We start from the raw sequence: 922,670 nt of genomic DNA on the forward strand, positions 1-922,670 counted from the left end.
TCCCTGTGAGGCAGCAGTGGGACTTGGGCTACTGAGAGCCCCACTTTAGAGAGCTCTGCTTTGGCTGACACGCATCCAGCTGTAGTTGTTTGGCTGCTATGGCCACTTTTCTTTGCAGGGATTTTCTTGCTTCGTGGCCCGAACGGTGCGTCAAGTCCCAGTAGCCATGGCAAAGCCCTTCTCGCCAGCGAGTGTGACGACGGGCTCTCTGTGGAGCCCCGCCGCGGTTTCCACCCCGCTGCCCTGTCCAGCTCCAGCCTCGGACCCGTTATGTGCATTATGGTCACGGTTTCCCTTTGCTTCCCGCAGCCCTTGTGAGCAGGGAAGAGGGTCCACAGCAGCTTTCTGCTTTAATGTCTGCGCTCCACAAGCCCTTGTGAGACTGCTGAGAGTGGGTACGAGCCCCCATGAGGTTGCAGGAGTGATTTATTCCACGTACACTTTACAGCGGGCTGGGCCGTAGGGACACAGAGACTGTGTCACTCTGGGGAACCCCACCCCGAGCAGTGATGGGCTTCCAAACGCTCGCCAAGCCCTCGAGCGCGGCGCACCGAGCACTCGCTGAGCCCAGGCTGTGAGTGGCTCCAGGACCCGCTGCCGCTTTGCCCCAGCATCTCCAGCCCTTTCTTCATCTCCAGGTTTTATCCCGCTATTGGTAGCACCATCGGTAACACCAGGGAGTGGGGGCAGGATCTCGCGACCCCAGGGCAGCTGTGCCCGACATGCCGCCGCCGCTTCAGGGATTTTGCTCACTGGGCAGCTGGATACGGAGACGATCTCATATGGGAGCGTTTTACAGCTCTTCACAACAAATTATTGGAGGGTGCTTGAAACTCTAGTGCTATTGTGCCATTATCTGTGCCTAATTTTCCGTTCCAGCCCCTAACATTTCAATTTCCCCCTTCACTGATCTCCTGCTTTAACAGCTCTTCCAAACTTTGCTTAAGTTGAGGAGAAGTGCCCATTTGGTACCATTCCTGCTGCATCCTACCGATGCCTCATCTCCTTTTTTTTTTCCAACTCCTTTCCCTTTTCTCATCTTTTTCTCCTTGAAAACACAGCCTCTATTTCCTCGCTCCCCTGGGAATCACGGCACCAGCCCTGCTGCTGCTGGGGCTGCTGCGTTTCCCCCGCTCAGCTCCCTGGCAGGGAGCCTCAGCTGGACTCTGGGAAGGAATTTCACAGCGCTTGTGAACCTTCGCTTTTTCTTTTCTTTCTTTGCAGCCCTCACACCAAGCTCAAGCTGACACTCCACTTGTATAGCTGTATAGCTCCAGCGTGACTTGAGGGCTGTGCTTGGCCAGAAAACCTTCCAAACCCATTCAGAGGGTTAAAGCCCTCCTCGGATGCTCTCCAGCGAGCGCTGCGTCTTTTGGGCCTCTTGTCCCCCCACTGTGTTCGCTCAGTCGATGTGCTGAGCGCTTCTGGCCGGCTGCCACCGCAGAGGCTGCGCTCTCCGGTCTCTTCCCAGCCCCCCGGAGAAAGGATGCTCCCGGGCTCCGGTGACCGCTGCCCGGTGTCACTCAGCTGTCACCGGGCTTTGTCCCTGCCAGCGTGCCATGTCCCCGGATGGGGTCAGCTCCGAAGGGCTCCCTCGCCCGCTCCCAGGCTCCCTGGCACAAGGGACACGCAGGCACCGAGCCAGGACATGGGCTCAGGAGAGGATTTTGGGGGGCTCTTGGCTGCTTCTTCCCCCATAGCTGGCCGAGTTGCTCCTAGGGCGGAGGTCACCCTGGGGAGGTGTAAGTAGCTTTGGGAGTCAATTATTTGAAGCCAGATAGCACTAAAACCTGCCAGCCCCGAGGGAAAAGGTTTTATTTGCATTTTAAATATTAGCCCTGGCTCCTGTTCTTCAGCCACACACTCCACCTGACTTGCAAAGACATTGGTGGGATAAGGGTAGCGCCTCTGAGCACGCACGAGCCAGCTCCTGCCCGGGCAACGGGTGACACACGGCCGCAGAAAAGCCCCAGCGTCCCCATTTCTCTGCCCAGGAGGGCCACAGGCTCCTGCCTTCTAAAACCCCGAGAGAGTAACAGTGCAAATATACCAGCCCAAAGCATTAACGGCAGCGATGTGGGATAGTTCCCAGCTGAGCAGCTCTCTGGGCTGATTGAAAGGAAATTGGTGAATGTGGGGCTTTTCTTTACCAGGGCCTGTGATCACGGCTAATTGCTTCGATGTACAGGTTTATGGACTGTTACATGGATATTGCTCTTCTCATGGCTTCACAAAACCATTTTATAAATGGCACTGGCTGGGATCCACTGCTCTGTGTGTAGCTGCTGGTCTGGATGTCAGCGCGGAGTCTGAAGCAAGGAGAAGGAAAACACGAATGCGAAATAGATAGGGAAAAACAAATGTCAAGCTGTGCTTTTTATAGACAGAGGGCAAAGTGCTGGCCAGCCTTTTAAACACGGAGAAGTAGAGAAAGATGTGCTGGTAATTGGAAATGTGCGCCCAGGGGAGGACAGCCTGGCTCCTGTACCCCCAGGCAGTCAGGACAGCCGGCCGGCCCTGGAGCGGGATGCCGTGCTCTGACTCCCTGTGTCGGACTCTGCTCCACCGAGACAGCAGCACAGCCTGGGCTTGGGCTGTTCCAGACTGGCCCCGGCCCCGGAGCCAGCGAGGTAGGAGAGAGGAGACTCGGAGGAAAGCACTGAGCTATCATGGAGTGGATGCCCCTTCTCAGGCAAAAAGGGGATGAGGGTTGGCCCCCCTGTTACCATCATGAACAGAGCAGGCCTCGGGGTTAGCAGAGAACTCGGAAATACTGAGTGGCAACCAGAGGCTGGATTAGCACCGCTTAACTATGGCTTTTTCCGGGAAATGAAAGCCCCAAGGCCATGCCTGGGCCACACGTGTTAATGTTGCCCACCGGAAACATCAAGCGATGCTCTCCAAACCAGGTGATGTATTTCTAAACACGCTATTGAAGGCCAGAGCAAGTATCAGGCAAAGAAATCAACTGTTCCCTGATCTAAGCTGACTGAAATCAATCGCTGCAGGGGGAAAACGCAGTCAGCCATGTCTAAGCCCTTTGACAGGTCAATAAATACTGCACCTGAGAGGACACGGCTCGCCCGCGGAGGTGGACGTGCTTCCCCTGGCATCGCTGCTTGAGTGACACCCTGCTCGGGCAGTGGGCAGGGACCCTGTGCTGGGTGCTCCAGCGTGCAGCTGCCCTCGGCCTCGCACGGGGCTTCGCACGGGGCTTCGCATGGGGACGGTGCATTGTCACAGCCCTGAGGTCCCACTGGGGCTTTTGCTACCGCACGGCCCGTGATGGGCCTCTGTGGCAGCAGAGGCGAGGAGGGGGCTCCCAGGATGGCCACCACCAGCTCCTGCCTCCCGCCCTCTGCTCCAGTCACATCACTTATTCACGCTTGAAAATCTGCAAGGGAAAGATAATAACAACCCTGAAGAAACTCTGTCCCCATTTTGGCCTGACAAGGAACTAAGATAAATGTGAGTTTTCAGTTAATATGCTCGGAGGATGAACAGGAACAGCAAGGATTTCATTCTGGTAAGTTTATTAAAAACATATAGACATGTCACTCCTGGCAGAGCTGAACAGGTCCCGGAGTCTCAGGGCTCAGGTCGCATCAGCGTCAATAAAACCCGAGATTAGATCTAACACCAGCCTGGCGTTTGGATCCTGTGAATCGCATCCACGTGTGCTTCCTGAGTCTTCAGGAGAAGACACGAGTCCCATCGGGGAGCGGGTCCCCAGCGCAAGCTGTGGGCAGTCACCATGCTCCCCACCCCAAGCAGGCAGGCAGAGGAGACCCGTGGGCTGATCCCACCACGGGTTGATCCCAACCATGGGCTGACCCCAACCATGGGCTGATCCCACCACAGGTTGATCCGAACCACAGGCTAATCCTAACCACGGGCTGATCTCAACCACAGGCTGATCCTAACCATGGGCTGACCCCACCCATGGGCTGACCCCACCACAGACCGATCCCACCACAGACCGATCCCACCACAGACCAGCCCCGCCACGGGCTGCACCGGTGCTTTCCGTGCAGGCCTCCTCCACTGCGGCATCCTTGGGGCTCTTGCTTTCCAACGCCCTCCTGCCATAATTCATCTCTCTGCTGAGAGGCTGTGCTGCTTCAGACTGCTTATTAGCACAAATTGCCTGGCAGTAATAAAACGCTCTCTCAGCGCTCGTCATTTATTGGGCATGCACGTCCGTGGCCAAATGTTGAGATGCAAGCCCCGCCGCCTCGGCAGCACACCCTGCCGCAGGGCTGCGGCCGGGGGCTCAGCGTAAGGCTGGGGAAGATGACCCATGGTCTGCTTCAGCGACTGATAGCACTAATAAACCCTCCGTTTTGCAATGGAACTTTCTGATGAATCAAATAATTCCAATTTGAATAAAACGTTTTATTCAAAAAGGCCAGACACGTTTGGGCTGTGGCACCCGCCGGGAGCCGGATGCACGCTGGGGTCTGGTACCCAGCCAGGGAGGGGGGAGCCTGGGGTAGGGCCAAGCTCGCTGCTGGCATCTCCTCCACAATCATCGCTGCGGTGGGGCAGCGAGCTCTGTCCCGGAGCCACCGTGCCTCTGGCCACGGGCACCCACACACGGCCCCGGCCCCGGTCCCCAGCCCCACAGGGAACTAGTGGTGCTTGGAAAGGGTGCAAAGCGTGGAGGTCTGTGAGACCCATCAGCTCGGATGATGTACTCAAACTTCTAATAAGAAATAGCACTCAATATAGCACATTTCCAGCATTTATTGAACTGAAGTGCCTTCTACTGCTTCAGTGCTGAGCCCTGAAGCCTGTCCTGGATGATTTAAGAATGATCCATCTGGAAAATGATGCAGACAATTTGTTACATCCAGCCAGAGAGCCATAGAAACCACAATAACAAGCTTAAATGATTTCAGCATCACTAAATCATCCAGCCCCAGCCAATCTTCCCTCAAAGCCACCGCCGGGGTGGGGTCACCGCGTCGCGCACACCTCCTCTTCCCGAAGCTGATGCTCCTCCTGCAGCCCAGCCTGGCGCCAGGAGCCCGGCTCCCAGCGCACGTCTTGCGGGGCACGGGGACACCAGCACAACCGGTTCCTCTCGGCCTTTACCCCTTTCCACCTCCCCCCTGCCCCAAATCCCTTCTGCGAATAAGGAAATAAGACCAGCTTAAAAAAAACCTTCTTTGGTGGGCTCCTCCTTCTGCAAGCAGCATTGTTGCATGTTGATGGTTACTACCTAGCCCTGGAAAAATCAGGGCTTCATTTTTCAAAATAGCATGTTGATTGATGCTTAAAATATCTCCAGCAATTACTTCGCCCCGGTATAATTATAATAATTAAACTTGGATAATGCTTAGTCCTACTTTTTAACAGAACTGTGCGCTGCAGCATCAGTGTGCTCGTGTTTTGTTTCCAGCCTCCTTTTCCAGCCTCGCCCCGCTGCTGGGCTGAGGCAGCCCTGAAGGGATGCAGAGATCGCAGCCTCCAGCGCTGAAGAGGGGACGCTGACCCAGCCCAGGCCCCTCCGGCCCTGGGGACTGCTCCAGGACCACGGTGGCTGCGCCCTGGTCCTCGTTGCAGGGTGGGTGAGAGGCAGAGGGGACGCTCCTGGCTCCATGCCGGGGGTGCTGGGTGCTGGACGGGGCCAAGGACGGTCGGTTCTGGGGGTTGGCTCTGCAGGGACGCCGTTTTGGCTGGTTCTCCCCTTTGGCTGCAATGCAGAAAGCTGAGCTGGGCGGGAGCTCCTGCTGCAATGGTCTTCGGTGGAGCCCAAGAAGTCACCCGAACAGCAGAGCGGCGAGGAGCTGCTGCCTGCTCCCGTGGCAGTGAGAGGCTGTCAATCCACGTGAGCGAACCGTGCAAATCCGTGTAGCCCCGCGCAGCACCCACCCCCCCGGGCCGTTCGGCTCCTCCTCGTCCCCCACGTCCCCTCTCCCACGCTGCACGGCTCAGCACAATATTTCTCCTCTGCTCTCCCAGCAGCGACACTCGCAACAATTCAGGCTGGTGAGTACGTTTCCGGCTGTGATAAATAGCAGGGAAAGGAATGAGATCCCAACACTGTATTTCATGCCCTGAAATCCCACTTGTATCTGGAAACGAACAGGGCTCTCCGGCTGATATATGCAGCTCCGAGGCCATTCGCATCCTGTTAGCTTGTACACATTGTCACAGTGATTTAAGCTGGCAATTTGGCCCTAAAATGAAGAGCATCTCACTTTTTCCCTCCCTATTTTCCTATATATTTTCCCACAGAAGAGATCTTTTGGGGAGGATTTGGCCGGGCTGGGGACGGGTGGCATCCCCGGTCCTCATTTCAGTGTGTCGTCAGGGGCCCGGCACCACGGCAGAGCTGCTGCCACAGCCTGGGAGCGAAAGCAGCAGGTGGCTGTGCCGAGCTCCGTCCTCTCAGGTCGTCCCTCTTCGAAGTCGACACAGACACTCAGAAAGGCTTTTTTTCCCGTTCTAGGTCAGATGGCGTTTCGAAGAAGAGCAGCCGCGCCGTCGCGGGGAAGGGGAGGACGCCGGCAGGCGCGCAGCAGGGCTCTGGAAACTGTCCCCGTTGCCCGGCGAGCTGGGCAAGAGCCTCCTCCATGCGGTGCCTGGGCCCTCGCGTCCGTCTGTCCGTCCGGCGAGCAGAGCGCAGCTGTGCGATGGCAGGGCCGGCCCCAGCGTGAACCATCAGCACCCATTTCAACCCAAATTCACAAACAAAAAAATACCATTTTAATACACATCTGCTCACAGCAAAATGTCTCTTTATGTACAACATGTACCTAGGTTAAGCAATTCCATAATGCCCGCTTACCTTATTGCATAGCTGTTTATTTAAAGCATCATTAGTGACATTTAATTAACTCCCTAACTGTCCTATTAACGGGCTTCCCTCTTTCACGTGCTTCATCCAAACGCACACACACAGGTCCCCCTCCAAGCCGTGGGGGACACGGGGTGAGCCTGGGGACCCAGCACCCTCTTGCCTCCACCCCAACCTGGGTGCTGCCGCGGTGGGAACCCCAAGGGGATGCACGAGACCCTCCTCCCGGGATGAAGGCAGGGCTATTCCTTGCCCGAGGGGTGCGCAGCTGGGGATGTTTCTCCAGGGAAGCCCCTGGGCTCCTTCTTGCCGAGGGGTTGGCGCCCCCGTCCCCTGAAATGACCCCGTCCCCTCCCCACAGGGACCGCGGCCGCCGCGCGGAGGAACCCAGTCACCACCCGGCTGCGCGGTTCATATCAGTTTTAATAGCAACATCAGAGTACTAAATATACACAGGGAAATCGGTATAGGGTGGCATTTACAGTGCTTCCAAATACACAGCTTCCAAGTACAGAGACAAATTAAAAACCACTCGGGAAGGAAACAGTTCTCGCCTGCGTGGCCCTGCAGCAGCCGGCTCCCCGGCACCCCGCTGCCATCACCCCGGCTCGCACGAGAGCACCGCACACGTAGGTGCCGGATGCCTTGTGGCGCAGGGTTTTCCCAGGAAAATAAAGAAGTACTCAGTGATGTAAAACCGGTTACAAAGTAAAAGCTGTCTCATGTTAGAAAACGGTTTTTGGCAAAATAAAAATAAAGTGTAAACTTCACTGTACATGTCCTATCAAACAAAAAAATAAACCCCTCGGAACCTAAAATAGAAGAATCTGGGTCAGAAATCTGTGCCCTTAGTGTACATTTTTGTGCAACATATACTTTTTTCTCAAAGTAAATATTTTCTCCACTCGTGACACTATTAAAAATGTACCTACAAACGCTGAGAATAACTCTTAAAAATGCGTGAGAAGCGTTACATGAGATCTGGAGACCAAACCCACGGACTTCTGAAATGGTGAGGGATTTCTTGCTGGTTTTGAAAAAATCGCTTACAGATTTTATACCTGGTTGAACCAAAATTCCAACCACATTCATCCTGAAATGGGTGGGCTGAGATAGTATATATATATTTTTGTTCTATTTTATTTTTATTTTTTTTTTACAAAATATATATTATGTGTAGAATATCTACTATTTAACTACCATTTTAGCTGAACGACCTTCCTTCGCAACAAGCTGCCAGTGGAGAAGAGGTAACCTGAATTCTGCCCCCGCACGCTCTCCCACGCTGGGTTTGCCGTCGCCGCTCCGACCTCCCGGCCGCAGCACGGAGGGTGCGGAGGCCAGAGCGCCATGCGGAGCTGCCTCCCCCCGGCCTCTCCCCCGCCGCTGTGACCGGCCGCCCTTTGCTCTAGCTGGGAAGACAGAGTGAAGGTAAACGATCAGATTTGGAGAGATGGGGCAGCCGCCCCGGACCTGCTCTGCCCTGCGCGCCTGCGGATGCTGCGGGATGACGCTGCCCTCGGGACACCCCAGATTGCAAAAATCAGGGGCTTCAGCACCAAACCCAACCAACCCGCCCACGGTACCCGGAGGTGCTGCGACGCGGTAGCTCAGACCTGAAGCCCCAAACCAGCCCAGTTTGGTGCAGAAAAGAGCCCAGCGGCACCGGCCGCAGCGAGCAGCCCTGCCCACAGCCCTCGCCCAGGGAGTCGCGCCAACTCCCCGGCTCGGCAGGAGCAGCGAGTCCTGCAGCTCCCGCTCGGCGTTTGCAAGGAGTTTTGACAGAGGAGAGGTGCTGTGCGGCCCTGGGAGGTCTGGGCTTGCTGTAGAGCCCGAGGAAGGGCCACAGCCTCTCCTCTGCCAGGGAGAGAGCAGGGCTGGCCCAGCTCCCTGCAGTGAGAAGGGCTTGGCTCAAGCTCTTCTCTCTCTAAGACAGAGCCACAAGCAACCCACGGGCACCCCGCTACACGCCTGGGGGATTCAGCAGCCTTTTGGCAGCTGGGAGGCATTTCCTAGTAACCAAGGGGCTAAGAAATCCGTAAAATGAACCGAACAGCAACAAGAAGCAGCTAGCTGGAAGTTTACGGCAAAGCAAGGAGCAAAACTTCTTTTCTTTCCAAGCTGCCAGATCCACAATGGAACAAAACCCAGTAAAAAGCTCTGGTTTTCCAAGGAAAGGGCACATGGTTTTGCGAGGGGGTGGCAGGCACCCGATGCCGTGTCCGGGCTGTGCTCCGGGCCGCGCCCACGGCTGCTCACCGGGATTTCCTGCACGTCCATCGAGTCCCCGCAGCCCCGGACCCGGCGGGGCCGCGCACAAAGGACGTTCACTGCCCTGCAGCTCGCGAGCCGCTGCTCAACCCATCGCGATACAACCGGTGCCGCCCAGCACACGGGGCTGTATTTCATGGCGGAACATTTCCTGCTCCCTGCACAACGCTGCCGGGCTGGAAAACGGGCTCAGCTTCTGCATGAGAACAGAAAAAGCCCTAATCCTCCACACACACGTGAGTCCTTTCTGCCCCCACACAGGGGCGAGACCCCACTGCTCGGGTGAGCGGTTCCAGCGATTTAAAGTACCTGGTGGGACAAGCGTTGGCCAAACCTCCCCCGTTATTGTCGGACAGGCTTTGGGCTGGCTCAAGCCAATGAAACCCGGCACGACTCCCGCCAGCTGAGGATGAAGGTTTGTGTCCGGCAAGGGCAGCGATGGAAGGAGCCCATCTAGAGCCACCACCTGTGGCTGCGGCAGCCAAAAGACCTCGGGGTGAGCCAATGTGGCCGAAACGTGGCAAAGCTCACAAGGGGACGTGTTTGCCAACGCCACGCTTGCCTGCTTTTTCTCTGGTGTGAAAGATCTGGGCAACAGGTCTATTCCATGAAAACGTGACTATGTTTTCATTTCTTTCTTTTTTTTTTTTTTTGCTTTCCTCAATAGCAGGGAATGAAATAACCACAGTTCATTTCTCTTTACTATGAAAGACACTGGGATGCTCGGATCCTGCCTCGTAAATCACCGCATTTGCAGCTCCAGCCCTTCCCTTCTTTCTTCCCTCCTTTCCTTCCTCCTGGCAGTTGTCCCTTGGTGTGCTTGCCATGCATAGGGATGGGAGGGTTTCTCTGATAAAGTGCAAGTGCTGTTGGTCCTTATAAATAAGGGAAGATTGTGCATCTACTTTTGTTCCCTGGTTCACCGCCCATCTCCCGGTGACCAGGACATGTCCTTCTGCAGACTATGTGGAAAGCTCATGCAAGTCCTGGACGTCAGAAACCTGCTCCCGTCATCTGGGGTCAAAGTTATTTGCCTTCATTCTCTCTCCCTGACACACACACGGACACACACACACACACACACACACACACTTCTCCCTCCTTTTTTTGTCCTGGGAGCAGGGTGCTGGGCTCGGGGCAGGGCACCACCCTGCCAGCCCCAGCTCCACCTGACAACTCCCCTTCAGGCAGCGGGTTCCATACACACAGAAACACAGAACGATGCTTCAAACGCTCGGGAACGAGGAGTTGAGATATATTTTATGATGTCAGATTGCTATCGAGATTACACTGGAATACCCACAAGAACTACCAGGTGCAGCCAGCACATACAAATAAATACGAAGATCAATGGGTGAAGCACAACGGACGCAGCTCCCGAGCAGGAGTGGACTGATGATGCCAGCAAAGTCAAACAAAGAGGGAGAAATCAAAAACGTGCCAGGAAGGGTATTTTGCATGGGCTGCACCATTTACAGCAGTAAAACACAGAAGCTCCAGTACACTGGGATGACAGATCACCCTGGAGCAGTTGCTCTTCGCGCGGGTTCTGGCTGACCCCCCTGCTGCCACGGAGCCTCTCGTGAGTGCAGCCCTGGGGGGAGCAGCTCTGGGGGGCTCCCCTGCGCAGCCGCTGAGCGAGGGCACCGGGAACCCAAGCAAGACAACGCACCGCGCTCTTCACTGCACCCTGCCGCAGCCCAAAGCCCCCCCAGCCGTATCTCCCGGCTTGGGGGCGGGCCCCTGGGACACCCTGAGGGCCAATGCTCCCTGTGTTTCCCAGGAAAGACTAAAGCTTTGGGGGGGTCACTCCTCTAGCCCAGGGCATCCCGGGGAGGCATTGGACGCCCCAGAGAGCCAGACACGAGAGCCGCCCGGCAGACCCCCCCCTCTGACCAGTGCCCAGCCCTGCCATGGGAAGGTTTCCTCTCGCAACACCCAGAGAGAAGAGCAGAGCTCCTCCCCACTGCACGAGTCTAAGGGGACCCAGCGCTGTTAAATACCCCCCAACAGCGAGACCCAGCCCCGGGGACATGCATCTCTGTTGCCGCCCGTGCCTGCCCAGCTCAGCACCCATGAGAAACCACTTCGGCAGAAGGAACGGGCTCAGTCCTAGACTAAAACCTGGCCAGGAGCAATGGGAGCAACAGGAACCCCTCTCCTCCTCCTCTCCGGCTGCCCATCGGCATCAACCCTGGTGCAGAATGTGCCCGAGGCGATGCTCGAGGCTCATCGGAGTCACAGGGAATGTTGGCAACGCCCTTGGAGAAGTTTGGTTCAAGTCTGCAGGTAATTGTCAGGTCCAGCAAGGAAGACTTCTTCCTGGGGCAGCTTCCAAAAATTCAGGAAAAATAATCCAGACTGTGCAATTCCATCAGAAAAGGACAAAAAGGGATATGGAAACAGACTGCACACATGGCTATGTGCAATACCAAAAGTTTCTACCTTTTTTTTTTTTTTTTTTTTAACTGCACGTTCATTATAATAAAGAAATGGAGCTGAATAATTAGTGGATGAGTAGAAATGTGTATCTGGACAATTCTAAAAAATCGCTAGCATTTACGAAGGGCAGTTTACAAAAAGAACTGGAGGACTTTGGTCTGAACTCTGCTGTCGTTCCCACCCACATCACATCAAAGCAACCCAACCAAGCCCCACCTCGGTGTCTGACGGGAAGCAAGACTCTCCCGTGAATTGTTACAGCGCAGTCGCCCGGGAGCCCTCTGCAAGCTTCGCCTTGGCACGGTCTACGTGGGCAAGCCTGGGCTTGGAGCAGGACACGTGTTAAAGAACAGAAGCAAACCGGGACGAGACACCGGGCAGGTTGGGAGGCCCCAGCCCGCTGCTGCCATCCCCCGCTCCTGCCTGGCTCTGCCAGCCGTGCCGGTTTGGAAGGGGACGGCACGGCACAGCATGGCACGGCACGCCGCACCAATGGCAGCACCCGGCTCCATGGAAGGACTTGAACCGGCGGCTTGCGGGCAGGCTGGCGTGCTCACCCACACCCACCAAAACAGCCACCCCAGCAGGAGCTGCAGGGGCGATGGGATGTGTTTCTAGAGCAACACACCAAACCAGAGCCAGCGGAACCGTACTTCCCTGGCAAACTGTTGGGCAAAATTCCCTTTTGAACGCTATTAAATGATCCCCATGGTTGTGGACAGCGGGCCGCCTCCTCTCCTGCCACAGCAGGCCCAGCCAGGACCATAAGAGCCAAGGAAGAGGCTCCCTGGAGCTCACTGGCCACAGCCGGGGTCAGGAGGCAACGGGCTCGTTCCTCTCTTGTTTCTCACAAAGGGCTGAGCAAGCTTTGGTGTTGTGGCCAATTTAGAAACCGTTTTCCAAAAAAACTCCCACATCCCACTCCTGAATTTTGTCTCATGCCAAGAGAGGCCTATCCTTTGAAAGTCCACTCCTAAAACCCATCCCTGGCCAGCCCCGAGGTGTCACGCCCAATACAGCGGGGACCGCAGCTCTGCGAAACGAAGGGCAAACACCGGCTTTCGGCCTTTTTCCTGTGCCGTGATGACATATCGGGCTACCAAAGTCTGGAAATACCCTTCACCACCGCCTCAAGCTGCTACGGGCTGCCAGGAGCCGGGGAACCTGCCTGTGGCGAGCTCCCTGCCCGCCCCGCGTTGCCCCGCGCGCCGCAGCCCTGCTCCTGGGAACACGGCGCACGACACCGGATCGGCCGTGGGGTCTGTGGGGAGCGGCACCCACCGACCACCCCGCGAGCCCTGCAGCAGCCTCGCCGCAGCGTTACGCCTCCTCTGGCCTCCCACAGCAGGAATGCACTTTGTGAATTCGGCTCAGAGCATCCTTCTAGCTATAATCCCAGCCCGTTTCTGTTCCCCTCTCCTTCCAGACCCGCCTCCGGAGTGCTCCGCCATCCCTGCCGGAGCTGGGGGAGCCACGGGGCAGCGCAGCTGCGCTCCGGCTGGTTTTCGGGAAGCCTCACCCCGCTCCCTGCCAGGAGCCAGTCGCGCAGCCCCGGCCATCCCCCGCCACGCGCCTCTGTGGCCACGTCGCCACCGCTGGAAAAGCATTTCCAAAAAGAACCAAAACTATATATATATATATATGTATACATACATATATATGTTTATACATACACACACACACGTATATATATGTATATATGTCTACCTATATATACACATATAGGTTTGAAAGGCAAGCTGCCAAAGTAGAAAACATCGGTTCACCTAGTTTGTATTATGCGTGTTAAAGAAACGAGACTTTTAGCCCATGACATCTTCTTTAAAAATGAGTATTTAAGATCTTCAAAAATTGCTACAGTACAAAAAGTGTTTGTGTGTGTATATATATATTTTCTCTCTACATATATCGCAGGTATGTATGCGTATGGACCGGAATGAATGACCCCACCAGAAGAGACGCCCCACTCGTCCTCCACAACGTTTCTAGGCGTTATCGACTCAGCTTCGGCTTCTCGCGAAGTCTTTACATCGGTACATGGCACATAATGGTATTATTGGCACAGGTTCAGAGTCACAGTCCACGTCCAGGCTCCAGGCGCTCAGTCCTTCCCTCTCAGTCCCTCGCCGGTTCCTCTTCCTCCACGGGATTCTTTGCTCGCACATTTGTCCTTCTCTTCTCCAAAAAACGCGCTCTTTGCGAAACGCAGTTACCTATAGGCGTGTTCATTTTTATAAAAATATATTTGGCCCATAGAACGCTGCTCTTTGAGTCTCCTACTGGTAAACAGAAATGGTAGGTACAGGTAACCCATTATTTTTTTATATTTTTTACAGGTTCACCAATGGAATCCTGTTAAGGACGAGAAGAAAAACAAAGATTAAATCATGACAGGGAAACACATCACAGCTCGCCTCGCTCCGATGCCCCCCAGGAGCCCGGAGGCTTCCCCCTCCTCCCGGCCGTGGCCCAGCGGGGCTCAGGGGAGCAAACGGGCGAGTGTCCCGGGGGAGCAGGGTATGGAGGAAGCGGGATGTCAGCGACCTCCCCCTCCCCAGCTGCCAGTCTGCGTTCGGGACTGGGACCACCAGTTCTGCCTCCCCGAAGCAGCCCCAGCCCTGCCCAGCTCCTTCGCAGCCGTGTCTCGGGGGCAGCCTCCTGCCCGGGGACGCACGCGCTGGGACGGGGACGCTTTCGGCGAGCAGCAGCAGCGACTGCGAGGCTTCGGTGTGCCTTACTGCACACTTTTACCTCCTCGGGGCCTTTTCCAAAGCGTGATTTATTTCTGAGCGTCCTTGCGTTCTGGAGCTTTTCATACTTGGGCTAAGAGCAGCGAGTGCTCTGGCAGATGAGAAGACGATGATGAGTACTAACAAGATTTTCTAAAGTTAAATGCCCTAAAGAAATCAATAGAGAATTGGTTAAGCATCAAAACCAGAGATCCTATTGAAGTTCTTCTTAAGCTATTTATTCGCCGACTTCTGAAAGATCTCTCCCTGCGTAATCTTTAAACCTCTCTGCGAAGACAATTACTCCCCCTCATTAGCGTGTGGCCACTCGCTTTACGCGCGTGCGTGCCTCTCCGCAGGGCGACGGAGGCTGCAATGCAGCCAAGTGGCCCCGAGACAGCCAGAGCTGCCCCGGCGCCGGCTTTCTGTGCAGCCCCACGCACGCAGAGGTGCTGCCCGTAGCGACGCAGACGCCCCGGGCTGCGCTGCGGCCCCTGACTAGCTGCTTATCGGTAGTGAGAAACGCAACACGCTTTTTGTTCAAGGGTTCCTTCTTCAGCGTTATTTTGAAGCAAGATACCCCATATACACCATCTCCAAGAGCAACGCTGAAGTCTTAATTAGCGAGACAGATTTTACAGAGTCCTTAATCTCCTGCACCGGGGCTGTGTTGGGACTGCTGTTCCTCCTCCAAAGACAAGTCTGGATTTTTTATGATGACTCATTATCTGTTAATGTTAATACAAACCATTTGCTGTTGTTAGGCAGAACGGAGCCATCACAGCAGCTGCTCGCCGTGTTCAAAGCACAGAATTACCATACAATACTGTAAATTTTAACTGCCTCATGCAAAAGCTGGGGTCAGCTCAATGTTACCATACCAGTATGATTCTCAGGTCTCAAATCGCCACTTCCCTAACAGCGATGCCGAACATTTACATAGTTCTGGATGAATACTACTTAATGCATGCATTGCGGGATGTAAAATTTATATTGTATTCCAAATAGCCTCTTTGTGCAAAGTAGGTCAGCGCTTGATCAACCTTACAGATTTTTGTATAATCTCATTCCATGGGGTTTTTCAGTCAAAGAGAGGGGGATTAAGGACAAGAATAATGCAAAACCTCAAACTTCATTTCAGAAAGCCCCAAAGCCAGTAGGAAATCAAACCAAAACAGCCACAGTTTGCTGGGGTGCCCGGCCAAAGCCACACGAGTCTTCAGCAAAATTCACCTTTCAGTTTGTGAAACAGCGGCCGCTCCTGCCCTGCCTTGGCGCTGCGTCTCCTCTGGCAGCTGCCGTGATGGGGGGCATAGATAATTTTACTTCTTATACCCCTGTGCAGATAATTCCTCAGTGAGGTGCCTGGCACGGATGCTTTAACTGACTGCTTTATCTCCACCTAAAGCAGCCCTGGGCCGCGCTGCTGCTGCCGGCCACATCCTCTGCTTGCAGGACGAGCTGCGGGGCTGCCGGCAGCCTCCACCTCCCAGCCAGCGCTCCGGGGCCGGCTGCCGGTGGAGGCAAGTTGCCGGAAAGCTCCAGCAGCCGCTCGCCGCTGGCACCAGCACCCGCTCCCGGGAGCACTGGCGGCACAGGACCCCTCCCCACTGCTCCTCCGTTGGCACGGGATGAATCTGACCCCAGGAAATCACTTCAAACATCTGCTTGCCGTGTAACCAGATGAGTGGCACCAGGCTTCCTGACAACCTCAGCGCTGCCGGCAGCTCTCCAGGCTGGAGACGGCTCCGTGACGCCATTCCCTACATCTGGTCCCTGCCACCGCTCAGCCCAGCGATGCCATCGGCGCTGGCAGATGCCAGCCTGCCATTTAGGCAGCACGGCGCTCGGTACTTGTGCCGCTGATGGGCTGTGATACGGAAAGTCCACACTAAGCTCCAGCCAGCCTCCTGGCGCTCATCTAGTCGAAATGTCTGCACGCCCTCTCTGTCCTGCCATCCCTGTCCCTGGCCACATCGTTTGTCTTGCGCCTCTGGTAGTACTAATTTGCTTATTAGACAGCTAAGAGCTGTGAAGTGCCATCAATTAAAACTTGTAAAGTGCTTTGAGCCTTTCCAAGGAGAGAGGTTTCCAGCGGGGACACCTGTGCAGCATCTGACCCCTCCTGGTCTGTGGCCATGAGCCTGCAGAGCGGGGAGAGCCCCCCCTCCACTCGCTCCGGCTGGGGGGTGCCCCCCTCATGCCCTGCTCTGTCCTCTGCGCATGCCGAGAGAAAGGGGCTGGGAAGAGAAAGCTGCACAGAACCCTTTGGCCGGGAAGCTCCACGTGCTCTAGAGCATCCTTCCACCTCCACCGGGATGCAGCGCGTCAGCATCAGCTCAAGACACCGTCAGGCCACGTCACTGCTCCTGCCAAAGCCAGCCAGGAAAACAGCCACCCCTCCAAAAGAGGTGCCACCCAAAGCAGCTGCACCTCCTTTTGCACCAGTTTCTCCTCTAGAACTGGGAGCTGAAAGGCATCCTCAGTCCCACCGCTCCTCCGGTGCTCAGTGGCATCTGCCCGGTGACAGTACAAGGCAACCACGATGACAGGGGACAATCTACCAGGAAGCTATCGCAGTACCACCAGCCACACCATCTGCTCTCGGAAGGTTTTACCTTACACTGTGACATCTGAAACCTGAAATATTCATTCTGTCTGTGGGATGTCCCAGCCGGCACACTCGCATTCATGCAGAACGCTGTTTGCACGGGGTTGCGATGCGTCTTTCAACTGTGGGCTTGTGGGGAGCTCCGGGGAGCGGCGACGACCACCCCGGGCTGCGGGGCAGCCGTGCAGCTCCGCTGGGCACAGCAAAGCCCACGGGGAACACGTACATGCCGCGACCCTGGCAGCTCCTCGCTCTAACAACCGCACCCCGGTGGAAGATGTAGGCAAATGTGCACGGGAAATAGTACGGCACGGAAAAAATATTAAGCGACCTTTGTGGAACTCCTAAAGGACTTGGGTTGACCCCATTTTGGACAAGGGCAAGTTCTCCCGTTATCTGTGCCGTGGTGACATTCTCCACATTCCTCCTCCTGTACCGTAGGGATCTGTGGCAATCACCCGGGTTTTACCATGACGTACCACTTACGCATGTGTATTCCAGAAATAGCCTGGTGCAAACACATGCATGCATGTGTACACATGCAGAGAACACTTTATGCATTAATCTCTTTTTGTTAACATTAATGAAACCAAACATCAGCTTCCAGAACTGTATAAATAATTGAAACACTATTAGGGAGCTAATGCTCCAGGTACGACTCGGATAGATTTTTCCAGAACGCGTCAATACATGTTTTATGGATTCCATGAAAACAGGTCAATGAGAATTTCAAGGATTTAATAAGGCATAATGGACCGGCTCTGGACTATTTAAAGAAATCTATGGAGACAACCAGGGCGTGGTCCTTGGCACAGAGTTCCAGAGGACCTCGGGCCGGAGCAGCAGGAATAGCACCGGCTTCCCGTAGCGGGCAACAGCTCGGAGCTGCTCCTTCTCCTTCCCTCTACTTCAGGCCCGAACGCTGCTGATGGCATCCAAGTATGACTGGCTTGGGTTTTGTGCTGTTTTTTTTTTAAAAATCATTTCAAGCCAATGGACAGACATCACAAACCACAAAGCTCATGGCAGAAAAGGCACAGCAGGTTACTGCTCTGTGCTTCCCGAGGCCTGTGTCCGCCCGCGCCGTTGAGGAAGACTCTGCAGAACCTCCCAGCTGATCCTGCAGCTGCTCACTAACACCCGCTCCCTAGCCAGGTACCTTCGCACTTTGTCCCCCCCCAGACAGCGGCCACAATAAAAGTCAGAGAAATCAGGAGAGAGCATTCCTCGACGGGGAGCGAGAGCCTTTTAAATTCCCCGGCAAAGCCCCTCCAGCCAGGGGAGGCTCCCGGGGGGCAGAGCTGCCCCAGCCGAGCAGCGGGGTTGTGCCAGCCGGACCCTGCGGGCGAAGCGCCGGCGGACTGACAGCTGAAGCCTGGCTTTGCTTTCTGCTCTCTGCTTTCTCCTCTCTGCTCTCTGCCCACCTCACCTGGCCTGCCCAGACACAGCCAGCCCCAAGCACAGCCGAGACCATTAACTTTTTATTCCCTTCCATTCTAATCTAATTACATTTCTGTGTTCAATAGCTGAGCATAATGTTAAACAGGCTATTCCGAGCAAGCTGCAGTCAGGGAAGGCTGGAAATTTCATTTACACTGAATATATGATTCATTACAGCAGGGACTTGGGACAGACCAATTAATTCACCTGAGCGCGTGGCTCGAACGGGCACCGCTGCCCCACGGTGAGCTGGCACGCAGTGAACCCTAATTGCTTTTCCTGCCACCGCTATCGGCCGTGCCACCTTCAAAAGCAATACAAGGAGGTGAAAACGGCTCAAGCCAACTCAGAAAAAAAGAAAAATAATCCCCAAACAATGTACTGTTGCAACCCGTACAACATCGTTGTACTCCTCTGGTTGCAGCAGTACCCGAGGCATGAGCCCGGCTGCTGGCGCGTGCGCACAAGGCTCGCAGGCTCGGCTTCCCACACAGCAAGGAGGGGCATGGGAGCAGGAGGAGGAGGAGGAGGAGGAAGAGGAGGACCCAGCACCCTCGCAGTGGGAGCATGGAAGTGTTTATGACAGCAAACATCATCAAACGAGCTTTCGGGTACCAAGGGAGCGTGCATGTTGGATGCGTGGCTCTTGGAACGAGACGGGATGTCCATCATGCAACAAGAGGTTAATTACAGATCAGGCATTGCACAGCACGGAAATTACTATCACTTGTCGAGGTTTTAGAGGTGGGCTGGAACCACAAGATGAGGCTGAAGTTCAAGGCTGCCCAGGGAGCCTTCGCTCTCAAGTCCACATCCATCCCCGTCCCTGTCTTTTCGCTTGGGCCTGTCTGTAATTCACCTCCCTGAAAAGCCATTTTGGTAGCCCATGTCCCATCCATGGCGGGAGCCCATCCCGGCTGGGTAAGCCACCCTGCTCGGGTCTGACGTCCCAAAAGAAGCGCGAGCGGGAAGGTGGCACCAGGCAGGGGACAGCAGGCACAGAGGGGGGACACGGGATGGACGCGGGGGGAGCGTGGTACGTACCAGGAAACAGCCCGATGGCGTCTGCCCTGCCCCCAGAAGTCAAACAGGCTTCGGCCAGTCAGCAGGAGATTTCAAACCATTTCTCAGACACAAAGGCCACGGGAATAAGATGCCGGTCAGAAGAAGAGGGTCTGCAGCGAGCAGAAAAAGGGGCTTGCACGTGCTGGTAATGTAAAACACAAGGAGCAAGCCGAGATGGCCTGCTGCAAAAATCAGCTTTTTTTAGAGGAAAAAAACCCAACATCTCTAAAGTAATGCTTTGAATGGGCTCATTGGCCTTGGAAAGCAGGGTGGTGCAAAGCAGAAAAAGAAGAAGAAAAAGACGGACTGCAATATCCAGCAGTTTTACCCCTGTGCACGAGCACCTCAACGCAGCCAATTGCTCTGGGGACAGCTGGCCCCAAACGGCAGCATCTCCCGGCCGCCCCCTCCCGTCCCCGCGGTCCCGCAGGGCTCTGCCATGCCCATCGCCTGCACGGGGCCCATCAGGCTGCCTGGAAACACCCCGAGGCCAAGAGGGTCCCAGAAAGCATCGCCTGAGCCCAGAAAAGCAACAACCCCCTTCCAGCCAGAACCAGGGCACCCCAGCATCGCTGGGCTGGGCTCCACATCAGAATCAACGCACGCGTACGTTCAACGAAATGGTTTGAAAATCCCTGCCAATTCTCTGCCTTCTGAGATCTGAGGAAACCCTGAAGAATGTGAACTAGCAAAACCCCATGCGCACGCAGAAGATGATGGTTAAAAAGCTGTCTGTTAAGCTGTTGGCCTCCAGGCTTCTGTCCTTCATGCAGGTAGACATCAGCTGCGGGCGGCACGCGCGCCGTGGTCCAGCCAGGCTGCGTGGAGAGCTACTTGCTCATTTTCTCCCTCAAAACTCCTCCTGATTTCTCCTCTAGCTTTGCTGGGGAACGTGCATTTACCTCTTGGGGAGACTGCACCGGCGCCCTGTGAAAGGGCTTCGGGAGCCAGCCCAGGGCATGGGGAGGGGTCGCTCCCCACCTCCTCCCCCCATGCAGGCGAGGGGCCTGCCGAGCGAGGGCTCGCATCTTTTACACTGCGCCGCCAGCTGCTCTGAAGCCCCCTTGTTTAATGCATCATTATTTCACGCCAGACAAACAGTTCATTTGGCTCTCGCCGCCCGCTCCTCCATTAATCACCCCCGCTCGTTCGCAACCCAGCAGCTTTTGATGCCACTTAGGACACAGCACGGATGCTGGAAGATGGATCCAGCAGCATTTTACGTGCTGGCGGCAGCAGCCGGGAACTGAAAAACGTGCGGTGCCGAACACTGCCAGGGCTGGCTGAGCCAGGGGGGTACAGCTGGCCGACGCGGCGAGGACAGGGGCCTGCCGAGCCGCCCGCTCGTCCTCACGGGTGGGATGAGGGGTCCAGCGGCCGTGCCCACGCTGGGCTACGGGGCGGGCGAGCATCGTGGCCTGGAGAGCTGCAGCAACGCAGCTCTGCCACATGCACCCAGGGCATCTCCCCTGGGCCACGGACCCCCAGGACCGGAGCAGGACGGCGCTCCCCGACCCGCCTCACCTGTTTCCGTTGAAGGTTGTTTTATAATCCCCGGGCGAGCGCAACGCCTCCTCCGCGTAGACGGGCACAGGGGTCCGGACGCACTCGTGGGAGCACTGCAGCGTCTCGTTGTAGGCGGTGAAGATGTCGAGGGTGCTGGGCACGCGGGCGGGGGCGAAGTCGGTCAGGTTCTGGCAGCTCTCCTCTTGCTGGTCCAGCTTGCGCTGGTGGCTGTTGCGCCGCGGGCGCCCGCTCTGCGCACAGCTGGGGCGAGAAGAAGGGACATGACGCAGGGCGCATCGCTGACGCTCGGCAGGGAACGCGCCTCGTCGGCCATTAATTACACGTTGCTCAGCGTTAAGACTAGAATTCAGGCACTTCAGAAAGATCAGCCTCAGTCAAGCAGTCATTTGGCTTGCCTTTTTTTTTAAGGATCAAATTTAAATTTTAGATACAAGCTTTTTACCACCAGAGGAATTACTTAGCAAGTCATACGGTTATACCTGCAGGAAATGTAAGCCTTTTTTTAAGTGAAAAGATGCAGGCGAGAACAGGGAAGTGAAACCCTTTCCATTTGGGAGGCACCAAAAGGTTTTAACTTATTGGGATAAATGAGCTCAGGATCTGGTCTGAGGAAGCAGATGCTCCCCCCCGGCCGAGGGATGGCTGGCGGGGCACCCCTGCTCCCTGGTGACTCCACCGGCTCCGGAGGCTCCAACGGGATCTTGTGGCCATGCAACGCTTCTGCTTCGGTATGAATGAACCAAGGAGAGCCCCAGCGAGCAGGAACCTGCCCTCGAGCAGGCTGGTCCTGTTTAAGGGTCTAAACACTGATTTAATGAGGATGTCACTTTTTTCCCAACAGGATTGACAGCGCCTATCGTCATGCTGGAGTTTGAGAAGATCGCAACTCCAAGGGCAGCCGGAGCTGTGGATGCTGGTGCTGCCGGCACTGCCTGCGCTGCCCTGTGCTGCCTGCACTGCCGAGCTGTGGGCCTGGAGCCCGGAGTGGCACCAGCCGGGGTGGCATTAGCTCCACACCGGCTGGCACAACCGAGTGAGACGGCTGCTAAACTAACCGCCAGCCCCCCCACGGCACGTTTGCAGGAGTAACGACAAGGACACTGGCGCGGCCATCGCTCACCATCCCGCTCGAGGGGGATGGTGACAGCCAAGGGGCGGGGGTGGAAACCGCGTCCTGTTTGGGGCCAGGGTCTAAATGTGATGGGAGCCAGTCCCGCCGCAGAGCCTGTGGCCGGCCCTCGCCGGGGGTAGCCCAGCTCACGGCGAGAAAAACCAGAGCGGTTTGGCAAATGTTAGAGCTGAGCAAAGTCATCGGGGTGCTGCTTTTCTGCTTGTGACTGCTGACAGAGCTCGCCTGCAGGTATCCTCCAGTGATTTCACAATTTCACTTATTGTAAACAATTTCTATTCTACTCTAATCACTGTATTTGTTTTTTTTTCCCTTTCTGGCTTCAGTATTAGGTTACCCAAGCTGTTCTGCCAAGCTGTGGTCGGCCGGATCAATACGTACTGCTTACGACACTATTAGAGAAAAATCCCAGAAGTGTTTTATAAAGTATTTTTCCTGCTCTTTCATTGAAATACTGCTACAACTAGGGAAGTTTAGAGAAGTAAATCCCATCAGATACAGAAACAAGCATCACCGGCTGCACTCCCGACGCCTCCCTGCAGGCCCGATCCCAGCAAAGCGAACTCGTCTGTGGGGCGAGGAGCTCGGCGCTTGGGGCCAGCCGCAACGCTTCGTTACAGCTCTGCCGGGATGAAGGTGCCTCCGTAGCCCTGCAGATAAGTTTTTCTCTAACCCTGGGGAGCGAGCGGGTCTCTGCATCCACCTGGTTCTCAAACCTCCTCCTGGGTGCAGGAATTGGTTTGCGGCAGCACCTGGGGAGAGCTCGGGATGGCAGAGCGGGCAGGAGGAGATGCCAGAGGAGAGAACTGCCGGCGCCGAGCTCCAGCCAAAGCCCTACGCCAGCAAGGCTGACCTCAAAGTAGGCCAGTTTCCCTGGGAAAATAGGTAAAGTCGCGAGCGCCTGAAGCGAACAGCTAACCTATTTCACCATACGCCCAGCCATGCTGAGAGAATAAACGGGAGCAAATTAAGCTGGAGGAGCACACGAGCGCTCCGGGGGACGGGGCATGCTTCAAAGCAGCAGCACCCGAAGGGCTCAGAAGGTGCCCTTGAGTCCCTGGAGTTGTAGGGAAAGGTCAGAAAACGCAACTGTGGCTTGCGGAGCCAGGCTGGTGTGTAAAGGAGCAGCGGCAAAGGTGGTGGGGGAGATGCCACCCAGCGTGGGCAGGTCCTGGCACCTTTGCAGGGACACCCGCTGCGGCCGAACACACGGCTCTGACCTCGCTGGTGGCATCACGTTGCAGCGACTCAGTCCCTGGTCACACGCTGGTCCCCAAAGCCACCCCCAGCGTGGTGAGAGGTGGGGGAACTGCAGAGGCACAGATGAACCCTGGCTCCCCCACCCCCTCCAGAGGTTTCGGTATTAAAAAAAAACCCATCTTCTCCCGCAATGCCTTTCCAAAGCCATCCTGGCGGATGCCACGCAGCTGGAAAAGCATCCCTCATCCCACCCTGTCCCTGTCCCCGCACCACCCCCCAAGCCAAAGAGACCCAGGAGGGACCTTACCAATTTTTTAAGACAAGAGTTGTTATCAGAGCGGCTATGACCATGATGAGGGACACGGTAATAGTGATTATCTGATGAACCGCCAGACCTGTGGAGAAAAGAAACGAGAGAGAGTGGGGATGGGAGCCAAGGGGGATCCCCGGCCGTGGCGAGCAAAGCCCCCCACCGCACACAGACCCCCCTCCACCGCCACCTCCCTCCCAGCCCCTCCCCGGCGCAGGGCCGTACGCAGCCCCCAGCAGCGGCGATGCAATCCTCTCTCCTGCCTTACATAAAATAATCTTTAAGCCAGGCTTCTCATTTCCTATCCTCTCAAGTATGTTCCTTGTCAGCCCGAATTAGGCATGAAGAACGGAAGAGATGTGAAGACGTATCCCCTCCGGGACGGAAAGGGAAACTTGAGCGCAGCCTTGCAGTGGGTGCAGGATTAACCAGAGATAATAATTACCACACTAACTGCTGCTCACTTAGAAGGTCGGATGGGCTCATTTTCTCCTAATTCACCTTACACAGGGTATAATTTTGGGTCGTGTATCATTCCTAATGAGCAGTTTGGAAACAAAAGCATCTCAATGTACAGTATGTTTGTGATTTTGTGCTGCTTTACAGTTGCAATTTCGTAATGAAATGATTTTCCTGGCTGCAGCCCAAGGATGTGCTATTTTTCACAAACAGATGTTGCAGCTCCTGATGGATGGTATTTTTAATAAATAAGTGTTAGCATGACAGGAAAACAAGCAGTTTTATATATATATATATATATACATACACATGCGCGTCTGTGCAATACATGCGTGCTGGGGGCAAGGCAACCACTGCTCCCGGCCGGCTGCCCACAGGCAAGGACGGGTTCTGCGCAGGGGCCACAGCTCGGCCGCAGCTGGGGATGCCCACGGGGATGCCCCCGGGGCTGCTGCGGCCGCAGACCCGAGAGGGAGGTGGGCAGGTGCTGCCAGCCTGCCTGGCCACGGGTCTCAGCAGTGAACCGGCCGCAGTAGCTCTTCTAGCGCCGGCAGCCGTACACACGCTCATCCCTTCCCCGAAAAAGTGGCGTGTGCCCGGCGTGTCCCCTCCTCGGAGGGTGGAAAACTCTCCCGGGAGGGACAGGTCAGGAGAGCAGCAGCACTCGGGGGACTTTGAGCAGAGCATCCCCACGCTGTCCTGGGAACGCCGCCCGGGGCTCTCCCACGCTCCCCAGCAGAGGATCTGGGGCCACACCGTGGCCCCCCCTCTTTTGGCACCACACACCCCGCTCTCGTGGCAGGCTGGTGTGAGACTGAGCAGCAGCCCAAGCACCAGGCTGGGTAATTAGGCCAGATGAGATTTATCAGTGGTATTTTAAACTGTGGATTACGCTTGAGCTCCACCGCCTTCTCTCAAAGGACAAAAGTTTTGATTCCCTTGAAATTTGCTCTCTCATCTCCCCCTGCTCATCCCCGCACCCTGGGGGTTTCGGTCCCTGCCCACGCTGCCAACACTCATCAAGTGGGAAAAGCTGCTCGAGTTTCACCCAACTCCCAGGGCAAAGCTGCCACCTCCCAGGGCGTGCAGGCGCTCGACGCCTCCCTAGCCCACACACCTCCAAAAATCACTAATGTCCCAGAAACACGATTGAAAACGCGCCTGGCCTGGGGAAGAGCAGGAGAAAAGCTGCGCAAAAGCTGTGGACTTTGCCGCCAGGACGCGTCCTGGGCGTAAATCAAAACGCTCAGAAACGTGAGTCTTGACAGTTTAATATAATAAACCCAAGGTCACCTTTGGCAAGTCTGATTCACCAAAACACACCCAAGTGCCAGAGCGATCGCTCGCGAGGAGCTGGCGTGGCAGGGAGGGAGTTGCTCGGGAAGGCCGGGCGTGGAGGGCAGCGGAGTGATGGCCTGGCACCCGCCCCGGCGACCACAAAGCTCTTGCAGAGCAAAGCTCTCACCACCACAATAAAAGCAGCGGGCTTTCGGGAAGGAAGCATGCACCCGGCATCGTCCAGCGCTCATCCCGCTTTGCCAGCCGATACGCTATGGGGGAGATCTGGGAGAAGAGCTGGAGGGAAGAGCAGGGATCCTGACTGCTTTTAAGGACAGGACGTGGTCTGGAGTGGCAGATGTCAGCCACGCCACGGAGATCACTGGGAAGGAGTTTTCTAGAAGCACAACCAAGGAGAAATAACTTCCCAAAGGCCAACACTTCCGAAACGGCAGCTCTTCTGATCCTGGCATGGTCCCAGCGCTGGGCCGGCTGAAGGCAAGAGCCCACCGAAATGCAGGGAGGTGCAGAAAGCTGGAAAACCCGGGTGCTTTGGGGTTCCTCCCTGCTCCCCAGGCTGCAAGCCGCGCGCTCCCTCCCTGAGGAGCCATGGGACAGACAGACGCATGGCTGCTCGCCAGCCCCCGCGCCCTGGTGAAGCCGAGCACAGCGGGATGGGATGCGTCAGGGTTATTTTTCTCCCTCGACTCAAGCACCTATTTTGCAAATGACCCATTTCCTCCATTTACTCCCAATTACACTTCAATTGGTTCAAACACGCTGTGACAAGGCTCCTCCAGAGAACGGCTGGCGCGAGCAGCTGCCAGAACAAAGAGCGGGTCAGGGGAAGTGAACGCGAGGGCTGGGGACGGTGGTGGCAGAGGATGGCGAGAACCCGTCACCCGCTTCCTCCGCACCAGCTCCAGCTCCAGAGGGGTCCGACGCCAGGGAGCAGCCACTGGGCTTCGTGCCCTCAAGGAGGAGACCTGGCACGGCCTCGCAGGACCCATCTGCGGCTCTGCAGGCTGGGGGGCTCCAAACCGACGGCCAACACCCATGGGGACACCCGGAGCTGCCGAGCCCAGAGCTGCATGGGCTGCCAGAGTCATCCTCCCCCCACAGCCAAATTATTTGCTCCTCGGCTGCTCCCTCCGGCTTTTGTTTCCCGAGGGGATTCACAGGGAAAACGCCGGCGGGGCTTCCCACCTCCCGCCAGCATCCCACGGGCCGAAGGCGAGGCGCGGATGAAAGACTTCTGGCCCCGCGCTTCGGGTCCCCGGAGGACGGTCGCGAAGGGAGCCGTGTCCCGACGGAGCCGAGGAGCGCAGCCGGCAGCTCCCAGCTCCCGCGTGCCGGGTCAGGAGCGACGCCCACCCCGGCAGCAGCCCGGCCGCAGCCTTCGCGGCAATCTTGGAGCAGCTCCCAGTGGGACACTGCCGAAAAAGATAAAAGGAAAGGCTCTAAAAATAAAATAAAAACAGCCCAGTGCCTGATTCCTTTGAAAACAGAAGCAGCATCGGAAATGAGACCTTCTGCAAAGATGGGAGCCGAGGCAGAGGCGGCAGGGACACGGGAGAACCTAACGATGCAATTAATCCTTGTGCTTACATAATGGGAAACGCGCAGGCAGAACAGATTGCAGGTGGCTGAGCACTGGGAAGGATGGCAGCTCTTTGGAGCAGGACACATGGATTTTAAGAAGGGCTGGATAATTTTAGACTCCATCACATACATAAGTCGCCATATGTACCAGCATAGAAGAAAGTTCCTTTGCATCGCATATTAATTCTGCACCAGAGCCCAGGGGGATTTCAAGGGACGGGGATGTTTTTCCCAACAGCGTTAACCACAGCAGGGACGGAAAAGGGAAAGGGACCTGCTGGGTAACTGGGATGATTTCCTGGGAAGCCCTATAGCGATACCCACTGCAATAAAGACCAGTAGGTCTTTAGTCTTTGCAAATACATCAAATCCTTTCCTCTAGGCCTTCAAAGAAATGTCTGGAACTGTACAGAGCAAAATCAAACAGAAACATCCAGGCTGCAAGAGCAGGAGTTAATGGATGGGGCATCCTGGGAGAGGGGAACATCCCGTGAGGGACACACTCCACCTGGGGGTGAGGAGAGATGAAAGGGAGAGATGGCCGCGAAGAGCAAAGCATTATTTTAAACACGGCCCTAGGAGCCCAATCCATCTGGAGGAAAGGGACCTGGAGGATAAAATCAATAGCTCATAAAGCAAAATTACCCTCCTCCTCCGGCACAGGAAAGCCTCCTGGCACGCACGTAACTCACAGCGAAAGCCTGCGCCCCCAGAACGCGGGGCAGACTGCGGGAAAGAACCTGCAAGCGGGAATTACGGCGCCTCAGTTTTGTTTGCCCATCTCTGTGGCAAACATTTCCAACGGCAAAGCTCCGATCCCAGCGAGTTACAGAACCCGGCAGTCACTTAATTACGGGTTGATAACCAGGACGAGCCAAGCTGCAGGAAGGGCAGAGGCTGGCGGGAGATGGGGGAGGGACACCTGGCGAGCTGCCGCCCCATCCCGCCCCGCCGCGGCAGCTCCAAACGCCTCGTCTCTGCGAGGGGACTGCGAGCGGTTCCCTCTTACAAGGCTTTTACTAGGCAATTTGACGCAGTGACCATTTAACTCGGGGGTAATTACAGGAGAAGTATTTAATGGAATTGAAAGTGTGTCCAAACCCCTGCGCTTCTGCTAGTGCAGCAGAATTTAATGTGTCGCCTGCCAGGAGGGAAAGCTCTTCAAAGGCGCTCTTTGAACCCTTGGAAATGCTGAAATATTGCTGGGTTTTTCTGTGCTGTCCGAGCGCACTCTGCTCTCACCGGGGACTTCTCGTCCCCTCTGGCGGTGGGAGACCCAGCCTCAGCATCCCCACGGGCAGCAGCCGTGCATCAACCCGCAAAATGCACAAGTCCAAATTTCCCAAGTCCAGGGAAAAACCTTGTTAAAGCAAGCAAATGGCCAGGGCTTTTTTAATATGTTATTCTAAAGACCATATATTTGCCACCGAGATGAAAGTGCTGAGTTCTGGCCTTTCTGGCCACCTTTTGAAATGGCTCCCAGACAGCTCTGCATCAACAGAATTAATTCCATGAGAAAATCCATTTGAGACTAATGTCTTGCTACTGCAGAAGTGTGCAATGGCAACGAACAGGAGATATAAGCTCTTAATTAAAAACAAAGAGAACCTCTATCCCCCAAGGCCTTTATTTCAACAGCTCTGGTTAGGAAGACCATATTTTTCATTTTCCCAATAAAAACAGCTACGAGCCGCAACTCTTTGAAGACCCTTGTCAAGGCCTCTAAGCTGCATAAAATTAAAAAAGGGAAAAACAGCTCTGTTTCATTTTGCAGAGTATAATCTTGAGTTACCATTAGTGGTAGGAAAACAACAGATGCTCTGAGTACCTGCTACGCCCCAGCCAGGAGGGCTGTGACCAAGCACCCAAGCCCCTTCACGCACACGTGCCGCGCAGGTTGTTTCCTTGTTTCTTTCTCCCCGCTCTGCCTCAGACTTCCCACATCTCCCAGTTTGACCTGAAATGCTGCAAGAGGGTAAATCTCCTCAATAAGGCAGGGCTGGGTCTGCCAGCACGTGGCCAGGAGCAGGGAGGGTTGAGGCACAGAGGCAAGCCCTGGACTGCAGCAGGATTTCCACATGCACCGTCAGGCCCTAACGCATCTCCTGCTCGCCCCTCGATCAAAGCATCGCGTCTAACCACGGAGGGACCATCCCAAACGGGCCCCAGCAACAATCATGAAAAAGAAACTGGCTCCTGGGAGCAGCTTAAGTGCTTATAGAGAGGGAAAGGGAATCAGCACCGTGGCAATTGTTCCCGGCCAAAATAACCTTCTAAGCAATTTCCACGGTGAGCATCACAGCCCACGCAGAAGCCAACAACCGCCGCTGCTGCTGCTGCTACCTCCGCCTGCCCCGCGCTCAGCTCGGCACAGCACCGTGTCGGGCAGCCGGACACGCTGCATCCCCCAGCCCGAGGGGCACGCCAGTCCTGCCTGCCACAGCTCTCCCAGCGAACGATTCCTCTCGGGCGGCTCAGCAACTGTCCACGGCGCCCGGCCCGGCTCCCTGCCGGCATCCCAGCAGGCAAAATGCAACTGGTAGAGCCGCACGAGCCCCGAACGGGGAAGGGCCGAGCTGATGGGCTCTGCAGTAGCTGAGCAGCCGGTACCGCACCGCCGGGCAGTGGAGCGGCAAAGACAGCAACCACCGGAGAGGATCCACTGCTCAAACCCAGTCAGTCAGGCACGGGAGCCTGGCAGTTGGCTGGCTGCCCGCTTCGGGCATCATCCCCCGCTGCCTCCAGACACGGGGATGGCGATGCCGGCGGCTGCCCGAGGAGGGGCTCTCTCCGAAGTGAGGTCTTCTGGCGGGGCTCAGCATCCCATCCTCATCCCTGCCACGAGTCTCCTTCCTCTGGTCTCACATGCCCTGGGCACGGGGATGCCTCTGCCTCCTCCTGAGCATCCGGCTGGGCTCCAGAGGCGTTACAGCTTCCCCAGCCATCAGAAAACGCATCTGATCCCTGAAAGCCTCATCCAGCCCATAAAGCTGCTTTCGGACAGAAAAATTCAATCAGAAGCGTTGTGCGGCCGCTCTGCAGCAATCACAGCCACCAACGGCCTTTCCCAGGGGGATCAGTCAGACTTTGCCGTAACACCAACCCTGCTGCTGTTTAATAGCTTGTAAGAAAAGTAATTTACAAAAACCATGAGGGTTAGATACAAGGGAGGAGATATGGCAGGAGTCTTCTTGGAAAACCCTGTTGCGGTGCAAAGCCGGTTCATCTGCTGCCTGACCCGCTGCGCCGGGAAACTGCCTTGGGTCCGCTCCTCTTAACACCCCTCCTGCCTTCAAAGCAGAGTTTGGGCAGGCAAAGCCCCTTGGTTTTCCACCTGGCAAATCAGGGCGACTGGCTCCAAAACCCAGCCCAGTGAGCATTAGTCATCCTGAAGTGAAAATGCAGCTCTTCAGCGAAAAAAAAACCCCACACTAAGGTTCCTGGAAACCTCCTGGTATTTTGGGTTGGACTGATGAAAGGAGGAGAACATCCTGCTGCTGCTGCCGCTGCTGTGAAATATTCTTGCCAAGAACAAAGATCCTAGAGGCTTATGTTAAAGACACTGGGACTTATCTTCTCAGGTGTTACAGCAAATATCACCAAGCAATAAATACTTCTGAGAGCAGCAGAGGAGAGTTTCTGGCTCATTTAGCCACACGTGGGTGAAGGCACACACACACACGCACGACATCTGCTAATCCCGGGGAGCAGAGAGTCCCTTCTCCCTCGCCAGAGAGAGCTCAGCTCACAGCCACGCTCGGTTCTTGCTTCAGCCAGCATCCTCCAGCCTCGAGGAAAACTGCAGCGGATGCACGGCCTTACGCAGGATCCTTCGGGAACCTCCCGGGAAAGGCGACCGGCGGGTGCCGGCCCTGGAGATGCCGTCCAGCCCCCTCGCCTCCCCTCCGGCCGCCAGCTCCCCACGCCTTCGCACGGCGGATCAAAGAGGCGGCTCCATCCCAACCGCCCAGGGTTTTCTTTTAAACACATTTTATCTTTAATTAATTCCTTTGAAGCCTGTCGCATCCGCTATCTCCTTGCATCCAGTGCCCCCTCTCCTGCACCCTCTTTTTGAAGGCACGGTCAGCTCCTGGCGGGGAAGCAAATATCTCTATTATTATTATTTATTCCCAATACGCTCCCGGCCAGCAGCGGGGAGGGAGCAGAGGGTGGGCTGGGGCACACCATGAGCTGGGCTCCGGCTGCCGGCACGGCAGGTGCCCACACTAGCACCCACACAGCTCCTTACCCCCACCTAGGAGCACCTGGGCCCACAAACCCGGCCCCCACCTCTGCCCTGGCCCTGGGGAGGGGGTGCCCCTCAGCCCCAGCTCCTTCACGAGCACACCGCTCGCAGACCACGATGCCAAACTTGTTGCGCACCAGCAATCCAACCACCATTAAGAGCAGCAGACGGCACATAAAGTCTTCTGCCTTATAAAGCACTTAAAGGTTTAATTAAAGACGGCTTTATTCTAATAATACTGAAAGGACAGCCTCAGACAACCCAGCAAGTGCAATTCATGCCTTCACTGACAGCCTCTGATTCATTCTTCTCTTTTCTTCTTTTTTTTGGCTGAGCCCACAGTACAGGAGGATGCTCTGCCTCGGTGGCGGAGCCCAGCCTGCGCGGAGAGCACCAGCGTGGCCGCCCCGCTGAAAGCTCCTTACGGCCCTTGCGTCCTGCAGCACGCTGGAATTTTAATTATTTCTCTTTCTGTGTTCTGCCATAAAACGATTATGACAGTCCCCAAAAAAGGAAGCACATTTTTGAAAAGCATAAGCATAAACTCCGCCTGGGTGAACATATTGCGTCCCCATCTGAGTGCCACCAGCACTCTGCCAGGCGCCGAGGGCGCCGGGGTGGCACCGGGACAATGGCACTGGGGCTGGGGGTCACCCCGAGCAGCCCAGAGCCCATTTCTTTATGGACACTGCAAGTCATCCCTCTCCTGCCTTTTCTCCTACCTACAAGCGGAATATTTGCTATTCCAGGGGAATTTTTTTAAGCTTGTTTTTGCTGCTAGTGAGTCACGGAGAGATGTTGTTTCTGTTTTTTCTCTCGCTCTCCAGTGAGGAGGAGCAGGGCGAGCGGAAGATCTAACCAAGCAGGACGGCTTCACCTGCTCCTCTAAGTGAGTGCTGCTGCCTTCGCTGAGGTGCCCCCTCCCCACGTGAGCCCTAAGGACCTCCCTGGTCCCCCCAACATCACCAAGCACCCAGGAGCAAGGGCAGGGTGCAGGGGGGACATGCAGGGATGCAGCACCCTCAGCAGCACCCGCTCCAACAGGACTGTGGGGGCCCCTTGGATGTGGGAGCCCTGAGGTGGCTCTGCTGGCTCCTGGGGTGGCCCCAGCTCCGTCAGGTGCTGCAAGTGGGGCCCCCCCGACCCCCCGGCTGCTGCCGGAGAGAGCTGAAGGACCGCAAGCTGCGAGAGCAGCATCCCTCCCCGCGAGAGCAGCATCCCTCCTCGCCCGCCCGCCCGCCTCGGGCTCCTATCGCGCCGTGCGGTGCCTTGCGGGACGGGATTTGCGATGCTCGCTGAGGCAAATAAAAAGTACAGATGAGTTACCTAATCCTAATTTGTAGCCATATGTTTTTCCCAGCAGAGAACAAACACTTCCAGCCGCTAAAGCTTATATAACAGAGAGGAGCAGGGCTTGAAAAATGCACAGCCTCGCACAGGCGCGTCGCCAGCAGAACTGGCAGCGGCACGGCCGGTGCTTCGAGACGGTGGCGTTGGCCACTGGCTCCCAAAACGGTCACCCCGAGGCACGGCGGGGCTCAGTGTTCCCCACCGGGAGCCTGCTGGGGCCCTCCTGGGCGCTCAGCCCTGGCGGCAGGAGGAAAAGCAGACCCAGAGCTCGGGCGCTTTTCTATTTAGGGTGGACAGGCTGAGCTTAAAAAGGTCCTTCAGCCCCAGGAAGGAGTTTATTGTATTCACCACGCGGCAAAAAGTAAGTTAATTAGCAAAAACTCCGATCACAGAAAAAGCCTTTAATGAGAGCTAAGAGGCGGCAGATTAAAGCAGCCGGCCCCAGGGGAGGCTGCCGGGACACGGAGGCTTGGGGCTGGTGGTCTGCGGGCCAGGGAGGGCAGCGGCAGCACCGGCAGGCAGGCTGTGTGGGCAGGCGGTACGGGCAGGCGGTACGGGCAGGCGGTACAGGCAGGTGGTACGGGCAGGCGGTACGGGCAGGCGGTACAGGCAGGCGGTACGGGCAGGCGGTACAGGCAGGTGGTACGGGCAGGCGGTACGGGCAGGCGGTACAGGCAGGTGGTACGGGCAGGCGGTACAGGCAGGTGGTACGGGCAGGCGGTACGGGCAGGCGGTATGGGCAGGCAGCACGGGCAGGCAGCACGGGCAGGCAGTATGGGCAGGCGGTATGGGCAGGCAGTACAGGCAGGTGGTACGGGCAGGCACACAGCAGCACCACCGGCTCGTCCTCGCCTAAACGAGGCCACCGACTCCAAAACGCTGCACGTGCTGCAAACGGAGCCGGCAACGAGCCCACCGGACCCCGCGCGCCCGCAGCGGACGATGCCGCCGAGGCCGGAGGCGCCGACTGGAGCCAGTCCGGGGAGATGAGGCCGAGGATCTCGTCACGCGTGTCACGCAGCGAGCAGCTCACGCCAGCAGTCGTTATCAACGCTCCCTCACTAATTTATCCAACCAATTCCAGCGTTTTTTTAAAAGGTGTGTAGGCTGGGAGTTTTTTCACTGCTATAAATAACTCCTCTAAGTCAGGAACAACACTATGGTTCACTTGTCTCTTTCTGCCAAGCAGGGCAGGCTAGATAAATTAATTGGGATTAAGATTAGGCCATAAAATTCTTTTTCGATTCGACTAGAAAATCACTGTGGGCTAAAAGCAGTCGATGCACAGTGAATAAATTCTGTAAACTAAACAACGGTGTCCCACAGTTTAATACTGGCAATAACAAATATAATTTGAAATAAATGGGAAGCAGCTTTCCCATCCATGTCCACGCAGCAGACAGCGCTGGGGGAACGCGTCGCCGTGCCCGAGCGCCGCGCTGAACACGATTACGGGAGATGGGCTGGGGATGGATTCCGCTAATGGGAAAAACACAGCAAGCTACTGGAAAACACTTCGGATAAAAGCCATGAATCAGAGCTGCTGCTTCCCTCCTGAGTGCTCTTGTTTAACACCATACACTTATTTCTGTCCTGGGCAGCGCTGCCACCAGGGAACTTGTGTCACAGTGACCCCTCCGCCCCAGGACCTCCCAGTCCTCCCAGTTTACCCGCCATGGCCCCCGGCAGACCCTACCTGTGCTGTCTCCCAGCCCACGGGGCGGGCGAGCATCCTTGCCGCCGCTGCTGTGGCCGGCGGCTGGCTCGGCGGTGCTGGTGCGGCCGGGGCTGCCGCGGGGCACGTCCCCACCGGGCGCGGGAGCCAGGGTGCTGGGGGGTGCACGGGGCGGCGTGGCGGCGGCGGTGGCGGCGGCGGCGGTGGTGGTGGTGGTTGTGGTGGTGGTGGTGGTGGTGGCGGCGGTGGTGAAGGCGCCGGGCAGCGTGCTGCTCTCCAGGGAGTCCTCCTCGCCCGTGGGGCCCCAGATGATGACCTCAGGCATCATCGTGGTCTGCCCGTCCCGGGGGGCGAAGCCGCGCCCGCGCAGTTGCCGCCGACCCCTCCGGGAGCGGTGCCGGTGCGGGGGGTGGCCAGCGGGCAGCGGGGCCGGCGTGGGGGGTGGCCGGTGGGAGCGGGGTCTCTGCGGGGGGGACACGGGGGTGCAGGTCCAAGGGGGTCCGGGGCGTCGCAGCTCCTCGCCGCTTCCCGCACCCCACAGTGAGCCGCGGGACAGTCTGTGCCGGAGCGGTGGCCGCGGCGAGAGCCTCTCCCCAGCACCGCTGGCTGGCGGCTGGCAGCTGGCAAGGTCCATGGCTAGGTGGAACATGGCTATTAAAATCCAAGCATGGCTTCCAAGCGGGCAACCTGACCTGTGGACAGACAGCAACCGTGTTAGGAAGGCAGGGGAGCCACCCCACGCTCCCCTCCGGCACGGTGCGCCCCGGCTCCCCCCACCCGGCCACCCAAGACAGCCCCTGGCAGCGTGGGAAAGCTGTGCCATCAGCCTCCCCCCGCACCCCAGCCAGAGACCCCTGAAATGGCATTGCAGCCCCCAAACCCACCCCCAGGAACAAGGCGGATCAAGGGCCCCCATCCAAAACCGTGGCTTTCCCACTTCTCAGTCTGTCTGTGAACGCCGCGAGCGACTCGAGGATGGATTTTACCATGGAGGGCCCTGAGGAACCAGCCAGCGCCTGCGTTGCCCAACCTCAGCCCTTTTAGATGAATTATCTAAAGCAGACAGACAAGCGGAGCGTTGGCAGCTGCCGTATGGGCGAGCCCTGAGCCAGGGTACAAGGAGCTCGTGGAGGGCCGCGGCATTAACCCCTCAACGAGCTGAAGCAAAGCGGACGTGGACTCTTGCGTGGGCACGTGTGACCTGTCACAGCGGTCGCCCACGCCGCAGCAGGAGACGGCGCCCGGTGCCGAATGCGGCCCCGCGGCACTGGGATGCGCCGCCTCGGCGAAGCCCCTGCCCCAGCAGGAAGGACGAGCAGCCCCTCTCACTTCTCGCTCTTTCACAGCAGAGCTGGAAGTCACGCCGAACTGTTGGCAGGCTCGGTATTTACAATTTTGCTTTGATGTAACGTGCCACCATCGTGTCATGTCATGTCACATCAAAGCCCTTCCCTTCCTCAGCGGCACCACACCTTGCGAGGTTCCGCTTCACTCTCGTCTCCTCCTAAGATGCTACCCCGTGCAAAGTGTTTCACGGTAAGAAAATGCCTGATACACAAATTTTTCTTGTTTGTTTTTTTTTTTTTTCCCTCCAGGAAAGAAACCATTAGGCCAAAGCCCAAAAATCTTTACTCCACTTTATTCAGCTTTTACACAAGGAAGACTTTTGTCGAACTCAGCAGGAGTTAATGAGAGCTTTATATGGCTAAATAGACTAATCCTCCGCAGCGCTGCGCCCCGTAAAGTCCTTGGTAGCACTACAAAATGTGCATCTGGTTGACAGAAGCATTTGTACACTCCCTCCACGCGTGAGCAAATGAAGCTAAAGGAGCTGACCTGGATACTCTCAGGCACAGTCTTTTTCTGCTCAGAGGATCTCTTTTTTTTCCCTAATTGGGTATTTTTTCAAAGCGTAACAGCATTTATTTTGGGGAGGAATAAGGTGACGCAGGGAAAGAGCGCAGAAGGAGAAAGGGAAGAGCCAGAAACAGACAACATAAACCAAAATAGTTCAGGCTGGGGGAGGAAGGATTTCAAGGCTCAAAAAACCACAAACCACCCAAAATGTTGTTGGTGAGGTGTTTTTTTTTAGAGGCCGGCAGAGCGGTGGCAGTGCCGGGGGGGGCAGCACGACGAGTGTCTCCCACGTGCTGTGCACCGGCGAGGAGTCAGGAGCTCGGGCTTCTAGCGAGAGCATCCCCCACGGATTCACCTTCGCGGCGCTCGCATTCACTCTCGTGACACGTCAGGCTCGATTCCAGCCTCTGCCTGACTCCCTAATGCCACCTGAAATGTCTCCTTGAGAGGAATGAGAGGTGCTGGGCACCCCCTAGTGCTATGCTCACCCCAGGTATCACCTCTCTCCCCGAGCAAGCCCCCCGCATCGGGCACGTTCATTAACAGCCACCTAACGAGGCGAGGGAAGATGCACCCAGCCCAAACTTGGTGCTCGCTAAACCCCAGCTGCTGTGTGGAAGCTTCTGAAAGACAAAATGCCAGTCCTCGGTACTTGGGATTGGCAGCTCGCAGGAAAACCAGATTTTTTTTCCCCTCTTCCCATTTCCTCCCGCGTGCTTGTGACATTCTCAAGCTGCAGTGACGGCAGACCCGAGCTGGCGGCGCCGCTCCCCACAGCACCAGGAGGACACGTGGGACAATGCCACGTACAACCCCCCGGCTTCACACGGGTCGGGCCAGAAACTCGTGCCCAAGCGCAGCCAGGCAGCAATGGGTGACACCTGGGTGTCCCTTGCTCCTGGCACCACTCCCCAGGCCACAGCCTCTGGGGAGGGACACGGTGGGGGACGCCCAAGGCTCAGAGGGGGCAGCACCCTGTCCTGCCCCACGGACGGTGTGGGTCACCCTCCTGCCTTCGAGCGATGCCAGCCAAGGGGCTGTCACCCAAGGAGAGTCCTCCCGGCCAACCCCCCGTGGCTGGCACGTGCCCAGGAGGTGGCTTCTGGGACGGGAGCGGCGAGTCCGGTTACCTCGGAGGAATTTTGCGTGGCATGCAATCTTTTGAGGGCTTTGCAACAACAGATAAGAGCAAGTGTCCTTCAGAATAAATAGCAGCGTGTAGGAGTTGCCGTTGTCTAGGCAACGCAGCGCGATGTGCTCGGCGCGGCGGCGGGGATGCGGCAATGCGTGGCGGGGCCGGCGGTGGCCGGGGCCCCAGGCTCCACCGCAGGACCCCTCCTTCCCTCCCCCCACCACTCCTCCTGCTCCCCCAGCCCCACTCGAGCACCCTGCCCAAGCTGGCAGCGAGAGAGATGCGTCCCAAGGGCAGCCCAGGGAGCAGGTCCACATCCCACCCTGAGGTCCTGCCGCCTCGCACTCGCCCCCAAACCACCCGGGCTGGCCCACAGACACGGGCTGCCCCTCCTGACATGGGACCCCCACACCTCCCCATCGCCAGAACAGGCAGGGAGCATCCCTCGGCTCTCGGGAGGCGTGAGCAGCAAGTCACCCTGCTCGGAGCCTGCTCGGACGTTTGAGCTTTGCTGAGACATCAAATGGCACAAACCCTCCTCCAACCGCATGAGCCACATCCCCCCGGCCGGCAAGCAGAGGTGAGAGGAACCTCCACGGCTCTCAGTGCAGGGAGTAACTCACCCGTGGCACCCACAGAGGGGTCCCGTCGTAAGGAAGGGGAGAAAGGGGCTGGCCGTGCACATGGCACCCATCTGCCTTGGTTCGGGGATGGGGCAGGCAGGGCTGCGACTGTGCTGAACCCTCTCAAATCAGGATTTTAAATTAATGATTCTCCCCATAAACACACACAAAAACACCACCTTTTTTTCCCTTGCAAAGAGATATGAGGAGAGTGGGCAATTTTCATCTTATTCCTTTTCCCATCTTGGAGGTGAATGGGAACGTTGTCCCAAAATGATTCTCAAACTCAACGAAAAATTCAACAAAACTCTGAAATTGGGTTAAAAAAAGAAACGAGCAGTGGAGATATTTGAGAAGATGAAATCCCTTCTTCATCCGAAATCTCCTCATCCAAAGCCTTTGCTCCCACGAACCACGAATCCGCTCCCGCGGCTTAATGGATGGAGAGGCGGCCGTGTCCTCACACCGTAAGGGAAACTGCCACAAATATTTACCTGCACTTTGTGAGAAGTGCAAGAGCAGTTTTCAAGGAAACTACTCAGATAATTAGAGGGCTCATGCACATTAAGCGCTGCAGGGTTGCTTTGCTGAGCCCAACCGAGCCAATCTCCAGTTTAAAGGCGATGGCGTTGTGGGGCTGAAGGTGTTTCAGACGGAGCCGTAGCAGCCCTCCCGCCGCACGCGACGTGTTTCAGAACCCTCCACAGTACAAAAAACCCGACTCAAATCCTTTCTGATGCAGCCATTTGCTTTGAAGAGGAGGCAAGTTGGCACTTAACAGAGATATTAATTTCAAGGAGGCCAGAGGACGCGATCTCGCCGCGCTCTTCGCTGGGCGGGAGGAGGCTGCCAGGGCTGGCGCCGTGATGCCGCCCGGCTCCTCCGGCCTCGCCACCCCCGCGCCAGCAGCCCCGCAGCCTTCGGCTCCTTCCCCACCGGGAAAGCCGCGACGACCGAATCCCTCCCACCGCGACGAAGCTTCACGTGCCTACAGCAGCCCCCGAGCACTTTGAGGGGCACGCAAAAGGAATGTTTTAGTAATCAGGGATCTGGGATTGTGGCAGAGCTGAAAACACAAGTTCATCTCTGTCCTGGGATTATTTTACAAACACGTGGAGTGGGGAACGGCAGCCCCCAGCCCCCCCTTGACCTGCGTCCCGGCCACAAACCCAAACCCGCTGCCCCGGGCCATCAGCCGGGCCCTTCGCCCTGCAACGCGCTGCAGCCCCGGGGCAGGCGCGGGGGCTTCGCCGCGCTCTCCGCAGCAACGCGCGACATTTCCTGATCAGTGAGGAGCGTCACGGGGCGCTTAGTGCTCGTGAAGCGACGGAGCTGCACGTGCTGGCGGAGCAGTACAGCACGGGAGCTGGGACAGAAAAGATGAGAGCAGGCAGGACAAATGGAATAAAACCCCTCTTCCGCCGCCCTCCACACACGTTAGTTTGCGTTTCTATCCACGGAGGCAGCTGGCCTGAGCACCCCCAGGGCAGAGACGGCTGTGGGAGCACTGGGGTCCGGCAGCACGAGGGGAGGGGAGACCCCACACTGAGCCCAGGGCTGGCGGCACCCCAGGGCCTGTCCTTGGCTTGGTGCCACCTCACCCTTGGGCCACGCTGCTTCTTGAGCACACTCTGCCACGCTGGGCGAGAGCCAGAGCTTCCAGAGAAGTTCCCACCTCGCCACCATGCCCAGGTTTTTAATTCCCACAGCTCTGAAGGCTGCGGAGCCCAGCGCCGCTTCGGGGGGCTGCCTTGGAAATCAGCCGCTGCCACTTGCATGTGTGTGGGAAGGGAAAGCAGGAACATCCCGCATGGCTGGAGGGAGGAGGTGCACAGAGCAGGAGGGAAACGCCTCTGCCCCAGTCCCAGGGACCGTTGGTGGCACCACTGGTGAGCCCCAATGCCATGGGCAGGACACGGGTTAATCCAGTGGCTGCAAAACCAGGCAACCGCTGCACCCCCAGAAATCCCCGAGTTGGGTCATCTGCCTGAGCAATTAGCTGGGATCATGGTCACCAAGCGGCTCTGACAAACGGCAAAACACAACCTGTCAGCAGCCTGCAAGCCATTTGCACGTCACCCATTTCCCCGAAGCCTCAGAAGGCTCCCTGGAGCGTGAAGCCCAGGGCAGCGCTGGCGAGAGGTGCCTATTTGCGTCCCTTTCATAAGGTGCTTGTGTGCTCTCCAACACCGGCCGCTTTCTCCTGCCTGTGCAGACACTTCACAGGCAGCATTAAATGCCGAATAGGCTGATTTTTAATGCAGAGTTATACAAATGGAGCCATTCTTCCATTTCATGCCTCCTGTTAGGTAATCTATTGGTATTGCACAGGGAATCAAGGTTATGTCCTTGTTGGGGTGATTTACGAACTCTGAGCATTTCATATCTCCAAACACCAAGTGAGACAGAGACAAAAATATTCCAGCAGACGCCCAGAGCGCGAGCAGGAGCCGTGGCCAGAGGGACAGGGCGATGTTTGCTTGTCCCAGGCAAGACCCAGCAGGAAAGCGGGTGCCACGCTCTAGGAAAAGCGTCCTCGGCTGCATGTCCTACAGAGGCGTCCGGAGCGCGGCACGTCATGGGAGTGTGTGCAGGAACTCGCTGGCTTCGTACGGATAAAGAATGAGGCCGCTGCATCTTGGCGGGTGACTTTCACGCTGGAGCAAGAGGAAGAGGGGAAAGTTTCGGTGGCAGACACTTGGCCTGCAATCGCGCGTCCTCGCCGAGGTGGGGACTGCGGACCCAGCGCCTGCCGCAGCCGCTCTCCTCTCCAGCCCCGCTTTCGTGCGTGACGATCCCTGCAGTGCAGCGATGTCCTTTGTTGTGACACTACCAGCCATCGCCATGGAAATAGAGCACCACCGGGCTGCCACGGGACCTCCCTTCGCCGGGCTGGGAGGAAGGAAGCTGCGCGTTCCCGGGCACGGGCGGCACAGACGGGTGCCAAAAGGCACGTGGTGAGTTACGCAGGAGACCCCGCAGAGCACCCCGGCAGGGCACCCAGCACAGCACCCACCGCACCCCAGATCCGCATCGGGACCACGGGCACCGCCGACCCCAGCACCTCTCTCCCAAGCCGTGTTTTGCTCCGGGACAAGTCGCTCCGAACCCAGACCCAGCGGGAAGTGGGAACGTACCATTCACTGCGCCGTCTGCAGCCACGACTTCTTCCAAGATAATTATAAATTTGCAACAATATGGCTGCCAAGCTCTTTAAAGCCGGGACTGGGAATTAAGGCACAAAAGCTGACACACAGTAGCACCTAGGTAAATTAAATGTGCCACATCACTACCTACCTATATTACAGAACTGAGCTTCAGGATTACCTACTAATAAAAGTGATATTTAAAACAAGTCCGGAGTTCCTCTGCTCTCCCCCTCCTCCCCACAAGTAATTAAACCGACACTGCTTCCCACGGCAGAGGGGATGGGATTTATCACGGAGGGAAATCAGCAGAGGGTGAAATAGGCTGAACCCTCACCACCACACTTGCACGGCCAGGCAGACGGTGCCCGTTTCCCTGGAAAATGGGGCGAAAAGATGTTGGCCAGGGCTGGGGAGCAGCGGGTCCTCCCCAGGACAGAAATGCCGAGATGGAGGCGGCTGGATCCGTCCCTGCCTGCACCTGGGGGGACGCATCCCGCGGAGGAGCGGGGGGCAGGAGGGCGGCCACGGCGGAGGGGAGCCGCTCGCTTTTCTGCCTCTGTCTTGAGCTCACCCAGCTGCAAATAAACAATTTTAACATCTGAATAGCCGCGAGTGCGGAAGGCATAATTAATACCCAGCGGTACCGCCAATATGCTGATGCGGTAGGCACAGCCCCTGCCAAGGCTGTCACAGAGCAGATCTGGCTGCTCTCACCGTCGGGTCCCGTCCTTCGCTGGAGGCAGAGAAAGGGCAAAGCTCCAAGCGCAGCAGCCCTGGGCTGGTGCCGGAGCCCACCGGTGCGGGACCCCTCCGGCACATCCCACGCCGTGGGAAGCAGCACGGTCTCACGGAGCAACGCGGGAAAGAGGAATAAAGGAGAAAACGGAGAGAACAGGCGCACGTGGCATTCCTGCAAAGGCAAAAGCAGGTTTGCTCCATGTGCCTGGCCACTGCCAAAGCCGAGCCAACCTTTAACCGCGGGTTTCAAGTTCAGTTCCCATTTTCAAAGACTTTGGAGGATGCTGACAGGACTAAGGGGTGCTCAGTGCCTGCAGCCGGCCTGAGGATGAGTGCGAGAGCTCAGCGAACGCAGCGAGCTGGCAAACATCGTCCAAGATTGCCAGCCTAGTTCGACTTGCTCTAAAAAGGGCACAACATCTGCTGCAGAGTGTTTTCCCCGGTCTTGCGGGATTATTTCAGATAGGATTTGAAAAGCGCCGGGGGCGAGAAGCCCAGAAGTCAGCGTGTGCCTTCAGACAGAGAAACGTCTTCAGCAAATTTCGGCGCTCGGTGATTCACCCGCCGCTGCTCCGGCAGAAGGAGCTCCAGGCGCGGTCTAGCTCCCCCGGGAAGACTCAGCGGGCTGCGGTTCCATCCGCCAGACGTTGCGAGGCAGGGCCTGGGCAAGCCGCCCTGCGCTGCCTGCGCTGCCTGCACCACGGTCACGCTGCCTCCCGCCCCAGCAGGGCAACAAACTGCCCCAGCCGGGCAACAAAGCACCCCAAGTGCTTGCTCTGGGGCGGGGGGGGGACCATCTCAGCTGCAGGCTCAGCCACCGCAGCCCAGGGTAGGGCTGAAGCATCCCCCCCCGCGGGCACGGCGCAGCCAACCCAGCCGGCAAACACTGCGCGCATTTAAGCGTGGCAGGGCCGGACAGTGGGGCATTTCATCAAACCGTCGGAACTAACACTCGGGGCTTTGTCCCGCCCGGATAAAGGGGGTTTGTGAGCGCTGGCTTTTCCAGCCCAAACCTGCACCTGTCGCCGACTTATCCCGCTCGTCCCCCCCGAAGCCTGCACCAGCGCTGGGGCTCAGGCGGCAGCAAGAGCTTCGGTGCTGACACAACTTGCTGGGAAGTTTCTCGCAGATTTCCAAATCCACCAAAAATCTTGTCGAAGAGTCACAGCCTCCTGCTCCATTCTTGGGGGTATTAAAAAAATCCCACAGACCTAGGGAAATTGGGGGTTTTTTCCCCCCTTATTTTAGCTTCTATCTAAACCTCCTCGTGTATCCCACCACCCCACGTGCACCGCAAAATCACTTCCAAGACTTTACTCGCTAACACCCACCCAGGAGGTCCTGGGAGCAGAGAACACCTCCCGCTTTCACCAAACTGGTGCTGCTGAAGGGGAGGGACAGCGACATACGTGTGGGGGCACTAAACCTGGGAGCTTAGAGATCATCCCTGACGCTGTACAGAATAAATAAGGACGGCAGTTGGGTTTAGCAGCTCCCCGCTACGGGCTCACAGAGGAAGGGGCGCTGCCCCCACAGCCACAAACAAAGGAGTTGCTCATTTCCCTGCTTTGCTCATGAACTTTCTTCCTTTGCCACACACCTGCCCCCCGTATAACCAGTCTGTGGGCAAAGGCGGGTTTCTGCAGGACAATCGGGCCTCCTCCTCGGACAAAACAATGGGTTTTCCTCTAAAGCCTGTATCCACGAAGGCACGGTGATTTTGAGAGACAGAGACTATTTGAACCCAGCCCTGGGGCTCTGAAGGGACCTACAGAGAAGAAGACCATGGTACAAGCTACTGCTTACACCGCCCTTTAACACCACCGCTTCACTGATAAATAACCCCAGCACTTATCTTATTTTCTAAATTAATGTGCTCAAGCGTGTCATTACAATGTACTGTCATGGTTTAGGAAACGCTTTGATCTAAAAAAGTAAGATAAGTTAGCTCAGTACATATAAAGTAGTAGCTTAATGAGCTTTAAAACAAAATAATTAAAATAGGTTCATTGCATTGTTGTAACAATACGGCTTCACAGGAGCCGTGATCGGAGTCCACCGCTCTGCCTGCCGAGACACCCGCACCAACGGGAGGTACCACCACTGTGGAAAATACCCAAGGAGAAAATATCTCCCAATGGGATTTTTAATGATGATCTCTCAAAAAGCTCCACTTTCCTGGGAGTGAAGACAAGCATTGACCCTGCTGGAAACGCCCAGACGACCGGCACAGGGCCCGGCTATCCCCTTCCCGCGGCGAGGGCTGGGTGTCCGCGTGGGAAATCCGAGCGACGCGGGTCTGAGCTCCAGCCCTGTGGTCTCCTGGTAGAGCTCCTCTCGATTCACACCGGAGTAACTGAGATCCGCCCCTGGCTTTCTCCCGGGAGGTCCCCGGCAGCCTGGGGACACACAGGCCCTGCCTTGAACCCTCAGCAGCCATAGACGGGAACGAACACAGGGAAAGCGTGAAGAGTTTCAAAAGATCCAGTAACTCTTACAGAAATGGAGAAGATAAGAGAAATAAAGCCTCTAAAAGCAGACAAATAGACAGATGGCTTTTATGGAGCACGAAATACAAAAAAATAGAAGCAGCAGAGCACTCTTTGAAGGTGTGAAACATCAATAGAAAAGCCTGGAGAAAGGAAAAGCACAAGAGCTGGGGTGCGAGGGAGGGGAGCACAGCGCAGGGCATCGCATCGCCTGGCCGAGGCTCCGGCACGGTGCCAGGGAGCTCCTGGCCCCCCCAGCTCCCGAGCGGGGCACTGGGGCTCTGCCCAGCCCCGCAGCGGGGACACCCCACTGCTGGAGAAGGCTGACAGCTTGACACGCTTCATGGAGAACAGAGAATGGCCCAAAAAGATGGAGAAAAAGCCAAGCCAAAATAGAAAGCAAAGGCAGGGAGAATGAAATCCGGGGCAAAGACCCTTGATCCTTTCATACAGAGGCTTAAATCTCCTTTTAGCACTGAACAATCTCTTTTCCACGAAGAGGAGCAGTTCTCCCTGCCATGGCCACCTCACCACGTGTACAGCACCCGGGCACCTCGCAGGCTCCAGCAGCCGCGGGAGTGAAATCCTGTGGGATCAAGGTGAACATGAGTCACCAGAGGCACTCTGGGCGCCTGGAAAACACTGTGCTGTTTGTGGGCACACACCCTCCGGAGCCTAATTACCAGTGAGTCACATATCGCTGTGCTTTGCATCTCATCAAAAAAAAAAAAAAAAAAAAAAAAATCCCCTTTGCGGGAGAGATTAAACTTTTCAGAGCGTTATCTCCAAGGGAGGGATGGAGGTCTCTGCCAGGCAGATTGGTGGCGACAGGAGACCTCCCGTATCCCTCGCTGCTTTTTGCAAACCTCTGCAGTTTATCGCGTCTCCCCCGCGCAGGGTCCGTGTGCCAGCAGCCTTGCGCCGCACAGGTCTGGACCTCCGGAAGGATGAAAGGGAAGAACATGGAATCATATCCCTTCCCACCAGATGCCCGAGCAGAACATCCCCAAGGAACTGCCCATATGAAACGTTTCCGTCCTCCTCCATCAAAATTAGCAAAATTGATTTTGCCAGAGAATATGTCACTTTGAATAAGTCCTGAATATTTCACGTCGGAGGATGCTAAAGGAGCAGAGAGCCTCTTATGAAGTCAAGAAACAAGAAGATGAGTAACTCATCCTCATCCTTCCCAGAGAAATGTTAATAAGAAAGACCATGAAAGGCAACTACTTGTGGAAAATGAGTTTATTCTTCTCAGGAGCTCTTTTAAAAATAACTCTTGCCAGCATCTGAAATGGCAACGTTTTCCCTGTGTAACGCCCTGCGCTGCGGGTTCAGCCGAGCCCCGGCTTCTGCGGGGGAGAGGCTGAGCCCGACCGTGCTCCCGGCGGGAACTGCAGCCACGTGGCCTGGGCTCCCGGCATTAATCACCCACGTTTCGGTGGGTACTTAAGTGGATGTCCTAATCCATGTCAATTAACTGACGCTTCATTACTCGAGTCCTGCAGACGGAGGCGGAGATGCTATCGCAGGCCCCGGGAGCAGGGCTGGGGTCAGGCACGCGGGATGCAGCAATTAGCGGCACGCGTCCCCGAGGAAGCCGCGGCTCGGCTCGCTGGGCAGGCGAATCCCGCGGGGGGAAACCTGGGCTCCCCCCGACCTTGCCACGTCTTCAACCTGAATGACACGCAGCCAAGAGGCAACACCAATTACCGCCGTTTGCTCTGAACGGAGCCTCAACTGCTGTCTGCTGAGCGACGAGCCTCAGCCCTCCCACACGAGGCTTTACGCAGTTTGCAAGCCAGCATTACGCAGCCACGTCTCCTATTTATAGGGCCAGAACCCACGGCATCACACGGAGATTCTCCCAAACATCCCGGGGTGCTGCAGAAAGGGAGGCACGGCCAAAGCCCCTTACGGATGGGAGCAGCTGGTCCCTGCGAGGTCGCAGCTAAATTCCACGAAACAGCAGAACCCCCCTCGCCACGGTCCCTGCGCCAGCACGTCCCCATCCCCTCGTGTCAGGGCACGCACGCTCCAGCAAGCTCCATTTTTTCCATCTCAGGGGTCCAGACTCGCATTTCTCCTGCAGGAAGCACGTCACCGCTCCCAGACGACGTGTTGTTCTTGAAGCTGGTTTTACCCAGACTTTATTTGGAAGCCAGCGGAGTCCGCAGCGCTCGCACCCCAGCGCGCAGCGGAAAGCCTCGCCGCTCCACCTCGCCACTTTGCAACAGCTTCACCCAGGCCCGAGAGCAGATTTGTGGCCTTGCTGCCAGCCATCTTCTTCATCAGGAACCAGCGAGTCCCTTTCGTTACCTGCTCCAGCCAGGGAACGGCCTCTGCTCCGCACAGCACCGGGCAGGATGGGGCAGGCCTGTGCAGTGGCGGCATCGCCGATGGGGAAGCGCCAGCACCCACCGGCAGAAGGGGCCCAGCACCGCTGGGGATGCAACAACGCTGCCAGAAAAGCAGAGCTGCTGGGGAAGACTTTTGGAGCAAATTTCCACAAAAATCATCGCATGTTAAAGTGTATCTCCTGCCTACACATCATTTCCAAGTCACAATGAGACATTTTGCAGATCAGAGTGGAAAATGAACACTTTATGAATGATGAGCTTTATTTTTTTTTTTTTCTGGAAATCCATTTCATTTCTGCAGGACAGCCAGCAAAGGTGGAGGGCTGGGGAAGCCTCTGCCGCTGAATTCTGGTGGGGCGCTGGCCCAAAGGTGGCCAGTGGTCTCAGACAGAAAACCAGAGCCAGGCTCAGAGGCCTCGCCGGGGATGTCCGACCCGCTGCGCTGTTGGGGAGGACCTCGGGCGAGTCCCCGGCAGTTGCTTCAGCCTCCTGCGCCCTCGGCGCTCACTGCCCCCATCTCTGCTTATTTCCATGCAACTGCTTATCTGTCTCCAGCCAAGCCAGATTTCTCTCCTTTTATCGCTGTTGCTTGGTACCAGAAAGGCTGAATCACTCGGCACTGACAAGAGGACACATCCTCCTGCACTTGGGGTTACCGCTGTCGGTCTCCATCGTGTTCCCCGAGCATCGCACCCAGCAGCCCCAACCCTGAGCCTCCCCGCAGCATCGCGCGGGTGCTTCGCCTCCGCCTCGGCCCACCCGCGCAAGAAACACCCGAGAGACACAAAACCTCCCCAGAAACACCCCTCGGTCCCTGCCGCGTCCCGCAGCCAACGGCATCCAACACCGCCTCGAGCACTGCTGCTCCTCGCAGAGCTGCCACGGCCGGAGAAAGGGATTGATAAACCCGGAAAGCGGCAGCAATTCAGTGGCAGACAAAACCTCATTTCACGAGGAATCCTCATAAAACCAAATTAATGTTGAAGGATGAAGGCAGGTAAACCTCCCACAGTTAAGTTGAGGCCACAGAGGCTCAGTTTAAATCTCCCAGCAGTTCTGATCTAATCAATGCATTTCAAAGTGAAATTAGATGAAGTACATCTCCATCACAGGAAATTATGTAAGCTATCAAAGTCTGTAGGTGCAGGTCCCGGTTAGAAGAGCCACAAGAAATATTCACATCAATTTGAATTCCATTTTTAAGGAGGCAGTTCAGGTCCAGAGTTTTACATTATTCCAATGAAAAAATTCACTCTGATGAAAACCATGTACCCAAGGTGAAGAAAGACCCAAGCGGCAGCTTCGGGAGCAACCCCCAGAAAACCTGCGGAGGCCGCTGGGTCACTGGGCTTGACTGGGGAACCCCCTCCCCGCGGTGCCGTCCAGCATGGGAGGGAAGGAGGGAAAAAGCCTTTGTTTTAAACGAGGGGGCAAAAGCACCGACGAGGCCGCTCCATCCTCCCCGCTGATCCCACCCAACACGCTTGGCTTCCAGGAGTTATCCCACTACACAAGTTCTGGTCTCAAACCTGAACCCCGTTGGGCCTGAACTGCTGTAACCCACTTCAGCATCGCCAGCCCTCAACGAGAATAACAGGTACCACAACCCGGAGCGGAGCAGCTCCCGCTCCTCCGGCTCAGCATATTGATTCCCGTAATCTTTCCTCCCAGTCCTTCTCCTATTAGCTATATTTAAAGGCTTAAGCACGCATACATTTCCATAATGAACCTCAGACCTGTCGGAAGTCATATGGATTATTCACACCCTACAGAGCTGTTGTGCAGAGCCGCTCGCCGGGCTCACCGCCGCCCTGGATAGATGCAAATGTAAATAAGCCGTGTGGGGAGACCTGGCAGAGCAGATTTGGGTGAGGAAAGGTAGGAACAAGGTTATGGGGCCAGCTGGAGAGCCGGCCTCCACCTCACCGTGTTCCCCTTCACAGGCTGGGCTCTGGAGGAAAATCAGCAAGTCCTTATTTCCCGCAGACCCCAGCTCCGAGGCCGGGCCGGCCGCTCGCACGTTCCACATGGCGCAGGCAGGCAGATGGCGGGTGACGTGGGGCAGCCCCAAGGCGACCAGGGCCAGTGGCTGCTCCACCGCCGCGGCAGCTCCCATCCGTCCATCTGTCCGTCCCCCCACCGGAGACGCCACAAAGGCAACGCGGCAGCGATGGCTCCGGTGTTATTACAACAATTATTCGTGCTTGGGGGAAGAGGCTGCTAAAGACCATCGCCGCTCCCTTTGCCTCATCTGTGAAATTGCTGCCAGTTAGGAGGTACGAACCGCTGCATAAAAGTGCAGTTTATTCAAGCATTATTGTGGCTGTTAAGTATCATAGCCGGTGACACTAGATGAATTTCTGTGGCAATCAATTCACCCGGGAGCAGCCAGCTCAGCCCCTGCGTGGATGCGGGATGAGTAAGGACTCCTCAGTGGAGGCCATTAACTCCCACTGCTTACTGCTCTCATTACTTTCCAGACTGCAAGGCTTGCATCTTTGACGAGCAGCTGAATCTACATTTGACAGCGTGAACCTGACGAGTGAAATTCATGGAAAATGTTTGCTTTGGCAGTAACTACAAGGCCCATAAAGTTTCCTCGGTGCCAGTGCGCAGGGATGTATGCTTTTAATGAGTTGTTTTATACAATCGGGAAGAAATCGCAAACAGTGTTTTTACTCATACTGCAAATCACTCCGGAGCTAAACGCTGTAAAAATCGTGGCATATTGTTTAAAATATTGTATTTGTAGCTATGGAAGGGAAGTCCCCAGCCAGAGCTAGGAGGCAGGCAGGCGGCACGCTGCAGAAAGCTGCCGTGCCCTCCCAGGCAGGCGCAAGCACTGACGCAGGCGTTTGCACACACACGTATGTCGGTGCCCGTTTGGGAGGCGCCGGAGCAGCTGCTGTCCCCCCCCAGTAACAGAAACAAACAGCCCCTTCGCCCTGCAGCGCCCGCCGCACCGCCCAGGGCCGAGCGCGTCCGGAGCATCCCCGGGCCCTCGGAACCGGGGCAGCCGCAAGCTCCCTCCACACAAGCCAGGGCAGAGTAATCCTGAGCGACGCGGGTTTGCAGGTCTCGCCCTCCTCGGCTTAGGAGCCGGAGTGGCCCGCAAGGCCACGCACCCGCCGCGGCCCCGGGGCCAAAGGAAATCCAAGTTGAAAGGAGCAATAAGGCACCGTCCCCCCGCGGCAGGCGGCAGCTCCAGGCAGAGACCGCGCGGGGTGAAACGGGCGCTGGAAAGGTCTACTGCTTCTCTTGGAGCTATTTTTCTAGCAGTCTTCAAGAAAATGAGGGGAAATGACTTGGGAAATGTCAGAAATAAAGCCAGAAGCAATTAGAGTTAGAGAGAAGCAAGAGCAGCAGGCAAGGTTAGCAGTAAAGTTATCTCTTATTAAAAATAAAACACGGAGGGACTGGAAGCTGATGAGGTGGTACAGAGGACAGCCTGGCGCGGAGGACCCAGCATAGACAGCAAAGACATTCGCAAGGCGAATCGAGGGGAGAAGCGACCGGAAGGCTCCTGTTTTCACTGCTAAACTCTCCACAAAAATAAAAAAGCAGAGGGCGTCCTCTGTTTCCAAGATTACAGTCTTCTGCTGGCTCCAGCCTCGGGAAACAGCCCTCCAGCTCCACCGGGCTCTCCATCTGCCACAGCAGACACCCGAACGCTGGGCACCCCAAAAACCAGCTCGGGTGCTTTCCCCAGGAGTAATTCCTAAGGTCACTACATCACCGCAGACTCTGTCCTTCCCGCCACGCAGCATCCTCGGCAGACGGACGGACGGACATCCCTGGCGGCAGCGTGAAGGTGCTGGCGTGCCTGGGCCATCCAGGCGCGTCGGCCGGGGGCCGGGGACGAGGCCGGGGGCCATCGGGAGCTCACTGGCCACGTGCCTCTGGAACAGGCTGCACAGCACACGCGGGTGTAAAACAAAAGCCAAGGGCCTCCCCCGGCTCCTCGGAGCAGACAAAACCTCAGGTCAAGTGTCACCCCCCCGGGACTCCATCCAGCGCTGGGGCAAGGGGACAAAGCCGCCAGCGACCGCACAGGGTGACGGACAAAGGCCTCTCGCCTCCCCCGCGTCCCGCCCGTGGCGTTCGGGGGGCCCTGCCCGCCTCCCCAGAGCAGCAGCCATGTTCTGCCAGAGTGCGGGGACGCGGGGAGCGGCGCGGGCTCCCCGAGACGCTGCGCGGGGGTAGGGCCGCAGCCATCGCTCACCCCGCAGCCGGGCGGGGGCCACGTCCCGCTCCCCGGGGAGTGACCGCAGGGCCCGGTGCGAGCTGGCCTCGTGTCCCCGCGCCTCGGGACCCCCACAGTCCACGACGACGCGCCCGAACCGCCCTCCCGCTCGGCGGGGAGCGGGGTTTGACCCCAGCCCCACGCGAACCACTCGCCAGCTCCAAACCAGGACTTTTGACGTACAAAATGAGGTTGGGGGGCTGGGGGAGTGGGACGGGCCCTGAATCTCACAGCAGCGCAGCTTTCCTCGCTCAACACGCCGCTGCTCTACCCGCATCCCAGCCAGCCCGGCTCGAGGTAGGGCGAAGCCGGTGCCGCTGAGGCTTCAGGGTTCTCCCAACACCATGGAAATAACAAGATTTCGGCTCAGATGACTTCGCAGCGGTAATGAAAATGGGTTACATAACACTTTGCCTCCGTCTCCTCTGCTTTGCAATTCTCGATTAATCTCCCAAACACATCCCCACATTCCCCCCCCCACCAGTATCTCCGGCCCCTTCCCCCGGGGTGGCGAAAGGGGTGGGGGGGCCCTTCCCGGCAGCGTGCGGGGAGCAGCCGGCAAAGGGACGCGGAGCGCGGATCTCCCCGCGCCGCGCGGAGACGGGGCTGGGGGGGGGAACGGGGGGGGGTCCCGGACGAGGGTGGGGGGGGACACACACCACGCCGGGAGCAGGGACCGGCCGCGCCTCCCCGGGCTGCGCCGCCCCAGCCCGCACCCCCCGCACCCCGCTCCACCAAGTTCATCCTTCAACTCCACCAGCCGCTCCCCGAGCGCTGCCGGGCGGGCGGAGGCGAGAAGCGCAGCCGGCGCTCGCTCCGCGGGGTTCCGCGGGGTGCCGCGGAGCCACCGCGCCCCCCAGCCCTACCTGCTTCCCGGGAGCCGTCGCATCCACATCGTCACGTCTCCCGGCCCGGCGGGGCTCACCGCCTCAGCTCTCCATCCGGGCGCACCGCCCCGCGCCCGCGGAAGCGCTCCGCGCCGGGGCAGGCGGCGGCCGGCGGGGCGGGCATGCCCGGGGAGGGGGGGCGGGGGGGCCGCTCCGCCTGCCCTGGCCCCTCAGCGCCAGCGGGGCAGCTGCGCGCCCGCGGAGGCTGCGCGCCCCATGCGCGGCGGGGGCCCCTGCGGTGCGCGGTGCGGCTGGGCTCGGCTCGGCTCGGCTAGGCTCAGCGCGCCCGCGTCTGTGCGCGCACCCGCAGGGCGGGGGCGGGGGGGGGCCGCGGCTCGGGGAAGTTACGCGGGGAGGAGGCGGGGGCGGAGCGCGGCCCCTTCGCTCCGCGGCCGCGGTGGGGGCGGACCCGCCACCGGAGCCGGAGCGACCGGCGGGGCTGGACCCCCCCCGCCGCCTCCGCGGAGGAGGAGCGCAGGGTCCCGCCGGCGCAGCCCCGCGGGGGAGAGACCCGCGGGAAATCGCCCTTCTCCCCCCAAAAGACCGCCGCCAACTCGCCCCAAGCGCCCCGGGTCGCCCCTTCCCCGGCGGCTCCCGGGGCGGACGAGCCGCTTCCTGCGCCCCGAACCGAGCCTGCCCCTTTAGGCGCGGGTTTAGCGGCTCGGCGGTTCGGAAAGGGGGGTGCCTGCCCCCTTAGGCGCGGGTTTAACGATTCAGCGGTTCGGAACAGGGGGTGCCTGCCCCTTTAGGCGCGGGTTTAGCGGCTCGGCGGTTCGGGATGGGGGTGCCAGCCCCGTTAAGCGCGGGTTTAGCGGCTTGGCGGTTCGGAACTGGGGGTGCCTGCTCCGTTAAGCGCGGGTTTAGCGGCTCGGCGGTTCGGGAGCGGGGTGCCACTGCGCTGATCCCCGCCCTCCCCGAGCAGCCGGTGCCTCCGGCCCCGCGCTGGAGGCGGTTTAAGGAGCCCCGGGGAAGGGGCTGTTGCCTTTTTAATCCGGGTTTTGGAGGCCGTGCGAGGCGGAAGAGCGGCGCCCGCTGGCACCCCGCTCCCCACCAAAAAATAAAATAAAATAAAGAGTTTCCACTCCTGATCCCGCACATCTGTTCTGCAGGAAAAATGTCGAGCAAGTGAGCGCGCTAATCTCCCGCTGGCGAGCGGCTTCTCCCGAACAGCCGCCGCCTCCTCCTCCTCCTCCTCCTCCTCCTCAGCCTCAGCCTCCCCGATCAGAGGTTTGCAGCAGCCGCCGCCGCCACCGAATTTCCTTCAGCTGAAAAGTTCGTGGCTTTTTTGCTCTGCGCTCGGTTAAAGACAATAGAGCACAGAGAGGGCGAGTGAACGCGTGGGGAAGGGCTGTGGTTATTTTAAGAGGTGTTTCATCGGAGCCCGGTACGTTCTCTCTCTTTCCAGGGGTGCTGCCTGGCAGAAGCCACGTTGTTCCTATAGTGTGGGGAAAGAAAAGCATCTCTCCTGAAAAGCCGAGCTCCTTTGGATGGTTTCTGCTCAATTGCTGCAATAAAAGAAGTTTTTGTATGAATCTGGGGACAGATTCTTTGACGCGGCTCCCGGCTACGCGTGAGGACGGGGGCTGCCTTTGTGCAGGGTCAGGGCCACCCGGGGGGGCCCTTCGCAGGAACAAACCTCGGGTGGGCCTCAGGTCCGGGCCGGGCAGGGGCACCCCAGCCGCCCCGGCTCACTGCCGCCCCAACCATCACACCGGGGAGCGCGGCTGCGCTACAAACGCGTCTCTCCCCGCTGCCTTTCTGAGTCTCCAGGTTTCTTCCCCGCCTCCATACAAACTTAGTCCGGACTCAGGAGCCCCTCTGAGCCAGGCAGCCCGATGGCAGGTCAGCCTTGTCCCTGCGACGCCTCGCCAGCCCCTGCTCCCTCTGGAGCTCCCGCTGGATCCGCTCCGGCTGCCGCTGGAAGCGCTGCAGCTCAGCATCCCCATCCCCGCCTTGTTCCGAGTGGGATTCCTGCTCGGGGGAACCTGTCTGGGGAAGGATGAAACGGCGGGGGCCGGCCTGAAGAACAGCTTATCCTGGGAGATTTCCGCTGCCGGGGAGACAGGCCTCTCCTATCCGAGCCCAAGCAGAACCAGGGCTGCAAAAGTGCCCTAAACAATGGCCAGGCTGATGGTTTTTTTTTCCTAAGCGTGATTCCGACCTGCCGGGGCAGCCTGGGCTCAGTTCCCTGGGAGCCACCGCTGAGCCCCGGCTCGCAGGCCAGGCAGAGCGTGTTCGGTGACGCTGCGGGGTCACAACAGTCCCTGCTCCATCTCCCTGTAATGTGGCCAGTTACAAACTGGACCACGGCTCTGCCCAGCTGGAGCTGTCATCCCTCTGCAGCCTGGGGGGAGGGGGCCACGAGACCGGGGGACGCTCGTTACATGCAAAACCGTGATTTTACACGTGGTGTTCGTAGCTGCAAATTACAACAGCTTCAGCAAAACCAGCATCAAAGCACAATGCTCACCTGGACGCAGTCTTTCTGGAGGCTGTATGTGTAATCACTTGAAAGGGAAAGCTCGGCTTTATTGCAAGCCCAGTGACTTTATCACCCATTAAACCCGGCTAACTAACATGAAAGATCTTTAGAGAGAAGAAGGGAAGAGCATCCAATTGTCAGTCTCGTAAGAGTCTGTTCTGGAGCCCAGGAGATACTGGAACGCAGTTAAGTAGAAGACAATCAATTAAGGCTTAAATAAACCCAAACGAGCAAACATTAATGAGAGCTATCTTGTATCTGAAACAAATCCTCTTAACTCATCCCCACTTAAAAAAGTATTATTTCCCCGTTTGTGCCAAACGCACGGAGCCGGCGCGGGGATTGTGCACTGGGGGACCCGTCTGGGGGGGGCAGGACCGTGTCCAGGGAGCTCTGGGCCTGGCAGCACAGGCCAAGCTTGAGGAAGGGGCTGGAAGCCACCAGGAAGCTTTGTTTGTATTTATTTGTCTATAAACATCTGTTGTACCTCTACATACGTTAGTAGGGCAAGTGAACCCTGGTACTGAAGGGCCCCGTGCCCTTGCCATCAGCTTTCCTCTGGCCCCGAGCCTCTTCCAGAGCTTCTGCCCTGCATTGAAATGTCACCAGCCAGAAGCTCCCAGAGTATTTTTGAACCAGAAAAAGAGCGATATCAAAGGAGAGTTGAGGCTTTCAACAGCACCAAAGCCAGCGTGTACACAAAGCTTTCCCATACAGGCCGTTATTTGGGTTCACGGCCGGTTTGAGGCGTAAAGCTCGCGGGGAGGGAGATACCTGGCCAGAGCTTGGGTGTCCAAGCCGCGTCCTCGCTGCCCTCCAGAGAGCCCTGCCTGCTGCCTGCCTGCTGCCTGCCCGCCGCTGGGCCAGGCGGCACGTGAGGCACTCGCTTCCGCGCCTTCTTAAAATAGCCAGCACACCATTTTTAGTGGCGCTTTAAAAGGCAGATTGATGCCAATCGGCAATCTTGGCCCCCTTTGTCTGGCTCATTTACTCAGCAGCGCTGCCGGGGCTGCCGAGCGCGGAGCGGGTGGCAGGCGATGGAGCAGCCCGCTGCGGGAGCAGGAACTGTGAATTATCCCACCATTTAAGTAGGAGGGAAGGAAGTCATTAGCGAATTCATTTGTCTAACTTGTTCTTCTCAGAGTCATCTCTCCAAGAGAGTAAAGTTCCTGACGCTGGTGCAAAGCTGTAAGCGCTGCCTGGAACCGGCTGCCGCGCTGCGGGTTACAGACGCTCACGCAGACCCATATTCTGGAAGAAAAAAGGGGTTTTCCCTGCGATCCGAACTGTGCTTCCCAGGTTTCCTGTAACAGCACCTGCGTTACCACCCACCCACCGCGAGCTTTAATAGGTGTGGGCACCCCGAGGGTGCTGCTAACGGTGGCGGGCGACCGTCGCCAGCTGCACTGCACTTCACCCATCATGTTCTTGAGGCAAAATCTGTTAATTTGCCTCTGAGTGGAAAGAAAGACGCTACCCTGGCTACACTTGCCAAGGAGGAGTGAAAATTGTCTCTGCAATAGAAATAGGTTGTCATTACCCATTTTCCTTTCATATGGAAAAAGCAGAAGTGTTACTTAGAGCTTGTGAAGAAGAAAAGAGTATAATGCAATTTCTACCTCCTTGTAACATCGTACTTTGGTTTTTCAGACCAGTGCTGACAGGGAATAGGATTCTGGAAAGCGCCTAGCAGATTTTATACTCCGAGCAGCTCTTCGGGGACTCTGAGACTTGTATTCACTTAAGAAAGCATCCCCCGACGTCTCAAACTCCTCTAATGGTCTTGATGGGACCGTACAGCAAGGCACAGCCCGGCTCTGGCACGCCAGACCCCTGGAAGGGCAGAGTCACCAGGCAGGGGAGCTGGAGGGGAGGGCTGAGAAGATGTGAAAAACCTGGGAAGTATTTTCACGGGGCACATCTGCCTCCCGCCCGTTCTCCAAGCCTGGAAGAGCCACCGCAAGCCCCCACAGCCTCGCGGAGCCCCCCTGCAACGTGGGCTGCCTGCCCGGGGGACGTTACCCAGCTTCCCGGCCGCAGGTCCCTGTTCCAGGGAAGGATGCTATTGAGCCACTTCTGTCCCCAAAGCCCTCCCCAGGGCGAGGAGGCAGAGCACCCTCCCTCTGCTGAGTAACACCGGCCCTGCGCAGAGCCGGCTCCGTGCCCCCCCCAGCTGTATTTCTCTGGTACTGAGAAGCAGTGAAGGAGGCAGCGGAGTCGCCGCCCAGAAGCTAACATCTTGTATTTGTCTGGCTAGGCTGCTCTCATGCAGTTTCTTCTTTTTTTTTTTTTTTAATCTAAACATTTCTAATCAGCTTCTTCAAGCTCCAACATATGTCCTATAAATATCCCTTGTGGCAGCAAAATCTGTCTCATATGTGTATGCAAGACAAAAGAAAAAATTAGAAAGCATGAAGCCCTGACTTAGCAGCCCAGTAGCGTAACTAAGTTAGAGCCTCAGAGATTAATGAAAGAAGGAGAAAATGCCTACCTTCTCCATACCCTTAATGCAGCCCAGAGCCCAACAGATACAGTTTCCCCGGGCTCAGGTGCTCGTCGTCATTGCCTGCAGGGCCCTCAGAAGGCACCCCAAGGGCCACTGGCCCCTGTGTGGCTGAGGACTGGCCAGGGGACAGAGTACTTCATTCATGGAGCTAAGCAGGAAGCTCGGTGCTTTCTCTTCTTCTTGATATGCAGCAACAGCCCCGAGGTGCTCTTACAATTCTTATTTCAAGTGCTTGCTTAAGAAATTTATGGGCCCCTGGTTGAGCATAGAGTAGGGTGGGATGTCACGATTCTCAGCGTCCCTCTGGATGGGACAGGAGGGGGACAAGCTCCCCATGCGAGGTCCCTCCGGGCACAAGTATCCTGGAGGAGCAGCAGCACGGTGTAGCTGGAGCTCCTCTGGCTCTGCCCCTGTTCCAGCAGGGCTGATAGGAGGGAGCTCAGATCAATCTCTCCCACACTGGCCTCCCAGCTTGCAGCCTCCTGGCCGGGCAGCAGGACCCTGAGGACAAACGAGGATGTGAGCAGCTTAATTGCCTTCAGCACAGGCATCAAGAATCCACCTGCTCACCCCACGCTTCGTGCTCAGGTGCCTTTTGTTTTGATGGAGACACACTCAGCTCTTGGCTGGCTTCATCTCCGGCATGCCGAGCCCTCGCCCCCTCTGCCACACGGCTGCCAGCACCTCTGGTACAGAGCTGGCGGGGCAGGCAGGGGCTACAGAGCCTGGGGGGGGTCAGGCAGGGGCTGCGGAGCCTGGGGGGGGTCAGGCAGGGGCTGCGGAGGCCGGGGGCACCAGCTGGGGGCAAACGCAAACACCTAAGACCGTTTGCCAGAGACTGGAAACTGCTCTAACAGCTGTCATGGTGACCTGCCTCTGTCCCCTCTGCTGAGGAAGCCTTGGCATCCTCGGGAAGGTGACCCTGGCTTCAGCATCGCCATGCTTTCCCCAGGTTTCCCGTCGAGCTGCTGCAAGGTGAAGCAAGGTGGCTCCTTCGCGCGGTGGCTGTCGGCTGGGAGACATTAACAACCCGGCGACGCGAGACTGAAGCCGAGGTCTCTGCCTGGCAGAGGAGCGGTGCCGTTACGGGGTGCGGTGCTTCGCTGTTCCTCACCGGGGAAGGAAACCTTTGTCCTGGGTTGCTAAAGAGGGTAAAGAAAACAACTGTGGGAAGGGAACTGCTGCAGGACGGGTATTGCTTCCGAACCACTGCAGGGGTGGGGGCTCGAGCTACGGCAGCAGTCTGAGGGCTCCGGGTAAAGGAGGTGTAGTCAGGGCAATAGCAAAGATGGTTTTGATTCCACTGACTCGCAGTTCCCGACGACATCGCACGGAGCAGCTGCTGATTTAAAACCACGGCCCTTAGCAGGGGGGGACGGCGTTAGCAAACCCAGCGCTTGGCAGAGCTTGAACGAGTGGGCTCCCGGCTGTGATGTCTCCGTGCGGGTTCTACCCTCGCTCTCAAGCCTGTCTGCAGCAGGCTGCTTCCCAGGACACTTATTCACGCTGAATTCCAGATTTTTCACCTTGGTGGTGGTACATAGCACGCTTAGGTCCAGCCCTACAGTTCCTTGTGTAAAGAGGTTTTCTTAAGAGCGGAGGCCTGGTGCTGAGCCCGCCTTATTTCCAGCTCTGGTGCCGGTGGACTCATCTCTCGCACATCCCTGGCTGATGAACTTTTCTGGCTCTCCATTGCTGGGAGGGTACGGAGGATAACGAACTTATGGCACTTGGTTTCATAAATAGTATGTGCTGCTTAAACCCTACAAGCATCTCTAGCAGGGCTGTTATAGATTCCCTTTGCTTTGGCTCTATTTGTCTCATAAATCTCAGTGATGTTGACAATTGGGCACAGTTTAATTTTGCAAATCTGAGGAATGATCAGGCCAATTTAGTTCACATTTAAAGCATTTGTGTTCACATGCTGGAAAGCCTTTTTTCTTCCTTGCTCCTTGCCTAAGGCCCTTATTATCTGCTGGTGCTATTTATCAATGCACAGCAGGTATATTACAGTAAGGTCTCTTTTGTAAAGTGACACAAAATAATCATTCCTGTTCCTCATCTGCTCAGCAAGAAAAGTGAGCCCGACTCTCATGCATGTCAGTATTCCTGAGCCGCAGCATTTTTATATTACTGCAGGAGAAGTGATTTAACTCAATAAGCTTTTCTCATCAATGGCAATAATTTTATAAAATGAAAGGAGGCCCCTGTAAATTAACACAATGTTCCCCCTCAGCTCCGCTGCCCCAAGCCCTGCCCTAGCTGTGGGGGACACGGGGGGGACCCCCCGGAGTAGCGCGTGGGGCTGCGTCCCCGGCGCTGGGAAACCTCTGGCCGAGCGGGCGATGCTGGGAGCACTCCTTTTGGGGCAGAGAACGTCCATTCTTGCTCCTGAAGCGCGTGAGGTGAAGGAGCAGTCTCTAACAACAGTGTGTGCCTCTGCAAAAGCCACTCCTCCTCCTTCAGACGCACGTAAGGGCTCCTCATCCCCTCTTCTCAGTACAGATTTGTCCGTGCTTAGCGAAGGGACGCGCAGACCTGTTAGGCCATTTAATTGCCACAAACACCCGTATTTCTGCAGCATGCCGTGGCCTGCAGGATGCTGCGGGTTCACAGCGGAGACTGGAGCTGTCTGAGCAGGGCGCTCCTTCCTCTGGCGGGTAATTAAAGGCTCGGTGAAGTGTCTTGAGACGTCTGCACGCCTGAAAAGCACCACAGAAAGCACCGCCGGGGTGCGCCGAAGGGAGATCGGGGTCCACGGGAAGCCCCAGTGGAGCCAGAGCACAAGCTCCGGGGCTCCTCCGCGCTGCTTCTGCCCTCGGAGCCACGGCCTCTGCGGAGCAAAGGGGATGATTTAACAGGCTGCTTTTCCTTGAGCACAGGGAGTGTGGGTTTTGTTTGGCTTTCTCCTCCCCCAGGGACTGAGGTTTAATATTACCTTCCCATTAATTTATATGAGAACATTTCCAAATAGTAAACTGCCAATAAATTAGTAATGCTGATCTATAAAAGGCAAAAAAATGGTGTGTTGCGAGTTTATAGCCCTGTGGAAAAACCATTAAAGAGAGGCCTCCTTAGCACGGAGCGCTCTGGGCTGGAGGCCGGCCCGAATGCGGCGTAGCTGCAGGGGACGGGCTCAGCCCCCGGCTGCAAGGGCAGTCGGCATCCTTTACCCCCGCCCGGGATAAAACCTGATGCTGGATGGTTTGTCTCATCGCAGAGCGACACTGCCTTCAGCGCTTCGAAAACCCTCTCGCAGAAATTGGTTCGCGAGCAGGTGCCGGGTGACGTGAGGCTGCGGGACTCCCGTCCTCAAATTAAACTCATAAACCCTGCGGCTCCTTCCCTGCAGCCGGGGGGGCTACAGGAATGAGTTTCTGCGTGTGTACAAGCTTTCCCTGCAACAGCCACTTTAAATGTAAGTGGAGTTGATTGATAATTTTCCCACTGAAGAAACCCAAAATGAAATAAATAGGATTTGACATCTGAGGCAGTGATGCTCCCCCGCTGCTCTCCATCACGGCGTGGCACGGGTGCGCCTGCTGCAGCTCCCGGCAGCTCCAGCCTCCACCAGTAACACAAACGGGGAATGGAAACCTCATTCCTGCTGTGGTTTTCTGCGTGTTTGACACGTGGCTCAGGACCCACTTGCTCCTCGGTTGGCATCAGCATCACGGGGCGCTTGGCACTGCCCGGAGAGGCCTCTGGCAGCAGAAAGAGCAACTGGCTGCAGAGAAGAGACAGAGGCAAAATGGTCATGAAATCCATCATTTACACGTCGAGGGAAAACCTCTGCAAGAGCCAAGTCCCCTCTTACCCAGCAGCCTGACACGGTTTCCCGCAGCTGCCAGGACGAAAGCAGAACTACCCTTTATGCTTCATCCCTTCTGTGTTTGTGGCTTAGATCTCGTGGTCTTTGTCACCACAAAGGGAGCAGCAGACAGGCAGGTCTCTGGTTTGGGTGCAGGCGGGCTGGGATGCTCAGGATAAGCATGATCCAGCACGTTCCCTTCTCCAGCTTATCCCTTCCCCAGCCGAGAGGCAAACGCGGACGTTAGCCAGCCTGGGGGGATGTGGAAGGAAACTTTGATCGCTGCCGTCAAGACCCCTCATGGCACAGAAGAAAAGCGAGCGCTTTCTGGTTGGTTTTTAAACACGCTTCCCCCCGCGGTATCTCTTTGTCAGAGCCAGAGAGGGAAAAAAGCACAAAAAGATTCCCAACGACCAAACCAAAGGCGATGAAAAATGAATGAGAAGACAATTCAGCCTGGAGAGTACAAACAAACTATCTGGACCAAATAGTTTATTTTGAGGTGCTAACAAATTTGCTCCAGAGGCCTGTAGAAAAAAGTCAGGTACCATACAGGCAGCTTTTCCCTTATTTATAGAATAATCACGATGATTTATTAGCTGTGATCAGAAATATATTTATGGCGTGGAAGTTTTCAGCCATATTTCAAGTAATTCACCTCCTCACGCAACTGTCATCCCAGCTCCGCTTTTTCTTCCCCTTGAAACCTGCTTGCACAACAATTTATGGCTTTGTTTGTGGGAAAAGAAGGTGTCTTGCTCCAGAGAACAAAAGCAAAACAAGTGCTCAAGGGTAAAACCCTCTCGCCGGCAGCCCCCCGGCAGCTCGCTGTGCCGATGACGGCAGTGCCCGTCCGGGCTGTCCCGCGGCGGGGCGGCAGCCCCGGCACACCGCCGCTCTCGCTGGCACCGTTCTTTGGCAAAAAGCTGGGAATTGCTCCCCAGACCCCGGCCCAGTGAGGCGTCGGGCGGAGGATGTCCTGGCAGCGGCACGTACCACCCCGCGAGGCTCCCGGTTTGCCCCCGTGCCCCCCAGTGCCCAGCCGGGATGGATGGCGAGGTGAGAGCCGCCATCCCGTTCCCCGCGGGTCTCCTCGGAGCCTGGCTCGCTGCCTCCAAAACAGCCAGAAAAAACATCTTCATGTTCCAGCCTCTTCATATATCCTTGTCCTCTCTGCTCCTGCTGCTTGATATACCAGTTGATCCTCGAGAGCCCTTCCAACCTGGGATTCTGGGATTCTATGAAATATCTCGCTGCTTCCAGCGCAGGGAGGAAGTAAACGCTCTCAGGAGAACGCCAAACGTAACAAGTTTGGGAGAAACACTGAAATACTTGGCCTCTGCTCCAACCAAAGCACTAAATACTTATTTCTGCGGCACCTGCTGCTGATTTCTGGGTGAGCAGCAACAAGGGGAGCGAGGTGCAGGGTTGGGGGCTCGGGGCTCCCTCAGGTTTGGCCTCAAAGGGCTCCCTGGCGGCACCTGGAGTCGGAGCTGCCCGTGCGGCAGCTGGCAGGAGCGGGAGGCTGCGGGGGGCCGGTGGCCGCGCTGGACGGAGGGTTGGTTTTGTTGGTTTTGTGAGTTGCTGTGGAAGCACCTTGGGGCAGGACGCGGTCGCGCGCCGTGGAGCCTGTGCGCACGCCTGGCACGAGGGCTGGGGCGCGGGCCGAGCGCGTGAGGCTGCAGACGGACGGACAGACAGAGCCAGACAAGCCAGCAGCCGCAGGATTTGGGCACCAGCTGTGGAGGGGAGCCGAGACGCCCTCCTCTGCAGTTACCTGCTTCAGATGTCTTTGTGCTTTCTGTTACTTCCAGCCCAAGCTGCAGAGTTTTATTTAAGCACTTCTCCGCTCTCCCCTTGTCTTCTTTTTTTTTATCTCACAATAAAAGTCAGCTGTTATTTCCAATTTGTTTCATGCTGCACTCATTCATCCCCCGGTACCCGCGGGGCTGGCAAGCCAGAGACTGTGCCAGCACTTGAATACTGAGGGGAAAAAATGGTCTTAAAGTTTGGAGGTCCTTAGGAGTGAATGAAGTTTGATGCTGCTGGAAATATGAGCTGCTGCAGTCGAGGTCCTGCTGCAAACCAATTGATTCTCATCAGCTCTGATTTGCTTGCCTGCACGGTCTTAGGACTGGCTTATTGCACAAATATCCCCTCCTGCTGCCTGGCTTCTCCGTGCTTTTCTCCTGTTCAGGGTCTGCCATAAGCTGTCTAGGAAGCTTTATTCTCTGCTTTTAAAAGGCGATTGCATTTCACTGGCTGAAACAGTGGATTTTATTTCAAAGCTGGGATCACAAGCTTTGTAAAAGTAGGACTAACCCTCCCCTCCCACCCCACAGCAAGGGCAGCCCCCTCCTTGAGAGAGCAGGCAGAGGAAATTAGCTACTGTTAATTGGCTGCTAAGCTCTTCTCCTGCCCTTGGGAACCCTGATGAAGGAAACTGCTTCCAAGAGCTTTTACTTTGCACCCTCTTAGAGTAACTGGTATTTCACCGGCCCAGCACCAGATGCTAAGACTGACACTAATAGGATTAATGACCAGAGACCAGAAACAGCTCCATTACGGTTTGGGAATTAGATGTATCTGGGAGCAACCAGGATATAATTTGGTTCATTTGTTAAAATAACATATATAAAGAGAAGTCGAAAGCAAGCCCATTCTCAGGGCCCCAGAAGACAAATAAGAAGGATGGCCCTTGTCCTGGGTGGCATTTGTTTTCATTAAGTGGGTGGAAGAGACCTGATGGAACCGGGGAGCTTGATCGTCGAGTAACCTTGTTGACTCTGGAACAGTCAGAAGCTTTCAAACCTGAATTAGCAAACCAGCTCCATTAAAAGGAAGTAAAAACCAACCTAAAGCTTAAACTTCCATGTCCCTCAGCTTCTTGTCTGTGTTGATGAGTCTCCAAGCATCAGCTTCCCACCTGAAGCCCACCCACAGAGGACGTGTCAGCGTCGTGGGAAGCCCCTGCACGGCTGGAGAACCAGCAGCGGCAGCTTCCAACCTAAAGGGCAACCAACCGAGAGAGATTTTTAGTTCCTCCGGCTTATTTAATTCTCCAAGCTTCGTTTTGTGATTGGTCCCAAGGCGCCAAAATTAAAGGGATTTGCGCAGTAAAACGGTTTGGAAATTTATGACTTGTGGCCTGATGTTCTCCCGGAGCCCTTTCTTGACATCCATCTTGCTGTCTGGTTTTCCCAGAAGCGAAACCTCACCAGCCTCTTCCCCGAGTTAAACGCCTTTCCTCAGCCCTAAACCCCCTGAAATATTTACTGCGCATGAGCCTGTCCTGCAAATGGAGCTGTTGGATGCTCCTGCTCCTCTGCAGGCTGCTGGGCAGCTGCTGGTGAATTTTCGGGAGCTGTTTCTGATCCGCCGTTATCCTCGTGCCGGGCTCTGGCCGGTGACAGGGGCAGCCCCGAGGACTTGGGGCCAGGCCGGCCGTAGAGGAGCGTGTCGCCGTTTCCAGCCTGGCCTCTTGTCTCGCTCGGTCAGCTTTGCGAAAGCTCTCGGCTCGTCCTCCAAATCTTCTTGGCAATAAAGTCATCCGGGGTAGTTTAATGACTTTTAGAAACAGGTTAAACAACACCTGGCCCTTTTGCCTCCCAATTAGAAGTCCTCTTCCCTAATACTTTCAAGGTCAAAGCTCCTGTCCCCATGTCTAATTACGACTTGAGGCTTATGTGCTCTTTGGCTAGTCCGGCTTATCCACCTGCGCTTGCTTTGCTGCAGCTCCTAATCATTACCTAAAGCAGCTCCTAATCATTATCTAAAGCAGCTCCTAATCATTATCTAAAAGAGCTCCTAATAATTACGGCCCTCCCTACATGTATGCCTGGACCAAGGAGGTGCCCGGGGTACCCCTGCTGTAGGCTGCTGGCAGGGGTTTAATCCGAGGGGAGAAGCTTTTCTTGCTTGGGCTGAGAGGATGCTGCACGGTGAGGAGGGGGAGCAACCCCTGAGGGACCCACACACAGGGCACAGGGTGACGGGGACACAGGCAGCCCGGCTGGGCACCGACCTGCTGCCCGCTCCTCTCCCTGCATCTCCAGGTCATCCTCCCCTCCTCCCTGCAGAAAAATCACAGAAACGTTCCCTTTTCCCCCATTTCTTTGGCTCCAGGCTGCAGTGCTGGCCCTGACCACCCTGTTAGTGCCACTGCTCCTTCTGCTCCGGCTTTGTGGGACCCAACCCCTTAATCAGGGACAGCAGCAGTTGATGAGCCGCCCTGCGCTGCCGCAGAGACCCAGCCCTCCTGGCAGCAGCTCCCGGTACCCACGGCAGAGAGACAAGGTACCTCGCAGTGCCTCTGCCATCTCCTCCCTCTGATGCCTGAGATTTTTTTGATAAGCTCCTTGTTTCCCAGGCACAGAGCACAAAACTATTTTTCTTGCACTGAGCAGACAAGATGTTGAAATGTTTTTTCCTGTGATAACTGGAAGTGGAAGAAATCCTGCCTGCGATTCTTGTCAAGTCGAGGGATCTCTTTGTAGTTCAGTGAATCATTTCATCCCCAATGTTAATTTAAAAGCAAACAAACAGAGCTGAATGCATTTGATAGTAGAATTATTTCCAGTACATTTCAGGTTTTGTTGCGCTGTGTTGTAAAACGCCACTGCACGAGTGTTGCGTGGCAGAGCCTGCGGGGCTGGCGGCTCGGCTGGGGACGGCCCTGGCTCAGCTGCACCCCACTGCACCCCACTGTGCCCGGGCTGGACCCTGAAGGGCAGCAAGGTCCCATGCTGGGAGAGCAGAGCGTGCTGCTGCTCCCAGGGAGCAACCCTGGAGCAACCCCAGAGCAACCCTGGAGCAACCCCAGAGCAACTCTGGAGCAACCCTATTTCTGTGGGCACAGTGGGAAAGGCTCTTGTTCACCAGCACAGCTACAACAGCAAATCGAGAGTTAAAAGCTCCTCTTGAGAAACAGGAGCTGCAAAACATCAGCCTTGTTCCACCTCAAAAGAGCAAGAATGAATCAGAAAAGGGCAAAGTGCGTGAAAAGGCTGAATTGTAATAAAAACGGTGTTTAAATGTGCCACCGAGAATTAATCACTTTTTTCTTTGTAGCTTCCCCTTTGTGGGCTATTCCTGGGAACCTGCGGAAGGCAACATGAACAAGGAGTTAGTTTTATGTCGCATGTAAACTGGATGAGGGGTGTAATTGCCCTGGTTTATAGGCAGACAAACACCATTAACCTCACTGGCAGCCGGCGAGGCAAGCAGGGGGCAGCCAGGGCACGCATCCCCCTGCCCGCGGGGTCTTGGCGGGGGGAGATGCAGTCCCAAAGGATAATTTTGGCTCTCCTCGGGCCTGGTGCCCTGGCAGCTCGCCAGGGGGGTGATGGAGACTTTCCCACCCGTTGTGGTGGCGGCGGGGTTGGGGTGAGAAGTGCCCCGGTGCAAGCCCAGCGCCACAGGGACCAGGCTGCCCTCTGGGCTCGATAAACGCCTGGAATTGGGAGCGCTTATCCCCTTGGAGGCAAGGGCTGGAAGTAATGCTTCCCGGGGAGAGGCAAAGCCTCCATCTGCTCCGCTCGTCGGGAAGGAGACGGAGGGGCGACTGCTCAGCTGCTGGGGGAGCAGAGGGCACCGAGGGGCCCCGCAGAGCCCGGCCGGGTGCCAGGGCAGAGCCGGGCAGGGGGGCAGCGAGGGTGGGCGACAGCAGAGAGCCCAGGGGGCTGACGCTTTCCTCCCCGTCACCTCCTGCCACCGCTCCCCCTTCCTCGGGTTATCCCCGGCGCCTGCCAGCCGCTCGCTCCCGAGCCCAAAGGAGATGCAGGGTATCGGTGGGGAGGCTCGGCACTGAAGGATGCTTTGTCATCAAACCCCCCCTCGCCGGCAAGCCCAGGGAGCGTCACCTTTTCAGATACACAAAATCGATGCTGTCCTATGTTCCAAAACCTTTAAACACCAGACAGGCAATTTGTCTTCTTTTATGGTGGCTGAGAGTTGAAAGGAGCCTGGCCAGATTAAATAATCCAGCAATAGCAATTTGAGGTCATTTTCATCATATTAATGGTTTTCCAGCCTATAGTAAAAAGGGGAGCCAAGGAGCTGGGCTTGGACCAACTCCGCAATGGCATCGCTTTGCTGCAGAGAAGCGGTTTTTGATGAACATTGCAACAAACTGGAAGCAGTCAGTGGAGAGGCAGCCACGATCCCGGACACGCACGGCATCCACGGGGAGCCGTGGCCCGAGTCCTGCCCGGCAGCCCAAGGAGACAACGGAAGGGGAACTATTTGAAACTCTGCTTTTTCCCCCCCTTTTAATGAAGAAGTAGAGTTGGAGCTTTATGAATCTGTTTGAATGTTTCAGTGCAAAAATGCAGCTCAATATTTTCGGAGAGATTTCAGTAAGATCTGTGGATGCGCCACTCTGTAATTATGCGTACAGCACACCACCTCACTCCTCCTTACAAACCCAACTCGTACTCTGCAGGCAGGGGGGGGAAGGAGGGGAGGAGTTGAAAGTCTGAGTATTCCTTAGAAACAGAAAGCAAATTTGAGCTAACATGAAAAACATCATTTGACATATCTGAAAGCCTTTTGTAAGCACTTTCCAGGAATATTTTATGGCCTCAGTTTCATTAGTAAGAATACTTGCAGAAAGCAAATTCTCAGCTTGAATGCTCGTGCGTTTGGTGCTTGCAAATGTTGCCTCATGGATTCAGTTGTAAAATACACGACTTGCGCTGCGAGGTAACTCCCACCAAGAAGCGGGAAGAGCCGCATGTGGATGTGGGATTCCCCGACGCAGACGGCTTCGCCAGAGCGATAAACCCCCTGAAATTCCCTGCCAGGGGTAGTCGCCGCAGCGTTGGGATTGTTTACCAACGGGATATTTCGGTAACTCTCCAGAATAGCGTTTGCACGCAGCGACGGGTAGCGCGTAGGTAGACGTTTACCCAGGGAAGGAAAAGCAACTACCCCGTGCGATACTGACTCAGTGCACGCAGTGCAAATCGCAGCCTTTCCAGGAGAAAGTCAGAAATAATTCATTTGGGAATGTCACTGGCTTTTTGCCGGTGATTCATGAAGACCGAGAGGAACAACATGTACCAAATAGGAAACCACTTGCAGAGATTTAATTGAAACCAATTATGCCCAGGCTGCACAGGAGGGCTCCCTCCATCCCTCCAGCCGTGCCCGCAGCAAGGCAGGACACGAGTGCTCCTTCTGCCCGGTGAGGTTCCGGGGTCCCAGCTCTCCTCCAGCTTTCTGGGCAATTTGTCCTCGAGGTTTCTCTGCTTCAGCACATTGCTGAGAGAGACAGTGACAGATAAAGGAGAAGAGCTCTACATAACCTCGATTACCCAAGGATAATGAGGCCCAGTGCACCCTTAAGGTATTGGTAATATTTGTATCTATTCAGCTTTTTCAGCGCTAAAGGTAACCATTTATATCCATTAAAAGCAGACAACTGGATGGCAGGCAGAGCCCCGTGTGCACCTCAGCTCCAGCTGCCCCTTGATGGGCACCATATATCACACGTGCGGCCGTGGGGACCCTGGTCCACGGCTCGTGGTGGCACTTGGCCCCGCAGATGTCACGGCACGCTAACGACGTGCTGCAGCCATCGGCTCTGGGGCTGCCCCGTTGCCCGTTCCAGCGTCCCCGGCCCGCCGAGCCCGTGTGCCGTGGAACGCCCCATGGTGCCATCACCGACTGACCCGGCTGCTGCGATCGCCACGGCTCTTTGCCTTCAGCCCCTGAAACCGAAGCCAGGGTGATCCCTGACGGCTGCGATCCCAACAGCGCTTCCCCCGCCACCTCCCCTGGTGCCAGAGCCGCAGCCGGGAGCAGTGGATGCTGCGTGGTCCTGGGCGTGCTCAGCACCTTTCCAGCTCCTTCACATGGTGGTATCCTGATGCAGATCCTGGGCAAATCCCAGGGCAATTCTTTCCTTTGCCTTCGCAGTTGCTGTCCCAGCACTATAATCACTTTTAATTATGGGGGAAACATCGTTAAGTAGACTAATCTTCACAACAAACTAATGTTTGATGGCCGCAAGGTGCCTAATCGGTTCAGACGTTTTGTAATTAGGCTCCCTCAATACCTGTGCAGATCGGGCCACTGGCTGGAAAAAAACCCTGTATTTCCTGCCAGATTCATTTAACTGGATGAAGAAGGAACTTTTTTTTTGCCTATAAGAGATAGAAAATTAAATGCCTTGGTGTTAATGCCTTTCGTTAGGTGAAGATGGTGTAAGAAATAAGAAACAAAGCCCAAACCACGCACTTTGCTGCTGTGTTTCCTGAATGATTAGAGAACTCGCTGATGAAAACAGACAACAACGAGCCCAGCCCCAGGCACGTTATCAATTTTTTTTGTTCCCAGAGGTCACTGAGTGTTTGATCAGCCCTTGTAGAGCCATCCTTCGGATGCGATACGCGCCCCATCTCAGGTAAATATTTGGCCAGCGGACAGGGTTATCTTCCCATTTGCAAAGTCTCTTATCTGTGCGGGCGCAGGCCGAGGCACTGGCTCCCGTGCCCTGATTGCCATTCCTGCGGCAGCGGGAGCGCAGCAGCGGCGGGATAGCAATAACAATCATACGTCTCCGATACTGCCTTCCACCCATAGAACGTAATTGCTTCTGCAGAAGAAATTAAGCACCACAATGACACGACCGTAAAAAGAGACTTTGCTCTCCATCGCCAGATCGCGGATACCGCAGACTTTGCAGGCAAGGGAAGGACACCGAGGCCAAGGGGGCAGGAGCGGCTCGGCCGTGTGCCTCCCTCCAGCTGACCCGCTGCCCATAACGCAGGGCGCCGGGCCCCGGCCGGGCCACGCTTGCTGACCTTCAGCCACAGAAGGGTTTGGAGGGACCCAAGCGATAAACTTGGCCCAGATTTGCAGACCCTTTCTGCTTTCCCAAACTTCTCAGCTTTTGCTGAATTTCCAGTATATTGACTTTATTTCTGCTCTTGGAAAGCATGTGAGGGTCTTAGAAACATGGCGTGTGGCTTTAAACCCAGCGCTAAGTCTCTCAAACCTGGAAAGGGAGGAAACATCATCTTCTAGAGAAGCCGCGTGTATCTGAACCCAGGATTTGCAATGCAGCAGGAAAGATAACTTTACCAGAATGGGTAAAAGCACAAAAGAAGCCTGTTTTATCAGCTGGAGCCTTGTGCTGATCCGAGCAGTCCCCGGGTCATAGCCCAGGGCTCACGCCAGAGCCTCCTCCCAGCCAGGAGCTGTGAGCGATGCAAAGCCGAACCGCAGCCGCCGCTGCCTTTGCGTCCACTTTGATGATGTTCTCAAAGAGCATCTCAGACACGTGGAAATCTGCTCTGCCATCTTCCGTCAAGTCAGTCAATCCCCTGGCAATTACCGGGGAGGGGGCCGGTCAGCGCTGCCGCACTCCTGCCCGGCGACTGGAGAAACGGCTCGTGCCTCCGCGCTGCCGGGGCAGGGCCAGCGGCCTTCGGCAGCGACCACTCTGCAAACGGTCACACTCATTATGTTTCCTCTCCCTCCACGGTGCACAAATTCCTGCCCCAAGCGTCCTTTTATTGTTCTCCGCCTGCGTTTTCTCCCTTGATTTGTCACCAGCGCTGGGATGCCGGCTGAAACGGTTGCTAACGCGCCAGCCCCCACCTCATCAACCCCCAGTGTTGTTCACCAGAGTCCCCCCAGGGAAGGGCCAGGAGCCCCCTTCGCTGCTGAGAATTCACTCGAGCAGTTCATCACCCATTCATAGTCTCCTTGGATGCTACAGAAGAATCCGTCCACTTAAAATAGGATTATTTCTGGGTGGCAAACCACAAAGTTAATTTGGCTCTAATCCCTTTAAATGGAACCAATTACTGGAGTGCTAATGACTCTTCTGAAGGGCTCTCCCAGGCCTGGCCAGGGCACTGGCAGGTCTGCAGGCAGATAAACCCGAGCTCCTGCCCGGTGCGGCGGGACAGCACCGGACGATGCACCCACCTCTGCCAGGTCCCCTCCTGCCTTCCCTGAGTCCCTCGTCACCTGCTTTCAGAGAAAGAGCGTGAGAATAAACAGCTTTAATCGTACAATCCCTGCTTCCTATTACTAATAATATTATCATCATGATATTAAGCCAGTTAATTCTTTCCCTCAATTTATTTGCTTTTGTTTTTGTGCTCCCATATTGTAATTTTCAATTTAATTAGTTTCCGTTTTTCTGAGGGCAATAGGTCTTGGTTTATCTTTGCAGCTAATAGCCCTAATTATTTACCCTTTCTTCGGCAATATCTTGTTAACTTTATGGGCCATCGTTTCTGCAGCATTTCCAGAACTAATTCCCTCAGTTCTGGAACCATATTCCTAAAATCTTCCCCCCTTTTCACTTCTCTGAGTCTGCCTGACCTTGCCCATCCTCACGCTGCTGGCTGCTGCTGCCAAGCCAGGCTCAGCGCTGGATGAGGAAACCAAGAGGCTTTGGGTCATTTCTTACGGCGGTGTCAGGTCGCAGCAGCAACAGGAGCTTTGTTCCTCAAAGTGCACTTTTGATACATCTAACCAAGCAGGCAATTCAGAAGAGAAACCAAACCAGGCCCCTCCTGAATACAGATTTTGCCAACACTGGAAACGGGCTCAGCTCCAGGGAGCTCCTGGTACAGGGAGACTTTAGGGTCCCCGCTCCGGCGCTGCAGGGACACGGGCCCCGGGCAGAGCCCCCTGTGCCTGTCAGCCAGTAATTGCAATCACATTCCTCCTCTTTTTGTGCCTTTCCACAGTTGGTCCTGCTCTTCTGAGACAGTTTTTGGTTGTTGTTTCTTGCCGATGGAGCGGTCTGGTTGTTCCCCTCAGCTCCAGCGAGCACAGAATTTCTTCCCTCCGGCAAGGGAAGAAAAAGCTGTTGGGAAACTAAAGCACCGCGTTGCTTCTGAGGCAGCTAAGGCGGTGCAGAGCTCCTCATCCCTCCACGGGCTCCACGAGGGAGCTCGGCTGCCTCGGCTCAGGGCGAGCAGGGCTGCGTGGCACCCTTGGCACAGGTTAGGCAGAGGCCAGAGCCTGCAGATAGCTGCGCCACCCCGACTCCCGCCTTCAGACCCCATTAATCACGCTCCTAATGAGTTTGTGTTCACAGATGTTTTTAGCTGCAGAGACGAGCTGCAGATTATATCTCCCATTGATTGTTTCGTCCCGCTCAAATGATTTGTACCAGGAAATGGTTCTGAGTTTTTGGCTTATATCACGCTGGGAGAGCAGGCTTGGCACGTGGAGATACGCGTTCAGTTGTAACGATCACAATGACTTGTTTTTTTTTTTTTTTCCTGGAAGTTTTACACTCAACTTCACCTTCAGGTTTGATCTCCCTGGTTTCAGAGGGCAGCAGAGCTGCTGCAGGAGCGCTGCGGGGAAGCTCCCTGGGTTACGGCGGCTCCTTGCCCGCGGGTGTCTGCCTGAGCCGGGCACTGAAACGCGCTTTCCCGTTAAGCAGGCAGGGAGGGATCTGCTGGGGCAGCTGTGAGGGCACCTGAATTATTGATCAGTACCCAGATCCCAGCAGAGGCGATGAGGACAGCGAGAGTGGTTCCCTTCCCACCAATGTCACCTGGCTTGCAGTAAGTTAAGTGGCTAAGCCCACCCAGGGCTCGCAGTTCTGCACACCTCGTGCTTCACAGCTTTCTAGGAGAGCTCGGGAAGGGCACAAGCCACACCAGGGCAGAAATGGCTCTAATCCTTCAAGGTGATCAAAGAGGTTTGGATAAATGGCTTTGAGAAACAGCCAAGGGAAGGAGAGGGTGCCTAAACTCCTCAGTCTTTTACAAGATTATTTTGATGGGTTTGAGATGATCGCTGGCGTGCAAAGTGCACAGGGGGTAAACAAACACATGTACGTGCAACATATGGAGAAACACACATGAAGAACAAATCAGCCATATGGCCAAATGTTTCTGCCAAATTTTCTTTACTCTCTCCCTCCTTTGGCTATTTTTCATCTTCCATGGGCTGCCATGAAAGGTGCCCCGTCTCCTTCCTCCATGTCTCCAGCCATAACGTCACTTCTCCCCTCCCTTTCTGAGGGCCAGTTTGAGCCATTTTCTGGATGCTTCCATTTCTTAAATGCTGTTGTCTTCCAGATTGCACAGAGGAAAAATATCTCCTAAAACCCAGTGAAAGGTGAGCAGAGGACTTGTCCTGTAGGGCAGAGGGTGCCGGTGCAGCTGCCGGGGACGGGGCATCGCTGTCCTGCCGCTCACTCCGGATTTACAGCATCGCTCCCACCTTCCTCTCGGCCCCAGGCACTGCTTTCGCCCTCAGCCTCCACAGGTGAGGGGGGAGCAAGGACAACGGGAGCCCACCCTCCTGTCAGCCCTGACAAGGACAAAATCACTGCCAGGAAGCAGCTTTTCACGAGCAGGGTCTTGTCACTGAGCTCTGAAGGATCCAGCTTGTGCTGAACCATCTTCCAAACTTGGAGACGCAGCAGCTACCCCGAGGAGGAGAGCGTGCGCGGAGATGGGGCTGCGTCACCTCCGTGCTCAGGTGTCATCGTCCCGTGGTGTTGCATTTCACCCCATGAATCACCCTCATGCTCTCCGTTTCCACAGCAGGCTGGGTGACGGTGCCTTGTCGAGCTACAGGTCTCACCAAAAAGGCAGGACTTTTGGAAAAAAGGTGCCCAAGGGTTAGCAGGTGGGGAGGCAGATCCAATCCGATTTGGGAAAGGTGGCGGCGTGAGCCAGATGTGGTGGTGGAAGCTTCTGGAAGGGAGCCCACGGCAGGCGGTGGCATTTCTCTAACCCCGTATTGACTTTGGCTTCCAGAATCAATTTTCTTTATTAGCTGATGAATCTCCTCAAAAGACTTTCTGTACTGAATCTAGATAAATTATTTAAGCAGTAAATTCTTTCCACTCTAGCACTGTTACGGCGCAGTGATTTCATAGGGAGGAGCAGTAGAGAGGGGTTTAGGGACAAGGTCACCGTCAGCAGAACATCGGAAGAGGAAAAGGTTTGCTAGTGGGTGACTGTACAGCTGAGAGCTCCTGTAAAACAGCAGCGATTAATAAGAAACAGGTTTTTGGCAAAACGCTGGGATTAGGGGTGAATATGAAGAGCAAGTCATAGGAGACTGCAGTCTTAATTATTTCTGCAAGCAAAGCGCTGCGGATGAAGGGGAGCACAGCGCTGGATGGAGGCAGGAGCGGGCAGCGCACGCTGGGCAGGGCCATGTCCTGCCCCGGCCGAGACTCTCGGGCCTTCGCGGGGACGCGGGAACAGCAACGAGTGCGCGAACGTCTGCGCAGCAGCAGGGTCCCGCGCGGGGGAGGACGGCGTCCCCCAGCTCTCGGCACCGTGGCCGCACACACATGCACCGCAGCAGCAATGTCCGTGGGCACGATTGTTTGCTGATTGTCACCCGAAAACCACGGTGCTGGTGGGGGCTGGAGTGGGAAGGGTGCTCTGCTCCGCTGCCCCGCCTGCTGCCAAGGTCTGCTGCCGGCGTCTAGTTTGCTTTGTAAATTGGGCTTCGCCCACTTGTCAGGGGCTGGGGAGCTTCAAGGCCAAAGCTAACCTACGAGCCACAGAGTAAGAAATAATTCTGCCTCCAAGAATAATGCTGGCTCACGAGGTCAGAGAATTCAAACATATTTATAGCCAGCAAAAGAAAATGATTGTGTTAAACGGCGGCTGAAGTACGTGGAGACCCAGCAAGAACTGCCGGCTGTGGCCATTCATTATGTTACCAGGAGTGTAATTACGCAGCTCAGTATTCGCATCCTGAAGACTTTACTGCAATCCTTCTCAAAAGCCCACTTTGGGGATCAAAAGGCTAATGTATATTTTCTGCAGAACCAAACTGTAAATCAAAGGCTAACCTCAGGTTTAAGAGGCATTCTCGTTGGGGGGATGCAAGGCAGTAACAGTGCTAAAGAGAGGAGCAGCAGGGCCCGGCACCAGGAGGGACTTGGAGGGACTCACTGCCTGTCTCCTTACAGAAATCACACCGAGATGAGTTCGACCTGGTTCCAATAATCAGCTATAAATAGCAAGCTCAATTAAGGCAACCAAACAAAGGAGACGACAGGTACCTGCATGGAAGGACCTGAGGGACGGGGGGGGCAGGGAGCCAGGGTTTCTCACCTTCCCTGAGCAAACACCATGTTTTTATGTAAAGCTGCAAGCAGCAGGTCAAACACGGGACAAGGACAGAAGGGGCCAGGACACAGACTACGTGCAGCCCCCCAGCCCCATCCCTCCGCGCTTCACTCCGGCCAGGCTTCGAACCTGGTGGGGTTTTCAGACTTGAGCTTTAGTTACAGCCCCCTGGCTGAAGTAAAAACCTGTTTTCCAGTAGAATTTTCCCCTCCGCTTGCTATTCAGTTGTGGCAGCTTCATATTCAGGACCAAATATCATTAGCATCTTTATATTAATTTTTCATACATACTCCACAAACAAAGCAAACACAAACAAAACAATCAGCAGAATGAGGCCAGCGGTGTTGCTACCTCGGTGCGATGCCTGGCCCAAACCACCACCCGCTGGGAAGCGGCTCAGCTCCAGTCCCAGCCCCCGGACCCCCTCACTCACCACCAGCAGCAACCGCCCAGCCCACAGCTCGCCCGGGTTCAGAGATTTGCCGTCTGGGGGAAAACCCCAGTGCTCCCCCCACTGCTGCTTTGCATTACAGCCCCAGTTTTGCTAAACCCTTTCCCTGGAAGTGGATGCAGGTGTTGGGCCTGCAACGGCTGATTTTAAACAGCTGGGGTATCCCCACAGCAGAGGTGTGCTGAGCACCAGCCCTTTGGTGCTGAGCCGCAGGGCTCTGTGGCTGCGGAGGTGGGTGCTCGGTTCCTGCGGCCGGGTCCCCCTCCTCGGCAAGAGCTGCCAGGCACGGGCATGCCCCAGCAGCTCGTTAGGGATCTCATCAGCGCTCCCATCTCCCCCGGCAGCAGCGGGGGTTCGGAAGCAACGGGAATTGAAGGCATAAATTTAAAAGTATATACAACCTTGCGGTGTATACATCAAACCCAATTTATTCAGAGCGAGCAGCTCAGACATGCTCGCAGCAGCCGTGAGAGCGTGTTTATCAGCCGGGCTACTTGGGAGATCATTGCCATTGATTGCCATGTCATTGTCACTTCTGGGCACGACGGGAGGCTGGAGGGAGCGAGATTACATTGTCGGCACTAACCACTGCGCGGTGGGGAGCTGCGGTTTCCCCGGGACGGGGATTGAGCCTGCGATGCTCTGCGCGGTGCTCAGCGCCTGCCGCTGGAGGGGAGCAGCCCCCGAATGCTTCTGAACTGTGGAGAACCAGCTATGGTGGTGTGACCCGCCAGAGCCATTCAATGGTATTGTTATTTATTTATGGATTTCTATAGTGCCACCCGCGTGGAGAACATAGGGGCTTTTAAAAAAAAGAAAATCCCACCTGATGGAAACAGGAACAGAGCAAACGCTCCACAAAAAGGAGGCAGGCTTCTTCGTGAAGAAAAGGCCGGGAAAAAATGAGTTGAGTGTTGGAGAAATCTCTGCCCCAAAGGAAATTAAAGAGCTCAGTCTATTGAGCTTATTAGAAGGAGCCTGAGGGACAACTTGGCCCCTTTGCACAAGGACCTGCATGGGAGGGACAGCACCACGGGGCTTCCAGGTCCAGAGGAGCATTGCGAGAACCAACGGCTGGGAATTAAAGCTCCACACACTCCAATTAAAATTGAAGGCCTTTTTTTCCCCAATAGCACCATGGGCAATTAATGATACCGAGAGAAATGACAGACTCCTGGTATTTCCAGCCTGAGGAGGACCCTTTCTGCTCTCCCGAGGGAGCAGCCGAGGAACCACCACACCGTGTGCCAGAGCGGGGAGGGAGGGCTTGGCCCGGGGAGCAGGGAAGGTGCTGGCTCGGATCCAGTGGCTGTGGGTGCTGCTCAGAGGGGAAAAAATTACCTGCTAGACAGAAAGGGATGGCTCCTGAAAAGTGCAAAGCCCTTTTATCTTTACTCCAAATCATTATTACTAATCCTGACCTCCTGGATGCAGCTGTTGATCAGCAAATCTCCCAGTACTCTATAAAGGAGGTCGCTCTCATTGTCCCCTTTTTTGCAGACAAGGAGGTTGAAGTCAGCTGGAATTGCCGGTGCTCAGCCCTCGAAAATGAGGCTCTAAATAACCGAGACTGCAGGGGACGGGAGGGAGGCAGGATATAATAACCTGAGCGGGAAGATGTCCAGGGCAGCAGAACGGACGCTGCAGCTCAGGAGAAACCTCTCGCAGTATTTCATGGCGCGAGCAGCGAGGGCTCCCATCAGCACCGTCTCCTCGTCAGCGGGTGCAGCCCCGGGGGCCGGCTCCCAGCCAGGCCCCACACCGTGCCCCACCGGTGGGGTTCCCACCCCCCGTCCCAGCCAGCCGAAGCTTTTGCCGGGGTTGGATCACGCACAATAATTCCCCACCCTTGACACCGAACCGGGCACAGCTGCGGGCTGGCCCGCGTGGGCTTGTAGCAGAGGAAGGCGATTCCTCGCTGGCTGAGGGGCGGGAGAAAAGGCTCCTGGAAAATTAACGCAGCCGAAGCTACCGCTGAAATTCCTCTTGGCAAATCTCACCCCAAAATGGCTCGGGCTTTGCAGTCGCTGTGGGGTTTGGCTTGTTTGCCTGTTTGCTCTTTGCTCATCGTATTTCCAGCTGCTCTTGTGTGTATTTGCACTTTGCAGGCTTTAATTGGGATGGCTGAACAAAACCCATCCTCAGCCTATGATGCTGCAGCAATAAGTAACAGGAGGCACAAATTAGAACAAATAAATCTGAATCAAATTCAATTCCTTGTGCAATCACGAAGATCAACACGTCAAAGTGCAGGCACTATAAATTAAAAGCCTCCAAGAAGACAGTCGAACGCGCTTCCTGGCTGCTGTGGCTGGTGTTCAAAAGGCATTTATTCTTTGCAGAGCGAGCTAGAGCCCTGCAAGCTGAACAGCAGGAACTTTCCCTCCACTGCCAAGAAAGCTTTTTGATACCAAAAGATTTCTTTCAGCAGATATGAAAAACCTCTGCCGTGGTGGTCTGTGCACCGTGGTGGTGGCAGGCAGAAGGCAGGCAGGATGGCAGGCGGGCAGGCAGAAGGCAGGCAGGCACCGAGGGGGCTCTGTCGTAGGCACGAGGGTGACTTGGCAGCGGCAGTGTTGAGCTCGGCACCGGTGGGTCGTGGTGGAGGAGGGTTTGTGCGGGCAGGGAGGTCCAGGGGTGAACGGGCGTCTGGCTTCTCCTTCCCGCACAGTCGCTGGCTGCTTTTACTCCATCCTCGGTGCAAGAAATGGGTGTTCGGAGCTCCAGAGCAGGACGGAGCTGGTTGATATTCCCCCGGGCATCGCGTCTCCGGGGCAGCCCACGCTCAGCGTCACCCTCCTCCCGCTCAGAAGCGGGGCTGGGCACACAAAGCAGCCGACGCATGAGGGAGGATGCTTACCCCTGACCCAGAAATTCAGGCTTCCCGGGTAGATTAGTGCACTTCAAAGAGCAAAAAGGTTCCACAATATTGTGGGAAATATCAAACTGGTGTATTTCAAAAGAAGTACACGCAGATAAACAAGCAGGATGCTCGCAGGCTTGCTCGGTGTTACATTATTTTTCACGTTCTTTTGGCCATTAACTGGCTTCTGCTCAATCAATGAAACTGTCTTTGCTACAGGGCACAAAATAAGTGGCATATAGTAAGGGAGGGGTAAAATTTAAAGATAAGCAGAACCATCTTCTGCAGCTTAAGCAGCTACCAAGAGCTGTGCCCACCTCCGTGCTACGGGGCACTTACCTGCTTATTGATTTGGTGCCTGGCGTGTGCCATTTGCTTTTTCACCTCCCAGCTTCCATTTCAATTTTATTGGATTCTTGTGTTTAAAATTACAAGCAGGTCCTTTGAATTGGCATTAGCTCTTTAAATATGTGCTGCATCTTCGCGTGTCATGCCAGCACGAGCCAAGCACATCAGAAGCTGCTAGATAATAGGCAATTACTGCTCTTAAACAGACGAGGCATTCACTAGCAGAATGGGCTGCATCTTAAATCATCCATAAATTCTCTAATAGCGCTTCTATTAATACCTGGTTTCTGGCACATTCCTAATTATTGTGTTCCTTATCAAACCACCGCCTTTCCTTGGCAAATCAGCTCTGCTGGGGAGAGGAAACGAAGGCAGGAGCCGGTGCAGGGCTCCGTGGGGGAAGCCCGGGCTGGTGCTGGCAGCACCGGCACGGCTGTGCCGCGCTGGAGGGATGCTCCTGGACCAGGGGCTGCGGCGAGCGGGCAGGCAGGGTGCAGGCAGCTCTGCCTGAACCCCACTGCCTGCAGGGCATCGTCACCCCCAGGGAAGCTGCTCCATGGCATCGCTCGGGCGCTGCCCTTCACCAGGCTTTCCTACGTCGGGTGCCTCAGCTCTGGCTTCTCCTCGGATGAGCAGCACCTTTTGGTAGAGGCTGAGGCTTTAGAGCGAACAAACCTCCCAGGGCGTCGTGGCTGAGGCGTCTCGCTGGCATTTGGAGGAGCCGAGCAGGCGTCTCGAAGTTTGGCTTCTCCGTGTGTGCAGCACTGGCAGCGACGCCGCAGCCCCGCTCGGCACATGAGACGGGCTCTGAACACCACTCGTCCTCCCTCTTGAACCATTACACACTCCAGAGAATGAGCGTGTACAATTCATGTCTCATTAAATTTTTTTGAAATATTATCCTTTTCTTCTTCCCTGCGTTTTCCCCCTATTAAACCAAAATCGAGCTTCCTTTGGAGAATACAAGTCATTTGTTACCATAACAACACCTTTCCTCCCGCGCAGCCGCTGCTCATCTCCCTGCTGTTGCCCCGCTGCCAACCCCACCAACCCCAGCACGGGCAGGGCCCCCCGGTGCTGCCGGGGTTCAATGTGGCCCTTTGACGGTTCAACTCTGGGTCTGAATTTTGGAGGATCTGAGCTGCCTCCAGCCCCACATGCAGCATCTCCTCAGCAGCGCTCCTGCCCGCTTCCATCTTTCGAAGGAGCAGGTCAGTGCGTTCCTCTGCCAGTTCCTCACTTATCACTGAATCCTGATGGCACAAGATTCTTCAGAGCCGGTAGCTTTGATTATTTATTTTTTTTTAATTGCCCTGAAAGCTGCCCAGAGGGAAAGCATTACTCAAAAAACTTCCTTCTCCAGGTTCCTCCTGTAAGGTTGTTAATGCTGCTGCGTGTTAGAAATTCCCCGTCCCGCCTCTGGACCCTTGCTGTGCCAGGGTATAACCTGCTGTGTTCACACAAAAATTAAACATAAGAGATGAAGTTGCTAAATTGGATTCATTTAAATAGATCAAAATCACCCCAGCAGCACCAGCGGCACTGCAAGGGAGCAGAGGGCAGCCTCTGGAAAGGGGAACGTGAGACCCCTCCGTGGGGGGCTGACGGCTGGCAGCAGCCCGCTGCTCAAGGAGTTTTGCAAAAATAAAATTAAAATTATTTACAACACCACGTGCTCCCCCAGGGAACAGAAATGGCCCAGGGATCCCCGAGTTCTCTCCCTGCCTCAAGCCAGGTGTGAGGCACGGCGGGACCTGTCTGAATCGGCAGCGCAGCCCCAAAGCCCCCGGCAGCACCGACCGGCTCCTCGGCTGCAGGAGAAGGAGAGGGCAAACGCTGCCAAATAATTCCCCTGCGTGTTAATTCCTGTTCTTTCTTGCCACACAAGACTGATTTATTTATTAAATAGCCTCGCTTCGTCTGGCCCCTCACCCTCTTAGTATTCACTTTCAGAAAACCTTGCCACAGTTTGGCCGTTGCCAAGGTGGAAACACAGAAACCGCCCGCGCGCCTGAACGCTCCACTGGTGCACTTATGGACCTGCAACATTACCCAGCACCCCAGCAAACCTGGAACGAAAATGTGACGTGAAATTGAGACTTTGGTCGATCACCTCCACAAGCTGGGGCACAGGGAAGGGAGACAAGCTCCGGTGATTTCTGCTATTCGCCAGCGCATCCCGGGTTTGACTATTCCCGGTGAGCGGATGGAAAACAAGCCCCCCAGCCGGGAGCTGCTCTGAACCCCCCCGGAGCAGAGCTGCTGGCGCGCGGCGGGATGCCAAAGCTCCGGCCATCCCTACAGGACAGTCAAGATTTCATCCCTGGGGCAGTTGCAGAGTCCCTTCAAGCCCACGAGAAGCTCCTCACACCCTGGTCCGCGGGCTTAACTTTCCAATTTTGCTACTCAGTTCTTCCTCAGCTGCCCATCGTAGGCCACCAATGGCTGCTTGGTGTCCCCGGCACCCGCAGTCCCCAGGCGGTGGGATACCCCCGGCCATCCCGCTCCCCTCCGGCAAACCCCTGGAAGCTCAGTCACTGTCAGCTCCTGGCAAAAAGTGGTTCTTCCTCGAAATGGAGGTCATATGTGGTGTTAGTGCCCCACCTTTGTGAATCTCCCTGACACTATTTGACTTTATTAGGTCTATAAATGAAATTAAAATACAGTTAAAATAGATTTCTTAAATGGACTCGTAAAAGCTTTTGATGGAAGAAACACTTTATTCTTCTAACTTTTTTATGACATCTATTCACACTTTTCCTTTCACTATGAACTTTTAATGACTCAGAATTTTTTTAATGACTTATAATTTTTTTACAAACCAGTTCATTTGTAAGCCCCAGGAGACACCTTTACGCCGCGGTGTAAATCCCACGGCAAGGCCAGACCTGAGGGGCACGGCTAGGACAGCCCCACCAGGACGGCCGTGCCCGCGCGCCCGAGGCCTGGCTCCTCGTGCTGCTGCTCCCAGGAGCGTGGTGATGCCGTGAAAAGCACAAAATGGGCTTATTAGTGTAATACCATACTGTACCACGCTCTACTATACCATACCACGTGTTATTATATTGATATTAGTGATGGTGATGATAATAATAATAATAATATAAATATTGCCCATTGCTTCTCTACAGCTGTGCCCCGGCAGAGCAGCCTGGAGGGGACGGGCAGGGTCCGGGGGCCCCTGTGCCACCCCAGCTCACCGTTCCTGTTCGGGTCCAGCCGCTTGATGCCACAGCGCTGAAATAAAGATGATTAAGTAGATATTTCAGCCTCTTCTTTTTTTCCTCTCCTCGGTAAATGTCATGCTTCAGGGGAGTATAGCCAAGAAAAGTTCAAAGTAATAATATCAGAAATCTGCTTCTCTTTTCCTTTTGACATTTTATTGTGATATGAAATAGCAGGGGATAAAAGCTCTAATGGGGATATTTGGTTCTTTCTTTCGGTGAGCATTTTAAATGCTTGCTGGTTATGACTCACATTTATTATGATATATGCAAATCTTTTAGGGCCTCATTCACAGAGCCGAGGCAGCCACGGCCGCTCTTTCGGGGGATTTACAGCACGGGAGCCAAAGCCTGGCAGGTGAGGATGACTGCGGCCCAAAGTCCCCGCTCTTCCCCAGGCTGGGAGGCCGCGTGCCGCCCGCCCCGGCTCTTCCAGCCTCCCAGCCCCTCGTCCCAGCTGGGCGGGCTGGTCCCCGGGCCAGCTGTAGGCACCCTGACGGCCACCCTGGCACACCCACGCCGCGAGGAGGACGGGTGGCTGCGGGGGGAGTCACACAGCTGCACCCTGCACCCACTTCTTGCAATTAAAGCACAAACTGCTTCTCCATCGACCGCTTTGATGTTATTTCTGTGTTGACTTTAAACCAGGAACTTCAAATAGATAAACAATGGCGAGTAACCGGGCTATAAAATACAATTTTAATAATATTTAGCTGGTAATGTGCACGGAGTCCTGTTGATTTGTATAAGGGAAAAACTGTTTGATTTAAAAAATAAAAATAAAACCCTCGTTTCACATTGAATCCTATCCTAATTAGAAGCTATTATTGCTCTCCAACAAATAATCTTCTGAACTAAGTCCATTCCACAGAGAGTGATCAAAGGGTGATTTAATTAAATTTTCATGTTTAATTTTCCTTTTCCATTTCTGACTTTTTTCTGTTTCTTTCTCTAACGACCGCTATAGGAGGAAGGCGAGGCGCTGGCTGGGGCAGCCGGGTCCTGCCCTGCTCCGGACGGGGCACCCTCCCACCCCGGGTGCGTGCTCGGGCACCGGCGTCCAGCTGGTAGCCTGTGGCATGAGCCGCCCAGAGAGCGGGTTTCCTTCTTTATGGTATCTTAGTTTTAGTTATCTGGTCCGCAGCCAGCTTAAATGTTATACTTAATTTAGAGCAATAACACTTAAATTATGAATTGTCTGCTGTAAGTATAAATTATACATTTTGGAGATGAATATTCAGGTCCTAATTCAAAGCAGCAGATGTGGTATGGAAATGTTCGCAGGCAGACATGGTTCCAAGCCATGATTTGTTTTTATTTTCCCTGGGAAGCCATCCCTGGCTGCCCCTCCCCAACAGAGCTGGGGGCCCCAGGAGCACCCCAGCCCAGCCACCCACCCCGTACGCCCACATCTGTTTGTGCTTTCAGGGGATGGGACTTTATTTTTGCAGAATCTGCTGGCAGACAAGAGCACGGGAGACGGGGCCGGGAGCTCTGCAAGGAGCCGCGACGCGCAGCTGCCCGCGCGGAGTTGTGGGATCGACCCCCGCGCTGAGAGGAGCCGGCACCCACCCCACAGCCCGTCCCGGGGCTCAGAACCGACCGACCGACACTGAGGAACCCAACCCCAAGGTGAACTTGGCCGTGGGCATCCCGGAGCAGACAGATCGGTTGCATTTGAGGTTGCATGGACTGGGGGAAGAGCATCGGTGTTTAATTAGGAGGTAAATCGTTGCTTGCATCCACCGCCCTGCTCGGATCCCCCCACTTCACTGCTCTGGGGTGTTTTTTACACAACGTTGCTCGCCGAGTGCGACAGGCTGGGTTTGAGGGGGCCTTCACCAGGCCTTTCCTCTGCAATCACTGGCATGAACCATCCTTCTAACGACATTTTCCCATGTCCAATTGGTGTTTACAAGGAAAAAGCATACTGCTGATTAGCAGAAAACACACACTCTCCTCTCTGGACCGAGGCTCCCCAAGTCCAGTAGCACTGCTGCTCCAGCTGGCATCGCCCTGACGGGAGAGGCGGCGTAAAGCCCGAGTCTCCTGCGCTGCCTCTGACGGTGCTGAAGAATTCATCAAAGTGACAAGGCTACAAAAGCCGCGTGTTACAGCTCCGCCATTCCCTTGCCACTCACTGGAAAATAATGCCCCTGCTGAGTTGCATATGATCTGTTTCAATTATTTTTTAATTTTCAGTGTGTTAGTCAAACTCTGACACTGGGAGAAAAAGGAAAAAATCATGCAAAGTACTTTCAAAAACTCCTGTTCTGGTAAAAAGCTCTCCCGCTATGAATACGCAGTATCTCCTGTAGCAACTGGTAAGTTAACGTGCATTTAGAAAAACCACATTTACATACAAATATGATTTCAGCCCCGCATTTACACAGAAGGAGAGTGAGCTCCTTTTTTCTTCCAGCCACTGACTGATTCTGCTATCACTGGTATAGATGCTCATATTAAGTCATATGCTGACACGCATCTGTTTCATAAGAGCACAGTTAAGGAACGTGGTTTGCTGCCTGATATGTTCCTCCCCCTTTTTTTCATCATGCAAATAATCTTTCCTCAGGGACTAACTGCTGTGTCTGTGGGCATGGGGATGCGGGTGGGACAGGAATGTGGTGGGATGGAGGTGTGGTGGGATGGGGAGGGAGGCGGCAGCTGCTCCCGGGTCTCAAGCACGTTTGTGCCAGCCAGTTGTGCAGGATGGATGGGCACCGTGCAAACTTTGGGTGTTTGCATTCGGCTCCAGGGCTGGCAACAGCCTCGTGCTAACGGTGCCAGAGGGGGCTGGGAAAGCGCATGTCAGCTCGTTGTCCCCATGGCCGAGCCCAGGGGTTGCTTTTCCAAAGGGTCACTGGCAATGCTCAACTGCTGAAACACTGGCATAGAGCAACACAAACCCAGACCAGCCTCCCGTGGTGCCCAGAGCTGCTCTGCATGGCCCCTGCACAGCACCGCAACCCTCGGGTTTGCCAAAGTCCCCAAATTCAGCAGACTTTGAGGGCAGGTCCCAAATTCACGTCCCACAGCACAGAAAGTGGCTGCGGGAGCAACACACCCGTGTCTGCAGGGGCTGTTACCCCCACACGCGTGTCGCCATGGTCTGTGGTGATCTCCAAGATCCCACAGAAATGGGACTTTGCTGGGATGGGCCAAATGGGCAAATAAAGTGCCCAAAGCTTGGGCCGGCGGCAGAGCCCGTCAGCACCATTGGTCAGCGGCCGAGTTGTGCGGGGAACCGTCCTGCGGTAGGGAAGTCGGCCCTTCTCCATTGCTCTGCATTTTCCAGATCAAATTATATTATATATTACATTATTGGCATTATTGCCAGTGGCAAACGTGCCTCCCAGCCGCGGCTGACCGCAGCAGGCCGAAGGACACCGGGAGCAGCCGCAGCACGGCACTCGCCGTGCCCATCGCACACCGCACCCTGCCCGCTGCTTCTCCCTTTCCTAATTAGTTACCACTGACAATTCACACTGTAAAACGCTGCCCTCATCTTTCCCATAATCTCAGCTTCTACAAAAATACTTATCTGATGGAAAATCCTTTATTTTTAGCTCTGCTTTTTCACTGAAAAACGAAGAATTCCCCTCAGACCCCTCAGTAATGAATTGCAGAGAAAGTTTCTCTTCAGTTCATCTGAATGACGCTCATCTGAGGGGGTGGAAAATTACTGAAAAACTTTAATAGTAAGTAACAAAAAAAGTCTTAAATTCAACCTTTATGGCATTTTTAATCACATCAGGCATGATTCATTTCACATGCAAATCCGGCCTCACGCTCTCTGTGCCACTAAAGCATCCGACTTCAAACCATTTCAGCACAAAACCATTTCAGCAGAAGACAGAGATTCAGATCTTCACCAAAGAACAACCGGAACTCTAAATTTGCTTTGAAATCCGGGATTCCTTTTGTGAGAGGGAAAGCAGAGGGCATATCTGATAGCATCCTCCGACGGAGCGCCTTTCCATCTCTGAGAGCGGGACAGGACAGGTCTCCGCGAGCGCGGGGGTTTGTATCCCGGCAATAGTAGCAGCCTAGACAGCACTAACGGCGCTCGGCTCCTGGGGCGTCACGCAGGCGTGTTTAATCTCATTGTTGGCCAACTCGGCGGTTGGCTCCCCCCATTCATCTCTCAGGGAAAATATAAATAAATGGTTCAGCTGTCCCCTCTGCCTGGAGGGGCCGTAGTGCTGGGAGTGAGGTTTTACACCCGTGAACGGGCTCACTGGAGCAGCTCACCGGGCACTGCGCTCGCTGCAATGGCAGGCAGCATTGCCTGTGCCGCTGCCTGGCCCTGCCTGCAGCTGCCTTGACCCAGGGCTGGGTGTCGGCAGGTCTGTCCCAGCCGTCGTCGGTCTGTCCCCAGGTTCTGGGTGCCAGCAGCTCACTGCCTTGTTGTGGGAGAAAGAGCAGAGAGGGAAGGGAAGCAAAAGGCCAGGAAGGATTTTGCTCAACGTCTGTTGTTTTCCGATGACCCACTTTAGAACAACAGCAGTTTAGAAGAGCGGGTGTTGCTCTTCTCCTCTGATTCGTGGCACAGGGCGAAAGCACCTCTGGAAGTCAGCTCATGCTCCCCACCTGCATCGGGCCACCCTGCAGGGCCAGGAGGCTCCTGTGGCTCCAAAAACCGGCAATGGGCAGACGGCACCGCGTGCCACCGAGGCAGAGGGGCTGGGGACCAAAGCCCAGAGCTCACTGGGGCCTCGCTGTGCCTCGGGCTCTGACAGACCTTTCCCCCCTTTGCCCAGGACATTGTGTAATTGTCTGCAAACTGCAGAGCACTAAAACTTGGGCCAAAGAGGTTTTTCACTGACTTGCAGGTTTGCAGCCAATTTTTTTAATTAGTAAAAAAACCTCCACTCCAAATCCTGCAAATCCCTCTCCAAAAGAGAAGCCGGGCGTAGCACAGCTTTTATCAGCTCATTTTTCTTCTTTAGACTTTAGTCTAACCTGATTGTTCTTTGTTCCTGCAATACTCCTTCCTGTCGGCGGGATAAATAAAGCCCAAAGTATTTAACTGATCAATAGAGACGTAATGAAGTGGACGTTGTCCGGTAATAAATGACTGGTCAGAGGTGACTCCTGGATTGCAGACTGCACTGACCAGCATTGTAATAGGCAGAGCTCACAACCTCCATTTCAGCTGAAGTGCACATTAAATATTTATTAAGACACTCTTAATTAGAATAAGCTTAAGTAGAAAAGGGAAATGAAGCGGTGACCTGTATTTTTAGAAGAGGGCTCAGAGCCACCCCACTAGCACTGATGTATAAACCCGAAACCCTTTTGATTTCAGCAGTACCATGACTGGAAACGACGAGGGGGAAAAACATCTCCTGGCTGTGAAAGATATGGAACAAAGCCAGCAAGAATTTTCCTTCAGTGGAAGGGAGTTGGGGACATTTCCAAGTGTTTGGTTTTGTCTGTCTTACTCCTTTTCTTATTGCATTTCCCACTTCTTTCTTCTGGAAAAATACAATGAAATGAAGTTGATTTTTTTCAGTGTCCAGATTTGCACTGAAGCCCCAAGAACGGGGATCAGCAGATGGAGGAATCGGGGTGACGGGGCAGCCTGTTCTGACGCAGGCAGCCTGCCCGAGGACCGACGGGGAGGCAGCGGCGACGCGCTTGGTACCCGAAGCTGCTCCCGCCCCCACCTCGCCGGCGGGATGACGGTATAAACACCTGTGGCAGGAGTGAGCGCGCTGTTACCCGCCCCGGGAGAGGGTGCAAAGAGACAGCAGTGCCCTCCGCCCAATCCCGGCACTGGTTAGCTCAGATGTCAACTGCACCCCAAACCTGTGTCTTGGGGCACTGCTTGTTCCTACCTGAGCTTACCATAATACACACCAAACAGGTTTTTACTGCAAAACTCCAGCTTTTTCACACTGGTATAGTCCTCAGATTTATTCAAGCGCTCTATTGCAGTGAATTCCTTTTAAAGACTATTTTTGGGAAGCAGAACACATTGTCCAGCTCTCCTTGCCTGGGGAATTCAACACATTTGCTTTTCCCCACCGCCACAGGAATGACACAAAATACACAAAAGCAAAAGCTATTCAGAGGGGAAAAATGAAGCAAAATGTTTTCAGACCCCTCAAATTTGCGGGACAAAGCTCGACTCCATCACACCAGGGCCATGCTCGGGTCCAGCTCCTCTGTCACCACTGCAAGGGCTTCCCTGCAAGGGAGGGTGAAGGTATTTCGGTGTGCGAAGAGGAGAAGACTCTCTGCTCTCGTTAGTAAGCAGACACGCAGCGATCGCCTCCAGAAGCCGGCTCACCCCAGCAAAACGGAAACCAAAGCTGCCCACTGACAACTCGTCCCTGGCCAGGGCTCGGCTGCCACGCGGCAGCTCTGCGTGCCCGGGGTCTGGATGCAAACTAATCGCTGGATTATGTGTCTTTTTTCACACTGGTTTTAGCTCCTAATTGGATACAGTTTCCCACAAGGAGATAAAATATTTAAAAACAAGTATACGAAAGAGAAAGTCAGCCTTTATTAAAATGACTTCACCGTTTTGAACTGATGCCTTCAAGTACTCTTGTAATTCATCCTTATAGATATAAAATTATCATCTGAAGGAAGATTGTTAATAAAACTGACACTTCCCCATCAGTCAACTTAATTCACAATATAACACTTTCCAAATCCAATTATGTCTGTCTGATGACTGACGTTTGGTTCAACGTTATTGTTCATGCGGAAAAGCAGATACAAAAATCAGATGCGAGTCATTTCTGAAACACCAGGCGATTTCTGTTGGGACGACTCTCCCGGCACCGCTGACGGCGGGTGAAGCCGACGGCCCCAGCACAGGCGGCTCCTCAAGACCCGACTCTACCCAGCGACGGGTGCTGGCGGTTACGGCGCCTGCTCTGAACAACTGGTGCGTATCGCTCGACACATTTTAAACCTTTATTTCATCAGATGCTTTTCCAAGCCAGAACCCCTCTGCACACAATGCCTGTTAGAACCTGCGCTGGTGGAGGCTCAGCAAGCCCCTGCGCTCCGGGCACGGCTCGTTACGACGCTCGCAGCATTACGCGGTGGTGCAGCGTGAATGGGTGTACGTCTCCGAGCTGAACTAGTCACAGGATGTCAAAAGACAAAGCACTTGTTCCTCTGGGGGTGTTGTCTCTTCCCACAGGTTTTCTACTACCTTCTTGCATTCATGTGATTTTTTTTTTTTTTACATTTGGATTTAAAATAAGGAACTTACATTCCTATAGAGGATTTATTTTTAAAAACAGCAGAGTTACCTCACAGTGTACCTCTAATTGTTTGCTGGGGGGACAGAAAATGCTACGGTAAAATTGTTAATCCATCAAATCAGGGAGCACAGAAGAGGCTGTGAGACTGCAGCAGCAAACTGCAGCTTGGGCATCGACCTGAAAGGGTTGAATAACCACCAAAACCGAGATTATAAATGTCTTCCAGGCTACATTATGTTTGGAAAATGGCATCTGCTGCAGGGCTGTGACTGATGGTCGTGTTCCACAGCAGGATGGGATGTGGTACCTGGGAAGGACCCTGCAAGGGCAGGATATGGGCAGGGTGCTGCTTGTTCCTGCTGCGACACACACGTCGCCTTTGCTGCAGGCCGGGGGGCAGCTGCACCTTTGGGTTCAGATCCCCAGGTCTTGCCCTCTTTTTCCCCTCTCCCCATCAGCGGGGGCCCATCCACCCGCAGCACCGCAGCGACACATCACTGGGCTCCTCGGTGCCTGCACCTCCCCGGGGACTCCGACACAAGCGCGTTCCCTTGGGAAGACAAACGCGTTCAACTGAAGTCAGGCAGCCGCGGTGGCACAGCAGCTATCGCATGGCAACCATTGCCAGGGAGACCGAGCGCTCCACCGCAGCGCCGGGCATCTCCGGCAGGCAGCTTCAGCAAGGCCACGACGGCCCCAAATTCCCTCTGTCTCCACGCCGTGTGCCCTCCTGTTCTCTTCTCCACACGGCACTGGAGGGCTCCTGTCCTGGAGCTTTCCCCCAGCTGGGGCAGGAAGGTCCCAGGGGTGCAGCACAGGCGCTTCCCCTTTATAAAACACTCATAAAATGTTTTGAAACCCCAGCGACTCGCTGCCGCGTGGCTCCTCCCACTGTGCCAGCGTGCGTGTGCGGGGCCAAAAGTGGCACCGGGCTGGGTCTGCTGGGTGCCAGGGCTGGGTGCTCAGCTGCTTCCTGCGAGGCACCAGCAGAAATTAAAGCTGTTTCCAGCAGCAGATGGACAGTGGAGCCGCATCCTGCTCCTGCCCCTCGGCCTGTGCTCCAGCTACCCAGGGATGTGGAAGTTGCTGAGCGCAGGATCCGTCCCCGCCGCCTGCAAGAAGTTGCCTCTGTTCCTTTGATGCACTCATACAGTATTTGAATATTCTTCTTTGTTAACTAGAGTTATTTGTTTAAAGACAAAAATCTCATCTGATTGTCTCAAGGAGCAGCAGTTTAGCACTTTACCACTCTTCGGGGTGCTGTTTGTGTGCGTTGCACATTTTATTCCCTTTTATTTGCTGTGGGGTTGTTATAAGGGAACGAGGTGCATCGATCATGTGCGTGGGAAATCTGCCGAGGCGCCGGGGCCTGGCTGTGGCTGGGAGGGGAGGTGGCGAGGCCCCGAGACCTGCTGCGAGCACCCAACCTCCGACAACAGAAAACAGGAGAGGAAAGTCCTCCCAGGCAGAGGGGACGGGAAGGGAAGTGATGCCCCGTCAATGGGGGCTGCAATCCCGACAGAATATGGTGCACAGTGGATTAATCCCGCCTTTCCACCTGGTTTAGCAGAACACTCAAGTAAGCAGCATAAATTTTTATTGGAGTAATAAGTCACCAGCTTCTCTTGCAGCTGCACTGGCCGTTCCTCAGCCCCGGGCAGGGGCTTTGCTCACACCAGAGCAGCGAAGGGGCTGGGGATGCAAAGCGCAGCGGGAAGGCAGGGGGGTGCCGCCGTTTCTGAGGGGGGGTGGTATGGGCGGCTGTGGCACAGCTCAGTCCCCCCAGCGCTGGACAGGAACAGCCTGGGACTTTTCTTGGTGCTTTCCACAGTCCAAGAGAGCACGAACGTGAGAGTGATGCGAAGACGGGGCAGCTTGCGCTCCCTTCCGAGGTGGCCCCAGGCACTGCGGGGGAGCTTCATCAGACTCCTGAAAGCAACTTTCTGTTTAGCTGCTATTTCTATTTAGCATTTAAAGCTGAGCTGTGAGTGGTTTCAAGGCAATCCAGCCTGTTAAAGCAGACAAAGAAATATCACACATCTACCTGTAGAGCTGAGGCTCTCCTAAAGCGGCGACTTGCTGGTCAGACCAACCTCCAGACCCCACTTGGACAAGGAGATGCTCTTGGACTTTGACACTGCAGGTACCTGGCCAAGCAGCCCTGAGGCACAACTGTCCTGCAGACCTCCTGCTACTCAGTTGCTGGCACGACTGTGGTCGTAGAAGTAGAAAATCTTGGCTTTGCAAAGAGTTTGTTTTAGGCAACATTGCTCAGACATAACGCTGAAGCGGGGAACGACTGCTTTACGTAAGCACAGCACCAAAGGTCTCTATTTAAAACCCCTCCCGCGGGCTGCATCGCCCTGCTCGGGGCGGATGCCAACAGCCACCTCCTCCCTCCAGCCATAACAGACAGTTGTAGGGGGGGAAGGGGGGGCTGAACTCCCATTTCTCATTCCGAAGCCACACGCAGAGGAGCAGTACGGAGTAAGGGAGCCCACCCACTGCTCCTCTGTGTGCCTTAAAAACCCAGCTCCCCCCATAGCCTGCCGTGACCAGATTCAGGCAGAGGAGAGATGAATTCCTCGCCACAGCCAGCGAGAACCGGGGTGAGTTACAATACACATAAAAGATACAATCTACAGAGAGGGAAAGGTGCGTATATCAAAGGGAGCAGGAGCACAGGGAGCCTGCAGCAGCGTGGGGTGCTCAGCATCGCGCTGGCCTTGCCCATCCTCACCCTGGGTGCAAGAAACATGAAAATTAAGACAATGGATGAGCATCAGTCATCTGCAGATTCCCAGGACTGGCAGAAAAGGTGTAACCTGCCTCTCCCTGCCCTTCGGCTCCAAGCATTAATAATTCCTGTCGGCATGGCCAGGTAGTGCCTGGGACAGGGAGGCGGCAGCACCCTCGGCCACGGGTGCAGTAAGCACGTTCAGAGCCCCAGCCAGCAGCCTGCCTGCTCGGGGTTTTCTGCTGCGTGTCAGCAAAGAGTGATTGGGAGGCAGCAGGGAGCCTCACACACTGGCAGACTGCTCTTAGAACAAAACCAGGATTGGATTTTAGCAGTTCGTGTCCCCTTGCACAGTCGCTCTGCCGACAGCACCGCGGGCAGGCGTGGGGTGAGGGGGTGGGAGTCGTGGTGCAGCCAGCGGCTACAGGCAGCACCGTGGGACCACGGTCCACCCCCAGCATCCCACCGAGGCGTCTCTGGTTGAGGCGGGGGATAAAATCAGCTCCTGAAAGCCCACCGCAGGCTGCTGTGCCTCGGAGCACCGCAGCTCGGTAGAGCAGAGTGCCAAGCACAGGACTTAATTTACTTGGAAAAGGTTGTCGTGGCAATAGGAGTCCAGAGCGCACGAGTTAGATGAATGGTTCCAAGAGCTGGGCTCATTTGTCTTGCTGCCTTGCTAAAAATATATATATATATATATATATGTATGTTGTGCTTCTCCGCAGGGTTGGAAGCATTCCCTTCCACAGCACAGAGGTCCTGCTCTCTTTCTGCTGTGAAATAAATCCCCCGCAGCAGGCTCCGGCCGCACACCGTGCTCTGCACCCGGCTTCCCGTGGGCTCCTCCAGCTGCAGAGCAGCTCGTGCCACCCGCTCCCCCAAGGAACCAGCGGCAGCGTGCAGCGCTACCCAGCTCCGCGGCACAGCATCCTGCAGTCGCCATGGAAACTGAAGATGCTGGCAGCGCTGCCAAACTGGCAGTCAGCACAGGGGGACCCGGCCTAATGCCCGGAGGTCTGTAGTGCCCAGCACTGGCTGCGGCAGGGCCACGGGAAGGGGACAGGGACCAGTTCTGCCAGCGAGAGGAACTGGCCGCGATGCCGGAAGAGCGCAGCACTGCTCACACCCCTTGGAAGGGCTTGGAAGAGGCGGCCCAGCCTCAGCCAGAGGGCAGGGGCGAGGGGGGCCCTGCAGCAGGTCTCTTTGAGGCTGAGGGTGTCAAAAAACCGTTTTTACCAGGTGTTTGCAGGACACGTGCAAACAGGACAAAGAAACCCCGTGATGCTTCCTGGCCACCGGCCACCAGTCACCCCAGCACGGGGACGAGAGCTCCCCTGAAGCCTGGGAAGCTGGTGAGGCAGCTCACGGCGCTGCCCCATGAAATATCTTCTTCCCCAGTATTTCACCTGTCTTGATTTAAACTGCCTGTCATATCCTTTTCATCCCTCTTCAAGAAAATACTGGGATCGATTCATTACAAATCCGCTTTGTAGTTAAAAGGAAATGAAAGGTCACTTATGTCACCTGCAATGGTCTGTGCTCTTCCAAGAGCATCCTAACGACTGACCCAGGGACAGCAGCAACGTCTCTGCTCACGCAGGAGAAAGGTGACGTTACAGACACACAGCGGCAGCAAGGACAGACGGGCCCACCCCACAGCACCCTGTTGCACCACGCCTTTGCCCTGCCTGAAGCCTCCCGGGAGCTCTTTATTTTCCTGCAGATGCTCTGGGTTTCTCCTCCACCCAGAGTGAGAGCACCCTTGTACCGAGGAAATCCCAGCAGACCTGCTGAGCTGGTTTACACTAATGCAAAACACGGAAAAGAAAAACTAAATCAGCTGGAACATCTGTTGCTACTTATTATTTTTGCAGAGGGGAGGAGGCAAAAAGCACAGGAGCAGCTGGGCAGCCCCGGCACAGCTACTCCGCTCCCGGCACGGCCGTGTCTGCAGCAGCGCAGCACCAAAATCCCTCCCTAACGCTTCCACAGTGACGAGCCTCGGGGACCACTTATTCAGATTACTGAAAGAATTTGCTCTAGGCAAATATGAGGACCCAGACCAGCAACTGATTAGAAATAGTCTATCTTTAAAAAAAATAAATTCACTTTTCATCCAGATGCGGCAATGTGGACTTGAAGTGACAGCTCATCTGCTGCTGGGAAGGGTACAGTTCTGATGTCAGAGGGGACGCAGGTACAGCAGCACACGCTGTTTAATACTTGTATGTTATTTAACTGACAGAATTAATCATTGTTGCTCAACACTTTTGCCATATGTATTACTTTCCTATTTGGTCCTTAGAGAAATCCCAAGCAGCATCAGTGAGCTGCCTTAAAAACATCTTTAGGTCTAGATAAACCGGAGAAGAAACCTCATGGATTTACAAAATGATAAGACATGAACACACAATGCCCCGTTTTCCAGGTGCCCCTCTTGGTGGCTCCAAGTTGGAAACCAGCAACTGATAAAACATGCAGCACGGATGTGACAACCGGGAGAAAACAAGCGATCTATCAAAGCAGTTCCTAAAGCCTCGCAATAAAACAAAGTGCCAAATGGAATTATAAACCACCGCTGGTACTTTCAGAGCTGGTTGGGAAGCCGTAGCATAAATAACAGGTCTGACGCGGGCTCTGAGCTCGGTCCGTGCAGACCTCTGCCGTGGGAGCTGAAAAGGCAAGTGGGACCGTGCTCCTGCCTACATCGATCACTGCCTGCATCGCTGCCTGCAGCCTGGCTTCACCTCACAGGGGAAGTGGCACTAGAGAGGGTGACAGCTTGCTTGTCACAGTGAGGACGATCCCAGAGCCCTCCGGCCTTTGCCCACCGCACGTGTGGCCCAGGATACCCAGGCAAGCGCTCTGTGAGGGTCCAGCCCTGGCACGTCCATGTGAAACACAAATCCCGCCAGTGTGCCACACAGGACGGGTTCCCTACAGCCAGGCTTTCGGGCAACATGAGCTTGACAGCCAGCTTAACCCTCCGGTATTAGTGGAGGCTTTCCTCCAGGTTGCTGTGATATCATCTGCCATCCCAGGACGTGCCCAGGAACAGGCACCTTTATGGATCATCAGCAGCAAAACTTTGTTGCTGGAAGGATGCACAAGTTCGAGGAGGAACCATTTGAGCTTTTCAGAAGAGCCCGAGTACCAATGAATCATCACAATATTGTTTTTTCTCCTCCTCTTTTTCTTTTATTCATCTGAAACAGTTCACTTTGCTACTAAAGCTAAACCACGAATCTATGAGCACCATATGCTCCCAGCTACGTCGCAGGAGCCCAGGACTAATTCAGATCTTGAGCCTGTCTTTGGGCCATCTGTTTGCAGGATCACACAAGACAATGTGTCATTATGGCTGGGAATTTGCATAACTGCTGTGGAGGAATTGTGTCCAACTCTATTCATACCAGCCACAATGAGTTTTCTCACGCAGCAGGAATCGCGCGAGAAGCCCCTGAGCACTGTGGTGATATTTCCCACGAGGACCCCGGCCGAAGAGCAGACCCAGCATCCGTGGGACCCCTCCGAGCCGCTCGGACACCAGTGCTGCCATCCCCCGCCACCCTTCCTCCCCACCCGTCACACTTCCAGCTGCGATCCAACGCGCCAAAGCAAACCCACGCTGAAGGGCAGAGGGCTGGGCGCTCCCAGCCTGCTGGCACTCTATCTTCTCTGCCAGGTTAATGCATTAATTCTCCCAACTATGACAACAAAGGCTTAAATAACCGTGTAAATAATAGATCACGCTGCAGAAGGCTCAGAGGAGCAACACCACGCTCGCTGCAGCCCCAGGCCCTCTCTCTCTGTAGCGGCTGCCGAGGAAGTGATGCAAGGCAGGAGATAGCGGAGGCAGACGCACGGTCTCCTCCCCGAGGCTGGTGCCGGGCAGGAATGTTGGCTGGGGAGCCCAGCCCCGTCCAGCCTTCCTCCACCAGCATGTTTCCAGTTCTTTGGACCAAGCCCCAGCACAACCAGTAGCTCCCATCCCAGGGAGCTGTGCTGGGTCACACCCTGTTCATCGCTCCCTCACGAGGCCGCACGGTGCCTCGTGCTGCAGAGCTTCACCAGGGGACAGTGAAGCGGGGTTTGGGCAAAATCAGCGTGGCCGCGTGCCGGGACCTTCCCAGCTGCCGGAGCAGGCAGGCGATGGGAGCAGGCAGGCGATGGGAGCAGGCAGGCGATGGGAGCAGGCAGGCGATGGGAGCAGGCAGGCGATGGGAGCAGGCAGGCGATGGGAGCAGGCAGGCGATGGGAGCAGGCAGGCGATGGGAGCAGGCAGGCGATGGGAGCAGGCAGGCGATGGGAGCAGGCAGGCGATGGGAGCAGGCAGGCGATGGGAGCAGGCAGGCGATGGGAGCAGGCAGGCGATGGGAGCAGGCAGGCGATGGGAGCAGGCAGGCTTCGGCCCCAGCTCCGCTCCACCTCCCCTTGGCAAGCAGGAGAGCCAGCCTGGAAAGCCTCACCCACCGGCTTTATCATCGCCAGAAGCACAATAGTCCTTTAATGATAATTACAGGCTTTCCGGCAGCTTTGTTGTTCCATGGGGCCTGGGTTTTTTTGGTAGCAATAGGTGCTGTTTAAGTACTTGAAAGAATGGCACTTAGCAGATGTCTTGGGGTAAATGGTAGGTTAAGCGATACCACAGCACCAGCGAAATGAGCGCTAATTTACGCTCACATGATTCAATTTGCATGGTTAATTCTATTTAAAGCAAACATCCAGCTCCGCTGGAGCTCCAAAAGAACCATTGCTTTCATTTTGTCTTCTCTGCAACACTTTGGAGAAGAAAATGGCCCAGAGGAGGCCACGGAGATGCTCGGGGGGCTGGAGCACCCCCCTGTGAGGACAGGCTGAGAGAGTTGGGGGGTTCAGCTGGAGAAGAGAAGGCTCTGGGGAGACCTTAGAGCAGCCTCCAGGACTGAAAGGGGCTACAGGAAAGGGGGGAGGGACTCGTCATCAGGGGGTGTAGGGATAGGATGAGGAGTAACAGTTTTAAACTGAAAGAGGGGAGATTTAGATGAGATCTAAGGAAGAAATTCCTCCCTGTGAGGGTGGGGAGGCCCTGGCACAGGTTGCCCAGAGAAGCTGTGGCTGCCCCCTCCCTGGAACGGTTCAAGGCCAGGTTGGACGGGACTTTGGGCAACCTGGGCTAGTGGAAGGTGGCCCTGCCTGGGGTGGGACTGGATGGGCTTTAAGGTCCCTTCCAACCCAAACCTTTCTGATTCTATCAAAATGGCCGGGATAAGAGATCTAACAAAAATTTACGTGCCACGGCCGCAAAGCTTCATAAACACGCTTCCCCTGAAAAGCATCGGCCATACCTGGTAACCTCACAGCACACAAAAGCTGCCCTCGGCAGAACATGCAGCCGCGACGCTGATGAGATTAAATGAGAGTCCTTCAGCTTCGTTAGTTTGCGCCTGCTGCCAGGCTTCCGCCTGGAGACAGGGATGGTCCCACCCAGGATGGGCTCAGCCTCCTGGTGACCTGCGGGCAGTGCCCAGCCTCGGCCGAGAGCCAGGCCCCGGTGAGCGCTGAGCCATGAGAAGTCCCAACCAAGCGGACACTAAAACCTCCCTTTCGCATCTGCAATGGCAGACGGTGGGCAGGAGCGTGCCAAGGCTGGCTGGAGGCGCAGGCACCCGTCGAGGCGATGCTGCTTGCGAGCTAGACAGGCTCCGAGCTGCTGCCCGCCGGGACGGGCACAAAGCCGGGCTGCAGAGCCGGGGACGGACGCAGGAGATGCCCGTAAGAGGATGAAGTCTAGAGCAGGTTTTCTCTCTTTCTTTTCAGCTCTAATTTAATAACATGGGTAATGCTATACACGGAACTGAAGTACCTTTAATTTGTTCCTAATTAAGGTTCTTGAAAATTTACCATAGCGCCGTGTCTCTTTACCACCTGGATGTTATTTTCCCTGTTCTGCACCACTTGGGATTTTCCCTGGGGCTTTTCCGCCCCAGTTTGACACTGGGAGGATGGAAGGCAGTGACTTTGCTTTTTAGCAATCAATATTGCTCATTAGCTGAATAATAACAATTCTTCATTACAATGCTTCAAGTTCTGAAGGGAACAGAAGGTCTGTAAACGCCCTGGATGAGCGAAAAAGCATAAATTACCTTGGAGATAATAAGCCAAATGTAAACAGTATTTACGGTTCATTAAAGCAGCGATGCCGTGCGTGCATGGGAACACGCTCAGCGAGAAGCCGGAAGAGGAAGGCGTCTGCATGTTATTTCTTTTCAATCCAAGAAACGTGAAAGCAAAATATTGGAAGAAGTTTCCAAGCAATGTCCTACAGAATATTTGTATCGGCACATGTCGGGGTTTTGCCTTCCTTTCACAGGGCAGAGAAAAAGCACTGCGTCATGCCGGCGGACCGAGCCCAGGCACGATTTGGGAATTACAGGCAGTGAGCACTCAAAAGCAACGATCAGAGGAAATATTTCACAAACAACCAACGGGGCTGAAATTTTTCCAATGGAGAACAAATTTGTAAGACTCTAAGCTGGCGTCTGGACTATTTGTGAGCAGTAAAAGGAACCAAACGCAACAAATGAATTGCTCACTGCAAAGCAGCTCGCACGGCTCGAGTAACTACCCAGTAATACCAAGCCGCCTGCAAATTGCTAGGTAACTACGCTGAGCAGAGCCAAAAATAACCCCTCCTGCAACTTACTCTGACAGTGTGTGGAAGAGTGAAATAACAGTGGTTCTGCACGTAACAGAATGATATGGACCCTGCGGAGCAGCACCAAAGGGCCCCATCGATCGCATGAGAGGGATGTGCTGATGGTGGCGGGTGCCCAACTCTCCCCGGGGGCTCCAGGCCCCTTCAGAATAGGAAGGGGGGAAGAACGACACATGGGCATTTTTGACAATGTCAAAAAGAAAGGCAAAAAAGGGGCTCTCCAGGTCCTCCCCAGGGAGCACGGTCACGCAATGCTGGAGGGACCCTTGCCCCTACCTTCAGCCCATGCACAAGCGCCAGCAACTCATGAGAAGTCCTTCAGAAATACTGTGTGCACCAGGGACATAAATAACGCCCGGCCATCTCTCAGGTGCTACTGAAAAATGTCTTACTATTGCCGTGGAAGTTTAGGAAATATCCTGATTAAATCAAAAAGGCACCATAAATTGCCGAAGTTAGAATTCTCTGGGATGAAAAAAGAAGCAATTTTGTACCCTGTCAGCAGAATGTAAATGAACGGCCTGAATGAATTAGTGCACGATAAACTTTTAAAAAGCCAAGTTACAATTTAAAGCAGTAGTGAGAGCTGTGGAATGATTTAAGATTTATGTAAAAAAAAATAGCACCACTCTAACGCCATTCAATTACGGCCGGCACAGCTACCACCCATAAGTATCTTTTACCACCTTCTGGGACAAGATATCTTTGTTCTGCAGCGCTGAGGGTTATGTGCCCGACACCTGCAGGACGACGGTCCCTGGCGTGGGGCAGCGAGGATGCTGTTGCTCCCTCTGGGTGCCTACGGAGAGGCCAGTCCCATGGCCCCCAGCAAACTGCCTTGCTTCTGGCACAGTTTTTTGCAGACCAGGCATCAGCAAAGAGGCATTTACATGGGAAAAGGCACCAGGATGGGCTGGAGGAAGAGCCCCTGCCTTGCCTTGGACCTGCTCGCCAGGTACAACTGTGGGCAAGAAGGGGCTCCCTGCAGAGGCAGGGTGGGCAGGGAAGGGATGCTCAGCTGGGGACATCCCTCCTGCCCCTCCTCGAGGAGGCGCTGAGCCCCCAGCGTGTCCCCACAACCAGCCCAGAGGTTTCACCATAATTGCTTCATGCAGCTGCTGAGCATTTTAAGGGCACCGGGAGATTTCCCCAGTGCCTCGCTGCTCTGCCTGTAATGAGATTAGCCACAGCCTCCACCGACAAGTCTCAAATAATAATTGACTTTGTTTTGTTTTCAGTAAGCCACAATGACTCTGCTGATCCGAGTGATTAATTCTGCTCCTTCCCCATCAAAGGGTTGATGGCTGTGTCATCCCGGTCACCCGACCCTTTACTTCTCCTCCTACAGAGGTGGGAATGCTGCGTGCTGGGGGGAAACACTTCCCCGTGCCCATCCGCGGGGACTAGTCTGGCCTTGCGTAGGATGCTGGTCGGGGAAGCTCCACAGCGCCCATCCAAACACCTGATCCCCCCCAGCACCGCTGTTCCTGGCAAAGGCCTGGAGGGGTGGGGGCTGAGGGTACTCAGGAGGTCCCACATTCCACCCCAGTCCTGGGGATTAAACACACCCCGCAGGCAAGCTCCCACCTTTCCTCTGGACAAAGGTGCTGCATCCTCCATGGCAAAGCGAGCTGAAGAGCTCAGCAACGCCTCCATCGCAGCAGGATAAAGATTAGTCACAGAAAAAAAGCCCTGCCTCTGATCTGGCAGCTGTACAGAGTTGGCACAGACGCTGAGATGGAGTAGTGTAGGTGTGCGGGTGCGTACGTCTCCCCTGCACCCTCCCAGGCACCCGGCTGCCGCGTACCGACAGGGAGATTCCCAGTCCCACCGCAAGCAAGAGGCACCCACACCACCCACCCCAGCACCCTGCTGCCGGGCGCCTTAGGGTGCTGCGAGGTGGTTTACTCAGCAGAAGGGATACAGAACTTGTCCCCCATCCTTTGGCATTCTGCCTGCAGCCCCTTTGGCGCATCCCCCGTGAGGCGCGTTCAGCCCGCGGGCAGCGAGCCCAGCAGAAGCCGCAGCAGCGCGGGCGCACTCACTCGCAGCCAGAGGCGACAGCACCGAAGTGCAGCCGTAACCATTTGGCGATCTCTCATCTCTTCTCTCATCCCGGACAGATGCTCGATGCTCTAACGAGGCTCCTTCAGGGCAGCTCAGGGCAAACGCCCCCACCACGAGCAAGCTGGGCACGCTGCGGCGCCTCGCAGGAGTCACTGGCTGGTGAACAGCTGCGCTGATCCAATTTCACACTTATCCTGGAGCCTCTCGTCCTCTGCCACAGCTGCTGGAAGCTGCTTTTTGGGTACCTGCTGCTATTAGTCAGCCCTGGGTGAACGGGCTCTTCAGCAGCCACAGCACCAAGTTAGCTGAGCTCCCTGGCCAGCGCAGACCTTTGCAGGGGGAAACCTGGAGGGGACAAGAAAGCTGAGCAGATCGCCCACTCCCTGCCAGGGGCACACTAAGTGCTCGCTTTCCTGCCCTCGAGAAAGACGACTGGGCAATCTCCTCCTGTTGCTAAAGGCAGCCTGGAAGAGCTGCCCAGCCCTGCTGCTGTCTGCTGGCTCAGCCCCATTCCTCCGAGGTCAGAAAAAAAAACCTCTGTGGGGACATCGCCAGGGTCCAGGCACGGCCCTGGCCGAGCCCCAAGGCCAGCGAGCCCCAGCCCTTGCTGCAGGAGCCCAGAGGCTGCTCCCTGGGATGCCAGGGGGAGGGCTGCCTCCTGGCAGCACTGTGGAGCACCAGCGATGGCACAAGTCAGTAATTGCAGAACTCATTTTTAGACAGTGCTGCAAACGCGCCCATTAACATCAGCTCACATCTCCCGCGAGTGATTTACCTGTTTCATTTTATTCAGTGAATTAAACACAAAAATAACCGCGGTCTGCACCTATCCTGTTATCGACCTGCTTAGAACGGGCAGCATCCATCACCCCTGGGCCGTGCCACCCGCCTCGCAGGACTCGCCGCAGAGGAAGGGAGGTGCCTGCCCTGGGGGAAGCGCTGGCAGGTCACCGGCTGCAGAGGGGCTCTGCCATTCCACGGGCGCCAGTTTGCCTCCCGAACAGCCAGACATCAGCCCGTGAGTAATTATTTGAAGAACGAGATGTTTTATTGTCCAATTCATGACATGTCTTATAGCATGCTTGAGACATTAATGTTCTTCTAAATCATTGCTGGGTATAATATTTTGCCACTGATACCGCACATAATCTTCACGTTTGATATTCTCCTGTTACCTAATGGTACTCTGCAAAATTACAGTGACACCAACGCTTACCACCCTTATTGAATGGAAAAATCAAATTAAAGATGAAGCATCATCGATTTTGTTACGGGTTCCAAGGTGGCAGGGAGTCAATTGACCTTCCTCAAAACACCAAGAAGGTAGAGATGTTTCTGTTGCTTTTTATCACCCTCCTGGTGCTTACTGTAGCTGCTTTGGGGGTTTATTTTCTCAGTAGCTTCACTACAGTTGGTTTTCTTCAGTAAAGGTGCAACACAACCAAAGTGCTAAAACTTCCAGGCAAAATGGGAGAACCTCCCCAAACAGGCAAAGACAGAGATGGCAAGGACCATCCGCAAATGCACAAGCTAGGACTGAAAAATCCTGTGCTGCTCCCCCATCCTGCCCGCTGCTAGGTGCCTCATCCCCTGCTGCACATTTGCCCCGTTAAACAAAGCCCGTCCACGCTGCAGTTTCCTACGAGCAGGTTTCCCCACCTGCTTTGTGCCACACGACTCAAAGCTGGAGACCTGCTAAGGCATTGCTAAGTCCTGGAAGTGGAAGCTGCTGCTACCATTTACCAGCCCTCTCACAGAGCCTGAGAAAGTCTTCTACATGCATCATTACTTTGTGGAGAGTATTCTTAAGAAATTCATAGTAAAATGCAACAAGAAAGGATAACTTCATTATCAGGATTCGCACCCCTTGACAGCCAATATTTCCTCTTATTACAGATGGAAAACACTTTTTTTACCTGTGAATGGCCTGAAGCTCTACAAATTTGATTAAAGATGGAACAACTGCTGAAGGATTCATGCTTATCGAGAGCAGGCGCAGTGTCTCATTAAGCCAAGAGCCAGCACCAAGCACGTGCCCCGTCGGCGCTACCGGCAGTGGGCAGGGCAGAGCCTGCGACCGGGAGCCACGTGCCGTTGCCCCGGCAGGACTGGAGCTCCACCGAGTGAGAGCAACTTCACACTGTGTGCCCAGAGGCTGCACTCCCCACCTTAAGAGCTACATGACCTCAGAGAAACCATTTAATCCGCCTCCACCTGCGCTCCTTGCCGTGCCGCGCTCTCCATCCTCCTACCTTTCTCCATCCTTCCTTGCCTCCTGAGACTGCAGCACGTCCCGTCTCTGACTCTCATCTCGTGGAGCATCTGGAGAGGAGGTGGAGTCCTTGCTGGTGCCTCCCACCATTTCTGCAACAGAAAGGGTCACCTCTGTGAATCTGACGGTGCCAGTGGTAACATCTCATGTACCCAGCTTCAGCAGCGTGTGGTTTTCTTCTCTGGGCTCCCCTCCCTTCCACAGCATGCAGAACAAGGCTGTTCCCTCATTAAACAGAGGGCAGCTCTATCACCGCTGATTGCATTAACCTAATAATACCTGCATAAAGCAATCAAAATAGAGACTAGAAGGTTTTCTGTTTGTTTGTTTTTTTAAACAAAGACCTGGTCCATGAAGTATTGATTAAACTAGAGGATTAAATTAAGCAGCAACTGAATAAAGTGCAAGGGCTTGCAAGAGAGTCTATATGCAGAACGTTGCCAACAAAGGCCACGGGGGAAATACAAAGGGCTCTGGAGCCCAAAGACAAGACACAGGTCACGGAGGAGGGCTGGGTGCTCTTCGGAGCGGAGCAAGATGGGCAGAATGAAATGGACAAAGCAGACGCCTTCACCCCACAGGCACGGGGACACCCCCGCAGCACCTCATCGCACACACAGGACACAGGTTACTGCTGTCAACCGCTGCCAGAGACACGCAAGGGAACCTGGAGGAAACCCCACCCAAGACTTCTTCCCAAACAGACCATTTTCTCCTTATAGGTAAACCTAGATAGTTCAGTTACACCCCGCTTGCATTTGCAAGCTCCATCCCCAAAGGTGGGTTTTGTTTGACTTCCACAGCTGTTTCGGGGGGGGGGGGGGGGGGGGGGGGGGGCTGCCCCCCGGTTCTCCGTGCTGCCTGGCTTTCAGTCGGGCACGATTAGGATGCAACCCGCAGCACCCGCGGTTTGGAAATACTGTAATCGCGGTGATGTGGGAGTTCGTGTGCGCCTTCCATAAAGTGTCATTATAAGCTGTTAAAGTGATTTCTCAGTGGTGATCCTGAGAAATTGTTGCTTCTATTTTTCTCTCTTTGAGAAAATTCTGATCCTGCATCAGAGATGAAAGTTGCATCATCTGGGTATGGAGTGAACTGCTTGTTGTGGTTATCAGCTTCTCGTTTCCTCCAGGCTGGGTCAGCTTTACTCCGATAAAATCGCCACCAGAAGACAAAAGACCATCTTTTCATCTGGTATAAGTTGGTAGATCCCAACTGAAGTCAATGAATTGATTTTAGCTTACATTATCCAAGTATCTCACTGGAAACCATAATATCCAGACTAAGAATTTCTCCAAGAACTTATTATTTCTGATAAAGCCAAGATAGAGGGGTTTTCTGAGCTTTGTAATGAAATTAATATTGACATCTCCACGCTTTACAAAAGGCTGCAAAGGATGCACAAGTAGAAGGCACAGGCTCTCCTGTGCTTCCCACCCTGCCCAAGGTTCACTCACAGCTCTCCTGTGATATCGTTCCTGGAAAAGGGAGGATTTTAGAAAATCCCTTGGGCTAGCCAGCAGCTTTTCCATCAGTCCCAAGATACCTGGGGAAACATGTGATGTACCATTAGCACTTACAATTCTGCAAAAACAGACACCAACCTGACCTTGGCTGGAAGGACAAAGCAGGTCCTCCCCATGGTGCTGCCTGTGAAGGTGCATCTCCAGCCCTGGCATCCTCCTCCTCTGGCCAGAGGTCCTCCTGCTCCAGCCACCTGTGACGTCCTGCCAGGCCAGTCACAACAGGGAGACATGGCCCCACACCGGGCTCAGCCCAGCTCAGCAGGGTTCCCAAAGACTAAGCAATAGGCAGGGAAATGGGTAACAGCAGCCTGGTGACTGAAGAGAAATATTTGCTGAACAAGAGTTTGCTCAGGGTTGGTAAATTCTAGATGCTGCTGCTGGAGAATAAACGCATCTGACAGGCGATGCCAGCCAAGTCACGGGAGCACCCGGGATTCCCTATCAAACAAATTAAAATCAGCAATAGGCCAGAGGCTGACACGCCTGCTGCCCGGGGCCAGCGCTGCCACGCCGAGGGTGGGGACCAGTGAACATCCCTGTGCCACCCCCAGGGCAGAGACCTGCTGGGCCATGTGGTCCCCTGGAGACGCAGCCCCTGCCCACCCCTCTGCCTGCTCCGACCCCGCCCCGAGTAGCAATCTGTGCCTCGCCTCTGCCCACAGCTGGAATTCTTCAGTGCCAGGCACTGGTGGCACCGTTCCCATAGTGCCACAGCGAGAAGCATCTAATGACGATCTTGGGAACGTGCTGCGCTCCGCTGCCATTCCGAGGCAGAGGCCCACATCCATAATTAGGAAGCTGCTTTCATTTCCAGCGCAGTAACCGATAAGTCATCTGAACCAACGAATCTGCTCCCTGTGTCAGCAAGGAGGTCGGGTGAAATATTCAGAGGACAAGAAGCCAAGACCATCCTCCAGAAATGGTCCTCTCAGGCCAGGACGGAGGCAGCTGGTGACACAAAAAAACCCTGTGTTACATCTCTTTCTGTGGCTCATTAAAGAGCCTCTTCCAATCTGGCACATAGCAGCAGCACTACGTTCCCATTTTAATACAGATGCCAGTTTATAATCTTGATGACTGGCCTGGAACCACGCTCCTTTCTACCGTGATTTGAAAGGAGAATAATGTTTCATACCAACTTCCCATTTTTGTTTCGAGGGTATTAAGAAATGAAACATTAATGGAATGTAGAAAATGAGCTGAACGTTCAGCTACTATTTACCAAATTGTTCCTGTTCATCTCTGGGAGAGGAGGAAAAAATAGAAGGCAAGAATAAAACTGTGCCTAGAAACATACCATTTTTCCAATGCATGCATGGCTGACAGCCACTAAGCACAAATGAATAAATATTTTATGTACTTTAATTTCCTCATCTACGAGCTTGATGTTCTGAGCCTTTCTTTGCTTTATTTTGCTACTTCATAAATGTTAAAAACGTTTATCCTCTTATTCTTTCCAACAAAAGTAAGACTTTTGCCAGTCTCTGCTCCTGTTCCATTTGCTTTCATCTCTTTATTAGCATAGCAAAATAGCACATCACCTGCAGGTTTCTCCCTTCAGTAATTTCTCCTTTCTATTTTTTCCTCATTCCTTCCTTTGCCTTCTTATCACCTGTACTCCCATCTCTCTATTATTCAGGAAGCACAGTGTTTGCATTTTTTTTTTGTCCTAGCTGCTCATTGAACCCTACAGTCTATTGAGATGCAGCTTGGTTTTTTCTTGTGTTTATTTCATTTCCCTTTTTATTATCTTCTCTTCCTTCTTAATTTTTTGCCTCCCCGTTCCCCAGGCCCCCGCATCTCCTGCGTGCTGTGGCCGGGGACGCTGGGACATCTTGAGGCTGGTGTCCTTGTTCATTCTGCATTTTCTGTGTCTTGCATTTGTCCTTTAAAAAACATAGCTTCTGGAAAATTCCCACTTCCGTTTTCCTTTAGAAAAAGATATCAGAATTCCTGTGTCAGCTGCCAGAGCCAGAAGTTGGTCTCCTCACTGGCATGTCTGGTTGGGACTGAACTCGGCCCCCTTGGGAGCATCCCACCCGTTGGGGAATGCTGGAAGACACCAAGGGGCTGCAGCTTTCTGGAAAGACTTTGATAGTCTCAAATAGATGCCAGGCAGCTCTGCAGTGCAATAGAAATAAAAGGCAAAAAACTCCCTGCAATTAAAAGCTTAATCCTTCTCAAATGGAGTGGTAGCAGGAAAAAGGACAGGTAGGTGAGGATGAATGTCGCCAGCTGAGAAACAGAGGAAAGCAATAACAGAGAACAGAGAAAGGTGAGAATGAGCAGGGATTAATCATAGGCAGAGTTCAATAGGAAGGTTTTAAGGTGAGATAAGTGGAAACATCTCCTCAAATGGATAATTGTCAGGAATGTGGAGAATTACCAGCACCCACTGTGTGCTGTAGCTCCGGTGTTGCATTAGCCTTTCCTGGTGATTTGCTAAATTTATTCTTCTGCAAATTTCTAACAAAATTCAAAGCTCATCATCACCTGGTGGGTTATTTCAATTTGTCTGCTTTAAAAGTGGTTTTAGAAAACCTCAGATACTTTTAATTAGCTTTAAATTTCCCAGGTCTTTTCCTCAACCTGTGATTACTGTTTAACTGAATGACATCTATTGTCTTTCCTCCCTCCTCCAGGCTAAGAAATCCCAATTTCCTTCAAACCAGCCACCACTTCTGAAAAATGTGCAGTTACAAGTTTGGTTTTTGGAAGTCTCTTTTCTTTGCCTCACAACCAAAGAGGACTGGAGCTTGGGATGTGAGAAATGCTCTGCCCCTCCCCAAAACAGCCTCTTCCCACAGGCAGCCGAGGGGGCTCTTCCAGGAGACCCTTCCCTGCTTCCAGGTAGCTGAAGCTCTCGTCACATCAAGCAGCAGCACCCAGAAAGCTGCACGTCACAGGTTAACCTGATGCACCAGTAATTTGCACACACGAGTCACCAGAGCCAGGGCTGCTCTTAGAGCCAACGCGATGCCCGGTGCAGCACCGCGGTGTGCTGGGCTGCTCCTGCCCTCCGTGGGCAACCGAGCCACAACCATCACCCCTTTCCATCACCTCAGGCTCCCGCCTACAGGTTCTCTGGGATTCGGGGAGCTTTTTTGAAGTGAGCCCACTCATTTTAATACAATCTGGAAGTTCAGGTCCCTCGTGTGACTCTGGAGGCCTCAGCCTCAATGCCCGGCCCTCAAATCAATGGTTTTTGGCATATTTCAGAGGCACAGGGACTCACAACACATCCCTCAGGCAGGTTTAGCAGCTCACCCATCTCCACACACATGTACAAAGCTCTGCTTGTGCTCAGCACGTGTGTGCACACCCTGTGCATGTGCTTGTGCAACACCAGAGCCACACAGAGCTGGAAAGCCATCGCGGCTTGCATGGGATTGAGATGAAAGCTGCCCAGCAGCACTGATTACCAAGATGAGCCCTGACACAGAGAACTATTTTTAATTCAAAGAGTTGTGTCTGCCTATGTGCCAACCTGCAAGCTCTGTCAATTTGCAGGGAAGTAGTCAAATCCGATTACTACAGAAAATATGCAGGGAGGGTAACATGGTGTGAACTGACATAATACGTGTTGGTTAAGGTGCTATCCTGGGCTTGACTGTTTTCTGGATGATATAAATCCCACAGCGGTAAAGAGAGAGACATATCTGAGGGTTATTATTGCCATAAGCCCTTCAGCTTGAAATATATTTGCCACTGGAGCCCTAGCTATAAAGTTTCCCCACAAATGAATATGCTTTTCCACAAGTGGGCTTTGCATCCTCTCTCTCCCGTGGGAGAAGGCAAAACCATGTTGGGTTTATTCAGGAGCGCAGACTGAGACCTCCTGCACACAGACATCAGTACCAGCATCTCCCAGCTGTGCTCCAGCTCTCCACATCCCCAGGGAGCCCCAGGACCCACAGGGATGCCAGGAACATGCACCCAAGGTGTTAGTCTGGGAGCTGGGTACAGCCACACAGGGTCTGGGACAAGCAGAGGAGAGGAGACTCCCCCCAGTATTTATAAACAGGGAAAGAGGGACCAAGAAAAGGCAACGAGCCAGCAGCAGCATTTTCCAGGAGACCCGAAAAGCAGCAGAGCAGAAGCCTTGGCAGGCTGCTGAGGAGAGCTGCCTACAAAGGCACCTCAGCAGCACAGAGCCCCACATCCCCACCCCTCGCAAAGCCAGGCCAATTAGTGATCCCAATCAATAATCCTGACCCAGAAATCTCAGACAGGAGCTGCAATCAGAGCAAGATCTCCCCAGAGGCAGCCTCGCAGGCATGATTTCATAGCATACAAGGGCTGAGACTCACTCTCAGTCAGTTTTCATGGGTCCTTTCCTTGACTGCAGGATTAGGAGCAGTAGCTTAGAGAGCGCTCCCAGACCCTCTGGGGCAAGCCATGTCATTGACAAGTTTGATAATAATTATTAATTGCTCCTTTATTGCACTGGGTGGCTCATGGTGGCACACACACTGCACCTCCATAAACTGAAAAGCACACCCAGTTCCCCACAACACACTTATAAATATTGATGGTAACTAGAGGAGACAAGAGCCGCCACACTCATCAAGGCAGGGAGCAGCACCTCCCTCCTCAGAAGGACCCTGGGTGCTGCTGTCAAAGTAATAATAGCAACAACAGTGCTATTTGCTACCCTAGAACAAATAATACCTGCTAATGTGAAGGCATTTCACTTCCCCTCCAGGTAATTACCTTTCTGATTCTTGTAAAAGGCTGCAGATGACCTGTTTATCCAAGAGGGTAAACAGCCTGTCTTCTCCTCCCAGGCAGGCCCTCTGCTCCCCAAACACATCACCCAGGCACAGCCAACCTCCACCCCAGGTCCCAGAAGGAACTGTTAGGCACAGCAGAGAGTTTTGGGGAGGATTTTAAAGCCTCAGGTCTGATCACCAAAGTGGAAAATCCTGCTGCCATCACAGGGCGTCTCACACCGAGTCACCCAGGTGGAGTTACTAAACCTGGAACCAGCCATGTGGGTTTAATAGATATGATGGGAAAGGGCAGATGTACCTTGTTTATTCTTGGAGGACTCATTTAAGGGTGAATACAATAAAATCCATCTTTCAATGGGGGAAAAATATTGACAAAAGGTAAAAAAAAATAGAGCTCTGTAAAAAAGCAAGCTGCTAAAGAAGCTGTTGTATGGAAAGGGGAAGGAAATGTCTGCTGAGGACTGCTGTTGTTACAACGAGGGACGAGCAATGCTGGGGTTTGGAAAGACCTCCTCAGCAGCGGGGCAGTTTTGGGGCAGTTTTGTCCACCGACTCTGTGCTCTGCTTTGAAAATTTAAAATCTTAACATCAGAGAAGCAATCCCTCCTTAGAGACGGCTTTTATTGACCAGCATATCCAAAGCAGAATATGTTATTAATGCCAGAAATAGTTTCATTTCCATGGTCAGCTCCTCGACGGAGCCGTGTTTCTGCCCGGTATCCACCACACCAGTTCCCACACGTGTGTCCCTGCACGCCCAGAGATGCTCTTCACCCCGAGGCGTGGGGGGACGCAGGCTTACGCAGGGCAAGCGCTTTGCAAGGAGCAGCCGGGAGCGAGGGAGTTAAGTGTCTCCCTCCCCACGACCACACTGGGGAGGAATTTGTTTCCCCAGAAAGGTTGAGGACAGGGAGGGAGAGCTTCAAAGTTTCTCCACAAGCCACTGAAGCAGAATTTTAATGGGGAAGAAAACAAAAATATGAAAGTGAATAGAACAAACAAGAATAAATTATTTATGAGGATGAAAGTGAAGAAAGGAAAGTTAACCGAAACAAAGGGAACCACACGTTTCCCACAGCTGAGGTATCATGATCAAAGCACTTGCAAAACCAAAGCCGATCACTGAGCAACCCGCCGCGGTGATCAACAGCGAGGCTTTGATAGCCAGGCACAGGGTGCTCCCCACCCCGCGCCTGGGGTGCCCCCTCCCCTGCGCATCCCTCCGGGGATACACCTCGCCTCGGGGGGGGCGGCCGGGCGAGCCGTGCTCATCCAGAGCCACTGTTTCACTAACTCCTTGTTTAACACATCCCGCAATGAAATGTATTGCTTTCGAAATTCAGTGGGAATGAGCTGAGGGCTCCCTCCTGCTCCCCAGATTGGGGCTGTTTCTAGTGATGCTTAGAGCGCCCAGGCTCGACCCCGCTGGCAGCGAGCAGCTCCGGGGCTCGCCGGCTGCGGCGGCACGACGGGTGGGTTCAGGAGGCTGCTCTCTCTGCCGAGGGGGAAATATTGTGGCGCTCCACCCAACGCCCAGGTTTTTGGTGTCCCTGGGCACACTGCACGGCAGCTCCGCGCTTCCAGTAACTCCCTTCTATGTCTCACCAACCCAGTTCCACGAAGTGCCTGACTTCAGCTGCCTTAGAGGTAAATCCCCAAGAAAATCTTGCAGCCTCTGGGAGCCAGAAGTCACAGTTATGGCTGGTGTGACCAGTGGGAATGCTGCCAGGCTCTGGCTTTCACCCCAAAACTGCGTGCCCCTTGCTGCCCTCCTGGCGAGTGGGTCACCCCAATAAATCCCACCAGAGCGGGCTGGGCCAGACACACCTACCTGCCGCTTAGTTTCTCAAATAATCTCCCTTTATTGGGTAAATGAAAGACAGACTACGGTGCGCCCAGGCAAACATCTTCTTTTTAAATATTTTAGAGCCATTAACCTCTCCCAGCACCCGTTGTCATCTGCCAGGTAATTGAAATGGCTTTGCCTAAGCAGAGTTTTTCTGAGATCAATTATTTACTTCCAGCAGAAGGGTCTGGCTTCAGGCTTATTTACGATGCAGCTGTTGCTACCACTAGCTTCCTCAGCCTTGTTTATTCCTAAGCAGATAAAAGCTGGCTGATTGGAGATAAAGTTCTTGATTTTTCCAAAGTGCCTGATTGATCTTGTTGGCCACACTTGGAAATTGGGATGCAATGCTTTCATTACGCTGTTGTCTTCCCTCTATTGCCGTTCCGCAAATAAGCAACACGCCAACGAGCTGGCTAAAATTGGTGAAACGAGCTGGTACGGGGGCAGGAAAACCCGCTTTGCCATTCGTACCCCAAAGCAGCAGCGGCCGCGGGCGCGTTAGGACGGGCTCCTTGGCCCCGGGAGCCTGCTGAGCCCGGCTGCCGAGGGACCGGCTCCAGCGCCCCGCTCGAAGACGTCCCGGGTTGCAAATCGCCCTGTCCTGGAGCTTGCTCCCCATTTGCTGCTCTGAATGCAGGCGGGGAGCGTGAAGAACGCCCGTGTCTGCCTCGGAAGGAGCATGAAGTTAAAACAGATCCTTCAGTCTTTTCATGAAAAGTATAATTATGCAGAGAAGGCGAAATGAAAAGGGTGAAGGAATGATGCAGGGGCCTGACAAGCGCGGCTCACCCAGCGCTAGCTGGCATGGGAGCGGGCAGTCGCCGCTTCGCTCCGTGAGTCGCTGTGCTGCAAACGAGCCGTATTTGACCATATAAATGGTCTTATTCAAAGCAGAGAATTAAGGTAATAACAGTTCTCCGGGAAGGAAAAGGAATTCAATTTCAAAGCCAAATTAAACAAAGCTTCCAATTAGAGCAGATAATGTTTTCAGTGAGCCGAATGGCCTTTTTTCCAGCTCGGTCTGAGTTTAATTTTTCTAATCGGCTCTATTTTGTCACTTCGGTTACTTCAAGGTGGCCAATTTCTTAGGAATTGGCAGATATTGACTGAGGATGCTGGGCTCAGAATTGGCTTTTTTTCTCCAGTGCCAAAGTCTTTGATCGCTCACGCACCGCCGGCACCTGGCTGGGCTCCCAACAGCCGGCACAGCCCCGATCCCCGCGGCACGGCCTGGGCAGCTCCTGGCATTCCTCCGGCGTGCCGTGGGGCCGTGCCCGGCTGCGGGGCTGGGGCATCTCCTCGGCTCGGCGGGGCCCTGCAAGCGCCCAGCCTGCAGCAGGCAGCTGCCCGTCCCCCATCGCTCTGCACGCACAAAGGCCAGATTTGCATTATTAAAGGAGACCCTAATAGCTTATTGGGTACGTGTAGATGAAAATATTGATTTTGTGCTTTCAGGAAAAAGCCCAATTAAGAAGATCTAATGGAAACGTGACCCTTTATCCCCGCTTTGTATTATATATCAGGAGCTAACACTCAACTGTTTCAATGAAGGAGAAAATCTGATCATTTTTCTTCTATTTCCCTTCTTGCTGCTCACTGCAAGAAAGACTTGCTGAGTGTGAAAAAATTCACCCCAAGCACACCTGACCTCCTGATTGCTACACTGCGGTCCTGGGGGAAGCGACTGCCTGGGAGATGCAGGTAGGGAGAAGGTGGGATGGGAAAGAGCTGACCCACCACAGCAGGGAAGCCCCAGCACCCCGTTCCTCCTCTCCACCTTCAGTCTCCTCCACACCCCGGCCATTTCTCCCCCTAAAGAAGCAAAAAGAGGCATGCCAGTGGAACTGGAAAGAGTTATCAGCCTCGTCCACTGATCCCTGACTAGTTTTCTCGCTGATCTCTCTCCGGACTACATGACAGAGATGCCACTTCGCAGTAAAGAAGGACTCTCCAGAGAGCCGATCCGTGCTCCTGACGTGATGTGAATGCAGCTTCCAATAACGGCAGTGTCAGGGGGAGACTGTCACCGGAGCAGAGGAGAGAAGACAACATGATTGCTTTAATACAGATCTTTAAGAAACTCCAGTTGTTGGGGAATTGTGTGGAGCTGACAGTCAGAAATGCCGCTGAACTGCACCGGCTCTGCCGCGCCCGCCCAGCCCGATGGGAACCTGCAGCCAGACACGGTCCTGTTCCAAATCCGAGCATTTTGCAGGGCTCCTGTTCACCAACTTCCAAATTGTTCTGTATTAAACCGGCTCTGGAAGGGCCGTTTCAGACTCACTTTGCTTGAGGCTTTCTGCCAACCAAAATTTCCAGGGGGAGCGCGGACCCCGCCACCTCCGGGGAATGGTTTGGGGGGTTTTGCTTGTGCCAAGGCTCTGCACCCCGCACGTGCTGCTTTGAGAGAGATCTGAAAGAAAAACGATGGGAAGAGGGCAGGTGGGGCAGCTCCCTTCCCAGCCCTGAAATTAGGAGGAGCAGGGCAGGAGGTGCCGACCCCGCGCTGCAGGAAATTAGTTTTGCTATGGGTCAAGCCTCTGCCCGTGTTCTTGTACAGATAATTCAATTACTCGGCTTGTTTGCGGTGCTCTGTGCGTGCGGGAGGGCCTGTCCTTCCCTTCAGACAGCATCAGGCCAGCGTGTTATTCCCAGCTGGGCTGGGAGGGCTCCAGCTCCTCCGTCGAGGGACCAACCGCGGTCCCAGCGCCCGTTCTCAGCCCTCAGCCTGCAGCGCCAAGAAGCCTGCGGTGCTTCAACCTTCCAGAGCCAATCTCTTCACTGGTTAATTATGTTAGAGGATTTCACTTATTAAAACTTCCCACTCTGGCAGCTCATCTGAGATGAAATCCTCCAGCTTTGCACAAATAATTCGCATCAGATCTCAGTGCCGCATATTCAAGCCTTGCTTGTTAACGGCGAGCTGGGTGGATGCCAGCAGCCGTCATCGCTGACTCTCTGGGAAACGGATGATTTCCTGAGAATAAGCTGTTTTAATTTCTACTGATTTGATAAAGCACATACATTTGGGGATTTTCTAGCCATCTTCAGCGGAGACAAGCGAAGGTTTGGTTTTTAAATTGCCCTGCCTGCAGTGGGACTGGTGGTGCCCGCTGCGGGCGTGCGAGCTGGGGGCACGCTCCCACTCGGCTCCCCATTCCCAGAGTCATCTCTGGAGTCCAGCAGCCAGCAGGATGGCCACGGCCTGCGGCTGTTATTGCCCTCTCCTGGGAGGAAACAGAACTTCCTGCACAAATTATCCGCAAGCAAATAATTACAGTAAGTGCCACAAATAACCCAGCTCCTACTGAAGCAGGGTCCCCTTCCCCATTTGGCCGTGGTTTGCACTGGAAGGGCTGACTCGCACCCTGCGTGAGCCGCCAGCCGCGGAGCAGCAGTGACCTGCATCCTGACGGAGCGGGGCCTGAGCGGCTCCTCCCGCGGCTCTGGGCACAGACGGACGCTCTGCTCACGCCGCCACACGCCAGCTGCACGCTGCGGTGGCACAGAGGCCGGAGACGAGCCTGGAGGAATTTTGCCGTGCTGCTGGCAGAGAGCAGGGTGCCAGGCTGCGGCTGCCAGACCACCTGGCTGCCTTCCACATCCCTCCTCTTTTTGCCAGCTCTCTTGCAATTCCAGCGCTGGCACCGGTTCTTTCAAGTGAAACGGCTGCGCAGCTGCAGGACACATCCCGGTAAAAAGCTCTCCCCAGCCTTCAAGCTCGGCAAGCCGGTGGCCGCTCCGATAGCCCCGTGCCAGGCATGTGGCTCTTCTCGCATCGCCCACCGGGCCGGCGTGGGAGCCGGGAGAGGCACCAACACCTGGGGCAGCAGCTGCCGGTATCTCCAGACGAGGAACGCAAGCTCCCTGGGGACAGGATGATCTCCTCGTCTTTGCTGCTAAACGATGGCATAAAACGGTTCCAAGCCACCGTGCAAGGAGGAAAAGCCGGGGGAGAGGAGCCTCTCCAGCTGTGGGGCGAGGGAGGACATTGGAAAGGCTCAGCCCTGGGTTTACACCGAGCCCTGTCTTCCTCCTCACTGGGTTTCCCCAGCGCACTCTGCAAACGCTAACTTAACCCCACCGTTGTGTTCGTAAAGTCTGCCTTGCAGGGCTCCTCTGCCAATAAAAGTGATTTGCAATTAGTTCAGAAGCAGGTTTATCTCCTCCCCGCACAAAGTGGTTTTTGCACAGGACTTCTGAAATAAATATTAGAGAGAATAACCAGAAGCTGATATAATAGAGCCGCCTACTCTATATTTTACCCCTTCCACTGCAGAAGAGTGTGAAATACGTTTATAGTCCCACTTACAACCATCCCTCGGAGTGGTTCCTTTGGGCAAATTGAACCGATGATCAGCGAGGATAAATCACACTTTCCCCACCACAGTCAATAAAGCTGTGCGAGCGCGCGCCGTCTTGGGATGCTTAAAGTGTGAACGGGGGACAGAGCCCGGCTTAAATCCAATCTGGATCTGGTGGTCAAGAAAGCCGAAATGGTGTGAGCTGTATTGATTCTCAGGCTTTGCACTGGAAACACTGGGAACCTTGGAAAGACGAATGTCTGTTTGGAGGAGATTTGGAAAGGGTAGGCCCTGAAAGCAATAAATATGCCTCATAAAAAAGGTTAAATGTGTTAGTTGTGTCTGCAGGTAGCAAACCAGGTTAGAGGCCGGCTCAGAGGGGCTGCCTGGCAGAGCAGAGCATGGCCAGAATATGGAAATTCCTGCGAAAAGGCAGTGATTTATAGACCCGAAAGCGAAATGGAAGCGATCGTTGAAATATGGAGCCTGTTTCCCTGCGTCCTTAGGAGCAGTTTAGCTCCCAGGCATGGAAGTTTTGAAGATTCGTGACACGCTGGGGCTCAGTTCGGAGGCAGGAAGGAGTCAGGACAGTTTCACATGGACACGCCTGATGTGCCGGTGGTGCGGGGGGCTCAGGGCTTCAGCACGTGCTGGGGATGCACCGAGCCGCGGCAGACTCTCTGGGGAGCGCCGGCGGTCAGGCAGCAGCAGTGACGCTCCTGGGATCGCTGGGGTGATGGACGTGGCCGCAGGGACGGGGCTGTTTTACCGCCCAAGCTCACGTGAGAAGGTTTCTGTGCAGCAGTTCTGCACCACCGCGCCCTCCCGGTGGGTCACAGGGCTACGACGGGTTACAGCGGGCTGGAAGGATTGTCGTTCCGAATATTATTGTTCAGAAATATTAAGACAATGAGGAATAAACAGTGGATCTATTTATAGAAATTCTAGGGAAATCTCACTCGAGCCATAAACCCACTTAATTGCAAATCTGCACAGATGTTTCCTTTGAATTTCAAAAGTGATTAATAAATAAATTAGAGTAATGCTTGTTTTGGCTGAAATATAATAATAAATAATGTTTATAGCACTTAGTTACCCAAACATCCTCAGCGCTATGTGACAAATCAGACACATGCTAAACAGCTAAAGCATACAAGACGGAAACAATTAAAGCCAGGCTGAAGCCATAAAGAAATTCAACTGCACAAGTGCCACCACGGATGCGCAAAGGTGGGCGCCAGCGCTGCCCTGTGCCCCGTTCTGTTCCGGCCCTGGTGGTACCAGGCCACTGGGCCCTGTGGCACAGCACAGCGTGTCACGGCACGGCACGGCACAGCACGGCATGGCATGGCACAGCATGGCACGGCACGGCACGGCATGGCACAGCATGGCACAGCACGGCACAGCACGGCACAGCACAGCAAGCACGGCATGGCATGGCAGAGCATGGCACGCACGGCACGGCACGGCACGGCACAGCATGACACAGCACGGCATGGCACAGCATGGCATGGCATGGCACAGCACGGCACAGCACGGCATGGCACAGCACGGCACGGCATGGCACAGCACGGCATGGCACAGCATGGCATGGCACAGCACGGCACAGCATGGCACAGCACCTGCATCCTGGCACCCCACGGCACCGCTCCCCCTCCGAGCCCAGCGCCGTGGGAAGCTTCCCAGCACAATCGCCACACTTGATCCCCCCTCTTCAAGCCGCTGGCAGAGCCAACGTGTTTACTGTGTCCCTCGTGTTGACTTTTTTAACTCATGCATAATTCAAACTATGTGTATAATTCCCGGGTAAACACAGACGTAACTTTTCTGTTGACTATTCCTTGACCCAGTTACTGTACAAATACGCTTTGGAATTCAGCGGCACTAGAAAGACGAGACCTTCAGAAATTTCAAGGGCTCGCCAGGACCCGTGTACATCCCGGCGCAGCAAATTGCCGGAGGCAGCGCAGCGAACCCGGGTGCCTCATCACCGGCTTCGGGAAGGTCCCCGCTGCGGCGTGGCGAGGCGGCCGCGGGGCCGGGAACCCTCTGAGCTCCCGGGGGAACCGCACATGGGAATCTTGGTGGAGGACGCGTGGGAGGAAGCCCCGTGGCCACGGTGAGAGCCTGCCTGGGCGGTTCGGCTGCCCACGGCCCCGAGGCAGCGCCGTGCGCCGACGGGACACTGGTTTGAAGACTCGCAAAATTATTGGCAAATCTGTTTGGGTTTCCTCTGAAATAGGAGCCTTTATTTTAATTTATATTGTAATGAAAGCTTGTAACAGTACTGTATCGTAAACACAAACAGTGCAATCTTATAAAAATTTCATCTTTATCTATTTTGGGAAGAAATAGCCCTGTCTGCCTAATTGAAGCATCTGTCATTCTGACATTAAATAGTGCATCCATGGCTCTTTTATTATATTTCCTTGCATTTCTCATACACTTTTAAATTGAAATAACACTGTTGGCTAGGAGATAAAGGGAGATAATAGGTATTTTATAATGAGCAGAAAAGGAGGATTCATCTTCAGTCGGAGCTGGGAATTGCTTTATCTTTTTTTTGGTGTTGTTGTTTTGTTACCCTAAAGCGGGGATTCTGCTGCTCAGCTTTCCCAGCCCTCGAAGATCAAGCAAGGAGCATTTATCCGCACGTGAAGAGGTGCCGGTGCCAGGCAGCTGCTCCTCAGCATCCGAAGCGCTGGCGTTTCTAATGTGCCACTCCCCCAAATGACTCTGGATGTTCGCGGAGCTGTCGCACAGCAGGGCCGCGCCTGAACAGCACTTCACAGGGCACTTGGGAGATTATTTTTCAGCATTTTAAGGAGTCATCTTTTCCCCTCATTGCCATTTGTAACGGCTTCTTCAGCGCTTGCTGACACGTCGTGAAGAGTTTCCCGTGTTACGTGCATGGGTGGCTGGGGCACGGCACGGCACGGCACGGCACGGGGACCCCAATCAGCACCAGAGCCTGGGTGAAGCCTCCTTTAGGCATCCCTTGCTGCAAACCCAGCCCAAGCTGATGTGTTCATTCTCAAAGCGGCTGCTTGTCCTCGCCAACATCGTTAACCCCCACTGGGCCCCAGCGCCAGCCGCTCCCCCCACGCCGGGGCTGCCTGGGGAGACGCGTGGGACTGGGCATCCGAAGCAGAATCCCAGAGGAGCAGCCTTGCGGCGGCACCAGGAGCTCCCGCCTGAAGCCACTCAGGAGCTGCGTTCTGCTAAGGATTAGGTGAACCTGGTTTCGTCAAGCTGGGGTTTAAAAGAGGGATTTTGTGCACAAAATTAATTTTATCTAGTGCCACTCCTGTCGAGACGGAGCTGTGGCACATCAATCTGGCCTTGGCTTTGCATGGAATAAAAAAAAGTGGATCTGAAGAGTTTGGGATCCGGCTGTGGGGGATGTCGGGACAGAGTCCCTCTCCGGCTGCTGGGATGCACAAGCCCAGCTCGGCTGGACCAGCGCTTGTCACCCCTCAGCAGCCAGACGGGGCTACTGGGGGCTGCCCGGCAGCGAGGGACACCTCTACCCCATCGCCCCAGCTATGGCTTCGCCGCAAAGCGAACAAGCCACGAAAAATCAAACCATGCAGCAGTTTCCCCACGTGGATTTCTGTAATTAAATTCCGTGCAAAATGAAGAATTACCAAAAAAAGGCGCCACATGACTACAGATAATTGTCAGTGGGGAGGGTCCTCAGGTAGCTGGCAGAGAGGCCGGTGGACGCTCGCCCTGCCCGGTGCCCCTCGGTGGGGGCTGCCCTGAGGAGGTGGGAGATGGGTGGCCTGGCCCCGCTGCCCCTCCGGTGGGTTTGCTTTGGGTGGCCCCACACCCTCCGCCGCGCCTCCCAGGCCGGCTGCTGGATCCCCGTGGCTCCGGCTGGTCTTTGCCAGGTCCCCGTGGCTCAGGCTGGGCTCTGCCGGTGGGCGAGGGGAAACGTGGGGAAGGAAACGGCACTTGGGGAGGTGAAGGAAGAGCCGCTGCTTGGAGTAAAAGCACAAGACATCTAATTGAGATTTCTCTGAAACCCACTGGAAATAATTAAAATTGACTTCTAATACTTTACAAACTAATTAAGAGTATTGGACTGGATAACTACATTGAAGTATAAGTGGCATTTAATTGGGATAAACTGAATCATAATTGGAAATAAGCGCAGCCCAGAACAGTAAACAGCGTGGCAGGAGAGGTTATGGGCAGCTCGCTCTGACGCAAGGAAGCGGCGCTGGCGCGGCGCAGCCCCACGCGGATGCCGGCACATCTCTGCCGGCAAATCTCTGCCGAGGCTCCTCCGGGCAGCGCGGGGGGCGAGCGAGCCCCGTGCCAGGGCTGCCGCCGGTGCTGGGGACGGGTGCAATTAGATTCATTATCCAGGCAGCAGAGCTGTTAAACCCTCTTAGGAAGCGCTTGCACGCCGAACTCAATTTCTAGAGCCTGATCTGCTTTATCAGCCCCCGACTCGTGCCTGCTCAGTTATTTATCTCAGCTTTAATAGCGGTGCCCTTCTGTAGTATCAAACAGCCCCGTTGCTGCCTTGCCTGCTTCTCATTCTCTTCAATGAGATAGGAACAAATTAACTGGATACGGGAGCTGCCGGGGCTTTGTTCTCCCTCATCTGCTCCACTCATTACTTTGAGGAGTTCTATTTGCCTTTTCTTTACTGCTTTCTTTTCCTGAACAATGGGCTCTGAATGTATTCAAGCAATTCTTTTATCATTCACTTTTGCAGAGATCTTTAAGTTCTCCACCTGAACAGTTGGTATTTCTATTTATGAAAACTTTCTTGCTGACTGCTGAAATTTAAATTTTATTCTTGCAATGACTGGTTAGCTCACTTATCTCCTGTATCATTCCCCGCCTTTAGACTTAACAGCTACAATTTATAAACGCCATCCTTTCCTCTTGTTTCCTCGTCTCCTACGCACTTGCTGTGAACCCATGAGACTTCTGATCTCCCTCTGATAATGACTGGAGGTGGCCAGACCATTATTCTTATATTATTTGCCCCACTAAAAGAAAACAGAAAACAAATTCAGAAAACCCTCAACACATTTCCTCCCTTTTAATCTTTTTACCAGTGGCAGACTTCACGAAGTGCTTTACCAGACACAGGAAAGGCCCTGCCAGCCCTGGGAGTCACCACCCCAAAGCCCCCAGGCTCCCCCATAATTTAGACGACACTACACTGAGCTTCTTTTTACATTACTGTTTTTCCTTCCAAGCCTGGCACAAAATATTAAAAAGCTTAATGGCTTTTTCTTCTCTCACTTGCTTCGACAGCTTCTCTGAAGAACGTTCTGTTTATTGCTGGTTTCTGGCCCCTCTGCTGTCGGAGGAAGTTTTCCCTCACTGTTAATTGTTTTTTGCACTCGTGGCCGGGCAGTGCTCGTGTAGAAAACCTCCCGCCCTCCCGAAGGTGCCAGCTGCTTTCAGAAGAAAATTGGTTTTTCACCCTGCTTACGGCTCTGTCCCCGTTCGGGCAGCAAGCTCCGTGTTTTCACTTTGCCGCTGGCGGTGGGGACTGAAGTTCCCCAGCCAGACACCGCAGTCACCGAGCCGCCGGCGGAGCGGGCTGGCAGGGTGCTGGGTGCCCCGGGCAGTTGTGGTGGGTGCTGGGTGCCCTGGGGGGCGGTGCTGGGTGCTCTGCACGGCAGCAGCGGTGGGTTTGCACGGCGAAGGGACGCACAGTGGCCTTCGCCCAGGGCTCCCATACCGCGAGCTGGGCCGGCTGCCTGCAGCGGCAGGCGGCAGATGGGCTGGAGTTCATCAACGCTGTCGTGTCTCACGGTCCGAGGAGCCCTGAGAGGAGCTCGAGCGCTGCTTGCACAGTCTCTTACACCAGCCCGACTCCTCAGCTGAAAATAATTTTATGGTTAAGTACAGACCATCTGTTACCCTCTACTTTTCTAATGGAGCCCATGTTCTTTATGGTTTATTAATATTTATTTTGTCTGTTTAAAACCTAAGCATGTTGCAGGAGACTTGTGATACATCTACAAAGATTTTATCTCCCAGCTCGGCACCCTCAGAGAAGCCGACTGGGGGGTTTTCAAAGCGCTTTTCCCTCTGAGCTGGCAGCTGGCAGATGCCCTGTGCGGTGAAGCCTGAGCGCTGCACGGGAGCTTCCCTTGCACCGAGGCCGCTCGTCCCACGCGTCCCCGGCATCTTCTCGGGGCAGCGTGAGGCGATGCCTGTGCCGACGGGGATCGTGGCCAGCGAGGAATTCCCTGCCCGGCAGCCGGAGCACGCGGACGTCCCGCTGTGACCACTGCTTCGCGAGTCCTTTGAAGGGATCGGCTGGAGGGAGGTTTCGGTCTTTGTTTCTGGTGCACCGAAGGCTTCAACGCCACCTCCCAGCAGATCCTCCCACCTCCGTACCAGGCAAGGGCTGCCTCGGCTGTCTCTTAAATCGCCTCCTATGAATTCCGTGCTGTCCCACGTCAGGGGCGTAGCTATTCAAAGCCTGCGTGCCTATAAAGCACGAAGGCATCAGCTCTGTGCTAGCAGAGAGAGAAGGGGAAGTCTAATTGCCTAATAATCTGAGGAGGAATCAGGAGGCTTCTTGCAGCACCGGCAGGATAAATCACCCTGGTGTGGCTCCGTCCTCAGCAGAGGTATGCTTTCCACCCTCCGTTCCCTTCCATTTTTAGGCATCTATTCTGAATAAACACGGAAGGAGCAGCACCCGGCAGGGCTGATGGCACCCAGGCAGGGCCGCGAGATGCTGACCCGCCGCAGAGCCAGCCCCTTCCACGCCGCAGCGCAGGGGCTCCTCCGGAAAGAGCATTTTATTGCACTGAAAGGCAGGGATTGGAAAGGAGATGAAAGAAAGGAGATTTACGGTGAGCTTTGATAAGCATTAACACGCTGCAAGTCTTACAGCTCTTGATAAGCAGCGAAGATGCCGAGCTGTAACAAGCCAAACGGCCTCTCAGGAAGCCAAAGAAAATAAAGTTTAGCATCAATTTTTAACTCTTGCTCTGCATTATTTAATAAGTGGTTTGAAACCTGCCTTGCATCACGAGAGTTTTTAAATCGTTCCTGCACTGGAAGAAATAAAAAAAAAATATATTTTTGCAATTACAGAACATCCCCCTCGGCTGTGCATGCTTCAGATATTGGTCTGTTGGTTTGCTTTGGTTTTTTTAGGTGCCTCAGCAAAGCTTTTCAACACATTTTATGAGATTGGGCAAGGAAGGAACAAGCAGAAGCTAATCTGCACGGGGGCCCTCGCCGGCTCGTGCCCTCGCCTAACTTACACACCCTGACCAGCTTTGAAACAGCAAAAAAATTAGTCCACTCTCTTTTTTGGCAACCAGCTAATACGAGCATCCTTTTTCTGGGTGAAACCAGGCCTTTCTCTGCGCTTCTCCATCCTTCTTCCAGCGGGAGAGTCCGCCCCAGGGTCCCCCCACTGCGCTGCAAAGGGCTGAGCAAAGCACAGGCCGACTTACTCAGAGGTAACGTCGAGCTGTGACTAATATGCCAGGCTATTAATATGAATTGGGACTAATTATGCACCCTCATTAGCATTCTTCTGCCAAGCTGTTTCAATGTAACCAAAAAATGATCTAATAGTGACACGTCAGGGTGTTTTACCTGTTATTTTTCCTGGCTGGTGGCTCTTTGCGGGGGGGAGTGTCAGGGTCTTTGCTGGGCTCCCAGCCTGAAGCACCTTGCGAGCCACCATGCCTGGTTCTCTGCAGCTTTTGTCTCCCTGGGTCTCCAACTCCTCCCGCCAAGGGTGCAGCTCAGCACTGCCCAAACTCCACCTGGAGAGCACAGAAGTTTACAAAGCTGCCGAATTGACACCAGAGCAGGTTTTTTTGGCAAAGCAGCATCTTCCCGCTGAGGTCAGGGCAGACGTGGTGAGAGAAATCACCTGCAGCATCACCGTTGTCCCCCAGAAGGGCGCGGGAGCCCGTGTATTCCCTTCACCAGGCAGAACACGGACTCCTCTCTGGCTTCTGCACATGGAGGGTTTGATTTTTCACAGATTTCTAAGTATTTGCCAGTTGGAGTAAAACACACCTTTTACGTTTCAGTGGAGGCGTCAAGCTGTTCGTGCTTTCTATCACACGCCGCCTTTTTTAAGGAAAGCTTTATTAGACTGCTCGATGGATTTTCCAGTTAAAATAATGGGTGTTTTACACTGTAGGCATCAATAAAAATGTAAATACAAACAGGAAAGGCAGCGGCAGCGGTGGATTTTCTGGCTTTTGCTCCCCGGGCTGAACTGGCAGGTCTCCGGTTCCCTGTATGGAATAACAACGAGGTGTCCAAGGGGGGCCAGCCAGCTGAGCCTCATTACCAAGGCCCCTCCAGGCCCTCGTGCTGAACCCTGGGTTCCCCCTGTTATTGCTGGGGAGCTGCGAGAGGTGACAGCGCCTGGCACCGGCGGGGACGGGCTCGGGCCCCTCGGTGCTCCTCAGCGTCACTCACACCCTGCCCGACGCGCTGCCCTGCCAGCTCCGCTCGTTCGGAAATTAATGGGATGATTCACATGAGTGAGACGAGTAGCTTGCTGCTTCCAAATTTCCATAATGATCATGGCCCTAGAACGGAATAAATGGCTTGCTTTGGTGAAAATATTTATAAAATGATGGGTTTGAATCCCTGCACGACAATATTTAGCCTCACTGATGGCAGCGTTACCGATGGGTGAAGCCAGTGAAGTCTCAGACAGAATATAACCTCTTCCAACACAACCACATGGACATCCCCAGCCCGATTTCATTTGCATCAGCACAAATCAAACTGGTCCCTGGAGCGGGAGCTGCTCTGGCACAAGGAGGACCAGGACGGGTGTGGTGACCAGCCCTCAGGTTGAAAATGAACGGCAGGCACTGGCTGCCCTCCCTCGGGCCAAGGAGCTCTTCATCCCGAGGAAAGAGCCGGTTAATACACCCCTGAACACAGTTTATGAAATTCACAATTCAAATGTCACGCCAATACCTGGCACTCGCCCATATTGATGCCTCCCTCCCTACTAGGGCAAGTAAACTAATCCCAGACTCTCTCTGGCAGTGGTGAAAGGAGGCACTATATGGTATTCTATACTTCCTCCTCCATTTAGATGGATTAATTGACCTTTAAAAATGTACCCAGAAAATAAATGACCTAATAAAATGAATTATCCTCTTCCACACAGTGCTCGAAATCCACTGTAACTTGAGAGGAGACTAATGAAACATTGAAAGCATTGAAGAAATGACTAATGAAAGAAATAAACCTAATAAAGAATAATTGATTAGTCATTTGGAAGCACTGCAAAGTGCAGGGCGAAAGGCTCAGCCTGGCCACAGGCCCAGGGAGGGAACTGCCTGGTCAGGAGACCCTGAGCCATCTTGCTGACCCCTCGGGCATCTGTGGCCACCCCGGCCATGCAGCCCTTTGCCAGGAGGGAAACTCCTCCAGCAGTCTTGGCAGTTCAGGGCTTGGGGCGGCTCCAACTCAGAGCGAAGCTGAAGCACCTTGGAGCCTTCGCAGGGAAGGTCTCTGCCCTGCCTGGCCTTGGGAACGTGCTCCTCTGCTCTCTGCAGCCTCCCCGCCAAAAGACGTTTCCCCGCAGGGACGGTATCGGCACCGAGGTCTCTCCCTTAACACATTCTTGCCCTCCTGGCCAGCGCCGCTGAGCTGGGGCAAGGAGAGTAACTCTGCCATCCTGCCCGCACCTGCACAGATCCAAGAGGGGACCCTGCACCCCTCTGCACCCAAACTGCTGCACCCAAACCGCCACAGCCCAAACCTCTGCACCCAAACGGCTGCAGGCCCACGGGGAACCGGGGCCAGAGCTGGTGCCGGGGTGAGGGAGGCTACCCCCCAGCTCATGACCCCGTGCGCGGGGACTCCTCCGAAAGGCTGAAGCAAAGCCAGAGCACACTGCCTCCCGGCTGCTTCCCACCTGGCTTTCCACCAGCGCTCAGGCACCCGCTGGCCTGTTGAAAGGCAACTTCCAGCTTGAGTGACCACAAAAATCACATTTTGAATTCTGACTGGGGGGTGGTGATGCCAGTCCCCGCCATGTTAGAGCCCTGCTGTCTGCTCAGCAAAGCCTGAGCATTGCAGTTGTAGAGAGAATGAGCAAGACCAAAAATCACCTGAACTTGCTGGTTTTCCCCCATTTCTGCCCCTCTGGTGGCCGGGTGCAAGGAGTGGGAGCCACTGCCAAGGCTTGTGTGGGGCCTGCATGCCACCAGCATGCTGCTCACATCACATTATCCTTCCTTGGACAAAATTAAGGGTTAAGGAACAACTTAACGAGACATCCGGAATTGCTGCTGCTTCTTTAATTGTAGTTTACAAGAATTTGGCAAATTGGACACGGAAAAAGAAAGCTCTCTACGCTACAATCGTCTCCTCAGGCTGGAGCAATTTTGTGCTTCGTTTTTGGCAACCACAGAGCCCTTATCTCGCTGAATAAAAACCATTCCCTAATTTTTACGAGCTCCTTGGTAAGATTGGTGGAGCAGAACGATTGCAGTATATCCTGCCCTCTCCTCCCAGTTTGTTGCGAGGGGATATTGTTCCCTGGGTGGGAAATAAAGGTGGAAGCGTCTGCGCCAAATTTACAGCTCGCAATAAGCAGGGTTTTATCAACAGCCCTCCAACAAATTATTTTTATTGTCAGCCTCTTACTGCCTGGAGCTGTGGCCATGAAAAAGCAATTCGGTGGAACTGTAATTGTGTCACCTGTGGACGGGACCCGGCCGTGTCCTGGCGCTGGCGCAGCCAGAGAGGCTGGAGCTCCCCGCCAGCGACATCCAGGCAGCTCCACCTCTGCCACTGCACGGCACCGCGTCTCCTCGAGAAGGTGATAGAGGGAAGAGCCGAGGAGAAGGGCTGTAAGTCCCCCGGATCCGGCCGCCCCAGCCCCCCCGGCAGCGCCCGTGCCCGCCGGCGGCATCGCGGCAGGATGGCGGGGGGGTCCCGGCAGAGGCACCCTCTGCAAAACTCCCTCGGGCAGAGCATTCGGCTTTATTGGCATGCACTGCTAAAATGGATGGATGCATATTTACATATTTATTAAACAATTATTAGAAATTCTGCAAAAGAAAGTCATGCCGAAGCACTCATTAATAATCCCACGTAGACAGCTGGGTCTCAGGTCTGTGATGCAATTGCTTGAACAAGCAGACATGTTTTACAATACAAATAGGATGTACCCCCGCGATTATTCCATCCATAATTCTATATTAAAAAGTGTCACACGAAGCTTGCACTCGTTACTCAAACTCCGCTCCTTCCATTTGTTTATTTGTTCTTCCAGCACAAAACAATTCAACCTCTACAGTTATTTTAAGCAAATTAGGTTTTGCTCTGAGTTTCATTTCCATTTTAAAATATGTCCTTGCAGGAGCTGCTGGAGGTGCGGACATTTGCAGCAAATCAATACCTTCTGGTTGAACCGTTTTTTTAACGCGTTATTAACATTCGCAGCAATAGATGAGGCTCCGGTAACGGACCCGACTGAGCGTAAACGGGGGCTGCGGGTCCCCTGCCTCCACCAGTGTGCCAAAACCTGGCAGAAAGTTTGGGGTGTGGGAGTGGCCGAGCCGGGGGACCGGAGACGTGAGGCCTCACCTTAGTGCTGCTCCAGGCACGGTGCTGATCATCCACTCAGCCTGATTTTCTCCTCTTCCTAATCATAATGACTGCAAGATTAGCTAGAGGTGAAGAGAATATTAAAACTTTAATAAAGTCGTCAGGACTGACACCACCTCTGGGCTCTGATCTTGCCTGTGCATTACCTTTGATTGTAATTTATATTTTTATAAAAAATTCAAGATCTGTAGCGGACTAGGAGGAAAAAAATCAGGCTCTCGTGTAGTTATTGGCAGTCCCAGAGCTGAGGCGCGGCGGCACAAGCGAACCTGCTGCTGGTGCCAGGGCCGCAGCGGTGTCCGGCCAGGGATGCTGTCCCCAGAGCCAGCCCCACCTGGGATGCTCCACTGCGAGGCTGTGAGTGGAGAAAAGGCTTCGGACTCCCTCCAAAATTGTCCATAAACCCCTGTTTTCATCAATCAGGGCTTCTGCCAGGAAGATCCACGGTCTGTTTGCACAAAGCTCCCAAGCAGCAGCTAAAGAAGGTGGCAGGGAGCAACCCCAGCCGGATTCTTTCCCATAACTCCAGCCCTCTCCTATTGATTTTTCCACCGCCCGCTCTGCTGCGCTGGCACATGATGTATCTGGTTAATAAAAGCGAAGTGGGAGTTAACGTTCATTACGCAGAGTCCCGCCGCCGATACCCCTCAACATCCTTGTCCCCGGCATCTCCAGGGCAACTCCACCGACCCGCTACCGCATCTCTCACCACGGTCCCCATGTCCCCTGCCTGGCAGGGACGGTCCCGCACCACCGCAGCCTTCACATGATACAATCCCTGTGCTTATCGAGGAGTGAAAGGACACTTAATACTGTACAAAAGATACTTGTTTATAGCAGGAAGCAGCACCAGCAAAGGCTTGTTGTAGCCACAAATACCTCCTCTTTATACCCACTTGAGCCACTGAAGAGCTTACATTTCCCTCCTCCTCGCTCCAGCCACCTGAAATGCCAGGCTCTGTGTCGAGAGGGAGGAAAGTCCACATCTGCTCGAGCTGCTCCTCAAGGAAACACCTCGAGTAGGGGAGCAGCATCTGCACAGTAAATAACATCAGGGAACACCGCGGCTCAGGCAACGCGAGGGGGACTCGTTCGCAGGTGGGAGAAGTCTGGAACAACTTCCAAACTTCCAAGTGCAAATCCAAACAACAAATATATTACAGTAACTTTCTTTTTAAAGACTCACCATCTCTCAGTTCATCATTTGAGTTAATTGCTCAGAGAAAACAGCTCCTTGTAAGCTCTGGCAGGTACATCACCACACTGATTTGTTTAGAGGTGCACAAGTGATTCCTCAGTGCTCGTGTGTTTTCTTCCCGACAAAGACTAGCGGATTCAGCAGCCTGGGCACAGGAGAGCTGCAATTAGTACTAACGCGACCCATCTCCTCTTTAAACAATCAGCCAGAACAAAGGACACCTGTGAGCCACAGCTGAAAATCTTTTGGGGAGGAGCAGGTTGGGTGGGTAACTCAGTTAATGAAGAAGGGGATGAAAGCCCTTTGTGAGGGGATCTTTGGGGTCTCTAACAAGGTGCAGTGGTTGCCTGAAGCTGTTATCAGCCATGAAGGTCCTCACGCCCTGTTTGCACCCCAGAAGCCAAACCCCATCCTTCCCGTGGCTCAACTTGTGCAGAACAGCCCAAAGAAGCAGCAGAGCACTCCTTGGGCAGTCAGCAACGCACCAGCAGAATTTGGGATGCAGCAGCTCTGGTTACTTGAGATGCTGAACCATACGCTTGCTAATTAATCTCCATATCCTAATTTGTGCAGCCCTGCGATGTTCTGGGCCAATAATTAATCATGGTGCTGAGTTTCAAATTGCAATGAGTGCAAATTGAACAATAGTTCAAAACCAACACTGAGGTCATTGACTCAAGGTATTGAAGAAATGTCTGTGTGGTGCCATAAATCCTAATTTGGGTTTATTACAGCTTTCTTAGGAGTGGGGCCTGCCGGTTAGGGTGGCACAGCTTTGCTGCAGCCTGCTCAGGGGCACCCCGGGAATAGGAGCATCCCTCAGCCCTTCGGAGCGAGCACTGAGTGAGCGTGGCCGTGTCGGACAGGCGCAGCCTTTGTCGCGTGGCCTTTAGTGGAGACTCCTCAGATTTTGCACAGAAACTTACCTTAAAATAACAGCTTGACAAGTGCACTTGGTGCTAATGAAATGGAAAATGTGTCTGTTAAGATAAAGAAACTGTTAAGACAGCTTTAAATATTGTGTTATTCTGTCGACTCCAAAGTGGACAAATTTTCCATGATGTTCTTATAGATATTTGTTCTTAACCTTAAGAATATCATTGTGGGGATAATAATTCCTTTTTGTGAGCAGGAGAGAAAGCAAACAGAGAAAGCTGTCCTGCTGTTTGCGTTGGAAAGGAAGAGCCCTTGCGGAGCCTGGAGATGAGGCTGGCTTTGCCCTGAGAGCGTATCTTCTTAACCCAGAAATTGAGACCTTAAATCACTGTGTTCTGTAAAGCTGCCAGCTGGGAGCCAGAGCCTGTTTTGGGGGCACACAGCTCTCCGCGAGGAGCGCAGGGCATTGCCCCGGCCATCGGCCCCTCGCAGCACCTCTTCTCTTTTAATACTTCTGTGTAGGACTACAGCTAGTCTCTAGTTATGGGGTTTTTGCAGTTCCAGGTGAAATAATCAGCCATGAACAAACAGTCTGTCTGTGGGTGCCGAGTTACAGACCTACAGCCGCTCCTCAGCACGCAGCAACATCTTCTTAGGAGAAACAAATGCGCTTTCTGTCGCCGAGTGACTGATGCTTTCAGTCGTACGCACAGTGACAGCGTCTAACTATAAATGAAATGAGATTGTCCTCTAGGTAGAGTATAGGTAGAAAACTCCTATTTATCATGATGGAAACAACATTTTGATGCAAATTTCCCAGTTCTGTTGGCAAGCCTTAATTGGCCAGTATATCAAAACAGGTATAAATGCAGTTCCGTTCTCGGGATATGATATTTACCTTCAGCTCTCAGAAGTGGGCTTATGTGTTTTCCAAATTGTTCTTCAGCTTTGAAAAACCTAATGTAGCCTGAACAACCAAAATGAAGGACTGCAAACCGACTGCTGTCTCCGTGCAGGATCCAAATCCCCGAGCAACAGCATCAGGACGGCTGGGGAGTAATAGCACAGAGTAAGTGTTATAAATTACCCCAGATCTCCTGCTTCTTTTTTCTCCTTTTTTAGCAAAATGTGAATTTATGAACACAGACTATGAATTATTATCCCAAAAAGGCACATTAGGTATTTTACAGCATATTTCATATAGTTTCTCATCTAAAAAAAGGCAGACAGTCAGAAGAGTATAAGAACAAACTGTTCTCCACTAATAAAATGTCGCCGAAGATAATCGGCAATTTCCTTTTACTGTGTAGCATGGACACAGACTTGATATTTATAGTGCTCCGCCTTGTCCCGAGCTGGGGGCCCTGCGCCCCCCCCGAGCCAGCCGCAGCCGTCCCTGCCAGCCCCACCCAGCTGCACTTCTGGAGGGACTTTTCCTTCCTCCCGAGCTTCTCCGGGGTGACAAAAATCTCTATTAAGTCCTACAACAGAGCCTAAAGCCCACAATTCTGCCTGACATTATGATATAGCCAGAAACAGCTCAAAATCCGCCCTTGCAAAGTCCACAGGAGTAAGAGGATTAGGAGCGATGTGAAATTAAATGCCAGTTTCTCCAGAAGATGAGCGGAGGAGAACTCTGCCGGTGCCCCTCCCGGCCAAGGGCTTGATGCTGGCTGCTGAAAATGTCCTTCCTCAGACAAGGAGCCTGAGTCACTGCCCTGAATTGTCCCCCTCCCTCTTGCTCCTCGCTCTGTCCCTTGGCCTTTCGCCGAGCCTGGCCAGGTTTCGCCTCTCCCTGAGAGATGGCCCCAGCTCTTGGCTTTGGTTGCCCGGCCAAAGCTGTTCCTCCAGTACAAAGCAAAAATGTTTGCCTAAAACATGAGGCTGTGGAACAAAATATAAACTAAATGTATCCATCTGCTATAAAATGTGATTAACTCCTTGACGTGGAGAAGAGTTACAGCCACTTTGGGAACTCTCAGAGAGAGGAGAAATGTTGGGCAGATCAGTTGAGGCAAACGATAATGAAGATTTATGGGGTCTGCCCATGGCAAGAGTTTATTTAGGCTCCTACAAAGTGCTCCCGAGAGTGGTATGAATGTGTAACCCAACGGGATGGCAGAGGCCACTGGTTGCCAAGCCTGGACATGGGAGCTGAACTGGTCACAGCGAAAAATTAATGACGGCAGGAGACTCCCCAGTAGCTTTTCCACTGGGAAGCTGTTCGCTTTGGGGTTCCTTGGGAAACCCCGCTGGACCGCGGAGCCCTTTCTGCCCCACGGTCAGACCCCACACGCCGCACAGCCGCTAGCCAGGCTGCCCGCGATGGCGGCAGTGGCATGCATTCCTGCTCCTTCCAATAACTGCAGCTGGAACCTGCCTCCCCGTATGCCGCAGCTTCAAAAAAATGTGCAATTAGAGCAGTGGCTGGAAATGAAGTAGGAGAAGAGTCTGCTCTGCTGTGGATGTAGGAAAGGAAACAAATGTTTTCATATAAAGGACGCTTACACTGCATATAAATCCTCATGCCAGAGGCTTAATATATTGTGGACAGAAGCTGTTCCATCATTCTGGGGCTATCAAATTTTTTAATCAAACACTTTAGCTATTAAACTGCCTGGGGTTGGCAAAAGCTTGCTGTTACCGTAGGTTAAAACCCATCACGGTCCAAACAAATACAAAATTAATTTCACGTGCCAAAGGAATGGAAGAGTCAACACAACAGTCATATTTCCCGGGGGCCGGCTGTGCAGCTGCACTTTCCACCCCACCTAATGTGAGATGACCCCCAGCTTTTGGGGGGTTTGGTTAATCAGTCCAGAGCTACCCAGGGACCCCCTGGGGGCAAAGTTCCGTCGGGGTCTGGGCTCTCCCACTGCCAGGGACCACCAAACAGCAGCCCAGTGCACCATAGGGTGATGCTGACCACGGCCGCAGCTGCCTTCGCGCTTTAGCCCAAGTATTACAGCCATGAGGCTGCACACAAGGAGGGAAGGAGCTGTCGGAGCTCTGGGGAGAAGCTGCCACTGGAGCAACCAGTCCCGGTATGACTGTTCTCACTGTGAGCATCAGCCTGTCCTCAGCAGAGCTGCTGCTCGGCTCGACACCCCGCTAGCCCCAACCAAAACGCGCCTTTGCAAGCGCAGCTCCAGCGTCCCACAGAGCTCCAGCGTCCCGCAGAGCTCCAGCAAGCCCAGCGCTACAGGAAAACCCACGCCGAGCCCATCCATCACGGCAGCACTGTCTCCAGCCAGAGGTCCTCCGGAGGCACGCTCGTCCATCACCGCTGAAGAGCTGCGAGCGGGAGGACTGACAGGCTGTGATGGAAAGAACCAACACAGAGGAAGCAGCAGGAGGAAAATATCTGCAGCCTGGCAGTTTAAAGCTGGTTTTAAGGATACAGAGAAAATTCGTGATGGGTGAGAAATGTAGAAGTTCACTTTGATTAAGTAGCCTGAAATACGGAGGCTTGCTGCACTCCTCTGCTCTGGCAGCTGGGCTGATCGTTATTTCTTATGACATTGCCCACATTTCCTGAGCTGAAAAGATGCTGGGAACAGATCTCCCACCCTGAGATCTGCCTGCCGAGCCTCTCTGCAGGGTAGCGTGCCCGTCACATTCAGTGTCTTCTCTCCCAAAATAACCCATAACTGATGCCACAAAGTTTCAGGGAAGGCAGCAGCAGGTAATTATGATTTCCCGCCTGCACCTCAGCTTCTTCCCTCACATACTTAAACCCTTGCGGGTTTTCCCTCATGCAGAACTGTAGCTTTGGATTTGCTCTTTATCCCTCTAAATGCATAATCCACCCTGAACCCCGCTGCTCCCTTGCAGCTCATCCTGACAAGGCAGCACTGCGTGTGCCTAATAATGCATTCTTTTAAAAACCATTTGATTTTATCCCTTCTAATTGTCTTTCCCTGCAAACTAGGGAAAAGAAAAGTACGTAAAGCTGCCAGCTTCTAAGCCTAAGAAGCTGTATCTTCACAAGCTCCCTGAATTCAAACGGCGTTTCTTCGAGAGCAGCTGTGGAGGTGCCGGCGCAGCCGGGTGGACGCAGCCAGAGCCGAGCTGCCGGGGCACGCTGGCTCCTGCCACCTCCCCGTCGTCTGCTGACCCCCACGGCTCGGAGCCCGGCGGGGTGCCCGGGCAGCCCCCAGCAGCACTGCAGAGCACCGGTGCGGTGGCCGGTGTCACTTGCTCAATGCAGTGGTGGGTAAAGGAGCAGCCCCAGGGCCGGTGTTCACCCCACCAAAGCCAGCTGCACACAGCAGCACACACCAGATCCTGGACATTTCTTTGTTTGGTGACCCTAAAATCTAAGTTTCTCTATGTCTTTTCACACAGGGAAAAAAAAAAAAATCAAAACTTTTTGTCCTGGATTTCCAAATACTGAAATAAGCCTGGAAAAGATTAAACCTCATTTTGAGGTCCCCTGGGTGGAGGAATTGCTCTCTCTGCCCTGAAGTTTTCTGCATAGACTCAGCTGTTAAGTTTGTAAGTCGTGATCCCGAGAGCCTCAGCAATGTCCAGCAGCCCTGCAGGGTGCTGTCGCCCTGCCAGTGAAGCTGAAACCAGCCCCCAGCACCTGCAAGCTCCACGTCCCCCAGGGTGGGGGTGGCTGTCAGCAGCCAGCGCTCTGCCTGGGGCTCAGGAGACCCTCCCCGGGACCTTGTCCCCGACAACGTCCCTGGGCAAGGTGCCTCCTCTGGCTGCTCCCAGCCTGAAGGCCCCGCGCGGCGCTGCCCGTGTACCCGTTGCTTTGTGGAACACCCGCTACCACAGCGGATGAAAAATGGAATTTCTCCCCAGCCCACAAATCCTCCCTCAGCCTTTCGCTGTTTAGCATGTGCAGCGTAGGAAATATGTGTTGCATAGGAAATACGCAGGGGGTTAGGAATGGTTTGTCTTTCAACACGGGAGAATTGTGCCTTAATTCTGCCCTGAAAAAGGCTCCAAGCACGGAAAAAAACAGCATCTAATAATAATCCCCCAGTGTCCCTTTTTACTGATGGTGTCTTGAAGCGTTTGGAGAAAAGCAATTCAAGGAGGAAGAAAACCAAGAATGTTGTCAGAAAACTGAGTGATGAGTGATTTGTAAAACTGCCAGGCAGGTGTGGAAGGGTGGGCGAGCGGAGGGCGGGGGGGTCACAGGCGCCCATCTCCGGGGCAGGGACAGCAGCGAGAGGAGCGGCAGGACAGCAGCCCTCCCCGCCGACCCCCTCGCTTCCTGCCCTTTCCCTGCCGTAAGGACTCGGGGCTGGATTCAGCAGCTATTTCTGCTCCCACCGAGACCCCAGGTACAGCCAGCGTGGGAGGCCGCCGGTGGAGGTCTCCCTGCTAACGGGACGGGAAATCTGGAGAACAAAAGAGCTCCCACCATTCTCTGGCAGCGGCCATGAGCCCGGCACAGCCTTCCCGCGCCGCCCCGGCCCCGCGGCACCTTCAGGTCCAAATCCCAGACCCATCCTTCCGTGCTCTTTTGCACTGTGAGTGCTGATGTCTTCGCTGCTTTCGTTACATTTTGTACAATTAAGCTTAAAAAATATATAATGTTATCAGTTTCGAATAATAGCCAAGACAGAGGCACTTGACTGGCAAATGGAAGCATTACAGCAGCACGAAGCAAAGACAAGCCCTCCAGGAAATTGGGTTTGGTTTCAATCACTGTAATGACACCTTGTCCCACCATGCAACGGGACCAGGAGCAGCTTTGCCCACCCTTTCTCCGGCTCCCTGAGCACGCACAGGCCTCACCACTGCGCTGCACCCCCTGACAGAAAGGTGGGTCAAGCTTCAAAGCTTTTATCATTTACAGAGCAGCCTGTCGGCACCAACCGCTGCCGGAACCAGGTGGTCTCGTGTGGGACGTGTCCCAGCAGCCCTGGAGCTTGGGCGTGAGTGGAGCCGGTGGCTCATCCCCGGAGCTGGAGTGGCCAGCGGGCTTCGGGTTCACACGTCTCCTTTGGACCTCAGCAGCCACAGGAACTCTGCGGCAATGCCCTCGGCTCGGAGCTTTGTATTTATCTGTCATTAAAACCTTGAAGGCTCACAATGACTTGAGCTGGTTTCACCGCTGTGAAGCCCATCGCTCCTCAATGCTGTCTGGGCAGCCGGCGAGACAACGCAATGCCGTGCCCGCTCACCCTAAGCCAACAGGCACAAACCAGCCACGTCCCTGCTTCCACCCGTCCCGGGCGCGATGCGGCCCAGAAATCACCGTGTCAAGGGTGAACTGACCTGCGTCAGCGTGCCGCAGAGCGAGGAGCCGCACACCGCCTCGCTCATGGCGTAGGAAACCAAGGGCGTGCTTAATTACCGTGTGCGAGGAGAGCGACGCGATTTCTGCTTATCGGAGATCTCTGGCTGGAGCTAAAATGATATACATGGCTTTAGGGACAGTGGGAATATTTTTTCTTTTAAATAACAGCACCTACATTTTTAATTTAGGTAGCACAATAACCATAAACCCTACAAAGCAATTCTTCATTTTAATAATTCATCTCCTCAAGTTTTACTGTGATTGATCAAAGATATTAAATTTAATAAGAGAATTTATCAAGGTTATCTGATGTCAAAATGAAAGAGAGTCTGGCTTTTTCTCACTGGCTGGGGGATGCTGTGTGTTTGTACTGTCCACATCATACACCCACGTCCCAAACACACGCGGTAGCAGCGAACCCAAGGCCACGCTGCCGCAGCCGCCCTGGCCCGGGGCAGGAGAATCCATCGGGAACGTGCTCCGGCTCCCAGTGGAGGGGGCCAAGGCGTTTCCCCTCCAGCTCGCAGCCATTGTTTTCGCAGCGAGGCTGAAGCCCTGCGCAGTGCCGTGGGGTGCCGGGTGTCTGGGGGCAGCCCCGGCGTTCCCCAAGGGCTGCTCCCCACTGCCACGCACCCGCCAGCGTGGAAAGTGCCCGCAAATCCATACAGACACATACCCTGGGAAAGGGCTGGCGGTGGTGGGGGATGCTCACTGAGGAGCAGCTGAGGGCAACGAGGAGCGGCCGCAGGAGCTCGCCGAGGGTAGAGTGAGCAGGTTGGGAGGCACCGTCGAGGGTAGAGTGAGCAGGTTGGGAGGCACCGTCAAGCCAGAGCTGTCCCCCAGCGCCCGGCTTTCCACAGCAGCGAGAGGAGGGAGCGGAAAGTGGCAGCTCTAATTGATGTTTCTAAGCACTCACATTGACACCAGGAATTTAGCATACATCACCTAACACTGGCAGTGATTAAAATCATTTTGACTTCAATGCTGTAGGTGTAACTCAATTACGGAAGGGAAAACCCGCTACTTTAATGCAGTTATCAATCTGAATTAAATTGAGCATTTTTAATAATGTAGCTCATTCCAGGAGGCTTTCCATGCCAGCTTCGGCATCTTTATCCTTTCCATACTTTTTAAAACAACCCAAAAAGAGGAAATAAGCAATGAAAGCTCCGTCGGGTTGCACCCGCAGCAGAGAGGGTGTTTGCGTGCGCACAGCTCTGCGCTTGCCACCGGCCCGAGGCGGGAGGGGCCGGACGGGGCGATGCTGGCTTCACCCACCCCAGCACCGGCGCCTGGGCCAGCCCAGGGGGGCCACGCATCCCCGGGGACCCCCACACCAGGCAGAGCGGCTCCCCGCCGTGCTCTTGCGGGGCCACCAGTACCTCCAGCCCTGACCGGGAATTAGTCTGCTCATGAAGAGGCTAAATTGCATTTTATATTTCTTTAACATTTCATTCTCTACTCTGGCTGAAGGACAAGCTCCGTCTATGGAAGAGGTTGAATATCCATCAAGAAGTTGTTCAGACAGGTCAAGTGGAAACTGATGTATTCAAATAACTGTAAAAAAATGTCCATTATCTATAAATTAAAGCCTGTCAGGAGCAGATAACCGCCAGGCGTTGAGGACTGCAGGCTGCAGTCCTTGGGTTTTGTGCACCCCTGCAGCCCTCGCCCCTCTGGCAGGGGGCTGGGGGCTGGGAACACCCTGACCAGGGGAGCCTTTTCTCGCAACAGAGCAAAATAACAGGGATGCTTCCAGTATCGCCCAGCCTGGCACCCAGGGAGCTCTTTGACCCTGGCAGCGTGCGGAGTTTCGCTGCCTTTCCTGCCCATCCCGCAGACAGACCTGGCAGGGGGCCCCTTTGTTCAGGAAACGTGAGGACCCTGAAGGTCCAGGAGTGGGAGGGGTTTTCCCCTAAAAGCTTTATGCCATTGAAAAAACAATCCCTGAACGAACAATAGTGATGTGATGAGAGGCAGTGCCGCAGCGGGTGAGAGTGGAAACAGCTCCATGTGTGTCACGAAGAGGAGGACGAACAGCCTTCCTCCACCTGGGAGAATGAGCTGGGCAAGCTCTGAGCAGCCTGCAGGAGAGGGACTCCAACGCAGAGGGAACCTGCTGGGCCGATAACCCTTTGGATGGACACAACTCCTCTCATTTCTCCACTCAGGAGCAGTTCTGCTTTGGAAAATCATGTCTTGCCCCTTCCAGCCCAGAAGGAAAAACAGCCCCTTGCTTTGCATAGCTACAGTATTGGATTTACCATTATGCTGCTGAATAAATAAAGAATGCAGTTTCTGGAAATTCCCATAGATCAACAATCAACATAAAATGCCTCATTATTGTCGATGTGGTTTATGACGGGGCCTATTAACACGAAATGGAATCAATAATGAGACAACGTGCGGGGAATACGCTGTGCAGTGGGAACCCCACTGCAGAAGGGGTCTGTAAGGCCGGCGAGTGCAGCAGCGAGGGGCGTGTGCTCAGCGTGGCGATGGCGGGCGCGGGGCAGGGGGATGTCTGGCAGCTCATCTGCTCTGGCAAGCGGCACCCTGTGCCCTTCAGTCATTAAAAAAACCCACGGACAGCAGCTGGAGAGTGTTAGGTGACTGCAGGCTCCAGGCAAAGTTGCTTTTCCAGGTGTGGGAGGGGGAATCTGGGGCAGACCCCGGGCATCCTTCCCTAGGCAGCCTTGCCTGCTCGCCGGGAGAAGGCAGGAGCGTTGCCCAAGGCTTCCGAGGTGCAGCTGCCCTTGGCAAAGAGGTGGAGGAAGCAGCAAAAATCTCCCATGTTTTTCCCCCTTGGGCAAAACCGCCCGTTTCCAACCCAGCTCTGACCTCAGTCCTGCCCCTAGCAAACACCCGGCACCCAGGATGTTTTCCAAGGAAGCAGCTCCGCTGGCCAGAGAGGGAATCATTCATTTCAAAGACTAAAGTACATTTTGCTAATCAGGATTACAAAAAAACAGGGGAAAAAAGAAGCCAGCAACAACTCTGTCCTCTAAATGCTAAATTTGCCCTTGGATACAAAGAACAAATTGATAATTATTGTTGTAATTCTTTTCCCTGAAGGTCTGGCTAGATAATTAAATGTGTAAGCTTTCTAGAGATTGAATACCTCAATTTATAATTTGTTGCTTCCCACAGCACGTTGCCCTACTGCTTCCTGCCTGCTCCGACCACGACTCCATCAGCGCTGCTCACTCACCATGTGCCCGCTCACTCTTGCTCCTGCCTAGGGGGTCTCAGAGAGCCGCTTCATAATTTGTTCTGTGTTTTAACAAGTAAATAAACTTGTCAGCCAGTGACCCGAAGCGTGCGGAGACAGGGGGGTGAATACAAAACCCCACAGCACGTCGAGAGGAGCTGGGGCAGGGCACTGCAGCACAGGGCACGTGGAGCAGTGCGGCAGAGGGAAGGGTCGCCTTCCCACCGTGCTCCCAACAGACAACGCTCCTGCTTGAGGCTTTAAAAGTCTCTCCTTGCTGTGTGACAGCTGCTCAGTCATCCCAGACCCACCTCGTCCACTGAGCCCGGTGCAGGAAACTGGGTGCTGCAAACCCAGAGAGAGCAGCTCCCCGCCGTGAGGCATCTCCCGGGTGCTGAGAACACCTCAGGACGCTGGGGGAGAGCGTCGCTGGGGCACACAACTCCCTCTCCAGGACTCTTCTTACGCTGGCAGAAAGGAAGCGCTGCTGAAAATTGTTTGCTTTTCATGTTAAAATAGAAATCCCAAAGCGTGAAGCAAAACTTGCTTCAAAAACCAGGAACATAAACGCTGAAATCGCAAGCCACACATGACTCTGAATTGCAGAGAGGACAGGCCCATAAATCTCCAGGCTTAGACCTTAAAACCTGATCAGGGATATTAAAAGAAAGTAGATTTGAAAGATATGCAGAGTCCAATATTATTTAAAGCCTCATAAGTCAGTAATAATGCTTTAAAATCCACCCTAAATCTTGCCAGGAGCCAGGGAGGGTTGATTTGACGCCGGGAGCTGATGAGCTACACTTTACGAGTTGTGCACAAAGTACGGTGAGGAAGCAGAGACAATCGTTAGTAACTGCGGTGGGGAAGGCTGAGAAACTACAGGCAGCTCCTGCTCCTGCCTGGGAAGGGCAGCGTCTGTCCTGGCCGGGGATGCTGGAAGCGTGTGCGTGCCGTGCCCTGGCTCATGCCCCGGCTCCCCGGCATGCGGAGCCCTCCACCATCCAAACTCGCCCTGCGTTAGCAGCGTTGCACCGCGCTTTAGGATTGGCACAAATGGTGAGTCAGGGTTCTCCTGCTCCCCGTGCTGGCTCTCCCCTCCCCACAGGCCCTTCCACTGGGGCCATTAGGAGTGAATTAGCCATGGTTTTAGTTTCTCCTGCCCATTCCCATCTGCCTCACAGGGAAAGAAGAATGGGTGAAACCGGGGCGGGGGGGAGGCCGAGTCCTTTCGGTGTGGGAGAGCTGCGTGCGGGAGGAGGTGGCTGCCTTGGTCTAACGGGAGAGGGATTTGGTGCCCTAATCGCACGGGCGGCTCACAGGCAGCACGGGCAGCTGACAGGCAGCACAGGCAGCAAAGCCCTGGTGATTATGGGTTTGTCAGCCAGGTTTCTACAGTGGGGAGGCAACACAGTTACTCAGTGCCCATCCTCTGAGCTTCGCCAGTTGAAATAACAGCGGCGTTTCCACCACAAACCTCCCGGCAAACCAACTGGTGAAGCAAGACATTACAGTGCTGACTGCCCGCGGGTGACGGCTGCAGGGCTGGTGCTGCGCCGCCGCCCAGGCAGGACGGTTTGCCACCGGCGAGACGGGCTTCTGCAGCAGTGCAGAGTAATAGCGTGTGCTTGGACGCATCGTCCAGGCGCGCAGATCCCTTCGGCACTGCCAAAAACCCACGGGTTTCCTGGCAGCCGGAGCAGCAGAGGTTACTCAGCTTCATGCCCTCATAAACACCCACTGAGTCTCTCCCAGCTCTTTCCTCCTGAGGCATCCAGGCAGTGACTGTAGGGTGGGGAAAGCCTGCAGGCGGGTACTGTGGCTGGATGTGGAACACATAGATAGATCCCAATTCCGCGGCTGACAAGGACAAGGTTTCCAGCGTACTCTGGGTTCAGCCTCGCAAATCCCCCTCCCTCGGCCGTGCCACACACCTCGGCCCTGGGCAACCCGAGCTAGCCCAGCAGCAGGACCGCCGTGCCCCCCGGCAGACACGCGCCTGGCTCAGCTTTGAGGCCGGCTCTCGCTGTGCCCTTCCGTTGAGCCGTGGCTTCACAGCAACGAGTTGCTTTTCCTCCTGGCGTCTGAGTGCTGCTGCCGCTGCGCCCAGCACCGCGGTGCCGCAGCAGCCGACGGAGCCACCCGGCTCTTTGTAGCCTGGAAAGGATGTCGAGAGCCTCAGAGACAAGGGATGGAAACAACATGAGTGCGTTACCTGGCCCCCCTGACAGCCAAAGTCCCTCAGAGCCATGGTTGCTCGCGCCGCTGCGGGAGCATCGGGCTGCTCCTGCCCCAGCGTCCGCGGGGCTGCTCTGCCGGGCGAGGACCAGCGCACGGCGCAGGATGCGGCACGGAGCCAGGCTGGTGGCTGTCAGGATCCTCGCCACTGCGACTCGCTCGTCACAACGTGGGCTGGAGAAGGGAGATCTGTTTTTCCTGGTTAATAAGGTTTATTTTTGTTCTGAATGAATAATACATGATTAGTGTCAAAATAAATTACAGTCCTTCCATTATAAACCACTTTGCTGTTCCGTATCTTCTCCTCTCACTGCCTTTCTGCTTCTTTCAACTATCTTTCTCTTTGGCTTCTCTCTCTTTAAAGCTCCTTCTTCCTCTTGTCACCACCACACCATTCATTTTCACAGCAGCAGAACAGAATATAAATTCGATGCCTCAGGGCTCAGCAAAGTTAAGAGCATGTTGCATTAGGAAGCGCACTGATTGGTCTAAATTATGTAAGAGCAAACCAAAGCGGCTGGGAATTCACTCGTTTGATATAAACAATAATAATATCAAAATCTAAACGCCTGCATTTGTCAGGCGCATTGGGTTCCCAGGTTAAGGAGGGAGCAAGGCTGGGTGCCCGCTCCCGCCCGGGTGCTGGGTGCCCCGTGGGAGGGAAGTTGGAGCTCACACGTAGCAGTGCCAGTGTCGGTGAAGCTGCCCCAACTCTGTCCTTCATCCCGCTCTGCTGCTCCTCAGGCTGGACCCCGGGGGCTCAGAAAGCCCGTCTGGCACAGGGACCTCCCAGCTCCCCGGCCGCGGTGCGGGCTGCCAGGGGCACGGCTCCGACAGCCCGGCCGTGCCCTTGCACCAGGGATGCACCATCCCCGCTCGCAGCGTGACCATCACCACCGTTTCGGCTGCTCGGGCCAACAGCATCACCCTCGCCGGGCCACAGGGTCGCTGGGGCAGGAGGGAGCTGCTGCCTCTCCCCCCGGCGGGCTGCAAGCGGGGCCTGAGCGCTCCGCCGGCAGAACGGCCAGCTCCCAGATGCATAATTTAACAGAATATTGTATTTCAAACTCCCTCCTAAGACGCCTGGAGAAGGTGACTCAGGTGGAGTGCTGCAGGCTTTGAGATTGGATTGCTGCATTGCCTTCTATCGCTAAAGAGCAAAATGGCCATATTTTTCTTTATTCCATCATTAGAAAAAGAAGCAAGTTCATAAAATATTTATATTTCTAAAAATAATTGATTTCCTTTTAAGATCCTTGAAGAGAAACCTCATGATGGTGTGAGCGTTGTCTGGGTCATATTCCAAAGAGCAAAAATTGTAATGAAACAGCCAGTACCAGTCACTTCAGAGGGAAGACTGATGGCTTTATTTAATTACTTTATACAATATGGGCTTTGCTTCTCAGCCTCAAACAATAAGAAATCCTCTGAATCTCCACAACAGCTCAAGGCAGCCACTGTTCCTGCTGGAGCTGCTGAGGGGCTTTGGCGGCTCTTGGAGGACAGGAGTGGGGGAACAGCAGCTTGGGAATCTGGGGGTCCGAGGGGACCCAGGAGCCGCAGCCCGGCTGAGCTCCCTTTAGGTGCTCTGAAGTTTCTTCACGTTGCCCAGCTTTGGCACAGAGCCGGTGGAAGGTGATGCGTGCAGCCTCTGTGGGAGCGGCGACAGCACACAAACACCTGAATGCAAATATTCCCTACGAGAAAGGGCTTGCAAGGGTGGGCAGCCTGGGTTTGCCTCACCTTATTTTTTAAGAAACACCAAACTGCACAGGTCAGGGGGGAGGAAGAGCAGCCGTGGTGCTCCTCTGCTCCGGCGATCCCTGCCCGGTGTACACAGAGAACTGCAGAATACGTAAAGCTGGCTGGGAGCAGGCTCGCCGGGGGCTGGGACGCCCTGGCTTTGCTCCCCATCATCTTACTCCAAACTCTCCATGACCAACACCTTTTCACCCACAAGTTTTCTAAACAGATGCTCAGTCGCACACCAGGGCAACCGCCCTTGTTCTTTTGCTCACCATAAAATAAGGCATATCGTGACCTTTCCTGAAAGAGAAAGACCATCTTAGTTTGATAAATTCCAGGGAACAACACGCATCTCATTCAGTTTTATTACGCTTGTCGTAAGGTTACAGAAATGCTGTTTCAAATTATTGCACTTAACCTGCTGCCAGCCCCCGCAGTAAATTAGCAGCCGCTGCCCGCACCTTTACACTTGGCAGGGGTCTGGGCAGGCCGCTCTCCGCCGGAGCTCCCGAGTCCCCGGGTGAAAGACACGCTGGAGGAATCTGGTATTGTTTTAACCTCACGTGCAATTTATTCCAGTAAATCTCCTTCAGGGCATGAGTATATCACAGCCAGCTGTTTTGCAGGCATGATGTTTCTGCCTTCACGAGGTACAAACCTGGCCAGGGAAATATCTCCCAGGTTGATTTGTGCCAACAGCTGAGTCATTTAAATGGTGGGATTTATACAGGCAGGAACAAATTGGACACCTGTGCTGAGGAAGCTGAGTTAAAGCCAAAATAAAAATCAGCCCCCAATTGTGTGGAGGTGGCTCCGCTATTATGCATCAAGGGCATTGTCTTCGGCAAGACAATTCATTTTCTGAGCTCGTCCTCAAGATGCCATGGGAGAAAAGCGGCGGCGTCTTTCTCAAATTCTTGTCAATTGTTCAAGATGATGGCATGTACATAAAAAACCTATAAATTCCAGCGTGTTTCAGCTTTGCTGTTTAAGAATCAGGTCTTAACAATACAGTAAGGGATAAAGGTTTGAAACCCGGGTGTTATCTAACATAAAGCACTCGCAGCCACAGAGTGCAGAGGCAGGTGGCTCCGAGGGCGCAGGCGGCCGTGGATGCAGCTTTCAGAGGCTGCAGAGGGGTGTGTGGGTCGGAGCTGGAGGACGCACCCAAGGGCGCAGCCCCTTCCCCCCTGGCAGCCCGCCCACGGGCTTGGCAGGACGCCGGGCACCGAGCCGGCACCGCGGGAGAAGTTTTACACGTAGCGCAGTGTCCAGACGATGCACAAAGGACCCATCTGCAGCAACGGTGCTGCGGCTGAACTGGCGCAAACCGAAAAGTGAGTTATGCTGGGCCACGGCGCTCTGAATTCCTAATTCCTCTGCCTGGGCTGCTCAGTGCGGCTCGGTGGAGAAACGCTAATGGCAGAGTCTTGCTCAGAAGAAATAAAACATGAGCGCAAAGAGCTGAGGCTGCGGGCGTTGATTTCCCCCGCAGCAGTGGAGTCGGTGTGAGCTGGCTGGAGGGTCCCGCGCGGGGCAGGGCGTGATGGAGCCATGGGGAGCAGCGGCTGCACCCGGCTCTGCCCCCCACACGCGGGAGCCTCGCTTCCCTTTTAACTGCGCTTCAGAACCAGGGTAACGACTTAAAAGTATGCGAAGAAAACAACCAACAAAGACATAAGGGCTTGTTTGATCTTTCTCTGGAAGGAGATTAGGAAATCAATTCATAAAAAAAAAATGTGTAAGTGACAGTGCTGCAAGGAAAAGCCAGGAAAGAGCTGGGACCAGCCACATGTGGGGGTTCGTGCTGCCAGGACTTTCTCGGCACCTCTAGCGCAGCCAGCGAGCAGCTCCATCACCGCTGCGCCAGCACACGGCCTCTCCAGCCACGCGCCCTTCGGTGCCGAGGGGCACGAGGGTGAGGTAGATCTCCCCATTTCTCCCTGGACTGCATGTGCAGGCAGGGAAATCCATGAGGATGAGGCCAAGAACCCCCACACCGGGGTGGGGGCCATGCCTGCCTGCAGACACCTTCCTGAAGCTGCTTCGAAGGCACGTTCCCCTCGAGAGCTTCTCGCCGCTCTCCCGTCTCGGCCAAGCGTGAGCCTCAAGTGCTGCCGCGGGTTACGCTTTTTAGTGCCGGGATCTAGAAGAATAAAATCTAAACGCTGGGAAGTGAGGTTGCTGCCTACAACAATAACAGCATATTTCAGTAGCTGAATTGAACGTGACCCTTCTTATGCAGCAGGTCAGCAAATAAATTGAGGGATTAATTGCTGCTGTCGATATATATCTCAGCAGTATCCCAGCTTTTACAGACGTGAGCTTAGTGCTGCAGCTGGTGTGTCCAGGCCTGGCACCGGCGGCTGGTCCCGCTGCCCCTCACTCCGAGCAGCGTTAGGGACGTTGTCTGGGTTGTTCTGCTTTGCTCCCAGCTCAATGCTCTGCACAGCGACTCCAGGTTCTTCCCGAACCAGCCACTTTCAAACCGTGGTTTCCCCAGGCTGGTTTTGGCCCTGCACGCCCTGCGGCCCCGGGCCACGTCCCAGCTCTGCACCCGCAGCATGGCGGTGGCCATCCCCACATCACCCTGCTGATAACAACGCTTTCAGGAGGGGGTTGCTAATCATCCCAGTGCGCTGCTTTTCACGCTCTCCTCTGCTGGCAAAGCCTGCCAGCATCCTTAGCGTAAGAAGCAGTAAAAAGAGCAAAAATGGCCCAGCTGCATGCTCTGGGCTGAGCTGAGGCCGAGGAACAAGGACACTGCAGAGCCAGCGGCCGGGAGCTGGGGCTGGGGCGGGAGCGGGGCGGTGGTTTGCTCGCACCAGGGAGGGCGAAGACGGGGCTGCAGCCTGGCGAGGGGCTGCGGCTTTCACAGGGCCGCACACACGTGCTGTTTCTCTTCCTTGTTTTAATTCTGCCTCTTAAGATTCTACCGCTAATAGAGCAAAACATTATTGAACTGGAAATGTCGTTTAATTATTTTTTAAAAAATAGACTCTGGAAGGTCAGTAAATGGAAATACCACTGAACACAGACTGCTCTGCGAGTCCTAAGCGACAAATGTGTCCCCCGTTCTCAGGGCAAGTCAGCTGTGACTTGATCTAGCCCCTAGGCTGCAAATTACTCATGTCCTCTGGTGACCCTTGTCAAGAAATCACAAGCCCTTCTGCTCCTGAAAGAGCTTCTAGATAGATATAATGACCTATTTATATTCATGCATTCATCATAGAAATTATTAATTAATATGTTTTATTTGTTTTGTTAAAATCATCTGTGATAATTTTAGGGGGATTGGAGCAATATTGTTGCATTAAGTGCAAATAACCTGGAACTAAGGGATTGCTTTTGTGAATGTGGATATTAATGCCTCTCCTGGAAAGGCTCTGGGGCGGGGGGAGGGAGAGCGTTAATGGTCCCATTACGCTGTGTTACACAAATGGCATCTTTCGCTCATGGAGGGGATTTAATGGCTTGGTGCAATAACAGTCTCAAAGCTGGCAAGGGTAAGATAATGGACTGTAAAAATATATGTTTATTGACACTTTCCCTCATTGTTTGGGTTTCCGCAGAGCTGAATCTCCTCGGCGTGCCGCGCGACGCCGCGCAGGAAGGAGCCTGTCCGGGATGACACCCTCCTCCAGTGGCCGGGCGGGAGGGAGGGGGCCCGGCACATGGCCCCTCCAAGCTGCGCTTGCCGGCCACAACCTGGCTGGGAATCGGCAGCAAATTCCCCCATGTAGCACCCAGTGATGTGACAACGCCCCCCACACACACACCTGGAAGCCCGATAGAGACACGCCATGAGCGAGGAGCACGGCTCAGACCCCGCGCCAGTGCCTGGTGCCAGAGGTGTGAGGGATCTCGCCCGTCTCCCGCAGGAGGGCAGGTCCTGATCCCGCTTTCTGCTCCCCCGTGTGCCCGGGGAGGAGAGAGCTGGCCCCTTCTGCGGTTGCCAGCGAGCACCAGCTGACGCTGAGGAGAAGCAGCCCTCAGAAATATGTCAAATTAGTGTTCCAGCACAATGCACAGGCTTTAAATATAAACTTCATGAAGAGAGGCTGACATTGCTGTCTGTCTCCAGGTCCTCAGAGTCATTTGATCATCTCCCTAACAAAACACCGAGCCCTCCCCAAGACACACCGCCGCAGGCTGAGAAATAAAATCCCCACTAAAGATGCCACGATCTGGAATTATATCATCTCTGGTTACACAATGAGATGGCACAATTTGGCCCCTGGAGCCCAAGATGAATTCTTCTGACTGATTCAGGATGTATTTTTGGTTTAAGTACTCAGGCCCGGGCTGCATTCCGGAGGAGATGCAGGGCTCTGTTCCCCGGGTGATTGTGCTAGAGGCTTGTCCCAGTGCCGCGGGCAGAGGCTGGTGATAACAGAGCTGGACATCACCTGCACGCACCGCCCCGGTGCTCCCCGCGCCTTGGGAAGTTTGTAAAAGCGCCGGAGCAGGCAGCGTTGTTGCAGGGCTTGTTTTCTAACCCGGCTGGGGAGTCTAACACCACGGAGATCCAACAGCAGACACAGGCTTGTTTGTCTTCAGCTTCTAAACATGGGGTGCTAAGGGGAAGAAATTACTTGGCTACTTCCCCGAGCAGCAGCAGCAGGACAAGAAAATGCTCTTCCAGCCCTTCCCTGGCCGCACCGGCTCCGGTCCCTGGTGGTGCGGGGACGGCAGCGGGCAGGAGGGGGCTGGCAGCCACAGCGGAGCACCGGAGCTGCCCGGAGCTGTGCGGTGTGAAAACAAACCGAGGGGTGGGAGACGTCTGCGGAGACCCAAGGCAGTTAGTGATACCGCACTTGTGATAATTGCTCTGCTTGGAATCTCATGCACTGGTAATTATTACTCTCCTAATTTCATTACTCACTATTGTGATAGGTAGCTTCACCTCTTCCTATTCCTCTCTCTCATACAAACCTCTTATTAGCAATCCCTGCAATGAAATCATTCCTCATCCTACAGCTGAAAGAAGCCAGGAGCAGGCTGGTGCACAAGATCACCACAGTACAGCCGCCCTTCCGCGGCTCCTGTCTTCTGCACTCGCTATGATGCCAGAAGCGGTGTCACGGGAGGGTGGTGGGGGCCACAGGGCAGCTTCCCAACGAGCTGTGTCCCTTCCCGGGGGGAGCGGGGCTGGGGAGCCCAGCAGCGCTCCCCCTGCCGCCTCCTGCCCGGGCGGCTGTCGCACACATCCCTGCTCCAGACCACACGAAGCTGTTCGACTCAGGCTGTTTGATCTGCTTCCAAAAGGAAAAAAAAAAAAAAGGAAAACTTCCACTTAGCCTTTCTTATGATCCTTAAAACGCTGCTGGAGGCAGAGACAGCTGCTGATATAAAAAAGTTACAGTTGGTAAAGAGAACTTATTGCGGTCGTACGGGACGCCTGTGACTGCACGCGCTGGGCTGCGAAAGCAGAAACGAAGCGCCGTCGCTGCTGCCATCCCCGCGCCAGCTCCCCGGAGTGCCATGTGCCGGCGTCTCGGGACTGCGCGGGCACCCGCGGCTTCCCGACTCCCTCGCCAGGCCCTGGCTAAGGGGTGTCCTATGCTAGGGACGTGGTCGGAGCAGCACAAAAGCTCCGTTGCACCTGGAGGTCTGAGGTACCCAACCACCCCACCTGGCCATGCCCCTGAGCAGCTCATCCTGCCCTGTGGGCAAGGCCAGGGCCATCGAGGCAGGCAGGAGAGAGTTAAGGGAGGTACCAGAGCAGCCTCATTAACCTCAGGTGCAGGGTTATAAAAACCTGCGGGTGGAGGGAAGAGCTCCCTTGCCCCAGCACTGGAGGAGCAGGGCAGGGCAGGGCAGGCTGCGTGGGTGCTGCTGGCATGGAGGCTGAAGGAGCACCCTGCTGTCCCCCCGAGCGGGCTGGAGGTGAGGCTGGGCAGGGGCAGCAGGGGCCGGGCAGGCAACACGCAGCTCAAAAAGGGAGTCCCTGCCGCCCTCCCTGTTCAAATCCGGAAAGGCAGCAGCCCCCAAACTGGTGTCCATGATCCATCACCTTGTTTTGCCTCCTGGAAACTTGAGAGGGGGAGGCAAGGGTGGGAGGGGGCACGTGAAAGACTAATTGCAGCTACATGTCGGGATTGTGGGTGCTGCAGGCATCTGAGATGGAAAAAAGGGATTTTCAACCGCAAATGGGTAACGGGATGCTTAGTGTCAGCTTTGCAGCTGCAGAGAGCGCAGCAACCTGTTGTCACACCGTGCAGTGCTGGGACACGGCCTGGCAGGGAGCGGCACGAGCCCCCGCAGCAGCCAGGACGGTGCCCCCACCGTGGCCGCAGCTCCCGGTGATGATGCTCACGGAGGGTTGACACAACTGTTTAACAGCAGTGTTTAAAGAGGAGTTGCCATGGCAACTGCCACCCGGGGTTGGTTTTTTTGCGCATCGGTACAGGGAAACGTTTTGCACCGCGTGTGCCCGGCCACGGCGCAGTGGTCGCACTCTGCTCCGCACGGTGCCCGCTCTCCTCCGTGGGCACAGCTGCGGTGGCTGCTGTTGGGGGCCCGTGCCCCAGAGGGTCCCGTGGCCGGGCTCACAGCAAGGTGGCCACTTGTTGCCCGCAGCTCCAAGCCAGCCACCTTCTTGCCTGAGCTGTGCTTTCCCCTAGCACACGTGTGCTCGCCTTCCGGCGACGAGCACAGCGGGCAGGCGCTTATGCTCGTCGCTGCGCAGGGCCCCGCTTCTGCATCGTCCGAGAACAGCCTGGGGTAGGGATGACCCGAGCGTTGGGCCTCTGTCAGGGAGGTCACTCTTCATTTCCCACCCGTAATTACCTTGCATGCTGTCTTAATAGCTTAGTTGCTAACTAAGACGAGATCTTTGGTTGTAATAAAAGCAGTCCCTTGGTGGGTGGGGGTTTTGGCATTTCATCTCAGTTCCAAAATGAATAATTTATATAAGCCTTTATTGGAGCCCAGAGTTATACAATAAATGTTCCATGCAAACACGCTCACATATTTCAATGTTAATATCTCTCCAGCGAATTTCCCTGGCAGGCCAAGCCAGTCTGGGATTGCCACATTGCTTATTTACGTAAAATATCATAATCTCACTTTTATTTGCATTTCTGAAGTGCCATTAGGGTGATTTGGAGCATATGAGCCCAGCCAGTTGATTGCAGCTGCAGCTCCTGGTCCAGGGTGGGAAATGACTTTCGAGACTCCAAGGCGAGACGTGGCCAAGAGCAGAAATAGGTTTTGGCAGTCGGGCACTGCGGGAAGGCGGGGCCCGGGGGGGGCGAACGCCTGGGCGCGGGACATGAGCATTTGGGTGTTTTCAAGGGGCGGTGTGTTTGTATGGGGCTGAGCAGATGGAGATGGGAACAGCGTGTGTCACCAGGAGCTGTTGAGCCGCAGCCTGAGCCCGTCCTCCCGTCCTGCTTTGGGCAGCAAAGCCTTTAAGGCAGCTGAAATCCAAGGCAGTTCTTGCAGGAGAAGGGTGGCAGCTCTCGGCAGCGAGACTGGGCTGTGCGCCCACCCCTCCCCAAACCAGCGTGCTCTTTAGGCATTTCTTCCTTTCTCAGTCAGGTGAAATTGTACCCATCGAAAATGATTTCATTGCTTAAATCCCAGTTGTAGTCTCCAGAGACTAATTACCTTCTTGCTGCATTTGCATCGTTTACATTCAAGTCAGTTTAAGGGAGATGTGAATGTTTTGGAAGGAGATGTGAAACCGAGAGGCAAAAATCTTCTGAGGAGTAAATGGCTTGGAAGAAAGATGCTGGAACATGCATATGGCGAGTGCAGCCATTTTGAGAGGGTTTTGATCCCACCAGGACTGGGACAGGGGAGGTGGTGGCGGGTCAGTGTCCCTCAGCTGAGCGCTTGCTGGTGTTTCACAGGCAGAAGAGGCGTCTGCAGCAGGAACGGAGGCTGCTTGTGCTCCTCCGCACCCCCGTCAGAAAGAAATGACAAGCAGCAGCTCGGTGATACTGTGCCTGTCTGAATCCAGATGTCTGGCTCCTGTACAGATTTGTGCTGCTTTTGCTGCTCGCAGCAGAGAGGCAGCTTTAAGACAGGCAAAAATTATTTCCAAGTGGTGGCTTTGTGCACTGTTTTCAGCCAAGCGAGCTGCTGCTCTGTGTGTGAGGTGAAGGTCAGGACCGTGCAGCCACAGGTCTCGTGGCGGAGGAGGAAACGCTCTCCCTGTGGTCACGATGCCTCCTGACACGACTTCTGCTTTGCTCTGCTCCAAACCAGGGCATGGAAATGATTTCCAGGCAGATACCTGCCATTCAACTGCCCAGCTTCCTCATTTTAAGCACGTTCTCATCTGCTTTTCTTCTGTCCCTACAAACTCCACCTGGAGCTGCTGAGGTGGGTCGGAGCTTCCCTTGCTCATGCAGCCAGGAGTGACGGCTCCGCAGAGCCAAGGCGGTTGGGGTGTCCCTTGTGCCACAGCGGGGTGGCCAGTGGCTCTCCTGGCCCTCGGCAGCTCCTGCTGCTTATAGCAGCTCCCTCGGAAACAGGAGCTGAAAATGTCGTGGGTGAGCTCAACAGGAGAGTTTCCAGTGAAAAGCAGTAATGGTTGTTTGAGGAAAATTAATTGAATTTATTTGACAAATACTTGCAGATCTAGGGAGCAAGTGCATATATACCTGGAAGAATTGCTTCAAAGAAAGCCTATTGTGGCTGCTGTCAGTTGTTCTGCTCCTTTTTCACATTTTTTTTCTCTTGAAACTGATAGGAGCTGGAGAGCTAGTGAAAGAGGACTTCGTTTCATCCGAAAGCAAGCTCAGCAGCACCTGGCGTATTCTGGAGGATCTCAACAGGCCTTCATTGTCTGGCCGTGCTGCTGTCTGGGCAAATTTAGCACATAGCCAGTGGGCTGCTTTAATAGGAGTGCTGCGATTTCAGGAGAGCTATAAATTTATATTCCCCTGTAATTGCAATAGCACACCTTAGTGCTGTTGCTGTAGCACAAAAATGGTTCTCCCCAGTGTGCTGGGGACTTGGCAAAGATGCTGGCACAAACAGGACAATGAATGTTAGATAACTTGCGTGTTTCACAGACTGAGCTTAAACACTGAAAGAGCAGCAGCCCTGCTCTTAAAATTATCTTAAATCTAGGGAATGTTTTCCCCTCTGCTCACTGGGATTTGCATGGGGACTGCACTTCAGCGTTACTGGGATTTGTGAGTTTGGAATGTGTCTTAATGCACTGCATTCCTCATATCTCTTGTCTAAGTAAAACGAGTCTGAATTTTTCATCTTAATCGCAGACTTGTGATCTGGAATAGACATTCTTGTACTGAAAAGCATCTGCTTTTAGCTCCGTTCCTCGGGGTATACAATGACAAAGGCGTGTCCCCGGTCTCTGCTGCCTGGACGCTGCGTTTGGAGAGCACAGCTGTATCCCAGCGGTGGTTTGCATTTCAGTAGTCACTTCAGTGAGCCAGAAAATCTCAGAACCACCTCACAGCTCCGGAAAGACTCCCCTTCTACGGACAGGTAAATTCAAGCAAGACGCTTTGTGCTATTTTTTCGCTATTTTTCACCGTTTAGCTTGGACCAGTGTTTTCATTCTGCAGCATGGGTACGTAGAAGAGGTCCCTGCTCTGGACACCCCCAGCTGGGATGAAGCGGGTGGCTGGGGGGGAGCAGTGAAGGTGCCACAGGCTGGGTGGCAGCAAGGCTGGGGGGTCCCTGTCCTAGGCCAGCCCCTGGCTGGCTGGACTGCTCTGGGAAATTCCTCGTGGCACCTGGGACTGGGCTCCCCTGGCCTTACCCTCGAGCTCAGGGGTTTGGTTGTTTCTGCTGCCCTGCAAGAATAGGAGAGCTCTTTAAAGTTGCTGCTGTAGTGGAATAAGAAGTTATCTCTAACCCTGTAGGGATTTGGCAAAGATGCTGGCACAAAAATAGTTTGTAATGAGCTTTAAGACATATTAATGAAGAGAAGTATAATTATTATTACTGAGTTCAATTACAGCCCCTGGATTACAAACATTCTCCCACAATCCCTCAAGAAAGAAATGCATCTTGTCTCTGCAATTAAATAAACTGCAGATCAAGGGGAGGGAAGAGGATTAAACTACAGAAAGAATTCCTTCAACTTGACTGTGGTGGCCCCTCTCATCCTCCCGACCAGCTCCATCTATGCTTTGAGGAGAAGAATCCCTGCTCAGCACAGTGCAATGGCGATAAAAATATTCTTAGGGAAACTGGTGGTTGGCTTCGTTCCAAAGTCTGAGGCATCTGTAATGCAGCAGTTGCCATGTTAGTAGAATCTAATAAACTCCTTTCTGAATATTTATGGAAGTGCACACCTGTACATTTCTGCTTCCCAAAGATGCAACCTAGGCACTTCTTAAGGGGTTTTTCCTTCCCTGGTTACTGAGCGTAGAGACAGAATTGAGGAATTCGCATGTTTCTTGCAAAGGAGCGGTGACCGAAAGCACAAAGCGGTACGGAATGTGTAGCTGCAAATGCAGAGTATTGCCACGGGTCAAGTGCTGGGGAAGCTGCACCCTGCGTGCAGGGAGCTTGACCTTGGCAATGCAGCAGAAATGTCGGGCAGCAGTAAAAACGATGCACTCCCCGGAGAACAGCAGGATCCGGGGCTGGAGGAGCCGCTGATGTGCCTTTGGGCTTTGTGGCCGGAGAAGCAGGTTTGTGGAGAGCCGGGAGGGAGGGAGAAGCGGGCACCTAGCTGTGCGCTGGGCAGCGAGGGGCACTGCGCTGTTTTCTCTTGCGGGAAGAAATCCATTCCTGAGAGGATCACCCTGCCGGGGGTGCTGGGTGGCAAAGGCCCAGGCCTTCCCGGTGTCTGGGAGGTGGTGCAAGACAGCGCTGCTCCCTCGGGAGATGGTGCTGCTCCCCGCTGCTCCCGGGGCAGCTTGAGGGCTCCCAGCCAGCCACAGCAGGGGGTTAACGTAGCTCTACCATTCGCTGCTTTTAACCCTAAAATCTGCCCTGAAACACTTCTGACATCACATCGCACCGAGCTAAGCACGAGAGCAGAAGCCCTTGGTGAGGCTGTGGCTGTCTTTCTGCAGGACATAAAGAAGCAGTGACAAGCCCCGGGGAGTGTGTGGGCACAGACGGAGACTGGCGGCAGTGGCACTGGTAAGTCACCAGCTGCCTTCCCGAGCGCTGCCTAGGAACTTGGTTTCTTTTCCTATCAAGCAGGATGACAAAACCACCACCACACATATTGTAGTAGCTTCTTAAACACTGCCATTGTCTGCAGACAGAGCGGTTCGTCTGCCTGCACGAGTTGTCTCTGGAAATGACAGAGCTAACGCTTGTTTAAATTCTCTGAACCCGCTACCTGAATACATTTTTTGCGCAGCCTGATCGTTGTTAAAGCTTTCCCACCTCACCTGCTTTACACACCGTTGCAGGGCTCGCTTTTGATCGCACTGGCTGTAGGACACCTGTTCGTACTGTGAACCCTGCTTCTTTGTTCCTGCAAGTGTGCTACCCATGGGGAAAGCTTTGTCCAAATAATCTCAGATTCCCCAAAGAGCGAGCTGCCAGCTTTGCTTTCTAGTTGAAGTGACAGCAAGGAATATATAGATTTATTCTTCTATTCATTGGTGGCTTTCTATTCGTGTATCCTCACATCAAATCAGTGTCAAAATAACATCCACTGCGTGCCAGCCGCAGCTCCTGGCCACCAGACGGACATCTGAGGAACAGGTATTTTTAGTTGAAAAGGATAACCAGCACAGGTTCTTTAGTGAAGACCCCCACCCAAGACACACGGTAAGAAGAAACTAATGCACAAACTTTTACTAGAATATGAGAGGACTGGAACAACAGCCGCCCCCCTGACTGCTGCAGCTCTGCTGGGTGCCAGGCAGCCCCGGCCTTGCTGGCACCCCCAAAGCAGAGCTGCTGTGAGAGCCTGGCTACAGAACACTTGTAAGCTCTAAGCCTTCTCCCTCGGTTTTATTTAATTCTGATTCCGAGTACAAAGCACTGTCAGTGCGCGCAGAAAAGCCCCAGAAACTCGCTGTTTGTGAAGGGGTTCCCAGCTGAAGCCTTTGCCCACTTCCCTGACTAATGTGTGTCTGAAGCGCAGCTATTGTGCACCGGGGTGGCGTCCAGACAGTCGCCCCATGCGTCCTGGGTGATCCGTACGCCAGCGCTGTGCGCGGCAAGGCACGGAGCCCCCCCTGCCAAGAGGTGGAAGAGGACTTCGGCGCCGTGGCACCGTGTAACAGAGCTGCTCCTGGAAAATAACTGCTTCAAAAGAGTCAGTACACAGGAGACTCACCAGCGATTTCTTGATGGAGGCGTACTTGCATGTGGAAAATACTTAAACAGATTGTAATGAAGATCTGGCTTCATTACCGGAGCCTCGTAGGGCTGATAACTGAATCGCTCCTGTTGCACTGAAGTCCCCAGTTGGAATGAATGCGTAAATGCGCGGCACTCCAGGACACTGGAGCAGTTGTCTTAGCGTGAATCCTGCCAATGCTACAATATTGCTTGCTGTTGCATGAACAGAACATGTCTCCTCTGATTGTTTTTCCCTGCTCTTTTGAGATAGATGCTGTCTGAGGATCCCCCACTGGTAGAAGGTCTTCTCCGAGGTGCGGTTACAGCTCTTCACATGTCACCTCTGGCATCTGTAATGGAGGGTAAAAAAAAAATAAGTCTAAGTGCTTTTTCGGATGAAGCTTGCTCCTTTTCTGGAAGGAGTTTGTGAGACTTGACAGGAGACTGACCTCAGTGGCTGTTCCATGGTCCTGCTCTAGGGTGTTTCAACTGTAATTATCCTTTTTTAATTTGGGGAGCTATTGAACCGCAGTAACATTCCTGGAGTGACTTAAACTACCAGGGAAAAAGATGCCTCTTCAGGAAAACGCTGATGGCTTTTTGCTCTGCTGAGAAGGTGCTACCTGGCCCAGCTGCCTCCTCCATCTCAGATCCCTAGTGGGGACTGCTTGGGCCAGCACTGTCCTTGGAGATATCATTTATCTGCCCAGCAATTGGTGACTCTTAGGAGCCAAGAATTAAATTGTTGAGGCTTTATAAACTTTATGTATTGAATTATCACAAGATAAGTGACAGAAAATGAGCAAGAGTTAATTATATGACAGAGGAAGAGCGCCACTGCATAGCAATCATTTCAAAGACAAATAGAAATATTTATAGACTCAGGACCACAAAACTTGCCACTGCACTCTGACCCGAGATGTGCTATTGATTCACAGAGCAACACTTTAGGATGGGGCTCTGACAGTCACAGGGGCCACAGCTCTGTTAAAAGGTAAGTCTCATCTCAAGCTGTGTTCAAAGGCATGTGCTAATGTGATAAAATCAGGCAAAATTGTGTAAAATTAGTACTTAAAAATATCCTGGCGATCTTCTATTTTCAGCCCCTCTTTAGATTTCCCTATCTGCGTCGCTGACGAGCGGTGTGGCTGCGAGGGCTTGCGGAGCTGACCCCCGCCCCGAGCCGCCCCACGCCACCAGCTCCGAGGGAGCGAGTCCCGTGGTCGTCCCGCGGGGCCTCGGCCGCCTTTGGGCAGCGCTTGCCGCCGCCCTGTAAGCCCAGATTTCGGCTGCGCGCACAGTTCGTGCAGGCGTTCACTTCGCGGGTCTTCTCCTGTCACGCAGCGTCCCGCAACGTTTGTGCTCTGCAGTCCCAGCAGAGCGCTGCAAAGCGAAGGAGCTGGGGAGCGCAGACGAACGCGGTCCTGAGGGTTTGCGTGTGCTCGGAGGAAAAAAGGCTTCAAAACCCATAAACATCCGAGAGCAGCCACCCTGAAGTGACCCTCGTGCAGGATGCTCCCCTGCTCGCGGCGCTGCTCCCACGGATTACCCGGTGCTCGGGAGCAGTTGGGAAGCAGGACAAACCCTGGTGGGTGTAACTCCTCAGCGGAGCAGCACGCTTCCCCAGCCGCTTCACGCTTGGCCCCTGCTATGTTTGCATTGCTGGCAGGGGCTGACTAATTCTGATGGGAGCAGAAAGAATTTGCTATTACCTGAAGACAATAGAGCAAAGATAATTCATCCCCATCTCAGAAGCGATCTCTGCAGGAGGGTTTTGAGACGGGTTTCCGACCATCTCCCTTTGGAGACCACCAAGCAGTCTTTAAAGAATCCTTTATATTTTTAGCAACAACATAATAGTGATGGAAATTTAATAAACTTCACCATCAAATATTTATCCCATTACACTGGCCTAAGTAATTTAAGCAGCTGCAATCAACATTGTGGTTTTATTTTTAATGAGCCTTGTGTAAAACAGCCTCTTCTATTGTTGTCAGGTGTGTAAGGAAGAGAGTTGCATTTACTCAAAGAATTTCTAATCTTCTCAAAGAAACAATGTTAAATAATGCACAACACTTAGCAAGATGTTACCTGTCACTGGTACAAGGGCTAGGCAAGCCTGATGTTTACTGGCACTTAGGACAGGGGAAGAGCATAGTTTTTTTTTTTTAATTGAACTGGGTAAATAATACGGAGAGTGCCCTGGGCTCAAATTCTGGATGGAGTTCAGCCCTGCTGAATGCAACGTTCCCAGCTCGTTCCGCTGACAGCCAGGCAGGGTGGCGATGCCAGGACAGGCGGCTTAGGGACGAGGAAGAGCAGGGTGGGCTGGAGGAACTAGGGCAAAGCTGGAGATCCAGGCCAACTGGGAACAGATAAACCCAACGGCTCCAGCGCCCTGGGCTTCCCCAACAAAGCAACCAGGCACAAATAGGGCATCTGGGCTGCTGGCTGGCGGGCAGAGAGGCCTGACAGGGAGGTGAGCCTCTCCCACGCTACCGGGGCAGGGATGTGGGCTCCAGGGGCCACCACAGCCTCGCAAAGCCCCCTTGCTCCGGCCTTGGCCCACGCGTGGCTCCGGGCACCGCATCGCCGGTCTAACACTGACCCCCAGTGTCTGGCAGCTGGTTAGGCCGAGCTGCTGCCCTGGGCTGGGCCCAGCTTGGCTGCTGGGAGTAGCTGAATGAGGAGCAAAGTCAAAGCGACTATTAAATTTGATGTAAATTAAACCATAATCCCTGTAGCAAAACGATCTGAAAAGGAAGAAAGTGGTGGGAAGAGATCGCTTGTTTGCATGACTGCTGTTAAAGCAACTGTTAAATTAAGTCAGGAAAAGATTTCTGTAAGCTGTTGATTTTTAATGGCAAGGCTAAGTTGCCGCAGTCCATGTAATGAGATTCCTGGAGCAAAGGTAACGATTTGGTCTCAGTGGGAGGCTTTGTGCTGGGAGAGATTTACTCGCATTTTGTGAAACGCTTTAAAAATCAACACTGCTGAAAGCAATTAAGGTCTTCGGAAGGGTAGGAAACCTTGGGCAAATCAGGTGCCCTGAATTCATTGGTTAGTGTTTGCAGAGTGCTTTGGAGAGGATTTGCTGTGTAAGCACTCGAGATTGTTACAAAAACTGTGTCTGTGCATCAGTAGCGGGGAGGATCCGACGGCCAGCAGCAGCCCCTGGGCAGGGGTCCGGCACCTCCGGTTGCAGCTGCCCCGGGGAGGCCAGTGCCGTGCTGCTCCTCAGCCAGGCAAGAACTGCAGCGATCAGCTTGAGCTGGGTCCTCTGTATTCTCTGTTTCTCAGACGTCCCTTAAGGTTTTTCGTTAATGAACTTCATAATTTTTCTCTTTGCTGCTTTTTCTTGCAAAGCCTACGTACTCCGCTCAGCTGTGTTAATTAATGTCTTCAGATACTGGCTTTCCGCATTTGGTTCTTGATAAGATATTAGCAAGAAATCCGAAATAAGACTCAAAAAGAGATTTCTTGCATGAAGTTTCATTATGTATCATAAATTCCCTGTTATTTCTATGTCGAGGCTCTCTAGTTCCTGGTGTGAACACTCCTCAGTAATGAAAATGAAGGTCTTAGTTTGAACGATGCAAAGCTACTCGAGACAGCAGCGTTCAGGGCAGCCGCATCAGAGGGCTGCAGACGCCCCTGAATGTTTCGTTCTAGCTGGGATATCAACTCATCAGAAATTCGTTCAGGAGACAGCGCCTCTGGGAGCCCAAAGTCCACGGTTCAGCATTCACTGTCGTCACCTGAGTTGGCATGACAACATCATTTGACAGGAGAGAACAACAGCTAAGAAGTTGCGTCTTCAAATCTTGAGCAAAAGACTAATTTGTGGTGCCGGTGCTTGCTCTGCCGAGGAGGCAGCGGGGAGGAAGGATGCTGCAGCGTGGTCTAGGCAGGGAGTGAGGCTCCCTATGCTGGTTATTAGGCAGCGGATCCTCCTCCTCCTTTCTCCCCAGGTGCTGCTAACAAAGAACAACTCAGCCACCTTAACTAAAAATAACTTTCCCATAGCAGGAAAAGACCAGCCAGTGCTCCTGCTGGATGACTGTTTAGTTTGATAGACCTCGCATTCAACAGTTAACAGCCAGCATGTTTACAGGCAACACTTTTTTTGGCTGCTGTCCCTAGCATGTCACTAATGTTTAGCCAAACGAACTGGGAGGATTATAACAGACAGGGACACTGGTGCAAGTGACAGGCACAGAGACAAGTGCTGCAAGAAGCTAATTTACACATCGAGTTTCACAGCCTGAACCTCCCTTCCTGCTCAATAAGCTCATCAGCTGCTGCTTTATACCCGCCAGCCAGCTTTCATAAAAATGAGGAAGCTCACAAAATCGTTTTTTTTTTGCCTGCCTGCTTAGACAACAGATTCTAATAAAAAACACTCTAATATTGTTGAAAATAAGTCCTCTTCTATGTGAAAATGTGAATTTAATGTAAATAGTTTGTGCTGCTCTGATTCTCTTTAAGGGCTGCTTGGCTGTTGGCAGTCCCTGCGCAGCCTTTCAAGTCACTCAGGAGACGCTGCCTGCTGCTGAGCTGTGGGCTGATCTCGGAGGGGATCTGCGCTCTCGCTTGCCTCTCCCGGCTCTCTGCGCTACGTGACAGCTGGTTTCTCAGAGAGGGATCAGCCATATTTCAGAAAATTCAACAACATCTGCAGCTGTGAAGTTGCCACCACCTTCCCACAAAATAACATGGTTATAGGGGAAAATGTGGCGAGTGTAATACAAGAGCTCCGCAAAGGAGCCCTGGCACCCTGGCTTCATCTGCGTAAGGTGCTTTGTCCCTCAGAGGTGTCCAAGGCCACCCCGCGCAGCCTCAGGCGCTTGTGGTTGTGTATCTCCACCCCCATGTGCTGCCACACACTGGGAGCCCATGTCCACGCTGGGTCACCGAAGCACCCGAGGCTGCTTCGGGCTGAGCCAGCCCTGCCCTCATCGCTTGAATATGCATGTCAGTTTTACAAAGCAGTGTAAAGAATGAGCAACACATAGTGTTGTGAAAAGTATTTATTAAAATTTTCAAAATTAAATTTTTCTTACTATTTTCAGTTCATTGGGGAAATTAAAACAACAACCAAGTTCTCCAGCTACAGAGATGCTGTTCTTCAGCCACTTCTAGTCCTCTTCTGTTTACGAGACAGTATAGGTTTTCACTGCCTAATAAAAACAATCATCTGTATTCCGTGGCTGCAAGCAACAACACTGTGAGAGAGTGGAGCAAGTCGAGAAGCTTTTGGAGGAGAATATGAATTATCTCAGCCAGAGAACAAAGCACAGAAGGACCCCTGAGCACCAAGAGAAATTGCAGAACAACGTGTCAGGCATGTCTCCGAACCTCTGCAGTTTAACTGGGAGACTTTATGCTTTTGAGAAAAAATGTCTTGCTTGAATATTCCCATAGGTACATTCTTGCCACTTATTTCTGCGATTTAAATTGTTGCTCATGTTTTTTAAGGCCAGGATGAACGAACAAGCATTTTATCAGCTAAGTTGGATTGAGGAGCACAGGTGATATCCTCAAACCACTGAGACTTGTGGTATGGCTCTGCAATGAGCAAGAACATTAAAGGCTGCTATAAAGAAACAAGCTCCTGTGCCCTCAGCCGGACAGAATTATAAAAATCCCCACAGCGTCCTCAAAGCACTGAATTAACAGAAGAAAGAGCTGTAGTTTAATGTGATGGATAGAGCCCCTGGGCTCCATCGAGGCGGACGCTGCCATCCCTCCTCCTCCGGCACAGACCATCAGGGCACGCAGTACCTACAATCTCTCAAAATGGGCAAGTGTGCTACCTCGCCTCCCCCAATAAAGTAAGTGAAAATAATTACATACTTAAATCTAGGTGTTGGGCTGCTTTGCTACACAGAAATTCATCTGCTATCGTCAGAGTCCTTGAAGTTAAAGAGGGATTTGAGTTACTGACATAATTTGTTCCCTGAGGGCTGCGGAAATGAACTGAGAGGCATATCTGAATAATAACTCCCCAACCGAACATCTTGTAACAGGAGCAAGCATTGCTCCAGAAGGAAGACACAATGGGAAGCAGAAGATCTGAAACGTTTATAACCTATACAGCAATCAGGCAGAATTTGTTTGGTTTTATTCCCCGGGCAGCAGCCCATCAGGGAGATCTGGAGGCAAATCTCCTCTGTTTTCACTTTGCTAAAGTTAATTTTAATTAACTCTGCCTGTGGGCCAAGGCAGGGTCTGGCTCTGTGTGATGGGCCTGGGGTTGGCCGCCCCGTTTGCCACAGTTTGAGACGGGGTCCTCGCCCTGGCCCCATCTTGCCACACCAGCAAGCCAGGACAAGGCCTCCCTTCTCCTCGGCAAGAGAAGGTATGGCAAGAGAAGGGATGGCAAGGCCGGGGATGGCAAGAGAAGGGATCGCAAGGCCGGGGGTGGCACGGCCCGGCTGCCCCTGAGGCGAGCGGCTCCACAAGATGGCGAGCGCGAGCTCCCGCGTTCTCCCCAACATGGCGGCGGGCTGCGCGGCGGGCGGGCGGGCGCGGAGCGGAGCGGGGCCGGGGCCGCACGGGGACCCGCGGCCCGGCGCTCCCCGGGCGGCAGCGGCCCACCGGGCGCTGTGTGAAGGGGTCCTCGGAGGGCCGGCGCCCGGCAACCGCCTCTGCTCAGCCCGCCGGGGACGCGCTGCCGGCCGCCCGCTGCCACGTGAAGCGGGCCGGCCCCCGAGCCTGGTAGGAAGGAGGGGACCGGGACCGGGGCCGGGGCGGCCAGAACAGTGGCGGGGGTGCGGCTCGTTACGAACAGCTCCAAACTAAGCGTCACCAGGAGGGAATTAAAGTCTCCCGGCAATTCTTCGCCTTTCCTACCTTCCCGCCTGTGTGCAGAAGCGTGTTAGTGTGCCACAGGGCCAGCTCTGGGGTTCGTTACTGCCTGAAGGCCGGCGGCAGGCTGTTTGCTGAGCCACTAGCCAGCCGCAGGATGCTTTGCTGTAGCAGGTGATAGTCCATTCTGCCACATTAATTGCCATCTACAGCATCCCTAAGAAAATAGGAAAATGGTGATTAGCTGTGTACTGGGCTCGTTTATGCTTTGAGAAGTGGCTTTCCACTGGTGATGGACTGTACGTTGCGGTTTAGTGTACGCTATCTGCTCCTCGTCTTTTCATGTGCACTTTCTACTAACCATTTTTCTTAGCAATGCTGCTTTGGATCAAGGTTCCACATCCAGCCTTGCAACTAAAAAGATATGGTGATTTTACTTTTCCTTATTTCAAGTAAGCTTTAAGGTCTTTGGTTTTGTTTTTTTTTCCTAACAGTGTTCTTCATGCAAAGTGGCTGACAGACGACCCTCAAAGAGGCTAAAATGTGAAAAAAAGAGTCTAGTAAAATCAGAACTAGAAGGACTTACATGTGGAAGTGAAAACCGTGCTGCCTTGGGGGAAACGCCTAAAACATCTGAAGGAGATCGATGTTCAGAAGATCCAGGAGACTGCAATATAATTCAACAGAAAAAAGCTGAAAGCATTTCAGAGACTAATGAAGACAAACAGGAGGAGGAACGTAGTATTTCTCTCAGACCACGTGCTGTGAAATCAAGCAGCGCTCCATCAGAAATGGACAGTGATGAAAATGTGCACAATGAAGTCAGCAGTGGAGAGCAGCTGAGAGTGTACTTTCAGGTGGGTCTAGCTTGGAGGATGCAGATCTCCCGACGAAGACGACACGGCTAGACAGTAGTGCTTTCTTGGATGAAGACAGCAACCAGGCAATGCCAGTGGACCGGTTCTTTGGAGATGTCGAGTTTATACAGGTAAGATGATGACACTGTTCACTCTACAAATTCAGTTCTGTTCCACATCGGTCTCGCATCTTCAAACAAGTGGGCTAGCCTCAGAATTGTAGGCAAACTTGACCAGTATTGGCAGATATCTGGAGTTGTATCCCTGTATCCTAGATAGAATTGTCTCAGAGATTAAATTAATTGCCAAGGCAAGTTAATTTCAGATGTGAAATCCGTCTTGTTTAATTATTCCAATTCCATAGGATACATATTTTTACTCATAAAGATACAGTGTTATTCTGTCAAAATACTTTTTCACTGGATATTGGTTCTTAATCGTGATTATTGTAATTCTTTGGAATGGAAATGTTTCTGGCCACCTCTCCTTTTGGACTGATCAAGGGCCAGAGCTTTAAATTCAAATCCCAGGTCTGCCTTTAACATCGCATAACTTCAGGCAAGTGATGCCGCCTTCTTTTCAGTATTTCATGAGGATTGGTCATTAGCAGGAGTCACGGTTTTAGCGGGAGCAGGGAGGATTCACTTGTGGAGCACTTCAGCCTCCCTGAACCTTCTGAAGCTGGCAGAAGGAACGCCAGCCCTCGCTTTGACCATCTGCTGGGACTGGTTCAGGGAAGCTCCTCTGCTCTAGCTACAGCTTTACGCCACCGCTTCCAAGTGAAGAGGCGTGTGTTGGTGCCTGATGCATCAGGTGTGGAGGGATGTGACCTGGTGGGGAGGTAGGAGGTCTGCCATTTGCTGCAACAGACCTTCCGTAACGATTTTCTCTTTTTCTGAAAGGATCTCCCACCAGTTGCACTCCCAAGCACAATGATGAGCAGGCGAGAATTCAGAAAGCTACATACATTTCATTGCAAAGGAAGATGAGGAGGAGGAGGAAGAGGATGTTGTCTAACAACAAACTGTAAACAAATTAAACCTTTTTTTTCTTTGCAACCACGTATGATGGTTGGCTGTGGCACTAACAGAAGGTGTCTGTGTTTGCCTTTTCTCAGAACTGGTAGAGTTTGTTTTTCTGCAGCTGGGAGATACAGTATTCTCCCACAGTTATCTGGGGCAAAGACTGACTGAATTTTCAGTGATTTGAAAATAAATTGTAGTTTATCATATTACCACTAATATTTAGGAAAAAAACAGGGAAAATAGAAGTTTCTTACTGCTTTTTTATAAATTTGAGTCCTTACCTAGGGTGAACACTTTGTCTCACTCCTATTTTTTTATTTAAATAGCCAAGAAAAGCATGTTAGAGCAAAGTCCTTTTAATTCTGTGATGGCAGCCACTGTGGCACCCAGTTAGTAATGCAGCCAGTTGTCCACCTGGCCTCTGCCCCATCAGTTGTGTCGCACTGTTTACATCTAAACCAGAACCAATTACACTTCTAAAACGCAGTTCTGCTGGCAAAACCAAACACGCGGATGTCAGTGTGGGTTCAGTGGTGTTAATCTCTGAAGTTAAATACATTTTTATTGCACATCAGTCCTCTGAACCACCCCCACCACGTGAAGCTGACTGCTTCCCTCTTCCCCCAGACCCGCCACGAGCACTGCCTGTTCTAACAGTTGTGTAACGCAGCTCGTGCAGTATTTTCAATTAACTGCCAAGAGTTATGAATAGGAGGTTTGTAAACAAATATACTGGTGGTGATAAAGGAGGAATAAAATCTCTCAGTGCAGGACTCAGTACATGAACGAGTATTGATTGCTGAGGGTATGGGATAGTCCACCAAATTTGTTATTTTGGCCTGCATTTTTAGAAAATAATGAGCAACCTCTGATGGTTTTAGGAACTGTTAACTCACCCAATGTTTATGATAATACTTCTTTGAAAGTGTGATTATGCAATAAGCTTCCACATCTTTATTGTTATAAATAGTTTCTTCTACATTTCTAAAAATACAGAGAAAATGTTATCAGCAGATGGTTTAAATAAATATTAATTTCTACAGCTATAGCCTGTTAAACATTCAAAAGTTGTAAGCCAAACAAATTGCATATGCATGACATGTTAATTTATTCACATTTCCACTCCAGCTGATGCATTGTTTCTGTCAACGATATTTCTTGGCTCCTTTTCACTCTTAATTCTGTAACACAGAAAAATCTAATTTTTTAATAGCATATTCATGGTTTTCAGCACAACTCCATCTTGAAGTAGCTCTCCCAGCTTTCCTTAAATGCCATATTTGCTACCGTCTCTTTCTAGCAAATGTCTTCACACACATTCATTTTAGTTTCAGCGCTGTGTAAAATGGTGATTTTCAGTTGGCAGGAAGCAGGCCGTACAGATGACATCGTGTTTGTCATCAGAATCCGAGCTGTGATGCTTCCCCCGATGTCTAAACAGCGCGGAGCACGTTTCCACCTTGGCTGCTGCTGGGTGTGTTCAGCGAGGCAGCCTGCAAGGATCGATTCCGTGCACTGGCACTAGAAATCCCGTGTTTAAAATGCACCTACTTACTTTTCATATTGAAATGTCTGGGAGGGGGATTGAGTTTGTTGTTTAAAAGTGAATCAACACTCTCTGTAGCAAAGCTGCTGCATTTCTAAGACCTGCTCAGTTCTGGCTCACACAGCAATGCTGCCTGAATGCAGTTCTGTGGGGACTGCCTGGATTTGCCCGGGTAAGAAAGAGGCCCAGTGACAGCAGGGATGACAAGGGCTCTTCCCTCCAGGTGAGTGAGGTTACTTAGAGAGCAGTAACTGGTGCTTCATCTGCAAACACGGCTCCCTGCGCTCAGCCACGCTGTCTTACACCTGATTAACTACTCCTGCGCCTCTGCTTCCACATACACACAGAGAAGATGGTGGCAATTTTTTTATTTAAAAAAAACCTCAGATTGTTCACACTGACAGTCCCTAAAAGTTCAGTTGCTATCAGCTGTTATTTTAAAAACAAAATTCAAGTAAAAATTGATTTGTATTTTGTTACCTGAGGTAGAAGTGTTTTGCCAAAGCAATATCCTCTAAAGCACCAGGTAAACACGATTATTATACAGTAACATTGCTTGTACTGCTTCGAGCAAAAGAGGCAGAAACTTTGAGAGAAATCAATAGGAAAGATGACAAAGAATAAGGTGGTAAAAGCAAAGCTATGCCATGGCCTCGCTCCTCTAAGAGACGAGCAGCAGGAGAGGGGCCAGGGCCGGGTGCAGGTATTTTGGTACAGAAGAGCCAGCGGCTCTGCCCCTGAATCACCCTTTGGCACACCTGAGATACAGCCCTTGGCCACCTGGAAAAGGCACAGAGCAGAATTATCCTAAAGTATTCTTTCTTTGGCTTCACGTTCAGAGAAATATGAATCTACAAGTCCCCCCAGAGGAGTTTCTAAGATATCTTTTGTCTAAATTTCGTTGCTGTGCACGGTGGGTTTTGGGCCTACGTTTGTCATTGCAAGGAGGATGGGAGGGTGTCATCCGTGTCAGCCTCTGGCCTCGTTTTTATACTCACAGCTGTATTTTATCGCAGTGTGATCTAAGGAAGGCTCATAGTGAGAAGGCAGGAGAGCAGAATTAGGCATGATATGAATGTACGTGTTGCGAGAGTGCAGCTGATTTACCAGGGACTCCTAAATAAGTTTTTGTTTAAGAAACCAGAGCTATTTAAAAATGATACCGTGTGACGTGATTTCGAAAAAAGCAGAAGTCACTTTCAGAGATAGCACTATGAAATCTTGTGGTTTTGCTTCCTTTTTCTGTAAATTTTAGTTTTGTCACAGCTGAGATTATGATTGGTTTTCTTATGGCAAGCAATATGCACAAGTTTTAAATTGTCCACGGTAAACAGCAGCTGATAGAAGTATTCCCAGTTCACTTCTCGTCCACCTCGTGTTTTGACCGCTTCTGCCAGTTCTGGGACAACAGCACGCTTCTTCTCTATTCTTCAGTACACAAAGGAGAAAACAATATTGCCATCAAAAGCTTTTCATAATAATTAAGTCTCCATCTTGCTTTTAGAGCCAGGCAGAATTTGAATTCTTTCACCATAACTAGATTTATGTTTGTTTTTTTTTTCCCTGAGGAAATTAGGTTAGCAAGTCCTGTTTGCCTCAAGTGCTCAACGCCTGAAAATGGGTCTGCGGGTTTCTGCTCGAGAGGAGTCTTTACAAAGGATAATGTCGTGAGGAGGGGTATGTTTCCGTACAAAGAAAATCTGAACGGAAGCAAAGCAGCTAATGAGACAGCATTATCATCTGTCTTGGGGATTTTATGTTACCAGGAACAGCTGCAGCACCCAAGCATCTTTTATCACCAAGCACTAACTGCGCAGCAGGGGGGTAAGGACTCGATGGCTGCACCTTTCCTTCCTAAGACAAAGGGCATGAAGCAGGTAAGTCTGGATGAATACTTTGTACGTACATGTGATCGAGATTCCAGGTACTGAAGAGGATTCTGCTCTCCCTGTTACTGTAGGGGTTGATGGAGTGCTTAGAGGGGCAGTCATCTCTATCAAAAGGTCCCTGGAAAACAAGACGGCTGCAGCCACAGGCGTACCGCTCCTCCCCCAGCCAGCCGAAGACAGACCCAAGCACGACGCCAGCTTCCAAGGGACCATTTCCCTCCTCTGATGTCATACAAGTCGGCCATGGCTTGCTGGGACCAAGACTCTGCTTCAGAAAGGGCTGAACTTACCTGACAAGAGAACCAGCCCTCCGCAGTGCACAGCCGGACTGCCTCCTCCTCTCTTCTGTCAAAGTAGCACCCGTTATATTTCACAGATCTCAGTTTATCTGACATCAGGTCAATGATCCTTTTATACGCATCTCTTGCAGTAGGATGAACAGTTGAAATAGAACCACTAACCTAGAGGAGGGGGAAAAAAACCAACAATCATTCCTTGGTGGCTGTAGCAGCCTGAGGCTCTCTTCTACACTTGCACTGTAAAAGCATTTTATATGTATATGGTCACAGAATTACTTTTACCTTGAAAATAAGTTATTTCAACAGAAACTTTTACCTCTTTCATGTAGCTTCGTATTCTGCTTTCACAACTGTATCGCATGTAGCTTGATTTGTTCTTGAAACGAGACTCTAGACCTAAAGGGATTTAGACTGCGTTGGAACTTGGTACTTTAAGTGCTGCGCCTCTGCCTAGCTGGGTATTTATCCCTTCTTTTCACAAACTCAGTATGCACAGATTTTTTTTCTTTCCCATTTTTATTTTACTGGTTGAAGACTACCCTGCTGTTAGCACTTAAAAGGACCACGCAGAGCATCTGCTGCGAGAGCAGTAGCTGATATTATAGTTGTTAAACATTTCTCCTTAATATGCATACACACAGAACACTGTGAGATTGTTAAAACCAGATTGTTCAGGAAGAACTGCAGCAAGGACTTGGAATGGGAGGGGGATCTTGCAAAGGAAGTACAAATAAAACATAAAGCTGAGCTGGCTGATACGTGCCAGCTATCAATATATTATTAGCAAACTGTTACAAGATTGCAAACGCAGACCTATGTTAACGGGGAAAAACATATTCCTGAGCGATCTTGGATAGAGCAATAGGGAACACTGGGTTTTTAGCATTTTCTGATACTAAATATGCAAATATTTTAAAGAAACTTAAAAACGCGGGCTCATGCAAGTGGTAGCTAATCCCCTGGCCAGGCACCGACTCGCACCAGCCAGGAGGACTCCCAGATTTTTACACGAGTTTTCTTCAAGCACAGTAAAACTGACAGAAGCGACCCGGCGCCCCCAGGCAGCTCCCGCGGGCGCAGAGCTACCTTCGAACCACTTCCCGTCCTCCTGCCTGTCCTCGGCCAGGATGTTCTCGCTCAGGTTGTGCAGCAGATCCGCCAGCAGCTTCTGCCTCCGGGGGGCCCGCTCGTCCGAGAGCAGCTGCCGCGCCGCGGCCACCACCGCGTCCCTCTGCGTGGAGAGGGCGGCCAGGAACCGCTCGATATCGCTGGCACCTGCGGCGGGCGAGGAGGCGCCGGCTGAGGGGCCGCGGCCGGGCCCGGGCTCTCCCCCGCCGCCGGTTGTTCCCGCTCCCCCTCCCGCCCGCCGCCGGCGCACTCACAGCCCCGCCAGGTCTCCCCGGGGCCCAGCAGCACCAGCTCCGTCTGCGGCGGCAGGGCGCGGAAGTAGCTCTCGGTCAGCTCCGTCCCGTCCTCGTAGAGGCAGAGGCGGCTGCCTGGCAAGGGAAGCTGCCCCCCGGGCGGGTGAGAGGCGGGCGGGCCCGCCGCCTCAGCCCCGCGCCTCGGCCCCCGGCCCGCACCTGCAGCAGCCGGCAGCCCTTCCGCAGCAGCCCGCGCAGGCTCCCGGCCGCCACCCCGAACTTCTGGGGGCTGCCGCACCCGCGCAGGCGGAAAGGCCGCAGCTGCTCCGGCACCGCGCCCGCCATCTTCCCGCCGCCACGGAACTGCGCGTGCGCCCGGGGAGGGCGGTGCGGCTGGGGCGGGCGCGCATGCGCGCAGGGGGCGCGGCGTTGCCATGGGACCGGCGGTGGGGCCGCGCTGAGGCAAGTGGGGCCTGGCCCGGCCGCTTCCCCTTCCCTTTCCCTTTCCCCTTCCCCTTCCCCTTCCGTTCCCCGCCGGCCGGGAGAGCCTCCCCTGCGGCCCCCGTCGTGCTCTAGGCCGCCGCGCAGGGCGGCTTCATCCGCGGCCCGGCCCGGCCGTTCCCCTCAGCCGGCGCCGTGACCCCGCCGGGGCCTGCGGGGGCCGCCTCGGCCTGCTGCCGCCTCCTGCGCCGAAGCGGCCGGGGCCATGGGGAGGAGGAGGGAGGGGTCCGAAATTAATGCCACAGTAGCACCGGGCGTAGCGGGGGTCTTCGCGCTTGGCCTGCCTGGCGTTGCCTCCCTCCCTGTGCCGTCCCTGTCAGCAGCCCAGGTGTGTGTGTGGCTTGAAAAGCTGCTAAATTGACCCTGTTCTTTATCGTTTGGTTTTTGGCTTTGGCTCAAGCACACAGAGGATGGTACCGGTCGCTCCCGTGTGTGTTTTGGAACTCAAAATACAAGCTCCGTCTTGGATTAGCAGGCTCGATTGAGTTTATTGGCAAACTGCTATACAAGTTAGCTAAGCCCTCGTTTCACTAAGTACTAATTAAATGCTCAGCATAAGAACATAGTGCGGTTTATGGTGCCAATATTAATTAAAGAAAATTTAGAGTTGTAGTCATCATCTACTGACTTGATGGACTGCAGTATTTAGTTCTTTGACTGTAAGGTTTCAGTGTTCTTTTATTGTCCTTCCAGGGATTAGTTTAAGATTGACACTGGGTTGCTTTGACTCGCTCGCTTCCGCAGGATGCCACACAAGATCGGGTTTATAGTTGTCAGTTCATCAGGACACGAAGATGGCTTCAGTGCAAAAGAGCTGATGGTTCATGCACCGACAGTGAATGGATGGCGATCCCCCAGGTACTGCGGGCGGGAGGAGCGTGCGTAGCTCTGAGCCACTGAACTGAACAGGAGATGGACCGGGCAGGGGCAGAGTGGTTTGCAGCATCCCCGACCAAACATATAAAACCAAAAAAGTTACTTTAATCCCATGGAATCCTTACCCTGGGGAAAAAAACACCTTGGTTACCCTCTAAAGGTATCGCATTGCATTTAAATAAAGTCCTTTAAAAGAAAAAAAGGGAACTATTTTTGTTCATGTCAGTCTTGGAGTTTGCTACTGGTTTGGCTTAGTATTAAAAATCCGGTCTTCTCAGCACATCCTCTAGATACGTGTGGGGCACTTTAACATATGCATGCGATAAAGTGAAAAGTGTTTCTGCTCTACTCTTTTTGTTTGTTTTTACAATATTTGTAATGCTGACTTAAACTATAACAACTTTGGAAAGTTTCATAATTAAATGTTACTCAAGTTGGAAGTGAAGTCATCTTGAAAAAGATGATTCAGAAATTGTGTATGTTTTCAGACTCTGTCAGTATCCACAGGAAATTGTTCTGCAGTTGGTGGAGAGATGTCGAATACGAAAACTGCAGTTGCTTGCTCACCAGTACATGATTTCAAGCAAAATTGAGTTCTACATCAGTGAAAGCTTGCCTGAATACTTTGCTCCTTATCAGTCAGAGAGGTTTCACAGACTAGGGTAAGTCAAAAAGCTCTAAATGGTTTTATTACCTTAATCACAAAGGCCTCAGGAGGAAATAATATTCATTATGCTTTGCACGCGACATGGATACGCTGTGCTGCAAGCAGTACAGAGATTCTGTGCTTGCTTAGATCTGTAACAGAGCTGAAGACGTAGGCGTTAGAGGCGTGATGCAGATGAACAGTCTTGTCAGATGACAGCACACATTGTTTCAGTACGAGGGAGTTTTAAACCTTATCAAAGTACTAACCTGAGGAGCAAAAATACAGCTGTACCTTTCCCCTGCTTACTTGTTACATTTTCCTTCTCAGTTATGTCCCTCTCTCAGACAATGAAAAGACTGATTTCAAAGCACGAGAGTTAAAATCTGTGTATATGGATGCAGTTGGCCAGTACCTGAAGCTGATTTTCCATAAAAATTATGTCAATAAATACAACTTATATGGCCAGGTAAGTTGAGTTAAGAGTCCTTACTTGGTAAGCTAGATGACATTTTAGTAGTACAGAACAGGCATAGAAATCTGCTCCCTTGATTTGTGGAAGCTAAAAACGTTGGTTGAAAGCTCCTGGGGTTTTTTTTTGATTTCTTTTAAAACAGAAAATGCAAATAAAGGGTTGTGAGTGACTTGGAATGATGACCAAGCGTGTGCAGCTTCTCCAGAACAAACGAGTGGAGCGCGTGTTCCGGTACCACTGTTAATGCTGAGTTTTAGGCTGCACAGCAGGCTCTGTGCTGAAGACAAAGCACTGCCTCCCAGAGCAGCTTTGGGGTTGCTGCAAAGCCACTCTTAGTCTTTAGCATCTGATGTGGCATTAAGTGGAGGTGTGGCAGAGCCATCCTGATACAGAAAGAGCAAATATCTGCCTCAGTTCTGCAGTGACTCTTTTCACTTCCATCCCAGACCAGAAAAGGGAACAACTAATGACTGTACAATGTGGTCTTTAGATGTGGTAATAAATTTTTAATGAAGCATGAAGTATATTTAGCACTTAGTGCTTTTCTTTGCTTCCATAACACCCTGGAGACCACAGGTCCTATTTTCTTTTGTTCCATTTTTTTTGTTTCAGTTTTTGTAAGGTATGGATAAAGTAATGACCTTATGCATTTACATTTTCTTTAAATCTATCCCAGGTTGCCCTCGTAGCTATAAACATTATTGGAGATCCAGCAGACTACAGTAATGACAGCAATAATACTGTAAGTGCAAAGCATCCCTGTCTTTTTACTGTTGCTACACGTGTTCAGTTACAGGGTTCTCGCGGTAATGGAACGCATTTTTCTTCTGCGAGTTTTGTGCTGTAGCAGAGCTGCCATGTATTGATTTTTTTTTTTTAATGTTATCTTGAAGCAAGAAAGTTCTCAAAAATCGAGCCTACTGTGCGGATACATAAAATAAACCGTAATCAATTAGAGCACTTGCATTTTCAGCCTCTCTAAATTCTCATGTTACGATATGCCCCAAAACATAAGTATTATAAGTTGTGTGGCTTATGTTGATTGTGGCAAGTCAGAATTTCTGTCCTGAACACACACTTGGTGTTGATGAATGTGCATTAAGGTATTTTTTTTTCCCCCCTTTACAAAGCCTTCCAGAGAGAAGCTGATAGACCACTACTTAGGAATTAAATCAGATGATCCTGCCTTAGATGGAACTTACCTTGGGTAAGGACGTTCTTGTGCATATACCCTGGCAAAATGTCTGCTCAGTCTAAAGTAGTTCCCAGTTTCTACATTTTGTTAGTTCCTCGCTAGTGAAAAGAGAAGACATACGCTCAGCATGGTTTGGTTTTGGATTAACTGAGTTTATTTTATTAATTTTGTATCTCCAGGAAAGCTGACTCCATTTCGCCTCTGGATGATTTGGCTTTTGACATGTACCAGGATCCAGAAGTTGCTCAGATAATACGTAGGCTGGATGAGAAGAAGCGCGACGCTGTCCGCCATGAACGCTACGATTATGCCAAGAAACTCAAACAGGCTATAGCAGACTTGCAGAAGGTGTTGTTGAAAGACTGTTTATCTCTTAAGCTGAACAGGGTTCCAGTGGTCCATCAGGGACCCTAGTGTTCTTGTGCAGTGGTAACGATTACCAGTATATTTTCAAAATAGTAATTTTAAGATCAGGTAGCTTGATTTAATAACTTGGATGGAAATACTGAAACACATACATGTGTTATTGTTATCCCATCTTCTAGGTGGGGGAACGACTTGGACGGTATGAGGTGGAGAAGCGCTATGCTGTAGAGAAAGAGGATTATGATCTTGCTAAAATGAAAAAACAGCAAATGGAAGCATACCGCCTGAAGGTGTATCAGCAGCTGGAGCTCCACGACCTTCTGGACGCAGAGCTGATGGTGGGTGCTGTTACTGCTAATTCAGGAGGCTTTGTCATGTGGGTGTTGTAAATAGAAGTGGCGGGGCAAACAAAATAAATTCAGGGGAGTTTTACATTGTTCTCGGAATGGGAAGCTTTATAATCTCTCCACACACGCATCTACACAGAATTCTTTTCTGATTGTTTCATAAAGCTGCATCTGGGGGAAATGATTACACCTCTGTGTGTGAGGTCTGATACTTACTTGAAAGCAGCAGAATCTTGTTGACCATCAGAGTTGTAGCTGTCCTAACTCTGATTTTAGTACACTGTTAGCCTTGCTTTACAAAATCTCCTTCCCTTTCTCAGATTCGAAAACCACCTGAGTTGCCTTTGGAGCCTGTGATTCATGCTGACAACCCTCAGCACCCAAAAGCTGCAAGTTCACCTCCCTGTGAGCACACAGGACCGCAGAAGGGAGAGCCATGGAGAGCAGAGCCTCTGCTGCAAGAGGAGTCGGCAGGTCCCGCTTCTGCTGAGCCCGCTGGTCCCCATCAGTCCCCTCCTCCTCCTGGCACTCACCCCACAACCTCCAGGGAAGGGTTTCCCAAAGAAAATGTGAGTAGTGGACCTCTGCTGCTGCAGAAACCTGCCAGAGCAAATGATCTTGTATTCAGCCTTCCAGAACAACAGGGTCTTTTGCGGTTATTCTCATGGCTTATATAGTGTCTGAAATTGTACTGCTGAGCAGTGCCCATCTAATGCTTGGCACTGGTCTTTCCCTCTCCTGAATTTCTTTGGAAGCTTTTAGAAATGTTCGTTGAGATTGAAGCAAAATAGGGGTTATATCTGATTTACAAATAGACGAACAAATAGACGTTAAATGACTAATCAGGGGTCACACAGCCAATATAGCGGAAGCTGAATTCTGCTTGTGCCATTAATGGCTTAATAAATCTCCTTCCTAGAGATCGTGTAGGGTGAACCTAGAGCAGCAAGGGAGTTTGTTAGAATGCAGTTGTAGGGTTAGAGTCTTGGTGTTGTGTCTAAAGAGAAGAGGAAAATGATGGTATCTAGTTAACTTAATCTTTAGGTTTTGCTGCTCCAGCTTCTGGCAAAGCCAAGGAAGACTTGTGTGGACTCCAGCAGCATTCTCTCTTAACAGGATGTTGACTTAAAATAATTTAACAAAGCTTTATGACTTGCTGGCTTCCTATCAACAGGTGATTTCTTCTGTAGATGCGTGCATTTCCACAAAAGGCGTTTTGTGTGTGTTTTATTGTATTCTATAGGCAAGAAATAAGTTTTATTCACAGGCACTGATTTCATTTCTTCATGATGTTATTATGGGAACGTCAACCTCTGTACTTCATCGTAAAGCGATGCTGCTTTGATGGGGGGAGAATGCAATTAGTGATGAAACAACTTCACATCTAAGTTTTTTCTAGAACAGCAAATTTTATCTTCTCTTAGGTTGAATTTTTACCTTATGATGAGAGACCCCTTCCAGCTTTCTGTAAACAGTCTGATGAAGCAATCGCGTACCTTGAGCCGGAGATGACTGAAGAGGATATCGGTGATACCTCAAGAAGTGGCTTTACTGGAGAACCCGAACCATTAACTGAGAAGGCTCTGAGGGAGGCCAGCCCTGCTATTGAAGTTTTTGGAGAAGCTTTGGTAAAGAACAACAAAATAAACACATAGATTATCATGATCTGTGCTGAGTTGATTTGATACGCGCTCTCTCCGCAAAGACCTAACGATATGATTTTTACATGTTCGGAGCTGTTATTTGGAAATCTGAGATTGAAATTTGACCTTGGATATATGGGTCCCTGTTTTCAAGGTTAAATGATGCTACAATGTTTATGACTGATTAATTGATGAGCTGTTAAGCAGAGAGTATCCAGTAGACTGCTTTAGGGTACAGACCCTACTACGATACCCATAACTTGCCACTATCTTTTGTAGGGAGAGAAACCATTACTGTTCCTGAAATGGTTCCTTGAGCCTGACCTGTTAATCCATTTTACGCATCAGTTTTCAAAAATATGTGCTTTAATAAAAGCCAGATTCCTGTAGGAAAAACCTGGGGATTTCATGCTTAAATATGTTCTTTTGAGGCTGTTTCTGTATATAAATGTTGAATAAACAGTGAAATGTCAGTATTGACTTTTTAAAAGATAAACTTGTTCTGTGTTCAGGTTTCAGGAGCATATTCCAAAACTTGGTCATATCGAGAAGATGCGTTACTGGCTGTGTACAAGAAGCTGATGGAAATGTCAGTGAGCACTCCAAAGGAGGATCTAAAGAACATGCTGAGGGCTGCCATTTTTCTTGTACAGAGAGCCATCAAAGACATAGTGTCTTCAGTAAGTTGTGATATGTTTGATAAGAAATGCTCCAGAGCAGAACTAGCCGCCATGTGGTTAAGATCCTTTGAACAAATTGTTTGTAAAAGTACTGTTGAGTAAGTTTAAAAAAAAAAAAAAGAAAAACAAAAAAAAACCCCAAACCAACTGAAATGTCAACTTCTAGGTAGAATCAAGGACTGGGCAATGTCTGACATTCAGCAGCGTGGAAAATACTGTCCTGGGCTGAAGAGCTCGAGAAACAACTGCTGATGCAGTAAATGAGTGGGGTGGTTGAGCCTTTTGTTTGTTTGTTTTTATTGGGGGGTGTGTGAAGTTGAAATACAGCAATGAAGTAACTTTTAGTTTCCAACTTGAAAGACTACACTGAGCCTAAGGAGACTTAGGCTTCAACTAAGCCTTAAACAAGAAGAAAAGAAAACAAATCAAGAGCTGTGTTACTCTTTATAAAACAAATTCTGAAGCCCAAGCCCTGGCAACATGTTTTCTGGAAGAGAGGCATCTGAAGATATTACATTAAACATTAAGAGTGTTACTGTAATTCTAGATTTCTGCTGCTGCTGTTCTTTAGAACTACAGAAAAGATTTTACAGTATTGTCTGAAAACAGGAATCTGTGTGATATTTTTGTTCAGTGTTTCATTTTTCTTTTTAACTTAGGTTTTCCAAGCGTCCCTGAAGCTTTTAAAAATGATCATTACCCAATATATACCAAAACATAAACTGGGAAAGCTAGAAACTTCTCATTGTGTGGAAAAAACGCTTCCAAATTTGCTTTCTAGAACAGGAGACTCTTCATCCCGTCTTCGCCTTGTGGCTTCTAACTTTATTCAGGTAGGTGCTTTTCTTCAAATTAGGGTTTGATGTGCATTAAAACGGGTCTCCAGGTGGGTAACAGCTCATCAGACTTGGCTTCCAGTCCGGAGTTTGCAGCTGTAACGGGTTACGCAGGGAAAGGCAAAGCGGTGGCACCAGCTCGGTGTCTCTGCAGGGTTTTCTCTAGCCCCGTATTGTCACCTTTGCGGTGGAGGACACCTGGGGAGGTGCCTGCTGCTGCAGAGGCAGGGCGGGTGTGACTCTTGCGTTCCTCTTTGTTGCAAGTGGTCTAGAGAGGGGAGAGCAAGGAAGTACAACACACTGCTCAGACTGTGTTTGCGCTTTGATTGCGTTTTTGACAGTCAATTTTTGAAAGTCGGCTTAGCAAAAACATGAAAAAGATGAAAGACACAGTCCCTTCCTTGCTCAGTGCTGACAGAGAGCAGCTGTGAATAGCTGCTAGAGGATTACAGGCTCTATTTTCCAGTAGAATTTAGAAGAAAGAACAGTACTTCGGTGTGAAAATGTGTTAATTCAGTCCTAGGAGTGGAGCAAGTCACTGGCTCTGGGTCATTTATCCTTGCTTGCATCCACACGTGGAGGGAAAAGACTTTCCTTTTGCTGTAGATCTAACTAAAATTTTAACAGGGCTGTTGTTTGAAGTGGTCTGTGTGTCACTGGAACCCCAAAGGTGACAGGTTACTCTATTACTGCTGCTTGGCTTGTTTATAATAGATCGTGTAATTGAATGAGAAAGGAAATGAGAACATGGTTACAAATGTGTTTTCGTAGGCAGGACATGGCCTGGAGAGGAGGAAAACATGTTTATTTTGTATCGCTGCTCACAGCCGAGGCACTGCCTGAGCAAGCGGTTCTCTGGGGAGGCTGCCAGGTATTTCTAGCAATGTCCAAAAGAGAGCAGCCAGCCCGGTGACGAGGGCATCTGGCCCTCAGGAGGGGGACTGCAGGACTCCGTCACCTGCTCGAGTGTCCGTCAGCTGGCAGGAACTGGGAGGAGGGGGCTTTGGGTGATTAAACATTCTGCTACCTGCAAAGAAGGAAACATTGAGCTTTGAATAGCAGCAGAATTTAGCCCTTAAGGTTCTTTGCAGAATAGAATGAGAAATTGTAAGATGGTGTATGTCTTGTGAGGCACTCCTGAAATCCATCTTGAGGCAGTGTCAAGACTTTGTATCCCTTGTGACACCTCTCCTCCTCAGGGAGTTCAGGGTAAGACGGAGTGCTTGAAATTTTTCTTACAGTCCAGTTCTATAACTCATCTGAGCATGTCTAAGACTCTGTTGATTTCTCAGTAGTTTTCTCTCTGATGCCAAAAGCAAGATCAAGTATCTGTATAATCTCTTTAAAGCCTTTGCGACCAACTTCTGGCTGCTAAAGTAACAAAGAAGCAGCTACTTCTTATGGAAGGCTTATTTCATTTTACTTAACTTGTTATAAGTAACTTAGAATAACTGTACTGTGCAAAGACAGTTAACGTTCCTCCTTCAGCTTTCCTACACGCGCCCTGACTCTCTGTATGTTTACAGGAGATGGCACTGTGTAGTGAAGTTAAACCTCTTCAGATTGTTCCGGTTCATTTGCTTCAACCACTAAAGCCGAACTCGCCGACACATCTGGCAATGGGTCAGGTGGAGTTAGTGGAACACCTGCTGAAGGACATGGGGACTGGGAACTCGGGGTTTACCATCGGCAATGTCATGAAGGTAGGAGTCTGAGTCTACAGCACATAAAGTTTTTCTGTCGCTGTTTTATCGGGTCTTGTCTGTCTGTTTTGGAGTGCTTGGTGAATTACTGAGGAGAATTGGAGCCTTTTGGAGGTGACTGCACACAACCTTGTGAGGCAGCAAGAGGCCAAGATGGGGAGAAAAGAATCACTGGATCAAATGTGTTTGCAAAAACCTGTCTGTATGAAGTGCAGTGACTCCCACTGCAGTGAAATAATTGTCTTAGACTAATCAACAAACATGTGGGAGAAGAGAGGCATGATTGTTTTCATTATTATTTTCAGTTTGCGACAGGAGCTTTGGAACACAGAGTTTATGAAGTTCGGGATGTCGCGTTGCGGATTATCTTTGATATGTACAGGAAGCACAAGGCTGCTGTCCTGGAGTATCTTCCTCCAGATGGTGCAAGCGTCCGCAAGACTGTTCTCTATAAAACACTCTTTGACGGATTTACTAAAATAGATGGTAAACTTTCTGAAGCTGAAATTAGGGTATGTAATGAGATTGCAGAACATACGTAGCTACTTTAAACGTTGCGTTCAACTGAGCAATATAGTGAGTTCGTAGCTGTATTAGACACTGAGTGACATGTAGCAGAGTATCTTAAGGTGTGTTGTTAACATTACTTACTGTAAAAACCGGGTGTTCAGTTTATTACATATACTCACTCCTACGAATAAAGCCTACAAAGACTACAGAGATGGTACTTCTGAAAGAACAAACCATCATTTTGGAAAATATACATACACTATTTTATGCTGGCTAGCCTTGGAAACAGTAAGTGCAGAGGAAATGCTCTGTGTTTCCTTCAGGTAGTACAGAGGAATTGGGGGGGAGGGAGGTGTTAGTGTTGTCACCAGTTGTTTCACTGAGCAGGGTATTTCTTGTACTGCATTAACCATTTGTTCTGTGTCGATGTGTTTTGCAATCTCTTCTGTATGACAGATGGTTCAAAAACTGTTATAATTGGAAGAGTATTTCTTGTCAGGCACAGAGAAAGGCAGCAACAGAAGAAGCAGAGAAACAGAAGAAGGAAGAAATAAAAGTTCTGCAAGATCAGCTGGCAGCTCTGAGGGAGATACAAGCAGAAGTTCAAGCTGGAAAGGTTAGGGTGGTTTGGTTTTTATTTTTATTTTTTTAAATCCTTTTTTTCCTCAGGTATCAGGCTTACACTAATTGACTTTCCTCTCAGCAGTCCAGCTTAGAATCTGGGGGGCACCGTTCAGGCAGTTGCAGGCTTCCCGGCACTCCAGTCCATAAAATCCATCAGGACAGGCTGCGGAAAACAAAGGAGAAATTTGAGAGTGTTTCTACAAGTTTTAAGTGTGTCTGTACCAGCTAGAGTGTAGGAATTGTGCTGAGCGTGTCCAGGCCCTCCAGAAGCATGCTGTACTGCACAGCCATTCGGTTTTGTATCTGAACCTCGGAAAGGGAGCCAGCTACCCCAGCGCCAGGAAGTAGGACTGTTTGTCCGTCCTCAGAAGATTGCTGCCTCAATACCCAAGATTTGCTGCAGGACCAGAAGCACAAACGTTGTAATGCATTGGCTCTGATTCTAAGCTTTTAATTCCAGACAAATATCAGAATATAATCTGTTCTCTTTCTCCCTGGCAAGCATCACAGTCACTAGGAAATTTCTGACTTAAATTTCTTTGTTCAACAGGAAAAAGAAACTGATTTTCAGAAGCCAAAGAATCAAGGTAGGTAGTTTCAAATAGTATTAAGAAACGTAGAGATATTTCAGGATGTCTTTGAAACGCTGTAGATGCTTAACAGATTGTTGCATTATCTCAGTTAAAAACATGCCAGAGTGCTTTGGACTGGCTGAGTCTCAACCTGCCGTGGAGGTAACCATTAAGTTCACAAAAGAAAATTTACCATCAGCTAACCAGTTCATTTCTAATAAGCAATTAGTATGGCTTGGCTTGAAGCCATTTTAGATTCCTCCCCAACCTGAGGAAGATCATCTACTACTACATGTAAAACTAATCACTAAAGTATTTTACTGTTGTTTACCAACATGGCAGTGGTGTGCTTCTGTTAGGTTTTCTGCTGTTAAGATCCAACAAAGCAGTATTTCTGGGCATGCACTAAAGCTAATTAAAATGTGATTTTGGTTTTAACAGTTCTCTTTTTACAGGTTACCAGGTAAACGAAAGCCCACAGCCTGCAGCAGCAGAGATTCCCGATGATCATTCCTCTGTTGCAAATTACTTGGATAAGTAAGTTAGATGAGCAGCTTCTAAGCACCTGCAAGCTAATAACGTTAATAATTTTTCCAATAGATCAAAGCTAATACCTTCAGCACTGAAACAATGAAAAAGCAAATCTCTTCTAACATATTTGGAATTATCACCAGGCAATTCTAGACGTTGATTTTTTAAGTTCATGGATAGTGTGACCTTGATCTTGTTTTCTGAGTAGTTGCTTGTGGGATAAGAAATTGCCACAGTTTAATGTTCAAGTGCCAGCATAAAATAAGGCAACGATGTATGGTGGCTTTCATGTGTGTTGCAGGATAAGGGCGTAGAGAAAGCATTTGACAGTTCTGGAGCCGTGAAAGCCAGTTTCAGTGAGCTGTTCTCAGTGCTTTTGTGGAATTACTTCTTTCTATATGAACAGCTGCTTCATAGTTGTATTTACCATAAATTATATAATAGTATGTGTTCCTATCCTAAGGTCAGCACTATATAGGGAAAATAAGGTGTACCAAGATCTTAGCAGTTTTTCAGAATAGTTTCTAACAGAAGAAACGGGGTTCATCCATTTCGCTCTGTGATGTTAGTCATGTTTGTATTTTTTTTCCTAGTTTGTGTATTTTTTGTGGAGAAAGGGACGAATCCTTCACAGAGGAAGGGTTGGATCTCCATTACTGGAAACACTGCCCTATGCTGACTAGATGTGGACACTGCAAACAGGTTAGACATGAGTTTTCTAGAGCTACTACAAGACATTAACTGTTGTTATTCTGGTTTGAAGGTGTTATAAGATGTTTAATGTTAAGGTGGGTGAATTCTGAACACAACTGTGTGATCTTGGGTAGTGCTTTTTGAAAAGAGCAGCATTATAAATTGCATTAGTAACTGGACTAAAATTTCATTTTCTCTTTGTCAGTTTGGAAAGTGCTATTTAACTTCCAGAAATTGCATAAGCAGGTTTTTTTAATACTGTCCTTATTTACTCAGTGCAGTACAAATCTGCTGGGGTGCCTCTTGCTCTGTTGCAGGTGGTGGAAATAGCAAGCCTGACAGAGCACTTGCTGACCGACTGTGATAAAAAGGACAGCTTTGGGAAATGTCACCGATGCAGCGAGGCCCTTCCAAAAGACGAGTTGCCCAAACATATTAAGAGCAAGACTTGCAATGGTGAGTAGTTTCGCACAGGAAGGTCAAACTTCAAAGATCAGGTCAGTCAGACTTTCAAATACTGTGTATCTTTGGCGAGTCAGGCCACTTCTGTTTAGATACTGCACTGTGGATTTAGAAATGTAAGTAAATCCTCAGAAGGGAACACTTTTGGAATAAAAGCCTGAGTCTCCCAGTGCTTGAAATGCTTCACTTCTGTGAATGTATGTGGGGAGATGAGGAGAACAGAAAGCCTCTACCACGTCCTTGCAGATTAAGCCCTGTCTCGTTTCCATGTAGATGATTAAACACGGGACTTCTCTGAGAGCAGCTAATGATAACAGGGTAAGAGCTGATTTAGCCATGGGGTAGTTTTATGCTCTCTGTCGTGCAAGTTCTCCTCTTGTAGCTGAAATTACCCTGTCCTTGCAATTCATACATTCTTTTTCTAATCATTTCAGCTGCCAAACCAGAAGACGTGGCAAACCATTGCCCGTTGTGCCATGACAACTTTTCCCCAGGAGAGGAGGTGAGACTTGCCTTCTAGATTGGCCTGATGTTATGTCACCAGGACTGAATTCGGGGGCTCTTCTGACACTGGCTTATACCCAACGACTTCGGAACATGCTGGGGTTATTGCCGGGTCTGTAACAGCTGTCTGACACCCCGGGGACCGTGTCTGAACCTGGGCCTTCTACCCTTAAAGGTGTACGTGGGAGCCACAGGGCTGCAGGCTCTTCGGTGTCGGTCTTTCTCCCCCTGCGCAGGCAGCTAGACCCCTTACAGCTTTCCAGATTCCCAACTGCTGCCAGATTCTGTGAGTTCCCCTGTCAGCCCTGGTGTTTGGAGTGAAGTTATGCAGCTTAAAACACTGCAGCAGGACTGAGCCCACCCAACAAGGCATCCGGGATTAAGATGTAGTTGATTTGGGTATAAGAAAAACTCGACATGAAGAAACTGAGCAAGAACTGCTCTAATCACAAGAGAGTTGAGATGGCCTCTCTCTAATTTCTACATACTTGTCCCTGTAGCTGCCTAACACTATGAAGTCTGTGACAAGCCAGCTCCAAAATGTGCTTTCAGCGATTGAAAATACGTATTGGTGTTATATAGCAAGTGATTTGTTCAGAAATTACTTATCTGTTTCAGTCTTTTATAAGAATCATCTAACAGTACGTTATGATCATATTTAGTTCAGTGTATGATTTAGTTTTTGGAAAAAGACTGTCCAGGAGGCAGCCAACAGCACCATACTGAGTATTAGATCCAGTTAAATGACAACTAATTTATGTCATTTCCTTCCTTTCAGTGGAACCATTGAGTAGGGCTTCTGTTCTCAAAACCAAATTTTTTCTGAATCCTTTTTGCTTTGCCCAGCGTGAGCAGCTCAGAAAATATTGTAACCAAGTCTGAAACGTTTGTTGAGAAATGTACATGTTGTTTGGATTTGGTTTTTTGCTTTTTAGTTTTTCTTGCTTCTGCCCAAATTATTCTTGTGAGAGGCTTCACGTAGCCTCTAGTCTGAAGAGGCTGTCACGTTTTCTACTCCCACTCCTTCGGGTTGCTGAGTGCTTTAACTTATTATCATAACCCTGTTGTTATGCCCACACTTTTTCAGTTTAAAATATCTGTAGATGAAAAGATTTTCCATGTTACTTGTACACTGTTTTTTCCTAATTTGAACTTGGTTGTTAATTAAGAAAATTTAAAAACCAAAATGAATGTCACTGCTTTTAATTTCTGGGATATGGCTGCTTTTTTTATTGTGATGTACCTTTTAAGTTATATAAAAAAATAGATATATCAATTTCTATTTCACTAAGTGCGTCCTAAAGTGCTCATACTTTTATGAGTGAGCAGATTAAAATGCTATTGCCATAAAGTCTATATAACTCTCATTTTCCCCATGTTTTACAAAGTATATGTGCGTACCTGGTGACTAGATAAAAGACTGGCTAGTTTTGCTGGCGTTGTAATATCTCTTCTTTTGAATTGACTTTAGGCCTGGAAAGCTCACCTGATGGGCAGAGATGGCTGTCAAATGAATCAACGCAGGTTATCCACAATAAATAGAACTCTTCTGGTGCAGCCTGGTAGGATATTATTTTACAGTAATAATGATTATGCTTTTTACTATGTTGCCTTTACTTAAGAAAAGTTTTTCATCCTTGAGAGCAAGCTGGCTCTTCGTTACTCGTTCAGCACGTTTTTTGCATTTGTGCAACCTAACTGATAGTTCTTATGCTGGTCTAGACTACAGTATCCTCAGGGAGCAAACTGTCAGAATCATTTGATAAGAATAGTTTCACAGTGAGGGCGTTAGCTCAGCTCATTGGGAAACTGCCGTTTGTGGTAACTTGACCAGTTTGGGGTTTTCCTCTGCGTGGTAGTAGGACCATGAATAGAACAATCAGTGGTGCTACTAAACAGTTAACGTTCTGGAAATCTCCTGAACGCTGACACAGAGAACCCAGAGCCTGATTTAGCTTTTAATGTCCAATCAGAGGATGCTAATCTAATCCTAATTACAAGATGAATTGAATAGTTAGTGCTGTGTACTGCTTTTCCTTTTCAATTCAGACCCAGGAGCTAGGCAGAATTTCTGATTGTGCAGCTTCTTCACCAACAAAGAGAAACTGATGCTGATGTCAGGTGTTGTTTTTTTTTTAACAGTCATCTTTATTTATGAAGCACATGCAAAATCCTTTATTTCCTGAACACAGAAGTTAAACAAACAAGCTATTTCCACTCCTGCAGCACCAAAACTCTTTTGGCCAGTGACATTGAAGACCTTTCCTCCTTCAGACTTTTTTCTGGAGTTCTTTAGTCCGCTGCGTGTTCAGGTCGTTGCTAGAGTCAACCTCCTCTGCCTGGTATTTGCTTTGCTCATAGCTGCGTTTCACAACTGCTCCAAGTTCCTGGGAAGAATTGTTGAATTGTCCCTTTCAGCTGCTGTAAGCGAATGTGGTTAAACCCGACAGTTTCCGGTCCTGAACTGGACCTACAGTCACGTCTGTCTGTCTTTGCTGTTTCTCTTGCTAATGAGAATGCTAGTTAGTTTGCTGCTGCTTGGAATTTGGACACATAGGAGGAACTGAAATCCTGCCTGGGCACAGCTCAGAGCAACCTCCAGAGCAATTTCCTAGAGACTGGAAGGGAGCCCTGACCATTCAGTCCTTCCTCCTGGCACGAGCCGCACCTCGGACTGGATGCTGGCCCACTTTTAGTTACTAGTGTCAGTCATTCAGACTTCATGTACCTTGAGAATCAAAATGGGAGATAAAATTCAAGACCAGGACCAGATTTGCTTGCAATAACGATCTTTATTTTCTCTTCCCAGGCAAAATAGGCGGCCAGTATTTAAAGAAACCAGGTCCTTCAGGAGCAAAAGCTTCACCTCCCTCTATAGGAAGCAAGATCCCAACACCAAGAGGAGGCCGAAATAAAAGCACTGGCAAAACATACTCAAAGCGATGACAGGACAAGTATTTTTAACTTTGGCTTAGTAACTGGGCATATAGTTGTTAATAGCTATTTAAAATTTGTGGGCAGTTCATACCATTGTTTCCAGCTGACTGCGTGGGGCTGCCTGTCCGCCCTGAGCAGTGCCGGCCCAGTCTGACAGCTGGTGTCAGCTGTCTGCGCAGCGCTGTGCTTTTCTCCTAGAAATGCTCACCTTAGAAATCTGCAGATGTTCAGGGACAGCCCTGGCCTGCCACATGCCCTGCGTGGCACAAGGCAGGCCCTGCATTGCTCTTTTTTACTGGTTCCTCATTAAAAAAACCTCCGCAGTGAGCATGGAGTTAACGTGGCCACACCGCGTGGCTGCTGTCACTGTCAGCATGGGGGTTACACGGTTACGCTGGGGCTGTGTCTGGATTTGAGATCCAGTGAGGAATTTCCTAAAGATTCACAAGCCACAGTCGTTTGTGGTTTGGCTTTCTTTCGGGGGAGAGCAAGAAACCTGCCAAGCAGAAGCTGTACTGGGCTTTCAGGACAGAGCTGAGAAGCATTTGTTCCTTTGATCTAAGGGTAACGCTTGTTTGCAGTTATATATTCTGAAAGCTTGGGAATACCTGTGTTAGCTGACTTTACCACCTGATCACTTCAGTGTAATAATTGCAGAATATATTGCTAATAGTTTTTTGCCAAAATTGACTTTGTAACATGCTGAAAGCAATAGTGTCAATAATTTTTATTAGTCTTGCCATCAGACACTTGTGGTAGACAAATAGGTCACAAGTTAAACTGTGTACTGGCTGGCCAGGAGACAGGCTGCCTTGTGTATTTATAGAGAATTATCATTAGACCTGAGGAAACACTGTTGAAAATAGGGAAATACAGTGAGCAAAATGAGCGTGTCTCAGTCACACGGGTCGCTTTGGTGGGGTGACGAGGGTGGTGTCCTTGCGGTGCCGTCGTTCCTCCGCGTGGAATGGAAAAGGTGTGCATGTGTAGGAGGAAACGCAGCGTGTATCTCAGTAATCTGACAGACCTGGATGGTCCTGTATTGATAAACTCTTGGACCAATTAATGGGTAAAATAATAATTCCATAAAGCAAAATTCTTCCTCGTGGGTTTGCTAGCAGAAAAAAAAAAAAAGGAGAAATTGCAGTGTAGACAAGGAAGGCGATGGGGTTTGTTTTTCCCACTGCAGGGCTGATAGTGTGGATTTATTTGCTTCAGCCAGGGCCTGTTTCCAAGTAGGGCCAGGAATTGGAAAGTTTTTTTGGGTGCCCGCTCCCCAGGTACGATGAGGTAAGGCAAGGGATCCTGCTGTTCTCTGGTGACTGGTTTAGCCGCTGTGCCAGGATCGGGCGTGTTTCGGTGGCAGGAGAGACACTGTTTGTGTACAACAGCTGCCGCCTTCTGTGTATTCGTCATGATAAACTTTGTCAGTGAAAATGGGGCAACTTTATAGCTGTTGTGAAAGCTTACAAGTCCATTTATTTGTGCTGGGCTCTAAAGCTCTTGGTTCCTTCGCTGGAAATGGGAACTGGACTTTTTCCTAAAACTGACGGGTGTCCTTGAACCCCTCCTAAGTCAGCTGAGAGCTCTAATTGACCCTGCAAGGAAGGGAATTGCATCAGGGCTATTCTAAGATGTTTCCACTCATTTTTAAAATGCTTAGAAACATTATTTTCATGGATAACTTTGCTCTCCTTTCTAATACCGTGTCTGTAATTTTACGAGCTCAAGCACGTTAATGATGTCACATGAGATAGCTGCCTCTTCCTTGGGTCCGCCGAGGCTCTGGGAGTATGTTAATATATATATATACATATATATTTGTGTTACTCTGGGAGTAACACAGGCCATGCTGGCCAGAAGCAGTTTTGCTGGGGAAGCCTGGCCTTTACATCTATTTCAGGTGTAGAGTTTTAAAGGCAGTAGAGCAGCACCCAAAGCGCTACTCAAAACCAAGAATTAGCACCAAATAAAAAAGCTAAAGGGCTGGTTGGGTATATGCCGTTACGCAGGAGGTGACGTGAAGTAGCTGCTCCGCGCTGCCCCTCTCGCTGCGCACTAAGTGCCTTATTAGTCCACTTGACAAGAGGATTCGGCTACACCGCGAGAGTCCCATTTGGGTCGTGATAAGAGTGTGCATCGATGGAGCTGCTCTTAGAGTCATGCTTTAAAATCTCACACTTAATTCTGAAATATATCCCCAAGATATAGTTCCCTTTAAAGAAAAGAAAAAAATCTTAGTGGGGCCCTGAAAAGCTTGAATTAATAAATTTAGACCTTTTTTCCTGCTTTAGCGTACTTTCTCTCAGCCTGCTTCTAAATCCAGCTCTAATACGGAGTTGCTCTAGTTAGATCTTGATTATAACGGGCACCCCCAGACTACAGCGTGGGACCATTTGATAGCCTCAGAGAGAACAATTTCGATTAAGACACAGCGTATGAAGCTTTGTGCCTAAAGCAACAATCCAAACATTTCTACTTGTAACACTCAGGGAGTTGCTTTCCAGAGTAGAATTAATTGGTCCCACGTCTGTGTTCACCATAGGTACAACAATGAGCGATCGTGGTAATAGAGGTTTTGGGGGCTGAGTTTTTTTGCTACCACGGAGGGAGTTTGCGGATTGTTCTGTAAATACAGCGCTGATTTTGTAATGGGGTTTTATAGTTGGCTGCAGCCTGTCTACAAGCTCATGAATTTTGCAGGTAGATTGGTGTGCTTGTATTTTGAAAGTCTTTATATAAATTGTTTCTTTAACTCTTCCAAATATATTTATCAATAAATATACATATGCTAGAAATATATATATATAAACAAAAATATATGTATTTTTATTTCTACTTTAGTGACACAGAGAGAACCTGATTCCTTATGCAACCAAAGTAACCATTGATTCTGCTCGGAGATTAGAATGTGCAATGGACTGCAGGCTCAGGACCTTTTTTTCCTTTTGGAATGTAAAACTGAGCTTTCCGTTGTGCAGGTTTAATGAAGAAACCTCGTTTCCAAAGGTCCTCCATGTGTTTTGGATTGGCCAATATAGTATGAATGTTGAGTTGGTAAATATAGCTCTCCACTGCTCTTCAACCATGGCTTTTAAACCCAGTCGAGCAAGGTGTAATTACAATACTCTGTTACATCCTACACGTAGCAAGGGACAACCTTTTAAAAAAGAAAAAAGACTTGCGTTAAAAAGCTGACCAAGCCAACCCCAAAAGCAAGACCCCCCCCCCACTGTTAATTACAGCGAGGCCGCAATGCGTAGCGGGGGGCCGGGGGCGAGGTCGGGCGCTCCCACAGCCCTTCTCTTCGGAGGCGTTTTCCTTCGTTTCCCTTCTCTTCGGAGGCGTTTTCCTTCGTTTCCCTTCTCTTCGGAGGCGTTTTCCCTCGTTCCTGGCGTTGGCGCGGCTCCATGCTGGGCCCACCCGCCTCCCCGTGCGGCTGCCGCGGCTCCAGGCCGAGCGCGGTGACGCCTTTTCTCTTTGCTCCGTCGCCGCGCGCAGTAATTACGCCTCAGGGACCCACGTGGTAAGTCTCTGCAGGTTCTTCACTGTGGGAAGTTCTCCCGTGGGAGATTCCTGCCGCTTCCCTGCCCGTACCACCCCCCTCCCTCACCCAGGGCGCAGGCGTTCGGTGCGCGCGAGAGAAGCATGTTACAGAGCCTTTGTCAAAGAGCTTTGAAAAGACAAATTTATAGGCTTAGGCACAACCCTGTTGCGTCTTGGGGCTTTGGAATTTTTCTTCAGATTCAGAAGAGCTCTTTAGCAACATTTTAAAGAAATCATTTAAGTGTTTTAGAGTGTGTAGTATTCACTGAGACCATTGGGTATCTTTAGACTAAAAAAAATGAACTTCTAAAGTGAGGTATAAAGATAATAGTTACTCACTGGTACGAATTGGGAACAGAAGTGAGAAAATAGAATGTGAGAGGGCCTTCTCTGAGCACAGTCCTACCACCAACGTAACTTTAAAAGGATGATTTCGCTGGGCTGCTTCCTTTCACTGGATGAACTCCCTGTGTTTTCTGCAGTGGCAAAAACACAGTGACGTTTGTTCCTGTGCCATGAAGTTTCGAGCAAAACATTCCAGGGCAAAAATGTTCCACCGGTGCAGGTCTGGCTAATGGAAAGAAGTTCTCCAGACTGCTGGAGTGGAAAAGTTAGATCAGCAAGGACAGTGCATCGTTCTTCGAGAAAGAACGGCCTGTGGTCCCTGTCTCCGGGGCTTGTTTCTGTGTGATTTCTTTCTCCATACTGTACCTGAATGTCGACTGAGTTGTTTTCATCCATCTGAACTGCAGAGACGACTCAGGGGCAGCCAGCGTCCCCGCCTGATGGAACTCAGCTCATCTCAAGCGACTGCTGAGGGTTCCGCTCCCCCGAGAGAGCAGTTTGTATAGATTATGCAGCTCCTCAGTACCGGATAAGCAGATAAGGTATTTAAATCCCCGAGATGCTATCGCTGTCATTTCCAGAGAAAAAGCCACTTTGTGTGAAACATGTCAGTTATTTTTACGGCACTTACTAAATTTGTTTTGCAAGTTTGGCGGGTACCTCTGCCTTTTCAAGCCGTGAGGGCAGCACCGGGCGCTGGGGGGTTGAACAAGGCCGAGGCGGAGCGGGGCCGCAGTGTCAGCCCTCGGCTCTGGGGCTTGGACCCCGCGCCACGGGCGCAGCAGGGCGCGGGCCGGGCCCCCTTGAGTGCGAGGGAGCGGTGGTGGTCCCCGAAAAGCGGCTTTGTGCCTGGCGTGCAATAACCCGACCTGACACACTCGGGACAGACACTGTGTTTATCCAGGCCTGGCTGCTCGGCGGGCTTTTCCACAAATCAGGCACCCCAAGGGCAGGTTTTTGTGCTCCTTTTATACAGAGAAATCAGAGGTTAGTGCTTTTCCATAACACACCTGTTAGATGCTGATGGGTTAGTGATTCACATACAATTAGAATTCGATGTACATAATGGTCGTGCTCAGGGGAAGGGTCTTAACCTGGGCAGGGGCCTTTTCTGACCTGTGGGTGTGGTTTTTAGTATTATAATGAAGGTAGTTCACTTTAGGACACTCAAAAGTTAGTTTAATTGCCAAGATAAGTAATCAAATAGTCCCTTTGCCAGGTTGTCAAATAACACCCTCCACATGATCCCAGACATCTCTTTTATGGTCCAGGATGTTCTGCTTATCTCCTAGGGTTTGGAGATCGAAGCTTGTTCTTGAGGAACTTGTTATTGCTCGAACTCTTACTCGACCAAGCTTCAAAACCTTGTAATTGTCCCCATGGGTGCGGTAACTCTAGCTACTAGCACGATTATTAACCGTGGCTACTAAATTACTAACCGTGGCTACTAGCAACGGTGAAGTATATTCTATCGGAGGGACGGCAGCCGCCGGTGCCCGAGGGGGTTCGGCGGGGCCGGGGCGGGGCCGGGCGGGGCTCGGCGGGGCCGGGGCGGGGCCGGGGCGGGGTTCGGCGGGGCCGGGCGGGCCTTCCCGCGGCGGAGGGCGGCCCCGGGAGCGCGGCGCCATGGCGGCGGCCTGGCCGGAGCTGGAGGCGGCGGCCCGCGAGCGGCGGCGGGAGCTGTCGCTGCCCGGGGCGGCGGTGGCGGAGCGGGTGGCGGCGGGCGGCGGGCGGCTGCCGGCGGAGCTGCTGGCGCTGCCGCTGCTGCAGTCGCTGGAGCTGAGCGGGTGCGCGGCGCTGCGGGAGCTGGGCCCGGGCCTGGCCGCCGCCCTGCCCGCCCTCCACACGCTGGTGCTGAGCGGCAACGCGCTGGGCCCCGCCGGGCTGGGCGCGGGGCTGGGCGGGCCGCTGCCGGCCCTGCGCCTGCTCGACCTCTCCGGGAACGGGCTGGAGGCGCTGCCCGCCGCGCTGGGCGGGCCGGCGGCGGGAGCCGCTCCCGAGGGACCCGCGGCCTTCCCGCAGCTGCGCAGCCTCAACCTCAGCGGGAACCGCCTGCGGGAGCTGGGCCCGGGGCTGGCCTGGGCCGCGCCGCAGCTCCAGGCGCTGCTGCTCTCCGGGAACCGCCTGCGGGCCCTGCCCGGTGGGCTGCTGCCCTCCCCGGCCGCCGCCGCCTTCCCGCTCCTCAGCCGTCTGGAGGCGGCCGACAACGAGGTGGTGGAGCTGGGCGCCGACATCGCTGCCCTCACGGCCCTCAAGGTGGGAGCAGGCCTCGTCCCCTCACGCCCTCGTCCCCTCACGCCCTCGTCCCCTCACGCCCTCGTCCCCTCACGCCCTCGTCCCCTCACGCCCTCGTCCCCTCACGCCCTCGTCCCCTCACGCCCTCGTCCCCTCACGCCCTCGTCCCCTTCTCCCCTCATGCCCTCATCACCCGTCCCCTCACCTCTCTGTCTTTCTTCCAGAGCCTGGATGTGGCCAACAACCAGCTGAAGGAGCTGCCCGCCGCACTGGCTGACTGCCCCCGGCTGAAGGAAGCCAACTTCAAGGGCAACCAGCTGAAGGACAAGCGGTTGGAGAAGATGGTCAATGGCTGCCAGACGAAGGCCATCCTGGAGTACCTGCGGGCTGGCGGCCGCGGGAAGGGGAAGGGCGAGAGCTCCAGGGAGGAGGCCAGGAAGAAGAAGAGGGAGAAGCAGCAGCAGAAGAAGGACGACGGGGAGCAGGACGAGGTGGAGGAGGCGAGCAAGCTGCTGGTGAAGGTTCTGCACGTCTCTGAAAACCCAGCGCCTTTAGTGGTCAAAGTGAGCCCGGGCGTCAAAGACGTCCGAGCCTTCATCGTGTGCTGCGTGCTGAAGGGAGTCAACCTCAAGCCAGGAAGTGCTCTGAAGAGGTTCCTGTCCGCACAGGTAACTGCTGCCGTTCGTTTGCCGCAGGAGAGTTGGAAATGGACTGTGCTGGACTCCGGCCAGCAGATAAGTTTCTGAAATTTAGGGTGAGCTCTTGGGTGAGGGGACGGCAGCGCGGCGTGGCCTCTGCCCGCGACGTGCTGCCTGCTCAGGCCGTCACCAGCAGAACTGGTTTTCCCAAAGAACCCAAACGAGCTCAGATATTACCATGAGAGGGCGACGAGCACACAGGCGTTTGCTTTGCTGCTGTACCACCAGCTTGTTAGTGCTGCGGAACCTGTTGAGGACTAAACCCGCATCCACGCCAGACGTAGCCTGGTTTGGCTCCAGGTCCCCTGATCCGAGCCCAACCCTCCAGCCGAGGTGTGGTGACCAGCCTTCCGCCTGCCAGGCTGCTCGCCCATCCCTTAGATGTCGGCGTTCGCTTCCTTCGGATTGCGGGACGCGCGCGTTTGGGATTGGTTTCTGGTTTAAAACTGTTCATCTGCAACTTGAGAAAGATGTTGCATGCTGAGCTTCGCTATCTTTGCGTTTGGATTGTAATTCAGATAAAATACTTTCGCAGGTGAAGGGCTCCATTTAATGCAGAAGGGTCACTCAGCTAGCTGATAATGCTACATAAAATGCTGAACCCCAGGAGGAATCAATCCTGTTGATGTTTTTGATGTATTCTGATGGCGTTCTTTGTGTTTCAGACTAAACTGCACGAAGACATCTGTGAAAAGCGGACAGCAGCCACAATTGCCACCCACGACTTGCAGCTGATCAGGGGCCCTCTGACGTACGGTGTTCAGCCTCCTGACGAGCTGAAGGTAGGGCCAGTGGCATCGAGGGCTTTTCCACTTTTTTTCCTTTCGTTTTCTGGAACTGTATAGAATGGAAAGAATTTTCTTTCCCTGAAGATCCTAGGAAACTAATTACAGGAACTTTAGTTTAGAATCTCTACTAATTTCCTTACTATCCTGCTGTAACAAGGCCTGCTTGAACAAGCCTCACCAAGCTACCTGCTGCTGCTCCAGGACCAGTTAAGAGTGCTGAGTCTAAGGACTTAATCAGGGAAAGCAGACGTAGACTTTTTTCCCCCTCTAAAACCATTCTGATCTCTCTTAACATGTGCCTTTGCCTAGGGTGACTGAGGTTTCGGTGTTGATCCTTTCTCCCTTGTGGTGTTACCACCTTAATGTTCCCTGGAGGTCCCTGTTTGTTAGGGTGTGCCTGGACTGTCCTGCAGCAAAGCAGGTGCTCGTTGGTGCACCTCGAACGGCAGCAGCCTTCAGGGTAACCTCGTTAAATCAAAGCAGGGTCTGCTGATTGACCCGATCTCATGTTACTGATGTTGCTGCTTTCAAAGAAGGGAAATAAATAATAAATTAAAAAAGCTCGCAGTGCATCTGTGTGACAAGCTCTTAGACTGTACTTGTAACTTCAATCCAGAATATAAAAATTTTATTTCAAATTGGTCATCCTTATTTATTTAGGCCTATTTCAGCATGTCTGTTAATTATCCTCCCTCCAGAGCCCCCCTCACTGAAGGACCGAGTAGTCGGGACACTGTCTGGGGCTGACCCGAAGTTTTTGGTGTATTCTGCTCTCTAGACACCTCGTGTCTGTAACTGTTCTGTGCACGTGGCCTGGTCCTTGGGGATGAGTCCTTCCTTTTCCTGCTGGCTTGCAGAGCCTTTCCTACTGTGACAGGGCAGCAGGTTTTCACGTTATTCAGCAAGTAGTGACGTGAAGGAACTGGCTAAGAAGCTGTCCAGGCCTGGTCGGGTACTAGTGGATGAGCCTGTTTTTCACATGGGTGTTGTAGCTCACACAAAGTTTTAAACTCCGTGTGATCATCGTGGTCTATGTTAAGTAGAAAGCGTGTGGCCACGCTGAAAAAGGTGTTAGGAACGACAGCACACAGAAGTATGGGTGTTATTATTGACCAGCTTACGGGAGAGTTTTAATAACCCCAGTGTCTGAGTCACTCTTAAATCTCAATGTTTGTTTTCTCGTATGGAGTAGATAATGCCCCTGGGTCGAAAGGAGATCAAGGCGAAGGATCTTCTCCGTCAGCTGCAGTTAGAGGCTGAGGAGCAGAGGAAGCAGAAGAAGCGTCAGAATGTTTCTGGACTGCACAAGTCAGTACACTGGTCTTTTGTGGGGTTTTTTCATGTGAATTTTGGTAACTCGTATGGAAAGACAGCACTGACGAAGAGGTGCTCGAATGTTATTAGGAGGCGTGTTCTGTGAGGGTGATGGGGCTGGAAACCCAGCGCGACCCTGGGGACCTGCGGTGAAAAACACTGAGCTGCGTTTACACACAGAGTACCTGGAGTGAAACGAGGTGATGAGCGCCTGCCGTTACTTCTGGCTGCTCCAAGAGTAAATTCTTGTCATCTGACTTATTCTTAGAGGTGACAGAGACATTTAGAATAGCAAACAGAAGGGAAACAGAGGGATGAAGCGTATGTCGTGCGCGTTCAGTGCACTGAGCGAATCAGAGGCGCGGTAAATCTGCACGTAGGTGAGCTCCGAAGCGGAGCGTGGCGCTGGTTTTTGTCACGGTTTTCTGCTGTTGTGTCCAGCTGCTGTTTCAGTTGCTCACTTTTTGCTTCTTTGCTTTTCTTGGCAGGTACCTGCAGTTACTGGATGGCAAAGATAACTACCCGTGTCTCGTGGATGCCGAAGGCGTTGTGATTTCTTTCCCTCCGATAACAAATAGTGAGAAGACAAAGGTACTCCGTTAGTGGAAACGCATTAATCAGAATTAAACAGTGTCTCTTTCCATGGAGAGATACTTGGCTCCAGATCCAAAGATAGGCACAGTTCTGTGAAACTTGTGATTGCATTCCAAATATAAATCTTCAAAGCCTGAACCTTCTCTGCTGGGTTGTCAGATTGAGATGGATCTTGGCGTTGTATTTTCACCTTGGTAAATCTGTCGGGCTCTGGCAAGCTGTTCCAAAGGCACCAGTCTGCCTTTGCAGAGGTGGCTTTATTGAAGGGCAAGAGTATGGCTTTTGACTTGTCAAGAAAGGCAGAACTTTGCCTCTGGTGGAACTGAATGAAAGCCTTTCCTGCAGCTTGTGTACCAAAACGGTGCCAAGAGGCTGTGGGTGAGTGTGCTCTAACTCCTTATGTGCTTTACCTGTGACATTCTTACAGATTAGAAAAGACACCCGTGATCTGTTTCTGGAAGTGACGAGCGATACCAGTTTACAGATATGCAAAGATGTCATGGACACACTAATTCTGGTAAGTAGTTCAGGAAGATAACCCTCTGTTCTTGCTGTGCATCTTTACAAAATGGTTAATTGCTCGCATGTATTGAGAAGAATACAGAAGTTGGTTTTAATTTGAGCAGTATTATCATTCCCTCTCCTTCACTTACTCCTCCATTCTTGCTGTATCACAAAAGGTTTTTATATTCTTTTATATCCTGACTAACTGGCAGACCTCAAAACTCACCAGGGTAAATAATGTTGTGTTACCACAACTGGAGATGCACGGTTTGACTTTGAACGCCTTCCCCTTGTTAGTGATCTCATGGCTTGAGTTGCTGCCAATAAATTCTTTTTGGGAGATTTCTCCCCTCGGCCTTGCCTGGTCTGTCGTTATCACAGAATTACCTCTCAGATATGTACAGGACAGTCTCCTTAAATGCCAGTCAACACGCTTCCTTTTCATTAAAGCTTTCTTACTGAAAGGTTAAAACTTGGGATATGGCAAGTACAGGATAGTTTGCTGTTAAATATTTTGCAAGATAAATATATTTTTTCTCATCCAGTTCACATGACCCTTAGAACACGTTGGTGAAGGCTGGTTTGTGTAGTTGACACCAGCTGCTAACAGAGACAATTTCAGATGCACCAAAAGCAAACTCAGTGGTGATCCTACAGCAGGCTTAAAATCCAGTGCTTTGACAGAGCCCAAGTTCCGTGTTAAACGTAAAAAATTAAACTATTCAGAGGAGCGGGACCTCCTGGAGAGCAGAGCAGTGATAACATCAAAACCCCTTTCTGTTTCCTGGAAGGTTCTAACCCTCTGCAGAATGTTTCCGTGCAGATATTCCAGCAGATGCTGGCCAGATCTGCACCTTGGAAGCAACTTGGAGTTGCTGTGAGGCCTTAGCCACAGAATTAATCTTGTTTTCTGTATTTTGCTTTTAACAGAAAATTGCAGAACTAAACAGATTCACCTTGGAAAATAGGGAAGACTCGGGCTCGGATAACGAATCTGATGCTCTTTGTGGACCAGTGAATCTGAACCCCAGCCAGAACGTACAGGCGATGAATCTTCCGTTGGTAGTGGAGCAGGTTCGGGTGGTGGACACTGATGGAAACTTGAAAGTACTTTATCCTTCAAAAACTGACCTGACCACAGTGTCCTCTCTTCTGACTGTAATACGCTAGCAGCTATCAAAGCTAAGAAAATGGTTCTTTTTTTTTTTTTTTTTTTCTTCCCATATTCAACAATGCAACTTGTACGCAGTGAGGTGGTTTGGGGGTTTTTTTTGAAGAAAAGATGCGGTGCATCCTGCCTGGGTATGTAAAATCTTTCAAGTTTGATCAAGCTACGGCAAGGAGTATCGTGTTCTTTCAGCCTTAATAGAAAGTCATCGGTCTTCTGACAGAGAACAGCATCTTCAAAAGACAACTGAGGGGCAGAGGTGGTGCTGGAAGTCAGAAGGCATTAGCTTGTAGGGAAAATCATTGTGCCATCGTAGCGTTTATACAATGAGTGCAGTTGTATTTTTCTGCAAGGTCCCTGGTTCTTCCTGGCGTGTTTCAGCTGGATGATTATTTTGGCAGCTAAACTGGGAAATCCAGTAGGTGACAGCACTGAAACGCAGTCCCGGCTGTGTGCCAGTCCTGAGGACAGAACGCAAAGCCACTGCGCTGACGTCTCGTTCTGCATAATTTTATTTTTATATCTGGAGTAATTGTGACAATTTAATCGCTGTCAGAACTTGAGGAGTAGGTTATAAAGTGATGGTTTCTGTGTTCAGACATTAACAGAGCTTCCATTTTTAAGGCAGTTGAATTGAGTGGAGGGGTTTGCATGTCCAGTGCGTTTTGGAGCCATCATCCATCCTCGTGGGAACACCAGCTGTGGTGACCGTGTTGTGTACCCGCTGATTAGTGCTGATCGAGGACTGGCTTTGTTCCTGCTCCCGAAGTTCAGTTCCACTCAGAGGGCTAACGCTGCCTTACATCGACACCACTGAAGCTCCCCGTTTCCCCGAACGTGAGGACTCTCGCCCAGAGTGACCCTCCTGGAGCTTTCTGTCACACTCCCACGTGAAGAGTGTTGGGGACACCTTCCAAAATACAGGTAGTCTGAGTGGTTCTAACTGTTGCAGTCTGGGTGACTTTTACATCTGGGCTACTACCTGTGTGAATGCGAACCTCTCCATAAGCTGGGGTGACCTACAGACTGACTTTTTTCTGTTAAAAAATACAGAGCTCTAACTGAACTTCTAGCTACCGTGTCAAATACGTGTTGGGACTTGCGTATTAAATGGAAAAATAAAACTGTTCTTGCGGTCATATGTCGCTGTCCCTTGTTTTGGCATTGGTGAGTTTTCCAGTCGTGTAACTACACAAGCTCACCAAAGCAGCCATCGTGTGCTGCAAAAACGGTAACGCGACGCTTCTTGCTGCGGGTGGCCAGGCGGTCCTTAGCAGTGCTCAGGCCTCCCTCCCAGGTCGACTGTTTCTGCAGCGAGTTACAGTGAGTTGTGCTCTGAGGCGGTGGAAACAACTGAATTAGATATTCCTGCAGGACTCTATTTCAGTCAAATGAGTTTAATTTGTTAGTAAGTCTCAAAACCAAGGAGCGGGGGCATGAGGCTGCTGAGGTGCTCCGCCACGGCGCCTCAGGCTCCTACCTCGCAGGGCTCTTCCTCCTCTCCCTCGCGCTGGCAGGTGATAAAGTAGCGTCCATGGTGTAGAGCGATGGGACCTTGACGCCCTTCTGTCTCAGCATCTGATGGAACTCCAGCCGTTCGTTAATGATTTTCTGAAATGCATACAGAGGTGGGAAGGCATTAGATGGAAGCAGCGCTGCAGAGCGTTCTCGTACCCCCTCAGCCCTCTGCCGTCGGCTGCCTGAGCGCCACGTACCTGCATCGCCTCCAGCACCTCCTCGTCCGCCAGCTCTGCCTGCGGAGCCTTGCTGCCTGCCGTACTGAACGTAGCCTGAATTATTTTGCTTCGGTATCTTTCAAACTTTTGATAAAAGAGGAAAGTAGGTGTGTTTAGTCTTAGGTGTTTAGTTACAGAGACTGCACTGTCAGACTAGTGAATGATGAAAAGGGAAGTCTGTTCAGGGGAAATTAGGGGCAGTTTGGGCTCCACCGCGAGTGCTGTGATAATGATGTGTTTCTGGGTGGACCAAGTCCCTCCCCTAGGTAGCAGGCTCAGTGCTCGCTACCAGGCAGGAAATGCCTTTCAGGGGATACCTGTTACTTTGAGCCTGGAAGGGTATTAGAAATCTGGTGATGAAACTGCTCTGAATTTCTCAAGGGTTTCTGGTATTTGAGGCCCCTTTGCTTTGCAAGTGACATAAGAGCTGGGAAGCCAATGGCCTGAGTTTCTGCTCTGCTGGCCCCGTGGCTGCCAAGGGAAGCCGGGTCCTGAGAGCAAAGGCCTGTGGTGTCCTGGAGCATCTCCTGCTGTGCTTTGCCCAAGAATGTTTCTAAACTTTCAGATTCTCTGCTGGAGTGGTTGAAGTGTCTGCCAAGAGGGAGGCAGGAGGTGGTGCTTACCCTGCTGCTGATGCGCTCCAGTGCCACCCTGGCTTGCAGCTCCCTGTGCTGCAGCATCTCAGCTTGGCTCTGCCTCGCCTCCTGGGCCCGTTGCTGCTCGTGGATGTGGTATCGGCCCCTCAGAACCTCTGCCTGCAGCTGCCTGACCGTCCCCTCTAACTCGCTGATCAGCTTGTTCTGCTCGGCCAGTTTGGATTCTTGCTCTGTGACAACCTGAGGAGATGGATAAATCAGGGTATTGCAGCGAGGAAGAAAGCGAGCGGGCTTGGCCGCATCTTCCCTGTAGCTGGTCCAAATGCTGCTTGTATTTCCTGGGCAGAGCCTACAGGCTAACAGCCTTGCCAGTACTGGTAACCATTATTACTTGGCGTTTTCTCTAAAACTACTGGATTGAGTAGAGTTTTTTTATGTGGCAAACTCCCCCAAGCCCAAAACAAGCACAACTACGCAGCTAACAGAAGAATTTTCTATAGCAGCTTTGCACCAGATTTACCTGTCGCAGACTGCAGTTCTCCTCTATTGTCGCCATCATTTCTTCGTGTTTCCGTCCTTCTCTCAGGCTGCAAAACTTTAGCAGAAAGTTATTTTACAGTTCAGTTTTGCAGTTCCCAGGTGCACCTCCTCTCTATGAGGAAGGGAACTGCTGCACAAAGCCCGAATCCCCCGCTGCCAGCTCTCCTACTGAGCACAGCCACCGCACTCTCGGGGCCGTACCTTGGCAGACAGGGCTTGTAGCTGGTTTTCCTGCTCTCTGAGCTTCTTTTGGAGCATTTCCTTTTCAGACTTGGCTCTCCGAAGCTGGGATTCCTGGATCTCCAGTTGTCTTTGCAAGGAAGAGATGACACCTGTGAAGTTGGAGTACTGCTGTTAAGCAAACTGAATCCCTGCCAAAAGCTTCGTGGCTCCCTCTTTCAGGTAAGCGTAAGCAGAGCTGCTGTTGTAGCCCTCGGGGCACAGACCGTGGGTGAATTTAATGGTCCAGCCCCAGTGATGCTGGTGGATGATGCATTTTGTAGTACTTTGCTGTGGTATCTATTAAACTAACCTCATTGTGTGAGGGCTAGCAGAGCCGGCAGCACAAGCACAGGTTTGCCAGAGTGCTGAAACGCTACTGGATGCCCCGGAATAGTGCTGAGGGCTTCCTCTGCTGGGTTTCCTCATGCACTTCGCTTCCACAGGGAAAGGGGTTTCAAAACAAGTGGTGTTTCAGCCTCGCTCTAAGCGACCGTGGAAAGCAGGAGGTTTTGTGCTCATGAGAACCTAAGCTAGAATTCTTTTTCTAGGTGAAAGGAGCAGAATCGCAAGAAGATGTGAACGTGGGGGCTAGGGCAGCAGCGTGTTTTCTGGACGCCTTCCCCGGGTACCTGTGGCCATGCTGTAGTCATCCCTCGCTTTCTGCAGTTCCTGGCGGAGCTCTGGGTCGGCTCCCTGCGCCTCAGTGAGCTTCGCCTCCCCCCGCGAGGCCCGGCCGGCGCCGCTGACACCGTGGTCGGGAGCCGCTTGACCCGAGCTCGCTCCTTCCATCGCAGAGCGGGGTGAGGACTCCTGGTGCGGGGAGAGGTGGGCTCGGAGCTGGGGCTGGAGCCCCTCGCCAGCGCTGCCGGGGCCCTCCCCGCTGCCCGGAACGGCCGTCTGTCCCCCCGCCGGGAGGGGGGCTCGCTCAGGGCTCGCCAGGGGTTTGCCGAGGGCGGGGGGGGGCTCGCCCGGGACCGGTGGGGGCTCGCCGAGGGCCGGGCCGCGCAGCCTCCGCTTCTCGCCCGGGCCGCTGCGCGCGCGGTTACCAGGCAACGGCGGCGGGGCCGCCACTTCCGCTTCCGGGTGAGGGGGTCCCGGCCGGGCCGCCGCCATGGGGCGGAAGAAGAAGACGCTGCACGACTACGCGGCCGAGTTCTCGGAGCTGGCGGTGAAACGGCACCTCCTGGAGCGCGGCGGCGGCGAGGAGCAGGCGGCGGTGGTGGAGACGCTGTACTGCACCTCCTGCCAGCTGCCCATGCGGGTGCGCCGCGACCGCATCCTGGAGCACCTCTCCTCCGGCCGCCACTACCGCAACCGCCGCCTGCTCCGCCAGCACGGCCTGCGCGCCCCGCTGCTGCTGTGAGTGCGGGCGGCCCCCCCGCGGCTCGGCCCCCGGGGCTGGGGCGGGCTGGAACCGCGGGGCCGCTGCCTCTCGCTCGGCGAGGGGGAGCAGAGCCTCTCCCCCCGGCCTTCGTCTGTGTCTGGCCCCCCCGCAACCTTCGCCTGTGTCTGGCCCCCCCAACCCTCCTCTGTCTGGCCTCCCCCCAACCTTCGTCTGTGTCTGGCCCCCTCAACCCTCCTATGTCTGCCCCCCCCCCCCCCCCCCCCCCGCCCAGCCTTCGTCTGTGTCTGCCCCCCCCCCCGCCCCAACCTTCGTCTCTCTCGCCCAGCTCTGCAGGTCCAGACGTCGGCCCCGGCCTGCCCCTGCAGCTCGACGCACCCGCGCTGCTCTCCCAGCCCTCCTTCATCCTTGCCGCCAGCGCCGGCACCAGCTCCGGCTACGGCGCGCTCCCCTCGCCGCCTTCCTACCACAAACCGCTGGTTCCCCACCGCCCCATCGCCGCCAGCGCAGCCACCCCCGGGGAAGACCCGTCGCCCTCCACCTCTGCCAGCCGCCCCTCAGCGCTTGCCGCCTTCCACATGAGGATCGCACCTGCCCCCTCAAAGCAGGCCGGCCAGAGAGGGGCTGCACCCGAGGCTTCCGACGGCCCGGCACCCGCCGTGCGGCACAGCAGCGTCGGCAGCGGTGTCGGCCTCGCCCTCTTCGGCGTGGGGCTCGTTAACAAAGCCTTGTTTCAAAGCCTGATGGAGGAGAGCGGCTGTTGCTTGCTTTACGTGGTGGAGGATCAGCTGGAGGAGGTGGAGCACACCTTCGGTGCCGAGTTCCTGGCTGGCACCAGGGTGCTGCGGCAGCAGGACGCCGACGTCGCGCTCAACGACCAGCGGTACTGTCCGCCGCCGGCTCCCGTGCATGCCGTGCCGCCTCCCTGCCGCCGGGCTCGGGGCCGGTGTCTCCGTGCCAGGCTTGTGTCCCCTCTGCAAAACGCTGCTGCGCCGCAGCGGATCCAGACCGTGCTCGTCCGGCCCCACACGGGGGAATGGAGCGAGACCGAGGGGCTGTTACAGGCTCAGCCTTGTGTCACCTGCCCAGATGTGCTTCACAAGTCCCTGAGCAGCTCAGCTTGACTCCCGTACCCAGAATCGGTGGAAACTTGGAGGAGTTTCATTGCAGGCAGTTTGTTAGGAAATATAAAAAAGCTTTGGTTTCCTCTGTTCCCACAGCGCAATAAGCGACAGGCTTTCCTGCTGCCTGCCAGTTTTTCTGCCTCGGAGCAGCTGGCTGAGCTTGGTGGCTCTTTTGAAGCTGTTTGAGGAAAGCGAGAGTTGGTGTAAAGGGAAGAGTTTGTGGTGTTTTGCTTTACAGTTGAACTGAACAAGTAACGTCTAAGTGATGTGGTTACAGTCAGGTCTCAAATTGGTATTTTAAATATCATTGCAAAAGTGAAAGGCAGAGCTTTTAAGAAAGATGGATTTGATATTAGAAACTAAAGAGTGGTGATAAGCTGAGATGTGCTGATCACTTGTTCAGCAGCTCTACCACATAAATACTTTTGATCTGACTGTGTGTGTTAACTAGCAGGATTTAACTCCTTTTCAGAGGACGCCTTCTCCTCTAAGATGCAGGAAAAGCAATGCAACTCCATTGTGTCTCTTGTAATTTTAACCTTGATATGTCACCCCGTATTTCATCCCTGCAAGCAGGTACCGAGTTCCTTTTATACCGTAACTTGCTCTTCCAGAGCAGTGGGGTTTTATGTCTTTTGTTTTTGTTAACTCATCCTCAAAGTTGAAGGTGGCTGTCATAAAAATAACTAACTGAAAGGAGCTTTTGAGCTTTGGTCGTTCTAGTGAAAACCTTGTCTTCACTGAAGATCTTTCTTTTGACTTCTGCAGGGTCTCTGGAGCCATTATTTGTTCACCACCCGAAGAAGCCTCCGAGATTGTAATAGACGCTTTACGGGCGGGTAAGAGGAGCAGCTGCAAATTCAGGTTTTATCTGTAGTCGGTAGCACAGGTTGGGGCAGAGCTCGTCTGCTTGCTGAAGGCTCTCCGTGTGAACCCTGTCTCATTTCAGCAGTGTCCCGTGAGTTGTGCAGACTATCTAATTGCATAATGGAAGAGAAATTACTCTGCTGATGACGCTGATGTTAATGGCTTAATGCCAGCGAGTTCGTACTGGGCTGGTCCCAGTACGGCCGTGCGGAGTGTCCAGTCCTAGAAGTAGCACTGGCACTGAAAGGAGAACTGTCTGTCAAAGCAGTCACACTTCTTGAGGTCCATAACCAGCTCGTAAAACCACAGCTGGGGGCCAAAAGGGAATTGGTAGCATCAAGAAGTAAAAAGCCATGCTCCAGTTCCATCAGACCTTCTAGAAGATAATGACATATTGCAAGATAAAAACGCTCTGTGCAGACGGGTCTTGCCTTCAACCCCGTGTTCTGTACCCTTTTGCACAGGAAAAGGTGTATTTTGCGAGAGGCTGCCCAGTTTTGACAGGCAGACAGCAGAAGCTTGTTTTGATGAAGCTGACAGATGTGGAAGACCCTTGGTGTGTGGATTTTACAAGTAAGACCAGCGTTTTTCTTCTGATTTATACTTGAAAAGAAGCGCGTGCCTTCTGAAAGCAGCACTGATTCCTCAGGCTTTCCTGAATTCGTCCTCAAATGAACTTACTCTCACTTCTGCTTGTTAACGTTGTTCATCTGGGAGTTAATTGGATTGGATTAATTCTTCATGCTTAATGGGGATGAAATCTAGCTGTCATGAGATTCAAATAAATGTTTGCTCAAGTGGACGCTAGTGGAACTCAAACGATGAAGCTTTCAGGATGTGAAAGCTCCACACTTTTTAGAATGGCCAAAGGCAGATGGGGTCCATGTCTCTGCCATCCTTTTGAGGTCTTGCAAACGCTAGAGCTCGTTGGAGCTGAGGAGGAGGAAATATTCTGACGTGCCGTGCTGTTCTGTGAGGCAGTTTCTTGGCCTGTGGTTTAAGGATGTTTTTCACTCACAGTTTTTTGTGCATGTACAGCCACCAGGTCGGGCAGATCTGTGACTGAAGTGTGCGTAGGCTGAGGGGATGTGGGTTGTGAGTAAACACGTGGCCGTTTTGTGCTCCTCTGCTGAGAATTGTTAATTTCATTGCAAATAAAACTTCTTTGGACAAGTATATATGTATTTTGCAGACACTAATTTGTAACTACACAAAGTACCTGCCCTAACGTTTGCCCCGGGATCCGCAGGTCCGATCCCGGCCGTAAGGTCGAACCTCAGCTGAGGTTTGGGTCAACACTCAGCTGAACGTAAGCTTGTAGGTGGGGCTTTAGGAAGAACTGTAGGTAATTTACTGGACCTTTAAATGCTTTTAATCCCTGCAGTTTAATTCCTGGCTTCTCTCTGCAGGCGCTTCGACCCAGCGCTGCAGTTCCTCTGCAGGAAGGTCCGCGACAGCCAGGCGCTGGGGAGGATCCACCGCATCTCCACCATCAGCAGCGAGTACCCAGCAGCGTCCCTCAGCTTCCTCAGGACGTCAGGTAGCGAGCGGCTTCTCAGAAGTTCTTCCCCCAAGGACTGGAAATGTATCTCGCCCCGGGTTCTGGCAGCAAGTCCCCTATGTCTGCGTAGCCTCAGGCTGCATGGGTTTTCTTTTGAGGAGCATTTGCTTTACCAATCTTTACTTTTGTCGCATTTTTCTGTTTGCTTTTAGTACTAGTTTCTTCAATGTAGGGTGCTTTTTATACCGATCTCGGTGCAGTTCAGAAATGTACATTGACTGTGGGTTTTAAATGTGGAGACCTTAATGCCCAGTTTTGCTTCTTCCAGGCGGAATTTTTTATAATGCTGCTGTGCATGATATAGATATTATCAGTTTGTTGTTGGGAGAGAGTGCACCAGACACAATATTTTCACTGGGGCATGCATTCTGTGCAGGTAAGAATAAATCTTTTGATATTTTCTTGTGTACCTCTGGACATCAGTACTAAAATTGGGAAGAAAGAGAGTGTGAGAGCGTGGCAGCCGCGACATAATTATTCCATCATAGAACAGTTTTAAAAATAGTCTAGTGAAGAGAAGGCAGGTTTGTAAAGAAGTTGTTTTAGGCAGGGTATTTAGTGCTGATTTCTGAATTTGGTCACCTCCCTGCTGACGTGAAGCGGTTGCTGTCGAGGTGTCCCTGGGCTCTCTGTGGCAGTCGAGGGATATCGAGTTTGCCCTGTGAAAACCAGAGTGCAGAAAACAACGAGCGAGGCTCGGTGCTTACAGGAATGTCAGCACAGTCTCTTTCAGTTCTTTGCTTTCTCCAAGTTCTCTGGCACTTACCTGTTGATCTCGGCACAGCTAAAGGTGTGAATTCACTCTGGATCCTCTCAAGCTGACGGGCACGCTCTGGGTTACCAGACTAATTTAAACTAACCATAAAACTGGAAGCTGCCACTTTTTAAATGGGAACGCAAAGTTTTAATTAAGGTAATTGCAGCTGCCGCCGACCTTGGCTGGCTGTTGTTAGAAAGTGTGGTGTGCAACGTTACAGTCATTGAAATGCAGCAAACAAAACGCCCCGGGGAGGGTTTTGTACCATCTGCCTCCTTCTAGCTGCGTGCTGGAAGTTGCCTGATCTTGGCTGTAACAAGCTGCGAAGGCGAATGGGGGTTGGAAGAAGAAGCGGCAGCGCCTTTAGGGAGAGCCCCGGGCTGGGAAGGTGGAGCTGAGGCCCAGGGGCCGTGTGTTTCTGCAGAGCTCGTTGTTCCCCCTCAGAAGCGCCGGCAAAGGTAAACCAGCCGCTGTACGTTGCAGCAAGCGCTTCGCTGTCGCCGTTGCTTCCCGCTTTGAAGGTGTCGTAGAGCCCGTGTCGCCTCGTGAGGGAAGAGCAGCGCTTTGTAGTCGTAGTACTTGCTGGTTTGCTGTTCCTGGTGTGAGCCAGCACCTTTTTTATCACTCAGATATGGCCTACTTGAAGGATGCAGACACTGTAGCGGTCAGCATGAAATTTCCTAGCGGAGCAATTGTAACTTTGGACGTCAGTCAGCACTGCACTAAACGCTGTGATCAGCGACTGGAGGTGCGTTCTCCCTTTGCAGCCGGGTCTGTCCCCACGCCGCAGCCCGGCGCGAGCTCGTTGCCTTCTCCTGGGGCAGCCCGTCGTGCCCCATGCCCGCAGCCTGCCCGAATCACCGCTGTGCCTTGGGATTGCTTGTCTCTGTTTAATCTGCAGTCCGCTGCCTGAATCTTGCCTCTGTTCACGTGTGTCCTGGTGGGGCTGCATGTGCTCATACTAGAGCAGAAATCGGTGTCAGCTCTCCTGAGGCTGAAATGTCGCACAGCTCATTTGTTGTCTTCCCAGGGTGTGTTTAGGTGTGTAGGAAGCCAAGAGTTAAGGGTATTAAAGGGGAAGAAAAGTGTAAACTCAGAGGCAAATTGTCTGTAAATCCCTAAAGTCATGAATTATAACAGATGCGTGGGCTGGATTTGGGGAGTAATATCTGTTAAATACTTAAAAAAGGAGCTTTGCTCAGATGGAAAAAAAAAAAAATGGACGTATTGCATGAGCAGAGCCACTGTGCTCCAACCCGTACCCAGTGTTTTCTGCCGCGTCTGATCCGTGCAGGGGCTCTGTTGGTTGTAACTCCTAAATTTTAGAAGTGCCTTTTCTTGGTTGTACAAACCAGGGCTTCTGTAGACTAGCCAGGTGTTTAAGCTCAAAAGCACGATAGCTTAAAAACGTTCTTTTTTTTTTTTTTTTTTTTTCCCGTTTGCTGCCTTCCGTGCAGGTTCATGGTTCTCAAGGCACGTTACGGGTCGATAATCAGAATCCCCTGGGGATTACGGAGCACGGGACCTCGGTGTCCGTCTGCTCGCAGACCCAGGCCGAGCGCTACAGGGATGCCCACAGGGAGCTTTTCCGACACTTCCTGAGAACCCTGACAGGTAGGACGAGGCTCACGTTAACGGCCGGCGTCGCTTTGGGTTTGCTTTCAGCGAAAACTTCCCTTCAGGAGCTGCTTCAGTAGCCGTTTGGTGTTTGTGTCTGAAACCCCAAGAAGAAACGAGAAACCAGGGGTGAGATTCGTCGTGGTTCGGTTTAAGCCGGTGTCGGGTTGAGCGCGGTGAAAACACACGTGGGGTGGTCGGTCTGTGAAGGAGCTGAGGGTTCGATGGAAGCGCCGGCAGCTGACCCCCTCTCAGTAGATGAAGAGAAACGAGGCCGCTTGGTTGGGGGTGAGCTGCTTCTCTCACTTTCGGGTCAGTGAGAGGGGTGAGGGATGGAGTGTTGGTCTGAAACTGCGTTCTGAGAAGAGCTGAAAATCGGGAGGGGAAAATTACACTGGACCTTGCTGTTGTTTGTAGCAAGGAGAGCCTCGCCTACAGTCCTGGCTGCCCAGAAGGAAGGAAGATATTTCTGTTCTGGCTGCGCTGACAAAAAGACAGGATTTTGGTCACAGGACAAGAAGGAGAAGGGGCTGAAACTTTCTTCTTCTTAAAGTCTCGTGCCGCGAGGCAGAGCAAGCGACGATACGTGTTTCATCTGGTGCTTCGTTCCTGTCCCTGCAGGCAAGGAACCCCCCGCGATAACCAAAGAGCAGTTTCTGTGGACGATCCAGGTGGCTGCAGCAGCCGAGCAGTCCTGGAGGAACGGCTCCGCCGTGGACCTGCGCAGCGAAGCCGTCGCGCCGTCCGTAATCAAGACCGAGATCGTGTGATGCGCGTGGAGGGGAAGGGTAACGTGAAGCTCTGCCACACCGAGGTCTGTCCACCTGCCGACGTCTCCACTGTCACCTTAAAACAAGACTCGTGGTTTTGACGTTTCACCGGGAGCGCCCAGCAGACGGAGGCGCCTCTGAGCCCGAAGCGCTCGGCGCGGAGCCTGCGGGGGTTTCTGAGCACGTCGGCCGGAGCCCTCGAGAGATTCCGGGCGGTTTCACCCGGGCGGCTCCTCCTCCTGGGGAGCTGTTTTCTGGGGAGAAGAGCGACGCTCCTCGGGCCGCGCTGAGGCCGTGACGGGGACAGGACGGGGCGGGCGGGCGCCTTCCTGGCAGCTCCGCGAGCGGGAGGATGCGCTGCTGCGAAAAACTATGGGAGCGTCCCTCTGCGCCGCGCTCGCCTCCCATCAGTACGTGCAGGAATGTGACTCCTGTGCTGAACTCGCCTCTGGGCCTCCTATTTATTGTTTCGTTCGTTGTTTTTACTGGGTTTTCTAAATCTTTTTTGAGAAGAGGTTATGATCTAATTTTCTTGGGGAGTGGGGAAAAGAAAACGCAGGGAGGGAGACCTCCGGCCGCCCGGGCATTAGAAACGTCGTAGTAAGACCCTGAGTTGAGCGACAACGCGCGTGGGCGTTCGGGTACTCGACGCTGGTTATTAAAGGGGTTTTTCAGGATGCGATCTGTGAATTCGTACGGGGGCCCTGGACGGCGCCTCAGAGACACGCGGCTGCTGGGCGGGTGATCGGGCTGCGCCTCGGCTGGGTCACCCGAGGCAGCTGGCAGGAGGCTGTTGTTTTCCCTGTTTTAAATGCAAATGCTGTATGTTAACATTTTAGTAGCAAAACTGAACTAATAATCAAAGTTCCCCGAGTGTTGAAAGGGCATCTGATGGCGTATTTTAAAGGTGTTTGCTTTTACAGTCCAGCAGATTTGGAACATCCACTACAGAAGGAGCAGAGGCAAGTCTGCTTTTAAACCAGGTTCCTCGTTCCTTTTAGTCTTGTCTGGAGCTTATTGGGGGTGTCTGGACTGGACTGTTCTTGTCTGTTTCCCACACACCAGTTTTCAAGATCTTTTGAAAGGTTTTTTTTTTATGGTATTAAAATAACTTCTTGCCTTGAGTGTTAGCTTACAAACGACACTTCTTGCAAGATTATTTAGTTCGATCGATTTCCAGTTCCTACCTATGGAATATATATTGCTAAAAGTAGAAATAGCGGTGACATTTATAACTAAAGACAATTCTCTCATGGAAACTTTTTAACGGTGTAATTTTTCAAACACAGAAAAGCTATGTCTTGACGATAAAGGTTGCTATCAATTTCCATCTCTATTTTCTAGTCATTTATTGAAAAAACAACAGTTTTACCTATAAAGAAGTAGGTGTTTGCCTCTCTACTCCCCGTAGCAGTTTGTCAATAGCGAGCAGGTTTCTCTTGGCCGTGGTGGGGTTCACCGGCCTCGTGCCTGGGCAGCGGCTCCCGCTCTGCGTCGCTTCCTGGGCGCTGGGTGAAGCGAAGCAGCTCGGGCCCCTCGAGGTCGCGCGCGTGAGGCTTAGGCTGGTGTTGGAGGACACTTGCTGTGCGGTGTAAGCCAGGCTTTAGTTGCCGGGTGTTGTGATTCCCACGTGTGCTTTTATTGTGTCACCAAAAAAAAAAAAAAAAGAAACCACAGCTATAAAAATAACACATCTTCCAAAGATAACATTACAGAAGATACCGTTCGTACCACGGTTGGCGTGTGTCTGTTAGTTCTGCCAGAAGAAACCTTAATTAACACTGAAAACACGAAGATCTTTAAAGCCTTAGAGTGCTTTAATGAGCCGTTATCTCAGGCCACAGGTTCAGTTTCAGAGGAGTCGGGTTCCTAACGGCAGTGTTGGGGGCGTTACAGCGGCTCACCCCGGCGGGGAGGAAGAGGAGGTGGCCGCCTCCTGGGCGCTGAAGGCTCGGAGCTGCCGTGGGACCCCGAGGTGGCGGCGGGAGGACCAGGGCCCTGGGGCTGCTGGTTCCGCACCTTCTGAGTTGATGCTGGTTTTCCCCCTGATCCTCCCTTCGGGTGGGGACAGGCCTGCGAGGAGGAGGAAGAGGAGGAGCCGTGAAGACTGTCGTGAAGCAGCGGGATTCGAGCTCCTCTCCTGCTCCACCTCCACTGCTTGGAGGCCCCAGGGTTTGGGGTTTGGGCAGAGTCTCCTCGCTCCCTCCCCAGCCCCAGGGAGGTGGGAGTGGTTCCAGCTCTACCTTCTGCTGGGCCCCATCGCAGAGGCGACGCGTTGGGGTGTCCTGGGTGGGATCCCCGCGGCTGCCCCAGATCCCGCGCGGGGCAGAAGAAGCAGCTCGCGCCCGGCAGCCGCCAAGGGGCCGCTCGGAGACCTGCTGCGCTCTGTAGGAGGGAACACGCCTGCTCGTGTCCTTGCTGCCTACTGAGGTGTTTTCCCAGCATGAAACAACAAATTACGGCTGGAAAAAATGACCAGAAACAGAAAACGAAACTGGAAGGGCCTCACATGGTCACCCAGTCCCTCTCCTCGCTCCAAAGTCGCATCAAATTTACACCTCCTGCCTTCCTGCTCGCCGGGTCAAACCCGGCAGCGAAACGAGCGGGGAGGGATGAGCCTGGGGAATTCACTGGCCTGGCCCCTCCTCTGGAATCGTGTGAAAGAGAGATAGAGGAGGGAAAAAAATAGAGTTTTGAATAGATAAGGCTGGAGACATGATTTTCTGCATGTTTACATGCTAGAACATGAAATTAATTTACTTGATACTATAGTGTCTCAGGAATAAGTATCAATTTTTATAGCTTACATGAAAACAAATCTTTTTCTCTCCTTACAGCACGATGAGTATACTGTATGTACATTTGCTTCTGTTTATATACACAAATATTTAAGTACATGAACACATCGGGAACTGACAAACAGGTTCTTTTCTGCTCTACAGAGAACTGAAGGAAACGGGAAGGTTCTGGCAGTCCGTCAGGAGCGGGTTGTGTTGCTTTGCCTCGGTCACCGGCAGGTACCGGTACAGAAAATGGAGCAGGAAGGGCACGACGTCCTTTTTACAGCGGCCGGGTTCAGGCACCCGGAGACCACGGAGCGGGGGCGGGTGAGCAGGAACGGCGGCTGCTCCTGCCAAGGGGAAATGGCGGCGTCTCCCCGGCGGCCGCGCAGCTCCTCCAGCCCAACGCGAAGCGCCGGCGGGCGCCTCCCCTCTGCCCGGCCATGGCGGGTTCCCCTCCGGGGCAGGCGCCTCGGGGCCGCCCTGTCATTGCAGTTCCCCTCCGGACAACAAAATTACACTTTTCCAGACGCCCGAGGCTGAAAATATTTTTCACAGGGGGTTTCGTTTCCCCCAGGTCTCTTGCTGCTGCCTTCCGCAGCCCCTCAGTTGATCTCCCCCTCCGTGAATTCTTCCTTTATGGACTGTTTGCGGGATTTGCAGTCTGGGAGGTCGAACCCAAAGTCCGCCCACTCGTCGGCGGCGCCGCGGTTGGGGATGGTGATGGTGTGGCGCACGCGGAAGTGCACGGCCTCCATCACACGCTGCCGCTGCAGCTCGCCCGAGCTGCCGATGGAGATGGTGGAGGCGTTGCTGCTGGAGCGGATCAGCTGCTGGGCCCCGTAGTCGTGGCTCTGTTTGAGCTCCTGCAGCCCCCTCCAGATGATCATCCTGTACTGCTCCGGGATCTTCAGTGCTCCGAGATCCTGGAAGAACAACACCGCTGAGGCGCTGCCGGCAGAGACGCCACCGCCGCGCCCCTAAGCTCATGGTTTGGGGGGCGCGTGGGCGCGATGCCTGAGCACCAGCGCGGGCGGGGCTGGGCCTCCCCTGGGCCCCAGCACTGAGCCTGCGGGCGGAGCCCTCACCGGCCATTTCTCGTTGGTAACCAACGGCCCGTTGATCAGTTAAACCAGTTAGACTTTTTTTTTTTTTTTCCCTCTTTTTTTAAGGGGGTGGGTTCACATCAAACTGATGCGCAAAGGGGAGCGAGGGGACCTTTCCCCTTTGGCTGCAGGTTGCAGAGCAGCGCGTGAAGCGTCCTCGTGTCCACTCAGCTGGCGCAGAGCCCTCAGCCGGGCCGGCTTCTCCTCCCGTCCCAGACCAGGAGGTAGGAGCCGGCCCGGGGCCAGCGTCGCGCGGGAGGGCACCGCCACGGGCGGGAAGGGGCTGTTACGCTGCCGCAGCTGTAAAGTGAAGTGAGGTCAATAACCTCAGGACTGGGGGGGGCTGCACCAGAACGAGCAGCGTCGTAGCAGAGAGCTGCCAGAGATCCACGTTAATGCCAGACACAGAGATCAGGGGGGTGTTAACTAGAGAAGACAGCGGGTACGCAGCGATTAGTAATCACAAACGCTGACCGGGACACACAGCTCAGCGATCTGACACGGGTTTTGGCCGTACCAAACGTTTCCTTTGACAGCTTACAGACGGTCACGGAGTTAGTTCAGAAAACGGTCCAAAACCAGACTACGGTTACGCAACTGGCCCCAGCTACCACTGAAAAATCATCGTGTCTCCAACAGCTGCATCGCCCAAGCGCGGTTGCGCGTTTTATTGTGGCTGCCGGGTGGACAGCGGCGACTACAAACTGCCTGGGGGCAAAACGGGATTGGGGCAGGAGCTTTGCCTCAGCCAAAACACCAACTCTGGGGTTTACAGGGCTTGCTGGGCCTCGAAGGGTTTGAGATTATTATTTTCTTTTTCCCTGCTTTTCGTTGGGCTGGGGAAGCTCCTGCTTCAGTGCTGCCATCGCTCAGCACCCGGAGGCTGCGGCAGCAGCTGATGCTCCATCCAGCAGCTCCTCCAGCGTTTGTGGCGCCAGCTCTTGCCTGCCCTGCGCTATTTGATTCCAGGGTTCCCTTAATACAAATGTCCCGAGCTTATTTCAGCCTCTTTTGTCTTAAAGATTAACCAGGGAAGGGGTAAGATCGGATTTAAAACTGGCTGAGCTGCAGTGGGGGGGTTCCCGCTGGCTCGACGGGCTTTGGGTTATTTTGCTGAGCATCTCAGCTGGTTTTTCTGCGTTAGGTGGAAAATCTGGTCTGGGGATCTTTTTGCTCTTTTGTTTCTGAGTCTGGAAGGACCAATTGAAACTATCGTGGTTGCTACCGATGCCTGAGCTATTGCTGAATCCAGAGGACCAGAATGGGTGGATAAATGGAAGGCAGAAATCCGGGGGAGCGGATGTTCTGCGTGATGGGCTGGTGCAGAGTTTTCCCTTTCCTTTAAAACGGTTTTGTCCTGCATTCCAGATCAACAGCTGATAGAAACGTGGTAAGAAAGATCTTCCCAAAGCATTTACCTCTATGGATAGGTTCTGCAGGTGGTAAATATTCTGTAACCCTTGTGAGGTGAAATAGTCGATGCAGTTTGGACACCCCAATCCTGTTAAAAAACTGCAGAAAAAAATTTGGACAATACAGTGGCATTAACTTCTGACGAATCCCAGCTGCGCTCGCAACCGTCGCTGTAGCTGCAAACCGCGTCGGGGGGCCCTGGGAAGGCGGGGGGCTGCGGGGGCTGCGCTGAGCTCGGCTGCCCCCGGCCTCGGCACCGGGGGGCTGCGGGAGCAGCTCGGGGGGCTCCGATGGGATTTTTCTCTGCGGCTGTTGCCGGCCCAAGCGTGACCTCTGTTGCCACTAATAGAGTGAAGCGGGGGGTCACCTTCATTCCTAAAACTACATATTTTTTTCTCCTGATCATCAGAGGTTTCAGCTGAGGAACTTGGAATAGCGTGAGGGAGGTCGGGGCGTGCCGGGGCGCTGAGGCCAGGCTCTGCCACGCGCCGAGGGGTGGGGCCGGGGGTATTTTGACGTCGAAATGTTTGTGGTCTTTGTAAAGACTGAAATGTTAAAAAGCGGCTGCAGGACTGGTAACACGTCCCTGGTGGCAATCAGCCACGCGGAGCCGCTTCCAGATGTTGCTGGTAAGGACGGGGAAGGGGGAAGTTCTCAAAGCTACGTGCTGGTTTGGCGTGTGGGAGAAGACTCTCCTTTGGGGGTCGTTAATTTTGAGTTCAGCAGGGATGGTCACCCGGGGAGAGCTGTGTGAGGGCGATAGTTTCTGAGTGGTGGGCAGCTGGGCTGTGGTTGCTGAGGTGAGAACGGTCTGTGTGACTGCGGGAGCAGCGATTTCTCAGTTGGGACCAGTGGCCAGTTGACCAGTTGCTAGACAGATCGAAGGTTAGAGCGAGGGACAACAGCGAGAAATGTCGGAGGACGAGACAGAGGTGGCGTCGGGCACCTTCCCTACCTGACGAGGCTGGGGTCGGGGTTGTAGGGCGGAGGGGGGGTGCAGTGTGACCCGGAGACCATGGTCTGGGACGAGTGGCCCCCGTTCATTTCTCCGTTGGGTTGCATGGGGTGACTGTTGAGCATCCCTGGTCCTAGAGCCGCCGCGTCAAGGCAACAAAGAGCCGTTAGACACCGCCCTGAGCGTGAGGACCACCCGCCCCCGCCCCGGGGAGCCGCCGCCTTACCCACGGGCCCCAGGCCAGGCGCGGAGCTGGCGCTGTGCGGCGCTGGCTGCCCCACCAGCTGGGTGACAGAAGGCAGCTTGTTGATTCCTCCGCCGTGAACTTTGTTCATGGGTGAGAGGACAGGACCGTAGGAGGAAGGCGGCTGCAGCTGAGTCCTGTGCAGGGAAACCGAGCGGGCGGTCAGGCTGCAGCGGGGGGGATGGTGCCCCCCAGCCCAGAGCTCCCCTCCGGCCCCTCAGAGCTTCCCGCTGAGGCTTCGGGCGGGTGCACCGGCGCGGCCCATGGCGCAGAAAAGCTGCTTTGCATCAGCAGCGGCTCTGTGGCAGTTGCCAGCCCCGGCAAAGAGCCAGGCGTCAGGCAGACGCACTGGGAGCCCGGAGCAGGGCTGCCGGAGGGTCCCAGGGGCGCTTGGGGCTGCTGGAGGGTCCCACGGGGCTGCGGTACTCACTGCCGCTGCAGGAGCTGCTGCTGCTGCTGCCGGTACGAGTCGACCAGCTGCTGCGGGACCAGCTCCACCAGCTCCAGGCTCTCCTTTATCTTCATCAGGATCTCGAAGTTCTCCCGGCCTCGCACCTGGAGGGAGGGAACAAGCCCAGGGCTTCGCTTTGTTCCCCTCCCACTTGGCCACCTTCCTCGCGGCCCCTTTTTCCCCCACAGCCGCACAAGGTGCAATGTCACAGTGACTGCTCAGGGGTCCGGGGCTCCCTTGGACATGCATGTTCACAGATGTTTTCGCTCCGGTTCTCTAGGTCTCCGCTCAGCCCCTGTGCCTGCCACCCCGCGGGACACGGTGCAACCCCATCCTGCCCAGTGTCCCCTCCCTGAGGGGACAACACCGTCCTGAGCCAAGCTCTCACCCGGCGCAGCTCACCGACACTTACAGGCACGTAATACATCTCCTCCTCCCCGTGCCTCCGTTTCTTCACGCTGCTCCCCAGCGCTGGGATGCCCTGGGGGCTCTGCTTGAAGGCTGAACAGGAGAGAGGAGGAGGAGGATCAGGGTGCTGTCCCCAGGAAGGGCAGGGCCCAGCTGGCAGCTCCTTGGCTCCCTGCAGGATTTAAGCTCAAGCCACGCAGGATGGAAGCTGCTCACTCGGGTCCTGGCCCCTTTATTAGTAATAAAAATGAACAAAAACGGTCTGTGGATGCAAAAGCCCTGCACAAACAGCTCTGCGCTCTGGCGGGAAGAAGGAGTGGGTTCTATTTATCAGACTTTAGATTTAGTCGAGGAAGGTCAGAGCATCGTGCCTGGCTGGGGATTTGAGCCCGGATTTCCAGAGCGCGGGGACGGTGTGTGCGGTGGGGCCGGGGCTGGGGCAGAAGCATCCGCAGGGCTTAGAGCAGCCGGGGGTGGCCGGGGGCTGTGGTGGAGCAGAGCCCTGAGCCCTGCCCCTCCCGCCGAGGGCACTCACTGCGTTTGTTGGCGTTGCCATTTTTAGCTGCGTTCTCATTCAGGGCCTGTTGCTCTCGGTAATGGTCCTCGTCGGCCTTCCGGTCCCTGCCGGGACAGGCACAGATCCGTCCCTCGAACGATCTCCTGCCCAGGACTTGGCCGCTGGTGGGAGAGGGCAATCGGTGACCTCGGGAAGCGCATCGCGGCTCCGGCCGGCGCAGGGACCAGGGCAGCCAAAGTCCCTTCCCCTGCCACCCTGTGCAGGGATCGCGCAGGAAACAACGAGTCCCCGAGGGCCTGAGTGTGGGCACCCCCCCAACAGCAGCTTCCCAGGGGAAGAGGAGCTCCCGGGGCAGAGGAAGGCTCCAGCTGCGGGGGCAGAAGCTGACACTGGTCCTCCTGTACCAGCCCCTTTCCCAGCTGGCAGAGAGGAGCTTTTCCCCTGCCACCGGCTGGGGCTGCCCCTGGGGGTGCTCCCTGCAGGGACATCCCTTCCCGAGGGGCCCCAGCCCTCCCGCAGCAGGGGGGGGACACCCATCCCGGCCCCAACAGCCACTCACTCTCTCGTCTCCAGGGTGATGATGATGAGGATGGGCCTCCTGTTCATTCCTCCCACGCAGCTGCTGTTGCACATGAAGTTGTACAGGATGGTGGTGAACTCGGTCCCCACCTGCCCAGGAGGGGAGAGCAGGCGCTGAGCGGGGGGTGATGGAGGCGGCCGGAGGAGTGGAGAAGGGGGGGAGGCAGGCTGGCCCCCCCCAGAGTGGGGCTGGCCCCTTGGCGGAGCGAGCAGGGGAGCAGCAGGGCAGGGGGGTGTGGGGATGGTCCCAGCTGGGAAAAGGGGATGGTACGAAGACTGTGGGGGCTCTGGGGCCCCCCAGGGCAGGACAGGAGGGGATCTCCCTTTGCCCCCTGCTTCCCAGGAACGGGATGCTCTGGGGTGGGAGCTGCCGTGTGCTGGGAGTGAGCAGGGGGTGGTCTTGGACATGCCCCGGCAAGCAGGACCCCCCCACCCTTTGCCTCTTGCGGGTTCCCCCTTGGCCCCAGCAGCCCCGGCTGGAGGTGGGGGTGGTCCTGCCCCCACCCCAGGAGCAGCCGGGTACCTGTGGGGGCTCGTAGGGCACCATCACGCTCTGCCGTCCCGTCACGGGGTCGTCCACGTACTGGGAGAGGTTGTTGCCTTCCACCCGGATGAGGTGGCTGGCGGGGGCTGACTGGCCTGCAAGGCAAAACCCCCTGCCCGCGTCAGGGCACGCGGCTGCCTGCGACACTCGTCCTGGGGACGCGACGGGGGGGACCCCAGCACGGTGGGGACGGCAGCGCTCACCATCGTTGAAGTCGCGGCCGAGCTCGTGGTTGGGGCAGCGTTTCACCACCTCGGTGACATGCTCGGCCTTCTTGTAGACGGGCATGGCCCGGATGACGGTGCCGGGGGGCGGCGGGGTGGACACCTTGATCTGGATGGGACATGTCTTTGCAATCTGGCAGTAGAGTTTCTTCAGCAGGGGGGAGTACTGGAAAAGAAGAGATGCCCGTGAGGTGAAGGTCGCTGGGCCCCTTCCCCGCCGCTCCCGCCCGCGCCCCAACGGGCGTTTCTGCTCCCTGGCTCCTCTCCTCCGCCCACCCGCTGCGACCGAAACACGAACACGGCAGTAAAGCAGCAAATTAAAATAATGACTTGTTATAAAAGCAATTACAACCGATCGGATCGCAGCCGTGCTGGAGGGGCTGTGCCAGCGCCAGACTGCTCCAGGAACCGGCGAGGGAATCGCCCCGGTGGCGCCCGGGCCCTGGGGCCGCTCCGTCACCGATCGCAGTTGCAAACCGCTGGGGCACCTCCCCAGGGCGATGTGGGGGACAGCGACCAATGGCAATTCAGCCTGTCTGGGCAGTCACTGTTTATTCTCTAGACTCAATATTTGTTTTTCCCCTGAAAATATTTAAATATGACCAAATTTGCCCACGTTACATCGTATTTGCCTTCCACGTAAAGCAGATACAGCCACCTCCTGGGTTCGGGGCCGGGCGCTGCAGGAAGGGGTTCCCAGCTTCCCCAAGTGTTGTGGCCAAGCGGGAGCCCCCGTCACACCACCGCTTAGAGGAAATCTTGCTGAAAATCGGTGTAAACCCTCGTTCAGGCATCACTCAGCCTGTTTTGGAAATGTCACCACGCACAGCTCCTGGCTGAGCCGAGGGCTGGGAGCACCGAGGGCGCCGACACACCACAGCTGAAGGAAATTGTGCTTCACGTCATTAACAGAATCACAGTTAATTATGCAAGACCTCAGGGGTTAATTCTGACTAGCACGTGTGAGCTGAGCACCACTCGAAGCTTTGCAGCGGCTCGCAGTGACAGTGGTGGGGGACAGAGGGGACGTGGCCGGGGCCACTGCCCCGGGCTGGAGGATGCTCCGCAGGCAGCGCCCGGAGTTGCTTGGGAATAGCAAAGGGTTGGTGCCCCCTGAACCGTGCGGGGTGAGGGCACGGCAGTTTGCTCACTGAGGAGCCCACCACAAAATCCTCTCGCGAGGACCGTGGGCCTGCTCAGCACGGGGAAGGCTCCCGGTGGCCACTGAAAAGGGGAAGGGGATGACAGCGTGAGGAAAGCAGCGTGCCTGCCCGCAGAGCCCCCGGTCCCGGAGCCGCAGGAGGCTGCACGCCGCCTCCAGAAGAGCTGGGGAGGGCAGAGCCTGTCCTCCTCCTTCCAGCAAACGCTGGCCCCGGCTCCCAGGTGCGGGGATGTGCAATTCCCTTCCACCTCGCCAGTGCCACGCTGTTTTCCATCTCACAAAGAATGTGTTTGCTATACAAGAGCCCACCCCTGGCGCACAGCGAGAAGCCAGTCCCTGCATGGCAGGGCATGTTCCTGCTCAAAGGATTTTATCTCATCCCCACAACATCGCGCCCAATGCCAAAAAGAATACCACCGTGCAGAGTATTTGTGAGGATGTTAAAGCGTGTCCTGAGCCATCCCCATACAGGTGTGCGGAGGCCAGCGAGGCTGCTGTGCTCGGCTCTCCCACAGCCGGGGGGGTTCTTAGCCAGGGCTGCTGCAGCGGGCAAGCTGGCTGCTGCCCTGGGGTGCCAGGGTATCGGGGGGGACACAGGGGGCTCAGCCCTCGTTTCCCATGGCCGTGAGCCCAGCCTGGTGCACCCGGTGGGTTTGCAGAAGGGATCTGTGCCTCCCCAGCCCCCTGCCCATGCGCCGGCGGTCTGAGCAAGCCCCCACCTGCTGAGGGGGGACTGCTCGGAAGGCAAACCAGAGACACATCCTGGGGGGGATTCCTGGGGAAGTTCAGGGGAGGCCTAAAGGGGAGAGGCATCCACTGAGGCGAAGTGCAGCAGCTCTTGCATCGCGAGGATGCACTGGACCAATGGTCGTCCGGCAGCGGGTCCCAGCTCCCAGCTGGGTGGGGGCCATGTCCCGGGTCGGGGCCTGCTCTGTGCTACGGGGAGCAGGAAGATGCCACGGTCATGCGATCGGGAGGGGACACATGCAGCCGAATCCGTCAGAAGAATTCACTAACCCTCAGCCCTGGAGACATGTGGAGAGAGGACGCTCAGAAACACCACCTGGCACTGAAATCCCCCCGTTTCACACCGATACGTGGTGACACTGACGGCACCTCGGCTTCCTGGGTGCAGTCCTGCCTCTCCAGCAAGGGCTGTGCCGCAGCTGGAAGCGCGGGCTCCCCTCCCAAGGCCGTTCCTCCCCTCTGCCTGGCTGGAAGAGGAAGCTCTTGCGCGGCCACGGCCACGTAACCTGCTCGCCCACAGCGCGACGGGGGTTTAACACCCTCATTTTGAGGAGACAACATGGCAAAACAAGGGTTATTTGGAGGGGGGCTCTTCCTTGCCAGGTGTTAAAATACTGACAACTCCTGTCAAAGGATCCTTTCATGTAGACATTCCCGGGCAGTCCTCAACATGCCTGGGAAATATAACTGCTCTGGAAGAGTAGAGGTGCATTATGGCAAGTTCTTTGGTAACAAATTCTCTCATTATACCATGTTATGACATGGATAAATCTCTGTTAAATAGCAGAGCGATTGCCCCGCAGGGAGAAAGGCTGCCGCTCCACACAGGCATGCCTCCACTGATAACCTTATCATGTCTTAACAGCTCCAGGATTGCCTTCAAAGATCCTTCCACAATAACAAACTATTCTTTTAAGGAACTCCGTGCTGATAACTCTGGGCAAGAAAAGTCGGGGCTGTGCCCTGCGTGGCCGCACTCCTGGCAGCGTGCAGCCGTCCCACAGCCGCACCTCCAGCCGCTGCTCCGGGTCTCGCAGACCCGGCCTGTTCACGGCCACCACGAGCGTGATGTTTGTAGGATCCCAGGAGGTTCTACATCCCCAGCCGGGTTTTCAGCTGGGAAGAGCCCTCAGCAGTGTACGCTCTCCGTAGGGGACAGCAGAACGCACGTCTTGCTGGGATGGCTGGCAGAGTAGGTGCCTCTGCTCCTACACCATTATCTGTACTCACTGATAATCTGCCCCACATGCCCCTCCGTGCTGCATCATCTGATTCAGTGGTACTTTACCAGCCGCAGCTGCAGTGCGCATGCCCAGCTTGCAGGGAGCATGGAGGCACCGCGCCTTCCTCGAGCGCAAGACAAGGCGGTTGCAGAGGGGAACCTGGGAGATCAGAACGCTGGTGTTTAATCACGCAGACTAGTGTGGCTGCTTGGCACTCTTCTTTTGCCCTGGCCACGTTTCTGCCACCTGTACTAGGGGGGAACCTCAGGCTGGTCACTCGTATCCTTCCTGTTCCGCAGCGTTTGGACAAGCTGACCTTGGGACAAGGTCCCTCTTGGGGACACACGGCAGCTGGGCCACAGTCACAGCTCACACTGCCACCAACCCGCTGCTGCTCCTGGGCGTGGGAACAGCATCCCAGGATGCCGAAACGCTTCCTGCAGCATCAGCCCATCCAGACCTCAGCCCCGAGATCTCTTTCACACCCACAGAAGATCTTGGGCACGTTCTGCCCCTGGACACCTCCTGCCTTTCTCTTCAGTTCCCGCTCTACCCTTTGGGCCTGGTGCCTGCCTACCCATTACATTACTACCGCGGCCATCTCCATTCACAGGAAAAGTCAGAGAGTGTCTGTTATTGCACGTTTCCAGAGCACACCAGGTTCACGTGTCAGCGTGGCTTGTGGGTGCTGGTACGGTGTAAACAGCAGCACTAGCATGGAGTGATCTACCTGGAGCTTACGTAACCTCGCACAGCGCATGTTCCTCTGGGTTTTTTCCGCAGCCACGGAGCTTTCAGTGTCAGCCCTCATCTGCCGGGCTGGAAGTAAATGCCACCTCCCCGCTCCTGTGATCTGCCCTGCAGGGCAAGCCCAGAGCACCAGGAATAACTGGAAAAGCCAAATTATTTAAACACTAGCAGAATATCAGCATTCACCTCTGTTTCTCTAGGGAGTTGGTACCCCAAAGTGTCTCTAGATGGGGTTTCTTTCACCACTGCGTGGAAACACAGCTACGTCTTGGGCAAGACAGAGCCCACGCTGCTCCCACACTGAGTACAAGCGCAGCGGAGCGACAGCCCCGCGGTACAGCCGGCCCTGGCGGGGGCTTGCCAGGGTTATCTTGGTCCTGCTGCTGCTGCGGCCAGGGAAATGTTCTGCACATCCCAAGATCCAGATGACCAATGCCCCACAACCCTTCCCGGTGACCAGGACGGCTGCAGCACCCAAATTAAGTCTCAGCATCCGCCGCTACCCGCCCGGAGCAAACGGCCAGGACCCGCTCTGGCAGAGGCCACCACGCTGCTCGGACCCGCAGCTACTCTCCCGCGAGGGGAGCGGGGAGGGGTGTTGTTCCCCATGGATGCTGACAGCCTCGCACGAAAAATAACCTGACTCTTCTGCATGGAAAGAGCTACCGGCGACGTCCATCTCCCCCAGCCCTCCCCGGGCAGCAGAACCGCTAGGAGGATGTGTCCCAACAGATTCGGAGCTGATAAAATCTTATTTATCTTCAACTGTTGACACCGAAGCGTCTAGACTTGCCTGCTTCAGGAGGGCTGCAGCCAAGTCCTCCTTTCTCTCTTGAAGGAAATGATTTGCTCAACAATTACTTTTTCCACAAATCCTCCCCGCTCCTCCCTACCAGCCTCCTCCTCTTCTACATTCCACTCTCCTCATTAGCTCTACTCAAGACGTGTCCAGGACTGCAGTCAATGGATCCCAATAAAGCCACTAGCCTGGCAAGAGAGAGAGAAGAAAAGTGCTGCCTCCGGCTGCTAATTTCCTTGCGCTCCCCAGCAAGCAGCTGCGGAGCTGCATCCTGGGACAGGTTCGGACAGATCGCAGCGGAGAGGTGATAATAATGTGTCTGTCATCTTACTCAGGCATGTAGCATCTTGTAAACCGCAAATACCGTTAACCGGCTCGGACGAATCTGTTACGACAGATCCTGGAAGACATGCCGACTACAGAGCTAATATTTTCTTTCTAATTTTTTTAATAACCATTTTCTAATCACCGGCCCGTATAACTTCTCACTGAGCTGGAAATTCCTCCCAAAGCTACTTTGTTGCTCGTTTACCGTGAGCTGGGTTCAAATATGTCCAGATCATCGCTGCTGCCCGAGCGCAGAGCACCCAGCGGCACCTGAGGCAGGTGGGAGGGCTGGGCAGCAGCAACGCTGCCCCGGGGACGGCTGGAAGGGGTCCCCAAAACCCACCTCCCCATCTCCTGCACCACGGCAGTGACGCAGCGGGGTGATGGCCAGGAGACGGGTGATGCCCCGGACAGGGGGTTCTCGAGGGGCCTGGCAGAGCCCCCCTGCGCTGAGCCCTCGGTAGCTGCAGGGGACTCCTGTCACCTCCAGGTCCCCCCCAGCTCTGCTCCCATGAGTGCTGGACCACCAGCGATGTCCCGGGGATGCCCCCACAGCAGACAGGGCGCAGAGAGGCTGCGTGCACTCCGGCCTGCATTCTTCTACCTTTATTATCGTGCCATTACTGCTAATTAAAATCCCTTGGTTCACCCCCAAAGGAGTCCTCTCCCTTCCTTCCCTGGTGTGCACATCCTTAAAATAACTGCCAACCAGGATCGCCGCTGCTCTTAGTCACCGCTCAGCCAGCCAGCTCTGGCACACTCGCGGCTTGGTTTAATCTATTCTAGTAAGTCTGAGTCCTCCTGAGTGTCTGGATGTCTTGGTCCTCTGACCAAGCTGGCGCTGGAGTTCCCTCTCATCCCCACAGGAAGCCAAAAATCCAGCAAGGCCATTATTTCATGCTGTGTTATCATGGATAGGAGGAGCAAGCAGGGAGGGAAGGGAAGAAGAGGCTGAGAGTCGGGCTTGGGAATCTGCTGGAAACGAGGCGCAAAGATGGAAGCAGCAAGACCCAAGGGGGGGAAGGCCGCTGCCGCAGCATCGCTGGCAGGCTGTGCCGAGCAAGAGGGACCTGCTGCTGCTTCCTTACAGCTGCTGCCTGCAGCGGGCACAGGCAGAGAACGTGGTTCACCACCGGCACCCTCCACACCCTTCTCCCCCTCCTTTAGGCGCGAGAGCTCCCGGGAAGGCTTTCAGCCCTGCTCCTCATGGCGTGGGCCGCAGCCCCACGTGGGAACACCCTCTGCCCCCAGCTCCCCCTGGGGCTCTGCTGGGCCAGAGCAGGGAGATGCGTTTCCTCCTGCAGCCTGTTTATCCCCTCGGCAGGTCCCTCGGTCCCCACCTCCACTGCACGGTTCAGACCCAAACACAAAGGAGCTGACCCGAGCAACCTCCTTTCCGCGGAGCGTCCGCTCCCAGCTCTGCAGCAGAACCCGCAGCAGAGCGGTGCCTTCCCGCCGCAGCAGACGTTGCCAGTAAAGTCGTTCCCTTGACCTGTGCATACCATACGCGGTCGAGATAGTGGAGCTGATAGCGGGATCGTGTTGGAACATCGCACACCAAATTCCTTTGCCTTTTTTCTTAATTCCATTGTGTCTGGAGCTGCTGGAGCCTTGTCCACGCCCTGCTGGTGGAAGGCTGTGGAAAGCCTCCAGTGGGCTGGCTGCAACGGGCTTGGGAGCAGGCTGATGCTGAGGTTGCTCTCCTACTTCTGGCACGCCAAAATATCCACGCTCTTCTGCCCAGCTACTCCGATAAAAACAAAGATGTTTGTGGCTCAGAGGTAGAGTGTACTGAGCCATGTGTGCCCCCTGCTCATCTCCGGGCTGCTGCTGTTGGGACAGGTACCTCCCTGAAATATGGTAAAGTGCCACAGAGGGTTTGAAGAGGGGGCTCATTTCCTGTAGATGCTCCTGAAGGTTTTTCCCTCCTCTTTACAACTGCCTCCACCCCAACAAGCTTCAGACAGCGACCAGCGAGGGAGAACCTACCTCCTGCCCCACCAATTATTTCCATCCTCCTCATTCAGTTAGCATCAGACAAACCATTTCACCTCCCCCAGTGCCCACGCTCCAGCTGCAAGATCTACGCAGCAACTGGCACCAGTTCTGCATGGCAGTGTCCCGCTGGCTGAGCGCTGGGACACAGACCAGTTTGCTGTGGGTGGCTGCTGGACAGCCGTCCATCACAGCGGGAGCATCTCACCTGGGCTTTGAACCTCCCCAGCCTCTCCATCGCAGGCCGTTTGCTCCCTGAAGCAGCAGGCAAGACCCCAGCCGTGGCGCAGACCCCCCTGTGCCTGTGCCCAGGTTAGGGGACCCCCACGCCTGCTTAGCTCGGAGGTTTGTCCATCTGCCCCCAGCTCCAGGGGCTCCGTGCGAGCCCAGACAGCTGCCCCGCACTGGGGCTCGAGCCCCCATGTACTTTTGCAGCCAGGCCACGGGGGGCCAAAGACCCTATTAACACTTCACTGGCTCTGGCACACGTGACAGCGTTTTAGAGGGGAGGCAGCACCGATCCGCCGCAAAGCCAACTTGAGAAAAATACTAATTATCTATCAGTTACCAGCTGGCCGACGTGGCGAGGGGCTGCCTGTGAGAAAACAGCCGAGATCGGCTGGCAGCTCGAGCGTGTACGGGCAGCTCCGGGGAACCGAGAGTCCTGAGAGCTCCCAACAAACAGGCAGGCTGCCGGCATGCCCCGTCTTGCAGCGCCGCAGCTCCCAGTCCTCCTCCCAGCCCCGGCGAAGCAGCCTACCAGAGGGGGGCTTGGAACCTGCAGGGAAAACCTTGCTTTTCAGCATCTGCCCGTTGCTCTCTGCTGATAAGAAGGCCATTAAAAATTAAAAGGGAGGCGGCAGCAGCCTGGAGGGCTTCCCGCAGCACAGGCCGGCGTGGCCGCTTTGGTTCAGGGTTTGTGGCAACGTGCGGTGCTCAGAGCCCAGCCCGGGAGTCGGGATGTCCAACGTCACCTGCCCGCTGCCCAGCACCCCTCTGCGAGGACAGACCTGGTTCTGGTAACATGAGCCCCAAACCCCTGTGCCAAGTCTTTGCCCCGTCTCCATTCACCCATTTCCTAAATATAGAAATTCAGCATTTTAAGGCTAGAGAGAACAGATGATGATCCTCTGGTTGGATTCCCTACACTGCTGGCCTAAGTCCCCTGCCTACTCCTTCTGCACTGAGCCAACGGTGTCTGCTTGAGGTACAGCTTATCTTCCCAGAGATATGCAGACTCTTCATTTGAATACTTCAGGAGTTGGAGAATCCACTGCATTCCTTGGTAAATTGTTCCTATAGTTAATTATCCTCACTGTTAAAAAATTTCCACCTTGTTTCTAGTCTGAATTTGCCTGGCTTCAGCTTCCAAGCACTGGCTCTCATTATGCCTTTTTCTATTAGATTAAAGACCTGTCTGCTATCAGAAACCATCTCCCGTGCAGACTGCGATCAAGCCACCCCTACTCTTCCCGTGGAGACCTTTCATGCAGAACGGTTTCTCTGGTATCGCCCTACAAGGCATGTGTTCCAAATCTTTCATCTTCCTTGGATCTCCCTCCCAAATCTCTTCTGTTTTCCCAACAGCGAGTCTGAAGTGTGGACATGAGACCTGCGTGTGCACACGAGGGCGGTGGGCTCGCTGGTACTGTGCGCCCCTGCCCGGGTGATGCTTGCTGGCCCCGCAGAGCAAGCCAGCTCGCCTCCAAATGGCCTTTGGCCAGGAGCCCTGGGCTCCTTAGGAGCCTCCTTTCCTAAGCATGGGAGGATGGATAATGCCAAGTCTCCCAGAGGAATAGCCAGAGGGATTCAGTCAAAACCTTTCAAAAACAGGAGTCTGTTGCAGTACACACTTCCATCAACCAGAGCTTATGATTGTATCAAAAAACTATGCCAAATCGTTTGACAAGCCGACTCGCATCGAACTCTTTGGTTTGGCATTGCTGGTGCGGCAGCTGTCAGCTCCTCCTTGGCTGGATTCTCCGCGGTCCGACCCCAGATTGCCGGAGGCCTTTGGAGCTGCCTCTCCGTCGGAGCCTTCCCCGGGGCGGAGGGCTCCGCGCTGCTCCCCACACTGCCTGGCCAGGTGGCTCTGCTGAATTCGTGGTCAACGCTTGCAACAGTCCTGGCATAAATTATGTGGTGCAGTTAATCTTAAAGTATTCAGTAGCCATGAGGCTTCCCTAGCTACAGGTGAAACAGGCAGTGCTGCTTCTTTCAAAGTGCTGAATCAAACCACATGGGTCCTTTAGCACACCAGGATGGTTAATTCAGCTGCCCTTGGCTGGACCGTCTCCGGGCTCTCAGGTGTCACTGTCCCCAGCCCTCCTGACCGTACATTTAACCAGCCTTCCCAAGGGCCTGCAGTTCCTAACAGCTTTCCTGGGCTTAACGCTGCTACGTACGTGTTCACACCTAACGTAGAGAATCACACGGTGTACGTATGTCGTTATTTGTATATTGACTGACTAGCAACACATAACACATGTTTTTTTGCAGAATTCCTTCCCCCATTTAACCAGGACAGACTTCCGAGTGTGGCAGTGGCAATGCAGAGCTCAGGGCGAGCGGGAGGAAGGCAGCAGCCCCATCTTCCCGCACTAAAGGTGCCGCTGCGTGGCTGTGAGAGCGATCAGCCGGGAGGACCCGGAGCGAATCTGGCTGTCACCGCAGCAGGACCGTTCTTCATGTGGCAACCTCAGCGAGCAGACAGTCTGCACCCACATGGGCAGCCCTGCAGAAATTACTGTTTCAAACAAAACATCGCCTGCTGCTGACCCACTTCTGTTCTTGGCGAGGCTCGGCCTCAGCAGAGGGCAATGGGGGCTGGTCAGCGCAAGCCCTGCAGCCAGCCTGCTTTCGGGGGACACAGTGTCACCCCAGCACTGCGGTTCAGAGGTCCACACATCTCCCTGGCTGCCGTGCCAAGGACCAAAGCCAGTTCAGGCATTTAACTCCTCCACTCTGGCCCACTTGCCAGGAGGCTCCCCCTTGCAGCCCCACGCTTGGCAGCCTCAGCTCCCAGCCCTGGCATCCCCCACCGGTGCTTACGGCTGCCCGTGGCACGTTAACCAGGCATCTCTCGAGTCCAGCTGCTCCCCCGAGGCCAGGAAGGGTCTCACAGAATCCATGGGGCACTGGCTGCTCCGACGTACAAAGGAGACCTTAACGCAAAGGCTTGAGAAAAACAGCAATCCTGTCCTGCTCGGCACAGCTCGCAGGAGGCCACGGCAGCGTGAGGTGATGTTGAGGCAGCCTGGGCTCGGGTTAGTCAGAGCTGTGGAAGGATCCCAGGGAGGGCTCCAGCGAGGGAAGCGGCTGTCACGGGCTCCCTCACTGTGTGGGGCTGCCTTGGGGAGCCTCTTGCTGCTCCCTCTGCTCTTCTGGGGATGACTGGCCAAAAAGACCTTAGTGGTTTTTCAGTTTACTCCCTGCAGCTGCAACAGGCATTGCCTGGGACCAGGGGAGGTATTTCCCTACTGCTGATTAAAGTGAGCACAGAGCGGCTCTTTAGTAGGTGCTCGCTCCAGACGTGCCGGAGGGCATCCTGCAGCACCCAGCCGCTGTCCGCTCCTTCCCAAAGCCGTCCCCGGCACTGACCCCTCCCGGCCCCCGGGACAGCTGTGGGAGACACCCTGCATCGGGGTGGCTTCGGTTTCCGTTCGGTGCTTCCGTGGCACAGGAATGCCTCCTTCCCCTCTGCGGGTCCCGCGCAGCTTTGCTTTTAACTGACGTGAGTTATCCCCCGACAGGGACAGGAGTGGGCTGGAGTCACATCCCACCCTGAGGACTTCCAGTTTATTCAAAACCTAACGAAACGCATCCTTTAGCAACATCTTTCAAGGCAAGACAGTGGAAAAGAGCAAAGACTGAACCGCTCCTTCGAGGACAAGTCATATTTAATCGCGGTGCCGCTCCCAAGCCCCTGGTCAGCGCGACACAGCAGTGAAGCTCCGGTGACCGGACGCGGGGAAGCTGCTCCGCTGCCGCAGCCGTGACTTCGGCTGCGTTCAAACACCCGCTCGCTGCCGGCTCGCTGCCGGCTCACCTGCTCCACCCTCCCCTTGGGTTTGCAGGGGACACAGCCCCGGCGCTGCGGCAGCTGCCATAGCCTGTCCCCTCCTGCACCCTCTCGCCACGGCACACCGGGAGCAGCCACGGTGTGGAGTCTGCCTGCACGAAAGCACCTTCTGTCTACCACGGGAAGGGCTGTCTTGGCAATTAAACACATCAGCTTCCCAAACTAAAAGTCGTTATCACACCTCAGGCTGATATATCGCTCCTGGTCTGCTCTGCCCGTTTCATGACAACATCAAACCACAGCCGCAGAGGAAAGCCTGTTGCTCCCTCGTTGTGCCCGTTGCCTTGTCCCAGCCTTTCTGCCCTGCTAATGTTTCCCGGAGGAGAAAAGTGCCTGCACCAAGCGTGTGGGCGAGCGGCTCAGGGAGGCATCCGCCGCAGAACACCGGCACCGGCTGCAAGCGCCGTTTTTTCTAAAAAACAGGGACAGTGCTACACTAAGCCAGGAGCCAGGATGTGCATTTAAGACGTTTTGCTCCAAAAAGCAAAGCAGCCCTTGTACACTCTGCCCGGTTCCTGGGTCCCAGACCTGCAGAGGACTGCAGGCGTGCGGTCCGACCGGCAGCGGACACAACCTGCTTCCCAGGACCAGGCTGCTGCGCCCACGGCACAGGCAGCAGGATGCCAGGCAGTGACCCCACTGTGATTAAAAAACCCGACACTGTTATTTTGCTGTGATTTCTAGAGATTAAGTTACTCTTCTGGTACGAGATGAAAAAGGATTGCAAATGACAGGCAAGAATTTACGGCAAAGCTGAGAATGGCCCCGGTAGATGCGAGCAAAGGTCCGTCTCGCCCACTGCCTCCCCTCTGACAGCGGTTGCTGGCAAACACGTGGGGAAGCACCATGAGAACAAGGCAGGTACTTCCCCAGGGCATTTCTCCAGCTTTGTGATTTTTGGGGACATTTACCCAAAATGCGAATTACCCGCAGGGAACCGCTGTGAGAGAAGTTACACTCCAACCGCTGTGCTTAACACCCCTTTTGGAGGAAATCCCTGAAAAGCAAGCACTGACGTTTCCTGCAGGATTTGCTTTCCAGGGCCACCCGTGCAGGCAAAGTCCCCGTCGGGTGGTGGCCGCGTCCTGCAGCCGCCCCGCACGAACGCAGCCTCTGCAAAGACGCTCGGGGGTTCGCGGGCGCGTGGCTGGGACCACTGTTGGTGGCAGGAAGCATCTTTCTAGCGAAGGCAGGCAAGAAGACATGCAACTTACTGTCCAGGTGGCTGACTTGGCGGTGCTGGATTGCTGGAAGGTCACCTCAAAGTGGTGGGGGCCAGGGTAGTCGGTGTTGGAGGGGATGACGGGAGCTGGGGACATGGCGTCGAAGGTCGAGCTGGGCTGCGAGTAGGGTGAATGCGTTGGGACATTGGAGGTGTGCTCGGAGCTGTAGGGGCTGGTGGAGGCTGCTCGGCTGCCGATGCTCTGATCCATGCTGTTGTTCAGCAAATTGAACTGGGACTGGAGGAAGGGAAAAGGGGAGGAGGAAAAAAAGAAAACACCAGCCAGTTTAGAGACATGGAAACCTCAGCCACACTTCTTCAGGGCTCCAGGTGTCCTGTTACAGCCTCCTTAAAGGGCCAGCGTGCGGGAACACCAGCCAGAAGAGCGGGTCTGGGTCGTGCGGGTTTCCGAGCAGGTCACCGCTTGTGCAAGGGATAAACTCAAGGTGCTTAGATCACCCCCTTCTATCCGCCCCCATCCTCCCGGGGTGCTGAGGTCCCGGGGTTTCCAGCGCACCTGCCTATGCAAAGCTGGCAGGACACCGGGCAGGGATTTTCCAGGGTTTGCTCAGGTGTGGCAGACGTCCCGCTGCAGGCCGGGGAGTGGCAGCCCGGTGGCCCTTCCCCGTGGCCCGAGCACGGTGGCTGGGGGCAGCGGCGGGGGCATGGGGCACGCAGCCCGCCCGGGAAGGTGCCGCTCCTGCCGCCGCGCCAGCGCTCGACGGCCCACCCGTTTGGCAGACATCTCCCGCCCGCGCTGGCTGGTCGCAAAGGCACGCGCGCCCAGCGCTTCTGGAAGGGTTTCTCCAAGAAGAGCCGGCTCTGAATGGTGGTTTGTGGAATTCCTTCCCCAGCCGGGCTGTTTGCTTTCAGCGGCTTTCGCTGATGCAGCTCTAATTTGGGGAAAACCTCAAACCTACAAAGCTCGTAGCTGTGAGGCAGCACCCTGCAGTAAGGTCACAGAGAAAACGCACCTATTTATGCACGTACTGGCTCTTATTCCAGACATGCTGGACCAAATCCTGACTTTTGACAATTTTTATTCCTTATTCCTCTTCTGAACAATTACAGTCAGATACTTCCAGTAAGAGCTGGCAGCACTTTTACCTGCGGGCATGGACTAGGCAAAGCGACCTTCTCAAAAGCCACAGGCTAAAGCGCCCTTAACCTTTCATCTGAAAATCAGACCCCCAAAAAAATTTCTATTATTTATTATTATCATTTTATTATTTAAATAAACTAATATTTTAAAAAGTTATATCACAAACATAGCTGTTTCTCAAAGCTAATGGGATGTTTTTTCCCCCAAAATCTGCAATTCCCCAGTTGCTCAGGGGTTGCTCTCCCAGCACTTTCAAGCCGGCGGGTGCTGCCGCTGGTGCCCGGGCTCCGCTGGTGACCTCGTGCCGCGGCCACGGCGTTGCCACTCGTGGTGCGGGCTCCCTGCAGCACCCTGCGTTGGAGGAGGAATGGGGCCACCCGCCGGCGCTCCCCCCTTCCCCCAGCTCCAGTGCTCCCCAGCCTGCCCCCGCGCCTGGCAGGAACTGTCCCTCCAGCCACCAGCACCAGCTGGGGCGGCTCTGGGAAACCGAGGGGTGCTGGGGGGCAGCCGGTACCGTCCCTCGGCCCAGCAGGCTCAGCCGTCCGCCCTCTCCTCCGAAGGGCTGCAACGCTCACAGCTTAGGAATCAAGAGACGTGTTTTAACTTGGGATCCCAACCTCACCCAAACGTCTACGATGTATAATGGTTTAAAGGCAATCATCCTTCTCCAGGAAAGTTCTCCTGTTGTCTGCATCTCTCGCAAGGTCATTGGAGCCTGTGACTAACTGGAGGAATGCTGAACAAGATCTGGCTTGCTTTTACACATACAGCCATTTTCTCCCCTAAAATATGTGCATAAACCCCTCTATTCCTCCTTGCCACTCTATAAATAGCCCAGCCGAAGACAAACCACCCTCATTCACGCCTTCCACAATGCCAGGCTTGACCCGGAGAAAAGGTTACGAGAAAATTCAACAAAACGGGTGTTAAAAATGCACGTGGAAAGCCCTTGATATCCATCTGGGAAACTGCCACTGCAGGCAGCTGCCGGCAGGGACTGCAGGGCAGGGCAGGGCAGCCTCGGTGGCCGGTGACACCGGCTAGGAAGGCACTCAGCACGAGCCACCCGCAGAAAGCAAAGCTCAGGCATTGCCCGGGAGGAGAGCGGCAAGGGGGAAAGGGATTGCTGCTCATCAGGGCTGATCCGCAGCCCAAATAATCCAGGAGTGCCGTGACTGAGCTGCTTTCTCCTCCCGGGACAACGGAACAGACACAGGCTGCACACATGCCTTGGGCCCAGCCACGTGCCTTTTTTAGGAATGAATGGAGAGTAAATGCTCTGCACTCGACGAGCAAACAAGGTGACCTTTAGCGCTGCCCTGGCACACGTCCGTGCGTACTCGGGAGAAGCAGGCAATGTCCGACCGCCCAGCAGAGCACGGCACGTGTGCCGCCGCTGCGGCCCATCCCCTGCCAAAATGGAGATACCGGGGAAGCGTCTCACCTCCTGGCAGTATCTGCTGGTCGGGAGCTGCAGGGCGGGCTGGGGGTGAGGCAGCCCTTGGAAGTGGCCGGAAAAAACCTCCTCAAAAGTCATCCCTGCCTGATTTTGTGAGTTTGTGGTGCTTAGAGCCAGGACTGTCAGCAGCTGAAGCCTGTGGCGCGAAGCTCATCGGGCAGGTAAATCGGGACTGATCCAGTGAGAAAAGCATCCCGAACTCTGCATGGGAGAGAGCCTTCCCTCAGGAAAAACAGCGACCTCTTCGCACACGAAGGAGATCCCAGACCCAGAGTGTCCCCTGCCCCGAGCCAGGGTCCCCTGCCAGCACAACACAACAGGCAGCGCCCTGAGCACCGGGGCTTTGCAGCTCTGCTGGCAGAGACACTCAGAGTCAGGTGCAGGGGGAAAAACGACCAACTTGGTTTTAAAAGTTGACTAAATTTTGGAAACACTCCCTTGAAAGACAAATCGAAGGCTTGAGTGTTTGTGTGTGTGTGTGTGTGTACCAGCAAACCCAACAGAGCTTGTGTGTGTGTGTCTGTAAATATATATATACACACACAGATATGTTTATACACACACATATATAAATATTCACGACTGCAGCAACGACCTCCCAGGTAACAGCACTACAGTACAAACCTGAGGTGGTACATGTGTGCTTTATACCAACATGTGCAAGATAAAAAAGAGGAGTCATTTCTGGTCGGGAAGTGCAGCACCGCACCTTTCAATCTCTATGCCTGTATCTAACTTTCCTGAACACCAGAGAGCGGACACAAACCCCTTTTGACTAAGAAAGCAACCGCAGCGCTTGAGGACAGGGCTGGAAATGTACTGCCTGCAGCGCAGGTACCGCTCCAGCCGCTCCTCCCTCCCGGAGTCTTTAAAGCAGGGCAGGAAAGGCTGCATGGGGCCGCGGGCGCGTGCTGTCAGCTTGGCTGAGGAGGTCCCCAGTGGGGGACAGAGTGGTGATGGGGGTGCCCAGCACCTCCTGGTGTTCCTCGGAGGGATGCTCCAGCTAACACCCTTCCTGCCTGCACGCAGTGGGGAGGGAGCCTGCACCCCTTTGCACCAAAGGTTTAACTCATCCCCCAGGCTCTGCAAGCACTGGGTCAGGCAAAGCAAGGGTGGAACGTCCACTGAGCCGCCGAGGCTGCGGCATCCCCCACTGACACAGTCCATCGTTCAGGACCGGGGCTGGAGCAGCCATAGCTCCTCCCGGGGAAAGCCTGACACCACGACCAGCCCCTGGCACGTCCCAGGCAGTGGTGGGCACGAAGGCTCAGCAGGCAGAGCTGGGGGACGATTTCAAATAAAAGCAGCGAGGCAAAACCCGTTAATAACAAGGAGCACCTACCGTGGTGTAATGCTGCATCGGGTCGCTAATGTACAGCATTTTAGTTGTCTCGGGATTCACAGAGCGCTGGGAAGCGTCCCGCCACGGGAGTCATGGGGTCGGGGCGGCGGCGGGGATGGCCGGGGTGGGAAGGCAGGAGGAAAGAGGGAGCGCGGGAGCAGGGCTGGGGCGGGCAGCGCTGGGGATGCTGCGCTGGCCACCCGTGTGCCGCCGTGTGTTGGCTTTTTTGCTTTTTTCATCTCCCTTAGTTCTGTCAACTAGCTGCATCCAACAACAAAACGGGGCCCACCCCTTCTGTCCCTCATGACTATTCATTAAAGCACAGGGCAGGCCCCAGCTTGCCCAGTGATGGACTGGGCGATACCAACCATTCCCACTGCAGGGAGAGCGGGGGTCCAGCTCCATCACCAAACCCCACTCGATTCCACTCCAGAGAGCTGCTCGCAGCCACACGGGGCTGGAAACCCAGTGGGCCAGTTCCCTGTACCAGCAGAACGAGGTGGCTGCGCTTGCAGCAACCAGATGATGCGGTGACTCTGAGATAGCTCTCAGAGATACGGAGTCATCCCTCTCTAGCTATGGATAGGTGCGGGAGGATGGATGTTTAGGTGGATAGATAGGGGTAGATAAGGCCAGGTGGCTAGACAGATATCCAGATATCCAGATGTGGCAGATATCTAGACAGATAGATATGGATAGATGGATAGAGGGATGTCTGGAGTGACCAGGCAGATCTCCTTCTGACTCGAGGCAGATGGGGGAATGGTGTTTCCTTCAGGCAGACCCGGCCGTGGAAGGCTGCATGCAGAAGCAGATCAGCAGTTCAAATCGTGGCGTGGCGTATTTTGAGAGGTGGAACCAGCATCAACCACCTCCTAGCGCCACTGTGCAGGCGCAGAGCCCCGCACAAGCAGGTCGGCGGCACCATCGTACGTAAAGCCTAAAGCACCCCACAAACCACCAGCCCTGGAGGTGTCGTCTCTAAGCATGGCTGAGGAGTCGTCACATCTTTAATGGCAGCAGCTCCTCCCACAGGACCCTGAAAGAGGTTTTCAGGAGCCACGCAGCACCAGTGCAGAGCAGCACGCCTGACCGGAAGGCAGGTCGCAGGGCGTTTGGCTTCTTCTCGCAGCCACTGAGCACCAGCACTGGGTGCTTCCCGCGCGCCCGCTCCTGCTCCGCTGAGCACCACAAGTGGCCCTCATCACAGCAGGGACCCCCTCCGCTGTGGCTCTCATGTCCTGCCGTTCTTCCAGGCCGGAGGCATCACGTTATCTGTGCATTTATTGTCACACGTGCCAGCCTGACACGCTTTTCGGTGACACTGGCCGGCAGCTGGTGGTGGCGGCTCCCTGGGAGCTCAGTGCAGCTCCCCGCTTGCACGATCGGGCCAGTGTAAATATTTACTACTGGCTCATTATCCCGAGTGAGGGCCGGGAGCCGGCTCTGCCCTGCCTGTGAGCAGCCGCTGGGCTCTGAGCCCTGCATGGCCATTGCTTGCCCGGCCCTGGCAGCACCCTGGCCCACACCGGCTCCCGCTGGGCTCGGCTGCGGTTACAGCGGGAACGAGAAGAAAAGCGAGGGCGAGCTCAGCGAGGGGCAGCTCCCCCAATTAGCACCGCCTGATCCTGCTGCCAGGCTCCTGCCCGCTGCAGACAAAGGCTGGGGAAGGGAGGGAAATCACGGGGAAAGCGAGGGAAAAGGGGGCTGGGGGAGGGGACGCGAGCTGGCGAGGAGGGAAACGGCGGCTTTCTGGAGGGAGATGCTGCCAACAGCCGGAGCCGCTTCAGGGGTGCTCCTGGGAGGCCACCCCGCTCGGGCACTGGACATGCACAAGCGACCAGGACGTCTCGCACACCCACTACACTTTACAAACCCTTTGCCTTAGTCAGAGATGCACCAGCTTCCTGGAGGGAAGGGCATGGACCGTGGGGGCCTTGGCGGGAGCAGAGCTGGACGTTGGGAGCGCGACATGTCCCTCCAGCAGCTCTTCCTCGCCAGCACCTTACAAACGGCTTTTACTATGCAGCACATTTATACCAGAGCTAATTATACTCCCCTCCTGTCGAGGAACTTGAGCTCCACCGCCGTTACAGCCCAGAGCCCCTGCTGCTGCATGCAGCCATGTTATCTATGAATAAGTAGCCACTATTTTACTGACCGCTGTCCCACCTGGCCGCAATCCTGCTGCACAGTCACCGATTATCAGACCCCGCAGCGATGACACCAGCGCTGCACCTGTAGTGTCTGTGTTCGGTTTATGAACCAGCATCCCACTTCCTACCCCTGAGCCCCCAACCTGCTGCAGGGAAAACAAGTCTGTGTTTGACGCAGCTCCCATCTGTGCAGTCTGAACACACTCACCATGACCGAGTCGTTCATGCTTCTCATCTGGAAGACGTCCATCGTGACCTCCGTGCGGTCGGAGACCTCGTTGCTGCCTGTATGGTTGGATGGAGGGAGGTCGAAGTAGGTGCTGTCCGGCTCCCTGTGGGAAAGGTGAGGGCACAGTCAGCCTGCCAGCTCTCGGGCGCAGCCTGCACCACCACCACCACCCAGCAACTGGCCATTCCCTCAAACCTTGTGCCCTTCTCAGCTTCTCCCTCCATCCTCCGCTTTTATTTTCACATGGCAGAGCAGGCTTTGCTCAGGCAAACTGTTGCTTGGTGGGTAAAGCAGGCAGAGATGGGAAGTTTTTCACCCACCCAGCAGCTCTAGTGTATCTGTCACCTCGGGATGTCTTTAAGTGAGAGGACACCAACGATGAAAGAGGATGAAATGAAGCACAGTTCTTCCTTGCTGTGTGTGAGCCTCAAAGGCCAGGAGACTTGCAAAAGTCTTGGTGTGACTAGAAGACGTTTAGTTTTAGAAAACATCTGTTTTAATTAGGCAACCACCAAGCCTCATGACCTCATGAGTGAAGACTGACGAGTAAAAGCACATCCTCCCGGGCTTGGTCCCAGTGTCCCCTGCCACAGCTCCGGCAAGGGTCCCAGCTGAACGGGACCTTTGCTCTGGCCCTGATGCCGTCTCCACGTGGCCCCGTACACGAGACAGATGGTGTCACGTACCAACGCCTGGGAACAAGGTCTGTGGGGCTCTGCTTTCAGGATACGCATGCTCCACGGTCTTTGAACCGCCCAGCATCACCAGGGCAAAGGGGTTGGCAAATGAAATGGTCTGAGCAGAGAGATCGGAGCCTGGGAGCCAAGCTCTCAGTGTGGGAAAGGAATATGTGAGAACGGGAGCATGCAAAAGAAACTTGTCTCCCTCCTGGCCACAGTGGTGATACATGATAACGCAGATTACAGGGCAAGGGGCTACCTCTGCTTTGGAATACATCTCAAGGCGAATATCAACCACCACTTACAGCGTGCTCCAGAGATGCTCAAACGTTGTGCCTTCATCAGCTGGAGATGACTGGGACATCTTCACAGAGGGCGAGTCTGGCAGGGGATAGATCGCTCTAGGGGCAAAGAGAAACAGCGAGGTTAGTGCTGCTGGAGTGCCACCTCCCCTCAGCAAAGCGGCCGGCGAAGGGCAGGAGTTTCCCCCCTCGCTCCCAGCAGCAGCGCAGGGACCAGAGCCCCAAAGGGCCCGTTGTGGGGAGATGGTGCCCCTCACCCCCCTGGCGGGCTGCAGGCAGGGACCGGCCCTGAGCCCAGCTGGGAAGAGACGGTTTGCACAGGACCGGAGGCGGCCGGCAGCACTCCCACTGCAGAGCAGGACTGCAGATCACAGACAAAACCCGGCAGGCTTTCCGGAGAGGGGGTATTTCTGGTGATGGCGCTGTGGGCCAGTGTTCTTACAAATATGTGGGTGTTGTGGGCAGGACGTTGGGATGTCAGCCCATTTCTGCTAAGCACTGGTCCTGTAGCTCAAGGCTCCTGTTTAAGATGTTTACAGTGTGCTTCAGCGTGGCTACAAACAGCTCCCCCAGCCCTGGGGAGGCTCCACACAACTGTTAGTAACCACCTTGGCCCAGCTTCATTCAGCAAAGGGCTTAGACTCTCCGGTTAGACACAGCAATACCAAACTCTCGAGTATCAGCTCTCTGAATCAAACCGAAACCTCAAACTAGGAGGCAAAAAAAAAAAAAAAAATCTTGCAGCAAGAATCAGAGCCAAAGGCCCTTGTTGCAGCCCCAGGCTGCACAGTGTGGCCCCTGCTACCCTGAGAGCAGCCTGGGTGCCTGGCTGCTCGGGGCCGGGACCAGCAGAGGGGTGGGGGAATCCTCTTCCACGGATCTGGGGAGTATGGGAGGGACATTCCTGTCTCTGAATCACAGCAGTGCCACAGGTTCAGGCCACGGGGGTACCCTGTAGGCTGGTATTTGAAATATCTTCGGCTGCCACCAGCTCCGAGCAAGGAGTGCCAAGAGAGCGGGATCGCAGAGGATCCGGGCCCTGGCCGGAGCTGCGGCATCCCCCATGGCCAGGGGCCACTTAACTTCAGAAGAAGTCTGCCTGTGTCTATTTGGATCTAGCCCTTCAGCCCTGAGCCTGGTTTTAGGCACAGGGCAGCTTTTATCCCAGGAACATCATTTGTCAACATATTTTTCTCAGGAAGCTCTAGTTGCAAATGCCCACAAATCAGTAAAGGCCTAAAGACAGGTAAGACACCCGGATGCACAGTGCAAGTTTATGGTGAAGCCACGATGCAGATATTATAGTTCTTACTTGTTCAGACATTAAAATGACCTTCCCACCTCTGAGCAGCTTGCAGATATTACTGAATAGACTGTTATGGCCCCCAGGTAACACAAGGCAGGAACGATGCCTCTGCTTTGCAGGCAGGGAAGCGTCACTGGGAGGAAGCACAGCGTTCACCCGGGACCGCATGCGGGAAGCCTGTGAGAAAGCCAGTTCTTGAGCCAAAGCCTTCTGAGCCCTACTGCAGGGGCACGGCCAGAGTCATCCTCAACCCAGTCTGTTCCTCTTGCCCCGGGACAAGGTTCTTGGCCTCTTTCAAGCACGGAAGGAAGCACGCAGCGTAGCTTGGCTTTCTCTTTGTGCCCAGCACCTCTCTGACCCCAGCAGCAGGAGCGGCAGATTTCACGGAGCCATCTTGAGCCCCACGCTGCCTTCCTCTGCTGGCAGCCCCGCCATGCGATCGTCCTCCTCCTCGCTCCCTGGCAGCAGTGGGACCGCTTCCCTGCCCTGGCTGACATGGATGTGCTCCAGGCACCATCTGGCTACTCCTTTTAACCCACACCAGCGTTAGCATCTCATTTCAACTCGGTACCGACATCTAATAGTGAAAGCCTGAAAACTTCCTGCTTTTGGGGCTCGAGCTGCCGAGCACAAGGGCAGCCGCTTTCTAACTGAGTGATGCTCGGGGTCACCCTGGCCCCTCTGAGTCAGCTGGGGACCGGGTGGCTGCGGGGGCCGGGAGTTAAAATGAAAGCAGGGCGGTGTCCCCCGACGGCTGAGCCTGCGGGCTGCCTTCTGCTACATCCACGAGACACAGCATCCACGCTCTTCCAGGAGGGTCTGCCACAGCGGAGGAGGGCTCGTTCCCCACGGGGCTCATCACAGAATAGCCAGCAGTGAGAGCCCAGTGTCCTCCTACCCGTCCTCGTCCACATGTGACACACAGAGAAACGAAAGGACCTACACGGCAGCTTTGCGAAAAGGAAAAGCCTAGAACAGAGGCAGGTGACTGCTGGTGGCCTTACCCTGCTTCCATGCTGCTTTCCCTGGCCCAGGGCAGCGGCAGCCTCAGGAAGGAGCCAGGCCTTTCCCTTCAGCGCAGAGAGCACCTCTGCACCGCCCCGGCTGCGTGGTCATGATGGGTGACACCAGCTCTAACCACGTGGCTGCACTCGTTTTCGAAAGGAAAAAAATCTGAATATTTTAAGGGCGTTTTGGAAGTTCCCTTTCTCTTTCAAAGCACAATCAGCGCCAGTATCTTCTCACATTTGAGCTCTGAACTCTGTGGTACAAAGAGAAGCTTGGGCTGTGTGTTAATGCACAGCCCTGCTGCAGCGATCTTTGCACATCTTGGGGAAGCATCTCTGCAGCGAGAATGACAGCCTGACAGCCGGGCACCTAAGATGATAAAGAATCACAAAAGACCTTGCAGACAGGGTTCCCTGAGGTTGGCAGTGGTGCCGATGACAGTGTAATTCCCTCTAAAAGGCGATGCCATTTAGAGTCCCATTATGCAATGAATGGTGGAAGCATTCACCTGCGGGGAAGTGGGGAAAGGGCTCTGACAGTGAGGTCCAGCAGAAGGAAACGACACCCCATCGGAAGCAGTGGAGGCCCCATGGCACAGCTAAACTAAAGGTGAACTAGGAAGAGCTTCAGAGACTAATTCCAGATCGCTGGAGCAGCATGACTGGATGGTTTGGATGTAATTACCTTCCCAGTGCCTACAGGCTATGTCAGTGGCACTGGGAAACAACTAACCTGGGGCTAAACACACCAGCAGTGGCAGAGCTCGAGATCAGCCACAGCCCAGGCTCAGCTTTTCGGCGCTTCCAGCCCCCCAGGTCCGTTCAGAGGCTATTTCACCTCTGCCATAACTGTGTCAGCTCCCTGATGTCACCCACGTCCCAGCACCAAAGGAAGGCCCTGAGGTATCACCCTGACTTCTACCAGAGTTTAACACCTTCCCAGCCCCAAACCTGCTCTGTTAACTGAAGATCTCTTTGCCCAGGGAAGGGTGCGGCGAGGGCTCCTCCGGCTCGTCTGCCTCGAGGCAGCAGGGAGGCGGTGGGGGATGCTTGGCGTGGGGAGCCTGTGGCAGGATGTACACCGGATTTATCACAGCGTTGAGAGGAGGAAAGACCGAAACATGCACACGGGGGGGTTTTCACCTGGGAGAGCAGCTCTCCGTGGGCTTCCCCAAGCCGGCTCCACCGTTCGCTGGATTGCTGCTTCCCTCTGTTGCTAGTCAGGGCATTGCAGGGAAACTGCACACGGGGGAAAAAAGGGAGTACAAAGCCTGTGAAGAGGCAATCCTCCACCCTCGCTTGCGCTGGGGCTCAGCTCAGCCCACTGCCGGCTCAGCACCGGGGTGGGGGCTGCTGCCCCCCCAGGGACGTGGGAGCTGCCTGGGTCGCAGTTCCTTCTGTCCACCTCTCCTCCCTGGGAATTGCCACTGCAGTGATTTCCAAAGGATCAGCATGGAGATGCTCAGCCTCCTCCACCTTTTCCGCACCGCTGTGACTCCAGGTATAGATGAAACACCAAGTCAGCCCCAGCCCAGCTCAAGCAGCCGTTTGTCCCCCAGCCCCAGAGACACACAGAGAATGAAAACACGCACCAAGGTCTGCTACAGCCATCCCGAGGTGGGAGAACAACTCTCTGGAGAAGCAGAGCAGATAAACTTGCGTATATTCAACTGTGCTTCATTCAGCCCACGCTCTGTGTTTTGACCACAGAGTCTGACTTTATTCTTAGAATTATAAACTCAACTTCCTTCTTTCATCAATATAAGGAAGGTGAAGGGTACCGCAGGCATAACGAGGGGGCTGGAGCCTTGCTGAGAGTGATGCCTGGCAGCGGAATTTCTGCGCTCTCTAGAAGGAGCATCTTTGATCTCACCATTATCTTTAAGCCCTTTAGGCTTAAAGTTTTAGGCACCTGTAAATGTCCACTGCTATTTCACTAGCAATAACATATTCGCCCCTATCCTGCTACTCTAACAGCCCAGAATGAAATGTGACAGCATTTTTCAGCCACCTTAAAGGGAGATAAATGCACAAAACTTGTAAAACAGGGCTATTCCTAATTCCTAAAGATTCTTGGCCCATCCTGAGAGAGGAAGACTTCTGAGAGCCATTTCCAACTTTCGCACTGAGCTGCTGTGTATTGCTTGGTGGCTTGTGAACCAGCCCCAGGACTTCCCTCTGCACAATAAGAACCATCAGGCTCATCCAGCCCGCAGCAAATAACTTCATGTTTGCAAAATGCTGACGGATCCCAAGGTGCCAACACTACCCTGTGCTATCGCTCATTTGTCCCAGATTATTAAATTCACACCTGCAAACCGAGGCTTGTAAAAGCGACCAAGAGCAAGCGAGCTCTCCTGCAGCACACTTGAATCTCAGGAGCCCTCCTTGGGGTCCAGCAGCTTATTAACAATTTTCTTTCCAAGGAGCAGGCAGGTTCAACAGAAATCCTCTCTGAAGGATAGAGTTGTCAGCAGGGAGCTCGCAACGGGGCAGAGGCTAAAGCAGCCAACTCTCCCTCCCTCCCTGGCAGCCGAGCGTCAGCCCTGCCTGGGGACCCCGGCGGCGGGCAGCCAGCCCCAGCATCCTGCCGGTACCCAGCCCCGCCGCTGCTTTTCCCATTCAAGGCTTGGCTGTTTTTTCCTCCAAAAGTGCTTTAACTCTGGATCTAAGGCACTTGGGAGCAAACTTTCCGAGACGCTTCAATATTGTGTAACTAGCCTACAAAGCAAAGCGGCTGCAAACCATCTTCCAGCTGCGTTATCGAGCACTCAAGAGGGGGTCGTGCTGAGTAACTCACACACACAAATAGCAAGGGGTTTCCTTTTGTCGCTTTTTTCTTCCTACCTGCTCTGGCTCCCCAAGCGTTTCGAGTTCCCTCGGAGGTCTCCCGTAGACAGGAGCGGCCTGGGATTGAGGATCTATGTTATTTACTGCCCTACAATCAAGTAGCGTCCCGGTCGCCTAGGCAATGACATTGGAGCTGTTGAAAGCTATGTGAAAAGTGAGGCAAAAGCTTGTGCGCTCCTTCCTGGAATAGGAGGCGGTTGCAAGGGGGTGGGGAATGCTCAGCCAAGCGTGCCGGGGAATTAAGCTGGTCACCAGCGCCAAAGTGACTCCGGGGCAAGCTGGCTCTTGGGGCTCCCGGCAGCGCTGCGCCCAAAGCGGCTGCTGGGGGCTAATCCCGATGGAGTGGGGAAGGAGACTTGACATAGACTGCCGCACCAAAGGAGGCTCTTCCCCTCACCAGATCGATGGACTGAGTCGGTTTTGTGCTCATGTTGGTCAAAATGACCAGCTCACCCCTCCTGGGGTGTCAGAGGGGCGGGGCAGCCTGCCTGGGGGACCAGCAAGGGCTCGGCCTTCCACCACCCTGCTTCCCCCATGGGAAAAATGGCTCACCAAGACACACGTAGAGTGGCAGCGGATGAAGATTGAGTATTTCTGATTAAAACCGTCAGCTGTGAGGCTAGTTATCTGTGTCATGTGGACTCACTGATACACCTTCTTACTGACACCCGTTTTTAAGAGCTACCGTTTTGCTGGGCGCTTGCCCTTTAGCCTGCGCCCGGTGACTTGGGGAAAACGGCGAGCGGCGTTCGTTACTGTGAACTCCTCGGCGGTGCCGTTAAGTCGCCCGCCTCCATTCAGAGACCAGCAGCCAGGGCTCTGCCCGCAGGCCCCCACACTTCGCTCTCGGGGGCAGACGGTGACCGTGGAGCAGCTGTCATGCTCGGTCCCTTCCTTACGGGCAGGGCTGGAAAACAGATGCATTCACCAGCCCCTAAACACATCACGGTGGCTGTAACAAGTTTTTGGGGCCCAAATGCCTAATCCGTGATGAAAACCAGACTCTGAGCTCTGTTCTGAGCCCGAGGTTTACTTTTTAAATGATGATGATCGCATTCCCTGAACAAGGAGGTGTGGTCCCACCTGGAGTGCCGCTCTTGCTGGCCACAGGACTTTGGCTGCCACTCGCGAGAGGCTCGTTGCCCACCCATAAATGTGGGGGTGATGGACTGGCTGGGCCAAACGAGGAAGATTCTGCGTCCCCCATCACTTCTGGCTGGTCACTCAGCAGGGAAGGGACACGGAGGCCTCTTCAGCTTTTGTGCTGGGTGCCCAAAGGACCGGAGAGTTTTTCAGACACAGATGTCCCTGTCACCGCCCTCGGTCCCCCCTGTTGGCTCCTCTGCTCCCCGGCAGCCCAGGGCTGTTTCCTCAGGGAATATGTACCCTGGAGGGGTTATCCAGGCGTCTCCCCCTTAACCAGCCATCCCTGGCTCATTCTCCTCCCAAAACTTTTATTTATTGATTTATCCTCATCCAATTAGCGCCCCGTTTACTGGTGCTCTTTCTACTGCAATTTGCAGTCCCTCTGTCCTAGCTGGGGAGCCTTTCAGGACATCCCGCCTGTTCTCCCGTTGCTGTCAGTAATTAGTCAGGGGTAATTAGCCGGCGGGCCCGTGCGCGGGATGCTGCCCGCGGAAAAGCCGGAGCGAAATGACTGACGGGGCAGAGCGGGGGCGGCTCGGCCGGCTCCGTCGGGCCGCAGGGGAGGCAGACTGCGGAGGGCGGAACGCACCGCGGCTCATTAAAGGCTCATTTCCATGATAATTGCTGTCGTGAGGCGCCTTCCCGCCCGCTTCCCGCCGCCGCCGCGCGCCCGCCGCCAGCCCCGCCCCGGCCTACAGCTCCCGGCGTGCCGGGGGGCCGCGCGCCCCCCGCTCCCATTGGCTGCCCGGCCAACCGGCGCCCGCCCCTTCCGGTCGCCGCCGCCGCCGGGTGAGGGCCGGGCCGGGCCGGCGGGTTTGAATCGCGGCGCGGCCGCTTCCCGCTTCCCGCCCCCCCACCCCGCCATGAACTTCTCGGAGCTGTTCAAGCTCTCCGGCCTGCTCGGCAGGTTCTCCCCCGACGGCAAGTGCCTGGTGAGTAGAGGCCGCCACCCGCAACGGCCTCTCCCCGGGCAGGCCCCGTCCGGGCCGGGCCTGCGGGCCTCCGAGGCCGGACACCGGAGAGGCAGCGACAGTGCTGCTGGCCCTGCGAAAGCTCAACTGTCTGCGCCGGACGGCTTGCTACGAAGCTTTTAGTCAGTGAGGATCTTTATAATGGAGATCTGATTAAGGTTAATTAAATAAAACAAGTTATGAGGCAAAGAGAAATTTTTTTAAAAGTGGAATTCGTTAACCAGCAGTGATAAGTGAATGAGGATTCTTTTTATTAATATAACCCCCCCTTCCCTCCTGGCTTAGGTATTTTTGCTGTAGTTTGCAGTAGAGCGTGGTGCACGTCAAGCCTTTCTGAAATTAGAAATCCTGATGGCCTCAGGAGGTGTCGCGCAGCGTTCTGTCGCGGCGCGGGGACAGTCGTGGGTCTCGAGCCCGGCGTTGGTGCGCCAGCGCAGCTTTGGTTTTGCTCTTGTTCAGGCTTCGTGCGTGCAGTACCGTTTGGTGGTTCGGGATGCGAGCACCCTCCAGATCCTCCAGCTGTACACTTGCCTGGATCAGATCCAGTACATAGAGTGGTCGTCGGACTCGCTGTTCATCCTGTGCGCCATGTACAAGCGCGGGGTTGTTCAGGTAAGGACAGAACATGTTTCCGAGGGGGGACTCGTGTGTGGTGGCAGTGAGAGCTTCTTAAGGGCCAGCCCTACTTCCATGCTTTTGCTAAAGTATCTGACGTTGTGATGGATAACGCGTGGTTTGAGGATAACCCAGCGTGCCATTGTTTCTAAAACCGTGACAGACATCTCAGTTTGAACAAAACCCACCAAATTTAGAATAAAAATATTTATCGAAACAAATAAAAGCTGGAGATTATCTTACAGCGTCTCAGTTCAGTAGGAAATAAACACATGCAAACTTGTTAAATGGACTAAAACTTTTCTTAAGTGTTGGATGTTCAGAATATTTGTCACAGAAAAAAAAAAAACCAAACACCTTACTTAACAGTTTGTATGAACACACAGAGGTGTGGGGCTTACTTTTGTAGCGGGATCCAGCGCCAGTCCTTCATGGCCACGGGCTCTCAGAGGTTTCCTGACCTCTCTGGTCTGCGACGCAGGCACCTTTTCTCAGCTGTAGCGTGTTCTGCTGAGCAGAGGTTTTGATGAGCTGTTCCTTCCCTGCACTCTCTGTTTGGTTTCCGCTCTGACCTAGGTCTGGTCCTTGGAGCAGCCAGACTGGCACTGTAAGATAGACGAGGGGTCGGCAGGACTGGTGGCTTCATGCTGGAGTCCGGATGGTCGTCACATTCTCAACACAACCGAGTTCCATGTAAGTGTGAAGTCATGATTACTCTCCACGGTATCAGATGTTGCTGTCTGCCCTTTGCCTCTTAAAATAACCTAAAGCTCTTAAAGCTGCAGTGGTGGTAAAGAACGCAGATACAGTTCTTCTGTATTCGTATATTTAATCTAAGTTAATTCCAGTTTAGATGTTAGTTATTGTGTTAACATTTTATCCTCTTGCTTCTGATGATAAGATAGAAAATAGCTTTGAAGGTAAAATTATGTGTTTGAGAAAAGCGCAGGGATAACTGGCATTCATTGCAGCTATTTTAGAAATCAAAGGTGGTGTTTGTAGCTCAGGGAAGGCTCAGGATTTCTAGCAAAAAAACCCCAAACACTGAAGAGTGGCTGTGGAATTAAAAAAATAATTAAAAAATCTTAGGTTTATTGAGCTATGAGATTTAGGTCCAGATCCTGGAAATACTTTCATCATTGCTTGATTTTACACACAGGAGTCTGACTGCTGTTGATAGAACCACTTGCAAAATTAAAATTAAAACACCTGTAAGTGCTTATCGGTTAAGAGCCGTATTCTGGAATCCACATCAGTCCATGGATGCTGGGCTTGCTGGAAGGCATGTGGAAGTCTGACTCTCCACCTTTATAGTCTCTGGATTAGAGCTGATGATTCGTGTTACTCAATACAGGGATGAACAGTCACAAAATAGCTGAGAACTACACGTGAGACATTTTTCTCTTTGCTGTGTTTACTCTTCAAAACTGTAGATTGGTTTTAGATGTTGTAACCCTTGCTAGCACTGAATTCAGATGTTACAAGATTTTCCCTTTTTTCACGCAAATCCCTATGTCAGTGGAATACAGACGGGGACTTTGTCAGCTGGGTGTGCGGACTGGGGATAGCACAAGAGCTGGTGCTCTCAAGGGAACCTGTGGAGAAACTCAAATACAGCTCTGCTGTGGTTCCCGGCGCACACACGGTGGAATCCCCTGGCAAGGGTGTTTAGTGCTGGCAAGGACTTTTAGTGCTGACTGGGGTAGAGGTTTTCTGGCTGGAAAGCAGTCTCTTTCTGTTCCCCTACCCCTTTAGAGAGGGGTTTACAAGGAGTGATGAATTTAGGCCTTAGTTTTCCCAGGAATGAGTCGCCCTGATGGCGATGAAAGTAAAAAATGAGTCCAGAAGTTCAGCCTGAAATCAGAAAAGCCACGCCTGCTAGTCAGGCAGGAGTGCTGCAGTCAGTAACCCAAACCGAAGGCTGGTGCTATGTGCTACGAGCGAGTATCTCGCGGCACGTGCGTGTGGGGGTGGACTAGCAAGTATTTATTGCCTCCCAACAGAACTCGGTTTGACCTTAGAGGATTTCATTAAGCCTTTGCCAAGTTGGCATCTGTGTTGGGATAAGTTTTCTTTCCAGCTGTAAACAGGTTGCTAAATTAGCTTTTGTCAGACAGCTGCCTGGGTTATGCCGGTGTCTGAGTTGTGTTTACTCTCTCTCTGCTAAATCCATAGTCTGGTGGGACAGACGTGAGTAGTGCTCGAGACAGAAACTGCCAGGATACTTAATATTGGTGTATTATGTACATTAGCAAATTCAGCGATTGCTTGGAGGGCTTAGGGGTTCCCTGTCAACCTGTGCAGCTTGGCTTTGGTAGCTTGACATTTTCAAACAGCACCAGCTAATTGCTCATACTTGTAATTCTTCAGGTCAACATGTGTGCTCCACTCTAAGCTCACTTTCTTATTCCTAGATTTTTTTTTTTAAGGGATATGGTTGTGCTAATTTATTTCCAGCAATCTGTACTTACTAGTGCCTCAGAAAAATTACTCATCTGCCAACTTGCAGTCAGGTTCTTTTTGTGGCCAGCACTATAGTGAATAATGTTGTGGGGTGTTTGATGTGGCTGGTGTGCTGTCCCTAACCCCAGATGAGCGCAGCAGAATTCTGACGCACGCTTCCAAAATCCATTTTGACTCTGTTCAGTCTTTTGAGACGGCAGCAATGCTCTATGTGCACTTAATATTAACTCTGCAAATGTGAGCATTTTACTGGGGAGGAGTCTTGTAATGATGTGCAGGTTACACAACGTGCAGCAATACTGAATGGCACAGGTACCTGTCTAAATCTTTACAGTTACTGCAATAAACAGGATAGACGAGGCAACTAAATGGTACAGCCTTATTGGGGGAAGCAGATAGAGACTCTGTCCTTTCACCTGATGGGTTGTTTTTCACAATAATAGATTGCTGGCAGATGCAGAGGAATTGATGATGCTTAATGACAAAAGCATGTGTAGTACCTAGTTACTCACCCCAAAATTTTGAAAGCATCTTTGTGCTGTACCTTAGCTCAAGTCTTATGTGTGGAGGGGTCGTTCTGTCAGCAGCTAGGATAGAAGTCCTGCTGAGATGCAGGAAAGATTTAGGCTTGTTCCTTAAACTCTTGCTATGCTGGATTGGAGGATTCCCGTCTGTCAGGGACTGTCAGTGCCGCTCTCCAGACTGGCCAACTGCAAGGCGAGATACAGACTTGCCAGGTTTTGCCAGGCAAAAACTAGTGTTTTACTGGGCAGCCAGATATATTCAAAGGTACTTCCAAACTTGGAAGGTTTTTTTCCTTTAACTGTCTGCTTATATCTTACAGGCACATGTGAGAAGTGGTCAGAATAGTTGCAACTTGATTTTTCATCACCTTGTTTATACCAAGCTAGAGCACAGTTCTGTTAGGAAAATAACAGAGTTTTTTTGGGGGAAGAAGAAGGGAGGTACTTCCTTCTCATTTAACTAATCAAGAGCAAATCTAAATTAGTTGGAAAAACACCTTCTGAAAGCCTGATAGACAAAGTCTCTGGAATCTGAAAAAGCTGGAGCACCATGTTTATATTGATTCGTGCAGGGCACTGGAAAGCGGTTTGTTACTTATTTTCTAGTGGGTGCGTCCTCTCCTGCTGAAATCCGCCCTGAGGCAGGTCTGCAGTGCGTACAGCAGCGAGCTGATTGCTGGAAGGTTCCGTGTTACCAGTTTGTCCTGTGGAAGGTGGTGTACTGGGTATCTCTCCTCTTGCAGTGCCGTCGTGCCACCCAAATTTGTAGGCCCCTGGAGAGCTTAGACAGGAGCTGCAGATAAAAGATACGGAGAAAGCAAATGGATCCTCTGCTTCCTCATGGCTCTCGTGTTTTGTGATAAACCGTTTGAAGACCAGCAGCATTGTTCTTGAGTGTCTCTCAAGAGCTGTACTTGTAAACTACATGCGTTGTACTTTCTCTAGTTCCACGTTAGGAACTGAAGCATTAAGGAGCTTCTTTTGAACCACAGCAGCAGGGGGAAAAGCGTGTGTTTCTGTGTATATTGGAGCTAATCCTTAGTAACTGTAAATGGCTACATTGGTTGAAAAATGCTTTCTGTCGAGGAATGTGCTCTGAATAATCTTCTGAAATCCGGTGCTGACAGACACTGCTATGTAAGGAGGCCTTGTGACCCAGTCAAGTCTGGGACAAAAGTTGACAGTCATCTGAGATGCAAGGTTGTTTAAAAGTGTGTTTTTATCTACTGAAAATCACCAGTCTTACACCTGCCTATAGCTGTCAACGTTGCGATGTAGTCCTGAACCCCGCACTGGAGACTGTTTATCACGTTACCATCTAAATACTTTTTATTTCTCAGCTGTTTTTAGGCTATTTTAAAAATGCTTCTGCTTTTGGTTTGTTATTCCACTGCAAAACAACAGCTGAAAACTTCTCAGACACCGTTATCATTAGGATTTGAGTTTGACATCTCCACTTTAGCGTAGATGACTCGATTAAGAGAAAGTACCCCTCAAAATGATCGGTGAGGAAGCGCTTGCTGCAGACTTAATTGACCACAATCTGTTCTCCTGGAATAATAAAGCAATTGTCCCTTCCCCACAAAGTCTCTGAGAAAAGCAAATAAGAGCAATGCGTTTTATTGTAATTCTTGAAGTGTTTGGCTTTCTTTTTTCACCCTCTGTGCATTTTTTGTTTCTGTCTCTCATAACGATATCTATTAGCTGTGAAATAATCTTTCTTGGGCTAGTTTATGTTGGCAGCTTGGGCAAGATTGTGGAATAATGTTTTGGTTGGGAAGATGAAGGGTCTCCGTTTTTGTCATAATTTAATTGTAAACATATTGTTAATGCATGTAAGATAGGTGTGAAGTCCATATGCTAAACATGCAAAGTAACTTTCTCAGTTTATAAAAATGTTTGTACACAAATAGAACAACTGAAGAGAACCCTAATTCCAGGATCAAAGTGGTGTTTCTAGCAGCCAGCCAAAGCCCCCAGGTAGTGTTGTGTGAGGTGGGCCAGGGGCTGCAGCGGAGTTACGCCCAGCACAGACGTGGTCTCTGACCTGCGGTCGGGTGCTTCCCTTCCCGACTGCCACCTTTTCAGGAGAGAGATGCTGAAGTTGAGCAGAGGATCTTAGTTGTTACAGGTGTGACTGATTTAGATCAACTCTGAAGCACGATGGTTATCAAGGGGTTGTAGGCATCCAGTGTAATAATAGGCCTTTGTTTCTGAAGGTGTATTTTGTGGGTGTTTGTGCAGACTGCTGTGAAGACCCCACGGGTGTGCGCTGGTTGTGCTCTGTGGCCCCTCCCCAGCGCTGCAGGGGCCTTATGGCACTTCATGCCTACGTGCTGGAAACGTTGGGGGGGTTTATGGGGCAGCACGGTACCACACCAGCAATGTCGGTGTGTAACGTGGCTGAAACTTGCAGTGCCGGGGAAGTGCAAGCTCAGCGGTTGAGCGCAACATGATAAGAATGAACAGGGAAACCATTATGGGTGTCTGCTCTGGGGAGTTACAAAACTTGACCCTTTTAGAGAAGGTTCTGTCTGAAGAGCAAACAGGGCTGCACTCAGGGATGAAGCGCAGGCTCTTCAAAATGAAGGTGTTCTTGCCTTTTCGTTCTGCAGTGGCGTCTTGGGCAAGGCAGAGGTGACTGTAAGAGCTCTGCACCTCATCTGCTCTTCCTCACCTCTAGAGATTTTCCTCTTCCAATGTGCTTGAGCTTGATGTGAGCGGGGAGGTTTTGCCTTGCCCGAGGCTCCTTGCCTGTGGTCCAGGCCAGGTGAGTTGATTGTGAGGCTGAGTAGCAGCACAAGGGTAAACTTGGATGCCTTTGTCAGGAAAAATTACGATCCAGACCTCAGCATTCGAAGCTTGCAGCTGCTAAGCTTGTATTAAGTGGCTGTAGAATGCGTGTTGTGTATGCTGCGTGTTTTGGTCAGGGCAGGAACAGCAGCAAGTACTTTTAACGCTGCAATTAATAGGAGCAAGCAGCATATCACTATTGCAGTTGCTATAGAAGAATGTCAGTAGGCATTGTGTTGGTATTTTTAAAGTAAATCTTGCGTGAAGAGCAGACTTAACAGTGCTGTATTTTTGTACGTCCGGAAGTGAGCAGTTGCAGTGATAAAACTTGATTAATGTTGTTCATCTAGTGGATTCCTCCAGGACCTGCTAAACCTAGAGGAGGTACTGTAGATGTCTAGTTGTAATTTCATTCCTGTAAAATAAAGGAAGAGAACACAGCATTAAATAGTGGTCCAGTACTTTTTCTAACTTTGGATAGAAGTGGACTGGAATCTGCTCTGGTTGTGCTCTTTCCTGTAGTAAATTAAAAAAAATAATATTTCTGTGTTGTCTCTTCAACTGTCAAAAGTTTCTTCTGTATAGGAGAAGCAGTAGGGAGAACAGCTAATGCTGCTCTTTCGTTTTGGGACTCCACATATTTCCACATGCTCCATAGGCAGCATTTATTAGGATTCCGAAGCTTGGTTTGAACACCCTGTCAGTTACTTGAATCGTGTTTTCTGGCAAAAATATTGTCAGCAATGAAAAAACCTTCTTGAGTTCTGTGGCAAGGCACAGTCTGTATGTTACCAGGTAGAACAGACACCCAGGATGCGACCTTGGAGTCTGTTGTCACTGTTGAATAGTACCAGTTACTTCAGAGAAGGAAAATGTGCATTGAGGACAAACATGCCAAAAAGTGTAGCAGAAACTTCCTCCTGAGACTGCTGGAGATGCTGCTGCTCTGCATCTGATGGAGGAGGAGGATGAAACAGTAGACAATGCTGAAGTTTTACTTATATAATGGATCAGAACTAATTTTGTTGCTCAGTAGCTCTGGGAAGGGTAGCTTTATGGCTGTGGTGCTTTATTGCAGAAATAGTTTTACCTGCATCTCCTCTAGAACCTCATACCTTGGTGCAATAAAATGTAGAAAAACACAAGAAAAAAATGACACTGGAAACATTCCTCCCTCCCGATATAAATGCAGAGGTTCACATGACATACTGATTAATGCACATATGTCTGGTGTGGCTGCCGTTGCTAAGGGAGAGTAAGTATTTGTTTTTAATTGAATAATCTGCAGATGGCAACGCAGAGCTTCCAGAATGCAGGCTGTGACCTTGAGAGCTGTGGAGAGGCTTGTTTGGCAGCTGACTGCCTTCTCTGCAGTTTTTGTGTGTTATGGATGCACCAGCCTCCAGAAATACCCCAAACGTGATGTTTAATGCCTTGCTTTGCATAGCATATTTTGGTTCTTTTCTAATCTTTCAGCAATTATGTGATGTTGTCGTCTTCTGTGTGGCTGAGGAGGGAGAGCAAAATGCAAATTAGCTGTCAAAGCTGAGTGTGTCTAAAAGTTGAAAAATACAGCTAAGTTTTCACACTTCCAAGGTTTTTCCCAAAGGATACAATGTTTTTAAGTTGTTGTAACTTCTCATCCATTCATAAATGTAAAACTTCTTATCTCTCTTCCAGATTCTGTGATGAAACTGTGTTTTTCTAACTGAAAAGTGTCTGTGTACAATACGTTGGCAATCCTGTAGCTAGAGTCATGCTATTATCGGTAACTTTAGTGTTAATGAAGAGTTTTCTCCATTTTGCTGTTCTGCATCTTAAATACCCTTAAATGCTAGAGTATTCGATGTGTAATGCTAACTTGGGATAAGTAACCTTGCTAGCTGAAGGGACTTGGGAGAGAATTCCTTGCAAGTTACTTCTCAGGGCTTTGTGTTTGAGCTACACAGAATAGCTGCAAAGTTTAATTAAACCACAGAAGGTATATTGATTACTTCGTGTTGCTGAATTAGGTTTATGGGTTTCTATGTGTTTATTTTTTTATCTACAAAAATAAACAAATACTTCCTTGTCTCTTTTTTTCTTTTTCTTCGACAGCTGCGGATAACTGTGTGGTCCTTGTGTACGAAATCTGTATCTTACATCAAGTATCCCAAAGCTTGTCAGCAGGGTAAGCGTCACAAATCTAACACAGGAATGGTATTTTTTAATACGGCAGAAGGGAAGGTGAATTTGCTGTGTGGTGATGGAACATGTGGGCTCTGGCACCCTCCCTGCTGAGGGGTCAGCTCCCCCTCAGGGACGCGTGTCCCCGGGGGTGGTACCTGGGTGCCACCTGCTGCAGCGCACCACGATGTGCTGAGGGTTCCCATCTGAGCTCTCTGCCTCTCCCTCAGATATCTGTCTTGGCTGTGTTCGCCTCTGAAGGGTCCTTTAGACATTAAATTAAGCCGGATGCAGTGGTAGTGAAAAACGCTAATCCAAAGTGGCTTTTGTCATCTTTTACACGTGAAAAGACTTGAAATGGAAGCTCGTGTCGGGGCTGTCTAGCCACACGGCTGTGGTTAGCAGCGTCCTGCCTGGGACTTGCATATATAATATCCCATATATGACAAAGACAATTATGTATTACATATAAAATAAGAATAGATGGGGACCAGTGCCTGGAAGTTGGTGGAGTACCAGTGGTTGCATAACTAATCCATTTAGCTAGGCTAAATGAACTGCTTGCTTGAGGTCTGGGTTTTATATAACAACTGTCTGTCAGCAGTCAGACGTGGTTTTGAAGCACGCTGCAGTTCTGCCGAACCTGCGCTTAGAAACAGCACATGCAGTTTAAGAACTGCCGACACAAGCAGATTAGTAACACCATGCATTGCCTTGATGAATGTGATCTTCCGTGAAGATATTTTTCCTCCTCTTTTCACTTCTTTGACTTGGGAGTAACTGCTTTTCATTGAAGAATCATCAGCTCTTCTGTCCTGTTTTCTCTCTCTCTGATGAACCTTGGCTCTCTGACAGGGATAGCTTTCACTAAGGACGGCCGCTACATGGCAGTAGCAGAAAGACGTGACTGCAAGGACTTTGTTAGCATCTTTGTGTGCAGCGACTGGCAGCTACTGAGGGTAAGATATGTCCTTGCCTTCCGCAGCTCCCGCGCAGGCTACGAGCAACGGGCCGCGCTGCTTTAGCCTCGTTCCCTTTGGTTTTAGCCTCACCAGCACTTGGCTCCTCCTTTCTTCTGTTCGGGGGGCCAGGCTGTGCTACGTGTGTGTAAGGAATTTCTGATGGAAAAGTTCACCTTTAAATTCTTGCATGAGCTTATTTACAATAAATTATGCTACATTAATAATAACAAAAGTATCAAATGCTTGATAAAGTGATCATTTGGAATGTATAATATAAACTGTCGTATTTTCTGTTTAACGATGAGACTAGTCTGTGAAGGATGCACATGAGCATGTCTTAGAGGACCACGTAGATCTGAGAAATTAAACCCCATTAAGAACAAGTCTGTACATGGTGTCTGTACATACTCAGGAATTCTGAGTCTCATTAGCAATATTTGGGAAATACCACTAAATGCTCATCATGTTCCCAAGCTCTTCCCTCATGATCCTGTACCGGTCTTCGAGGCAAGGAGTTAGGCTGGCTAGATTTCTTGACTGATTCAGTGTAACAACTTTTATTTTGTTATGAAATGCTGTTCATTTTAAGGTAGATCAACTTTCTGCCTTTACAGAAAAGGGAAACCGAAGAAACAGTGAATGCAGCATACTATTACAAAAGGAAATATTTCTGTTCCTGTGCTAGCATACAAAAAGCTCTTTTGCCTTTGTGGTAGCACTTAAAAGGGTGAAGCTGAGGACTGTGTTAGGTCAGATGCAACAGTGTGTGTTAGTAGACTATTTCAGATGGGTTTGTTTTTTCTCTTGGGGGCAGCATTTTGACACTGAAACGCAAGATCTGTTTGGGATTGAATGGGCTCCTAATGGCTGTGTTCTCGCAGCGTGGGACACCTGTCTGGAGGTATGAGGGAAAAGCAGGTTGTTTTCTTGGAGAGTTCAAGTGGGTTTGTAGCTGCCATGTATAAAGCAGTAACTAAAATAACTAGTGTTACAATTTTTTTCTTTTAAAAATAACAAAAGCTGAACTTAAACCATTTTAAATATTATAATTGTATTTGTAATGGACATCCTTGCAAGTGTATGTCAAACTGTTATGTAAATCCTTAATGACGGCACATTATCTTACTAGCTTTCTTTCTAATTTATCTTGAAAAAAAAAAATTGATTGTAAATGTTGCAGAAACCACTATTGAAATAATGAACGAATTCTTCTGTAAGACTCTTCTATCATTTTGCTTTGCGTTGCACAGTAATTTTACAGTCAAGTAAAAGTACTCGTCCAAAAGGTTAGCGAGGAATTGGTGTCCTTTCTGCGCTGAGTAGGTGAACTTCTAGGTCTGGAGAAGGGTCCTGCTGTGGCTTATGGGCAGCATGCCTAAAGCAGGGAGCCCTGGGACCTGTAACAGCCCCGTCAGGTGGCTGGTGGGTGCTGGAGGAGAGTGAGACTCTTCCTAATGGCATCCGCTGCCGATGGGGCTGAGTGTTGGGCTGGAAGGGCCATGGCTCGGGCCCCGTGGGCCAGCTGTGCTCTTGGGCCAGGGTGGGCGTGTTGTGGGAGTGCCAGCAGCGCCAGACTGGAAGCCCAGAGCCTCTTGTTTCAAGTCACAGATAAGAGACCATTCCCTTTGTATTGAACGTGCTGCAGGCAGAGTTTGGAAGGAAGGGGTTGGCCTGTCTGTGGCTTTTAGCAATACTGTTAGTCTTCACAATGAATCTCTTCATCTTTCAGTATAAAATACTGCTGTACTCCCTTGACGGCAGACTGCTCTCCACCTATCGGGCCTATGAATGGTCACTAGGCATAAAATCAATCGCCTGGAGTCCCAGCAGTCAGTTTTTGGCAATTGGCAGCTATGATGAAAAGGTAAGAAATAGGTTTATTTTCTCTTTTATCTGAACCATTTGTAGAACTTTGTTGTAATGGTTTTGTCTGGCAATGCTTTCTTGAATTAGGTGCGTATCTTGAACCACGTAACTTGGAAGAAGATCACAGAGTTTGAGCATCCAGCAACCGTTGCGAGCAGCAAGACCGTAAGTACGGCCTCACAGTCTGTTGAATCCTTATCAGTGCTTTGGCGCTGCTTTTGTATCTGGAAGATGCTAGTAAATCCATTTCATTCTGGAGACCTTGCTTCTTCCCCTCCTGATGTGTAAATAGGGCCTGGGAAATTGCATGAAAATTTGGGGATGTAAGAAAAATTGCGGAATCCTTTCAAGTTAGATGAAATACACACGCGTGATCCTCTCAGCTTTAGCACTAATCAATTCTCAGATGACTTCTGTCATATGCCGGTGTATTTTGATGTGTCTGGTGGTTGCGTTGCAGGTTGGGGTGTGCAGTTGATGACAAACTGGGAGACTTATCAGGAGAGATGTCTCAGCTTTATAGCATTTGTGACTTTAAACAGCGTTGGAACTGGGTTGTGATCAGGTTTACGTCTTGTGTGTACAAGCTCACCCAGCTCCCCTAAAGAGCGTTTCCTGTAAACATCTGTCATCGTTTACTTTTATCCTCGCATACATGTATACGCAAGGCCCAACAGATTCTGGGGAGCTGGCAGCAGGCAGAGAGCTGCAGCTTTTGTTCCAAAAATGACAAGCTGTTCCCATCCGGCAAGGTAAAAAGCAGACGCAGCGTAGCAGTGCTGCGGCGCCGTCGCAGAGCAGGGAGTGGTCCTGCGTCTGGACAGATGGCCTGGGAGAGTTTACCTGGGTAACTCTGCAACATTCACATGGCTGTGGTGATGCCTCTTAACCAGAAGCAAGGCACGATCCATTAAATGCGCCTCAGCAAAACTTCTCATGACTGAAAAATGTCCTTACGCCCAGTTAGGTGTAAAACACATAACGGGAAACAAATGGAAATAGCTCTGTTAATCAATACTACACAGACAGGAGTTCAATTGGTGCATTTTATCCTGGTGCTTGCTTTTGAGAATAATGTGTTGTAGCACACTATTAAAATATCTTTGCTATTTCCTTCTGCGGTGTTGCACTTTATTTGCATTTATTTATGATGGTATCTGATTAAAGATTCTTTGCAAAAGTGAAATCTATGTTCCCGTTGCAGTGAAGATGATTTATTGTACTGCCAGGTTTAACTCTCAGGAACAATGAATGAGGTGTACTCTGGCAGACTCGTTCTTCATAGACTTCAAGGTTCATTTATTTGTCACAGGAGTGTTTTCCTGATCGTGGTTCCAAATAGCAAATGATTCACTGAGAATGCTGGATTTGGTGTTTGCCAGCTGAAGCCCTTCCCCCCCCGCCACTGGTGAACTAGGGGATGCTGAGATATAATACACCTGAAAATGAGTCAGTGGGATGTGGATGATTTGGTAATAGCCCATGTTCAAGTTCTCTGAGGCTCTTCTGTAAACTCTCACTTGTTCCTTTGTAGATTGTGTATAAAGAAGTGGAGAAATCCCCATCTGTTGAAACAGAGAGACTTTCTTTCCCTCCAACAAGAGCACTGGCTAGTTCTCTCTTCAGCACACAAAGTAAATGTAAGCCAAAGTTTACTAAAACGAGACACTTGAGTTTGCCATGCAAAGTCTTTTTAAATAAACATCAGAGGTGAGCTCTGCCTCTGGAACAGCTCCTCTGGCTGCTCTGCTCCGGGCTCGGGCTCCCGCGAGCCCAGGGGCAGGAAGCCCCCGCTCCAGGGCAGCCTCCCTGCACGGCACTTTGAAGGCAGGTTAAAGACTAGTGGGATGTTGCAGAAAAGAACTGTAATTGCTTGGGGGTGGAAATGGCAGCCAGATCTCGGTGTGGAGTTGCAGAAATTGTCTTAACACGGTGTGGATTTTTTTCCAATTTGCTCAATCTGTGCAATGTGATTTGATGACTTAGTTTAACTGCAGGTAATTGCTAGAATCAGATGAACTATTGCAGTTAAGAATCTTACCATAGTGTGTGGCAGTTCCAACAATTAAAAAAAAATCAGAAGGTGTTACAGTCTTGCTGTCTGTTTTAGGATAGTGATTGATCCCTTGGGTATGAGGTTATGTAAAAAAGCAGAGCATGAAAAAGGCCGTTTGGCTTTTGTCTAAGAAGCTGTAGTTGCAGCAATGCTTTAAACTTGCCTCCAGACAACAGGCTTTGAAATATTAAACAGATGGCAGACAATGTACGATTAGTATTTTTTTCTATTTTTTTACTGTCTCATTGTTTGTGGTACTGTAAATCACCTTTGTTTTGCATTGGCGTTTGCTTGAGATACTAGTTAAAAGGTAATGGAAAACTTGATTTTTTTTTTTTTTTTTGTTGTTTAATCTCAGACTTGCCTGGATTTCCAGCTTTTCTCTTTTTTGTAGAAGGGTGAGAATAGTAAGCTGTTTATGTGAAGATAGAGTATCTTAAAACAATTGAAGTTTTTGATAGGAACATCTTGGAGAAGAGTAAAATATGGTCCTATCACTTCAGAGATAAGGATTTTTTTTAGCAGTTGAAATTTAAATATTTTGTCCATTCAGGCTTGCTTAGTAAAGTACTTTTATTTCAAATTCCAGATGACGTTTCCCAAGTGCCAGTTTCTTTACAGCACATCAAACCAGTTACTGACAGGGCCAATCCCAAAATGGGAATCGGGATGTTGGCATTCAGTCCAGATAACTGTTTCCTGGCAACCAAAAATGGTAAGTTCCTACTGCCCTACTCATTGCGTGTGGTGTGTTTTCATAAAAGAAATGAGGACAAAAATTGGTCAGTTATTTTGCACTACGGGAAGACTCATGGCCCTATTTAAAATCAGCTCTCTGCTGTGCAGACACGTAACTGCAGAGGAAATTCAGCCTGTGTCTTCTGGCGTACGTGAAGTATTGTGAGCTGCCAGCACCGCTTATCAGCGCGTTAACTCAGTCTTGGCTTTGTATTTAATGAAAATAGCATGCTTTTTGTATTTCTTCAAATGTATGTGAGCTCACTGTATTAGAAAATGAAATACACAAATCTTTCCTCCTCAATTTACAGGAAAGGTCTCTTGAAAGGCAGGATTCTTCACAACCTCTAGTAGGGGGGTTTTACCTCAAACAGTGCAAGGCATGGAATAATATTTAATCTTTCCCTTCGATGGCCCTCAGGGGCTGTTTGTGTCTGGATGCAAAACCCATCAACAGCAGTGTAATTGGGAATAATTCGATAAAGCCAGTGAAGGACTCCAAGTCAAAGTCACTTCTTTTATCCTTTTTGCAATATTTCCAAGGAGGCACTGCTAGGCAAAACTGTAGTGGTGTTAAACCTGGGGTGTTCCGAAATGGTTTGTGTTGTGTTGGACCTCAATTAATGCCCATTTCTTTAAAGAAAAAAAAAAGCATCATCTTTTTATCCTTCAGTTATTTACGTGATCGCTTCTTCCTTTTCTGACAGATAACATTCCTAACGCTGTGTGGATCTGGGACATTCAGAAGCTGAAACTGTTTGTAGTCTTGGAGCAGCTGTGTGCCGTCCAGTCCTTCCAGTGGGATCCGCGCCAGCCCCGGCTTGCTGTGTGTACGGGAAACAGCAAAGTCTACCTGTGGTCCCCAGCCGGCTGCGTGTCGGTGCAGGTGCCCATGGAAGGTAAGGCTGCCGCCGGAACTTCACAGGCCGTCATCAGCTTCTTATTTCCAAAATATTTTTCCACTTGTAAATCAGTCCGAGCGTTATCATGCAAACGGCTCGGATGCTTTCTTGGAGCCTTGTGAAAACAGGTATTTCTGTCTTCAAAAAAGAGGAGTTCATAATGAGATGCAGAAAACATGATGAAACAGCACAGACAGAGCACAGGGGCTAACAGCGATTTAATTGTGTGGTATGTTGAACTTTTTCTCAAGATTTATATTCATACCAGTTTATTTACACAGAAGCTGTAGTTATGCAGAATGCCAAGCGTTGAAATAAAGACTCAAAACGCCTATAAGGTTTTCAGAATGCCCAAAACCAACTAAACTACAACAAAACACTAATAGGGAAAAACGTGCCTGGTAAATCTGATGCGGAAAGATAGAAGAACATCCATGAAACTGAACTCTTAAGTCAGCCTGTGTGAGTTTTATGGTTGGCAGTAAGTGATGCAAGGCCATCACTAGATCACATAAAGATTTAATCTGCAGATTAAATAGAAATTTCAAAGGTTCAACTTTTTCCTCTCTAGACAAGGCAATGTCATTGGGGGACGCAGCTCTGCACCGGTGAACAATCTTGTGGCATCGATTTGCATTAAAATGACAAGTCTACAAACTGTGCTTGTATTTGGAGCACAACGTAACTGTAGGCTTGGGGAAGAGTCAGTAGAGCGGCGCATCTGCACTGCTGGATTGGAGAACGCACTGGCTGGGCTGCCCCAGTAACAAAACAAACGCCCTGCTGAGACCTCCAGCCTGGGGAGGGCGTTTTCTGCAACGTGTGACTGACTCCAGCTACCTCTTCCTGGAGCTTCTCACCAACAAACTCTGCTCTGTTCCTGCAGGCGACTTCCAGATCGTGTCTCTCGCCTGGCACTGCAGCGGAGACTCCGTGGCACTTCTGAGTAAGGACAACTTTTGCGTGTGCTACTTAGAAAGAGAAGAGGTAAAATAACAATCGCTTGCATTAAAAATGCTCATGAGTTTGAGGAAGAATGAGGAAAGGGGTCAAACCCTGTTGCCCAATCTGAAGTTTTTGTATTTATATATTATTTATTTGAAGGAGTGTACTCAAACTCCGCTCTAAAGTACTGTGACTGCGTTTGAATGAGGTGACGCAGCAACTAACGTGTAGAGGATGAAGTCTGGATTTCAAGAAAAGTTTAGTATTGATGTGGTTGAACTTTCTCTTGAACTTTGTCAACTATGAAACCTTATTTTCTAAAATTGTAGCTGTGTGTATATAATGTATAGCTATTATTTAAGTTTTATAATTGCCAATAAATATTTTGATAGTTACAAACTTGGTACGACTCTAACTATGAACCTGCACTCCTCTGTTCTAGCGTCTGCTTCTGTATTACCAGAGCTGTGATCGCGGGGCTGTTTATCCCAGCCCAAGGAAACAGTTATTTGCACACAACAGTGTACAGCTTGTATCTGGTCTTGTAAGACAACAGGTTTTTGTGGTGTATGAGAATTAAATGTTGTAGCAGAAGTAGATGAATCAGTAAGACACTTGCTAGCAAATCAGTTGTTAAAGCAAAACAAGTTCTTTGTTCAGAAAGCAAATGAAATCATCTGTAATAATTTTGCTTTTCCAGACTGGGATGTTAACAGGTGACGGTAATTGTGCCTGGCCTACCATAAATTTATTATACTGACTCTTTATGAAAAGGATCATAACTGATACTTGAGAATTATATATTACAGGCAACTGAAATGGGAGCTTTTGACCCAACTATCTGGTGCCAAAGTGGAGTGGCCAGTTCAGCCAGGAAAGAGCCGTGGGACCATCCTTTACCTTGCCCCTGAGTAGCCAGCTGCTGTGTTCTTCGAAGGCAGGGAGCCCACTGGTCAGGAATCTACTGGATGTTTTTAATTCTACTATTAACTTCAGCCTCCACAAAATGAAGAACGAAGAACAAACTGAGTTGAAATTTAACTTTACTGCAAGATTAATGAAAATAGACATCTTAGGAAATGCATTGAGAGAGGCATGCAAACTGCTGCATTCCATCATAAGTTTCCTAAACACACATCTACTTTAAGTTCGAAAAGCACCACAGCAGCACAGCATTCGTTCAGCACTGTAGTTGCATGGATCAGGGCTCTGATAAAACGGCATGTGTAGGTCATACTCGATCGCAAAGCTTGTCAGAGTTGTCAGAGTAACCTCATTTCACTTGTGTCTCTGACGCTGCTTCTGAATTTCATTACTGGACCTCTGTGTGAGATCAGGTGCAAGGATGTGTAATTAAGGTTGACGTTCAGTGCTTCAAATTTTCTGTCTCCACTAAAAAGTTCTGCACTGCTGCTGTCCCAAACTAGAGTATAGATTTAAGCAAAATTGCTTAAGAATATAAATCTAATCAAAATAGAATTGCTATTCAGTTTTATAAATAATAGCTTTGAAGGCAAATGTGTTTGTGAGGCCTTTAGCAATATTCTCTCAAGACTTTTTTCTTGCTGCAGCCATAGAATACATACATAAGAAACTAGGAAGTTAGACTCGGTTCTTAGAGGGAGGTAAAAAGCTAATAAATGTATACTCAGCCATATAGTTCAGTTTACAAATAGCTGACGTGCTTCTGAGCAGACGAAACAGTACAGCTTTAACAACATTTGCTGACTCTGTTTTGCTAAAGAATGACTGACACAGCTTTCAAAATTCTGAACAGGCACTAATCAAAATGCGAAGATTACTGTAATTGTGAACACTAACGCCTCTTTAAACAATACAAATCAATCCCAAGCACATGATGTGATTTGACACCATCTCTAGGGACACAAGTGTAATACAGCACCAACGTTCTACTCTATCTTGGATATTTGTGCGGAGCGTTTGTAGCAGATACCAATCGCACTTAATGAACAGGGACGAACACGTAGTTAGAAATGGAAAATACCACTAAGAACCAGGAAGAGCTGTAAATTAGATACAAACCACGTGAATGACAGTACCTGTGTCTGCTGCAGATTGATCTGACCACAACCAAGGCCCCCCGTGAACCATCAGACCTACGACCACCCCTCTGTTCCCCGAACTTCCTCGCTTTGATTATCGAGTATTCTGCCACACAGCGTGCTCTCCCCAGGAGACCGATATCAAATCACCTTCCCTTGAAAAGATTAAATGGAATGAATTTTAAAATGCAATGAATTTTAAAATCCAATTTTGCCCCTTGTCATGGAGTAGCCAAGCTTGGCCTCGTTGTTGATGAAGGACATCAATCCCAGGTAAGTCTCGATCAGAAGAGGACGCTCCAGCACTAACACGCCGTTAGCCCTCCCTGGCAACGGACACTCCTTGTGGGCTTTCTTCACAGCTTGAATTAGTTGAGTTTTAAAGTTTTCCATCTGAAAGAAAAAAAAAAAAATCATCTTGATGTTTTTCCATGGTTTTAAAAATTGTGAGGCAAACAGCTGCTGCTGTTGAACTGTAAAGGGTGAACACTAAAGCTGTAGTTGTCGTGGATCTCATGTGCCATGATAAACTTTACATTCTGACGCTTAAGCTTAATGTTAACTTCACACCAGGGCACTATTTACATGTAACCACACATGGGCTGGATATGTCAAGATTTATCTAATCTTATCTAATACTGTTTATTTCTGACTAGTTCTCCTGCCCTTATCTCTGATGTGTGAACTTAAATCACTACAGTGTTCTGTTTTTAAGGAAACTTTCAGAGGAAAGCAGCTATGGGGGAAAAAAACCCGAGAACCACCTAAGTGAAGGTTTACAGTTAGCCACTAAACTCTGTTTAATTGGCTGGCAGTCCTAGAGGAAAAGCCAGGCATCGGCCTGCCAGGTAAGCAAGAGTAGGAATAGCACCAAGATCCATTTTCTTCTGGATTTTACAGGATTCTGCACTTCTAGAAGTTTCAGCTTCCCTCTTGTGTAAACCATTTATGGGCAGCTGGCAAAAACTGTCAGTTGGGCTGCCCTGCAGCTCAGAATTTGGGGAGTGGGGAAACGTACCTTACAGCTCTAAGTTCTGTCTCTCTGATTTAACGGCTTCTCTTTAACTGCTCTATCTTTTCAAAATAATGAAGTTGTCTCCAGCCTAGGAGATCAACCAGCCCTCTAGAACAGGAGAGGTGACGTCCTTACTAGGCAAAGGGACGCGACCTTCTCGTCAGCATCTGCCATCGGGTGTTCGGTGAAGGTGACGTACGGGATGTTCGTGGACCACGGGTTCCATCTGTTTATGAAGGAGGCCCGACTTTGCTTGTCCCACTGAATGCGAATGCCGACACCTTCCCGCCTGATGTTGAAGACAGCAGAATCAATATGGTAAGATTTTCAAGTCTCTGAGGCAAGTTTAATTAGAAATGTACAGTCTGAAAAAGACCTACTTAAAACTGGAAGCTGAAACATAAGCTTGATAGTTAGTTTTTCCTCTAGAACAGTAATAGAAGAATTCAGCCCCTGAACTACACAAAGGTCTGTTCTTATAAGCCAAGTGCAAACAGGTTACACTCATCAGACACCCAGGACGCAACCCCTGAGCTGTGTTGCCTGTGATAGCCCGCGTTTACGTATGAGCCGCCACTTACACGCGGCTTCCTAGTCATGCTGAGGTGGTACTACTGCTGCTGCTACTCACTGCATTACAGAATGGGGGTCCACTTCCGCTCCCAAATCTGTTCATCTTATCTCGAAAGCCCTCAAGCAACTTGCTTTTAACATAACTAACAGTCCCAGCACAGCAGCAGCTACTCTGGGGTGGCCTAATGACGCTTCAGTAATTGTGTGTGAAGGGACACCAACGAGAGGAAGAATTCTCCAACTTGGCCAGTGGTCAGTGATGAAGGTTGACAGCTCAAACCATCACAGTAACAATATGAGAATTACAATAACGTTACGGTGTTACTACGGCAACTTGCCTGTTCAGGGATTTAGGTGGGAATTCAAACTCTCCCACAGAGATGGTATCGACTGCGCCGAGGGAAACCCTGGTCACGTGCTGGCACTGCAGGCTGATGAAGTTGTATTTGCAGATCAGGAGGGACCAATCCGTGATAAGAACAAGACGCTCCTTCTCGTTGTTCCAGTGGTCAATTCTGGTGAGATAACGCGACTGAGCTTTAGCAGTTTTGATTGCTGGCTAGAAACACCAGCTTGACAGGTAGAAGAGCCGCTAAGGAGAACAAATCTAAGTCTTGGTAATGCTGTATTTTCCATTACGGCCTTTGCTTTGAATCAGCAAGTCTGATAAGAGGTTGAATGTCACAGCACAGTCATGCTACAACACATGAAAATACTGGGAAAATCAGAGTTTTTCTTGAGAGGTCTTGAGAGAGCTCTAGTGCTGTCTCCTGTTATTCGAGAACAAATGCTACTTAATGGGGCAGACGAGTCTCCAGCAACTCTCCCAGTAAGTGTTTAATACCGCGCTGTTAGCGTGTTGCCGTATTGGCTAAATTAACTGCATTGGTGCACGTTCAGGGGAGAGAAATAGTTTTACTCAACTGTGTGGTCTGACTTAAGTGTTTTCCTCTGTAAGAACAGTCTGTACGTTCAAAAATTAGTTGGTTTCTTTAAATTTCACGAATAAAAGACCTCACCTTTCCCTGAGTTTTGCCAAACCACGTTGTTGAATCATCACAGCTGTAATACTGTTTCATCCTTAGGGCAACCTAAGAGTAGGTCATCTTTTCACTCTTAAGGGTAATGAGCTCAGCTTTTAAACTACCATCTTTGAAATCTGCTACAGCTTATTTTTAGTGTTATCAATTTAATTGCCTTTCCTGTCTATTGTTTCAACAGAGGCACTGACGTAAAGCTGACGAGACCAAAGCCACCCTCGCTGTGTAAAGGTGAGTGCGAAGAGTGGGGCCAGGCCCTGGGCTGGAGCATTCCCGCCGGCCGTGAACCCTCCTCTGCCTCTCCCACCCAACAGACCGAGACCGCCCGTGCCTTCTGCTCGCCCCACGGGCTGCTCGGGGCTTGCCAAGCCGGCCGCGCGTTGTTCCCAAGAAGCAGTGCTGTGCTCCTCTCCCCAGGCCTGATACCGTGCAAATTCCGTCAGCTTCGGGTTGTCTGTCGGTGAGTTACAGAGCCTGTATCTGGGTGCGTGGGCCTGGCTTTTGGTGAAGTAGTTTATGAAGCCACGTTGGTCGCTTTAGCGTACGAATTCTGTATGGTGCTGGATTTTGTAACGAGTTAACTCAGGAGCTTGTACCTGAATCCTGCCCTGGGGTGGGTTATACAGAAACAGCGACACGGTACAGCCACTCTGGGCCCCCTCACAGCGCTGGTCTGAGGCCAGTGCATTGACAGGCACTAATATTTACAAGACATTAATAGAAAAGTGCGTGGCAGAGCGTGGGTGTTTGAAATGTGGATGTGACAGGCCTGGGCCTGGGCCTTGCCTGGCGTCCCACAGCCCTGGGCCTGGGCTGGGGCCTTGCCCGTGGCCTTTGGGGCCTCTCCCCAGGCCCAGGCCTCTGCGGCATCCGGTAGCCCCGGGCCTGGGCTGGCGCCTCGCCCGCGGCCTCTGCGGCCTCTCCCCCCGCCCCAGGCCTCGCCCGCGGCCTCTTCCCCAGCCCGGTCCCGCCGCGGCACTCACTCGGTGAGCAGCCAGACGCTCTGCACCTCCCCGTCCTCGGCGGGCAGCACGACGGCGCGGATCTCGCTGACCGCTTGCTCGATGGTGCCGGGCTACAGACGGGGAGAAGGGAGAGGTTACGGGGGGGTTCGGGGGCCCGGCGCGGCCCGGCCCGGCGCGGCGGGGCCGTACCCGGAACACGAAGTACTGCCGGAGCCGGCCGCCGCGGGTGGCGGTGCGGACGCGGAGCGGCTGCAGCGTGCGGCGGGGCGGGGGCTCGGCGGGGCCCGGCTCGAAGGGCGGCCCGGCCTCCCCCGGTACCAGCAGGGCCGCGGCCCCGGGGCTGCTGCCGGGGCTGCCGCCGGCCGGGCCGCCCTCCTCCGCGTCCCGGAGCTGCAGCATCGCGGCGGGGCCGGGCCGGGCCGGGCGCTCGCCGCCTTCCGGGGCGGGGCGGGCGGTAACCCCGGCGGCCGCCTCCTCCCGCTCGGCTCCGCGCCGGCCCGCGGGGGTGAGGCTGGGACACGCGTGCGCTCACCCCCGCAGCGCCGTGACGGCCCCCCCGGGATGTCCCCGCTGCCCCCCGGGGCCGGGCGAGGCCTGTCCCGGCTCCCCTGTGGGTTTTCTGGCCCGGGGAAGGGACGCGCACGCAGGAAGCGCTGGGCTCTGCCACCATGAACTTACACAAAAGTCCGAGACACCCCCAGAGCGGTGAGATTTGTGGGTCTGCAGCGGCTGGGTAGAGCTACTGTGAAGCAAATCTTGGTCAGATGTACAGAGTCCTTAAATACCATCTGCTCAAAATTTCCTGGTGCAGTGTGGCTGCCGAAGCACAGGGAGGTGACAGAGTGAGGCAGAACCACGAGTTTAGAGCCCTAAAGCCTGTGCCACGTTCAGCATACTTGATAGCAAAGATTAAAAGATGCTGGAGAATGAAAGGCAAGTCAATATTTATATTTCTGTGGTCTCTGGTGTTATCGCAGATATCATCACTAGTTATGGAACTGTATTGTATCTCTGACCACCTTCCAGGGCTGTTTAACCCTGAGCCAGAGGATGACATCTTCAGCTGGCAGTTGTGCTGGGAAGTGGTAGAAAATTGAAAACATATTAAACAGAGTGTGCAGACAGTATGGGGTTTCCGATACCCATCTTTTGCATGGATTCACAACTTCTCTGCAGCCCTTGCTCATGTGAGCCTATTGACACGGGAAGCCTCATCACTTCCTTTAAAGTGTCTTGAGAAGGAATTGTGGAGCAGGTGCTGTGCTCAAAGCTCAGCTCTTTCCACCGGAGCCTCCTCTCCTCCCTGCAGCCAGCCCGGCCTGGAGACTCTCGGTCGGGTGACTCCTGCCTGGGTGGCAGCCAGGGTTGTCACCCAGGACGCAGCGTGGGAACTGTGGCCGGCCTGGGAGCGATCCCTGTCCCGGAGAGGGAACCCCGCTCCGCTCTGCCTGCTCCCGGCCCGTGGGGCTGGAGGGCAGGCTCCCTTCCCTTCCCTTCCCTGCCCTGCCCTGCCCGCGGGCATCTGCTCATGGCTGGGAGCCACGGGTCCCTCGCCATGCCCAGAGCTTTCACCTGGACGTCTTACAAGTCCAGGTACCGTGTATCCAGCGCTGTGTTTGCGAGAGCGGGACCCAAACAGAGGATCAGCGAAGTGCCAGGAAAGCTTCTAGGCAGCAGCAGTAACTTGGCACTGAAAGACTAACCAGGAGCAGTCTTACTGTAAGGAATATCCCAGCTTTTAAAGTCCTGACAGGAGAACGGAGGCCTGAATTTATTGTGTCCTGGAGCTCTCTCCATCATTATAAAACATCTTTGTGTAGTTGCCTTTCTTCTCTAGGAAGAATGAAAGATGTTGTCTTCCCATCTGTTAGGCTTGGCAGATACTTCTAAGTGGGAACATCAGCCCCTCTTACCTGCTTTTTTTCTTTCTGACCTGTATGATTTTTGCAACTGCTGTGACTCTGGAAGGGTTAAAATGTAAAAAGCAGCTGCCTCGGTTTCTTCCAGGAGCTGCCAACTTCTGGGCATGACTCGTGGGTCACTTTAGTCTTGATGTAACGGTTGTTTTGTAGCACCAAAGCATGTGCGTGGCACGGGCACTGAAACTACCCCAACCTGCTTATCCTCCTTCTCCCACAGAAATCAGTATTTGCGGCAGGTGGGGTCTGCCTGGGGCTGCCCCAGGGCAGGGAGCAGTGCCCAGCTGTGGCTTTGGTTCCTTCTTGCCCTTGGTGAGAGTTTGCTGGCAGGTTCTTGAGGGGGGGAGAGTTTTTGTGCAGCATCTCTGCTCTGCTCTCCTCTTCTTAGCAGTGAACCCTCTGAGAATTAGGCTCGGGCATGTCTCTCTGCTTTCTCGTTTCGCCAGGGCCCAGCGGACTGTCACCCAGCTTCAGCCAAATCCTTATCAACGCCTCTTTTTGTGCTGATTCCCCGCGTCGTAGGGAGTTTGGTGGGAAAAAGCAGACAGCAATTTAATCTTGTTGCCCAACTCCCTCTTTGCCCAGCGTATTCCCCCACCACCCTGGGAACTGGTCGTTTAACAGTGCTCTAGCAGCCGAGGGCAGGTGGGATGTGTCCCTGTCCATTTTACGTGCGCAGCAGGATTTCCTTGGGCAGTGATCAATTTGTTATCTGTTAGAGTGCGTAGGAAAGATTAAATCTCTGTGGGATATTTTTAGAGCTGCTGGGAAAGGGATTTTGGGTGGTGTGCACTGAGTTGGCCTTGGGTAGTGCAAAAGAGCTGTCTTTGGAGAAACAAACCTGAATCGTTTCTGCTACTGTTCTGCAGGGTTTCCCCCCTCCTCTCCTCGGGGCTGGACACAGCTGGTGGGAGGGATTTCTGACTGTCAGCAAGAAAAGAAACAAGAGAGCATGTGAGGGAAAGGAGCTAGACCTGGGAAAGGCAGGGGGAAAGTTCCGTTGCTCCCTTGAAACGCAGGGAAGCTGCTCTCAGTGTGTGTGTGCAGGAGTTACTCACTCCCCTCTCCGGGGGACGGGGTGGGGACTGCAGCAGCAGGGTGCCTTCACCTATGCAGATGGGGTAAAGGAGCACTCTGCCTGCTTTGGGGAAAGCCCCCTGGGAGGTGGGCTTCTCGGCGCAGGAGAGCAGCCCTCCTTTTTCCTTTCCCTCGCCGAGTGCTGATTTTTATCTTGCCTTGTGAAGTGGATCGTGACTCCGAGTTAACTAAACCCACATGGGGCTTCGCTGCTGGACAGAACCCAGGTCTTGTGAGCCCCAGGGTCTTTGGGCTTTGTCGGGAAGCAAATGCCAGAAGGAAAAGTCACTTCAGTGCATTCCACTACGAGCAAAGGAGCATAAGAAGCCAGGTTTGGTTTTGGGGAAAACCCAGCGACAATCTGCACTGTAATCATTTCCCATGGACTGAAGAAACTTGCTGAACTGAACCCGTACGGGAGGAAGCGTCTCAGAATGATAAATCTGCCCTCCCCGTGCAGGAATTCCCGTGTGCTCCAACAGCATTGTGCTTTGTGAGAGAGAGACACCGGCAAGCTGGGAGCAGGAGGCAGCCAGGAGCGTGCTCCGGTGAGGAACAGGAACTCACACGTCGTGCTTGAGAAGGGGGTGAGGTTTTCTAGGCACCCGCTGGATGCACCTTGGGAGGGAGAGAGGAGCTGTTGCGATGGAGTTTCATGCGGTGGCACTGTCACTCATCCTTGCATTGAGAATGTCTTCTCTTGCTTCTGGGAGCAAACTTCAGCCCCATATGTAAGTAGCAAGAAAAAAGTACAGGGGTGTTTTCATAGGGCAGGGAACTGTACAGCAGAAGCTAAATACAGTATTTTAAAATCAAGGGTGAAAGGAAGAGCAGAGGGAGTGAAGGGGAGGGAGGGCTGCTCTGTGTTTCTTTATCTAGTACCAGATGTACATAAAGAGGAATAAAAATTTGAAAATCGGGATAGTCCTTGCTTGTGGGAGGTAAGTCACTGTTTTTAACTGAAACGTTGCTGTTGTGTGAGCGCAAGGGGTGATCGCTGGGCAGAGTTTGACCTGTCTCCGCAGACCCGCTATTTTTATTGCACTTTGCGTATCTTTCTCACTGCGTGTTTCCCCCTTTTGCTGTTACTCCAGCAGCACGCAGTCCGTTCTTTTTAATTCAATTTTACAGTTGCAGTTTGGTGTTAATCGTTTGGCTCTTTTGGAAAACTTCCTTGCAAATTTGGTCTCCTGCCAGAAGATGATCTCTCGGTGCAGGGGATTGCTCTAATTCTTTTTGTAAATGAGCCCAGTGTTGCCTGGTGTGTGAACTCCAAGCTCCTCTCCCTGGTGTTTTGAACTTGTTGATTGAAAAGGGGTCCTTTTCAGCAGATAAAGGTTTTTCAGGAAGATGCCTTTTCTCCCTGTGTCAGATTTTGTGCTCCTGCCTTGACAAGTACTTTTAGGAGTTCTGGGATGAGACACTAGCCACGAGACGCGTGCCAGCGTGTCAGAGAGGAGACAACGCCAGCGCCTGGGCAGTGCTGTCACTTCCCACAAGGCACTGTCACAGACACAGCCACTCTTTGGGGCACACAAGAACCTTTCTTCGCTGTAAGAAATGACACCAGACTGGTGCTGCCGCCAACCTTGTTCTTGTGGTTCCTTTCAGCCCTGGGTTTGGAGGCGCGGGCAGCTCGGAGCGAGGCGCCCACAGGCTGCCAGCGGCAGGGAAATGCTGCTCCGCATCGCCTCACGGCTCTCTGCCTACGCAGACGCTCTCGAAAGAAAACGGCGTCTCTGGCCATCGCCATTAGCGCCGGGGACTGTTGTACTGGTGAAGTGATGTGTGCGGAGCTTTGCGAGCCAAACGGCTCGGCAGTGGCCACATGCGGGGATGACGAGAGGAGATTTTCAAGCAGAGCTGGAGGGGGAAGGAAACATGCCATTAATCCCACAGGCACTGCCAGGCTGGCTGTAACCACCGTGTAATTGAACGTCCTGGAGCAGTCAGATGCCAGCTGCAATCTCTATGCTTCACCACGTCCAAATTATTTCGTTTAACTTCTTTTATAGAAAGTATTTTTGTGAAAACACTCGGTCCCTTTTGAAGACTTGGAAGCAACAGAAGCACTCCCAAATAATGAACGGCTCATAGCTTATTAAGTCAGGGGCGACTGTTTCCCTCTTCATTCTTAGTTAAAATTACTGACTCATATTTGATGAGAGTTTGGATTAGAAAAGAAATAAAGTGCAAATGGCATTTTCCTTATTTTCTTGCTCACTGGATTATATAGGTTCACTTTGTTTACTGGAATTAGTCTTGCAGCCCTTACCTCTGAATGAGTGAGAAAGTGTCTGAGACAGCAAACTGAGTTCTGATTTAAAGCAGTATCAATAACATGATGTATCATTTCTAGTGGCAGCATAATTTTTTTTCCCAAACACTGTCAGAAGACACAGATATCATTGGTGTTTGCAATGACAATAGTCAGGGAAGTAATCCCCTAGGTGCAAAGAAAGCATATGTGTCCTCCGTTAACTGAGAGTGGACGGAATGGACAAACAGAGAAGTTATTGTGCCGCCATATCGTGTAGGCTGCTGCCTCTTTTCTGATCCATCCTCTCTGTTTTAAGGCTAAAAACTAGCCTTAATGTATCAGTGGAGAAAAAACTGCTGCATTTTTCAAGTGGGCTGTAGAGCGTCCCAGGACCTAGGGGTACGAAACGTCAGCAGCTTCCCAACCTCACTGAGGTTTGCGATGTTGCAGTGTTATAAAACCATATTGCTTTAGATTTCTGTTACCGTATCGGGCTGCAGATCTTCGAGGCGAGGGTTTGGGACAGAGCAGGCTTCCTGTGTCTGGCTCCGACTCGCAGCACGGGATTACTCAACATGTCCTCTCTGTGTGGCCATTTTCCATCTATAAATACGGGTTTGCGCTGTTCACCCTGTAGTTCTCCAGTCTTTAACCTAAAAACTCCAAGAGTTTTTAGGGGAGGGGAATAGGTCGCATTTGACAACCGCTTGTGGCTGGCCAACCTGGCAGATTTCTTTTCCCTGCGCCGGTTTAATTAAACGAGGAGGGAACTCCTGTGTATTGCATGAGATCTTCCCGCTCTGCCAGTAAGGAAATGGAGTTGCCCCGAGCTGGCGCCCGTCTGAGAGGTGGAAGTGCCGCGCTCCTGGCAGCACGTGCAGACCCCCCTACCCCTCTGTTTCTCTGTCCCAGGCCGAACGTCTGCGTGGAGCAGGAGCTGGCGATCGTGGGGCAGCGGCAGCCGTGCGTCCAGGCCTTCACCCGCACCCTCAAGGTGTGGAAGCAGGACTGCGGAGGACGGCGGTGGTGCGTGGGCTACGAGCGCAGGTACGTGTCCTTCCTTCGCCCCTTGCACGATGATAATTGATTCCTTCTCACCAGCAGTGGCGGGGACGAGAGCTTGGTGCTCACTTTGTGTCTGTGAGGGGAGAGCCTGTCGCGCCGACAGTGGCTGCGCAGCTCCAGGCTCTGGGCACAGGAGGGGAGGGCTGGGAACAGCCCCACATGTGCCCATCCTGCTGCCCGGGCTGTGGGCTGATACGGGAAACGGCCTCGGCAGCTTCCTGGTGCCTTCCGAGGAGTCTTAGTGACCAGGAAACATGCTGTGGCTCCTTGGTCCCCACCCAGCACCTGGTACCTGGCCTTCGGCCGTCTGGCTTTAGGGTGATGGAGCAGTTCAGTTGGGGGTTGATGTAAAGGGAGAGCCTCGTGCAGACAGAGATGGCTCTGAACCCACAAATTCACTGTAAAGAGTAGAGCTATTTTATTAGACATTTTTCTTGGCTAAAACTATGAGCGATCTGCAAACCCTTTGTGTGTCTAGCTGGAGGGGTTTCTGACCCTGCCTGGCATCTCTGTGGCGCTAAGAGTTTTTAAGCTGTTAAGGAATTCCCAACAAGAAGATACATCACTCTTGTTCTAGAGCTTTGTGGTTGTGGTGAGCCGTTTGCACCCTTCTGACAGTGTATTACGTCTGTTTGCCGTGATCGTGCCACACCAATGCGATGCCTCAATCACATCCTGTGCATTGCTCCTGGATCTTTAGACATCTTGGCCTCAAAGCAGAGACATCTCAACGCCTCTGTAGTTTTACAGAGCTGAAGGTGGTAGCTGGGTCCAAGCGAGGTTTATTGCGCATGGTCTAAAAATATAGAATAAAAGTGGCCATGGTGCAAGCGCTGCTCTGTGAGGCCGGCGGCTGCTGTGGCGGTGGCCAGAGGCTTCGCTGCCGGCCCCTCGGTTCCTCTGGCCCCGGGAGCAGGACCGTGCTCGGGCCCACGGCAGAAGGGGGTCACAGCTCAGCGGAGTTCTGCTCGCGCGTGCGAGGAAGGAGTTTGAATGTGCTCTGAGCAGAGAACGGATGCGGTTGTTCCACGAGTCGTAGTATCCCTTGAGCCATTGACTGGGCTTTGCTGGGAGCCGGGAGACCAGGCAAGGAGGGGTTGCAGAGGGAGGGCTCCGAACTTGTGCAATGGTGCAAATAGTGAACTTTTCTTACTGACACAGCAGCCAAACTACAGCGTGCCCAATCTTCTGTGCTCCACCTGCTTTTCCGGCCTCATTAGGCAGTTACAAGCCTTTACAAAATAATAATGATAATAGTAGTTTCAAAGAAGCATCTTGGACTAGAGACAGCTTTTAAGTCTTGACTTCAGGAATTCCTCCTAAGCTGTAATTGCCAGTAATTATCTTGGTGATGATATCTGTGTAGTGGTAATAAAGGAGCAAACAGAGTCCGTCTTTTGACCGTGTTTTAAGAGAGGACTTTGAAATGCTAGGTGCCCTGTCTGCCTCTACTTCAAAGGCTGAAAACTCTTCAGACCCAGCTGTCCCTTTCGTTCTTTAATGCAGGTTTTTGACATTGTAAATCAAGGAATTGAAATGAAGAAACTTTCTGTCGTGCTTTGTTGTAACCATCAGAACAGCCTAGTGCCAGCACTCAGTTCCTGATGAAAATAGGTGAAGCCTAGAGGTGCTGTGAGGGATTTCACCCAAGGAATTTTAGAAGCAAGACAGTAAAAGGACTTATCAGCAGAACTTTCCTCAGGCAAGATTTTGTCCCATATCCCCTCACTCTAAGCTGTGTAGCAGCAAGCTTATGCCAATAGATAGGAGATCTCCTGCCAAGCTCCTGTGCTGAGCAATCGAGGGCGGCGGAGCGCGTGGTTTTGGCGTTCCCAGGGATGCTGCGCAGCCTCCCTCTCGCCCGCTGGAGCTGCTCCAGTTGGACCCGGCTCTGGCAGCATGGGGCTCAGGGAGCACATTAACAGCCCCAGGATCTGACACATGCAGGGCTGGCCTGAAATCGGCCTCGGTGCCGTTGAGGTCGCGGACATGGCTGGGAGAATCCAGCCCCTGCCCATCCTTCCCGGTGCAGTGCTCAGGGCTGCTGCCGAGCCCGCCCTGCCTGCGAGGGGCTGCTGACGGCAGGGCTGGACCACACATCACTGACCCGCAGTTTTAGAAGCATTAACTAATTTTCTAAAATTCCTGGGCATGCCTGCGGCACTGCAGATACTGCCACAGCCCCATCACTTTGCCTGAACTCCAAGTGCAGTTTAGGGGGGGTGGGCAGGGGAAGGACGGTGGGCTGGCACAGGCAGGGGACAAGGTGCTCGTCTGCTGAGTTTGTACATTCCAAAACCAGTAGCATTTCTTTTTATAAGACTTGTATCTGTGCCTAGAGTACTGGATTTGCAACATTTCCCAAAAATCAGAAGGAACTTTGCTCCGCAACCCCAGGCCGCGGGCCCCGCTCAGCGTCTGCTCCTCAGCAGATGAACTGAGCATACTCTGGGCTGGGCTTCTCGTCAGTCCTGCTATCATGATGCTTTTGCTGCTGGTTGTGTAACTTTCCTGAGTTAGGTAAGGACAGGAGGTACCTTTGCTCAGCCCTCGGTAACAAAACAGAGGGGCTGGAAATGGATTTTCCAGCAGCAGGGCACAGCAGGGTTTTTAAGCCTGGGTTCCATTAGTTCTGGCTCGTTCAACATTTTCTGTGCCAGGGACTCCTTAAATACAAAAGAAAACAGAAACATTGAAGATACTTTATCTCCTATGTGGTTCTTTCCAGTCTGCAGCACCCAGATATCCACAGGCAGCTGAGGCTGTCAAAATATTTGCATCTCCTTGAGAACCCACTTGGGCTGACTCAAGGATCTGAAGTGTCGGGTAGAGCCCCCTGAGGCTCATGGAGATGAGGTTGTTCAAGGTGCTGATGGGAGCAGAAGGGAGTCCAGGATTAGTCCTGAGCTGTCCTACGTTACTATTTCTTAGAATACCTTTTCCTCCCCATTTCTGAGCTTACACAGGGCAGAAGGAAGAGGCCGTGCAGTCCTTCTCATTCCGGATGAAGAGGACAGCGTTTTCCAGAGCAGCCCATGCAGCAAACGTTTGTGTTAGCAGCACCCGCACCCATCGTGGGTGCCCGGGGCTGGGCTGGGACATAACTCTTGATACCGAGAGGATCCAGATGGATCTGCGCCTGATTGCTGGCTGTTCTGGTGCCTGAGTGACTGCAAATTGCTTTCTCAGCTGCTTCTGGAACACGAGCATTTCCTTCATAATTTGTTAACAGCTCGTACAAAAAAATTGGTATCTGCTTTTATTTTTCTCAGCTGTGCTTCCATATGCTGGTTGGCACAGAAGAGTAGCCGAAGGTTTCCTTCAGGGGAATTAATGGTTCACCGTTATTTAGGGGCTTTTGTAGAAACAGTCAGACAAAATCAAACAACTAGACTGAGTTAGGATAAATATTTTCAGTGGACATGTACAACACATCTGCTCTGCCAAATATTTGTTGTTGTTTGTCCGATTTGCTTTGGTGGAGCAGTTTCATGTTCTGCCAAAGGAGCTTTTTAAAAATCGGCTTCAAAAGTTTTATCTGTGTTTCGATTTTCACATATACACAACATCAGATTTCCAGGAAAGAAGTGTCGCTTTTATTTATTTATGCTTCAGATCAATCCCTGCTTGACTACCCCCCCGCCTCCCACCCTGGAGTAACTGGTGGGGGTTGTTAAAGGGACCTTCAGCTTCCCCCCGCGCACAGCATCCCCTGCCAGAGCTTCGGGTGCTGTGTGGGGCTGGAGAGGGCTGCTGGCTGTTTCAGGAAGACGGGAGAGATGTGGACACGCGTGGGGCACGGCTGCGCTGGCTGCACCAGGAGAGCCAGGAGGAGAACCAAGGAGGCGAAAGCCCTTTCCATCAGGGAATCGGTTCTGCCAGCCTGACCCACAGAAGCCTTGCTGTTTAAAATGCAACTGCGTGGAGCTTTTTGAGTAGCTTGATATTCCCATCAGGATTCTCATGATTTTTTTTTTCGCTCACCAGCCCCTCGAGACACCTGCTTGTGCTCACTGAAGCTGGACTGAAATACCTGTTGTTCTTAAAATTTAAACTACTTTTGTTAACAGGTAGTTTAGGAGAGGAGCTCAGAGGTGTGAAATAGTTCAGAAAAGGGGAAAAGAGAGGGAGATGTTGTGAGGACCTGGACACTCATCTCTGGTGTTCCCAATTAGAGTAAATTAGGAAGTATTTTCTTAGCATCAACAATCATTGCTAGACCAGGTGGAAAAAAATGTCAGCACGTTTGAAAACCCAGTCCCTCCTTTTATTTACATCCACAGTTACCGCTTCTGTTCTTCCCCGTTTCCTCGTTCAGCAGGAATTAACGTTGTCGGGGGGTTTTGCTGTGTTTCAGAACTGCGTATCACACTGGCTACCGACAGACGTACAGGGTGCGACACCAGCCCGCTTACAGGTGCTGCCCGGGCTGGGCCCAGCGCGGGGGGGACGCCGGCTGCCTCCACCGTAAGTGTCGCGCTCTGCCGAGAGGTTCTCTGTTTGCTGCTGCCACTGATGGCTTTTCGGCCAAGGCTGCTCATTTCAAGTCCTGTGCCTGCAGTGAATGCTATAAAAATGTCTTTAAAAAGAACTGGGGTTTTTTTGTTGTTTGCTTCTGTTTTTTTATTTTTATTTATTTTAGCTGTGTGTCAGAAGGATTTTTCTCTGCCTTCCCAGGAAGCGCTCTGTGTTGCTTTCCGTTTTTGGAGAATTTCCTCCTCACAGCGTGAAAGGGTTTTCAGAGTCACATTCATTTCTCGAGTTGCCAAATGCTGCTCGAGGTTTACAATCAAGCCCAAACTGGTGTTTCAAATGGTGCCGTTGGCAGAAGCTCTGGAGAGCTGTAATCCAAGCCCGGAGCGGACTTTTCATTATGAAAGCCAGTAATTGCTGTCTGTGTGATTGAACGTGCCGGTGGTGTCTGATTTGGTCTTACTCAGCGTCCGTGAGAGCGGCTTCCCTGGAAGAGGCGGCCTCTGGGACACGGGGCTCCCAGGGACAGGGAATTTTGGCTGCCAGCGCATGGTCTCTTGCCAGAGTGTGGTCCCTGGCTGGTCTCTGCTCCTCACCCCAAGCTGCGGCCGAGAGCAGGGCTCATCATCCACTTAGGTGTGAAGGGACGCGACCCCTCAACTCCTTTGCGTCTAGATCTGTTCTTGTTAAGACTTGCTGAGCTTGAGAACCCCTGCCAGAGGCTCAAGATCTCTGCAGTCCTCCCCATCGTCCTTTAGCCCAAGGGTGAGCATTTGGGTGCAGGACTGGTGGGATCCAGCAAGGGATGTCGCAGCGTGGGCCTCAGCAGGCTGCCAGCGTGGTGAAGTGATGGCACTCGTCAGGTTTGAAGCGGAGACCCAGAACTTGAGACTTTTGGATCCTGTGGCTTCACTCCCCTTCTGTGTTTGCTCCAGTGTAATTCTCTGCAAAATGGGCATGGAAGTATCTACTTCCCAGCTGTGCAGGGAAGCTGCAATATGTATTCAGATTTGCACGTGACTCAGGCTGGGGATGTGCAAATATTAGTATATAAGAAGATTTTATGCTGTTATTGCAGAAGACAGAGGCAGCTTTATCCTCGTGGGCCCCAGATTCCTGCCTCCCCCCCCAGGCTGCTCTGCTTGACATGGAGGCAGATGCTGCGTAGCTCCCGGCTCCTTCCCCTGAACACCTCCAGCTGGGGAAATATTTAACTTTAAACTTTGCTTTCAGGATGTTGAGAGCAAAGTAAAACCTTCTCTTGAATCAAACAAAGGTTTATCTGAGCATATGAGTAGAAATAAATGTCACCATCACTCTCCCTGTGATATATTATTAATTCTCTGCCTCGTTGCATAATGGAGCTCTGATCTTTTCCGAATTAGTCTTTGGAGGTGCACCCCTACCCTTGCCACAGAAAAGCAGCTTTCGTTTTAAGTACTAGGCAGGCGAACCAACAAAGCATCTGGGCTCTGGCCTGCCTCGCCATCAAGGGGATGAAAGCAAACCGTGTCCAACGCCTTTGTAAAGGCGATTTTGGCTGTAATTGACCTACAATATAGGAAAATGTCTCCCGCAGCCAGTCATCTTTTGTTCTGCAAAGAGGCTGCATATACCTTCCGTGCGCTTTGATGCTTGAGCAAAGGTTTGGAGGAAAAAAGAAGGTGTGTCTAGCAACCAGTCTTTATTCTTCCTGTTCAAAAGCCTGCAACACAGGAGAGCAGCCTCACTGTGACAGAGGAAACGCCGTGGGTGCCGAATAACCCACTGTCAGCGAGCAGATAGTAACCTCAGATGAACTCAGAAAAGTGCGTTTTGTAATGATTTTTCCTGCTGAGGAAGTGAGTAATTCCATCCAGGAAGGAAGCAGAGGAAAGGAAATAAAACTGCTCAGGGCGTGCTCTTACCTCATCATCCTCATCATCAGGCCCATACTCTGAGGCTGGGTGATGGTCGTCACCAGGCTGCTCCCTGCAGCCAGTCTGGAATAAAAAAGAGAGGGAGGTCCAGCTCTTTTGGAGACAAAATACTTTGACTCTCCCTATTAATGTCAGACTTGCTGCTGATGTGACGGGCAAGCTGTTGGTGTTTATTTTCTTGTCACGCAGACGCCAGTAGTTCCTCTTGCTCTGTTTTAAATGGGTCTTGTTTACATGTTTTCTGTGTATTATTCCCAAGAGTAGGAAAGTCAGTAGATATTATACGCTGAAGAACAGTTTACAAAGTCCTTGCTTTTCCCTTGCTTCCACCCATTAACCTTTAAGTTTCAAAGTGAGGATGTGGGTGGCATGATCAGTTAAATGGTGTTTTAGCAGGAAGGACACAAGATGCAACTGAGGGCAGCAATGGGCTGCAAACCCCCTGCTCGGGTGCTGCTCAGCTGTCCTGCGTTCGGCTAACCCTGAGGGCTCAAAGCACCTTCAGTAATATTCCTGTGATAGGCAGCTTGTGTGTTTTACCAGCTCCCAGGGACAGCCAGCCCTGGCGCTCTGCAAAAGCGGAATGGCACCAACTCCAAAAATTCAGCAGAAATTGCTGCCAAGCTGCCGGTGGAGTTTTGAGGTGGATCGTGGCCTTTGGCCAGTGAGCAACTTGGATGAGATATATGTGCTGCTTCAGGGAGGATCGTGGCTGGCTTAAAACCACTTCACTAGAAATTTTGTCATGGCAGGAAGAAGAAAATAGGATGTAAGAGCACTGCTGGCGTGACAGCGTGGAACTGCTGTTCGTGGCAGAGAGGATTCAGATTCCAGGGTCAGATGTTGCCCTGCTCATACCTGGCATAAGCTCGCAAGGAAGCGTGTGTTGGATTTCCAAGGGCTTTTCTGGAGCTCACATTCTAACATCTTTATGTCGGTATTAGATTTCTTGTAAGTCTTTTTAATACTCTTGTGATGCTGAAAATATAAATGTTCCACCTTCCATGTTACACATTCACCAGGAGACGTGTGTTTCTGACGTGTGGGGCTTTGTCTCCATTCAGCCATTCAGACCTGGTTGAATACGATTAGCTTTGAAACCAGGACTGTGCTGTAAGCTTGAGTTTCTGGGACAGAAAAAGTGGGTATTCAAATATCTCCAGTGCTATGTGCACAACAGGGAGCTCATCTCTGTGGGTGAACCTTCCAGAAGGTTGCTCGGGGTAGGAACACAAGTTACGTTGCTCTGTGAATCATCTTCTGCATCCCCTGAGAGCAGCAGCAGACCAGCCACTGCATTACGTGGCTGAAGGGTGGCAGGGGGACTCCGCCTCCCCATTTCCAGCCCCCGCCGCAGCTGGTGCCGCTTGGGCAGCAGCTGGACGAGCATCCTGCGGGCTGGGCCGAGGCGAATGGGGTGGCTCTGCCTGGCTTGGGTGGGATGGCTGCTGCCCTGAGCTGGGAGTTTCTGTCCTGCTCCCCAGACGGTCCTGGGGAATGCTTCTGGTTTCTGTGTAACTAAATCCTCATCCTGAGTTGCTCCCAGCTGTTGGTTTACAGGGGTGTGATGACTTTTCCTGCTGGTGGCCTTGACCTTAGTATGAGCATGTGCTTCTGGACCAGAAGAGGGTGTTGGAAGGACTGGCGGGGAAATGAGTCAGTAAATATTAGTGAACTGCTGAGGCAGGGAAACACAGCCAGGGCGTTCTGTATGTTAGAGGATTTTCTGGTTTGTATATGGCAGTCGCGAGGCAGCCTGCGCTCGCTGGCGTAGCTCTGCTGAAGGCAGCGAGGCTGTGCCAGAGCGTGTCAACAGGGTCTGTGGCCCTTCCTATCTGTCGTCAGAGATCCCTGATCGTGTTCCAGGAGTACAGCGGCGGGCAGGGCCATCATTGCTGACAGCTGAATTAGAGCTGTTGGACACGGTGTGGTGGAATGACTCCAGTAAGGACGCCTTATCTTGCGCTCCCTTGGAGGCTGGCATCTCTTCACTTTGCTCCAAATACTGGACTGTTCATCACTTTACCTTAAAAATAAAAAAAACCCCAACTCATGTGATGTTTTATTAGGGGAAATTCTCACCACTGTAGACTTGCGTGTAGCCAGCCAAGGCCAGCTGCTTTCTTCTTGCTTGAAGATGACACAGTCTGGCATTTCATGGCGATGTTAAATAGCGTTGTGGAATGGGAGGTCCCAGCACCGTTGTGGGTTCCAGTTCAGCCGAGTTCTCCGGGCTCGCAGAGCCTGCGCTGGTGCCTGGAAGAAGAGAGCTTGTCCCGCTGCAGCCTCCCTGCTGAGCGCGCTCGCTGTTTGCCTAGGTTGTCTGTAGCCAAAAAAGAGCATTTTACTTCTTTTCCCAAAATGCAGGTTTGTGTCTCGAAGCACTTACGGGTGAGAAAATGACTGCGAGGACAGTACTGAGTGACTGGGAGTGCGTGGGCTCTGCTGGGAGCAAATAACTTGGAAAGAGATGGAAAATTTCATAGAAACACCCTATAAAACGGCGCTGAAGCCGAGCGACCTGAAGACTAATGGCTCCACAGAGATCTCACGGGCCTCAAAGAATATTTGATGTCTTTGTTCCGCTCCCACTGACCCCGCTGATTTGAAATCGTGAGAGCTGTGCTTGCTCATGACACCCCCCAGAGCTGTCAGGTCTCCCCTTGGGAAGGCCGGGTGCCCAGTCCCTGCTTTGTGTCCTGTCTCTTCTGCTGATAGCAGAAGTGTGAGGGCTTATTGCGTTGCCATCGCGCTGTCTCGGACCATTCAGCCGCTCAGTCCCCTTTGGGAAGGAAAAAGGTCAGAAGTCAAGACACCCTTTGCATTTTTAGCATGGCATCAGGTTCTTTCCCTGCCCAATTACTGATAGATGGACTTTTAGAATAAGCTTCTCAGTTTCAAGTGGCCCCTGAGATGCTACTTAAATTCCACATGGGTTCAATAACACAGTTAAAGCCCTTGGTGATTAGGACGAGGGGCCTGCATGTCTGGTAATCTCCGTGATCTCTGCTTTCAGCTCAAGATGTTGAAAAGCTGAGTCCCACCAAGTCTGCAGCTCTTGATCTTCACAGAGGAGCTGGAGTTCAGCCACAGACATGTCTGTGCTCTTGAGCCAGCTCCTGCCACCTTCAGAAATGACACGATGAGGCAGGAAGGCACCAAGGAGAGCAATAAGTATGGAAGAGGCTAAAGGGGAGACCATTCCTAGGAGATCTAGAACTGGTGACCTTGTCACGCTTGCAGTGTTGCCTGTGAACGCAGGCTCTTTGCTCAGGCGAGGAGGGCAGCGAGGCCGGGTACCCGGGGTCCTGCCCGGGACTGCGGCTGGGGAGGGAGCGAGCAGGGCTCTGCTGCGGAGTGGGATGGGAACACCCGAGTCAGCGGAGGAAACGGAACAGCCGTGTGAGCACAGCCTGGCCATGAAGGGGTTCAGCCCCTGGCCAGAGAGCTGCTGCTGCCCGGCAGCCTCCCCTGTGGGCGGTTTGTTGTTCTGGTGCCTCCCTGGAGCTGCTGCAGGAGCTCAGCTTGAGCTGCTGGTCAAAAGCTTCCATCACCGTCCCTCGTTGTCTTTAACTTGAGTTTTTATCCAGCCTGTGTTAGGGTCGTCAGGTAGAGGTGTAGAGCCTGGCTCTAGGTAAAGAAGAATTAATGCCTGTTTGATGAGGAGATGGGAGGAAGTGTCAGAGTCAGACACCATGAAAACCCCTTGAGCATCCCTAACGGGCTGAATAGAAGGCAGCTGAATTTTAATCCTCATTAAAAGAGAAATTTTTATTAGTCACAAATGGCCTATTAAAAGGCTCCAGAGGGAGTTACCCTGCACTGAACCACATTTCTTCCTGCCAGCTCTGCTCAGCTTCAGCACATCACCCAGCGAGCGAGGAAGGAGCGCTCAGCAGGGCCGGCTGCAGCAGCCACGCTCGGCTCACTCCACGGGTACGGCTGAGCCTGGCTTGCCGGTGAGCCTGGCTTGATGATGAGTCTGCATGGGCAGGCATGCACAGGCATGCAGGAGCCGCAGGGCCGGCCTCGGGGGGAGCGGCTCCATGATTTGTGATACAGGTTGGAAGCCTCGGCAGGAAATGTGTTCAGTTAACAATTTAGTTTCCCTGTTAGGCCGGCTTTCCTTTGTACATCACCTCTTGGCTCCTGGAGGCTCATTGTTTTGTCAGCTGAAAGGCTTTGACTGAACTTCTGAACCTTTTGCCTGGGATCAAGCCTCGTATTGGTTAAACTCCTAACACACGCTCCGCTGGGAGACCAGCTTTGCCCACGCAGAGGTCGGCTGTGTTGTACTTCAGTGAGCCCGCGCGCTGTAGAGGAAATGCTTTTCTCCATCACTCTTCCTTTTAAATCAGTCTCTTGTCTCTGACTTCCCAAGAATCCCTCCTTGCTAAGTCCTCGCTAAAGACATTGGTACCTTTCAAGCAGAAGAAGGTGATGTTTTCCGTAACTTATCCTTTCTTTCCTGTTTCCCAGAACAGTGTCGTTACCTTTTCCTGAGTTTCATTGCCTTAAATTCTGTCTCTCTGAATTAGGAGCTAGCTTGCAGAGGGCCTGGAAAGCACAGGGGAGGGAGCCCCGCAGGCCCCTTGGCCCCACCGGGCTGGGAAGTGGGTTGTTATGATTTCCACTCCCTATGTGCCAGCCTGAAGCCCAGAGCAGGGAATTGTCCAGCTCATTCAGGAAATCTGGGGCACAGCCAAGAATAACACCCCTGTCTTCTAATCCCTGATTTGTGTCGCTGCAATCGCTTCTAAGATTTTCCATTGTTGTGCTTTGGGTCTCACTAAACTCCCCCCTGAGGGTTGAGCACCGCTGGTGGAGCCAGGCTGAGCTTTACTGGGACCCTGCCTAAAGTCTGGCTTTTAGGTGATCAAGGAGAAGGATTTGGGGAAAACCAAACCACCTTATTATGCAATTTGGCCACTCAGTCAGTTCTAATAGGGTTGAGGCCCGAAGGAAAGGGAGAAAGCAGAAGACACTTCTCACAAGACTAGAACTAGCGAAAACTTCAGGCTGCAGCCCTAGAAAATCTTGGCACGCACCTGGAGATGGGGAGTTGGAAGGAAACACTGCCTGCCCCGAGCTCCTTCTGCCCTGCCCCGTGGGAGGACACGCACGGGGAAGCGTTTGCGATCACGGGCAGCACATGGCGCGGCTGAGGGGCGCGGGGTGCTGGCCAAAGGCTTTCCCAGGTTCCCATGTCCTGCATCAGCAGGCCAGCACGGGATTGATCTGGGATCGCTGTGGTCCCCAGGGATACGTGGCTATGAAAAGTGCCTAAAACGTTAGATGAGAAGATAACTGCCTTTCTGCAACAACATTTCATCGCTGTTTCATTAGTCTGGGTAGGTGAGTATTTGGACTTCAATGCTACCTTTGTCTTACTCAAGAATCTTTTTTTTTGGAGGGGGGATTTGAAAAATCATCAGATCCTTAAAAGAGCCAACACTGAGGCTTAAGTATTTCAGCTCTAGTGCATCTAAGGTGCAAAGTTTGGGGAGTTCGGGTCTCGGTGAGAATGAGAGTTGGAACGAGCTGGAGTTCTCACTCTGGCTGGCGAGCTGGAGCTGGTCAGCTGCAGGGGAGCTGCTGTGTCTGCCAGCCGGGCCTAAAGCCAGGGCGCTCCGGCGGCTGTATTGTAAAAGAAGTGAGAGAGCAAACATCCTTACAGTAGGTACGGGGCTCTGCCTAGTAAGAGCGTGTGCTTTGATAGCAAACGTGCCAATTTGCCAAATTTTATTCACCTAAACCGCCACAAAACCTTCTTCATCACCGCAGACTAGGCGGGAGGCGTCGTGTGAGACAGTATCGAGATCTAGCACAGAGGAGAAATGAGGCAGTCAGCTGTGTTTCTGTAGGAAAAACCAGACCCGCTATTTGATCTATGGAGGATTCAATGGCAGGAGAATAGTGGGAAACTTAGTAACGTGGTCGTTAGCTTTCCACGTAGAGTGGGCTGTAACCGATCGCGTTGTGATAAATTCTGTAAATACCTGACAACGTAGCGCCCAGGCCTTGGCCACCACCAGGGTTTGCCCCAGTGATTTCACTTCCACCGAGCCCCAAAGCAACATGCTGATTTGTCCCTCCCCAAACTGTCGTCAGGAGGCAGAGCGTGCCAGGCAGCTTCACACGAGTTGTCGCTGAACTTTGTGCAGCTGATGGGACCTGTCAGCGTTCAGGAGTCTTGAGGACACGAGTCTGCGCTGCGCTAACTGCATCGGCATCGCGACTCAGCAGAGAGGAGGCTGGAGGGGAGGGTGGGGAGAGAAAAGGGACCTGCCTTTACTGCCCAGGTAATCCCTTTTGATTATAGGGGATGCCAGGACCACCAAAACACGCCTCTGGTTAGTGCAGACCTGTAATCAGGAGGGAAGGATTGTTTTCAGGCGGGGCAAGCTGACACCCACAAGCTTGGGGTTTCTTCTGTGCAGGTAGTACCGGCTCTTTCCCATCTCTGATTTTGCACGTATGTCTTAAAGTTCCAAATTATCTTTGAGAATGTGTTGGTAACGTTGCAAATTTATCTTATTGTGTGCACAAAATGTCCTGCCAATGTGCCCAAAAAATGCAAACGCTTTCTTGCACTGTTTCCATCTGTGATTCCTTTTTTTTTTTTTCTGAATGCACAATTGGTGTTTTGGAGCAGGCACGGAATATTTCATGCCAAGTATTTGGAGCCAGATTTGAAGCCTGCACGTGGTGCCTTTCCTCCCCAGTTATAATGACACAAAATGAAATGTGTAATCACAGACCTGCTTTTTCTGTTAGTAATTAGTTACAGCATTAGCTGGAATGGGAAGAGAAACCAGGGGGGCTCCCAACTTGCAAATAGGAGGGAACAGATAGACAGTGTGCATGTGGAAACCTCAGTCCAGTGAGCGCTGCTGTAATTGCTTCCAGGTGGCCCTGTATCATATGTAGGTTTGTAATTCAGTCCCAGGCTCTGTATGTTCAGTGAGTAACTTCAGAGGTGCCATTTCATCGCTGGCCTTGAGCAGGGCCCACAGCCTTCTGGTTGGGGACTTCTCCACCAGCCCGTGCCCGGGTCCGCACCAGCTGCTGCCACCGGCGTCTCCTGGGGCCCCCTGAATGCACTCGGGTAGCTGACAGTTGGTTCCCAGGCTGTACCTGCTGGAAATGTCTTTAATTCTCCAACTTTTTCCTTACAGCAGTCAGGACACGCAGAATTGGCAGCCTTGCAGCTTTAGAGAAGAAAAAACAGCTTTTCCAGGAGTTTATCCATTCATTCATTTATTTTATCTGCACTCGTGAGCCCAGGTGATGCTGCGGGGTTGTTCTCCCACGTGATGTGAATCCAGTGTGAGGAGTTGCCGACATGTCCTGAGAGTGGCCCGGAGCATGCAGGACTCCGCAGTCAGTCTGAAACCTCTCGGGCTTTTTCTTTACAAAGTGAAATCCTTGAAAACACTCTTTACTCTGACCCATGCAGTCCAGGTTTTTTTAAAAAGAAAGTGTGACTGATGAAGTTTCGAGGAGAGGCTGATTCTGGAAGGTGCTTTTCTCAAGTGTGACAGGGTGCTGTGTGCACGTTGGCCAAGCCAGCTGCACCAGACTGGGGCAAATTCTGACCGTGGGTCTGGAGTGGGGTCTGTGACTGCCTGTGATCGACTGTGCTAACCCCCAGGTGTGCCTCGGGATTGGGATAACCCCTAACTCCCCTAGCAGGAGGAAAGCACGGCATTCATTCCCCCCCATTGTAAACACTAAAACCGCGGGCAAATCTCATTTTTGCTTCGGCAGAGGAGGCTTGGCATCTTCCCCAGGACGCAGGATAAGTTTGCGGGTTGATGGTTCACTTATTCCATTGGCAAGTCGCTTCAGCGGGCGACCGTGCGGGGCAGCGGCCCGGTTCAGCCGGCGCATGATCCACAGCAGAGCTCCGGGGAGGCTGCACTTGGCTCCCTCAGCCTCTCTGCTCACCTGCGTTCTGGGCTCCTTCTAGTCAATCTGTGTTCCTGAGCCAACAGGTTTTGGATTGCCAGGTCTGTCTTTTGTAATTTCAGCTACTTGAAATAATTACGTTCTCTGGACCCATCAACAGGACACGAGGGCCCCTAACACAGGTGACCGTGGCACAGCTGGCAGTGGCAGCGTGTTCCTTCCTGGGGTGTGTAAGCTGTAACCGGGCCCCGTTGCTGCTTTTGGCCCACGATCCACCCTGGGCTGAGCAGGGGGCTCGGGGGAGGCGGGTGGGAACTGCTGGACCAGGTACCACCACGACATCTCTTGCACCGTGAAGACGGGTGAAGCTCTTTCTGCTCCCCATGATCTGGTTTTTCACGGCTTTTGTGAAAGGTATTCCTACCCAATGCCATTGTGCTTGGGTTTTGTTACAGTTTGTTCAATGAAAGTGAAAAGGGAAAGAAGAAGAGGAGGGGCAGGAAAAAGAAAGAAAAGACAAATTGGCCGGCAGCACAGCTATGTCCAGATCAGTGAAGAGAGAGAAGATTTCCTTGTCTGAATCTTTCAATAGACTTAAAAAGGAAGCTACGTGCTTGTTCCACGTCCTTACGCTGTGACAAAGCACGGCACACATGGCAGCATCGCCTGTTAACGTCGTTTCTCCTTTTGAGATGAGCATTTTCTAGTGGGAAATATAAAATACTGGCTGCGTTTCATGAGTTATGAGAACTGTGTGTTTCACTGGAAAAACATCCTTCATCCTTGTTTGTGATTTTATTTAGACGGTTTGAAAAGGTGGATTTCAGAAGCCTAATTGAGCATTCTCTGTCCCTGTGTCCATTTTACACTTCACTTGGTGAGAACAGAGAAAAGTGCCTGCTCAGGCTCCCTTACAGTTTAGCTCTATTTCATCCTCCCGTCCCCTGGGAAGGTGACGCCACGTTTGGGTACCCAGCGCTCCAGGAAAGCCCAGAGGGGAGGCGCAAAGCAGCTTCTAGTGGTTTGTTCCTGAAATATGCCTCCAATTCCAAAATAAATAACTTACCTTTGTTGCCACGAGTTCTGATGTGATTCTGCACGAGTCGTTCTCTGTTTTACCCACTTGTGGGCTGGAAAAGCGTTATTTCATCAACAACCCTGCAGCTCTGCTGATGTTTTCCTGTGAAGTCTCACTTAGCCGCACGTTTAAGAAAAGTCCTGAGATGTTGCCTAAGGTATTTTACTTCCTCTCCTGAATTTTGAGAGACTTTGTACTGTTTGAATGTGGCGTTATCTACCAAAACAGATTCGCCTTTCAAAAATGGTTCAATGGTATTTTTATAACTATTCAAATTTGCTACAGAGCTGCGGGAACTTGTCAGTGAACGGGTATTTATTAGTGCATGTACACTTCTGATCGTGCTCTCAGGAATTATCCTCTCTCTCCTCCTTGCAGCTGTCTGCAGTTACGGGGTTTGTTTCAACGGTGGAAGTTGCGTGGAGGGATCTTCACAGCTCTGCCACTGCTCCTCTGGCTTCCAGGGGCCTCGCTGTCAGTACGGTAAGCAGCCTTTTCAAATTCTTCCTTTAATTTTGAGTCAGAAGAGGAGAGGATAAAGAGCGAGGGATGCCCCAATATTTTTTTTTTTTATCCTAACCATTGTTTTATCTTCAAAACTCAATAATCTGCTCTCTGCTTTTTTTTTTTGGCCACTGTTTATACTGTTTGGGAAACTTGGATGTTTGGAAAGGAAATGCTTATCGTGACTTGCTGTGAAACGTAGCTCCATACTGTACAATAGCCTTTATTCCTGGCTGCCATCAGCAGAGGGATTTGCTGGAATCGGAGAAGGAAGCTGATTAAAGTTGGGTCAAACAAAGAAATCCTGGGGTCGTGGCCTGTGGAGTGAAGCTCAGCCTGGGGGAGCGTGGCAATGGGCTGCCACATCAGAAGGGAAAATCGTTAAGCTCTGACTAGCTGGATCAGTTGTATCTTTGGCTAGGCTTTATTTTGGGGCTGCTAAGCTTTATTTAATCAACCTTCATGCAATACACAAATTCTCTCTTGGAGGTTATTGAGTTTCCTATGTTTGGTAATTCAGAGATGTTCTGATTTGGTAACGTGACAGCCTCTAGCAAACACCCGTGAAAAGCTGGAGTGGGTCTCTGTGCTGCGTGTCCGGTGAGAGAGAACGTGCCTCATCCTGCTGGAGAGAGAAACGGCCGCCCCTTCCCTCCTCTGACCACTCCGTCTGCGAGGTGCAGGGCAGTACCAGTCACTCAAATTAGCTTTAGACGACACCATTTTATTACAGCAAATTAAAGAATAAGACAACTTTTTTTTTTTTTACCATCCATAAGCGCGTATCTCTTTCTTCAGAGACACGTGGCTCCTCGCTCTTTGAGAGCAGAGGTGGGTGTATGGAGCGGGGAAGCTGGTGGAATAGTCCTCAGCAGGAGCTGGTCGTTCCCCGCCGAGAAGGGCTGGAGAGGGGCGTTTTCTGCAAAGCCTGAAACCCTCCAACCCCAGAGTCATGGGAACCGAGGGTGGGAACGACCACACGAGTTAGTTCAGGGAAAGCGTCTGCCCTAACGCTGTGTTTTAAGAGGGCAGATAGGAGCAGGCACACAACCACGGCGACGCGGCGGAGCCGGGAGCAGCTCCAGAGCCAGCCTGCTCTCCCGCTTTTCGTGGTGTGTCTGTTTGAAGGAACGTTAATTGTTGTTACGAGTGTCAATTTAGAAGTGCTTAAAAGGCCGTTAAGTCGCATTTAGATGATACCTTTAAAGAAAAAAGAGTCTCTGTCAGATACAAACTGTAGATTGGCCAAACCCTCCTCGATGCTCTTTACTTCAGGCTGCGCAGGAAACAGAGCGACCCGGCTGTGATCCGCTGGTCACTCAAAGCTCTGCGGCTGCTTTAATCCTAATGGTTTAAATTCCACATTTTAAGTAAGGTGAAGAAGACGCTGCTTAGTATAAAAACAGTTTTCAGTTTGTTTGGCTTTTTTGTTTTATGTTTCTAAAATAGTCACGCTGCAGACACAATAGTAACTGAGTCCAAATTATTTACCCCCCCAGTGACGCTCTCGGAACTGCAGTCTAAACACATTACATGAAATACTGCTTCCCTCTCATCCTTTGACCCCCAAAGGATTAAAGCCTGGCTAATTCTTGGAGGCGTTCTCAATCCTGTGCTGCTGCTCAGGCTCGTGTTTGCGCATGTTACAGGGTTTTCTAGGAAATAAACAGCCCTTGAACTGTCCCTGTGATTTTTGTTGTCATAGCTTCTTTCATATAAATGAATAAAATAAATCCGGGCATCTTCCTGTACAGAACCTGAGAGGTAAAAACCACTTTCACATTTGGAAACGTTTAGCAATTCCTGCAATTATAATTGGTTGCAGCTCTGAAAATAAAGCGCACATTTCTGAGACCCTCAAATATTTTTTTAAAAGGGAAATGACTGGCTTATATTGGAGGGGAAGAAAATACATCTACAGTTGCACTGACGTTACCCCCCCTTGGACGAGGGACCCGAAGTTGGTGCTTTGGGTCTTGAAAGGTGGTCGGCTGAGGATTAGCTTCTCTTTTGCTGCCCTATAAAGCTTTTTGCAGGACTCATGTGAGGCAGCAAAGGAGGACAACAGCAGCTTGTGTCACCAGGGTGCTGGGGGCTGTGCCCTCGGGGTGCTGTGCTCTCGGGGCTGTTCAGGAGAAAGGCAGGGGGCAAGTGGGTCACAGCTCACTTCCCATCTGGATGAACAGGCCCTTGGTGCGAGAAGCCTTGCCCCTTTTCTGGGGAAAGGGGTGCTCTGATCAGATAAGAGGCGGTTGTTAGTCAGAAAAATTGGAAAATTATAGAGCCCGATTAAAACTTGGGTGTGGGTGAACCTCCAACAGTTGTAGTTTGGGCAGTCATGTAAAGTATGACAGTGTTTGAGCCTTTTGGAAGTGATAAACTGAGTTATGGAAAAAACAAAAAATCCATGATTTTTCTGCCAATTAACAAAGTGTGAGGTGGCTGTGTGAGTTGTGCTGGATTTTAATGGTAGGATGGGAGGCTGGAGGCTGTTCAGAGAAGACAGCTTTGGGAAAGACACATAGTGGTCAATCAGTGAATCCTTTTTTCCTCATCTGTCACCTATAAAAGAAGCTGTCCTGGCATTTGAGGTGACGGTACCTTCTTGGGAAATAGCTCCCCAAAATGGAGCTGCGTAGCACTTGGGATGAATCTGGATGCGGTCGGAGGGCTTCTGAGGAGGCTGCGCGATGGAAACAGCATGAAAATAACCCAGAGTGACTGAAGTTGCTCCACAGCAATATTCCGTGGTGTCATTCGTCTTCCAGAAATCTCGGTGTCTGATCGGAGTCGTATCACTTTTTCTTTTCTGGAAAGAAATACAGACGTGTTTGTTTTAAAGGCAGGCCACTCTCTGTCCCGGCCAGCCTCTTATCGTACCTTTCAGCGTGGGATATTTTTACTGGCCAGCCTAGAGCCGCAGCAATCCCGTGTTTACCCTGGCTGGAAGCAGGCGGTACCCCATCAGCCTGGCTTCCAGGGGTGAGATGCTGTCCTTCCTGGTCTCCTGAGCTGTTGAAAGTGATAATATTTGAGCACTCTCTGCATTAAATCATCTCCCTTTGAAGGCAGACCTCCCCAGGGCTGCACCAGCTCTTTTGGGAAGGTCTGCGGTACGTCTTGGTTACCCGTTTGGGTTTCAGCACCTTTCCTGTCGCCTCTTGCATCTTGGTGGCTTTTTGATCCTGTGAAGTGCTGTCAGGGTAGAGCTTTATCTTCTTTTTTCCCCCGCCACGTGGCGTTGCCTCCCTGCCACAAGTGGGGCTTTGCTGGTGCAGCAAACCAGAGGAGGAGGTTGAGCTGAGCAATATTATAGCGGCTGCAGAGACCGTTTCTGAACTGAGGGAGCAGCTGGGTTGTCCTGAACTCCTTCGTTATCTTCCACGTCTGGTAGATGAAAGGGTTGTAAATGGAGTGTTTGAGGTTTGGTTTGGGCTGAGACTCTCTCTAGGAGCTCCGTTCTTTGAGCTTGGGCGTAAATGGCCTTTCTGTGCAGAGGGAGGGGGTGTCAGAAAACCCGGGCTTTGCTCTAAGCCTGTCCTGCCTTCCCAGGGATCCTCGGGCCACCCGACGCTTGGGGGTCCGGTTTTTGGCGTACCCCAGCGGCTCCCCGCATGGCTCTGGGGTACCCAAGAGCTCTGCGTGCCGCGGGGCTGCGCGTTCGTGGCGGGGAGCGCCTGCCCGTGGGACGGGGAGCACAGAGGCTGTTGTTATTTGCATCTCGGGCTGTAAATCAGCTGCTTGGCTTCAGCGTTCGCTTACTGAACACTTCACGGCAGAGTGGATCGTTTCAGCAACACTCAGGCTTTGGGGGCTCTTGTGTGGGAACTTTGCTGTGCTGTAGGGATGGGACCCTTCCTAATTAGCCTGGCTGCGTTTTGAAGGATCGGCCAGACCAAATCTTCTTTAGCTTTGCACGAAGAAGAGGTCAACTGTAAGCAAGCAGGGCTGTGATTAGTGTCTGCTCTTGCAAGGCCAGCTGAAATGGCTTTGTCGTCGCTTCAGGAGACCATTATTGTCTCTTTCTTTTATAGCGCTGCCCTCATTTACACAAGCGTTTGACATGCCCTCAGTGTTGTTTGATTGACTAATGACCCTATTTCTCCTGCTAATCTCTTGGAGCTGTTCAGTTGGAAGCCTTTGGGGTGTGTTAGGGCATGGGCTCCTGGGGCAGAGGGGTGGCAGGAAGGGGTTTGCCGCAGCCTTTGGGCTGGAGGTGATTTCCGAAGAAGATCACAGGACTGCAAAGCACTCGAAGGTGGTGGAGTCAGAACAGGAAAGGTTTTGTCTTTGGAGGCAAAGAAAGCACCTTGCAGACTCTTCTTGGATCCAGGAGCCAGGGGCTTCTTTCCGAGATGGAAAGACACCACCGGCGAGCGTGCGGGTGCGGTAACGCTCGCTTGGACTCGGGTGACTTCCCTGGGCCGAGGGGACCCCAGTGCCCATTTCAGAGTGACAGGAGCAAGATCTTGTGTTCGATGTTTCATGGGTTTACAGTTCACAAGGCCGATTTAAAATCTGTTTGTGGGATTAAATAGCAGCAATTGTTCTTCAGCTGTCAGTTTATTGGATAGATTCCACTATTAATAATACCAGGGCTAAATTAAGCAGAGCACTTCTCCAACAGCCAAGAAGTCCAAATACTTTTTATTTATAAACAGCCTCCTGATTCAAAGGTTTAGCCTTGTGCCTGGGAGGGGAGAAAAGCCTGAGCCCCGAGGAGATTTCTGCCAGTCCGCAGCATTGCCATGCAGCTCTGCCTACTGGGATTTTCTCTCTTTTTGGCTCAGGAAGGCCCTGGAACAAGGGCAGCTTGTGCAGAGCTCGGCTTCGTCCTGCACTATCTGCTTGTCCATCAGCCAAACGTTAGGTATTTAATAGCTGGCAAACAGGTAGCGCTGAGCTCTTTGAAAAAGTTAGTGAGAGGAAACAAGCCAAGGCTATGTAGGGGTTTATTCAGTTAAAAAGAAAAAAAAAATCTTTTGTGAAGTGAGTTTTGAAGAAAAGGGAAAATGTGCTGAAGCTGGGGGAACAGCTGGGGTGGTGCCTGCAGAACACGTTTCCTCGCCCTTCCCTCCGCAGGGCAGTCTGGGACCAGCGTCCTGCGCCGAGACGCACAGCGCGGCGTTCACCGCAAGCTTCCTGGCACGACCTCGACTTTACGGATCTGGACGCAAATGCAGGGCAATTACTCTATGAATAACTTCATAGTTCATATGATTCGAGTTTCTAAAGGTTAACTGGAGTACGGCAAACAGTCTTTTGGACATACACTATCACATTTAAAGTTGTCCAGCTTTATTGATGAGTGATGTAGCATACGCATAGGCAAAATATTACTGACACATTTGTTTAAAGGAACATGATAGCAAGTGAAAAAGAGCCATTAGTTTGAGACTAAAATCTTAGGGGCCTTAGTGAATTTGAAATATGGCTTGCTTTGTTCTTTTCCAGCTTTCCTTGGGTTGAACTCAAGGATTTCATTATCATTTAAAAGAGGTGATTATACTGGGTGAAGGAAAATGCATGGCTCAAGTCCTTCAGATGAGTTGTAGCCCTCTGCTTAGATTTTGGCAAAGAAACGAAAGAGGAATCCTATTGCTGACGTTGCACCAGTTTGAAATTTTCATACAGATCTTTACTGCTCCTCATATTAAGATCCACCAGTGGTAAGAAAAGCTTGGAGGGAAACTGCTGGTTGTGCCACTTGGAGAAGACCAAACCTACACTGTGTTTGGAGGGATTAGTGCCCTGGGCCTAGTCACGTGAAGCACAGGATGCCATCTTCAGAGCTGTGCGTGTTTTCCCTTTAGTGAGGATTGAAACTGCTCAGCACCTCCCGTGATCACCTCCTTAATTGTTACAGTGCCAGCCCCACGGCGAAACGTCAGGCCCCGCTCTAATCTCCTGGCAAGGATTCCCACACAGGTTCGCAGCCAGCTGTGACCAATTAAAAAGGCGGGGTTGTGTTTGCAAAACCTCAGCAACTTGCAAAGTTGAGCTCGGGGTCCGAAGAGCTTTACGTTTTTGAGAGCTAGGTAGTCTACTCTAAGTACTTTCTTCTCATAAACCATCTGTTGAAAATCAGACTGTAAGCATGGAGGTGAGTCAAGGGATATTTATATAGGAGACCAGCTTATTTTCCAAGCAATAAAAAATACTCCAGTCTAAAAATGGAGCTCTGGGATCTCGGTGTTTGGCCATTTTTTGGTACGGAAGAGAAAGGACACAGGGCAGCTGAACTCAGGACCTGTGATCTTCTGTTGTTTTCTGGGGATCTTGTGAAGATTGGCAGTGCGGGGATCCACACTGCCCGTAGGCACAAGGGAACAGTTCCAGCCAAAATAGGTGGTTTAGTGAGTGAAATGAGGAGTGAGGGCCAAAGCAGGAAAGATAAGCATTGCCGCAAACCGTCCTGGAATTTTTAGAATTAATTTATGCTTAAACACACAGTATGGTCTGTAATAAATCATCAGTACGTTATGCTTTCAATTTCTGGGTTTGGAAAGGTCAGAGAAAACATTTTATTTATTCATTATGCTGCCTTGTCCAAGGCATCTTTTTAAAGCAGTGTTCTCTAGCAGGTGATAACACCTTTCAACCAGCCTCTGAAACTCCTTATCTCCACCTCAGCCACAGGTTTTCCTTTAATTTCTGCTGTGTTTGTTGTGTTTCAGTCTGTTTCCTCTCCTTTGCTCTATGGTCTCAGTGTAATTTGTGTAATAATTCAAGAAACAAACATATGTTGAGGTTCCAGTCATTACAAATACTTTTTTTTTTTTTTTCCTGGGAGGATGCTTGGAGGATTCCTGCTCCAGAGGTTTAATTAATGAGAGCTATGTGAGAAAGGGAGGACACTTTCCATATGTCCTTGATCCAAGTTCAAGTGCTTGTGCGTTCCTGTTGTGCAATGCAGGTTTTTCTCTTGGGCTGAAGCTCCCTGTTCTGCGCAGCCTTAACCCAAACGAAGCGGTTTGGTAGCGGAGGAGGAAAATCTCCCACTGGCACCACCACGAACAAATCAAGGGTGGCACCAGCCAGGGAAGAGTTTGTTAGAGTCGCCTTTTACTGCTGGGTGTGTTACAAAATTCAAAGGAGAAATGATATCTCTGAAGATGGGAATCCTCCTTCTCCTGAGACTGCGGCACCAGGCTCGAAGAACGAGCTCGGGAAGTTTGTGCCTCTGCAGCTCCTTTATCCCCAGGTTTTCTGTGTGTTTAGCTTGTGTTGCCTGATCACAGCTGTGTTATGGTTTTACATTCATACTGCAGTGCATATGTACGTGTATGCATGTGGATGAACGGCGGGATATCGTAGTACATACATGGTTTATAATATATGAATACCACCTATAGTTGTATTTAAAGGTGTGTTTTGCATTTTAACGGTCCCCTCACTGGAAACATGGAAGTGATTTGCAGTGGGGTGACTATTTACCTGAGTGGGGAGCCTTTATATCTCTAGTCCTGGAGGAGCTCGCAGACCCTTCGGGCGCAGGCAGTGCCCCGCGCTGCGGAGGAAGCCGAGTGGGGCCCCCGCTGCCCTCGGAGCCACCGCTGTCCCGGCCCACCGGGCGCCATCCGCGTGCGGTGCTCTTACCGGCACCGTGTTCGAGCTCGTAGGGACGTGGTTGGGGAACGAGCCGGGCCGTGCCCGTGCTGTCATCCCAGGCTCCGTGGTGTTCCCACCATGCCGGCTGCTGGAAGCAGGCACACAAGTGTTCACCAGCAGAAGTAGCTCTAGACCGAAGCAGGGTCCGGGCGACCCTGGCTCCTCTGGGGTGAGATCTCCCAGTCCCAGCGGGGTTGGTTTCCTTCCAGACATGCTTCACTTTATGGGGCTTCAGTTTCTCGTGGTTCAGCTTGCACACACGGACACATGTGCTGTATATTGCTGTGCAGCCGGTTTTTCTTTGCATAATTCGATGTTCGTGGGGCCTCTGTAACCCCTTTCCATTCCCATTGGCTACGGGGACACCTGTTAGACCCTCAGTCTCTATAAGCCAGCCAAAAAACTGTGCTGAAGGCCAACAGGTGTTTCTAGTTTGCCGTATGTGAATGCATATTAACTGTCTTTCTTCCCGCCTCCCCGAGCAAATAAAACCAGAGTTGAATCTGGAAATCCTCCACTCAACACCAGAACAGCAGGCGGCCCTGCACGGGGGTGCCAAGAAGCCCGAATAAGCTCCCCTCTCCACGGCGGGCCGTCTAGCACACTCACGGGCCAGACGCCGGGGCTGCTGGCCTTCAGCTGCTCTCTTAAGTAATGCGTTTGTGTTTTGCTTTCCATTTATTCTGGAACGTTAGCTGAAAAGCCTGGCAAGCTGCAGCTTCCAGGACACCGTCGTCCCCAGAACACTGTTGGCTTTTGTTTGAATGTAGCAGGGCAGGGGCAGGCGGCTCCAGCTCCGTTCTGATTGTCCATCAGTAGTTTTGTGGTGGAAGCGGTTTTTGATGTTTTTCACCCTGCTGAGTGCGTGTGCCTTTCTCGGATGCCCTCAGTCCAGGTGTCTCAAAGAGGTCGTGTAGGTGGCAGAGACTTAAAACTTCCGTCGCTGGTTTGAGGTGGGACTCTGCTGCGAACAGAGACAACAAAGCGGTAGAATAGCCCATGTTTGCAGATTCAAACAGAGATTCTTTTTCTGTAGAGATTTAAGTGGCTTGCTGAAAGCCTGGCGAGATCATTAGCAGAGGTCCCAACCAGCCCTTGGCTCTTCTAGCCTGGAGCTGTTTCGAATCACTGATAATGGAAGTCAGTTATGCTGATTCATGGTCCTAATCTGATTGTCAGAGATCAAAGGGCCAAAATAATGCGGCCCTGTGTAATAAATGCAAGTGAGCGGTAGGATGCTGGGTTCCCTTCGCTGGTTTAACCATATAGTGTGCGGTGGATAAAGGGGACGGGTGGGTCTTAAGCTGTTAAAGAGAATCCAGGGGATATTGTGCCTTTCCTCGGCATACCACCCTGCTTTGTGGGGCGGGTCGGATTTCAGTGCAGCAGATGCTGAGATAATGGGTGCCAGATGTATGTCATTAGAGGATTCCTCTTTCTACCAGCTGCAAATTGTCCGTCACTTCCTCTGCTGTACATTTTCATCAGGAGAAGCTTGAATTCTCACAATTTACTGATATCGCAGATGTTATCAGGCTTCTCTTTAACTGGTGAGTACTGGGCTTGTGCAGCCCAAACCAATCACACGTGGAAAAGTTGAAGAATGTATTTGTATTTGTTCAGGAGCTCAGTTATGATTTGCCTTGATAAACTTGCCCGGAAAATTATATTCTACATTTAACTTGTAAAATGAATCCCTAGAAAACTCCAAGGATTTAAGTGAGAGAATGCCGGAGATGTTTTTGTACTTATGTGAGAATAAGACATGGCTTTTCACTTTACGGTCTCTAGTGTAACTGGATACGCTCTTTAAAAATGCACATTTTTAAACTGAAGAAATGGTTAAAGAGAGAACATTAAGCCGTGCAGACAGTATGAATACAGAATGCATCACAGCATATTTAGGGACAAATCCATTATGAAAATATTCGTACTTTACACATGCTTTTAATCAGAAGGAGTCTGAGGTTTATGTGAGACTTCATATGTGTTGTTTCATCCGTCTCCATAGTACGCTCACTTAGATCTGTGAATGTACCATTTTCTAAGTCTTTTGAAGGTCATTCCGTCCCGCATGCATTTCCCAGACAGAATGCTTCAGAAAATTATTTTCTTGAAATGGTTTGTAAAGTCATTTTTTTTTCAACCAAAAAAATGTTCACTGTAAGGAAAACAATGGCACCGACTTACTTTTCTGAAAACTTTCTGCTACTGTTCACACCTTTCCCCTGGGCTGAGCTTCCGCTCGGGCCGTGTCTGGTTCGGGAGGCGAGAGCTCGGCGCTGTGCGGGCGGTGCTGGAAGCTGGCTGGATGGTGTGGGGCTCCAACGGCCACGTCGTGGGAGATGAGGGGAAAAAGGACTCTGGTCTCTGAAAAGGAAAGTGTTTGGAGATGTTTGTGCCCCCGTTTCCATTCTGCCGTACTGAAACTTTCCGCGGTTGGAAATGCGGCAACTTTCTTGTGCAGCGTATTGGCTGGGACCTCTTTTAATGTAACAGCAGAGCGCGGTGATATTTGAAATGTGTAGGAGAAACAGATGTAGAAAATGATATTTGGGAAACAGCAGATCAGGTATTTTTTCTGGTTTGAAATGATTTAGGCATTATCCCCCTCCATTGCGGTCTGGGGACTGCCCTGAATTGCACAGCAGAACACTTACTCCTAGCAAATAAATACATTATTTCCGCCTTCGTTTTTCCTGGTTGCTCAGGATCTCACCTCATTAATAGTGAAGATTTTGGAATGTCAGCGGTTTGGAGTATCTGGGTATCAGAGCTGTACAGTGGATCACTGAGCTCCATCTTCCCGCGTGGAGGTGTTTGGTTGGTCTCCAGTTCTGCCAGCCTGCACAGTGCTCTGGCTGTCCCCGCCGAGCAAACGGCTTTGAACTTAAACAACTGCTTCTTCCAGAAGGTGCATTTCAAGTTTAAAACATTATATTTGAGCTTTTTGTTTTTTAACTTGTGAATTTAACAAGAAGCAAGTAGCAATGACCCTTTCATCAGAGACAAAAGGAAGTGTGTATAAATGTCTTTTGTGCCTTGGCAGTAAACTTGCTGAGGACAACATAAAACGTGCTCATTAAACGTTCTTTAAACAGTATTGCTTTTTGTTTTCAGAAGCAATGTGATGTTTCATCCCTCCATTAATTGCCTAATACCAATTATGGCATAAACAAGCCTTTTGCTGTTGTAACTTTTTCAAGGCTCTTATTCTTGACACCTATTATGCATCTGGGAACATGAGTGGCTTTTGTAGTGAAATATAAATAATGAGATCAGTGATCAATACTTTTACATAGACTGTCCTGTACTATAAATGTTACTGCAGCTCTTGAGAACCTTACAAAATGCTTCCCTCCATGGATGCTTTGTCATATTGAACTTAATTATAGGGAGACAAAGAGTCTCAGAGAAGAGTATTTTTTCCCATGAAGGCTAGTGGTTCTGATTTCTGGTTTGTTTTTAAGCAAAAATCAATCAGCTTATGTTGTTTGTATTGTTAGGGATAGACAGAGATTTATGGGTACTATATCAGACCGTATCCTCCTTCTGCTGGGGAAAGACCAAATCCAGTAAGCAAGAACTTAGAAAAAAACCTCAGGTTTTTACAGGCATCTGTTAGGATGCTTCTCTTTTGAATTCTCTGGAGAGTCTGAGCACGGTGTGTACGTAATGATACCTAGAACTTTGCTAAATTACAAGGGCACCTACTTTGTTCACAGAAAGCGTTTTTCTTGAAATTCTCTTGACTGTGCTCATTTTGCAGCACTGTTGGGAGCAAAGGCAGCTGCGTTTCACTGGTACCTCCAGGGGGAAAATGGAATTGTCATTTGTGGCTGCAATATTATAGATCTGGAATAATTATTTTAAAGTCAATGCTTTGTTCCTTTTTAGATAAGGGGAGACAAGAACTTTGATTTCTTTGTCCTGTTTGGTCTTCTGCCTAACTACGGGTGCCTGGGAGAAACCAGGTTGGTGCCGATTTCGTGTTGCAGGAGAGGGGTGCCCACGGATGGGCAGAGCTCTGCAACGTGCACAGAGCAGCTGATAAAGCCGCCAACAGCCTCGGGTGCGTTAAGCATCCCAGCTAGACGGACTTGTGAAGTCGGTGTGTCTGTTGGTGTTTAGCTGGAGAAGTGGGGAAGGCAGGTGACGTGGCTGGGCCGTGGGGAGGCAGCGCAGCGAGGCAGGGACGTGTCGGGACCCCGGCTCCTGCCTCCCGCTGCACGCGCATCCGGCACTCCCACCGCTTCACTCATCTCTGCTCCCTGTCTGAACTCTCTGCGGCTTAGCCTGTTGCAACAGCATTTCTTCTGAGCCCTCCGAGTAGCTTTGGATGAATTTTCCCTTGATTCTGTGTGGCTCTCACAAGGTAACTAGTGAGAACGAAGCTCCAGACTGTCTACGGCCTCGCCTCCGCAGGCGCGTGGCAGCAGGTCTGGGCGAGCCTGGCTGCTTTGCTGCGAGAGCAGGAGGCAGAACTGGGCTCCGTTAGAGGCAACGTGCCGTGGGGACACACAGCTGAAGCAGAGCTTCACCCTGGCAGGGGCTTCTCTGCAAGAAGCAATTAATAACAGGACAAAAGTGCCGCTGACATTCACACCTTCATACGCTCACCCTTGGCAAATGCATTTGTGATCTCATGGAGCTGAGGTCACTTCAAAGATTTGGAAACTTTGAAGGAAGTCTCTTCAGCTTCTCCGTGAGAGGAATACAGGTTCTGTCCCAGGAGAGCCATCTTCCCGTCTTTCCGTGAAATGCAATTTTGGCCTTACTGTGGAAAAAAAAATCATCAAACACCAGCCTGTTTGTTGAGCTCCCGAAGGGAAGCCTTGGAAAGGCTGCCAAGTGCAGTATATTTTTATATTGCATCCATTATACAATGTGTCAAAAAAGAATTCTCTCCACTATGGAGAGATATTTATAGTCCATAAGGTTTTATGGCAGAAGTTGAGAGTCTAAGGTTACTCTCGCTGAGACTAGTCAGGCTGTTGCCTCTGACTTCAGCGGGGGCAGGTCTTTAAAGCGTGAGGGCAACCTTTGTAAAGAAGGAGCCCGACTGGATGCTGTTACCATCCCGCCTCAGCCAGCGGAGGACCTTCGGGAAGACAAAGGGGAAACTTGCTGGAGTGGCCAGGCTGGAGTGGAGCCAGCGGCACGTGCAGGAGGCAGACAGGAGCCCGTCTGCAGGAGCCACAGCACCGTTTGTTAAAGGTTTAAACCATGGATGAGCTGGGCCTGGCAGCAGAGAGCCAGGAGCTCGGTAGAAACCAGTGGCGGGGTAAAGGAACGGGCAGAAAGAGGAGAATCTCTGGTGATGGGGCTGAAGCCTGAGGCTCGCAGTGGGCAGGAAGCTGAGGAGTAGGGAGTGGCATGACATCGATAGGAACAAATGTGTGTGTTCTGAGTGGAGTCAGAACATTTGATGAAAATCTGTCTCGCCCCTTAACAGCAGCTGCGTGGAAGGTACCTGGCACAGCCAGTTACGTGTGTGGAAGTACTTTCAGATCCGTGTAGCTGTTCTCTCTTGCAGATGTTCCTTCCTCCAGGACGTCTGCACAGCCTGAAGAAGTAGCTTGCCCTGATCCAACAGGTATTTGCACACATTTCAGTGGGGAAGGGGCAATCCCAACAAGCCCTTTGCTTCTGCTTTTTGATGCAGATGAAGAGGTCGCAGACGTTCCTTTGAGTCTCCATTAGGTCAGGGAGATTCTGGGAAGCCCCTGGTCACAGTTTCACTGAAAAGATGATTCCCTTGTCCTGGAGGAGGCCCCGTGGCTGGGAAAGGCCGTGAGCTGAAATGCATCTCTGCCATGTGTTTACCCGAACTAAACCACTGAAACATTTGAGCTTAATGTTCCCATTCTTTTAAGAAATCAAATGCCTTAAAGAGAGGGCAAAAGCCTCTGGAACTTTTCATGGCTTAGTCCATCACGTCCAGGAGTCAAGTTTAAAAAGACCTGCAAAGCTTATGGTGTGCATAGGTCAACTCAGTGTCTTATGTAACTTTAAGTTCATAAAAACTGAAAGCCCTAAGTATGATATTGATTAAATGTAACTTGGCCATCTTACATATTTGTTTTTGTGAGAAGTTTAAGGGGAGCCAAAACTGATAATGCAGTCCCTCGGGAAAGGTTGGCTATTACTAGACAAGGGATTTAAGGCTGCACATACGTGGTTGGTACGTGTGGGAATGGCACCGCTGTGATAAAATGAACCTGTGGCCTCTAGTCCTGGAACTCTCTAAACCTCTGCTGAAAACAGACAGTGCACATATATGCACACATGTGTGTGTGTGTGTGAATCTTTCCGTGTATGCTGTTGCATTTTGTACATCGACATGTCTTAGCGAGCGTCGCAGAAAGGACTCGCCCGCGGCCCTTCCCATCCCAGCAGATACAGCCTTGGGCTGTCCAGGCTATGGCAAGGAGAGCATGATAAAAAATTAGAAAAGATCAGATACATTGAAGGTGTTTGAAAAAATTACATGAAAATGACCAGCCAAGTTAAGATGATGTCAGTTTGGACAGAAAATTACAGAAGAAACGATGGATGAACAAAAAAGCCTGTGAAAAGCGATGAACTGAGTAAGTTTTATCTGAGCACTGCAGGAAGCTCCAGAGTTGTGAAAGGTAATCTGCTCCCTGCAGACCAGGGCAGATCGCATCAGGCATATTCTCTTGAAAGGCTGTGCTCTTTCTCTAAAAAAAAAAAAAAAAAAGAGATTTCCTGGAGGTGCTGTCTGTCATGGCTGGTTTATTATGTCTCTGTTGTTTGTAGATCAGGAGGAGACAGTGCGGTTGTCTGAGCATTTGGTATAATCCATGGGAGGACATCGAGTTTATAGATGGTTAGGTGGGCAGGGTTGAGAATCTGGTTAAGAACTCCTGAAAGACAGGACAATATATAATATATCCTTACAATTTCTCTTTTTCACACGCCTGGTTATACCCTTGTATTTTGCAACTCGTCTTTTCTACCTTCTGTACCCTCCTGCACCAGAAGCAGCTCTGCCCTGCCCGAAGCAGGGGCTGTGTCGCTGGTTTTTCTGCAGCAAGAATTGAGCAGTGGGGGAAGAGCCCCATCCCCGAGGTCCCCATCCCGGGGCCAAACTGGGTCACGTCCTCGGGGCCTCGCGCTCCCCAGGTCTGCAACCCCAACGGGCGCTTTCTCGAGGCAGCGGCGCGGTCGCTGGCTGATCTCCTGGGTGTGCCGTGGGAGGAAGCGGGGTTTGAACGCCTGGGTGCCAAATCCCAGAGTGTGCTGAGTTGTAGAAAAGGGAAACAAAACAAAAATGAAAAAAACCACCCAAACAACAAAGAACCAAAGAAATCCCCACCAACCGTGGATTTTGCATGGAATTTCTGGTTTGCTGACAAACTTTTCGAACCAGTTTAGTGAGGAAGCAGCAAAGCTGCGACGCTGCCGTGGTTGTGCCGCAGCCTGCTTTTGGCTCATCACTTTGGCAGATTTTCTGAGAGCAACTGGAAATATTTTCTTTCAACCCAAATTCAGCCACACAGAAGCATCGGTAGGACCCATGCGGTTCTGCTATTTCCACGCTTAACTGCTTCCCTTTTAGTACTAGATAAGGCATGTTCTCTTAGTTCCTTTAGGTTATCAGGGGTGCTTGTTATTAGGAGAATATTATGGAAACTTCATTAACCGGGCTGTGTTATAATGGCTATAAAACAGAGTGGCTCAAATTCTTGGGTTTTTTTTCCCCAATACATCTGTTTTACTGAGGATATGCTACAGCAACTTGATTTTTAGAAAGTAATTATGCAGAGTTTCACCTCTGAAGTGAATTGATCCAGTTCAACACTGGCAGGGCCCTTTCCCAAGAGCTGTAAGTCTGTAAAATTTCATTACGGCCAGAGGGAGGGGATAGAGCCTCTCTGCTCTGCTCCGGAGACCATCCTTCAGCGCTGGGTTTCTCTTTCGAGAGCCTCCCTCACCCCCTGACTGTGGCAAGAAGTTTTCCCATTGAAGAGCTGCAGGATTATCCCTTTGGAATTAGATAAAAATTATTTTATCCCGATTTTAACCACCTTTGATCTATATAAACTGTGTAGCAGTTTTCTTTATCTCTTTTTTTCTGGTCAAACAAAGTGCAACAACGTTTGTCTATTTTTTTGTCTTATTGAAGGTCACTTCCCTACAAAAAAAAAAGGAAAAAATATATGCTTTTTTAAAGCTTATCGAGTTTTTTGGGGGAAAAAATTACAGATGGAAGTTATATATGCGTATGTATACAATACTATGCATGTAAGTGCAAATTCTGTTGGAAAAACAGATTTCACAGGTTTTATTTACTTCGGGATAATCCTTTCTAAGAAATTAATCAGGAATTTGGGAAGGTAGCCACCAGCCTTTGTTGACTTGCAAGGTGCGTGTTGTGAGCTCTGGGGACCTGAACCATCCGCTTTCAGGAGGTGTTTCAGAAGCCCAAGTGCTCAGTCCGGGTGGGGATGCTGCCCTACCAGCAGGACGTGACAGAAAGCTTCTAGGCTTGTAAATACTAAATGTGAAGGCTCAGTCTTACTCTCCTCTGACCGGGAGTTTACCACAAAGTTCTCTTTGCGGCCAGCTCGTGTTTACTTGCAATTGTATGTGCTGAGAGGGAAAAAGGCAGAGCTGGCCGTGGAATGGAGAAAATCTCTTGCCAGCTCCTCTCGCCTGCCACACTGAGCGATTTTACTCAATTAAGGGAAATTAAGCCACGTCAAAACTTAACCTGCTGGGATGGGGAAGAGGTTGGCACATTGGCACCAAAGTTTGGACCCTGGTCCTCCTTTCCAGGGCACTGCGAATGTGCGGAGCGCTGAGATGATTTGTGTGGTCTGGAGCGCGCTCACCGCTCATGGCCCATCAGAATAATGTACAAAGATGCTCCTTTTTCTATCGAGGGTCACGTTCGCTGCCCTGAGCCCCCAGAACGTGGCTGGTGAGTGTGTGCTTTTGAGCTGGGAGATGACTCTGTCACTTCATGGTGTGTTTTCTGGGTATGCTGGAAAGGGGCAGGCGGTGTTCAAGGGAAAGCCAGATGCTACAAAACTGGGGCCTCTTGGCATTTAAGCTGCCTTCAGGCCTTTTTACAAGGTGTTGTAAAGTCGCTTGACAATGGGCTGTGAATGTTAATGGTCTCTTAGCCCAAAGGCAGATGGAAAAGTGAGGTTTTTTGTTATCAGTTTAAGTAGAGGGTTTCTTTCATGTGGGAGTGTGTAACCTCCATAAATAAAATACCAGATGTGCTTGAATTCTGTTTTCCTTAAAATGACTTGGGCATTTGTATAAAGGATAGGAATACCTACTGTTATCAGTGTTTTATTTGAAGCCTTTCCTAGCAAAATGTGTCCCAGTGAGTTTGTGAACTTCAGGTTGATGCAGAACGGGTACCACCACCATCGTATTCAGCCTCGGTCCTGGCTAAGCCAGGCTTACCTGTCATTCCAAATCCCATCGCCCAAATGCGGATCCTCCAAAACGTTTGGTTTCCCAAGAAATGCAGCTCTGGTTTTGATTTGGAGCACTGTCAGCCTCGGTGGTGGCTGGAGGTGGTGGCTGTCAGCCTCGGTGGTGGCTGGAGCCCCGGTGCAGCGTGGGGAGAGGCTGCCCCTGGTGTGGGGCTGGGCAGGGATGGGGGCTCCCGGCACACACCGTGTTTGGACGGGGCAAAGGGGACCACAGGACCTCAGATGGTCCCAAGAGCGAGTGTCCGAGCCTAGTGCTGATGCCACAGCAGTCCTAAAGGTGAGCCCTAAACCCGGCCCAGCTTCTGGTCTGTCCCGGATGTGCACAAGAACGGTACCTCGATGCATTTCAAAGGACATTTCCGAGCCAGGGCAGAGAGAAGTGCCCGAAGGATGATCAGTACAGGCCAGCAGAGCTGTGCGGTGCCGTGAAGAAGGAAAGGCATGATCAGGGAGGAGAGGTAGTCGCTGCCCGTTCTGATACTGGGAGGGATTTGGACTCAGCTGGGGACTGAGAATATATTTGAAACAAATCTTGCACAGGTGCAAGGCTAAAGTAGCAGCGTGAAATTCTCCCAAGGCAGATGAATTTAGTTTTATGAGAAACATGGTCATTAGTTGGGTGCGACTGAACTTCTGTAAAACGTCTAAGTATTCCTCTGCAAAGCTCCTTAAAAATACGGATGGATTTTTTTTTTTCATTTAACTAAAATGATATATTTCTATTCATATTGCAGCCCTGCCGCATGGGTTTCTTTGAATGTTTGAAGGTCAGGCTGTATCTGGAGAGGATTATACAATGCAGATTTTATCACAGGACCCTTGCAGTTGTTCTTGGCCAGCGTGGGCACTGCGTAGGTAGGCGATTCCTAAAGATAACGAGCGTGAATATAAACTACTGCAGTGCTTTAAAACCTGCAGTGCTGGCTGCCTGGAGGGAGCAGGGAGCTGGAAGAGCGAGGGGATGGCTGAAGGGTGTTGGAGCGCCGTGCGTGCGTTCTGAGAGACGCTTCTGGTCGGGGCTGAGATGCACCAGAAGAGCTGCCTAGGGACTGGTTACACAGTGCTGCCTTCTCTGGGAGTTCTTTGGGACACAGAGAACAAACTAGATATTACCAGTTATATTGCATGTATAGCTCCTCTAATCAACCTCTGATTCCTGCCTACCTTTAATTTAGTGGGGATGTGAGTTACCTGAAGATTGGCGTTTTTAAATGAGCACAGATTATCGGAAAAAAATGTGTTATATGCATGAAAGCTCGGTACAATATTCTCTTATGTGTTCCTAACTCTTTCTTAAAAAATAAAAAGCAATCTTGTATGTGTTCTACAGACAGAGATGAATTGAAACCAAGTTTTAACAGAAGTCCCGTAGGAAGTTTCGTATTGAATTTATTTCCGTTGACATGACACTTCAGTAAATGTACAAATAAAACTAAGGATAGGAAGAGCCTTTCTCGGGGAGCAGGTTTCCGGGAGCTCCTTGACATCCTCTATTGCGTGACCTTGGAGATCAAGTATAGGTGGAGCCTGTGGGTGTGAGTCAAGGCGACCCATACTTGGTTTCAAGGGTCTGCAGGGAACCGACGGAGGGGATGGGGCAGAGCGCTGGGCACGCTCCCGCTGCGCATGAATCCTCTGCTCGGGGGAAGGTGAGTGCGTGAGAGTGGCTGTTCATTGCCGAGGTCTGAATTGACTCACTGGTATTGTTGGACTTCTTCTTTTGTTTGGAGAAATCACCCAATGCAGGTGAAAAGTTGCATTTCCCAGGTGATAGGAGCTCTGCAAGTAATCCGGACACAGAAACTGCATCTGAATAACCTGCAGGTCTCGTGCAGGCCTGTCTCCATTTACCTCTCCCCCCCACCACTGAAGCTTTGAGCGACCTGCAGCAGACTTAGATCTGTAACCCCAAACCTTTATGGGTGGTTGTGCCCCTGCAGTCGCATTTCCAAGCACGGGTAAGGCTGTTTGTGGTCATTTCATACCTTGCTGGTGTGCCACGTGCAACTTCACACTCTTTTCTTCCCCAGGCTTGTTTTGTAAAAAGATGTGCAATGTTCAAGTCCAAGGGAGGATCACAGTTGCTCAGGCTGGATTTGAATTATGGAGTTTGGACAGACTTTAGCCAGAGTGACACACTTTGACTGGATTCCCTGCGAGAAGTGTGAGGGATCTGTGAATTTTGCATGGCTTCAGTGGGAAAGGGTAACTTGGCCCTTTTCGTGCTCAAACCCAGTCCTGGTTTCCTTGAAAGAATTTCAGACCTTTTAGTGAACTTGAACTGAGTTTTGAGTTCATCAGGAAATACGAGTCCAAGAAAGTTCTAGGCAGGATTGATGTCGTAGCAAGAAAAGTTGACGCGAGGCAGTGATTTCAGGAATACGTGGTCCGTGGGCCTGGCCTGGGGCTCAGCTGAAGCAGCCCTGGGTTTACCTGGTGCGTCAGAGTGGGGAGGCGGCAGCGTCTGCTCGGAGTGCCCGGCGTGTTTGGTCTGTTGGCAGCACGTGCTGTACCACGACCTGTGCCTGAAACCCGCACCCATTCCTGCAGCGGGGCACCTCAGGCACCATTCCCGGGGGAAAGGAGAACAAGAGAGCGTCTGGAATCCTGGGTGGCATATGGCATGCCTGCCTAACATCCTTAGGGTAAGTCACGCACACAGAGTGAGGGGATGCCTGCAGCCATCACACCTTTCTGAAATACTAATGGATTGTTTCAAAGAGGCATGGCAGCCTCCAGGGATTAATATATAATCTTTCCTCCCAAGGGCCTGTGGGGACCGATTCCAGCACAGCTGCTCCTAGTTAGCTCGCAGCTTCAGGAGGTCCAGGTTTGATTTAGGGACCAACCTTTACCACTCTTTGTTCGTGACACCTGGCTGGTGGTGACAGCTGATTCATAGTGCCTGGCAGAGGCAAAATAAATCTCATACTTCTGTGCTGGGGAGTTGACTGCAGTTTCAAGGTATCCTTTGTCCAAAGATCTTATAACTCAGGATGGCCAAACAGCCCCACGCTGATGGTACCAAAATAGTTAATGTCAGGCTCTCCCCCTTTTCAAAACAAGGATGGGCGTTAGTATCTCAGAGCCACTTTTCTGCCATGATTGGCAATTAATGCCCTTGGAGTGCAATGGCAATTAATGCTCTGAAGTGCAACAGTGGCAGCCTTCAGGTGTGGGAGAACCAGCACTGAGCCTCCCAGCCTGTTGTGAGCTTTCACACTTTGGCTGATTGCCCTGAGCTGGGCACTGGGGTTCCCTGCTTAGGAGAGTCGGGGTGTGAAATCAAACCGCAGTTGGAGCAGAGGACGGCTCTGAGCTGCAGCGGCTCCTGGGCAGGAGCGAGAGGTTGGGATCCCGGCGTGCGAGGGAGTCAGGCAGCGTGTGGTGAGTTGGTGGGGGAGGAATGCTCTTCGTTTTGTTTATGAATCGTATCTTTCAGTCATGGAGGAAGGAAGTTTCATAATGCTTTGATAAGTACAAGCTCTAAGAAACTGAAAGTAGTGTTTGCAGAGTCTAACCACAGTGCTTATTTTTACAAAACATGGAGGCAAGAGTAACTCCTGCTCTCGCTGTATCCTTCTGGGGAAACGTGGTTTATGGAGAATCTGCTGAGATTGTGTCCATTTAAAAGATTAAAGGGAACTTTATACAAAAGCTGCTGTTAAAGAATAAGAATAACAAAAACCCCTTCAAATATGCTGGACTTCAGCTGCATCCAGCACATACACAGCAAAGCTACAGAGCCCTTCGAGCTCAGCGACGAGCTCCTCTCCGTCAGTTTGCGAAACCAGACAGCAAAGCCCTTCGAAAAGCCAGCAGCTGATTTGTGGCTCTGCTCTGAGTTGGGTGACATTGAGTCCTGCTGTGGGCCCAGAAAAGGTCAGGTTTTCAGTTAAAGGCACCTTTGTGATTTGTGGTTGTCTAGTTGATTGGGTTTTGCATTCATTTGCCTCTGAAACATCAGGCGTGAGACCCGGCGTGCAAAGCACACCCCGAACAAACAGCTGCTCGAGTCCTTTCAAAATGCAGCTGCTGTTCTCTGTAGACATTCATTTGAGGTAAACATACTTCATGTTGCCCAAATTGGCTTTGTTCCTTGCTGTTTAGGACGTCTTTCCCTCTCCCCTTATAGTTTCTGTCTAACCATAAGGTCATAGTCTGGATTTATGGCCTCGGAAAGGTCTCCTCCACAGCGAGAGGTTGATGTCACAGGCGTAGCTGTAAGGTGTTGCTGGGTGAGAAGCTGAGCAAGAGGATTGTTAAACCATGAAACGTTATGAGGATGAGCAGGACTAAGACAGCCAAATTTTGGATCGTGAACTTCTCCCTGAATGCTCCTAGCAGGCTACTTGCATTGTGGAAGGACCTTCAAACCGCTAAGCCTTTCTTACTCCTCTTTCCTTGCCTAACTCAGCATGACAGACGCTTCATTGCCTCCAGCTGCCCTTTTAGCTTTTAAAACACCCGGTTTTCAAATTCTTAAGCCTTCTCTGAGTTTTACAAAATCCCCCAGGGTCACATTTCCTAATTCCCCTTCTGCTCTCCATAAGGAGTCAGTAAGTATTTCTTTGAAATACTGCATTGCCCAGTTGACGTGTCTAACCACCGATACTGTTTGTGGAAATAGAAACCGTGTGATAATGGTTACAGGAACAATGGACAGAGCAGGAACAAGAATTTCCTCTTGTATTTGTGAGAGTTGCTCACAGCACTCGGAATCACTTTTCTTACAACACATAAAACAGGGTCCGTCGTGTCACCTGTTAGTGTAGCTGCCAGGGCCGGCGTCTCTCTTGAAAGCAGTTCAGAGTAGGACAATCCATAGAAGTCTTGCCGGATCTTTGCTGAAAGTAGGAAAGCCTTCAACTGGTGAACAGTTACTTCCAGAACTGGTTAAAAAAAACTCTTCCTCTTCCAGTTGTGACAGTAACACACCTTTCTTCAAACCGATACTGCATGTAGGCAGTTACTATACATGAAAGTCTAATTAAAATGGATGGAGTTCCTGAATTCATACTTTTAACACCTGTAGTGTGAAAATCCATTGTCAGCGAGTGGCGAGGGAACGGCTGGGTAGGCTCCTGCTAACCACCTGGTAACCTCTCTCCCACAAAGCCTTTGGAATGAGCCGTGGCTCTCCTGGGGCTGGCAGGGTGCTGCAGTCAGAGGATTAAGCAAATATAAACCCTTGGGGATTTCATTAAGCTCCAGCAGGTCTTAGGATTTCTGAGAAGTAAAACAAAACTTGCACGGTCTGGTGTTTCAGAAGTAGGGAACTCCCAGCCCGGGCAGGACTGAGTGAGGAGAGGCTGAGGGAGTTAGATGGTGGGTCTCTTTGATCACATCAGCCTTGTTTTGATCACTGTCCTTCTCTAACTCTATTCTCGGCTGGTAGTACATATAATTCCTTTTGGCTTGACAGGTTAGCGCGCTACCCGCAGACACCTTTTATTCTGGTTACTGCAGGAGCCTGTTTCCACTGCAGGGCATCGCTGCGCAGCTGCCGTGAGCTTTCCCGCGGGCGGGGGATGCGCTGCCGGCGGAGCAGAGCGTGGTGGGTGCTGGGGCTGCCCCCCCAAGTCAGTGTCCAACCTCTCTTTGCATCTAAGGTGAAATTCCACCCAGCGCTCGCGGGAGCGACCGGCGTTGTGTAGGGCTGTTCAACGGAGCGACAGTTGCTTGAGCCGCGGGGTCCGAGGCGGCGGGTCCCCGGCCGCAGGGAGCGGGATGGGGCTGCTCTCCCAACAGCTCACCTCCGTACCATTTTTTTTTTTTTCTTTCTAACAGTGCACAGGTCCCCCACTGCCTTTGGGGGGGCGTGTGCTCGCAGGGGTGCCTGCCCTTGCCCTGCTCCCCACGGCTCATCAGAGGATCCCGTCTGCATCTGGCCGTGGAGGCAGCAGCGCTTGAGTCGGGCTCTGAGCTCAGAGCAGATGGAAACGGGGCTGGCTCCCGACAGACCGTGAGCTCTGGCGGCTCTGGGCGAGCAAAAGAAAACCAAGATTTATCTGCAGTAGCAGAAGGAAATGTACAGAGTACAGTATGGCCGAAGCATGCATTTTTGGCAAAGCTACAGCTCATTATTCTTCCATCCAGACCAAGTGCCTTAAAACAGTATCTGTCTCCATTTTTCTCCTTTCTTTTAAGGAAATGCTTCTTTACAGAGCAAAAAAAGTAGCTTCTTAAGCACAAATACATTTTTAGAGTGCCTTGCTTAGTGCCAAATGTCAAGAATTTGCCAACAACTGATAAATCTTTTCAAAACCTCCCCGTCTATTCCGCATGTCTAACTGAAACTTGGCATTTCCTAATCCGGGGTTGATCTTGATCTGTAACTGAAAAGAATAAAACGGCCTAATGTTGATGTCCCTGTTCCCCCACCGTTTTGTAGGTGGAAGATGGTTCGGAGACAGAAGATGTTTTGGTATTTCTCCCAGGGCCTGAGGACTCACGGGCTTTGTGGGAGCGGGGATTTGGAGCCCGGCGTGGGAGCAGCTCCCTGGCTGCCTGGCCAGCTCCCGCTGCCCGCGCTTGCCCGGAAAGCCTGGGCAGCTGGTGCCCAGGGGCTACTGAGTGCAGGTCTTGGAGGCTTCGGTCTGTCAGTCTGGGGTCACAGAGCCAGCCCATATGTTGTACATTGGGAGCCTTGGCAACTCACACGATCTATTTTTTTTTTTTTGGACTAATTAAAGTAGCTCTCGTGTGTTTTGGTGAGGTGTGAAAACGCTTGACTGGAAAGCATCTCCAGTGCTTATGAATAGCTTCCAGATGGGCTTTTGGGAGGAGGATGCTTCAGAGTTAGAGGGGAAGTGCAGATTTCTGCTCCTTTGGGTCCCCAGTTGTTAAATCCCTTGGAGGAGCGGAGGGAGCCTGTGTTTAGGTAACAAGGCAAACAAGGGGGGTGGCAATTCCTCCATTTTCACCTGGTGATTAGTCATTCACTCTATTAAAGGGTAATTTGAGAAAGGTGCTCTGTGTTCCCTAAAGGTCTGGCCCACGCCCCGCTGAGGTGAAGAGAAAGCTCTGGTTTCAGTAGGGTAACATGATTTATTCCGGACTTGGGTTACAAATGTTAGTAGAAAGTGTGTACTATGTGGATATTTTAATTTTTTCAACCTTTTAGTTTAGCCTTCTCTGGGTTAATATGATTCAGGCAACTTGTGGGGGAATTTTAGTGGAAAGGTAATAGTAGTTCTACCACTCTGATTTAAGATGAGAAAGTAAAACTTCTAAATCAACAGATTTTTAATGTAAAAAAATTGGTCTTCTCATTTTCATGAACAAGGTGGCTGTTACAGAGTGAGGCATCGTGTTGTGATAACGAATATGTTTGTATCTACGTGAGTGCTGGTGCTCATCCAGGGTAGGAATCTTTGGGGTAGTGGCATCGTCGAGGATGCATCGAGGGGGATCATTTTGTACTGGTTAACGTTCGTTCTTACCGCACTGCAAAGTCAATAATAGGAGAGCAGGGTGTAATAAAGGCAGTTGGTTTTGCTCTTGCGCAGCCGCAGCTCACCCGGGCTCCCCTTCTCCTCTCTTCCAGACGTGAACGAGTGCGAGGTGGGCAACGGCGGCTGCGAGTCCCAGTGCTGCAACACCATCGGCAGCTTCTACTGCAAGTGCGCGGTGGGGCGGAGGCTGGGGCAGGACGGGAAGGCCTGTGCAGGTAGGGCCGGGCCGGGCGCCGGCAGCGAGGGGCTGCCCAAGGACAGGCTTTCGCGTCTCCTCTCTCGTACCCTGCGCGCTCCTGAGGTGGTTTAACAAAGTGCTCCCTTCCCGCTGTGCGCCCCGAGGTATAAATCGTGGTCAGAGAAGGAAAGCCTGACCTGGAGAGAAGCGAAGTTTTCAGGGTGGGATCTGGATCCTGCTGAAGTCGATGGCGTGTATTTTATTGCTTCGAAAGAGATGAGATTTCTCCTTCGGAGTCTGTATCATCACACTGTTCCCTGTCTTCCACTTTAAATCTCCTGCTTTCAAACCCGAGTGGAAGAGAAGAAGCAGTTTTGTGTTTCTAAAATGAAAATGCTGGATGGGATTTGTACTAGCATGGTACTTGGAGCAGGCCTCGCGTCGTACGGCCCCTGCAGCTTGGATCTGTGCTCCTGTGCCCGCAGCAGATGCCCCGTCCCCTCCTCCCTGGGCGTTATCATCTGTGCAAGTGCTGCGTGTTCGCGGCGGCCGGAGCTGGGAGTCAGAAAAATGCAAAAAGCTATTTGCTTATCAGAGCCAAGAACAAGATACTTTTTTTTTTTTTTTTTGAGTATATTGCAGTTCCAGCATTCCCTGACAGTATCCGAGGGAGCCACCTTTCCTGGGCTCCTGCAGACCAGAGCTCGGGAGCTCCCGTATCCTCTAGTGCAACGCGCACACGCCCGCCGCAGGGTGCTCCATCGATGGCTTAGGATGGTCACGTTGCTGTGATGGGCTTCTCGCAAATTTTCGGCACTGGTTTGCTTAGCAGAAGCCCAAAAATAGTCAGAATAATTAACAGAGATTGCTGACAAACTGGGAAAGAGCCATTTCTGTGGATATCGGCTTGGACATTAAAGTATTCGGCAGAAAAATGTCACTTTCTTGCCAATTTGGTACATTTGTCTTGTTTTGTTGAAAATAACTGAAAAGTATTTCCTGGCTCTGTACCACTGTAGAGATGTGTGAAATAAACAGCTCTGCCCTTATCTTAGCCAAGCTAAAATATTTTCAGTTTCCCCAGAATTCCCCTGGTGAGGATTAGCTTCTCAGATGATTAAGAGGTTCAGGATTTTGGTGGAAACAAACAATCCTTTTTTTTTTTTTTTTTCTTTTAGGGGAGACAATGTGAAATCGTTTGCATATATTCTTGGAATTATTTGTAATTAGCTGTGCCCACAGAGCCCACCTGTGCCCCCTCTCTCCCCCTGGCAACCCAGCTCAGTCCCCACTTTGTCTGACTTGGGGCGGGGGGGACACTAAGTGCCATCGTCCTCCTGGAGCCCCTTGCTCCTTCTGCCTGCATTTATTCTGTCTGCAGGTTTTATCATGCAAAAAAAGAGCACAGAAAAGATTAAGCCCTAAATTAACTGAGACTGGAATTTGCATTGGGCCACATCACTCTCATACTCCCATTTTGCTCAAGGGTGAATCTCCATGCGCCAGCAAAGCGGGTGCTGGTTGTCCTCTCCATGGTTTGCACTCCTCCATCAGTCTTATGCTGTGATAGTGGGTGGGCCCTGCTGTGCTCGCCACTTTCTGCATTAATTTTTATTTTTACATCAGGTAAGAAACCCTTTCCAAATACCCTGAATGCTAATGCACGTATGAAGAGGAGTGGACAGGATTAGATCGTATTTGTACAGACAGGGGAGATTAGAAAAGGCAAAAGGCACTGATTAATGTTTACAGTTTGCAAAATATCCAGCTTTTCTTGATGGAAGCCCTGATGGAGCCTGAATAAAGCAGCCTGGGCTCCAAAACATGAGCTTAGATATTTGGAGCCCTTTGCTGGCTCCGTGTAGGACAGGAGGGTTTGGACCTTGCATCTTTCCCGAGGGTGGCTCGAGAAGACGAGTCGCGGGTTCAGAGGGCGGCAGTTCACTTGCTTCACCCTTGTGACTCGCTTCCTGGCGCTGGCCTGGCTCGGAGTGACGTCCAGCTGGCCTCTTCGGAGTCATCCTCTTTGAAGTATCTGCTAAACAAATAGCTACGCAATAACGTCAGCAGGATGGCTTGCGTGCAGAGGCAAAAAACTACCAGGAGCCAGTGTTTGCTTCTAAGGTAGGGAATTTTCTGAAGAAAACAGTACATGGGACTTCCCAACCTAACCTCTATTTAGAACAGAGGGGTGTTTTGGCTCAGGGAGAGCTTGCTGCTTTTCCTGCCCAGAATTGCTTAAAATTACATGGGTTCACTCTCAGTAGAGATAGGGGAAATGGGGGATACCATTGCAGGAGCAAGGGGCAAAAAAAAAGGAATTTCTTTCCTGCCAGGGTGTTGTTGACTGGTTGACTGATGACTGGGATCTTAAAACGAGTGTCAACGTTCTCCTGCAACGCTGCAAAGAAATAGATGAGATTCTTGCAATGTTTGGTTGTCCAGAGCTTGGCACACTTGGCAATGACAAGTTGAGATGGTGACACATGACGTCTTCTGAGCTACAGGACCCCCCAGTTACCCCCCCGCTGCCTGCCGTTTCCCACTGCCAGCTACGTCCACCACGGGACGGGGTTGGGGTGCATGCGTCCGTGCATGCGTCCGTGCGTGCGTCCGTGTGCATGGGACCTCCCTGAAAGGCTCCTGGCTTGGTCTTTCTTGTCCACGGAACAGGCAGACGGGCAGTAGCACCAGTGGCGTTTGGCTCCCCAGTCTGTTTTCACTTCTGAGCTAAAGGGATTATAGTTAGAAAATCCACCCTTGGATTTATTCAGCCCTGGGCTGCTTTGCTAATGCTACCAGGAAAGGAGCCAATTAGCTCTTGTACCCATCTGGGATCTGTCTGACAAGCTACTTAATACTGGCCCTGAGTCCCTGGGTGGCATCAGCTCTCCTCTTTATTTACGTGGCTTGAAGTTGAGCTAGTGACCTAGAGTGGCAAGGAAATCTTACACGCTACCAGTTTTCGTATGATTTACCAGTATCAATAACATACAGTTGACTTAGGTGCTCGTAGAGTGTTTCTGTTGTGTTGAATAGAGGATGGTTACACTCGTAACCGTGAGCCTCTCGAGTATTTCTGTATTTCTAGTTTTATCTATGGTGGAAGGGCTGTCTGTAGAGTGGTTTGGGGACACTGTGTTGGGTTTTTTACAGGAAACAAGCAGGTTTTCTTTTTTACAACGATTTGTGGGGTATGGCAAATTCTAGGGGTGCTGAAGTTCTTTGAACAACATCTTCTTGAGGTTCCACTGCACGTTATATGATAACATTAGGGACTTGAAGGATGTGGAAGCCCCTTTTCTAGATCCATTGGCCGCCGTCAATTCAGGTTTAAGTTATGTCCCAGGGAAAGGAGCTCATTTTTGCAGTGGAACTAAGTCATCCTTCAACTTTCTTGTTTTGCTGGAGGAGGTGTTGCAGAAAACCGGGACCCTTACAGACACTTTTGGAAGTGTCGGTGCGCACAGGGTTCTGCACTAGCGATGGGTGTGATGGAGAGAGCTCAGCCAAGGACGCAGGGGGTAGAGCTCTTAGCAACGTCAGAAACCAAACCTCTACAACATAATTCTCACAAATTGTTGTTTATTTTATCCTTTTAAGCGCCACTTCGCATAGAGAAGCATATTTGAACTTTTCACAGCCGCCTTAGGACAGGGCCATTAGCTCCAAAATGAAATGAAAATTCATGCTTTAGCTGGACCGTGTGTAATAAACCTAATTCAGCACACGGGGGTCTCCATTCATTTAATTGCCAGCACACGTTTTCCTTACGTAGAGGGGTTCAGAAGTCTGTCTGGAATACATTTCAGCGTGTGGCCCGTGACCGGTATGTGTTAAATTTCCTGGGCTGTTTGTTTATCAGACTCTTTGCCAGCACAGCGCCAGGACAGGGCGCCCGAGCTGCTGCCCCACGGAGCCAAGATGTCATGGCTAAACAGGTTGGAATTTGAAGTTCCTCTCAATGTAGATGGATCCGGGTGGTGCCAAACTTCTCTCTGACCTGGAAGACTATCGGGAGACAAAAAAGGGGACAAAACTCCCTAAACTGTAATTGTCTGTTCAAGGGGTGGCCTTTGCTTTGGGCTGGCCTTTAACTGCAGGGGGTGAACCTTCATCTTTCAGCTTCCAAAACTCTTCCAGGAGCTTCTCTTGGGTTGGTGCCAGACAAGCCTCAGCTTGCCGAGGAGTTCAGGGAGCTGGGGCATGCCAGTGCCACGGGCCAGTTAATCCAGGGGCCGTTACAGAACACCGGCCCATGGGGACTTGCCTCTCTTTAAGTTCCCTTTGGAATGGCTCAGGAGGGCTCGACGGCTCTTTTGAAATAAGCCAACTCCCAACTAGAAGGAAGAGGGAGTTCAAGCTCTGCAGCTGGAAAAACGAAAAGCTTTTCACTTTTCCAGTTTGTGCTCGTTCCCGTTTCTTCCTCTAAGCTATTCCTGTGGTATCTTCTTTGGTTAAAATTAACGGGTAAGATGAAAACCTTGCCCGCAGTAGCCCCAGGTAGCCGAGGGCGGAAGGCAAACCCCAAAGGGGTAGCGTGTCCCCCGTGGAAGGGCGAAGCGGGGAAGAGACGCCGAGCAGGAACGGTTGAGCGCGCATCCGCCGCTCGCCCCTCCGTTGTGCAGAGACCCGAGCCAGCAGCTGTAAATCTTCTGGCACCGCTCGAGTTCCCAGGCCACGGGCGCCACGTGCTTTTTACACACCCCACGGGGTGACGGCTCGCGCAGTGCTGACCCCCGAGGTCACAACCCCCTGCCTCAGCCTGTTCCTCTCGCCTCCCCTTCCCTTGCGTTCTTCTGGACTGCTTTCACGTTCTCCATTGGGCTACTTCCTTTTAACTGCAAAATCCTTTTTGAAATGCCAGAAGAAACTTGGTTCAAGGTTTGGGTAATTTTTGGATGAAGATTGAAGCGCTCACGTTTACCTCAGCTGGCTGACCTGTCTGTGCAGGGATGAATCAACTCCGGGACTTAACACACTGTTGAACTGCGAAGTACCACATCGTCGGCTGTAATTTGTTTGGGTTCTGAGGAGAGTTTGGTAATGCTAAGACTGAGTCTAAATGAAATTCCATGAGAGTTACGGGTTCGGTCCTGCTCGGTCCCATTTCAAGAACCCTCTGGACGGTAACGCTCTCCCAGCTGATTTCACAGGAAGCAGTAACGATTGTAACTGTTCCCATACCCAAACCAACTCGTAGTACTTAATCAGTTGAAGTAAATTAGGTGACAAGGAAGCTCGGGCTGGCTCAAACCTGGCCAAGCATAACTTATTACATAAGCAGGATTCGGTTTATGTTCAAGCTCGATGTACTTTTGATACACGTGTTATACCGCAGAGCTGTCTGGAAAAGTCTGAGCCTCTCATCGTTTTTTTTTTTTTTTTTTTTAGCAGTCTAAGAAAATATGAGATTGAACAAGTTTGTCACATAATTTGTTAGGCACCAGCAGCTGCGCTGGCATTTGTTTCTGCAGGGCAAGGAGCGAGCGCTCTTTGTCGGGAGCTGCGTGTGCCCGGGTGGGAGGAATTTCCAGGTCGTGGAGCCCGTGGAAAGGTCCCGCTGGTGCCTCTGGAGTCGGGGACTCTGGGAGAGCGGCGCTCGCTCTGATGCAGCTGCATTCTGGGCAACGTAGCATAGACAGTGTCTTCGTAACATCTCTGAACTGAGGAAGTCGCTCTAAGCCATTTTTCATAGCTCTGTGGCAACATTCATTTTTGCATGTCAACACTACTGGAAACATTTACAGGAAAAGTGTCAACACTGGCCGTGGTGATGGCTTCGGTGTCGCTGCGCAGAGGGAGTATTCCCAAGGAACCCAGCCGGGCCAGCAGCAAAACGCATGATGGCTGGCAGCGGGTCGGTTTGAGAGGGGTGAGGTATTCGCCTGATCGGGAAGCGGCTTCCAGCAGGACGGCGGGGCGCGGCCGCACGCACCGGGGCGCGTCGCGAAGCAGCGCGAGGGGCAGAGGGTTCGGCACAGGGTGGGGGGGGGCAGGTGTCACTTCTGGTGCCTCAGTCACCCCCCCTCCAGCAGTTCCCCTCTTCTTGTCCCTCTTCTGCCCCGGGGTCCCCTCTGCCCCCCCCCAACGCTGAGCATCTCCTCGGGGGGCCCTGGCAGACCCGGGGGGCAGCCGGGGGCTGGCGGGCTGCGGCACGTCGGCGCTTTGCACTGATTTCACTCCTCCAGACCGTTTCTAAAACTTTGCAGCATCTTTCAGAAAGGTTACGGTTTTTTTTCCACAAAGTAACTGACAAATTTTTGGGGTCGGATATTTTTGTTAAAGCATTAATGAGAAGCATGTGGGCCGTTGCAGCGGGTGACTTTTAAGATGAGCCGAAGCGCTCCCTGAAATGTCAGGAAGCTGCTCGTGCTCGGAGCGATCTGCCTGGAGCCCACCTTCCCCTGGAAACCGCTGCAGCAATAGCCTGACGTTGTCATTTTCTTCCTGGATTTAGCTTCTCCCCGTGTTTCAAAATTTTTCACGGAATGCTATCCATTGCAGGCTAAACCACAAGTTTTAATTTGGAACTTCACTACAGCCAAATCATACTGCTAAAGCGCCTCAATAGCAGGGCCTGCGCTCCCCCAGCTCAACCCTGCAAGCACGTTGTTTCAAAACATTCCAGAAAGTTAAATGAGGCTTTTGAGCTTGCCTCTGGAAAATCCAATCAGCTATTCTTACTTCTTGCTTCATAAAAAAGGTAAAACAAAATTCTCGGCTCCGTCTCGCAGGAAGCGGCGATAGGATGGTTTTCTTTGGAGCAGTCGCAGTGGCTGTTCCTCATTCGAGTTAATGAAAATTTGTATTTTTCAGTACTTTAAGAAAAGCCCAGTGCAGGTTTGCTGGGTGTTGCGGATCCATCAGCTGTGGGTTGTTTCGGGGAGGGGTGATGGTCACATCGGGCACCCAGCGGGGGGGGGGGGGGGCGGAATTGCGACTTCGCTGAGGACCAGAAGCCCCCCCCGCGCCGGGGCTGAGGGCGACTGGTCCCGGCTGGCCTCCGGGGACCGGTTCTGAGGGCTCGTCAGGCGCATTTTGGGCAAAAACGCCGCGTTATTTGATGGTGAGGGCATAGGACGGGACGGGCAGGAGCAGGCAGGACCGGGACCGGGGGGGCAGGAGCCCGGCTGGGGAGGGCAGGGGGGGTCCGGGGCGGGCCGGGCCGCTGCCGGGCTTGGCTCTACCTGCGGGGGCGGCGCGGAGCGCAGGGACCCGCCCGCGGGCAGAGCCGCCCCTCCGCGCCGCCCCGCGCAGCTCCGCGCATCACCGCCGCGCTCGCCCCGGGCTCCCGGCGCTTTTCGGGCTTGTGTGCCTGTTGTTTGTTTGTTTGGTTTTCATCTTCTTTTTTTGTTTCCCCCGGCTCCCGCAGCTCGGCACCCCGGCGCGGCGGGGCTCGGGGGGGTCTTTTTCGCCTCCCGAGTGCCCCCCCCCCGCTTCCCGTCATGGGGCAGGAGCAGCGGCAGCTCTGGGTGCTGCTGTGGGGCTTCGGTTTTTTGGGTGGCCTCCCCGGGACCGCCGGCAACCACTACCCCTACCTCTGGAGAAGCTGCTACCCCTGTTACCTGGGGCGTGCGGGGTACGGCGGGGTCCCCGCCGAGCTGAGCCCAGGTACGTAGCGGGGCTGGGGGGGCTGCGGGGGCTCCCCGGCCCCCCGGCGGGCTGCTGGTAGCCCCGGGCTGGCGGCAGCGAAGGTCACACACCGGTGACCTGCCTGCGCCTCCGCCGGGATTTGGATCCTCCCCGCGCGGTACCGGAGGCACCATCCGGCGCGTCTGATACTCTGGAAAGTCCTTTCTGGCAGAGGGGGAAAGGAAGAAAAATTTCCTTCCATCAGCTGCTCTGCGGCTCGGGTACAGGTACCTGCTGTGCAACAGTCCTTTAGGAAACGAGCGGATTCGTTCTGTTAGGGTGTGTTGATTAGTTTTTTCCTCAGCTCCAAGGGATCTCACCCCGGTCCAGGGCAATACGTGAAATATGGGACTGTTTTATCATGAAAAAAGTCCGCCTTTTCTTCTGCGAGATGGGGTTTGCCCGGGTTGCTCGAGTCCTCTCTAGTGGGGTCCTGCAGGGGCTCGGGGGGACTCGGTGGTGTTTGTGCGAGGAGAATCCTCTGGCAGCGGCGACCAGGGGAGCACAGGGCCGGGGCGGGGGGATGCAGCCAGAGGAGCCGCGGCTCACAGATCGCTTCTCTGCACGGAAACGTTCGGGCTTAGCAGGGTCTGTTGGAAGTAAATCCCCAAGCCAGGCGCTGGGAGCCTGTTGCCCTGTGGCTAGTGGCCAGCTGGCGTCTCCCGGCGAGCAGGTGGAGGGGACGGGGTCGCTCCGTGTGCCTGCCGAGGGCACCCCGGCGTTTGTCATCCCTTGGGGAGCGCGGCCAGCCCTACGCTGTTCCAGTGTGGCAGAAGGTAACGGATCGGCCTCCGCGGCTCCGTGTCCCCATCGGCAGGGAGCAGGCGCGCGGTTCTTCCCTGCCATCCCTGGCTTGGCTTCTGGTTGGTTGGTCTGTGAGATTTGCGCTTTTGCAAAGAGGCAATAAACACTTTTTTGCTGCTTTCCATTATCTTTCCTTCAACGTTTCTGTGCGCTGGCTGATGTGCGCTGGTGGCTGGGGCGAGGTGGAAGTTCTGCGAGTACACACACACCTGTTTCTTCCTCGTTGTGTGTTCAGCTGACTTACCGGCGGATAAAGTTTGTGGTTGCCTGAAGATTTAGGAAATAATGGAGAATCTGTGAAGTTCACTAAAGACTTTGGGTGCTTGTGAGTAATGTAGACATCAAGGAATGCATTATCTCATCATGAGATAATCCTAATAAATAAATGCCCTGGGCAGTTGGTTATAGAAGTGATAGCAGAGTATTTGTGAGATGTGCCAGACCTGTGGAAATGGGGTGAGTTGCTGTTTTGTTATTTATAGATCAGATGTTTGTCTCAAACTCAGATCGCATTTGCTGTCTCCATCCAACTACGTTGGCTCATGTGACTTCTCCAAGACAAGCTCCTGAGATCCAGCTCTGTGTCCGGAATATAAACCCCCAGCCCCGCCTTCCCTGCCACATCATTCACCTGATCCTGGTTCTGCTTATCTCGGCTCCATGGATAGGTAGCTCCGTGCACGCTCATGGCTTTAGCCTGACTTTTGTGTGAGGGATGTTTCAGTCTTGCAAGGCTGAGGTGTTTTTCTCGTGTTCAGGAGGAATGTAATTTAGAACTTCAAGCAGAAAAGCAAAGCGCCTTCACCCGGGCATTCTGGCCATTCTTAAAAGTGCTCTGAACCTGGGGAAAAAAGTAACGTATCTGCTGAAAAGTGTGTGATCGCTAAGCCTCTTGTTCCAGGAGCCTGGTTTTTTTTTCATCTTCAGAAAAGGGGTGAATATCCAGACATTTGCAAGCCAAAATCTGACAGATAAACTAAATATGCCTTTCCTCTGAGAAGTTATGTCTAATTTTCCTACGTAGTTTACAAAGAAGTAGGTGCAGATTACAAAATAAACCAAACGCAATCCAACCCACCACAGCCTTCAGGCCCTCCCAGCTGACAACAACAAAAGAAGACAAGAAAAAAATATTCTTCTCTCTTTCCATCTCTGTAAACAAGTGAATTTTTGACGTGTTGCAGCATGAGACACCGTTCCTGTGCACGGGACCTTTGACGGAACGGGCAGATGGAGGGGTGAAACTTGGCTGGGGCAAACACCTCTGCTCTCTCCTCAGGTGGGACGAGCCTTTTCTGCACAAGTCGCTGACACGCACCCAGAGAGGTTCTGGCCCCGACGCTTCCAGGAGCGCTCGGAGCTGCCGTCTCTTCCCTGTGCTGCCACAGCTGCTGCCAGGACCTTGCTCTTTGAGCACTGATAACAAACCAGACCGTTTTTCAGGGAACTTAATTTTTGCCTTTGAATGCAAAGTAGGTCCTCAGGAGACGTGACCCGAGCCAAGGGGCTGGGGGGGGTTCCCTGAAGACGTGTCCCCCCATTCTGCAGCCCCTCACCCTCTGGTGTGCAGGTAGAGCCCCCCAGGGTGGGTGGGAGCTGGAGGGTGGGACACTGGCGTAACCCTGCGGGTGCTAAGGAGGCAGAGGAGATGATCGTAGGCGCGTTGCTCACCCTGAACTTGGTATCGCTGTGGTTTTGGTTGATGATTTTTCCTTTGCTGCTTGAAGGAAATGACCCAGAGGTCAGCAGGTAGTAGCAGCCGTTCTCTGGGTCGTGTGATTTTTACGGTACCGTGCACCAGTTTACGTGAATTCCCACCAGCCCAGGCTGTGCACGCTTCTACGCGGACGTGATTCTTCCATCAGCCAGCTGCAAAAAAGCAAAGCAGGCACGGGGAACTGCTGGAGAGGCCTTTCACCGGCCGTTTTATGGTATGAATGGAGAGCGATGAGATGTTTTGTGTCATAGCGGCGTTTCATTGAGGTCTGGAGTGTCTTAAAATGCCTTTGTGTGCAAACAGGGCTCTGCTGGAGCCTCGTGGTGCTGCCGAGGGGCTAACGGCACCGCTGAGCATTACGTCCTCACACAGCTGACCTGACAGGAGCCGTCGTTGTGCTCTGCTGGGGACTTGCATTAAACCGTCACAGGGAGGTAGACCTGGTGCCGTGATACTCTCTCCACGATTCTCTAAAGTAGGTCAGAAAACAGCACAGGGCAGAGCTGGTCGCTTTTGTTTGATTATGTGGTTCCCATTAGCTCCTGCAGTAGTGACCTGCGTTTCCATCGGTCGGTACCTGCCCAGTGAGCTCCCGTGGCACGGCGCGGGGACAGGGCCAACGTGCCTCTGCGCAGGGATGTCTTCCAGTCAGAATGAGACCCTGCACAGAGAAGAGGGGTAAAACAAAGCCGTGAGGGAAGGTTTGAGCGGAGGAGCGTAGCAGCAAGTCGAGAGCAGGCTGCCTGCTTGTTGTTACGTGCTCCTCTGCTCCGCTCTGAGTAATACCTAATTATCAGCACCATCCGGAGACAGAAACGTGAGCACAAGTGAGAGCTGGGCGACTCTCCCAGCTGCTGGCTTGGAGGCAAAAAAAGGTGAGCTGAGGACAAAGCAAGTGGCTGAGGCAAAACAGTTCCCTGATACGTTTTCACTTCATCAGATTATTGTAAAACCAGCGCATCGGTTCCTGAAGGGCCTTTGGAAACTGCTGCTGTTGAGGATGGCACAGGCAGCGTGGGAAAGCCACTGGCATCTCCCGTCTGCCCAGGAGAGGCTGCAGCGGCAGGAATGCCAGCCTGAATAACTGTGCAGCTCCCAAAGAGCCTTCAGGGCTTTCCCAAATGCCCGTTTCACAAGGTGAAAACAGGGTGTGGAGGCATTTTGACCACCCAAAATGATCTTTCTTCTTTCCTCACGTGAGTCACTCAGATTCCAAGCCGAGGCCAGCCCGAGGCAGGTACCGTTCCTCCTCATCCTGGAGGAGGGAAAGGTCTCGGGGATGAGGCATCGTCCTCTCCCACGTCTGCCCTGCGCTGCTGGACCTTGCCACGGTCAGTGAGGGGAGCCTGGACTAACAGGGCCTGCGATGGCTCCGGGTTATCCGCACCAGGGGCTGTGCAAGATGCGCAAGAGACGGAGCAACACACAGGGGGATTCTCCGTCTAACGCACCCTGGCACCGTTCCGTGCCCTGAGTTCCTAACCCGTGTCTGTAGCGTGGGGCAGCTCCTCTACCTTCGGCCGCCCAGCGTGCCGCTGGCGGTTCGTCTCCTTCCAGTCTCTTTACTTCTTAAAAGTGCTGAATTAGCTTCAGCAAACTGGTACCGGAAAGATAAAGTCACTAAATCCCACACATGCTCATCTTGATGGAGTTTAATTAACCTTTTCCCTGCAGCCCTGCTCTGTAATCCAGGCTAATTGCCGCAGGGATTAAAGCTTGGCACTGCTGTTTGGCCCGACAGAGCGAACCTTAGCAGCGTATCTACTGCCTGTGCTTCCAGCTGGGATCCGTCTCCTCCTCCTCAGCCTTCCAGAGGAGATAAACTGCCTCTGTACCAAATATTTAGTAATTTGCAGAGCTGCTGTTGCCACTTTCTTTCCTCTGACACGGAGCTCTTGTTGGAGACAAATCACAGTATTTCTTCTTGAAGGAGCTGTGCGTGGTCAGCGAGTGCACTTAACCAAAGTCGCCTCCTCGCACCCTCTTTTGTTTTGGTCTTGTGTTCATCTTCCCTACGTTTGGTTACAGCATTACCCCTGTAGACCCATGTAGCTGGTACCTGAGGCCTGATGGATTGTTTCTGTTCAGGGAGGAGGCTGACGAGAGCATCAGCTGTTTCTCGGGTGAGCCCCGTGTCCCTGCGGATGCGGTTTCCTTACGCAGCAGGGCGGTTTCCCTACCCAATAAGCCAAATCCCACTCCCAGGCTCTTGCTGTGTTTGGTTTTGTGTCTGCCTCGGTGGGCTTCACCCGGTATCGACCGTCCCGTCCATGGCGTGGAGCACGCAGGCGCGTGGCCTTGGCGTGCTCCATCCTGGCGTGTCTCTGGGTTGCTCAGTGTCAGCTACCCTCCTCAGAAGAGAAGTCTGTATGCTTCTAATTTTCTTTCTTTGGTATATTAATTTCAACCAGATTTTGTCAGCTCTCCACTAGGAAAATAACCTCAGCGTGCCACAAACCACATCTCACAAAGCGTCACGTAGGTTTTCGGGTCCTTGTACTGCCAAGACGTGCACTGAGGGCAACGTGACCTTTCGTGGCGATGCTGTCCTGGCCCCGGGAGGTGGCTCCTGCTGCTTCACAGTTTGTGTTCTGGGTGAATCACTCCCTGGCAAGCCTTGAGCACGCCTGGGCAGGTCGGAGATGCTGCTGCCGCTGCCGGGGGTGGCCAGTGGACCTGCCCCTTCCCTGTCCCCGTGGCCAATGTGTCGCCCTTCCTCCATTGCCGGTCCCGCTGGGAAGGCAGCTCTTGCCTCTTTCCTCTCTTCGTACTCCGTTGTCTGCTGCAGGGTGTGGGGGATCAGACCTGGGCGGCAGGACGGGCCCCGGCGCTTGGGCACGGCCGGGCAAGGGCCACCCGGGGTGTGCGGCAGAGCGGGAACATTTTCCCTTCCCCAGCATGAGCCGCTGCGGCCACGCGGGCAGGGCAGAGCGATCCTCTCGCATCCAGAGCGGGCCCCACCGCGCCGTCATCGCTGTTCCCTCCGTTCAGCGACGCGTTTCGGGTCAAACCAGAAAAAGCCCTGCTGTCTCCCACAGCTGTGAGCGAGCTCGCGCTCCTCTCCCCCTCTGCGAGTGTTCGTGCAGCTGCCGCGGCAGCCGCAGCCCAGGGGCCAAAAGCGACTGGTCCCCACCAGAAAACGCAAACTGTCCGTCGAGCGTCTGCCCGGGAGGTGCCTCTTCTCTCCGTGCGCTCAGACCAGAGTTTGAATTTGTTTGGGCAAATTGCACAGTGGTGTGATTTCCAAAGACACAAACCTGAGATTTCTTGGGGGCTGACGCTGCTGCCCTCCCGTCAGGGGTGTGAAGGATGAGAGGTTTACTTTGGTCACACCCTCGTGTAGTGTATGTCCAAAAATCTGTTACTGCAGAAGGTGATGAGTGGGGCTCCAGAAGAGAAAACGGGACGTGGCGGGTTACGTGGGGAGCGTGCGGCGGTGAAGGTGATGGGTGTCTCCACAGCTGGGGCACGAGGAAGGACCGGCTGCTTCCCCCGGCCAAAGTGGGACGGGGCAGAGAGGGGCTTTGGGGTGGGGACAGCCCCCTAATTACAGAGATTTAGAGGGTGAAGAATACAAAGGGGGAAGGAGAGACGTTTAGAGAGGAGATATGTAATTACTGAGTATGAGTAATGGGGTGAAAGTAAGAAGTTTATTCAACACATCGCTAACTTTTTTGGACAGTAAATTCTCTATGGTTTTGGATTAGAGTTGAAGGGAAGCAGTGGAATAGTCATTTAAATTCAGACCAGAAAACTTTCTTAGTCTATATAAAATCTTCCCAAACCCCAGTTTTGCTGTTCTTGAGCTGAATAGAGCCAGTTCTGTGCATTAACAGCTAATTCTGCCCATAGGGATGTTAAAAAAAAAAAATATGAAAATACGAAAGTGGCCCCCTCCGCCCTGCTGGGAAGCTGTGCCCAGGCTCCCGCCAGCTCTTTTGGAGTCACGGCCCTGCCGTTCACCGCGCAGGTGAGGGACGTCGCCTTTCTCCCGGCCCTGGGCGGCTCCGGGAGGACCAGTGCCCTTCCCTCGTGCCACCGTCCTCCTTGCGGTGAGCGATGGGCCTTGGGCGATCTCCTCGCCGAGGCGTCACACCTGGACGCCCAAGGCCAAGTTTTGTGGGGACACCGGGGAGCTGCAGGTTCGGAGAGGAGGCGCTGGGGCGGCCGCGCGCTGCGACGTCGCTCCCGACGAGCTGCCCTGGCTGCAGGAGCGGGGAGTGTGTCAGGGGCTCAGGGCTCTGTCACGTCCCCGTTGTGTAAAGCCTTCGCGGAGGAGAAGGATTTAATTAGAGCTAGGTTGCTTTGACAGGCGTCTCAGATTCATGCCACAGCATTTTTTCCCCCCCTGAAAAGCTGGTTTGGATTTGGGTTACTCTTCGGAAAGCATCATTTAAAGCTTATGTTTCACCTCAAAAATCTCTTCATTTTCCTTTCTTTAAAAATTAAGTGTCTTGGAAAAAACAGGAAGAAAATTCCAAAACCTTCTAAAATGCCCAGAGGAGGAATCTAGAGTCCACTGAACAAGCAAAGGCCTGGCATGACAGAAATTACCATTTTCTGCTGGGTTGATGAAGCCCCCAAGCTGCGGCGGGGAGCTCAGAAGGAGCCTGGTGTGGCCATTGCAGCGGGACGTCGGACGCCAAGACCGTGGGTTCACCAGACCTCGCCAGGACAGAAAGGGCAGAGGGATGTTTTCCTGTGCTCTGAGCTTTAGGTTTTACCTTTTTAATAAGCAGTGAGGAGCCTTCTAATGAAAAGTATTCTGAGAAAACAAGGATTTTTTATTATTAGTGTGTAGCTCAGAAATGACAAATCAAACAAGCATCACCTTTCCCGCTTCGCTTCCCATGTCTCCCCTGACCCAGTCCATTTGCTCGCCGCTGGCTGATTTTGCTGGCAATTAATCTGATTACTGTAAAATGAATCTGATTCATGCAAAATTTCAGCGCCGGCTTCAGTCAAGGTTGCATTTCTCCTTTTGCTGTGGTTTTTTGATGAGCGGGAGCTGGGCGACGCCTCGGGCAGGGCAGCGCGACGCGGGCGCTGGGCGAGGGGGAGGCCTGAGCAGGTTTTTGTGCCTCTGGCTTGCAAAGACACAGCCGGGGGCGACGCCCTGCCGTGATTCATTGAGGAAATGTTTCTTTATCTTATTAGTAACAGTCATTGATGAAACGGCGCTGGTTCACTGCTCAGCTTGGCTCCCTGTCGTCCTGCTGCTTGCGTGACCTGCCTCGCCGTGCCAGCAGGAAATGGTTGTGCGTGCTGAAGGCGCCTTCCCGAAACGTGGAAGGTGCACAGAAACGCCAATAGACCCGGAGCTACTGAAGTTTTCTCTCCATGGCAAAAGGAATTGCTGGCTGGGCTGTGTGGATGTGAGCTGGTTCCCCCATCTGACTAGAGATCTTTGGTCCTGTCCGGTCTGAAAGGCAGCGTACATGTACACGCATAGACACATAAATGTCAGGAATTAAGGACTCGCACAGCTTTATCCACAAACATCTCTATTATTTCTATTTATAACCATATGAAGGGGTCTTATGTCTCAGGAACTTGATATTGCCTTTGACAAGCTCCTGAGGTGCATTTTAGCACCGTGTAACTGGGCGCTCTGAGCATTTTTACATTTCTTCTCCGTTCTGGAAGTGATTCCCAGTGCTTAAAGGCGGTTTAAGGTCTGTGAAGCAGGAATGAATCTCCCTTTCTGTAACACGCTGCTGTCTACCTCCCTGCTTTTGAAGCTTTGATAATAAAATGTAACAGGAGTTTTTACCAAGAACTCATGGGCTTCTTCCCATTTCAGCTCCTGAAAGGTTGCTCAGCGCTTGGCAGAAGATTTTTCTGACTCAGAGAATGCCTTTTGTTCAAGGGCCTGTAGTTTTAGCGATAGAACTGGACATGCCCAGTTCTGCCGGCCGGGTGGATTCCCTGGTGCAGGACCGGCTGCCTCGGCTCTCCCGGGCTTGCTCTGGCCGTGGAGCTGGGAGGAGGCGGCCGGGCACCTGCCGACAGGGTCTCACTGTTTGTGTTCTGCCCTTTGTCTGGTTGGACTCCATCGTGTTCTTAAGTGTTGTATAACTGTGACCAAATTGTAATAACTTTCTCCAGATATTAACATGTTTTCTTTCTCATCTCCAGCGATGCACAGCAATTCTGAGCACAGCTTATCACCAGACACCCCAGATTTTGCTGCATTTCAGCAGCAGGGCGAGTGAGTTCCGGGCACAAATGGCTTGAAATGTGTTAAATGCTTTGCAAGGTGCTGAGATGAGAAGCGTGACAGTAAAAGCTCTCACCTCTGGCAGGGCTGAGCTCAGTGGAAACCAGCTTTTGTGCTGCGAAAGGATGAGGCTGGCTGGGCCGGAGGAGAACGTCTGCTGCTGTGGCACTGCGGCACTGAAGGTCGCTGCTTCCTATCGCTTCCTGTCAGTCTGGAGCGTTAGGTGTTTGCTCCCACCGTTCTCCCAAGTACCAAATGGACTAGCCGAGCCTGTTTTCAACACAGAAAGAGTAAGGAAGTGTAAAATATTAGTTAATCCATAATCTTAGAGCGAATGGGGGAAGGTGAACCAGATGAAGGATGGTTTACATTGACTGACAAATAAGATGCTTTTTTTCCCCGCAGATACACCCTTGTCCTTGCAATTTCTCAAACAGCTTGAGTGATTAAACATAACGACATGGCAATCTTGTTCCCTCTGCATTCGTTCCTCATATCTGGAGTCAGTCAACAGAGGATAAATAATCCTGACTTCAGACACTGTCATGCTCACTCCTCTGAATTTTTTTCCTCTCTTCCCTTTTCTTCTGCAGATGTTGATGAGTGCCAGGTCCACAACGGGGGCTGCCAGCACAGGTGTGTGAACACCCTTGGATCTTACTATTGTGAATGCAAGCCAGGCTTTCGCCTGCACACAGATGGCAGGACCTGCATTGGTGAGTCACTGTTTTAAATTTCTTGAGAATCTCTAATTCTTCATAGCCCTCTTCCTACCTGTAAGTAGGTGGCATTGTACGAAAAGCGCTCACACGGGTGTACGTGCTCACAGCCGTCCTCTCTGCAGGGAATTTGTGATGATGGGGATGGATTGCGTGCTCCTTTGTTTCTCAGGATCCTGGTAGCCTTCCCTAACAAGTTTCTATTACTGGGTCCATAACATTTGCTGTTCTTCAGTGTGGACACGTAGAATTTTGACTTCTTTGCACTTCCTTAGTTTATTCTGCTTCGGGAGAAGTAACTCTCAGTGCTTTGGTACTTCTACTTTTGATACAGGGTGTACCAGGTACGGCATTTCCAGAACTAATACATAAACTAGATTATGAGAAGGTTCAAGTCAGTCTTCATTTTTACCTCAACTATTTTTCTAGTCCGCATGGGAGGCACTAGGTGTGACAGATGAGTGAAAATAAGCAGGGCTGTGTGTGGAGCTGTGGCCGTAATAATCTCAAAACCCTCTTCCCTGGGATGTTGGTCACGGGTCTGCTTGGGCAGTGAGTGTCCAGACATGACAATTCAGATGCTGTTGATTTCTGGGACAATTTCTTGAAATCCTGTTGTTTGCCTGCCCCAAACTAGAGGCTCAGAGACACTGGGGTGGAGCTTGGAGTTTGCCTTCCAGCATCTGCTGCTGCTGTTGTTTTTATTAAACCACTTCTCCCTCACAGATTTATTTGACACATTTTTCCATTTTTTGAGGGATATTTTCATAGAAGTGGAAAGAATTCCTGGGCGATGGTATTACAAAGGCCATTTGCTGTTTTTTCTCAGAATATAGTCATGTTCCAGAGTTTGCTAAAAACAACTGTGTGAGCCTGGGTGTTCCAGTTGGGAATGGTGACGTGAGCAGAAAACAAGCCACCGAAGGAAGTGGTGCCCACCATGCCCAGAGCAGCACAAACTGCCCCCGCTGTGGGAGCACTCTAATGAGCTCAGCGAGACGTACGCTGAAGGGGCAAGGTCACCACGTGCCCTATATTTTGCTGAAAAAATCCAGAAGCAAAAGGATCACAAATAAAAAAGCCAGCCATTCCCAGCCCACTGCTCCAGCACTGAACACGTAAACTGGTGTTCGTGGCTCTGCCTTGCTACTGTTTGCATGTAAGTGTGCATGTGGTCTGTCAGCTAATAATTGTCTTGGTAATATGTGGTTCTCTGTGGTAAACAGTGACTCTGCTGCCTCTGCTTCATGGAGTAAAACGTGAGACAAACTGAGATGGGGAGAGTTCTCAGCGGGGTCAGCCCCAGAAGGTGAAACAATTTCCAGAGAAAGTATAAAAGGGATGACTACAGGGAGGATTCTCCTGTCTAAAAGCGATTTCCATCCTTTGTTCTTGGGGCTCACCCGCTCGCGTGGCTGCGCCGGGCAGAGCGTTTCTGCCGGGATCCGGGCAGGCAGGGCTGCCCTGCTCCGCGCTGCTCGCCGCTGCAAACCTGCTTTGCATTAAACTTCTGAGCAAGTATTTGCCATAATGTGCAGTGTTGGAATTCATCTGCCAGAACTAAGGGGTCTCTATTGATGAAACCCGATCTACTACGGGAGTCACTCGGGCAGTTTCTGGAAGCTCTGGGGAGCGGAGCTGGCAGGATCCGCTGGTAGTTCAGCGGTGCCTCTACCCCTGTGATCCACAGAGTACAGGGGAAGGTAGATGCAGACCAGGCAGAGCGAGGAAAAGCTCTTGCTACATAATTGTCCAATGCTGCTTCTAAAATAACAACAGAGCAGCAGACCTAAAAAATCTGACTTTCTCACTTCAGAACTGATAGCTTTTGTTCTTTACACTTTTGTGACAGAAATGTGCATAGATGTGCATGTGTATCACACCTTCATAATAGCTCTGGACTAACCTATTAAGCCAGTTGTGTGGAGGGATGGAAGTAGAAGCTTGTAAAAGCTCAGAACAGGGCACAGTCTTAGAGGTTACTCCTCTGCCGGTGCTTCTGGCTGCCCTCCGCGTACCCAGAGGCGTAAGGTCACCTTGTGCCGCAGGTGCCCCCGTGCTGCAGGTGCCCTGTTTGGTGCTTGTTGCCCGGTGCCCAGCTTTCTGCCCCTATGGATTCTGTACGGTTCTTGGTGCCAGAGCCCCGCAGCTCTCCTCCATCTCCTGCATCTGCCAGGAGCTCAGCATGATGGGCTTTAGTTTACACAGCTCCGATCTGCGTAAATACGGGCTCTTTGTGCCCAGGGAACAAGCCCACCCCGCTGCAGAGCCCTGGCAAGGGAAGCACCTCGGCTGGTGGCGACGGGGAGGCCACCGAGGGAGGGGATGCTCTCACCCCAGTCTGGTCGTTGCACGGGACGTGCTCTCCGGTTCGTTGCCTTTGCCCCCGCTCGGGCAGTGAGCCCGCGAGCCTGGCAGCGCGTTTCCGCAGGTCACCTCGTGGTAATCCCGGGCCCTTGGGTGTGCGCTCGCTTTCTGTGGGGTTTTCACAAGTACATGCAAGTGGTTCTTTCCTTTAGTGCTCGGTCTACATAAATATTTACACTGCGAAGTCAGAGGCTTTGCTCTGACTTGATCTTGGAAATCACATGGTTTTTATTAAGCCAGCATTCTTGACAAGAGTTACCAGGCAGCGATCACAGGGCGCGGGCAGCGTGCAGGCAGCAGCAGTGAAGGCAGGAGCCTCACTCAACACGCTCTCCCTTCACACTTCAATTTTCGTGTTTCAGGAGTGCTTTCCCAGCGCCGCTGGGGAAGAGAAGAACGTTTTCTCTCCCTAAATGCCGAGCTTAAGGCCAGCTGTAACAGGAAGGCAGAGCAACACAGCTGAGGGGTGGAAAGCAGCATGAACACCCACCAAAGCCACGGGGGTGCTGGGGACCCATCACGGGGTGTCCCCGGAGCGGAGGAGCTCTCCTTGGAGGCTGCGGGAGGGCAGTGCAGAAAGGAGGCACGATAACCTCCCTTGGTGGGCAAAATGAGGTCGGTGACATCGTTGCATCAGTTGGTGCCTACGAAGAGGTCGGTTGTGGTGTACAGCAAAACTGGAGCCGTAGCACGAGTAGGTGTCTTTGGGCGACCAACCTCTGTCACAAGGAACAGAGTGGAGAGGTCGCAGTGTCGGGCAGCTGCTTTCTCGGGCTGAAGGTAGCCAGAGGTGGTGGGTTTTGCTCAGGAGGGCCTGAGCCACGTTTCTTCACTCCCGTGAAGTTTCAGGCACTGACTTGACTCCAACAAAGTTTTTTTTCCCCTGTGTGGTTCTGAGGCATTAGGTTAACTGATAAAGGTTGTGTTTCTCTTCAAGTGGGCACTCTGTTTTCGCTGGACAGGTAAGATTTAGTGCTGCTAAAACAGAAAAAAAAGTGCCACTAAATAAATGGAATAGGGTAGGAATAAAGAGAACTGGAGACAGTGAGACTCTCCCATCCAGTCCCCTCTGCTCTGGCACTGCTCTGCCCTTAGGGACGGGGGAAGTTGCTGACGGTGATCTGAGCCAGGGCTGCGCTGGGGTTGAGCTGGGTCGGGCACAGAGATGGGCTTTAGGAAGCTGCTGGCAGCCCCAGTGTGCACCAGCACAGGCCAGAAAGCGCTTTGGAGAGAGGAAAAAGACTATTGCCGTGAAGTTTCTAGTTAAGGTCTGTAAAACCATGGATCTAATTCTTTAAATGTTTTCCGATCCCCACAAAACCCCCAAATGCTTCAATTAATCGTCAGCCCTGCCTGGAGCGGGCGGGCGCTGCAGAATTCCCCTGCGGAGGTCGGTGGTTGTTAACCCCAGGAGGGCAGGGCTGGGCAAGCAGCTCAGCTCTTGGGGCTGGGCTCGGGGTGGTCGGTCCTTTTCCACCCTCTGGCTGAACTATTATTCCAAACTTGCGATGGAAAGTCGCAGCCTATTTTATTCCTGAAGACATCAAAGAATTGCAAAATAGATGAAATCTTTTGCTATTTTCTTTTGGTGGCTTTGCACCTTTGGTAGTTCTTCGCACCTTTGTGCTTGGTATTGCAGATGAGTCAGGCAATATAAGTCAGGCACAATGCGGGGAAAAATCAGCAAAAGTTTTCAGAAGTTACTTCAGGCACCTTTAAGAGCAATTTCCTACAGAGAACGTTGCAGCTCTGTGTAAACAGCTGTTTAATTAGCACTTGTGTTTTGTAGGATTGGAAGAGATGTTTTGCCTTTAACAGCCTTTTTCTTTGGGGGTGTTGGTACCTTTTACAGCCTAAGCAGAGCTTGGCTCTAGGCACAGTCCAACAGGGGATTCTTAAATCTCGTCTTTGACATTGCCTGGAGAACAGATGGGGACAGCAGACTCCTGGTGTCCCCTCGTGCTGTCACCTTGGGGTCCCTTCCTTCACTAGAGCTACGTCTGCCCTTACCGGGGGGAACGAGGGGCTCCAGCAGCCTCGCCGTGATTCTGGTGGTGCAGGAGTGGAACAAAAGCTGCTCTTGGCCGAGGCCAAGCTCTCAGCCCAGGGCTGGGGTGTGACGAAGCCGGGGAGTCAGGAGCCTGCGTGACCCCAGAGCCCGAGGCAGCTCCCCGGGGTGGGCTCGTACCTGGAACCGCTCTGACGGCTGCGGCTTGGGAGAGCACGAAAAAGGGCTGAAAAGCACCTTCCCGTGTCCCGCTCTGTGTCTGGCAGCAGCTCTGCGCCATTGTCAGTGCTTCGGGTAATCTGCAGCTCAGTTGTGCAAGATTCTTTCATTGTGTCTTTGTTGGTCAAATATAGCAAGTCACTGATGATTTTAACACAGAAGGGAGGGAGAAAAAGAGCAGACATTTCTGTTGAAAGTGAAACAGAACAAAAAGAGTCATTGGGCGTCCTGAAATTACCTCTTTCTTTATCAGAACCACATGGGCAGGAGGCAGGAAGCTGACATCTTCAGGTCCTTCTCCACTGCTTCAGCAGAGGGATGAAATCCAGTCCAAGGCAAAGAATTTAATCTGAGCCAATTGCTTTTGTTGGCCTGCAGAGTAGAGAGATGGTCTGTATTAACACACAACATGTTTCTGGAAATTGTCTGAGGTTAGAATAAATCAGTTTGGGATTACATGATGTAGCCCTATTTATATTAAGAGTACTTCAGATGAAGAAATCTCAAATATAGCAGCGATTTATAAAGTGAACAGAAGGACTAGGCCGTGAACGTTTGTGTGGGTTTGAACTGTGGGCACGGAGGGTAATTGTCTGTAGGGACTTTGTAGAGGTTTTCAGTTTGCGTGCGTCGTACAGACAACTCGCACGAGTTGGAACACCTGACCTTTTCTTCGGCCAGTGGCACGTTTCTCAGCCACTGCTTAGAATCGACGGGCTTGCATGACGCTGCAAAAGGGAATGTCAGGCTCAGTTCTAGTTACAGCTGCTTACGGTTTCTTTTCAAGTATTACCTCACTGCTTCTGATGGCAAATTACTTGGATCTGAAGGAAAGGTGATAGGGATGGAAAGAGGAGAAGTTCGAGCAGAGGAGCCCGAGGCAAACCAAAGGAACCGCTCCACGTTCGCCCGGCAGCTCAACACGTGGATGAGGGAGCAAACGCCGGCGCCGTGAACGGCCCCTGGGCTGGGCGAGGGGCACTGCTCAGCTCCCAGGAGGTGGCCGGGTAGCTACAGGGGCTGAGTTCAGCTCTTCCCAGTTTGTGAAGGTCAGCTGGAGGCTGCAGAGCTCGGGTAGCTCAGTTATTAAATCAACTCCTCTGTCAGGCTGCTACTTCGCTCGCAGACCCTCTTCCCGCATGCAGCCAGTAGTAAGAATGTCCTTTTCATCCCTTTTTATCCATTTCCTGGGCCTGAGAGGGTCACAGTCTAGGAGCAAGCATCTCTCAGCAGCACTGCAGTCCCTTCAGACAGAGGGGATGGAAGTAACATCCCTCTTGCAGACGATGAAATATCATCTGTGGAAAATCTGTCTGAGCTTTAATTACAAAAATCTGTGTGATGTACAAGATGACACTGGATTTGGCAACGTTGTCACCGAAATGTTAAGCTAGGGAAAGCATCTGGGAATGGAAATATTTTTAGAGTGGTTCTGTAAACAGAAAAAAAAAAATAGCAGTAATTAAAACAAGGCCAGCAGCGAGGTCTACTGGCTGTAACTCTGCGAGAAGCCAGCTAAGGAGACCCCGAATTAGAAGGCCCTTGCTTTGATGGAAAGACACCCAAAAGAATTTTAATGTGTTCCCTTTGTTTCGCCTTATTATTCCCGATTCTTAAATTGAATTAGTTTGCATCTGAGCAGAACTGCAGTGCTGCCCGAGCAGGGTGGGTGGCTCGGCGGGACGCTGGGGGACGCGGTTGCTTTGCTGGTTACCCGGCGCGTGCCCCGGCGCTGTGCCGCGTACGAGTGCCGCGTAGCCAGCGATGCCAGCCGCTTCCTCCCCGAGCAGAAGCCTCCTGGCAGAGAAGGGCTCCTGGTTCCCATTACCCGCAGAGCTCTGGAACGTACCCGCGATGATGGCTGGGACAGCAGCGTGCGCCGGCCCCTTCGTCCGTGTGTGCAGTCACAGAACCCAGAGGCTCGGAGGGGTTTTTAGCCTTGAGGAGTACTGCTGCTAGTGAGGAAGCTATGCTGAAGGAAACACCAGAGGAAAGAAAACGCTCTGCAAGACCCCTGTGCTCTCACTGCTGCCCCTTTTACACGTTCTTAGCGGTCCCCAGCCAGTGTCGGTGACGATCTGCTCAAGCGGTTCCGGCGCTCTTGGCCACGGAGGCCTCGCTGGAGCAGGAACGTGTCCCCGTTTAGTCGGTGTCCATACCCTGCCTGAGCTGCTCGTGGTGGCTGAGCGTTGCCGTGTCCTGCGGGCCGCGCAGGAGCAGGTTTTGCCGTTGCTAAGCTCTGTTGGTACACGGCTACGGCGGGGTACGGGGTGGGTGCGGTGCCTCAGCGCCGTTCAGTGCACCCAGAGAGACACGCTGGTGGTCTTGGGTGTAGAAATAACGCTTTTGGAAAGTCTGCTGTATCCAACATCGCAGGATTTCTGTCCACTTAAATTTTGTGTGGTAAAGAAGAAGCTGGACTTTAGGTGTTTCCACTCTGAAAAGCTGTCTTTTGGAGGTACGCAAGGAGGGCGGTTACTTAGGTGCAAATTCATACAAATAGCTGCATGCTGGGAGGTTATTTTAGACGTACAATGCGTTGGCTTGTTACACATTGGCCCAGTGCTTTTCCCAGATGAAGGAATGTTTTGGCAGGCGTTAGCATTGTTTTACTTCTTTTTAAAAAAACCCCACTCCAACAAGCCCGTTATTTATGGCTATTTTTTAATATATGTTATTAAACACTTTAATATATCAGACTATTTTAAAATGACCACCCATCTCTGCTAAAGCCTGAGCACTGTAACTCTGACCCATAACTTTTCAGGAACGTTGAGTATTTCTGTTGTTTCCTTCCAAATGGATTAAAGGAAATGTCAGCACAACTAACATAAACTGGTACTTCTTGCTCCAGCCGTATGTTGTGTATGGCAGTACTTCGACCCTGTTAAGTCACTTTTATTCCCTCAAATATTGTTTAGTTAATTAGAGGCACACAAGGGAAAGTTAGCTTTAAAAGTCTGAAATGAGAGAACTCCTCAGCAATGAGTCAAGGCATATTTTCTGCAGGGGAACTGTTTGCAGAAAAAAATTAAAATACACAGTTTTGCCTTTTATTTTCCTTCTGTGCCAAACGTTTGTTTCTCACTAATACATGAGAGAGGCTTAATCAAATTACTTTCAGGACTTTGTCTATAGAAAAGACTTCTGGGCGCTGGGACGAGGCGCTGGCACAGGAACGCGCTGGTACCCGCCGCCAGCCAGCGCAGGCGAGTCGCCCGCAGCCCGCCCGCAGCACGGGGCTTCCCCGGGGATGAGGAGACTTTCACTCCTATACGCTGTCCAGGCTCGCCGGCTTCGCGAAGCTCTCGAGGTTGCTGAGGGCACTTTGATTACCTGAAGTGTTAGTTTGTGGAGCGATGTTTTTCATTAGAGATATTTTTAGCTTTCTTACAAGATTCCTCAGAGTCAGCACATTAGTTTATTCTGGAGCTTGAAAAAGAGGTCAGAAACGTGTGAGAGCACAACTCATCGTATCCGTTCTGCGGGTGGGAACCAGGTCCATGGTGGGGTTTTAGCCATGTCGCACCCACACAGCAGCGTGTTGTGCGTTTCATGCCCATCCGTGTCTCCTAAGAGGAAGAACTGACTGAAAGCCAATTTCCCAACTCCCCTAAGGGACACCTCCCTTTGGAGCAGTCTCTGTTTGAGATGCTCACCGATGTAAGGAGTGGGTAGGTAACTCAGGGGACATGCAGTGGTCTAAGAGGAGACTTCCATCACTTTGGAGGCGTGTAATTGCCCCAGGATGGCTTGTCAGAGTCTGTGAGAATCCTGCTCCAGAAGGTCCTTCCCTGCTTTGTTTTCTGGCTCAGATCTCTGCTGGATACAGGGTCAGTGGTCCTGGATAGCTGCAGCCTAGTAAAAATAAGCAGGAAAACTCTGCCCGATTGCTGGCTGCAAGGTGCCCACGTCTCCAGTTAAACATCATGCTTTAGTTGCTTATCCTGCCGAGAAGTCCCAGGTTATAACAACAGAGGGGGGGAGGAGAGGGCTATTTTAAGGCTGATGAATGATAGCAAGCTTGTAAAGAGAAGATAGCCCACATGTTCGGTCATAAGATCTGTTTTCTGCCGTAGCCTAGGCAAAACCTTCTGTTTTCTGACTGTTTGGAATCCTTTGGGCAGGAAAGCGCCTTGCGCAAGGCCACACAGAAACGCTGTGGCACGCCAGGAACACCAGTCGGGAATCTCAATTCCCAGTCCCGCCCGCACTTGGGATGAAATCACAGTTCCCACCAGCGGCTCTCCGCGCGCTCCGGCCCAGCCGCTCCGCGGGTCGCGGCATCGGTGACTCGCAGCGCGGACGAGCACACACGCCCTAACTCGCGCAGAGATCTCCCGGTCAAAGCGCTGAACCGGGGGCTGTTACACCCCATCGAACCGTGGTCTGCGTCTTAAAACATTTTTCCTTAAAAGTTTCCAGAAGAACTGATAGTTCCTGCTGGCCCTTGCCTTGTGTAATCGGTGTCTTTTGCACAGCATGGAGCCAGAAACTTAGTTTTCTGTATCATTTTGTTACAGGAAAACCTGAATACGCCTGAGTGCAGCTCTGAGCAGTAACTAAGCAGAACTAACTGTGGCATTGCACCTGTGTCTTTGAACAAAATTCACAGAATTTCAGCAATAACGCAGCACGAGAAGCCTGCCTGCCAGCACGGGCACCCTTCGGGGACAACCAGCACCAGCCTCCCTCCTGCCTAATACTGTGGAGAACCTTGCCCAGACCCCCACAGCCTGGTCTCCCCTCCCAGGAGAGCTGCTGGGAACTCTTGGTGTAGAAAAGAGCGAGTTCAAGCGACTACCTGGCCCCGTTGAGCCAATCTTACCTTTAAAAAAGAGGGTCCTGTCTCAGGGGGCGCTGCCCAAGGTCCCTCTCTGGTGCACACAGAACAGAGTTTTGAGCAAGAGCTCACATTTCGCACACTTCTCGCTTTAGCGCACATCGAATATGCCCCAATTTTAAATCCTCCTTAGCAGGGCTCCGTGTAAGCGTCTGCGATTTGCCCTGCTCCCGTGCCAGAGACTCGTCCCGGTGCCGTTAGTTTTGTGCTGAATGTTCTGTCCCTTTGCCTCGCAGCTGTGAACACGTGTGCCCTGAACAACGGCGGCTGCGAACACGACTGTGTGCAGGTGACGCTGGCACAGCACCGCTGCCAGTGCCGGCACAATTACCAGCTGCGGGAAGACGGGAAACGCTGCGTCTGTGAGTCCCCTCGAGCACGCACGGGGAGCTGGGGAGGCAGAGCTTCGCTTTGGCCTTTTTTTCAGGGGCAGATGAGAGTTGGGGGGGGGTAGGGAGTGCGTACTCGCACGCTCAGATGTCAGATAGATCTGACTGGCGTGTTTCTCTCCAGTAAAATCTACATTTTGTGTTGTTGTGGACATATCCTGCGGCTTACGCAGAAAGGCTAGGAAGGGCTGAAGGAGTGTAGCCAACAAATATGAAATTGTACGAAGGCACATGCTTCTGGGAAAGTCAAGGAACAGCAGCGTGTCGCAGCGGGACGGGATCTTCTCCCTCTGCTTGCAGACAGCTTTCTGTCTGACCTGCTCCCAGCTGCAGGAGGGAGAGAAGCTGAAGGGGATACAGAGCAGAAGTTTAATCTTCTCCTTCACAGCAGTTGGCATTCAAGAAGTAGGAGGAGGGAAGTCTCTAGCTGTGAAGCTGCTAAGGGAAAAGGAACGACTAGGATATTAAAAATGCAGCAGTCGGTCGGGTTTTGTAGCATCTGCCCAGGTGCTGGAGCAGGTCGGAGGTTGGCAAACCCCTTGGTAGGAGCACTGGAAGCCAACTGGCCCAGCACTTGCTCTGTAATCCCTGTAGAGGGACGTGCCCAGGCTTCTGCTGGGAAGTTTCACTCAGGTTAGTGCCTGCCTTCTGCGGGATCTCACACCCTGAACATCCTCCCGCCTGGATGGAGCAGTAAACAGAGAGCAGAGATTTTTCTGTCTGGTGGAGAATGGTCTTTCATGGACTGCAGATTTTTTTGCTAGGCCTGACTGCTTGAGGCTCTGTTCTCCCACGAGCACAATGCCGACAGGAGCCGGGATTGGCATGACACAAGCCTGTCTCTTCTGCTTTGACCTGCAGTGAGGAACCCCTGCAGCGAGAGGAACGGGGGCTGCATGCACCGGTGCCACAGCCACCGCGGGACAGCCCGCTGCCAGTGCCACCCCGGCTACCGGCTGGCGCCTGACAACAAGGCCTGCGAAGGTGAGCTCCCTCCAGCAAAGCCTTCCCGCAGGGGAACCACCGCGCCTCACGCGGGGAAGCCGTGCTCCCTCCTCAGAACCATCGGCGCTGGTGAATCGGACGTGGTGATGCAGAGCGCTCGGCTGACACCGCTCCCAGAGCCCTGCTCGGGTTGTCTGGAGCAACACTCGAGCTCCGTGCACTCCAATTTCCTGGGAAGCTTTACAGTATTCTGAACTCTTCACTCTGTTTCTTTGTTGGTCTGGACCCCCAGGGAAGAATTCAGGGTGCAAGAAACCAGTGAAAAACTTGTAGATAGTAACAACTGCCCCTTTGAAAGGATGTTTGTGGCTCATCCTGCTTTGCTGATTGATTGCTCATCTCTTGCAGACGTGAACGAGTGTCTGACAGGACTAGCCCTGTGTGCCCACCAGTGTCTCAACACTCACGGCTCCTTTAAGTGCACCTGTAACCCAGGCTACGAGCTGGGGGCAGACGGCAAGCAATGCTATCGTGAGTACCTACCGCACGCAGCCCCCCATCTCCGGCGGGGTTGCTTCTGCAGGCAAGTGTTTGTGCACTGTCCTCTCTGAATCGGCGGGACCAAGTCTTAGCAATCCTTTCTGAAGAATTTCACAAGCAGGTTTGGGGCTGTTTACTCTCCCACCAAGATAAAGAACTTTGTCTGATCTTTAAAGTTACCATGAAGCTACTTTTGCTGGTTTAGGCAATTTATTTGGAGCCAGGTTTTATTTACCAATGATTTTATTTTGGCCAAGTTCTACTCTTGGGGACTTCACTGGGTGAGTTCAGTCAGCTGCAGATGTGTAACTGAAGGAGGAATTGAGCTAGTGAAGTGATCACATCTGCTCCCCTCAGGAAGAAATAAACACTATTATGCAAGAATGAGCCCAACTGTCCATACATCTTTGTTCAGCGCATACACACCAGCAGGACAGTCCAAAGCAGAGCGCTCAGCATTTAGCACTAGCAGCCCCCTTCCAGATGAAGGCACCCTGGCAGCCCAGTGCTGGCAGCTGGTGTTACTGGAAGCTGTGATGCTCCACCTGTGCAGCTGCTGCAGCTCTCACTGGGAGCCTGCCAAGGGTGCTGGGGTGAGGCTTTGCAGACCAGAAATGGGTCTTGAAAGGCATCAGAGTGATGTGAGGACTGATGACATGCTATCAAAGAGCCTAAGCGTGTGTATACCTTTCTTCCTAGGAAAAGGGTTTCATCTCACACTGCATATTCTGTAAAAAATATCCCATAGCTCAGTTTCACAAGCAACTGCACATTTACCTTCAGCTGCTGGGGTGAAGCTGCATGATAGCCAGCAAGGCTTACAGAGGGTTGGATTCAGAAGCCAGGTCTATGCCTAATAAACCTTAGCTACCTCCTCACCTAGCACTGTGACTGTGCAGCAGGGAAGATTACCCTTTGTGGCTTCAGCTGACCAGTCCACAGTGACAAAAAGCTTAATTTTATTGCTCCTCAAGAGTTGGTTTTGCAGGTAGCCCCCGGTAAGAGATGCCAGCCCTGGAGGGTCACTTCTGACAGCGGGGACAGTGGAAGCACAAGCCCCACCCATGTTCTGACATGGCTCCTCCAGTTGTTGTGACCTATTGCCATAACCATTGACTGTATCTCTACTTTGGTGCCAACTGTAGCATTAAGTAGCCTTCTTGTATGAAAAGTGTTTCTCCCTGCCCCTTCTAGCACATTTCTTCTATGCAAAACCCCAGTTGTTCTTGCATTAATAAGAAGAGAAAAGACAGAAGGACTATATTCATGTTGTGAAATCTGGAAGAAGGTCTTCCACCACGGCACAGCTTTTGGTTTTGACACGGGCAGATCCATTGGGAAGCATCAAGCTGCCCTTCTCTCATCCTCCGTGGGGCTGAACACACTAAAAGCTCAAAAGTGTTCTTGAAGGCAGAAATTGTTTTCCTGAGGTTCAGGACTGAGTCAAAGCTCCATGGTACAAGTTCCTTTTAGTTTAAGAAAGCTTAATTAACTAGACTGAAGTTTACATAAACCTTGCCAAGCTAAGAAGATGTATGGCTGCTGTTGATGTTTGCACCTACCATTTTTGACATGTCAGTAACTAACGTTTCTCGCTGTAGGCATCCGGATGTTTCCGTAGTTAGCTGTATTCTGCTGCTCCCATTTCTAGCTGGCATCAGAACAGCTCTGCTCTTACGAAGACTGAGCCAACTTTTGGTTGGCAGCACACACTGCAGCTTGTCAGGAATGGGAGCAGTTCTGTCTGCAGTCTGGTTCATCTCAGAGATTGTCCAGAGCCTGCTCCACAACTCTGTCCCTAGGAGGCTACACGGGGCGTCGCCTGGGATCCATCGGTTTATTTTTATACATCACTTCCCAGCCCAGTGGTGGCCTCTGCGCAAAACTATTTTCATCCTTTCCCCACTGCAGATTGCTCTCCTCCTCAGCAGGGCTGTGCACGCAAAAACACATGTGCAAGGAGCTGGGCTGGAAGGTGCTGGGGGGGTGCCTGCTCGAGAGCAACACCGAGGGAAGGCACGGGCCAGCCAGCACGTAGAGATCCTAACCAGTGTGCCTCTTCCAGGGATAGAAATGGAGATCGTGAACAGCTGTGAAGCCAACAATGGTGGCTGCTCCCATACGTGCCACCACACCAGCTCTGGCCCAGTCTGTACCTGTAACTTTGGCTATCGGCTTGAAGAGGACCGGAAGACGTGCACTGGTAAGGGAAGGGAAAAGGTACAAACCTTGTTCTCACAAGCACACCTCAAGTAACAGTGAGGATCTCCACGTGGGGAGCTACCAGGTGTGCATGCACTAGCCACTGTGCTACACTAGCCACTAGCAACTGTGTGCATATGCACTACAAGCAGGTTAACAAGGCCAGAAACAGATGCAAAGTAAAAGGAGGTGAGATATTGCTCTGCTTGCAGACATCCTCAAACCTCCACTCAAGACCTACCGGGACAGCAAATGTTGACTTCAGGACTAGTTTTTCCCTGCTGAAACCGATCTAAAGCGGCATTGGCAGATACAGACTTCCATCTCAGATGGTGTAAGCCTAAGTCTAGAAGGGATGATGCTCAAAATGTACCGTCTTGCCTGTTATCTCAAAGGAAGCAGCGATGTAATTCGAGTAAATGAGTGATGTGGAGGAGTCACTAGCTGCAAGCCAAGTGTAGTTCAGCCCCAGCTGGTTCTAGCAAGAATGTGTTAATGGGGAGGTAAGGGTGAGCTGCACCTCGAGCTCTGTACATGCTATAAAGGTGTGCACGTTATATCGCATTACTCTGAGCCCCTTGCAGCAAATACCATGGTCAGAAACCCACAGCAGTGCTCCTAGCCAGGCTTTTACTGCCCCACTGTGCCAGGCTGGGGGCTGCTCCCATGCTCACGGCGGGGCTGTGGCTCAGGCTGGCACAGCCAGGCTGGGTGGGTGCCTCCAGCCGGTCCAGAAGTGCAGCAGATCCTGGGGCCCTTCCTGCAGGTTAGCCGAGGGTCCGTGCCTCAGTGCAGTGAAGCACTTCTGCCTAAAGACTTCTCTTTCTATAAAACCAGCGAAGAGGAGGTTGTTAGCAAAGAGTAACAGTGTTTGGTGATGCAGAACAGTACTGACACGTTTCCATGCAGTGCAGAGTTGCAGTTCACGTTACTCAGGAAATAATTCTTGAATTTGTTCTTTGTTCAGTACCACCTTCTTCCTGCAGTTCAGGGAGCACGTCTGTCCAGGGCATCTGTTTGGAACAGACACACTCCTTAGGCTGCCACAGGCACCCTGGGCAGAGGGGGGCAGTTCCTCTGCCAGAGAGGAACCCCAGATCCCCAGGGCATTTGCTTTCCTCCGTGGCTCTGAGGAAGCAGCAGGAGCTGTCTCCATACAACACGGGAGCAAAAAAGCCAGGACCTGAACTGGTCTGCCCTAGGAGAACATTGTCCCTTGCACACCACAAAGCCCAGCAAGCTTTCTGGAGCCCAGCAGTGCTATTTGTTTTCCTACCAGACACCTCCTCGGTCCAGCCTCCTCTGGTGGTAGGGGGATGCTCCACAAACCCCTCTACTACACAGGCACCGTGGTAATTGCACTTCATAGTGAACAAAGAGTCCCATAAATACAAGGGCCTTGAAATGCAAAGCTGCAGGAGCTCTGCGTTCTCTGGGTTATCTGGATCCATCCGTCAGAGACATCACTTGGAGACTGTTTGAAGGGCCCTGCAGTTCTCAACCATCTCCGAACTTGACATCAGTATCGTAACAGGGTAAATCAGAAAGCAAGAGCCAGTATCACTGTTGGAACCACCCCCTATTTGTAAGCACACGAAACCTTTAAGAACACTCTCAAACTGAAAATCACAGTTAACTTCCTGCAGGCCTCTAGGATTCAGGATCTCTGCCTTGGCTGAGGATGATATGTGAGCGTAAAGCTCACTCATTTCAAGAGGCAAACACAAATACTAGCTCAGCACTTGGCAGTCAGATCAATAAAAGCTTACCAGAACTAGTCACGGAGCAATTTTAACAAGTACTGTCACCACTGCAAAGCCAGATGTGCATTAACACCTAGTGCCCTTTGTTTTTTATTTAGATATCAATGAATGTGACAGTGGTTCTCACTGTTGTCAGCAAGACTGTTACAATTATCCTGGAGGCTACGAGTGTGCCTGCTACGCTGGATACAGGCTCAGCACAGATGGCTGTGGGTGTGATGGTAAGCAGAAACATCTAGCTGGACTCTGCAAGTAAACCAGCAGCACTGCCATCCTCAGCCTCGCAGCACGGCGAGACACACACACACAGAACGGTCCCTCTCATCCTGGATTTCTGTGTTTTGTCAACCTCCTCAGTCTGCTTAGTGTTCAGGCAGCTCAGCTATTCTAACCCATGTGCTAGTCCGGCACAACTGGAGAGCAGCAGCGGGGCTTTTGAACACCCTGAATTCAAATCAGGATAACTCACAGTGAGTTGGTCCAGGTCTGACTCCTTTCATTCACAGAAATCATTTTATGTTCAACCCCAGAGGCCAACGTTGCCCATCATTTTTACCCAAGAGATACAGGCAAATAAAACTGTCTCTATAAAATACAGCTAAAACAGTGACTAACACAAGCTTTTAATAAAGAGAACAAGAAATTGTCCTACCTGGGTTCAAACAGCCAGGCATTTCTTCCAGTTTCTCCCAGCTCATACCAGTTTTCCTGTCAGCTGTCTGGTGAGTCACCTTCTCAGCATAAAGAATGTGGGGCTCTTTTCCTCCAAAAGAGCTGTTCTCACTACCACAGCTCTCCAATAACATTTCACAGGTGAAAAGCCAAGCTTACCCCCCTGTTTCTACACAATTAGTGACAGATGTGAACTGAAACCCAGGACATGGCACTTTGAAACCCAGGGCTCCCTGAATCACTTGGGTACTCTCAATTTTTTAGCATCAGGTGGGTTCACTTAACTAGCAGAGGGTGCCATCAGCCCAGCTGCTGACGTGGGGACAGAAATATATCCAGGCCCCTGTCCCATGCAGAGGGCTGCTCCCAGCCCACTGGAGTATCCCATGTCTTGTAGATGTGGACGAGTGCTCTTCGAGTAACGCTGGATGTGAACACACGTGCCAGAACCAGCCAGGGTCTTTCCAGTGTGGCTGCGAGATTGGGTACAAACTGGAAGAGGACCGAAGGAGCTGCAGCTGTAAGTGCTAGGCCTGTGCTCTGGGCAGTTGAGCAGTGGGCTACCAGCCCAGCCAGGGCTAGCAGGGGCTGGAGCTCATTAGCCCTGCACACCACCTTCTCCAGCTTTTTCACAGCACTTATTGCAGTGGAAATGACTCATATCACTAGTGGAAAGCTTTCCCCCGAGAGGGCCAGTCCCATTGCAGCCCTGTTATGCACTTCCAAAGAAGTGCAGGGGATTTTGGCACAGTTACACTTGCAATAGTCTGCAGTGATGACTCCACATTAACCAGAGCACCAGAAACCTTTCCCCAGACACCAGCCTCCACAGTTTTTCCTTACAAGAAATCATGGATTTATCTTTTTCGAGTGGCAGTGTCTTCATCCCACCACCAAACACACTGTTACCCAACTTACTCGCTCAGTAGGGCGGCTGACATCCCCCTCTTCATCCAGTGACCCCCGGCAGCATTGCCCAGATCCCCCAAAAGGCTTTCTGAGGTCTGGACCCAGAAGAGCATCACTCAGCACATCCCCACTCCAGCAAAACATCTGAGCCTGCTTCGGCCAGTGGCTTTTATAGGCTCTGCCTGGCTCCCAGGGTGCCAGCAATTAGCTTGATCATCTGGATTTTAAGCCTTGCCTACCTGCAAGTGAAGGAAACCTGTAGCTGTGCCTGTCAATACCCTTTCCAAAAGGAGAACCAAGCTGAAATGCATTGCCTAGTTTTGTTATGGGGAGTCTGGTTTAATTTTTCCAGAAAATAATTCACTTACCAGAAAACTCAGAGAAGCTGAGTGGCTCTGGTCAGAAAAGCAGCAGGTGATGGGTTGAGTGCGAGCCCAGTTACCTGAGAAGCCAGAGCTGTCTGTGAAGGTTAAGATCAAAGCTTCTCCCATAGATCCTGAAGTCACTTAGATGCCCGTGCCCATTCTAGCCAAAACAAACAGCAAACAGGTTGCAAAAGTTTTAGAGGTGTCAGTACAGAGGGAGAGATCAGTGGTGCAGACCAGATCAGATGCCCCAGCCCTGTGCAGATATTTCTGGTTTCCCTTTTTTACTACAGAGGTTCTGTCCTGCTATTCACCTCTTGGAGATCTTGCCTCTTTCCCACTTTGACATTCTCATCTCCGTGACTGCTTCCCCAGCTATCGAGGACCCTGTGGAAGCTCTGGATGGTCAGCGCCCCGTTATCCGCCCGATCCCTCATGTTGCAATCCTGCGAGATGAATTTACCCAGCTCTTTAACGATGACTATGAAGAGGAGGAAGAGATGGAAGCAAGAGGAGAGCACACGCTTTCAGAAAAATTCGGTGAGCATTTTGCAGCACTGGTGAATGGCATGCTTTGCTTGAAAGTCTTCAGAATCAATCACTCGTGCTGGGTTTGTTTCTGTGCGGTGAGCGTACCCACAAGGGTTGTCGAGTACCTTTTCTGTGTGCGCAGAACCTGAGTTACAACAGATGCGTTGAGCTTTGCGGCAGCCTGTGCACGGGGTGGGGTTCCTCCGCCCAAACACTCCGAGGTGCTGAGGCAGCCCTGGGGGGGCTCCTCACCCGCAGCACCTCTCCTTGCAGTCTGCCTGGAGCATACGTTCGGCCCCGACTGCAGCCTGACCTGCGACGACTGCCAGAACGGAGCCACCTGCGACGCGGAGGAGAGTGGCTGCGACTGTCCGGCGGGCTGGACCGGGCTCCTCTGCAACCAGAGTGAGTGGTGCCAGCGGGCAGCGCCCGGCCAGGCCCAGCCCGGCCCTGCTGTGGTGGCAGCGGCCGTGTGCGGGGCCGCGGCAGCCGGCTCAGCCTCGCCTTCCTCCCTCCCCGCAGCCTGCCCGGCCGGCACCTTCGGGAGGAACTGCAGCCAGGCCTGTCGCTGCCAAAACGGTGGCACCTGTGAGCCCGCCACGGGCGCCTGCCGCTGCCCGCCCGGCGTGGCCGGTGAGCTCTGTGAGGACGGTAAGCCCGCAGCCCTCCATCGCCCGCTTCCCGCGGCACAGGGGCCATCCCCGTCCTTCCCGCCGCAGCCCTCGGCGAGGTGCGAAAGGGCGGGACGGCACCTCTGTGGGGCCCTGAAATCAAACACAGAATTCTGGGGCCTCCCTTGTGTGTTTATTTTTTTCTCCCTAAAACATTTTTCTGGAAGGAAAAAGCAATAGTGAGTGGCGAGTGATGCTCCCCTGCCTGCGGAGGTGGCTCCTTGCTGTTTCTCTCAACATATTAGTAGAGCATTTGCCATAATTAGATAAATGACTATTATTACAGCCACCCCTGATGCTGTAACATCTTTGATTCTCTGGTTGTGCTTCTCTGAAGCCTTCAAATGTTTTCCCGGGAATGCCTTACGCTGCTCCCTTTGTGGCTGGTCACTGAAAGCATCCTTCAACTCTTTTGTTGACCCATCCCAGTGTGAGTGTCTCTAACACATCCCTGCTCCATCTGACTCGGTGGGTCACCTAGTCTTGTGTGGAAAAATGTCATTTTAATAAGGAGAAGATGGTAAAGGGGATTCCTCACTCACAAAACAGTGCTCCCCGTAGCGTGCCTTGTCCTTGCACTGGAAGACCTTCGCAGTCCCTGTTCATTACTCAGCCATGACCATGGGCAGCCATCTGTATGTTACTGGACAGTCGGTGGCAGACACAGAAAAGAAAGTCAAAATCTTCAGTGTTCAATGATAAATTTACAGAATGGTGGAGGTATGTTCTGCTGAAGAGAAACCGAAGCGCTAAAAAGTTGTGACAGCCATAGTTACCCAAAGGAGGTGTCAGTTGCTGTTGGTATTTGTTGCTCCCTCCCAAAGAGTTAAACTCTGAGGGACGTAAGTCTGAAAACACAGCAAGAGTGAGACAATAAGGGATTCAGACAAAATGACTTCAGACAAATGGTTAGGAGCATGTGGGAACTATTACTGAAGGAGACAGAAGCAGAATGTAAATGAATGCAAGAGATACCCCGACCTTTTCTTTCTGTAGGAATGAGGTGATTGAGGGGTACAGAGAAAAAACAGGAAGGTAAGATTAAAATAAACAATGAAGAACTGATCTGTTGTCCCAGGGTGGCATTTCCTCTGCTTAAACTGTCTCTTATCACACGGGAGGAGGCCTGTGCTGCCCAGGCAGATGCTGGCCGGGGCTTTCTGCCGACACGGTCTGTTTGCCATGTGCTTCTAATATGAGGATCTTTAGCATAACAGAGAAAGAACAATAATTTTATTCCCTTAATAGTGCAAATATCACTTTTATCAATAGGAACGGCCTCCCGGATTACTTTCTCACGTATGAAAAAATTGACTTCTGAGAGCCCTGCAGGGTAGATTTCTGGCAGGGGCAGCGTCACCGCTCCAGCGGAGGTGCCGGTGCCCTCGGGGGTCCTCGTGCGGGGCAGCGGGTGAAACGCTCGGTGACACGGGGCGAGGCCGGGCGGGCCGGCTGCTGAGGCAGCCTGTGAGCTGGTGCAGGGAGTCTGAGCGCTCCGGCCGTTACGTATCGCACAGAGACACAGCGCGTCCCTGGGCAGAAGCCTAGGGTCATTTTGGATGCTATACAGCTTTGACTTTGGTATGTTTTCCCTCTCCTCTGTTGGAAATAAAATGACAGGTTGAAATTGGCTCGCGTTCCCAGAAAATCTCTCTCTATTACTAGGGTGCCCTAAAGGATTTTTTGGGAAACAATGCAGGAAAAAGTGCAACTGTGCCAACCGGGGTCGTTGCCATCGGATTTACGGAGCCTGTCTGTGCGATCCTGGCTTATACGGACGGTACTGCCATTTAGGTATGCTTGGCCTCATCTTTTTCACGAGAGATACATTATTCCTAGATTACAGCCTTTCTAGGTCCCGTCCCTGGGAAGGGCCAGCGCTGGGTGACAGTTTCCATCCCTGGCCCTGTGCCGTTGAGCCCCGCGGGTCACTGACCGGCTCTTTCCCTCCGCATCCAGTTTGCCCAAAGTGGGCATTTGGCCCCGGCTGCTCCGAGGAGTGCCGCTGCGTGCAGCAGAACACGCAGGACTGCGACAAGAGGGATGGCTCCTGTCGATGCAAACCTGGCTACCGCGGCAAGCGCTGCGAGACGCGTGAGTTGCCAAGGAGTATTCGCGGAGCGTCTCCCTTTCTCCTCCCGCAGCCTCTTTCCCCCTGACCTGTTTTCTTGGAGAAAAGTTCGGCTCACTTTCCACCCCCCCCAAGACTGTCTCAGCTCTTGGTGCTTAGCTTAGACCAAAACTCGCTGTCAGGCTTAGTCACATTAAGTTAGGACACAGCACCTGCACAGCTGGACGTGTGAATGGGGACGGTGGAGCTCCCCCAGGCTCGCCGGGGAGGGCGCTGCTCAGTGCCCATCGCTGCAAGCTGGGGCTCTTCCAGGCTCAACTGAGTAAGGCCAGATGGGCTTTTCTTTTTAATTCTGATTGTTGACAGACTGTGACCCTGGCTATTACGGGGATGGCTGCAAGAAGAAGTGTAGCTGCTCTCCAGAAGTGTCTTGTGACCACATCACCGGAGAGTGCTGGAAAGAGTGTCCCCAAGGCTACCATGGGGAGAACTGCGACCAAGGTAAGGCGAGCCCTGCAAGGCAGCTCTAAACTGCTGTAAACTCACGATTCCTCACACATGCAAACTTTTTCTTCACAAAACAACATGAAAGGACTGCCAGAATTCCTCCTGTGCTCTCTCAGCACCCCCAGCCCACTGCAGTTGATCTAATGAGTGAAAAGTTGAAATGGCTTTAGAGGACACAAGAGCTGCCACTTGCAGGTCTTTGTAAAACGCTGCAGTTCCTGTAAAGTGGGGGAGCAGGAATTCTCGTGCATAATGAGTCTTATTCAGAAAAGGAGAACAAGGTCTCACTTTATGCTGCCACTTGGGCATCTCTGCTTTTGTGGATGAAGGTGATAGATGTCTAGTTATCTTCCCCCCCTTTGATGTCTTTTTACTTCCAGGCAATCAGTGCCCAGCAGAACAGTATCGTATTTTCTGCTCCGTTCTCTATTCCTTATTGAAACTCTATTTGATCTGCAAGTGGAAAAGAAAACTTTATATTTCATTTATATTAGGATTTAAACTTCTGCCTCTGTCTGAACCTCCTAGAGCAGTCTTCTGCTCTTCACATAAAGGGCCAGTTGACAGACCGGTGACAACTGCACAGCTTTGTGTGTGCGCTCGAGCTCTGAGGGTGCAGCTTTTCAAGATCCTGGGAGACAGTTGGGATGTCAGAGAGTAGTTGGGGTGTCAGAGAGCTCGACTTTCTTCGAACAAAGGTGTTTTGAGTGAACCTAAAGGCAGTGAGTCATTGGCACAAGGTGATGATTGCAAAACATGAACGCAGATCTTGGAAAATAATAACTTCTGCCAGCCTCAGAGCTGAGCAGCGATTGAAAAGCCAACCTCCTCCTCTTGTGAGGGTGTGTCCTTCTGAATCACGCCCCAGCTGGGCAGATCCAACAGCAAATGCAAGAAGTGGGACTCTTGAAGTCCACACCTGAAGATACACTGCAGTGTACAAGGCTTGTGCTGGTCAGCACTGGAATTTTGATTCAAGCATCCCGGGAGGTTCTGCACTAATTTACATTTAACCAAGCCCTCCACCCACACCCAACCCAGGAGTTATCATTCATAACCTCGTTAAGCTGCTGGCCCGTGATTACCTTGTGTAACACCACAACCGATAGAACGTAGCTGGTCTGTTGGTCACAGCAGAACCTGCAGATGGTCACAAAAAGGGCCAATGCAAAGGAGTGCTGGCAGAGCCGAACGGCGCTGGGAGGAGCGATGGGAGCAGTTTTGGCAGGACTTGTGCCCCCTTGCAGGGGTCCCGGCAGCCCCGGCCCCCCCCGCGGTGGGACGCTGCTGCCCCCAGAGCCCCGCGGCGCCTCGGCGGGCCGGGCGCTTTCGGTCGGGAGAGTTTTGAAAAGAATAAGAAAGGAGCTTAAGCCAGTAGGGGGGAGTCACAGGAAATAACACAAATATTTGTATAGAAATAGTAGGCTCTTGGCTGTTGTTCCGATCTGGAAATTATTAAAGGGTGAAGACAAACATCTGCCATCAATTAGCAAAGAGGAGGAATAACAAAAACTCCACTGTGTCACTTGAAATCTACGCGCTGGTGTGCTTTTCCGCCGTGATTTGTGAAGGCCGGTGTGTTTGCATCTGCCGAAGCCTTACAAACCATTGGCTTCAGCCAACAAAAGGGACTGCGGGCATCGAGCTTTTTTGGGAGACTCAAATAGGATTTAAGGATCTCTGAGTCTGAGGCCCTCAGTCTGCACGTAATTAGCTGGCTGCTAAATGGTGTCACGGGGTAGAAAGAGCAAACGGAGCTTTCTGCTAGCAGCAGAACCACCCTGGCATTCAGAGCAGAGGGAAGGAAAAGCGCTTCCTCCTCCTGCGATGGGGCTGCTCCTTCTTTATTGCTTTACACCGATGTACCTGCTGCAAACCTTGCTGCTTCTTAAAAGCCAGGCTTCCCGCTTCCAGAGGCATTCAGCCGGGACAGTAAAAAGCCGTCACAGCATCTTATAGAAGCGAAGGGATGGTGCAGGTCTGGGGGCACAGAGGGAGCAGGTGCCTCGGGTCACCATCTCGGGGCAGAGCATCTTTCCTGCGGCGGTTGCGTCGCTGTCGGCGCCCGCAGCGGTGCTGGGTACGGCGGCTGCGGCTGCTGCCACGGAGGGGCAGCGGGTTATTTTGCAGAATCATGATCACAGATTGGAGACCAGTCTGGCCTCAGCTGCTGGGCGTGGGATCGGTCGCTCTTGTGTGAAGAAACACTTGTTGAAAGGACAAGCGACAGCAGGGAGGCGGTTCTCAGACAAATCAAGGTAGCGGTGTGACATGTAGAGCTTGCAGGTGACCACAGTGGACGACGGACCCGCGAGCGCGGTTCTCCCCCACAGCACGGGAGCCCTTCGCAGCTGGGCTTCTCCTCCCAGAGCCGAGGGCTCCTGTGGCGCGCGGGGTCCGGCGGGTGATGTGCTCTGGGGAAAGGCGGTTTTCACCCCGCTCTTTTCTACGCAGAGTGCCCGGAGGGGATGTTCGGGGCGGGCTGCCGGCGGCCCTGCTCCTGCGGCGGAGCGCCCTGCGACCGGAGCACGGGGCAGTGCCTCTGCCTGCCAGGCTGGATGGGACGCGACTGCGGCCAAGGTGAGGAGGCAACAGCAGCAAATGCGCCGAGGTAGGGGTTGAGGCGTATAGCTGTTCTTTTTCTTTTGCTAAAATTAGTTTTGAAAACGTCTAGCACAATTAGAATCATCCTCATGGAAAATTAGAAAAAAAACGCAGCTTTTGATGGTAAGTCTTAAACAATAGCCTCACCTAGCTTACCTCTGTTGCTGAAGCTGAGTGGAGTACAGGGACACAAACACATACGCAATAAGAAAGGTGAAGATATTTTTAGTTCTTGCAGTCCTTAATGTGGGTGAGGAATCTTCCTTTACTGATATGCGCTTTTAATTGCCTTCACCATGTTGCCCTTTAACTGCTGAAGAACTAGAAAGTCCTAAATTAAAAACTTTTACATGATTATACAGTCTTACAGCAGCTGGAAGATATTAGTCATATAGAGATGTCCCTCTCCTAATAGTCTGACTGAGCAAAAAAACCACACAGGCACAGTGCTTGCCATACGTTTTGAACTGACTTTTTTCCAGGCCCTGGAGCAGCTTAGGAATAATTAAACAAGGATTCTTGCCCCAGTTTTATCAGTTTTTAGCCTTTTGCTTCTCCTTTGCAACTAAAAGCGGGTCTGGGAACGGTGACTAACGTGCTGTCCAGCAGTGGGACAGCAGCTGCGAAGACCCTTTGCCAGCAACACCATTTCCTAGCAGGGAGCCCTTGTAGCTCCCCACAAGTAGATGTGAATGCAAAATTGACACGAAAGTGCAGGAGTGAGGTTAGACTGGCACTGACAGACGGCTCACACGCTGTTTATAGAACAAACAAAGCAATGTCCTTGCTAGTAGCCATGTGTTGCCAAACGAAAGTCCCTGTTGTGCACGAAGCACGAGCAGGAGCGAGAAAGGGGACTCATTGCCAGGCAGCAGAAAATAGAAATTCCCCTCTTGCGCCTCGGCCGTGATCCTGAGGCCTGTGTGTCCCCTCTCTCTGCCCCTGCTCCAGCTTGCCCCGAGGGTCACTGGGGACAGGGCTGCCAGGAGATATGTCCTGAGTGTGCCAACAACGCCAGCTGCGATCCCGCCACAGGAGCCTGCCTCTGCCTGCCCGGCTACACCGGCCGCCGCTGCCAGGACGGTGAGTGCTGTTGCCATCGGGTCCCTCTGCGCCGGAGTGGCCCTCCCGCCGGAATGAGGGTTATTTAGGGTGGCCTGGAGTACTCACTCTAGTGAGCAGAGCACCCAGCTATCGTCAGAGCAGGGCTCGGCACCATGCATGCCTCCATTGCCTCACACTTCGGGGCACGGGCTGGGTTCTTCCCTTGAAGCCGCTCTAGTCCTAGAGGGAACTTTTGCATCAGCAGAAAGGGAGGTAAAACCCTGAGCCCCTCGTCCAGCCCAGAGCTGAGCACCCGCGCTCGGCCGAGGGGTGTCGGTGCTGGGGGCGGCTCTGCAGAAACAGGCTGCGGCAGCCGTTGGGTCTGTCGGGAGCGAAGCCCTCGCTGCGGCGTTACGGCAGCGCTGCAGTGAGGCCGTGTCTGCCTTGGCAGTGTGTCCGCCTGGCTGGTTTGGCCCAGACTGCCAGCAGAGCTGCAGCTGCGGGAACGATGGTCATTGCCATCCTGCGACGGGGACGTGCCGCTGCGCACCGGGCTGGACGGGGCCTCGCTGCCAGAGAGGTATTGTACCATTGTCCCTGCTGCCTTACCCTGTGACGCTGGCCTGTGCAGAGCTGCGCTGTCGCTTGCTTCATTCTCATCTTCGTGCTGTGCCTCTGCCAGAAAAATCTTTGAAATCCTTGAGGTTTCTCCGCTCTGCGCTGCCAGTGCCGCCGGGTGCCGCTTGCCTTTCTGTAGCGGGCTTGTTTGCAGAATGAATTCGCATCAAATATGTGCTGATGTAGCACCCGCTCTCACTGTCCCGCTGCATTTTCTGAGGACCAACCGCCGCGTTTGTCCTTCCACGCCAACAATGGCAACAACCCATGCCAGTGCCGGTGCTTCTGCTCGCGCCGGGCGAGCGGAGCGCGCACCGTGATGGGTCGGCTCCCTCTGTTCCAGCCTGCGACGCTGGGCGCTGGGGCCCCGACTGTGCTCACGCCTGCAACTGCAGCAACAGCGATGGGAGCTGCAGCGCCGAGACGGGGCAGTGCCTCTGCGAAGCTGGCTACACAGGCGGCCGCTGCGAGAGGAGTGAGTGCTGCCCGCGGGCTGCCCTGCTCCCCGCTCAGCCGAGCCACGAGATACAGATTTATTTTCCAGGGGAAAGGCATCGGACGGGTGGGCCGGGAGGCTTCTCCCTGCAAAGGGAGCAGGGGAAGCCACGGGTGCAGATTTCTCCAGCAGCGCTTGGTTCAGTCACAGAAATTCAGTCCCCATGACCTGTCTGTGATGTTGCCAGTCCCATCCCATCCTGAGGGTGGTTGGGTGACGGGTCCACGTCTGTAAGGGGTAGGGTAGAGCCCACTGGTTGTTATAAAAAATTCAGCCTGAGCTCCTGCCTTGGCCTAGCTTTGCGGGGATGCCAGGAAAGGACAGGATTATCAGTCTTGTTTGCTTCTGCTTGCTAGAGTGCCCAGAAGGATGGTTTGGGCTGAGCTGTCAGCACCGGTGTCAGTGTGACAATGGGGCCGCCTGTGACCACGTCAGCGGGGCCTGTACTTGCAGCCCGGGCTGGCGAGGAACCTTCTGTGAGCACGGTAAGTACCTGCGGGACCCAGCACCGCCAGCGGCAACCACGGGCCACGGGCTCCTTGCCAGAGGGGTCGGCCTCCTTGTCTGACTTTGCTATGCTGTTACGGCAAAGAGAATCCCTCAGGGTGGTGATGGGGAAAACCGCATGTCCACAAGCTGCTGAATCTCTGGTTTTAATTCTGAAGGGGAAAGGTCTAGGAAAAAAAAAAAAACCAAACGGACTAACAAAATGTAAATGAGGAGTAAAGGCAGAGCTGCCTTGGTCGCCTGCGTGTGTACACATGTTGCATGTGGGGTCTGGGAGCAGCGTCTCCGAGGGGTCCCCGGGTGCAGGGTTGGGGCTCCCCCGCCAGCCTGCTCGGTCTCTTGGTCAGAAACCGAATGTGGTTGTTCTGCTGCTGCACCGCAGCCTTGTCCTGCACCTCGGACGTCCGCAGTGGACGTGCAGCCGCTGCTCTGCTGCCCTGCCGGGGCAGAGCCGTTAGCGGGTGGCTGTCACACCGTGCAGCGGTTTATCAAAGGCAAAAGAGGCCACCAAGAGTCATCTCTTCTCCGCTGGGACATTTCCAGCCCTCTGGACAGGCATTTTGTGGGGTTTTCTCCTTTGTTTTCTGCAGCCTGTCCTGATGGATTTTATGGACTGGAGTGCCGGGAAGCCTGCAACTGCCTGAACGGTGCCCGCTGTGACCATGCCACCGGCCAGTGCCACTGTCCCCCCGGCTGGGACGGCCCCCGCTGTGGCCAGCGTGGGTGTCACTGCGGCCTCTGCGGCCAGGGATGGGGTGGGATGGGATGGGGTGGGGTGGGGTGGCATGGGATGGGATGGGATGGCATGGGGTGGGATGGGATGGCATGGGATGGGATGGGATGGCATGGGATGGCATGGGATGGGATGGCATGGGATGGGATGGCATGGGATGTCTGTTCCCCACATGTGATTTTCTCTGTGTGGAAGTTAATTCTGTGTGGCAGAGAAGTATTTGGTTTCGGAGAGCGACTGGGGGGGCTCTAGCTGAGCACAGTGTTGTTGGATGCAGTGAGGGCATGTGCATCCAGCAAAGCAGTTTCCAAATAGCTAAAACGATGTAACACAGCAGTGTCCGTGTTTGGGTGTCGGCCTCCTGTAGAATACAGCTGTTACTTCCCTGTAGCACCATAAAACCCACCTTATGCAGCCGCCCAAAGCAGCCACACGCCAGCATTGGTTCCTCTCCCGGTCAGGAGCATTTGGGATGGTTTGGAGGAGCCTGGCTGACGCAGTCCACAGCTGCTGCCCAACAGTGATGCCTGTTTGTGCTCCCCGCAGCGTGCCAGGAGAACAGCTACGGCGAGAACTGCAGCCAGACCTGCGCCTGTTTCAATAACGCGACCTGCAGCCACGTCAGCGGGCGATGTCTCTGCGCGGCCGGGTGGACGGGACCCACGTGCCAGCAAGGTAACGCACCTCGGCCAGCGTGCGTTAAAAATGCCATTTCTCAGGGCGGGTGGGAGTTTTCCATGGAGCAGCAACTACAAAAAGCTGAGACAGGGCGATAGCAAGGCCAGACTGCAAGTAAGATGGTAATTAGCTGTGTGGCGCTTCCTGATCCATTCGCAGAGAGAAGCCAAGAGGTTGCCCTCTCTGAGAGCACCAGGAATGGCACTGGCGCGCGGTTCCGTAGCAGCACGTAGAGTAAGAGCTTGATCAACCACTGCACTGAGCATTCAGACACCAAGTCAGCGATGCCTTTAGGCACAGCTCAGTGAAACCGTGCACGAGAACAATTATTCATGTGCTTAAATGGCTTTTTTTTCTCTGCCAAGCACTGGCACTATCTGGATCGAGGAGGGGCACGTTCTGCAGCGCCCAACCGAGTGTCTCTCCTGGCTACTCGGCTCACCCAGGCTTTTTTGTTTTGTGTATTTGCAGAGCGAGGAAGGCTCTAAAGAGATCAGGCACCCAGTGCCCTGTGTCATCACCGCCTCTTTCCTGAGGGGGTTAAAATACCAAATGTCTTTGTGTGGGCAGCTAAGCAGCCTCAGGGTGTCGTTGGCTTCTCTCTGCATCTCACTGCAAGCAATAAGGGCTTTGTTTTATATCAGGCCGCCCACCTATCGCTCTGGCTGGCTACCAGAGCTGTGCTGTTTGCCTCTGGAGCTCTTTTCTGACTGGGATGTTTGCCTTGGTTTTCCCGCAGCGTGCCCGGTGGGTTTCTACGGGAAGAACTGCCGCCAGCGCTGCCTCTGCCAGAACGGTGGCACGTGTGACCCGGCCACAGGGCTCTGTGCTTGCCCCGAGGGGTGGACAGGGCTGGCCTGCGAGCTGGGTGAGTAACGCCGCAGAGAAGTGGGCTCTGGCACAAGCTTGTCCCATTTTGGACTCGTTTTCCCCCAAAGGCTGGGGGGATGAGGTGCACGAGGAAGAGCTGCTGGTCCTCCCACGGGCGCGGCGGGTGTCTCACCGTGTGCCTCCCCGCAGAGTGCGCGCAGGGGCAGCACGGGGCAGACTGCCGGCAGCGCTGCGAGTGCCGTCACGGGGGGCTCTGCGACCGCCGGACGGGCCACTGCCTCTGCCAGCCCGGCTGGACGGGCCACAAGTGCGAGAGCCGTAAGTGGGGACACGGGGCGGGGCGGTCTGCGCGCTGCGTCAGCACCCGGGTGCCACACAGCGGGGTCCCGGGGTCCCGGGGATTTGTAAGCGAGGATGTAAAATCTGGATTTCAGCACTGCAGGGAGAGCTCGCGGGCGCCGCGTGCCCTGGTTTTGCCCACCGCTGTGTTTTCTGCTTTCCCCAAGGTGTTGGTGTGTGTGTGGGCACAGCAGCGGGGCCAGCGGGAGAGGGTTGGGGTCCCCCAAGGGCCCCCCCAGCATCAGTGCAAAGCCGCAGGCTCCAAGCAGGGTTGTGACACAGGGCAGCAAGTGCTCCCCCCGCCGCCCCACTACCGCTGAAAGCAAAATGCCAAGTGAAGATCTTCTGTTCCATTTATTTTAAGAGTAGCAGAAGATTATCTCCTTTCTGCTCTTTCTTCTACTCTTCCCTGTATCTGGGCTGATTCTACTGACCCTAAATGCCTGGCTTTGGTCCTGAGCCCCAGCAAATAACTTCATCTGTCATTCGGCAGGCTGCTGTGTTCACCTTATCTTTAAATGTAACACATACCCTGGCAATCCCTTTGCTATGAGGAAGTGTTGAAAAGGTTATTGGCCTTGCTAAGAGCAGCAACAGGGACCTCATCGAGTATCAGCACACCAAGAAGAGACCCGCAAGCTTCTTCCCTTTCAGGGGTCACGGCTCCTCAGCCTGGCATATTCCTTACATCACGGTGTAAAAGGCACATCTTGGTCCGGTGCCACGACTTGTCAGCAGAAGTCAGGGCATAAGGGAGCTGCCCAGTGCAGCTATTTCTGCCATCGGCCACCCAAAGTGCTCTCAGGTTTCCTGCCTGGGAATGTCTCTGTTTGCAGAGGCTGTAAACGGTGCGGCTGGTGGCCAAGACATGGCCAAAGTCGAACCCGCAGCTCACGGCGCCGGCCGAGGGCGAGCAGCCGGATTCCGCCACATCCTCAGGCACGTTGTCCCCTCCCAGCGTCGTATCACACAGCTCCAAAGCCCCGCACCTAGACCCCCCCCCGCCGGTCACGCAGCACGTTAAGCTGCCAGAGTGGGGATTGCAAAGGACGAGCGTACGGGGGTTTGGCTTCCAGGTGCCCCGTGGTTCTGGCCATCATACCCAGGGGACTTTCCTGCCTCGCCCTGCCCGCGGTTGCCTGCACTGAGCTTATGCCCAGGTTCACTTTTATAATCTCTTTGAATAGGAATGAATTAAAAACCCCACCCACGCATGCACAAATTACATGACTTTTTTTAAAACAAAAGCTCGAATCCTCCCCCTGGCTTCCCGCAGAGCTGTATTTCAAACCGCACGTATGTGCAAACATCTGCCCAGCTGTGCTCGGTGCAGCCGCGCTCTCACCGCAGCTGCGTGCACAAACTTGGCCCTCGCCTGGACAAGCAACCTGTTTGGACAGTTGTCCAGGGACTTACTGATATTTTTTTTGCATTCATTCATGAGGCAGAACTGAAAATTGGGTTCGTAGATTTTGCACCTGCAGTGGTAACTGCTGCGTAGTGCTGGTACTGCACACGCTGTGCGTGGCAGCTGCTGTAGCAACCAGGTGACAACAGAAGAAGCAGCAAAACTAAACGATTGCTGCCGTGCTTGAAAATAATACAGCTCTCATTAAGCAGTGCCAGGAGTAACACTTCCAAGAGCATGTGGCGCAGTTAAAAGACCTCCACGCCGGGTTAGGTGACCGCCAGCGGAACGCTTCAGGCTCACACACCCTGAGCAGATTCGAGCAGTGACGCTGCTGAGGCGCTCACGCCCCTGCACGCTCGGGTCGGGGCCGTGCAGTGATTTCCCGTACGTGCCGTGGGGTGAGGAGAGGGGCTGCAGTCTCCCCGCGCTGCCAGGCTGGTGCTGCCCGTCACCACCCAGCCACAGGCACGAGTGGCCGGTAGCTCCAGCCGTGCCGCTTGCCGGAGTGATGGCACCTTCACGGGCTGGCAGAGGCCAGCAGTGTTGTCACAGCACCCGCCCTGGCGTGCCAGGAATGAAAGGCACATAAAGAACGTGAAGCATGCACCTACAGAAACTGCAGTGGGGAAAAAAAAACAACCCACGTCGCCTTTTTTGTGTAACTTGTGGCCTCTCCCGTGTTTGCATCGCTGCAGCTTGTCCGCAGGGGCTGTTCGGGGCGCGCTGCGGAGAGCACTGCGACTGTGGGGACAACGTGACGTGCCACCACGTTACTGGTGCTTGCGATTGCCCCGGTGGCTGGAGGGGCCGGCGCTGTGAGAAAGGTGAGACGGATCCCTCCGGGGAAACCGAGGCTCCAAAGTCTGGGAAGGAGACAAATTGCATTTTTAATAAGAGCTACAAGTTGTGGCAAAACGTTTTGAGGAGCTGACAGCCTGCGCCCTGAGAGAGGCTTTTGGGTTGCTGCAAAAAATGCTGCCTCGCTGGCTGCTGCGGCAGGGCCCTGCCTCAGGAGCTGGCCCCTGGGCTCTGAGGCCTTTCAGGCATCGGCAGTAACGTGAAAGCCAGTCAGCACTTCCATCTCCTCGCTTGTCTTCCCGCAGCCTGCCTGCCGGGTTCCTTCGGGAAGAATTGTGCCAGCCGCTGCGCCTGTCCCCCGGGAGTGCCCTGCCATCACGTCACCGGCCGCTGCGGCTGCCCGCCGGGCTTCACGGGCTCTGGATGCGAAAAAAGTGCGAAGGAGGGAGTGATCCTCTTACAGTTCTGCTGACAGGCTCTGGGAACATGACGGGTCAAGCAATTGCTGTATAAAATACAGGGGGGGGAAAAAAAAAAAGACAAACAAGGAGAAAAAATAACCCAACAGCGAGCTGTGCCAAGGAGCAACTCGCATTTTGGCAGCTGGGTGCATGCCCGCAGAGTGTTAGCAAAGCACAGGGAGCCAAGTGGGAAATCAGAGCGACGTATTTATCCAGAGGATTAGCAATAAATCAGTATTAAAATGAGCTCCTGTGGGTATGAGCAAGTCTGGAAGAGACAGAGGCATGTGAGCACATTCCTTACCCAGAGGACAGGGGTGTATTGGCGATGTCTCTGTGTGTGGGGATGGGAGCTTGCGGGAATGTGAGGGTAGGTAGGGCCGGCGTTGCGGAAGGCATCTAATGCCTTTAAGTACTTGGTTTTCTTTTCAATCCAAGTCTTTCCTGGAGTCGAGGAACCGTTTGCGCACAGCTCCCTTTGCTTTTTGGGTGGTAGAGAACTTTCACTGTCATAAAAGGCTTCTTAAATCCTGGCTTAAAATAAAAAGGGAAAAAGAAGTCTTGCACGGAGGGGTGGGATAGCTCCAGCTCAGCGAATCTGGGTCACCTTGGTGCCCTCTCTCCTGCCAGCCTGCCTGCCAGGGACCTTCGGTGCGGGCTGTACCCAGATCTGCCAGTGTGCCGGAGCCACCCAGGAGTGCCACCCTGTCACCGGGGCGTGCGTCTGTGCCCCCGGCTTCCACGGTCCCTCCTGCCAGCTGGGTGAGTCCGTGCCCCGTTCCTCCACCGCGTCACCCACCCTCGCAGCCCACGGCTGCACTTTGTCCTAAAAACTCGGTGCCGGGAGCTCTGGCGATGCCGGGGTAGAGCCACCGGAGAAGCTCGCTGGAGCGGTGTCAAAGCACGGGAGCTCACGGGTTGTCGTCCCTGCTTTCTTGCCGTGGTTGCCTTCGGCCTCATCACTGTGGCTGAGGTCTTTTCTCATTCTGTTCTTAACCGTTGCCCAGCTCTTGCAGCTTGGGAGCTGAGTCTCTCCAGGCAAGTGGTTTCCTGCTCCCTTGCCCAAGCCTGGCCCTGTGCACAAACAAGAGGCAAAAACCAAAAACCTCACACACAAACCTCTGCGGTGGTTCTCGCTGACTAATCCGCAAGTAGGAGGTCATGTAAACGAACCTTCCTTCTCATCTGCGCTCAGGCCATTTTTTTTGCCATTTTTCCTTTTTATGGGATATTTTGCAGCAGGATCATCAGCAGAGAGGTTCTGGACAGTCCGAAGCTCCTTGGCGTTGTTGCTTGTTTGCCATGAGATACTTACCAGCGCTTTCTGGGATTTTCTTTGGCTCTGGCTTCGGCCTTGCAGCAGCAGTCACATTCCTGCACTTCAGGGGCACCTGGGCATGGCTTGCAGGAGCTTGTGTTGTTTGTGATACTTGGCTCACGCCTGGCACGGCTCGTGGGGGGGATGCCCGTGTGTGAGCTGCGTTGCTGTAGCTGGCTGACTCGTACATGCTTTGGAGCAGCTCCGTGCTGCAAAGCCCATCAGAAACCCATCGTCTGTGCCAGCCTGGCACAAACCCGCTTCCAGCAGAGCTGCCGCCTTCCTCTCCCATGGAACGGCTGCATGAATCCACGTGGTGGATTTTTCCAGGGCGTTTGGACCTTCTTGTGGCCTTTTTAGGTGCTGAGGCCTGTTTTCTGTTTTTTCCACAGAGTGCTCCCCGGGGTGGTACGGCCGTAACTGCGAAAGGCCGTGCGAGTGCAGGAATGGGGGCCTGTGTGACCCTGCCACCGGGATGTGCCACTGCCCGGCCGGCTACATCGGCGCTGACTGCGCTGTCGGTGAGTGCCCGGGGCAGCCGGAGGCTGCTGAAAACGCTTCTCTCCCTCAGCAGAAGGAAACCTAAAAGCTCCTTCCCTGCTCTGCCTGCGACCCTGCGCGCTCATGACAGGGCTGCAGGCTTCTCCTGCCCCCCCATCGCTTTGCTCGTGTGCCATTGCGGGGTCTCTCCTCGCCGCCCTTCAAAGGTTTTTCCTCCCCCCCAGGATGTCCGGCTGGTCGCTATGGCCAGGACTGTGCACAGGTGTGCTCCTGCGGGGACGGCGCTGCCTGTCACCCTGTCACCGGGGACTGCGTTTGCCCCCCAGGACGAGCTGGTCCCACCTGTGAGCAAGGTAAATATTCACCGCAGGGTCGTGCATCAGGACGAGCAGCGTTTCAGGCAGTGGGTTGGAAAAGTGGGACCTATTTCCTTGCCCTGAGTCCTCTGCCTGTGCTTGGGCACTCCTGCCCGAACCGTGCTGCGCTCCACGTGCCCACGGCCACCTCCTCTGGTCCCGCAGGCTGTGAGAAGCACCGCTACGGTCTGGGCTGCCAGCAGACCTGCTCCTGCCGCAACGGGGGGCTGTGCAACGCAGCCGACGGCTCCTGTTTGTGTGCACCTGGGTGGACAGGGAAATCCTGCGAATTAGGTAAACCTGACTTGGGTGCGTCGTCCTGTGCTGGCCCAGGAACCGTCTGGTTCATACTGGGCCCAGTCTCTGTTATCCCCCGCTGTTCCTGTTCTGCCTCACCACCCCACGGCCCAGTGAGGTGCAGGAGCGGGGCCGGGGTCGCTGAGCAGCTCTGCCGCTGCCTCTTGCCTGCAGAATGCCCGCCGGGAAGGTACGGCGCCAGCTGCCAGCTCCGCTGTGCCTGCCTGCACAACGGCACCTGCGACCCGGCCACGGGAGCCTGCCGCTGCCCCGCGGGCCGCTACGGGCCCCTGTGTGAACACAGTGAGTTGTGGCAGCTGAAACACCTTTGGCTTCGTGAGGAGGGGGGTTTCTAAAGCTCACCCAGGGAGCGGGACACAGAGGCGTGACCCTCGGAAGTCGCACACACGGCTGCGGGCACTGATGGGCTCTTCCTCTCTTAGTGGTCACAGCAAACCCTTCCTGGGTCACCGAGAAGGTAATTTCTGTTCTCTGCGTGTGACCGCTGGGTACAGAGGTGCCGTTGCGAGGCAGCTGGGCACGCAGCATCGTGTTGGGCAGCTGAGCCAATGCTTCAGAGCTGAGCTGCCACGCTCGGCAGCAAGCTGGTAGCCCTGCCCGGGGCCACTGCGCCCTCAGCGTGGGAACTTCTGGAAGAGAAAGGCTCGCTGCTTCTCTCTGGTGGGCTGGCGGAGGCTTTGCCGCAGCGGCTGCAGAGCACAACCCACCCATGCTTCAACGAGGTCTCTGCTGCCTCCATCCCAGGTTGTCCCCCGGGTTTCCATGGAGCTGGCTGCCGGGAGCCCTGCGACTGCGAGCACGGAGCAGGCTGTGAGCCAGCCACTGGCCGCTGCCAGTGTCCCGCCGGGCTCGGTGGCGAGCGCTGTCAGACAGGTACCCCGTCCTCCCCTGGCTCCCCCAGGACAGGCGGGGGGCCTGAGGCTCGCTCTCATATCATCTTGCCTCTCGCATCTCCCCTCTCAATGCAGGCTGCGCGGAGGGAACGTTTGGCGAGGGATGCCAGCAGCTCTGCGACTGCCTTGGCAATGCACCCTGCGAGCCAGCCACGGGGCGCTGCCTGTGTCCCCCCGGGAAAACCGGCCTCAAGTGTGGGACAGGTGAGTTGGGCCCCAGTGTGGAAAGGTGAGGAAGGTGACCAGGCCAGAGGGGCACTGACAGTAGGCTAGAAGCCCAGTCTTAAAATGGACGCAAACCCCCTCTTGTTGGAGCTGAATTCTCATGGAAGGGAGGCTTTCTTGTTTGTGTGTGTCCCCTCCAAGAGTTAGTGTCTCAGCAGAGGTGGTCGTCTCTCCAGCCTCTATTTGTAGTCAGGTCTGAGTGCAAGTGCTCCCCTGGCCCCCAGTGCCCTTGTATTTAGATTGCGAGAGCTGAAGGGCTGAGGATCAAACGCAGAAGAACCACCTTGTTGGCCTTGGGATGCTCTGACGTCCTGTATCACCGGAGCTCCAGAGCAGGCTGGGGCGGGGGGGGGAAGGCAAAACGCTCTCTGCCTTATCTCGCGCTCAGCCTCCACTGATTGCACGGTGGGAAACGCTGGTCTGAGCATTTCTGCTCCGGCGCAGAAGCAGGCTGAGGGCTCCTCTGTGCCCTCCCCAGACTGCCGGCCCACCAAGTACGGCCCGGACTGCAGCCTGCCCTGCCAGTGTGCCGCCGGCAGCGCCTACTGCAACGCTCGGAACGGGCAGTGCCTCTGCCTGAACGGCTACCTGGGGCCGACGTGTCGGGAAGGTAACGTGTACGCGCCGTGCCACAGCGGGGAGTGGGGGGAATCCTCATGCAAAACCAGCTGCTGCCCGGGGATGCCGTGGCACCCGAGCTCGGGCCGTGGCACACGCCCGGGGGGTGGTTTTGGTAGTGGTTGGCGTTATCAACTGAAAGCGGCTCCATAACGTAGCAGCTGCCTCTTCCCAAGGCCCTCCCTTGGTTCACCATCACCCCAGCCATGAGGGAGGTTTCGTGAAAACGCTGGCTGCTGCGTGCTGACAGCACTGTGAAAATAAAGCTGCTCAGCAGCCGAACCCCAAACGTGCCCCTGGGAAAGCCAGGGCACAAAGCCCACTCTTTTCTGGGCACACTGGACCACGGTGGAAAAACCCCCACATTTCTACCCAAACCACAAGTGAACCTGTTGGCTTCCCTGTGGGTGCTGTGTGGTGCTGCTGTGGGGGTGGGTGGCAGCACGCGCGGGCTTGCCATCGGCCCAGCACCCTCCTCGCCCCCCGGTCAGTGACACACCCCGGCCAGTGGCCTTTGTGCGCTGTGGCTGCAGGCAGCAGCCTAAAAATGCTGCTGGGACGCGAAGGCACGGGGCCTGACTGCGGGTGCAGGCTGTCTGCCTGTCCGGACAGACTGACTGATGTGTCTCCACTTCCCTTCCAGCCGTGCAGCCGCCAGCGCCCACCGGGTCCCCGCCGGCTGAGCACTAGGTCCTGCCGGGACCGCGCCCGCGGTGTGGCCAAGCAGCCACCCGAAGAAGCCAAGGACCTATTTAACGAACTTGTTTACAAGCCACACGAGCCGTTGCCGTTTCCTGACAGCCCCAGCGGCTGCTGTCGGGGCTGCCTGAGCGAGGCTGAAGTGCCCAGTGTAACCAGTTCACCACCATGACGGCGCGGGCTGGCCTCCAGGCACGCCGCGAGGGCAAGTACCCGGCCAGCAGCGCAGGCCCTCGGCCAGCCACCGCAGGGACCAGTTCAGGAGCCATCGCTTCTGGCCAGCGGACTTTGACGGCTCGTGGCAAATCGCTGGCCTTCATCTTTTGGGTGCTGGGCTTGGGGAGGGGGCTGATTTATGGTCCAAAGTAGGTATTTATGCAACAATATTTATGGGAAGCTGCACAGCAGCGTTGTCAGAACTGATGGCTGAACGTGCCCGGCTCCCCTGAGATCACACTCCTGTAGAAGTACCACCTCACTTGGTATTTTTTTTTTTGTTTAATTTGACTTTGCGATGGTCTTTTACTGTAAATTATCGCTTGCCATGGTGCGGGCTGCTCATGACGAGCTGTGCAGGGGGTGGGAGCTGGGTTTTCAAACCAGGAGTGTGTCAGCCCACTTGAGCTGCCCGTGTCGATTGCTCCAATGAGAAGTGTAACAATCAAAGATACTGTGTGGATAGACACAAAGCTCCTGCATGGTGCAGTAAATGCAAATCCCTATTCACGTGTTCTCGCCCCAGCACGGGACCCTGCGTTATTTTTCCGTTCCAGCTGAACCAGGAGTGGGGAGGAGGCTGGAGGCGGGAGGCAAAACCTCGGCTGCCACCTGCAGCGACAGGAACACCGTGGCCCAGCGAGGTCCCTGACAGCCTGCCCGAGCCGGACCCCTTTGTCTGTTTGCACAAAGCTCTTGGGGAAATAGAGCCCGAGAGCCCACGATGTCAAAAGAAACCAGGAGACGGGCCGTTCCCGTCCCGGCACATCTGCCTCTGCTGCTGCTGCTGCAGCACAGCCCTGCCCAGGCGCTTGGCCTTTAAATTATTCCCACAGGGGCCAACTGAAAATAATAAAAGAATTGTTTCTTTTCCTGATGGAATTTATTTTAATCTGTATATAACTTGTAATTTTTTGCTAATTCTTTTCTTATTTTATTTCTTCCTTAACAGTATTTTTTGCATTAGATATCATTATTGTGAAGAAATAATGTTAATATAAGTATGTAGTGAAGGACCAAAATTGTGTAATTAAGGTTGTATGTTGTATGATTGATAACCAGGGAGTAGGAAGATTTTGTCCATGTGCCAAATGACCCTGATCAATCCTGCTCGTCTTGCTGCCGATTCTCCAGACAATCACACGTTTCGTTCCGTTTGCCTTGAAGCGACCGTTGCGTTAGACGAAGGTTTCTGGTCCTTCCCTCGGCCGGTCGGGAGCCCAACGCCGCCTCCACCAGCAGCCAGCGGCCCCTCCCCGCGCGCCCTCCGCCCCACGCGGCGAGCCAAGGGCCGGCGAGAGGCCCGGGAGCCCCCGGGTGCAGCCGGGGGGCCGCTGGCAATGCCGCTGTGGTGGCCGGTAATGTCACTGCGGTGGCTAGTGATGTCACCGTGGTGGCCAGCGATGTCACCGTGCCATCCAGCGATGTCACCGTGCCACGTGTCCCGGCAGTGAGGTGCAGAGAAAGGCTCTGCCTCGCCAGCCCTGCTCCGGGAGAGCCCAGAAACACAGCCCGGCCTCCAGCATGGGGCTGGATCTGCCCTGGCAGCTGCCTGGAGTAACCCCCACGCCTGAGCATGGGATCGCAGCAACTCTGTACCTGTATTTTTTATACCATGATTTTTCTCCCTTAATACAGTTTGTTTGCTTGCTCTTCTCATGTAGCTAGTGTCTTTCTTTTTGGATCCCAACTCCTCTAATTTAGCACTGATGAAAAAGTTTAATTCTTCCACAGTTAAGACAAATAAACAGCCTCACTGAATTTCTATTTCTCTTGTCTCTCTCAGTCAATTACCCTTGAAATGTGCTGCAGCTGCCAGCAGGTTTTCAGTCAGCTTTTCTGAAGGATGTTTCCTGAGGTGGGTGTATGGCAGGAACAAGGCAGAACGCTGCTGCCAGCAGAAGGAAACTTCCCTTTCAGAGCCCTTAGTGGAAAGCTGGCTCCTTGGCACCGACCCTGCCCAGGGACACCCGCAACACTAACAGGTTACACCCAGGGACCCACCGGTGCTGCTGACACTGCGCGCCGTTCCCTTTTGGGCAAGAACAGGCGTTTCATTGGCATCCAAGAATTTATTGCTAATCCAATTAATCCTTTAACAGTTTAATCAAAACAGACACATCACAACAATGGTGCCCCGGTGAATCCCAAGCCGGGCAGTGCACGGAGCTGCCTCACCCCCAGATCGTAGCTGCCATCTCCCCTCCACGAGGTGCGAGCAGCTGAGCACCGCAGGGTCATGCAGCCCCGGCTCCCGGCGGCGTTAAACACCTGATTTGTGATGAACCCAGATGCAAACTGCTCAGCTGTGCCCAAAGAACTGCCCTGCCTCAACACTCTTTGTTAACCCCTTGATGCTAATTCTGGGGGACAAGGGGGGGAGAGGGGACCGCTCTGCCTCGCGAAGGTGGAGCTTTGATCCTCCGTGACTATGTCCCTCTCTGGGGGGGGGCTGAACCCCCCAATTCTGCCGGGGCACCTCCACCTGCCCACCTTGGGAGACAGGAAAGGCAGCTGGGAGCTGCAGCACCGACCCTCTTCACGCTCCTGGCCTGCTCGGCCAGCGGGACTTGCAAATCTCTTCCCTCCAGCTGGAGCATCCCAGTTCTGGCCTCAAGAGAACAATTCTGACTGCACCCGCCTTTGGCACAAGTGGGCACCTTGTGCTCAAAGGAACAAAGAATAATTGTGGGGGCAGAAGAAAGAGAAAAAAAAAAAAGAAATAGGAGGGAAAAATTGGGTCGAGGAATAAGCCTAGCATATAGATTTAAGTTTCTAAAAGTTCTCGATTCAGGCCCTGTGCCCCGCGTCTTCCCACAGAAGGCGTGAGGCCGCTGCCGGCAGACGCCGGTCCAGATGTCGGCAGGGAAAGGGACGGCAGCACGAGCCACCTCAGAGCCCCGAACACAGCCGCAGCCTTTTCAACTTGTGCCAACACCGTGGCTGCCTCTTGAAGCCTGTTCCAGGTCATTAATATTAGTGTTGGCCGGGAGCACCGATGCCAGGTCTCACATTAATTAGCTGCTGCCACGGCCGCTACAAAGACCGGTCCTGCACGATAAGATCTGCCGCCCGCGACTGCTCAAGACAAACGAAATTCAAGAAGAAAGGCTCTGCTGCTCCCTCCTCACTACGGGCTCAGTCCGCAGAGGTTTGAAGACCCCTGAAATGCGTGAGGACAGAGGCGCCTTTCCCGGCTGTAAGCCTACACGTCGGTCTCTACCCGCAGCCGCTCCATCCGGCGGACGTTGCCCTCCACCGCCGTGCGGCTGGTGATCTGCCGAGCGCAGGACTGGGGGAACCAGCCCCGCTCGCCGTCCCTCAGCCTCTCGCCCCAGCACCAGCCTAGGAGGGGAACAGAGCTGCTGACGCCAGAAAGGGCCACGGCTCCCGGGGGCTGCTCCACTCCCCTCCCCACCAAGGTGCCAGCCCAGGGAAAGCTTTGCAGGGGAGGAAGTTTCTGATTTACTGCCTGTTCTGGGGATTATTTCTCTCACTTCTGAGGTCTCTGAAGTCACTGGTAAGTAACGCAGTGGCCGCCCACAGTGCCACCTCCATCGCCCTCTGGGGACCTGCTGCTGTCTGCTGGGACACAGCACCAGCCAGCAACACGGACCCCACCAGCAGCCAGAGCTTCCTGGAAGCTTCTGGAGAGCGTTAAAACTCCAGTTCACTGGGATCACTGAAGCTCCCCCCGCTCCCCAGCTCCGCCCAAGGTAAACCCTCCCTGGCTGCAGCTCCGTGCTCGCTGACACTCACCGTCCTCTCCACCCAACACCAGGACAACATCAGCCTGCTGCAGGGAAATCTCGTCCGCCTGCTTAGCCAGGTAGGCGCGGGTTATCTCCACCTGGCTCAGATCTGCAGGGACAGCAGGGATCCAGTGAGAAGGGATGGCCGGGAGCCGCAGCCCCCCCGGTGCCCCCCAGCCTGACCTGGCTGCCCACCCCTCTGGAGCTCCACAGCAAGTCCAACCCCATCCCGGTCCTGTCCCTGCCCCTCATCCCTCCTGCTGCCCCCTCCAAGCACATGGAGAGGAGAAGCTAAATCTCTTCTTACTGACAGCCTGAGGCATGCCTGGAATTTTGTTGTGCCTCCTAGGAAATGTATTTAAGGTTTATGGTGACTGATAACTTAATGGGAGGCAACTCCTAACGAGCCAAGCATGGTACCCTGAGCTCTCCTCTCCACCCACACACGTCCCCAGCTCCTTCCCCAGCAGGCGCAGGTAAGGACAGGGTAGAAACTGGTGTCTGCAAACACTCAGGCTCTAGCGCAGCCACTAATCCCCGCAGAGCCAGGCCTAACCTCCAGCATCCCGGTACCTCCTTTAGGAGTGGTGTCAGGCTTTTCCTTCTCTCTGTGCATCAGCGCAGCAATCCACCGGGCCCGGTCACTCCTGGCAGAGGGAAAGCCCATACGGCAAAGAAAACCCTCGAGAGAGCATCCGTGGTGCCGGCAGTAGCTGGGCAACTCCCAGCAGGAGGAAGGTGCTCAAGGGATGTCAGACTGGGACAAGCATTTGATCAGAGCATTCAGCACAAAGATGTTTCAGCAGCAGCACACACCACCCAGCTGCTTTGCTTAATTTGGACAGGGGAAGCATTATATGGGAATTATGAGGGAAATCTAAGAGAGAGAAAGAAACAGCAAGGGGAGGAGCCTGCGCAGGGCCCCCCTTTCTGGAAGGAGGAGCGGGGAGGGGAAGGGTGCTGCGCAGAAGCCTCAGGGGGGTCTCCAGGACACCCAAAGCAAGAACGTGCACCCTGTGAAATGCCACCGGGCCACTCACAGCGTCTCCGCCGACAGCACGATCTCCTCCCGCCGGCCCTCGCTGTCCTTCTCCATCAGCAGCCGCAGCAGATGCCCGCCAGCCGTGCCACGGGTCGTGCCGCCGCTCCCGCTCTTGCCGGGAGGAGGGGAAGGCGGGTCAGTGTTCTCGATCTTCTCCACCGTGACCTGGTCCAGCGTGGCGTAGTTCATGACGGTGTAGCTCTCCTCGCTGCGGCAAAGACGGGGGGATCGGCACCTCAGACGCCCGCAGGGACCGAGCTGCCAGTTCAGTGGGCAGGGGCGAGGCCACCGCCATGGCAAGGACGTGAGCTGATGCCCGGGGTGGGACACGGCTCGGTGACCACCCACAAACAGCAGCAAGGCCAAGGGCTGGGGAGCTGGCCCTTCCCTCCTGGCTAACTTCAGTAAAGGTCAAAACAAGGAAATCTTGAGAATTTCTTAGTCTTGTGCTGCTTGGGGAATTGAGATTTTAATCTCCCTAGTTGTTTTCCAGAGAAAGGAAGGCCCCCCCCCGCCCAGCCTTACCTCTTCTTCTTGGTTATGATGAGGACATCGTTGAACAAGAAGAGGTGGCAGAGCCTGCCGGCACCTCGGCGGAAGATGCCCCCCTCCTCCGACAGCAGCAGGTACAGCTCCCCCCGCTTCAGCAGCCAGCGGGAAGCAGAAATCAGCGGGAAGGGCTGAAACGGATCCGGGGAAAGGCTGATTTACTATCTGCCTCACAAGCAGCGGGCAAAATCAAGTCCAGAAGCTGTATTTGAGCTCGCAGCGAACCCTGGGCTCTGTCGGGACGGACACATCGCACACTTTTAAACATCTTTTCCAGGAAACTCCCAGGAGGCAGGCGGGGAAGCGGAGCAGCCGTGTACCCCGCTCCAGCACGCCTGGAGATGCAGCAGTGGGGTACGATGCTCAGGCTTTGCTGCAGCCCGTTAGAACGCTGCCCACAGCTGGTGGCCCTGACAGACAGAGGAAGCCCCGTGTCTGTGTGGAACAAGACGGCACGGACAGACATCGCTCACCCACCCAGGTAAAACCTCCCCGTGTCAGGGCGAGTCCAGCCTTCGCCACCTGCTGCAGGGGATGAAGGCGCAGAGCGAGGCAGAAGGGTTGTGTGGGTTGTCCAGGACTACTCAGCCCTCCAAGCTGGCAGGGCAAGTGCCCAGAAGTGGGTTTTTAAGTCAGAACAGCAGGAAAAATGGTCACCCTGAGCACGGAGCGGTGATGCTGCTCCTGGCAGCCCCGGTGCTCCAGCTGGTCAAGGCTTCCTGGAAGGATTCCCAGGACAGGACTGACAGGGTGCCCCTGACAGCACACGCCAGAAGATTCCCCTCCACCACGCCCACAAGACCTCACCTTCTTCTTTCCAAATTCCAGCTGTTTCTGCAGGGTGTACATCTGCTCTGTCCTCTCCATAGCACGAGCTCCCTCATTGCAGCTCTTCACCAGCTAGAAAAGGAAAATCAGCACCAGGGCAGCGGCGAACGGCAGGACGCTGAGCCCGGCCGTCCTCTGCTCCCCCGGACAGGAGAAACAGCCGAGCCCCAACACGGGCTTCAGGGCAGGTTTGGGGAAAGGCAGCTGGAGGTTCTCCTGCCCCGAGAGATCGCCAGGAGAGAGACGGCACGTTCGCTCTGCCTGGAGAAGGACCACAGTGAAACCGCGCCAAAACCAAGCTTCGCCCAGCAGCAGTACGAAGAGGAGGAATTAATCGTCTGAAGAGAGGAGGTTAAGACAGAAGGATGAGTGGTCAGAGAGGCGGAGGGGGGACGGAAGCCTTCCAGAGCGCTGCCCAGCGGGCCGCCGCGTGGCAGCCGGGCCCCTCGCGTTGCCTCTCCCCCGCAGACGCAGCTACAGCCCGGGAAGAGCCGTCCCAGCGCGGCCTGACTGGGGGGTTGAGCGGGTTGTTCCCTCTCCAGATGAGCAAGCGGGACAGACCACGAGCAGCAAGAGCCCACTGCCAAGAGCCGGTCTTTAGGGGGACAAAAGGAAGAGCTGCCACCACCGCTTTGGTGGCCGTAATCTCCTGTGTGAACGACCACCGGATGGGGAAGCAGGTGGAGATGAGACGGGAGCGTGCAGAGCGCACGGCTGGCGAGTGCCACCTCCCCCACTTCGCTCCTCTGCGCTTTGCTCGTTGCTTTGTTTACTGCTTTTTGCCTAAATCTCCCAAAATCACGGCAAGTAAGTGTCGCAGCTCGCTCTCGAGGGAGGTCCTGAGAAGGGAGAGCACTAACAGAGAAGACAACACCGAAGGGAAGGAGAAAAGATGGGCCAAAGGGGAAAGAAGAAAAGATGCCAAGAAAAAGGAAAAAATATCAGGTGAAAAAGGTGATTGAGGGAGAAGACGTGAACATCCTGCAGCTGTTTGGAGCAGAGAAACCTCAAGTGAACCGATGCAGGGAGGAGAAATGAGAGGCCAGAACGGCAGGCTCGGGGCCAGGGTGACGGAATGGCGGAGAGCTGGCGGCTGGGCCTCACCTTGCTGATGGCTTTCAGAGCTCTGGTGGCAGCTCCGTACGCTGCAGTGCATGCTTTTGTTTTTTGACAGACAGTCTAGAATTTCAAGATAAGACGCTTTAGTGATATTGCAGGACAGAGAACGGCGCGTCAGCCGCTTCCCTAGGACTTGGGGACGCGACAGGCGCTCGAGCTGTTCCCGCGTCGGCCTGGAGCAGGACAGGCACGTGCCCAAAGCAAGGCTTAACCGTGAGTCTGGCTTCTGCTGGGGCTTCCACATCGGATATGTGCCCCGGGCACCCCCGGCCCTCAGCCCTACAGCCCATTACAGACTGAGAGCAGTGACTGCAAATCCCAACCCAGCAGCTTTGCTGTTCAGAGCAGCCGGGTCCAGAAGTCCCAGGTTTCAGTGACACTTGTGCAAGACCTGCTGTCCCTTCCTGGGCCACCTGACCATTAACCAAACAGGACACCTGTGCCACCCCGCCCTGGGTATCCAGATGCAGCGCGGGGCGCAGAAGAACCTCGTGTCACCCAGGTGGACGGTGCCGAGACGTGAAGCTTTAAGCTGCACATGACACCCACAAGAAGCAGATCGCTCTGGATCTAAATCCTGAATACAGGCTCGGGCACCCCACCCTCAGCAACCAGAGGGCTGGAAGTCCCAGCAGAAGGCTCAGCAAACCAAGGAAGGGTGTAGCACAGTCACCTCTTCAGAGGCACCAAGCAATGAACCGTGTGACTGACTTACATCTAACAGCAGGGGAAGCCGTGTTACCCTCTGCATAGGGAGAATGAGAAATGATATCATTGGCAGGCCTCCACATTCTGGTTTCCTTTCAATTTGTTTCAAGGTCTCTTTAAATAAGGGGTTTGTGGTTCTGGAACAGGACAAGAAAGCTCCATTAACTCTGCTCTTCAGTTATCAAGGTTTCCCAGCAGCTTTCCACACATGAGCGGGGCGGAAAACAGGCCGAGGTGCCGAGGCCACCGAAAGGTGGGTAAAGCAGATGCAAACTTGTACCACCAGTATGATCTGGAGATGAACAACCTCCACACGTGCCCCTAACACACCACACCCGTGTTATCGACCTCGGCAAGCCCGCGGCAGCCTTACCCCCTGCTTATCCCCGTCCTTCTCCCCTCCTACAGCACAACACAAATCACACCCCAGTCACCCAACACAGATGTTCTGAGGTCCAGCAGCTCAGCTCTGCTCAGAAAGGAGACAGCCCTCCTTAGGGAAAGGGAACAACCACGGGCTGAGGGAGCCTTGTGCCGGTCACGGTCCCGCCTGCCCCGAAGCCCAGAGAGCCCTTGTAGGCAGCTCCCCCCGGCCCGAGCGCCCGCAGTGCTCACAGCAGCTTCTGAAGTGTCCTCTGCTGGTAGACCTCGTTGGAGCAGTAGCTGACGTAAGGGCTGAAGTGCTTCGAGGCGTGTTCTTCCACGATGTCGCTGATGTCAGGAATCAGGAGGTTTTCCTGGTGTCGCTTCTCTAAGTCCTCGAAGAAGCTAAGGGGAGGATTTAAAGGACTTCACTGTGTGACTCGTTAGGGCCGGACAAACCGAACAGATGGATGTTTAAGAACATTCCCACTGCAACTTTTTCCCAGTTTTCCCAGAGGAGACAAGGCCCTGGATCCCTCCTCCACGCAGCTGAGACACCCCCGTCCCCAGCTCCGCTGCAGAGTCGGGGAACGCAGCTCCGGAGCCTCCCCGACGCGGGCACTTCCTCCACTCCCGCATGAGACCCCCCCTCCTCCGCTTCACTCCCTGGGACGGCCCGTTCCTGCCCCACCAGGGCCGCTCCTGCCCGGCTGTGGGAACTCGAGCCCTCGACGCCCCCGCAGTGGTTCCCAGGCCTCGCCGCAGCCCCGCCTGTGCTCTCCTCCTGCTGCTTTCCCACACGGCCACGGCCTGGCTCGCCGGCCACCCCCAGCACCAGCTCCCCAGGCGTTTGCTCCCCACCTCCCGGGGAACAAGTTCTGGCACCTGAGCGATCCCCCGCCCGGGCTCCGGAACAAGCAGCCGTTCGTTGCGGTGGCTCGGCTGCCCTGTACCCAGCTTTCGGCCGCACCGCAGCCAGGTCGGAGCCGGGCGGTTGAGCCGCAATGCTGCCAGCTCCACCCTCCCGTCCCACCAGCCCAGAGGCAGCAGGAGGCAGCACCTCCACGGCCATGCCAGGACACCCGAGGAGGAGTTTCCAGGCAAACAGGAGCGTCCCAGGCGTGGGGATGGGGGCGCTCAGCAGTTTTTGGTGCCTGACTGCAGCCACACGACTGAGCGCCACCATTATAACCCATTAAAAATTAAAATGGGTGTCAGGGTAACGTTCCACTTCCACTTAGATATTCAGGTGCCCAGCACGTAACAGCAGGAACCACTGCAGGGGTGCGTGCCACGACACAAGGCGCTGAGACGAAGGGCAATGGGTGGGATGTCTCAGCACCTTCACCAGCCCCAGGGACGGCTGTTTTTACACGGCTGCAGCGTCCCCCCAGGCCTCCCTGCTCCCAGCCCCACGCCGATGGCCCCCACTTGCCTGGTGCTGACCGTCAGGATGTCACTGATGTTGGAGAAGAGGTGGTGGTGCTCCGTCTGAGTCATGGTCTCCTTCAGCTCCTCCGACCTCATGAAGTGGCAGACCAGGACGCTCAGGCTGTGCATGTAGGAGTACTCGGAAGTGATGATCTCAAACATTGCCTGAAAACAGCGGGGCCGTGCGGATGTAACAGCACAGACTGACTGAACAAGGCAGTGGAGTGAAACTTATTTACACTCAGTTGGCACGAAGCCACTGGGAATAACTTTGCCCCGACAGTCTGGCATTCCCTGTACCCTCTCACGCATTGCCTGGCCTACACCCATAACTTCAGCGTGTTTTAGGACACGCGGGCATTACTAAGTCACTAAGACATTTTCCCTTCCAGTGGCTATTTGCCAAGACGTGGGGATGAGCCCTCCCGATGCTGCCCAGCACCCCAAACCCCGCACGCAGGAGCTGACCCCGCGGCTGAGCCCAGCCCTGCTCCGAGCCCCCCCCCCCGGGGCGAGGGGACCTGACCACGGCCACGCGTGTCCCCGTTATGTCAAGGCTCCTCTCACCTCCTGCCGCTTGCGCTCCTCGGGGGAGATGCTCTGCAGGACCCCGGCCTGCTGCACCTGCGGGGGTCCGGGATGAGCCGCCGAGCCACGGGCCTTGCACGCCCTCTAGTGCGGTCTGGGGCTGTGTCTGGCCCCGCACGGTCGCACAGTCACAGTCACACAGTCGCACACCCGCACAGCCTCACACCCTGCCAGCCCCACACACACCCTGTCAGCCCAGAACACCCCTCACAAACCCCACACACCCGCCAGCCCCATACAACCCGCCGCAGCATCTCCCGTGGCTCCACAGCCCACGGCAGTCGGCCGATGCCACTGGGAGGAGGAGATGATTGTCCCCCAGGGCCAGCAGGGAAAGCCCCGGTACCCAGCAGGAGCCCCTGCCTTGCCCCCGTCTGCGGGTGACACCTCCCCCCCCGCCCCAAGCACAACCGCATCCCGACGAGCCTGGGCAGGAACCTGCGTGTCCCAGCCAGGCCTGGACAGCCCCAGAACATCCCATTGCAGAGACTAATGCTGCAGAATTATCCCGTCACAGCTCATCTGGCAGCCCAGAGGGCTTTTAAAACACAGGCAGCTGTGGCTGGAACACACTGCGAGCAGGGGAGCAGCCCGAGGCGAGGGCAAGCGGGGCCTTTTGGACCCCCCCCCCCCGGGCTGGGCTGCAGCTCCTACCTCGGGGAGTTGGCTCCAGGTCACCTGCGCCGGGCGGTAGCTCTGCACCACGATAGCGGCTCCGGGAGGGGACGGCTCTTCTGGGACGGATTCCTCCAGCAAATCCTCATCTGACTCATGGCTGACAGAGTTCAGCCCTCTCTCACGGATCTCCTGATACAGCCGGGGCTCTGCGGAGGAAAAGGCAAGAGGTCAGCGAGGCCTCTCCCGGCCTCAGCATCACCCTGCCCCAGGGAGCGGGAAAGCAGGGCTGCAGATGCTGCTCTTGCAGGCGGGGAAACGGAGGCAAAACCAATCGCCCCAGGGCAGGGACAAGCAGCAGCACACGTGGCAAAGGGACTCGCAGGGATTCGAAGCGCCCCGGTGCCGCGGGGCAGAGGGGAAGCTGGAGCCGGGGCTGTCGGGGAGGCGGGAGGAGCACTCACGGTCCTTGAACGAGCCGCCACGTTTCTGCACCCGCTTCCGCCCAAAGGTCTTCTGCAAGAGGGAGAAGAGGAGAACGCGCTGCAGTTACTGTATTTCTGTGGCCCTGGGAAGCATTTAGCTCCCTCAGGAAAGGGAGAAGTTACCTGCGTGGCCAGTCAGCAAATCCACCCTGTTATTTCAGCCTGAGCTTTTGTTTGCCTTCCCAACGTGACTCAGCCTTCACCTTGTGTTATCGGGGTCACGATCTAAACTGTTCTGTAGTTACACCGCTGCCTTTCACATCTACCTGTCTCACACCTGGACTTTGCCTGCACTGGAGTCTCCTTGTCCCCAGACCTGCTTCGCCCATGTTTGTGTACAACCAACCACCACCTCGCAGCCGCACACCCCACCCTGCAAACACGTCGACACGTGGGAGCCCCGGCGCAGCCAGTTACGCTCCCCGCCAAAGCCCCATCAGCTATTTCCGGGCTCTCTGGGGACCTGCAGCATCTGCTGGTGACACGCAGGGACGCCCAAGGCACAAGTCACGTCACCAGCCTCCGCCAGCTCCATGCCAGCTCCGCCACCAACAGGACTCCAGGAAAAAGGCTCAACACCAGGCAAAGGCGGGGCTCAATCCCTGTGCGGGAGCAATGGGGTGACGGCGGGTGCAAAAACCCACCTTGTTCCTGCCAGGGCTGCGGGCAGGCAGGGCGCTGCCCTCCTCCGACACGGGTTTCAGCGAGGGGACGGTGCTGGGCGGCTCCAGCTCTGTGCCCAGGCCCTTCATGGCCGCGCGGTAGGACATGTTCCGCAGGTTGCGCTTGAGGGCCGCCCCCCCGTCATCCTCCACCTCCAGGGAGAGGCTGGGGACAGCCACCCGCTTCGGGTCGGGGCCCGGGGGCTCCCGGCTCAGCCCGCCCACCCCAAAGCTCTGGTGCCAGGAGGGGTTGTTGTTGGTCTTGGTCTTGGTGGAGACAGCCAGGCTTTTGGGGATCAGCTGCTGGGTTCCCACCTTCAGCGCGGCCGGGCTGTCGGTGCTGAGGACGATGCGGCGGGGCTCGGCCGAGGTGGGAGAGCCCAGTGCTGGGAGCAGGACGGCGTCGGGCGCCGTGGCTGAGCTGTGCTTCCCGAGGCGGGACGTCGGGCTGGGGGGCTCCGGCCGCAGCGGGTGGCATCGGTACTCCGGGACAAAGGTCTTGTCATCCACAGGGCTGCCAAGGGGGCTCCGAGACATGACGGCGGCACGGGGAACCCGAAAGCTGCGCAAGACAGACAGACAGACAGACGGATGGAACGGCGTTTCCCAGTGAGGCAGAGGGCAGAGCCACGGCCCACGGACCGTCTCGCACAGGGAACCTCGGGGCAGCACAGGACCCGGCCTCGGCTTCCCCAGGGCGCTGCAGGCAGGATGCGGCCGGGGGAGGCAGGTGGAGCCTGCGCAGACGCACTCACGGAGCTCCCAGCGCCAGGCAAAGCGGTGCAGGATGCGGCCGGGGGAGGCCCGGCCCTGCAGCGGGCACCAGGCGGGCACCAGGGGGGCACCAGGGGGGCACCAGGGGGGCTGGCACCTGAGCGAGTGACCAGGGAAACCCTGGAGCACTGCCGAGTCCCGCTCCCCCCCCCTGCCGCACCTCCGTGTCCCCTCTTAACCCCCTTTGGGGACTTGGGGTGCCACCAGCCACCGGCGCCAGCCTTTACCTTCCTGACTTCCACCCCCGGGGCTGTGAAAACCCCAGCAGGTGAGCCCTGAGCTCCTCAAGGCTTGTACCTGTCCCGAACCGCCCCCAGGAGCGGCTCCACACCGCGGTCCCAAACCGTCCCCCAGGCTCCGTGCCCGAGTTAAGCTCCCTCATCCCCTCCTGTGCCCCAACACGTACCGGACACCCACAGAGCAAACACCTGACGGAGCATCTGACGCCCACTGCCTACCGCGTTCCATAATTAGAGGAGAAACGACGGTTTCATTCCTCTCGACTGAGATCTCATTGACTGCCATCGCCACCTCCGAGCTGCTCCTCTCCAAAGGCCACGGACCAGGAAGCAGAAACCGAGACTCGAACGTTTTTCCCCGCATCGAGGACTGGCGGAAGGGACCCCCCCATCGCTGCCCCTTCGCCGCCCCCGGGGACACGACGCCGAGTCTCGGGTCAGCGGGGGGACCCCAGCGCTGCCGGGGGTGCGTCTGCTCCGCAGAGCCCCCGAGCGTGGTGGGGGGCAGCCCCCGGTCCCCATCCCGCCCCATCAACCCCCCCCCCCCGGCCCCATCAACCCCCCGCCCCGGGAAGGGCACAGCGAGAGGACGGAGCCTTCGGCTACTCACCGGCGCGGCCGCGCACTCGCCGCGGAAGAGGCGCCGGGACCCGCCTCCGACCGGGGGGGCCGGGGGGGGCCGGGCGCTGCTGGGGCTCTGCCGGGCTCCGCCGCCCCCTTCTCCGCAGGGCGTCCGGCGGCCGCTCGCTCGGAGCCCGGTCCCGGTCCCGGTCCCAAATCCTAGTCCTGAGCCCGATCCTAGTCCCGGTCCCGGAGCCCGGCGGGGCGGGACTGGGGCGGGACCGGGGCGGGACCGGGGCGGGACCGGCCCGGCCCCCCTCGTCCGGGCGGTGTTGGAGGCCGGAGGCGCCAGGGCCGGGCTTAACGCCAGAGTCGGGTTTAGCGCCGGGCCGGGCCGCGGCAGGGGGTGGGGGGGCTCTGGTTCCCTGACGCTGCCCCCGGCAGCCGGTACCCCGGACCCTCTGAGCGCCACCGCGGGGTCCGCCTCAGCCTAACAGGGCTGGAGAGCCGGCTAAACTTAACCAAAAAAGATTTTTTTTTTTTTTTTTTTTTTTTTTCCCGGTTCTTGCCCTTTCTTCAAGAAGGGGCTCTCCCAGCTCCCCTGGGCTCGGGCTCACCCAGCCCCGAACGCCTCACCAAGGTCACTGAAGGTTACAGGATTCCTGGGCGTTGTTCTCCCTCCTGTGACAAACCACCGCGCCCCCGCCTGTCCTCAGGCTCCCACCAGCCGCCGACACTCGGTTAATCCCGGGATCGGTCCTTGCTAAAGGCGCGCGTCAGGCTGGCGCGGCAGCTCAGGTACCCCCAGGTGTGTCCCTCTGGGGGCAGAAATCACCAGTTCCGGGTGTTTTGGTGCCGGGGGGTGCAGCGCCGGGGGAAAAAGGCTCTGAGGGTCAGGCTGTTGACAGTAACCCGGCTGCCCAGCAAGGCCAGGCTCAACAGCGCTCTGTGTGTGTACTGGGAACAGACTTTTCCTTGACCTTCCCCTGCTCTGATCCCCCCCCACCCCCCACCCCCCCAAAAAATGGAGCCTTTTTCTCGCTGGTTTATGGTGAATCTCAAGTGCTTTCTGGATGACAAAGTCCACTTGTCAGCAATATTCTTTTAAAAGACTCTGTTCTCTTCCCTCTAAGGCCAGCCTGACAATCGCTCCATTATCAGAGCTTTCTTATCCGATAGATTTTTTTTTCCTTTCCCTCCGGGGCTAATAAGGAGAAAGGTTGCCAGCCGTCACAGAGAGGCGGAGGGTTTCTACTCAAGAGTTCAGCTAAGACTGAAACCCTCACATGGCAAACTCCAGGGAAGGGCCATTATGCTGGATGTAGGATCCCATCATTTGATCACGATGAATGACTTTTTGAAGCAGCGACCATTCATCAGTTTTGTAATGCGTGTTGTTAGCTCAAAGACCCTGCTTTCAAGTCATTTTTGCTCCCAGGGCCCCCGCTGAAACATCCTGACCGCTATGATAGTTCGCTAACTCTCAGCTCGTAGTTATGAAATATTCTTGATGTTTTTAGATGCTAATGCCTTGTCCTACCTGTTCCTCCACCCCAGAACGTTTGTGCTCTTCCCCGTGCAAACTCCCCAGCAAACATCCCTGCGGCGGGATGCAGCCGTGGCTCCGTGGTGCGACCTGGTCCCTCTGGTCCTCAGCACCAAGGGGTGCCCATCGGTTTGTTGAAGCGGGACAAACCAAGCATGTAAAATACCCGACGGCAAAGTTCCCGCAGAGGCGGCGAGGGCCGGTGGGTGTCACGCCACGTTATCCAACAAGGGAATGTTCTGCGGGCTCGGGGCTCCTTACCGCGCAGGAGGGGTCCCTCCGCCCCGCGCCTCCGGACACCAGCCCCTCGCCGGAGGGGATGAAGGTGACGCGGGGCAGTGGGGCGGAAAGCGCTGCAGAGCCCGCAGCGGCTCGTCCCAACCAGCCATTTGGGAAGAGCAGGAATAAAAGTTGCTATTTTTGCAGACTAGAACAGTTCTGAAATCCATTTTTTCATCAGACTGTTTCTTCCAGTCCAACACCCTCAACCCGCTCCTGTCCAAGTTCCCATTCCAACCCCCCAGTTCCTGCCCGTCCCACACCTTCACCCCGGAGCAAAGCGAGAGCAGAACCCACCCCAACACCCCGTTACTGCGCACGGTGCTGGGTCTCTCCCGTTCCTCCAAGAACAAAAGCTCACAGGACCATTGCTTATAAAAGCACACAGGTTTATTGCATATCAATCTCATGTATAAATTCATTGTAGCATTGGAAAGATTACATTTGGTATACATTCCTATTCTACAGCATTAACCTCAAAATCAGCTTCTTCTATTCATTATTTTAAAGGAATTTCTCTACACAAGTACATTTGTCCTTTATCACAAGCATCAAAATGAAATTTGTAAAATCGCCTTTTTAATTATTTTCTACACTTCATATCTTTTATTTCATTATGCTCCCAACAAAGCGATTTCATATTAATTAATAACTGCCAACACCTTTTTTTTCTTCCTTGGCAGTTCAAGGCTTCTAGCCTCAGACGCAAAATCTAATCACATATACAATAAGTGCATCTACGGAATTTTTTTCTTTTTAATAAAAATTTCACAAACAGACACAATAATGACTGCTAAACACAAGTCATGCACAGTTTACTTATAAACATAACAGAAGCAATATACAATCAAGAATGATATGGAACAAGCACCATCCTCTTTCTCAATGTTTTTTAAACATTATATGAAAACCAGACATTTACAATTGATTTAAAAAAACACTATACAGTTCTAAAGAAAAAAAAAAAAACCCTAAATCATATCTGTATTGTAACAATGGGAAAAGGAATGACATAGGATGCACAGATTTATGATTTTTGCAAGCACAATATATATATGTTTTAAATTACATCTTCTGCAGGCTGGAAATGACATCAGGGCAAAACATCTCTTGCTTTGAAGAGAGCAACGAGAATGTAAAATACATTGAGAATTACTTTCAGAATTACCTTGTTCACATGTGAATTGCACATTTGGAAATCAAAGCTGCCTTTTTTTTCTTTTTCATTCTTTTTCCAAAGTGGTAATAAGAATTAATGACAGAAGAGAAAAATAATCTTGGAATCATTCAAGAACATTTTAATCACAGTATCACTCAACACTACAGAGAAAAAAGTTTCATGGCTTTGTGAAAACACTACTGACCATCGTCTAGGAGCAGAGGTTTTTGCCCTTATGTTACCAGCACTGATCCGCGCGACCGCATCGCTGCCTGCCCCCTTCCGACGGGCAGGGACGGGCAGGATCCTGCAGCCCCGTGATGCTCTCCCCCTTCCCCCGCCACACACACACACACACAATACAGCACGTAAAAATCGAATGTAAGTCAGTAGATCGAAATGGGCTGGGGGGGGGCTCACAATCCAGTGCTTTGATGCTTCGAGTCAAACGTGTTCATGTCATTGTGCAAGTGCTTTTCGAAATGCTTCGTATGAAGTGAAAAAGAAGCCGTTTTCAAGAACGTCTATGGAAAGTCTAAGTGCTGATTAGGGAGAAATCGAAAGCTTCCACTAGTCAGTTCTAAGCAAGACAGAAACCAAGCTTTGTGTTTAGTCCTGGGATGCAGCTGAGCAGACTCGGCTCGTGTTCTGCTGTCGGACGCTGTTCGGTTTGGCTTTGCTGCCGGCTGCCCCCACGGAGCCCTGCGCGCGTCCCAGAGGCACCCGGAGCAGCTGGCGCACGCGGGGACACGCGGGGACACGCGTGTGCAGCAAAGAGCAAAGCCGGTGCCCACAACCCGCCAGCGCTCGGCACGGCCAGGGCAGCCGCGCCGTCAGCTTTGGGCAGCAGCCCGGGCAGAGAGGAAGGGAAAGCACACGCCTCGCACCCACCTCCTCCTGACTGGTCTGTCTGTGCCCCCAGTCACACTCGGGAGAGGCAAAACCCTTCTCAGAGCAGCTTTGCTTCGGCAGCCGGGAACAGCCAGCGGCTGCCAACCGTATCGGGTCATACAACAACTTCATGGGGCCTCTCCCGCTCCCTCCTCACCGCGCCAACACGGCTGAGATGTGAAAGGACTTGGAATAAATAGATCCTACACAAATTCTTGGTTCAGCTCGCCCCTCGAGCGGTGCTCTGCCTTTCACACCAACAGCCGGTCGCGTTCCAATCACTGCGACCCCTCCCCTCGCGGTGTCACCCCAGTATCGAGGCTCCAGAGCGGCTCCGTGTCCCGCCGAGGCCGGGGGACCCCGACCCTTCCCACCGCCGCGCGCCCACGGCAGAGCCTCCCTCGACACTCGCGCCCCGCGGGGAACGTCCTGCACCGTCAGGGATTGCTTTTGCCTACAACAGCAAATCTAAAGCTGAACATCTGCTGGGAGCTGCAACACGTTTCAAGTGCAATTGAATGAAAGCTGCAAGATAAATAGAGATTCAGTGAGGCGCTTCTTTATTTATCTTAACTGTGGAAAAAATTAAAACTTGTAATCAGTGCTAAATTAGAGGAGTCGGGAGTTCCTACAACAAACAGACGCTAGCTAGAGAAAATGGGAAGAAAACTGAATTAGGAAATACGAGAAGGAAAAAAAATCATTTCATGATTTTTAAAACTCTACTTTTAATGTCCTTAATCCCTGGCTGGATTGTACCTCCCCGTCCCTGGCCAGCGCCGCGGCGGAGCACGGAACAGCCCTGCGAGGGAGACGGCGACTGCGCGGGCTCAGGGGGGAGTTCGGAGCCGCTGACAAACCGCTGCCGAAGGGCCAACGCGAGGGGCAGGAGGGCTGAGATCCCGCAGAGATCACACAGACCCAGAGAAATCCCCCCCGTCACGCACGCGCTACTCAGGACTTGGTGCGTTGGAGAGCAGCTCGCTGCCTCCTCGTGCTGAGGAGCACGACGCCGACCTCTCCAAGGAGCACTTCAGGCCCGAGCAGAGCCTCAGCGCAGAGCACAGCACCCCCCCACCCATAGATCTTGCTCCAGCAAGGCCGACAGCGCTGCGGTTCCCGTCAGAAGGACGCTCAGGTGTAGGGTTTACTCCAGAGAGCAGGAGCCCCAGAGCTGCACCTCAGGCTTTCGTGCTGTAATGGGACTGACCCATCCCCACGCGGAGGGCCGGGCTGTTTCCACGCTCTCCCGGACAGTCCCACCGGGCCCGAGGGCTCCTCTGGGCCGTGCTGGCGGTGATGGGCCTGTGGCCCCGCGAGCGTGGGCTGGACGAGTCTCTCCATGTGCCAGGGAGTGGAGCTGGCACCCGGTTGCAGGTCAGGGCTTGCAAGCCGGAGGCTTTCCCAGGGCAGGGCTGCGGCGAGGAGGGAGTCGGCCATGGAGCCAGCGCTGCCACCGGCTCTGCTGGCCACATCCCCTCGGCAGAGCCGCCCGCTGCCAGCTGCTCCCTCCTGGGGCTGCAGTGCCCAGGGGAGGCACCGCATCCCCCAGCCCCTGGGGCAGGTGGCACGGTGACATCACTAGCCACCGCAGTGACATCACTGGCCACCACAGTGACATCACCAGCCACCACAGCGGCATTGCCAGCGGCCCCCCGGCTGCACCCGGGGGCTCCCGGGCCTCTCGCCGGCCCTTGGCTCGCCGCGTGGGGCGGAGGGCGCGTGGGGAGGGGCCGCTGGCTGCTGGTGGAGGCGGCGTTGGGCTCCCGACCGGCCGAGGGAAGGACCAGAAACCTTCGTCTAACGCAACGGTCGCTTCAAGGCAAACGGAACGAAACGTGTGATTGTCTGGAGAATCGGCAGCAAGACGAGCAGGATTGATCAGGGTCATTTGGCACATGGACAAAATCTTCCTACTCCCTGGTTATCAATCATACAACATACAACCTTAATTACACAATTTTGGTCCTTCACTACATACTTATATTAACATTATTTCTTCACAATAATGATATCTAATGCAAAAAATACTGTTAAGGAAGAAATAAAATAAGAAAAGAATTAGCAAAAAATTACAAGTTATATACAGATTAAAATAAATTCCATCAGGAAAAGAAACAATTCTTTTATTATTTTCAGTTGGCCCCTGTGGGAATAATTTAAAGGCCAAGCGCCTGGGCAGGGCTGTGCTGCAGCAGCAGCAGCAGAGGCAGATGTGCCGGGACGGGAACGGCCCGTCTCCTGGTTTCTTTTGACATCGTGGGCTCTCGGGCTCTATTTCCCCAAGAGCTTTGTGCAAATATATGAAGCAGTTCGGGTTACACTGGCTGTTGGTCTCAGAGCCTTGGGCACTTTCACAGGGTGTTGTGGGAAAAAACCAAAAAAGGGAAGGGTAAACTTTTTTGGAAAATACACTGATGCTGCTAATTTACCTTTTGCTCCTTCTGTACCAAAGCTACCCTAGATGCTCTCCTCCGTGGACAGTCGGAGGCTCCTGGCTACCTAAAACCAGCCTCTGGTGTGCTCGTGGGTGCAAGGAGCAAATGGCAAAGGCATCGGTCCGTGGTTTGAGCAGCCGCCTGCTTTGTTTTAGCAGGCAGGAGCGGGGCTGCCCCGCTGTTCCTGCACTCCGGAGGGCACAGGCGGCTCCGCCGGTTCCCTCCCGCGAGCAGAGGCTGCACCTGCCAGGGCTGCACGGGCAGACTGACCGCCGCGGGCTGCTGCTCTGAGACCAGCCATTCACCCGGTTCTACAGGCAGTTACCACCCGATGCAACAGTTCCTAGAAGCACACCCGGCACTAAAATACGCTGAAGTTAATGGGAAAAGCTCCTCTGGACTTCACTGGCTTTGGACGTGGCCTTTACCCAGCCCAGCCTGCCAGAGCCCCCCCAGCCTCCTGGCCGGCTGCTGATGCGGAACCGCGCTGGCCGAGACGCGGGGGCACGCGCTTTCAGGCAGTGGTAGCCGCAGTCCCGCCCTCGGCATCTCTAGTTTTTAGATGCTGTCATTCAAAAATTCCCAGGACACACATTCTACACTTCATCCGCGTCGCCGGTGCTGTCCTTTGCAAGGTCTAACTGCTTTCCTGACTATTCTGTAATTCAGCTTTACCTGCAAAATCACTTGTAAGATTGCAAGTGCAATGCAGAACAGCACAGAGATCACAGTATTTCTGGAGGCTGCTTTGTATCAGTAAAGATGAGACTTTGAAGCGATTTAAAATCACTCATAAAATATCTGTGAGCAATTTTAGAGTCGGAGAGACAATCTGATTCTTAGTTATGTGCTTGAATAGTGGGCTGTAGCCCTGAGGTTGCTGAAGCAAGGAAATTTTAATCTTTCAATTTAAATTATAGGCCAAATAGCAGTGTGTGATGCACGAGCAACCATCCAGCATACCGAAACAACTGCAAGAGTCAGAAATTTCTGCCACATTTCCCGGATACTATCAACACTGAAAGGATGACACTCTAAAAAATCCCTGGGAGATAAATAAGAGGAATTCTCATGCATCCGAATGACGTGTGTCTGAATTCTCCTGTGTCCGAACTGCCCTTCCTACGGTGAGACTTGCCCCCCCCGCCACACCTTCTCACACGCGGCTACACCTCTCCAGGGACGGGTCCACCCCGGGCCCGCTCTGCTGGGCCAGTCCCAGCGTTTCCAGGCAGCACAGGGCCGAGCGCCAGCGTCCCCCGCACCCGCGGCCCTGCTGAGCATGGCTTTTCCTGAAGCACCCCGGATGCTTCCAGCTCCCGGGCACCAGCAGAGGTGGAAAACACTCAACCTCGCAGCGTCGGCACAGGCGGAAGGGTGCCCGGGGCAGAGCCGGTGACCGTGACCCACGTGCTGGCACGGCAGATCGATAACCCCAACCTCAGCACGGCTCCGGGACGACGATTCCTCCGCCGGGACGCTGCGTGTGGCTGCAGGCAAGGTGGGCTCCTGCTCGGGGAGCTTTGCGCTGGGCCGGGGTTTTGTTGGGAACAAAGGGTAGGACGGTATTTCTGTGGGAGCACAGAATTCCAAATTCTTTAGGGGGGTCAATGAAATGGGTTGAATTTACCCTTCCCTGGTATCACTCCAGTGACTAGGTCAGAGCTGCACCGGGACAGGGCACACCTGGCTCTCTTTCCTTATTACTTCCCTGTTCAGCTGAACTGGAAGGAAATGCTACCGAATGGTTTCAAGCTTTCATTTACACGCAGGCGTTACTGGCTCAGCGACACTGTTTTGTAATGGTAGAGGGGCCAATGTTTGATTGCACTGTTGCAATTCGTGTCTTGCTCATGCTATTCCTACAGACTGTGAAATCCTGGGGCTGCATCAGGGTTATCCAGTTTTGGAGAGGTTCATTCTGATAAATTAGAAATGAAAACTCCGGAGAGATAAAAATGCAGGACTTGTAGGTCGGATGCGACAGGTTTCCTTCTCAGCCAAAAGTCCAGACGACTCCCTGAGGCCCTCTCATCCATCTTCTGCTTGCTAGGATTTTTGCTAGGATAATTGCAGCACCTCCGCCTCCTCGCTTGGACTCTGGCCAGTGCCTTGTTGACCTCTCAGAGGTGGTTGATGGGGTTAAAGCTCCCCGACTCTGAAGCTGCTCCTGCCATGTCCAACCAAGCGCCCAGAGAGTTCTGGGAGGACGTGTGGAGGGGAGCGTTCTCAGACAGGGACAGCATCATTGCATAAGCCTGGAGAAGAGAGCAACGCAGAGGACACGTGTGAATACACACGCAGGACAGGCCGTAACAAACCCTGTGAAGCACAGCACCGTCTCCCCACGCAGGAACCGCAGGCAGCCAGCACCCCTCGGCCTGGGCCAGCAGGTCTGAATTTACATCCCCACACACGGGTGACACCCATCACTCCAACTCCTCGGCTCTGCCACAGTTTACAGGCAGTTGTAGGGTTAGTCAGGAGAGGCCACCGTTCCCTCTGGTGTTTACAGGACCAAATCCATTCTGTGCCAGCCCTGCGCTCGGTCACAAACCCCCACGCTTGATTCTAGGCTCTGCTCTCAGGGGAAAGCAGCTACAAGAAGAATAACAATTGTTTTATTCTCAAAAAAAGCACACCTACAGATGAGCAAGCGGCTGAGCGAGGCTTGGGCCCGCTCACAGCCCCAGAAATGGAGAAGCCACACCCGGGGGAGCCGTAAGGCGACGGGCAGCGGCCTCCTCAGCTGCCTCCCCGCGGGGCGTGAGCCCAGGGGTGCCTGCAGCAACCCGCGCACAGGGGTTTGGGGTACAGCATGGGATGCTCACTGGCGTTACCCGTGCGTTGGTACGTTCTTGTCAGGGTAGATTTATTGCTGCATTGGAATGGTGAAACACATCTGCTGAGAAAAATGCATCGAGACTTCTGCTTTGTAACAATCTCCTTGCTCCTCTGAAACCCAGATGCTCTCCCTGCTCCGAGAACACTGGTCTCATACCCCTTTGCGCCCTCTCCCAGCCCACACAAGTGATGTGAAGGCTCAGGCAGACGACAACCGCACATACTAGGGGTGATGGTCAGTGTAACTGCCACCCAGGACCTGCACGTGGTCCCCACCCTCCCTGCTCTACATCGGCTGGCGCGACGTACGCTCCTACTCTGCAAGGGAACCGTGGCCACGCAGCCCTCTCCTTCACACTGAGGTTGCACCCACCCCCCACACAACCCTTTGCAGGGCAACAGGGAAAGACCAGCATTCCTGGGACATGAGTACAATGCCCAGTACAGCAGGACCCTGCGATGGTGCCAGGGCAAAGCAGTCGCCCAGCTTTAGCCTCTCCTCTTAACAGCTGAGCCTCAGATCTACCTGACAAGTCAACGCATCACATCCCGTAGGTGTGTGTGGGAAGAGGTACAGCTCTGCAGTGGTACAGACACGCAGGCTTCTAAAACTGCTTACAAGAAACGCAGCCACACCGGAGTGCTGTGCCGCTCACACAAACGGTGTTTGACTGTCACATTCCCGGCACAAGAGACGCTGCGAACCGCTTAAGGTCCTTATTGTCATCGAGGGGTAACCGGTCCTGCAGCTCATACACTACAAAATGGATTCAAAAGACAAAACTACTTCCCCGCTCAAGCACAGGCTGGACCTAACCATGTAGTACAAATTTTAAAAGGGCAAGCTGTTCCTAAATAGTTAGTACATTTGGCGTATTAGTAACAGGACACATGTAAGAGTCAGGCAAGTGGCTTGTGTTCTAATTCGTTTCACCCGGAAAAGAGCTGTGTCCTATCTTCAAGCAGAGCTTCCCCGGCTTCAGTACTAGCACCTGCTATGAAGGAGGACGAGAATTTCACAAGTTTTGGGTGATGGTAAATCAGAAATCATGTTCTGCTTGGCAACTGCACTAAACCACTGCTTTGCTGGACATTTAAAATAGATTTAATGACAAATTCTGTGGCCTGAAGGTCAGAAAGGGACTCCAGGGCAACAGCTCTACTCATCCCCCACGAAGGGCTGAGCACACTCTCTCCAGTCCAGTCTGGTGACATAACTTCATTGAACAGTTCTTTTGTGAGAAACCTTTTGTAGGGATCAAGATACAAACTTCATAAAACTAGACTGAGTTTAATGAAAAAGCAGAAAGCACAAATGGATTTGCCCCATACCCCCAGGTTTTTCTCAGAACTCCAGTAGGTGCTGAGATGTCATTTTGAGGTTTCTTGGTGGCTCTGAACTGCTCTAGCTCCCAGGGCAGACTTCCATTTTATGGTTTGCTTTTAGAAATTAGGGAGATAAATGAGGAATTCCTCTAGACTTGCTGGATGCAAGTCCTGGAAATCCTGTTGTCTATTACACCTTTTATAATCAAACCCACGGATACTTTATGACTGCTGCTGCAGACCTAGCCTCGAGTTGTTTAGTTTATACCAACTGAAGACCCATCCTAAAGTATAAATAAGTAATAAAAACATTTATACAGACAGATAAAACCAGACAGATGCCTCTATCTTTCTACATAAGCATGTTCTCACAGCACAGGCTAAATGATAAATTGAGCTGGTGACCTGAAACCGATGCCCACTTCGTTTCTCCCCTCTTTCAGGACAGTTGCAACAAGACAGGGTTCACAAATGATTCACGCGTTACAGTCAGAATTCCTGCTCGCTGGAAGGGGAAGACAAGCTTTAGCTAAAGGAGGCCAGCTGCTTGCTAATCCTACCGCACGTGCTGGCGGCAAGCTAGATAAAATGTTCTGTCATATACCTACCTGGTTTTTAGCCTGCCTGTACAGAGTCTGTTTTATTGTCTCAGAGTCTAAGGTGGAATTAAACACATCTTTAACTTCAAATGCTTCCTCGGCTGCTTTGCGAAGATCCAGCCCCTTCCCAAAATTCGGCATCTGCTCCAAATCTAACAAGCCGGCTTCGTCCTCCTCAATACACCTGTACCAATGACCAGGGGAAGGGTTGACCCGTTGTTAGCTCATCCCACCGTTCACATCTAGCCGACGTGAGCGCTGCTAACCCAGTGCCTGCATGCACATACCACGGGGTCTCACAAGCCACATGCGTGAACTGACAGACAGACAAACACCAACATGACACAAAATGCCAGGAGCAAAGAAAAAGTGGAGAGCACGACTATGCACAAACAAGCATCAGTGCCGGAGATATTTGTGATTCAGCGTGGCTACAATTCCCTTTGGTCTTCTGGGTGGAGATGTCCAATTGCTGTCCACTCCTTGAAAGGTCTGACACTGGGTCAATGTCTGAAGAATACTGCTGCGTTTTCTTTGAGTTGCAGTGCAAATAGTGATGCACTGAAATCAAGTAAGCTACTACTTTGCATCATGGGACATTTGTTACAAATACCAGTTGGGAGCCTGAGGCAAAAAGAAAGCTAAGCCTATACTATGTGCAACAAACTTTAATGTTAAAGGTGCCTAGACATGGCTTGACCTTGGGGGGAAAAAGAGCTTCACTTTTTCCCAGAGCTCCGAGAACTCCACCTGAAGTCAACAACGTGTTGCTACAACTAAAAGGGGTAGAGCAGCACAAAACGGTTGCGTGCGTGTGCCTCTTCCTTCCCCTGACCAGTGTTTTAGAGAGAAAGACGTTATCCGCTGAACTGGGGGACCCTGACAATGCTCGTTTCTGTGCTGGACTAACTGTTCTCCTGACAGGAACTTCTCAAGTCCTGGGTGTACCCCTTATCCCAGATTCTCCTTGCAGTCAACTTGTTTCGTGTCTCCCACCATGGTGAAAATGGAATCTCTCAAGTGAATGCTTAAATCAAACTGGAGGTATGATACATGGCTTGAAAAATAAAACAAGAGCACTCACGATCTACCACTGACACAGGGTCAGAAGTCTCAGCCCCATTTGACCTCTCAAAGGGAACGCCCACCTCACCTTCGGGTGTGGTCAAAGCTCATGGTGAGAGATGCAGGCTCTTCATCTTCTTCATCCTCAAATGCTCCTCGGGGCTCTGCGGTGGGCGATACCGTCTCATCCTGCGACTTCCCTGTCAGGCTGTCATCATCTTCCTCTTCCAGTTCTTCATCCTCATCATCCACATCTTCTGTTTTCTCATTTGCTAATCCATGACACTGGGAATTGCCATCAATATCCTGGATTTCTGGCCTGTAATATTTGGTCAAGGGGGAGAAGAATAAAGAAAAGAAAAAAAGAAAAAGATGCCAAATGCATAAGTTATGTGTTTTCACTGTAATGCAAGACTTTGATGATTTTATACACACGTATGAATACACAGACATATTTATGTATGTACACATATTATTTCAACTGCAAGGAAAAGGACAACCAACATGTTTCAGGCATTTAAAAATCAGCCTTCACAGTGTCTGAAGGGCCAATAAGCATGTCAAGTATATACCAACCCCAATGCTTCTCAAACTAGAATTTTGTCTAGTCTGGGTTTAAATGATGGTTTTCCATCTCAAAGTATAACATCTGTGGGACAAGTGGCTTTCCTCCTTCTCTGTGCTACTGTACTCTAACAGCCTCCCTTCGGGCAACCAGAAGGAGGAAGCTTCCTCATGGTGTAATCTAAGAGCCAGCTTAAATTACCTCTTGGATTACTTCTGCTATTCATGCCCATATGGACCTCGCAGACTCCACAAAACCAGGAGTTTTACATTCCGTTAAGAGAATGAGGCTGGGATCGCCACTGCTATGGACCTGGAACCCAATAGGATGCCACCAAGTGACAGAAAATAAGATTAACACCTTCACCAGAAAGTTTACGTCAGTGTGCTCCACGCTTCTTACTGTTCTTTACGTGGATCACATCAGCATGGGGATTTCTCACATTTACATTTTGGACTCAAACCTTAGTATTGGCATTAATTAGCTATCTGTGAAAACAGGATAGCAGCAGGTGCAGTACCACAGGTGTAATGTGATGGGGATAGATTCGAACAAGCCGATGGGCAGGCGCCTCCGGTTCCCAATCAGTCGTGTCTGATGGGGGGTGGAACAGGCCACACGGTTTCATGGCGGAAGGTAACGGTTCGATAACCACATTTTTATCTAGAGAAGAAACTGTGTTTTCTCACAACGACTGCGCCGGGGCCAGCGGCAGCAGCCAGCCTGCCTGCCTCCTCTTAGAGCAACCTCTCTGGAACTTGGCTCTGCGGGTTGCTCCCACCGGCCGCAGCCGCGTCCCCAGCCCCGAGGGGCTCTCTGGTGTCAGCCCTCCTCACTTCAGCCACTTTCTGAAAAGACTTAACACTGGGCTTAGAGCTCGCAGCCGAATGCACTCGCCTTCCAAACTCTCACATTTCTCCCTTTTGAGCGCTTTAAATCAAGTACCGCAGGACAGAGGCCGACTGGTCTTTCAACCACGTTAACAATACAAGTCACCAGACAGTTTTCATTGCTTGTCTACCTTTTATCTGCTAAAGTTGATGCTTGATTCATCTCACTATTTGCAATAAAATTTCTGATTTCAGAGAAATACGAATCCTCTTTTTCATCTAAAAGTGCATGGTTGTCTGATTCCGAGTTTGGGGAAGAGGCACTGGTCCCGAGGTGGTTTGTAATGACTCCAGAGTGCTGGCTCACTGAGTGAGAGAAACAAGAAAAGAGAACAGGAGAAACAATCAGATATTGGCAAAGCTGTCATTAAGAGGAAAAATAAAGAAGGAAAGTTACATAACAATCCTCTCCCTATATATTAATGATTTAACATTTAAGAGAAATCTCACGGACCAAAGCTGCCAAAGGAAGCTCATGTCTTCCAGACCTGAACAACAGAGAGAAATACAGGTGACATTTAGCATTTACGGGTGGTATATACAACTGAAGAACCACTATCCATTGCACAGCTGCTTGCCTATAACTTTTCCATGATTTTTTTTTTTTCCCTAGGCTGGGAAATCACTTAGTTGGCCTCAGTGCAGGAATTCCTTCCCTCAGTTTTTCTCCTAAGGCAAAGTCTATTTATCTTCTTGAACTTCACACATCCCAACAACGCATTTCAGGTTGGAAACCCTTGGTAGAGCTGGACATGGCACATCAGCACTGTACCAATCTCACACCACGAGGTCCTGCTCCCCAGACACAAGTTAGTATCACAATCGCTGCTTTATGGATTGGGAAAGGACACGTATGAGAAACACTTGACGAGAGCTTGGCAGAGCCGAGGGCTGTATGTGAGGGCGTCTGTGCTGCTGTGGATAAACACAACTTTGGCTGCATGAGGAGCTGGAGTTTGTTTTTTGCTACCTGATGATATTCAGCCTTGAGAAACAGCAGCTTCCACCAGGACCAGAGGGACCAGACCATGGTGTCCTCTCCCTCCAGTGCCCCAACCGAACCACACAGCCATGCCCCTCCCCACCTGGAACATTCTCGTGTTCGTGTTTCTTAAGATGTCGGTCCAAGTTGGTCTGCTGCCCAAAGCATCGGTTACACAGGTGACATTTGAATGGCTTCTCCTTGTTATGGATGTTTCGAACGTGCCGCTGGAGGTTGGAGGAAATGCTGAATGACCTGTCACAGTATTTACACCTGAAAAATAGAAGCAAATGCCAAAGAGTTCAACGTGAGGGAAAAAAAAAAAGAACAAGAAAAATCTGACTATCAGAAAACCAGAAAATGTTGGTCTATAAATCTTTACTTGGCTGAGGACCTGTGAAGCACAATGCATTAATCATTCCAGACAAATCTGATATTATTGTTACTCAAGGAGCACAAAGGAAGGATTAGGATTAATTAAGAGTTGAGTCGTCCAAACAAATAAGTATTTTAAACAAAATAATTACTTTTCCACACATGAACATAAAAATAAGAAAGGTGAATTTATTTCTTCCAGCCTTCTCATTTTGTAGGGGAAGTAGGTGAAATATGGCTGTGGAGGGAGGAAAAACAAGACAGAAGGAGAAGAAAGAAGGGAGGCTAAATGTATAAAATAGCTATTAGCTAGCATGTCCCTACATGACACAGTTATCTGGACAGAGAGAAAACTCCAGATTTATTTGTGAAATTCCTTGTGGTACTCAAGATGCAAGCAGTGCAGCACGCCTTTAAAGGTAATTATGATTATTATTGTAGTACAATAGCTCCCAAGAAATACACGGTAGTTTCCAAAGGGATAAGATTTACTCCTATGTAGTGAATATCTGGTTTATGGTGAAAAAATGTGGAAAGTAAGGAGTCAAGCCAGAATGTTTAGGGAAACTGCTGAGTGAAGACATGTTCCCTCTTCGAAACGAACCTCTGCAGGAGCCACGGCAGAGGTGTTGGAAGCTTGTTCAGAGTTGCCACCCCCCTCTCTCTGAATTCAGAGTCCCTCCAAATAAAAACAAGGCTTTGCTAAACCATGGTGCTTTGGGAACTCAGCCCTCTGCTTCCCTTCCAGCGCAGGACAAGAAGGCAGCCGATGTACTGAAGAGGGCAGCTTTGAGCCACAGTGAAGAGTTTCGATACTAAAGCTATAGAAAATCTAATTCCTCTCTGAATCCGTCCGAATCCCTCATTAGATCTCCCTTTAAATACGTCATTTGTACCTCAACAAAGCTGCTTTCCTCATGGCTCTACTTCTAAAACCCATGAGAAGTAGAATCCCTTCTCCGCTGCAGAGCTCTGCAAATCCCAGACACTTACGGGACAAAATAAAACCTGTTTGTAAGCCCTCGTAATTCCAGCACAAACCCGCTTGCTTTAGCAGAACCGGTCTGTGCTCCCCTACCCGAGAGCAGGATTTGTCCCCCCGAGCCGAGCTGCTGTTTGATAAGGCACGAGGCCGGTGGTGCCCCGGCGCAGGGTTCAGGAACGCCGCGAGTTCGCCGTGTGAAGGGGACACACAGGGCTCGGCCCGTGCCGGTGCCATTCAAGCACAGAACTGGATTTGCCTTGACACTGAGGACACAGTCTTGCTTCCTGCAAACACAACAGGTTCAAATGTGGGAAGGAGGCGTGAGTGTGAAAAAAAATCTACGCTGTGAAACGCACACACAATTTCCAGATGTGCTACAGCTGTGACTTTTATTTGGTCTCCAAAAATAAATTGATATTATTTTTGGAAATAGCAGAGATACATTTATGAAACACTCTCTCTCGCCGACTGTTTACGGATTCCATATCCACCTCCAAATTTCCTACTGTTAAATCACCAAAAAGAATAAAGATATTTCAAATAATGAACCTTTATGATGATTAACCTAGGAAGAAAGCAGAATCTCTTTTTAAACCACAGTTTTCTCAGACTTGAAAGTTTTTCTTTTTCATTTTTTCAAAAACCACAAATTGAACAACTACAGCAAACAAGACATTATTCGGACACCAGCAAGAACAAGCACAGTTTCTGTACGGAGAGTTAAACACTCACAGATTTCCAGCTCTTATTCTCCTCCTATCCGCCAGCAACCAGTGACTCTGCTTCCAGGAGCTGCCAGGCCCAGGCAGCTTCCACTGTTCATGGCGTCAGAAAACGGCGATGTCCAAAGTACCCCAATATCCCCAAAATCCCCATTATTCCACAGGACTCTCACAAGCAGTTTTGCCCAGTTCTACCAGTACTGCACCAGCAGCCCCCTCCGCGTCGCCGCGGTGCCCAGGGGTGTCACTCCCTGCCCGTCCCCCCGGCTCTGTGCCCCCCTAAGCTGAACTCCCCTTCCCCCGTGTTGGCCCAGCACAGGCCCGGCGGGGGCCGAGGGTGCCCCGGGTGCCCAGGCCGGGTCCACGAGCAGCTCCAGGGACTTCAAAGGGAGCACTCGCACGCGTAAGGCAAGGACAGCCCGGCCTCCTGAACGTCCATTTATTTAGATGTTCAGGAAGTCTTTGAAAAGTTTCCTTTGACAGGTCCTTGCTCTAGCCATGAGCTATGTGGATCCAGGTTAGGGTACGGAGAAAGGATAAAGAGCTTGTTAAAAAAATAGAAAACAGAGGGGCATTCGAAAGGAGCAATCGCTAACGTCTGAAAGCAAAGGGACGAGGGAGACGTACTGTGTTATTTGTGGTCCCAGAGGGGTCAGAACTCGGATCTCTGCTGGTTTTAATCTAAATAAATGACCCAGACAGAGGAACCAGCTTAAATTCAGGGAAGAGGTGAACACAGAGGCAGGAGAAGAATAAAACTCAAACGCAGCCGTATTTGCTTTGTAAACACACTGACAAAATGCTAGTAAAGCTTCTTCCTTATCAGTTTAAAGTAACACACCAATGGGCTAAAAAAATATAAAGTGGGAGTGAATGATCGCTAAGAACGAGCCAAAGCTGGAACTCGGGAGCTCTGAGGAACAACAGGCAACCCCCAGAGCTCGAGGGCACTCGGATACCTGGTACAACGCAGCTGGAAGGGGAAAAATAGAGAGCGAACCTCCGTAACCTCACAATGAGTAACTGAGCTGACCACTGCCTGGCGGCGAGTTTGCTAACACTTCACATGTGACAGCCAGGCTTTTGATAACACGCTTTGTAAAGTTTCAACAGCATGACAGCACCTGCAAAATTTTACACTTATTTGATGATGAATGTGAGCTGCAGAGACGGAATTGTAGTAACAACACACCGACAGCTACTGCTCCTCTGAGTAACTCCTTCATCTCAACTGCATTTATACCAGGAATGAATTTAGGCTGCATTTTAAAAAATGAAAACGAGAAAGAAGAGATTTTTATTGAACTATGTGCAATCTTAAATGACATTAGACCTCAGCTTTAGTTGTTAGTTTCAGCCTAATGCAGATAACAGGACACGGGGGCCTAAAAGGAAATTAAAGAAAAACAAATTCAAAACAGACGTCAGGAAGCACATCTTTATAGGAGGACTCACGGCCTCCCAGGCAATGCTTCGGCATTGGGTGTAATTCAAGAATCAATTAGGTGGCATCCTGGAGGGAACGGACATTTGAAAGGAGAAAATAAAGTCTTGCTGAATCAAACGGCTTTTAGTTGTTCCCAGTCCCGGTTTTATGCGGTTTATGTGATTCTGCGATTCCAGAGAATGAAAACAAAACTCGGAAGCAAACCTACAACTGCAAACACTCTTACGTTCGTCTGCTCCAAGCGTAAGGAGCGTCACTAAAAACTGCCTCTTCCGGGTTTCGCTGGGGAAGCTCAGAAGGACAGCAAAGTCCTATTTTTTATGACCCAAGTTTCCAGGTAAGTCTGAGATGATTTTACAAGCCCAACTTATTTTGTATTTCTCTGAAAGAAACAGTTAAGTTTGACAGTCCTTTTTACAGCCAGGTTTTCAAATACCTACTACTAAATTTTAGATTTGGTGCAGAAGAGTGAAAAGGAGCCTGTCAAATGTCACTGTATAGCATATTGTCTTTTGAGTCTTCTCAAATCAGCTGATTTTCAGGAAGTAAAGTGCATTACCGGGTATTTCTTACTCTTCAGAAAACATGTAGCACATTCCCTTTACAAAAAGAATTAATTTGGTTCCTTATTTCTCATGTGCTACTAATTCCTACTGTATATGTAATTAAATAGACACCTAGGAGGTTTAAGTGACTTGGTAGAAACCACATCACTTACCAATGACAACCAGGAATCAAAACCAAAGCACCTTATTTCCTGGCCTCCCTATTCCTTGATCTACCCTTGGACATATGGTCAGTTTATGTCAGCTTAAAGAACATTTTAATTCATATTTGGATGAATATATAAGACCGACAGAGTCACAAGAAAAACCAAGGAAAAGTTCTAAGAAAGACATCAGTAAAACACTGAAAAGTCAGCAACCTCCTGTTACCTGCATGAAGTTGGCACTTAAAAAATAAGCTTTCAAAACAATTATTGCTGCAAAAGTTGGAAATCTCAGTTTTCTGAGAGCAAAAGAAAATCAATGATAATTAAGCTCTTCTGTAAACTTAGCACTAACTCTCAGGAGTGCTATTATAATGCAACATTGTCCAGAAGTCAAACCTCTATTACAAAAAAACCACACAGGCCATTTTCTGGGAGAAGACCAGATCAAATAAATCTTTATTTTCCTAACCTTTGTTAAGTTGCAAGTCTCCTTTTTTGGAAGAAAACTGAACTAACAATCTCTGAATAATCGGGAGCAAGCATTTTAGTCAGACAGGGGCGCACAGTGAATACACAGTATTCATTCAAGGCATATCAAATAACGCAACTGAAAAAATCAGAACAGGGAATGGTTCCAAAATATATGTCTGCTTTGGAGAGGTTTTTTTAAATTTTTGATTTACCTAATGTCTACACTCAAAATTCTGTATGACTCTGTATGGAAAAAAAAATTGACTCCGTATGTACCAGGGATTATAATGTGGGAGAGAGTAGCTTCTTAAGTTAAACTAAGCATAAAAACGTGATGTATTTGACCACCTGGCCTTCTGCTGCTCATAAATTTGTTTGTGCTTCTCTTCACATAATAACTATTACATTAGCTCTGTTGTGAACTTACGACTGGGTATGGAAATACCACAGTATTAGCTACCAAAAATGAAACTGTTTGAATTGTTACTATCGTTTGACAACATGCAAAACACTTCACTCACATCATGGAAAACACAGAGACTGATTTTCAGTGAGCTCTCAATTCATCATTCATTCAGTTTTGCTCATATACGTACCCATTCTAACAAGAAATCGACCAAAGCATATTTTTTGCCAAAGTTTTTTGAAACTGACTGTAAAACACCGGGAGAAAAAATTTCCCACTTGGTCTTCCATCAGAAATATTCCTTCATATACCTGTATATACACACACAGGCTTACATATATTTTCTGGTGAGCTTTACTGAAGTTGAAAACACTCACTCAAACAGGAGCCCCTCTGTGAGGGCCAGCCCCGCACGCGGGGTGCTGCCCGGGGAAGAGACGGGCAGTTTTGGGATGGGCCCTCTTCCACAGACACAACGCAAACGGAAGTATAAAAATCAGCTCACCCTGTCCACAGCTAGCAGAAAACAGTCACCCAGCCCTCTGCCTTAAACACCCAGCTGAGCACGTGAAACTGTGTGTGAATCTCCCCGCTCTGATCCCTCTTGTTAAACTTTGTGATTTAAGGTAGGGCACTCCCTACCTTAGATTTTAAAGCAGATACACTACAGGGCTTTTCTTTGCTTTTGTTTTTTGATCCACTGCTCCAGGCACCTCTGATAGGCATTAGGAAAAGAGAAAAAAAAAAATCTAGCTAGACCCAGCAGTTAATTTACTGGCAAGCCCTTCAAAACAGCCCGATTTTCAGAGACATCCAGCACCTTCAGCTGTCCTTGAGATGAATGGTTAATGTGAGTGTTAAACAACACTGCAAATCAGACCACTCATTTGCCAGCATACATCTAAATATAAGTTAAGTGTCTATCTTCAAGCTGCCAAGCCGGATTATTTTTGGCTGGTACACTTAATATACAATCCTATGAATCATTATATGTAATGCTACAGGACTGCGGTATTATGTTGGCACAGCTCTCCAGAAAGGAGAAAAAATAACAGAGTGGTGAATGAGGAGTGTGCAGGGAAAGGGGTTTTATCTGGGGGACAACATCACCTGTAAGGCTGCTCTCCAGTGTGTGTCCGCAGATGCCTGGTCAGGTTTGCTGAGCGCGGGAAGATCTTACCACAGTACCTAGACAGCGAAAGCCAAAGCAACCGTCAGTGCACAGAAGTCCCGCCACGCCGTTACAAACAGGGCACCGCAGCTCCCACCGACCCCGCTCCCGCCATCGGAAAATGTACGTGCTAGGAACTCCAGGGACCCCTGTACCGAGGGAGGAGACGTGGAGGTGAAAACAGAGCGACACCCACCCCAGAACAACGGGATTCGCCGTGGCAAGACCCTGGTGTGACCCATTTCCATCGAGGCACGGAACAACGGTCGGTTACGCTGCATCATTGGGAAGGGCAGGAAAAAGCAAAAACCCCATGAGAACACCCAGTTCAGACCCAAATGCTGGCCGGCTTGGTGGCTCCTCTCGGAGGCCTGGGCACGCCCCCAGGAAGGCGGCGAGGCCGTAGCGAGCCACCCCCAGCGCGTCTCCCAGCTTCCATCAGAAGTTGAAGACCCTCTTCAGCCTAACGTTGAGGAGTTGGGTTCGGTACCCTTTTGCTGAGTTTCTTCCATCTATTTTTCTGAAAGCTGAGTGCACGTGAGCTTTGGGCATCCACAACCTCCGACAGCAGTGAGTTCCTCTGCTGAACTGTGTTGTGTAAAAGCACCTCCTGCTCGTCTGAAACAGTCACCCAGGAACCGCATCCGACATGGCCTCTTTCCTGCCGCAGGACAGAGGGTGTTTGATCGCTGCCTATTCCTATCATCTGTCACTTGAGGTTTTTACAGATCTCCTTTATAGCCCTTTTTAGTTGCTTATCATGCAGAATCTACTTGAGATCATCCTTCTCAAAATTCACAGAAATTTTCTTCTGGATAAATGCTGCAGCATTACTGTGATGGGGATACACTGCTGTGAGTCTGACAGTCTGCTTAGAATAAGGAAATGCAGCAATAGGAAACGAAATAAGAGAAGGAACTTTTGTCCACAATAAATCTGATTCACAGTAAACTCAAAAGGAAGGGAGGTATAAATAAAAATATTAATTGGGAAATAAAATATGAAGGATGAAGGGTTACGTTCTGTGGCTATGAAACCTGATGCTTACTGTTGTAGAAGGAATATATGAGTAGACTTTCTTAATTTCAGAGACATTCTGCACCTTCCGATGTCCTGAAGATGAATGGTTAATGTGAGCGTTCATCAGCGACGAAAATCCAAACCTTAACTTGGGTGTCTGTATCTAAACATAAGCTTAGTCCCTATTGTAGGGAGAACCCCCAAATTCCTCAATACTCAACTGGAGTTTGAGCCCACAGCTTTTGTGGCCAAAGTGAACTAAGAGATACCTCAGACAACACAGGTACCCACCTACTGCACCCAAGACAAACACAGCGGGAGCCACCACAAGAACCACCAGTAGTTGCAGGTAAAACTGTGTGAGCAGACAGAGGTTTCTATTCCCCAGGGATCTGCTCCAACAAGAGCGTTTAGAGCTGCGATGGACACGATTGTGTTTGAAAAAGTTGTTTACTCTATGACAGTTTTTAAATTCCGTTATTTTGCACAGCTGAGACTGGACATAGCTGAGACTGCACTCGCACTGGAAACTGGCATTTGCAACCAAACACAAGAGACTTGGCTTGGAGAATTCTGTTTGCTTGAGAATCACCAGATCTGCTCTCAAGGTTATTAAAAATTACAAAGAAAATAGAAGATGCTGATTTTCTACCAGACAAAACAAGCTATTTCAGAGTGAATTAGTCATCAGAATGCTCTGTTCTAATTCCGCTGCTTCTCGTTTTCCCTCCCACCCCTGCCGAGACACCAAAGATGCCCACGGGAAGCTGCTCTGTTGCACGCTGGTGCCTGGTGCAGTTTCCCAGCAGGGGTGGCACCCCCCAGGGCCGCCTCAACAAGGCGGGGGGACGGTCCCGCGCCCGCGGGGTGCCCAGGCCCTTACCTGCAGGTGTAACGCTCCTTGCCCTTGCGCAGGATGGGATCCGATAGCGTGGGCGGTGGAGATCGGAAGTTGAACGGGTGATGTGGAAGGGGCTGCAGGGATGTGCCAGTGTCTGCCTTCATGGCTGCAAAACTCTCCAGTTTCTCTGTCATTGTTTCTATGGCTGACATCTACAAGCACAAGGCAAGACCTCGTGTCATAAAAATCCACAGGAAGAACAATATCCGATGCATAAAACATGTCTTTTAGCACTAGTATGTTGGTCAGAGCCTGTTGCTGGTGTTTGCTCTTGCTCTCAGAAGCTAGCACAGTGTGAAATGGAGCCACTGAACCCAGCCAGGAAAGAGAGAAGTAGTGCATCGGGCTCAGAGAAATCAGAAAAGGTACAACTGGTAAGCATTAGATCTCAGAAATTAGGCACTTATTTACCTTCTGCAACACGCCTGTGTTTACTTTCAGCATTTCAGATTAAAAATTATCTCAGCGTATGCTTGGCTTCCCTTTTTCCAGGGATGACGCTGAAATTAGACACCGTGGTCAACTGCTGGATGTCGAACTCACCGCCCAAACCCTCCTCTCAAACCCAAACCAAAGTCTGGGAAAGCGAGGAGGTTTGATTTCTCATACAGCCCCCGCTACACCCAGAGCTGCGGGCAGGCCGGGGCAGCCCACCCTGGTTAGAGAGGATGGAGACGTTTTGGGCAGGAGGCAGAAGAATCCTGGCCCAAGCAGAGTGGGAGGGAGCACGGGGAATGCGCGACCGCTGATCAGGGAGCTGAGGCAGGAGAGAGGCCGAGGCTGGAGGGGCGAAGAGGGAGCAGCTGGGGATGAGGAGGAGTTAAGATCAGGCTCAGGATGGAGTGGGTCCACAGAGAGTTTTTGCCTAGCGAAGAGGCCAACATTTTAATTATATGTAAGAAAGGTTCAGAAGGCAGCAAAGGTGATGGAAGGATGGGTGGGAGATGGCTGAGCTTCCTGGAGTGAAAGGGAATTCCAGCCAAAATACTCCACAGGAGCTGTGGCTGGGTGAGTTACGGTTGGGAGGACACAACCTACACAACCATGACAGGCACAGGGGCCTAGAGACGTGACGCTGAACAAAACGTTTCTGGGTGCCTCTATCAGCTTTAGCTTGTACGACTCGGCAACGGCCGTGTTCTCACATAAACACTGCATTAAATACCACACCAGAAAGGGGGAGAAAGGGAAAAAGCTGGAGATACAGAAGGGGGAAGCAAAAAAGGGAAGGAAAAAGTCAGCCTGTGTGCAAAAAAAAAGGATATGCATAAAAATCCTACCTAAAGAAAACCACTTTTACTTTCATTAGAGCAAAACAGGAAATCCAAGTCCAAGAGAGAAATGCAACTCGGAGGACTATGCTGACATCTCCAACATTCAATTTTATGCACTCTTGAGAGCACTTTCAAGATACCAAGCAGAAAACATGGATAAAACAAACAAGGCAGCAATAAAGCTGCCTCCTCGCTGCGGATGACATCACCGGGAAAGCAGGGAGCACCGGGGGGAGTGGGAGCCTGAATGGAGAGTCAGGCCGAGAGCTGGGGCGACAGCGAGCGAGCGGAAGGCAGTAGGAAGCCATATATCAAAACTAGATGCTCTATTGTACAGGAAGGGCTGACCTTTTGCACGTTTACACTTTATTAAACTGGGCTCGGGGCGGGGGAAGAGAGCCAAGATATTGTTTAAAATGTATGACTATAAAAAAAAGTTGTCTTAATCACCAAAGAATACATTGTGGAAGGCTGACAACCATTCATAAGCTGTAAAAAAGAGGAGTAGTAAAACCCATTTCCCGATAATAGATCCACGGCCCCTTAGTTGGAGGCTCCCAGCCCATGATAAATAGTAAGTAATACTTAGCGCCAGCCACTTGAAAAGGTTACTTGATCATTTACAGCAAAAGCTCTGCCCCAGCTGCCAGTCATGTAACAAAACCATCATGTTAAAATGCTATCCGGATCTTTCAGAGCTATGCCACTCAGCCCTTTGCTGGAGTACCTGGAGATATCTTTTGTTGTGCCCTGTTCTTTAGGCACTTAGTCAGAGATGTTTGCTGGCTTGATAGCCGTAGGCTTATTTTAAAATTCTAAACACCGGCCATAGCCTCTCCAGTGGTAAAGGCACTTTGCTATTTAGGGAACAACTGCCTGGTTATAATAAAAAAGAAGGGGAGAAGAAAAGAAACTTAACAGGTGAGAAAAGGTTTTCCATTAAGTTATCAAAAAGTTACACCATTTATTTATGTTGTCCAGAGTTTCATTTAAAATAGACAATGCAGGAACAACTCCCGTCAGAGCAGAGAGACTACTGTCAACGACTGGCTGAGAAACAGAAGGTGTCTGAAATTAATTTTGAGAGACAAAGCATCTTCTGAATGCTCAGTCTTCATCACACCTTCCAGCTTAATCCCAACCCACCCAGGGCCCTCCATGAGAGCTGGGGAATTACTCACAGAAGAAAAGGCTGAGACCAGACTCGTGTTTAGAGTGAGAGAAACACACGTGCCTCTAAGTGACCTGGTACATGAACGTTGGTCCTAACGAAGAAGACAGTAGCCGGAGCCCCTGAAAATATGATTTCTTAGGAAAAGATCCAGGATAATACCGAATGGGGATCTGGGAGTAAAAATCTCACATATTCTTGAACAGATGACTGGTCTTCATTCACCGCATTTGAAATACCCGATTGATTACGCAGCATGGGAACAGCAACCCTCTAGATCAAGTGATCTTTACACAGCAACCTGCTTTATTAAAAAGGAGTTATCAGGAAGTTTTGGGCTTGAGTGACTGTAAATTTTGGGCTATTCTGTGTGATAAGCTGTTAGAGATAACCAGACCTTCCACATCTTTTCATTGCCATGGGAAGAGGACGTGGTCAGGATTTCAGGAACAATGTTAATGACCTTCCACCCAATGCTCGCTCCTACCCAGGGTCCGTACGTTTCTCATCGTCTTGCTGGGTTGCTTTGCCACACTAGCTCCTCCCTGCTATCAGATTCTTTACAGGCAGATATCCCCACTATTCTAACTCACACAAACACAGGATGTTCCTGGCCAGCCTGTCACCATTATCCAGCCTGTATGAAGGAAAAATCGGGGGAAGTTATTAACCAAACTCTGAGGCTGATGCGAAACAATGAGGGAACTAAGTTTAGCTGTGAAAGCAACCAGGATCCAGCTTTCACAAACCTGCAAGTTATTTATCTAAGGTGGGAAACATTATCAGAGGAGAACAATGCATGTGAATATACAGGAGAGCACAATCATGTCCAGAGAGCTCAGCTCCCAGCGTGTGTTCACAGCCCAGACGGAGGATAGCTGGTGACTGTCACACCGGGGAGGGCGCGGGGCAGCGTGGGGCAGGACTCGCTGCCTTACCCTCACGGAGCAAGAAACCCCGAGGGCAAAGAGTGACACCGCTTCTGGCGGAGTTTAGCTACGGCTTGTAAGAAAGGGGGGTGTAAACTGGGGTCGATTCTTGTGAATAGTTGTGGTCTCCCATTGCCCTGCAGTGACTCCGGCCTGAAGGAGATGCAGAGGGAGCAAATATCCCTGGGCTGCCAGGGGAACAGAGACTGGAGCAGCTGTGCAGGGACAGAATTGGAGTTCTCCCTCAGTGACCCGTCACCTTGAGGAGAGGCAGGGCTGAACCCTGGCTCTCCACTGCCCTGCACTTCCACACTTTCTAAATGCTGGAAGGGAACGTCGGGCAGGTATAAAATGCTACTGCTTGGACGCTGGAGAGTCCTTCTCCACCTTGCACTGCTGCAAATGGCTGCACCGCGTGTTCCCAAAGGAAAAATTATGCAGGCGTGTGAAAGGGGAGTTTGGCAGACCACGAGTTGTGCAGCCCTCACCCCTGTTCTTCTGTTCGTGCAAAAGAAACAGCAAAGCATAACCACCATCAGCCTCAAGCCAGGTATGAAAGTGAAAGTATCTGAAAGCAACTGGTGGAAAACAGTGGAGTTCCCAGTCGGGCCCTTGGATGAGACAGAGTCTGATCCAAGTGACCTGTTTGTACCAGCTCCTTCTCAAACTTCTTGGCATTCAATCAACACGGCATTGTCACGTCGCTGCTTTTACCTGGGGGTGAAAAAGCAGCGGGGAGGGTCGCAGGTACTTCTCCTTTAGGGCACCCACAGGGTCTGTCACCTTCCGCTTCTCCACCCTGCTGGACAACAACACAGAGGGTTACATACCTTACAGGGCTACAGGCAGCAAAGAAAGAGCCAAACCGTTTGCAGAGGTGTTTAAATTACATATATGAGGCTACTCCTCTATTGACACAAACGTCTTTCTTCCCCTTCTACTGGATACTACAAATTATAACCCACAAGTTACCCTGCAAAAGGCCCTGGAAATGGTATGAAAACGGATCCCCTCCTTTGGGCAATAATTTTAGCCATCAGACTGACGACTAAGAAAACATTTTGATCTTTCTACGTGAGAACTAATGCCTCTGCTACAGTGGTTTATAGGCCTCTGCTGTTGTGAAATGTGCTGAAAAAACTACATTTACAGCAAAAGCAGTATTTAAGTGGTAGAAGCTCTAGAGTCCACAGCATGGAAAAAATCTGTCTTTGAGAGTCTGCCTTTATCTTAAGAGTTAACACTGGGCCAGACTTTGCAGCCCCAAGTGTGCTGAAATCATTAGGTGTTTCATATTTATTTCCTCCCTTGCAGCTGAGAGATAATTTGCATTGAGTTTCTTTGGCAATCATACGTGGACAACAATTTAAAAAGTTAGGAACTGGTGGGAGATTCCTGAAGTGACTTAGGAACCCGAGTTCTTCTGATGTCTCCATTCAAATATTCCATGCTTAAGCACTTTCCTGTGCAGAAACGATCCTGAAGTTAGGCTCCTATTTTTGAAAATATTGGATTTGCTTTCACAAAATGTTCTACTTGCAGGGAAACTGTGGTGTGGAATCACCAAAAAGAGAAACTGAAATGTCCTCTATAGGGAAAAAAGTGTTGTGAAAGTAACTCCAATAAATGCAGCTGCATCTTTAAATTACTGGAATAGAGTCCGTCTCAGCTAAACCAGCAGAAATCCAATAGTAAGAGTAATTTTAACTACATTAGTCCAGCATAAATGAGAGCAAATTATTTTGCTGCATTTCAGCTGATTGGTGTGTGGATCAAATTACCAAAGAGTTTAAAAGAAGAGTCATGCAGAGTGCTATTTAGCGAACTGTATTTAATCTGCATTTAATTTTTCTTAGGTAGAAGAAAAGAGAAGAGCTGGATTTGAAACGCAGTCAGAATTACTGCGCTTTGGAAGGTACGTGCTTTTACGGGCATGAGTTTTCAGAAAAACAACAATCTGTAAAACAATACGTAAAAAGCTTCTCCCTGACACAAGGTAAAACTGCAAACCGCAGCGAGCGACACCCCCTTTTCCTCTCTGTGACGCGCTGAAATCAGCTGCGATGCCCAGGGCAATGCCCCTGCACCTCTCGAGAGAGCCCCACCTGCACCAGAACCGTAAAACCTCCGCGAAGCGACAGCGTTTCACGCAGCTCTACCATCGCCCAGCGTCGGGTAACGACAACACAACAAACGCACAAACGTCCTCGTCAGAGCTGGATTCCGCAGCGCGCAGAGGATTAAGCTGATCTTTTCAGCCCAGTGCCTGAGAACGTTACCTTAACAAGGCTGAGCTAAAAACTGCACTGATTTCAGGCTGTCTGGCTGCATTAAATTATATCACCAGGAGAAAATGTCAAGGATTTAAGTGGCCTTTGGGAGAAAAATGAAGGAGCCAAATGATGTGAGAGAGTCTGATAAAGAGAAGTTTAGAAACAAAATATTTCCATATTTTTTAAGCTGGGACTTGGAAGCTCTGCTGTTTAGCTCATTACATCAGAAGTCTGATTCACAAGCAACTCCACCACTGACTTTCTATTTTAATATATTACTAAAACTATATGCATCCCCTGGAATGCAACAAACGATGCCCCCATCCTTCACTTCCATCTGTCTGCTGGACCTTTACGGTTTTCCCGGGGCTGCTATTTTAATTGGCAATGGCTTTTTCAACCCATGTTATTTTAACATTCCTACTGAGAATGCCCAGAGGTGGCAGGATCCTACGCTATCTCGAAGCTTTTGCCTTTCTATCCCGTTTAGTTCATTTTTTTTCCAGAAGGACTTTTTACAAAAATAGATGCCGGCCTGTTTCCCTCATGACTTGCTGTTCCAGGAGGAGAGAGAGGACCACGGTGGGTCCCAGCCAGCATGCGTTACACGTCCCGGGCTGGGATGCAGCCGTTTCCATCACAGATGGTAAGCATGTAAGCAAGCAACACAGCACCAACCCCGAGAGTGCTGGCAAAGCGAGAGACGCTTTCTTAACAGCAAGCAACGAGGGCTCACTAATCCTCATCTCAGCTGACAGTTCTTTGGCCTGGCTAGACATTGACATCATTTTTTCCCACAGTTATCAAGCGTACAATAGCGGCAGGGCAGTGACATAGGTGCTGTTCTCCCGGCCCGCTTCGCCCGCCGGCAGCGACGGCCACGCCACCCGCTGCTGCTCGCAGCCCTTCGAACGCTCAAGAGAACCGTCCCGGTGCTGGCAGAGGCTCTGTGGTGCCGAGGAGTCTTTCCAGCGCCACGAAAACACCCGCTCATGCAGCAGGTCCAGCCCAGCAGGCTGGCTTCCAGCTGGGCTCAGCACGCAGCCCGGCGGCACACGATCCACCACGAGAACAACCCGTCCGCTTCCAGGAACTGGCTGTTCAATTCCACATGGAATCCAGCAGCCCTCTAGGCCAAACGTACTGACCCGGATGTTACAAAGCATCCTGTCCGAAGGGAGAATTAATTGCCACGTTAATGTCTAAATAACTAGTTTGGGATACCTCTTTTCACTGGACTTTGCTAAAAACAAGAAAACGGCATCTGCCGCGTGACAAATCCACCTCATCCGCAGCAGCACGATAACAAAGGTAGTGCCAGTGCCCGGCTGGGTGACACACAAACTTACTGGTACCCTCACCATAAAGCTTAAAATAATTTTCCTTTAGAAACAGGTTTTATAAAAAGCTCTAAACCAACAAGACTCAAGTCTTCCCTATAGGTCTTCTGAATTCATTCCTTCTGGAAGTTTAACTGGCATTTGGATAATTCATCCCGTCTGCTTTACACATGCCTTCCAAGTTCAGCTTAGTCTAGGCAAGACATAACAATCAGGCCTTCCTCAAAAACCAGCTGGTTCAAGTGAAACTGGAAAACCCTTGTTATCTTCTAAGAAAGATAAGTCTGCAAGAGATGTATCTGGGAGAGACCTGGATAATAACACGCTACCATGTATTCACACAGTACTTGTTACTCCAGACTTAAAAACGTTTCAAAAGGGTCCACAGCAGCAGTTCCTATGAACTGAAAAACTCTAAGAAAAGGAATCAGAAAGAAAAAGGGGGGTGGGGAGGAAGAAAGGTGAAGTGGCTCACAAAAGGCCATCAAGTAAGTCAGTGGGAGAGCTGCATTTCCAGGCTCCCAGGGCTCCTGACTCATTCCCAAGCCATGAGAGGCTGGGCTGCGAGGCATCTGAACTCTGCATTCTTATCGAATCAAACCTCTGGAATTTCCCCAGCAGAAGTGCCATCTTAGCGTTGGCTCGTGGGAGAGTCCTTAAATAGGTCAAGTTTCTTCTTTATCAAAATAAGGATGTGTCCTTTATACATATTGATTACGAGTACTCCTTTCAATTATTCAGCCCTTTCGATTCAGCAAATTCAACGTGCTGTGACAAAGGAGAGAGAAGTACAATCACCCGCAGCAGACTTTCACTGCTCTTTCTAAACAACCTACAGCCCGATCTGCCTCAAGTTGCGATGTCAGCTAGAAAATTAGCTCGTTAGAGGAAACGCTTAAGGCAGGGTATGTTAATACCTGTATATGGGGTCCATGAAAAAGGGTGATGGCTTAGCGTAATGCAGGGATGGCTGCTGAGGCAGTTGCGACTGGGAAATCTTGGGTAAGACTTCACTTGCCATTAGCTTCCTTTCCCCATAAATATGGTTTTTCCGTGGCTCTCTTCCTCCGTTCTGACTGGCTCGGATGCGGTTGCCGATGCTCAGATCCAGAGGCTGTTCCTCCCCTGAGGACGGGGCTGGCAGGACCTTAGGTGGCGGCAAGATTGGCTTAATCTCTTTTGGCTTCGTGGTGAGATCGAAGGGTGACTCTGAGCTGGTGCTGCCCACTTTGTGGAGGTCCCTGGGTGACTTTGGTTCTGCCTTGACCAGCAAGTTGTGATTGAGGGTCCGCTCCGTAAAGGGGTAGAGTGAGTGGGGGAAATTGGGGAGGAACTGAAAAGGGAACATGGAATGATACGGGAGCGAACCCATCTTTTTCTCCTGCATCCCCATAAAGCCAGGCCCAAAATATTTCTCTGCGATGGAGGCGATAGCTTTAATAGAGTCATTAGCTGCTCCCGTGGTGGGCAGCAGGTGCTCTTCGGGGGGAGGAAAGAAGGAATGCTGAGAATAGAAGAGAGGGATCTCACTTGTGTTGTTGGTGGAACTTGCAGACACAGAGCTGCTGACAAAATCGGGCTTGCTCTCAATTTGTTTGCTCTTATCTTTTGTTTTGTCCCTGTCGCTCTCTGCATCACTGTCCAGGTCAGAACCGGTGCCGGTAGTGGTGTCCAGATCTGTGCCCGTGGTTGTATTGACATCCTCAAAGTCACTGCCATCGGACATGTCACTGTTCCTGGCTTTTAGCTTCTCCAGGTAGGAGTTTTCCAGGCTGCTTTCACATTTCTCCTCTCCTGAAGCGGCCTGGTTGCTGTTGCTGACTGCAGAGATCAGAGGAAGTGCTGGGTTCCCAAGGGGGCTCGGAAGCTTCGCGTCTTGAGTGTGGTTGAGGGGACTTTTGAGCAGTTGTGTAGGCGGTAACAAGGGGGGCCTGGGGTACAGAGACGGTGGGAAAATCCCCGGGAATCCCGGAGTGAGAGCAGGAAATGCTGGGGGGGCAGGTGAGAACGGGAGACCCCCCGGGTGCGGGCGGGATGGAAAATAATCATTAAATCCCAGGCTGGCATGGTTGAGGTTGGGAGAGGGCTTGGATTTGTCCATCATGGAAGTGGGCGTTAGGGGTAGGCCAGGGGCAAAAATCCCGCCCGGGTTGTAATGGTTCTTGCCCTCGCAGAAGCGCCGGTGTTTGTTGAGGGAGGAGGTAGTGCTGAACATCTGGCCGCAGTCCTTGCATTTGATCTGGGTGCGACAGTCCGCGTGCATCCGCTTGTGACGGCAGAGGTTGGAGAACTGCGTGTAGGATTTGTGACAGACCTCACCTAAAGCATCAACAGAAACCAACAACAAAAGCAATATGAAATTAAGAGCAAACGGCAGGGATGGCCCCAGGAGCGTCCCCCACCCCCTCCACCCTGCCCCGAAACCTCGCTCCCCCAGGACAGAGGAGGGAAAGGCGCTGGCCCAGCAGCACCCGCCGCCACGCTCCTCCTGCCCGCCCGCAGCCGGTCAGTCCCGCCGTGCCGCCGCTCTGGGGTGTCCCTCTGGCCCCTTCCAGGAACGTGGGAGAAGCTGCCTCTCCCTGTGGATGTTTGTAGGGACTCAGCCTCACCATCTGGGACTCCGAGAAGGAAGAGGCAGCCGGGGGGATCCTGGCCGAGGACGCTGGAAGAGCTGCGAGGGGGAGTGGGCTGGAAGAGCCCCGGGAGAGGCTGACAGAGAGCAGGGCCCTCGCCCGGCCGGCACGGGCCACGCTGACAGAGCCGAGAAATGCCACCGCCTCTCCCCTGCCCTAAACCTCCTGCCGAGAGAATCCCTCCACCAGCGACTCTCTACAGAAATCTGAGGGGATGGGCTACTCCTGCTCAAACTTTCTTTTGGAATTTACAATAATCATGCTTTTTAATGATAATATCTATTTCTATTAGCTAGGCTGCTTTCCCTGTAGTCCCGGCATGGCCGGAAGCACTGCAAGCTGAAGGGAGAAGAATTTTGCCTTGTTTAATCAAACTTACCCCTTCTTTAATGCCATTAATAGTAAGTAACCGCTCCACAGGGATGCTCTATAAATACTTTGCCAGCCAGGCCTCAGTTCATCTAGAAGCGGGGTGAGATCTTATGTTCGTTAATTTAGTAAGACACCCTCACACTGCTAAGTTAACGCTACATCAGCGTTTTCTTTAACGACCTGTAAATATCAAGCTTTCAAAATGTGAATTTTTATGACCTCTTTCACCTGCAGACTTTGCTGGGGTGGAAGGAACAGTGCAAAGTAAGAAAAAAATCCCACCCAAACTTTTCTATGTATCAAAACACTGTAAATTTTTATTATATGATGCCTCTTTCAACATAGGAATAAATTCTACTTCTTAGTGAATTAACACACTTCTTTCACCAGAGAACTGCTGTTAGCACCATTCTGTAAACATGGAAACTGAGACAGAGAGAGGGAAAGTATATTGTTCAGAGCTGGGGAGGCAAGGACCTGAATCCAACTTCTCCTGACACCCAGTCCTCCAACTCAGTGACAAAGTGGTCTGTCCGTCCGTCCCTCCGTCCTTCCTTCCTCCCTCCCTTCCAACTTCTACCAACGGGTACATGCAAGTGTGACTCTTCCTGTATTTTTCTCTAAATCTTTAGGATTTACATCAGTGTTTGAATACCAAATGGCTGGCAGGAGATTATTTCACCGGCAGCTCTGAAGACATGAGGGGAAGCCCCTTCTATTGAAATTCAAAGCAAAGATTATTAAAATTTTTAAAATTTGACATTTCAGTTCAAAATTCAGTGGATTGTCACTGAAGGGTCTCTTGTGTCTAATTGCACTAGGAATTTAGTATGAACCATCTTTCCCCAGAGTATTTCAGCCTTTCTGCTTTGGACCCAGATACAGCAAGAAGCTGCAAAGGAAACACAAACAGGAGAACTAGAAATTCATCCGAAGAGTTTCAGTGTTTGGGGAACAGCTTTTTCAAATGCGTATGCTAAAGCCATCCCCAGTTTTTGGCAAACACACCTTAAAAACTTACATTGGTTCTTCTGAACTACTACTATTGCATACATAAAGTTTTATGGCTGTTGCATGTATTATTTTAGCTACTTTAGATTTTCAAAGAAAGGGTTGATTTAGGTTTTTTACTTCATTTTAAAATGTTTTCTTAAAAAATATCTAAGCAGAGTTCTTAAAGGAAACACTGCCCAGTTTATTTTCCATAAAGCTTATAGTCTATTAGGTACAACAATCTCTGTTTCTACAGAAATTTCAGGCAGCTCACCGCTGCCTGTCTCGGGTTTGATACTACTTTAACTGCTCGACCCTTGGCTCTGGAACGGGCCAGTATTTTTCTTGTCCTGCCTGTCTGCACGAAGCCAGCGGCCTCAGGCTTGGGGGAGCGACCGCGTGTCTCCAAACGGACGGGCAGGTGCAAATGCTTTCACGTGTAAGGAGACCATGAGTAAGCTCCCTCTCCAATTACTAATAATATCTGAAGAAACATCACGTTTGGGTGGATTTCTTTAAAAGTTGTTTGTATATTTTTCTTTCCAGAACAAAATTACCCCTTTCTAATTTTAACCATCTCCCTTGCCATGTGCCAAGGGACGCTACACAGTGGTTTATAAGACACACAAAAGTTTACGATAAATGGCTAATCTGCTTCAGCAGATTGTGTCACGACTGAGTGCACTTTCTGGCAGTTCTCACTGGCTCGACACTCTGTTTGTGGTGTTTGCGGTATTTGTATTGTATGCGTTCACAATATCACAAAAAAAGAAGTTATATTGTTCCCTTGTGGCACAACTTTCTGAGAAGACTAAGGATACCAAAAGCAAAGCCTTCCAAGGGAATCAGGTTCCTTTTTTCCATTTTCCACCCCAGGAAGAGTTGCTAGATATATACAATGCTGCACAAAATTCCCTAAAGAAAACTGCTATCGGTGTAAGAGCTCACACCATCATTCTAAAACAGGGAAAATGGAAAAGTTTTGTTTGAGCCTCCAGTTATACAACAATTCAGTAACTCTGCATGTAACGTCCTCTCTTGCTGTTCTGTGTTCTGCACTTATAAAGCTACAGTTTGGGATTTTTTTAAAGAAAGTGTAATACTGTAACGAACACACACACACACACAAACCCTTTTCTTCCACTGACCAGGAAAGAAAAACTTGCCCGCGAGTCCTGCCTCAGGCTCCCCTGAAGTCGCTAATGGATTCCATATTCATGCACGTGACTCCACCTGGCACATCTGAACCAGGCAGAATCAGTCTCAAGTTGTTTTACATGCTGATTTAGACTGACAACTCCCTAATTCTTATGAGGTGAGAGTGAGGAGATTATGAGAAGAAATCATTCATCTCACCGCAGCAATACTATGAGATTCAAATTATCTCTTTCATGTGCCCGTCATCAAATGAAAGATTGCATCAACATGAGCAATAAGAGTATTTCTTCTTCCTCCACTGACACCCATCTGATTATCTCAGAACACATTAAGGAAACGAGTCTCCCAGGATACTCTTGCATACTGTTCCCATTATACCAATAGGGAAAAAAAGGCAGAAGTGGGTTCAGTGGCTTCTCTACCGTAACATCAAAGCCCGGAATCAAACACAGATCCCGTTCCGTGCTTGAACTGTGCTTTCTGAAGAGTGTCAGGAAGGAGTCCCTAAAGTTTCTATAGCTTTGTTGTGACACAATCCACTTTTCTGCACAGTTATCAAAATCCAATAGGTGCCGTGTCAATTAAAAAAATATACAACCCTGAGAATGACAAGAAATGAGATGAATGGCTCTCAAGAGAAAATGCCCTTTTGGAAATATTCCCCTAAAGAGAGCACTAAGGACACAGTTAACCTGCTAGTTATTTGGCTTCCAAGCATGATCTAGATGAAACACGCAGTAAATAAAGACGGAAAAAACTCTTTTTAAAAACCACCTTCTTCTTGTCTCTGTGACTATTCCAAATTCTTTACAATGGCTGCGGGATTTGAGGCACCCCTGAAAAACATTTCGATCAGGCTGTGTCAGCTATTTATTTATGTCACCAACAATGAACATTCAAAAATTATTAAGGAAAAAAAGACGAGAGAAAGAAAAGATATGAGAAAATGGCATCGCTAGGACTGCTGAGAGACTCAGCTTTTAACTTGTCAAGAAAGTCAAAAACTGTCATGAATGTTTACTGAAAAAACAGGGAGCATGCAAAAAAAAAAAAAAAAGAAAAAAATTGCTGCGGAATTTCATCTTGTGCTCTGACCTATAAAATTACAGCGGCGGCTCACAGAGGGACAGCTAGTACTGGGGGGCCCTGCAGGATACGTGCAATTATAGCAAAAGCCAGAGCTCTGTGATGGCCGTGACAACTTACATATGAAAGGTTTGACAGTGCTGTGAATGTGCTTGTGCTGTTTGAGGCCAGATGAGGTGGCAAAGGTTTTGCCGCAGTCCGGGCAGGCGTGGGCCCGCGCGCCAACGTGCTGGGAGCGGATGTGCCGCTGGAGGTTGCTGGGGTCAGTAAACACCTGAAAGAGAAAACGCCTTGAGCGAGGGGGAACAAAGCAGGAGGGAGAAGAGTATACGTGAAAAGCTTGGCTGTTGTTTTGGGTTTTTTTGTCAGCACCGCTCCTGGCCCGAGGAGCGCGGGGCTGCATCGTGGCCGCTGCTCCGACACCCGGGAAAAGGCCAAAGGGGAGCTGCTGGGGCTCGGCAGGGTGCAGCTCCACGCCCAGACTGAGCTGTGAGCGCCCGCCCCTCTCCTCACGGTGGCTGGGCCACCAAACGTCCTCCGGACCCCTTCCCCCCGGTGCCGGAGCCCTCCCCAGGCAGAGCTGCCCCCGTTCCCGTGTCCCGGGCCATACCTTCACACAGTTTTCACATTCAAACCGTTTCCCGCTGTCGTGAGACATCTGGTGACGAATCAGGTTGGATTTCCAGTTGAAGGCCTTGGGACACTGGTCGCACTTGTACTCCCTCTCCTCGGTGTGGATCACCATGTGCTGCTCCAGGCTGGGGGAGAGAGACGGGCTGAGCTGAGCTGGCCCGGCCAGCAGCGAGCGGAGCCCGGGGCCGGTGAGCGGAGCCCAGGGCCGGCAGCTCCAGCCCCGAACCGGGCAGTGCCTGCCAAGCACGTACTGCTACAGAATTCCTGCCCTGTACCAGGGCTGAAACCGAGAGAGGCGATTAGAGATGGCGATAGGGAAACAGGCTGCGAGCCCGCGGGGTCTGGGGGGGTTTCCAGAACGAGCTGCTGCCGCAGAGCGCGGCTGCAGGAGCCTTTGTGGAGAGGGGGTGAGCAGCACAGTGACCATGAGAGGTGCGGCGACACGCAAATCCCATTTTGGTTTTTGGCATTTATGTCACAGATGGAAGCTGCCCTAGTCTGCCTCAAAATGTCGCTGCGTTTTATGATATTTCTTATTAAATACCTGAGTCCATTTACAAGGGGGAAAAGGAAGGTAAAACCAGACCTGACCCTGCAGGTTCCTGAAGGGAAAAATGAGCACTTTGTGACCAAGACTCCTATGGCATCCCCACAGGGAAAGACAAGATATTAGCTGTTGCTGCTGAGACTATCACGTTGCCGTTTTCATGGGCACACAGCCCACAGCTTCCCAGAACACAGCAACTTAACATTGGAAAGAAACATGATAAGGTGCAAACACATTTTACTTCTAAATGTCAGACATCTTTGATTACTTAACTCGGCAATTTCAACTTCTGCCAACTGGCAGCCTCTCCCAAGCCAGGAGGATGATGGCAAACCAAAGTGGCTGCTGGAGCAGGGCCACGGCAGGGACGGCTTTTCAGAGAAAGGCACCGGGTGCTCCGTGTCCCCTACACCAAAGCACCGTCCCTGCGCATCAGCGCGCAGCGTGCCGCTGGCCACCGAACCGGGGCGACCGCCCAGGGAAGCCACCGGCGGCGGGAGCGGGGCCGCTGCGGAGCCTGGGAAGTTGTCCTGTTGAAAAGCGAGTGCTGTAAAACGCACTGAGCAGGCGGGAGACCCTGCACCTCCCCGGCCAGCCCTGAGAAAGAGAGGAAGAAAATCCGCATCCTTTGCTGCCTTCCGTGTACTTTAGCTTCCGTGTAACTTTAACTTTCCTCATGTGAATTCTGATGAAGGACAAACCTATGTGAAATCTGCTACTGCCTGAAATCCCCTGCAGATCGATATTAAACCACTCCTATGGAACTTTAAAGCACAGCTATACATTTTATAAGAACATTAAAACTAAACACTACTGGAAAATCCTGCCAGTCTTCATTAAATGCTACAGGACGATGTCACAGCAGGTAACCCCTGGGCATTTCCACAGGGCCTGAAGGATCGGGAAACCTGGGGGACTGTCTGCTGACAGGCACCAGCAGGCACCTGCCTGAAACTCCCAGTGTAAGGGCCAATCGCACCAACATCTTTGTGGCCGGAGGGCGCTCGCGAGCAAGGGTGACCGTGTAGAAGGTGGCTTCATCCCAAGCGGGCTTGGGGACTGCAACCTGCCCCGCAACTCTCCACACGAAGCTAAGCAGCCACCAGCCTGCTACTCCTTGAAGAACCTCCTCTTCCTTCGAGTCAGACAGTTAATATTCATGAACATGCCCCTTATAAACCACCAATCCACTAATTTTAAAGCAGCAATATTCATTTTGCTAAAGCAGTGGTGTTCCTAACACTATAAAATTTTTTACACGTGCAAAGAAATATATACCTTTCATATACATGTACAAAAATACGTTCTTGTTAACTGTGATTTATGAGTTTATTTAGAGCAAATATGGACAAACTAATATGCTGTTTAGAGGCAAGTACCTACTGGGATTAGCAAAACATTTATTTATTTAGTCAGCTGCTAAATGCTCAATTTCAGTTCCCCAGTGGCACTCTTGATTTGATCTGTATTAACTTCTGAAAAATTATAAGACCATCTAGGTAAGCTGACTGGATATATTCTGTGCTTTCGTGGCTTTCTCAGTACCTAAAATGCAGCAGATTGATGGGGGAGGGACAGATGTGGACATTCTCTCCCAGCTCCACTAAATCCATCAGCCTGTAGCACACTGAATGGCCATGCTGCTGCTGAAAACCCCAACCCAAACGTTTGGAACGGTCTAAAAGGCAACATGTCCAACGAGCCCAGGAGCCCCTATCACAACTCCAAGCATTTTCCAAGTGTGCACGTCTGTGGCTAGTGACTTGGACTCTCCATCCAAGTTCAGCTGGAAATACCTGGAAAAGGCCTCTCCGTCACCTACAGCTGCTCAAAAATTGGAAATCCATGCTAGCACACACATGGGCTTTTGCCTCAAGCTCGAGATATTTGTGTTGATCACACTGATGATCAGTAAATGTTCTGCCACGTTTCCTTCTTAATTACAAGGTCTGTAAAGTAACAGTTAGGAGTGATGATTTTGAAGAATCAAAACAGGAGAAGGTCCTGAAAATAAATCAGGACAGGGCTTGTATAACTGGTGTTCTGTCCTTGGCCCTTCCAGAAGTTTTCGATCTGACTTTGAACAAGACATTTGCTCGTCCCTTTTACCTTAAAAACACTTAGAAGCAGTGTGTGCTCCGGGAGCCCTCTGCTCCTCTGCCAGTGCTGCTGGCCATGGAGGTGTGCCCCAAGGCGAGCCAAATCTCAGACCCAGTCACGGTCTGTCTTACCCACTTCTCCCAGAAACCCAGGGAAACTGGGACCTTAACTCAGCCACGTCATTTGGATACCTACAGTTGGCTGAACGTCTTACTCCCAGGGATAAGTAATCACTGAAGGGAAAAGGGACTGAAAGTTTTTCTGCTTCTCTCAACCCCTGCAAAATGGACACGGTGCCACTCCAGGCCCCCAAAGGGAGCCAGGAAACAGATGTCAGAAAGAGGAGATGCCATATACATTTCAAAAGGGTATTTCCTAAACTAACATAAAAACTACAGAGTGCTAGAAGCGAAAGAGGAGAAAGTTTCTAACACAGCTAGAGAGATAAAAGAACTGGAATTTCTACCAAAATCATAAATATTTAAAACATTTAGAGGCAGTTGTCCTTTCCTTGTCAGGTAAAAAAATGAAGAGAATTGCAGCCTCCTAGCATCTAAACAAAAGTAGCCAACGTAGAAACACAAGGTGAGGAACAAAGCCATCAAGCTGTGCTAACAGCACCACTACACAGGTATCACTGGCAGACACTATCTATTACCAACTTTTAAAATGCCCACAACACAGCCAAGAGCCAAGCTCTTTTTTATACAGATAAACTAGTGGAATGTTCTTTACGTTTCATCTTTCTCTACATTTTTTAAAATAGATTTTTTTCTTCACTTACTCACCCAGATAAAAGATCTGAAAGTAACAACATAATTAAGTTCAAAATGACTAATGCTGGTGAACATCATGTTTTTTAACAGAAATGAAAGAGGCCTTATACTGGCTTTGAGCTCAGTGTTTTTGCTCTACTTATACCGTGCATGACAGAGGATTGCCAGTTCTCCCAATTTTATAACAAAACTTGCTGTGCATGCTGTTTGTTCATCTAAGAAGTGAAATGAGTATGTGAGAACTTCAGCCTCTGGTAAACATAAAACTCTAGTCCTTATGCTGTGAGAAAACCTTGAAAATACAGCCCAAGAGCTAAAGGCTTAGGATGCAAATAAACACAATCCTAGAATGATTTTAAAAACCCTCAACTTTTTAAAGCTGGCTCCTAATATTTAACCATTTGAGTCTCACATTGGAAATGAATCAGAAATCTCAAAGGTCTCTGCTTTAAAGCTGCATTTGACTACTATCACATTATGCTTGAAAGATGCAAATTTTCAGTTAAAACTTACTGGGCCAAAGAAGTTTTCCTTTTTAAAAAAAGTTCAATTCTTGTTTAGAGTTGCCTTACAATAGCAATAATAATAATTGAATAATTATTGCCAATAACAATATGAGCTGGAGAATATTCTGTCTTCTTCTTTTTCCTTTTCACATTTCTATTACAAAAATGCTTGGTGAACACAAAATTTCTTCATGAATATTTTCATTTAAAAAAAAAATTAAAACTGAAAATGTGATTGGAAGAGAATTTTTTTAATTGCTTCTGCAAGATCAGATAGGAGTTGATGACCACGTTAAGATTTCTTAGTGTAACAACGCCTCTCTATACCCACTGATCTCAAACAACCAAGAATTACATATGGAAAAGTCTTCATGCAAATATTGGGAGAATGTAAGACCACTTTTTTCCCTCAGAAGCAGATCACATGGGAGCAGCTGCTTCAAAGACACTAACCAGGTCTGAAAAAGTCACAGGGAATTCAGAAAACAACCATTTAAACTTTATATTGCCAATAATCTGTGGATGCTTCTACCAATGAGTGAGGAAAAGCTGTCAGGTCTATGAAATCAAGGGGAAGTAAAATGCTGTCCAATAGCTAATGACACCGAAGGACCCTAAACCGACCCCCCTTAACCCTATGGAGACGGCAAAGGCACATCCCAGCGCTGTCCTGAGCCGCCCAGCTCCCCCCTCGGTCCCCCACTTCCCACCTTGGCCAGGACCGCGCAGCAGGAAGGGCGAGGGGCAGGCCGGAGGAGGGCCTGGCAATTTTCCAGTACCTGTACTTATTGGGGAACATCCTCTCACAGTCTTTGCACTCATGGACCTGTCCATCTCCAAGACCTTCTTGCTTGATCTCGTCGTTCAGGGTCTCGTAGAGCGAGCTGACCGCGCTGCAGGCGTACTTCTTGTGTCGCCGCAGGTCGAGCTTCGACTGGAAAAGCTCATCACAGTCCTCGCAGCGAAACGTGTGCTCTTCTACAACAGAGAGAGAAGAGGATTTTGACTTGTGGACCAGGAAGTTCAAGCAAGTCTAATTATTTTACCCAACACTGGGCTTGTACAGAACAGGCAATATTCTGTGAGGATCTAACAAACACAGAGGAAATTTGTAAGTGACAGGAGAGAGAAACCAAGGTAGGCTGTGCCAGCAGACTGCTTTCACTTTAAGCATTAAGAAAAAAAATAAATGCACACAACCAGGAGAGATCTCGTTTTCTTTGTGTCCTGGCCTCTGCGGAGACATAGAGACCGACAGGAATTAGCAGATACACAAAATACCGGGGCTATTGTGGAGCACTGTGTTTGTTTGCAATGAGGTTTTTTGAAAATATGAACGAGCTTTTCCTCCAAAGGGGCTGTCAGGGAAAAAAGGGACAAACCATGCTCATACAGAGACAGATACTGGGAAAAGCAAATCGCCACAGCACAAACCTGGAGAAGCTCCTTTCTAAGACAATGTCTTTCTAATGTTCCCTCTTAACTCATCCCACACAGCTGCAGCAGCACAGTGCACCGTCAAACCCGAGGAGTTCAAAACCAGAGTACCATGGAAGAAAGAAAAGGGAGCCAAATTCTTTGTTGTTGTGCTGTTTTGGGGTTTTTTTTGTTTGTTTTTTTTTTAAAAAAAGATCTAATGCACATAATAAATTATTGTAGTCAAGGTCAAACAAATTAAAAAGAGGGCAGCTATTATTAAGTTTACAAGGCAGCATCCTGACCATAGTGCCAAGCCAAACAATCAGCTCAGAGCTGTAAATTTTCCAGCAGAACAACCTCTGCGCGGGAGCTGGGACAGCTCCGGGTTCCTCCACCCAGCAGCCAGCCGGGAACAGCAGCTTCCCAGCCACCGCTTAGTCACTGGTGCCGCATTTCCCCGTCCTCTTCCTCTGGCCTCCGGCGCTCTCTTCCCTATGAAGTTTTGTTCTCTTTTTCTGATAACTTCACTTTCAAAAGGAAAGCCTGTGGTAAAGCGCATTAGCTCAGGGGGAAGAGTGGAAATAATCTAAGAGATGCAGCCAAAAGGCAGTGTTGTGATGGAGCTGATCCACCCCCGGCTGCGGCTCTGCGGGAAGGGGGACGCCGGGGTAAGACGCGGGCGGCACTCGCCCTCCGTGGCTGCTTCTCTGCCTGGAGCCCTTCTCAAAACCTGCACCCTTTCAGCAAACCCTTGGTTCAAAGTACCCTGCGCACTTGCTTGCCCAAAGTTTTTCACAATTACAACCACTTAGGCTGTGCTTTAAGGCCTGAAATGGTGTTTTATATAAATCAGGGTTAATTTTGTTAAAAGCGCGACACGAGTACAAGCACAGGCAGTGTCACACCCAGCGACCGCCGCTTCCCCGCCTGCACTCGGGCAATAATCTCCTTTCTCCGTTTCTCTCAATACAGCCTATTTAAACTCAGGCTGTGGTTTTCGACCCGTGCCCCTGCACACCAGGGAGTCTGCGACTTGCTGCTGCGGTGACTAAGAAAGACAAGATCCCATAAGCTGCTACAGCAAGCTATGTAGGCAGATGAAACCCAAAGTGGTCCAACACCTACACGGAAAGTATCGACATGCCCACAAACTGGAAAAAGTCAAGCACAGCTAAAAAAGAAAATATCATCACGAAACAATCAGCGCAGCCTTGCTGTTGATCCAGGCAGCATGTCTAGTGGTACTACACACCGTTTACACAAGGAATGAATAAAACACAGAGATGCTGTAGGATTTCCTGAACTGCAGAAGGGAAGGATGCAAAAAAAAAAAAAAAAAAAATATCCAGCAGGTCAACATTTTCCTTTGGGGGTGGGGGGAAGGGGATTTTGGCTAAAAAAGGGGACCTAAGGGAAGAAAATACCCATATCTTTCCCATTTCAACTCATTTTGACAGATGGTACACTCCGAAATGGCTATCAGCAGCCTCACAATGAAGTGGATCAGACTCTGTTCTACTCCCTAAGGAAATTCTGTTTACAAGCATTTTGCAGAACAGCACCGATATGTATCTCATGTGTCTTATGTACCTGGGGAGGGAAACCTAGAAATCAGGATATTAAAAACTACCTAGCAGAGTACCACTACCTTGAGAGACTGTGTAAAACCTACCGTTAAAATAATCCAAACTATTTTCTATGAGGGGGGGAAAAAAATAAATAATTGTAGTATCAGGGTATGTCCTGTTACTGCATCTTACTTGTAACAACAGCATGAAGCATACAGTGTTACCTAGCAAAATTTAAGATTGCATCTGCACATGTCTGTGGACTGAAAACATTCTTAGCGTGAAAGCAGCAAGAGAGGAGGGGCAAGGGCTGTGATTAGGTGTGTTCAGGTGCCTTTTCACCCTCCACACGTCTGTACCTCGGGTGAGAGGAGACAAGCCTGACAGCATCAAGTGTCCCGGACACACGCACAGCATGGGCTGAGGCAATAATCTCATCATGCCATCTCTCCTCATCATTAATGAATTCACGTCAGCTCTGAAAGAAGTGTTTATCTGCTACAACGTTCACTTTTCATAGTCTCAGATGTCAAGCTGTACTCAAAAGTGTCACTGGCACTAATAAACATGACCTTACTTTTGTTGTTTTCGACTCCTGGAGACGTATGTGGGACAGCAGTTCCTTTGACTCACGCAGCCCACTGAACTGTGGAATAACAGGATAAATCCCTCACTGGCTCCAGATAACGTGGAACTGCTCTGGCAAGGTGTTTGTCTACCTCAGAATTCACCCTGCAAATCAGATGTTTCCCCTCTTTGCTCTTTTGTGAATACAGTGATGGCTCGACGCGAGAAGGCTTTTTTGCAGAAGGGACTGAAAGCCCTTCGGACCGGGAACGCCCAGGGACCTTCACCTCTCACGAAGCTCCTACGAAACTCCCAGCACCTCTCAAGCTCAAACTGGCAATTCCCCAGACCTGAAAACTTGGAACAGAGAAAACTGATTTTTTTTTCTTCTTTTTTTGACTTCAGAGAAAATGCATCAAAATACCTTCTGCAAATCCATACTAAATTCTTCCTACTTCAGTTTGAGATTTACATCATTTGTTGTATCTTATTTCACCCACACTATCCTCTAGGAACCAGAAATCCACTTTGAGTTTGGAAAACTACCCATGGAGATTAATTTACTACATCCCTTGCTAAAGATGGACAACTCACAAGCACCCCCTCCCCCAGTATACAACCTGATAGAGCCCCACCTGTTTTATCAATAACATATTCTTGTCCTTTCTATGAGATTACAGAGTAGGCAGACAGATGAAGTACATTAATAGCCTCAGTAATAACTGTTAGAAAAGAGATTTTGCTTCTAATTCTCCTTGTCCTTTGTCAGCAGAACTACAGATGTCACAGGAATTCCACACGATGGAACGTGACCCTCAGTCGGCAGAAGCTGGCGTGGCCACGTCCACACAAGCTGAGGAGCTGCCCTATCAGACTTTTATTAAGAAATGTAAGAAACGAGGCAGCTCAGCTGAGGCACGTCCATTTTTTGCTTTGGCGTTTGCATACTTTCAGAGCTACACAGATTTTACAGCTCTAGCCCTTGCACGTCACTAAATTGAAAAAAAACCAACCTATTTTGTAGAGTTTTGTGCTTCAGTAACAACAACATTCCTCCTCCATCATCAAACCCAACAGGTTTTTCATAGGTAGAAAAGATGGATGATAAGAAATGCATGTGCTTCAGAATATTTGCGTTTGGGAAAAGAAATTTTTATTGAAAAGGAGAATTATAGAACTGACAAAAATATGATTAAAAGCCTTGTAGTCACCTATTATACATGTTGCCACTGGTTGCAAAGACCATTTTGATGCTCAGACAGGTTAAACAGAGGAAGAAGCGACTGGCTGGTAGAGAAGCCGATTATATCATACCAGTATCCAACACCCATTGCTCCGGGATGCCCGTTTCTGAACTTGGGAAGATTAGAGATCAGACACCCAATAAATACCGCTGCAGGGAAAGGGACTGACCTGTAGACTAAGGGCCAGACCATCACCCTGCAAAAATGAAACCAAAGTAACAAAGGAGGCTCAGGCCTGGACTAAGACGACCTGGTATCTATTTTGTGTCTTTATATATCAGACTCCCAGTTTGTAGACTTCAGGTTCATTAAAGTCTTTTTTTTTTTCCTCTTTAAGCACCAAAAATAAAAATATTGCCCTTCAAAACAAGTTCTCATTGAAGTTTTCTTCTTTCTCTAAGCACCACACATGAAAATACTGCCCTTCAAAAAAGGTTGCTACTTCAGTGTCTTACAGGGAGAAGGGGATAAAAAGAAAAGAAAAACCCAGTTACAAAAAAATTGCTGCCTGTTCTCTATGTCTTGTTTGTCAAATCTATGGTTATATGTGCCTATCTTAAGTTCCATCAGTAACACTCAGGACAAAGCAGGAATGTAACAGAAAAATAAATCAGTGCCTAATAGCTTTCAGAGAAACCAAGGGGAACACAATTATGTGGCATCTACATGCTAATCTACCAGACTTGAATCTCAAAGGAGTTCAAGTGCCCTACTCAAAATTCCTGCAGTGATAAGGGGTCTGCTGTGTTTGGCTGGGGTTTGGATAAAAGATTTTTATGATAATTATCTTTGTGTGGAACAATTTTGCATTTTCTTTCTTGTTAATTCAGAATCGAAATGGGGGTGCGAGGCAGCAGGAAGATAGCATTACTGAAAGTAAAAAGTATTAAGAAGTCAAATATTTAATGTTGGCCTATTATAATTTCAAAGCAATTATGTGGCAAAAGCACTAGACATTACCAGGAAGATACAGATAAATGTTACATAATGACAAAGATGGAAAACAAGGAGCACTTTTTGCTTGTTCACATAAAAGCCTATTAGAAACAGAAATGCAAACCAGTGGTGGGTTTTCTTTCTGATTTCTTCCTGGCATCAAAAAAAAGGTATGTGTTACTCCATCACTGTGAATACAGAAATTATTCACCTCTGTGTGTTGGTCTCAAGAAAATTGTTAACTTTTTTGGGGACAACACTGAAAAAATAATCTCAAACCTGACATCTCAGTGAGGCAGCAGCCACCACACTGCCTGTTCACTCACTTCACCCATGGACCTTCAGCAAAAGAGCTCAAACTATCCATTTTTTCAGAAATATTTCAAACTAATTGTGCATATTGTATGTACACTCTTAAAGAGTGCAAATTTGAATCTGAAAATTATATTCATATACAGGTAAAAGAAAACAAATGTATTGGAGGATGTCCAGGTGAGACAGCTCAAATTTCAGCAATTACGTAGAACAGTATTTCCAACACATAGTTTAAAAATGACTGGTAAATGAGAATATATTTATAGAGATTAGTCATCAAATAATAATGCAAAACCTGCCACAGGCTCTGCATTCAACGAGTGAACAGAAAAATGTGTAAGTGATGTGTCCTGATAATCTCTTCACTTGAGAAAATTCATGTACCTTTTCCATTGTTCTCTAACTTTCATTGTCACCAAATGCCAAGGAAGCCAAGAACTCTGGAAAACAGCAGAACTTTGCAAGTCCAGACTGATTTGCATTTAATTTCAGGATCACCGGGTACTTCGCATCAGGTTCTGCAGCGCTCTGCTATGACAGGGGTTGTACTCATCTCGGCACTTGCAAACAACCATTTTAAAATAAGAATCTGTACAATTTTTGATTACTCTAGGTATGGCTGTGCTGTTGCCTTGTTTCTATAATATTTTGGGGAACGGTGTAGCACATCTTTGCTTGTTTTCCTTAGAGATCACTTCCACTGCGCAGTGTTTGTACTGACAGGCTCAGGGGTGAGATACCGAACATTAGTCAGAGTCTCCGATGAACGATGAGAAAAGCACTCTAACAAAGGAAAAAAAAAATCCCGGCGACACTCTCGGATTGCTGGCATATTTCTGGCCACGTGTCCTGCTAACCTGCCCTCCCGTCGCTGACAGCAGCCACCGACAGCTCCTGCAGAGAAGCACGCGAGGACGCTGCGAAGAGCAGGTGAGCAGCAACCTGCCCCGGGGAACGCCGCCTCCCACCTGCCCTGCACCAGCCTCCTGGCTGCATCAGCTCAGCCTGCGCTTCCTTCCCAACCCCTCGAACTCGAGCTGTCCCCTTGCTGTAGGAGTTCCTTCTTACTGCTATTCTTACTCCACGGTACCGAACGTTTCTGTTCTTTGTGAAACTCAAACTGAAGGCCAAGCTTTCAACAGGCTAACAAATGACCAGCAGAAAGCTCCATGCTCCTCCTTATTAAAAAGGTAAGTATTTTACAGCCACCTTTGTGCACCATGAAAAAGGAAGCAGGACTCAAAGTCCTCCCTTTTCTTTCTCTTTTCCCATCCCTCTCTACACGTCCTCTTGAATTTCACACAGCACCTTTCTGGTGTAGGAAGAGAATCCAAAAATCTTACGCACTGCTCCGTGCCCCAGCTTACTAGAAAACACCCACGTAACCTGGAAAGCATCACAGTCTTTTAGATAGCCTGTGTGGTTATTGAACTTCAGTAATTAACAGCAGGATATTCAGAGACAAATGATTATGCAAACAGACGAAGAAGTGAATGAGGCTTTGTCTTTCGGGTTGCTCCACACGCAACACGCAGTGAAGGGAACTTGCCCCCTGCGAGCCTACTTGTCCAGCAGTACCAACGCACTGCGAGGCAGGAGAGACATTGCAGTAATAAAAATGTGACCTTTCTTTTAAAAATAATCATTCTTTTGGCCTTCGCGGCATCATTTCAGGGTTTCAGAGGTGTCTATATTCTAGCAATAATAATTCTAGCAATGACTCTTCCATCCTCTGCCTGGATCCCCCTTTTCCGTGTAATCTAAAGCTCTAAAGACCAGTGTTTTGCAAGCTTTGGAATGGTTTGGCCCATTTTTATTACACCCAAAGAAACACGGTGACCCTGGGGATTAAAAAGGCACCTCCAATCATACTCAGAACCACAACGTTCCTCAAAGAGAAGAAGCAATTAATCTGTTGCATGCCTTGAGGTTAATAAAAACTTGCTTGCTATCATTGACTAAGACAGCTACTCTCATCAGAGAAAGGGTGAAAATAAGCATCAAGTATTAACGGTTACAGAAGGGGCAGGGACCGCATCGGGTGTTCGTCCCAGTTCAGCACTAACTGAGGTTCTCAACATTCCCAGGTTTGCTGGTGAGAGGTGCAAAAAGGTCCTGTCTAGCAAAACGAGGCCTTACCTTCCATGCTGGGCGCCATGTTCCCAAGTGAATAACCACCTTCCTTCAAATACACCAAGAGCTCTTCTCCTGGCTCAATTTCTTTAATAACTTTATAATAGATCTGGGAATCAGAAACAAAAATTGAGAGACATGTTAAATATGCAAAGACTTGCATTTTACATTTTAACCAATAACTCAAATTATTCCAGCTAATAGGGGAGGCTGTCACTTGATTTGTGTGATAATTGCTACTGAGAGCTCTTTTTTCCTGCCTTTATTTTACTCTATGTGTGTCACTGTTTCATGCGGCTTGGACAATAAAGGAGTATTTATGGTAACAGCCTCTCTCCTTCAAATGACACAAAATCTTCCCATTTTTTTCCCTACCTCCTATAATCTTAGTGTATTTGTTACAGCGAAGGGAAGATTGAACTGACAGAATTCTGCTTCTCTAAGCCGAAACTGGCCTGATGATCAGAGAGCTGAATTAGCATATCTTCACGGAATTATTTTGTAGGTTGCTCTCCCCTAGAGCCTGAGAACCTGACCCCTAAAGACAAGACCTGAACCATTCCAGGTGAGCAGCTCATCCCCATCCAGAGTTCCTGCCTAGGCACAGAACCTGGACCTTCTGACATGCACCGAGGACAGCGCTGCTCACCCGCCGAACCTTCACCATTACAGCCAGGGACAAACCCAGAAATAAAGAGGCTTCAGACAAGGCAGAGAGCACCCGCCAGCCCTGTGCCCCACTCGCATGGCCACTTACAGTGTGAGAACGGGGCTGAAAGGCTACTGAGGCCTTATGCAGGCTTCCTGAACCAGAATGAATTCTCGTGCTCCAAGGATGCGTTTCTTAGAAAATATCACAACGAGAAGGAAATCCCCTTTATCCAAGGTGCAACAAAGTGTGAGGTTGCAAGGTGCTGACATATTAGCGCATGTTTTTATACACACCACAGACTCATCTTGACTGTTCTACCCCCAAACCAACCACGGCTGTACATCTGGGCACGGCTGGGTTACACGCGAGCGGACCCCGATGGCCCCGTTCCCTGTGACAAAACGGCAGAGTTCCTGGGGAGGAAGAGTGTGCTGGCAGTGGCTACGAGCTGGCAGATGGTTTCCTGGTTCCCTGTAAGGACCAGTAACTGAATCGCATTCCCAGTCACACGCTGCTCATGGGTGGCTGGGTGGAGGAGCTCTAGAATGCCAACTGGGAGGGTGTTTCATGAAGGCCTCTGCAAGGAAAAGCGTGAAAAACAGCAGCAGCAGGACGTCAGCAGCAGGATGGGAGCTCGTCTGAGGATCAGAACTATGTGAAATCCAAGAGACTCTGCGTCTTCTGAATGTTGTCCAAATTGTAGAGTATGCTGGACCCTGTCCTCTTCTAACAGTAAGACTGTGAGAATTCAACAGGTTACAGCTACTAACTGCACAGTTTTACTAGCGCTGCCTTTAACAGCAGCACAGGAAACTCTTTTTCGGGATATCGACTACAATTTGCTCAGGATTCCCCAAATCAGGTGCCACCCAGCCTCTGCCAACCTGCCGTTCACCGGGCGCGAGACCCCCAGCCCCGAGCGGCCGCGCTCACACGGGCACTGCGGCGATTTTCCCTCCCGGAGCCTCCGTCCCCCCGTCTCGGGGAGCTGCCGGTGCCGGGGTGCCTCGGCCGGTGCCCGCCGGCCCGCGGGGAGCTGCGGACACCCCGGTCACCGCTCGGGGCTTCTCCCGCGGGAGGAGTTTCTCCAGGAAACCCCCCAGGTGAATAACCGCGTTACAACCCGACCCCCGGCACCAGCCCCAGCGCACCCCCCCCCGCTCTGACGGGCCCCGGGGCGCCGGCCGAGGGCTCTTCCGACGGCGACCGCCCGCCGCTCGCACCGGCGCTGCCGCCTCTTCCCCCCGTCCCGACCGGGCGAAAAAACTTCCCCGCGGCGCCCGCTCCCCGCAGCTGCCGGCGCCACGACGCTTGCGGGCGGCCCGGGGAGGGCAACCGGGGAGGGAGGGGGGTGTCCCGGGCCGAGGGAGGCGGCGGGGCGAGGGGGGGGTGTCCCGGTGCGGGGCTCCCGGCGCGGCGGGATCCCGGCCCCGGCAGCGCGGCCCCGGCAGGGGGCGGCCTCCTCCCGCCAACGGCCCCGCGCGGGCCCCGGGCTCCCTCAGCCCCGGGCCGAGCCCCGGCCCCGGCCGCTGAGGAGCGGAGCTGCCCGGGGAAGGAGCGGGGACGCCTGACCTGGCTGCTCCGGGCGAGGCGCGGCACCTCCGGGGGCCCCCCGCGGGCGGCAGAAGCCGCCACCCCCCTCCCCGCCTCCCGCGTCCTGCCGCGCCGGAGCCGCCCTCAGGGAGCCGGTGGGCCCGGGGCCAGGGAAGCGGCGGCGGGGGCTGCGGGTGCAGCCGCCTGGGCGATGCCCCGGCGCGGGGGCTCCGAGCCGCGCTCCCCCGGCACGGGCACACGGCTGCGGGGCGGCCTCGGCACCTCCCGGGGTAAAACCCGCCGGGCACCAGGGGCCTGGCTCCTCCGGCTGCCGCCGTTCGCCCGCTCCCGCGGGGCTCTACCCCTCCTCCCGCTTCACCCGCACATTTCCCTGCCATGGCTTGTGCACAGACAGATTCATATTGCCCAACAGAAACGGCCCAGAAATCTCTGAGAGTTTCAAATCGGCAGCAGTGACGCTGTTTGTGACCAAATGTTTGTGAAGAGAAATTAAATCGAACTGCTTGTGATTTACAGGATGTCCCGACCTGCACAGAAACCCATCCTTGCGCTTGCCAGCATCCTCAGCATCGCTTTCATCACCATTTTGCACTGGTTTGTAACCAGTCCTTCCACTGAAGGCGCATCCATCCTCATCCCGCCTGTCAGCTCCCCGACAGGCCATCAGGAAAAGTGAACTTGTGCATCCAAGTATCTCGCTGTGCGAGGCTTGGAGAGCCTCAGCTGAAAAGCAGACCCGTGCTTATGCACGGACGGAAGGAGGTGGAACATCTTCCCGAGGGACTGCGCTGAACTGCTGCTCGCAGATCGGATAGTTCAGTTCTATGGATTCCACTGCAAACTACAAGAGGTATAAAACTCCTTTTTCTCGTTATTTTTTTCATTTGCACTTCCACTCCCTTTCCTGCCTGCTTGTTCAACAAGAAAAGCCTTTCCCAGGACCAAACCACACTGGGTCTAATGGCAAACCTGCCTGAAAAACAAAAGAAAGACTAGGAGTAAGCACAGAGCTTAGGGCTTGACTCGGAAAAGCAGAACCCATGATGTGCCATCACTTCCAGCTAGCTAAGAGAAAAAAGAAAAGCACTCAAAATAGCTATTAACAGACACTTCTCTGTCAGCTGGTAACCCCAAACCAAATGAGCACTAAAATACAAACCACCACGTAAAAAGTACGCCTAGTTCACAGACACATTCACAAATTTTACATTGAAAAACTCCGTCAGAATTATAATATTAATTGGCTACCACTGCCACTGTAACTCCTTCTGCCCTCCTGTTTGTTCTCAGAACAAAGTAGCTTCTGGTATATAAAAACATGTCTGTTACAGTCTTTCAAGAAATATAGCACAAGCTTCATTAATGATTAGGGAAAAGTTGGATTCTGCTGGAGTCACATTAATTTCATCAAACATTTCATTATAATAATTAACTTCATCCAGCAATCATGCTACTGATGGTCTGAATTAATTAAAACTACTGCTGTGTTTCCTTTCCTTTTTTATTTGTTGTGCACCGAAAAAGATCAGATTTACTAATCCATCAGAACATTTACATTCATAAATCATTTCTGTTCATCATTTATATAAAAATTTCACACATCATAATTTCTTACTTCTCACAACAGAAGGGGCACCTCTCCTAATGACCAGTCAGTTCTACTGAACACAAAATAGTTAACAACACAACTAGGGTTTGGGTAGTGCTCTCACAGATGACTGAAAATACTACATTTCTTGATTTTTATCAAAATTATTCTAGGCACGGGGCACTAAAGAAAGAAGAAAAAAGGAAAGTAAAAAAACCCAAAACAAAACTGAGGAATCCTTTTCCAGTCTGGGCTTGATATTCGGATCTGCTCTGTAACTGCTTCTGTGGGTGTAAACTGGGTCTAACAGAGCTGGCTCTGGCTAGAACGTTTTGCAGCACATAACCGAGCAATTTGGTACAATTCCTGAAAGTATCGATAATGCAGAACCGTAACACACAATCACCTTCTGAGGCTGATCTCTCTCAGAGCAGAGCACAAAGTAATCAAAGCTGTACATCTTTTCTCTGAGAAAAAGCATTCTGGAGACAGACACAGCTCAGAAACAGCGCGGTAAGCGTTTAACTGTTTCCAGTATCGAGGCAATAGATGGGGATGAAACACATCAAGTGAGAAAAGTCCGTCCGAGTATTACCTCATTATTTAGGTATCTTTCATAAGAAACAGCACTGTTTACCTGCTGCATGAGTTATGTCTACTATTTATCTTAGCTTCATTGCGGCAACACGTTTGTACTTTCGGAAAAAAAGAGCATTAGAGAACTGAGAAAACAGCTGCAGTGTTTACCTAAAGATCAAAAAACACACCCACTAATTGCATCAGCGTGCAGCAGAAGTGATGGACAAAGAATTCAGAATGAGCAAAAAAGCAGCTGCTTTACGTTCTTGTCTTGCAAATAGTTAACTACACTAGCAACCCAGTGAAATAATAAGGCAAATATTTCTACCTACTGCTGGTCTTAGACAAGTATCAGACCTATCTGTGTGTCTGGCTGGCCCAAGGAGGAGTGAGCACGTAAAAGTTTGGCCTCGTGGATTTCTGGCCAGAATGGGGCTGCACATTTTGCTTTTGTTCAGATGTTTTCCTCCTTTGGAATCGCCTTCCCTTTGTTTCAACTAAGCCACATTGCTTTTTATTTCCTCTTTTGAAGGCATTGTATTAGATACCTAGGCATCCTGAACAGAGTCACCAAATATGTATGCAAAACACACAGAAAATATCTCTCTCACACACACATGTATAAGATGGGCTTATTAAACAGTGGCCTGATTTCTTCTATCACTGTAGCTCCTGTTTAGTCATTTTTTCCAATATATGTAACACAAACAAAAGCAGCAGCTATCATCCTGAAAGCAAGCTTGTGGCTATTATATTTATTACATATACTCTGTTTAATATTACAGTCTCCTGAATAAGAACAGCTAAACTGCTGAAGTATTTGCCCCATGAAGGCAGCGGTAGCAACATGAAAAAATAAAACACAAGTCATGTATCATTTTCCAGATGCATTCAGCAAATCGTATCATTTTTCTACGATTCTTTTCCAGTCCTCCTTTAGAAACACAATTATCTCAGTCAATCAAGGTTCTTCTGTTCTTTTCAAATACCTATCAATTAAGAATAAATACAAAGAAAACTGGCTAACGTTATTTTACATGTGAAAATTGGTTTCATAATTGAAAAACAGTTAATGAAATGTCTCAACTAATCTCTTTCTAAATAGCAGCATTTTAATCTGTAAATTGGAAAAAAACCCCACATTCAGAGGTCCAGATTCTGCTGTCAATTACTTCACTAAAAACCCAGAAAAATTCTCTGTACATTCCTGGGAATGTTCCCAAGTTACAGGAGTGTAAAGAAGAACAGAATGTGGTCTGGGGAGGGGGGAGGCAAAAAGTACCATCTCCCCATGTAAACATGTTTATTTTTTTCCTGAAAAGCAAATGGTTTTGATTAAAAGCTTGTCCTGGCTCTTATCATGACAATGCTGTTTAGTTATTTTGTGGGTAATCTTTTATTGCAAAAGCTTTTCTTTTCTTTAGGTACTTACAAACAAAACCCAAATCTTTGCGTGCCTACTGAACAGGAATGATACAGCCTTCCTCCCTCTTTTTTGTGTCCCTGTTCTGGAAAAAACATACCCTGCTAGCAACGTGAAATTAAATAAAGTTAAGAACAGCAGCACTAGGAGATAGCACTAGGTAGAAATCAGCAATGCTTAGTCACTCTGAAAATTTATAACATGTCCAGCTTTAGGAGTCACTCTCGTAAGGGCCTGAGATCCCTCCTGTCCGAGATCCCTCCCGTCCGAGATCCCTCCCGTCTGAGATCCCTCCGTCTGAGATCTCTCCTGTCTGAGATCCTTCCCATCTGAGATCCCTCCGTCTGAGATCTCTCCCGTCTGAGATCTCTCCCGTCTGAGATCCCTCCGTCTGAGATCCCTCCCGTCTGAGATCCCTCCGTCTGAGATCCCTCCCGTCTGAGATCTCTCCCGTCTGAGATCCCTCCGTCTGAGATCCCTCCGTCTGAGATCCCTCCCGTCTGAGATCTCTCCCGTCTGAGATCCCTCCCGTCCGAGATCCCTCCCGTCCGAGATCCCTCCCGTCCGAGATCCCTCCCGTCCGAGATCTCTCCTGTCTGAGATCCTTCCCATCTGAGATCCCTCCCATCTGAGATCTCTCCCGTCCGAGATCCTTCCCATCTGAGATCCCTCCCGTCCGAGATCTCTCCTGTCTGAGATCCTTCCCATCTGAGATCCCTCCCGTCTGAGATCCCTCCGTCTGAGATCTCTCCCATCTGAGGTCTCTCCTTTCTCACGGGCAAGGTGCTCAGAGCACCAGCACCCAACAGAACTCCCCCCTTGAATGAATGTGGGGTTTTCTGCACAAGAAAAAGTTTGAAGTTGACATGAATTTAGTTTTCTGAATAAATCCCACAGGGAAAATGAGGGGATTCATTCTGAAAGCATACAACGGCCCTGGCCACAAACACGCGCTGCTCTGCGGAATCCAGCTCAATGCCCCCGACTTCAGTGGAGCACCCACGTGAACAGAATTGTTCACACTCAGAGGCGTCCGCGGGAGGACGATCTGTAACACACCCCCCCCTTTTTATTAGCACGGAGCTCACACTGACATCAGCTAAATAAAAAGTAAGGAAGTGTAAAAATGTTTTGTACCCTCCAACCACGTCTAACTACAGTATCTTTGACAATGTTTGCTGTTTTGCTTTGGTGTTTACTAGTCCAGTGTTTCTTAGGACCAGGATGAAGAACTTGATTTTGCAATCTAGGAATTTTATTCTGAGTGCCAAAGAGTTCAAATACAGGAGGTTGTATCCAAAAGACACCTTGGCTACTTGTGAATTATGAATTCACCGAGTCTGACAAGAGCACGTATCAGCTCGCAGACAGACATGCTTACGGACTGTTAGACCGTTTTTCTTTTCTATTTATCTTACTCTCTCAGTTTTGGTGACAACCCAATAACACTCACAGCCATCTCTATTCTTTGAAGCTTCACAATCCAGAAAAATTATTATCAGTTTCAATAAAAGAAGTAACCACCAACTAACACTAGAAACTCTGCAGGAGAGAAAGTAGTGAGACTTGGGTTTGTGTAGCAGTGGTGTGAGAGAAAACTAGGAATGAATAGGAAATTCCAGAACAAACATGGTTAAATTGTCTCCTCTACAAATAATAATACAAAAATTGACAAAGATTTTAATGTGCTGCTGATTCCTCCACATACTGCCCCCACTCAAATGAGCCCATAGGCTGTCCTAATCAATAGCTTAGGAAACAGTATATCCTTACTCTGACTTTACTCCTCCCCCCCAAAGCATCCGGTGCCTCTAGTTATCAATCACCATCATCTGCTGGTTTTTCACCCTGGACTTTTTCATTCCCACCAGCTGGCCTGACCTAAGACTCTTCAATCTTTCGGGAAAGAAGGCTGAGGGGGAGAAAACATTTTGCTTTGCTACTCTTTCATTATATTCTGCACCTTTTTATTTTCTTCCTCCTGAAAAAGTGTTTGCTCGCCACCTGTCCCCTTTTATGTGACTTTATTAAATTTATTTATTAAGAAGTTGTAAAAGAGTGGACATTACTGAGAACAAAATAAAGAAAAGAAGATGAGTGTGTATGATAAACAGCTGTTCTTTCCAATCAGGTTGCTGCATGCACTAAAAATATGCACAACCAAAAATCTCCAGATGAGGGACAAGGACAGAAGGACATGCAGTGGACTGGGCTTAGAATAAAATGTGATATAGCCCTCAGGTTTCTGGCAAATTTTGTATGTATTTGTATCTAAGGATTTATAAGAACCTGGGAAAAGCCGGCAGCGCACAAGTTAACATTTTAAAAAGAAGAAATGTGTATTCATGTAAACAAACCCTGTGAACTCAGTTTCTTTCCCCAGTCCGACTTTTTTTAGGAAACCCAAATTCAAAATATTTGGTTTTTCTCTTCAATATTTGTGCTTTTCTCCTGCTGCTGGTAAAAATGCTCAGTAACAGCTTCACCCCCCTTTTGCAAGGATGAACAAGTCACCTGCACAGACCGCTGAGCAGAACGTCCAGGTAGGCAGGGAACGGACTCGCTAAAGCTGTAGTTACATGCAGCAGCAGGCAGCGTACGCAGCTGCATCGTCCCGCTGCATCGTCCGGCAGCCCAAGGAGGTGCCCCTTGGTCCCACGGTTTGTGCCCAGATAACCGCAGGATGCGCGGAAGGGAGCCGGGTCAGCCGCAGACTCCCGCCGAGCGGAATGACGGATGGTAGAAAACCTCAGTAACAGGTGAGGGAAAATGTAATGGCCCTGCGATATTTATCCTGTCACGGCCCCTAAGATATTTATCCTGTCATTCTGCGAAACTGAGACAGAGGAGCAGCCCTGTGTGTGTCACAGAAGGCACCGAGCAGCTCACGGTGCAAGACAAGGAGTTGATGATAAATGTTGGCTCTTGGTCAGAAGGCTCCTTGTTGTAAGAGCACTTGTGAGTAGTGGTGAGTGGGCACGGAAGCAATCAGCAGCTCATTTTAACTGAGCAGGCTGAAATGTAGAGCTTTGTGCCTCGATCTCTTCAAGATTGCTTAAATCATGAACAGTTGTGATATTTTTGGTTTGGTGTTGGTTTTTTTTTTCCTGCATCCAAAGTTAAGTTATTTAAAAGCATTTTAAAACAGGAACTAAGGTCACAAAGTGGGCTGACATTCTGGTGCACCCTGAGCTACTCTCATTTTACATGAGCTGGCTTACTTCAGATTCACTCTAGCTTCCCTGTCTGCCACCGACTTTTAAATGTTTTTGTGAGAAGTATATTTTTCCATCCTCAACTCATTTTTTGTGTGCATCCAAATACGCCTCCTGTTTGCTAACTGGTAAGAACATTAAGACTACATTTCTCATTTAAGTTAGGTCTGAAACAGCTACTTATATTTGAATTGTGCTCAATTTAAGCTTTGTGAAACTCCCGACTTGGATTGCTCAGCTTGAATCCAGTTTTGGGTTTAAGATTCAAAGAACTTTACAAACATTAGCTAACATTACCAAAATCCTATTAATTCTATGTAATATCCCTCGCCCACACCCCCACCCAGACCCTGCTCTACCAGCGTTTCTGTAACACACCCATCAGGTTTATACTTTTCTCGCTCCTCCGCAGACTCCCAGACCATGTCCCACTCTCACCCCCCTCTTCAACACAGACCACAACTGAGTCTGCAGCATGGAATCGCGCTCTCTGCCCACCACTGTCAGCTGGTAACATAAACCTTCTACAGTTTTGATGGCAACGAAATACCCAGCACTGGTTTCCATTTGTCTCGTTGTGTTTTGTTAAGATAACCTATGTTTCACACCAGGTGTTAACATTTCACACGATCTTCCCCACCACGAAAGGAGCCAGGGATTGAGAGATCACATGAGTTCAGGGGTTTTAGATCATTCCAGGGACGCTGCAGCAAAGCTGCTGAACAGATGAATCCCTCGGTCGCCTCCATGCAGTGCTGCCACTACACACCATCCTCTGGGCAACCCACCCCAGCACCTGCTGAAGGGGTGAGGTGAGCACAGCAACCTAGAAGCTGCCGGGGTCGTTACCTGGTCGTTAACGTGACACACAGCGAGATTCTGCTCATCACCGGAACAGGCCACGCGGATGTACTTCAGCCAGTTCCCAGCTCCACTCTGGCTAGCATCAACACAGAATTTCTCATTTCCCAGGTCATCAGCAATCTGCAGAACAGGAGAAGAAATACATGGGTCATCTGATATCAAATGGCAGCTACAGAAGAAAGAAAGAAAGGAGAACTATTTGCAATGCAGGATTCCAAACAAGAAATGGAAAGGAGGAAGCTGGATGGTATGTATCATTAATAAAGAGACATATGACAAGACTGAAATCAGCTCTTCGTCCTAATCTGAAGTTCCTGGTTAGCAGAACCCCCAAGGACATACATCAGAGTTGTCCACGAGTAACAGGCTCAGGATTGCAATTGCTGCGGAGACAAAGACACGGCTCTAGAATCCACACCAGCTGAAGCAATCAAAGCAGGTAACTTCTCCAGACTGTGCTGATTTTAATGACAAGGCCCTTGGCTCCATCTTCACATTATCTATTTTATCCTTTCATGCAGGATCATTTTTTGTTATAAATAAAAAACTACATTCCCTTTTTAAGCAAACTTTCAAAACAGGTCACTTTCCACAGTGCTGTGAAATTATATTTTTAAAACTGCTATAACAAATGATACTTTCATTTATTTAATTACTACATGAGAAATTCACTGACTAGTCTAGAGGATCTGTGTGGTTCAAGGTGAGATAAAATTTCGCTAGTGTGCAAAAGAGGTATCCTTCCAAATAAAACCCTCAAATACTTAAAAGTCCAGGTGTGAAAAAAAAGGGTTAATTAAAGGGTTGTGGTCTAAAGAAAACTGCTCTTTTACCAGGAAGAGACTTAGCACTTATTTTTTCTTAAGACAGTAAAGCAAGGTCGATGACACAGAAACAGGGAAGATGCTCAGCATTCCACACCGACGCTTGTGACGATCCATTTTGCAACTCACTCACAAAAGCACATTTAAAAAATGACACAGGACACCATCAAAATGAGGAAAAGGCCTCTGAGTCCTGAGCGTGGCAAGACTATTCTGCTCATGAGTGGGCCTCCTTTTTACAGAAACTCCTTTTTTCCCTAGACTTAGATTTCCCTCTACCCCTACCAGACCCTGTGTCATTGCAAATTACTTCAGTCATCAAAAGCTCTTAACATGCTTTTACTAGCAATTAATTCTCTCAAAATCTCATGGGATACGATAATACTTTCCCATCTATTTCAAGACAGAGAAAAAAGAAAAGGTAGGAACAAAGAAAAGGAAAAATTAAAACGCAGCGACGACAGCAACAGATCAAGTATAAGGTCAGGCTGAGAAATCCTGGAGCGACACTGTCAGCCAAGATCTTGCTCCCTGGCTCCCAACACCTGCGGAGCGTCAGGACCGCGCCGCATCGGCCCCGCACCCCTCCAGCAGCAGCCCCGCACTCCCAGCAGGCAGACCCGGCCTCTCACATCCAGCACGCCCCACCTTCTGCCAAGCTGTGCCTATTAAAATGGACGAAGGGAAAATCACGCCGTTGGCATGTGGCTTCCTCCTTCCTAATCAAAATAGAGCACTGAAGCCTCAGTGAAACCCTGCATTTGCTCCCAGAAAATGTGTTTGTTTGGGACAGAACTGGTGAGAGGAACAACCCTCCCTGCGCTCAGTTTCATGAATCCCCTGCGTGGGGACGCTCTGGCCGTTGCTCACCAATCCTACTTCCACAGGTTTAGCGGAACGGACAGGCCTCATCTCTGTAACAGCAAAGCAGGAGGTCAAAGAGCCGCATTAATATAACGCACCATAGAATTTTAAACAAAAACTACACACGGCAACACCGTGTGCCCAAATTGTCCTGTAGTTTTATAACACGCTTGTGAGGGATTCCTAATAAACTCACTTTATAGCTCGAGAAACAAGGCAAAGAGATGACACCCAGCACCGCAGTACTCTTGCATGTTCCTGCTGGCGTTCAGGACCCCGTGACGCCGCGGCAGCTCTCCGGATTAGACTCCCAGCTCTCAAGTTGAGCATTCAAAGATAATGAGGAACACACAATTAGTGGCCACTTCAGGCAAGTTTGGCTTCAGTGACTTCCTCAGAACACAGCAGCAGAAGCAGTGGCCGAGTTTAGTTTTCAATTCAACTGTCTTGGCCACAACACATCATCCTTCCTCTTGGAGAGAACCCTGCCTTGTTCGTGCCTCGCATTCCAGCTTCCTGAGTAAATAAAACAGGAGTTGCACAGGCAACGTCCTTTGCCACACTGTCCCAGTTAATTTCTAGAGCAGATCTGTCCACTCAGGTTTGGTAAATGAGAGGGAGCTCCCCTCTCCAAACCAGTATTGAATTCACAAGTCACAAACTGCATCGGCGAGACATTCTCTGCAGACGATCTTGTTAAAATTCTGTGAGCAAATTCTGGTTTATGCGAGCTAATTCTCAGTCACTTGTTTCACTTTTGTTTTGTTCGCTTGGTTTTTAATGCAAGCTAACAGCACCCATCCCTCCTTGTGTCTTCACACGTCGTGCACGTGGCTCACCGCTGCAGGAGGTTTCGTGACGCACCTCAGCAAAGCCGGCACCGTGCAGGCGCCGTGGCAGCGCAGGTCCCACCCTCAGCAGCTCGCAGGCTCTCTGTCCTCGAGTCGCAGAGACCTTGTGGTGCAGGAGAGGGTGAATGACGTGTGTTCAGGCTCTCAAGAGGACTGCGGGGCAGTTAAGCACAAAGCTTTTGCCCATTTCCATGATCTTCACCCCATGCCACCTAGTTAATTGCAAGTTATCCAGCCCTGCTCTGAACCCCAGTCCCAAGCATTTTGCCAAGCAGCCCTAACTTCCAGGACTCAGATTTTTTTTCTCCAAATCCCAGGTTCTTGCCCATCAACCCTAGCATCTTTTCCCTCTCTTGCCCCAGCAGCACATGTTCTGAGCTCGCAAACCTCCCCTCTGACATCCCCTCGCCAGGATAAGCCTCGGTGCCCGCTCCTCCTGTGCAGTCTCCCTCCTCCCTCCTTCCCACCTCTACTCTACCTGGCACCGGGTCTCCTCACTTGCAAAGCCCTGGCCCGCTCCCCACTCGCTCTTCGGTCCCCACGGCTCGATCCCATCGCTTCTCACCACTCACCAGTTAAACAATGATAAATCTCCTCCCACAGTGAACACAGTTCCCTTTTCTAAGGGGAAAAAGGAAAGGGAGCAGAGGAAACTCCTTAGGCAAACGAGTCGCAGATCATTAGAAGGTGTTACTGAACGCAGCCAAGAGCTGAACCCAGCACCGTGCGCTGGCCACGTCGCCCACCAAAGCCCCTGCTCTTCCCTAACAAGACTCTTTCTCAAGAACTGGTACTTTATAAGTGCCCTTGTTTACCTCCCCTTGAGCTCTACTCGTAATAGCGAAGGCCTGATATACGGCAGTAATATCACAGGAAGCCAATTTAATGTAGTTTGAACTTTGCAAGAAAAAAAAACAAAAAAAGAAACATTCTTAATGTGGGTTGAAAAACTCTACTGAGTTTACTCAAGCTAAAATAACGAAAAATTCTGTTTTATCTCAGGGAACCTCTAGGAACATGGAGGCTGAGTAAAGCTGTTGACTGTTGTTGAGATTAAAGTCCTTGTTTTGGCCTTACTGACCCCAAATTAGCTACCGAAGCTGAGTAGCCAAGCCAGCACCTTGAGGGGCAGGAGGGGACACACACCTAGACAGAAAGTGGTAACAGCTCCCACAGAAAACAAACCCGAGATGAATTGTCAGTGGTGAGCTGTTGATTTGAAGCCACTGAACGGTTTGGGTATAGAGCATGTAATTTTTAATGGTTTGAAGAAGCAGCGTCCCACTATCCTCCCAGTACCATTAATTTATACAGCAGCAATCAGTGAAATTAAGTCACCCTGGGAATACAATATGGCAAACTCCAGGACTACACAAATAGTCTATTTTACTTCACAGCTGTATCTTACAGTTTTATATTCTTTCTTCTTCATATCTTTCATATTCTAGAGTTGTTTGGCTGAAGACACTCAGATAGCTCTGGGAAACCCCAGAATTCAGCTCAAATTCACCAACTGTTTTGCAGGGCCCCTGCACAAGGCTCGACAGCTCTGCTTCAGAATGAGGTCCTGGCTTAGCTAGAAGTCACCTGAAACTCTGTGGTTTTATCTGAGTGGAGCTTTAAAACCCAAACAGGGGGTGTGAAATCTCACAGATCAAAATGAGAAAAAAAGAGGTCGTATGAAACCCTGAGAACTTAAGCCCCTGTTTTTCACACACACTCACTCTACTCCAGAAATAGAACAAGGCATCGCGAACTACGGCCCAGCAGCATCCCTGCACGGTGCTTTGCATCCTGCCATCCCTCAGCGAACGCTACGCTGCTGCCGTTATCCGTGAGGAACCTCTGAAACCAGAACAGCTAGAAAACAAAATAAATGTTACGGAGGTCAAAGAGAGCGGACAGAGTATTGCCAGCAACACTGCTGTTAAACAGCAATAGGTCACCGCTGGCCAGCCGAACCGCGGTGAAGTAATTACGCGAGTCCTACTACCCCGTTGCATCTATTAGTAAAAGGCATCATTTTTAACCAGGGAGTTTCCCAGGACTTCTGCTCACAGGTTTCTCCTTTGCAGTTGCGATGGGCTGGAAGCGCAGGGGCAGCCCACGGCTGAGAGGCTGCGGTTCAAGCTGTGACAATCTAACGGTGCTCAGGCAGATGGACAGACCCCAAGGGGGTGAATCCCGGCAGCGCAGGGGAGTATCTGGCCCCAGGAAGAACCGCCAAGTGTGCGGGCAGCTGGAGCGCAGCGGACAAGGTGGGAGAAGCACCGCGCAGGCCTCCTGCCCCGACCCCGTCCCGGCCCCGCGGCCCAGCAGCGCGTAGCGGCAGGAGACAGCGAGCCTGGGACTGAGGTGCCGAAGGGAGCCGCGACACGCGGGATCGAGTTCTCAGCCTCCGCAAGCGTCTCCCCGGAACGACGCCCCTTCCTTCGCGTCCGGCCCTCACCTGCCACCAAGGGCCGAGAGCTGCCTTCCACCGCCACCGCAGTGCAGCTACAGAAGCAGAAACTCCTTCAAAACTGCATGTTTTGGGTGTGTCACCTTTTACACACACCAGGGAGACCTGTCTCTGACTTCCACTTCTTCCATGCGCTGCAGTTTCACTCACTCATTAATTCCAAGGAAGAAACATTCATCAGGAATCAGTAAAAATCAATCACAATAGGATGTAATGATGTGGAACAGATTATTAGCAAAGTTGTTTAGAGTGGCTGCTCTACAGTTTTGCTTGCTGTAAACCCTTCTAAGTCTAGATTTATCTAGCCAATTTTCAAGTAACATTATCTGCCTGATTAATAATAGCATTTTTTTCCTGTGTGCCCACAATCCAGGAGCAAACGAAGTTAAGTATAGGTTAAGCTACTAGCTGTTTAGTGCCTGGCGATTAGGTATTCATTAGATACTTGCAATTTATCGCAGCTACAAAAGTAAAAGCAAGATAGTATCTACAAGAACACAGGCTAGTCTTATAAATCCTGCCTTTAAATGTTCCACAAAATATCAGTATTTGCAAACACACAGTATTGGCCTTTCCCCTACAGCTGAAGTAAGAAGTACAGGTGATATGTCCAAGGTTGGCAAATACCTTAAATGTTAATTTACCAGGATGCTTCAATATTTGTCTAACAAAGCGACAAACTGTCAGAGAGGATGATTTTTCTCAGACTCGGTGAGATACAGTGTGTGTAATCCACTGATCGTACAAAGTGCTGCGGGAGCTGTTACAGAGTCAGGGCATTCTCGCGCGAGTCCAGCTCTTTGTGGTTGACACCTCTAATTAAAGATCAAGTTCACACACTCACGCTCTTTTCTGATGTTCTACATGAAAGTTATATCACAATTTAAAGAATACTGAGAAATCCAATAGTAATCACAAATCACTATCTGCAGTATATAATTTTTTTCCTCTGTCAAATGTGCACACACGGAATAATATTCTAAGTCCCTCTTCCCCCCACCTTAAAAAACTCCGGAAAAACAAACTGAAACCTGTTACCACATCTTCTTCCAGTACAGACCAGAAGGAAATCAGAAATTTCCTCTGCTAAAATTCTTCAAACCAACTGTTTACAAATCATTATCAGTAACAAAAAAGATTTTCTGGTTGAGGCTTGCTTTTGGAATGCACATAAATTGTTCATTTTTATATGTTTTTTAGAAGAAGCGTGACCAGCACTGAATGACTGATGTGCTGAAGAAGACCAAATGGCAAAAGAAGAGGGAGGCAAATAGTATTATCTATGGGTAAATTAAAGACAGCAACTGGAAGCACAGAGGGATTCATCCCGCCGTGGAATGTTGGACGGCTCAATTCACCACAGCCACCTGGTTTGGGATGTGCTCATTAAAACAGTCCAACCTGGCTTGATTAAACCAACGGGTTATTCACAGTTAAAACCAGAACTAAGTTCACCTCTATCCAGGACTCATCAGTAGCTTTAATCATGAGACCATTCGTCCATAGATATCCCTGTTTTCCTGGATAGGTGAAGGCTGATATCAGATATTTAGCACCAACAGCAAAAAAAAGATGCCACAGGAAGAAAAAAACCAGCAGAAAATCACATGTGATGAGCAGGAATCTGACTTGGTGAGGCTGAAATGTAATGGTTGTACCTCTGCTTGCTCTTTGCACTCTGAAACCAGTGAGGCAGTAGGGAGGTCTCTCTGATGGATAATTTGGCTTAGACATTAAAAGAAGTTATCAGAGGAGAAGGAGGGGGTGGAAAAGGGAGAAGATAAGGGAGGGGAGGAGAAGAGAAAATAAATTTATAATTAGCAATTGGTAACATTTTTGCAAGTCTAAGCCCACTGTGCGCTGCTATTGCTGGCAGCTGCGGGGCAGCGCCACTTCACCTTCTCCATCAGCCAGCTCCGGCCGGGGGCGCGGCTGCCCCCGGAGCCCTGGGCGGTGCAGGACACGCTCTGTCTGTCTTTACCTTCTCCCCAGGCTGAGCTGCAGGCGGGCTGGGACAGACATGTGCACTTGCAGATCTGCTGGCCAAGCAAGCTTTCATCTGGACTGCAGCCTGTGGGCATTCTCATAAAGTTAATTATTGTGGGAGCACTTCCTCTGCCTCATCTCCCTCTGATCAGTCTTCCATTTTATCCCACCCACCCAATTATGGATTTCTCAATGTTTTGTTTGTTTTTTTTACTGGACATGCCAAAAGCTAAGTTCATCTTTTTTCCCCTCTGCTGCAGACGGTGAGTTCAGTATATACTTTTATTTATTCACCCAAGGCACCTCCCATCATTTTTGTCTTCAAATCCAACAGTCCAGCCAAGCATTCTCAGCTCCTCTCCCCTTCCCTGCCCGTAACAGCGCCGTGATTTTGTCTTGCCGAGACGTTCGCTATCTTTTCACAGAATGCTCTTTTCCCCACTCCAAAGTCCCCATCCTTCTCCTCTTCAGTCTATCTGGTTAAAACAAACACACCTTCTCGTTCATTTGGAGTACAGGGGTTTAAACTGGCGCACTGCAGAGACACGAAGTTTGGATCCAGCCCCAGAGCGCTGGCTGGGGCTGTGGTTCAGACTCATCTCTGGCCGGCCAAAAGGAAATGGTTGTCATGTTCCAGGACTCGCTTTGCAGCTTCATCTGCTGTCTGCTGAACAGCATTCAGGATCTGGATCCAAAAGGCTCATTGATCTTGCAAAGGCTCTGTTTCATAATTTATTAACATCAGAAATGCTGAGTTATGAAGCAAAAGTTATGGAAAAATTCTCTTGACCGTTTACAATTTTTTTTGCACATCATTTGAGGTTTCCTGCTTCTCTAATTTGTGGGCTCTCTGTTGGGTTGTTTCTTTCACGTTTTAATGGGCAGCGTCCAACATTTGGCCTCGGCAGAGGTGTGCTGTAGGACTGGAATGCCTAGGGATCTGTCGTCAGTTAGCTTAATGGATTCCTAGTGTGCATGAAGAAACGAAGCAACCATGAGTTTGCCATCAGTGACCCAGCGTCCTGTTGCTATAACATCCCTCCCCAGAAGCCGAAAGTGTAATAAACCTTCTCATCCCATAGTTGCAGGATCTGCCTTTGACAGTTTGGCTGATGTACGCATTTTATTTGGCAGGAGTTAGAGGGAGATTTTTTCCTTTTTTTTTTTTCCTTTTTGCTTTAATGACCCACAAGCTGATTTAGAGCAATAAACTGTTGCCATGAAGTTTTGTTGTGTTTCTTTTAAATAAAGGGGAGGGAGGGACTGCTACAATTTATGACTTTCAGAAGTAACTGAAACAGAAAGTCCATTCTTGCCACAAAATGAAGAGAAAAAGGCTTCATCCAGAGAAACACCTCTGTCAATGTGTAGACATGAAGCCTAGATGAACTCATAAATTCAGCACTCTGCCTGCAATTAAGCAGGCTTCCTGGTGATTTGACAAAGAGTTAATGAGAAACGTGTCAGACAAAAACAGGTCACAGCACTGAAAACCGATGGGAAGAGCAGCTCGGCCAAACCCAACTTGTTTGCTGCCCCCAGCTTAGGGCCACAGGAAAAGCTTGAAGTATATGCAGCGAGAACGACTTTTCCTGGCACATGGTAAATTTTTTGTCCAAACGTCAGGTCCTCCAGCACCGCCTGGAGCCAGCTCCCCATCCCCAGAAATGCCAGATGATAAGGAGAGAAAACGCTGTTCCCTGAAGGCCTCTCCCGGAGCTCTACCTTCAGCACGTCCCTCTTGCCATCACCCGAGCGAGCTGCTCAGGGTCTCCTCCTCCTCCTCAGAACGCTCGTGCGCACCCCCGGGACGGGCGTAGCGCAGGGGACTCCGGGTTCAAGTTCAAAGTGCTGCTAAATGATTGCAGGATCAGAGAACTTAATTCCCCTGCGACTGACTTCCTGGCTCCGCGACCGGGCTGCGTGGCCGTCCTCAGGAGTGTCCCCAGCAGCCACGTTCGCTCCTGTTCACAAGCAGACTGCCCGAGTTTCAGCGGAACGGTCGGGTGCGCAGAAACCAGGGGCTCTGCGACAAAAGCCAAGCGTTTCCAAACAAGGGGGAAGCTCAAGGAGAGGGAGAGAAATCTCTACGCATCTCGTCCCCTCAAACAAGCACGTTGCTGTCTCGCCGGTACGGAGACGGAGCTGGGACAACCACGAGCATGACACAACCCAGCTGGATCGCGCCAGGGCCGGCGGGATCTGCGATGCCGGAGCGACGGCAGCTGAGGCCGGTGCCGCGGCCGGGAGAGAGACCGATTCAGGTTTTTAAAAGAGCGAGTGCTTTTGAACTTTCCCTCCCACTCAAGCCACACGTCTGGAGTGGAAATTTTCCACTGGTGTATGCGTTTCTGAGTCTGCTGTGGTGCCACCGTATTATCTGGTTTCATGAAGGATCTGAAGGAAAAATATCAGCAAGCTGTAGGGAAGGCTCTTACTGAGACATACTTTTGTCACGGAAAAATAACCTTCTCATTCTTTTTCCCACCACATCTAAAGAACATGAGAAATCACATGAAACAAGGCTGTTTTCTACCAAAACGTCCTGTTCAATTTCCAAAGCAGAGGAGCCTGGAGAGCTCACACAGGCTCTGTAAGCGAGGCTGAATTTCTTGAGTGCATTTGAATCCAACTGAGCCTTTTGAAGGTCTGCCCATTATTAACTGCTATTCTCTTACGTACCAGCACAAAACAGCCAGTGAGTATTTCCTATGTGTCAGTTAGCTTTGCATCGGGATAAAAAGTCTGCAAAATTGCAGCGTCATCGATGTGTCTTTCAAGCACAGCAGATCCATTCCAGCTGAACGTGCACCAGACCTGACCGTAAATACGAAGCCTCGCAGGAGAACCCGACAGCAGTAATAATTAGACAGCACAGCGTTTACAGAGCTCGTTAAACGTGATCTGCACGAAAGCATCTCCTGCTCTACACAGCAGCTTGATGCAACAGGCACCACAGTGTTGCAGACACTGTATTGATTACACTGCGGAGTAAGTTCTGCGCGAAGGGGGAAGGAGGAGAAGCCGAGAACTCTTGAGAAAAATCAGCACCGGCTCTGCTTCCCCCCCTCCTGTGCACAGCACTCCTGACATTCTTGCTCTGGAGGTGTACTTTTGCTACCCAGAAGACAATGCTGAATAACACAGGATGTCAAAGAAGGTGCTACCAACGCCAGCTCCTCTTGATGCATGAAACTAATTCCACCCCCTTGTATTTCTCTCCCACCCTCATTCTCTTTGAGGGCAATCAGCTAAGCTTGCACAGCAATGTCTAATCACCACGCAGAAAAACACAAAGTAAAAATGTCAAAACAGAAGAAGACTTTCAAGATGATGGCAGGCATTTATCTCAACAAAAGCTCATTTTTCACTGGTAACGTAATTCATACCACACTGATTTAAATTAAACAGTAAACCGTAAAAAATTATGCTTGAATCAAATCACAGGGTTGCCTCAGATACTGTACACACAAGTCAAGAAAGGGATTTCCAGTTCTTTGTAATATACACACACACGAACTTTGAAGTTTTCCTCCCCCCGAAAGAGTTCAAGACACCACACTTTTGTATTCCACTTCATTTTGCCTCATTTTAAAAACCAGCAATTGCTAAAGTTCTAAAAGCTTAACAGACGAAAAATAAATGGGAACTCAAGAGAAGTCTTCATCTGATAAACTAAAGACAGAGACTACTTGCAGGCAGATAAGGATTTAGAGATTCAGGACATTTCATTTCACTTAATCGGGAAGAGGGAGCAGAAGCAAGCAGCACAGGAGTGTTGAACTTCCAGCGCTGTTCCAAGGATTAAACCAGACACGATTCACTAGAGACTTACAGCTTCTGTGGAGATACAGAATGCTTTTGGGTCTCCTTAGCCTGGTACGATTTCAAAAGGAAGATGTGGTGCTAAAATGGCTCTCTCTAATGAACGAGTGCCAATTAGCCAAGGGGGAGGAAGATCAGGGCAGCACTCCTGGCAAAAGGGAGCAAACACAGGCACAGAAGCCGAACAGAACCTTACTGTATGCAGATGGGAACATTTCTAACACTGTCTTGTTAGAAATATTCACATATGTGCTGCTGAGGACCAAAAATGAACGATTCTCTGCAAAAGTTATGATGAGCCATTTTTGACTGAGCTAAACATTAGAGCATCCTCAGGTACAGGACAAGGTATGCAGTACAAAACAGGTACTTCTTGCAAATTCTGCAAATCAGTGTCCAAAATCACATGGCTGTCTTAAAATTCATGAGATGATGAAAACCGCTGATGGATTCTTTTTGCTTTCTGTCTGGTTTCTGGTCTGTTGGCTGTAACTGGCCTTGGGGTTCCCCTGCGCCTGGCAATTAAGAAACCCGAGGTCCTGTACTAATCGCTTGTTTCCAGGAACTGGGGCATTACACTGAACATTAAAAGTGGCAAGCCATGCACCATCCCCTACGACGAAACCAAAAAAACGGGCTCCTTCCCCTTATTCATATCCAAAAGGTGCCACTGCTGTAACGAAAACACAGCCAACCTTAAACACAAATTCTGATCAGCTTCTTCAGGTGTGTTTGGGGTGTTTCGCTAGATCAGTACGGATGGAGGTTACTGCTGCTTGTTTTAAATCATTTCTTATTACTACAACTTTATTTTAATAACGTTTTGGGAATGGAGTTGTGGAACACCACTAACATGTAGACCTCTTCAGAGTGATTTATTGAACGCACTGAGTGCCAAAACCATTTGCCGCATTTTACACTCTGGCCAAAAAAGTAGCAGAGACTTCAAATGCCCATTCATGCTGCTAATATCAATTACAAAATAGCAGCCTTTTACAGCCTTAGCAAAGACCACGGAAGGATCCAGCACAAGACGACCCATGTGAAATAACATTGTCTTATGGCCCTTACGAGCCTCTTCCTCGGGAAGAACTCGGACTGTCGTCCGACATCCTGGCCGCCCCACTCCCTTCCCCTGCAAGCCCCTTGCTCTCAGATTATACTTGATCATGAATAATATATGAAACAAATTATAACATCAATTATACAGGTACCCCAGGGAAAGGTGAATGAATTCAGAGAGCTGAGGTTCTTGAAATAGCATGCGTTTTCCATTTAATTAATAGATTCGGGGATATATGGCCCAAGTTCAAATAACAGGAAGATGCAGGTAACTGATGTCCAGATAATTAAGCCCATGTCCTGTGGTATATTTGATGGATACAACTTCTGTGTCTCACCCTCTAAAACTGAGAAGAGAACTATTCTTAAAATCTGGAGTTATCCTGCCACCTGGTTTTGGTGGTTGGGTCACATTGTGAACACCTCAGCATACCACGAATCAAACTGTCTGTCAGGGAATTAAAATTACTGGGAATCAAAAGTACAGGGAATCAAAATTACTGTCAAGGTCAGCTATAAGCAGTGCAACGAGACCGAGCTGTTAAGTGTCTTGAGAGGTAGGAAAGAACACGGGGTTTTACTCTGTACATGGTGGGTGCCAGTTACACCCATGCAACCACCAACACCGTGCTGTTCTCGCTTCTCTCTTCACCCATAGCTTCTGTCCCACGTGTGGAAGGCTCCGTGCCCAAGCACCCAGCCTTAGGTACCGCTTAACGGAGGCTTGGGGGGGTCATGACTGACACCTACAACCACACGACGGCCAGATACAACTGTGGAAGGAAGGGCACCACCACCAAAAAGGCTGCCAAAGGTGCAGTTTGGAGTAGCAAGGCAAGCAGGAGAAGGCAAGCCCTAAGTAAAGCAGGTATCATGCTCTCCTAGCACAAGATTTACCAGCAATGATATGCCTAACACAGAGAATTATTATCCCTCCTTACTTTTCATGTCAGCATATGTAACAGCAATCAAGCAGCCTAGGAATATTCATCTGGAAGCACGTACCTTTCCACATAATAGCTTTAAATGCCTTGAACTTACAGGCCAAAAGGGTGCACGTTACCATAGCTTTAGCCATGACCTTACACTTTCAGAACAGAGATTTAAAAAAAGGAAAAAAAAAAAAAAAGAAAAAGAAACCCTAAAGCAAAGCAAGGCACTACCCTCCCCCAGAGCCGATACCACTGTGAGCACAGCTGCACCAAGGTTTCATTTACACAGGAAACCCCCCCAAAGGTGCCACAATTGTACAAGGAAGCACAGTCCTTGTAACCTTTCTTATCAGAAATGAGTAAGGCAGCTGCTTTGCAGACTATTCTCATGCTCTTTAGAAGGTGTGAAATAGATGAGTTTGTGGACTGGGTTGGCACTGAGAAAAAGAATGAAAGGATATTATAGGTTTCCCTCCTGAACAACGCAGCTGATCAAAAACAGGAACAGCAGACCCCTGTTTAAAGAGCTTTGAAAACAAAGCAGCCATCTCACACCAAGCCCAAGAGAAATTTTCTCTTGATGTAGTAACAATGTACTGCTCACCTCTCATAAAGCTGAAATGTGTGATTTCTTTATAGTTGATATTTACCGAAAACATCACCAAAAGAAGGTGCAAAAATGAGGTGATGAAGCCTGTGCACCGTTCCACAGCAGCACCGAGGCTCCCACCCTGCTGAGCTACATCCTGCATAAAAGCTGCCTATTGATTTATTTTTAAAATATATACAAACAAGATCGCACGAGACCTTCCGGGCACAAAGGCAGGACGATTCTCTCCGCGAGGTCCAGTTCTGGACTTGCTGCCCGGGGGACGCGCAGGTCGTGGGGGCAGCACAGGGGCAGCAGGTCCCGGGGGCAGCGACGGCGGAGCACAACCGGCCACAGCTCTACAAACTGCCCGTCGGCACCAACCTAACGGGGCTCAGAGACGGGCTGGGGAGGGGAATCCGTTATCAGGGGCTCACCTTGCCTCGGGCTGCCAGAGGGACGAGGAGGACAGCGATCCGGTTGGGGAGAGCGGGGTTAGGCAGGCAGCTCCTCGGTTAGAGCCTCCCCTCTGCTCTGGGCTCAGAGGAGCGAGCAGAGGAGCATCCAGGCTTCTTCCGTCCCTTTGCCTTGCAGCACAGGGATAATTGCTGAATAATGAGAGCAAGGTAAGGAAAGCAGATCCTCAGAGCACCTCCAGCTTCTAGGGAATCCTCTCCTGGGCTGGTTCGCCCCCCAGGGAGATGAAGATTGTTCGTATGCTCTACATCTTGCAGGAGAACTTCTTCAATTTGAAATTCTTACGCATGGTTCGTCTTCAGTCCAACATCACTAAAATAAGGACTGGGGACACCAGGGTGGCATCTTTGCCTCAAGTGGTTTGTTTCTGCACCAGAAAAAAAGTTTTTGGAATCGCTTCTTATCTAAAGAATTCCAAGTGTTTTTACAGAAGGGGAGCCACCCCCTGACAGCTACCTGCAAGTCAGCATCATTCCCCTTCAGCAGAGACACATGAACGGAATGAGCAAAGCCATCTTCCTTCCAATTTACACAGTGAATGCAGTAATGTTGCCCTCTAACACAATTACTCAAACTGTAAAGGAATTCCGGGGTGCTCATTTTTCACCCAAATCTCAGAACCAATACAATTCCTGCTAGTTGAGCAACCTGACATCCCGAAGAGGCTCATAAACCTGTTTGTACTTTAAGTACAGGACACCTGAAGGTGTCGGGGTCAACATCAGGCGACCCACAAGCTTTCTGCCGGTCCCGTGGCAGCGGCACCAGCTGTGACACATCCTGGAGGAAGAGTGCCCTAAGGATGAGGGTGCGAGCCAGGAGGCTGGGCTAGTGCTGTCTGCCCGCTCCGGCATCTCTAACGCGACTGAGACACCGCGACGTCCCTGAGCTGATCGTGTTTCTGTTGCTGAGGTGCTCTGAGTGTTGCTATAGAACCATAATACTGAGATACGCTGGATCATCTGGTCCGTCCCCCTGCCAGAAGAGGATTACTCTCTGCAATCCAGTCGCCAGCTCTTTTTCCAATTGCCTTTTAAACGGCTCCAGCCCGGGAGGCTCCACTGCTCCAGGGGGAGGCAGAGGAACCAGCCCAGTTCCACTGCCCGGTTTTATCCCGTTACTACTGCTTGTGACTCCTTGCACCAGTCCCTGGGAACCCTGGCACAAGGCAATGCTCGTTACACTGTTTGCCAGAGAAGTGACATGCATGGTTCGTGGCTCAGGGAGCCTCTTATCTACAGACCTTTCAGCTCCATACACCCTCCTAGAACAATTACCTTCCTTTTCTGGCATTTGCATCCTCCAAAGAAATGGGCTATTACCCCTTCTCACTCAAATATGAGGATATATTTCTTTTTTTTTTTTTTAAAGCAAGCTCTAGAATTCTTCAAGGAAAAACTTGTTCCTCTTTTCAAAATTATGACTGATTCAATTATTTCTTCTAAAGCTTGGTGATTTGACCTCTCTGCAGCTGAAACTGAGCAAGTATCTTGTCTGACATCACAAACTGAAATCTCAGTTATAAGGAAGTACAAGGGTAAACTGCACGGTCCCAAGTGCCGCCTGGATGAACTTTACCCCAAGCCAATTCACCTACTTATGAAATGATATATTCCTGGGAATTGATTCTAATGATAAATCTGCCCTTTGAATATGCTGAGAAACAACATTTCAAAATCTCCAACTCAGATCTTATACCATCTCTGGGTCAAAAGACAGTTCAGCAGAGCGATGTTGTTAAGGGAACTGCTCGGGTGGGAAGCCACAGCACCGTGTCAGATGAACGGTTCTCAGGTGCCTCTGCTCAGGTTATTTTACTTAGGCAATTCCAGCACATCTGGTTCCCTGACAGCGGGTCTCAAAACAAGACATAACCTGACAGACCATGTATCTCGCAGTGCCTGAGCGAGTCAGGTTTGAGTTAAGGAGATTCTGATAACCTCCTCCCAGAGATTCTTATCTTCCGTGGACACCTGTCTCCAGCCTCAGAGACACTGCCCAACAACCAAAGCCAACGTTTTGCATTTTGCTCCACCTTCTAATCCAACAGGAGAAGACTTCTGCTCTTTTTAAGATGAGCTGTTTTGGAGCCAAGTGGAAGGGAAAAAGAAAGAATAGCATCTGCCTTTATGGCAATTTTCTCAACTATCAGAAAGCCAGACTTTGATCCCGAAGACGGAGCTGAGGACGACAAATATTTGCTTTCCAAAATGGCCCCACGACAGTGCAGGAACGTGCCCCAGCTGTTAAAATACAGACAGTACACCAGATCCTCAGGTCAGGGAAAGGGAACCTGCCTCCTGTCTGGGCCGCTCTTTTCCTGTGTGCTCAACAGGGAAGACGTTTGCTCCTTGTACAGAGTTTGCTTGTTATTGGGATTTCAGTAGCACAACTATTATTGCACCAGTGAGCATCTACTGTAACACATGCACCTTCCGCAAGACAACCACAAAAACCCCACTTGTGTCAGTCAAATACCAGACAGGACACGAAGCCAAATGCCCAGAAAAAGAGGCTTGAGGATTTCTTTAATGCATCAGCAGCACAGAAAACAGTTTTGTTTTCTCAGGTCAGCTCTCAGTCACACTGAAAGTGAGGATGCTTGTGTCTCTTCAAACTGAACGTTTTTCCATCGTGGAAATACTTTTGGAAAAATTCAAAGACTTCAGGTATTTAGAAGGTCCACCTGATACTAATCTGAAAGTCATCTTCATTCACAGACGGAGACACTATTTTCGTGACAGCTTTCTTCTTAACTTATTTTGAAGTTAAAAATCACAGGACTTCACAAATTCCTTTCGACCATAATAAAAAGTATTAATTTAATGGTAAGTAGGAAGCACCATATCACATTTTTAGCAGCACTTTAGCATGCAAAATAAGTAAAACGTGGTGAAAACAATATTGTCTTCATTCCCTTTGCAAATACCCACACAGTAAGTTGAAGCAACTGTACAAGCCTTGAAATGCTGTTGAAACAGTTTATTGAGACCTAATCCTACAGCCTTTAAAAAAACCTAATAGCGTAGTATTTCCATGGTATAAATGATTCTTGTCTGTATCTGGCAGCCCCAGGAGTTCTCCAAGGATGAACATAAACTCAATTATACCAAATTAAATCTGAACACACATAAGCCACGTAACATTTTAATTGGGGCAATTCTTCACTTTTTTTGGAAGAACTATACAATAGTAGAGTCTACAGAGATGATACAATACATATGCTTTTTCCCTTGAGCTGCCTGCTTTTATTAATTACTCTGGCAGAGATATATTTATATTGATGTTGTCAGTGTGTGAACAAAACCTCATGGACAGAAATTGTTTAATTAAAGCAGAAAAATGTGGTTTATGGGTGGTTAGCAAATCTGTTCTTTAAAGTCAGTAAAACTTTCATAAGTGATTGGATAAAAATAAATCTTAGGAAAACAACTGCACCAAATATGTCTTTTACGTTTTACACTGAAGCGTATCATAAAAAAAGAACTAAGCAGGCGCATGGACTCAATACTCTGTTGGCTGCAGCTCTGTGGGTGATTTCATACAGCTTCAGCTCACTCGCTTCTTGCCTCTGCTTTGATTAACAGATCCACCTCTTCTGTCCAAACCTGCTACCTCCCTGCACCCTGTTCTGTGTGTCGTTAACTTCAGAAAATAAGCCAAGAGAGGACAAAGCTACAGCCTGTCCCGCTCTGCCTCGTGATAGCCAGCGTGCACCAGTACGCACTTACTGGTGGACTGGGGAAGGAGCTATCTGGAGCAGGGGCTCTGCCAGCTCTGTTCTCCTGTTTCCAAGAGCCAAAAGGAAGATTCTGTCTGTAAATAACCATATAAACATTGGTAAACCACTGTGGGGTTGGAAAGCATGTTTGGGAAACAAAGCTGCGCTGACCGCGGGTTATCCACCTGCGCTGCCCATGGGAGGTGGGCGGGTGCTGCCCCCGGCCTTGCTCCGAGGCTCGGCAGAGGAATCGGGAAATTGTGCTAAATTGGAGTGTTTCGCTCTGGGGCTCTGTCCCTGTCACTTGAAATCAGGTACCCAGAAAATAAACCAGGTGGGGAAGCCACCGGCACGCGGAGGGAGCAGCGCGGAGGGTGGCACGGGGGAGCAGCGCCGGCCCGCGGCCCCCTCCCCGGGCACAACGCGGCCTTTGTCGATGGACGATATTCCTAAGAGAGACGCTGCTTCAGACCAAAGCTAGGCCGGAGATGTAGATCTCACATTCTAATAAATAAAAATAAACATCTGACCTCAAGTAAAAGATCCTTCGTTTGACACTCCTAATCATTTTTTATACTTCAAGCTCAGTTTTTACTGGACTGGATCCAGCCATCCTATAGTAACGTAACGGTCTTTTTCTTTACACGAACAAAAGTCCTTTTCTAGTCCTGAGGGCCGGCAAGTTTATCCAAATACTCTCAGTTTACTACTAGCCCCTTCTGGAGCTGACAGATTCCACACAAGCGCACTTTGTATCTCCGAGCACGCCGCAGAGCAGTGCAGGGCAGCTCGCCGGGGCCAGCGCTGGGGCCGAAGCCGCCTGGCTGGAAGGAGCCGAGCACGTGCCCGGCAGAGACGCCTGCCCTCCCCGCCCTCCTCCCCGACAAAGGGCCGCTCGCATCTGATAGCACCGCAGAAAGAAAAGACATAGATGGAACAGTTCCTCCTCCCCCTCCTGCCATCTCCCCAGGAAGATTGTTTGGAAATGCTAAATAGTCTTTTCCATGTTTCTACATCAGTTCTTATTTTGGCTAAGCTTGTCCAGTCTGTTAGCAGCTGCCAAATGCATGAAGTAATGAGAAAGCATAGGGAGAGAAAGCTGACTTCATTCCAGCAGCGCTGGAGCTAACACACCCAGTATGTTCTGTGGCTGTCAGCACGTCGCTGGAATAGACCTCATTAGCAAATTTGACTTTAACAACCAGAGGAGACGCATTCCTCGGTGCCACCTTCCTTCTGCTGCGCGCTGGGCCTGACCCGCTCGTCCTTCCCCGGGCTTACGCCGCTACAAAGCAGCTGGAGAGTTCACATCAAAGCGCGGTTCCTCCCGCCACCCCCAGACGGGACCCGCAGTTGGTGACGCGGATCCCGTCGGTCCCCGAGTGCGCTGGGGATGTGGAAGAAGAGCGCAGAGGCCGGACGGAGCGGCTCACCCGCGGCGTGTCACCTCTGCTCCGCACCGGGGACGCAGCGCGGGGCACTGGTGGCTGCGCCGGGGCAGGTCTATCGCACCCAGCCCCCCGAATACAAACAAAACGCTTTCTCTATTGGTTAGAATTAAAATTCCCCTGCAGAATAACAACATACTGGGGTACACGGGGGACCATCGCCCTCAGGAGAGATGAAGCAGCCTTTCACCCTACGCAGCGCTGGCACGGCAGCCGAGGGGGCAGCGCTCTCCGAGAAAGAGGCAGAGCAAGTGGGGAGAGTCGAGGGCAGAGCGAGGGAATGAGCCCAGGTCTAGAAACACCACAGTGAGGAAAGCTGGGAAGAACTGGAGTTGTTCAGCCTTGGGGAGACTGAGCGATGGAAGGTAACGACAGTCTTCGGTTCAGACATTAGGACACTGACTAGCAGTCAAGAGAGCGATGCCCGAAAGGACAATCCCCCACGGAGACTGGGGAGCCTCTGTCTGTCAAGAACCAGTTAGACAAATACCTGCCCCAAACGCCCTGGAGATCCCGTGTTGGTCAGAGTGGGAAGAGGTGGCTTCTGCAGCTTCTGTATGATTAAACGTGTTAAAACAAAACGATTGGGCCACCTGCTTTGAATAAACACGAGCTGATTAAACCAGGGCTTTCCCAGAAACTGGAATCATTATCAATGAGGGAAAATCTTAAGCAATTACATTTGTTGAACATCTATTGGTCCTTCTGGGGCCAGAGCTGAGCAGAACAGGATGCCAGGAGAGGGGTCAGCCCAGACCCACACCCAGAGCCAGAGAGGAGAGAGAAAATGGGAGCCTGCCTCCCCCACGCCGAATCTCTGCTCCAGAGGCTTGGCTACTGGACACAGCACCCCTCTGCACCCAGGGCCACCCCAGCGGCCAAGGTAAGTTTGCAGAGAAGCTGGTGCTGCCCACCAGAATGAGCTGAGCTGGAAATGCCGGTTGTGTCAGCAGTGGTGAGCAGAGGAATAATACAAAGTAGTTACCTGGTTGTCTCTGGGAATAGCTGTGAACTACTCCCAGGCACTTACTCAGCAAGTGCTACTATTTGAGGGGGAAAGCACTCGATGGAAGTTCTTTCTCTCACTGAATTAGCCCAGGAACACAACACGTCCAACCCCTAGTATCCTGCCCTGTGATAAATTTTACAAATACTTGTATGATGAAGGGCCATTTTATTTATACAAGTCTTATCCACACAATGAAACAAAAATTTCAGCAGATAAAGGTCCATAAATCTCTTTACCTTATTACAATGACTGCTAGCTAACGAAAATGAACCCAGCTTATCCCTGGAACATGTGCTGCATTTTTGACAAGGGGTTTGCAATAACACGCACAAGAACATAGCTGAGACCAGTGCTGTAATTTCCATGGGGCCGAGTGCCACAGGTGCACTAATATAGGCATTAGTGAATGATTAGGCCTCGTAAAATATATGAATGCTGTTTCTTTAAGAAGCCATAAAATTTTATTGAGGAAAAAATCCATGTGTAAGGCTTTTGGTTCGTTTCATGCGGTCATTCAGAATTTCACTCATTTCTGACAGGACTATGATAATTAAAACTGTGGCCTAGGTCTGGTTTCTATAAAGTCCATCTGGCCTTCCGCGATGGAGAGTTTTGGAAGTATGTAATTGCCTGGGCAGCAAATAACTATTTTGCCATCCGCAGTAGTTTAATTTTGTCCCTGCAGCAGGGGAGCTAAGTCAGAGGGGCAAAAGATCATTAACGTCTGTGGCTAGAAAGAGGGGCTCCCAGAGCAGTCGGCTGGCCCATATTTGTTGAAATGCTTGACACCAATGGGCCCCATTAATGCATGGGTTAGATACAATCTGTGGAAAAGGGTCTATTATAAAGGGATTATTTGGAAGTGTTCTGTAGTTGGGGGTGGGTGTGATTGAAGGACTTAAAACTGTTACATTAACCCTTAGGGCACTCCAAGCAGTAACAAACCTGGCATTAAAGAGCTGGTGTTTGTCACAATTTCTTCACTTCCCTCTTTCTCTGCCACAAGGTCAAAGAGATTAAAAACATCCATAATGCACTCTTCTGAGTTACAAAGATGAAGCTTGTTTTCTGTCCACTTTATGGCTGCAGCCGGCTCCCCTGCCTCTACTCTCACCCCAAACAGAATCATTAAATGAGAAAGAAAATCGCAAGACAGACAACAGCAATTTTTATATATATATACACACACACACACGTATTTACTTATATATGAAAAGAAAGCCAGCATAGATGGAGGGGTGATGAAAGAAACTCTAGAGCTCTGCTTAAACATCCAAAATATGGCTGTTCCTACTTTGCTTGACTGAAAACCAAGCTGGGAATTTCAGGCTTGTGAGCTGATACCTTTACTGGCAAGCTGCACGATTCTGTTGTGTTTTAGAGAACTACACCCCGCTTTCCCTCTCCTTTCTGGTTGGTATCAGGAAAGGCAGAGATGAACAAAACTACTTAGAAACTTGATAGACTTTAAAATACTTCACAGAAGTCCATTTAAATACAGATTGTTTCATTTACATTTTAAACAGCATTTTGTGTAATTTCTTTGTCTTGTCAGCTGAATGCATATGTCTCCCACAGGAGACAAAAAAACATATCGGGCATTATGGTGCTGAAGCTAATGAAGTGATCAAAATCTGCATCACCAAAGGGAGCCATGTTAACCCTCACCCAGAACTGCTCACATGTTCGTATTTTTTAAAATATGTACGCATGCATTAACCAGTCTCGCCTTCCACCAGCGCTCAGTCTATTTGTGCCCAGGACGTAGCAGCGCAGTGCGAGGAGGAGGGTACCTGTAGACGGTATTTCTGGTACCAAACCCCCAGTGCAGCGAACAGTGAGTGAGCAACCTGGCTGCTCGGTGTTTTGAACCCCGCCGCTCTCATGTCAAATTTTTGGAAGGTTCTTATCTCTACAAATAGCTCTGCACACACTGTTGAGCTCAGCTATGTGCTATTTACCAGTGATTTCTTTAACAACATGGTCGTCTGCTTTATTCTGCTTGTATTAAATAGCAAGTCCAACAAAAACATGTTTCTATTTAGTCAGAGGACGAGGCACTGCTATGCCGATCATTTCAAAAGATGAGGAGATTCAGGATCAGCTGAAGTTGGATGTTCTGAGTGCTTAGAAACTTGATTTGTGGGATAAAGGGCAGAAAGCATCACAAAAAACTAATGAAAAGATCAAATGCAGCAATGCATGAGAAAAAATATGTCTCAAGGTGGAAAACACACTGCTCCTATGACGGGCTGGATGAAATCCTGGAATCTTGGCAGATCACCTCGAGAATCGCATGTTCTTTGCACTGCAGGAGTAAGAGATGAAGGAGGAAAAGAGCAGAAAGAGGACCCTACCTCCAGATACTGGCAGACCCCATTTATGAGGAGTCGGAGCGTGGCCCTCTTCCTTTGGCTGCATCTCATCAATGTGACAAATTATTTACACAGGCCTGTATCATAATTATCTCAATGACTTGATCATAAGCTATTTCAAGAGCAATTTTCTCTGGAATAAGTGACTTTTGTTTTGCTTTCTTTCCAAGGGTTCATTCATTTAATACGATCTTATGTGATCCTCAAATCAATCACTGGATTCACAGTGTGTTTACAATACTATTGAGAACATGGTAAAATCCCCAAGGGTTGTAGGAGTCTCCTATTTCCTTCAAGATTGTACCATACTTTGATACAGGATTGTTAGTTATGGCTTTACTTCGCTGGGCAGCTCTGGAAACTCTGAGAGAAAACATGTGCGTATTAACTGTTCCCTAGACCCCACTTGAAACAACAACAGCAGATATCACAGTGGAAAACACACTTTATAGAGAATTATTGAAACTGCAACCCTTCCAATACAGTAGAATGTCTGTTTTCTTTGGCATGCCCATCTTTGCTCACCACAACAATCTGACAGCATAAACTACAGGCAGAAATGATCAACGTTTAAAAATGGTTCTGCTTGGAAGACCACGGAGGTTGATTAAAAACCATAAATTAGGAAAAAAGGTTTTAAAAGCTTTCTCTTCTAGTGTAAGAGCCCAATCCACAAAACTTTATATATACCAAGCAGTTATGAAAACAGACCTCCTAATTAACAAGATTTTCTGTGTTGGCAGTTCTGACCTGGGTGACGTGGCACATCTGACAACGCGGGCGTTTGCCTCCAGGGTGCCGGCAGAGGGTAGAGCCCTGCAGAAGGAGGCGATGAGCAGCCCCCCTTTCCTCAAACAAGACACTAAAACCAAAGCACCAGAGCCACTGTTTACTTGTAACCAACGTGTCTTCAGTATCTTCCAGGAAGCCAACACCTCCCAGGTTACTATGCCTTAGAGGAAACAGCTAGAAACAACCTGCTGGGAGATGATCTTAGCGCAAATTAACCCCAACCCAGTCAAGAGCATCAATAACAAGGTAGGACCTTGGAATCAATACGGACACTGACGCAGTAATAAAAGAAAGTTTAAGTGCGTTAGAACCAGCCCGTGTTCCAGAGAGGACACACAGATGGCAGACTCTGCCAGACACTACGCAGATTGTCAAGTAAGTGTCTTTACTGAATCACACATAGATGGTTTTGCTGGAAAAAAAGGAAGTTTGACAGAATTTCAGCCTATGCAACCGTAGTAGAGCAGCCACCCCTTGCTCAGACCCTGGCGAGGGCTTCGTCCCTTCCCCGTTTGCTCTGTGCGTACCAGAGGGCACTGCAGAGCCGCCACTGCCCCACCAGCACCACAGTGCTCTCCTGTGAACCGGCTGCTCCCCCCGCTTCCCCCCCGGCTGGTGACCGGCGAGTGCCTCCTGCCCACGGGACACAGGCAGGGTCGGCTGTCCTGGGGCGACCGACGTGGCTCCGGGGACGGGAACGCGTCCCTGCCCCTTCCAAGTGGCTGGGTCCTCCCACTGGTCACCACAGAGGGCAACAATGACACCGGTCACTATCCACCATGGAGGGCAAAGGCGAATTTGGAATCCAAGTTTCTACTCCAGATTGCTAAGAGACGGCCATCACAGCATAAACACGGGAACCAAAGCTGCTTCAAATTCTCATTTTCTCTGAACTGGGGTTTCAAACCCTCCTCTAATCACAATGGGATGTGGGACTGGTAACTTACTTGATACAAGAAACAATCAGAGATGATAACAGCTGCTTTAAAGAAATACAGGATAATACAGTTTTCGAAGTCAAATGATATGGAAGATTAAGGAGGTTTTTTTTAAGAACATGAGTCTTTCAGGACAAACAAAGTTAGGCATCTACAACTATATATATTTGATGATCGCCAACAGCAACAGTGGTACAGACGTTGTCTGCCCTCAGGTAAGATACAAACCAAAGTTCTCTTGGCAAACAAAGCCCTTTCTAGGAGGTTCAGAATGCAAACACCATTTATAATAAGGCTATTCCTATAATAACAAATCTTAGATGATGCCAAGTAAAGGTTCTTTTAATAGCACTCTGAGATACACACTGCATACGTAACTGATAATGCTCTTAATTAGATTTGCCGTTACCTTTTGTTAGACAATATTAAAAACAACTGGCTATAACCTTAATCAGCAAACCAAACAGATCTGAATGAACCCGCTTTTAAAATCTGTTAGAATCCTCTTTACACAGCTATTTGGAGTGGGAGCAGAATTATTTACCCACATCAAAACAAAAGCACGCTCCTGCTGTAACAGTTTGCAGACAACTCCCCTGAAGATTTTATTTTCCTATGCTGCAGAAATCATAACTAGCAACAGTGCCATTTTTTCTTGGAAATCACATTCAAAAATATTCTGTTCTCCTAAAGATATTGTAGATGCATTAAACTTGTGTCTTTTCTAAATCAAGGAGAGTGAAATTTTGCTAGGCAAAGTAACTGCAAGATTGCCAAAACTCCTGAAAAGGGCTCTCAGAAGAAAAAAAAAAAAAGAAACAGAATAAAAGAAGCTGTGAAAGTTTATGAGGATAAACACTGATGACAGGTGGAGTAGAAGCTGAAATTTGAACTCCAAAGTAACTGCAAATAAAGATTTGTTACAGATGGTTTTAATATGACCTAACACTGGGATGCCAGCTACAGTATCACTTTTTCCTGTAGGCTGGACAAAACTAATAACACAGTTATGGAAACATGCTACACTCGTACAGACACCTAAGGAAGAAACGGCCTTTAATACACATAAGTTATCCTCTTAAGAGGGCAAGAGAGGATCAATAAAATGTCGATAAAGAGACACATTGCTGGAACCAGCAACGACGTGTATTTTCAACAGGTAAAATCAAGCGAGTCCTTCAACAGAGGCAGAGTTCTGGGTGGATCTCGCTTCACATACGTGCGTGTACACGTGTGTGACGTGGGTGTGTGTGATGGAAACGCTCGGTCTTGGCATGTGTTGCATTGGAGCCACTGATCTTTTGATCTTCAAGCATAATAATTCTCTATTTTCTAAAGACTGCATTTGGCAAAAAGGGTGTTTTTCCCCCTTCACCTTTGCTAAAAGAAAGCACAAGCTGACCCTATTAGCACTGGTGGTTATAATTGTTTCACAACGACTTTTCAGAAGGGAACATTTTGCCATTTTTCAGGTTTTAGCAATTTTCCATTTTATTCAGGGCACTGAGGGTCCATTTCCTTCAAAACTCTTTGAACTGTGCGATATCCTCACTGCTCTCTTGGTACGTATCATCGCGCATACTGTAGAGTGTTTGCAGGGGAAAGAAGTAAGATAAAAATTAGACATAATTCCCTTTAGTAAGGTCAAATTATCTCCAGTAACTACTCGTATAATTAAGCCCAGCACGGTTTGTCTCACATGAACCCAGCCTGGTTCCCTTCATTACGAGCATCGTTTGCTCTTCTTAAAATGCTGGCGATGGTTTGAAAGGGCAGCTGAGAAGGGCTGGTGGGCAGGGGGGAGTGGCTGCCTGCCTGCCTGCCCGCCCGGGTGGGAAGCAAACGGGCCAGGCCCGACTCTGCCAGAGCCCAGCCACGTGAAAAAGCCTTTGCTGAGCGCTCTTGAGAGCTGCCCGGTATCACGCGGCCGTGCGCCCGCTAGAGAGCCGCACAAACCTCCAGGAAGGTTTGGAGAGGGATAAAAGCAAAGCACAGATGTCACATCGGAGGGCAGAAACGTATTCGAGGGTTGGAGGGATGCAGGGCACAGCAAGTGTGTGTTCACAGGGACCCAGCTCGGGGGGCTCAGACCCACAGCCTGGCCGCCTCCGGCCCAAGGACGTTGTGGAGGGGGAGCACCAGCATCGAACGGGACCGATGGGAGGAAACAACAGACGGACTGGGAGAAGGTCACGGGGAGAGGAGCCCCAGAGACAGCAGCCGCAGTGGAAGGTCAGGGGGCAGAGCACTGTCTGTAACACCTGTGATGCCAGAGCAGTAAAACACACCGAGTGTGAGGTGGAAGTGCTTTACCCTCGCAACCTTCTTCCTAGATGAATTTTTAATTCCTCTTCACTTAATCAAACTGCAGCCACTGGAACTTATTTGACAGCACTAGTCTCTCCTTCATGCTCTTTTTTTCTCCAGCAAATTTTAGCCAAAAAAGCATCCAAGAACCAGCCAGGGAAGATGCTGACAGTCAATTTCTGGCTCCCAGTGCTTTAGGGCCAGTGAACTTGGGCATGTAATCTCTCCTGACCTGCTCTAAAATTTCTGTGTGCATTCCTGCATCTACCTCCACTTCAGGTGCTGGCCAAGCATGGTCCCATGCAGAAAGCTGTGCCCTGCTGAGTTTACTTGAGTTCCTACTTTGTCATGTCCTCTTGTATTCAAGCACCCACACACGGGGAACCGAAAGATGACTGTCATTACTAGTAGTTACATTTGAATTATCAATGGTCACTTAAATCCCACAGTCCTACACTGCTGTAACTGAGCTGAAACCTGGAGCGACTCCTCTGGAGACTGCACCTCTCCAAAGATCTCGTCACCAGGGAGCAGGGGCTGCTCAACCTGCCCAAGCGCCTCCTGAGCCCCAAGATCTCAGCTGATGTCGCTGTGACGGTACAAATAGCTCCTTCCTTCCTTCCTCCAGTGCTCAGTGGTTTCACTTGGAGGTGACAGAGGAAGGGAAAGAAGCCTGTTCTCTCATTTCCACCATAAATTCATTATTTTGGCAGCTGGACCCTCTCAGATAAGTAAACAAACCAGATCTTCTTAGGGAGAGTTGTGAAGTTCTTGTTTCTGAGCACTGACCTCCACCCCAATTTCTGGAATCTCTACTTAATTTCAAAAGCAAAATCCAGCTGAAACATGCTTGGTTGCTACATCTTCGTCTAGACTTCAAGCATATAACACAGTTGGCAGATTTAAGCATTCTCGCTGAGATCAATGACAACTAACCTACTGCACCACAATTCTAGGAGGATTTGGGGGTTTTTTTTCACAGCATGGTAAATATGAAATGCAAGTCAGGGTAGGAAGTGCTGCATTGTTACTGTTCTTTCTAGTATCAGCTGGCTTATTTATTTATCAGTGTTGCTTCAGTCGGCTTTTATAGGAACAAATGTAAAAGCTATTAAAGAAACAAACTTAGCAAGATTTTCAGAAGTGCCAAATACCCTGACATTTTAAGACATATTTATCAAAGACACAACTGAATGGAAAAAAGAACATTCGATCAGTAGTATACTGAACTAAATCTATAAACCTCTAACGACCCCATTATCATACCAGCCACTCAAACCAATTAATACAGCTAATGACAGACCCGAAAGAAAGCTAACTTACACAGCAACACATACAGATGTTTTATTTGTACTGGCTTTATCTATTCTTCCGACAAGCACAGAGTAAAACAAGGGAAAGCTTAGTGAGGACCACTGAACCATACTGTGTGAAAAGTGAGTAAAAGAACTACTGAGAAGTGGGAAGCTTTGTTCTGCTGCCGAAGTGCTGGAGCCGGACGGGATACTCTGACCACCTTCTCCCTCCCTCTTAGCTTGTGCAAAAGGATTCTTGATCAGTATGCTACGGGCTAGTTATTTATGTAGGTTGGCTTGGAAGAAGCCTGGGTGGAGAGGAGAGAAACTACCGACAACGGTAGCTGTCTGCTCGCACTGGCCTGTTGGGATGGCGCTGGCAGGCTCATCGCTACCGTCTCCCCTCACTAACGCTGACAGTCAAAACACACACGGAGCAGTGGCCTTACTGGAATAAATAGTAGTTTACTGCCAGCAAAATATCCTGCGTTTACCTAAGAATATTGCTACTGGTAGTTGAAGAGCTTTGCCTATACATTCCTACGGCCACGCCAGGCACATCTGAGAGCTTCAGCGTGGAGTAACGACCCCATCCTCCACGCGGAGCAGCGCCGAAGGGCGTCTGCAGAGCGCAGCCTTTTTAAGGGACCGGCAGGAAAGTACGCTGGGGTTGGTGGTATGCCATAGCTCATAACACCGAATGGAGTCATCAATAAATCCAACATCAGTAATAATAAAATTTTACCACTCACCTTATGTAACTTTTATTTTACACTCGATTAACTTTTATTACCAACTCCAAAGAATAAAGGCATTCTTACTGCAGAGAATTAGAAACAGCCTCTTGGAAAAAAAAAAAAAAAGAAGAAAAAAAAAAGAAAAAGACGCATTCTAAAATTAGGGGCTGCAATCCCTGGCAGCTTAGAAATATCAAGAGCAAATAGAGTTTAAAACATACATGTCTAATTCACAGCTAACAGAGAAACAGCCTTACCTTTCCTGAGGCTTGTCAAGTAACCCCATGCTTTCCTAACACGCTGTGCTCTGCACTTCCCAGGATCAAATTCAAGTGATACACCGAAGCAAGAAACCCCCAAGCTCTGTATATACAATTACTTGGTATGACAGCAACTGATTTAGCAATTACTGTTTTCTAATTGCAGCAAAAGAAGACCCAACTGCACAAAATATTTATTAAGATCACCAAGGTAGATGCATCTGAACTACAAACACAAGCAAACTATTTCCCAGGAATTTGTGTTAGTAAATGCAAGAGGAAGCCACGCCTTTCTATATTTCCTTTAACTCATTATGCTTATTTTCTGAAACTTTTATGAGCGTCAATCACGAGCAGCCCATGCTGAATAAGCTATTGTTTGTTAAACTGGACAGTGCCCTCGGCCATCATGCCTGAGAAGTCAGGGGACTGTCTAATGTCTGTTTTTAATACGGGCCAAGTCCTTTTTCCCCTCCTGTTTAGTATAATTTTATACTGGGTGGACACATTTAGGGCCTGAATGGTTTGACAGTAATGATTAATACCCTGCATTAGGAGATTCCAGTGAAAGTATTCAGGAGCACGCTGTGCAGTTTGGTTCTCATCAGATGGTCAGGTCTACAGGCCTATTAAAAACAGCAGGAGAGCTGCAGACTTAATCACAGAGGCTGGGCGCATGGAGGGAGGAAGAGCGAGATACAAAAAGAGGAGAGAATGAATAGAATGATAGACCAGAAGTACACGAGAGCACGGTTTAACTCACGCTCAAACCAGGCAGGAAACCAGGTGAGGTTTTCTTTTTTAAAAGCTGTGTCCAAAAATGATTCAAATATAAAAGCTCTTCTCAAAGCCAAAGCAGGTAAGGTTAGAAGACTGTACAAGGCAGTAACAAAGAGTTGAAGGTGAGAATTACTTACAGTCTGATAGCAAAAATTTTAGAAAGACAAAACAAGACCAAAAGCAGAACAGGTAACACTAATGCTCGATATGGCAGTAGGCTCTGGAAAAAGGCATCAGAACAGTTTTAGGAGAGAAATTGGAGAAAACAAACCACCCGGGGAAGGGCATGGTAAGTCATTCCTGTTGTTTGGTGCCTTGCTATTAGTTCATAGAGTCAGAGTCATCTCTGGATGGCTGGAAACCTCATTACAAAACACAGGCCCAACGGAGCTCCCCAGTAACTCAGCAGGAACGTTGAGAGCTTCAAGCGTAGCAAGGCTGGATCCCGTGTGGCCTCCTGACCCTTGGCACAGCAGGACAGCATCTTTCTTATATGTACAATCAATGACTCATGGTAAAGAACTATAGATGAGCTCCCAGGCGAGGCTCATATCATAATCTGTGTAATTAAATATTCAGCATCCTCCATCTGAACTAATCTGGACGGGGGCTTACACAAGGATGTTGAGCTTGGAAGTCCCTAGTGCAGGGACTCAGGACAACGTGCTTGGGGATCTTCTGCCATTTCTCTCGTAGAATAACAGGACTGAGGGAACCACAGAGACGCCGAGGTGAGCACGACAGCTCACCTGCAGGAAGGTACGTGCTCCGTGCGGCTGGCAAGGAGGAGAAACTGCCACAGCAGCTGCCTAGCTTAACTCAAGGGACCAGAGCCAAGCCCTAGTTTTGTTCAGACAGCATTTGCCAGGTGAGGAACCACCGAAGGCCGGGCAGGAATATCTCCCACAGTGCTGGAGCCTATGTGGCTCCTGGTGTTCCACTTGCTAATTGTTTTCCTCTCACCCCCTTCTCCAGTGTTCAGAGGTTCAAATATTAACAATCCTTGAAACACTACCCTAGCCACCATTTTCCCAGTTCTCCCTGTACAGGACTGGGGACTACAGAAGAACTTACTCTGCACCACCGGAGAAACACCAAACCAACCCCATGGAGATGGTAAGTTCATCTTACTGAAGAGCCTGGAACTTCATCAAGGGCTGTGTATTTCTTCCATTATCCAGAAAATAGTCTTCTAGAGAGCATTAAGTAGCAGATTACATTTCTGTCTCATGAGAAGCATAACGTTTCCGACAAAATAAAGCCATCAGCACCGATTAAAATCCCAGGACGCTCCATGCAGCCTGATCCCGACAGCAACCCCAGCGCTCGCTGCCCAGCCCACGGCGCTGGGAGAAGCACCGCAGCGGGGTGGACATGGCACCTCGGGCCCTGGCCACTGCCCGGGTGTCAAGGGGCACCTCGCCTCTCGCTGCGGCGGCTCCACACCCTCCCGACGAGGCTGGGTCAGGCGGACGAGACGGGCAGTAGCTGGAGGATCAGGAGCCAGCTCTGAGCCCAGGCTCACGTTTCAGGCCTGGCTTGCTAATCACAGAGTGGTGTGGGAAACCCAGCTTTGCGAAGAAAAGCTATAAAAGATCTACATGCTAAATATAAAGGTTCGATGCTGTCACTCCTTGAGACCAACTATACAAGGGAAATAGATTAATGGGTTGTGACACCTTTTATGGGACCAGTTGGGCCATTAAAAAGTTACCCGTTACTCACCTGGTCTGCTATAAAGTACAAAGCGTGCTAGCAAGGAGGATGCAATGCCAGCAAAACGCTGCTCGGTACCAGATGGAGTAGGGATTCCTCCTTCTTTGAAGAAAATGGCTAAAATCCACAAACACGGGCAGGTGAAGTTTTGCTCCTAAAACTATTAAGACTCTGCAATAAATTGGCTTGTTTTCAGCAGTGGCGAGCACTTAGCAGCTCCCACCGAAGGCAAAGGCAGATGGTCTGTACTTAGCACATTTGAAAATGAAGCCTTTTAAAAACACGGCTTTTCACAGGTTCTGTAGACTCAGGGCCACACGTCCAGGATGTGAGTTTTTGAGCTACTCTTACAGGCAGGAAAGCTTTATGCTCTCCTAAATCTGCAGAGCCAAAATATCCCTGTGGGGAGCAGCAGCAGCTGCAGCAGCCCAAGAGGAACTGCCCAGGGCCCCGAGTACCGGGCACAAGCAGCCAGAGGAGCAGCCTCTGCCCACCCCCTCCAGCACATTGCCTCTATTTTGAAACAAAATACCAGCGAGATACTATGACTGCTCTTGTATCTCCAAGAAGTTTCAAATTACACTTATTTACGTTCTTCCACACATACAAAATTTAAATAAAAGTAATAAACAAGTTCCAGACGTCCTGCTTTCTAAGTATTCCTGCCACTAATATGAGCCACAGATTGCAAGGAAGTGACCAATTAAAAAAAAAAAAAAAAAAAAAGGCTTAACAACATGTTCACTGCGGAACGGATCTTTTAAAGAATTTAAAAGAAAGAACTGCAACAAGGAGAGAAGTTCTGTATTTTCTGGAATAAATAGTACTTTGAGATGAGCATGGACTTGGGACTTTATTATTATTTTTACAGTTTCTATCTCGACCTCAAAGGTAACCATCACCTCCTCCACTGAAAAGCAATAAACTGCAACTACTAGACTGGCACGCTGCACAGCGCACCGAGCAAAGGGGCCAAGCACTGCACAGATGCTTGTGAACTTCCAGAGCCTGGCTAAGAATAAGCATCCAAAAGTTCAACTATTTTCCTGAAACCTCTCCAGATTTGCCTAACATCTGGATTCTTCCTTCTGTACTTGAAAGTGTATAAAGATGCACTCACTATGCAGTGGTCAGGGACACGAATGGAACAAAATAAAAATTATAACTTGGTGAATACTGTAGATACTTTTTCTTTGAATTTTCAGTCATTTTTAGTGAATACTTCCAATGCATAGTTGTACCCCATCAGTCTCTAATTTCCACAAATTTTTACAAAGTCAGTATTTGTTTGCAAGAACTTTGTACAAGGCTGCATTCAAATGCTGGAAAAAGCATACTGCATTCACATGTGTGATGGCCAACCGGAGCACTTCCTCTACAATCACCTCATTGTGGAACAAAAAAAATTCAATTTGTTATCGAAGGAACACAGCTGAGATCATACATAGGTCTTATCAATTGCCTTCAGAATCCATACGGCTTAGAACATCCACTAAAAGTATTATCAGAAATTTTGATAAAAGAAATCGATGGCATGTTGATCAACGGGTAAATATTCTATTTAGGAATGCTGGAGGCTACCGACGTGTAAAACCAGCTGGATGGAATCACTAACTTTTGTTTATTAAAGAAAAGGGGAACTTTAGCCCCTTTCATAGTGTTTGGTGAAAATTTAGCTCTTAAACCGAGCTTCTTGCCTCCTAAGGGAGAGGGCGTACTCCCCCCACGCCTGAGCTGCCCTCGGACAGATTGCTGGGGCCTGCTGGGGAAGACTGTGCCGCCACGGAGGTTAAAATTGTTACGTGGGCAACCGAAGACTTTATTTGGTAGGGCTGTCACCTTTCAACAGTGCTGAATTTATATTAAAAACCAAATCATTGTTAAAACCCCAACAACATACAAACGGCATATAACAAAGCCCCTGAGGTGTTCAAAGTCTGCAAATCCCCTTTTTTTTGAACGTCTGAGTAACAACAAACCCAAAACAATAATTAATTCTTCTCCAATGCACATACCCAGTTCAGTAACAAGCGCTAAAAATACATCTGAACCTTAGAAACAAAAGAGGAGGCATGGAGCACTTTGAAAGTTTGCTCCAATGATTAAATAAATTAGACCTGAGCTGCTAAGAAGGGAAGGACAGAAAGTTCACTACCAGCACGACAAGACGTTGCCAGGTCTTGACTTGTTTATGAAGAGAAAAAGGGGGAAAACCAGCACATTTTAACAGATTTCCAAACTTCAGGCATTTGTGACAATATGATTTTCAAATCTATGAGATCGCACGTGATTTCTGAGTAAAGCAAATACAATGCCCTCTTCCTCAGCTCCAACAGCTGCCAAGCTACTGCAGAGGGGAAGGGGACCGGCCAAGCACCCCCTGTGCGGAGGAGAGACAAACAGCTCCCATCACGGTGGAGCTCTCATTTCGATGGCTCCTAAAAAGCAGCTTTCCCCCGTCCCTCCCTCAGCTCTGCCGCTGGCCGGGATGCTGCGGGTCCAGCTCTGAGGCCGCGGCTCCCAGCCGCACCCCCGGCCGGCAGCGGCCCGCCTGCGCCCTGCAACGCGGCCCCCACGCGGAACCGCGGGGAGACTCCCTCTACTCCTTACTAAAAATATTGGTATTGAAATCCAACGCTTTTTTGTGAGGCGCGAGGAATGTTCCCTTCACATATTTAGAATCATCAATGAAACAGATCATTGTCTGGGGGTAGTCACTCTTTTGATACGCGTTTAGTGGCGAGAAGGATTTCACTAAGCCTTAGTACGTTTAAACTGAGCTTACCACCCTCCACAACCTACACACAAAGCTAACTGAAGCCCCATGTTTTCAACCGTGTCCAGAACCCTCAATCCAATATAACGATTCTCTTCTTAGACACGAAAGGAATGCAGGGCGCTCTGACAGCACTGCCGAGCCTGGGCAGAAATTTCTTGTATCCCACTGCTTTCCCATAGCCTGGAGCAGCTCTGGGAGCTGCAAATGAGTGTTACCCTTTTGGAAGCACCGTCATTTTTTGTTTGATTGGGTGCTTGAATGTGATGGACAGCGAGAGAATACGGGGACAGGACTTCTAAACACCCCACTGATATCTTCACATTATTTGGATTTGCAGGTTATCAGTGGGGCAGCAACTTCAGCTATGACCTCATTAACTAATGTGGCCACATCAGCACCTCTCCACAGCCTTTATCACTCCTCGTGTGTCATAAAGCAGCCCGTTGACACCTCACAGTGAATACCGGTTGTATCTTATCTCCTGCAGGGATAGGACCCTCGCTGGGAGACAGAGAGCATGTCTAGGAATGCAGCGAGGAGACAAGTTCACCAGCAGCAGCTGACAGGGGATGATTTCTCAAACAAACACTGAGTGGGAAATTAATGGGCTTTGGTTCGCCACTGACAATACTGAGCAGAAATACATTAACTTCTGACTGCTATAATTTAAGAATTATTACTGTAATTTCAGACCAAAGCTACTGGGACACTTCCATCACTCTGCATCCAGAATACAGCTGCGTTACTCTCCTATCATCACCGTTACATGAGCAAGGCCCAGTACCTTTCATTTACAAAAATACAGACTTATTCCTAGGGGCTGGATGGTGGAATTCTCTTCCCGTATCTGAAAATCACAAAAGCATGTTCTCCTAATTCCTTCACATAAAAATCCTTCTGTTGCATCTCGCAAATTGGAATCTGGGAGAAAAAGCAGCACCCCCAAAACACAGCAGCTCCCAACCAGCTGGAGGGGAGACTAAAATGATGCCAGAACGTCTCAGCCTGTTTTACCTACTGTTACTCTGCTAAAGATGGTTTTTAAAAGGTGTATTTTGCTAGGAAACTGGCACATTTACATGGCAGAAGCTGTGTTTTCCTCTTGATGTACAAGGAGTACTCAGCACGGCAGGGAGTGAAGCGCAGGGCCGGGGTGGTTTCAAGTCACCAGCGTAACTATTTGCAGAGTCACAGGGAACCCTCTACGCACTTTGCTGTTGTTGTTCAAACAAAATACAGCGGGCACACATATTTTAAAGCATGGGCCTGTTAAAAGCTATTTCAAATAAAAAAACAACAAACCCAGATGGCATGGAAAAATTCCTCAGACTTAAATCGAAGTAAATGTAACATAATGCACACTGTGGGCACGTCAGTCACTGCTGACTAAATCAGGAGGGCTTAGGAGACCAAAATAGGCAACGGCCACAGAAAAGATCGCGCATCCTGTCAAACCTAGATAGGAACAATACCCTGCGTTCTTCTTCTTCGCTATCTGGGCTTGCAGCTGGCAAGGCCACTCTATTTAGAGCAATGAATAGGAAAGATGATCTGCTGCTCGAGGCATTGGACTGGGATGACAAAAACCTCGGGCACGTGCCCTGATGTGTCACTGACGCTCTGTGCAACTTCCAGAAAGTTCTGTTGATTTTTTTTCTGACTCATCTATAAAATTGTGATAATAATCTTTTTTCTGACTTGATTTAGACCTCTAGCTGTTAGAAACAGTCATTCTGGAACTATTACGGAGGTGGGTAAAACCTGAAATTCCCATTCTGCAAACTGAAAATACAGTCACAGTGCGTAACAGTCGCGTAATCTCGCATCATACACCCAGGACAACGATCGCCAACGCGAGCCCCGAACGACACAAATGCCAAATTTTGCTAAACGAATTTACTGTTTAGAATCAAAACCAAACAAACAAACAAACCAACCCACCCCCCTGAGATCTGGCATCACACTGCAAAACGTCTGCGTAAGGCTGCCTGTTTCCTGCCCAGGGCTGGGTGCCAGCTAAGACAAGCTTATCAAAGCTGGTGGCTGGACTGGGCAGCTGAAGTCCCCCAGGGAGCATACTCTGCCTGCAGCCCTCCCGGTAACACAGAATTTACCTTCGATGACTAGGGGTGCTTCTCTGGCCACTTTAAGATCTGTGGAGTATTAAAATGTGGTTTGCATACCAACACGAATGTTCTCTTTTTTCTAATTGTCTTTTATTCTCTGCTTTTTAGAAAATCATCTTATTCTCAGTTAAATTTTTTATTTTGGAAACAATCTAAAGGCATAACTAGGAAAGATCAACTTGTGGGATCTAGCGGCTGTAAAATTCACAAGTCTGACAATTTGGTTCCCAACAGCTAAACTATGAAAAATCACTAGATCTTCCATATTATTTTCTCGTATCCAGAAACTGTTATTGAGTCTGGAGACTAAAAGATCCCTTACAATCAACACTGGGATAAAGACTCTTCTCTATGCCTTTTCCAGACTTAAACCCAGATCTTTTATTAAACCACATTAACCTAAACATCCTTCCTTTATTTCTCCCCTGCTGGGTAACACCATGTCAGAACATGAGCTGCCAGAAAAACTCAGTGTCCTGCTGAAAGCTGTAAAAGAGGCTGACTAAATGCACAGAACAGAAAACATAAACACATCGGGCTGACATATTTTGCATGGATTAAACTGACCAGGAACATCATGATGACTTTTCTCAAATGATATAAACAAAAGCAAAACCTGATAAACATTCTCCATACCCAACGCGCCAGGAAAAGTCACTTTTGAAAAAATAAAATCGAATCACGGCACTCTGAGAAGGCTCCACTTCGGCAGAAATAGCTCAGTGTATCACAAAGCCCATATTGTTCTAAATCCACACATGGTCAATGCACCTCTGTGCACTCTAGAGGCAGCATTGTCTGATGGATGGAGCACGGCGCCGAGGAGCAGCGCCCCGGCTCTCCCCGCACCTCCGGGCGCTGGCTCGGCCCTCAGCTGAGGTGGGCTCTGAAAGTGGCCCCAAATCATCGTCCGTCTCCGCCGGATGGTGCTGTCATTTGTTGCTCGTATCGAGGAGGAGATCTGCACCCTCAAAGCGACGATACGGACGCACAGGAAGGTCTCGGCGAGCTCTCCAACGTGCCCCGACGTGTCCCGCTCCAGGACACTTCGACGGTACGTTTGTCGCGCTGAGCCACGACAGCTTTGTGAATTTACCTGCTGTCAGACCACGTCACACCAGCAACTCTTCCGAGCAGAAATCAGTGTGAAACGCAACATGCTTTTCCAGCCACGTGCCCATTATGAAAACCCGATCCCCAAGTGACATTTCACTTCATAACAAATACAAATTTTTGTTCTGATTCCTTCTTTAAACTTTTCTTCCCAGAAAGAAAAACAAAAAGACCAAAAAATAATATCTGATCAGTATTTTTGTATGGCCACAGAATTTAAAGTATTATGGAAGTATTACCTCAACGTGGAAGTATTTTTTCTTTTTCTTGTCACCTGCATTACTCCTGAAGGTACAGGGGCTTTCTGGCATTGGAGCAGTTGGGGAATTCTTTTATGTCATATTTTTCAAATGATGTCAAATTTCTCCAGGGCCTAATACAGCCTTTATTAGAAGTCAAAATACACACATAATTACCCGACAGCCAAGCACAGTGTTACGAGTCAGAGCTACAGGACAGCTCAGCAGTTTCTCAACCGGTTGTACCACAGGCTTTGCCCCTCACCCAGAATTGGGACACTCGCCACCTCGGACCCAGGCCCACAGGAACAAGTCGGACTGCGCGTACACCTGCCCCCGCGACCGTGTGCGTGCGCATACGTGAACACACGTGCTCTGACATCACCCTTGAGGGTGGAACAGTTTAAACACGGGGCGTGCTGTGTCACAGGAGGCCACTGACCTCCCCGGCACAGTCTGCAACCAGAAACAGCGCGACAGGCGCTCGCAGACCAGGTGTGGTTTTGTCCATACAGTCTCTTCTGTACAATTATCCAGAATTCAAATACATGTTCCAATTTGTTTTCTGGCAGAAGCTGATGATACTCCTTTTATTAAATGTAAAGGATCATTTTGTTTTTCTAAAGACCATCCAAAAGAACATGTCCCTTATGAATGATGACGTTTAGTTAATAATTTAGCACCGTGCTGCCTGCTGAATTTTCTGAATCAAAATATGATCAATGGGAAAACAGTTGGTTTATTGAGTTTTCTGTCAGTTTTATTTCCTGAAGACATGGAAGAGAGTGCAAAGGATACCTGCTGTGCAGAGCACACTGCTGAAAAGTTAGACTGGATCGATGCAAGTTTGCCAAAAATAATTATTCTCTCAGGGAATGTTCAAGACACTGTCTGATACAGCAACCTCTTAAAGCTGAAGCTTGGGAAGCTCAAAGACTTTGGCCTGTATCGGTGTTTTCTTAGCAACTTAAAGAGATTTTGCAAATAAATACCTATGCTTCAGTAGCCTACATTTAATTTTTATGTTATCTGGATGAAAAGGATGTGGCTGGAAGGTAGAATAGGAAAAAACTAAGTTAGCAAACATACTGCTGGTGGAGGCACATAGCTCCAGAACCTTTCCTCCTCTCATTCAAATAAATTCAAAGTACTTACTCTGCTGTACCTGCCTGCAAGCACTAAACTTTGCAACAAGGAGATGCCCCCTTTGCACCAAGTATCTCTCAGTACCAAGCAAGGAACACAGATTTGGTCAGTAGTCCAAAGCAGGAGAAGGTGTTCCGACAAAAACAGTGAAAATGGGTCTTCAGCACTCAGCAACTGGCCTGGAAGCAAGCGGTGAACTGCTAATCTGCCTCACAAAGAGAGGAGAAGGAATTCTAGCAGCACCAACGCCTCACCTGGAGATCAGACACCTTTCCCCCTTCGTTCCCAAGGACTGAAACACGACAGAATTTAGATCTCCCCACGAGGTCGTTGCTGAATCCTGTACTTGCCGTAACACTGAACTGAACAACCTGGCCGTGCAGTGGCACTTCAGTGTGTAGGAATGGCCGACAAGCGCCCTCCAGGAACGGCAGCAAAAAGCAGCGCAGGAAATTGATCCGAAAACGGGAATTGGATTGTTTTCTCTCACGTATTCAGAGCTGTGGTCGGAATGTTCAGAAAGCATCTAGTGTTTGCATAAGATGGGATCTTACTTTCTCCATTCCTTTTAAGTTCCCTGTAACCTTGCAGGTGTGCGTTGATTCATTTTTTCTCTCTTTTTTTTTTTTTTTCCGTAAAGATTGATTACATGCTAAGCAGGGTTTCTTTAGCGAGCGCTCACATCTCTAATTATTAGCACTGCCAACTTTTCCAACACAATGCTCAGTGTCAGATAAACGAAATCTGTTCCTGTCTGTTCTGTAACTGATATCAGCTCCATAGTGACAGTCCCTGACCTAAGGACCCCAGCCTTTGTTTAGTGCTACATCTTTACTCTGTTGAGAATGGAGTCCATACACATCAAAAAATCACCAATATTAATTAAATCACAGATACTGTTATCACTTTACTGACTATAATGGGCTTTTTCAACCCACACTGAGTAGTCTCAGCAATGCTTTTCTACTGACAACATTCAAAATATTAGATTTCCAATGCTTGCTTTCTTCTTACCCACAACCTATTTGAACTAGTGGTTATTACACTACGACAGTCAGGAACCTGTTAAAAAATCTATGCACAGCACAATGCTCTACAGACATACACCTAGATTCTACATGCTTTCTAATGGAAAAAAGAGTTAACCTCATCATTAAATACGTAAATACCAGCAGTCTCCCTGCAAAATGAATATTCTGGTGATGTCTGGCACAACAGGCTCAAGGTAAGAGAATCTGGGGTTTGTAAGTGCATACAATGGGAATAACAGTGTTACCTGGGATCGGTGTCCCTTGTTTTTTAGGGATAGCTCAGCGTACCACAGACATTCCATCCACCATTCACTAAAGCTCCGTTACGGATGACAAGAGGGCATCGACCCAGGTAAGCGACTCACACAGGCACTGCAAGGCAGACAGAATCCCAAACAGAATCTGGGAACCCTCTTTTACTCCTGAGCGACTTCCTGAAGTATTATATCAGAATTAGGGACCTGCAAGAGCCATTTGTGGCACACGTAAGCTACTACAGCTAAGGGAGAATAGCTTTACAAGGGAATTTTTTAAAGCATGATGTATGAATACCTCCTTTTTTATTTTCAGAGCTGTCCAAATCTAGAGAGTATATTCAGAATGTGGACGTTTTCTGCTAAAACTTCACAGCCAAGTCTAGCTGTCACAACAGTGAGAGCAATCTGGCTTTCTTTCCACTGATGACTGCAATGGGAAATTATGTAATTATGCATAAGAGGGCTGGCCAATGCCAGCCAACTCCAACTACTTCTTTCAGACAATGATAGAGACTTGGAGACAGAAAACAACTGCAAATGGGTAAATAATAGTAATAAAACCAGTAACGACAACAACAATAATATCAATTAAAAAAAGAAATGTAGCTTCCTTTCCTACCTCAACTCTAAAAGCAAAAACAGTGAAAAAGAATTTTGCAATACTTCAGAATTTCTAAGGTCTAACCAATCTCTGAGTGAATCCAGCCTCAGTTTGCCATTTCTTGAACATACCCCAAATAGAGAAAACACCTGACTCTGAAGAAACTTAAAACATTTCCCCTCTGCAGCCATTAGAATGCTGCTGGTTATCTAAGCTGTAACCCCGCCCCTCTAGCAACAGCTCCACATGTGCAATCCCACTGTTTTCTTCTAAGGCAGTAACGCACAGAAAAACAAACGCTCTGTGCAAACAGAGACCTGCGCTCTAAGAGCTCTCGAAGAGCGTTTGAAAGTAGAAGCTGCTACTGTAGTTGAGAGTCAATTTTTAATATTCATAATAAAACCATATCTCTAATCTATACGAAAATATCTACTATAATCATTTCAATACTTCTCCTGTTAATTATTTCATTAGCTTTATTGGTTCAATAAATCTCTGAATTTTCAGTGCTTCGGATTTCTGTATGGATCCGAGGCAGGGGCAAAGCTGAGCTCTTTGCCACCTGGGGGCAAGGAACTGTCGAGGCACAGGATGCCTCGTTCTGCTTAGGTGCAAGCTGGAAGAACTCGAGTCCAATAAACTGAGTTATATTACAAAAGATGCAGAGTGAGATTAGAGCCTAATTTTGAATGTTGCTCAGGCAGATGTTTAAGAACATCTTTAAATCTTTAAAAGTGACCTGCATTTTCCTTTTCTAAGAAGCACCTACTGCAAATAAGCAGCGAAATAACCCAACATAACCCATTCAGCAACACGCATGGTTTTCCACCAGAATATCTTTTTAGATGAATGCGTCCACAGATTCTTAAAGTCCTAACGTAAAGGTTAAATGCCACAGGTCTGCAGAGCTGCCTGGCTCCTGGGAAACTATTTATTTGGTTTTGGTTTTGAGTAATTTTTAAGCAACCACCTTTCTGTTAGACCAGTTCTCGCTAAGTCGAAAGGATCATTTTACATATTCAAAGGACTTGGCAAAAACATAAGAATAATTTAAGGTAAGAAAGTTAATGCAATCTTTAGAGGTGTTCTGCACTGCGGAGGGGACCAGGCAGGGTCTCCGAGAAGAGGCTGAGCCTTTCGAGCTCCAGCTCGCGGCGGCTGGGCCAGGCGTCCCGAGGCTGGTGCCCCACAGCGCGGCAGGGAAAGGCCCCCGGGCGCAGGGATGCCGCGCTCCAGCCCAGCCCTCCGCGGTCACCGTCTGCGGGCTGCCATGCACGGAACGCCCCGGAGGCAAGCAGACTTCCAACAGAAAGATTACAGAATTTCATGGCAAGCTGAAGCCACTCGAAGGAGAAACCCATTTTAGAATGGCACAACACTGTTTTGAGAAGCGTTTTCCCTATTTCCAAAGGGTCCCACAGATGGATAAAGTACTGGTAGCAAGTGTTACTGCCTTGTCAGGAGGAGAGTTTAGCAAAAATATTTCCTACCCTCTCCGGTTACGTCGACAGGCGACACGAGCACTCGGACTCGGTGTGCTCAGCAGCAGGAGCGTGTCCTCCCGCCGCGAGTCCTGCGGCGGCTGCTGACCGGTCCGTGAGCGAAGCTCCACGGGGAACCCCCCTTTGCTCGTGGCCAGCATCACCAGGCAGGCCAGCACTAAAATGCCTGTAAAACGAAACCTTGCAGCTTGCCGAGTCTCACACACGCATCGGGCAGCAGCATCCTTCAGAGACACAGAGCCCAGGACGGCTGCACAAAACCCGACACTTTTGTCCAGCTGTAGACAGGGGTGGTGGTTTAGTTCACAGGCTGCAAGGCCACTTTCTGTGAAAGGTATGAAACGAACTGGTTTGTGGTGAGTAGATGAACTTCCGTGTGAGTGCAATGAATCCATTCACAAAGAAAACTGGAAGGGACAGACCACGCTAAAAGCAGCTGGATAAAAACATTTTTAGAAGTGTTTTCCATTCAAATAGGTTTGTGTTTGAACTTTTTAACTTACCGGGAGGTCTGCAAACCCGGCATTCGCTTATTTTACATCTCCGACAGATCACTGCGACCTGTATGATCAGTCACAGCACAGGGGGAAGCACAACACCTTCAGACACGTTCAGAACTCTGGCCCCTACACTCCTCTTGCAAACTTGAGTTCCTTTTTTATAAAATAAATATAATCACCCTTCACGGATGATGAGATAATGTATTTTGTGTTAATTACTAGTAAGCCGGTTTGGTTTTCAGCCTCAACCACTTCCATTATTTGTGGATAACAGGGATGTGGCGGTGCCCTCCCTTAGCTCAGGTTCCGAGGCCTTTGCCCACTAATAACATCTGACTTGTACAGTTTGGTTATTTTCTCTGTCTCCAGAAATCACTGCAGTTGAACAATAAATCAGTGTAATTGGCACTTTTTGACATCCAGAATGTTGTCCTTCCTCCCTAAACTCTTTTTCACAACTTCTTTTCATGACAGTTATTAAAGGCATGTTGATTACTTGTATAATTGACTAGTACTGCTGGTAACAACACAGCAGACTAATTGAAATGTATGAGAAACAATTACGAGTAATTGGAATCAATTAATTGATGATTTTCTGGGGAACTGCTGCTTGATGCAGGCAAATTCTAATTACATTTGCACAGTCTAGGAAAAAACTGAGATCACATTATAGATTTTGAAGTAACATTGTGCTACTTTCGTTAGACTGGTTCCCGTTTAAGCGCAAGTTTTGCCACCGGAGGAGCGGGGGGCAAGCTGCCCTGGCACTGCTGCTCCTCGCCCACCACTCAGCCACAAGTGGGCCAAACCCCCGCCGTGGGCTCTCCCCAGGGCTCACCCTACGTGGTGGGCATCCACAGTGGGACGTTGGACAGGTGGGGGGCTCCGGGACCCCCACCCAGCACTGTGCCCTCCGCTACCCTGCCGTCCTGGGGGGCCCGGAGCTGCTGCTCTCCCCCCGACAGGACGGTTGATACCTTGAGCGATACGTGCGGCTCTTCCTGAGGCACATTGACATTCGTAGCTGGTTCTTCCATGGGGACAACTTATGGACTGGTTTCTGAAACCTCCCTCTTAAAATTCTGCCTACAGTACCAGAAGTTTTGCCCCCCTTCAGACTCAAATCGTTCCCAGAAAGGCGTAAGGCAGGGAGAGGGAGACTCGGGTGTTTACAGCCGGTGGCTGGTGGTGATACCTGGCTACCACTGACCCTGGGACGCCGGCACGGGCTGCCCACGGCGCTCAGAGGACTCCCCCAAGCCTTGTGCAGCGCGGCAAGTGGCCAGTAGAAAGGGAGAGCAAGAGGCGCGGGGGCGAGAGGAGCCAGGGCCAGCATTATCCCTGCTGACGAATGCTAAATGATATTATTGCTTTGACTGTAAATACACAAACAAACTCCGGCAGGCCAGTGGCTGCCTTCCTCCTTTGCCTCCGAGTAGAGTCGCCCTGTCAGTGTTAAGTTTAGTGTCTCTTTCTTATCAGATGAGAGCAGGCTGGAGTTTCACCATCCTGACTCCTGCCATTCTCCCGCATTCATTCCCACTTCCTGCTCTCTGAAAGTCAAGCTCCCATTCACAAAAGACGGGCCTTATCTCCTTACCTCTTGACCCTGAATCATGGCTGCAAATACAGGATTTTATTTCTGCTGGGCAGCTAACAGGTGACAAAGTCCTTTGGCTCTGTGTCTTTAAAGAAGAAAAGAAACACCATCTTCTGATATATTTTGGTTGTGTTGAATAGGGTAAATCTTGATCTGCAAAACCCCTTTAAAACAATCTACCCTTTATAAACAGATCTGAGAAATTAGGAGGACATTTGCATTAAAATCAGAATCACCTCGAATGATGAGAATTTTCAGCAATAAAAACGGTTGGTTTCAGCGAATTTTCTCTTTTGCTGAAGCCCAAAATTCAAAGCGACTGTCAGACAAGTAGCTGCTTCGCTGAAGACACACTACATAACAGCCCTTATCGTAACTTACTTTCATACTTAGCCTGGCTTTGAAAGAGGTTTATCAGGTCTCACAGCCATGCCACTTGAGCTGAGAAGCTTCGGTGGGGAAAGGACACGAGACAATTAAGGTAACTACAACATGAGTGCCCATGAAAATTTAAAGTGGCAGAAATAGATGTGTTATGTTAATGATCTGGGAGAAAAACCAGTTACTTGTGAGACATCGTTTAAACTTCTACCCTTCAAAATTAACTATAAGTCTCTGAAGCCTAAGGATTTTTGTGGGGTTTTTTTAACCTGTATTTAAAGAACGCGTTACCCCCGTGGGCTTTCGCTCTGCCCTCGATCCCTGCTCAGGGGCAGTGCACTGTCCTTCTGTGGGAGCAGACTTTCATAACTCAGCCTGCAGCTCTACTTCATATTTTGCAGATTTGAAAGAAAACCTCCAAACCTAAGAATAAAATTGCTTTTCATACTTATGGCTACTAAACCTTTTGGTGCAATTTTTTCTAAAATATATCTTCGGCCCTTTGCTTTCGGGACGGCTGTAGCTACCTTTGGTTTGGCAGCTGGCACACGCAGCTGAGAGCCCTACGCGAAGGAACGCACGCCTTGGCCAGTTAACCGTTCCTCCGGCAAGTCTGGGAGCAAAAAGCTGACCCCGATACCTGCGCTGCCACAGAAATCAGCAGCATCTGCTGCAGGCAAGCTCCCTGTCCTGTCTTACCCAGAGTCACCTGGATAACGGGGGGAAACAGTTCCTCAAGGGAATCATCCCACCGGCTGGATGATCTTAGGGGATGGTGCGGTCCTTGCTCAGAGGCATGACTCGGTGAAAGAGGCCAGTACACACGCACCCGAGGAAAGCCGTGCAGGATCCCACAACTATTTATTAAAAAGAATTCAGTACTACCTCTGTAAACTTGTCTCAGGCGTCCAGTGTCAGATAAAAGTGACATGAAAGCATTTCTCCTTACTGCACTCAGAGCTCCCCCATGTCCCACGGCGGGGCAGTGAGAGCTGACAGTGCACAGTAGTCACCAAATTGTTCAGCAAACTATGTCATGTACAAGATAGCACAAAGAGCCCGCACCGAACAAAGTGTCTGTGGTCCTTTGAACTCGTGATGAGCTTTGTGTGGTTTCTCCTCTTTATTTTTGTAACTGCTCCAGACCCCGAGGCAGGTGGTGCCAAAAGATCAAGATGGGGCTGCAAGGAGCAACAGACGCTTGGTCTGAGGGGCAAGAGAGACAAACAGGGGTTTGCTACTGCAACTGAGAGGAGTCTGATCCCCTGACACCAGGATTTCAGGTAGGTCCTTTTGGATGCATGGTAGAAGAAAGGAACTTCTCTGCCTGCACAGCTATTTCCTTTACTTCAATACGAAGACAGAAAACCATAAATACTACCTCAAAAATATCTCCCCTTCCCCGGGAATCCTGTAGCAATTTGTACACATCATCAGAGAATAGAGAAGTGACTCGCTTAAAATCCCAGAACCAAAGAGCGAGTGAGGAATGTAACAGTGAAGCCCTGACTGCCAGCTAGAGGCCACCTCTTCAACTGAGTTGCCATTCATGAAGCATCACTCGTTACACTGACAAAACCTCCCGGCGCTCCCTGCAAAACGCAGACTCCTCCTTTCAGAGGCTCACTGAAGCACACGTACGTGAGGTGTGAGTGGACATCCCTTTATATTCAACATTTGGGAGGAATCAGAGCCTTTGAAGGAAGGGTTTGGAAGGATGTTTCCGGTGAGATTAATAAGGCACACATTTGACAAAATGTTGCTGTAATTAAAGCATCCCAGTTCGACTTATGAATGTTCAACTGTGTCTACGGGTGATTAGCAGAAGCTTTCACCTTTACTTTCATCCTCTTAATTGGTTTATCACCTTTCCAGGCAGCCTGAACAAACGGCTACTACGGTTAATCCGGAATGAATTATTCAGAAGACCTTTCTCCCCAGCCAGGAGAAAGAAAAATGTCCTAATTTCAAGACATTTTTAGTAGAGGATGTAAAAGCTTTTTTTAAGGTGAGATATTCTTCCCTGATGATCCTTCTCTGCCTCTAAACACAGTCCAACTGCAGCATCCCAGATGTCAATGCAATGGATTTCACATTATCAGCGGGTAAGTCAGCGAGCTGATCTATTCCGTATCAGAAACATGATCAGCCTGAAGGTCAAATAACTTATTGTCAGCATAAACAGAATTACTATAATAGGCCCATCTAACTTTGTTGGCCCTAATTGTATATGGCCTCAATGAAAAATGATTCCCAGCGCACAAAAGGGTGTGTGGGCAAGGGCTCAGCAAAATGGGTGCAGCAGCTGATTCCTTTCATACCAGATGCAAAGACACATGGATTATAGAAAATGCTTGGACTGAGACTAGGGCAAATTTACGAGAAGCTGGCCTGAAGCTACCAGTCATAAGGTACTGCTGCATTTGCCACCGATCTTGCAGAAGCCACAAAAGGTTTTGCTTTCTGTTTTGGTTTGGGTTTGGATTTTTTCAGAGTGCCTGGATGCTTTGGATGCCTGAGGTGAAACATGAAAGGCTGCATGCCCCACATCTAAGAAACCCGGAGGAGATGCCCCCGTGCAACACCTCAGGAACACAGAACTTCAGCGCACAGGGAGGCAGCTGGAACACCCCAGAGTTACGATACGTCTGAAAGGGCGTCCTTCCCTTCTCCCTGCCTCTGCTCGCCCAAGTAGCTATACTCATTTCAGGAGTGTTGCGAGGGCTAGCTCACTGATTTTTAGAGAACACTGACTCACTGAGACTTTTCATGTTATAATCAGAAAAATTTCAAAGTCCAAATATCAGCCTCATAGTCGGTACAAGCTCATTCCAACACAGCGTTGCCTGTTACGATCAACTGAAGACGAACAGGATCAGCTTTGCAGTCCTGCACACACCAGAATGGCCCATTAGAAGACGCAGAGGCACAGGCAGGCCCTGACGGTCTGTACGCCTGCTGAGGGGCGCTGCCTTCCTTCAGCTTCCATTTTTTCAACTTTGACAAATTTTCCCAAGGATAATATTTTATGTTTTTTCCCCAGAACCTGCAGAAACAGCAGGCGAGGCAATTTAACTCCGCATTCAATCTTCTACGATAACAGGTTATCTACATAGCAGCCTGCAGGTCGGGCCTCCCATAATGAGAGATGCCTGGCAGTTGACTGAAAGCTGATTCCTGTCAGAAGCTATTTTCTCTCTGAGACAGAGGAGACATTGTGCCCCTTGGTGCTTGAGTGTGGCCTTGGCTACTGCCAAAAGACCACCTTTTTTTTTTTTCTTCACTGAGACAAAACAGAATCCCCCTGCTGTCAGCTCTATCTGGAGCTGCTGAAAGGAGATGTATAAGCCCAGCAATGCTGCTGAGGAGATAACTGTCAAACAGCATGAAAAACGCTGCCTATCTACCGAGCGGAGGAACTGAAGCACCATGGAGGCTACAACTCAATGCTCAACAGTTCTTGGCATCTGTGAGGTCTCTTTCTTAGTTGCTTTTTAATACCCTGGTGAAAGAAAATACTGTATGCACCAGTGGGATTCAGAACCTGCTTCTACTCACCAAACACACCAGGAGCTGGTCAACCGGGTGGTTCCTGGAGATGTGGAAACAGGCTTTGTTCTTCTTGAAAGGGGAGGGAAAATAGGCAGATTCTGCAGCGTACGGGGTGAATGTGAACTAGATTTTCAACCTGGTTTACAGTGCTGGGCTCATCAGGACAGAAAAACAGACCCAAAGAGAACTACAAAGTCACAAGAACAACACTCTGCGTCACTAGAAGTCACGTTCGTTACCAAAGGCTTTTGCCACCGCAGTTACACACAAAACCATGTGCAAAGCACTTTGCGCTGACATCAGAATAGAAACTGTAAGCGAAGCATATATAAAAATTATAGAAGTGCTTTAAAAATGATCAGATATGATATGGATGAACAAAAGAAAGCTGTCTACTACTATTTGTAATTATACACTAGAAACAGGCAAACTAACATCTTCCTCCCTGGCATTATCTGAAAGCCACAGCTGCCACGAACCAACCCCCGTGTTATTCTACCGAATAGCACCTCTGGGGCCGTGGTTTGCTGGGGTGGGCTCTCAAAGTATCTTCAACTGCCGTCAGGAGCGAAGCACTCCTACGCGATCCACATCACTCTGGTTCAGAGATTGCAGCTGGTCACTCAAGGTGTTTATTCAATACCACATCTAACAAACCCTACAGATCTCACTTACTTTGGGAGACATAAAACAATACGTTGCACAAACAACCATGTTAGGAACAGCAGGCAATAGAAAACGAGCCCCAAAAAAGCCCTTTCCAATTAAAAAAACCCCAAAAAACAGTTAACCCCCCTTTCACAGCACTGAAAGTATGAAGTTAATTGTTACATGAAATATATGGAGAATGCTCCTTATTTTTATATAGTATTTGAGAATGAAGAGAAAGCAAATTCCATCAACGTGAGAAAAGGGCTGTAATGTCCAGTCCCTTAAACCACTGAATATAAGACTACGGTGCATTAGTCCAGATATGATTAGGTTACCCTCCTGCAAATCTCTATGCAAACTCAATGCCATTAGGGTAGTGCAAAGTCAAGTTCAAAATTACTGGTTGGTGGAGAGTTTTTGCTCCAAAAAGCCTTTTCTGCTCCCAAAAGCTTTTGGCAGGCTTTCTTACGCAGCTTATGACAAGGAGCTCACCAGTGTTTTGAGCGCTTGTCTTATGAAAGACAGTCTTTTTTTCAGAATGGGGGGCTTTGCACAGACTCCAGATTCTCAAATTTCCCTTGGAAGTTCACTCTGTAACTTTTTATTCTCCACTGGGAATGTTCTGCCCTCAGCTTCGCATGAAGCTCTCCCTACAGGCTCACGAAGCACCTCTCCGTGCGATCGCCACCGTTGGAGCGTCCCCCGGGTTGGGTGGCACTGCTGCTCACGTTACCTCTTGTGGATACCACACCACACAAACGAGAAAGGTATGTCTATGCCAAGTTCCCGAGCACCAAATTCTAGCAGGCAAAGATTCCCTTAGAAAAGGTTTACCAAAAAATCAGTTTGATATTATGAGTTCTCTGGGGCAAACTTTGGGTCTATTTACATCAAAGAGTATTAATTGATTAAACTATAATTTATTTGAAATGGATGATGTGCAGGTACAATATGGAAGACAGACACACAAATCAAGAGTAGTATCTGCAGTAATCCCTACCACTCTCTTAGGGCTTAACTCTGTGTATTACAAAATGACTTGGCTATTCACAGGCAGCCCAATGCATCCTCGTGGATATTTTCTGAGTGAGAGCCTTGACAAAACATTAGTTAAATATTTAGGTGTCAGGCAGCATTTCAAGTGCTATTACAGTCATAAGCACAATGTAGTCTTCACTATATAAAATGAAACATTTCTGTGACGTTATAGTAAAACATAGCGAGGACTTGAGAAGCAATTAACACCATGTGAAGCCTTACGACTGCATTAGGGCCAACGATTCCCTCAGTCCTGAACTGGCCGGTCACAGCCCTCACGGAGGAGCACACGGCCGGGGTGAAGTCGGCTGACTCCCCGCCAGTGCACTCCTCGGCCCAGCGGTCCCGGAGCTGGCAACGCGCCAGCAGAATAAGGACTGGGGTTTGGGCAGGGCACTCGGCGCCGTTTTCCCTCGGCACACGCCTGACTTTCAAATTCGGCTGCAAATCTGACCTAGGAAATCCGTTCCACAGCCAGGGGACTAGAGTCCTGTCACTGCAACGAGCCATGACAAGTCCTGCGATCTCTGGCATTTGACACCCACAGCCAGAACAAGACCCTTACGCAACACTGTCAGTCTGAGCCCTGCAGTAACTATCATCCTATCTGAATGTAAGAAACACTGACCCTTCATCTGGTGCTGCTCCACCCCGCACCTACACCTCGCTGTGCGCCCTGAAGTACCCAGAGTAGCTTGTCTTTCACAGACATTTTCTGATAATATACGAAAAGAGAAGTTTATTTCCCCCTTTCATTCCGTTACAAGGAAAAGGCAGCATACTACACACATCGAAAACTCTGAAGCCTCAAATGCCTTTCACTGAGATTAGGCCTCCTAACGAAGGGAAGCTGAGACTCTTTCTGAGGAGCGATAAGCCACGGCCTCGCCATCTTTCACCTGAAGAAATGACTAGATTTCCAGGGTTAAGGAATCTTTGGGTAATATTATATCCATAACATTTTTAGGAATACAAATGAGATTTTTACTCCGAGATAAAGCATGCTACGTACCTTCACATAAATACTTACTAATTGTGCCAGCTCCATGACACAATCTTGATGGAGGCCAGAGTGAAATTACACAGAGAGAACTTGTCTACCAAGCCACATTTCTTTGCTCATATTCCACGTCACACTTTCCACCTGATTTGGCACATTTTCTATTACTAGAGGCCCTGTATTGTGTTCTCCAGTGGCAGCAACTTCCATAACCCGTACATACACATCCTGGTAAAAATACATATACGTGTGTGTGTATATTTATGAATTTTATCCTAAACTTATGTCTATATAAGCATGTATGTCTTAATGTCTACGGGCATCCTTTTTCATTAATGGTTTCATCATCAGGCTAAAGGGTTTGGGGAGGAAAGCACCCACCAGATGTTTTAATCCGGTCATTGAGTCATTTGGAAGCTTCTAAAAAGAAAGTGCAAATTGAAATCAGAATGTAGTAGGGACACAGCACACGATAAACTCTTGCTTAAACCATCACGATGCAGACCTCAATCCACAAAGTCATTAATCAGATACCTTCTTTTTGTTTTCATAAATGATAAGTAAATCCACTTAGTTTATATGAATTGTGCCTGCAGGGATTCCTTCTTCCTCACCCCTGTGCTAACTCTGGGATGGCAGCAAGCCAGAAACGAGCAAACACTAGCATTTTTGAATTATGTCAACTTGTATGTTTATTTCTTTTCTCGGGGAAAAAAAAATCAGTCTAGAAGGAATTGCTGGTTTCATTATTTAGTTCTGCTTTTCCTGCACTTAACCACAGTATCATTATCAAAGCATCCCTTGATAAGTAAAATACAAACTCTTCCATCTATAAGTTTGGCCAGTAACAGCACGGCCAAGTGTCGTAACCACTACTCTCTCCTTTACTGAATGAAAAGAACAATCTTCGCTCACAGTGTATGTCTAAGAAAGTATTTTAAATTACAGATTTTTATATGTTTACATACCTAATAGTAGAGAAGCCACTTTGGAGCTTATCAGCTACAATAAAGAGAGCAGAACTTTAGGGCTTTGGTGTTAAAACTTGGATGTTAGCCATTAGAAAGCTTGGATCAGGCTAAGAAATGCCTCTTTGACATCATTACGTAAGATATCACATTGTTACACACGGTGGCAAAAGGCTGCAAATAGACTGAGAAAAGCCCCTCGTGTTTCTTCAAGGTTCCTAGAGACTTCTGAGCCGGAGCTGTAACTGCCACGGATTAAGGAATGAGGACCCACTCAGCTTTAGTAACTCCAGTCCTTTCTCCATAAACTCCACGTCCCCATATAACAATTATAAAATTTATCATCAAGACTTGGCTTCTAACATCAAGGCAAATCAAATGCCAGCTCCTCTTGGTTAGCTTCTAGCTCACAGGTGAGAAGTGGCAAATTGCCACTCATCTGGGGCACCGCAACATTAAAATACGTGTTGTTCCACTGACGTCCCTTTTTCACCCTCCAGAATCCTGACAACCACCCAAAAGACTAACCCAGCTGAGGAGAGAGCTGCAGCCCACTGTATTGCATTAGCAGTGAAAAAATAATAAAATGCAAATCCCTGTTGAATTAAAAAAATCTCTTCAGATGTGAGAGTAAAGGCAAAACTAATGAACGCTGTAGCAAGCCCAACAATTGAGCATTTTTCTTAAAATGCAAACCCTTAGAGCAAAGAGGCCATAAATTGTACAATAATCAGAAGAATACACTTTTTAAGAGAGGGACCTCTGCCAGCCTGAGTTGTCTTTGATCAGAAATGTTATTGAAGAGAGGAGAAACCTGAACGTGTGAATTAATGACTCGCTGAGCTTCACGGCCAAGTCAGGAAGCCTGCTATTTAGCTAAAGCCCCGTGATATGTATGGGGAGAGTGTTATCTAAACCACTAGGATGACTATAAAATATCTTAACAGCTTCTGCTGCTTAGCTGGAAGCAGGGCTCCCCTAGTATCTAATATGAAACAAGTGGCCCGGCCTGTGAAAGGCAGCTCTATATTCAGAGGCCACAGCGGCTGGAAGCTATGGGGTCGTCTCAGAAGCTCTCAATTGTTTTTAAATTCTGTTTTTACAAGGAGCGTGAGATTTATAGGCTCTTGAGGGGAAGAAAATGATGTAACTTGAGTAAATCAACAGGCCATTTATTCCTGGCCCTGTTTCCTCTCTGTCACTGAGCTCTGGAACTAGCCCCCAAGCACTCCCTCTTCAAAACAAGAGGCAGCCCAGGCTGCCGACATCTCGCCGGGACGGTTACAGCCCGGCTCCTTTTTCCTTTGGTGCACGGGCTGAAGCGGGGGCCCAGCCGGCGACCTGCGGCCCTCCCCGGGCACCCACGGCGCGAGCGCAGCCCAGCACAGGCTGGGGCCCCCCCACTCCCTCCCCGAAACCAGGAAATTGCAGCTACTTGTTGCACTCGCAAGCTTGACATCTGCCCGCGGAGAGTTAGCACGTGCGGGTTTGCTCCATCCCAGGGACAAAGGCACCCGCGTTCGCAACGATTAGAGGGGTAAAACCCAACCTTTGGCGTTGGCTGATGAGAATGTTTCCCGGAGCAGAGCGCTGCAGGCAGGAATGAGCTCAGGAACAGAGGGGCGGGGGGGTCTGGAGAGGGGACGTGGCTTTTTTCCCCGTTTTTCCCTCTCACGTTCTGGTTCTCTAATGATAATGGATTAGTTCATTATAAACAATTTCCAAACTGCTCCTAAACCTTCAGCTTAGTTTAATTGCTGCTCAGTGACCACCGGCTCGTGAAGAGATATCTACCAAACAGCAGCACAGCTTTGGAAGGGACGTTTTTCCTTCTAAGGTACCTTAGTTTGGATAAAATTTATTTTGTCTAGAGAGTCAGTGAGTGACCTTCAGCCACAGGGGCCAGCTCAGCACAGCACCAAGTGCCACCGCGCTCACTCCCCAGAAGGCAGCAGGGCCAGGGGAGGGCCAGTTCAGTTTATTCACCGGCGGTTTGCCGACGCGCGTCTCCCCGTACCCGGCTGCAGACATGCACCCTTCCTTCCAGGACACGTTCCCCTCCAAGAAGCGATGGTGCAACTCAAAGAGGTGATTCCCTCAGGATGCTTCTCAGATGAAAATGTGACTTCAAGGGTCTTGTAAAGCGAGAAGCGTGGGCATGAGGCAGGTGCCCACTGCGAGCAGTCCCACAGGCAGGGCCAGCACCGCCGAGCTGAAGCCAGCTGAGCTCGATTCCTGGGAGGCACGGGGTGTCTAAGCCTGCTCACGACAACAAAGGCCCTGGGGGAGGGTTTAATACAGAAGCATGTGTTTGATAATGACTTATTTCACAGAACAAAATCTCAACGGCCAAAACGCCTGCTCTAAACCCAGGTATGCCTACAGGCTCCAAATTAGACGAACATTTTAACCTTTGCACTCTTCAAATTTCAAGCCTTGTTACCATCCCCTAATCTGCTCCCTTAACCTTGACCAGAGAAGGAAATTTTTTTTTATAAACACCATTTGATGGATATACACTGTAAATAGAAGACCTTTACTCCCCCATCTCTTCTTTTTCAGTTCTCTGCCTATTCAACAGAGCAAAAAACTTTTGTTTCCTGCTGACACACAGCTGCCTTCAAGTTGCTGCTACAGCAAGCAGGGCAATTTTACCTCTTAGGTCAGCCAGCCAGGTTGACCCCTCACCTTTGACAGTGATCTTTATCTAGACTCCATCTTAATTATTTATCTCAGGAAGGTCAGAAAGAAAATGCCTCTCTCAGGACCCCTACTGCTTCAGCCTGTATAACTTGTTAAAATGCAAGTTCTTTGAGGATGGTAACTCAACCAAGCCGGCTAAGAAACTGATGCATCACTTTTATAACAATTCGGAAATGCTGATCTTTAGAAAACTGCTTTCAGCTCACAATTGTCTTTCTTAAACCTAGCAATGGAGAAACTTTTCTCATAAAACAGTAAGACTCAGAAGGGCCAGCAGACCTTTGCTAAGAAGAATGTAAAAGATTTCACATGATTTTGAAAGTCATTAACATATTTTTGGCTAAAAGTTTAAAAGCTTAGCAAAGACAAAAACCTCAGATACAATAAAATTTTAAAATGCTTGGAAAATACAGGTAATGTTTATATAAAGAATTTTTCAGAAACTTCATCAGTATTAAGACTGAAAGAGTTGTAAGCAAAGTTTTAAAAAAGTTATTAAAAATGTAATACTTTGTCTTCCTTGCAATAGTATTTCACAGCATAATTTAAGTAAAGCCACACACACAATAAAAGGAAGAAAAAGGGGGAAAAAAAAGCTTGTAGTAAAAAACTGGGGTATAATTTTCTTCAATCAACTCCAGCTCATGACTGCAATTACCCCAAATCTTTCCGAACCTTGCTGTGATACACCAGGGACAGGTCTTGGAGCCTCTGTGGGTGGCAACCTTTCATCTGCCTCTCAAACTGTTCTTTATTGTAAGGTTTCAAATTAGTGCTAGCAGCAATGAGCAAATTTGATAATTCGATCTCAAATTAGTTAATGTAATGTGCCAGGAACCACTAACTAAGGCACTGCAAAGATGAAAATGTATCTTTCCAGACTCAGGATGCAAGGTTAACCAGCCTGACATTTCATATTTGAAGAGTTGCTTTTTATTTTAATTAAAATGAAATTTTGCTTTAAATGTCCCCCCTTTCTTTCCCCGCAGTGTATTTTTCTCATTCTGCGAGGAAAAACATACTGTAAATACATGAGGCACACATTCTTTTGTGATACTACATAAATTGTGTCTGACCCAGATAGCTGTGAATTGGGTGGAAATCATTAGGATCATATGTACTGATTGAGCCTTTGTAGATAGTAAAGTTAACTGGGGATATGTTTCCATGGCAGCTTTCAATGAAATGAGCCAGTGCTTCACATTTCAGATCCTTATCTCCAGTTTACCCAAACTCATTTGTTCTGGAAATCAAGATGAAATATTTAACAAAAAAAACAGACATAGAGTTTTCCAGTGATTCTTGGGTTTGACAGGTTGGGACTCTGAGGGCATTTCATTACACCTTGGTGGTTTTGCTTCTCTTTAAAGATGAAGCCAGAGAGACCAGGTTTGGTCTTGATGTACTTTTGTTTTTCTTGGAAGAACTTCTCTTCCACCCCTATACTCGCTTTTTCTTTTCAGGGCAATTCAAATGAGCTACAAAGCTCACACCAGTCCCTGTGCCTTTGTCCCCTTCTGCCACCCCCTTTTCGTGCACCAGCAGCACAGAGGTTCCCATCCACTGGCCAAGGGCGCCCATCCCGCAGGGCCACGGAGCCCAGGCATCCCCCCCACCTAATCCTGAAAATGCCATCTTGTGGGGTGCGGGCTCTGAGGGGTCTTCTTCAGGAAAAGGGTGACCTGACCACCAGCCCCCTCCATCCTGCCCCGCAAGGTGCAAGTTATAAGGTGCGGGGGGTAAAAGGTCACTCGCCTCTCCTCCCTTCTGTGAACGCTGCCTATAGCCCCTTCTCCTCCACACACAGGCAGGCATTTCCATTCCACGATGTAAAAGCTGTTATCCTCCCTTTAGCCAAATAAAAACGTCATTATTTAGACAGACTGAGATATTAAACAAGGGAGCCCCAAGTGGGAGTGTCTTAAAGCCACTGGGAAGGAAAAGTATACGGGCAGAATCATGTTCAAGACCCTTCTCCGAAGCCATCCGTGGATTTCTGACATTTTTAAATTCCTCTTTCTCTCAGTTAAAAATATCCATTAAAATTGACCAAATTCGTGATTAGTTTCAGCCTCCTGAAACAGAACTTTCTGGTGAATAAACAGTTTTTAACATTAAAAAAAAGTTGTCATAGCCTGGAGTACCAGCAAATCTGTCTGGACTAGATGAGCACGAGCAGTATAATAAAATGTGTAAAACTTTCCAAAAACATGTCACAGACACTCTTAGTTCAGCTAACACACGAAGCTTCAGCTCTTCCCTAGGCATTATTCTGCATTAAGAGTGCAGTCGCTGTCTACACCGGATTTGTACTAACTGGCAGATTTACTCTAATACATTTATTCTAATAGTACAAATTACATTTGAATCTAGATAAAACTTGAGACAACACAGACGAGTTAAGGATCCACCCAGGAAAACTAACTCCTCATACAAAATCTACTTCATTTGTTGTTTGGTTTGTTTCCTTTCTGGTTTTGGCTAGGATGGAAAGACACTTGCTGGAGGGAAAAAAGTGAACGGACATAAAATTCATAAAAGAGCCATTCTGGAAGACCCTGGGGAGCAAACGCCCGCCAGGCATGCCCCAGCCTACCCCTCCCCAGGGGAACGCCGGCGTGCAGCGAAATTACCTGCAGCGTTCAAACGCTGGGCAGTTTGTTTTAAACTATGAGAAGCTGTGAAGCAAATTCTGGAAGTTAAAATGGAATGAAGGACTGGAAAGAGTTTGAAAAGCGTCACTGTTGCGCCGGACTCCGCACTCAGTCGGAGCTGAAAGGCCTCCAGCCCGGAGCCGAGTGACAGATGATTCTCCCCTGAAATGTTTTAAAACGGAACAGAAGACGTTCTTTATCTGTGTGGTCTGAGCTCATTTACTCCAGGAGAAATCTCCAGCTCCTGCCCGACTGAAAGCCAGGTCTTGTTCTCCCATCTGATGGATGAATGGAATTTAGAAGTTTGATACTGTCCCCTGAGATGTCATTTAAATCCACAGATACATTGAGCAAGCAGGTAAAGTTATAATGTCATTCCACAGGCTCATCTCTCCGGCTGCCCACCCCCCTCCTCTCACGTATGAGCCTGTCTTCACTTTTTCTTCTTGTTATAAATCACAGCACCTCTAAAGGAATTATCACATTTTCTTTCTTTGGAGATGTCTGTCTGGTTTTGTATGTTTTGCTGTGAAACAATAAAGCAAGCTCGCACACACACAGAGCTTCTTAATCACCTGTCTACTAAAACTAGCTATGAAAAACTGATTTCTTTGCCAGTTTAAAGCTATATAACAAAGAACGGAAAATAAGAGTTACTGCCACTTCTCACTGCAGCGTTGTACCGGTGGAAGCTACCCAGTGTCAGCTTTCCTGATGACTTCTGCAACGTGGGGAAAATAACAGTTCTGTGAATACTTAAGATTGGCAGAAACAGCATTCCCTTCTGACAAACTTACCCATCTCACTGAAATGCAAACATAAATCCCAAGCTCTATCCTAATCTTTTGCAAAGTATTTATGGCAGTTTGATTTATCTTGCCTGTTCCACTGCTGCTGTAGATTCAAAACTTTGAAAGCAAAAGAATGCAGCAGTGGAGAAGCAAGTCCTTTTTTTTGGAGCAAATGACTCATTTGCTGTATTGACATCCACATAGATTCTTCTCCAGAACAGCCTGCGCTCTAGGGTAACTGCTGCTGAACTTCACATAAAAGAAATTCTTCCCAGTATAGCAACATATAGAAAATGGGGGGCTATTGCATCTGATTACCCACCAAAGATGTGCCCTCATTCAGTCCATCCCAAATCAGATAGCACTCGCCTGCACATTTCTCTGGGGCTGTGAGGTTACCTTCGCTTTATCACAAAAAGGGCTCCAAGACAGTGGGAGCTGCTACTGTTGTAATCCATCCAAGATGAATAGTAGAAAAGCACTGAAATAAAACCCAAGCTTCCTGTCCCATGTGTCTGCCAGACTGCTGGTAAAAGGTCAGGGGCATCCTCACTGCAGACTGGTAATTGCAAAAAATGAAGGAGGTGAACCCTAACCAGCAGATCAAAGGAGGAGAGGGAAGGAGAGGATTTTACAGGGAACAGACTGACTACAGGGGCAAAACATTAGGAGAAAAAAAATACCTTGTAATAGAAAAAGGCCAGTATAATTAACATTGCCTCCATGAATCAGTCAGATACAAGTAAAACTTAGCAGATAACAAAATATAATGATCACTGGCCGACCGTTTTTTCCTATTAAAGTAGAAAATGTTGATGCTTTATTTAAGTAAATTTTCTCTGTAAGTTGTAGTAGCCAGTCACGTACAACTTGCTTTTCACTGACTGGGAAAACCAAACCTGCAGCAAGATCAGAATCTTCACAATCCTCAGAATATTTAGTGCACACCAGGTTTGAGACAGGACACGTTAGGCAGCTGTCGCAGCACCGACCCTAAAGCACCAGAGTCTGAGCCGGCCTTATCAGCCACTCACTCCCAAGCAGCCTTGTTCTCTGCCGCGGGGAGGAACGAGATATCCAGTTTCATCCGCAATGTGCACGGACGCACGAACCAGAGTCTGGACCTCACGGAGGAGCCCCGCTAAACGCGGCACGCTCCTGCCAGCCCCTCCTGCCTCGCGCCCCGGCCCGCCGACGCCGCTGCCAGGGGACATGCCCACCTGGCCCGGCCAGAGGGCTCCGCACCGCCTTCGCTCCAAACTCTCTTCTACTTTCCTTCCCTTTAAAAAGCTCAGAAATTGTCTTCTAAGCAGACAGATTCATGCCTTCTCTCTCTCAAAGCAGGTACAGTGTGGCTGTAAGCGCTCACCCTGCAAAGGCAGCGCAAAGTGCCTGCCTGCTCGTGCTAGAAGGAATTTCCTCACTTTCAGGTCTGTGTATTTAATAAACTAATCCATTAATGACATTTCCTATTTAAATGAACACGATTATGCAACTAAACAATATTTTGCAACCAAAATGGATAATAAATCAAGCCTTTGGAAGTGCTAATGGTGCTCACATTTATTCCTATTAATACTTCCTGGTTTTGAAAGCTGGGCCAATTCCAGAGATCATGTATTACAAACTTTCCCGCTGAAGGATTTGGGTTCCTCTAGGCTTGATTCCAGTTATAACTGGCAGCTAATACTTTCACACATTCACAAATCCCTAACTCCTCCCTGAGAGCAGAAGAGAGTGGAGAGGTTTTGGCTTGGGTCAGCAGATTTTGGAGTGTTACAGAAATGAATGGGAAGTGATGCAGTCCTCTTTAAACATCAGGCTCTAACAGTGAGAGCTCTTCATAAACATATGGTCGTTACGTTATACGCTCAGATACAGAGGTGTTCACATCTGCACACCTATGTCATGCCCTGCAAAAAAACCCCTAAAATTAATGTCCAGAAATGCAGCATTACAAATTTTCTTTCAGTCCTATAGAAGTACCACTATGTGACTCTAAATAATACGTTGCTGTAAGAACTAACCAAGCCGTTCACAGCTGCACAGCATTCAAGAAACGTTTGCAACAGACACCAGTATGAATTTGAAATGGGCACAGACTGGACTTGCATTTTGCCTGAGCCCAAACAATGTGGTTCTGGGCAAGCCCCATCAGAGAAACCCCCAAACGCTGCGTGAGCGGGGGTAAAGGAATCCCTCAGGAACCAAAACCAAAGTAAGTACAGCTGCTGTTTTCAGAGAACAGAGCTAGGGACTGGCACTGGGTGGTGGTAGTTTTACTGTCTAAGAGAACCCAGATCCCACAAGAAGGATCCAGGAGAATGCAAGATGCCATAAAGAAGTGGCCAAACGCTTCAGCGGTTTGCTGTGCGCTCCCATGCCTCAGCAGCCCCGGCTCGGTGAATGGGGGAAGCATCCAGGAGCACCTCAGAACAACACAACTCAGGGTTTACCACTGACTTCCCACTCTGGCCGTTAGCCAGTCACCAAATCTCTGCATTTCAGTGCACTACCTGTAAGAAGCAATGATAACACTTGGGGTTTTGAGAGGGGGAGCAGGGGAATTAGCTGACCTCTATACAGTCCCTTGAAAATGGGGAGAGCCAAATATGCCGTCAGGTTGAAGACAGAAAAGAATTTGTTGATTCCTATACTCCTAGTCAATTAAATATCAGACAATGCCTTAAATCTAACCCCTCAAAAAAGCTTCACAGATGGCATCCTAATCATCGCATACACACTACCAAGTATATTCAGAAGAAATTGAAACCTCTGAGCACCAGTGATCATCAGATGCACCAAGTAAACTCTAACACAGTGAATTTACGGACCAACGAGTCTGTGGGGTGCGGGAAAGGATATTGTTTCTCACATGAAATTTCTGGAGAAAACTATTTCAGTTTCCCAAATGTACTGCTTCCTTTTCAAATACAGGGTAGTATACATTGTGCATTGTAAAATACTTCTCCACCGTATCTGACAACACCTATATCTAAGACCCTCCAGCACCTTTCAGAAGTTATTTCTGGAAATGTTGAATCTCATAACAGCAATAAAAGGAAAATATTGTTGTAGCCAAAATAAATGTCTATCTGGAACATGTTTAAAAAGCATCGGAATATTTGTGTAAGTTTGAAATACTAGCCTTCACAGAAGAACGGCTTGACTGTTGAGAGATACCAAGGAGCAGGATAAATTTATAAAGACCTCATAGCTGATTTGTCTATTTAAAGGAAATGCTCAGTAAGATAAAAGTCTGAATTCTGATTCTCTTGCCACCAAATCAGAATCCTGTTCTATCCTCTACCAAATCAGTTACAAAGCATGAAATCTAAACCAACAGCTAAAAAAAAGCCTCAGCACTGCATATTTTGATCAGGTTGCTAAAGACCAAGTTTATGTTGCTCACAAGGTCAGCTAGCTGAAAGCACACAAAAGCCTTCCCGTGTCATCCAAGCAACACAGGCACAAGACATGTGAGATCCCAACGAGGATGTGCAAAAATATTCGCAATTCAAGCAAAAAAGTGTGTGAGAAAACTGTATTTTCAAGATTCCACTAAAACTTGACGGGGTTTAAACTTGGTTTTTTTTCTAAGGAAAAAAAGAAATCTCTGTCACAGTTGTAGTCACTTTACATCTGCCTAATGAGATCAGAAACAAGTGTTTTGGTCCATGCAAGGGCCAATGAGATCCAGTCCAGAAAAACTCTAATCTTTCATCCTAAATCTGACAGTCCAACTGTGCATTATAAAGTAAATATTTCTTAGGTCAAGTCTCCCTTTTGGTGCGTAGTCTGGTATGTAAGTGAGGCTCACAGGCAGGAAGGAATGGGGCAGATAGCACCAGAATAACGTTTGCTTAACAAAGTGAAACACACTCCCTCTGTAAACAGCCCTCATACATGTCGTCCCCCTGCCCCCCCCCCAAAAAAAAAAAAAGGGCTGCGAGACACATACTTAAGACTCTAACTAGGGTAATTTCAGTTATTTTGTCTGAACGAATTTACACTAGGATCTGGACCAACGGCACTGCAAACACCCTCCTTTTTCTTTTGCTTTGAGACTCAGCACTCAGACCTGGCAAACCTTTTTACTTTATTTTTTCCTTTTCCAGAAAGAAAACCAGATGATAAAATAGATCAACTCTAGAAATATAATGTACGTGTTCAGGGCTTTTTTTAATAGAAACAACAATAATGCTTCTCTCAAGCTAGGAACGGTATCTAGGAACAGTGGAATGATTGTTGTAGGAGTGAATCTGGTTTTCATTAGAGGGAAGTGATGGGTCCAATTTCTGCTCGGGACTGTTTGCTTGCATCTCTTGTTTGTGTTCTGCGTTGGCAGTTAACCCTTTAATTGATGAGCGGCGGAGCTGCCATCCATGTCCTGCCACCCCTGGCACCGCACACACAGGGATAACGGCCTCACTTCGGGCCCTGAAGTCTACGCGGAACAGTGTAAAATTACTCCAGGTAATGTCGGTAGCCAAGCGTAGTGGATAGGGAAGCTTTTGTCTTTGGTCTGAGTTTGGAAGGAATTTAGAAATTGATTATGGGCCGGAGAGACTATTTTACACAAAAAGAAAAAAAAAATCTACACTTAGATATGTCTATACACACACTCACACCTATGAGCTGGCTAAAGCTGCACATGTACAGATTAAGACCAGGCTGACTTTTGCAGGACCAAGCGGCTCTCGAGGTGAATTTAGCACTTGTGAAAGCTGCTGTGACGGGACTCACCGAGCAGGTTCAGATCCATCGCAGCCACAGGCACCCCCCCAGCCCCAACCTCCTGCCCGGAGAGGACAGAGGGACGTCCTTCCCCGCGCTGCCGCCATAGCCCGGGAGGCGTCACACAGTCATGAACTAAGGACTACGGACGTGCCAATCAGCCAGCAGTGAAAACTTCTGAATTGCTAACTTCTATGTTAATACACTAATTTAAATTATATACTTCCTAATTTCATACTAGCATACTAGTATGTTAGCATATACTAATTTCACCAGTAAACTGTTATTCTGTATTCAGTCCAAGTTTCACATTCTCCAGATGTAATAAAATCCCACAGTTACACAATGGTAATGAATTACCGGATTAATTTCACTTCTTTTTTTATTCACAAGTTTCTGTGAATTAACCATCAAACTCTGTAATGTATTCACTACTCAGAGTTACGAGCTTTGTGGATGTTTGTGAATACTTCTTGATTTACACATGCTCTGCAAGCAGTTCATCTCAAATTTAGTTTATTCCTTCCACTGAGAAAAACTCCCATTATCTGACCAGCTAGAAATGAGTGTCTCCATTAAATTTTCACAAGACAACAAGGCAAGGATTGAAATTTTCTCTATTTATGAGTTTATTCATCAATAGCAAAACAATCATTTACATTATTTATTAATTAAAATGGGATAAAAGAATGGGTATAAACGCAGTCAGTAGAAGATGTTTAAGAGCATAATTCCATTTCTTAAGGTATTTCCTATATATATCTCACTGAGGAGAATTTGGCCCAATATTTGCAGACCTTCATATTGCTACACTCTATTGATTCTCCAGCGGGAAGTGGCAGAGGTGGCACTACTCACGCTGAAAAGCTGGGTGCGTTACCCCTCCTGGGTGGCCCGGGCAGCGGTGGCTCCCAGCCAGGGACCAGGGTGGCTGCTCCGCGCCCTGCAACCCAGGCCCAGCCAGGCCACGCTCAGCCACCCCTCTGCAGAGAGCAAAGCCCAGACAACACACACCGAGGTCCTGAATTTCTGAGGGAGAAGGAATTTTTTAGGCACGCCCAGGGTCACTGCGGCCTTCGGTATTCTGCCACTGGTTTTAACGCGGTAAAAGCAAGTCAGCCCCATGGCCACACACCACAAGGCCTGCAAAACTCCTCTGGAATAGGCCGAGGAGGTGTAGTACACAGCAGGCCCTGAAGGGAGCTATGCAATCTCATTAAAAAATGGTAATTGGATACTAGCACACTTTCAACCTAAGGATTTTCCAAAATGCAACCGTTTTGCAGCAACCCACCCAAATGAATGGGGTTATATGTGGCAACGTTTTCGTATGTTTTTCAGATTTCAGGGTAATGTAAGCAAATCAGATCACCTGCAGCTGGTTACAAAGCCCTAAAACTTTCCTCATGGTGGTTTTATAAATAATATCCTACCTTTACAGAGCACTGTTCACACCATGCCCTCCCAAACAGGCCAGTGCAAAATTTGTGTTTTGAAACACGAAACTCATGGTTTCATTTCCTTTACAGACCTTGAATCCAGTGCAAATCGGCTGCAAAGTTTGCAAGCTGCAGCAGGGCACTATCGAAAGCTGCGGTGTTGATCTCAGAGTTAATTCTTATGGCTTATCATCTGTCTCATCGCTGCGCCTGGCAAGCTCTGAGCCAGAGTGAGTTCCATTGTTCTGGGTGCTCTTCAGACGCAAGCAAGCACAGCCTCTGCCAAGAGGAATTTATAGTCAAAGCCCCTTATTCTGCAGTAAATTCACTGCACACCCACACAGCATCCCACTGCAAGGCTGAAGTATTTTCAAGATGAGAAAAAATGTGGGTGAGATACATGGAGCAAAATGGAAAGAGGATGAGATTATCAGTGTCGGGCTGATTGGATACTACAGACTTTATGTACATAATATGAGAGACCCAAAAGAAACCTGCAGTCAGTGTCTGGCCCTAAATATCGGAATCAGACACAACGTACATAATGTCCAAGCTTTGTTTCTTAGGCTTGATTCACCTCCAGAGTACATGGGATGGAAACACTAAGGAGAATGAGCTAGGATAAAACATTTGCTTGAAATGAGATTTCCTGGCCTCTCCTTTCTCAACAAGGCATCTCCCCTACCAACCCCAACACTCTGAACCTGGAAGGCATCATTCACCAAACTGACTGGATTTTAGATATAAAATGACACCCAGTTCAACAACCACCCCCACTAATCTTTACCCTGCTCTGAGCAGATTTGCCCTGTTGCATTCCCTTAGCTCTGTTCCTGCCTGAGAAAACCAGAGGCAACCCCCCCAAGCCTCTGACCCCTCCAATGTCACCACCATCACATCCTCAGAGCACAAATCTTAATAAGTAAATAAGGGGAAAAAATTACTCTGTCAAAAGGCTTCTTGGTCAGATAAATCCAAAGATACTGTTAGTCAGTCACTAAACTAATACATGCAGAACATAAAGAAGATTAAAAGAAACTGTCACCACCTATTGCTAAAATTGTTTTCTACCCTCCTGTTTCAGCCAGTCTGCATTTCACTGTTTTTTGGAAGAAGTTATCTTGGAAGGAAAATCCTTTTAGTGGACAGAAACCTCTTAGACATCCCCCCCTCCCTTAATATTGAACACATTCTTGTAGCCATACGCCACAAAAGAGCACCAAGACCGTCACGGCAAAAGAGGCTTTCATTTGTGTCCTTGCCCTTAGCCCAAGCCCCAGCTAAGGTCTGGCACAACCACAGTATGTCAGCTTGTAAAGTATTTATGGTAGCACGTAGAACGTAGCATTTCCCCTCTCTGCCCCATGCCAACACATTTCAGACTCTTCAAAGCAATGCATTGTATGCCTTTTTTCTGTTCAGATAATTCTTTGGATTACTTCAAAGACCGTTTGCTGCACTCCATACATTTATTATAAACTAGGTGTCTTAAGCCAAAACATTAATTGCATCTTCTAGAAAGGGAAAAAAAACCAATGACATTTAGTAATGTATTCATTAAGTGACTGATTGACACAGTCAGAAACAGGGTTTTAAATTCAAACTGTAGAGGAGGACAGAGGGCTGGGAGTTTCTAGTATTCAGCTTCAGTAATCTCACCTCTGTGGTTTATCTCTGCAAGTCGGATAATTTATCCTCCTCATGGCAAGACAAAAAGGGAACTTGGCAGAGGGGGCAAGACAAAAGTAGACATTTTGTAACTGCTAAGTGCTAACGTTTCTGAAGATAATTTTTGCAAAAGGTTTCTAAACAGCCCCTGTCAGCCAAGTTGTATTTTGTTATTTCAAAGTGACTGTGGGAGTCTAATCCAGTTCAAACCCTTTGTAAATTTTAATGGAAATGTTCATACACAAAGGACAAAAAAATGCTTAGCTGCTGGTAGATATTCAGGAAATCTAAATCTAATTTGCACTCCTAATCAGCACTACAATCTCAGCAATGCCCATTGTTTCTCTGGTGTTTTATTGCAATTTCAACAGCAGTATCTATTTTATATCAAAATACAGTTCTATATACAGTCATATATACAATTCTATATACAGATCAAGCACAGTTTTAATTAAGTGCAGCAAAAAAAAGAGGGACTTTCTTAAAAACAAAACAATGTTATATTGCTCTAATTTAGAAGTGTGTGGGAGTGTAGAGAAAAAAAAAAGATTACATCCATCACAGATGAAGTGGGCTTTATTTTTTAAAATCAGGGAAGATGATAAACATCCTTGTGCATACTAAAGCCACGGTTTCCCTGAAGTAGGTGTGCAAAGTACCCTTTTCAGTGGAAAAGGAGGAACGAGAGCTGCCTGATTCTGCCCAGGAAAGAAAAGGACACAGGACCTGTGACAGGGCTCCCCGGACACCCAGACACCTACACAGAGAGGACAGCACGTTGCTGCGGCCCACACTGTGCCATCAATGGGAAGTCACGCTGCCCAACAGCGCCGAAGGAAGAGCAGAAGAAATCCTAGGAAAGAAACGTGAATGCTCGATGCTTAAACGGAATCAAATTCTTAGAGGTATGAATCAAATACAATTACATTGCTGAAAGACAGACAGAAAGGTACCGTGCCCATTCTGCAGATAGGGAACTGAGGTGCAGAGAAGGACCGCAGCCGATCAGTGTCAGGAAACCGAAGAGTCTTGACCTACAATACTTTGCTCTAACTGCCTAATTTGAGTCTTCAGAAATTTTGGGCCTCACTAATTATGGATAATCCTACAAAAAATGAAGTTCATCAGGAAGAAACAGAGGACCTCCTTCATCGCCCAGCTCGGAAGGTTGAGCAGACTGCAGTAGGTATTAGAAGACCACGTAACAAGGCATTCCTTTCCTATTCGATGTTTTAATACAGCTTTACATTACCACTGTTATTTCTAAAGTTTGCTACATTTTTGCCAGCAACAGAGCAAACTTAACCAGTAGCTGTAATATTATTAAAATTGCAATTTATTAAAATAATCCCACAGTAGGAAAGCAATCGAATGGATAAAGCCTGAATGTGGCCAGTCAAATTCAAGCAGCTGTTCAGAGACCCCAAAATTAGACCTAAACTTGGACATCTCTCATCTCTGCTTGATCCCTGAAGCCCTCTAATATTTCCTCCCTTCTTCATTTTGTCATAGGGCTGAAAGCCCTAGAAAACAGTGCTCTGTTATGCGCAGTAAGAAATCCCTACTTGTATCGAACAGTTGAAGCATGCTTTATAGATTTCCACTGACTTGAGCTGGAGATGATATAAAGTAAGATTAATCTTCGTATTAAAATGTTGGCTTACAGTTTGGAACAAAAATACATTTTAAAGCAGAATTTATTTTTTCATTATGAACAGGGTAAATGTAAACGCATCAATTCTACACCTGTAAAGTGCATTCATCTCATCTCCCCCCTCCCAGGAGTTGTTTAAGCATCCCAGGCTGGTTCCAATCCTACACACCCTCCTACGGGGAGTTAGGAAGCACAATTAGGAAAGAGCTGGCTGAGTACTTTGAAGCCCAGTTCTACACTGGTCCCCGTTCTGCAAAGACACAGGTACGCAGCCATGCTTAAAACAAAGCTCCCATTTGCAATACTGAGACTGAAGTGTTATGGTATGAAAATGAATATATGTTTTAAATAAATATTTATACAAAAGCCTACACACAAAATAGACTTGTTTTGCACAGTCCTTGCAACAGACAGCAGCATTTCAGGACTTTCTCCTGCTGCATTTTGGGAAAAGAATCACATTTCTTAGTGCTATCTGAAAAAAAGTAACGTGCAGGGGGAGTTTAAGGTTAAATTGCTGTATGTGAAATGCTTTGAGAGATGCATTACCACCTGCTTGCAAGTTGATTCTCTGTGAACACAGAGGTTGTGCTTCAAAGACGGGACAGCCCCCGTGGATGATGCTGTGGGCTGCCCGGTGCAGTCGGTGACGACCTGCCCCGAGGAGAAACAGGAACTTTGCCACGTAGGGATTTATTGAGTCACTGTTGGCTCCTCTCATACTGTCTTCTGCCTACAGAGCCCTAGAGGAAAAAGAAAGCCTAAAAACCAAACACAGTCCAGACTAAACAAAAGGAAGAGGGGGAAAGTCCTAGTGCAGTTCTCTAGGAAGCAGGACAATTGTATTTGCTGGAAGGAAAGGCTACATGGTTCCTCTCATTTTAGGGAAACCTTTTCCCTGTGAAAAGCAGGATCCAAACGCTCCAGAAAAGAAGTATGGAGTATATGTTGTGTTTTGCTCTACTGCATGTATGTATACAGTCTTTCCAGAAATATTAAAGAATCTATTAGCTGCGCACCTTGTCTTGGGATCCCAGAGGAATATGGTAAATAGGAAACGTGCTCAGCAGCAGCTCTGAGCTCACTGCCTGCCCCTTCTAGCGGCAGGAGCCTGTGCAGGGAACGCCCGTTTGCAGAGCAGGGCAGGGGAAGGCTCCCCTCGACCTGAGCAGCAGGATTCTGACAAAGCCAGGAGGAGAGGATGGCTCAGCTCCCTGGCCGATGACCTGCCCTACGTTCCGAGAGCCACAAGACCTCATTTCAGGCAGCTGATGGGAAGGCAGCTCCAGGAGTCATTCCCAGACGAGAGACAGGAATTACTCGCGAGGGCCCCATGGGTGCCCCGAGAGCTCGGGCTGTGAAGGGTGTACAGCCAGATCCCACGCAGCTCTGTCGCATCAGACTTGGGAGATCCAGTGCCCCGCTGCCTCTCACTGGGGTTCTGGGCAACCAGCAGCCCCTATATACATGGTGTAAATCAGGATGATTTACTTCACTGTTGGTTTAATTATTTTCTGATTTTTTCCTGTTATGGAAGATCCCATTTCAAAACGAGTAGTTTTGCTTTAAAGATGGCTAATAACTTTTTATTTTATTTCCTCATCCTCCCCTTTCTTGATGCAAAATTGCTGGCTCCACAGCCACACCTGTTCTTTTCCTGCACTGCTTCACAGGTCCAGCAATGTTAGTTTAGAAATACCCAAAAGGTGTTAAGAGTAAGTGGTGAAACCATCAGACAACAGGACCCCTGATGGAAATGGAAGAGGACCATATTTTTGTTTTATAAACCTAGAGAGGACAAAACACTAAAACCCAGTCACTGAGGAACATAACGAATGGAGCAGAGGAGATCAAGTCACTCCTTTCCACCTCTCAGCACAGCGATACTGACCTAATATTCCTTAAAGAAAAATCTATCTGAGCAAAGATGATATAGCACCGATACGTTTACATGTCTGGAGAAGTTCTCTGTGGCTAACCAGGAGCCCACCTTGATAGGAAATAGATCTATGTGTGTTTTCCCAAGTACTTGTGCCTATTACAGATAAGCACCACACACATTTGAGTAGAGCAAACAGCTAAGGAGTAAATGTTTGAGGAGTTCCCTTCATTGTGGGAACAGATTTTATTATTCAAGTAACCACAAGTTAGAAACCACAGCTGAAGATGGGATTGCCTTTCGCTGGGTTTTAGTTTGGGTTAATAGTTAAGATCTCACAGTAAAAAAGGCCCATGAGAAATAATCACAGCTCTTAAAGGAAAGGAAATAGGTAAGAGAGACGGATGGAGAATCTCAAGCAATTGGTACTGTGCGCTGCCAAGCTCCACATGCACAGAATTGCTCAAAAACCTCTTCAACCAACTCTTTGAAAGCAAGTCCACAATATCGCTTGAGACAAACAGTTCCCCAAACCAAACACTATTAATGAATTTACCTAACCTCCATTCCCACATAATCATCAGCTCGTGGCCTACATACCTTAATCTCTTTATTTGTGTAGAAATAATGGAATTATATTTAAAGCGCAGAATCAAAGTTCAGCGCCTTTGATAAGTTTGCACTCTAGCTTTGCCCCTGGCAATACTACGCCTCTCATTACCGCCTCGCCCTGGTTCCCAGATGGATGAATCGCTGTACAGATAGCGATACAGTTCCGGCCAGATACGATTATCAAAACCAGTGTCCATGGCGAGTCTAGAAGGTTTCATTATAATACCGCACGTAGGTGTGGGGCTGAGATGCAAATGTTTATGCTGATTATCATATCTAAGACCCCGGAATGTTTTCAGTTGTAACTGTTGTAATACGGATGACAAACTATTTGCAGAGAATCTCAGGGTCCACGCAGGTGCCGGGCAGTCGCCACCCCACAGCGGTGCTCTGGCAGCGGGGACTCACCACACAAACTCCAGGACTGAGGCAGAGGCAGAAATAAAGCCACAAACTGTATTCAGGAGCCCCCCTGACCATGTCTGTGCTTCTCGATTAAAGATTCTGTCAAGCACATAATGGTTTTGGTGTCCTTTTAATGCAGAGTTTTGCAATTCTCTAAACATCATCCTTCAAAAAGACATTTTTAAAAATCTTAAAAATGCATTTATAAAAGTCTGAAAAATTCCCTAAAAAGCTCTGCAACAAGAATACACAGAAAGAAAATACCCTAAGCTTATTCAAGCATAAATACAACCATATGCTCTGGACTGCTGTAATTTAAACAAGAATGTTTAGAACAGTGAAAAATCTTGAGTAATGCTTTTGAATGTATCCAAAAGGATTATGAAATTGTTTCTAAGAATATAGAACTGATAAATGAAATGACTATCTTTCAACCGTTTGTGTTCGTTTAAGACTATTTCAGTATATTACCGTGTAGTATCTTCCGTAAGTGCGACACTGAGACTCTAGATTACACGCTTAACCTCAACAGAAAAGGCTTAATTTTAAAATTACAAATACTTTCTTTGAAAAAACAATTCTTTTAAGCAGTCTCATGACAAGAAAACTCGCCCCCCGCCCCAGCGGAGGGCACCAGATGACTCCATCAGATTATTTAAACACGGAGGCTGAGATTTCCACAGGCTCCTGAGGAATCAGGCACACACGTCCTGCCTGCTCGCCCCTTGACTGGCCACACGAGTCCTTCATACGCCACCTGAAATCTCCACCTGAGTTCCGTGCAGAGGGCTGCACAAACAAACCTTCCTGTGACTACTATAACGAAACCCACGTTCATACCCAGCAATACTTCAGTTATGCAAACACTTTGAGGAGTTTTTACTGCTCACACCATTGTGCCACCAGATCTCGAATTCCTTTCCTCAGATGCTTGACTTCTGCTCCGCGAAGGGCCGGGGCTGCCCCCTCCGGAGGAAAGGCAGCCTCGGGCACGCGAGCACGGGGCACGGCAAAGCTCAGGAACAAGCCGTTCGACAGAGACCACACGGCACCAGCTTCACTGCTCCACGCCGCAGCACAGCAACCAAAGCCAGTACAGGCCACTCGCTACGACACGGCAAAAGTGCCCGGCTATAAATCCGATTGTTTGACAAAACAATCTCAGGACAAGCGCGACGGGAATACTCATTCATTTCTCCATCCCCTGTTATCATGAGAAAATGTCATATAAAGTAACTCTTGTTCATGTCCTTTATCCTCAAATTTATAACTGTCTCAGACAGTGCAGTCAAGGGTGAAGGTTATTTGTGTCATACTTGCCAAGAAAGTGCCCCTTTCAACACTTAAGGAACACAGTCATACTACAGATAAAGCAGCAGACAAAAAAGATTCTGTCTTTTTCAAGTATTATTTATCTCCTCTATGTTCTTTGTTTCCCTTATGGTGGAGATACTAGCTAGAGTAAGATTCACAGACTTAAATCCTTGAACTCAAGTGTGTAATTTAATTTTCTTTCATTTGAAACTAACATCAGATGGGAATACCAAGGGTCAAACTTGAAACTCACCCTTTTGAAACACTAAGGCGTTCTTGTTCCTAAGAAATAGGTCTCAAGTTGATACTCAAAAAATTGTTTGATAAAACTAAGGGCAAAGCTTAATGCAAAATTCCCTATGGGAAGCTCAGCTGGGCCAAATACTATTTTTTTTCCTAGATAGGTAAAGTTTGTCAATAAGTAAAGAGACGTTACGATAACTCCCAGTGCATTAAATACAATATTTACAGACATGGCCCATGAGTTCAGGGCACTTGCCCATCTCCAGCCACGACTATCCAAAGCAAGCACCAGCGTTGCCGAACTACAGGCACCCGGCCCTAAACAGCTTCAGCCGGCCAGTGCCGTTAACCAGAGTCCTCTCGAAGTTCTCACCCTTCCAGTTCGTTCCGTGCCAACCCTGTTCGGATGGAAGGATGGGCAGAAGGCCCCGAGGTGCTCACAGAGGAGCCTGTCCTCAGGATTAAGTCTCATCCCCTTCACTCTGCATCAGATTCTCTGGCACAACAAGGCGTCGCTTAAGTTTATGTGAAGATTAGATCATTTTTTCCCTCACTCCACAGTTGTTTACAAAACGATTTCCCCTGCGAGCAAGAGGCCGAGATGCGGGAGCGGAGCTGGCGGTGCTGGTCCAGGCGAGGCGGCCTTCTGCCCCGCTGCCCTGCTCGGGGGCCGGGCCCTCTCCTAATAACACTGGTAAGACAGTTAATAAGACTCCCGATGAATGATTAGTATGGATTTCTGCACTGCTAATTTCCGTAACTATCACTCTTTGAAAGACAGCTCCAGGGATTTTGGGTCCGGGGTGCCTCTGTCTCTCCAAACACAGAGCTGCATTATATGACACAGTTCAAATTGGCGTATCCCGTTTCACTGATCTAATGTGCGCTGCACTTTAAAATGATACAATATTTTGAAACATGCAACTACTTTACTGATACTGTCTGTGCCTAAAAGCCTTAGTGCAGCTCCAACAATGGCTCGTATCTTATTCTTTTGAAAGTAATACAAAGCCTTGGCATGCGCTTGATACTTTCTTATCCGTCGCTTTGAGACTTCATACGGAGATCTGCTTCCCCAAGGCGAGCGGGCCCTTCCTCCCCGCTCCCACAGCCCCCGGAGCGGCTCTTGCGGCTCTCTCGCAGGGTTGCGTTCAACGGTCACGCTGCTAAAAACACCAAACGGCTTCCACTCACTCTCTGCAAAAGGAAATTGTGGCCGGTTGATTCTGAAACGGGCACACGAGGACGCACACGGGTTCTGAGCTGTCCTCAGTCTCACGCGCGCGCCCAAACAAGGAGGGAAGCACCTGGAACTTTCTGTTAACAAAATTTTTCTCTGCGATGCAGAGGGATCTGGGATGACAAACTCCATGCAAATCAGGGAACAGAAACTGTGTTAATGCAAAGCAAGAGAGACAAGTCCCATGTTCTCTCACACACACGCACTCGTGCCAGGCCCCCCGATCCCTCCCCAGTAAAAAGGCTATATTTAGGCCAAAGCAGACATTCTGACACAGTTCAATTTTGTGAACAACTTGTTGAACAGGTTTCTCATTAATTCGATTGTAAAACAAAAGAGCATGTGAATGAATTTTTCTCCATCTATCTATTCATACACATACGTGCAGACACCCTCACTCAACTTTGATTTTAGAAGCAAAGCTGACCCTGTCCCGTAAGTCTTCCTTTTTGTGAAAGATCTTTCCTATGCTAGTGACCTCTTTGAAGCAGAATTTTCTGTCGTGGTCATCAACCCCAGAATTACTATTAGGAATTTAACCTGGGATTCCTGAGGCAAACTGAAAAAACTCCACCCCAAAGCCAACAAATGTCTTAATTATTCAAAACTGCTACTGCTGGGTTTAACCAACCCTCCTGAATCCTAGTAAGAATTCAAGATTAAAGCACGAAGTCAAACCTGAGGGGTATTTATGCAGACAGATGATCCTGTGTGCAAACTACTTATGTATTATATTAAACAAAGTGTATTTTCATAAATTACTTATTGCCATTTTCCTACTCAGCCTCAAGAGAACTCTGTATTGGAATACGGCAGTGAAAATACCTGAAAGCTTGAGACAATGTCCAAGTTCCTGTCAGAATGGAATGTAATTAGTGCAAATTAAGCAGCATCCTGAAAAGGAGGAGGTCAGAGAGAACTGGCAGGGTCGAACTGGGTCATTACCAAGCATTTTTATAGCGAGGCAAGCAGGAGGGATCCCAAGTTACCTACTGCCACTGTAGTCTGAACTCTGGCTCTGCGTCCCAGACCTGCTTTCCCACACAGAACAGGACTGGGATCCATCAATTGTAGCAGCAGCAGCCAAAGAGCCACCGATTAAAACTACAAAAGAATCAATGCAGCTGTTCTTTCCTTCTCCTTTTAGATTTTGCTTTTAAAAATTGGAGAAAACAAAGCGGACTCATCAAAGCCCCGAGGACCGTTACATTTTCGTGTTTGGTTTTGTGGCATTAGATGGCTCAGGAGGAATCGACTTAAAGCCTATTTACCCACAAATGGATATGTTCAAGTAAGGTCCTGTAAATCTACTCTTAAATGTCCACCCTTTGCCTAGTCTGCAGGCTCGGAAAAGGTGCCCTTCTTAAGCCATTTCAGTCTCGTGGGTAGTCCTTGATCTGTCTTTTTTTCCAAAATTTCACTTCACAGATGACGTCAGAACATTAGACTAGAATGAGCTGATTTTACAGATGCAGATGCACGCGCTCACCCCTGCCCTCAGGTACAGACACAGACCTCTCCAGGCAGTTATGTACCTCAGTGCTGACTGCCAGGGACTGATCCTGCAGGTAGGGATCAGCTGGGGGCCACCCCAACTCTCCTGGGTTAGAAATCCTACGAGAACAGGCTCTGTCCTGCTGTGTTTGTGTAAGAGGGATTTTTCACAACACACTTTGCTGCCACGCACTCGAACTGTTAGGCATCTTGAACATTTCTTCATAATAATTCAGTCTTTAATGAGTTATAACGCAAACTGGTAGGTGTTGCAAGATTATCCTCTTGAGCATTTACTACCAATTTTCAAGACATTTGCTCTAACGAAACTATTCCAAATTTCTGTTAGAGCAGTAAAACTCAGAGTTTTGTCTGTCCAGTGACCAGGGAGCTCCTCACCTGCAGGAAGGCACTTCACAAGCCTGAGAGCCTGCAGACGAGATTGTGATGGGTCTTCTACCGAACAAACATCCCAGAAAAAATCCTCACTGTGCTGCGATTTTGAAAAGGTCCATCAGGCATCCTGCTCTGACCAAAAGGCAGTGGGATACAGAGCATATCATTCTCCCAAGCCAATGTGAAATTTCTGGCAAAATTGGTAGCTGTATGTGTTTTGAGTGGAACTGTAATAATTCTGACGTGTAATGCTGAGAAGGGGCTTCATGGTGGATAATCTCCCTGGCTGCTTTCTGTATAAGAAGCACGAACACCAGTCTCTTCTCACAGACCAAAGACAGCTTCTGTAAATTATTTCTTTCTGTCATACTGGAATTTTACATATCAGAAGAAGCTGCGGGGTGTGGGGGATGAGGTGAGAAAGATAACTCCGAGTAGGTCACACGCTGGTTTAGGTGAGCTTTTCATGCATTTCTGCTCAGTAGCTGCATAGAGCAAGATCTCAGCGGTATAGACTTTTTCTTGTGTCTGACAAAACACTAAAAAAACCCTCCAGCATCACAACAAAAAATAAATATCAAAAGAACATTTGAAGAGCTCAATAAATTGATCATATTCTGCTGAACCTTCACCCTTGTAACGATAGTACCATTTAAATGCTAATGTCATTTTTAAAAAAGTCAATTACAGGAGTTTTAAAGTAATGGAGTCAGCAGTCTCGATGTAAATCTGTTATATTAATCTGCTCTGTACACTGTATCCATGGGCACTGATGCATTCACCCCCTTTTCCCTGGAGGTAATGTTCCCTCGCAGTGGTACCAGTAATTGAATCAAGTTGATACAGACACCAAAAATATTGTAAGTCTTGTAGGTAATGAAAAGCATATGTTGATAAAGCCAGTTGCTGTAGTTTTGGATAGAAGAGCACTGACATTTGGGAAGTTCAAAATTAGAATTAACCCTTTGATGATTAAGTGACCTGAAATTGTCTTTAGAAACTCTGCTAATTTCACTGAGAAAAACTGCTTGAGACCTGCCATGAGACAACGGAGATCCTTCACCTCCCATTTTCCCTGCTTATTTCCAAATAAATTCACTTCCATAAAGCATGATTTTTTTCAAAATTTTTTCAAACAGTTTCAGACAAATTGTAAGAGGATCAGAAAATAAACATTGCTCAGGTTCAAATTAATTTATGTGCTCTTTTTTCAGGCCTAACTGAAGCTGGAAGGTCACACCAAAAGAGATCTTCGGATTGGGCTTTTCAGGTGCAAGTAACACGGATGCAGCAGAAATCACCAGGGGCCACCCCCACTCGGCAGATTTTGGGTGCAGTTCTGAACTGAATACACTCAGATAAATCAGGCATCTGCCACCAGAGGTTGGACACCTCTCAAACCAACTGCTACAGCTGTATTAAAATAAAAACAGCCTAAGAGTGTCCCATAAATTGATGGAAAGCAAGCTGAAAATGCAAGACAATGAGAATGTACTCCCTGTGTTGTGCCACATCGCAATACACCGCGCTGTACCCGCACGGGACGCCAGGCAGTCTCTCATACCAGGAGTTCCATCTGTAGCTGTCTGCGGAGTGTGGTGTGCACCAGGGGCGTTCAGAATCATCAAATAAACCCAAACCAAAACAAACATATATGTAACATTTGAAGAGGGACTTTTAGTTGGGAACAAACTTGGATGAAGCCCAACATTTCACAATTCCTCAGCCCATGTTGGCCCATAATGAACCATTCAAGTTATTTAGATTAAAACAGAAGCAGCTCTTGCACACAACCTACAGAAACCAAGGGGTTTTATGACCAAGGTTTTCTGGGCACGCTCAGAATCCCTTCACTCAAGTAAGTGATCGGTTACGATGCACACACCCCTATTGAACTGTCCCAGGTTTATGAAGTTACAAAGCCACAAATCACTGTTCCAGGAATACGTATTGGTCATATACACTCGCCATTAATAACCTTTAAATCAGTCGCATCAGTGTGAAGACTAAAGGGTTAACAGTAATCTGCAGCAGAAGATTTACCACGTTGTGATCTCCCATCTTCCACTTCAGCAGAAATACAGGGCCTGGTTCACTTGTGGTGCTGCCCTGGTAAGCCAGCCCGTTGTGCAAATATTCCAATTCCTCTCCCAGTTGGGTGAACTGGGGCGAGAAGGTGGACGGGGCTCACACTTCTGCCCTGGGGTTCAAATGGACCCACAGTCGTGCAGCTTTCCCTCCTCCCACAACTCCTCAAAGCTGAAACGTCCCTCACGTTAAACAAGCTCAATTTTGGTTCATGAAAACAGAAGATTATGAACATTAGGAGAGAGGCTGAACTCCCGGGCTGATGACTTGGAAGTATTATAAACACCTGTACATACCCGTGTGGTTGCCTACACACCTGCAAGGGTGTACGGAGAAGTCTTATTTGTGATGGAATGATAAAGTCACCTGAGTATTTCCAGACAGTAAGAGTTATAAAAAATAAAAGACTAAACAAACATATTTTTGTAAGTAGCAATAATAAATGAATTACATTCACCATTACTCTGAAACAGAAAGAGTACTTCCAGATCAAGAAAATTGTCATTGAATACATTCAACTTGTTATATAAACACGTGGCTGGTTTTGCTGTTGAGAAGGGGCTGATTAACGGTTCATCAAGATTTTCCTGCTTCTGCCCTTTGTGAATTAATTTTCAAGTGCAGGTCTAATAAAATTTTAGCAAATGTCACACACACATGCCATAGAAATATTTCCAGTGCCATTCTAAATCTGAACAATTTGGAACAGGGTACTCACAGTTATTTTGTTAGCTTAGGGCCTTATTCTGCCACGGTTCAGGGGTTAAAGGGATCCACATAGTATTAAAACAAGGTTGAGGCAGCTCCAAGTTAACCACAAATTCAGAACATGTCTAACAACATTTCAACATTCTCAAAACCTGGAACTTTTCCCAAAATACTGCAGGCTCTAATATCTCGAGAAATCAATCTAGAATTTCAGAGAAGGTTTGTTACTACCAAAGCCACTTGATATCTGTATTAGAGCCTTTCCCTCCGCGCTCCCCTTCCACACAGGGCCGCGGAGCAGGGGCTGGCATCCTCTGGCCTGGCTCCCGCCGCGGGCAGCCCAACCTCACGGTACCATCTCTCCTCTCGGGAGACACCCCCAAATACAATAAGGAATATATAATCATACAACAAAGCAAAAAATTCCACGTTAGCGAGGCTGCCAAACTCTTTGCGTTGGTATGCACAAAGTGGTATTTTTTCAACAGCGTTTGGAATAATTTAATCAACTGACTTACAAGGCAACATTTAGCTACTTCCAGAGAAATCTTCCAGTTAAATCTTTTGCTGTTTTGGCAAAATTGAAAATCACCATTCTGGCACAAAACTGAAGTATTTTAGTGCTAGGAGCATCACAGGGCTTTTTTGGGTTTTGTTTGCGTGTTTGTCTTTGTTTTGAAACGTGGCTATATGAACTCCTAAGCTGTATCTCATTTCTAGCAAATCTTCCCCCACAGCTCTGCTCTCAGTGCCCTGGAAGTCGTGTATCCAGGAACAGTTTAGTTTATTGGAATAATAATATCCAGAAAAGTGCTGTCATTTTTGATGTAGTGTTCACAGATCCAATATTAGGAACAGAACCACAATCCTTAAGGACTTGATAGAGACATAAACTACTACATGGCTCCTTTGAAACCAAACCCTCCTAGAAGTTGACACTTTGAAACAAAAGAGCGTATTTGTTGAAGCAAATTCTTCTCCCACTTGGACCAGTGTAAAAGGGAACAGCTCTTCCAATAAAATACCTGTGTAATCAAGACCAGAATTTAGCCAAATCATCCTTTAATAAGAGAATCTCTGACCAGACCTGCAAAAGGAAGTAAAAAACACGGGACTTTCTCTTTTCCAAAGGAGAACTTTGACATAACGTTTGACTGACCGTAACCTTGGGAACTTTTAACGTTTGCGTTTGTCAGGAGGCACCGGCTCCCTCTCGTCAGGGTTTTGCTTAAAGCCAAAGGCTGGCAGTTATCAACAAAAAAAAGTTACCTCAAAGCTCACATCTGGAACAAAGCGCATTTTGCTTGAGAGGCGACCGGCTCTGAGGCAGTGAGGCGAGACTCGGGCCCCCCTACGCTCTCCCCCGTGCCCCTGACGGGAGCAAGGCCGCGCCCAGCGCTGGCCAGAGGCGCGCAGCCCGCCGGTGCAGCTCCGTCCCCCCCCGCCAGGTGCGCGGTTCCTCCGCACCCCGCCGGTAACGGCTGCTCCTGCCGCGGCCGCTCCGCCCGGCGGCGCTGGCTGAGGGGCGGCAGGGCCGGGCCGGGCCCGCCGAGCCCTGAGGCGGCTCCCGCGCTCCCGGCGGCACCGCCCCCTCCCGCCCACAGGGGGCGCCCTCGCCCAGCCCGTGTGCCGGGGCGCGGCGGGGGGCCGGGGCCGGGGGACACGGACACGACCCGGGGGGGGACCCTCCCCAGCGGTGACCCCGCAACCGAAACGCGGCGAGAGCGGGCGGCTGCGGGGTGCCGCCGCCGCCCCGTTTTAGAAGCGGGTGCTGGCGGCGATCCAGCCAGAAAACCGCTCGTGGCGGCTGTTTAAATTCCCGTCTGCCGCCCCGCACTGCGATCCCCTTTATATTTTAATAGCATCTAACTTTAATGAGGTTCGCGTTGATTTCGGGATTGTTTAGCTTAATCCTGGACCGAAGCTGCCCTATCTTGACGCCTCACGCCACGACCCCCAAAGCCCGGCCTAGCCCTCGCCCGCCAGCGGCCAGGCCGCGGGGCCACGGAGGGGCTCCCCAGGGTGGGACGGGGGGGCCAGGACAGCCCCGGGGTCACCCCCAGCACCCCCGTGCCCACCAGACTCATCCCCGCGGCCCTTCCAGGGATTTCCCAGAACAAGGGTTAAAAAAAAAAAATACACCTTTTATAAGATACCCTTCACGCGGGCCGCGCAGAGCAAACAAAACCAGCTTAAAACGGCGTTAAGAGACAATGAAATCTCAACTGTTTCAGAAGAAGAAATGACGTGCAATGGCCGGGAGGGATTCGATACACTCCAGAGCCCTCGGGCGCATTGACGGGGTTTACAATAACACTTCCCGTGATGCACACAAACAACACCCCGAACGGATGAACCGGCTGCGGACAGAGTGACAATAACTGCCTGAAACTGGGAGAATACAAACAAACTGGAAGTAGAGACTTTTTGTTTGTTTATAATTTTTTTCCCCCCTTTTAAATTTGTTTGTAAAGTAACAAGTAAAAATAAATGCAGACTGTACCATCTTGCAACCTGTCACTTTTTCTGCCTCAGGTCTGCACTAGCAGCGAAAGGTTTTCAACTGTTTCAAGTGTTTTGCCTGGCACAGCGACGTTCATCTTCCGTCAGCAGAAACCACTTTTAAACTGGGGTTTAAGAAATTACGGAATTGGACCTGGGAAACAGGGTAACTACTTAAATCTCTCTGACTCAAACAAAGAAAAACAAAAACCAGAAGAGGAGTCATCCTGCATTCCTACCACAGCCCCAGTCCAAATCAGCTTAACACTTACAAAGAAATTACCGCCTCGTGTTTTGATTTGATTTTTGCACCTTTTATTTTCCTACTTTGATAGGAAACCAAGGCCACAAAAATATTCCTAAAATACCAGCATAGATCAGGGCAGAGAAGAGGTATGAAGCAGAACTGACATACCTTTGCCAGCAAAAATCCTTTTGTAGACACAACCTTCCTAGCAAAGAGCTCCCACCTGCGTGGTGTGTTTGAGTTCCTCACGGGCAGTTTTCTTACACTAGTACAAAGCTGTGCTGCTAAAGTTGCAACCCAACCGCAATTACTTTGCTGTAATTAGTATTTCTAGCGTTTGTCAGTGGCTCCACAGGCAAACACAGCCAAAGAAATGTGGTAGGAAAACCCATCCCTGTGGTATTTCTGTCAGCGCAGCACCGGGTACGACGGCTCGAGCGCGATGCGCAGGCCGCCCGACGCGCTGGATTCACTCACCGTCCCACAGTCCCAATCCCTCCGGAATCCAGGTGAAAACTCCTCCTTGCGTTCCTTGCGCCACAATTTTGCACCTGAATTTTTGGATCCAAGTACAACGAGCCCTTTAGCCTTTCGTGTCACTAATGCAGGTGCAGCAACAGGGCATTTTAAAATGAAATTCTTTGTTAGGCTACTTCTGGTGGACCAATTGCACTGAGTTTCCCTGCAAACATGAGGATTTTTTAACTCCTCTCATCAAAAAAGAGAGTTCTCTTCCAACTGAAACTTGGACATATTTGCTTGTAGGAGCACATTTTACAGTTAGAAAATTTAAAAAACAAATGGTTCAGACATTTTTATAGGCATAAAAATGAAAGCCAAGTTGGTTAGTGGTTTCAGATGCTTTTTATTTGCAAATCAAAAAGGGCTTCATTTATAAATTGAAATTGTACTGGCTGCTAATCCTGAAGGCAGACTAAGGCCTTTGGCTCTACTTGAAGAAGTAGAAAAAAAAACGCATTTTAAAGACAAATTATTTCGTTTGGAAAAATGAGTGCTGTGGTTGGACAGTACATTTATTTTTTCACAAAACTCACATAAAGTCTTTCAGATTACAGTCTATAGCTGTGACTGCACTGCGTTGCAGGGCACTACCACCTCATGGCGAGCCCGTGGCGCATCGCGCCGTGTCCCCGCTACACTGAAGCGGCCGTTCTGCGGCAGGCTCGAGCTCCTTTACTGTCACCTCGGCCACAAACGCGTAACTCGGGAACTTCAGGGGATAATTATTACTTTCGTACTGCGACAGCACTCTGCGAGCACCAGGCTCTTTATAGAAGGCGCTGTACCACCACGCTGCTGAGGGAGCTTCCAGTCCTCACCTCCCGACGCCGATGCCCAGCTTCCCCCTGCTTTGGGAGCGGGAACTGATGGACCGAGCCGACGAAGCGACTTGCTCAAGCAGTCCCAGCTGAGCTCTGCGAGGGGAAGCAATGGACCCAAAGCCCTTAAACCACAGGATGCCCTTCTCTCACGCACTAACTACCCAAACTTAAGCAGCTCTCCCCTTTCTGAAGCACCATTAATAACTTTTTTGTTAGGTAAACTGATTATTCTTGTCATCGAGTAACACACTAAGGTACCTTGCTTAAGACTGGATACTAACATTCTTAATTGCGAGTCTGCACTGTAATTTAATATTGGAACTTTGTAAATGGTCCATGTTTTGATATAATGAGGATTATGTTTCTGGACCAGATGCACAAAATGGTAAATTGTTTTAAAGGGTGAGTTCAGAAGGCAGGGATAAATGAAATAGGACTGAATTATCTTTCTACACCTAAGGGAAGGCTGGACACTAGTTTCTCCATTTCTTCCTTACTTAATTTCCCTCGTCCTGATGCACTCACTGCAAGATAAGCCTGCTACCTGCTGAGCTCAGTTCACTCATTTATCATCCTGCAGAGAGTATGAAAACTAGCAGACACAATGCCAGCTTTGCACCCAGCTATTCACACAACTGTAAACGCTTACACAATAAGCAGTGTAACCACTTAACAGACCCAGAACATCTTGTTTCTGTCTTCAGCACTTCACGCTTGCCTCACAAAATATAACTGTATTTTCAGTGAGAAGCTCCTTCAGCATTCCTCAGGGTACTGTCACAGCACCTAGGAAACTCAGCCAAGGATTGGCACCTTGTAGTAAACGCTGAGTAGTCAAGTGACAAAGAAAATAGGTCCTATTTCAAGGAATCAGTAAGTCAAGAGTGAAGCAAGACATAAAAGTTAGATGCAACAAGGAAACAGGGAAGAGAGCGGGGAGGGAGGTCACTGGGGGTTGGCTGTTTCGCTCCCGCGCGCACCGTGTACACTTCCACGACAGGCGACCACACTCGGTAGATTCTCAGGGATCAAGGCAAACTCACAGACTCGATAGTTCATCAGAAAAAATGCCAATGGGTGCAAGGACAAACGCGGCACAAAACTAAGAGCAGTTGGAAACGACGGGCAAAACTTAAACCTGCCTCTGGTGACCAGTTCGATAGATGGACACATGAAACACACACAAAATACTTGCTCCTGTTGTTGGTGCATTTCCCACCAAAACACAGAATGAATTCATCCCAGTACCAATTCAAACAATTACTGTCACGCTCTGGTCTACAGCTTCTAGTATCCAATCTCATCCTCGTCTGACTTCTGTTTAAATTCTTCTCCCTCTCTGATGGAAAAGAAAACCTCTGGTACTGGTGGAGTGTCTCCCGCTCAGCTTCCCTCGCTGAGATCATGGCTTGTTATCACACTAAGCCAGAACTGTTCGCTGTCTCCTGGAATTGTTTTTGCTCGAGTCAGATTTTATTTTTTTGGGGGGTGGGGTGGGGTTTTGTAATTTATAGCAAAATAGGAATGATTTCTTATAACAGCAACCGTTCTGTTACTGCACAGAGTGCTTATTTAGCTGCATTTAAAAAGCTGAGGAAAAGCTGTTCACTTGCTCATGATCAGAATGAGACAGACAGCAGATCTAACAATTCACCTTTCTAGTCTTAACACCTTCCATATGCCACCTATCAATCCTTAACTTCCTATAAATGATCAGTAACACTTGTTTTGATTATTTGCAGTTGTTTTGGGAGTTCATACGTGATAGGCTTCTCTCTCAGTCTCTCACCTCCTCCCTCCACTGCGGCTGGTCCGTACCATCCCCAGGAGCGGGACCAGGGTGTTTTTCTAGGCGGACGGTGCCTTTACACACCGTAGAGCACAAAGGTAAAGCTGGTGTGTTCCAAGCGCACACCACAGCGGTTACCACAATCGGGAGTTACATACAGTCGTCTGCCAGCCTCCTTGCAGACCAGGTTCAGTGTTTGGACGCGACAGCTACGACAGGCAGCTGCGAGCATCCCGTGCACCAGCTGAGAGCACTACAGAGGCTGACTTTGGTTTTTAATATCAAAAAAAGTTGTCCTGAAATTTCATTTCCCTGTTTGCCAGAGACTCTCCTTCCTACTCCAGTCCCTCCCAGGAAGAGAGGAGATTTCAGCCACGCTCCTTAAGCATCAGGTGCCCTGTCACTGCTCACTCCTGGCAAAAGACTGCTGGTTTTCTTTTCTCCTCCTCCGTGCTGGGAAAAATCCCCGTTTGTGCCTCGCTTCTTTTGGACAATTCACCCCACGCACGCCGTTCTGGGGGCAGGCACCCTCCAGGAGCGGCCGGAGCTGGGCCGCGTGTGTGCTGGCTCTGTGCGGGCTGTGCTGAAAGCACAGAGCACCTCAATGTTCGGCTCTGGCTGTGAGGGCCAGCACGGCTCCCCTCGCTCCCGGGCAGGGCTCCCCACCCGCCGGGGAGAGCTCCCTTCAGAGCTGCCGGCCGCTAACCGCAGCTGCGGGCTGAACACTATCGCCCCTTATTCTCCGACGCGTCCATGACCTCCTGTCATCTGAATGTCTTGTTCTTTTCGAACGCTTTGATCTGACCACATTTACCCAAAAAAACAACTGCTTCTTGGGGGCCCCGACCTCAGACTGCGTCAGTATCACAGAACAACGTTTTATTGGCTTCCCCGGGAGCTCGGCAGCTGTCCTCAGCGTTCAAGGAGAAGAGCTTTACACACCTACGTAGGATCACCATCGACCCGGTCCCGCCAGCCGCGCCTGTGCATCGCTGCGGAGAGCTTCCCTCGTACCCTTCACCCTTTAATAAAGGAGCCCAGCACACAATTCCCAGGGTAGCTTCTTTGTTTTTAAAACACTTCAGAGCCTAGTCCACGAGTAGCCTCACTCGCTCAAAATTATACTTCCAGGGAAAAAAAAAGCTGCATTTTGATAAGCTTTTAAAAATGGGCCTAGATGAAATTTGGAATATTGATCTGCTGAGAAGGCACGGACATAAACAAGAACTTATACTCCATCACCTCTGCCTCAGGAGCTAAGGTAATAACAGGGAGATCTAGCACCCCACTGCAGATTTCCCTGTACAAGGCCAAACCTCAGAAGCAGGCAGAAGCAGACCCGGATTTAAAAGCAGCTTGTCAGAGAATTTTCCAGCTTACAGCCATCTCTGAGGATGTTTTAAAAATTCCAGTAAAACAAGGGACTAAAGAAGAACCCCTGATTAAACAGGAGAAAACTTGACCTATTTTTAAATTCTCAAAACCCGAATATCTTTTAAATCCTCAAAAATGCATTAACATGGGCTTAATGGTTTATTGATGGTTTTGCTTTTATGCTATTTTCCTGTAACCACACATAGGTTTTCTACAGATACAAAAGTGCCAAGAAAACCTAAAAAACTGGTCATGAGGTTCTTGTTTACTTCTAACTCTGAAGGATTAGTAATCTAACAAGGTTGGAGTGCTGGCAACCTCTTTGGTGTTTCAAAACAACCTCAGAGTCCTCAGCACTTCACAGGAGCGGGTTCTTGGGTTAAAAGCTGGTGGTACACGATTTACAATCTGATTTCTGAAGACGTTTCAGATGTAGCTGAATTGTGAACGCTGCCTTGGTGGAAGCCTCTGCTGTCCATTGCATTTAACAAGATAGCTGTACACATTCTGTGCTAAAATAAAAATCTATCAATTCATTAATATCCGGGCAATGTTTTATTCTAGGGGCTCTTTACAATAACTGCAGTGTTTTTTCACTCACAGTCGAGTGTCCAAAGCCACAGAACAAACCATGAATCTCACAGGATTCTCGTAATGGCTTTTAAACCTTACATTGTGGGCTGTTTATGGCACAGTTGCATTTGCTTTAGAGATTTGTTTTAATGCTGTTGGTGTTATTTAGAGAGATATTAAATTCAAACAGCTTTATGGTTGCTAATAAACATCTATTACCATTACAGACATTCTGATATAAAAGCCTCATACAGGTGCTTTCTCTGAACTATGCAGATTTGATTGATTAGGCCACAGTAGTTTATTTTACACTTCAGTGGTCACTAAATCTATCGTTAAGATTAAAAATTGCAGTTTGTGCAGTCTGGGAATAACTTCACACTCAAGCTGTAAACTAAAAGTCACTTTACCAAAAATTCTGTGGGGAAAAAACCATAACACACAGAGCAGGTTAAAAGAAGAAAAGTTTTGTAACACCTTATTCAGTTCTGTCTGGAAGATGGATTTCCTCCTCCAATGTGCATCACGCCTACTGTCAAGCCAAAGATGCCCAGAAAAGCAAGATACAAGGGAAGATTTTCTTAAAGCACTTGGAAACGCCACGTACCGGAGGGTTCTGGGAAGCAAGTGTCACCAAAGCAAGGCTGCCATCCAGCACAACGAAAACCCGGGGCCTGAGCCAGCGGAGAGCCCCGTATGCGTCACCTCTGAGCACGTGAGTGGCTCCACCCGAGTCAAATTAAGCGTGTGATTAAAAGATCTTCTAAAATATGCATTCTAGTGCAAAGTCAGCTTCCCCCGTTTTTATTCCTGCAATGCAGACATTCTCTTGCAAGATACAAGAATTTCCAATTAGGAACATCATTTCATCTGTGTATTGCAGAGTAAGGCAATAAATGAGGAATCCACAATACTTTAATATATCTACATTTTTTGCAATAAAAAATATATTCTTCAGTATTGCAGCAAGATGTGCTGCAAGGAGATTAAGTCAAGCATGCTTAACAGAATGTACTGACTTTTTTCCAAAGATTCATACTGAGGGTGCTACTTTGATATATTTTATTTTTAGCTTATTCTAGCTTTATTTCCATTTAACAAGGAACAAACCAGAACTAGGCAGGATTTGTGGGACCCAGCTGCTGAACTTCTGCAGTTGCACCACAGGGGAAGAGCTGCTCATCCTTTTTGCTCCGTGCACCAAAGTAAATACAGGCTGTGCTAGTACATCGTCATCCTGTGGCTCACCGGGGCCATGGGGCATCTGCAGGACGCCCCTAACGGAACCTCTTCAGCTCAGGGCCGGAGCACAGAAGCGGGATGGGCTTTTTAGACTTAACTGCAGAGGGGTAGGAGCAGCTACTAAAGGGAACTGTGGATTTCTCTGGTCATGTTTCATTCGAAAGTTCTAACTAAAGGGATTCTTCAACTCCTGCATCAAATTTAATCAAGGCCTAATTAAAATATAGACAATATGGGCTTGCAGCTTGGCACCCATATCTTGAAGTCATGGAACTGAAATCTTGTGGTTTTTTCCCACTCCCTCTCTAAGCTTGTTGCTGAGAGTAGGATGGGTGATTTCCTGAATAAATCTTCATTTAAGAAAGAACTGCCCAGATCACGGACCAGTAAAAGATACTTTGAAACTTACTAAAAAAGAAAGGAAAAAGCTGCCTGACGTCAATGGTTACTGAGTCTTCATAGTAACCTGCAGCAACAGTTCCAAGAGTTACTCCCACCCTGGGGATCCCTGGGACCCAGAGCGAGCGCCGCAGAGGTGTAAGATCCAGGGGCGCAGAGCTCCCCGTGCTCCCAGTGCCCAGCTCTGCGCAGGAGACCCGCTGCTCCTCCCGAGGCTGGGATCTGCTCCTGCTTGTTGGGATATGTGACCATACTGCAGCGCACTGGGGGCCCTGCACCACCTTATTCCAGCCCTGGATTTTAAGTAAATAAAAATGTAAGTGAACAATATCTGCATAACAGGTTTAAGGTGCTGTTTCTCTTTTTTTCTTCTTTTTCTACAGACACGCACAAACAGAGCCTATAAAATCCTGAGGCACGTGGTGCGTTAGCTAAGACAAGTTTGCTACAGTCAGTATTCTGGACAGCAGAGAGCATCGTCACCTTGCGGTACAGGAAAGGCACCTCATCGTCTCTTGTGAAGCATTTTCCTTGTGCTGATAGTTTTGACCTGCCCCCATCTGGAGCAGGACCGTTCAGCTGAGGAAGCAGCACAATCTGACACGCACCCGAAGGAGCAGCTTTTCGAACAGGAAGTTGGTGGACTTTAAACGTGACATTTGCACTAACACTTTTGATTCAAATACAGCGTCATTTATTACTGTCTCTCATATTAGCTGCACCATGGTGCCCACTGGCTCCGATTCCATCCCCCCCCGCAGTGCTGCAGAAGCCTGGCTTGCCGGCCTGCCTAGCAGTGCTCAGACAGTGACCACCAGGGAGAAGGTTGATAAATGGCCAGTTTATAATGCTGTCATGCCAATTTTGTCCTATGGGAAATGTGTGTCTCTCTCAAAACAGCTTATTACCAACCTGTGGCTGAGGCAATGATCAATCAAACTGATCAGAGATGGCAAACATGGTAACTGATATAAAGAAGATTTCTTACTACACAGTTTGAGGTTAACATGACAAATGATAGAGTGAGAAAGAATAACTTACAGGGGGAAAAAATAGCCCATTAAACGCTGAACTTAAAAGTAGCTTTGGGAAGCAGAGTTAACAACAATTCCTTTTAACATACACTCACGCTCCCTGTTCATTAAGGTAACCCTGAATGCACTCCCTTGCAAACTCCTTGTATAATCCAGAAGGAATGTTTTTTAAACACACAGTCTGATTGCAAAGAGAAATTTAAACCACTCCACATCTTCAGTACTCGGATGTGATGGTTCACAGAGCAGGTAACGCCTTGTTTCACGACCCAGTTTCCGTCGCATATGGCAGCCAGTGTATCAGGTGAGACTGCGATTCAGTTGTGTAAAACGTGAGGAGTGGCCGCTGTACAGCTTTACATCAAAGTTCTGTACAAATCATTAAATAAAATGGCAAAATCTGTGCTAGGATAGGTGCTCAGGTGCCAGGAAAGACAGAAACTCTTCTGTCCTAGAGGAACAAGCTGGATCACGTGCTGAGTTTTGGAGTCTTAACATGCCTCTGGCCAGCAGAGTACTCTACACACAACTTCAAAATTGTCTTTCCTTACACTTTCAGGGGGGAAGCAGCATGACAGAGCGCTGGACTGCAACTTGGGAAAAGAAACCCTGTGTTTTACTCCCTGCTCAGCCACTGCCCGATCGGTTCAGTCTCGCACAGTCTTCTCCTGCCTTGTGTTTTGGTCTCTCCACTGGCCAAACAGAGAGGAAGGGCCTCGTTGTTCGCAGTGGGTTCTGCCCTTCCACTGACTGCTGCCGTGCCAGGGCTGCGGGGCATGCTGCAGCACAGCTCCCACACAACCTGCGTGCCGCCTCAGGCAGAGCATCTCCCTCAAATTATCTCATGTACTTACACTGTAAGAGGTTTGGACTGTCACTTATGAAGAATACAGACTGCCTGACATAAGGCCTTAAGCCTGGGTATTTTGCAGCAGCTTAAATAATAAAGATCAATGTGCAAGTGGCTTGTCAAAATTAGCTGCTCTGCCACTGCCGACAGCAATGAAAAGATTTCAGATGAAAAGCCTAGAGCAGAGATACATCACATCTTGTCAAAGTCCCAAAATATTTTGAGATGTTCTATTGCCAGTCAGAGGAGAGCTACCTGAGGATGACACTCTTCCCAGAGCTTCGTCTTTTTGCCTTCAAAACCATGGGGAGAGCACGGTGAAATTCTGTACGTTGTGCATAACCTAACTGTAATGCAGCGGCTTTCCTGAGAGAGATACACTTTGCAAAACAAGATCTAACTATGGCTCCATTTTGTCCCTTTTTCATTCTCAGGCTATTGCTGAATGGTCAGATTATTAAATGCCCTTAAATGACCAGCTTGACTGGTCACACGGTTCTGAGACCAAGTCTGACAGAACTGGGTGTAGAATTTGACCCGTGATCTTTTTGGGTGTGGAGAAGGACATCCCTCGCAGTATCAGCCACATCTCTGTAGTTCTGACTCCTGGGGAGTTGTTACAGTGGCTGTTGAGCCTCTGGCAAACATCTGATATTATTCACTTGACTGAGTTTGTGGGAAAAAAGCCTTATTTGCTAGCAAAATTAATGAGAAAAGAGTCTTCAATGAGACAGTAATTTATGGCTTCTGCAGCAGCTAGCATGTACAGTGAAATTCCTCTGACTGTACTCTTCACAGTAAAAGCAAATATTAGGGAAAAAAAAAGGTATGGATTTATTTTTAGAAACATTGTCTGTTATTTCAAAATCAGGTTCTTAGATGGGTATTTTATTTTATGAAACCCTTCCAAATTTGATGAAGGTCGAAATAAATGGGCCTTTGTCCCCCTCACTGTACCATTGCATTTAATGACAGTGAAATAAAATTCCACTCTGTGGCTACAGACCAGAGATCAGATGATATGAACAACTTACAACCTATTTTAAATTTTGTGTTACATTGAAAATTGAGACACATTCAAATACGTTTAGAAATGTATACATTCAGCATTATCTATCGTTACTTCACAGCAAAGTGAGAGCTGCAAAAGCATATCCTTTTCCTTGAAACTCAGATCTCTAATCTGGCCGTAAACACCAACTCTTTGCCTTTCAAACACAGAAAACTGCAAACAGAAAAGCCAGAAATGCATCAGACAATAAAAATACGTATAATGGCTACCAAACTCAGTTCTTCTCCCCCCCTCTTTTTTTAACAGATAGGTTTTAGACTCTATAATAATCATGCAGCTAAGATACAAGGTCTCTTGTTGGCAATAACCTACATGACATGACTTAGAAGGCAGGTGTTACTGTAATTAGCTATTGTTTGACTATCAAAAGTCAGAGCTGATTAAAGCCACTAAGTACAAGTGCACTATTTTATTTCAAAGAATATTATGAACTGCATGCTGGGACTCTTTCACTGCGGACCTACCTTCCGGAGTCTGCTAAGAGCCCATGCCAGCAGTAATCAAAACTAAAATCTGCATAAACCTTCAGGGTTTTAATTCAAGCAGAGCCCTTTCATTAGAAATATGTTACTTTATGAAATCTGGTCGCCAGCAAGGGGAGAAAAATGTGACTTCTTAAGAAAAGTGAATGGCATCTCTTTAGTGATTAACCCAAGATTAATGGAGGCTCCTACTGCTAGGCCTAAGTCCATTTTATTGCTAATTCATTTAGGTACTATTTCAGATGTACTTGATGAAAGTCACCTGCTAAGAAGTCATGTTTTGGCAAGCAAGGATAGCCATTATGGTCAAATCCCAAATAGAATTTTTATTAAAGAAGCTTTGAAAAGTGTCTTGTATTAGTCTTTCAGAGACATACTATTTAATGTACTCAATTAGTTAAAAATTTGGGGCCCAAGTCACTAATCAAACATTCATAAAGCTTTTTTTAAAAAATTTTTTTTTTGTCCACATGAATCTTTAATGTTCCAGGTAGGATGAACACTGTACTGAACAGGGACATTTATATGCAGACAAAAGAAGCAATACTAAGACTTACCAAGAAGTGGGTGGGATTTGGGATAAGTGCACGGTTGGATACGTGAAATGTTGGCTTGGCAGAGCATCTCTTTGTTCCCCATGATACCGTGAGGAGTGGGGACTTATGCAAATCACATGTTCTTAAACTGTACGTAATCACTCGGCTTTGGCTTGTGTATACGTTTTTAACATGAGGTTTGATCTCCTAACACAAATCATTTTAGCTTTAGACTTTTCTGCAGTTTGTTCTTTTTTTAAATTAGAGTTTAGGAGATTTAATGATTAGAGAGCACAGAAAACTGCTTTCTGCTGTACACCGTGCATACGGGATAATCGACACAGACAAAGCACCTCCATATCCCGTCCCGAAGTTCAGACCTCGTTTGCAGGCTGGCTGCAGTTTGGGCAAGCTTTAGCTTGATTTATGACAATTCTCTGTGCTGCCATCACATCTTTGTTACGTTGTTATAGTCCTCCTGAGACGCTGGCTGCTGGTCACAGTGAAACACACGATGCTCCATCAGACAGACCTCAGCCCTGACGGTGTGAGCTTCTCTTCCCTCTACTGCCCGGACACCAACGTCCTGACAGCCAGCCCAGAACCACTCACTGTGAGACAAAAAGCATATTCCAGAGGTAGTTCTGACGATCAAGGCCACCTTGATCTTTACATGTAACTCTGCCCTTCTTCTTGAAAAAATGGACGGAAGTCCAAAGCGGGGAAAAAATAATCACAGGTGAGAAAGATGTACGCTCCTCTTGCTCAGGCGAGGGATGGAGTGTTTCCTAAGAACGAGTTATTGAATTATTGATAACTACTACTGATAACCATCACACATCTAAGCTGTTCCCACCATTTTGGGTCCAAGTTACTTGCTCATGTATAAAGACAGAGGCCTGAGAAATCCCACTCGATAGCCTGCACGGCCCCGCTTTGTAACTGCGAAACCCGAGACCGTTTTAGTGACAGAAAGTGGCAAATCAGTCCGACAGTGTCTGCCTTGGGTATTTCAGCTTGTTTGGGCTGAGCTAGTTCCACACTGGGGGTGATGACTTACTTTTAATCAGCTGCTGGGACCCAACAGCACGCACATGACCCAACCTCTACAAATTATACTTTGCTTTTTCAGAAGACGCCTGCAAACCGCTGAGCCCCGGCTGCCGTCCCTGCGCAAGCAGGCAGACCCCGCACCGCTCTCCTCGAGCCACCCGGCGCTGCAAAAGGAGAGGAGAGTGTTTATCGCTCGTCTGGCTCTGCCAGGGGTTGGCTTTAGCTGCTGACGACGGAGGTCGCCCAGAAATCGCACGGGATGACAGCTACGGATCAACTCGTGCTCTGTTCGTTACACTCATGGCTTCTCTTGGGGGATGCAGATTAGCGGGTGTCTTGCACGGCCAAATTCCCTCCCCACGAGGCCCAGAGCACCGCAGAGGGCCCTGCCCGGGGAACCGCGGCACAGACAAGGGTCGAGCAGATCCAGTGACGGTTCTGAGAAAGTGGGACCCTGTTCAGTTTGGGGCATTTGCAAAAGGCGGCTTCACGTTACTGTCAGCAGTGATGGTTTAGAAGGGCCCAGTAATGGACTGGTTTCACCCAAGGGAGGGAAGTGATCTCAAATTTCCCTTCAGTTACAAGGCTATAATTTTAAGGAAGATCTCCCAAGATCCCTGTCCTAGCAGGCTGCTTCTTCCCAACACGCTTTTATCGGGTTCTTTAGCAATATGAGAACTTTTATCCTCACCATCTCCCACACTTTCCTAAGTGCTTACTGCAGCCAAGATACCATCATCTGCTTCTTGTCCGTGACCAGCTACAGGATATTTGGGTGTGAAACTCCCACCCTCTGACTGGCTGCGTCGCTCCTGCGTGCCCCAGGGTCGGCACAGGGAGCTCTGGGGCAGCCGGGCCCACGGCAGCCTTCTCTGGCCGTACACACAGGGTACACACCTATACAGGAGCATGTGAAAGAACACAGAAGGATTTCTTTGAAGTCTGCTCTATTTGCTTCAGAAATTTACTGGAAGTTTCAATTTAAATAGATGTCTCAGCATGGAGATGAAGGGAGAGAAAAATATACATGTCTGTGATGTTACGAAGGTGAAGAGCTCCTAAAGCGTAGAAAGTTTGAGGTGACATAAGATTTCTTTCTTGTCTCCTGGAAATACAGAACCCTTCTAAACATAACAATCTGGTTCCTAAACTTTTCATTTTTTTTAAAATGACTGATACAGTTTCCAAAATATTTACTGGAATTAGTAAGAGCAGCAAAACCAGGCAGACGTGTGCAAGATGCCACAAACCAGCCTCGATCAGGTACTTACTGCGACCCCCCCCCAAGCTTTATCGTTCTGTTCCATCCTGCATCCCTGACGCTGACGGGTGCCTGTCAACGTTCACACCAAGGGGAGCGAGAAGGTTTCCAACACTCTACTAGCAATATTCAGAATTATTAGAAATGGCAACACATTTTGTGGCAGAATTCTTCTCCGTGGGGACTGTACAAAAATCAGCATGGACTTTTACAATCCTTCACTGAAGGGAACGCACAACTAAGGAGCCGCCTCCATGTGATAACAAAGTTAACCTAATCTGTTCCCTCTTGTGTGCTGGGGCACTCATACATGCAAATCTTGTCTTGTTCAACTGTGTTTGTTCACCTCCATAGTCCTTCGGTGATTCAAATCTGTGTCTTACTATCCTATAATACCCTTGTCTAACAGTTCTTTTTAAATGCATGTGTTAATTATCTTGCCACTGCTGTAATTTCTCCCTGTAGTCCATTAATTAAGAGGTCACAATCTAAGAGCATGTTTACCCAATAAGCTTTCTTTTTTAATTATCCTAATTGCTTGGATACTGACAAAGACTCCATCCCTCCCCTTTCTCTGAGTGGATTAGAAAACGACATTTCAAAGCCCCACACAATGATGGGTTTGTAAAACACACACATATATATATATGTTTTTATAACCCCGCAATGTTCAAACATCAAAGGTCAACAAGACACAAGATATTACATTTGTATAGCTATATAAAATGAAGATACAAATTGCTCTTCATTAATTTATCTATTAGTCTAGAACATTATACTGGTCAGGAAAAATATAAGCAAGACTTTTAAACCTTCAGTACTAGGAACAAGAACAGCTAGATCTATACAACTTGTTCTGTTCTGGAGACCATCAGAGCTCCTTATAGAAGTGCATCTCTCCTTGCACCTACAAGGATGCCTCTGGATAAAAGCAAGTACTAAAAAAAAAAAAGAAAAAAAGAAAAAATGGAAAAAGGCAATAAGCTTTTACTGCAGCAAAGATCAATTATTATTCTCCTACCTCCAAAATATCACCTTCCCATAGGTCACATCTTGGCAAGCTGGTCCAAATGCTTTTTTTTACTGACTTTGCAAAATTCAACAGACAAAATCTCTACCACTTAAAAATTTTAAACCCCTCCTTCTGTCAAGCTTTTAAAAGGGAAAAGTAGCTACTTGAATTCCAGATAGGATTTTAACACAACAATTAGTAGAGGTTATGTCCAGAAAAATTACTACTTTGTCAGAATATGAAACAACATTTGATATGTCAACTAAAGTAAATTTTTTTGTTTTAATAAAGCAAATGTCTCATTCAGGCTAGTCATCTCAGGAACTATATTACAGAAGTATAATTACTTAGAAATTGCTTAGGTAAGCGTGATTGATGCATGGTAAATAGATGTTTCCAGCACTTATTGTTTCTTCCTGATGGATTAGGAAGAGTTGTTTAACAGTTCATTTGACCAGTCTCTCCTGGTGTTTCTTGAGTCTGGCTGTGCCAGTCAGCACCAGCAGTTCCTGGTAGTTTAAGTCTCTTTAATAAAGATTAAGATGTCAGAGGTCCTGCATTGCACAAAATCCCAATTTTATTAACTTCTCATTATCAGCTGAAATATGAAGTGCATTTCTTTTCATCTAAAGTAAGGTACTTTCTCAAGGGAAAGCACAGATATATAATATACATTTATGACGATTAAGGGTGGATTTGTTCCAACCTTGACCAATGTTGGTGAACGTTTTCCGACACAACGGGTCCCACATACATTGGTATTTCTCCCCGAGAAAGCGTTCAGGTGTTTCACGACTGTGGACCATCACGACATACCAGTAAGTTGGCCGTGGTGAACCCTGGGGTCGAATACTCGCACTACAGCACTGAGGTCAGTGGTGTTTGCACGGAAGAATAGGAACACGTAATGTACTGGGCAGAAACACTGAACCTCAAAAGTCACTCAGCAAGGACAAGTAAAACATTGGCAGCAGTTACAGGCAGTCAGTGTTCCCCTCCTCACCCTCTGCAGATCTCGGAAGACAACAGGGTAATAGCCCAAAGCCTACACGACGCATTCAATCACATCGCAGAGGCATTCAAAGTCCGCTCTGAGCAGAAGTGCAGATAACTCCTCATTCCCTGCGTGTGAACTTAGGCAGCAACTGATAAAGTTAAACTGCTGAAGGCAGCAGCGCCGTGCAGCACTTCTGAAAGACGTCCTTCTAACCCCGCATGCGTTACGATCAGACTCTCTCACCACACAGCTACAGGTCAGCGATACAGGAACAGACCCTCAAGCAGGTCCCTGCCCTGCGCGATCCTCAGAGCTGTACTTTTAAGGGATTTTTGAAAGCTGGCGAATTTATGTATTTTGCATATTTTAAAGAAAGCCTTTGACGTGCTTCTTGTTTTCGTCCCTCTCTATTGCAGGAAGGAAGGAGCTGGCACTGTGTGTACTTTCCCAGAGCAGGGTAACTCGTGCTGGAAATTACTCCACAGAAAGAGTTAAGAGGTAAAAACGGCTCTTCCAGAGTAACACACGTCCTGCACTGAGGGATCAGAACTACCCACGGCTTTACAGTGCAGCTCTTGTGAGGGTTAAGCTCTATTACTTCTGGTCTCTGACACTGCTAATGGCACTCTCAAACTAATTGCATTTCTATACCTATACATACGTCTAGGCAACAAATAAGCCCTTTAATCAAACAGCTTCATCTACTTCTAATTAATTCCATTTCTATGCCTTTTAAGAGTACAGGAACATACAAGGATACAGATGATAGAGTACATTCTGCTGCTAGTTGACAACTTCTACTCTGCTCAAGCCTCCCTCGTGATTAAGACTAGTTCTGTGGGCCACTATCTTACATCTTTAGTATTTCTGCTGCTCGAGACTGAGCGGATTCATGCCAAAGTCCAAAAGTAACAAGCAGTGGCTGCGTGGAATTAGTTACAATTACCTCAGTGAATTGCTTCGGCATTTTCTTACAAATTTAGATCACTTTTTGTTTTCATCAGAAACTGTATTCATCTTGTCTTTTGAGTGCATACAGCAATGCGGTAAGAGAAGAGTATGGCATCAGCTGAGCAAACAGAGGGGGTTGTTTGCATATCCAGACCGAACGTAAAGTCTACAATCTGAGGGCCACCAACTTTGAAGGAACTGCTGATTCCTCCTCTACATTTACTTCTTTGATAAAACAGGTCAATGTATCAGAAAAAAAACCCACCCCATCAGTATTTAGGAAAGGGAAATACATATGCCATAAGCTGCCTATTTCAAAGGTATGTATGTACAAAAGGCACGATAAGTGGGTGCTGAATAGTTAGGAGTGGCAATTATCAGTTACACGTATCATTATGGTCTCTCAACTTTTCAAGCGCAGAGTTCCTAATACCATGTTTACTAGATCAGGTAAAAGGGGACTCTTAATACTGTGCAAATATGACTTACCAAAGGACTTTGCTTTCTCACCTATTCTTGGGCTTTTCAAATCAACATTATTAATTGGCCAGCTTATCGGTAAGGGCTGTCTGGCAGTTAAAGGATGTTTCCACCCATTGCAACGATACATAGAAACTAAGCAATGTCAGCCACAAGGACAAATAACTTCCATGTTGAAACAGAAAAATATTTTGACACCTTAAATCTTCTTTATAAAAGCACAATGCATTTCGGCATTAATTTGCTATCCTTTATTGCATCTGTTATTCCATATTTTATCATCCTTGTTTTCCAGAATTAATTCAGAACTCTGGCTTACAATTGCAAATACTAGAGCTTTTTTCTTTTTTTCTCCCCTCTTTTTTTTTTTTCTATCTTTTCTTTTTCTCTGGTTTTCCATTATCCAGGTGTTTACAAATACATGTTTTAGAATCTGGATCAACTGGTTTCCATACTAGGAAACTCAACTACATAGGAGTTTAGGAGGTAACTTTCAGCCCTTCAGATCAACTTTCTCTTGACCTGCCAGCTCTCCTGAGCACCAAATCCACTTGAAAATGGAGAAAAACGTTTGGCTGATAAGGAATACTGAAAACAAAGAGCACAAAACTTACCAGGCACCATTAAAGAAAAGCAAAAAAAAGTCTAAAATGAGAAGAAAAGCACTCCCTGCCCCATCTCACATTTTTCAGTATACCTCAGCCTGCACGTGCAGCCTACCTAGAGAATGAAAGGCCACGTTCAGCCTCCCTGCCTCCTCTACGCCACGGCTTGCTTTCACACTGATTAACAAGATAAACTTATAAGCACCATAAAAAACCGTAAGGCTAGAAAGGATCTCAGGAAGTCATCTAGGCTATCCCTTATTCTAATGCAGGATTGTGTATATCTAGTCCCTCCTGGCAGGTATTTGTCTAAACCTCTTAAGAGCCTTCAGTGGCAGATATTTTATCTCCTCCCTAGAGAGTCTACTCAGGTACTAAACTATTCTAGTATTTCATTTTTCTTAACATCTAACCCACACCTTCCGTGCTACAAGGCTGGCTCCTTCTCATCTTATTCTGATGGATGTGTGATACAGATGATCGCCCTTTAGGTTAATGCAGAATATGAATTTTAGCTTCAGCTGTTTATTTTACAGAATGACATCTGCTTATCTTAAAGAAATTTTCCAGTAGAAGCACGATCAGACCGAATTTATTTATTTAAAGTATTTCTGTTTCTTTTAAAGAGGGTCTCCCTCTGCCACCATATTGGCTTTGCAGTTGTGACCCATGAATTAAGATGTTCAGCAGGTTTTTTTCCTTTTTTTAAAAAAGGAAATGGTTATTCATTTAGGCAGATATTTAAAGAAAAGTCAAACAAATATTTGATGTGCTGTGTTAGCATGAGAAGGGGGAGCACTGTGTAAGCACAGTAAATGCAGGTGAACTGTTTTATGTGAGTGAAAACAAAGCGGGGGAAGAAGGGCTACTAACAAAGGTAAATCATGGCTGTGTAAATACAAAGAGAGAGGTATGATTAGTCACAAATGAGAAAGAGAGTTACCAAACACATGGCTATTATAATTCATGTTATAAATATGTTTGACATATTTAAGCATCATAGAAAAAGAGTACAAAAAGCACAAGACTAACAGAGCAAGCAGAGATACGGGATGATACAGTGAATGAGATCAGCAGAATTTTCCTCCTACCCAACAAGAGTCCAGCACGTTTTCTGATTGACACTACATACTAATTTAACCACATATCCGAAAAATATATTCTGCATCTTCAAAGCCTAAAAATATGAAGGGTTTTCCTCTGGCACAACATGATCGCAGTAAAAGCAATTGTTTCCAGTCATTCAAACAGGTCTGCGCAGGACTCCATCCATCTGAAGGCAGTTTGAGGCAGGGGCCAAATCTGCTAGGGTTGCAATCAGGCGTTTTTTGGTTATCCATCCCTTTTTGTAATAAATCACGAGCGTGAGTTTGTTACTCATAATATTTACCATTCACTTACTATCTAGTCCTCTTCTAAAAACTGCTCATTATGCCAAGCATATCTACGTTTGTGGTTCTGCTTTGTTATGGAACAATCCATTTAGATAGACCGACAGAAAAAGTCCTTGCTCTTTAATTCTACTGAACCTCTGCAAGAAGGAAAACACACACTCAAAGCCTTGTCCAGCTCTAAAGCATTTCTGAACTTCCAGAGAAAAAGCAGCCTATTAGTTTCTTTTCTCATTATTTATGCACATAAGCTTCTAAACACTTTAAGACTTTGGCTGGCATTACAAACAGAACAGAGAAAATACAACAAGGAAACCTATTTCTTGGGTATTTCCAGCCCAGTTAGTGTGAGGAATTAGAAGAAATTAATGTAAAAAAAAAAAAAAGAGTCATGTGCAAGGTTTTCATCAATGTTTTTCAGACCAAAGGGTTCTGCTGAATTTCAGAGATGCATCCAAACTTCTGAGCAAGTTTCCAAACCAAACAAAACTGCAAACTCTAACATTCATCAGTGACTTGTTTGCCAACCTTCCTATCATACAGCAAAAAGGGCCATTTAAAATCATCTCAGATTAATCTGCTTTCACGGTCATGGTCATTTTACTAGCCTCCGTCCATGTAACACTTTTAAGTCACGAGAACACAAACATTCATATAGCAAATGGCTAAAGCCTTGGTCTAGGTTCAGAAATAACACAGACATATACCAGGATTAAATAATAAACCTTGTTTTTCTGACTTTGTTACTCTGAGAAAATCTTGTTATCTGGAAAATAATAATTAAAATGTCTACTTCTTAATATTATGACTTCTTTTCTTGGACTTAAAAAGCTTTAAAAAGCAGAATTGATCATACAGCCGTGTGAACAGCAATCTGGGCACAAAGAAGTGAAGTGCTTTGCCTGAAGTCATCCTGGCTTCAGGACGAGGATGGGTTTTTGCTGGATGCCACTACCAGAGGCATTAGAGGTGTACCGATACAGCAGTGCCTTGGGAAGATGACCATGATCTGGAAGTCTAACGCTTCCGTACCCCAGGGCTGCCCAGTTTCACAAGGGGCGGCCCAGCTAAACTGAGGTTTGCTCAGCAGGAGATGCGACGCTGCCTGCGGTAAGCCGATCAAAGCAAAGAACAAATAAGCACATGGTGAACATCAGAACTGGAATGGAAGATGGGATACCATTCAAATTAGAAGTTTTTATTGGCAAAAGGACCAGCAAATATAAACTGCCAGGAAAAAATTTACGTTGGAACTTAGAAGACATGTTCTAGTCATCAGAAGACAAAAAGCCTGAAAGAAATTATTTTACTTAAGGGAGGGGGGGGCAGGGGGGGCGGCACAACCTACTCATGAGAGATTGTACATCCTTACTGCATGCGGCTGTAGGAAACTGGACAAAATAACCCAACAGGGTTGCACCAGACCTCCGCTCCTAACAGGAATTAAGGTGAAAAAGAAACAACCACCCGTATGAAGCATATGAGCTAACAGAGGAGGAATTATGTCAGAATAATGACACTCCAGGCAGACTGGAGCAGAGCTGAGCATCTCAGAGATCGACAGTGTTTGTCTTGGTGTATAGATTTACATGGCAACCTGGGCCTCATCATAGCTGAACTCCTTCCACAGGTTTTTCAGGATTCACCTTTTTAAGATTCCCATGATGACGAAAATTATTAATCTCCATTTCAAGGCAGCAGTAGCTGAGTAAGAGACTGCTTCAGTTTGCCAATATAACTCAGCAGGTAGCCCCAAACTGTTTCTGGGCATAACTACAGAAAGAGAAAAATAGTTAAACAGGTATTAAGGGAAGTGAATGAACAATGAAAGTCAATACTTTTCTGGTTTTATATATAAATATGTGTAATTGCAGGGGGAAAGATGAAAAATTAAAATTCCCCTTGATTAATTTTTAAATGGTAAAAGCTACGTTCATGCAATAGCATTTATGTAAACTTCCAGAGTTCCCACCAGACTGCAAGTAAGGAAGAACCAGTCATCTTCTGCATGATGCAAGCTGAAGCTTAAGAGTGAAACTCCAGTGGAAATTAAGAGAAACAATTTCTTTTGGACTTGCAATTTATTCTTCTGGAACAGAAGGAATTACTGCACCAGCCAGGGTCTAAAATGTTCTGACAGCAGATACGCATAACTATCTCTACAGTAATTATTAATGATCTGGAAAAATGCTCAGTAGCAAGCTAAACTCACTCTCCTCTGAGGCCAGCATTCATTTCAACAAACCCCTAAAATAATCGGTTAACTCATGAAGATTAGGAGATAGGATGCCTCGATATGACAGAAGATTTCTTAATTTCAGTTACTTACAGGATACATTAAGCCTAAATAGAAGCATGAGGAAAACTCACTCTGAAGTTTATAAGCTAGTTTATAATCTATTCCACAGCTTTCTATACTTCTTTTCTATACCTCTGTATTATATTTTAAAACAGGAGGAAAAAAGAATAATAAAAAAAATAAATCAATCACTTGGGTAGCCAAGTAAGGATTTAAGCACCTAATTGAGGTTCCTCTACTACTACTATTTTTTTAAAATTTTTTTTAAATGTGCAACCTTTCTGTGTGCATTAACAGCTGGTCAAATAGCACACGTAGAACTGCAGAAGAGTAACCAGACTTCAAATCCCTACAGCTGGCCCGACTGGACAGGAACTGTCACAAAAAACCCTTCTGCAGCATTAAGAGAGAAATAATGTTCATTCTCCACTCAGGAATTTAATCAGGGGATCTTCAAAACTCAACATCAAGCTAAAGCTGGAAATTCAGTGAAAATTACTCGAATCATAACTGAAAATGGAAGGATAATGTTCACATTTCATGCCTTTTTTTCCCATTATCTTATCTTTAGGGTTACGTGTCAATCAGAAAGAAGCCACTGCCAATTCAGTGAAGGTAAAAGCAAAGGCAACAAGATAGAGAGTTACAAGCCACAGAGCACTGCTGATAGCCAACAGGCCGGTCTGCGGGGCCACAGCGGGGCCCTCATCTGTGTGTGAGCAAAGCCCCGGGGGACCCGGCGAGGCCCCGGAGGCCCCGAGTGGTGGTGGCAGCGGCCACCTGCTCAGCCCCTGCGGTCTCACATCAGGCACGCTCCTTTCTTACGGCTCACAAATTCTGTGAGGAGCTGCTCAATTTAGAAACTGCTGATCAGCCAGCGGGGAGAAGAAAAATAAAATTTGTATCTGACTTCCAGGTTGCCATCAAATAACTCGCTCCTAGGCCACCTTCAACAACTCTTCAAACCATTAGTTTTTTTTCAGACTTTGTACCACCTCTTGCTATTACTCTGAGATATACCCACGCCCACGAAAGAATATTCAGATCTGGCAATTCTAGCAGGGCCAGTGCCGTAGGTCCCTTGAATCTTACACTGAACTGGATGAGCATAAAATCCAAAGTCGATCCATGGCAGCAGAGGTGACGTCCCGTTCTTCTGGCTGCTGAGCAATGCAGGCCGTCAGCCGCAGCTCGCAGCCCCGGGCACACAGGTTACTGCCCTGGTGCTGGCTGAACTGGGAGGTCTGAAAATGAATGATGCCGGCGTAGAATCTTGGACATGTTGCAATTTCCTCAACTGCTGCTTTATCTCCTCCTTGGGAAGGCCAAAATCAGCCCCGCAAGCTCTTGTGTCTCTGAATTAGCACGCAGGGGATTTTGGACTCCAATCTTGGCAAGTCCCCATCAGTTTAAATACCACATAACTGCTCACTGCCATTGTAGATATAAATTAAAGCCAAGACTAGAATTGATTGTATATTTCCCAACCCAAGCCTACGTTGTTGAAAAGTCACAATTTGATTAAATCAAAGTATTCACAGAAATTAAAATTTATCAGAAGCTAAAGGAAATAATCTGAAAGTATAACTCAATTAGGTTTAAGTGAAGTATTTTGGGCTCAACTCAAAATGAAATAAAGTTTTGAAAACTCAGGATGTTGTGAAAAGAAACATCCATATTGAGTAAAAAAAATTTGAGAACAATCATTAAGACATGGAGCCAAAATTTTCTCATTACCCTCAAATAAGTCCAGTTTTCTACTGCAGGTTTTAGCACAGAGCACTCACTCGTGCAACTACTGTATCTGCCACAAAGAGCAAAGGGAATGAACTTATCTTGCTTACGAAGTGCTGAAATTTCCATGGGTAAAGATAGAAGGTACTACTGAACATCACTGAATAGTTGACTTCTGGTAATTATTTTTCTCACAAAACTGCCCTATGAAAAATAAATTTGGGCTTTTTTTCAGAACACATATTTTATAATCTCATAAAAACCTCATCTAATCTAAAACCCCATCTAACGGGCATCATCAAAATATACTGCACTCCTGGAACGTGCGTGGGACAACAGTCATATCTTTACTGCTTTGTAAACCCTTGATATATTTCTAGAGCATAATATGGAAAAAAAAAAAAAGAACAAAAAGCATTTTTTGGTTTTGCTATGATATATATATTTAATTATAGGTCACTGGCATCCAGTTCCCTGCTTTTTGGCTTTTCTTTTTTTCTTTTTAAAGCAGCACCATAGGTGCTAGGAGCCAACTTCAAGTCACTCTCCTTGCTATTCACACGCACACCCCCTTTTCCTTCCTCCCCAATTACTGTCCAGGTTTTTCTTTTTAGCTAGTGAGCTCTAATAGGCCTCCTACCTGATATATATTCTCTTTAATAGCTGCACAACGTGATTAACCGAATACTGCACACACCTCAAGATCACAGATTACATTAATAGAACCATCTGGCTTCTATAATGTATGTAATGTATACAATAAATCCTGATTCCAAATTTCACTCTGGAACAGAAACCTGTCCTGCTCAGCGCAATCTATTCTTACAACACTGATGTATATTCCCAGTACTGTGTAAATAAACTGGTGGCAACACAGAGGCAGGCGTGCCTGCAGCTCCCTCCTCCGCTGCAGCGCGGGTTCCAGCCCTCTGGCGCTCCCAGGCCGTCCCACGGGTGGTTCCGAAGCCAGAGCTAATTCCAGGAATACCTCCCGGCACGCTCGCCTCCGCGTCCAAGGAGGAACTGCAGCGCGGACCGAGGTGGGGGTTACCTTCCAAGTGAACGTACAGTTTTGAAATCCCAGAGGCCATCATTCCAAAATTTGTGATGTTTTGTCTACTCTGGTGATTTAAGGTTTGTCAGAAAATGTCAGAAAGGCCACGAGGCCAAGGGCTTCCTGATGACTGAGGATTTTCTTTCACATGACCTTCCTGAAGTTGATTTTGGGCTCCAGACAGTGCTGCCTTCAGCTCTGACAGGGGCCGGCTGGCAGCAGATTCATGGGGATCTCTGGGGCATTCTGGCATTTTTAAACTGAGTAGAGGCTGTAATACCTCCTAATCATCCAGAATATTATTTCACTAGCAATCGTCTTGCAGGCAGTACGTAAATGCCAGCCTTTCAGTGTGCAGCTCGTTTTGTCAGCAGAAAAAAAGAGTATGTGCTCAAAGGTATGCAAACAATTAAAAACCTGTCTTGCTTCAAATGAATCAACATGTATGTAGAGTGGTTTTAGTCTCACATATGAAGTTACATGTGTTTTTTCAGCACCAAAGCACTGAAACTGATGATATATGCACACTGAGAGAGAAGCAGGATTGTGAGAACGGTGTTACAGCTGTTCACGTGTGCTTGTGAACGTTTTCACAAACAAAGTAGAGCGCTCACTCGCTAGGACATAGGCGTTTCACAGGATTTAGGAAGCTCTTAGCTATAAAAAAGTTCCTAAACCTTGACTTTGCGTACAGCTTTAGCATAACTGATTACTCAGCCAAAATGCCTTAACAAGTCTCCTTTAGTCGCGTTGTTCTGCGGAACTGCCTGACCTTGCCGGCCCAGCCGCCGGCTCCGGGAGACGCAGCTCTCCAGGTGAGCGACCGAGCCGGGGCAAGCACGTGAGGCTGGTGGCTGACCGTGCTGCTCTGTGACTACTCATCAACAGAACGGAACATATTTTGAACCATTTACAAAAAAAGGAATAGAATGAATCAGTTGACCAGCTAGCTAATGAATTACCATTTCTGCCCTAATGAGATGAGGTTGCACTGATGCTGAAATATGACTCCGACACTCATTATAAATCACTAGTGGAGTGGTTTTGGCTTTTCCCCCCTCAAGCAGGCCAGTAGTCGGGCACGGGGGTTAAACAAGACAGCAGTTTGGACTTGACTCACACTTCCTACCCAGAGACGCAGCAGATCAGACCGAGGCGAGTGGCTTGGTTTGTTTTGTCAAGGGAACAGCCTCCTGCCTCCTCGCTTCCAAAAACGTGTAGCTGGTTTTGTTAATAACTTGAGGCCACCATAAAGCCTGTGTGTTTATGTTTGAGATGCATTACACAAAGACAAGGTGACCTCTCGTAACTGTCTATGCCTGAAGTTAAACGGACACTTTTATCTTAAGAGATATTGTTCAACAGAGATGCACGTCATTCGGAACAACGTGTATAAATAGCTCGGCAATACGTTTCGGACACTTCCCTCTCAGCTACAGCAATTCACTTATTCATGAAAATAAGGCAGCAGGTTACAAATTAGTGCTAAAACAACAAATCAAAGTCACTGCTCTTTGGTTTAACCGGTGGCTGTACGGACTTAAGTATGAACTTGCCCAGAGTGGAAGGGAGGAAAAGAACCAACTTACTTTCCAAAAAGGTCTGATTTAACATTGTATGAGGCATTCACACCATCTCCATACGTTGCATCAACTTGCCAACAGAGAACACAGTAAATTGCCATTAACCACCCTAATCATTGCTACTACTGAAGCTACTGGAAGTCGAGCCCCGCGCTGAGGCACCCTGTTTACATCTTGCTGTGTGCATGTGGCTACGGTTGACTCGAACGTACTGGAGATATGGAGGGAGCAAGCTCAACCACTGCTAGTCCTCTTAACTTGGCCTGATTTATGGGTTCGGAATCCCCAGAGACTCTTTATGGAATCATTTGTCATACACACACACACACTACACAGTCAAGCCCAAACATCTGTATCACAGAAATTAAAACGTACAATGTTATTCCTGCAAAATAATTTAACCATCACTCTCTTCACCAACTTTTCTGTGCCAGCCTTACACCTTTTTTTTACTTTACATGCTTCATTTCAGCAAAATCAAGGATGCAAACTTCTAAGAAGTACTTAGTTTCCATGGAAACCTAAGCTGACCGCAACATTATTGTTCTCAAGAGGGAACTGACTTTACTATATGTTCATTCACTGAATTAATGGACTCCTGGTTCTTTTATTAGCAGCTCTCTAACAATGGAAAGAGAGAAATGTTATAAAAAAGACTCTCAGACAACTGTCCACTCTTTTGTCCAGGGCTTATTGGAATGACGCAAGTCTATTCAAGAAAAGATTATAAAAATCAACTCAAAGCTGCCTCTGTTTGTGGCAGCTAAACATACCTTTATTTCATAAAGATACAACCTATAGAACAAGCAAATTAAAGCTCTTTCTGAAATAGTAACTGTAAGGCAGTGATCATGTTGAAACTGGACTTTAACTATGATAACTGGGTATTGTTACACAATCTCACAGGGTTTTGTGAAGCATCATTAACCTCCAGTTTTGGTCACTGTGCAGCGCTGTCTTCGAGCTCTCAATAGTCTGCTACATTTTATAAGAACATGCTCTCTCCTTTTTACACCTAAATTTAAGCACACAAAAGAGGCGATATTTTAAAAATAATTCAGTCTGGTTAACAGCGTAAATTCTCAGTAAGTATGAGGACTGTTTTAAAACCACTAAAGCTGGGGGCTTGATTTTTCAATATAAAGAACTGAGAGATGAAGAAATATCACTGAAATTTGGATTGGAGCTTGATTCTTCAATATACAGAACTGAGAGATGAAGAAATATCACTGAAATTTGGATTTTTAAATCTTTACTAACAGTTTTAGAACACCTTTTAGTAGCTATAGATAATACATATGTTCATCATATATATTAAACGCAGAAATGCAAACGTATTTTTTGTGACGTGCTGCAAATCCAGGAACTTTAAAGAGCTCAAGTTAAAATCTCGAAGTCAATCTCTCTCTGCATGTATAATATTATGACAGGCTGTGCTTAGGCCTGAGGCTGTATGGCCCAGCTAGTAATTGCTCCACAAAAGACAGTTAACAGTTCCCTTGCTCTTCTCTAACTACCTTCCTGACTGCTTATTGAAGTCTGATTTCTTACTCCTCTGGGTCATCATTCATCAGTCCTACAGATCCCACTGGGAGAGACCGGCCAGACCTTTCCATATCCCTTGTTGCCAGAGGCCATTTCTGACGGCCCATGATATAGAAAATGTCTTCACAGCAATCCAGTGGGACAAACTATGGTTATAATACCCAAATAATCATTTTGCAAATTATCATAATTATCAATCAATCATCTTGTGTGAACAATGTGTTTCTGAAGTATCAGATGGTTCCTGTGACCTGTAGCATTTTGTATATAATAATAAACCTGGAGAGATTTATGGCCCTTATCCCACTTTGCATCTGCAGTAACAAAACATTAGTTGGTTTTTACTTTTGTTTTAATAAAAGCTTTCCATCTACCTAGCTTTCTTCTTTACTACTTGATCCTTTCTAAGAGGTTGAGATTTCTAATCTCACCCGGTTTTCTAACACTAATTTTATTTTTTAAAAAAATCTATGTGATTTGGGAGTAGAAGAATAAATTACCATGCTGCAGAAATTACATTTATAGTGTCATCAGCATTATATTACCAGCTTCTAGTATTTTGCAATGTACGTATGAAGTCAGCCAAAGTAGGGGAAAAAATTGGTTTTGTCTTCAGTTTTTGTTGTTGTGTTTTGCACAATACCAGACTGAATCCTACTCTTTTGAAGCTGATAGCATCTCCCGCTCCCTGTGTAGTACATTCTTGTTAATGGATAAATTCAAGCTCTCAAGAAAGTCAAAGAATAAATTTAAAGCCTTTTGCCAAATGCCTATCCTATTGGATTTTGATAAGACAGCTATTGAGCTTTAATAATGTCTTCTATCCTTTTTCAGCTGGCCCTTAACATGTCTCTTTATTTGTCCCTAAAGCCTCTTCAGCGATGCCTTTTTATTACAAGTCTCTCAGCTTGCTCTCAAGGGAGACAGGGTCGACAAGAGTGATAGATAGATAACTCTATAGATTATCTCCCACAGATGTTTTCTCTCCAGTAGCCCCTCAGGCTATTCCCTCTAAGTAAACAGAAACTAAATAGAGAGTCTACTGAAGAGAGAAGTCCCTGAGGTCTCTTGTCACCACAGTCAGAAAAACAGCCCATCCAGAGGAGGCTGGCTAGGAGCTCTGCACACAGAGCCTCCTTCAACGTGATTCTCAAACCATCATCCAAAGTGACTTTTAGAGGAGCGATAAATACACGTAGCATTGCTCCTTGGAAAAAAAGGTGTCTTGTAATGGACACTGGCCTTGTTTCCTGCCAGAGGAAGTCTAAATCTTTCATCTCCCTCTCAAAGTTAAATCAAAATGACAATGAAGATAATGATAACAAGCCCTTTTTTCAATGTATTAAATGCACTGGAGAAGCTTAGAAAATTCAGAGCAAGAGAACACGTGAGCTGCTCTCTAAGCAAAATAAACAGACTGCAGGAAGATGGCTCGGAAAAAACGCCGTTTGGGACTATGGGACAATATACCCACAGGTATAACTTACACATTTGTGCACATCTCTGAATGTGGGCATTCAGTTCACCAAAAAGAGCGAATCTCCTATTTTAGCATTACATTCACAACTGATTATTTAAAATTAAACAAACAGGATGAGGAGCTGATGTATATTTGTGCAAGTTAAACTAAATATCAGCAGGCAACGCAGATAAAAGAAAAACCTGTTAGGAGGACACCACGTTTTAGCCTATGGCACAGCACGTTTCCAGATACGGAAAAAATGATCCTGGATACAGGTCCTTTAGTAATATTGCTAGAAATCTTAATTCTTGTGAGACAACCACTAACAAACAAATCAACTTTCTGGTGTTAGTAGTCCCAGCAGAAATAACAGTAATACAAACTGAAAAATACTGGACATAGTGGGAAAATACTTCTTATTTTGCTCCAAGCTGAAAAAGGGCCTGCTTTATTATACAATATAATAGTGTCTGCTATGCTACACCTTCAGACTTTTCCCTGCCTTTCAGTTTATGGGAAGCTACCTATGAGAGCATTATTTTTTTGGCAGCTTAACAACAGAAATAATACTGGGGTCAATTTTTAAGCAGATTGCTTCCTGTGCATCTTCCTATACCCCTCACTGCTACCATGCTTCCCTTCCCTGCTCTATTTTTTTTTTACTGTTTTCACAGATTTTCTCTGCATTCTAGAGATTTTGTTCTCTTTCTAGTCCTTGTTACTACCCAATTCTGAATCTGTGATCCAGCAGTCAGTCAAATGAGCCACTGAAAATTATGGTCCCTCTGTCTGGCTCTGACTTTTCTCCTAGTTTAAATCAGCCCACCCACTACAGTTACATTTGTCTTCAGTCACCTTCTCACCACCAACTTATCTCTGAAGGAATAAGAGTAAATTGAAGTCAAATCTCAACTATTGTGTCTTCAGGGATATGACAACTGAATGATTTAGAGAGGTTAGAAAAGGAAATCTCCTCCCAAGAGAGCTTTGTACCACTGGAGCAAAATGCTAGAGTATGACTTACAAACAATTTTAAGATATTACAAAAATTGTACAGAATGATTTTTCATTCTTTATTTTTCATTTTCTTCTGACTGAAAATCTGTCTAGCAGTAGTCTTTTCACAAGCCATAAAGTTTAGACTTGAACTCTTTACCTTACCGCTTTGACCTTTTTTACCCTAGCTGTAAAACCCTACTGCCCATCCTTCAATAAATTTATCACCTCATAAACTCCCACTAGTGCTTCTCTACAATGCATTTAAAAGACAGAAGTGGAAGGCCAGTCCTTTCCCCCCTTGTCAAATATCATAATTGTCCAGTTTTATACCTGCTGTACAGGAAAATATTTAAGGACACAGTATTTTTCAAAGACTGGTAGTTTTTCCAACCTTCTCCTTTGAGATGAAAGTAATGAAGTTTAAATACAAACCCACGGATTGAACATATAAAGCCGCCAGTCTAATGTTTCCTTCTACCCTTGTTTCATACAAAGCCTGCTCTCTTTAGGGCAGTGTAGGTTCTGTGAGGTAGGGATGTAGAATTTACTTGTGATATTGTAATTAAAGACTGAGAAAGAAATGGCTGAGCAGTCCTGAGCCATGGAGAATTTACTCCATCCTTGTGATAAGTGCGTTGTGATAATAAGAACCTGCCACCTTGTCACCATGTCTGTTCAGACAAAAGGATCCCACAGAGGCAGAGACAAACACCAAATGAGTTATGGAGATGAACAAGGTAAAAAGTTCAGCAGTATTGCGATAGGTCCTCCGCAAGGTCACCAGATGGTCAAAGGACGTTTCATATTGGTAGCCTGGCTTGCTGAAATAAAACCTTATTTTTCTCAATATGGTAGGAATAGAACGGTCCATACCGGACATGTGTCTAAATAGCTTTTCCCAAACTAACTTTGGAGCCTGACAAGTATTATATTTCACTTTGTTTGGCAGAGTGAAACAAGTGTTTCCTTTTAGCTTTCAGAGTTAAGAAACAGTATTGAAGCTCGCCTAAATGGATGAATAAAAATGGCAGTTGTTGCAAATTCCAATTTTAAATACTTTCCACTTTCAAAAACTTGTATTTTATGAATAAGACTCTGAATACCCATTATAAGACAATTGCATATGAAAAGAATTACAGCTGGCTCATTATTTCAACAAGGACGCACTACCTCTACACATCCAGAGAGGCTCTAATCGAATATGACTTGTAACACTTTGCTTTACTAAAGCCGTTAACCAAAAGATAGCCATGGAAAGAATGTCATTTTAGTGTTCCTGAGAATAACCCCGACCAAAAGAGTAGACTGGCTACTGAAATATGTAGTGCTGAGGCTGCCTCACAGCTACTATGAAGAAATTTATACAGCTGGGCTGTATTTGGAACACATTTTTCTCTGGTCAGTATTCTAGTTTAAGCATCAAAATGTGATGAAAAGCACCGGTAATGCATCATGAGAGTTAAATTTTATCCTTTCATATATCTATTCCTTTCCCTTCAACTTCACATAAGCCACATTTACATGGTGAAGTGACCTCTAAAAATTTAGCACTTTTAACAAAGGACCAACATTTTCTTTTACTGGAAAAGAGGTAAATGAGGTTTTTTGACTTGGACTGGTAGCTGTTTATATTGTAGCTGAATCAAGGAACACTTCAAACTATTATTTTCTTTTTCATAAATACTGGAATCACAAAAAGACAGAAAAATATGCCAGCAGAACCACAATACTTAATCCAAAAAAGCAACACCAAACATTGGAAAACTTATGACACTATTGCGCTACACACCTTTGTTCAAAGTAAGAAGACAAAAGCGTCTAGGTGTGTTTCAAAGCCAGACAGTAAAACAACTTGCATAAGATTGATCCATATCCTACCTTTTTTATATTGCCCTCTTGGGAGGTCACCTCAGGATCAGTCAGTATTTGCTAAAAAAAAAATAAAATAGAAAAAAAAATTAAGTTGAATTGCAACTAAGAATGTTATAAAATAATAAAGATGATGATTAAAGGCCAAAACTCTCAACTGCAACAGAGCGACACAGATGTTTTGGAAGTTAGATGGAAGGCTTACACCACAACTACTATTATATTATCCCCAACATTTTAAGGTTTTCTGTAGCTTCTAGAAGTAATTTCTTTAGATTTGGCTGACGAGAACACGTGTTTCGTTGCGAAATGGCAGGTGATGTAGAACAGGGGCACTAAGAGGATGGAGCCCTGTGGGCTCTCCAAAAGCGAGTCCCTCCGGAGCAGGCGCCCAACGCCCGCTGCCAGCACCACGCTCAGCCTGTCACCGGGCCGAGTCGCAGGAACGGCCACAGGGACAGGCCCGATGCCACCGTCCCCACGCGACACTGCAGGCGTCTTTCACCTCACACAGACGAACGCTCTCGCCAGGGGCTCAGCCAGGAGCTCCGGAGCGCACCAGCAGCTCCACCCCAGCAGCAGGGACTGCTCGTGGGGTCGGGGCGCGGGATGCTTCGGTCCCTCAGCGAAGGTCTTTAATTCCTCCTCCAAGAGAGGTGCGGTGCTACAAGTCATTAGAACACTGCTGTGTTCTACCTCAGGTGAGACCTAGGACAGCCAGGAGGTCAAGTACCTAAACCTTCTATCACACCGGATGGCCCCATCAGGATAAACATACTCTGCAAGGACTCGATCGAGCAGCCGGACTCCAAGTATTTGAGTAGTTTCACTGACCTCAGAGGGGATCTCAGATGTCTAAGGTTAAACACATACGTGCTAGGGTAGGGTCAAGGTACGCAGGATTTCCAGGCCCAGGCAATGTATTCTGGCTACCAAAGAGGAGCATAAAAAAGCTCCAAGAAACAGAGACTGAAATGCAAGGAAACCCAAACTAAAATGAGAATGGTTGTATGTTGCAAAGGAACTTTAAAAAAAAAAAAAAAAGCCAAGGAGGCTGTGTTCAGTGTTTCAGCAGCTGAGGATTTGGCACAAAGTTCTTGGACCCTTCTGACCATGCCCAGGTGAGATCGACCAATCTACAAATTTCAAAACTGTTGGCAAATATCTCCCAGCTCAGCTGTAATAACAACGTGTCATGTTTTAAATAGCAAGAATCCTAAACCATTCTGTATTTTACAACAGCTCTAATAGATACTGAAAGCGCGGTTAAGAAAGTAGCTGAAAGCAAATAGGACCAAGAGGTGAATACCAGAGCAATAAAAATCTGTGTGTTCCTGCACTTGTGTGTGCACACACACATGCTGAAATCTCACCCTGAATTACTGAAAGTTAAATATCTGTCATGCGCAGGTAGAGGCCTGTGTCACCAAGTTACTGGGGGATTGCTGACTGTCCTCAGGCGCAGAGCACTCCCAGCTCCCGCTACCTTCACGGGGAACTAGCGACCCCCAAAAGCCTTTTGAGAATCAGGCCATGAAACTTTCAGAGCTGTAATATAAATATGCCTATGCTAAATGACTTAAAAGCCTTCATGGAACACTGCTGCTTCCAAATGAAGACACTTAACTGCAATTATTATATGCAAAAATCTTTAAAAACAATTGGTTAAGTATGTGCATTCAGAGTGCATAATCCACCCGTTCAACATGACCATAAACGTAGAGGGGAAAAAAAAATTAAAATGAAGTGCAAATTGGGCTGTGGTATAGTTCTGTATAAACAGGCTTAAGAGTCAGGAATTCCTGAGTCTGAATCTAAATGCCAACACAAGCTTCCTTTTGTTGGTTTGGATAGATCTCTGCTCAAGGGGCAAGTTCTGTTGCTCAAACAGTATTTATTTTTTTTTCCCTTCAATTCACAGCAGATCCCAAATTTTAAAATTCTTACAGAATTTCTGTAAAACATGTTTCATACATATTCAAAAATGGCACATCTACAGAAAAGTATCAGTGGCTGTTTATCTAACAGTTCATTCAGAATATTTCAAAATGGCTGATTTTTGACAAGGTGAAATATTTTTTCAGTTTCCTTCTATTACAGAACTTCTGGGGAAACAAACCCTGATTTCATGAAGAATTTTAGTTTCAATGGAACCATCTCCACATTCAAACTATCAGAATATTTACATGTGGGAGAAGGTATTTTAGCAGCAGTGGGAGATTAGGAACTCTTTTTAGATGGTATTTTCCATCCTTCCTTTGCACTGGACTTCAGAAAAAGACAATTATGTCCAAAACGCAACAGTATGAGACTAAGTTCTGCCACAGACTTTCTGCATTAGCTTGGGCACGGCCTGTAACCTGAACGTACCTAAATTTCTGATTTGCCCACGTCAGTAGAACAGGTTGACAGTTTGATGTTGAAATAGTTTTGGCACTTGGCGGGGTGTGGTGGGTCGTGTGTGCGTGTAGGGGCAGAGGACAGCACCCAAACCACGGCCAGGGCTGCGCCAGAGCCTTCGGAAGCCTTCCCGGGCTGGGGAGGAAATGTCAAAAGTCTTCCTCTGCACTCCCAGTTTGGAACGAAACCTGTCTGACAGCACCTTTCTAGAGAGATGGAAATTCAACAGGCAGGTCAGGTGCGCTGGCACCCTGTAAGCTCTGAGGGGCAAAGACCTTCCTGTGAGATCGTGCTCTGCAGCAAAAGAACTTGGTGACTGCACCACTGTGATGTAAATAGCACCTCCTAATTAAATGAGTCAGGGAGAAGGAGGGAAAGTAAGTACCAGATGCGATGTTTATTAATAAGAATAACAAAAGATACTCTGAAAATCCACTCATTGGGTAATTTTAGCTCAGGCTGGACTTCATCTTATGCGAATGCCCTAAGACTAAATATAGCGCTTGGCGTGTACAGTGGGCTGCACTTTTGCAGTTAACACAGATGTTCTTAAATGTACTCAAAATTTACACCATATGCTTTTTCTATCAACTGATATGTTGATTTTAGCCAAAAGAAAGACAACATGTCAGCAGCAGCTACGTCAGAACAACTGGTGTTGTCGGAGGTGTATCTCCTCCGACTGTTGACGAATTTCACTGCGTTTCACGACCCGGATTCAGTGAACTGGTGGCAAAAGGATCCCGACTTAGTTACATCAGTTAGGGATGTGCTATAATTTTTGCAAAGCCTCCTGAATGTATACTAAACATGTCAAGTAACACCATGTGATTCTTTTTGAAAAACAGTTTACAAGCTGGCATTCTCCAGCTGCAGTTAACCCTAATTTGATTACATTACCGAGACAGATCACAATGAGCTTATGTAAATAGTAACGTTATCCATTCATTCCGTGAGCTCAGATAAACTGTCATTTAAAAAAAAAAAAAAAAACAAACACACACAAAAAACCCACCCCAAAACTTGAATAGGCATGGCTTGATGCATTCAGCAAATTCTGACGGTGAAGAAGATGACAGAGTAGAACCTGCCCCTGTTGTATCACTGTGAATCTTGATTTTTAAGAAGTATTTCCACATCAGCTCTGGGTTGGAAACAGAAGAGAACGGCCAGTAATTCCACAGAAGTCACTGTGCAGATAACAGCACTTTTTGCAATAACTTGCTCTTCATTATCACCTGATTGTTTAGCCAGACCTCAGTACATCACCGCTGCAGTCAGTAAGAGTTAAAGCTCCGCAGTGTTTGATCAGTGCCCCGGTGTCTGCGCCCCACGCCCGCCCTTCCCAAGCTGCCCCGCTCCCTGCCCGCGCGGGATCGCCCCGGGCACCCCAACAGCCCAGCTCAGCACGACGGGGACATCGCTCGCAACAACGGAACCCCGGTTGTGCCACCCGCACTGTCTTACACCTGCCCCTTCTCCAGGGAACGCCGTGCAGCAGATCACAAAAAACCCGCTACCTTGGAAACGGTTATTTTGCCTTAAATTAGCTGAGGGACTCTGATTCTTACTTGCGCGCAAGTTCACGTTAATACTTCAGATGAAATCGCAGGCGAGGTCCCTCCTGTGCCTAATCTGCTGTTGTTAATAGGGAAGTTACCCCGCTTGGCTGAGATGCGATGACTGTACTGTCACCCGGTGCACACACCAACACTACGACACGCAGAGCAAACATTTTCTTCCAGCCAGTTTGTTACGGGCTTTAAAAAAATGTCTCCACTGCGCTACTGGGAAACATTCATACCAGCACAGCAATCACACCAGCCCGACAGCGCATCCGAACCCCGGCCGGTACCTGCCGCCTCCAGGAAACGGTCTCTAAGTAGGGAAAACCGTTTGAGCGGCTGCGACGGGCACCAGGTAAAACACAACGGCGTGTTTCCGTGGGGGCACCTCTCCCGTCCAACACACGGACAGCACCTCACGTGTTCACACTCTTCACCTACTTTCTGCACCTCTATTCTGGTTCGGCTCAGAAGAGAACACTGTTATTAAGCTACAAATCTTGTTCTTCCTACTTTTCATTAATTATTCCTTAAAAGTTTTATCCTGCAAAGTCCTGAGCGTGCTGGCCCTGACCCAGTCAGGTATTTAAGCGAGTAGTATCAGTGAAATTAATAGAAACAGAAATGTTCGCACATGTAAGTGCTTTTCTGGACAGAGGCCAGGAGCACAAAGCACCTTGTGGGATGCAGCCTCCAGCCCGGCACATGAAACCCCTCTCAGGTGTCCAGTGTTGCCCAGCCCCGTGCTCCAGCCCCCCAGTGTCCCCCAGAAAACTGACCGTGCTGGGGACGCTCCCCACGGAGCCGCTGCAGCGGAGGGTCGAGGTGGGAGCTGGGGCTTTTGGTATGAAAAAATGAATCTTCCTCTCAACTGGCTGCTGGTACGTGGTGGCTCACTTGGCTCTAACACGTACAGAGAGTCGTTACAACTTTATGCCTGTCTCCACCTGGCTTTAGCAAATATCACAATAAGATTCTCACTCGCTGGTACCCAAGGACAATTTTACCAAAAAAAAAAGAAAAAGTATTTTTCCTTGTTACTATTTGCCTGAGACCTGAAAAGCCATCGCTCATTATATTGGCAAACGCTGTTGCCGCAGCAGTAAAGAGCTAATCAGCTCTGCCATTAACAGCTCTGCGGACTGCAAACAGCAAAGGCACAAGCAGGAAAGGGTTTGTTTATTTATTAACAATGTGCCAATCTTGAAGTGAAACCAAAAACCTGATTTGTGCAAAATGCAACACTGTCACAACAGCTGTTGCTTTTCTAGTTCTTCCATGAAGTTTGGCATTATATCTAAAGGTCTTTTATAGTATATAGCCAGGTTATCAAAAACTCACTGCTCTTCTGCGCAACTCCTTCATCACAGAGTCTGGATACATCAGTAACCAAATACAAACATTATCCTGGATAGCGCAGAACTTCAAAACGGCACACAGAATCAATACAAAATCTGTTGAACTAATTTGCAAACAATCATTACATAAATATAAAAAAATTAAACAGTAAATTTTGTAAGCTCTGAACTCTCTGTGGATGAAAAATATCTACTTAAAAAGCCTATAAATTGAGGCCCAAAGACTGAGTTGCCTGAAGTTATATGGTAAATCAGTGGCAAAATTCTCAAACTTTTGCCCTCACTAACAAGACTCTGGAGCCTCCCAATTGAATAAACTGGAATAATTAATAATCTGATCTGTTGTCACCAAAGCTACCAAGTCCTGAAATAGAAATGGAACTATCAGTTCTCTTCTCTGCATGAGCGTTACCTGGATGGCCAAACAGTGCTGCATCAGCTACAGTAGCTGGTGCAAAAAGCATGAAGAGTTTCAATCCAGTTTGTGATGCTATTGAGTATTGGCAGGGAACGAGCTGGCTTAATATTGATTTTAATCCAGATGCTTTCTGTGTAAACATTTTCACCTGTAGTTTGCACATCTGTTTTTACCTTCCAGCACGGAGACACTCTTCATCTGAGCTTCCTGAAGTTCCTTAAACATTGCAGTGATTAATGCCCATTTTTGATAGTTGATGCTTTTGTCTTTATAAATACATCACTCAGCTAGGAAGGCCTGGCCCAGGAACACCTTTAAAACACGATCATCCCAAGACCCCCCAAGGTGGAGCTATGGAAAAGGTCAGAAATTATATATGCTGATGTAGGCCAAGTGAGTTGATTAAAAAGCACTATAATGCTATTTGGGCATACAAGATTAATTCTGTTGGTAACAGACCTCGAAGGAATGTGGGCTGATGAGGACAGAAGAACCATCTGAGCACCGTATTAAAGAAAATACATATAAAATACCTAATCTGGGATTGCCAGGTTTACGTTGTGTTTCTTTACTGTCCCTTGGTTTTCCACTGGGAAGCTGTCCCACTGCTGTGCAAACTGCTGAGGAATGTCCCTGCTCAAACCCTTCAACCCCCTCTGCAGTTCGGAGCAAGGAGGATGCGCAAGACAAGCTGCAAATACCCTGGCACGGGCTCACCCTGGTGATGACCGCGAGCATGTTGTTCAGCTTTGCATTCAGGAGCTGGAACAGCCCTTTAAAACACGTCAGCTAACCACCCTACAAAAGCCAAGTCACAGAGATGATGGTCTTTCATAGTAGAGCCAGAGGGAGAAGGAACCCACAGAAAACCATTTCAGCGCTTAAGAATTTTTCCATTAGCCATATTTTTAAAATATGGGGCTTTTATAGCACTTTCTGGACAACAATTTACCAAAATTTTACATTTTCTATAGCAAATAAATTTGTGAAGCCCTATTGACTTGAGGAAATTTTCAATATCCTGCCTTGGGAATTTGAAACGAATGTGCCCGGAATTAAGAGGAAAGGGAGGAAAGCTCTTGTCTGAGAGGAAGAATTTCCTTTCCTGGCTGGTGAGTGAAGGAGGATGAACAGCACGACTCTGACTGGCAAGGAACAAGCCAAGGGCTGAAAAGAGTATAAAGAATAAACCAACCATTCACTGCTAAGGGCAACCCCAGCACAATTGGGAACACTGTAGAGCAGCCAAACTGTGGTTTGTGGACCAGTAACAGTCTGCAAAGCCATGGTATGTGCCCCACAGACCATTTTATAACCATTTATTTTTCAGTTGAAAGTCTGAACAAAAAGGTGGTACAGTGCTGCATGAAAAATGTTCAAAATTAGAAGGGATCCGTGGCCCAAAATTTCTGGTCATCTGCCGCAGGGAACACCTCTGCACTTGCTCGTGCCTGATGTCCTGTACGGCTTTACAGGGGGATTTCTCCTGTTTGCCAACTTTCACAAGAATAAAATGCAGTTCACGGTGAATCATTACAGGTTATTCCAAAGGGTGTTCAGAAGAAAGGAACATCCTAAGTCGCCTTTTCGTACGGAAGAGCACCTTCTTATCCCACAAAACAAACTTCTACGATCCAGCAAGGTGCAGGAAAACGTCAGGGGTAGTTATTGTTAAGAAGAATGAACGTCAAACATTAAGAATATATTTAAGAACAAAGAAAATAAACATGCAAGTTACATACGTAGTATCACAACTTTTGTATCACTTTTTAAAGACATAACTCCTCCATGACATTGCGATCAAGTTCAACTGCAAATACCAGGAAGTTAAACAGAATCTAATGGAGAGCATTTGTAATAACTTCAATAAGCTGAGGACTTGAGACTTTCAGCCAAGACAAATAAGAGAGGGTACTGATTAGTAAATGTAACCGTTTCTCTTGCCAAGCACTCAGGGACTGGTGATAGGAGAGTATTAAATATAATCTCACAGTCTTTAGGGGCTCTTTGATTTTATATTGCATTCTTATCGGGTTCTTAAAGTCCAGTGTTAATGAGCATGAGAAATGCACTTGATAGTTTGGCAGTTTTGCTAAAAGAAAACGTATTTCATTCATTACATGTGTTCCTCGGATTCAAGTTAGAGATGCATTTCCCTCTCATGTGGCGCCACATCTAACCTCCCTCTATCCTCCTTCTCCATCTCTGCAATCCAACATCACCTTTAGCAACCATCTGTTTACCGTTACTATTCGAAGAAAACAGGTTTTACCAACTATAGAGAAGGAGACCTTTAAGGACCCTGGAGCACAGACAAAACATTTACATCGTAAGGGCACAAGCACTGCACCCCCCTTTTGCAACATATTGTGATTCTGGAAAGAGTAAGTCCCAGTTAATAATGCAAGCCTGTAAGTCTTCTGTCTGGTATTTTGCTCACTTCTTGAAACGCCTCCCAGAAAAGAAATATGTAACAGTATACACGAGGAGAAAAAAGTTCAAATTAATTATGATTTTCTTTTTAAAATAGCCTTACAAATATTATCCTGAACTCCCTTTTTCCTGAAGGGAAATTCTATGATAAAACTGAATTCTGAAAAGACAAAAGGGACACTTTTCTCTCTGTCCAGCACTGAGCAGTGTGTACAGTCTAAGGATTAAAACAGAAGTTGTAAGTACTGAACTGTATCTGTATTTACTCAGTTTGTTCATCTTCAAACCTGGGAACATGCCCAGAAGACTTTTATGCTAAATAAAATATGTGATCCTCTGACACAATGTGTTTCTGAACTGCAAACCAGTTACATCTCCACTCTAACCATAGAGAAAATAGTAGTAGAAAGGAAGCTTAGGGTCATCAACTCTAAATTCTGTCTGCCACAGAACTACATAACACAATCACTTAATGTAGCTAGAGCTATTTATTATCTGAGCAAAAAATCATCTTGAAGAGTGAAGGGTAATGTTTTGGTTAACAGATAAAGCTCTGCTGTTTGCAGCAATGTAAATGGATTGGACGGTTAGCTCCTGTCATATATGATCCATCTATCTTTTGTTCTCGACCCTTTTTAGTTATAAAAATGACCTTGATATTGACAGAATAATATAAATGAACTTCCTCTGTACTTCATATATTGATAACCTGTTTGTTAAGATGATCAGTAATAATCATAAGTAAATAAAGAGAGACCATACATCTTCTTGTAATGGCAGTGCTGACATGCACTTGATCTGACGTATGGGGACCTCTGGGCTTTGGCTGAAGAGCTCATACTTCATATTAAATTGCAGCCTTTCTATCCAGGACACACATCGACATATAAATCTATATATGGCAATGCACTCAAACCTTGGTATCTAATCATACCTGTTATGACTAGGATATCTTAGAGAATACCCCCAAAATGAAGTGTATTGAAATGGATCCAACAACTGTACCATCCAGTCTCTAGAAGTCGTCGTTATTCAAACACCAGTCATTTACACCTCCCTTTGGGTGAGGTTCATATACAGCAAATCGACTGCTTTGCCTCAGTCTTCATATCCCTGGGGTGGCATTCATTTCCAATTCCATTGGCAAGACTTTCAAAAACTCCTTGCCCTTCTCCCTTCAGTGGCAGATGTTAAGTACCTTCAAACCTATCTGGCGACATCAACACTATTTCTTTATTCTTACAAAATCCCGTTCATCATAGACAAAGTCTTGACATTGATGCTGAAACTGCTTGGCACCAACACTGTAGGAAACAGGAAAGTCTCAGCACTTCGATCCCTCCATGCGTCCCGTTGCCAAAGAGAAGGACTAGAATCAGATGTACCAAGGTAAAATATTTTCTTCTTTAGGTCTCAAGGTACAGAGCAGGGCCAGCTGGCTCTGGCTTCTCCCATCATCCGTGCTGAATGATAGAGCCTCCAGCCTTATTTAACTGTAATAATTATACAGTTAAGAATTTGAGAAAGAACAGAGAAAAATGACCTCAATTCATTCTCTTCCTCACAGCCTAAAAAGACACTGATAAGAATTATGAATTGTTTTACCACAGTTAAAGAGTATATAACGAATCATTTTTTTCATAAGCATGCTTGCCTGTCTTGGTTCAAAAGCCAAGTCACTTCTCTGCCCAAGTAACACACAACTTTGCTGAGCTCACTGAACGTGTTCTAGTTCCCCACATGCAAGCATGTCAAATCACAAGCACAAACATAAAAGCCAACTTGCAATTCACTGCATACAGAATTTGCCAAAAATCCAGCTCAATAAACTGCAGCTATATCTAGAGCTTATCCTCAGTTCCATCAAAATAATGGCCTTCAATGTAACCATAGCAGTGCAGCAAAGCTAAATAGCTAAGCTGTGACACGTAGATTTTTGATCATTAATCACACTTGAAGGAAAATAAAGCCAATATGCAACGTTCCCACCAATTTCAAAAGTCTAAAGTGGGAAATGCACTGTCTCATTTACCAGCTTAGTTTTGCTGCTCCCACTGTGAAAGGAACGAATGAAAACAGCAGCCCCTCTAATAGCTGGTACCGTCCAGGGGGAGTGCAGCCTGTCTGGGAATGTATCCCTGCCTGGCACCCCGACAGAAAGGATGGGATATGTCAACTTGATACCCATCAGCAGGATAACCTAACTGTCACTTTAACATGACAAGGTCATAGTCAGTCAGGGTGATGCAGTAAGAAAAATGGCCCATTAAAGCCTGAGAAGGACTGGAAGAGAAACACAAGGCTGATTATGAGACGTTTGAGTCCTATTTATTTTCGTGGAAGATGCAGATATTCAGTGCTCCTTTGCAGGGACAATCTTTTCTGAAAGAAAAATAAGAAGACGGTGACTAGTGCAGCCACCCCGGGTGCCTGCCACAGAGAGCCTGAAGGACGTTTACATCACTTATCTCTCACTTAATTCAGCAAAATAAGCCCTTGATAAACTGAAGATATGAAGAGCCTTGCACGGGCTCTGAACAGGAGGGGAATTTTCTGTACTAGAGTGTTTCTTTCGTGGTATGATCTGTGCTAACCACAAGGACCAGTTTCTGCTATTGTACATGCCACTCCTTTGCCACTTGTCCTCAGGACACACGGCTGCTCAAACAGGGAGTAAGTACCTCTTCTGAGTTGGTACGTTAACCTGGAGAGGAATTCCCTATAGTAATGTTCTGTGCAACGAAAGAGAACAACGGAGGGACAGAAAAGGGCACTTTGTCTTCCTTTATTCGGAAGTAATATTAAGCAAATGATACTCCCTCTAAAGAAGAGTTAATAAGGAATTATTCTGTGGACTAACCTCAGAGATCGGCACAATCAGTTTCTTATTTAAAAAGCATACAGCGTTGTTTTATCTGAATGGATAGGGGGTGCCAGGTGAGTTCCCTTTTAAGAGCTGTAGAAACAATCTCAGACAGAACTGGATAATATTATGCTTGGAATGATAATATTGTGTTTGGAAAAGGTCAATATTTTATTTAATCAGCCAGACAGAGAGTGGGTGGCAATTTCAATGCATTTTCTTGAGACAGGAATTCAGGGAGTCCAAATGGAAATAAGTTTATGTTTTTTTTCTTGGGCTGCTGATGTCTTCCCCAGGTAGGAATTTGTGTTTAGAGCGTTCGAGGGCATAATATAATAGGGCTGGGTATAGCTCCAGTGCTTCTTTGGAGGGAGTGTCACCTTGAGTGCCCGTATCTTCACCGCGCATCTGGTTTGTAAACTAGCCACGTTTCAGGAATTAACAAATCGGAGAAGTACAACTGCAAGCTAAAAAAAATTAAACCTAAGGTAATCTTTAGAGCATCTTTAGAAGCAATAAATATGAATCACTTCTCAAATCTATGACGGCGTATCGTATGCTATGCTGTGTATCATGAGCTTGGAAGGAAGCAAGCAGTTTCACTTTCTCAAGTCTACAAACAGTTACTGAGACATAATACTTCATGGCTACAAGACTGTTAGTTGGTTTGGTCCCATTTCCAAATCTTCCTAAAACAAAGGTAGTAAAAAGAATTCAGGAGTGAGAGAGAAAACTTTTATCTATGTAGATATTTGGCATTTGTCCCAAGTAAGCTTCTAGACAGGATGGAACCTTAAGAGTAAATCCCTCAAAAGCCTCTCAAAGGCTTTTTGAGTAATTCCTGGGAGAAAAGACTAAAACCTCCTGGTTAGAAGTGGAAGGATGCACTGAGCCTCTCAAGAACTTCAAAGGTGAAGGAACATGAAGATTTTAGCTCATTATGACCCCTTACACCACGGATTCCCCAAGCACCTCTTCCATCGAGCTCCAGGCAGCATGTTCTGGCCGGACGAGCTGCTCCACTCACTGCACAAGGTGGGAGACGTCCACCTCGGAAGCTCAGATCTGCTGCTTTCTTCTTCCAATAAAGCATCGGAGAAAGACTAACCACAGCTGAAAATCTCCCTCAACTGTTGCCAGACGGAGCTCAATACCCCTCCGTACCACACGTTGTATTGAGATAAATTCTGGCCCCGGACAAGCCACCTTGAGATGTAGAGTATCAGTAAGATATAGAAGCCTTTGCTTAGGCTTCTGTTCCCACACTGAATCCATAGGAAAAGCACTAAGGAACTTTTTCTTTCCCTTCCCTTAGTTTCAGATGCAGCACCAGGCACAGCTCAGCACGTGCCGGCGAATCACGGTGAAGGCAGACGGCCCGCGGGCCAGAACTGGTGATGGACCCTCGGCACGAGCACCGCAGCGAACAAGAAGAGACTCGGTGCTGAGCTGTACCGAATGCTTTGTGCTCTGGTCTTACAGCAAACGGCCATCAGGTATCTTTATTGTCTGTGCTCCCCAACACATCTTTTTCTTTTCTCAAAACTGAGCAGTTCCATGCTTGCTGTGTTCCAGAGGGTCTCTTCCAGCATAACACATTATTCTTCGGCTCTGCCCTTGAACCTCCTTCTGCCAAAGTGTAACTTGGGGCACCACTCAGGCAGTTTTCCGGGGCAGTGGCATCCTCCCATCTGTTTATATAACAATTCTCTTTTCAGTGTGACTTGAAAGAATGTGTTCTTTACACATTCTCATATTATATCTGCTTTTCCAGACAGCTGTTGAATTCAGAGCAGAGTTTCAGGCATCGGGGGGTGGGGCTATTGTGTTGCTTTAAAAGTACATATAATAGTAAAGCAGTAGGGTATATGAAAGCTGAGGTGGACAGTCATACAACACAACACAGCCTCAGTCTCACAAACCACAAGAAACACTGCATGATCTGCTTTCTCCAGTGCTTTGATGCACCTCTGATTATCAAAAACCTCCTTCCGAACATGAGGCTACAATTCTTTAATTTTCTTGGTTGCATTCCTTTTACCAGCTTTTCCAGATGAGCTGCTGGAGGTGTGAGGGCAACACACCCCGACCAGCAAGATCACAGTGCCAGTGCAACAGAGACTCAAGAGGATGATCCATCTCTCCAGTACAGGCGCATGTGTACTGGAGCAAACGCGGTCTGCTTGTTCTTTCAGAACGCCAGCAGCACCCACCCTCCCCACCAGGACCACTCCTGGCCTCTGAGACAAAAACAGGCTTTTATTCCCCAGAGAGAGGCAAGCCCTAATCTAGACTGAACGCTGATGAAAAGAGCCAGTGAATAACTAGAGAAATGAGCTTATAAATACAGTGAGCACTTCATTTCTTGAGATCAGGGAACCTGACCATTCTCTGCTCGCATTTTCTTGATTAGCCATCTTCTCGGTAAGAAGACCTCACAGCCAGCCACTTCAAAGAGACACCTGACAAAACGCTTCCCTCCACTTTGACTGCAAGCTTCAAGCAATGGTCCTAGCTGTCAGAGAGTTTGCTCAGAAAATTCTGAAATCGCTGCAGAAGACTTTCCTGAAGCCAAAACGTCTGAGATTTTTTTACAATTCTGTATGTTATCCGCAGTAACGCCAGTTGTTTGCTATCAGAATTAAAATGGATTCTACATTTGGAGCTTCTTTCAGGACAGTAACAGAAAAGCACCCTACTTTTTTTCATGAAAAGTTTTGAAAAGCACACACAGCCCTTACTGTTAATAAACACTCCAAGTACAGCTCTGAAGAAAATCTTGGGAGATCCAGCTCTGAGTATTGATTACAAGCAGTTTTTTAATCTTGTGCCAAAAGGAACATTGAGGTTAAAAGATGGCTCCATACATGATCTTGCCAAATAGCATTTCTGTTTACGTCTTAAAAACTACCACCAATAGATCATAGACAAAGAAATGTCCATAATGTATCCAGATGCTGGAAACAAAATGTATTTAAGCCATTGAAGAGGGTTTAATGAAGTAAAGCATTTTTTTCACTGCCAGCCCAAAGTAAATAATCACTGATTTGAGACAGTTAAGAGATCCTATCTTACTCACCAAATAATCTGAATGTGCCATCAAGGAAACTGTTGCTTTGTGGGAATAACATAGCAGCAGTTTTACATTCTCATAAACTTGGTTCTTGCCTTCCTCAACACCCAAAGCCTCTTGGGATTGAGAAAGTGTAAAGCAAGCACAGCAAAAGCAACAAAACTCCCCAGCGCTCGTCAGTCTGTGCTGCTGGGTCACCAGGGTCAACGGGTCCTGTTTTGACTAAAGGAAGGGAAGGATGAACTCATTAGCGAAAGGCTGCGGTGATTTCCCCCCATTCGCCCACGGCACCTGTTTGGACCAAGCTGGAAACGGACCAAATCCCGGCAAGTTGGAGGGTCCCGGCTGCTCCTCCTCCCAACCAGAGGGACAGCTGTAAAACGAGTATCGCGGCTTTCACACAGGAAAACAGGATCAGCCTCAACTGAAGGTTCATACGTTTCTTGTCGAAGGCGATTTTGCTGCTTTGAGTATCTGACATGGTACTGCAGATTGTGCTGACGTTCAGACAGTTCCATAAGGGACTTCGAGGCTGGGATGAGTTTGGGTGTCTTCAGTTTCTCAGAAGGCACCTCCTCATCACATCCTTCCACTCCAGGTTTCCTAAGTATCACCGCTGTATTTAAAATGTGCATTTTTATAATGCAGAAGTAATTTGCATTTGTTTGTTTGTTTGTTTAAAACAATAAAATGATTTCTGGTATTAAGATAAGCAATGGAATAAAGTAGAGAAGCAAGAAAAAAACCATACTATATTATCTAATTACCCATTTCACTACAGCCAAGGCTCTCCATTTGACTATAAATTTATAATTCACAATTGTATATCCTCCTTCCCTAATTCAGGCACTCGGCCTTTTGACTAGAAGAACATTAAAATGATATCCAAAGCAATAACCTGCCTGATATTTAGCTGGGACAGGAACTCAACTTGATTAACCCCTCACCTTCAAAAGATTTACTTGTGTGCTCTTGCTTTTGCCAGGAGAGCAATGACAGGGGTGTCATCTGCCAGTCTGCACGGTTTCTAAATCGTGTTTTGGTTCAAATAATAAAAAGTGAAAAAAGAACTTTACAACAACATACCCAGGCTGTGCTAGCTGGTGAAAATACTAAGCGTTTCATTCGCTCTTTTGAAAGTAAAAGCTATTTAAGCAAGAGTTCTCAAAACCAAAACAAAAGGTAAAATATCTGCTTCGACTGATGCATAAGCGCATGATTCAAACCAATACAGACAATTTAGTTTTTTGGAATAGCTTATTCCACAACTCTAAGGTTTAAAAGTTTGGGGTTTTCACATTCCTGAAAGCCTTCCAGGACGCGTCAGGAACAGCTGTACGCAACGCAACCCTGGCAGTCCTGGGGGCTTTCCCCAAGCTCAGCAGATACATCTACTCCGTTATTTTCTTCAGACAGTACTGGCTGGTGTTCTGCAGGCATCCCACATTCTTCAGGTGAAAAGGAACATTCCTGCTTTATTGGCAAATAAGCACAAGAGAACATTTTCAGCCCTCTTTTGCTCGCGGAGCCTCCTGCCTATACGACCAGTGTAACTTTTACAGGGTTTTTCACCTTTGAGGATGCACAATGAAGTGACCAATGAGCACAAACAATAAAATATAGCCAAAGAAGGAACAATCCAGCCTTACTTTTGGTTCTCTCTTATGCATGTATGAAAAAAGATGATGTTTTGTAGAGGAAAATTTGGCCCTGCAGAACTGCTCTCCTAAGTCACTTAAAATGAATACACAAAGCAGCATTTGTAACCTTATCTCGTGAGCCATAACACCAGAATTCAGGTTATATGCATTTGAGGTATATGCATTTATTTCCCAGAGATTTTGTGCAACCCAGTTCAATTATAAATTTGACTGCTTTTTTTGCAGAATATAAAAATCCTTCTCCTTGCACCACATAATTGTGTTCCATGGCAGAACTGGCATTCATCATTGCCCCGCTGTCCCCTAGCCTAAAAGATAAAACATCCACAGGGTAATAAATGTCAAACTATGATTATTGATGCTTTCAATTAAATTGATTATCTATTTGAGGTGCATAGCATGGTGATTTATTGCTGTCTGTTTACGTTGCGTTTGGCACAATGGCTTCCCTGAAAGGTGAGCATTTTGACTGTTTCAATAGATTTTCCACTAAATCTGATTTTCCAAAAGTGGCTCAAAACCATCCCAGTGCTTGGTTAGCTGAAATGGCACCTGATCGAGTCTGAAATACGCTACCTGTTTTCTGTTCTCTTCTGGAGCGTGATGTGAAAATAGAAAAGGAAAACTTTTGTTTAAGTGTTAATGGAAGGACAGAATACATCCTTGATTTACATCCCTCATTCAAAAACTTTTATTTACAGACTATATTAGACAAAAAGTGTGTGTAATCTCGAGCTTTGTTGAGTACTCCCCACCTCAACAGAGAGATGAGATGACCTTCGACTCGTCACTGGCATTGTGTTTTTATTAGTTTCAGATAACAGGAGCTATAAAATTCAAAGACATTTGCTCACCAATGATAATCAGCAGCTGCTTCACAAACAACGCTTTTGTTAGCTGCGTCATGGTTAAGGTGACACAAGTTGACCTTTATCTGATAATTTACCTGAAGAAATGCCTTATGTGGCCGGACAACCTAGCACCAGCTTCCACTGCTGTTGTTTCTCCAAAGCACAGTACAGTTTGGTTCAGTTTCAAAAAGCAAATGTGGCTCAAACCCACGTCCAGCCTCAACAGCTATGCATGTGCTGTGAAATGCAGGAAATTAGCATGAGAAAATCATAATTCTCTCACTGTACTGTTCTTGCTAGCTATGAAGAAAAATACGTAAAACTTCTCTTCAAGCAGGTAGACTCAGAGAGGCTCAATAACAAGCCCCACCATTTTCAAGGGGAAAAAAATCCAGTGCTGATAAGTCATTGACTTTAAGTTTGAGACAGGGACAAATTTTTCTCCATTATTCCCCACACCTGATATTTCCAAGTAATGGGGAAGCACCATGTCAGAAAACCTTGTGACTGAACTTCCTGATGTGACACTAAGCCCGATCACGTTTCCCACCATTTATTATCAGGAGCACCCAGGACAAAAGTCTGAAGCCCAACTGTGCTAGCTGATACCTAAAATACGAAGATGATTCTGCCCACAAGACCTTGCGAAATAAGTAAACGCAATAGATAAACAGTGAGAACAGAAAGAGAGAAGGATTACTATCCCAATTTTACAGACAAGACTGAGACAAGAAATTAGGTGACGTGTCCAAATCACACAGTCTCTGGCATTTAGAAATTGAGTTTCAAGCTTCTCAGACCTAATCTTAACAAAAAGGCTGTCATTCCTCCTCAGATGCAAACACCTTTGACCCCAGTAAGCTCAGAATTATACACACATCAATTCAGACTTTGAAGCCTGGCTTATCTCTCAGTAGTGTAACTGTCCCCTCCGCTATAACTAACAGAGCTATCTGAGTAAAAAACAATCACGGAAGAAAAAAGACAAACAAAATCCCTACAGCTCAGGTCAGAATTAACTATTTTACATTTGGTACGTTCCACCTCCGTCCTGGCAAAGCCCGAAGTGCTTTAGAGTTTCTCCATGTATTAGGAACCTCTAAAACACTAACTGAAACATAACTAGCTTCAGAGAGGAACCACAGCAAGTATCAAACAAGCCAGAGCAAGCCTGCAGGAGAGGGAAGGGCAAACACTAAAGTAGCATTTCCATTTGATAGCGTCGACTGTACTTGAGAATGTAGAATGTAGCAATCCAGGCTTAAATCTGGTCATCAAACCAGGGTGAGCACCAGTCATGAGTTTCTGACATACCGCTATCTGAAAAGTCAATTCTCTAACAGCTTGGGTTCATCAGAACATCATTCTGGGGCATCAACTCAGAAGAACAAGCGACACAATCCCTGCAACCCCCCGTGTTTTTATTAAACGTCTCCCTTCTGCGTATTAGGCCCAGCCCTGGCTGACCTGGGAGAGCAGGTAAGAACGGTTCTCCACACTGGTATGGCAGCAGCACCCGCACTGGTTGACAACGAGGAGGCTTCAGAAAACTCACTGGGAGATTCCTGCTGCTGGACCCTGTGTTCCAGCACGCGACGTGTGGGTCCCCACGGCTACCAGCCATACATCAGGGGTAGCCTGCGCGGGTTCACTGAACTGTGAAGCTCGCTGAGAAATAAACAGTATGAGAAAGACCACAGGCAACAGGGAATTAGGACAAATTCTTTTTATAACTACAGATCAAGGCCAATTTGCTTAGCCATTTCTGAACATCAAGGCTATTTCCACAAAAAGATAAATATATGTACTGTAAAGTTTATGTGGCCAGCCACTACCCCTGCAGCAGAGGTTAGAAAATGTGACATCTGGTTTCCAAAGGATCTCTGTGTGGCCATGCAGAGTTGTAATTATAGCAACAATTTGTAGAGAACAAGAATGTATTTTTTTGGCTTGAAGGATGATGCTAAAGGCTTGGAAGAAAAAAAAAAAAAAGAAGAAAAAAAAAAAGCAGGAAACCCCATACGATGGAAGGCACTGACTTCCCTCCTTAGCACACATCACAAGCTCCCAGATGCACAGAAACAAATCCCAAGCAGCCCTCCGCGGTGAGGGTTACTGCGGCGCCCCATGTACGCTGCCTGATTGACAGAATGAGCCCGTTGTGACGGGAGCAGAGCGGCAGCTCGGAGGTGAAGGTGTTTGCATATGTAAAGTGCCTGGGCTGCTTCCAGTCCTGCAGACTGCGTCTGGCCTCTGGCACGGGGGTACGTCCGTGTCTGCGCACACGGGGAGCAAGCACAGCCCGTATCACCCCTGGCTCGTGCCGCGAGCGCTCTCTTTTCACCGGCTGACAAAGCAACAAAAAATGACCAAGTGACTCAAGGGGACTTGGTGGGTTTTATTCCATTTGACTTGAGAAATAATCAAATTCCATCACCCTGAAAAATTTGTGAGCCATGAGTACCACTCCCTTCAGCCCCGATTCACAAGTGCCCTCCTCACTGCAGCAATGCACACACGAGGTCGCGGCAAGCGAGCCGAGCAGCCCGAGAAACTCGGTCCACCACTATTCACTCTGCATTCTTTGGCTAGCGGGATAATGATAATTAAAAACAAAAAAAGGACGAACTTTCTGAGCATTTATTGCTGCTTCCCATACAAGTCTCTTCTTAAATATTATTTTTCAAATTGTATGGGGAAAAATTCTGTCCCAGAAAAGGCAAAGAAAATGAAAACTGAAATGGCAGCAACTGCGGTTACTTACTCATTCAAGTACAGACTATGGCTCACAGATCTTTCCACCCAGCCCCAACAAAAACTTCCTAAATCCTCCCAGAAGTTTGAATCACTCTCTCCTTCCCTTTCCTTCCTGTACTAGATGCGAGAATGTGCCTCTTCAAAGGAAACTAATTCTTGGATTCACTGATGGGCTTGGTTTCATGCAAAAAGGGCTGGAGCTCCCTGTTCTGGCAGTGAGCATTGTGAAGGCTTGTCTCAAAAAGGAAACACATATTTGGCCTTCCATTCTGCAACATTCAAACCTGGAACCCAAAATAAACCGCTTTTTCTCTCTCCCTTGCTTCATACCAACTAAGTACTGTTTTCATAGCGGATCATAAAGAACTGCCTGCTGAGATTCACATGAATGAAGCAGCTGTAAACTGACTCTGAAGAACAGCATCTTCACTCTATCTGACTAAAGGCAAGGTCCTTTTTTTTTTTTTTAATAGGGGCACATTGAAAATGTTACTGTCTTATCATGGCAGCTGTACACAGCTATCAGTAATAACAGTGATGGCGGGACTGGGCTATGCCACAGAGGAACTGAGTAGGCATCTGCTCTGTTTAACGCACAGGAAGCACAGGGCAGGTTTTAAGAAGTATGCAGAGGATGTAATGGAGCCTCTAATGTGTTTAGGTTTCTCCAAAGGAATCTAGTTTTATCAGAAAACAAAGGTCCTGATGGGATTATCAGTAGAAAGAAACCCAGAACCTGTCTGGTTGGGAAAGGGGCTGTGGAGATTGTTATGTCAAGGTGCAATAGCTTCCTTCCAGGCAAAACTAAAAGCTCCTTCTGTAAATTAGTTTCCTCCACCAAATTAACTGGAATTCTGCGTCCACATGTAAGATTATTAGCAAATAAATTGGTGCTTGCCTCATGCTGATTCCTTGTAGAAAGAGAAATTAAGATGTCTGTCGAGCACACTGAAGGTAATCTACAAGAGACACCACCACCTTGGCAAAATAAAACGTTGCTTTCCAGAGGCTTATTAAGAAGCGTACAAACCTCGTCCCCGCTCCATATCGGAGTGCTGCAGCGCACTGTCCATCAGGACCAATCAAAGAAACGTCTAAAGCTTATGAGCGCTTCACACCTTCAATATCACTGCTCCATCTTCAGTTAATTAGTCCTCACAATACACAAAACCAGAGCAAAAGGTGGGGTGGGAGCAGCAAGGGGGAAATAGGAACCAAAAGTCTAAGAAACTTTTTGACAGGCAGATAATAAGATGGCCATTTAGAAAGCCATCTTGTGAACTTGACCCTTGTCTTTCTTTTTTTGATACATGATTAATAAAACAAATAATTATTTAAATTCGAAAAGCAGCCTCTATAACATAAAAAAGAGCCATGTCAATCTGTTAGTCTCAGCTCTGCTCGATACAGCTGTATAACAGGCAAATATCAAGGTGAAGCCATAAGAATCCAAGCTGGTGCCTCCTGAATCTCTCAGAAAAGATTCAGTGATTACTCTTTAGTCAGGGTGGACGATTCAGATCACTAAAAAGTTTCAAAAAATCCAGATTTACATCCTGCTTAAGGCATTACAATACACTCAAAAGAGTGTTTGGATTCAAGGGCTCTTGATGAGACCATAAAATATGTACAACATGAGTATTTTAAACAGAGAACCACAACAGTGCTGAAAACCACAGACAGATTTTTTTTTTTTATTCGCCTTCCATGTCCCTGCAGACTTGCACTCTTCTCTCCCCACTCCTTTCTCTTTCTCGCCCCTTTGTCACGTCGTTGGCGTCCTCCAGCCCTTCTCAAGCATTACGTTCTTCACGTGGTCAGACGTATCATACAAATCTGTTCCTCTTACACAGCCATACACAGGAATACTACTACTATCATTAAAAAACAACTGCTACTGCTGTTGGGTGACACTTTGTTTTGTTAAGGATGTGGAAGGGCTGTTCATCAACAGCCTGAGCCTTTATCTCCAGCACAACATTAACCTCAGTCCATCTGATATCTGGACTGTAACAAAGGGTGCCTGGTTTTATCGACCGGTTCCCAAAACGTTCCCGGTGGATCAGAGCGGTATTTCAGCCCTCTGGGGTCTCTGTCTTCAGACAGAAGCAGAGGATGAGACCATACACTTGGTTGCTGCTAAACACAGCCCTCCTCCCTCTTCTCTTCCGTGCCCCCCTTCTGCTGTACCCTACCATCCCTCACCTCCCCCACAAGCACCAACTAAAAAAGGGAAAGAATGAGAAAGTGAGTACTCTGTAGCTGGCACTGCAGACAATGTATGTCTTGTGTGAGTAATTTAGCACTATGGCCAGTCAATCTGGTTTCTGGGCCCAATGCCCTGACCCTCTTTAGAGCTGCTCTCTCTCTCCAGCACAGTGTGAAACATTTCCTTTCACAGCACTGACACTTTGCAGATTGAGACGTCAGGCCTGTCCAACTGCAGCAAATTAGCAATTTTTCTTTTACTAATTGGAAATAAAAATGTTTGCTAAGGGAATAATTTGTAGGAATGCAGTGTTAGGTTTCCGGCTTTTTATAAGGATGCTTTAAACTTTATACATGTGCACTTTTCTTCTGTTTTGATGCCTTGCACTGTAAATTTTAATAGGTTACTCGACTGTTAACTTTACAGTCTCAGCCTTCCAAAGGATTAAATGAAGTTTTTAATTTATCTTCCTCTCCAAGGCAGCAGGGTCTTCTTAAAGTAGTGCCTAGCACAGCTTGCCCACTTCTCCGTAAGCAAAGAAAAGGAACGCAACTTCAAAGGGTTAAAAACATACATGGCTACGTGGCATCTGGATGAACCTCGGGCAGGCGATTTGTTTGCGAAGCCTTCAGTTCACAGCTCTCCAAAGTTCCCTATGAGCATGGTGGAGAGAGATGGGGAGCAGATTCAGGAGGGCTTTTCAGCGTTAACCTGCTGCAAACGGGCAATTTCGTAATTCCGAATCCGCGTTTTCACACAGTAGCTGCACTCGGAACAAACCCAAAGCGTAACCACCGGCTCGCCGCTCTGCTGCTAAGGAAGAGGGACAAGGAGGCTCTTCTCTTCCATTTTTTCAGCTCATCTGCACTAATGCAGTTTTGCCCGTTCAACGAGGAAGTATTAATGCTTTGGGCAGGGTTTGGTGCTGGCTGTGTCTGAATTTTTAAACTTCTTTCACATGCAAAAGTGGACTGGGGACAGTTTGATCTATTTGATCCTAGAAATTGCTGCAGTTACAAAATGGCATGCAAATGGCAGTCAATAGACTTCTTTAAATAAAAAAAGTTCTTCAAGAAAGTGGGATCAGGAAAGAACCTCCTATAATCTAGAGAAACCTGCTAAGAAACTAGAAATTAAAACAAAATGCCCTTTTGCTGAAATACAGTATTTTAGCTTAACATGTCTCCGTGATTCTTAAAGCATGTAATGTCTTCCTGCAAACTGCACTCAAGCAGTAGTACATTAGCTCTTATAACAATGCCAGCACATAAAGAGTTACTGTTCTTTCCCCCTACACCCCCCCGCCATAAAGCATTTGACAGCCATGCCTAATAATTCTTTCTGGTGTGGTTTTTCTTTTTCTTGATGTCTTTATGTGAATATGAAGCCAGAGTGAAAGGCTTTGGGTGACCCCCGTGAGAGAGAAAAAGTATGAACTACAGAGAAAAAGAGTGAGATATAGACTCCCTGCCGAGACATAGGCATCTTCTCTGGCAGCTCACAACTTGGCTTCAGAGGGCCTTTGTAAAGGAAAAAGGACTCTTCTTCACTCAGGCTGTGACAATAGGTGTTTTGTCAGAGAGGGACAGGATAAAAAGCAGGGGGTGGGAGGCGAGATCATCATCGGCAAGGGGCTAGCCTTTGGGGCCTGCAGATGTTGGAAGGAGGATGATTTATTGCTCCAGTGTCCTCAGTGGCATTTGGCTACCTTCCCAGACCCCAGTATTGGTGGCTGGGTGGGAGGAGGGAGCGCTGCACAACAAGGCATCTCCGTGCCTTCTATGGGCAAAGCGTGCTGGGGGCTGCCGGGGGGAGGGAGCCGCTGCGAGGGCCGCCGCAGAGAGGGGCAGGATGGACCCACGCCTGCCGGACCGAGTCCTGCCCCGACACAGCCACGGAGGGGACGGATTATACAGTCATCGCTTCTAAACCACGGAACTGAAAAAAAAAATACTTTTAATTCCTCAGCCTAGAAAGGCCTAGCGGAAAAAAAGAGGTGCGATGGTTACCTGGAAAGTACAGGCACCCACAAGCGAAGGTCGACTTTGGGCTTGGAAGGACCAGACCCAGTTAAGCCATCCTCATCCCAACTTAGACATGAGAAGCTTGGGGGTGTTTTTGTGGGTGCGAATGCACAGGACATTATCCTTCCCACGGCTCCTGTTACTCCTACTAGTGTAACTTTGGCTATTTCTGCAGGGCCAGACCTTCGCCCATTCATTAGCAAAGCAGTGAGCAGAGCTGAGGTGCAAAGCTTTCTGCTGTAGGACACGTGGGCTCTGCAGCTGCCTGGCTGGTCCCAAACACAAGTGGGCTTGGTGTGTGAACGGCAGGGAGGGATCCGATGCCATCTTCTTGCTCAGAAACTACAGAAAGGCTTGGAAGCAGGGAAGGAGGATTCATGCAAATCAGCTGAGAAAAGGAACCAATATTTTGGATGTCTCTCCATACCCCAAAACATCTCAGAACCGTTTCAAGTCTGCCCACTGCTCCATATAGCCAGTATATTGAAAAGTATCCCAGATCCCTGAGCCAGGAAGTTCTGGATAATTTCCAAGAAAAAGGAATCACAGCCTAGCAAGAAATACACACCAAGACAGTGTATTGCCAGGAGTTTGATTTAGGACTTTTGCTCCAGCTCCTTTCCTCTTTTAATACACAGTTTTCCACCACACTTTCTGTATAAATACTGTATCCTACGGCTGACAGTCTCTTTTAGTAGATTTATCCATTAGTGGATTTACTAAAAATGTTTTCTGTTGAAACAAGGGCACATGCTTCACCTCAGCAAAAGACAAATCCAGAGACCGTATTAAAATACAAAACCAATAAATCCTAGACAAGATAGATACAAAGAAAAACTTTTGAGAGTCATTTTGTACAGAAACGGCTAGGTAGAAAAACTAAAAAAATAGAAGACAAAATGCAAAAGTGGAAAGCGACTGAAAAAGGCATGAAAGAAAATCTACAAAATTCCCAAGATGAGTGCCACAATAATAATGTTTAATAAAAACCCACTACTGAAGAGTGCTATTAGTTTCAATTGCCAAGACCCAACAGCACCTATTATGAGGGAAATCTCAAAATGCTTTACTGAGTTCCAGACACACTTTTCTGCACACACTCAAAACTGTTATATCCATTTACAGAAGGAAGTGAAGCATTCAGAGTATAAGTGACATGTCCAAGGTCACACACAGTCAACTGCAGAGTCAACAGAAGAGTAACTAGATCTTTGCTTAAAATCCCTTGGCTTTGACTGCTAGACAATGGCTCCCCCTCCCACGTAATCAACCAGTTATGGAAAGGCATAAATGCATATTTGCAGGACTAAATATGTTCACTTGAGAATAAAAATGCTTGGATGATTATCTATAAATTATATGACATTATCCAGACCTCTCTGGTTTGGAAGTTGGATAGAAATTTGATGAATTACAAGCAAGACACAAATGTTATAAAGAAGCTTTGCTTTGACTATTTCTCTTCGTCTCTGCAAAAGAGTAAGAATTGCAGAGATACTCCAAAAGAACACAATCCCCACAGATCTGAGTTTTCCCAAACCTCTCAAATTATTACTGGTATTCCTGACATCAGATTGTTTATCACTATTGGCATTTAATATTCTACTACTCATCTTGCCACAAACCGAAGTCTTCTGAAGTAAGGCAGTGACCAAAAAGTCTGAGCAAAAAAGTCTATCAAAAAGGCAAAAGAGGCATCGTCTGGACTTTCACAGACTGTCAGGTCTCAAATCCCTCATTTCCTGATGGAATTATTAATGCTACTCTATGAATAAGTCTTACATAGTTTGCACATCTTAGGAGCTGTAATTAAAATAACTGAGTTGCTTTTTGCATTTCCTTTTTTTGAGACTGTTTGTATGTGTTCCTACATATACAGATTCTCCTTAATTGAGCTCAGCAAATCCTGCACACTGCGTGGTGTCAAGCTCTCTGGCTCCTGAAGGACGTCATGGTACTGGAAGTAGAGTATATGTCAAACTACGCTGTAAGGGAACACGCTGTTAAAAGCTGGCTTTGTCCATTTTTTAATTTTTTTTTAATAGGCAGTGTTTGGACTACAGACATGGATAATACTGCATCTTTAATGCTTTGCAACAAATTGCCACATCAGCACTAAATACCTCCACTTAATTTTTCATTTGGATACGATGAAACATTTTTTCCCATGGAAGGAAAAGTCTGGTCTTTGTGATCGTGGCACTGCCAGCCCAAGTTACAGTAAAGGTTAATCACAAACAAGAGACAAGTAAAGTAGACAAAGAGCATCATACACTTCACTTTTCAATGGATGTTTTCATAAATGTATGAATAATTTAAATTATCATTGCCGAGTATTTATTCGAGTGTTTCAGGGGAAAAAAATGCCTCCTCTTTTTTTTCCCCTCCTTGATTCTTTTCATTTCTGTCTCATCTCTTTTATGTGCTGCATCGGCTGTTTTCTTGCCATCTGAATCAGTTTTTTGGAACAATGGGATGTATGAGGGCTGAGGGGGCAGTTGAAGAATACAGCCCTTGTTGTACACTCTGTGACTTGACATTGATTAATGAGGGTGCGGACATGGGCAGAATTTGATAGAGAGAGAAGGGGAAATTGGAGGACCTGAGGGCACCAGAAGGAGGAGGGCAAGGAGATGACAGAGAGAACACTAGAACGATGCCAGTGACTCCGCGCAGTATGTGGAAACAGCGAGCGGCGGAAGTCACCCCACTCAGGGCCATCCACCGTGAAAGACCCGAAAGAGCTGGAGAGACTTCTTGTACCACGGGAAAGAGCTAACAGTGACAGCGGGGCGTTCCAGAGAACATCACACCTCTCTCCAGGTTTATCCTGCACGTCGAGGCCCATTGTGTCAATATAACCCTTTCCTCTGCCTGAACATTTGCCCCCAGAAATATGGGTAGAAAAAGCTTTGTTGCTTCCTCTATCTTTCACACATACCTCAGTCTCCACCCTGTTGGTTTACTTTCAAAACCTAAATACGCTGCGGTTTGTAACTTTTCCTGCAGGAGTCTAAAACACAGACGACTCTGCTTAAGAAGCACATGCAGATCAAGGCTTTCTGGATGTTGGGGGGGGTTAGGCTTGGGGAGAGAGAAGAGTGTTTTCCAAATCCTATTAATTCAGTAGGATGTCTTTTATTTTCTCATGCAAACAAATCAGAAGTGCTGATGCTGGTCAGAAAAGAGTAACATTCATACACTGAAAAGCCAGAGATGGTTGGCTGAAGGTTTCAGGGATGTGGTGTGGCTTTGTTTTTTTTAAGAAACCCACCTTCCCCCTTCAGAAGTATAGGCCTACAATGTGCTTAACTGGTTGGTGAAGTTGTAGGAGAACAACATGTTTCTTGAGTCTTGCTGGGTGGTTCAGGTTTAATGAAGCCTGAAGCATACAGTCACCAGGTTTTCTTTAGTTGTATTAAATTGGAAAAAAAAAATGTCTAAAATAGAAAAATTCAAGAAGAACAACACTGAAAAATTACTGCAATCCCTTAAGATCCCATAAAATACTTTTTGCATACAGAAATCTTCAGATTTCTTTTGATAACATAGTAGCCAAAAGCACTTACATATCATTAAACAGAATTTGAAATTTGTTGCTCCAAACTTAGTATCATTCTTATCTGTTTTTTCAGAGTGCCAGTATACTTTTTCTTATCATATATGTTCTACACTACTAACAAAAAGCTTAAGTCTAAGCAAGAAAAATCTTATGTCTAAGATATATCAGATTTAATAGCTCTGTAAGTTATGCATAACATTTCTAGAAAGAGGGAGATATGAAAAGACTGCTTTGACCACGTGGAACTGTTCTCCTTTAGTCTCAGAATACAAGAATGCAAAATAACTATTTTCCTTAGGTGTGACCAATGAGCATAGTTGGGGAATAAATTTTACACCTCTATTTAGCACTTCAGACTCGGGGGGCGGTTCCCCACACAAGGCACAGTATTGCCTAGAGGAATGGGCTGGGTGTCCATTTTATGGATTTGCAATTGTAGAGGAATTGAAAATAATATCCTAAGTAAAATCAAGGAATTCCTCACAGTGTTAAATAACCTGATACAAATCATAAGGCGGCAAATAATAAATGCCGGGCACACCATCTGGCCTAGGATTAGAGATAGACGGCGAAGACGCGTAGCCCTGAGGTGGCATTCCAGTTGGCCCCCAGTCATTTCCCTGCCAAAGAACTTGCTGCCACTCAGAATCCCTGTCCCCAGAGGCTGGCCCAGGAGCCTGAGGCAGAAGGGTCGACAGACATGACTCTTCCCCACCCCGCTCCAGGACCGACGGCGGGTCCTTCCTGCCCCCAGATCGCCAGGGTGCTGAGCTGTGTGCCGCTGATCTGGGAACTGCACGTGGTGAGACTCTGCATGATTAGGATAAACAAGAACATCAACACAGCATAAGATGTAAGCAGACAGCTGTCACACGTCCCTTTCTACTATGTGGAAGATAGATTAAGCGTTTGCTTATTCTGCTGTTTCAAGGTGCAAGCGAATAGCATTCATTTGAACTAGGAACTCTTAGGCCTGTCTTGTTGGATCTTGCCCTCTGCAAAGAAAGATCAAGCCTGCTGGCTCAGACAGAACTGAAACGGTCACCAAAGTGCTCAAAAGGCATCTGAAAGCTTCACACTGATCTGCGTGATGTTCAGTTACCTTCCTCAAAAGGGCTTCATCAAACAAGGTGATGTGTCAAGAACACGGTAGCCACTGAGTGAAAACCTGCTGCTTTAGGAGTGAAATACAGCAGTAAAGACAGGTCCTACAGTACATCTTGGAATTACTGCTATTAAAAACATCAATATCTTACGTCAGAAATCCTTACAGAAACCACTCTTGATGAAACCTGAAAACACAGCTGCAGTTTCAGTAATTTCAGTCAGAGAGAGAAGAGAGAATCCACCCCAAAACAGCAACAGCCCAGTTCTCCGACTCAAATTGTTTTGCTTTTCTCCACCGCCCCAGATAAATTCGATATCTGCCAGACTACTGACTGTTCATGTGCTAATCTGACTCATTCATGGCTGTTCTCTTTTGCATAAAACATTAAATGTTCATTTAAGGGGACAGTTGTCCCTAGACCCTCTGCGAGGGCTCTCACCACCAGCCTGCCGGTCACTCTTAGCGTCTCATTTTCCCTTTGCATGGGGGAGAGTGAAAGATCCTGGTTTCCCTGGCGTGTGTCTAAAAGGCGGGCAGAAGTTTCGCAGATGAGTACAGAATCTGCCCTGACCACCACCACCACCAGCCAGCCACCAGCTTTAATGCCTCACCCAAAGAGCAACATGGAACTCGCAGTTGCCTCCTGGCTGTTAGGCACACACGACCTGCCTGAGCACCAGGGATTTCTGTGCCCGAAGACAAAACCAGCCTCCTGTCCCTGAACATCTGGCTGAGCGCAATGTCTCAGCCTTTCTCACTGCGGCGGAGTCTTCCAGCGTTTCCCTTTCTCTCCCTCCTCTCTGCATCCAAGACAAGCAGGGCAGTGATCACCTGCAATGGCAGCCACAGAGGGTGACCTGAGCCCTAGAGCTACTGCTGGAACAAATGAGAGAGCTTAACTAGAGCAAGACTGGCATAAAAAGGAAAGAGAAAAAAAGAGAGGAACAAAGATTCCGTCCAATTTGCTCTTTTCGGCATTGTAAAAACTGGCCTGTTTCCCAGTATATCACTCTGCCATTGAATAAGGTCAATTGCAGAGCAGTTCTTCAGTCATCCTGATGGGTTTTCATGAGAAAGTGAATGGAGTGCAAATTAGCCAAAGTCGTCACAAGCTTTTTTACTGTCACTCTAAGCCTGACAGTCCAAAGGAAAATGAGGATTAATAAATCTAACGAACTTTCTCTATTATCCAAGCCAGGTTAGGAAACTATTTATTGTCTCTCTTTTTCTATGTTTCATCCATTTTGCCTACTGTGGTGAAGCATTTCAAGAAGAAAGAAACAACAGACGCACGCACACACACGCTTGCACGCACACACAGAGCTTAACCTCTCCAAATCTGCTAGACAGAGCCATAGACATACCAGAAAATAAAGGCACTGGCATCATGCAAGCAAATCAAGAGTTTAAAATAATTCTACCTTGTATCTACTGTATAGTTTTATATGAATCCTTACAGATGCTGATTTCCATTAACTATGTGTTCAGTGTGCTAAACACACATATTTTATGAGAGAAAGAATAATGACTGTTAGCAAGACTTAAGAATTACCTTTTTTTTAAGAGAAAAAACTGGTTTCAAAAGGGAAACTTTTTTTAACAATTATATCCACGTATGTGAAGTAGAGTTTAGTGTCGTTTAAAAAAAAATTTCTTTTTAATAGAATAAGGCATTTCAGTAGCTACTGGTCTAGAATGAAAATCTTTACTAATTTATTAAAATCATTTGTATTTGGGTAGCTTTTGGAAAACTAGCTTAACTGAAAGATTGCCTAAAACATTCTCAGAAAGCAGGAGGTCACGCCAAGCCTATCGCAGAAGTGACGCAAAAGACCTCTAGGAACCATTTAGCATTTTTTGTTGGAGAGGTTTAAGTATGTGTGTATGTATATACATACATATATATATAAGTCCAGCATAATGCAAAACTGTCCAACTTCACGGTTGGACGAAATGTTACCCCACGTAATTTGTAATACATTGCGATTAGTACAGTAGTTTTCATTCAAGAATCTCAAAGTCCTTAAAAACTTTCATGAATCAGGCCTCATGCTGTTTGAAAATAGATGTATATGTTTTCAGAATGCATGTTTTAAGCACCAATTAAGACATTTCACATCTGCGGTAAAACAGGTGGGGAAAAGGAGACAAAGAGATCAGTCACTTGCTAATGTCCTTGGAATAAATGCCTGGGAGGAGACCGGCACAAATTTCAGGTCGACTGGCTCCTACTGTAATCTTAACAGAAAGTGATCAAACTCCTGATTTCTGAGGATTAGAAATACATTAATGGTGGAAAAGCAAAATACACTGTATACAAAAGTTTGGCACCAGGATCCTAATAAAAACACCTCGAGAATTCTGAATAAGGACAAAGATGGTAAGAAAACATTGAACTAGTCGCACACAAATCCAACAACTCTTTTTTAGACTAAAATGCTGAACATTAACACTAGCTACAGTCTAAAATGATGCAATTTTTCATCCTCCTTCTGGCAACCATGAAAACTTATTTCAGATCTTGCTTCTGGCCTTTGTGTTGGTTTTGATGATAACTGTATTTCTCTCCCATCATCATCTGCTAAACTTCTTTCATTAATAAGAAGGGAAAAGGTCAAAGGAGAAAACACAGTTTAATTCTGGAAGCTACTCACAAAAAAGATTGCTGTGATTTCTCCCATATTTCTTTGAGATAATCAAAATTGTAGAAAACATATTAAATACATAGTTGGACATATTCATGGCTGCAGAGGGTAACAAATCAGTTTAAAGTCAAGTCAAAGAGTTTGTTTCAACACTTTGTTTTCACCTTTTATGTGGAGACACTTATCAGAATAAATTCCCCCTGAGGAAGCTCATGCTACAATCTGACTAACCAAAGAAAAATTGTTTAGCTTTCAAAGCAATCTGGGGTTTGTTGAGATTTCCCTTCTCCTACTTTTACAGTCACTTGTCATTCCATTTAATAAGAGAGAAAACTTTCCTGACCATCTAAATTATGCCAGTCAAGATATTAAGGAAAACACACATACCCCAAAGTAAAGGTAAAATTATGCTGCAATCATCAAATCAGCCTTCTCTTCTTTATCCCATCTGTATATTCTCCTTGTAAACGCTCAAGTATTGGTTCGAAAGCTACACGAGCAGCATAGTCCTACCTGCTTGCCACTTAAATTGCTGGTATTTTAATCTCATCAAAGAATCTGAGTTTTTCCTCCTGCTGTTTTGACTTTGCTGTCTCTTAGTCTTGTCACATTCACTAGTTTTGAATAAGTGCAGAACTTGCATTTACAGAATTTGCAATCTGCAAGATTGTTTAAGTGATTTATCAAATACTTTGATTGAACACTTATTGCTGTTCCAGTTCTGAATCTCATTTAAACTGACTGGGCTTGACATAAGCCTTTAGAGTGAACACAGAAATGAGCCCGGGCTGCGGCAGGTACGGCATGAGGAGGAAAAAGTTCCACCTCCAGCCACTTCTGGAATTGCACACCGATGAAATCAGCCATGTAATATATTCCTTATTAAGCATTTTACATCTGATAAAGCCAGAATACCAACAGCCAGACAGGCTTTATCTTATTAATGATCCACCACAACGTCTCTGCGGGTAGGTTCATAATACCCAGAGCATCTGGCAGCACCCAGGTTTCTAAAGTAGAAGTTTAGCATTATCTGTCCACGGAGCTAAGGGGGAGCTGAGGGTCCCTAACTTTGGTACGCGCTGCGCAGCCACAAAGAGCACGTTCCTTAAACAGAAGTTACCATCACTTTGCACTCACAGACAACACACAGATCAGAGTAACGCTGATCTCTAAGGAGTTCTGAAGTATCTGCAAAGTTGGAAAATGGTAAATTTTTGTCATCAGATGGATGATGTACTTCTGGGGGATGCTAAGCAAACAAGGCAAAGAACTTTAAAGGTCTACACAGAAACTAAGGTCGCAACACCAGAAGGGATGCAAACTCTTCCCATCAAATTAGAAAGCAACGCACCACAGAGAACTTATCATTGGAAGATATCTTTAACACAAACAGGAAAAAACACCTGTAACCACAAACTTCCTTTGCATTTACCTCTATGATCCTGTACTAAGTATAATAAGTATAAAAGCACATAAACTTTTTAGCATGTTGTTTGTATTTACCCCTACTCCAAAGATACTATTCAACAGATGAACTAACTGAAGTCATCAGAGGTGACTCAAGGGATTGTGTACCTGACAAGTACGCACTTTTGGTCCACGAGGGCATGGGTCAGCTCTGACAAGGAGAAGCAGGTTCTTCAAGCAGGCGGCTGAGAAACCCTCAGCTTTGAAATGTTTTTATCCACTTTACACAAAATAGTCAACATTTCTTGATCTCCAAGGACGCTGCAAATCCATTCCTTCCTTCGGGATTTCGGTGAAGAAAATGGATGCTGACATGGGCATGTTGATTGCGAATGGCTGCGAATGTACCAACAGCTACATTCACGACAGACCTTTCTGGTCGTGGTGAGGCCACAAGTCCACCTCTACAGATTTATATCAATAAATATCACAGGGGCTTTTAGACTTGGTGTTTCCTAATGACAAATAAATAAATGTTTATTGCCTTTGTTCCTAATTTTGCTTAAGTTCATGAGATCTTTAGATCTTTACCAAATCACCTAGCAGTTCCCTTGCATGTTCAATGCCTTACGCTTCATTGAGGCACCCCTTGAAATCCACCACTGGTACATTAAATTCACGCAAGAGAGGGGCTTCCCTATCATTTCATAATTCAAGATAGAACAAATACAGTCTCCAAGAGCATTCGCTGCCTGTCACATCACCTTCAATAGTATTACCATTTAGAAACCAAACTTAGAAATTAATAAAAGTACACAAATGCTGTAATAAAGCTCTTCAAAAATAACAAGTAGAGATGGGCCAAAGCCAGGGTGGATTTCAAGCACCCAGGATTCTGAGGATTCTGATACTGACTTTTCACCATTAACAAGCAAGCAAAGATAGAATAAATGAAGAGAATTTGTTTCAGTTCGTAAGAGATTAAAATTACATGCTTTTGCAGCACAACGGTTGTGAGTCTTTCTTCCTAACTCTGTTGTCTTTCAGGCTCATGGCATTTTCAATGCTTCCTCCCGACTCATGTGGGATAATGCACTTCCAAAAAGTAGGCTCTAGGTATGCACATTCTTAAAATCAACCACTCAACACGCATCCAAATAAAAGTGAGCTTTCCTACCCATTTTCCCCAAGAAAGGAAGCTCAGAGCCCTTTTATGCATTGTGAATGGCCCACCTAATTTAGACTGAATTATACCCTAACCTTCATTTCCCCTTTACTTCTTTGCTCCATTCAGCAGTTTCTGACTTCAGCTAATTCACTAACAATCCCAGCTGGTCCTTCCCAGCTCCCAGTTCTTTAGCACATTGTCCAAGGAAACTATGTGCTCCCATCTACACTGGTATTCCACTCTCCAATTAACCTACTGCTGAGAGGCTTTACCCCTTTCCACCATCCATTCCTCCGCACATACATTTTTTTAACCTTTTACTTCTTGAATTAAAGTTTATAAGATCTCTTCCAGGTGAGAAGGTGTTAAATTTATTTGCTAAATGTGGTGCTGGTTACACAGGAAGACATAACACACGATCAGGTGATAGATATGAAAAAATAATCTGGTTGATCTAGAATGCATTTCAAAGCCAAGTATTAAGGCGCAGATGTTTAAGATACGAGTAAACAAATAACAAAAGAATTTCAACACTTGCTCTATGACAGGCATATGCTTGTTCTTATTACTGAAACCATGCAGAGTACCTAAGGTCAGCCAGAGGTATGGCTGGTATTTGATCTACACGGCCCTGCAGTAGCACTGCTTAAGACACATAGATGGATTTTCTATTCTCATTATTTAAACATAATCCATCACTTTTCTATCATACAATTCTAACTCTGATGACAATAAAATGAAAGCCCATACCCATGGAACCACGTGTTCTTTATGCAGAAGTTTTACCATGTCTGCAAGAGGTAGCAGTCTTACCCCTGTCCGTATTTCCCATCTATTTTACTTTAGCACACTGTTTTGTCTAATCGGGGACCCGGGTGATGCTAGTTATTGGGTGCCTGGTCATCACCCGTCTACTTCCACATATAGAACAAACCAGGCTAGAAACAGGTCTGCTATCTTGGGATAAAAGCCAAGACTTCAACATCTTGAAGCCCCCTGTCCAACAACTACGTAATTATATACAGAAAATTCCCACCGCAAATGTTAATAAACCTCCCTTGATTCAGACTAGAGACTCGTCTCTCTCCCGTTATGGTGAGGGTCCGCACATAGCCCATGCTGATAAAAAAGTGGCCTCCTTTTGACTTAAACTGTTGCGGTTATTCCAAAAACTCTTTTCTAGTGTAGATTAAGACCACATTTTAACAGACCTAAACTTCAATGTACGCTTCCAGAGAGCCATTTAACATTTCATTTTCTGACACAACGCCAAGTGTCTTCTTCCTAGGTAAACAGCGCAGATCTCATTGTGGACAAGATCCTAGATAAAACAAAGACAGTGAAAATGTAATTGATGACTATTAAACACCTACCTCCCCCAATTCTTTCTTTCTCGTACATTTGCTTAGAACCAAGTGAGCATAATAGCAGCACAGTGCTCAGAAAGTGGTTTTCAGAATCAGGCAGTGAGAAAGTCAATACGGAGCAGTGTGTCCATTTGTTTTGATTTATCTCACTAACTTCAATTGACAGTTAATTCATCAGAGTAGGAAAATGCCAGTCTAGTGAAAACACAACTCATGAAGGAGAGAGAACAGAGTGGAAAACATAGAGTGTGGATAATACAGGTAATAAATTAAAGGATACAGTATCAGTATTTTATCATTCACGTTCTGAATTTGCTATATTCCTTCTCTTGCCAATTACAGTTTATAGTAAGCAGTAAATTTACACACACATTGACTGATATATATCACACGCACACAAGCCCTTTACAAAATGAAGCAACTTTGAAAAACAGGAAAAGACAGGAAAAGACATCACTTTGGCTCAAATTTCTAAATCTGAAATTTCCAGCAGATTACTACAAAATCTTGTCATGAACTGCAGGCAAGATGAGAATTTACACTGTGAACGTTGGCTTGGATCTAAAATCCACAAAAATAATAAAGAGTTGAAAATGAGATTTGCAGTAGAAATACTGGTGTGCCACTAACACAAGTGCAGGACTGCCAGAGGGCAGGGGATGGGATGGAAGACTTTCATCTCTGTAACATGGTAAGAAATGCCCTGAGTAACCACTGGTCTGCCCAGCCCAGAAGCCTCAGCAGGGCTGGGTGTCCCCCTCTTATCTGAGGACACTATTCGGGATGTTCCTTGTTTTAGTCCCGTGACCCCACAACTCCTCCCTTTATGTCATTTGTTATCACCCAGAAGCATTTAATCTCTGTTTGTGTTTTTTGGATTGTTGGGTTTTTTTTCCTTTAACGCCCCTTTCTCCCACAGGGCAGCTTCAAGAACATTTTTAGGGTTGGTCTTTGCCTGAGCTTACAACACCACCAGTAGTGATAGCAAAAGCTGGGGACAGTATTGATGGAGCACGCGTGAGCCTGCCCAATTTCCACTGCATTTGCCTCGCAGCCCTCCAGGACCCAGAGTAAGGGACGTTAGAGAGAATCCCCCTGCCTACTCCTGCTGATACACCCATCTGTGGGCTGGGTTCACACCATCCCAGTCCTCTCCGAACCTTCTGATCTACCTATCTCCGCAGGTAGAATGTTCTGGAATTCACTTTTCACTACATAAAGCAGTACTTGCTTGTATTCAATTTAAACACTTTTTCTACAAGTTTCATCTAATGCTCCTACTACAAGTATTACATTATTTCTCAGCAATTCCAAATTCCCTTTAGCCACTGCTTTCAGGATTTTGCACATTTCGACAGTATCTACTCTACACCTTCTCTTCTCCAAACTCAGCAAATCCTGATTTTCTAGTTCTTCCTCCAGGAAGAGCAGCTCAATCCTCTTGGAAATTTCAGTTGCCCTCCCCTATTCTTTCTCCACCTCTGCTCTACCTCTCCTCACACCAGAGCTGCAAGGCAGAGGCACACCACAGTCTCTACAGCAGCGTATGATGTCCTCTGTCTTCTTCTCAACATCCTTCCTGGTAAGCCCAGCATGCTGTTGACTTTTTTTGGCTGCCACCACCCACTGAGCCAGTGATTTCAGAGATCTGTCAGCGGGGGCTGCAAGCTCTCTTCCCCGCATTCTGTCTGCCAGTTTGAAGTTAAGCATTGCAGAGACACAGCTTAGATTATTATTCCCCAAATACACTAAATTAGATGCCCTTACCTTTATCTAAACGGAAGTTAACCTGCAGTCAGTTTTGCCCGTTCACTAAGTTTTGGAGGGTTATTGACATTTCAGTCAGCACCATCCTTGATGCTTAACTTCTGTCTGTAAAGTCCTGCTAGTCCACTTAGCAGTAAAACCCAATTTCTGCTCCAAAGAACATAGACAACTTGACAAGAATCTGAACTTCTTGGCTTTTTTTTTTTTTAAATCAAGCTTGTATGCTTATTAAAACCTAAGCACAGCTGCAGTGGACTAGAAGAAATTAAGCTTCTTTCTGTCCATTTCCCAGGAAACTGGACAAGAGCCAAAAATAATCTGTCCTGTTTAAAGTAAGTATCTGCATTTTGCCTCAACAACTCTCCAGAAAGGCAGCCGGTTTATCTCCCTTCCACACTGCTGAAATTCATTTTGGAGATGATATAAGCACTTACAAATAGCAAAAGTTACTTAATTTCTGAGAGTGGAAGTGTCTGTAAATCAGTACTTAGAACAATAGTTAGTATTTAAGAGATGAGATGGACACACCTTTTGTTTGAATGCAAGTAACTGTACAACAAAGTGCAAACTTCATAACAGTGCAATACTTTTGCATTATTAAGGGTTCTCAATAAGAGATTAAACACATCCACCAAGAGCAAAAAAGATTGCATCAACCCTAAAAATCCTACGACCTCCACATCACTAGCCAAAAGACTGCCACGGCACAAATACGGGTTAGCAACGCAGAAGATATAAAGAAATCACAGCCTGAACTTTCACCCAAATATCTACATTAAATCAGAAGTCTTCCAAAGGTTTAGAAAAGTCTAAGTGTTTGTTATAATCACAAGCCACTGCATTTCGAGGGCTTTTACTGCTCAGAAAGGAACATATCATTTATGGCAGTAGGCTTTATTGGTACATGTGGTCACAGGAAGATATGGAAGTCTCACAGCCAAAATGCCAGGCTTGCCCAGTGAATAGGCTAAACTCCTCATTAAGAGAATTTCAAAGCATTGGTCTTTTATCTGCATCCACTTTCTAAACATCTTGTGGCTGATGTTCGCCACCGCTTGACGCTGCAATATGGATTTCACAAGCTGGCTCTTCAGTATGTTTTTGCCCTGCTGCTCACTTGACAGCTTCCACACCCCCACACCTGCAATCCCATCCTTTGCCTCTTCCTTCTTTTTCACCAAAAGCTGAAATATTCCAAAACATTCAAATATACCAAAAGTTCAAATAATCTACCAAAGGTGCAAAATCTGCTTGCATCGAATTTTTCTCTGTAGACATTTCTGCTTCGTGGCTGGACCCAGCGGCCCCTCTCCACGTGCCCATCAGCGCCGCTGCCCGGGGAGGTGAGAAGGAAGCGCTGCCAGGCAGGTTCCCAGCCTGCCTCTGTGCCTCGGCCTCCTCCTCGACTGGTGGCAGAAGATACACAGGCAATAATGCAGCACTAGTAATAATCACCACTACCAATATCAAAGGCCAAGTCACTGGACCTGTATTTAATTCTTCCCTTGCAAAAGCTTTCAAGTCAACTCAATTAAAGTAATCCACCACAATGATTCAAGTTTTACAGACAAGGATTCGCCCCCCCCCTCAACTGAGCAGCTTGTGATTCAACAGTAATGTTTCAAAGTTGTTAGACAACCCTTTCTTTCATTATATAAAAGATGAAGAAAGCTAAAAGGTATAAGCACTAAAAAGATACCCGATGTCTTACAGTATTAGGGGTGGAATTACCCAATTCCACTAAAGCTAACAGCTGCCTATGGTGTACAGACATGATATTCACCCAAACTATAGCTGACAGCTCTCCCATCCTTCACGAGACAGGTATTTATCCCCCTCCTCACAGCAAGTCCTCTGGACTATGGCTGTTGTCAGCTAAAAGTGGATCTTTTCTTTCGTATCGGGCTCTTTGACACTTGTCAAGTTCACTTTAAAAAAAATTCCACTCTTGCAGCATTAAAATCATGCTCCCAATAAAATTTTTGCTGGTCTGCTGCACAAAAATACTGTTAGTACATACATAGGTACTCCAGGTTTTAAAATTTGCTTTAAATCAATCAATTGGATTCAAATTTGCAAGAACCCCTCGGTAACAGTTCTGAACGAGCCGGAGCCCGTCTCGCTGTGAGGCAGTTTTCTGCACAGGCTGTCCGTCCCTGCTCCCTGCGCCCCTCGGGGACAGCCTGGCCCACCAGCACGGAGCCCTCCGGGTACGGCCGGCAGAGCCCGGGGCAACTCGCTCACAGCTCAGACCTACCACTTTCTGACTTCGAGACAGAAGGTTTATCCAGTTCCCCACATCGCTCTCCTTTTCCAAACATTTGGCTTTGGTGATTTCCCCCCGCCCCTTCCCTTTCCCTTACTCCAAGTTTAAGGCAGTTCACCACTTACGGTCATTTACAGCTTACATCTCAGTAAATCCAGAAGGTGTCTGATGAAAAAGAGGGACTAGCCAAGCATCTTAATCCCCCTGTTCATTCATGCTCTCTGTAATGTTCTTTCAGGCCTCTGCTGAGAGACTAGGCTGAAATGAAGGCTGATAAATTAGTCTGGAGGGAAACAAGGCAGATTCTGCTTGTAAAAGGTCATTCCAACTTTGTTCTGGGTGAGGGTTTATCTTGACTGCAGCTGCGACAGACAATGGCCGGGGCCTAAACGGCAGAAATCCTAGCTCTGCTCATGAAATTACTGTGCTGATAAGGTAGAATGGACTTCAGCAAGATCTAAATGGGAAAAGGGAGGTGGGGGACAAGGGTGAAATGTAGGTATTTTTGAACATGATTGAACAGGGATGGCACAATAAGATGTACAATTGAAGCAGAGACTTGCCCAGGCATTATCAGAAAGTGAAGAAACATACTGCTCGCTAATCAGATCAAAAGGAAGAAAATACCCACTTCTGTGTGCTGAACAAACTGCCTCCGTACGAACGCAGGCACGAGTGGGCTGAATGCTGCACGAAACTATACCAGAGAGGTTATGAAATACATTAAACACAAAGTTAATTCTTAAAGATCAGGGCTTCTGAACTCCTGCATTGTTTACTGCACACTACACTGCTTCCAGGGCACACTGGAGATTTACTTCACTAGCAACATGTTGCCACGAGCAGCCTAAATAAGCCTCGCTAAAGGGGGTGCACAAGCAGGACACCTGGGTGAGAATACTCTTCAGTGAAAAGCACATTATTTTTAAGCACATTTTGTGCATTTCTGGGGCAAAGAGGGTAAGTGATGGCAAGTTCTGACGAACCGCTCTCTAAGTCTGTGCTTCCCGATGTGTACACAGATTGACTTTCCCTGGGAGAGCGATGCCTCTCCTTTATTTACACACCCCACTTGAATGTGCACGTCTCTGATCAACGCAAACACATTAAATGGTCACAGCACACTGTTCCCAGTCTGGAACCCGATTACACTAACCAGCTTCCACTTAGGCCTCTGCCTCAGAGGATCCTGTTATCTGTTTGCTTTCTGAGAGGACAGAGAGAACCAGGAAATGAAGAGAGATGCACAAATGAGTCGAGGTTTTACACAGACGCTTCGCAAAGCAGCTGGCCTTAGTCACAGCTTGAGAAACGAAGGACACGATTAGTAATAAAATTTCCAAAGACACCCCTATGCACAGAAATGTTCCTTCCACTGTGACGGGCCAACTGGCCACCTCACCTGACCACTAGACCTCCCCCTGCAGACGTGCTTATTCCATTCATGTTTCTAAATGTGACTTAAACTTCGCTTCACACCTTCCTTGGATAAACAGCCTGTTCAACTTTCAGTAGGAGGACTGTTCATTTTGCACAGGTCCCAGCACTCCACTGTGATGAAATACACCAAAAGAGGAAAGGATGAATAATTAGATGATATGTTAACAAGCAAAGAACAAAGACCCACCTATGTCCCACTACTTCAGAAAGAGCGATAGACCCAACTTTTCATTTTCACCTCTATATACAACAACACAAGTCCCTTCCAGTTCCAGAGCCAAATAAGAAGCAACTGAAGTGCCAAAATGTGTGAAGTGCTAAATCCCACAAAGTAAGAGTTGCTACATTTAGCAGTTCTCCAAATCTGCGGTGCTGCTCCATATTTGCTATGGGAAGAGGACGACGGTGCCAAATTATGCAGAGAATGTGCTTTCCCCATTCTCTAAAAGTAATTAACATAGCATTTTACACTGGAAAATTCACTGTTGTTACTTCTTGTATCTTACAGATTCAGGTAAAGAAATTTCATTTAAAACCTTCAGACTTCATGATTAACCAGGAACTCGGATGAGGTTCACTGAAAGGTCTGCTCATGTCACAAACCTCTGGAGTCTAAACACAGCTCTAAGTATTTAAGCCTTGACTCAAAGTTGAGTAAAGACTTTCTCTAATGTCTTAGCACAAGGTTACTGGAACTCAGGGGCTGGGGATAAGCAACCCAGAAAAAAGACCCCGGAAAATAACTGGGTGAACACCTAAAATGTTCAGCCAGTCAGGGTCCCTCACACAGCAAGGGACAGTGCAAGTGAGGTGCGAGTAGCCCACCTGTGAGTAGGAACGGTGCAGCAGCTCAGACCTCAGCAGGCAGCTCCCAAGGTCACTGGAGAACTTGGGTACGTTCCTGAATCGCCAGCTTACGCTGGAGTCCTCGATGCCGCGCTATCACATGTACATCACCGACTAGTAAGTAGCCAAACAGCAAACACAGCCCTGATTACCATGGAGAAGTCGCCTAAGAACTGCCAAGCAAGTAACCTTGCATTGCTTCCACCTTCTGAAATCACAACCGAGAGAGTCCACAGAGTGATGCCTCCTTTAAAGTCCCATGTATATTTATGGCTTAACTCTAACTTATTGATCATTTCCTTTACAAAAGCCTACTGTGTTCCAATGCTCCATCAGCCAGGCTTTTCTGGGAACGGACAAAATAAAGGTTGGATTTCTATGTAGGTTAACATTCCAGAGGAAGAAGTAGTGCCCTGTATTCTGTAAGGCTTTTGACAACGAAAAGAGCTATTTTTCAAACCCTGTGGTCACCACTGAGCTTTTCGTGGGATTTTCTTTTCCTCCTTTTTTTTTTTTTTTTTAAGTGTGGATGATAAAATACTGTTTCAGAAGCTGGTATTCATGGATGTCTCTCGAAGACGAAAAGAAAATATTTATTTCCTTTTTCTGCTTGTGAATCAGAATGTTCTATTTAAAGAAAGTGCCCTCTGCCGGATTGCTCATGAGTTATTACCCCTTATGGAAATAAAGGAGAAATATCAGGAGGTATTCTTAGTCATTCCCTTCCCCTGTCTCTTCTCTTTTTTCTTAATTCCTTATATACCCATGTTTTAGAGACATGCCTAAGATAGAGCAGGATATCTTGGCATTCTTGGGCCTAAAAAAGACTTACTCTTTTAACCCTGACATGGAAGCATTTGGTGAAACATCAAAAAATGATACAAATTTCAGTCATTTCACTTGGATGTCATAAGGTGCATTTTTCATTTTTATCCAGGGTTGAAATTAATAAATTAACACCGCCCCAACAGATTTAGTTGTAGAGAATGGGATTTTTTTGCCTTTGATACAATAAGCAATACAATAACCCCCCAGCCCTCCCCACTTTTTTTTTGTTGCTTCTTTTTGTGAATCAAAAGCCAGCAGCATGTGCCTACTGGCAAGTTTTTAATACCAGGCATAGGAAACAGTCTTGTCAATTGACAGGACCTGGAAGCTGACTCTTCCTCTTCCTCATGGTGGTCTCCTAACACCAGAACAAAGGCCATATACTGTGGAGAAAATTAAAGTGTTGACATTCCAGTTGTCCTCTGGAAGGGAGACAGTATCCAGTACGTACAAAGTTGAACAACTTTATTGGCCCAAAATCTCACGGTATTTAGAATATTTAGAGTTCAATAAGTTCTTTTTCCTCCTTGAGATTAATTTTTTTCACTTAAGTGCCAGGTTTCAGTCTAAAGCAAAAGTTTCTCTGCAGTTTTATAATGCATGCACAGATACATTCTACCTACAGATGCCTATTCGCAACTACTAGTGGCTAAAGGCATCTCTGGGAAGTCCCAGAGTGCTCTTATGTGCTGTTTACCTCATGAACTCATAGATTCTTTCTTTTTCAGAATTATTCTAGCCAAACAAAACTTCGAGAAATTGTGAAGTAACCTTGCATGGGCAATGTTTTCTGCGTAGGTAACGCGCTCCATCTAGGGAATGGCCATGCACACCATTCTTCAGCAATTTCCAAGGCTGCTCATTCCCTGCAAGAGCATTAGATGTGGTTTTGAAAACAGCAATTCATAAGCTCTTTTTCCCTGAGCGATAGAAGCTGTTATAGTAACATTATTCTCAAGCCAAAGGGAAAGGCAGAGGCCAGAGAAAATGAATGAATCAGAAGACACATGAAGAAAAACTACAAGGAAATGTCATCACATCCTTTCAGTCTCAAAGTTGAAAGAACGTTAGCAAGAGATGAGTGCAAACAGGTTTTGGGATTTCTTTGCTCAGTTAAAGGACTCGTACTTCTTTTAGCATCTTTTGTTAAGAAACAGGACAGACAAGAACATGCTTCTTTAACAAACTGTATCAGCTCTTAAAGTGAAATGAGGGAATTTGGGGTCCATGTTCTTTTAACTGGGAAGCATGACAAAACCATCGCAGTCAGAAGAATGCTTAGAGCCTCCTTCCTATTCTAATATTTTTAAGGCTCAAGGAAATACAATATAACTCTCCTCTCCGCAATCAAGGCCAGTCATATGAAGTAAATTTTCCTTGGCATTTATGAGTATTTCAAAAAAACAAACAAACAAAATTAACAAAAAAATACCTCCCCCCACCAAAATTTAAATATTCTATTTTGTGGGAACAGGGAGGTTGAACTGCTATGAATCACTGACACTATAAAGCATGTTCAAAAAACAGCAGAGTTTTCCACTGGCGCAGATGTGAAGCCAAGAATGCCTGCTGCATCCTTAGCTGCCGGCTCTTATTTTTTCCACAGTTATTTGTCTTTCATGGGACAGCTTCTATCTTCGCCCTAAAGTATTAAATGAAAGCACTTATTTTTCATATGTAAAGAAGCCGCCTGGCTCTTTAGTATAAGAGAAGTCTCTTGTGTTTCAGCAAATAATCTCTCTTAAAATATAAATGAAAACAAAACAACTAATAACTATATTTTATTAATGGTATTTTCCCTGTGAAGCCAACTGAGCTAAAAGCGTATCTGATTGCTTCCAAATTCCCCAGAATTCAGTTGCTAAATTTCCATTTTCCTCCAGGATGTGATTCCCATTCTTCTCTCAATTAGTAAAATAAACAGTGCTATGATAAATATCATTATTTACTCAAAGTGATCAAAATCATTATGCGATTTTTTTTTTTTATTTTTTTTTTTTTAGGTCCCAGAGGCAATAAAGTGAAAACACGCTGTGATTTATTTGGGGTACTCTGAATGGTATGTTCTGTGTCAGCAGGCAAGGAAGTAATAGGATCAGGAGAGCAGAGCAGAAATGCAATCACGTCACACTAAATAATCACAAGGCTTTTAGTTTGGGTGGTGTCTTTTAAGGAAAAAAGGTAGATAAACATGATCAGCACAGGAGAGTCAGGGAATGAGGCACCGAGGGAGAACACACCGCACACCATCCTATACAAGCACTTACTGAATCATCTCTGTGAGGGGGTGGGGGCCGGAAGACCGACACATCTCATTTATTTTTATGAAATGAGCATGAATCACTCACTGCCATCCCATGTTAAAAAAGCCCTTGAATAATAGGTGTGGTTTAATTTAAAGAATATTTTTAAAAACATATTCCACAAAGCAAATGTTGAAGGAAAAACATATAAAGAAACAAGATAGTAAAGACTTGCTGGAGATCAAGTAGGACGTGTGTTCCCCCCATCTTAACCCAGTGCCTCCTGCCTGGCTAAAAGGAAAAGCATCTATAATAAAAAAAATGACCTATCTTTTTTCAAGATATGGGAAGCAAGACACAGCATTCTGTATTCCCTATGATGTTTTAGGCTGTTAGGGGACATAATGAGTACAGCTGAAAGTTTCAGCAAATAGCATTCTTCCTTTACCTCCTGGAGCGAGATGTTTTCCACCAGAGCCAGGTCTGGATCAAACAGGTTAGATGAAAAAAGAACAGGAGCCCAGGCTTCTTGAGGACTTCGAAGAAATATAGTTAACTCTTTTGTTTCATTTTATTTTTCACAAATGTGGTCCTACTGAAGTTTGAAAAGAGAAAGCTATTTCTGCAGTGTTAAGGCCTTGGGTAGGACAGAGATCCATTCCCAAATCAAAGCCCTTAACAGCACATTCTCCAGCCCCCCCAAATGGATTTCTTTAATTACAGAGATCAGAAGAAACAGATCTTGATTGTGAAGTACAAACTGAAGCATTTGTAAATTTGTATTGTATTTTAATATGCTGAATTAGCATGCTTAAGCTTTACCTAAACAAACCCACAGACAGCAATAAAAACATGCCTTCACACCTACACACAGTCTGCTACAACCCCTCCAGCACTGCTTCATCCTTTACGCTATCCACAGCGACTGGGGCCCATTACAGATGGGCACAACTCCAAAGATATCAAGAAATTTGCGTATGGACCATGTTCAGAAGCCAGATACACATTTTTAAGCACAATGATGCGTCCTATGCAACATAAACAAGAGTTTCTAGCGAAACTGCAATGTTGCTAATGAATGCCCGCTTCAGAAGAGCATTCTGAGATATTCCCACTTCGAGGGGCACTCTTCGTTTAGCCAAACCTGACAACGAATTTCCTGTGATGAAGGGCAAGATGTGTTTGTGCAAAAGGCAGAAACGCTATTAAAATTAACTGATGACTACTAAAACCAAACAAAACCAGACCAGGTTTTCAGGACTGGGGGGGTGGGGTGTCCATGGAAGCGGCAGCAGCATTATCAGGAGTATAAACCATAATAAACCACAGGAAATGAACTGAGAAATATGACGAGAGAAGAAGGTTGGGTGTGAAGGACAGATATCTTTCCTGTAGTAAAAATACTAATATAACTAATAGAATAGGCAATTTAAGTATAATAGTAATACCTCAATTAGCCAACAATAAGGAGTCACATGTAAGAAGTCTTACACCACCATTTGACTTTCAAGTCACTGCAAGTCAAAACTACAAGTTAGAGAAGTATTGTCAAAAAATAATGTCAGACTGCTTAAGGAACACTTCTCACGGTACAGCACAAAAACTAGATTTATTACATTCATCACCATTGTAAGAAACAACACACAGAGGCAAAAGTCTAGTCAACAAGTTACAGGGTGACAAAAGATTCCCCTTTTCTTTTTTTCTCTTTCTGCCAATTGTCTGCCTACTCAATTTTATTAACAGAGGATGGAAACATACGCCAAGTTACAATTTCCTCGCACAAGAGACATCACGTAAAGCTGCCTAGAACTCCTCTTTAAGGCTTTTCCAACCTTACACTCAAAGGAAACAGCTCAGAAACCAACAGACAGGCACAGAGTCTTTATTACATGAACTCCTGTTCAGCACGTGAAGGCATTCGTGTATGTTGTTCCCAAGTGAAGTGACGAAGGTACCGAGTGAATACAAACGGGTCTCTGAAGTGCCTTTAAACATAGTGGGAAGTGGAAAACTTCAAGAGGTATCTGCAAGTACAAGCAAGGTTAAAGGAGATAGTGTCAGGGTGGGTCTAAGACAGTGTTTGAGGACATCTTATGGAGGACAAATAGTCCTTCCTTTCAGGTATGAAACGTACCTGCCAAATCAGAGAACAAAAGAACGCCGCTGAAATGTGAGAAGTACCCAGAGGAAGAAAGTTTGCCCATTACACTACAAAAAGAAAAGGTATCGCAAAGTCAACGCAGCCTGAAGTCAATAGATACGGCTTGTATCGGGCCTGGCATTCAGTGCAGAATGGACAGAGAGAACATTTCTTAAAACATGAATGTAAATACAAACTTTTATCAGAAATATAAAACACAAGGACAAAGTTTTGCCAAGGTCACAGAAAAAAAGGTTTGCATTAGTCAAATTTGATCTGATTTCTAGCAGCAAAGGAGGATAGCACTTTGTTCCAAAAAAATCACTGTCTTAACAACAAACCAACAAATGCTACCTGTAATTAGTAGCTTCAGAAAAAGAGAATTCACCTTTCTGTAGGAGCCACTTCCACATTGCAGCCTACAAATAATCAATACTGCATATTCCTAGAGGAAAGTTGTGCACAGAGAGCCCTTAAAGTGATCAGTACACCGGGTAATCTCGAGCTCCCTCCTACCTACAGCCTCTACGAAAGAGTATTTCCAGTATATTAACAGGGATTTTTTTTTTTCCCCAAAAAAGAAAAGAAGCTAACACAAAGAGGAACTTCTAAGGAATGCCATGGGCGGCGGGGAGAGGGAATCAAAACTCTCAGCTGAATTTCCCTTCTTTCCCTGCGTTAGGAGAGTGAGAAAAGGAAATTCTCGACTCAGGGATTCAACCGAACTCTTGATTTTAGCTCTTCAGACATCTCCTACTGCAGAACGACAAAACATGATTGAGTTTTGTTTTTATAGCAACTGGTTTTTGTTTTTTCTTGCACTTTGGACACATTTAAAAAGTAAACAAAAATATCTGGATGTACTTCTTTCAGCTTCACAGAATCTAACTGTTCAGTGATTTTTCAGAGTTCACAGTCAAGAGTGTAAATATAATCAGACACAGTTTAAAATGTTAATGCTTAAGTTTAGCCTTTTTGACCTTGTTTTCTAAGAAAACGGGGCTTCTGTGATTGCACTGTTGGCTTGCCCACTTGGTAAGTCTTACAGTTTTATCCCACCTCTGTACTCCAATGGCTTTTACACCACAGCTTCACACCAGGTAGTGGCCGATGGAAAGAAGAGGCCAAGTGACTGCTTCACCCAGAGGAAAAGGGGGGTGAAATTCAGCTCCCATGTATTTTGAGGGACAGAGTTAGCCTATCACACAGCCAGCCACAACCCTCAACCAGCTGCCCCAGATGCAGCCTCTTCCTCCAGACAAAAGACAGCAGATCCGATGCGCAGTGGGGGGGTTGCAGCGTTGGGGCGGACGTTAGGGCTACAACAGAGAAGCAATTATAGATTCGATAATGGACAGTGGATGCACTGGGATAGGACTGTGGACACAGAGCATAAATCCTAGGCTACGTTTCACTGTTCACAGAAGCTACTATAATTTATGATAATTCTTAGGGGTATAGAGATTTTCAAATCAAGCATATAGGAGCAGAAGAGACTAAGACGATTTCTGGGACAATCCCAGAAAATCAGGGAGAAAGACAGGAGTTCGGGAACAGTGCTGGTTTTCCTCTTGAAGATCGTTTTTTTGTTTAGCTCTTAGGGAAAAATGACTTTCACATTTCTTTATCTTTGCTGCAGAACAAGAACTCAAGAACATCTAGGGTGTTAATGGGTACACGCTATTTTTCTCTGACCAGTTAATAACGCCTGCACAGCTAACATGGGCTGGAAGTCAAAGGTAACACACCCAACTACAAAACATGATGCGACTAATCATATTTCTTCCATTGTGACAAGTTCTGAACACAATTTGAAAATGACAAGCACTTTAAGAAGTGACCCAACATCATTTAAAACCAACCTTCTAAAATGGTGCTAGAGCAGTATTTGTAGCCCGAGAAGCTGTCTTAAAAAGGATTTCTGCTGCTTTTTAAATACTGCGTGTAATCGGGGATGCAAAATAACGCAGGGCAATACGGCATTAGCAAAGTCACTACTTCTGTCCCCAGGCCAGTCAGGACTCAGTCAAGCGTTACGAACAGTTTGCACAGAAGACAAATGAATGTGATTATCCCATTCAACACGCTTACCTCCCATCCAAAGTTTGTTTCCTTTAATGTGCTCCTTTGTACTGTCATATAGGGTCCAAATCTTTCCCCAACTTCAATCTTCTTTTTGGCCCAAATCCCTAGCCCTGCCCCTGGAATCGAAGATTCTCTGAGTTCAAAATCTGGTGGGATTGGAATGTCATCAGGAATGTAGACGGGAGCTTCATAAGGTGAGCCCTCCTTGGGAGTGAAGTCCTCACTGGTGGGAAAGGGTGATGGAGGTCCGACAGGAATGGGGGACATAATACTGTCCTCTGTTTCCTCCTCTGCACTTTCGCCAGCAAGGAGATCAGGGTCGGTCTCGTACATATTATTTACAATCTCGCTGTCACCTAAAAGGGGAAACAGCAGAACAAAACACACTGAAATACTCACGTGAACATTAGTTAATCTCTTCTTGGGACAAAGGTTCATAAAGCCTAGTTCGCATGCTTTAAGGACAGAAGTAGTGGCAGAAAAAAAGATAATCGTCCCCTGCAGAACTTGGGTAGAACTGAGGTAAGAATATTCTTACTGGTTGCCCAGTATCAGTGCTACAGAAGGATGAGATGGGAGGTAATCGCAGGCCTGTCATGTTTTACTGGACCGGGGTTACGGTAACAGTTGTCTTTCAATAATGGAAAGAGGGAAGAAAACACAGAAGAGGTGTTCAAGGTTCCCTGTAACCATTTATTGTTTTAACTGGCTCAGTGTATTTTGTAGAGGAAATAAGAGAGAAATTAAGGTAAAATACAACTTAAGTTTGGCAAGAACTGTTTGCCTAGAGTTTGGGTTTCTTGGATTCAATGCGTCACACAGCAGAAGCTGTGGCTGATGTGACCTTCCAGGTACATCTCAGCAATGCACCTTTTCAGGCCGGTTTGTAATACTGCTTTAAGGCTAACGTGTCCTACATGCTTAAACAGGGAGCATTTTAAGCTACACTCTCAACCACAGTACAGGTATTGTTCACTGAGCTCCACAGGACGGGGATCTGGTTTGCAACAGTGCTACATCAGTCAAAGAAAGCTAAGGAAAAGCTGTACGCTTTCTTCTGTTCCACAAAACATCTCATAAACCAGACAGAAACAGATTAACCCAAGCAGTATTATAACATTATTCTTTAAAAAGAAACCTAAGCACTTAAAAACACGAGCCTAAAATGCTCACTTAATTTCATACTGCTCAGGATGTAAGAATTTCAGAGCCAAGTCACTATTTCTTTTTTCCTTTTTTAAAATAATGATTTGTGTGGTCTTTCCACAAAAGCATCAGCAGAACTGCAGCTGTTTTTCCTACGCCTCAATTTCTTCAGTTGTATAAGGCAGTAGGGAAAAAAAACCCACACATGTAAGAAGATTTTAACGGGGTGTGTACAGAATAAAGGCAAAATTTTAAATAGGAGGAGTTGATATTACTAGCCAGAATTGATAACTGCACCCAGTCAGAAATACCATGTCAAATCTTTCATGCTTAGCATCTTCAGTATAGTTACAGCACCGTTCAGCCCAGTGCTGACAAAAGACTGGGAATCAAACTCGTCTGGGGATAGGAAGGGAGCACTGTGTGTGTGTATGGGGAAAACAAACACACACCCACCCCTCCTCAAAGTAAATACCCTTAATCCTGCAAGGATTTTTAAACTTCATTTTCCAGAAACAAATTATTATACTTCAGAGAATTACAAGTCAATTCTATCACTAAACCTGTAACAACATGCATCCATTTCCTGGTTTAATATTGGCTTGTACAAGCAAAAAATATTCTTCAAACATCCCTTCTTCTTCCACCACTTGCCAAAAACAAATAATCCGAGACATGTTTACCAGAATGCAATGAAAGAAAACTAAATAAGAAAGAAGTCTGTGAGCACAGGACTTGACTAAGAAGTTTTCAGAAAAACACTTTTAACCGGAAAATGATAGTCTGCTGTATCCAAAATGCTTCATTCAGACACGCATTTCAGTGATTTCACGGCAGAATTCTGCTCGCTGGGTGCAGTTCTGCTAAGAAACCACCACGTTTCCTCCAAATTCATTTATGGATCAACCAAAGAGGCCAATCTGCCAAGGTAGCCTTGCTGCAAGGACTCTCAGGGCTTCCTCCAGCTACTCCCTGCCGTACAAGTCCCCCGGGCCTGTAGTTCTAACAGAGACTTGGCCACATCTCCACGTCAGGAGCCTGGACAACGCAGCTGGAGCTCCACGGTGGCTCTTCCCTCGCTGTCACAGGGCCAGTAAATATGGGGAATCAGAGCCGAGAGGATGTCAGACCTCAGAACTCAAGAATACATTTCACTTTTCTATTTTCAGAACCAAAGACTCCAATCATTTCAAAATTAATTGTCCCCTTTCCTCCTTTGCTTTCCTGACCAGACAAAATTTTGAAATTTAAGTATGGCGATTATAGAATATGATTTTTAAAAATTTATTATTATTTTTTACAAAATTCCCCAAAGACAGAAAACTCTGGGGTTTGTCTGACTTTCCCTTGGACTTGTATACAGTGAAATTCCCACAGTCAAACCACATTCTGATGCACTTGTGTTTGGAACATGCTTATTCTTACGAAATGCAGTTATTATTGTGACACCAGTGCTGAAAGCTCCTATTCATTCTGACTACCCTGCTTAGAAGAGAGCTCCTCCTTCAAGGGATTTACAAAGAGAGAGAAGGGGAAATGGTTTACAGCATCTAACAGAGGAGACACAGAGCCACGGAGAGAATAAGCAGGTTGCTAACAGGGTTGGGAAATGAACCCTGGGTCTTGGCCAATCACCCCACCCCCCCCCCCCCCCGAGGAAAACATTCCCCTCCTCGCTCCAAGGTGGAACAGAATGGAAAGAGACTTCAGTCTGCAAGATTGCCATTACAGTTCCTGTCTGGAAAAGCACCTTCACCAGAACTTCCAACCTCACAAACACCTACATTAACTATGAATAGATGAGATTTATTTTTCTTTTCCCCAATAAGCGGACAAGCACAGAGCAAGGTAATTTGTGGAAGCATGGCCATAGTTTGCCATCCAAACACAGGCCTCCAGTCCCTGCTACCCAGGCTTCACTTACAACAGAAGTGTTTCCAATCAGCCTCTCCCAGCTTGCTGGAAAGTCAAGAACTCAAGTTCTTTTTAAGACTCCAAAAATATGCTACACAATAGTATATTATTTCCATTTAGGAAATCTTGAAAGCTTCGGGTTTTTTAAGGTTTGATGTTACAGGTTTATAATTGTAGTGATCATTCTGAAACATTCTTTGGGCAGCCAAAAGAAGCAATTCAAGGGTGAACAGAAAAAATATGCAAGCTGCTGTCTCAAATGAAAACAAACCCAAACCCCACGTCACTAGTTTCTCTTATCCACTGCAGCATCTGCATTCTGAACTATAAAACCTTGACGACTGATTTCCTGAGCCAAGCTGGTCTGCTGCACCAGAGAGCTCCTACATAGCTATGCAGAGATGTATCGCAAACAAACCAACAGATTTGAAAATAGATAAGTCGCTGATAGATTTTAAGGACAGAAAAGAGGATTTGTGCTAATTCCATATGACCTCCTGCATTACTTAGACCGCAGGACTCCTGAATTATTTCCATCTTCAAGATCAAAAGGTGGTACATAGCTTATCTTCTAGGCTGAAAAAAAAAACCCAAAACAACCCTACTTTAAGATTTTCCAGCAAGGGCCAACAAGCCTTGGCACACCGCTCCACTGTTACACTGCACTACTACACTCTTCCCAGCAGTGACTACTGGTAAGGGAAAAGGGCTTGTACAACCCCCCCCCCCCCAAAGCTCACAGTTCGACAGCAAGTGCTAATGGGGGAATTATAAGCCCCTTTGTCTCCTCTCTCCCTGGCAAGCCGTCTGCCTCCTTTTTACCTTGCATTCAACATCTCTCCCTTTTCAATTTTTGAGGATGTCACCTCTTAACCTCTTGAATGAGCTACATAGGATAGAATATCTTTCACTGAAATGTGTGTTTTCAACCCTTTAAAGACTCCTGACTGAACCATCTGTGGTTTTTCAACACTTTTTTTGAACTATCTATATTAGAACTGGCCAGAGGATTCCAGGATCATCCCAGTGACTGCTAAATCCAGACAGAAATTTTCCAAAGGAACTCTGCTGAAGACTTAAACTTTGGGATGCACTTACTTCTTCAGACTGCTAAGAAGCCCCCAAAACAGGGCCTTTTGCAGATTTTACCATCTTTAGCTTACAATGTATATTTTAACATCATACGCTGTACCTAACTGGACAGTTATTGGGGCATCATAAACCATTTAAACACAAGAGTTACCAGAACTGGGCTCTTGTATTTCCTACATCTGAAACACGATATACATCTATATTTAGTTCCAACTTCCTTGAAATTTCCCTCTAACTAAAAAAGAGCATTTTCACTCTAACGGTTGAGATTAAGAAGAAAGTAAATTTCAAACATCTTCCCTGAAAGTTACTAGGAAACAGAAAAGTAATTACTATGTATCTTCAAAGTTTTTGCCACATTAATTGGAGTGCTCGTTAGCATGTTAGAATATGCTATTTAAATTAAATGTGATGAACTGATATTCATATGCGTCTTATCAGACTGAAGCAGAATTGATGTTACGTCCATATATAGGAGGTTTAGCTGGCAAGAAAACTGTAGTTTTAACAGAAAGTTGGGTCGAATGTTGAAGTAATATCTCAAAATACCAGTCAGTAAGAAAATCATGATTCATTGTGTAAAGCAAAAATGATTCACATTAAATTACATTTAAAGTTAGTTGTAACTACACCATAACAACTCCATAGTTATTAATCACACATTAATCCTGAATTAACAAAAATACAAGTATTCCCATCAGCTAGCGCATCAGCTTTGTGGCACACAATTTCAGCCATCAATTGAAACCCAGCGTAGATTATTATTTCCTTCCAATTCTGTAGTTCACAGAGCAAAACGGGATGTTTGTTAGTACCCAACTTTTCAATACTAAACAAAAGATACCCTATCTGCTGAAAGGAAGCATCCCAGGAACTGCAAACAGCGCTTACTCACGCACCAAAAGATTGTTCTAACAGGGAAGTCTCAGAGCAGAACTTCTGTGAGAGGCATACAGAAATGCAGAATCAGATTTGATAGAGGGAATGGTGCAAAAGAAGTGGCAAGCAACCAAGATGGATGAATAAACTGACCTGGAAAAAGGCAAGCTTTGAGCAGGTGACCAGCACTGACCAAAAAAATCAGCTGAGCTTTCCAGTTCTGATGCTGAAAATTCTACCTAATAGGAAGAAAACTGGTATAGAGATGGTCTAATTCATGAATTTAAATGTTAAGTAATTTTCACCAATCAAAAAATTATGCATAGACTAAACAACAGCTCCTGATCAAAAAAATGAGCGCTGATTCTCAAGCACTCCCGCCAGACAAGTGGTGATGATCTGGAAGCATCTTTCAGTGGGCCCCAGCATTTCATAACATGAACTCTTGCCATGAAGAGTCAACAGAGCTATGGTAGGTAAAGAAAGACTGAGGCTAAATAAGCTGAGAACCAGGCCTTTTGGCTCTCCCACCCTAACAGAAACATCTAGTATCTGAGGGCCACTCTCTGGATGTGGCCTGTCTCACCCTCTAGAGGCGCAAAGGCATCCCTGCTGACCAGGTCCTACAGGAACACACTTCTGATGATGCCAAAATTCAGTACGAACATGAAATAAGCTTGAAAAGCAACTTACACAACCAGTTCTGAACATGCTAAAGAAAAAAATAAAAAAGGAAAAAAAAAAAAAAACAAGTCCCAGGGAGCCTGAAACACCGAAGAGGTAGGAGGCTTAAGAGTGAAAATGGTAGACTCAGAGGGCAATAATGTTTGGGGATTTTTCCAAGAGGAGTCAATTGCTAAGCTACAACATTCATATGTAACGAAAATGGAGCTTTTTTTCATCCAAAAAGGAAAAAAGGGGGGGAGGGAAACAGATGAAGGGGAAAAGAAAAACACATTTGTCATACAATACAAGTAGTTGAAGTATTTTGGGAACAGATTTGCCATCTCTCAATTAAACATGAGGCAGCATGACTGTGCTTTCATTGCACAGTAGTTTCCACTATGATAACAAGTCCAACAACCGCCTCATTGTGGACCATGCAGAAATGAGAGGGACTCCCACAGTGCATATTAATGACTGACCTCTGATGTCATCAGGGGGGAAACAGCACCCAACAAAAATTACAGTTTTCCCTGCAGCATGGAAGACAGTTCTTGCTGCCAAAGAGAAACCATCAGGGAAGAATAGCTGGAAAAGCAGGGCTCGACATAAGGAATATATATACTACATCTCTTCTATAGCCTCAGAATACACCTTCTGTGTGAAAGGCACATCTCCTCCTCTTTTTTTTTTTTATGCCTAATAAAGATTTTCCTGAGTTCATGCCTAAGAAACCTGGTGGCAGACTTTACTAAAGAAGAGGATTTTGATTCCTTTGCCAACATTTTTTTGCTCCAGCTTTTGAGAAATACAGAGAACTGCCTGCTACCGCTTACAAACGTTTCCTCTGCTAAAAAGTGCAACCCTCCTTACTCAAACACGTTGCCAGAAACAAGCTTTCATAAGTATGATATACTCCATAATCCTGAAAATACTTGTGGTTGCTGTAGATGTTTTCTCTCCTAGTATTAGCAAGTCAAATTATTTTCTACTCTATGATTAGCCTCTTTTGCACTTAAGAAACAGGAATTCCAACTGAGTTGAAAAGCAAAACTAGGTTTATTCGAGCACGACCTGTGAAAATTTTCAAATGATACAAGTAAAGTATAAAGACACCTCGCTACTGAACACAGTTAATTTAATTTCTTCAATGGGACAATCAGGCCAGTTCTGATTAAATTTTAACTTACTCTCAAGTTGAACCCACATCTGACTGACCTCATAGTTCAAGAGAAATCATGAAACACAGGTAAACCTTTTCCTTCTGCCTTTTCAGTTGCTAAAATCAGTTATCAGGGACTGGCAGGAGGCATGAAACAACAATGAAACAGAACATTTTCAGGTCCCGATAGTTCTAACACAAGAGATACCGTAGGGCATCCACGTGAGCAGAATCACCAAACACGTATATGTATGCACGTTGAGTTTGTCACTACAATCAAATGTTTACAATAACAGCTTTTACATAGTATTTATTAACAGTCAGGGCTGTCAGAGAAGATCAGAGCTGTTCCTGTACCTGCCGCTCCTTTTGGGCACTGCCAAGCACTCCAGACATACCACAACTGGTTAAAAAAAAAAAGCAGAGAACATCTTGTTTAGGAACAATCTTCAGTTCTACTGAGTTTCATCCCCAGTCAGCTGGCTGCTACCCGAGAGCTGGACGTGGGATGTGGCCATTCGCTGATGACAACCACGCTGGCCTACATCTGCCCTGCTTCTAGTGGCAAGTATTTCAATGCTCTGGAATGTCTGGTTATGTGAAAAGCAGTACAGAAATACAACTTGACCTTATTGTTATTGTCATGAAACTAAAATTAGTCCTTCAAAGCTCGTTAGCAAAATTACTCGATAAAAAGACCCATTGAAAGGTTGTTTCCACAGATAATCAGATAGGGGCACAGGCTTAAAATCTGTGTGACATCAACAAGGTTCCTGCAACAGTGAGAGGGATGCTCTAGCACTGGTGAGAGACCTCATGAATCATCTATTTAGCAGCTGTAATGAAATAAGAAGAAAGTCTGATGTTAAAGAAAATGGTGGTAGAAGAAACAACACGCTACATTTCAGGTGGGGTTTTTGTAGGTTTCCTATTTGGTCTTTAATGTGTTTATTAACATTATTATTATTATATAAAATTCTGCTAAGGAAATATCTACTTATCTGAAGTGACTAAGCATCTTCTACACTCACAGACAGCGCAAAGAGCATCTCCAACCTCTTCACAAGGAACTCTTAGAGAACACACCACGAATGAACTAACGTCGGGCAACCCATGTCTGACCAGTCACCACAATCTGCCTTGGATCTCGCTGACCTTGAAATAAATAGAAAACTAGGCCCAATCCTACATTCCTTCTGTACTCAGAGCTCCCATCGAGAGCAATGGGAGTATCAAGAGTGAAGAGGAGAGCGGGCTGAGCCCTCATCACACTCCACGGCATTGTGCTCTTGGCTGACACAGGGTGACTTTCCAAGCTCACTTCTGGCAGACAGCTCCAGAACGGGATGTTCACAGAAAACACCTCATTTTGACTTGTGCATGAAATAACAACAGGCTGAAGTCCACAATGCTGCCAGGTCAGAGGATCCTCTTGTCAAATTAGTCTGTATTAATACAGTGTACATGTAAAAAACCAGGTATTTTTATTTTCTAAACAACAAGGAGAAGAATTACAGGCACCCACTGAACCCACACTTTACCTCTGAATCTAACCTGGAATCTCAGGCCAAAGAAAAGAATTCGAGCAAAAGAATAGAAAATACAAATATGCACGCAGAATTGTGACTTTATACCTAAGACTGAAACAACATAGCGACAGATTGACAGACTCTCTTTCCTTAGGGATTAATGGTTGTTGAAAGTTTTTTTTACTTAATTATTCAAACTTTGCAACTCATTCCTAGCTGTAAGTTTAGAAATGCATGCAGGTATTAAAACCGTAGTGTTGTCTAGAACTCTCTGTTCTATTATATATATATATAAAAGGCTATTATACTATAAAAGGTATCCATCAGAAAAATACCCGTTAGGCCAGGACTTCCCTGGGATTCATTTCCATTTTTCTGACTCTAGAGGAAGAGCAGTGGGAAACCTCAAAGATCTTTTCCAACCTGAAGAGGGATGTCGCCACCACCTTTACAGCTCCATAGAACATACCAAGGTTCCTGCACTGTATGGATTTTCCTTTAGAAGCATTCCCCAGGGAAGAAAACAGAACAATCAAACAAAAAAAATTTAAAAAAAATACAGTGCTACATTAGAAAGAAGGCATGGAATATGTCGCACCTCCAGAAAACAAGACCGCCTACATTTTTAACTCTGGGGTGACAGGATTCTGTCTCTGTTTGCTGTACACTCAGTACGTTTCATCAGCAAAAATAAAGTCATTTTTATGAGCGATTTGTAGACCAGCAGAGCTGGAACGAATCATCAACATTACAGCTTCATTCAGCCAAGAGTGCAAATACTTACATTAAGCAAGTATGTGCTTAACTACTGCCAACAACTGACAGGGTTCATTACCTCTGAATATTGTGCTGCCCATCTATAATTTATTTCAGGTAAATTATAACAAGTACCTATCCTACCCTGCCGTACTCCATTCGGAATTCTGCACAAGCCTCGCTGCCTGCTCTCACTCGGTCCTGGACAGGGCGGAAAGCTGACAGCCAGGCACAGACTAAAACTTAGAAGACTTATCTATAAATCACAAAGGACACTTGAAAGCACCAAACAGCACCCACCCAAACAGTGACTTCAGAACAGTGAAAGATCTTAGTGATCAGATTGCCACCTGATGGCCACAGCTGAAATACAATAGAAAATCAGAAACCTAGTCCCTACTTGGACTGAATCTGTCTGGCCTTGGTTACAAAGCCTGACTTCCACAAAGTTCAAGCACTTTGCAGCACCAGGAGATGGGATCTTGTCTCCCACGGGCTCATGTTCTTTGGGATGCAGCATCAAAATAAAAAAGTCAAGGTGTCCAACACAATCCTCAATGAGATTCCATTATTCAGTTCATCTAGGAATGGTTTCTCAGTCACTCTGCGGGTCAAGGTAACCAACTGTTGGCAAGGCAGATCACCTACAAAGGCACATTGCCCTCAACACACGGAGCCTTCAGACCAAGGAAAGGAACAGCTGGTATTAGTAACACTTCAGAGAGTTTGCATACGTAAGCCAGAGACCTAAAACTCAGTGCAAGACCATCTCTGGATGCTAGTCTATAACATTTGGGTTTCCTTCTGCCAGAAAGGATGCAAATTAGTGCCAAAACTGTGGTGACGAGAATTCTTCCTCACTCATTAAGGATGGGACTGAAGCATTAAATGCTTCACAGCCATACAAAAATGGCTTTTCCTCCATCCACAGACAATATTCATTTAATTGTAATAGCTGTAAAGAAAGGATAATAAAGATTCTTGAGTTTGTCACACAATTCTTCCATTCACTGCAAGCACCTTTCTCCCCCATCTAAGCTATACTGGTAAGGATCTGCAGCATTTGCTGGTGGATGCTGGTCAGAAAGCAGCACCTTCACCAACCAGAACAGAAACTGCCCCAGAGCACCCTCCAGTACACACGTGGGGCCCAGTGCTCTGCGGGGTTCTCAGACGACGGAGCAATGCTCTGAGAGGTCTTCCATACAACTCTGACTGCCACAGGAGGAAAAGTAAATTTGGCTTTAAATGAGCAGTCAGAAATGTTTTTTCTCCTCTTTTCACTCATTCATGAAAACACTTCATCTTCACAAGTTTTACAGTTGAAAAAAGACTTGGGCAATAAATGTACAGGGAGGGAAGTGGTCACAAATGGGAAGTGGTTTTGCCAACATGCCCCTGTGCCAAAGCAGTGCCACATGATCTGTTTTGACCTTTGAGAAATTATACTGCTAAAACAATCCTCTGTTTAATTTTTTAGTTAATGGGCACTTGTTATAATTTTCTGTGATTTTGCCTGTTTTTTCCTCCATAGATGTTGAACATATCTATAAATATCCAGCTTGAAATAATATTTTTCTTCCCTTTGGTTATCTCTGATTCCGCCTCCCCCCCCCCCCCAAAAAAAAAAAATCTTGGGCCTTGAATAACAGATGACACTAATGACACTAATAGATAAAGCACGTGAGATACTTCTCAGTGAAGTGAGCCTGGTTCTTCTTTAGAACATACCCATAGGTTTTCACAGGCTCCCTGACTATTACCTGAAAGCACCCAAAACGCTACAATTACAAGGAACCAGGGATAATCCAATCGGTTCTAGGTGAAGATCTGGGTAGTTCACATTCCCTGCTCAAGATGGAACGGTCTCACAGTTGCGACAGGCTAAGTCACAAGTTACTGGCTTTGTTCCAGCTGACAAACCAACCAGCTAAATCCCACTGAATAGGTGTGCATATAAACCTCAGATGCAGATTCTGCTGACCTCAAACCATTTGAATCCACAGTCAGATCTGAGCTGATACCATCATAAACCCTTCTTACCCAGCTCTCGCGGACATACCAGCTCCAGCTCTCTTAGCTAGTGGCCTGTGTTTTCCCTTAAAACACCGTAATTGTATTTTACTTACACACTGCAAAGCATAGTCTTTCAGGATTGCTCAAGAAGTAGGAAGATGCTGACTTTGTCAGAAGGATCCTGGAGATGAGTGGTCAGGTAACACAGCCCTGACAGACCCAGCAAAAATCTGTTTGCCAAGCTCCCTGTAGCTCCGTAACATCACTTAGTGGCCACTAACACCTGTCCTGAGCAACCCATGCTAACTATGCCTCCCCGAAACACCCACATTTGCAGGACTACTCATGGAAATTTTTATTTATACGTGTCACTGAAATTAAGTCCAAAGGAGACACAAGTTTTAACACATCTCCTGTGTAAAAATTCAGAAAAGAGCAAGCTACATGCACTTCTGTCACAACAGGAAACTTCCAGTTACTGCTGTATTTGAGTGTCCAAGTCTATCATTCAAATTACTCTGTCTTTGCAGTTGGTGTTTAAGGACTTAATAGATGAAACTTCCCTGAACCTCTGTCTAATGCAGAATTGCTGTAGAATACATTAAAAAACAATTTAGTCCCGGAGAATACTAAGAACTGCAGAGTTATTCAGAGAAGGAGGCAGTGAGGGATGAGGCAGGAGAAGGAGACAGGACAAATGAAAAGGAAAAGGACTTTGATAAAAACTAAACATTTGCAAACATAACACCTTTTGCATGTTTACTGTGTATATTCATTTTTCAAGTTTCACATTTATGGTCTGTTTTGTCTTGACTGTAACTATACCTCTCCAAATAGATGCAAGTCCCTTTATTAAAAAGAAACAGAAAAACACCTTATATGAGAAGTGAGCTGTAAGAACAGATAATGACTGAGTACAGAGAGAAGAGTTAATCGGATGTATTTTTTCATAAACATTCTAAAAACCTGGAACTTGGCTGTAAGAAGAACAGGTATTAAGGATTTAAAGTGCCTTTGGTTTTAAGTAAAAAATTAAGTGTTTTCTTTTATTATGGGATTTCTGCTGGCAGAAATGAAGAATAAGGCTTGAAACAGTATTTCAATGTGTTCCCTAATACGCATTTTCCTCTAGTAAAACCAGCAGGGAAAGTGTCCAAATTACTCTCCACTAAATGCCAGTATTATATTTCCAGTAAAAGTCTAGTTCAACCAGGCATCAAAAGTATTTCCACATAAGATCCTTCAGAGAATGTTATTGTCCATAACTACACCTCACCCGATCACTCTGTGTTCAGTATTTTGTTTTGTATTTGAATTCAAGATGACATTTCTAAAGTTGTGTTATGTTTAAAAATTAATTCAATGCATATTTGGATGCAGTAGATAAAGTAGGTTCTTTTAAGCAAAAAAGCGCTCTACTATCATCTTATTATTAAAGCCACTGGAAAAAATATTAGCCTTTGGGATTTCTGTCTCTAAACTATTTACAACATAATAGCTCCAATGAAGCGTCACAAGAAATGTACAGTGTATTACACATACAGTTGTAACAAACATTTGTGAAGAATCTATAGAAATAATACAACAGAAAGAAAATCTGGAAAGGAAGAGATGAAAGCCTAAATAAAATGCTCCACTTCGCAAAGAAAAATCATAATTGCTTTTCAGTGGTTTGCTTATTTTTGCTACAAAATACCTCCCCTTTAAAAATCTATAAAACTATAGAAATGGTCCAATTCTACAGAAATTTCTTTGCTGGAAATGCAGTAAAGTGGAACTTTAAAAATGACTGCAAGATAAATTCTCCACTAAGAGAAATGTTACCTATTTAGAATAAATAAATAAATGCAGTTAGACTAGCTCTCCAAAAACTAACAAATGATGCTGGATATTTCTCTCAGTCCTGGATGTCAAACCATAGAACAAGAATAAAGCATTTGTAAGTCTCCAAAAGGAGACCTTGCAATTGGAATTCACATCTTTGCCAAGTGAAAGCTTTTCGGCTGTTGTCACCGTCTCATTGTCATTCAACTCACTGTGGGTTCCCCAGGGTCCAGAACAGGAGTCCTGGCATTATTAACATAGCAGATTAATAGCAGTGGGAAAAGACATTTTCACAAACATGCTAAATATTAATATTAATCGATAACAATTTATATTTCCTAACGTGAGCCAGACAAACATACCCCAGGCATGGAGGAGAGGAGGGAGGGCAGAGCAAGGAAAGGGACAGTGTCAACAGACTATACAGAATAAAAGGGAATCAGTGAATCAATGCAGGACAGAGGACTGAGCCGTGAGGTGGGTGTCAAAAGCAGAGCTCTGTTTTCAGAGGCACAGAGGCACACATTTTAATGCCACAATATAAGTTGGATTTTCCATCCCTGGCCAAAAAAATTCCAGTGAAGCTCACCAATTTTATATCGCATAATAAACAGCAGAGCTCTGCAAAAACAGTGAAAAATTGCTTCGTGCTATTTTTACTATCCTGAGTAATGCTGTACTCTGCAAACTGCATTTTCCTCAACACTCATAACACTGTATAGACATTTTTTAATTCAGATATGCACAAATTTACCAATTTCTAGATTTGTATTTCAAGCTATTTTCTACCACCCACCCTTCTATTTAAAAGCCAAAAAAATCTATAAAACTTGTTGCATTTTTCCTAATGGATTAGCCCAGTCAAGTTTTTAAAATTCAGTCTTTGAAAGTCCTTATCATTATCTCACATACTCTTTAATCACGAGCAGAACGCACAGTCCTATTGCTAAAGAGGTTCCCAAATCAGCCACCCCACAATGTCTGCACTGGTTAAACCAAATCAAACCATTTTAGCTCAGGACCTCCTAGCAGAACATAAATCCCACTCGGTCACTGAGCTGAGTCCTCCCAGAGCTGTGTACGACTGATGGAGTTTTTATTTGTAAAATTCATGGACATATTTTTGCAGCAGCCTCCAACTTCAGTTTGACCCAAGAATGTATTTTCCAGACCTGAAAGTCAAGTGAAGATCTGTGCGAAAACTCCTCTTTGTACAGAAGAGGCTGCCCGAGTTCCGCCCCAAACAGGACACACAAAGGGTTGTCAAACATTAAGCTGAAGCTTTTATCTCTGGAGATTTTATACAACTGCATTAACTGGCACGCAGGAAGAGCGCGCGCTGCCTCTGTGCGCAGCCGACAGCAAACCTCACGACCACCAGAAGGGAGGACAGAGGAGGGTACAGCGCTGCACCCCCACTGCTGCCGAACCCCCCCAGGCTGGTTCTGCCTCAACGTACACGAAGAGCCTCTGCACCCCGCGTCGTGCGCGCAGGGCCCCGATCCTGGGTCGGGACAGGGGGCTGGAGCGTTGCCCCCTGGGTCTGCTGGGGGTTAGTGGCCAACCCAACCACTGCTGCCTCCAGACACACACGCTGCTGCCCCCCCAGCTAACTCCTGGGCTGGGGGGGCACAGGCTTCCTTCACCTGTTACTGGGAAGCACCCTGGCTCTAGCTGCTGCTCCTGAGTTCCTACTCACAACCCTCAACTTTTCTTCACTGGAAAGCGTGGTTTGGCCACAGTCCCACGTCACTGTCCCAAGCCCAAGATTAAGGCTAGACAGGCTCTGTGGGGAGGGATCTCTGGTTAGACTGGGAAGCTCCCTCCCAGAGAGGCGTTAACCACAGGGACAGGTTTCTCAGATTAGACGGGGCTGGGAGCAGAGGACTGTGCTCAAAAATCAACTGGAAATGGTTTCCCCACTTACTACGGATTCGCTTCTGAAACACGGGGAATGCTGTGGGGTTTTACAGCCAGGCCTGACTGGATTTGAGTTTTATTTCAGTGCTCCCACGCATCCTTAACCTGCCTCTAGAGCCACCAAGCCTAATAGTGGCCTTGAAATCACAATGAGTCACAAGTAATTGTGTTTTCTCTGTGTTCTGGGCACCTAGAGAGCCTTGTGATCACATTATCGGTCCTTTTTTCACGACCATTAGACATAGGAATTACCAACTGATTTTTCTTAACAATAATTGTCCATAAATTGATTATGTAGCTTTATGGAGGGAAAAACATGGCAACAATCAAGCACTACAACAGCAACTGAGCTTCAAATTTGCATCTGACCTTCGTGGCTGAGACGCACCTCTAACTAAATCCATTCACTCAACTTCCAATTCATGGTTAACCTGTCAGATTTCAAACATGCAAATAAGGAAATTTCAGCAAAGACTGACTTCGAGGTCTACCAAATATATCCCACCATTAGGCTAAGGAGTCAAGATATTGATATCATGGGAACAAAACTGAACTCCTTTTCTGGGCTAAACACCTCTCCTCTGGCTACCAGTGTTCCGATGGATTACAGAAATGTTTAACCACTATGAAAAAATGGAATTTTAATGGGGCAAGCAATGACAGTAAGAAACACAATGGTTTTTTTAAATCCCATTCTCTGCAGAGATCTCTCTCTATTTCTCCTCAAAATGTTCCATATCCTAGTCTCAATAAATGTTTGCATTGTGAGCACCTCCGCAGAGACTACTGTTTGGGGCGTTTTTTCCTGAGCGCTCAAGTGCTCTTTAAAGACAGGCTTTCCTCTCTATAAGAAAAACAAAAGTACCTGACAAAGAACTAAACATGTGCTTAATCCTAGTGCTTTTTTCCACTGAAGTCTATTTACAAGTCACTTCTGACTGAGAAAGTGCTCCTAGACTTTTTCTGCAAAATGTAGGACAGGAACGACAGCAAGTTCAACAAATGACGGTGGGATGTAACGCTACGTAGAATCCTTCCCTAACACTTTGTGAACAAATACTGTTAAACAGGTAGGTTTCCTGAGCGTTTTGCAGATGGGTTACAGGACTTGCCCAAGGAGCTGTGAATAAATGTCAAGCAATAGCTGATACAGGTGTAGGAATCTCATGATCTCCAGTGGAAATTCACCCAGGGATGCCAGGGAACTCTGCAGTAGTTTGACCCATACAATTCACGATCACACCACAGTATTTTTATGGCTTAGCTTGACAGATCCATTAACATTGTTTTTAAGCTGATTTCATGCGATTCCATTTTAAATCAGAATCTGGGGAGATGTGGAAGCATGAAGAAGATGGGGAGTTTGCAGGGCACGTACCCAGATCCAGGCAGAGGTACGCTATCCTACTTCCCTCCGCTCCTTTCCAAAGCAATCTTGGGTGTTGCACCCACCACCTGGCCCTATTTAAAGCCACTACATTATTCTAAAAAGGATTATTTATACTAAAAACGCTCTTGGGACTACTGTATTTGTATTTCAGGGCTGCTGCATCCCCTATTTCCTCACTGCTTTAATATAGCCTGAGGCAGAGCGGGTGAAATGACTTGCGATGCCACTGTAATTTTTATCAAGGCTTGTTCCTGGTAAAAAGCCTCTTTGTTTCAAAGAAATGTGATTTGGCCTTTTTCCTCCTCTGCTCTATTCCTTGGTTAATATACCACTTCCACTTGCCCTGGGGCTAAGAAAGGTATTCCATGGAATTGGTCAAATCTCACTGTTTTTCTTCTAAATCACAACTGGCTTTTTTTCCTCGACCCTTGCTAAGCACTATCTAAGCTGACAGTCTGAACTTGAGATTTTATTTGTGCCTTAACTCTTCAACTCCTGGATTGTAACAGTCACATGGCCACGTTAAAGAGATGCATGTCAGGGCTGGTCAGTCTGCTATGGCAAAGGAGACTGCAGTGATTAAGAGCAAGGCAGGAAGGAGAAGCTCTGGCTAATGTTATTTACTATTTGAATTCAGTCATCTCTGGGAGAGGTATATTCAGCCATGTATTCATTTACTCTGAATTTGAAAATTAATATCTTCTGCGCAGCTGACAACTTTCAATCTCATTTCTGTAGTTTAAAAAACATTTTTCAAGGATAATTGCAGAAGATTATATTAGAATATAATGGAAACGACACATAGTGAAGCATACAAGAATTTAGATGTGGCATTGTGGAAGCTCCAATTCCACACTGAAAACAATTCTCTCAGCAATATGTATCACAACAGCTTGATGTAAATGAAGAACAGTATGGACGTTTTTTAAAAAAAAAAAATAAAATAAAAAAATCATTGTTCTCTTCAAAGAAAGAAGTCCAGGCTAACAAAAACATACAAAAGAAAAAAAAAAGAAGAAAAAAAAAAGTGGTACAGATAGCTAATGGGCTCAAATACATTGGATAAGCAGACTTTGGCTGCCAGAGGCCCGTGATCCTAAGTAAAGAGAATAGGGTCCCTCAAGTAAAAGGCATGATTAAAATTACAATTAAAAACAAAGAACCACAAGACAACAGAGAAAAGAAACCTGAGTCTTGACAGCTTCACCATTCTTTTGCTAGACTGGTTCTTCTAAGGAGACCCACAGTAATGGCATTTGCTTTAGGAAAGCTTAAACCTTTTCCCAAGTGACTTTACACTTCCAGCCTCCTCTTCTGGAAACAAGCCATAAACCAAACCCTGCAGTGTGCCTCATCAGGGACCTCCCTGGACCTCCGAGTGGTCCAACAGAGGCGACAAACTGTAGCAATATGGAATACTGAGTTAGAGCAGTACAAGGGAACGAAATCAGTGAGACTTCCCACCAGGTGAGGCAGCCAACCTCGATGAAACAGAGTTTGGAAATGGGATCCAAAGCTTAACTTACGTGGCTGAAACGTTCATAGGTAGATGAACCAGTGAGATTTGGCTGTGCAGCTAGGGCTTCTCCTTCTGCATCGGTATCTACAGAACAAGGAACCGATGTGGAAGTGCTCAGAGAAAGATTATTCTTTCAAATCTCTTCACGGCAATCCCATAAAAAATGATACAGCTTTGAAATTTTATTTCATTGGAAGAAAGGTATAAGTTCAGCTTTTTTTTTTTTTAGTAACATGCTCCAAAATATTTCAGTTCAACATTGCCAAATCACTTCAAGCTCAAGATATTTCAGCATAACTTTATAGAACAATCAACATTTTAGCCTTGTTAAAAAAATTGCCTTTCTTGTTGTTAAATAACACTGATAAACTCCCACACAGCAATTAAGATTTATTCAACAAATATTGTCCAGCCCCATCAGAAAACTTTTTACAATTGAATACACATGGATCTTGGTCTGATTTCCTAGTGCCAGATATCTGTGTATAAGCTCACAGATATGTTATTAAAAATATGAATGGATCTACCATGTCCTACACAAGGCCAAAACAACATGTATTTTATTTAATACAGTATTGGTTTATGTAAGTAAGTACCAGTGGACTTTTACATAAGTTACTAAGTTTAAATTTATAGTTTTCAAAGTCTTCAAAAGACAGCCTCTTTGTTTCTTATCTACCACGAAGAATTTGTTTTTAAACACAGTTAACACTTAACCCAGATTTGGGATTGCTTAATCAAGTCTTAATTTATTCTGTCTCTCTCATTGACAAATAGGGTAGATTTTTCTAGGAAATATATGCCAAACCCAGTGTTCAAGTACACTAATAAAATTTACTTCCAAAGCAGAAGCTGCAGCAAGATGTTGTTCGCTCTTCTCCTGCATTTATACAGTCCCCATGGTCTCTAACACAATGTTTAAATTCTAAACTAGGTGTTACAATATTTTTTTTAGACATCTCTAAACTGGTCATGTTTGGTACCAAATGTCTCATTTACCAGCACTCAGAAACACTGCACATAGTTGAGAGCATAAGGGAAGAACACTTCACCTCAAAGAAAAACATTAAACCTGGACAATACATCATTATCCAATATACTGCACATAGGAAACGGGTTAAGATTCTAATGGGATCTTTAACAGCCAAAACCAGTCAAGACTTTGCTTAGTGTTCAGTCTGAAAGAGAGCATCTCCATCCTGAATTACGTGACAATTAATAATCCCTGATGCAGGAAGTTTTCACTACAGTTCGGTGATTTAAACACATTTCTAAATGTTGCTATCCATAAAATTGTATCCACAAAGTGGATTAAAATCACAAAAATGGCATTCTGCTTTCTTGTGCTGGTTCTTTTGAGATCGTTTGCCTAGAACCAGCAAACATTTTTATATTAAATTCAGACAGGAAAAAGAGTTCATTAAGGGGAAACAGAACCCCAAAGTATACAAAGCCTTTAACTTCTCCCAAGATAGCATCTGCACCTCGTGGTGAAAAGCAATGCATTTTTAAGCAGTATAAATATTTCTCCTTGTGTTCTCCAAGATAGCCTCTGTCAGAGCATCTTTGCAGAAAACAGAAAAAATGTCGTATGCAAGCCAGCCTTTCCTACAGCACACAAACAAAACCAAACAAAAAAGCTGCAGGATTGCTGCTGTGCCCAGGTCTGCAAAGTGAACCTGGTCACTTGACATTCATTCCAGTAGAACACTGAGAGCTCTTTTGTTTGTTTGTTTGTTTTAAAGCTTCCCCATGTTTTCCTTCTCCAGTCCCTCTGGTTTTCTGCTCCCTAGATAGCCAAATATATGATAACTTGGAAAATGTTAAAGATCTCTGACAGGTCAAGTGGTATTTTTCTTCATATACATGACTTTAGAACGGTGAAATTGCTTGAAGAAGATTTCCCATATGTATTTGATAAAACAAATAAGGCCTTATAGCAGGGTTATTCTACACTTGTTTTCTACTTAATACTAGGATTTTCAAATGGTCCTTCATTGGTCAGCTTGGCAAGAGTATAAAAATTGCAGTTAATGCAAGCAAAAAGGAGTTGCTCAAAGCCCCCGATCATTTCCATGAGAGTGCAACTGTCTAACGTGGTTCCGAAAGCCACCACCACGAGGACTCAAGCAGTGTTCCCGCTTGTCTCTGCAATCTGAGGTACCGGCGGGCTGCACCCTGCATTTTATGAGTCATATGCTCTATAGATTGCACCTATAAGGCAGTTACCTCACTAATAGGACCCAGTGTTTCTCATCAGCATGGACAGAATCAAAAGTCCTCATGAAACCAAGCCAAACTCTTCTGTAATTACCTATGAGACGCAGCTCACTAGTTAACAGGTAATCAAGTACTGGTTCCTGCTGCAGCATCAAAACAGTCTGCTGACTTCTTCAAGGATGGTGCCTTTGCCGTGTCATTTCTCCCTCTCTCACCCCATTCTCCAGCCTCAAAAGCCACCTGGGACAAGACCAGCCGCCCCTGGAGGACCACTCCATGCCCAGGCTTGGTAGCAAGTGTCAACAGTTCTTTGAACACGAGTGTCATCGGAGGCTTGACCCGGCAAGGAGCTGATGGAAAGGGAGCAGCCGGCCAGCCGTGCTCGGCAAGCACAGAGAGCTGGCTTTGCCCAAGGTCTGCACCCGGGAGTGGCCAGGGCACCCTGGAAATATCCCTGAAACAATGAAGGGAGGGAAGGATCCACTACTTACTAATACTAAACATTCATCCCCACTATACCAGATCATATACCCTCTTTTGTTCTCTCCTTCTTCTCCCTCCCAATGCAAACACAGACACAAACTTTCAAAAAGCCTCTGTGCATCTGAACAAACCTCTCTGGAACACAAACAAAATCCCCAACAACACTTGCCACATCCTATCACAACCGTAATAAAGATGTTTATAGTTTTAACCATCAAATAAAGTGCTTAATTCCACCGAGCTTGTCCCCTCCACTCAGTCACTCCACAGCTTCATTTAGCAGGCCAGTGGTAAAAAAAATTCATTAATTTTTATTAACAGGGAGAGCCATTTGTTCCCTGTGACAATATTTGACTTGTCGAAATGATTTTCACCTCTGCCATGAGGTGCGCGCTCCCCACATACATCACCCGATTACTCCAGGAGCGGCCAGAGTTGCAGTCATTAGCCAGTGAATTAACGACAATCCACAGCGCTATTAATCACGCTGACAAAAGCGTTAGCTTGCTGCTGACCCGAGCACGGCTCTGGGACACGAGCAGAGGAAAGGAGAGCACAGCCACAGGGCTAGGAAAGAAAGGATTTTTTTTATTTTTTTTAAGCTGCTGAGGCAGGGAAAAAAGGGATAGAGAAAGAGAAATTAGATAGCAACAGTGGAGCAGAAGCAAGCTACACATAAAAACTGAAGAAGGCACAAAGGTGCTAAGAGATGGTTTCTCCTTGCTTCCTCCTTCAAGTCACCTACTGTAACTCAAAAGTACAGCCATTAAGCACCATGTATTAACTTCTTTTTAATTGTCTAGGTGGTTCAGGGAGCCTATTCCACTGACTTTCACTAGCAAGCCTCCAAACGAGCTGTGGTGGCTTGCAGCAGTCTAATTTTGAGTCTCCATCTCAAGCTGCCCTCCCCTCCCCACCGTCCTCACCAAGTGTTACTACTCACACAGTCCGCAGCTTTGTGTATTAACAGAAAGTAAGAGCAGTGGTGTAAGGTAATGCTTTGGATGAGAAGAATACCTGTCACCATTCTGCCAGCCTGCCTGTAACTTCCGAGAGAGAGAAGGCAGAAGCGGTAACCTCTGAAATCAGCAGCACTTTTCACGAGCCAGTTTTGGAAATTCTTGGAAACAGTTGGTTTAATCAAAGCTGATCCCCAAAGGCCTCTCCTCTCTCCCCTTGAAGATTTCAGAGGGAATTCAGTGAATCCTCCTATCCTACTTCCAAAATAACAGTCTCTGAAAACTGCTGGCTTCCAGATCATAAAGCACTAGCCACTTGTGCCTGGAAACACTGAAAGAATCTGTCAGTGTAGCACACAGTGCCTTCTGGCATACAGCCCCAATTTTTTTGCTTTAACGTGGCTTCTAATTTCAGGTTTCTAAACACTACACAAAATATTCAGAAAAGATACACACCAAACCCAACCACTACAATTCTTTGAAAATTTGTATTTTTTAAAATGGCACAGTCTTTGTGCTCTGACAGTGCTGCAGTAATCAAAACCAATACACGTATTTGACTGCAATTTTTAAATTGAAAAACAATGTCAGCAGAAACAGCCAAAGAAGGAAATCTGAAGAAATGCAGTTTCCATATGAATACATGAGGAAGGAGACTTACACAGGCTCTGTGGTAGTGGAAGAACAGGGAAAAGAATGAATCTTTGCAATAGTTTTTGAATGTTCCTGCTGTATTGTACAAGCAGTGCAAAGAAACCACATTGTTTCAGTCTTGCCCTGTACCATCAGTTTGTAACTCCCACTAAAGCAGCTCCAACAGTAAGACCATTGAAAGTTATGAAGATAATAAAACCATGGTGAGAATTCCAAAAATCTCTTTCGAAAGTTTTTACTGCTTTTTTTCCATTCATGACCTAATAAAGGACTTAACGGAGAATTTTCAGAAGTGCTCAGTGGCTTCTCCCCCCCCAATTATGAAGGCAGATACAGCAAAATACTGCAACTAGGACTAAGAGTATTACTAGGAGTAATACAGACTGCGAGGACCGGGGCTGTGAAGCACTTGTTGGGGCGTTCACAGTGTATTACCACCTCTAATAGACATTACGCCTCCATTGCAACCCACCAGCTACTAATCAATTCTCTGCACTCTCAATTCCCTCAGTCACAGTTTATCTTTCTCTAAAACCCTTTTTTAAAAGCAGTGGAACTGCTACTAAATAGGTTGATGTTGTTTCACTCTTACCATATAGAATGATTGTAGAACCTGTTTCTTGTTACTCACTTTCACCGGTTTAATTCTCCTTTTGCAGCGAGGAATATCGTAAGGAAAGCTGGGTTCGGAAATCCATGATTTCCTGTCAGTTAATTCATTTCAGCAAAACAGAAGGCAAGGTGATATTCCTGTTTAATGCTGCAACTCAGATACAGTAATAACCAGGGGCTATAAGGGATTCCATCTGCTGCCATTTTCTCTGCACTACTGACAGCACCAAGTACCCACCTTGTGCCAATTTATGCTCTTCCACCCTGAAGCCATTTTGTCCCATTTACAACTTCTACGAATTTTAACATCAAAGCAGGAACAAGAACCGGTCTAGGTGCAAACCACTAACCCTGGTTCCACAGCAGACTGTTCACTCCTTTGGATTAGCAAAGGTTCCCATGGCCTTACACACAATACAACCAACTACCTTTCATTTTCTAAGAACTCAGTTTTGATGCAAAAATAGCATTAACTCTAATAAACAGCATTCTGCTTAAAATTTGTAGTGCATGGAACACCTGCCTGGAGTCATCTGTTTCAGGACTAGCTCCGCAGTGTCATCCCATCCAGCCAGGCTGGAAAGATGACTGTGAAGTCAGGGCTCTCTGGGCCGGGCTCAGCATACATCTCGCTCAGGCAGGAGCCCATCCTCCCTCCCTGTCCGAGCCCTTGTCCCACGCAAAGTGCACAGCTGCTAGAGGACATGAAGGAAAGAGATGGGGAAAGAAACACCCAGCCTTACTACACCCTCTCCTACAGATCTACCCCATGAGTCTCCCCAACTCGGTAATATTACATTCAGCATCCCTATCACCTCACTCACAGGTGGGAGATTACTGGTCTGAGTAACGAGATCGAGTTAACTGTCCCATTTAACAACTGGTGGTTGCCTCCCCGTTCCACCACCTTTTCAGCCCATCGGCACCCAGGCTCGTTACACTCCCCACTAGGAAGACTTTCATCAAGACTTGATAGCTAAATCTGGAAGGATTTACTGTAAAACTTGATACAACTCTTTTAGTCCTGGAGAGATCTCTATGTGTAGATCTACACAACATAACGTTTCTTCCTCCTGTGTTACTCCTGCTAGAAATACTTTTGTTGGGCCGTATACCATGGCAGAATGATTCACATTCCAGGCTGCCCAGTAACACCACCAAAATCCACAGTCTCCTCTTCCCTACAACTTGGGCTTTGCCAGGCCACAGCATACAATAGTCAACTGCAGTTGAACAAGCAATTTTTCTCTCTTTGAAGCTATTATGAAGAAAAATATTTAAGATAAAAATATTTTTACATTTTGCTTCTGACTGGCCAGCAATAGTCCCACATTGTTTGAAATATTAACTGTTACCAAAGGGAACTTAAAGCTTTCACTTTAAGACGAAAAATTCTTATGCTCTCAACCAGGTGTCTAAATGACTATTATTTTTCACTGTTTATTTTTCAGGAAAAAATGCGGATGCACTGAAAATATACCAGTCAAAATGAGCATTTTATTTTTATTTAGAACCAAATACAGTTACTGTCTTCTAATATTGCCTATTACTAACATCATCCACCCAGAACAACAAAAACAAAACCAACCTCTTCCCAGATGCTCAAGAAAGCTCTATACCCCGTAAAGAATACTTTTTAAAACTAAATAAATACATTTCAATTTTTATATCTTCTGCATCTCTTTGGTGTTTAAACTTCGGTTGCACAGCACCAAACTTCATCAAACTCCATCTCTGCACCTAGTTTGGTGCTGAGCCTTTCCTCTCATGGCCATTCCCATTCTATTCCCCTTTCAACAGCTCATTTTGCATCTCACCTGAAAATCTATTTTCTTACCTGACTTTGTGTTCAGTGCCTTTCTTCCTATGTCACCTATTGTTTAATTCTGCAGCCAAGTTAGAATACTATATGCATGGAAGTTATTGCAGAAAGTTCTCTTTTTGAAATAACATTTAAAATAATTACTTTTCTTAAATCACTGATAGGTTCTTTATCTCTGTTTTGATTTTTAAGATATTCTTCTTTGAGAAAACAGATGTCTGGCTTTGAAAGAGAGAAAGACCATCTTTTACTTGCCTGGGGCAAGGTGTAGATTCAGAGCCCCTAGCTTTACTGCTCTTGTTATATCCAACAGGAAGATAGAAAGCAAAGTTACATTAAAAAACAAGCAAACAAACTAACAAAACCAAAAAAACCCCACCCCTAACCGCTTCTGACTGCCCGAATGCTGGGTGTGATGCATGACAGCAGCCAGTACAGTTCTGAGATGGTGAACAATGAAATGAGCTTCCCTGTGTTTATTTTGTCAGCTCTCAGCCATTCCTGAGAGCTCTTCCAATTGAACTCAGCTCACTATTTTAATTGCAGCACCTCCGTGTTTCGTAGATCTGTGCTCTGGACCCTACTGATCTACAAAAGTGAGGGGCAAAAATCATGTACATTTACATGACAAAGCTGTGAAAGCATGCTGTTGCTGCCCCACAAGATAAATTAGGGAACCTTTTCCAACCAATTCCTGGATATGATCCTTGCTATCCCAGATCATCGTTTTTGTAGTTCATTCTCAAAACAAAAATTCATTTAAAATGCTCAGTGTATATTAAATGACAGAAGATTTTTTTCAAGGTTTTCAATTAACTGAAAAAAATAATTAAAAAAATTTAGATCAACTCAATTCAGAATGGAATCTGGTTTTGTAAATCTGGGACATCTTAGTCCTTTCATGCTTTCTCTTCTTTTTTAAATCTAGGTCATTTCAGGTCAGAGCTAAATTTTTTAGCTTTTCTGAAATAAAACACTACAAAAAATATTCAAGTCTCTGTTTGGACATTTTAATGGTTTTCCATTTTTCTGATCAAAGCTGCTTTCCAAATTCTACCTCTAATACTTTTTTCTTCTTTTGTAAATCAATTAGCTGTTTAAAAAAGCACAACACTATTTAAATCTGGACAGATACCCTACACAGAGATGGCAATTCATCACTCATGTCATCTCTTCTGGAATCCTAAGATTCATGAAGGCATTTACATAAATATGGGTAAACTGAGTAAATGAATCTGAACCTGACCATCTCCACAGCTGCCCACACCAGCATCCGTGTCAAGTTGGCCCTGCTTTTGTAAACACAGATTCACAGATCCAGAGATCACAAAAAGGAAAATCTGGTGCTTAATGTTTTTTCCGTACCAGTTTCTGGCTGCTTTATATCTTCTTCTGAAATGCATGGTGAATGAAAACATTAAATGTTTCACAGACTTTTTAACTTAGGGTCTTCATCCCCACATATTTTTCATATTACTCATATTCCCCTGCTTGAGTTAAACTCAAACAGGCCTGGAACAACTTCATTAACATAAAACCACATGATAATAGGAAACAGAGCCTTTTAATGGTTTATTTTCGTATTATCTTGTGATATATTTCATCTTCTCCCCCTTTTCAGAGTGCTACTACATTCTGTTTTCACTCTGCTTGCTGGTTCTAACTGAGCCCCGGCTTGGCAGCAGGGAGCAATCACATATACAACAGCAGATTCCATTAAGTCCAGGCACTTTTAAGCTCACAGGCTACAAAACACAATGTCACTACCTTCGTATAACATTAGGCCCAAACTTTTCACGCCCCAAAACATCTTCTGCTGCTATACACCAGTTGCAGTGTTGCTGCTGTATAATCACCCGATAAAGTCAGTAAAAACGCAGACTGGTCTTAGCTGAGGGAGGTCAGAGTGGCAACAATACTCCTTGCTACCGGCTGATAAGGAAACCCCCTCCACAAACTGAGCCTATTCTTGCAGCTCCTTTGCTTTGCAGCTCGCTGGTTTGGATGCTGGGAGCACTGCTGAGGCCGATCTGGGTTTGATCAAACTACCCAGCTTGGTACCCGGGCAACCATAAAGGCTCCAGTAAAAGATACGAAATGACCTGTGTTTAGTTTTAACTTAACCTATAGTTTAGTTTTAACTTAACCTATAAGCATATAACCTCTGCTACATCCTGACATTGCCCAAATAACCCCCCATAGAATGTCCCACATCATCTGTGAAAAAGAGAGTCTTTACCCTCTAAATTTTGTAATAATACATACGCATAGATGATCAGGGATTATGACAAGGGAAGATCTTTTGCAATAACACATTTTCTTTTGTCCCAAGACCACAATTTCAAAATTCTGGAGTTGCAACATTTTTTATGAAGGTTAAAGGAATCTGAACTTCACGAGAAATTGCATTTGTTTCAGGATGGCTCTTCTAACTTACTTCAGCCATTCCTACTTCTAATAATGAATAAAAAAAAAATCTTTACAGGATTTCTACTTTAAAATATTTGCTTTTATTCTTGTCTTTTTAAACATGTCTTAAAAAAATCTTTCACAACAGCTTAAATGCTAAAGAATTGCTACAACTTCCTTGCTATTTCGTACATAACTTAAACCCTAATTAATCAAAAACCGCAAGGTAAGTGTATTATGTCTGACTATAAAGTACATTAACTTAGTATTCATTGACTATATTTAATCTGTTGCTTGAGAGGCTCAGTAGCAGCCTTAGACTCGTCTTTAAAAAGGAATGGCAATTTCTAGGATTCACATTCTATCATAGCTCAAAGTAGGTTCTCTGAATAAATGGGAGATGGAAATCAGTGAGATATATTAGCACCAGTATATATTTTTCATTTCCCTCTGTCTCTGCTTCCAAAAGAATATTGGTGATGAATTTGCAAATGGTTCTGGATTATGACAGAGTTTTTTACCCTTCATTATTTATCCCCCCCACTGAACACCTCTATTAGAGATTACAGTGACAAATGCATGAATAAAAGGCAAAGACAATATTTTAGCACTGCGGTGTAAATCTCCTTTTACGCATTATTAATTTAAAGAAATCCATTATACCATACAGCTCTGAGGGGAAGACAAGGTTACATAAGAACTGTTATAGGCAGCTGGGGGTCAGCTGAAGACAGAGCCCCACCGCCACCACCCTGCGATGCTCAGTCTCCCAGGCGCTTGTCTGGGAAATCTGCTTTTCTTTCATATTCTTCTCCTCTTAATTTCTTTGTTTTTATTTAACACAGGCAAGAGGTAGCTGACAGCCTGGATGAGTCCTGCCTATCTCAGACTGGACACAGCACAGGCAGAAAGACGACCAGCGCGCCTCAAACGTGGATTATTCTCCACGTCCCACGGAGGGGCATGGAAGGAGCCACGTATCAAGGGTGAGGGGAGAAGAAACGCTCCTTTGGCAGCTCAACATGTTCAGCCATTTGCTGGAATTGCAAAGAGAAGTGTGCGTGGTGGGAGAAATTAGCACTTGCTGAGTAGGTTTTTTTCTGTTGTGGACCCTTAATTCACCATGACCTGGACTAGGGCCCAAATTTGTATCGCGTGGGCCACCCACAAGCTATTAGGTAGCAAAACTGGTGATTCTACTCTAGGCTTTCCATATATGCTTTCTCCAACACCTTTGAAACAAACATTATTCCTTCTCCTCTCTTTCCCCTTTCCTTTTCCTAAAGACAGGGCTTAAATCTTGGGCAAAAACCTGTAACACAAAGCTAAGCAAGGCTTTGCACAGAATCTCCCTCTCCAGCCCTCCAACAGAGTAAGAAGGGGAGGAAATGCTGCTCCTATCAAGAGGAAGGAAATAGGAAAACAGATGGAAAGTACTCAGAATTGGAACAAGTGCGTTTTAAACAATACAACAGGTCCCTTTCACTCCAAAATAACAGAACACTTCTGTGGAAATCTATATACAATCATGCCATCGACAACAAAGATAACAGGGAAATAATTCTGTGAACCTGAACGGAGAGTACATTTTGTGAGAGATGCTAATCACCAGACACAATCTCCATATAGCTCCCATCATGCAAACCCAAGCCTTTGATTTTACTTGATTTATTTTCTTAAATCTTGCAACAAAAGACTTAGGACTAAAATACCCATAGCTTACACCTACCAGTGGCTTAAAAAATACCCACCCATTTGCAAGAACTTATCACCAGTTTGTTTCTTACACTGCAACTGACTGAATTATTTGCAGTTCACCTACTCAAGAAATCTAGTCCTGGTTTGGGCTTTTCATTGACAGTCTTCTAAGAGATTATATGTTGTTCTGATTAAGCTCAATCCTACAAACACTTACTGATGAAACACATGATGGCAAAGATTTCACTGGGATTCTCTCCCCGTGTGCTTAAAGGAAAGCATGAGCCCCTCAACAGAGACTAAGGATGAGCAGTACTGGAACCAACACACAACTGGAACGTCTCAGAGCTTTCTGTTCTACTTTCTACATCACTGTGGGTTTAGGCACTTGAGACCCTGTGTTTGAAAATGGAGGGTTTAAACATACAGCCATTTAAGTATTACAACAATATAGATTAAGCACCTACTCCTGCTCCCATTGACAAAAAAGTTAATCTCCCAGTTTTAAAGGGATTAGCAACAAACTCATAAATTGAAAGGTTCTCGCACTTCAGGTCTTTGTCCTTCAGAAGAGGAACACTTTATCATGGTCCTTGTACTACGTGTTGTCACCTGAGCCCCGTTTCTATTTCTCTACCTGGTGTTTCTTACAACGTGCCAGGGTGTTCCACCGAGGCTCTACATCATACATTCAGGCTAACACCAGTAATAAAAGGGACTAAAGAAGGACCAACACAGCTGGTGAAAAGCAGACCCCAGAAGAGTGGAAATTTTGTTCTCAAAGGTCAAATAAGTTTGCATGGTAATTTTGAAATTATTTGATTTTATGCACAGGACATACTGAATACACCCCATCTGAGGATACAATAGTTCTGCTCCTGATGACACAGCTCAGAGTCAAAAGAAACACAATAAACACAAAGGAGGAGGAGGAAGATCAAATACTAAGCTTCTCAAAAGCCTAGTAAGGGCTAAACTCTGACTTGATCTACTTTACGCGACCTACTTTTAAAATAAATTTTGGGGAAATAGTTAATTTGGAATTTTCTTAGCTCCTACATGATGAAGTACAACAAATCCCATCCCTTCAGAGCTGAAAGGACATTGGGAAATAAACGCTTTTTTAAGCTTTCAAGGCTGATTTTAGATGTTCCAGTGTTTGCTACCCCATTGGACACATCAAAAAGGAAAGGTCTGTGTAGAATGCAGGTACTTACAGCTTTCTGAAAAATTGGGTTTCTTTAAGATGTTTAATATTGGAAACTTAAGCTCACTAGTTCTCTTTCAAAATGTAGACTATGGTTCATTGATTTCTTTCCTTCTGAACTGAGGATCCCAGTCAAGGGGGTTGAAAATAAGATACTTAATAGTAATTTTAAACCCCTAATTTGTTTGCCCTCCCCCATGCTCCCTATACCTTCACAATAAATCCTTTGAAAAACTGGAAATGCTTTAGTGAAAAGACTGATGGGAAAAGTTAAAAAATATCATGCAAGCAACATCAAGTTATCTCTGTTATTTTAGGCAAAACATGTTTCCTGCTTTTTTCCCTTCAGACTTACTTAAAGTCTGCTGTAGAGCTCAGGCTTCAGACTATTCTGTCAATCAACGGTTAGAGAGGTCACTCATATTGGGGTTTTACCAGTGTACAAACCTCCTTCTGTAGAAGTGCCTTCACCTGTACAAAGCCCCGGTGTCGGCACAGTAACCACAGCAAGCGGCTCCAGCCCAAGCTCCAGCTCACACTGGGGCAGCAGGTCTGGTGGGGAGAGTTTAACCCAGTTCAGCAACACACACAAAACCAGCTGCAAATTCCACCACTGCTGACAAGGGCACAGCCCTGCGAAGAGGGGCTGACCAGGTTTGTGGCTCCAGTGTGTGCAGGAGGAGGATGGGCCACGGAAGGAACTTGCGTGATTTTCTTATTTCTGGGACAGGGGATACCTTGTATGAAGGCTTTTCCTCTCTAGCGACTTCAGCTTTTAAAACATTAACGTTTTTATAAAACACAACACCTGAAAGGCCACAGTGTCACTCTCCACATCACAGACATCTGAAAAACTACCATGGGAACCATCACAACATCCTAAAATTTATGTAAAAATCACAGAAATACTTCCATAACCCCTCACTGAAGTTGATGAAAAGGGTCATTATTGCACCTCAGTGATCCTGTCCTAATAAAAGAGAAATTAGTCTGTTTAATAACAGTGCATAATGAAGACTGTAGAATAAAGCAGTGGATAATTTGTCAGTGATTAGAAGGTCAATGGGTCAACTTATGAACAACTGAGTTGCTTTACCTGAGGGTAGCCACTTATGTAAGATGAGAAAGCCCCTCCTTTGTCTCAGTTATCTCACCACTGGTACATTATCAAAATAAAGCTTGTAACTTATCAGTCACGAGGGAGGCACAGCCAGGTAACTACAGTGTCTATCAACAGAACTTGGAATTCTCACGGTTTGTTTGAAATGCTTTTAAAAAACAAGACTTATTTTTCCAAATGCAAATACCTTCCCCGCCTTTTTTTTTTTTTTTTTTTTGAAAAGGCAAATAGTGCCTTCATCACAAACTTATTACGGGATTACATTACTTCTGCAGAAATATTTTTTTCTCACAGTCATCTCAAACAGAAAAGTCTGCAGAAGTAACAAAGTTTTTGCTCAATTTGGTTTGTAATCCCTGCAGCATTTACTTCTGATCCCATCCTGGATAATTCAAGATCTATTAAACACAATGCCATGATGGTCTCATTGCTGAACAATCCACTGCAAAAAAATGCTTCCTAAGAAACCTATAAAGGTGAATTATTACCTGCCAACCCTCAAATTCTAAATTTGGTGATTTTCCACAAACAGTTGCTGAAATCACAGCTAAAACAGAAGAGGAAGCCATGTTCCTCACACTGTGCTAGTTTTGGGTAACATTGTCAGCTGTAACCAGGGAGGAAAATCAGAGCCATAGATTTCAGAGTCATGAGATTTTTCCAGGTATCCTGCACATAGCTGTATATACATTTTAGGGGCCAGGTTTTGTCCTCAAATGCCTGCACCTGGCCCCAATTCAAACTGTAGCACATGTGTGTAGTAATGTCATTTATACAGGCTACAACTAAGATTAAGACCATCTCATGGTAGATGCCATAGAGACAAAAACCACACAAGAGCTGTGCCCAAAACCCCTTAGACCTGAACAAACAGAAAAACCCAGAATCTGTATCCCAGCGGTACGGATGAGGAGCTAAACCCTACAGATACGAAGCAATTTGGCCAAGGTGACAGAGTAAGCGCTAGGAAAGTGTCTCTGCTTTTGCTAAATCCTGCTTTAAAGCCTTTGCCACAAAATCATCTTTCCTTTACGCTACTGGGGCTCACGCTGGGCAACATAAATAGCTGCACCCTACTGCCAGGGATCTCTGTGGGAGGCACTCGGGTCATCTCTAACACGAGCAGAAACTGCAGCGGAAGAGGAAGGGTCCCACAGAGCGCTGAGCGCGTCTCCTGACGTATCTCAGCCAGCCAGTGAGTTCAACAGAAGTTCCCTTTCTCTAAGCACTGAGCTTTAAAATTCCTTAAAGATTACAGGTATCATCTTGGCAAAGGTTTTCACTAACAAGGTGTTTAAGTATGTGGCACAGTGTGACCTGATATTCCCGTGTTCCTTTTGAAAATTTAATTCACAAGTAGACAACAAAGAACATCTCTGATCTTCAAAAAGGCTGAAAGTTCACTCCGAACCTCTACAAATGCAAATAGTTATTATTATCTTAAGGTAAAATAATAATGGAAAATAGTAAAAAAAAATGTAGATTATTCCATTTATTTCTAACAAAGATTAATTAAAGAAGGCTAAAAATATTAGCGATAATTTTCAGTGCACATATGCACACACACACACAGAATCAGGTAAAGCATCTCTGTTTCATAAGATCAGGTTCCATTCAGTCAAGGGATAGAAAAGCTCACTGAATTTGAATTGATAATAACATTGTGACTTGAGCTCCAAGGAATTTCCACCCCCTCTGCAACCACCTTTTTTTTTTTTTTTTGCTTAAAATAATTAAATTGGATGAGGCAAGATACCTGATCAGTTAACTTTTCCATTCCTCCATTTCCAATGAAATAAAATCTAGCAACAAGTTTTTGCAAAAGATTGTGTTCTATGCCAGTGGGTCAGTGGCCAATTTAACCATAACAAATAATAGTCTAGTCTTTCAAAGTTTCAACTATTTTTTTTTTTTCAAGGCGGAAAAAAAGAATCTGAGTGCTAGAAGACAGTTTGGATTTCCTCTGCATTTTTACACTGCCAAGGCACTAGCACATTTTCCCTCTAGCTGGCTAACACATCTCCCTGGTGAACACGTGCAAACTGCAGCTTCAGACAACCCCACTGCAGCAGAGTCACTGACATTAACTACGGCGTGTTTGCTCTGAAATTGTGTGATTTCTTAACCGCACGAAATTCAGGTAACATCCACCTTCAGTGCAACTTGTTTGGCTTTGCTGTTTGCATTCTGCAACTTAAATGGCTCTGGTTGCCGAGGAGTTAAAATACTTCAGTTCTGAGTTAAGGAACAGTAAAAGTTCTAGTCCAGAGACACTTTTTTCCTCCTTTCCAATGGTGATTGGCTTCCCCTGCACCTCTTTTGTTTTGAGAATTTTGGAGTATGCAGACTTGTGTAATGCAGAGATTGCTTCCAATTTAATTTAGTTGTTTTGTCTTTTATCATAATGGAAACGAGGACAGGATCCTTCTCAGGCTTTCTGCCATGTAAAAGGATGCAGACTTTACTCTTGTGGTTCCTCAGAATGATGGGGGGGAGAGCAGGGGGAGAAGGATTAAATAAGATGCTAACTCAGGGTAATACAGCAACTTCTGCATGGCCAGCAAGACCCAGAAATCTATGGACTCTATGAATTAACATTTGCCTGAATATTACACATAATCAGCTAGATGTCGTTCCCCAGTAATCTAAAGAGCCCTTGCTACACTTCATGGAGAAGAGCACGCCAGCGAGTGACCCAACGAGTAGGTCCTCTGCTTCTGGATCCGAAATCCACTGTGGATTCCAACGGGGAGAGATTATATTCATTATAAACTTAGCCCAGAACTATGCTAACAGATTGTGTCTTCTCTGAACGTTTTTTAGGTAACTGCTCAACGGTTGGAGTAATCCCATTGGTTCCTTGGTTCCTCAACTAGTTCACTTCAGCTTTTTGCTCAGAAGGTTTCTCCCTGCAAGCCGACGGGCAAAGCACCATCAAAGACAACGCGACGGGAGCCGACCTTCAGCAACTACCTGTGAGAACTGGGGGGCTGGTCACTGCAGCCACCAGCACAAAACAGGGCCCAGCTGGACAACCAACCTTTTTAAACAAGAGAATAACAAATAATGACTGTTGTCTTTTCACAGTATAAATATTTGAACTAATAATCATTCAGGAGAAATATGCGAAGCTTTCAGGATTTACAAACGTTTTCCCAAATTCCTGGCATTCAGCCAAGCACTTAACAGAACATTCTGCTACAAAGCACAAATCAAACTACAGGTGCAAGAGAGACAACTATTTCATTTTTTCCTTTCAGGTACACTCCAATGCCTAACAGTTTTTTGGACAGCACTGTTTCCAGGACGGATGGAAGTCTCAAGTCTGTGTGAAATGGTACATTAGACAGTAGGGCACCAGATTTAGGTGACAAAGGCACTTCTGCCTGTAAGAGGAGACTTGAACTTCATCAAATCCACAGAAGACAACTAGTCATCCTCCTACTTAGCCAGCTGAAATGTTCCAAGAAATATCACACCAAAGGGATGAAAGGATGAAGCAAATACTGAGGAGAAGATGATGTATGACTACTTGTGACTAGTAAGCCCGCTTCTACTTACACACACTAGGCAAATTCATGATTTCTGGCACCAACTGCAAGGGATTATGAACCCAACAAGAAGGTTTTATCCTGCTGGACAAAATGTGTGTCAGGATCAAATCACCTAACCCCATTCTTATATGTGAATAGAAATCTCTTAGTCAATATTACTGGAGCAATTTCCACTGTAGTGCTTTGTCTTGCCTTTAATTCCCTACATTTTACACTAAACTAACTGATATTTCTTTTGGAAAAGATTGATAGGTACAGGAACTTTAAGACAAACAACATCCTTCGCAGCTCGTGGAAGGAATGCAGCGGAATTGTTAATAGCACCCGTGTGCAGCAGCACCGTTCAGAGCAGACCAGGCAGACAGCTTCATCACCTGGGCCGGCCGCAGCGCGCCCACCACGACCACAGGATGCCGGGGACGTTACAGCCCGCCCGCAATCACATCCCCCTTCGCTCCTTCACTGTGCACAGCGGGTGTCAAAGAAATCAGCGTTCTCTGTACGAGAACACCTTACAGATGGAAACCTGTTCAGATGCGAGGTCAGAAGCAGAAGAGGAAGCTCTGCCCTCTCACCTGCTGCTTGGAGACACACCCACCCCCCAAGGTCTGAGACAGCCAAAGATGTTCCAAGTAAGAACTGAGATGCATTTGCAACACTACAGACACACATGCTGCTTGTTCTGGAAAGCAATATCCTCCACTGGCATTTTGAAAATTTTGTTAAAAGAGTGACAAAGTACATCTTAATTTTAAAACCACTTTGCATTGTCACAAACCTCTCATTTATTGACCAACCTGACAACTGACTTTTGAGAGAGAAGCATCAAGTAAACATGATGCAAATCTATTTTTAGCCATGAATGACTATTTAAGGAAAGTTCAAAATATTAATTCAAGATAAAACAGTACTTTCAATTTTATAATCCAGCATTTACATGCAAAAATAACAAAATAAAGCCACGAGCATATTGAGTGCAATAATTCTGCACGCTTAGCAACCGGCTTTAAGCTTTATTAATAGTTTCCATGAAATCTGAAGCACAGGCTCAGCTGAGCCCCAAATATTAGCGGCACACTTATGCAGAAGAACATGAAAGATGAGCTATTACTAAACAGCATATTTTGACAGGGCCAACAGATGGGATTGGGTTTTGTGGAGCTTGCAACTTCCAACTACACCTTCAAGAAGAACTGTTAGATATTGCATCAGTATTGCCCCTGCGGAGCTGAAACAATGCAACATTGCAATTTTAATCAATAAATACATGAATGAATGATGAAAAGCAGCAAAGAAAATCATATGGTGTATATACAGAGTTTCTGTTAACGCTGGCAAGGGGACACTCAGCTGTGGACCTACACTTCAGTCTCTAAGCTTCTATCTAGAAGCCTGGGAGACACAAAAATCAGAGGGACAGATCTTGATTTATATTTAGTAATGGAATCAGTTCAGGAATCACAACTTTAAAAAAATTACACTATTGTCACAGTCAGGCAATGGAGAGGCAACACATGATGAGATGGCAACAGTACAGGGATTTAAATCTTAATGTTTGCTTAAACCCAGGACAGACACAGCTCCCCACACATCCATCTGCGTGCCTGCAGAATGGAATCACCTAAGTGCTTCGTCCTTTATGGATGAAATAGGTTATCAGTGCATTATAATCGCTAGTTTAACAATATGCCAAATACCTAAGGATTTGAGAATATGTAACACAAAATCAGCACATTCAGAAACTTTTCAAAAGCTATCTCCCAACACGTTGTATAAGCCATGTGATCTGATAATCCCTGTTAGACAGAGAGAGCAGATTACATGAAATCACAGCATACAGTTCTGATGAATTATAACACACTACAAACATGGCATGAGATACTCATTTGTCAACGTATCAAACAAATTCAAATAGCTCCTCCTCCATCCTTTGGCTAACTTTAGCCAAAGCGTTCAGTGATTTGCTGGAAACACATGCAGAGCGCCAAGTTTCTGATTACACTGTTAAACTCTTCTCTAATCATGATTCAGCATGACAAAACATGCAGTCCTGGAAGCGCAAGAGTGCTTCTGCTACAGGGTTAAAGGGGTGGAGAGAGGAAGAAACCCACACACAACACAACACAAACAAAGCCAAACCCTTCCCAGGTATGTGTCCACCTGCTTGGACTGCACAGGACTGGAGCAAAGCAAACAAAACCTCTGTGCTATCAACAGATAGCACAGTTCATGGTTAACTTCAAGTAGCGCAGAACACACCTCTTCACAAATAGCAGCTCAGACAACATCAGGGGGGAAAAAAAAAACAACAACCCACACACCCACAAACTTTGGAAGGGTGGATGTCCCTGGCTTCCAAAAATCAAAACCCAATGTAAACAAGATCGTTGTTGCTATACTTACAAGTCAACATGACAACAGGGAAAACCTGAAATGCTCCACACAAAGCAGAATTTTTCAGGTGGCTCATTTTCACTACGTGAAGCCCAGAAGCCTCCAAAGATGTCTGTCTCACCTGTGGATCTTCACTCCAACCAGACTACAGATCTCGGAGGCAGTTATTACCTCTGATAAATGTTTGCAGTGTATCCAGCACAACATTTACGGGTGGGCCTTTCAAAGAGGACTGAACCACAAATAACCGCGGGCACAACAACCACCGCACTGTATCAGAGAAGGGCAGGGTGTTGTTACTCCACCATTGCTACATCTTTCACACTTGAAATGTGAGTTAAGTCACAGAAATGCTATCCAAATTAAGATGAAACCCCATTTTGAAAGGTAACTTTCCTTCTCTATCTCCAAGCCACCTATTTGCATTAGTCAGAGGAGGCAGAGTAGCTGAAGCACGGATCTGATCTGTAACATCAACTCCCCAGCATCAACACCCATTTGCCAGGTGGATAAACTGAGGAAATCATTACCCCTCTCCCCAGAGTCAGAACACAAGCACCTCTAAAACACTGTATCACTTAAATAAGTGCCTAAAAGTGGAATGCAGTGCCCAAAGCCAGACAAACAATCACAACTCAGTAAAAACAAAAACAAAAACTACAAGTCCAGACCTCAGTGTCTTGCACCAACCACATTAAATTACTAAACACGTTTCTAGGAACAAAATCCCTGAATCTGTGAACTGAACATAGGAAATAAGAAAGCTCTGAGTAAAATGCTAGAGTGGTAAGAAGAACAAGCCTTCAAGGAACAGTCTTCCTGCCATTTAGCTGCTAGTTTGTACAGCTTCAGAAGACAGAAGGTAACGGGCTGTTCATTTGAAATTACTCCTCTGCTTCAGATAGGTATTGTCCAGAAGTGCATTTGGCAGCAGTGATAATCACAGGAAAGACACTATTTACAAACACAACGTTCATTAGAGCATGTTAATAACAGTGATATACAGGTATTAATAATTTCTCCATTGGATATTACTATTGTGGGTTTGACCCTTTGCTGTGGAACATCCACACTGACAAATCTTTTTCCCCACACACAAACCTTTTTTTCAAGCCGTCTTTAGTTCTAAATGGAAGACTATAAAATATCTTTATTAAAGTTTGGTCTTAGATTAGCAAGAGGGCAATAGCACTGTGACTCTCAATCTAGTGCACACATTTCCCCTCTAATGATAAAGTAAGGGAAAGCAATGTGATGGCTCTTTCTACCTTCCTGATTTATAACTGTCTATGACTATAGGTCAAATGAATGAAAAGCACCTGGGGAGCACGCTGCAGGAACAAGTCCTTAGTGCGATAGCAACCCTGGAGTGCAGAGGAGATAGCTAGTCCGACTCGGTCAGACAAATTAGATAATTAAATGGAAACAGGCTAGATATATTGCACTTTCTTAATTGGGTTATCAAGAAACAATAGTGACTATGAATGACCTCACTGTCTGTGTAGTCTAACACTTCCCTCTGTAGGAACTCGGAGGGAGTTATTCGTCTAGGCTAGGGTTATTGTTGGCCTAGAAAATGAATGCTTAAGAATAACTTTTTTTTTTCCCTCTCACCAGAAGCCATTACAGATAAAAATCTAGGACTGCTGATTTGGAGGTGGGAGTGTGCATGGGATGCAAAGAAAAGAAGGACTGCAAGGACCTGGTATTAAAAATTAATAGCTCTCTCAGCGTTAACTGATGTGCAGCAGATCATCGGTGCTAAAGTCTGGGCTTGCTCACACCCACAAGTCTGTCACCACTTGAATCGTTCAAACAAAATGGTTGTGTGCTCTGTGTGTGTGTGCTAGAGAGAAATAAAATACCGCTGTACTTCTGAGATGCTACAGAGAACACAATGGTCAGAAGGCAAGAGCGGAAATTAGTCACCACTCAGGCCAAAAAAGAACCCATAATGGGGATTTGATGGCTCAAGTCTTCAGTGCTCCACAGTCATAAGTGTGCATCTTCATGGAAGTCGGCACTGAGAGAGGGGAGGACAGGAAAGAGAGGAGGAAAAATTCTTAGGTCCCCAATCTATAAAGCATCCATACCCCTCTACCAAGAGGGGTGGATGTGAAAGAACAGAGTCAAGACCACGAGAGCTAAAAGGATCTGTGCTGAGCATGGCTCATGTCTCTCCTGCTGGCAGATCAGTGTATTCTGATACAGAGGATGTCTGAAGACTCCTGACATATCGCCAGTACCAGTTTAATACACCTGCCCCAGCCCTTCTCACACACTGTTTGCCCTTAAGTATCCATAACTTGGGTCCTGGTTGACCTGCACTGCTAAAAGACTACCAAAAGCTGTAATGCCAAATAAAGGTTCATCTGTTCCTCCTTACGGGACCGTGCACCACACTGGCTTGGTACGTGGTAGCTACTGCTTGTCCAGATTTGCATTGCTAAGCCAAAGTGCCGTGCAGTTCAGGATTGTAAAACTGCAAGTTCTCAGCTCCACAGCCACTCATCTCAGAGGCACCCCCAGAGGCCCAGGAGCATTCATGGGTTAAATTAGGGACAGACAGACCTCTTGGAGACCCTGCAGGGTGCGGAGCTCTACTTCTTGTCTCTCTCACTGTCCGCAGGGACCGCTATGAACACCTGCCTCTTTCCAAGGTAGGTACATGTGGTCTGCGCTGCAACCCCCCAATAGCTCTCTAGCTCCCCCGTAACACAAACACTCTTCACTTTCACCAACTACTACATTTTAAGAGCAAAGAATCATTACCAAAAAAAGGCATCACTTTTGCCTGCATTGCCAGGCAAGGTGGCCATTCCTTTTTCTTCTACAGAGCTGGTCTGAGAACAGACCTAGGAAAACATTGCTCTAAAAATGAGCGTATGTTGCAACTGAGTCAACCAAATATTTAGATATGTCACTTCTTAAGCAGAAAGTGAGTTACATCCACTTCTTACTATGTTGCTACAGAACACAGTCTAAAGCTATCCAAATTCAGTATTTTAAAACATTTTTTAATAATGCCAAGATCTTTATATTATCTACTGAGCTATCATCACTCCATCATGCTCAGATCCTGTTTTTTTAAAAAAAAAAAAAAGTCATATCCAGAACTCCTTCGGAGAAAACCATACTAAACAAGTCACATGCTTACTGTGCATAACACAGAACGACCAAGTGCAGGGGTGGAAAACTGAACATATACTTTAAAAGAACGTTTGAAAGAAAGAACAAGCATATGGCTTATGTTTAGAAACCTCTCTTGACTCAACAACCCCGAGGCTACCGGCTGCATTGAAGCTCAAGCTTAACTTGGTCTTAGTTGTCTGCTGTATTTTGCTAAAATAGTCCCTTTACCCTTCATTGAGTTAATGAATATTATGATCTTACTTGTGTTCAGTTATTAACATCCTGAAATTGATTCTAACTCCACACACACTTCCATTTACAATGCAGAAAGTAGCTGTACCCAACAAACTAACAGTAAAAATGCATTACAGGATATTTGTGGCTTGTAAGTTTAAATTTTAAGCACTTCCTCAAAGACAGTGCTACCTAAAGCTACTTTTACTCAAGATTCCTATTAAGATGCCACATTCTCTATCCTTATTTTTATTCAAAATGACAGGAAACTAAAAACATCAAGTGTAGACCTTCTACTTAAGCCTCCAAGAGATCTAATGAAAAACATAACTGGGGGCTGCATCCAAGAACACGTTTAAGATTCTCTAACTACAGAAAGGCCACTGACATTCTTCAGTCAGTTACCCAGCACGAGACACTGGCAAGTTCGGGTATTTTGAGACCCAAACAATAATTTCAAGATAAAGAAAAAAGAAGACTCTTCCATTTCTCCTGCACCTTCTGTTCAAAGATTTCAAGCATTCAGGCAATGTCTACAACCTTACAGAAGCAGTGAAGTACTGATATTCTCATTTTTAGCAATAAGCAACCCAAAGCAAGAGAAAACAGACCCGGGATAGCATCCTGTCGCTCCTAGACAATGGGGACTTCATGAAAGAAATGACCACGAACAAAAAAGCTGTGTACTGGTTGACCAGTTTAAGGCCATCACCTGCTTTTTTGTGAAGGGTTCTGTGCACAGCCCTGGTATTTCCCTGTGTCCCTACACATTAAATATTAACAGGCTGGCTGAAAACTGAACCGTTTCAGAAAGAAAAGATGACAAGGCTTTCCACCTTGAGAAATATCAGAAATTTACTCCATCAGATACAAGTTTCCTCAAACCCCTCAGGATACTGGCTGCCTAGTTAGATCTACTGCAATGAACAGGCACCCAGAGAACATCCCGAGAACGTTTCTCTCGCTCCCACAGGCAAAGTAACACACACACACACACACCCTTTTTTTACTGTTCAGGAAATTCTTAACTGAGAAATTGTTCTCATCATTTTTATGTAAATTGATTTTTCTCTATCAGTGGATAGGATTCCCTCAGACACAAAAAAATATCTGAAAAGAGCTATATCAAATTCAAACTCCATCCTATAGAGATGTTAACAAGCATGAATTTTGGCAAAGACTTCTAATTTTATCTTATTAAAATCAGGCATCCAAATCAATCTTCAATTATTTACAAATTTGGATTTCCTGTGACCGACCATTTGCACTGAATCCAAGGAGAGTAATAATTACATTCAATTTTAGCTAAAGTTAGGTCATTTTTCTCCTAAACTTTTAAAAATAAATTAATTAAATAATCCCCGCAGCTGCTGCCAGACAACGAAAATTTGCTTTTGAATTCACTCAGCCCCTTCTAAACGGAACAACGTCATGAATGTTACCTCAAAAGCAGTATCAGTGATGGATAATTTGCCTTTATGTATTAGATCAATGTGGTTAGGTTCAACATAAAAATATCAGTTACCATTTGGGAGATTTACATGAACCTTCTGCAGTCCTGCTTTATAGTCAAGCAGGGGAGAGTTAATTATTTCTCCAGAATTTATCTTCGGAATGGATATTCCCTCGCTATGTTATTCACACTACTTTGCAATGAACTCTGCACTTTCCTACTTTTCTCCCAGGAAGTCGCAATCGAAGACAAAAGCCTGCAAATGATAGACAAGGGCAGAGGCCGTGTCCAACTTTGATATCTTGTTGATAACGTATTGTACAATTAGATCAATCTGACAATTTCCATTATGGCTGATAAAATATTTATTGAGCCTTGGAGATGATGTCTGATCCCTGTGCCATTTGTTTTACTAATGGGGGAGATATTTACCAAATCAGTAAAAAGCATTCAAATTTCAGATCCTCATAGCCTCCCCAACATTAGATTTGCAAATTACTGGCTGAAGCCATAAATTACAGCACAGCACAGCCAGACTGATGCCAAGCTGACAAGGTAGGTAGATGGCTTGCGATGACATTGTTTCATAGAAGCATTAATCATAGCGGGAAAGAAAATACTCTCAAATTGGTCCATAAGTCTAAATATTAAGGAATGAGAAGCAGGTTGCCGGGAGATAGCTTTAGCTGCAGCTGGAAAATTAGGAAATGAAAAACCCTTTCTATTATTTAACAAATCATCTTAATAATGTTTTACGCTGTAGTGCCAGCAAGCAAACGAAATTCCTATTCTTTCCCATTTGCTCTTTATCCTCATTGCTCTTTAATAGGAATATTAATAATCTGAGGATTGGTGCAGATGTAGCCTAAGCTGTATTTTTCTTCTGCCACAGGTTAACTAAAAAAAGGATAAATACTGAAAGAAAATAAAATTTTATTTTCCATGTTTAAACTGTTTGCTTTGTCAGCAACACCAACAGGGGCTATAGCTCCTCTTCTACTATTATGTTCAAGGTCAAGCACATGGTTACTTATGTGCAGGCCAAAATTATTAAAATCCCACAAATCAGATAAACTGCAGAAGCCAGCTTACCATGAAACACTGAGACAGAGGTCTGTAATCTTATGAAAAAATACACGTGTATCATTGTTGATTAAATACAAGCCCTGCTGATTAATTTAGAGAAAAACACCACCTTACAGGGATGATTATACAATGAACAGCTTAAAATGCTTCCCTGCTAATAGCATTGTCAAAACCCAGAACCTTACAGTGCATTGGCCAAGGGAGATTCATAGCATGCCATGACTAAAGTAAGTTGAAGGTGACATATTTGTCTAGCAGACATAATTAAAGGTATAATATTGGTGCTAGAGGTCAGAGTGGTAGAGTCCTAAGGCAAAAGCACTTTGAAAGAAAAAGCTCTGAAATAAGGGAATGAAGAATGATGTTGGTCAAGAGTCTGACACCTCTCTAACTAAAATTGCAAAGGTTTGTCTCAGCAGGCCCGATGCTCACATTTTCCTCCTTTCACCAGCAAAAAAGCAGGTCAGCCAGGGTTCAGAAGTCCCAACAGGAGCCCAAGTGCTGAAGCGCTGTGCCTCAGTAGCTCCCATTGTAACACACGGATGGCTAGAATGCCAGCAGAACTCAACACCCTCTGCACACCCAAATCTTCAGAAAACTTGAGCTATTACACGGTGCCTAAATGGAATTTGGGCACCACAACACAGCACAACGCCCAGCTTTTAGTCATGCTACTGTGTCACACTGTTAGGCATCTACTCTGCCTTTAGAAATCCATGGGAAAGCTACACGAGGATTCGTAAAGGATCGGGATACTGAGCAGGGAAGTGCTTATGTAGTTATCACTTATAGTTTGTCAAAATGCTACAGAATGGGTTTGCCTTCAGCTTTGTCTCTGTCAAAAGCTTAAGCATGATCTCTGTCAGCTGGATTTGTGGGTTCCAGCAAAATGAGCGGCAGAAGATGACCATAATGGTCTTCTGTTGTGTAACCCCTCCTCCTGTCCCCAAGGCAACACATAATTTCCTTTTTTCACTGGGGAAAAACGTCTTAATCACTAGGGCCTGCATACTGTCAACCTTTCCTGCTGAAGCAGTTCCTCCTGCAGAAAGCGAGACAACAGGAAAACATCCCAATCAGTTAAACTATGCCTAAGCGTTTAAAGATGCTCTTCCCCTTAATAGACTTAGTGCGAGTAAAGTAACAACTGCATCTTCTCTAAACATTTTCTGAAATCCAAAGAACCCTTATTTTGTGTTGTCGGAACAAACAAGGAAAGTGAGCTTGCCCCATGTTGTAGGTGAGTACCTGGTAGGGTTGCTGCATAGAAGAGTTACGCCAGCAGCACATCTAAACCCAGAGTAACGTCTATTACGATGGACATCCCAAGGGTCCACATCACTAGCTGCACACCCGAAACACCAAACTGGATGATACTTCTTAATCTCCACAGCTCCCACTGTTACTTGTTTCCTCTACTCCACATACTTCACACCCGGGGAAGTTTTCTTTGTTTTATACTTCACTGAGGCTCGTTAAGCTGTATCTCTCAGCACAGGACACATCTCATGTAACCTCTCCTCCTATGTCAGTATTCAAGCAGGACATATTTTGATGAGTGATGACATGGGCCGGGGGGGGTGGGGAGAAAATTCACCTCCAAGCTCTCAGGAAAGCCCTTGTTACCCTTATAGATTTGTTTCAGGAAGAAATGATTTGGTGTGTGTAAAAGAAGAACGGACAGAACCTTCTCTCAGGATGCTCTGGGCTTCAGAAAAAAGTTGAACTCTTTATTGCTTCCGACTTCTTAAAATCTTATGCAGCTTTCCAAAGGCACCTTCATGCTCATGCGGTCCCTTATACATTTTGCCAGACCACCACAGATTTGAAACAGCTATAAATCCCGCTTCTTCATTCCACTCCCCGACACCCTCACTCAGTAATTCAACAGTGGTCAAGGGAGTAGGCTACTACACCTTTAAGAGTGAAAGCTCAAAGCAGTGCTGTCTGTTTGGTTTTGAGATAGCAAAGTTATTGTCCTTTGTGCTGTCTGGCAACCCCTTATGTCGCTTGGATTTATCTCACACACATGATGCAGCTTTGTGGAAGGGATCGGGAGAGACTTTGCATTCCTCTGGTAGGATGATATGAGTTTGTATCTAAATCTGTTCCATATGACCCACCTCACATGGTTAGTGTCTCGCCGATTCACTTGTAAAGGTCAAGAAGTATTTCAGCTGAGGCTTCAAAGTCAAAGGGCTTGTTAATAAAAAAAATCCTACTAATAGAATCAGGACTTCATAAAGATATCGCAGACATTCCTTATTCTTTTGTATAGATATATTTAAGGACCACAAGAGGCACAGGTGCAAGGGTGAGGCTTTACTTGCGGGATCGCGGTGCAGTCAAGGGCCTCACAACCTTTCCACCTTAGATGACTGAGTCTTAAAAACAATCTGGGATAACTAAAATCCTTCCAAGTCCAACAAAATCTGCTAAGTCAAGAGTAGAGGGTTTCCCACCAGATTTTTAACAAATAACAATACTGTTTGAACTAATTGAGACACTTTTGTTTTGCTTCTGGCTCATCAGAACCTGGAAATGCAAAGCTGTGCAGAAAAGCTACTCAAAGCTCTCCAAAACCAACGAAATGTAAAGACTAAACAAGTTCGAAACCATACCCAAAAACCTCCCAGATCATCTGCCTCAATAACGAGCTATTGGAAACCAGAGGAAGTGAATGGGGCCAATACTGATCCCAACTTTGTTAACCAGATTGCTCTCACCATGCCATAACCTTGACGGAGGTACTCTGGTCAAATCAACACTTCAAAACAAGCAAAAACTGGCAGTGAGTTTATCTCAGACAAACCAGTTCTCCTTTCTCTAGACAGCACAGCCTCACAGCATACCCAGGGTCTCGACTCCACTCCCAGATATATATTTTTGGGAGACAGTGACAGACATCATATCCCAGACTATCAGAATCAGTACAGCAGAAAGCAGTCAATATTTTTGTAAGGAGAGAATTTGAGGGATGGTTATAAAGCACACCTGATGTTTTCTGTTGTAGGCAATGATTTTTACAATTTTAATCTCTCTAAATGTTTGAAGTTTCAAATCATGAAAGTCAAATCAGAGATGTGAAAGGAATAAACGGAGAGAACTAAGTTTGTAGTCAGGTCTGGTGCATTTTCCGATTCCTGAGAGGCTGGATTTATGCTCAGGGTATGGCTATGTGCATACAACTCTCCCAGACCATCAACTGAGTATAAAAATTTACAGTGCATCAATAACTCCATGGAGGCTGCCAGTGTCCACAGCTACTTTGAAATACATGCCACGTAACGTACCCCTCTCATTAACTATCCAACACAGCCTGTCACGAGATCTTATTCACGTAGCCATGCAGCTTGCAAGCATCGGCATTCTCCTGGCAAAGCTGGAGTACAAGTCAGTTTGGAAAACTGTATCAAAGTTTTATTTAGTTACTTTAAGAAAAGCCTCACAGAACTCCATGGCAACTCCCAAGCACTTTACAAATCCCCATTACGTACCAAGTTCAAGCAGACCACAGCCAGAGCCACATCTGGAATAGGTCGGAGGTAGATAATCAGATCGCTAATGAACTACCAAAAAGGCAGATAAAACCATTTTGTTTTGCTGTACTCTTCCATGTGCTTTAGGAGACTGAGACTAAAATATCTACACAAAACTAACAAACTGCTTTGTCTGAAAGCGGCACTCCCTGCCTCACTATTTCGCCTGTCTCCCATAGAAAGCAGCGTTGGTCCCTCTGTGTTTGAATCTACGATTTTAAGCTCTCTGGAAACCTGATGTTTTGACTTGCACACTTTACTGAAAGAAATTTCCATAGCATTTACAGCTTGAGCACATCTTTTCCGCTAGTGCTACTCCATGTAGAATTGTCTGGGACAGTTCTGCTCCAGAGTTACACAAAACCCCCAGCAGCAATCTGTCCATTTAAAAATACAAAAAAATTAGGAGAGACGAGTGCAAATTGAGACTAGAATGCCATGTACCTAAGCCAAGACACAGGAGTTTGCACTGCTGCACGCCCCGGGGACCAGCAGAGAACACAACAGAGCTCCTGGGTAGGAGACGCTGGAGCTGCACACCACGATATCAGGTTTCTGCAGGTCAGGAACTCTTTGCAATACTTGTCAGGAACTGAAGGGAAGTGCTATACTTCCCTAGAGTGTGTTACAGAGCTGGCTGAGAAATAATCCCACCCATATTTTCATTATCTGCTGCTCCAGAGATTTTTTTTCTAGATTCAAGATGTAGCAAACTTGGGTGCCCACAGTGATCTATTATCCAGAAAGTAAGCACACTTCAAACAAATAAGCAAGGTCATGAGAAAACAGCAGAGGTACAACAGCCTTTAGACAGCCCTTACACATCCCGAAACCTTATGTTACAATACAGCTAGGCATGAAATCAATTTAAATCTATCATTAGATAGGTCTGAAGATCATCAACAGATGGAACAGTGAATGGCACCACATAAAGGTCAAATGCTTAGAAATATTTCTCTAAGGTTCTGATCTTGGGGAAAAGAAAATCAAGCTTATTTTTAACCAACAGGTAAAAGGAAGATTTAGGTAGCTGTTTTCCATCTTAGTATTTCTGCTGAAGTTTGACAGCAAAATAGCTGTGCTTCAGTCGTGTGCTTCACCTCTGAGGGATTTGCAGATAGTATGGAAATACCTGTTTCTCATCAGGCAATACGACCCCTATAATTACCAGTGATTCTCAGACAGTGATGCTGTTTAGTGCCAACCATAAAAAAAGGCAAGATAACTCTATGAAAAATGCCATACTTTGAAAAAAAAAATCCATATTGACATTGGCTGAGATGATTTGAGGCTCTAATGTCTTAACACAGACATGCAATATAAGAATTTGTTCAGGAACAGTACTAGAAAATTTGATTGTTGCTACCAGTTTAAATGGTAAAATCCATCCAACTGCTTTAAATCAGGTTTGACACATCCTGCTTCATTCCTGGTCCACTGGACTCAGCTTGCCCTTGGTCAGTTTATTACCAAAACACCTCCATGCTCAACCTTACATCATAGTTTTGAAGAAGCCCTGTTTAACTGTAGGCACTCATAGTTTCTCAGAAATCAGGAGTTTACCACCAGACATCTGATGTACACGTGCATACATACAACAGGCTAGACTGGCCCTGATGAAGTACTGCACTTATCTGAAAGTCCATTAGACTCTGAACACAAGGTCTTGCAATACCCTTACCAAAAGAAAGGCAGAAAATGAAAGGCAAGATAAAATGACAACACGATTTATCCTTCATGGCCAGTGCAATCACTAAAATATGGAAGCAGATTACTGCACATCAGGTTGATGGGTCTGTAATATACAGTTGTGTTTATCAAGAACTAGTTTAAAGTCACAAACTCATTTCACATAGACCACCAGCCAAGGACAGGAGGAAAAGTTTTTGGATAATGCCCTGTATATAACCTACATGGACTAAAGAACTATGATTGCCATTTGAAATCCCCACGGTACTGCATATTCATGAGTAGCTTTTATCCCCTTAAATGAAACATTAAGAAAATTAACAACTGACCATCTGAATAAGGCCTGATTACATACTAGGCAGCAGGCAGCTAGTACCTCATGCAAAAGCAGCACCTTCACCTCCTTCCTGACGTAGCTGCTTAAAACATTTACCATCTGCAAGTGTGGATCACGAAGGTCTCAAAACTACCTAAGGGTAAGATTTCGGAACCTGTATTCCTTTTCAGAGGTCACACGAACATGCAGAAGTCTAAGTGCTATTTAAAGTCAGTGGCATCTGTTAGCCATACCTTAACACCAGGTCAGTATGAATATAATGAATCCAAGGCTCATTTACATTAGCACCGGGAAGATCATTGCCCCAATTTTTCCCCTCATTTAGAGAAAGCTTTTACAAACTCGTCTCTCCAACAGACCTTCTGGGTGGCCAGTGTTTTCACTGCTGCACTAGCAACTTCGACTTTTAATCCCCCTGCTAATACCCCAGCCTGATTCGCTTTACTGGCGATAGATAAGTCATGTTTCTGGGTCCCGCACACAGTGACCGGACACCACCTCTCAGTGGCTTGCAAGCAAGCTCCATCACTAAACAAAAGGCAGTCTGTTTGGTCACCCTTCCTTCAGAGAGGCTTAAGAACATTTTTGTCATTTTTGAACAGCTAATATCTTGCAGAGGGGAAAAAAAAAAAAAGTTGTCTAATCTCTTTAAATTTAATCTTTACTTTTTGAAAAATCTGAGCACAGATGCTTAGTGCTGGACTATGTTCCATTAGACTAATTAGGTCAAGATTACCTAAAACGGTATGACTCCACCAACTCAATTTAAATTCCCTCCCTCCTGTCCCTAAACTTGCACCGTTTGGAATTTTATTCCCTTTTTCTCTCTGCTCCCCTAGAGAGCACAGAGTGTGTGGGCAACTATTATTTAAAAAAAAAAACCAAACCCAAAAACAACAAACAAACAAAACCCAAATGAATACTGCAGTGAAACCTAAGGGATTCTTCTCTTGGTCTTCAGTATCAGTCCAAAACAGACAAAACTTCACTAACGTTTCCTGACTTCAGGGCAACTATGCTCAATGGCACTGCTAAGAAAAAGCCTGCTTATATTCTTATATTTTGCTTCATTTACAACATGGATCCAACTTACCACTTTTATTAGTCAACAGTTTCCTGATAATGAAAAAAGACAGATGGTATTTTTATTTCTTTTCTCAGTTTTTGAGGCTTTCACAAAGTTTTAAATATTTTATACTCATTAAAGCAAATAATAATGAATTAAAGGCACTGCAAAATGTAAAATAGTTTGTGGATTGAAAAACAAACTTTTAAAAGATTTGCTTACGCTAATCTATCAGAACACGCACCACTACCTGGCACATCAGTTCATCCACCTGCCTCTCACACCAACCTGTGTGGATGAGTTTCAGTTTCGGTATTTTTCCAATAAAGATTTCTCATATTCTTCACAGCCGGGACAACAATGAGCTGTTTGGTTCACTGGCTCAAGATTAACACAAATACCTAAGAAAACAAAGCATACATTACACTACACCACCACTGCCAAAAAAAAGGGGTTCCCAACTCACCTCAGAATCTAAATCTCACTGAAAGCAAGTACCTTCTGAAAGGCACCTTTAAACAGCTATGGAACTAGTCCCTCAAGTTTCACGTTACCAGAGCCTTGTAACTAATTACTCAAACAGATCCAACAAATCGAAGATCTTTATTTTTATCTGGGATCCTTCAGAACATGAATGAACAATCTTATTTTTTTTCCCATGTGCTTATATAACTCTTCAGACTGATAGGATTTTGCTTTGAATTCCTTCTAAACTTGCCTTGCTATTAAAAGTCTTAAAGGAAAATTAAAAGAATCCTGACCAAGGCTGTAATTCTCCTACACAGCAGCAGCAGACCTACAAGTAGAAACTCAGCTCCTAAACTTCTTCACTAGAGCTGAGCTACTGAGGCCAAAGCAAAATTTTAAAGTCAGTGGGATGTCCAACTGGCAAGCTTTTAAACTGTGTCCAGTTCCTGGGAGAGGGCAGACAATGTGCTCAGCACATACAACCTGAGAGCAGAACAAGCCAGCACTTTGGCTGCAGGAAGAGGAGTTGTGTGAAAAGCAAGTCCACTGAGCAAAAATACGCTGAGAGCTCTTGGCTAAGCTGTAGAATTTTCCAGTGAGTGTTAACGAGTGCTACTTGAACCTCAAGGTGTTTGAATTGGTCTGCACTTCATGAAAGCATCAGACCAGTCTCGTGCTTGTCTCCAGCAATCCCAGCATCACCAAGTTGCACACAGCAGACTGGAAATCTCAGGACAGTGCTCTCCTGTCACATTGCTTGCACATTCAAGGATTAGCTCCAGGCAAAAAAATCAATAATGCTGATAGGAAAGAAAGAGAAAATGAAAAGGAAACCTGTGACCCACCTTAATCTTTGCAAAACTGGTTCAAACCTTGTACATCTCCCATGAATCCACCCTCCAATAAAGCGGGTGGGGCTTTTAAATTTTAGATCAGGAAGAAAGCAATGTGGGTGAAATACAAGTCTTGAGGGGCCTTTTCTCCAAAGGACTTCGTTTTCATCCCTGTTCTTTAGGGCAGCTTTCCATTTCTTCCACTGTCCTCCAGAGACGTCATTCTTGAGAGGACTTTCTTCCTCCTCCGTTTCTAAGCTTTCTCATTTTTCATCTAGATAGTTCATCTGAATTAAGTTCTAGGAGTTTGGAACTGAGATTGGCTTATCAGAGTGTATTAAAAGCTTTATAAATACAGTCATAATTTTTAAAGTTTGTTTTCCACCTGCACCCTTGAGCAACACTGAGGTGACTCTGAACTGCTAAGTTACAGAATTACCTAGGGAGCTCAGATATTAGAACAATCTCCATCTCATTTCATCCTTACAAAGAACACAGACAAAGAATTTAGTCAGTGTTGCCTTTCGCCTGTAGAACTCCTTCATCTCACCATCTCCACAGTCTGTGGGACAGGAGTCTCGCCAGCTGCTGCCATCCCAAAGACAAGAGCTCATCTGTGGATGCTGGGCACAGCTTCACATCAGCACGCTGCTTTCACCTCAGCTCCTAAATTGCTCTAGCCCCGTTCCATACTCACATAAACATCTTATCAGTTCAGATCTAGAAGAGGTGCTGCACTTCAGGCATGGGTTTAAACACGAGAGGTTTATGTATAAAACTCTGGAAGGATACGTACACTCTGAGGTAACCTGAAAGAGCATAAACAGACCGGGGCCCAGATCCTCCGAGGGAAGCAGAGCGCTAGGCTAGAGCTTGCTAAGTTATGGATGTTAGGAGTCTCTTGTGCACTTCCCCTCGGTATTAAACGTAGCTTGGTGGAAATATGAAAAGGAGTTTTGCTAAAGGTTATGAGTGAAAGTATTTTTAGTTTACTAGCATTTGAGGCTGTGAATATGTCTGTCAAATGTACTGTAAAAGATTAAACCAGCTAAACAGTACAGAAACAGCATTTCATAGGGATATCTAAAGCGGGGTTTCCCCTTGAGGAGAGTTCGTGTGTATGCACACATACATATTTTCTCTCTCTCATTATTTTTCTTGTGATTACCAAGCACGTTTTAGTCAGATACCACCTTCCTGTCTTCATCACACAGCATCTTTTACATCCTCAAGACGAGGATGCAGTTTTGTCACCGAGCTAGCCTGTATCAGAGTAATCTGAGCAGCATAAGCAGTAAAACTGATGTACACTGATTCACTGCTGCTCATCCCATCCCTTCCTCCAGGCAAGCAAAGAGCTATCATTTAGGTAGGGAAAGTGCTAGGGAAAAGGTACAGACTGAAAATGGCATTTGCTGTTCCATGGGCTAAGCAAAATGTCAGTGACATTAATTGCTAAGCTTAAATCAGTGAACTGGTATTACTTAAAAACATGGTGAAATTTATTCACATGACCAATTCCATCATCATCACTGAACACAAAGAAATATAAGAAAAAATGTGCTTATGCACGCAAGTGGCTGAAAGACTTAGTTGCAAATTAAATTGTTACAAAGATGTGCCATCATCACCAAGATGCGACAGGCAGTTCTCCACAGAATACACCAAAATCGGTTCCTATAAAACAATACTTTCCTATTGTTTTAAGCACCTTGGATTACAAAATATAAATGAATGTTAAGATCAGAGAGATTTTCCCCACACAGATTCTTATTTTCACTATTTGGCTAGGGTTTCTCACTTGCATTTTGCCTGGCTTGGATAAAGAACAAATCTGGTGAGCTCCACATATAGCTTATGGTCAGCAGACTTTTTGGTTTCCTATAAATTAAGTGCTATCATGTTTTTCTTTCCATCACTGAAGGGCTTGGCTATATTTTTTAAGGTATTTATTTTACCCATTTTTCATGCTATCAGTTTAATCTGCATTTGATTTTTCTAGAAGTTACATCTATTTTTACTGATTTGGGGTTTAAATAGTTGAAAAACTGTCCCATTTTCAAACTGCTGGTTTGGGGTTGTTTTGTTTTGAATGTACTATAACAGTGATCAGTTTTAAACAGATGTTAAATTATGAGGAAGAAATAGTTCAAGACTATAAGAACGGGGATGTAGCGACAGATCATGAAACAGTTAAGATACAACCTCAGCACACCAGTTCCCCGCTCTGCCACAGACTTCTCTTGTGACCTTTGTTAAGTCACCAGCAAGATCAACTGACCCAAGCGCCGCTGAACCTGATCAAGTGTTAACACCAACTGCTCTCCACTGCCTCTTCAGCGAGCGGACTGCCCCATTAGCTGCTTCTGGTTCTATCAAATTATCTGCATAAAAATCACAGAGTTAAAAGGACTCACTGTCTTGTAATGTTACAGACTCTGGATGAGCGCGGAGGGCTGGCAGGGTTACTGCCCACACCGTCAGCCCTGCCCCTGCACCAGATGCCTGAGGTGGTGTGCGCCAGCTCCTGAACCACTGCAGTTCCCCGCGTAACATTTTAAAGAAAATGAGAAGCTGCAATGGCTTACTTTAAAAGTTTCATAACGGAATTCTGTTTCCCCTCTGTAAAAGGGGGACGGTAGCACAGCGCTACCTCAGAGAGGCAATGCAACACCAATTAAATTATGTATGTTGAAGTTTATACCAAGATCAAAAGCATCCACTCACTAAATAAGCACTGCAAAATGAAGTAGAATCAGGAAAAAATATTACTCATCCTGCTAATTATTTTCAACTTTTCTTTTCTCCAGATACACATTTCAATATTTTGAACCTTTTTACATTCTATTAAAATGAGTGAGACCACCCAGAATAACTCTGTGATAAACAGTCATGGGAGAAAAAGGTGCCAGTCTCTGGACTGAGTCAGGTATCATGGGCTGGGTGTTTGCTTCTCCCTCTCACAAGCAATTCTATCCTGATGACTAGAAACATCCTTTAGGAAAGGCTTTATCAAAATTTCTGGTTAGCTTCAGGGTAAAGGCTTTGAGAAAGTCAAAAGTTCCACAGACTTTTAGCAGAGTAGGCTTAAAGCAATTTAGTTTTCATCCTACAAGCATTTAAACACAAGCATAACTTTACACACTTATTTCACCAGTGATGCGTATCAAATGTGGGCTTGTCATTTCCTTTTCTTAAAAATATGTTTTATCCAACTTAATATGGAATTTATTTAAGACATAGGATCAGTTATTAATATGTTCTTTCAATTTCTGGAAGATATGAATATCTTCTTTGGCTGAACAGCATAATAGTCCATTTATCAGTGAGGAAAGTCTCCAGAGGAATGAGATTTTTATTTCAAATACACTTTCGCAGTTATTGGAAAAGATTCAGCATTTTTCTTGGAGAAATATGTCATTAAAGTAGAAAGATGAGGGAAATGCTTGTATGCAACATAGGCTCTTCTCCGATAGCAGACTGGTGCCCATCTGGACAGATCCCTGAAGACATAAGCAATCCCAATTAAATCATGAGCATAGAGCTCTGCCTACATAGAGCTGATGTCTAGATCAAGACCTTGGAATGTCAGCTTCGAAATTTCCCTGGCAATTGCATCACACAGCCTAGTGATATGAACAAGCTATAGTACAGGCGGGCATTTCCCTCCTCTTTCTATTTTAGTGACTTGTACCTCTAAGGGGAAGAAAAACAAAACAAAAACCCCCAACTTTAAAAAACCCTAAATGCTGCATTCAGTACAGGAAAAGTGTGAAAGGAGTGAATTTGAGATGTACTGTCAATGAGCTAAGGGTTAGCTGATTAAGTTCAGTCTGATGATATTCCATAATATTTCAATGAATTCTATGTCATGAAATATAATACATATTTGATCTCTCTCACATGAACTCGAAGTGAAGTAATAAATATTTCCCTACAGAATAATTTTCCTGTAAGCAGAGATTTACTGTAACCCAAATCGCAATTTACTCATTTCAGAGCATTAAAAACTAATCAGACTCTCACTAAAACTTAGATCACTGGAAGAGGATTCCACAGTACAATTACACTCCCACAGTAAGAAAATTTTTATAGATGTTTTTCATTCACTGGGGGGGGGGGGGGGGGATTTTTGTTCTCTTTCTAGCCATCTAGAAGACAGGAAAAAATAAGATTATTAAAAGGAAAACAATAAACAATGGTAGCCTTTTAGAGACTGGGTGGTTATGTTTAGAACTAACATTTCCCAAATAAAATTGTCAGGAACTAAACACAATCATGCTTGGGTCAAACAAAATTTTGCAAGGAAAACAATGAAAACCATACTGGGTACAGCAGAATTCCCCTGACTTGTAAAGGTTAATTCTCTTTCCTCACTCTCACAAATCCAGACAAAAATTATGTATTTGCTGCATCAAGAAGCATTAAATATCTTCCCAATAAGCTAAAATTATGTGTAGCAAGGAGGAGAACAATATTCAAGAAAAACTGTGTAAAAAATATTTGGGGAAGGTGGGCTTCTGGCAAGTACAAACACAACCGTTAATGGATTTTTTAATAACTCTGTGCCACACAGTAATAGGGAACCACCTGCCAAAAGCACAGCAAGGTCAAGCAAGTGTCACATACATGTTACAGCCAAAGGAATTCTGTGATCGCCTACTCTGACCTTCCACAGCAACCACCCCTGAAATAGTCTCATCTAGTAGCATGGTAGGTTTCTAGCCTGCTTTTTTGTCTGGTCTGTTTTCTTTTTCTTTACTTCAACATGTTTATTTTGTTGCACATACCACCTAAAATAAACACAAGCATTTTACGATGCCCACACTTCTCCCCTTCCCCAGCAGCACTCTTTGCTCCCGCCCCAACTGCGATTCCACAATTATTTGATGAGGGAGAGTGTCATAACACACTTGGAGTGAATCAAACCCAAAGGCAGGCAGAACAAACAATACAGTGTGTGTGCGTGTGTTTGTGTAAAAATCAATCACTCTGGGTTTCTCTGGCTTTCGGCTGCCAACAGCTGAGTGGAGACGCTGAGAGAGTGCGTGCGTCTGCACAGGGGGGTCGGCCGGCACCATCCGGGGCTGCCATCCCCACCCGCGGCCTCCGAGCTCAGCCCTGCGCAGGCTGCTGCGAAGAAACTCGCTTTCGCCACCGGTTCCCTGCGCGGCCAGAGCGCGGGCATGGCTTCCCCTCGCTGGCCTCGCCCGTGACAGCCCCTTTTCCCTGCCAAAGGGGCCTTGCACGCTCCTGGGCAGCTGGCCCAGCCCGCCGGCAGCGTGGGCGGCCAGATGCATGGCCGATGGTAGTCCCTGGGCCCCAGAGCCAGCCTAAGTGACCAGCAGGCACTGCCCGGCCATCCGCGTGCGTGGCCCAAGCTTGGCCTCGGCCCCAGGCTGAGTCCCGGCCCTCACCAGGCCTTGGCCCCACAGCACCCAGCGCTCAGGCCAGGCCTCCATCCCAAGCCAGGCCGCAGCCCTCAGGCCAGGTCTCGGCCCCACAGCGCCTGGCCCTCAGGCCAGGCCTCGGTCCCAAGCCAGGCCACAGGCCTCAAGCCAGGCCTCGGCCCCAGGCTGGGCCACAGATCTCAGGCCAGGCCACAGCTCTCAGGGCAGGCCTCGGCCCTACAGCTCCCAGCCCTCAGGCCAGTCCCTGGCCCCGGCCCTCCCCAGGCCTCGGCCCTGTGGCACCCAGCCCCGGGCTGAGGCAGGGGGCCTGCTGCCGCCCAGCCCCGCGGGCGCAGCTCCCCTCTGGTTTCTTGGGGCAGGTCAGAATATTTAAACAGTTGTATATTCAAAGACCACAATGAAGGGAAGAGAATTACCTAAGGACAGGGTTAGCCTGTTTGATCAATGCATAATCAGATAACTGCTCCAGCTTTTTTACAAGTCTTTAAGCAAAGATCAGCCACTCAAATTCTAATTCCTTTTGCTAATTAAGCAGCCTGTTAATTGCTCTCGGGGTCTCTAATGCCATGTCATTATGCTTTTTAACAGCCTGCTTGACATCAATAGGGCTGCAAGCTCCACACAAACAAAGCGGGCATCTAGCACTTACTGAATTAGGCTAATGCCGGCATTGGAGCCGGGCACTGGCACGTCGCCTCCAGCGGGCGGCATTTCATTATAATTTCATCATCCCTCACGGAAAAAAAAAAAAAAAAAGGCAAGTTACAAATGTTCAACACTTACCAGAGCGGGCAGCAAAAAGTGCTGAAACCTGAGGAGAAAGGCGCGCAGCGCTCCCTGGTCCCTGCCGGGTCCCCGCCTCGCCGGGGCTCACCTGCGGGCCGGCTCTGCGGCGGGGCCAGCCCGGGCTCGGCTGCGGGCAGGGCCCCATCCCCCGGCCGGGGGCTCAGCAGAACATGTGGCTCCAGCTGAGGGACTCCAGTTTCCGCACTCCATTAGTCCGGGAGAAATTCCACCGGTGAACCGCTGAGTGAGGGGCCTTGCCTGCCTGTCACAGATTAGTCTCCGGGAGGGCAGTGGCAGGCAGCGAGCGCTGCTCGCACCCCACAGGGCTTTAACCGTGACTTTTATTTCAACAGGCGTGCACGCACGGAACGATACGAAGCTGCACGATTTTTCAAGGATCCCGGGGAGGAAAAGCTGCGTCCAGCAGCGTGAAAGGCTCAGGGCCCCTTCCTCGCACAGGCCGGGGGAGGAAACGGTGCATGAGGAATCATTCCTGGGGTGCCACGGGTGACGGCGAGCCCCGCCACCGGGGCTGGGGGTCCCAGGGCACCCCAGTAGACGGTGCTGGCGGCCACACAGGCCGCTGGCTCAGGCACCACAAGCAGCTCCTGCCCACTCGGGACAGAGGGCTAAAGGCTGGGGAAAGCCTGGCCCCGCAGCACACAAGCATTCGTGGCTGGGGACCCAGCACCCGTTTCCAGTGCTTAGCGCCCACAAGGGCTTTGAGGTGCGCTGAGCTTTACACCGCTGACAGACACCTCTGCAAAAACCCTGAAGTGTGCTCTTACTCCCAGCCTCAGCCATCAGGCACTGCAACCCCTGACCACAGGGGACACCAGCTATACCTCTACCTCAGCTCGTCTGCTCATGAGCTGCTTTCATCATTATTTTCAAAGTAAACAGACTACTCCAACTGAATGCAGCCCTTCTTAATGTTACCACTGCATCTCTGCAACAAAAAACCAGCTGCACAGCTCTAAATGCAGGTACCAGCTACAGGGATCACTCTGCAAAGCGGCTGCTCTACTTTGCCCTAAGAGCAAACCAGGATCATTAGTTACGAGAGGTCAAGTTAAAACTCTGCTTTACAAGACCTTCCAGACCCTGAGAACTGAAGTTAGGAATCTCACTCTTAATGTGAGATCTCCTAAAAATGCACTGATCTTCCCTGTTACTGAACAGCCATCATTCATGTCAACAAACAAGGAAGTAAAGCTAGAAAATAGCCTTGATTTCTCTGCCTCTCAGGAATAATGTTTACAGACAGCACAGAGTTCTTGGCATCCTTAACATGTTAGTATCTGAATGACCTATACTGTAGCTGAAGAGTCACTGTTATAATGCATGGAAAATATTTTCAGTTAAACTAAGAATACATAAATTGTATTATGTTGCTGGACAGGACAAGTTTGGATAAAGTAAAAAACCGTGAACAAGTTGCGAGACCAGACTGAAATCTCCACTGAAGCAGAGTCAAAACAAAGTAATTAAACCAAAGTGTGAGTTGTACTGCATACACCCAAACTCAACTGTTCTTACTTCAGTCTGTATTTTGACATCATTTAAAGAAATTCCCGGTAACTTGAGTGAAGAATTCTGCATACAAAGATGTGTCAAAAAATCCAGTAGCACAATAAAAATTACTCATATCCTAAAAAGAATGGGTGTAAGTACAAACCATCTCTTACCAGCATTTCTTTCTTAAGAAAACTGAGGTCCCAATCTTGAAAATGCTTATGCATATTCCTAACTTTTCACCAGTTTGTAGCCACATAAATACGATTTCAGAGGAACTCCTCATAGGGACAAAGCTAAGCACATTCTTAAACCACAGGTATAGCAACTCATTCTTAAAGTGCAAAGGTTAAAGAATACAGTGCAAGAAATAAAAGCTCTTTTAAACAAATTATTAAAGCATATTTTTGTATTTTGCAGCAGAAATAAAAAATGCCAGGGTGTTTTAGCAGTTCGCAAAATATTCACTTGTCAGGCATCTTCAGTCATGAGATGGAATAAGTAGCAGATTTTACCAAATGCTGAACATCAATTAATAAAGAAGAAATAGGCATTAAAAGCTAAATTGGGGATGACTCCTCTTTTCTCTTGAGGACCAGATGTTTGTTTTCCACTATCAGGTCATTTACTGGCTCTTGATGCAGAAATTCAGTGTTTGGACAAAGCAAATTCTAGGTCTGGGCTGATAATGAAGTCCCAGTGCTTCAGTTCCCATGAAAAAGCAGCAGCAGCCGCCCTACTTCTCCCTTAGCGCTTTTAGCACAGATTCACACTCCTGTGAGTTGCATTTTAAAGCAATCGGTCTCCCGAGCTTGCCTGTATCTTAAATAATGCTCAATAGCATCCAAGAGCTGCATCTTTGATAGAAACATTGAGCTTCCTCCCTGACTGCAAAGTCCAGAAATTAGGGCGGCACGTCCAGCGCTGTCAGGAAAACCGCACCGATGTGTCAGGAGGCTGCAGGGGCATCGCAGCATCCACGCTATTATTGGGATCACGGAGCTGAGAGCAGAGTGACAGAAGCCATCTTTCAGCACAAAAAAAACAGCACATGGGGAACTCTCACGGGTAGTGAACAGGCAAATGAATCAGACTTTGAGATCTGAGTTTGTTTCCTCCTTTGAAAGCGCACAACATGGTTGGCAGCAGTTTGGGATGCTGACAAGTAGCAGTACTCTTGATGACCACCACCCTATACATTAATAATTCAGTATTGACTAGGAAGTGACCTGACTGCCCACAGTTGCTCTCCTCCTCCTCCTCCCCCGGTGAGAATCACTTAACAGAGGAAGCGTTGCTGGTTTTGACAAACTGACTTGACTTTGTAGGTGCCTGCTTGGCGCAACTCTTCCTTTCTGAGCTCCAACAATAAGCAGAACGTCTTGGGTACACCTGGCAGGAACTTTTGTCTCAGTTTTCCCAGCTTCTCATCCAAACCACAGCTCCACCTCAAAACAGCTAAAAATTTAACAGTTAGAAAACCTTGCCTGATAGAGAATGGGAATTTTAACCTACTTCCCTCTCACTGCAGGTAAATGCTGTACTGTCAGGCTGGAAAATACATTGCTCTGCCCAGTGCCCTCCCTCTGCTAGGGAACTGGTGTTTATTGCACCAGAGACATTACATCTGCCTACATGGGGTTGTTTTCAGGCAGGTGACAGCCTGAGGGAGACCCAGGTTTAAATTCCAGCTCCGGATTAAGCAGACAGAAATCTGAACCTGCACCTTCATCCCAAGCAGTTGCCCTGTTTGCTAAGTATTTTGGAGACCACGTCTGTCTGAATTTTGATGTAAATGCTGAAAGATCTCCATTTTGTCCCCAGGTAAATTTAAAACAAATTTTGTAAACTTGGTTATTTTTTCAGTAACAAAGTTCTGCTTTGTTAGCACACCGTGGAGCCAGTTCTCTAACCCAGATCTACTCACACGCCCCTTCCCCACTTCTTTTTCATTATCTCCTCTTCTGCTCTTCAGTGTAATCCATCTTTCACTCAGGCTCTTCCCCTCTCTTTTCCTTCATTCCTTATTCTGCCCATTTTCAAACAGCAGTAGCAGTATCCTCACTATTACTGACAGTTTCCATCTGGTTGCTATCTCCCCATGCTAGCTGTAGTCTGGGAAACTCTCCATGTTGTCCTCTTCCCCTCACCATTTCCTCTGCGGCTCTGGCAGGAATGGCTAGTGCTCTTCAAACGACTGGCGAAGTAATGAGACGGGACGAGCATGGTCTGCCCAGATATCTACACTGATCTGTACCCCCAGCCTGAAATATTTCTGTTCCAGTGTCACCAGCAGAACTCATTTTAGACTGCTTCCTTTTAAACTTTGCCTTGTTTTGTTTGCTCAAATCAATCCCTGCAGTTCAGAGCGTAGCTCATATCAAATGTGCCTAGTTATTAGCTAAGTTAAAAGACTCAGCTTCATTTTGATTTTTTTTTTCAAGTAAATTTTGGCACATCAGAATGGGAGACAGAAATATTTAGGATGTGACCTTCTGCATTGTGGCGTTGTCTAAGGAACAGCTATTGCTGATATCATATAGAATTAACCCTTTGGCTACTGACTTCTTACTTAATTTATGAGAACAGCAATCAAAACACGCATCTGTGATCTCCCAAATACGCTGTTGTCCTTAAGTGGAATTAATCTGAGGTCCTTATGTATGCCCATTTAGGTACAGATATTTATGTGCACACATGTGACAGGTAAAAATGCCTACGCACACAGAGAATAATTTTATGCATCTCCTATGTCTGCTGCAGGATAGCAACACAATTAAGTCACCGTGACTGAGACAGTTATCCATACAGTAAGTAAAATGAGATGTCCACAGTATGCTGCAGAGTTTTTAAACATGTGGGAATAGAGTACAAAAACTCTGTAGAGTCATGCAGCTAATGAGCAATAAATACACACTGGCACACCCTCATCAATTTTAAAGTCTTGGTATGAAAAGAATGTAATTAATTAAGATATGTTGATTTATAAGAGGTGACATAACAAGATGGATAGAGAAATCTTTTCCCTCCAATCTGTCATGGTTTCTTTCTAGAAGACCGCCCAACACGTGATGATTCCCTCCTTGGACAGTCATAAAGAAATTGTCTTGAGTTTTGTTTTGTCTTTCCCCACTATCTTAAGGAACATAAATGTCCTTTTCAACCTTTATTTGCATTTGGCACAGCTATATTTAAAGTGAACCGGTTGTAAAGACATAAAAGGAGAAAAAAAAGAGCTGCAAAAAATTATATTTAGAAAAATCCTTTCCACTTTTTTACTGTATTATGTTTCTGCACATCGAAACATAAACCCTGCTTCCCTTTCTCCCCCCGCTTAAGTCAGATGACTTTTTTGTAACTTGGCATAGAGACAGTCTGGTATAAGACAGGACTGTAGCATTTGTTGAGTCAAGATGTTTAATTTTTTTCACTCACATAATGATCCTTTTTTCCCTCCAGCCACTTGAGTTTTGTTTATGTTGCTTGAGCCCTAAACTAATACATGAATTCTCTTCACTGCCAAGATGACGACTTCGGCACCAGCCAAAGAGGACTACATTCACTTTTAAGGATAGAGGTATTTTAAAAGACTTTTTTCCAGTTGTGACAAATTAAATGCATTAAAGGAAACAACTGCTGTTGTGAGAGCTACTGGACTTCAAGGAGGAACTGGGAGAGTTTTATTTTCTTTGCAAGCACTTGACTTTTGCTAGGGGGCACTTTGCTCCTGTGCCAACTCTGGCTTATATTTTATTATTCTTAGAACAAAAGGTTGCAGTAATTAGAATTGGGGAAGTTATGCTCAAAGAAACTGAGTCATCAGATAAATTTGATACCATTACGTGGTTATAAAAGGTGGGATTTTTAAAAAGAAGAATAGCTGCTCCAATATATTGGTTTTATCCTGTCAAGAGAAGATGAATGAGAAGTACAGCTACTTTCGCTCAGGCCAGACATGTAAACCTTGTACTTAATGACTGATGAGCAAAATTTTTTCTCTTCCAAGTGCAGATGGGCAAATCCCTTGTAATTACAAAACACAAGAAAATCTAATTTTACCAACAGAAAGCAGCGCACTGTCCAAATGTTTCCCAAGCAAGAGCTTTAGGTGCTTGTTGAAGAAAAAAAGCCAAACAACATTTCTTATAATGTGATCCATATTCTACCACATGCACATTTAATATAAAAGTTATGTTTGATATATACCGCCTTAGCATTTTTCTATTTCAACTGAAAGCCTTTTGTTCTGTCAAGATTATAGTAGGATTTGCTTTCATTTTTCATGATGTTTCACTCAATACATCACTAACATTAGCAGGACTTAATAAGCGCCCACCTTCTCCTTCCCCCCGCCCTGCCTGAGGTCTTTTGATGCATATTCCTCAAGAATCTTCAGATGTTCGACATTGTTTGAGAAGTGGCCTCTCTATACCCTCGTATCAGAGATAATGAAGAGGACGAGTCTGTAAAATACTGTGTGGCGCTAGCAACACAGTAAGCAAAATGTTTTGCAGCTTTAAATTCTGCCCTTGGTATGGTCTCTGTAATGGGCTTCCCTTCCTCCTTTTCTCTGTTGCAGATTCACATCTGTTTCTCTGCATTTTGAAACTGTGTTCATTTTTCACTGCTGCCCTTTGTCCCACACTTACTAGCTCTCGCCAAGGGCTTCATTTCACTTATTCAATAAGCGAGAGGCACTGCAGACTAGAGAGAGCTTTAGGACAAAGCTCAAACTTCTATTAGGCCTCAACAAAAATGTTTTTGTTCCTTATCAAGGAACTTTTTCCTATTGCTTGTTGTTGGTTTGTTTTGTTTTTAATTAACATTTGTAGTTTGTAATTGCCCAAACAGCTTGCAATTTCAAACAAATAAAAAATAGAGTCAACAAAAATCTATTTTATCTGTTACCAGAAAAACTTTGCACTAGAAAATCCTATTTGTCCTTCATCCTTTTGCGTCCCCGATACTTGGCTGTATCTGCAAATACAGTGCATTTGTACTTCTGAGATCCTGGTTTCTTTCTGTGTCTACACTTGTGTAAGCACTCTGTTAACATACATTTTCATGTCTCACTGGCTTAATACACATTATACTAGAAACCAGGCGGAACTTCCTGGTAATGCCTTGCCAAGTCATCCCTGGCTACGCCTGGGTTGCTCCCTCCAGTCCCAGCACTAATTGCTGTGTTTTACTGCACAACAAAACTAAAGAGAAGAGACCAGCCACACAGGTTTTCCCAACACGAGATTTGTGACATGTTAACAAGTTTATTATATCCTGTTGCTAATACCAAAGAGCTCTTCTTCAGAGAAGGAATAGCAAGGATGGAACATCTAACAGTTAACTATTATACTAACAGCTTCATGTCTGCATGTGAAATTATTTAACTCTTGTGGCTATGTTCATTAGGCCACAAGCACGTGAGTCAAATACAGTTTTTTTCTTACTAAATCATCATCCCACTATGGTGCCAATATTATAAACCCTCTTGTAAAACTATGAGGTTCAGGAAATATTTCTAAGTGTGTGTTGCTCAGCCTAAGATTATTGATGGTCTCTATGTGCAACCTGTTTTTTCTTTAAGAGCACTCAGTCTCCTCCTATTCAAAGCTCATCTGATGCTGCAGTCTGGAGTACCCCTGTTACTTGCATGCGTTTCATTAGTAATTACATTGTTTTACAGCTTAAAGATTTGAAAGGTGTAGGACATAGAAGTCAACAACACATGTACTTTTATAACTACGACGTCTAAGAGGAAGTAAAGAATGACAGCAAGTTGTGTGTGTTTGTTGGTTTAGTGCCTCTCCCCAGCTTTCAAGTAAATATTCTTCAGGCCAACAGAAAAAACCCTGTGAGAAACCAGTGATGTTACTCTCAGCCCTGGGCAGGCTCAAACTGTGCTTTCTCTGCTAGGAGGAACAACTTCAGAAATACACGACAAGGGGTGTCTCACATCCCTCACCATTCCCATTTAATCCGTGATTTTTTCTGTCATTAATATGAACCTTACATCCTAGCTACCCTTCCCTGCTAGCTTTTGCCACAAATGCTTTGTGTAATTAAGAGCAGACACCTGTGTTCCTTGTCAGCAGCAAGAGTCCTTGTGCTGCAAACACAAGTGAGGAATGAGCAGTCATCAGTTACCCATCTACCTTGCTTTGGCTGAGGTATTTAGCATCATATTTCCTCTGTGTCCAGTACGTGTGTGTCTTCTGGTCATACTATGTTATTGCAACTGCTGTCGTTACACTGTTCAGTTTAGGTTCTGTCCCCTGTTGAGGAGTTTTTGAGGGAGTTATCTTAATACCGCAACCACATTCGTAGCCTCCTGACTTTCTCAGCTCTTGTTTATTGCTGAAGTTTTAAGTGTGGATGGGCTTTTCAAGGGAGCCCAACTATATTTACACTTGTTCCAGTCTCTGGTAATTTAAGCCCATAAGTCAAAGTGAACAACTGGTGACATTAATGAGGCTTCAGAAGAATGAAATTGGTGGTAACTTGCATCCCATGGGAGGGGTGTTGATGATGGAAAAGGGAAACTTAATATTTGTGAGCTTAAATAATACTGAATAAACAAGAGGTCTAAACCAGACTGTATCCATCTTTTTAATTATTTAGGGTTTGGTGTGTTGGTTGTTTATTTTTTTTAAACTAGAACCTGACTGTTAAAAGTATTCCTATTTTCCCCAGCCTCCTATGGGAACCAGAAAGCACGATATTAAAAGCCTTAACATCGCTCCTAGAGGGTTGGGAGGGGTTTGGTTGCACAAAGCATCTTTCTCTAGAGAGCTGAATTAATGCCTTGGTCTTCAGGTACTACTGAGCACAAGCTTGCCAAGTTGCCATCAAGGGAATTTAGCATCTAGTCAGCAGTGTCTGTTGGAGGGAAACCCAAAGCTCCCAGTGCCCACGGGGCTACCGTAGGTCTGTACCTGAAAAGGACCACCCCGTTTCATGGAGGAGATGGGTAAACTGGGAGAGAGAAGAAAAAGGGTTAAGCAGAAGTTGAGGCAAAACCTGCAGCCTTGTTCGGGTCTCTTCATTCGGTCACCAAAACTAGAATTCTCAAACCAATTTCAAAGACCTTAAGGAGTCATGTATCAGGTTCTTCAATACAGTGTAAAATATTAGGATCTATATTGGAAGACAGGAAGAAAAGAGACAGGGGGGAAATGTAATAAAGGGGAAAATGGAGCAGCTAATTTTTGTTCACAAGACAGTTTTTATCATTTGTCTGCCTTCCCCAACAGCACAACAGATCTTTACAGACCTTAAACTTGTTGAATTTGGTCAAAGAATAGTTGCGCTTCACTTTACATTGCACTAAAAATAGTTTAAAAGAAGGAAAAAAACAACCCTAAAGCACATCTTTGAAAGTAGGTGGCTTTCAGTTCTAGTTCTACTCCATCCAAGGTCGTAACGTTTCCACTTAAAATCATCAGATTCTTCCCACTTCTTCCTGCCCCCGCTTCCTACCCCCACTCCCCATCTGAACAAATCGGCACATGAATATTTACAAAGACGCGGAAGAAGGTAATTGTCCCCCGAGTTCTTTTCAATTGAAATATCATTTCAAGCTGGAATCATGCTAAAGATAATTAAAAAGGATTCCAAAGGGACAAACCCATCCCCAGCTCACCCGTATGGCAGCACAATGGGCTACCACTGTGCAAGCGAGTGGGCCTGATGGCACTTTATTTAACACGTCTATCTTGCCTTGATGAGCAGCTCGTATTGTGAATCACAAGGAAGACGTACTACAGGACAAGCAACGCTGACAGACACAGTCTGTGACTGTTCATAAAAGGGAAACAGCGAGAGCTCTCTGCAGAGCAGGGCCCTGTCCCACTCTGTCGCAGCATGGAATCGATATGTTTCTAGATGAATTCACTGGGGAAGTTTGGAGGGGGCGGGGGAATAGGAAGCATTATGCATTGATAAAAACCACGGCAGGAACCAGCATCACCACGCTAGCAAACTTTGCCAGGAGCAAAGATAAACCAGGCTATTAAATCATACTACGAGTTTCTCCCTCTGCAAGATATTTATGCCAATGTGCAGAGTTTTCTTAAACCGTGTCCTCTATTAGCACTTGCTCTCATTCAAATTAGGGCTGCAATAAAGACAAATGACTGTGGCAGATTCAATGCATTTTTACTTGTCAAATACAACACACATACTTTCCTTCATGGGCAGCTGGCTGTTAAGGTAACTAGCTGCAGTAGCCTAATACGCCACAGATAACTCATAATGTGCATCTAGGATCATTTCAGAGTCCCTATTTTAGACAAAATGCTTCTGAAAATGCAAAGTGCCCTTCTTTCATGGAATACACACGTGGGCATGCAAATCCCTTGTGCTGCACAGGTGAGGAATCCTTTGGCCACTACCTTTGGTCACAGACACATCTAAGCTTTCTGATTTTCTTAAAGAAAACAAAATTAGTAGAGCCCTTTGAGAGTCCCCTACTTCAGTGGGGAATTAGCTTTAATTTAATATATACATCAACTGATTCCAATTAATGCCTCAGTGAAGCAATGCATTTATTATTAAAGCTAAGCAGAAAAGAGATGTAAGCATTTCTTGGGATTCTCAAAGCTTGCCCGCACCCCACCACCCATATGACGTGCAATTTCTCTGGCCCAAGCAACCGTGTTACAAGGAAAGACAAGCCAAAATAAATGCAAAACACTCTTTTTTCCTCTAGCTTCTTTGAGCACACGTTATGCATAAATTACAGGAAAAAAAAGAAAAGATAATAAGAGAGGGGCTTTCTGCTTGTTAGTTGGTTTAAATTGCTGATGTTCAAGAAAATTCAGAAAAACCAAGGCAACATTTGAAATGTATGTAAAATGGCTTCACTTTCTCATTCTCAGCATATCATTTTATTATTTTAGTACTGTCTGACAACCAGAAGCAGTGAGATCATGTCAGTAACCAAGCCAGCCAGACAATACTGAGACTAAACTTCTCTCTGCCTGCCCCCCGTCTCCCAGTACACACCCCCAAATCTGATTTTAAGCCAGGTCCGCTCCCATGGAGCAGAGATCCTTAACTGGCAACTCTCTCTTCTCTAACCTCCTTGCCTCCAGCAATAAAAGCAAGGTATACGAGCATTCCCTCTTCTCCAGTAGTCTTAGAAAGAGGGGAGAGGATGTCAGTCAAAAAAAAGTATTTAAGCAGCAAATTCCAGCTTCATAATGGCTCTTATGCCTTGGCAATTCCCTTTCAGCTTCTTTATTGCCCTGGGAATGTGTTATTGGTACAAAACAATAGGGCCCCCCGCCCTGGCAAGGTGAGCAGGCAGGGTTAGGCAGCGCGGGCGCAGCTGGGGCACAGGGGCTGGTTTGCTGCAGGCTCTTCGTTTACTGAGTGGTGCAGGTAGGGATAAAAGCTCGGCCTTCCTAATCCCCGGTTCACCCCGTACGTCGCACAAGATGTAACTGCGGAATGGCGTGTGCCGCGAGAACGCCGCGGTGTGACTTGGGGCTGCCGTCATCGTAGCGAGTGGAAGTGCAAGTTGGTATTTAGCCCATCCTGAAGAACTGAATCAAATCTTTTCACGTTCATGAAGGATGTGTGTGCGTGGCACGTATCTGCAGAGCTTTTTTTTTTTCCCTGCACAAGCCTGGTAGTACCATGTTTCCATTTAAGCTTCATCAATTTAATCAACTCTTAATTTGCATTGCATCAGTGTTTATGAGGCAAGGAAAGTAAGGGGAATATGCACAGGCTGAAATGCATTTAGTTTTAAATTGTTTTATTTTACAAAGTGTCCATATAGGTTATTGCAACTCATGTGCATTCAAGTACCTCTACGCAAACTGAGAATACTTGATTTTAATTAAATGCTACACCATTAAAAATATTTATGTTGTTCATAGCTAAAATTTCTCCATGATTTATTTCTATATATTTTGCTTGGAATTTAATTTGCTTTTTTTATTAAATGGCCTTCATATAAACCCCGCCTTTCCATAGCATAGTTATATATATAATTTCTAAAATAGCAGCTTGTTAGAATCTAATAAAAAATACTTGCTGCCTTCCAAAGAGTTCCGTCAGATGAGATAATGCCTATTTATCTAAAATATCAAATGGGTAGAGAGAAATATCAACAGAGAAACTGATAGGCACACAAGAGGCTTTCTTTCCTTCTCTTTCTGAAGAGACTTTAAAGCTGAATAAACACCTTGGAAAAGCACAAGCAATATACGGATCTCCTGGGTTCTGAACCTGACCTTTCAAAGTTAAAAATACACATTTCCAAGGCTGATCCTACAAACCCTTGCTCACACGAGCAGTCCTACTGATTCCATTCCTGTGAACCTTTCAATGTGATCTGTAGGATGGGATATATAAGGTCATACTGAAGTTTGTCAATTCTTTCTGATTTCTTGATCAAGCAAAAGCATTCCTGCAACATCTCCTTAGCGTTAATTTCATGCTCGTGATGATTAGCATATAAATCTAAAAGCATGTGTTGGTCCATCCACAGGATTTTTTTTCCATATTCCATACGACATTAATCTTATTAGCTCAGGTAAACAACTAATAGTTATTAAAGAGTGCAATTTATCAGAAAATAGTTAACCCTTTTGAGCATGCCAGATGGAAGGGGAAAACTCTCAAAACAACAGGAATATGTATTCTTAATAAAACATATTTGAACATTGCAGATTAGGTGCGTTTTACAGGAAGACACCTGGGGCTCAGTTTGGTCTGTAGCTGGGGTCACCGCTCATCCCCCACCCCAGCTGGGGGGTGCTCAGAGCCAGGATGACTTACAGGGTACCCAACCCAGCCCAGAGGGTCCCCCCGCCAGCCCGGAGCCCTGGGCAATTGCCTCTGTTGCTCTTCCCAAAGCTGTTGGAGGCTTTTGAGACATGAAAAGAGGAGGGACAGGACTGAGTCTGAACACTCAAATGCAAAAGAGGCCTATCAGGAAAATTCCAGCTTCGCAAAGCCTTCAGATTAAATCTGCTTGCCGCTGGCATAATATAGAAAATTGCCACCGTAAGGCTGCAGCCCTGTGCCGTGGCTCACGGCCGAACGGCCCCCACGCCCTGGGCCCGGCTGTGGCTCCTTATCGGGTGCAGGGGAAGGGGCTGTCTCGCAGTCCCTGGAAAAGGAAGGAAGGGAAGGGTGCAGCCTGCGGTGGCAATCGCAGCAGGACTCTGGACCTGCTAATCGGCGGGGAGGAGTCGCAAGAGCCTTACTTAAGCACAAAATGAAAAAACCAAACTGGCCCCTAAAAAACACGTGTCAGCTGGGGCTGGCAGTGGGCAGAAAACTTAAAAGCTCGACAGAATTATGCCAAAGGCTTTTGAGCACCAGCAGTTGATACATCAGGTGCAGCCTGCTCCTCGGAGAGGGAGCCTGAGCTTTCCTGCCCGCTCCAGGAAGAGACGTCGAAGCGCACACCCTGCTCGGAGGCAGTGGGTGGCTTCCACGTTCCTCGCTTTGAGGCATTTTTCAGACCCTTTCCTTCCTTTTATTACAGTGGCATTTCAGTGTTGCGCATAAACATGCGCACGTTCTTACTTCTCCTCCTCCACTGCCAGAAAAGAAAGCTCCAAACTGCTTTTCACCTCATCCCCTGGGAAGTCCCCTCTTCATTTGAAAGGATCATTCCCTTTCAGAGAGCCTGCAGACCTCATCCCCTGCCCTCCTTGCTCATGGGAGACGAAGAAAAAATCAACACAATGCTTGACCCAAATTTTAAGTCCTCAGTGCAACCAGTAGTTGAGAAGAACATGGTTATTGAAAGCAAGTCTTGAGCCTTACACCTCTGATGGCCCCTGACAGTGGAAATGTGTCTTTAGGTGAGAGAGCAGGCCCAGGTAATGAAGGGATTCTGCCAGACAAGGAGATGGTGCTTGGGGAACAGCAGAAGGGTTCCCGACCGCTGGCACTGGGACACCCGGCTTGCCTGCAGCCTGGCATTACCCCCACTGTCTGGACATCCAACATACAGACAAGATCTGCCTGTTCTAATCAGCTGCCAGCTATTCCCCGCCGCCCCCCCCCCCCCCCCCCCCCCCATATGTGTGTAAACACATACTTGTATTGAAGAGCCATATTTCTGCATCATGCAGCTAAATAGCATAGAAAAAGAAAAAAATCACATCCCATCAGTTTTTATGAACTCCACATAGAGTGAACCCAGTTTATACCAACTGGAGGTTTTGGGAACAGAAATAAACAAAGACAGGAAAAATGTATTCTTTTTACGTGCACAGCCTCCCTTAAAGCCCAAGAAATAAGCCTTTTTTCCCCTTCTCTTCATAACTACTCAATTCCACATCCCTGCCCCCAAGAAAAAAAGCAGGCCTGAAAGGAAGAAGCAAGGTGAGCCCACAGCCTGGCAGCCCCCAGGGCAGTGCCAGAACTTCGCAGACACAGACTTTGCCACGTCTCCATTTCCAGCACTGAAGGGAGGACTCCCAGAAGAAAAGGTTCCCCTCAGCCTGCAGAAATCACACTGCACAGAATTCCCCTTTCAGGCTCACATTCGAGCTTTGCCGTGCGCTGGAGGCAGTGCTGTGTGAGCAACAAACGCACCCGCTATCAGCAAATATCTTTCTTCTGTCCATACAAGCGCTATTCACAAGGTCTCGAGCTCTCTTGCCTGATAGAGTATTGATCCCCTGGAGTGCAAAGTCCAGCATGCCATTAGTCCAATCTGTTTTCAAGCTGACACAATCCCATCATTTGTCATCTTCTCCTGTCCTGCTGTGTTTGTTTAGGAGCAGGATATTTGCTTTATCTGTCACCTTGCAATCCTCACTGTATTCTTTACCTGACATGGAGTTTAGTGGGTCCACAGTTTTCTCAGCATCATTAACAAGGGAGATTTTGACATGCTGATGAGATCACTGGAAAATGATGATGTCGATAGCTTGGAAAGCGTTCATGAATTAGCCTCAAAATATGCTTTGAACAAGGATGTTTTCTGTATTTAAAACTAGATTTCAGTGGAGAAATTCCTAAAAAACATTTAATTCTCTGCAACAAACATATGAAAAAACAGGCCCGCAGAAGACTGGCAGGTGATTGAATCAATAAGAATGCTTGAGAAAAACAGTCAGCTCAGTAACTACCTTCAGAATGTCTTTAAAGGAAGAATGGGAATACCTGCACTATCAGTTACGAAAAGCCGAGCAGACGACTTGCAGAAAATGTTCAGATACATAAAACACAGAAGCACGTTGCTGCTTGTTGTATTACAGACTTGCAGTTTTCTTTTTCACATTTCATATCTAAGAGATGTTTGCATCTCATAACACACAGCTCTCCAAAATTTAATCATTTTCATCTACCTTATAATTCACTACTAGCTGTATAAATGGTAGTTGCTCGCACAGAAATTTGGTTATCATAACCATTGGTATTCCTACACTTACGGGCATGAAAAGCACCACAAGAGCAGCATCTGTTTATCATCCGATAGCCAACATTTATAGCCTTTTATAGTTTTTTTTTTAAGCAGATAGCCTGTATTGGAGCAGCAGAGTCTCCTGTGGCTCAAGTGCCCAATGACACACTGATGGCAAGTAGTGCCTACGCAGTTCCCCGAGGCAGACATTTCTTTTAATAAAGCACTAAACACTAAACTTTGCCTTGTACTTGTAAATAGTGAATACAGGCATAGAAATCTGCATCAACACGCCGGGAAGTTACAAACAGAAAGAGAAGACATAATTTTTCAGCTCTTGCTTACACAAAGATCAATGTTTTTGTTGAGCGGAATATGCACTTTTTAAATTTGTCATTTCCATTGGAACTTCACAAGTTTTGTTATTGCAGGATCTTAAAATAAATACAAGCAAGACGACTCTCCCCAGGCTAACAAAGCAACAACGCAGTCACACACTTAAGTAAGTGTTTAATTACAAAGAAAGCTGCAGGCGTCTAGGAGTTGAAACTGCAGTTATCGCACCTTCTAGCCAGCATCCCTAGTAAAGCCGGTACAGCGCTCGTAAAAGCCTCCCAATACTGGTTATCCTTTCCTTTCCCAAGGTTCAGCAGAGTGCTTTCCACTGCCATTTGTGGAGCAGGATCGGGCCCTCCCCATCCCACACCGCCAGCTGGGGAGGTTTAACATTATATTTAGGCAACTGAAGCGCAGTGTGTATCACACTGACCTCTGCACACACAGAAAAAATTATTTGCATTGAAAAGCAGCTTCAGCCGAGCTCTGGAAATGTCTTTTCTGTAGAAATGTCCCCATCACACCAAAGCTTCCTTCACAGTGCAGCTGCCCGTCTGAGTGCACAATAACAGCACTTTGCAACTGCAAGTTCTGCTTTTGTCCTTCACTACTGTATAATAATTTACTCAATATCAGAGGCTTTCTGAAAGATGTACTGCTTCTAACTACTTGCTCTCCTTGCCTCTTCCCGATCGTTTTTGGAACAGCAGGAAGAGCACTTTGAGATACAAAGGTGTTAGAGACACACCAGTATCGTTGTCTATCTCCCAAATTCTCCAGACTTGATTTGCTCAAGTCTGGGTAATAATACAGCGCCCCTGGCTCTTCACATCTCCTTCCTATGTGCCCTTACCTGTGCTTTTTTGCAATTTTTTTTCAGCACATTACCCAGTTTTCATATTGAAATATGTTCTGTATGCTGGGGAAAGTAGTAAAAAGATACTGAGGAAGTAAATAAGAAGCCTGGGTAATTTAGGAGGTGGCATTTCAAGGGTTCTGGAAACCTCTAGCTGTTCAATATCCCTTAGAGATTTGGATTAGGTAGGTTATAGATCACAGGATACACTCTTCAATAAAATTTTAAACATTCTCATTAGCTAACAGAAGTCTATACACAGAAAACAGCTGTACAGCTGTTAAGGATTGTCTGTGCTCGCTCGGCGTTGTAAAGGCAGCGCACGCAGCACTACCAGCCGGGAGGGAGGAGGGGAGGGCTCCCCGCCTCTCCGGTGACAGGGAATTCGCACTGCGCTCTCGATCCCTGTCACTCAGGCTCACAGATGTGAACCGAGTTTACTGCCGCTTTCTGCTCATTGCTTGCAGGTTGCTGGAGTAATTGGTTGAACGAAAAAAAAAGCAAACTACTGCTAATAATATAATAAAAGCAAATTCTAGCCAGTACAATAAAAATAGGAGGCAGTTTATGCTTTCTGAGCGAACAGTATGTGAATTTATGGACAAACAGGCCTCTGCATTCTCTCCCTTACACATATTGGGGATAAGGTTACATTTTATTTGTAGGGAATTTTATGGCAGTAAAGCCCATTCATTAAAGAAAGAAAAAGAGAAGAGAAAAAACAGATGATTGTTACCCAGAAATCCTCATCAGTTCTCCCCCAGTTGTTTATCCCTTAACTTTTTAAAGGAATTTTTAGACAAAGATGCTTTCTTTCTCCTCTTGGAGGAAAAAAAAAAAAAGGAATGGGGGGGAAGATGTACAGTTTCACTCAGGCGCTTTTCAAATCTCTTTAGGCAGCACCCTGAAAACAACTTTCCCTTTAATGAAGACCTTTCTGGTGCTCTCTTCAATATTCACTCGGAAAAAAAAAAAATCAAAACTTCACAAGTTCATAAGGACGGATCCCTGGGTAGGACTTTTATTAAGTCTTTTCTATTTACTTCCTACCTAGATAAGATCTTAATCACAGCCCCCAAATTATCCGCAATGACATTTATCAACTCTAGTCATCTTTTCTTTAGCATGCTCCGCCTGACCAGTCGGCTTTTCTTCCACCCCTTCCTTTCAATGGAAGTTAATTTCGAGTACATGATTTATCTTGCTGGGCTAACAGCACTGAGGCAGCCCACCTTTTCAAAGGGCTGGCCAGGGAGTGAATTATAGCAGAGTTGTCCAGTGATTGCGTTCCATAGGGAAGGAGAATAGGCAGCCAGTATGTTGCCCCGATGTGGCGCTGGGACCTTTTCAGCAAGTGAAGAAAAAAAGATTGGGCCTCTGACCGTGGGGCTGACAGGCAAGCGTTATATCAGCAGACAAAGGCTCGAATACCTGAAAGGATCAGAACTCCATGTACTCTGAGATGTGATGTTGTTTACAACACCATACGCTGACCCTATCCTGAATTTACATGATATCAGTGCAGTGGTCTTTTAACCTTTCCTCATTCTTCTTCCTGCATCTTCACACAGCTATTAGCATACAGAGAATTAGCAACAACCACATTAAATCCACCAACACTTTGAAATCCTTTGCACGCATTCTGCAGCAAGCGTTGCTGAAATGTATAATTTCCCTGCATGCCCTGTATATATCCAGGGGCTCTGTTTGGTTTGGCAATGGCTTTCATTCAGTATCTATTAACATTCAACTTCTATTTGTAAAGGGCATGTACAACCCACTCAAGTACATATTTGGCACAAGCCACAGTCATTTAGTATTGGTCCAGGAGTACAGCTGGTGCCATCTGGGGCAGGATAATAAGAATCTTTCACAGAGATCTCAGAAGCTGTGTTTTCATATTCCTTGTTCCTTCATTGCGTTATACAAATGGGGGTGGTTTATGGACATGCTCCAGTTCAGAGTTAGCGGCTTGTCCAGAAGCACAAGCTCCAACGGTATTAGGAGGAGATCTCTCCGGTGGCTTTGGAGGTGCCATTCACACAAGCACCCCAAATCTGCAGGGTCCTGGCTACTGACAGCTAAACAACTCAAAACCCCACCAATTTTCAAGCAGCAGGGAAGATTTCCAGCACTTTCTGGTTTACTTCTAGAAAACTAGCTATCTCCTTGCTAATAATTCCACTTTCTCTACCAAGAGGTTCAGGAAATTCAGAAGTTATTGCTTGTCTAGAGCAAGGGAGAGATTTTCTCCAACATAATAGGAGATTCTGCAGGGTTTCATCTAAAAGTTTCAGCTGGTTCTTAACACATATCACTGCTTGAGTCAGTGGTGAAAGGAAATTTCTTAGATACAAAAATCACTTGACACTGTTGAAAAACCCAGGGCCAGATGACTTGAAGTCTTCTGCGTCCACTTAGCTGTTTATTTTCCTGTTCACTGAGTTATTCTAGATAGTACGCTACACGCTTTAACACACTGCATTGACTTGGAAGGAATAAAAGCCCTTCATGTTCCCATCAGTACACCCACTCCAACCCTCCCCTTCACAAGGAGCCTGCAGAGGGAGGGACAGCCCGGGCCAGAGCTGCTCGTGCTGGGGACCACCAGCCCGGGATGTGACCCGCCACGCCGGTGGCCATTCTGTTGGTGCGGCCCAGACCAGCCCGCGTGCGATGTGTGTGAACATCAGCGTCAAGTCTAAGGGACAGAGGAGCAGCTGTAGCCCCAAGAAAGCCACTAATCAACTCCGGAAACAATTCTTAGCATCAAATCACATGCATCCAGGTGGGAAACTGAGAAATAATTATGTTTCTGGTCACTACCAGAACATGGATCCTTCCTCAGAAGAGTCTTTCATGCCATGAGGGCATCCTGATATCCGGTCAAGCCAGCTCCTCTCTTTTAACCAGGTAGAATTTGTTTTCTCGATGTGTGCTCCCTTGTGCTGCTTTCACGACTCTATGGAAAGATGCACATTTCTTCCCGTTAGTTTTTTTGGGCTGGGGGGGAAGGGCGATACTGTTTTGAAGAAACCAATGATGTTTTGGAAGGTCTATTGCAAATTTAACATGAATGTGATACTCAGGATTACTTCCATACAGACCTGCTCAGCCTTCCAAAAAGCAAGCACTGTCATCTGCTCTACTTGTTACCAATGCAAGATACAAGCACTTTCCTCCCAAACATTTAAGAGCACTTATATTTCCCTGCATGATTTTTAAAATACTTTTCTCCACTGACCACGTTACTTGAGCTTTTGTTATGTTCCAGCAGAAAGAAGGGAATTCACCAAGCTGCATTCCTCTGACAAGCCACCACAACTGTCAAACTTGTGACCAACAGGGATTCGTTACAAAGTGGAAACCTTTGGTTATTTCTCATTCCATTCGCAATGGTTAAAATCACATGCACCATGGAACACAAAACGTGAGTAAAAACATTGGGCTTTATACAAAACCAAAAAAGAGTCAGGCTTTTCTCCCCTTTGCATCATGGTGTGTAGCTGCAGCTGTTAAAGCTGACCCAGTCACTCATAGCAGAGTCACATGTGATAATAATTCTACACGTGAGATGGGCCGAAAGCAATCTATAATCTTCTTGAATCGTTTTACTAGCCTGGCTCTCAACTTGCAGCAATAGGCAGCTTCCGAACAAGAGCTGAAATACAAACTCCGTTATTCTCTTTTGGTTGGACGCATCATTCACATGGTATCATTTCTATTCTGCAATTGGTGAATATACAGGAACTCATATGCAAATTCTTGGGGATTTTTTTTTATCTTCAAACAGAAATTTAAGTTCTGTTGCAACAGACACACGCTATTCCCAAACACTGCTCCACCTGCAGGGAAGACCTGCTAGTAGGAGCCTCATTCACAATGAAAACCAGAGGGGTAAACACAGTCAGAATCCAAGTAGGTATTTGTGAAAATTATCACTAGTATATATTTCTCATCCAGCCAAGATAAAGATATATGTAGCACGATACATATGATTAAGTCTTATACCGGTGAAAAATAAGTTGATAACCAAACCAGGTATTCATCCCTTGATCATTCTTTGTCTAACTGTCTGGCACCATCCTGGAACTGATATTTTCTGGTTCATGAATAGCCATTGCTTATGGGAACAGTAAAATCACTGAGCACCTACAGGGTTATTAAAAGATGTCTGACTTCTTGAAACTTTGCAAATCCTAATCCTTTTAACACCTGCCTAGAGAGTTGTACACACCTCTTTTCCAACCTCATCTTTACAAAGAAGGGCATGAATTAGCAGTTAAAAAAAAAAAATCACATATACACATGGGGACAAAAACCATTTCCAGGTTTTACTGACAAAGTTTGCCAACATTTTATGAAGAGGAAGAGAGATAACTATATTTTCCTCTAAGACATGTGCATTCCTGTTCTACTGATGAACATCATTAGAGAAAGTCACTGTTAATAAGAGAAACACATATTTTAAGAAGCTAAAACTGTATATACCGCATACTTGAGTATAAAATTGCTTCTCATTCAACTTAAGACCATCTTGTCACAGTCAAATGCATCACACAAATTGTAATCACAGCTACTTTTTTTACTGGAATTTTGTACTCTGGCCTGCGGTTCTCTGTAAGCGTATACAAGAAGGAAACTGTGTTCTGTTGGAGACAGCGTGCTTAGCTTTGTTTCATTATTCATATGGTTAGATTTCAACAATGTAAGAATAAACTGCAGAGGTGAAGAGGGGAAAAAATAATTAGGAGTGCAACAAAATGCAAGAGCACATTAAGGTGTTAAAAGGGTTGGAAGTGTGAAACCCAAAAACAAACATTCTGCTTAATATATTAAGGTAATGTTTTGATGTATGCTAACCAAATCAATATTTGAAATCATGGTAAGAGAGCTTGCATTTCCAGCTGGTGTAAGGACATAAAAACTGAACAGATTGTATTTAGAGCAAACCTTACCATTGCAGTGTTCTGCAATATCACAAGCTTGCATTTAGTGGCATATAAATCGTGTTATTCTTTGTTTACATTAGGATTAACTTTGTGGATTGACACTGAAGAACTGTAAAAAGAGTTTTAAAACCCTTCACTTTTGTGATCTTTTCTTAACCACATTAGCTACTGTAAGCTAACCTGACTAGCAATAAAGACAAATGGATTTTGAGTGTTTTTTTAAGCAGGAGCCTCCCAGATGCACTCCTGTTTGGAAACTGCCTCTGCAAGCACTGTTGAAATGGAACTACCTGGGACTTTCCCCCCATCTCAGGTGATAACAGTAAAAAAAAAAAAAACAAACAACCAAACAAAAAGGAACCCACCACACACCTTTCCAAAATAAGTGGTTAAAGTACTGTTCTCCTTATTCTCCATGTGTTGGAAGTGGATCACCACAGTGGACCAGCAGGAAATTAAACATTTTGTGAGAAAACAATGAAAGCAAACAAAGCAAACACAGCTGATGAAACACAAGGTGAGGTTCAGATTAGTTTCCTTCTGACTACAGATACCATCCTAAAACCAACAGGAAAGATGCACAATGCACACATATTTCAGTAGCTGAGCACATTCTACCCTGCTTAAATCTGGAGGCAGCAGATGAAGTCCCAAACCCTAGGAAATTCCTTCATCCTCCAAGAAGAAACACCACGACTACAGAATGCAGGAGTTGGATGGAGTATGGCTGTCAGGAGCAAAAGGCGGCGTCCAGGAAGAGACCCTAAACAGATTATCCCAAGAAAAAGAACCAAAACCAACAAGCTTTCTCAAACCACAGGACAGGCAGAGCACAGTGCCCAGTGGGACAAGCATCCTCACGCTTTTACTGTGTTGTGAGAACGTAGGAAGCTCAGTTTCCTTCGGCACATGCCCTCTGTGTTAGACATAATTTATTCACTAGTCCAACTTGGATTTAGCTAACCTATGCTAAACTGAACTAAATCAAGCCAGGCCTGGTTTAATCTGAAATAGCAATGTCCATGAAATAGTTTAACTCAGTTTAAACAGATCCTCAGAAAAAACCACTTTGATTAGACCAGCTGAGTGCAAGTCTCAGCATGAAAGAAACCCTGAGAAGATGGTTTCTCTAGGCTCTCAACAATCCTTTCAGGCAGCAAGATGACCCCCAGAGACCTCTTCAGCCAATGCTTCTGTGATCCAGCAAGTGCAGCCTTGGTCTGCACTACGGATCTGGATGAAGTTTGCTTCAGGCCTGTTTGAGATCTTTGCTTTGTCGAACCATGCAGGGTGCGGGATTCAAGCCTCCAAGAAAGCTGGGCATTTTGCAGGGGTAGGTATTAAAGAACTTGCAAGCACAAACACCTGCATTCAATAGTTATTACACAACTCGCCTCGATTCCCGAGGTGTGGAGGTGGAGAGAGCTGAGTTAAGACAGCAAGGGCCAGCCACATTTGGGGTGCAAGCATCAAGCCTGTTCTGGAGCAAGGTAATTGCTCATTCACAGGAATGTCTAGCAAAGCTGGGACAGTCCCTGGTGACACTCTTGTCACTGACTATTCAGACCCACAGATGCCAACCTAAAGCACACGCGGCCCAGGAAGCGTACGTGGTGCAGAGGAAGTTGAAACACGCTGCCGAGGGTGCGCTGGTTTGCCAAAAGGCCAATCCACACACAAAGAGTCCTGTCATTGTGGAGGAGGTCCATCTTCATGGCAAATCTGACAAATGTCTTATTATTACTATTATTTTTTTTAAGTGGGCTTGTTCTCTCTGGGTCACTTTACTCAAGCCTGCCCAACCTTGGTAATAATGAGCTGAGGCTGGTTAAGCAGCTAATTAGCATGCCGTTTGTTAGACGAGTTAAGAATGTAATTATTGTGAGTAGGCAGAGCCTGCCGATGGAATGCATTTTGAAGGTTACCATAGGAATCTTTCCTTGGTCTATTCATTCTGAGTGTAATACTAATCACTATCATAAGGAAAGGATTGCTTGGATATAGACTGTAGGTTAACATCTGATTAGATTTCCAGTGAACAAAGCAATTCAGGCAGTTTGTTTGTTAACCCTTTTGGGTCCTGCCAAAGTGTCCTGACCTGCGCGAAGGACTCCACGCTGTTGGGTCCCCCTCCCCTGCCCTGGGTTTGAAGTCACAGCATCCTGCTGCAGAGCTCAGGGCTCTAATTGCAGAGGGCAGGCTGAATGCTGTCCTCCAAACACACTGAAATTAGTGAGGTATTCACCAAAACTGGCATGGCAAGCCATCTATTACTGCTTTTTTCACTTGGAGATCGGTCGGGTTCAAATTGTGCTGGGTAATTCAAAGATCTGATTAAAACAGTAACTGGGAAAAACTAAAGAGCAGAAGCACAGCATTATTTTTTTTTTTTTGAAACACGTGGTTCCTCAAGCATTCGGTGTGGAATCCTGCAAACAAACATCCTGAACACAAGTCCATGCTAGCGTTATGACAACTCCATCCTATAGCACTTACTCGGGAGGTCAGTTTGCTCTTCAAGGGAGAAGCTAACCACCGGCCTTGGTTGCATCATCTCAGAAAACACTGGGCTGCCACATTACAGGGAGTACGTGGACAAACAGTCCCCCTTGCACGCCTGGGTGGGTACAAATGCCACCAAAGGCCACTCACTGATAGAGCTCAGATGCCTGCGGGGATAGGAACCGGGAGCTCTGCAGTCTGGTCCCAGTCACCTCCACGTTCCTTCAATCACATCAGCAGAAGAGTCCCAAGGTGCCCCAAGACCAAACTTCTCTCCCCTTCAGAGGAGCTTCTCCCACAGCAGCTGCTTTGGTGGGGCACTGCAGTGAGGCATCCATAAGCACTACCTGCTTGTTATAATTCTTCTGTGGATGAAGAGCAGCTCTCTGTTTCAAGAGTGCAAGTGTGCTACCTTTTGTTAGAAAGGAAACTCATGTAAATTTATCCTTTGTTCTCCTGCCCCCAAAAGTCACAGTCAACAGAGATCACATTTACACCAGTACAGCCTTAAAGAACCGTGGATGTTCATTAAATCGCCTCTGCATATTTTGCTCTTATTTTCCCCTCAAGGCTGCCTACCAGAATCTCCCAGTGGTGTTCCTTAGCTCTTATCCTAAAAATATTATAAAAAATGAAGTAGTGAATACCACAATCTGAATGCATTCTGTGTCCAACATCATGCTGTTAGCAGCTCACTTGCGAGGCCCAAGTCTCGGTGGGAATTTACAATTCATCAGCGACCAAACTATTTTAATGTTATCAACACATCTTTACCCTGGCATATGACTGTGTGACTTATGAAGAGAGAAGCAATTTGTTTCATGAATTTCATCCTTTGTTATTGAAAGCTGCTGGATTTGGATGTATAAAGACCTGTGCCATTAAGCCACAGGGCAGAAGCATCCTATGGGCTAACAAGTTTGTTTGCTTGTTATTATTATTTTTTAAATACAAATTACTTTAAAAGTAGCATTATGTAGGACTCTGAAGGTGCTTTACTTAAATCTTGTGCCTCTTCCAAAAGATTGTAGAATATGAAGAAAAATGCATGGAACAGGCCGTGATCTCAATTCAATAGGAAAATACCAGCTGATTTCTAACGAAATTAATGTATGTAATTCAGTGGGTTTACAATTGTCCAATCCAGTGTACCTCTAAATAACTGTATTTATTAGAAAATGTGGATTTATTAAAACAGGAACTTGTCTGGTGTCTTTTTAAGAACATTTAAAAAGATAAAAGAGGATCAATGTGAAAAGACAATTTGATATTTATTATACAGCTCCTTTTTTGCTGCAAAATGCTGTCTGCTTGAAGTGAGAGGTCGGATTTGTAAAGAAGTCTTTAAAGTAAGGGTGAAGTTGAAATAAATATTTAAGGTTACTGAAATAAATGTTTCTATTGACAAAATCCTTTTTTTTTCCTCCAAATAATTAACAATTGTCGGTTTTAAAAAAAATGCTCAAACCCAATTCAGACTGCCTGAAACAGCAGCAGTTCTCCAGACAAACTCCCTTGGCTGTGGCAAGGTACAGCACTAACCGATTGCCACCGGGCAGGTGCTGGGCTAGAGGGTGGATGCCCCAACACTCCATTTCCCTCAGTCAACACTGGTCAAGGTTGCACGAGCATGCAGTGGGTACAAAGTGACACCACAATACACATCACAACTCTAGCAATTTAATTACAAACCTTTTTGCACTAATGCAAGCTTCTTGAAATAGCACAAGTTTTGTGAGAGATCAACTCTAGGTTTTCCTTCAGCAAAACTTGAGAACTGAGACAATTTTAAAGAGCAAATAAACTGGATTTATTTGGACTAGATCAGCTCTTTCATATGAAAGTTGGAAAAAGTAGAAAAAGTTTTCTTTGTATTATCTCAGATATGAAAAACTCAAAACATTTTGATCATTTATTTTCTCGAGGTAGTATACAAAAAACAAGAAGCCAGGAAACTAAGAGGAATAATATTTCAATCCAGCTTCCACTAGATTACCAGATTCAACAAGAAATAGACAAAAGTGTTCTTTGCAAACTATTGTTCTCAAGCCAGTTCTTTCACTCTATTTTTGGCTAATTAAATTAATCTGGTAAGCAGGTGTAAACCCACTTGTTTAAGCAATGGTTTGGGTTGCTAAAAGGAGAGATTGGAGGTATTTGCACAGTAAGAGATTTGTACAAGGGAGCATTAAACCCTATCAACAAGAGGAAACTCCACTCAGGATGCAGAAAATCCTGTTTAGCACTTAACAAATCACACCAAATGTGAAATGCAGTCTGCTTCTAATCCAATATGCTAACGTGAAGGTGAAGTATAATCATCTGTTTTCTTAAACTGAAAAGTCTGATGGCTCTGTTGAGTATGTTTTACATAGTTAATATTTTATATAGTAAATAGAAACATGTAAATGTTGCTGTCCTTTGACGTTTGCATTGTCTATTCAATCAGTAGTATGCTCAGTTCGGATTCAAGAAGTTACTGCCCAGCCTTTCATTGCAATGGAGAACTTTGTCCATATGCACTTTATTTTGCAGAAATATAAACTGGCCAGGCTACCAATAAAAATTGCAGACAAGCACAACATCAAGCACCCTAATCAAAGGCAAAGTAATATTTCATAAAAACAAATAAATTCCAATCAGAGAGAAAAAGAAAAAAAGAAGAATATCAACAAAGAGCGAGATTTCAGTCTCACCCACATAGAGTTATAGTGGATCACCCTCAATTTGCAAATATTAAAAAAATCACTTTGGTGCGATCGTTATAATTTGGCACTAAGGAAGAGCAGCTAACATAAAAATGCTTGATTTCTATTTAAAAGCTGTTTGACCCGTCTCTGGGCTATAAGCATACCAGAGAATGGCAGTTCACCACCTGGAGTGCCACAGAAGCCCTACTGAACCTTCAGCCTTTAGGATCCCATAAACCACAGACCCCCACGCAATGCCTTGTGTTCGAATGCATCAAGTTCATTATCTAACACTTGGCCCAGCAACCAGGCACGCATGTCCCTGTTTGCTGTGTTTCAAAAGTGCTGCTTTGAACCACCAAAAAACCATGGGACAACATTCATTCCCACTGAGGCATCTACAGGTGGGATGGCAGAGCATGGTGGTGTTTTGTGAGGAAGGCTGTAAGGGTGAGCGTAAGGCGAGGAGGAGGAGGAGAGGATCAGTGTGATACAAGCTGTGACTGTGTGTCGCCTGTCCTCACAGTGCTGGGCCCTTGCCAAAGGCCAGAGGAAGCATTTAGAGAAGAAGCAGTGGTGGTGTTGCCTGTGGGCTCCTTGAGACATTACATCTGCTCAAAGTATTCCTCCTTTCTCCAGCTCCCACCAGAGCCCAGCCCCTCGGCTGCTAAGGGCAAGCCAGCTCCAGCAGCTGAGCAAATGTGTTACAAAACCCCTGCAAAAATATTTGCCTCAAGTCTGCTACAGCCATGCCTCCCAAGGCAACCTGGGTGGCAGAGGGTCTCTGGCAGAGCACCTAGCCCGTGCCTCGGCATCACCAACAGGCTGGTCCCTCCCTTAGGGACACTGCAAGAGGATCACACTGTCATTCAGGGACTCCCTGGACTACACAAGGACGTCCCTTTACCCAAACCACCCTCGCACTGAAGGATGCTCGTTCCCAATACACCACTTCGTATTTATTTCAGTGGCAAGGAAGCTGGACAGTCAAGCAAAATGGCCATTTCATTTACCTCGTTCAGTAATAACGACCTGCAACAACAATTAACATCACTCCTCTTTTCCCCAGTCCAAAGCACTTTTGCTCTTCCCCCTCCCACCCGCCCCTTCCAGATTTGCTCCTGTTTTTCGTCTATTTGTGAAGGTGCCCAAGACAGGAGCTCACTTAATACGTTCCCTTACGCTTGTGGCGCAACAGCCTATTCAGTACAGATAAGCCCCTTTAGAAATGAAGGGGAATTTAATTCAGTGCTTGAGTGACAGCAGGAAGATTTATCCCCTCAGTAGACAATACGGCTTTTGGGGCTTTAATCTTGCCCAGACAATGGGCTGTTTCTCGGCCCTCATCTTGTGCTTTTCCCACGATGTTCGGTGATTAACCGGGGCTCCATTGGATGGAAGCCACTATCTCTCATTTAAGAGTGTTTGCGCCTCTGTCAAGGACCAGGGAGGGAGGGAGGGAGGTGGGAAGAAGAGAAAGGAAGGGGAGGGGGGAAAAGTTTAACTCATCTAGGAGAAATGCTGCAAGGCTGTAGTCTGGGCCCAGACAGATGCCAGCGCTATCTGCAGTAGGCAGGGCTGGTTGACAAAGCAGATGGATACTGGCATTGTCACCTCTGGGAGAGCGGTGGGCAGGGCCCTATTGATTTATTTCAACAAACAGAAGCTCCTCATTTATTTCATGATGGTCTTTATTTAGAAAAGCACTTGTCACAGACTGAAATCCACTGGTCCTTAGATATGTGCTGCCTAAATTGAAGCGTAAGTACTTTTCTAAAAAGGAAGGAATCCAAGTACGCTCTGAAGCCTGCTCTTAAATCAGCCACTGTGCTCGCAGTTTAGAGTAAGAAGCTGAAGTTCTGCACTCTCCTAGCAAAGATACTCAGATACCATAGCAGAGGACAGCCACACAAGAGCTGGTACATCAGGAACACCTGCAAAATATAGCAGGTACCCTAAACACCTTACAGTAGAGGCATTTATCACCATACCTGCATTGCACAGTGTTATGGATTATTTCACTTCATTGATGAAGACTATTACATCATTAAAAAGTTCACCACCAGTAAGGTTTCTCATCCCTAGTGAGGGGCAACCATTACTGTTACCCTAATTTAGAAATTAGTCTTTGTGGCAAAAAAATGGTTTATGTCCTTCTTACTGAAAGAAAATACTGTGGACACCAATGCTTCAATTTCAGTAACAAGCAGAAATACAGATTTAGCCTCAAAATAATATCACGCTTTTCTGAGTGGATGTTTATTACACTAACTCTATGCCAATTCAGTCGTAATGGTCAGTATTAAGGCATTGCAGTGTCAAGATCTTTTTACATGAGAAAGTTCCTGCCAAGCTACTGTAATTTTTCATTTTGTTGGAATTTTATTGTCAGTTTGGGTTTACGAGTGCTGTTTGTTATAAAAAATAGATTGCTATATGCACCTTCCATCACAGAGTTTGACTCCCACAGAAGATGACAGTAGTAGCCCATTTGACACTGAGCAGGGAGACAGGACAGAAAAGTTCCTCTCCAGGGCTCAGGGGCTGCAAGAGAAGTAAACATTCAGTCTTTCATCTTTCTCAAAGGGCACTGGCTCGGACCAATAGGACTTCTGCAGGCTCAGGCAGTTGTGATTGATAAATACTTTAGCAATCCTGATTTGGTGTCTACTACCTGAACCACTGAACAAAGCAGCTAGTGGAACAGAACCACTGCACATCAGTGGCTGTAAAATTAACAAAAAAATTAACAAGTTTACCTTTGAAAGAGGAATCATTTTCTTCAATCTTGAGACCTGCTCACTGGGGATATCTTGCAACAATCAAGAAAAACAAGTTATATAAGGATAGAGGGCTCTTCTATAGGTTTCCTACTCCCAACTAGCGAAGGGGCACAGTCTCATCAGATCACGCTTTAGTACCTGCAGGCATCAGCTGTAGCCACAGCACAACAGTGTCAGGTACCGCACTTACACGGCCAAAACAGGCTGAGCTCTAAACATCAGCTGGCATTGATGGCCCCTGCCAGACGTGTCAACACGGAGCTTCTTTCCTATGGCCAGTGGACTGGCTCAAAGATGCTTTGTTTTAGCTATCACACATCTTTCATTCTCTGATCCCACAACTGCATATTTGGATGACTCAATCAGCTGAAAAAAAAAATGTTGCAGTGTTCTCTTTTGTTGATGTGAATGTTTGGGAGCAGCTGAGCCAAAAAGCAAAAGCATATGTTTCCCCCTGCACTGAGACCGAGTGTGTAATCCAATAGACACAGCTGAGTCAAGGCCACCAACAGACTGACGTGCCCACGGAGGAACAGGCACACGGTTAGTACACAGGATGCCCAAAGGATGGCACAAATTCTTCCCCTGAGAGAACGCGCTCTCAGCCCGCTGAGAGGAAGGTGGCTACTATTTCAATTAACCTGGAACTAATGAGCGCCCAAGTGTTTGTTGCTTTACAAAGAACAGAAGGGGTGGGCTGGGGGGAAATCACTAGATGGTGCTATTTCATGCAAGTGCTCCCCTTCCCGTCGCTTTGGGGGGGCTGTTGCAGACAGCAAGGAGAAATACTCTGTACCATATTCTCTTCAGTTGGAATAATTTTGGGCACAAAACTGTGGAGGCCAAATGACACACATGGGCTGACGCTCCTGAAAGGGCAGGGGTGCCTGCCTGTTCCCCAGGGGTGATCCTGTAGGCTCTGACCAACAGCCCAAGTAAGTGGAGATGAGCCTCATCTGCGAGGCTCAACATTGCCTCAACTATCTCAATTCATTTGCCTCCTATTTCCCATCTTTTAAATCTCCAAATTTCTGGATTTCCAGGCTTAAGTTTTCAACGAAAAAACCTAAGAAGTCTACAAGATTGTTCAGGCAGCAGATGAACAGTCTGAGAGCAATACAAATGACTCCACTTGCACATTAATTACACATGATGACACCTTTCATTGCTTTAAATGTACCTTCACAGTAGATTTTTTTCTTACTACTTTATTTTTATTTCTGCACTAAGAAAATTAACATGGAAAATGATCAGAGCCTTTAAGCCTCAACAGACATTAATATGGGGCCGTTAGAGGGTATGGGTTAAGATTTCCCTAACATCATATTTGGGACTTCTCAGTTCCTTCAACCACAAGTTCAAGTCCCTGAGGAGTCACTTAAGTTCTTCAGTCTCTTTAATGAGATCATCTGAGTGAATGGGTTTTTTTTTTTTGAGTGGCCTTTAAATGCAAATGCCTTGGAAAAAAAGGTTTATAGAATATTTGAAGGGTTTGGTTTTATTTTTTGTTGGGTGGGGTGTGTTTTTTTGGTTTGGGGTTTTGGTTGCTTTGGGGTTTTTTTTTTGAGTTTGGCCACAATCAGACTGCACTGTGGGACACACTGGGGACTACCAGCCCACCACAGCTCACCTGCCAGCATTTCTGTGAACACATCTCTGGGAACCTTGAGGACAGGAATCCCAAGTTTGTAGAATAAAAAGTCTATAAAGCAAATGCCATCAAGAGGTGTTTAAACAGCTAATATAGTCCACTATCTCATACCAGGGACTCTGTCTGCACTCTTTGCCCTCTTCCTTTTGTCTTTGACTCTTGTGAACTCATTTAAGACTCCTTTGAGGGCTCACTATAGTTCCTGGGAACCTTTTCAACACCTTTATACTGAGCTGAAATGGGCCTTTAACATGCTGAGCTGAGAAGCACGTCTATACATCCCCTAGCATGCTCTAAATGCAGAAGGGCTTTGGTTTGCTTTTGCTGCACCTCTGTCTTAAAAGATAAAGGCCCTGTCTTCCACATCACTTTATGGAAATTAGGCCTGTACGAGACCAGTGTCTTCCAGCAAGTGACTAATGCTGCCTGCAGCTGGGCAAACCACGGCCCTTTCTCTCCCCCTGCAAAGCATCAGGGCCCACCAGCAACTCTGGGCCCGCTGCAAATTAGTAATTGGGGCTACACGGGCATCCTGGAATACTTTCTCTATCTTGCCTTCCAAGCTGCTTCAAACAGTGTTTTTCTGTTCTATTTTAAATGGTGAATGCAGGGAGGAGGGAGGGGAGGGAGGAAAGAACACGAGAGGAACAAAAATAAGATTAAAAGACCATATAGGGAGCCCACAGAAAAACAAATGTCAAGGCCCAATTCCCATGTCGTCTCAACCACTGTGAACCCAGAGTCACTCCATTTAACTTAGAGATCAAACTGTGGCTTATAATTTTTACAGCACCTTTGTCTGGCCCAGCATTTAGAGGAAGTGGGGAAAGTAGAAGGAAAATTATTCTGCACAGGCTTCCTGAAAACTATGAGGGACTTTTGAGGTAGCAGCAGTAGGGTAAAACGGATCCACATTTAGAAGAAATACACCATAAGAATCAAATTCACTTTGCAACCCCCCCACCTTCCCGACTCTGACTCCCACGCTCAGGCCAGCACCAGCCGCACCCATCGCCACAGGCTGCGGGGAGGGGATGTATGAGTGGCCAAAGAAGCTCCTTCACCCTGCAGAGAGCCCCCTTCTTCCTTTTTCTTTGAGTTACCTTTGCAGTAGGTTCTGGAATCAAAAGCAAGGGGGTTTTGCATCCTTTACTCAAAGCTACACTCTCCCATGTCTCTTGCATTTACAGTACAACCACAAAAGCGAGCAACAAGGTCCCCGAGCAAGGAAATCCTCAGTGACCACAGAGGGGCTGTGGGCCCAGCAGGCCGTGCTCAGGTCTCCCCTCAGCTGAACGAGCAGGAAAAGTCCCAGATGCAACAGCAGCGACAGGAACGAGTGGGCAGCATGCGTGGAGGCAGGCTGACACCTTCCAAACGTTAGAAAATTCCTGTAAGAGCCTGGTATGGTCGCTACACAGGGCACAGGAGTGCCTTGCTTCAAGATGGGTCATCTCAGACCCAAAGGGCCAAACCTGTGATGCAAGCCTAACGAGTCAGGCATTGCAATCCCTCCGGCCCCCAAGCAGGAGTCGGACATTTAACAACATTGCAGGTTGCAGAGAGACTGCTGATCATTACCATGTCTTTTGATTGCCAGTTCAGCATCACATTAGCCATATCCTGGTGCTCCCTTAACTGTGTCTGTTCCCTGGAGAGCCCAAGCGATGATTGCCATTTTCCAGAGTTGAACTCCAGCTGAACCCGAGGAGGCCAAGGTTGCAGAACAGTAACAAGTGGCATTATACAAGTACCGAGCCAAGCTGGCAATGTGGCAGTCTGGCAAGGCACGTGTTTCTGGTTACTGCCCCTGAACTGGGCAACTCAGAAGGTTTTCTGCTTATATGTGTCAAAATATCCTGTGATAATGGTACATTGCAAATACCAGCTCACCACTGCTTCAGAGGAGCCCTCTGGAGCTGAGGTACTCCTCTAAGAAAGCAACACTCATCTGCAAAAGCCAGTGTCCCTTCACCCTCTTGACTTTAAAAAAAGTATTTCTAATGGCTGCTTTCAGCTCATTCAGGCTGGCTGCTTTGTGAGGAGCTGCTGAGAGAGGAGATCAGGAACACATCAGACCCACTTTTCCAGCAATTGCTGGCACTTTACAGAGGTCTCCTCTCTCCAGGCTCTGCACACCCTCTACAGTTCCTGAGATGAATCTGTGGGACTCACTCAACACTGTGTGACACCACATTTCTATTTGGTCTCCAGTTTATTATTAGCACGCTTACACAGAGGAGTTCCAGAGCTACAAAGTCAAAAGCAAGCCAGCTATCCAAGTGACCCAGATGGGATACAAGACCTGAAGGGAAAAAAGCACCTTGCACTACTTGCAGGTATTTTTAGTTTGGCTTTTTGGTCAAGTGGAGCAGTGCCCACAAGCAAGTTAAGACATACTGTTCAACCAAGCTGGCATTGCCTTAACTCATCTAAGGTTATTATTTGTGCCATAGTAATCCCCAGAGGCCTCAAACTGACACTGGACATGGCACAACTTGTTAGTAAGAGCAAGTCCTTTCCCTGAAGAACTAAGAAATCCTTACGTTACTTGTTAAGGGTACAGAGCAGAGAGAAGAAATGACCATGCAAAGGTTATCCTGCAGCATAGTGGCAGAGCCAGAAATCTTGCCTTCCTGAGTCTGAGTCCTGTATCCACAAAGCTAGCCTAGCTAAGAACAGATTAGTCCAAACCACACACACCTGCCCTGAGTGCAAACAAAAAGATGTTAAGTAGAATTAAATACAATCTCAGCATCCACTGCTTGCATTATAGGTTACATTTAACATTAAACTAGTTTGGCAGTTTGTTTGCTGCCTTGGAGTTTAGCAGCACAAAACACTTCAAGAAGTATAAAACCCTTTGCCCTTCACCAGTCTTTGCCCAAAGCCACTAAGTGACACAATAGCTATTATACATAGAAGCTTACCTTGTTTTTCTAATAGGTTTTTGTTTCAAGCATCCTTAATTTCCCAAGCCCCAGGTCAGGCTAACATAAAAGTACAAGCATTCAGGAAGCTTCTTTGCTTTAAAATTGCTGTATTTTGGCAGCAGCACTAACTCTTGATGAAATTACTCCTTTTCCTCAAATAATCCACTTAAATATATATAGAAAAACTTGTCTCTATAAGCTGCAGTCACTGCAATAACACAACTCCTAATTGAGACAGTGTCAGGTGTTCTATTTATAGGGCCTTTCAGTTAAGCATGCAGGTGTGTGCATTTGCTTCTAAATATCTACAGAGTCTCTATAAATAGAGAGATTGTTTCCCACCATCAGCTGTTTGACAATTCATATTAACCTGGTTAGCGTTAGCTGTTATGAATCAGTTCTTACACAGAGGATTTTCCCCAGATAAATCTCTCAAAATGTAATCATGTCGACTCACTACTGATTGTTATACAGATGCAATACTTTAGAGGCAGCATAATCCATTTGTTAAGGGGAATATACTTAGACTTTTGTCCTGACCCAGCATATATGAGGTACAACTGACAGGCCAAGGGATCAAAGTCTCCCCTTTATCAACATGCACTTGGCAGAAATGTAAACTTCCCCATATATGGCTTCAGAAATTTGTTTGAACTTACTGAAAAAACAGCTAAAGATGTCTCAAGGAGTGAAAACTCACTGGCCCTTTCAGCCTCAGATTCTGAATAAGAAAGGTAACCCAGGTATATTATGCTGTGGAAGTAAATTTTTTTCTTCCATCTACTGTTTTTAAGTTTTCAGAGCAGAACAACTGTGTCAAGATTAGCATATTGGGTATCTTTCGGTAACAATAGAGAAGAAAAAGTAAAAGAAAGTATCAGAAGGGGTTTTTTTTTCATATAAACATAATTGGTTTGACAGTGAACTGATTATTTCTTTACAGAAATAATCAATTGGTACAAATCCAAATCAAAAGATTATGCAGCATCTAATCAACCTCCCATCACTGGCTGTCCCAGTTGCTGAAGGCAGGTGAGGAAAGAACAGAGAAGACAGGCAAGAAATAAACACAAATGAAGAGCAATCTTATCAGAAGGAATGATTAACAGCAAGACAACCAGCAGTGCCAAACATTTTTAAGCGTAGAGCACTAAGAGCTAGCCAGACTCTGGAGAGGAAAACTCCTGGCCTCACACAGTTCTGCAATTTCTGCAGCTCTTTACAAGATGTTTCTAAAGGAAAATTGTTCAGAAAGTTTGATTTTGAAGTTTCCTTGTAACATAAAAAAATCTTGGGGTCTGGTGAAAGAAAACATGTCAATTCTTTCATGATATATTTTGCATATTCCTTTCTTCCCTATTTCTACAGCCATCCTTGCCCTAGAGCAAAATGTGACTGCTGTAATACAGCAGAACAACTGCTGAAGGATCTGGAAACTATTCAGTGGGCAACAGTGATCACTTGGAAAAGTGTGACCAGAGTAAAACTCTGTGGCTCCCAAGCTGGTGTTCCATCTGGAAAGCACAATAGCCAAATTCAGAAGATCAGATCCAAAAGCCAAAATGGGTTGTCACTGGGTGAAATTCCAATTGAGACTAAAGACAAAGTGAAGGATTGCCAACGGCTGTAAAACACTAAAGCCAACAACAACAAATTAGGTATGCATTTAGATTTCATACCTGCAGTGAAGTGGTTTTTATTTGGCAAGAGAAATACCTGGAGCAGTAGGATATTAAGGGCTATCAAGCAGATATGCTCGAAGACAAATAAGCCAGTACCAATCAGAACACTAGAAATGAAAGGAAATGGTAAGAAATCTTAAAGATGCGGCTGGTAACACCACAGTGATGTGATACATTTGGGGAAAAGCTTAGGATGATTATAAGCAGACTCACGTGCAAAAACACTTACCATTTTTTTTCTGAATAAAGGAACTTCTAAAACAAAGTCATCAGTAAAGCAAATAGAAACACATACCAGAAGTCTGCTAGCAGCCAGTTTGATCCAGTGCTCTTCACGTTTTACTGCCCTGGAAATCTTGTATATATGGGTCTGATGCTAGTAGAGAAACCTAGACTGCTCCTCGGGACTCAGATACACATCCCTTGGGTAAAGAAAATACCCAAGACTTCTAAGTCCCAAGTTTCCTGAGGGACTAATGAAATTGCTTTACCTGACCAGCCATAGGCTTCAAAGAGGAGAAATTTGAGATGTGTTTTTTGTCTGCAAAAAGAGCAAGACAACAGCTAGAGACAGAAAGAGGAAGGAAAGAGGGGGAAGAACTAAGAAGGAAGTACCAGTCCTTTGACACCTTTTTGATGGAGTTAGATTTGCAAAGCAGAACATACCCCCTTCCCTTTCACTAGCCTACCCTGTCTAATCTGATTTTAAAAGAACTCCTTGAAATGACTCATCACTCTGCCGCATGTGCTGCAGTAGTTTTGCCTTGGAGGGGTTCTGCATGTTCACCTTTGCACTGTGCTCTAGATGTACCTCCCCAGCACTGCGCAGGGTTTAGCAGGAGCTGTTGAGGCCATAAACCCCAGCCAAGCCTGGGATGGAGGTGCTTAAAGTGCCATCAAGAGGATGGACACAAATGGCAGCTGCCCTTCAGCACAGCGTTAGCAGGATACGGTGAGATGGCCCCTGGAGACCAATGATTTCAAAGCAGGCCAGAGTCCAGGTTTGAAATCCCCCTCTAATGGGTATGTAAATGCCTCAGGTTTTGCTTGCACTGCTACTAACAATTCGCCAGCAAACTTATCTTACTCGTTGAGCCCAGTTTCTCTCTCATTTATCCCCCCAAAACCCACAGGGGCTTGATTTTTATGAGGTGCTGAGCAACCACAGCTCCTGTTCACTTACGCTGCGGTTGGAGGTGGAAGGGCAGGGATGCTCAGCTCAGCACCTCCGAGAGCAGACCCCGAGGAAGGACGCTGTGCACGTCCTTAAGGAACCACACACTGGGTGAACGCCTGGGGACGTATAGCTGGGACCCTCAGCTTCACACAACCTGAGATGTAGGTAGTCCTCTGGGCCTGTACGTTTGAGTGGCCACCTGGCTCTTTACCAATGAAAGAGGGAAGGAATGAGCTTTGGAGCAAGGTTTCTCTTGGCATACAGCTCTCCCCTACTTTATATGAACAGATGAGTTGCCTGCTCTAAACTCAGTGTGGTAAAATAACTTAATTCAAGGGCTAAAGACATTCTCCAGTGGCAATGCTGGCAGTTGTACTCTCTTACTTGCTGTGACAGCATGATGCTGTCAGGACAGCGCAGAAAACATCTAATTCCTGTGTTTCTCTGTGTTTGAAATCACAGTAAGAAATATCTCCCTTTCTGTTGGATGAGCAGTTGTCCACATGTTTGTAACCTGCTGCCACCGTCACTTCGTCTGTGCTCGCCATTCTGCTGCACTGCAGAGCGAGAGTCACTCAGCATCCACGAGAGCCAGCGCTTGTTGTGCATCTCTTGCACCTTTCAAGGTCCCGGAAATTCTCCCGGGTGGAATCCAAAGGGAATGCTTTTATAGGCACCTCAGGAAAAAAAAAAATCTCAAAGCAAGAACAATCTGGTTTTGATCCTTGTATTATAATTGCTGTTTGTGAGACCCAGCTGTAGTTGAGGCAGTACTGTGCATACGTGGCAGGTGCCGTACAATACAGTCTGTGTCAAGAGAGAAAGATGAAGAGACTTGCCCAAGGTCACACAGGGAGTTCATAACAAGACCAAGAACAAATCCCAGATGTCCTGCATCCCAGTCCCCCTTGTCAGACGTGATAGTCTTCATTTTCTTCCTTAGTAACTCTTGTATATGATTAAGTTTCACAGGTGTGTAGCAGTGTCACTGCCCAGCACAGATGTGCTCCTTGCCAGTTGACACTCTGATATTTGTAAGGCAGGTGATGGAAATAGTAGAAATTTCCATGTTACAAATGATAAGGAAAAAAGGATTTGACAGGTAAATCTCACATGTCTTGTGCTTGTAATCCCAAGCACAAATCCAGGCTGGGTGAGGAGTGGATGAGCGTGGATGAGCTTTGGGCAACCTGAGCTAGTGGAAGGTGGCCCTGCCTGCTGCAGGGGGGTGGGATGGGATGAGCTTTAAGGTCCCTTCCAACCCAAACCGTTCTGTGATTCTAAGTGTCCTGTTTGCTGCACTGCGCTGTCTGTACGGACGGAGTAACACCGGCTCCTTGGAGAGCACAGGGCATAGCCAACAATTCTGCCAACAGTGTCCTGAGCTTTCAACATAGAAATTGAATAAGCCACTTACATTTTGATCTGCCAGTGCATGTGCAACCGCAACTGAATAAAGGCTGGCAGGCTTACCTTCACTGGTATGAGACTATTCTCTATGTTGCTAATCATTCACTTTTCCTCACTCTTAGTACCATTCAGAACAAGAACTGCACTTGTCCTAGCAGTCAGCGGTCAGAGGGATTTACTGAACTGGGCACTAACTGGGACTCTCGCCTTATCTGAGCCACAGCCCAATGTATGACCGCAGGCAAGTTACTTCTCTCTTCACCACTGTTTCTTTTTTCACATTTTTCTTCTTAGGTTAGGCTAATGATGGGATCTTTGACCATCTGATTTGACTGATCTTACACCTCTAATCTCTTTTTAAAGCAGACCAAGGCCTGCTTTACAGCAGCATTTATTTGACCATGCATCTGTACAGCACCTCGCATGTTGGGGCAGTGATTTCAGCTGAGACTGGCACAAGACCCAGAATGCAAACTGGTAATTCATACAATTAGGAAATCCCATTCAAATAATTATTGCCCTTCATTTCTGTATCATCGTTAAAAAAGTAACATAGTAAACTGATTGAAGATGTCAATTACAAAACCAAACCAGAAGTGTTCAGTAACACCAGTAAGAAAAAAATTCCTCTGTGCCAAAATTTACATTAAAAAAAATTAGGTGTTTACCCTGGCAACGCTACAACTTTTCTCTCTGAACTTTGTAAAACTTCATCCCCAAATGGATTGACTTCTACATTATCTGACATTTCCTCATTAGCTTCTTTCCTTTCTCTCTTTTCTTTGCAAAAAGGCCCTTGAGTCTAAAAATGTCAGAAGTCTCTGAAATTTGACAGTTCTTACATTTCCAGCTCATTTTCTAATGAGTTTGTACATCAGGACTGATTAGTGTAATAAAGAATTCATGAAGCAAATAAATGTAACATGAAGACACCTTGAAGAGAGGAAAGAAAGAGCAAGTCAAATATGTTGAGAAAAGGTCTGGCCTTTTTAACCTTCATTTAATCGTTCTGACAAAGACACTTCATCAAAGAGACTTGGCAGGTATTTGGACTTTGTGCACATAAATACCAGGCTTTGAACTTTTTCTCCCCTGCATTACCCAGGAGAACCCATCATTAGCCTAATTTAGGCAACTTCTTATCAAACCAAGCTTTTGCTAACCATCTACTGACCTGCTAAACATGACTTAAGTACTGCAAAGGATGAAATGCATCCTTGGCGACCAGCTGGCATGGGCACCCTCCATACTGCGAGGATTAGATTTCTCAGCCACCTCAGTGTACACGCTCACTCTATGTGTAAATCAACGGGCAAGATTCCTGAAGGACAGCAACCACCTCACAATCTAAAAGCATCAGTAAATTAGTCTTGTCCCCATTAATGTAGATCTCAAGTAACCCTGCCAAGCAGGAGTACTGCAGTTTTTTCCACAATAGGTACTGCTTCCCCACACACAAAAAAAAAAAAAAACAAAAAACAAAAAACAAAAAACCAACAAAAAACAAACCAACACCAAAAAACAGAAGAACAACATGTTCACTTATAAGACTCATATCTCTGGGTTCACTTGCATTTTATTTTCACCACAGTGAGTGTCACTTTTCTGTCACCTTTTACTTAGCTTTCAACAGCACTTCACCCCCCCAAAGTTATCTGAGCTAAATGAGTTTGCACAAAGACAATTTCTTTCTGGATACAAACTTTTTGAGGGGAGAATTGGCAAAGAACAACCACCCAGATGTTCAGGTCCTGTGGGAAGAAAATACCAGTATGTTTTATTTGTATTTATTTTTATCTACAGAATTAAAAATAGGTGGTTTTTGTTTTTTTTTTTTTTTTTAATAGCGGATTTAATCTCTTTGCTAAAGAAACTATAAATTTGAGATGCTTGCATGGAAAACGTGCCAGAGATTTTTTGACCAGCTTTGCTTTGGAATCTCTTCCACTCTGGACATGACTCCTGGCATTGGAGGACTCAGACTCAGCAGGGAGGTGCACATGCTATTATAATAGAAAGCATAACAATAACTAATGATAACAAAGAATAATTCTATTGCATATGATCAGATGAGTAAACTAAAATTCATGAGAATTTCAGTATTCAGATCTATTTCACCACTGGACAACAGTGAATAAGGGTCTGTGAAATATGGCAAAGCAAACTTGCCACTTTCATTCAGGAATCCCTCCGGTGTTATTCGGCCAGTTGTAATCACTGTTCTCCTCATGAAAGAGAGACTCGCTCTGTCGTTACCCAAATGTAATATTGTCAGGGCTCCTTAGGAAGCTGCAAGAAGATTCTTTTGAATAGGGACTGTATGTAAAATAGTTCAAAAGAGTTCTTGTCCTGTACAGACTAGATCTGCATGGGAAGTTACTTTTTTGTTCTTCGGAAGAAAGCAAAAACCCACAAGGAAAAAAAAAAAAAAGGAGAAAAAGAAAGAAACCAAAGAAACCTCAAACAGTTCAAAGAGCGTTTCATCAGCATCTCAGTCCTCAAGAGTAAGGACCCCTTTGTCATCTTTGGGTGACTGACTTCTCCCATGAACTGGATATGCACAGAGCATCTGATGGGTAGTTACAGCAAAATTATTCTTTCTGAGCCACACTGAAGATCCTTTGCAAAAAGCTCTGCCTGTTTTCTGCACCCGCACTGAACACCGCTGTTGAGGAAGGAGTCTGCACACCGAAGCACGGCCTGTGCAACGGTGTGGTGTAGTCCAGGAGAGACCCCTGACCTGAACGCAGCACTCCAGGCACTTGAACAGTCTGGAAACTCTTGTGACCGTGCATCATCTCCTTCTGCAATGAGAATCACCTCTTCTCCTATTAAAGCTTTCAAGGTGAAAAGTTTCACTAGAAAAAAAAAAATTCAATCTAAATCTGACTGTCCTTGAAATTATAAAATTTAATCTCTTTTGAGGTTCTTCCTGATAATGTTTTAAACTGATGTCTATTTTTAAAAATCTCACAAAAAAATGTAGCATAAAAATGCTCCCCCTCCACTCCACTTCTTATTTGCAGTGCCCTTTTGACCCTGTTTTTTCTAGCCACCTTTTTTTCCCTTATTCTCCTTTTGCATCTGATCATATTCTGCATCCTCTTTATTCTTATCTTCAATCACTTCAGCTCTTCTCTCTCCAACTTCTGCAATGCTCTGGCCCCAACCCCCCCCCCCCCCCCCCCCACCTTGCCTTCCACTTTCAAAGACAGTTATTTACCTCTTCAGTGAATATTAAAAAAAAAAACCTGTTTCCTTCATGGTACAGCTGCTGTAGCTTCGGTGCTACTCTTTGCAAAATTTCTATGGACAGTAAAGCTTGCATTATTTCCAAAAGACAAAATACCTACTACAGGTTCTTACAGGCAGCATGTAAGGCACAGACTGATACACTGCAGGGCGTGTTCGCCTCATGATGCACTTCAACCTTTTTTTCTTCCTTTCTTAACACACTTTTAGAGAACTTGAATAAGCAGCATTGCTGTGGTAGCAGGTAACGAACAAGACTGTTTTCCAGAAAACTACAGGAAAAAGCAATACAAGCGAGAAGATGGTCAGAAACCTAAACTAGTAATAGGATACTGGGGAAAAAGCGTCCAGACATTTTGGCATAACAAATCATTTATAATATATATGATAAAAACAAGATACAATATAATTAGTACGGACTTGGAAAACTTCCAGTATGCTGAACTATATAAATGATTCTGTATTTGTTTTACAGCATAGAGAACTATTTATATTGTCATCACAGCGCCTGAGGGATAACTCTTTCCTGGAGTAATTCTACATACCACAGTAGTACAATACTGGCCCTTCATTTTTAACTCAGGCCTTCCAAGCCATGGCTCGAATCCGGCTCATTCACTACTTTTGCACCTCTCTCTTTTGCAAAATCACAGAAATGCTGCAGAAACCCAGCGAGACAGGGATGTCCTGGTCCCAGCTCCCTCAGAGCTGGGGCTCAGACACGGCAGAGCTGGACAGAGGCTTTCAGCAAGAACTTTGATGGAAAAAGACGCTTCCCAGTTTTTCTTTTTTTGACCAAATTAGCCGTTAAACAAACTGAATCTTTTTCCGTCTTCCCCCCTTCCCGCATTTCCAGTAGCCAAATGGAAAAGGAAAACTCCGTAACATTTATTAAAACAAAAGTTTCCATGTGTTTTCCTGAATAGTGTCCAACTACTCACCATCCCCAAAGACACAAAAACTCCTTTTCAAGACCTTGGTTTTGAAACCTTTGAAGTTGCTCAGTTTTTGGGGAAAGATCACCCCGAGCACCCCCGTCTCCCTCGGGCTCCATCACCCAGCCTGCCCAGGCCCTGGTGCCGCTCATGCCCTGCTCTGGCCTCCAGCAGCTCCTGCACGTCTTCTCAAGGCTGTGTGACACTAACCAAAGTAAACTTCCAGGTAATTCCACCACCTCACCACTTCTGTTAATAAACTTCTTGATTTGGACTAACCACTTTAAACAGTTTTACCGCAGCAGCAGAAACATTCATTATCCCACAGGAGAGTGGCTGTTTAGGGACACCTTTTTTCCCATGGAGGAGCGAGTTTGTCTGCATGAAACTCTGCTGATCTCTGGTTCAGAGTTACCCGAGAGGAGACAGCAATGGTTATGAAATCATCTGAAAGCTGTTGGGAGCAAAGGCCAAAACTGACAAAGAGAGAGGACCCTCATCATCCACAGAGTTTGCGCTTCGACCTCAGTCGTGGTAACCGATCCCCATTTAAAAGCATCCTGCAAACCCCACCAAGACACAGGCTGACAGGTGACTTAAGAAGTTTTGTGTTTAAACACAGCTTTTGGAGCAATCATTTACAAAACAAAGTCGGGATATTTGGTAGTGTGTTGCAGTGTGGTGGAAGATAGAAATACATGTAATTGTCCTCTTTCAGGCCTAGCTGTTTTTTTATTTAGCTCTGATTTTAGTAAGAGCAAAAGGACAGTTTCACCCTTTAAAATATAAAATATTTATGAAAACTTCTAATCCAAAATTATAGCTTGAAGATAGAAGCTGAGAGTCCGAAATAATAGACACTAACCTCATAAAAGGCAAGGTCAAAAGGGACTGTGTTGTGGTTTTCCAGGCTGACCTCCTTTACAACAAGACTTCCTCAATTAATTCCTGTTTGGTACATGCAGACCTTTTAGGAGGCATCAAACCTCAGCGTTTAAATTGTCATCAATAAACTTCAAGTCACGGGCAAATTGTCTGAGTGTGGAAACACTGTCCTGGGGAGTTTTTAAGAACACACTCAAGAAATATCTGGCAGAAACAGATAGGTAAAGTTTATCTTGCTGTTGTCCAGGAGGACGTACAAGCTGATCTTTCAGATCACTTTTCCAATCCCATTTTGTTTGATCCCAACTTTTTTTTCTTTTTTTTTCTTTTTTTTTTTTTAATAAAGGCTTGTATTAAATTGGGTGTTGTCACACCTTTAGTCTATTGAATCAAATTTTGTTGTAAGGAAAGTACTTTAAGATGGCCTTCATGTCACCTTTTCACTCTCTCTTCATTAAACTAAACAGATTAAGCTTCTGTAATAACAGGCAAACTGTTTATTTCTAGGTTTATAGCTGCACGTTTTTGTTAAAAATAATACATGAAGGTTTATGTTACAAAGCAACAAAATGCGTTCTGCGTTGTTGCTCTTTTAAAAACCAATTTCACAATGAAATCCAACAGAGAATAGCAAAACAAGATGTATTATAATCCTCTTTATTTAAATGTTTTAATGAAATTAAATTTGAAGATACGACAGTAGGGTCTTACCCACTGCTCTCAGCTGAAAGAGGGAAGAAATGAACTGACTTTAAAATGAAACAGGTTTCTCTTCTGACTGACTGAAAGTTACAGGATGTTGGTAGTGAACCAATTAAAACACATCTTAAAACGATAAATACAAACCAAATGTACATTATCAGCATGTTCAGCCTTTTGTTTCTTGGTTCTATTTTGTATCTGCTTATTGCAATCATATGTGTTTTGAAGGAGGGGGAAAATCAAATCATTTTAGGAAATAATAAATAAAGAATTCAGAGAGGAAACAAAGGAGTACTGCATTTATTCAAACATAAAATAAACCATGCCTTCGGAGAGTATGTTAAAAGAGAAGCCACAACATTCATGGATCAGTTGGAGCTCAGAAGTATCTAGAAACTATCAGAAAATCTGTCTCAGTTGTAGAGAGTAATGTGGCATCTCTAGAATATTCTGCAGAGAGGGAGGAATCTGCTGCGTACGTACTGTCTGTCTGGATCTTCAGTGGAAGGTGTCCAGACGCGGCCGACAAGGCGCTGCCATCCTGCCCGCTCTCCCCTCCAGCCTCTCCTTCCGCTGGGAAGGAGCAATTAAACCTAAAGCAAAGTGAGTAGGTGCGTATGGGCAAAACGCTTCCTCTTTTCCTTCCACAACTTAATTACCCTTTGGCTTTCTGTTCTGTGCTGCTTTACCTCCTCTGAGATATTACAGGTCCCTTTTTAACGCAGTGCTGGGCTCACCAAGCTGTTGGGCAATACCAGGATGTTCACCTACTTCTCCCCAAGACACCAGCTTCCTTACATACACCTTGTCAACCTCTACTATTTATTTTGTCATCTCGAGTATTAGCAGCCTACCTTCTGACATGTATAGCATCTCTATTTAACCCAGCATTAATCCTCCAATGCATCAAGAAAAGTTGTATGAAATTGCTAGTCTGAATTTCACTACTGTTTCCATGAGAATATTGACATTTTCACAAACACTTATAGATTAGTGCTGAAAGAAAATTGTCATTTCTGTCATGCAGCAGAGTTTTCTACAGTTGCAATGAGCAGAATTAAGTATCTGTCTGTATAAATATAAAAAAATTACACTGACTACAGGCATTTACTATTTTCACAGTAAAATATACAGATTTTAGAAGTGAAAATGTTTCACTTTTTACAAGTCCCAAAAACCAAATTTTTTTCTACATTTTTCCTCCCCAGTTTTTGTTTTCCCAAGGCATGAGGTTTTTTTGGTATTGATCTGTCCCCAATCCCATAGCCCAAGTGGATTCTTCTTAATGAAAAACTGTAGAAAGTTTGCACTTTATTTCATTATTTGAGGCTGCAGGTAAGTAGCTGCATAGTCCTGTGCTTAGTGGAAGGAAGTATTGAAAATCTCCTTTGCTATTCCTCGTTTCACGGTTTATAACGTGATACTTATAAATACTTTGGTAGCAGATTAAGCTCCAGAGAAATGAAAACATTTAAAAAAGAGCACAAAGCCTGCAAGTGTCCAAATGAGGGACCAGAAACTCTGCTTTAAGCTCCAGGAGGGGGTTTATGAGATGTAGTGCCATGTGCCATACAATACAAGATAAACATCTGTTGTTATTTCAGTAAACTTAAATCAGATGTTAAGCTTTTTTTTCAGGGGGATAGGGGCACAAAGAAAGATCTTTTTTTTTTTCCTCTCTCTTTACCAAGGTGGCCATATTCCATGCCAGGAAGACAAGGAGAAGATTCTGGAGGGGACTTAAATAAATACCATTAAAGCAAGACAGTGTCAATAAAGTGACCTTCTGTAACCTTTATTGTACCCTAGGCCTTCAAACTTGGATTTCTGCCCAGAAAGACATTTATTAATAAGGAGGCCAATACTGCAAGTACCGAGGATGCGTTATTACATTCGCGTACGCAAGAACAAATCCAAAGCTGGATGACTCCACTGGAAAGATCTTTATAGTTTTTGGTGGGCTTTGGATTAAGCCTTCCAAAGCTGCCAAGATGACCATCCTGCACTGGCCAGCTGCTCTGCGGTACCCTAAATGTATGAAGAGAAATACTCAGAACCCCGTGGTCACCTCTGCCTTGCTCCAGGCTCCAGTCTGTTTCCATCACTCCCACGAGAAACCTTCCTTCTGAGTTTCACAGAATCACAGAATCATCTAGGCTGGAAAGGACCTAGAAGATCATCTAGTCCAACCGTTGAAATTTTCCACATGAAAGTTTCCACGTGAAAGATGCCCAATTCCTAAAGTACCCCCTAGAGACCAGCCGATCCCGTGTGCAGGGTGCTTGTTCTTGCAAAGGGCTCAGCACCAAGCACGCTGGAGGCGTTTCAGGCGCGTGCTCCGTCCCAGAGAGGGTTCAGCACACGCGGAGAACCTTCGGCAGCTTTGGAGGGGTCAGTTCCCCCTCCATCTCAGCCACCTGCTTTGGCTCTAGGCAACAGAGGGCTGCAAAGGTGACATGTGTGCGCTGCATCGGTTCCAAAAAGTGTAAGGGAGGTCATACGCTCGCTTACACAGAAGATAATCCAAATAAAAGAAGAGAGATCGAAATGAAAGAAGATAAATTGAAATAAGCTACTGCCGATTTTCCATTGTAAGCCCATGCTGGTTTGCCATCGGTAACATGCTTTAATTAAACAACATCAAATAGTTCAGTTTTACATGCGATATTCCACATTTTAAATTCTGAAGGATCAGTCTTAATTGCTAAGTTTGACAGCTCGTCTACTTTTCTCATTACACACTGTAAGCTGTAAGGTACAGCTAAGCTAATATTCCAAGCTGTTTCTGTTTTGAACATATTAAAAGGGACCTTATATCCAAAGCACCAGACAACATATGGAGTTCAGCTCTCCAAGCCTTGGGGTAAAACTGCTAGGGGTTATGCTGGACCACTGGAGATGTTGTAAAAAGGAAATTTTGCAAGGTACAGTTCCAGGAGCTGTGCTTGCTTGTGTTTCTCTGCACAGTGGTTACCGGCAGCGCAAATGAACCATAGACCAAACCCAGAACTCCGGATAAAGTAACAGTAATCTGCTTTTGTGTCCAATTCCAGATGTATTTCTGTTCAGCTTTTAATTCGGAAATTTTGTGGCATAAAGTGATTTAACAATGCACTTTTAATGACCCAATATATATATATCTTTTGTTTCATTTTTATTTACCTTAGCAGCATACTAAAATGTAACCAGCATGCTTCAGTTTTTTACATTATATTTTAATTAGTGTTTTTATATATGAAAGACAAAGACACTACTCAGTACAAACACACATCTACTGTGCTGCATTTCCCAAGGCATATAATTTAATACCCAGAACGCTAAGTCTCTCTCCATCAAAATTAATATTCCCTTGCTGGGTACAGGCCTTGGTCCATCTGGTAGCTGGGTTTTAGGATCTGTGTGAGGGGAGAACAATGTTTGTTGTTCTTTTAGAAGTAGTTAATGTTTTATAAACTCATGAAACTTCACAGAAGAATTAGTATCACTGTGAAAGTAACTCGGGGCAAGTAGATGTGCCCCACAATTAATTAATTCTAGGTGGGTTTTTTGTTTTCTTTTCTTTTTAATAGTCATATATTCAACAGGGACAATGTAAGAGAAAAGACCAGGACTTTTCCCAAAATGCAAGTGGAATACAGCCCTTCTTAGCGTTGTGTGCTGCTTATTCAACTCTGCCTATGCACTTTCCTACGTATTTTCATGATGAAACACTTGATGAGCCCTTTACCGCAGAGCAAAGCCCCAGCTCAACGCTTGGGGGGTGTGGGGGGAGTCAGCAAAGCTGCCAGAGGTATGAGGAAAAGTTCAACGTGAAGCCACCAAGATGAAAACTCCCATGTCCGCCTGAACTAACCCACTGACTCCTCACCCGCTTCTCTCCTCAGGATCCCTGCATGGTCTTTGTCTTCAGCATCCTCCCTCCACTCTGACAGAACCATTCTGCTCTCAATCTGGACTGGGAAAGCCTAGAAGAAGCAAGCACAGGTTGCCCCTCAAAGAAAAACTGTGGTTCGTAGTTCCTCCAGGCTGCAGGTTCAGGCTTTTAGTCTCCATCCATAATGGTTTGGCCATCTACAGTTTTAATCCTGTGCAACATTTATGGAACATTCCTTTCCTCCTCCTCTGAAGCAAGTGCAAATACTATTTGGCAAAGAGGAACTACCCACAAGGAAAGAGTTCCTCAGAGCAGTTGCACTAGAACTTGAACTAACCATAACATAACACGTCTGAATAATGCTGTGAAAAATATATAAAATATGTTATGGCATTAAAAGTTTAAACATCATAAATCTTCAGCATGCTATTTACTAGGCTGAGAAGGTGATAGAAACAACATTCTGAAGTGGAATGAGAAAAGAAAAGAAAATGTAGCAGGAGGCCCAAGTGCAGTGAAATCCCTCTGGACCTGGCTAAAAACGTAGCTTTAAAAGAAACGTTAGCCTAAGCTTTGCACAGCCATGGCTGGTAGAATTCACCTCAGCACCATAAACAGACACCCTCACAGCAAGCCACTTAGTTAATGCTCTGGAAAAAAATTTTAAAGAAATTTGCCAAAAGAGATAAGAATTTAGAAGAGAAAAAAGTCAGGTCAGAATTAGTGGCAAAGGAAAAGAATATTGTACAAATATAACTAGGTTCTGAAAATGTGCCATTGTAGAGGCCCTGCTCCCTTTGTGCTACTGAAGTGCTCCATCACAAACCAGTGGCTGGGGGGGAGAGTAACAGGGAACAGAGATTAAAATTGCCAGCTACAAGATTTGCTCAAACATTTGCCAAATTTCAGTATAAATTCAGAGTTCAACTTTAAATCCCAGAAAACATTTTGTCAATTTTCGAGTTGGAACCTTGCTAAAGTATCAGATTGGTTTGAGCTTCTTTCTACATACATGGTTACTGATTTATGGCTCGCAGGCACTGCATTACATTTCAGCAAATAGAATATTTAAGTAGTTACTGTGTAAAATATTTAAACAAGCAACTGCAAATTTTGCAAACTGTCAGTCCAAACCATGGAGAAGTTATGTGGGGGCTGTGACTGCAGAGAAATAGAAATAAGGTTTCTTTCTTTTGTTTTCTGGAGGGGGTGCTTTTTCTTTTTCTTTTTCTTTTTCTTTTTCTTTTTCTTTTTCTTTTTCTTTTTCTTTTTCTTTTTCTTTTCCTTTTTCTTTTTCTTTTCCTTTTTCTTTTTTTCTTTTTCTTTTTTTCTTTTTCCTTTTCCTTTTTCCTTTTCCTTTTTCCTTTTCCTTTTAGTTTTCCTTTTCCTTTGTTTTTTGTGGATGGTTGCATGTGCAAACTTTCAACAAGAAATCAGTAAGAACCAGAATTATTTGCTGCTTGAAACTGGTAAATTATAGGAAGCCTTGTAAAACTGTAAAATTATTTTCTTCACAGAATTCCTGTTCCCTTAACTCTCTCAGCAAACACCGTTTACCAGCTGAGCAAATTATAATCTGTATAATAATGCTATTATGGATCAGAGCTACACATACAAAACCTAGAGACAGTCCTGACCAGTTTTGCTACACCGACATTGAGCTGATGTTCAGCTTGACATATTGTACATGTGGACAGAGCTTGGTCTGGGACCGCAGACTACTCCTCATGCAAACTAACTTTATTTCAGTTATAATTCAGAACAAATTCAATTTTCATCTGTAACTGTGAACTTTTCTAGCTTTTGTAGCTTCAAGTCAGCTCATTAACATTACTTAGACATCGGTTTTATAGTTGAATTATACTATGTTTATACTGTGGAATTCCATTACTTAATTGCTTCACTACTGGAAATTTCAGTGGGGTTCTCATTTTTCGCATAAATCTTGAGAATAAACATGTTTCTGTACTTCTCTTACTTAATTAAGTGCATATTTCATAAAAATAGCCAACATAGACAAATTAAGCAAAGCATCATTTGTTTAATCAAATGGGAAACTCATGCCACATGTAAATGGGGAGACTTCAAAAGCTTTGGCATTTGCTTCCGGTAACTGCGAGACTAAGGATTCCTCCAAACCATCCAAACCTGTTTGGCCTACAAAAAACCTGCGCTGGGAATCACTCACACAGTGTTCTCACAGTAAAGCCAGCCCCAGAACACATAAAACTGTGAACCAGGCCCCTGCAAAATAATATGGTTGGTCTAAAATGAGCGGGAGTGGGTGTGTGTGGATGTGACACCCACAGGGTGATCGGGGGAAGGCAGCTGCGCGTGGCCGGTGCCTCCAGCTCATGCCAAGGGCAACTTTATCAGCATCTTCTATCCCAGCTGGCAATCCTCGGGTGGGACATGTCTGCAGGTCCCCACCGACGCGGCTCCTGTCTCCCAGGATGTCTGCTCCGCGTTCAGTTTGGGTTTGATTCCTTAAGGCTTTTTTCTCTAGATAAAGTGTGGAAGATCCGTTTGGTTCACTGCAGTGGTGGGGGTTTGGGTTTGGGTTTTTTGTTGTTGGGGTCTTTTTTCTGTAAGTAGCAAATCTGCATGTAGCCAAGTGACTCTGGGTGACAGGGCTTTAATAAAAATCAATCAGTAGCACATAGGGACGATATTACAGCACTTTCCCTCTCCTAGTGTGGAAACCATGAACCACAGACAGACATTCTTGCAATGAAGGAGAGAAGCAAGAAATGAAACTGAGAAATAACAGGAATAAATGTCTGAATTTTATGTCTATGGTGGGATTATTTTTTCTTTTAACAAATTTGCTTCCTCTTCTGTACAGAAGTTCTCACAACTAAATATGTTTGTTTTAATGTTTAACAAGGGATAAAATAATGCCTTAAAATTAATAATTTCTACAATTAAAGTAGAGTTTTAACAGCTATTTTGGATGACATGAGAAAAGAGTAAGACACTAAAAAAAAAAAGATGGATTTGTTCCCACAAAAGTGGAAAAGTTCTCATCTCATTTTAGCCGTGCATTCATTTTAATTCTAAGTTCTTACGTATCTTTACAACGTGTGGGTCAAGGTATAGGACTAGAATTTGGGCTTTCTCTGCAACTGCAAAATAACTCTCAGAATTCATTTCCCTTACGGATGAAGAGTTTTGCCTTTTCATGCTGGTATCTCTTGTCATTCCAGCTCCTACAAAGCCAGTTAGATGTTGCCTATTTATCACATAGTGCAAATCAGCTCCACAGCAGCCTGAGAGACTGTTTCTAAAATTCCAGTACTTGACTCACAAGAACTCCTTTTGCCAGAAACAGCTCCTACAATAATTGTGTAGACAGAATTCATCCAGAAGTAACCTTTAAAATAAAGATGCTTTCCTTGAATGAGTAGTGAGCACTGAACTGGGAGGCCCTTACAGCTCGTTACCCTCGTCGAGGCGGTATCGTCACCGATACAACTGCCCTGTCCTTAGAGGAATCCTGCCCTGGGAGCCAGCGCGGTGTGTTTAAGACTTACAAATATGTTTAGTGAAAGGTCCTATTTTGAGCAACCTTTTAGTCAGACATCAAAACCGTTTAGAAATTATCACCTGTGTTGGCAGAGAAGCAGCAGCTAAACAATACAAGCATCTGGAATCTGCATTTGTGTCAGCCTTAGTAGCTGGCACTGAACATCAGCCTCACTCATCGCTTTCTGAAACACAGCCAGATTTTTACTTCCTAAATGAAACCTGCCCGCACAGTGACGTTCCGTTTCACTGGAGTCCTGCAGGAATCTGGTGATTTATGGAAACCACTTACTCACACTTGAAGCCTGGGCTAAGTAATAATCAATAATTTATCAATATTTTTAATATGACATTATGGAGTCTGATTTTTCTTCCACTGAGACATCTGTAGGACTACAAATAACCTCCCTGCTACACCGGAGAAAGACCTGCCTCCAGATACACAAAATTCTGTTGATTTTCTACTTTTCTGAAGGTGAGCAGAGTTGTTCCTCCCATGGCCCTGTGCAGCACAAACTATGAGATCAGCACTTACTTTTACCACGTGTTTCCGTGTGCAAACTTGAGTCTGACAACCAAAATTATTGCAATTTTTAAGGGATTAGAAATGAAAATACCAATTCTAGAGGACACAAAAAATGGTTTTACTTTGATCTGAGTGACCTAGCTCATGCATTTCAAAAATCAAGTTTGGTTTTCAGATGTCTATTTATTTATTTCTAAGACTGCAGCTAGCAGCGAGTCCAAACAATCCTGAATCTCCCAAGCCCAGTTTTGGAGGGTCTAAGGTCACAACAGTTTCAGTTGCATTTAAAAATGGCCAATGCTTCCCAACACATCTTTACACTGTTTAAAACATAAACCAGCAATAGATTTTGGAAGTCAGATAAGAAAGGGCAGTGCGAAAGATCTGGCAAAAAAAGAGTCCACGCAATGCAGAGCAAAATGTGCACATAAACCAGCTATTTTGAGAGCGTTGCCTTTTTCTCCATTCCCTCCCTTATCTTTAGTCTACCTTCTCTCTTGAGAGTGAGAAGTAGGCAGGTGGGAAAACAGAGGACCATATGCTTGGGCTCCATTACACAAATGTTTCACTCCAAGCATAACTTTACCCTTGTAAATAATGCCACTTGCTCTGAAATCCATGTTTACTGAAGAGTTCAGGACCAGAATTAAGATTGCAATCATCAAAACATTCTTCCTAGTTCATCCAGTGTGGGTATTTCATTATAGACATTGTCCCAGCAACTCCCATCCCACAGGAAAATGGGGTTTCCTCATTTTAAACTCAAGTCCACAATATCTACAACACCTCGTGTTTAACACTGTTAAACTACCTGCAAGACACTGAAGGCAGAAAACCTTGTCTGCAGAACTTTATTGTCTATTTCTGATACTAAAATCTTTTCCTTTGGCTCTGACACCTTGCATTAAAAATTTTTCTCTTCACCAGCTGTAATCATAAAATCTAATACACTAATTAATCTAACAGCATGGTGAATTTTTGGCCTACAGTACTGAAAATAACAAAAGCTGATACAATGAACCAGCAGATGCACCGGTGAGTTTTTCCCTTTCTTGACAAAAGAGAAAGTAGACAAAATTCAATCCAAGACCGTTCCCAGGCACGTAAATCCACAGCAGGAGTGGGCTGTGTTTGCCTCTCGACTCTTCTGCCCCTGCTAAAGCCCTGATGGGAGGGCACGGCGCAGCGAGGGGGCATCTGCTGCTCACAGCAGCGCTCAGCTTGGCCCACCATCTCTTTTCATTAGCTCTCGCTATATAATCACCATTGTACTAGCACCTTTCCAAATGGGAAATGAAACACCAGAGAGTACAGTATTTCAAGCTGGATGCCAATATGCCTACTCCAATATCGTACTCCTATTAATAGAGAGGTTTGCACCTTGCTGTAACGGCATATTTTTACTTTTAATGCATATTTTGTCTCACTGAGATATGATTTAAAATGGACTTAAAGACATCAGGAACCAAGACATGAAAAACCCCAACGCTTTCAAATTTAGCTCATGCATTCTTAGTGATACCTACAATATGGAACCTTTTCTGACACGCAAAAACAAGGGGAATTACATTGCTCAAGTGTTTTTCTGCAACTGGTAGGGTTTTTTTATGGCAGGCTACCTTAAAGATACAGGGGCACCACTTAGCTATACAAAAGCCACTCTTTTCCAAGAGTGCTGTAATATCTGGAGTGGTCCCTAACCTACCTTTACCAGAAGAACATTACTACATGGTGCATTTTAAAGGGAACATGACATATAATAAAACTTTTATTTCCAGCGGGCCAGGTTGCTTCCTACACATCTGTGCGGCGAGTGGTGCTGTACAGCAGTGCAGTGGGGGTTTTATTCCTGACTGGCACGTGACTGCAATGAAACATTGATACTTCTCGTAAACCCCAAAATGTTTAACATGTTGGCGCACAGTTGCCTTTAATCTCATTTCACCTGTAAAGTCCTCTCCCCTTGAAAAAAGCTCTTCCTCATACAGAAACCATCCGCAGTGCGTAAAGTAGCCCGTGGCTGGGGCTTTCAAAGCAAACCCAGAAGTATTATTCCATTTTCCGCTGAATAAAAGTATTGAGGTTTCTTTGTCAGAGAAAAGCGAGGCTGGATTCCTTTATCCCCCTGCCCTTTCCGCTCACAATGCCATACTCTGTTTGGTGGGCCAAGGAGGGGTGTCTCCCAAGAGATCCCAACAGGATTCAGTCCTCTGGTAATGGACTCCTAATACTTACTAGAACCATCAACCTCCTCCACATTTCTCTTTGAACGAGGGTAGTCTGTCAGGAGTGGAAAGCAATTTAAAACCACTGGTAAAGAGAGAGCTTAGGTAGAGAAGAAAGAATGATTTCTTATCAAAGCTGCCAATAGAGAAGACCCAGGTGGTAGGGCAGAGGGGGATCCCAAACACCTACCTCCAGCCCAGAATTAGCAGATGAGATTCAGTAACAAACAGCGGCTTTTAGCAGCTCAACACAACCTTCAGAGGGTGACGATTAACACCTCTGCCGGGGGGAGAGGGGAGGAAGGTAAGAGCCTAACGTCCTGGGAGGTTTGCAATGCTGAAGTTTCCTTCTCCGAAACAAGAGAGCCGCAGGTTAGCTGCGTGATCCACGCCTGACATTTCAGAAGGGGTGTCAGCTTCAAGGGCCTCTTTAGAGACCTTTCATAAAGCATTTTATATACACACGGACATGCGCGAGAAGACCCAGGCAGCGGGAAGCCACGGGAACATGTGGCATGCTTCGTCTCTAGACGTGATCATTAAAGGAGCTCTGTAAACCCTGCTGGGGCTGATCTCTAGGCGCTAAGAGGGTGGGCATAGCACACTTACTTTTTGAATGATTTTTCAGTTTGGCTCTTTGTTGTTGGGCCATATCAGAGAGGTGGGTCAGCTTACACCCGCCAAGAACTGTCCCGCTCTATTTCATTTCTCATCCGAAGTGAAACCGAATTCTCATTTCCCTGTTTCTGTTGTGCAGAATAAAAGCAGTTTGTGTAAGAAACAAGCAAAGTTTTAGAAATAAAGCGTGCTCTCAGGCAATGAAATGCAAGGCTCTGCTTTCACCAAACAACTGCGATTTAAAAACATCTACACGCAGAGATGTGTTTTAAAGCATTATCTTTGGACAGGAAACATCCCAGACTTTAGTACATACAATTTAGAGTTCTTCTAATACCTTTAAGTGTGTGGGGGGGAAACGTAATCTGTTTTGATAACTCTTGACATTAAACAGTGATAAATAATTAAATATGTTTAACTGTTTCATTAACTAAAGATAGATAGATTGAGAGAGCTCCATAGATAGAATATAGATCAAAAAGATTGAGACTGGCTTTGAATTCCCCTGATGTTTTATGACACCATTTGTATTCTGTCACTCACTAGCTTTATGTATAGTCCAAGCTGTGAACTGAATACCCCATTCAGAAAGCCACTCACTCTGCATGTTATTGCAATTTAATATTTTCACACACAGACACATCATTATCTTGGAACCTGACACTGCAAGGAGAATTCGGTAATTTTTCCAGAGTGCTTTTTTTTTTTTGTTCTAATGTGAGCACGGAGGCACAAGATTGATCTAAATGACCACTCTTCCAATATTTAGTCTCTAGACAGATAGATCGGCAGGTAGATGTGTTTTCAGGGATTCTTCTCATTTCAAACATATATGATGTAATTTCACTGAAAGAACTAAAAAGAAATATTAAGAATCTGTCATTATCAACAAGAATACTCCTCACATAGTTACAGCTTGCGACTGTCAACTAGATATACAGATACATATTGACAGGGAAGTCTTCAAAATTGTCTGTTCAGTCTTCGATTACTGAAATGGGACTATGGAATGGGATTACTCCCATGCTAGGATTCTGAAGGGGCAGTAAATACACATTCCTCTAGGCTGTTTGAGAAGAATCAGGCATATAGCTCTTCAAATTACAGGTTAAAAAACCCACATCTGTTTATCAATATTTTCAAAGGCAGGTCACATCAGAAAAAGGACTTTAGAAGTAGAGACAAAGGCACGGCTGATTTTATCCTTGGGAATGGGTATATCTTATACCAGACCCTTGGTAGCTAATCATTAACGAGCATTACACACCAACTCAGATATAAGAAAAAGTCATTATACACAAATAGCATGGATGTCCCAAAGAGTTCAGTGCCTTGAGGGCCTGCTCCAAAGTCCAGCGAAGTCAACAGAAAGACTACCATGGACTTCAGCAGGTTTCAGGTTCCGAGCAGTGAGGTTGCAATGCTGCCTTTGGTCAGTAAATGTCCAGCTATGGTGAAGGTTCCCTTCAGACAGTGATCAGCTCTACAAGGTTAGAGGCAAAGTTCCATCAGGGAATTCATATTTCCCAGTCTTGAGTTAGACATGAGCCTCCATTTGCCCTGTTATGCCCTCAGTATTTTCATTAGGAAAGAAAGGGGGGTTCCAAACCAAAGCAGCACTCCAGAAATCTTCCACAGGTTCTTGTTTCCTCCTCTCCCCCCACCCCATTTATTAAAGTACTGGTGTTATGACGGGGAAGTCTCTAGGTGGGGAGGGTGGGGAGGGCCATTTCTCTGTTCAGTCTCCAGGTGTGATTCAGGCTGAGTTCCTGACCCATGAGAACCTCGGCTTCCCCAGACAAGCCAAGCAGGGACTTCTTCCACGGCTGTCGTGTTGAGAAGCAAAGTTCACCCCTATAATGCAAGTCTCCCAGATAGCACGGCCACAGACATACAGAAGAGACGCTTAATAGAATTAATTCTGCAGCAGGACATTTCTCTGGTTAACGCCTCAAGACTTATTTCATAAGCTGCTAAACAACAATACTTAAAAAAAATAAACAGTTACTGTCCATTGGGTAAAAATAGATTTATAGATAAGTGTTAAATGCAGGGTCCTTTTCCTGATCTACTGGAACAGACAGTGCTATTACAAAAAATCAATATTCAGCTACGGTATCGACTCCTGGATCGTACAAGAAACTTTCTGGTTATGGCTAGAGGCTATGCATGTGACTATTTGCACCAAACCTCTGTGTTCTTTCAGGACTCGGAGATCTACACATTAACTGAAGAACTACACAAAAATGCTGTTTTATCTGAAATAGGAGTTAAAAAGTAATACGTAAGTTTAAAGAGGAAATTAAATACATACTTCGAAACACGTAGGCCTTTAACATCTGTATCATCCACCTGCTTGCCTGAACAGCTACAACAAACCCAGAAGTGAGTTTTCGGGGGCATATTTAACAGGTTGATATCTATTTTGCTTCACAGGTGCACACTTTCTTTTTTTTTAATAAATAATAATAAACCCCAGGCAACAAACCATTTGAGGAAGCACTAGACTTCACCTAAAGGGCCTTAACTGCACAGACACTGAACTTGTCTGGAGAAGCACGTGCCTCCGAAAGCCTGAGGAAGCATCAGTAGCTCTTCAGGCGTTTCCTTAAGGACACGTCCATGAAGTTAACCTGGATTTCCAGAAGGTTCACCTTCAGCCGCCGGCACCAAGCAGCTGTTAAAATCAGTCGTTAATAGATACTATCGTGAACAGAAGACAAAGAACCAAATTCTGTTCTGAACTTTATCTGGATAAATACTTGAAGAGTATTCAAGCAGGAAGAATTTAAGAACTCCCAAAGTAACAAAGATCTGGTTTTTATTCATTATATATGGGATATATGAGCAGAACTGTTTCTGAGCAGAGGGCTTTTCAAAGTTCTCCATGAGGTATCAACTGCTTTTTAAATATGACTATTGTGCCATGTAGGGATTTAAATTTATTTTATTCCTATGTGATAATTCTAAAATAAAATATACGATCACTTGAAAGTTGTGCATGTTCTTTATTTCGCATTTCTGTAATAAAATATAAAATGAAACCAGTCCTTTTCTATAAACAGAAAAAAAAATGGTAAAGCAATTTTGTACTACATGAACTTCAAGCACAGCCATTTAAAAATTAATTTACATGATTGAGCCCAAAAGGTCCATTCTCAGTGAAATAAAAAACACTTAAATACTATCCTGAAAAGAAAGAAAATGCCAGACTACATGTAAACAAAGGCATTTTTTTATAAGCATCTGAGATGGAATAAAAGATTGTTAGCCAAATCTGAAACTTGCAAAGAAAGAAAAAAATCTGATCCAGTAAATTCAGCAAAAACGTCCCAATGACCTCAGTGGGAGTTGGAACAAACACGAAGATCATTAACAAGACGCTTATCCAGAAATCACAATGGCAGGTATGCATATCCCTCCCATTTTACAGATGAAGTAGCTGAGGGTAAATTATTTGCTTAAGCTGGTAAAGTTAGTTCATCAGCTGAGCAAAAAACATAATTTGTGCATTTTCTGCATCTCAGACCAAGCTCTGATCAGGTAATACCATTTCAAAATGCTCAAAGTTTGGTGGTTTTTTTGTTTTAATAATAGTAGCCCAGGACCCCACCCCCAGTTCCACTGCTGCACAGTTCTACAACTTTTCCATGTTCTGAGCAAAACTTCACATCCAACTTTCCATATTTCTTTACAGCCAACGAATCATATACTCAAAGCACAATAATGCCGGGCTGAGAGAATAAATGCACGTGCTAAATATAGCCCTTAGGCTGGAGGCCGGTTCTCGGCGTAGAGCTGGCGCGAGCCTACTGCTGTGCCTAAAGCTCAGGTGAAGCTGCTCTGCGAGGTTTACGTAGCAGTGAGGGAAAAGTCTCTTTCTTCCCTCCTCCCGCAGCTTCCCCTTACACCCCGCGGAGCCAGGAGCCGGGCTGGGCTCTCTGGAGCAAGGCAGGAGAACCGAAACACAGCCGTGCTCCCCTTCCCACCCTCGCTACACAGGTCCTCCACCTTCCTCCAGACCCAGGTGCTTCCTCAGCCTGACCAGGGAAACTGCATTTAATTTCTTTAGTCCCCCTGAAGTGATTTTCTATCAAGTAGGAAATAAAGCTGATTTTTTTCGTTCACTGTAATACCAATAAAACAATAACTCGATATCACTCCTACCAAAACACCGCAGCTATAAAGTTAAAGATAGGGAAAAGAAAATTAACTACTGTTTATGACAGCAGTGGAAGGGGAAAAAAAAAATAAAAGCAGAGTGCGTGCCAGGGAACAGATGGCTTATGTCCAATATGGCCCATCTTCTGTATATTACTTCTCTGGAAAGGAAGTCCATGCCACTTCAGAAAATAGCAATCTCTCTAAAATATGCTGAGGTTATAGAATTGATCATTCCATAACTTAAGGAAAAAAAAAAAAAAACAAACAACAAAACAACAATCTACATTTCTCCATCGGATATTGATCTGCAGATGCTAAAAATGAACCCCCATAAAGCAGCTATATACCAATATTTGTATATTTTATGCACATACACACAAAATCTCTTGGGTCATGTCCTCAGCTGGTGAAAATTAGTTTCATTGATGCTGATACTGATTTACATGAGTTGAGGATCTGGCCTCTCATTTTAAAAAAATCCTGAATTTTGTCAGTTTAACCTCAGTTTTCACAGAGGAGAATTACGCACGTGTGTTCTGCTGAACATTATTCACTGATGATACATGCATCTGAACCCAGTCCTGTGTGCACTTACACGGGAGAGCCATACCTATTAACAAAAACAGCGAAGAACAGTTTTGTGGCTGCATTGTGGTATCTGAAAAATACCTTGTCTAATGAAGTGGAGGAAATACAGTTGTGAACTAGATAAAGTGCCAAGTTCTGCCCCCCTGTTTGGGTGAAAGTCCCGCTGGGCTCTGCTTTGCTGTACTTGGCCGTATTTGGCCCTTGCTACAACCTCACAGAACCACGACAGAAATCTGTTTTCAGGAACGTAGCAGAGGAGGGACGCACACACCCTCCCCTCTCTCCCCCCCACTCTCGGAAGACCAAAGAAACGTTCAGAACTACTTTAAGAAGATGTTGCACACCGGGGAGCGTGTAAAGAAAAGCTAGTGGAAGGGGGAGGTGGTGTTTGGAATGATGCTGAGTTTCATAATGTTCTTAGTCTGCACTGCTAGGAAAAGCTGCCCCTTGCACTCGCCTTACCACAGGCTAGGCTTGCAACCCGGTCCAAGCAAATCAGGTTGAAAAAATCCCCAGGGAAGTGTGTTTCACTCAGTGCTAACAGTCCATCTCCAAAGTGGGGAGCTTCAGACAGACAGGCGTGGATTTTCTACAGGGGAAGCAACCTATGAATCATCAATAAAACATACATGCAATAATGAATAGCCAACCTTCTTTGGTGGTGATAAGATATTTTAACTGAAAACATCAGGGCATGTTTAAAAAATGATTACAAATTATTTTAACAGTGTATTTGCAGAGGGTTATAAAAACAGCTATAATATTTTTGTCTTGGATTCTAGAATTACCAGTGTGACAGCTAATGCAGTAATGATTTGTTTCAAATGCCAGTGTTTAAGCTGTATAAAGCTGATTTTATACATTTTTCCAGTAGGCCGCATTGTAGTTAATGAAATTAAACACACCAATCGCATTTGTCCCCAGGGGATGAGGAACTGAACACGCCACTGGTTTATTTTTTTATTAAAATAAATTGCAGCCAGCAAGATGGACTAATTGCATACAGAATTGAAAAAGAAACATTCCATTGATATAATTAAGCCAATTTTCATGGACAAAAATAGTTATAGTGGATATAAAATAAGCAGAGCATTCACTACAGTTTGACTTCTCCCCACCCTCCATATTTCGTACAGAACATTAACTATTAAACAAATATGTATCTCAAATGGGCTGACAGTGTTATCTAGTAATGATGGCTAAATTGATCCCAATAACTGACGCCGGGGCATTGTGTCTCATAGCTGTGGTGAGAGAGTTCGTAAGCCAAAAAAAACAGACCAGCAAAAACCTACCCCATCAAAGTACTACCTTAAAGCAAGACACCTGAAAGATGTAAAACTATCGAGACAAAAATAAATCACCACCCAGTTTATTTTGGTCTGACACTTCACCCCAAATGCTTGTGCAGTCACTTCTTTTTGGAGAGCTGTGGTCCAGCCTCCCCCAGTTTTGTCCATGGTATTACAAAAAGCGAATGGTTAAGAGAAGATGAAGTCTTTCCACGCCAGCTCAACAGAGACCAAGATTTGCTGTGATAGAAGCATTATTCTGTGGCCTACTGGAAATAATTTGGCTGTCTCAGTCCATTTTCACCTGGAAAATGTCTCCCCAAGAGGACCAGTGGCCTTGTTTGCAGTACAAAAGTGGGTTCAGTCGTACAAAAAAAATGCCTTACTAACTTTCTGCCATAAATTTGGGTGAAGCACATCTTTGGGGGGACACGACGAAAGCTCATCTACCCTCTGAATGGAAACTTTCATTTCTCTCACTGTCCTGCACACCAAGCGCTGCTGAAAGAGCAAATGCGAATTGGTACCCCTGCACAGAGAAGCACTTTACTCCATGAAAAAGGAGTTCAGATTCCGGCCCTACCTACCAATGTTAAGCACACATCATGATTCTTACCACAGGGAAATTTCTTCCCAATTACAAAAAAACAAAACAAAACACCAAAACCAAAAAAAAAAAAAAAAAAGCAAGCTGCTTATTCAGGGTATGAGCATTCAGAAGCACGAAGAAGTACACTTATTCCAGGGATGAAAGTCATATTTCATTTTTATTAGCAAAGAGGGTCACATCATTCACTGAATGAAGAGAAGGAAAAAAACTCTTCAGGACAGGGACACTCTGTTACAGATTTGGACGCTACATAACACACAACCTACTGCAATAAAAATAAAAATAAACAGCCCGTGAGTAGGTAGCGGTGATGCATGAAAATCCATTAAGAAAATAAAAGAAATAATAAGGTCATAGATCTTTTCCACTATGACACCCCTGACCTGAAATTCCTCCAGAAAAAAAAAAAAGGGCATATTTAAGATCAGAAAGCACAGCAGTAATTTTGGTGTGGAATGCTGTGGAGTACTGATATATCAACAGGCTGTTATCCAGAGAGTGGAAACAAATGTGTTTGCACATATCCTTCAGATGTCTTCATTCTTAACTGCAGACGGACGCTGTATGTATATGTATTTATTGACATGCTGGTTACTTACCCCTACAGGATTAAAAATATCTTTTGGGAAATAGGCATGAGAAAGTCATTATTCAGCTAAGATTTTGATCCTTTCAGTTAGCATTCAGAATTGCGCGAGTTTATCACTTAAATAATCGCTAAGTAGAAAAAAATAAACATATCCAGTAATAGTGGGAGAGCCATCGAGTTGTGGAAACAAAGCATGAGCTTGCCCTGGCCCACAGAGAGCACATACAGTCTTAAATGCCATCAGCCTTGCACTACAGAAAAGGCCTAGGTTGTAAATGTAGATTTTTCTTCCACTAAACAATTTCACACAGCAGTTTACAGCCGGGGGGGGTGGGAGGGGGGGGGGGGGGGGAGAAGAAAAAAAAAAAAAACCAACACAACACCAAACATAAAACCCCAAACATAATAAACAGAGAGAATGTAAATTTTACAGTAAGAAGGGCAAAAGCAAGTCTGCAAAACGTGGGTTCTTTTCCTGACCCCGTCCCCAGGAGCGGACAGGGATCCTCGGACACGCCGTCACCCGCACCGCCGCCACGTCCCCAGCCACGCCGCAGAGCCAACAATGCGCTCCCCACGCCAAGGTGGCTCCTGAGCCTTCCCCCAGTCATGTTTGCAAACTTCTTCAGGCCTCTGTCTTCGAAGCACTGTACTAAATAGTACAGAGCTTTTATAAAATATATAAGCCGTAATAATCATAGCCATAATAACAATAATAATACTTTTCACTCAATAGGGCCTTTCCTCTGAGAATCTCAGGGTGCTTTACAAACATTAATGAGCGCAGCCACGCCGCGGAAGAGCATTTCCCTCTCAGACAGAAGATGCCCTTGTCACTCACTTCAGGTATTTGGGTTCACAACGGTGCAGCCCGTGGGCAGGTGTAAGCCCTGCGCAGGCTGGAGCACTGCTCTACCCCCGGTCACGGAACGCTCACATCCGACTGAGGAGCTGGGGTATTATTACAGTGAGGAACAGCGATGAATTACACTGCTCCTGTGTTGTGAAATCCTAGCTCCTGCACCGCGCTTTGCCTAGAAGCGAGTGGAGATTTTGTGTGTTTCAGGTACGCTTGGCTTTCTCCCGTTTGATGGGTCAGAATCCTGCCCTTTTCAAAGCCTTATTATACCAGTGATTATGACTGAACGCTGGACGGTGTCTGTCTGCGTGGGGAACTGAAGAGCAATTCTTCGCTCTTTCTGACCTGTGTCTTCATCAGGTATTTTTAATAGCAACCTTTAGAAATAAATGTGGTTTAATTTTTTTCCCCTTAGCTCATTAAAGACCTAATTTGCCATTGCTGAGCTTGAACTTGCACTGCAGTTCCAATACAAAGTCTAAAAATAAGGCAGCTTTATTTGTTGTCACCCCAAGTTTTCAAAACTCAAGTCACAATTTCTGCACGTAACGTACTGCTTCGTGGTCACGCAGTACCTGTCATTTCCCTGTGCGTTGTAAGACCTTTGTACGTCCACTGTCAGCTCAGCGAACGCGTCTGCGTAGAAACGTTTCGCCTCGGCGTGGTGTTTTTATAGGACACAGGAATTTAGTGAAATTGGTATAACGCACCGTTCTGTGATGCACTTTATAAACTTACATTTATATATGCACAGGCAAAGGCCCTGCGATGCAAACACACGTGGGCAAACACCAGACGCGAGCTGCAGGACACCCACCAGCACCGACTTTGTCACAGGCCAAAATTCAAGCCCCGATTTCTGCGTCTCCTTCAGCCTCAGCACTTTGGCACCTTAAACCTGCTGGTCTGCGGGCAAGTTCAAACAGTCTCCCACGTCAAGTAACTGGTTCATTCCTCCCGTTTGCCAAGTCTCTTCCCAGGACGAGGGAGAAGGAACCGCTCCGCACTTGTTCCCTCTGCACTTTCTCAAATAAATGAAGCGGGGAGGGCGGGTGAATTGATAAATTATATTTGTAGAATTTGGATTTTTTTTTTTATTAAGACTAAACTCATCTTAAATCCTCGGTAATTTTTGTTGAAGCGCTAATTACATATCACCTTAATTAGCGGATCAGCCCCCCCCTTCCCTGCCCAGCATCCCTAATTGCCTAATTGAACAGATCCGGGGCAGGGCGGGGGAGGGCGAAACAGCCGCGGCTGCCGGGACCCAGCGCCAGCGGCCACCGCACCTGCGCCGGCCCCGCGCAGAGCTCCGCGCACTCAGCCGCGGGCCGGGCTCCGCGCATCCCCCGCGCAGCGGTGCGCAGCCCCATCCGTTAGCCGCCCGGTAGCCGGTTTGGCGAGCGCGGAGGGAGCCCGGCCGTCGAGGAAACGGCCCGGGGAGGGGGGGGGGGGCCCACCGGGAGCCCCTTGCACCGCCGGCACCCTCCCGCGGAAAGCCGCGGAGCCCCGCGGAGGCTTCCCGGGGTCTGTGCGCCCGTTTGCAAGCCAGCGGCTGTCAGACCGCGGGGGCCGGGACCCCGTTTCGGGCCCCGGGGATCGGGGTAGGGACGGGGCAGGGGAGGCGGCCGGCTTGGAGATGTAAAAAAAAAAAAAAAACAAAAAAAAAACCAACACCAAAACAAAACAAAACAAAAAACAACCCCTAAACGCCCGAAACCGCCATAAATTTTCCTCCTCCGTGTGTCCCAGTGTTGGAACCGTCTGTTCGAGCACAAACACGGCGAGGAGCGGTACTCGGGCTCCAGCCTCCGCGTTCGCTTCTCTCCCGCTCCCTTTTCCCTCCACCATCTCATCAGCCTTAATTAAAAAAAAAAAAAATAGCGTTAAGCGGGAAGCCCGTCCTCTCCGACGGCGAAGCCTTAAACCGGGGGACAGGTACCGGGACCGGGCTCAGGCGGTCGGGGCCGGGTTCGCCACCGTTTTTCTGTCACTCCCGGCTGCCCGGGAGGATACAACAGCTCTGCCTGAAAACTCAGGCTCGAAACTTCGGCTTGGTCCTATTCCTAACAAGGAAAAGCAAAGGGGACTGTGGAAATACCGGCCACCGTTTTCCAGCACGAACACTGACTTAGATCCCGAGAGCCAACAACCGCCCGTCCGTGTGTGCTTTGGAATTGTGTCTGTGCTCTGCAAACCTCATTCGGGGGTGCCGAAAGGAAACGAATTCGCTTCAAAACGTGCAGCGCCCGACTCGTTTATTTGCCGCCTCTGAACCTTCTCACGGGCAGGAGAGGGACCGGCAGCTGCTGTGGAAGCTTCTCCCTTGTCACCGAGATTTTTTTTCCTCGCCAAAAGCCGAGGCCCCTCGCCCCGGGGCAGGGGCACGGCCCGGCCTTCTCCTACCTGCCTGCCCCCGCAGAAACCCCTTGGGGGGCTCCCCCGAAATGCGGGGCCCGGGCTGCGCTCCCCTGCCCCAGCCTCACCTTTTGGATTTACAACCGCTGCACCCGAAAGGCTCCCACCCCCCGCGAGGCGAGCGCTAAAGCGAGCGAAAAATAATTCCCGCCTGGGGTTCAGCCCCGCCGCACCCCCCCCCTCCCCCCCGTACCTGCCTTTCTCCTGGCGAGCCGGGTTAAAATCGCCGGGGGCTTTGCCCTGACCCCCACCCCACGCCCGTTCACCCCCTCCCCAAGGCAGGTAACAGAGCCGGGTTCCCAGGGGAGCCTCACGTCTGCTTAAAATATCGTCCAATGACATGAAATTCTGCAGCATCTTGGGCTTTTAATATTACGGCTCCGCGGCCGGGGGGTCCCGCTTTACCGCGGGCTGTATAGGCGGGCATTAGTAAACCCAAGCCCGGGCTTGTGGAGGCTGGAGCAGGCGGAGGGGTGCTGGGGCAGGGCCGGCCGGGATTTCGTGCGGTGACTGAAGCTCTGGCTGCCCCCGCCGATGTAAATACAGCGAGATCCACACACTCGTGTCCGTGTTTAATCTGTTTTGCAAATAAATACTCCTGGGATGTTGAAACCTTAGCTTTGGACTACTGTTTTGAACTGTGATCCCTAAAAAATCCTCAGCTGAAACCCCATAAACCGTTGGGCCTTGTATTGTATTAAACACCTGATTTTAATCAGAGCTCAGCCTTCCAAACAGACACTTCACTTGGTGGTAGCGCTCGCTCAGCGGCCGGAGCTTTCTGAGCTGCAGCTCCTCTGCTGAAGGCAAGTAGCGGCTTCCAGGCACAGAAGTCTCCTCTCCCTAGCACTTAGGATCTCTCCGGGCACTGAAAAACTCGCAGTCCTTCGGCTGCGGGAGCTTACTTACCGCTGCCAGGCCAGGAGAGCTCCCGGGGAGAGGCCGGGGCAGCCGGCGCCGCTCGCACCCGCGCTCAAACGCGGCCGGACCCCGCAGCGGGCACTCGTCTGCAAAAACCCGGCGTGTTTTGCAGGGGTAAAAACAAAGAGGAGGAGGGGGCAAAGGAAGAAAAAAAAAAGGGGGGGGAAACAGAAAATTTTAAAAAGGAAATAAAAAAGAAAATTAAAAAAGAAAATTAGAAAAGGAAAAAGAAAATTAAAGAGAAAAAAAGAAAGAAAAAAGAAAATCAAAAAGAAAATAAAAAAGAAATTAAAGAAGGAAATAAAGAAAATTTTAAAAGAATTTTTTTTTAAAAAAGAGAAATATTCCACTCTATTCAACCTCGCTTTCGCAGCCAAGAGAACTCTGAAAATGACTCTTCTCCTTAACAACCTAAAACCATAAGTGATGACTTAAAAAAAAAAAAAAAAAAGTTATTATTTGAACGGGGGCGTTTAAAACGTGTGTTTATTGGGGAAAAAAAAAAATCCCGGGATGAATCGAAAGACAACTTCCCGCGTGGTGCGGAGCGATGGGCGGCCAGCGCTGACCCCGCTCCCCGCGAAACATCCCCCGCTCCGGGCGGCGGGGAGGGGTCCGGCTGCCCCCGGGCACGGGGCTGGCCGGGGGGGCTGTGGGCTCTTAGCGGAGCCCCTTGCAAAATGTGGCCGCGGAAAGGTAAATTGCTGGGCCGCGGGGTTGCCTGCGTGGGGTGTCGTTTGGAAAATAAAAGCGCGGAGCGGCGGCGGGTGCGCGGGCACCGGCGGGACTCTCCAGGGCCGCCGGTAAACGCGGTAACAAAGCGGTTCGGGGGGAGGACGGCGGGCTGGGGAGCCGCGGGGCTCTGTCGGGCAGGGTTTGCGGGAGCCGTGTCCCCCCCCCCGGGCTTGTACCGGGGAGTCGGGGCAGCCCCCGCGGCGCGGAACGCCCGCTGACCTTGAGGAGTTGAAAAGGCTCCGGAATAACGAACTTGAATTACAAAATAAACCTTTGAGCCCACGTGCGAGCGCGCTGCTTACGCTCCCGCTGCCCCTGCGCCAGCCGGGGCTTGAAACTACGCCCAGTATTTAACCCAAAGCCGAGTTTGCCGGGGGCACCGGCTGCCCGTCCCCCCCCCATCCCTTCGAGGGGGGCTCCCCCCGCTCTGCCGCCACCCGCGGGAGGGCGACCGGCGTGCGGGGGGCTGCGGGGAGCCCCGCACCACCTCAGCGCCCCAAAATCCGCCCGACGAGGCTCCCTGGGAAAACACACGCGGTTTAACCGAGCCAGGAGCCGCTACTCGCCGAATCTTCCTCCGAGCGCTACAAGTCGGAGTTTCTGGCAGGGCGCAAACTGCGCTGGAACTTCTGCAGCCTCCAGATATTTCGCACGGAGCCAGAGCGAAACAGAAACTAAAGAATAATAAGGATAATAGCAGTAGAGAAGTACAGCCGGGCTGCCCGGGCACCGGCGTCCTCCGCTGCACCGAGCCTAACGCTTAATCGGCGGGGAGAGAGACCGAGGGCTTACAGCTGGACTCCGCGGGCGCGGGGGCAAAAAAAAGCCCCGCTCTCCCCTTACAAAAGCCGCGCTCTCCTCTGAAAATCCAGTCTAAAAGCGATTCGAAAGGAAGAAGGGAAAAGGGTCCGGTGGAAGACGGAGGAAAAAGCTGCGCGAGACTTACGAGCTGCAATTCCACCCCCGAGTAAATTTTAAAAAATTAAAAATTAAAGACACTCCCCCACGCTCCCCTCCCCCAGACCTTCTTAACCCCCAGCTGGGACACCCGAGCTGCGTTCAGGATCTTCCCTCTGGACCTGCGAATCCAAAGCCCCTCACTGAGAGCGGATCCATTTTTGCTACAAATTCTCTTCCTTCCCTCTCCTCGATAATTGTTCCCGAGACTAGAAGGGTTTCTTTTTCCCCCCTGTCTGCCTCTGCCTGTCTCTCCCCCCCCTCTCTCCAGCGCTAAGTCTCTCCGGCTCTCGCAGGCAGATGCCAAACGCAGACCTCTAGCGCCCACTATTTCAAAAGCCAGGAATATTATTTCACAAGACTTGGAACGACTCAATAAAAAAAAAAAAAAAAAAAAAAAAAAAAGTTGCTATCCCCTTTCGTCAACTTCCAGCTAACTTTCGCTTTTCGCCCCCGGCCCCGCGCCGCTCGCCGCTCGCCCGCGGCGCCCCGCTATAGCGCGCCCGGGCGCGGAGCGGCGCGGAGCGGCGCGGAGGAGCGCGGGACGGCCGCTCTCCGCGCACACGGGGCGGGCGGCGCGGCTGGCCGCCGCCGCGGGGAGGGAGAGGGGCTGGAGCCCCGCGCAGCCCCCGGCCCGGCTCCGCGCCCGCCTGCCCGGCCGCCGGGGCGGTGGGACGCGGAAGAAGGGAGAGAAAGGACCTACTTTTGGGCAGTTTTCTCGCCCTCGCCTTGGATCTCATCGTGTCGGCTTGTGGATTCCTCTCCTCCTCCTTGAGCCCAGAAGCAGCTACACACTATCTTCATCTCCCAAGCATTGTCAGTTTGGACACCTTCGCACATGCGCACAGAGCATTCAATCTGACACCCTCACCAGGGCCAAAAAAACTTTCCAATGTATTCATCATCATCAGGGTGGTTTTTTTTTTTTTTTTTTTGTCCTATCCTCTTCTTCAGACCACTTATCTCTCCCCCCTCCTCTCTCCCAGCACCATCACAGCCTTCCCCTGATCTGCCCCTTTAAGAAAAATCAGCCCTCTCCGCTCCTAACCCTCCGCACACTGACCTTACACACTGGACAATATTTAAGGATCAAGGTGCCATCCTATAAAGAGGTGATTATCGTTATATTATTATTATTATTCATATTATTATTATTACTACTACTAAATAGCAATGCTGTAGAGAGAGTTTGTTAACGGATGTCATCTTGCAATTGTACATATTTTAGACATGCTTTTATTTTTAATCTGAAAAATATTTATTTACAGTAACTTTTCAACCAGTGTCTGTCTTTATTTTCCACCTTTTTTCCCTTTTCCCTTCCTTGCCCCCCCTCGGCTCAGGGGGGTCGCATAACTTTTAAAAATGACAGAATTTGCGCTTTGTGCTCTGCCGTCATTTCTCGCGTTTCTCTGCTCCGCACCGGCGCTGGGAAGCTTTTGCTCTTTCTCCCCCGGCTGAGTTGTCCGCGTTTGCGCCCGTTTTAACCCAGAACGCGAACCCCGCGCCGCCGCTCCCCTTCCCGGGGAGGTGGGGGGGGAATCGGCGGGACGCCTTGCGCGGGGCGCGGAGCGGCCCCCGCTGCTGCTCGGGACGCGGCGCGAAGGGACGGTGGGTCCCGGAGCCCTCGACTCCGCGCCGGGCAGCGCGGAACTCCCGCGGGAGCGGAGGGGACGGGGCGGGGAGGGGGGGGGACGCGGCGGGAGCCGCTTTCTTCTGCGTTTCAGGTGGAAGGCAGCGCCCGCGGGAGCGCTCCCGAGGGACGGGGGAAGCCGGGAGACGCGCGGACAGCCGAAAAAAAGGGGAGAGGAAGGAAAAAAAAACCCAAACCACCCCCCCCGGAGCGATGCCGGCGAGCCCCGCGGGACCTGCCCGCCCCCCCCCCCCCGGGAGCGAAGGTAGAGAGAGCCCGGGCAGAGCCGCTTTGAAGAAAGGAGCGAAGTGTAAATAGCCCGATGATTGATGTGCTGTCTTTGACTGCGGAGAAAGCACTATTTTAATTCAAGTGGCCAGGTCAGATGGTCACGGAAGAAGGTTGAAAGGTAGGATTTAATGAGATTAATATGGAGAGAGAGAGAGAAAGCGCGCGCCTTCATAAACATTCAATAAAATAATCGGGTTAGGGGAGCGCGCTCCGCTCTGCGCACCCGGGCCGGGGCTCGGCGAGCGGCAGAGCCGGGAGCCCTCTCGCTGAAGGGCACTGCGGCAAAAAAAAAAAAAAAAAAAAAAAACAAAAAAAAACCCAAACCCCAACCAAAAACCCAAAACCAAAAAAAAAAAAAAAACCCAACAAAAAACAAAGCAAAACTTCTGTGGGTGCGTCAGGTCTCTGCTGGAAGCCATTCTGCCAGCTGCACTTTTGCCCTGCAGGTGGAACTGGGGAGGGGGGAATATTCTTGCTAATTACCGGTTTTCCCCTCCTCAATAAACTCTTTAATTGCAAATGGGAGCAGGGCCCTTTCAGATGCTACCTAGGAGCCAGCGGTGAGGGGAAGGGTGGCGGAGCAGGAGTCCAAATAAAATAAATGCGTTTGAAGGGAACTTGCAGCCACGTGTCGCCGAAAATGTTGAAATGGTGCCTGTGAATTCCTTCCTCGAGGACGCGTTAGCGCACAGGTAGCCGTTTCACGGCATGGCGGGCACCCCGAGGTTGGAAAAACAAGCTCTTCCGAGCTTCACCGCTGAAACAGGAGCTCTAATGTTTCCAATCCATTGAAATATTTCTTCCCAACGCTCTCGGGCGCTTTGCTGTCTCCCGCATCCCCCCCCCACCGAGCCGCTGGCGGGACAGACCGATTTCAGTTGGAAAATGTCGTCCCGGGGGATTTCTCCCGGTTATTGCAGCGGTTTGGGGGGGCAAGAAGGCGCTGGCTGCGCCCGGGACGTGCCCAGCCCCGGGACGGTGCCCCCCTGGCCGGGAAAAACAAAGGGCAGGGAGGGCCCGAGCCAGCGGCCGCGGGGCCGGGACGGCGGGCACGGCTACCCGAGAGGCGGCCAGCGCTCGCCCGCAGCCCTCCTCCGGCACAAGCCCGGCTTTTGTTTTCCTGCCAAAATCTCCTGCCTCCCCAGCATTCAGATTCCCCCTCGGGAAGAGTCCCTACGGTAAATAAGCATGGACTAAGCGGACCCGCTCGCAGATATTTTGGGAGACGCAAAACGCTTTCGGGGGTGGCCGGGGCGGGGGGGGGGGGGGGGGGGGGGTTTCCTCCGGGCTTTAGCTGATGCTTCTGCAAACGAAGCCGCAGAAAAGCGATCGAAAAGTCGCCGTGCGCCCCGGCGGCAGCCCGGCCGAGCCGGGGCTTGGGGTTGCCCTCGGTTTGCCTCGGCAATCCGGCTTTTTAGAATTTTTTTCCCTTGCGTTTCTCCGGCCGCGGTGCTCAGGGACCGGCGGGAAAGGCTCACCGGGATGGAGCGGCGCGTCGGGCGGGCCGGGGGCAGCGCTGGGAAGGGGGGGGGGGGGGGGGGGGGAGCGGGAAAAAAAAAAAAAAGAAAAAAAGGGGGGTGAAAAAGAAGAAAAAAAAGGAACGAATTTTTAAGCGAAGGTGTCGGGGTGTGCTGGCGGCGGGCTGCGAGAGGACCCGCTGCCACCCCCGACGCGAGCGGGGTCCCTTCCAGCGCCGGCCCCCGGGAACGGGCCCCGCTCCGCAGCCTCACTCGAAGCCAAAAACTGCTCCAGAGACGGCGCGGTCGGGAGCGAGGGCAGGAGCCGGGGCCGGCGTGTCCCCTCGGCCCGCGTGTCCCCGCTCTCCCCCCTTGCCCCGACGCGGCCGAGGGCCCCCCCGCTGCCTTTGGAACGTGAACCCCCGGGGGTCCCCGAGGGCACAGCGAGGGGTGCGGCCCGGGGCCAGGAGCACCCCCGCAGCCCTCCCGGGCGAGCATCCCGCGGCCGCCACCCACTGTCACGGCTCGCACCTGCCGGAGTGCGTGTCGCTTCCACGGAGAAGGGCAAATTCATGGGCGTGGAGGGAGGGAGGGAGAGGGGCCAGGAAGCGTCTGGGTCAGCCCCGGTGGCTGCCAAGGACGAAGGGGACACGAGTGGCCCGTCACTTCGCGCGAGGGGGGTCTCCCCAAAGCCGAGCCTGGGGCACCCCAGGACTCCCTCGGGCGGCGGCCGCTTTTCCGCCCACCCCCAATAATTGCCTTTTCCAGGGAAAGGAGCAGCTTTTCCGCTTCCCACCGACACGCGTGTGAGGGGAGAGGGACCCGTCGAGCTCCCAGGACCGAGCAGGGGAAGGGGGGTGGGGGGTGGCCGGGCCAGGGGGTCCAGACTAGCCGGCCGGTAGTGAAATGCGCCTGTTAAAGAGTTTATATCCTCCCCCCTCGCTCCTGTTTGCACCTTCGCCCCCGCTTCCTCGCCCAGCTAATAGACATTTCGCCACACCGGCTCCGCGGCGGGCCACCAGCGTTTCAGCGGGGGCTCAGGCAGCGCTTTAGCGGGGGGGCTGGCGCGGCTGTAATTTACGGGTGGGTCGCCTGGCGTTTTCACTACAAAGCCCCCCGCCCCGTTCCCAGGTATTTTATGAAGCCGGCTTTAAAAACACTCTCCAGGAGAAACTTTGCGTGCGAACCTCCCGGGTGGATTTTGTTCCAAAGGAGGCAAAGCCGCTGCGTGTGTCGGTGGGTCCCCCCCCACTTCCACGGCACCCCGGGGTCGCATCGGTCGGGGGGCGGGCTGGGCACCCGGGGCCGGGGAAAAGCGTCCCGCGAGTTTATTCACGAGTGTTTTTAAGCAGTAAAGAAGATTAGAACGGTTGGGATAGTCCGGCTTGTCCGGGAGCTGCCGCACAGAGGAACCCCCTCTCCCTTCCCAAGGATTTTCGCATAAATCACTTATTGTTTCTGCGCAACGTTGCGGGGAGATTAGCCCAAGAATTAATATTTTAAACTACGCAAAATACGACGAGGCTGCTCTCCGTCAGGGTCAGCGAGCCCCGGACAGATTAGGCGGCAAGAATGTCACACGCTTCCCTAGAGATTTTTCCCTTCTAATCTGCCGCTAATCGGAGGAGGAAGCGCGCACACCGCCGCGTCGGGCTCTGCCTCAAACCCGCGCAATCAACGCGCAGTTCGCCTTCCAGCCCCGCCGGTGCCAAGGAATTTCAACACCTTTGGGACGCGGTTTCAAGCCCCGTTTCCCTGGGTTTCAGGCGCAAGGGGGCAGTTAAGGACAGTCCTGGCAGCCCGGGCCACCGCCCGGGTGGCTGCGGGGTCACCGGGCCCGGGGACGGGGGAGCGGGCGGGTGGCCCCCACCACGGAGCCTTCGCCCCTCCACCGCGCCGGCGGGGGGAAAGTTCGGTTGCTTCCACAGCAGCAGCTGGGGCGAGGCGGCGGGAGAAGGTGGGGGGGGAATAAAAATTAAAAAAAAAAAAAAAATTAAATTAAAATAAAACATTAAAAATAAAAAAAATAAAAATAAAAGCTGGCGGCAGCCTCCCCGCAGTTACGAGCAGGAGGCAGCCCGCGGGGTCAGGCAGAGCCGGGCTCGCCAGCCCCGAGCCGAGCCGCGCTCGCCCCCCAGGGCTCGCCGGTTGCCCGGCCGGTGGCCCCCGGAGGAGAAGCCCAGGCTCGGGGCTCCCAAGGCTCCTTACACGCAGGTAAATAGTGACTCAGGCGAGGGCCGGGCAGGCTGTCATCCACCCGACAGACCCGCGTTTCCTGAGGAAACCTGTTTGCACGGTCGTTGGTTTAAAATCATCTTTTTACCCGAAAAGCTTTGGGAAGCTCCAGAAGAAACACCACTCTGAGAAAGACAGAAATCTCTGCATTTTGTGCAGAAAAAAAAATACGAAGTCACTCTTACTGGTCCTCTTAGCAATGAAACACATGGGGGCCCGGGGGGGAGGTTAATATTGTAAAACCTGTGCGAGCACGTTACTGTCCTGCAGCTCACTCTCCTGATACTCAAGCTGTGCTGAAATCGGTCTTTGCATCAAAATGCGCTTATCAGACTGCGTTTTTTTGTTGTTGTGGGTTTTTTTTTTTTCTTCTTATTTCTAGAAGAAAACCCTGGCTCCTCTGGCCATGAAAAAATACCGTGTAAATTGCCATTTAAGATTTTTCAAAAAACATGTTCAGCTCTAAGAATTCCTGCGAATTCGTTACACTCCGCTATGCAAGGCTACGCCTTGCTGGTCCAGGGTAAGGTAAAAAATGCATATCCGAAAATAAGAAGTCGTAAAAAGAAAAGCAACATTTACATTTGAATATCTAACTTGAACAGTATTATAATTACAATCGTAAAAGATCGTGCACTGTTGTCTCTAAAACGCCAGCCTATGAACAGACAGTTTTCGGGGGATGTAAACACAGCAGTTTTAATCATGTCGGTCGCTTGGAATGAAGGGAAATTAAGGAGTTATAGCAATTTTTTTAGACGTTTGATCAAAATATTTTTGCCCGGGGAACGCTTGCCAAATGAAAGCAAACTGGAAAGGATGGGCGCTGTAATTCGGCGAACAGTTTTGCAGTGGAAAGAGCCCAAGTCCCCGCTCTCCCCTTGCCCGGGGGCTTGGGACGGTGCCGTCCCGCGGGAGGTGGCACCGGGAAACGGGCACCGGGCAAGTCACTGCCCATCACGCCGTTTTCAACCGAAATACGGGATTCTGCAGGCAATAAACCGGTCCAGATCGCCTTTCTCCTCGAAATCACAGAAAACACACACCCCCGGTTAAAGGTGAAGGCGAGCGGCAGCATCCAGCGAGACGCGGGGATGGGGCGCGTTGCGCCGCCGCGGAGGGAGCGGGGCGCAGCACCCGCGCAGCATCCGCGCAGCAGCTCCCAGCGCCCCGCGACCCCCGGAGGGGCTCTCTTGGGTTGTTTCGGGGAAAAGGGGAGCGAACCGAAACCCGCCCCCATCTCACTCGCTGTCCTGGCAAAGACCAGCGGGGGCACGGCCGGCTCTGGAGGTGCCTCCCCAAACCCCTGAGGCCCCCCCAGATCCCGGCGGAGCCAACTCCGTCCCCACAGAGCCGAGGGGTGCCCGGGGGGTGCCCCCTTGCTCCCCGAAGTCTTCCCCCTGTCTGTGTGTGCACGGGGCAGGGGGGGGGTGTCAGTCCCCGAAGCGCATCCCCCCCCGGGGAGGGGGGACAAGGCGGCCCCGCTTCTCCCCCCGCCTTTCCACGGGGCCGCTGCCGCGGCCGGAGGTGCGGAGCCGGCGCAGGTTACGCGCCCTCTTTGCTTGCGCTTCCCCCGCTACCGGTGGCTGCAGCGGAGCTCGCTGTATAATTATTAGCTATTAATTGAGTTCAAGACCTTTTATGGCTATGGGAAATGAGGAGTCCGACCACTAATCCCAGGGAGGGTCTGCGCGCAGCCAAGAGCTATGAAAAAGCCATCCAGGGCTGGCTGGGCCCGGGCCTGACACAATGCCCCTGGGGGCGGGGGAAAGCATTAACGAAAATATTCATTAGGTGAAAATTATAGAAACTTTAAACCGATGGATTTATTTACGAGATCCCTTTGGGGGCTGCCACTCGAGAGCGGGGAGAGGAGAAGGGGGCAGAGGGGCGAGGGCCCCGCGGCGGTGCCCGGCTCGGCGCGGGGGGGGGGGGGTCGGGGGCTGCCGTCGGGCTGCTCCGGCCGCTGCCCGGCGGAGGTGAGGAGCGGCGGCCGGCTCCGCGCTGCTCCGCGCCCCTCCGCGGCTCCCCCCGCGCCGAGCACGGGGGCTCTTCTTGCCCGATTCAGTTTCCATCTCGCCTTATCTTTACACGCTTCCACCTTCCAATTAAACTTCCCCAAATTGCCAAAAAGCCTTATTTGCATGCAAGGGACTCCGTTCAAAGATGCTAACTGATTGTCTCCTCTCAGAACTTAACATTTCTCTCCTCAGTTCCCACTTGAAAGAAGTTTTAGAACAGTATTCAAAGACTGTCCAAACGAACAAAACCTTCCCCTTTGCTAGGGAGAGAAATCCGGTGTATTCAATAAGAGGGCATATTCTCAGAAGTTTGCAGATTTGCTTTTAAAGGCTGTATTGTTCGTGCCTTTTTCCTGAAACTTTTTTTTTTTTCCAGAGAACGGCTCACATGCCTGCAAAGGATTATTAAAATAAAACATCATAGCGCTTTTTTTTCCTCATTCCCCCCCCCCCCCCCCCCTTTTTTTTTCTTCTTCACTGTTTAGAATTACTTTTCTGGAAGAGCTTTCCAAGCATCCCTCACAAGTCATAATTAAGAACACTTTTTTTTTTTCCCCCCCTAGCAAACAGGAAAAGTAAACAATCAAACCCTTCTCCAAATGCTCCTTTTTCATTAAACACTATCAGGGTTCTGCACTTCAGAAATGCATATCTGTTGCAAATACACCTGAAAATATTCCTGGTGCTGAATAGATGTTGTTCGTCTACAGAACAAATGAAAGCGGTGAGGCTTTCACACCGGGCAAAGCTAGAAGCATCCCTGCAAGCCTAAAATAAACGCAGACTACAATTCTTACTGGGTTTTCGAGAGGTGTTTAAAAGGCGACAGGATCTCTGCCTTCAAATCCCCCCCCCCCCCCCCGCATTTTTTCTTTTTAAGATTAAAAGAAGATGATCCAATGAGCTGAGGATGTAGAACTCCTTTCGGGAATGCGATAAACTGCAAAGAGCCAGTGGCAACTCATTTATGATTAACTCCTTTTTATAAAGGTGCATAATGGAAGCAAACAGGGACCCGACGGGACACGAACATATTTTATTAATTTAATACAAAGCAGATTTAAAAAAAAAAAAGCCTTTAAAAAAACGCGCTTCAGAGCATAACTCAAGGGCCGGGGGGAGATTAAAAAAAAAAGAAAAAGACCAACTTATGGGGTGTGATGTGATTTTGCCGTGATCCCAGCGAGGGTGGGTAACACAGCGGGCAGGGCGAGAGGGGCGCCCGGCCCCCCCACGCGTGTTGGGGGGGCGCTGGGGTGGGAGGGGCGGCTCAGGCCAGCCCCTTGCGTGGGGGAGTCCTGCCGCAGCCCCCCAGCACCCCACAGCGGAGCCTGTTCGCCCAAACCTTAGGGGCGGTGTAAACGCTCCCACGGACTCACGTCGGTGTGGCCGGAGGACAAAGAGCTCCTGTGCTCGGGTCCGAGATCAGAACCGGGGGGGGGGGGGGGGGGGGGGGGGGGGGAGTATTTAAGGGCACCCTTCAAGCGACCGGCATCGCCTCCGTAGGTCCCAGTCCAAAGGAAAGCCATCAGGACCGCAAATAATTTTTCTTTTTAACCATAGGGAACCAGGAGTTCATTTAGATTTACAAATTAACGAAGACGTACCGTAAAAAGAAACTGTAAGAACATGTGTTAAAACGCAACAGAAGGAATTTCACCGATTTCCATGAGAGGTGGATTGTATCCAGGAAGAATGAGTCAACTTCATTCCTCGAGTAAAACTCACTGAAGAGAATTACACCAGGCAGGAATTGGGATCATCCCGTTCCCCCCCCACATGTACTGCTGTCCAGCTGATTTCCCCTTCAGCGTTGTTATGGGTTAGAGCCAGGCGGGAATTTTTAAAAAATGCTTTTCATCACTGAAAAATAATGAGTTGACAAATATTTTTTCCCCCAATATCACATCAGTTACAAGTAATTATCCAGCCAGTCACACACACGAGACAACAGTACAGGAAAGAACAGCTTAGTGGTTAGGGGAGCAAGAAATAGGTTGTTGCCTACATATCGCAGAACCGCCTGCGCTCCTGGCTGTTTGTCCTGCTGCTAGTTCTTGTTTCGCCTTTACCCACGTATTTAGTGTTAAACTTTGCAAGGTTTTGGGTTAATTTCCATGGAGGACATGAAAACTCTTGAAGCCACTGAAATGTTTCCCAACCAGCTCTGTGGTTACGCTACAGAAGGATGCTATTCATTTTGGAGGAAAAAGCAGCGTGGTTCAGTAACTGATAGAGAAATCTTCCTCCAATCACACATGCACATTCACTGCGGCAACAGCGCTTTATTTTACAGGTGGAAGAATAAACTACTTTAAGAGATTTGGGTTGAAATCTCAGAATACAGTGATGGGAGCAACGGGGAGACGGATGCTAACGCGCTGTCGGAGTTTTGGCCTTTGAATTCAGAAACCCGAAGTTTCCCACAGACCCTCCCGTGCTCTGTGAAGGCGCGAAGAGCATATCAAACACCTCGAGGCGAGATCAGGGGGCTTTTCAACCTTCCCGTTCTGTTTTCAGCCCACACACTGGCTACATGAGAACTTGGGGCAACCCCGCAGGAGCTCAGCGGTTGTGTTGTTCGAACCACCAGGCATAGACAGAGATAAGCTAATTGAGGAAGAGTTAAAAAGCAAGCTCCGTTTTCAAAAAGCGGTTAGAAAATGAAATGCAAATATATACAAAATAGCCAATGGTTTCTATGAATATAAATGTCTGTCTACCTTATGACTGCTATTTTCCAGCCAGCTTTCCAACCAGTGCAGTCTTTGCACTCCTGTATCTACAATTGTACCATTTATAAGCCAGGAGCCCACCTTGCCCGTATGCTTGTTCCTACAATGACTCATGTTCCATTGGGTTTATTCCTCTGAAGACTTGTGTTAAAACAGAGGAAAGAACAGAACCTTTGGGGAAGGAACACTACATTTTGGAAAGCACTAGACACACTCACTATTCCCCGTCAAAAAATGAAAGCACTGACTTACACCCTGCGCAGGAGAAAGGCTTTTACAATTGGTGTAGCGTTAAAAGTTAAAAATGAATTTGATACCTGGGTCAGACAAAAGTCTTGCTGAGTAATCCTGTTTACTCAATACCTAAAAAATAGTCTTGCTAGAGGAATACACTCAGGGAGGAAACGCTCATAAATTATCCAGCCAAGGCATGGCAGATTAACTTGATTTTTATTCTGTTGATCTGTTGAAGCCCCTCCAATCAAACTTCCCTGAAAAAACCTTACCACCACTGCTTGCTGGTACACTTGCTGAATCCAGGAAGAAATTAAGTGGCTATCGCTTTGTCTCCAAGTGGTAGCTCCCAAGCAACACACTGCAAGCAAAACCCAGCACCTCATCCAGCCGCCGCAGGTTCTGAGGTTCTGCAGGGGAATCTCCTCCCTACGTTCACAATTACAAAGCTGCCCGAGAGCTCAGGCTGCCACAGCTCACCTCTGCCCACACCCGCCGTGCAACTCAGGGCATGCAAGGGCTGCATGTTCAAGCCTCTCCCTTTGCAGACACCGGCTGTGTGATTTCAGCTCTAGCACGTGTCATTTAACACCTACAAAAGGAGGTTGGCAGAGTCCCACAGGTACAACCCTATCCAAATGATAAAGACATTCAGAAATCAATCATCTCCAGCACTGTCTGTCAGCATTAAGGTTAGTATTTAGTTACTCTCTTTATATTAACTGGAAAAAATAAAGACAAGGAGCTTCCCAGGTAATAGTTGGTCTGACAAGTTGCACCTCATGGATCCCAAAGGGCACTGCTCTCAGGACTAGCTCTGACTCTACCTCACCATTTCTGTACACCAAAAGGCAAACTAAAAATTGTGACACTTCCCATTATAGATAAGCAAAGCACCTTCCAGCCAGAGCACGTGTTTCTGAACAACTGACCAGAGCAACTGCCTAGTAAGGCATCATCTGCCATGATTCCCATGCTCCTCAGGTTTGTCACGTCACCTGCTCTGTCAGGCGTTTCGCAGGAGGCAAACCCAAAGCTCTGCTGCTGCTGCCGAAGAGACAAAGTTGCTCCCGAGGCCTGGTGTTGGTAGGATGTTCTACAGGGCAAGTACTGCAAAACCAAATCCAAGACCTGAACGTGGCACTGAAAGGTTCCCGCGGCAGACGAGATCCTGGCCATTCTTGTTCTCTTGTGGTATTGAGGCCCATTGCCTTGACCCATCTACTAAAGGAGCCCCACATCCTACTTTTCCCTAGCAGGTTGGCAGATTAAGCCTTTGAGGGAAGGCAGAGCGCTCTCACAAGATTGTTACCGTTAAACGAAGAAAAAAATTGTGTCACAAAAAGTTCCCAAAAAAGGATGAAGTGTGTTTGCTATGAAAGCGGCATAGCAAGCTGCAAACTTGAATCCATTCGATAGAAAAAGACATCTCATTTTTGCAGGCCTTTCTCTTAGAGTCTTGTTTCATTCAGGTACTGTACTGACGTTGCCCACTCTACTGCTGGAAGAGTAGCTTCCAGACTCCCTGATGGAAGAATATAGGAGCAAAATGCTACTACGGTAGGATACTTATGTCCTCTATGTGATAACAAAGCTATGCGGGACACCCAAAAAGAGTTCCCGGTTTTCATAACGAATTGTCTTTGAAGCTGCCGCGCAAAACCCAGCAAAGAGCCCACCGGGCAGGCAAGCACCTCGCACCAAAGCAAATTCAGCAGCAACACAAATATTCTGGCTCCAAGTCCTGCAGTCAGACTACGCTGCCGGGTGTTACAGAGGGCATCCTCAAAAATCAGAGTCCCCGCAGGGAAGCTTCGCACAACACTGCTGTACGCTGCCGTCGGCTCAAGAGAAACTGGTGTGTTCCTCAGCAGTTAGCCACAATCTCACAACAGTGCCCACAGTACTGTTTCCTGATATATACCTGAAGACCTTCTCATATTTTCACTCCCGATTATTTTAGTACCCTGAAATGGATACGTCAGGAGTTGCTTGACTACCATTCAGCTGGAGTTTTGTTCCTTCAATATAAATGAGATGGGGAAATAGTTTCATTTCTCTGAAGTATAAAGTTAAATAGAGTGAACTGAGAAGTTCCTTTAAAAATAATGGAGTGAGATCACCCATACAGTGATTCTAAATGGCTCAAATAAGAGCAGTACTTGCATTTAGCAAGTACATCCTGAGGAACAGGAGGCTTTTTCAGCTTCAGCCACTCGGGTGCCTTACAATGGGGACAGCGCTCATTCATATGGGGAACATATTTTCTATAAAATTATTACTAACAGCTTTTAAACTCCACTCTTAAGCAACCCAGACTGTGAATCAATTAAAGATCACAAAAGGACTTGCCATTTTAAGGGAATTTGAGTGTTAATAAATTATTTTGTCACAAAGCTCAGCTGAATGAACCTTCTAGGCATGAAACACTTTATTCCCAAGTATCTTGACCACTAAACCTGGGCTGGCAGGGTACAGGAAGGGTGCAAAGAATGACTGTGACATTGTAAAACCCAGGGAAATCGCAACAGGAGAAAAAGTGACCAGTGTCTCCTGACTTCTTTTCAAAATAGTTAAGAGTTGCTGTTCTTGTTGAGACTAACCCTCAGCTTTGTGAAAGCTCTGACCACAAAGCAGGTCAGCATGTCTGCATTGTAATCACCTCAGCCTTTAATTTTTACAGCTGGACCTGTTTATCACAGCCTCACTGTCACCAGAAAAGGAAAAACTATCACTTTAAACACCACCATTCCAGACTCTGCATCTTACTATAAATAAATAATCAAACCCAAGATTTATGTTCTCAGTGTTGTCATTCACCTAGACACTGCTGGTTGTCCAAGCGAACCACAGTTTAGTATTTCCCCCCCTATTAAACACATATGAAATAATACTAATATCATTTATTTTCTCATCATCCAGGCTGTTGGAAAGTCATATTCCTGACCATTTCACCATTTAGCCATTTTCTCACTGTTCATACAAGCGTATATTGCACAATGAAATCCTGGATGCTTCTGTATTAAGAACACCCCAAAATTTATCATCCATATGGTACAGACCAGGAAAGCACTCAGACAACTTTAGGCATATAAACTGTCACAAACTCACAGAAGCAAGAGACAATCTTTTGAAGAATAACCAAAACCCAGAATAAATCATCCAAGAACAGAATCACAACTTGCAGAACTGCTTACTCAATGGGTAAACCCAACATTTTTGTCACTCAAGCAGCTGCATTTCAACAACAACAACAAAAAAATCACAATAAAATAATTTTATTCTGGAAGGATGAGAAAAAATGTTAAACATGTTTTTATGGGAGAAACAGAGATACAGAGCTAGCTTGAAAACTGAAAATCTCTCATGCCCTGATCTATAAATAAAACTAGTTGGGCTTTTCTTTTGTACTAAATTTAAAGGAAAGTCTTTTCCACAGAGAGTTTTCTTTAAAACAAACTATGCCCCAGAAGGACTTTAACGATGGTGTTTCCAACAAGCAGCATGAATGAATTAAACAATAAATGCAGCAAGAAAGCAGCTGTATTTTTCTTTAATAGAAGCAGATGAACGCGTAGTTCAAACATGGCTGCGTTCTCAGAGAGAAAAGGACAATTCCTGACAGTTCTTGCCCAGATTGCAACAACAGTTTCCCTTCATCCTGGACTCCAGGACCTTGGCTCAGGTGCCATTTGCCCTCTGACATCACAAAAAGCTCCAAGGTCAGCTCCAGTGACCTTCAAGCAGAAATACCAAATCTTGTTGCATACACAGCACCAAATTATTCAGCTCTCTTCCACGTGTTACTGGAGGCTACGCAGGGGAGTGGGGAGGAAAGATACTTGGCTCTCCTTGATAGACTCAGGTCAGGTCTATCATGGCCATAGAGCAATCGGAGCCTAACTGCTTGTCTTTATTCAGCTTCCCTTTGGGGATAAACCCCAAGGTCTTCTGTAATTACTCAGCCCAGAAATCACCAAGGTCTCTCTCTTCTCCTCACCAAAATCTCACAACGTCCTACTAGGAGCCAGAAGTTTCAAAATAACCGGTTCAGAGGGACACCAACAGTCTCCAGCAATTCACCTGAACATACCTGCAACACCGTGACTGAAGCGAGCTCAGGAGATCCGGTGGCACTACAGGAGACCCCGTCGTACCAGCAGCGTTTGCCTGTTAGCCTAGCAACAGCCACTAATTCTTCTCATTTGATGTTTCAAATAGATGCTGTCACCTTAATTTCCTGACCAAAGCTGTTACTCAGAATTGCTGAATATGCACCATGTTCCACCCCAGAAGCACCAGCATTTCAATCAGAGCAGAGGATAGAGGCCCTTGCAGTAATGCAGTTTCCCAAATCACTTTCTGTCTTCGCTCTTAAGCTCCACTTGTTTCCACTTTTCCTTTAATTTGCCTTTAGCCTTAAAGCTTCCTATCCTTTAGGTTTTCTAGAAGGGAAACTGGTTTTCTCCTACTTACAAGGTCTGCATCTGCTCTTTTCTTCTTCCTCTGCAGCAAAGAGATTTCTCTCCAGACACGGGAATTAGGTGTCCATACTGGTAACATCAGAACCCATCAAATCTGTAAGAAATGTTGCACCATGGAGGTGAAGCAAACAGCTCATTTCCTTGTAGCAGAGTGGCTTCCCCCCAAATCCCATTGCAGCCTAATCTCTGTGGTAGCAGCGTAGGGACTCTAAAACTCATGAGGCAGCAGAGTTTGCTTTTTACACAGTGAGCAAACTACGGATGTTGCAAAGGTTCCTGCTACAGCTGCAGGTTATCCAATCCTTTGCTGATGTGCCTCACCCACGAGCAATCTTTTCCACGTAGACTTTACTGACACACACACACACAATATGGATGCACAAAACAAGAATATAAAACAGCTTATATATTGCTGTTGCAGCTCTGATTCTCTTTCCCATAGTTGTGAACCAGCCTTCCATTCACTGACTCAAAATAGCTGAAGAAGATACAGACCTTGGAGAAGCTGTAGAGCATCATGAGTCAGTACAGAGAGGGCTCCACACACAACAAACCCTCCTCTGACAGAGAACTGACCCTTCTAGGAAGTAGCTCAGAGATGCCTATATAGAATTAATTGACTCCAGGAAGGTACTCTAATTAAGGTGAGTGCAGCCAGCTGGGTTCAATTCAGTTCCTCAGGTCTTAGGCTGGGTCTTGCCAGGGTCTGTAGCACCTGGGCAGTCAGCTGGCGATGGGGAGCCCCGTGCAGAGCTCTGACTGCTCCTCTCTGCTTTGTAGTGAGCTGCGCTCCAAGGGCAGCGACAGACACGGGCGGCTGCTGCACCTGGGGTGGCACCTTTGCACAAAAAGTGCATTTCTTCATGCATGTGTCGGTGGTTGAGAAGCATGAGATAAAATTGCTGCCACGGATGTGTTCTGAGCGCACCAGCTGACTGGATAGATTCCTACTGCACCTTCTAAAAAACGGAGATTTATTACATTACAAAGAGAGATAAAACACACATGTTGAAACAACTCAGCTCACCGAGTCTAAAGCCAGACAATTAATGAATTTTAGGTGGGATGCCCCTAATTCCCAGCGATATGTGAAGCTCATCTTGTGTCATTCAAGCAACACCCCCTCACCCCCCTTTTCATGTGCTTATAGTTACTTGGAACAGGACAAGTTCTGTCTCACAGATGAGTTAACTGTTAAGCATCCCAACGGGTCTATATTTAATACACATGACATTTCCAACACTTAGATTCTTTTATTTGTAGTATAACTGTATGTTTCATAAGTATAGAGACTGAACTTCCTCATACATACTGTGGAAATACGTAAAACATAACTCAGTGTCATTTGACCTGCTGATATTTCTATTTCCAGAAGAGAACAGGAACACTGAAAAAAAAAACCCAAGTCTTTCCCAGCAAAGTCTGATGTATAGGATGTGACATAATGGTGCAAAAACTTTTGGCAAAAACAGGGATTTTAAATTGCTCTGCTCTATTTTGCTGTGGTGGGAGTTTTAATGCAGTGCACTTTGCCTAGAACTGACACAAAAGAACAGACAATCACCTCCAGTGTGTTACAGGGAAGAACAAAACAATTTTCTGGGAAAAAAATATATTGAGTTCAGTACGCTGTTTATAGGTTACAATAACAGAAGTGTTTGATGTAATGGATGCTTTCTGGCTACCAGGGAACCTTTCAAGGGCCCACACACAGGAGGGAGGTGGCAGTGATGAGGTGGCAGGTACGTGCTACAGAGAGGTGAAAGGGGACAGAGCTTTATTTCCCATTTTACAAAACAATTTGCCGGGCTCCCTGTACTTCACCGGGCCCTGTCACAGCGGAGCAGATAGCACCACGCTGCAACCCAAGCGCGGCCGTCGCCCGCTCGTGGCTCCAGGAGGTGGCTGGGGCCAGGTCCCGGTGCTCACCTGTGCAAGGGGCGTTCCTGAAGGGTTTGCTCCTTCCACAGCGACTGACTGGCTGTGCGGAGGCTGCGGGCGAGGAAGGGGCCAGCGTGAAGACGATGCCCTCTTGCAGTGCCCCTTAAATAAAGCAGTGTCTTTGGGGGGCGGCTCCACCTGCTAGGTGCTCCTCCGGCTGGGGCAGAAGGTGTTTCCTCATCAGAACAAATCACCTCCTCAGATGGCCACGGCGCCGGCAGTGCCACTCTACTTGCGCTCGTCCCCACGCGTCGGCGTGCAGAGGAGGTGTGTGTGTGCTGGTTTGCGTTCCAAGCAGCTCACCTGGGCACCTTTGTCTCTGCACAATCCCCAGCAAACTGGCCTCTGCAGAACTGCTGCAAAAGCCACTCGCCGTGTGTCACAGCGCTCGGGGTTTATTCGCTTGCTCAGAAGTGCCGTGTTTAACGCGGTGGCTGTTGCCCACAACGGCAGAAGCAAAAGCCCTGTCCGTGAGTTTGAGCGGTGAGGATGTCCCGTGCTCGCTGATGCTAACACTGCTGCCTTGTACATTCTTTCTTTTTCTCTTCCCCCTCTTTTTCTAATGAAATCTTTCCATATTATTAATGGCTAGGGTGGATCTATAGAGTGTGTTCCTTCCAGGATTTTCTTGTTTGCTGTAGTCTTCAAATTTTCCAGTTCATTTCCTATTTTCCTGCTCTAAAATCCCTGCCAAAAAAAATCCCTGAAGCACACTTTGGTGCTTGAACAGAAAAAAAACCCAACATTTGAGAATAGACACTTGATCCAGATTCTTGTAAACCAGTAGCAATTTTCCCCTCAAATATGAGTCATTTTCATCAGTGGCCGACAGTTCCTCAAGGTGAGTTTTTATCTAATTAACTATGCAGATGCATTTCAGTCACTAAAATGGGGAACACTGTGTCATATAATTTATGTGAAATTAGTAGTCCAAGAGCATTCAGCCAAAAAAGACTGGACTTATGATAGGCTATTTAATCAGATTCCTTTAGGAATTAAATGATTAGGAATGAAATTAATGAAATGGATTTATGCCTAGATATACTAAATGACACTAGCTCTCATAGCCAAAGAAGAAACAGGTACGCAAGAAAAAATTCCTCACTCACGGGCTGGAATATTAGAAACAAAAGTGGCTATGTAATCCCCCATGGAAAGAATTATTTTGGTTTCATGTAATCCCCCACCAGAAAAATTGGAAACATTACAAACTCCACTGATATTAGAGCTCAAGTGCGTGATGGTGCCAATTGGAACAGGTTAGGAGTTGGGGAATTCCGTAGGACATTCGAGGAGAAAAAAATTCTGAAGTAATTTCATGGATTATTGTTGGTTTTAATCCCTTCTGTGGCTTCTGAAAGAAAATCCTCACATATTTAGTTGCTCATGACATGGACACTTCCCTGTAAACACAAACTGAAAATAAAAGCAGTTGGACATCAGTCAAACTGGTGGAACTACTATTAAATGACTCAGGCAGCCTGATACGTGAGACTGGTTATTGCAGTGCATAACACTGGTAATTTGGGGCTGAGCTAATTCTATTTATGGGCGTGCTCTGCTGTTCTTCACTTGAGGACAAAATAGCAGGTGGTTCTAAGGGGCCTTTTGCTCTGAAGACCCCCCACCCTTCGTTTGATCTGCAGGGACAGACTCTCATCCACGGGAACCCTCGGTGCATCAGGAGGGCTCCATGCAGGTTGGAAAGGCCCATCTTGTGATGTGGCAGCTCCCAGTATCCCCTCCCGACAGACTGTGCAAGATTCAAGGCAAAACAGAGGAGAATATACGCTAGTACCTTGCCTAGGACTTTCTTCCTTCAAACCTGGGCACATCCGTGTCTTTTCAGTCTTTGCACTCAACATCTGTTCGTTCCCTTCCACTGATGAACAACAGGACACAGGATGACCTGGGGATTTTCCGTGGCTACATCTGGTGAGATGCTGCCTTCCGTAGGAATGCTCAGTGAAACATATTGGCTTACCACAGGGCAGCCTTACGGTTCCTGTCCTTCTGCAGTCACAGCTCGATCTTTTGAGGCAGCCGTCACCGATGCCAGCTCGCCTCAGAACGTGGTGCTGCACACAGCGGTGGCTCAGGAGCCGAGCCAGCCACTCGCCCCGCGGCTGCCCGCGCGGGAGGGGCAAGGCAGGCAGCTCAGACAACACCTGCTCGGGTATCCCAAACCGTACTTCGCTGAGAGCCGCTCTGCTTGGCAGCTGCACATCTTATTAGCTGCGTGTAAGGAGGATGTTAGGCATTTAGGCGCTAGAGCTGGTGGGTCTGAGAAAGTAAAGAGTCCAAGTCTTTATAATGTTTCATTTATTTAAATATATTTGCTTTACAGGTCTCATTTTGCCTCTTCCCCTCCATCTCTGATGGTGACACCGCCTCTGAGTAGTTCATCAGGCAAAGTGGAGCACCTGAAAGCTAGCATGTATTCCATATCATTCCCAGTCTGCCCGAGGCAGGACACAGCACAGCCCTACAACATCACCACCTCAAATAAGAACTACTTTGCCTTAATCTGTTTCTGCTTCTAAATATCCTAGGTAACATTTTCGTCTGTTCACTTCTTCCAGCCTTCAGATACAACCTTCTAATAACAAAACCACTCTCTCTGAAAATGTATGCTCTAAATTTCAATGTTTTCCACAGCATCTAAGTATCACGCAACTGGAATTGAGGCTCAGGAAGACAAAGGCCCAGATTCATCTTCACTGATATGCACAAAGACAACAACTAAATGAGGAACCCAGTCCCAAAAAATACTCTCTTCAGCAAATGGAGAGTGATAAAAGCCCAGCAGCTCATAAGCAGGTGAAGTCTCTCTCTCCCTCTCTCCACTGTTTGTCTTTTTAATGAAATTTAAAGTTATTTGCTCTAGTTGTAAAGGTTACATGGGATGAATCCAGATCTTGGTGAGTTGCCCTAGCAAGCCTGTGACAGATCTGGAAATAAAACCTCCAGGAGGGCAAGCTGGAGGTTATCCAGTTACCCTGGATATGCAGGGATCCATTCTTCCCCTCATAAAGGAATAATGATCTCACATCAGTAAAAAAAAAAAAAACCCAAACAGTTTTAAAGTAAATCCACTGAATACAGTGGGTTTAAAACAGCATAGCTGAAATCAGCATCTGGACTATTGTCTTGGATACCTTAAAAGTCCATGATTCCTTCCTCTAGGGGCATGTGCTTCTAGGAAATATATATTACTTTGGCTGAAAGACAGTACTTCAGAGAATGTCATCAGACCACCAGCACCGTTTAATAGTTCTGCTGTGTTGTTCTGAGAAATACTGTTTTCTGTAGGAATTCGGGAATGACCCATAGAAACAACTTTGGCAGCACATGTATTTCCCTTTGGATTTGTCAGGGTAGGAAAGGATCTGAAGAGCTGAATCTTTCCAAATCTTCTCAGCTCATCTGCATTACAAGGACTAAGTGGCTCACCAGTGGTTCCTTGCTTAGTCTGAGGCTCTAATATTATCAGGGCTACATCTGATCCAAGATGTCTTGAGAACCGCAGGGAGCGTAATGTTTTCTAACACCATCAAATTCCCCTCTCTCTTCTTGGTGAGAGAGATTCATTGCAAAAACAAGCAGTAAATTCTCAAAGGCTGCAAGAAAGCAGCGCTGAGGACCAGACAAATTAAGACAGATGTTCTGAACTTTGGGATAGCGAGGATGTGGTTTTGTGCAGCCGGCCACGTGAAGACTCTCAGAACATCCTCCCTTCTCAGACACAAGAACGAAGCAGGTAGCGTAACGAGGCACAATAAATCAAACCCAAGATGACTGTGGCGGGTGGGGCTGCAAACCTGCAGAAGTTCTTGGGGCCTGCAAACAGAGTCCACTGCTCGGCTGACTTTCCCGGCCAGATTCACGCCGCTCGGCACATTCCCATCGCAAAGTCCTGGAAAATATAAAGGGGGAAAGCGTGGGCAAGTGTTTGAGAGGCAGGAAAACAATTTGTCAGAAGTCTTGCAAAAGAGAGAGATTTCTGATTGTGCTACTCCGTGTCTCTGCGCAGCCACAGACAATAAAGAAGAAAAAACCTGATGCGCTGTCTGGCGGGCGGCAGAGCTCAATTCAAGAAGAAAAAATGCTTTTAATCCAAAACCATTGGAAAATTAACAGGCAAAGGCAAATGAGAATGATACTCAAAGTCAGTGAAGATAATTCTCCCAGTTTCCTTTTAAGGACGCCCAGTGCTGTGGCTCAAAGTTGACACCCATTAGAAGTGTATCTGGAGCTTGCAGTGAGAAAGAACAGTTTCTACCACTTTTTTTCCACCAAGCAGAAAAATCTCAAATGTGACTGACAGCTGCCACATCACAGCACATTTCAGTACTTCCATACTGTCAATTGTGGTTACAATTTTTCCAACATCAGATTTTTCTGAGGATTTTTTTTCTGTTCTTCCCTTTCATTGTATTCGACTGTGGACACAGACCAAATCACCTTGGTGGGAATGGTCATTAAAGACACGGGTAACATACATGCTTATTGTCCCACAGGCTTTCCCGTATTTGGCTTGAGAACGTGGGAGGTAAAAAACTTATATTTGAGGTCTTTATAAAACATAGCTTAACTCCCCTGATTGATACTCCTTGGGACCTGTCCTATGTAAAACATTTAACCAGCTATATTTTAGATAAAAGAAACATCTGAAGCACTGGTTGTTTTGGAGTTTCTCATTCTTTTCTCCCATATATCTTCATAAAAGTTAAGTGCCAGACACAGTATTTTAAGTTCAGAACCTTTCCTCTTGTTCCTCAGTTCTCTTTGGCAACACTTACAATATCACTTTAATATTCTCCCCTACGGCTGGGCTCTCAGGACCACCATAGCCCCGACGCAGCACAGCACACCCATCGAAGCAGGGGATCGGTGGTTTAGTTCCAGTTTTGCCACGAAGGACACGAGACAAAGTGTGCCAAACCCAATTCATGCAAAATGAACGCAGCTTCTGCTGGCACAGTGATACAGCCCAGGGTGAGACCCTCGGCCCACTGGTGCCCCTGGATCCCCCTTTGCAAAGCAGAGCGGCACAACGCACTCAAGATCTAAAACCAGCTGAGCGGGCAGGGTGAAAACATCAGCAGCCCCTCTGGGTTTGGGTCAGGGGTCTTGTGCTGCGTCTCTTTAGCAGACCTACTGCCTGATGACACGTTCCTGAGCAGAAACAAACAGCTGTACTTGTGCATCCTGCCACTGCAGTGTCTCGGTCTCCCTTGCCCTGTTCTGCCTTCAGCGCCCTTTGGGACGCACGTGCACGCACTGGGGCAGTTTGGCCTTGCAGCTACGGCACTACGTGGGGATGCAGAAAAATCTGAATTAAATTCCTGGCTCTGCTACGTACTTTGGTCAGGATCTGAGCCAGGCGGTTATTTCCACCTGTCTCTGTTTCCTTTTGGTAAAACAGTGAAGATATTATTTCTTTTCTTACGCCCTGCGTGCGCAGCTCGGCAGGTGTAGGGCGAGTGCTGTACGGAGGCACCTCAGCTTGTTCCAAATGTGCTCCCCCTCCTACGGAGAGCTGCTCAGCCACGTTAGCAGTTGGCTAATTTGCTCATTTAAGAAAGAAGGGTACCGAGGTGGCCCAAGCACCGTGCCAGAAGAGCTCTCCTGCCCAGGGCCGGCCGAGGTGCAGCCGTGCCGGCGGGAGCAGGGACGGCCCCGCCGTACAAACGTGCTGGATGCTTTGAACTCTCACAGCTTCTACCAGCTATTACTGTAGTCATAGATACAGTGCCCTTAGAGAAATCAGAATCAATTTAGGCACCTAATACTGGGATGTCTGTGAGTGAATTGGTTTTGAATTAATCGAGTAAAACAAGGCAGTGAAAACCCATGTAACATGTTGGTCTGGAAACTGCTGCAGCCCTGGGGATGGAACGACAATGCATATTTTACGCCGTGAATTTTTTATTAAGGGCTGTATTTTTATTTTTTATTATTGAATATGAATATTTTACACGTCCGAGTTCAGAACAATGCTTTTTTTGGCTGCCTCTGCACTTTTCATGGTTGTGTACCCTTGCATTGCATAACTGAGAGAGATCCATTTACACACAGGGGGAAAGGGGACTAATGAATCTCAGCAAAGCTAACTTTACTGTGTGTGAAAAAAAGCACTCTGAAGTTTTCCAAATAAAAAAAGAATATACACATATAAAATACTTGCATGGAATGGCTTAATAAAATCAGTGTGTGTGTGTGTGTACGTGTGGGTGCACGTGTTCGTGTGGGTCTGTGTATAACGACCACAGAGCCTCTCTCACCCAGCGCTACATCTTACTCCATGTAGCGACACCTCCGCTGGGAAAAGTGCTGCAATGTTCTTACCTCCTTCACATCAAATCCCTCACATTCAGGTACTCACCTGGATGTTTCCAAAGCTGCAGAAATGAGGCGGGCTTGCCAGTTGCTCGGGAAATGAACTGACGGAGCTGCCCACGCTCAACGGCAGGGCTGGGATTGATCTGCCCTTGGTAACGCCGTGACCCTTTCTGGCCACTTCCAAATGTCCGCAGAGGTGGTTTCCACCCCCATCTCTGCAGGACACCCCTGCAAAGTCTGCCTACTGCAGACCCTCGGCCTTACTGCTCCTTCCTGGCGTTCCTGGCCGCGCCGGGGCTCCGAGCCAGCTACTGCTCTGCACGGCCACGCTGCCGAGCATCTCCAGCAACTGCCGTGCTCCTCCAAGCTGCTGTTGGTTTTGTAGGCTGCACAGGCTGGCCTGCTGGCATCACTTCATTCTGACCATGGATGGTGAAGACACACCTCCCTTACCTGGACAATTCGGATCTGGCCTTGCTTGCTAAACCTGGTTACCAGCCCTGGCGTGGTAAAGCTGGGAGCTTCCAAACTCCTGAATGTTTCTGAGCTTCTGTAAGGTCAGGCCCCTCGGTGCCCTTAGCATTGTCCTGTCTGGGGAACAAAGGGGCTCATCTCCCTGCCCTCCCCTGTGCCCCTTCTGAAGAGATGGACTTGGCAGGCTCTGTCCTGCTGCTTTCAGAACCAGGTGTCCATCACCATCCTCCTTGAGACCTGTGAGGCAGGAGCGAGGGCACCTTTTACAGCAGTGTGCTCACACAGCTCAGCATGGATGAGGGCAGGGAACAGGAGATTTGAATAATAAAGATAATAATTATTTGTCTAGTGTATATTTGAACCCAGTCTTTGTACTGTGCATATAATAACAGGGAGGAGCGGGGGGAAGCAAGAGCTCTTGTACAGTTCTCGAGAGCTTGCAACCAAAAACAGGCAGGGTGACAAGAACCACATTGTTTTGGGCAATCAGTGTGCATTGTCCCAGGCTGACATTACTGCATACCAATAAAACCTTTAGATTCACAGAGAACGGGGAAAGTGCAAAATGATGAATTGTTTGACATTTAAAAGAAAATAAAGAGCTGCTGCTGGATTGAAACTTAAATGAGACTTGGGGAGGGAGGGAAAAAATTACCAGGATGGGCTGGGTTTGGCCGGGATAGAGTTAATTTTCTTCACAGTAGCTGGTATGGGGCTATGTTTTGGATTTGTGCTGAAAACAGTGTTGATAACACAGGGATGTTTTATTACTGCTGAGCGGGGCTTGCACAGAGCCAAGGCCTTTTCTGCTCCTCACCCCACCCCACCAGCGAGCAGGCTGGGGGTGCACAAGTGGCTGGGAGGGGACATGGCCGGGACAGCTGACCCCAACTGACCCAAGGGATGCTCCATAGCGTATGGCGTCACGCCCAGCGTATAAATATGAGGAAGAAGGAAGGAGGGGACGTTCAGAGTGATGGCGTTTGTCTGCCCAAGTCACCGTTACGCATGACGGAGCCCGGCTTTCCTGGGGATGGCTGAGCACCTGCCTGCCCATGGGGAGTGGGGAATGAATTCCTTGTTTGGCTTTGCTTGCGTGTGTGCCTTTTGCTTTACCTATTAAACTGTCTTTATCTCAACCCACGAGTTTTCTCACTTTTACCCTCCTGATTCTCTCCCCCATCCCACCGGGGGGAGTGAGCGAGCAGCTGGGGGGGCTGAGCTGCCGGCTGGGGTTAAGCCACAACACACGAGCAGGTTGAGATTTTTATGTAATTCCAGTGCCAACTTCTCAAATGATTTTGTGTTGCTGATCTTGTGGCCCCAAAGTCCCAGATCTTTGCCCTGATACGCGCTCTTAAAGCAAGAGACAGCACTTACCCCAAATAGCTTGCAGAACGAGCAAAGGATGGAACAAAGGAAGGGTGTTTATAAGTGGGAGCTGATGCCTGATGTGCCCAAGATTAAACTTTTCATTCCACAACTAATCATCAGTAAATATAAGAATTAATCCAGGCCTCTTTAATCCCTGCAACCAGTCCTATAGTCACCAGACTAGTGTTGCTTTCCTGAGGCTAGAAAGATCAGGTATTTACAATTTAAATCCTCTATATATCCACAGGACAGGTAGAGCATAGGTGGAAATACATCAGAGGAAGGATTCCTGCAATTCATTTTCTATGGCAAGAGGGCCAAGGGAATAAGGTCCCAATTGACTAAAAGCTCAGACCTCTTCAAAGCAAAAATGAAATATAAATGAAGTAATGAATTTCCAGTGCCCTGTGCAGTGACGGAAACACAAGGTGACCAAGAGACTGAAGAGGCTGATATAAAGTCTAGAGTCATGGAACACGTGCCAACTTCTGCTATCTCGTTGTGTGTCCTTGAGCAAAGTCATGTCGAAGAGGTAAATGGAAACAGCCAGGCCAAACCAGTACTGTGGGTGCCACATACCTGTAATAATGATTTGTTGAATGATTTTCAGCTGGGAGGAGCTGAACCAGGTCCCTCGATGTAAAACAAGTTTGGTATCAATGAATCCATCCTGGATTACGTCAGGCAATATCTTGCTCTGCAAGGGTGAAATCTCATTAAAAGCACACACAGAGCTCTGCTAGGTGTCACTCTCCAAACACGTTTTGTGTCTGCAGCTGGGTTTGCAGAGTTATCACGCTCTTTGCTTTGCTTTTCTCCTTCCTGACAACAACCTTGAGTTGCACCGTTCACTCAGGTTCCCTCTGCTTTCCAGCACACTGTTTTTTGCATTTTTATTTGCATTAGATTATTGGAGCAGGAGTCTGAACACTTAAGTTACTGCAAATCCCTCCTCATATGGAAGTCAGTGAGCTGTAAAATATTTAAACTGTCTACAGTTGTACCTCGTTTGTTTACACATTTCCAGTGGGCTGCTAAAAGGTAACATTCTGTAATAGAAGAAAGATCCAAGATTGCTGATTCTGATTTCATAACAGCTCTAGAAGTGCTCTGAATACTTGCATTAACTTGATGGAGTAACATATATCTCAGCTTTCCGAAGCCTTAGGGCCCAAGTGGAGCCGGGAAGCTATGTGCTTTTCTCCAGTCTCTTTGCTTTATGCTTTCACTCTGATCATTGGGGAAAATGAGGTTAGGTGGGTCTGGCTGTATTTACTGCTGGACACATCCACAAATCCTCCTCCGCTTCCCTGCCATGTCCTCTGCAGCTGGGTCTTCAGCCTGTTTTATTTTTTCACTTGCCCTGCTGAGGAAGTGCTCCAGGGCTCGGTGGACAACTGAACCCAGGGTTAGATGTGCCTCTCTTCACAGCACTTGTAAGTGTCCTGTAGAAACAGAAAAGACTGTTGTGATTCTTCAAAGGGCAGCGAGAGGAGGTGATAGATGACTAATCAGTCCCAAGGCAGCAGAGGGCATCAATGAGTTTGAAGATTCATCTCCGGAGCTGAATGAAAATAGCCAGACACAGTACTGAATAATTAACAAGACAGATTTCAGCTCTTTTCCTATTTTCACGTTAGTCTTGAACAAATTCAAGAAGTTCTCAGGTATATCTTGAGGTTTGTTTTTTTTTTCAAATAATTTCTGAACAATATCTAAATCATAGTGCTAATCACTTTCACAACTTATGATGCGATTTCTGTTGCCTGACTGGATGCAGTGCATGTATTTGCAGGTGTGGATAAACACGATCTCTCTAAACGGATATTTTTCAAGTTGTTTATTTGAATGTAAATTTCCCTGCTGAAAATTCACACCTTTCTTACGAATTTCATCGTTCACTTTGGAAATCCAATCAGGTAGCCATGATATTTACCCTAGTTAAGCTTATTTGGTGGAATTATTGATAAAAATTGAGCTTGGCAAGGCAGATTTGCTTAGTAATTTAAGCAAATATTTTCAGGATTATTTTGCCACTTTTTCTAGCTCTCGGTGATCAGGTAGAGCAATAACACTTTCTCCCAATATATTCAGCTTTTCCCAAAAGAGAATCAGTGGCAGGTAGGGACCAGTGCCTCCACCTTCTCTTAGATGCCTGACATCAAAACATTTGTTCCGGAGTCCTCTAACAAGAAACCCAAACTAAATACCTTTCACCTTGTGCTCTCTGATTAGGTTACTAATTTTAATTAACATTATATCATCTAAATGTAGTCTCACATAGTCCTTATGCTAGAATATTAGTGAAATCCCACAGACAGTCCTACGGAGGCAATGTTTTAGGTGATGTGACACAGCAATCACATGGCAAGGCCGCTGATAGCACAGAGATACTCTAGGTCCGAGAGCTCTGCTTTAACAGCCAGATCGACTTATTTTCAACAAATTTAGAAGTTCAGTCCCCTCTGAGGTCCTCCAGGGCTATGATGAAGGGTCAGCAACACCCCCAAGCCCTTGTGTTCTCCATCTTGCCACTCTCTGGAAGTTTATGGTGAATGGCAAGGAGCCAGCCCCCACGGGCATGGGATGGAGGTGGCTTGTTCTCAAGTGTTTAAAAGTCTGACAAACTGTTTGCAGTTCTAGCAGGGATCAACACGTTTCTAGAATTAAAACCAACATCTTGGATAGCAAAAATGCTCTGAACAAGGACTCTTTCTTCAACCCAATGCACAAGGGACCCTTCTTTAGTAAGCTATAAAATCACTTACTATAAATCAATTATTTTTGTACTGATTTATTAACTGCTCTCCAGCTGTTCAGATTGGCACTTAAAAAAAATTCCTGGATGGTCCTACTGGAATTTTCAAAAGCTTTTTCTCTGGAGTACTGTTGGTCCAACCTCATTATAGTCTTCCCTGGTAACCCACACATTCCTAAATGTTCTTAAGCTGGCAAGGATGGAAGCACCAACCCACACGGAGTACATCCGATCTTGTGGCAAGTTGACCTTGACATGAGTTGTGTTTGGGAACTCCTGTCTGGAGCTCCTTCTGAAGCCTCTCCTTGAAACCTCGGAAAAGAGTCGATCCACCCAATAACAGCACTTTCCTTAGGATGTTGGACTGGATATACTCATGACACTTGACGATGCTCAGAAAGACCATCCTCCCGACCCATGGCCTTGGGATTTCTGTCTCTGCGGGCACAGAAAGCACTTCAGGAGCTTGGAATAGCTGGTCTCCTGCCTTGACAGCCCTTCCGTCAGGGAGAATGTACTTGCATGTAAGTTTTTCAGGCTTTTCCTGCGTATTTTGGCTAGGATCTAAAGCAACATAGCACAGCTTCTCCTTCATATCCCTGACAATTTCTCTCTCTGCTTGCTTACGAAGGAGTGCCTGGTCTCTGAGAGGAGCCTAGCAAGCTATTTGGTTACACCTCTGCCTGCAAAATCCAGCCTGGTAATGCCACGGAAGAGGTAATGGCCTTTGTAGATAGGGATCATGATGGTGACATCATCGCCACCACCCAGCGCTAGCCCAGTTGTGCAGGCACAGGCATAGAGGGCTGTTAGCGCCCGCAGGGTCATGAAAAGGGCAGGCACCTGACAGCTTTTGAACATCATCTCAGTCGTTTTTTCTCAATGGGACAAAGGATTGAGAGGGGTCTGGGTCAGCAGTGCTGGACTCTCGCTCGGTTTCATTTTGAGTTCATGTTCATATAGGTATCTCCAAATCTTCTCCGTGTCGTCCCAGGATGGAACTACCCCATTTTCCATTGGGTAAGTAAAAGACAAAATTCCCCTTTTGGACTGGGTTTCTCCCCCAGTATAGCAGTCCTTATGACTCACCCCAGACATGACAAGTTTGAATTTGGGGTATCCCACAACAGTAGAAATAACCGAATGGGGTGCCTGTTCCCCTGACAGACCAGGCTTACACCTGACAGCCAATGTCAAAAATCACTGTGCGATGTCAAAAATCACTCCCTGTGGAGTCAGACATCTCACACAGGATGGTGCTGGCTGTCCCTGGCAGTGGCTGCTGGCACAGAGCATTGGCAGAACATTCTAGATCCCCCGGTCACGAAAAGGCACCTCACAACCCTCCGCAGCTGCACTGGCAGCGCTGCTTCCTCCAGGGAGCCAGCAGCGTGGAGCATTTTGATTCAGGACTAGTACTTGGAAGTGAAACTGGGTGTTCTTGCTTCCCAGATAAATTACAGCAGAGAATCAATGGATTTTTTCAGACCCTCAGGCACAGAGGAGGGTCGGTTACAGTAATTGCATTTGCATTGATTTATATCTGAGTTCTGTTTGGGGTTTTGCTGGGTTTCTAAAGGAAACATTTTTAATGAGGTCAAAAATAACATGAGAGTTAGTTTTAGAATACAAACCCCAGATATCTCAAAGACCTTAGAGGGAAGAATCTCCCAGCAGAGGAGGTATGCTGCTCCCCGTACGACTCCAAGGCAGGCTGCGAGTCAGTTAAGGAGTTAGTGCATCCCTGTGATATGTGCACACCTGTAAACTCTGCGGAGGGGAAGGCAGATGATAAACAATAAGATCTTCATTACCAGTGTTTTATTTTCAAACAGGTTTTGTCAGCCACTAAACACACAGGCAGCTGTAGCACCTTTTAGGTCAGTCAGCTCCCAGCAGGGTTTCTTGCTCGTGTGTTGTTGTAGGAAGCCATTCACCTGCTCTGACGTTCTCCTTAAAAGTCTTTCTGTTGAATGAGTTCTCTGCCCCAAAATCCTTGTAATTGCTCACGGTTGACCCACATTTGTTTGAACGATGTCAGGCAGGTGAGGATGGAGGCCCCAGTCCACACGCAGTATTTTCTCTCGGGGGGGTGCAATGATCCCCACAAACATGCCAGCAGGCACTTGCAGCTTCATCTCCTTCAGGATCTGCTCCTCCAGGCCAGGGAAGAGCATGGACCCACCCGAGAGCAGGATGTTGCCATAAAGATTCCTGCACATGTTGACGTCACACTTCACGATGCCGTTGAAGATCAATTTTGTGCACACCAGGAGCTTCAACTCCAATGTTTGCAGGCACAAAAAGGGACTCCGTTGCACAAAAGAGCTGGTTGCCTATCTGGATGATATCGTTGCCAGGCAATCTGTATTCTTTCATGACTCCTCCTGGCTTTGTTTTCATTTCTTGGATGGGGTGTAAAGCTACGTAGCACAACTCCTCTTTGACATCTCTCACAGTTTCCCTTTCAGCTAACAGAAGTGCGTCCACTCTCCAAAAGAAGCTTCGTAAAATATTGGGTGATATCCCGGCCAGCAATACGCAGCCTGGAGACAGCATGGGGTAAACAGTATCTTCATATCTGGGGGCAGTGGGGGTAACACCATCCCCTCTGTCCCTACTCCAGTAACAGGGGCCGAGGCACAGGGTGCCAGAGTTGCCTGGACTGCAACATACAGAGTCAGACCACGAAGCCTCCGAACATGACCCACAGATCATGGACCACGAATGTATCCCTGTAATGAGCCTAAGAACACTTTTTTTCTCAGAATAGAAAAGCATATATTGCAAAATACATGCATGACAATTACATTTTTCACACATGCCTCTGGCTTATCTAAGACTCTACAAATATTTCCAAGAGTTGGTGAAGATTAGGACAATTTTGCCTCCTCGTGAGTATTAACCAACTTACCAGTTTGCTTTGCTGAATAACGTCTGCACTGGAAGCAGACCTTCTTCATCTGAATCCTTTTTGATCCTTTATAGGAAACTCCTAAAAATATTTTTAAATAGTTAGAACTATGTTTGGCACTGATTATGGCATCATGGAATATTTTTCCCTGTCCTTGTTACTTAATTTAAAGGCTATTTTTTGGTAAAATCACAAAAGTGAAATAATAATTTCTCCCTCTTGCCGGTTTAAAAAACCCTGACAGTTTTAAACAATGCTTATAATACCTTGTAGTGCAAAGAAATTCCTTCCCCTAATGAATCTATATCCTGGGCTGCTGACAAGCTGATCTGCCTGCAAATAAACAGACATGCAGATGTCTTCTTTCCACGCTTCCCCTTTCCATTCAGCACTTTGTTGAGAAGAACAAACTTTTTTTTGGAAGTTTGTTCAGAAGGATTAAAAATATCCTAGATCTTCACAACTGATACCCATTTCACATCTAATTGTTGGGTTTTTTTAAATTTTGCTTCAAGAGAAGATTTCCCAAAGGAGGAAATTTCTATAGCTTTGAATTTAATCAGATCTGATAATCCAAATCCATTTACAGAGAAAATTTCCTTTTTAAAAAAAAAAAAATCACTATATAACTTCGGTTTGAATCCTTGGCTGCCAGAGTTTAATTGCTTCTCCTTGTGGCTCTAAATCCAGGGCAGCTTCAAAGCAAGGGTGGCTTCTATTAAATTTAATTACTTTTTCCTGCAGCTTGCATGGCAAAGGTGCCAGCTACTAAATGAAGGTGGTTATGAATCAGAGGCAGATTCCAAACAAAGATATATATTAAAAAGAAATTTTAAGTGTAAGCAAATGACCTCCTTGTACAGAGACATTTATACCCCAGATGAACTACTGGAAAAAAAAAGAAAAAGCCATCTAACAAGGGATCAGCTCTGTGTATGTTATTTCCATTCTGCTTAGATTCCAGACATGTTTGTGTTAAATGCTACTCTACCCATTTTAGCAATTTCTCTAATCCTCTTAATATTTGTGTACATATATTTCAGTGTGTGGCACACTTGTTTTCATGCATGCTTCTATATTAATGTCAACAGGTGTCCTAATCATTTAAGAGGTTGTTATATGCATCACACTAGAAGCCCCATTTAATCCTGCGTGGTCTGCATGCAGCTTACAGCGCAGGGCTCCGTTTTGAACATGATGTTGAGTATTAAAACAAGGGAATATTGACTGTGATTATTAAATGGCAGTTTAACCTAGACGCTGGAATACTCATCTGTTCCCTCAGATTGGTTCTGTCATACATCACCTTAAAAAGGGCAGGTGTCAATTCACTTTGTTATTATAGGGTTTGCAATAAGTGAAATTACTGTTTGTGTTAGCTGAAGTACTGTAAATTGAACTCATAGATGAGATAATACGAGACATCAAAAATTTCTCGTGCTCACCTGGCAGCATAGCTTACACCGATACGACACGATCTCCTCCAGGAATGGAAAGATAGCTCATTTTCTGAGCGCCAGCCTGTCCTTGGCCTTCGCCGTTTGCCAGGGGCTGCCAGCTGCGGGGAGACACAAAAGGCACTGGACTGAGATGAGCAAATCCATTCCACACGCGCCGCTGACGCCTTGACTAGATGGTATCCACTGCCTGTCCCCTCCTCACGGGATGGAACGCGAACTGGAAACCGAGGGGCACGTTGGAAACACAGAAATTCCCACAACAGACCAAACATAAATGAGCTCTGTCCCACAGACACTGGATTATAAAAATTCATAGATAGTTAAACGCTTGTTTACAGCCCAGTCTTGCTCGCGTTACATGTCAGTGCTGAGCACACACTTTCACCTACGTGTGTCTTCTTGCTTTACCGACCGTGCGATCCCCCAGGCGAGCCAGGGCTTGTCCTTTCTCCACAGCCACCCTCTGCCCGAGCACTACTGGAGACAAACACGTAACTCAGGAGAGGTTCTGACTGAATCAGGCCAGACTGGAAAGCACCTAGTAAAGGGTGACGAGCTTTGGAAGGTCTGAGTTTACCTGGGGAAAAACAAGAGGGAAAAGGATGGGTTAACTCTTAGCCTGTACACCCGCATAAACCCCAAGGGCCTGACTAACCTGGAACATCTGTAGCAGCAGGGATAAATGTCTTTCCACACCTTGACAGCGTTACCAAGAAGAGAGACAAGTAGGACCAGAGACTGAGGGAGAGATGCTTCTCTCCATGCCTCTCTACGCCAGGTTATGTTGATATCTTCCCTGTTTTTTCTTTGCATTTATGTGTGTCTTGTTATCCTCAGCTGACTGTTTTGTGGATGTAACCTCATTCTGAGCAGGCACAGTGCAGGCGATGGGATATAGTGCACCAAATACAGGTGACACCCCAGAAATAATGACGCTTCATCAGAGAATCCCTTAACGAAACCCATGGAATCATGATTTTTTTTCTGTTTCACAGAAAAAGAGAACAATTGCAAGGAATTTGTTCATTCCTCAAACTCATTCCACTCTGAGTCTTTCTCAGTTTCCTACATGCAACTGATTTTGCTAACACAATTATTAGGAAATCTCAGACATACAGCTCCAATCCTCATCCTTCAAAAACTTGACAGGGACTTGATGAATTGGCATTCATTTCTCCATAAAATAACTTAGCTTTCTTAGTCAAGATATACCCGCCACCTTATTGTGGCACATCTCTCCTCCATCTTTGTTTACAACCCCCTCTAAAATGCTGATTATCTTCTTGGCTTATAGTTTCCTCATTGCCTGCTTTGGATGGGGAGGACAGATGTTGGGCTGTTGGCTGGGAGCGCTGTGACAGTGGCTCTGTCGATGGGATTACCAGTGCAGCTTTCCAAGTGGATTTTAAACTGGAACTTGTCGTTGCTGTGAAGGAATGAATTAAATATATCAAAAAGGTGAAAATAAGAAAAAACAAGAGGCTGGAATGTGGTGGCCACGAGTCTCAAGGCGGAGAGTCGTGTAAACAGAAGTATACTGCCTTTTTACGTACAGTAGTAATTTAGCACTTTCTGGGATATCCCAGAAACAAACCAAAGGATTTATTAAAGTGCTAAAGCTTAAGTGTTAGAAGTCTGTGCTTTTACAGCTGAAAGATCACAGTTACAGAACCATCACCCTGGAGCATGCATATGATTTGTGTAACTAATAGGAGTGCATTTATGGAGTGAATCTAAATGCATCAGAAATAAATATTACAAGAGAAAAAGTGAGGAAAAGAGGACAAAAATCTTCTGTACAGAACACCACCATTGAAACTGTCCATGGGGAAGACAGAAAAGAGGCTCCTCGCCCTTCTCCATGCCCTAAAATCCCAGAGTGGCCGTCCATGGTGAACGGAAGAATCGAGCACATCAAATGCTGCGGCAACGACAGACGCCTTTACCAAATCAGCCCGTCAGCACACGAGGACAACACTCACTCTGTGCCACAAGTCATTCTGGTACAGACACAAAGTGGATTTATTATTTATACTGAGACAGTACCTGGAAATCAGCCGGGCTTTGTCGGGGACCGTAGAAACAAACCGCAAAGGGCAGGTCCTGCTCAAAAGCAATTCGGTCTGAGAAGTGAGACCTAACGGGTGGGGGAGACAAACAAGCAGGTCAGGGTGGAAGTCAAGGGAGACAGTGTGAAAGAAATCAGGGGCTGAGAGCTGTTCTTAGCCAGTAAGAAGCAATAATCACCATCACAGATGCTTAGCTCTAACAACTTGACAAGATCCCTTTCTCCACATAGGAGCTGTGTTTGATTGCTCCCATACTTGTTTCCATCTAAAATCCCCATTTTGCAATGTCTTCGTGACACTCCAAACATCCACAAAGCTCTTTGAAGTTGAATTTTAATGTGTTTATTGACACCAGTTATGATATTTCAAAACACATGGGCTACAAATTGTTACCATGCACTCCTAGTGTTTACAGTAATCCCCATATTAAAACAAACTCAGCCTTTCCTGATGATTTTATATCTTCTTGCTGACTCATTTGCCTGTGTTGATTTAAACTCCTGTTGAGGGTTTTTAATATTCAACACTTCTGAAACATAAAAATACCTATCTGCAGATTTCATATACTTTTGAAACTTTTTGCATTCATTTTTATGGGTACCACATGGCCAAAATCCTCCTTTTCAATTTTCCTTGCAGATCTGTGACTTGCAACGTGGGCTTCCCATGCTCAAGCCCAGCAGTTAACCCTGCACGTGCAGCTGGCCTTGGTGTTAGAACTGCTGCCAAGGCCCAGCCCAGCGATGGGTGGCTCCAGAAGCTCAGCCCTGAGGCAGCAGCTTGGCTGGGGGAGGTTTCCCTCAGATCTCCACCTGCTAGTAGAGGTGGGCTTAAGCTGCAGCAAGGGAAGGCTTTAGGAGTCCACACCGTTGCCCATGAGAAGCGATTAGGGTAGCTCTTCCCTTGAGCAGGGCTGGACTGCTGAACTTGCAAGGTCTCTCCATCCTGTGAGGACACCTTGGCTGCAGTTTCTGAGGAACACGAAGCTGCCCGGTGGTTCCAGTTCAGGCCTGCAGCAGGGCTTTGCCACTCTCAGGGGGTCATGCTTAGCCAAGCAGGGTCAAATGAGCTGCCTGCCTGGCTACTGAGAGCAGCAGGCTAGCAGGCACTTGGAAGTGGCTGCTGTCGAGTCACTCGGGACCACACGTCTCGTCAACGTCTGCGGCTCTGGGCCATAAAAAGTTTCAGTAAGCAACTCAGAGCCAGGAAGGTTGGGCCCTCCACCACATGGCATGAAACAAAAACGTTTTAAAACTCTATGTTTTAGTGTCTACTATTACAAGTGAACAGTCTTATAAAAGTCCCTTCAAAACACGAGACAGCCCTGGACTCCTCGCACTGGCTCCAAGACCCTTTCAGCACCAAACCTCCTTGGTGGCGTCGTGGGCAGCTGCACCGACCAGTGCCAGGGCGGAGGGAGCCGGACCCACTCCCGTGAACGTCCCCAGACAGACCCACTGGAAAGCAAAGCCAAAAAGACATGTTAATTTTGGCAGTGAACAAAAGCACTGGGGAAGAGAGAAAAATCAATGTTTGCTAAATAGAAAAAAAGGATCTAAATTGAGAGAAAATACATCTATTTTATAATTCGTAAAAGATATTGGAGGGAGGGAAATTGAAATTGCAAAGAAATTATTAAAAAAGTTGCAATGCATTGTCCTTTTAAAGGAAACTTAAATTACTGCATTGCTAAATTGGAACAGCTCTGGGGACTCGTTCATGGTGTTCTACTCTTTAGACTCACAAAGTCTAACCAGTATCTCTAGGGGGGGCTGGATTTAATAGTATCATCTAAAATGTAATAAACCCTGCAAGTGATGAACAACTGGAAAGGTGCAGAACCCACTGGGATTCAGATTTAATTCAGACGATTTGGAATTCAGCGTCTGAGAACTACTCAGAGTTCACATGTTATTTTCCATGTTGGAGAAAAGAAAATAAGATCTATACCTAGGAAATTATATAAATTATGCATAAATAAAAGTCTTGGTTGAAAATTCATATATTTAAAATAATAGTCTTGATTATTTGAAAATGAAGAGAAGTCCAGGAAAAGACTTATATTTTTTTATTGTCTGAATGCTTGGGATCAGTTTCACTAAGCTGAGCTCCAATCACTCATCCACAAATTAACCTTTCCTGGGGAAATGGCAGAACCAAGGCCTCGTGGCTCCACTTTCTGAATTAACTCCAGCTCCCACAGGTTGCCCCGGAATACTAATAGGAAGAAGGCAAGTTTTAGGATGAAGACAGGGAAGAGCAGCTGACAGAGCTGCGCAATCTGCTTCTCGGTCCCTGCAGCTCTGTGCCGCGGTGGCCACCAGTAAAGCCACGGCAGCAACCTCACTGCATCTGGATGGACAACCCCAGGCTGCACCTGATGCCTTTCAGCCCAAGACCAGCACAAGTACGAACATTTGACGTGAAAACAAAAGCAAAGCAACACTTTTTGTAATGCGGCAAGAGCACTCCCCGCTCAGACCACTTCAGGACCAGAGGATGGTACAAAGACAAGGTCTACACCAGCCCTCTGGCTTCCAGAAATCAGAGTTGTTGGGAGTTTTGAGACTGTACAATGGAAAAAAAGGAAAGCAGGGCTCTCTTACCCTTGGAAAACTGTTAATTCAGCATTATACATACTGCGCTGCTCTGGAATCTCATTGTTACTTTATATAGCCAAGTACCATTACCTCTAACTATATTCCAATGGCTGTTGGACTTGGGTTTACGAGCAAATTGTTAAAAGCTGTGTCTGAGGTATGAAAGCGACAAGTGGAAAGCATTCCCATGAAGTATGCAGGATCCCTGGAACCAGGCCAGCGGTTTAGGTCAAAACTCAGTCACATGTCCTGCTAGCTGGTCCGGAACATCCTTCAAATCCAGCTAAGCAAACAGCTCGGAGCGCCCCGCGCCAAGTGCCAGCTCCAGCTGGCATCCTGGGACATTTTATTCTACAGTTGTTGCAGTTTTGGAGGTTATGAAAAGTTTACTAATGAGAAACATTTCGGGACACCGTGCCAACAATTTAGGCTGAAGGAAGAGCTGTAATGACATGAGCATACATAACTTCGGTGGAAAGTCTGAAACATCGGTTCCACACCCTGAGAACTGCCTGTTTATAAATCCCAACAATTCTGAACATCAAGAGAAATCTGTCTGCTTGCTCTTAAGATGTTTATATTGTGCTTTCTAAATATTTTAAACCACTGATGAAATTAAAGACAACTTTCACAATGTTGTGTTCCTCAGTTATTTCGTTCATTTTGGTTTGCAGGGCCAGTTCTTCTTTTGTAAACAGGAATTTGATACCTCAAAAGGGGTGTGAGAGCACTGGGCAGCCAGGGATTCTCAGCAAACAATTTTGGTAACCAAGAAAACTCTCTTTAAATGATCTTACTAATTTTCTGTTGGGAAATAACACACTGTTTAGATTTCTAAGGCGGAAGCACTTGCAAGCAACATTGTTTTTTCACCAGCACAGACAGGCAATCCGGCTTTCCAGTGATTAGTTCAACTTCAAACATCCACTTTGATGCAGAAGCCCACCACCACTCCTTATTTGACAGAAGATAAAGCAGCAAAGCCCAAGACAAGTTTCCTCTTCTCCTTGGTCTGATGAGAGCAACTCCAACGAGCGCTGCCGGAACCGCGCGTGCTCGAGCAGGGTGCTGTATGCCTGGAGATGTTGCTTGCTCACCCTGATTTTTAATGCCAACAGATACTCAGGTGCTCTGCCATGTGGGAGATGGATTTCCAGCAGCTGGTGAAGTAGCATCTATAAAGGCAAAATACTGCAAATGCGTTTCTCCCTGAACCCAGGCTTGGGAAAAAAAAAAGTCCCATTTTAGACCTGGATATCAGCAACTGAAATGGGAGAAAAAACAGACATACAAGGTGCAGCAGACGGGATGGGTGGGGGGATGGAGAAGCTGCCTTTCAGGATTCTGGTATCAACTACGGATGCAGAACCCATCTAAGTGTTGTTCTGTGTCAGAGAAAAGGGAAAAGCAAGGAATCATTACAGTGGATTCTCACAAAAAACCAATTTAAAGAACTTTCTCAGCCACTGTGTCTCACTCTTTCAAAGTCCTCCTTTGGCTGGTGCTCCAGCTGGCATTCAGCTGACAAAAAAAGAAAATAAACCCATGGTTCCCAGAGGATTTCTAGCAGAATATTCAACATATTAGAACTGAAAGAAGAAATACTGAAAGCGCAAGCAGAACTTCTGTTCCCATCTTCACTCTGAGACAGTATTTGGGTGCAGTAGGAGTGCGGAGCGGTGTTTGTCTATCTACCAGTGCTATTCATCACTACATTTACCATATTTTCCTTTTCTTTCCATAACTCCTGGCTTCGCTCATGTCTGGGTGTTTTCTAACCAGCCTTAAGGCAATAAATCAAAGCTGTCAGCATTGGAAGAAAATTAATGTGAGAAGTTGTTCCAAAGGCCACCAGCCTTTTCCCTACTCAGTGTGCTGTGTTAATCCAGGATTCCTCAACAGCTTTCAATCTTCTGCTATTTTCACAAGGTTTTGAGGCTACAGATGCATTTTTTGAAGGGTGGCTTTGAATTGGATCCTGTAAGATACCAAATTCCTGGAGTTTCTTTAGATTTCAAAGAGAAGTGAGGGTGCTCAGCACAGGCCCAAATCTGACCCCAGGCCATCTCTGGCCAAGCCACGAGCAAAGCCCAGATCCAGAGATAGAACACATCAGGGTTTGAATCTGGGTTGAACTTTTCATGAAGAAAAAGGCCAAATGATTAAAAAACAATCCTGTTCCTATGCCCCGTAGTGATGACGCTGGTTGAATTATTCATTGCGAGTTATTTATCCAAAGAATGCGGCTGGCATTTATGCTGAATTCATTACTTGCAAGTTTTGATTTCTTGTTTCATTACTCACTCTGTTCTGTACCACTCAAACTCCAACCTCTTCATTTCTGAAAGTCTCTTTTCCAAGTCTGAGAAAAAGAACACTTGGGAAACAACCTTCAGCTGGTGCTGATCCGATAGAGCAAATACCTCCCTGGGAAAGGACAGCCTGGCAGTTAAGGCATTTTCCTGGAACTCAGGAAAGCAATGTTCTTACCCTATTCAGCTGCAGATGAACTCCGTAACCCCGGGCAAATCACAGAGTTCCCTATACCTCTGGCTGCACATTTATAAAATGGACATAGTATTTCTCTCTGTAAGATACTGTAAGGCTAGAGATGTTAAAGATGATGAATGGCCTAGTTACTATGGAAACTGGAAAAGCACCTAATGCAGATGGATGAGTTTAGAAACAGATCCACCTGACTGAAAAATCATGAGCAATTGGGAACTTCATTAGGTCAAATTCATCATGTTGTAATCAGAAGGATTGTGGGAGCCACTCAAAACTTCCCTTAGTAGAAAGTACAAGCTTATTCGATTTGTTTCTGGATAGACATTGAAGGTTTTCCCTTGTATATTTTCAAACTCTCACATTTAATGTATCTGTTTACATTTGTTTTTCTCCAACGGCTTGGGATGTTTAGGTAGCAACTGAAATTCTTGTCCTACCAAACAAAGATCATTAAAACCAGAACAGTGAGTGCAGAAATCAGCCCAGAAGTCTAAAGACTGAGACATATTGAGAAAGAAGTTTAATTCCAAAACTGAAATCTTGTGAGCCATTCAAAGAGAAAATACCAAGCAACTGCTGAACGCAACTGTGGCAGTTTTTCCGCCACCGGGAGACTACTGTTTTAATTACATCCTCACGAAACACTGCTGCTCTCCGCTTTTGGATCAGACTTCATCTGCCAGCTGCTCAACCAGACATCGAGAGGTAGCTCAGAGTTTTGTCCAAGCACAAATTGAGGAAGGACTTCAAACCCCAGGCCAGTGTTAGCAAGTTAATCCCTCTTGCAGAACCAATGGAGAGAACCCACTCGTCGTTTCTTTTGCCCAGGTCTTAAATAAACATGGTATTTGCTTTCTTAGCTCTCAGAATCTGACTAATGAATTTGTTTTTTAGAAAGGTATTTAAAACATGAAGGTTCCCCCCCTCCTGCAATACATCCAATTATAATAATTTTGAGGTATTTCAAACTTTAGACCTCAAACTACTCCTCATTGTCCTATCAAATTATCCAGGTCTTTGACATGAAAAGTCATTATTTGCAAAGACTCCTGGCAGCAGCACTTACTGAAGTGAGGCTGTTCAGGTTTGGGAGTTTAAAAATGGGTTTGCCATTGCAAATGGCTCATCAAGTTACAGTTGTGTCTCGGTAGGGTAAAGCACTCAAGGCTTTCAATTGCAGCAGGCCCTGCTGACTCAGGGAATGAAAGCTATGGAACTGCTGGCAAAGGAAATGCTAATAATTAAAGCAGTAATCGTGACTCTGGGGCAAGAAATAAATGCCTACAGGGTGACGAGAGATTGAATAAACAAAGCAAATAAGAGCCTCACGCTGCACAGTGCCACCGAGCAGCGATTACGGCTGGCAGCACAGCCCCGGCCACCTGCGCCAGCACGGCGGGTACCCCGGGGGAGGCTCAGGGCACCCACAGCCTCCCCGGCAGCAACAGCAGGGAGCACGTTGGGCAGGAGAGGCTCGGGCAGCACGCACCGCTTGCTCGCCGCTCCGCCCAGGGGAAAGGCTCCCACTCAAACACAGGGAAACCAGTGCCGCACCCCGAGGACTCGCGCTGGGCGCCCCAAAGGGTCTTGTGCTTCAGAATCACAGAATCATCTCGGTTGGAAAAGCCCTTGAAGCTCCTCCAGTCCAACCATGAACCTCACACTGACCGTTCCCAACTCCACCAGATCCCTCAGCGCTGGGTCAACCCGACTCTTCAACCCCTCCAGGGATGGGGACTCCCCCCCTGCCCTGGCAGCCCATTCCAACATTTCCATGACAGAAAGCCCTCCCATCTTCAGTCAAACCCAAGGGTGCTTCCCCGCGTAATGGGCATAACGGGTCCACGCTGATGTTAAAATCAAGACCACTGACAACATTTGTAGTTTTTTGGCTGGAGATGGCCTCAGTTGTGCCATAAATAATCTCTGAGGTGTTGTTATTGAAACAGAAATATCGATCGTGAAATGACGACAGCAGCAGTGGAAAGCAACAACGATAACTTTGACCTTGCACTGCACATTACAACCACGATCCTCAAAATGCTTTCCCATTACCTCCTCCTCTCAGTCCTCTGCCAAGAGGATTGTCAGCTGCTTAATTATAGTGGGAAGCAATGAATGATACAAATACTTTACTGATAAAAGTTTTCCACACAAGTCACCAGTGTCCCCATGGTGCCAGCAGATCATACACTTAAAGAAAGCGCCATGTGCGACGGTGAATGAGGACAGATGGCCCACACCCAGTTTGGAATGGAGGAGAACGGTGTACCTGTTTGATTTCAGACTACACTAAGACACCTGTAAAATTCAGATTTCTGTGAAATAGTTCACAGAGAGGAATCCCGTGCAATCCCTGGCAGGTGAAGTGCTAAGTGCCTTCAAGGAAGTACAAGCTCTCTGCAGAGTGGGGCAAACAGTGCATAGCCTGGATCTCTCCCTGACAGGCTGCGCGTAGGACAGGCCTCTGAGTAAAGTCCAGCACATGTGTAACCTGGCCCCTCGCGGCTGGCAAATAACTTAATTTACTGTCATTCAGGTGTCAGGTTCCACTTCCTTGTTTACTGAATGTAATAATATCCTGCAGTATCTGGCTTGCACAAGAGACTAAGTGAAGTAATTTGACAGCAAAAATAAACAAATGAAAGGAATCTTTAAATACATCAAAGGGAAAGCGTGCTACTATCTGTGGGACCATCATCACAAGCCCTACCGCTGGGTCCTAGCTCTGAAGCACAGATGAACTTCATGTTTCTGCCTCCAGGGCCACAGGTCAAGAAACACTTCGCTCCTGCTTGTTATGCTTGCTATATACTTGCTGTCTGTTATACTGTATTTGCAATACTTAAAATTCATATGAGTTTCCTCTTCCCAGTCTGGAGATTGTTCTTCCCAAGGAATTACTTCTACCCTTTATCCTATGGTTGCAGATAGGAGGCTACTAAATTTGGCCCACGAAATCCTTGTCGGGAAGGCACTTAGTTTCAGGAAGAAAGACAACTGGGGAGGAAATGTGGTCCAGGATATTAGGAGTGGAAAGTAAAAATCTGCTGTTACAGCATCATTAAAATACAGTGTTGCAAAGAAGACCTCTTACAGAAAGGACTGGGAGTCCTTCATTAAATACAGCTAAGAAAAAACTTGGGTGTTTTTTTTCATTTGTGGGTGTTTTTTTCTCTCTAACAAAACCGGCCTAATGATGGGAGTAATTAAATTATAATGCCTACACTATTGTTTGAATAAGGCAAACTCCCTCACATGCCATTAATGTACTACTGCCAACAGCAGCCAGGGAACAGCCTCAACAATAGAGCGGATTTTCCAGCTCACTGTGCGATTTGATCTCTATAAACCTCCCATAACATATACTGTACGGCAGTAAATCATTTATAACATTATTATCCACCCATCTGGGATCAGAGTGCAACCGCTAAGACAACGCAAGAAATCTGGGCTCCTTTCAGCACTCTGTGAACTGAACCTCATTGGTAAGATGTCATTAATTCAGCAATTCAACAACTAGATCACGCTCCCTACAGGAGGGACTGCACTTTCCATTGGCTACCTTCCTAGCATTTCCCATGGCTCTGGTATTTTTATTCTCCAGTATTGCTGATACTTTCACTTGTATTTCAAAATGGTTATTGCTTGAGTGTGGTTGGCTGGTTGCAGTCCAGTTCCTAGCGAAAGGGGGAAGTGGTTTTGGAGAAGAAAGGCCATGTTTTCCAAGTTAGCATCAGACACTGTTCCCAGCTTAGCTTTGGTGAAAAGCCCTTCTGAATTTGCTAGCTCAGAACTGGAGTAGGAAAAAACCCAAGTGAGAGTCCAAGCTCCCCCCAGCCTCGGATGTGCGTGTGGAGGAAGCCGCGGGCAGCTCGGAGCTCTTCTGAGGAGCCCGGCATGTTGGTTGGGCTTCACATGAGGTGGTGTGGAGCCAGCAGATAGGCCTTTTCCATCCCAGACTCTCACGAGCTACCAGCAAAAAAGAGTTAAAACGCCTTCCTGTGGAGCTTTGCTTTACCTGCCATGGGCTGTATCTCACAATAATATTTCCCCTGCATGAAAACTCAGGGGTGACATGAAACTGTGTGTCTACCTCACAGAAACCTGCACGTTTGTATCAAAGCCTGTAAAACACGACAGCTGTTGGTTTTGCCCCACAGACAGAATTTCAAGCCAAAATCTCAAAGTGAAATTCAGGCCGTAGGATGTTGCCTACAGTTTGACCACAGAAAACATTCGCACGACCTTCTGGGAACCATCTCTGCCAAATTCCACACAGCTCAAATGCAAGGGTGTCCAAACATTAAAAATGAATTCAAACAAAAGACCACCATTTTGGAATGACCCAAAGCCTGCTGAGCACCGGCTTTCACCAGCCCCCGAGTCGCACGTTTACAGGCAGGAGAAGACGGCAGGCGTGTCCTGGGAGAGCTGGGCTCTTCCACAGGGCCAGGACATCTTTGGGAAGGAGGAACAATTCAGAGGGAGTGGGGGAAAACTCGTGTCGCTGGCCATGGTATGAAGAACTCGTGAACGTGGTAAAACACAATTTTCTGTATAGATTCGCAGCATAAAAATCAGTAAATGGAAAGCTAAGGCAGTGACGGCGCAACTGTCAGCAAGCTGCTTATAATCAGATTCATATTAGCATTGAACCTGCAATCTTTGCTCCGCATACCTACAGCAATATTAGCATTAAATAAAAATAACAGAGCTCATCAAAGCTATTCAAAGCACCATTTATTTCAGAGCCTCTGAACAGTTTTATGTAGGCTTAATCTATTCACGTGCATATCCATTCATTTACCTAAACTGGTTACCTAAAACCAAGCCAGTTCTCTGGCTACAAGCCTATAGTTTTTCACATGTTCTTTAGAATAAAAGGAGAAATTCACTGCTTTTGTACTGAGATGCTTTTAATCTGAAAGAAGTGTATCAAGAAAGAGACTGACTTTCAAACAGCTACCCACTGCCCCTTGATGATTTGCTGCAATTAATGTTTTTGTACCAGCCCTTTTAGAGAAGATTCTTTTTTAATGTATCGAGCCACAAGACCAAGTTTTCTTTGGGTAAACATTAGGAGATAATGTCAGAGAAGCCCTCCCATAAAACCTACCGTCCTCTGCCCATGGAGTAACACCAGCTAACGCAAGCCGTGCCGTCTGCGGGGGAACGAAACCCCCCGGTGTAAGCAGACGGGGCGAGAACTGCCCAGCCCACAGCGACCGCTGGTTCAATTGCAAATGCCTCCGCCTGCACGGGTGCGGGGTCCCTGCGCGTCCGGCTGGCCAAGCACAATACCCTTCCTTTCTTTACAAAGCTGGGGATGATTGACAGGCCTTCCTTTTCCTAAAGAGGCCAAATTCAATCCAGCTCCCTTTTGGGACGCCCCTCCTGAAACCCGTCCAAATCTCGTCTCTCCAGTCCTGCTTCTGACCTGTCTGTGCTGCGGTAGGTAGCGAGCAAAGCCTTTTTTTCATCAAGTCAGTCCCCAGCCCTCCTCAAATGTCGTGTCTTTTCAACATACCTGACGGGGCAAAGCACACCTTGGCTCTGGCTCTGCCGAGGCTGAGCGCTCAGATGGCTTTGCTGGAAGCTCAACAATAGCTGAGCGAGGCTGGAGATTTGTTCTGTCTGGGAGACCTCAAACCATACCTGAAGGGACGGGCTTTCCTCTGTTTGTCACATCAGCGGCTGGGGCTCACCGTGGGCTGTGTATCATCGTTGTGATCATGGTGGATGAATGAATGGAGCAGCCTCCTCGCAGGTCAGTGAGCGTGGCCCTCGGCCCCACCGCCTGAAATCCCAGCTCCAGCCCAACAGCCGCCCTCCCAGCCCAGCCCTGCCATGGCCTCCCCACTGCGGGCTACGAGCTGGCTCACAGCGCAGGCAGGAACGTGTCTGCACAGGCCTAAGGGATGCTGGCTGCGATGGAGAGGGGAGAGAGATACATCATCTGTAGGATTTATCTGGAATTCTTGAATCACATCACCTGCTTGGCTCGCTCTGTTCCAAATGAGCTGCACCTGTGGACATCTCACAGCGCCACAGTCTCCTTTCCAGGCTCGATCTCCCCATATCACACCCACATCCCCGGCTGCACCTCACTACGGCGTCAGAGAACAGGCACCTACGGCTAATAAACCTCTGTGACACATTCACTTGCAAAGCTAAATGTACAAAGTTCTCAAAATAAAAAGCAATACAGAAATGCAAATTGGAAAACAGGGACCAGAGCCATCTTCTACCCTTTTCTTGCTTGCAACTTCTCTTCATTTTGACTGAAACAGCCTGTTATCCTTGCAGCCAGTTTCAAATATATGTGTATACACATACATATAAATACATATAAATATATTCCAATTCTAAGCAGCAGCTACTGAGGTAACTGAAAATATTTGCATACACAAACAGATCAATAAACTACTCACAAGTGCCAGGTGTACCATAATAAATTTCTCTCTACTCTGAGTGGCTTTTGATATTCTTGCTACTACCAAAGAGCTCACACATCCTAAAGACAAAGCCGATTTCTTCTAGAAAACCACAGATCATTTTTATTCCTAGCATGAAAATCATTGTAGTCTCAACATTTCAGAGCTTCCCCAGGCCCGATGCTGCCACGACAAAAAGTTCATGCGCTGGGAATGCACGCTGTGCTCTGCTAAAGCTTGCACCAAAAGCAAGCAGAACACGATCTAACACACACATACTTACCAGGATTGGGGATTTATTTAGCCTAATCTAACCTGAATGCCTGTTTGTAATGTAAGTGAATATCTAAACAGATTATTAAATGTAACAGCAATAGCTTTTTACAAAAAATCACTGGGATTATTCAAATTCTAGAAGAGAAGAAAGTAGAGAAGAGTGTTTCAGTAACATGATCTGCCAAAATAGGACGGAAACTCTTTAATAGCACCTTGCCAGAAACAATGCATGGCAGAGTCTGTTTTAAACAAGATGATTTTTCAGAATATTGTTACTGACTTTTTGTATAGTGTTAGTGAGGTTTGTGTACACTAATAAAAAATGAAAGCTGCTATTAAAAACAAATCAATGGACTGTACCTGGTTTTGATCACACAAGAGCTGGCCATTTGCATCGGTATTTGCAGCATCTGTTCCAATTAAGACTTGTTTTCTAGTTTAAAGATATTAGTCCAATCACTAGTGTTCTGTTGAAAACATGAATAGAGCATTGTTCTGGCAGAATGTAGTTAAACAGACTCCACAGACTCTATTAAACAGCTTTGCTACCCAATTAGAATGGGAAGGAGTCAGGCAGACATGGCTGTACTGTGTACCCTCTGTTCCACATGTATTTTTATGGATTCATAGTCAATGAAAACAGTTAACGTGGAACATGTGTTAAGAAAACACAGACTGCATGCTGTCCTAGGGCATGACAAATGGAGCATCGAGCAATTTATCAGGATTTAACGGACACCAAATTTAATGATTATAACGACTGGGTGTAAAACAATGCGCAGGAATGGTGAACTGTGCTATTCCCACGACGAAAATAACTGTTTGAAGCTTGGCAACAGAGAATCCTCAAAGTCTTAAAGCAGACAAGGACTGTGTTCACCTTTGGGCGATGCATCAGGAAGCTTTAGACCTCAGGCTGATGACCACAGTAGGTCGCTGGACTTTTCCAGGGTGTTCTGTACTTGACAAAGCGGATATTTATTGCAGACAGCTTGGGGGCTGATACAGGTGTATGATAATACTCAGCAGAGATGATGTGTCAAATGGGCCATATTGCATACGATAGGAGAGTGGACATTAATAAGCAGTACATATTTACCTCATTTAATTGACTAGGGATAGAAAAAGGCTAGAGGAGTGAGAAAGATTTGTAACGTGTTCTGCTAAGAAATAACCATGGAGAGGGTGATACTTATCGATGGGTAGCACAAAAACAAGGTTCACGTTTCTTAAGAACTGTCCCGCTTTTGGAATGCCTTTCCAACACCTAAGGTACGGCTAAAATCTAAAATGTTATTTTCTGATTTTTATCAAGGAAAAAAGTTGACGTATCCGGCCCAGCCTGGCAACAGGAGAAGGCATGTACAGACTTTCTGGGATTTGCTGTTCCTTGCTTTTGGATCTGCACAAAAGCGCCCCATTCCCTTCACCCAGATCACCTCTGCAGATCTGTTCGAGGTGTTGCACTTCTGACAGTTTCTGCTGAGTCAGCTATCCCCATGTCTTTGCCTTGCTCTTCCACTGTTGGGTAATAAAAAAGAAAGCTTGTGGTGAAACAACACGGTGAAACACCCAAGGGAAACAATTCTACCTCACGCACAGACTCTTCTTCCCCTGGTATTCAGCCTCGTGCCTCTGTGCCTTCAGTGGATGTTTGTTTTGTAGTTGTGTATCACCTACAGTCAGTGAAAAAGGGGTCAGAGCAGTGCTGTGGAAACCCCTACAGCACCAAGGGCAGAAACCACACCAAGGGCTTTGCACAGAAGAAGCCTCAACCCCAAGAGACAAACCACGCTCTGGTAACATTCCTTTGAACGGACTGCCAGGCTGTGGTGCAAGCTGGGCGAGGGCAACGCTGCAGGGGCTGCCCACAACGTTTTGGGCTCCATCCCCAAGTCCCCAAGCTCCCTTTCCGTCACCAGAAGCTTTCACTCACCTTGGCCTCTGCCCAAGGAGCCAGCTCTCCGCTGGCGGGGGGCCGGGACGTGTGTGGGGTAACCTGGGGGCAGCGGCCGCGCTCGCTCTCGGCTCTCCGCCGGCTGGAGGACGGGGCAGCGCCCGGGGAGGCGGCTGCTGGGAGAAGGTCCTCGGGCGACCACGGGGCTCCCCAAAGCCAGCGCTCGCAAACGCAGCGGGGCCGGGGTGCCTGGGCCTCGTGGGCAGCTTTAAGGCATATGCAGGGAAATGTACCTTGTATCCCCTGCTGCAATTTTATAAGGTATTACATACCCTACTGTGTATCAGAGCTGTTGCTGCTTTGACTCCAGCTAATTAGCTTTTGTAGCTTTGATGGATGGATTGATTCAGCAGTTAAACAGAGATAAATTAACTGTCTATCTAAACAGAGTTTAAGTGAGGAGGGAATTCCGATTAGAATGTTATTTCATGCAGTACTGCTCTTCTTTCTCAGCCAATGCTGAAAACCACCAGCCTCCCCTGCAGAGAAAGCCCACAGAGATACCTCCTGGTCGGACCTGCAGAGCTCTCCAGGAACCCACAAGCCTTTAGAGGACATATTTGGGCCGGGCTGTCCACTTGGTACAAACCAATGATGCCGCAGCAATTTCTACAGGTTGAAAAACTGCTCTATGGAATTTAATTTCCCAAGACTTTCAGGAGCATCTGAAACGTATTTTATTCTGAAACCCATTAGAACGCCCCAAATCCAGCAAAAAGTCTGATTTTCTATTCACTCTAAAGGACTTTTATGTTAAAATGATTTTTTTTTTGTCCTGAAGTGAGAAATACCTATAAATGTTTTAAAAGGTGTAATTTCAGAACTAATACAAAAATCTTTAACAACTGTGATACAGGCTCAGAGAAAGATAGGTTTTGTTAAAATTGCATGCATCATTGAAGTACTTTAATGTGCAAGTAGTTTAAAAAAATAAATACAGCCATCACCTAAATATGTTAAACAAACACGCATCAAGCTAGATGAATTTTAGATCATTTCATGTAAATATTAACTTTTAAACCTTTCCAGCTGACAAAATTAAGGCAACAGAGAATACCACTTTACTTGCATCCTCATACACTCAACAGTCCTGGAATGGAACCAATGGGGGGAAAGAAACAAAAACAACCAATGCAATGTAAAAAATAGTGCTTCACATTGCTGTAGGCATGGCCAATGAAAGCTGGCACAAGGAGGAACTTCGCTGGATGCCTCACCTCTTCAGTAAGAGTAATGTGCTAGCACTGGAAAGGCTGGCTGACTCCCCAACTTACCCTCAGCCAACTTTGCTGTCTCTTCACTCGGGTGCTAGAACATGCGTGCCCAATATTCAGGTCACCGAGCATAAAAAAGTGCCTGTTTTACATTAAAAATATGAAACAGACTGATGAAGAGAGTAATCAAGCAGCCTCTACGCAGAACAGAATAAAGGTTTTTCTGGTCTCTTCCTAAAACACTTTGACTTTTTTGAGCCAGCCTATCTGAAAAGTCTTCTTCCTTGACCTTGCTCAGCTTTGGTTGTCCAATTTCGCCAGTTAGCTGTTCCATGGTGGGGGAGGAATAAGATCTTTTTATGGTCAAAAATGCCATTCATACCCTATTGCCCAGATGAAGCGTCACACCAGACCGCACTTAACCGTCTCTTTCTATTCCCCTGTCCTCAACCCAGCACAAAAGCCACTTTCTGCAAGGGCCAGAGTGTAACAGCCCGTCTGGTTCAGTCTGTCGAGTTCTTGGTGCTGAGGCCCAGTTCCACCCGATGCCACGGGCACCTTCCCCCCAGCTCCACAAGCCTTTTCACCATCTCTTGGAGAAGGCTCTGACACTTGTTTGCTGTTGCAACGCACCCGCTGTGCAAATGTTCTTCATTTTACACCACTGCTGCGCTGAAGGGACCAACGTGCCCCCCAAAAGAGCCCAGCAGGTAAACCAGAAAGGGACAGCTCGCTCTCATAGAAAGCACATTTCTTTTTGGATGGGTTTTTTTAACTTCAAGAACCTTAATGAGGCTTAGTCACACCAAGGAGAGCCAAGGGTATGAGACTTGACTTTTCTATCGAAGAGGCCGTAGATACATTAAGTCATTACTCCTCGTTTTATGCTCCAGTAGGATGAGAAATTCCATTTAAGTTAGGACAGGAATTAATGCCAGTGGACAACTCCTTTTCCTGTGTCAGGGGCAGAGCTCCCACCGCCCCAACCTCAGCATCGCTGCAGCATGTTATCGCGCATCACCAGCTACTGTCACAGCTAAGACTAGATATTAGGAAGGATTTCTTTGCAGAAGGGGCTGTCGGGCGTTGGAATGGGCTGCCCAGGGCAGGGGGGGAGTCCCCATCCCTGGAGGTGTCTAAGAGTCGGGTTGACCCAGCGCTGAGGGATCAGGTGGAGTTGGGAACGGTCAGTGCCAGGTTCGTGGTTGGACTGAAGGATCTTCAAGGTCTTTTCCAACCGAGATGATTCTGGGATTCTGTAAGGGGGCTTCGTGCCCTCATCACCCATGGTGGCATCTCCCAGGATTCTCATAAAAAGCCCACGCAGAGGGCAGCCGCGGATCGAAGCCTCTCGGGGCTGTTTCGCCGATCACCGCACTGGAGGAGCACAATACCTAAAAACGCCTGATAAATACCTAACGCCTAAACACCGGAGAGATTTTTAACAGCAGGCTCAATTCTTTCCCCGCAGGAAGGAAACCACCGAGGGGAGCCCCCGCCGCAGCGTCCCCTAAATCCGCCCCAAATGGTGAAACTGCGGCGGGGAAAGGTTCTGCTCGGCCCCAGTTCGCGTCCCTAAGAACCCCCCGGGGGCGCTTGTCCCCCGAAGGCACCGGTACGGCCGGGGAGGGGGGGACGATCCGGTCCCCGGGGGGGGGCGGAACCCGGCCCCGGCGGAGCCCGCGGGAGCAGCGTCCCCTGGCGGCCGAGGGGGGGCGGCCTTAGCGCCCTGTAATGGCCGATTTTTCGAATATTGCCTTAAAAGAAGGGGGTGGGGGGGGGAAGAAAAAAGAAAAAGAAGAACCGTGTCGGCCGCTTTTGCTGCGTGCTCGATCGCTGTGGTGGCCTCCCCAGCTGCAGCACTCAGACGAGGATTGCCTGTTGGTAGCCCACTGGCTACTAACCAGTGGGATCATTACTAGTAGTGGAAACGCTAGATAAAACTGGCGTTACATCCGTCTCTTGCTGTCACCCCCCCATCTCCTCCAAAACACCCAGGGACCAGAGCCCCGTCCCACCCCCCCATGACCTCCCCCGGGTCCCTGCGTCGCTTCCAGCGCTGCCAACTGGAATCACTTTCATTCGTTAGGGAGATTTGAAAGAGGCATTTTAAGTTTGCAAAGTACTTCCAAGCTCTGAGTGCAAATTATTATTATTAATAGGATATTTTAGCCCATCTGGGTAAACTGTGCAAACAGCAGCAATATTACCCAGGGCTTCTCATGTTTATGCACTTCAAGCAGATCACCTTACTCTCTGTAAGCAAGTAAGTATGTCTTTATATCACGCTTGACTTTTTTTTGTCTTTCCGAAGCTGTTTAGCCTTTTGTTATTATTTTAACTGTTTATTTCTTTAACAGCTCATTATTTTCAGTGGGCTCCTGTGTCTCATTACACACAGTTCAGTTTTAAGAGGAAATTTGTACTTCATACAGGTTTATTCTGCTGAAAAACATAATCATAAGCATTTCCTACTCTGCTGATAATCATCTATAATAAAGACTATTCTGTGCTTTATGTTAGAATCCTTTTGTATGAAAAGTTTTACCTGCTTGAAGTGAACTGGAGAAAGTCACAAATATCTCCAGAAAATATACTTGATCCGTTCTAATGTAACCTATGTGCAAGAATTTTCATTGAATGAGACTAGTGGGTGAAAAAAATTCTTTCATTGCTTATACTGCTAGCGTTATTTCTACAGAACAGAAGAACTCTATCTGCATCACAAAATTTAATCACCTTCCCAGGTCTCAAGAGACTCCGAGACAAATGGTCATAGAATAAAAAGCAGAGAAGGTTAGCAGAGACAGCCAGCGTGCAGATAGAAGAGATCTGAAATTTCAGCTGCACATGTGCACCGCAGAAATCTTCTGGTCTTTGCAAAGTGATGGAAAAAGCTTGTGAAACCAGACATTTCTTGTGGCAGCTTCATTACTGCATCATCCAGCCTGACCAGAAATTCAGCTGAACATACGTTATTTGGGTTCTTTCAGCTTTTCCTTAGGCCTAAACTAAAGACAGGCGTTGCACAGATGCTCTCAAATGTCTCCTCCCGTATCCCATGGTTTGACTCCAGGGTCACTTAATTCACGAAGGACAGTTTGGCAGGATTTTTCAGAACGTGTGGATGTTTTTCCTGCAGGTTCTTGCTCTTCCAATGTACTCAGATCAGAGATGCCCTTCGGTCACGTGTGACACAAGCACTTTGAATCATCCCTGCGCTCGGCCACAGGCAGCGTGATGGTACAAAGCCCCTCAAATCCAATCCTCAGTTGACTCCATGAGAGGGGTCTGTCCTGTGATCCATCTCTGCCTCAGTTTCTCTATAAAATGGTGACTGAAGCTGCAAAGGTGGTAACTGTATTCAAGGAGGGGACTTGTGACAATGCACTTAGATGAAGGGATGCGATTTCATCACTTCTGTGAATGCAGGTGACGTGGAAACACAGTGAATCTACGCTGCCACACAGCGCCTCGGTCACAACCCAGTTCACAGGGCACTTGAAAAAAAAGGCAGAAAAACCAGAAGATGCAGCTGAAGCGGTGAGAGGGGATCCTCACTTCTGCCTGGCAGGTGCCAAACGAGTCATGCCCCACCTGCACAGCCACGGGAGACACCTTCCCGAGACGTCACTCCCAGCGCAGCGCTGCTAGCAGGGCAGCTCCGCTCCTAGCACGCTCCACCAGCCCAGAGCAAAGTCCTGGTGGAGAATTTAAATAACCTTCTGGCCTGAAGGTGCAGTGCTGCCAGTGGAGCCAAGGCACTGCTGCATCAAAACTCTGATTTCTTAAGACATAAATCTTTGACATGATACATCAGAGCGGAGAAACCCCAGGGTGCAGTGGGTGAGGCTAAGATTGACCTACACGGCAATGCGCAAAAGCATCCATCACCCTGCCTGTCTCCTGAGTGTGGAGGTGTAACGTTCATCCTCGTCTTCTGCAGCCTGATGACTTCACTATGCACACAACTGTTCACAAGCATGAGGAGAACAAGTATGTTCACTTAGTCAGCACTGATATCTCATCTGTTTTAAGTTAGGAATACGCATACAGACACCCACCTCAAGTAAAGCGGAAGCACCTGACAAATTTATGTATTGCATCATGGGGTGTTTCTTTTCAGAACAAGTTATTAAAAAACTAAAATTCACGGGCCAGTTTTCCTTTGTCTCACTCTAACAAACTGCAGGGCCTTAAGGTTTAGTTTGCTACTGGAGTAATTCAAGTCAGCTTGTTGGTAGAGGGCCTCAACATTCGGGACAGCTGAGTCAGATGAGCGACAGCAGTTTTCAAAGAATGCTGAAGTTACCTTTGCCTGCAATAATCAGTGCACTTTTATGAGGCTGAGATTTTGAGGGGTTGAGAGAAGATAATCCCGTGCAGTGCTCCCACTTGAAAAAAATCAATATTCAGTAGGAACTGGGTCTCCTTCTATTAAGACCCTTTGACCCAGTGAAAGGCTGGGGGATGGTTCCAGTTTTAGGTTATCTCTGAGTTTAACAGACTCATGAAACCCAGAATTTTTTTTTTGCAGTGGAGGGTGAAATGTGCATCACAAAATAAGAGGTTCTATTAATTTAGGTACTGGAGAGCCTCGGTAGGCCGGAGCAAGACTCGGACGCTATCGGTGCTGGCTGACAGGCACCGGAGGACAGAATTTTCACGGCCTGCGTCTGTCCCCCCGCAGGCAGCATCCAGCAGCGGGGGTGTGCAGCCAGCGGTGACCCGGAAGGTGGCTCGATGGACGTACCTCTTTTTTCTACAGCTCTGCCACTAGCAGCCAGCCCCAGCAGCATTATCAGCGACGCGCGCTTTGCTTTCACCCAGCTCTCTCCTCTCACCAACAGTTCCTACAGGTGCGGGGGGTTTGGTACACGCTCCTGATTAAAATAACAGCTCGACCAATACGCTCTTGCGAAAGAAAACTGGTTAAAAAAGAAAAACAGTACTCAAAGAATTTGGGAAGCTGATTTTCAGCCCAAACAAATTAGAGAGAGAAAGGGGGGCTGAGGAGGGCAAGGAGGAGGGAAAAAAAGCCAAGCTCTGGAACCACTGAATTACCCTTAATTCTAGGAGCCTGGCCAATGCAGCATACGAATGATTGCACAGACAGTTCCAAAAACGACACATACACTCTCTCCCTGGCTCACTCATGGCAAACCCGCAGCAATGAGCGCTTTTTTTTTTTTTTTTTTTTTTAATGCCCCAGAATTCCCATGAAAGCAGCGAGAGGAGCCAAAGCAAGAGGAGCTAAGATGGTCAAACACTGCAGTAGCGTCCTATATTTAAACACTTCTACAAGCCCTTCAGTTACCAAATGTGATTCCAGCCAGAGGCAGCCCTTTGCCCAATACCTTATTTCAAAATAGAAGCCCAGAAAAGGCTATGACCTGTCAGTCCCACTAACCTTTTTTTTTTTTTTTTTTAAATTTAACATACCTTTTCAGATATTCAGCCTCTTACAAAGGAGGTAAGTCTCTCTCTGGTGTTTTTTTGGAAGGAAAATGTGGCATGCACCTATTTTGTTTCATTCTGTGCCAGGACCTATAAAGTTACTGTGGGCTGCAACTCCTGCCAAGTTCTAAAGGTGACAGGGCAATGGGCACCCAAAGGACGCTTCTATCAATGCCCTTTTATTTCCCTCTCTTTCCCCTTCCACCAAACTTTTTTTTTCTAATAGAATTACTCTTATCTGCAAGTGATTTAAACTCTAAGGTTTACAGAAGATTTAAAGAGTGCGAACACAGTTGGAATGTTTTAAACTAACAGTACAAGTTGCATTTTAAGAAAATAATTAACTCCCAGGGGAGGTGCGGTTCTTGGAGTAATGACAGATTCAAGGCTGGCTTTCCCTATATGGAGTTTCCAAATAATAAAATATCTTCGGTTCCCTACTGGTGTCAGATGAGAACCTGTTAGTGTGCTAGTTGCTAGTGGACTGTCATGGGTTTGGGGTTTTTTTTGGTGGGTTTTTTTGGTGTTTTTTTTTTCAGTGGGTCCATTAGCATTTTAAAGACACAGTACACAGTAGGTAACCTTGCATGCGAAGCTTCAGCACAAGTCATTGTAAATGCATTGAGTTTATGTGCTTACAACCTTTCCCCATCCCTTCTTGCTGAAAAAAAAGAAAACACTTTCCTCTTGTGTTGCAGTCCTGGGTTCTTAGCGTCTCTGTTCTTGCTGAGGACTTCTCAGCCACAGACAAGCCATGAAGGAGACCAGCACAGGGCACCCAGCTCAGACTAACACGCTCGTGGTAACGCAGCGCAGCTGCCTGATGAGGTACAAGAACCCTCCAGCTAAGGAGGTTGCTCCCACCGGGGCCTAGATGGACAGCATTTAGTTGTCAGCATTAGAAGTTTGGGTGGAGAAAGAAAGTTACTTGACCAGTCTTTGGGTCCAAACGCCAAGGCTTTTGCACTGGCATCCTACAAAATCCCCAAACATTTGGCCTTTAAGGTGAAATACAAGTATTGCTCCATGACTACCTAATAATATCCTTTACTGAAACCTAATAATGTGCTTTACTCCTTTGACCATGCAAACCCTGGTATTTTGATTGGATAAACGTTCACTTGAGCTCTGGAGGTTTGATGAAAGGAATGGACCAGCCAGTTCATGGAAACAGAACGTACTGGAGGGCTGTAACACACCCAGCATATATGGGGAAGAGAGGAATGGGTTTGACATTTGCTGTATTTTCAATTAATAGTTGTGTTACAGGTCTCTCTCAAGTAGCTTGTCTAAGGAAGGGTCAGAAGATGAATCTGGATGAACCCTGTGATGCAAGCCACCCTCAGGAAAAGGGGAAAAATGGAAAGACAGGCAGCACTGCTGTTCTTTGTCCTGTACAAGGTCCAGTATTGTGTACTAAAACTTTCGGTTTTTTAAAAGGTGACAGCTCCTTATTGGAGGAAAGCAGTATTCAAGCTGATCATACTGTCTTTTGCTGATATGGACAACAAAAATCGTGTGGATGTTATCTCCAATTCTCTTCCATCCAGGAGACGGGGCTGTCGCCTCTTTCACTGCTTGGGAATTATTCACATAACTTAGAACAGCTCCTCAGGGCTGATCCCATGAAAAAGCAGTCTGAATCCTTACCCACCTTACTGGAGAGGCCACGTGGTTGATGAGCTACAGACCCTCACAGCCTGTGTAGGGGACACGCAGTACCCCTGTGACCAAGAAAGCAAAGACCTCCTTTCAGACTCGAATGATTATATGTTGCGTCTCATCCTTGCCCCTGCAGCTCCTCTCTGTCTTTATTTTCTCTCCCAATATATTGCCATGCACTTTCCAAGAGATGCTGCATTCCTCCCCACCCCTGCCCCGAGATAGCTGGTTCCCAGCTCTCTGGGGATGAGATATCCTTGGCCAACACAGGCCATCAGCTCCAACTGAACTCCTGTTTAGAAGCAAGATCCAGCAAAGAGTAACTCTTAGTCAAAGCAGGGCTCAGCTACTTTAGTAGTGCCTCAACCAGCAAAGATCTTCTGCAGGACACTTCACCAGCACAGAGGGAAGGCAAGGAATTAAAACGTTAAGGGCGGTGGTAAAAAATTAAGGCCATGAGACTCTGCTGCTAGCACAAAGAGCTTTACCCAGGAATTAGGGCCACGCGCTTTTGCCAGGTTAAACTGGATCACCAGAGTTTCCTCTGCACCTTCAGCCGCCTGCTCGAACAGCCCGTCGCAGCCCAACTCTTACATCCCTGCCCAGTCACTCCCATTCCTTCTGCTGCAGCCGTCTCCCAGGACCCTTCCCCAGCCTGTGCAATGGAAGGGCTCAGCAGCACTAATTAGGCTCCACCTAAGTGTGTCTCTGACTCATTAGAAATACTACATAATAATTAACTCATAATACCTACTGCTTAGGCTTGTCTTGGCAGTACCCCCTCTTTGTGGTACCTCTGTGGCTTTTTTGACCTGCTCTTTCTAATTTATGCCTAATTAACTCCATGTAAGTCAGCATTTCAGAGTGGACACCACAGATTTCATCACACATGCAAGAGGTGGTTCTGTACCAGACAGTCAGAAATGGATGAATAATGCATGAACTTAGTAAAAGTAGCCCCTGCTGTAAAATAAAGTAAATAAATCCAATCTTCCAGGGTGTGAAAAACTGGGTTTCAGCCATTGGAAGAACTAGCCCTCTGCTGAGGTTTCCACAATCTCACCCTCCTTCCAAGCACAAATGTCACGCGTCTCTTTACTGCAACCAGGATGCTCGCTCAAGCGTGAAAATGAAACTTTACATGTATTTAGTTTAATGACTTTTTTTGTACTCTCAAAAAAACCTGTGAGCTGAGATGTAGGGTAGAACTTAAGGTTGCTTCTTATTTTATCTATGACACATCTCCCATTCATTTTTGAAATATGGTCATACAGGCACAATACTTTAAGTGAAACACGGTGGCCTACAGATTACTGAAGGATAGCGCAAAGGCTTAGATGATGACAATGACTTTATAAAAATCAGAATGGTTGAAAGATAACAAGAAGATTCACTGTGACTTGTGCACAAATCCTAAAACAATGCACACATTACAAAGCTACATTTTAGGAATGCACTACAGCATATCCTACGGTCCATGCCTTCTCTTTGCAAAGTGTATGATATATATACACATAATTTATATATAATATACACAAGATTCTCAACTGGATTGTATTAAACCTGTTTCTATGATGTATACAAGTTATATCTCATGTGGTGTATACTCATATCATTTATTTTGCCCAATGAAAAAATCAATGATCATATTCTATGATTTAAACATGCAAGTGATAGTTTCATAATATTTGTTACTAAGTTCATAAAATACAACAGTAGTATGTCTATCTCAAGACTTAGAGAGCGACCTGGATTAATGAGTATCAGCTCGGTTCAAGCTATGCACAGCCAGCCTACTAAAGTTTAAGACTGTAGCAACACACAGACGCATGCCTGTTCTCAAATACACCCTTCAGCCTCTCAGGGATAGCGCTTTCCGCAGATTTAATTACTTGCAAAACCTTTGGTCATTAACACCCAACCTAAATTCTATTGCAGGTCACAGGCTATTAAAAAATAAAAAGTGTCCATGCTCCCTAAACAATGATTTGTTTAACTGTAGCTTTGATTAAATCTGAAGCCACAACAACACGGGAATCCTATTGCTAATGTACTCACCCTATTACCCTATCTGCTAGAAACAGTTACGAGGTAATTATTTCGTCCCAAGTTTTTGTATGACACTTCACGTTAGCCATCCCTCAGGCCACTGAATTTCTCTGTGTGTGTATATATGGGCCAAAACATCTAGTCACCACGTTGCCACACGTCCCTCTAACCTGCTGAGGCCAGCGCACCACGGAAGCCTCGCTTAAAGGCAGCGAGGGTTACTTTTGGAGCAGGTTTCACATCGGTCTGCTGTACGAGGTAGGGCTTCAGCCAGGCAGAGCTAACTCCCACTGAATACCAAAGCCATCGAAAAAAAGATGAGCCACATGACTGTTATTAATGACCAGCTCTGCACCCGTGCTCTCTGCAACTCAAAGTTTATGCATCACCCTGTTAGGAGACTCGCTGTCGGTGGAGTAGCTGTAGGTGTGCAGCACAAACTCCGCGGATGGAGGGAGATCTTCATTACTTTCCTTTTCACCTGCTCTGGAACTCTGGGCTCCATTGGGGACACAGTGCAGCTGCTGCTCCTGTATTTTCTACAGCTTCTTTGCACAGCCTGGCTCAAGGCAACGTAAGACCCAGGTCTGGCTCTCCTGGAATGAAGCTGGCTGGAGAATGACACATAACTAAATCTGAATGCATGTACTCACAAAGGGAGAGCCCTCTCAGGCTGCCTGCAGTAGGGGTATTTTATTGCTTTCATAATATTTTCTGGGTTTTGAAACACAAACCACATGTTTAATATTTTTTCAAAATTTACACATTGCACTTGCTGGATAGTGTTCATTCTAGCACTCACAGCCCCAGACCTTTCTCAAAAACGGAGAGGGAGGGGGAAGAAACACACCGAAACCTGCTGTCGTAGCTCTTGGGCAGCTCTGCTGCTGAAGTCCAAAATCACTGGGTGCGCTCCTCACCTACTTTGATTTTACAGGGCAATAAAAAGTTAATTTGGATTATCTTGTCATCAAGGAAATCATTAACATCCAAAGGATAGAAGCTTGACAGCTTGCTAAATGTGGAAGGGGAAGAAATGAGCAGTGAGAAATTCTCTAAGCCAAGTTCACCTGGGCTGTAAAAGCCTCAAAATTAGTTCAGTTCCACCACAGATTAGTTTGGCCCTTTCCAGAATAGTCTGTGAACCTCCAGGAGCAAGGACTGCTAGGGCTTAGCTGTGCAGTTTCTGGTGCAGCAGGGCCTTAAGACTTGCCACCAGAAAGGAGGAATCCTTCCCTTGTACTCAGAAGAAGGGATTTAGAGTCAATATGTAATTACTCATTTCTGGTAGGGTGGCAAAAATTGATCTACTCCACTTTTCCCATCCTATAGAAATCATATTTCATGCTTATTATATGCACCACGGTGACTGACCTGCAGGTGGGTCACTACAGTATTCCACTCCAGCCCCTCTTCAGCTTCTTAAAGCTAATAATGAGTTAGTTCATTTGCTTTTGTTTTCACCTTTCCTCAATCTCTGGGCCAGTTACTCCATTTCTTTTAAACCATAATTACTATATCTCCTTCAGGACTTTCAATTCTCTGCTGCATCCTATTTCATCACAACACTTCCCTGCAAATCATATGATCACTTGTATTCAGGAGACAGAAGAAAAGGTTATTTTGGGTTTGCTTTTTTTTTATATTCATATCCAGGGTGAATAGTTAAGGTCTTACTGGCTTTGGTTTCGTTACTAAGCTGTTAATTATTCTGTGATGTAATGGGTTTAAGTTTCTGATCAGATCAGCCTAGGTGAGAGAGCTTGATACTCTTCAGATTCATTGCTAGCTCTTGATTTGCAGCATTTGCTCTTTTGGGGAAAGAGACCACGTTCCAGCTGGCAGGGAGGGGCAAGAGCAGCTTTGCCCCCGGAGCAGACACCTCTCTTGCTCTCCCCTATGAAGATATCCAAGCTGCTGGAATGCAAACCGGAGGATTTACAAAATAGCTGTTTGCTAGGTGTTGGGCGGGTGAATTCATAGCTGCCATGACCACACAAAGCTACACTTGGCAGGCAGCTTACCCCATAAAAATCTTTAAAAGGGACATTTTCACAAAAGGTGAAATAACCATGAAGGTGGGTTATTCTCAGTTAATACAGCATTTCAGAGAAACGCTGTAAGCTCTAAGCTTCTGGCCACCTAAGCAACTTGGGGAGGCTCAGTGTACACGAAGATGCTTAGCAGATTATTCATCGCTGTCTCCCACATACAGTGCTCTGTGTCCTCCTTAAAGCAGATATTTGAGAAGCTACGATCACATCTATGCTCTTATCCCACAGACTCAAGTGACTTTAAAATAAAGCGGAGGCTAAAAGTAAATCTGCAAAACATACATCAGCGCAGAAAGTTTTCTGTCCTGCTTCTGAGGGCTGCAGATAAGCTGGAATCCACAGCTGCTCTGTGTGTTTATGTAACACAAAGTGTCGGTTTAATCACAGTGAGGATATTCACTGAAATACAATTGTCTCTTGCAAAGAATTCATTTTTAACTAAAAATTTGAAAGTTGATGCAAAATTTGTATTTTACTTATTTACAAGTTTAAGTGTCACTTTTTTTTAGCAGCAGGTAAAATCTGGAAGTTATTAGACAAATCCTCCGTTTCCTACTCCTCAGAGGAGAGACTTCTCTGAAACCGAATCTTCCTCTACATCACTACCAGCTCCTCTTAATGATTGAGGAGTTGAGGCGAGCCCCTAAACTTTTGACTATCGCTCCAGAAGATAATGGGAAGATTCCCAAATTTTTAAAGCTATTCACATATTTAAAAATAAATGCAAGGATTTTCAAAAGCAGCCAGGAGCCTAGCTCTCCTTAGAACCCCTCGTATCATCCCTTCAGGAAAACTGTGTTTACTGGATGTTATGGGTGTTGTAAAAACAAAGACATTATCCTGTGCCTTGGGGACAATCGCAGCCAATTGTGCTCATATTCACGTTCAATTTGCTGCCAAGCAATTTACAGATCAGTGGGATCTACGCTTGGGAGAACCTCTGTTTGTAAATCATGTCCTATAAGTGAAGGCCAATTCCCTCATGTGAAATCAATGGGAATTAGACACCCAAGTGCTTTTGAAAGTCCTGTTAAGTAGCTATTGCACCTGTAGGTTCCCTTTAAAATCTATCACTCTCCACTTGAGTCTAATGGGTGTTGAATCAAGCCCTTGATGCTCTCTGACTTTTCCCTCACTTCTTCCGTCTTGCGAGTACCACACGTATCAGGCTCCATGCTTAACAGTCCAAAGAAAATAAAGATCCTTGCTGTAACAGTTGTGGTGCTCTCATGCAGAGACACGGTGGGAATGCTCCTGGAACTCTGCGCGTGGTGTGAGAAGGGCAGCGAGTCACCTAGCCCCTCCTTGCCACATTTTGCTGGTGCCAAATACATTCATAAAGAATGCCACATTTTTATTATAGAAAATGCTGATATTAGACATTTAATGATCATAAAAAATATTGGGGCGTTATGTCTGTCATTACACATTTTAACGAGCATATTCTCCATGAAGGAGCTCTGTGTCCCCCAGGCAGGACACAGTCCACACTGCGCTGTGTGCTGCTTTGATTAGGACTCATTTTAATGGAATAGCAGGTTAAAAATGCACCTAAAACTTACATAAAGGGCCTACATTTGTACGTCAGGGCTACTCTAACATGACGCTTTTGCAGCCACCTCTCCTCACTCTCATTTCCTTACAAGAAAAACAGAGTAGCTGGCACATTTGTTCCAACTCCTGTCATGTTGCAGCATCGCCAAAATACTTCAGTTGTTGTCAAAGGCATACTTAGGCCTCTGCAACGCGCAAACTTTCCCTGACAGATGAACAGCATCATCTAGGGGCCAGAGATCAGCACGAGGAATCACAGATACGTGGGCAAGGAAGCTCATGGAGATCTGTAAACAGAACTGCTCCGGAGCATGACAGTCCGTCCTGTGAGAGGCCCACTGCTTTATGCTTATTTGAAGCAACCCACTGTGCAAGGGCTTACATGAAGAAAACAAAATGCAATTGAGCTGGTTCAGTATTACAAGTCATCTCTACCTCGGTGATTTTCCAGCAGGGTGCAATTACCCCAGACCAAAGAAAGGAACCCAGAGTGCCTTTGCCCTCCGAGCTGGAGGGATGCGCAACAGCCTTCTTCAGAGGTTGCACAATCAGGAGAACATCAGGACAGACCTTGCTTAAACAGCCTCCAGAGATCTGGCTGATGTGACCGAGACATCCACACGGGAGCTGGCGTACCCCGTGCCTGCTCCGTCCGCGTGCCACTGGCCCTCGCCCCTCAAGGTTGCCGTCTAAATCAGCAAGCCAGGCACAGTCTGGGAGGAAAGGCATTCACAGCAGTAAATATAATCTCCCCCGCACGCACACACGCTGAAATCAATAGAAAAATTCCCCCACTGATGTCAGTAGTGCCAAATCTGGCTCAGCACACGAGGCAGAGCGCGTTATGGCCATCAGCCCTCTCAGCAGTAGACCTACTACTAGTTTGCCTACTTAAATTGCTGTCTCCCGCAAGCTGTAGTCTGACTCTTAAATCAACAGATTTCCGTACGGATGTAAAACATCTTTATAACAATGATGATTCTAAACCACATTATGTCCAGAGGGAAGTGATATTCACTGGGTGAATGAAAATTGTAAAAACAAATAAATGATCCCATCCCCAGGGGACAATTACAGTCAATTGCTCTTGTGCTCGCATCCAATTTGCTGCCAAGAAATTTAGACTATCAGGATTTACACATGGAAGAATCCCTGTGAGGCAAGAATGTCCTAAATGACGGCCAATTTTCTTGTATGAAATTATGATTTGTAACTGAAGTTCTCTGACTACAGCTGTGCAGCAGGTATCAGCCTGAGACCAAGAACTTATGCAAACTTCTGATTACAAGCATCCCATTGTCACAGCTCTGTAACAACAGTAGCTATTTGTTTGCTGTCATCAATTTAAGATACTATGTTAGTAAGTGCATTTATCGCAATAATATAATGAAAAAAATGTGATTTCCTTGCCTTGTAACAGTAGGGACAAAGGAGCTCTTCGCATTTTGCTGGGTAGATGAATGTTCACACTTTTGGAGAACAAAAGCCTAAAAGGAACTTGGCACTCATTACTTAGGATACAGCTTTAAGTGGCGGGGGTAAAGACTAGAGCATGTTTAACATTTAACAGATGAAGCAGATGCATGTCCCACGTGGGACACAGGACTCAGACAAGCCTGGTTAATTGATGTGTCATGTAATGTGGCTTCCAAAAAATACATAAACAGAGCTCCAAACCAAACAAGTCTACTTCAATAGCGACTTTTGGGAACTTAAAAATAAGCACATTCTGCAAGACACTGTCAGCTGGAAGCAAAAAAGCAAGAAACCACACAAAGAAGGGACCTGGACTCACGCTTAAAGCCAAACCTAAGTATAAATGCTTTGTTGAACTGGGGGCTAACAGAAGACAAGCTGCTAGAAAATGATACCAGCTCGGCACGGGTCGGTCAGGTTCATCGCTACGGGTTTCCAACTTGCTTTGACTTGGCCGCTGAGTGGCCGAGGTGGGCACTTGAGCTACTGCAGGAGGGCAGCTCCAGACTAAAGAGACATACTGGCACAAAGGAAAATGAAACAGAAGAGTGTTTAACGTACATAAACCCACCCCAGTAGAAAACAAACGAATGATGAAATAATGGAGGTCCCGACAGTCCATGTTCTCAAATGTGGAGTTTGGGGCAATCCCTGGCTATTATTTTCACAATACCTTGCATTCATTGCTTTATTTAAAAATGGTGTACTATGTCTGGAAAACAGGAAGTAAGCCATAAATCTCTAGTTTAAAAGCCATCTGAAGCCTGTGGACCAGATATGTTCTCAATCAGTAGTCAGGCAGTAAATAAACATTTATATACAGCAACTGCTCTCAACCAGCCTGACCTCCGGCTATTACAGGGCACATAAAGAGGAAATTTGTTTAGTCCCGTAAAAGCCCAGGCAATATATCAATAGATTATTAAAAATGGAAACAATGTAGGCTAATGGATTATATTGATTTTAATAAACATAAGTATATGGGATTCAAAGATAAAGAGTCAGATATGACATCCTTCCAAGCTCACCTTTAGAGATACCTCCTAAAATTAGCCAAACTACATCTGTCAAGAATATCAGCGCTATTTTTTGCTTTGCAAATTGACATATTTTTGGCTGAAGGACTTAGATTGGAGGGTTTGCATTTTTATTTCTGCTTGTGAACCATGAACGCAGTCAAAAAATAAAACTTGCACATCTTTTAATGTCACGGCTGCAGAGAAAAAATTTCAAGCCATTGCAGGCTATCCTCAGGCATGCTAGCTGAGAGCACACAGACGCTACTGGTTTGGGTTTTTTTTTTAGGATTGCTCACTCTTGCTGCAGCTACTACTGGTGGCAGACACTGAAGCCTGAATCTCTTCTGTTTTGGAAGCCTGGCAGGGTGCTCAGGTAGTCCCAGTCCAACGACTTCCAAGTCTCAAAGCAGCTAAGTACATTTGTACTTGCAGTGGTTCTGACAATGCCAAAACCCAGCAATCCCGCAAATCAGTCTGATTCTGGTAGCATATAACATCTTTGAAATAGTTGGCATGTGCCCTGAATATGTGGACGGTCGTCAGAATCCTCTGATGTTTGTCTGCTGCTAAAAAATATTTTCCCTCTGCTGTTCTGCTGAGCAGCAGGCTTCCTTTGAAAAGATCCCTTCAATTTGCCCACCACGTCTGCTCCCCCTTTGATTTGACCTGGGAGTTCAGCAGACAGTCAGCATTGTTTTGAAAAATGACTTGTATTTTTAACTTTAGGAGAAGGCTTGTGGAAGAATTAAATTTGTCAGTCAGGCATTCTCAGGGATGAGGGAACAGAGGGGCTTACCAAAAACACAGGCAAAAGGCAGCCCTGCAGATCAAATTGCTTTAGTAACTGTGACATAACTGGTTCTGGGATGAAGTCTATTAACATACTCTAAATGTCAGGGTAGGGAAACCGTGTGTTCTGTATGATAATTGGGTCAATGTGATTACAAGTTTAATCTACCTCAGCAATTATAACCAGACTAAATTAAAGCAACCCTTGGTGCCAATGAATGGAACCATGGACAAAAACCTAAGCTGTTTTTCCATTTGGAGGAAAGGTTTTCCATCAGCAGCAAGGCATAAGTGAATACATCCCAATTATTTAACAGCTCAGAAGACCTAAATTCACGCTTTCCTTAAAGTTCATGCAAAGCAAATTCAAGTCCCTAATTATGAACATCCTTAAAACTTGGAGTAACTCAGCTCTAACCTTTGTGGAAGGTTAGGACACCTTCCTAATTTATAGTAAGGACATGTGTCATGCATTTTATGGCACCAATCAAATGCTACTTGAAAGCAAATGAATGCAGGGCTAACCTCAAACACTTTAGAGTCTGGATGTATACTCAGAGGTTGAATACTTATGGGGCAGCCCTCTGAACAGCCCACGTTTGTTGTCATCACAAATGATTGCAAGAAAATTTATCTTGCTGCCTGCAATTAAAAAATGGAAAATAAAGGCACAAGCCAAAATGAGTTCCCTTCATTAAATTGCCAGAGATGATCAGAAAGCTGTCCAAAGGACAGACATGAACTGTCCTCCTCTGTGCATTACTTACTTTCCAGTTCTTTCCTTGCAAAAGGAGGGGTTAAAAGCAGGTGAGCATCTGTTTACTTGAAAGGTCTGGGTTCCCCTCACAAACAAAATCCAGCATAACACTTGCTGGGGGCTTTTTCTTCTGATTACAAACAAAAGACTGAAGTCTTTAGTGTCAATTGTTTTCTAAAGAAGAATACAAGACTAAACTTACAGTAAATTTCTACCACTGTTCATTAGCTCCCAACGGTAGAAATAATACCCTTGCAAAATCCTGAATACCTCACAAATTACAGTAATCTGCAATTATAAACTACAGTGTTAATGAGGTTTGATTGCCTGTTATTTGTGATGCCACCTATAAATGCCACTTACATTTTACAGCATATTGAAGTTAACAATCTGTTTTGAGAAGATCACTAATAGTCAAATGGACTTTTATGAACACCTTTTGTGATTTCAATTTGTTACCTAGAAACCAAACATGGCCACAAAGCATTTATCCTCACCATAGAACTGCACCCATTCGATTCTTCCCGTCACGATGATTTCCCTTCAGTACTGGTACTGATCTTTATGCAGGAGGGCTGGTGTTCTTAATTAAGGAGAGTAGCATCTGAATTTTTATGCCTGACCTTTAATCAACAGTATTTTGGTAAGTCTCTAAGAAGACTAATCGTGTCATTCATATACTTAAAGGATAATGTGCCTTGCAGAGCAGTACAGAAGGCAATAAACAGCTTTTACAAGAGATTAAACGCCCAAGCACAGCTAAAGCATTTAGATAACTGCAAAAGCCATTTATTGACACTGCTCTGATGCCAAAAAACACTTGTCTTATACAGTTGTACTCATAAAAGAAGCAGCAAAAACCACTCACAGCCATTAGTTTTCCTCCTTCCTACGAGTTCTCTGAGCTTTTGTCCCAGAGATCTTTCTTCAGAAAGTCTAAGGAACTTTTCGGGTGGTTTGCTTAAGAAAGAAAACAAAAGAAAAGCTCTGAGGATGATGGAGAGATGTGTTACTTTCAGACAGTGGATTGAATTTCCCTATCAGAGGAAATCTTGGACTGATTGTCTCGAATCAAACCTGGATTTGTGCTTCTCTTCTGAGTAGTGGCACTGATACCATCAATCAGAACAGACTGGAATGTACATACCACCAAGTGAAAGCAATATTTGGGGTGCTTGGGGAACCAATGAACCAAACTGTACAGTGGGTGTTGGAGAGATGTAGTATTTAAAAAAAATCATTGGCAAAACAGACAAGCTGCTGTAGAAAGAAAGAAATGAAGGACTAGAATTAGACTTTTGTTTTTTCAACTTCTGTATTTCGTCATGCTTAACTGTCAGCAGTTGATGGCAATCGAAAGCTGATGGCTAAATGCAGCTCACTGCATCTAACAGCACGGGGGTCACAAATAACAGCCTAAACATTGTAAGAAGCAGCTTCACAGTTGTGAATCCCTCAAACTTTGTGCTTCCCCAGGCACCACCTGACACTGCTGAGGGTACAGAGAAGGTCGGGGAAGTCATTCAAACAGCCTGAACACCTGCAGTATCACAGCAGCATCGAGGTGGGTACCTAAGAAAACTAGGGCCTAGTTCCTTTAGGGTGTCATGAACTAAGTCTAAAACAGATGGAGAAACTGAATTTCCTCCCTCTCCCAAGAGCTCTGAGCAAAAATTTCATTGCTTTTCTTTCTTTTTAATGCTTTTGAATTTCCAGTCAACAGACTTTAAAACTGACAATTAAACAACCTTTAGACAGCCACAAGAGCTCAGTATAAAATGTTACCGGTGTCACCTCTTCTGGAGTTATTTTCTAAATCAAAGGGAACCTTTCCTAGCTGGAGGTAGGAGAGCTAAGGCAGGAAAGGATGTTTGAAGTTAAGAGTGGAGAAAGAAAAATAAACCATTTGTGCCAGTGTGTTTTTGTCTCTGTCTCATGACAGATAATTCCCAGTAAACACTCAAACAGCAAGTCCAAGCCAAGCACTACTTCTAGGTACATTCAGCACTGAGATAACTGCCAGAGATGTCCAAAGCAGACTGTTTTGAGAAACCTGAGAAAAGTCAGGAACCGGGCTGCCTGGGTTTTAACCCCTGAGTTCAGCCTGCTTTCCGCTTTCCGTTAGGCCGTTGCACGCGCTGTGCTCTCACAACACCTGACACCCCTCTGGTTACCGACGTACACAGGGGAAAAACATCATATTGCTGAAAATATCTCCTACAGCTCAGGGACAGCTGCTGTTTTGTGATAACAAAGACATCCAGTTTAGCGTTTGCTGCTGGCCCACATAGGAAGTCACTTACAGACAGGCCAAAAGACTAAGCAAGGGATACAATTTAGGGCCTCAGATTAGTAAAACGCTCTGCCACAGATACAGCTCCGAAAGGAAAAGCATCTCTTGCCACTGCCAGGCAGTGGCAAGGCAGGAGTGGGTGCAAGCCTGCTGCCCTGGTACCCCATGGACAGAGCCGGGCTCGTCCCCCCTCCGCTTCCAGAGGGGAAGGTGCCAACTCCTCCCAGATCCGTACGCTCAGGGCAGGTGGTTCCGGAGCTCCTACACCCCACCTCTCAGCACGGTGGCACACGGGACACGTCCCAGGACAGCAGCACACGCACCAAGGCTACGCCTGCAATGTGTCAGGTCACGAATGTGCCCGGAGATACTTCTAACCCCGCAGCTTATTCTGCATCTGACAGAGTCCCATCTGCACCTGGTTGGCCAGAGGAAGGAACACGTTTGCTTTGTGGTGCAATTTCTCTTTTCCTAATTCAGTCCTTCCAGGGGAATGAGTTAGTTCTGCACCAACACTGCTCACGGAAGGAACAGGACCGTGTGCATTCACCAGCTCTGCAGAGCCAAGAGCTTCTGTGCCCTCCTCCCCTGCAGCAGCCTCAGGCCCACCACCAGCTGCCTCCACTCCTATACGTGGCAGAGGAAGTATTTTGAGAGATGCTCAAGTAAATGAATTTCCTAATTTTTCTTTCCACAAAACATCTGCATTTACCTTTCAGACCTCTGAGAAATCTTTGTATCTTTAACGGGTTGCTGCTAGCATGCCACATCCAGGAGAAGAGAATTGATGCATCCCCTGCGCAGGTTAAGTACATAAAGTGTCACAAAATATTAACACAGATATGAAGCTATTAGAATGAACCCCACTCCATAAACAGACTTTAAAGATGGGTAACCAAGATAACAGGAAAATAAAAGGACACATTAAAGTTATATCCCTTTAAAAAATTAAACAAATCAGTTTTATAGTGATAGGCACTTCAGAAAGCTTATGTTTGAAAGTCTAAGGGCAAGTCAATAAGGCATAGCTAATTGGAGAACAAATTGACATTCATAAGCTGGCGTTTAACACAACCACGGTAAACAAGGTAATAGACAGTTAATGCAGTGGACAAGGGTGGTGAACAGAAGCAATCCAGGTTGAATAATGGAAAAGGACCAATTGAGCAAATTCAAAGTGCAAACATTCTGATTTCAGCCTGCTTAGCAGGGATCACTGACAAGCTCACAGCTACAATAGGCTTATTGGGGTTGTTGTCTTTAAAGAATGAGTGTGTCAACCAAAAAAAAGAAAAGAAATCTACATAATGGCAAATGAATCCGGGTTACTAAGTGCACATAGTGATAAGGTTCAGGTGGGTAAATACTAATGGCTGCTTAGCACTGATAGATGTCTGAACTAACAGCAAGCAATCAGCGTGCGACTGGCCAGGGCGTTACTTAATAGTGCATTATCTTAATATAAAAATTACAAGGAGTCAAAACCCAAAGGAGTCACTGGAGCTAAGCTCTTCCTTACACAGAGGCCTCTGCTCTTAAAAGGTGTGCTGCTTGGTATGGAGACAAGTAAATCTGGGAGCACTGGAGACCTCCTTCTCAAACAGGCACAGACGTAACGCTGAAAGGCTCATTAGGGTTGTATAGTTTTAATATTTTGCCCAATGCACGTCCTGAACTCTCCTAATGCCTCCTGTGCCCATCATTCCTTCGGGCTGAATCAATGTGTAAGTCTCAGCATCGCATCCACACCGATGGAAAGATCATTCACAGACCACGGACTCACCACAGGCCTTAAGTTATTGCAGCACCGCTATTACACAGACTAAAATGCCACAACTGGATCATTACAAGTTCTTCAGGGCCTTTTCTTTAAAACTGATGGGAGGATTTGAGAACGTTGAATGAAACAAGCAGAGACATGATATTTTCCTGGCCTTTCACCTGACTGGTGGCACAGCTTTAGGTCTAGGAGGGGAGAGGCAAGGAGGACAGGAGATGTAAGATAAGGAGAGCCACGGCTGAAGCTACAGAGATGAGTTTAGTTCTCTCACTCCAGGCCCTCAAGTATAGAGACTATGTTCATTCCATGTTCATACTCTTATGAGTAAAAAGAAATTTTGGTAACCAGAAAGTTTTTGATTTCTCAGCAAGAATCATCTCTACCACATCTCACCAGAACTTGCTCAGAAAGTCAAGGTCTGATTTCAGAAGAAGTAGTGAATTTTTTTTGTTAAAATGTCAGTCTGATGGTCAAGAATACCTGACCAGCTTTTGGAGTTTGTGCTTTCTTTCCCAGTACAGTCACAGCAGGGGCTCTTTACCCACTTATGTACAGCTGATTTTGTGCACCTTCCATCCTAACTGCATGCCTATTAACATCCTTCTTTCCAGCATTATTCAGGTAATAGCTAGGAATTCCTCCCCACCACCCCCAGAGGTGCTAGGATGTGTCTAAGGTCTTCACACAGCCCAGCCCAGCTGGAAGAACCAAGAACAGACCCCCACCCCGTGCAGGATATGCATGATTTTTATCGTCTAGCATCTAATATCGGGTTACGCCTTAGCCAGACTTCCTTATCCTATGCCCTTAAGTTAAGCAACCACCACTGCAACAGTTAATACTAACAATTTACATGGCGTCTCAGGCATTTTGTCTAAAATTAATGAAGTCCAGCCATTACCAATTAACATCATGCTCTTTATTCCACTCCTCTGAAATCGATTAATGTTACCCCAGCGCTTAAAGGCTTCCACTCGCCTCCGAACGAGTCCGTTTGCCATCCTATAGTTTGGATCAAAAGGACAGCTAATGCTTGCTGTACAATTTCAAACTTTTTCCTGGGTTTACCGTGTGCTTGCAGAGAGAAGACCACTTGACAGAGGGGTGGTAATGATCCCCATATGCCACCTGACAAGGCCATGATCTCGGCTTCAATTCCCTTCGATCTATCAGCTCCTCTCAACACCCTTGGCCAAGAGACTCTTGGAGCACTCAAGGAATGATTTCTTTTGTTAGAGGCTCTGGCTTTGTTTCATTCATTGATTAATCTAGAGCTGCCAATTTAGGGCTGCACATGATTTTCTGCAGACAGTTATCTGGTGTTGCCTTGTCCCACAGAGACATCTTTTGGAGCCTTTCTTGATTAACACATTTCCTCCCAACTCTGAATTCTAGACCTAGAATTCAAGGCAACTATAACAACAGATGACAAGTAACTCCGCTGTTAAATGCAAACCATTGTTAGTATCTTTCTGCATTTCAGATGTTACGCCTGGTTTTGAATCCCATTACTCTGATTTCAATTACCTTACCATCTTCAGTAGTTTTCCCAGTTTCCACCAGAACTGTTTTGTTTTGGTGTTTTGTTTTTTGTTTTTTTAAAATCTGACAAATTTCCTGGTCGCCCTCCCTACTACAGATTGTATAAAACTGTCTTCCCCAATGCCTTTGCTCTTCAGAAACTTGGATCCTATCCAACCCCAATTTAGCCCTTGAAGACTCTTAAATATACCAACAAGACACTTTTTGTCATCAAAGAAATATTTTTGTGTTCAGACAGTCCTCAAAATAGATCTGGGAAGATATTTAGATATGCCTATATTAGGGGTGACTAAACCAGAATGGCTATAATAAGCAGCAGCCTTTTGCAACTGAATAGGCAGCTTTTCTCTTTCCCCCAGGCAATTCATAGCTGGATTTGGGATATGCGATGAGCAGTGTGGAAGCTGCATCACTAACAAAAAGGCTTTTGCAGTGCTGGAGACTGTTACATGCATTTCCTCTGTGTGTACACATGAAAGAGCACGTGTGAGGAAGGATCTCCAGTACAACGTGCTTTCTAACAGACTCCACTGTATATTAATGATAACCTCATTTATTTTTGCTGGTATATAATGTGCTTGTAAGACTAATATTGATAGTTGTCTGAGTCTCTTAAAGCCTGCAAATTAACTAACTACACACAACTAAATGACGGAAACGCAGTTGTGAAGGATGCTTTCTCTAAAGCATTGACTCATGTAATTGATGACAATAGTTTCCTTTTTAACTGGTTGCTGCTGCACATAGTGGGAGGCAGCATGAATTGCATATCCTCTATTGCTAAGTGACAGCTAAGATTAAGCAGATGCTCACTAGGGTATTATCCCTTATGCAAACAAATGATAATTTCCTTCGTAAGCGACCTGACTCATAAGGAATTGTGTGGGCTCTGCCACCTATTCTGAATTTCTTCCCACCAGACAGGGCACTCTCATTTACCTCTGTACAACTTGAGGACTTTGCTGAAGTTAATGAGATTGTACCTGGGCAGAGGTGATAAGGGGAACTGCTGATGTGGTCCTGGCATGGGAAAAGCTAGAGACCTGCATTTAGAATATCTTCCTGAAAAGTCACAATCTCGTGAAAGGATGGTAGTGACCACACGGCTTTTGCATGATGAATATGCAATTCTTTGTCCACCAAGGAGAAAAATCAGCCTCGAATAAGGACATAACGAGGGACTTGACAGGATCTCTGAAGCCCACGGTCCTACTCTGTTCCCACATCACAGCCTTCTTGAGCATCATTTGGCAAATTCCTCAGCCTGAGTTTGTCACATGCATTTAAGCGTCTGACTGCATATGTGTGTACCAGAATTTGTGGCAGATTTCCCACCCAGTTGCTTTCACGCTATGGTTCCTACTGAGCTAAATACTTCTGAGGCTTCAGCCCTCAGGTGTAGCTGGTAAAGTGGAGCTAACTGCACTCCTCTGTTCAACTGCATGTGTTAGGAGTCAGTGCCTGCAGGGTTTTCACATGCTGATGCACCACTGAAATTGGATTGCAGTAAATGTTAGCGAGAAAGATGAATGGCCCCAGTATGATAGTGGGACCTTTGAGAACTTTGGCATGTTAGTGTCTCAGAAGGGACCTGAGAACCACATAAATAAGTTTAGAAAAGTTTCAGAAGGACCAGCACAGTCCATGTGGGAGCCCTCAGAATGATTAGGCTCATTAAAAATTGATATTAGAGATGCTTGGTTAGACAAAGAGCAGCACATCCATTAAGCTGCTGTTTACATGTGGTTTGTAAGAGTCAGCCCCACGACCACAGCATTTTCATTATGAGCAGCAAATATTTAAAGCTGAATAAAACACCCAGATCACAGAGCGCAGTCACAGGCTACGTGGTATTGTGACAAGTTCATCTTTGAGGTATAGTACATGGGTGTGAATAAAATTAAAGTTAGCTTTAATGATTTTAATTACAGTCAGTCTTCCTCGTAGGCTGTGTATTTCCAGAACATTAAGAGATTATTCCTGTTTTCCCCTTTCAAATGCTGTTTTTGAGGACCATCTGCCACAGTCAGGCCAGGCCTCCCCTTCAACCTTAGCAAAGCAAGTTCTGGGTGCCCACAAAAGTTGCCACAGCTGACTTGTGGTGGCTCCCGTACCTGCTGGCCACCCCGCGCAGAGGAGATGCACGCTTGAAACGAGAGCTGTTTCCATTAGCATCAGCTGCTACAACTGGGCTACACTCTGTAGCAGAGCACCAGAGGAAGAGCAGTTTATTACTGGAGATTATTGGCACCAGGTTTCTAAGAGGACTCCCTCTCATCCAAGATCTAAGCGGCAGGCAAACAACTTCCCAGCAGTCATCCTCAGCCGTGCAGAGGAAGACACAGGCCATCACAGTGACGGAACCAAAGCAGCCATTAAACCTTCCTTTCCTATGCGTCATTCCTTCATCAGCACCTTGGACTGGACAAGAAAACCCCACAGCCTTATCAGTGTGAGCAGCGAGCTCCTTCCCAGTGAGGCCCCAGCCCAGAACAGCGTGTTGTCCTCAGCACGATTAACCCCGTTGGCTCTCCCTGCGCGCTGGTGTTCTCCCGGACCAAGGCCCAGGTCATTACGTGGCACTACCCGAGAAGGGGCAGCCCCGTTTTCAGCAGGGTCCTGGCAGGAGCCTTGCTTCCACCGCCAGCGCGCCGACGGGAAGGGGTGCAGGCGAGCCCCCGGCTGAGGGTGCTCCCTCCGCCCGCTCCGCAGCGCTTCGGCATCAAATCCAGACCCGCTTTGCCTGGTCACCCCGCCTGCCCCCGTGCCAAGAGACGGGAAGCCCCCAGCAGCACCGACTGTGACAAAAGGCCTTTTCCCTGAATAATTTCCAATTTAGAAAACCTCCAGACGGGCTTCTGTCTCAACGCAGACATGCTACCCATGCTCTAGGCATTAACAAGTTTATAAAGACAGTTGCAGCACAACAGACATCACACTTAATGAGAGACTGTTTGCTTAGGGGGTAAGCAGCAGAAAGGCAACTGTTCGTACTGAGAAGTAAGTGTACTGGGATATAAAAGATCTAGAAGTTTATTTTACCCAGAGTTAAAGTAAGGACTGCATAGGGGTAGTTCATTGTTCTGTTTTCATAAAGTCATTTAAGTAGCAAATGGCCCCTGAAACTGATACTATGATTTGAGTCATGTTGGAAGACATATTGAATTAATGATGCAGGTGTGGGTTGTTGTTCCAAAAAACTTTTTTATAGCAACAGTGGGAGAGGAGAAGGGGAGGGGGGAAGTTAAATGAAAAGATTTGGTCTATGTTATGTTTTTCTAATATTTGAATTTTAGCTAAGATTACTCTTTCTCCTCTCTTTAATATATTGTTTTAAATAAAAAATGCTAATAAATCTTGAGAGAAATATGTCATAGTGGAGTTTAAAAACTGTAGTGCAATATATAACAGTTCATAAAATATTCTATTCAAATAGCCAAAATTGTAGTGCATTTGGACCAGAAGTAGTTAACTGCAGGAACAGCATTTTATTAGCTACTAAAATTAAGAAAGAGTACTGCTGTTTCACAGCCAGATAATTAAGTACCGTTTTCTCTTTTTTAATACTATAAAATTAAACTTCCTGTTTAAATGGCCTGGTGGGGACTGTAGGCAAAGGGTCGTCTGATGAGCCCTCCGGGCAAATCCAGAAACACAACATAGCACTTATTCACACAAGACTTTAACAGGGTGGAAAACACTGATTGAGGAAAAAAATGCTGCAGTAAGCGAAATATTGCAGGTAATAAATCAGAGATCCATTTTTTCACATCATTTTGGCTAATCCATTAAATCTCAGTGCAAAGGAATCTATCAGAAACAGAAGCCACTGCCTTCACTTCTCCGTCTCCAAATGTTATTAAAACTGTATAAGCAGTGAAAGAACTCAATTAAACCCAGTGCACTGATGAGATGTTCCAGTCACGCCTGGCCCACCAACTTCTCCTGGCTCCCCTTTTGTCAGTGACAGTTTTGCTAAGTCTGTTCCTTAGCAGGGATTACACTCCAGCGCTTCGTTAGGGTGAACATTTTCTCCGTGTTATTTTACAATGCTTTCTTCCCCACTCAGTCTCTCTCTCGTCTACCCCAAAATCAATTGTTAGCAGCAGAATAATACCTAGGTTAACAACCTATAGTAGGTGCACTTCTTTCACCCCTCAGTCTTATCCTGCTATGAATCTGTATGCTGTGAAAGAAAGTTATTCCTGCTTTGACTGAGCAGCTCTGCAAAGAGAATTACCCCAACTTTGCAAACACGAACGTGAATTCTGACAGTCTGCAATTAAATGGTGAACTCGCACTACGCAGCACGCTGGTAAATGAAAGAGTCCCGCTCGAAGCGGGCAAGAGTCTCACCATTAACTACCCAGCCTCTGTTTCTCTGTATTACAGGGTTGTTTTTATTGGTTCCCCTCGACCGTGCCACCTGCAGATGCTGCAGCGCGGGTTGCTGCTGCCCCAGCAGCTCCCCAGGAGCAGAGCCTGCGGCCCCGGTGGCGCGGGGCTCTGCGGGCAGGTGTCCCCTCCCGCGGGCCAGCAACCCGCACACCCCGCCTGCCCACGCACAACGGAAAAGCCAAGCGACTCTCACATTTACTGTTCAAGTTGCAGTTTACTTTCTAGTAAAAGCTGGAGAGGTTAAACTCACCCATGAAGGCTTACTGAGTAATAAAATATTGTCTTCAGCTTTACCAAACACTACAAGTGCAACTGCTGTTGGTCGGCTCAAATATTTTATGTTTTGTCCAAAACCACATACTAATAAAATGCTTCCATAGACCACAAAATTACCAAAAGAAATAATAATGTTATGGTTAAGGCACTTTATTAGGATTTGGGAGATCCAAGACCATTCTTTCCCTTGCAGATGATGTCCTTTGGACCCTACGCAAACCACTTCATGGGAATTCATCCCCACCGCACGTTAGCATCCAGATAACTAGGTGCCTGGTCTAAATTACTCACTAAACCACTTAAATCACTCCCCAGCCTATGGGAAGGCAGACAGGACAATTCACCTCATCTTAAAAAAAAAATAAAAATCAAGATTTGGGGTTGACTGCCCCTCAGTATGTGCATATTAATGTCATTTCGTTTGCTCTGGAGCACACGGATCCTTGGAGCCAGGACTCCACGCACAGACTGTGCTGCTGTCTAGGACCATCTTCCACAAGGAGCCCACAAGTATGAGCTTATGGCAGTTTTGTACAAACCACACATTCCCCCCCGAGGAAAGACTTCTGCACCACCTCACAGGAGGGGAAGATCGGGTCTATGCGGAAGAGGGAGTTCCAATTCATAAAGAATTCTGGGATTTTAAAATTCATGGCCTTTTAGCTGAGAGCAAAACTCCAAAATACCAAAATCAATTAAGTAATTTAAAGCCTGGATTGACTGAAATATTTTATTACATCAAAACATTACTTCAGTTTCAAATTTCTACCAGTATGCATTCATTCTACAGAACAAAATTTAGAAGAACACTGAAAATCCATAGTGACACTTGATAATAGTATGAACATGGTCTGCTTTATTCCGCTACAGCTTTTGGCTTACATTTTCCTTCTGAAACAAAAATTCAGGAAAATTTGACTTAGCTTTGTGAAGCATTTTGATGTAATGTGGTTTTGGCAACATTTCAGTCTAGCACCAGAGCATCGCATCTTGTTTGCAAAAAAAATCTCAGAAGAATGTGGGATTTGCTTTGCTCAGCTTTCATTATTGATTTTAAGTTACCGCTGGTTCCCTGGAAGTTCAGCATTGCAGAAGTCTTGAGAGCCTAAAGGAGTGGGTTGGTTGTTTCTTTTCCCCCCCTCACAAGAATATGGACAGAAGAGGACATAGTTCATGTCAACCTTTTTTGTTATGTTTTCTCATGGCTTCCTGAATTCTGGGTAAAACTCACCTGGCCAAGCATCACTTAATTTCCTCATGAGATCCAATAGACAATTTCTATGTCATCTCACTTGAGAGAAAGTGAAAATGAAAAAGAGCCACCCAGCATTCTGTCAATTCTGCCACAAGCACAACTCTTCACTCCGCTAAACCAGGACATTTCAAACACACTGAATTCGTCCCATTGGCAAACAGCAGTTCCTCCTGGAAGGAATCAATTTGCAGTTTCACAAACAAGCAAAGACAAACCAAACAATCATTCCCCCAGTGCTTCATCCCCCACACTGAACAGGGTGTTACATCAATGGGGAGGAGAATTCCCCTGTCTGGCCCAGAGAGAGTCACCGCGCTCTGTCAATTGTCATTAACGGGGAATCCTTTGCAGTATCCAAACTTATTTTCCTGGTTTAACTTTAGATGTAAGTTTTTGGCCGCTCTCAAGCGTCCCACTTTACCAACCCCAACTGGCCGTAGGATACAGTAGCTGTGAAACTTTATGGACGGCTTTGCTCGCAAAATCCTTTTGTGCATTATGGTAAGGCAACACCACATTTTCATAGCGAAGTACATTTCAAACCTTAAAAGCGAAAATAAAGTCTTTTATGTTGCTATTACGTCTGAGTAAAGCCTGGTTATCAGATTTCATCCCTCTGTTCTTCGGGGGCCGTTGCATCAGATTGCTCTCCAGATAAGCCACTGAGACTGCGGGATCTCCTTCATGCGCCCTGCGCAGAGCAGGGAGGGAGCTCTCTGGAGAGACTGAACACTCGAACCAGGTTGCAGCAAAGAGGTGCTTTACTTTATAGCAATAACAAACCTCTCCTAGAAGTAAATCACACTATGTAATGTTTAGTCTCATTTAATCTAATATTGGTTGCTAATGGGCTCTGATCTTGCTTGTATATGTAAGGAATTCATTCCAATTGGTCAAGTGTTGAGATTAGCTTTTGCATTTCATTTGGAGCGCTCAGCACTTGATACCTGAGTAGGTCAGTACAAGCTGCTTTTAAAATCAAATATTAAGAGCTGAAAATACAAGAGTTATAAACTAATAGTCTAATACTTTTTCTATTTATTTCCAATTAACCTTAAAAATGATAGCAAGCACATAAGAAGATGGACAAGGACACTCAGTATAAGGGGTAAATGTTTAGAAAAAGGCATGTTTAAGTTCTTCTGGAATATTTATTTGTTTACTTTTAGAAAGTGTCAGAACACAGCATAAGTATTAACCCTATGTTAAGAAGGCCTGTAGAGAAAGCGAGTAGCAGAATACCTTTCAGGTTTTGTTTTGCTGAATTGCAGAGTTTTAGACAAGATTAAAAACCACTGCAATAAGAAAAAATAAATTCCTTAGGTTTCTTGCTTGGGCTAAAAGGGACACAAGTGCTTTTATCCAAAGGAGCATCCTACCATTACAGGTGCTAATGATACCAATGAATAAGACTGTCTCAGATTTTACTCTTCCACAATTTTTTCATACATTCATTTCACTCTACACTCAGATAATTTTTCCCCCAAATTGATTCACATGGTTCTCAGCTGTATTTAACTTTGTCAGACTGCAATTGCAATGCTGCACACAGCCTTGAAAATAGAAGTTGGCAGTATTCATCATGTTCATATACATAGAACAGCTTTTTTGATACAATAGGTCACGTGGCAATACGTATAGCACTGAAAATGCAGGATTATTAAATTACTGTTGAAACTGCAACAATAGATCATAGACCAATAATGTAATAGAAGTAAAGGGGTTACGAGGGATCATGTTTTATATTGGACTAATTATGAATTAGATGGTCTAGAATTGTGACCAGTTTGAGTTAAACAATGGAATAACAGCAGAAGAAAATATCTATCTTGATACTGATATGTACTTTACAAACATTTTCAGTATGGTGTCTCTTCATTTCTCCCCTTTTCCATAGTTGTAAGTAAGTAATGTTATGTTCATAGAAGAGTTCCCTGAAAATTGTTTTCTCTCACCTTTACCATGTACAGCAGGTAGCAGGGCAAACTGGCTTTAGAACTGAAACGCCCACCTTCCAAGGCTGCTTCCCCACGCAGACAGGTTGAGCTGAGGTTTGGTTAGCTATTGAAAGCTCAGGCCAGCTTTACTGAAAGTTTCTTTTAAATACAGGAACAGTTCAGACAGACTTTCAGTGATCCCAAGATAAATTTCAAGCCCCCAAACCACACAGGCACGCACGGGCTGGGTGAGTTTCAGTGTGGAATTTTAGGGTTCATTAGCACAGTGAAAGACCTAAGAAATGGCAACTCATATTAAGTCTCTGAAATCTGGCCCAAGCTCCCCCTACCACCAAATGCTGCTCCAGCCACTACCTGCCTAGGTGAAATCTATTTTTCATCTTTTTAAAATTCATTTTTATTGCACAGACCCACACTCCCTTCAGCCACGTTCTTTTCTGAATGCCAGGCAAACAGAACAGTCATCTCTGCATGAGACTCCCTAATTGGCAGCAGAGCCCTGGCCCAGCCAACATCTGCAGCTGGTTTTGGTGATAATAAATCAGGGGTGGGGGGTTTCAGCATGGCAAGCTGCCAAGGAGCTTTCCTTTCCCCATTTAGCCAAGAAATGGGAAGACAACAGGGAGGACTGGGGCAGCTCCAGTGCGCAGGGGTGCTTAGAGAGAGAGAAAAAACAATCAGATGTATCTACAACCAGCCATCAGTCTCCACTTAGACTTGCAGCTTTCTAAGAAACAAGCTGGACCGTGTCACACAGCCCAGACAACAAATGCCTTTCTTCCACCACTGAGCAGTAACTTCTCCAGGAAGCCTCAAAAATATCAAACATTAAAACAAGGGCACAAATGCAGGAGCAATTGCTTCCCAGAAATGAAGGGCTCCTACCCCAGTCCTAAGAGGATTTCAGAGCTGCCCGAGTTCATGGTTGTTCTGTGATCACCTAACACTCACTGAAAACACTTCCGCAGATACGTTTACAATCATCAGATTGGATCCTCAGACCCAAATGCTGGATTTCTCCAGATGCCTGTAGTACTGACAGCTCGATGCAGTCCTTTGCTCAAAATCCAGGTGAAAGAGAAACCATGGATGTGAGGTAATCCTAATTCTGAACGGGGAAATTCAGACTGGGGGGGGGGGAAATGAAAGGCAGTAACAGTTGTCTAAAACAACTAAGAAATTGAAATTTGTAGCCAACAGAACAGAGCTGTTAATTTAAATGCTGCTGAGACTTTCCTGCTGATCCTTGCAGCACAGTTTTATGCATTTTTTAATCAGATTGCTCAGGTATTGAGCAATGTAAAAGAGGCTGGCTGTAAAGGCCGAGGCACAGAGCTCCACTTATTGCACATTCATGTCCACACCCCAGCTATATTCTTGCAGGGAGAAAAAACACTTCAGAGAACACATTTTTAATTAAAACAGTTTGGTTAGAGATGCTGAATAACAAGCTACAACTTCCACTTATTACAAGTGCAAGTATCCAGGCTGACACTCCTTTTTCGCAGCACAGAGCCCTCCATACTGCCAGCTTCAGAAAGAAGGCCCACAGGGTCCTCCTTGGACACCCTGCAGCAAAGCCTGCTGTGTCCTCCGTGGTTTTTCACTTGCCCCTGCTGCCAGAAGCACTTCCCTTAGCTCTTAGTGCTGAGATGCCCTAAGGTGCCCTCACTGTTCCCAGTGAGAGAACTTTACTCGCCCTCAGCCCCCCAACAAGGGAATTAAAACTGGGAAAGAAGCGGTGAGTGATTTGAGCCCTCCCCGAGAGTGGGTTAAGCTTGGAGGTACAGATCTGCGTTTGGCTGAAACCAGCTGATCTTGACTAAGTCCTCCCAAATCCCAATGAGTAGTTGTTTGTGTTGCACCGGAGAAGAGAGAAGAGTGGTTTGAGCTGCAAGGGAAAGACCTCAGTCCTTAGTGCAGTGAAAACCACCCTCCCATGTCAGAAGTGCCCTCCATTCAGAGAGCAGAAATTGCAGACTCTGCCTTTCAAGGTGGCTGGTGCTGTATCAATTCATTCTGGCAAATGATTCCCGATAGTCTTCATACTAGTATTTCCAACCCCAGAGCAAGCCAAACCCCTGACTCTCAAGGCTGCCTTTACACCAACCCTCTACTCGCACTAGGATATATTTCAGGCATTTTACAATCTTCATTCACAGCTCAGCCCATCACATCTAGTTTGGTCCCCGTCCTTCCTTCAGCCTTAGCACCTTGCCACCTCATACTGCTCTCTCCTGCTGTTGAAGGTTCCCCGACCAACTACTGCTCCCTACCAGAGTCTTGCATCTCTATTGTAAGAGTTCTCTTCCATAATAAACGTCCACCTCATTTACAAGGTCACAGTTATGGTTAGTCTGAATCCAGTTACGCAAGCAACAAACTACACCTCTGTAGGGCAAAATCACTGAAGAATGCTGCAGAGTGATTCAGTTCTGGGAGAATTTAGTCCTTTAAAACCAGCAATAATAATTAGCACAATTAAGAATGTATCTGCCACTTACTGCAGTGCCACCTTCGACAACTGTAAAGAGTCAGGTATTACACCACTTGGAAGTAGTGATTCACATTTGCAAAAATAATATCTGGCAGGAAGTATTTCTTGAGCTTATTTAAGCTTTAAAATCTATGGAAGGAGCTGTGCATGATATCCTGTTTGAAGGCATTTCTAATTTAAATTAATGACCTGAAGGATCTCTCAAGGCAATAATGATCTTATTGTACTAAATCCTGCAATAGCTGAAATGAATTATAAATTCCTCTAACTGATTTAGTGGTTAACATTCTGAATCATAGCTAACCGATGCAATGCTTTCTGAGTTCCAGCATCAGATTAGATGAAACTATATAGGCTGTCCTCAACCTCCCTGGCTGGTTTGGAACAGTCAGTGAAAAATGTTCTCCTCCTGAGTCAGTGGAAAGCAGAGCAGCCCTGGAGGTGATAAGCCTAGACTTCTGGGAAGGCAACCACATCTCATCTGGGCACCTGATTTCCAACACTTCGCTTGACAGAGATGCTGGAGCACCCAAGAGGCAGAGGAACACCAAGTAGGAAGGCAAATTCACTAACAAGATGAGACCTGCTCCCCCCAAAGACAACTGGAGATTTGTCACTGCCTTTATAAAAAGCATGATCTGACTAAACAAGAAGCTCTTGAAAATTTACATTGCACACCCCGTTTGCTAATGGTAAGGATCATTCTTGTTCTAGTGATGATTTGCACATTTGTAAGTCCATATGTCACGTGTATACAGAACATAGTAAAAAATAAGACGGATAAAATTTCCCTTTGAAAAGACATAGAACCAAATTGCCCCTGAAAAAAAGTGCTTTCAGCAGCTGAGAAAAGTAGTCTGTTATTTTACTTGCCGGCCAAACTGCGCATGAAGCAACTGGTCAGGACTTGCGTTTAGTACTTGTTTCATAGACGTTATTACGAGTATAGAGGTCTTCCTCCCTGTATAATCTAAGGGATTTATGTATGGCTTGGAACAGCCTATTTTGTACATCATCTGCATTTTGTCAAATTTTGCCATTTCTTATTCTGTTCAAGATGCTGTAAACAAAGCATTTACTCCAAGCATGGCTCTATTTTAAGCTCTAAAGATATCACCAGAATTAGGTTTTGTGCTCTGTTATGAACTTAAGCGATGTACCAAGCTGTAAAATGCTACTTACTAAAAGTATTAGCAAATCCACAATCCACTTCCAAGTGAAGGCTCAACAAGTTTATTGTTGTGATACCTGACTGGGAGGAAGTCAGTGTTTTCAACTCTGTTTCCTTTTGAGCTGAGCAGATTTGTTTGAACCCCTAATTCAAAACACAGCTTTAACTTTCTGAGCCCACATGGCGAAAAAAACCACTGGTGTAAGTAAATCACCAGTACTTAATAATTATTAACAAGAACTTTGGAGAAGTGGAACTACTGAGCTGCATATCTCCCTGGCTACGGTCATCCTTATGAGACATTTCAACAGTGAGTAACGACCTCCCCGCACACCTCCACATCCCAGCGGCAGGCACAGAACACTTGCTACAATTCTCTTTGTTCTCTTCACTATTTTCTCTACTCGTGCCTAACAGCATGCTTCAACATGGAATCAAGTCAATACTTAGAGACACCAGGATGCCAGGTAGCAGCCACACAACATAAAAATCGTCCCATCTTGTAAATGGCTAATTTATTGCCCTTGTTCCTCTCCTTCCCAGTGTATGTTTTATTACTTTAAGGCTCTTTTCTCAGGGACAAACTTTGCCTCCCATTATTTCTAGCTTGTATGCAGTGTTGAAAGCCTGAAAAAAAATGATAAATTAAATGAGAAGGAAATGTTTAAGGGTTCCTATTCATAACAAAAATACTTAAGGCAGCTTGGGCCATGAATCTTCCACAAGCAAGTTGAGATATACATAAAGAACCCAATTCAGAAAAGAAGTGTGGAGGACTTTCATGGATGCCTGCTGTTCAGTGGATTTATGGGGGTAGAAGCTGGTATGTGGGTAGAGTCCAGGCAAGTAATTAGTTCCTTGCAGAACTCAAATATGGAGTTAGCTTTTCCCAATTGTTCAAAGGCTTTTTACCCAAGCAGTGGGTTAGCAATAAGCAGGTCTGCTTTCACATTGTCCGGTGTCTGCTTGTTCTGTGGCTGAACACTGCTCTGAACTAGTTGCCTCTTGTGTGTGAAGATTAATGAATGATCAAGTCCTGGTTTTTTGTCAGCAGAGACACGTGCATCTAATTAAAGGATTCAGAAATCTGGCAGAAAAGTCCCATGGTGTTTTTCAAAGCCACCCAAAGTTTTTGTTTGGTTTAATTTTCCAGTTATGCCCAGTTAATAGGGATTAACTTACAAACCTCTTTTACCTTTTTCTACGTATGTCAGCTCTTGAGTTAACGTAGTGGTGAAACTGCTAGATCCATAAATCCTGTGGATTTAAATCATGTGTTTACCCACGGAACAGGAATAGGCCTGGACTATGGCAGAGCGGTGCCCCTGTCATCATGTCTCACTCTGACACAGAGGACCACCTTTTGGGTTAGGTCCCCTTCATCTGTCCTTCCAACTCTGATGATTTTCAACAAATGTCAACTCCTGCCAACAAACCAAGGTTCTGGGTTTTTTTTTTAAGTCCTAGAACCCACAAACTGAACCAGGACCACCCATTTTGCATAAACAAACAAAAACAAGCAGAAATTCTACAAGAACTGGCCGGATATGGACAGAAATGTTTAAATTTCCTTTTACAGGCTGGTGAAGATCTAGCAGCTTCTTTCTACAGGTAGACTTCCACATAACAGAAAGGTCTGGCTCACAGCCCTCCCCACAGGGAGCCCTGCCACAAAGGGAAGCTTCCTTCCCTTGGCATGTTTCCTTACACAATAAGGGAATAATTATCGCATTATTGTAGATAGTTCACTCTGAGCTGCTGCAAAATAAGTCCGAGAAGTTGTAGTGCTGTTCATGAGACAGCAGAGACCGAGAGCTCGTGCATGACAGCCTGGGTCTGCTGGATAACCAGACCTGGCAATAAACTAAGTACATGTTAATCAGCCTGCGTCTGGACTGGTGGTGGTGGGGAATAAAACAATCTTTAAGCCTGCATAAAATGGTGAAACATAGTCATCCTTAATTTGAACCACCTCAACATTCAGCTGTGCTGAGCACCAAGACCTTCATGTGCAATATCTCCTAACATCCAAATTTGCCTGGACTTTCAATTATCCAGACAATAATGAAAACATGTTGGTGAGGCAAGCATCAGGTTACAATCACAAATTCTTACTTCAATAACAGCCATAAAACAGAGACCTAAAGCATGTTTTTTGCTTTTTTTCCAAACATTAGCAACTCATCTGATACTTAGTCCAAGGATCCAGTTTCCTGCAAGCTGATGACATGTGAGACCACAACCCTGAGGCTGATATTAAATTATACATATATACATATATAAATATACAGAAAGAAAACCTGTGAAATTACAGACACAGATGTGTTATTGGTGTCATAATTTTTTCCCATTAAACACCGTATTAGGTTTATCCCCTTTCTATACTTGAAAATCTTCACATATAAAAGACGAATAGCAACTTCTCAAGGGGATCCTTGTGGTTTAACCTTGTTACAGGAGGTCAAATGCAACATACAAACTATATTGGTACAAAGATGACTGTAAAATGGAATTAGCCTTTTGCTCTCTGTTCAAATGGAAAGGAAGCAAACTTTCACATTTCTGAACAACTCCTGCTTCAGAACCCCAAAAGGGACTTGTGCACACTGGTCTCAGAGAAGCTTGAAGAGCACATTTTGTAGAGAAAGAACTAACAACCTGACACCCAGATCCTGAGTGCCACGATATTACACTTTTGAAACAGTGAACCATAATAATTTAGGTTTGAAGTAGCCCAGATTCGCACACCTTCGCACTGCTGACCCCCAACTTTAATAACTCACTTCTCTCACACACACACACACGACTAACCTGCTTGGCTAATACAGGCACAAGCTTCTCTGACAGCACTCCAGTCTTCTGTGTGGCAGGAAGATGAGACTCCTTTAAATTAAGAAAAAGAAAAAAAAAAGGGGGGAAAAAATTCCCATAATAAGTAGAGGTGCTGAGAAGGGATGTTGGAAAGAGAACTCAACTTTCTGTCCTTCCTTGACCACTCTACCAGCCCTGCATTCTCCCCACACACAGCCCAGGAAGATGAATCTTTATTTCTACCTGTTCCATTTTCTAAAACGAGTTCATGCTCTGAGCCTGCATTCCAGCACTGCCAGCTCTTACATATCTACAACGATCCTGTGATTTGATAAAAGGGGACTTGAAGAACACAAGAGAGCGATTCCTCCAGCATCTGGGGTACTTTTTTCTTGACCCACCTCCTCTTGACCTTGTGGGAATATGCTTCCATTTACCTCACCGGAGCGGTTAGGGGCTGCCTGCTTGTGGCAAGGAGTCCATGCCCCAGAAGTGCCTATTTTCCAGTATAAGAACTGTCTAATTTTCAAGCTTTCTACTTGAAGGTCAGGGGCTTGGGATGAACAACAACTATAGTACTGAAATAAGGGTGAGACAGGGTGCAGCAACGCTACTATTGGTTTGTGAGATAGTTAGGCAGCGTACCAACTCCTGACATGCCATTTTTCACGAGGCTCTTATGTCCAGTCTAGGAGGGCACAACCAAAGGTTCCCTCTCACTTTCCTATGGCCTCACACAACCACAACCTCTCCCACCTTCCCAAGAGCCCCTGTGCAAAGGGCTGGGAGCCTTGTGTTGCCCAGGCCATGCACCTCCAGCTCATGGAAGAAGTTCCTCCCCACACAATCCACCAGACAGAGGAAGCAAATCTCAAAAGACCTCTCAGCCCCAGGGGTAGGCAGCTGACAGAGTCAGGGAAGCTCTCTGGGTTCCTAGAGGAAAGGCCCAGACATACCAGCAAAAGCTCCAGCAGCATAGACCCTCCCAAGCAAGAGGAGCATCAGCAGAGGGGAGGAAAGCACAACCACCTTCTGCTTTATAGGAGCTTCAACCCACAGCTGCCTTCCACAGGCTTTCACCACCTGTAAACAACCTGCAGCTCACCTGGGCCTCCCTTTAGTTAATTAGCAGAGAAGGTTAAGTCTTCCTCTGCTAGATTAAACTAGAATGCACAGTGCAGAACAATCAGGCCCATATTTAGAAATTTCTTTCTCAGCTCTGTTCAAACAACATTGATAATACTGGAACTAGGAAGGAAGCCCTGTTATGTAATTTGGGATATTACTGATACTCTAAAAACCTGGGACCTCTTACCCAAGCCCACTGCTGGGATTCGGTGCAATTTGGGCTGAGAGCCTCTGCCCCAGGTCTTGATCAGGTTTTCCTGGTAGTTTGTTGGCTGCTGTGAGATATAAGCATACCCTAGAGCAAGAACATCTCACAAGCAGCCGAGCACAGAAAACTAATTCCCACCACAATAATTAATACCTCCAAATAATTATGATAGAGACCCTATCAAGTAGCATCCAAAGAGAAATGTCAAATCATTATTTTCTCATAATGCCCTTGGTAGTGTATCCGTTGGGATTTCATAAGGAAAAACTTCCTTCTCCTCCAGATGCTTAGCAGGCAAGACATCTGCAGGCCTTATGAATTTTACAGTCATACGAACAGAAACACAAAGCATAAGAACTTCCAAAGGAAGACACCAGCAGCAACACAATAAAGATCTTCATTATTTTTCCTTGACATTTTCATGACAGAATTCATGTAGAACATAAAAAAAGCATAAGGCATGTTTACTGGATGTTTTATAGTTCAATAAAACATAAATAAACAGCTTTTTAGATCAAAGCTACATGAATAAGGAAGCACTGTGGCTTCTGAGACCAAACTAATATATCACATAATCTGAAGTTGAAAGAAGTACTCCTGGCACTCCAGCTTTACTCTGGAGGAATCCCACCTTAAAGGCATAGTGCCTAACTTCTGACTTCTTATGTTGTAAGACACTTGTATTTTAACAAACAAGTACAACTGAGGTATTTGGGGTTTAGAGTACCACCATCTGTCTTGTGAAGCCTTTTATGATGAGATTTTTAGGTTCTATAAGTAAACTAATAAAAAAAGGAGCAAACAGTAGCATTTCCAGGAGAGCTTAGGGTTGATTTTCCGTGTGTACAATACCACTGCCTGAGTACTGAGTTCATCACGAGCGGTCAGGACTAGTCAAAAAGATCCAGCTTTCCTGGAGGTTAGTGGAAAGGCTGCTATTGGTATCAGACAGCTTTGGATCATGTCCTGGCCTTTCTGAGCAGCGTGAGTCACTCTAAACACCACATGCAAAGCAAAGCAGAGTTCTCTCTAAACTTTCACCCTCCTCATGGATATATGCTTTCCTCCTCACCCTTTTCTTTCTGCTGGATGCAAACCTGAGCCTACAAACAGAAGAGTGACTGGATTCACAAGGTAATCTCACTGGTTTTACTCACACTCGTCTTGTTACGTACGTGTGAGTATTTGTAGGACTGTGATTGCATGTGATGCCACCAGCCACTGAAAATACGTACGCAGACCAATGTCTGGCGTAGACATCTACAAATCCAAAGCCTAATGTAGTTTGGTTGCCATCCTGATAAACCTTTTCTATGTCAGTTCAAAAGAACAGCACACGATGTCAGACATGTGGACTTTTTATTAGGGCCATGCTTTGGTTTGTGCCAGAATAAACTCAGTGCATACCTGCACACATATTCCAGGATCTTGTGTGGTTTGCTTTTCCATTCCTGCCAGAAACTGTGTGGATTATGACTTTTAAGCATTATTGACGATCATGCCTCAGTCTGTTTCCTGGTCTGCATTTTATATTGTGTTCTTTGCATGGCTATAGGCTTTTGCAGTTATTTTGGTCCCATGTCTCCTAATATGGGGTAGTGGGAACTGAAAACACCACACAGAGTTCATCTTGGTATGCATTTATTAATCTAATGCCAGGGTACTGCTGGCCACTCCTAAAAATAGTCACATGCCCATTGAGACTAGGGCACCCCTTCAACAGAACAAAACCAAAGCAAAACCTTCCACGCAGAAACCTTCACACAGGCATGTGCACACTGACACACACCACCGGACACACAGAAATCAAATCAGTGGGTCCCTGACCGCAGGGACACTGACGTGTCCCCCCTGCAGCAGAAGCAGAGCCTCCTGCGCGCCTTGGAGCTATTTACTGCAGGGCTGTGGGGAGCACAGGAGAGGTTGGGGTCCGACTGCTGACACTGCAGGTGAAAACCCTTTTGCTCGTCCTTGCAGAAGAAAGGCAATGCCAGAGGAGAGGGATCTGCCTCTCCCCCGCAGAGCACGGGGCACAGGGCTTTGCTGCGGGAACCCTGCATATTCCAGGGCAGTTGACAAAGCAACAGAAGTCTCGTCAACCCCGATATCTCAGTTTAAAGGCATCAAGGAAGCCCCACTGCTGACCGTGGGGATTTAGTGACCCCCAGCAGCTAGGCCAGGCCAGCTGGCAGGCCTCTGACACACTCTCAGCTGCACTCACTGCTGTTTTACCAAGCTGAAAAAAGTCTCTCCTTGCTAAGGATTCTCACCTGGGCTTCAAGTGCCATCCTGGCGTTAGCAGAGTGACACAAACCCACTCCCCTGGTAGTTTCTCAGTAATTCAAACGCATCCGTGGCCGAGCAGTAAACCTCACCGAGGTCCAGGATCTGTTCCAGCCTCAAGGATTCCCAGGTCACGCTCGCTCAAGTGTACAAATGGAAACAGCGTTTTCCTGACTGCCTTTGCGGTGCCTGTGCCCAGCACCTGAAGGCCAGGCTGTGCTTTTTCTGCCTCACACATCATCACCCTCCGCCTGAATTAACTGGCAAGGCTGGTGATGATGCGTGAGGCCAAACAGAATCCAGCCTGAGCTGCCAGGGATGCCTTGGCTCTGCAGTGCTGACAGGGCTGGAAAAAAACTACAAGCGGATCTTAGAAAGTTGGATCCTGAATCACTCAAATGAGTCTGAGCCGCAGGACTGGGCCCCAGAGATGCACAGGCGTTGTTGGCTGGGAGGCACAGAGGGATGAACGATGGCTGCACCCCAAAAGTGCTGGCCGGGGGTGCAGGCGAGGGGACAGGGCAGGAGGGTTCCTCACTGGCCTGGGCAGCCCCGTCTCACTGTCGTGGTTGTGTCGTGGTTGTGTCAGGGCTTGGGCGTGGGAGATATGGGTGGAACGGTCCTGCTTCGTGTGGGAATCTGCTCTCAGCCCTGCTTTTCTGACTGGAGTGAGCTCTGCGCTGCTCTGAGCCGAGGCACTCTGCAGAGCCCGCAGCGGCTCTCCCCTGAGCCCAGCCGGGGGGACACACGGCCCCTCACAGAAAACACAGCGGGGCAGGTAAGGCAAGAGAAGGAAAAGGCTTCCACCCTCCCCTGGTGAGGTCCTGAGCCAGACCACTGAGCTGAAGCAGAGAAAGTGTCCAGCACGGAGAAGGGACACCCTTCTGCATCGATGTCCCACAGTGCTGCGGACAGACCAGGTTGTCCCTGTGCACACTGGAGTGGGTAATTTTATACCAAATGTGCTTGTCTAAAAATATCTCACTTCTGTGTTTTTTGACCATATGCCCAGGATCATGAAAATTTTTCCGTAGGAAAAAAAGCTGAAAAAAACTCTTAAACCCATAACATCTTGGAATGATTTGACCACTTTCTTCTTAGGACATTCTCTCCTTTTTATAACATGATGGGGTTTCTCCTGAATTTAAAACATCAATTTGGCCTAACATGAGGAGAGTGTTCATTCTTCCAAACCATAAAGATCAGAGACTATAAACTGTTGTTTCTTAAATGTTTCACGGCAAAAGGCATTCAAAGCATAACATTAACACAAAGTTTTTCTGTAAAACAATCTGGGAAGTGTAATCTCTGTAAGAGGTTTTTTATGCACCATGGCTAATTGTTCCTGACAGTATGATTTTACATCAGGCATTTTTTGTAAATTCAACACCATTCAAACTTTATGGCAGGTAATATTCCTTACAACTGCTAAAATCTTGACCATGTCTAAATTACTGTTGCAGAATGATGTGGTGTGTTGGGTTTTTTTTAACTACAAGATATTGGGAGCAAATTCTCTCCTGTCTTGTAGCTTGTATCACTAGAGACAATTTTCTGAAACTCCTCCACAGCAGAGTTCCACACCAAGTCAGAAGGAGCTTTTTACACGTTTCGTACACATCAAAGTGCACTGCGGTGGGCCAACGCCTCGCGCTCGCCTGGTGCTGCTGGAGTCAGGCAGGCGCAACAGGCTCGTGGTCATCTCTGCAGCGGAAGGGATGGAGGAGGGTGGAGACACTTCTAGCCTTTGAGGCTGAACATGTGACTCCTTAAATTCAAATTCTAAAACTGTTATAAATGGCTATGTTTGAAACGTCACGGTTTTACAGAGCCTGATTCGGGATTACTTCGTGCTTGCATTCACCTGTACTAAGCTGAGGGTGTCAATGTGAATCAGATGGTGGTTTTGCCAAGTAGTTACCAGTAGACATTTGTCCTATAAGCAAAATTTGTATTTTATAAGAGAACATGAAACATGGAGCAGAGAGCAGAGAACGTGTGCGCAGACTGATGAGTTTCTGCAGAGCTCTGCTCAAACCCAGGCTGTGCTCAGAGCATCGTGTGGTTCAGTCTCTTGTCCCCCCACACAACTTGTAACTGCACAGCCTGATACTCAGCGGAGGAATTTCACTCCCTTACTGACCACAGAGAGGACTCACCCCCTGAGCTAGGTGCCATAAACTTGGCAGTGTGACACTCAGCCTTACGCTCTAGATCTCCTGAGCTTCGCTCTCGTGGCTGTGTTTAACACCTGAAACTACAGGCCAGGTCTCAAAATCCAAAACCAATTAAAACAAAAGAATCACAAAACCAGTTTCGCTTGGTTAAAAATCCCTGCCCATGCTTTAAATCAGTGCCACAACTACCAGGCAGACTGCTCTGAACAGTAAATCCAGGATTTGTTTCTCTACTTCCAGTTTGCAGGCATTTCTAATCTGCATATTTGATTGAATAAAATGCCAAATAAAGGTTAACCATCTGAAATACACATTGTGGAGCCCATGAGATAAAAAGATGCAGAACTGTTTTGTGTGCCCAGCATTCAGTACAGGGACTTCAGTATTCAGAGATGCACCAAGTTACAAAAGCTCTGGGTTTTACTGAAATCAATGTCCATTTTGGAAAAAAAAAAAAAAAGAGAAGCAATCCCCTGTGTTTTCTCTTTCATGCCCCCACAGCAGGAGTGCACTGATATACCTACACCACCCTTCATAATTAAAGTTTGAAAACCTGGTACATAAAGAACAGTCACTTTCTGAGTATTTCTTACAAGAAATTCTTCAAAGCCACAAAATGTAATCTGGAGAGGGCTGGGCCTTCACTGGCAAAATCCTCATACTGCATCACTCGAGGACATGGCGGGCTACTACTACAAGGAGAGTTCTTTCTCCTGCTATGAAAATGCCAGTTTTTTAAGATGTCTCTCTCACCGTTGCTGTACTATTCCCCATAGACTTTACTCTCATCCACATCCTAGGGGTCAACTTACACAGAAATTGAGACTGTGGTCCAACCTACTTTGCCAGGCTGAATTACTTGTGTATTAGCTCTGATTCATATGCACACACATACACATGAAAAAACTCCTTTCGTCCAACTCACTATACCTTATAAAATATGGGTTATAAAAACTTTATGGAGCCTGTTCCTCCGAGGGGCTCATTCCAAAGTGCAGTACGCAAAACCCAACTCTTTTATAGCATGGCAGAAAAAGGGCTCAGTCTATGCAGAGCACCTCATATGAATCAGAAGCAGGATTGGGCTTCCAAATGGACCACACAGCCTTGACCGGGTTGCTTCAAGGGCAGCAAATGAATTTGTGTCTGAAGTAAATTGACAAGTGAGAAAACACTAGTCCTTTCTACTAGAAATTCCTCCTCACCCCACCTATGCGCAGTTCTGCTGTCAAGGTCAAAAAGAAGGTGACTGCATGAAGTATGGCTTTATATGATAAGCACCACAGAGGCGTGTCATTTCCAGAAAATCATGGGCAACTTAAGCAGCCTTTGCTAGAGAGAAAGGTCTTCACCTAAAGCGACTTCACTCAGATCTGATTCACTCACAGCTAAGAAGGAAGCTCCAGAGCATTATTAGGAGTAAACGGAGTGATCTCCTCCTAAAAGGGGGAATTAGGCTCCTGGCAATTCATATACCTGAGCATAGAAAGAGCAATAATAAATGCCCAGAGTGTGATATTTATGAAAATTAGAGAGTAAATCAGGCTCAACACTGTGAACATATAAAACATTATATGGGGAGGCTCAGACCAAATCAAAATAGTTTCCACTTTTGCTTTCCCCCCATCCCCTAAACACTTTAACTGGGGTTTCATCCTCTGCTATACTCTGTCTGTACCTTCTCTTTGCTCTGCCTGAAACTCGCCTGCCACATCCACCTGAAGCACCTTCCAAGAATGACCTTGATCTGTTAGAGTGGTGATGCTGCCCTCCCTGCTTTTGAGTTTTGGTATCCACTTTGCTTCAGCCATTGAACTATACTTCTTTTTTGAAGATATAACAACTAGGACACAGCAGGTGTTTCTGCAGATGTAGCTGCTTCTAAAATGCCACCAACTAACTCTGAAATTCTTTTCAAATCTATAGTATTATCTGTGTGCTGTACTAGAGACTCATTACTGGCTTATGTCTTGGGGTTATTCTGGGATAACTAAGTCATTTATTTCTTAAGAGAACAAATTTGGGTCCTATTCTACAGGCAAACCAGTTTTAGCTAGCAAAGCCCTCCTAGCATATGATTTAATCTCACCACTTTTCACGGGACTTCAGCTTACGCTTGACTTTGCTGAGGAGGTTGCCTGTAAGGCACTAAGTATTTCAAACTGTGAACTGTGTCAAAAATAAGAGGATGCCAGCCACCTTCTTCAAGATCACCTTTCTGTGGTATCTATAAACATGAAGCAATCTTATGGTAAATTCTTCAGGATAATAGTATGGACAAGCTACACAGAGTCACAAATGTTGCTGAATTCATGTGCTGTTCTAGTGACTTTCGCTCAACGTTTGTTTTTCTTGCGCTGAAAGTCAATTTAAACCAGTAGCCCAGCGTGTTAGAAGCTGTGTGTGCTGCCCCTTCCTGCCACATCTTCTGACCGCCTCGACCGCGAGCGTTTGAAGCACAGCGCCTTCCTCCGCTGGGCTTCTAAAGGACCAGTCACAAGAGCAACATACCCAGGGTTCTCTGGCACTACTATACTAAATAGGATCAATGATAATAAAGAACACTACTAGTAACAAGATTACAGAGACTCTCATGCTATATCTAGCTTTACTCTCATCATTCCTGAATCAGTTTCTTAATTTAGGTGATCTGGACTAGTTCACCTTCAGATTTATTTTACACTTGTTCAGCAAATCGGTTTCCTTGGTGCATAGTTGAATTATTCATTATATTTTTTTCTAGGATGGAGAAGTTACTAAAAGGTTTCTTTCTTGTATAAAGCATTTTCATGTTTGAGTATTAATTTTTAAAATCTCCTGTAAATCCACAGTACTTTACAGTTGTTTGCCTAGCCTTTTTCAAATTTATCACCAAAGCTCATGAGTGTGCATATACATAAACTTACACAAACAGATGCTCACATATTTAGTCCTTACCTTTCTGTTCTGATACTTGCTCCCCAGGCATAGTGGGTCAACCTTCCAACGTATGTTTAGGACTATCCTTGTTGAGAAACACAACTGAAAGTCTGCTAAGCTGACGGTGGACAAGAAGTCTCTGTAATTTAAGCACTGAACTCATGTTCAATAGAAGAAGTCCTTTACGAGTCCAGAGGTCTGTCCTCCATCATTGTCAGGTGAATGCTCTGCTGCCAGATAAGCTCCTGGCCCCAGAATGGTTCCCTGTCTCTAGAGTTAGAGGAGCAAAGCGTATCCCACACCTCCGGTAACGCTCAGCCAGGAGGATGAAGACACAGTACTTTCTGCAGAAGATTTCTGAAATTCATACTGTACTGCTAACACCAACATGGAAGAAGGGAACTTAAGCAACTTTTTAATTCAATCTCCCTGAAATAGGCAGATCACAGGCAACATTTTAAAGGGACTGCCAAATGCACACATCCCCCTCGCATTAACGACATCTCTGGGTATTCCCAAACACAGATCAGTGCCCTGCATGCAGAAACAGAAAAGCCAAAACTACACTGACAAGCACAAGTGCCGTGGAAACTTCTGAGAACTAGAGCAAAAGTTTATCTCACTGGGCCAGTTTACCTGGCACCTCATTTGTAAAGTGGCTAGCATGATTTTTGGTGTTGTAATAATAAGTACCATAAAATATAACATTACCATTGTGTGCAATATTAGGCCAATACTGGCTTCTTGATCAGGGTTCAGACAGGCCGCATGGCAGCATGCAAATGTCCTATTTCTTCTATCTGCTCATTCTGCTTTGTATGCCCACCTCTGCTGGGAAATGGAGTATTTTAAAAGTTTCAGCAGCTCCATGAGGTCACTGTAGCTGCAGAAAGCTGTAAAAACTGCCTGGGTTGATGGTTCAAGCAGCCACAGGTCTTTTTCATTACAGAACAGATATAACCCTATGAAATTATTATAATAATAACATCATTTATTTCAACAGGACTGAAGCAAAAAAGCTTTATGATGGTGTTTTATATGCAACATGTGCACTATAAATATTTCCATAAAAACATGCATTAAAATATAAAGTTGGCAAAAAGAAATCAAAAGTCAGGAGGAAAAAAAAAAATCCAGTTAAACAAGCATTAAACCATAAGCCATGGAATAGTGAATAATGAGCCCCTGCCAGTCATGGCAACAGGCCTTTCTTTCTCTGGTTTCAGCTACTTCCAAACACAAAGGTAGGAGCCAAGCTAGCCACGGAGAAAGCCCCTGATAAACTCACACGCCACACTTCCCTAGTCTGTCACCCTCCTCATTACTGTGAAAATACTCTTTTTTTCCTCAGCTGTCAGTACAGGCATTCACCCTCTGCCCGGAGGAGAGTCCCCAGCCAACACCAAGGCTTCACCGCAGCTGGTGCAGCGAACACCTCCAGGAAGAAATAGGTCTTCCCAAAACGGGCAACGTTCTCACACTTGTGTTACTCACGGGAGCGGCGCACAGGACATAAAGGGAATGATCGGCCCAAGGTCTCGGGCAGGAGCACGTGGCTGGAACAGCAGCTGGACCCAGAGCTCTTGAGATCCATCAGAGAGCCGAAACAAGACCATCAAGGGCTGCCCTTTGCGTTCAACCTGGTAAAGGAGTGCAGAGCTGTGATCAGGTTTCTGACCCCTGCAAAGTTGTTTGGCAATTGTGCTTCACACAGGGCCTGTTACGATGCGGAATGAAATACTCTGCCTTTATGGTCTCTATCAGGCAAAAGAGCCCGACAGCTCTCTCTTACTCTCTCTCCCCCTCTTAAAAAGCAGTTTAAGGGGTCACAGTTATTGGTCCCTTCTGGCTTCAAATATCATAAAGGTATGAGAAGAAGCTGTGTATCTTCTCCTGGCTACATATAACAAGGACCTCTCAGGTACCACAACCCAGGCCTGAGCAGCTCCACGGTAGCTGGAAGCCTCGGCAGTTTGGCTGCCAGAAAACAGCAGGCATTGTTTACACCAACGAACACCCTCACAACAAAATTCTGCTTCCCAGGCCAATTCTGTTGTAATACATCATCCCCAAGCTAACTTGTCAGATTGGTTTGTCTACAAATATGTTCACACTTGGAAATATCTCCCTTCTGTGAACAGCAATCCATTAAACATGCATCTCTGTTTTCCCCATCTTGCTCTATATACATAAAATAAGTTCTCTTCTTTTGTCCTCAGTAAATGCCTATTCCACATTTTTGCATGTTTTAAATATTCACGCATATGAAAGAAGCTGTAAAAACATTGCATGGCTTATTTATTATTTAGTGTACACACTTTTTCCTGCAGAATACCAAAATAAAGAACATTTTAGTCAATTTTTTTTCATTTCCTTTGTATTTTATTTCCATTACTTCGCTCGTTAAAGTTTAAAAACTGCTTTGTTTCTTGACAGTTGGGATTTATATGTCTTTCTGTCAGGGAATATATTTGTACCTGCCGACGTGACGGCAGAGGTGGGGGTGAGATGCTGCGGGAACTCTTGGCTTGTGATATAAGGGTCCAGTGTGTATCTAGAAAGCTCGAGTCACACTAGCACGGTTGCTGGAGGTGCTCAGAAAATTCGGCTAAGAGTACTAACACGTACTAACCCCAGACTTTAAAAGAGCTCTGAGTTCAGATACGAAGCCTACAGCTATTAAAAGATAAACAGAAGGGCATTTTACTGCTGACAATAAAATCTCTGGAGTAAATATTGCCACATGTCAATCTCTCCCCAAGTGTCACCCGATTCATAGATTTCAAGGCCAGCTCAAAAAGATGACTCAGGATGACCTCTTAAACAGCACAAACCAAAGAACGTCATGCAGCAATTTCTCCATCAAACCCTTAACCACTGTTTGGGTTGTGGCATCTCCTCTGGAATGAGACATCAATCCTGATCCAAGGGCTGCAAGGGATGGAGAGTTCACTGTATCCCTCAGGAGCTGATTCTAATGGTAAATTATCTTCATCCTCAATACGTGCACTCAAGTTTCTGTTATTTTCGCACTGCTGTAACACTCTACAAATATCTCATTCACTCCAGGAATTACTTGTACAGAAAAGCCTGTATGGTTGGAGCTCAGCCTGGCCTCAGATAGCCGACTACGCTTTTTCAAGTGTCCACTCTCTCGCAGCAACCTCACCACCTACCAGGACTCTAAAGCAAGTCGGAACGGTGCCGCCGTGACACTGCCAGAGAAAGATGCTCTCCACGTGTGTGTACAGCAGGGACAGTAATGCAAGCTACCTTGTGTCACCGTCACCAGTGTGTTCGCCCCCTTGACCCGAGAAGACCACCCGCGGGAGCGCGGCATGGCTCTGGCTCCGTGGCGCTTTCACAGCTCACCCTGTTGCTGTTACTGCTAAAGCATGGCCAGATGGTACGGTCGTTTCAGCAGCTTGGGCATCTTTCCATCAGGAACTGGATGGAAACCAAGAACTCTGTTCGTATAGGTCACTCAACAGACATAACTACCAACCTGGTCTGGATTCAAATGACTGGCCCAGTGTGAAAAGAGCTGGATCTTGTAACTGGTGCCATAAAAAAGTGACTAGTTTTTTAAAAAAAGTTCATTGCTCCTGGAATCAGATGGTTGTGTGCATGTTCCGTGTGACAGGCTTTAGCACTCCAGTGATACATAGTGAAAGGCATTTCAGAAAGAGATAGGCAATACAGCTAGTTTTTAGCATATTTATACGCTATTTTATAACACAGAAGTTAAACAGCACAGTGTAAAGCACCCAGTACCTTATACGTGCTATGCAAACACTACATTATTATGTATGGTAGAATATACTCTCTCCTTGACAGGGAGCTGTACTGGGCAACTTAAAACACACTTTATGCTATTTTATTCTGGGTTTTTTGCACCGTTCCTCCCCACAGAATTTGAATATCCTTTCCACGACTGACTTTGAGGTGTGTACACATATCTGTGCCCACACAGCGCACAACTCCAAATATTAAAACCTCACCCACCCTCCCAGAAAGAAGCTAATTATTTTTCCTCACCTTCCTGATAGAAGGGAACACTATTGTGTCAGGCAATCTGGTTGTACTGATACGAAACCGATGTGAGAGAATTTACTCACGGTCCCGACCTTATAGTGTGCTAAATCAGGACTTACCTGACTCCACTGACTTGAGGAATGCCATTATGAAATCCACTGAGCGGAGCCTGAAATGAAGGAGAATTTTCCTTATGGCCACATCCAGTGTTCAAAGAACAACAGGCATTTTCTGAGAGATATTCCTCACTTTTGACTTTCTAATTCACCTGGAGCTATTGACTAGAGAAATTTTTAGGAGTCTTCACATTAACACATTGCTCCCAAACCATGGCAGAATGCTTTACATTGTTAAATGTTAGTGGTAATCATGCCACCGATTATCTAGAGACAGTATAATTATATGTTTAAATAATGCACAGAAGGTGGAATGTCAGGAACTCTGGGCCCTGTTGCTGCTGCTGCCAGTGGCCGCCCGCGTGTTCCCCAAAAACCAGACACCCTCTGTGCTGCTCCCTGCTCCCACCCACAGGTGGAAAGATGGATGACCCTCCTCTCCACACCTTGTGACTGAACATTACATGGAATCACAGCACGTCTCAGTGACCGTGGCCCGAATCTAGAAGCTCCCCTTTGGTCCTGGGCTTATTAGCTCCTGGGCTTATTAGCCCCTGCCACCCTGCTGCTGGCTATTCGGAGGGTAAACTCGGGGAGTGTAAGGCAGGGGTTGTGTCTAAGCATGGGTTTGTAGTAGTCTAGTCAGTAAGTGTAATAATAATGAAGTGCTTCCCAGTTCTCAATGCAAAAAATGCTAAAATGTTGTTCTGTGTGTGTGCACAAGTGTGTGCATGTCAGTGTGTTTTCAGTATTAAATACTCTAAAAGGAAAGAAGGATAGGGTAATACTGGAAGACAGAAAGAATAGAAAAACACAAAGAACAGGATTCTGGAACATTTCAGTATCCTGTTGACTCATAAGATTGGAGCAGACAGGTACAGCCCAAAGACAGCATGATCTAAATGTGGGCCAAGCTCTAACACACAGCAGGAATGTCTAATTTTAGTCTGTCCAGTTTTGGCAATGTCACCTTTAATTGCATGGCTCATTTGAATTGTAAAACACCTTTAAAAGCTAACTAGTAAAAGGAAATAGGCCATATTTTCTAGACTAACAGTCATATTCAATTTTAACTGCAACGCAATTGGTTTTAAACAGTTAATGCACATTAGGACTTGAGTTACCAGAGAGAAACCATGGCCTGCAAACATACATGCAGATGTTTCGGTCCTTTATTTGAGACTGCATTCAGATCACTTGGTGGCAGCGATTCTGCAAACTTTGTTGTGTGACCCACAATTTACTGGTATGGATTTTTTCCCAGCTAACAAGCTGCAGACTTCTCCATTGTGTGCGTTGCAGTGAACGGCATTTCAGATTTTTACACACAGGATTTCATGATGCACTAATCAATCCGAGAAGCAAGAGTGCCAGACCAATTCCACCTGCTCCAGCACCCACAAGTGAGGCTGGGTTTCCAAGGCACACGACATCTGAAATGGCCCTGAGCAGTGTCCTTTTTGAGTCCAATTTTCAAAAAAGCACAGGCCTCAATATCTGCACAAGTACGTTGTGCTGTCAAAAATCTGGATACCAAGTAAAAACTACTTAGTAACTAATTGCTGTGCTGGTTTAGGATTTGAAAAAAAAAAAAAAACAAACCAACCCAAAACCTGTTTTAGCAGAAGAGAAGATTTTCTGGATACCTGGGCTGAAGCCAACAAGCAGTTTTTCATCAGCTTCAGTGATGCAGGATTTTATCTCACATTGAGTACATGGTGCAATTTTCAAAATTTGTGATTTTGAAGCCCAAGTAAGCACCTGGTGGAATCACTGAATATGCATGAGAAGACATTCATAGCAAACTGCTCATGGTCAGCAGAGGAAGGAAAAACATTGGGAAGTGCATTTAAATAATACTCACATTTGTGAAATAATTAGCCACCATCCTGGAAGCCCAGATGTGAGGACTGGACTACTCTGTTATGACTTCTAGTCTTGATTAGACAGAACCCAATTCAGAGCCAGTTTCCTCAAAGCACCCTCTGGTTCTGCAGTAGAAGGGCTACAATCGGGGCTCTGCAATTGCAGGAAAAGTGCTGTACGGCTTTTGCAAGAGCAAAATCCTGCTGAGCCAGTGATGGAGGTGAATATTTAAGGACTTTGCCACTAGCATAACCTGTGCTGCCACCTGAAACATACTTGACAAAGAGTGCTTTTTTGTTGCTGCTGATTGTGCTGCACACATAAACTATCAAATCTTCCTGGAGAAATAGCTCTCTGCCTCCCTCTAGAGAGATTTGTGTGGTATTCACAAGGGTAAGACTCGTTTTCCTGCTTTTGTTAGTCTGTAGTCAAAGGGCTTTTAACTTCCTCTGTAAGTCCCCCTAAAAAATCTGTAAGCCACTAGCAGTAACGGGGCTGATAACCCATCTATTCGGTGGCACGTGTCACAGGAAGGGCCTCTTCTTACGGCACTATGGACAAGCTCCGTGTGCTTACAGAAGGCCTGGCGCTGGCACGTCCCTGTTGCAATCATGAAACAAATAATGACTGATATTAAGGATTTTAACTCTGTGTCTGCCCATTATCAGATATCCCGCTTTCTTAAATATATGTTGTTATTCTCCACTACACTTGTGTTTTTCTCAGTTTTGGCTATTCATTCCCTGCCACCTGAAAGACGCTGCGCCTTCATCACCACTCACCCACGTTACCTTGGATTAGCTGCCCCTTGCATTGCTGGGGAACCAGGTGAATAGCTTGAAAATTGGTGTAAGATGTAAGCAAAAGTCCTTTCCGAGTTGGACAGTGGAATAAAGAATGAAACTCCCTGCAAGGCCCCCCTGCAACACTGAAAAAGCTTCAAATGGGAGAGCCTGCGGCAGCACTGTTACACTGGGAAAATGTGAAAGTCAGACGTCTCCCCTCCGAAACATCCAAGACAAACAATAACAGGAAGTATTCCGCAGGCTGGGCTGCGGCTTGGCAAAGCCTTTGCCATAAACAAGCTGAGGAGGACGATGAGGCAATTGGAAAAGGGCTCGCCCCAACTTCCTAAACCCTCTTCTTGCTTCTATGGCGCAGTTGTGCCAACTCAGTAAATGCAGTCAAGAGGTTTGCTGAGGGTGCAGGTCAAGGGTTTCATTCTGCCCGAAGCAGGCTTCTTAACGACTTTGTGTTGAAACTGAAACGCTCACAAAAAAAAAAAAAAATCTATGCCAATGATGGCCCATAAAAATCTGTGACCAATTTAAGAACTCTGTCAAAGTAAAGAAAAAGTAAGTTTCCCAGGTCAACATCCTGCCAAAATTTAAGCAGAAGCTCGTGCAACTGTTTTGTATATGGGTGTTGTGGGGGTGACATGGGCACACGCTGCAAGCCAGGAAAGAGTACCACAGTAGACACGATGCAGCGGAAGAACACATCTCTAGCAACACCTACGAGAAACTGCTTTACACAGCTTGAATTTGTGGCTATTATTTTCCTTGGGGCTCATGTCAATACCTAAAAGCAAGGCACGGCTTGTACCCCGGTGTGTGAGATGTGGGTGTTCACATTGAGAACGGTAAATCAATCCTGCAGTTGCATCAGAAAAGGCATTTTTACGGGCCTAGCTGGCTTACACAGGTACCACGGTAGGTACCGTGGAGCCCGTTTCTGACAGCATGTGGCAGTGCTGGGATGGGCAGCAGGTTTAGCAAACCCCAAATGGCCAATGATTCCTTTTATTCCAGAGCAGAGACCCAGCAGGTGCCTGCAGATGTGGCAGCCTGTCTGTCCTCGTGTGCACCCAGTCAACACCTCCTTTGCAGGCACCAGACAGCAACACATGAAGCTCACAAAAGAATCTGTAACCAAAAATGTCACCTCTTATTCTCTTTGGTCTTGATTTCACAAGGTTTTTAAGGACACGTCTAAATTTAATCTACAGAACTCTGATCCCAGTAGACCTATTTACACATTAAGGGTTATGCATATATCTGTATCTTACAAAAATCATGTACATCTTGAATGCATTTTTATTAGAAATAATTGTTCAAATGATTTTAATAAACAATACCTGGTCTGGGGCTTTCTTCTTCCTTAATGCTTGAAATCTGAAGTCTTCTCTCGAGACATACAAGTCACATTTTTCCTTCCCGTAATGTATCACTTCCCTTCTGAGGTGTCCAAAACTTGATGCAAGATCTTAGGTGGACTAAATTCTATTCTTTCCCCTTAAGCCTAACGAGTCATTAAAAAAGGCAAGTGGGAAATAGCATGGCAATTAAAAACAGAATATGGAGGAAAAAATTAAAGTAATGCATCCTTGGACTGTAATTTAGAGAATTTATTAGTCATAAAACCTTGATGAGTTATTCTTATGACAAAACCTGTAATAAGAAGAAAAAAAATGATAAAAATAACGAACACATTTGTATGACAGCAATCGTAACAAGTACAGGGAATGACAGAACCCCTCCTTGGAAGGATTTAGCTTCATAATTGCAATCATATGGATATCTTTTAATGCCATTATTTCAGTAATGTATTGTCAATTTTGTCTTGGAAACCTTTCCACTGAAACTACTTACATTTTATCTTTCGAAAATAAACATGTCCTTTGTCTTCTGTGAAGCAAACTGCTGGGAGTTGTGCAAAAAAGTTCCCTAAGAAAACCAAAGAGTGATGAAATGAGTCTGCTAGTAGGTTTTGGAGCAATCCCTGTCTGTGGATGGGGTTTGCAGAGGTTTACAAATGTGATTTATATATTTGGGTGGGACTGCAAAATTAAGCAGTTTCATATATGTGGGAAGGGCACTGTAAGGGTGTCTAAACAAAAGCAGGCAGATGGCTGATGTGAGTCACTACGAAAATAAATAACTGGGGTTCATCCAGCAAATGAAAACTCTCCTGTTCAATTACAGTCCCATGGGGAGCAGCAAGGGCTGCAGGATCAGCCCTTTAAGTGCTGAAGACAGATTTACACATCAGCAACAAAGTCAGGCCTTCAGTACCCCCACCGCTATCTGGGTCCCCCTGGGCGCGAGGGAGCTGTCGGCACGGCCGGGGGCTGCGGGAGCTGGGGCTGCCAACACCCGCACGCTGCGCACACAAACGCAGCCCGACGCAGTCCCGGCTTTATTTCGATTTCTCGGTGGTGGTACCTAGGCTCAGGTGGTGTGTTTCGGCCCGCAGAAGAGCCGGCCCCTGGCTGAGCCTAGGGGAGGAGTGGGGACTGCCCTCGGGAAGGGCCGGCAGCCCCTTTGTGCCGTATCTGGAGTCACTTCATTCAAAATACCGCAGGAAGCAGGAAAAGAAAGATTTGAATTAGACCCTGCAGATTGAATTTCAGAATTAGAAACTAGATCCTCCTGAAATCCCACCTGCAAACAAACTCTAAGCACAGCCGGTTCTGGGACTGAGATTTAATGTATCACTTCTACCTAAACTACCACCCCTCCTGCACTTCCTCCCCATTACATTTCTTTATGCATCTCCCCAGGAGACAGACTCGGTGTCTGATCCATGTTTCAACAGCGAACAGTCCACAAGCAAACAAAAAATAACAAGCAATAAAGAGAGGGACCTGCAGCAGTGTGTAGTCAATAATACATGCCGCCGCTTCGCCCAGCTAAGTGACAGTGTTTCTCCATTGCATGTGTCAAGGCTCATTTAATTTCCCAAGCAGCTAGTGTCCTGACAGGCGGGTGAGTAACACCTATGTGGTACTTGATGTATTTAATGGGTGTCTATGAGCTGGTGGGAAGCTGGGGTCCTCCCAGAACCGTATGATCTCTGCCAGAAATAAACATCAGTTGGAATGGAAGGGCTCTGATAGGCACAATCTGTTAGCAGCAAATTGAACTGTCACCCTTGTATGTCATGTTCATTTGGCTGATTAAGGAGATATTAATCTACTGTCATTGTTACAGTATCTGTCATCCTGGGGAAAAAAAACCAAGGATATGCAGGCAGCTTTTCTGGATATATATATACACAGAGAAGGGAAAGCAGAGGTGTGCAGAATACAAATGAAACTCTAATCTGCTACAAATATTGAACCAACTACAATTGATTACAGATGCATGTATAGAGCAAACAATGGGTCCCGCTTCAGGTAATGCTGAAGCTGGGTTTTGGCTAGTTTTGACCACCCCTCAAAGGCAGCAAGACAAATTCCGTGCAGTCATGCTTTGCCTCCTCAGAATACAAATGCGTAGCCATCTGTATAATGGGTATGATAAGGAGTTGCTGATACCATGTTTCGTTATTTCAGGAGGCAACATCAAATACCTTCACTGCTATCGCTGGTAAAGGAGTGTAGAGACACCAATTATTTTTGCTGAGTGGCTTCAAGGTAGGAAGCTCTTGAAATGGTGAACACGCCTTGCACTAAAGCCTTTTTTATTCCTCAAATACCAGAACCTGTTTCTGAAATATATGGCGCTGAATGCACATAAAACATACCCAGAGCAAACTTACCAGTCATTTAGCAACACTGCAGAAACCAATCCCAGCTCGTCTACCAGGCAATCTTTTCCTTTCTTCTGCCTTTTCGTGCCTTTCTCGCCTGTTTGTCTGTATTTCCCCCACTGAAGCAACTCCCACACCCTGTTGTTGGCACCATCCTTTCGACCATTTTATCTGAAGAGAGATCAACACTGAGCTAGATTATTATTTTGAAAGTGAAGGTTAGACTGTACAAAATTTGATGATGCCACATTTGCTGTGGAGTAACAGTGCACTGAATGTGCTTTGAGGATTAAGCACGAAATGCCTCCAATTTAGGGTAATTAAGAATAGTGTTGACTTAGAGCAGCACATAGTAAGAGTGAACACTGAATACAGATCTTCTCAGAGAAAATTATAAAGGAACAAATTCAGGTCTAGTGTACGCAGATGAAACTCCCATTGTCTTTCACGTGAAAACTCTGGTAAATACATCTAAACTTCTGGGGAGTTTCAGATGGAGATAGTTCAGGATATCAATGTCAATGCTGGCTAGCAGAATCCTTTAATGAGAGGCAGGCTGCCACAGCTTTTATTTAAGAGCACAGCTGCCATTAAAACAGGGTTTTAATGAATATGCACACACAAAATCTTGTCTGCATAGGTTCTTGCTCATTTTTGTAGCGGGGACATTAATACAACCTGAAAAGCTCAAGAATACATCATTAAAAATAAGCTGCTAGTTCCACATTTTCTTGGATGAGAAAACGTATGCTAAACCCCTCCACCTCCCCTTACTTTTGTAACAGTCTTCATAGTTTATGTTTGAATCAATAACTATTTTAATATGGGGAGTTTAGAAAAGTTTGATTCAAATTCCTTTGACACAGTTCCATCAACATCCAGTTATAGACCCATTCTGCATATGACTCATTAAATATTTAAAAGATTCCTATTATTGAATTAACTATTTATTGATTTATAATTTAAAAGATTTATGCTTGGCCATTAAAAAAAATTCCAAGCTGACTTTCACTTAAAGAGATGTCAGGTGCCATTTGCTGCTAGTGAATGTCTAATGTACCCTTTTCACCCCTAGAGTGAAGAAAGGACAATTACTCAAGGACCTCTGGTTCAATATTCATACTGTTTAGATGCTGAGGTCTGTGGTTGCTTTTTTTTCCTGCGGCATTAGGTCATGCTCAGCAGCGTCTATCCATCCCACAAAATCTCAGCCTCCATGGAAATGCACAGCTTGTAGTTTCTCTCCTGTTACATTTATTGATTTGCATCCCGGATGAATTTTGCAAGCCTTATGAGACTTCCTGATAATATTCTTGTGGCAATGATGTTCTTGCTGAGGTCATAAATGCAAAAGGATAAACACACATAGATACATGCACTCACAGCTGATCCTTCTCTTCTATCTCTGCTCCTACAGGGCCTGATTCAAAAGGCTTTTCAGACGGCAGCCTTACCTGTGGGAAATAATGGGTCTTTCTAAAATTAAGAATGGATTTAAGAGCTCTGCTGAACTGGGACCACAGAAATTAAAATATACTCTGAGCACTGTAACATTAACTCCCAACTTTAAATCTAACACTTATCAGGCTATCACTTTGCTCTTTCTATAAGGAGCTGGAATAAAAAATATTAATATATTGCCTTTATTTAGCACCTTTAATCTGCTTTACCACAAACTGCTTTACCATCATTAATTATTTAAATCTGGAAGAGCCCCTGAGGGGTGTCTATTATTATAATACTCCTTTTACAAATGAGTAAACTGATGCACAGGAAGGTTAAGTGACTTGCTGAAGGCCACACAAAGAGTCCACACCAGAACCAGCCAGAGTCTCTCAAAGAGAAGGAAAAGGGGATAGAGCAGAATAAATGCACTGTCTGCCCTAACTGTACAAACTCGAGGTATTTCCAGATACAGACAGAAATACTACTTGGATCTAAAGGAAAAAAAGAAGCACAAAACATGGGAATGATTTTTTTCTGTACACAGCTAGTAAGGTCTGCTTCAGATAACGATCTTCCACTGTTTGTTTTACTTTTGACTTTGGGGACCTAAGTTTTAGTGATACACATTTTTCTACAACCCATTCTTGGCTCTATATCAAAACCACACAGAGTAATTAGCACAGGTCTGTGAGACAAAACTATAGCAGAGTAATGCATTATACTGTAAAAATTGTTGCTCCACTTTCTCCAATCTGTGAATTATAAATAAAGATCTCTATGACTTGAAAAGGCTGCTTGCTCTAATTAGTAACTATTTCAAGTCTGCCATATAGCTTTCCTAATGGTATCACTGAGGGTTAGGGATTAACCCTAAAAAATAATTTTTGGAGTATCAGATACAAAACTCTAATAAACTGAGTTAAAATTGATATAATATGGAAAAAAGAGGGTATTATGGAGCCAGAGAAAAGGAAGCTCACTCCAGCGTGATATGGGAGAATACAAAACCAAATATATGTACACACACATATATGTGTATGTCTTGTCTTTACTCCTCATAAATGGGCATTGGAAAGTAACACTCGGAGCCTGGCAAAGGTACAGAAGGTCAGCTCAGATTAGAAAGAAAGAAGGTGAGGCTCAGGCTAGTGAACAGCATACTCATTCATTAGCAATGCAATCTAGCTATGTTATTTCAGAGTTGTTCAGCCCAATGCTTGGGGACGCAAGCCCCACGCTATCCCCGCTCTGCTGCAGAATCCCTGCTAGCCACGGACGAGTCACGGGCAGAACAGACTTTGCCACTCAGATCCCCTTGGATTAGCCCGCAAGGTCCCCGTTGAACGCAGACGAATTCTGTGCAGATTTACCCTTTTCTTTCTCTGCTGCAAAATGGGAACAGCAGTTCTCACCGAGAAGCGCAGCATGACCTTGACTGGTTTAGAGATGTGCACTTTCTGTAAATGAAAGGAGCTATATAAGCCCAATATGGGACTGCACAAAATAGTTCATGAATGGCCACAGCTGTCATATTTTTGCTTCCTTTTTTCTTTCATGGGTGATGGACCCAGAGCAATGCTGTCTGCTGTGGCAATTCTTTCCCGAGCAGTGGGTTAGAGCTGTTCACGACACAGGCTTACAAGTCTTCTGACCCACTCAGAAAATGATAGGCAGTGATTTATTTTAAGCACCGACATCCCCACTTGGGAAGAGGTTTGCTCTAGAGCTGCCATTGCCTACAAAGTGCTAGGAGGGGTGTGTGGGACAGGGCTTGGCAGGGCTGGGAAGCTGTGATCCAGCTCCCAGCAGAGCTCCTCCTCACCTGGTGCCCAGCATGATTTGAAAAAGCAGGAGCAGACAGTTCTGATACGAGTACAGGAAGGGATGAAGATTCGCCCCTCCAGGGACAGCACTGACAGACAGGCTCTTCATCGACTGTGTCACTTGTAATGGGCTGGAAACTGAAAAGTCCCTGACAAGGAGTCAAAACGAGTGTCCGCCTCTCCCTGCAAAGCAGGAACTCTCAGGCAGTCAAAGATAACCCATCTGCCCTGCCAGCCCCAATTAGGAGCTGCACGCTCACAGCTTGTTGGCTGTCCAGGCAGGAGAACACACAGCAAACCTATTCCCACCGGAATTTCTGTAAACCCTTGGCCATTCAGTCAGTTCCACTGGCTGTCACCGTACCTCGTCCCACAGAGCCATACAGCAAGCAGCCTGGCCAACAAATCCACCAACACCGAGCAAAAGTTTTTAAATGTGAATGATACATATTCTAGAGCCAGACCAGAGCTACGTACAGTTTAGATGTTCATGCAAATTTCTGATGCTTCTCAGAACTTCTCTGACAAATCTGATCTGATCAGGAAATAGCCTCCTTCCCTCTGCTTTCCTGATGAACCTGTTACAGATGTTCTCGAGCTGCAGGCACGTTATCGATGAAGCCCAGGCCATTTCAGTGCTGTCCGTTCCTCTCAGGGAATGCCATCCCTAAAGGCAAGTGCTTCCTCCCGCTCATAGGCTTTGCTTGACCCGGGATCCAGCAGTCACTGCCAAGGTAAAGGTAAGGTAATGTTGTGAGTGTGTAATCTGATCTTTGGCAATATACATCACTGCAGAAAACTTGCATCTGAATGCTGAATAGCCCCAAATACTTGTTCTGTAATTTACAGCCAGGCCAAAATGATTTGCCCTCATTTGCAAGTTTTTTAACATTAATCCTAGATAGCCATCACAGCAGCAAATACAATGTGTCATGTTTCATCTTAAAATCAAATCCTGAATGTTATGGTACAGTATACAATGCTTACTTATACATATGCAATCACACAGAATAGTCAGGAACATATGCAGGGAGTAGTAGCTATATTGCTTTGATATTTAAGTACCTGTGAATTACAACATTGCTATGTAAATACATGCATGCACAGAGACAGGCAGACTGGAAAGGATACATACATGAATAGGCTAATTCAAAATGAGTAGAAGCAAAATGAATTATTCACTCCAGGTTTTTTATCTGCATTATTCACAGGATGCATTGGAACACAATTATCCACTTGGTCAGTAGACCTCTGCCCAAAGTTTACTATGTTGGACTTGCTGAAGAGACAAAAAAGGTTATTTCACAAATTGAGGTTCAACCCAGCTCTGCATTTAACAGTAATCACTGCACACCAAGATTAATAGAACATCATTCAGTGACTGAGAAAGCAAGTTATGATGAAGAAGCTGTTGAAACAGGAAACAGTTGATTTCCCAGGAGTCCCGTAAATCCACCTCTGATGTCCTTTCAAATTCTCCGTTATTGCTGCAAAAATTTTAAACACCGGTAAGAGGGTGAAACAGCTGACATACTCATTTACCACGAGAAGAATTGTGTTCTGGGCCTGCCTCTGCAAACTGGTTCAATGTGCTTAGCAGATACATCAAAAAAGAGAGACCTCCTCGGAGGGGCTTTGGAATGCGTGATGGCACCCGGGGATCAGCCGCAGTTCAGCACCTCGCTGCCTTTGTTTCGCCTCACTGTTACCACCGAGCACCCTCTTGCTCTCCCACAATGTTCTTCCCCTTCAGCATCTTATTTTGGGGTCTCCAAACTTTCACACGCGCTAACGCTGTCTGCTGGGAGGACCCTGGTAAAGGGCTTGCAGGGTACTTCTGTGCTGTACGTTCCTTCTATCTTTCTAGCGACAGCATGCCATAAATCTTTGCTGGGCATGCAGCAATCCAGCCAAGAGAACTCTAATACCATAGGATTTATTTTATTTTATTCTGTTTATTTTAAGTCAACTAATTTTGTACTAAACTAGGTCTGATGTTGTTCTGGCTATTTTTCCAACGTTTAAATTGAGCCACCCAAGAAGAGAAGGCCAGGTACCATCTCACAGTGAGACAGAGGCCAGCTTCATTTAGCTGCAAATCAGTTAAAGGCAGATCCAGAAACAGGAGATAATACTAAATAGAGGGTTTTTTTGTTTAAAAATCTACTGCTTCTCCACCCATTTCATGATACATAATTAAGAGCCACTGCAGCTGTCATCAGCACAGTAGCCCATCAAAACACTCAAGAAAAGATGATTTTCACAATTCAGACCCTACATTCCCTCAGTGTAGGGAATCTGGGTCCAATTTGCAGCTCTGTTACAGATGCACCACGTTTCTGTAGGCGAGTCACTCTTTCTGTGACTTCGTTCACCACTCGCCAATGATGTGTGCTCAGCTCTCTTTGTTGGCCACATAACCTATTTAGACTTCAAGGTAACACCACAGCAACTATTTTCCACAATAAGGATCGCTTGACATAAATGCCTCACCATGACATTAAAAATGACAGTGTTGAGAAACAGATAACCAGCATGTGATTCTTGAAGAGTCACAGAAAGTGGAGCTTACAGTGTCCACACATGGACTTTGTTTGCTATAATGCTGAGAAACTAATTTTTCAATATCAAAACTTGCCTTTTTTTTCATGTGTGTTGAAGCATTATTAATTTTGAACTGCATATTCTTCATTGTTTCACTAAACAAGAAAGAACAAAAAATAGATTTAAATCCACAGTTGTCTCAACATTTTTGTTTACATGCTTTCCTCCCTATGTGTCACCTCTATTGAAATATTTTTGTGCATGAAAAAAAGTGCCCTGTGCTGCTTTCCATAACAGTATCAGCAGGTCAAAAGCACTACTCATTATGGAATAAATTCCCTTTCCATGCATCAGACTAATATTCTTCCTCAGAGGATGACAAGCACCTACTGTATTTCTGCACTTGGGAAAGAGACACTTTAAAAACCAGCTTTCACAGCCAATGCTTTAGATTCAGTAAATCTGAGTGAACAAGAAAAATGCTTTCTGCCCTTTCCATTTTATTGTCGTTTGATGGAGATGCCATCAGTTCTCCACATTCAGTGGTCCTGGAGTGTGGCATGAATTCTGGTCCTGGAGCCAGCTGCTTCTGCCATTAAACACAGCCAGTCTCCATCCTCATGGCTGGAGTTTAAGAATGCAAAACACATTTTAACCAACAGGTCACATTTACCAAATCCTAGCCATGCATGACTTTACTATGTGAACAGCCGATTCTTATGTTTCTTCATCAAGGAGTTTTTCTTCCTGCTTTCTCAGCTGTACAGTGTCTCTGAATTTTTTTTCTGGCTTGAGGTCTCTGCCTAATTATCTGTAACCTTCTGTTCGAAGATCGCTGTCCTGGCCTGATAAAAACCAGTAACTTTGAAAACAAACTGGGTCTTAATTTTCCTTGACAGCCCTTCTTTAAACATGTGGGCAAAGCCCTGGCTTAATTAAATGCACATTCGTATTCCAAACAAATTAAGTACAATTAAGGACTCTGAGTTATGGGTATCTATCACTCGGCGATGTTTTTGTAAAAATTACCACATTTAGATCAAACACAGAGGACCCTTTGCTTAATTGCTTCATTAGGGCCCGATGCAATAGGCTTCATAAATACAGGGTCTGATGTCTCTTTGGGAATTGCCCAAAAGACGGCTCTTAAAGTAATTGCTTCCACATTTCTCCTCGTGCAATGTTCATGTGCTCACTGATGAAAATGGGATGGCTCTCAGACATGGAAGTGAACGTGGGTCCCATCCTGTCTTCCAGCATCATGACTCTTGCCCAGCTCTCTGAGGCAAACAGGTTTGGGCCCCTGGTTATTACCTGTTGCGTTTCCATGAGGAGTTTGGCAATTCGGACAGGATAAGGCTGTCTGCAGTACGCTGGTAGCACAGTGCTGCTCTCATGTATCACCTATAGATCCCACAGACCAAGGGAAACAGGATGCTTTGGGATTTATTTTTCCAGAAGTTGCTTTGAAACAATAATGAATTTGCAGAAGACATTAGATAAATACGTTTTCAGGTCTTTTACTAGTTTTATCCCTTCAGTTCTTACAAATGCAGTTATTACAACCCCTTAAGAAGAAATTCTATTTACAATGACTGCTTTAGCTGAACACAACCTACTTTTGATTAAACTAAACCTTCCTTCAAACACACCTCAAGTGAGAAATCTCATTAGAGGGAGCCCAGATATAACCCTTGCTCAGATTAATGCCATTCAGTGTGTATGTGTAACGTGGATGTAGAAAGGGACCAGGGCACAGTTTTTTCTGATGAGATGTAGAAAGAGCAGCCAAAGAAGATACGCCATTCTTTCCCTTTTTTCATTTGTTTTCTGGCTTACTTGTCAGACTCAGGAGTTCTGCATTTTCACCGTGGAAGCCAAAATAACTGGTGTGCACCCAGAAGAAACAATAATGATTGCAGCAGAGCTAAGAGGTAGTGGGAGCTACCTTGACAGAACAATGAGAAATGGCATGTCATTCTCAAATTAAATGTTTGCAGCATTTTTTCCGTATTTTTGTTCAAATACTCCTGTTCTTTACCAAGAGAAAAGTGTAACCAAAAGGTTTTCCTCTCCAATTCTTTCTCTTCCAGCTCCCTTTGTATCTATCCTCCTTTTTTTCTTTTTTCATTTGCTCTTGAAAAAAGACAGTGAACAGAAAAATGAAAGAAATAAAGGGGAAAAGGAAATCCATGTTCCCCAAAGAAAATGTTTCCAAGTTTTTCTCTCGTGCTAAAAATACACAGAAAGACATTGTTTCTTTGATGAAATATTTTGGTTTCTAGAAAACTGCAGGTTTTTTTCATCGAGATCATCACTAGCTGCACAGAACTGCTAGCAATTTAAATCCATGCAAGTGAAAACGGTTGTACAGGGGTTGAGCTGTTTCATTTATGAATAATATTATTTCAGCATGTTAATGTAATTTCATAATGGCCACACTGTCAAAATCAGTGTTGACAAAACTGGTGACAGATGCAGCAGAAAAAGTAGAAAACAGGCAACAAAAATATTAGCACTGCTGCTGTGGTGCTAGGAGTTCTCCAGTCGTCAAGATAAGGTACATCTCCCATATTGTCCTGCTGAAAGTAATTTAGAATGGTACAGAACAGGGTTTTCCATGGCCCATTCTCTCCAGCTGTCCCAACCAGCTGATGGACTTGCGGGCTGGCGATGCCCCTCTCCCACAGCCAGGGCAGAGACATTGCATTAAGCACCCAGAGGTTGGCAGCTCGGCTGTCCGACACCACTGCCCCCCACCACTGACCGAGCCCTATCACAGGGTCTGACCAGCAGTCCTTTGAGCCACCGAAGCCTCGAGATCTGCAGATCTGCAGCTTTATCCTGCAGATAACAGCAGGATAAAGAACTTAGCAGTCATGAAGAATGCGCCATCAGCTGTTCCGTAAAACAGGAGTCAGCCCGATTTCCACAAGTTATAAAAGTCCATCAACCTCCAGTGGCCAAAGAAACACAGCTGCTTATTTTCTAACTGCTTTATACTCCAGACCAATTTTCCTCAATGCTAAAGAAAAAAAATGAACGGCAGATTGTCCAGTTCATGACTGGATGGCTGGCAACAGAAATCCTATTTCCAAACTGACCCCTGCTTTCCAGCATGGCATTCATTAATTCCACAGTCTCACATTTCTTGGAAGATGTCAGTCATGTATGTGATTTTTCTATCAGCTATTAATGCCAGATCACAAGGTGAGAAAGCAGGGGTTTTAATCTCAAGACCCTCAGGAGATGGAGCTGCATACATTTGGTGTGAGCCATGTGTCTGGAAATGTCAAGGACAAATATTTTTAAAGTAAGGAGTGTTCATATCCATGTGTAATCTTAAGTACTACAGAAGTGATCCAAAACATAGCCCTTTTCTCATTGTTACAATTGTTTGGCCGTAGCAAGCATACAGCTGCTGCTTCCCAGAAATAAAGTTTAGATCATCTAACTAGGTACTTGTGAATTTAGGAATTTGCATACTTAATACCGAGTGACATTTTAAGGCTCTTCTAAAAGCTTTGCCCATGGCAGAGTGTTTAGTTTTCTATTTGTAGAAAGGAAAAGTTTCACTGTAGGAACAGTAAAAGTTCCCTGTCTCCAAAAATTGTTTGTTTCTTCATTCTAAATATGAGATTAGTTCCTCACTTCTGTATTTTTTGTCATTCCCCATTAGGTTATTTTCCCATGGTCTGTGAAACCAGGCACTGAATTTATTACTGGGGCTGGAGCACGTCCTGTATGAGGACAGGCTGAGAGAGTTGGGGGGTTCAGCTGGAGAAGAGAAGGCTCCAGGGAGACCTTAGAGCGGCCTCCCAGGACTGAAAGGGGCTACAGGAAAGGGGGGAGGGACTCTTGATCAGAGGGGGAGAGCTAGGACGAGGGGTAACGATTTTAAACTGAAAGAGGGGAGATTTAGATCGGATCTAAGGAAGAAATTCCTCCCTGTGAGGGTGGTGAGGCCCTGGCACAGGTTGCCCAGAGAAGCTGTGGCTGCCCCCTCCCTGGAAGGGTTCAAGGCCAGGTTGGGACGGTTTGGGCAACCTGGGCTAGTGGAAGGTGTCCCTGCCTGGGGCAGGAGGGTGGGACTGGATGGGCTGTAAGGTCCCTTCCAACCCAAACCATTTGATGATTCTATGATTAAAAAGTCACTGATTTTAGATATAAGTACAGATTCCACCTTCCTAAGAAACGCACAAAATCCCCTTTTCTTTTCGTCCTTAGCACAAGTAAATGATAACTTTGAGTCCCTTTATAATCCAGGTGTCAGACAGCATAGATACACATATATTTCTAACATAACATCCAAAGAACTGGCACTGTGCTTTACCTTTTCTCCTACAAGTTCCACGGAAAAATCCAACACTGTGAAAAGTTCCCTCAAAACTGTGATGTCAGAAGAGGCGCACTGATGTCTGCCACAGGATGGCTACAATGGTTAACTGCAGTGTTACTGCCCCTGTGAACCTCAGTGGGAACGCAAGTGAAGTGGGAGAAACAACAGTTATGTCCAACAAAAAACCCTCTTCCTCACCAGCCCGCAGCGTCATCAACAGTTGAAGAAAACATTCGCATGACACCTATTTCACATGCCATTGCCCATTGCTGCAACCAAGGAATGTTATTTAACTAACAAAGAGTGTTGCAAATAGTTACTCATTTGTCCTTCACATGCTGTCACCAATTTTCTTTCTATGGGCCTACTTACTTATAATCATTCAAGTTCAAGACTAAAGGGTGTAAAAATTGTCAGCCTTCCTACTGATGTGAACCAGGTGCGTGCATTTGTGTGTAACCGTGTAAAAAGTGAGAAAGGATGAAAAATCTCTGAAGAAACATTGATGGTGTGCAGCCTTTAGATATCTTTTCCTAGATAGCTGCTCTATTGCTTGAAATATAGGTCTGAGTCTGCTTTTAGCTGCTAACTGCCATATAACATATTATCCTACTTATTGCATACAGTTACAAACATCTTGTATCTGGAAGCAACAAGGGAGAAGGCTCCTTTATCAAGTCAATCTCAAATCCCATTATGTTCCTCTACAACAGTTTCCGTAAACATTCAGCAATTTTCAGTGTCTGAGTTGCGCAGCTGAAGAGGTGCATAAACAGGCTCCACTGAAATGTGAAGATGACTGATAATGTACTAACATTGAGACCCCTTGCTGTGATTATTACCCCCTGAGTGCTCCTTACAGAATGTGCCTCTTATCTCACACTGACAACGCTAATAGAATATGCATAGCCCTATTAGCATACAAGATAATAGCACCCTGGAGGGGACAGAGCCATAAAACTTTAAGTAGAAATCAAAACAGAAGGAGGAAGAAAAAAGGGAACATTGTCACAAGCCAAAAAGAAAAAAAAAAAAGGGAGCCTGAGGGCAAATTTTGCTGCAGAAAACACACATAGTCATAATTCTTGTGCTAGTCACCATGCAAATGGTAATAGTCTTTAGTCCCATGAATACTATCAGTGCCATGTTTGCTGTGAAACATTAATTGAGATAATGTGCCCCTTTCGGATGCAGCAGGGAGTCGTATGTCAAATTGTACCACAACAAAATTATGGCAACATCTGCAAGAAATACACAGCCGCAATCGGGGTACCTTGCACTGGATAAGTCCAACTGGGTCTTCGCCTTTGCAGATGGAGCCTGCGGAAGAGCCAGAGCCTGCAAGGGGAGGCAAGCAGCTGTTACTTCGGACGACATGTGTGGATACCTGTAGCTTACTACTTTTCAGCTGCTGCACAGTTAAAAGCTTTGCAGGTTAGACGTGTTATCTCTTGACCCTACTTCAGTCACTGGATTAAACCTCAAGCAGCTCTTTGAATGCCAAAGCCTTTCTTTAGTCACGTCTGCCCACTGCATTCACATTTGTTCCATGTAACCGTCCATTGTACCAGACCTTTCACTGCTCACCCATAGCTGGCAGACAGCCATGCATTCATATGCTTTCCATCTTACAGCAATAGCCAAAGTAAATCTTTCAGTGCTTGGCACAAGAGTGTGAATTCAATAAAAAAGGCTTCAAACAAGTTTGAGATGGCTTGTCTCTAAACAAACGAAGAACAGTGAGCTTTTCTAATGCTCATTGTGGTTCAGTTCCTGCCTACAGCCAAATCCAGATAACCCCCAGCAGCACTGACAACCCTGTCTGGTAAAACAGTCACCTGTCAAGTGGGCATGAAAATATCCACACATCTAGGCTCAGAGGGGTTGGAGGGAAGTGACCTGCTTCTTACCAGGAGCTTCAACAGGGGCAATCAAAGGTCCTTGTTGTCTTCTTTGTGAGATCTGAAACTTTCCAATATTAGTGCTGAATGCACAGGACCTCAGGGTAATCGCTCCACAGAGCGCTGTACGCTTTTTCCTTTACAGAAAGATGGTGTCAGGAGGTAACAAACACGGGATCCCTGTGGTGCATTTTGAAGCATCATGCAAAGTTTTCTGGGATTCCTCCTAGCATTCACTCTGGTTTCTATAGAGCTAAACGCTTTGTAAAGTGGCTTTGTGTTGCAAAGTTTTGCAGCTTGTGTGAGTCTGCCTCACTTCATTTTGGTTGATGGTACTTTATGCTGACGATTTCAGCAATTAGAACACAGTTGGAAAAGACTCTGGTAAAGAAAAAACAGCCATTTTGGAGAAGGAAAGTAGGGTGAAGATTAGAGGAATGATTCCTGAATGCACCTCCGTATGTATCCGGGTGCATATGTGTGTTTATGCATGCATACAGCCTCTGCACCTATGCTATCACAGGCAAAACAGCTCATCTCAAAAACATATAGATTTTAGAGATTGCTGAAGCATTTTGTTTAATGTTCCTCTGCGGTCGAGACAAACTCTGGAATAATTTCTCCTTTCTTCCTGGAAAGATAACAAAACACCAGTATATGTATAGTAGGAACTAACGTTACCTCCTGTGAATCATAGATGTACAACTCTCATAGGTTATCTGCATCCTAATTTTTCAGACTCTGACTAGTCTCATTATCAGGAATTAAACAAGGAAATGCTACTTCCACAAAAAGGCACCCCAGCACTGGCAAAGACTAAAGAAATGCCTGGGTACCTACACCTGAAGAAACAGCACTTTTGTGAAAAGCTTCTAAATCTGGGTCCGAATGGGATCTGTGGGGCACGTCTCCAGGCCCCTGAGGGATGGCTCCTACCACTCAGGCGTAGCCAGGAAATCTCACTGAATGTTGGTCAGTGATTGACAGATGTGGGAGGAATATTTTGTACATTGTGTGATCAGCAATTACCCTGTTTAAATTGCTTTCTGTATGCAAAAAATACATTTTAAAGATGCTAAAAATCTGGCAAAAAAACTTTAGAAATGTTAAACGATGACAACAAGAATAAAATCTGTGCACTTCAGATGAAAGTGAGTTACCTGCATCGCAGCTTCCAGCTGTAACTTTTTGCTCTATCTCCTTTCGTATCGTTCTTTAGTGAGGCCCAGCCCCTGTATTTGGGTCTTGCCATGCTCACTTACCGAATCACCCCTCAGTTCAGCAGGGCACCTAAACACAGATGTCTTTCTGAAAGTTTAGCCTACAAATGTCAATGTTTTGCTTGTGGACATTTCCTGGCTAGAACAGTAGACAACCTCCTAGTAGAAAAACTGTTAGTTGCATCTTACTTACGTATTCATCCAGAGAAGTATAGGTGCTCCAACACAGCGAGGTTCTGGGTGTGAGAGAGAAACGCAGAGCGTGTGTGCACTTCAGAAAGACAAACAGGGAGAGAGACAGGATTATCAGCCAGCTCGTATCAACAGCAGCAACAGCAGTCATTTAATGCACAAGTAAGTATTCAAGAATAAGTAAGTATCTCTTTCCCCTATACTAAGGCATAACTTTTATTTAGCAGACATTATCTCCAAGGATCCTTAGCAGCCCAGGACACAGCACAGTAATACAGTGCAGTCTGGATGTTGTTATGTATTTATTAAGTTGTATCAGGGCCCATTTAGTAGCAGCTCTGCAGTTTATCACGTAAATATCGAATGCCAAATACAAAAGAGAAGAAAATAGCAACATAAAAAATTTATCTTTGAGGGGAGGAGAGGGAGAAAGGGAGAGAGAATGGTGCTGATAATGTGATTGTGCCTTCAGCAATAGTGGCTAATATCCTTCTGCAAGGGGCGCGGTGTAAAAATATTCCAGAGCTGGGGGAGGAGAAGTGAAGAGAGGGGAGCCTAGCTGTTGTTTGTTTGTTTTAAAGTGTATTCTGGTTGCAGGCTAGGTCAGCGGGTGGCCAGACTGAGAAAATGAGTCCCCCGGGCTGTAATAATTGTAACTGTCAGGGAAAAAAAGTCAAGGTCTTAGATAGCAGTGGTCTGCTCTGACTTCTGACCATGGAGAAATATATATGAAAACTATTGCCTGGGGCACTCTGGGAAGAAACCAAGAGGTTTTAACTCGTGGTGGCTTGTGCTTATGAATTGGAAAACTCATTTTGCACCTTGGTGGTTTGTATCTTTATGATTATTTTCATTTGCAGTATAAATGGAGCTAGCGGTATTCCTCTTCCTTATGCCCAAATTTGTGAACACCTATTTCTTGACTAGCTTTGTGTTTCTGAGTCCCAAACAGCATGGAGGCTTATAACTGATCTTTTAACAGTGGATATTCACAAGGAGAGTCTGAATTTGATTCTCTCTTGCAGCACGCTCATTGTTTATCCGAGTGGTCCATAGCTCCTTCAGTGGATTAATGCAGAATTACACACAGGTAACTTCACTGACTTCACCAGAAATATTCCTAGTATAAAAGCAGTGCAAGAGAGAGATAAGAGATTGAAGAATTTAAACCACACAAGATTAAACCTTGCAAAAAAAAAGGGGGGGGGGGGGGGGGGGGATACAAACCAACCAACACCCCCCCTCAAAAAAAACCCCTGGTGTTTTTGTTGTTTTTTTTTTATTATACAGCCATGGACTAGCTAGCTAACTGGCCAGGCTTTTTGTGAATCATCAATTTTCCCCTTTATTTAAGGAAGTGTGGGAGGTCTGATGAAAAGTTTGCTAACAAACCCGAGCCTGAAGGGTAACATTTTGGTTCTCTATATGCAATATCAGGCTGGGAGTCTGGATGCATCCTTCCTCTCTCATTTTGCATCTTTGCACCCCAAACCAAAGGGAGTAGAGACAAAGCTGTGGATAGAGATCTGCTAGTGAAAAAAAATGACATTCATTTCTTTGAATATTCCTTCCCCACCTTGCTCTCAGATTCCCATGCACCTTTGTTGCCTTGGCCCTAACTTTGTATCATCCATGAGGACTGTAGGAAAGACGTAGTCAAAAGCAAATGTTGGACAACCAGTCAGCCAGCTCATTTGGCAGGTACGTGCACGGAGCGGAGGGACATTTCTGAGAAGCACCTTTGCCTGCACAGCTCCTCAATGTTCCTGAATGCGTTTCTTACATACCGTAAAGGAAAGACGACTGTCCAAAGTGGAAAAAATTATGCAGAATCAATTGTATTCGCTACTTAAGCTGTGAGGTAGGTAAGAATGTAGCCAAGACACTTTCCTTCCTTTGGCAGAGGTCACCTGAGCACCAAAAAACCCTGGAAAGCAATACTGTGATACAGCATTGCACGGTTTCGAGATCTTGGACATTGTTTCTATTTGCACGGGGTGAAAACAAAGCCATCTGAACCGCTGTAAAATTCGGTTGTGTCAGGTCATCTGTTCTGGAGCTTTCGGTGCATCCGTTTGTCTTTGGATGGAGAATACACTGTGATGCTGAGAAGCCTCCTCCTCAAAATCCAGGTCCCTCTGCGGAACGTTCTGACTTCAATTAAATGTTATTTTTTTCCACTGTAAAATGCTTTGTTCAAACACCCCAGCTTCTCTGATAGCCTTCTAATAGCAATTAATTAGTAAATATAATTCCTTTAATATGAATTAATAAGGGGAATTAAAAATATTTATATGCCTCGTGAGACCCAAATAAACTATATAAACATCAAACGGCAATTAATCCCAGTTTGAGGGTGACAACAGCATGTAAGGTTTTGCTGGTAAAAGAGGATAATTATTGCCGGAATGTGATTTACTTGTTGAAAGTCACCGTAATAGTGAGCTGGATAACTTTTATGGGCCCCATCTGTACTTTACTCACCTTCCTTACAGCCTGTCTGTGTCTTGTGAGGAAAGTACAGCATGTGTAATGGAGAAAGAGAGAGCAGTAATGTTAGTAGTAAGGAACGAAGTCCAGCGGAGCAAACAGGCGTACATCTGAGGAAAGAATATAACAATGGTACTCATGTGTTTCAGCGTTACATAAATAGCTCCCCTGCTTTGTCTCCCAGTAGCCCCAAATCTCAGTAATTCACATTTCATTGTTCATTGCATTTTACAGAGAGGCAGCAGAAGCAAGAGACGTGGCTTGTGAAAAGAAGGACTCTAATTTAGGACCCTCTTTAATGTTCCTTTTCCTCTATAACAAGGCAGTGATGAGAAGAGCGTGACAGAAGCAGAGACTCAAACACCAAAAAGAAACACCAGCTCACCTGGCCTGACCGGAATAACAGAGCCCAGATGCTTTCGCCCTCTTACCCTGCACTAAACCTACTACATTATGCTTGGAAAAAGTATATTTTCCAAAACAGCACCCTGCCTCAATTTAAAGATTTCAGGCAGAGAAAACCTACCATTTCCATTTGATGGTTGTTCTGGCAGCTAAGGAATTCCAGTGATAAGAATAATTTACCTAATCTGAACTTGTCTTCTCACCAGTGATTGTTTTTTCTGCTAATGTCAGGACTTCTTTAGGACTTTATCTTCTGTACCTGTGAAGATACGGACACATGGTGACCATACTGCCCTTGGATCTTCATTTTAGCAATAAATATGTGTTCATATGGGCCCATCCCAAGTCCTGAAAGGAGGAATGTGGCCACCAGGGAAGCAAAAGGCACTAGTGCAATTGAAACACCTGCAACACCTAAAGCTTCCTGCTTTGAAGACAACAGCAGGATGCCCGAGTGGAAGTCTCAGCTCCCAGGGGACTTCCACAATTTTGACTCTTGCTGAGCCTTTGCTTACTGGTGAGCTCACCCTGAAAACAGGCCCAGGAATTCATGGGGTTCCTCTCTTCCGAGCTTTTCAGCAATGCTGGCTGGCTGCTCTGTTACACCTGCAGGAAGGAGACAAAGGTCCAGCCGTACTGCGGGTGCAGTGGGCTCTCTTCACGCTCGGCCGAGGCACAGCGCCAGGCTACAGCAGAGGGCTTACAGCAGCTCTACCTGTAGCTTGCTAATGCAGCTTGTGCCCGGACAAGCAAATGATTGTTCAAGCGATTTTCGATTTTAAGGTGAAGGTGGTACATGCGGAAGATCTCAATGTCACTACAAAGCAGGGAGGGAGGCTGTAAGGAGGAGGAAGGCAGAAACCTTCACAACTAATGTCAATTTTCTGCATCAAATATTTTGATAATTAAACAAAGCTGATCAAGAGAGGAAAACAGCATGTCTCCAGAGCTCCGGAAGCAGAGGCCCATTAAATAGAAGAGTCAGAAAGTGCCAGAGGCGGCAGCCTCAGATTAATGGCACTCCAGTAATAGATTTTCCCAGGCACAGTCACACAGGAGACAACTACTGTGTAGCCAGAGCAGCGATGAGGCCGTTAAAGCAACAGTAACATTAAATCACCTGGTACCACGGGGTGAGGGGATGGATGGGAGCGCATCGGCTTCGGCGCTGCAGAAGGTGTAAAGCTCAATCTGCTCTCGGGCAAAGGGACTGGATCCCAGCGGTCGTTTACAGCAGGGAAAGCAGGCAGCTCGGATGTAGGATGAATATAGAAACAGATAAACAGTAGTTCCAGAAGGATGGTGAGCTGGGCACAAATATCTCTTCCTGCAATGGAGAAGTAGGCTAAACATCACAGCCTTTGGCTTTGCTGAGACTGACCACGTCCGTTTTGGTCCAGTTGCTTTTCTTTTCTTCATCAATTATCAAGTACTGGTTTTATCTCTAGTGTTTCTCCACCGACTTTCAGGGTGTTAAAACACCATTTTGAATTTGTTTAAATGCAGCTAAACATCAGGAAGGGAATGGGAGGGATGGCAGCAGGGTGGGAAAGCAGCCTTGTTTCCTTATTATCAAGCCAGTTTTATCTCAGCAGTGTTTGAGCTGATCCTCCTTGAAATGTCCATCTTGTCTAAAGCATTTCCATCCATTTTTATAATACAATAATAACAGAAATGAAGGCTTCTTCCAAGCCAGGCTGGCATGGATTAGAGTCCACCGCAAGAGTACTTCGCTCCCAGCTGGGATGTATGGAAACCAGATGAAGTGGCTGAAAATCGGAAACAACTTTTAGATGTACTTGAATCCTGATACGATCACATCACAGGGATGGGTTAAATTTATGATCTTATCTAGGATTTTTGTTTGTAATCAATCCCAGACCTACTGGCTATCACTCACTATAAGCTTATGATTTCCCGGTGCTAACAAGGAAAAGTTGAGACATCAAACTATGAGGGAGTGAAGCCAAGCTATGATATTAGCAGATAGGATCTGAACTGGAATGCAACAATAACAACAAAACTCCCCCAAAACCTACACTGCAAAACAAAAGAAAAATGATAGCCTCCTGCAGCCTATAGACTTCAGCCTTTGTCTCTTTTGACCTATGTTTCATACATAAACTACGGTGTGTGCATAAACTCCCAGTTTCCAGACAGAAAGATCTGGGGATAAAAGCTAACAAAACAGAAATAAAAACAGAATACCCTGAGATCAAAGCACAGCTTCAGCGTGGAATACAGCTGCTATCCTTAATCATGCATATGCAGTGGGACACGCAGCAAAACGCACCGATTTCCTCCTCTTCTCCCTCTGAGGTTATAGTAATCTCATCACCCAGTGCTACTTATTTTGCTGGATTGCCTACCACATTTATCATGGCAGGGCCTGAACCTTTTGCAGGTGACTTGGACAGCAGATGGCCAAGGGTACCTTTTGAGCAGGTTTGACTCTGGTAGCTCTCTTTGCTTACTTGAATGCAATTAAAGAGAAGAACTGCAAAGCAGGGATGGAGCCCATGGCACTAGGATACAGCTAATTCTAGACATCAGGCAGTTTGCACAGTTCCAGCACCAGCATATCAATAGGGAAATCACATATATTTCTGCATGATATTTCTTCGCATCTTCTCCCATTTTGATTCAGAGGCCTGTTTTGATACAATATTAGAGCCAGTCTAAGTCAGGGCAGAAGAACTACTCGTCCCTGATTACCACTCTGTTTTCCAGGTTGATCACTGTAGAACAAGGTACTGTGAAGCACTGGGTCACAGCAGATCAAACTTGCATTGCTTTGGGGTCTCCCTTGTATTCAGCCATGACAAAGACACGCTGGAATTTGGACAACATTTCAGTCTAATTATGTCATCAAAACTTGTTTGAATATGACCATTTGGATGGTTGGAATGGCAGGGCACCAGCAGGAAATTACACAAGTGCACATTTCAACTGTTTCCCTTTCTCAGGTTTCCAGGTCCGTGAATAGCCCCTTGCACGCCTTTTCCTGGGTGTCACTGGCACATTCTGGTATCCATTTATCTGTGATGGGTTGAAGAGAAACAGATTAAGGGCCAGGTACCCCTCACAGGTTAAACATGGAAGGTAAAGTACATGCTTTACAACAGTTGTCTCACAATATGTAGATGTAGAAATTTCCCTAAGAGGTGACTGTTGAGCAGCTAATAAGCATCTTGGACAGTTTAGAAGGCATTAGGAACATCCCTGCTCAGCATTCTGAACAGCCCTTCACACAGCGAGGAGCTTCCAAATCCACACTGAATTGCTTGCTTCTCAACTTTGCATGGATTAGCTCTGAGACTAACAGTGTGACAAATCTGTTAATGTTTCAACAGGCAAGTCTTAATTTTGTACATACCCTTCAGTCATTTTCCATATGGAAATGGAAACTTTTTTTTTTTTTTCACAGTCTGTTAATATTTTCAATATAGGCATAAAAAGATTGTTCAAAATGAAAAAGTTTCAACTGGAGGCATTCAGATTGTTAAAAAAATTAGAATTCTTGAGCAGTACCTATGCGTTTTATAAAAAAAATTCTATCTACTGTATAAATGGCATAGATGGGCTTAGAGCAGAAGAGGTTTAGCAGCTTGCCTAGGGTCACTCCAAGTTGGAATGCAACCTAGGAATCCCAAGCTCCAAACCCAATCCAAAGGGGCTTTCCCATAACTACTAGAGCATATTCAAATCTGCATTTGGTTCATGAGCTCACAGTCAACCCTACACAAGCAGCAGCCTACAGTATAATTAGTCCCCCAAAGCAAACAGAACTGGAACAGGGAAATAGGGCCAAGCTCTTTTATTGTGTATAAATCAGATCTATAAATCAGGAGTGATTCAGCTGAAGTTACTGGTGTTGCTCTCCTTTGGAATGAATGGATCAATCTGGTCCACACATTTCACATATTTCTGAGAATCAACATTTGTAACTGTATCAGTAGCCTGGAATGTCTCCTAATTGGCACCAAATGTGAAACAGCTCATTACCTGGGCAAGGCAAATAGCAGGAGAGAGATGTCAGAAACTGAATGTAAAGTACAAGTAGGAACATAAAGAGCAAACAAGTTCCACACACAGATAGGAACTGAGGTGTAACAAGCATTAAATAATAGCTATAAAATTTTATGCATGTACATGAATTACAATATTATTTCTTCCAAACTGATGCTCACAGTAAAGGTGTGTGATGTTTTTCTCTCTTTGTGATGTAAAAATGACTCATAAAATTAGAATGTAACAGTATTTGTGTTGTGTAAATATCTTACAAATTTGTCCTAGTATATATTGGTGATACTGAGATTTATGTGCTTGTAGAATCTTTTGAACCTACTTGACTGCAAATGGCTTACAAACCAGCTGTAGAAATATTGTGTAACCCCTGAGCTTAGTAACTCACCAATACAGGTGTACACTTGGGGGTCGATGTTCCTTGTGCGACCTAATAAAAGATATAGGCTGGGATCTGTAAAGGAACTTGAGAAAGACACCCATAACATGCTGAAATCGCAGTGTCAAGCAATCAGGTTGCTTGTTAATCTTCAAGAAAGAAAGTGCTTGAGGATCCTGATGTTTATTCAAGCAAACAAACTTAATAAATCCTGTTAAAGTGTTACTAAGTTTTGCTGCTCCACTTGAGATTTGTACCCTCAAGTCTGAATGCTGACTGAGGAAAGGAAGTACCATTAACTAATACGGAAAATAAATCCTGCTTTATTCTCAACAAACGTAACTTCTTGACATCCCTGACAACAAACCATAAGTTTGAATGATGCCATAACAACAAGGCCAGCACAGAGATGTTCACTTTCCACTGCCAGAATGCTTTGGATCAGACTCATTATTAAAAGCAGCAATTAAATGGTAATAACTACCTGTCTACATCTTCCTTTCTGAATTAACCTAGTCCCTAAAGGCATCTTGAAAAGCACATCCTGGCATTAATTACACATGTCCAATAACTGGTCTTTGCCTGATGATCAAATCATGGTGCTTCCTCCAGTGGATGTCCTGCATTCCACCCTTTGCTTCAAGATATGTCCTTTTCTCAGTCCTACCTTTTCTAAACTGAAGGATGGAAGTCGACACTCTTTCTGGAAATTGAAGGCACCCTCATCTCAGAAATCGATCACAGGGAGGCAGCAAGAACTGCAGCGCAGTCACGAACCTGAAAAGCTTCCCTCCACCCAACCTTTAAGACTAATTCCTTGGGATGGGGGCGGGGGTGAAGTCGGTTGCAGGCGCAGCAAAGAAAGATAGGATTTGGGTTTTTGTTTGCTGTGAGTAGGTAACCCCAGCCAGCACGCAATACAACCAGATCTACTTAAAATACAGACAAGGTCAAAAGCTGACCTTTCCAAACTGGTCAGCCATGTTGCCTCGCAATGAGCATTAGTACCACATCATTATGTTCTGATAAAACTCAGTTACTCTTCAGCAAAAACCCATAAATCACAAGGCTTCACCCAATCAGGGTTCTGTCACTGTAACTAAACACTGACTCAGAAAACACTATATTTCTATTGGCTGTGACAGGGGGATATAAATCTGCCCCTGGCCAATCCACTGCAGGCACCAGGGCATGTCAGGAAGGGTGACAGCCAATCAAGGATTCAGCACAGGAGAGACCAGAATCACCCCTTCTGTTCGGCAAGGGGGAAGCTCACAACACTTGTAGTAGTTGCTGAAGTGTCCCTAATTTTACAATATGGTGAAATGTTATTTCAGTTATCACTACCGAGAAAGGTCAATTTGTGCTTCGAAAGGTGGTGTGTCACAGTGAGCACACGCTGGGAAACAGATTTCCTACTTGCCAACCTCGCAGGTACTGAAATCCTGGGGATTTAGTGGGTATTTTGTTGGGAAGTCTTAAAATGGGCATCGTTCTTTGTGCAGCAGCCTCTGCATGTGGTCGCGCTGGATGGTTTTAGGAGCAGCTGCACACAGGACCCCCACTTGCCCCCCCGTCATGCTTCATGTGGCATCAGCGTGGTAGGAGAACCTCGGGTGTGCGAGGCAGCAGCCCCCCGAGCCCGGCTGCAGCAGAGACTTCCACCAGCTCCGGGAGGGGCACGTCGGGAGCCTGCCCAGGGGTGGGCCCCGGTGAGCCATGGCCATGGCAGGAGGCTGGCAGTAAGGCCATCTGAGGTCAAATTCCCATGAAGGAAAGAGGCCCTAAGGGATTATATTTTTCCCCAGCTTGAGCAGCGTGTGAGAAACTAATTTCTTCAGATAGTTCCCAATCCACTGTCAAAATCACAACATGACCAAAGCTTAGAAAGATAATGGCTTCACCAAGTGCTCCACAGAGCAATCCCTCATAACGCACACACACACACTCTTACTCTCATCTAACACCTTTGCAATCACCTCAGATTTATACCATGCCAGTGACTCGCTGCGCACAAAAATCACCACTGTGCCTCAAAGGGTCCCACTCTTGTTTGCTCACCCATCAGTCAGGTTTGAACCTGCCAGAATATCAACTCTTCTCAGCACGCTGGTTCTCACCTCCCATCCCAGTGAGCTCTACCCAGATCGAAGGGTGCTGCCTGGCCTCAGCTGCCCCCAGCCTCTCCCGTTCCCCGTGCCCTTTAAGGAATTGAACTGCCACACAAAATCATAGGCTTTCTCTTCCCCTTTCATGCCATTTTGAGCCATCAGTGGAGGGGACCTGCCTTTCCCTCCCAGTGCAGCCCCCACCTGAACAAATTCATCACGGTTCCTCCCCTTCTTCTCAGGAAGGGAACTACTGGAACTCCAGCTACATAGCTCATCTCTGCTCCTCCCCAGCTTGTCATCCATAACCCAGCGCTGTACCTTCACCACAGCTTATAGGAATTAGTTATGAAAGCCAGACTCCACATTGCTAAGACAGCGTTCAATATCTGGAGCTTTTGAGGACAGGCAAACTGAGGCACAATGGGGAGAATGATCCTTTTCCCTAAAGTAATTCAAAAAGAGAGCAGAGAGTGGGCTCCTGAGATCTCAATTCACAATATCCAGTTTGTTCCTCTCAGGCAAATGGTTGTCTCAGGGCTTCTCTTCTGAAAGCTCTCATGGAGAGGCCAGTGCCCGAGACGAATAAGCTGCGCCCATTAAGAATCACTACTTACAGAGGGTGGCAAATGCTCTAACTAGGCATTTTGCCTTTGGAGATGGGCAGCTCTGCTTCAAGGGGAAAACTACTGTGTGAATTGGCCCTAAAATTTAATTTGCTCTTTAAAAAAATCCCTGCGTTGGCATTTTAAGCAGGACCTTAGTGATTTACAGCATGGAGTGACATTTCAAAAAAAGATAATGTGGGTAATGAATTATTTGCTGGTCCAAACGAACAATTGGACATACCTACTTTTCGTGGATTTAATCTTTGCTGAGGCGTTAGCTAGCAAGCATGAAATATCACTTTTCGGAGGCATTCTGTTGCATTTATGCAGTGTACAATTACATTAGGCAGCTTTATGACACATTGACTCGGTCGAGTGTGATGCAATGTAATACAACCAAAGTAATACGAGCTTTTAAATGCAACATGATGGCAAAAATCCATCTCAGATCTGATCTTTGTTTCATTTCAGATGCCAACTGTCATAATTCACAGAGAGTCAAATCCTTCTGGTTTTGCTCACGTGAGCAGCTCTATCATAGCCAGTGGGATGTGCCCGTATCAGCGAGGAAGCAGCACTCGATCAAACAGGGGCGAAAGCATGTGAATGGATTAGTTGCATTAGCTAGTGCGCATCCTTTAGACGGGAACCCAAAGAGCTATAGATCAGCTGCAATTCACACAGGGTTAAAAGCGGGCACATTCAAAACTAGCACAAAAGGGTACAGTATTTCTGAATTCCATTTTGCTAGCCAGGAGTTTTCTCCCCTTGCTATCTTCTGCCCGCACAGAGGAGGCAGTTGTGAATCCACTGGCCTTTGCAAGGAACCCAGCTGGCATTCCCTGATCTATTGCTGCTCAAGAAGCTCCTAAGAGGAGATTTTATCCAAATCTTGATAACAAGCAACACACGATAATATATTTCAGTGATTTCCTATAAGCAATGCCCTGTACTTGAATGGAAATGGTCAGAGCAAACACAGATACAGGGATAGGATTTGAGTTTGTTCCTTGATCCTGTCTCTCCGCGTTTGTTTTTCCTCTTGTGAGGTATTTCAGCTCTGCACTTCTGCATGACCAGCCCACGCTGTCAGGATCGGACAGTAGACAGAAATGTGTCCATTTCAATTTTGATTCTGATCCTGGGATATTTCTAACTCTCTCCATATCCTTGATAGATAATGGTTTAATAAGCGATCTGTTTTTTATTTAAAGGGTCGGTAGTAAAACCCAGATCACATTTCTCACTTGGTGGGTTAAAAAACCGCTTACGCTCATTTCTGCAATGTAAAACGACACTATATCAAATCAAACATTTCCAGATGTGGCCAGCTTGTGCATGTAAGTGCAAGAGGAGCAAGCATTTATAGACAAGGTTTCCCAGGTTTTTTTAACAGGATTGGAACCCCACCTACTGGCAAAGATTGTTATAGTAATGAACCCATAGAGGGTTCATTCCTTGACTAGAAACTACATGCCTGCAGTGAGGTTCCTAAATATATATAAATATATAACCTGATTTCCATAGAGGCTGAGTATCACTGAAGTCATTATGGGCACCTCAGTGCTTGGCACTTATAAAAAGCATATCCTTAAGGGTGTCCTAAGCATCAGCTGCACTGAGAGACACAAGGAAAAGCACAAATATCACTTTAGAGCTGACTTGTGTTTCCAACACATACAGTACTTTAGAAGATTTCAACTTTAGTAAAGTAATCTTGGTCCTAATTTGTATAATCTAGGTCAAATCAGCCTTACACGGCCCTTGTTGAGTTAATGATCCCAAAAGTCTGAAGTATCGTATTCTAGTAAGGCACAATGATGAAATAAGTGATATCCCTCTATGTTATGCCACTTATGGCGGATGAAAAATTAAGACAGTTAAAAACTAGACAGGATGGAAAAACACCATTCTAAATGGCCACACCTGAATTAGACAACTTTGAAAGGAAGAGTTCTTATATTTCACTTAGAATTCACTAAAAAACATCCCATCACTTCCTGTGTTACAGCTTTCTCATAAAAACAAAAATGAAGAAAACCATCTTAGAGACCATTTATGCAATCTTAGGTCTTGTTAAAATAGTCCAATTTGCAGTATAAAAATCTGAATTTTAAACTTACTTGGCTCTGAAACGTTTTTTTTTTAAAAAAAAAAGAAGATATTAACAGAAAGCAAGTATCTAACACTGGAAATCAATGTTTTAACATTCCCAAATGAGATACTTTCTGCAGCCAGAACAACAGAAACCATTCCAAAGACAGAAAGCCTACACCTCGTATTGCTCCATCACTGCCATTTTATTAGCATCAACCCACAATGCCCCAGGTTTGATTTCACCGCAAAACAAAGTGGTGCAGCATGTTCTCTTGGGAAATGACAGCCAAAGACTGAGGAGAGGGCAAGAAGAGGGTGCTACAGAAAAATTTTCAGCCCATTTCCAAAGGGACTCTTATCTTCAGGAAAACCACACTGACCCCCCAGCAGCTGCTGTGCGTAATCAGACTATTCCACATTTTTTTGAGTGCAGCATAAGTAGAAAGCTTTTACGAGCTACAGGCATCCTTGGAGATGTGCACAGATCTGTGCAGAGACCAGCACGGTTTGTGACAATGGAGTGACAGTCCCCTGAAGAAAGGTCCTGAGGACAGAAGCAACTGGGGGTGGGGCATGCCTGACGTGAATCTATTTAGGGGGAAAACTCCCATCTGCTTCTGAAAAATACCACCTCTTCCACCACTTCTATCCTTGGTATGGGCTTAAGTCTCAAAAGAAAGAGTTCCTGTAATGTTTGCCCTTAAATCTCCATTGCCAAACACAAGGTATCCAGTTCTGAAACAAGCTATGCAGCGGGACCAGCTCCCTGACAGTTTGTTCTTTTACCCCTTACGTAGCAGAGAATCCAGGTCAAAGTCTACCACTGTAATGACACAGAAGGAAAAAGTCCAGATGCTGCCTAACGAAGAAGAGAGATTGGGCTATTGTGGTCTCTGGCATATGCACCAGGCATGTCCAAAGATGAAGGGGAAAAAAAAGTCTCTGTCCTGGGCCAAATTACTGAGAAGAAAAAGAGGTTTCCAGGGTGCAAAACAGAAAGTCCTGGAAGGATTTTTCTTGATGAACTAATGATAACAGAAGTCAAAAGCGTCAAGCTAGCTGTTTAGATAAGACTGAGGTAGACACATATGCTTCCCGTCTATGAGAAAGAAAAAAACCATGCAAGCTCAGAGTGAAGCACGTTAGCTTCCAGGAGTTTCTTCCGCATCTGGAGAAGATAACTTTTTTAAAAGTTGCATTTCTAGCACACTTGGGCACTGGTGTGAAATGGCAAACAGAGGACTGGTTATTCCTGGCCAGAAAGAAGATACAGCAGGTACCATCTGCCACGGGGACACCATACATATGGATTGCCAGCCCTCCCCTGGCCCCTGCCACCTTCAGGGAGTCCAAGCAGCTGTACTGAGCTTATACAGAGGGGTTTTATGAGCAAAAAATAAGTTTGCATCAGCACTGGGTTTGCTTGTTCTGCTATCATCTGTGATCAAAGAATTGAAACAGCTGCATGTCTCGGCTCACCGGCAGTAAAACCTGTAGTTGATCGGCTTTGTCCTTACCCACAGCTACAGGGAAAGTGCAACCACACGATTTAAACAGGAAAAAAAAAGAAAAGCAAACACCCAAGCTGTATTTAGCCACACTCTGCATCCTCCTAACCTGCAGTCTCTTAAGTGCCACTTACTCAATTAATCCAAGCTCTTCTACTTTAAAAGCAAAGCTGTAACATATTTAAACAGCTTAGAAACTCTACCCAACAAGCCATGCGCCCTATCTGATTCATCAGCTGCAGGAGTGACTGTGCATTAACTAAGAAAGCACACAATTTGATTAACACTTCCGCTGCCACTTTTCTGCTGCTGTTAATTTCTGCTGAAATTCTGCTAAGGCTGAAATTTCTCAGCTTTTTTTAGTAGGGTGGATCTCATCTCAGTAGGGACTGTCTTTTGGACCAGCTCCTAGAACATCCTTGCAGCAGCTATAGTAACTATTTTTATAGGCAAGTTTTATTAGGAAAGTATTTTAAATGGCCTTTGAATGCAATTTAGCAGCTGGAAATAAGGCAGAATGCCAGCATCATGTGATCAGACAATCTGTAGAGCACCAACAAGTGCTACCAGAGCTCATCAGAACACTATAGACTATGCATGAAAACCCATCATAAAATATGCTGGGGACATTCACCAAGCCAGAAGGTGCCCTTAAACTGCAAATGCCTGACAGGCTGAGCTCTGCTATTCCTGGATCCCTTACTAGAAAAGGTCCTACTTTCAGAGACCTAAAGGACATGTTTAGAGCTAAAATAGGTATGGAAATGGTGCTGCTTATTACAGAGTGGATGTCAGCTTACCATAAACATGTGTAAGGACATAAGCAGCACAGCTTGCGTTTCTGGGGCAGCCAGTGAGTGTGTAAAAGGAGTGTGAGTTAGATGCTTAAGAGGTTGGTCCTGGACAAACGATCTAGGGTATAAAATTAAATAGCCCAAACACACAGGGCCTAACATATTCATCTTCTGCCACATATCCAAACGAAGAAGGAAAAGATCTGCTTGCTTCTCCATTTTGACCAGGGCTGAGTTTGATCCTGGACAAAGGCCTTTTTATCCTCCACCTCCATTCAAGTGTTCCTCTGAGCGTGCACAGGACTCTGTTGTCAAACCTAATGGGACCTCTCTTTCCAAATGCTTTTCATGCTTTCTGTACAGCAAACATCTCCCCCAAGAACTAACACAGCACTCTGCAGCAATGCTTAATGTAAGTAATGAAAGCCTGCTGGACAGACTGGGAACCTGGCCCGGGAAGGCAGGAGATGAGAGTTGAGAGTGGTCCCTGGTATAGCAGGCAAGCTTCAGCCCTGTGACACCAGAGAAGCGACTCTCTGTTGACTCTAGATGGAAGATGGGCTCCATTATCTGAGGAGCTGAGGCAGGTGCCTCCACTAGATGGCTGGAAAACCCCTGAAAGATAAAGTTACCCATAGCAAAGAGCTGTCACAAGCTCCTCGCACCACAGCGCTTACTGTTTTTTAAAGGATGCCTACATCTCCTGTTCCCACCAGAGCAGAGCACGCAACATGGAGTAACACAGGTCTGGATTTTGAAAAGTGCTGAGCACACACCAGGTCCTGTTGCTGCGGCCAGACTCTTCTGCGTGCCTATGGCAAGTAACCAGATTGGCATCACTACGATCAATCAGATGACTAAGAAAGTAAAAACAAAGCTTGAAATAGCTGAAGATCCAATTCTAATCTCAAGCCATACTGGCACAGTCGCATGCGGAGTTACTGTGGTTTAAACGCATGCAAATGAGAGTGGAAACTGGCCTCCAGTACAAGTGCATGCTGAGGGAAAAGACAGCTTTCCTTTTAGACATGACTCCAATTGTACAGTCTGAGATTCAATTAAGTTTTGCTTTCCTGACATCTCCTTCCAAATAAAGGCTCAGTCTTTGTGCTAGGCATTTTTAAAAATAAAATAAAACAAAATCATACGTTTGGCAGGACCTGGGCATTCCTGCTATGAAATTGTTCTGTACTTTATGCAAAATTTCAGTGTATTAAAGAGAAGGGGAGTAGCCTCTTTGACCAGTGTCCAACTGTTTAGAACTGTTAAATGTGAGTTTTTGCCCATGTTTACATGTGGAATGGAACACAGCCATTCAACCACAAAATGTTCCCAAAGCAAACATCCATAACCTGGTTGCTGGCAAGGTACACTGACAGCATCGCCTGAAACCAGTCATTCACAGAATGCCAAAACAACAGATTACCATTGGTAAAAAGTACGCAAGGTTATTTTCTTACCTCCTGGGAAGAGGCCATTGCAAGTGACAGGAAACAGCGACTGGCAAAACAGAATGTAGGCTCAGGTTTTTTTCATTTGGAGGCAGAACGAAGATTAGTGTTATTTCAGATGTGCAGAAAAGCATGCCATTAACACAATAAAGCTAGCACATGTTGCCAATAGCATGTATGAACCACCTGCATTAGGGTATACGTATTCTGCTAAGTCAAGACTAGCTGAGCAATACTTCAATAAAGCAACAGAGGTAAAGGCAAACAGAGACAAAGTAACTCAACCAGGACACAGCAGCTCCAGACATGTGTCAGAGGGGAAGGTGAGATCAGGAGGTGACCTGTGTTTCTTCAAACAGAGGCCTGCATTTTTGTGACAGTCCATATTTTTCTAATCTTGGAGTGTCTCACTGTAGCTCTATGCTTATAAATGAAAATACATACTTGAAGTTGGCATGCAATAGAAAGACCATAACAACAGGCCGATATCACCCTTCGGAATGTTGCAAGAAGGGAGAAATCTATGAAATAGGGCAAGAAATTACATCCCTGCAAAAAATGTAAGTAATAGCTCAGGACACAGCTGGGAAGGATCCTTCCTAAGGAGCATAAGTTGTATTAGAGCAGCTTCTAGAGAGTCCGCTCCATTTCACACAGTGCTGAGATCTACATCTCTTGCATTTTCAAAACTTTTTCCAGAGGTGACTGTTCCTTGTCCTTTTGTTCTTCGGCAAACAGACACGCCCATTCACATCTCCTTCTGCGTCATGTCCCGTGAAAGCCAAGCCAGTGTCCATAGATTGGGACCATTTTCCAGCATTTGCCTGCAATGTTATTTGTACTCGCCAAAACGCTGTGTCCCAGAGCAGCCAGGTTCCCTGGCACAGCTCCCGGGGCAGCCATGTGTTGGCTCTGGCAGGGGAACTTGGGCATCGGGGTGAAAAGCTGGGCACTGGGCATTGCCAGCCCCAGTCAGTATGGGAGAGGCAGGCTTAGTTCCCAGGGAAAGCCTCAGCAAGAGAATGCACTTGGAGGGGAAACTGAATCAGGAGCTTCTTCCTAGCTCCACCCCAGCAGAGCTCGCCCGTGTTCAAAGCAGAGTCCCTGCAACCACCGGTTTCCTTGACCCGCATTAGCCAGCCATCAGCTGTTTCTGAGGGCCGGGCAGCAGCGCGCCTCAGCGGGCCAAGAAGGAGCCTGGGACCCAGGTCCTCTCACCAACCCTTGGGTTGGGCCTCACAATCGTAACACCCTTTTAAAGAGTGCTTGCATTTAGAGCCACATAACCCATGTGCCGTGGCAGCCCTCTCCCATTTCACAAAAGAAGGTCATGACCACTTTCTGCCACCGACAACTTTACACCCCACTGATGCTCTGCACCTCCCAGCTCTCCAGCCAGCAGCAAAGCCATAGGTGAACCACACCTTGCCATGTCTACTCTCTTGTCCTGCTTCTTTCACGTCTCTGAGAATTATGGGATTGCTAACTAACCAACAAATAACCATGTTTCACCATAATGTTTTCTTTTTTCCTGCATGTTAACACCTCCCCACCAGCTGAGTGATCCCTGTACACACCAAATTCTTGTTATTATTCTGCCCGTGCATTGACACCTTGTTGTATGAGCCGTGTTGATCGATTGCAGGTGCCCCTCACTATGAAACTGGCCAACAACCCACTCACAAATTTGCTCCACTTGTTAATATTAAAATCATATGGCCGATGCCTTCCTAAATTGGTTCAGGCTTGAGGTACTGCTGCTTCACAGTAGGAAAAGTGTTGCAACAAGGCTTTCTGCAGGCCCTGCTATTTATGGTAAACACTCCACTTTGTTGAAATAACATAAAATTTTGAGATAAACCTATCCTAGCGAAGGAAACATTAAAGTGCCACCATCTCTGCTTTACAGCATTAAAATAAGCCGCATTGCAGCTGCCTCACATGGTACATAGTTAAACGCACGGGGCTGTTGAAGACCTGAGGACCACATGTTCTCTGCTTCGACAAAAACGGTAAGGAAAAGATTTGAAGTGCTCCTACTGGTTTGATCATATTTGTGAGTACATAGTAGAGCTAGAATACAAGGAAATTTCTTTATTTTTTTTTTCTGTAGCTTTATCTCGTTACAAAGTTGTGTAGACCATGTCAGGCAGGGTTCTGCCTCTGATGTCTGTGGCAAGATGAACTCTGCTGATCCAAGACTGCAAAGAGCAGTGGAAATTTTGCACGGTAAAGACCAGCTTAGGTTCTCAAGATTCATCTCCAAATCTCAAGATTCATTTCCAAACCTGTAAGTGTGCATGAGAATATTTGCTGGTGTTCCTTCTTTTACTAAGCAGAAGAGAGAGGAAAACTCTCTTTAAACTCTCAATCACAAAACTTTGGGCTGATTTGGATTGGCTAAAGAAAGAGTGAAGCTGGTCTTCACCTTCCCGCACAATTTATTTCATTCTGCAACATTTGTTTGCAGGTCCTAATATGATCTCTTGGGAGTTCAGCCACCATCAAAATAAACCCAAAGCACTTTAAAAGCCTTCAAACATAACACATTATCCCAAATATTTATGATGTGCATGTACTCCTTTCATACTTTGTTGTCTGAAAAATATTTTAACAGGTGGATTGGCAATGATGTCTAAGGGCGGTCTGAACCCATAACTTGATTGGTATTTTAAGAGATAAGCACCAAGCTGTGTTTCATTTACCTGCAGTGACACAGAGGACTGGAGCAGTGACACAGAGGACTGGAGCAGTGACACAGAGGACTGGAGCAGTGACACAGAAGACTGGAGCAGTGACAGAAACTAACACACTCGCCAGAGAACTGGGCAGGAAACATGGTTACTGTATGGTGCCAGAGCATTCAGCCAGACCTGAGGAATTTGCCTATTTTCTGCCAACTCCTCTCATGGAACAGAAAAACAAAGTAGCATGAAACACATCCCTCGGTGCTGGCACAGTCCTAGCAAGAATCCCTTGCCAGCCAAGGCTGTTTCCTTCCTTTAAAAAGGTGACCACCCTATTTTTTATCATTAAAATACATAGCTTTATTATCTAGACTGATTAGCAGATTCTTGGCTATTCCAGTTGTGCTCAGATGATGCAGTGACAAAGGTATTACAGAGATCATACAGAATGAGAGCATTTTTTTCTAATATTTGCAATGCATTGCCAAGAAAAGTAGGTTGGCTACCATAAACAATCCCACCTTGCTCTGACATCAAGCTTTTGAGTTAAACTGCTTAGTGTAAGAAAGTTTGAGGTTGGACTACAAATAGAAATGGTGGAAATACCATTGTTCCAAGACATTAACAATTCAAATGAGTAAAGGTCTATGCAAATAACCTATGGAATAGTGTTCAGCTGGCCAGAGAACACCATTTATGATCTGCCACGGTTACTGTAAATTCAACTGGAGTAATTTTACGGTGGCAAATGTCAGTGAAAGACATCAGAAATCTCTGAGATTTCCCTGGAAATCCTAATTACATGTCAAAAATAAGAAGAACTAGGAAGAGTGTGTGATTCTGCAACTAATAGTTACTTTAAAAAGAGAAGTTACATGCCACCATTACATGTTTATTAAAAAAATTCCAAGGAACATGTTTCAAAGAATGAGTGATACGGCATGCTCCAGGATATCCTGCTAATCCTTCACAGAAAAAACTGTGGCTTCCCTCCACTGATACAGACTTCAAAGCTCTAACTGAGATTCTTTCCATCTACTTTAAGACATTCAATTTACAAGCATATACATTTAAGTGTTCTGAATTTACTCTTTGCAGGAACCAGAGTTAGGTATCTCGTTTAGGACAAATTCAGACCTGGATTCAGATAGTTATTTAACTCTAGCTGCCAGACAGAAAAGCAAAGGGAGAATCTGAGGAGGCATGCAGACACACAGTCGTTATCAGAACGTATCAGTTGAATGCTGAGAACTGCTAACAACGTCATAAAACAAATGTATGCATCTTCCAGGGGGATTTTCCCAGAATAATTGCATGCTCTTGCCTAGTATTGCTTGAGAAGGCCACCCCAGAAGTTGATGGTTTACGGTAGTTGAAGTGGGATTAGCCTTCATGAAAGACTCAGGAATACTTTTTCTCAGTGAAAGTTTACAATAATATTTTAAAGACTCTCAACCAACACCCATACTTAAGCTTTGAAAACAGATAATGCATTTTTAATGGGATTGCACATCTGACAAGGAATTTGACTAATTCCTCTGATAGCAGACAGCTTCCTCCCCATAATTCATCTCAAAAGGATCAAAAATCAAAACACTCCCTACCATCTTTGGAATGGCCCCCTCCGCCCCCAGCCGCCTGGAAAGGATCAGATCAATTCCAGCAATTCAATGGCAAGAGAAGAGCGACAAATACCTGACCTCCCCACAGGCTGTTCTACCAAAATAAGGGCTTGAGTCAAGAAGGGAAACAGGCAAAAGCCTTCAGGACAAGGGCAGCTGACACTGAGTCCATTGTTCCACAGATACATTTGGCGACCAGTGTTTTAGCTATCCGAGTGTTAAGCATAGCTATCAAAATCTTCAAAGTTGTTTGAGTCAGATAATGTCTCTGGTGAGCTAGCAGTTGTGAAGCACTGGGAGGTGGCTGAATTCGAGGTGTTTTTAAAGGGAAAGCATGAGAGTTTTCATTAGCTTTTTAATTATTTGCTCTAATGAGGATTTCCTACTCATAACTGTAAGTTTTGCCATACACTAAAGCCGTTCTCCAAAGGAGGAGACAAGTCAGTACTCTCCAGAATCACATGGCTGTGCCTTTAATGCCACTCGCAACATAATCCTTTGTAGATGATCCATAGCACAAAACCTAGCAAGGTCTGTCAAGGCATTTTTAGCATTTGTTCTGTTAAAAAACAAGAAAAAAACCCTGAGGTATTAGGGTGCACTAATCTTTAGAAAGGTTAATTTATTCATAGAGATTTTGACAGAGATGTATGGCTAGGCTAGAGTCCCAGGCACTTCTTCCCAAGGGGAACTGCTAGTGCAGAGACGGCTTTCCTGACATAAGAGAGAGGCTTCAGAAACAGACCCAAACTGCATTAACTTGGGGGCTCCCATGCATTTAGAGCACTTCTACTTTCTGTGACCAGTAACTGAAGCTTCCCCTGCTCCAACCAAACTTCAGCTGCCTGTTGATAAAGCAGGAGGAGCCCTGTCATCCTAAAGACCATGGTCCCATATGAACCGCAGACAGCAAAAGCATTGCTATGTCTTACAAAAATAATAGGTAGTGAACCTCTTTCCTCTTCTACAGCAGGGATCTCCCCCGTACACAAATTGAGAGCATGTTGCAAAGCCATTCCAGAGTGGTGTAAGCTGGAGTTAGCATGGGGTGGACAGCACATGATGCTGTCCTGATGAGAGAGATCTTTTGTTTCAGATATGTCTATTCAGGCAGACCATGCTTCTGTTTGATTCTTCAGAATAACGTTTTGGATTTCTAGACAACATCTTGGATACTTGTTCTCAGATCAAAGTTTAGTGAAACCAAATGAAATGTATTTTTCTGGATATTTTGGAACCTCTTTTTCAAAATGCCAGAAGATAAATCCATGGATGCTCCAACAGGAGACATCATGCTAAAATAAACTGTATCCTTGAAATAAAACAGATTAGAAAGGAAAGGGGGCATAATTTTAAGATACCTGATCATATCCTATTTTTTCCACTGGGAACAGAGTCTGCTCCATAACTGCACAAAGATCACTTACAGATTAGAATATTTTTTACCTTTTTAAACTTAAGCAGAGAGGATGTGGCAGAAACCAGCCGAATCTCATCTCTGCAGAGGCCTCTGGGACCTGTCAGGACACTGTAGGAAGCCAGCCTGATAACTGATTTGGTCGCTTCTTTTTAATTTGCTTGGGGTCTGTGCAATTAAAACTAAAGTTTCCACCGGCTGTAGAAGGATAGAGCTAATTTGTGACTGCCCTCCAATTTCTGCAGCAATTCTTCAATGTCAGGAATACCTGCACTGTTTCTTTCAAGCTCTTGACCCACAAAGCAACTTAATCCTGCTGGTAGTTAGGTGAACCATATCCCAAGCTGTACTAGTAAGAATGCAGCCAGCAGGTCCAGGAAAACGTTCCTTTCCCTCTATTCCTATTGCGTCTGGAGCACTGTGCCCAGTTTGGGGCTCACCAGTTTAGGAAACACGTTGACACACTGGAGCAAGGCCAGCCACAAGCCACCAAAATGACAGGGGCTGGAGCACATGACTTACAGGGAGAACCCGGGAGAGGCGAGTTTTTCAGCATAAAGAGAAAGCAAAGGGGAGACCTCACTGCTCATTACAACTACCTCATCAGAGGACACAGAGAAGGGGGGCCAGGCTCTTCTTGGAGGTGCATGGCAACAGGATGGGGCAACGGACACAAGTTGGAAGATGAAAAATTCCAAATATATACAAGGAAACCTTTCTTTACCATGAGGGTAAACAAATACTAGAATAGGTTCCCCAGAGAGGTTCTGGAGTCTCTGTCCTTGGAGGTGTTCAAGACTCAACTCAATCTGGCCCTGAGCAACCTGATCTAAGTAGACCTGCTTTGAACAGCAGGTTGGAACAGACGACCTCCAGAGATCCATTCCAACTAGTATTCTGTAATTCTAGGATTTCTTTCAGTGGATGTTCAGTTAAGAGAGCCTCCGACATGCTGGACACATGCTACAAGAAATGACTCCCCACATAGCATTGTGAGTCCAGCACACCTGGGAGTCCTGCATATTCTCCTCATGCTGCAGAGAAGCAAGCATTTGTTCCCACAAAGAAAGGAAGGGTTTTGCCTGAGCTGCCTGCGCACAGCACTTGGCTGGACAAGGATCTCAAACTACACCTGAATGAAGAGCTCATCTACTCTTCGAGAATCCACCTCCCTCCTCCTACAGCCATAGGCAGGCAGACTAGTTTTTCCATCAGTATCTTATTTCCACTCGTAACATTTCATAACATCTCCCCCAGTGCTAAAATTAGAAATGTCTCATCCGCAGCGAGCCTTGTTTGGTCTCCTTGTTTTCACCTGCATCTCTAGCACTGCAAAGGACAAGGGACAGCTTAGCTAGTGTGAGCCAAAAGCAATAAGGCTCTGCTGACCATAGCTAGTTAACTGCTAGTTTAGATTATTAACCTCTTGCACTTAATGAGAGTCCTGAGGCTGCTTAAGCCACAAGACTAAATTTCTTCTAACCACAAACATGGAATCCTCATTAATATGAATCTGAGACACTTTCCCAGAAAGAAACAATTTGTAGAATGTAGAATCTACCCAGAAGCAAACGATGCTGGATTTAGAAGTATGTTTGAAACTTCTGCAGTTCAGTTTAATTTGTCCCCAAGGAGAGGGAGGAAGGTCTGGATCAAGAAATGGATTTTTATTTTTAATTGCCAGGTGTCACCAGACCTTAACAAGAAAGTTTTCTGATGTTTTCCCCAACACCCCCAAATACTTGTAATTATTTTCTGGGGAATTTTACTCCAAAAATGATCTATTTCTAACTGAATTTAAGCCTGTGTTATGCAAACAGTAAACCAGCTTGTTTGAAAGTAATCTGTACCCAAGGGCTAGCACAGAAATAAAAATAAATAAAGTATGAGAGGTTTTACAAAACCACAGACACCACCGGGTTTTCCAGGTCTGAAGGAAGAAAATCTCATTCTGCAGACTCCCTTTTATATTTTATTAAGTTAAATTTTTTAAGATGCATTACAATTGATATATGGATCAAGTTTCCCAACAACCAGCACCTGTTACCTCCGAAGTGGAATGTGGTGTTGTCTAGCAGCACATAGCAAACTAGTTGAGGACAGGAAGCAAAATTTATTGCATTAATTTGAAACTACAGAAGGTAAGGGTTTAGCGACACAGGAATACTCATTTTCAGCTCAATTGTTGATCTTACCAGTACTCAGCACAAAGCCAACGTTCCAGGATTTCCTCCACAGCCACAAGTGATCAAGGCCCCTGTATTTACGCTGGACCCCCAAAATGACACAGCTCCTAATGCAGTGCTGGGAATGCTCTCGCATCTCGGGATCATCCACCCCGTTTGCCTGGTACCTGAGCCTCAGCGGTGGTTCCCCAGCCAAACCCTGGCCAGACCCCTCGCGCCTGAGCCGGCGAAGCAGCGCAGGGCCTGAGCAGGGACTGGCAGGTGGCACATCTCCTCGGGGAGGTGCTTTAATCTCAGCAGGGTGTTCTAACATGCAGCGGCTTTGAAGTAACAAGTGAGCCTTTCTCCCAGGTGGGATTACGCTGTAACAGAAACAGGGGGTTGCTTTCCCAATTGTTCTGTCCATTGTCTGAAACACAAATCCCCTGCCTCGAGCCTCAAAGCGCAGGTGAAACCTGAAGACTACAGGAAGGTGGAGGCATTTCTCTGAAGTAAGACTGGATCTTAACCTTGAACTGTGAAGATAACACCCTGTGGGCAACTGTGGTTCAGAAACTCACATCCTCTGATAGAAACAACCCACCACAACTGCTTTAGAATCAATGTCCTGGAAAGCATCAGTGTGTAATGCATTATCCCCTGGTGTCTGAGCTACTGTGCTGGCAAAAGCTTTTCATAATGACAATCACACACCACCACCCCCCCACACACACTGGTTTGCATTACAGAAAACATGGTACAACAGAAAGCCAATTTCTCTGGGCTGCAATTGGGTTTGGACTTATTCCAAGCAGTCACTATCTAACAATCTCCTTCCAGGAGTTCCCACTCACTTCTCCTATATCAATCTACTTTTATGTTGGTATCTTGTTTTAATCTTTTCTTTCACATGGATGCGAGTGCAATACCAAGAGCAGATGTGGCTCATTTATGTGAATAGCAAGTCTCAGTCATAATACATTTAAAGGGCTTTCTCAGGTATGTTTGTTTGGCTTCTGTAACATGTACACAGTGTTTTTCATTAGATTTATTTCTGGCAGGTTTGGTTGAAATTTGAAGGATCAGTGAGACAATTTTTCCTCTCTCTAATTTAACATCCTTTTTTTCAGTTTTAGTAGCAAAGGGACATTTGTCAGATATTCAAAATTCATGCAAAAAATTATTTTTTTCTGTAAGAAATGGCTTTTTGACCAAAACAGGTATTTTAATTTTGATTGGCAAAATAATTATTTCATTATTGCTTGGCTTGGGGGTATGTTGGAATTCCCCAAAATATAGGAACACAAAAATTTCTGCCAGTTCTACCCACAGGGTCTGTTCTCAGGTACAGCAGAGATGGCCCAACTGGGTCAAATCTGAGCCCAGGAAGGCACAGAGGTAGCATGTGCTACTGCCATCCACGCTGTACTACCTGTTCTGTGCATATGGAGAAAATGTTATTCTGCAGCCTGGCGATAAGGAGCATTCCACCAGCATGAAGTTCACTTCAAACCACACATTGCGCAGCAGTGAATTTAAACAAGAACCCACAACACAACAGCAAGTAATAATGGACTATGCAGGTTTCATGCCTGATGGTCATCACTAGCTCAAGTGACAAATAAATTCCACAGGCTTCCACCTCTTCCTGAAATACAAGAGCTTGCAGGGATCAGCAAGGATCAAGACGAGCCATCGAGTACTGCCAAGGCATCTCAGCAATGGGAGCTGCTCAGCTTTCCTCCACAAAGTATTGTCACCCTTACAGCCAGTTATCTCATTTAAACTGCTGCTGTATTTTTAAACGTCCTGCTGCAATTGTCATTTTAGTGTAAGTTAACCTCTTCTAGTGGAACTATATCAGACTTTCCCTCATTTATCGGATGGCAGAAGCTACTTCATAAATAGTTTTCACTAGCAAGGCATAAAATCCTCTTAGTGCAGCTCAGAATCTACGAGTAGCTTAAATGCAAGTAATCACAAGCATGGCTCAACCCCTTTTCTGACCATTCAGATACTAAAGGGCCCAAAGACTGATTTTTACAGCATTTTTCCTTCCTTTTAACCTTCTCTTGCTGATGTATCTGCTCAGTTACATCAGGAAAAGACTGTCTCCTATTGCCTCACAAACAATTCACTTTTACGAGCATGAAATAACCATTTCTTCCCCAGATTCCTTCCACCTGTGCATAGTATTGATTTTGAAGTTATCTGCTAAAGAGCTCCATTCTGTGTAGGAGATGGGTTGATGATATTTTTAATACTTTTGAAAACATACATAAAGCCTACAAAGAAACGTCAGAGAAAGACAGAAGATACAGCCTACTGCAATACACTTTACAATTTTACATCTCCCCGTCAGTCTGCCGCTTCCTGCCAGAGATTACAGGGTACGAACCACCTCCACTCACAGCATTTAACAAATTCCACCAAACACACCGGGGCCTGACTCCCAGCCGACACGGGCTCTGCCACCACTGCTCTGATACCTCCTTCTGACCCTTTTTCTTCTCTGAATAGCACAGACAATGATGGAGGCTCATTTCGGTGTGTGTGTCTGAATAACAATTCTGATACCTCAATGATTTTTGTCAGGGGCTTTTTGGTGAGTTTGGGGGTTTTTTTCGTTTGGGGTTTTTTTTGACATTTTACACAGGACAGATGTTGTCACCAAGGCTGCTCTTGTAAACAAGATATGGAGATGGCCTGGATTGGGTTACCTTGGTAAAATAGTTTAAAATAAATAAAAGGATGGTTGGTCTCTCTCGGATGAATTAGCTTGATTGGAACTGTCAGATTAAAAAGGCCTAAATAAACAGAGTTGTGCATCTACCCTTAATGGAGTTAAGGGCCCAGGACAAGTAGTAAAGATAGACAAAATGAAAGCCTAGATGACAGAATTCATCCCTGCGCAGACACGGCTGATATGTATGTAAGCATCTCCCGGTCTAAGAGGGTCTTGGACTTACAGAGACCATGGATTTAGTTCACAACACCCACTAAAAGCTGTGCTGATTCTTTTTCGCTGCTAATAAATAATTTCATAGAAACATAAAAACATGAGTCAAGGACATCTAAAGATGAGAAAGACCATCACTGCTTCCTGTCATTTCAAAGCTCCTGGCCCAGGGTAAGACGGGACATTGCTCCACAAACTGTGCTTTGGGTCGGTTAATTTAAGTCCTTAAAAATCCAAGCTATTACACTACTCTGTCTCCTTCCACAGGATTATCTATGTTCTAGCCTGTTTACAGTGCTCTTGCATAGGCTCTCCCTTCCACTTCTGTGCCATAACAAATTCTTCACTGGCTGCTCAGCCATTTTTGATATCATATAGCAGACAAGGCGTGTGAATGGCAGTGATGGATAAGTCTTCCTATATAAAACTTTCCCATGATGTTGCATAGTCATTTCAGGATGAAAGATATGCAAGTGTAGATGTTCACAGCTCTTCCAAAGGAAATGTAAAATTCAAGAGTGTTATCCTCCAATTCCAGTTGGTACATTTAAAAAGAGACCCATGGTAACTGTGTTACTGTGGTGCAATAGCAAAACACTGATCATTAAAGATTGACTCTTTTTACAGTAGTACCCTTTTTTACATTTACCACCTTGACCTGTTCAGACTGAAATCTTCAAAGTCTGATCAGACCAAGTTTCCCCCCCCCAAAAAAAATCTAAAATAGCTCATCTGTGGGTTGGTTTGTTTGTACACAAATAAGATGTAAAGAAAAGCATATTGTTTTGCCATGCTGAGTATCGTCTATAAATGGCACGGTCAAAAGCATCTAGGAGGTTTAGATTTCGTTATTAGGAATTACTGGATACTGTGACTCTCTCCCAGTTAACAGCTATGAATACAGCACAGAAACAGAGGTACCTACACAAAGAATTTGGCCCACAGCAAACATATATTATTGTAAAGTTGTCTAGAAAATAGATGCTGTTCAGACCAGAAATTACCTTAAATGACTGTTGAGTTGACTAGGTTACAATATTTTAAGGATCATAAAAATAAATATAGTTGTCCAAACAGTGAGATGCAGTGTATTGCCAAGTAAAACACCCCTGCGTGAAGGGGTGCTTACCCTGTGTAGCACTGGGCTGCCTGTAAACTACAAGAACCAGGATGAAGTGACTCTTTGTTCGGTCTGTGTGTTTAAAAATTGACGAGTGCTCCGTGGTATCAATCATGCCTGTCAGACAGCACAAGTGCAGATCTGTTACACTTAAAGGGTTGTCAAACGAGACATGATTTAATTTGTCATTTTTTTTCTCTCTCTCTTAGTGCAGCATGCACGTGCTCTTCATTACTCTTCATCATCAGGAAAATGAATACATTTTTTGTATAATTTTTTTTTTCTCCGAGAGGGTGGAGGGATGGTTGTTTACCAATGACCCAGCACTTGTGAAGAGATCATAAGCAGCTGTTCCCTACATGCCCTCACGATCGGAGAATTTAACTGAAGCCGTGGGAGGAGTGGGATAGGAGAAGGGGCTATTTGGTCCATTTTTTCAATAGACAAAGGCCCCAGACAGCTCTGCAAAGAGACTGCAGGAACAGTCTTTGAGGCTTGTCCTGCATTCTAGTTCTTCATTAAATTTTCCTCTTCAAACGTCTCTAAAAAATTTTAACATGGTCTCTTCATGTTACGTTTTTGGGAGCACAACTGTCAGGGAGTTTCACCCACTTTAGGACCGCAAGATTTAATTAACAAAAACTTTCCGATTTCTGCAACTCTGCAAGTATGGTTTATTTCATTCTTGGGAGAAGCTTTACCTGTTGTCATAATCCAGGAAGTAAAGCAGATACAGAAAATATCAGAATGTTGTAGAAACAGATTAACTCATTTGTTTCACAATTCATGTGGGATTTTTTCCATTTAAGATAAAGAATGAATGATAAAGGAGAAAAGAAACAATGTAAGCAGAAATATAATAGGAGAAAGAGAAATATTACGTATTGATAAGTATACTTTTCAAATCGGTGAGAAACCTGAAGCTATATCCCCAAAAGAGCTTTTAGATACCTGTGAGTGCAGTTACAGTTTTTCCCTTCAAAACCAAGTCTAAACTAATAAAAAAATGTTCTTAACTCTGGGCAGAATTCCAAATACTTCTTGGACCAGGCAAATCTCTGCTGCTCTCAGTGGGAGCTGATATCCCAGAATTGTCCAAGGATGCCACAGTTTGGCCTAATACTTAATAATGCTCTCACAGCATAAAGCTTTATTTTATCCAAAGTTGAGAACCTTCTAAAAAGCACTCAGCAGAAGCAAGGCTGTGTAGTGCTTGTCTCCAGGCACTTCGTGGAGATAGGCGTTTCCTCTGTTTATAGATGAGGAAACCAGAACATCTCTAGAATAAGTGAATGTCACAGGTCACTTGTCCGATCTGTAAAATGGACTAAAACTCTGGAAAAGCACTGCCAAACAGAGTAAATAAGTCTACTTCAAATGAGGCTGGAACACCCTGATCCCAGGTAATAAGCTATTGCCCAAGTCTGGGACTGCAGGAATTCAGGTGAGATCCAGCTAACATTTCATTTATCGTGAGAAATTGGATAGGAAAGTCAAAAAAAAAAAAAGGTCTTTTTACTTTTAATGATACAGCTCTTTCTCTACCATAAACAATCTGTCTGCCTTCTGCAAACACAGTTCTGATGCAGCCAGGACCAGGCCAGCTCAAAAGTAGATGTCATGAGAAAGTGCTTCCAAACACAACAATGACAGTCCTGTCTCACATGAAGGAGAGTCCAAACTGAAGTCCTACTTACTCCAGCATTTCCTATGGAAAGATTTTACAGGTCCCCAGTGAAAGTGAGCTTGAATTAAGTACAGTGCTAAAGTGGTAAACCTCTGCCATACTCCATCATGGTATATCAGCAAGGTCATTTTCTGAAGTGCTTCTAACATCTGAACCTAGCAATACAGCATTGGAAATTATAAAACAGCAACTGTCAAGATACTTTACCCGGTGATCCTGAGGTGGCACTTAGGTCCACAAAGCAGTAGTTGCCACTTGTAATTTAATTCAGGACTAGGGGACAGAAATCACATAGTGAGGAGCATCTAAACTTTACAGAATGCCCGTGCCCTGATGGTCACTTTGAGTGCCTGGAAGTTTTAAAGGAGAGGCTTGGTTCAATGCCAACCTTCGTGCCCATGAGCACTGTTTGTAAAGATTATGGTCAAAATCAAGATGGAAAGGTACCTTTTACAATCCTGAGAAAAGGTACCCAAGTGGAGGGGCCTGGGCAGAATATGATATATAGTTTAGCTAAAGCAAAAAAGTGGAGTAGAAGGAGGTAAAACATAAGCAGAGCTAAAGCATATGTACCACATCAGAAGGGAACACCACAAATACTGAGCTCCACTCTCGCTTTTCAAACTCAGAACTAAAAAAACAGAATTTGAAATTCAGCATCTTGAAACATGTTTTCAATTTGTTTAAAAGAACAAGTAAAATGAAGAAAACATAAATTGTAGGGAACAATTATTTTTTTTTTTTACATAAGAACATTTTCCCCATAGAAAATAAACATAAGATTTTTTAAAAAAAGGAATTTGGGAAGTTGAAGAAGGACGCTTTCAAGACTTCCTTGAAGAGCTCTGCTCATTTTTGTCTTAACAACAATTGAAATTTGAGGGAAAAAGCATTCTTCAAAGATATTAGAAAGTACTTGAGAATATTAAAGGGTTTCTCCCCCAGTTCATTTAAAGAAAACTCTGGCACAAGATGAGCTATTGGTCCTTTAAAATGTATTCACGTTACCCTTTACATGTTCTGTAAGGCATGTTCTGCAAGTGTTACCTAGTTAGACTGTATTCCTGTTAGCAGTGCACTAAGAGTCCCAAATTCCTAATATCAAAGAAAGCCAGAGACAGAGAAGGTATTTTTGTACCTGCATGATTTTACTATGTTCAAAGGACCATTTGATACTGTAGGATGGCCAAAATGTTTTCATACAAATATCTCACTTGGAAACCCAGTCAGAATCCTGAACCTTGAAGGATGGGAGTAGAAGTGAGAGATGAAGAGCTGCCTTAGTGGATAGTAATGTTGCTTTTCTTTCTTTCATCCTGTCTTACTTGCGACATAGATATTTTTCTGCTACAGTCCTTTGAGCATCTATCACAGTGCAGTCTCAGATAGTTTTTTGGACTGTATTTTAATACCAAAAAATGTAACCAGGATTTGAGGGGACCAACCAGGATAATTCTATCTCTCACTGCAAAGGAACCTATATAATATACATTAAGTTCATGCAAGTCAAATAATAGCAATCCCAAGTCTTTTCCTATGCCATAAGTCACAGAGCAGCCCCCTGATGTCCACAAACTAACTAGTCCTGCTGAAGGACTAGTACTACAAGAGAGCAGGAAAACCCAAGCACACAGCAGGGAATTCATCTGATGACTGCTACAAGTGAGGTATCACCAACCCATAGAGGAAGACAAAAAACAAATACAAGGGCAAATCACTCAGCTGTAGCCTTAAATTTGGCCTGAAGACCCTTTCCAAGCACCCCATCTGCAGGAGACCACATATACAACTCCACTAACCAACCACCTGATAGAGCATTTCAGAACTGATATTCCTCGAGTAGCCAACAGCAGCAGCGGGGAACCAAAAGGACAGTAGTGCCTTAAGCACATGCTTGATGGTTTTTCTGAACTGAGTCCCAAATCCTGCTTTACCTATTAATGTGAATAGCCCTATTGAATTCAATCGGACTGCTTATGGGAATATGGATAGAAAACTTTGGCTCTACTTCGGTAAACTCAACTTCAGGGACAGTCTGAGTATGCCATAACAAAGACCCTAAAGCCAGCAAGCATCATGAAAGGAGCTCATTTCATTACTAAATCAATTTATAAGTATAAACACAGAGTTATCTGACTAAAATATGGATATTGCCTATTTGAAATACTGCGCCTCAAACTTTCTGAATGTCACCAATAGGCATCCCTTAAGGAAACAGGCAGCATGCTGCCTTTGGATGCCCCAACTATAAATCAAGAGATTTCCTGAAGTCTGCCTGGAATAGTGGAGAGTAGCCAAAATTACATGAAGTGCTATTTGTGTGCTATTAGTTGTGGGGTGGGAGGGGGAGGAGTGTGGGAAGGAAAGAGGGGAAGAAGGAAAACCACTTTCTTAATAGTTCCTACAATGTTTGGAAAACATTCATTCATAGCATCCATTTATCAGGCTTCCATGTAATAACTCCAGGCCAAAAAAAAAATAAAATGCCTGAAGGGAGGTAGGTGGGGAGAGGAAATCAGGGATACTAGGTTTTAACAGGGAAAAATTGGAATGTTGTCAATGTTTCCATTTAAAAGAAATATCGTAATTACAAAGTAATGTTTGTGTCTAGGTGCCATACAGAGGTAGCAGATGATGTCAATTTGTTCTGCTCAGCGGTTTTATATCTGAACAATAGTCCAGTCTTAGACAGAACTTTTAAGATTTTATATTCAGTCAACTGCAGCCTCCCACCCCCCACATGCCTTCATATTCCCTTTAAAAACATCCATGGTGTCGTTCTGATAGAGGGAAAGACCAGGCAGACCTGAAGGCTGGGTCCTGTGGCACAGCAAAGCAGAGGAGCCTGAGACACCGCCAAGCCGTAGCTGGGGAGTTCCAGTTCTGTGAAAGGGATGCCATGACACGTTGACATGACGTGTGTATTAAACAAGGGGTGTTTATGAAAGAAAACAGTCACCACTGCAAGCACGGGGTTCCACATGGTCCGAGTTCCAGCTCCGCAGCTTGTTCTCGATAGTGACCGAAACACCGCACAGTCACGTAGTGGCCGGGTGGGATCCTACAGGGAGTGTTCCCCTTTTCTAACATGAAAAATAAAAAGGTACTGAGCAATTAGCCCCTGGTATCTAATTTCATCGTGAATTTCAAAAATGCAGCAGGAACCGAGAAATTGAAATGAAACAACATGCCTATGTGAAGCCGAAGACAGAGGATGGTAGCAAGCCGTTATTAGAGCATTAGCGCTGTCACGAGTGGCCTCCCCTGCTGAGGATCGATATTAGCTTAAATGCAAAAATTTTGCACCAACTGTCATCTGCAAGAAAGACAGATCTCAATGCAGCCAGAGCACAAATTCTTTTTCTCATATTTTAGCGGATCACGTTCATGGTTATCTTTTGATGTTTCTAGCTGAAAGAACATTTTCATAAAACAAAACAAAACAAAACAAATTTCTTTGGGAATCCCTGTTGGTGTGATGTTTTTGATTAGTGCTAATGTTTTTCTGGCCGGCTGTGAAAATGCATTTAACTATAATTGACTAGGCATTGTAATTCCAAAGCTTTATGAAACAAAAATCCACAGAGTGACAATCTGATACAGAAATCTGGCAAAAGATGATGTATCTTGCCCCTCAGAGACAAGTTTAATGGAATAAAAATATTGATCTAATATAGAAAGATTGGATATACATTTTTCTTTAGCTTTCAGTATTATCAAGGGGGTAAGGGAGAAAATTCTTAACATGGAAACCTATTCATATTTGGAATAGTTTCCTCTTAAAGGAAATGGTGTAATTGTAATTTCAGCGCTCACTGCACTGAAAACCAGACAAAGCACTGAAGACTATACCACAGAGAGGAACTCTGCACTGGCTGACGACATGAGCCCATCTTCCCCAATTCTAATTTCTGTGATTCCATTATTTCCTTTTTCCCTGAAACTGGAAGCAGGGGAGAGAGAGGCATGAGGAGAAAAGCACCAGAATTTCCTCACTAGGATCACAATTACACTCGTGCTGTATTCAGGCAGGCAGGATGGACTAACGTTTGCCATTTCCTGAAGAGCTCCTTTTTATGGTAGCCATAAGGAAACCATGTGTTTTCTCTACCCAACCTCAGAACTGGAAAACGCAAGCCTGGTTGATTCTCGTACTGTGAATTTCAGAGAGTGCTTTTAAATAATGCTCCACATTGGATCTTCTTGTGGGAAAAACAAACCTGTCAAGAGAACAGACTTTTTAATTTGTGAAACAAGGAGCTCAGTTGTACGGTAGTAACAATGACACCATCAATTTGGTTCTAATAGTTGATACTAAACTGAAAGGGGATCACGGAGGTGGAACACAGCACTGACTAGATGGCACCAGGCGACTGTCCACTGCTCTCCTGCTTCATTTTAACCACAGCAAAAATTGTGGATGATTTCTCCCTCTTTAGGATTTGAAAAGGAAAGGAAAAAAAAAAAAAAAAGATTGAAAAAAAGAACAACCCAAAAGAACACTGCGGATAAAGAAAAAAATCGCAGCATCGAATCAATTAATGCGAGTTCTTCCTAACTTCCATGCAAGCTTTGCCTTCAATTAGCATGATCTCACTGAACCCTCTTGTGTAGGCCTGGAGCAAAAGCAATGGAAACTTTCTCCCTTCTTGTTTTAATCTTTCACCAAGTCCTGACTTTCGCCTCCAGCCCGTCTAATTGAAACTAATCTTCGCGGGCGAGGCCTGTCTCTTTCCCTTAATCCCTCTCTAAGGAAGCTCACATGGTCCCAATTACAGCCACACCGGCCCCTTTTATTCCCCTCCTCGTCTCCTTCTGCCAGTTTCATTTTTTGAAAGTTTGCATTATTAACTCCATGCTTGCGAGTTCCTGTCTGTCACGGGGGCCTAGAGATGTTATCACTGGTTGCCGATGTATAAGGTTACCATGAAAGCATTTTATGGATTACATTTTGCAAAAAGGCGATAGAGGGCATGATAGCTAGCACAGTGGCAAGCTTTATAGGAGTTTATATCTGCAATAAATGAGAGGCCAAGGAAGTGTTTATCTTGGACTTAAGTGTATACCTGCTTAGTTATCTGGAGGCAGAGACAATAACAGCTAAGAAGGGATCGCTAACATTTACTACAAGGGTTTCACAGAGATGCTTATGAGATGGGCTGCTACCCTGGGAGGAAAGCAGGCCACGGAGACACCACCAAGGAGCCCAGCTGAAGAATGTGGTTAACATTACAGAGTTAATGAGGTTATATGAAGGCAAAGATAGCACTCGCTGGTTCCCAAGCTGGCTTCTAATCCCAAGTCAAAGCCTAGCCACTAATACTGAAGCTCAAACAATTTATTAAAAATAGACAATTTTCTTTCTCTTCCTTTTTTTTTTTTATGTACTTCCTTCTCATAACTTGCCGAGTCCCAGGCAATAGCTTCTGTGTTCCTCCAGTGCCATGATTTATTGCTTGCTTATACAGTTTCTGGTTCAAAGCTAGGTGCATAAATCAATCACAGTGGTTGCTCCCCTGAATACATTCATTTGAACTTCTCCGTTGTAGCCCTGAGAAAGGCTGCCCAGCACCACCATAGCAACCTCCCTCCTTTCCATCCCTGAAGCTCACTCTGGATTTCTTCGAGCAGCAGCACACGCATCCCAGAATGGCCCTCCCAACCTCATTTTCCATTTCAGCAGGACAGCAGTCATACAGAAGAAGAGTGTCTGCCCCCAGTGCACCGGCAGTGCAGATGGCACCAGTACTGAGCTAGCTGATGACAGGCAAGTGAAGGGAACACAGGTGCCATCGCATTCAACAGTAGCTATGGTCTTCATAATCACCAGGGGTTCTACAATTGAGGCTATCAGCAAGCAAAACCACCAACTGCTGCCAGTAACCAGAAGCTGGAGCAGATATTCATGTCACCAAAATATAGCTCAACTCTGGAACCACAAACCTGCCCATTTCTCATTCAAGGTGGATGGTGGTTGAAGTCTTGCCTTTCTGTAGCGGAAGAACACAGCACTGCAACCATCTAGGATATTCAGTCACCTAAATAAAGTAGTATTTCCTCATACTGTTTCCTTTCCCTTTGGAGAGGAAGGAAAAGCAAGGGGAAGAATCCACGTGGCAGATGCGAACAACACCTCTTCAAGGGAGGGTTACACCACAGCTTTAGGTACCCAGCTTGGCTGGGTTAGCCCACACATCACCCTGGGATTCTTCTACAGCTCGTGGGAAGGACAGGCTCCTTCTCCTCGTTCTCAGCCATTTGAGTTAGGGTACCTAAATTACACGGGCCTTTACATGGTCCTGGAAAGGGTGAATGCCACAGGAGTTCTGGATTTTAGCTCTATAGATGAGAATTTTTGTAAGAAAATCTCAAGACATGGAAAACACTGATTCAACTAAATGTGCTAAAACCTAGAAATCTAGACATTCCTGAAGTAAACAGTTGAAAAAAAAACTTATCACTTCTGTCAATTAAAATATCTTTTCTATATTTGAAAGCATTTAATTTAACATTTTTTAAAGTATTTTTACTCCAGTTCACTAAAGTTTGAAAGCAAAGAGTCATTCAAACCAGAAAGATGACAATTGCATTTTTTAAAATGTCAAAATAACATATTTTGACAAACTCAAAGCATTTTTCCAAAACACAATCCAAGTCAAGAATTTGTCAGAAACCTTTCCCACAAGGAAAACTGGCATTTTTAGGAAGAAATAATAACTTGCACATCTGGATAATGAATTCTTGGCCAACACTAACTCATGAACTGTGGTCTAGTTAGCAGCAGTTCCACCTGTAGAGCTGTAGCAGACTCCTAGTTAGATCCTCAAGGAATCAGCCACAGAGTAGACACTACAGCTATTTCAGTTACTCTTGCGTGAAGCCTGCTCACACTTTGGCTTTAAGTGCTCCTAATCTTTCTTTATAATGGAAATACAATATGTGCTTTTCTCCAGCGTTTTTTTCAGTATGGAAATCTTCATGACTCATTTGTCATTATTGCAGTGTCTTTCATAAGACACTTAATAAATGCCTGAAAATCTCACCCTTCATTAACAAAAACGTTTCTGCCTTCTACAGTGGAGAGTCAAGCTTGAAAATCTGTCCTCTCCAAGTTTAAATAGTAAGTCGATAAAATAATGAAATCATTGAGCTTGTTTTAAGTTTAGCTGGTAGAGGTGCTGAGGTAGTCTGGTGCAGTATTTTTGAAGTTTGTGCTACTAATACCAAGTTTATAAAGAAAAAATGCATCAGTACACACTTACATATGTATGTATGCATGTGATCCTTGGTGTCGCTTTTCTTTCTCCTGGGAGATTATATTGTCTTTGAATACATTTATGCCCACCTCCTTTTTGGCCTAGAAAGCATAGTCAGCAAGAAACTTCACACTGCAACCTCTGGTTTGCTGTTGAATTTTTCACATGTGAGCTGAGAAGCAAAAACTCATAGCACAACATCATACATTTTATGGCACAGCAAGAATAGGTCATTCTTTTCCTTTGCCTGTGATATTTATGAGGACTTAGAGAATGATTAACTGAGGGGGATGGTGGAAATGAATCCTTCTAAACAGTGAAGCTTTGGATTCTCCAACCAAACGAATGGCTTTTATTCCAGATTTATGATCTTCTCACAGCCTGGCTGTGATGAGTAATGACCTATCTTCACACTATTAAAGAATTTATTATGACTATTTATCACCAAAGTAACGTAACAAGATTTGAAGAGGTACAGAATAGTGCTAGGAGAGCAGCCAACATTGTCTTAGCTGTTAACTTGCCCAAATACCATACAGCTAAAGTGGGGCTAGCAAAGGAGGGTGTCTGCTTCTGAGCACATGCTCAGAGGGGAAAGTATTACGGGAGAGCGTGAGGCTGGTTAGGAGAAAGACCAGAGTCCAGAGAGGTATAACATACGAGGGGAACATCTCCAAGGGAAGGAGGAACAGAGAATATAATTGTGTGCACATACACATCTGCTTTTCCCTCTTTTTTCCAGGCTTAATGATGGGGAGGGAAACAGATCTACAAGATGACATCTATGTAGGCTAAGGAGGCTATTTCCAATGAAGAATGAAGCCCTGTAACGGCCGAGTCAATGAGACTCTAGAGATGTTGCCCACAGCAGAAAGAACTTCTAGAAAACAGAAACAGCAATGCCGAGTGAATAGTGAATACTCTGAATCTGAGGGATGCTCGCTGAGGATGTCCTAGGAGCCATACAACATTCTTCATACCACTAACTTTGAATTCTCCAGTTTTTAGTTGTAAAACTATCAGAATTACAGCCGCCTTTGAGACTTTTCAGGTTAGTAATGTAGCTTGAGCCCAGCACATAAGATAAAAATCCATGGCATTTCTGCCCCTTTGCTAGCTTTGAACTAAGCACTAACACCCCAGCTGGCCTCAGTGCCAGCTGCCAGAAATCTCATCTCTATGAGATGAGTTTCAAAATTCGCTCCATCATACGAGTTAACTGCTGAAAATATCGCTCCTGAGACATAGTCCAGCAGAACAAGCCATCTACTTATGAGAGACTACAGCCCCTCCTGTTAGATGAGCTTTCCTCTTTGCAGTAGGCTACATTCTGATGGCAGCTCTACTCGTGGAATCAGGAGCAATAATGGATTGCCTCCAGAGTCTCGGCATGTAAGTGAGATCAGGCCGTTCCACTTTTGAAGCAGGCTGTCAGTAAATGTCATATTTTATTTTGCTTCCGAAAGACAAATATGGCAACACACACTTTGTTAGCAGGCCAAAAGAATTATAACTGTATTTTGCTGAAAGCAATGTTGATTTGGATTTAGCCTAACACTGCTTGTAAAACTGAATTACACTGAATTTGTTCTAAACAGCTGTGACGTTAGGATCTTTACACACACACACACACTCTGCTGGTTATAGTAAAACTGCAAGTGATGCTCAGAGGAAAGGCAGCTCCTCTCAAAAGCACAGGAAGTCTCTGACCACTTATCCAGGCTACAGGAGGCAGTGAAGTAAGTGAGAAGAGACAATTCATAGGAGAGTCTGGCTTCTAGACAGCCAGAGATGATCCAATACCACGTCAATCACAGAGACAAGGAGCAGCACCTACACGGGTCCCTGGAATCTCATTCAGTCTGTGGCCAACAGACCCCAGATCCAAAACACACTTGAGTTTCATAACACTTCCATTCCCCTGACACAGGAACTTACGGCCCACAGGCTTAGAGCACCACACAAATTCTAGGCAATAAGCCTCTCTGAGGGTGCAAAGCCCAAAGACAGTGGGCACCACTGAAACAAATACAGTAGTTGGAATTTAAAGAGAAAATCAGCAGGCTTGGACTAGACTCAAACATCTGACACCACTAGAGGGGCATCCACTTGCTGAAGGGTTGTACATCCTTCCAGTGAAGTGTGACCGAGCAGAACTGCAAGAGGCAGATGCAAGATGTTTGCAAGATGCAAGACGATGCAAAAGTGTTTGTATTGCACCCTTCTGCACTGCTGTCACAGTGCACCAGGGACACAATGTCACAGACAATTCTGGATTTACTCACTGCGGGGGGGAACTTCCTCCTAACCTATCTCTTGTACAGATGCTCAGGTGTTTCTAGCACACAAAAGACCTTGTGTATAATTAAGGACTAACAAAACAGACAGCCACAGAAGAAGAAAAGATGTGTGTGTGGCTATGCCTGTCCTCCAGAAAGTAAAGACCTCATCGTGCCCATCACCTTCTGCTATAAATATCAAAGTCACTGTTTTATCCTGTTTTTTTCCAATGAAAATACAGGGCAATGTGTGTACACGCCTATCAAAACAGATCCAAAATTGTAACACTATTTCATACATTTTCCTTCCCAGAAAAAAATAAATTACAAACACCTGAAAGATGTTATTGCTGCTCCCTAAACGGACTACAGGAAAGCCCCCAAGTGCCAGGGAGACGAGCAAAGAAGCCCACAGAACAGAAAAGAGCAGAGCAGTGTCCACCTACTCCTAATTCTACCGACTGATGTCTAATTCTACCGACTGATGCCATACTATGACACCAGTGACAGAAACCACCTGACCCGTTCTGCTGTGCCCGGGTTTTCTAGGGATCTGCAGAGACTGGACAACTGGCCGAAAAGGAACGGGAGGCTTCCTCGAGCAAAGGGGAAGGCTGTTCCCTTCCTCATGGGCAGAACAGCTATGAGAAGCAGACCCTTCGCTTTCCTAGTACTCTGGGTTATGCTGTTTACTTCCTCTCTCCATAGAGAGCTCTGTCCTGGAGGCAAGGATGGTTTATGCTGTAAGGGCTCAGTTCAAAGACTGTTGATAGCTCATGACATTCTGATGGAGTTTAGATCAGGTCTAACATCTCTGAGGCAGTGGTTCCTCTCTTTTACAATGTATTTTTGTTCCATAGTCCAAAGAGTTCCAGGAAACTTCACAGGGTCAAGCCCCAGTCTGAGCCAGAGTCTCCTTTTAGGCTGGGATCCTAAGTCTGCCAGCTTTGGGCATCCTTGGTCAGCGTCTCAGCTGTTCTCACTAAGCTGCTGTGTTGACCTCTGATACCTTCTTTTTCTTCAGGAAATGCGCCTAGTTACTAGTCAGAGTCTAGTTGTGGCAGCTAGTTCTAGTTTAACCATATAGGTGGATGAGAAGGGTCACTAATAAAACAATGATGGTTTTTGTGTTCCTAGAACACAATCTCAAACCCAATATACCAATGCCAGGCTACAAGTTCCCAAACCCCATCTGTAGCAATCATTAAATAAACTCTTAACGGTGTCTTCTGTAGCTTTTAATAGACTAGAGTACTTACACTGTCAGCTTTTACTGGGCAAGATGTAATTTTCCAATAAACACGACCTCTTCCAAAAAGCAGCACTTTCTGAACTTTTTCCAGAATCCAAAGGTTTTGGCTGCAGCTGCAGCAATGGGAATCAAATTATAAAAACAAAATCCCTCCTTTCACTCCATGCTTTCAAATGTTTTTCCAGGGCTGAAATGAGAGGCGCACTCACTATTTGTTTCTGCTTCTGTTGGCTTTTAAAAGCACAAGAGGGTAAAGGAGCTGGATGGCTGTAACTTTCACAGCTTGCTTATGTACACAGTGCCATAACCTTTGTGTCTTGCTGTGAGCAGCTGCACTGCAATTGTATTAGTCTGACTGACTGTAAACTGTGTGGTAATATGTAAAACATATTGTGAGTGATGATGACTAATTGGAGAACATCTTGCGAGACACTCTAAACGTGTGTAAAATGTCATCCAGCTGTAAGCTGCGTTGTGTCCCGACTGGCTCTGTATTACTTATCAGGGCTTCAGGGCTCACCAGCAACTTTACAGATGGATGGCATAAGAGGAAGTATCCCTTGTATCAACCTCCTCCACCTTTAGTAACTGATAATTGATCAATGAAACTTAGGTATCCAGTTCTAGTTTCCCAGCGGTCATTTAAAGCATCCTGGCTAGAGGAGCCTGTTTGTCAGTGGGGAACTTGGATAAATCAACTGCCCTTTCAAAAACAAACAAACAACCCACAACTAAACACCACCAAAAACAATCCTAAAAAAACCCACCATACTGTATAATCCTCTCCCTGTTTCTAGAGCTCTCACAGAGGGACTGACCTCTGCTAGCTAACTGTGATACTCCTGTCATTTCTGCAAATGTCAGAGATACAGGGCAATGGCATCTGGTTCAAAACCCAGCAGATCCTACATTCAAAAGAGAGAAGTTACCCACTGGAAGGAGTGTGTTAGCTGCTTATTACAGGAACCAAGACTTGCACTGGATGAAATATTAGGTTTGCTCGACTGACGGACCATCGGCCAGTCATGCTGGTCTACCTAAAACATCCTCTTCCAGCTCGCGTGGCAGGAAAGGTACTCCCCATCTCAGAAAGAAAGCCAATATCTGTAAAAGCCTTTCTCTGCGGGTGATAAAGGCAAATAAATTTTGCAGGGGATTTCAAATGAAATCTCTACCATTTCTTTAAAATTATAGATCTCATGCATAAAGGACTAAATGGTATGTAGTAGTGAAATGTATCTTTTAATGGACATAGAAAGTGGGTCAGCTCTTTTCTTGAATACCATTATGCAACATACTTTGGAAGCAAAGATGATCTTACACGTACGAATAAGAGATTAACTAGGCTGGCCCAGAACAACTATGCCAGTTTTAATAAGAAGTATGCTTTATAAAAGCGTAGATGTCCTGTTGTGCTACTATTGCTTGCCTATGGGATATGAGAACAGCAATTGCCATGCAACACATCTACGACTGGAGTACGCAGTAGGTAAAGTATAACAGATTATGATCATTATAGTGTTATAGTGTTTGTCTAGAGAAGCTCCTAAAGCTGAAATCATGTAGGATTCCATAGGAAATGGGAAGTCCTCGTTAAAACAGAGCGATTCATGTGTAAAGGAGACTCCTCGGGACTGTACAGTAACGTCTCCAGACAGTTACACTGCAGATGCCCTACGCCTTCACAGCATAACATGTATTTAAAAACCTTCAGCAACAGATCCCCAACAATGTCTCCCATTGTTCACATTAGCTCACACTGGACCAAAACAATAGGTTGGTTGTAGTCCCAATAAGCTGGAACATATCTGGTGTGCAGGCAACAGGGAGGTTAGCTAAGGGTAAAAAGAATTCTGTCCTCCTTGGTGCTGAAAACCCTTTCATTTGTACTGATATTCAAGGCCCTAATTTAAACAGGGACCATCTCTTTCTGAACACATCTGACTGGCAGTGCAGGATAGAATTTCAGCTGTATGGTCTAGCTTGTCCATTATGCATTTAAACACTGTCAAGGCGATGCTAATAAACCTTACCATGACCACTGCTCCCTAGGGATCAGAACGAGCTCCCCTGAAAGCCACGGAGTTTTGGGAGATGACCAATAATTAGCAGTTGAGTTTGGTTTCCTGGACCAGACCCGGGGCACAGGCAGGACCCAAGGGAGCCTTTGCGAGAGCTTCCTCGGCCGCTGGCGTGCCCCTCTGCAGGCAGAGTGTGCCTCAGGTGGAGCGCGCAGACACCGAGCACAGCAGCCTGCCAGTGACCTGGTATTCACCTCCACCGCTGGTGCTTTAACAGAGCGGTTTTGTTCCTCCCCGTAGTGGAGGGCGTCCAAACAGCAAATGTTCAGTGAGGGCAGGAAGAGCGTTTGAAGCAAATTCTTGCAGAAATAAATGTGAATTTACTTAACTTACCATGTCTCCTGCTTTTCCCCTCAGCCCCCCTTTTCCTTCCTACTGCTGTTCCTCAATAGCATCCCTCTACTTTCCAAGTCATCCTTCACACTCACCACTGTGTACCTCTCTCCCTTTTGCCACCCACTGCCTGTTTCTTTATTTTCTTTTTCTAATTTCTTTCCCCTCCCTCCATCTCAGCACAGACTTCTTTCCAGGTGAGAATATTTTACTCAGTGATTCTATTAAAAAAACATTGTAAAAGAACTAACTCTTACTACTTTTAGATCCTCAGAACACACTCACGTAAACCAGTCAAGCAATAAGGCTGGGGCACCCACAGAATCAAACCTGCACGGAAATATTTGTTTCCTGTATTCTTCCCTCTAAGTGGATCTGAGGTTTTATGGCTTTGTCAGCCACACAGATTTTGTCATGAGTTTCAGCATTCTGCATTAAGTTGGAGCTTTTGCATGTCTGTGTTTATATGCTAATTGAGTTTTCCTTTATCACAAGTTTCTACCTCTCATGTTATGGACCACAGCTTGAACACTAGAAATGCAAAGCTTCCAAATCCAAAACAATAACTTTCAATAATAACCGTGTGTCTTTAAGCCAACCTCATCATTTTGGGGCTGTCCATTTTTTAAGTCTCTTTGGTGGGTAATTATACTAATGTTTGATGCCCCAATACTACAGAATACCAAACTCTAAAAGCCAGATATCCACATTTCTTAGACACAGCGACTAAAACTCGATGGGTCAGCTCCAGCTCTAAAGGCTTGGGATAGAAAGGGAAGAAGTCAGTCAGCACACAACCAGGCAAAGGAAGCACTTTGGTCCTTGAGGGCAGGAGCTTTCTCTGCTGGGGCTGTACAGTCTCCAGGAAGAGCAAAGCACGAGATCTTGAATATCTACTCTCTGAAGAAGTGCAGGGAGATGAGGCACACAAGGAAAGCGTGAAAAGTGCTTTTCTGTACTTCAGAGTCCCGCACACAGCATCCACGCTCACACATACATGGAGACACAATCCAGGTGGCAGTCAGGCTAAAAAGACAGTTAACCGTGATGCTGTGTGGGCCAAGAAAAGAAGTTTCCTTTCCTATTTCTCCAGTTATCTCTTTTTTGGAATGGTCTAACCTTCTTCACTCGTTCACCTCCACCCCACCATGATTTAAGCACATGCATCTAAGTAACAGCCTTCCCTTCATAACAGTTTCACCCTCTCCTTCATATTGCTGGTTTAAATTTCCCTACAAATGGGCTCAGAAGAAAACAGAAGTGATCCCAACAGACACATGAAGACGATACGTTCCTTGCTTGCAACCCGCCAACACAATTCCCAGCACTGAAGTTTGCTCTGTGTGGTAGCAACTAAGACCAGGTGCCTTTGCTACCCACCGAGTGCCAGGGAAGAGTTAAATACTCTCCTGTTCAAGCTCACAGAGCTCTGTTGCAGGGCAGCTATGTTCAGAATAATACACAGGTTGCCATTAAGTATGTTACATTAATACTTGCTATTAAATTTTAATATAGTGATTATAGAGGAGAAAAATTGTACTCCAGATTAGGAAGGTATTAAAGAGTTTGGGAAAAAAAATAATCTTTGTTTTGAAAGAAGCATTTATCAGGTAGTTTATAGGACATTGTTTATTCTTCACGGCACTTCAGCAGGATGTTCAGAATGGGGGAAGCTTCCCCCTGAATAAGAATAGGAGATTCAGCAACATCTTCTCTTCGCTTTTGTTCATCTCAACAATATGGACTGGAAGTACGTTTCCAAGCCTTAAAAGGCACCTAATTCAAAGGGCCTGGTCATCCATTCCTCCCAGTGTATTAACTACCAGTAAAGTACAGTGAGTCTATTGTCTAGGGATTCTCTTTAGCTAAACCCATCCATTCAGATACTGATGAAAAATAAACAAACAAAAAAATCTCAGCAACCTTCTTTTGGCAAATCCTTTGCAAGCCCAACACAAGCCAGGGTTCAATCAGATCCCAGAGTCACAGCTCACTTGCCTCCATGGGGATTTTTATGGTGTCCAGTTCTCCTCCAGACTACCTGGAAGGCTTCATATTTTCCAAAGGGAGGAAAATGGTTGCGCTGGGACAGCATTGGAACCATTGATCCCAGAGGCCCAGATTCTCCAGCAGCAGAAGGAAACAAAGAAGCCAGTGTTTTCTGGGAATGAGATGGAAGAAAAATAATTTTGGCTGAACCAGCACTTTCCAGTGAAAACCCTTTTTGTCAGAAAATTCCCAACTAAGCCTACTGATGGGAAAAATATAAATATCTTGTCCCATTGCTCCAGCTTGTCCTGACTGACTGCCCTGTCCTGACGCAAGACACAGCTGATGAAGGAGTATTACAGGGAAGTTCTTTCCCTTGAACGCCTCAAGGCATCAGCAGCAGAACAGTTTGTAAGAAACAGCCCTTTTCAAGCAAAGCTAGTTACAAAAACATTTCTTAGAAATATTTCAGTAGAAGCAGAAGAGAAGATTCCAATTTTCTTTTGAAATTACTTCTTCAGTTTTGGATTATGCAACATGAAGAAATAAAGATGAAACTGGAATGAAACAAATTTTTAGTGTAACAGGATCATAGAAGCACAGATATCTCTAGATGGAGTCAAAATAGTTTTTGTTTCATTGAAAGTTTTCACTGCCCTTTTCTTTACCCTATTTTCAAACAAAAAAGACTGAGCCTTTCCTGAAGTGACAAGACCAAGCCCTGCTCTGGATTCCGTATATACACAGGCATTTATAAAAGGCAGAAAATAATGTTTAGTGTTAATTGCCAATAGCCGCCTTGCTGCCTTAACTTCTTGTTTCCTTCAGGTGCACCTTGAAGACATATCAAACAAACACAGAGCCAGCAGAGAGCCTGAATAAGCTAGTGTCTCTGGACTTTCATTAGCAGAAAAGCCACAGTTAATTTCCTAAAGAAAAAAGGAAATTGAAGGGTTGGTTTTAATCTTGTCCCGGACTGAGTGAATCCAAGAGTTGGAGCAAATGGTATCCCCGTAAATCTAACAGCAGCCACAGTGAAACATTATCCTGTGCCTTTTTTAGGAAGTACTTAGTGTAAGAAGTAGCAGAAATGGTTAGTGGAAACAGACCCTTGCCTCAGTGCTGCAGCCATTCCTTGATGCTGTGACCCTACCAGATGTGTCCGTTTCAGAGGCAGCACCAGGGCCAGATAAGGACCCTCGCCATGGAATTAATCAGTTCCCATTTTCTTAACCCCTCACGTGCCTGTGCAGGGGGGCTGTGCACTGCCTAAAGGTTTCTGGGGCCATTCAGGGCCGAGAAAGATGCGGTCAAACCTTACTTGCTCACTGCAGCCCTAGTAAGAGAACAGAAACCCGACCACCTCACAAGATGTTGGCAACTCTGTAAGGCGCCCTTGGAGCCTGGGCCCAGAAAGGTGCACCCATGAGTTTAAGGCTGGTGCTTGGAACCGAAGGACTTCGTCATGACAGCGAGAGGAAAGCCCGCTGCCCCGGCCTGCACTTTTCACCACAGCAAGGTATTTGCAAAACACCAACTGGAGTCCAGAGTCCCAGGTCCCTGACTGCGACTCCACACCCTCTCTCTGGGCACCTGTCCTTAGACATACTTTATCCCTCGCACTGTATCAAGAATAATTCCTGGAGTAGCTCTTCATGCACCCCGCCAAGTTGAATTTTATATCTGGCTTCTCTCAAACTCACATATAGTGATTTCTGGACTTTAGCAAGTCTGGCATTGGCCTAGGCAGGGTTAGTGCTCCAGCCAGCTCTCCATGCAACCCGCTCACTTCCCACCTCTTCCTGCTGAGCCTGATAATCCCAAAGCCCGAACTAGTCGGGAATCATTTGGGATACAGACGAGCACCGATCTCTGGCCGCTGTCACCCATGGAGGGAGAAGGGAAGTCTAATCCTGCAGAAGAATCAAGCTTACATGGTTAACGTGGTGGATGACTGAACTGGAAAGCAAAGGGATGCCCCTGAAGTGAAAGGGGGGAAACTGAAATGAAAGCTTGGGAAGGGTCCCAAGAGAGAAGAAATGCACCTTTTGGGGAGTGAGAGGAAGCACTTCTATCTGAACTCAGTAATAACCAGCAGGAAAACTACTGTGCTCTCTCTGCCCACCTGTGCCTGAGCAGCATTATTTCAAGCTTCCTCATGTTGTGTTTTTTATTTAATTTTCCAGCGAACACACTCTTTTATCATCCAGAACCGTGAAAGTAAATTAAGAAGAAATGGTTTTCTTTCAATTAGACTCTCAGTTGCTTTGAGTAACTGCCTATAATTCTATTTAATGAAAAAATAAAATCATTATTCCAGTTCTCCCTGTGCCCCGTGACAAGCACACAGACGGGCCCCATTAGCAAGCACTGTAGATTTACTTAATTAGAAAAATATTTTGTTTTCTCCAGTTTTTAAAAAAGGAGAGAGAGAAAAAAAGAAGCAAAAAAGAAACCTCCAGGCACAATATTAATCTAACCTGTTACCTGGTGCTTAATAACTTATAAACTAAAGGCATCTATCAATCTATAATTTAGTTTTCCCTTTGATCTGTTATAGCATTTGGTTCACAGCCTAGTCAGCAGGCTGGTGCTGTCTTATCCTTTCTGCTTCGCTTCTAAGCACAAGGTTCTATACCCCTGCCTAAGCATTAATGGTCTTTTTGGAGACAAGACCCTGAGGCTGGTGGGTGTAGCAGAGCAGAGCTTACTCCTTGAGCTAGAGGAAACAAGAGATCAGCAGAAGGGAGCCAACTCCCAAGCCTGGATCCCAGCTCAAGCCTAGCTGTGTCGAATGTGAGGCCTGGCCTGCCTGCAGAAGCAAAGGCTCTTCAGCACACGTGGCTCCAGCCGCCTGTCTCAGACACCGCTGCCAGCGCGAGCAGGTTAGAGTCTGCGTCCAGACAGGTCCCACCGAAGGGCCAGTTCATCTCAGGGAAATTTGTGAGACTCTTCTACCAATTCCTATCCATTTCACCTCTGGCCCTAAGCATCCCACCCTCTGTCACTTTCCTTTAGCTCCACATGATGCTCCCCTATCCCACTCTTGACTGACAGACGGGAGACTTTAAGGACATGATCTGCAGTTCTAAGCGACTGCCTTGACAGTGAGAGTTTTCAGGATCCAGATTTGAGAACAAATATCCTGCTCTTCAGTTCTTTTGTTGACCTCAGCAGCAGCCCCCCAGCAGAAGAGCAGAATGTCAAAGGGGCAATTAAATAGCATTGACCAGAAACAATAGCCCCACGGTGCCAGGCACAGTGCACTCTTCATGCAATGACAGTTCAAACAAGGACACTCTCTGGCAAGGGAGACTAAACACCAAATTTCTGACAACAACAGATCTCCTTATGAAGCTTCTACTGGACTGCTGGTAAAAGAGGGCAGAAAGTCCAGTGGAGATTCTTCAGCACGGCTGCACGCTTGGCACTAGGTGTCAGAGTTTTCCTGGCATTTATGGGTTACTTGAAACAATGCACTTTCATTTTATCTGCATCTTGCTTTTTTATGATGATTATTATTCCGCTGTAGCATGAATGCCTCCAAGAAGAGGAAGTTTCAATTAGGATGCCGAAACCCTAAGCTGCAGTTTTATGGCTTTAAATTAACATATAGAGATTCGCTCCAGGTACCGTAACAAAATCAACATCCAGCCATGCTATCTGATTACACGAGCTGATAAAGAATTTATGGAACATAGCACAGGAAGCTCTCTCTTTACTGCCTGCCATTCCGCAGGGCAGCGTCCCTCACGAGGAAATGATGGGGGCCAGTGGCAGAGGAGATAAAACACACTAGGCTGGATGCTTAGCTGGTGTAAATCAGCCATGCTTCACTGACTGGGCCATTGCTTGAGCCGTGCTGGGCTGTGGGGCAGGCTGGAGCACTCTAGACTTGCTTGCCACTCTTGGTTCATGCAAGAATTCATTCCCCTTTTGGAATTTACTGTCTTTTCTTTGGTAAAATTACACACTAACCTACAGGGACTGTAGCTTCTCAGCTGCACCCTTCTTCTGCCATCATGGTGTCAGTTGGTAAGCTACCTGAACAGATGTCTTCTGTGTGTGCCTTTGTAAAGTATGTGACAATTCTTCTCAAGGTATCTGCAGAAAAGGGACAAACTGCCAACATCTGATCTCAACTGTCCATTAAGGGATTAGGTAAATCAACAAACACTTAATGCAAGCTTCCCCCCTTTTCAGGTGAGCCCTGAACTATCTGGACTACTTCTAGTGGTAAGCAGCTAGTTCTGTCTCCAAACACACTGGGTTTTTGGAGACTGAAAGAGACAACATGACTGACAAAGCGAGACCTGGATTATCTTCTCAGTTCAACAGACAACTACTTCACAAGGCAGATGGTGTCTTTGGGCCATCGTTCATCTGGGAACTGAGCACCGTGGCTTATTAAGGCATGGTCACGGTTGACTGTAGTTAGTGACAGGACTACCACTTGCTAAGCAGAGCTCACTCTGGCTGGCTTCAAAGCCAGACAGACAAACTTTCAGAACCAAAATGATTGTTATACTGTAGTCAGTGGCCAAACTGACTTGAACAGGGTTGGAATAGAGTGTTCAGCACAAACCATGATTCGGAGCTGCATTTCATTTTTGGGAGGTAGGACAGTTGCAAACACAAAACCCAAAGCATTCTGGTGCGCATTCCTCAGAGATGTTCTGCATTATTATAAATTACACAGGCTCTTAAGAAAAATGTTTGGCTAAACTCCTAGTCCTAGTTTGAAAGGAAGCCGCTCTTGCAGTGGAAGATCTCATTCAGCTATCATCCAGAGCCAGAAACACAACCCTCCTTAGCTCCACAGAGTTCACTGAATTTCACTCTCCAATATAGCAACTCAAAGCCTGCCTGAGCTGGGAACTTTCAGATTTTCAGCCATCCTTACATGAATTGATCCTTATCTTGAATTAATAAGGGCCAGTGATATGCCTGCAGATAAATTCAAAAGTCCAAAATAAAAATCCTTCTGAGGAAAAAAAAAAAAGGAAAACAGAAAAGACGTCTGAGCCCTCCGCAATTAACTCCTTCGTTCTATCTGTAACAGTCAGGATTTTGCAAGCAGCCACTTGGGGCAAATTCTGTGTGCTGAACTCACAAGCCCTACAAGGTAGCAGCTTCCTGCTTTTGTGTTAGCCCCAGTTAATCATACAAAATAAGAATAAAAAATTTTAAAAAGATTTCCAATGACCATTTCTATCCTTACAAACAGTGCACTGGTACCCTCTACTGGTAATGGTTTGTCATGGCAGAAGGATGGGCATTGTATTGCCAATAACGAGTTGTATTAAGGTTCTAACACCTTTTAAGTTTAATTTTGTGCAAGCATGTATTTCTTTACACATCATAACAATGAGCGTCTTTATCATGATGGAGAGAATCCCTAGATTCCTGTGGAATAAAGAAGCCAGCCTGGTTTTGGATCAAACCTGCAGCGAAATGAGTTTTGTCAGATTCCAAATCTCCCAATCAAGCACCACGGATGTTCTGCAGCCACATCACAGAAAACTGTCTGGTTTCAGACCTTAAGTCTACCCTGCTATCCTGGAGCAGGATCAACAATACCCAAACCATCCCTTACAGATGTTTATCTAACCCATTCCTAAAATCTCTGGTGACAGACATTTCACAACCTCCTTGGACAATGCGTTCCCATGTTATGACAAAATTCCTATTGCCTTTCATCAAATGATTGATTCTTGATCAAATGAGAAGTGCTCTTGGCAGACTAATGTGGAATAATTCCCAGACTGACATTTTATCCAGTGTATAAGCAACAGGGTGAGCCTCATCTGGATAGCTTATCCATCAAGGATCTCAGTACATGCACAGAAATCCAAACTCCACACAGATCAGTGCCCGTTTACACCGCATGCCTGCCACCACACATACTGGGCAACACCAGCTATAAACCACAGTTTGCATTTCTCCTTCCTATTAAGATTTTCCTTCCTTTAATCATTATGTCCTTTGTAGAAATAAGACCTGATTCCAGCTCTCCATTTAACCTCTCATTGTAATAAAAAAAAGTCTTAAAAAGAAAAAATAAAAATCACCTTCAAAATGCATGCGAGCTAGCTATTATTTATTGTAATGTATATTGGGGAATGGAAGTACAATAATCTGCAAAAAAAGAAAATCTCTCATTGTACCTAAATTTTCAATTAAATCACCAGAAAGTTTCTGCAAAAAGGAAGCAAAACAAAAAAGAAAAAAACAGAGAAGGCAAATTCTTTTTTCTGATAAACTTCAGAACTGCTTAAGACATTCACAGTTAATGCTACTCAGGAAGACAAGCTCAGCCCTCGACTGTGAGCCTAGCCTAAAATGCAAAAGCCCTACCTGGAGTAACAGCACCATCAGCGAGTCAGAACGCTGGCTCTTAAACACACACGTGTGGTTGAAGCAGCACAGGCAGCACCGTCCACTGAGCCTGCAGCGGTGGCATCACAGAGCCTTGGCTAGCGGGGCACGGCGAGCAGGGCATCGCTGGTGTTCAAAACAGTGTCAAGGCAGGGGAATCAAATTAAGTCACAGCAAAGAAGGCCCAGAAACAACGGGATTAAATGGGGATCGTTACCAAAACTGGCCTCCTGGCTTTTGGTTGATCATGCTGGAATTTCAGCTTTCCCAGTGTCTATTTAATGTAACTATTTGCTACCAGACATGGAAGAGAAGGGCAGTTCCTCTCAGAATGCTGATAGAGCCTTCTGCAGAAACAATGCCTGCTTGTAAAATGAAGCACGGACACTTGAAGCACGAGTGTGTGCACATGCGTGTGCACGCGGCCGTGTCACCCACGTTGCCCAAGTACAAGCATAGTGCTGCAGCAGGGAACAGCGCTGAAAAAACATGCTCATCTGACTTCATTAATCTAACTCTTGCTCATGTATCAAAGTGCAGCACGTTTTCTTGTAAAAATGATTAAGCTGCTAATTAAGCTGTTTATAACTTGTTTCCCTGGTTGCTAATGATAATTAACATGCAAATTAGCTGAGGGAAGAGAGGCACAGGGGTCCTCAGTTCATTACCAAGTTAATTACTGTTTGCATACTTAAACATAACAGTTATAAATGGTGGCATTTAATGTAATGGCCAAGATGATAATTATACCAACGACATTTTGAAAAGTCATTTCACTGTGTGCTATTTTTCTGGGTGATTAATGTTTCCATGGCTGGTTGATAAACTTAGTTCAAACCAATGCAAGTTGGAGACAGGGTAACCAAATAAGTTATCCCTTAACAACGCTTTCTTATCCCTGTTTGTTTGTAAAGTGGGGAAGGAATGAGAGGAAATAAAAGCAGTAAGTTTCAATATTAACAGAGGAGGAATAAAGTGGGCTGGTTAACACTGTTTAATTAGAGTTGGCATCACATTTACTGAGATGCTGTAACAGATTCCTTTTTTATACCTCACGGTTTGTTATGCTGGGAGATCCCTTCTGAGCCCATCGTACTCATCATACCAGGCACTATCCTTGGCCTCAAAATCTTACATCCTAAATAAACATGGTAAATAGCATATCACAAAAAAGAAATTTGATAATGGCCATTTTGCACTGGGAAGAATGGAAGTAGAGAGCATGATTGTATTTTGGACTGCCACTTCCTTGGCATACTGAGGACTTTGTCCAAGCAAACCTGCTCTGATGGCTCCCTCACTGGACACGAAGGTGCTGAGCTAGTTGAAGAATCAGCCTGGCTGGCTAACTACTAGGGCACAAGAGATGTGAGGTCTAGTATGTTGAAAGGTTTTGCTATTCAGAGGCTCGTTTTGCTCCCCGATTATACGTGGCGCAACTGCTATTGATTTCAGCAGTCTCCATCTAGAAAGTCTTGTACTTGCAAAGCTAGGCTGGGAAATGCTAGTGAAATAACTCAGAGCAGGAAATTTCAGCTAGAAATTTCTACCCTTGAGCCTTTGTATCAGAAGATACGGCATCAGAGGGGAAGACAGATGTTGACTCATGAATGTCAGGGAAACACAGATGATAGTTCATTAGGGGGCACACTCAGACCGTGCACTCTGGAAGTGGACCACTGGGCATGATCTCACTGCTTTAAGAGAATTTTTCCTTCTCAGGTCTCAGGCAATGCAATGTTTGGCTTGTCCTCTTCAGTCAAGACAATTGTTTTTCAGTTGAACAGAAGCTTATTAAAAGGTAATTACTGCCGAGGGTCATACACATCATACCTATGGGAGTAGACAAGGAAAACAGAAACCTTGCAGAAGACTGAACCCCTCACAGGTACTGCAGGAGCCACAGGCAGTTTCAGCAACTAGGAAAGGCCATTACTTTAAAGTTACTATTTCTCCTTGGAAACACTTCATTCGCGTCATGGACTTTTTGTTCAGAGTCAAGCACACCTATCTGTCTGCGGAGTAAGCAGTTCCACTTTACCACCTCCTACAGAGAGCTGCTTCAGGACCCACAGCACAAGGAGAACTGATTAAATTATGCAGCTCCACTGCTGAACCCCAGGTACATCACAGACAATAACTGAGACAGCAAAGTGTGTGTGGTGACCTCTGTGTGTTTTCTGCTGTTACTGCTTTCATCTCTATAATATAAACAAAGGGATTATATATTTCCGTAATGAAGCAACAACATTTTTCTTGTAATCTTGCTCAAGTGCATCTTAATCCTGCTCTTTATCAAGGAGCCCTACAATCCTTTGCATTATCATTTTCATTGAGGTGAACATAGATTAAAATAGTCCAGTGCATAAAGAGATCATTTTCATTTTCTGTGACCATATACCTTTATGCACTCAGAAAATGCTAGGATGTTTAGTGCAGTAACACATTTATATTTCAGCCTGGCAAAGCCAAGTGAAAAGTTAAGATAGGCACTCCTCAAGGCCCTGCTGAGAAGCTTAAGCAAAGGGGTAAATTTTCTAATACTCAACCAGATCCAGAGTAATTGGGTCAGACTACAAAATGACAAGGTTAAAACTTCTTCTCTGACCCATGCCACCTTTCACGCACACATTTCTGAGCTCTTTACAAACACCAATTTAATCACCTTATAGTTCTCCTAGGATGTGTTATTCTTCTGTGATTATCTGGTGCACACAAAAGTTCGACTGATCATCAGTCTATCATATTTCATAAAGAAGAGCATATGAAACGCTGACTGAGAACTTGAACATCCTGAAAAGAAAGGTTTTACGTACCTACCATTCCTACCAGACAGTGTTAGGAAGCAGATCTGCCAATAACAAAGCTTAGAGGCTCCATCTGAAATCTACTGTTCTAACCCAAAGGAACAGCAGCAGCTGTGGTCATGGGGATACAGCGCCAGGGGTGCAAATTTCCCTCACGAGAGAAGAATATCCTAACTCAGTTTGACAACAGAGTTACTAGCAGTCTAACTCTCCTGGCAGACTGCGGGTGTGGAACTAAATATGCCTCAGGATGAAATTCCATCATGTGGCTTCACACATCACCAGAGCTTCTTGACTTCCGTGTTGTTGGCATTCAGTCACCCAGCCTGTATAATTTAGTACAAGCCATCTTCATTCCCTAGCCTGCATGCTTACACCAGCCTAAAGGACAGCAGAATTTGGTGTCTGCTCTCCAACCCAGGTACAGCTCAGAGTAAAGAATGTTAGTCAAAGAAATCAAAGATTATTTTTTTTTTTAGTTACTACTGCCCCACTCTATTATGCTCCTTTCTATCAAAGAAAGTTTATTCTTTTTTTAAGCTGAATTTTCTGTACCAAAAGCACATATTACTTGTTTCCCCCTGTCCTAGCTACACCTAGCACTTAAAAGCCCTGAGGGGAGGGCCATATATCCACTGCAGGCACTGAGAGCCTTTAAAAGAAATAAGTGCAAGATTTCTCAGCCATGTCTCTTTGAAAAGGGTTGCTGCAGACATGTGTTAGTGCATCTCCTGCTTTGCAAAGCCCTCCACTTGTGCTGTTTGCTCCCTCCCCACCCACCTTCCTTTAAAAATTTATCAGTAATCAGAGACATCATGAGGAGCTATTGTAGTATACTTAATATTTAATGAGTGTATAGCATGCTTAATATTTAATGTTTAGATAAACATCTCCACACTATTTTTTCCCCTGCATTTCTATAACCCTAAAAACAGGGCTTGCCATATCTACCCCAAAGGACAAACAGCAAATTGTCTGGTGGCTTGAGAAAAATGTTAGGAGCCTCTAAGTCATATTGCTGGTTCTGCCACTTTATAACAACAGGTTTTCACATTCATACACTTCAGGTATCATACCAGGCCACAGTCATTTCCATCCAAAAAACTCTCTTTTTCCATCAGTGTTGAGCTCTTGAGATGCTGCCCCTCTTATTCCTTTGAGGGCCAAAGTTAGGAACTGAAATTAATCTAAGCTTAAGTTTGATGAACAACTTTAAATTGGCTCTATTCATACCACCTGCTATACAACCCTAAGTCAACAAAATAATTTCTTCTTGTTGCTGCTACCTTTCTGGCCAACCATACAGGTTATAACAGCACCCCTTAAACCATTCTTGTATAGCAGTGAGCACACTGGATTCTTAACTAAACTGGGACTCTTTCTGCTAGAAATGATGAATGGAGGATACTGGCATCCTCCATGTTCTTTGTATCTACAAGGCAAAATGTGGCTGGAAGCAACTTCCACACCACTCAGTCATGCAGCAAAGTCAAATTATGGGTAATGATTTTTGCAGCCTGGACCACAATCCATTGAAGGCACCGGTCTCGTTTTTATTCCCACAAGCTGTGCTTGAACCTCAGCGGAGGGGCAAAGAGGCACACGCGTTTGATCAACCCAGCTCCTTTTAATGTGATTTCTTTTTCAGAACTGTTTCTTTTTATGCCCTCAAGTCTTTCTTGGTAATATCACCTGTGGCCTAATGTGACAGCAATGCTAAATTATATCTTGATGGCTAATTAGGGTAATTAAAGTGAAAGTAATCAAATCAAAGTAATGGGCAAACTCTTAATAAAATGTCAAAAAATCTCTATTCATCATAGAGGGTTTTTTTGAATGTCAAAGAACGTGGATAAGGAAAAAGCCGGACTTCAGAAATGGCCCTGGCTTAAAGGAACATCATCGGTCTAAACACTCCTGAAAACATAACTGATTTACCGCCAAAAGCATACCCTTTGCTGCCAGGACGGCCTCTCAGGAGGGGGAACGCGCCAGCCCCGGCAAAGCAGCCCGTCCCGAACCGCCAAGCCCGCCAGCCCGGAGGGGCCGGGGCCGGGGTCGGGAGCGGCCACCCCGGGGCAGACCCGCGCGGCCCGAGGCGCGGCGGGCCCGGCCTCCCGGCAGGCGCCCTCAGGCCGGCGGCGTGGCGCCCTGCCGCCGCCAGGCCCTGCGGCCCGCTCCCCCGCGGCCGAGCCGGGGCAGTGTTTGCGGTCTCCAGGCAACAGGGCGCCCGGCCCTGCGCTCCGTCCCGTCCCCGGCTGCCTCGCCTCAGCTCGCCTCAGCTCACCTCAGCTCGCCGCCTCAGCTCGCGTCTCCTCAGGAGCACCGGCGGGAGGAGGCCGCGCCGGGACGCACCGCGGCCGCGGGCCCGCTCGCAGGTACTTGTGCTCTCCGCCCGGCCGCCATCTCCCGCGCTCCTGAGGGCGCCTCAGCGGGAGGGCCGGGCCCCCGGCGTGAGGGGCCGAGGGACAGGCTCTGGAGCTCGGGTCCTTGCGCTAAACCGCATCTTTCCCGCCGACTCCTGGGGTAGAAAAGGGCAAATTTTCTTCTCCCTTTCCCGCCTCTCCAAGGCGATGGAGAAAAGGCAAGTGGTGGGCAAAGCATCTATTCTGTCTCCTCCTTGTCCACCACCAGTGCTGACATACCACCTGATGATTAAAAATGTCTTAAACTGACACCTTGGCCAGGGAGGACAAAGCCCGTAGGCCCCTCAGCCCCGCTCCTGGACAGTCCGTGAGGTAGGGAACACTGGCAAGGCGTGTGGCTGCTTTCCAGGCAGCGTTATGTGGCTGTGGACTAAGAACCTTAGGAAGCATTTCTTCTCGTGGCTTTGCTCCGCAGTGAGCCTCTCAGTAACAAACCCCTGGATTTTTTCAGAACCTGGGCTTGCTTTATGTCTGTCAGTTGGAAAGCTGCCTCCCAAGCAAAAAAATTGTGCTCCACAGCCGCTCACATTGCTGATTTTCTGTTTTACAGGCACTAGCCACGTTACATGTGGGATGCTGCTTGGTGAAGACACAAGCGCAGAAAATGTCACCTCAGGAGCTTGCTGCACTGCTCTGCAAAGAAGGGGACCACCATCTTGCCCAGCAGGAGTTACCGATAGCCACTGCGTTCTACATGGCTGCCTTCTGCTGCAGTGCCCCCACAGCAGTACAGAAAGTGAACTCCTTCAACAAAGAGCTCAGGGAGAAAGTGGTAGCCACTCTGGAGATGTGGTGCAGAGGCAAGAGCCAGATTCCCAAGATCCAGAGCAAGAACTTGGCTGTTGTCTCCCTCAGTGTGGGAATAGCTGCCATCTTTCTCTCCACCCTAAGTCCCGACAATGTGGTATCCTTACTATATAAACTGGAGACCCTGCTCAGGCGAGGATGCTCAGAGGAGGTGGTGAGTAAATGCAATACCCTGCTCAAGGCTAACCCAAAGTATTCAGTGGAACTGCTGCTGCTGAGGGCATTGGCATGGGTGCTGTCAGGGACTCAAGTTAGGAAGGGAGTTGCGGACTATATCCAAGCCTTTGTGATGCATCGGACTGAGGCAGTGGCCTATGTGTGTGCAAGGCAAAGGGAACACCTGCCACGGGTCATCCAGGCCTTCTCGAATTATCTCTCAGCATATCAGAAAGAAAGCCCAGACTGCAGTTCCTTGGACCAGTGGCTGGGCAACTGCTACGAGTTCCTGTCTGCAGTGGCACCGGACGATATCTGGGTTTGCAGGGTGCAAGCAGCTTACCTCTTTAAGAAAAGCAAATTTGAGGAGTGTGTGGCAGTTTGTAGCAAGGCCCTCGAGGGCTTCTCAGCTGATAATAATGTCAGAGATGAGAAAGCTTTGGGTCTGCTCTTGGAACGGGCTGCTGCATATTTTTTCTTGGGTGGACGGATGCAGGAGATGATGCAGGATTTAGCAGAAGCCTTTGCAGCAACCCCTGCCCAGGCAATGAAACACTTTGAAGAGCTTTTCTCACCACACGACACTGAGAGGATAGAAGAACAGGCTAGGACTGTCCTGGAGGTGAAGTTTGCAGCATACAGGGAGGCTGTGCGTACTCGGACTGAACTCAGAGGCAATCAAGGTACTGAACTGCTCCCTTCTGTCATCCAGACAGTCCAGTTCCTCCTTCAGATCTCCCCAGGGTCCAAACGTGAGCTCAGTGTTCGGCTAGCAGACTGCCACCTCCTGCACGGGCACATCAGAACTGCCCGGGATATCTGTGACCACCTCTTGGCAGCAGAGCAGAAAACTTACTACAATACTCTCTTAGCATTGCGAGGATTCTGCTCCCTCCATGCTCACAACCATCAGCAAGCACTGCAGGACTTTCAAAAGGTCATTGAGCATGATTCCCCACATCCTAACAGCTGTATTAAAGCCTTATGTGGGCGTGGACTTATCCGGATTTCTGGTGGCAGCCATTACTTGACAGCCCTGGATTATATCACAGCTTGCCAGTTAAAGCTGGAAGAAACCATCTTCACAATCAAGTCCTATGTGCCGTGGAACCAAAGAGGACTGCTGCTGAAAGTTCTCCAAGAAGAAGGACAAAACATGCTCCAGAAGAAGAGGTACCCAGGACACAGTTCAGCCCATGGGCAGAAAAAGGAACAGGGCTGTGCACATTCCTAACAAAATGAGAGTGGCTTGAGTAGTAGAGGGAGTACTTGCTACAGATAACTGAGAGTAGGATAGAGACCCTTTTAAAGTTCGTAATTAACGTAACAGGTCTAAATAAAACTGCATGGGTGTGGTTATGCCAGCAAAATATTGTTTTGCTGGTATGTCAGAATGCGATAGGACCCACGTAGCCAAATCAGCTCAATCTTTCTGTGGATGTTAATCCATGATATACCAATTGGCCTAAGATAGGAGCACACAGAATTCTAGAGGGAATATGACAGATTCCTCCTCTAAGGGTGTAGTTATACCCATAATAAAACAGATTTGTTGGTGCTAGCTGGCTCCTTTCGCTCTTAGCTCTGAGCTGAAGGATTTGGTGGGCCCCTACAAAGTGTCCTTCCAAGACAGAGCTGAGGTGCTGTTGTGCACATGCTTGGTGTTGGCAATCCCAATTCTTTGTTCAATGCTAACTGCATTAAAGTCATGTTTAAGGCTGGGAGATCTGAGTCAGGAACACCAAACGATTCCAGCTAAATCCATTAAAACCTGAGTTTGAAGATAGGACAAGGTGTAACAGAGGGACTCTGAGGCTTTAGTACTTAAAATCATCTTTCTAAAGCTCAGAAAAGATTGCTCATCAAAGTAGTATCTATATTATTTTAGTTCTTTGAACAGAAAACAAGCTACTACTATTTAAATCTTAAAGTTTCAGTGTTTCATTTTCAAAGTTTTGTCTGATACCACCCCATGAAAAGTCTTCCATTTTCCCCAAAACTAAATTTTTATGTTGCATTCTCAGTTTTTTCACACATGAAATACTAATATTTCAGGAGAAAACTTGAAAATTTGAAGTGGGCAATAGCATGTAAAAGTTATCTCAGGTGGCTGCTCTTTACAACTGTTACCACATTTATTTAGTGTCTTAATGATTTTAATACTATTATGGCCTTTTTCTGCAGTTGCATGATGCTCATTTCACACCCAGGGCACGGGGCCTGCACTCCAGTGGTATAACTGAAGGACAGAAACTGTGCTAACTCGTTCAGTGGTGCACTGGTGCATCAGGGCACAGGCACAAGCCCCCTCAGACACAGGTCACTGCTTCTGGAACAAGCACCTCCCTATTAACACAGTTCTTCCATGCAAATTTTAACACACAGCTCTTCATTAGAAATGGTGACTTTTTTTTTTTTTTTTAAACTATCACTGTTACTTTTTCCTTTTCCCAGTGTGGTATCAGCTGCAACCACAGGTATGAATCATTATTTGTTAACCTTTCTTTAGAGACACAACTGCTTAAGAACATGTTTTTATAAAGAGGGATTATGATTATGGAATTAAGTGGCAGAGATACCTGTGGTGCTGCATACGGTAAAATGTACCATCCATTTTGATACTGGACTGATAACCTGCTGCTTAGCTTCTAGGTGAGACAAAGAGGCTCTGCTACTCTCATTAGCATTTTTTCCTTGAAGGTGGTCTTTCCCTTTTTCTTTATTTTGTTTTCCTCCAGAGATGCCCCTGGGGTTTACCAGCTGGCTTCTCTCTTGGTGGAGCTGGACGCTTCTGATGAAGCATCGCGGATCCTTTGTGCTGATGCCCTGTACCAGATGGGCTGTGTAGATGAAGCTCACAAACTCCTCTTACTGGCACTCTCCAGAAATCCACAGAGGTCTCCCATCCTGGCTAGACTTGCCCTTCTGCAACTGAAGAAAGGGTTCATGTATGATGGCAACCAGGTAAGGAGCGCCTGGCTAGCAGAGAGGGAGAGAGCGGTCAGTGGTGGTGCAGTGAAGAGGGTTAACAGCCCTTTTGGCTGATACAGAACTTCAGAGGGACCACTTTGGAGACACAGGCTTGCTGGAGGGTGTTCCAGGGGCTTTCTGTTTCCCAGCACAGTGCTCTGCTTGTCTCTGCTCCCCGGTGTTACATGACAACTGTGAGGCTCCGGGTACGAGGTGCACTGTGAGGCCACCTCATCGCATGGGGCAAGTTGGAACCACCCCGTCACACAACCTGGGATGGGTTTTCCAGGGGGGCTGCACCTACGCCAACCTGCACTTCAAGGCATTTCTCAGGAATGTTGGTAAACTGGGCAGAGGTCTCTGAAAAAGACAGGAAATGCTAAGAAAACTTGGTGACTTTCATAAAATATTAACCTTCCTGCTTGCTAGGTAATTTTTAAATTCAAACAACTTTAAATTGCTGTGGTTCAGGGCAGTGCAAAGTTTCATCTTCAGGGCCACTGCCTTCTGAATAGCTGCATTTGACCCAACTTGATTGATACTGCTTTTCCCAAACTGCAATGAAATTACAAATTACATTATCATGCTCAGTGGTTCATACGCATTTCCATTTTAAAACTAAACAGTTTGCTGTTAGAAGCTTCATGAATAGCAACAGCAAGGACTGTTGACACAGTGAAACATGGAGCTCACAGGAGGTGTAGGTAGTTCAACCTCTAGCAGAACTTTCAAGATCTAAACACAGGCCTCATACGTAGTACAGGCCACACAGGACTCCTGCCTAAATACAGCCCATTCATCATCTGCTATTTAATGGTGCTTTTCATCAGGGACACTAACTAGGCAGAGCATCACTGAGCATCCTGGCCCTGGTGACAGTATTGATGGCATTGGTAATTTTCCCCTAGAGAAAAGAAGGCTTAGAACTACCTAACTGATTATCCTAATGAAGCTTTGTAGGGAGGGTGGGGAACGAAACAAAACCAGAAGCTCAAGTATCAGTCTGCAGTTTTCTTTCTTTAGTGGCTAATGACTTGTGCTTGAAACCATGAAAGAGATTCCAACATGTTGGTTCTACCAAGCATTCCCAAGCTGAATTACCAGGTTCTGCCATCAGAGGGAACTATTGCATTTTTTAAATCCCATATAAATTCTGCTAGTCCTAAAGAGAAAGGTTTTGTTGTCACCACTTCACTACTCCCTATGAAAAACAAAAGTTTTGTATAATTTACTGCCTTTGGGAAGGTTATTAATGAATGTCATGACTTTATTAGAGCCCATATGTTGCCCTTGGAAGCTGGATTCCTATCTGCAGCTTCTGCTACGAGTTCTAGATGGAATGTATGTGTCACCAGAAACTTCTCTTCAAAATGTTTTTGGCCCACCTGCCCGTCAGCACCCAGACACTTGTATCTGTTAATATAAATAGAGAAAGTAATGTTTAATGGATGTGTCTGGTGCGTCAAGGTAACTTTGTTCTTGTCCTAACTTCTCTGGCTCAGATTTGAATATTGTGTACCTGCTAAGCACATTTGCTTTACTGGAGGAAATAGTTTTTGATTCTTTTCCTTGGGAAATGTAGAAAAAAAGTATTTGGTGATTCTCACTGTAGTGAATGGAGGCAAAGATGCCGTATGTCAGGCAAGATTGTTTTCCAGGAAGACAGTAGTTTGTGGATTTGAATTCGTACTTTTCCCAAATTCCCAATAACATACTGAAAGGAAGGCACAGCATTTCACTGATATTTCATTAATTGACTGATTTCAATTTTAGAGCCAAAAGGGGTCACTGGAATCCTGTTCCACAGAAACTTTCTTGCTTTGGGGCAATCATCCTGCGGTTCAGCTGTGTTTACAAAAACAGTTGACTGCCCTTCTGGAACAGATGCTGCCCAAAGTAAGCAAGGCAGCATTATGTATTTCCGCAGAATGATTTCCACAGCTGCCGCAGAGGTGAGAAAAGATAAGAATGAATGTTTTCTCCAACGTGCATTTACACTAGGGCTGGCTGAGGAGTTAAGTAAAAGAGATTCGCGGTCCTTGGCTGGACCGTGGCTGGCTGCAGCCCCAGTGAAATGTGGGGAAGCACTGCGTAAGAGCATTCTTGCCTCACCAGACAGTAATATTTCCAGCTTTAGCATGACTTTTCATGCCAATCTTTCTCTTCTGCCTTTCTCTTGCATTGTTAAGCTGCTAAAGAAAGTGATCAGAATTGGAGATACCTCCTGCCTCCTGCCAATCATGGACATTTTCAAGGATGAAGACCGGAAGCTGATGCAAACTCACTGCCATTTCAGAGCGCTGACCATCTTGAAGAACAAACAGGAGGATGCTGACATCAAAGAGGCCATTGCCTACCTTTCCTTTGCCATCATTGCTTCAGGTAGGGTTACCAAGATTCTGAGAGGAGATTTACTTCTATGGGAAGTCAGATCAGTGGGTAGGCAAGTGTGTCCAACCAGTTCTCATCTGTCATTTCCCCAATAAGAAGATTAAAACAGTAGGCTTACGAAGGCAAGTGAAGAGCAGGATAAAATTTGTTTAAAGTAGAACTCCTCTGGACCATGAAATAGTGCAATTAAACAGTGAGTGCAGTTCTTGCTGTCCCACAAGTAGCTTGAACTTGAAATGGGTTGCAGGGGTTCAGTTCAGTTCTACAGGGACATCGGCCCCTTTTCTTCACCTGTCCAGAAAGCCTAGCATGTGTTTTTTATTCTGGAACACTGCTGAGCATTATTTTAAACGGCTAAAAGTTAAGTTCAGGCCTAAACCATCCTTACTGGGTCATATCAGCACAAAGAACCTACAGTTACTTCATAACTTGAAAAAGATCCTTAACATCCTGAACCCATCTATTTCCAGCTGTTGGCTTGGAATTTCTGATCTAATCATTTCCCTGGTTTTCCAGTGAACGTGTGGTTCTAGTGCAAAAGAGTGACTGCACCCACTTACACCCATCATTATCCTAGTTTTTCCTGAGGAGATCAGGCTGACAAGGAAATGCTTCTGGCATGTTCCAAGTAAAACCATGTTTGTATGGAAATCTGCCTTTCACTCTGAGCAAATGTTATGACAGCAGCATTGAGAAGAAGAGAGATTGGTTTATGGAAATGGAAAAAAATTCTGTTAATTGCTTTGAGATGGTTCCATTTCACAGCCCATGCATTCCAGCTTATCAGCTGCCCACCTGCTAGAACAGATGCTTGTTAAGAAATAGATATTGTCTTTATAGGAGCCAATTGGTAAAGCTCCAGAGTGATAATAACCTTTGGTACAGAAGTTTTGGAGCATATCAGGAGGGAGAAAAAGCCTCATTACTGTAGAGGAATTGCTAGGAGCCTGTCTGCTGGCTCATCTCTGCAGGCAGCTGTGCAAGACACTGCATTTGCTGACCTCCATATGAAAAAATATTTACAGTGGCACTGATGATTTATCATCCAGTATTGGGATGTCACATTTATGGATTGCAACCCTGGGCATATTAAGATCCTTATCAAAATTGAAAGGAAGGGGCATGTCGATGGCAGAAAGATATATGCTCTGCAACCAGTGAATGAACAGACCCTGGTTTTCACTGTCAACTACCTGTGTTTATTTGGGCAGCACTTATGTGAAACAGAGAAAAAAGAATCTTAGTATCACAAATCCCATTGTGTATTAAGTGTGGCAGTAAATTAGTCAATCCCGTCTGGATTTTATCCAACATGTGTACCTTCTGACTCACTTTATTAAAACAGGCAAATGGCCTTGTGCCTCCATCGTCCCATATCTTCCTTTTAGAGCTTTCTTCTGTCATTTGTGCTGCTCCTATTCCATCATACTAAAATCTCCAAGGATTCCTTCTAATAAATTGGATCTTAATCCAGCTCAGATTCTGAGATGATGGTCACATCATTGGTAGGTTGCCTCCATTTGTTGCACATTAATGATGTCTTTGGAGAAAGGTGTGGTGGGGGGGATACATGTGGAGATACAAAGACATTCTCTTTTGCAATCCTTTTGCTGTTTTCCAGAGCAGCATCACAATGCTGCCTTTTAGAGGACCCCATGAAAATGCATGAAATGGAAGACCTTAGGGCAGAATAACAAAGGGCAAAGCTTTCCAGATTTCCTCAAAAGTTGATAGAAGTAGTTTCATGACAACTGGCAAACATGGAAGTTCTCTATACTGTCAGCTGGCTGAGTCAAGGTATCTCAGAGAAGGTCAAAAAAAAAACTTGCCTGCGAGGGAAGTTTGAATGCTTAATAATTGCAGGCCACTCCTTTTGCTTCCTTTGGTTGTTCCTGAGGAGACCCACTCTTGCTGAGACCTTGAGGGAATCAGAAGAGCAGTCATGGATATTTGAGGAGAGACAGTGTTGATTGACATGTGTATTTGTTCCTATTAGAAACCAGGAAGCTTTTGAGCTAGCTGAGCAATGTGATTTTATGATTTTCATTCTGTTACCTTTTCCACTCATTCAATTATTTATTGAAATGTTCTTTTGGCATGTTTAACTAGACTGAAGACTCTCTGAAGTGGGGCCTGTGTTTTTGGTGTGCCTGGCAGACTGTTCCTGGTGTTCCTGTTCCTGTCTGGAAAGTTAGAGTTGAGTCACAGTAGGACAGTTACAGTTATAAATCAAACTGCAGCCATACAACTACTCTCAGCCAAGTGTCCTTTCTTTCTGTAAATCACTGTTAGAATTACTCTTTTTCTTTCTGTAAATATAAATATATATACATCTTCTTAGCTATTTCCAAGCTGTTTCCCAAGTTAGATGACATATGAAGAAACTGAGTGCTTTTTCAGAGGTTAGATGGGACTTTTGAAGCAAAGCTAAACACTGAACTCCAGTCCTGAGCAGCAACACTGAGCTCACCATTTCCCTGCAGAATGATGTTGACACGTACACCACAGGACCTGGGCTGTCAGAGTAGCCTTGTCTTTGTAATGCACACCAGCAAACACTTTGGAGAATTCAACAGTGAAAATTCATTCTTTGACAGAATTCTGCTAGCCTCAGCAGGACACTCAGATGATTCAGTACGGTGTTTTGGAAAGCAACCCAGCATAGAGTCTTTTCTCCCGCTCAACTCAGAACTGATCACATGTGATAGGAATTCCACTGGCAATTAAAATAAAGGAAACTACCACTTAAGTACTGTCATTGTACTTCATGAGGTATGCTCAGACAAAGTGGAATTTTTCTGTAGCTTCACATGGGTATCCTTGGGTAGCCTCTCCAGCACCCTCCTTATTCTTCTCCCAGTCCCACCTGTGGACTGCAGTTCCTTACCACAGCATTTGCCTCCATCCAGCACACCCCTCTTACTCCACCCTTGCCACAACTCTGAAGAAAGTGGTACCTACTTTTCATTCCCGCAGTAACACAACATTTTCACTTAGCCGCTTCAGTGGGGCTTAGTGGTCTGCACCCTGCTTTTTTTTTTTTACCGCACCATGTTTTAGAGCAGTAGACTTGAGACCTTTCAAGTAAGCATGGCTGCATTTCTCTCCTCCAGGTGGTTATGCTGTAGAGTGCCTTCTCATCAGGGCTCAGTGTTATGGGCGCCTTGGTCAGAAGAAAACTGCTATTTTTGATTTTAATGCCATCCTAAAGGAGGACCCTAGGAACGTGCAAGCTCTGAGTGGACGAGGACTCATTCACCTTGCTCTGAAGCAGGAGAAGGTATTATCACTATATTGATTTGCTAGTGATTTTTCTGATGGTATTAAGCAATACTAGTGTAAGGTACCACAGGCTTTGTCATGGACTCACTGAAATCAAGAGTTCCTCACAGAATTTGGGCTGTAAAAGGCTCTTGTTTTGACCCCGTGTATAAGCAGTCCACTTGACATCACTGATTTGCTTTCTCAAGTTTAGAGAGAGGAAAACTAAACCTTAATCCTAGATCTTACTTATTGTCACTACCATGCACTGATTTGCAATGCTGCAATCTCCCCTATACTTGATCTCACATTTTCATGACATGATGTTGTGTTAGACAAAATGTAGCAACAAGAGGAAAAAGAACAGTTTCAAGGTTTAGTGAGTTCCTCTCCATCATCTGTGAAAAGCTCACGCGTGCAATTAGTATTACAGTGACTTTGGAGGTTGCAGTATATCATTGCCTGGAAATCATATCAGATGTTAACATGGTTTATCTGTTTCTAATATAGTTGGTAGCCTCAACTTTACCCGCATATCGCACCAATCCTACAGTGAATCTGAACTGGTGCAGCTCCAGTTGGGTGTGTGGATTTGTACTGGTTTATTGTGGCTGAGCCAAATCCTGCTTGCGCTTACTCATTCAGAGCATCTCTTTCTTGTTGCTGTAAGAATTGGTTTCAGTGTTAATGTGAGGAGTTCAAAACACTTTGCAAATAGTCATTCAAACCCATCTTTACACTCTTGTATCAGCTTTGAAAATGGAAAAGAAGCAGCACAAGGACAGGGAAGGGCAAAGGGCGTCCAAAGCTGTGCAATGACAGCAGAGAACTGAAAGCACCTGAAGGAACAAATTATCAATATATGGTTATTGCTATAATTTCATTTTTTGGTCTTGTTTTTACTCAGGAGGCAGTGCAAGATTTGATCTCAGCGCTGAAGGTGGAGGCAGGCGTAGTGATCCCAGCAATCCTGTCTTTAAAGCATGAAGCCAAGGGCTTGGTCACTCAGTGGCTCCTTCAGCACGGCAGGACTGCGTTAACTGAGCTCCTTACTACTAAAGACCTTTCAAAAGAAGAAACCCTCAGGGATCTTCTCATGATTGCAAAAGCACTAATTAAAATTTGCAAGGATGCACAATATCACATCTTCTACACAGATGTTTTGATTGCAAATGGTAAGTTCCCGTTTTTTTACGTAGCTGATCAGACTTAAGTGAATGAGCAGTAAATTAAAAGAAAGTGAATGTTAAATGGCAAGTGTATTGTTGTATAGTACTTTTCAAGAGAAGTTTGCAAATGTTTTGGGAAAGGGCATGAAGTAATTAATACCCTTAGATGTGGACAGGCTCCCTAAATCCTGCTTTAGTAAGTTTTCTTGATGCCTCTTTCTCCAAATGGAATGGGTTATATAGCTTGTCCTGGTGTTAACCAACAGGCAGGTATGAAGAGGCCCTTGACCACCTTCAGGAAGCATTTGGCCACTCACTTGCTGACGACTTTGCTAATGCAAGACTGGCTGTGCTGCAGCTGAAGAGGAGGAACGTGGCAGCGGCAGCGCACTCATTCAGCATCCTAGCCAAGAGAGATGAAAGGGAGTTGGGGTTTCTCCTGAACTTCGTAGATGCTAAGCAACAGCAGCATCTCTCTCAGGTACAGTCCTTTTTTGATGCCACATCTGTGGATTCAGTGGGGAAAGAAATGGGAAGCAAAATTAGGCTGCAGAGACTTTTTCCTGCCTTGTCTTGAACAGAAGTGTGTGGGAAGACCATTTATCAGATGAACGAGGAACAAATTGGCTTCTTCCTCCAGCCTTCAGCCAGATTAGGGAGCTGAATCCAAACTTCTTTCATTGCAGTGACCTTACTTCAGTCTCCAGTAATTCATCATTACCACTTCTTATCGCTTGTGGGAATTTCTTGTTGGTCTCCCTAGCGTGAGACCTGTTTAATCCCAACACTAAAAGCAGGAGATGTGAGGGGCAGCAGCTCAAGATTTAACAAGACCATTGCCAGTATTGTACTCTGCATGAGCTACCTGGTGCTCCTAGCTGCCTTCTGGGGAAGGGGAGTTCATGTTTTGTTCATTTTCTTGATGAAATGAAACTGAATGTTCTGATTCAGTCACATTAAATGCTTCAATCCTTTTTGCTCTTTTGTGTTAACATTTAGAAATTTAAATATATTCACATTTTTATAAAATGACTAGCCTTTGAGGTTGGAATTAGTTTTCTTAGCTAAAACTGTGACACAAAAATGGCACATTTCTCTAGTCCACCCACGTATGTATTTTTCAGGATTTTTTTTTTTTCAAGTTTCTCCCCCAAAGTACAGCCTGCTCTGAGAAATCATCTCCAATAATAAGACAGGACAAGGTCAGATTGATGGCAAGGAGTTTTAGCATTCACTCAAGCATCTGCAATTCTGACTACCCAGAAGCTCCATGTTCTGAGAATCCGTTTGCTTCCTTTTATTGAATTTGTGGATTGTGTGCACCCTGGTGAGAAGCTATATTGTTATGCTTTCGCCCAGGTTATAAAACAAACAACATGCTGATATACTTAATGCATCCTGAGAGGAGCACTTTGTATGTATTTTAGCAAAACAGCAGGAGGATATAAGTAAACAAGTATTAATTTACTGGTCCCTAGATACCCCCCATTACGGAGAAAAGAACCCCTCTCTTCTGAATAATGGAAAAAGTTCAGTCTTATGGGGAAGAGTTTGAAGATTTCAGAGCCAATTTGCCATCTTTCACTGTATAAAGTTGATAAAGGTACAATCAAGAACGTGTCTATGGAGGCCCTAAGGAAGTGCCTATAAATGAAGACACGTTTTACAGCTGAATTTCCCTTGCTGCCACATCACTCGTTCTGTACAGAAGTCTCACAGGTAAATCCATCCGTGCTGCTTTCTGGGAAAACAGGAGGGAGTTCTTACTCTGTCAATAAATTTAAAAAAAAAAAAAAAAGTGCAAAAAAACCCCCAACCTAATTTTAAGCTTAAACTGCACCGATGTATCAGGAAGTCACTCGTGACACAAATTAGTGAAACCTCTAAAATGGAAGAGGCACTTTATTTCTGTCTTTTCTTGACAGCTGTGGAACAAGGTCTGGAATAAAACCCCTTACTGGTGACTTATTTATCATGAAAGATTTCTCTGCCACTTGAGAGACTAGGGGTGGCTGGACTGATTTCAAGACTGGAACTCAATACCAGTGTTGGAAGTAAAATAGTAAATTATTTTTTTTAAATCTTGTGCTTTTGTTCAACTAAGTAAACATTTGGACTCAAAACACCTGAAGGCCTTTCCATATCCTCTAATCTTCAAAGATTTAGTGAGTGTGATTACTTTTATTACTGATAAGCCCAGAATCACAGGGGGTTTTTTTATATTTATTTTGTGACAAGGGGATAAATATGTGCTTTGCTGGTGTGGGGAGGGAATTAGTTAATTCACCTGCCTGGTGTCTCAAAGGATTTTCCAGTAGCACTTCCTTTTGCCTGCAAGGTTATTCCAGCTTGTGTGTGAAAGAAGGATCTCAGCAAAAGTGAAAAAGCTTACAGACAGTATTAGTACCAGAAAACCCCAATTATGGCCTTACTTTGCCATGGCTCCTGCCTACGCTCTAGAGGAGAGTGTCTTTCCTGCTTCGTCCATTTCACAAATAAGGACACTGAAGCAAAGAAGAGTTTAGTGGTTTATGCTCAGCCCTTAGTCTCAGCACTCCACGCACAAAACTGTTACTGCCACATTGTTTTAGAGTGTTTGGAGACTAGAGGCATTATAGACATGTGTCATCATTACCCTGGAGTCTGGTCTGAAAAGCTAAATAATTCTACATAAGCTGAATAGGAAAGGGTGGAGGAAGGAGAGCTCCTTGATGTACTGATTTTTTTCATGAAAAACAAAGCAATAAAATTCTTCCATTATTTATAGTCTAAGGGGTCCCATGCTAAGAAATTTGTAAACAACTGGGAGAACCACATGGGAATAGGAATCTGAAAGACTTATTAAACTGCAAAAGGTCAGAGGAAGGGAGTTTGCTGGCCGCTAGTGCAGCTTCAACCCTTCAGTTTCCTATGTCAAAGGTTAAATGCATGACTGATTGCTAGCTCCTTGCCCAGATCCTCGGAGCTGCACTTTCTGTTGGCTCTTGACATGCCATAGGATATCCAGAGCTGACTCCTACAAAAACGGTCTCAAAAGCTTTATGGTCTGCATCAGGATTAGACCCTCAGCCCAAGAAGAAGTTGCAGTTCCACATGCCCTCATGGACCCCAAATAGGGTCTGCAGGTAAAGAAGGAAAGACTTGCTCCAAACTGTTCTGAAAACATCCAACCCTCTTTCAAAGCTCAGTGCTTATCAGTCCATCTTCTGGTATTTACTGCTCAGAGACTAACCCTTGGCCATAACTCCCTGCCCGTTAAACTCCTCTCTCATTTTCTTTCTAAGGAATTGAACCTTGTTCAATGTCAACATAAGATTAGGCACTAGGGACTGGAACTAAAATGCAACAAAAATATGTGTATTTTCAGTCTTTTATCACACAGTGAGGTAACTAGGTGGTAGAAAGGGACACAGAGACCTAATCCAGGAAGCAGTCACTTGTGGCCTGCCAAGCCCTTTCCAGATGGCACCAAAATTACCTGTCTGGAAGCCATAATCAAATTTTTAGTGACAAGTTTGAAGATGGCCTGCAATTCATCTGTGAATGGACTACAGAACCTGCTCCTGGCCTTCCAAAGTCACCTGCAATGGGGCTGATGGCAAAAAAGTACTTCTCAAAAGTGACATGAAGCTGAGAGCAGCTGAACTCAGTTGTGCAATATACTTCTGGCTTGCTAAGCACTTCCTATATCTTCTTTCCATAAGCATCTTTTCATATTTATCTTTGTTCAGAAGATGATGTGCAAGTAAGCTGCCAATTACTCTGTGTTACACACCAAAAATGGGTCCCAGCTCAGTTCCTTTAAGTCAGGCAGAGCCAAAAAAGAATCCAGCTGCCTAATGCCCATGTTTACTCCATTGGTGAAGATGAGCGAGAATAATTTATTCTCAGATGCTCCTTCTTCCTCCAAGCGCAGCAGGAAATCTAGAATTTTGTGGCTTGTTTACTTTGGGGACTGTCAGTAAAATGTGAAGAAGTCAAAGCAGTGGATCTGTTAATAGTGGCAATATTGTATGTGGTGCAGTAAAGCAACATGGTCCTGGTTAGCATACTAGCGGGTTCAGCATTAGATTAGTCATTCAGCAGAACAACAAAAATTAGATTTTTCTTCTGCCATTGAGAAAATGAATGCACTTTAAAGGCTGAAAATTACAATTTAACTATACAAATGCAAGGTGTTTTGAGGAACCGCGCTATGCTCCTGGAACAATGTGATCTAGAACTTTAGAATTTCTCGGAAAAAAACTGTCTCTTGTCAGGATGCTCCTCACATGCACATGCAATTCCACCTTGATCCCTTAAGATCCTGACACTAAGAAAACACTTGCATTGACTAGTTGCCCTAAAAACACTTGGAAGGACAAACTAAATTTGCTGCTCTTTAAATGTACACACAAACAGACCTCTGAGACGGTTTTGGACAGGCTGTCTTAGAATTTATAGCCAGAACTATTAAAGCCAGTGATTGACACTATTTGGGGAGAGGTCCTATCTCTATTTTTATGTGTGGAAGCTGAGAGACTCTCTAATAAATATGACTACAAAGGATTTTACATTCCTTTATAGCAAAGTAATGGGTAGAATTCTTTGTAAGCTGTTAGGAATGGCCAAATTATTTCATGCCACTGGTCTCAGATGAGGTGCTTGGACTTGACCTGCAATGTTGATCCATTTCATCCAGAACCTGTTTTCCTTAGTTCTGTTAAACCCCAATCAATTCTAACCTAAGTGAATCAAAATTAAAAGACAAGGCACTCACAGAGACTGGAAGACCTGAGCCGGCTGTCAAGTGTGGCTACTGAGACAGTGGCTGGGCTAACTGAATTGTGGGGAGCCACAAGCATCCAAAGGCAATGTGTGATAGCCCATGGAATGAGACTGATGAAAACGTTTATTCTGTGCTTGAAGTCTCAGCTTGTTTGGCTCAGCCTTCTGTAAGACCTAAGCTGCTGGTGCCAGCCTTGTTTATAACTTAAGTATTCACTCTGCTGCAGCATGTTAAAAGCTTTGTTTATTACCAATAAAGGGAAATAATGAGAAATCCATTTGAAGCATATAGTTCTAATGGAGTTTTCTTTATTGACCTTTATGAACCTAAAAATTATGTGGCTTTTTCAGCCTTCTCTATTTTCTTATTGTCATTTTTCCCTTCAGATAAGGACAGATAATTCACTTGCACTTGAGATTAATGATTAGCAAAGCCATCGGTTGGCCATTTTTCCCTATAGTTTGGGTAAACTTCAAGAGACCAACCTTCATTATTAGCACATGCAAATATTTGTGGGGCAGTACTTGGGGCTGAGTATCTATTGACCAGAAGGTGCAATTTCCATAGTCACCTGTTAGAGCAGAAAATGGCAGAAGTTTGGTTTCATGAAGAGAACACTGTCTACTTTTAGAGTTTGGTCCATTCAGTTTTCAGTTCACATATCATTCCTAAGGAATGTAAACAACTTCAGAAGAAATGTTCTGAGAAACTTTTATCAAAACATGCAGAAACAAAGAAGAGTGGTTCAGAAACTCTTAAGATAACAAGTGCCCACTGATCTGAGATATTTATATCTGCATGCAGAATTACATGCCAATGATATGTTCTCCAACTAGATGCAATTTCAACATTTGAAAAAGTATCCAAAATTTCTTAGTGTCTGTGTCTACCTGTGGCCAGTCCAGACTAGATATTGCACTCTTTTTTCATGTTTAATAACTAATATTAAGTAACTTTCTGTCCACAGGTAGCAGCCCAGGAAGGAAATGCACTGATTAAAGAATATCACTATGAGAAGGCTCTTGGTTATTACACCCTGGCTGTCTTGACAAGCAAAGAGAATCCAAGGTATCTCCGACACAGAGCTGCCTGCCTTATGCACCTGAAAAAATATGACAAAGCTTTAAGAGATATGGAGAAAGTAATCCAGAAGCATGGCTGTAATAGTCTTAAAACACGCGTTGAGGACCACTGCTCAAAAGGACACCTGCTTTTGTCAGTGGCTGAGGAAGAAGCAGCAGTGAAGGAGTATATCGAGGCACTGCAGTTAGATGAATCTATGGCATTGTGCAGCATCATGAACAGCCCTGGCAGCGAAATCTTAACCAAAACATTTCATAAGATTGCACAATATAATTTTGAAATGCAGCAGTATGAAGAGGCCTGGAAAATCACTGACTATGGTCTTAAAATTGATAAAAATACTGAATTGAAAAAGCTGAAAACAAGACTTAAGCGAGAGGCATCAAGCTGTAGCATACATTAATTTATCTGTTTGGGGATTTTTTCCAGTGTCTGATTGCTTTCTAGTTTGTTTGTGAGGCTGCAAGAATAAGGAAAAGATGAGAAGCTCATGATAAATATGCAATGGACATGGCACTGAACACGGTACAGCAAGGTTAGAAGTAGAAAGTTTCAGGTAGTGAAACAAACTGACCAAGAGAGCCACGAGAAAAAGGCAAATTGCAGAATTCAGTATTATTTAAAATTATTGTGGATGTATGTAAACTCCCCCTTGTGAAGATGTTTTGTCTGGCTAAACTGAACTAATTCTAACGCTTGGGTTCCAATTATAGTGAAGGAGAACATTCAAATAGCTTGCAGTTTATGAATAACCATGTATTTCCTTGCTATTTATTTGATTAGCTTTAACACATACTGTTCAATTAAGTAGCCTCATTTTTATGGGCCAGTCAAAAAGATCAGTCAAAAATAATATTTGTAATGTGTTTGTGAAGGACCGTGTGCGTTACACTGCTCGCATGACCCACTCCTGAACGGAAGGAACTGTCCTTGTCGTAACCGAGTGGATTTGCAACAATGAGCCCCAATACAGGGGAGTGGAGCAGTACAAATGCCAAGTAAACGATTTTTCTGTCCCAGGGAACATAGATAATTTGAAAGATGAGACTCAACAGAGATGAAACGTCCAATCTAGTGACTGCAGCCCCTGTGATCTGGGACACACAGGCAGCTGTACTCGGCTTCACCTCGGACTTCCAGATCCCTGTGGCAAGAGCCCGCCAAGTATCATCCTCCATGCTCCTGTACAAGTCGGGGTTGGAGGTGCTGGCCGAGATGGTGATGTGATTGCTGTGCAGTGATTGAGCACTCCTTCCTCCTCCTCATCCCCACCAGACGGCATGGAAATCAACATCTCCCATGCGCTGAAGGTGTTTGCCCACTGTCACATATACAGCTTCTGGGGCAGCACGGAGATAGTGCCAATATGCCCCATTTCTGCAGGGTTTGGTGTTTCAGCTGTTTCATGGAGTCTACAGCTTCATTTGGAAGCCGTATGCCTGCGCTGTGCAAAAAAGGAGACAATGAGGTGGAGCCCAAACCAACAGACTCCTATATTTGTTTTGACTGCTCTAAGTGAATTCTCCCAATGTTTTTGGAGTGTGATAATACAACCATGGAGAAAAATAGAAACTACTATTGAAAACAAAGATTAAAGCAATACTGAGAACTGCTCTCCTGCTTTGATTAGGATGAAAGGGAAAGGGAACATTTTCTTTTTTGTTACATTGTTTTCTGAAAGGCAACATTCCAGAGTGAAGCTTCATTCAGCAGCCACGCAATCAACCCAATAGGCAATGATACCATCTGTACCCTTGCATCTTTTTTTCTTCTCCGCATGCTCTTTTTTTTCTTCCCTAAGAGCAAAGGTAAGACTCGGCTTCTTTCCTTTCAAATTCAAGAAAAGTTAGTCTGATTGTAATCTTAGTGACACTGATGAGTACTTTTCTCCTAATTGGCATCACGATCCAAGCATGAAATTATATCCTTAAATGACTGTTGGATTCATTTGCAAGCTGAAAGAAATAACTTTGCTCATTTTTCTTAAAATAGTAATCAACAGATAGGAATTTCTGTGTTTCATGCTGAAATATTTGAGAATCAGTTGTTCAGGGCTTTGGAATTATTTTTTTTCTTGATTTTTGTTTTGGGTTTTTGATTAACTGGAATAATAAATCTCTTTACAGCTTCACATTGCTATTCTGTTAGCATCACCTCTTTTACTTGCAGGTTTGGTTCAGTGTCAATCAGCCAACAGTTTCTCTCTTTAGCAGTTTGATCCTTCTGTGGCTTTTAGAACAGAATAGTTCTGGTTGAAAGGGATGTAGAGTGATCGTCTAGTCCAACTGCCTGACCACTTCAGGGCTGATCAAAAGTTAAAGCATGTTATTAAGGGTATTGTCCAATTGTCTCTTAACCACTGACGAGCCTGGGGCATTGAACACCTCTAGGAGGCCTCTTCCACTGTTTGACCACCTTCTCGGTAAAGAAACTTTCCTACTATCTAGTCTGAGGTGTCCATGTCTATGGAATGTACTCGCATTGTATAGACAGTGGAGCAACACACAGTCTCCTTTGCCACAATTAATATTGCTGAAGATGTTATAAAAGCATGGAAATCTAGACACTCAAAGAACAGACACACAGATGCTCAGCTGCACTCAAGTGCAATAACTTCATTACAGAGAGACCATGAATCTGGTTCTCCTCCCACTTATCCATGCTGACAGATAGCAATAATATCAGTACAAAAACAGTATGAAGAAAGAATCAGGGTTTAAATCAAAAAGAGAAGAAAACAGGCCATATTGCTACTGGATTTGTAGCCTCTCTGCTGAGAGCAGCAGTACCAACTTTCAGAATTTTACTATATAATTTCTAGTTGAACTGAGATTTTCTTAAAGCCCCAAGTCTTTCCGTTATGTAAAAACAGGCTACTCAACTGTGAGACCACCTCATAGTCATGCAGAGCACTAGGAAAACAATCTAGTTGTCCTCTCCCCCACGCTAATATTCCATCCATTGGCCTGGGCTGCCTTTTAGGAAGTTTGGGGGGTTTTGGCATGTTTTGGTTTGTTAAGTAATATATTCTTCTTTGCTGCTCTGAATAGAGTTCAGTGATTGCTCCTAAAGAAATTTTTCTTTAAAAATAGGGACCACATGCATCCCTGCAAGACTGCTATAGAGTTATGCTGAGGAAAATTTTGTTTTCAGGTGCCTATAGCTGTGGTTTCTTTAAGCACCAGGAAGGCACATAACTTCTTATCTATTCCTCATGGTCTAGATTAATGGCTGCTTCTCTCAGCAGATCCTAACTGTTCTCATCAGCATTTTTATTTGTTTATCTTCTCTGTCCTCTTCCTGTGCACTAAACTACAGTGATCAGAGTCCTTATCTTTGCCTGTGCCTGAGATTCTGATTTGTTCTTTATTTCTCCATTATGCGCTTGCTCTTCCAACTAATCTCCTGGAATATCAAATAGATCTTTCTGATTAGTCACAGTGAGAGGGGTTTGATTAGCAGTGTCACTGCATTATGCATGCCCAGCACAACCCATTCTGACACACATTTCCTGGAGTCCTGAGGAGCAGACGGGATTAAATGTGACTCATCTATTTCAGGTACTGCCCAGCCCGTGCACCTAATAACCAAAGGCACCCCTAGGCCTGCGCACTCGCTCCGGTACACTGTGCTTTGCCAGAAGATGGTACCTTCCAAAAAACCAACATGCTGCAGCTGGCATGGAAGGAGTCCTTTCTGAGTACCCAGCATTTTCAAGGCATCATCGCTGGCTTTGGTTATATAACTCATGCTAATTATGATCTTTCATTCAGTGCTAGGGAGGCCATGAAGACCATTTAAGATGCCTTAATAGGATCACTGCACTTGAGTCTGGCTCTAGCCAGACTGCTGCTATGTTAAACAAGCTATCACAGCGATCAGCAGAGAGGGCATTGTTCTCGCTAGGGAGCTAGCTTTGGCTGCTTTCCTTCCAGCCCAGTCTCCCCCCACCCAGCAATAGTTACGCACCAGAAATCTATCAGTATTTATCAACAAACATCTCCCTTCCCTCCAGGCTTATAAATCTCATTCTTATCTGTTGCCATACCCATATCAAGGTCTGGGACCGCTCAGCTGAATCACCTACTTCATTATATACATGCCAGTTTCTAACGGGATATTGTTTCCACTTCTTCCAGATTGAGGAATATGGGTAGAAAAAACTGCAGTGGTCATTTCTTATGTTTCTTTAATGTTAAGCTGCAATTCATCAGGATTGTGGAGCTGTTTCCAACTGCTCTGAGACTCATACCTCATTCTGTGCACGCAGCCGATGGCTGAAGTTACTTAGAAAAGGAACTCTGTTGCAACACTTGCTCCTTGAAAGTCTCCTGTGCAACGTGTTTTAGGACACATTCTTATGGCGTGCTGCTGGAAGTGTTAGATAACTGTGAAGAATTCAAGTACATTTATATGAATCAACACTAATGTAAGCAAGAAGAGAATATGGCCTGATAACCTATGTAAATACTGGCACTGGATACCCATTTATTTGTAATCCAGCTCGAAGCTACATTCATCCCAAGGAAAGATTAAGTATCTGTAGTTTATTCAACTCTAAACTGTATACAGCTACTACCAAATATTTCTTTGCTCTCTATGAATTTTGTTCCTTTAAAGTATTCTGCAAGCTCAGTCACGCCCCAGTCAGGCTGCAATAATTGCAGACCACCTCGTTGCACATTGTCACCAGGTAGTGAATAATGAAAGAAAACTTTGAAATCTTGGTTGAGAATGTTTCAACACAAACGATTGCCTGCCAGTCTTGCCTCTGTGAAGTATTCAACATCCCTTACAAGAATATAGAAAGAAAATCAGATGTGAGAATATTTGCATCACAAATACAGCTACACAAGTAAAGTTTTCTGACTTTATGCTCTGAAGTCCAGCAGGCAAAGAACAGCTCAGAAATGATGGCAAACTGTTCGGAATTAAATATTCAACTGGAAGCTTTTCCTCACAGTTCGGACAGAGCTAAACTTTGTCATCTCAAAAGGTTTTTTTTCTTTTAAAATCATATCACTTCCATTTATTTTTTCTATTTCAGTTAGTTATGTGCTCCCAGGTACTAAGAGAAACAACACATCAGCCAACCTCAGCAACTGATCAAATGCATTTTTGAAGCTGACATACTGCCTGGGAAGTCATCTTCCAGTCTAATTCTTTGTGCTTCCCAGATTTAGATCATGGTGGAAATTTGGCTCTGGCTTACAGCCATGCAAACCCAGTAACTTTAATGAGTTTCTGTGGTGCATAAGTGAGGACATTCCACTTGACTTGCAGGGGCAGATGTTTCACATTAATGACAGCTAATCTAAAAGCCATTTCTTTTACTATCATTTCCCTGCAGAAGATTAACTGTGTTATCATTGTACTGCTTCTGCATCAAGCAATTTCCAATTTGCCAGGGCTCTGAGGAGTCGCTGTCACCATTAATTTAATGTGTTACATGAAATTATCACTGGCATTATGATCTGCCTTTGGAGTCTTGGCTATTTCAGTCATATTCCTGCTAAACTGGTCTATGTTGGAATCTGTTGGTTCAGTCAACCATCACTCAATGACATCTTAAGAAAAGTGACTCATTACTTAGAAGGCACAGCGCTCAAAGCTGTGGGATTTGGAAGGCTCCTTCTCCTCCTACTCCTGCTGTGGGTTCCAGGAATGACTTTTTCATATTAATTTGTTCTGTAGGATGTCAAAGAAAAAGGCAGACCTGCACCTGCCTCACTGATGTGTCCAACTCTGACACCCCAATCACAGGGCCAGTGGTTTATTTGGTCACATGCTTGGAGGGTAGAAGACAAATACAGGATGATGCTGCTGTTTGTAGCATTCAGCAGCTGAGAATGTATGAGGACAGGTGGGGAACAACTTGCCATCCCAAATGGCAAGGTTAGAGAACATGAGCTGGTCCCAAAGATACATCAGCAGAGAGTGGAAATCAATCATGATCATAGTGATGTTATTTTCAGCTTCTCACCAATGGACTGGCAATAGGTGTGCAAGTGAAAACAGCTTCTGTTCTGGTCAGCTGCCACTGCCCGGTCTTGGCCTTCCCTCTTGTCATAGCCTGGTGCCACTGACCCTGGGTTCCATGCCTCAATACAGATGCAAAACCTACACATCTAAGACCCATGCAACTATTTAATTGTCAATTAATTTCATATCTGAAGTTTATTTTGGGCATATGATGCATGGCCTAAACCTCGAGACCGTGACAAGACTACTCTGTGTTCCTGAGAACCACTGAGTAGTAGTTCCGCACGCAATGCAAGGCTGAGTTTAACCTGCCAGATCAGCTGTGGCTTTAGGTGTCTTACCATCCAACCCGATCGTTTTTGTATTTGTATGTTCCCTACACAATTCCAAAAAGTCAAGAGTTACAGAGAATAAACTAGCATAAGAATTTCCCCACAGGCTGTAAAGGAATTTAAGAACAATATCTGATAATAAGTTTGCATGTCTCATTCCTGAACTGTGTCACAGTAAATGAGAAAAATTTAGCTGTAAAGCCAGAGGGGGACTGTGGGAGGGAGCAGGAAACACAGGAGGATGTTAATGATTCCATTCCATTCCTGGTTTGCATTTTGTTATGCCCCTCAGTTGTACGTTTATCTCCAGGTCAGTGCTGCGTATGCCTAGCACAACTCAGCAGATAGCTTCATGAGTGTCACGTAGCGGGATGTACAGGGATCTGAACTCACATTTAGATCCAGATCAGTAGTGGATGAAATGAAAAACTGACAGGGATTAGTATTTTCCCCATTTAAAATGACCATCTCATGGAGCATCTTGATTGCTTAGAAGCCTCAGATGTCATATTATAAGACAATCAACCACTGGTAACATACTGGATATGTTCTCTAGAAGTCACATTAAAATCTTACACTGTTAGGAACACCTCTGAGTGCTGGTAACAGTGTAGGGCTTGTTCTTTTAGTATAGAGTTTTAACAATAGAAACATTTATACCTTGCCTTTTTCTTTTTTTTTGCAACCTTGCCAACAGTATTTTTGCAATGCTGTTTCTTTTCTTCTCATGTATCATTTGTCTGTTCTTGGGCAATAAAATCTACTTACTGGAGAAAACAGGTAATTAGCCATCTACATAAATTGCCCTGTGTCTACATCATTAATGTGTTTGGATGTTTTAATTGATTGCATTCTCAACTGTTTTGGATGGCTTAAATGCCAGCTAATGCAATCCAATTAAGCCTCCTAATAAACCTGACTGATGAACTGCAATATAATCACACATCAAGTAGAGATGTAGAGGAAAACGCCACAGAACTGACAGTTTAGAATAGACCGTGTCATTTTGAAAGACCCAAATCACTTCTCAACAGGGAAACTTCTAATTGACTATATCTGGTGGTGGATTTGGTATCCAAGACCTGATTCAAGACACCTTTTAAGCACATGCTTAAGCCAATTCCTATCCACGAAACATTCTTCATAGAATCATAGAACGGCCCAGGTTGGAGGGGACCTCAAAAGATCATCTGAGCCAGCCTCTCGTGGGAAAGGGAGCCTAGATGAGATTATCTAGCACCCTGTCCAATCACATCTGCAGTCGGGGGGACTCTACCACATCCCTGGGGAGGATGTTCCAGTGATTGATTGTTCTCACTGTAAAAAAAAAAAATTTCTTTCTCGTATCAAGATAAAACCTTTCACAGTGCAACTTGCACCCATTGCCTCATTTATTCTCCCTGCGGCTCCTTGTGAAGAGAGAGCCCCCATCCTCTTTGTAGCTGCCCTTTAAGTACTGGAATACTGTGACGAGGTGCCCCCTGAGCTTTCCCTTCTACAGGGAGAAAAGACCCAACTCCTTCAAATCTTTCCTCATAGGGCAGGTTCTGCAGCCCTTCGCTCATCATGGCCCTCCTCTGGACCTTCTCCAGTCTCTCCGCATAAGTCTGTTACTGCCTGAGGTTCCTCCCAAGAGCTTCTGCTATAATTGTGCTCTCCATTCCGTAACATTTGCTAAAATTTATTCCCTTTTCTGAAATTATTTATTTCCTAGACTTTTCAAACTCACAGGGACACCAATTTATTCAACTCTTAGACATCTAAAAAGTTTATTCAACAAATATGTGAAGTGGTAAGAGTCCTAAGATCAGGAGGTTTTATTCCACATTTATTTTAAGCTAAGCTACACTAAGTAGTGCTTTTACCAGAAAACTGCCTTTTTAATAGTCTGTGATCAGTCACCTGAGTACCAACTGTAGAGTTAAGGTTTCTCAGGTTGATTGTATTGCTATTGTTTTTATTATATTACATACAAAGAGCAACACACATAAGACCTTATTAATGAAAGCTCTAATTCTGCAAACACTGGACCACGCATGTTTCCAAAGATTTTCACACTGTAGGCATTGCAGTAGGGGAACAACATTTAAAAAAAAAAATGCAGCAAAGAAATAAGACAAGATGGGAGAGAAGAAATTGCCAGTAAATACTACAGACACTTTCTAAAAATCATCTAGCATTTTTTTTAATTTTGAAAAGCCTAAGTCCTATTACCTAAAAGAATGAGCTAAGAACATATGTAGACTAAAGAAATAAAGAAACTCAATGTTGTCAGCTTATCCTGGCAAAGGTAGCAACTTGATAATTATCTCTAGGTAGCAGCAATGCAAAGGAGATTTCAGGCAATATGGGGGCCTCTTAAAAAAAATGTATTATTCGAACAAAACTAGATGAGGCAGCTAGAAGTTAAATAAACTCCTACTGCAATATGATGCAAACTTCCAGTAGTGCCCTGCAAGCAACTTACTTAAAGGGGATAGTGTCGTTATGGTATCTCTGGAAGTCTTTTTCTAAGCCCAAACAGAGGTTATAGATTTAATGGAGTAATCTGTGAAATTCTCTGCTCTGTTCTGCCAGACGCCAGACAAGACATAATAGCTCCTCGGGCATCAATGTCTATTAATCTAATCTTGACTTTGATTCTGTGTGACTGTTTCATCTGTAAAATGGGGATAATACTCTATTTCAGATGCTTGTCAGTATCTCTTCGTTCCGGGTACAAAGTGCTTTGAAGATGACATTATTTTTACATTTTTACATTATCGTAAAAGAGCTAC

The 922,670-nt window shown here is 47.6% G+C and overlaps 16 protein-coding genes and 1 long non-coding RNA gene across 31 annotated transcripts; 8 read left to right on the forward strand and 9 right to left on the reverse strand.

Annotated features, from left to right (window-relative positions):
* Positions 1–7,210: 7,210 nt before the first annotated feature.
* AJAP1 (adherens junctions associated protein 1) lies at positions 7,211–51,742 on the reverse strand. Of its 3 annotated transcripts, XR_012632046.1 has the most exons (7): positions 51,597–51,742; positions 34,161–34,831; positions 23,527–23,614; positions 20,888–21,130; positions 19,343–19,473; positions 14,270–14,415; positions 7,211–13,870 (listed from the first exon to the last, which is right to left on the reverse strand). XR_012632046.1 is itself a non-coding variant. In XM_074892894.1 (5 exons), the coding sequence occupies exons 1-5, from the start codon at positions 51,623–51,625 to the stop codon at positions 19,401–19,403; spliced, it is 1,104 nt and encodes a 367-aa protein (XP_074748995.1). In that variant the 5' UTR covers positions 51,626–51,742; the 3' UTR covers positions 17,131–19,400. The 3 variants fall into 3 exon arrangements, 1 of the variants encoding a protein (XP_074748995.1); XR_012632045.1 differs by lacking the exon at positions 14,270–14,415; XM_074892894.1 differs by lacking the exons at positions 7,211–13,870; positions 14,270–14,415 and having other exon boundaries at positions 17,131–19,473.
* A 108,901-nt stretch (positions 51,743–160,643) lies between these two features.
* On the forward strand, positions 160,644–163,664 carry C23H1orf174 (chromosome 23 C1orf174 homolog). Its single transcript, XM_074893328.1, is given in 5 exon segments — positions 160,644–160,898; positions 161,483–161,825; positions 161,828–161,976; positions 162,748–162,807; positions 162,809–163,664. Coding segments are annotated over 5 exon segments (861 nt in total). The 3' UTR covers positions 162,863–163,664.
* A 137-nt stretch (positions 163,665–163,801) lies between these two features.
* On the reverse strand, positions 163,802–168,318 carry DFFB (DNA fragmentation factor subunit beta). 2 transcript variants are annotated; one of them, XM_074892814.1, is made up of 7 exons: positions 168,185–168,318; positions 167,987–168,113; positions 167,691–167,879; positions 166,921–167,000; positions 166,596–166,766; positions 166,323–166,423; positions 163,802–165,844 (listed from the first exon to the last, which is right to left on the reverse strand). In XM_074892814.1, exons 1-7 carry the CDS (start codon positions 168,308–168,310, stop codon positions 165,628–165,630), a joined length of 1,011 nt encoding a protein of 336 aa, XP_074748915.1. In that variant the 5' UTR covers positions 168,311–168,318; the 3' UTR covers positions 163,802–165,627. The 2 variants fall into 2 exon arrangements, with proteins under 2 accessions (XP_074748915.1, XP_074748916.1); XM_074892815.1 differs by having other exon boundaries at positions 167,691–167,903; positions 167,972–168,113.
* A 64-nt stretch (positions 168,319–168,382) lies between these two features.
* Positions 168,383–188,898, forward strand: CEP104 (centrosomal protein 104). Of its 6 annotated transcripts, XM_074892718.1 has the most exons (23): positions 168,657–168,794; positions 169,211–169,324; positions 169,850–170,004; positions 170,319–170,457; positions 171,140–171,205; positions 171,594–171,670; positions 171,838–172,006; positions 172,204–172,362; positions 172,692–172,940; positions 173,796–173,999; positions 174,527–174,694; positions 175,354–175,527; positions 177,057–177,233; positions 177,539–177,745; positions 178,243–178,359; positions 178,918–178,954; positions 179,395–179,476; positions 180,064–180,172; positions 180,481–180,619; positions 181,060–181,127; positions 182,601–182,691; positions 183,939–184,083; positions 188,365–188,898. In XM_074892718.1, exons 1-22 carry the CDS (start codon positions 168,672–168,674, stop codon positions 184,073–184,075), a joined length of 2,961 nt encoding a protein of 986 aa, XP_074748819.1. In that variant the 5' UTR covers positions 168,657–168,671; the 3' UTR covers positions 184,076–184,083; positions 188,365–188,898. The 6 variants fall into 6 exon arrangements, with proteins under 6 accessions (XP_074748821.1, XP_074748823.1, XP_074748820.1 ...); XM_074892720.1 differs by lacking the exons at positions 168,657–168,794; positions 188,365–188,898 and adding an exon at positions 168,383–168,427 and having other exon boundaries at positions 169,160–169,324; positions 169,831–170,004; positions 183,939–186,884; XM_074892722.1 differs by lacking the exons at positions 168,657–168,794; positions 188,365–188,898 and adding an exon at positions 168,409–168,427 and having other exon boundaries at positions 169,831–170,004; positions 183,939–186,884.
* A 669-nt stretch (positions 188,899–189,567) lies between these two features.
* LRRC47 (leucine rich repeat containing 47) lies at positions 189,568–196,397 on the forward strand. Of its 2 annotated transcripts, XR_012632006.1 has the most exons (8): positions 189,568–190,213; positions 190,417–190,860; positions 191,556–191,672; positions 192,871–192,986; positions 193,481–193,583; positions 194,014–194,103; positions 195,021–195,392; positions 195,883–196,397. XR_012632006.1 is itself a non-coding variant. In XM_074892617.1 (7 exons), the coding sequence occupies exons 1-7, from the start codon at positions 189,584–189,586 to the stop codon at positions 195,258–195,260; spliced, it is 1,740 nt and encodes a 579-aa protein (XP_074748718.1). In that variant the 5' UTR covers positions 189,568–189,583; the 3' UTR covers positions 195,261–196,397. The 2 variants fall into 2 exon arrangements, 1 of the variants encoding a protein (XP_074748718.1); XM_074892617.1 differs by having other exon boundaries at positions 195,021–196,397.
* Positions 196,398–196,479: 82 nt separating this feature from the next.
* CCDC27 (coiled-coil domain containing 27) lies at positions 196,480–199,465 on the reverse strand. Of its 2 annotated transcripts, XM_074892622.1 has the most exons (7): positions 198,982–199,465; positions 198,332–198,462; positions 198,111–198,185; positions 197,618–197,830; positions 196,974–197,078; positions 196,739–196,869; positions 196,480–196,593 (listed from the first exon to the last, which is right to left on the reverse strand). In XM_074892622.1, exons 1-7 carry the CDS (start codon positions 199,463–199,465, stop codon positions 196,539–196,541), a joined length of 1,194 nt encoding a protein of 397 aa, XP_074748723.1. In that variant the 3' UTR covers positions 196,480–196,538. The 2 variants fall into 2 exon arrangements, with proteins under 2 accessions (XP_074748723.1, XP_074748721.1); XM_074892620.1 differs by lacking the exons at positions 196,480–196,593; positions 196,739–196,869 and having other exon boundaries at positions 196,948–197,830.
* LOC141953789 (myo-inositol 2-dehydrogenase-like) lies at positions 199,464–207,720 on the forward strand. Of its 2 annotated transcripts, none has more exons than XR_012632007.1 (9): positions 199,464–199,711; positions 200,023–200,577; positions 201,587–201,657; positions 202,150–202,258; positions 203,095–203,225; positions 203,515–203,622; positions 204,633–204,751; positions 205,461–205,908; positions 206,242–206,365. XR_012632007.1 is itself a non-coding variant. In XM_074892618.1 (9 exons), exons 1-9 carry the CDS (start codon positions 199,464–199,466, stop codon positions 206,388–206,390), a joined length of 1,647 nt encoding a protein of 548 aa, XP_074748719.1. In that variant the 3' UTR covers positions 206,391–207,720. The 2 variants fall into 2 exon arrangements, 1 of the variants encoding a protein (XP_074748719.1); XM_074892618.1 differs by having other exon boundaries at positions 205,461–205,617; positions 206,242–207,720.
* A 1,446-nt stretch (positions 207,721–209,166) lies between these two features.
* Positions 209,167–240,397, reverse strand: TP73 (tumor protein p73). Of its 2 annotated transcripts, none has more exons than XM_074892616.1 (14): positions 240,348–240,397; positions 235,191–235,286; positions 234,185–234,308; positions 227,910–228,155; positions 215,591–215,777; positions 215,367–215,482; positions 214,824–214,933; positions 214,283–214,425; positions 213,752–213,840; positions 213,319–213,443; positions 212,871–213,025; positions 212,645–212,777; positions 211,695–211,788; positions 209,167–210,096 (listed from the first exon to the last, which is right to left on the reverse strand). In XM_074892616.1, exons 2-14 carry the CDS (start codon positions 235,247–235,249, stop codon positions 209,776–209,778), a joined length of 1,902 nt encoding a protein of 633 aa, XP_074748717.1. In that variant the 5' UTR covers positions 235,250–235,286; positions 240,348–240,397; the 3' UTR covers positions 209,167–209,775. The 2 variants fall into 2 exon arrangements, with proteins under 2 accessions (XP_074748717.1, XP_074748716.1); XM_074892615.1 differs by lacking the exon at positions 240,348–240,397 and adding an exon at positions 237,498–237,589.
* Positions 240,398–242,274: 1,877 nt separating this feature from the next.
* Positions 242,275–258,896, forward strand: WRAP73 (WD repeat containing, antisense to TP73). The gene is made up of 13 exons (XM_074892619.1): positions 242,275–242,428; positions 242,927–243,079; positions 243,659–243,775; positions 250,960–251,032; positions 251,884–251,987; positions 252,805–252,891; positions 253,720–253,854; positions 253,944–254,021; positions 255,391–255,496; positions 256,502–256,627; positions 257,358–257,549; positions 258,439–258,539; positions 258,657–258,896. Exons 1-13 carry the CDS (start codon positions 242,360–242,362, stop codon positions 258,678–258,680), a joined length of 1,365 nt encoding a protein of 454 aa, XP_074748720.1. The 5' UTR covers positions 242,275–242,359; the 3' UTR covers positions 258,681–258,896.
* Positions 258,897–259,523: 627 nt separating this feature from the next.
* TPRG1L (tumor protein p63 regulated 1 like) lies at positions 259,524–264,571 on the reverse strand. Its single transcript, XM_074892623.1, has 5 exons — positions 264,343–264,571; positions 264,172–264,263; positions 262,487–262,663; positions 261,711–261,864; positions 259,524–260,953 (listed from the first exon to the last, which is right to left on the reverse strand). The coding sequence occupies exons 1-5, from the start codon at positions 264,550–264,552 to the stop codon at positions 260,759–260,761; spliced, it is 828 nt and encodes a 275-aa protein (XP_074748724.1). The 5' UTR covers positions 264,553–264,571; the 3' UTR covers positions 259,524–260,758.
* Positions 264,572–264,613: 42 nt separating this feature from the next.
* Positions 264,614–366,469, forward strand: MEGF6 (multiple EGF like domains 6; the record flags this gene model as incomplete). The annotated part of the gene is made up of 38 exons (XM_074893329.1): positions 264,614–264,858; positions 270,322–270,456; positions 274,832–274,941; positions 286,234–286,338; positions 310,999–311,121; positions 328,054–328,176; positions 337,853–337,978; positions 338,867–338,989; positions 339,359–339,481; positions 341,556–341,693; positions 343,554–343,676; positions 344,525–344,647; positions 345,777–345,941; positions 346,206–346,337; positions 346,455–346,583; positions 348,269–348,397; positions 348,563–348,697; positions 349,041–349,175; positions 351,636–351,761; positions 352,737–352,868; positions 353,281–353,409; positions 353,791–353,922; positions 354,300–354,428; positions 355,041–355,169; positions 355,730–355,858; positions 356,601–356,729; positions 356,882–357,010; positions 359,138–359,266; positions 359,546–359,674; positions 360,332–360,463; positions 361,412–361,540; positions 361,745–361,873; positions 362,042–362,170; positions 362,348–362,476; positions 362,939–363,067; positions 363,163–363,291; positions 363,791–363,922; positions 364,574–366,469. Coding segments are annotated over 38 exons (4,929 nt in total), but the record flags the coding sequence as incomplete, so codon positions are not given.
* Positions 366,470–366,897: 428 nt separating this feature from the next.
* Positions 366,898–378,742, reverse strand: ARHGEF16 (Rho guanine nucleotide exchange factor 16). Of its 2 annotated transcripts, XM_074892613.1 has the most exons (15): positions 378,611–378,742; positions 376,970–377,549; positions 376,305–376,356; positions 375,880–376,049; positions 375,205–375,261; positions 374,642–374,802; positions 373,459–373,611; positions 372,851–372,980; positions 372,121–372,195; positions 370,996–371,088; positions 370,165–370,319; positions 369,638–369,847; positions 369,171–369,244; positions 368,605–368,706; positions 366,898–368,190 (listed from the first exon to the last, which is right to left on the reverse strand). In XM_074892613.1, exons 2-15 carry the CDS (start codon positions 377,522–377,524, stop codon positions 368,051–368,053), a joined length of 2,127 nt encoding a protein of 708 aa, XP_074748714.1. In that variant the 5' UTR covers positions 377,525–377,549; positions 378,611–378,742; the 3' UTR covers positions 366,898–368,050. The 2 variants fall into 2 exon arrangements, with proteins under 2 accessions (XP_074748714.1, XP_074748715.1); XM_074892614.1 differs by lacking the exon at positions 372,121–372,195.
* Positions 378,743–380,758: 2,016 nt separating this feature from the next.
* Positions 380,759–723,475, reverse strand: PRDM16 (PR/SET domain 16). 2 transcript variants are annotated; one of them, XM_074892612.1, is made up of 17 exons: positions 722,409–723,475; positions 597,196–597,545; positions 548,709–548,759; positions 437,189–437,323; positions 427,335–427,437; positions 419,926–420,124; positions 415,195–415,342; positions 414,705–414,858; positions 409,260–410,661; positions 405,444–405,531; positions 401,338–401,507; positions 399,374–399,451; positions 393,249–393,418; positions 392,295–392,469; positions 390,797–391,027; positions 389,653–389,827; positions 380,759–387,132 (listed from the first exon to the last, which is right to left on the reverse strand). In XM_074892612.1, the coding sequence occupies exons 1-17, from the start codon at positions 722,443–722,445 to the stop codon at positions 386,998–387,000; spliced, it is 3,801 nt and encodes a 1,266-aa protein (XP_074748713.1). In that variant the 5' UTR covers positions 722,446–723,475; the 3' UTR covers positions 380,759–386,997. The 2 variants fall into 2 exon arrangements, with proteins under 2 accessions (XP_074748713.1, XP_074748712.1); XM_074892611.1 differs by lacking the exon at positions 389,653–389,827 and having other exon boundaries at positions 387,043–387,132.
* LOC141953793 (uncharacterized) lies at positions 396,948–410,015 on the forward strand. Its single transcript, XR_012632008.1, has 3 exons — positions 396,948–397,011; positions 406,586–406,644; positions 409,988–410,015. It is a non-coding gene; the product is annotated as an uncharacterized LOC141953793 (long non-coding RNA).
* A 26,246-nt stretch (positions 723,476–749,721) lies between the features above and the next one.
* ACTRT2 (actin related protein T2) lies at positions 749,722–750,800 on the reverse strand. Its single transcript, XM_074892997.1, is given in 3 exon segments — positions 749,722–749,963; positions 749,965–750,308; positions 750,311–750,800. Coding segments are annotated over 3 exon segments (990 nt in total). The 5' UTR covers positions 750,786–750,800; the 3' UTR covers positions 749,722–749,792.
* Positions 750,801–751,493: 693 nt separating this feature from the next.
* On the reverse strand, positions 751,494–755,295 carry LOC141954125 (actin-1-like). The gene is given in 7 exon segments (XM_074893330.1): positions 751,494–751,700; positions 751,702–751,779; positions 751,781–751,948; positions 751,950–752,160; positions 752,162–752,233; positions 754,470–754,638; positions 755,274–755,295. Coding segments are annotated over 7 exon segments (852 nt in total). The 3' UTR covers positions 751,494–751,568.
* Positions 755,296–897,578: 142,283 nt separating this feature from the next.
* On the forward strand, positions 897,579–913,982 carry TTC34 (tetratricopeptide repeat domain 34). The gene is made up of 8 exons (XM_074892991.1): positions 897,579–897,913; positions 898,325–899,110; positions 900,676–900,901; positions 903,097–903,289; positions 906,412–906,578; positions 907,467–907,734; positions 907,995–908,209; positions 913,464–913,982. Exons 1-8 carry the CDS (start codon positions 897,579–897,581, stop codon positions 913,980–913,982), a joined length of 2,709 nt encoding a protein of 902 aa, XP_074749092.1.
* The last annotated feature ends 8,688 nt before the right edge of the window (positions 913,983–922,670 follow it).

Source organism: Strix uralensis, chromosome 23 (assembly GCF_047716275.1).
Source record: "Strix uralensis isolate ZFMK-TIS-50842 chromosome 23, bStrUra1, whole genome shotgun sequence".
Taxonomy (NCBI): Eukaryota; Metazoa; Chordata; class Aves; order Strigiformes; family Strigidae; genus Strix; species Strix uralensis.

Bases quoted from the DNA above. Each gene is read 5' to 3' on its own strand.
- TP73 (XM_074892615.1), bottom strand. The intron at 228,156-234,184 runs GTGAGTGTGTTC...CCCTTCCTCCAG, and splicing joins GCATGAACGACTCGGTCATG to TCCCAGTTCAATTTGCTGAA. The intron at 210,097-211,694 runs GTAAATGCTTTG...TTGTTCTTCCAG, and splicing joins TGCAGAACCTATCCATAGAG to GATCTCGGAGCACTGAAGAT.
- LOC141953789 (XM_074892618.1), top strand. From the start codon at position 199,464: ATGGGGCGGAAGAAGAAGACGCTGCACGACTACGCGGCCGAGTTCTCG. The intron at 201,658-202,149 runs GTAAGAGGAGCA...CCTTTTGCACAG, and splicing joins AATAGACGCTTTACGGGCGG to GAAAAGGTGTATTTTGCGAG. The intron at 202,259-203,094 runs GTAAGACCAGCG...TTCTCTCTGCAG, and splicing joins TTGGTGTGTGGATTTTACAA to GCGCTTCGACCCAGCGCTGC.
- DFFB (XM_074892815.1), bottom strand. From the start codon at position 168,310: ATGGCGGGCGCGGTGCCGGAGCAGCTGCGGCCTTTCCGCCTGCGCGGG. The intron at 167,001-167,690 runs GTAGCTCTGCGC...AAATCCCTTTAG, and splicing joins GGACGGGAAGTGGTTCGAAG to GTCTAGAGTCTCGTTTCAAG. The intron at 165,845-166,322 runs GTACGTACAAAG...TGTGTACTGAAG, and splicing joins ACCTGGAATCTCGATCACAT to AATAGAGAAGAAGCGTGCTG.
- WRAP73 (XM_074892619.1), top strand. From the start codon at position 242,360: ATGAACTTCTCGGAGCTGTTCAAGCTCTCCGGCCTGCTCGGCAGGTTC. The intron at 243,776-250,959 runs GTAAGTGTGAAG...TTTCTTCGACAG, and splicing joins TCAACACAACCGAGTTCCAT to CTGCGGATAACTGTGTGGTC. The intron at 256,628-257,357 runs GTAAGTTCCTAC...CTTTTCTGACAG, and splicing joins TTTCCTGGCAACCAAAAATG to ATAACATTCCTAACGCTGTG.
- TPRG1L (XM_074892623.1), bottom strand. From the start codon at position 264,552: ATGCTGCAGCTCCGGGACGCGGAGGAGGGCGGCCCGGCCGGCGGCAGC. The intron at 262,664-264,171 runs GTGAGTGCCGCG...TTATCTCACCAG, and splicing joins AGCGTCTGGCTGCTCACCGA to AATTGACCACTGGAACAACG. The intron at 261,865-262,486 runs GCAAGTTGCCGT...CTTCAACATCAG, and splicing joins CCACCTAAATCCCTGAACAG to GCGGGAAGGTGTCGGCATTC.
- LRRC47 (XM_074892617.1), top strand. From the start codon at position 189,584: ATGGCGGCGGCCTGGCCGGAGCTGGAGGCGGCGGCCCGCGAGCGGCGG. The intron at 190,861-191,555 runs GTAACTGCTGCC...TTTGTGTTTCAG, and splicing joins AGAGGTTCCTGTCCGCACAG to ACTAAACTGCACGAAGACAT. The intron at 194,104-195,020 runs GTAAGTAGTTCA...TGCTTTTAACAG, and splicing joins TCATGGACACACTAATTCTG to AAAATTGCAGAACTAAACAG.
- CCDC27 (XM_074892620.1), bottom strand. From the start codon at position 199,465: ATGGCGGCGGCCCGGCCGGGACCCCCTCACCCGGAAGCGGAAGTGGCG. The intron at 198,186-198,331 runs GTACGGCCCCGA...TTTCTGCTAAAG, and splicing joins TACAAGCCCTGTCTGCCAAG to TTTTGCAGCCTGAGAGAAGG. The intron at 197,831-198,110 runs GTAAATCTGGTG...CCATCTCCTCAG, and splicing joins AGAACTGCAGTCTGCGACAG to GTTGTCACAGAGCAAGAATC.
- ARHGEF16 (XM_074892613.1), bottom strand. From the start codon at position 377,524: ATGTCTCGGAGCCCCCTTGGCAGCCCTGTGGATGACAAGACCTTTGTC. The intron at 373,612-374,641 runs GCAAGTGGGGGC...TCCTCCCCTTAG, and splicing joins ATCCTGACGGTCAGCACCAG to CTTCTTCGAGGACTTAGAGA. The intron at 368,191-368,604 runs GTGAGTGTCAGC...TTCCCCTCCTAG, and splicing joins GGTGTTGGGTGGAGAGGACG to GCTGGTGCTGGGGCGAGAGG.
- TTC34 (XM_074892991.1), top strand. From the start codon at position 897,579: ATGTCACCTCAGGAGCTTGCTGCACTGCTCTGCAAAGAAGGGGACCAC. The intron at 903,290-906,411 runs GTAGGGTTACCA...TCTCTCCTCCAG, and splicing joins CTTTGCCATCATTGCTTCAG to GTGGTTATGCTGTAGAGTGC. The intron at 906,579-907,466 runs GTATTATCACTA...GTTTTTACTCAG, and splicing joins TTGCTCTGAAGCAGGAGAAG to GAGGCAGTGCAAGATTTGAT.
- PRDM16 (XM_074892612.1), bottom strand. From the start codon at position 722,445: ATGAGATCCAAGGCGAGGGCGAGAAAACTGCCCAAAA. The intron at 389,828-390,796 runs GTGAGGTGGGCG...TCATTGGTACAG, and splicing joins AGCTTTGACCACACCCGAAG to GTGTATTGAGGAGGACGAAG. The intron at 387,133-389,652 runs GTAGGTATATGA...TCTCTTCTCCAG, and splicing joins ACAGGCAGGCTAAAAACCAG to GCTTATGCAATGATGCTGTC.
- CEP104 (XM_074892718.1), top strand. From the start codon at position 168,672: ATGGGGAGGAGGAGGGAGGGGTCCGAAATTAATGCCACAGTAGCACCG. The intron at 170,005-170,318 runs GTAAGTCAAAAA...TTTCCTTCTCAG, and splicing joins GAGAGGTTTCACAGACTAGG to TTATGTCCCTCTCTCAGACA. The intron at 178,360-178,917 runs GTTAGGGTGGTT...TTTGTTCAACAG, and splicing joins CAGAAGTTCAAGCTGGAAAG to GAAAAAGAAACTGATTTTCA.
- AJAP1 (XM_074892894.1), bottom strand. From the start codon at position 51,625: ATGTGGATGCGACGGCTCCCGGGAAGCAG. The intron at 23,615-34,160 runs GTAGGGTCTGCC...TTTTCTCCACAG, and splicing joins TGGGCTGGGAGACAGCACAG to GTCTGGCGGTTCATCAGATA. The intron at 19,474-20,887 runs GTGAGGCGGGTC...TGCTCGCTGCAG, and splicing joins ACAACCTTCAACGGAAACAG to ACCCTCTTCTTCTGACCGGC.